The sequence below is a fragment of the Ammospiza caudacuta genome, chromosome 21 (assembly GCF_027887145.1).
Source record: "Ammospiza caudacuta isolate bAmmCau1 chromosome 21, bAmmCau1.pri, whole genome shotgun sequence".
NCBI lineage: Eukaryota > Metazoa > Chordata > Aves > Passeriformes > Passerellidae > Ammospiza > Ammospiza caudacuta.
The window spans coordinates 7,587,561-8,708,120 of NC_080613.1; the positions used below are offsets into that span (position 1 = coordinate 7,587,561).

The 1,120,560-nt window shown below is 46.3% G+C and overlaps 5 protein-coding genes across 5 annotated transcripts; 3 read left to right on the plus strand and 2 right to left on the minus strand.

The window, feature by feature from the left end:
* The first annotated feature begins 19,025 nt into the window (after positions 1-19,025).
* On the plus strand, positions 19,026-378,010 carry ASTN2 (astrotactin 2). Its single transcript, XM_058818098.1, has 23 exons — positions 19,026-19,383; positions 77,680-77,867; positions 108,373-108,757; positions 124,210-124,359; positions 132,755-132,862; positions 148,288-148,434; positions 162,050-162,217; positions 173,356-173,440; positions 174,748-174,822; positions 175,252-175,389; positions 212,400-212,550; positions 226,838-227,004; positions 230,403-230,591; positions 249,736-249,860; positions 250,217-250,321; positions 252,302-252,481; positions 274,536-274,801; positions 288,999-289,132; positions 291,099-291,247; positions 343,704-343,845; positions 369,534-369,634; positions 370,814-370,997; positions 377,765-378,010. Exons 1-23 carry the CDS (start codon positions 19,026-19,028, stop codon positions 378,000-378,002), a joined length of 3,933 nt encoding a protein of 1,310 aa, XP_058674081.1. The 3' UTR covers positions 378,003-378,010.
* On the minus strand, positions 258,519-263,319 carry TRIM32 (tripartite motif containing 32). Its single transcript, XM_058818099.1, has one exon. It carries the CDS (start codon positions 263,317-263,319, stop codon positions 261,376-261,378), a length of 1,944 nt encoding a protein of 647 aa, XP_058674082.1. The 3' UTR covers positions 258,519-261,375.
* Positions 378,011-392,010: 14,000 nt separating the features above from the next.
* PAPPA (pappalysin 1) lies at positions 392,011-567,163 on the minus strand. The gene is made up of 22 exons (XM_058818339.1): positions 566,767-567,163; positions 539,701-540,769; positions 515,549-515,694; positions 510,655-510,948; positions 506,177-506,369; positions 500,081-500,202; positions 494,151-494,658; positions 475,944-476,072; positions 474,312-474,403; positions 461,687-461,883; positions 444,184-444,297; positions 443,646-443,781; positions 439,893-440,106; positions 430,281-430,452; positions 423,641-423,824; positions 420,762-420,972; positions 419,993-420,164; positions 416,477-416,624; positions 413,813-413,922; positions 407,213-407,284; positions 402,994-403,092; positions 392,011-392,118 (listed from the first exon to the last, which is right to left on the minus strand). The coding sequence occupies exons 1-22, from the start codon at positions 567,161-567,163 to the stop codon at positions 392,011-392,013; spliced, it is 4,887 nt and encodes a 1,628-aa protein (XP_058674322.1).
* A 412,244-nt stretch (positions 567,164-979,407) lies between these two features.
* TNC (tenascin C) lies at positions 979,408-1,030,913 on the plus strand. Its single transcript, XM_058818509.1, has 27 exons — positions 979,408-979,870; positions 980,813-982,033; positions 983,278-983,541; positions 984,526-984,641; positions 984,722-984,878; positions 985,449-985,718; positions 986,751-986,936; positions 987,672-987,761; positions 988,496-988,759; positions 994,140-994,274; positions 999,026-999,298; positions 1,001,173-1,001,445; positions 1,002,500-1,002,769; positions 1,005,398-1,005,673; positions 1,007,237-1,007,509; positions 1,009,427-1,009,699; positions 1,014,157-1,014,279; positions 1,015,879-1,016,022; positions 1,017,212-1,017,331; positions 1,018,793-1,018,936; positions 1,020,550-1,020,680; positions 1,021,601-1,021,733; positions 1,023,700-1,023,851; positions 1,025,524-1,025,620; positions 1,026,841-1,027,002; positions 1,029,021-1,029,184; positions 1,030,786-1,030,913. The coding sequence occupies exons 1-27, from the start codon at positions 979,408-979,410 to the stop codon at positions 1,030,894-1,030,896; spliced, it is 6,285 nt and encodes a 2,094-aa protein (XP_058674492.1). The 3' UTR covers positions 1,030,897-1,030,913.
* Positions 1,030,914-1,063,411: 32,498 nt separating this feature from the next.
* On the plus strand, positions 1,063,412-1,083,880 carry LOC131566979 (tumor necrosis factor ligand superfamily member 8-like). The gene is made up of 4 exons (XM_058818450.1): positions 1,063,412-1,063,597; positions 1,071,437-1,071,482; positions 1,082,429-1,082,503; positions 1,083,101-1,083,880. Exons 1-4 carry the CDS (start codon positions 1,063,460-1,063,462, stop codon positions 1,083,496-1,083,498), a joined length of 657 nt encoding a protein of 218 aa, XP_058674433.1. The 5' UTR covers positions 1,063,412-1,063,459; the 3' UTR covers positions 1,083,499-1,083,880.
* The last annotated feature ends 36,680 nt before the right edge of the window (positions 1,083,881-1,120,560 follow it).

A 1,120,560-nucleotide genomic window follows, 5' to 3' on the forward strand; every position in this document is an offset into this window, starting at 1 on the left:
AGCAATAAAAAGTCAGGAAGAAGTATGGGCTCCCCTCTCAGCTTTGTCATGTGGATGAATAGCACAGTAAAAAGCACTGAATGCTATCGGTTAAAACGAACTCGCTGCTCTTCCAAGTACATTTTGCAGCGCTCTGATGCAAAGGGGTGGGGGACTGGATGGTGAAAAACCTCTCCCAGAGATGGAGCCTTTGTCAGGCTAGAGGTTTTTGCATTAAAAAAGAAATTCTTTTTATAATCACTTTACCCGCAGCAACGTTTTCAGTCCTCGCCTGCTCTGCCTTCACCTTCCTCACTTTTCCATGGCACTGGAATAAATCTCAGGGAACTGTGACCTGCAGCAAGGCTATCTGTGAGCATCTCGGAGGCTCTGTCAATAAGAGGCCGGGCAAGAACACAGGAGTGCAAAAATCTTCTTATTATCTCCCTTCACAGCCCTTCCTGGGCATTTCTCTCCCTTGTGTTCCTCATCTGGTCCCTGATGATGCTGATAAGGGGGAAAATAAAATAAAATGGGGGGCTATGATAGCAAAACTGGATGACAAGACCTTCTGATATTTACACTGGAAAATATTCTGGTCTGTAATGTTAATGTGTAATTGCAGATAGAAGTAGATGAGCAATTCCTGGAGACTTTCCCATTAAGATATTCAGATACCTAAAAATCACTTCTTATTTGGGTTTTGATCTCCTATTGTTGAGAAAGCTTAAAGGCTTCACTTCAGGGGAAAGTAGCTCTGTTGTCTAAGATCCCTTTCCAGCAGTGACAGTCATACTGGAATCTTCAATAAAACAAGTTTTTAATTTGTCTCTTACTTTCTCCTACTTGCCTGCCCTTTTTTATCAACTTCTCAATTCCCAAACCTTCCCAAAGCACATCTCCACCCTGATAAGATGGTTTAGCTGGCCAGCAGGGATATGTGGTCAGACCAAACAGGAAGGATGTAGCAGGAGCCTCAACCACTGCTGGAGAAGGAAAATGCTGCACTGCAAACCCACAGATTGGAGGAACCTCTGAAGGGTCCCAAAGAAGGTCTAACTTGGGTCAGGCTGCTCAGGCCTGGCCCCTTTGAGCCAAGAACACTCCCAAAGTTGGAGCTTTATCCAAGATCTATTCAATCACCCCTGTTGTGGACTCCTGGAATGGTTTGGGTTCGAAGGCACATGGAATATCATAATTCCAGCCCCCACCATGGGCAGGGACAGCTTCCACTGGGCCAGGCTGTGCAAAGCTTCATCCATCCTGGTCTTGGATGCTTCCAGGGTTGGAACTTCATCCAAGCTCCATCCAGCCACCCTTGGGAAAGCTTTTCCTCATATCCAGTCAAAATTCCCTTATTGCTACTTGTGCCTGATCCTGCTGGCTCTGATCACACAGAAATTGGGCTGTGGGAAAGAGTCTGACTTGTGGAACTTGGTGCTGCAAAAACCCCACAGAGGGCAAGGGCTCCAGAGTGATGGACAGATAATGGACATCCATAGATAAGGGGATAAAATGTTTACAAGGGATATAATCCCTTCTGCTCCTGGTGATAAGCCAGCTGCTGACTGACAGAGGCAAGCAGGAAAACCTTCCTGGGGAGATTATTCCAAACCTGGTGAATTTAAGCCATGGATACTTGCAGAACTGGTTATGAATCTGAGAGTCAATAGTGATTTTCCCTGGATGCACCAGAAGATTAAGAAGAAACAAAAAAGTGCCTAACTTTTATAAAGTATTGGGAATATGGGGAATTATAAACCCACCAGTTTATCTTCAGTTCATGAAAAATCCTGATGGAAAGATATAAATGCATTATTTAAAGTTATTTGGAAGCTGCTGAGGACAACAATCTTGGACACCATGAATTTGCCAAGGACATCCTTCTTTAACCATCTCTGTGACAAAGTGAAGAAATGGACTGAAAAAATAAAAGATTTGGATTCAGCTGGGACAGACAGAAAGTAATATAGTGCACAGGTGAGCTTAGGCTGCACTTGAGCAGGAAAATATCTAAGTTTCTTTTGCTCCACTAAGTGAAAAACCCAGCGATATTGTGCTGGTACAAAAATGACAAATGTGGTACAAAAATGACATTACCAGCTTGCGTAAGAAGGCAGATGATGCAGGAGACATCATTAATCCCAGGGGCTGGGGATGCCACAGCAAAACTCCATGGCTGCAGGAGTTACCACATGGGAAGGAAGTGGGAGAATGGCAGAGAAATCAGGGGGAAGCAAGAGGAATGATGAGACTTGGAAGAAATTATTCACAAGGCAAAAAAGCAATCTGGAAAGGAAGGAAAGAGGAAAATTTTGGGGGTAATGAAAAGCTTGTTTATAGAGCCAGTTTTGGAGGGAGACGTTTTGTAGCAATTTCTTTTATCCCTGGGGTTTGGATTGGACTAAAACTTTTAAGCAAAGGCAGGGGTGGGATGGCAGCTCAGGGCAGGCCTGGGAGAAGAGACTGAAGACTTATCTGAGGATGGATGGGTGGGTGTAAATAAATCTGAGGATGTTCCCAGGCTCTGTATTGCTGGAAACTGCCCTGTGTGGCCCCAGCACTCACTGCTGCACTGCAAACAGTGCAGGGAAAATGTTTAATTTAATGCTTTTCCTTTGGTTAAATGGCTCCTGCAGCTTTTGCAGGCCTGGCAGGAGGGGGAAGTGCCAGGGCCACGGTCACCTGGGAGGTGACAGAGTGACAGCCCTCCGATGTGGGATGTGAGTCCTCACCCCTGCCAGCATCCCAGCTGCTGCTGACTGACTGCAGATTTGAGCAGAGAAGGAAAAACTTTGTGTTCATCTGCTGGTTTTAGGGGTCTTGTATTTTATTTTTAAGGAAAGACATCCTCTGCCACGTGGTTTTCTGGGTCAGGAGGCGAAGAGGTGCAGGAGGAGGCATTCACCAGTCTGGCAGCCGGCCTGGAGGCAGCATCTCCACCAGAGAGCAGCAGACAGCTGGGAAAATCCTGTTGGGCCGTCCCAAATGGACCCCAGAGCCTGAACAGAGAAACCTTCGGGTGCAGGTGGCCTGAACAGAGCAGGGCCAGCCCGGAGAGCGTCCCTGCTGTGTGCCTGCAGGGAATAACTGGGCTTGCCTCTGCGGGATCACTCTTCAGGGAAGGAGCAGGAGCACTCAGTAACTGCTGGGAGATGGGAAGAAGCCAAGGGGAGGAGCAGAGGCAGGGCCCAGTGTCGCAGACATCTTTTATGAAAAATCCTTTCCTTAGGACTTTTCCTCCTGAGAAGCTGAGAGGCCTCAGAAACAAAATGTAAGCAATGATTATCTGCTGCTGTGGAATGCAACAGGTGCATCTGGGATTGGCCCATGTGGTTGTTTCTAATTAATGGCCAAACACAGTCAGCTGGCTCGGACTCTCTGTCTGAGCCACAAACCTTTGTTATCATTCTTTCTTTTTCTATTCTTGGCTAGCCTTCTGATGAAATCCTTTCTTCTATTCTTTTTAGTATAGTTTTAATGTAGTATATATCATAAAATAATAAATCAAGCCTTCTGAAACATGGAGTCAGATCCTCGTCTCTTCCCTCATCCTGGGGCCCCTGTGAGCACTGTCACAGCGCAGCCCAGCCCTGCCCCTCATCCCCATGCCAGGAGTGGTGCCAGGCAGCCTGAGCTGCTTCCAAGATCCAGGCAGAGGGCAAAGCTCCGTGCCAAGCCGGTGGGAAATGGTGTGCAGACACTCAGCCTCCCATTGTCTGTGTCCTTGGGAGGCTGCCAGGCCCTGCTGCCATGGCCAGGGCACGGGAAGGAGCCCAGCTTGGTTGACATCTGCTCTGCTCAGGCCACAGCAGAGCAGGAGGCTCCAGGACAGCGTGCTGCCCTCCTTCCCTCCCACCCTGGAGATGCCAGCTTGGCTGCTCCTGGTGGCTCTTGGCCACCTCCAGTCACCCAGATTGCTCTGTCCTTAAATCTTGGTCCCAGCTGCTGGCATTCAGCCACCAAACCCACGGTGGGTGTGAAATCCACTCTGGGGTGGTGGCACAGGCACAGAGGCTTTGAGGCTGTGGGGACCTGCTCCTCTCACAAGTCACAGACACATTTTATGAAAAATCCTTTCGTTAGGATCTTTTCTCCTGAGAAGCTGTGAGGCCTCAGAAACGAAATGTAAACAATGGTTATCTGCTGCTGTGGAATGCAACAGGTGCATCTGTGATTGGTATCATGTGGTTGTTTCTAATTAATGGCCAATTGCAGTCCAGCTGGCTCAGACTCTCTGGTCAGTCGCAAGATTTTATTATCATTCCATTCCTTTCCTTGCTAGCCTTCTGATGAAATCCTTTCTTCTATTCTTTTAGTATAGTTTTAATATAACATTTTCTTTTAATACAAAATATCTCATAAAATAATAAACCAGCCTTCTGAAACATGGAGTCAAGATTCTCATCTCTTCCCCAGCAAACACCCCCACATTTGGTGACCCCCAGTGAGGAACTTGCCACACTCACACCTCAAGGTGAGTGAGCTTCAGGCACACCTTGATCACACCTTGAGGACCAGAAGAAACCCCTGCTGTGACTCAGAGTTCCTGTAAGGGAAAGAGAAGAGCAGGGGGGTTCCTGCAGCAATTTAAAGGATGATATCTGCACTGAGGAAGGAAATGCCTCGGAGCACTGCTAATGTATGCCATGCTAACATATGCTAAGTCATCAAAAACATGCCATTTTAAAAATATCCGGGATGCTTGCCGTGAATATCAGCCCAGCTTTGCCAAAGAAGACTTTCAGCCTCATTTATGGAAATCCAGGAAAGATTCTGCCTTCTGTCACCCAAGGGCAACCTCAGCATCAAAAGAGATAACATTTGTGGCTAGGAAACACTCTGAATATTTATCCAGGCCTATGAGCCATTTTTCTAACTTCAATCTTCATTTGCTTTTCAATACTTTTATCCTTTATTTTTGTCATATTTTGGAAAATATATAAGGTTTGGTTATTGGAACATGCATCTTTGTGCAAAATATTTAATTGAAGCTCTTAATTGCAAGCTGTAAATGTAGCGCTGGCGACAGATTGCAAAGCCAGAAACCATTTGGTCAATGCACAACAACTAACAAGAGGAAAAAAAAAGAAAAAAAAGCATCAAAAAACCAGCACAGCATATAGGACAGTAATTTTGAATAGATGTGTTTTATTGCAAAAAAAAATAAACCTTCCAGAAAATTTAGGAAAATGTGTTATCAGAGCCATTTGATAAAAAATCAGGCTTTTTTCAGTTAGGGAAAAAGATATATTAAATTCAGTCAAAAGAAGTGAAACATATATTATTCTAACTGAAAGTAACTTTGCCTATAAATACATCCAACACTTCAAAGCAAACCAAAGCGAGGACAGGAAATGAGGCTGTGGAAGGTGTTTGTTCCTCCTGTTCAGCTTGTGTTCCCTCTTGTTGCTGCAAAGCTTGGGTGATTCCTTAAATGCTGGAAATGACAAGTGCTGTGCATTTGAGAGAGACATTCCAGAGACATTTTCCTCTCCCTGCACTGGCTCTGTGCTGGGGAGATGCTCCAGGCACACTCAGCAGGGTCAGGTGCTGCTGCAGCCAGGCACTGATATGAAAAGCAGATTTATGTTAATTGGGGAATTAGCCCTCCGTCAAGAGGCACCTTCATAAACCTTGTTGAGAAAAAAAGGGACAATAACTTCTTTAATGGCTGCTCAAGTTTCAAGGCACTCTTAAAGAATTAACTAAATTAAAATCTATTTGGAGAGCTGGAAGGTTTCTATACATGAAAGGGAGGTTGTCTGAGCTTATTGGAAACAGAATTTCAGTCACTATTTAACTCTGATGAAACTGGAATAATTGCTCAGAAAATTGACTGGATAAATGAAAAAAACTCCTAAAATGCTCAGAGAATTTCCCAGACCAGCTGTGGCTGTCCCTGGAACCCTGGGAATGTCCAAGACCAGTTTGGATGGGGCTTGGAGCAGCCTGGGATAGTGGGAGGTGTCCCTGCCCATGGCAATAGGGTTGGAATGAGATGATCTTTCAGACCCCTTCCAACCCAAACCATCCCATGTTTCAGTTTTAAGGAGATATCAGATGCTTTTGCAACTCATAATATTGAGAGTTTATCCAGAAAACACCAAATTGGTTAGAAATATTTTCTTGCAATTGCGAGACTGCCCAAACTTCAGTCACAGGGCAAGACTAATTTTATTCAGAGATAAGTATTGTTATTTTCTTTGATGCACCTTTCTTAAAGTCCGTCTTGTTATTGTTCCTTTTGAATAAGTGACTTAAGTATTTGCACTGGATTCACAGGTTTTACTTAAGATTATTCATGTTTCTGATTATCAGCTATTTGGGTTATCCTTAAAATACCAAAATAGGATTTGCAAGTTTCCCCCTGCTTACAAATAGTCAAGCCATGCCTGTGCCTTGTTTTTTATCTACCATTAAAACAAGATTACAACTCATTTTAGGAAAGAGGTACTTAGATCACCTCCAAGGATAAATCCACTCTTACCATATATAATCTCTGTTACAAAGTGTCCTCAGAGAGAAGTGCAGTGGAGACTGTAACTGGAATAATGATCATTTATTGTTTATGATTTCCTCTGGTTCAGAGTTTGCTTTTGCTTTCCTTGGCAATAAAATACCCACAAATCATTCACTAAAAATGTTGTGTTTGTTTTTTATTGTCTTTATTTTAAAGACAGCTGTTGAGGATGGGGTGAATGGCAGCATCATAACTTTGTATTGCCATGAAAGGCAAACTTAGAGATGATGCTATTGAAGATTGCAATGCAAGTTGTTTTCAATTACCATCTGTATGGCAGATTACCTTTGTCAAGTGGGCAGTTTGCCTTATCTCTCTCTTTGAGTGACCACATTCACACCTCCCTCAGGAGGGGACATTGCTGATAACAGCTATTGAATGTCACTGCATGGCTGATAAGAACTGTAACATCCCATTGGGAGATGCCCCGCCCAGAGGGAGGAGCCAAGCATTGCTACCCAGATATAATCCAGAGGTTTGAGACACCAGCACGGCTTTCTGCACTGGATTCCCCAGAGGAACAGCAGCTGCCTCTCCTTCCACTGGATCTTCAGAGGAAGAATACATCCTCCTCTACAGGATCCCTGCTCCAGCAGAACCACCCCTGACACTGCAGGAGGGCTGCAGCCACAATTCCAATGGCACTGCCACCAACACCCTGACCCACAGGGTGTCAGGTTGGGTTCTGACTCTGTCAGTGCTGTTCTAGTGTACTGCATTGTTTATTTCATCCTTTATTTTTTCTTTTCCCTATTAAAGAACTGCTATTTCCTGCTCCCATATTTTTGCCTGAGAGCCCCTTAATTTAAAATTACAGCAATTCAGAGGGGTGGGGAGGGTTTACATTCTCCATTTCAGGGGAGGCTCCTGCCTTCCTTAGCAGACTCCTGGCTTTCCAAACCAAGACAGATGCTCTCCCTGTGCCTCTTGCTTTTAGCTTTTAGCTTTAAGGCAAAGCCCAGCAAGTGGAGACATCACCTCCTGTCCCAGCCTAAAGATTCCCTCTCCCTGCTCCTGGGGGAAGGGGAAATTCAACACCAACAGCTTAAAACCCTTCCCCTGCTCATGGAAGGAATGTCAGTGAGTGGTGCCACATTGGTGGGACCCCCAAATTCCGAGGGCAGTGCTGCCCAGAGCCCCAGGACCCTGCAAAGCCACACTGGCCCTTCCAAAGCCTGGCCAGGCTGTGCTGGGAGAACAATCCTTGGGAATGGCTGATCCTGCTCAGCAGAGACAGAATGACAGTCACCCTCTGTGGTGCACCTGTGGGCTCTGCAGTGGTGGCAGGGCAGGGGCAGTTCATGTGCTCTCACAGCCTGATCAACCCAACTCAACGCAACCCAATCCAGGCACCATCACAGTGATATTTAACCCCAGACTGATCAGCCCCACCCCAGCCATCATCACAGTGCTGTTTAACCTCAGACTGAGTATTGGACTGAGTATTGGGGGTGTGTGGGGCAGCTCCATCACAGCTCAGAGGCTTCCCAACCTGCTGTCCTGTGTGGCAGCAGCTGCAAGAGCCAGGAGAGGCAATACTGCATGTTTGGTGGGGATTTTTTGTTTGTTTGTTTTGTTTTGTTTTTGTGTTTTTCTAGGTTTTTTGTTTGTTTGTTTGTTTGTTTGTTTGTTGGGGTTGTTTTGTTTTTTGGTGGGTTTTTTGGTGGTTTTTTTGTGGTTTTTGGGTTTTTGGGGTTATTTTGGGTTTTTTTTGCGTTTTTTTTCTGGTTATTTTTTTGTTGGTTTGTTTGTTTGGGGGTTTTTGGATTTTTTGGGGTTTTTTTTTTTGTGTTTTTGGTTTTTTTTTTCTTTGTTTTTCTTTTTTTTTTGGGGGGGGGGGGGTTTAGCACATGTGATCCAAGGGCTAGAGAGTAGAAATGACCTCCTGTCAACTCTGTCCCTGCACGCTGCAATCCCCTGCTCGTGCCTCACCGCCTTCCTCTCCCCGCTTTGCGCTCCCTCCGCTCCACCGCAGCCCCGATGCTCTTCCCGGAGCTGCTGACGGATCCCTGCGGGAATCTGCGGCTCGGGCAGGGCTGGGCGAGCATCTCCTCCATCCATCCAGGCTGCTGGGCTGTTTGTCCGTCCCGCTGTTTGTCCATTTGTCCCGCTGTTTGTTTGTCCCGCTGCACCGAGCGGGGTGTGCAGAGATCCCCTCGCTGCTGGCACAGCCTGAAAATTCCCGCTGCATCCCCTGTTCCTGGCTCCAGATAAAAAACATCGGTAGGTGCCCAGGATGCCCAGGAGAGGGGCTTCTCTTTGTGTTCTTTTTTTTTTTTTAATGTGTTTTTTTTTTTTAATTTGTTTGTTTGTTTTTTGGGGATTTTTTTTTTTGTTTTCTGGTTTTTTGGGTTTTTTTTCTTGAATGTATGCTTTTTTGGGGGGGCTTTTGTTTTAGTTTGTTTTGGTTTGGTTTGGTTTTTTTGGGGTTTTTTGGGGTTTTTTTTTTTTTTTTTTTTTGTTTTGTTTTGTTTTTTTTGGGGGGGGTTTGTTTGGTTTTTTTGGGGTTTTTTGTTTTTTTTTTCTTTTTCCTGTTTCTTTGTTTTTTGCTGTTTGCCTGGCACAGCAGCCCGGCAGCAGTGAGGACATGGGTGGGGAAACAAGCGTGCGGCTTGCGTGGATGTGTGCGAGCTGCCAGCCCATGCGCCCGATCCTGTTTCTGAAAGATGCCAACAGAGGGCATCCGCTGCCAGGCACAGCCTGAAAATTCCTGCTCTGCATCCCCCGTTCCTGGCTCCAGATAAAGAGCATCTCAGGGCTTCTTCTTCTTTTTTCTCATTTTTTAATTTTTTTTTTATTTTAACCCTCTCCCACTTATGCTCAGCTTCAGCTTTGTCAGAGGTTTTTAAGTAGGTGGGCTTGTTCTCTGAGTGCTTTCATTTTCCTTAGGGGAAGGGAAACAATAATGCACAGCTGCAGTGCCTTGGTCAAGGCAGGGCTTTGATAATTAGTGACTTAAGGGTTCCCCACAGCCTGGCAGAGCAGCAGCCAGGTTCAAAGGGAAGGCTCGTGCTGTGTTGTCCTGTGCAGCTGTAAACAAAATCAGAAGCACTGCTGTGCTGGTGTTGGAGAGGAGCAGGAGATTTCATAATGAACACCCTGGCTTTGGTGGATTTAAATAGTCACTTTTATTTATAGGTGCTTATTCCTGGTGTTTAATCTCCTTGTTTCATGTCTGTGGACAGCCAAAAAGGAAATGGAACTTCTGAAGCCTGCTGCTCCCTCTGGTAAACAGGTATTGGTGTTTGGGCTGTGGGACAGCTCACCCTGGGCACATCATCACTCTTATTTTGTGAGCACCTCACACCCAAACATCCCAAAGGCCAGGGAACCTGTCTGATGGCAAGATCATTAATTCAGTTTTAGGGGGACAGCAAAATCCTAAGAGGAGGAATGGTGTTAGGCAGGGCTGGTGGGAGGGAGCCCCACAGGTAAAACCAGCAGAGGGATAATGGGCACAGGAGCTGGGAATTGTGCCTCTAAGAGGGCTAGAAACAAGGGTCAGTCTGAGCTGGGCCAGGGCTTGGTCTGAAGGGATGTTTCCAAGTGATAGTTTTTACTAGAAATAAAGACTGATATTCTGCTGCTCTTGGATGTGTATTTCCTGTGCATCAGCCCAGATGGAGCAGGACCTTTCTGGGGTCCAGCTGAACCTCAGCAGGGAAGGGATGCTGATTGCTGGGCTCACAGAAGTATGTTCTGTTCTGTTTCCAGCTGCCTTGCACACAAAATGGGGCAAAACCCCAAAAAATCAGAATGGTTGGAAGGTCTGCCTAGGATAGTCATCAGTGTTTGTCTCTGCCTCATCAAACTTAATCTAACCCAAGGTGTGTCATCAGTAGCTGCTCATCCAGTAGCTGTTCTATGTCTGAATTAACTCTTAGTGTGGGAATATACACATTTTATCTTCCAAAAAGTGCACACATTCTCAATAGCAAAGCTTGAAATACATAAACATTCTCCTTATAGAAAAGCTGTTCACTCTCTTTAATAATTTAATCACAATTTCCCAATTTACCACCAAAAAAAAAACCCTCTCTGTATGTACAAGTCATCTCTACTTGAGAAAGGGCCAGTAACATCCAGCCAAATTTGATTTATGGGCTGCCATAGAGATTTAAGAAATTTATGATTTGATTAATCCATCCCATATATCTTTATCTTTATTACCGGTAATTCGTGCCATCCATCAAAGCCTCCTGAGCAGGAGTTTGGCACAGATCAGGCAGCCAGTGTTCCCAAAGGGTTAAATCCTGTGGTGAACCAGCCAGACAATAAACCATTGTGACCTGCTGGCTAAAGATGCAATCAGCACTCCTGGGGTCTGGCTTACCCAAGATCTGTTCTGGTTTGCCCTGTGAGTGTTTGGGGCAGGTAGGATGTGCAGAGCAGCATTACTGGGGAATTAGGGACATGTGGAGAAAATATTGTCAAAATTCTCATGTGCCAGGACGGTCATGGTAGTAAATGAACAGGCACTTGCAACGCTCCTAAAAAATTATATATTGAGCCAAAGGTTGGGCTCTGCAATGCTCCTAAAGTTTATATATTGAGCCAAAAGATGGGCTGACCAGTGGTCAGGATGACCAGTGAGACTGCCTGGAAGAATCTTCTCAGGGCTGGCTGCTGAGCTGGGCCCTGCTGACAATCCCTGTTTTCCCTCAGAGGGAGGTGGGGGCTTGGCATAGGGCATGGAAAGCAAATCAACTAATTAACTCAATGAGGGAATATGGGATAGCATGCCTTGGATTGGATGAAGATATGACCTGAGACTGTAGATGCTTCTGCTGCTGGTAAACAAGTTTTTTTCTGTTTTTCCTGGAACACTATTGACATTTTAAAATGATCCGAATATTTCAGAGCACATTTAACCAGACTGAGTACTGGATTTCAATACCGTCAACTCCAGAAAGCAAAAGGTGCGTCCTAAATTACCTTCAGAATCATAACCATTTAAAAACTGGAATAATTTCTCATCTGCCTTGTGTTTTTTCCAGCTTCTCCAGGTCACTCAGCTGGCCTCCCCGGGGAAGGAGGAGGCAGAGGAGCGATTCCTGCTGGGGGAAGCAGCACGCACACACCTGGCAGCCCTGGAGCACATTCCCTGTGCAGGAGCCAGGTGTGTGAGCTCCCCCTGCCTGGCCCTGCCCCGAGGGCCCCTCTCCCCAGCCCCTGCAGCCCCTGCAGCCCTTGATCTCTGCTGCTGGGGAGTGGGGATGCCACTTAGCAGGAGCCACGGTGGCGTTTTGCAGCCAGGACTCAAGTTTGGGATCAGGGAGAGTCGAGTGCGGTTTCACCCAGCAGCCTTTAATAATGTCTCAGCTCTGTTAAGCTGCCCACAATTTCATCCAGCCATCTCTTTCAGAGCAGCCCTGCATCTTCATTACCTTCCCCTCAAGCCATCTGGTCTCCCAACCTGACCTTTTTGAGAAAGATTGGTTAAAAAAACTGGAGCAGTCCCTGAACAGAAGACCTTGCGTGTCATGTTTAAGCCCAGAGCAAATTTTTACGTCCAAGATGTGAAATCTTGAAAACAAAGATTTATAATTGAGATTCTGGCTGAAGCAGAGTGAACAGAGACGGTCTAATTAGATTCTGTGGTGGGTATAATTAACCGATTTATTCATTTATTACCCTTTATGCAGCTAATGCAGGCCCAAGCATTGCCATTTGTTTATGGGGAATGTGTTACCTGCCTGCTTGGCTCGGGCTGTGGCAGCCAGACCCATGGTGGTGATCTGGAGGGGCTGATGGATTAATTTTCAGAAGCCAACACAGCTTCTGAATGAGTCAGCTGAGAAGGAACAGGGAGGAAAGCAAAGACTCAGGATTCTCCTTTGGGTTCCTTTGCAGAGTTGCCAGGGGATTTTGATCAAATGGGATGGTTTGGGAGAAAAAGGAGGTTTGAGGTTTTGTCTAAGAGCAGACTGGCTCTCTGGTGCCAAACACAGCTGGAACTGTGGCACTGAGTCCCTGCTGTGCATGAGGGAGGGCTGTAGGAATATCCACACTTACTCTGTGGATTTCTGCCTTCCCTTCTGACTCTGTGGATTTCTGCCTTCCCTCCTTCAGAGCTCAGTGTGGAAATGGCACTTCCAAACCCGTAACACAGATAACTACTCACACATCCTTTGGGAGAGCCTCATCTGACTAAAAGCCTGTCTGGCTTTTCCAGAAAAAAGCTGTTTCTTTTCACCCAAGACTCATTTCACTTCGCTTTCTTGCAGCCATCATGAGATAAAAAAACCCACAAACCAACAATGAATCAACCAGAGATTATTTTTCATGAAAGTTTAATCAGGCACTGTCCCCTTCCTATGCCTGTGTGAGCAAACCTCGATGAGCATGTAGAGCCTGAACATGGAGCTAAAAACCACCTGCTTGAGAGGCAAGGAGTGCAGGGAATGGCTTTGCTGGCTGGGACCTCTCTACCTGGGCAGGCTGTCCTGCTGCAGATGTGCTGCCTGCAGCTCAGCCCCTGGCTCCCTCAGCCCATCCATCTCCGAGGCAGTGAAAGCCAATACCTCCCCCCTCCTTCCCCTCCCCGTGCTGCTCCTTAATATTTCATGCATCAAAGAAGTTTCACTTGTAATGCAAAAACTGATTAATTAAGTAGAGTGCAAGAGTTACATGCATTGAAGGTTTCTTTCATCTTGGCAAGGAGAGGAGCCACACTGGAGGCTGTTGCTGCTCATGAAGCTGTGTCACAGGGCAGGCAGTGATGGAGTGGTTATGGGGTTCTGAAGGAGGGGATGGGACAGCCTCATTCCTTGGATTTTGGCTCAAGCAACAGGTTGCTTTCCACTTTTCCTTGGGTTTTCCCTTCCTCTGTGAGGGTTGTGACAGCCAGGCTGGCCCTGCCTGGCACTGGGGCTGGTTGGGAGAGGGATTGTAGCAGGCACCTGCCTGACTCCAGCCTTGGGGTCTGCAAGGTCCCTTTCCAGTGTGGCTTTGGTCCCGGATGTGCCCAAGACCCTGCTGCAAACTACACACAAGAGATGTCTGGCTGAAACAGGAAGTTTCATGAAGTTTCATGAAGAGGCAGGCAGTGCAGTTTCATGAAGAGGCAGGCAGTGCAGGATGTCACAGGAGGACAGCTAGAAAATGCCATGGGCACCTGAGCCCGACCCTCCCTGGCTGAGTGAGGGTGCTGTTTTTAACACAGATGTTCATTCTGCACCTCAGCCCAAAGTGCTGAGCAGCCTCTCCTTGCTGTGCAGCTCCCTGGTCCCACTGCAGCCCTGCTGGGGCTGGTTCCCAGTGCCCAGCTGGTAGCTCACAGCTCTCCTGTAAAAGGCAGCGACCAACCTCTTGTACCTGAGGAGGGAGGAGGAAATTCAGCCTCTCTGGCTGCCAAAGCAGGGAGGTTAAAGCTGGCAGAGTGTCCCCTCAGGGCACTTCAGTGCGAGTGGTCAGGAAGCTCCGTTTTGATGCTGTGTCAGAAAGCAGCATCTCCTGCAGCTCTGAGCACAGCCAGGGGCCCTGGGCTGGCAAGAACCGAACTGCAAAGGGCACTCAGAGCACCCCCTCCTCTCTCTGGAGGTGTTCCTTGGAATTGCTGACCCAGCCTGTCTCCTGTGTCTGGCAAAAGCACAGCTTGAGCCCTGTCACTGACCACAGTCAGGCACCCTGTGGCTGGGGAGCAGCGTTTGTACGCGGCAGCTTGGAAACAAAATTAATTTTGTGGCATTTACTTCACAATAATAATAATAAAAAAAATCTTTCTTGCTCCTTCAGCGGAGTTATTGATGCTGATGTGACCCTGGCAGGGTGAAATATAAACCACTGATTACATCAGAGCTCTACCAGTGACTTTCTCCTCTGATTGCAAGCAGCAGGATTTTCAACATCCAGGCATTAGAAACACAAATTGCTCTCTGTATTGTAAATACATAGTGCATTTTAATGATCCCTGCTGTATGTACATGCCTTTAGTAATAGGGCCAATTGAAAAGCACTTCAGAAAGCTGCTATTGGTATCTTTGCAATAACCTCCCCATCTATGCCAGCCAATAAAAGGTGCATTAGTTCTGGGTGTCCAGAAATACAGCTCACGGGATTGAAAGTCAAAGAATGCTTCATCTGTGACCCTTTAAATGAGAATTACTTTTTTTTTTTTTTTTTTTGCCCTTCACCATCCATTTTAAACTTAGATCATACAGATACTTTAAGCACTTTCCAGCAAAATGTCTTCACAAAGCTCTCCGCAGAGGCTCAAAATCCTGGGTTTGCCTCAATCCCATTTGGGGTGTTGTCATGAAGAAGGAAATAACCCCGGGGCTGAACTGCTGAAATAAAGAAATAAGAAATAAATTGAATGTCTCAAAGCTTCTGCTAAAAAAAAAAAAAAAAAAAATCAAAAAAAAAAATCCACTCAGGTGAAAATCAGGCCTGAATGTGGGCAGAGAGAGGCATAAGGCAGATAGAGCATAGCCAAGGTTCCTGCTTTGCATGACACACAACATATGCTCTGCCTTCTCCTAGAGGCTGCTCCACCCGGGAGCAGCCCACTGCTGCCTCTCAGTCGTGGAGAAGCTCCCAGCTCCCACTGAGAACGTTTCTGCTTTCCCTGTGGAAACCCCCACGCTTGGGACCGGCACAGATATAATTTCCACAGCCCTCGCTGTGTGTTTTTTATCCATTTTTATCCAGCGACTAATTATTTTCCTTGCATTCCTGTATGTGTGAGAGGATTAAAAAAAAAAAAAAAAAAAAAAAAAAAAACTACCAAAAAAAACCGGATTGGGGACAAAAGAAGGGATTTGCCCCCAAGCTGCACACTCAGCAGCCGAGGTGAGAATGGAGCTGGTGCTTCCTGACAACTCGTCAGGTCCCCCATGTCACCCTGCCCAGATGGGTCTTGTCAGTGCAATGCATTTTCACTTGTAAGACGATTTCCACTTCCATCCGGAGTTTTTGCTGGGAACTGCAGTTTCTGCTGCTTTCTTGGCCCCAGTGCTATCGAAACTGACGGTCAGGCAGGCGCTGGCGTCCCCAAGGAAAGGCTGGATCCATGAAGCAGAAGAAAAAGATATTAAAAATAGGCCTCATTTAGAAACAGCAATCTGGGTTACGGGCTATGCAATTGGCTTGAAAATCCTCAGTTTGTTCAGATTTAAAGCATCTCCAAATTTGCAAGTTAGACAAACTTCTGTAAGTGTTCCTAGAATATTTTTTTCAGCGAGTGAAAATCTCAGAACCCTGTTCGTGCCATTTACTTTGGTGCTGTAAAAGGGGGGGATAATAGAAACCTGTTACCTCAGTTGTAAAGCAGGATTAACACATTCCCCTTTGAAAATGTGATTGATGGTTTTCAAACAGCGAAGTTCTGCCTTTAGCTCAATTCTTTGGAAGGAAAAAGCAGGTGGAATCCTTTTCTCACCAGAATGAGAACGGAGATTTGCATTTACACCGGGAAGGATCCAGACTCAATGCGAGCTGAATGTGCCCATTTGCAGGCTGTGGTTTTGCAGAACCTTCCCCTTGATCATCGTGTCCCTGCTTGTGCAGGACTTGAGAAAATCTCAGTGCGCTGCTCAGCAGAGAGTTGTCAGTAAAACTTTTTCAATCTAAAAAATAAGGAAATAGGACCAAATTATGTATACAGAGCTGCTGGACCTCTGCTTTCTCATATCCCAGCAGCTGCCTGGAGTCAGTCTGTAGCAAAGCAGATGTGTTAACCTGTGTCTCCTGACCTTTGCTTTCCAGCTCCAAGCCCTGGAGAACATTCTCAGCTCACTGCTCGATGGTGTGTTCTAGGTCAGGGGAAATCTGGATTTACCCAAAATGTGTCCTGTCCCTCAATTCAGCTGCATCCTCAGCAAACTGAGAGAAGGAACCTCATTGCTCAGAGCTGGGACAGCAGCAGTGGGGATCCCTAAATCCCCTTCCTACCCCAAGGGCAGCCCCTTATCAAAATTTCCTGGTACTTGGCAGCAAAAATTCTCTATTTATGGCAAATGGATGCAGTTGTGCAGCAAGTGGCTACCAGGAGACTGAAGTAACAGGGATGGGGCCTTAAAGAGACTATGTTTCTCTTTTTCGGGATTTCCAGTTTAAAAAATATTTAAAATTTACTTCTATTTGCTACTCGTGTGTCACTTTGTGTATCCATTGCTGCGCTGGTTCTTTGCACTCCTTGCCTAGAAGAAATTTTTAAAAATAAGAAAAAGAAAGGAGCACATGTAACACTAACAGCCTGAGATAGTCCAAAAAGGGAAGGGAAGGGAAGGGAAGGGAAGGGAAGGGAAGGGAAGGGAAGGGAAGGGAAGGGAAGGGAAGGGAAGGGAAGGGAAGGGAAGGGAAGGGAAGGGAAGGGAAGGGAAGGGAAGGGAAGGCAAGGCAAGGCAAGGCAAGGCAAGGCAAGGCAAGGCAAGGCAAGGCAAGGCAAGGCAAGGCAAGGCAAGGAAAGGCAAGGCAAGGAAAGGCAAGGCAAGGCAAGGAAAGGCAAGGAAAGGAAAGGCAAGGAAAGGAAACCTTTTTTGTAGCATTACACTTTTCTCAACACACATCTGACAGGGCTGCATTTTCCTCTGATTATTTTTTTCTAGCATGCCTAGAAACTTCACCCCTCCAACTTAGACAGATCCAGGGTCCCATATTTAATGTTTTGCAACAAGTTGCCTGTTTTGCTGGTGAGAGCTTTTTGCTTTCTCTCTATTCCTGTAGCTGGAAACAGTCCCTGTTCTCACACCACAGCGGGGCTACAGCTTGTTAAAGCTGGAAGCTGGAGCTGGGAATGGCCCCTGGGAATGGGGCTGGAGCTGTTTGTTTGCTGGATTCCATACTCATTGCCATTCTGCCCTTGTTGTGGTTTTAACATTTGATGACCTAGGTATCTCAGAAGGCTGTTTTGCCTCAATAGGCATGTGATGAATTGCTCTTAATTAGCTTGTGGAAATAATATAAGCCTGAGCATTAAGCGTGCTTTGTTAGGGTTTTGACATCTTCTTTTATATGTACATCTACAAATAAAATCAGGTAGATTAGCAGTCACTAGGAAATTGTTGTTGTGAGTCAGTGACTCAGAGCTCCTGTAGGCTGTCTCTCCTTGCCTTTGTTAGTCATGCCCGACTGTGGGCAGGAGTTCATGGGGCTCTGGGCTGGGGTCAAATGTGTCTGTTCTGTCTGTAGGGACAGGGTTTGCCTTCAAACTCACCCCCATCGTTCCAGCTGGAAGAGCCAGGTGACTCCACACAGTTCCAGGCAGAGTATGAGCAAAACCACGGTGGTGGAGCTCACCTGGTTTTGTCTTCAAGCACAAACTCCAGCCCTCAGGTGGCACCGAGGCATCCATGTGATGGAGGTGTATAGGAATATGAGATCAGACCTCAGGTTCATCTATCCTTAAATGCTGGCTGGTAAACACTAAATCTAAGATCTTTGCTCTAGGTCACAGGCTTGTCCGCCCAAGGCTTGTCATTGCCAGCAATCCCTGTGTGCCCTGGATGCTGAAGGTGCCTATCCACTTAGGAGAGGGTAATAATTAGTTACAGCTCTCAGGAGACTCATTTCTGTGCCCTTGCACCCTGGCACTTCCCTGAAAGGAATGAATAGCCTGAAGAAAGAGTGGCAATGAGCTGGATGGAACGAGAGGTTGGAGGGACAGCAGGATTTTCATAAAATCCTAGAATTCTAGAATGATTTGGTTTGGAAGGAACCTTAAAGACCACCCGGTTCCATCCCACCACGGGCAGGGTCTTCCACTGTCCCAGGTTGCTCCAAGATCCTTGGACACTTCCTCGGACAATTCGGGGGCATCCACAGCTCCTCCGGCCGACCTCGCCTTCCTCACACGGCAGAACGTCTCCCTCCCATCCCGATTAACCCTTCCCTCGGTCACTCCCAAGCCACCACTCCATGCCCTGGCTAGAGCCCCTCTCCTCCAGCCGCGCAGTTGTGCAGGGCCCTGAAAGGAAGGAATAGCCTGAAGAAAGAGTGACAATGAGCTGGATGGAGGGAAAGGTGGGAGGGACAGCGGGATTTTCATAAAATCATATAATTCTAGAATTATTTGGATTGGAAGGAACCTTAAAGACCGCCCAGTTCCACTGTTCCACCACGGGCAGGGTCTTCCACTATCCCAGGTTGCTCCAAGACCCTTGGACACTTCCAGGGGCATCCACAGCTCCTCCGGGCCACCTCGCGCTCCTCACAGGGCAGGATGTCTCCCTCCCATCCCGATTAACCCTTCCCTCGCTCCCTTCCCAGCCATCACTCCATGTCCTTGCCCGAGCCCCTCTCCTCCAGCCGCGCAGTTGCGCGGGTCGGGAGCGGCGGCGGCGATGCGGTCGCGGCGCGGTGGCGGTGCGGTGGCTGCAGCCGCGCGGTGCCGGTGCCGGGGCCGGTTCCGAGCGCATCTCCCGGCTCGGGGCGGGCGGAGGGTCCGCGGGGAGCGGCGGCGGCGGGGCCGGGGCGGGGCGGGGGGCGGGCCCGGGCGGTGGCGGCGGCGGCGGCGGGGCTGGGGCGGCTCAGAGCGCCCGGCTCCGCTCGCCTCCCGCTCCTGCGCCTGGCTCCGGCCGGCATGGCCGCTCCGCCGCGCCGCCGGGCCGCCGCTCCACCCCCGCCGCTGCCGCCGGTGCTGCCGCCGGTGCTGCTGCTGCTGCTGCTGCTGCTGCTGCCGCCGCCCGCCGTGCTGCTCGGCGGCGGGCCCGGCGCCGCGGCGTCGCGGGAGCCCCCCGGCCCCTGCCGGGTGAAGACGGTGACGGTGTCCACGCTGCCGGTGCTCCGCGAGAACGACATCAGCTGGAGCGGCGCCCCGCCGCCCGCCGCCGCCGCCGCCGCCGAGTCCCGCCTGCTGCTCTTCGTCCGCAGCGAGCTGCCCGGCCGCGTCGCCGTGCAGGACGATCTGGACAACACCGAGCTGCCCTTCTTTACCCTCGGTAGGCGCCCCAGCCGCTTCCCGCCCCGTCCCGTCCCGCATCCCGCCCCGCCATCCCGGAGCATCCCCGAAGCATCCGACACCCGGCGAGCCGGCTCCGTGTCCGCCCTCCCCGCTCTCCGCGGGCAGCTCGATGTGTTTTGGGGCTTTCTAACCCTGCCCCTGTGCTGCATCCTGGTTTTTTGGGTTTATTATTTTTTTTTTCCTGCCTTTCCTGGCGGGGAGGGATTTTTTAGCAGGGCCTGAGGCTGGCGGCGCTGGCAGCCCCGGGAGGAGCGGAGCATTCCCCGGGAGGAGGAGAGCAACCCCGCGCAGGCTGCGAGTGATGGGGGCTGCCTCGTGTGCTCCAAGTTGAGCTCGGAGCCCTGAGGAGGTGCCGCTGAGCCTGGCAGAGCGGGAGGGGATGTTTTTTGTTGTGTTTTTTTCTTAGCCAGAGCCTGGTTTTATAAATGCTCCGTGTTAATTCTCGAGGCTCGCTCTGGCTTCACGCTCAACTCCAGCGCCCGGGTCTGTGCGAACGCTGCAGACTTTGCTCCGCTCTCAGCTTTGTGGGGAGGGGGATGGGAATAGAAATAATTCGGTGGTCGTGCTTGGGTCCTGATGCCGGATCCTGTTGTCTCGGGTGGCGTGCCCGAGATGCCTCTTGTCACTTTTTACCCATTTCTGTGCCGTAATCAGCCAGTCCCCCGGGAGAACTGCTCCGAATGTCACCTGGGCAGTGCAGTGTTTACTCTGCCAGGTCATCCAAGGGTTTTGGTTGATCTTTGCTTTATCCATCAGCTGTCCTGGTTTTCGGCATCCAAACCTAGGATAATCTGAGTAGCTGCTTAACTCGGGTCTCAGGTATCTCTTGACACACGGGATTGTGACTTCAAGCACATCTCTGTGTGTGTCTCAGGTGTGTCGAGGTGTGCCCATGTCCAGGCTCACTGGGGACAGCTGACCCCAAGTCTCTTTCTATGTTTCATGGAGTGATTGCCTTTCACTGGGTGCAATGAGCAGGGGTAGGAAATACCTGTCTGTGTCCCCCTTTCTTGTCATTTTACCTTGTGTGAAGCTTTGCTGTAGCAAAAGCCCTAATAAATAAGTTGGTGGTACTTCCTGAGGCTCTCGGGCTCCAGCTTTGCAGTTTCCTTAGACACGGTTGGTCAACTGCAAAAATCCGAAACAGACCAGATACTCTGTTTCCACTAACAAAAGTGACAAATCAAAGGTTTGATGCAGCAGGAATGACGTTTACCATACCGTGGTTAAAAGTAACAAGAAGTTTCATGGTTCGCTGAGTTAATTTTCAGATTAGAGTACAGTTTCTTCAGGGACTGGGTGTGAATTGCGCACTGATCTAAATATATCAGATAGCAGAGAAACCCCTCTGTGTGAGCTTAGATAATAGCTCAAGTTGAAGGAGAGAAATTTGTCTTGATAGATCAGAGGCGCAATCTTGTATAGCAAATCCTATTTCTGTGAGTGCCTGCCAGTAAAGAGACCATGCCTTCATCTAAAAATTTCTTTTACTTGCCTGGCATATTGGTTATGTGTGCACTCATGAATATGAAGGATGTCTTGTGCAAATCTGTGGGGATTTTCCTGCCCCTTCATGAACGGAAGACCCCAAAAAGATCCCCTCCTGTTCCCTTGGACTCACAGGAGTCAGGCAGATTGGGAGAAAAACGGAGGCTGTGCCCATGGTGGGATGGCTTCATCATGGTCCTGGAATTAATCAGTCTGTTGCCTCCAGAGAAGGTAAAACACTTGTCCTTCCCCAAGGTCTAGCTCATGAATTGCCGTGGATGTTCTGGTATTTGAAATTTGTTGCATTTCTCCCCATCTCCTGGTGTGGCAACTGTCTCGCTCGCAGTTAACTCTTCTCTGGGTGAGGGCTGTGCAGGATTTCTGATGGCTGGTTTTCCTAGAGCAGGAATTAAGGCTGTAGTTTTCTGTGGTGTTTTCTTTACCCCCTCTCCATCCTTTCCTAACTTCTTTGATGGTTGGGAAGCGGAGAGCATCAGCTGCTGCCTCGTAATGGGCTCTTGGAGGTGAAAATCACGTTACATGCGGGAGGGCTTGGGAGAGAGGTGGGGACAGAGATTCTCTTTGGCAGAATCTTTGCAGGTCCTTATCTTTAGCTGATTTCTGATGATTGTGTCCCTCTGTGCGTGTTGCTGGACATGTTGAGTGGCTGTCTGGGCATGAGCTCAGGAGGACACGTAAGAGCTGACGTCCTGCCGGCTGCAAATGTGTTGAGGACTCCTGAATGTCTTGGAGTGCAGGATCTTGCTGTGAGCAGAGATCACTTTCTGGCCTCAGCGGGGTAAGGATGGGGCAGGATGACCTCCTAAAGCACATAACTCAGGACAGCCAGCCCAACTGGCATCCTGGAGGGGTTTTTGAAAGGAAAAAAAAGATTAAAAATAGAAAAGGAAGCATAAAGCTGGCAGAGCTGAGACATGGTGCTGATGCTACTGATTCTGAAGTGAAATAAGTTGAGAAAAAAAATTGAGGCCACTCTGTTCTGCAGGGCTCAAAAGTCTCTCCAGGCCAGGAGGAGGGAAAGAAAATGTTGCTTTTCTTGGTGGCAATGAGTTTAAGCAGCAAGGACTGTACTCCTGGGTCTGCTCAGCAAGTCCCAGCGCTGCAGTGCTTCCTGAGCTGCTCCTCACTCCTTGGCATTTGAAGGAGGCTGGGTGATCTGTAGCTAAGGGATGGCAGGTGCCAGAGCCTTGGCTGCAGTGGTGTGAAACTCAAAGTCATGGAACCATGTAGGTTGGGAAATATCTTTAAGATCTGTAAACCTAACACTGCCAAGTCCACCACTAAACCATGTCCTGAAGTGCCACATCCTCCAGGCAGATGCCCTGAATTGGTGGCTGGTACAAAGCACGTGGAGTGCTCCGTGTCCCTTTTCTTTAAAAGATTCCTCCTTCTAGGGAGGAAACAACTTTATCTGTTGCCTGACTATATGAAATTAAATTCTCTGAAGTGCATAAAGCGAGAGCTTCCAGTGTAGCATCCCTGCCTGCGGGGCTGCCTGGTCTGCAGGAGCCACTGCATGGCTGAGACAGAGGAGAAACCAGCATTAGGAAACATCCACACAGCTCAGCTGGGCCCGTGGCATGCTGGCAATATCAGGAGCAGCAGCATCAGCAGCAGCAGCAGCTACTCGTGGAAGGCAGGAGCCCACTAGGGGGTGGTGGGTACCCGGGGATGCTCTACAGCAGCTCCTGCTTTGTGTGTGCCCACAGGGTACCAGGGATGCTGCACAGCAGATCCTCTCTGTGTGCCCACAGGGTACAAGGATGCTGTACAGGAGGGTACCAGGGATGCTCCAGGGATGCTGCACAGCATCTCCTGTTCTGTGTGCCCACAGGGTACCAGGGATTCTCCACAGCCTCTCCTCTCTCTGTGGCCACAGGGTACCAGGGATGCTCCACAACATCTCCTCTCTGTGTGCCCCGGAGGGTACCAGGGATGCTGCACAGGAGGGTACCAGGGATGCTGCACAGGAGGGTACCAGGGATGCTCCACAGCATCTCCTCTCTGTGTGCCCAGGAGATGCTCCACATGAGGGTACCAGGGACATTCCACAGGATACCAGGGATGCTCCTGCAGCTCCTCTCTCTGTACCCACAGGGTACCAGAGATGCTCCACAGGAGGGTACCTGGGGATGCTCCATTCTCTCCCTGTGTGCCCATGTGGCCATTTCAGGATGCTGGACAGCACCTCCAGCTCTTGGTGCCTCAGTGGGCACCCGGCACCTGCAGGAAGGTGGGGAGCTCAGGCTGGGGGTGGTTTCATTCTCTCCCAACAAAGATAGGAAACTTTGTGCATCCCTCCTGGGCTGCAGTGGGGAGCTGCTGCAGAAACACCCACCCTGTGGTCGGTGTCCCTCCTGCAGTGGGGTGTCACAGCTTCTGTGTTTCCTACGCCTGGGTTTATTTTTTCCCCGCTGCGTTGGAGAGCAGAAGGATGCTTCTCCCACTACCCCCCAGTTACGTTACTATAAAATTACTCAGCAAAGCCCAGTGGTGGCAGGAAATGACAAATGTAGGTGCCACCAGTGCATTATGAATTGCTGTGCCTCCCCTTTCCTGAAAAAGCATCCTGCCCTTTCCTTAACCTTGGATACTACTGATGCTGTGTGGCTTTTTCCCCCCTTCTCTAATTCTCCTAGAGTTACCCTGCTGCAAACAGAGCAGCCTATCACTGACTTTATCCTTGCCCAGTGAGGTCTCTGTGAGGTGTGGATCCTGATTCAATCAGCAGCCATGTGTTCCCTGCAGAAGCTGCTCCACCACGGCGTAGCCTGCTCTGAGTGCAATCCAGGGAATGAGGCAGTTTGCTTCCGAGCTAATTTGGATGAGCTCTGTCTATGTGTGAGCAGCTTTATATAGAGGAGAGAGAAGGGAAGAGGCAGGCAGAGCAATTTTCACCACTGCTCTTACCCTGTAGTGGCTTACATAAGAACAGTTTACTACACACTTCTCATAAATGGCTTTAATGGATGCTGTTTGAGTGTCTGCAGTGCTTCACGAGGCTTTGTTTTGGTGGCTGTCACAAAGCAGGCTCGTGTGGCTGCATTCCTGGTGTCCCCCTGTGGCCCCTGTGTGTGGCTGATTGATGGTTGTCCCGTACTCTTCTGGCTCATGTGTTCAGTGCCACTTTTATCTTCTATCTCAACTCTTCCCAAAGTCATCTTGTAACTTGCACCTCTCCTCTGTAGGGTTGGAGTGTTGAGTCTTGAAGGAACACCTGGATGTGGCACTCAGGGCTCTGGGCTGGATGGTAGGGATCAGTCAGGGCTGGACTCAATTATTTTGGAGGCCTTTTCCACCCTTAATCATTCTGAGTTTCTATTAATACATTAAAATAATGGAAAGCACTCAGTTCCCTATGGGCTGATTGCATTTATTGCTGTTCCTAGAATGGCTTCAGCAGGGTTTTGCCATTTTGGTCACCAACTCCTGTTTGTGCAGAGCAGATGGGGAGGCTGAAGGGTCACCTGGGGAGCCTGGGTGTGACTGCAGCTTGCTGATGCTGCTGTTCAGAAATGCCCTTCCCTGCTTTGGGCTGGCCTCTGGGGTCTGGAGCAGCACTGTGTGGGTGCCCAGTGTGCAACCCCACCATCAGGCCTTGGCATCTAAACGTGGGGTCATCCCTGCAGGAAAGCAAAGTCTGGTTTCTGCACTTCCCTTTGCATTTACTGCCTCGTGCTAGGCTTGAGATGCCTGGAGTATCAGCTCAGAGGCTGGGTTAAGTGTTGGTTTTTTTTGTTTTGTTTTGTTTTTTTTTTCTTTTTTTTTTTTTTCCCTGTTTATATTGTTTCTCTTCCCCAGCTAATCCAATGGCTAAAGGATCATATCTTCCACCCCAAAAGCCTCAGTGAGATGGTGTGGTGAGGATGTGACACGTTGGTGGCACCCTGGGACAGGGGCAGGTGCAGATCTGGCAGTGGGGCTGCTCCCCTTTTCCTCCATTCCTATCCACAGCTGGGTGTGCTCTGGGGTCTGGGCAGGTCCCTGGTGGTGGGGGCTGCCTGGGGAGGGTGCAGGAAAGAGGAAAACCTTCTGGTAGTGATTTCTTCCCCTCCTTGTATTGCTGTTTGATTACTCCAGCTTTCCGAGATGTTGGATTTTATAGTCGGGAAGAGGAAGGAGAGCCCAGCTCAGGGTGGAGTTGTACTGAGAGGTAGATATGGAGGTTTGCAAGCACTATAACCCCCAGCAAGGCTGTAGGCAAAAAATACCCAGAAAAATGGGTCAGTCCTGGGGCCATCCATTCCCTCCCCAAAGGCAAGGTCGAGCATGGCTTGTCCAGCACAGCGGGGTGAGCACTTGACAGGGATTTTTCTTCATCTCAGGCATTTTCTGGGCTGATTATCCCAGTTAAAGCTGGGAATGTGTAGCTGAGTGCAGGCTGTGCTCGGGGAGCTGCTGCTTTCCACGAGTACCCGCGTTGACCAGCTAGTGGCAACAGAAGATTAACTATGGATGGAGAGAGGAGCTGGCGCTGCAGCTGAGCTGCCACGGGGGGAGGCTGGAGGCTGGGGATCCCCCCTGCTCCCCCTTCCTCCCAGCTGATTCTCCATGATGTGCCAGAGGCTTTTGTTGCTCTTTTTCAGGAGGAAATAACGAGCTTTTATTCAGAATTATGCAGAGAGCTTGCAGTCCCCCGTGGGGAATGGGGTGGTGAGTGACCTCCAGGTGCCACCACGCAGGTGGATGTTGCCTCCCAAACTTGCTGCCTGTTCCCTCCTAAGCCCTAAACGTGAGAATCTCAGCTGTGTGATGGGTGAGCCTTTGTGCTGCCTCGGTGACACGGTGCTGATGTGTGGTGTTGGCTGGCTGTGAGCAGGGCTGAGCCCTGGGGCTTTCCTGGTGTGACAGGAGCTCAGGCACAGGGACAGGCTGGGACCACAGAGAACAGATTGATGCCATGTGTGGGAATGATGAGGTATTGATCTCATGCTCCTTTAACACCTCTGCAGGTGCAGGTGGCTTGAGAAACACCTGCCATCACACCAAAATGGCATGTGGAGTGTGGGGCAGCTGGGGTTGGAGCTGAAAGAAAAGATGTCTGGATTGATGCCTTTCATGACCTGAAATATCCACAGTGCCCAAGTGTCCTCCTCCTGCAGCAAGCATTTGAAATGGAGGGTGATGGACCTTGTCCTGTGCTCCCATGGCTCCTGCTCCACCTGTGGGTGTGTGATGGCATCGAGCGGAGATGGCTCTGGTGCATAACCAGCTCCTGGTGTGACAGGAGCTCAGGCACAGGGACAGGCTGGGACCACAGAGAACAGATTGATGCCATGTGTGGGAATGATGAGGTATTGATCTCATGCTCCTTTAACACCTCTGCAGGTGCAGGTGGCTTGAGAAACACCTGCCATCACACCAAAATGGCATGTGGAGTGTGGGGCAGCTGGGGTTGGAGCTGAAAGAAAAGATGTCTGGATTGATGCCTTTCATGACCTGAAATATCCACAGTGCCCAAGTGTCCTCCTCCTGCAGCAAGCATTTGAAATGGAGGGTGATGGACCTTGTCCTGTGCTCCCATGGCTCCTGCTCCACCTGTGGGTGTGTGATGGCATCGAGCGGAGATGGCTCTGGTGCATAACCAGCTCCTGGTGTGACAGGAGCTCAGGCACAGGACAGGCTGGGACCACGGAGAGCAGATTGATGCCACGTGTGGGAATGATGAGGTATTGATCTCATGCTTCTTTAACACCTCTGCAGGTGCAGGTGGCTTGAGAAACACCTGCCATCACACCAAAATGATGTGTAGAGTGTGGGGCAGGCTGGGGTTGGAGCTGAAAGAAAAGATGATGTCTGGATTGATGCCTTTCACCATGGGAAATATCCACAGTGCCCAAGTGCCCTCCTCCTGCAGCAAGCATTTGAAATGAAGGATGATGAACCTGTGCTCCCATGCTGCTCCCCAGCCCTGCCCCACCTGTGGGTGTGTGATGGCATCGAGCAGGGACGGCTCTGGTGCATAACCAGCTTAAGAATGGGGCCACTTAAAAGAATTGAATGCTTGTGCTGCTGCTCGGGTCTCAGCTAATGCAGTTAAGGTTTCCAGTGTCCAGACAGCATGGAGACACTTAATGGTATTGAAGAAGCAGAATGGCATGCACAGGGGACGAGCAGGGATCTTGGCTGCCTGCATCTGCACTGGCTGGGAGAGGCTTTCTGGTTGTCTCCTGGGAAGGGGGAGAGTGGGGAAAAACATCACAGAGTTGTGGCCCATTGTCCCTTTGGGTGTCTTTTCCATTTGCCCTGGGAGAAGCAATGCTCTTGAGTGCTTCCAGTGTCCTGCTGCAGGTCAGGGGCAAGAAGGGATTCCCTGCAGGGGGAGGCTGGGCTGTGGCTGCTTGTGAGAAGATGGGGCAGACAAGATTTGGAGCCAGGGCTCTGTCTGTGGGGAGGGGGCAGAAGCACCAGTTCCCTCTATTCCATGTTCTCTGCCCCCCACCACTTGGCACTCCTTTCTCTGTGCTTTCACCTCTCCTGCCTCAGTGCAAGACAAAGTCTGTAGGAAACCTCGACTGGCTTTGAAAGCAGCAGCAAAAGGGTAGAAATTTTCCATTAGCAGCATCAGCAGTATAAGAGATTTTTTCCCAGTCACCTGGTAACTGCTGTATTTAGGAAGATTACTGAGCTGATGGTGCTGCTCCCAGGCATATGCAAGGCACTGATCCTGTTAGGGGAGGGAGGCAAGGGCTGCTCACACACAGGGAGAGGTGGGCTGCTAAAGGTCAGCTGTGCAGGGAGAGCCCCTCCTGTGCTCCTCCATCTGCTCCCCCAGAGCAGGGCAATGGCACAGAGGGGGCACTGCCAGCTGCACCCAGGGGCTGCAGAGGGGCAGGGAGGGGGGCACAGCAGGGCTGGGCAGGAACATCCTCCAGTGGAGGAGGGAATCGGGCTCCAGCCTGATTTGGGGCCAGCCTCGGGGTTTGGTGCATGGTGCCTTTCTTTTTGTGTGTGCTCACTGTAGAGGTGAGCCCACCCTCCCATGGCTCCAGGTCTGTATAACCGGGTACAGACCGTTCTGGGGACCCCAGCCATCACCAAGCTGTGCTGGTGCCTTTGAGGCTTTGATTCTTTCTCGATTTTTCCCTCCCTTTTCTCTCTCCAGGGCAGCAGGGTGGCCTTGCCTGTGATGCCTGCCCTGTGTGAGCTGGGCTCCCTGGCCACTCCTGGCTGCCCAGGCATTGCCCAACATCAGCTGGCATTCCCAGCTGTGCCTGGGGCTGTCCAAGGCCATTCACAGCCTGGATCCTCCCCTCTTTGCTCTCTATGGTTCTTAAGCAATGTCCTTCCAGGCAGCACACACATCCCTAACCTGTGGGATCAAGTGACAGACTATCAGAGCTGGCAACAGCACAGGAATGTTTGTGTTGCCTCAAGCCAAGTGCTCAGTATCATCAGCCTCCTGCTGCAGTGCTGCTGTGCTGGGAGCATGGGGTGGTGCTCCTGGGATGGGGAACAGGGGTGGTCTGTGTGTGTGTGAGCAGGGAAGGGGGCTGGAGGAGAGTGTGTGTGTTCCTGCAGCCCTGGGCCAGGATCTGCTGCTGGCCAGAAAAGCCTCTCCCTCAGCTCACTCTTGCTGTGGATGTTGCTTTTGATACCAGAGGACCTGATGAGGTAAAAGCTGGTGCCACCGACCTGGTGAATTCCTGGTGCAGGCGCCTCCAGAGCAAGCTCTGCTCTTCCAGGCAGGTTCCCACCCAGATGGGTTTCCTGGCATGATGGGGCTCCCATGGCAGGTGCTGCTGTCCCCACCTCAGTCTTTTTGCTCAACCCTGCCTTGCCTGGGCTGCTCCATGGGGTGAAGGGTGATGGAAGCCCTTTACCTTGGCTGTCACCTTTGTGGTGGGTTCAGCTTGGGTGAGGGCCCTGGAGAGCTTTGGGGCCTTATTGGGACATCCTGATATGTCCCTTTTCCTTCTCCCCCGTCACATTTCTTCCATGTCCTTTCAACCTCCTATCTGTTTAAATTACAGAGGTCTAAACTCTTTTCTCCTGCCCTGCCCAGGGAATTCCTCCCCACCTTCTTGTTGCTGTCACACTCCTTGTTCCTCTGCCTGTAATATCCTGGGAGATCTGGCCAGAGAGAGGTGCCCAGACAGAGCAAGGTGTTGGGCAGGTGATCCAAAAGGATCTGTGTTCTCCACACTCCCTTCCACGCCATCCAAACTGGGCAGCCCACGGTCAAGCTGTGTCCACAGCAAACTTCTCCCATTATCTTCTGTCTGGAGCAGATGTTCAGGGTGGGCAGCTCGGGGTATTCAAGGGGATTTCAGTGCTGGGTGCCACTTAATTAGGGTTGGCTCAATTGATGGGCCCTCCTGGCCCTTACTGGGGGTGGCTTGGGGCAGAAGTCTCTGAAGAAGGTCCAGCAGGAAAGGAGGGATTCTGCAGAGGAGCCAGTGACAGCAGTGGCATTTTGGGAAGCTGACAGGTATATTTGGGAGTCAGACATGCTGCAGGCTGAGAGCACATCCAGCAGAGGTGACGTTGGCCTTATCTGTGCAGGCTGCTGGCAGGGCGGTGGCTGCTGCTGCTGCTGCTTTCCCATCGGGGGCTTTGGCATTTTTCCTCCCCCTCAGAGGGGAGGGAGGGCTGCAGGGGTGTGCATTTGTCACCTGAAGAGCCCCCGGGCTTGGGCTGAACTTTGTGTTCCAGCAATAAAACCGTGCTAGGAAATGTGTGCTGTAACAAAGCCCACGGATATAATACATCCGTATCATACTGTACCTTTCATCTTGAAGGATTCCCAAGGAGCTTTACAAACTCGGTGCGCTGCAGCCTGCCAGGGTGACTGAATGTTATCAGGAGCGGCGGCAGCCTAATCTCTGTGGTAGTATTTCCCCCCCCTTGCAGGGGGAACTTTATGAAGCCTGGTCTCAGAGTAGCGCTGTGATGGTGTTTTCCTCTAAGCCCGAGTTTCTCAGGAGAAGCAGGCAAGCCCGTGTAGCTGTTTGTTATGCAAAACCACCAAAGAAATATTTTTTCCTGGGGCAGTAGGAGTGGGTGGGAATTACTTTCACACAGCTTCAACAGCTTTGCATCTTGACAGAAGAGGCATTCGCAGGGGAATGTGCCCTCCGTGCAGCCCCAGAGAGGGGAGGATAAAGTTTAAACGCTTGAGGAATTGCTTCTGGGCATTAGCAGGGTGGTAGGGTTCAGCTGACAGGGCAGCTCTTGGGAGGGAAACTCTCAATGACTGCCTGAAATACTTGCTGTGTGAGTCTCTTGTCACCTAATACTCCCTCCTGTCTCTGCAGTCAGTCCTGGAGCCAGCTCATGGCTCAGCTCCAAATCCTGCAGCCTTTGGTAACATCTGTCTGAGGGGTGGGAGCAGGGAAAGGTGATGCCTGCATCACCCTGCTGCTCTCCACTTCCAGCTGGGAGTATTTTCATTGTTCCTGACTTACCTGGAGCTGTGGGAGGCATCTGAAGGTGCTGCCAATGGTGGCAGAGCCTAAAAATCAAAGCTGAATGCAGGACCAGGGGCCCAAGTGGAGCTGTTGTAAGAGGCATATGCTTGAGGCACGGCGGGTAGCTGGAATCTATTTTGGTTTGGAGTGGTGCATATTTAGCCTGTTTTGTTTAGCAGTTTGTTTATGGGATGTATTTTCCCATTCTGTTGTAGCTCCCCAAATGTGTGCTATAAACAAAGTGTAAAATCAAAAGCAGCTTCTACGTGCTCCCATCAAGTGCATCACAGGGTGTGCGGTGCCTGCCAGCCTCAGGTCCCCTCTTCAGGAGGAGAAAATACACCAGTTAGGGAGGTTGTGCTGTCAGGTCTGAGTATGGGAATTGCTGTGGGCGCTGCTGGCATGGAGCAGGGATGTCTCAGGAGCTCACCAGCCCTTTTTGTCCATGTGCTTTTGCTCCAAACCTTCCCAGGTTCATCCACAAGTAGTGCAGGTGTTGGCTCCTGCTGCTCCTTTAGCTTTGCTTGTTTCCCTGAGCCCCATTGAGGTCATAAGGAATGGGATGTGCTGTTGCCAGCACCATTCACAGATGCTGGACATTAAGAATCTTCAAAACTGATCGAGTTTCAAGCAGGCATTAGAGGTTTGTGGCTGTCCTTACTGTAGCCATTGCAGTCACATCCCTTGTACTGGATGGTCCAGGTCCCCTCTTCATGAGGAGAAAACACCACTGAGGGGCTGATTCTGTCAGGTCTGAGGACGGGAATTGCTGTGGGCGCTGCTGGCACAGAGCAGGGATGTCTCAGGAGCTCACCAGCCCTTTTGTCCATTTGTTCTTGCTCCAAACCTTCCCAGGTTCATCCCCAAGGAGTGCAGGTATTGGCTCCTGCTGCTCCTTTTAGCTGTGCTTGCTTCCCACCATTGAGGAGGTTCCTCAGGCCACAAGGAGTGGGATGTGCTGTTCTCAGCATCATTCACAGATGCTGGATGTTAAGAACCTTCAAAATTGTGGGCACTGCTGGCATGGAGCAGGGATGTCTCAGGAGCTCACCAGCCCTTTTGTCCATTTGTTCTTGCTCCAAACCTTCCCAGGTTCATCTCCAAGGAGTGCAGATGTTGGCTCCTGCTGCTCCTTTAGCTTTGCTTGCTTCCCTGAGCCCCATTGAGGTGATTCCTCAGGGCACAAGCAATGGGATGTGTTGTTGCCAGCGCCATTCACAGATGCTGGGCATTAAGAACCTTCAGAATTGATTGAGTTTCAAACAGGCATTAGAGGTTTGTGGCTGTCCTTACTGTAGCCATTGCTGTCACATCCCTTGTACTGGTTCCACAGCCATGTGTTCCTTGCTTTAATTTCCCTGAGCATGATCAGAAAGGCTGGAAGCACATTTCATCAAACACCAGCAGCCTTGCCTTTTAACACAATCCAAGGAGCCAGAGCTGCTGGAAGACACAAACTCCATCACATTGCTTTACATCTCCCAGCCCTTGCTGATCCCTCTGCTGGTGTTTGCTGCTCCCCCAGACCAGCAGTGCCATTGTCCCCTCTGTGTTCCTGGCTGAGGAAATCCATTATCAGGGGAATGGCAGCTGGGAGGGAGGTCGGGGATGCTGCCTGTAGGGGCTGCTCACAGCCAGCTCGGGGTCTTGCTGGAGCAGCAGTGAGCACACCAGACACGCTTGCTCCTCGTGTTACTCGATTTTATTCTGCTTTTGGAGAATTTTGGAGGATTTTATTCTGCCTTTGCTGCTTGGCTGACAAGCTGTTCTTTAACGTGCCGTGGCCCAGAGGTGTGTGGGGACAGGGACAGGAGCTGGGATTTGGGCAGGATGGAGGCTGTGGGAGAGAACAAAAGGAACACTGGATGTCTAACAGTAGATATGATTTTAAATGCTTTAACAAGGATATAATGACATAGAAATAGGGATGATAATAATGAACCTTTTTAGTTTTAGTTGGTTACACTGATAAAACGACATTTTTTTTTTTTTTCAGAATACATACAGAAACTTGTCACACAAATACAGTTCACCAAGAAATCTCTATTCTAAATATAAAAAAAAAAGTTACAAAAGTAATATAGATAATGGATTGCATTCAGATCCTTATTTTTGCTTACCTGATTGTAATGCTGTATGAAGGAATTACACTAATTAAAACTAATTTCAGGACTGATGGACAGCCAGTTGCCCTTTAAATTTTACATTTAAAGCTCTTTTAAAACAGGAATTTGGGCATTTTTTTTCCTTTTTTTTCTTCTTTTTTAATTTTTTCCCCCCAAAATACAAAATGATGTGTTTCTATCACAGAAAATTCTGTGCTTCATATAATACATGGCCTGTTTATCTGGTAGTTGGAGATCTACAGGGGGGGGATGCTGCTGGTCTCAAGGATTCTGCCAAGCTCAGATTTTACTCCCCAGGAGTGCTGCCTGAAATCCTGTGTGCTGCCCAAAACTGTGTGTGCTGAAGGAAGCATCCTCTTCTGCCTGGGCTTGCTTTTTAAAGACTGTTGTAAAACCTTTTCCTTCCCTGGTGATGAAGGGTTTTACAGCATGTTGCAATGAGCCACTTAAAAGCAAAACAGGAGGGAAAAAATCCTGTTTGCAACACTCCTCCTGCCTGAGCTGCCGTGCTGTGAGATATGGGGTGGTTGTAGGGGATGCTGCAGGAGAGCTGAGCCTTGTGAGAGCCTGTTCCTTCCTGAACAATCCATTGGTGTTTCTCCTGTGGCATCTCCCAGCTGCATTTCCTCCCCAAAATCATGTTTCCCACTGCTCAAAGGCTTCTCTGGTTTGAGATGTGCTTTAAGTCATGTAAAGGCAAATTTTATTAGGCTGTGGTTTCAAAGCTTTTCTCCAGCAGAAATGGTGCACATTTATCTGTGTATACCTTACCCACAGCTGCAGGTCTGTGGTCACCTCCTGGGAAGGGCATTCCAAACCCTCTTAGCTCTTCATGACCCTGTTCTGGCAGCAGAGGGGTTTGGGTTGGGAATGAAGGTGATATTTTTGCCGTGGCTCAAAAAGCAAAGGCATTTCAGTGGATTCTGGGCCGTGGGTTTTAATCGCTGCTTGTTTTGATCATCTCTCTACTAAACTGCTCTGGATGTGCCTAAGGGCAAACAAGCAGGTGTTAATGTTGATATTCTGCTCATTTTTTTTTTTGCTGTTGTTGGGTGGGGGAAAGAGCTTAGATTGTAGGAGAGCTGTTGGTTGGAATGGTGCTGCTCTCAGCCGCGGTACCAGGGCAGGTGAGACCTGGTGAGAGGAGACCAGGGCAGGACCTGGCTGGGAACAGGATGAGCCTTGAACTGGCTGCCAATAGCTCTGCAGCTTCTCCAGGCTCTCCTTCTTCCAGCTCTGCAAATATTTGCAGCAATTAGGAGGCTGCCCAGGGGTGTTTTTATTCCTGGCATGAACTGAAATAGAGGGAAAGGTTGGGCTGGTGGAGTGGTCTCACAGTGGGCAGCATGATTTACCTTGTCCAGCAATCTCTGCTGTGGTGGCAGAGGGTGAGGAACAGGACACAGGTCTCTGGAGCATCCCTAGAGCTGTTCCTCACCATGCTGTGCCCCCAAGAGCTGGGATTTGGGCAGGAGGGTTGGGCTGGGAGAATGGTCTCACAGTGGGCAGAATGATCTAGATTGTCCAGCAGTCTCTGCTGTGGTGGCAGAGGGTGAGGAACAGGACACAGGTCTCTGAAACATCCCTAGAGATGTTCTTTACCATGCTGTGCCCCCAAGAGCTGGGATTTGGCTGGGAGAGAAGCTCCAGGAGCCGGAGATGCTGCAGCCTCAGGGATGCTGCTGGTTTTGGCTGCTCCTGCTGCAATAAAGCCTGTCTTGACTCAGCTGAAAGGGTCCCACAGCAGCTCTGAGCAGCTCCTGCATCCCCCCCTGCATCTCCCTAGCACTGGGAAATCCCTCTGCTCCCTGGGATGCTGCACAGGGGATGCAGTGAGGGATGAAGGATGTTTTTCTTTGAGGTCTGAGGGATGAGCCGAGTGCTGACCAGGGGCTGGCACAGAGGGAAGGATGCTTCTGTTAATTAGCAGGAGATGAAAGGAAAACTTGTCTTTATTCAAACAGCAGCTTGTTCCAGTTTCATCGCAGTCCCTCAGTTCTGAGCTTTAAAGTTTGGTGAATGTGTGAACAATAAGTTTGGGAAGATGTTTTGAAGCCAGAATGGCAGCATTGTTATGAAAATGCTGAAGGGGAGTTGTGACACTGTTCTGAAGATGAAAGTATTTTTACAATCTTAAACTGACACATTTCTGAAAGAAAAAAGAAAAGAGAAAGTTAGTTTTCATGAAAGACAGCTCTCAACAAGACTTTGCCTGGCCACAATAAAATGTGGCTGTCCCTGAAGGCACTTTGAGGTGCTGCTGGTGTCCAGCATGGTGGGGTGGTTTTTATTGGTGTTACTGGTGTGTGTTGGGCATGGTGGGACCTGCACAGCCCTGATGGAGGGAGCAGTGAGTGTGTCCTGCTCTCCAGGCACTGATGGACCAACAGAGCAGCAGGAGGAGGGCACAAAGATGAGGATGAAGCATGGACACCTGCCAATCCCATCCTTGCTGCTCCAGCCATGCCCTCACCACTTCTGACCCCACAGCACTCACTGCACTTCGGAGCTGCTCTGTAAAAACAGATTTTCCACATGTTTAGCAAGCATCTGTTAATGGCTTAGCCAAACATCACCCTGTTAGTGCAGAGTGGAGGGGAGGCTGGAGCTGCCCGTGCCTGGCAGCAGCTCTGGGCTGCTTCTGCCCTCAGCTGTGCCACAGGACGTGCCAGTCTGTGCTGTTCCAGCTCACCCATGGCACTGGAGGAGCTGGGCTGGGGGTGGAGGCTGGCATGGCACACTGCTGGCACCACAGGGGATGGCTTGGGGTGTCTGGGGACGTGCAGCAGCTTGGGCTGCATCCAGTGACTGGCTGCCCATCCCACTGCTGCATCCTGCCAGCTGGAGCTGCAGCCCCAGCATCACCCATCTCCCTCTCGCTGCTGCCTGAGCTGAGCAACATCCTGGAATCACAGAGTGGCCTGAGTGAAGGGACTTAAATATCATCTCTTCCCAATCCCCCTGTCTCGGAGTTTGGTTGTTAATTGCTGCCCCGAGATGTGCAGGGTGTCTCTGTTTCGGCCCGCATGTCCAAAGAACAAGTCCGAGCTCTTCAGTCTTTGGTCTTGAAGTTGTTTATTAATTCTTGTCTATAAAATTTTCTTTCTGCCCAGCCGAGATCTGCTCAGCAGGGCAGCCACAGGCACTCTGTGTTGTCCTTTTATACTACAAACTACCTATAACATATTTACACTTAATTCCCAATACCCATCACCTGTGTTAGACAGTGCACTTCTACTCTAAACCAATCCCAAAGTGCCAACATCACTGCAGAAAATGGAGAACAAGAAGAAGAAGAGGAAAGGCTGGACACACCCAAGTTCCTCCATTTTGTCCCCAAAACCCCCATACCAAAAATCCTAAAATCTACATTTTCACCCTGTGATCATTTTATTATTATACTATTTAAACTTCTGTGACATTCATGTCCTCATACAAAGCTGGTAACTTGCTCCAGGGGTCAAAATCAAATCCCCAGGTGTTCTGGGCTGCGTGCCAGGGTCTCTGAGCCCCCAGCGGGGTCCTGGGCAACTCTGGACACCCAGAGGGATGCACTGAGTTCTGACAACCCTGCCCATGGATGTGCACACCAGAAGGTGTCCAAGGTGTAAGGCAGCAGTTCTGAGCCCCCTCCCCTTTGCCAGCTGCCTGCAGTTCCCCTTGTCAGGGTTAGCAAATGACAACCTTGGTCCCACACTGGCCGCTTATTCTTAGGATTTTCTCTTCCATGAGCATCTGAATGCACCAGCTTGTTCTGATGGTTCTTTTTCATTCCTGCAAAGCTCTAGATTCCATTACAGTGCCTTGGACACCCTGGGGCCTCTGAGTGGGTGCCCTGTAATTAAAAGCAATCTATTGCCATGACTGAGGGGGCTGTGTGAGCTACGGGGCCGTGAGCCGTGCTCTCCTGCAGCAAAGCTGTCAGGCAGTTCCTTCCTCAGAAAAGAGACACCAAAAATTCCTCTTCCGCCCCCAACTTTGTCTTCCTGCCAGCCCTGGATTCCAGGTTTATTTCAGGGTCTTTTCTTTTGGGCTTGGGTAGGTGCAGAGCATGTATTTTTTGCCATGTGAGTCTGACAAGCCCTTGGGGAGGATGAGTGGGTGTCTTGAAGTGTAAGGGAGAAACTTGGCAAGTGTTTCAGCTCCAGGATCTCTTTTTGCATTTTTGGCTGCATCTCCTTTTTAATCCTGCTGCTCTTAAACTTTTCTGAACCAGCAGAGTCAGGCCTGGCAGCACTGCCATCCAGGAATATCTCTGCTGCCATTCCTGGAAGGTCAGGTCACAGGGACTGCCTGGCTTGGGGCTTCTCCCAGCGGTGCCAGTTCTGGATTTCCCCTGCCCAGCACTCCCAAATCTGTGGATGAGGATGGTCTTTCCTCCTCTGCATCACAGAGAGGGGTCCTCTGCTTGTGGATGTGGGCAGGAAGGTGCCTGGAGCTGGATGTGTGCTCCATTCCTGGGTGATTCCCAGAAGAAGATGCTCTCCTGAGCCTCTTGGGGTGATGTATTTCTTGTTGTGCCTTGTTCTGTGCTCCCAGCTTGGTTCCTGGCCTTGGCTATGGGATTTGGGATCTGATTATCAGGAGGTGAAAGCAATCACTAAACTGTGCTGGAGGCTGGGGAAAGAGCTTTGTGACCATGTTCACAGGGGTCTGAGGATGAGGGAAGAGATGAGGATCTGACTCCATGTTTCAAAAGGCTTGATTTATTATTTTATGATATATATTATATTAAAACTGTACTAAAAGAATAGAAGAAAGGATTTCATCAGAAGGCTAGCTAAGAATAGCAAAAGAAAGAATGATAACAAAAGCTTGTGTCTCAGACTCTCCATCCGAGCCAGCTCACTTTGATTGGCTTTTAATTAGAAACAACCAGCATGGGCAAATTAAAGATGCACCTGTTGCATTCCACAGCAGCAGATAATCAATGTTCACATGTTGTTCCTGAGGCCTGTCAGCTTCTCAGGAGGAAGAATCCTAAGGAAAGGATTTTCCATAAAAGATGTCTGTGACAGAGCTTCCCTGCAAGGTCTTTCCTGAGCTGCAGTTAAAGGAAACATCTGGGGGGGTGTGAATTCATCTGATGCAAAATCCAGCACTTCTGGGTCCTTCTGGCATTCTCCTCTTGGCTTTGCTGTTTCCTCATGAAATGCCTTTGGCAGACTGAGCACAGCTCCTGCTCCTCTTTCTTACCCTCTGTTTGCAGGAGCCTGCAGGGCTCCCCTTGGCATTACTGAGGTGAAATTCCCATGTGGAGGTGGGAGGGAGGGACAAAGCCTCCTGGCTCCCTTCCTGCCACTGGGGGTGCAGAGAGGGCTGAGGAAAGGAGATCAGGGCAAGTGCAGAGCCAGAAGTGAAAGAAATGGGTGAGTGGGCCTGACAGACCAGGATCTGCTGCTTCTCTGAGCTGGGGAAGCTTCTTGCTCCATCCAGCAGCTCTTTGCACACTCAGCAGGCAGCTGAGGGACGGTGGCATGTGGCTGTCTCTGCCCATGGCTGTGACACACTGTCCCGTGAGGAGATGGGCTTTTCTCTCTGCTTCAATGAGCTAAAAATGTTCTGTGTGTGGTTGGAAGCTCCCCCACGTGCGCCCACATCTCCTGATCTCTGTGACACACTGACAGCTCCTCTAATGAGGCAGCCAAGGAGGTAACCTTAGCAACTCCATGCTGCTCAGATACCCCTGGAGATGGTGTGTGTGGTGTTCAAATGGCCTCTCACAGGACAGGAGAGCTGGGGATGCCTGCACACCATCCTCCCTCCCCATGGCTGGTGGTGCCTGCCATGGACAACAAGAGCTGGCACAGGTGGAGGCACCAATGTCCCTTCACTGCTTGCTCTGTTCTTATTGATGGGAATTCCACCTGCCACAGCTTTGGGGAGAGCTACTGGTGCAGTACTGGGAGGGAACTGGGGCAGGAGAAGCTGCTGAGCCTATTGCTGCACTGTTGTAGCCTGTGCTGCAGGCCCTGGGGCCTTGCACTGCATCAGGACGAGCTTTGGACCTGCAGAGAGCAGGAACCTGTCCTCCAGGAGCATCAGGAACCTGTCCTCCAGGAGCATCAGGAACCTGTTCTCCAGGAGCCCATGCTCTTGGATAGTTCCTCTCTTTATTTTGCAGCTGGAGGGAGCTGAGGGCCTGGCATCAGAGCAGTGCTGGGGTTTGGAGGGTGGTTGTGTGTGAGCTGAGAGCATGGCTGTGCCACAGCATCCCTGTCCCTCATCTTCCTCCCCATCTCCACCTCTCATCTTCCTCTCCATCCCTCACACTCATCCCCATCTCTCATCTTCCTCCTCATCCCTCATCCTCCTCTCCACCCCTCATTTTCCTCTCCATCCCTCATACTCCTCCCATACCTCATCCTCCTCCCCATCACTCATCTTCCTCCCCATCCCTCATCTTCTTCCTCATCCCTCATCTTCTTCCTCATCCCTCATCTTCCTCCCTATCCCTCACCCTCCCATTCCACCTGACCTGCAGCTCCCTCTTGCCCCGTGGGCTCTGGAAGGGGCCCTGGCTACTCAAACCAGTGCTCAGAAACGCTTTTTTTATAGCAGCTGGGAGCGAGCCAGGGCAAAAATGAGCTGAGGCCGCTGAAGGCAGATAAGCTGAGACGTAAACTGTGATTTTCTGCCCTGTGAGCCCTATGCATGGATTTCATCTTTTAATGGAAGTGCAGTAAATAAAAGCCATTTTCACAATAAGCCGAGCAACAGGTCATAAGCGTCTGAGGCACTGAAATTGATAGAAGCGAGCTAAGCGTAACAAATCTCCCAAAATTGCACAGACTCCACTTGTATCTAGTCCCTTCCTGCATCTCACCAATTATAGCAAATGGCAATTATTTCTGAGCCAGAGCTTTCTCTGAATAAAACCTCAGTCCAACTGTAGATGCTTTATCTTCTTTTCAAATAGATTTGTACCGGAGGAAAAAGCCCCAGTGGGGAGAAATCCCATTTGAAGGGGTTTTCCCTTGCAGTGTGTCCACAGACAGTGCATGGTGGTCATGCATGGAGGAGTAAATTTGACCAATCCTTACTTTGCTGGCTCTGGCTGAGAGGGGGATTTGGGGACATGTCAGGCATTTTTCCTGTTGGTTGTGTCTCTGTTAGGATGAATTTGGGCTGGGGATGTGCTGCCATCAGGGGTTGGCATGCTCACTCCTGGGGTGCTCCTGTGTGAGGGTGTTCACATGGGTCCAAGGATGGGGGAAGAGATGAGCATCTGACTCCATGTTTCAGAAGGCTTGATTTATTATTTTATGATATATATTACATTAAAACTATACTAAAAGAATAGAAGGATTTCCTCAGAAGGTTAGCTAAGAATAGAATAGCAAAGAATGATAACAAAGGTTTGTGACTCGGGCTCTGTGTCCAAGCCAGCTGACTGTGTTGGCCATTAATTAGAAACATCCAACATGGGCCAATCACAGATGTACCTGTTGCATTCCACAGCAGCAGATAACCATTGTTTACATTTTGTTCCTGAGGCCTCCCAGCTTCTCAAGAGGAAAAATCCTAAGGAAAGGATTTTTCATAAAAGTTGTCTGTGACACTCCTGTGGATGCAGCCCCTGTGGAGCAGTGATTTTTCTCCCTCTTCCAGTCAGATCCAGTCTGTCCTAGTGCCCAGTGATGCCTTTGGGGTGTACAGCAGAGTCTGGGTCCCCTCTCAGACTAAATGCCAACACTTTTGTCCCTTATAACCTCTGTGCTTTATTTAGAAGCCTCTCTGCTGCAGAGCCTTGGGGATGCACCTGCAGCAAGGAGAGTGCAGAGGGGGAAATTTCCTTGTCTCTGCACCACTTTCTTCCACTTGAAGGGGTTACTTAGGAATTTATTTGCCTTTATTTTCTTGTAAAGAGATTTTATACATAGAGATGTGGCAGTGCTGGCTTTACCTGCTCAGTGTCCTGTGCACAAAGCCTGAACTTTTTGTCTCTGGGTGTTTGAGCAGGACGTCCCTGGTGCTGTACACAAGGGAGTTGTGGAGGTGGCCCTTGGTGTGTATTTGGTTACTCCTTGACCAAATGTCTGTGCTGGGGCATCAAACATCTCAGGGCCCATGTTTTATTGTCTGTAGGATGGAAATGCCTTGCTTGGGATTTGCTAGAAGTGTGTTCCTGCTGTTAGAGATGCTGATGAAGAAATGTCACAGGGCAGTGGGCGTAGGAAGCTCAGCTGGCTTTGTGATTGATGTCATTAGTACTCCCTGCTGAAAACCCCTCGAAGATGGACACGTTCTGTCTCTGCATTTCTCCACAAGCTGTAGCTGAACAGCTTCTCCATAGGTGAGCAGAGGCTGCTAAAGTGGCACCCTCCTGGATGCCTGGGGAAATGGAAAGGTCTGGAATTGCCCAAGGACTGATTTGTGCCTCGTGGTGCTGTCAGTGAAGTGCCTCAGGTGTTTTGCAGTGCTTGGGAGCCTGTGGCGTGGGACAGGGAGGTGCATTTCCTGCATGGCCTTAGAATGGGGAGTGATGAGAATTGCCCTGTGGTGCATCCTCCCCTGTCATGGGAGAGCAGGGTTTGATTGATTCACTCTGCGTTAGCTTCTGATGAGGAAAACTGCTGGTTTTAAAAATAATTTTTACCTGAGACTTGGGCTTTACATTCCCCATCTCCCTTGGAGGGTTGTTAATGAAAAGCACTGAACCAGCTTGTCTTCAGTTTAATTGGTCTGAGCTGGCAGGCCCCTCCAAAAACCTCCTAAAATGAATCATGGATAATAGGCAAATGAGGTAATGGAATCCCAGAATTATTTGCATTGGAGGGGACCTTAAAGCTCATCTCATTCCACCTCCTGACATGGGCAGGAACACCTTCCACTGTCCCAGGCTGCTCCCAACCCTGTCCAACCTGACCTTGGGCACTGCCAGGGATCCAGAGACAGCCACAGCTGCTCTGTGCCAACACCTCACCACCCTCACAGGGAAGAATTTCTTCTTAATATCCAATCTAACCCTGCCCTCTGTCAGTTTGAAGCCATTCCCTCTTGTCCAGAGCTCTTGATGCATCCCACCACAGCGACTCAGCCTCATCATCCACCTTCGGAGCCTCCTTTATTGGCAGGATGGGAGGTAAATCAAATAAAGCACAGGCTCAGCATGGTTATTCAGTACATCCCCCTCCCCCTGGTGCGTGCTTCTGCAGGCAGAACATGTTCATTTACTGGCCTAAACAGAATTTCATCGTCCACCTCCCGTGGTGTGTAATGGATCCAGCCGCAGCCGCTTGGCCCCCGTAGCCACGGCAAACCCAAGCTCCTCTGGATGCTGCACAAACTGTGACTTGCTCTCTGCATCTTGCAGCATTCCCATCATGCAGTTGTCCCCCCACAAACCTCTCAGCAATTTGGGAAGCGCTGTCTTTGTTTCCTTTTGCCTTACCAGCTGTAATCCCTGCCTGCTGCTGCCCCTTCCTGGGTAGCTGTTTATTTTCCTTAATCTTTTATGAAGTACTTTTATCATAAGCTCTTTGAAAATCCGCTGAAATGAGACCCTCCAAATCACCTTCATTTATTTTAAAGGCTTGCTTTTTGCTGATAATACTGCCAGGTTGCTTAGCACACTTCTTTTCCACCCTTCCTTAAGGAAGTTCTCTTGACTTTGCTCAGATTCCCCTTTGCTGCTTTCTACACTGGCTGACCCCTAATTAGACTGTGAAGTTCTTGGGCTCCTGCAGTTTGGTATTTAGTTCTTTGGTCCTGGAGCCATGGCCTGCTGCTTTTTACAAACAAAATAACTGTAATAAAAAAAAAATATATAATGCTGCAGCTGTTTCACTATTTACCCAGCTTTTAGGAAAAGCATCCAGGGCTTGGCAGCTATTGCAGGAATTGTATTAGAGTTTGATACAACTCTGCACCTGAGCTAAGAAGCCTTTTCAGATGTGTAGGAGTGAAATTAGCTTGGCAGCCAGGATGCACAAGTTTGGCTAAGTACATATAATCCTAGAATGGTTTGAGATGGAAAGGACTTTAAATCTTACCTCATTTCAACCCTGTGCCATGAAGAGGGACCAGGTTGCTCCAGGCCTCATCCAGCCTTGCCTGGAGCTCCCAACACCTCTGGTGTAGCTTTTTTTTGGTTGTTCTTGCCTCATTTGGATTTTTTTTTTCCAGGAGATGCTGACCCCTGAAGAGAAGCAGAGCTGTGAAAGGTCTGTTTGCCCACAGACAGCAGCCTTGGGTCAGTCCTGTGCACAGGGAGGCTGCAGCAGAACCCAGCACTGCTGTAGGGAATTGTTATTTTCTTCCCTGGGTAGGAAAAGTTGCCCACTCTCAAGGCAACTTTTACCTGCTGTGAAAGCTTGGGGGAAAATCACCCAGCTTTCTGTATTTGGGAAAAGCACCCAGCTTTCTGTATTTGGGAAAAGCACCTAGCTTTCTGTATTTGGGAAAATCACCCAGCTTTCTGTATTTGGGAAAAGCACCCAGCTTTCTGTATTTGGGAAAATCAGGCTGCTCAGAGAAAAGCCCCCACTTTGCAGGCTCGGGCAGAGCTGTGTCCAGCTGCTGGCAGCTGAAATTAGATAAATTCAGGTGGAAAATGAAGCTCCAATGCCCAGATGAAATCAGGAGGCTGCTGTGGGGCAGGAGGCTGTGCTGTGGTTGATCTGTACTTGGGAACAGCTGGATCCTGGATGTGCTGCTCGGCTGACAGCTCCCTCCCAGGCTCTAAATGCTGGGAGTCCTCAACACACTGGGATATTGCTCTTTTTTTATGCTTTTTACAAATTAAACCAGGTTCTTCTGGGCTCCTCAGGAAGGGAGGGATACAGGAAGGCTCTCTGAATGGAAACATCCACTCTCCCCTGCATCCCTCCTCCTTCTCCCTCCTCTCTGCCAGGTTAAATGCCACAGCAGAGGAGGAAATTGAGTTTCAGTGTCTGTGCTCCCAAGGGCTGCTCTCAGCCAGGGAAAAGCATCATCCCTCTGGGCTCTGCTGCTAATCCCTCCTGGGGATTGCCTGGTGCCTGGGAGGCAGTGACACACACCCTGGGGCTCCTGCTGGCCCCAGGTCAATGGGATACTGGTCCCATTATGCACTTGTAATGGAGAGGATGTCTCTAAAAGCAAGGATTTATTCACTGTGTCTGGCCTGGCAGGGGTGATTTGGGATTGCGAGGAATAAGTAATCAGATTTCCATTTTCCGAGGGCAATGCCAAGGAAAAATGTATGACTCTATTTCCTTATTTTTTATTGTTGTTTAGAAATAACCAAACCTTGTGCCCTGCACGCACATTCAAAACAGAGGTTAAAGACCTGGAGCAGAGCTACAGAATCCTTGTGAGAAAAAATCCAAGACATTTTGCTTGGGGATCCCAGGGTGGAAGAGCTACTGATCCCAAGGTGGGTTTGCAGAGAAGGGGAATTTGTGTTGTCCCACATCCTCCCACCCTTTCCTGTGGCACTCAGGGAATTATTCTGCTCTGATCATACAGGTTGCCATCAGCTGATGGGGGAATTTGTCTCCTGCAGCCATTTGGCAGCAAAGAAAAATGCTCCATAGGTCTCAATTTTCAGAAAGTGGAGGGAAATTGAGCCCATGCTGCCCATCAGTGTGTGTGCATATGTACACATATATATATGTGTTTATAAAAAAGCATATTTAGGCATGTTGGCTGATGCATTAAAAATAATTTTTATTGGTTCCACAAATTACTGGCAATATTGCTGTAGCTGCATTACAGCCTCGATTTTCACTTGATTGCCACCACATAATTTTTTAAGCAAATAACCAAAGCATTCTAACTTAAATATTGTCACAGTATCCTTTTAATAGGCAAATGAGGTAATTATAATCTCCTTGGATAATAGGATAGCTTCTACCTACCAACATGCATGTAATGCATTCTGCTGATTTTAGGACGATTGGGAGAGCTGCATTTTCTTTAGTGGTGGCTCTGCAAAGGTAGGAAAAAACACCCTTCAGCTGGGTGAATAGGGAGAATCCTAGAATAATATAATATCCTGAGTTCTGGGAGAATCCTAGAATCATAAAATATCCTGAGCTTTAGAAACCCTTCAGCTGGGTGAATAGGGAGAATCCTAGAATCATGCAATAATATCCTGAGCTTAAAAAAAACCCTTCAACTGGGTGAATAGGGAGAATTCTAGAATAATATAATATCCTGAGTTCTGGGAGAATCCTAGAATCATCCAATATCCTGAGTTCTGGGAGAATCCTAGAATCATATAATATCCTGCTTTAAAAAACCCTTCAGCTGGGTGAATAGGGAGAATCCTAGAATCATCCAATATCCTGAATTCTGGGAGAATCCTAGAATCATCCAATATCCTGAATTCTGGGAGAATCCTAGAATCATCCAATATCCTGAATTCTGGGAGAATCCTAGAATCTTATAATATCCTGAATTCTGGGAGAATCCTAGAATCATCCAATATCCTGAATTCTGGGAGAATCCTAGAATCTTATAATATTCTGAGTTCTAGGAGAAAGCTAGAATCATATAATATCCTGCTTTTAAAAACCCTTCAGCTGGGTGAATAGGGAGAATCCTAGAATCATGCAATATCCTGAACTTTAGAAACCCTTCAGCTGGATGAATAGGGAGAATCCTAGAATCATCCAATATCCTGAGTTCTAGGAGAATCCTAGAATCCTACAATATCCTGAGCTTTAAAAAACCCCTTCAGCTGGATGAATAGGGAGAAAGCTGGATGAATAGGGAGAATCCTAGAATCATGCCATATCCTGAGTTCTAGGAGAATGCTAGAATCGTGCAATATCCTGACTTGGATGGGACCTACAAGGTTCAGAGAGTCCTGGCCCTGCACAGACACCCCAACAATCCCACCCTGTGCCTGAGAACATTATCTAAATTATCCTGGAGCTCTGGCAGCCTTGGGGCCGTGCCCATTCCCTGGGGAGCCTGGGCAGTGCCAGCACCCTCTGGGGGAAGAATCTTTTCCTAACATCCACTCTAAACTCCCTTGACACAACTCCAGCCATTCCCTTGGGTCCCCACGGAGCTCAGGGCTGCTGTGGCATCTCCTGGCCATTCCCTTTGTAGTGCCCAAGGGAGCTGGGCATGTGTCTGAAGTGGATAGGGGTTGTTTTTGTGTGGGAATGGTTTGTCCATGGCCAGGGAATAAGCTGTTGCCTCGCTGGTCAAGCAGCGAGGGCCGGACAAGCCAGGCACATCCCATCCAGTTATATTGGTGATATTCCAATAGGCTGAGGTACCTGAGGCATCACCTAAGGACACTTTCCTGCTTTGACACTTTGCTGCTTTCTCCACCCTGCCCCGGTGATTGTGGCCCGGAGAATGCCTTGATTGCCGACAGCTTCTCGGGAGTTGCGGCACAATTGAATCAGTTCCCTTTCAGTGCATAGAAGCCCTTCAAATTGTAATCACGGGCCATTCTGCATCTCTGCATTGTGTTCAGCAGCCAGCTGCGAGCCTGCCTCTCCTCCTCCTCCTTCTCCTCCTCCTCCCTGAGCCCCCTGGGCTGTGCTGGCAGCGATCCCCTCGCTCTCACCCCTCTTAGGATGCAGGATTTTGCATGGTCTCTGCAAATAAGGCTTGGGATGGCATGGAAAAGCCTATGGGAGCAGGTGAGGTGACATCTGGGGACAGGCAGTGTCATGGGGGACAGAGGCTGCAGGTTAGGGATGCTGTGTGTGTGGATCTGCATCCCTCTCTGATGTGGAAGGGGGGGAAAGTCCTTGGGGATGCTGCCAGGCTCCTGCCCTGCCTGCTGGGCCACTCGAGGCACAGGGGTGCAGCACTCAGAGCTGTAATCCTGGCTTTGAGGGAGAAATCCACTCCAGCCATGAACAGAGGGCAGCCACATCCCCCTGTCCAGCCTGTGGGACTCGGTAAAAGCCAGCAGAGAAAGTAGAAACAGCCTCTGCTGTCTTTGGAGCATCTGTCCCTGCTGCTCTGCTGGGTGTCCCAGGGAAAACGTGACCAGAGCCATGCAGGGCTGACCTGGTGGCTCCTGGGGCCAGGAATGTTCCTTTGAGGCAAGGCCATGGCAGTGCTGCTGGTGCCTCCCCCCTGGTGACATGCAGCTCTTTTATCACCCATTTATCAAGCACTGCCACATCATTGGCTGGATTTCTGCTGCTCTTGCTCTTCTTTCTCTTCCCCTGACCCCTCGCTGTCTTTGTGCTGTGTCATTTTTTATTTCCTTGCCTTTCCTTTTGTTCCCCATCTCCCCCTTGGTGTTGTTCTGCTCCCTTCAGAGGCTTCCAAGGCATTTCTGTCCCCCAGGGCTGTGTCTGTGCTGATCCCAGCAGGAGCAGGAGGTGCCTGGCCTGTCCCTCTATTCCCATTCCATGTGAGCAGAGGAGGGAAAGCTGCTGCTGCCTGCCCAGAGCGAGCAAACGCAGCAGAGGGTCAATGGAAAATTGAGTGCAGAGAGAATTAGGGCAGCAAGGCAGAATAATAAAACCTATTGCTGTTGAAACTGTGCCAGGAGAAGCTATAAAGGGAGGGCTGGGTGCCAGCTCTAGGGAAAAAGAGATGATGCGGTGTGACCCAGGGCTCATGTGTCTGGAAATGAGGATGGGGCTGGGATGAGCTGCTGGCCATGGGGACAGCAGGGAGGGGACACTGGCTGTGCAGAGCCCTGGGACCACCTCCCTTTGGGACCCTCACTCCTCTCCCCACAGTCCTCAGTGTTCACTTGCTGGTCTGGATTTGGTCTGGCTGCTGTCAGGATTTGCTCTGTTCCTCCCCGAAGGGCTGGAGAGGTAAATCTGAAAGGTAAATAAGTATTTAGTGGGAAAGAAGAGCTGGAGGGAAGGGGACAGGTTTTGTCCTTTCGTTTGTTCTCACATCTCATACTTTCTGCAAGAGGAAAACCTGACACTTGTTAAATTAAAAGTCCTGAAGTTTCCAGAGTGCAGCATGGCTGGGGGAATGACTGTCCTGGCCTGAAATGGGGTGAATTTGTTTGTCCCCATTCAGGAGCACAGCCCATGCTCATGCTCAGCTTTCAGCACCATCACTGCTGAGGCTTCAGGTCCTTGCTCTGCTGAAACAGATCTGACAGACTCGTTTGCTTTGTTTGGATTGCTTTTTTTCCATTTTATTTTTTTTTTTCATGTTAGGAAGAGGAACTCTCTCAAGGTGGCAGTCAATTAAAAACAACAAAACTCCAAACCTGGCTGCTGTGATCCATCACTCTCCCTTGGTTCCCTCTGAATGCAGGAGAGATGTTAGCAATGTTAACAACATCGTTATCACAGGATGGGTCTTTAAGGCAGCCTGGTTTGCCTCCAAGGCTTTCAAACTTTCTTTTGTCCCAAGAAGCCAAAGTAAATTGTAGGCAGCCAGATAGAACTGTGTGTCCCCGAGGTCTCCAGCATTCCTGAGTGCTTTCATTGTGCAGCTGTCACCACGATGTGCTGCGTGATGGAACGAACTGGGAAAGGGCCAGGGAAGCAGAGGCATCCTTGGTGCATCCTACAGCATCATTCCTGACATCCCACAGCACAAATGCATCTCCAGGCTTCATGGGAGCATCCATGGGGACCCTTTGCCACAGGATTTCTAGTTTTACCTCCTGCTAGCAGGAGCCTGAGTGTTCCCAGCAGCTTGGCCAAGACCTTGGTTAACCCTGTCCTGGAGCTGTGGAAATGACCAACCTTCTTCCCATGCCAAAGCTGGGAAACAAATGGTTCCAGCTTAAAGATTGCGTCCTCACATCAGTTGGGGCACAGCAGCTCATACATTCTCATTTCCCTAAATGAAGGATGCACTCAAGCAATTGAAAACAACTTCTGGGACAATCTGGTTCCATTATGTCTAATGGCAGTGGGCACACGTGGTGCCTGCTGATATCTTAGAGAAACAAAGAGGGATTTTCCCATTATTCAGAGAATGGATGAGACGTGAAATGAACTCCTCAGAGGCGTTTCAGTTTGTCACAATAGAGCAAAGTGAGTCACGTTTGGAGGATTCAGGAGGAAAATGTGTGCGGTTTCTTGTGCTCTCCTGTTTGCGTGCTCCCTCCCTCTTCTGTCCCACTCCTCCCTTCTCCTGTTCAAACTCGGCAGCACAAACCCAAACTCGAGGCACACTTGCTGCATTTGTTGAGTCATCAGTGGAAGTGAGACTCCAGCACTCTCCTGGGGCTGCAGGAGCTGATCTTATCAGCCCAGGCATCAGCAGATGCTCCTGAAATGGGGTTCCATTTATCATTTTGGTTGTGAGCCCAGAGGAGGCATCACCTCCTGTCTTAAAAGCTGTGACCATGAGGAGCAGCTAATTAAAGGCAGAGCATCTCAGCTCTTCTGGATGTTGTAGTTGGAGCACTAAAAAATGGCCAAACATCTTGTGAACTGGAATAATTAATCTCATATTGATAAATAAGCTAATGGATTCAATGGGCTGTGGGATGTTGTATTTGCAGCCCTGGGGTCTCTTGATGTTACACAGCCAGAGAGGAGCACCAAAAACTTTTCTCACAGCTTTCCCTTGAGAAAATATAATTTCACTGGGAAAAGGGAGGGAGCATAGGGGAACAGTTAATTTGTACCCTCCAGTTGGCTGAATTAGAATTAAAGCTGGCATTTTACTGTGACGTATTGTTTGTCATGGCTGAATTGCAGGGTTAGGATTCTGCTGGGCAGGTGCCCTACTTCCAGCTCTGCTCTGTGGCTCTCTTCACAGAGAGCACCAAGCACAACTTCCCAGGGTTTTTCCTGGGGAAGGCAGTGAGAAAGCTCAGAGAAAGAAGAAAACAACTCTTAGCTCGACTTGCTGCATCTGTTGTTTGGCACACGTGGAATGTGTTATGGAGATTGTTTTACCAAAAGTGATTTCTTAATTGGCCACAGGTGATGGTTGTTTGGATTGATTGACCAATTAGGTCAAAGCTGTGTGGTGATTGTCTGGAAAAGGTCATGGGTTTTTCTTTAGTTTAGTATATAGAATAGTATTAGTATGTAGTATAATATAGTATGGCTTAAAAAGCACTTGAAATCTGACTGGAGTCCCTGCACGTTATTCCCTGGCTGGGGGCTGCCCTGACACAAAACTGCTCCATCCTAAAGAGGGATGAGGAGGCAGTTTGCCATCACAGAGGCCCAGGGAAGGTGAGTAGCACCTGTTCAGGGTAAACGCCTGCGTGAACCCCATTGCTGTTGTGGCACTGAAAGGTTTCCAGAGAACAAATGTGCCCCCCAGAAAGTTTGTCCCAGCTCAGGCAGGGGTAGGTACCAGGGACCTTTTTTAAGCCTTCACTTGGTCATCTTTGAGAAGAGAATTTTTTTTTTTTCCAGGATTTTTCAGGAATTATTCTCAGAAGAAGAGGAGAAATCAGCCAAACCTACAGACCAGAGGCTGGAGGTTTGGCTGTCAAAAAGGACCTGGCAGTGCTGCCGGGGGCAATGAGCTGCTTACCTAGATCAGCACTTGCAGGACATCCCTGCTTTGGGGTTATTTATGCTTTTCAAGTGGATTTTTTGCCCCAAAGCCAGGCAGGGAGCTGGTGTGGGGGTGGTGATGCAGAGGCTGGTGTGGGCAGCAGCTCTCCTTGGTCAGATCATTCACATTTTGGAAGGGCAGCACGAAATACTGCAGTTTGTCTCTCCTAAGCTGCATGTAATTTCATTTTCTCCTGTGGAAATGCTGTCCAAAAATAAATCCTTTACAGGTGAAACTTAATTAGAAAGCCTTGAACATAAATCTCTTTGTGCCCCCCCCATCCCACCCTAGCCACGGAGACCCCTGAAAGCAAGGAGAGGAGAAGAGAGCTCCTCTTGCCACACTTTCTGCTAGAGTGCTTTCTGCCTCTTGTTGAGCTCCTCTTTGCTGCACCTGGGTTGCTGATTAGAGAATTGCCTTGAAAAGCATCTTGAAACTCTTAAAGAACTGTTTCCCGACTTAACAAATCAATGCATTAAAATCTATAAATATTTAATCACTGTTTGCCCTCCAGTGAGGCTGGCATGGTGCCTCTTCCCCCTCCCCGCTCTCCCCTCCTTTGTTAAGACCCTTCCCTGCAATGCCCAAATAATCAATTTATTAATGACCACTGCGTGACCATTCCAGTTCTTCTCTGGCAGCACAAGGCCTGTGGAAGGAACAGCCCAAAAGTGCCTGGGAAAACCCTGGCCTGCCCAGCTGTCCACCTCTTTCTCTGCAATCCATGGTCCTGAACTGCAAAACAAAAACCAACCCCTGAGCAAACTCTAAAATTATTTAGAAAAGAGACACAAATAATGTGGTTTATGAAAGAGGTTCTTCATCACTCTGAACATTTTTTAAATTTTATCTTTTTTATTTTCCTCTGCTGCAATTAAATTCAAGGTCTTGTATCATCTGCTGTCATCGTTCGCAGGGAAAAGAGCTCTGGATGTGACAGCAAGAGTGTGTTGGGAGGAGGGGAGCAGGCTGCACCTTGAGATGGGGGAGCAGCCTGTGCTGGGTGCTGTGCCTGGAGCCTTTGGAGCTGGGAAGGCTGCAGTGGTGCTCTGGGCTGATTTGGGAAGTGGTGCCGGAGCTGGGATGCCCAAAGGGAGCTGGAAAGGATGCATGGGTGCTCTGGGCTGATTTGGGAAGTGGTGCTGGAGCTGGGATGCCCACAGGGAGCTGGGAAAGCTGCATTGGTGCTCTGGGCTGATTTGGGAAGTGATGCCTGAAACAAACACAGGCAGGAGACCTTTCTCTTTTTCAATGCCTTTATTAAAGTGATCAGCTCAGGTGGGGAGAACCAATGGGTCCACGGTCACGCTGCCACTGCTCCCAGGAGTGATTCAGAGGAAGAGTGCAGCTGTGTCCACTAGTCTGTGGGCAGAGCTGGGGGTTCTGTCCTCATGAAAACATCATGAGATTCCTTTATTTTCTGGTTTTATATTTAAATCCCTCTGTCTACCCAACATCTTTTAGGTTAGGGTGAGGGGTAAGAGGGCCTTGGTGGATGCTGGATTCTGTTCCTCACTTCTACTCATCACTTTGATTCGTCAATTTTGTGTTGGCTCATTGTTTTAGGGTTTTTTGGCTAGGTTTGGTGAGGGGTCTCTCCCATTGCATGCTGGATCCAAGGTCATTTGCATGCCAGTTCGATGTCCCTTCAGTGTCTGGGTACCATCCTCTAGGAAGCACCAGGGTGCCACTCAACAAAAGGGGGAATTCTTAAGACAGGTAGTTAATGAAAACGACAGTGGATTACAGTAACAAACAGTTAGAACTCCACCCGGGAAGCAACTGGCCCAACCTGTGAACTCTGCAACCTTAAAAAAGAAAATGGGCAGCTGTTCTACTCAGAACAGTACCTGAGCTGGGATGCCCACAGGGAGCTGGAAAGGCTGCACTGGGGGCTCTGGGGTGATATGGGAAGTGAAGGTGCTTCCCAGCCGATGGGTTAGTGCAGTGAGAGCCCTGTGGGTACCAGGAGTGGATATTGCTGGCTCAGTCCCAGAGCTTGGGCTGGCTTTTGTGCATGCTTGGGGAAGGTGTGTGTCCCAAGGCTCAGGGCTGGATGTCTCTTAGTGCTGGGTCCAGCAAGAGGCAGGAGGAAGCCTTCTCCTGTAGGAGCCTCAACCGGTTGCCCCTTTGTCCTGGACTGTGTTTCCATCTGAAATCTGCTTTATTTTTACTTGTGAAAGTGAAAATGAGAGAGAACCAAGTGTGTGAGGCTGAATGACTCAATTTTGGGGGCTTTTGTGGAAGCCTCCAGCCTGCAAGGAGCCTGGGGAAGCTGGAAGCAGCGTCAGGAGCTATCCCATTTTTGGAAACAATGATTTCTCCCTCCTCCCTCCCTTGAAAATGGGAAGGAAATTCCAAAAACTCTCATAATGACAACTCTGACAGTTCTGTTTCCATTTGCTCAAAAATTACCTTTCAAATATAGTTCAGTTCTCTCCAGCAGACCTGTCAGAGGAGCTCTTCCAGGACAGCTGAGAAAAAGAGAAAGTACTAAAGCAGCTTCCATCCCTGCTATCTCTAAGGGAACTAAGCGTGGCACATTTCAGCTCTGGGTGCCTGTGCTGTGCTCTCTCCTTCTGCAGCACCAATCCCAAAGGGAGACAGTGTTCTGAGTATTATAATTTGATGATAATAATTCAGCATTTACAGAATCTTCTATCTCTGAATAACAAAGCATGTCAGAGAAAAAATGTTATCCCTGGTGACAGGTTGGGGGGTTGAGAGGTGAAGCTGAGGGAGTTGAGATGAAGATCTGGAAGGGAAACTTGGGGCTTCTGACTTGTGACTTGGGGGGTTTTAATTTGCTGGTGCTCTTGCTGTATCCCAGCTGTGTTTCAGGGAATGTGTTTGGAAAGACAGGAGTCTGCTAAGGAAGGCAGGAGCCTCCCCTGAAATGGAGAATGTAAACCCTCCCCACCCCTCCCAATTGCTATAAATTTTAAATTAAGGGGCTCTCAGGCAAAAAAAAAAAAAAAAATATATATATATATATATATATATATGAGAGCAGGAAATAACAGTTCTTTAATAGGGAAGAAAATAAAAAGATAAAATAAACAATGCAGTACAGTAAAACAACACTGACAGAGTCAGAACCCAACCTGACACCCTGTGGGTCAGGGTGTTGGTGGCAGTGCCATTGGAAATGTGGCTGCAGCCCTCCTGCAGTGTCAGGGGTGGTTCTGCTGGAGCAGGGATCCTGTAGAGAAGGATGTATTCTTCCTCTGAAGATCCAGTGGAAGGAGAGACAGCTGCTGTTCCTCTGGGGAATCCCATGGAGAAGCTGTGCTGGTGTTCCAGAATCTCCAGATTATATTTGGGTAGCAATGCTTGGCTCCTCCCTCTGGGCTCACATCTCCCAGTGGGATCCTGTAGTTCTTATCAGTCATGCAGGGACATTCAATAGCCTGTTAGCAGCCGGTGTCTCCCCAGTTGTGGAAGAGATAAGGAAAACTGCCCATTTCTGACAAAAGACAGCTGCCATACAGATGGTAATAGAATAGATCTTGCCTTGCAATCTGGAACAGGATGTCACCAGAGGATGCTGGTGGGATGTGGGTCAGGATGGCTTTGGATGTGGAGGGATTGCTGAGTTTGCAGCCCATTTTCATCATGGGCTCTTGTGGCATTCACATTCCCTGAACATGATTCCTTCACCCAGGGTTTTTCTCCTGGGAAGCTGAGAAGCCTCAGAGAAAAGGAAAACAATTCTTATCTCATTTGCTTCTCCTGTGCTGTGCTCATGTGCAATGTGTTTGGAGATTGTTTACCCACAGGTGATTGTTCCATTGCATTCTGCTGGGAGTTGTTTTCACTCTTTGGCCAATCAGTGCCAAGCTGTGTCAGGATTCTGGAAAGAGTCACAAGTTTTCATTATCTTTTTAGCATTCAGTAAGTATCCTTTCTGTATTCTTTAGTACAGTTTAGTATTTTTTGATACAATATAGTATAATAAAGTAATAAATTAGCCTTGTGAGAACATGGAGTCAGATTCATCATTCGTGCCTCGTTGGGGTTGCCTGCATTTACGAAAGGCTCTGCTGAAGGTGAAGATGCCAGCTGTGAGAGAGGGGTGTCCCAGGGCTTTGGAAACGGTGACCACATTTTTTTTTGTTTGAAAAGCAAATGAACGCAAGCTTCCAGGAAGGATCTTGGTGGTGCTCCTGACCACCTAAGGAATGGCAGAGCTTCTGAGGGTGGGTGCTGCCCTTGAAGCTGTGTCAGGCATTGGTATGAGAGCCATGTGGGAATGATCATTATCCCTAATTGCTCAAACTCCTCCCTGGCCGCATGATTTCACTCCTGAAATGACCGAATGAGAGGGTGGGGGGAGAGGAGAAGGGGGGGGGTCTGAAGCAGTGAGTGAAAACCAGAGATTAGAACAGAAATTGTCTTATAATTAAAGTTATGGAGCTGCTGCAGTGTAATTACTAATGGGGATCAGTGAGGCACAGCTGAGGAAATGCAGAGATACCTGGCAGTGGTGAGCTGGAGCAGGGCTGAGCAGGCAGCACAATGGTGTTTGGGAGCACAGCTGGGGTGGGTTTAGGGGATGAGCAGGGTGACAGGAAGGGGACAAGGGAGAGATCCTGTGTTGCTGCAGCTCCTGGAGGTGTTTCAGGCTGGGTAAAGGGTTGGGGACACTTTCTGACCTGGTTTGTGTGTGCACTCAGTCCCTGCTGCCACATGCATGTGCTTTCCTCCAAGAGCAGCCAACGTGGTGTTTGTGTGCAGGGAACATTTTATTTGCTGTGTGTTGGCCTCTGCTGCTTCATTTCATGCTCAGTGCTCAGAGATCAAGGGCTGCTCCTTTCCCAGACCTTTATTAACTGCTTCTGGCTTACTGGAACTGCTTGGTTAGCCCAGGGAGGTGTATTTTTCCCAGTCCAATGCTCATGTCTGTTTTCTTGCATTCCTCTTCCCCTTCCAAGCACATGCTGCCTAGTTTTTATTTATTAATATTGGCCAAATATTGTTTTGGGGAGGGTTCTCGCTGGTGACACAATTAGAGCTGCATGTCCACGAGCACTCAGGAATGAGCAGTTATCCCTGTCTGCTCCCAGCAGAGGCCATGGCATTGCCGGCCACCAAAATGAGCTTCAGTGACCCCAGTTTGGTTCTTGTGCTCCAGGGTCAAAAGGAGTTATTTTCATTTCTGCCTCCTGCACAACCAATACCATCTCTTCTCATTTGGATGCTTTTCCTGCTGGTCTCCCTGCCCAATTCCTGCCTGGAGCTGGAGTGGACCTGGATGTGTCCCAAATCCAGAGGTGCCAAGAGGTTCCTGCCTAGGGCAGGAGTGTGGGATGTGCTGTTCCACAGACAGGCATTAAACTGGTGAGAGCAGTGACTGTTTGTTGTGTTGTACTTCTTAAAACCGTAGAATCACAGAATGGTTTGTTTTTGAAAGGACCTTAAAAATCATCTTGTTACACCCCCCTGCCATGGGTAGGACACCTTCCATTGCCCCAGGTTGCTCCAAGTCATCCAGCCTGGCCTTGGACACTTCCAGGGATCCCGGGCAACCTGTGCTAGGGCCTCACTGCCCTCACAGAGCAGAATTTCACCCTGGTATCTCATCTAAACCCACTCTCTGTCAGTATGAAGCCACTCACCCTTGTCCTATCACTACATGCCCTTGCAAAAAGCCTCTCCCCACCTTTTTTGTCATCTCCCTTCAGGTGCTGATGTGTCCCCTGCACGGGATGGGATGGAGAGGGTGACTGGGATGGGGGAGTGCCAGGCTGCAGGGACTGGTGCTAATGCACATCCCTGCAATATGCAAAATGCTTACAGGAGCAGTGGGAATTTCTGCCTGACCTCAGCTGGTGTGATCAACTGATGCCCTGAAGCATGAAAATAAATAGCTCTGACTCATAAGAACAAGTGGTGCAATTACTTTAGCTAGGATAAAATATTTGTAAGTATCTAATCCTTCTCTGCACCATGTGCAGGAGCGAGTCCTTATCTCCTCACTGCTCTCTCTTCCCTCCAGCAGCACAGATCCCCATGAACCAGGAGCTTCTCCAGCTCCAGGGGCTGTGGTCCATCCCTGCAGCACCAAGCTGGGCAGCAGGAGGGATGCACAGCCCCGGGGGTTGCTGTTAGGACAAATCACATCTCTTCATTCAGGATTATTTTGTAGTTTCCTGTTAAAAAAAACAAGACAGCAGAGAGTGCCTGGGGAGCTGTGAGCAGAAGGGAAGCTCAGAAGGAGCAGGAGTAGTGAGGTGAAGCTGGGGAGGGTTCCCTGCTCCTGGCTGGCTGTGCAGGGTGCTGAAACAGCAGCTTTTTCCTGTGGTCACTGGTGTGTGGAGAAGGGGCTCATTCTGGCTCAGAACAGGGAGGCTGGCCCAGCCGAGGGGCTGGCAGCAGCGAGGTTTAATTTGGATTGTGTTTAATTTGGACTGTGTTTAATTTGGATTGATCACTGCATCTCGGTGGAGCCCTGTGTCAGCTCACACCTCATCCCCTGACCCACAGGGGCAGCAGCTCTGGACCAGTGTTAAACCCAGTCCTTGGATATGTGTCACCATGATATTTTCTGAAAAATCCCTTTGCCAGGATTTTTCTCCTGAGAAGGTGAGAAACCTCAGAAAAGAAATGTAAACAATAATTATGTGATTTCTTTGGAATGTGGTCTGGAGGTTGCTTCCCAAGAGGTGCATCTTTGATTGGTTCCATGTGAATTGTTTTTAATTAATGACCAATCCCAGTCCAGCTGTGCCAGACTCTCTGGTCAGTCACGGGTTTTTATTATTCCTTCTTGTTTAGCCTTCTGATGTATCCTTTTTCTTTCTTTAGTATAGTTTTAGAATATAATATAAATATAATATAGGTATAATAAAATATTAGTATAATATAGTATAGTATAATATAATATAGTATTATATATATAATGTATGATATAATATGATATATGATATAATATAATTAATATAATATAATTACTATAATTAATATAATTAATATAATATAATATAATATATTATAATATAATATAATATAATATAATACAGTATAATATAATATAATCAGCCTTCTGAGAACTTGAAGTCACTTCTCATCTCTTACCTCATCCTGGGGACCCTCACAAAAACCACAACCATTGGTGACCCCGAGTGAGTGACACCACGACTGATATGTAAGCTTGGAAAATCCTTTCTGGGCATGGTGCTGTGGCCAAATCCATGCTGACAAATGGACACAGGAGCTCTGGCAGGGTGGGAGCTGTGCTCTGGGAAGGGCAAGGGCAGGGCCATGCCTTCCACTGGCCAAGCTCGGATGGGTTTCCATCCTTCTTTCCTTGCTGGTGCCCAGGGGTCATTCCCATTGGGCTGATCCCACAGCAGAGTTGAGATTTTTCTGACTCCAGCATTTCTTTTTTTAATAGGATTGGTCCAACAGTGATTTAATGATCTTTTTCTAAAATTTAGGGTGTTTTTGGCTTGGTTTCAGGCATTCAGTATTTCAGAACTAATTGTCAAACGAAACATTGAGTTCACAGCAAAACATTTGATGTTCCATTATTTTCCGTAGTGCTTTCAACAACCAAAAAAAAAAGACTAAATCTCAATGCTGTGCACTGTGCCTTTGGTACTGCTGTGGCTGGACAAGTGTACATGGCAATACCTTTCTCCATGTTTGTGTTTTTTTTAACACCGATTTCACAGTCAGCAGGAAAATAACCCTGACTTCAGCTGTACTCTTACAGCATTAGCATCTTGCAAGGACCTGACCCGAGCAGCTGGAGGTGTCAGGCCACTGCTGCATGTCTGTGCTTCCAGGGCTGCCTGTGAGACCAGGGAAAGGGGCAGCTGTGGGAGGAAAGCTCTGTACCAAGGTGTTCCAACCTCTCCAAGGTGATCTGAGTTTGGAGCAGAACTGAAACTGAGCTGGAGCTGCTGGAGAGATCCAGAGGAGGCCATGGAGCTGCTCCAAGGGCTGGAGCCCACCTGCTCTGGATCTGGGCAGAGCTCAGAGGCCCTTCCTGTACCCAAAGGGGCTCCAGGAGAGCTGGAGAGGGACTGGGGACAAGGCATGGAGGGACAGGACACAGGGAATGGCTCCCAGTGGCAGAGGGCAGGGCTGGATGGGATATTGGGAAGGAATTATTTGCTGTGAGGACACTGAGGGCCTGGCTGTGGCTGCTCCTGGATCCCTGGAAGTGCCCAAGGCCAGGCTGGATGGGCATCTGGGCAAACCTGGGATAGTGGGAGTGTCCCTGCCTAGGACAAGGGGTGGAACAAGATGTTCTTTAAGGTCCCTTCCAACCCAAACCCTTGTGTGATCCTATGAACTGGTGGTCCAGCAATGCCCTCACTGATGTTCCTCAGCCTCTCCTGAGTCCTGGTGTCATTGGGGCGGTGGCTTTGCCCTGTCCCCAGTGCCCCCAGGCTACTGTGAACATGGGGAGGAGTTGCTGGTACCTCAGACCTGGTGTGAGCTCTGCCTGGGAAGGGAAACATCATCTCCTGGGACTGAGGGAGCAGAATTAATCACTCCTCAGTAATAGGATTTGTGCTTTTTTTAAAGAGACTAAAATAAGCTATTTCTCATTGCTGTTCCTCTCTGGAAGTTGCTTGTTCATGGGGAAAAAAAAACCAAAAAAACAAAACCAAAACAACAAAAGCAAACCAAACAAAATCAACGATGCTTTTTGGATAGCAAATGATTAGTGGGACAAAGCCAGTTTTGGGGAAATGGAGGCCAGCTCAGCACCCACCATCAGTTCTATGTCTCTCTTGCTACTTCAGAGCTTGGGCATTCCTGCCTGGCTCCCTGAAACCCAAAATGCCTCCATGCACACAAACCAATTACCATCCCCAGCCCCCAGAGAGTGTGTGTGAGGATCTGCTATCTCGATTGTTCCCTGGGAAAGAAACAAAGCCAGCCTTGTACCCGAGCTCCCTGAGGACTTGGGGAGATGTGTGGCTCAGTCGCGATTGCATATCTGCGTCTGCCAGGTGATATTAAAAACATCTCACAAACCCTTCTGGGCTGAGGCACCACCGAGCTCGGGGTGCTGAGCATCACTGCTGGAGTTGTTGTTTTTAATTTTCCTTTGGCTCCAGCATCATCTGGTCCTGCCCATGAGGCTGGCTGATGCTGGCAGTCACCATTTCCCAAGGGAATAATTTCCTGGAGTGTGGGGTGTCACTCACTCGGGGTCACCAAAGGTGGAATTTGCAGGCAACCCCAACAAGGGAAGAGATGAGAGTCTTGAGTCCATGTTTCAGAAGGCTGATTTATTATTTTGTGATATATATTATATTAAAAGAAAATTATATACTAGAACTATACCAAAGAAAGAGAAAGGAGACATCAGAAGGCTAGAAAAGAATGAATAATAAAATCTTGTGACTGACCAGAGTCCTGACACAGCTGGACTGGGATTGATCATTAATTAAAAACAATTCACATGGAACCAATCAACGATGCACCTGTTGGGAAGCAACCTCCAGACCACAATCAAAGCAATCAAATAATTATTGTTTACATTTCTTTTCTGAGGCTACTCAGGAGAGAAATCCTGGTCAAGGGATTTTTCAGAAAATGTCATGGTGACACATTAGCACCTTGTCCTTGGCTTGACACAGCTTGCCTGGGATTGGTCATTAATTAAAAACAATTCACATGGAACCAATCAAAGATGCACCTGTTGGTGAGCAACCTCTAGACCACTATCCAAGAAATCACATAATTATTGTTTACATTTAGTTTCTGAGACTTCTCAGCTTTTCAGGAGAAATATCCTGGCAAAGGTATTTTTCAGAAAATATGTCAATGACACTGGAGCTGAGTTCTAAAGCTGGTCAGGAGGAGATGGGGCTGTCCTATGGCAAAGCTCCAGGCTTCAGTGCTTCCAAACCCTTGGGATGTGTATGGATATATTCTGTATTTTCCGTTCAGAATGGGGCTGTGCTGGTCTGCCTGCATCACAAAGGTTGTGTTTTGCAGTTTACTGGGATTCTTTTTTCAGCTCTCTTTCTGATCAAATGCGACAAAAGCCTCCCAGTGGCACACCACAACCTTCCCACTGAAATGCAAACACACTGGGAAGGTTTTGGCTTGAGCTAAGCCTGCCCTTCTGATGGAAACCCATTAGCTGCTGCTTTTTCTTTCCTCCCTCCTTTCTTCCTTTGCTAGAATAAAGTGGTTTGCATCATTTTTTCCCTTGTTTCAGCCAACAAACATGTTTGTTTCTCCTTAATTACCTGGGTGTCAATGGGGTGCTTCATCACTGTCTTTCCTCAGCTGGTTCCTTTTTGTTTCAATATGCAGTAGATAACCAGAAGCCTCAATTGAAAACCCTGCAAAATCCTCCAGATCTGAAGCTGTAAAATAACCCAGAAATGACCTTGAGATGACTTTCCATGTCCGTGGAAATGAAAATTAACTGGACTCATTTGACTGGCCTGAGGGGAAGAACGTATTTAAAAAAAATAAATAAATAAACCTGACAAATGAGCCAGGGAAGTTTCGAGTGTCTCAGGTGAACAGGAACATTAGAATATGTATTAGTTATAAATGCTGTAGCTCAGGGTGCCTGAAATTGTTAGAGGGAAATAATCTGTGTGAGGAATGCATGTGAGATGTGCTGAGGAATGTGACCCTGGGAGCTGGGAGGGAGCAGGAGCTGCTGGAGCTGGGGTGAGTTGGCTCCTGCTCAGCTCTGCTGGCTGGATGAAGATTCATTTCAGTGCTGCTGGCAGCTCTGCCCGAGCTCGACCCTCACTTCTTTCTGCTGTGTTTTGCACAAGCAGAGCACAGGGATGTGTCCTGTGGGTGAGCCACAGAATGGCTCATTCAGGGTCCTGGGATGGACATCCTGGTGACCATGGATCAGAGAATGGCTTGGCTCGGAAGGGACCTTAAGGATCATCTCACTCCACCCTGTCTAGGTCACACTTCAGCATGAAATACTGCAGTTGGTCTCTCCTAAGCTGTGTCATTTAACTTTCTCCGCGGAAATGCTATCCAAAATAAGTCCTGTACAGGTGAAACTTAATTAGAAAGCCTTGAACATAAATCTCTTTGTGCTCCCCATCCCACCCTGGCCACAGAGACCCCTGAAAGCAAGGAGAGGAGAGGAGAGCTCCTTGTGCCACACTTTCTGCTGGAGCGCTTTCTGCCTCTTGTGGAGCTCCTCTGTCAAAATGACACACAGCTTAGGAGAGACCAACTGCAGTATTTCGTGCTGAAGTGTGACCTAGACAGGGTGGAGTGAGATGATCCTTAAGGTCCCTCCAAGCCAAGCCATTCTCTGATTCCATGGCCACCAGACCACCACAGTTCAGACCACATCCCCTGAGCTGTCACACCTCACCTGTGAGGCATGCGGACAAACCAGCTGGTGAACATGGCATTGGAGGTGACTGGAAGATGTGCACAGGGCTGGTCCTTTGGGATTTCCCAACCTCTGTGCCTTTTTCCCAGGGTGTCTGTGCTGAAGTCCTTGGAGTTGCCTGTTGGAAGCTTGTCCCAGTCTGAAGCTGTTGGAGAACAGTCCCCCTTGTGCTCCACGCTGCTCTGAGGAGTCTGGGAAGGTCCAGCCCATTGTTTGGTCTCTCTTTCGTGTTTGCTGATGGACTCTCTTGTCATCTGTGAGCTTGGGAAGCAGAATTATCTTGACAAAAGAGAGAGAGAGATTTAGAGCTCTGTAATCCACGCTTGTCCATCCTAATTATTTCCCTTATCAGCCTTCAGGAGAATAACTTTACAGTGGTAATTAGTCTCTGCAATCCCACCCTATCTCAATAATTAACACAGAGCTAGAATGGGAGGGGAGAATCTGTTTTGGGCTGAAAAGGTCCTTCTGGGGCGAGAGTGGCACAGATTCCTTAAGCAGCCTGGAGAGGACAGCAGTGGGGATGGCACAGTGTGCTGAGCACCCATGGGATGGTGACAACAAGTGGCAAGGAATGTGTGCCAGAGTTGTGTTTGTACAGTGTGATTTGGATGTTTTATTAAAGGAAGGGCTTGGCAGGAGCTGTGGTGTTGGAGCAATGAGCATCTGTGGTTTGTGTGGGCTTCACCTGGAGCTGTGAGCATCCAGCCCTGCGGAAAATGAGCCCATTCATCATCTCCAGTGCTTGAGACACAGCACAAAAAGGGCAGTTTGACCTAATACTGCCCTATAGGAGCTGCAATTACTGCAGTATAATTCATTTCAAATAGATCCAGATATTTCCTTCCCTTAATATCCAGGGTGAAAAAAAGGGCCAGCAGGCAGGATTTGTGAGCCAAGCAGGGGCCAGATCGATTGCCATTCCAGGCAGGGGATGAGCTGGGGATCTTGGGGAGGTGAAGGGCAGCCTTGGAACAAGCAGAGGTCTGGTGTGCACCTCTGGAGGCACAATGCTTTTAATTTCTGGGCTTTAAATATGGATCTTAACCCTGAGTGCAGGTAGCAGTATAGTGTGTGATGTGATTGCCATAGTGGTGAAACTCTTGCAGGAAAAGTCGATCCTCAGCTTTTTCCAAGCAGAGTTCAGTTAATAAAACTCACATCTTTGGGGTAGCATGTTCATTTTGGTTATGGCCTTTTCCAGAAGTGGAGGCACACAGTTTGTGGTGACTGGGGTGGGGCTGGCCCATCCTCATCCCCAATTGGGCACAGCTGTGAGAAACGGGTGAGCAGCATTGACAGCAACGAGCCATGGAGTGCCCAGGTGTGCTGGGCAGCCACCAAAGGGAGCTGAGGGCACACAGGTGCAATGAATTAACAGTGAGGGCACACAGGTGCAGTGAATTAACAGTGAGGGGCACACAGGTGCAGTGCATTAACAGTGAGGGCACACAGGTGCAGTGCATTAATGGTGAGGGGCACACAGGTGCAGTGCATTAACGGTGAGGGGATAAAAGGTTGGGCTGAAGGACAAGAAGGGCAGTTATTACAGCCTTCTGAAATGATGTGACTCTGTATGGGCAGATAGCTGAAGCCTTCTGATGAGGTAAGGTGTTACTGGGTATGGGTAGAAGCTTTCTGAAATTGTGTGGTGATAATCTGTGTATTGTGGTTATCTCAACTGTGCTGTGGCACAGAAGGAGACCCACTGAAGAAATTTATAAAAGATGATAAAGTGGAAACTCCCCCATTCTGATCAATTCTGCTACATGTTTCTGGAGCAGGAAGCCCAGAAACCATGGAGTTGCTTTGGACACTCAGTGCTGCCTCAAGTGGAAGATCTGGCTGTGTGTGTTGAATTTGGTGTTTCTTTGAAGCTGTTTGAGCTTCAGTTCAGTGTTGTTATGCATTTCTTGGAATGCAGCCATTAACCAGCAAGGTGGGTTTGGGAGCAGGGTGTGGTTTGCATGCTGCTCCCATGCTGGGATGAAGGCAGCTGTAGGTGCTGAGCCCCCATCTCTGAGGAGCTTGCAGGTAAATGTACACAAAGGGATGGGTGGAACTGACATATTTTTTCAAGCTGTTCCTTTAATTTTCAGCTATCTATCTAACCCGGGAAACATACATCTTGGTTTTTATTGCAAGCCCCAGAGGCCCATGCTAACAGGTTGTTTTAGAGCTGCCAGTAATAGTGTCTGTGAAATTGTCTGGAGGCTGCATTCTGTCACCACCTTCTCAGGATCCCTGTCCTCACTTTTTCCATCCCTACCCCCAGTCTGTTTCCTTGTGCTGAAACTCCAAGGAAGACCTGATTAATCCAGCTCAGGCAGTTCAGGTTACCCACCAGGCATGGCCAGGAGGGTCTCAAATCCTGGGTTTTCAATTGTGGTTATGAACAGGGTGTGAGGAGTTTCCCTCCCCTCCCTGTGGCAGGTGTATTCCCCTTGGCATCCTCTAAGATGAATTTGATCCCCACTGTGCCAGGCAGGTGATGGATCAGGCTCTGATGGATGGGCAGGGACATTGAGGAGCTGGGTAAGGATCCCCTTGGACGTGGCCCTTGGCTCCCTGTGCTGGGGGCACAGCCCCTCTGCCACCTGCATTGCCCTTCCATCATCATCCTCATCATCATCCTAAACTGCAGAGACAGCTCCATTCAATAATTCATAACCTCACAGAGCCTTGGTAATAAAGGAGGGGGATAAAAACACCCTGTGGGTTTTTCTCAATCCAGGCTGAAGGTGCAGGGGCAGAAGTGGTGGAGGCTGTTGGATTTTTGGGCAATGTTTGATGGATACAAACCCTTCCCTGCAGACCTTCAGCATGGTGGGATGTGGGGCAGGGAAGGGTCTGTGAAGGTGTGGATGTCATGCTGGGTGGGGAAGGCTTTGCAAGAAACCTGTGCAAGGGCCAGAGAGAAAGCTCCAGCTAAGATTTCACTTTTTCTTTGGTTTGGAGTGTATCTAAATGATTCTCTTGCTCAAGTCTGGCTTTCAAAGGGGATTTGATCATTCAGAAACCAGGATGTTTCTGAAAGCCAGCAAAACTGGCTCTGAATGATTTTTGTAATGGGTTTTGAACTGTTTTCTTGTCCTCCACGTAACTTATGAAATGACTGTGTAAGTTAATTCTGCTTCCTTTGGCTCTAAGGTGAGGTGTGGGTTTATCTCCTATCCCTACTCAGGCTCATTCTCACTCTTGCACAGACTGTTCTGGAATCCAAGTAGAGAGTGCTGTGCAGTTTGATTGTTTAGAAGTCACTGGAGTATCTCACGTTCGCTATTTTAACAATTGGAGAGAGGCTTTTATTTTCTCCAGAATCATAAACACACTCTTCAGTGTGTTTTTTGGAAACAATAAAGCTAAACTCTAATAACCACACATTTTCCTTGCTTTATGTGCACACATCCTTGGGGAGCAGGGCCTCAAGGACTCTGCTTTTAGTGGGGTTTTAACTTGCTCAGGTTGGAAAGTGCTGGAGAGCTGGATTATAAATTTGCTTTGGTACCTAAAGAATTTTTTTGCCTTTAAAAATGCTCAAGGTGAGCAAAAAAGGCACCTCTGGAAGAAAAAGCCAGTGACATAACATGAAGAAATTAGCACCAGCAACTGAAAATCAGGCTTCATTTAAATGTCATATCTTGCAAACTCCTCTGTATGAGGACTAATTAGCTCTCCTCCATCTCTTTCCCATCCTGTGAATAATATTGTTTTCTTTAAGACAAGATCAGAGGCTCTCAGAGGCAATTTATAAAGGAGGATGCTCTGCTACAGACAGAAAACCACAGCAGGGAGATGAAGGGACACAGTTCCTAAACTATTTAGCCACCTAATGGCTTTTTATTTTTTTGAGTGCAGAAGTAGGTTAGGGCCTGAGCTCCATCTGTGGTAGTGATTTTTTTTGATGGAGAACTCACTTAATAAGGTAGTTTTCATCCAGAAGTGTTGAGAAATTCAAAATGCCATGAGATGCTCCAGTTTTGAAGAACTTTTTGGGGGGCGTGAGGGAAGAAAATCACATCTGCTCATTGTGACTGGGATGGGCATTGTACAGCATCTCTAGGATGCACTTGTAGAATCACAGAATTATAGAATGTTTTGGAAGGAACTAAAAACTCATCTAATTCTAGCCCTGCCATGGCAGGGACACCTCCCACTGTCCCAGGCTGCTCCCAGCCCTGCCCAGCCTGGCCTTGGGCACTGCCAGGGATCCAGGGGCAGCCACAGCTGCTCTGGGCACCCTGTGCCAGGGCCTGCCCACCCTCAACAACAAAGAATTCCTAATATTTAGTCTAAATCTAAACCTATGGCTAAATCCTCGTGACTATCACATGCCAGGAGCAGGAACCTCAGCATGTGGGACATCAAGGGGGACAATCACATCTGTAGATCCTAAACACTCAGCACCAAAGGGCTGAAGGAAGGGGGACCTGTACACAAAGGGCACAAATGACTTGTGGAGTGGAAAGAGAAGGGGATGGAAAATGCTGTTGCTGCTGCTTCCAGAGAAAGGACAGTGTGCAAATGCAAGCAAGTGCCTCTTTTTGGGCAGGGCGAGCTCTGTTCCAGCAAAGATGGACAGGCTGTGGGCTCTGCTCACTGTCCCAGGCAGCAGGAGTTAATTACCAGGGCTCTGTCACAGCAGGGACATTTGCCACCTCCGTCTTTTCAAGCCAACACGGAGTTTCCACGTCCCAAGCTCTTTGATGCTTGTCTGAGAGCATCAGGGCTCTCTGCTTTCCCTAAAGGAGCTCTCCGTGGAAGAGTGATAAATGTGCTTAATTTTTGCAGAGCTTGTAGCCTGGTTTTATCCTGGGATCCGTCTCTGGGGGTTTTATTAGCTGATGGTGTCTGTAGGAAAAAGTCAAAGCGAGCAGACAGGAACAGCCCTGGAATTGATGTCAGAAGCAGGAGCGTGGTTTGGAGATAATGCTTCTCATTCTTGCCATGCTATGTGCTGAGTTTGGGCAGTGCATTTCCAGTTCTGCTGGAGTTTTAAGCCTGGCAAAGTTCCCTCCCAAACATAGTAACGCTAATTAGTCCCATCACTCCAATCAATCAGCATTCCTATACAATAAGAGCAACAATATCCAGCAAAAATCCATTGGAATATTGAAATAAGAGAAACCAAACCAAAATTCCAGGATGACAGATCTGTCCCAGGGCTATTCCAAAAATTGAATTAATTGATGATTTTCTCTCATCGCACACCTAACTTCAAACAAGGCCCCCCTACTTCACTGTCACTTGGTTTTGATGCTCTTCTCTCTGTACAAGAACAATCTGCACCAAACAGAATTTTGGGGGCTTAAATGACATTCCTTGACCATAGAGCATATTAAATTTCCAAGGCATCAGAGACACCTGATGTTAAAATGAGAGACTTACTCCAAGACATGCTAAAGGACAGAGTCTGCCATCCCTGCCATACCTGGAACACTAGCACACCCATGTGTGAAACTGCCAGGTTGATTTTGTGCCCTCACAGTCGGAGGCAAGGTGGAATCTGATGCCAGTCATCTCCAGTTTCTTGGCAGTTTCAAGCAATTGAAAGTCAGATTCAGCTTGACCCCTAAAATGAGGAAGAAAAATAAAATTTTAACAACAATCAGATTCCACAACAATGCCAAAACATTTAAGTCTGAACTCTGGCACTAAATGAGAATTTTCTGTCTCATCTAGTTGGGTGGTTTCACTCCATGTCATGTGTCACACTGAAAGGTGTGTAATGACACAGCTGATGGCCAATGTCAAGTGCATCCCAAGACAGATGCTGATAGAGATATTAATCAGCTCAGAGTTTTTGCCAGTTGAGAAACTAGAAGGTTGAACAGCATGGGGCAGGGTGTGATCAGGGATGGGTGCCTGGAGCATGGGGACTGGTGACAAACATCCTTGTTTCTGTATGTGGCTCTGATGAACCTGGCACAGAGGGGGCTCAGCCAGGTGTGCCCAGGCTCCAGGTGTCAGGAGGGGCTCAGGAGAGTGGGTGTGGGGAGATGATCACCTTTCCTTTGAGGCTGGCAGAGAGACAATTTGCAAACATGTGTTGATGTGTTCCTGGAGGAAGCCAGGCACTAAATCATCACCTTGCATCCTGCATGCAGATTCGTCCAGGGAACCTATTTAATTAGGGGATAAATTTAGAAATCAATTATTTGCAGAAACAGTTTCTTTCCCTCTAATGAGGCTGCAGGATTCATCCCCCTCTGCCACTTTCCCATGACCTTTTGTGTATGCAGATCAAGAGGAACAGTGCTCTGTGTCTCTTTTGTCTCAGTGTGGGTGCCCCTTTTTGGGCAGCTCCTGTGCAGCTTTCACTGAGGCTCTTGTTAGGACAGCAAATGAGACCATGCTGCTGTTGGATCTAATGGTGGGGGAACCAGATAATGACATGGATTAGCCTTTCCTGCTGGGGAAGCTGCAGGAAAAAGACTGGAATGGGGTGGCAGGGTGGTGTCTGTGTGTGCTGTCTGCTTCAGGCTTTGGTCTCTCTCACTTTGTTGCTTCCAATCTCTGACAAATTGCTCAGCTTCTCTTATGCCTTACCCGCTTTTAAATGGGGAAAAATTGTTTTGCTCCCAGGCTCTGAGAAGCCTTAATAAATTTGGTTGCTTTTATTATTTTGGGTTTTAATGTCTCCTCATCTTATGATGCCACTTTCTGAGCCCTGCAGTGACTTTGCTGTGCTCTTCCATCAGCAGCTTTGAGCCCAGTTCACTGCAGTGGGAGCCAGGCCAGAGAGAGGTGAGAATTTTCACAGCTCATCCCAGCAAACCTTTTTGCTTCTGGCAGCCTGGGGGTTTGCAGCCTGCAAGGGCAGCCCTTGGCTCCAGGGCTGAGGCTGCCCAGGTGATTTGTCCTGCTCAGAGGGACATGGCATCTTTAGGAGCAGCATCCCATCTGGGATGGCATCTTCAGGAGCAGCAGTCTGCTCTCCCTTAGCCCTTGCTGGGCTTCTCTCCTGCAGAGCTCTGGTGGTGCTTGGCCAGTGGGAGGATGATGCAGTGTCCTGGGACACTCTGGGCCATTCCTGTCACTGTGTCCTGGGCTGGGACACTCTGGGCCATTCCTGTCACAGTGTCCTGGGTCCTTGCTGGGGTGGATAAACATGCAAGGTTGCTCCTGGGTTAAGGTGTTACAGTCTTAGAGAGAAATGAATTTTCTGTGAGGCTGCAAGAACTCATTTGTGTAGGTAAGAGCTGGATTTGGGGTTTGTTGAGCAGTCCAGACAAAACTGGCTGCTTGAGTGGTACCTTGGATAGCTGGCAAGGCTCTAGGGGCTTTTCAGGCAGTTCTGGAGTAGGGGTAAGATTCTTAATCCTTTAGTAACCACTGTGGATGTCTGCCTTGACAGCAGAGAAAGGACCCTGTGAGTGAAGGGGCAGCAGCAACTGATCATTCCTGGTAACTGATATTTTTTGCCTTTTTGGGCAAGGGAATACCCAGAATTTTCAGCCTGTTTGGCTTTGGATGCACCCACCTGGTGCTCCAGGTGACACAGAGGCAGAAGATCACAAGCAATGCACTATAGCTGCTTTTTCTTCTCTCCTGAAAATACCCAACCAGCTCCTTCTCCTTGGAGAAGGGCATCCATCTCTCAGCATGTAGAGCTGTCTTAGTGTTTGTAGAAGGCAACCAGACCTCCTCTCTCCTGTTTTCTCCTCCTCCTCTGCCTGTTCCACCTCCCCTTTGGGAGGGCAGGTCCGTGGAGGAACCATTGTTGAAAAATTACTTCACAGTCTGAGCAGAGCCCTGAGCTATCAAACTGCCTTATCATTTTAAGAGGTCTGCTTCCCAAAGAGAGGTTTAAAAATGCAAAGGACTTATAAAGCTCTTGGCTGGCTCTAATGGAGCTTGGAGCAGTGCTCACCCCTCGGGGCTGGTGCTTGCTCCTCGGCAGCTGTAAAGCAAATGCACCTCCCTGCTTTGTCCTGGAGCCTGCCTGGCTGTGCCACACTCTGCAAATCACCTGAATGTGTCATGCTGCCCTTCTGCTCCTGTCACAGCTTGCAGGGAAGACAAGTACATTCCCTCTCTGTCCCTTTGTGACAGGTCTGCTCTGCCCTGATGCCCACCCTGCTGTACTGGGCTGCCCTTGCCCTGCTCCTGCAGAAACTCACAGACAAAGGGAAAGTTGCTGTTGCTGCTGTCACCTGCACATGGTGTGGGGGGGGGGGGGGGGCTTTCCAAATGTTTTCCCTTTGCACAAGCCTCATCTGGTGCCATCCTGACACTGCCCTGCTGCCATGGTGGCTGTGCTTGAGGAAAAGGCATCCTCAGCCCGGCCCTCCCAGTGCCCAGGGAAGGGAAGCAGCAGCAATGCAGGATGCAGACAGGTGGGGCTGACTGGGCTCCTTCCCTCTCCTTCTGTGGACTACAACCCATCTGGCCCTGTTTCCATGTGCCAGCGTTTCCTGTGTGTGGTGTTTGTGAGGGCCCCCAAGTCCCCATGGCACCAAGTGCCACATCCAGGGAAGGTGACTCCATCACCTCCCTGGGCAGGTCATCCCAGTGCCCAATCATACCACAGAGGGGCTGTGGCTGAGCACCCCTGGTTTCTCCTCTCTCTAAAAAAGCCTCACCCAGGTGTGCTTCTTAGGATGATAGAAGAGATGAGGATCTGACTCCATGTTTCAGAAGGCTTAATTTATTATTTTATTATATATATTATTTTAAAACTATACTAAAAGAATAGAAGAAAGGATTTCATCAGAAGGCTAGCTAAGAATAGAAAAAGAAAGAATGAGGACAAAGGTTTGTGGCTTGGACTCTGTCTGAGCCAGCTGACTCTGATTGGCCATTAATTAGAAACAACCAACATGAGACCAATCCCAGATGCACCTGTTGCATTCCACAGCAGCAGATAACCATTGTTTACATTTTGTTCCTGAGGTCTCTCAGCTTCTCAGGGGGAAAAATCCTAAGGAAAAGATTTTCCATAAAAGATGCCTGTGACACTCCCCCTTGCTCTGCCATACCTGGTGCTTCTCATTCCAATGGAGATGTCTCACCCATGTGCCAGCAATTCCTGCAGGATCAGATCCCAGCACTGGCCAGGGGGAGCCTCTGCTGACAGGTGAAGATGGAATTGAATGGAAGGGAATTGAAAGTTAAAGAGCCTTGTAATAATTTCAGAGTGCCTGAGGCACCACACGGAAGCCCTGGCATTATAAATAAGGGTAATGTGCTGGAGCATGAATTGCAATCAGAGCTGCTGCAGGAGCACACAGTGTGCTGAGCTTCTCTGGGGTTTGTGGAATCAGACTGAGATCTGTGGGTAGCTCAGGCAAATCAATATCTGCTCCCTGATGTGTCCAGGGACCCTAAAGCCAGGATTAGAAAGGCCAAAGGGATGTGGGGATGGTGCAGAAGGCTCCAGAGCTAAGACCAAGAGAGCTGAGTTGGAGCAGCCCAGCCCTCTGGTTGTCTGAAGAGTTTCCAGGGGCTGGGGCTGACTCTGTCCTCCCTGCTCACCTCACTCTTCTCCTGGATGATGCAGACTGCAAGCTCTCCATCCAAACCAAGGAGATTTTCTTGTTTTTTGGGTTCCTGTTGAGCTTGGGATCTGCCCTCACCATCAGTCCCATTGCTCTGGTGGTCATGACCCCTTTGGTGGCAGCTCAGTTCCTCCCACATCTCTGTGATTTCCAGGTGACTGATCCCAGGAGCCTGCCTGAACTTGGCTGCTTGTTCTTGTCCTTCCAGCAGAGCCTGGAAACAGCCAAACCCCCTTTACTGCAAATCCTGTTTTGCCTAAATAGCCAAACCCCCTTTATTGCAAATCTCATTTGGCCTAAACAGCCAAACTCCCTTTCTGCAAATCCTGTTTTGCCTAAACAGCCAAACTCCCTTTATTGCAAATCTCATTTGGCCTAAACAGCCAAACTCCCTTTACTGCAAATCCCATTTGGATTATCCAAGGTCAGGCGTGTGATGCTGCTGGCAGTGAGATGCAGAGTGCTCCAGCCTGCACTTGGTGCCATCAGGACCCCCTTGAACCACCCCAGACCAGGCTGTCTCCATCCCTCCTCCATCCAGCATCCTGCCTTGGATTTGGCACTGCTGGGATCACAACTGGACTCAATGATCTCAGAGATATTTTCTAACTCAAACCATTCCATGATTCTGTGTCCACGCAGACCTGCACACCACCAGAGCCACCCCTGAAATGCCCTGCAGGTGCAGCAGCACTGTGCTCTCACAGACAGGGGCTTTGAAGGGAGATGATCAGAGCTACGTTGTCATCCCTTTTTTGTTGCCTCTTTCTTAAATTTCTGAGCTTCTCTATTACTTTTTATGATGTGCAGCTGTGCTTGTGTGCTGCCCCAGGGAGCTCTGTGAGGGGAGAGCAGGGGAGGAGGTGTGCAAGGGAAGGAACAGGAGCGGAGGTGAAGGGAGGGAAAAGAAAACCTGAGCTAATGATTCGGATAAAAAACTCCACCACATTGCCACCAAAAGACCCAAACTCTTACAACTCTTAGGGCCTGTTTGACTGCAGAATAGCCCCCCTGGGAGCATGGGGGAAGCCCCATTTCTAGAGTAATTTTGGAGCTTGTCTGCAGCGAGTGTGATAATCTATTCCGCAGGGAGCAATCCTGCACTGGCAAGGGCACTGGGGAGAGCTCTCTGTTTATGACTTTCTGCATAAATTTGCTTTATTAGCATAAGTGGTAGCTAGCACACTGAAGAATCTCTAAACTAACACTTTATCTGAGGTTGGTGCCTCTGGAGAACGTCAAACCAGGAGAGCCCCTGGAGTAACAGCAGATGGAAAGGGGTGGCAGGCAGGATTTGGGGTGTGGAAGAAGAGGGCACAAGCTGGAATTGCGTCTCTCTAAAAGGAAATAGAATCACTGAGTACATCTCCAGCTTTTCCTTTGCCAGGTTAGGATGCTGAGTTGTGCAGGTGGGATGAGGAAGCTTGGCTGCAGCTCCTGCTGGGATGGAGCAGGTGGGGAGGAAAAAGGCTTTAGGAGCCTGGATCTGTGCATTGGAAATTACTCACTGGCTGCTCACCCATCTCCCCAAGCAGCTGGTGCTGACAGGAAAGTGCCCAGCAGGTCTGAGCCAGGAGGAGGCACCAGGAGGGTTTGGATATCTGGGGGTGGGGAACCTTGTGGGGATGAACTGCTCTAAGCAAAAGGGCTTATTTTAATCATGGCCTTCAAGGATGAAATAAAAATATAATAATCATGGTAGATTAGCAAGAACAAGCCAATTAAATACAACACAGGCTTTGTAAAATACCATGGCAGATAAGGCAGGGCTGCAAACTCCCCAGAAGTGGTGGATGTTGAGGCATTGCATTACGCTGGGGAGAGCTGGTGAATTTTCCAAGCCTGCCAGGCTGCCCTGGAGAAGGCAGAGGTGAAAAGGCTGTCCCTGGCTTCAGTGAAAAGGGAGAGGAGTGAGGAGATGGTGGCCAGAAGCCTGAAGGCATGGAGTAACAATCCTGCAACTTTAATATCTGCTGTTTCATTTTGTATTCATCACGCCAGCATAATCTGCTTTTATGGGAATCCTCCTGGTTCCCAACCAAATGCATTTAGGCCCCTTTGCTTTTAAGTTTGATTGTAATACAAGTTGAAGATTTCAATGAAATGTTTATATGAAAGGGTTGTAGCAGCAGCAAAGGGAAAAAGGGGGATTAGAGAGTTGGTTGGGAGGGATCTTGATGCGGTCACTGCTGTCCCCTTCCTTGTCCTGGGTGGGTGACCTGATGATGGACACAAGCCCAGGTCGGGGGCTGAGCCCTGGGAAGAGTTTTGTTTGGATTTTTTGTTTGATTTCCAAGGAAAATGTTAAAGACTGTAGAAGCTGTGTAAGGCACAGAGCTTGAGGAAGAGCAGAAAAGGCAGAAATGCTCCGTGTGCCTTTTCCTGATTTTCAGGCCATCCTCAGGTGGTACCAAAACCTGGTGGGAGCTCCCCATGGGCTCAGCTGAGCTGTGTGGTGGGAGATGATGGCAGTCGTGAAGGTTTGGGGAGGCACCTGGGTGCAGGAATGTGCTCTCTGTTGATGGACCGACAAAATTTTTTTTTTTTGTCTCTTTAAAAGGAAAGAAGCCTAGAAGTTTCTCTCTTCAATTAAAAGACAGTTCATAGGACTTGGGGGACTTCACCTCAAACTTAAGGATAGCTAATTGCACAGAAGCCAAAAAGTCTTGAGAAGTAATTTTGCTGATTTTTATGCCCCCAAGGGTAGCTGAGCTACCTCAGGCCTCCAAGAACTGATTAGACCTGGCTGAAGGGGACAAATAAAACACCTGATGGGGCTGGGAGGGGAGAGAGACCTGCTGGTGTTGGGGAGAAGAGATTCCTCAGGTCCTATGAGCATGGAGATGATGCTAGTCTGGGGTCTTTGAGCAGGGGAAAGGGAGAACTCTGTCTGTCTGCTGTGGGAAAGGAGGATCCTTTTTGTTTCTTCGTTGTCTGTGAAAAATGCATGTATTTTATGATTGGCTTTTCGCAAATATTAAAACAGATGTTATATGTGTTGTGTTAGGAGTTATGCTGTGTTAATTCTCTTAAGTACTGTGCTAAATATAGAAACTATGTTATGTAGGATACCTTTTTAAAAGAAAGGACTCACAGTGAGATAGCAGCCATAGGACACCTAAATCTTTCAGCGAAAAAGAATTTATTGCTCCATTATCAGAAGAAATGAACTTCTTCCCACCTCGAAGGCGCTGTTAGGATTCAGAGGAAGAAGCTGACACTGACCAGACAGAATCCTGTGTTTGAATGGAATTTATGCATCATGTATGAGGTGTATGAATATGCAACAGGCTATTGCTTTTAAGGGTTAATCCTCTGTTAACATGGGTCCATTTTTGGGTCCTTTCAGGCTCGTGCTGCCCAGAAAAAGTTACCCAGATGTCCGTAACTCTTTGTTTCTATTGTCTCATATTGTCCTAATTCAAATTGTCCAAATTATTAATACTCTAACTGTATTACTATTTTTATAACCATTTTATTACTATTAAACTAAAATTCTGAAAACAAGTGATTGGCGTTTCTCACATTGTCTCCTCTGCTGAGCACAGTGAGCAGGTAGGAAGGGGCATGGCAGATGTTTGATGATGTGTTTGGCTGTTTCACTCGGTGCTTTACCCACAAAGGGCTGTTTGAGCCCCATCTGATAGCTCCCCATCCACTAGATACTGAGATTTTTTAACAGCCACAGACTGTGGTCTTTTCCATTGCTGCACATTTAAAACTTTAACTGTATCTCATTCAGTTTTGGTGCAGGAGTGCCCTTAATTTGTTCCAAAAGCTTTTGAAAGCTCTGATAGCAGGCAATCTTGCTGCAGACTATTTCATTCTGGCTGATGGACGGGTTTTCACTGCTGTAACTACAGCAGATAGTGGAGTGACAATGTGAAACACAGTGAAACACAGGCAGAGCAATATCAGTGTCAGGTATATGAGGCCAAAAAACTTCCTTGTGTTTGGGGATTGAGGGATTCTGCAGCTACAGGGCTTGAAAATGCTTTTTTAAAAAAATATTTTTATTGTGAGTGGTGAATCTGATTGAAGGTTTGTGGTGCCCCGGGGGTGCTGGGGTAGTAACCAGGTGCCCTGAAATGAAAGTTTAAGCACACAAGTGTTTATAAGTGTGTGGGAATGGGTACCAGGCTTGGCAAGTCTGTGTTTGTCACAAATTTCCTGGCTGCTGGGCTTGCTTAAAATTGTGAAATGAATGTTAAATTGAAGTTTCTAGTTTTGGAAGAGACCTTTTGAAAATGAAACAGGCTTATCTTCAGTCTAGGCTAAAATCCAAAAAATTGCCTATATTTCAGAACTCCTGAGAAATGTTCTCTGTGATCCTTTTAAACATCCCATGCAAAAAAAATGTGTGCGTAAGGGAAAAAACTTGGAGGAAGGTTGACCCTGGAGGATTTTTCCTTGCTTTCCTAATGGGATGTAGCCTTTGGAGCTGCAGCAGTGGGGTCCTGGTGGCATCCACGTGGGCTGGGTGATAAAACCTCCTTGCTGAGCTCCTTAGGAAAGGTCTGCTGCAGGATATGTCTGTGCTGAGTGTGTAATGCTGCAAATCATCCCCTCCTGGGGGTGACTGTCCCTCTGGGTAGAATTAAGATTATGGCTTTGCATAACAGAGTCTTTCGTGCTCTCCCATGGCCTGTTTGCCTCTGAGGATGCTCTTGGATTTCTGCTGCAAAGCTGAGTGAGTGCTTCTGCTCCTCAAAGTAGCATTTGTTTTGATTTTAATTAGACAAGGAGATGCTTTTCAGCACAGACCTTTGAAGTATTGCTGGGAAGATGACTGCAATTAAGCAGCCTTGATATTTCTCTCATTTTATTCTTATTTTTACTGCTGTAAGGAACCTTCTGCTTGTGCCTTGTTTGGAGGGGACACAAAAGATTCCTTCCATGAAGTTCCCAAGTCTAGAAGGAGCTGCAGGGTTGCTGTGATTTACAGAGCACAAGCAGCACCCTCTTGGTGCTGATTTGCTGCAGTAAAGAGCATTTTATGTCAGAGGAGAGAAGGGTGATGAGCAGGATGACAGGGATGTGATAGGGAGCTCCTGCATCCAGGTGTGGTCAGGAGCTGTTTGGTTTTTCTCTGAGTGCTCAGGTGTGCACAGGGGTTTGGAATAAGGAAGGTGCAGTGCTGGGAGGGGGCCAGAGGCAATGAGCAAACCCCTCTGGTGATACAATGGCTCCAGTGTCACCAGTGAGGTGCTGAGCCAGGGATCTGTAGTGATGGGGTGGCCTTGGCCATGCCCAAGGACCTGTGTGTGATGGGGTCTTCTCCATCAGAGCTTGCTTGGCTCTCTTTGGATCCACATTTGTAAGGCAGGAGGTTGCTCCTGGAAAATATATTGATTTCAGGGGTGAGAAAAGCTGTTCCTGAAGGATTGAGAGGTTTTTTTGTTGCGCTGGGTGTCGCAGACATCTTTTATGTAAAATCCTTTCCTTAGGATTTTTCCTCCTGAGAAGCTGGGAGGCCTCAGGAACAAAATGTAAACAATGATTATCTGCTGCTGTGGAATGCAACAGGTGCATCTGTGATTGGCCCATGTTGGTTTGTTGTAATTAATGGCCAATCACAGTCAGCTGGTTCGGACAGAGGTATGATATTTAATGATATATATGTATGTATATGATATTTTATGATATATATGCAATATATATCATAAAATAATAAATCAGCCTTCTGAAGCATGGAGTCAGATCCTCATTTCTTCCCTCAACCTGAGACCCCTGTGAACACAGTCACAGGCTGGGTTTTTGTAGAAGTGCAGGTGCCTGCTCTTGCAGCCTGAGTGGTTGCTCACCTCCCAAGTGTCCCTCAGGGGAACAAGTGCTGTCCTCCCCACTGACCCTCTGCAGCCGAGGAGGAGGAGAACCTTGTCTCTGTTCTTGTGCGCCTGAGCTTGTGTTCCTCACTGTCCTGGGGCAGACACACCTGCAGGCAGTGGCTCAGGGGCTGTCAGATAGGCAGGAATTGAATTTGGGTCTTCCTCAAAGCTGCTGAAGCTCTGGGCCCAGTGACTAAGAAGACCTGTCTGTCTTCCCATTGCTTATGCTGGGAATGGAAAAAACAAACACAAAAAAGATGTGGTGGAAGGAGAAATATTTTGGTTCATTTTGTACTAGTGTTTTTATTCTTTTGGTTTGGATTCAGCTGCCAAACTGCCAAACCCATTCTCTGCAGGGAGCTGTGTGGGGAGCTGTGCTGGGCAGCTGTGGAGCTGCCAGTGCTCCTGGCCCACTCAGGAGCTGCAGCTGAGCCTGGGAGCTGCTGCCTCCACAGCTCTGCAGGTCTGGGGGTGCCCTTTGGGCTCTCCAAACCCCCAATTCAGTGCCCTAGGTCAGGGAAGGCTGGTGGTGTGTGCTGTAAATCAGGATTGGGGGATGTAAAACCACCAGAAGGTGACTGGCAGGTGCAGCTCCAATGTCAATGGATATTTTCAAGCCTGGAGGTTTTTCCCTTGTTGCTGGAGCTGTGAGAGTGTCCCCATTAAATACAGCTGAGCTGGAAGGAGGTTTCCATTGTCTGTGCCAGCAAAGTGTGTTCTGGTGTCTGCACCCTGCCTTGCCTGGCCTCCCTGAGCTATGAAACTCCCTTGGGCTGGGCTGCAGCTCCTTGGGAGCTTTTTCCATCCTGTTTCCTGGGAAAGCCACAGGAGGTTTAGGGCATCCTGTGTGATTTCCTGTTCCTGCCTTCCTATTCTAGAAATCCCCAGGCACTCTGAAGCCCCTTGATTTTTATAAACGAAGACAAACACTTCTGTTCATATATAAGAGAAGTAACAGGTAGAGACTAAAATGAAATAGAAGCACTATTTAAAGACTCAAAAGGAAAGGGGGAAAGACTCAAAAGTCCCAATTTCTTTGATGAAAGAAATTTAGAATAATTAGCAATTATTTAGAATAACACCTTTGGGCATGGTGGGGAAAGCTGACCCTGAGCTGTGTGTTGTGTCCCTGCAGAGATGTCGGGGACGGTGTCGGACATTTCGCTGGTGCACTGGAAGCAGCAGTGGCTGGAGAATGGCACCCTGTACTTCCACGTGTCCATGAGCAGCGCTGAGCAGCTCTCCAGGGCCACCCCACCCAGCCTCCAGGAGCCCTCGGAGATCGTGGAGGAGCAGATGCACATCCTGCATATCTCAGTCATGGTGAGTCCCAGCTGATGGGGGCACCCAAAGGGATGGAGGGGACCCCCTTGGAGGAAGGGGGGTGAGTCTGGTTTGGTTATGTTTGTGTGCCTTCTTGGTTGGGTCTTCAGAAAGGGAGAGATGTGTTTGAATGGGCCAGGAAAAAAAGAAAAAAAAAAAAAAAAACAGACACAAAAAAACCAAACACAAAAACAAAAAACCCCCCAAAAACCCCCCACAACCACAAAAAAAAAAAAAAAAAAACAAAAAACCCCCCAAAACCCCAACAAAAGTACCAAAAGCAACAAAAACAAAAAAAACCCCAAAAAACAACAACAACAAACCTCCAAAAAACAACCAAAAAACCCCCAAAGCAACAACAAAAAACAAAAAAAAAACCAAAACAAAACGACAACCAAAACCAAAACCAGCTAAACACCTCAAAACCCAAAGCAACAACAACAAAAAAAATAAACAAAAAAGCCCCAAAACAAACAAACAAACAAAAAACCTAAACAAACAAAAACCCCGACAAAACAAACTAAAATCTAAAAAAAAAACCCAAAACCCCCAAAACAAACCAAAAAAAGCCCACAAAAAAACAGCACAGTGCTTGATCTTCTGAGAAAATGAAACAAAACAAAAGAGTGTCAGGAAGAAGGTGTTGGGAAGGTAAAAAGGATCCTTGTAGTTCCTCTTGTCTGTGCTGGAAAGTGGTGAAGTGCCAGTGGGGTGTTTCTGTTTGGTTTTTGTATTTGGGCATTGTGCAAACACAAGGTTTTGGGCTTGGCCATTTCTTTCTGAAGCTGAAGTTTATCATTAAGTGAGTAAGGGCTGCAGCATTTCTTGCAAAGGACAAGCCTGACCTAAAAGTAAAAAGATGATCCAGTGCTTTGAATGTCTCCATCTGGGGTGTTTGTGACCTTTTAATAATGCACTGTTTATGTGCTGTGCTGCCTTTTAAAGTTGCAGTATCACATGAGGTGCTTGCCTACGTGTTTGGCTCTGCTCCATGCTTCAGAGCTCCATCTGTAAGATGGGATTCAGTGTGTTGTCCCTTCAATCCCATTGGGATAAGAGACAGAAAAAAGGAAGTTAGGTTGGTATATGCAGTCTGTGTGCATGCCATTCATTTGCCAAATCAAGTCTTTTAAGGGCCTGGGGATCCCACAACCCTCTGCAAAAGGTGAACCTGTTCATCTCTTAAAATCTGGGTCATCTCCACAGCTTCTGTCCTTAGTTCTGGAAGGAGTCACACAGACAATGGCTGCACAAATCCTTTATTTTTAGGGTTTTTTTAATATTTTTTTTATTTGAACAAGCAGCTATTTGGCTTTTACAACTTAAACCTGTTTTTTGGCGTGTCTCATCAGTGGGACTTCAGACCTGGCACTGAATGCATGTGAGAAGGGAGAGAGGCTTGTTGGGCAAGATAAGGTGCTGGATAACAGAAAGGAAAGGAGTTGGGGGCTGCATCTTACTGAGCTGGATAAAGGAATATTTTATTCCGGCTGAATTGTCAATGGGACGGATGTTGGAGAGGGGGAAAGGGTTAGAACTGCATACTTGGAAAATGAGCCTGAAAATACAAGTGAGAGACAGAACAAAGCAAGAAAACAGCACAGCATGTGTGGGTGTGAAAAGCTCCATCCCTGGCAGCAGGTTTGAATATGGGATTGTTCGGCTGCTGTGGGCAAACCTGAGCCCTGGAGAATTGTGCTGTGTCTGTGGGGTGACACTTTCTCTGCAGCCTGGTGCTTCCTGCTTGAAATGCAGATTTTCTGTAGTGTAGAGAGATTCAGTCCTGCTCCTCAGCCCTTGCTGAAGATGCTCTCTGAAATACAGGAGATGATTGTAATGTGTGAATGCTTGGGAAGTTGCTTTGAGAAGCTTCTGGCCAGAGCTTTCCTTTGCTGCACCTCAAATGGGGGATGGAGCTGGCAGCACTGCTGGCCATGTCACAGAAATATCACAGGAATGGGTCTGGGCTCTAATCCCAGTTTAGTCAGGGAAAATGGGCTTTGCCAATGGTGTGGGAGCACCCATGGCTTTGCTGTGAGTTAATTCCTGCCCTGTACCTCTCTTCCCTCCTGCAAAAGCAACAGGAGAGGAGGAGTTGTTCCTGCCACACACCGTCAGCTGTAATTTCACTGTCTCTAAATCCTGGCATTCCCTGCAGCAGGAGCTGAGGTCCTGGGCATGGATCTGGGTCTGGGCTGGGCTCTGGGCTGCACATGTGTCCCTGGGGAGGCAGGAGCCCTGCAGATCCCTTCCCTGGGTCAGGACTGCAGCACAGGCTTGAAACTCTGGCCATATTTTTTCAGAAGGTTCATTAACTTTTTGAGTGAACCCAAGCCAAGTTTTGAGTTACCAGCAAGGATGACTCTGTTTTGTTGGTTTGTTACTTTTTGTTTTATTTTATTTTTTCCTTCCTTGAGGCCTCATGGAGCTCTATAGGGGAAATAAAATGGGCACAGCTGTTTGTTTCTTATTTCACCCAGGTCCCTGGGCTGCTTTCCCACTCATTTATTTCCTTTCCTAACCTCACCTGCAGCACATCCCAGAGGGTCCCCATCACTTGAGCTCTCCTACCCCAGCAGTGGGGTTCCCTGGCTGTGCTGTGCTTGGCACAGGGGGGATCCTGGGTTTCCCCTCCTGTCCCCACATCCTCTATGTCCATATCACTTGTGCCTTGGGATACAACCTGTGTCCTCCTTGGATCCAAATACTTTTCCTTCCTCTCCAAATACTTTTCCTTCCTTTTCCTACCACGAAGCCCAGTGTCTCCTGTGTGTGTTTTTATGAACTAAACCACCATCACTGCTGTGGACAGAATTCCAGCCCAGCCCAGTGCTGCCCTGACCATCATCAGCCCACATCCCACCCCAGGGGACAGGAGGGGACATGGCCAAGTGTTTCCTTCGTCTCCTTTAAGTGGCTCTAACACTTGTTTTTACCTCTGTCCTCCTGCTCCAGGTGATTTAGAGGAGCTGGGGAAGGTTTCCCTGGGGAATTTGGTTAATTCCTCTCCTAGGGAGCACTTGGCACGGTTATTGGGCAGTGAGGCATCTCCAAGGCAGGACCTGGTTGAGTTTCTGAAGGTGTTTATGGCCTGGCTGGGAGCTCCTGCTCTGCCTCTAAAACCGAGACACCCTCTGTGCTGCATGGGGGCTCCAGGGAGGTGCAAATCCTGGGTCTATTCCTCTTTCCAATAGTTCTGGCTGTCACTCCCTAGCATTTTGGGGTTGGTTTGCTTCCAGTGCAGCAGGAAAGTGTCCATGGCCCCTGCCCCTGTGGCCACCATCTACCCCTGCAGAGCACTGACTGACTGTCACCCTCTTCACACCTCCCTTCCCCAGCTCAAGGGCATCTTTGACAGCTAGATAATACTTAATTTTTATTTTTTTTTCCTTTCCTAACTGTTTTTTCTTAATCTCTCCCCAATGAGACATAACATTAATTACTGCAGTTAAAGGGAATTCAGTCTCCATTACTCTGTGCCACCCATTTCCTCTTGGCTTGAGCATCTGAAATTTGTCTCCCAAATGAAAAGAAGGGATAAAGGGAAACGAAAAACAAATATGCAAATGCAAGACTTTATTTATTTACCCTTTTTTTTAAGCACAGTGTCAAGTAGAAAGGAATCAATATTTTTGTCATTATGCCTGTTGTGTTTTTTCACCATAATCTCAGCTGTCATTTGGGTTTAATTGTGTTGTTTCCTATTGTGTGGAAGTAAATCTTATCTGTTTTGGATTAAAATTCAATGAAGGTCACAGCAGCTCGAAAACTTACCAGGCTGCAGCAATTAATGTTCATTTGGCTTTGATAAATTGGAATGTTCCCCACAATGGGACTAGAGTGGATTTCAGAAGCAATAATTCTTCCATTAACTCAATGATTCCCTGTGTGATGGAGCATCTTGTCACTGCTCTGTTTGTCATCTGTCACTTCAAGGATCTGGGCATATGCCTGATATGATTTATCATGATTATTGGGGCTGCTTGTGTCAAAACATTTTAAACCACTAATTATTCCAGCCTTGTAAATTGCTGAATTTAACAGAACATAAGAGAGATTTATTTTTTTTGTTGCTCCCCACCGCCTCGTGTCCCAGTTTAATTATTGTTTTGTGTGGTGTTAAATCCAGCCCTGGGCCATGTCTGGAGGCTTTGGCCAAGAAGGGGCTGTTTGTCAGGCTCTGCGTGGGACAGACAGGTTTTATCTCTGCACTGACCCTTTGATCATTGCACCCTGTGAGTGTGGGGATGCAGTTTGGGGAGAGGATGCAAAGCCCCATCGCATCCTGCTGGTGGATTGATGGGATTTCCTCTCTTGTGAGTGATGCCAGTAAAAAAATAAATATCTCTCATATGGGATACCAGAGCCAGGCCCATCCCTGCAAGCTGGGAGGTTTAGAAAGGTGCTCTGTGCTGCTTCTGCTCCAGCTCCAGCAGAAACAAGCTGGGTTTTTGGAGAGTGGTCATGAGGAAAAATGTGGTGGTGTTCACAGGGGTCTGAGGATGAGGGAAGAGATGAGGATCTGACGCCATGTTTCAGAAGGCTTGATTTATTATTTTATGATACATATTACATTAAAAGTATACTAAAAAAAATAGAAGAAAAAGTTTAATCAGAAGGCTAGCTAAGAATAGAAAAGAATGATAACAAAGGTTTGTGGCTCAGGCTCTCTGTCCAAGCCAGCTGACTGTGCTTGGCCATTAATTAGAAACAACCACATGAGACCAATCCCAGATGCACCTGTTGCATTCCACAGCAGCAGATAATCATTGTTTACATTTTGTTCCTGAGGCCTCCCAGCTTCTCAGGAGGAAAAATCCTAAGGAAAGGATTTTTCAGAAAATGTGTCTGTGACACGTTCCCTCCCAACCCAGGCCATTCCATGATTCTATGGTTGCTCTCCTTCCCACAGGTGGATATAAGATCATACCAGTGCAACTGGGCTTGAATGGGAGGGGAGAGGAGGCTGAAACCCTTCTCAGAGCTGGGCTGATTCCCATTGTCCCCAGCAAACAGCTCTCAGGAGTGACCCCAGATCCTCTGGGCTTTGGGCCCATCCCACTTGGGGTCCTTCAGCCCCAGCATTCCCTCAGGTTGGCCATTCTTTGGGAGGTTGCTCATTTCCCTACTGTAGGAGCGTCAGGGCGTAGCACGGTGGGGATGGATGAAGATGAGAGATCTCTGCAGCCAGGTCTGGAACTTGGGGTTTATTGCAAAGGGCCTGGGTGCAGGGCCCTGCTGGGAGCTGCCAAACACAGCTCAGAGCAGGAATGAGAGAAGAGAGGGGGAGAGAGGGTGAGAGGGTGGGAGAGCAAAAAGGTAAGAAATCGAGGTTCCCGTTACAATACAATAAATCTTCTTCTGTGCTGAATATTCTGATTCTCACTAACCGATCTAGTACAAGATACAAATCCTATAGCATTTCCATACAGCCTATAAGAATCATTACATCACCACACTGTGTTACATTTTAAACCCTACAAACTCCTCTTTGGCCCCTTCTGCCAAGCTGTAGGGTCTGCTCTGACCCTTGGGCCTGTCTGCAAGCAGAGGGTGTTGTTCCATCCAAAGGGGATCACCTTCAGCTGGCCACACCATTGTTTTCCCATTGTTCAGTAACTGAGGGATCTCAAAGCTTGCTTTCATTTCAATCTCACTTATAGTTTCTATATTCTCAGAATCTTTTCCCAGACAATCGTATTTATAAGGCTTTCCTGCTTCATCTTCCCCAACACCTACCCTGCACTATTTTGTCTTCCTTGGTGCAAAACTTCCCAGTGGATTCCATTCCCTCCCTCCCTTGTGCTTGCATGGTGCTGTGGGATTGCTGGTAGCACCAGTGGACCTGGCTTCTCCAGAGATGCAAAACCCTGCTCAAGCCTTCCTCTGGCTCCTTGCAGCTTGTCTTGCTGATGGCAGCACTGGAGCTCCTGTCAGCCAGCTCAATGGGAGAAAAAAAACTCTGGTGTGACATGAGTAATGAGGTAGTGAAGAAGGCACAACATCTGTGTCATCATTTTTGCACCAGGAGGTCAACCAGATTCATCAAACATGCACTTCCAGCTTGTGATGTGTTTAGAAATTAATTAAGATAGGGAGACAATTGCTGCTGCAGCAGATTTTCTTATCTGAAAGGTATTAAAAAGCTAAATTGATCTCCAATGAGCTGTTTTTATTAAAAAAATAAAAAACGACAAAAAAACCCCACAACCTAAAAGAAAAGCTTTAAAACCCCTGGGTTCAGCATGTCGCTGTGTGAGAATCACATGTGGGCAGAAGAGGAGGAGCTGCCCACCCTGATGAGGAGGTGGACAATGATCCCCAAATCCCTGGGATGGGAGCTGCAGGCTCTGTGCTGATGGCAAACCAAGCAACCCTCAGACCTTCACCAATCCTCCCCACGCTGCTGGAGGTGGCCCTCAGCTCTTTCCTGAGCTTCTCCAGGGTTCCTGAGGGACTGGTCTGTGACCGTGTTCACAGGGGTCTGAGGATGAGGGAAGAGATGAGGATCTGACTCCATGTTTCAGAAGGTTGATTTATTATTTTATCATATATATTACATTAAAACTACACTAAAAGAATAGAAGAAAGGATTTCATCAGAAGGTTAGCTAAGAATAGAATAGCAAAGAATGATAACAAAGGTTTGTGGCTCGGATAGAGTCTGAGCCAGCTCACTGTGATTGGCCATTAATTAGAAACAACCACATGAGACCAATCCCAGATGCACCTGTTGCATTCCACAGCAGCAGATAATCATTGTTTACATTTTTTTCCCTGAGGCCTCCCAGCTTCTCAGGAGGAAAAAATCCTGAGGAAAAGATTCTTCATGAAAAAGTGTGTGTGACACTGGTAGGATGGATCTTTGCTGGCTCAGAGGGGCTGAGTCCCTGCAGGCTCCGTGGCTCAGGGAGCTGGAACGGGGACACAGAGAGGTTGTTTTTGGTCCATGCTGGAAGAAAGTCCTACTCCTGTCACCCTGACACTGTGGTGGCATCTGCTCTCTCCCAGGATGGGACATGCTTTGGCTCCAACTTCCATTTCCATTTTAATGTGCCATTAACCAACTTCTTGCTGTCTGGGAGAAGGAGCCTCTTTCATGCACCTTCCCCCTCCTCCCCACTCTCCTTTGCAGAGCTGGTATAAAACAGGGACTAAATGTAGTTAATGATGTGCTCTGATATTTAGGGAATCAATTTTGAGGGATTTGTCTTCAAATTGTCACTTTTGTGACAATGGCACCTGTTATGCTGATAATTTTTCACCAGTGTCTCTCAGTTTTCCACCTTAGCTCCAGTGAATACATTAGACCCTCTATGGCTTTCTCTCCATCAGACTTTTTCCACCCCACTGTGTTAAAATATGTAACTGGAGTGTTTGATTTGCATCTCTGATAAAGGAAGGCTGAATAAACACTCTCAGTTCATCTGAACTGAGCAGCAAACTTAACTTGCTCATCTCATCCCCAGAGCAATTGAAAATTGGGGGGAAAAGCAGCCATGGGAAGCACTGGGAAAGGGGCTTGGATTTTGCAGATGGCATCGAGGGTGTGGGAGGGATTTGCTGCCTGAGAAGATTTCCCCAGCCTGGAAAAAATGCTGAGAATCGAGCATGGAAGGGAAAAACCTAAAAACTCTTATTGGAAAAGTGGCCAGGGCTGTCAGGGGATATGAGAGATGGGAAGGGGATGCTGAAATCGTGAGGAGATGGAGGAAAAACACCAGAGGGAAGATTTTGGGAGTGGGGTGAGGAGCAGCAGAGCAGTGTGAGCTGGTGGGACACACTCCGTGCTGGGTCCCTCTGTGCTGCCAGGCACTGCCAGGGTATTTTTATCAGTTTGCTGATCTCAGAGGCTTGTCTTGAACTTGTTCCCTTCCTTCCTCCTCCTCCTCACTCTTCCCCTTCCCACCATCTGTCTGGGAAAAATCCTCACATCCACAGCACTGCAGGGTGTAGCTGGTGGCCTGACCCTTTTGGTGGTGTGTTTTTTTTTCTTTCCCCAGATGGAAATCCAGGCTTCAGTGGGGTGGCTCTGCCTCAGCTCCTGCTTTCCATCCCTCTTCTCCACAGGTTGCTTCTCACTGAGCTGCTGGGCTCCTGGAGAGAGCGATTTCCACGTGGGAGCCCCGTGCTAATCCTGTGTGTAAAAGTGCTGGGAGTGCTGCACCGGTACCTTTGAAACATTGATGTAAACACAGAAATACTTTGCAGCTCCCAGCCTGGATCTAATTGCTTGAAACTGCCAGGCTCCAAAGTACATATGGCATTAAAATTGCCAGGAAATGTTGTTCCAGGAAAGCTCCTGTGGATGCTGATGGCTGGGTGTGGGTGTCCCCTGGCTCTGAGGTTGTACCTCACCATGGAAAGTGTTTTCCTGGCAATGCTGGCAAGGTGAAGGTGTTGTCTCCTCACTGGTGAGGCTGTGCTGTGCTTTAGTCCCAACAGGAATAATGTGATCTCCATCTTCCTGTAGGTACAATATGGGCTCTGACCCAGGGCGAGGAGCCTCACCCAGCTCTCACATCCCTGTGGGTTTGAAAGCTGGACTGCTCTTCAGACAAGCAGCAAAATGCCTTTTATTTTTTCCTTTCAAACCCTGTGTTGTCTGCAGCTCTCGCTGCTCTCAGTTGTTCCTCATGTTTGGATATGAGCTGGAAATGTTTGCACCCATCAAGTGTTGATGGTGTCAGGCTCTGGCTCCTGTGAAGGTGAACTGTGCCCAACCTCATGCAGAACAGCTTCAAGGTGCCTGTGAAAGATGTTCCATCACAGCACCACAAAAGGCTGAATTCTCATTTGATTGGCAAAGCCCAAAGATGGGAGTAAAGTGTTAACGACAGGAAGAAACGCAATATCATATTTGTCCCCAGAAATATATTTGTTCTCAGTTTGGGCTTTCCTTTTTTTTTTTTCCCCCATTTAAAAATAAATTGGACTTGGTTTCACAAGGCACCGCGGTGCCGTGAAAAGGCAGAGCGCTTTTTGTTCAGGGAAGTGTCAGAATGAAATGTTTCTACTCTTCAACACTTTCTATATCCTCCCCAAAACCACTTACACTTTAGTTTCAGCTGATGTGAAACTGTCTGAGCAGATAAACCCTTCCTGGAACAAAAAATAAATAAAATTCTTTCTAGGCTCTGCGTGGAGTAGCTGTGCCTGGAGCAGGGGAGATGTGGTGCTGAGGGATCATCACCATCATCATCCTCTGGGTGCCTGCAGTGCCTGGCCCCGGGACAGGGATGCTCAGACTCCCACCAGCAGGAAATAAAGGGAAGAAGAACAGGAAAGATGTGGTGCTGAGGGATCATCACCCTCTGGAGTGTCTGGCCCTGGGGCAGGGAGGTTCAGACTCCCACCAGCAGGAAATAGAGGGAAAAACAGCAGGGAAGATGTGCTGAGGGTCTGATCATCACCCTCTGGGTCCCTGCAGTGCCTGGCACCAGGGCAGGGATGCTCACACCCCCACCAGCAGGAAATAGAGGGAATACGAGCAGAGGAAATGTGGTGCTGAAGGTCTGATCATCATCTTCTGAGTCCCTATAGCCCTGCAGTGTGTGGCTCACACTCATACCAGCAGGAAATTGAGGGAAAAACAGCAGAAAAGATGTGGTGCTGAGGGTCTGATCATCTGGGTGCCTACTATGCCTGGCCCTGGGGAAGGGATGCTCAGACTCCCAGTAGCAGAAATAGAGAGAAAAAGAGCAGGGGAAATGTGGTGCTGTGGCTCTGATCATCATCTTCTGAGCCCCTGCAGTGCCTGGCCCTGGGGCAGGGGTGCTCAGACTCCCACCAGCAGGAAATAGAGGGGAAAAGAGCAGGAGAAATGTGGTGATGAGGGATCATCACCCTCTGGGTGCCTGCAGTGCCTGGCCCCAGGGCAGGGATGCTCACACTCCCACCAGCAGAAATAGAAGGAAGAATATCACATATCCATGGCTTTCTTTGGCTGCTCATACAGCAGAGCACTTTCTGTGTGTGTGTCTGGGTCTTGCTGCTTTGGAAGTTGGGCAAAATTCCCTCTGGCTTAATTGGGAGCAGCATCAGGCCAAGTGTGGTTATTTTTACCTGTCGCTGCTCCCACTCCACCTCCTCCCTCCCTCCTCCATCCCCACGGGTGAGGGGAATGAGCTCTGTTTCAGCTTTGAAAAGGTCTCTGCCAGCTCCAAGCAGGAGCCTCCTCATGAAGTCTCAGGATGTGCAGCAAAGGAAAAAGAGGGAGGAAAAACAATGGGATTGTGCTTATTGTTAAAATCCAATTATATAAAACTGCAGGAAAATAACTGTTTATGAAGGGAGCGGGTTGATTGGCTCAGGTGGGTGCTTTGGGGCTGGATTTATGGCAGTGGCTGGAGAGGGAGTGAGTGGGAACATCAGCCCCAGCCCTGCTGGGGTGCACCTGGATTTCAGGGCTTTTTGGATATTTTTTTTCATTGTGTTCCCCTTGATCCAACATTTAAACTGATGGCTTTCCCTTCTAGCTGCCTCCTTTTTATCTCCTCAGGAGAGAGGAGACCACTCCCTTTTTATTCAGGTGGAAGATGAGGAACCCTGCAGGTGGATGGCAGCAAAACCACTGATGCTTCAGCAGTGTCAGGGGTCTGCATTTCCCCTCCCTGAGCTGGAGCTGGGCAGCAGCTCCTCACAGCCATTCCCTGGGCAAATCTGAGCTTTCCTGCTGCCCTGGCAGCAGGATTTTCCTCAGGATTTTCCTGTGATTTTCCCCATTGCAGAAATCTCAAGCTCAGGGTTATAGGCAGCTGAGGTGTCCTTGGGGCTGCTTTGGACCATCCTTTCCTAGATCCACACTGGTGGCTTGTGCTGGATGAATGCTGTGATTTTCCTTTTCTCCTCCCTGTGCTTGAACCGCCTCTGCCTCAGAGCCCAGCTCCTCCTCTGGCTGTTTGGGGGCCGAGGGGAGGAGGAGGAGTCCGAGGTGCTCCAGTGGCTGCTGCTGAGCCCTGGGAGCTGGGGAACAGCCTTGTCAAAGCACAGAAGGGCAGTGACCTGGTTCTTCTCCACCCTCTGCCCTCAGTGGGTCCCTCAGGTCTCCACAGTGCTGGGAAGGGAGGGATGAGCAGGGCTGCTCATGGCTTGTGTCTCTCCTGACAGGGACAAGGGGTTCACATGAGCATCTCTGCAGGGAGGGTTTAGTGACACAAAAAGAGATTTTTCAACCAAGCTGCTCCTGCCTTAGGATCCTGACTGCCTCTATCCCTGTGTGCCCCACCCTGGAGCTGGTGCAGGTGAGCAGGGTGAGTTCCCAGGGCAGTCTGGATGGTGCAGGTGAGCAGGCTGAGCTCCCAAGGGTGCCTGGAGGGTGCAAGTGAGCACAGGGTGAGCTCCCAGGGCTGCATGGAGCACCCCGGGTGTGGCAGGGACAGCAGAGCCTGCAGAAGAAGCTGGTGTGATGCAAAATGAGCCCAGCTTGCTGATGTGATGCAGAACCAGCAGGTCAATGACAGTCATGTGCTGTGTGCTCCTGCCAAAACAATCACATTTCACCTGACCGTGCCTTTGCTGGTATTTGTGTCTCTGCTACCATCCTGTCTTCCTCCTTTCCATGCTGTTTTCCCATCACCTGTTCTGCTGCAGTGGCTATGGGGGGATGGACACCCACCCTCAGGAGAATCCCCCTTGCTCAGCTGTCACCCCGACAGGGGCTCTGTGTGTGAGTGCTGCCATCAGGCTGTTCCTGGGTTGGATGGCTGGGGTCTCCTTCCTTCCCTTCTCCTTTGAAAAAGAAAATTAATGAAGTATTTGGTCTCATCCTGTCACTCCCTGAGCTGCTGCAACTCTCCAGCAGGAGGATTTTCACCCTTGGTGTTTTCTGGGTGCCTTCCTGAGCATCCTCAGCCTCCTCCATGGGGTCTGCATGTGCTGGGGAGGAGAGAGGCTCTGCCCACCCTGCCCTTTTGGGCCATGACATTTTGAGGCAAAATCCCTATTTCACCCTCATGCACACAATCCTGTTAACACAAGTGTGCACCCAGCAGCATTTATCACTTATCTGTGTGAGATTGCAGGGTGTGAGTGCCAGATCCTGCTTTTGGGGGCTCCATACAGCAGTTTGGGGTGCAGGGAGGCTGTGCCAAAGTTCTCCTTCCTGTCTTGTTTTCCCTTTGCTGGCTGGGAGGGTGATGGCTTCGTCCTGGCCTGAACAAAGCAATGGCTTCAAGTCATGTCTGCCACAGAGCCATCCCCATAGCCTGGATATACTGGATATAGCAAAACAAGTGGTGTGTGGTGTGGTTTTTTTTAAAATTTTCTTTTTTTTTTTTTATAGTGTTTGTTTGGGGTTTTTTTTTTTGGTTTGGTGTTTTTTTTTTTTTTTTTTGTGTTTTTATTTTTTGTGTGTTTTTTTTTTTTTTTTTTGTGGGTTTTTTGGTTGTTCTTGGTTTTTTTTTTTTTTAATTTTAATTTTTTTTTTCTCCCTATGCTCTTCCTCCTTGGCACACAGATCAACGCGGGGGGGGGGATGGAGGGAACCTTCAGCCAAGCTCTCCATCACATGTCCCTTGGGTTTTTTTGTGTGTTATTTTTCCCCCACCGCTGCCCTTGCCAAGGGAAGGACATTGTAGAGCCGCTGAGGCTGGCAGGGGCTGTGGCACTGCCTGCCAACAGCCTCGGTGCCTGAAAGGACTTAGGAAATGCGAGCTCCAAATTAGCTCCCAAATCATCTTCTCCCTTTTCTCTGGCTGGAGAGCCCCTCTGTGGTGGGGCTCCCCCAGAGCAGCCAGCTCTGCTATGGGGCTGGATGGAGAGGCTTGGCCTGGAGAAATGGCACTGTAGGACATGAAAAACACAAGCTCACACCGCTGTTCCCAAAGTGAGGAAAAAAGGGAAGTTTATTTTCTGACTCCAACATTTATAGTTTTCCAAAAGTCGCAGCGGATTGGAGGGTGGCAGTGCCACCTCTCCAATGACACTGGTCAAACTAACAGTCCATCAACTTTCTCCTCTCTTCTATACAAGAATGCAAAACAATGAGTTATTTACAAAAGTGTGTGAGCAAGTTTACTACAAGAACGTCAACATCAGAAAGCTTAGAAAATCTTTAAAACCCAGGATGACAGAGCAACAGCACGATGCTCCAATGGGGATGGCAGAAACAGCCTCAGCATGGGTGGCTCAAGGCAAGCTGGAGCACTCCAGGGACAAATTCCTGCTATCCCTCCTCCCTACATTGCCCCACTGCCTCCCTGCCCAGCTCCCTCCTGCTGATACCCCTTAGGAACAGTGCTGGGGCTCTGCTGTGGTGCTGGAGGGCAGGAGGGGAAGCACAGGTGTGACCGTGTTCACAGGGGTCTGAGGATGAGGGAAGAGATGAGGATCTGACTCCATGTTACACAAGGCTTGATTTATTATTTTATGATATATATTACACTAAAACTATACTAAGAATAGAAGAAAGGATTTCATCAGAAGGCTGGCTAAGAATAGAAAAAGAAAGAATGAGAACAAAGGTTTGTGTCTCGGACTCTCTGTCTGAGCCAGCTGACTGTGATTCGCCATTAATTACAAACAACCACATGAGACCAATCACAGATGCACCTGTTGCATTCCACAGCAGCAGATAATCACTGTTTACATGTTGTTCCTGAGGCCTCTCAGTTTCTCAGGAGGAAAAATCCTAAGGAAAGGATTTTTCATGAAAAGATGTTTGCGACACACAGGCTTGAGGGACATCTGCTGAAAGCTTCCCAGGGGAGGTGGCAGCCCCATCCTGTGCCTGCCCCAAGGATGCTGCTGAGAGCTGCCAAGGTCATGGCCCTGCTGGCAGCACACAGGGCAGGGACATCTGGGGCAGCAGAAGCTGGAGGAGAGGAGCAGGAGGTGTGCTGGCTGTGAGTCTGCTGGGGGGTTGGATCATGCCCTTTTCTGACCTAGAGACAGGGCAATTTCCCATACTGGAGAGGGGACAACCTGTGCCCTGGCCAGCTGTGCCCCTCAAACACCTCATTTGTGCCCTGGCCAGGTCGGTGGGTGAAGCAGCAGCTGCTGTGGGGTGGAGCAGGAGCAGCTCTGTGTCCCTGTGCTCTGCCTGGGCACCATACCCGCAGGGCAGAGCTGCTCCCAGGGCCTTTGGAGAGGGCTGGCTGTGCAGCAGCTGAGCCTGGGGAGCCTCAGTGCTGCTGTTTTGGTGTCTCAGAGCTTTGTCTTTGCTTCTGTTGTCACCTCTCAAGAGAGAAACGGGAAGGGCTCAGCTTTGCTCCTGGAAATTCAGGCTTCACAAATGCCCTGAAGTGCTGCATCCCCCCTGGCACTCCAGCCTTCACACTGAATGCAGATTGCTCTTTAAATGTCTCTGTAGGTGGATTTTAGCGCTCAGGTGCTGCGGGGCAGAGCACAGGCATCACAACTGATCTGCTCTGCTAACCCCAAACCACCCCAGGAAGGGCTCTGGTGCCTTGGGGCTCTTGGCATTTACTGTGGGTGAGGATGAGGATGATGAGGATGGTTCCCCGGAGGGCTGAGCATCTGCAGGATGTGTTGCTGCGCTGCTGTGGCTCAGGGAGGCCAGGCTGCTGCTGCCAGCATCCCTCCTTTTCCTCTTTCTCCTCTTTCTCCTCCTTCTGCATCCCTTGGAGGTGGCACGTGTGTGGGAGAGGGAGCTCAGAGCTGCCTCGGGCACTCAAGTCTGTCCCTTCATCCTAACAGCAGGCACCTGGGGAAACAGCAGAGGAAAATTCCACTTCTACAGCAGTGCAACTTGGGTTTTGTATTATTATTATTTTTTTTAAAGGCTCTGTCAGGCTCCTGCTCTCTCCCCCTCCCCGTGCTGTGCAGCCAGCTCTGAAGCAGAAGTGATATTTTCTGCCAATGCAATGATTAGCCTTTCTGCTAATGACCCACGAACAGTGTCCAAAATAAATGAGCCCAACCTGCTCATCTTATTAGCCAAATGATTGCATAGAAAGAGGAAATATCTGCAGAAACAGCTTAGGCAGCTGTAATTTGGAAGCGTGGAGGAGTCACTGCTTGAGGTATGGAGAGGAGCCATATGTCTTCAAAAAGCTGGGAGAGCTCTTGTGCTATTGGGGTTCTTCTGCTCATCCCCTGCTCTCCCTTTTGTGAAATAATTGTGCAGGTTTGGAGTTGTGTCTGTCCTCAAATTCTGTTGGTTCCAGGGCCTGGGAAGCTGGAGATAGATGGATATTTCTGATATTTCTCCTCCTGTCCTCCTTGTCTGGTTTTTGGCTTCCCCCATCCTGCAGATGAGAGGCAGCAGCAGTGGGGTGTTGGTCAGGAGAGCAGCTGATGCAGTAGCCAGTACCAAGGTGCTCTTCAGGAGCTGTTCTTGTGTCCTTCAGGCTCTTCCCAAAGCACCTGACAAGGCTGTGGAACATCCTTGATTGGCATGGGGAGGATGAGGAGCAGAAAAGGGAGAGGGGAAGGCAAGGGGGGTTTCTGCAGAGAGGGGAGGTGAAGGGGGGCTTGTGATCCTCCTCACAGATCATGGTGATAATGAAGTGAAACAAGAAGGCATTTCAGGCTTTGTGTAAATGCAAGGGAGAAATGGGGCTGGGTGCAGGAGAAGAGTAGAGCACGAGGATGGGGGAATACATGGAGAAGCTGGAGGGCTGGCGTGAAACCCCTCCTGATTTTGGGAACAGCTTGACCTTCTCTGGGAGATGTACAGTTTGAAAGGTGGGTTGTCTTCCCAGTTGCTGCTTGACTCAGAAGGTCTCTTGCCCCAAAAGCCTGTCCCTGAGTGAGGGACAGCAGTGTGGCTGTCCTGGAGAAGGGCTCTGGGAGCTGAGGCAAGCCCTGGAAGGCTGACCCTGCCGCCTTGAAGCTGCATCACATCAGAGGATGGGCACAAGCTTGTGTCTCTTATAACAGCAGAGAAAAACACACTTGATCCTGTTCTTTCCTGGGGGGAGGGCAGCTGGAGACCTGGCTGATGATGCACCAGCCCTAAAACTGATGAGGAGGGTGAGATCATCCTCTCCCAACTCCCTGTGTGCAGCCACGTGCTTCCCTGACCTTCTCTGTGGCACAGATGGTGTGAGCTCCCACATCAGTTCCCTTGTTCAGCGTCTCAGCTTCGGGGTCTCCTCAGTTCCCTGGTTCCACCAGGACCCTTCAGCAGCTGACACCAGAGCCCTGCTTGATATTCCATGTTTCTGTTCATGTATATCTATGAAATAGAAACTCCACATAACTGCATGTATATTTATTTTTTACCAAGCTGGGATCTGAAGGGTGCCATGCACAAAAATAAGAACCTTGACTTCAATTTTCAGTTTAACTACATTCATATGTAGCTACTTCATTTCTCCTTTCTGTTTCATGAAGACAAATTCTGGACTTCTTTCTTCCTTTCCTAATTAATGGGATAATTGCAAGTCGTGCATTTTTCTCTCCTAAGAAGTTTTGGGTTTAAACGATTATCTGTGTTTGGAAAACATCCTGACAGTGCAAATATTGAAAACTGGAGCATTGAGTGGATGAGCCAATGACCCTGGCTCTCCTTGCACCTCTCAGTGTCTCTCAGTGCTCTCAGGAATGCTGCTCTGGGTCCCTGGGGCTGAGACAGGGCTGTGGGTGTGGATGGAAGGTTCACCTGCATGCCCCAGGCTGCATTTGAGAACTTTTCCTCTCTGTTCTCTTAAACAAGTTTTTCAGGTTAATGCTGCAGTGGTTTGGCTGTGGAAAGTGTGACTGCAGGGTTTTGGTTTTTGTTCTGCCATTTTTTGATTGTTTGGTTTTGGCTTGTTTATTTGTTATAAGTGAGGGAGCTGCTTCTTCAGTGCCCCAACCCTTCCACAGTGCCACGATGGCAGTGCCCTGTCCCTTTGATGGCACTGCCATCCATAGGGACACTCCTTTGTTTCTTTGGGTTTTGTTCTACCATTGCTTGGTTTTGGCTTGTTTGTTTTTATACGTGGAGGAGTTGCTTCTTCAGTAGTACCCCAACCCTTTCACAGTGCCACGGTGGCAGTGCTGTGTCCTTTCAATGGCACTGCCATCCATGGGGACACTCAAAGGAGCGCTTCATTCTCAAGGGTTTTCAGGATGAAGATTTGCTTTTCCATAGGATCTGTGGAACGGAAGCAGGGATTTGGAGCAGGCATTGAGTCCAGCTCAGTGCCCTGGGGCAGGATCAATAGCCCTTTGTCACTGCTGATGGATGTTTCTGTGTCCTGTTCTGCAAGAATTCCTGGTCCCTGTTGGCGATGTTCTGACAGGGATCAGGGTCCAGCAGCCCCAGCAGTGCTCTGCCTCCAGCCCAGCTTTGAGACAGCCAAGGATTTCAGATAACTTTTGGGCAGATTTAAATGAGCAGGAGGTTTGAAGTGATGGATGAAAACCCTTTTCCTGTAAATGTTTTGCTCTGGGGATTTCACTGCAGCTCTCTGGCAGCATGCAGGGATGCAGGCTGGCATTGCCCCAGGGGTGGAGGGTGACCAGAGCTGCTCCTTTTGAAAAGGAGGGGTCTAAGCACTTCTGTTTAAAATTTCAAGCTCCTTCTGAACATTGTGTTATGACCCTGCTCTGTGATGCCACGTCCAGCAGCTCATCCCTGCAGGGACAGGGACATGTGGTGCCTGAGGCAGGAACAGGACATCTGGATTGCTGAGGCTCTGAGTTCTGGGATTTCATTCCCTGGAGCTCCTGCTTGGTCTCTGCAAGACACATTCAGCCTCTGGTTTCAAAACCCACACTCCTGCCCTTGTGTGAGGGCACCTGATCTTAAATTAGTAACCATGCTGCTCTTCTGTGCTTCCCAGCACACTCTACTGCATTTATCCTTGGATTTATGGATTTATTCTAGTCCCACTGCCATGAAACACGAGTGGGGCTGCTCCCTGAGTGAGCTTTTCTAAGGATCACAGCCATGGACCAGAAAAGCTGAACCACCAAGTTTCCAGCACTCTGTAGCACAAAGTAGACTCCATTCTCTTTTTGGCTCCCTTTGTTCTGTGGGAAATCACTCTTGAGTGATGAAAGCCTGGAAGAAGGTCAGATGTTGAGGACAACAGCTAAGTCCCTGAGGAGTAAGAGGCTTTTTGTTTGGAGCAAGGGGAGGGTTTGAAAGGTGGAGGAGCTTGTGCAAGACAGTGATGTCTCTGAAAGGCACTCGTCTCCAGCCCAGAGCTCCCTCTTCTCCTTGGACCCAGGTGAGCCTCTCTGGGAGCACACAGAGCTGGATCCTCATCTCCCAATCATTCTTTCCCCTCTGGCCAAGCTGTTTCTTTTGCAGGGCTCTTCTGAAGATGGAAATATTGAAAAAACTGGGCTTAATTTAGATTAGATGTGAACTCAAGCCAGCCACAGGACAGGAGATGGAGCTGGGTGGAAGTTGTTTTCCTGCCTCCTACAGGAAGGAAAGAGGGAAATCTAAAAACAAACTGTGCCTGTGCATGGTAAGAGGAATGAGCAAACTAAATCTCAGTGCTCAACAAACAAGGAGTGGAGAGGAGCTTTGTGAGCCCAAAGGTGTGGGCAGAAGGACTTTATTAGCTCAACTTGAGCATTTTGTCTTCGTTCCCATTTAGCTGTGGAATCTAACTTCATTTTAGCCTTACATTTAAATTTTCAAAACAGGCCTGTCAAATTAGTAAAAGGAAATTTGATTAGAAAATGGCAGCAGGATTGAGTCTTTGTTTTTCTCCATTCACAGTTTGGCTCAGCATTTGCTCTACACCAAAAATACATCGTTGGAAAAGTGGGTTTTAGCTAGTCAACACTTCCTAATTCTGAGGAAAAAAGTAGGGAGCAGAGATGGAGAATTCCTGCCACTAGCTCCCCAGTTGTTGCCCCTTTTCTGGGACCTGCTGTGCCACCAGGGCTGAGGTGGCATTAGTGGTGACATGGGGACTGGAGGGAATGAGAGTCACAGAGAGGTGGGATGGTTTTGTGCCTTCCCTTGCTCTCTCCTGCTGGCTGCCATCCCCATGGCTGGGTTCAGCTGTTTGAGCTCCCTGAGGACATCAGGGGCTGAGCCCTGGAGCAGCTTCAGGAGCCTGTGTTAGTGGAGATGCTTCAGTGGGGATGCTGGGCTGGTTTGGGGTGAGCTGCAGAGCTCTGCCCATCAATCTCAGCACCTTGCTGTTCCCTGTGTCTGTCCCAGGCTGTGCTGGGTGGGAGAACATTCCAGAAGAGAAGGATCAGGAGGGAGATGGGCAGTAGAGTTAAACACTGGCTAATAACAGCCAGGGGGCTGGAGAGCTGGGAACTGCCATCCCAGTACCCAGGAGAGCTTCCAGGGGGATCAGGGAGATTTTGGGGTTGGAGGAGCAGCTTTCCTTGCCCAGGGGAAGGGAAAGGGGCTGGAGAGCTGGGAACTGCCATCCCAGTGCCCAGTAGGGCTTCCAGGGGGATCAGGGAGATTTTGGGGTTGGAGGAGCAGCTTTCCTTGCCCAGAGCCCTCTTGGAAGCCTGGCAGCAGCAATGGGGTCTCAGGCTGGCTCTGGAGCAGCCACCCTCACCTGGTCCCTGCCTGCTGCCAGGGATGGAGCCGGGATCCGCTCCACAGTTATTCACAGATGCTGCAATTAGGCTGGAGACAGGGTGTCAAAAACCTGTGTCAAAAACCTGACAGCAGCCCCGGTGTGTGCACAGGGAGGGGGTTATTAGCCTGTTATTATCTATTTACCCAGATAGCCCAGCTAATCAGCTTTCAGATGGGAAGAATTAATTGGTTTCGATTGGAGCACCAGGCAGGTTTAATTGAAATGAATCCTTTCCCACCTCCAAACAGGCACTTCCTCAGCTGCTGCTGCTGCCTGGGGAGGGGGACTGCAGCCTTCCCACCACCACCCTCATGGTGTGAAGCAGCTGTAGCAGCCATGCCCTGCAATCCTCACTCCATCTGGGAAGGAGCTCTTGTCTCTCCATCCCTGCATCCCACTCCAAACCCTCTGCTCCCAGCTGGGATGGAGAGTGTGAGTCTCAGATTGTCTCAGCCCCTTGTAGCACACCAGGGAGCGTGGCATGGCATCTTGGTGGCACCCACGTGGCATCACTGTCATGCTGTCACCTCTGCTTTCCTCCTGTTAAGTTGGATGTTCTGCATCCATATGGGAACAAAAAAAAAAAAAAGGAGTTGAATTTCAGGAATTTGGGGATGGGGACTGTCCCCGGGGTGTGCAGAGCTCTTCAGAGCTGGGGGTTCACAGGAAGTTGTAAATCCAGCTTTTGGGATCCCAAACCTTGTAGCACACCAGGGAGCATGGCATGGCATCTTGGTGGCACCCAGGTGGCATCACTGCCATGCTGTCACCTCTGCTTTTCTCCTGTTTTCCTGAGTGTTCTGCATCCATATGGGAACAAAAAAAAGGAGTTGAATTTCAGGAATTTGGGGATGGGGACTTTCCCCAGCGTGTGCAGAACTCTTCAAAGCTGGGGCTTTTCCCTTCACAGCCCAGTGGCAGAGTGCCCTGTCCCCCAGGAAAGAGTTTGCTGCTCTCACACCCTTTAAACAACAAGAAAAAACCCAAATCTTGTGCATTCCCATATTTCTTTATTCCCAGCTGATCCAGCAAGAGGGCTGGGTGGGAAAGGAGCAGTTTCATCAAGATGTGCCGCAGAACAAAAAGGTTTCTGTGGACTGGTGTGAGCAGTGAGTGTGGGAGCTGCAGAGCAGGAAATCCCATCCCCATGGGTTTGTTTTTGCACCGTGCTGAGCCCCGAGGTGGTTTGGAGGCATCACATGGAGAGCTGGATGAGGGAACTCTCAGTTCTTGTCAGGGAGATGAAAAAGCCCTGAGAGATGAAAAAGCCCTGAAACAGGGGATAAATTTTATGTGTGAGCAAGGTTCCAGTGAAGTTAATGGGAGTTAAGTGTGTGGTTAAGTGCTGTATTTAACTGGGCTTTTAAGAGCCTGCTGGGAATAGCTGTGGTGTTTTGGGAGAGGAGGCTTGGAGGGTTCCTGAGGTCTTGGATCTTCTCTTTAAATCAAAATCTTGGATCTCTCTGCTCTGTTCTACATGGGGGGGCAGCACAGTTTTCAAATTTCTTATCAAATCATAATGAAAATTGATAAAAATTAAGGTTTGATTTGTTTTTTCCCTTTGGTGTGTGATGCCCCAGGTGTCAGTAGAGACTTTGGGGGGCTGTGGTTTGTGACTCCTGTTGTGTGACTTATGATGCCAGAATTCCATGGTACCTTCAGATGCCAAATGGGCACGTGCACGGAGGCTTTTATCCCTGTTAATGTGTTTGAATACCCTCCCTCTCCTTCTGGAAAGCTGTATTTTGTGTTCATTCAGCTGTGGATGTTCATTATGCTGAAATGTTTGCACTTTAAATATGGTAAGGCAGGGTTTGTTTTTTGTGGGTTGTTATTTCTGTGGTGTTTTTTTTATTTTTTTTTTTTTACACAATAGGCTGGATTGTTCCAAAAAAAAAACCCAAAAAAACCCCAAAAACTGCAGCCAACACAACAAGCTTTTTTCCTTCATGTCTGTGTGTTCAATAGCACCTTCTCATCATCTCCAAAAATTATTTGAGAAGTCTATAAACGAATGCTAAACCCCTTTTCCATTCTCTCTCATCTTCACCGTGGATAGAGCAGCAGCACAACCAGAGCAGAGGGGACCTGGCCCACCAATTGGGTTTGGCTCTCTTTGCCTGCACTTTTGGTGAATTTCTGCACTTTTGCCACATTTTCTGGACAAGTGGCCAAGGTCTGGCAGCCCCAGGAGTGGCTGGTTAATTGAGCAGGACGGGTGCTGTTCCCTGTCCCTCTCAGGAGCTGCAGGCACGATGCGAATCGTGTTCATGTTCCCTCACCCGGAGATGTGCATCTCTTATTAGATTAATCTTTTTTCTAATATATGCAGAATATACAGTGGGAACAGCATTAATTCGCACTAATGGTTGTGAGATCCACTGAGAATTAACTGCATTTTTTTGCAAATTAGTGAGGAAGCGGATAAACACAGTTATTAAAAAAAACAAGCAAAGGTACTTTTGCAACAGCAGTACGTGTTTGTCATTTATCTGACAAGTGTTCTTTACTTTTAATTATATTTCATTGCTTGCTAGCAAACGCTGTGCTGGCGGATATTGTAATAATCCTCCTCATCTGAAACCTTTCTTTTAGCATTAGCTAAACCTTTGTTTGGAAAGGGTTGGGGAGGTCAGGGATCCTGCAGTGGCTGTGACTTTGGGAGGTCCCATGGCAAGTGCCTTCCATCCCTGGAGGTGTTACTGGTGGATTCAGTGAAACCAGGCTTAAACTGAACCTTGGAGGGTTTCACTGCTTTTCCCTCTCACCTGGGGAGGTATTAGGGCCACACACAGTCAGTTTGGGTGGGTTCCCTCTCGCCCTTTCCCTGGCAGGAGCTGCCTTTGCTGGGCTGTGGCTGTGGCATGGGGATGCTCCTCACCTGAGCTGGGCTCCTGGGGACAATCAGGGTTTGCTGAGGATGGTGCAGGGAGGGACACTGTGTCTGGGGTGGCTCTGAAGGACTTTCCTTTAGCTCTGTGTTTCACTGGGAGGTGCTTTTTGTGTTGCCACAACCTTGGGCACTTAGCCTGCAGCATGTTGTCCTGGTTGGCAAAACCTCACCTGCACTGGGAGACACTTACTGTGGATGAGGTGGCCTCTTTTATTGAAAATCCAGGTCTTTTTATTTATAAAATTTATATTAAAAAACCATATATATATGTAAAAAATATATGTATATATATGCTCTGGTGCTGGTGGCCCCTGCTCAGCCATCCCAGGGCAGCAGGAGTGTGGCAGGAAGGACATTACCTGGGAGAATATGCATGTTCACAGCTCAGAGGATTAAAGACCCGTGTTCTTATCACTGCAGGACAGAGTATTATAATATATATAATATATATATATATATATATATATATATATATATATATATATATATATATATATAAATTATATATATATATATAAATTATATATATATATATATATATAATATTTATAAAAAAATAACATTTTTCCTTAAATCAAATTAATTTCCCCACCTCTTTGGAACAGGGATGACACACAGCTGAGGGTGGGGTATAAATGAGCTGAGTGGGATGAACACGTGCAAGGGTCTCCTGTTGGCTCAGTGTGGAGCAGGATTAGGGCTCTGTAACTCAAACTCCTTGGGGGAAAGGAAAATCTTTTGTTTTTGTCTCAGCTTTGTGCTGCTCACATTAGGAAAACATGAGAGCAAGCGCAGGAGAACTTATGAATTTTAAAATCTCCCCTCTCTGAGGGCAGGCTCTGGGTTAGCAGGTCAGCCCATTCCGGTGAACCGTTTAGCGCGCATTAAAATCACAATTTATGCAATCTGAGCCCCGGCTTTAAAAAGAGCCAGCAATCAGGTACTTAATAAAATCACCTCCAGCCCTCCTCTTTCAGCTCGCTGCAAATAAATGCCTTTTTTTTACATAATAAAAATGGATTAGGAGTCATTTTGAATTGTTATCCTAGCGAGATGTGCGGTTCGGGACACGCAGGCACGTTGGCTGTGATTGAGGGTTGTGTGTTTTGGTGCTTGCACACAGCCAGTGCCTGGGAGACCTTTCAAATAAACATTTACTGGAACATCACATTGCATGTCTGAGCAGCACAGAAAGCCTGATTGGCAGGTTCACTCCTTCTTTTGTTTCCCTTCTTGGATGAAACAGCAAAACAAAACTGAGCGTGGCTTAAAAAAAAAAGTATGAAAATGTGACTTGTCTGACTTGTTTTTTTTTTTTGGTTTTTTTTTTTTTTTTTTTTTTTTTTTTTTTTTTTTTTTATCGTGGAAGAGTCAGAGATTTTAAAGTTATGGTTCCCACAGCAACTGTAACTCTCATTGTCTGTGTGTGTGCTGTACTTTACAGGACTGTATATACTATGAAATTTATGCCCTGTGTGTGGATGTACAGCATGGTAGGAGGATCTGCAGGGTCTGGATGGAGCCATCCTGTGGGAACCTTCCTCTCAAACCCCATGGCCACATCCTGAGCTCCTTGCAGCCATTCAGAGAGGGTGGTTCGGGGGTGCTGTCACCTCAGGTGACACAGGTGTGATAACAACACCCCCAGAAGGCAATGCCCCAGTCATACCTGTAGCTCAGTGAGGTGGTGAGCTGTGGGAAGAAGGGAAAAAAGAGATGTAATTCAAGGAGCTGTCCCTGCTCAGCAAAGCGCTGAGGCGTGTGCTGTAGGCTCATGGGCTGTAATGGGAATTAAACACATTTTTAACGTTGAGTGTGTGGTTAGGCACCTTGGTGAAGCTGTGCTTCAGTGGGGATTTGAAATGTACAGGGAGAAAAGATTGGATTTTAGGAGATTTGCCCTGTGTATCATCATTGTCTCTTAGAGACAGAGGTGGGGTTGAGTGATCTGGAGTCAGGACTGGATCCAGATCTCTTTGGAGTACATATATGTATATATTTTAACCCTGGTGTTTGTTTTTCCTCTCTAGCCTTCATGCTGGCTTGATGTCTGTCCTTGGTCCCACCCCCATGCTGTGCCTCAGTTTCCCTGCCTGGTGCTCACTCATCACTGCAGCAGTGGGGGTTTGGGCTGGAGGGGCTGGCTGTGATTTGTGGGTGGGGGTGAGCTCTGCCTGACTCTCTTTGCATCCAGGGTCTGGTGGTGCTGTGTGTGTCTGCTTGCCTGGGAGGGGATGAAGTGCCCCAGATGAGAGATAAGATGCTGTGGAGCTGAACTGTGGGAAAGACAAAATTGGGGTGAGGAGAATTCAAGAAAGGACCATGAGACCATCTGCTGTTGCCTCAGAACTGCACAGGGTGCAAGAATGCCCTGAAGCCTCTATTTCTCATTTGAAATAAAGTATGACTTTTCAAAAAGCATCCAGGCTTGATTTAAAAAAAAAAAAAAAATTAAAATTGACAGTGATGGATAATCCACTACACCCCTTGGTAAATTGTGCTAGTGTTTAATTACCTTTACAGCCACAAAGAAAAGAAAGGAAAAGTACACAGTGTGAAGAGCCCCGAGTGTTGTGCGGTTATTGCTGGACATGATTGCTCACCCTAATTCAGCTGCTGGGATGATGCAGGGGATGAGATACTCCAGCACTGGGGGCTCATTCAGCCCATGGGGCATCCTTGGGCAGCCCTGGGGACTGTCCTTGGAGCCATATCTGGGGCTGTGGGAGCCCATTTCTGGTGTGGGGCTTGTTCAGCCCTTGGGACATCCTTGGGCAGCCTGGGGACTGTCCTTGGAGCTATGTCCAGGGCTGTGGGAGCCCTGCTTCATCCAGCAGCACCTCAGTAGCCATGGGGCTGGTTGCCAGCACAGTGTTGGACAATAAATGGCTTCAAGTTAGGAAATAAAGAGGGACATTCTTGTCTGAGGACAAAAATTTGTGTTGGTGTTGGGAGGAAGGAGCCCAGGTCAGCACAGACTTGAGTGCTGTGCTGTTTAGCACTGGGTTTGCTTTGACCTACACAAGGCATGCTGTGGTATAAGAGGTCTGCTCTGCCCAAACTATCCCCTCCAGCCGGGGATTTTCTTCTGTGGCTTCAGCCCTTTTGGTGTGGCAGCTGCAAGACTGTCAGGGCTTGATTTCTGAACAGCTGGGCTGTCACTGGGTGACTGCAGGGATGGAGGATTCCTGCAAGGGATCACAGCACATCCCACCACTGTGGGGAGCAGAGCTGGAAAGGACAGAGGCTGCTGCAAGGAAGTTTTTTCTGGACTCCAGAGCATCAGTGGGACTCCCTTGCCTTTCCCTGGCTTGGTAGGGCAGGCTGGGGGCTGTGTTCAAAGCAGCAATGTGTCCTCTTCCTGCCTAGAAATTGTTCAGCATCTCAGAGACTGCTACAGAGTGATGGCCTTCCAATCCAACAGCTTGGCAGCCTTCATAATTGATGTGAGGGTTCAATATCTTGGGCTTCAGGGTGGCCTCTCCCATTGATTTTCCTTCTGGGCTTCAAATAATTCCCAGCTTCTCAGAATCTCTGCTGGTCAGGGTGATCTTAAGATGTGTTAGAAAGTCTCTTTCCCCAGCCTGGCAGTCAAAGAAGGAGTCAGAGCTCTTCATTTCTTGGTCTCAAGGTTGTTTATTGTTTCTTATCTATAAAATTCTTTCTCTGGCCTGCTGAGGTCTGTTCAGCAGGACAGTTCCAGCCACTCTGCCTGCCCTCAGGGCAGGCTTATCTTTTTAAACTAAAAACTATGTGTACATTATTTAAAATAACTTTCCAATACCTATCACCTATGTTAGACAGTGAGCTTCTAATCTAAACCAATTTAAAAGTGCCAACATCACAGCAGAAGATGGAGGCTAGGAAGAAGAAGGAGAAAGGCTGGACGTGCCCAGATCCCTCCATCTTGCCTCCTGACCCCCCATTCTAAAACCCCAAAAATCTATTTTGTCACCCCATGACAAACCAACTATTACTCTACTTAGACTCTCTTGACTTGCAATTCTTCATATAAAGGTTGTTAATTGTTTTTTTCCAAGGGCTAAATCAAAGGCACAGGGGTCTTGGGCTCTGTGCCAAGGTCTCTGAGCCCCTTGATAGGGTCTCAAGTCTTCCAGGACAGCCAGAGGAATTTCCTGGGTTCCAACACCAGCCTTGCTGCTCTTCAGCTTCAGCTGAGCTTTGCTGTGGCACCATAAGCCCTGCAGCTCTTTCCACACATGGGCTCTTCCCACCATCCCTCTTCTGCCCCATCTTCCTTCTCCCATTCCTTCTCCTCTCCTGTGGGTTTTGGCAATGCTCTGGTGCTGGTGGCGCCTGCTTGGCCGGCCCAGGGCAGCAGGAGCGTGGCAGGAAGGACATTACGTGGGAGAATATGCATGTTCACAGCTCAGAGGATTAAAGGCCCCGTGTTCTTATCACTGCAGAACAGAGTATTATAAATCCAGCCTTAGAATACCAAATCCCCACGCAGCTCGGCCATTGTTTGGGAATATTAAAAAGCTCAGAGACAGAAATAATCAGTTTCCCAATGACACGTTGTCAAATAAAACATTTCTCATATTATCCCTTCTTTCCCCTTTCTCTCTCCCGCTCCCTCAGTTGGATAATTTAACACGAAAAATAGATTAAAATGAGGCTGGCTTGAACGCCTCCTAAGTTTGACTTTTTTTTTTTTTTTATTTCCCCCCTTTTTCCCAGGAAGCTCTCCAGGCTTGTATGGTGTTGTTAAACAAGCAGCTGCCAGGAAGGGATCAGGGACTAAAGGAGCATGTTGGAATTGAGCTGCCTGTCATGAGCCCCTATTGCTCACCCATGGGGCTGGCACAGGCACCCCCAGCCCTTCCCAGGGGACATTGGCAGAGCAGAGATCTCTGGCTCATCCCCAGAGGATGTGGGAGCTGTGGCTGGGCTGGGAGCCCTTGGCTTCCTCGAGCCAGCCCTGTCATTCTTGAGTCAGAGGGGGAATGGCACACCAGGAACCTCTTTATGTCTTCTTGTACCTTCTTCTGTCTTTATGTTTTCTTGTAGCTTCTTCTGTCTTTATGTCTTCTTGTAGGCCTTTCCAAGCAGAGAGATCTTTAAATAAAGATTCCCAGCCTCTCAGAATTTCTGCTGCTCAGAGTGACCCCAAGATAGGTTAGGAAGTCTCTTTTCCCAGCCCAGCAGTCAAAGAAGGAGTCAGAACTCTTCGGTTCTCATTCTCAAGGTTGTTTATTGTTTCTTATCGATAAAATTCTTTCTCTGGCCTGCTGAGGTCTGTTCAGCAGGTCAGACAGAGGCACTCTGACCACTACAGAGGCAATGTTATCTTTTATACTAAAAACTACATGTACATTATTTACCATAACTTCCCAATACCTATCACCTATGTTAGACAGTGAGCTTCTACTCTAAACCAATCCAAAAGTGCCAGCATCACCCAGAAGATGGGAGCTGGGAAGAAGAAAGAAGAAGGACAGGGCATGTCCAAATTCCTCCATCTTGGGACCCTGAGCCCACTTTCTAAAACCCCAAAAATCTATTTTTCACAATAAACCTGCCAACAGGTTTATTGTCTCCAGGACATTTCCCAGAGGCAGATACAAGCTGAGCCCAGCCAGGAAGATCCACAGCCCCAGGCCTGCCATGGGTGCTGAACCCCTTCCTTGGCTCCAGCTGGCACAGCTGCTCCTCCTGCAAGGCTTTTTCTGTCTCTCTGACCTTTTCTGAGCATCTGGGATGTCTCTGGTTTTGTTTTTCCATGGAGGGTGAGTGCTTGTGTGCCCATGGGTGCAGAGTGCTCTGCCCTGAAGCCCTTTCCAGTGGCAGAGTGCACAGAGTGAGTGATACCCAGCAGAGCAGCTCAGGGGTTTGGTGGTGAAGGCCTTGGAGAAGATTTTTCCCAGCTATCACATCCAGGAGTGTTGTTCTGAAGCCTTTCTGAGAACCCTCTCTTTGCTGTAAAGATGCTGGCACATGAGCCAGACCTGGTTTTGCAGTGGGGTTTGTTGTGTTGAAGGTTGTGGCCCTGCTGTGTCCTTGTCACCTGGCCTGGCCTCCCTTCTGGTATGCCATGGCTTATCTCCTGCAAACTGGATTTCTGAGGAGATGCCAGGGGGTGTGGGTGGCTCAGGCCAGGGAGCTCCTGTGATGATCTGCATGCATCAGGAACTGTGCAAATCCAAGGAAACTCATGTCTGCTCTCCCAGGCTGAGTGAGGTGTCCTTGCTGGTTCTTGTTTCTGGGCATGGAAGGCCATGATGGGTCTTTGTAGACCCACATTTCTCTTCACAGAGGAAAGCAAGGTACATCTTCCCAAGAATATTTCTGGGATTCACATTCTCTGAACCTCAGAGAAAGAAAACACAATTCTTATCGTTTGCTGTGCCTGTGTTTGTGCAAAAGTAGAATGCAATATGGAGATTGTTTATCCAAAGTGATGGTGCTTTGTTTTCTTGGCCTATCAGGGCCAAGAGTGTATATGTATGTGTGGGGACTGTTGGGTGACAGCCATGATATTCTGGGCAGTGTGTGCAGGGTTGAGTGCTTGGCAGGTTCAGTTTAAGATGTATAGAATAATATAGTACAATAAAATAATTAATTAGCCTTCTGATATCCATGGAGTCATTCTCTCTCCCTCACCAACGTCGGAGTCACTGTTGATTTGCAATAGATCTCCGTCCCTCTGGTCCTTGAAGTGCCTTGGTACTGCAGGGCACAAACCTGGGCAGCTCACCAAGCCCTGTCCCTCTGCCATGCAGGGACCCCTGAGCATCTCCTGGACAGCAAAACACCTTTCCTGATGGTGCACGTTGTGCAAATTGGGGAACTCAAGCTGAGCACCGTCCTGAACCCCCGACTCCTGCATCTGTTAGGAAAATTTTCAGGAGAGGAGGAGATCCTGATGTGGGGTGTACTGGGCTGGGCCTCACCTGTGGCAGGTTGTGGTGAAGGGAAATGTCTCCTGAGGCAGCTCATTCTGTGATCTGCACTTTCCACTGCCACCTCTGTCACCCTGTTTTTTTAAGATTTTCTAAGCCTTCTGATGTTTACATTATTGTAACAAACTTTCTCACGCGCTTTTCTGTAGATACTGATTGATTAACATTCTTTTATGGTGGAGGAGAAATTTGATGGACTGTTGGTTTGTCCAGTGTCATTGGAGAGGTGGCACTGCCATCCTCCAATCCACTGTCACTTTTGGAAATCTATAAATGTTGGAGTCAGAAATTAAACTTCTCTCTTTTTACCTTGGAGTTTCCAATGTCTGGATAGTTTTATTTAGTGTCCTAGAGCAACTCACCTCCTTACAGCTGCTGCTGTTTAGGAGTCAGAGCCGTGCTCCAGGTGCTGTGTATGGAATGCAGAGGGAATTTCCACACCTCTGCTCTGCTGTAGAGCTCGGTGCAGCTCTGGGCTGTGGCATCCCAGGTGCCCAAGGAACGCCTGCCCTGCCCTGGCTGCTCCTGTCATGCTGCAAAGCCCTGGTCGCTCGTGCTGCTCCTGATTTACATGCCCTGCCTTGCTCGTCTGCCACGGGATAAAATTGCTCTGATGCTGCAGAGATTAAGAGGCTGGGAGCTGGCACAGGCACAGCTCTTGTGTGTGTGTGGGGGGGTGAATTTAACTTCCAGGGCAGCCAGTGGCAGAGCTGGCTCCCTGTGGTACTCCCTAGCCAGGCTCCCTTGAGAGGATGCGCTATTTCCATGTGCATACAGATATTTGGAAGTGTTTTTTTTTTTTTATAATTTTTTTATTTTGTTAAAGATTTTTATTTTTAATGTTAACTTTGTTGAGAGCTGTATTGAATAAAATTTGGAGGAGAAGAAAGACAAGAGCTTTGTAGAAAAGGTCTGGGTCTGGAATATGTTGTGCAGTACTCCAGGTGGTGGAGTCACCATCCCTGGGCGTGTTTAACAAAGCCTGGATGTGGCACTGGGTGCCAGGGTTGAGTTGAGGTGATGGGACTGGGTTGGACTCGATGATCTTGAAGGTCTCTTCCAACTTGGTATTCTGTGAATTCTGTGAATTCTGTGTCTGTGCCCATGGCAGGGGGGTGGAATGATGGGCTTTAGGATCTCATCCACCCATCATTCTGTGATTCTGTGGACCCTGCAGCACCCCCTCAGCCCCCTGTGCCCCCCTGACAGTGCGCTGTGCTCTCTCCGCAGGGCGGGCTGATTGCGCTGCTGCTGCTGCTGCTGGTGTTCATGGTGGCCCTGTACGCCCAGCGCCGCTGGCACAAGCGCCGCCGCATCCCGCAGAAGAGCGCCAGCACCGAGGCCACCCACGAGATCCACTACATCCCCTCGGTGCTGCTGGGACCCCAGGCCCGCGAGAGCTTCCGCAACTCGCGCCTGCAGGCCCACAACTCCGTCATCGGCGTGCCCATCCGCGAGACGCCCATCCTGGACGACTACGAGGATGAGGAGGAGGAGGAGACGCCGCGGCGGGCAGAGCCCAGCGCCAGGGAGGATGAGTTTGGCAGCCAGGTGACAAGGACGCTGGAGAGCCTGGGCAGGGCAGGGGAGGAGAAGCCTGACTACGAGAAGAAAGGTTTGTGGTTTTTCTCTGCTCTGCTGGGCAGCTCTTGGGTTTTTGGTTGTTAATTGCTGCCCTGAGATGTGCAGGATGTCTCTGTTTTGGCCCATGCATCTGAAGAACGAATCAGAGCTCTTCAGTTTACAGTCTTGAAGTTGTTTATTAATTCTTATCTGTGAAATTTTCTTTCTGCCCAGCCGAGATCTGCTCAGCAGGGCAGCCACAGGCACTCTGACCACCCCCGAGGTGGTGTTGTCCTTTTATACTACAAACTACCTATAACATATTTACACTTAATTCCCAATTCCTATCACCTGTGTCAGACAGTGCACTTCTACTCTAAACCAATCCCAAAGTGCCAACATCACTGCAGAAAATGGAGAACAAGAAGAAGAAAGGCTGGACACGCCCAAGTTCCTCCATCTTGTCCCCATAACCCCCATGCCAAAAATCCTAAAATCTACATTTTCACCCTGTGATCATTTTGTTATTACACCATTCAAACCTGTGTGACTTTCAGGTCCTCATACAAAGCTGGCAACTTGCTCCAGGGGTCACAATCAAATCCCCAGGTGCTCTGGGCTGTGTGCCAGGGTCTCTGAGCCCCCCAGTGGGGTCCTCAGCAGTTCTGGGTACCCAGAGGGATGCACTGAGTTCTGACAGGGAGTGGTGTGTTCCCCAGGGGATTTTGGCTGAGGCTTGATTGCTTGATTGCTTGCATTTGGAAAATCTGTCTGTCAGAAGCTTCTACACCCACCTCTGCTTATTGAAATGTTATTATGAGCCATTTAATATTGTTCACCTGCAATGAACAGTAAAAATGCATTTGAATAAACAAAAGCAAAGCATATTAGTGCTGTGAGTGACTCCAGCAGGAGCGAGGAAGGGATGTGCTGGCTTGTTCTGTTCAGGGAAGGAATCTTGGGTTGGTGCTGAACCATCCTTCCTTTCTTGTGTGGGCTTTGCAGTCAGACCTAGCAGCCACAGTGGCAGGGATGGAGACAGAGACTCTTTTTGGCTCCATGGAGGAACCAGGAGGTGTTGCAGTGTGTCTGGAAAGCAGCTCCTTCCCTTGTGATGGTCATAAGTGGTAGCTGAGGTTGATAATCTTCCACCCTTAAAATGCTCTTTACTCTTTCCCCTTTTAAACATGGCTGTGCTGATTGTGATGGGTATTGCTGCTCAAACAGATTTGGAAGTGCCCAGGGATCAATCTGCCATCCTCGAGTGCTGCTCTGAGCATCCCTGTTGGCAGCTCTTGGTGTGTGTCTTGCTGTTACCAGCCCATGGGGTTAAAAGACGTTTCCTCAACCCTCTGCTCAGTGAGAATGAAAAAATGAAAGCCTTCATATCTCATAACCCAGCTACCTTCTTTCTTCTTTCATATTCTCTTCTTTGTTTTGCTTTTCTATAAATTATTTAGAGTTGTGTGAGTGGGAAAGACAGCAGTAACTGCATTTCAGTGCTCTTCAAAACAAAACAGCAAACAAGATCTAGAGCAGAATATTAAACTATCCAAGGGCTTCAGGAACTGGCAATAATGAATTTACACAGACTGAACCCCCTGCCCCAAGCTGGAAGTTGCCTGTGGGATACCTGAGCTGGGAGAGATGTTCCCAAATGCTCCCACCAGCTCTGCTTGTGATGCTGTCAGGCTTTGTGCCTCGGATCGAGGCAGGTTTGTGCCTTGCCTAGTCTGATCCTTCCAGACTGTGCCAGTTCAGCATATGCTTCCTCCCAGATGGGCACTTCTCCCTCTTGGATGAGGCTCTGCTCAAGGAGCCAAGCCATGGTTTGTGCTGCTCACTCCTCCCTGCTGAAGCTGCTGAGAGCCTGGATTGCCCAGGATGAGGTGGCTGTGGTTCAGATCTGAGGTTTCTAGACTGCAAGTATAAATAAATGTGGTGTGAGCTTTCCACTCTGGCCTGGTGGCACAGTCGGGGGAAACGTGGTGGCTCAGACATGCTGCTCCCTGCACACGAGCAGCGGCCACAGCTGGGTTCCTGTGGGGATGGGGCATGTGGGGTGGAGAGGCTGCAGCTGGTGAGGTACCTGGAGATGCCCAGGGGCTGGAAGCCAGTTCAGCTTGGGCTTGGCTTTGCAGCTGCATTGAAGGTGGAGGCATTAAGGGACACGCAGCTGGAGCGTGGCTGTAGAGGCACAGTGAGATCAGCCTTTCCCTGGTGCCCAGCTGGCACTGCCAGGCTTCACTGTGCCCACTGGGGATGGCTGGGGAGCTGTGCCTGCATCCCAGGGAATCCACCAACCAGCTCCTGTGGGAAAAGCTCTCCTTGCTGAGCTGCCTTGTGATAAGGCATCAGCTGGGACTTGTCAGCGGGCTCCAAACGCTCTCGTCACAGGAGCTGTCAGCAGAGCCTCTTTCAAGTGTCACTTCCCAGCATTAATTACCAGGGATGGCAAATCCAATGGAGATGGAGCAGTTCTGCTCACCCTGCAGCTGCCTGTGCTGCAGCTTCCCCCTGTGCTGGGCACTGACTGACTGCAGGTGCTCTTCCCAGCACTGGGGATTATTTGCACACCCCATTCTTGGTGTCTGTTGGGTCAATTTTCCTTTCTGTGTTCTTTTTTTATGATATATTTTTTTTTAATTTTTATTCACCACTTCTGGATGTATCCAGTCAGGGAATGAGGCAGGGAATTGCTCTGGATGTCTCTGCTCTGTGCAGTCCCTGCCCAGGAGGCCTGAGCAGCACAAATGTTTTGCAGATCACAGCTCAGCAAGCCAAACTTTCCTCCCCAGCTCAGGCAGTGATGTGGATGGGAGGGATGCTCCCATGTGGTGGCAGAGCATCTGAAGTGAATCCCAGCACAAACAAAACACAGGAGTGATGTGCTGAATAATGACATCTAGCAACAAGCGTGTCTGAGTGATAAAGTTAATGAAATTACAGGTTCTGACCTGATACCAGGCTCTGCTGTGGGGAGATAAACAGCAGGGCAAAGATGAGATGTTTATTTCTCCCTAGCTGCAGTTGTAATCCGGATGCACTGTGCAGGGCCATTAATGTTATTACTGTTATGCAAAATCATTTTTGACTTGGGGGGAAGAAAAAAAAAAAAAGAGAGCAAAGAAAGAAAAATCTCCCAACTGCCTAGAAAATGTAAAGCTGACAAAATTAGAATTGCAGCAGGAGCACAAGCTGACCTGGTGACATTGTACAGAGCCCAGATGAATTTAGACAGAAGAAAAATCCAAGGCAGCTTAGGAAGAAAAGTAGAAAAGTAGTTCTTTTTTTTTTTTTATTAATAATAAAATGAAATGGAGCGAGGCAGGAAGCAATAGCCAGGCTGTCCTAATTATCCAGAGGGATCCCCTGAGCTGGGATGGAATAGGGACTACTCTGTCTTTTTGTGGGTTTGGGTTCTCTCTGGCAATTCAAAGGTCTCTGGGGTTTTGTGCTCAGTGGGTGTGCATGGTGCAGGTGGGGTCTGTGGTGTGGGGTGCAGTTTCTTGGTCTTTGATGGGGAGACCCTCCCTCTCTGAACTCACCCCAGTATGTATGTGGGGTTCAGTGATTATGGAATTCAGGAATTTGGGTAGATTTGTGCAGGTGTTGTCACCTCCTCACCGCCTCTGTCCTCACTTCCCTGTGGAATTTCCACTCCCTGCTCCTCGTGAGTTCTGCGGTCCTGCTCTTCCCGAGCAGATGGCCTCAAGCTCCATCCCTCTGGGAACTCCTCTCGTGCTTTTCTCTTTCAATATACACAGCTGTCATCCTCACAGACACAGCTTCATCCTACAGCAGCAGGAGCCCTTTTCTTTTGCCCATCAAGTCCTTTTGGAGGGACTTTGGGCCCCATCCATTGCAGGTGGCACTGCTCCATCCCTGTCTGGGATGCCCTGCATGCACAGTGATGGAGTTGGCATCCCCACCTCACTATGGGATTACCCACAAGTTCCTCAGAGAAGATTTTGCCAAACCAAATCTCCTAAGGATCAGCAAGGAACAGAACTTCTGCCTGGTGAAAACTGGGGAGAAACCAGACTTGAAAATCGACTGTCTGCAATTCCTCTCCTGCAACAAAGGACCCATCTTTATTTCTCAGTTTCTTTCATGTTTGAAAAAAGAACATTTCAAGCAGGCCTTTGTGCTGGCTTCACAGGCTCTGCAGTCTGGGTATGGCCTCCAAGTCTAGACAGGAGAGAGGACTTATTACTGATGGTTCCAATGATTAATACCATGGGCATATCAAAGGTGTGGTTGGGCACTCATCTTGAATTCCTCTCCTGGACTTACTTCTCCCCTGCTGGGTTGGCTCAGGTAAACCTCTGAAGTTTCTCTTAATCCATGGATGCTTTTCTCAGCAGTGGTAGTGAGATGCTTTTTGAGCATTCCTGAAAGATGGTCTGGCTCCTAGAGTGCACCTGGAGATGTGGATCCAGCTCCACTCTGCCACTGGCTGCTCTGATAGCCCTGGCCATGTCATTTAATGGTCCAGGGCTTGGAGAGGGAGCCAAGGCAGAGAGCAGACAGAGCAGCATAAGGAAATACTGGATTTATATAAAATAATGGAACTGCTGGAAATACTGGAACTGCTGATATCAGGGCTTGTGGTCACCCCAGCCTCCCAGCCGAGCTGCTCTGGGTGGTGCAGCCCAGGAGAACTGTGGGAGAAGGGATTTAGGCAGGGAAGACAAATGGCTTTGAGGTAACAGCAGAAAGCAAGGGAAGGATCCTGATGAGGTCAAGAGAGAACTTCCTATGCCCCCACCAGCACTGGAGGAGCTGTTCTGGTGGCTGCATCTCAGAATTGTTTTCCCATCCAGTGGAGACTCCTCTGGGGAGAAGTAAGGCAGTGCTGTGGCTGGAGGGCAGGATGCTGGGGCTGTGGAAAGGGGCATTTTGGGGGGTGAGCTGTGCAAGAGGAGGGCAGGTAGTCAAGCTCTCCCCTAGAGTACCATTCATTGATAATTGTCTTGGAGATGAGATTCAGAAATGGGTGTGAGTTGGGGGTGATGCCCTCACAATGGACAGGTGATGGTGCTGCTCTCCATGCTGGAGAAGGGAGAGCATTCAGGAAACAAGAACTGGGTGTCTGGGCTGATAATGATGTCCTTGAGGTGACAGCCTGTGTCCCTGAGGGCACACTGGTGCCAGGCTGGGCTCATGGCTGTGCCAAGGTGTGCCCATGGCTGTGCCAAGGTGTGCCATCCCTGGTGCCTACACTGGGGCTGGGAGCCCCCATCTGCTGCTGCTGTTGGCTCGAGGAGTCAGCTGCAGTTCCACCCCGATTCCCAGCATTACCCAGAGGCTTTCTGAGCCTTTAATAAATAAAGTGATGGCTTTAACGTTTGCTGGGGCCGGAGGCTAAAATGGGACACTGCGTCAGGCCAGCATCTGATGTGTCTTGGGGCTCTTCTCTCCAGTGACCTGATGGGATCGTGACCCTCTTTGTACGTGATCAGCTTTTCCCAGCTCTAATCCCAGCCAGCTCCTCCTGTAATTTATAGGGACCTTTGAAAATGTATATTCTCATAGCTTGCCAGTGAAAAGTGGTTTTTCGCAGTACTCTTATAAAAAACAGCTGCAACTTTCAGCTTTAAAGAAATGAAAAAAAGAAAAAAAGAAAAAAAAGGTGGGGGCTCTACAGGGCAGAAATTGGCTCCTAATTCAAGGAGGCACTTCCAGACATGCTTAGGTAGTGTCTCTAGTTAATAAAGATGTTTAAGCTGTTTTCAAGCCCAGCATGTTCAGCTGTGACTGAATTGAATGCATTAATGAAAGGAATGAGGGCTCCAGTTAGAGAGGTTACACCAGCCATGCCACTGGGTTTCTGGTTCTGTGATGATGCCAGCTCAGGCTTCAGTGTGGATTTGCAAATGTCCTGACCTGCCAGGGAAAAGCTGTGCTTTGCAGAGATAAACACAGCCATAATTAATATATTAATGTATTAACTGTCTTTGGAGATCTCGATGGAGAGGTGCCAGGCTGGAGTTTTAGGTTTGTTTTGTTCATCCCATTGCAATGGTTGCCTCCACCCCAAATCTGGGTTGTCCTCCCCACTGTGGGAGGAGGAATGGTGGGGCTGTGGGACACGATCTCCTCCGCTTAGACCCTCAAGGAAATGGATCAAAGCAGCATCACAGATGTGTGGGAACACACTCAGGACATCTCTCCCACAAGAGCCATATCCAACATACTCCTGCCTCTAAGAATGGCTCAGAAGGGACAGGGATCCTCCTGGGGTTTGGGGCTTTCCTCTGGCCCTGCAGCCTCTGGCTCATGGTTTTGTGGCCCATGCTTAATGACTAATTAAGGTTTAAACACCTAGGGTCAGCCAGGGCTCTTCCTGGCTCATGGCAACTGTTGCTGTGGAGAAGAGGCTGCTGGGGTGGGCTCCTGATAAGTTTTAATGTTTTCCTCCCCTCCCTTTGCTACAGCCTGCTCATTAATTTGATGAGACAGAGGAGGGAAGAAGCAGCTGGAAAAGTGGCTTTGAATGGTGCCATTGGGACTGGAACAGAAGCAGGGTGGTTTATTATGCCAGCATTTTGCTGAGCATCTGAAGAGATGCTGGATTTGTGAAGTCCTGCTGCTTTGCAAGGCTTGGACTGGTCTCGCCCTGATACTCCACAACCTCCCAAGTTGAAGAAATACCCTTGGTTGCCCCCTCTTCCAGCCACAGCTGGGTGACTTCTGGCTCCTCAAGTCAGCATCATCTTTTGAATGAGGAATTTTGTGGAGTTTTGTGGGGCTGCTGATGCCCAGAGGGGATGTCATGGCAGTTTCATGTGCAGTAGCCCTGATTCCCCAGGTGTCCAAAGTGTTTTCCATCCAGACAAAATCACAAGCTCAGAGAAGATAAGCTGTGAAGTGTTGGCTGTCCAAGGAAAATAAGCCATCAGGAGCTATATTTATATAAATGCCAGGCACACATTGTTCATCACTTTGTGCATCACTATGAATGTTTGATAAAGCACTACATTATTTAAAACTGTAGCTGGGCTGTGGGACAGTTGTTGACCAAGATTAGCTTCAAGATGACTCTTTTTTTTTTTTTTTCCTCTCTTTTATTTTTTTCCCTGATGGAAAATCTAAAAAAATAATATGATGGTTGTTTACTTGCTTTGGAGGATCTCAGGTGTCCTTGCCTCTCCTGAGTTTCTCAGCTGGGTTGCATCTTGTGTGCAATGCAGAGGACCTGGGAGAGCCTCAGCTCTCACCGGGGCTGTCACAGAATCCTGGAAGGGTTTGGGTTGAAAGGAACCTAAAAGACCATCTGGTTCCAACCATGTCCAGGGACATGGCAGGGACATCTTCCACTAGACCAAGCTGCTCCAAGCTCCATCCAACCTGGCCTTGGACACTTCCAGGGGCTCAGCATGGAGTGAAAACTTGCCGCTGGCTTCTGAAGTCAGACTGATCAGAAGAGGATGTGGGATGAAGGAGAACAACCCCACAGTGTTCCCCATTTCTACTGGAAGTACATAAACGCTGGTTAGGATGTGGGGCTCAGAGCTGGGGCTGCTCTGGACCCTGTCACCTGAGCAAGTGATGGGTTTGTCTTAAACCACAGCACTCAGCCTTTTTTCTCTTGGCTTTTAGTGGCATTGTGGCTCCACCAGTCGGCATGTGGAGATTTTTCCCCATCATTCCATCCCATATTTGTGGGTTTTATGGGGAAGGGAGCAGGGAGGGCAGCTGCAGCACCACCTCTTCCCTCTGTTTGCGTGTCCTCTTCCCACCGGTCGTGTTTTACCTGGCCACGGCACCGAGACGGTTTTGTCAGCTGGCTCCTAAGGAAGATGGATTGAGGCTGGGCACCTGTGCTCATACTGGGTCTGCAGGCACCTTCCAGCCCCATTTATCATTAGGCACTGACCTCCCTGAAGGACCAGTGGGAGAGGAAACTTATTAACAAGGTGCTTCAAATCAATCCTTTCTGACATCCCCGCTGAGTTACGGCGTTTGCTGTGACTCTCCCACTGGGTCCTGCGAGTGTAGCAGTGCTCAGCCTCACTTCTTTACCTGTGTGGCTTGGAATAGGCTTGGTTTTGATATCCTGGGCTTTCTGGGTGTTCTCAGGTCTTCTCCTGAGCCAACAAATCAGCTCTCAGCTCATTATCCGCTGCCTCCATCCTTCCCAGGTCGTTGGTCCTTTTGGTGCTGCTTTTGGAGCAGAAGCTCCCGGCCACATTGAGAGATTTTGGTAGTTTGCCCTTCTCCTGTGTGTTGGCACCTCTCCCTCATTCATCCTGGCATGTTGCACAGCATTGTCAGTACTGTGAAAAATGTCACCTTGTCAGCTGGGCAGAGGAAATGTATTTTCTAACTAAAAAGTTAATTCTGCACCATGCTGCTGAGCACGGAGTTGGGGAGTGGTGGAGACTGGCCAGGGGCCACTGTGCCACGTTTCCCACCCATATTGTCCAGCTGTGGCTGTTCCTGGAGCCCTGTCCTGCCCACGTCCATCCTTTGGGGTGCTGGCATTTGCTCACACTCACTTGACAAAGTGCTGCTGCCTCCAGGTTCGTCCCCCAGAAGTGGCTCCTCAGACAGATAGGGATGGGATTTTTCCTGCCCTCAGCGAGTCCCTGCCCCAGCTGCCTCTGTGGGAAATGTCTCCTCTGGCTCTGCAGAGCTGCAGAGCTGTGTGGTGGAGGGAGGGAGCTGGAGGTCAGCACTCTGCTCTCCAGCCAGTGTCTCTCCTCCATGCAACATTAGCCCCGACTGCTCCATGTGCCCATTAGCACCAAATCGGGAAGCTTCCTCCAGAGGGTTCTTATTTAACTTTCCAATTATTTGATAACTTGAGGAGCATTAGCTGATACTGAGGGTCTGCCCATCTTGCCTCATCCTCTCTGCTGGCTGCCTAAGCAAAAAAAAATATGATGTCTCATAAAGCACCCTAAGTTAAGGGTTTTATTAGAGCTGAGAAAATGGGAAATGGAGTCTCTGTTGGACTGGACCTCCTCAGTGCTGGGCTGGGGGGAGATGGGGCAGCATCCCACTACCAAAGGTTTTTCCTTGCAGGACAAACAGGATAAAGAAATAAATGCCCTGTACATGTTAGGGGAGGGGTATGCTATAAGGTCTTTGCCCTGATGAAGAGCTGAGGGTTTGCTGGGCAGAAACAGCTCCAGGGAAGGAGCAGCTGGAGCAGCCCCAGGAGTGCAGGGACCCATCAGTTTTTGGGAGGTGCTCTCCAGGCAGAGGTGTGAGCACAGGCGGGACTGTTGGACCGCAGCTCTTCAGCGTTTGATCTTTCCTAATATGTTTATAATTACATTGCATTATCTTAATTACCAACAGGAGAAGTGGAGGGAGCGGGAGGGGGGTAGGGAAAGGAGAGAGCTGGAGAGGCAGGGAATGTGCAGGGTGATGAGTAACTCGCAGCCTCCATCCACGGGGCCATGGCTGCGGTAGGAGCTGGAAACGATGCTATTAATACAATGCTTATTCATTTCCCATCATAAAAACATGGAAGCGCATTCCGAGCGAAATTAACATTCCGTGACATTTCCCGGTAAACGGCGAGTTTGCACACATGAGTGGAGGCAATTAGCTGGGAAGTGACTGAGCGCCGTGACTGGGGAGAGGATGAGGAAGGGTCAGGGCATCCTGTGCCGTGTGGGTGCTGCCGTGGGCTCCAGCTCTGCCCATCCCTTCCCAGTGGGATGGGGGTCCTGCCAGCTCCTGCCCACCCAGCTGCAGAGAGCATGGGAGCTGCAGATGTTCTCTCCTGCTCCGTGCAGGTGGGGGAAATGGCAAAGCTTGGCAGTAAAGGTGAAAAGCAAAGGGTTTTGGGGTGCCCTGGGGTCCCTGTCCCCACTGCAGGATGCTGTTCTCCATCCCACTGCACACCAGCCTTTCCCGGCATCCCCTTTCCTGTCACGCTCCTAAAGCTTTATTAGAACCCAATGGAGACTTTTTGCCAGATTTGTTAAACTACTGAAAACTTCTGATCCTATCAGGACTTTTTTTTTTCCCCTGCCTCATACCAGATAAGGGCTGTGCTGGCTCCGAGCCCGGAGCTGAGGGTGGTGGAGAACAGGGTAGGGAAGCAGTCATCTCATGAATATATGAAGGAGGAAAGTACATTTGTTCAGTTTCCTTCAAAGGAGACATCTTGAATAAAACTTTATCTCTACTTCTGCTTCCCTCCCCCTTCAATTTGCAATTGAAATCAGACTTTTGCGTATAAAGATCTATTTTTATAGCGACAGATTTATTAATGTATATAATAATCTAATAATGTATTAATAGCTGTGTATTAATAGCTATGTATTAATAGCTGTGCTAAAAAAGATGTATACAGCCTCTATTTTAAAACTCAACAAAAAGGGCCAGGAGAGAGAAGAAAGAAAAAGTCTTGGAATACAAGGCTGTTTTCAAAATGCTCCTGGGCTCCTCTCTCCCTCTGTTGCTGTGTGAGAGCCCCATTTCATAAAAGATCTATTTGGAGATCCTCCTTCATCCTTGCTTTTGATGTTTTTTGTATATATCCATATATATATCGAGAGATATACATTTAAATAAAAGTATATTTATGGAGATATATTTATATATATGTATTTAAATTAAACAGATTTATATGTCCTGAGTTGGCTGCAGAATGCAACCAGCAGCTTCCCTGTGTTTCTTGGACACAGCGGCTTCATGTGGCACTTGACATGGATTGCTGGAGATCAGAGGATCAAAGGGGACAGGTTTTCCTGCTTGAGAGAGGTTTGGTGGCTGGAGAAGCACATGGAGAGGTGAAGTTCCCAGTGTTCCTCCTGCCTTTGCCTTATTCCCATGCTCTGTGGCAGGATGTGACTCCCCAGATGTGTTTTCCTCCGAGTACGTGCAAAGCTGTTGTACAAATCTCTCCCCCTGTCATCACATCAGCATCAGTGTAATTACCTAATTTTATGCTACTAAAGCTCTGTGCTTTGTGGAGCTCAGTACCTTCAGGGTGGCACTCTTGAAAATCAGTCCACATCCCAGTCTCAGAACAAACACCGTTAGTTATTTCATGCTTCGGAAAGCAACAAACACCCATTATTTAGAGCTGGTGAGAAATCAGGGCTTCCACCATGTGGAAAACTTCCAGCATTGTGAAATTTATGCTTGTTCCAAAATAGGATCAGAAAGTCAATTTCTTGAAATACTTTGTGGAACAGAAATTTCGAAAATATTGATCGAGAAACATCAAAATGAGCTTGCTGAATATCAGGGAGTTGATTTGGAGGAAACAATTATAACGTTATTAAACTGGCACTTCCCTGGTGTTCCCGTGGTGTGTTAGGGACGTGGTGATTTATTAGACCTTTAGAGCCCATGTCAGTGGTTCCTAGGAGAGTCCCCTGCCCTGTGCCTAGAAAAAGCAGATTATTTGATAAATACTGGAAGTGGTCAGTGAAAGGGCAGGAGAGAAGAACCAGTGTCTGAGTAAGGGGGCTGCATCCTCCACATTACATGCAGGGCAGAAGGTAGGAACCCCACTGAACATGGCTTCTAATTGTGCCCAAACTTCTTCCATTTAATCCTTGATTGAGTTTGTCTTGTTACAAAATGCTCAGTCGAGCAGCTTTTGAGATGCTCTGGAGTTATTCCTCTCAGTGAAACTCTGGGAGTGTTGTGGCCACTGTTAATATTGAGGGATCGATAACTTGCCTTCTGACAGCCAGAAATCAAAGAGAAAAATGGGAAAAACCAGATGCTTAAAAACCCGTATTTTATAGAAATGTGTTTTAGCCCATACCTAGTGTGGGAAGCTCTGACAGAAGCTGCTGTGGGCATGCAGGTGTTGTGTGAGGAGAGCAGGGGTGGTTGTGGCTCCAGGAAAAGAACCTTTAAGCCAGACACCAGAGACTTTGAGGCTCAGGGAAGCTGGCGCCTTTGCAGACCATAACCCTCATTGTTCTGTTTTAAAAAGATGCAAAACCCAGGCTGTAGGACTGTCCAGCTCTCCACCACCCAAAACCACCACGAGGTTTGAGCCTGGTTTGGGGAGAAGCTGCTCCACTGGGGTCCTCAAGGCCACATCTGAAGACTAAAACACCTGAGCAATTCTGAGAGCTTTTTTCTGACAGTTAAGGGGTATTTCCATCACTGCCTGGCTTTGCTGGCTGGGAACAGGTTACAGTCAGAGAGGTTTTGTAGTGCTTGAGAATGTCTTGGAATAGTGGAGACAACACCCAAGTGTGACTGGTGGGGGCTCAGAAATAGTTGATCTCTCAGTTAGGGTTTGTGAGTGGTTGTACTGATCCAAGCCTGGCACTCTGAGATGTGGAATCCCCCCAGGGATGGTGAGATCCTGCTTGTGGCATGTCCCCAGAACAACCCCCCATACCCACCCAGTGTGTCTGGGAGGGTGCAGCTCTCCTGGCTGAGCTGGAATGAATGCTGCTGCTTCCCATCTCCATTGCAATGTATTTTTTACCCAAACATTGCTCATATTGTTCAGCTGATGACTACTTTTTTTGTTGTTGTTGTCATTGTAATTTTTAAGCCAAACAACATATTTTCCCACTGCAATTTGTGCCAGCAGAAAGGAAGGAGGAGAGAATGGCTCTGGGTAGGAATTGTTTTGTGGGAGACGTGCAAACGAAAAGGGGAGCCATAAGGAGAGCAAATCTCTTTTCAAATAGAATATGGGGGTGGACAGGAGGGAGGTGTTCATCAGGAATGTGTGCTGTGCTTTGCAAAGGTAGGGTGACCTTCAGCTGTGTCCTTAAAGTGCTGCCAGAGAGGAAAGCTGATTTTGTGGGGGCTGGAGAGCCTCGTGATTCCCCTGCTCCTGGTGGGGACATGGAGATCACAGCCTCATGCCAAGCCCTGGGGTGGATCCCACCACCTCTGCCAGGCTGGGTGGAGAATCTCTCAGCACAGTGACGGAGATATGAGCTCAGCAGCCCCGGGTAGATTTATCCTGGGAGCTGGGGAGGGGAGAGAAGGCGTTTGGCAAGCTGTGCTGGAGGGGAGGACAGTCCTGGCTCCTCTGGGATGAGTCGTGTTCGGCCAGTGCTGGGAGGAGCTGGTGCCTGACGTGGCTGTGTCGTGCTGGGGAGCAGCATGTGGGAGCTGTGGAGGTGCCAGGAGCTGCTGGCTGAGCCTGAGTTCGGCACAGAAAGTCCAGGGGGGCTTGCAGGGTGGTGTAGAATAAAGCAGTTCAGTTGGAAGTGATCTGCAAGGATCAGCTAATCCAACTGCCTGACCAATTCAGGGCTGGCCTGTAATTAAAGCAAATTATTAAAGCCACTGTTTACCCCACAGTAGTGCTTCTTCCCATCCTTTTTTGACCAGCTGGAACCTCCAAGGACTGCCATGGGGAGGCCCAGAGGGCAGTTTGGTTTGCAGTCTCTCTCGTGGATGTGATGGACAGCCCCAGCAAGTGCTGTCTCATTCCATTATGGTGCAGTGGTCTCTTCTTCTCTCTCCCTTTTGCCACTGCTGGCAGTGCATGAAGGGCTCTCCCTTCATCCTTCACCCCTCATGCTCACACAATTGAAGCTCTGCTGTCTTTCATTTGTCTCTGAGAGTTTTTTCTATGCTATGGTTTTTTTCTATGCCCACCCATGCCAAACTCTTCCTGCTGATATGCTGATATCATGTCAACAAGGGTCTTTTCTCATTTCTCATTTTCCTTTCATTCCTTTCTTTTTTCTTTCCCCTTCCCTTTGTTTGTTTGTTTTTTTTTTTCTCCTTTCTTTTTCCTGCTTTACTTTTCTCTCCTCCCTGCTGTTTCCATTTCCTTTCTCCAAACCCCTGAGCTCAGGGGCACAGAGAAGCCAACGATGTGCTGGCACACCTGTGCAGAGCAGTGAGCTGCACCAGCCCTTTTCTCCAAATTCCTGCAGTATTTGGAGCATCATCCCAAATGAAGGACACCCCCTCCCTCCCCACTCTGCCTTTCTTGGTGTTTGCTGCACTGACAGGTGTGGGAGCAGCTGCCCCAGGATGGCTGTGCCAGCGTGGTGGCCAGATGGGTACAGTCACCACGGTCCCATCAGGGGCCATGAGACTGCTGTGACCTCATTGAAGGCATCATCCCCTCCTCCTCCTCCTCCTGGCCTCCTTTTTGGTAAATAAGCCCCAGCTGTGCAAGCCACTCCGGAGCTCCCTGCTCCACTTCCACAAGTCCTGTATCGCACAGCCCCAAGGTCTGGATAACTCTCCATCTGTTCAGGGGAGGTCCTGCCACACATTCTGCTGGGCAAGGGAGCTGCAGGGTCAGGCTTCCCCCTGTGAACACAGTAGCAGGAGGCTGAGCCACCCCAGTGCTGCCCCAGCATCCTTCCCTGGCACCTCAGGGGGATGTGTGCTCTGGGGATGGGACTGAATGGTCTTTGGAGACCCTTTCTCTGCTCTGGATATATTTTTTCCTCATATGATGCTGCCTGCTGGGGCATCTGACACTGCAGGATTCAGCTGTGCCTGCTGTAAACGTCAGGGGCTTTGGGGAGCTCTGTCTTTGATCTGTGGTTCCTGGGGGAGCCTGATACTGGAAAATTCAAAGTCATTACACAGCTGGTCCCTTAGCTCCCTCTCTTTCTGGAGCTTTCCTGAAATTGTTCCCACTGCTAGCATTCAACTCAGGCAGGGAGTTTGATCCTTGTTTCTCTGTTGCCTGGTTTGGCTGGGTGGATGCTCTCCCTCTGTCTCCCAGCAGGGTAGCACTGGACATTGTTTACAAACAGGGCATTGTTTTATTGGTTTCATGTGAATTTTTTTGACTTAGTGACTGATAATGGTCCAGCTGTGTCGGGACTCTGGAAGGAGTCACAAGTTTTTCATTATTACCTTTTAGCCTTCTGTGTGTATCCTTTCTGTATTATTTAGTACAGTTTAGTATAGCATAACATAATATAACATAACGTAACATAACATAACATAACATAACATAACATAACATAACATAACATAACATAACATAGCATAGCATAATATAGCATAATATAGCATAGCATAATATAATTTAATACAATATAATATAATACAAGATAACATAGCATAATATAGTATAATATAGTATAATAAAATATACTATAATATGATATAATATATGATACAATATGATATAGCAATATAATATAAATATAACATAATATATAATATAATATCAAATGCTATAATATGGCATAACATAATATAAAATAGCGTAATGTAATATACTACAATATAATACAATATAACATAGCATAATACAATATAACATAGCATGATATGATACGTGAGGTGACGTGACATAATATAATATAATATAATATAATATAATATAATATAATATAATATAATATAATATAATATAATATAATATAATATAATATAATATAATATAATACAATATATTAGCCTTCTAAGAACATGGAGTCAGATTCATCATTTCCTTCCTGCCATGGGGGACTCCGAAAATCCCACAGGACCCAGCTCCAGCTTACCCAAGGAAAGGTTTCAAGGGCAGAGGGGACACGGTGTGGCAGCTGTTTCGTAACCACAGCCCCTTTGCTGGTGTTGCAGCTCCCGAGGTGACGCAGGAGACAGTGGAGTCGCTGATGCAGAAGTTCAAGGAGAGTTTCCGCACCAACACGCCCATCGAGATCGGGCAGCTGCAGCCCGCGCTGCGCAGCACCTCCGTGGGCAGACGGAAACGCCGCAGCCGGCCCCGAGGTACGTGGCCATGGCGCCCTGGGACTTTGTCTTTTATGTTTTACAAATCCTGTACTGCGTTAGTGTGTAACTCTGAACTCCACTGTGGGAGACTCAGTGGGCTGTTGCACTCTGGCTAGGATAGACCCCAGCCCACATGGTCTTACATGGACGAAAGCAAAAGATGGAGGAGTGCTCCTCTGTGGTGGGGTGAGAGAGGGACAAACCCCACACAGATCCTCTGGGTGGGCTGGTGGAGGTGCCTGCGAGTTGTGTCACATCACGTCCCCTCCAAGGGATCCTGCTGCAAGCTCGGAGTCCCTGTCAGCTGCCCCAGCTAAAACACAATGAAACAGTTTCTTGTCAGGTTTTAGTTTCACGAAGGGGTGAAACTAAATTTGGCTGTCACTCACATTATTGGGAAATCTCTTTCTGCTTTCCCAGTGCTTGGGGGCTTTAGGAGCTACACAGAGAGTGGGAGTGCAGCATTCATGGGTCTAAAGGCTGTACCACACAAAAGGCTGTGCCAAGAGTTTGGATCCATGTCTCCATCTCTGGAGGAGAAGGAGATATGAGATCCCTTCAGGGGTGATGGAGATGAAGGTCCCTTGGCCATGATCTGCCCAGTGCACTGAGGGTCTTTGTGTCAGCTCTGGGAGCTGGGAAGGAAATACTTTTCTTTCTGTTTATTCTTATTCTAAAAAAAAAAAAAAAGAAAAAAAAGAAAAACCTTTGTTTTTCATTTATTTATGAGTCTGAAATGTGATCTTTTATTCCTGATATGTTTTCCTGCGATACAGGCCTGGAGAGGGCTTTTTTTTTTTTATTATTATAGCTCTGCCCATAAATTATTTACTTAGTGTGAAGAAAATGTTCTGACTCTTTAACTGGTTTAAATTATTTGGTTTGTTTCCTAGTAGGTATTCAAATACACATCTCTGGATTTTAGTGTGGGTGCAGGTGCTCTAGGGTCCACGGAGACTGTCAGGGAAAGTTTCCCTGATTCCCTGCTCCAGCCTCTTTTTTTGTTTTTTTCTTTTTCTTTTGTGTGTGTTTTTATTTCATTTTTGAACTGGAGGTATGAGGCTTTTTGGTCACGAATGGAACAAGTCAGTTAATCCTTGCAGCTGAGTTTAGGAGGAGGCACAGTGCCCAGCTGCAGGCAGAGCCTCTGGCTGAGCGGGAGCAGAGTGTGGCCCTGAGCCAGCCTGGCTGGTCCCCAGCCTCTGGAGACACCCCCACCCCATTTCCCACCTCCCCAGGGCTCCTCTGCCTATTAGTGACCACGGGAAAGTCATTAATTAGCAGGACAAGAGCAGCCTTGGTCTCTCTCCATCTCTCCCCACTGGTTTCCTCAGTATGAGAAAATGAGGTTGCTTTGTACCCAGAGTCTGTGAGGAATGAGGAGCCTGAGGCAGAATGTGCCCCACGGGCTTCAGGAGGACTTTGGTTCCCAGGGTCCCCAGCCACAGGGATCCCTCACCAGCACACCTTAAAAAGGAGATTTTAAGCTCTCAGTCCTCAGAAATCCCCAAAAAGCCAGATAGTCCCTCTGTCTCCAGTGGAGATCTCGCTCTGCACAGCCCCATCCCATCCATCCTTTTTTCCTCTTAATTTAAATATGTTTTTGCTTGCAGAGCTCGTGGCTGGGTGCTGTTGCTGAGCTGGTCCATGCCATTCCCTGCCCATTCCCTGGCTTCTTCTGTGCTGGAGTGTCATAGACATCTTTTATAGAAAATCCTTTCCTTAGGATTTCTCCTCCTGAGAAGCTGCGAGGCCTCAGGAACAAAATGTAAACAATGGTTATCTGCTGCTGTGGAATGCAACAGGTGCATCTGTGATTGGTCTCATGTGGTTGTTTGTAATTAATGGCCAATCACAGTCAGCTGGCTTGGACTCTCTCTCTGAGCCACAAACCTTTGTTATCATTCTTTGCTATTCTATTCTTAGCTAGCCTTCTGATGAAATCCTTTCTTCTATTTTTTTTTTTTTAGTATAGTTTAAATGTAATATATATGATAAAATAATAAATCAAGCCTTCTGAAACATGGAGTCAGATCCTCATCTCTTCCCCAGTCCAAGAACCCCTGTGAACACTGCCACACTGGAAGTTTTGTTTTTACAGCCTGTGGTTTCCTGTGCCTGGGGCAGGCAAGTGGCTGGAGTGCAAACAGCCCCTCAGGGCAAAGGATGATACCACAACTCGGGATGTTTACATTTCCCATCCAGTGGCAAGCATAAACCCTTTGCCTCATTAATCCATTGCAATCCATGAGAGTTGTTTTTCCCTCCCCCTAAATGAAATTGTCCATTTGGGATCCATTCATTTCCTCCTAACGGCCTCATGACAGTTCCACTGATGGAGTTTGCATCCAACTTTCTTTCTGAGTAGTGACAAGTCAGCCTGATGGATGCATGTGTGTAATTATTTTCTTGTGGTTTGATTTAATTAATGTTTAACCTCATCAAAGCCCTACAGCTGGAGCACTCTCCCTGCAGGAACTGCACACAGCAGAAGGATTTCCTCCTCTATGGAAAGGCCCTGAAAGGGTTTCTGAGTGCTACTCCTTCAGAAGGATGGGATAAACCATCCAAACCTGATCCTCAGCCCAAGGGAAACAAATCTGGGATAAACTTTGCCTTGCTTTCCTTCCCTGCTCTGAGTGTGCATAAGCTGCTGCCCATTGCTCCTCATTAAATCTGATTTAGCCCTGAGTGTTTCAGCAGCTCTGGGAAAGATGCTGTTTCCCTGAGTAGATTGACTTAAAAAAAAAAAAAAAAAAACAAAAACAAAACACCAAACCACACCACCCTCTCTATTTACAATGCCATATAACTTTATTTTGCCTAACGACTCTTTCATACAACCTTTCTCCCTAAACACTTTCTATGGAGTGAAGCACATTCAGAGCTTATAAATAATTGAGGGAGAGCAAGGATGGAGAGAGCTGAGGGTGAGAGGGGAGGGCTGGAAGGAAGAGATCTCTGCTGGGGGCTGGCAGACCTGGAGGGAGGGAGGGAGGGATTCTGCATTCCAGAGCGTTTATTGATCCTCAAATGCAGCCCCAGAGCATCCAGAATGGGGGAGCGATGCCCTGGGGACAGCAGCAGGGCAGGGGCTGAGGTTTGGCGGCTGCACCGCGCTGTGTGCCCAGCCCCGGGCTGGGAGGTGCTCAGAGAGGGGGTCTGGTGCCCTCTCCTGGGGCAGGGCTTTAAAAACACTCTGGGTTTGGGAAGAAATAACCCACAATGGTCCTTCTCCCGAGACGCCATGTGCTGTTCATCGGGATGTGCTGCCTGCTGGGGATGCAGCTCTTGCGCTGTGGAGGTCCTGGTTGTGCTCTGAGTTAGCCAAAGCTCCCTGAGGGAGGAGAGATGAGGCTCAGCTGGGCTCATCCCTGGTCCCTGCTTTTGCCAGGGCACCTCTGCTTTCACCTTGCCCTGTCTGACTGCCCTGTGGCGCCCGTGGAGCATCACATTTTGCTGGTGAGGTTTTACTGGAGTTCACCTGGGAGCTTTCACCTCACCTGAGTCATAATATCGTGTCCAGCTCTTTGAGTTGGTCCTTGGTGAAAATAAAAACCTCCAGGCTGTGCAAGGGCTGCTGTCTGGGATCAGCACGATCCCAGATATTCACAGTGGAAGCCCATGGCTCTGTCACCTGGCTGCTGCACCTCCTGCACTGCTGGGGTGCTCTGTGTGGAGACAGAAGGAAAAGGGAAGATTGGTGAGGAGGAAGAGTTTTCCTCAGCTGTATGTGAAGCCAGTGTGTGTGAACATACTCCTACCACAGGGTGCTTTGTTTTAAAGGGCTTTTTTCTTTATACTTTCATGGTTTTGTGGTTAACTCTCTAAGTTTCAAAAGAAAACGTTTGTTTATTTATTTCTTTTCTCCATAAATCTGCATCTAATTTATCTTTCTCTGACCACATTTGATTTTTTTTTTTTAATGTCAGTTTTCTGGTGTTCTTTTCAGGGTTAAAGTAATTGAACTGAAAATTTCCACTTAGCTAATTGCATTGCCCTGCCAGCACTTCTTAGTGCTGTGCTGGGGAGGGCATTCCTCACCCAGATTTTGCTGGGAAGCCTGGGAACACAGGGCCTTGTTGAACCCCCAGAAAGCAATATTGTATGGAGTGAATGAACATGGAATGGGGTGAACCCAACATGGTCAATAAGGGAAGTTGTGGGTCTTTAATTTTGTGCTATGTACAGGGATTTGCCCTATTTCTGGAGTGAAATGAAGCAGAGAATCCTTTTTCCATTGATAGTGGCTGCAGGGTAGAGGGTTCACAAAAGATGTCACCCAAGGTGGCACTGCTGGGGACAAAACTAAGCTTCCACTTCTATTAGAACATCCAACTTTTCAGGATTAAGTAGCTGAGGTCAGCTTGGCCTCAGATAGGAGTTATCCAAACAGCTACTGTTAGTTATTTCTTTATTTTTACTCAGTTTTGATTCCTTTTGCATCTACAGTTTGTTCCCTGAGATGTTCTACGACCTCCTGGCTTCAGGGAAAGGATTAAAAATGTCATGTTTGTTCTTTATGTCCTCTTTAAAGACAAAAATCTCACTTTTAAAAATATTCACATGGCTTCAGCTAACAGAAAGTCGTTGGGGATGACTCTGGTTCCTGAATTTTATTTCCTTATCCCCACTCTGCATTAACGGGACCGTCTTTAATTACGCCATAACGAGGTGTTTGCCTTGGCACCCCGCCTTGCTCCCCACTAAATTAATGCTACACTCAAAGCAAGCACCCTGCCCTGGCTCCTGCCTGAGCTGAGATCTATTTGAAGGGATTAACGAGCTTGTAAATCTGCAAACAGGATTAGAAACAAGAGCATCTTCCTGGAGCTCCCCTGCCCCACTGCCTGCTGCACGAGCTGGGCAGGAGATGGGTTGGGTGAGGAAGAGGAGCTTTGTTTATTCTCCAGTCTCAAAAGCAGGAGTAAACTGGGTGTAAAGAGGGAGTATCTCCCTGTGAGAGCTGCTGGAGAGAGTTGCCAGTGCATTACTGATACCCAGCCCTTCAAAATTGCCATTTCCCTGTTCTCTCTCTGTAAAGCATCTTATTCCAGTTTGTAACTGATTGCAGTGATTAGAGTCTTTTAGTTTTCTGATACTGGGTGTTTTTCTCCCTGTTTTGGAAGGAAAGGGAATGCTGACCAGGCAGGACTGCTTGGCTTTACCTCAGTGCTGTCCTTGTTTATCAGTAATTGCTCATGAGCATCCATGGCCCCATCATGATTATTCTCAGCCCCCGGTGAGCAGCCTGTGACCAAGGCTGGTAATGGACGTGGAAAAGGAGGCATTGCCCCAGTTGTAAATGTCTCACTGGGCTAATTTGGTCAGATTTTGGGGCCAGTTAAACATGAAATCATGTTCTTGGCAAGATTACTTGTGGATTAGTGTCCCTGTGTCCTCCAGATTGGGTTCTGAGATGCTCAAAACCACCACCAAGATGTGGTCCAGCATCCTTGATGGCACAGAGGTGCAAAAGCACATCCTTGGTGTGTGCCCCAGGCTGGCATTGCCAGGCTGACCTCTGGCACTGCATGTTGGGTCAGAGGAGACGTTTCCTCCGCAGGCTCGGGCCCCGCGCCGGGTCTCACAACTGCTGTATTTATACATCCTGCTCAGTGCTGGGTAATCAGAAAATGCAATATCGCTGTCACCAGCTCTCTGAAGACATCCAGCCTGAGTAATTTAACATGTCAGCTCCATCCATCACGGGCACGCAGCCGGCACACAAACGCACAGTGGCCGGAGGGGGCTGGGCCGTGGCTGGCAGAGCAGCTGCTGCCTGTGCCAGCTGCCTGCTCACCTCACAGGGCTGCGTGAAAAATCACTCGGTTTTAAAATTTTAAAAGTTTAACAGTAATAAAATGGTTATAAAAAATAGCAATACAATTAGAGTAATAATAATTCGGACAGTTTGAATTAGGGCAATGTGAGACAATGGAAACAAAGAGTTACGGACGGTCCGGGTACCTTTTCTGGGTAGCACCAGCCCGAAAAGGACCCACGTTAACAGAGGATTAACCCTTAAAAACAACAGCCTGCTGCATATTCATACACTTCATACATGATGCATAAATTCCATTCAAACACAAGATTCTGTCTGGTCATCATCAGCTTCTACCTCTGAATCCTGACAGCGCCTTCAAGGCGGGAAGAAGTTAGTTTCTTCTGATAAGAAGGAAATAAATTCTTTTTCTCTGAAAGATTTAGGTGTCCTGTGGCTGCTATCTCACTGCGAGTCCTTTCTTTACAAAAAAAAGTATCCTCCATAGCATAGTTTCTATTTCAACATTTTTTATAACCTAAAACTATATTTAACACCCTACTTAAGAGAATTAATACAGCATCACTTTCTCACACAACACATATAATATTCATTTTAATATTTGTGAAAAGCCAATCATACAATACCCATTTTTCATAGGTGTGACAGCACACAGAGCACCACGGGGCTGCCTCTGTCCACCCCAGCCATCTGCCTGTTCAAAAGGGGCCAGCTCTGGTGCATGGGAAGGTGACAGAGGGATGTGCCATGTCCTACCTGCACAGGCAGCATCCAGGTTCCTCTCCCCGTCAGGGGCAAGGGCTGTGCTGTGTCGCAGACATCTTTTATGAAAAATCCTTTCCTTAGGATTTTTCCTCCTGAGAAGCTGGGAGGCCTCAGGAACAAAATGTAAACATTGATTATCTGCTGCTGTGGAATGCAAAAGGTGCATCTGTGATTGGTCTCATGTGGTTGTTTCCAATTAATGGCCAATCACAGTCAGCTGGCTCTGACTCTCTGTCTGAGCCACAAACCTTTGTTATCATTCTTTGCTATTCTATTCTTAGCTAGCCTTCTGATGAAATCCTTTCTTCTATTCTTTTAGTATAGTTTTAATATAATTTATATAATAAAATAATAAAACAGCCTTCTGAAACATGGAGTCAGATCCTTGTCTCTTCCCTCATCCTCGATCCCCTGTGAACGCTGTCACAGGGCTGAGCTCTCAGCAGTGGGGACACTCTCCCATAGCTGGTGTCTGTCCCCAGCCCTGGCCCCTGCAGCAGCCCCTGCTCAGTAAGAAGGGGATTTGCAGCAGGGCTGCAGCCCTGGCTGGCTGCCCATGGGCCTGCGTTAGAAGCCCAGGTTAATTAAGATTTTCCTCACTCATGCAAATAAGCTTTATTGGCTTTACCACTCTGCTGTGTCTCTCAAACCCCTTGGAGTGGGGGTATCATGGCTGTTTTTTGTGGTGTTTGTGGTTGATGATGGGTCGCGGTTTGGCATCTTTAACCCCCCCAGCCCCCTGCCCAAGCCCTAAATGCTGCTGTGTGCAAGCACTGACCCTCCCTGCTGCTCCCAGGAGCAAAGGAGCCAGCAGAGCCCCTTCCTGCCCTGCTGCTGGGGCTGCCCTGAGGGCACTGCTCAGCCAGGGCAGGGCATGGCCAGAGCAGGAGCCACGTGCTGAGCTCCTGGCGTCCCTCTGGCTCCTGCCAGCCACCTCTCATCGCCATGATTGAGCATTTCAGAGGGCAGAAGGCACCGCTCATTTTCTGTTCTCCTGCCAAGAAATGGGGAAATTGCGCTGCTGCCTAGAATAAAAGATTTTTTAAAAACAGTAAAATATTTTAATGGCAGTTTAAAGGGCCACTGTCAACCCCCAGAGGCCTCTTTTCTTTAAGCTCTGCAAAGATTGAAGGACTTCTGCCAATTAGAGTCTGTGGTGCTTTTTTAAGTATCCATTGCTTCTTGGTGGGTCTGGGGATGGAGCCAGCTGGGCTCCTGCTGCATCCCACACCATATCTGGAGAGGAGGAGGCTGGGTGAACCACAGGCCAGCCCTGCTCCTGTCAGTCCTGACTGCTGCTGTCACAGCAAACTAGGGGAGCAAATGGGGCAAATTGGGTGCTGAGGAGCAGAAAAGACCCTCAGGGGGGTCCTGGTGCCCCCCAAGGGCTGTATTCCCCCTGTACCATTTGTCCTTGCTGGGTTTGCTAAATTTCACTGCATTTCACCATGCAGCTGTCCTTGGGGAGAGCAGCTGTCACACTCAGGGGGTTTCTTTGAAAGTCTCTTGAAATATATTTGTGTTTTTATTTCTGAGGGTAGAAAGTGTCTTCTTACATTCGCACCACTAAAGGCACTGTGGGGGTCTTGATTTTTGACAAAATCACGAATGGTAAAAGTTCCTGATCACTACTGGTGACCCCAAGCATGAAATAATGAATGGTAAAATGAAATAATGAATGGTAAAAGTTCCTGATCACTACTGGTGACCCCAAGCAAAGAACCTTAGCAAGGAGTGCAGGTTGCTGGCCAAATCCCCAGCTCTGCTGAGGAGCTCCTGGCTCCACCTGCTCCTGAGCATCGCAGCTGCCAGGGCTGATGTTTTCCTCTCTATTGCCTGCAGGTGGGATCGGTTTTGGACGTGCCAAAGGCAACTCTGGCTCAGAGGCAGACGATGAAACCCAGCTCACCTTCTACACGGAGCAGTACCGGAGCCGGCGGCGAAGCAAAGGTACAAAAGGATGCTGTGGTTGCACACTGGTGTCAGGGGAAAAGAAATGCTTGGGTATCTTGGCTGTCCCATGGGTGATGGTGTCTGATACTGCCTGAGTCTAAAGGACAGCCACACCAGTCTGTGATTGTGTGATGCAGCACCATGCAGGAGCCATAAATCCCATTTCCCATAAATCCCATTTCCCATAAATCCCATTTCCCAGTGATATTGCTTAAGTTCTGGGTTTCTTTGATGGTTTCTAATATCAGTTACCCTCCACATGCCCTGGCACTTCCCCAAAGCTGCACCAGTGGGGAGTGGTTGTATCTGTCCTCATCCTGGCAACAGTGCAGCTGTCAGGGATGGTTACCCTGGCAATTCCTTGCTCCAAACTCCTGTTTTCTGCCCTTTATTTCCCATGCAAAACATTCATTGGATGAAAATTGCCCAGCCTTCCACTTGGCACAAAGGCAATTAAAAAGAACAAATTCAAAACGAGAGTTGGGGCAGGGATTTGTAGACCCAAGTCCCTTTAGGCTCTTTTGTGAGTTAGAGAAGCCAAGAAACTGAAATATCATCTGGAGTTTGAAATTAGTGTCCGCATTTCCTCTCATCACATCACATCACACCACACCAGATCCGTTTTTTGTCATTTTTTCGGGACGCTCAGCCCGAGCCGTTTGGTGGAGGAGAGGACGAGTTCTGCTGCTGCTGCTTCTGGGTTTGAAAAATCACTGTCGGGAAATAACTCCGTTGGGAAGCAATTTAAAAATTGCACAGTGGGTCTGCTCTCTCCATTTGTTTTGTGCAGGGAGCCGGGCCCCGGCAGAGTGCGGCAGCCAGATAGATGCCGGCGCCCACCGCAGCAGCACGAGGCCCCATTTGTTTCCATGATGAGCCATTCCCATAAATGCTTCCAGTGTGTTTATTTGAATGTGAAATTGCCTCAACACCTCTGATCAGCTCGATGGTTGCGCACGGGAATAAGCTCACGCATGCACAGGGGTGTGCTGCAGTTGTTCCTTCTCAAAGGCTGGGCCTTCAATTTTATATTTCTATTTTTTTTCTTTTTTTTTTTTTTTAAATGTGGTTTAGAACCAAGAGAAATCATCGCCATGTTTAAAATGAGCTTTTGATGAAAAGGATGAGAGGATTTGTGAGTTCCTTACCTGTTGCGATGCAAACACAGTTGCGTTCAGGGAAAAATGATAAAATCAGAATCCTAGAATGGTTGGGTTGGAAGGGACCTTAAAATCACATTGTTCCACCTCCTGCTATGGTCAAGGACACCTTCCACTGTCCCAGGTTGCTCCAAGCCCTGTCTAACCTGGCCTTGGACACTTCCAGGGATCCAGGGGCAGCCACAGCTTCTCTGTGCAACTTGTGCCAGGGCATCCCCACTCCCATTGTCAAGATTTTTTTCCCAATAAGCTTAAACTTCCTTCTAACCCTGTCCTCTGTCAGTTTGAAGCCATTTCCCCTTTCCTGTCATTCCATGTCCTTGTCCAGGTCCCTTCAGGTACTGGAAGGCTGCAGTTATTCACCTCTAAGCCTTCTCTTCTCCAGGCTGAGCAATCCCAACTCTCTCAGCTTTTCCTCATGGGAAAGGTGTTCCATCCCTCTGATCATCTTCATGCCTGTGTGACAGGAGGAAGGAATTGTTGTGTTGCAAACAGGGACAAAAGACGCTGTCCCAAAACACTACTGGTACAGGGATCAGATTTCCCAGGTGCTGGAGTAGCTTTTTCAGTGACCTTTTCAGGAATACTGGGCAGGCTGTGACAGCCCTTGGGTACTTTGGAAAAGTCACTGAAGTTTGGGGTTTTTTCAGCTTCCACCAGGGAAAGAGGTGATAGGGCACAGGGAAGGAATGGAAAACTATGTTTTAATGAGAGGCAGATAAATCTTTGCAAGGCTGCCTTGATGCCATTCCCCTTGAGGTCAGCTGCTCTGCAAGCCTCTTGAAAAAGGCTCATACTGGATGTCGGGTACAAAGATATTTTTATTGACGTCTGTGTTGGTTTTTGGTTGTTGGTTTTAGCTTCCTTGTAGGGCAGATATAAAGGAGCAGATGAATGGGAAGAATTCCTTTCTTTCCCTGAGAATAAGCTGTTGTTCACCTGGGCAGCTTTGATGGCTGGGTTTGAAGGGAATTCAGGAGGCAGAGCTGCCTCGCGCCATCGCACAGGGCTGCCTGTTAGATCTGCCTTAGTGTTTGAGCAATGCTGTGAGAACCTGGTTTGTTCATGTTCACTGGGGGCTAACTGAGGGAATTGTCTTGCATAAAGTCCCCATTGTACTTCCCCTCCTGCCTGGATAAATTTGGCCATCGCTGCATCCTTGAAAGGAATTTTCCATTATCCTTTCATTGACTCCCCTCTCCCTCATGGAAGCAGAGCAATAGCGTAGTGGGAAGTCGTAGCACCGAACTCATAATTACAAGTTCAGCCAAGATCCATAATTGGACGGGATTGTAACTCTTAATAGAGAAGGATGCATCGTCAGATACAGTTAATTCTTACAATGATCTTCCCCTATCGATTTCGCCAGGCTTGCGTGTCGTTGCAGGGGCCTTTGGGTAGTTATCAGGTCCAAGGAGAGGGATTCCTTGGGGTTTCTCTCCTCGGATAAGATTTTGTAGGATTGAGCCTAATTACTTGCACTGTCAAGGCATTGATCCCAGATGATGCCATGGGAAGTTTCCACTTAGGAGGTGTGCAGGTTTGCTTTTATTTGAGCTTGGTTAAGTGGCCTCCTGTGTCTCCTGGAGAAGGAGAACAGCAGGTTCTCTAGTGCTTTGGCAAGGCAGATTAGAGAGACATTCCCACAGGACAATATTCAGCAAGGGAGAGTTTGTTCTGGCAGCTCAGGAGCAGCAGAGCCAGTGGTACCTGGTTTTTAGTGCAGGAATACATGGAGAGGTAAGAGGCAGCACCTTCTGTGGTCACAGCATGCTGTATCACTCACCTTCCCAACCTCCAGGGCTGTGGGATACCCTTACACTGATGTTACCACATCTTTGGTGTAGGGGGACACAGTATGGGTAATGTAGAATGTAATCTTAGCCCTAAATGAGTTGCAGCTGGACTCTATTACTAAAGATTAGGAGCAGGCCTGATCTTAACAGGCCACACCTGTTAAGCCAATAAGAACAGTGGCATAAAAGAGTGGATTGGTGGGAAGAGAAGTCAGATAGCTGCTGCAAGGACCAAGAACAGTCAGTGCTTAGAGGAGCTGCCTGTGAGAAACATTGGGGAGGTATGGAATCCTTGCACCATAATGATAATAGAACTGTTGTAATAAATATACAAGACAACACTTTGAAAAGTCTCCAGAGATATTATAGGGGCGAAGACTGTAAGGAATAAAGCAGAGGAGATCTTCCCCTGGAGTCTTGGTCTTTGCTGTTGGGCTCAGCCCCATCTCTGGGATTTGAGCTGGGGGAGGCATTGCTGACTTAAGCCAAGAAGTGCTCTATTCACACCCAAATCTTCAGTGAGATACTCCTTCTCTTCACCGCTGTCCCTGCCTGTGCCCACACCAGCTCCTCACTGTCCACCTTGACAGATCAGGGTGAGCTCTGCTTTGTGCCATGCAGTCTCAAGGGAGCTGGAATTCAGATTGCTTTTCCAAGTGAAACAAGTCCCAAGAGAGGCTGTCAGGCTGTGCACAGCTCTGTGCTCAGGGGCTGAATTGACCTTCAGCTGGGGCCAGGAATGTTGGATCTGCCTCAGTGTTTGAGCAAGGCTGTGAGAACCTGCTTTGTTCATGTTCACTGGGGGTGAACTGAGGGAATTGTCTTGCATAAAATCCCCATTGTACTTCCCCAAGTAGGTTTGGTCTCCAAGAAGGTTTGCTCCTTCCTGCTGACCCTCAGCACTGACTCCTCGAGGATTTCCGGAAACCAGATTTTTCTTGCAACCTATTTACATCAGGATTGTGCACTGCAAGGCTGTGCTTGCTGTGGGGGCTGGCTCCCTTTTCCCATTCCCCTGGGAGTCGCAGGAGCTGTGGGAACCTCTCTGCATTCTGGCTGTGGTGCACACATGGCTCCTGTCCCCAGGGTTATTGCACCTTCCACCAGTGCTGAGTCTCTGTAAGAGAGACCCTGACAGTGTTGGAAGGATGTGAATCCACATCCCCTGCTGGCCAGCAGGGCAGTATCAAAGCTTTGATGCTTCAGGGTGGGATGTGTTCAGTCAGCTTCCACTCTGAGCTTGAGAGGAAAATATTAGTAGCAAAAATCCCCCTAAAGCAAGGAGGCAGAGCCCTGAGCACAAACTCCACTCCTGCTCCATCCCTCTCATTCTGGGGTGGGGTTTGCCTTGTGCTCAGCAAATATATTCAGTTCCAGGTCTGACTCTGCAGCCCTGAGTTTCCCTGGTCACAGGCAGGATGTGACCTGGCTTTGGGATGCTCCTGCACCCCTGGGAAGGGAGGGCATGGCTTTGGGATGCTCCTGCACCCCTGAGAAGGGAGGGCATGGCTTTGGGATGTTCCTGCACCCCTGGGAAGGGAGGGCATGGCTTTGGGATGCTCCTGCACCCCAGGGAAGGCAGGGCATGGCTTTGGGATGCTCCCGCACCCCTGAGAAGGGAAGGAATGACTTTGGGATGCTTCTGCACCCCAGGGTAGGCTGGGCATGGCTTTGGGATGCTCCTCAGCTGAGGTCTCTGTGAACAAGGCACCTGGCTGTTTCCACAGCACGCAGTGATGGTTTTGACAAATTAGCAGAGTTCAATTATGTACCTTGGATTGGTGTCAGCCCCGTATGTGCATGTGCTGGGCTGCCTGGCAGAGCCTTCTGAGGGCTGTTAGAGAAATGAGAAGCTGAGCTTTGATCTGCCTCTGTATTTGGTGGTTAAAACAAGGCCTTTTATAAGGGAATATTAGGTATTCGGAGTCTACTACATATGAGGCAGCTTGGCTTTGATCCTCTCCCATCTCCAGAGGCAGCAGGCAGTTATTATTTCATGGGGAACTAAACGAGGTGCAGAAAGAAATTTGGGCACTGCTCTCTCTGCTGCTGCCTCTGGCCTCGCTGGAGCTGAGGGAATGCTGCAGGCAGGACATCACTCCACTGTTCCATGCTCCTCAGGGAATTGCCTCCCTGCTCTGCCTTGGGCTTGGCTCGCCTTCAAACTGGGGGAGATGCTGCTGGCAATCAAGGGGGGACAAAAGGGGATAAAGCAAACATGTCAGTTGGGGCTGCTTCCAGGGGCATGAGGGAAAAATGGGTCTGTCTGTCCTTGGGGATGCTTCTCCCTTCCTGGCAGCCCTGTGTCCATCCCCTCCTCATGTGGTCAGCTCATGGCATGGACAGGTTAGGATTGCTTAGGGACACAGAGCCTTTAGGATTACTCAGGAAGGGACACAGAGCCTTTAGAATCCCTCAAGAAGGGACTCAGAACTGTTAGGATCCCTCAGGAAGGCACACAGAGCCTTTAGGATCCCTCAGGAAGGCACACAGAGCCTTTAGCATCCCTCAGGAAGGGACACATAGATGTTAGGATTCCTCAGGAAGGGGCACACAGCTGCTCCCTGCAGGGACAGACGGACAGCTCAGCCTGTGTGGTGCACACCCAGCTGGTTCATGGAACATAGAGCTGTGCTGCTCTTTGTGAGACCAGGAAAGAGCAGCCCACAGGGGACACCACAGCTCCCATGTGACCTGCAGATCCCCAGATCTCAGGAATGAGTTGCCTTCATGATAAAAATCTTGTCTTTATGCCCCGGAGCACCAGGGTCCCTCCCTCCCTGCAGGCTGCACCACAGCCAGGCTCACACTGTGATGTCCAGGGCAGTGGGGGATGCTCCTTATTCCCAACCCTTCTCTGCTCTCCGTCATGGATGCTGCTTTTCCAGCCCGTGAACAAATGTGGTGCTTTTTCATGATGGCTTATTTTGCCTGCAGAGCAATGAGGCACTGCAACAGCCCATAAACCCATCCTGAGTCCCTCTGCATTGCTGCTGGACTCTGGCTGTGCAGGGAAGCTGGGCTGGGGCTGCTCCAGCCTCCTTTTTGCTCCTTTAATCACTGGTGGCTGTAGGTGTGTGTGACCATGTTCACAGGGGTCTGAGGATGAGGGAAGAGATGAGGATCTGACTTCATGTTTCAGAAGGCTTGATTTATTATTTTATGATATATATTATATTAAAACTATACTAAAACAATAGAAGAAAGGATTTCATCAGAAGGCTAGCTAAGAATAGAATAAGAAAGAATGATAACAAAGGTTTGTGGCTCGGACAGAGAGTCTGAGCCAGCTGACTGTGATTGGCCATTAATTAGAAACAACCACATGAGACCAATCCCAGATGCACCTGTTGCATTCCACAGCAGCAGATAACCATTGTTTAAATTTTGTTCCTGAGGCCTTCCAGCTTCTCAGGTGGAAAAATCCTAAGGAAAGGATTTTCCATAAAAGATGTCTGTGACAGGTGTGGGGGTTCACTCATGCTCCTGCCCATTCCAGGGACACTGAGCTGCTGGCAGCTGGAGCTGGGCAGCACCAGGGGCTGCAGGTAAATGCTGCTGGAGCTGCAGGCACTTTACCTTCCCTGGACTGCGCTGGAGATAAAGCCTTTTACATCTGTTCCTGGAGGCAGTGCGGGTCTTCCCATTTATTTATTTATTTTCCGATTGTATCTGATACAGCCTCAGCGAGTAATTGAGTGTTTGAGAGTGAAAAATTATCTCTCCGGCTTGGCCCTTATCTTGACAGCAAAGCAGCACTTTTAATTTAATTTTGTTCAGAGCATGTGGGTAACAAATTTCACTAATCGCTCTGCTGTCGCCCTCCGCATGGTAACGAGCCTCTTGTTTCCCAGGAAGCTGAACATAAACACGGAGCTGGATGCAGGCAGGAGGGGGGAGAGGGCTGGAGCTGCTTGGAAAATGAAGATGCTTCTGGTTGTGGATTCATGTGGCAGCGTGGATTTGTCTCCTGGCTGCAGAGGGTGGTGGGTGTCGCGTGTGATGTTCGGCTGTAGGGGGAAACTGAGGCACGGAGGGGTGTGCCCTGAGCAAGGGGAGCTGTTGCAGAGCAGAGATTTGTGTTCTCATCCTGTTCTGTCAGTTTGCATCTATTCCAATAGTAATGGATGGAAGCAAATGATGATTTGGGACTTTTTTTTTGAGGCTGCAGCCCAATTCCCCAATCCCAGCTCAGCCTGCATGGTGACAATGGGACAGCAGGCAGTGTGGTGAAGGTCCAGCCAGGATGAATAAGTCCTTGAGTCCTTGGGATGTCTCCTGCCAGGTCCTGAGCTCTCCCTGCCACCCTGGCCTCCTTCTCGTTTCTAAAATCAATTTATCTGTCTGCCCAGCCCTCACTTGCTGAGCACAATCCTCCCTGGGCTGTGACTCAACACAAACTATTTCACAGATAATGATTACTTTTTTTCCCCTTTTTTTCCTGTAGGAATAATGTTTTTGCTACACTGTATTGAAAATTGCTTTCCCTTCTTCTCCTTAAAATGAAACCTTCCACTCAGATTTGCCTTTGTGCTTGTATATTGTAAAATTGGGACTCATTTGGAGTGTAAAACAAAAAAAAAAGATCGGGCCTTAATTCCAAGAGAAGTGCTTTCATTGATTTTCATGAAAGAAAATTCCAGTGCAGGCAATATCTACCTTTAAATATGTAGCTGTTTCTTTAATGTGATTTTATCTCAACCAATTCAGCACAGAGAACATGAAAGCAAAACTGACTTCATTGATTTTAATTGTCCCTGCCTAGAGAAATGCAAAAAAAATATAGCAGTGCCAGGAGAGCAAATAGAGTTTGCACAAATTCTTTCCCCCCGTTGCTGTGCCAGAAGGTTTAAGATGTGTGAGCAGGAGAATCTGCCCGTGGTGACCCTGGTGCTGATGGGGCTGGTGGAGCAGCATCCCAGCCTGTGCCACTTTGCTCATCTGTATTTCCCCCTCTCTCCTCAGCTGCTCATTCCTTGCCCAGCCTTCAAGGCTTTGCCTTTGCCCCCTTCCTGCTCTGCGTTGGAGTTTGCTGGTGAGTTCTCCCTGCCAGCTGCAGCAAAATGCCCTAGAGCAAAGAGGAGCACCACCAACAGCTGTATAATGAGGAAATAAATGCATTTATTCAGTACATAAGGCTGTATAACTCCAGGAGCACCTCAAGAGCCGAGGCTCAGGCTGCTGGAGGAGCACAAGAGCTCACTGGGATGCACAGGAGCTTGGTCAATGAGCCCTTGACCTTGCTGTGGGGTCCAGCTGCCCCAGCCCACAGTGCCCAAGCCACTCTTGGCACCCTCCTCCCCCTGACCCACAGCCCAGGGCTGCCTTTCCTCCCTGTGCTGTGCTGGAGGACATCTCAGCTAATTGCTAGAGGATAATTCATAAATGTTAATAGTATTAATCTGATTCAGCATGTGCTCAGCAAGATCTAATCCTCTATAAATCCAGAAGCGACTCTGATCTCACCCTTCTGCTGCACAGTGTGCTGCCTCTCCTCCTCCTTCCCTCATTCCCTTCCTCTGTGCACCCTCTGTGTCCTTGGAGGGGCTCCTCAGGGCTCTCCCCCAACACAGGGGAAGCAGAGCTGCCACTTGAGGGCTGATCCACATCCTGCTGGCTCTGGGATGAGGCTGGAGGCTGCCCAGTGCCCAGGCTGTGAGCCAGAGCTGGGCTGGAGCTGGGGGCACCTTCACTGGGATTTGTCCAGGACTGCAGTGGAGAAGATGCCTCAGGAAGAGGCTGGGACCAGGTGTGATGCAGATGGTGTGTGATGGAACCTGCCTGTGTCTCACCCCATGCCTGGGGGGCTCATTGCACCCACATCCCTCTGCTTTAGAAGGAAGGGGCTCTGGGGCACTGTGTGAAGGCTTGGTGGGGTCAGGGTGCAGCAGAGCTGTGTCTGACTGGAAGGAGGATTTGCCATCCCCATCCCATTTCCCATCCCGTTCCATCCTGTCCCATCTCATCCCAATTTCCCATCCCATCCCGTCCCCATTTCCCATCCCCATTTCCTATCCTAATTACCCATCCCATCCCAGTTTCCCATCCCAGTTTCCCTTCGCAGTTTCCCATTCCTGTCCCTATTGCCCGTCTCATCCCATCCCCACTTTCCATCCCCATTTCCCATTCCATCCCAGTTTACCATCCTCGTTTCCCATCCCAATTTCCCATCCTATCCCCATTTCCCATCCCATCCCTGTTTCCCATCCTATCCCCCAGAGGGACCATCCTGCTGAGGAAGAGGAGGCTGCAGGGCAGGAGGGGAGGCAGGCAGCGCTGCTCCCTCCCGTGCAGGGCTGCTCCATGTCCAGAGCCTCCTGCCAACAGCCACAGCTCCTCTTAATTGGCGTTTGCCTTGATTGGACACGATGTGTCCCTCGTAGGACACCCGGGGACGTGTCTGTGTGTGAGGCTGTCCTGGAAACGCTGCTCTGTGCTATTAACGAGCCTCTGCTGCAACAGAAGCGTGGAGCATTAGGGGAGCCCCATTCCTCTGGCACAGCAGCGACAGCGGCGGGGGCTGGGAGCATCCCTGGGTGTCAGATGGGCTGGGATGAGCTGGCTGTCCCCAGGGGTGCTGCTGTCCTCCAGGAGTGCTGCTGTCCCCAAGCTGGGCTGGGCTGTGATGGGCTGGCTGTCCCCCAGAGGTGCTGCTGTCCCCAGGGATGCTGTTGTCCCCCAGAGGTGCTGCTGTCCCCGAGCTGGGCTGGGTTTGGCTTGGCTGGTCTGGGCTGGCTGTCCCCAGGGGTGCTGCTGTCCCTGAGCTGGACTGGGCTGGCTGTCCCCGAAAATGCCACTGTCCCCAGGGATGCTGCTGTCCCCGGGCTGGGCTGGGTGTCTCCCAAGGATGCTGCTGTCTCCAGGGGTGCTGCTGTCCCCCAAAGATGCTGCTGTCCTCAAGCTGGGCTGGGCTGGCTGTCCCCCAGGGGTCCTGTTGTCCCCAGGGATGCTGCTGTCCCCTGGGGATGCTGTTGTCCTCAGGGGTTCTGCTGTCCCCAAGCTGGGCTGGGCTGGATTGGCTGTCCCCCAGGGGTGCTGCTGTCCCCCAGGGGTGCTAATGTCCCCGAGCTGGGCTGGGCTGGCTGTCCCCAAGGTGTGCTGCTGGCCCTAGGGGTACTGCTGTCCCCCAGAGATGCTGTTGTCCCCCAGGGATGCTGCTGTCCCCAAGCTGGGCTGGATTGGCTGTCCCCAAGGCGTGCTGCTGTCCCTAGGGCTACTGTTGTGCCCAGGGATGCTGCTGGGCTGGGCTGGATTGGCTGTCCCAGAAGTGCTCCTGTCCCCCAGGGGTGCTAATGTCCCCAAGCTGGGCTTGGCTGGGCTGGGCTGGCTGTCCCCCAGGGATGCTGCACCTGGGGGTGCTGCTGTCCCCTGTGGATGCTGCTGTCCCCAAGCTGGGCTGGGCTGGCTGTGCCCCAGAGGTGCTGCTATCCCCCAGAGGTCCTGCTGTCCCCAGGAGATGCTACTGTCCCCCAGAGGTGCTGCTGTCCCCAAGCTGGGCTGGGCTGGCTGTCCCCAGGGATGCTGCTGTCCCTAGGGGTACTGTTGTCTCCCAGGGATGCTCATGTCCCTGGGCTGGGCTGGCTGTCCCCCCAGGGGATGCTGCTGTCCCCCAGAGGTGCTGCTGTCCCCTAGAGGTGTTGTTGTCCCCCAGAGGTGCTGCTGTCCCCTAGAGGTGTTGTTGTCCCCCAGAAGTGCTGCTGTCCCCCAGAGGTGCTGCTGTCCCCCAGGGGATGCTGCTGTCCCCTAGAGGTGCTGCTGTCCCCTAGAGGTGTTGTTGTCCCCCAGAGGTCCTGCTGTCCCCCAGAGGTGCTGCTGTCCCCCAGAGGTGCTGCTGTCCCCCAGGGGATGCTGCTGTCCCCTAGAGGTGTTGTTGTCCCCCAGAGGTGCTGCTGTCCCCCAGAGGTCCTGCTGTCCCCTAGAGGTGTTGTTGTCCCCCAGGGATGCTGCTGTCCCCAGGCCGGGTGCTCTGCATGCAGCACAGCTCGGCAGGGGTTGCTAAGCACTCCCAGCACTCGCTGTTCTCCCCAGCCCCTCTTCTTCGGGAGCTGGGAATACATTTCCATATCCGAGTGGCCACAGAGCGTTCCCTGCGATGCCATTGTCTCCCGGGGGGTGGGGAAGATTGCAAAGCACTTGGCGTTTAACACCCACATATGGTTAACACCACGGGCTGTGTGCTGATAAAGAGGGGGTAATTAAAGTTTATTTTTTTTTTTATAGACTAATCTCCCAAGCATGTATTTATGAGCCTGATTTAGAAACAGCGTATTACTGAGAACACGGGATATTTGTGTTGTTCATAAATCCATACGTGTTCTGAACACACCTTTTCTCTTTTTTCTTTTCTTTCTTTTTTTTCCTTTCTTCTCCCCCCTAAATTTAGGCAGCACTGCCAATATTAAGAAGAATTGAGCCCAGAGTTTTGATGGGCTTTTTCCCCCCTCCTTGATTTTTGGGCCGGCAAAGGAAAGTGTACAAAGCAGTGAGTAATTAAATGCACGAGGAAATGATATTTCAAAGGAGACACGGTGCGTTTGGAGGGGCTGTTTGCTGAGTGTTTACACCAGTGCCTTTGAATTTATCTTCATCTTGCAGCAGGTGCAAAATCTTCAGGGGAATGTGGTGCTTTGCAAGTGGTTTCTGATCAGGGATTCGTGTCCTCACCAGGATAATTTGCGCTGGGGTTTGAGGGGAGACAAAAAAATCCTGGGTGGGGACGGTGGTGGTGGCCAGAGTCCTTCTGACCACGGCATTGGAGCCTCCTCTTGTTTGCCAGTGTAATTAAGCCACCCTCAATTAGAGGGAGCATGTCAGGTATGATTCTGCCCTGAAATGGAGCACTTTGCTTTTCCTTTCTGCTTCTCTCTCCTTGGATTTTGTGGGCTGTGGGGAGAAGTTGCTTCTCTCTGGATAGAAGTAATTTATTCCTATTTTTCATCCCGGTGGTGTGCCCTGCCCACTGCTTGGGTGCAGATTCCCTGGGAATCCTCATGGTCCAGGTTTTTCCCTCCAAAACTGCCTGGGTGAGCACTTGGAAATCCACTCACTTTGTTGTAACCTCTCAGAACACTACAAAAACATCTTTGATTAAAGATATAGAGAGATCACCTCTATATCATCTTCCATCCTGGGCTTTTTACCATCTTTCATCTTTACCATCTTCCTCCTGGGCTTTTTGAACCCCACAAGCATTTTTGATTAAACATATAGAAAGATCATCTTAATGTGTGAAGCATTTATTAGGGGAGAGAGATCTGGAGAGTGAGTTTAATCTCAGCCATGCCTGGTTACCATCTTCCTCCTGGGGTTTTTGAACCCCACATGACCCAAACCAGGATTCTCTTGGGTGCTGGAGCTCTTAACCATCCATAAAGGTCTTGTATTCCCCACCCAGCTTCCTCCTCTTGGAAAGGACATTGATACCAGATTGTTTGTTGCACCTGGAGTTTCAAATCTGCTCTTCAGGCACTTCCCTGAAAGCCTGGAGATGACAAGGAGAGGAGGGAAAGCCCAGGCTTAGCCAGGCCAACCTCTCATTTGTGTGGCATTGGGTTTATTTGGGGCTGCCTGAGCTACTGAGCTGGGTTTGGATTCTTTCCCTGGGCTGAAGAAGGAAGGGATCAGTTTGTGTCACCTTTGGACCAGGGTGCAGCCCTGGAGAACCTGCTGAGGTGGGTTTGGTTAGCTGGGCCTTGCTGAAAATACATTTGCTTGTGGTTTTAAAAGCTTGGAGAGAAGCTGATTATCTCCAGATAGATGTTTAAATGCAGCACAGCAATGCTGGAGCATCAGTGGTCTGCAGAGCAGGGAAAGAGATGGAAAACAAAAATCCCAGTCCCTCTCTTTAAGTGCTTTTCCAGCAGCCTCCCTTGAAACCTGGCAGCTAACTGGTCGTGAACAATAAAGAGCTGAGCTGGAAACCCAATTTCAGCTCGAGCAGAAGCCCCCTTGTTTTGGTTCAGTTGGTCAAAACCAAACATGAGGCACTTGTAGAGGTCAGTGACTAGCAGTGATGGAAATGAGAAAGTGCAGGAGGGAAGGGAGTTACAGGAGACTTGGAGCAATTGTCCCTTTCCTTGAGCAGCCAAGCTCAAACTCATGGAACTGTAAAGGGATTTTTGCTGTTCCAAGCCCCTGTGCTGCTCTCCTCTGAGTCATGGGGAGAGAAGAAGCCACATGGTCCAGTGGGATGTGAAATCCTAATTCCAGCAGCTCCACTCTGGCTGCAGTTTGGTGAAAGCTGCCATCATACCTGGGATTTGGGCTCTTTGTGGAAAGGGGATAATACTTGTCTCACTCATAAGGGATTTATGATTTAATGTTTGCAAAGCACTTTAAGACCCTGGATTGAAAGGTGATTTATAAGGGTGAAATCCAGCGTTGTCTGGTCCATTGTATATTTGATTTCGTCCACTTATCCTCATGGGGGCTTTTTTCCCTTCCTTTTTTTTCCCCTTTTTTCTCCTCCTCTTTTTTACTTTTTTGCATTCGTGTCATAACTTCTAGCCAAGCAGGGGTTGTGGCAGGCACAGTATGCCCAGCAAGAGGAGGAATTTGCCTCCCATGGAAGTGCTAACTTATGCTGATGATATGAATAAAGATTGGAAAAGAAAAAAAGAGGATTGCAAGGTGAGGGGCACAGAGTACTGGCAGTTAAGCTGCGAAATAGGAGTGGGATGGCTGTTTAGATGATCCATGCATAAGGAAAGATGCTTCATAAATAATCAATTTACTTGCTCCTGTTGGTCTCAGTGATGGGGGGATTTTCCAGCAGAGCAGCCACTTCTCCTGTCCTACAAACCCTGACTGGAGCATTCCCTGTGCAGGCTCCAACCTGGGGATGCTGTGGTGGGGCTTGGTGCCCTGCCTGGGAGGCAGAGGTTGTGCTGAGCATGAGGTCCTGCCCTGGCCCCAGCACCTCCAGCTTTAGGCAAATCAGAGAGTGTGCAAGGGGTGACTTGGATCCATTTCCAATTCAGTTTTCAAACTGATAATTTTTAAATCTCACTTTGCTGATGAGGTGACGAGGGCTGGGGTGCAAGTAGGGAGAGGCTGCTTCCAAAAATCAAGAGGTGTCCTCACCTGAATGCTGAGCAGGGCTGTGGGCAGCTCTGCCAGCAGCTGGGTGATGTCAGTTCACACCAGAATGGGCCGTGCAGCCTCTGGGCTCATTGCTGGGCTGTGCCCTCTGCTTGCACACTCTCCAAGTGGTGCATCCAAAGCCCTGGAGAAGGAACCTTGTGAGGTGTTTGTTGTTATCGTGGAGCAGAGCTGGGTGTTGCCACAAAGTGTTGGATGAGGGAGGATGCAGTGCAGTCAGAGCAGCAATGGGGCAGCTCCCAGCTCCAGGGGGATCAGAGGTGCCCCAAGGATGCAGATTCCAAGCACTCCTTGCTTGAGCAGTGGAGACCTGATGGTAGTCTGGGACAGTTCATGGTCATCTCCATCAGTAGAGAGGGTCTCATTTGGACACCTGACATTCCCACCTGACATTCCCAGTCTGCATCCAATAAGAGCAGCTGAATCTTCTGGGCCAGCCAGGTCTCCCTGTGCTTCACAACTTCCCCACATTCCCTATGAATTCTGGGGATCCTGTCCCACCCAGCTGCTGTTGATGGTGATTCAACCTTCTCATCCAACTCATCTCTACAGCCACAACAGCCCTATTTTCCACAATACCAGCAGTTTCACTCCTCACTCTACCAGTTCTCTCCTTACTAAACTATCCTAGAGGTAGCAGGATTGGCAGTAAAGCTGCGAAATAGGAGTGGGATGGCTGTTTAGATGATCCATGCATAAGGAAAGATGCTTCATAAATAATCAATTTACTTGCTCCTGTTGGTCTCAGTGATGGGGGCATTTTCCAGCAGATCAGCCACTTCTCCTGTCCTTCAAACCGTGGTTGGAGCATTCCCTGTGCAGGCTCCAACCTGTGGATTCTGTGGATCCAAGCCTATGTCTTTGTGCTCCTACTGAGCCTCTACCTACAAGAAAATATCCAACTCTCAGTGGCACACCAAGCACATTCCTATCACATAGTAGACTCTAGCCCCTGACCCATGCTATGAGCAGCCACTGCTCTCCTAACCACCTCGGGTCCTGCCCCACAGGGTTTCACAGTGTGTTGCCAAGCCAGCCAATATTGACAAGAAGTGATGGTGGTTTCAGCAGGGGAGCACTGCTGGTGTGATGAGTGATTCCAGGGAGGAGAAGTTCTCTGGGGCAGGGTCTATACAGGGCTTTGAGCAGGTTTTTTGGAGAGGTTCCCTCCTCTAGCCAAATGAAACCCCATGCAAAACAAGGTGTGATGGGAACCCTGGGGTGTGCAGACCCTTCTTGATCTCCCATCCTTGTTCTCCATGCCTGCCTTCCCCATGCTGATTCTCCCTGCCTCTGCTGACAAAGCCCTGGGTGCAGCTTTCCCTTCTGGCCCCCCACCCCACCCACGGCTGTGTGTGCCTTGCAGGTTCCATGAAGAGCCCCGTGAACAAGACGGCGCTGACGCTGATCGCGGTCAGCTCCTGCGTGCTGGCCGTGGTGTGCGGCTCGCAGCTCTCCTGCCCGCTGACCGTCAAGGTGACGCTCCACGTCCCCGAGCACTTCATTGCTGATGGTAAGACACTCCTGTCGTGGCATGGCATTCCTGTTGTGGTAATAATTAGCACTGACTCCATAATTCCAGAAGGCTGATCCACCACTTTATTATACTATACTTGTTAAGAAACCCATCGCTGCGGCATTCGCATTCTCTGAAAAATCCCTTTGCCCAGGGTTTTTCTCCTGGGAAGCTGAGAGGCTTCAGAGAAAAAAAGAAAACAATTCTTATCTCATTTGCTTCTCCTGTGCTGTGCTCATGTGGAATGTGTTTGGAGATTGTTTACCCACAGGTGATTGTTCCATTGCATTCTGCTGGGAGTTGTTTTCACTCTTTGGCCAGTCAGGGCCAAGCTGTGTCAGGACTCTGGAGAGAGTCACAAGTTTCCATTATTATCATTTTAGCATTCTGTAAGTATCCTCTCTGTATTCTTTAGTATAGTATTCTTTGATATAATAGAGTATAATAAAGTAATAAATTAGCCTTCTGAGAATATGGAGTCAGATGCATCATTCCTTCATCAGGGCACCCCAAATATACAATACATCACCCTTACAGACTGTCTGATACAGTCAGACCAGATTGGTCAATCCATCCAAACACCATCACCATTGGCCAATTAAGAAACCACCCTTTGGTAAGCAAATCTCCATAACACATTGCAATGTTCAAAACAGGTGCAGCAAGTGAAGATAAGAATTGTTTATTATTCTTCTCTCTGATCCTCTCACAGCCTTCCCCAGCCTGGGAAAGTTGTGCCTTGCTCTCTGTGATCACACCCTCCTGCTTCCCCTCTGGGTATGTTTGGGACATGGAGATTCCTCTCTTTAGGAATGCCCCAGCTGTGTTTGACTGCAGGGATCTCCCTTTCCACAAGCACATCTGCGAGCCCGAGGCCAAAATCTCAGTCATGTCAATTAATATTATCGTTGTTATCATTGGTGCTAATTGTGTCTGATGGATATTTCTGTTCTCCTCCAAACTCGCTGAGGAGCCCTGGGAGCTGCACAGACAGGCAGCAGCAGAGCTGTTTTGTCCTGCAGCAGCAGAGCTGCTCATCCCAGCCTTGCAGCAGCATGGAGGGAAATTGCTGGGGTTTGAGCAAAGGCACAGATGCTTTGATGAATTAGACAAGTGCTGCTGTCACTATTTATTGCTTTCTCCAACTGGGCTCCTTGCATTTGTTGTGTTTCACTGACCTTTTCTTTATAATGTGCAGTGAGCATCGAGTGCAAGTTTTCAGTAACATGAGGGCAAATTTCATTTTCTTCCAGCAGACAGGACCCATTATTCAGTCGGTTCCAATTCCTCAGCTCCTGCACTCGTCTCACTGCTTGGGGCATGCAGAGGGGGCACTTTCTCTCTGCCAGAAACGTGCTGCATGCAGCCAGTGCATCACCAGCTGCTGGGGTGTCCTGGTGCAGCCAGCTCTGGGACAGCCCCCTGCTTTGGGAGCTTTGGAATGGAGAGCAGCTCTTGGGGGATTGTTATTTTGGGGAGGGGGAGATGGTTAAAGACACACTGTGACAGTGGTCACTGGGGTTTTCAGGTTAAGGGAGAGATGAGAATGTTGACTCTATTCAATATTCTATGAGAATATTGACTTCTATGTTCAGAAGGCTTGATTTATTATTTTGTTATATATATATTACATAATAACTATACAAAAAGAAAAGAAGGACAGGTTTTCTCAGAAGGCTAGCTAAGAATAGAAAAGAATGAATAACAAAGATCTGTGTCTCGGACAGAGAGTCCAAGCTATCTGGTCTGTGGTTGGCCATTAATTGTAAACATACAAGATGGCCCAATCACAGACAAAACCTGATGCATTCTACAGCAGCAGATAGGTATTGTTTACATCTTGTTTCTGAGGCCTCAGCTTCTCAGAAGAGAGAAAAATCTCAAGAAAAGATTTTTCACAAAAGATGTCTGCAACAACACACAGTGGCATGAGACCTGCAGGGACCAGTGGAGAGGGGTTGAAATCATCACCCCATTGCAGAATAGGAGTCACCAGTGTGTTTGAAGTGAGATTAGCCCTGCTAAGAGTGGTCTCTGGGTAGCTGGGACAGCCCAGGGGTCACAGCTTGTAGGAAAGAGGAGGAGAGCATCTAGTTTGTGTTCACACATTGGAGGAACTGAGCATGAGTTCAGTGGAGTGGAGACATGATAACATCAAGGCGTGGATGCCCCATCCCTGGAAGTGTTCCAGGCCAGTTTGGATGGAGCTCTGAGCACCCTGGTCTGGTGGAAGGTGTTCCTGCCCATGTCAGGAGGTTGGAACAAGAGGATGTTTAAGGTCCCCTCCATGCCAAACCATTCTGTGATTTAGGGATTTGAAACAGGGGATTTGTTTATACCTTGACCTGTTTCTAAAAGGTTTTAATGATTGTCCAAGCCACACATGAGCATTTGAAATCTTCACAGATGGCTCCAAGTAGCTGGAGAACAAAAACTCCTGCACTTGGGGTATTAGGTTCCTGCAATGCTAATCTGTGTCCCTTAGGAATGGGCACTGGACAGTTCAGCACTTGGACTAGGAGCTCACACTGGTTCTGGTACTTGCTGAAGGTCAACCAGGAAGGCAGGGATGGACACAGGACCTCAGCATCCTGCCCCCAGCTTGTGGTTCTGGCCTAGGAAAGACAGTGTTCCTGAAAAAGAAAATAAAATGCCAAGAGACTCCACAGAATGAAAGTGGAAAGCTGAACCTGTGCTTGTCACCAGGAAAGGAGTGGCAATGCAAATTATGCAAATGCAGGGAACACTCGAATGAAAATGACAATGAAATACCAATAAAGCAGATTAATATCTTTGAAACTGGGGGAAATGGGATGATCTCCAGTCCCGACTTAATGACTTTTCTGAAGAGAAAGTGGCAAGAGGACTGGTAACAACGGTTTGGAGAAGAATTAAAATGAGCTTTGTAATGAAACTGTAAAATATAATTACAAACTGCGAAAACTTTTTAAATATTTTTTATGAGAAACAGTCAAATTCTTCGCACAGAAGCAGCCAAGACATTTTGCAGTGGCTATCACTTTCCCTGAAATCTCAGCATTTTATGTGATGACAGTCTCTTGCTTGGGAAGAGAAAAAGCTCTTAAAGTTTTCCCTTCTTTTTGAATAACAACAAATCCCAAGGCACCACCCAACTGGCAGCAAAATATTACAAAGCATTTAAAGACATCACAGAACTGAGCTGGGCTGGGAAATTTCAATGAAACCCAGGAAAAGTGTGGCTGGATGTGTTTGCCAAGGCTGAGCACCTGCATTTTAATGCTGATGGAGAAGAAAGGACCTGCTCCTCTCTGGAGATCTCCTGTGCGGGATTAAATGTGGTTTTTTACAGGGGGTTGGCATCAGCATCCCTGTGGCACCGAGGTGACAACAGAGCTGACGTGTTTGGCCTGGCAGAGTCTGGGAGCTTTGATCAGTCTTGCAGCAGCTTCTGGTGTGGCACCACGTCTCGCGGGTGTCTGTGCGCGCTGAAATCGTCTGAGTTCCCAAAGCTGTTCCCTTTGGGGCTGCACAGGGTGATAAACCAGGCTCTGAGAGAAGGCAGCCATGGTGCATTCACAGGAGATGTTCCCATTTGAGGGAGTGGTGCCCTCTCCTTCCCTTTTGAAATGTGGGATTTTCAATAGGCACCAGGAGCCAAGGAAAAGCTGAAAGCGGAGCTGCTACCGGCACCTCTGCAGGAGGAGCCAAACAAAGGCAGAGGCTGAAAGAAATCGCTCTCCTAGATGATGAGAACTCAGCTTTGAAGGAAACTTTAAATAGATGCCAGCCAGTTCTGGCGTGCCAGCAGCCAGAGCCAAGAAAAGAAAGAGGGGGGAAGCCTCCCCAAATGTCTCCAGCTTTGGAGAGGAGCTGCAGCAAGAATGGTGTTAGAGAAAGCAGCTCCAGAGCCTGCTGGAGTGGCAGGGTGGGAAAGGGGAGGGGAAGGACTGGCACCAGAAGCCAACTGGCAGCCAAGCTGGGAGGATATATATTCCAAGCAGCAGTTCTATAATAACCAGCCTGTCTCTATTGCCCTTATTTCTCCCTGGGTTTGTTTTCTTCCTTTTGTTCATTTGGTGGGGCGCCCCTGCCTCGCTCCCTGCTGAGCAGTTATTGCCTGGTTTGCACAGCTGCTGTGCCTTCACTTCGTGGAGCAGCTGGATCAAGGAGAGCCTGCCAGGAGCTGGTGGGGAGGGCTGGGGCCTCCTGCTTCCCAGAAACGAGTTGGTGCCTCTAAATCCTCTCTATTCAAACACAGTGCTTGGAGCATCCTCTCCTCCCTTCTGCTGCTCCAGGGTTTGTGTCTCAAGGCAGCCCCTGCCCGTGCTGAGCAGGAGGAATTGCTCTGATTTCAGAGGTGCCTCAGATTTATGGAAAGAACTGTAGTGGCTTTTATGAGGATATGGAAATGCAAGGCATTATTTAGAGGACCCTTTAGCTGTGTCAAAGGGGGGGAAGAAAGGAAAGAGAGTCCCTCCATCTGAGTAATAAAACCTCTTATGAATATGGGAGCCACTCAGCTCTACATTCAATAGTTGGTTTTTTGGCTTTGTTTTTTTTCTTGTAGGTAATAATTCAAAAAAGTAGAGCTGGAGCAATGGGAACGGCTTGCAGGGAAGGCAGGGTGGAGGAAGATACTCTGGAGGGCTCAGCCTGGAGTACGTCCTTGCTGCACAACAGTATGAAATATAGTATCAATTAAAGCTTCCCGTTTTTACAGCCTGTGAGAGGTTATATACGGTGTGGGTGGATGTTTGTACTTTAGCGGGAGAGGTGGGTGAGATCCTCCAGTGGTGCAGAGGGAAGCAGGAGCTGCCTTTAGTGAGGGGCTTGTAGGGCTTTGTTTGTAAGTGGAAATAAAGCAAAGGGCATAAAGCAGGTTTTTATCAAAGACATTTCAGGGCATTTGCAGCCTTCTGCCCTCTTCTTCTGAGATGTGTGCCAGGGAAGTCGTGGTGATCCCTCTGCACCTTGCTGGGCTGTGGTATGGGTGTAGAGGGGTGCACAGAGCTTGGGGTGGGCAGGCAGGGATCCTCTGTGGGATCGGAGCATGGTGTGGGCAGTGTCCCCACCCTGATGAGCTGCCCGTATGTTGGCTCTGTCCCTCCTGCAAGTGTGGATTCCTTCCCACAGGGCAGGATGAACACTGCCCTGAGAGCAAACCCAGCAAAGCCAAGAGGCCAGCTGAAGTGGAATTTCTACTCAAGACCGTGTTTTGTGTTGGAGCATCTGACAAGATGGCAGAGAGAGGTGGAGGGAGCTGCTTTTTGTTTATTCTTTTAATCTCTGTGCATCTGTGTCTGCCTGCCTGAGCGAAGCCGTGCTGTCCTTGCCACGCAGCTGATCAGTAATTGTTTCATCTGCAGATTATTTCCTACCTTCCCCCACCACTGTTTCTTCCAAGATGCTGCTGAATTGGATGCTGCTATTAGCAGCCTGTGTTAATTTTCCCTGAAGACTGCTCTGCTGACTGCAATTGTTGGGACTCACAACAACTTCTCATTTTGGTTTTAATTAAGTGTGTTGGTTTAAACTGTTTGTTTTTGACATTTCCTGCTCAATCTTCTGCAGCTCTTGGAGGTGACCAAGCATTGCCTCGTGCCCTCAGGGCACTCAGGATGTGCTGTATGTGTGCTCACACAGAGATGAGCCATGGGAGGTGGGGGACTGGCTGTGCCCCATCCCCTTTGGCAGCAAGAAGAAGCTGGACACACTCTCTGATTTTCAGGTGAAGCTCCCCAGGTTTGTACCAGGATGGAGAAAGAGATCTGGTCTCAAAGCTGCCTCAGGTCAGACTGGGTGGAGCTCTGAGCAATCTGGTCCAGTGGAGGATGTCCCTATCTGGGGGAAAGGGGTGGAATGAGATGATCTTTAAGGTCCCTTCCAACCCAAAGGACTCTGTGATGCTGTGATCTTTTCAGGCTTTCAGAAAGATTCTGAATTTGGGGTTTCCCATGTTCACCAGCTGTTCCCAGATCCATATTCCCCTCTGAAATCAACAGAAGGAATTGGTTTAAAATATTTTTTTCTTGTGCTGTTTTCTCCTCCCAGGGTTTTTGCTCTCTGGAGACCTGGGTCAGGGCTCTGACAGAAGCAACACTTTCTTGCAGACTCAGTGTCACGTCTGGCTGCTCCAGGCCCTGTGTGTTTCATGTAAGGTGGCCATGTTTGGGGGCAGCTTTACAAATTGCATTTTATTCCAGCAGCTCGTAATCAGCAGGGTCACCTCGGTGCCTGTGTTACAGCTCACTCCTGCTCCTGTGTCTGCTTCCCTGGCAAGAAAATGTGAGCAAATGGCTGCAGTGTTACCAGACATGAACTCTAAATATTAACATCAATTTATGAACTGTATCAGCGTGGATCAAAGGGATTCCAAGACGGTTTTACAGCACGAACGCTCTTTGCATGAAGAACTAATCAGCTTCTGGAGGCTGAAGTACATCATGTTTTTATCGTGCCTTTGACAGGCTGGTGAACCTGCTCAGCTGCTGCCCAGCTCCCCAGCCCTGTGCCTGCCAGAGGCATTCCCAGCTCCTGGGGCAGGGAAGCCAAATGTTCCTCTGCAGGATTGACTGGAGCAAAGCCAGCAGGATTGGCGTTGGATTGGCATTGGATTGGTGCTGGCATTTGGACGGTGTCAGCAGGTGTGACAGTATTCACAGGGGTCGCAGGTTGAGGGAAGAGATGAGAATGTTGACTCCATGTTTCAGAAGGCTGATTTATTATTTTATTATATATATTACATTAAAACTATACTAAAAGAATAGAAGAAAGGATTTCATCAGAAGGCCAGCTAAGAATATAATAGGAAAGAATGATAGCAAAAGCTTGTGGCTCGGACATAGAGTCCGAGCCAGCTGATTGAGACTGGCCATTAATTACAAACATCCAACATGGGCCAATCCCAGATGCACCTGTTGCATTCCACAGCAGCAGATAACCATTGTCTACATTTTGTTCCTGAGGCCTCCCAGCTTCTCAGGAGGAAAAATCCTAAGGAAAGGATTTTCCATAAAAGATGTCTGCAACAAGCAGGAGCTGCTTAAGAGCTGGGACACGTTGAATCCTGAGAGATGCCCCCTCCCCACAGGGGTGGGCACCTGCTGAGCTTTACCAACACCATTTACCCTCTGCTTTGGGAGGGATAGCACATCTTTGATCAGCCAACCTGCTCTCCCTCCCACAGATGGAGACGCAAACATTGAATTCTGCATCCATACAACGAGCTTATCACAGCTCTTCTGCGCTTTGTGATGTGATCAGGTTTGGGCTGGATTTCCCTGAACCCTTTTCTGATATCTGGAGAGCATCACTGTTAGAGAGCCCCAGGCTGCAGCATGGGAGTTGGGAGATGCAGAGCATTAAGAAGATTTTTTTGGGTTTTTTTTGAGGAGTCTCATTTCTGTCTCAGCCACTGCTGGCCCAGATGGCTTCTGAGGACAGAGCTGTGCTCTTACCAACACCTCCACAATTTGTCTAAAGCTGCCATGGCAGATCTCATGGCAGCATGAGCTTGACCACAAGGCAGGGTGGGCAGATTCCTTCTTGCTTAAGTTTCGGAGAAGTTGGCTGAGCCATCACCTGCCTTATAAATACATTTGTTGTTTGTCAGGAGCTCAGCCCTGGAGAAATCAAGACTGACTGAGAAGAAAACCCAAAGAGACCGTCTGTCAGAATGATCAAGGCAGTGTAATTTAACACTTAAATTGTAGCCCTGCTCCTCCCACAGGAAAGGTGGTGCCACTTTGAGCTGTAATTGCACACAGACATGTACTGCTAATTGACTTCTGCTGTGCCAGGGTGGAAAAGCTCTGGCAGGATTAATGGTGTTCCAAGGGGATGGAGGTCTCCAGGTTTGATCATCATTGGGTTGGGTGAGAGCCCATGGGTGCAGTTCATGTGCTGAAAATACACCCTGGAGTCAAGCACTGTGAGATATAAACTGTGAGTGCTTCAGCTGAGGGAGGACTGAATGAAAGATGTGTCTATAGGCTTGTGTTGTTTTATAATCTTTCTATCATAACTTTCTGTTTAAGAAATTCACCTTGTTCAAAGAGAGAAATAGTTAAAAAAAAGAGTCAAGAGGGTTGGTTTGGATTTTAACCTGGCGTGATGCTGTCCCTGGATTCAAACTAGACTATAGAACTTAGAGTTTGACTTAAAACTATTTAAATTATCCCCAAATCACCTGGTTTTGCACTGGGCAGGAGAGGGATGGTTAAGCTGAGCACTGTGTTACTCTGTGGGTGCAGTCCTGCCCCAAATCACATTTCCTTGCTTAAGTCAGTACACGTGTGTCCTGGGCACCCAAAGTCTGTGCAGCTCTTTGGCATTTTCTGGGAGAAATTTCAGAAGCAGAAGTTTCCATGCCCTGGGCCCAGGACAGGATAAGGAGAGCTGATCAAGGGGAAGAGCTGATAGGGGAGGAGTTGTCTCTTTGGGCAATGTTCTTTCAAGTTTAACAAGGGGAAAAAACGGTTTCTAAAGAAATCAAATAGGGTTATTCTTTGTACCTATAGAATGAAGCCAGAGGGATCATCTTTCCTCTAGTGTTTATAAAAACTGTCTGTAACAGGATTAGAACTGTATGATAGCATAGGGCTGGATACATTAATAGCAACCTATAGTATGACCTCCCATTGCTTCCCAACACAAAATACTGATTTTAGATGAAAAGGAGTTTTGTTGGGCCAAGAAACAGTGAATGGACCAACGATGACAAAAAAAGAGCAGAGGGAGGAATAAATAGATGTTCTTTAAAAAAAAAATTATATTTTGATCTTTTGCCTTGAAAAGAAAGAGAAAGGAAAAGCCAAACCCTTTTGGCTGCCTTTTGGGTGCTTTGTTCTTTTCCCTTGTTAGATATCTCTTCTGAGCTGTTTTATCCTGTTGTGTTCTTGAAAATGATTTTTGAAATGTCAAAACTTCAAGCCTCTTTTGTCAGGGCTTAAGCAATTCCACTGAACTTTGAAGGAGACCCCAGCATGAGAGACATGAACTTCTGACGCTGCCTTAACTCACCCAGCTTTGATCAGTGCTGGGGAGGGAACAGGGAGAGTGGAAAACACACACATGCACAGAAACCCAAACAAATCAATCCCCTGAGGGCTGCTGGACCTTGTGGAGCTGGGAGGGGGCTGGAGCTGTGTCCTGGTGTTCACCACACTGCTCCATGGCATTGGCTGGCTTGTAATTCCAACAGCATTTGAGGGATATGTCCTGGTATGGGGTATTGTATTTGCAGGGATGCCCCGACAAAGGCAGGAATGATGCATCTGACTCCATGTGCTCAGAAGGCTGATTTATTACTTTATAACACTATATTATATTAAATACTATACTAAATGTATTAAAGAATACAGAAAGGATACTTATAGAATGCTAAAAAGATAATAATGAAAACTCCTGACTCTTTCCAGAGTCCTGACACAGCTTGGCCCTGATTGGCCAAAGAGTGAAAACAACTCCCAGCAGAATGCAATGGAACAATCACCTGTGGGTAAACAATCTCCAAACACATTGCACATGAGCACAGCACAGGAGAAGCAAATGAGATAAGAATTGTTTTCCTTTTCTCTGAGGCTTTTCAGCTTCCCAGGAGAAAAACCCTGGGCAAAGGGATTTTTTCCAGAAAATGTGAACGCCACAGGTATGGTGTTCCTGGAGGTGGTGCTGGGTGCAGAGTTGTCATTTTGTTTCTGTATTCACTTGGTTGGTTGATGGCTGCTTTACCTGAGACCTAAATATCTCCATTCAAGGGAGATTTCAGCAAGGCTTTAGTGGGAAGCTTGAAATTTGTGTCAAGGAGAACACCTGAGAGATTGGCAGTGAGGACAGCAGGGTGGACAATCCCTCCAGTGTCTTCAGAGTGTCTGTGCTGGGACCTGCCCTGGGGAGTGCAGCTGAAGGGGGGCTTCAAACCGGGTGTGGAGGTGATTTAGTAGGGTCTGAGGTCCTTGAGGAGGGTTTTAGGAGGCTGGTTTGTACTGGGTTCCACCCCCCTTTAAGTCCCCCATCACTTCCCTTCCCTCCATCCAGAGACTGGAGTTGTGGAAAACAAATCCAGCTGATGTTCCCAGCAAGCTGAAGGTGTTTGAAACAGCTTTTGATTGGAAAAATGTTTGTTCTTGGTAGTTTCTAAAAGGATTTGTTCCTCAATGTGCCCTGAGCTTTTCAAGGTGGTTTTGATATGTACACGACGGTGACTTTTGAAAAACTGTTTTCTGTGTGTGGATTCTTTGAAAGCAAAGAGAAAAATTTTGTGAAAAGGCTTTGAAATCATCAGAATTTTAACTTTCAAAATATTTGTAGAGTGCCTTTTTTCTGTTATTTATTTCACAGGCAAGCTATAAAGGGATCAAGGTTGGGGTGTTTGTTTGTTTGTTTGTTTGTTTGTGTTTTCAGTGGGAGAGAAGGTGATGAAGGTGTCTGTGAATGTCTCTCAATACATTGCCACACATTCCGCTTCAGAGATGTGAGAAGTTTCCTTGCTAGAAGTTGTTCCTTCCCTCCTCTGAGGAAGGAAAGGGGAGGAAGGAGGTAAAGGAGGAAGAAAACTAAAACCTTTAATTTCCCTGGGTTTGGTTTTTTCAGACTGAGGTAGAAAAACCTCCATTTTGCACTGAGCCTGAATTTTTGGATTGAGAGCTTTTCACTGCTGCTTTTCGAATAAACAAACAAACCAACTCCCATAAAAACCTGATAATGAGGATGACTTCTCAATCAGACTTACTAAAATCAAAATAATTAATCTTCAACATACCTGGAGCCAGAGAAGGGGCTGGAGCAAAAGTCTGATGAGGAGCATCTGAGGGAGAAAAGGAGGCTTGGGGGGGAATCTTCTCACTCTCTACAACTCCCTGACAGGAGGGTGGAACCAGGTGGGGTTTGGCCTTTTCTCCCAGGGAACATTTAGGTTGAATATAAAGATTCTTTAGGTTGAATGTAAAGATTTCTCTGATTTCTTCAGAGAAAAGGGTTGTCCAGCCCTGGCACAGCTGCTCAGGGCAGTGATGGAGTCTCCATTCCTGGAGGGATTTAAAAGGTGTGTGGATGTGGCACCAGGGGACATGGCCTGGTTGCCTTGGCAGAGGAACAGTGGGATTTGATGATCTGAGAAGTCTTTTCCACCTGAATGATTCCATTTTGGGGATCTCCAGAGGTCACCCCTCCATCACCCACCTGCCTGTGGAGCAGATCCTGGACCAGGATCCTCTGCCAGCTTCATCCCTCTGGGTACCAATGACGCGTCTGGTTTGTGTCGGGTTTACTTCTGTGACTTCCAAGCTGTATTTTAACCAGAAGTGGGGTTCATTAAGTAGGGATTTAATCAAGAGCTGCTGGTTTTGCTCTTCAGTCCTTGGGTGCAGAGGGAGTTGTCTGTATCTGAGTCTCAAAACAACCCTACGTGCTTCCCAAGCCTTGCTCTTTATTAGGGAGCTGCAGAAATCAGGAGGAAAACAAAATTGACAGGTTACTACTTAGACACCTACATGTAAATAGTAAACACTCCCAAAGGGTGCAGGATGCATTTCTGTTTGGGAAAAGAAGCCAGCAATTGTTGTTATTGGTATGTAAGGCTATCTTTAAAAATTCATTGAAAGGAATAATTAGGGGATAAAACCACATGGCTCTAAGAAACTTCTTTCTGCTCAGTGTTTCTCTGCTTTGCAGTGGTGCTGGGGGGTTTACCCAGTGATTTACTGCTGCCTTGTGTCTGATTGAGATGTATCCTGCAGCCTTGGTGGGGCAGACCCTGCCTTGCTGTGTCTCTGATGTCTAATTCTCATTTGCTTGAGCAGTCAGTAGCTTGGCAGCCTCCACTGGCTTTGAGGGTAGACATGTGTCTGTGAATGTGTTTATGGTATATAAACACTCTGAGTGTCAAAGACCCAAGTTTATGGGAAATTAGGGCTTGGATTTGGCTGGTGCTGAGATCTTGGGATGCCTGAAAATGAGGTCACTCACCGGGATGCTTGACTCGAGGCTCTGCTTGTTTTATCCTTTGCATGGCTAATGCGGTGCAGGATGAGGGTGAGAAGAGCTCCCTCTTGCTAAGCATCAGGGATCCTCTTCAAAAGGAGATCCAGAGTTTGTGTTCAAGCAGGTTCACGTGGGGTGGCTGCTGCTGCAGGCTCATTGTCCTGCTTTTTTAATCTCTTGGCTTTCATCAAAGTATGATGGTGCTTCAAAGAACGGTGTCCTAGTCCTTTACTAAGGGCCATAAGCCTTACAGTTTCATGACAACAGGCCCTGGATCTGTAGGCTTGCTATCCCTGGGTAATCTCTGAGAAGGATTTCAACATTCAGGCAGCGGTTTCAAATTTTGCCCACGTTGCGAGACTTAGTGCAGGATCTGACAGCCACCTTTCCACTACCTGGCAGTTCCCCATGCCCACTCCTCCTTGCAGATTTCTTCTCCCCTCTTTTTAGAGGCTTTTACCATGGTGAGTTTTGCAAAACACCACTTAATGGCAGAGGTTTTTTGGCTCCTCTCTGATCTGTGCAGCACTGTTATGGAGGCAGTCTCATAATCAATGTAATTGAAGATCAGAGTTAATGAGGACCTCTGTGCCTGCAAAATCCCCCAAGCGATGCTGGGCCTCAGATGTTAGATAAGGAAATGATTGGGCTGAACTGAAAATCTATTTGGCTAATTAGATGATGCATATTCCCAGATGCCAGTGGGGAAAAATACATTTCACAAAATAAAGAAGCATAAGATTTTGTAAGAAAATATTTTTGGCAGGAATTCGCTTGTAACTCACAGGAGGGAGAGTGTGGGGGAGTGTCTGGTATGAGATAACTCACACAAGAAGTTGTGTGTTGGGCCAATCCACTCACCTTCCACAAAAGGTGAACAGGCCCTGCTGCTGCTGCCCACCTGTGCCCTGAGCTCCAGGTGCCTCCAGGACAATTCCTCCTTGATGCTCTGGTTACAGATCAGAATAATTACACTGGTCCTCATTTCTGCAGAGACCTGGGAATCAAATCCCAGTAGTGCAAGGGCAGAGGAGCTGGTGGTCCATTTGCTGGAGCACATTGCTGTGGAGAAAAATGGTCAAATGAAGTTCTTTGGGACCAACTGTCAGTGATGTCGCAGACATCTTTTATGAAAAATCTTTTTTTTTAGGATTTTTCCTCCCGAGAAGCTGGGAGGCCTCAGGAACAAAATGTAAACATTGATTATCTGCTGCTGTGGAATGCAACAGGTGCATCTGTGATTGGTCTGTGTTGGTTGTTTTTAATTAATAGCTAATCACAGCTCAGCTGGCTCGGACAGAGAGTCCAAGACAGCTGCCCTTGTTATTATTCTTGCTTATTTTATTTTTAGCTAGCCTTCTGATGAAATCCTTTCATCTGTTATTTTAGTATAGTTTTAATGTAATATATATCATAATATAATAAATCAAACTTTCTGAAACATGGAGTCAGATCCTCGTCTCTTGCCTCAACCTGAGACCCCTGTGAACATGGTCAGACAGTGAACTCATTATTATTTTACAGGTCTTGTCATCACAGCAGCTCCTGAAAAGTGCAGAGCTCTGATGCTGGGCCAAAATGCACATTAGGGGTTTTTCTTTCAGATTTTCACACTCACCTAACACACTTTTTTCCCCATTCCCCACAGGCAGCAGCTTCGTTGTGAGTGAGGGGAGCTACCTGGACATCTCTGACTGGCTGAACCCAGCCAAGCTGTCCCTGTACTATCAGATCAATGCCACGTCCCCCTGGGTGAGAGATCTCTGTGGACAGAGGACCACTGATGCCTGTGAGCAGCTCTGTGACCAGGACACAGGTAAGGGAAGCTGGGGGAGAGGGAAACCCTCTGAAAGCTCAGAGATGTGGGGGAGAAGGTCTGTCACTGGGTATTTTGATGTCACTGGGTATTTTGATGGCTCATCTCTGCTTTAGCCTGGTGGTAGGCATGGGGGACTGAGGGGTGCTAGCAGGGTCACAAAGTGGGGACCTCTATTAGCAAAATGTGAAGAAGATGGGCACAAGATGGGGATTTGAAATGGTGGATTGACCAGTTCTCTGACAGCTGCAGGCACGTGGAGTTTATCTGCTTCTCAATTGGGTTGTTCTGCTGTCCAGTCTGGAAAATGTGAATTTACCCCATCTCCATCCCTCTTCTGGCCATTTTCACTGCAGAGCACCACAATTCCCAGTAGTGCCTGCTCCTGCCTGGTGCTTACCTAGATTGGATGTGTCCTCCAACCCTTCCTGGTGGAGTTGTGAGCTCTGCCATCCCTCCTCATCTCTAGGTGAGGATTCTGCTGAGCTGGTGTGCAGCTCCTGCCTGTGGAGCAGCAGCCAGCCCTGCTGGGACCCAGCTGTGGGGCTGGCCAAAGGACAAGTGTCACCTTCCCTTCTGTCTTTGTTGGGTGACACATGGGAGTGCTGCAGTGAGCCAAGAACACAGAGCACAGCAAACCACACAGGGTGACAGGACCTTGCACAAGAGAATGGCTTGGGGACTGCTGGGTTTTTGTGCTGTGACTCACCAGTGGGCTGGATACCTTCTTGGTGGTGTGCAGACAAGTGTCCCTGTGATCCTGCTTTACTGAGTGTCTGAAGAGCATCCAAACCCCATCTCCTTGCAGAGAGGTGCCATCCCAGCTTAGTCCCAGCTCTCCTTGTGAGCCATGAGCTTCTTCACCCCATGTGTGTATGAGATTCATGGCTGCGGGTAAGGATGTTGGTGTCTGGCTCTGCCACACATTTAAAGGATGGCTCACTCTGGAGAAAGATTTTTCTAAGCCTCCCAAAGCCCCTGACTGTTATTAATGCTTGGATTAGAACAAGAAATACTTCAGAGTCATGAACACCTCATGGGGTGCTGGGGGTGACCCTGTTATCATTCCTCCCTGCTCAGCTGAGATGCAAATACTGAACTTGGTCTTACAAACTAATTTTCCTGGTCAAGACAATCTTCTTAAGTGTTCCTGTTCCTCAAGACTTGTCTGCATGGCTTCAGCAGGAGGGTGATGCTGCATTATTTCCCTGTGTAGAGAGCCCTGGGCATCACTCAAAGCCCCAAGCAGGGCTGGGAAGTGCCAACAGCCACACTGACAGATGGAGGTGGTGCAGGAAGAGGCTCTTCTCATCCAGATGTCACAGAGCAGAAGGATTTTTTGTTTCAGGCATTGGCAAAACACAGCCACCTCAGTGGGAGAGGGGAGATGCACTCAGCTGTCCCCTGGTTCAGAGGAGGAGAGAAACAGCTCTGCCTCCAGCAGAATCCACAAGGACACTGTATGGAGCCAGAGCATGACTGCCCTGCTGGAAAGCCCTGTGGCTCCCCTGGCCAGTCCCATCCTTGGCAGGGAGCAGGGCTGGCTGATCCTGCCGTGGCCTCAGTTGTGAGGAGCTGCTGCTCTGCCCTGCCAGCCCAGCTGCTGCTCCTGCTGTGACCCCGGCTCCCAGAGCAGCTTGTCACTCCTGCTGGATGCCCCACGCTCGAGCAGGATGTGTCAGATCTGGTGTGCAGGGAAGGGAGAGATGCTCATTATCCCGGGAGTTGTGCTGGAGCTGAACCTCAGCAGCTGCTCTGCGCTCCCAGCCCTGGTGCCTGTGGTCCCTCCCTGCCCATGGTGAGGGCAGAGCAGCTTCATCCCAGCCCTCAGGGCCCTCTCCTGAAATCTGTCCTTGGGCTTCTGTTGGGGAAGGTGAAACAGGAAAGCCTTATAAATATGATTGTCTGGCAAAAGATTTTGAGAATATGGAAACTGTAAGTGAGATTGAAATGAAAGCAAGCTTTGAGATCCCTCAGTTACTGAACTACTGGAAAACAATGGTGTGACCAGCTGAAGGTGATCCCCTTTTGATGGAACAACACCCTCTGCTTGCAGACAGGCCCAAGGGTCAGAGCAGACCCTACAGCTTGGCAGAAGGGGCCCAAAGAGGAGTTTTTAGGGTTTAAAATGTAACACACTATGGTAATGTAGTGATTCTTATAGGCTGTATGTAAATGCTATAGGATTTGTATCTTGTACTAGATCGGTTAGTGAGAATTAGAATATTCAACACAGAAGAAGATTTATGGTATTGTAACCTCGCTCTCTTACCCCCTTTTTACTCTCTTATGCTTTTACTCTCTTACCCTTTTGCTGTCTCACCCTCTCATCCTCTCTCCCCCTCTCTTCTCTCAGGCCTGCTCTGAGCTGTGCCTGGCAGCTCCCAGCAGGGCCCTGCACCCTTTGCAATAAACCCCAAGTTCCAGCCCTGGCTGCAGAGATCTCTCGTCTCCATCCATCCTGACCATCCTACCCCCTGACACTCCTACAGGCTTCTTCCCCCTCTCTCCAACCTGGAAGTGTGCACGTGAATAAACCAGAATTTTTCTCCTATTTCTGCCAGTTGGATCCTCATGGATCGAGCAAGACTGGCTGATGGGGCTGCTGACCTTCACAGCCTAAATCTAAAACTCCCTAAAGAGGCCCAAACTTCACAAGAACTGAAATTAGGCCTTTGGAAGTACCTGCTTGACCCTGTACCCCAGGACATAACCCTGTGCACTATGTCTGTTCATCACCATTGACCAGCCTTTAACTGGGGAGAAGTTTCCCCTCCAGGCTGAGGCAGACTGTAACCCCATGATACACTGCATGTACTTTCAGATTTATTTTTATTAATGTCGTTCTATTTTTAAGGGTGATTTATTTTTATCACCATGAGAGAGGAAGGCCTGTGGTTTTATGGCAGCACATAAATCCTGTCTGGATTTCAACCTTTTCGGGTCAGGGATTTTATCCTCTCTGTGAGCATCCCAAGCGATGGGTGCCAGGGATTCCCCTGCCCTCTGCCTTCTCAGGCTGGACAGAGCATCCATGAGAATGATAGACTGAAGTTTGTCCTCTCTGGAGGCTGAAAGCCTTCAAAGTTGCCCCTGTGAGAGCAGCAGAGCCAGCATTGAAGTCCTCCAGTCTTGGAGTTTGGTTGATAACTGCTGAGATGTGCAGGGTGTCTCTGCTTCAGCCCGCACAACTGAAGAACGAGTCAGAGCTCTTCACTTTTCGGTCTTGAGGTTGTTTATTAATTCTTATCTATAAAATTTTCTCTCTGCCCAGCCGAGATCTGCTCAGTAGGGCAGCCACAGGCACTCTGTGTTGTCCTTTTATACTACAAATTACATATAACATATTTACACTTAATTCCCAATACCCATCACCTGTGTTAGACAGTGCACTTCTACTCTAAACCCATCCCAAAGTGCCAACAGCAGTGCAGAAAATGGAGAACAAGAAGAAGGAGAAAGGCTGGACACACCCAAGTTCCTCCATCTTGTCCCCATAACCCCCATGCCAAAAATCCTAAAATCTACATTTTCACCCTGTGATCATTTTGTTATTACACCATTCAAACCTGTGTGACTTTCATGTCCTCATACAAAGCTGGCAACTTGCTCCAAGGGTCACAATCAAATCCCCAGGTGCTCTGGGCTGTGTGCCAGGGTCTCTGAGCCCCCCAGTGGGGTCCTTGGCAACTCTGGGCACCCGGAGGGATGTGCTGAGTTCTGACACTCCAGCACATTTATGGCTAATTTGCCTTCAGCCATACCCATGGCAGTGTGGATCTGCCTTGTCCCAAGCTCCCTGGGGTGTGGACAGACCTCTGTGGGCAGGATACTTGGTGGCAGTGCCATGGGCTCCTGGCACACCTTTGGACAGAGAGCCCCAGGAGACATGTATTCTCTCTGGTGACACTCAAGCCCAGCACATTCTTTGGGTTGGAGTTTGAGGTGGGATTTGTCTGCACAATATATTGACATGTCACCCTGGACACTCAGTACTCCTTCAGTGTGGAGAATAATTCCCAGTGAAAACAGAGGCTCTGAAACACTAGGAAATGCCAAAATCCACTTTGTCACCTGACCTTAATTTGCCTTCCCTTGCGTCTCTGTCGTGTGACTCACTCTGTAATTAAATGATTGCTGCCCCTCTGACAAATCTGAAACCTGTGTTGTGAAGCCCCAGCTCATCAGAGCATTTCAGAGGGAGCACTGACATCTGCACACGAGCAAAATGTCATCTCCCTCATCCCTCCTGCCTTGGAAACAGCCAGCCTGGTTGGTCTGACTGCAGACCCAGAGACAAATGGGCGCTGCTGGGATGTGCACAGTGACCATGCCCAGCTGCCACATCAGATGGGACAGGCAGGATGGGCTCCTTGGCTGGAGATGCTCAGCCAAAGCCCCCCATCCTCCTGGCAGGTGCTGCCTGTGCTGTTTGGGACCAGAACAGGGCAGGTTTGTTGTCTTGTGGGACGGGCTGTCAGCTCTCCTCACTCTCCATGTTTTGAAGAGCTGTGGGAGCGCTGCTGGTGCTGCTGCTCGTGCCACGCTCTGGGATACCCCTGAGTACAATCCAGGAGTGCTTGCTGCCTCGCTGGCCTCCCTCACCAGCCTCCATGAGAGCATCCCTTTCCAGCAGCATATGCAAATCCTGATTTGTGAGCACAATTACCTGCTTTGTATGCACAAAACCCATCCACTTGCACATTCTGTGGGCATTGCTGAAGAGACCTGCTGGAGAATCAGTCCCTGAGGGCCAAATGCTGGAAGAAACAGCCTCTGATTTTGTGCTGTCAGGCTTGCTGGAGCAGTGGCATAAATGAGATGGATAGCTACCTTGATTAGCAGGTGCAAATGTGTTGAATTTTTTTTTTTCCCCATCTATAAATCAGGCTTTTCTTCATCAAAATTCTCACATTGCATCCACAATTGGTAGCCCTCCCCCAGTCCCCAAAGCATGAGCTTGAAAGAACCAGATGAAATGTAGTAGCAAAGGTTCTTTTCTGGAAATTGGCAGGAGGAGATATAAAACAAAAAAAAAAAAAAAGAAAAAAAGGGTTTCCATCATCATCCAAATAGGCCAGTTTGTCACCAGAGCCACAGATGGTACTGCTGCCTGGGTAGGACAGGGGTGTGTTGTGGGCAGGAGGCAGATGAAAGTCATTTTACACAGAGCTATTTTTTTTTTTTTTTTCTTTTAAGGGCAACCTGTTAAAGGGATTTGGAGGTTGCAGAGCTGAGCATGTAAATCAGGAGATGACCAACCTTGCTGAGGGTGTGTTTGTGTTTATGGAAACAGCCACCCCTTCCTATAGTTCAATTTAATACCATGCAGGTTCTGTGCACACCAAGTAATATTTGTTTGTTCTTGCGCTCCTCTGCTATTTTCGCTGTTTCCTGGTGCCTTTATTGACTCAGACTTTTATAGGACGAGGTTCTGTGTCTCCAAGGTATGGAGTTTAATAACTTGGTCAAATCCCATGTAATATGCCATTCCTTTTCCTGTGGTGGCACAGCTTGCCTCGTGCACCAAGCAGGGCAGGAGGCAGTTAACTCCCAAGCTAATTTAGCTCCAGGCTGGAGTGTTATACATAAACAGCAATCAAAACTCGTGCCTGCCAGGGGCCGAGTTAAGGTTATCTCTGCTGTCTTTGCACTCTCATTTTCTGCCATTAGAGTGTTTAATTCTGCAGCTGCTAATGTTCTTGTAATGGCATTTTCTGTGCTTGTCTAAAGAGCACGGGGAGGAGGGAAGAGGGATGGGTTTTGCTGGATGGAGCTGCTCCTGAGCCCATCCCTCTGACTGGGCCATCCAGCCAGTACTGCAGGGGCTTCTTATCACCGGCCGGGGGTCTGTGTACAAATCACAAATGGGACAGGGCTACTGAGGAACTGCCTTGAGCTGTTTTATTTTCCAGCATCAGTCTCATTCCATGGTTATGACAATGGGAAGATGCCACCAGCTCACATCCCAGGCAGCAGACCAAGAATTTCATGTTACAACTCACTTTATAAGCTTCTTGACCAATCACACAAAGCAAAAGGACATTGACAGTAGTTCCATCCAACCACTATAAGCACAGGTACCTTTGGTTAAACAATGCTTGCTTATTTCAAATACAATACCTACTTCTAAGCCTTAAAACACAATGCACAGAGCTCCATTATTAAGCTTCAAATTTCCTACTAGATAAACTTTTCTGTAGCTTAGGGAGTTATTCTAGACAAACATTAATACGCAGACCATTGTTCTATATTTCCTTGCTTTTCTACAGTTTAAATAATTTTTCTGCTGACCAATCTCATGGCTACTGCTTAGCTCCAATCACAGTTCTACTGTCTCTGAGGCCTGCCTTTTGCAGCTTTCCCCAAAACCCTCTGATTTTGTAGATTCCCACAGCTTCTCACCCTTCCATGGCCAGCTCTGGGGCAGTGCCCAGCCCAGAAGGTGACAGCTGTGCCATCTTTCTGCTTCCTTGCATCAGCTCATGTGTTCCCTGCAGGTGCTGTGTAGGAGCTGAGCAGATGATAATGAGAATTAAATCCATGCAGAGCTTAAACTCAGGCACAGTCTTCAGAGGTTAAGCTTGCACTTAGGTGCTGTGATGGATGAGGTGAGGAGGGTGACTTGCAGCAGGGATGGAGGAGGGATAACTGTCAAATTCACTCCAGGTTTTCCCTCCATGCTCTGTGCCAGGCCAGCAGGGCAGGAGCCACTTTCTTTGTCTTGTTCTTAGAGTTCTAAACTGCTTCTGGAAAAGTTGCATTTCTCATCAGGATGAAGCAGAGGCTCAGGTTTGGATATGCCATCCCTGAAGAGCAGGAACAGCAGGTGCCACGGGTAGGAAAGGAGCTTTTCAGAGAGCTTTAGTGGGAGGCTGGGAACGTGGTGCTGCAGCTCTGAGGCTCAGTGGCACTGAGGATGCTCTGAGGGATGTGTGTTTCCAGAGAGGAGTGGACACAAAAGCTGTGGCTGAGCTCTGTATCCCTTTGGGTGGGAGAGGCAGCCCTGAAACAGGTGTGAGTGTGTTTGTGTGATGCTCACACAGCTGGGAAGGTGTATGTTTATACCCCACAGCCTTTGGGATCAGGCTGCCACCCCAGCTGGGGTCTGGGCTTGTCCCCAGCACATACCTGTGCAGCTGAGGCACAGCCCTGGCATAGCAGGGCATTCCTGAAGGACAAGGATGAGTTCCTGGAGGTGCTGCCAGGAGGGAATCAGGGACACCAGCAGTGCCAAGAGAAGGGTGACAAGCAGCAGCTTTGCTCCACCACTGCCAGAGCTCCTCCAGCTCCTTAAATAAAAGTGCCAGTGACAGCACAGAGCAGCTTCCCTGGGAGCACAGGGACTCTGGGAGCCTCCATTCCTGCTGTGCACTGGGTGGGTGGATTAGGGGGATTCCTGCAGCATTATCACCACAGATCACTCTCTCCATAATGAGGCTAACAGGCTTATCCTGGCAGGCTGATGGTTCATCCTGCAGCTCTGCTCTGCTGCTCCCAGGCCCTGTGGGGATGGGCAGGAAGGGTGTGGGTGCAGTGTGAGATCCCATTCCAGCAGAAGCAGAGTGTAGTGAAGGAATAGTTCAGCAACTTTCAGCTTTTCTATATAAAAAAGAGAGCTAAACCCTCCACTTGTTTAATAACACACTGGAAATACAATATTGGACCTCCAGAGCTGAGCACTGGGACCTGCCCTCATTTATGCTGAGTGAGCAGTGATCCTTTGGCTGGAACAGCTGAATTATTGCCATGGATTATCCAAGCTGGTTTGTGCTTCTGAATCCAAAGGCAGGGGAAGGACTCTGCATGGCAGGGTGCAGGGTGGTGGCAGTGGGAGCAGGATTCTTGTCCTGGGGGTTGGTAGATCCTTATTCATTTATGCTCCTGCAACAGCTGAACATTACACAGAGGCGTGTGCAGGACCTGTGGAAATTGCATCCAGCTCCAGGTGCACTTACTTGTCAAACTTGGTTACTTTGGTTGACTTTGGCTTCAAGCTCAGCTTGAATCCTAACTCAGCTGCAGCAGGGCTGAGTGGATAGCTGCGTCCATCTCGGATGCAGTTGCTTTGAACAAAACCTCTTTAGTTTGGCCTTTTGATGGTTTCATTTATTTTAGCAGCATGTTGAAAAATACATCCTAAAGAGGGCTTGGAGGTATGGAGCCCTGTTCCCCCCACTCCAGGCACTTTATCAGGAGTTTTTCATTCCATGGGGAATCAGCATCCTCCCTGGCTCAGCATTGTCTCTGGGAAGCATGGGGACAGACTGAAAATAACAGAGTAGTTTGGGGGGCCAAAGAAGGAAGGTGTATGCTGTTGGGGAGAGGGCAAAACCTCCTGTAAGAGCACAGCAGGTTCTGCTGAAATTTTTTGGAAGCCTCACTAATTGTCAGTTCATGGTTCTTGACAGAGGAATACATCCTAAAACACCTGACCTGAGGCGATGGAGTCCTCTGTGTTCCAGCACTCAGCTGATCCTGTTCTGGGAGCTGTCCTATCCAATTTCCAAACCCTGCCCAAGGGGTGTAGATCACCCTGGGAAACCTGTGGAAAGCTGATCCCCCCCTCTCTCCTGCCCTGGATCTCCTCCCCAGCTGGTGGCACCACTTGCCCTCTCACTTAGTGAAATAAACCTCCCAATAAACCTCCCAATAAAGTCTTGAGCACCGGCTGTAGCTGCTGAACGTCCAGGATTGGAGTCGATAAAATCAATATTTCCCCCGGTTGATAGAGTTCCTCCTTCTGATGCCAAACTGAAGGAGCAGTAAACAAGCCAGCAGGCAAAATAAACCCTCCTGCACCCTGGCAAGGGGGTTCCCCACCCTGCACCCCCAACAACAGATATGGAGAAGGGTTTGGGCCATGGGATGCTGACCTCTGTTGTTTTTTTTTTTTTTTTTCTTTTCTTGCTCTAATTTCCGTGGCAGGAGCCGAGAGTGAGGCAGTGCCCCAAAGACTCCCAGCTCTGCTTCGCAAGCACTTTGAGATGTCTCTCATTTGCAGAGCACATATTTGTTATGTAATAAGCGCCAGGAATTAATGATCCACAGCACGGCTGGGGAAACTTGCGTACTAAGCACCCAAGGAAAAAATAACTTTTCTTTTTTTAAAATCACTGATGGAGCCATTAGGACCTGTGTTTTCCTGCACTGAGACCGCCCCAGCCCCCAGGCAGGGCAGAGCTGAGCAGGGCCAAGCGCTGCCATCCCTCTCCCAACTCTTTCCCTTTGGAGCAGCAATGTTCCTGCCGCTCCTGTTATGAATCATGAGGTTAGCAGCTTTTGACAGATCATAAATCAGTGCTTCCAAGTCGCTAGGACAAATCCCAGGACATTTAATCTTTAATATTAGACGCGTTTGAGGCAGTGAATATTTCATGAAGGTGCTGTTGCATTTTAGCACATCATTAGCCGTCTCTTTCCCCCCCCCCCCCCCCTTTCCTTTTTTTTGCTGCCTCTCCCTTCCCAGGCGTCTCTTCCTCAAAAAATCTCAGTGGTTGAACCCCCATCTCGCTCCCTCCTGACAATAAAGCTCTTTACTGTAATCCTTGTGAGGCATTTTAAGATCTTGCTTAAGGAGGAGCAGGCAGGTAGCTGCCACTCTGCCTTGCCACTGTGAGGGGGGTCCCCACGTCCCCAGCATCCTCCTCATGTTCCCACCTCAGCTTTGCTGCACTGTCAGGCGCGATGGGGAGAGGAGGGGAGGGTGGGGGCAAACACTGGCAGCAGCTTGTAGCAGGAACTCCACGTGCAAATCCAATTAATATTTTGATTTTGCTGTTTCTTGCTCCGGGTTATGTATTTCTACCAAGCACTGAATCAATTTGGGCCGAGTGTGGGTTTTGAATCAATTTGAGCCAAGTGTGGGTTTCTGGTGTGGGAAATGTCTTCTCCTGCTGGCAGAGAGCAGAGGGGAGCAGGGCTGAGAACCCCTCCATTGTGGGATGGGGACACAGCATGGGAACTGTCTGGGGAGGATTTTCAGCATTTTAGTTACTGTATTTACAAACAAGAAAGAGCATTTTGCTCACATTACTAACATGATCCATGATTTATACAAAGATCTTGCTCAGAGATCTTTAAATCACCAATAACTCAAGACCATTTTCCACTCACCTGGTGGCTCTGTTAAATGGATCTGAATTACTGTAATCAGACTGGCATCAAAATTAGGGGGTTCTGCACCTTTCAGTGGGAGTTTGGGCTGCAGGAGACTCTGCTCTCTTGTCCTGGTGTCAGATGGCAGAGCAGAGTTGGGAAGGGGATGTGGGATGGGTTTGTGGTGCCCACCTTGGGCATTGCACATGGGCACACTGGAAGGTCGAGATCCCTGCTGAGGAGTGAAGCCCTGGCTGCAGGACTGCACAGGAACACGGGTTAAGGACAGATCTTCTGCATCATGAAACCCCATCCCCAGCTACATCATGTGGGTTGTATAATCCTCTCCCTGAGAATAACTCCTATAGTGGATATTTTTGCCCCCAACAAGGGTAGAGAATGATGCAGCTGACTACATCTTATCAGAAGGCTAATTAATTACTTTATTATACTATATTACTCTATACTATATTATATTACATCTAAACTGAATCTGCCAATCACTCAACTGTACAGAATCTCATGACTGTCCCAACAGTCCTGACACACACACTCTTGGCCCTGACAGGCCAGGGAAACAAAACAACATCACTTTGGATAAACAATCACCACATTGCATTCTGCTTTGGCACAAACACAGGCACAACAAATGAGATATGAATTGTTTTTCCTTACTCTAAGGTTCAGAGAACGTGAAACCCAGAAATATTCTTGGGTTGAATTGTGCCTTGCTCTTCTCTGTGAAGAGAAATGTGGCGACAAACCACAGGTTTCTTACAGCTTTCCACATCTCCTTCGGGTTTGATGTGGGGAGGGATGACTAGTGGGTTAGCTGGTGTAAAATTTTCTGGGTCTCCCAGGAGGCTGGGGGAGAATAGAGCCAGGGAAAGTATTAGTGCAAATCCTTCTCCACACCTTCTGGGGGCATCTGGAGCCCAAAGCACTCCAGGGGAGGGCAGCCGGGGAGGAGGGCCTGACCCTGCAGTCACTGCCATGCCTGTGGGGCAGAGCCATCTCACCCTTTGCCTGCTCTGTCCTAGGAGAGTGCAGCTGCCACGAAGGGTACGCGCCGGACCCCGTGCACCGGCACCTGTGTGTGCGCAGTGACTGGGGACACAGCGAGGGGTGAGTGGGGACACGGGGCTGGGGGGCCCTGCCCTGGCCTTGGCTTGCGGCATCTCGCCCTGACCGACAGGGCGGGGCCTGGTTAGAAATGGGCAAACTTTGCTGGATTTCTCCGAAGCTGCCAGCAACTAGGACCCTGCAAGTCCTTAGAGCCCCAGACGTCACCTTTTAACTGATCCCCAGACCCTGGGGAAATGTCTTCTTTTTCACATGGAAAATGGCCTCCGTTTGCGGCATCTCGCTCTGACCAACAGGGCAGCGCCTGGTTAGAAATGGGCAAACTTTGCTGGATTTCTCCAAAACTAAAGCTTCCAGCAGGTTGGACCCTGCACGTCCTTAGAGCCCCAAAGGCCTCCTTTCAATTGATACCCAGACTCTGGGGAAATGACTCCTTTTTCCCACAAAAAATGGCCTCCGTTTGCAGCATCTCACCCTGACTGACAGAGTGGCACCTGGTTAGAAATTGGCAAACTTTGCTGGATTTCTCCAAAACTAAAGCTGCCAGCAACGAGGATCCTGCAAGGCTTTAGAGACCCAAATGCCACCAGTCCATCCTTCCTAGGAATCCCACTAATCCTCATCTCAATAACATTCCCAGCCCTCCTACTACCATCCCTGGATAACTGATGAATCACTAACTGACTCTCAACCCTCCAACTATGGTTTATTAACCTAGTTACAAAACAACTAATAATACCTCTAAACAAAAAAGGACACAAATGGGCCCTGATTTTAACATCCCTCATAATCTTCCTCCTAGCCAGACCCTGAGGAAAGGATTTTTTTTCCCATAGGAAAATGGCCCCCGTTTGAGGCCACTCGCTCTGTCTGACAGGGCGGCACCAGGTTAGAAATGGAAAAACTTTGCTGGAATTCTCTAAAAGTAAAGTTGCCAGCAACTAGGACCCTGCAAGTCCTTAGAGCCCCAAAGGCCACTTTTCAACTGATACCCAGACTCTGGGGAAATGACTCCTTTTTCCCATGAAATTGGCTTCTGATTGCAGCCTCGCGCCCTGTCCGATTGGGCAGTGCCAAGCATCGAAATTGGCAAACTTTTCTGTATTTCTTCAAAACTAAAGCTGCCAGCAACTAGGACCTTGCAATTCCTTAGAGCGCCAGACGTCACCTTTCAACTGATCCCCAGACCCTGAGGAAATGTCTTCTTTTTCCCATGAAATTGGCCTCTGTTTGCGGCATCTCGCCCTGACCAACAGGGCAACGCCTGGTTAGAAATCAACCTGGCACATCCCTGTGCCACTTGCCCAGCCCAGGGATGTGCTCAGCTGCTTTTGCCCTCTCTCCTGCAGGCCCTGGCCCTACACAACGCTGGAGAGGGGATATGACTTGGTCACGGGAGAGCAGGCACCAGAGAAGATACTCAGGTGAGTCACAGGAGGGTTCAGCTGGGATATTTGGGAAGGGAGAGCCATGAGGGCATCCCAGTGTGCACAATCTTTTGGTCAAATGCCAGCTCATTCTTGTGCTGGTGGCAGGACAAGTGTCATTTGGCTGTGACAGACCTGAAAGATTTGTCCATGTTGGCAAGCAGAGAAGGGTTCCCCTCTTGTCCCTTCAGCAAATGTGAAGACAGCATGTGCAGAAACTCCTCCTGGAATAAAATGAAGATTTTTCCCATCCCCATGTTCTCCTGTCACATCTCAAGTAATTTCTTTCCCTTGTGGCTTTCAGGAAAAGACAATCACTGACTTATCTCATGATGCCACCACTGCTCTGCCTTTTGAGCAGGCAGTGGAGGGCCACCATGCCCTGTGGTCACTCTGCTCCTTGTGATTTATTTTTCCTTCGTCCAGGTCCACCTACAGCTTGGGTCAAGGGCTGTGGCTGCCAGTCAGTAAGAGCTTCGTGGTGCCCCCTGTGGAGCTTTCCATCAACCCCCTTGCCAGCTGCAAGACTGATGTTCTGGTGACTGAAGATCCAGCAGATGTCAGGTAGGAAGCAGATTTCTCGTTTTCTTCATGCCTGAGTGCCTACACTGCTCTTTAAATTGTTATTGAGGATGTAGTAATTTCTGTGATGATAAGTTTGATTCATTTCCTTCCAATAAGAAATCTGATGTGATTGCTCTCCAGGCTCTTTGGGCTGATGGGTCTAGGCCAGGCCTGAGTGTGTAACTCTGAAATCTGCCAGTACAGGCAGGTGAATTGGTAGGAACCTGTGGCAAGGTAATTTGAGAGTGGCTTAAATGTAATGTTAGATTGCAGTGCTTAAATGGATGCATTTACTGGGATGGAGGGGCTGTCATCTTTCTGAAACTCATACCCATATCACATCTACCTGGCATTGATATCTGCTGGGATGTTCATGAAGGGTGAAAGGCCATGTTGCTCATCCAATAATTACACAATTAGAGGGGTTATTTTCCCTTTTTGGAGTTCAGTGAATGCCTGGGCATTTTGCTGATCACCTTGGTGGTGGTTACGCTCTTTGGTCTGGTTTACAAGGGTTTAACTGTAAATTATAAGGGTTTCATTCTGAAGGTATTTAGTGTGTATTGCCCTCTCTCCCATTAAATTAAGATTGAGCATGTGACTGCTGGGTGCCAGGGAGATTTTTTGTTCCATCCCTCCCTCCTTCCCTCCCTTCCTTCTTGCTGCTTTCTCCTGTTGACTCCAGACACAATTTCCTGACTTGAAAATCCTTGCTTGTATTATGAATCATCTCCCTGGGCACCAGCAGGATCCTTGCGTCCCCCAGCCCCTTCTGTCTTGTATTTCCCCAAAGTGATGAGGAATGGATTTCCATTCTTCTGTCCCATCATCTTGGCAGGGCTGTAGTTGAAGCAAGTGCCTACAAAAGCTATGGTAGAGCCAGGACTGGCATCCAAGGTGTCCTCACTTCCAAGTGTGTGTGGTTTTGTTGCTAATTAGTGCTTGTTCCCTTTTCCTGTGAAAAGAGACAGTGGTACATATCCATCACAGTTTGGCTCTTTTAGGCCCATTGCTTTTCTTGTCTGCAACAACTTCTGCTTTTCATTTGAGAAAGGAAGGGGTTTATGCTAACATTTTCCAAGCCAAAGTGCCAAGAGAACATTATTTATTTCTTTCCTCTTCACATCTTCATTAAAAGTGCCTCAGTGAAGGTAGAGGCTCAGAAGCTTGTTTTCTGCTCCAGTGCAGTAATTGTCTCTGGGCACTGCTCCTTGTGGAAAAGTCTCTGTTGGGATGGATGAATGCCAAGCAGGAGGAGGGGAGGCTTTGGCACAAAGCTGTTGCCTGCTCCCCTCATAAATGCAACCTGAACTGAGAATTCCAGGTATAAATATTGGAGTGGCTCAGGTAGAATATGGGAGGTGTGAGTTCATGGCACTTGTATCTTACATGCAGGAGTTGCTGAATTATTAAAACTTTAATAAACGCAATAATAAATATTTGATGTTGAATTATGGAAGGTTTCGCAGATACAGTGAGAAGTGAAAAGCAATCTATTATTTCTACATTAGAACTGAAACACTTCTCAAACGAGAAGCAGCAAGCTTGGGATCCTCGTCACCCCAGGGTGGGTGGAACACTCTTCTGAGGTTCTTGGGTGCTTTCATGCAATGACACAGATATTTTCAGAGCTGCTTATCTTGCAGCCTCTTTGCTTTATCTCTGGACTCACTCAAGGAGCTTCTCAGGGGAGTTTTGGTGGTTCAGATGTTCAGGTGGTGATCCAGCATGTCAGGTGGTCCAAGGTGTAGGGTTCAAACATAGCCATCCCTCTCTCTGCCTGAATGGGTTTCCTGCCTTTGGGACTGTGGCAGCACAGCTGTCCTTCCATGCTGGGAGCTCCTGCCGGTGAATCACAGAATTATTTGGGTTAGAAAAGGCCTCAAGGATTGAACCCAGCCTGTGACCCATCCTCACCTTGTCACCAAGACCACTGCAATGAGCACCAAGCTCACTTTTTGAATATTTCCAGGGATGAGAATTCCACCACCTCCCTGGGCAGCCCTTTCCAATGCTTGACAGCCCTTTTCCAATAAAGAAACTCTTCTGAACCTGCAGTGCTTGGGCTTTAATACAGCCCCATCTCCATGCCACAGAGCAGACCCTGGGCTGTGTTCCACCAGCTGCAGCACAGATGTGCCCCATTTGCTGTCCTGTGTCACTGTGATGGTGGCTCAGTGCTCTGTTCCTCCTGTGTCTGTAATAACGAGCGTGCTGCATTCCTGCAGACCTTTCATTAGTCTGACACCTTTGGCTCTGGGGTCACTTGTCTTGAAGAGCTTAATGGAGGGAAATGGCAGAAAGCCTGCTTTGGAGAAAACAAGTGATGAAGTCTTTACAACTCAACGGGTTAAAGGTTCAAATGTGGTCTTGTGTTTTTATGAAGATGTTTGAGATGCAGGGGGACAGGTGAGGTTTGGCCTTTCAGCAGCTCTCTGGGGAAATGCTGCTTCCAATGCTGTTCTCTGTGTGTTTCACTGCTGGGCAATGCAACAAGCTGTACTTTGGTGGATGGGAATGAAGGGCCCAAACCTTCCCCTGCTGCAGCCAAATCATGAGAGAAAATTCCAGAAAACAGGAGCCAACAGGATTTGTGCAAACATCCCCCTCAGGATGCTCCAGGGGCTTCAGGGACAGGACACAGCAGTGTGCAAAACTTGGTGCTGGAGGTTTTAGGGCTGTGCATCATAAATTAGGAATGAGAGTGCTTAGAGTTAATGAAACTTGCATATATAATTTATCAGTGACCATATTGAGCATCCCTTCCTCTACCCCAGAGTCTGATCCTGTGCACAAGGATGGCATCAGTCACAGCCTGGGACTGTGACAGCCACGTTCACGGTGACGTCTTTGCTCAGATGAGCTTGGCCAGCAGTGCTGCAGGGCTGTCCCCACAGCCTGGGCTGTCCTGGCTGGGCAGACTGTCCTTGCAGTCTGTCCTGCATCCCCTGCCAGGACAAGAAATACATCCCAGTCCCACCTTGTCTTGCTTGTTTTCAAGACCCCTCTTTGTTTCCCTTCCCATCTCTTTCTCTTTTCTGTATTTCTCCCATAACCTGGTGTTAAACACAGTAGTCTAAAAATTTTGTTAAACAAATTACTGTTAGGTGTTCAATCCTTCTGCTGGCCTTCCCTGGACACCTTGCCATCTCTGTCTGAGCCTTTGCAAGGTGCAGCTTGCAGGAATTGCTGTAATTGTGGCAGTGTATAGGAAGGACCCACAGCCCCCAGCTCCTGCTGCCCCAGCACGGAGCATCCCTGCAGGGATAATGAAAGCATCCCTGCAAGGGATAATAAAAATATCCCTGCAGGGCATAATAAAAACATCTCTGCAGGTGATAATGAAAGCATCCCTTGGGGCACACACAGAGCTGTGGGGGACCAAGAGGAGAGGCAGCCCTGGGGGCAGAGCAGGGCGCTGGCAGACTCCCAGTGGTCACGGTTCAGTGTGCCACCCGCTCTGCAGAAAAGTTGATAATTTCTGTTGAGCAGCCATAAATCAGAGGCACGAGCCTCAGCTGCTGCCTGACATGACATACAGCTCTATCGTTATGGCAACCATAGAAACAAATAAAAGCCTTGCCTTCGCTTGACAAGCCTTTGAGATGTCCTGATGGAGAGACAAGTGTTCAGCAGCAGAATGAATTCTCTTGAACTCGCTGTCGATTTATCTTCATTTTGCTCCCAAGTGTGCCCCTTTGCTCTCTGAATTCTTTGCCAAAGTACAATCAACTGGATTTTTTATTTCTGCTTTTTCCTTATTTGTTTGTTATTTTTATTTTCAGTTCTCTCAGAGGCAGAACACTCTGCTCCCCCTCTCTGTGCCCTCAGAGTCCTGTCTTCTGTCAAGGATGGGAGCCTGGCTTTTTCTCCCTGCCCATGGCATTCACCAGCTCAGCCATGCTGTGCTCTTGCAGCCTCACTGCTGCCCCAGCCTTACACTCATTTTGAGTGGTATTTTGAAGGGGTTTTGCAGTGATTTGGGCACTTGTGATTTTGCAAGTCAGTGGTGATCACTGTGGTGTGAGGCTCCCTGGGAGTGGAGGAGGATGAAACATGATGTGGATGAGGAAGGCAAAGGGTATCTGGAGAGTGTGGAAACAGCTTTGCTGTCCCTGCTGTCTGCAGCAGCAAAACTCACCTGTCTGTGCCTTAACCTCCTTGCTGGTCTGCAGGAGCACAGATGAATGGGTGCAGCTGCAGGTGAGCATCCCTCAAGGTCAGGAGGTTTGTGTGGGGTGGGATGGCATGCAGGCAGAGGGCACCCTGCCAGCTCTTCTTGCCATTTGTGCAGGGGATACCATAGGAAATTGGTCTTTTTTCCCTTATTTTCTTTCTGCTGCCCCGCCTAGAGCAGAACAGGGTGTGATTTCCGGGTGCTCAGTGCCATGGGGACCCTCAGCCAGGAGGCTGGGGCAGAGGAGAAGCCCCTTTTGCAGGCTGTTCCTGATCAGGGGTCTGTGGCTCTCCTGCAGAGCCTCCTGCTCCGTTGGGGCCAATAAAAAGGTGTGAGTGGCTGCAGTCCATGGCCATGATGAATGGACAGCTTTGCATGGTGGAGCAAATTGATCATTGCATCAGCAGGCACAACTCACTCATTTCTGCAGATAGGGCAATCCATTACTGTGCACATCACAGAGACACCCTCATCCCCACAGATAACACCCTTGGGCTCTGGCCTGCACTTCTACCACCCCAAGACACTGTTGTCTCTCAGAAAGTGGTGGAGAAGCATCTTTTGGTGCTTAACACTGGTATGGAGGCAGCCTTTTGCCTCATCCTGTGGGGAGGAGGGACAGATGCTTTACAGAGAGGCAGCCATCAGCCCCTGTCCTGCAGCTGTCAGCTGAGCTCTGTCCTGGCTGCTTACCAGGATTTTTCCTCCTCCCTGCCTCCCTCTGTGATTTATGAGAGCAGGTTAGAGGAGTCATGTACGTCTCACTTGGCCACGGGGGGACTAAATGGAGATGTAATCTTGCAGCAGCCATCAAGGGGTGAGCAGCAAAATAGGAGAATTAGGGAAGGGGTGTGATGGGGATAGAAGGGAACCTCCCCCCCAAAAATGGAACTGAAATCACCCAGGAATTTCACCAGAATTGAAACATGGATCAATCCAGCATCTCTGGGACAGTGCAGGAGTTTTACTGCCCTCAAGCTGTCTCCTCCTGGTCCATCAGCCCTTGGCATCCTTCATGCCCACAATCCAGGGAACATTTCAGCCTGCCCTCAGACCAGGCTTTTAGTAACTCCTGCTGCAATAATGCTGAGCTCCACTCTCTGTGCTCTGCTGTGTGAACTCACTGCGTTTTTGAGGTCTTAATGCTGAGCCGTAAAACTGCACAGAAAATGATCAAACCTCTTAGGGACAGGGGATGTAAATTTGAGCCTGGCTCGTGGGCAAATCCTTCACAGGGAGCACCAGCTACAAGTTTGGCAGCTGAGTGGTTGCAGTTCCTCTTGTCCGTGGTGCTGCAGAGCCCAGGAGGGAAAAAACCCCAGCGAGTGAACAGATTTTGTTTATATGTTTATTGAGACAATTAAAAATACCCCACACTTGCCAAATCTGCAAACGCTGTCTCACACCCAGAATGATTCCCTTTGATGTCTCTGGGATCTCCTGCCACAGAGAAGGGTTTGGCACTGGGCTCTGCAGCTTCTCCACATTCTCCATATGGATGTGCTGCTGTAGCTGTGTGTCCATCCACCCGTCCATGCAGGATCCTGCCAGGGCTGAGACAAGCACTGAGGGTTTGGAGGGGGAGGCTGGGCTCTAACACGCTCTGAATGCTTAGCAAAAAGGGTGATGCAAGGTAGCAAAATCAGACCCTGGGTTCCTGTGTTGAAAGGTGTTTTTCCCTCCCTGTTTGATGTTGTTATTTGTTTTTATGTCGCTGCCTTTGCTTTCTGTTAACCAGCGGCTGGAGTGTGCTTTGTAGCTGCCTGTTCAAAGCACAGCCCCCTGGCCTCTCTCTTTATACAGACTCTCTCTACTATTTTTCCTGAATTACAATTTTTTTTACCCCTATTTGAGTTTTATTACCTTTGCTTTTGTTTGCATTTCCTGCCTGAGAAAGGGACTAGAACGTTTGCAGGAAGAAGGACCAGGCAGCTCCTGCTGGGATGATGCCTAGGTGGGACAGTGACACTGAGAAATGCCTTTTATTCAGTTATTTGTTAACACAAATCAGTGGAAAGAACTGGCACTATCCAGAAACCAGTTCTGATGAGATTTCATTTGCCTAAAACCTGCCCAATGTGGACGGGACCTATTACTGTGCTTGAGTGGGTCGCTGCTGGTGAGAGAGAGACGGTGAATCTTGTTTCTTGATTAGAAGGCTGATTTATTAAGATATTATATATAATACATTATTACTATACTAATAGAATAAAGAGAGAGGTTTGCAGAGCTGCTAGGCTAGTCTAAGAATAGATAGAAAGAATTTACAACAAAGTTGTGCCTAAGGACTGAGTCTCTGGCTTACACTTTGTGATTGGCCCTTAATTATAAACAAGAAGCATGAGCTAATCAAGGTGCATCCCATTACATTCCACAGCAGCTGATAATAATTGTTTACCTTGTCTTCTGAGGCCTCTGGCTTCCAGAAGACACAGAAATCCGAAAGAAAGGATTTCTGTGAAGAAATGTCTGCGACAGGGACCTACTCTTCCTTTCCTGTTTTTATTTCCTGTAACGATTGCTGCATCACTTCAACCAAAGGACAAAACTAATAAAATTCAGTGGAGCCAAAATGTTTCCTGGGAGTGTGCCAGGAACCTGTGACAGGCTGCACAGCCAGGGAGGAGAAACCACCTCTGTGGAGACGACAGGAATGGAGATGGACACAAGCAGGGCAGCTTTGTCCTTCTTTTAGGGCATTGCAAGAAGATGCTGTCCCTTGCAGGCTTGGGAAGGGCTCTTGGAAAGGGCTGGGGACTCAGGGAGAGTCCCAGACTCCCTTTTTTCCTGGTAAAGCCAAGATATGGTGCACTTGGAAGTGAGACCTCCAGGTTGATTTTTATAGGGATTTATTAATTGTTAAAGCAAATAGGGGATGCAGGTGCTGCTGCAGAGGAACATGGTCTCACTGAGATGACAGGAATGGAGATGGACACAAGCAGGGCAGCTTTGTCCTTCTTTTAGGGCACTGCAAGAAGATACTGTCCCTTGCAGGCTTGGGAAGGGCTCTTGGAAAGGGCTGGGGGCTCAGGGAGAGTCCCACATTCCTTTTTGCCAGGATATGGTACACCAGGATATGGAAGAGAGACCTCCAGGTTGATTTTTATGGGGATTTATTAATTGCTAAAGGCAAAAAGGGGATGCAGGTGCTGCTGCAGAGGAACATGGTCTCACTGTGGAGGGATGAGGGACAGCAGCTCAGGCCGAGGGGCAAAGCTCCTGTTTGATTTTCACCCCAGGGCTGGGTACAGCCAGTGACCCATGGCTGTGCTCCATGAAGACAAGTGAAGTTAATGAGTTTCAGCTCCTGCTGCCCTCCAGAGATTTTCCCCACTCCAGGATGTCACCCTGCCTCTTGGGGTGATTTATTAGGAAAAAAATGCCCTTTGTGACTTTAGTGCAGCACTTTCCAGGCAGCTCAGAGTAACTTTGCTCATGCTGTGCTGCTCCTTCTCATTCACATTTTCCACATGCAGGAGAGAGGCTCTGCAGACCCTGCCTGGCCCTCTCACCTCCAGACAAAGGAGCAAAAACAGCTCAAAATTGAGTTTAGAAGCAGCAAGAAGTTCAATTCGTGGCTTACAGGCAATTCCAGTGTTGCACAGGGCAGGAATGGTGTGTCCTGTGTGGCCTTGCCCACTGGCTCACAAAACCTTTTCATTCTTTGTCAAGGTGGGTCAGACTGAAAATCCACTGCCCTTTGCCTCCACTCTGCACAGGTTTTGTATCATTCCCCTTCTGCTCTGTGCATTTGGTCTCTTTTTCTGATTTAGATGTTTTGAGTTCTTGTCAGAGCTTTTTCCAGTCTCCTCTGCTGACAGCAGAGCCAAAAGCAAAATCTTCCTTGACTTTTTCCTGCTGCTCATGTTTCAGTCCCAGCAATCTGGGGGGTGGTCATGCTTTCCCAGGCACTTTGATGGGAAACTTAACTGTGTTAAGCAAAATATTGTTTTCAGGGACTAAATCAAAGAGCAGTGCAAAGCTGGAGAGGTTTGGAAGAAGGGCTGGGGAGTGAGCGGGGGGAAAATAACATCAAGAAAATTAGGTGAAGCCTTGCAAAAAAATAATCCCATCTTGGGAATTGCCCTGCTTTCACTGCCTGAAGAATTACCGTGCCATAATCAATTCAGCTCTTGATGTTTCCTGCGGTGTTTTTGATATTATGAGATGTTATTGACTGCAACCAAGTGCCTTTTATCAAAAGTTAGATGGGTGCAGTTGGGGACCCTCTGCTGCAGGCTGTGCCACGCTCAGGGCTGGACTCCAGCAGTGCTGATCTGAGGGCAGTGCTGGGCAGGAGGGATGGGGATGGAGCACAGGCTGTGTGTGACCCATCCAGGGCCTGTTTCATCTCCAGCACAGGGAACAGAAGGGGCTCACATGGAGCAGGCTGCAGGGGAGCCCTACAGTGGATAAAGAGCCCCCAGTTGCACTGGGACACTGTGGGATCGTCAAGGTTCCCCAGATGGAGGAGGAATGAAGGAATCTGACTCCATGTTCTTAGAAGGCTAATTTATTATTATGTTATGTTGTGTTATATTAATATATATATATATAGATAGATAGATAGATATAGATATATACATAGAATATATATAGTTCTTAGAAGTTATTATATTCTATATATAGAATATATATAGTTCTTAGTTCTTATAGTTCTTATATATATAGTTCTTAGAAGGCTAATTTATTATTATATTGTATTATATTATATTATATTATATTGTATTATATTATATTGTAATGTATTATATTATATTATATTATATTATATTATATTATATTATATTGTATTATATTATATTATATTATATTATATTATATTATATTATATTATATATTTTATAGAAAATATATTTATATTATATATAAATATATATATTGTGTATGTATATTGTATATATACAATATATATACAATATATATTGTGTATATATATACACAAGTATATATACAAGTATATGTACTTGTAGTATATATACTACAAGTATAGTATATTATATTTAATATAATATACTAAACTATACTAAAGAATAGAGAAAGGATACAGCCAGAAGGCTAAAAGATAAGAATAAAAAACTCATGACTCTCTCTCATGAGTCTGACACAGCCTGACCATGATTGGTCATAAGTTAAAACAATTCCCATGAAACCAATCAAAATGACCAGTTGGTAAACAATTCCAAAGCAGCAAAACACAGGAGAAGCAATCAGATAATTATTGTTTTCATTTTTCTCTGAGGCTTCTCAACTTCTTCTCTCAGGAGAAGAAATTGTAGGGAAGGGATTTTTCGGAAAATGTGACGGTGACAGGACACGTTCAGGAGTGTTGGCTCAGCAGCTGGATGAGTTTTGTGGGAGAACTTACCCCTGCCTCCTGCAAAGAGGAGGTCTGGGCAGTGCACAGCAGAGTTCACCCCAGGTGTCACAGGGCTGGAGAGCTGCATGCAAGATGATATTTCACTGTAGGTGCAAGGCAGAGCTGTCCTCTGTCAGTGCCAGGCTGGGGAGGGTCCCCTGCTGCTGCTGTCCCTCCTGTCCCCCTGTCCCCGCGCTCCACATCCATCCCAGCCCTGCCACGGGGCTCTCTCCCAGTAGCAGCCTATGGGGAGCTGTGCAGAACCCAGCAGCACACAATTAAACCCCAGCTAATACTTCAACACTCCCCTGCTCCTGCCCAGGGCTTAGAGTGACACAAATGAAGCAGCTGAGCATTAAGGCAGGATGCTGTGTAAATATGCACTGAGCTTTTGCAGAGAGAAGTCTCTTCATTCTTTTGAGTCCACATTTCCTTTATTTATTTATTTTTTTAAATTTCTTTCTTTATTTTTTTTAATCAGTGTGTATCAAACACAGACAGGCCAGAGCTGGAGGTGTTCGTTCTGACTGTGGGTGCTCTAGATTTGGACTATGGGTTCTCTGTTCTCTGGAGAAATTTTAAAATTGTTATGATAAAGTTGTGATTGAATAGATAAATGGCTCATCAACTGATGGAATCACAGAAAGACAGGGTGGTTTGGGCTGGAAGGAACCTCAAAGATCATCTTGTCCAACCCCCCTGCCCACGGTGGCTCACACTCCAACCCCTTCCACTCTCTTGCCTGGGTGCTGGGAGCTGAATCCAAGGGGAAGGAACACTCCTGGGTTTGTGTTGATTCACCTCAGTACCAGATCAGGGAGTTAAAATAGTTTTTTTTGGGGTTAAAACCCTTTTTTGTTTTTTTGCCTGAACACAGCTGATAAGTGATACTGATAGAGGAATAGCATTGGCAATATTATTGACCTAAAGGGCTTTTCATGACTTTTCAGGGAGAGTTACAGGATCCCTTCTTCCTGGTAAAACTGGGATATGCATCACAGGCAATTCATTATAAATGGAAGCCTCCTTTTTTTTACAGAATCATAAAATACCAAGTTGGAAGTGGACCCCGAGGAATTATTGAAGCTTGCTTTATATAAAGGGGAAAGAAAAGGAGCTTTTAGTATGGAAAACTTCACTGCAGTAAAAATAGCACCTGGCTTGCTTAAAAAAGCACAAGTGGGCAGCAGATGGGCTTGGAAGCAGCAGGGGTGGCTGAGTGTGGGGGACACCACCTGTAATTGGGGAGCAGCAATGCAAATCTGCTGCTTTCCAGGGTGGAACAGAAACTGCAGAAATTCCTGCCTCAGAATGGGAGGGATGGGAGGCTGCTGGACATTGTCCTCCATCTGTCCCTGTCTCTTGGTGCCATTCCAGATGTGCAGCTGTGGGTGACAGGACATGCAGGGAGCTGGGAGCCTTCCCACAGATACTCCAACCACCTCTCCTACACACACATATCTTTAAAGCCCTGAATCACCAGGTCAGGCAGAGCATTCCCAGAATAGCCCAAACAATCTCATTTTTGGGGAGGGGGTGTCTTTGGCTGTGCAAAGCCCAGCTGGAGGAGCTGCAGTGATGTCCCTGAGCTCTGAGCTCTGGCAGCAGCTGTGACAGCATGACCTGTGTCACTTGCTCAAATGGACTTTGAGTTTTGCAAGATTCATCCAGCCTGTCCAGGCTTTCCCAGTGGGAGCAGGGCTGGGGGAGGTTTGGGCTGGGCAGGCTGGAGTAGCTCAGAGGGAGCTGAGCTGGTTTGCAGGGCCAGCTCAGTGTCTGCATTCAGCATCCCTGCTGCAGGTCAGGCACTCACACAGGCACTGAGCAAAGCCATCAAAATAAAACCCAACAGCAAGGGCTGGGTTGTGATATTTTCTGAAAAATCCCTTTGCCAGGATTTCTTCTCCTCAAAAGAGGAGAAGACTCAGCTTCTCCTTGTTTTGCTTCTCTGGAATGTGGTCTGGAGATCATTTATTCAAAGATGTGAATTGTTTTTAATTGATGGCTGACCACAGCCAGCTGTGTCAGACTCTCTGAGTCAGTTATGAGTTTTTATTATTCATTCTTTTCCAGTCTTCTGATGTATCCTTTCTCTTTCTTTAGTATAGTTTTAAAATATAATATAATATAATATAATATAATATAATATAATATAATATAATATAATATAATATAATATAAGCCTTCTGAGAACTTGGAGTCAAATTCTCATCTCTCACCTCATCCTGGGGACCTCACAACACCACACTGGGTGACCTATTTAGGAAATCCAGGGCTCTGCTTGGACTTGGTGCTGCACAGTGCTGGCAAAGTCAGCCCCACATTTCTCAGGTGCATGAGCTCAGGGTGATGTGGCCACACCTGTGGGTGGACTCTGCCACAGGGACAGACTCCCCAGCCCAATGGAAACAGGTCTGTGCTGCTCACCCTTGCCTTGGATGCAGGAGCAGAACACCTCTGGCATCCTTCAATGGCACAGATGTGCCAAGGAACTCAGGGAGTTGAAAATCCTGCCCACCCAGGGGGTGGAATTAATGGGACAGACAGAACAAACATAGCTCTGGGGTGGGTGGCCTCACTCAGGCTCAGTTATCCTGTGACAAAATCTTTTTTTGGTAGGATTCCCTCTGGCTTGGCCAAGATGCTGTTGGCAAGGAGATGCCCTTGGCACTGGGAATGGCACTGGGCACTGCCCCACCCTGCTCTTGCTCTCTGAGCTGGGCACTGGGAGCCTCGTGGGGACAATAATCCCTCTGACTTCAACACGGACACACTTTGCTGCCAAACTCCTCCATTCTCCAGTGAGATCATTAGTGTGAAAATCAAACAGGATCAGAGCCCAAAGGGCTTGAGAAATGGTACAAAAAGCTCCCTGTCACATCTCCCATCACAACCCAAAGGCTGTTTCTGTACAGACTCTGGGCCACCTCGTGGTTTCATGTCAGTCCTTATCCACGTTGCTTTACTCATAAGTTCTGTGCACAGCTCTGTCAAGTTATCTGCTGAAGTCCAGGCAGATCAGGTACTTCTCTTTCCTTAAAAAAAGGGAAAAAAAATCTTATAACAGAAAGATAAGGGACGAATCTGATATTCTTCAAAATCAAGAGGCAGACACCGAAGGAGGGGACAGGGACCAAGTGTTACCCTTCTGTCACTTGTCCTGCCTGGGTGTGCCTGTGCATGGGATTGATCCCTGTGGGAATGTGAAACCCCTCTGCTGGGTCCATGAGCTTCACAAGCTGCCATTGGCACATCCAAGATCTTCCAGAGCTTCCACCCTGACCCCATCCCAAGGTCTCTGCTCCCCTCATTGTCCCCTCCCAATGCAGATACCCCCTGAAATCCCCCAAACAGGAGGAGTTCCCACCTTTCCTGGTGACAAAATCAATACCAATGGCTTCCATTAATATTCTGGGAATGGCAGAGAAGATTGACTGCCTCATTAGCAGGCATCGTGTGAAACTCTGACAATAATTAACAACTCAACGGTCTTATTTGCTGGCCTATCACAGAAGTATTCAATCAAAAATGTAATTTGCTCGACGCTCCCATTTACCATAAAAAGAATATTCCTTCAAAGTTTTAAATAGACTAATTAAGAGGGAAGAAATACAGGGGAAAAAAATTATTAACAGTATAGTTTTAATGGGAAATTACTGGAGCGTATTAATAATGCAATAACCATTTTTAACAGCTGTCTGTCAGTTTGTGGGCCGGGGTAATTAAATTAGTCACTAAAGGGTCACTCAAATTAGGTGCCAGAGAGCTGCACCAGGGCTAACAAAGGCACACCAGGAGAAATGCTCTGGCACAAGGAGAAGGGGGAGATGGTGGTGTTGAAGTCAGAGATCCCCAAGGATCCTGCAGAGCTGGGACAAGGAGAAGATGCTGATGTTGAAGTCAGAGATCCCCAAGGATCCTGCAGAGGTGGGACAAGGAGAAGGAGGAGATGCTGGTGTTGAAGTCAGAGATTCCCAAGTATCTTGCAGAACTGGGACAAAGAGAAGGGGGAAATGCTGGTGTTGAATTCAGAGATCCCCAAGGACCCTGCAGATGTAGGACAAGGAGAAGGGGGAGATGCTGATGTTGAAGTCAGAGATCCCCAAGGACCCTGCAGAGATGGGAATCCCTGGTCACAGAGGCAGCAGCACCTGCTTGGTTCAGGTGTACCAGGAGCAGGGCAGATCTTTGTGCTGGCAAAGGCTGGGAAATAATAATGAGGAAAAGTCTTCTGTGAGCATGATCATGGCCCAGGGTGGCCTCTGTGACATCTGCTTCAGCCTGGTGCTGCTCAGGTTTTTAATCTCTTTTCCAGAGCCAGAAGGCAGCGATGCAGGGGGGTTTTGGCAATTTCTTTCAAGGCTTTTATATTCTGCGGGTTTCAGACTTGCGTTCCCCCCTTCCTCCACCCCTTCCTCCCCTCCTGAAATGAATTGCAGTTAATTTTGGATGTTGTTGAGCCTGGAAACACATCTTTCTTGCCGCCAGCCCATTAAAAAAATATATTTACAGTTCCATAAAGCAAAGGCAGCTGCCAAGGTAACGTCCTGCTGGCTCCCTCGTGTTCCAGGAGCAGAGTAAGGATTTGGAGAGGTTGGGTTTGGATTTGCTTCTGTGAGCACAAGGAAGATTTTAAGCCCAGCAGAGAGGTTTCAACCTGAGAAAATCATTCTGTCCTGCCTGGGGAGGTCTTGTAGGGACCTGGGGTGTTGGGTTCAGGGCCAGGGGATGCTGCTGCAATTCCCTTTTCTTCATCCCTCCATCAATCAGGATGTGGATGCCTCTGGCTCTGAGCAGGAGGGGGTTACACCTTCCAGTGTGATTTTTTTTAGGTTTCACCCATTTTCTCAATTTTGTATTGAAGTAGGACCTTTTTCCATAGCATGACTGTGTGGAAAAACAATTGGCCACAAAGCAGTAATCAAACCCTAGAGGAAAACCTTCATCCATCAAAGGTACCAAGCAAAGTGGTGGTTGGGGTGTTTGGAGGGCACAGAGGTCTCTGAAACCATGACCTACATCGAGCAGAACAAGGACATAAATTTCCATATATTGGCTGTACATTTGGGCTTTTTTGGGCAACTTTCCTGCTCTTATTTTACATTTTCTCACTCTCAGGACCTGCAGGTGACAGAGAGGATGGCAAAGCCTGTGTGTTTCCCTGAGAGGTTTCGATTTTCATCAATCAACAGAAGGGTTTTTCCGTAATTCTTTCTCACATCATCTCCATTTGAAATTTAACTGTGGAGATGCCCTGATCTCTCTGAAATGCTTGGGGCTTTTTCCTGCTCTTTTTCTATCATTAAGACATGTATAGAGCTAGAAGTTGCTCCAAGTGGGTGATATGGGCAGGAAATGGCACATGGGAGTTAAATACTACCCAGTGGAAGCAGCTGTGGTTCTGATGTTGGCTCCTCACTTCAATAGGAGCATCCCAGGTGAAGGGAAATAGTAAAACCCACCAAAACCCACCAACAGAAAGAAGCCCAAACCTGTGCCTACCCTTCCTGCAGGCTGGATGGGCACTGGGGCAGAGGCAGGCCCTCCTCAGTCTCCACATGAGGGGGAATTACAAGCTGTATAGATTATTTTAATGGCCGTATTACTTCCAACTGTGCCTCCACCATCTGTTCTTCCCCAATTACAGATGCAGAAACCCAGCATGTTTCCCCATTCGGGCTGTAGAGGATGAAATACAAGCCTTGTAAAAGGCTGTATATTCTCCCAACAATGCAGTTGGCACCTGTGAAGTTTTCCTGGTGCTTCTGCCAGCTTGGGATGCTCAGCCTGGTCCCTCTGCTCTGCATCCCAGCCCATTTCCCTGTCCATGGGGGCAGAGGGAGCTGTTTAATAAAAGGGAGAGGCTGTTTTGCTACAAGATTTGTCTAAGCTGTGTGGGGCAGCTGAATTATTAAGGCTGACCAAGCATCTCAAGTGCTACAAAACTCGACAAGAACCTCTTACCTCCGGCACAGTGATAAACAGGATTGAGGCACGGTGGGAGGGAGGGAATTAAGATAGGACATCAAAGAGTGGATTCCATCAAGTAAATCATGCCATTGCTCCAGTAAAAGAGCCCCTAAATGTTTTATTAGGGATTTTCAACAACTACCAAAATTAAGATGGAAGGGATGAATTATTAAAACATAGATTAACTAAAGCAGCTGCTGAATTAAACATGAAAGGTGCTTGTCGGGAGGAGCACAGCCACTGTGTGCTGCTGCAGGCACCTCAGTGCTTCAGCCAGAGTGCTAGAAGGGTGTGCAGAGGGTGAGTGGCAGTGCTGGGAGCATGGGAGAGCCACAGGCTGCTCTGCCAGGTCAGGACTGCAGTGCCAGGGCATGGAGAGATGGCTGCAGGGTCAGCAAAGCAGGATGCCAGGTGCTGCAGAGGCTCAAAGGAGGGGGTTCTACCTGGGAGGATGCAGGGTGAAGATGTGCAAGGGGCAGCCAAGGAAATGATGCTGGTCCTTGTAGCCTGAAAAATCCTTTCTTTAGGATTTTTCCTCCTGAGAAGCTAAGAGGCCTCAGGAACAAAATGTAAACAATGATTATCTGCTGCTGTGGAATGCAACAGGTGCATCTGTGATTGGCCCATGTTGGTTGTTTCTAATTAATGGCCAATCACAGTCAGCTGGCTCAGACTCTCTGTCCCAGACACAAACCTTTGTTATCATTCTTTCTTTTTCTATTCTTAGCCAGCCTTCTGATGAAATCCTTTCTTCTATTCTTTTAGTATAGTTTTAATATAATATATATCATAAAATAATAAATCAGCCTTCTGAAACATGGAGTCAGATCCTCATCTCTTCCCTCATCCTGAGACCCCCGTGAACACGGTCTCAGGTCCTCTGTTAAATAATGCAGGGAATGCAGGTGGAAAAAGGAGATTTGCCTGAAGTACTTGAATCAGGACCTGAACTTCCTTTTCCTGTGTGTTAATCTGGTTTTACCAACTCAAAACCACCTGTGGCAGGGCAGGGACTGAGAAAATGGGACTGGGACAGGGACTGGGGATTGGCTCAGGGGTTGTGATAGGCACTGGGCAGCTGCTCCTCCACGTTTGATCTTATGGCATTGGATAAAGGTAAATGAAGGTTTTTAGGGGTCAGAGAGTCCCAGGGTGAGGGGATGAGTGAGGAGGGTTCCTGTGGCCTCAGTGCCCCTGAGACAGGACATGATTTGGGTGATGCCAACATCTGGGAACAGCTGGAACAAGGGGTCTGTCCATGCCCCTGCATAATTAGGCCACATTGCTCTGCCCCTGGTTTGCTCCTTGTGCTACACCTCTCCCACCTGTTAAAAATAGAAGCAGTCTCTTAAACTCTGCCTAAAGCAGTGTGATCCCAGTTTGGTGTTTCTGTGCCCTCACAGTACAACCTGCTCTGAAATTCCCCATGCCAGGATATGGCAGCCTGTGCAGGTAAAGAGGGAGAGAAAAGGAGGTAAAGAGATGCTGTGTCACTGTAGGACACAAAACAACACAAGCACACACCACTGTTCTCAAGGTGAAAAGAGGGAGTTTATTTTCTGACTCCAGCATCTATAGTTTTCCAAAAGTGGCAGTGGATTGGAGGGTGACAGTGCCACCTCTCCAATGACATTGGACACACCAACAGTCCATCAAATTTCTCCTCCTCCATAAAAGAATGCAAAACAAGATATTTACAGAAAGTGTGTGAAAAAGTTTGCTACAAGAATGTAAACATCAGAAGGCTCAGAAAATCTTAAAAAATCAGGGAGACAATGCTGCTGTCTGTGGTTTGTTTTGTACCAGCCCCCAGGATTGTGGGAGCATTGTGGGAGCATCATCTCCAAGTGCAAAGCATAAAACATGGTGGAAATTTCTGTTTGTTCCCTCTCTCTTTCTTCTTCCCCAAGATGTTCAAAGCTCTTCCTTGGAAGTCTCCAGTCAAACCCCTAAATGCCAGCAGCAGTGAAGCCACTGGGAGCAATTCACAGTGTCTGCAGCAGCACTGCTGTAAGGGGCACTGATGGAACGAGTGGAGGCTTCATTCATAACAATAATAAACCTCTATTTTGCGGTTTTACGCCGCTTTTAATCTTCCCAACTCAAAGGAACATTAATTAACTGTGTGGCACAGTGGGAGGCAGGTAGCTGCTGTTGTCCCTGTTTTACAGATGAGGAGGCTGCAGCACTGGCACACTTTGCAGCCTGCCCACTGTCAGACAGTGTTTCACCCTCTGGGGCTGCAGAGGATCCCAAATGCCAGCTCCTGCTCGGAGCTTTATTCTTGAGAATGCTCTCCTGTGGCAGGGCAGGCCCTCAGGAGCTTTGATGTCATTGGTATTTCTTTACACCCAGTTTGGTTTTGGATAGATGGAGGTGAATATTGCTGAAGTTAAATGAGAATCTTCTAATATGAATTAGTGCAGATGCCAAAAGCAAGTTCCTTGCCCTCAGGCCAGTGACCAGGCAGTGCTCCAGCTCTGCAGTGCTCCTTGCATTGGGAGGAAAACTTGGAGAAACATGTAAAGCTCAGTCTTTGCTATGATCCCCTTTGCTATGAAGTTTGTTTGGATGAAATGGCAAAAATAGAACCACTGACTGTTTTCCTGCTCAGAAATCCCCAGGTTTGCCTCTCCAGCTAGCTCTGCCTCCAAAAACCTCCAGCTTGACTCTTTTTCCAAGAGTCACATTTGCAGAGGTTTTCTTCTGCTGCTGCTTATTGGCTGAAAAATCAATGTTTTGACCTTTGTGCGTGCAGTCCAAGGGGAGTTTTGGCTTGTATTTTGGGTGAGGCTCTGGGTGATGATCGCCTCTCCTCACAGGGCACCGGGCTGGCATCGCTCTCTCGCTGCTGCGGTGTGAAGTGGGGCAGGCTGAGTGTCAGGACCCAGGACATCCCTCTGGCTGTCCTGAGCAGCCCAGACCCCTGCCAGGGGGCTCAGAGACCCTGACACAGAGCCCAAAACACCTGTGGGTTTGATTATGACCCGTGGAGCAAATTACCAACCTTAGATGAAGATCAGCAAGCCACAAGAGTTTAGGTAGAATATTAATGAAGTTATCACAGGGTGGAAAAGTAGATTTTGGGGTTTTTGGAATGGAGGTTCAGGAGGCAAGATGGAGGGATCTGGGTGTGCCCAGCCTTTCTCCTTCTTCTTCTTCTCCATCTTCTGCTGTGATGGTGGCACTTTTGGATTGGTTTAGTGTAGAAGCTCACTGTCTAACACAGGTGATAGGTATTGGAAAGTAATTGTAAACATTGTACATGTAGTTTTTAGTATAAAGACATAACACTGCCCTGGGGGCAGGCAGAGTGCCTGGAACTGTCCTGCTGGATGGACCTGGGCAGGGCAGGAGAAAATTTTTATAGATAAGATACAATCAACAACCTTGAGAGTGAGAAATTAAGAGCCCTGACTCCTTCTTCAAACACCAGGCTGGGAAAAGAGATTTTCTAACTTTTCTCACAGTCACTCTGACCAGTAGAGATCCCGACAGCTGAGGGATGAGCAGTGGGGTTCATCCTGCCATGGGTTCATCCTGCTACGGACACTGGGGAGGGGACCAGCCCTCCCTCACTCCCTGCCCCTTTGAGAGCCCTCCTGATGCTCACAGTCCCCTCTCTGCCTGCAGGCTGCCCTGGACCCTGAGGGATGCTCCTGGATCTTCACCCATTGCTCTCTGGTGGTTTGCAGGGTTTGGGGTGGGACCATGGAAGACCACATGTCTGTGTGGCTGTTTCTAATTCTTCTAAAGGAAGCAAATTACATTTTGGGCATCCTGCTCAGCCCCTCAAGGCAGACCTTGGATTAGCATGGAGGCTTTTCTATTTTGTCTTCTTAATTATGACAGACACTGAAATAAAGGTGGTGAGGGAAGTAGGATGTGCAGGAGAAGGAGGGTGGTCCTGCAGTGTGCAAACATGCTCTTGTCTTTCTTTTTTACCCTTCTTTTTAATCTGCTGTCATCAATCTCCTGTTGCTAAATGTGCAGCTGGAGAGAGGGTTCCTAGGCAAAGTTCCTGCTGATGGATTCTGACAGATCTAATCAGGCAGGGATGGTGACAACCACGTCCTACACCGCTGTGAATTGTGGTTCAAACCTAATATCCTTCACCATGACACGCTGTGGCAACTGAAAGGAACCTGATGGCTGAGATCTGGCTGGCCTGAGGGGAGGAATGTTCCCATCACACCTGCCTGTGGCTCTCATCACTGTGGGACTGGCTCCCTGATGCATTCCTTGCAACCTCTGCCACTGTGCAGCTCTGCTGCAGGCCTTTCATGTCTCCCCCAGGTGTGTTTTACCTGTCTGATGCTGTGGGCGATGTCAAGGCCTCACTGTTCCATCTCCCTGGAATCTATTACAAGCAGGGACTGATTTAATGGTGCTCAGGAGTAGCGTAGAGCACCTCTAGGTCTGTATCTAAGCCAATCCCCAAGGGTGCCTTCTCTAACCATTGGAGATCTGCTCTGTGGGACTCAGGGCATGGATCAGCTCCTTTTCACTGCCTTAGGGCAGGGGGATTGTCACAGACATCTTTTTATGAAAATCCTTTCTTAGGATTTTTTCTTCCTGAGAAGCTGAGAGGATCCAGGAACAAAATGTAAACAATGATTATCTGCTGCTGTGGAATGCATCAGGTGGATTTTTTGATTGGCCCACCTTGGATGTCTGTAATTAATGGCCAATCAAGGCCGAGCTATCTCAGACAGAGTCCAAGACAGCTGCCTTTTGTTATCATTCCATTCCTTTCTATTCTTAGCTTAGCTACCCTTCTGAGATGAAACTTGTCCTTCTTTTCTTCTTAATACAGTTTTAGTGTAATGTATATCATAAAATAATAAACCAAGCCTTCTGAACATAGAGTCAACATTTTCCTCTCTTCCCTCACCTGAAAACCCCTGTGAACACCGTCACAGGGGATCACCCACAAATGAGCCAATTTCTTCCTGTGAGTTTGGAGCAACCAATTGTGTGTATCTGTGGATGAGCTGAATCCCATGCTTGGCCTCTCAGGGCTGGGGCAGGGTTGGTTTGGACACTCCAGGACCAGCAGCACTCAGGTCTCAGCCCTGCACAGGCTGTGTACCCACTCTGGACAAAGCCCCTGGCACCAGCAGATGCTCAGTTGCAGGAATGCAATCCCCTGTCCCCAGATCTCAGGATTTGGGTCTGGGATCATCTATTTTAAATGCATCAGACCCAGTCCCATGGCACAGTTCCAAGCAGAGCCAGCACAATTCCTGCCTGCCAGTGCTGAGCTCCCAGCTGAACCACCCTTACATGGGATACAGCCATGCCCTGCTTCAGCCTCCCTGCCTTTAACCCTCTCTCCTCCACAGGCAAATGATGATGTTCCCTGACCCACATCCAGCTCTACACTCAATTTATCTTGTTTATTGACCCAAGCAGAAAGTCAATGTTTTCTTCATCTGCCATTTGCTTCAATGGCAGCCAATTTGGTTCATCCAAAAAAAAAAAACTGGATGCAACAGAGTTTAGCATCAGATTTAGCATCAGATTTTACTCCTTTTTCTTTTCTTTTTTTTTTTTCCCCTTCTTTTTTTTAGATGCTGCTTATTCTTTTTTTTCCTGAACACACCTGGCCCTGGACACAGCTTGGCAGCCTTTGCTGTACGATATGGCTGCAGGCAAGGCTAAAAATGTGCAGCAATTACCCCACGAGCTGCAGAGCCAGGAGGGAGCCTGTGGGGCAGCTCATTACAGCCAGGGGATGCTGCAGCCAGGGCTCCTGTGGGAGCTGTTTGCTTGGGAAACTTTGGCCCCTGGGGCTTTCATGAGCATTTGGAGCTCTGTCTCTTCCTCAAAAGTCCAAAATTGGTGTTTTGCAGCCATTGCCTGGATCAGAGATGCGCAGGCTGTGAGATCCTGGTTTATGCTGGGATGTGGGATGTGATTCATGGCACTGCAGATCAGGAAAGGCTCGCTGAAGAGAACTGAAGCAGTGATTTAGGATTTCTGGGGGAAGAAAGTTGGTTTTGGGGAAAGATCTGAGGTAATCTGGGGAGGTTGGGCAGAGAAAATTTTGTGATAAAACCTGAGGTGATAAATTTTGTGATAAAACCATTTTTAATGGCTGGAAGGATCTTTTTTGGGGGGTAAAATCTAAGGTAATCTGCAAGGGACTGAAGGAATATTTTGGAAAGAAAATCTGAGGTAATCTGTAATGACCACAGTGAACACTGAGGGAGAGGTGTCTCCCCAGGTGATGCTGTGCGAATATGAGTGTCACTGAGGGAATATGAGTGTCACTGAGGGGACATTTGTCCCTGGGCTAGTGGCAGGTGTCCCATGGGTCATTGAGGGGATTACAGATCACTGAAGGAATGGCCAATTCCCCAAGAACTGAAGCCCTTCTAATGTCTTTTAAAGGAAGCAAATTACATTTTGGGCGTCCTTCTCACCCCCTTGATTAGCATGGAGGCTTTTCCATTTAGTCCTCTCAATTAAGACAAACACTGAAATAAAGGTGGTGAGTGCAGTATGATGTGCAGGAGAAGGAGGGAGGGTGGTCCTGCAGTGAGTGCAGGGCTGAACAAGGCTCTGCCCCAAGAGTTTGCAGGGTTGGTCAGTGTGTGGCTGCTCTGAGGTATGCCCAGGCAGTGCCCACAGCCAGAGGGGCACAGCTTTGCAGGGCAGGCAGAAGAGGAACGCTGTGGTGGTGTTTGCAGGGGTCTTAGAGTGAGGGAAGAGACGAGGATCCGACTCCATGTTTCAGAAGGTTTGATTTATTATTTTATGATATATATTATATTAAAACTGTACTAAAAGAATAGAAGAAAGGATTTCATCAGAAGGCTAGCTAAGAATAGAAAAAGAAAGAATGAATAACAAAAACTTGTGGCTTGGACAGAGTCTGAGCCAGCTGACTGTGCTTGGCCATTAATTAGAAACAACCACATGAGACCAATCACAGATGCACCTGTTGCATTCCACAGCAGCAGATAATCATTGTTTACATTTTGTTCCTGAGGCCTCCCAGCTTCTCAGGAGAAAAAATCCTAAGGAAAGGATTTTTCAAAAAATGTGTCTGTGACAGAACCCTCCTGGCAGTGTGACTGCAGTTTTAGGTAATAACCAAAGTGATTTTATGAGATGTGCCCATTGCACAGGGTGGTCCAGCCCTTCCCCATCACCTGCCCTGAGCCAGCAGCGGTGTCTCTGATCCTGGGCTGAGCTTGCTCAGGGATCCAAACCATCACAAACTCCTGTTTTTCTCCAGGGCAGGAAATTCTTTGCTCTGAGGTGCCAGCATCTCCAGGGAGGGGTGGGATGGGTGCCTACCAAAGGCAGCAGCAGGTCAGGCTGCTCCTCACCTCTGGAGACCAAACCCCTGGATGTAGTGTCCTCAGAAGGGCTCAGTGGCTTCCAGAACAGAGTGCTGCCCTTGTGACAAACACCTTGGGAAACCCAGTCTGCTTCAGGTGCCTAGATAGAGCCAAGCCCTTCTGAAAAACCTGCCCAGACAGATGGAGAACCCAATGCAAATCTCTCCCCAGGTATAAAATTAATTGGATTCTAACTTCAAAGAGTACTTGTGGAAATGAGCTGTAAATAAGCTGGTTGTGCTTGAGTTCCTCTGTCTGTGGACATTCATCTGGCTTTTTTTGGAGCCAGTGAGTGTTGCTGATGGAAGGTGCTATATATAGCAGCAAAGCTATGCTTATATGGATGTATATGCATAAATGTATCCCTAGTAACTGACCCAGGTGTGTGATGTTTTCTGTAATACAGCTGACAGGTTTGTTTCCAAATAAAAAACGTCATTTTTGCTTCCTGTGGGCTCTCACCCCTCTCATTTTGCAGCTGTGTGAAGTTTTCTGACGTGGGCAGCTTGCTCACCCTCTGCCATGGCTGGAAGGTACAAAAGTTGGGATCTGGTGATGCCTGGGATGCAGAGGGGTTGGTGAAGATCACCCAGATTTGGGGATCTCAGAAGGATGGAGCTTTATGGCCGAGCTTAGTGTTGCTCTGCTGAGCTGTGGTGCTCAGGGCTGGCTTCTGCAGGGCTGTCCTGCCTGCAGCCAGCATTCCAGAGGGATCAGGGCGTTCCCAGCAGCCATTCCTGCCTGGCTGGTCCCTGGCACCCAGTTCCCAGCGGATCGATAGGAACATCTGTGAAAAATCAGGACATGGATATCTGATCCAGCCGCCCAGACTGATTCCTATTTATCCCATCTAATTCTATCAGCATTTCTAATTCTATCCTTAGTAACTGACCCAGGTGTGTGATGTTTTCTGTAATACAGCTGACAGGTTTGTTTCCAAATAAAAACCTTCATTTTTGCTTCCTGTGGGCTCTCACCCCTCTCATTTTGCAGCTGTGTGAAGTTTTCTGACGTGGGCAGCTTGCTCACCCTCTGCCATGGCTGGAAGCTACAAGAGTTGGGATCCGGTGATTCCTGGGATGCAGAGGGGTTGGTGAAGGTCACCCAGATGTGGGGATCTCAGCAGGGTTCATCTGGATGGAGCTTTATGGCAGAGCTTGGTGTTGCTCTGCTGAGCTGTGGTGCTCGGAGCTGGTTCCTGCAGCTGGTTCAGAGTTTGGTTGTTAATTGCTGCCCCAAGATGAGCAGGATGGCTCTGTTTCAGTCTGCACGTCCAAAGAACAAGTCAGAGCTCTTCACTTTTCGGTCTTGAGGTTGTTCATTAATTCTTATCTATAAAATTTTCTTTCTGCCCAGCCGAGATCTGCTCAGCAGGGCAGCCACAGGCACTCTGTGTTGTCCTTTTATACTACAAACTACCTATAACATATTTACACTTAATTCCCAATACCTATCACCTATGTTAGACAGTGAACCTCTATTCTAAATATAACATATTTACAATTTCTTTCCAATACTTATCACCTATGTTAGACAGTGAGCTTCTACTCTAAACCAATCTCAAAGTGCCAACATCACTGCAGAAAATGGAGAACAAGAAGAAGAAGAAGAAAGGCTGGACACGCCCAGGTTCCTCCATCTTGTCCCCAAAACCTCCATTCCAAAAATCCTAAAATCTACATTTTCACCCTGTGATAATTTTTTTATTACACTATTTAAACTTCTGTGACTTTCATGTCCTCATACAAAGCTGGCAACTTGCTCCAGGGGTCACAATCAAATCCCCAGGTGCTCTGGGCTGTGTGCCAGGGTGTCCGAGCCCCTCGGCGGGGTCCTCAGCAGCTCTGGGTACCCAGAGGGATGCACTGAGCTCTGACAGACCTGCCTGCAGCCAGCATTCCAGAGGGATCTGCATTCCCAGCAGCCATTCCTGCCTGGCTGCTCCCTGGCACCCTGTTTGTGAGGAGCTCAGGGCTGTCTGTTCCCAGCGGATCGATGGGAACATCTGTGAAAAATCAGGACATGGATATCTGATCCAGCAGCCCTGGCTGTTTCCTATTTATCCCATCTAATTCTATCAGCGTTTCTGAAGTGCTTATCAGCACCACATCTTGACACTTTATCTGTGTATTGGAACCCCCTCCCAGTGGCTGGGCAATGAGAGGGGCTGAGTCTGGACTGTGGCACCTCCCTCTCCCAGCTTCCCTGTAAAATCCAACATTTCCTCATGGTCCTCATGAATTGCTCCAGAATCAGATCCACAAGAGCCCACTAGGACAAAAAAACTTGTATAAAATACCCCAAAATGGTGTCAAAGAGAAGGAAAACCCCAGTGAGTCGTTCATGCCTGAGCAGAGGCAGAAGTCTGAGTTCCAAGCTGGCATTTTCCAGCTTGCCATTGCAAAATGCTTGGGATGACCAAAGCCCCACACTGGATGTGTCCCATGGGACAGTGTAGGACATCTCTGCTTCTGTGGGGGACAGTGGGGCCCAGGAGCAGGGGATGGATGCTGTACATGGCTTAGGGTCCTTCCACCTTCTCTCTTGTCTTTCTGGCCCCACCAGCAAGCAAATTCCCAATTTCTCAGCCAGGGAAGCAGGGTGGAGAGATGGAAACTGGCACAGCCAAGTTCCTGTTTGAGCTAGAATATATACCTGGTTTAAATGGGAAAATCCTTTAGCTCATGCCTTGGGAATGCCGGACAAGCTGGGACCTGAAATCTTGGTTTGCTGATGGCTTGGAAGGGCAAAGCCAGGGGGAGGGTGTCTGGATGCTCCTGTTCTCTCCAGCATGTGACATCCCACATTGGAGTGGATACAGGTGAGGTGGTGAGGAGATGCCCAGAGCTCCTCACAGCAATGAGTTTAATGGCAATTTTGCCATTAATGACACTTTTTTGCCATGTCACCTGGAATCCACGTGAATCTGTGCTGTGTTTGAACCTGCCTGGGCAGGGCTGCAATCACTGCCTGGTCCTGGAGAGGCCTGACCCATCTCATGATGTTTTCAGCCTGTAATAATTTAGGGTGAGAAATCTCAGGCCTTCTGTCTCCCTTTTGCTTGATTGCTTATTTCTTCTGAGATTTCTGTTTCTCCCGCCCCAGGCAACACTGTTGCAGAGGATTGAGGCAGGCATTTTGTGGAGGGCCTTTCTTTTAGAGGCAAAGAATTGCCTTAATTTGTCCAGCTCAGAAGTGCTTTTTTGAAAAACTTGCTTTTCGAATTGCTGCACACAGCGTGAAGCCTTGTTTGGCTTTAGCCTTGAAAGCCAGCAGCAATTTGTCCATCCCTGAGCACAGAGACAGCAGCTGGCCAAAACCACCCAGTTTGGGGCTGCTGGGGGAGCTGGGAGGGTGGGGGAGAGGAATGGAACATACTGGACTGTTGGAATATTGGGGGGTAGGATGGTCAGGACGGATGGAGACGAGAGATCTCTGCAGCCAGGCCTGGAACTTGGGGTTCATTGCAAAGGGCCTGGGTGCAGGGCCCTGCTGGGAGCTGCCAAACACAGCTCAGAGCAGGCCCGAGAGAAGAGAGGGGGAGAGAGGGTGAGAGGGTGGGAGAGCAAGAGGGTAAGGGAGCGAGGTTCCCGTTATAATACCATAAATCTTATTCTGTGTTGAGTATTCTAATTCTCACTAACCAATCTAGTACAAGGTACAAATCCTATAGCATTTACATACAGCCTATAAGAATCATTACATTACCATCCTGTGTTACATTTTAAACCCTAAAAACTCCTCTTTGGGCCCCTTCTGCCAAGCTGTAGGGTCTGCTCTGAGCCTTGGGCCTGTCTGCAAGCAGAGGGTGTTGTTCCATCAAAAGGAGATCACCTTCAGCTGGCCACACCATTGTTTTCCAGTTGTTCAGTAACTAAAGTATCTCAAAGCTTGCTTTCATTTCAATCTCACTTCTAGTTTCCATATTCTCAAAACCTTTTGCCAGACAATCATATTTATAAGGCTTTCCTGTTTCATCTTCCCCAACACTGGACAAGCAGTGGGAGGGCAGGGGGCACTCAGGGAGGAGCCTGCCCAGGTGATTTTGCCCCAGGGAGAGCTCTGCCCACCAAAGGTGGAATGATTCTGCATCCTACAGCTGGAAAATATCCTCTTTGTCCACGCTGAACACCTTTCTCCCTGCCCAGAATTAAACCCCCAACAGCTCCTGTTTAACAAATATTATCAAGTTTGCAGAACTCCAGAGCTGGAAGTGCCAGGGTTGGTTTGCTGTGCAGCCTTCAGGCAGCCCCTCTGTGCATATGCATTATGGAATCCTCTTTAATGGCATGATCATATCCTAGTTTTTCACCTTTGCCTCGCTCAGCACGGCTGATGAACCTGCTCTGGGAATGATCTGCATTAATGTGAAGCTGTAAAAACTTCAGCTGAAGTCAATGAGAGCTGTACTTTGAGGAGGGAAAGTGTCATTTAATGCTAAGCACTCTGAAAAATCTCATCTAAATGTCTCAGATTTGGTGCACGTAACGGAGTGGATGTTTTTTACATCACTGTGCCTGTGCTTTGGCTCCTTGTCTGTAAAATGGGAATGATAAGAGGGAGATTTGGAACTTAATCACTTTATTTGTTGTGAAATACTGCTGCTTCTTGGTGTTGAGTAAAGCATAAGCCAGCCACGAGGAGCTAAGTAATTGTGCATGCAGAACAGTGCCTGGATAGAGTACAATAAAGTAGGAGCTATGTGTCCTCCAAGGAAGAGAAAACAAGATACTGAGAAGCTGCAGAGGAAGTCATTTGCAGGGGGCTGAGGAGCTGTGGGTGTTTGTAGGTACCCAGGGGTGGGGTTTGGGATGCCTGAACAGCTCTGGACTGTTTCAGGCATCCCAGAGCTCCTGGCTGCAGCCTGGCACCATCACCTTTGCTATTTGGGGAGAGATGGGTCCTTAGGATAACCCTTCTGGATGTGGTCTTGGAGTCAACACCTTAATCAAAGGCAAAATTACTGGAGACTGCATTAAGGTTGTCCTGGCATCACCGATAATTCCTTGCATTGCACCTTTTCTGTGTGCCCAGGCCAGTGTGATGGCTCCGTGCTTGGATGCCTGACGGACCTTGGTGTGTCCCTGGCAGTGCCCATCACATCTGCTGGGTGGTCAGGGGGGACACAATGCTTGGCAGTGCTGGGTTTCCTCCTGGCTGCTGTCCCCAGGTGCTTGTTTTGGGATTTCTGTCCCGTTGAGAACATCTGCATCTCAGGGCCTTTCTGGGTCACTGCAACCCTGAGATTCTTAAAAGTCTCTTTCCCAGCCCAGTGCTTGAAGAATGAGTCAGGGCTCTTCGTTTCTCAGTCTCAAGGTCGTTTATTGTGTCTTATCTATAAAATTCTTTCTCCTGCCCCACTGAGGTCCATCCAGCAGGACAGTTCCAGGCACTCTTTCTGCCCCCAGGGTGGTGTTATGTCTTTATACTAAAAACTACATGTACAATGTTTACAATTACTTGTACTTGTTACTACCAAAAACCCCAAAATCTACTTTTCCACCCTGTGATAACTTCACTGTTTTTCTACCCAAACTGTTGTGGCTTGCTGATCTTCATGTAAGGTTGGTAATTTGCTCCACGGGTCATAATCAAACCCACAGGTGTTTTGGGCTCTGTGCCAGGGTCTCTGAGCCCCCTGGCAGGGGTCTGGGCTGCTCAGGACAGCCAGAGGGATGTCCTGGGTTCCCACACCTTCAGTACTCCAAACTCCTCTCCCATCCCATCCCATCCTATCCCACCCCACCCCACCCCACCCCACATTTTGCTGCTGAGGTTCCTGGCACACAGGAGCATCCAGAACACTGGAAATGCATCCTGCTGAATTTGGGATGGATTACAGGCTGCAGCAGGTACCAGCACATGCAATTCCCAGTGCACTTCCTGACCGTGCCTTGCCATCCCTCTGAAGGCTCATGTGCCTTTTCTTAACCCTCCCAGCACTGACGTTGCCTGGGAGACTGAGCCAGCACCTCCTGCATTTCCTTTGGCTTGTGCAGGGTTGAAACTGCTGCCACAACCTTCCCTGAAGCAAGAAAAATGCTCAGAATTAAAACTATCCAGTTTAATTCCTCTGTGATACCCTGCTCCTTCACATGGCAGAGCTGTGCTGGCTCTGAGGGGTCTGCAGTGAGGTGCAGGGTCCTTGTGAACCCCAGCATCCCTTGGGATGTGCTTTCCCAGCTCACTTTTGTCCCAGTGTGTTTGGTTTTTTTTTGCTTTGCTTTGCTGTAATTAAATTCCTGGCCCTTTGCTTGCAGAAGCGAGCTTCAAACCGCTCTGGCAGAGGGGTGGTTTTATTGAATCTCCAGCAAATTATTGATGCTTGGTGGGGAATTTTTCACACTTTCAACCTCAAGGTTTTTGGGAGAGCGTTTTTGCAAGTGTTTATTATAGTATTGCCACAAGAAGCGAGACTACCCAGAAAATTTATAGCAAGCAGCTCATCAGCTGTGGAATGTCAGCACAGCACCGTTGAAATGCCTTCTCCAGTGTCACTCAAGTGAAGATGATTTCTCCCAGCTGAGGACCTGCATAGTGGCTTTGCTTCAAAACTTCCAGTACTATTACAGTGGCTGAAAAGTGGTTGTCGGTGTAGTGGGCAGAAAAATCACTTTTTTCCTACATGAAATAATAAATCTGATGCAGGCACAGCACAGGGACACCTGGTTAAAGGCAGGAGATGCAGCATGCCAAAGTTTCAGGCTGTTAAGTGTTCAGGTGAGAAGCTGCCACCACCTCATGAGCTCCTCCAATGCTGGGGATGGGAATTAACTTTTCCAGAGCATTCCAGCTTGGTCAGTGTGGGGATGGACTTGCTTGGCTCATGACTCAGTGCTGTAGGAGTTGGGTGCTGCATTCCCCACTGATATGGATGTCAGGAAGAAATCCTTCCCTGTGAGGGTGGGCAGGCCCTGGCACAGGGTGCCCAGAGCAGCTGGGGCTGCCCCTGGATCCCTGGCAGTGCCCAAGGCCAGGCTGGATCACCCTGGGACAGTGGAAGGTGTCCCTGACATGTCAGGGTGGAACAAGATGAGCTTTAGTGTCCCTTCCTACCCAAACCCTTCTGTGATCCATGATTAAATGTTGCAGAGATGCAGGAAAGGGCTGTAGAGAGAATGGTGTCTGGCTACAGGCAGAATAAAAATTGAAAGGTTCACCTTTACCTGAACCTCCTCACTTATCCTCCTCCTTACCTTAGGACTGGTGTACGAATGAATCCAAGGCAGACTAGAATGAGCAGAGTAACAGAAATCCCAGAAAAAAAAAAAACAAACATATTCTGTGCATTTAAATTGGAGACCACTTTTCTCAGGTGATCATTTATTACATTTTCATTATCATTTGGGTGTATAACTGCATGGCTCTCACTACAGAACAGCTGAGCCTGTAATGCAGCAGACCCAGCTGGAATTGTAGTGTGAGTGTGGGAAGTGCTAAAAGTACTAAAAATAACTTGGAAAGCATCTTCAGTTGGCCATCCAGCAGCGGTGAGCACTTCCCATCCTCTTCTCTTGTTGCCTTGGCTGCCTGTCTAAAATGTGAAGAAAATCATCACCCCCAGAGCACAGAAGCTGGGAGAAAAAATGAATGTTGGTGACACACAGGGGGTCCTGGGAGGGGACTCTCCTGGGGAAAGGGTGGCTCTGCCTTTGCTGAGGGCAGGAATGCCATGTGCTGTGTGGGAATCCACAAACTCAGAGGCTTTTGGGAAAGCTGCAAAAGGCTGGCCTCAGAGACAGCAAAATTGTGATTGGAGCTAAGCAGCAGCCATGAAATTGATCAGCAGAAAAATTATTTAAACTGTAGAAAACCGAGGACAAATAGAACAATGGTCTGTGGATTAACGCTTGTCTAGAATAACTCTCTAAACTACAGAAAGTTTATCTAGCAAGATATTAGGAAGTTTGAAGCTTAATAATAGAGCTCTGTGCATTGTGTTTTAAGGCTCACAAGCAGGTATTGTATTTGAAATAAGCAAGCATTGTTTAACCAAAGGTACCTGTGCTTATGGTGATTGGATAGAACTACTGTCAATGTGCTTTTGCTTTGTGTGATTGCTCAAGAAGCTTATAAAGTGAGTTGTAACATTAAGTTCTGTGTCTGCTGCCTGGGATGTGAGCTGGTGGCATCTTCCCATTGTCATAACCATGGAATGAGACTGATGCTGGAAAATAAAACGGCTCAAGGCAGTTCCACAGCAGCCCCATCTCATTTGTGGTTTGTAAATAGCCCCCCTTGTCGGCGTCAGTGCTGGGGCTGCAGGTGATGGCACCAAGGGCTCCCAAAGGCTCCACTTGCAGCCAAGGTCCCTGTCCCATGTGCTGATCAATTCTTTGCTTCTGAATCTGAGCTTTGCAGCTGCAGCGTTGGGGTTTTGTTGGTTATATATAATTACAAAAAAATGTGATTATGAGTTTTGCAGTACGCCCTCAGCTGGGATCCATGTGTTGCTCACCCTTCGTGCCCATTTCTGTGATGAATTTTCCAGGGCATCGTGGGAGAGCTGCTCAGAATTGCTCAGGCAGGCAGCTGCTGGGCTGAAAAATGCAGAATCTGGGTGAAAATTGCTCTGTCCTGGTTTGCAGGGGCAGCAGCTCTGAAGTTCCCTGCTCAATAGAAGCAGCAAACAGCACAAGGTGCTGGGCATGAGCCCTCCTACTCCTGGCTGGGCTGTGCTGGGCAGCTCTGGCTGAAGCTGCACACATCACACCCTGTGCTGCCACTGGGCCCTGTCTCTAGAAACTCCTGAACCTCGAGTTCCTACCCTGATCCCTCTCCAAACCCAGCTCAGGGAGCAGATGGCACTGGCTTAGTCTCCAACTCACATTCTTTTCTTTATTTTTCTCATGATGGTGAACTTTATAAGGCACTGAAGTCTTTAACCATTAGCAGGCAATAAAAAGGGGCAGCAGAGTTGGATAACACCCACTAATCCCCTTCAGGATGAGCTGGAGAGAAGAGCCACTGCAAAGCTCTGGAGCTTATTCTGGGATGAGTGCTTTGGAGGCTCTGAGAATTGCTCGGTGTTGGTATTTCATGAATAAATAACCCCCAGCGGTATTTGTCAGTGAATCTGCTTCATTAAGGGGGCCTGCAACAAAGGGAGAGAGTGGAAAAAAGTGTTTCTGAGGGAATCCAGGCAAGTGCAGGTGGTGGGAGGTGGAATGGGGCTGTGTGAGGATGGGAGCAGGGTCAGGAGGGGAGTTCTGGTGTGCTGCACCACGCTGGGCATTTGTGCCACAAGATGTTGATAATAAATTGGGTTTTACTGATGCTGGGTGTGTGTTCAGAGAGTCCTGGCAGGGAGGGGAGTGTGTGTTTCATTTATAACTATATCATTTGCGTGTCTGCAGGTGCCTTTGGGAGAGCTGGAGAGTTAAAGAGTGTGTGTGTGTGTGTGTGTGTGTGTTCATAGATGTTCATGGGCTTGTGGAGAGGATCTGGCAGTAGAAATTATGCTGCCCAAATTGCATAATTTCTCCAAAATGCCCTTTTTGACAAGAACTAGCTTTGGTCACTGATGGATTTCCCCATCCTTCCCAGGTGCTGAGCCCTGCCCGCTCCCTGGATGCAGCCAGGGCCACCAGCAGCTTCCCTGTGTCCCTTAATGTACTCAGGACACAGAGCTTGTCCTTCTCCATCCCTCCCTGTCAGATCCAGGGCTTACTCACTGGAAGAGATGCAGAGCCAGAGCTGTTCTTTTGCAGGCAGCTTGTGCCTGCAGGGCAGGTGATTCATCCATCAGGGCTGGTCTAATCTGGCACCCAGGCCATGGTGGGGCTGGCTGTCCCCAGTGGGCTCCCTGCAGTGCTGGCCAGATGCTGCCATCCCTCCCCAAGTGTCCCCTGCCTTTTATGGGTTATATACAATTATAAAAAAACATGATTATGAGTTTTGCAGTGCACCCTCAGCTGGGATCCATGTGTTGGCATTGCTGATGTCACCCTGGTTTTTTAAGATTTTCTGAGCCTTCTGATATTGACATTCTTATAGTGAACTTTCTCACACACTTTCTATAAATAACTCATTGTTTACATTCCTTTATAGAAGAAGAGAGAGTTAATAAACTGTTAGCTTGACCAGTGTCATTGCAGAGGTGTCACTGTCACCCTCCAATCCGCTGTCACTTTTAGAAAACGATAAATGTTAGAGTCAAAAAATAAACTTCCCTTTTTTCCTTCACCTTAAGAACAGTAGTGTGTGCTTGTGTTCTTTGGTGTGCTATAGTGACAGGCTGGCTCTGGGATGTGAGAGCAGGAGCCCCATACAGGGGGCAGGGAAGGACAGGCAGGGATCCCTGGCAGAGCTGTGTGGGTGGAAAATGATCTGCTCCATGCCACGTGGGAGAAGGCAGGTAATTAATGACTGCTCTTCACTGCCACAATTCAGAGGAGCTGCTGAGGCTGGCAGTGCCTGCCTGCGCTGAGCCTGGCTCCTCCAGCCCCTCCAGAGGCAGATGAAAGTGAAGTTTGCTCCCAGCTTGCTCTGAGCATCACACCAGGCTCTCATGAGCTGCCGCCCCTGTCAGGGCTCTGTGTGGAAGTGAAGCTCCCCTAATGGAATGATGGCCACACAGAACTGATCCTGCAGAGCTCTGCCCTCACCCTGCTCCTCTCACAGGTGGCACTTGAACACTTCCCAGCGAGGTTAATATTTTAATGTGCGTAATGGCTCGTTCCAGCTCGCCAGCCCTTCCTGGGCTCTGGCAGGGGTCATCCATTATGCCAGGCTTTGGAGAGCCAGTTTCCCATTCCCATCCTCAGCCCTCCCCAGGGCAGGAGGTTGCTTTGTGCTTCCAAGTTTTAATTAAAGCATGACAAGCTGCCCTTGCCAGCCCCAGCCTGGTGCCATGTGGGATGAGCCAATGTCTCCTGACAGAATTCTGTCTCTCTGGAGCAATCCTGTGCAAGGACCCAGCCCAGAATCTCCTTTCCACCACCTAAAGTAGCTCCTCACCTTCTCTTTCCAGGCATGTGGGTTGTGTGGTGGCTCAGTGGAGAAGCCAGGAGGGAGGATGGGAGCATGGTTCTCCTTGCTGTCCACCCACAATGAGAAACCCCCTGGGAGGACCAGATGGGGCTGAGCTTTAGGGGTGGGTGGTGGAGGAGCTGTCACGGTTTGTTGGTTTTGGCTTTTCTAAAATAATTCTCCCTACATTAATAAACAGTGGGGTTAGTTAGTAAATAATATCTCGTTCCTCCCCTCCCATCTCTCCAGCAGAAATATGTGCCCTGATCTAATATATCCTGCCTTTCTCACTCCCTCATTTCAGAGGAGCTGCAGATCCTGGAGGGAACAGAGTGCTAATGGAAAACGGCCTCTAAAGAGATTTGAAACATGACCAAGAAAGGACAGAGGGAGATTCGTCTCCAAAAATGCTGGAAAATCTAGGAGGTGGGCCAAGAAAGGGAGAGTATCAGGAGCTTGATTGCTATCAGTGAAAAGTTAATTGGGAAGCTTTAATTGGGGTGAGAGCTGGCAGCACAGACATGGATTTGCTATGTGGGACACCACAGTGAGAACAGAGCTGCCCCAGTGCTGAGGTAACTCATCCACCCCAGCCCATGCGGATGTGCCAATTTACTATTTCTCACTGCTTTTAATGGTGTTTCCCTTATTGACAGTCCCAACTTTTGGAATCCTGTGAGTGCCTTGAAATCCTCAATCTTAAAAAAAAATAATCATGCTGTCAATACTGCATAGGGCTTTATTTGGGTTTGGTCTCTGAGGAGTTTCTAGCCCTTGAGTTTGCAGGGAAAAGCTTGGTTATACCCTAAAGCAAATTTAGGGGAGGAAAATATTAAAAAAAGAAAAAGAAAAAAAAAAACCAAAAAACCAACAAAAAACAAAGCAGCACAGCAATTGATTTATTTTTAAAATCTCATCATTTGGGTGCCAGTTGCATTATATTCTTTTTTAATGCCTGACTCATGATTTCAGTGCTGGCAGGGCTGCATGCGTGAGTGTGACGGCATGTGAGCTCAGGGGCCCTCTGCTGATAGAGGATGCAGGGCTGCTTCCAGGGCTGATGAATATTCCTCTAGTGCTGTTTCATTGCCAGGCAGATTGTTTTCACATTAAACACCCCCAAAAAGGGACAGCAGAGATGGGCATCGGGTCATTGTGCTGATGGCCCAGCAGGAGAGAGGCTCAAGGAGAATAAACCAAGCTGTGACTCCCAGCATTGCCTCAGGGGTATTGAGGCCAGAGGGGTCAGGGTTAATTTGCAGCCTGCTGTGGGTAAAGATCTGATAAACAGCCTGTGGAGGTCAAGTCTGTCACCATCAGTGCCTTGTTCTGTGACCTCCCTCCCTCTCTGATCACTTTGTCTCTCTCCTGTCAGGTGATGGGTTCTGTTGCCCAGGATGCACTGTGGGTATTGGTTAACGTATAAACAGTGCTTTGAAGATGAAAAAAATATCTTGGAGATGCTTAAAGCTCTTGACAAGCATGTGTGTTCCTTTTGCAGGAATCCAGCAGAATGCTTTGTCACAGGCGGAATCTGCTGCGTGTGCAGCTCTGAGAGGCAGGGCTGAGAGCTTCCCAAGGCTTCACAGGGCCTTGGAATTATTCCTGGGTGCTCATGCTGCTTGCTTGAGGGGTGTCACAACACAGCAGTGCCTGGAGCTTTGCCCATCATAGGCTGGAGCAGAGCAACAGAGCTGTGCCTGTACCCACCCCTGTGTTATCTGCTCCACATCCACATCCCAGCAAGCACAAAGCCAAGTTCTGTGTGTCTTTCCAGCTTTGGCAGTGTGGCAGCAGCTCTCTGGCCACAGAAAGAAACACAACTTTCCCAGGCATTGTTCTGTGAGAAGATCAGAGGAAAGAATGAGAAACAATTATTATCTTAACCTGCTGCACCTATTGTTGTGTGTGGAATGTGCTATGGAGATTTGTTTACCAAACAAATGTTATTAATGTTCTTAATTAGTCAGTGGTGATGGTGTTTGGATTGGAGGAGCAATTAGGTCCAGGTGTATCATAACTGTCTATAAAACCAATGAGTTTCTTAATAATGATGAATAATTAATAGATTGATCAGTCTTCTGTGAATGATGGAGTCAATGCTAATTATTACGTGGCTGGGGGCCTGTGATGACATGGCAGTGTCCCTGGGGTGGATGTGGGTGATGGTGGTGATGCTGGGTGATGGGATCTGGATGCTCAAGGAGGTTTTGCCCAGCTGTGAAACATTCAAGAAGAGTTTTATGGCTCTGGATTTGCTGTTGTGTAGTGTAGGGCTGAATTCACACCCAGCTCTATGCTACTAATAAAACATCTCCCAGTTGCTAATTTACATAAAACTGGTGGATGGTATCTTTGAAACCCCATGACTGGTTGGTTATGTGAAGGATGCCAGAGTTATGCAGAAAGTTTATTGAACAGCATAATCACAAACCCCTGATTTCCTTGGGAAGCGTGAAAAACACCAACCACTTGTTTTTAACATTTTAAATTTAATAGTAATAGAATGGTTTAAAAATAGTAATATAATTAGAGCAATAAAAATTTGGACAATTAGGATTGAGGACAATAGCAGACAATAAAAGCAACGGGTTATGGGCAGTCTGGGTACCTCTTTCTGGGCAAAATAAGCCTGAAAAAGGACCCATGTTAACAGAGGATTAACCCTTAAAAACAACAGCCTGTTGCATATTCATACACCTCATACACGATGCATGAATTCCATTCAAACACGGGATTCTGTCTGGTCAGTGTCAGCTTCTTCCTCTTAATCCTGACTGCTCTTCAGGGCTGAGTGAAGCAGGAAGAAGTTCATTTCTTCTGATAAAAAAACAATAAATTCTCTTTCTCTGAAAGATTCAGGTGTCCTGTGGCTGCTATCTCACTGCGAGTCCTTTCTTTAAAAAAATATCTTACATAGCATAGTTTCCATTTTAACATTATGTTATAACCTAAAACTATATTTAACATACTGCTGAAGAAAATTAATACAACATCACTCTCTAACATAACACATACAATATTCATTTTAATATTTGTGAAAAAAAAAAGCAAATATAAAAATACACATTTTTCGCGGGAAGTTTCCCTTGGCTCAGTATCTCTAAGCAGGGATTTTACCAGAGCAGCTCTCTGTGCATTGCCCTTTCCTGCCAGCCCTAACGGTGCTTTTCTCTCCAAGGGAAGAAGCAATGCTGTCCACCTACTTCGAGACCATCAATGACCTGCTCTCCTCCTTCGGGCCCGTCCGCGACTGCTCCCGCAACAACGGCGGCTGCACCCGCAACTTCAAGTGCGTGTCGGACCGCAAGGTGGACTCCACAGGCTGCGTGGTACGTGCTGGGGCTCTGGGGGAGGTGCTGGGGCTGTGGAGTGAGTGCTGGGGCTGTAGGATGGGTGCTGGGGCTGTAGGATAGATGCTGGAGCTGTGCAGTGAGTGCTGGGACTGTGGGGTAGGTGCTGGAGCTGTGGGATGGGTGCTGGGGCTGTGGAGTGGGTACTGGGGCTGTGGGGTTGGTACTGGGGCTGTGGGGTACATACTGGGGCTGTAGGGTTGGTACCGGGGCTGTGGGGTGGGTGCTGGGGTTGTGGGGCACATACTGGGGCTGTGGGGTTGGTACTGGGGCTGTGGGGTTGGTACTGGGGCTGTGGGGTGGGTACTGGGGCTGTGGGGTGGGTGCTGGGGTTGTGGGGCACATACTGGGGCTGTGGGGTTGGTACTGGGGCTGTGGGGTGGGTACTGGGGCTGTGGGGTGGGTACTGGGGCTGTGGGGTGGGTGCTGGGGTTGTTGGGCACATACTGGGGCTGTGGGGTGGGTACTGGGGCTGTGGAGGAGGCACTGGTGCTATGGGATAGGTACTGGGACTGTGTGCTAGGTGCTAGAGCTGTTGGCTGAGTGCTGGGGCTGTAAGGTAGGTGCTGGAGCTGTGTGGTATGTACTGGGGCTGTAGGATAGGTTTTGAGCTGTAGGGTACATTCTGGGGCTTTGAAGTACATACTGAGGCTGTAGGGTAGGTGTTGGAGCTTTGGGGTAGCTGCTGAGGCTGTGGAGTGAGTACTGAGACTGTAGAGTTGGTGTTGGGGCTCTAGTGTGACTATTGGGGCTGTAGGGTAGGTGCTGGAGCTGTGGGGTAGTTGCTGAGGCTGTGGAGTGAGTACTGAGACTGTAGGGTTGGTATTGGGGCTTTGAGGTACATACTGGGGCTGTGTGGTACATATTGAGGCTGTGGAGTTGGTACTGGGGCTGTAGGGTCCTCAGGGCTGTCCTCTGGTTTGGGGACAAGCCAGAAGGAGATGTGACCTGCTCCTGCTTCCTGTGGCTGAGGGGATGGGTGTGCCAAAGCTCTGAATCCTAGAATCGTAGAAGGATTTGAGCTGGAGAGGACCTTGAAGGTGATCCCGTGCTATCCCCCTGCCGTGGGCAGGGACACCTTCCACTGACCAGGCTACCCAGAGCCTGGCTGTGAACAGTTCCAGGGAGCTGTTCCCAGGCACTGGTGGTGCCCAGAGGGGTTTTGCTGTGCTTCCAGCTGGGAGCAGCAGAGCTCAGCGCCTCTCCCAGACATCAAAGCCATCCCTTCCCTGCCTGAGGAGCCTGTGTGAATACATGCAGAGACGCAGGGCAGAGTCTTGGGTGGGGCAAACCTGGAGCATCCCTTTGTGTCTGTTGTTCAAGACCCTGCCTGCCAGGAAGCCTTGGTGACCCCCAAGGGGATCCAGAGCTGTCCTCCACCATCCCCTCCACCACACATTCACTGCTCCCAAACCCCTGGAAACCCCTCACACCACTGCAGGCAGGGCCCCCTCTCCACATCCCTCTTGTCTCAGCAGAGACAGGAGGTAAGTGTCTCTTTATTTATTGAAGATGTTTGTACACGGCAGCTGGGAAAGGTCAGCCTGGAGCCGTGCTGTCCCGGGGGGGGGAGGCGTTTTCATTATCCCCTTCTCAGGTTGCTTGTTAAGGCCATTTAGCATGACAGTCTGATGTGTCACCAGCAACCTGGTGCCACCTCCCCCTTGCTGCTCCTCTCCCCTTCCTCCTTTATTTTCCCATTGCTATTTTTTTTCTTTACCTCCTTTTCCAGGTAACAACTGCCTTTCTAGTATTTTGGGGTGTTTTCTCCCTTTTTTTTGGAGTGTTTTCTCCCTTTTTTGGGGTGTTTTTCCCCGTTTTTTGAGGTGTTATTTTGCTCTGAATGCCAACATCCTTGCCCAGGCACTGTCAGAAGCAATCAGGGCTCTGATCACCTCACGCCTCTGGGAAGTGGTGCCTCTTTTTAAAGTCAGGACATATTAAGATAGAAGTTGTCAATAAATTACAGCCCCAGTGGTGGCATGTGGAGAGGCAGAAAAGGAAAACCGTGTTACTTGGGGAAAACAGAGCTCAGCTTCTGTAATGCCTGAGGCTGTGAGTGAAGAGCCTGGAGCATGTACGGTGAGGGGACAAGGGAGGAGCAGCAGGAGCATTCTCCTGGAGGGCATCTCCTCCCTGTGGGTGACAGGTGACACTTGGGGACACAGGAACCCCCATGCTGTGCATCACAGCACGCTCCTGGGGCTGTGCATCCCATGGGGACAGCAGACAGTCTCTCCCCATTGTGTTCTTCACCCCTTTTTCTCCCCACTGCAGGAGCACGAGGTTGCTCTGTCCCTCTCCAGCCTTGGGGTGAAGCTCCCCAGTGCCAGCCTGAGGACAGCAGAGCCCAGGGCTGTGTGGGGACAGCCCCTGCATCCCACCCCAGCCCTTGTCTCCCTGCTTCTCTTTGGACTCCCCAGCCCACGCTGCTTCCCAGCTCTCCCAGCCCTGTGCAGTGTTATATTCTCATCACTTCTCGTTGGTCACCTGTTGGCAAAGGAGGGGTGTGAGGAGAGGTGTGAGGAGGAGCTGTCCCCGTGTCTCGGGATCTTTTTGGGTTGCTGTGACCCCGAGATTGTTAAAAGTCTCTTTTCCCAGCCCGGCACTTGAAGAAGGAGTCAGGGCTCTTCATTTCTCACTCTCAAGGTTGTTTATTGTGTCTTATCTATAAAATTCTTTCTCCTGCCCTGCCCAGGTCCATCCAGCAGGACAGTTCCAGGCACTCTGCCTGCCCTGGGGCAGTGTTATGTCTTTATACTAAAAACTACGTGTACAATGTTTACAATTACTTTCCAATACCTATCACCTATGTTAGACAGTGAGCTTCTACTCTAAACCAATCCCAAAGTGCCACCATCACAGCAGAAGATGGAGGCCAAGAAGAAGGAGAAAGGCTGGACACACCCAGTTCCCTCCATCTTGCCTCCTGAACTCCCATTCTAGAAACCCCAAAATCTACTTTTCCACCCCATGATAAGTTCACTAATATTCTACATAAAATGTAGTGGCTTGCTGATCTTCATATAAGGTTGATGATTTGCTCTGTGGGTCATAATCAAACCCACAGGTGTTTTGGGCTCTGTGCCAGGGTCTCTGAGCCCCCTGGCAGGGGTCCTGGCCATGCTGGAAAGCCAGAGGGATGTTCTGGGTTCCCACACCCATGTTTCTGACCATGCTCCATGCTCCCATTGTCCAGGGAAAAGCCCAATGGGTGTCTGGCAGCACTGCCCCCAGCCCTGGGTGGTGCTCACGGTGCTGAGTGGGATCAGAGGGGCTGGGAGTTGAGCTCAGAGCTCGCACAGGCTCGGTTTGAGACATTCTGGTACTTTCTTTGCCCATTGCTGCGCTGCCCCTCCTCATCCCTGCTCCTGGAGCCTGCTGGGTGTGAGCTGGGCTTCCAGAGCAAGAAGGTCATGTGCTGCAGATTTTCAGGGATGTCAGTTAGTTTTGAAGCTGAACTGCTGTGAACTCAATTTGCCAATTTGGTAAGTGCTATGGGCAATATCGGGATGTAATTTAATTAAGCTATCCCCTTTTTATAGAGTTCAGGGAGCATTTGCCTACTAATTTTAGCACTAGGTTTGCTCCAGCTTTACTCTGGACACAGATTCACAAATCATGACATGTTGTTAATCTCTACCAGTCAACAGTTTATTAATTTGCTGAGGACCACAGAAGTATATAATCAGTGGTTCATCAATCAAGGCTAAATCCAACAAATGTTCCAGGCAGGTACTGAGCATAAAATATACATGCAGCCTTGTAAGCAATTAATACACCACAGAGCTGGAGCTGAGTGGCTCAACCAGGGAGCAGCACAAATCTCAAAGATTTCTTATTCCTTTTATGTATAATCATCATCTGATACCAGTTCCTTCATGTCCTTAGTACGGCTTCCAGTAATTCTGTGAGGACTGGGATGTATTTATCTCTGGGATTTTAGTGGTGTGGGCTCTGCCATCACCTAATTGTTTGGCCTTAAAAGGTCTTGGTTGAAAATTCAAGGGTGGATTGCTTGTGCTGGAGCCGGGCTGAGTCTCCTTGGGCTGATTTTGGGGACGAATGAGTGAATTGCTTTGCTCAGTTAAAATCCTCATTTTTAGGCATCACCTGAAGACCCTAAAACCTCTCCAGCAGGGTTCCCACCCACAGGGGTGACATGTCCCCACCTGCCCACCCCAGTGGGATCCCTTTTTCCCCCCATCTCATGGTTTTCTGTTAGTTTTGTGTGCACCCAGTAGATGGCATGAGTGCATTAAGGGTTCCTGCAGTTCTTTTCTTATCGGAGGCCTTTTTTTATTCAGGTGATTTTAAGAATTATCAGCTGCAACCTTGCCAAGACCTTGGCATGGCTATCTGGAGGCTTGTGTTTGAGCCCTAACATAACCAAACAGCTCTAGAAACCTTCTTCCATGCTGCTTTTTCTTGTTGCACTCTTGATCTGCTGATGGATCTGGTCAAGCTGGTCAAGAAAACCAAATCCCAGTGAATTTCCTGAATCCAGTGACTCCACACATTGAGTCCCATGTGTGTTTTGCACCATCTTGCAAGATCACAGCAAACCAGGAGAAAGTGTGCTAGAGGAATAATTCAGATATATCCTATAAAGGAAATATTGCTGAACTTTTCTGCTGGCACTGTGGTAGCTGCACAGCCTGGAGGGAGGATGCTGAAGGAGGCAAAATGCTTAACCCTCATGTGTTGGTGATTTATAATTTGAGATTAAAACCTGTGAATTGGCCCTGAGAGACTGAAGGAAACACCTGCATCATGGCTTAAATTCAGGTTTCCCCAGCTGTCTCTCAGATTGGCTTCACTCCCTGGTGTCAGTTGTCTCACCACCTGAGGAGACGGGGGGTTGCTTCCATTTATTATCCCATGACCAGGTCCATTTTTGAGCCTAGAAAGGCAGGATTGCAGCCTTATTGAAAACAAGATAGGTGAGATTTTTTCCCCAAAGGAATGGGAGCTTTGATCTTAGCACATGAGCTGGGCAAGGAGGCGCTCTGTTCTCTCCCAGTGCATTTTGGCATCCTCAGCATCACTGCAGGAGGAGGCAGCAGCAGGTCCAGCTGTCTGAGCCCGATGGGGTCTCCTCACTGTGAGACCACCTGGAGAAGCAGAAGGGCATGAACTGCCTCACTGGGGGTGAGGAAGGCAGCTCGGGGTCCTGGGCCAAGAATTACCACAATTACTCCCTTGTTTGATAAAGGTGTGAGAGCAGGGGGGACAGGGATGTGGGCTGAGGGTTCTGCAGCATCTGTGTGCCTGCAGAGGTTGGTGAGTTAGTTTCTGAAGTCACATTAGAGTGCTAATGAGAGACAAGCATGTTGCAGGTGGATGTGGAAAGGCTAAAGCAGGGCTGAGCTCCAGGAGCCATCCCACCTTGGGAGCCCAGCCTGGGCCCTGGCTGCTGCTGTTCTGCACAGACATGGAACCCTGCTCATCCTCACAGGCTCAGGTGCCTCTGGCAGAGATTTATTTCTAGTCTGAGCAAGCAAACAGTGCTGTTAGCCTGCAAGAATGACCTGAGCTGTTCCTCCCTGCAATGGTGAGGTCAGCCCATCACAAAGGAGGAGATTTGGCTCAGCAGGATGCAGGAGGGAGAGCGTCTACCAGAGAGTCATTAATGAAGCTGTGTCTTGCAGTGACACTGGTGTGGTGTTGGTTCCAGCCTCTTCAGACACAGAAGGAGGAGGAATTTGGCATGGTGCACACAGGCAATAAGCCTTAGCACAGCTTGTTTGGGGCTAATCCTTGCCTTGCTCTCTCCCACCTCAGTATGATGGGCTGCTCCTCACTGATGCAGAGTGTGGCAGAGACATGGTTTAATTTAGGAGTGTAACTGTTTTGGGGAGAAATGGGATTAGAAATGAAGGAACAGAGCAGTGGTTCCTGCTTTCTACTCCTCCTTCCAGCACAAGTGCCATGGTTTTGCATGGGAGACATTTATGGAAGCCACTCAAAAGTGGTTTAGAGACATGGAGAGGTTCTTTAAAATTATGTGGGTGATGCTGAGACCTTTTTTCTTTTTTTCCTGGGGGGAAATGGGGTGATTGGGAGTTTCAGCAAAAACCAAACTGCTGTGCAGTAATCCCTCACATACACGAAAATACCAAAACACTTTGGTTCAAAACATTTCCTTTCTATAAGGGAGAGGGAAATGTTTAATTCCACCGTTATCATCTGGAGCTTTGTTTTATATTGCCTTATCCCAGTGTACAGCCTGAAATAAAAACAAAATTAGGTGATGGAAACCAAAACATTTCAACCTTGTCAAAATTAAATGCTCTCCTAATTTCCCAATGAGTTTTGAGATGTAATTGATGGAATCCCACAAAGCACTTAAGCTTCATCAAATCTGCATTTTTCTGACAGACAATTGTTCATTGAAAAATAAAAACTTACCCATCCCTGCCTTGAGAGGCACCTAGCTAATTATGGGAGAGATGCACTCCAGGGGGGAAGATGAGGAAACCAGGCTCTCCTAATCCCTTTAAAGTCTCACTGGCTCCCAGGAGCACAAGCTGACTCCTTTTTGCACATGGTGGTTGGAAGCAGAAGCCCCCTGAGCTCAACAGCAAGCCCCCCTCCAAGGAACCTGTGGTTTTGGATTTTATTCTCATTAATCCAGGTAAATACCTGTGCTGAAAATGGGATTTGAGGAGGAAAGAGGAGGAGGCTGTTGGGGTCAGTGTTGGTGGTGGGTGGGAGCAAACCATCCACCTGCCTTTGCTTTGCACCTCGTGGGTAAGGGGTGGCTGGTTAAAACAAGGGGAATAGCTCAGGAAGCACCAAGGTGAGCTGGAGGTCTCTGCCTGCACCAGTTTGGATGATAAAAGCCCTGTTTGGATGATAAAAGCCCTGTTTGGATGATAAAAGCTCTGTTTTCTCCATTAGAGGCTTTTTCAGCAGTGTTCTTTGAGAGCTTGGCCAGTGCCCCTCTGTTCCCCACCAGGCTGGGATGCTCCAGTCTGTGATCACAGCTGGTTTAGGGCTGAGGGGTTGGTTTGGGATATAGGATTTGGTCTGCAGTGTTGTGGCTGGGCTGCACCCTGATGGGTGAGTCAGGTTGGACAGAGGTTGAATTTCTGTTTTCCTGAAGGTTTTTGGAGGTGCCAGCTTCTGCTGTGACTGACAATGCCCTGACAGGCAGGAGATGCCAGCACACCCCAAAACGTGCTGTGGGTGACTTGTGGAAGGGAAGCAGATTTCCTTGCTGCAGGAACAGCTTTTCCTGTGTGCAAGGCATCCCACCAGCTGCTGGAAACAAATCCCTCCCTCTTGGGACTGAGGTGCACACACACACAGAGGGACTTGCAGGGTTCACTGGAATGGTGAGCAGTGTGAGGAGATGCTGCCTCATCTCCCCCATCCCACTTTCACAGCAGGACCAGGCTGAGAAGCACAAGCAGCATGAGGAGCCTGCAAGACAGATGGGTTTGATTTTTTCTGAGGCTAAAATAATGATTGATGATCTTTAAAGGGAAAAGGAAGGAGGGGGGGAAAGAGTGGGAAGATAATGACTGTTATTTCAGAAAATGGTTGTAATGTTCCCCTCTGGGAAGGATGTTCCCCCCTCAGTGGGGTGTCAGGAAGGGTTTTGGGGTTGGTGGGGACATCCCTGCCCTGAGGAGGCTCTGGAGAGCCCTTTAGCAATCAGCATTTTGGCCCTGTTTTATCCAAATATTGGGAGAGGAGGGATAAATCTCACACACAGAGAACTGAGCAGCATACAGCCAGGCTCTGTCCTGCTGCTGCTGAGGAGCTTTGCTCACCAGGGGCCTTCTGGGTCAGGAAAACAAGGCAGAATAAGCTAAAATTCTCCATATATATTTATATATATATGGACACAGAGGGGTTTACTGCATTTGTATCATTTCTGAGCTCCAACAAGCAAGCAAACACATGCCAGTGCATAGACAGGAGCTCATTAAAATGCTGTACCTTAGCAGTGTCTGGGATTAATGTTTTTGCCTCACGCTGAGGAGGTTCCTCGGTGAGGACTCGCACAAAGGGGGCTCATTAGGGCCTGAGGAAATGCTCCTCAGTGCTCTGTGGCACTGAGCCACCAGCTGATTGTGCTGCCCCAGGCCAGCAGTGCTGGGGATGCAGCCTGGGGTTCCTGGGTCTCACTTCTGGAGGCATCCAGGTATGAGAATGGTGCCTGGAGCATCACTGGGAGTGGGGTTTGGTGGCAGCTTCCCTTCATCTGTACCCAGAGCATCACCTGCAGCACCTGACACAGAAGGCTCTGACTGAAAGGCTGCTGTTGTTGAGAAAACAGAGTGGAATAACAAAAAGGGCAGTTTACTCTCTACAGAAACACTTAATAAAGTATTCTGGTTTTTTAAACTTAATAATGGAGGAGAGGAGCTGAGCTGAGCAGCTCTGGCAGGCAGCTCAGGTGGAGGAGAGCGGATGTGCTCTCACCTGGGGGATCTGTGTCAGGAATGATTTGCCTTCCAGTGACCCCTCACCCATCTTGCTGCTAACAAGCTTTGCAAACGAGAAAGCGAGCAAAGGCTCCTTTTTTACTTTACATGAGCAGGGGCTCGGCCAGGTATTTATTTTCCTAAGGCAGAGTCTCACACAGGTTCTGGTTCCTTCCCCCAGAGGTGATCCTCTGTGACTGTGTTCACAGGTGTTTTCAGATTGGGGAAGGGATGAGGATCTGACTCCATGTTTCAGAAGGCTTGATTTATTATTTTATCATATATATTACATTAAAACTATACTAAAAGAATAGAAGAAAGGATTTCATCAGAAGGCTAGCTAAGAATAGAATAGGAAAGAATGATAACAAAGGCTTGTGGCTCGGACTCTGTCTCAGCCAGCTGACTGTGATTGGCCATTAATTAGAAACAACCACATGAGACCCATCACAGATGCACCTGTTGCATTCCACAGCAGCAGATAATCATTGTTTACATTTTGTTCCGGAGGCCTCACAGCTTCTCAGGAGGAAAAATCCTAAGGAAAGGATTTTCTATAAAGTTGTCTGCGCCAATCCTCCTCCTGTTGTGTTTGCTCTGGCCATGCTGGGGATGCTGCTGGTGCTGATGGCAGAGGAGCTGTGCCTAGTCCTCGTGGCAGAAGGTGCCACACACTGTGCTGGGGTGACAGCAATCGTCACAGTGGGCACAGGCACATCCCATTTTATTCCAAACTACAGCCCTTGTGTGGTGGTGAGGCTGGATCTGGAAATTCCCTGGGCATGGGGCATCAGGCCCTGCCAGATCTGCCACTCTGTGGTGTCACCTTGGAGATGTCATTTAAAAGCGAAAAAAGCCTGTTTTGCAAAACAACAGATAAAAATAGCACTTCCTATTCAGCACATCCATTCCCTGTGAGTACTCAAAATTCATTTGCTGACTGCAATCACAGGAATAAGGACCTGTGTGTGCTCTGGGATGGGAGGGGATGGGCTGGTGTCCAACTGTGCCATCAGCCAAACCATGTAGAGCTGCTGGTGGCTCCTTCTCCTCAGACCCTTGGCAGCAGCAGGGTCAGAGCACTGGAGCTGAGGGTCATGTTTAGCCGTCAGGACCTGTGCTATCAGTGCTAACACACAACAAGAAAAGAAAGTTTTCTTTTCCAGTGCCAAGAGCAATTTTCAGGGTTGTCTGTCGGCACAGAGAAATCAGTTCACTTCTGCATAGATGGAGTGAATTTTCAGGACCGTGGAATTATATTTGTATGGTAACAGCTTCTCCTTGGGTTTTGAGCAGACCATGAGCTGGAGTCTCCCCCCAGGTCTCCTTTTCCTCTCCCTAGCATGGATCAAGCACCAGACCCTTTTCCCAAGCTCTCAGCTATATTTCCTGGTCAGCTCCATGGATAAAGTGAGCTGGGAATTGGAAGTGAATGCAATATGAGTCTAACGTAGTAAACCACAAACTGCTTTTCCTTTTCAGTCTCTATGTGGGATCCCTTTGCCTCTGTGGCTCAATAAATCCATGTGTGGATGAGGGTGTGCAGAGGTGTTTGCCCAGGACCTGCTGGGGCACCAGCTTTCCTCCCACCAGGCTGGGACGTGCCACCCGTGTTCTCCCAGACAGAGTTATTGACCCAGCTGCTTATTGATTTTGTAATCATTTTCCAACAGAGCCCCCCGTCCTGTGTCACTGCCAAGGCAGATTGCAAATTGAACTGCACCTAAATTGATGGGGCATTGATTAAAACTCACCGTAATTATTGGTTCTCTGCTGCCCAAGCCAGGCAAATCAATGTCAGCAAGAACAGATCTGCTCCTTTATAAAAGCACTGTGTGCACAGTGAGTGCTGGCTTTCCAAGCCCATCCAGAAGCCCAAGCTGATCCATCAGGGAGGCATGATTAGCACAAACTGCCTTTTTCCATGGGCATTTCTGACTCCTTTGGGCAAGAATATAGCTCCACTTAAATGGACTTCAGTTTTCCCCCACTCTGATCTATTGGTGGGACATCCCAGTGGGAAATCCTCTGCTCCAGGGGCAAGGAGGTGTGTTACAAAGATTTATAAACCCAGAAAAGCTGTGGCTGCCCCAGGAAGTATCCAAGGCCAGGCTGGAGAGGGCTTGAAGCAACCTGGGATAGTGGGAGGCATCCCTGCCCATGGCTGGGGAGTTGAGCTGATTTGTAAGGTCCCCTCCCACCCAAACCATTCTGTGATTTATTGTGCTCAGTAATTGCTTCATCCACCTCTCCATCCCTGCAAAACCCTCCATGGAGAGGCTGGTGCTGCCTGGCCAGTACAAATTGCCAAGTTTGCTGCTTCCCCTGGTTCTCCTGAGCAGGGACACATCCTGAGGTTTCACTCCCAAAGCTTTCTGTCCCTGGAGAGCTCTGTGCTGCAGCACAGCAGCTGAGTGGAGAGCCAGCTCTGCTCTGAGCAGGGATGGATGTGGAGAGACAGGAGTGCTTCCTTTTGCAAATGCTGTGCTGAGCTATTTGCCTGCTGTAATTAATGACTATTAGGATGCATAAATATGAACTGAAAGGAAACACGTTTCGTGGTGGTTAAGAGCCAAAAGTGGAGGAATATCCCAAGGGTGGCCTCAAGCAGAGCAGGAGGAAGGGAGGGAGGGCTTTGCTGACCCACTAACCCAGTCACAGGGAAAGAGCCATCCTCTTCCTCTGTGGGCTGGAGAAGGTGCTGAGCTCAGCGCACGGATCTGTGCCAAGGCAAGAATTCCAAGTGACAGCTGTGACTGATCCTCTGGCTGTGCTCCTGCAGCTCCTGCTGCCTTGCAGCCCCATCCAGCTGCCTTCAGCACCCTGGAATATCTCACAGGATCTCCAGAGGGATCCTGGGCAGAGCCCTGGCCCCTCCATCCCTGTGTATGTGGGGAGAGCAGCAGAGGGGAGGATGCAGTGAAGCAGAGATGCTGTTTGCAGCCAGAGCTCCCCGTGCCCTCCAGGGAGATCCTCTCTGCCAGTTTGCACAGCTCTACTCTGCTCTTACAGCAGACAGACAAGGAGGAGAGCACAGCAGATAAGAGCTGTAGTTGCAGATCCACAAACACTCATCCCGGTGCTGTTTCCCAGGCAGCTCTGGAGAGCACAGATTGTTCTCAGTGTCCTCTCCTCTTTCATTGTTCTGTGTGTGCATCTGGAAAGGCTCCTGCTCCCAGGTCTTGTGCTGCTTCCTGCTGCTAATTCCAGAGGTCTTTGGGACCTTTGACTGCTCTGCAAGGATGGACAGCATCCCATTCCAGAGCACTTTGCTGCCAAGATCCTTTGGATGGAAATCCTTGTGCCTTCCCTTCTTGCTCTACCCAGCATCCCAAAGGTGTCCCCAAGGATGGTGCTGAGGTTTGCAAGCTTCAGAGCTGAGGGCACAGGAGGCGGTGAGGGATCTGAGGGACAGCTGGCACAGAGATCAGCACATCCCAGTTGCTGCAGGTGGGACAGAAGCAGTTTTGATGCCCTCCAGGGAGATCCGCTCTGCCAGTTCGCACAGCTCTGCTCTTACAGCAGACCAGGAGGAGAGCATGGCAGATAAGAGCTGTATCTGCAGATTCACAAACTCTCATCCTGGTGCTGTTTCCAGACAGCTCCAAGGTGGTGGAAAGCACCAGTGTTCTCAGTGTCCTCTCCTCCTTTGCTGTTCTGTGTGTGCATCTGGAAAGGCTCCTGCTCCCAGGTCTTGTGCTGCTTCCTGCTGCTAATTCCAGAGGTCTTTGGGACCTTTGACTGCTCTGCAAGGATGGACAGCATCCCATTCCAGAGCACTTTGCTGCCAGGATCCTTTGGATGGAAATCCTTGTGCCTTCCCCTCTTCCCTTACCTGGTGTCCCCAAGGATGCTGCTGAGGTTTGCAAACTACAGAGCTGAGGGCACACGAGGCGGTGAGGGATCTGAGGGACAGCTGGCACAGAGATCAGCACATCCCAGTTGCTGCAGATGGGGCAGAAGCAGTTTTGATGCTGCTGCTGTAGGGAAGTGGCACAGGGTTTCTAGGAGGTGGAGAGAAAGATGGGGATGAACCTCACAGCAGGGTAGGACAAGGGTGATGGTTTTAAACTGAAGGAAGGGAGGTTTAGATTAGATATTAGGATGAAATTCTTCCCTGTGAGGGTGGGCAGGCCCTGGCACAGGGTGCCCAGAGCAGCTGTGGCTGCCCCTGGATCCCTGGCAGTGCCCAAGGCCAAGCTGGACAGGGCTGGGAGCACCTGGGACAGTGGGAGGTGTCCCTGCCATGGCACAGGGTTGGAAGTGGATGGTCTTGAGAGGTGTCTTCCAACCCAAACATTCTAGGATTCTGTGATGGCTCAGAGTGGGCCAGCAGTCCCTAAAGCCCCTTCTGCTGTCCCTGTTTGCTTTTTAAATAGCCAAGAGTGAGTGAGGCTCAGGAGCCCATCTCCCATCAGGACCCTGCTTGTGTCAGTGAACACAAGGTCCAGGGTCTCCTGAGCTTTTATTAATATGTACAGCATTTTGCTCACATAGAAAACTAATTTTCTTTTTTAAGCACGAAGTATGGCAGTTTTATAACCTTTCTTCTGCTTGACAGAGGCCATTTATAAGCTGCCTTCATCACTACCTGTGCTATCTCCAGTCTAACTCATCTTCAAGAAATTCCATAATGCATTTTTAATTATGAGCTGCTCCCAGACAAGATTTATTTATTTTTTCAAGGACTGGCCTTTTTGCTGTTGTTTGTGTGCGTGTCTGTTTGGTGAAAAGGGATAAATAACGAAAATGGAAGTATGCTTTAATCTGGGTGACAATTTATCCATGGCATTTGCCATCTGCTGGCTTTTATCTTTTGGGGCAAGGAAAACAAGCTGGGGAACTGGAATTAGAAATTAGAGCCCTGGTTCCCTGAGCTGTGGAAAACTGATGAGCTCAGTCCTGCTTCTGCCATGGGCTAGTCCTGCCCCAGTGGGCATCAAGATCCTTTTGGGTATGATGCCAGGGCCATGCTTGCTGACCTGCCTGGCATGGGTTGAGGTGGGTTTCTAGATCATTCCCAAGCACTGAGATTATTCTCTGGGCTGGTCCCAGGTGCTGAGGTGTTTATTTTTGGGTTGCAGTGGATTTTGGAGGAACAGGGAGCAAATACAGAAGGTTGTGAAGTTTTACCTTGAACTGGCTTGAGGCTTTATTGCTGTGTTTTGCTGCCCCAAGGATTTCACCCTCTTCCAGAGGGAGGAGGAGGGGGAAAGCATTGGCAGCAGACCAAATCCTTGCCCCTTTCCCAAGGATTGTGTGAGATGATGTGAGATGATGCTACCCCATCCATCACTCAGGACCAACTCATCTCCTGCAGCTGGAAAAGGAGCTCAGCAGCACTGGCTCTGGGATGGGCTGTGCCCTGAGTGTGACCGTGTTCACAGGGGTCTGAGGATGAGGGAAGAGATGAGGATCTGGCTCCATGTTTCAGAAGGCTTGATTTATTATTTTATGATATATATTACATTAAAACTGTACTAAAACAATAGAAGAAAGGATTTCATCAGAAGGCTAGCTAGGAATAGAATAGCAAAGAATGATAGCAAAGGCTTGTGGCTCAGAGAGAGAGCCTGAGCCAGCTGACTGTGATTGGCCATTAATTAGAAACAACCAACATGGGCCAATCACAGATCCACCTGTTGCATTCCACAGCAGGAGATAAATATTATTTACATTTTGTTCCTCAGGTCCCTCAGCTTCTCAGGAGGAAACATCCTAAGAGAAAGATTTTTCATAAAAATGTCTGTGACACCCTGAGAGTCACAGGGACTCCAGGGTGGGGGCGGATGCCCAGGTGACCTTTCCTGTGTCCTGTGTCTCTGCAGTGCCCCGAGGACCTGCGGCCCATGAAGGATGGCACCGGGTGCTACGATTACTCCAAAGGGATCGACTGCTCCGACGGCTTCAACGGTGGCTGCGAGCAGCTGTGCCTGCAGCAGACCCTGCCCCTGCCCCACGACCCCTCCTCCAGCACCATCTTCATGTTCTGTGGGTGAGTCCCCTCCGGGCAGTTGTTGTGGTTGAGATGGTCACACTTCAAAGCAGCACTGCAAACTGTTTTTCTTATAGAATGCATACTTTTTATACATTCTTACAAAACTCATCAGTTTGCACTTTACCCGTTGGTCAGGAAAGACAAAGTGCTCATTGGAACAGGCAGTTGCAGGTTTTCTCTTATTTATCCTTTTTTCTTTCTTGGTTTCTGTGTCAACAACCTTGGTAGGAAATTCTTTCAGGTGTGAATGTGGATCCTCTTATCAAACTTCTCTCTGGCTCTCAGAAGTTGCTGTAAAACTTCTTCCACAGTCAGTCCCCTCCAAGGCTCCTCAATGAGCAACCCCTTCCTATAATTATTGTTTTATAGTCTATATTGTCTATACTTGTACTATTGTCTATACTCAATGAGCAACCCTTTCCTATAATTATTGTTTTGTTACTATACTTCAAGCTGCAGCTTATCTGTGGTTGATCACAGCCAATGCCCTTTATCCAAAAACCAGCAGTTTCCATATCTGCACATTCAAACAACACCTGCTGATCTTGTATTGGCATGGCTTGCTCTGTGGTGTGTGCTGGTAAAGCAGTAGCCTTGGCCATTGGAGTATTCTTGGGAATTACCAATGTGGGCTCAAAGCCTGAGCTAAAATAGTTAATTCTTCATTACAATTTGCTAAAACAAGGGATGGATAAATCATGAGCCCCAAAATACTGCTTTTGTCTTTACCTAGAATCAAAAATTCTTGTCTTTTCCATGATGTTCCAGTAATTCCTGTGGGAATTGCCACATGACTTTCATTCATCTCATCTCCTCCCAAGCTGCACCAAGGGAAATTTAGGTTGGATATTATGAAAAAACGTTTTTATAGGAGTGATAAAGTTCTGGAATGGCTGCCTAGGGAGGTGGAGGAGTCCCCATCCCTGGGTGTGTTTAACAAAGCCTGGATGTGGCACTGGGTGCCAGGGTTGAGTTGAGGGGTTGGGGCTGGGTTGGACTCGATGGTCTTGAAGGTCTCTTCCAACCCAGTGATTCTGTGAACTCTGTGAATCTCCATCCCTGCCACCTCCTGTGCCACCCATCTCAGCCCAGCCTGGAGCTGAGTGTCCAAGAAAAAGGCTGCTGATGGAGCTGATTTCCAGCAGGGAATGGAGGCACCTGGCTTTCCTGAGGGAAGTGTGAGGAGCAGTGTGAGCAGATGCACCTTCTTTCTCTCCCCCACTGTGTGACAGTACAGTGTGATCTGTGACTCACTGTGAAGGGACCCAAAAATTGTACATTGTGTGTTGGAGGGGAAGGTGTAGGATTTGTTTAAAAAATACTACTTTTAAAATTTACTTTTTTTTCCCACCCTCTCTTGTGCCTCCCTTAAAAATAGACTCTCATCCCTGATTTTGGCCGGGATCTTATAATCCTACACAGTTTAGCATTTTCTCTGAGGAAAATCTCCCTGGCTGCAGCGTGCTCTAAAAGGAGCTCAGTGATGATCTGGCTTTATGCTGCACAGCTGCAGCCATCCATCTCCTGCCCCAGCCCCACGGCTGGCTCACACTCTCAGGCACACTCAGGATCTTATTCCATGTCCCAGTGTGACAGATTAGGATGAAGAAAGGGAGAAAAAAAAAACCCTTTTGGAAAGAAAATGCCCACAAGCAAGAAGGGGAGTGAATTGCTACCAATAACTCCGAGGAGCATCCGTCAAGTCCCGATGCCTGCAGGTGCAGCAAAGACCTCACACAGCTCTGCTGGGAAGAGCAGCCCAGGGAGCTCTGCCTGTGCCAGTTTCTTTTTATTTATCCCATTTTTGCTGCTTTGTTGTTTTTTTTTTCCTCCCCCCACTACCTTTTTTATTGTTATTTAGCAGCACAGAGTGACTGAGTCACCAAAACAGAGCACATTTTCTGCTCTGTGCCTGCAGAAGGGGTTAGAAATTCAGCAGAAGGGGTTAGAAATTCATGTGGGCACCAGCACCCTTTGTGGTGAGGGTCTAGAAAATCTTGGGACATTCCATGGTCTCCACCCACACGAATCTGCATTTCAGACTTGCATCCTCAAGGACAGAGACTCTTTCCCTGGTTTGTTTGTTTGTTTTCTGTTTGTTTGTTTTTCCCTTCATTTTTTCATAATCCCTTTTCAAGGCTGAGCTGTGCTTTGGGAACAGGCAAGGAGAAGTGTGACAGACGGGTGGGAGTTCTGCTTGCAGTAAAATGCAGTAAAGGGGAAAGGGAAGCAAGCTTGGGTAGAGGTGGGGTTGGTGTTACAGCACTGGGACTGTGGGGAGGAAGGAGCAGGGAGGGAACAGAGGTTGCCCAGTGTGGTGGGAACTGACAAAAAGGCTGGTGGAAGAGGAGGAGAGGCAGGAAGGCACATTTACAAAAGATTCCACCGAGATCTTCAGTGTCTGCAGTTAAATCACATCCCTGCTGCCTGCCTCGGTTTCCCTTCCTGCCAGTCAAAGATGAACATATGAATATTATTCAGAATGGGCTTGAAAGTGGGATCAGAGAGCAGAGGAGCAGCCAGGCTGGAGCTGCTTCCTTGCAGGAAGGTATTTCTATGTGGAAGAAGGGGTAGGGCCATGATTTTGCTTTGCTGTGGTGTGGGGAATGTTTGTACCCAAGCAGCAGACACACAGCAGGTTCAACTCTGCTCTCCAGCCTGCAGACAGCTCCAGACAGGACAGCATGGAATCATGGAATGGTTTAGGTTGGAAGGGACCTGAAAGCTCCTCTTTTTCCACCCTCTGCCATGGGCAGGGACACCTTCCCTCAGACCAGGGTGCTCCAAGCCCTACTCTGTGATGGTGTTCACAGGGATCTTAGGATGAGGGAAGGGATGAGAACCTGACTCCATGTTTCAGAAGGCTGATTTATTATTTTATGATATAGATTACATTAAAACTATACTAAAAAGAATTTTAAAAAAATCAAAGAGCTAACTTAAGAATAAAATAAGAAAGAATGATAAAAGTTTGTGGCTCAGCTGCCTGTCCAAACTAGCTGAGCTGTAATTAACCATTAATTACAAACATTTAACATAAGCTAATCACAGATCTACCTGTTGCATTCCACAACAACAGATAACTATTACTTACATTTTGTTCCTGAGGCCTCTCAGATTCTGAAAAAGAAAAATCCTGCAAAAAAGGATTTTCCATAAAAGATATCTGCAACACTACTGCAGGCAGATGGGCCATGGTGCTACAGGAGGGAGGGGATTGTGACCCCATTCACTGTCACCCAACCCAGCCAGGGCAGAGGATCTGGGCTCTGTGACCCTTCACACATCCAGACAACTGCAGCAGGTGTTGGTGGTGCTTGGCTGGGCTGGCAGAGGCTCCTGGGGTGGGCTGCTGTGTGCCCGGCTCATCTCACATGGCCCATGGTGCCCCACAGGTGTGTGGAGGAGTACAAGCTGGCCCCGGATGGGAAGTCCTGCCTGATGCTGTCTGACATCTGTGAGGGCCCCAAGTGCCTGAAGGCAGATGCCAAGTTCAATGACACCCTGTTTGGGGAGATGCTGCACGGCTACAACAACAGGAGCCAGCATGTCAACCAAGGCCAGGTGTTCCAGATGACCTTCAGGTATGTCCTGGTTCTGCTCCGAGTTTTGGGAATATCAGGGTGGGGAGATGGGACTGAGGTCTGGTGGGACAGAGCCAGCATCTCTGATTTGCTCATGAGGGAAGAGAGCAGGAGGACAAGGAGCACCCATGGCTTTCCTACCTGCTCATCCTTCCCTCTGGCAGCAGCACAGGAACCTCCTGGGCTGCTCTGTCTTGTCAGGGTGAGACAAATCCAGCTGGGTTCTGTGGGCCTTTCTCAGGAGTGCTGCCTCATCTCTTTCTGAGCGCTGATGTCTTCCATCTCCATGATATCCTGCAACAACAAACTGGTTATGTGTCGTGTGAAAGAACATTTCCTTTGCTGTGAGTGTTGCCTCATTTTTTTTTATCACTGATGTCTTCCATCTCCATGATATCCTGCAACAACAAACCAATTATGTGTAGTGTGAAAGAGCATTTCCTTTGCAGTGAGTGTTGCTTCATCTCTTTCTGAGCACTGATCTCTTCCATTTCCATGACATCCTGCAGCAATGAGCTGTTTGGTTGTGTGTGGTGTGACAGAGCATCTCCTTTGCTGTGTTTTCTGCCAGTGCCAGCTGGTTTTATTCAGTGCCCCCATCACAGCACTGGGAGGAGCTGTGGATGTGGCATGGTAAATCATGTAAATGAGCTGAAGGTGAATGCCTTCACCTTGCAGGGCTCACAGAGGGGAGCTTGCTGAATTCAGGGCTGGCAGGTGAGTTATTTAGTTATTTATTTTCAGGTCTTCTGAGTGCAGCTGTGTTTTGATCAGGTGGAAGCCAGGGTGGCTCTGTGAGTTTTGAAGCAGCAGCAGCACTAATCACAGTCAGGAGAGGCTCCAGCCCACACCTCACCACACACAGCTCTCCCTGCCCAGCACCTCTTTATGTCCTGTTCAGGCACCAACACCTCACTGCTCTGATTTCAGCTGGACCTGTGGGTCCTCACCCCTGCTGCCCACTGAGTTTTTCCAGGTGTTTTTGCCCAGCTGACCAAAACTTCCCTGTCTGTGGATTCAAGCTGAGCTCTGGCCTTCTGCGCTCTGATGACAGAGGCATCACAAGCTGCATCAGCAAAAGCTTTTGCTGGGAGTGACAACTGACAGGACACAAAGGCAATTTTCCCAGCAGACTCCTCTTTGCTTTCTCTCCCTCACATTAGAATTGCCATGGAATCATCAGAATCATCAGAATTATCAGAGCCAGAGCTGCAGAGATGAAGTTTTTACATGATGACCCGGTGGGTCTAAGGGACGCTTTGTTGCTTCCAGGTAGCAAATGCATCCCCTGTTCTCGGGGCTGAATTCCACCTGGAAAGCACACAAGGATTGTCTGTGGGGATGGAGTATCCTGTGGATTCTTCAAATCTTCCCAATCTAAGGGCGTCCTGAGGATGCAGCTCTGGGCAGTCCTGGGCTGAACCAGGAGCAATTCCTGCTGGGGCTGCCCTTGGAATAAAACACCTGAGCTGTTGGGGTGGCACCTTCCAGTGTGCCCACCTTCCCCAGGGCTCTGCCTGATGGGTTTTGTGGTTAAAAAAGGAGTTTTAGTCCTCCTTCCCAGGGCTGGCACCACTCCTGACATGCTGGCCAGCAGGGAGAAGCTTTTCCCAATGAGGAGCTGTGCAGTGACAGCCAAGTTCTTTGTGCAACCTGCTGGGTTTCAGTCTCTTCAGTCCCAGAATTAGAATTATTTTAAAAATTAGAGGATTCTTTTTTGTGAATGATGAACACTGGAGAATTGTATGGATCGTTTGTTGGCTTAGTGTGGCTTTTTGTGATTGTTTTTTACTAATCTTTTGAGAGTACTTTTTTTTTTTAGGTGTTACTGGTTTATTTATATTAGATTGTTTGTTTTCTAGGTTAATTTTAGGGTAGTGAGTGCTTTTGTGACTTTACCAAAAAATGTACTTTTATTTTTGTTCTCTATTGAGATGAGATTTTTTCTCTTTACATTGCGATGGGTTTTGTATAACGAAGGGATGAATAGCTGCACTTTTGTTTTCTGGTTTTGTAATGAGAATTATATGTTTACTTTGTAAATATAAGGTAGCTCTTTTAATCTTTGTGAGGGAGCTTAAAGGTGTTATTAATTTTTATTTTTTTAGGCTAAAATACATCAGAAGTAACTGCTATGTTTGTGCTTGTGTCTAATATGTTTATAATTGTAATTGTTTTGTTATAATATGTTAAGTTAACAGCAGTGAGGGGCAGGAGGAGGTAGGAGGACACAGTATGGATAATGTAGAATGTAATCTTATCCCCCAATGAGTTGCAGCTGGACTCTATTACTAAAGATTAGGAGAAGGCTGGATGATAACAGGCAACACCTGTAGTAAATAAGAACTAGTGGCATAAAAGAGTGGATTGGTGGGAACTGGAGTCAGGTGGCTGCTGCAAGGACCAGGAACAGTCAGTGCTCAGAGGAGCTGCCTATGAGAAACATTGAGGAGGTGTGAAACTCTGAGGACATGGAACCCTTGCCGCATAATGATAATAGAACTCTTGATATATAAGACAATATGTAAGACAACAGAACTCTTGATATAAGAGTTATATCTAGATAATATCTAATGATAATAGAACTGTTGTAATATATAAGCCAACAGGAGGAAGCAGGTCTCGAACAGGAGCATCCTGCCAAGCTGCCCACGTGGTGCAGGCTGCGCCGTGTTATGAGGAGCTCACAGAACATCGTGCTCCAGAAATGCTTCCAGCAGCCTGGAAGGTCAGCACAGCTGCCCTTTTCCCGTTGAGTGAGGCTCCAGAAGCAGCAGGCAGTGATGAGAAGGGCTCATCATGCAGTGTCCTCCCCCAGGGCCAGGCTGCCGGGGTGCTGGCAGGTCACGGTGTAGAAGCACCATTACATCATCCCTTAACAAGGCAAGAGAAGGAGGTTAATGGAGAAGAAATTATTAACTAAAAGATGTAATTTGCCTCTGATTTTCATAGATATTCAAGAACCTCTCTGAGCATTAAGACACCAGCTGTTAGAGAAGCCCTTAATTTGGTGCATTTGAAACATAGCAGGAAGCTGCCTAATACTAGGGATTAAAAGCCTGTTTCTGCGAAGTAGGAGCAAGAACCTGCTATCAGAACAAGGGGCTGAGTATTTTAGAGGGATTTATGACTGCTGGGATCCTTTAGCTATGCAGATGTGACAATCTTTTGAATGGTGTCTGCTTCCCATGTCGCCACATCTTCAGTGTCTTTAATAAATAGGATATTCTCAATCTGCCAGGCATGTCAGCATGGGGTTGGGAGGGAGCCTTTGTGCTGGGAAAAGCTGCCTTGCACACCCTGGCCTGAGCAACACTTATCAGTTATTGTAGAATTTCCATCTCCTGGAGGTCAGAGAGATCTCCTTGCCACCTAAGGGGCCGCAGCACTGATTAATTAGTGTCTGCCCTTCTGGTGGCTGCAGAATGGGCCAGGTTCCATGGAAGGAACCACTATGGGTTATCTGGTACACCTGGAGCACAGGGCACAGGATTGCATCCAGTGAGGGAGTCTCCACACCCTCTCTGGACAATCTGTTCTAGTGCTTGGTGACTGGAGAGTTGTGATGGTGTTCACAGGGGTTCTTGGATGAGAGAAGAGATGAGGACCTGACTCCATGTTTCAGAAGGCTGATTTATTATTTTATGATATAGATTACTTTAAAACTATACTAAAAGAATGGAAGAAAGGATTTCATCAGAAGACTAGCTAAGAACAGAATAGGAAGGAATGATAACAAAAGTTGGTGGCCGGACTCTGTTGTTGGAGCCAGCTGACTGTGATTGTCCATTAATTACAAACATCCAACCTGGACCAATCCCAGATGCACCTGTTGCATTCCACAGCAGCAGATAACCATTGTTTACATTTTGTCCCTGAGGCTTCTCAGCTTCTCAGGAGGAAAAATCCTAAGGAAAGGATTTTTCATGAAAGATGTCTGCAACAGAGAGTGAAGAAGTTCTTCTTCATGTTCAGATGGAACTTCCTGGGCAGCAGTTTCTGCCCATTGCTTCTTTCTGCTCCCGCTGCTGGGCATCACTGAGCAGAGCCTGGTCCATCCTCTGGTCCCTCCTGGCCGTGCTGAGCCCACCAGTGGGATGGACCAGGTGCAGCAGTGAAGGCTCTTTGGGATCTGACCAGCTGGAAAGGCTGGGGATGTGCACTGGGTACCTTCAGGATGCAGAGCGCTGATGGATGTGAAGATGCAGCACAGACTGGGAGGTCTCAGACCAATGTGTGCTCACAGTCAGTGCTGCTTCCGATTTTGTTTCCCCTTTAATAGAGGTCATTTATCCTAGAGGCTCGGGCATTTATCCAAAGACTTCAGCTGTGTGGCTGAGGAGATTGCTCCATGGGTCATAATCAAACCCACAGGTGTTTTGGGTTCTGTGCCAGGGTCTCTGAGCTCTCTCTGGCCATCCTGGACAGCCAGAGGAATGTCCTGGGTTCCCACAGAACACCCATTGTGCTGCCTAGAGCCTGGCCTTGCTCACGTGGCCCTTTGTGCTGATGCCAAGGACCTTTAGCCCCATCCCTCAGTGCCAATGCAGCCACAGCCCAGCAGGATGTGAGCTCCACAGCATCCCTGCAGCTCTGCTCCAGCAGTTAGAGCTCCGGGGGCAGCTTCTTCTGTCCTGAGGTGATTTAATAACCCCTGTTGGCTTGTGTGGAGCTTGGGGTGCTCAGCTGCTCTGTTGGACATGTCAGCATCAGGGTTCCTGCTTGGAGGAGTGCACCATCATTGCTGCTGCCTTATTGCAAGGATTAAATCAAAGCACTCCTCCAGTGATGCTTCTCTGTGCAGTCCCTCATGGGCACTTTGGGAGGGGATTGGAGAGGGATCTTCCATCACTCACCAGAAGCCTCCCTTGGTCCTTCCACTGCTGAGCCAAAAGTACATTCAGAGCCATCTTCTTCTGAGCACCCCTTTCCTCTCCTCAAAATGATTGCCAACAGGAACAAAGTGCTCTGTGAGGTTAATAAGGAGATGGGATTGGAGCTGATCTATTCCAGTCACACCTCCTGGTCTAGCTGGGAGGCTCAGCCATGGATGAAGCTCACTAAAGACTAGATTAGAGTGATTTTCCCCTCATTGCCTCATGGTGGGGCAGAGCCTGAGCCCCGTGCAGTTCCCAAATCACTGAGGAATTATTTTCCAAATGGGTTGTTTGCTCATTCTTTATCTGTTTCTGTTTTGTCTCTTTGCCATGAGGGAATAGATATTTTTTTGTTTAAAAGCTGTTTGCAGTTTCAGACTGTTGCCTTTATGCCATTAATATGGAGAAATCCCAAAATGCTGCCCGCGGAGCCAGCTTTATTTGCTGGATTATTGCTGCATGGCAAATGGGATGTCAGGGCAGTGCATGGCAGCTGGGAGCAGCTGTCTCCCCTTCCCATCCCTACCTCTGCCTCTCATCCTGGCTGATGCTCCAGCCTGGCAAAGCCCCAGGAAGACACAGCAACACCCACACAGCCCCTGTTGGATTCCTCCCAGCAGAGATGCAGCGAGTCCAGGGAGTTTTGAGGTGTTGTGGAGCCAGAATGGTTTGGAGGCAGGGAGAGCATTCATGTTTGTGCTCCTTCCCTGCTGAGCACCAGGAGGTTTCCATCCTCCATCTCCGTGGCTGTGGAGGAGCCAGGGCTGGGCCATGCCAAGCACCTTTCTGCAAATTGTAATCACCCTTCCTGTTGGAGCTCAGTACATCCCTCTGGGGGTCCAGAGTTGCCAGGGTGCTCAGAGACCCTGGCACACAGCCCAGAGCACCTGTGGGTTTGATTATTGAGCAAATTACCAGCTTTGTATGAAGACCTGAAAGCCACAACAGTTTAAGTAGTGTAATAATAAAATTATCACTGGGTGAAAAAGTAGATTTTGGGGTTTTTAGAATAGGGGCTTTGGGGACAAGATGGAGGGACTTGGGTGTGTCCAGCCTTTCTTCTTCTTCTTTACCTCCAACTTCTGCTGTGATGGTGGCACTTTTGGATTGGTTTAGAGTAGAAGCTCACTGTCTAACATAGGTGATAGGTATTGGGAAGTAATTGTAAACATGTTATGTGTAGTTTTTAGTTTAAAAAGATAACGCAGCCTAGGGGCAGGCAGAGTGCCTCTGTCTGTTCTGCTGAGCGGACCTCGGTTGGACAGGAGAAAAAATTTTATAGATAAGATGCAATGAACAACTCTGAGACCGAGAACTGAAGAGCTCCAACTCATTCTTCGAACGTGCAGGTTGAAACAGAGACTTTCAATAAACTGCAACCTCCCAAGATGTTCCCTCTGCAACTCGGGCCCTGCAGGATGCTGTTCCCCCCATTCCCATTTATAAACAGGGCTGCTGCTTCTTTGCAGCCTTAGGGAAGGGAAGGGAGCAGGCTGGAGGGGGTGCTGAGGTGCCAGGGGTGCTGCAGGGAGGGATGGGCACTGCCCCAGCTGCTTCCAGTAGGCTCTGCCTCCCCACAGCTCCCTTTGTGCTGTCAGGTCACTGAGATGATGTGAGGAATTCTCATAATATTGATGGGCAGTTTGGCCAGTTCATTTTAAATCTGTCTCTTCTTCCCCTGGACGCTTCCCATCCCTCAATAAACCAGCAGGGTGGTGTCAAGGTGAGCTGGAGCCCTGTGCCATCCCTGCCAGGGCTGTTTGGGAACCATCTCCTCCACCCATCCCCTGTTCACCTGGTGCCCTCCCATGTAGGGGGACACAGTATGGGTAAATGAAGGTGGCTTAGAATGTGATCTTATCCCCCAATGAGTTGCAGCTGGACCAATTACTAAAGGTTAGGAGCAGGCCTGATCTTAACAGGCCACACCTGTAGCCAATAAGAACAATGGTATAAAAGAGTGGATTGGGGGATCTGGAGTCAGAGGACGGTTACTGCAAGGACCAGGAAGAGTCAGTGCTTAGAGGAGATGCCTACGAGAAACATTGAGGAGGTGTGAAACTGGTGATATGGAATCCTTGCATTATAATGATAATAGAACTCTCGATATATAGGACAACATTCCCACCCCTGGGTGTGCCAGGCACTGGGATGGGGGCTCAGACTCACACCTGGGTGGGAGAGGCTGCAGGGGCTTTGTTGGTGCCCCTGGCTTGGAGCTCACATCCTTCTTCCTCCCAGCAACACAAATATCATGTGTATAAGTGGTTTCACTAACACCCTTCCTGCCCCCCCTATTTTCCTCCCTCTCTTTGAAACCTCCAAGCACAGGAGTTGTAATTGTGCTGTTTATTATTCCTGAGCCCAGCACCAGCCCATGCACCAGTGCCTTGTTTACCTGTTACCCTTCAGGCCAGGATAATGGATGGATCTCTTTTCCAATGGCTGCCTTCCATTTCATTCATCTTTTTATTGTTTGTTGCTGCAGTTCTATTACCTGCTCACAACTTTGAAGCCTCAGACATGCTAGTTGGAAGCAATGATGTCTTTCCAAGCCAGGCTAACACCTCATGCTGTGGTCCTGAGTAGCAGCTAAGGGGTTATGAGGAGTTCAGCAGCCCTGTGAAGGTGGGATCTGCTGTGGGATGTTTCAGAGCCCACAGACACACATACAGACGCTGTATTTTGAGCACATCTTCACTGGCCAGGCTCAGCAGTGAGGCTTGTTTCCAATCCAGTGTATAAATGACTAATGCAATTAGCACAGCATTCCATCAGTCAGGTCACTGTTGCATTCCTTTCCATTTCACAGCTCTCATGCCACCAAAAAGGATGACAGAGTGAGCAGCTTTGAGCTGGTGTTGCCCAGTCTGCAGCCACGTGCTTCTGCAGCAGGTTGGGAGCATTTTTTAATTCTACAAAAACAAAAGCAGGTGTGGTGTCAGACAATGCAGGGGTCCAGGGTGGAAGAGATGCTTTGTGATGGAGGCTGTTCAAATAGTGGAGTTCTCAGCTGGTTCTACGCCAGCTGCAGGTAGGAGTTAGGAAATGAGCTGTCACATCCTTGGTGCCATCCCATCCTTGGTGAACATGAACATGGACATGGCACTTGCAGCCACCTCCTGCTGCCCCATCCCAACTCAGGGTGCACCCCTGAGGCAGGATAGCCTCACAGAGAGTGAGGTTGGGTCATTGCCTGTGAGAGCCCCACTGCTCCCTGCATGTGCCTCAGCCCCAGGGAGAGGGAGGAAGAGGAAGAGGGATGGCCACAGTGGAAGCTGGCCTGCAGCCAGAGCCCAAAATCCATGATTGTGAGATATAGATGAGGCAGAAGTTACTCAATCACAGGGTGCCCAGAGCAGCTGTGGCTGCCCCTGGATCCCTGGCAGTGCCCAAGGCCAGGCTGGGCAGGGCTGGGAGCAGCGTGGGACAGTGGGAGGTGTCCCTGCCATGGCAGGGGTGGAAGGTTCTTACAGACCAGCACAGCCCAGAGCCAAGGCACTGCTGTCAGAGCCAGTGCCGGCACCCACTGGGCTGAGGGAATGCATCCATGGCCTTCTCCTGGCTCAGGGACCAGAACTTTCCCTTCCCTGGCAGTGGAGCTGCTGCCCCTGCAGTGAGGGATGCCAGGATGCTGTTCCTCCCCCCCCAGCCCTGCTCCCCACTCCCCCAGCCTGCACAGATGTTTGTATTCTCTGCAGCTGATGAAAATATTCATTATCCTGTTAGCGCTGCTGTGGCGGCGGGGGAAGCGCAGATTTGCATTCCCACAGCTGATCCCACAGCACTCACCACGGAGCTGCCACACAGCAGCAGCAGGGCTGTGCCAGGCAGGGCTGTGTCACAGAAACACAGAATTACAGAATAATGAGGTTGGAAGGGACCTCTGAGATCGAGTCCAAGCTATGCCCTAACACCTCAACTAGATGTGACCGTGTTCACAGGGGTCCGAGGATGAGGGAGAGATGAGGATCTGACTCCATGTTTCAGAAGGCTTGATTTATTATTTTATGATATATATTAAAACTATACTAAAAGAATAGAAGAAAGGCTAGCTAAGAATAGAATAATAAAGAAATGATAACAAAGGTTCTGTCTCGGACTCTCTGTCCAAGCCAGCTGACTGTGATTGGCCATTAATTAGAAACAACCACATGAGACCAATCCCAGATGCACCTGTTGCATTCCACAGCAGCAGATAACCATTGGTTACATTTTGTTTCTGAGGCCTCCCAGCTTCTCAGGAGGAAAAATCCTAAGGAAAGGATTCTTCATAAAACATGTCTGTGACATTGCACCGTCCTTGGAGGGATTCAAAGGCATGTGGATGTCACACCTGGGGACGTGGTTTAGTGGTGGCCTTGGCCGTGCTCTGTTAATGGTTTGTCTCAGTTGTCTCAAAGGTCTTCTCCAACCTAAGTAATTCCCTGACTGTATGGACAGGAGGGGAGGGATAAGGGGTTGGCACTGGGTACTTGCAGAACTCAGAGCTGGGCTCTGCTCCCCTCGTGACTTTGGCAGAGGTGTGGTGATCCATGTGCCACCTCCTCTTGTCACTGCTCCCTTCATGGTGCCAGCACTGCCAAGCCCACCTTCGCTGCCCCAGGCTCTGGTGGCACTGAGGAGTTTTCCCCTTTCCCTGTGCTGTGGGGAGCAGTCCATGGGATGGCCTCACTGGCCTTTCCCATCTCTGACTTTTATGATATTAATTATAGTGCTGGTACTGCACAGTTAATCTGCATTATTAAGAGATGTGGTGGAGATTGGTTTTATAATAACAGCTCAGATTTATGGAGTACCTTCCATCCCAGGGGGTCCTTATGGGCTTTACAGCCTTGCTGAGAGGAATTGCTGCTTCTTCCTCCCTCATCTCACAAGAGCTGGGCCATGGGAGCTCTGTGCCCACTCAGGACACATGAAAATACAGATTATACTCAGCTGAAAAGCCAGGGGAGAGTGAGACAGGGGGTTTGAGGCAGTAAATTGTGACTTTAGGGTGTGATAGCAGCATTTTTCCATCACCATATGGGCGCTGTGCTGGTCCCCATTAGCTGGGCTGTGGGTTTGTGCTGCTCACACCATGGGACCCCTTCAGTGTCACCTCCAGGGACAAGGCTGACATTCAGCAGCCTCTCACTGCTCCTCCTTGCTAGTGCAAGCACTGGTTGATGGAGATTCCCCATCCAAGGACTAAATCAGCTTGACATTGCCTTAGCAATGCGAATCCTTGCTCCAGGCAATGCAGTCAGGAGCAGTCACCAGCGTGGGGACATCAGAGCACTGCACAGCTATGCCAGCTGTCAGGCCATACCTGCTCCTGAGGTAGCAGCAGGGCTTGGATGCAGTCCTCAGTGCAGCAGAAAATCCTGTCCTTCTCTTTCCCATCCCAAGTGTCTTCTCCAGAGGTGCAGGATTTGCTGCTCTGCCTGTTGCACTGTAGCTCATGACTGCACAAACCTGAGAGCAAGTGCTGGGTTTGGGCTTGGGCCCCATCAGTTGTACCCAATGTCCCAAAAGTGGGGGACAAGCTCTGCTGGGAGGACTGTGCCTTAATCCAGTGTGACAGTGTTCACAGGGGCTCTTGAATTGGGGAAGAGACAAGGATCTGACTCCATGTTTCAGAAGGCTTGATTTATTATTTTATGATATATATTACATTACAACTATACTAAAAGAATAGAAGAAAGGATTTCATCAGAAGGCTGGCTAAGAATAGAATAGCAAAGAACGATAACACAGGTTTGTGTCTCAGACTCTCTGTCCAAGCCAGCTGACTGTGATTGGCCATTAATTAGAAACAACCACATGAGACCAATCACAGATGCACCTGTTGCATTCCACAGCAGCAGATAACCATTGTTTACATTTTGTTCCTGAGGCCTTTCAGCTTCTCAGGAGGAAAAATCCTAAGGAAAGGAGTTTTCATTAAAGATGTCTGCAACAATCCAGACCCCCTAAATCTTCCTCTGCACCTGGTCCCTGGGCAGTGTGACCTGGTTTGGATGCTGGTGGCTCTGTGCAGAAGAAAGCTGGAGCTGGGGATGGGGACAGGCCCAGCATCCCTCACCCCCCTCCCTGTGCCCCAAAGATGCTCTTTGCTGCTCTGGTGCTGCAGGAGGAGTGTCCCATGGGCTGCTGCCTTCAATGGCACCTCCCTGGAGATGAAAGCTCAAGGTGTTTGTGTGTTGGTGCCAGTTCATTTCCCCCCAGCACGAGCAGAGCAGCCTGAGTTCCTGGCCCCTGCCTTGCAGGGAATGCTGCCACCTGTCATCTGTGCCCATGGGCAGCAACAAACATCTGCAGGGTGTGTCAGCACTACCACTCTCCATCTGTGCCCATGGGCAGCAGATGAACATCTGCAGGGTGTGTCAGCACTGTCACTCACAATCTGTGTCCATGGGCAGCAGATGAACATCTGGAAGGTGTGGCAGCACTGTCACTCACAATCTGTGTCCATGGGCAGCAGATGAACATCTGGAAGGTGTGGCAGCACTGTCACTCACAATCTGTGTCCATGGGCAGCAGATGAACATCTGCAGGGTGTGCCAGCACTGCCGCTTGTCATCATCTGTGCCCATGGGCAGCAGGCAAATATCTGGAGGGTGTGCCAGCTCTGCCATTTGTCATCTGTGCCCATGGGCACAGGAGAACATCTGGAGCATGTGACAGCACTGCCACTTGTTATCAGGCACCCATGGGCAGCAGGCAAACATCTGCAAGGTGTGCCAGCTCTGCCACTTGTCTTCTGTGCCCATGGGCAAACATCTGGAGAGTGTGGCAGCACTGCCACTTGTCATCAGGCACCCAGGGCATGATGGCCACAGATGGGAGGAGGGAAGGGACGTGGGAAGTGCTCCAGGCACCTCACTGAGCCCAGGACTGGAGCTTGACTGGGGCTTGGCTCCTGGCACCATTGGCTCCTGGCACCACAGTTCCCTGGGAGGGTGGCAGGGGTGAGGTCACTGCAGGTGCTGTCGTAGTTTTGTGGTTCTGTAATTAAGTTCACACACAGAAAGGCAGCTCTGCAGCTGCAGTCACAAATCCCAGCTAACTCTCCATGTGTTCTGGCTGCCTGCTGGTGGAATCATCTCCTGCCTGGGTCAGTCCCTGTCCCTTGGGGACACCAGGCTGGTGATGGTCCGTGCTGGCAGAGCCATAGGCTGGCCAAACACCCTGCATGGGCACCCTGGGCAGGCACTGGGGTCACCCTGTGCTTGGGATGGTGGCACAGGGATGCTGGCACAGCTGGAGCCCACATTGGTGCACAGGAGGGGAAGTGGGAGCAATAACTGCGCTGAAATGACATTGTCAGAGTGCCAGTATATGAAATGTGTGGTGGTATTGCAGCCCTGCCATTGCCTGTGGCTGTTTTTCTTCTGCTTCTAATGACTAATAGAGAGAAGACAAAACAATTTCTATTAGTTTCTCCCACGCCGCAGTGGGTTTCTTATTTTCCAAACCTCATTAGAGTTTGTAATACCATGGTGGTAGTCAAGAGCAGTCCGAGTCACCCTGGGGGGAGAGGAGAACTGAAGAGATATGATGTGCAGCCCAGTATTAACACTGCTCCTGGCTCATCTCCAAGGTCCCTCCTGATTCCTTTGCAAACCTTTATGCCTTATCTTCATCTTAAAGGTTAACAATGAAGCTTAGGAGAGTGGGGGAAAAAAAGAGAAATGTTTAAGATCTCAAATTGTTAAAGAGAATGGATGTGTGTGCTGAGTGGAGAGCTGGGTCTGAATTTACATTGGAAAGGCAAATATTAATATTAAAAGGCTCGGCTTGTGCTTCCCAGGGCACCACAGCTGGGGTGTGAGTTTCCCTGGAAAACTGGGGCTGCTGTGCCCAAATCCCAGAGGAACTGGATGCAAGCCAGGCACAGCATCCTTGGGAAGCCGCAGTGGGCAGTCCTGGCTCCCCTGGAGTCAGTGGGAGTTTTGCATGTCTCCTTACAAACAATGCCAAGGAAAGCAGCACTTGGGGAAGGATTGCAAACAGCGCCCAAACAACCTGTGGGAGAGCATCCACAGCCTTGGCTCAGCTCAGCACTGCAATCTGCACCCACAGCACGTGTCCAGCCTGGCTCCAGCTCTCTCAGCTTGGATAAAACATGCCCATAGGGAAGCTGTGCCCAGGTCACCTCGCAGTGGCCGCAGCAGGAGCTCCATGAACTGTCCAGGAGGTCTGGCTGTCGTCTCCATCGAGCCATAAAGAGCTAGAAGGTGCTGGATTTATGGAAGCTGACAGGGTCAGAGCCTTTGGCTGTCAGTGGTGCCAAAGCTAATGCAGGGAGGCACCCTGAGGAGCAGATCCATGGAACAGGACATGGATCCTCCTGGCAGGCTCTGAGCAGCTCCAGCCCCTTGCAGATGAGCACATTTCTCTCCATCCACAGGTGTCGGGTATTGCCCAGACCTTCCACTCAAGGAGGGATGGCACACAGGCCAGATGTGTCAGGGTGCTCCTGCTACCACGTTCTAGGCTCAGGACAAGGCTGCTGATCCCCTGTGAGGGTGGGCAGGCCCTGGCACAGGGTGCCCAGAGCAGCTGTGGCTGCCCCTGGATCCCTGGCAGTGCCCAAGGCCAGGCTGGGCAGGGCTGGGAGCAGCCTGGGACAGTGGGAGGTGTCCGTGCCATGGCAGGGGTGGGATGGGATAAGTTTTAAAGTCCATTCCACCCCTGTTGGAATCACAAATCTGTGAGTCTGGGATTCTTTTGCTTTTCTCCAGCCACAGGTGTTTCTGATTTTTGCTCACAGCTTCTCCATCTCTCCTCTCAGAGCAAATTTATTTGTGTTTCCTTTAGAAATGGCTTCAGGAGAGGATGCACATTTTATCCAAGGAGGTCATTGATGAACCTTGTGTTCACTCTGTGCCACAGTGGTGGGCACCACTGGCTGAGCTCCCTTCAGTGCTCAGTGGCACTGCTAGCCCTGTGTGGCCCTGAGGGGGGCTGTGGTATCTGGGGGATATTGGGAGATGCTCTGTGGGAAGATCAGGTTGTGTTGGCAGAGCACTGTCACAGACACATTTTATGGAAAATCCTTTCCTTGGGATTTTTCCTTCTGAGAAGCTGAGAGACCTCAGGAACAAAATGTAAACAATGATTATCTGCTGCTGTGGAATGCAACAGGTGCATCTGTGATTGGTCTCATGTGGTTGTTTCTAATTAATGACCAACACAGTCAGCTGTCCAGACTGTCTCGGTCAGTCTTGCTATCATTCCTTTTCTATTCTTAGCCAGCCTTCTGATGAAATCCTTTCTTCTATTCTTTTAGTATAGTTTTAATATATTATATATCATAAAATAATAAATCAAGCCTTCTGAAACATGGAGTGAGATCCTCATCTCTTCCCTCATCCTCAGACCCCTGTGAACACCACCACAGGGCACAATGCTGATGGGAGCTCCCAGCCCCATGGAGGGTTTGGGGCTGTGTGGAGGGGATGGTGCTGAGCAGCCATGCAGACACCTCACACCAGGAGCAGCAGGGATGGCTGGTGTGATTTACCTCCTGACACACCTCAATTTAAATGCTAATTCTCCCTGAGGCACGGGGTAAGGCAGCTATTGGACACTGTCAGGCTGGTTATTGCTGGCACTGAAAGGGGACACAGGGACAGGTCTGTGACAGGTGGGTAATGCCATGATTGACTCTCACAATTAACAGACAAATATCATGTATATAGGTTAAGAAAAGTTTTATAGATTTACAGTCATGTTGTACCCCCTCAGGTCATTATCAAGGGACATCTGGGAGGGCTGGCTTGTCACTGTGGAACACCTGAGCTCCAGTCAGGATTTGAGGAGGAGATCTCCACCACTGGATGCCAAAGAAGGGGTTGATGGGCAGAATTTTGGGAGGGGTTAAAGGGTTAAAAAGGGAAAACCTCCATAGTGAGGAGGCTGAGCACATGGCAACGAAAATCTTTTTCTCCCAGCACCATGACCTTTTTTCTTTATTCAATGTTCTGTTTTTTTTTTTTTAATAAGGTTTAATAAACCTTCCTAAACTATGAACATTTTTGAAACTATGAAAAATTATGAAAGCTGTTTCTCACAGGTCCTATGCACAGCATCAGGGATGATATTGGTGCTCTCCTTTTCCCCTGCAGCCTGGTCCAACCACACTTCATTGCAAGCTGTGGTTAAGGCTGAGAGGTGGGGAACTGAACTTGGCAAAATCCACCTGGTCTCTCCTCTTTTATCCTGCCTTGTCTACAGGAGCGGGGCCTCACTGAAATTAATGCTCAGTAAATTTGGAGTAAGTGCTGCTTCACAAGGTTTGCATTAAACCTTTATAATTCACCAGTGCCTGAGGTCATGGAGACATGCTGGGGCAGATTTACAGTGTGCTTACCTTCTCCTAAGTGGCTGTGGCAACAGGACACCCTCTTTTCTGTTTCCCAGTGACTCCAGATCAATTTTTTTTTGGTGATGACAAGCTAAAAGGAAGCTATTTCTCAACATCCCCGTGTCAGGCTGGGCTCTGCAGCCACCCCAGCTTCTCCAAGGGAAATTTGGGTGAAAAGCTGGCACTAAATAACCTTAAATCCATCGTGCTCTCCCTGAGTCATTGTGGGACAGAAAGAAGTGAGATTAATAACTAATTCTTTGCCAGAGCAGGCGTCCTCTCTCTCAGGCTTGCCTAGCAGAAAGGAGTCGTCACTTTGCTGAACATAAGCTTGCTGGATGATAATGTGATTAACATTTGTAGCTGTGCTGGCTCAGATAAGGGTAATTAAATCTCACGCTTGAGGGCATAAGCTAATCACTTGTGGGGTCACTTTTAATATAACATTTATATATTTACCCCTCCATGAAAACAATTGCCCAGGTGGTGCAGGGTGTGCATCCCCTGTCAGTGTTGGGTGGAGGGAGGAAGCCCCACATCTGCTGATGCTTGCAATGTGCAGTGGGAGCTCTAGAGCTGCAAGGAAGGGTTGGTTTGCAGAGAGCATCCTCAAGGCCGTGCCCTGTGGGAGCAGAGTGCCAAGGGAGGAAGCCACAGCTGACTGAGCTAAAGAGGAGAAGCTGCTCCTTCACCCAGCAGTGTTGCTAACAGGAAAATGAAATGCATGTCAGCCACCAGCTGATCTGTGCCTGCTGCAGGCCAAAATCCCACTGCCAGCTTGGCTCTGGCTTTGAGAGCATCTCAGCAAGGAGACATGGTGCCCCAGGGCCAGCAGAGCCATGCCCTGGAGCAGAATCCAGCAGCCATGGCTCAGTTCTGGAACACCACAGCACTCCAGCTCCTCACCAGGGCCTGCACTGAGCTCTCCTGCTCCCCACAAACCCCATTTTGCCTTTTCTGGTGCTTTCTGGAGGGTCCCCACAGGCTGTGTGAGCTGCTGCCAGCACCGCAGAGTGCAGCGATGTAGCTCAGTGCTGCACCATGGCTCTGCTGCACAACCTTGGCTGTGCTATCAAAGGTCACAGTCCCCAAAAACACAGCTGGATTGTGCATCTGGTGACAGAGAACAGTGCCACTGCTCCTGGTACTGAGCAGTCACTAATTGCTGTCACCCCATCAACACCCTGAGGTGTGGAGCTGCCCTGAGCTGTCTGTGTCACCCAGGCAATGGGTGCATTGTAGGGCTCAGCTGAGGACACACCAAGTGTCCACCAAAGCCAGGATTTTGAACTCAGTTTATTCCAGGCAGCTGCCTTCCTCCTCAGCCCAGTATCCGAGCTCCCTAAAGCCTTTGGCCATTTGACCTTTCCCAGCATCAGGCTCGTTTGCATGGACTCAGTTCCCTCCAAGGCAGGCACGTGCTCTGGGTCAGATGCTGCTGGGAGAAACTGCATTTCCTCGTGTAATGACTCAGTATCTGCAAAATGCCTTGGGAGAGGCTCAGATCCCCACCAGGAGTGTGCGGTGCTGGGGAGTGGATTCTGTGTGCATCGCACTGGAGAGAGCTGTGTGCTCACTGCTCCAGTGAGTCCTGGGCAGCTCTTCCACTGGGGAGATGCCAGGGGCAGAACAGAGACACAGGAGGATGTTGTGGGGCTGGCAGGTTTGTCTGCATCCTTCCTGATCCCCCTGCAATAACCCTGTGGCCCCCACACCTGGCCCTGCACCCTGCAGGGTGGCTCCCCCTGCATCCTGCTTTTCCATCACTCTTCTCCATGGCTTTGGGATTTGGCAGCACTGATGTGTTCCCTTTTCTGCAGAGGTAGAGCAGCAGAGACACCAACATGCTTCTCCCCCTGTTCCCTACCAACTTGCTTTATTTTGCAGCCCAGTTTCCCACCACCCACACGGCTCCAGCAGTAATTGCAGCTCCCCATTTGGAATTGCTGTGACAGCAAAGGGCTCAGAGCAGCAGAACATTCCACCATGGGGATCCCATGCCCAGCGGGATCAATTGGAGATTTGTGAGCACGCTGGGAGTGAGAGGCTTTTCCCCTCAGAAAAAATAAATCACTTTTTTCCTTTTTTGCACTGAGGCAGTGCAGAAAGTGATGCTCCTGAGATGCAGTCAGCTGCTGGTGGCTCTGAAATGGGGGTGTAGCATGAGACAGGCTGCCAGGGAATCATGGAATGGTTTGGGTTGGAAGGGATCTTAAAGATCATCTTGTTTCAACCTTCCTGCCATGGGCAGGTGTGACCGTGTTCACAGGGGTCTGAGGATGAGGGAAGAGATGAGGATCTGACTCCATGTTTCAGAAGGCTTGATTTATTATTTTATTATATATATTACATTAAAACTATACTAATAGGATGGAATAAAGGATTTCATCAGAAGGCTGGCTAAAAATAGCAAAAGAAAGAACGATAATAAAGGCTTGTGGCTTGGACAGAGAGTCTGAGCCAGCTGACTGTGATTGGCCATTAACTAGAAACAACCAACATGAGGCCAATCACAGATGCACCTGTTGCATTCCACAGCAGCAGATAATCATTGTTTGCATTTTGTTCCTGAGGCCTCCCAGCTTCTCAGGAGGAAAACTCCTAAGGAAAGGATTTTCCATAAAAGATGTCTGTGACAGGCGGGGACACCTCGCCTTTGAGCACACTGCTTAAAGACCCATCCAGTCTGGACTTGAACACTCCTTGTGCCCCACTCATGTGTCCCTACCTTCAGATGCTCCTGTCCCCCTTGGAGCTGGGAACATCCCCAGCCTGGTTGCACAGGGCTGTGGTTTCCTGCTCACCTCTGGTGCAGGTTGCAGTGGCCACATCTTGGCCCCAGAACAGTGAAAGTGTTCCCTGAAATCAGCATCTCGCTGTGCTGGGACCCATGGAGGTGGCCAGAGTGTCCCCAGTTGTGAGATGACCACAAGATGATGGATCATCCCCTCAGGGACAGGCTACAATGGGTAAAACCAGGGTAGATGAGTGAAATCAGCAGCTGTTTAAAGGAAAATATATTACAAAAATGCAGCTGGGCCAGGCTGTGCCAGTCTGAACCTCCCCCAAGCTCCTGGGGCTGACCTGATTTTGCAGGAACCTCCCTTTCTTCTGCTCTGCTGCCCTTTTGTCTCCACACCTGGAGGATGCAAAGCCTCCTGGCCTATATTTTGGCTCTAAGATCAATATTTAAAATCCCCCCTCCTGTTTCCTCGGTGCAGGTGCGAGGCATTTCCCTTTCCAGGGGAGGCTGGTCTCCCAGAGACCTGTCTGTTCACCATTTCAAATCATTTCCCTGCTACCCTCGTTCTAGAAACAATTCATTAGGGGCCTATTATACAATGTTTTACCTGCCAAGGTTAGAAAAGATCCTGCATGTGTGGTGAAATTGTGCTGTGAGCTGTACACCAGAGTGGGGGTTTTTGTGTCTGTATGTAAAATAGATTTTTCCTGCCTTTTGGAGAGTGAGTCACTGGTGGGGGGTGAAAAATGTAGAGGTGATGATGGTGCCTGGGGAGCCCCAGCAGAGCTTGGTCACTGTCCACATGAAGATGCTGCAGATGTGCAAAGGGGCACTTTTGGGGTGTAGCAGCCATTCCTCTTTCCTTGCCCCCTCTCCAGGGCCCACTTTGAGAATCTGGGCCAAACCCAGTGGCCAGGTCCCCAGGCTGAGAGCAGTTCTGTATTTCTGGAGCACTAATGGAGCTGCAGTCCCTGAGGAGCTCATTAAGCATCATCTCAGAGGGCTGCACAGCCAGGCTGGCTGATAGAGAGGCTGCACACCCCATCTCCTGCTCCAGGGGATGTCCCCTGTCCTCCTGAACCGCTGTCCTGGTGCCACCAGGGCTGCTCGGCCTTGCTGCCAGGCCGTGGCCTGCATCGTTGCTTTGCAGTTGTCTTTTTCTCTCTGCAGGGAGAATAACTTCATCAAGGACTTCCCCCAGCTGGCTGATGGGCTCCTGGTGATCCCCCTGCCCGTGGAGGAGCAGTGCCGTGGGGTCCTGTCAGAGCCTCTCCCTGATCTGCAGCTCCTCACAGGTACGAGCTGCAAACGGGGTACAGAGCACAGGAGGGACAACAGGAGCACAGGAGGGCAACCCCTTCTCCCAGCCTGGAGCCCAGTGTGGCTCCTGAGGGGCATCATCCCCCCCTTTGTGCCAGGGGCAGAAATAATCTGGGGGATGTGTGAGTCCATCCCAGCAGCATCCCCATCCCTGTGAGCAGTCACAGCCATCCCAACGCTGCTCCAGGTACCCCAGGGCATCACCAGTGAGCTCTCCAGCCCTTCCACCACCCCATTTCTCACCCCTGCAGCACACAGCAAGGTGGGAGGGGGCATTCAGCACTCCCCAGGGCGTGCTCAGCAGTGTCACCCTCCTGCTTTGCCTTTGCAGGGGACATCAAGTACGACGAGGCCATGGGGTACCCCATGGTGCAGCACTGGCGGGTCAGGAGCAACCTCTACAGGGTGAAGCTGAGCTCCATCACACTCTCTGCAGGTGAGGCATTCCAGGGGCAGGGAGATGTGTGTCTGCATGGCTGGGTGGTGGTTTTCTGCCCCAAGCATCCCATTGGCATTTCCTACTTCCATGCTCTGTTCCCAGCGCTGGGAGGTTCACCTGCTTTTTTACAGGGGGGAAACTGAGGCAGTGAGTTTGTGCAGCAAGAGGTGAGGTCAAGCGAGTAAGCAATGAGCAGGAAGGATTTGTTTTGGGGTGTCTGTATGTATCTATATGTACAAAAAACAGCCAGTTCCTTAAAAAAGGGTGGTTTCAAAAAGAACTGAAGCACTTGGAAAAGCAGGTCATATAAAGCAGGGAGTCACAGATGAAGAAGGGGTGGGTGGGAGGATCCTGCAAATGTCAAAACATTTCACTGCCACGTTTTTACAGCTACACATTTTGTTTCAGGAATGCTGAAACATTTTGTTGCGACCTGAAATGTTTTGCCTTTTCGTTTCAAAATAGCATTTTTTATTTAAAAATCAACGAGTTTTTAAATGGTGAGAGAAAGGAAAAAAAAGATTTAGTGCTAACAGGCTGCACAGCCCCAAAATGAAATAACCTGCTCAGAGCTGAAAAAAAATATGTGGGTTCAGCTCAAAATGAATTCTTCTGGCTTTTTTATTAGAACAACCTTCTCTTTCAATAAACCAACCGGCCAACCAGCCAGATAATCTCATTTTGGTGACAGCTATGACGTATTTTCTTGCAGTATGTTTTCCATTCCAGCGCTGAACCAAAACGGTGCTTTCAGCCTGCTCTAAGTGATGCTGAAGTGCTGTGGAGTCACCAGTGTCTCCAGGATATTTCACCTCCACAGGGCAGCAGGGGTCCATCGTGTCTTTGTCCCTGCTGTCCCTATGGATGTTGCTCAAGGGATACCCTGACCTTTGCACATCCATGGAGCTGCCACCAGCCCAGCCCTGTGTGTCCCTCTGGGCTGTCTCCAAATTCCCTAAAAAATAGTTCCCAGTTGTGCTGGGTGTTTGCACCAGGGGTGGAACATCTCTGGTGGTGGATACAGCCAAAGAAAGGCCAAGCACATCCTCCGGGGAGAGTGTTAATGATGTGCCAGCAGGCTGAGGAGCAGAGGAGCTGGAAGGACGGGGGTTTTGTGTGTGTTTGTGTGTGTGTGTGTGCACATGTTCACATGCACATCCCTGCAAAATTATCTGAAAAATCTCTTAGGGAAAGGAATCATAAGGGAAGTCAGAGCCACAGCCTGGGGTATTAACAGCTTGTGGGTTCCAAAGGATCACGTGGAGGCAAAAGAGGAGGGACTGCACCCATGTGGGGTATTGCCAGCAAGGGGGGCCATTAACAGACCACGGATGGGACAGGGCTGCTGTGGAACTGCCTTGAACTGTTTTATTTTTCAGCATCAGTCTCATTACATGATTATCACAATGGGAAGATGCCAGCAGCTCACATCCCAGGCAGCAGACACAGAACTTAATGTTATAACTTACTTTATAAGCTTCTTGAGCAATCACACAAAGCAAAAGCACATTGACAGTAGTTCTATCCAATCACTATAAGCACACGTAGCTTTGGTTAAAACAATGCTTGCTTATTTCAAATACAATACCTGCTTGTAAGCCTTAAAACACAATGCACAGAACTCCATTATTAAGCTTCAAACTTCCTAATATCTTGATAGATAAACTTTCTGTAGCTTAGAGAGTTATTCTAGACAAGCGTTAATCCACAGACCATTGTTCTATTTGCCCTTGCTTTTCTATAGTTTAAATATTTTTTCTGCTGACCTATCTCATGGCTGCTGCATAGCTCTGCTCACAGTTCTGCTGCCTCTGAGGCCTGCATCTTGCAGCTTTCCCAAAACCCTCTGATTTTGTGGATTCCCACAGTAGGACCTTGTATATGACCTGAGCAGGAACCTCTGGGGCTCCTCTCCCCTGGGTTATTGATGCCAGCCCTGCCTGGCTGACCTGCCCACCCCCTGCCTCCCTCCCCCAGGCTTTGCAAACATCCTGAAGATCCTGAACAAGGACAGCAGCCGGGAGGAGCTGCTCTCCTTCATCCAGCAGTTTGGCTCCCACTACATCGCCGAGGCGCTCTACGGCTCCGAGTTCAGCTGCACCATCCACTTCCCCAGCAAGAAGGTCCAGCAGCAGCTCTGGCTCCAGTACCAGAAAGGTGAGGAGGGGGATAGCAATGGGCAGGGGCACAAACATCAGGTGTCATGTGCTGGTTTTCACCCATCATCCCCTTTTCCATGCATACACCATCACTGTGCTGGCTAGCTCAGGCAGGAGGTTTGTCCCAAACTGAGTGCTCAGTGTCAGCTGGCACATGTCATCCCTGAGCCACCCTGCCTGCTCCTGCCCTTCAGCTTCCACCCTCTGGCTCCATCCTTGCCCAAGGTGACCCCCTTCCCCCCACAGTGGCCCTCCCATGCCAGGGTCAGCTGATGGAGATGTGACATAAATGAGCTGTCTCAGAATGGCTTTGTTTTATTGCTTGTGACAATGACAGTCTTTAAGGAAGTGCATTAAATCAATAGCAGACTCATTGTGCTACGCCATAAATAACGAGACACATCATTAAACAGGGCAATAAACTTCAGGACTTTGAAGTAATACAATTAGGTTATGTTTATAAAAACTCCCTTATCGCTGTAGCCTTCCATTTGCCAATTCATCTCTCTCCTCCAGGGACTTGGGGGTATGCCCTGGATCTGATATTTTTCTATTCAAAAAATATCTGTGGTGTATCACAGAGCCCATCTTAGGGCTGATGGTGACAGAGGTCATCAGGGCACTTGCATCCTGATCTGGTGGCACTGCCAGGAGCAGCCTCACTTCCTGGAGCCCAGCAGAGAGGGGAGAGGTGTTCTCCCACACACCACCTCCCCTGCTCTTGGCTCATTTTCTTCTCTGTTTCCCCAGTGTAGCTGGTCTTGTAAGTGTATTTATAACAGCCTGTGCTCGTTTGTTTGGGTTTTAAATAGTGATAAATGAAGTTTTCCATAGCAATGCCCCTGTTTAGCAGGAGAAGGCACGTGGAGGTGGGTTGTTTATGTACTCATGGTGTTATTAATCACTTGGGAGCATTCCCTGCAATCCAGGGGCAAATGTGTTGGTGGTGCAGACCCCATGGTCCCAGTGCCATTATCTGGGACCAAACCAAACCCAGACAAGGGTTTCTCAGGAGAATGAGAGGTGGGAATGAGGGGCAGCTGCTGCAGCCCAGGCCTGGCACAAGCATTGCTGCTGTTCCACATTGCTGGGGCCAGAGGGGACATGAACAGTGCTTGACTTGGTGGTGAAATATCTCCCATTCCTTCAGTCCCACCTCCCTCATGTCAGGGGCAGCAGTGGCTCAGGGCTCAGCCACAAGGCCCTGGGGTGGCACAGGGCCTCAGTGACAGAATAATTCCCATTTTAGTCCATGGTATGCAGCTGGCCGAGGTGGATCCCTCGCTCCCCACCTGGGTCCTGCCCCCACTCCTGGAGGTGTGCCTGGCTGCCCTGGCATTTGTGGGGCACCCAGAGCATCCTTTCCCAGTGCCTGTGAAGCACCAAAGCACTCATGGTACTCCAGGGATCCCCTGAGGGGTTGCATCTAATGCCTGGACATAAACTTTTCACTCCTGATTATTCAGCATTTGGGCACCAGGTGCTGTTCCTGACCTTGTGTTTTGCTCATGGCTCCATCTGTGGTTTTGGTAGCTGGTGGGGTTGGTGAGGTTGAACTTTGGGGCTCTGGGCAATGAAGAGGTAACCCAGTGTTGTATTCAGCTCTTTGATGGCCAGAAAATGCTTTTGGAAGGACATTAAGGATGTTCAGGACTCTTGGAGAGATCAGCCTGTGGACAGAGAAAGTGTCATGGGGGAAACCCAGGGCTCTGTCCCAGGGAAATCCCAGTTAGCCAAGAGAAAGAGCTTGCTGTTCACAGTAGATGGATTTTATTCCCAGCTTCTCTACTGATTTACCCTCATTTTGCCAGCGACATAAGGCAGATAGGAATAAATAGCTCCAGCTAGACAGTTCTGGATGCCTTCTCCACTCAGAACAGCTCTGGCCTGCCGGGCTCCCCGCTGCTCAGCAGCCCGTTCTGAGCTTCTCAGTGAGCACACATACGCATCAGCTCTGATAAATATAAAAGTAGGGCCAGAATAACTGGAATTTGTTAGTGGACAAAACTGGTCACAAGAGGAGGGAGAGAGGAGAGTCTCCAGCTAATTGGAACGGCACCAACTCTGAGAAAAATGCACATTACAGGGTGTTTGCAGCACTACACAGAATTATTTTAATATTTTAATCAACTTCATAAATCAATCTCCAGGCCTCAGGAGGAGGCCTCCAACAATAAAGGCACAATCTGTGCGTAGGGCCCTAATTGAAAACATGGTTTTGAAGAGAAGCTCTCACTGCTGGTGCCAGGGCAGGCTCTGAGCTGGCCTGGAGCTGCCCAGAGCCTGTGAGGAGGGTCAGTATGTGCAGAGCTGTCCCTCCTGCCAGGGGCAGGCACAGGGACACACGGACCTCTGGGACAGCACAGAGCGGGCAGCCTGCTCTGCTGGGGCAGTGACAAGAGTTCCTTCCTCCTGCAGGAGGATATGGGGGAAATGAGGTGCCAGAGCAGCCTGCCCTTGTTCCCAAGGGTTTGCAGGAGCGAATCCTGCGATGGAGAGCCAGACAGGCACGGTGGCACAGCTGTGGCACAGCCAGCACTGTGCTCCTTCAGGGCAGGAGTGGGAGCATCCCCCAGGCTCCCTCACGGGAACAGCCTCAGCCCGTGAGCACACCAAAGCAAACTCCAATTTTACTTCATGCAGAGGGATTAAAAGCCCATTTTTTGGGCTGCTTGCTCTGGCTCAGTGCAGCCAAGCAATGCTTTAGCACACTGAGTGGCCCCCAAGCAGGGACCTTGAGATGGACCCAGCCATTGATCTGTGCCATGGGAGCCCACATTGGTTTTCTTCCCTGGTGGAGCCAGCATTTAACACTGATGGTGCCTCATTAAGTTGGTAGCAGTTGTGTGAGGACCTTCATTTGGCAGCTGGGACAAACATGATGTCCCCAGCCAGCTCCAGCTGTGTCTAAGAATGTGCTGGGCCTGATGGGATGGAGGGAACCAGCTTGGTCACAGTGGTGCTGTGGATTTCTGGAGAAAGCAGTGTGGTTTCTCCACATGGAGTGCTGGCTGCTGCACAGCAGTGCCTCCATGGCATCCACACTTCTTCTTTTTCTCTGTTCTGTCCCCGCAGTCACTAGGTTGGGGTGGAGGAGGTGTTGGGAGATGACACAGCCAGGACAGCTGACCCAAACTGGGTCATTCCTCACCATGATAATAAACCTGGAGGTGGAGGCTGGGAGTCACCCCACCTCAGAGACTCAGAAACTGCACATCAAGGAAGAGAGTGATCCCTCCATCCAGCAAATTCCCCTGCTAGGAACCACTTCATTCTCTGATAAAAGTTCATCAGAGAGCTGGTGGGTCTGTGGTTCCTCATTCTGGCTGGTGAGGAGAAGAAGAGCTTGCTTAGGGAAGAGGAAGATCTGCTCTGAGAGCAAAATCTGACAGCCCTGGTGAGGTTTCTGCAAGAGCTGTTGCAGTTTGCTTATTCCCACTGGAGAAGCCCAGCTGGGAAGCAGGAAGGGATGCTGATGGGCTCAGGATGTGTGTGCCTGGGTGGGGAGATCCAGAGGGTTTCACTGCCCAGCTGGGAGGTTACTTTAGGTCTGCAGTGAGGGAAATGTTTGTTTTTCTTGAATTTCCTATGATCTCTAGATAGAGTTTTCTTGGCTGAGGTTCCCTGGCTACATTGAATGCTCAGCAAGCTCAGCCTGTGGCTGCTGCAGATGGGGGAGATGTTCATGTTCCCTCTCAGTAATTGAACATTTATGGGAATAGTCATGGAGGGGCTGTGTTTGGCAGGTCCTGTCACATTCCCTGAGCCTTTCTGCCCCCTGCCCTCCCCAGTGCTTGCTTCTCTTCTCTTGAACAACACTCCGTGAACTGCATTTACCTGTAAGAGGTGACAGCTTTCATGCTTTCTTGTGAACTCAGCAGCTTTGATAGGAGATCTTCACCAATATCCTTCACAAAATTAAGGCCAGAGCCTGGAGCTCTGCTAAAACAGCAGTCGACATTCCTCTGAGTGAGGCCTGGGGCTCCCTCCTGTCCTTTCAAGGCTCCATTTGTCTCCCTTCAGGTCTGATACTGCCATTAACACAATTAAGATTGAACTAATCCACAGGAACCTTTAGTTTTCCTTTCCTAGATGCAATCAGGTGCATTAAGAAAGCTGTAAAGCCACTTTTTAGCTGGTAAAGGACATAATGGGATTCCCTTATATGTGCTTGGTCAGAAGTAGAACACACAGAATTTCCCTGGTTTTCAGATCTGTCCCTATGTACAACCACTCTATTACCTTTTTAACACTCTTAATTGCTTGGTTTACGTCATTATTTCAAACCCTCAGATTTCAACATTTTGTTCAGAGGAGGTAAAAACACTCTAGCTGGTTGTCATGAAATTTAGTTTAGACTAAAACATGTGCTGTGAGTAAGTCTGCTAAATGACCTTCTGCACTTCTCATTGTAATCCACAATTGCCAGGCAAGTTGAGTAATTAGTTGTGCAAAATGAAATAACTTTAAATCCTCACATTGAGTAATGACCCAGAAAAATCACTTAAGCTATACAATAGGAACAACTCAAAGCATCTGGCTTTATTTTCACTTTTGTAGCTCTACCCTCTTTGATGAGGAACAGGCTCTGCTCCTCATCCCTTTATTCCTTGGCTCCTGGTTTTGCCCAGAACAATGTCCATGGCTCAGCTCTTCTGCCCTAAGAAATCAAAACTTGTGATAAAGCTGCAGGGTAGATCTAACAGCACCATACAAGGGTTGAATAATGTTTGATAAACCAGAAATTCATACCTGTTTAAAGAGCTGAGCTGAGCCCAAATGATGGAATCCTTTATCCAGATCAGCCAGGTGGCTGCAGAGGGAGGGGAAGGGAAAACCTGCACATGCTGTGGGTGTGCCTGCTGATCAAATGTCCCTGCTGACCATCCAGGAGCCCCTCTGGCACCAGCCAAGCTGGGGTCGAGGCACTTTCACAGCTACAAACCCACCAAACTCAGTCACAGCAGGTTTCCTCACCAGCTCAGCTCTCATGGCAGTTTTGATCTAAAAATAATTTAGTATTGGTGCAACATCACAAGAACAGCCTGAGCTGGTGCCTCCAAGGAAGAGGATTACAAACACAGGACACCAAGATGTTTTATACCCTCACAGTGTAAAGTCTGAGGTTTTCCAGGTGAGTCCATGGCTCCTGATGTGTCCACTCACCTGGCTATGTCACCACAGATCCCAATTGGCACACCAGGGATTACAAACAGAGGAAACCCAGGTGTTTTATACCCTCACAGTGTAAAGTCTGAGGTTTTCCAGGTGAGCCCGTGGCTCCTGATGTGTCCACTCACCTGGCTGTGTCACCACAGGTCCCCTCTGGCAGACCATGGATGAGCCAGGGACACAGGTAGCAGATTACTCACCGCACATGTTTTAGTCTAAACTAAATTTCATTACAACCAGCTAAATTGTTTTTACCTCCTCTGAACAAAATGTTGAAATCTGAGGGTTTAAAATGATGACATAAACCAAGCAATTAAGAGTGTTAAAAAAGTAATAGAATGGTTGTACATAGGGACAGATCTGAAAACCAAGGAAATTCTGTATCCTACTTCTGACCAAGCACATATAAGGGAAACCCATTATGTCCTTTAACAGCTAAAACGTAGCTTTTCAGCTTTCTTAATGCACCTGATTGCATCTAGGAAAGGAAAACTAAAGGTTCCTGCAGACCAGGCTCCCAAATACAATTGAGCTCCCAGAGCCAGTGAACTCAAACCAGACTTCTGAACCATCAGGTGACAAAGGAGATATTGCCCTTGAGGCAGTGTGAGTTAAGGTACAAAACCACAGCATTTGTTTAGAAAGGTGGAGAGGGAAGTGTCAGGAAAGTTCCACGAGCCTGCCAGGATCAGATTTCTCCTTGGCAACCTGACACATAAAAGGGTCTCATAGCCACTGTGCTCCCAATCTAATCCCTGCTGGCTGTAAAATCCAATCTGCCACCAAGGGGAGAAGATGAAGTGTTTTAATAAGAAAATGAGCCGTTTGCAATGCACTTTTAATTGGATCAATTTTTCCTTTATTACACAATCTTTAAAAACCAAACACATACGTATGACCAGACAAGCTCTTCCTCCAGATACAGAGCAGGAGCCAAACTATTTCAACATAATCCTTAATTACTCCATTTCACCTCGTTTGGCAGATGATCATGACACTGTGCGGGAGCACCACAGCAAGCAGAGCTCTGTAAAATCATCTCAGTCGAGTTTTTTCAGGGGATGTGCAGACCCCGGGTGAAGGACAGCAGATTTTCTTTTTCCCTTTTCTCCTTGAAATCTCAGACTGGAAGAGCTGCAGGCAAATCAGAGCCCCAGGCGCTGACTGCAGTGCCCTGGCCCACCAGTGCCTCTCAGGGTGGTGTTATTCTGTTATTTTTCTTAATCCTCCGAGTGAGAAACAGATGACAGACACTTTGTTTGAACTCTGTAACCAGGAACAGGCTGGAGTAACCAACTGCTCAGTTTACTGCACCAGCTTTTAATTTTTTCCTTTTAATTTTTAAATTTTTTTCAAGCACTCCAGGAAATGTTATTGCTAGTAGTTGTGATGTTTATTGCAAAAAAAAAAAAAAAAAAATCCACGAGAACAGAAAATTACAGAGGTACATATTATCATAGATAATATTGCTTTAATTATTCAGGTCCACAGTAGTCTCCTGTGTGGAGAAGTTCTTGGAAACAGGAGAAATGTTTAAAAGAAAGCAGAAGGAGAGGAGCTGCCACTGCCATAAAATTGGAAAAATGCCTTCAGTTACAATGTCATGAACTGCAGCACAGCCCAGTAATCATCATCACTTCCCCAGAACACATATTCAAGATGAGAAAGGCTCCTCAAACTGCTGTCACATGCCTTGGGCAACTGCCCCCTCCCACCAAAAAAGAGAAGCAGAGAATGTGAATAGCAATGTAAAAGTTGTTAGCCTTGGCAAGCACAGGGAGCAGCTCAGGAGGGAAGGGGAGCAGGGTCCCCTGGGCTGCCTCAGCACCACCAACCACCTCCTGTCTTAGCTCCCTTCTCCACAAGCTTTTCCCAGTACATTATAGCAGGGGAAATTGGAAGCTGCCCTGATGGAAGCCCCATCACACAGCTGTGTTTGTGCGCTCACCCCTTCAGCACTGGCTGAGCACAACAAAGAGAGGGAAAAAACCACCCAAATCCCACCAAAATCTGCTTCCAGCATTTTTTCTGCCATCCCTTTAACTGCCAAACATCCAGCTAGAGCAGCAGCAGCTCACCAACCTGTTTCCCTTTGCTGTTTCAGCAGGGAAAAGTATATGGGCTTAAAAAAGAATAAAAATCACCTGTTGCAAACATGTTGTAGGACAAGTAGCAAACAATTTGCTGGAGCATGGCAGCCACTATAAAATCAGCTTTTATATTGTCTGTCGTGGCCCCAAATTTGCAACTACGCTGTTGATGGCAACAAATAAATGCACTGCAGTGTAACTATTATCTGTGGCAGATTAACATGCTACCACTGTGCCCTATTTAAATGCATCTTTCCTTCAATAAACTATTCTGGGCGAGCAGCACCACACTGAGGTACACATTTATCAGCCAGGAGAGCAGCTCTGTGGGGGCCTTGGTTCACACAGCTGCAGTTTTGTGCTTCATTTGGCCCAAAGCCTTGATGAGCAGAAATGCTGGTGCCTGCTGGTGTCGTGGAAAAAAAGAATTACTAAAAAGAAAGAAAAAAAAAATAATCTGAGGAATGTAGTGTTTTGCTGTGCAAGGGGAAAAAAGGCAGTGCACCAATGGATGTGCTTCTAAACCTTAAAAAAACAGAAGTGAAATAGTCCCCCCTGCCCATCCTTATCTCAGAAGTGAGTAACTTGCACAGAGGAGGTGCAGATGAGTGGAAAACTATTGCTAAATGCAGTGGTCTGGAATGCAGAGCACTGAAGTGCAGGTGAACATACAATACGTTGTATTTAATCTCATTTCCTACAATCTCCCAGTCTTATTCCCCCACCTCTTCCCCCCTTCCCCAGGAAGTTTTAGATACCAGATAGACCTTCCAAAGTGAGTTTCCAGGACACATTTAATAATAAAACAACAGTAAGTAGCAACCCTAGATTTCCCCTCTTTTGTCTTTTTTTTTTTCTCCAGCCCCCTCCCTTTTTACCCCCTTCTATCTAGCAGAACTCTGATTAGCAATAAAACCCCTGTCTTCTTACAACTCAGGAAAAAAGAGGGCAATTTTCTGGCTCAGCTCGGTCTCCCACGATTGCACAGTACTCACTTCACACAGAACAGACACAATTCACAAATGGCATGACGGGGCAATCTCCTGAACACCAGAAAAATGGGAGAGACAACCCTGCCTCGTCAGGGTGGAAGCAAAGCTTCATCTCCGTGCAGCTGAAGTGGCCATTTCGTTTTATGCAGTGCTGCAAGCACAAATTGCTCTCTCTAGGAGTTGCCCAGACAACTGCTACCCAGTTCCTTGCAAGTGCCACAGGATTGCCTCTGCTAGTTCTCTAAGGGAAGGTGATTTAGAGCAGTCAGTCAGTGTTTATGGCACAAAGAAAGACACAATGGTTGAAGCTGGAAGTGTAGGAGATGTGTGGCATAAGGAGGTGAAGAGGTTTATGGAGTGACTATTCACAAGAACCAAGACTGCAAAGGATGGATCCTTTCCATCGCGCTTGTCCTTATTTGTAGGGATTTTATATAAAAAAGAAGAAGAAAAAGCAGACCACCACCACCGCCACAAAAGCTATTTTGTTTCTAAACACAGAACATGATGACCTCTATGCCAAATCCCCTTCAGCTATGGCACAATCTTCCTGAAGGCTTGACACTGGTTCCCGTCGGATTGCAAGGAGGCTGCGAGAATCTCCACTGCCAAGACAGGCTTTGCTTGCAACGAAGCCTTTAAGGGGTGGAGTATCTTCTCAGGTGGTAACTGTAGATCTTAATGCAGTGATCCCAACAGTCCAGCACCAGCAGCTGCCCTTTGGGAGTAACAGCAATACCCACCGGGCAGGTGAGTCCCTCCCGGATGAGGATGTTGTAGCCTCCTCCTTTAGGAAAATGCAGGATTTCCTTACGACTGCTGTCAGCAACGATCAGGTCTCCCCTGGAATCAACACACATCCCAGCAATGCACCTGAAATCCTCATTCTCAGAGAAGAAATGGCTGATCTGGCGTCCCAGCTGCCCGTCTGGGCCGATGGAGCCGATGGAGAAGCCTCCTTCCAAGTGGTGCTCGTACTGCCGGTTCTCCAGGTTGAGCCCCAGCCCCTGAGTGAAGTAAATGGTCCCTTCAGCGTCGCAGGTGACAAACTTGGGGCGCACGGCGCTGCACAGGCAGCTGTACTTCACCACCCCCACGCCACGGTCCACGGTGAAGCACCAGAGCTTGCCCCCTTCCACGTCAGTGACCACGAACTGGCCCGAGGGCAGCGCGGCGATGCCCCAGGGCTTGCTCAGCTGGCTGCGGTGACACGCCACGCAGTGGCCGTCCATGGTGTACACCTTGACAGAGTTGTCGTAGCTGTCTGTCACACCGATCAGCCCGTGGCAGTTCATGGTGACAGAGAGAGGGGTCAAGTTGGGTAAATCTGCTCCAAGGAAACTCAGCACGAAGCTGTCGATGCCGCTGGGGCTCCGGCGGATCTCCTTCAGGAAGCCCTTGCGGGTAAAAACCTGGATTCGGAAGTTGCCCCGGTCGGCCACGAGCACCTCGCCTTGGCTGGTGACGTGCAGGCTCACGGGGAGGTTGAACATCCCTGGCAGGCTGCCCTTGGAGCCCATCTTCTTGATGAAGGAACACTGCTGGATGCTGGTGGCTGCTTCAGGCATCCTCGGCTTGGCTGGCGAGGAATGGGGCGTGCAGCTGGGCTCCTCCTGCACCAGCTCAGGCTCCCTAAATGGTACAAAGGAGGATGCTGCATTTTCCATGAGGGATTCCTCCACGTTAACGGTGCGGGGTTTCTTCACCACCTGCCCAATCTGCAGTGGTCCCACGTGGCTCACCTTAAGGAGTTCCACCTCTTGGAGAGTCAGCTCCCTCGGGAGACTGTTTGTCAGTTCTGGTTCTTCCTCATCCCCCGTCTCCTCCAGGAGAGCTATATCCCCCTGCTTTATTTTGGCAAGGAAATAGTCACAGCGAGACATTATCTGCACTTCTGCTAAGTTCAGCAGGTAAGCCTGCTCTTCCATCACCTGGTTATTTATCTTCTCCACTTCAGTCAAAGAGGTGGTGAAGAACTTGCGTGACCTGGCCAGTTCTTCCTGGATCTTGCGCTCCTCTTTGCTGTACTCCTGCAGAACCCCTTTGTATCTGGACTGCAGGTCTCTTGAAACATCCTCCAGAGCAGCTTTCCTTTTCTGCAGATCACCCATGAGCTCCCGAAGCCTGGCAAGCCTCGTTCCAAATTCCCTCCTACGCTCCTCAGCTGCCTCTTTGATAGCCATGACTCTGTGTCCTGGGGGCATGTGCGAAGCCTCCTTGCACGGCTCACACAAAACCAAGCTACAGCTCTTGCAAAAGTGTCTTGGCAGCCTCCTCCCGCAGACCTTGCACATGAGGAGTCCCACCACTTCCCCCAGGCCGGCCGTGTCGATGATCTTCAGCACGGTGAGGTTGTCGGTGAGCTGAGCCAAGCTGGTGATCCGCGTGATCTTGCTGCAGAAGGGGCAGCGGATCCCGTTGATGCTGTTTGCCAGGAGCTTCTCCAGGCACTGCTTGCAGATGGTGTGGCCACAGTGCAGCAGTTTGGGCCTCAGGTGCTCCTCGGTGAAGGACTCCATGCAGATGGGGCACTCCAGGACCTCTCGCAGCGCGTCCGAGTTGAGATAAGGGGCGGCAGCCATGGTGCTCCAAGGCAGCTTTATCCAGCACTTTATCCACTCGTGCTCACATCTATTCCAAGGTGCTCTGATTCTGTCCAGGAAGAAAAAAGGGAAATGTGATTTATGTCACCACCAGCAGTTACGTATAAATGCAATTTATTTCTGACTTATCGCCTAACCCTGCAGAAAAAGGAACCCAGTTAGCTTTTCCATGTTGGGAAGGATAGATTAGTCATAGCTAATCTCAGGGTGGGCAAATTTCAAAACTAACTTGCAGCTCCCAATGCGATGAATTATTCACTTGAAAAATTTGTAAAGTAGCACTGAAAGAAGTGTAATGGCACCAATATGGAAGCCCAGTAGATATTGATGACTGAATCATCGCCTCATGGTGCCCATCTCCTGCTGCCAAGCCTCTGAGTTTACATAATTTACTGAAACCCAGGGAGATTAAACCAGGCATTCAAAATGTTGCACATCAAAGAAGGAACCAGATGGTGTGATGCTTTAGGACATTAATAGATCACCTCTGGAGACCTGCATTCAGATGTGACATCAGATACCAACAAAATGAATGTGCCTGCTTCACTCTGCTTTGCTAGAGAGCCAAAACACATTTTCAAGGTTTCATACATTTGCTTTCATAGAGGAAGTGAAAGTAGCAGCAATGCTCTGTCAGCTTCTGCTCATTCTGGGGGTGACTGTGCACGCTGAAAACACACAGAGGAGGTTTGATGCCAGTGCATCTCAGTAACCTCTGCCATGCTGCACCATGCTTCATGCCAATTAAACACGGCTCAGGCAGGTATTAGCAATAATGGAGCTAACAGACAACTCCAAACATCTGAACTCCAAACAGACTCCCAGTGTTCGCTATTAGCTCCTGAACTCAGCTTAACTGCATTTAATTTCTCCTCATTTCACAATCTCACAACGTTGACCTCATTCTTGTCCCCTGGTTCAGTTTTACACCACTCTGGTTGCTGTTCAGCTTCAATCCAGGTTTCTCTACCCTCACATCCCTCCCAGCAGGGAGCAGATCCCAGCAGCTCTCCTGCCAAAGCAGCCATCCATTCAAAAGGAACAGAACAGGGCTCACATCATTAAGTTATTATTCACTAGACTGGGTTTCAAATCCTTTGTTATTGTACTGCTTAGCCACTAAAAAATAGGGAAGAAAACCTTTCTCCTAGGGAAGACGAGGAGGAGAAGGAAGTAGTGAAGTCTTTGAAATGAAGAGACAGTGGCAGAGGGATGTGAACACAGCTCTCTCTGAGAAATGGCTGCATGCACACAGCATTCTCACTTCCCTGCTGGGTCTGCTGCCTTTCTCTTTGGGAAGGATTCTGTGTATTTCAGTTTGCTGTGTGCTCCTGTGCAGAAAAACAGCTGCAAGGAAGAAAAGTTCTTTATGCTCATAGAGAAGAGAAAAAAAAAAAGCCAGCCCCCTAATTTTAATTTGTCAGCTGCAGTTCAGAATCATTAAAGCCTGTATTTCAGGAAGGGATTCAGTGGCATGGCAGAATCTCCTGGCACCATGCTGGGATCAGCTCACCAGTGGCAGGTTGAGTAGCACAGCCCTGGCCCTGGGGAAGCAGAAACCTGGGCACTGCCATGAAGAACAGAAACCTTCCTCTGAGGGAGGGAAAATCTATGATTTAAAATGGTTTTAAAAAATGAAACACAGGATACCAGGTTCATTATTCTTACTTTCCTTGGAAACACGTCAAAAGACTGGCTTAGGGAAGGACGAGGGAGCAGCACAGGCACCAAGTACTGAGAGTTACATTAAAAGCTCCCTTTAAAACAAGTATTTTCATTAAAGAACAACGGCAGATGGGATTTTAAGTCAGGTTGGGCTTTTAGAGAGCTGATTTGTATGACATTCTTTTCATATATAACCCCCTTTATCGGAATGTCAGCATGCCCTCAGTAATGGGACATTATTTTTTTTCCTTTTATCTCCCTCTCACACTCGGCTGTGCCTCCATGGAAGTTTCCTTAACAGCGAGTTGTTCTTGCATGTCGGTCCCTCCCGGGGCAGTTCCTCTGACGCAGAGCAGGGTATTACAGAAAGCCTCAGCTGAGGATCAAGCCATAAAACCGTGAATTATGCCAGTTTGGTTTCCTTACGTTCGGAAGAAATTTCCTGCCGTGGTTTCTCTTGTCACCTGGTAGTTTTTAGTGAGCGTTTGCGGTGAGAACACCGGCTTCACTTGTAATTCAGAGCTCGTACCATGAACGAGGGAAAATAATGGGGTAATGCTGCAAAATAAGCGCCGCTGACAGGAGTTATCACAACAACAAAACTAGCAGGACAACCCCTCGGTTTGGGCGGGTTTCAGTGAATAATCCAAGGGTTTGGTTGGAAGGACCTTAATGATGGCCTGATCGAACCCTGGCCATGGGCAGGGGGAACGCGCTGGGAGGGGGTTCACTGAATAATCCAGGGTTTGGGATGGAAGGACCTTAACGCTGGCCTGATCGCAACCTTGTCAGGGGCAGGGGGAACACGTTCCACCAGCCCGGCCCTGGGCGCTGCAGGGATGGGGCGGCCATGGAGTGAGTGCCCGGTGCTGCTGTGTGCCCGCACAGAGCGCACGCCCAGCTCCGTGTGCCCGCGGCTGTGCTGGGTTCAATGGCGGCGGGGCGGGCGAGGGCCGGTACGAGCCCCTCTGCCGCTGCTGCCGGGGGGGGGACGGGGCGAGGCGGCCCCTCTCTCCTATGCCTCAGCGCGGCGGGGCGCGGCCCGGTGGCCCCCTTCCATTCCATCCCCTCCACTCCATTCTTTCCCATTCCCTTCCATCCCCTCCCGTCCCCTCAGGCCGCCCGCCCGGGGGTCCCGCCGTGCCCGCCCCGCCCTGCAGGGGGCGCCGCCGCCGCCGCGGCCCCGCGCGCGCTCCTCACCTGCCGCCGCTCCGGGCCGCGCCGCTCCCGGCGTGCGCCGCGCGCCGCGCGTCACGTGAGCGCGCCCGCGGGGCCTGCCGGGAAATGGAGTCCGGGGCTGAGGGTGGGATGGGGGGGGGACACCGCGACACCGGCACCGGCACCGGCACGGGGGGGCTGGGGCGGAGGGGAGGGGCCGCGGGATGGAGCTCGGGTCTGCCGGGTCTGTGCTGCGTCTCGTGGTGAAGGGAAAAGTTAAAAGTAACAAAGGGAAAGCAGAAACGTCTGTTCGGATTTGGGTTCTTTTGTTTGTTTGGTTGGGCTTTTTTTGTTATATACCATTTCGGCACGCGCAGGTTATTCATTGCCCTTTCCCTGATCAGGCAGCGCTGCTGCAGGATCAGCCCCTTCCCATTCTCTTTCACCCTTCCCTTCCCTTCCCTTCCCTTCCCTTCCCTTCCCTTCCCTTCCCTTCCCTTCCCTTCCCTTCCCTTCCCTTCCCTTCCCTTCCCTTCCCTTCCCTTCCCTTCCCTTCCCTTCCCTTCCCTTCCCTTCCCTTCCCTTCCCTTTTCCCTTGCCTTGCCTTGCATTCCCTTCTCATTTCCCTTTTCCTTTCCCATTCCCTTCCCCTTTTCCCTTTATCTCTCCCCTTCCCTTTCCCCAGCAGGTTCCTGAATGTTTGATAGCTTTTACATCACCTACTGAAAACATGTATTTCTCCTTCCACACCGTGCCTTGGAGCACCCTGCAGGCTCCAGGACAAAAAGGACATTTTTGGGTACAGCTGCAGCTGTGAGCAGTGGCAGCCAGAGGCAGGGATGTGGCCACTGGCCTATGGCTGGGCTCTGCCCCCTGTTTCCTGAAGCCAGTGTCACCATCAGGAGCACCGACCCCATTCCAGCCCCATCTTTGCTTGAATATCATGAACCTGCTTTAGGGATGGCAGAGACCCCTGTGCTGTGGCCCTGTGGGGCTGCAGAGCAAACTGAGGAGTGCCAGGGCTTGGGGCTTCCTTTGGGATCAGGGGGAGCCACAGGAACCGTGTCCTTCACACCCCAGTGCCACAGGCAGCATCCTGTGCTCAGCCCAGGGCTCAGGTGCAGCTGGGGCTCTGGAGGCTCAGCCTGGCAGGAATTCAGTGCCTGAGGAAGAGGCAAGCCCTCAGTTTAACCATTTCCCAAAATCCCTCCATTGCCCTCTCAGCCTGCAGTGTTTTTCCACTGCTCACCTGCTCCGGCCGCCCTGACCTGTGCTGAAGGAAGCACTTGCATAATGCAGCAAGGCTGGCCACCTTCTGCTGCTCTTGGTGGGTTTTTTCCACTTTGTTTAGAAAAGAAGAGTTCATTTGGAAGGGATCTAGGTCCCTGGAGCTGCAGGGATCAGCAGTGTGGGCAGAGGGTGCGCTCAGAGGCAGCAGGAGCAGATGCAAAGCCTGGCCAGGGTTGCAGAAGAAAATGAGATTTCTTTATTTTTTTAAACTGACTCCCCGGTTTCAAGCCCCAGTGGCTCCCTGGGGGTGTTGCTGTGCCCAGGAAGGGGACACAGGGTTCACTCCCAGTTCCTGGCCTCACCAGGGAAATGCTTTTTCAGTCCCTGATCTATGGGGAAGAAAAATGGATGTAAACATTGAAACCAGGGTGGTCTGGCAGATCTTGTGAGGCCACCCACACCTGAAAATGAGCAGGGTGAAGAAAAAACAATGCTAGAAATAGGAAATAATCTTACAATGCATCCTGGGGAGAAAACAAAGGACTCTCTGGATTTAATTAGAGGTGACAATGACCTGCTGATGATGTTATCCATCATGTGCCAGTATGGGGACCCTACATGAGAAGGAAGGATGGGAAGGTTGTCCAGCCTGGGACCCCGGTCACCCTGCCAAAGTTCCTTTGCCTAAGCTGTGTTACAGGGGATACTTTTGAAATCCCCTTTTACAGATGGTTATCAGAGGTTTCTAAGAGCTCTTTTTTTCTTAATACCTCGGGCTTGCAAGTGTGTAAATGTCTCATCTGAAGCTGAGGTGAGATCCTGCCTGTCCAGCCTGCAGGCAGCAGAGATGATCTGCCCCCAGATTCTCTTTGCTGGTGATGCCTCAGGTTTGAGCTTTTCTATTTTTCACATTCTGTGCTGCTTTAGTGGGTGGGTCTGGGCTCCATATCAGGGAATGCTGAGCTCTGTGCACAGAGCAGGGAGACAAAACAATTCCTGCTCCAGCTGGGCACCAAGGACAAATGATCCAAATCTCAGCCCAGGAGCACAAACCCCGTGGGCTGGAGAGGGAAAAACAAGCAGGGTGGGACTGCCTGGGCTAAAGCTGGAATGGGACAATGAACTGCAAGGTGCAAATGGAGCAGAACTGATCCCAGGGACAGACCCCGTGCCCGGCCGTGCATTTTGGGGCCATTTTGGTTCACCTTGGGTGCAGCCCTGGCTGGGCTCTTGTGCTGCCCAAGGTGGATCCATGGAGGAGATCCTTTGAATAAATCCCTGCTTTATTCTTTAGCTCTGTCCAGCCTCTGTTCTAGGGCAGCCTGCACAAGGGGATGCCTTTGGGATCATCCCTGGGGCAGTGAGGCTGGGGCAGGCCAGGGGGTCACAAGTGCCACCAGTCACAAGCACAGTGATGGAGGTCACTGTTCACATCTTGGTGTTGGATGTCAGGATTGTGTTTAATTGAGTTTGGTTAATCAGCTGGGAGCACAGCATCATCAGGGAGAGGGGGTGTGAAGAGGGGCAGAGGCAGTGAGGACATAAAGGTGCTCTTCACCTGGAACTGTGGTGACGGGAGAAGGAATTACGAGTACAAATTGAAACAGGGAAATTTAGATTAGATATTGAGAAGTTTTTTATTGTGAGGGTGGTGAGGCACTGGCACAGGTTTCCCAGTGGGACGTTGTGGCTACTCCATTCCTGGATGTGCTCAAAGTGAAGTTGGATGGGGCTTGGAGCAACCTGGTCTAGTGGGAGACATCCCATCCCATGGCACAGGGTTAGAACAGGGTGATCTTTAAAGTCCACTCCAGCCCCTTCACATTCTATAAGCAGGAGATGAAAAGGAGTCATGGAGCCTCACTCTTGGGAGTTTATCAAGCTCTGACACCCAGGGGATGTGACACATTCTGTGTGCCACACTGCCCTCCCTGAGGCTGGGCTGAAGATGGAAGGATGAGACCCCACGGGTGGCACGGAGGGGCCGTGGGGTGAGGGCAGCAGGATGTGGGGGATGGTGTGTATGGCAGGATGGTGTGCCCAAAGCCAGGATGCTGTGCATGGTGGGATGGTGTGTATGTTGGGATGGTGTGTGTGTATGGCAGGATGGTGTGCTGCATCCTGCGATGGTGTGTCACATGCCAGGATGATGTTTGGCAAGCTGGCGTGATGTGCCCATGCCAGGATGGTGTTCCCAAAGCAGGGATGGTGTGCTGCATCCTGGGATGGTGTTCCCAAAGCAGGGATGGTGTTCCCAAAACTGAGATGCTGTGCCACATCCTGGGATGGTGTGCCACATCCTGGCATAGTGTGCCTATACTGGGAGGGTGTTCCCAAAACAGGGATGGTTTGCCGCATGCCGGGATGATGTTCAGCATGCTAGGACGGTATTCCCAAAGCTAGGTCGGTGTTCCCGAAGCCGGGACGGTGTTCCCGAAGCCGGGACGGTGTTCCCGAAGCCGGGACGGTGTTCCCGAAGCCGGGACGGTGTTCCCGGTGCCGGGCTCCCAGCGCCGTCCCGCCGCGGTGCCACGAGAGGGCAGCAGGGCCCCACGGACCGGCTCGGGCACTGCCGGGACCCCGCCGCGGGGAGGGACGGACGGACGGACGGACAGCCCCGCAGTGCCCGTCCCACAGTGTCCATCGGAGCCCGCATCCCGCAATGCCCCGGCGGAGCACATGGCAGTGGCATTCCCACCGGGGATTCCCTCGGGAGCGATCCCCTGCCCAGCCCACGCTGAGTTCCGGGACTGGGGTGTTGGTGCTTGTTTGGTGGTTTGGCTGGGGTGGTGTTTCCCCCTCATCCTAGAGTGGTTTGGGTTTGGAGGGATCTTAAAGCCCATCCAGCGCCACCCCTGCCATGGCAGGGACACCTCCCACTGTCCCAGGCTGCTCCCAGCCCTGCCCAGCCTGGCCTTGGGCACTGCCAGGGATCCAGGGGCAGCCGCAGCTGCTCTGGGCACCCTGTGCCAGGGCATGCCCACCCTCATTGGAAAGAATCGATTCCTGATATCCCATCTAACCTCACTCTCTGCCTGCCATTCCCTCTTGTCCTGTCCCATCCTTCCTGCACACGTGGATGTGTGTGCCAGACTCACTCCCCTGGACACTGTGCCCACACCTTCCTCACAGCTCCAGCAGTGTTTGCCATCACTCACAATGGCCAACATTAAATCTGCCCAATCTCTTCACAGACCTGGTGGCCACTGCACTGACAGCATCTCAGTGCAGGAGAAATTCCCAGGCAAACACATCTATTGATTTCCTTTCTAACTCCCTTTGGATGGATTTGCCAGCAAAAATGGTATTATTCCACCAGGAGATAAACAGGCAGCCTGTGTCAGTGGGAGTGTCCTGGCCACAAGTCCCCACTGTCCCACCTGTGGTGGCACTAGATTTGTCCAGTGAAGGGTGCTGTATGGGGAAGGTGGACCAGAATTCCCTCTTTCTTGCATAAAATGCATATCCCAGGTCTTAAATCAAGCCCAGCTAAGCAGCCTGTTGGTGTTGGTGGGGTTAACCTGCTGAGCCTGTAGGAATCCCTCCCTGGGTCTGTTCCCACTGTTCCCCCTACAGCTCCAGCTGGAGAACCTTCTCCTGTCCTTGTTCCAAGCATTTCTGCTCTTCAGGAGATATCACATCCTAGCCCTGATGTAGCTGCATTCTTGTGGCAAGTGGAATGGTTCCCAGTTTTGGGATGACTTGGGGATCTTTTGGAAGAGGTGTTGTATGAAATGCTGAGTCTGACTAGGAAACCCATCTTCTCCTGGGAGCTCTCAGGACAGGACAGCACTCCAGTACAAATTAGGCATTCTGCTGTTGTTTCTGTTGTAGTGGTGGTGTTACCCTGCTCCCTCGTGTCCAGGCACCAGGAGGTGCTGCTGGTAATGCTGGAAGCATTTTCCCACATCAGCAACTGCTGCATCCTGAGCAGGGACCCCTCTGTGCAGGCACACACCTCCTGTTATAGTATTGTAAAACCCTGCTGGAGCCCAGAAATGGAGCCAGGCACCCCAGCAGGCAGACAGTACCTCTGCACACCCTGTTCTGCTCATTCTCCCTTCCTTACACAAGGCCTGATGCCTGACACAAAGCTGTTATTTTATTTGTTTGGTGGTGGTAGTTTTTTCCTTATTTTGTTGGTTGGTTTTTGGGGTTTTGGGTTTTTTTGGTTGTTTTTTAAATCCATATTTCAGACAAACAAACTAAAACTCTCACAAGTTGTCATGATGTGTCCAACTGCAGCTGAGGCTCTCTGCTCCCAAACAGATGTTTCCAGGGTTCAGCTGGGTTGCCATCAGTGTTAGTGGCAGCATGTTCATATTCAGGGAATGATGAGGGATCCCTGTATCCTCACTGCTGCAGCTGAGTCTCCTCCTCTTCCCAGAAAGGACCTTGGGAGTGTCCTGGCAGGGATCACCTGCAAAGCCTTTCCCCAGGACTGTGGCAGAGGTTTTGCAGGAGTGTCCTGGGGGATTATCCTGTTCTATATAGGCAGTAAAAGCCAGGCTGAGCCTACAAGAACTTTTGGGGCTTCTCCAGTTCACTGCTGAGCCCTCTCCTTGCATGCAGGGAGCTGGAGAGAGAACCAAAACTCATGTCAGATGTAGGGCAGGGGGAAATTGAGGGTCCCCAGTCCCATCTTCCCAGGCTGTAGTTGCAATGGCAGGTGCAGGTGTGCATTTTGGACGGAAAATACCTCTCAGATCTGAAGATCTCCTCTGTGAGATGCCCTGAGTGGTGGGTGGGGGATGTGGGTGGGATGAGAGGGAAGTTCTGTGTCCAGCAAGGAAAACTCCAGCTTTCTAGGGATGAGGCACCTGAGCAAGCAGATGAGGAGCATCTCCTCCTCAGTGCCTCTCTCTGGCTCTGGAGGAGCTGGCTCACAAGCAGGGTGTGCTGCTGGTGCTCCCAGATAGGTCCCAGTAGCAGAAATGGGGGGATTATTTTGTTAGGGCTGTGTGTAAGCGTCCCAAACCCATCTCACAAAAGCTAGCAGGAACTGCCATCCAGTGCTGATGCCATCTAAGTGTTTGTCTGGATGAGAGCTGGCAATCTGACAATGCAGCCAGTTTCCCTCTGCTAACCCTGGTCCTATTTCATTTTCCTCCTTTGGAGTTGTACCCAGAGCCCTCATACAAGGGAACACCATGGATCTTTGTCAGCCTGCAAAGGAATCCTTTTCCCCAGTGCAGCTGGGATCTGTTCTAAAGAGGATTAACTGCACACAGCCAATTCCACCTCAGCCATGAAGCCTGCTCTGCTCACAGGTCTGCCATGAATCACCCAGCTTTTGGTTAATCTGTCACTGAGCCCATGGCTGCTGGGGAAGGGCAGCTGCTCTGCTCACAGTTTTCTACCTTACCTCATTTTCAGAGCTCTGGGCCTTCCCCAGTGCAGCTCCACCTGGGCACTGCTGCTCCTGAAATGGTTTTGTTCCCACTGGTTGGATTTATAGTGATATATAATTCTTAGCTATAAGGCAAATAACTCAGAAGGAAGGTTTGATATCCCATTGCCAGTCATGAGATAACTGATTCCACTGTCTTTTCAGCCCTGTGTTCATGTCCTCCCTTAAAGCATGGCTCCAAAACTCCCTTCTCCATGAAGGGTCTCTAAAGCTGCTTCAGCTCTGGTGAAGCAGCTTTGCAGCCCAGAAGTGTAATTATCTCCTTTCTCTTCTACACATACTTCAGTGGTGATGTTAGAAGATGCTGCTCTTGGTGACAAATGAGAAGAGGCTCATGGTATCCTCCTATAAATTCCTTCTTTCTCTGCCACCCTGTTTTTCAAGGCTTCATGGTTTTTCCCTTATGAGACTTGAAGCTGCCTGGAGCTGATCTTCTGGAAAATAATCTCTCCAAGAAGCAGCTCCAACTCCTGTTTCCCATGTCTGTGTACACCAGTGTCTCCCTAGATGTTGAAAACATCTCCCTACAACCTTCTTTTAATTTATCTTAGCAACTGCCCCCCTTCTATTCCACTAAAACACGGGTTGGTTGGAATTTGCTCGTTCTCCCCGTGACAGCTTTGATCCTGTGCACGGAAGTGTTCCCTGACAGGCAGACAGCAGGGAAGGGCTGTCCCTACCCCGAGGGCTCAGGGAGTCATGAATGAATGCTGTTTACTTGTATTTCCAAATGGCTTGTGCCTTGCCAGATCAGCTGCATGTCACTGCAAGCCGAGCGTGCTGAGACAACCCTTGCTCCTCTTCCACTCCTCTCAGCACTGGGAATTTGTTGCTAGAGGCAACAGCCATAAGATGAAGAAAGCTTTTTCTTCTGTAGGTCTGTCACCAGGCTATAAAAGTTGGGCCTTCTTGGGTCAACCCAGCTACAGACAAAGAATTTAAATGGAAGTGTACAGGGCAGGCATTGGTGTTGTGTCTCCTTTTCTCAAGTGTGATGCTTCCCTTGGCCTTAGCAAGTGTTTGGAGGAGCACAGAACAAAGTAAAGGTTCTCCAGCTTTATTCCCTTGTGCTTAAACCCACCAGGAGGTTTCCCAGTGGGTTTCAAAGGCCTGAATGTTTCCTGAGAGCAGTGTTGGCAGTTTGATTTTGGTAATGCCTCCATCTGTTCTCCAAGCACTGAGTTTGTTCTCATATATCCTTTTCCCCACTGCCAAGGGGATCCATCTTTCCATGTAGTCTTTTTGCAGCCTCTTTGGATCCATTTCACTGCCCTGGATAATGTCACCCACAAGAGTGACCTGAGGACCACAAGGACTGGAGGGAGCTGGTGTTAGAGTGGAGATAAAGGGCATTCAGCTCCTTGGCCTGGTCCCTTTGGGGATGTTTCTCTTTAGCAGGAAAGATACACTGAGGTGATTTTGTCTCATTTTGGAGCATAGAAAGTGGATATGCAAGTTAGAAAAAGGAAGAACATGAGTTAGAAAAGAGAAGACCAATCAGTTCTGTAAGTTTAGATGTGCTTGTCTGGAAAAGCTCACACTTCCAAGGAGTGACCTGCAAGTCCTGTTTTTCTCCTTCTCTCCTTGACCTTTCTTTTTTTTTCCTGCTCCCACCTGGCCTACACCTTCAGCAGCTCCATTTATCATGACTGGAGGACAGTTTGGCTTTGGGAAAAGCCCTGAGCTGAGCTTTGTTTAACTCTGTTTGGTTTCTTCCTTTCCCTTAACCCAGAAACAACTGAGCTCGGGAACAAGAAGGAGCTGAAATCCATGCCCTTCATCACGTACCTGTCAGGCCTGCTGACAGCCCAGATGCTGTCAGATGACCACCTGATCTCAGGTGTGGAGATCCACTGCGAGGAGAAAGGGCGCTGTCCCTCCACCTGCCACCTGTGCCGGCGGCCTGGCAAGGAGCAGCTCAGCCCCACGCCGGTCCTGCTGGAGATCAATAGGGTGGTGCCTCTGTACGCTCTGATCCAGGACAACGACACCAGGGAGGTGAGTGACGGGCCAGCCCCACCTCTGGGACCTCACCCTGTCCCCTTTTGGGTCCCCTCCTGCAGTTCTCTGGAGCGAGGGGGGTTGTGTTCATGTGTGGGATTCTGTTGGGGAAGATGAAACAGGAAAGCTTTATAAATATGATTGTCTGGCAAAAGATTTTGAGAATGTAGAAACTATAAGCGAGATTGAAATGAAAGCAAGTTTTGAGATACTTTCGTTACTGAACAACTGGAAAACAATGGTGTGGCCAGCTGAAGGTGATCCCCTTTTGATGGAACAACACCCTCTGCTTGCAGACAGGCCCAAGGCTCAGAGCAGACCCTGCAGCTTGGCAGAAGGGGCCCAAAGAGGAGTTTGTAGGGTTTGAAATGTAACACAGTATGGTAATGTAATGATTCTTATAGGCTGTATGGAAATGCTATAGGATTTGTATCTTGTACTAGATTGGTTAGTGAGAATCAGAATATTCAACACAAAAAATATTTATGGTATTGGAACGGGAACCTCACTCTTTTACGCTTTTACACTCTTACCTTTTTTACTCCCTTATCCTCTCACCCTCTCTCCCCCTCTCTTCTCTCGGGCCTGCTCTGAGCTGTGTTTGGCAGCTCCCAGCAGGGCCCTGCACCCAGGCCCTTTGCAATAAACCCCAAGTTCCAGCCCTGGCTGCAGAGATCTCTTGTCTCCATCCATCCTGACTGCCTACCCCCTGTCGCTCCTACATGGGATGGTGTCAGGGATGAAGCTGGCAGGTCCTGCTGCCCACAGCCCTCTCAGACCTGCATTTCCCTGCCTTCAATGGGTTCAAGGCAATGCCAAGGTCTCAGTCATTCCCAGTATCCATGCTGGTGTGCAGGATGTGTCCTGTGGAGAGCTGTCAGGAGCCAAGCACCAGCTCAGTCCCTCACTCCTGGCTCCAAGGGCTAAGACATACCTGAGGGGTGGCCAAAGGCCTTCAGGGCTCCAGCCTGGCTTTGCAAAGCACAGAGGGAGGGAAGAACCATCCCCTTGGGCCAGTTCCCACAGCCACAGGAGGTCCCTGCTACTCCAGAAGAGACCAGCCAGGCTGGAGATCACTGGGGCTGGGCTCCTGCAAGAGCTTTAGTGTTAATCCTCTGGAGACTGAGTTCCCACTTTCTCTGCTCACTGCCACTCCCACACCGCTGCACAGCCCTCTGACCCCAATCTCAAGCCCACAAATGGCAGACCTGCTTAAAGTCACTTATTGGCACTGAGCCTGCACTTGATTAGGATGCCTCAAGTGAGCCAGCGTGCAGCAGCTGTGGGTGGGCTGAAGAGGCTGCAGGTCAGGAAACAACCCTGGCACCTGGAGGTGTGAGCACCAGAAACAATGCTTCATTCCCTTCCCGCATCCATGGGGAGGAGTCCTGATGCTTCTCCTGGTACCCAAGTTTCTGGGTGCTGTCTCTGGGGAGTCACTCCTTACCTGCCTCTTGATTTGATTTCTGCTTTCCCATCTGTTGTCAGAGCTCAGTGCATCCCTCCGGGTGCCCAGAGTTGCCAAGGGCCCTGCCAGGGACCCTGGCACAGAGCACCTGTGGGTTTGATTATGACCCATGGAGCAAATTACCAGCTTTATATGAGGACCTGAAAGTCTCAGAAGTTTAAGTAGTGTAATAATGAAATTATCACTGGGTGAAAGAGTAGATTTTATAGTTTTTTGGTATAGGAGTTTTGGAGACAAAATGGAGAGACTTGGGCGTGTCCAGTCTTTCTTCTTCTCTACCTCCATCTTCTGCTGTGATGGTGGCACTTTGAGATTGGTTTAGAATAAAAGTGCACTGTCTAAGATAGGTGATAGGCGTTGGAAAGTAATTGTGAACATGTTATACGTAGTTTGTAGTATAAAGCGATAACATCGCCCTGAGGGCGGTCAGATTGCCTGGGACTGTCCTGCTGAGCAGACCTCAGTTGGACAGGAGAAAAATTTTGTAGATAAGATATAATAAACAACTTTGAGACTGAAAACTGAAGAACTCCAATTCATTCTTCGAACATGCGGGCCAAAACAGAGATTTCTCACATATCTCAGAGCTGCAATTAACAGCAGAACTCCCGAGCATCTGTCAGCCCTCTTGGTCCTTGCATGAAGCCATGCCTGACTTCCACACCTCAGTTTGCTTCTCTTTCTGGGTCTTTTCCTCAAGCTCCCTTTCTCCCACTGTTTCCTTCCTGCATTCTCTCCCCACCTCCTGCCTGCTCTTCCCACTGGGCAGTTCTTGTGCAAAGGTTGGCCTGCCCTGTCAGTGTGCCCAGGGCAGTGCTGGCACAGGGACAGCACTGGGACAGCTGGTTTACTTCAGGCAAGAGAGATGTGCTTCCCAGCAGAATCTGCCAGAAAACATTCTTTTAGGGATTCAATAGGTACGTTAGCCAGCAAGGAGGGGATAACAGTGAGGAGCCCAGCAGGATCTGAAGGATTTCCATGGATCCTGGATCACCCTGTGCCTGGGTGGCAATGCCACCCTGCCTCTCTGAGCCTGGTTGCAAACTTCCCCCTTCTTCCTCCTCCTCATCTTCCTCCTCACCTGTCCCCCCAGTCCTGCCAACACTGCTGAGCTCACTTGGGGTGCCTCCTTGTCCTGAGGAGCTGCAGTCTGTTCCTTTCCTCCCTCCTTCCTTCCCTCCCTCCCCTGCTCCCCTGGCCCCATCAGCTGCAGCTGGAGCCCAGCCTGCATTGTGCTTTCTGCTGAGAAAACCAGCAAACAAACAAAGCCCCAGCCACAGCACAGACACCCCAGCACCTTTCCCTGGGCTTGTGCTCCCTGCATCTCTCCTCCTCTTCCTCCTCCACCTGCTCGCCCAGGGGCAGAGGGGCATGCCCTGGGAGCCTGTCCCTGTGTCAGGGTGTGTGTGTGAGGCTCCCTCACCCCGGGGAGCTGTGCTGGGCAGGGCTGGGATAAGAGTGACAGGCTAATGGCTCTGGGCTCTGCAGGGTGGAGAGGATGCTGGCAGAGCAGGCACTAAGGGAGCTGGCAGTGAGCAGCACATGCCAGGACAGGTCACTTTGTGCCTTCTCAGTGCAAGGTGGGCAGAAGGTTGGATCATGCTGTTTTATCTTACCACCCCTCCTTAGCTGGGTTTGGTTGTTTCAGCTGTAGGCTTCTCTTTAGAGAAGGCCCTCTCATCCCTTTCTCCCTACAACCATCCCAGACCATTCCCATCCTTGCTCCAACAGGACACAATTGAGTGTTCTCTGCCTTCCCTGCCCCTATTTCTATTTCCTAGTCATTCCCATTCTCTTTGCATGAATCCCTCATGTTGCATCAGCTCCATCACTTTCCTCTTCTGGCTCACTTCTGATGTGCTGTCCTGCTCCCTCCATCCCTTCACCCCAGCTTGTTTCTCCCCCTTCTCTCCACCAGCCTCTCTCCTGCAGGATTTTTATTCTCTCCCTCTCCTTTTCTTGCTGTCCTTGGCACCACAAGCAGGGACAAATCCTGGTTCTGAAGGCTGAAATCCAGCACTGCTGAGGAACTCGCTGCCAGCTCTGCACAAACCTTGGTTCTCTATGTGATGGTGTTCACAGGGGTCTCAGGGTGAGGGAAGAGACGAGGATCTGACTCCATGGTTCAGAAGGCTTGATTTATAATTTTATTATATATATTATATTAAAACTATACTAAAAGAATAGAAGAAAGGATTTCATCAGAAGGCTAGCTAAGAATAGAAAATGAATGATAACAAAGGCTTGTGACTGACTGAGACAATCTGGACAGCTGGACTGTGATTGGCCATTAATTAGAAACAACCACATGAGACCAATCACAGATGCACCTGTTGCATTCCACAGCAGCAGATAATCATTGTTTACATTTTGTTCCTGAGGCTTCTCAGCTTCTCAGGAGGAAAAATCCCAAGGAAAGGATTTTTCATAAAAGATGTCTGCGACATCTCCACACTGGAGGTTTTTCCAGGCAGCCTGGGCTGGGCAGAGCTGTAGCTTTCCTCTCTGGAAGAAGTGGAACTCATGGGGGCCATGTCCCTCTCCTGGAGAGGATGGTTTGGTGTGGGGTTGGTGCTGCCTCTGTGGAAAGCTGTTCCCATCCTCTTGTGGCACCATGAGCTCCAGCACGATGGATGCTCATGGAGGGCAGGGGCATCATCTCTCCCTCGTCTTCCCCTGTGAGCAGGGAGGGCTACCGTGAAAGTGAAAGGGATTTAGTGGTGGGAAGGAGCTGCCACCACCATGGGGACATCAGCCTGTCAACCAAGACCCCAGCAGAGAGCCAGAACTGAGTTTAGACTGTGACCATGCTCTGTGCACTGAGAGGCTCCCACAGTGTGTGTCCCACCAGGAGCACCTCATGTATGAAATACCCATTTTCTGCACCAAACAGAGGCCAGAGGTGTCCCAGGCACTGCAGAGTGCTGTTCTCCTGTGCCATAAATAGGATTTTCACTTGGCTGGGCTGAACCAAGTCCAGCATCTCCAATCCTGAGTGCTTCATTGCCTGCTTTTCTCCCTTCATGTAGATGGTTCCAATCAATACAGTGGGTGCTGACCTTAGAGGAACTGCAGGCACATCCCAGCTCCTGTAGTGCTAAAAAAAAAGAAATTGTAAGCACTCTTTACATATGTGTCCACAAAGACAATGCTGTGCAGACAGATAACAAGGTCATTAACAAGGTGGATACTGACTTCTATAAACTTGGCTGAAAGTTTTCCTGTGTAAGCTGAGCAGCAAAGATGAAGCAAAACACAGGTAAAAGACATTTTGCCCTCTTCAGCATGTGCATTTTTTAATAGGTTTGTCTTTTCATCTGCCTTAGTGCAGTGAGTTATGAACTTTTTAAAATTTATAGCTTCAGCCCTGTCCAAGGCCGTGTTCTCAGTTGCTGATGACCTTGCCAGACTCTCAAATGCTGGGGTTTCAGTTTCCATGCTGGGTGTCTTCTGTGGACTGATTTGTGGTATTTCTTTGTGTGCATGTTTGATTTCAGCTAAAACTGACCATTTCCAAGCAGGAGATGAGGTGAAAATATATCACTTTGCCCACGTGAAATGAGTTAAAAAACTCTTTATTTCCACGTCAGTGGGAATTGCTGTTTTCTTCTTGCTTTGAAGCAAAGGTCTGAAATGTAAAGAGCTCCAGGAGTTTTGCCTTTTGCTGTCCAGGGAGAATTTGTCCAGAGGAAATGTCCTCAAAGTAACTCTCAGGTCTGTGTGATCTGTGCTCCCAGCCCAGCTTCAGCACCACTCCTGCTCCCAGCAGTAGGTGAAGCAATCTCAGTATGAGGAAAAGCATCAGGCTCCTCTTTTCCTTTTTGTATTCAGTGAGAACTGTGGACTGAGATCCTGCTAGGAGTTTCTTTGTTTCCCCTTGTGGTTTAATAGGGTTGGTCAAAGAATTTGCACCATCACTGGTCACTGCAGCCTGGCTGGGGGCTGTGGCAGTGCTGGAGCTTGCCATGGTGAAGGAGATGTTTTTGGAGGTTCAAGCAGCTCTTGAAGGGCTTTGTTGGGTGTATTTTCTGCAGCTGTCACACTGGTGTGGCTGTGGGGGGCAGGTTTGACTGGAAGGACTCTTGCTGGAGCAGAGGCAGTGCTGGAGTCCCCCCTGCATCAGTCCCTGTCACCTGGTGAGATCCAGATTATCCAAGTATTCTACAGGACCATTGCTGTGGCTGCTCCAGGGCTCTCCGTCTGAGTGCTCACACTGGGACTTCCAGAGGTGTAAAGAGACAGAGACACTGTGACCTCAGCTGTCATCTCCCAGGAACTTCTCTGGAGCTCTGTGGCTCCTGCATCAGTTTTGATCAATGCCAACATCTCTTGTGCTCCCTTTGTGCTCTGCAGCAGTGCAGACACCACCCTGGTCCCTTCACATGAAGCTGGAGGAGATTCTCCACTGCAGGGCTGCAGAGGAAACCTCCACCATTACCAGCTCATCCAAGTATTTTGCAGGACCATTGCTGTCACAGCTCCAGTGCTCTCAGTCTGAGTGCTCACACTGGACTTCCAAAGGTATAAAGAGACAGAGAAGCTGTGACCTTGGCTGTCATCTCCCAGGAGCCCTTTGGATCCTGTACCAGTTTTGATTGATGCCAACATCTCTTGTGCTCCCTTTGTGCTCTGCAGCAGTGCAGACACCACCCCGGTCCCTTCACATGAAGCTGGAGGAGATTCTCCACTGCAGGGCTGCAGAGGAAACCTCCACCAGTGTCAGTGGCTGGCCATGCCCAGCAGCAAAGAGCTTCTCTCTGTTGTGGGGCTGTCTGCTGGCAAAATGCTCTCAGCACCTCAGGGGCTGGATGGATGCTGTTCAGTGCCTGTGGTGGGAGAGAGAGAGAGGTGGTGACCCCGGGTGCTTTTATTTTGGGGAACACCCTGGAGTCATACAGAAGAGCTGCTCCTCACCCCAGTTATAGTCCCGCTGGGTTATGGTGACTTTCCTCTTCCACCTTAAACATATTTCTGCCAGCCATAGGGTGGGCACCATCTTTCTTACTGCCCAGCACAGCCCTGGAGGGCACCCAGAGGCACAGACTGAGTGAGAGCACAGCTGTGCATGATCTGTAAACGTCCTTGTCCCTCACAGGCAGGCAGGGAACACCCTGCTTCCCCCAGTGTGACAGTATTCACAGGGCTCTCAGGTTGAGGGAAGAGACAAGGGTCTGACTCCATGTTTCAGAAGGCTTGATTTATTATTTTATGATATATATTACATTAGAACTATACTAAAATAATAGAAGAAAGGATTTTATCAGAAGGCTAGCTAAGAATAGAATATTAAAGAAATGATAACAAAGGTTTCTGTCTCGGACTCTCTGTCTGATCCAGCTGGCTGTGATTGGCCATTAATTAGAAACAGCCACATGAGACCAATCACAGATGCACCTGTTGCATTCCACAGCAGCAGATAACCATTGTTTACATTTTGTTCCTGAGGTCTCTCAGCTTCTCAGGAGGAAAAATCCTAAGGAAAGGATTTTCCATAAAAGATGTCTGTGACACCCCGTCCCCTCCCAGGGCATCCTTGACAGGGATGCACATGAGCCACTGGGCAGCTGTGGCCAGTGGAGGGGAGAAAAGGCAAGGTATGTTGGGCTGTGTGACCCCTCCTGTTCATGGTTTGTTCATTTTTCCCCAAAAAAACCCTGAAACAAGCTTCTGTGGAGCAGCTCAGCCAGCTGCAGAAATGCTTAGAGGGTGGTGTGGTGAGGGGGGTGTGGAGAAGGGAGGCAGGAGAGATCAATCTCACTCCTACTGGGAAATGGACTCAAACTCCTGCTGTGTGTATTTAAGGAGACAAATGGATGTGGAGCCTGGATTTTTAGGAGACCCCTAGGACCTTGCTTTAATTCGAAAATTGAGTAATCTCAGCATTTGCTGCAGCCATGGCCTCCTCACAGCACACATGGCCCAGCCCATGGTGTGGGGGCTTGCTGGGGGGCACATCCCTGTGCTGCTGGTCCCACTGGCCTCAGCAGGAGCCCAGAGCATGCCTGAGACCCTGGCAGGGCTATTGGAGACAGCTGGGGGTCACCAGCTCAGATGACAAGTGAGGCTGGAGCAAAATTCCCCATTTTTTCTCCCCGCTCCTTGCCCAGGAGCCATCTCCTGCAGAGCAGAGCGTGGCCACTGCTGTCCCCACTGTCCCACCAGTGCCCCCAGGCTGGCAGGGTGTTTCTAGCCAGGGTCAAAGGTGTCCCCAAGGCCATGGGCTCAGTTTGACCCCAATCCAGCACCATGGCAGAGCCTCTGGAGGACACACAGCATCCCCAAAGCAGCCCCTGAATGCTTGGGGACACAGAGCCAGGGATTTCTTCTTCCACTGCCAGAGCTGGCAGGGAGCCTGGGCCAAAGTGGAGACAGTCTTCTTGTGGTTGAGGTGAATTTTTGGTTTGGTTTGGGGTGTGTTTCTTTTTATTTGTTGTTGCTTTGTTTGAATACCTGCTGACTGGCCCTTGTGCTTGTCCTCTGGCCCTGGAGCATCGTGCTGCAGCTCCAGCTCCTCTTTCCAGGGAAAGAATGGCAGCATTGTCCTGCCTGGCTCGGACTATAATGGGGAGCTTTGTGCCGAGGTGTGAGAGGAGAGTCAGCTCCCCAGGAGGGCTCAGTGCAGGCACAGGGCTCTGATTTCCCTCCGATTTCCCCTCTGATTCCCCTCTGATTCCCCTTTGATTTCCTGGGTTTCACAGTGTCTTCTGCCTCTCCCAGGATCCTGTTATTCTGTAAATAAGAGAAACCAGGATTCTGCCCACCCTGGGTCCCTCCCAGCACCCTGACCTTTCCAGCACACCACTGATGTTCCTTTCCAGGATGCTGGAGATGCTGCTCCCTGGGGAGAGGCACCTGGGGCAGGGAGGGTGTGAGCAACACAGGATGGGATCACCTGCCAACAGCAGAACTCCATCCTCCTTTGCTGTGAACCTGGAGCACCAAAACTCCATCCTCCTTTGGTGTGAGCCTGGAGCATCAAAATTTCATCCTCCTTTGGTGTGAATCTGGCCTTATGGACACAAACTGCATGATCCTGGAAAGAGTCTCTGGCCTGGGAAATCCTTAGCTTTCCTCCCCTTTCTTGTTTTTCTTCCCCACTTCCAGAGATGTCTATACTAAGGACTGGCATTTACCTTTTCTGGCTTTATTTGAATAAAGGGAGAGGCCGTGGGGCATTCCCCTGGGATCTCTCCAATTTTTGGAGGATACAGCCTCCTTTTTATCCCAATTTCCCAAACACATTTCCCTTCTCTCTTTCCCCATTAGCTGAGGTACTTGAGAGGAACAGACTGAAACACCTGATACCAAAGATTTCCCTCTAATGTATAACCCACTCTTTAATTTTTAATTCTTATGTAATTTAGGGTTTTTTCTTCCCCATTGTTTATTTCATCTCTCAATGTCTATTTCATTTATCAGCAAACTTAAAGTTTATTTGTAAAAGCAAATATCTTTTTCCATTCATCAATCAGTGGAATCCTTCCCATTGATTCTTTTATGTCCTAGTGCTGGTTTTATCTACCAGCAGACCCACAGCTTGTTTGTAAGGACAAATCTGCTATTCCTCACACTATCATGGTAACATCCTGTTCAGGCTGTGAAAGCTCTTCTGGAGCCTTCATCCTCCTCCTCCAGTGGCCCTGCCTGTGCCTGAGGGAAGGTGGTGGTGCTGTGCAGGCTTCATCTCCATCCTGCAAATAGCAAAGGACAGGATGTGTCCATTTGCTGCAGTGTCCCTGGACATGGGATGGAGCCTGTCTGCTGGCATGGCTCAGCCTGCTTCCACACTTCCTTCTCTCCTTCTGCACTGAGAAGAACAAAAAAGCAAACAGAGATTGGGAAATCGGTGCAAAATCCAAAAGGAACCTAAGCTTCAGCTTCCAGATCATCTCCTTTTATCTGCAGCCCATCTCTGTCCAGCCTACATGTTCACCTGTGGTTGTGGGGTTTTTTTGTTTGTTTGTTTGTTTTTGTTTAATATCTCCCTGTCTTTCCTTTTTAATTTTTCCAGAAACAGAGATGTGCATTCTAGACTCAGTAGCCAGATTTCCATGTCACTGTCATCCATGGAGAAGACCAGATATTGAAAGACAAACACCCAACATGTGTCATTTCCAGCATCCCATCTGCAAACACCAGCCCTGTGCTGTGTGCTGAGTCCTGCAAATGCTGATCTGGAAGGTTCCTTCATGTCCTATCACTTTCCCCTCCTGGGATGTCAACAGCCAACCCACAGTTAGAAATAACTTAATGCTTCTCCCTCCATCAGCCAGGTCTAACAGAGGACAAAGGAAGTGTTCTTCTCCATTCTGTTACAGAGTGTCTCAGCTATAAAATGGGGCCAAATGGCCTCCCCCTGAGCACAAATAACAACAGGAGAAAGATCCATATGCAGTCGAGTGTAGGATGAATGTGCTTAGCTGATCGTTTGTTTCCCTAATATTTTTTTTATGAATAGGCTTAGCTTATGGTAAGATGGGACTTTATGGTCCTGTAAGTCTTGCTTGTGTCAAAACAAATGAACTAGCCATCCTAGGGGGGAACTATCAATCCAATAGATGTGTGTGCATGGGTGTGGGGAATCAGACCTATTATACCTTTAAGAGCAAATTAGATGCTGTTCCTATGATTCATAAAGCTATATATCTAATGGCATGACTCGTCATCTAGAAAATAAACGTTTCGAGCCAGTTTCTCATCTCATAAATTTCCCCTCTGGCACCGAAGGACATAAACTAAATGGGCTGACTCACAGGGAAACAATACAATTTGGATACTTTTAAATGAGAGATAAAATTGCCTTAGGGCACACAGGGGTGTTGGGGTCCCAGGGAGTGGCTGGCAAGCACAGGACAGTGCACTGGGGGTCACTGCCATTCCCAGGGGATCAGTCACTCCTGGGAAGCCCTTCATGATTCCAGACCTTCTTGGGTCTGTGGAGACATGACCACCATGATGAGGCATGCAAAATGGAAGCGGTCATGTTTGGGATGGACTCGTGTAGGTGCTGTGTCCTGGCAGGGAGGAGAGCACTCACTGCATGTTCTGGGTATGGCAGGGAAGGACAGGAGATGTGGAGAGGAGGGGAAGGTGGTTCTCAGCCACAAGAGATCAGGAGGGTCCCTGTGCATTCATTCACTGCTGAAGCTGTCCCAAAGCAGCAAAACCTCATCCTCCTTTGTTGTGAGCCTGGAGCAGCAAAACTTCAGCCTTGTTTTGCAGCTTCCCATGGGATGGATCTCAGCACCTTCACTGCATCCCTGTCCATCACTCTTGGTCCTCCTGCGCCACTGGGCTCCTTGGTTGGGTGGCAGCTGCCATTCCTTTCTTCTGTGTGATCTCACCCATTTCTGTTTGCTATCAATTTGCCCTTGCTGCTTCCCCACTCCTCAACGCACACTCCCCAGCACCAGTGGGAAAACTCCAGGAGCCACTGTCTCAGAATTCCACTGGAAAGCAAGAAAAGCCATAGAATCCCAGAATCACTGAGGTTGCAAAAGACCTCCAGTACTGAGTCCAACCTTTAACCAATCACCCCCTTGTCACACCACAGCACTAGTGCCTCATTCAGCTGTTTCTTGAGCACCTCCAGGGGTGGGGACTCCACCACCTACCTGAGCAGCCCCTCCCAATGCCTCACCACCCTTTCAGTGAAGAAATTCTTCCTGATGCCAAAACCAAACCTCCTCCTGTCCCTGTTCCCTGGAGCAGAGCCTGACCCCAGGCTGTCCCCTCCTGTCAGGAGCTGTGCAGAGCCACAAGGCCCCCCTGAGCCTCCTTTGCTCCAGGCTGAGCCCCTGCCCAGCTCCCTCAGCCTCTCCTGGGGCTCCAGACCCTTCCCTGGGCACACTCCAGCCCCTCAATGTCTTTCTTGTCATGAGTGGCTGAGCCAGAACTGGACACAGCACCCAAGGTGCAGCCTCACCTATTTGTAGCACAAAGGGACAAGGCAGGGACATGCCCTGGGTGCCTGGCTCTTGTCTAGCACAGAGGGACAAGGCAGGGACATGCCCTGGGTGCCTGGCTCTCCCAGCCTGGCCCTGGCATGAGTCAGGACAGAGGCAGGAGCCAGCAGGGGCAGCCCTGCTCCCAGTAACCTGGTTAGGGGGTGGAGGTGTGCCTGCCCTAATGAGCACAGCATCCGTCCCCTAACCTCGTTTGTGTGAAGGGTGACACAAGGCAGATGACAGCTGGGCACCTGAAGGATCTAATTAAAACCTCTGTGAGGCTGGGCAGGCAGAGCAAGGAGGATTGCTCATCCAGCTAGTGCTTAACAGCAGGAAAAAAAGCAAAACAAGGAGTTGACTGCTGGATTTACTAAAGGGCATGGATGGGGTGGGTGGGGTTTCTTCCCTAAGTTGGGGATGTGCAGGGAGGAGCTGGGTTAGGGGGCAGGGAGGGGTGTGCAGAGTGACAGGGTTGGGGACAGTGCAGCACTGGCAGCAGTGTGACAGTGCAGTGTCACAGACATCTTTTTATGAAAAATCCTTTCCTTAGGATTTTTCCTCCTGAGAAGCTGAGAGGCCTCAGGGACAAAATGTAAACAATGGTTATCTGCTGCTGTGGAATGCAACAGGTGCATCTGGGATTGGCTCATGTGGTTGTTTCTAATTAATGGCCAATCACAGTCAGCTGGCTCAGACTCTCTGTCCGAGACACAAACCTTTGTTATCATTCTTTTCTATTCTTAGCTAGTCTTCTGATGAGAACCTTTTCTTCTACTCTTTTAGTATAGTTTTAATGTAACATATATCATAAAATAATATATCAAACCTTCTGAAACATGGAGTCAGATCCTCATCTCTTCCCTCAACCTGAGATCCCTGTGAACACCATCACAGCGCAGCTCTTCCCAGGATCACCCACATCTGTCTTCACCTGCAGAGCCTGTCTGTGCACACAGGTACCTCAGCACAGGGTATTTATCTTGCTTCCTAGGGAGAGCACATGCTTCCCCATCCATCTGCATGCACCCTTTGCTGTTCCTCTCCTGCACGGACCTGCTGCTCTCTCTCTGGTGTGTCTGCATCCATTTATCTGGGTGTCACATAAACTCCTCTCTTCATCCCTTTCTCCAATTACTTTGAATGCCCTTTCCAGCCTAGCACTTCAATTACTTTCTAAAGAACAGAGTAAAATAATGTCACCTTTTCTTTCTTTCACGTGTTCATTCCTTCCTAGTTTTTGTTTCTTTTTTCCCAATTTTTTTCCATCTGGAACAGTCCCATTTTGTAAATGCCTGGAAGCAGAGAATTTTGTAGACACAAGAGCCTTGAGGCCTTGTTAAAGGTGCTGGGGGTGTTTGGGGAGAGCAACAAAACCCTGGACAATGGCAGCCCTGACGTCAGGCTCTATTTATACCTCCTCCTTTCAGAAACCTCCCTGGGATGGAGCTTTTCCTAGAGTTTTCTGCTGAGTGCTGCTGCCTGAGCTGTTCCTGTGCTCCTCAAAGGGCACAGATTTATTTCTAGGCGTACCCTTGCAGCACAGGCCATATCAGCAGGGCCAGGCTTCTGCAGGCAGCTTCTCATGGAAGAGCAGTGTTGCCACAATGAGGCTGCTCCGTGTGGATGAGGACTTTGTGGAGGTGTTTCAGCTCCCAGATGTGCCTCTTGAAAGGTCAAAAGCGTTACAGAGCTTTGTTCTAGTGGCTGATGTTCTGATTATTCCAGATGGGTGTTGTGGCTTTGCAGGGTTGGGTTGGATGTTGGCTTTGTGTGTGTGAAGGAGAGATGTTTTTGAAAGTGGAAGTTTAATTACAGGTGAAGGGTAGTGGGAGAAACCACCATAAATCCATGTGGTCCAAACTCAAGCAGGGTATGGAGTGAGGGATGCCCCATCCTGTGGGATGAGCACAGCAGGGACACTGAGAGGTGAGACCTGGAGGGCTTTGCTAATTCTGGCCACAGTTATCATTCCAGGGATTCATTGGTATTAATAGGAGCAGTCAGGGTGACTCCTGAGGACATCCTGCAAGTATTTTCCAGGTTTTATTTTTTTCCTCGCAGCTAGTGCTGTTTTGCCTGCGAGTGTTCCTTAGACGAGTGAATAAAGCAGCAGTTTGCTTGCAGGAGGGCGCTTTCTGTGAATAACAAACCTGTGAGAAGGATGGAAGGGGTGTTGTTGGGAATTTATTGGGCATTACTTTATTCTCAGGGGGACAGAAACAGCTGGGCAGAAGGGCATGGGGAAGAGTGGAAGTGTTTCATTGTATACAGCAGCAGTGTGCAGGCACTGTATGTGTTATGTTGTCAAAGATGGACTTATGCTTGTGCTTCTTCAGGAAGCTCAGTCCTTCCCCACAGGAGATCCCCATCCCCACTCCAAAAGCATTCAGGGATGAGCCAGCACCACTCAACACATGGGAGTTAAGCCCAGGGAGGTGAAGGGCCATGCAGAGAGGCTGTGGCAGTGCTGGGGAGGACACACTCCCCCAGTCCATCCTGTGTTTCCTGATCTCAGGGCTCTGTCCTTCCCCATGGGAGATCCCCATCCAAAAGCATTCAGGAATGAACCAGCATCACTCAACCCATGGGAGTTAAGCCCAGGGAGGTGAGGAGCCATGCCCAGGGCCATGCAGAGGGGCTGTGATAGAGCTGGGGAGGACACACTCCCCAGCCCATCCCGTGTTTCCTGATCCCAGGGCCCTGCACACTCCCCCCAAAGTCTGGCCAGATTTCACTGGGTCTTTAGCACACATGTTCACGCTTTTTGTTCTCACACCAGGCCTTCAAGGGAGCCCTGATGAGCTCATACTGGTGCTCTGGGAAAGGTGATGTTATCGAAGACTGGTGCAGGTGCGACCTCAACGCCTTCGATGAGAACGGACTCCCGAACTGCAGCCCTCTCCCTCCGCCTGTGTACGTATCCTGTGAGCCCTCCAGGGATCACCAGCCCCTTTCCCGTGGGTCACAGCCCCCCAGAACCACCCCATTTCCCAGGGCTCACCTCCTTCTGCAGCCTTGGGGCTGGGGGCTGCACTCCAGCCCTCCTCACTGTGTGAGTGATGTCTTTAGGATATCCTGGCTCTGGCTGTGGCCCTGGAAGGTTTCCTTATAGATTTTCATCACCTGATTAGCAGGGCTTGTAGAATGGGATTTCAAATGCTGAAAGAAATGGAATTACAGTGCAATTCATTGTGGCTTGTCAGAGCAAGAGCAAATCAGGAGCAAACTGATGGGGAATTAGCTGAGAAAGCAGGAAGACTGGCTCCAGCGAGCCACAAGGAGCAGAACACCTTCTTAGTGAGCCAATATCCTCAGAGGGGATTCATTTCCCATCTGGAGTCCAGCAAACATGCTGTGTGTTTGGAGCCAGACTCTCCATAGCCCTGTACTTGGTGTTGTCATCTGCCCCGGAGCAGAGGGAGTGGACGCCTCTGCATTAGCACAGCCAGGAGCACAGAGCTCCTTCCTCTGTCTTCATCCCAGCCCACGTTGTTCCTGCTCTGGGCAGGAGCTCCTGCACAGCTGCCCTGCTCTGGCTCTCCCCCACGCCCCTCAGAGGTTTGCAGCTGGGTGAATTCACTCTGCTTCTCCCCTTCCCTCCCTCCCTCCCTCACCTTGGCCATGCAGACCTGACCCTTCCCTCCTGTGGACTCAGCCCTGCTGGGTTTCAAGAACCTGGATCTTCTGTTTTGCTCCTGGTTCTTGCTTACCTTGCTGAAGTTCAGCAGCTCTCCCAGACAATGAAGGCCCTTTAGATGAGATATTTGGGGTGGCATGAGCTTGCCTTCTCCAGGAGCAGGGGGAGGCTCCCAAGGGCACACATTGCAATAGGCTGGGCTCAACTAACTTCAGCTTTTTGATGTTCACCAGCCCCTGTGACCTCTGTCCTTGGGGCTTTGTGGGCACACCCACATGTGTGAATATGGGCCTTTCTAGGGGTAGTGCTGCTTAGAGATGTGGATTGCTCCCCAGAAAGGGAGCTCATGTGTTAGGAAGGATGAAAGTTTGACAAGAAAGTCTCACAGATACGGACACGTAGCAGAAAGGTTTTAAAATGTAGAGTCTGATGAAAGATGGAAGCAAGTTTTGATACGGAAGACAAGAATTGCTGAGCCAGTCTTACTGGATAACCAAGGAGGCAAAGGGTGTACTAGTTACAAGGAGTTTTTATGGCTTAGAGCAAAGGATAAACCCACCCCAAACAAGAAGATGTTTTTACCAAGCAGAAAGAGAGCACAGGCAAACAAGTCAGCAAAGTTGCAAGTAGAAAAAGGTCTTAGAATTCTCCACTGCAACAAAACTTAAAAACAACTTCTAGCTGAAACTGTAATGTACTAACTTTGAGTGATTGGAGAGCAGTAACATGAATATGGTAATTACAGTAGTTATGATGGGCTATAGATAATAGTTAAGGTATAGATTGGTTCTGCTGTATGAAGATGCTCAGCAAAGAAAAGTCTATAATGCATTGTAACCAAACCCAAAGGGTCTCCAGGCCTGCCTGCAGCTGGAGCTGACAGCTGTGGGCACAGCTCTGTCGCCCACCACCCTGGGCTGCTGTAACACCTTGGACACAATAAACTGCATTTTGTATACAATAAACTGCATGTTGAAGAGCAGCCTGGAGTCCCACATCTCTCATTTCTGCTCTAACAGTGGTGATCAACGTGGGGCAGCATTAGTAAGAGCCTGAATGAGGGATGTGGGTCTCCAGGCCTGCCTGCAGCTGGAGCTGACAGCTGTGGGCACAGCTCTGTCACCCTGGACTGCTGTAACACCTTGGGTACAATAAACTGCATTTTGGAGAGCCCCTGGAGTCCTGCATCCCTCATTCAGGCTCTTACACTCGTGTCTTGTTTTCTCCCTGTCTCCCGCCCAGGCTGCGGCTCTCCCCCAACGTGGAGCCCTCCAGCACCGTGGTGTCTCTGGAGTGGCTGGATGTGCAGCCTGCCATCGGGACCAAGGTGTCAGACTACGTCCTGCACCACAAGAAGGTGGATGAGTACACGGACACAGACCTTTACACAGGTGGGTGTGAGGGAGGGCAGCCTCCTCCTCGTGGTGCAGAGGGCTCCTGGTGATGCTTCCTGTGCCCTGCCTGGCTGGGAGCAGCTGCTTTGGTGGAGAACAGAGCCAAGGTGTTACAGGAGGTATCAAACCCACTCCATTTAGGAGGGGTTTCTGGAATCTTCTGCAGACATGGTGATTTGAGGGGAAGGGGAATTACAAAAACCCAATGAGGCAGAAGGAAATTATTTGCCCTTTTTTGGGCAGGGGAGCTGTGAGCTGGAGTTTCTAAGCGGGTGTTGATCTGATCAGTCTGAAATGCCACAGGGTGATGGTTGTAGGGGGAAGGTCATCCCTCAACAACTCAAGGGCTTTGCTGGTCTGTTCCAGTGAATGACCAGTGACCCACCTTTGAAAGGACATTTTGAGTTGTCTTGCACACCTATCAGAGGAACTCAAAACCTGCAATATTTAGGGAGATCACTTAAAGACCACAACATTTCTCCAGGAGAATCTGAAACTTCCCTGGGTTGGAGTTTAGTTCTCAGGCTTGTACTCAGTACTCTACACCATAAAAAGGCTTTGTCAGCAGCTCAATCCATGCTCCAGGAGCTGCTGGACAAGGCAGAGGGCTGTGAAGGATGGGACTTGATTTGGGTGAGTAAATGATGGATTTCAGAAAATAGGACTTGAGACCCTGAGTGATAGCAGTGCTGCAGGGAAAGCCAGGCAGAACCTACTGCTTTTTGCTTGAGGATTTTGGATGAAGTTTTTTAAAGAAGCTCACAAAAGTTCTCAGGGGCAGCTGGGCAGTTGATGAAAGCAGGAATTTACCTGGGACAGGGCTGGTGTTGGAGTGCAGAGCCTCACAGTCCACATGCAGACTCACACGGGCTCCCAGGGCACCCTGGCAAGATGTTTAGCTGTGTTTCCCTGCGGGGAAGACAGGCTCAGGAAGAGCATTTAGACCTCACAGCCACAAGGAAATTTCCACCCTCCCTGGTCACCTCAATCCCATCTATTCTGCAGCATAGAAGCCACCATATCCAAAAATCATATGCTACAAGAGCTGGCCTGTCTCTGCTGGAGAGAGCCACATCCCTACCTCCTGGGGGGTTCAGCTGTCTGTGAAGACCCCTGAAAGAATGAGGAGGGGTCTCCACAAGCAGGAGACCTGCAGGAGGTCCCTGGCTCATACATCAATCCCATCCCTTGGGATCTTTCTCCTGCATCCTGCCAGCATTCCCTCCCAAAGCTGCCCGATGTGGCCACGGACTCTGGGTTATGTCTCTGGTTTCATGGCATGGAAGAAGGTTTGTTCTTTGTCTTGGAGGGGCACCTTGCAGTAATGGAGAAAGAAAACAAGCCACCAAAGGAGGGGCTTTGTTTTGGATGGGGATTCCAGATTGCTCACACATCAGTCAGGTGAGGCCAGACCAGGGGAACATGGGGTTTCTCCTTTGAAGTGGCTGGATCTCTGCCTGGCAGCCAGAGTAGGAAATGCAGATTATTATTATTATTTTCCTTTTATGACTGCCATGTGTTTGACAGGCAATTGAATTCATTGTGGGGAGCTTCCCTCCCCTTGCCTGCTCTGGGGGACTGTTTGGGACAGAATGACCCTATTAACAATTAAAGAGAAAAGCCAATCCAAAATCTCTCCCTTTTTTTTTTTTTTTTTTTTTTTTTTTTTTTCTGTGTTGTTTATAACCAAAGAACATTCCTGCCTTCATTCCTTTCTTACCCTTCAGGACTCCAATGCCAGATGACTTGATTCCTTTAAATGCCTTGTGTAGATTTGCAGAGGTGCTGACTGCTACAGCTCTCTACAGCCAAAAATCTTGTCCTGAACATCCCCTGAACACCATCACCCACTCATCCTGCTGCATCACAGCTTCTCCCCTCTAAGCAGCATCCACAAAAACAATAACTCATCCTCAGAGGGGGAATCTTTGGGAGGGGAGTGTGGGATATGAAATTTAGATGGCTTTTGGAGTGTGGGATATGAAATTTGGGTAGGTTTTTGATGCATATGGGCAGATCTTCCTTCCCCATCAGTCTCCCAGCAGCTGACAGGGAGGAGCAGGTTGTTCCCATTGCTGGGAGAAACATCACAGGTATTTGCAGAGGGGGCCAGCTCTGGGCTGGGAGGATCTGGCAAGGATCTTGTAGGGCACTTGAGGATGCTGCCACTCATCCCTTGGAACTCTTCAGTTTAAATGAGTGGGTTATTTGTACTTGGGCAGTGGTTTTGCTTGCATTATTCCAGTTGTAGACATTTCTTATTGTGATTCCTGGTACTGGCAGGGGCTAGAGCTCTGCCAACCTGTTCTTCATCCCCATGGCAAACTAGGTGGTACCTGGTCCCAGCCTCACCTTCCTTCTGCCTTCCTCCTGCCTTTTAAAATCCTCCAGTCTCTCACCCTTGCAAAACTCCTTGGCCTCCTCCTCGTTCTGCAACTGGAAGATGTAACCATTCCCTTGAGCCAGAAAACATTTGCTCCTCTTCCTCTTGGAGCAGAGTCAGGAGGGAGTTTTGAGACTGGTCTGATGTGTGTCCCCTCTGCTCCCTGCCGGGCTCCACGTGAGGCAGGGATGGACAGGGAGCCTGCGTGGCTCGGGTGCCCTCAGCTGCATGAGGGTTTTTAGGAGGCTTAGAAAAACACAGCCCTTGGCCCATCTGAGGCAGAGAGGAGGTGAACTTGTGTGTGAAACAAACCACGCTTTCAACACCAGCGCGCTCGGGAGCCAGCCGGGGAGGCGGGGAGCAATTACAGCCCAAACTGTTTATTAAAACTTGTGGAAATTACTCATAACTCCATGTGTGCCATGGCTTTGTAGTTGAGTGATGCTCTTTGTTTGAACGTGGGGCTCTCGGAGAGGCCGTGAGGCGCACATGTGTGTGTGTGTCTGTGTGTCTGTGTGTCTGTGGGTCTGTGTGTGTGTGCAGCCAGCCCGCCAGCGCATTATGTCATGGACCAAGCAGGCGCTGCACTTGAGAGAGGGAGAGGGAGAAATGTGTTTTACAGGGTGAGGTACAAACTGAAATGGCTGTGAACATCTGGAACTGATATTAGGCTTGGAAAATGTTTTCTGTCACTCCAACACTCCTCTGGAGGAAGGTTTGTGAAGTTAAGAAGCTCCAAAGGGGATGAGGGGGAGGGATGAGGGGATAACATGGCTGTGATGCAAAGTGCTTTTCATGTCTCCATTCTCTAAGCTGGGCTGTGTCCTTGCATCTGCCAGACTTGGCACCTGGGCTGTCACCACTTCTCCTTGTTGTGGCCCTGGACCAGCTGAGCTCCCCTTACCTGAGAGTGCAGCTCTCATCTTCCAGCCTGTCCTGGAAGACAGAAGGATCCTTGCCCTGGTTTTAGGGTTGGGAGCTGGGGAGCTAAGCTGGGAGGCCTTGTCTGAAAGCTGAAGGGTGAAATCCTCAAGAGGGAACAGGCAGACCTATGCCTGGTTTAACACCACCTGGACTTTCTCTGGTGCCCACCTGGGAGGTCAGACCCACCTGCATTTGGGGAGGCTGCTGTGAGTTTGTGTAATGCAAGGTTTAGAAGTAAAAAAGCACTTTGGATGTGTTTTTAGAACATTTTGGGGGATGTCTGGGGGAGGAGGAAGGGCTGGGCTTGGCTGTGTGATGGATTGGGGTTTGTGGGTTGGGCTGTGTTGCTGCTGTGATGTTCTCAGTCCCTTTCTCAAGGTTCTCTCCCTGGTGCAGTTTTCTTCCCCTTGTGCCCACATCTCTGATGCTGCTGGGTCTCTGAACCCATCTCTGGGGATTTGGAGGAGCTGCCGTGTGCCTGCACAGGGCATGATGGGGAGGCTGGGGAAGGGGTGGTTTGAGGGTATCTCAAAGAACTTTGCTGGTGATAAGTCAAACCTTGCACACTCTGACATAGGAATGGATTCCCCCTTTAGTCTGCAAATGGAGGAGACAAAACAAGACAAGGAGATAAAATTCCTTCCCTGAGGTCACAAGAGCCATGAATTAATCTCAGAATGGGGCAGTGCTCACCTGCAGGGGCAGAGACAGGTGCAGGTCCTGGATCCCCCAGCTCTGTGCCCTGTCCTGTGGTCGCTCCTCCATGGACCCTCAGGCTCTGAGCCAATCTGCATCCCCCAGTCTTTCACCACCACTGGGGTGAGCAGCCCTGGGTGTGAGCACGGCACAGGCAAGAGCTGTGTCCTTGAGCATGAATCTTCCTGCCTGTGCTTCAGTATCGAAGTGGGTTCAGCTGGGGAGATGCAGAGGAACAAACATCACCTGCTGTTCCCATGGCTGAGGGTGACAGCGAGTGTGAATGAGGTGTTGTCTCAATGCACTGCTGGCTCTGTGCTGCTGATGGCAAATCACAGAAGGATTAGGAGGCTCTGCCCCTCTCTCAGTCCTTCATCCTCTGTCCTGTTCTGTGCTGGCTCCCACTCTGTGGTTTTGCCCCTTTCCTGTGGTACTTTGTGACCGTGTTCACAGGGGTCTGAGGATGAGGAAAGAAATGAGGATCTGACTCCATGTTTCAGAAGGCTGATTATTATTTTATGATATATATTACATTAAAACTACACTAAAAGAATAGAAGAAAGGATTTCATCAGAAGGCTAGCTAAGAATAAGATAGGAAAGAATGATAGCAAAGGCTTGTGGCTTGGACAGAGAGTCGAGCCAGCTGACTGTGATTGGCCATTAATTACAAACAAGCACATGAGACCAATCACAGATGCACCTGTTGCATTCCACAGCAGCAGATAACCATTGTTTACATTTTGTTCCTGAGGCCTCCCAGATTCTCAAGAGAAAAAAATCCTAAACCCAAGATTTTTCATAAAAGATGTCTGTGACTGTACTTCACAGCTCAGTGTGTGCTGACAGCTGAATTGGGATAGCTGGGGATCTTGTGGGGTTTTTACTGAGCAAAGCATACAAAAAACAGGTAAACAGCTCACCTGCTTCTGGTTTGGGATGCCATGTCCAGGCAGGACAGGTGAGGTCTCAGCAGAGACCCCCAGGATTTTACTCTGAGGATGTCAAGGGATCCTGGCTGCTCTTTTTGCCAGGGCAGTGACCACGTTCATAAGAAGTAACCCCCACCCAGAACAGCTTGTAACCCTCAAAGGAAGGAGAACAGGAACACAGCCTGCTGAGTGTGAGCTTGTTGGAGACCTCAGAGCAGGAGAATGCAGAGTCTGGTTGCTGGCTCAGAGCCTTCTGCTGTTCTGGGACCCTGGAGACACAGGAGTGTGGTGTGGAGCAGAACCAGCAGGTAACCTGGGAGGGTGTCTGGACACCAGACAGGGCAGGAAGATGTGCAGGAGGGCAGAGAATGGCTCTATAAACCTGTGCACATCACCATGCTGGCATCACAGACTGCTCTGCAGAGGAGCCTGTGCTCAGCATCATGCCTATAAAAGAAAGAGGTCAGCTCAGAAGGCTGAGTGTTTTGTACACTTGCAAGTTGTGCTCTGAATTGAGGCTTGGGAGTGTCTTATTTATAAATAACTTCACAGTTGTGACATGTCTGGATGGCTGGGGATGTATGGATATAGCTATGGCAACCAGCTCTTCCAGACACCCTCTTGTGTGCAAGCTGTGCTGCTACTGCTCCTTAAAACCTGGGCTAGGAGAGCAGAAAAGGCTGTCTGGCCAGAGCAAACGCTGTTCCTGTCAGAAAGGAGTCAGTGCAATCTCCATGCAACCACATTGCACTCCCATTGTGAGCCTCACAGTCATCTTTAAGAGTGCTGACTGACAAACTGGGCAGCACAAAGAGCAGCAGGAGGAGCTGACACTGCCCTTAGGAAGCTGTAGGAGCTTGAGGTCCAAACACATGAGCATGGCCCCTGCCTCTTCTGCAGCTAACACATAGGTAAAGGTGTTTTCAGCACCCAGAGTGCCCTTCTTGAGTGCTGAATCCACTTCACTTGTGAGCAGAAGGAGAGATGATTCAAAAAGAAGCCTTTGAAGTGAAGGTCAGGTTTTTGGAAGCTGCTTCCTGGGATGTGTTGTGTAATAGAAACAAGCAAGTGCTTAATTTTGGCCATTACCCTTGCTGTGAAGCTCAGATTTCTCTCTCCCTGGGACAGCTATAGTTATTTCCACCTACCAGTGTCATTTTTGTATCCTGGAAAGCAGAAGGGAGGTGGAGGGTTCTCAACTCTCAATTAGGGTTGAGTCAGTTGCTGAAAAATTTCATTAATTCACATTTCTATATGGTTGTTCCAGGGCTTTTTTTATTTTTATCTGCCCAGACACCTTTTGGCCAGAACTGGGCATTATCTTTGCTTTCTCCCAAATCACTTTATAAGTGGAGACCTGGGACCGTCTGCCCTTTTCCTGCTGTCTGCAGAGGATGGAGCAGCCTGGCTGGTGCCACGAGTGTGTCATGCACTTCAGGAGCAAACCTGTGTTTGCCAAGGGCTTTGTGCTGTCTGCTCAGACCTGCCTCTCCCTCAAGGACAGCTGTAGATGCTGCCTTCGAGCTGAGAAGCCTCTGAACTTCTTACATGGCAGTTAATGAGGCCAGCCCGTGGAGTTTTTTTTACTAGTCTGTAATTTTATCCTCTAGGATTAAGTTCCTCCTGATCTGGAAAAGTCAAGGCCACAAATCCATCTTGTCAGAAAGCATCAAAAGCCAAGGCTGCTAACACAGCCAGACGGATAACAGCATGTGAGTGCAGAGCAGTGGAACTTTTTTCATAGGAGCCTTTATTGACTAGACAGGCTTTTTTAATCAATAAACTGTGGCTGGAATTTGGAGGGAAGCTCAGTCTGTGTTTGCAAAGCTGGTGCTTGGCAATGCAGCCCTGAGCTATGTGGAAAATACAGGCTCTGGGGCATCTGTGGATGCAACACAAGGTACTCAGGCAGGAAACTTGGGCATTCTCACTGAGCAGAGAATCTGGGTCTTCCCTTTGGATGGGCTCTCAGTGACGCCCAAACTAAGGTTCTTTGCCAGGGTAGGATCTTCCTGGAAATTTTGCATATTGCTCTCATTCTAGCCAGAGCCTGGGATGATGTCCTGAATGGGATGGGGAGTCTGCTTTCCAGTGCTCTGGCTGCAGTGATGTTTCCCATGCATTCAGTGCTGTCAGATGGCTGAAATGCAATCCAGAAAGTTAGGCAGGGTCCCTCCACGCTTCTCTGGAAGGAAATAAGGATAGAAAAGAGATCCAAAGAGGCACAAAGAGTGCCTTGGGACACCCCATTCTGCTTGAAACCTCTCAGCCCCAGCACAGGAGGTGCTCTGGGGATGTTGCGTTGTCCTGTGCTGTGATTGTGTTTGGTTCTATCCTGCCAGCATTGACTCTGCTCGAACCTTCACCATTCCTCAGGCACATCCCTGTTCAATGGCACATGGTGGCACCAGCCCTTCCCCTCTGCCTCTGCCAGGCTGGGCTGGGCACACTGTGTGTCCTCTGCTCCCCAAATTGATGGGGCCTCCTCTTGCTGGGCAGTGGCTCAAGGTGGGGTCTGTCATCTATTCCCTGTGTTGTTCCAGTGTGAGGGAAGTTCACTAAAAATGGAGAGGGATTAAACATGAGTCAGGGGATTTACCAATTAAAATATCTGCTCCTCCTGCAGGTTTCATATGATACAAGAGAGACCCTCCCCACCTCCCCTGTGACCCCTTCCCAGTTTGTTCAGCTTGCCAGGGATTGAGATCTGGCTCTTAGAAGTAGGGGGACAGCTGGGTCTAGGTTACATTTTGTGCTGTTTAGATAGGATAAACCTTTCCTCCCTGTAATTGGGTGATTGGGCTTGTGAGGTTTCCCAGATATTAATCTGGAGACCCTGGAGGGGGTCAGATTAGGTTATGGAGACATAATAGGAAATTCTGCTCTGGCTAGTTTGGGTTATGGGGGATAGGGTGGATACTCTGCAGCATTCCCCTGCTGGGTTCCCTCTAATGGGCCCTGCATGGTGGGGTCAAGGAACAATCTTATCTCAGCATCAGGTTGGCTTGGGCTTTGCTGGGAGCCACTCTCTGTGAACTCTTCCCACCCCTGTAATCCTGCTCTTCCAGAGGACAGGACCATGACCTCTCCTCTGGAGAAGGGAGGGGTGGTGGTGCTGACCTGCTGGGGCTCATTCACAGGGGAGAGGGAGTCTGTTTTCAAATGGGCTTTGTGTCCCCAGCTTCCTTGGGATAGCAAAACCTTTGTGCTCTGAGTGCTGTCATTTGGACCAAGATCTTCCTCATTGCTGCCCCATGTAGTGCCAGTAGTGGGGAAGGGTTTGATGCAGAGGGGATCCTTTAGTGAGAATTTAAGTGCATGTGCCCCTCTGTCCCATGTGAGAGATGTATTTGAGGAAGGGTGTCATGTTGATCTAGTCAGAGCCAGTGGGATGAGCTTGTCCCTGTGGCCAAATAAGTGTTTTGGAGCTGTACTGGTGAGGAACCCTGCACTGGTTCCTCACCAATAAGCAGTGAAGCAGCATCCCAAGGTGTCCTAGAGAAGGGACACCCACCACATTTGTGCTGTGTTGTTTCTGTGGGTTACATCCCCCTCCTGTTCTTGCTGTGTTCTCCTCCTGTGTTTGGGAGCAGGGCACAAGTTCTGCAGAGACAAGGCTGACTCCAGGCACCAGTCTGCAACTCTCCTTCCAGCCCTCATTTCTTTTTATTAGCAGTGAGATGACAGATAGGGGGTGGTCATTAATTTAATAAAGGATGTTTCTGATCATGACTGCAGAAGCAAGATCCTGAGGTTTTCCATGGTGGTCTGATGACTCACCCTGATGAAACAGGGTGAGGCTGGGATGGGAAATACCTCACTGGAGCTTGGAGAATGGCAATGGCTCTTCCCACAGAGCAGCCAGGCTTCTAGTTCTACAAGGATGGCAGTCATGCTGCCATCCTTGGCTGGGCTGTCCTAACACTTTCCCAGTATGATGATTCCCCCCACTGGGAAGAGCTGGATTTCAGCTCCAGAGATACCCAGTGCAGCTGGGTGAGGCTCACCTCCTGTTTCCCTGGTGCCCTGAACAGCTGCCTGGGGTGATGGTGGAGTCAGGGAATGTTGAGGTGTTAACAGGCATTATTTTCTCCCCATTCCCCACCAGCCCCTTCGTGGCACACTCAGGAGGGCAGTGCAGGCTGGGCTGTGAGAGGAGAGCTTGTACAGTGCAACAGATAATACCTGGCTTTCCTTTATCCTGTTCTGTCGTCTGTGGAAGTCAATAAGTCTCACCAACTCCATTGTTCAGATTAGGGAATTGGAGCCAAAAAATCATGTGTGGACTCTAAATCCAGAAGAGCAAGGGCTCACAATTCATGTACAATTAACAGTTACTGTGCTGGCTGCCCTCAAGCCCCAGAAGTTCAACTCTTTGGCTGCAGGTTTTTTCAGATCTCAGTTGACAGTTCCTGTAGAAAGCCTTGGAGTTGTTCTGGTAGATGGAGAGTGTCAAACACAGGTGGATGTGTCCATCCTGCTGGGACACAGTGAGCAGGAGCGATTGCTACCCCCAGCACCAAGGAAACCACCCTGTCTGCCCCACTTTGATGCTGAGCTTTCATGAACAGGACGTGGCCACCCCATCTGCCTGCCCTGGGGAGTGCCAGACCCTCTAGGGACAAAGTGCAGTGGCTGTTCCTCCTCAGCATCCTCACTTGGCTGTGGAAAGACCCCTGTTGGATACCCTCAGGAGGGTGAGATGGTGTCTGTAAGCACAGTCCCATCTCAGCACCCTTCCCTTTGGGGATAAAGGCATGAGCCCATCATCCCCTTTTTAAAATTAAGAGACTTTCTTTGCTATTTCCCAGACCTTTTACATCCTCACAGATGAGCTCAGAGGAGCAGCACTAGATGCTTAAAATTGGGTGTGCAGCCCTCAGACCTCAGGAGTGGCTGTGCATTCCCTTCCCAGGGAAGGTGGGAGAGGAAAATCCAGGATTTTTAGTGCTGGCTCCATCTGGCTCCAGCTCCCAGCCTGCCTGCTCCCTCCTGTTCCCAGAGCAGGCAAGGCATGTCAGGGCTTCTTGGGAGCTGGAGAGAGGAGTGCATGAGCCAGAGAGATGCTGCCTGTGATAGGGGAGGGGACACTGGAAAGCCACCAGTTTGCTGGGATAGTGCCAGGGGTGGGTGGCTGGACAGGCACTGCAGCTGTGTGAGGGTTGGCTGCTCAGCATCTGCTGTGTGCTCCAGCTGCAAACAGCTGGAGTGGCCATGGGAATGCTGCACTGGGACCAGCCCCACTCTGGGTCAGCCAGCTGCCCTTGACTCCCAGCCCTGGGCCCATGGTGTGTGCTGCAGGGAGGGTGCTCTGCCCACGGAGCTGAGATCTGAACATAATCCTCAGCCAAAGGGGGAACTTCTGGGGCTTGGGAGCAGCCAGCACAGAAACTGCTAACAGTGCACAAATGTGGAGTCCTTGCTCTTAACTGGCTCTTCTGCATTTACAGTCCACACATGATTTTTGGCCATTACTGCTGAGTGCCTCGGTTTCCCAGTCTGAACAGTGGAGCTGGTGAGATTTATCAGTTTTCCCTCTCTGAATGGCCAGTGGTGGGCACACAGAGCTGTGGGTGCAAAAGCTGAGCTGCAGGGTCAGGATGGGAAATGCCTCCTCCCCTGCCCCTGCACTCATCCTCAAGCACGTTCCTTTTATCTGCTAATAAATATCAGTCATAAAACAATCCAGATCTATCCATAATCCTGTTAGAGCCTTTGGCTCTTGCTCCTGTGACTCCCGGCAGCTCTAATTACGGATACTCACGCCGGTGATTAATGACTTGGTTCATCCTCAGTGGCACCAATTTTACATGTGCAGCCTGATTTCCTCCCCCCCACAACGACTTGTGCAAGGGGGAAATAATCCCTGTTAAAAACCAGCAGCACAGAAATGTGGTGTTGGCATTGTGCCTCCATCTGGCCCTTCTGCATCCTGTCCATCCCTTCACTCATCTCCCTCCCTCTTTTATCTCCAAGAGAACGACCCTAATTGCCTCACACTCTAATTTTGCTGCACTGTATCCCATAAATCACTCGGACACGTGGAGCATTTTCCTGCTCCTTAACAAAAGGAGTGGGATTTTCTCCTCTGCTGCATGTTTTACAGGTGACTAATTGCATCAAGGCACCTTTGAAGCAATGACTTCATCAATTGCTCATCCTGCAGACACATTGCTGGGTTTGTATGCCTGATCAGAATCCTGCATTTATTAGGATTAATTTATTCTCCAATCATTTTTCATCCACCACAAGGACAGGAAAGTTGAGTGATGTTACTTGCTCAGCTACGTAAGCACGATTTCTTGCCTCATTACTGAGCCTGAGATATTTTTTGCTACACGCTGAAACTTCTGCAAATGAAAATGAGAAATGTTACATCTCAGAAAGGAGTGCTCCCAGAACACTAGAGAAATCAAGTTATTTCAGGTGCCTACAACTTGGCTTTGGGTCTTCATCATCTTCTTTTCTAATTTTTCCCCCCACATTTGTCATGGGGCACATCTATGTGAGCAGTAGCACATTTCAGGCTTCAGAGAGAGGGAGCCAGGGGTGGGTAAGAGGATGTTTGTCCCAACTGGAGACCATGAAAAATGAGGGGTTCTTGCTGTCCTGTGGAAACAGAGAGCTGGGGTTGTTCAGCCTGGAGAGGAGAAAGTTCCAGGGCCCTTCCTGTACCTGAAGGGGCTCCAAGAGAGCTGGAGAGGGACTTTGGATATGGGCTGGGAATAACTGGACAAAGGGGAATGGCTTCAAACTGACAGAGCTCAGGGTTAGAAGGAATATTGGGGAGAAATTCTTGGCTATGAGGGTGGGCAGGCCCTGGCGCAGGGTACCCAGAGAAGCTGTGGCTGCCCCTGGATCCCTGGCAGTGCCCAAGGCCAGATTGGATGGGGATTGGAGCATCCTGGGATAGTGGAAGCTGTCCTTGCCCATGGCAGGGGTTTGGAACAAAGTGGTTTTTAATGCCCCATTCAACCCAAACCATTCCATGATTCTATAATTCTGTAGGTTAGCAGATCCTTACAAGGCTGCAGGAAACACTCTGGGTGTAGGGCTGAGGGTAGGGTGGGACAGATTTGGCAGTGTGGGAAGGGATGCAGTGAACACTGGCTGAGCATCTCCAGGGAGGAGGATCTGTAACTGCTGGGGACAGAGAGCAGTAAACACGGGCAAATTCACAGTTTTCTTAGAGGCTGTGGTCAAGTTTTTGTGGGAGTATTGGCTGATAGTGACTGCCAGAAGACCTTGACTCAGCAGCAAACCTCCCACCCCTACAAATGCTCCTCTTTTGGGAAGAAAGCAGCTTGTTTACATCCAGGCAGGAATTTTGCCTCTGCTACTTCCAGTCTGGTGTCCGTGAGTTCTTAAGGGTGCATTTTACACCATAAGTTATGGACCAAATGGGGTTGTTTTGAGGCAAAACTTGGTTTAGGACTGGTTTGGAGCAGATGTGGGGAGCTTCACCTGGATGATGTGCAGAGCTAGGATGGGGAGGTACAGGAGAGAGAAGCACCAGGAGCAGATGAGCTCCTCCTGATGTACTGGGAAGAAGTGCACCACAGCACCAAGGGGCTGGGAAAGGGCTTGTGCAGTGCTGGGGAGCTGGGTTTGGAAAGAAACCAGAGAAAAATAGGTGATGGCTTTGGAGGAGAGGCTGGAGAGAGGATCTGGGAAACACACCGAAGCCTGGTGCTCTACAGGGTCATGCTTATTTTATTTTGCCACAGCGAGCTGGGGAGGTATCAGCTCTTCTGATGGCAGATCTGCTGTCCTGTGGGATGTCCAGCCTCAGTCCACATCAAGTGTAGAGCCCTGGTCCTCACCTGGCACCAAGCTCTGCAACCGCACTGTCCCTCTGGCCCCGTGGTGGGGCTTGGGTTGGGGTGGATTAAGAGGGGTCAGGGTGGACAAAGAAGGGGAGAAAAACATGTCAAGGATCAGGATAAGCTGGTAACTGTGGGTGTTTGCCTACAGAGGGGGCTCCTGCACTGCCCAAGGCCCTCCGGGCTGCGAAGGCAGGGGAAGGGATGCAGCGGCTGCCAGCTGACCTTTCTCAAACAGTTCATGGGTTTCCAGAGCAGCCGAGGTGTCAGCGGTGTAGAGCAGTCACAGCTTCCCAGTCGCTGGAGGAGGAAGGCAGGGGGCACTCGAAAGGGGAGGAAAAGGCTCTGTCCTGGAAGGGTGGAAACCTCCCAAGCCATTAACTGTTTCTCCACGGAGAGCCGTGGAAAGCAAACAAGGCGATGCTTTCCTGCTGCACCAGCTCACCCACTGCCATCCATCCTTTCTGCCCTCCTCTCTTCTGCCCCTGCCTCAATTTCCCTTCTTTTTGTAAAGGCAGGGCTTGGGATAGTGAGGATTTGGGTGGAGAACGAGCTGAAGCCCAGAGCAGCGTTCTAGGGTGCAAATTCTGCCTCAGCACCCTGAGCCCCAGCATTGTGTCTGTGTGCAGAGCCCTCTGCTTTGACCAACTCTCTGCAATCACACTTAATTAGTAGGCAGGGACCCACAGAAAAAAACCCTCTCCCAGCACTTTCTAAGCAGCGTGTAGCGGGGCATTCTGTGCTGTCAGATCTGCCTGAAAGCACATTTGTCTCAAGGCAGGGAAGGAGCCATGGCAGCCTAAAACTGAGACATTTTCCCTGAAGCAGATGACAAAGCTGGGGAGTAAATTAGCAGGCAGAGTCTGTGAAAGGAAATGTTTCCTTAAACGTTTCCATAAAAGCTAATTGGCCTGTAAGAGCAGCATACCTGTGGGCCGCTGCCTCCCGGGGCTCGGGGCTTGGGGAATCTATTCCTGGCTCGACTAATAATTTTCAGTGTGACTTTGAGCAGGTCATTTCAGTTCTTTGTGCCTTGGTTTCCCTCTCTCTGAAATGAGGAGAATACTCCCTTCCAGAGCACTGATAGGCTTTAAGTACTAAAATTTTATTGCTCCGTTGAAGATCCTTGGCAAAGGGATATTACGCAGATAGAAAGTTAATGATGATGATAGGGAGAGAATAAAAGAAGAAATTGCTGTTTTATTTTTATTTTGTTCTTTAAATGATGTTTAATAGCCAGTTTTCGATTGAGGAATAAAACCCAGTCCCCTGTGACCACCAAATTATCTTGCAAATGCTGGTTTTTGCATGCTCTTAAAGCTTGCAGAGAGAATGAGGAGCCATACCCCTTCTCTCTGCTCGTAGGAGCAATCAGCAAGAGATTGCCTTTTCCCAATTAGGGAGCTTGTCTGGATTCCTGGATAATTGAGGGAGCTTCCCAAGAGTCCTCCATGATGTGCCATGGGTGTGATAGGGGCTGGTGGTCCCTGTGGGGCAGCTCCTTGCCCATGGCCTGAGTGGTGGAGGTGCCTACCTGAGGTTATTGAGTAGGTCAGGAGGGCCAGGCTAACAGGACTGGCCAGAGGGAATTAAAGGCTGAACTGAGCCATTACCCCTTCAAATTCACCCCACAGCTTTCAGAGTAATTTCTGGGTGAGCACATCCCACCCCTGTGATGAGCCATAGAGCCAAGGCACCCGTTGCAGAGCCTGTGAGTGTTTGCAGTGATGCTGAGGGATCTCTCTGTTCCTAGGAGCAATCAGCAAGAGATTGCCTTTTCCCAATTAAGGAGCTTGTCTGGATTCCTGGATAATTGAGGGAGCTTCCCAAGAGTCCTCCATGCAGTGTCTGATAGGGGCTGGTGGTCCCTGTGGGGCAGCTCCTTGCCCATGGCCTGAGTGGTGGAGGTGCTGCCTGAGGTTATTGAGTAGGTCAGGAGGGCCAGGCTAACAGGACTTTACCTCTGCCAGAGGGAATTAAAGGCTGAACTGAGCCATTACCCCCACAAATTCACCCCACAGCTTTCAGAGTAATTTCTGGGTGAGCACAACCCTACCCTGTGATGAGCCACAGAGCCTGGGCATCCACTGCAGAGCCTGTGAGTGTTTGCAGTGATGCTGAGGGATCCCTGCAGGGTGGGTGCCCTCCAGTCCTTCAGTGACCCCACAGCCCTGCCCTCAGCACCACTGGCCAGCCCAGTTTGTCATCCTCAGCACAGCCACTGTAGGCTGTAAATGCCAACCACAACGGAACCGCCGCAGTCTGCGGCCAGGATGTTGCTTATTTATTCCTTTTTTCATTTCTTTCTTTCACAAACATCAGCTATGTCAAGAATGGCATGCTCGGCACCCCAGACTGTTACAAAACTCAAGATCAAATTCATGGTATGATTGTGGCTGGGGAAAAGGACAACATAGATGTGTTGGTCCCTGGTGGGTGAAGTGTAGGGGCTGGAGGATGCTGTCTCTTTTTTCCCACTGGTTTTGTGGGTGAGGATTTCCTGTCCTGTCCTGTCCAGCCATGGGGTGGAAGCTGCATCTGTGAAGATGTACTTATGGTGCCTGTGCTGACTTTGTCCTGCTGAGTTCCATTCTGCAGGAATACTCAAGGTTATAGCTTTTGTTTGGTCAAATGTTCTACCTAGAGAAGAAAATGGGGAAAAAGGGCTAGCTTTTGGACACATAGTCCTCTGTTAGTCAGAAGCTAATCCCAAACACCATTCCCCCACTCTCCTCATGCTCCAGTGGCTCATTTGGGAGGTGTGAGCCCTCTGCTCACTTTGCCTATCTCCTCACACATGATCAGACCCCTCTGGCTGGTGCTGTCTCCCCATGGAGGTTCTCACTGTCTGTTCACCATCTGCCCATGCCAGGAGATGAGGAATTGAGGACAGGAGAGCTTGGGGCTGTTTTCTGGGGGAAGAATCCCACTCCAGAGCCTGTATTAGGATCATGGAATGGTTTGAGTTGTAGGGGACCTTCACAGACCATGTAGCCCAATTCCCCTGAAGTGAGCAGGGACATCTTCAGCTCGACCAGGCTGATCAGAGCTCCACCACTCAACCCTATAATGTCAGTCCATCCCTTCTCCTCTTGGAAATTGACCTCTTTAATATTTCTGAGTTTCTTCTCAACACTTTCAAATTAATCTGTTCCACAACAAGGATCCTCTCACTGTCCCCATCTTCTCATCATGCTCTCTCAAAGCTTTCTCCCAAACCTTCCATGTGTACACAGAACCATTTTTCTCTTCATCCTTGTGCCCTTCTCCCTCATTCCTCCACCTCTCTGGATTCTCCAGGCTGTGACTGGGAAAGGTTCAGCTCAAGGTGCAGGGTCTGTGCTGAGGAAAAAGGCCACGTTCCCCTTATCCCTCCCACCTCAATAAATACCATTGAGGTAAATTTGTTGAAGACATGGGTTGAATTTTTTTTTTTTAAATTATTTTTGCCTTCTGTGTCTGAGCTGTGATGGTCACAGTATTTCACAGAATATTTCAGGTTGGAAGGGACCCATAAGAATCACTGAGTCCAGCTCCCTGAGGCAGGAGTGTCTGCTCATATGTATGCACATAAAACCTCTCCCAACAAGACCCCAATCTCTCCTGGGACCTGCAGGATGAAACAGTCGATACCACTGCCCAGGAAAAGGTCACATTGCATCAGTAAAACTCCTCTTTGTAAAGAACAGGAGCTCAGTCTGTCTCTGTTTAAGAGCCAGGCTGCAGGTTGTTGCCAGAGGAGCTGTTTGGGTGCTTGGTTTGCGTGATGATGATGGGGAAAAGCTGGAGAGAAGGTTCCACAAGGTGTGGGTTCATCTTCTGCCCCTCTGCAGCCTCCCTGTCCTGCTCTGGATCCTGGTGCTTATTCATAAACGCAGCCCTTTTTTGACCTTAAGTGATGTTTTAGGATTTCTTCTATTTGTGGACCTTGCCTTGGCCTTCTGTCACTATTTGTCTCTCCAAAAAAAGGATTCTGCTCTTTCAAGTTCTGTGTCCAATTTGGAGGTGGAGATATTACCAATGGGGGTCAGTAAATAGCTCATCTCACTTCATAATACTTAGCATTTAGATAGTGCTTTCCACTGCCAGAGCCCTCTGCAAACTCCCAGTAATCCTCTCTGCACCCCTCCAGTTAGGTAAGTATAACTAATCCCAAACAAATAGCTTCAGTGTGGAACTAATGTAGGGAAAGCATGAGAGTAATTTAAGGTTTAAAAGAAAACTAGTGGGTAATCTCACAACAAAATTAGGAAAAAAGGGCAGAGAGAAGGGAAAAAAAAGCCAAAAAACATGAGTTATTCAATGTGAAAGTTAAATCAGACTGGAATATGTTGTTAATTTGCATTTCAAGTAGCCATCAGAGGCTGTAGATATTACAACTACTTAGTGTAGGCTGTTTGGAAGTATGAAATACATCAAAGCTTCAGTAATATGTAAAATAATAAAATGTAAAATGCCCTCAGGTTTAGTCTTTTTGTGCCTATTGAATCTTATCAGGTTTTTTCATATACATATATATATAAATTTTTTTTAATCCTGCAAGCATTACTGAATTCCATATTTTCTATGTTTTTATATGCAATAAACCGTAGACTTCAGACTCCAGGAAGTGCTCAGAACCAGGCTGGATGGGATTCTGAGTAGCCTGGTCTGGTGGAAGGTGTCCCTGCCCATGGCAGGGGTTTGAACAAGATGATCTCTAAGGTCTCTTCCATTCCATGATTCTATTTACCTACTATAATCCAAATTTCCTCCTTTTCCTGCCTCTCATCTCTGATGGCTGGGAAATCCAGAAGATTGCACACCCTCTTTAGTAATTTTATCAGTCTTGGTGTTTGAACCCTTGCTTCACATTTTCCCAGGTTCAGTAGAACAGTTGCATTTGGCACCGATGGAACTGATCAATCCATGTTCCATTTGGGATAAGCTTCTGAAAGGGCTCAAAATCAGACTTCCTTTGGAAACTGAGCGCCTGCCCTTGGCTCTCCATACTGACCTCCCTTCTTGTGCTACCTGCAGGAAATCCCACCTGAGGGGCTTGTGAGGAACCACAGAATCATGGAATGGTTTGGGTTGGAAGAGACCTTGGAGATCCCATTTTCCCAGCCCCAGCCATGGGCAGGGACACCTTCCACTGGACCAGGTTACTCAGAGTCCCAGCTGCAGTCAGAGGCTGGGACTTTCAGGCTGATGGCTCAGCAGCTCGCTTCCATCTGTTCTGCAGTGCCAGCCCTGGTGCTGGACAAGACCCAGAGCTCCAAACCAAATCTCCTGTGAAAATGGATTTGCTTGTACAGTTATCTGCCCACCAGAAAATCTCCTGGCAGACTCAGGGATGTGGAGCCAGCACTTTCCCTGTGTGTATTCTCTGAATATGGGTCTTGCATGGGCTTTAAAAGATCATCTCTATGTAAAGGCACCTTTTTGGATTTCTTGTACCCAGTCCCTGTGCTGTGTCAGATGTCACACGATCCATCAGGGTTTTGCAGAGCCATTTAGCTGCAGATGCTGTTGCAGGTGCTAAAAACATCTGCTAGTGCAGATGCAAACCCAGGGAGCCCTCCAGGAGATCCAGAAGATCATGGGGACTTTTTGCAGCATATTTTTGCTCCCTAGCATTGTCCTTATCCAGGTTCCTGCCACTCACAGCACTGGTGTGCCAAAGCCACAAGTGCCCTTACTGAAGGGAGAGGTTAGATTAAATCTTTGGAAAAAATTCTTCCCTTTGAGGGTGGTGAGGCCCTGGCACGGGTTGCCCAGAGAAGCTGTGGCTGCCCCATCCCTGCACGTGTTCAAGGACAGGTTGGATGGGGCTTGTAGCACCCTGGGATAGTGGAAGGTGTCCCAAGAAGGGGGTGGGAACAAGTGGAGCTTTAAGGTCTCTTCCAACCCCAACCAGCCTATGATTCTCTCATAAGATGCTGATCTGGGACCCTGGATAAATGCTGATGAGGTCCTGGCAGGGCCAAGGTATGCTGAGGGAGCCCTGGCACAGGAGAGGGCACCAGGAGGGTGTGCTGGGGCTGGGAGTCCCAACTGGGACGTCTCTGAAGTGTAGACTAACAGTGAGGCAAGCTGTGGTGCACACCAGGCTAAGCTATGATAGCAGAACTGCAGTGGATGCTTTCCAGATGCTCTTGTCTCTTATTTTCACCTAAATCCAAGATCCACTGCCTCCTGCCCCAGGTGTTTCCAAGCAATTGCATATTTACTCCAGACTTCTCTTCCCCTTCATACCCAGCCACATGTTTTGAAAAGAGAGTAATGAACATGCCTGGAGAATACCAAGCATGGCCATTTCTTGCTGAGATCAGGTTCAGGAGAGGCAGGAGAGATCCCCCCCCCTCCCTCATGCCCCCTCTCCTCTGCCCACTGCACCCCTCTGATATGAACTTCTCAAGAAGAAAGAAAAATGAAGGTTTGGCAGGTCTATTCACACAGTGTAAAATTGAATTAGTGGAGGTATGTGAGGAACATGGCTCAATTTCCATGGGGATGAGGAGATTTTTATCACCACCCCCCAGGATTATCCTGTACAACACAAAGCTGCTTTTGGGGCTGGGAGGTGGGCATCCCCCCCATGAGCCTCTTTGGGGTAAAATCAAGGTGATGTGTGAGTCAGGCTGGCCTTGCTGGGCTGGGGGCTTGGCCAGGATGGGGAACTGAACGGAGAGAATGGAGCTCAGGGGAAGCTGGCATGAATGTCTGCAAAGGTGAAGGATTGAGGCCAGGTGAGCAAAAGAAGCTGGGAATCTCCAGTTGTTTTCTGCCCCCTCTCCTTTGACAAGGTTCAGCACCTTTAGATGCTTTGTGGGGTTTGAGAAAGTCCTGAGCCATGGCCAGGGCAGGAGGGACTGTGCCAGAGGCAGGCAATTGAGGAGATTGCATCCTAATCCCAAAAATAACAGGACTGCTTTCCCTATCCACTGCTGATGAGCTCCACCCCATTGTGTGTTCAGTGTCAGCTGAGAAAATGCACTGGACCCAACCTGAGAGGTTCCAGCCTTGTTGCACAGGGTTTATCACCTGTCTGTACCAGAAAGGTCCCTGCAACCCATCCTGGGCTTGTCCCATCAACACATGCCCATCAAACCTCAGGGAAGGGCTGAGGCTTCCACCTGGGCAGTGCCACAGGACAGACATGATGGTGTGAATGACAGGGGAGCAATGGGAAACCAACCCCAGCTTTCTGGGCTGATGGGGTCCACATTCACTGCCCTGGACAGTGAAGTGCAAAATGGAAAGGAGAAGGGACAGGGAAGAGCCCTGTCTGCACACCCACCCCAGCACAGGCAAGCCAAGCCTGGGGCCAGCCAGGCAGAGAGAGTGCTCGTCCCTTCCCACCCTGCAGGGACCTGCCTGGCTGGAGAGCTGGCCAAAGCCCCTGCCCTGTCTCTCACCAGCACAGCTGAACTGGGGCAACTGGTGTCCAGCTGTGGTTCCATCACTGGCAGCAGGGAGAAGGGCTGTGCATCCCTACAGTGCAGGACCTGTGCCACAGACATCTTTCATGAAAAATCCTTTCCTTAGGATTTTTCCTCCTGAGAAGCTGGGAGGCCTCAGGAACAAAATGTAAACAATGATTATCTGCTGCTGTGGAATGCAACAGGTGCATCTATGATTGGTCCATGTTGGTTGCTTCTAATTAGTGGCCAATCACAGTCAGCTGGATCAGACACAGAGTCTGACAGAGCCTTTGTTATCATTCTTTCCTATCCTATTGTTAGCTAGCCTTCTGATGAAATCCTTTCCTCTATTCTTTTAGTATAGTTTTAATATAATATATATCATAAAATAATAAATCAAACCTTCTGAAACATGGAGTCAGATCCTCATCTCTTCCCTCATCCAAGAACCCCTGTGAACACCATCACAGACCTGTGCAGGGAGAAGGGCTGTGCATCCCTGCAGTGCAGTGGGGACCAGGAAAAACTCCTTGAGTGGGATGGGGTGCTGTGGCTTTAGGCTCTGTTTAAAGCCGAGTCCCCCTGTGCCAGGTGTGGAGGTGTCTCCTCCACTCCATGGAGAGCATGAAAAAGGTGCAGGGCCAAAGGAAGAGGCTGCTCAGGGTGCCCAGAAAGAGGAGAGGGAAACCATGCAGAAATCCCCAGGAGAACAAACCCATAGAAGGGGTGGGGAGCAGGGAGGTTCAGCATGGCTCCAGATAGAAGGGGAAGGCTGGAGAAGCTGCCCAGCCCTTTGGTCCTCCCCTCTCCATCAGCTGGATCTGCCACTCACAGTGTCTTTTTCCTCAAGGTGATTTTTAACTCCACTTCCTGCAAAAGGGCACCAGCCCAGTTCTCTCAAGGAGCCCCTGTCAGGTCTGCTCAGCAGCATCTGCCCACCCCAGGCTGGGAAAATCAAGCCCAAAATAACATGGGATGAGCAAATATTCCCCCTGGGCTGCTGCCCACCCTGTGTGTCCCAGGCTCCATCAGCACAGTCCCATGTACTGCACAGCAACAAGCCTCGTCTTTATAATTTGGAAAAGGTTGTTTCATTTAGGTATGACCCTTCACCATCTTAAAGCTTAAATATCTTATTTTCCAGAGACTTGGACACATCTCTATGGCTGGGACAGCTCCTGACTCAGCATGGCCCCTTAGGGCCTCGTTCACACCTCCATCCTCCCCCAAAATGGAAACCAAGGGCTCTGAACACTGATGCTTTATTTTTCCAGTGAGCAGCTGCTGATAAACCCTACATTTCTCCTGTAGACAACCTGTGTGCAAGGATTATGCAAAACCTTGACCTCCAAGCATTCTCCAAAATGGGTGGGAGGTCTGCAAGGGCATTTGAGGAACTGCTGCAGGACTTCACCCATGGAGTCCCTTCAGCAAGATGGGGTTACAGTAATTCACTTTGTCCCCTCACACTGGGGGCAATGCAGAACAAGTTTTCACCCTGCTCACTGTTTTCTGTCACTGTGGCAGTGTCAGCAGCAGGCTCAGGAACAAAAGCCATCCCTGGGTGCACTGTCTGCTCTCTGTCCCCATCCAAGGCAGCTGTCCCTGTATCCCATGGTCTCACAGGACTCCTTTCTCATGCCAAACCTGGCTCAGGTGATGAATTTTGAGTTCCCAGACTAGCACAGGGTTAAAAGCACCCCTGTTTGTGGGCACAGTGCTGCTGCCCAGGGGCCCCTGGGTGCTGAGCCAGCCAGGATGGGGAGCACAGGCTGCCCAGCTGCAGTGCCAGCTCAAGCCCTTGGCATTCACCACCACCACCTTCTCTTGTCTCCAGGCAGCAAAGCACACGACCCTTTTGCTTGTTGGTTTCATCCTGTAACCACTCTGTTTATTGTTCTGAAAAGGTTAAATTGGTCAGGGGAAAAAAAATTTTAAAAAGGATAGACTTTTTTTTCCTTCCCCTTTCTAATGAGAGTCTGGGGACCTTTTCCCTGCTGACGTCAGAGTCATATCCAATAGCCTTTGCAGTGAGGCCTGATTTGCAAAGGACACCCTGGGGAAAAGCAAAAATCTTGGTGAAACCTTTAAAAAGAAAAAGCACCCTTTGAGACAATTTTCTGCTTCTTTTATGTCCTGATTTCACCTTCTAATTACTAATTCCTTATTCCCTTTTTTTTTCCCCCCAAGCTGAGGGAATGTTGGAGGGGAGGGCGCTTGCAGCCCCCTGTGCACGCACACGCTCCCTGAGCTTGGCTCTCCCCCCTAGCTGCCATGCAAGGGGAAGCCAAGCCCGAGCAGCTGGGCTGCTCCGTCCTGCCTTGGCTGGGAAGCCAAGGGGGCCCCGTCTGGGTCGCTCTGCACTCAGGCAGCCCCAGCCCTGCCATTCCCTGCGTGCTCCTCGCCTCGTCTTTCCCTGTCCTGCCTTGCCTCACCTTCCCCTGCCTTGCCTTGCCTTTCTCTGCCCTGCCTTACCTTTCCCTGTCCTGCCTTGCTTTACCTTTCCCTGTCCTTCCTTGCCTTACCTTGCCTTGTTCACCTTTCTCTGTCCTGCCTTTCCTTTCCTTTCCTTTCCTTTCCTTTCCTTTCCTTTCCTTTCCTTTCCTTTCCTTTCCTTTCCTTTCCTTTCCTTTCCTTTCCTTTCCTTTCCTTTTCCTTTCCTTTCCTTTCCTTTCTTTCCTTTCCTTTCCTTCCTTTCCCTTCCCTTCCCTTCCCTTCCCTTCCCTTCCCTTCCCTTCCCTTCCCTTCCCTTCCCTTCCCTTCCCTCTCCCTTCCCTTCCCTTCCCTTCCCTTCCCTTCCCTTCCCTTCCTCCTTCCCTTCCCTTCCCTTCCCTTCCCTTCCCTTCCCTTCCCTTCCCTTCCCTTCCCTTCCCTTCCCTTCCCTTCCCTTCCCTTCCTTCCCTTCCCTTCCTTTCCTTTCCTTTCCTTTCCTTTCCTTTCCTTTCCTTTCCTTTCCTTTCCTTTCCTTTCCTTTCCTTTCCTTTCCTTTCCTTTCCTTTCCTTTCCTTTCCTTTCCTTTCCTTTCCTTTCCTTTCCTTTCCTTTCCTTTCCTTTCCCTGTCCTGCTTTGCATTTCCTGTCCTGCCTTGCCTTTCCCTGTTCTGCTTTGATTTTCCTTGTCCTGCCTTGCCTTTCCCTGTCCTGCCCTGCCTTGCTTCCCCCTGTCCTGCCTTGCCTTTCCCTGTCCTGCCCTGCCTTGCTTCCCCCTGTCCTCCCTTACCTTTCCCTGTCCTGCCTTGCCTTTCCCTGTCCTGCCCTGCCTTGCTTCCCCCTGTCCTGCCTTGCTTTTCCCTGTCCTGCCTTGCATTTTCCTGTCCTGTCCTGCCTTGCCTTTCTTCGTGCCTTTCCCTCTCCTGGGCTCAGAGGGTCCTTGTTCACAGAACACAAAGTGATGCTGGCCACAGAGTTTCAAAGGCATCTAGTTACTCTCCCATGTCCTGAGCATGAAGTGTGTTGGAGTGGTTGCAGTTTGGGAAGGCTGCAGTGGGAGTATGGAGGTCCCACCTGCCATCAGCAATGGGTGCTTCCTCATAGGATGGGTGCCAGCAGAAAGCCAGCAGTAGAAACTCAGTAGGAGTTTAGTTTTGGGTCCAAACTTCATGGCCATTCCCTTCCTAAGGAGCTGAATCTTTTCCCAATTGAATACATCCAAACTATGAGTGAGCTCAGCTCCTGGTCTGGCTCTTAAGCCAAGCTTTCTAGATTCAATCTCTCCTTTCTCCTGCTTTGCTCTGGACATATTTCAACACTAAGCAGGAGATCTGGGTCCAATAGCCATGCTGTCCTCATCCTCTCTGAAGCTTTTCCTGTCTGGCAGCAGCGGAACCACTTGGGTTTGTGTGCTGAGCCTGGTATAACTCCTTTACAGAATCACAGAGTGGGTCATGTTGGAAGTGACCGCATTGGATCAGCTGGTCCCACCTCCCTGCTCACACACAGCCTTCCCAGATCACATGGCACAGGATTGTGTCCAAATGGTTCTGGAAAATCCCCAGTGAGGGAGACTCCACAGCCTCAACCTTTGCTCTGCTCTGGTGTGCAGGGTCTGGGCACACCATGGGGAGTGGACAAGTGTCTGGGTGTCCTCACAGGACAGTGTATGGGACACTTGCACTTCACTGATGCAATTAGCAGGACTTGCTATGAACCTCCCTAATTAACATCTTACTGCTGCAAACATCATTGGTTGGACAGACCTGCTTGTTCCTCTGATGTGTGAGTGCCCCTGGTGAGGAAATCCTGCTGGCAAAAGGAGTCTTCTGGAAAAATAAGTCTCTCTGTGCCCTGCTACCAGGACTGTCTATGTATGGGGGCTCTGAATGGGTGCTCTGGTGATATGCAGGACTCTTTGTACTGCAGATATTCTGCAATAAAGCAGGTACTCATGGAGGGTGGCAAGAGGCTTCACAAGAATGGAAGGCAGGGCTTTAGTATGATGGAAAAAAGTTCAGCATCTCATGTGTCTATTTTAGGGCAAGATTTACATCATCATGTTTGTGTCAGAATATCATTCTTTGGGGTAAATGAAACAAGTGGGGAGCAGCATCTCTCTCCAAGAAAAACACCCTGGCTGCTGTGGTCAAGCAAGAGGCTGGAGGGGATGAATGTGGTGGTGTGACACAGGTTGTGAGTAGCTCCTGGTGACAGCTCATACAACCTCACTGTCCTCTCACTGTGCTTGTTCCTTGCTGCAAAGACACTGCCCAGCCAAGTTTGTCTTGAACACCCACAATACTTTGGGAAGGTTGGGAGCACCCTCTGTCTGCTCCTCCCTCGTTTTCCCTTGTGTGTCCTGTCTCCTTCCTCCCCTGCTGCCCCACCATCCCTTTCTGCCATCACTCCTCACTTTGTTACCTTCAGCAAACCCCTCTGCGTCCTGCCCGAGCCAGCAGCTCCAGCCCTGTGGCCAAGAGCAGGCTTAGAGGCAGAGCACAGACACAGCTCCATTAAGCCAGGCTGAGCCTTACGGGAATCGTTCCTGGCCAGGTCTTGAAAAACAAATATAGCACGTTGGTTTGCTTTGGCTGCACCAGGAGGGTCATGCAGGGACGCAGGTTTTCTGCTCGGATGGGAGGCAAGGTCCAGGGAGCAGCGTAATAGGCTGGAGAGCCGTGGAAATGGGATGTCATTATTTACATGTCAGGGACAGAGCCAGCAGCAGAGGAGGAGGAGGAGGAGGATGTGCTCACAGGGACAGCCCCACGTTCCTGCTCGTGCTCGTCACGTGCGGGGAATCGTGGAGGCTGGAGGGTCTCAGATGTGTTCATCTAGAGGAGATCCTGTAGGGCAGGGGTGGATGTTGGGAAGGATGAAAGTTTGACAAGAAAGTCTCACAGATATGTGTGCTTAGCTGAAAGATTTTTAAATGTAGAGTCTGATGAAGGAATAGAGATGGAAGCAAGTTTTGATATAGAAGAAATGAATTGCTGAGCCAGTCTCATTGGATAACCAAGGAGGCAAAGGGTGTGTGAGTTAGAAGGGGTTTTTATGGCTTAGAGCAAAGGATAAACCCACCCCAAACAAGAAGATGTTTTACCAAGCAGAAAGAGAGCACAGGCAAACAAGTCATCAAAGTTGCAAGTAGAAGAAAGGTATCAGAATATTCCACTGCAAGAAAACTTAAAAACAACTTCTAGCTGAAACTGTAATGTACTGACTTTTAGTGATTGGAGAACAGTAACATGAATATGGTAATTACAGTAGTTATGATGGGCTACAGATAATAGTTAAGGTATAGATTGGTTCTGCTGTATGAAGATGCTCAGCAAAGAAAAGTCTATAATGCATTGTAACCAAACCCAAAGGGTCTCCAGGCCTGCCTGCAGCTGGAGCTGACAGCTGTGGGCACAGCTCTGTCACCCACCACCCTGGACTGCTGTAACCTCTTGGATGGAATAAACTGCATTTTGGAGAGCTGCCTGGAGTCCTGCATCCCTCATTTAGGCTCGTACAGGTGGGTGGCAGTCAGACCCCATCCTGGAAAGGCAAGGAAAGGCAGTGTCCCATCCGTTGGCGCTCACTCTATGCCTCTACACCCGCCTGGGCGTCCCAAAGCCCGCGACAGCTCCGCTTCAAAGGAAAGCACCCAAAGATTTCCTGGGTTTTAGCGGAGGTTTTTCCATCTTGAACATGTCCCAGGTACTCCTCCTGCCTTGATTCCATCAAGGGCAGATGTGGAAGTGCTGCCCAGTCCTGGAGGCTTGCTCTGAGCACAGGAGTTACTCTGCCCCTGGCCACACAACCTGGGCAATGCGACTTTTCTCCCAGTTTCGCTACATCTAAACTGTTTAAATTGCCAGTTCTTTGGGATAGGGATTATTCATCCATAAAGCATCCAGCATGTGTTGGTTATTATTTGGATATGTTATTATGAGTCAAATAGGCAGCAATAATTTATGCTGGAGCTGGAGCTGACCTTTGTACACCAGGGAAACCAACCTGAAGTGGGAAAACAGTGACGACATCCACTGTGTTTACTGACATTTTGGCTTTTTACTGGCATGTTTTCAAGCACCAAAAAAAAAGTCAGTAAGTGAATTCACTATAAGTACACTTAGATGTAGTGTATAAACATGATGTATAAGCATGGGGTTTGGTTCTATATCTTTTTTGTGTGTGTGAATACATATTTATATATACATAAAAATGCAGGCGTCAGGTTTGCAATATTAATATCTAAATGATTTTCTGTTTGCTTGTTTTCTATTTATGACCAAAACATGACTTCTTTTCCTTTCATAACCCTGCATTTAACTGAAAAACAAAAGACCATAAATCTAGATTATATATAAAACATTCTCATATCATCTTAGAGAAGACCAAGAGGAAAAAAAAATATACCTTAAAGTTAATTTACCATTTTTATTGCCGTGTTTGGGGTGACGGGAGGAGGAATATGGACTGGGACCAAGTTCAGCCTTTGATTTTCATTCTTTTCTTTGCACCTCCTGTGGGTGATTTCAGAGGTGGCTGCTGGAGGTGGGCATGGACGTGCCTGTGGGCACGCACACACGCACAGCCCATCTCTCTCCTCTCTTCCATGCTCACATCCAGCCCAGCCCATTTCAGCTGTTCAGTCATCACCTTATAAATAGCTTTTCCTCCACGCACTCGGCCAAGTGCATAATGCACTGAGTGATACCCAGAGCTCCTTGGATTCTGCTTGCAGGTCTGCTGCTGAGCCTTTTGAGGAGGTTGAAGCTGTTGCTTTGCCCTTAGATCCTAATTCATCTTTTGGTTTGTTCTATTGGGATCAGGAACTGTCCAGGACAGGGATCGTGTCTGCATGCCCAGCACAACCAGGTATTAATTAAACCTGGGGAGGGCCTGGATGTTGAGTCTGGAAAGAGGTGTTTATGGATATATACATGTGTATACATGCACAACATTAATGTATTTAATTATGAGCAAAAGGAACAGTTCCCTTTCTTGCCTTCTAAAATAACTCTAAATATTCCATTAAATAAAATCTGCCCTTTACAGCCCCTACCTCCCATCCTTGCTCACTCATAAAACCCACTTAGGGCTAATTTAGAGGTTTTGTTGAGCAAAAGCAAAAAGATTTTTTCTCTTCCTGACATATTAAAAACTTAGTATTTTTAACCATTGGTGATTGTCTTTAAAAAAAAGTAATTTTGAAAGCTCAAATAGCATTGTTCCATTCCAAAAATGTCATAATAGGGCAGTTTCAATGCTTCCAGAGGGATTGCCTCGCTTTTTTTCCCCCAACCCAAGGTTTCTTTGACTTGTATGTCTAATTCTAAACCTATTACTTTTAACAGAAGGACTGCTTTGCTGTGCAGTTAGTTTTGACCTCAAATTCCTAACTAATCCTTCTCATAACTGCTGCCTGGTCTCTTGGGAGATTCTTGGGGATGATGCTGGAGGTGGGACACCATTTTTGGGGTTGTTTGAGTTCCCAGCAAAGCTGCAGAGCAGGGGAGGCTCTCAGGCTTGGACATGACCCCATCCTTGCCAGATCCCTCTACCTGTCTGGATCTCTAGCTGCTCAGAGTGACCTCGAGAAAAGTTCCAAAGTCTCTTTTCCCAGCCCGGCACTCAAAGAAGGAGTCAGGGCTCTTCATTTCTCAGTCTCAAGGTTGTTTATTGTGTGTTATATTCAAAAAATTTTCTCCTGCCCTGCTGAGGTCCATTCAGCAGGACAGTTCCAGGTACTCTGCCTGCCCCCAGGGCAGTGTTATGTCTTTATACTAAAAACTACAATGTTCACAATTACTTTCCAATAACTATCACCTATGTTAGACAGTGAGCTTCTACTCTAAACCAATCCAAAAGTGCCACCATCACAGCAGGAGATGGAGGCCAAGAAGAAGAAGGAGAAAGTCTGGATATGCCCAGATCCCTCCATCTTGCCCCCTGAACCCCCATACCAAAAACCCCAAAATCTACTTTTCCACCCCATGATAACTTCACTATTATTCTACCTAAACTCTTGTGGCTTGCTGATCTTCATCTAAGGTTGGTAACTTGCTCCATGGGTCATAATCAAACCCACAGGTGTTTTGGGCTGTGTGCCAGCGTCTCTGAGCCATCCTGGACAGCCAGAGGGATGTCCTGGGTTCCCACACCCACCCACCAGCCCAGGTACTCAGAGCTGAGCAGAGCTGTGCCAGCCCGAGGCACTCAAACACCACTGAGAACTGGTGGCCCCCCAGGTGTAAACTGGGATCCCCCCCAGTGTGCCAGGCAGGAGCCCTGGTGTGCAGGTACATGACTGGAGCCTTGGTTTATTCTCATGCGTTGTAACCACGTCTCCAGGTTAGCCAAGGACGTGTCCTTTTCCTCCTGTGCCACAGCTCCCTCTTGTTTGCTCCTGTGATCTCTCCAGACAAAAGGGCTGGGGTTTTTCCAAGACTGATATTATTTTTTTTGTGTTCTGCTATAATTTATTTTTTTTTGTTGCTTTGCATCATCTTTGCAAGGTGAGCTGGTCCAGCTGACAGGCCATGCCTTCATCCTTCTCCTCCTCCTCCTGCCCATTCCTCATGTGGAGCCCCTGCCATCCCTCCCTGGTGTCTGTGAGCCCCAGGAGCCCCTCCTGGCTGCCCCCAGCCCCATGTTTTGAACGTGCCTGGAAATAGCTCCAGCAGCACCTTTCTTAAATCACGTGCGTTACATCCAGCCTGGATGTTCACTGGGAGGCCACTGGAATGGCTGGGAGGGATTTACCAGGTCCAAATTCTCTTGACAGAAAAACAAAATTCCAGCGTAATTTTAACCAGCTGTGGTGGGAGAGTGAAAGGGAGAGAGAGGGAAGGGGAAGGAGGGCTGGGAGTGGGGGGAGAGCAGGAAGGGAGGTGGGGAGAGGGTGGTTGGTGCTCTGGAGGAGCCCTGGTGTGGGCTGGGGACAGTGGGGACTCTGTGCCTGCCTTCCCCATGGCCTCTTTGCTGTCACAGGGGGTGGCTTTGTGCAGCTGAGCCATCACTGCCATTCTCCTGGAGGGGTGATGGGCTTTCCCTCTGGACAGATCCACACCATGCTCATGTCACCTCCACAGTGCCACAGTGGTGTTAAAAAGATGTCTAAAAATCCAGCTGATTTTTAAAAAAGGCAAAAAAACAAAAAACAAAAAAACCCCAAAAAACAAAAAACCAAAAAACCCCCAAAAAACAAACAAAAAACCCCAAAAAGCAAAAAACAAAACAAAAAAAAACCCAAAAAAAACCCAAAAACACCCCAAAAAAGCAAACAAAAAAACCCAAAATGCAAAAAACCAAAAAAAAAACCCCAAAAAAACCCCAGAAAAAACAAAACCAAAAAAAAAAGCAAACAGAAAAAAAAAAAAAAACTAAAAGAGAAAAAATACCTCCATGACTTCAATATTAACTTTATTTTTATATTCTTTGGTAGCACAGGATGAGCATAGAATGTGCCTTAAATACATATGGCAAAAAAAACCCATTTAATTTTAGTATGACTTTAATTTTAAATTTAATTTAAATTATATAAAAGTACATTTTACAGTGAAATAATGTATTTTATACATGCAAATGTCACGTGTATTTTGTAGGTGTAATTGGAACAATGCAAATTTAAATTGAATATGACTACTTCTCAGTCTGGCTTTGTGAGAATACATGTTCATGATTTCAAAAGTTTGGGAACTTACAAAGAGAGATTCTTTTCAATAACCCGAAATGTTTATAGACATTTTTATTACATTTTATTATGTTTCCCATCCCGTTTCCATTTTAGACGGCATGTACCAAGCAAGTCAAACATCTGATGGATCTGGGGACTCCTGTTTGAACCCTATTGCTATGTAATAATTTTTCCAGATCCATAAAACATAAGCACAGCCTCAGCCTCTTCAGCAAGCTGCTGCTGAAAAGCTCATTGGAACCAGGAAGATCTCAGGCATACACAGAGCTGTGCCCGTGTTGAGAGTTTGCAGGATGAGGGCGATGTGTTATGATGCATAAATGTTGGTAAAAATGAGTTCTTGTAGGACATAAATTAAGGAGAATGTTCACGCCATTTACAAGGGAAAGCTGGGCTGTTCATGCTGGTAAAAGTACACAACTGAATGCTGTCCTGTGGGGAGCAACATCCTGCTCAATTGAGGTGAAATTCATTGGAGATAAATGAGCTGAGCATCCTGAGATTCCTGCTGATAATTTCCATGGAAGTATAACAAGCATTCTTATTTTATTTTATTTTACTTTTTAAGGAGGAGCAGCACAGCATCATGCCACCACGTTTGGCTTGGTGAGGGCTCCTGTGGGCAGCAGATTTGATGGAGGCAAGAAATGGGTTGTGGTGGGGTCGGGCTGGAGCAGGAGGGCAGAAGGTTGGTGAAATCTGATTAATCTGTGCTGCACAAGAGGCTGTGGCTGGGCCAGCTGTCCAGGATGTCGTGCAGCATCTCAAGGTGGCTGAGAGTGCTTGCTCTTCCTGTCTCCCCACACCGTGCTCTGCTGTTTCCTCAGTGTTGCTGGGGAGGTGTGGTTTGAGACAGGTCCATGTACCCATCTCTAAGTGTGGCAGTTGAGTCTGGAACCCTCTGAAAACCCCAGCAGACACTGTCTCATGTACTGTGTCCTCACAGAGGCCTGGACTGTGTGCCTGCCCTTCTTTGTCTCTCATTTCTCCTTCCTGTGCCTCACATGGTTCCTGACAGACAAGTGGCCCACACAGGCTTCATACAAGCATTTTTAACTCCAATATACATAGCTGACTTAATTTCCTTTGGTTCTATATCTTTTTTCTTCATTTCTTTTGGTTTTATATCTTTTTTTCTGCTCCTTCATGGCTGGGGAAGACATGAGAGGAACTTGGGGAGACCAGCTCTGTTGTACACAGGGCTGTTTTACCTACAGCAACATCTGTTCAACTCAGTCCTGCTCAGCACCCAACAGGTCAGGATCAGGGAGAATGAGACATGGCAGCAAATGGGTTGGGATGCAAACTTCCCATGGATTTCTGAGGTGCCCCTTTCCCTCCAGCTGTCCTGGGGATGTTGACATCACCACTTCTGGAGATGCTGCTGTCTTAAATATGATTTAATGGGAAAAAAATTGGGCTTAGATATAATGTGTCTAAAAGGATCTGCCTTCCCCTGGGAGCACGGAGGTGTTGACTCTCTCTGATCACTCAGTCCTGGGCTCTCACCCATGGGTAATTATGTTCTTCCATGCATGATGCACAAGGCCAAGTTCTGCTGGAGCAGGGGGACGTGCAGGTGGGCAGTGGTCAGCTCTTCAACTCGTGCTTTGTACAGCTGCTACTGCAGCCACTCGGGTTTTCTGTCTAGGGAGGGTCAGAGAAGGGAAAAGAAAACCTTAAAGTAACTGTCCCTCTTTTCCCCGTTCAGTAGCAGCAGTGAAATTCACAATCCATTCCTGTTGGCGCCGAGCTACCCTTGATGGCTTCTCACAGGAGCACTCAGGACTTTGGCTCAGCCCGAGGGGTGACACAAAGCAAAACACTTTGTACCTCAGCCCACAGTGATCCCTGGATTTGGAGCCAGGCTGCTGTGGTGACCACCTCCCTCGAGATGCTTAAATCAGCTAGGCAGGGACACATCATCTCTGGTGTCTCAACTTTTTCCCAGTTGCCCTCCCCCATCCCATCTCGCTGCATGTTCTGTGCGGATACCTACCACTCCCAGCCAGTAATGACTTCCACATGGGGCTGGACCTTGTGGACAAATCCCCTGTAACAATAGGAAATGTTCCTTGGTCTCTCATTGTGTCTGTCTTTGGGAAGGAGGAGAAGGCGTTGACGACAAGCCGAAGAGCTCTGATATTCCTCCCGGACAGCTGATTAATTCCATCCTCTGCATCCGCTCCGGACCATCCCGCCCCGCCCCGCGCCTTCTGCTTTTTATTGTTCTCTCCACCTGGCTCCCTCTGGCAAGGAAGCCGATGGGAGTTTGTGCCACGTGGAGCTCCAAATGGAAAACCCAAACTGCAGGAACGTCCTCTCCCCCCACGGCCCAGGCCCAGTGGCTCTTGCTGGAGGAGGAGGAGGAGGAGAGGCTGCACCTTCCTCACAGCCAAGTTGGAGCGCTGGAACGGAGACGCAGCATTCCTCCCCAGCATGTCTGCTCCTGCCTGGGAGAGACCAGAGTCTGCCTTTTCCCACTCCTTCCCCCACCATCAGGGCAGCTCCTCTCTTTGCTACAGGCTCACTTTCACACTCAGACCTTCTTGCTACACGTATGAGCACATTCCTCCTTAGAAATGTCCAGGATCATGCCAGGATGTGCCCACCCTTGCTCCCTGTGCTCCTTCCTTCTGCTCATGTCATTTGTTCACTCAGAGGTGACATGGGCAGGGCTGTGGTGGCTCACACATGCACAGGGGTTTGCACAGTCCCTCCCCATAGCTGAGCTTCACCTCCAGTCCTTGCCTCCTTGCCATTCCCTCCCACCAGCCTCCTGCTCCAGCCTCACCGCTCAGCTGTGATCCATGGAAGAGGAGGGAAAAAAGAGAGACAAGGGCATTTTGATTATGGAGTTGATTTATTAGAATCATTTTAAAACACAAAGCCATCTGTGTGCCTCTTCCCCATCCAAGATTTATAAAAGACGAAACCATCCATCTGACCCCCAGCTCTCCCTCCCTTCCTCTTCCCCCGCCTCATCCTCGCCTTCCATTCTCCTTTGTGGCTCTCTTGCCAAAACACTTGCCCATACTTAATTCTCCTCCCAGAGAGACAATGCTTTGCATTCTTGCATTGGAAGCCAGAAAAAAAAAAAAAAAAAGACAATTCTATTCTGTCTCTGCTCCACTGAGTTACTTTCCCAAGAGTCTGTGTTAAAAAAAAAAAAAAAAAAAAGATAAAGGAAAAGGCAAGTTGGTGCTGAAAGGTGCTGGAACATCGTTGTGGGGGGGTAGCTTTTCCGTTCACTCCACATATCAAACAGCCACTGGCAGGCCATCCCCAGGCAGGGCGTGTGGGACTGCAGCCTCTTCCAAAGGGCTCACCTTTAGGGCGGAAAGACACTCTTGGACGCTGTCTCCCATCCTTCCTTTTGCTCCCCTTTGAGGGCCTTGGCTCACGCCCCAGCTTTCAGGGGTTGAGGTGTGCTGACAGATTCTCCAAGTCGGAGGAGCCAGTGGCTGAAGTCCAGAGCAGGAGGAGAGCTGGGGTCCGAGTTTCCTGGACTCGCCTTGTGTGACAAGCGGGAAGAGGCTCAGCCCTCCTCTTCCTCACTGCTCTGCTTGATGTCAGTCCAGCATCCCTGGGGCACAGAGGAACTATGTTGAGACCCCTCTTGTCCAGGTCTCACCATGACCAAGTCTTTTCACCTCTCTGTGCATCCATGTGTTCCAGATCTCCAATGCTTTAGGCGTTTCTGTGGCCACCAGAAAAAATTGAGGACTTTTATGCCACCCTTCTGACAAGGTTGGAAGGTTGGAAGCAAATCTTGAGCTCTGGAGCTCCTGGAGCTAAAGGGAGTATTAGCATGCAGTTAAAGGAAGTTTGAAATTACCTAACGCATGTTCAGCCTTTTCTTATTTACACATCAGGGAAGCATTTTCCTCAGTTTCAGCAAATTAACTTGTAGCCAATGTCCAGCATTCAAAGTCACAGTGACGGTGGGAAAAGGCCACGGGTGATGGTGATCTCAAATCTGAACAGCACTGTTTTGACTTTGATTTTATTTGTGTGTTCTTGGGTACAAACAAAACCTTTCTGGAGTTTGTAACTATTCTTTTGAACTTCATTTTTCCATATAAATCTCATTTTTATGTTGTTAGTGATTCCCATATGAGATCTGACATTTGTTATTTGATACTGGCAGAGGAGAATGAAACCTATTAGTAGAGGCTCATGGGTTCAACAGGATCCCAGGGAATAAGAGCAGGGCTTGTGAAAAGGCCTGAGGATTTAGTGTCACTGTCATCTGCTCAAGCTTTTGAATCTCTTTCCTGACCCCTTTCTATCCACAGAATTGTCTGTCTTCAGTGTTCCTGGTTCCAGGTGTATATTAATTGAAGCTGATGACTTACCCACTTTGTTGGACACTAAATCACCCAAGTGCTGAGTGTCCTCCAGGATCTCTTCACAATTCCCTTATGCCTTAGAAAAAAATAGGCATAAACTCATGTATTTCTTTTGGAAAGAGGCAAAAAAAGTAGTTTTACTAAGAGCACAAAACTGCCTTGGTTTGTGTGGCACCTCTTTGCACCAAGGTTCCTCTCATTCCTCTTCAGGAAAGACATCTTGTAGAGGAAAGGCATTACTTATCTGGCCTACAATCTATCAGGAATGCTAGGAAGGAGCTGGAAGTCATGGTCTTCCAGGCATGGACCCAAATAACCCTGCTTAGACCAGCCATGATAAGGGTCCAAACAGCAGCTTTCCCACACCTACATTGAAATACCTGGACATGAGGAGGCCTTACAGGTGATTCCCCCATTTATAGATCCCAAAACCAGTGAGGTCATGAATCTTATAGTAGGGTCAGAGTGCAGAGATCCCTGCTTGCTCCATGAATGCAGATGGAAGAAAGGGAATTTCCAGGCTGTACTCCTGACATGCTCAGCTTGTCCCCTTTGCTATCTCCTGAGCGCGCCATTCATCTGCGCGTCCAGCCAGCGCTGCTGTCTCGTGGATTAAACAGCTGCCACGTCCCACCCTCGAGGCAGCTGTGCCTCAGGGCTGCCTCAGGAGCACAGGGCTCTGTGCCCTGATGCTGGTCCCGCTATTCCAGCAGGATGCTGCCCTGCCACGGGCACAGGTTTAGCTGGAGGGATGGGGCAGGACTGTGCCAGACCATCCCCTGGTCGTCCTTCACACTTTACAGTTTGGTACAGAGATGCCTTTTCTCCTGATTTTTTTTCCTTTCCTTTTTTTTCTTTATTTTTCTCTCTTTTTTTTCCTTTTTTTTTTTTTTTTTTTCCTTTCCATTGGTTGTTTGGATTAAGGGGCCTTAAAGGGGCCAGACATTTTTTGTGTTCTCTCATACCCTATAAATAACCGGCACCTCTCCAGTGCTCCAACTCCACCCTTCAGTTGCAGATTCCACTGTCTAACTGCCACTGCTCTGCATGGCCTTTCACACTCTTCCTTTTTTATTTAATATGGAAATATTAGCAAAAAAAAAACCCTTGCTGTCACCAATGCTCCAAGAGGAGGAGGGGGGGAAAGGGAGAGAGAGGTGGGAGCTGGGAGGAAAGGACACAACCAGCCAAAATGAGTATCCAAAGGAATGTTCTTCTCCCTCCCAGGTTTACAGCAATGCCTTTCCATCCAGAGTCATCTGTTTTGTTTTCCTTCTCCCTCAGCCTGAGAGTGCTGCTGCATTATCATGTAATGTTGCTTAATGGGACGAAGGCTTCAAGTCGCCTCACGGACCGCAAGCATAGCCCAAATTCCAGGCCAGCAATGTCCTGATGCCTGCGGTGTCTCATGAAAGCAGAAGACTTGCAGCCCTCTGTCTGCCCCATGAATGGTCGGTTGGGATTTTGTTTTTTTCCTTTTTTTCCTCTTTTTCCTTTTCTTCTTTTTGTTTTCCTCCCCAAGGGCATGCCGCCACCCTATCCGGGCAGGGATTTTGTAACCGCCGGCATATCTGGGAGGTATGCATGGAATCTTCCAAGAGCTTGGTCAGTCCTCTGTGGTTTCCTTTGAGCAACTGCCCACCCTGCCAGCTCCCACCACCCCTTCCCAAGCCCCCTGACATGCAACCAGTTGCGCCACTCGTGCCAGAGTTTCACATGACAGTTGTCTCCTCTGGGTTTCTCTCTGTTCCTTCCTCCTGGCACGTTTCCTGCTGCTGGTGAAGGAGCAGAGGGTAGGAGCCCTGAAGACTGAAGAAGCTGTCTTGAAGACCACAGAGCAGACACAAATAAAGAACAAGCTGTTACTTACCAAATGTCCCAGTTTAGGGAGTGAGGTGTAAGCCCCACTGGGTTCTAGGTGGCACCACGAATTTGAGAGAGGGAAGTGGGATGCTCCAGCAGATTAATTTCTGACTTCTTGCTCTGAGGAGTTATTCCACCAGCATTTAATCTCTCATTATTTTTTTATTTTTCTGAGCACCCATCTCTGGCACAGGGAACTCTTATAATTCCCATTTAGGGAAGGCAGAGTTGGAGCACACAGCCCTGGAGAGAAGAGTTGGATTGAGTGTTGCTCTTTGCCTGGGCTTTCCAGCCCAGCTGGTGCCCATGGGCCAGGGTGGTGAGCTCTGACCTTGTGGGTGCAAGCTCTTATGGGGCAATGTCCATGTGGCTCTGCAGATGTGCTCTTGGTTATGCTGTCTGTGATCTTTCTCTAAGTGGGTGGCACGTGGACCTGTGGGATGGCATCTGATGGTTCTCCACACCCCTGCCACTGGGACACCTTCCACTGTCCCAGGTTGTTCCATGCCCCATCCAACCTGACATTGGACACTTCCAGGAATGGGATAGCCACATTTCTCTAAACAATCTGTGCCAGGGCCTCACCACCCTCACAATGAAGAATTTCTTCCCAATAGCCCATCTAACCCTGCCCTCTGGCAGTTTGAAGCCATTCCCCTTGTCCTGTCACTTCAGGTCCTTGTCCCAAGTCCCTCTCCAGCTTTCTTGGAGAAAAAACACCTGCCTCAAAACACCCAGCCCTAAGGAGTATTCAGCTTTTCTCTTCCCTGCCCACCACATCCTCATGCAGATGCACAATGTCCCCATCACCTCTCTGGGAGCCACCAGCTGTCCTGTCACCCACCCCTGCAAGCTGCACAGGATGAGGTGTTACCACCAGACAACCTGGGTGATGACTTTTGTCAGTCAATCTGGCTTTCCTCCCCTCCTTCTCTTCTATTTCTATCCCCAAAGCATGGCAGAAAGCACCACTTGCTGTCAGGTGGTTTCCATAGGCAGGGTGGCATCAGCTCCTTTTCTTTGGGATAGTGCTTTACAGCCATGTTTTTAGGGCCTGTTTTCATTAAAAGTAGCTTTTGAAAATGGCTAAGTAATAATTTGCTAAATCGGGCCCTGAGGTGCTCAGTTTAACAAATTCTTATTTATTTTTTATAAGAAATACATGCAAAGGGAATGGAAAATGGCCAGGTTGGAGCAGGCTGGGTGTTAATTCCAGTTCAGTGTCACCACCATATTTGTGGTCATGGTTCAGTCATGTCCTCCTTTGCATATTAATTAGACTGATGGGTCAGTAAGTGTTATAAGCACAGACTTGGACACTGGTTGTTTTTTCGCTTCTGCAGCGTTGCTTTTGCAACATTTGTTTAGTTTTCATTCAATGCATAAAATATGGAGAGAACAAAAAGCTCATGCACTTTGCATCGTGTAATTAGACGAGTAACCAGATGTTAATTAATATATGAACATCGTTTCTATTTCCAATCGTCTGGCTGTGGTTTGAGCAAACCTATGTCCCCCAGCTGTTGCTACATGAGACACAGGCAGAGCAAAAACAGAGCTCGGGTTCAGCTGCTGTGTTCCCAGAGCACAAAGCATTGCCCCAGCTGAAAGAGGAGATGCTTTGGGCATGTGCTGTCCCCAGACATGACACAGCACTGTGACATTCTCCTGCTATCCAGTGGAGGGCAACAGGGGACACGCCCCCAGCTCTCTCCTCCAGCCAATTTGGGAACCCAGAGGTGCCCTGGACTTTCCTCCTGGCCACCACAGCCCAGTGGGATTCCAGCTCCTCTTCATAATGGTTTCTGCTGTTTTTGTCTTCTTAAGTAACACGAAAGAATAGTGATTGCTATTAATGTCAAACTGGTTTAAAGCTTCTGGCTCTGTTTCCTTGATATATAAATGTTTAAAAAATGTTATCTTAGGTTCTTCAAAAAGTTACTGCTGATATTATGGTGGTTTTAAACCTAATGGTGGTTTAAACACCGGCTATGTGGCTCATGGATGAGTCCCTGGAGCTTTCCAAAATTCAGCCCCGAGCAGCCAAGCCCTGTGTCCACATTTAGTCCCACTTTGAAGAGGCTCTGTGATTTTTTATCAAGGGAAAAATTTTGTATTGGGCCGCCACACTCAGTCTTTCGCTGTCAAACAATTTCATTCTTCCTAATTTCACCTGGAAGATCCTTTTAAAGAGATCCAAGAACTTTCTTTCCTTTTCTCCAGTTCCCATGTGTTTTTTCTGAGACCAGCCAGTACATCCAGGTATTGCTCCTTCTCCTCCTTTGTTTCTGTCTGGAGAAGTTCCTGCTAACAAAAGAACAATTTTATGACCATCTTTAACCTAATTTGCATTTTTAAAATATTAAAATTCATTCAATTTCATTGCTCTAGCCCTCAAGTTATTTTAATTCCTTTTGACTGATCCCCTGCTGCCTTAATAATGCACCACTTCATCGGTGCTAAAACTACTGCTGTATTTCCAGTGAGAAATGAGATTGATTACAAGGCTGATCATTGAGGAGCTCTGGTAGTGATAACTCAGTTCCCATCACTCTCTTCTCAGCATTGCCCATCTTCACCTGTCCATGCTCAGTCCCTTACCTGCTGTATAATTCTGCTAATTCCCATCTTTTCAAGCATACCTAATAATTACCTGTGTCGCATCACGGTGCCTCTGGATACCCAGATAAATGAGATTGTACCTCAGCTCTCCTGTCTAGGGAATGAGCTGTCTCACTGAAGAAATGCATCAGGCTCATCTTACACAGTTTACTAAACCTGGGGTTGTGGTTTATTCTCCTTGTCTTCATCTCATTAAAAGAAGGGGAAAAAAAAAGAAAAAGAAAGAAACAAAAAAGGAGAAAAAGGGATCTATAATGACATAAATTTCTCTCTCAAGGCTACACCTGTGCCTTGAATATCAGCAAGGAAGGCTGGGCTATCCAGCCTCTTTGCCCATCATGTGTCCATGGAAGAATTTAATCCAAGCATCTCATCTCCTGCTAAGCCAAGATGAAAGCCCAGGACTCTCTCAAAATTGTCTGCAAACTCCCTGACACCCTTTCACTTTTCTGCTTTTCCTTCCCTCCTCCCTCCACCCCTGCCTCCCTCCCAGTAGCTGGCACAAGGAGAATAACAGTGGAATCACCCACATTGCTGTGGTCCCAGCAGGTTTGTCTCATGTCTAAAAAAATACTAATAAGAAAAATGGAATAAGAGGTCATTGACAAACCTGGCAAATATTTGCCTCTCCTTCCCTTTCCAGCCACCTGGCTCCCACAGGAAAATTTTGCCCTCAGACCAGCGCATTCAGGAAATAAACACTTGGTTTATTTTCCTGGGGGGGAGGAGGAGGAGAATGAAAATAGCATTAAGGGGCATGAAGTCCACCCCTCACATTTTGGGTGGCTAGAGACAACTGCCACCTTGAGCCATGGCTTTTGTCTGTGCCTTCCAGTGATAAGTTATCACAGAAGTGGCCAGCATGGCTTTGAATGGTGCCCATGAGCCCACCTTGATTACCTGGAGTGCTTTTCCACATTTGTGGAGGACCTGTGCATCTAAAAAGCTCCCAGAATTAAGAGAATGAGTCTTCAAGCTGATCACTGCAATTGAAAAATTGAAATTGAAAAATTGAAAGCAGCAATGGGCACAAGGAATGAAGAGAAGGAAAACCAAGGATGCAACAGTGGCACTCAGTTCTCTGGCCCAGTTAACAAGGTGGGGATTGGTCATAACATGGATTCAATGATCTTGGAAGTCTTTTCCAATCCTAATGCTGGAGAGACCAGACCTGCTGCTGGCAGGCTTCAGGAGTGGGACCAAGGCTGGTTTATCCATGTGTGTCTGTGGTTCTGTGTGTATATATATATATATGTATGTATGTGTATAAAAAGTGCATGTGTGTCTGTGTGTGTGTGTATTTTACTATGTTAAGCCATAAACTGTATGGGTTAGGTATGAATTAGAACCTTATAAAATGTGTTTACTCATTCTGTGTAACTCAAAGCAGGGATTAAACAGTAGGAAAAACTGACCGGGAGAATTTTCCAAGCAGAAAAAGTTTTACAGCTCTCATTGTGAAGTGTAGAGGGAGGACTTTTTTTTTTTTTTTTTTTGTTCCCTTTTTTTTGTGTTTAGTTTTTTTGGTTGGGTTTTTTTTTTTCAGGGCAAGTATTTTCTGATTGAATTTTTATGGATATTAGATAAAAGGAGGGTGAGGAGGGCAGCTGAAGAGGAAGGAGGAATGGAGGAATAGCAGGAGAGCATTCTGGCAGGCAGAATTCACCCCAGGTACCTGAGCCTCATATTCTCCTCTCCATCTCTTGTGACAATGTACTTTCTATGCCAGTGGCACCCAGGAGGGTCTCCCCATGGCATGCTGTGCTCCTCAATAGGCCCTGCTTTTCTCATCTCCTTGGAGGCATCTTTTATAGGGGAAACAGAATCACATAATGCTGAATTTAAAGGGAATGGGTGTGGGAAAGGAGCAGTGGAAGCAGAAGCAACAGGGAGATGATGCTCTCAGTGAGTGAGCATCTCAGGAAGGGGAGAAGAGAGAGGGGAGCAGGAAATGGGGATGGATTGAAGTCTTACAGACTGTTGGCTCTCCTTGTCATAAGGGAAGTCTGGACAAAGCACCCAGTGAATAACCTCACCATTAGCAAGTGAGACATCCTAGGTCAGATGAGTGATGTTTGATAAAGAGCAAGGTGTCTTGCAACATGGAACCATTTCATTTATTATTTCCTTCTCTTCTTTGATACAACTTTGGTTCTGCATCTTCTGTCTGGTCTCTTCTACCCTGTAGTTCTTGCTGCCTTGGTGAATGATCCCTGTCTGCAGGACCTGTGATCCTTGTGCAGTTAACAGAGCCTGACTCATTCTCCTCTACATGTTATTTCCACAAAAGGTTGGGTTTGGGTTGTCGGGGTTTGGGTTAGGTTGTTGGTTTTTTTTTTTCCACTTGACTTTATGAACATTTTCCAGGGGGCTGGAGAAAGGGAAGGGAGAAGAGAGACCTGAGAGGGTTCATTGTTTGGGCAATTTTCCCTACTGCTAAATGTCAACATCCTATGCTTGATGCTTCGGATATGGAGTAGCAGGGCTTCTATTTCAGGCTTTGCAAGGGATGGGAGAGACTCATCTTATCTCTCCAACATGGCCCAAGTGATGTTTGGGTCTCTATTTAGGGATTTGAAGAAAAGAGGGAAGTGATAACCTCACTGCATGAGCTCTGGGTTGGGTACCTGGCCCTGGCTTCCCTCGTCAGCACAGATCCTGGAACAGCCCTGGAATCCATTCACCACTTGGCTTAATCCTGCTCTGCTCATTCTGGAACTCTGTCTTTTGTCATCGGAGTGGCCAGATGCTGCACAGTTGCCGGCGATGACACGTCCCCAAAGAACCATCCTGGAGGGATCAGTGGTCCTGGGGGTGGGAAGTGTGCCCAGATAGCTCACTTTGCCAAGGACATTTAGGAGTCAAAAGGCAGTTCCCACCACAGAGATGGTCTCCCAGGGCACAGAGTCCATCAGATCTGGCTACTAACATCTCTCCTTCCCTGTGGAGGACAAGATTGATTTGATGTGGTTTCTAGGATGACTTAAAATTGGCACCAGAGGGCATTGCCATGCCAACATCCTGCTGTGTGACACTGTCAGGTGTCCTCAGTGCCTGGAGGTTGCACACTTGTAAGAAAGGATTCACCGTCCTTTAGAGATGAAAATCAGCTATTAGTGGTGAAAGAGCTGGATTGGGCCTCTGGTTATAGCCTCAGATTTGCCTTTTCCCTGCTGTGTTGGAAAAGCAATTTCTCCACACCCCTGCTCCTTTGGCTGTAGTCTGTCCTAACACTGTGACACAGGTGTGGCACAGCTCGAGTCTTGGTTGAGGGGTGTAAATGACACTCTCAGAGGTATTAATGGCTTATGTGGAGTCTCCACGTGAGACACCTCATTGGCGCTAGTTTGGTGCTTGAGATCGCCTCAATTTAAGAAATTAAGGATTATATTGTGTAAGCAGAGGGTCTGTGCAGTGGGGCAGGAGATCCTGTCTTGCCTTGCAGTTTTAGTGAGAAAGATGGAGGGATTCCTGAGGTGATGATGGGTGCTGAGGTTGACTCCTCACAAACAAGAGTCTCAGCTCTTTCCTCATTTCTTGAGCTTTCTAATGGATGAAAACTGTGAAGAAAACTGTTAACTCCATTATTATAAAATCAGTAAGTGAATGATTAATGAGCTGTGTTAAGAAAGCTGCTGTGCAGGTACTCCAGTAATTTAGGTAATTCCTCGTTCAAGAGCTGATGTCAACTCTTGCATATTTTTAGTTCTGACCAAGTGGGTCTTTTCTAGCTTCTGAGCTGGGTCAGATAATGGCTTATTTTTTCAGTTTTATCTTGGTATTGCCTTTGGCTTCTCTTATGATGCCTGCTTGGATAGATGGAGAGTTATGGGAAGAGGCACAGCCAAATGAGAGGCTTTCTCCTCTGAGTCTGAGGTAACAACGTATCTACAAAAATATTTAGAACTCGCTGTGTTTGCACAAGTTTTAACCTCAGTTCTGAAAGCATGTACATTAGTTTATCTGGCACACGAGTGTAATGGAACAACTCACATGAGTAAAGCTAAACATGTGTAAATGTTTGCAAGATACGGGTCAATAATTCTTTGGAAATCATAGCAAACCAAGCCTCTATTTTCTTACACAGTGCTGGTCTCTAGTCTGCCTCAGACAAGTGATCAAGAATATCTGTAATAATCATTATGGTGTCCTTGTTCCAAAGAGCTCACAGCCAGGATGCAGAAACTCAACAAAGTGTAAATTGTTATTGTTCCATTGACTTCAAGGGAGCTACAGGAGATTTTATGAGCTGAGGATCTTCCCCCCATTCTCAAATGTTCAAAACTGCAGAGGAGGGCCAAATAAGAGGTCTGCTTCCATGCAGGTTCCTCCACGAGGACCAATTCTTTAAATCTTGGTTGGATAGCAGCCTGCAGGTTTGGCTGCAGTTAGATTTGCTGAGTGCTTCAGAATGTGCTGGTCCAAAGTCTTATCGCTAATTCATCAGCATCTCTGCACATGACCTTTATTTAGAATAAATGGTGCCAAAATATTTGAATATTTCAAATATTTAAAGAAGACTTTCTTTGAATTTGTTGCCATTACAGGTAGTTTGGTCCAATTTCCAGGAGACCAAGCAGTGAAGTGTAAGAAGGGACTGGGAACAGAGTCAGGCAATAGTGGCAATAATATAAAAGCCCAGAAATTCCACTTTCCCAATAGGTGCAAGGAGATATGAAGCACAGACCAGTTGATGACTTTTCACCATGCGTTTACATGAATTTGATTTGACAAATTACCTGCCATAATTATGGTTTTAGCAATTAATTGCACGCTGAGTTTAATTCTAGGGATTGTTCCTTTCCTTTCCAGCCGGTCTGGTATTTCAATATTTGTGGCCTTTCTTTAGGAAGCTTCCCAGGATTTGTCCACAGACATAGTTCATGGTGAAAGCTGCTTCCCTTCACATTTAGCCTTCTGAATCCCAGCAGAAGATGGAACATCCCAGCCCTCTGTACTGGTGAAGCTCAGGTCCTTGATGCAGTGTTTGCATCCAAAATTTAGTAGTCATTTTCAGATAGTAGCTCATTCCCCCAGGAACTACAAAAGTGCCCTGGTGCATTTAAGGAGAGTGAGATTATTATTCAGGTTTTGTTGCCCTCTCTGCAGTGTCTGACACATCAGTTTGTGCTGGATAAAGTGGCTCTAGGGCTGGAGCAGGGCTTGTGGGATTCCTGGTGAACATAAGGCTCCATGCAGCCCTTGGATGTGCTACAGGCTGCCAGCTATGGGCCTTGGGCACCACAAGTGCCCTGGACCATTGGTGCATTGTTAGAAATCTCTAGTTTCGAAGAAGCTAAATATGAAAAGGAAAGCAAGAATGAGGGTGGGAATGAGATCTGTGGCGATGAGGGTGAGAACTCTCTGTGGTGATGGACACAATCCTCTGCCAGACAAGAAGGATCTGAGGAACAGAGCTTTGCTTCGTGCCTGCACAGCTCCCAGTACAAATGGGCTCCCACTTTGCCTTGAAATCAAGCAACTATTTTAACATGCTGCAGAGCCCCAGATCAACCCCAGGGAATAGAGACATTCACTTGGACTCTGCAGCGTGCTAATGTGAGTACGTGGCTCTGAGATTGGAGCTGGCTCATGCCTGGATGTCTCTGAGCACAGCAGAGTCAGCTCGTGTCTGGCTGGGGGTGACCCTTAGCAACCTAGTGAACCTTGAGAAATCCTGGAGGGCTCACAGCACAGAATGAAATGCTTTAATTCCCCCTCTCCTCCAGCAGCACACTGCCTTGGGGATGCGTTTTTACATCAGTGAAAGCATTTTTTCTGAGGTCTTAGATATTGACTGTGAAAGACCTGTGATAAGCAGTCCTTGAAGAGCTCAGATGAAGGAGCAAGGAGTCCTATTGATGACCCTGAGAGAAGAATACACTCATGATTAACCTTGTGCATCGTAGAACATTGCAACTCATGCAAATTAAGATCCTTTCCCTCTTTTTGACTAGCTGTCTTGATGAGAACAGCTCATCTTTCAGTTCCACTTGGTGACTCCATGCAAGTTCCAGCCCTGAAGAGCACCAGTGAAGGCATTTAAGTGATTTCTTTGACCCTGGAATGCAACTTTTGCTCTTACCTCAACTAAAGCCTTGCTCCTTAAATTTAACCATCTACAAATGCTGTCTTCCATCATCAGAGGACCTGAGGATGAAAACCTAGAGGAGATGTAAGTCCAGAGGAAAGCTCTTCATCATTATTAATGTTCTTGGTAGCATACACACACAGGAAGCAAATTCCCCCAAAACTCACAACTTCAAAAAGGTGAAGCTGTTCAGGGAACTGGAGTTTGCACCTTTGTACAGGTTGGGAAGTGAAGCACAAGCTGTGCCCGAAGTTTCAGCATAATCACTGGCTTTTCTGCCTCAGCCTAGACAACCTGTGCCCAGCCAGAGTGATTCCTGATGTGTCTTTGAGAAAAGCCATGACAATGATATTATTTCTCAGGCTACAGGGTTTTGGGGTGTGAGCTTTAGGCTCCCATCTAACATGAGAGGCTGGTGTGCACGGACGCTCCCAGAATGTGGGCAGAAATTTTTTAGTAATAACTGGGCCTTTTTTATGTCTTTTATAATCTGGCAAGCCATGCAGGGAAGGAGGTTTTGACATCATTCCACCAGGATCAGTAGGGATGGTTTGCTTTTAATGATCTAGGCAGCGAGACAGACCATCTGCTGATGTAAATCGGAACAGCTCCGTCGCCTGAAGTTATGTTACACTAATTTAAATCAGCCCATCATTTCCAAGACAAACCAACCACCTATCACTGCCTTCCCCCACTGAGTGCCAGATCCAAAGCAAGTTAAACCCAGGTACAACCTCACGGTGGAGGAACCACCCTGCAAATCTGTGCTCCACATCCACTCATCCAAAAACCTGGTCCAAGCCTTCTGCTCACAGCCCTCCTCTGGTCCTCCCCTCCTTCAAGGGAAAGCCCCAAATGAAGAGGAGGATGAGGCAAGGACCCCCAAAAGGTGACAGACTTGGAGGGTCGAGCATGCCATTTGTTTCCTCATTTCAGGAACCAAAACCTGGCAAGGGGAAGTGGAGTAAGGTCTCTTTTTCCATCTGCTGCGCTGGCATTGCTCTGGAGGTCACTGCTGGGGACAGAGGTCCTTGCTGGGCCCCATCTGCCTTCTCTTGGCTCCCTCATTTATGCCCACTTGGGCCTCTGACATTCTACTCTGTTTTTCTTTCCTTGAAAATGGATCGGGAATTGGGAGCCGCTGCGCAGGAACGCGCCTGTTCCCCATTACAGCTCCACCGGGGCTGTAACACAATCGTGCCTGCTCCATACCCACACAGATATTTATTTATCCATACAGCCTTTCTCCTTGTTTTCATTAAGTTAGGCAGAAAAGGTTAATCTTTCTTCTGCTAAAGCTTCAAAACCAACCAAACTAAATAAAATATGATTTCTTTCATTTCTCTTTTAAAGGACACTCTCTCTCTCTCTTTTTTTTTTTCCCCCTTAAGTACCAGAATGAGGTCACAGTCAGAGATGCCACAAGAGTAAATTGAAAACAGGTTGAAAAAAAGCAAAGGGGAGAAAGACAGGGAGAGAAAACCACAATCAGGGGAAAGCGCCTGGTAACGTTGCAGGGTTGGTTTCATCCAACCCAGTAAAGAAGCTGTCAAGACAGAGACATTGGTGCCTTCCTCCTTTCCCCTTTGTGCTCTTTCTAGGAATCTTGAAGGTGAATGGCAGCAGGGAGGTCTCCTCTCATCTTAGTTTCCACTTTGCTTTGCAGCGCCTGGGTTTTCTCCGTGCTGCTCTTGGCACAGGCACATGGGCTGAAGGTGTGGGAACGCCTGTGAGGGTCCCAGAGCTTCCTTTTGCTCCTCGAGCCTCCTGGAGGCTGCTGGCCTGGCTCTCTTGTTTAGTCTGGTTGAACTGAGCGCCGCAGCTCGCCCTGTCCTCGCTGGGATGGTTGGTGGGTGATTCATCCAGCCTGCTGTCCGCAGCTGGCACTGGCTGCAGTGGAAGGACTGAGGCAGGCTGAGGCTGTTGGATGCTGTGTGCCAGTGCTCTGAGCCTGCTCCCAGCCATTTCCACTCCTCAGCCCCTGTTCCTGCCCGTCTGAGCCTCCTGCCATGGGAAATGTGCTCAGGGGAGAGCACACTGCCAGCTCAGCCATGAAGACATCTGAGCTGGGGATGTTCTCCTCCTCCTCCAGAGATGGAGCTGAGTTCCTGGGTGGTTATCTGTTGGGGAAGATGAAACAGGAAAGCTTTATAAATATGATTGTCTGGCAAAAGATTTTGAGAATGTAGAAACTATAAGCGAGATTGAAATGAAAGCAAGTTTTGAGATACTTTCGTTACTGAACAACTGGAAAACAATGGTGTGGCCAGCTGAAGGTGATCCCCTTTTGATGGAACAACACCCTCTGCTTGCAGACAGGCCCAAGGGTCAGAGCAGACCCTACAGCTTGGCATAAGGGGCCCAAAGGGGAGTTTTTAGGGTATAAAATGTAACACAGTATGGTAATGTGTTACATTCTTGTAGGCTGTATGTAAATGCTATAGGATTTGTATCTTGTACTAGACTGGTTAGTGAAAATCAGAATATTCAGCATGGAAGAAGATTTATTGTATGGTAACGGGAACCTTGATCTCTTACCCTTTTACTCTCTCACCCTCTCACCCTCTCTCCCCTCTCTTCTCTCATTCCTGCTCTGAGCTGTGTTTGGCAGCTCCCAGCAGGGCCCTGCACCCAGGCCCTTTGCAATAAACCCCAAGTTCCAGCCCTGGCTCTGGAGATCTCTCGTCTCCATCCATCCCCACCATCCTACTCCTGACATTCCTACCTTTATCCCAGGGTGCCACCAGTGGGGTGACCCCTGGCTATACCTGCTGTGGCCAGAAGCCTGCAGAGCTTCCCATAATGGGAACCCCTCTTCAAGCTCCAAGCTTGCTGGTTTTTTCCTCTGTTTTAAGGGTAGCCACACCACTGGAGTCAGTGTAAAAGATGCTTAGAAAACCAAAAAGAGGAGATTTGCCAAACTCCACAGTCATGCCTGTGGATGAGGATGAGGCAGTAGCAAGGGGAGAGAAGGGAAATGCCACCTGGAGAGAGCTACATCTTCCTGACAGTTATTAGTAGAGCAGAGATGGATTTTCAAAAGCTGCCTGGGAAGTGGATGGTTTGGGGTATATGAGCCCTGGAAAGGCATGGAAATAAGGGAGAAGAAAGTCTTGCAAGGATATTAACTCCTTGCACTTAGGAGTGTCAGCATCCCATTGCTGGGCACAACTGCACCATAATTTGTAGTCAGTGAGCAGCAAGTGACATTTTTTGCTCTGTGCACAGCATTTTCCATAGTGATATTGAGCTCTGTTCTGGGTTTTTACTACTGAGAAGTGAACACAGGTGAGGCATCCTCATAGGAGCCAGTTATTTGTCCTTGATATCTGTAACAGCTTATTGCTTTATTTAGTGTGACATCAATTATTTATTACTATTAATGAAGGACACAGATGTCTGTCTGGTCAATAAAATATCTCCTACTCCACAGAGATGATGTACTTAGCTATCATTTACTCTGCAGAGAACCTTTGGATTCTTTCTGAAATTTAATAACACGAGCAAAGATACTCAGGCAATCTAGAAGGTTTGTGCTTCAGGGCTGCTTTGGGAGGCTGAAATCCTTCTTTATATTTGCTGGCGGGATGTGTGAGAACACAAGTCCAGATGGGAAAAAGAAGCCCCTTTGCTTTCCATCACGAGCTACTTATCCATGTAATCCCTTTTATAAAGTGATCAAACTCTTTCCTAAAAGATGGTTGGGTTATTTGCCCTTTGCAGGAGTAGACCAACCATTTATCCATGTCCAATTTACATCCTCTGGCCATTACTGCCCATTAACCTAACTATTGCTTTTCCATCTGAGTGCCTACCCTGTGATGTGTTCACAGTCATGTGTCTCTGTTTGGCCTTTTTTTTCCCCTGTTTTTATTAGGGAATTTGGGCTTTTTGCTCTTCCCCTGTGAAATCTTCTCTCCATCTTTTCCTGTACTTTTCTCTTGAGTACAGTTGAGGAATGCTGTGCACTGAGTCCTCGCGTGGCCTCATGCAGCTGGATCAGTGTTCTCCTGCTGCTGCATGATCCCAGGATCATTTTTTCTTGGTAGGGCAACATTACTGGTCAATAAAGTGGCCCAAGTGTCCAAAGCCAGGTTGGAGAGGGCTTGGAGAAACCTGGCCTAGTGGAAGGTCCCTGCCTGTGGTTGGGAGTGAGGTGAAAGGGGATGATCTTTCTTGTCCCTTCCAATCCAAACCATTCTCTGATTTATGATAATTCTCTCACCATTCCACCAAAAGCAGCAGTTACTTTAGCTCTGTTCCACTGACAAAATCCCAATATAAATCTAGGGAATAACTTGTTTTCTGCTCCTAAAGAAGGTGTAGGAAATTCCCCTACAGTGGGAAAGTACTGCTTTCAGGGCACTGAGGACTGAAGGGTCTCTGCCTTCTCTTTTGTGAGATGAACAAATACAGTCTCTGTGTGCCCTGCTTTTCCAGGGGAGAGCAGGGAACAGCATCTCCCTGCCCTGGCTGCAGACTGACAGCTCTGGGTACCTGCCCTGTCCCCAGGGTGTCCCTTCCCTGTCTTTGCTCCATGGTCTGTGCAGTCTGGCACCACCAGTGATCTCACTGCTGCTTGTTCAGGTACAGAAAAACTCCCATCCTTGGTGCTGAGCTTCCAGCATCTTTGTTAGTATCTATTTTGTTGTTTTCATAAAAAATCTCCTTGCTTTGCAGAGCCAACAAAAGGGGAGCGTTCCCCAGAGGTTTGGGACTGAGCAAAAAGCACCCTCTGGCTTTGTGGATCTTATAGCAAGGGTTTTGGCTCAATCCAAGTGGAGACACTGTTGGCAGACCCTGCAGTTTTCATTTCCTCCTGTGCAGGGGGACATAAATGCACTCCATTCCCTGAGCAGGTCTGATCCATGGCAAACCAGACCACTGTGGGAAGCAGCTGCTGCTGTGTGTCAGGGCAGTGCTCCCTGCTAGCCTGTTCTCTCAAAACTACCCAGGAAGACCATGGAAGAGGAGCTTTCAGATGCTAGTGCATGTCCTAGAGAAAGTTAGCTGTGCAATTTTAATCATAGAATGGTCTGTGTTGGAAAGGACCTGAAAAATCATCTCATTCCACCCACCCTGCCTTGGGTCTGTCCTGCCCTTCCACCAGACCAGGTTGCTCCAAGCCCCGTCCAACCTGGCCTTAACACATTCTCTGAGCCAGTGGTTGCACATGACATTTTCCATCTCACTTCCAGTCTCCTGCAAGTCTGGTTCCACCCTCTCCCTGTCTCAGCCCATCCCATCCCTTGTGCTCCCTGGCACAGATATCCTGGCTGATCCTCCTACCTGGGGGCTGCCCAGCCCAGATCTTGGACTCCAAGTCCCCTTGGCCTCACCCAGCTCTCACTGCAATCCCAGCCCACCTATTTTCTCTCCTAGCCCTCATCAGCTGCTTAGAGGAAGGTGTGAGATCCCACAACATTCATCCATGGGATGATCTGTCCCCCCATGAAGCTTCTTCCTGCTCAGGAGGGAAGTTGCTTGAGGCTGGAAGAACCTTAAAGCCCTTTGCTCTACTTCAACAGCACATTCTGGTCCTGAATTGGTGATTCATCAGGTTTGTAAGCCATGGCAGAGTCTGTTCCCAATGACTCCTGGTGACAGGGAGTTCCCCAATCCAGCCCAATGCTGTAGGAAAAGGGATGGAAATGAAAATTGGAAATGAGTAATAGGGGTTTATTTGTTTGCTTAAACCATAAACCCAGAGCTGAGGGACTTGTTGAAGGCTGGGCAGTGCTCGTGACTTCCAGGCAGGGATTTTCCTGCTGCCAACCCAACCTGCCTGAGTTGTCTTGGGATTTGAGACAGACCTGGGTCCAGGAGCTGGGCTGAGCTGCAGAGACTGGTGACAGAGCTGCCTGAAAAAGTTTGGAAAGAACAAGTCGTGCTGGGAGCATTAAAATGAATAATTAAGGCTTGGATTCCTTCAGGGAGGAAAAGAATTTATTGCTGCTCTTTTGTCTGGCCAAGGGGGATATTTGTTACCGAGTTGTGTGCTTTGAGACAAGACGCAAATGCGGTTTAGGGGGCTGGGGATGAGGGGATTTTTTCTTCTACCTGGATAATTCAGCTTCACAGTGGGATGTTCTGGGCTGGTTACACCACTGGCTTCCTTAGGGTCTGTACCAAGAATTGGTGCTTCGTTTCAGTGCTCCTCAGTCACTTTTGCCATTAGAAAAAACAGAAGTGCTGAGAAGGGAATTCTCCTCCTCCCTCTGCTGCGAAGTCTTGACATTTCCACATGCACAAGGTACCCAGCACAGCAATCTGGGCCCAGCTTGGCTTTCACCAGCACAGTCATCACCTACAGCAGCCTTGCACCTATTCCCACCACTGGGAACAGGGCACAGCCTGGGCAATGCTCTGTCTTATTTTCCTCCGTGGTACCTCAGGCTTTCAGTTACACCAGTGTGAAATGGGAATTAAATGCAACGAGCTCTAACCAATAGACAGGCTGCCCACTGCGAGGAGACAGGTTGCACAGCAGTGGACAGTCATGCCCAAAAACCTTAATAAATGGAGCATTTCCAGTTTCAGCTGGGCCATGATCTGAGTGTTTAATAGGCCTTATAAACCAGAAGACTAAAAAGAAAGGTTTTTCTGTATTTTTAATTAGTGTTTTTTTTCCTTTGAGTGCTTATAAAAAAGCAAGTGTTCTTCAACATGACTGAAGGAGATCCAGTCAGAGCTCCAGGAGCTGGCAGAGTGCAGACGAAAGGGAGCGCAAAGCTACTGGGTATCATTAAATTAAATAAAAAAAATAAAAATAAAACCATCACATTGACAGCAATTCTATCCAAGCACTAAAAATGTATATTTGCTGTTAATAACATGGCCAAAACACCTCTTGTTGTGGCAGGTAATGTTTGGAAAAGGCCATGCTTAAGAGCTGGACATGCAGCAAGGGCAAGAATCCTTGTTTAGCCAGGCTTCCAAATCTTCTGTAGCCCGGCTCTGGGTGGTGTTTCTGCAGTGTCTGCAGTGAGGCCACACGTCCCCTCTGTGCTGTGATTGCAGCTGGCCATGCAGTGACACAGCTGGTGGCCCAGGTGTGTTTCCTCCTTGCTTTGCCCACAGGTGACATTCTCCACACAGACCTGGGACATTCCACAGCCAGCTGGGAGTTTGCTGATTGTGTGTCCCTGCGTAGAGATGTTTCTACAGTGATTTTAAAGCGGTCAGCAGTAATTCACACCTGTGCTGATGCTCTGGTCTCGCTCCTCTCTTTGCTCTGCAGGAGAATCCCTGAGCTTTGCAGATGATTTGCTCTCTGGCCTGGCAACCTCCTGCGTGGCAGCGGGTCGGAGCCACGGAGACGTCCCTGAAACCAGCCTCTACTCAGTCATTTTCAAGTGCCTGGAACCAGATGGTCTGTACAAGTAAGGAGAGACACGTGGGGAGCTGCTGGAGGCAAGGAGGGATCTCCAATGCTGTTATTGAGTTGTTATTGGGCTTTTTGGTCAGCACCAGACACAGGGCAAATGGTCAGACCCTTCCTGATGCTTTGGGTGTTACGCACAGCCGGTGAAATGGAAAAGAACTGTCTGCCAGTGCAGTGCTGGAGGCACTGAGAATCCATGGGACACTCCTGGATAACTCTTACTTTCAGCATTCTGGGTGTACAGGTCCATGCCTGGTGGGCAGGGTTGTCTCTGATGGATGAACTAAGCTGATGTGGTCAGATTGGAGCAAGTTGCCAAGTGCCTGGTGGGATAAAATAGACGTCAAAAGTGTGACAACATGAAATAGATGTCAAAAGGGTTTATAAGTTGCTGTTTCTCTTAGTAGGACATATTTGAGATCAGAGAGACACCAAATCCTTCTGCCCACTGCCTGCATATTGTGGATATTTGACTCTTCTGAGATACTTTTTGGGGAGTTGAATTTTCTGTTTGAATCTTGTGGATATTTGACTGTTGGATATTGTGGATATTTGAGTCTTCTGAGATACTTTTTGGGGGTTGAATTTTCTGTTTGAATCTTGTGGATTCATGAGTTTCCAGAGCAAAGGGATAATATCAAGAACTGAATTTTAACTTCTCCTTTAGAAACATTTGGACAGGGTCTGGGCTTTCCAATATGGCTCATTAGCCAGGGCATCCTCTGTCTTGAGAGGGATATCAGGAGTAAGATCAGTAAGAGAGGAAAAACAGAGCAAAGAGGCAAGGAGACAGAGGAGAGACAGAGCGAGCAAGAGAGAAACACCCAGGGCTTAATGTCAGAGTGACTGCAATAATTAAAACACATTTTGTAGTGAGTAATGAAACTTTTTATGGGACCACAAAAGCATTTAAAGTGAGAGCTGGCAAATAGTCTGTCAGCGAGAACTTTTTAAGACCTTGATTAATACTTTCCCTCCACCGCCCCCCAGTTAAGTATGTTGACAGCCTCCAAAGCCTTTATTGCACATCCCTGGAGCAGGGCTGTCTCCAGGAGTGGGCTCCAAGTGGCACCTCTTGCCATTTAATAATATCAGACATTTTCTTGTCGAATACCTATAATGCATAAATATAATTATTTATTTCTCTGGGAACTGGGCTGCTCTGAAAAGGTGCCAGGGGAGAGGCTGGAACAACCACAGAGCTTGCTAGTAACCCAAAGCCCATAAAACTGGCCTGTTGTGAGCTCCCAGCTGCCAGGGGCACTGGGACAGGGAAGAGCCACTGGTTTTGATGGAGGCTGCTGCCGTGGTGAGCACACAGAGCTGGGAGCCAGCAGGTCTGGCTCTTGGGCAGCCTGGGCTGCCAAGGCATCCTCCCCATCTGCCAGGCAGGGGTAATTGCACTCACCCGTCACTTTGGGGGCTCTGTGAGCTAATTCCTGCTGTCTGCAAAGGGCTGGGAGAGCCTTGGGTGGAAGGCACAGGGCTTTGTGCAGGGTTTTGTCATCCCTGTGGTCAAAGGCAGTCTTCTGCTTCTATCCCAGCCCCAAGGCATATTGCCACTGAGGTGGGCAGCAGAGCTGGCAGTGCCCTGTGCCCTGGGCATGGGACAGTGGCTTTTGTGGGGAGCCAGGGCTGCAGGCAGCCAGCAGGCAGCTGTCCCCTGGCACCAGGGAGCTCTGGAGCTTGTCCTGTGTGGGGACAGCCCCAGGGTGATGCAAAGCTCTGGCTCTGACCCACAGCACAGCTTGGCTCTTCACTCCTGAGGCAGTGCACATGGATGGGCACATGTTCCTGTGGGCACCTCTGGGGCACAGACCCCTGTTCCTGGGCATCCAGAAACATTTCATATGGGCACACCATAGCACTCCATTCTCACTGGCTGCTGCTTGCCCCAGCACATGGCATGGACTGATAAACCCCTGCTCCACTGCTGTGCCCGTCCAACACACACCCTCCTGCTCCAACCTGGGCCCTGCCCAGCTTGTTTACTGAGCATTCTCAGCGACACAGGCACCCCCATTAAATATTTCTCTGCTCAGATGTCCCCAGGAATTAGCTCTGGCTCTGTCCCACAGCATGGCTTGGCTCTCCGCTCCCGGAGCAGTGCCCACAACACACATGGATGGGCACATGTTCCTATGGGCACCTCTGGGGCACAAACCCCTGTTCCTGGGCATCCAGAAACATTGCATATGGGCACACCATAGCACCCCCTCCTTGCAGGCTGCTGCTGCCTGTCCCAGCATGTGGCATGGACTGATAAACCCCTGCTCCACTGGTGTGGGTCCTGCCTGCCCAACACACACACACCCTCCTGCTCCAACGTGGGCCCTGCCCAGCTTGTTTACTGAGCATTCTCAGCTACACAGGCACCCTCATTAAATATTCCTCTGCTCAGATGTCCCCAGGGTGACACACAGCTCTGGCTTTGTCCCCCCACAGCAGGGCTTGGCTCTCTGCTCCGGGGGTGGCACACATGGATGGGCACATGTTCCTGTGGGCACCTCTGGGGCACAGACCCCTCTTCCTGGGCATCCAAAAATACAATTGCATGTGGGCACACCATAGCACCCACTCCTTGCTGGCTGCTGCCTGCCCCAGCACATTGCACGGATTGATGAACCCCTGTTCCATGTTGTCATGAGCTGCTGTGGGTCCTGCCTGCCCAACTCACACCCTGCTGCTCCAACCTGGGCCCTGCCCAGCATGTTTACTGAGCATTCTCAGCGACACAGGCACCCCCATTAAATATTCCTCCGCTCAGATGTCCACCCAGTTGCAACACAGCGTGAGGAAAGCCAGAGCAGTGAAATGTGAGGCTAACGCTGCTCTGCGCCCGCACAGACAGAACAACAACACAAACACGGGCACGGGGTCATTTCTTAAATTGAATTTCTTCTGCTTGTTTCATTTGTTTCTGTGGAAAAATAGCTATCTATAATAGCTCTGGGCTGGGTATAATCCTGATTATAGACACTTGCAGGCTCTGTGCTGTTCTCTAGGCTGGGAGGTAAGCACACAGTTCACAGCATCAAAAACAAATTATTTGCTTCTGCAGTAGTCTGAGGGTATCACATAACCCTAGCAAGGGGACTGGGAGGTCATGGAAGTCTCTTCTGCCCTGTAAATGTGTCGAACATCCTGTCCTTTTCTTCTGTAGTACCTACAGCAATTACACTCTGCTGTGGACCATTCATTTGGAGTACTACCAGCATGAGATCAAAGCTGGGCTGGAGTATGAAAACAAACCCAAAAAATGTTCTACAAGCAAACAAATAAACAAAGTCTGATTGATTCCTTTGCTTTTAAGACTTCTGTAATTCCAAAACATAAATGAACAAAAGGAGAACTAATTTCTTTGTCCTTTGCAGTTTCAGTCTGAGGAAAATATGTTGCCTGACAGCCCTTTTTCTTTGCCTTTAACACATTGGGCTAAGATGCCAATCCCTGCATAGAGGGTTTTCCACAGCAAGTAGATCATGTCAGCAAAGGCACATGCTCCAAAGGCTTGTGTACATGTGTGGACCATCCTCAGTACCCATGCCACACCACACACAGGTGCCCATCCATGGAGATCCATGCTGAATTCATGGGAATGTACCCCAGGGACCTACACATGGGTGCTGAAGATGGTTCTTGAGGTTTTGCTGCAGTTCTTAAAAAGCAGAAATCTTACATTCTTGTGAAATGGAGAAGGGTTTGCTCTCCCCTGGGGTCAGCTGGACCAGAGCTGTCTGTCAAGCTTCCCCCCAGGTGGATCTGGAAGAGGATGAGGTGAGGAGGGCAGAGGGAGAGATGTGGATGTGTCTGTGCAGTGCTCACCTTGAGTGGAGCAGCCAGGCTGGACGGCATCCAGTGCCACTCAGATGGATGGCTTGGGAGCCTTGGGAGCACCAGGCTTTGACAGGCAGCTTGTGATGAACCAAAACCAAAACAACAGCGACGAGGAAGGGCTCTGGCTTGTCTCAGAGATCAAACTCAGCTTGGGGGACTGAGCACCCCACAAACCCATCCAACCTCTTCACTGAGGAGGCAGGAGCTTCCCCTGGGCACCCCACAAACCCATCCAATCTCTTCACTAGGAGGCAGGAGCATCTCCTAGGCACCCCACAGCCTCCCTGAGCCTTCATGCCAGCTCACCCATCTCACCTCTCACCCCATTTCTCAGGGAGTGCCTGGGGATGCCTCATGGCTGGGCAGTACCTGCTGTACCAGAAGGCAGCTTTGCCAGCCCAGCACGTTTCCTTCAGATGCTTGGGGAGACACCAAGCATCCCTCAGCCAAAAAGGGAAATTCTGGAAAGGGAAATGAAAACCCCCTCCAGCTCCTCAATGGAGCTGCAGTGCAAACACACCAACCTCTTCCCTGCGCCACAGATACTATAATTATAGATTAGATTAAATCCCAGTGTTTCACTTTATTTACATTCCTGACCTAGCCTATTCATTTCCAGTGTTTGTGCCAAGAATCAGCACAAAATTTACTGGAAATAATATGGAAGTCATCAGGATTCCTTCCAGAGCATTTCCTTGGAGTGTGTTCATATGCTGTGAAGAAGCCTTTACATTCCCTCTGCTGGCTCAGATGGGGTTTCCCCAGGGTGATCATGAGCCAGCCCAAAGCTCTGGGAGAGCACGTTCAAGGGGTGTTGGAAGGGTGGAAACCTCTTCCTAGAGGTTGAAGATTGAGGACTGGAGGGAAGGGGACTCAGTCAGAGCTCAGAATGGCAACACGAGGCTCCCATCTGCAGCCAGGACACACCAAGTCTTGCCCAGGCAGTGCCATCCTCTGCAGGATCTGCAGGCCATCGACAGCATGGCCAGGCTCAGCTTGGGATAACATAAAACATCCCTTTTTTGGTGAACTTATAGAAAAATGGAGAAGTGTGGAGCAGGGAGAGCCCATCAGAGCATGGATAGGCTGCAGTCCCACAGGCTGGACGTGCTGAAGGAGCTGGCCCAGAGCAAGGCTGATTAATACAGAGTGACCTCTGCCGTGTGCATAGCTGGGATAAAAGGGGAACAGAAAACCCTTGGTGCTCAAGAGTGTGTTCATGCTGTCAGCAGTCCCCTGCTCCTTACATGATGCTAATTGTTGTTGTTGGTTTTTCGTCAGGGAGACACGTGAGTGAGTGTCACAGACATGTTTTATGAAAAATCCTTTCTTTAGGATTTTTTCTCCTGAGATGCTGAGAGGCCTCAGGAACAAAATGTAAACAATGATTATCTGCTGCTGTGGAGTGCAACAGGTGCATCTGTGATTGGTCTCATGTGGTTGTTTCTAATTAATGGCCAATCACAGTCAGCTGGCTCAGGCAGAGAGTCCGAGCCACAAATCTTTGTTATCATTCTTTGCTATTTTATTCTTAGCTAGCCTTCTGATGAAATCCTTTTTTCTATTCTTTTAGTATAGTTTTAATGTAATATATATCATAAAATAATCAATCAAGCCTTCAGAAACATGGAGTCAGATCCTCATCTCTTCCCTCATCCTCAGACCCCTGTGAACACCATCACAAGTGAGCGCTGGAGCAATCAGAGACAGATCCCAAATAACTCCATGGCTTGGGTTAAAACACATCTGTTCCAGCCCTTAGCCAGGTCCCCTGTGTGCACAGGAGCTGTGCTGCTCCATTGGATCTACCTCTCCCCTTCCACATGCTCTGCAGCTTCCCAGAGCTGCCTGGTGCAGGGCTGTAGTTTCTCCTCAGGCATTCCTGGCTTGCAGAAGCTCAAACAAGGCAAGTCAGGAGCTGATTTTGCTGAATCCTAAGCCTGTACCCCAAATGCAGGCTCGTTCTTCCTCAGCACTTTGGGGCTGTGGCAGAGCCAGGCTGCCCTGTGCTGGCTGGGGTCTGTGACTGTTTTTGCTGCAGTGAGTCCAGCAAAGAACCCTCTGGGCTCACCTGGGCTGTGTGTGCATCACTGGCTTGCAGGGCGACTGGCCCCATGGAAGATGGGCTGTACAGGGAGCTCAGGGGCTCAGCACAAGGGTGTAATCTCTGCACTCATTTCCATGAAGTCCCATTTGTGGAGGTGGGTTGGGCTCCTGCTGAGGCTCCAGCGTCTGGAGGATACACATCTAAAAACCACAGAGAAGACATTCATGGTTTCTTCATGGCCAGTCAAATCTGGAGGGCTCTTCCCAACTTCACCATTTACTCTGCTGAGTGATTTAAGGAGAATGTTTAGTCTCACTTCCATCATCACCTGTTTACCTGTCCCCTTTAAAAACTCAGGTTTTAGTCTCTCTCGTGCAGTCCTCATGTCCTGGGTGGCTCAAGGCCTCCAGGTGCTGCTGCAGTGTTGCTACGCTGACTATTTGCCATCACCCTTGTAAAAGTTGTGTTTGAATCAGAATTTTCTTTCTGATCTGTCTCTGCCACCAGTGCTCAACCACTAGGACAGACCTGGCATCAGGAGATGCCTTTCTCTGACCTCAGTAGAACTTTCTTCTTTAGTATCTGCCACGTGTATAGGTATCTCACACCTTTTTGCTGAAAGACCAGGTTTTCCTTCCCAAATTCTCTGCTTCTGATCATACCTCATGCCACAGAGAGCAACAGAACAGCTTTTGCTGCCTCCCATGGCTGTGTCCTCTCTGCCCCTTCCTCAGGACAATCAGACTGAAACAACTTTTTTGGTTTTGTCCCTAAAAACTTCCAGCACATCTAAATCCCAGACCTGTCCCAGGCCCATCCACATTGTCCCTCTGGAGGTGGCTGGAGGAAGGCTGGCAGTGGTATAGTGAGGAAAACGAAGGAGAAGGTGAAGGAGGAGGAGGAGGAGGAGGCATGAAGGGGTTATTTTATGAGGTATTGCAGCTGTGCCAATATAGGATTCTTCCTGGGAATGGCAGTGGGGTGGAGAGGAAGATTTTGTCCTCTTTGCCTGTTGGTAGACAGATGGATCTTTACAATTCCACCTTTTCCCCATCAGCAATCCCACATCACCAACCCCTTTTAGCCACAGAAGCTGGAGAGTATTCTTTATTCCTGACTGTGTAGAAACCTAATGCTGCTCCACATCCAAGTCTTATCTCATGGACTAATGGGAGAGGGAGTGCAAGGGCTGTGATATAAATATCAAACACGGGCCTTGCTGGCTTGGATTTGCTCTAAGGCAGCCAAACCTGCATCGTGCTACTGCCTTGGAGCCCTTTGTTTTGTTCATCAGTTCTCCATGGTGCAGAGCACCCTCCTCCTGAAGGCTGGGAAGCTGAGGGCCATGCTGGTTTGATTATTCCAGCACAGTTTGAACACATCCCATATCAGGGACACAAGGAACACAGGACACATCCTGCTTTTTTTTTATTTTCTAGAGAAGAAGGGAGTGAGGAGAAGGGCAAATATCCTTGTTGGCTGTGTCCTGGTCACAGACCTCTTTTATGAAAAATCCTTTCCTTAGGATTCTTCCTCCTGAGAAGCTGAGAGGCCTCAGGAACAAAATGTAAACAATGATTATCTGCTGCTGTGGAATGCAACAGGTGCATCTGTGATTGGCCCATGTTGGATGTTTCTAATTCATGGCCAATCACAGTCAGCTGGCTCGGACAAAGAGCCAAGCCACAAACCTTTGTTATAATTTCCTTCCTATTCTATTCTTAGCTAGCCTTCTGATGAAATCCTTTCTTCTATTTTTTTAGTATAGTTTTAATGTAATATGTATCATAAAATAATAAATCAAACCTTCTGAAACATGGAGTCAGATCCTCATCTCTTCCCTTAACCTGAGACCCCTGTGAACACTGTCACAGTGTCCTGGCAAGCGAAACTGGGAGGGAGAGGTGTGACATTCCTGGAGCTCCTCAGTGATCTGGAGCTGAGCAGAGGTGAAGGCTGGCCATGCTCACATTCCACAAAGCCCCACTGCAGGAGAACACTTAGGAGAATCATGTTCAGGAGAACACTTAGGAGAATTGCTTTTTTTTGGATCAGGTGATTAAGAGATGCTCCCTGCAAAGAATTGTATTCTCTATTCTCTTCCTAATTTCCTTGTGCAGTCTGGGACTCAGGGATCTGAGAGTGGCAAGTTTGACAGCTGCTCTGTGCCCATAGCAGCTCAACCTGATATTATTTACAGACAACTCAAGATTTGGGATTATTCAGGCTTTAAGGAGTGGCCAAAAGCAGCACAATTCTGTCCACAAACATGCCTGAGGAAGAGCATGTCCCTGGCGTCTTTGGGGTCTCTGTGTGGTCTGTGGGATCTGTGGGGTCTCTTTGGGGTCTGAGGGGTCTCTCTGGGGTCTGCCCAGGTGTTCAGTCACTACTGAACCCACAGGTCTCATCTGAACCCAGACCATCTCCACAATCAGCTCAGGCAGACTCTGTGTGGGACCCCAGCTCCCCAAAGGTGGAGATATTCGGCAGTGATATTTCTCTGAATAAAAGGATAAGTCACAAGCTAACCCTACCTGCCCATCCTTTTTTCCACTCTCAAAAGCAAAGTTTGGATGCCATGAGCTACAAGTTCTGTCCCAGCTCAGCCCAGCTATGTGCATTTCTCTCACATCAGGCTGCAAGTCCATAAAACTAGTCAAACTTTTTATTTTTGTTTCGTTTTTCCAAAGGACACCTGCAGCACATCCCAGCCCATCCTTTTCTTGTAACAACAACAGCACAGAGAGTCCTTCACCAGCCTTGTCTCCCAGAGAACACTTTGTTATTTTCATTTTCTTTCTGTTTGTGTGCTATTTATTAAAAAAAAAAAATAAAAAAAATCTCTTTTAATCTCTGACTTGTGCAGAACATTACATCAGTTAGCACCCACCTCCTGACCATGCCAAAGTGAAGTTTATCAGCACAAAGTGACCTCTCCAGCTCTGCCACCCCTTCTCCCCCTCAGGGCCATGGCTCTTTCCCAGAGGAACAGGGAGTTTCTGCAGGGAGCTGCAGGCAATGGAGCCCCTGCCCAGATCTCAAATGGCCTTTAATTCATTCCTTGGGGTTTGGGTTGTTTCCCCCCTGCCTGTGTTTGCAGAAGTAGCCAGTAAATTGAGACATCTCCATTTTGGGAACAACGTGGTCAAGGCTCCACCATCAGAGCCACAGCTCCTGTTGGCTTCAGCTGAATCTGTGACAGAGTAAAATAAACATTAAAAAAGTAACCTCAAAGCAGCTGATTCTCCCTGAATTTTCCCACCTGTGAAAAATGTGTTAAAACTGAACCTCACCTTTGCTGGGCTTCCAATACAGTGAGAAGATCCATAGTAAAGTGTGAGGAAAAGCTGAGGAGCATCTCTGCTGGGCTGCAGAGATGGCAGCCCTGTGGGGAGGTGGGGCTGGCTCTGGGTGATGCTCTGTGCTGAGCTGTGCCCCATCGGGCTCTGCTTGGTCACCCCCATCTGCTGCCACTCCCAAGGAAATTTCCTTGGAGCACCTTCAGAGCAATTGCTTCCACCACACACGTGCCCTCATTGCTCCTGGTCACCTCACACACACACACACACTCGCTTTCCTCATCAGGAATGAGAGAAATTTGATTATACAGCAATATGGTTTCTGTTATGAGAAGGGGAAAAATAATTACCGTGGCTTTCACTTAAAACCCTTGGAGCCAAAACTTATGTCAGGATGTAAAAGTTAAAAAAAAAAAAAAGGAAAAAGAAAAAAGAAATAGGGTCTGTGGGATGGTGGATGTTCAAAGGGTGGTGGATGGAGGGCTCAGTGGGGTCCTGTTTTCACTGGAGCTGGGTGTGGAGACACTGCCCTGGCAGGATGGGTGTGAAGGGAGCTCAAAGCTGGGTCACAGGGACATGTCCCAATAGCTTGTCCAAACACCTGAGCAGTGAGCTGGGCTTGGACACATCTCACCACATCTCTGGGCTGTCATACCCCTGATTCAGGGTCTGTTGCTTGTCTTCCATCTCTTCTCCTCTTAATTTTTGCCAGGGAAGCCACAGGGCAGGCCAAGGCAGCAGCAACCTGAGCTAGGTCTGGAGCATGGCACTTTTCTCCTCCCCTCTGAGCATGTCCCACTGCCCTGCAGCTGCAGGAGTGGCCTCCCCTCCTCATCTCATTGCACAACCCCAACCAGAAGGGCTGGGATTCTTTCATGTTTTCCCTCCCTCTGGTTTGCACCATTGCAACATCCCAGTGTTCCAGCCTTTCTGGGAGGGTCTGTGGGGATGTGTCCTGCTCACCCCAGTTTCTCACATGGGGCAGGGGATGTTGGGGAGGGCTGGTTGAGGTCCAGGACACCCACCCCAGGCTGTTGGGGAAACCTCTCAGACAAAGCAACTGAAACCAAGATATTTCTTCAGTGTTTGGACACGTCACTGCTGATGCAAGGGGAAGGATTTCCAACCATTTCAGCTGCTACAAGTTGTACTCTTGGCCCTGCATTGCAGGGTGGTCTTGGCCCCTTGTGTCCCTCCCCTCTGGGTCTGAGGGTTTGTTAGGTTGGTGGGTGTTTTGTGGTGTTGCATCCCCATGGATGCTGCCCTTCTGAGGGTATGGAGGTGGATGGATGAGAGCCCCTGCCCAGATCTCTAATGGCCTTTAATTTATTACTTGGGGTGCATTTCTGCCCATGCTCTTTACAGCTTTGGAGCTGGCATGGAGCAACTCCATCTCACTTTGCTCAGGGTCTGTCCTGTGCCACAGCAGGTACCTTAGTGCCAACCCAATAGCCCCATAAACACACCAATCACCCCATAACCCTACTCCATAGCCCACAGGCAAAATCATGGCCAGACCCTGCTGTAAGCAGCCTCTGGGTGTGCAGGTGAGTCTAGAGGTGGAGCAGTGTGGGGTTGTGTGGCTGCTTAGACACAGACTGGCAGGTGAAGCAAACTGATAAACTCTGGGCTTTCCACGTTGTTCAGTGCACAGGATATCCCAAAAACTGCTAAAGCCCACCAAAATGCTGCGCCTGGAGTCCCCTTTGGGACCTCCCTTGCCTCCCTTGCCAGGCAGCAGCTTGCAGTGACCCCTGTGGCTTTTCCATTACCTATCCAAACCCTCCTGATCCTGCTTCAGCAGAGCCACCCCAGTGAAGAAGAGCTCCAGAAGAGCCACCCCACAGCATGGAGCCCATCCCATAGAATGAAGCCCATGGAATGAAGCCCACCCCATAGAATGAAGCCCATGGAATGAAGCCCACCCCACACCATGAAGCCCACCCCGTAGAATGAAGCCCATGGAATGGAGCCCACCCCATAGAATGGAGCCCATGGAATGAAGCCCACCCCACAGCATGGATCCCACCCCATAGAATGGAGCCCATGGAATGAAGCCCACCCCACAGCATGGATCCCACCCCATAGAATGGAGCCCAGGGAATGGAGCCCATCCCATAGAATGAAGCCCATGGAATGAAGCCCACCCCACAGCATGAAGCCTACCTGCATCACCCCACACACAGCTCCTGAGCTCTCCCAGGCCACCTCCAGCTCTGGGCTCTGTCCCTGCCTCGTACCTGCTGCCCTGCCACAAGCTAAATTGTTTTCCAAGTGGAAACATGAGTTGAAGGATTAACTCCATGAGGGCCTTCCCGTGCAATGCACCGGGATTAAATATTTATGTTGGCAAAAAGCATGTAATGGGCAGCTCCAGATCAGAGATAATGAAATTGAGGTGTGTGGAGAAAGCAGGGGGAGGCAGGGGCTTGCAGGAGCAGACGGGAGAGGGACCCAAGTGGGTTGTAGTATGTGTGCCTGGGCGATTACTTTTGTTTTTATTAATACCCCACCTGTTTGTAGGAGCTCTGCAGAGCACAAGGGAGCTCAGAAATCAGCCATTCCTATTCCTTGTGTGCACACCAGCGTCAGGCAGAAGGAATTGTCACCCTGGAGGAGGTGGCTGGGTGGGGGGAGTAGGGATGAGACCCTCTCTGTGTCATGTGCAAATGATGCACAATCCTAAATCATTAATAGCAGTGATATAGGATCCCTGGCTCTTCCAGAGCGCTGCAGTCAAGGTTATTTACTGGTGACTGTGTCAGATCAGGCAGCAGTGTGGTTTGGATTAGAGGGAGGGTTCCTGATCAGGTCAGGAAAAGGCTCATGGCAGCAAGGAAAGGCAACAGCATGAGCAGGAAAATCCATGAGAGACTCATCTTAGGGAAGAGCCCTGCCAAGATGGGCAGCAGGGGAGCACAAGGAACGTGGCAAAGGAGATGTGATGCAGGAGGGAAGACCTTCCTCCGCTGCAGGAGGAAAAACAAGCAGTGCATGCAATGGCAAAAGCTGCTGCTCTTTCTCAACTCATCATTTTTATGAGACAACAACATCTCCCTCTTTCCACCCAACAACAAACATCACAGAAGGCAGCACGGGGCGGATGGGAGTCCGTGGGACCCCAGCCAGGCTGCAGTCTCCAGGGAGGTTTGAAACCAGGCATGAATGGAGAGAATGGAAATGCACTGGCTCCCAGGCCAGCTCTGCTGCGGGGGGTCCCTTGCTCACGATGACAGCGCTGCCTCTCATAAACACAGCATTTCCTCATCCCCATTTGTTCCTCTGTCTCTTGTGCAATCTCTTGTACCAGACGGGGATGGGAGTGAGTCCCACTGGTACGTGAATGTGTTACAAAAAACCTTCCCACCCTGCCACCAACGAAGTGCTGAGAAAGAACAACAGGGTTTAAAAGGAAAAAAAAAATAAAATAGAGAAAGGAAAAGAAAGATGGGACAGATGGATGAGTCTGCTACTGGCCATGACTTATTGTTCTGAGTGTAAACTCAAGGGCATGGCTGTGCTGGTAGGTTGCAGCATCAACCAGCACTCAGAAGCCCCACTGCACTTGGTGCTCTGCATCCCTCTGGGAAATGGATGCTCCTTTCCCCAGATAATTTTCCTGAGTGGAAAACTTATGACAAAAATAGAGGCAAAGTAACTCAACTGAGGTCACATAGTGCTGAAATGAACAGATATCCCAGCTCTAGCCTGCCCAACACCATTCCTTGTGCTGGGTTGTTTCACTTGGGGTGTGTGAGCAGCACTGCTGCTGCCAGTCCCTGGGCATGGACCAGGCACCAGGCTGCCCTTCCCAATGCACACAGCTGGGACAGAGCACAGCTGTGACACTGAGGTGTGGGAGCAAGGGCAAATCCCACCATCAAACACATCTCCTGGGCTGGTGGTGGAGGTTAGAACGTTTCCTGGACCTGGGCTGCTGGAGCAGGGATGGAGGATCAGCTGTAGCTGCAGAGGAAGAAAAGCTGGAAGGAGTTACAATCCTGCAGAGTGAAAAACAAGGGGAAAAACCTGCAGGGATCTGTGCCTCTGGAGCAGCATCTTCAGGAGAGCAGGGCTGGCTCAACACCTCTGGAAGCTCCCAAATACAGTCACTGCAGTGACAAGGGGCTCTCCCATGGCACAGCACAAAGGGTCTCCAGTCCTGTCTTCTGGGGTAGCAGGGCTATGGCTTTGAGCTGGTTGGCTGTGTAGTCTTCATTCCAATAAAGAAATGATTAAAATAGGGTGGGGAAGGGGGGGAAAGAAAACCCCAAAACATCTGTTTTACTTCAAATCAGGGAAGATTCCTTTGCTTGCAAGGAATGTGTAAATCACGCCGGGCTGGGAGATGTGCATAACCCTGCCTGAAAGCTCCTCTGCACTTCAAACAAATTCTAACATGCTTACTGGGATTTTGTTTTTATTATTTGTTTTGGGCCCCCCTGCCCCCCTTATCCTGCCCTCCACCCTCCCTGTCTGCCTGCTGGACCTGTGAGAATCTCCTGCTCACTGCCAGTTCCTTGCCCTGTGCCTCTGGATTTGGGGCCCTTGGGGCACAGGGACAGTGGGCACTGCAGATCTGGCTGGCACACAGCATCCCTGCCTGCCACCATCTCTGTGCCAACACTGAGGCCATTGCAGGGCCTCCTTGAGCACCCAGAGCCCAGCTGGGGTTTGTCTCATTGGGATGCTGGGGTGCTCAGAGGGTGCCCCTCTCCTTTGTGCATTATTGCTGGGCTTTGTTTGGCACTGCTGCCTGTGGAAGGTAGGGCTGGCCAGTGGTGCTGGGGACAAACCCAGTGGGGACAGATGAAGAGCTCTGCCCTCAGGGGTGCACAGCTCACTAAGGTGAGTGTGCCTCATGCCCAGGACCAGCCCTACTCCCTGTGGTCAGTGCAGCCCTTGCCTTTCTTCTGTAGCAGGGGCCCTACTGTGGTGCCTTTTATAAGAGCAGTCAGCCATCAGCTTGCTTGCCATGGACCACCCACTGCTCCTCGGATGACACTGCCCTTTGAAGTCACCACCAGCCCGGGCTGGATTTCAACCAGCAGTGCAGATGGAAGCCAAGCCCCCAGGAGAATGAGAACAAGCCCTACCAAGGGGATCTCCAGGGGTAGCACTCTGTGGAGTGTCTGGTTCTTGTTTAGAGGGGCTGTGAGGTTGGGAGGGGCAGAGATTTCCCAATTTCACAGGGGTCACAACCTTCCTCTCGCCCATGTCCCCAGGGCCGGTGGTGGCCGAGCTCTGCAGAGTGTTGGAAGGTTGAGCAGCAGGGATGGTTAGCTGTGAACATTTCCATTGTGGAGCTCCCTGCAGGGGTCCAGGGCTTTGCTTGTCTCTCCTTTCTCCTTGGCACATCTGGAGGAAGAGTTTTCATTCTCTCTCTCCTTGTGAATATTTATTCCCTCTCTCCTGCTCATCCCCTGCAGTCGCAGCTGTCTCTTCACAAAGGAGGATGGCAGCCATCCCATAAGTGACTCAAAGAAGGTATTAAAGGGATGTGTCCCTCTTGGGATAACCCACCTGGCACACAGGACCAGTGCTGTGAGATGAGGTTGAAACCCACCCACCCACAGATCACTGCAAAGACAAGCAAAACCTCCCCTAAAAGCAAAACTCACCCTCCAAGTCCCAACCTCAGCAGAGCTGGGCCTGGGGGCTGTGGGGTGTCTGTGGCTGAGGGGACAGGGCTGGGTGTCCCAAACTGATGGGGGCAGCAGCAGATATTGCACAGTAGGGAGAGAGGATGCAGGTGCTGCCAGGGAACACCCTGCCCTGAGGAGCTGGGGTGTTTATGGTCATTGCAAAGGCTGTGGCAGACCCTCAGATGGATGCAGAGCCTGAGGAAAGCCCTCCTTTGCTGCACCAAGCACAGCTCGATCCATCACCAGCTCTCAGTGATGCTCTGTAGCCCGTGCAGGACCAGCCCCTCATTGGCAGCTTTGGGCACCAACCCAAGCTGTGGCACAGCAGGAATTGTTCCAGCAGCACAGGGAGTCACAGGCAACTCATCTGACCTCTGTCCAAGGGCTTTGTTGGGGCATTCCAGCAGAACAGGGACTCTGGCACATCACAGACTCTAATGAGCTGCTGTTGCTTCACTGGAGACAAAAGCACCAGCCTGCAGTGGCTTATTATCACCTCCTTCTGGTTCTTCACTCCACCAAAGGATGTTACAACTCACATTCTGGCTAACATGGGACCTTTCCAGGCAGGGGGGAACACCCTTCCTCAAGCCCTGAGACAGACAGGGAATATTGGGAATTGCTGGGCCAGTTCTTACTGCATTGCCTTTAGAAGCACATCTGCAAATCTTCATCCTCACAGCCAGCAGGACGAAAGCAGGGACATGATGATTGCCAAGAAATATGGACCTCAAACACCCTCTATCTGTCGGGGTCTCTAACTTGTCAGAGTGACCCCAAGAAATGTTAAAAATTCTCTTTTCCCAGCCCGGTGCTCGAGGAACGAGTCAGGGCTCTTCATTTCTTGCTCTCAAGGTTGTTTATTGTTTCTTATCTATAAAATTCTTTGTCCTGCCCCACTGAGGTCCATCCAGCAGGACAGTTTCAGGCACACTCTGCCTGCCCCCAGGGTGGTGTTAGGTCTTTATACTAAAAACTATGTGTACAATGTTTACAATTACTTTCCAATACCTATCACCTATGTTAGACAGTGAGCTTCTACTCTAAACCAATCTGAAAGTGCCACCATCACAACAGAAGATGGAGGCCAAGAAGAAGAAGGAGAAAGGCTGGACACAACCAGTTCCCTCCATCTTGCCCCCTCAACTCCCATTCCAGAAACCCCAAAATCTACTTTCTCACCCTGTGATAACTTCACTATTATTCTACTTAATTTGTCATGGCTTGCAGATCTTCATCTAAGGTCAGTAATGTGTTCCGTGGGTCATAATCAAACCCACAGGTGTTTTGGGCTCTGTGCCAGGGTCTCTGAGCCCCCTGGCAGGGGTCTTGGCTGATGCTCAGGACAGCCAGAGGGATGTCCTGGCTCCTGACATCTATCCATCCTCTCTAAAGCTGGTAATTCCATGGTGATCCTGCTTCTTCTGCCATGGTTCTGCCTTCCCAGCTGGAACCCATCACTCTGGGACACCCCGGAATTCTGCTGGGGCATCTCCAAGCTAATTAAATCCTGCTTGAAGAGTGCCTAGGAGCTAAACCCCCAGTGCTGCAACATCAGCTGTGTCAATGTTATCTGTGTCAGGGTGGCTGCTTTGGGTGTGTTCTGCTGTCATGCCAAGGAGCTGCTCTCTCATCCACATCCCATCTCCATCAGGAGCTCCAAGCTTCTCTCCAGAGATTGGTCTGCTCTTCCCTCTTCAGTGGGGCAAAGCTGCTCCTGGAAGGATGTGCTCAGAGAGGGAGAGAAGGAGGAGTCATTATCTGCTTCTTGCAGCAGCTGGCAAGGATCAGGGGGGACAAAGGAGGAGATTATAAGGCAAGGAGGGACAGTGGCTCTGTTGGAACTCTCAGCTGCATGGTGATGAAGACACTGTGGGGATGCAGCAGCCAGGAGGGTGGCAGTGACCTTCTAGATGAAGCCATGGCCTGTGTGGCATTTTCCCCTCATTTCCAGAGAAAAGTTTTCACCTAAGGCAGTCTCGGCACCTCTGCTCACAGGGTGTCCGGCTGGCAGAGGGGCTCCCCTGGAATCTTGGCTGTCCAACACAGGTACCATTCAGGAGCAGGGTTCTTGGGAACAGAAGGTGGCCTGTGCATCAAGGCCTTCTTTCACAGCCATGGCAGGAATGGGAATCACTACTCTGATGGGTTATTGACAGGGTTTTGAGGGAAATCTTGGGAAATTGAGATGCCGTGGTTGAGGCTGGGAAGGTGAATGCCCTGCTGGGCATTTCTTTGTCAGGGAGACAATAGATCCAGGCAGTAGCAAGGAGTGGTCAGGGTTTTTAATCTTTCTTTCTTTTCTTTCTTTCTTTCTTTCTTTCTTTCTTTCTTTCTTTCTTTCTTTCTTTCTTTCTTTCTTTCTTTCTTTCTTTCTTTCTTTCTTTCTTTCTTTCTTTCTTTCTTTCTTTCTTTCTTTCTTTCTTTCTTTCTTTCTTTCTTTCTTTCTTTCTTTCTTTCTTTCTTTCTTTTCTTTCTTTCTTTCTTTTCTTTCTTTTCTTTCTTTCTTTTCTTTCTTTCTTTCTTTCTTTCTTTCTTTCTTTCTTTCTTTCTTTCTTTCTTTCTTTCTTTCTTTCTTTCTTTCTTTCTTTCTTTCTTTCTTTCTTTCTTTCTTTCTTTCTTTCTTTCTTTCTTTCTTTCTTTCTTTCTTTCTTTCTTTCTTTCTTTCTTTCTTTCTTTCTTTCTTTCTTTCTTTCTTTCTTTCTTTCTTTCTTTCTTTCTTTCTTTCTTTCTTTCTTTCTTTCTTTCTTTCTTTCTTTCTTTCTTTCTTTCTTTCTTTCTTTCTTTCTTTCTTTCTTTCTTTCTTTCTTTCTTTCTTTCTTTCTTTCTTTCTTTCTTTCTTTCTTTCTTTCTTTCTTTCTTTCTTTCTTTCTTTCTTTCTTTCTTTCTTTCTTTCTTTCTTTCTTTCTTTCTTTCTTTCTTTCTTTCTTTCTTTCTTTCTTTCTTTTTCTTGTGCCTTCCTCCTGCCTCCTTCCTCCATGATTTGATGGGCACTGTTTTATGCACTTCCAAATGGCATCAGACACCTGAGGCATGTCCTGGCAGGTCCATCTGACAACTGTGGTCTGGTTTTGTTGGGAGGCATCTGCTAAAGGATAACGATTAGTCTCGCAAGGTTTGCTGTCCTGGGAAGAAAAGAAGTGTGAATTGTGAGAACAGTTCACTGACAGCCCCATGCATTGGTGTAATGGCAAGGTTTTATACTCCAGTGTGGCACCAGTTGCTGCTAACCTGTTCCTCCATCATGCTGATGGGAGCAGGTCAGCTGTCACAGATGGTTAAAAGCAGCTCAGTTATAAAAGGTGATTTTCTTGGTTGGTAGAAGAGTGAGGAGAGCTTTCTAAAAGATGGGAATGTTTTTCAGGATTGCACTGTCCGTTGATTCCTTACCATGGGAAAGCAGAGCTGGAAGCAAAGACAATAAACAGCAGAAGACACTTGTGGCAGTGCCAGCCCCAGGGAGATGGCACAAGAGTGACCACTGCCCTGTAAAGCTTTGCCCAAATCCCAAGGCTCCAGCAGGGTCTTTGGCAGGGATGCAGTGTGGTCAGTCCCCTGCCAGGGCACCAGCCCTCCCCTGGCACCATGGACATGGCCATGGCATGAGTGAGCCCAAAGCCAGAGCCTAACAAATAGAACAAGAAATCCTCTCCTTCCCAAACCACCCCCTGCTAATTGTCTGCTCAGCATTTGCTGCAGAGACTGGTGGGTGTTGCTCTCATTTACCTCTCTTAATTTTCTCAAATCACAGACTTGTCAATAAGCTCAGCTGCATTCCTGTGGCTTGTGTGGACCGGCTGCTTTTTATTAGATTTGATTTCTTTTTAAATTCTAATGGTTTCTGAATTGGGAATGCTTGCACTAAACGCACACACCCCTTTCCATGTGCACACACCCCTTTCCATGCCTCCCCAGGCAGCTGCTGGCAGGCAAGCCCTGCTCCTGCTCCATGTTCCTCAATGGAAGTGGCTGGGAGGCTCTGCAGGGGATGCACAAGCCCATGGTGAGGAGGCAGGAGTGGGTGGGTGGCTCCTGGACCACGCACAGCCCATGGCATGTGGAACATGTGGTGAAACACCCAAAGCTCTGCTCCACCCCACAGCACCCCTGGGCTCCCACGCTGCTCAAGAAGAGTCTTTTAGGGAAACTGTGTGTGTAATTTATGGATGCTTTTAGCTCTTAGATCTAGGAAATGTTGGGATAAAGGTCTAATGCTGCTCACCTGTGGGTATCAGGACAGAGAAACACACTCCCCACTCAATCCTCCTGAGAGCCCCTCACCTTGGTGCCTGGAAGCTGAGGACACTCCCAGACTGCAAAAATGGCAGAGAACAGTTTGTTTGTGTCCTGTGAGCACAGTGCAGGGTCTGCTGGGTCTGTTCCCACCCATGTGTGTTTGGGGCACCATTCTGGCAGCTCCATTGGGTCTGTTCCAATCCATGTGTGTTTGGGGCACCATTCTGGCAGCTCCACTGGGTCTGTTCCCACCCAGGTGTGTTTGGGGCACCATTCTGGCAGCTCCATTGGGTCTGTTCCCACCCATGTGTGTTTGGGGCACCATTCTGGCAGCTCCATTGGGTCTGTTCCAATCCATGTGTGTTTGGGGCACCGTTCTGGCAGCTCCATTGGGTCTGTTCCCACCCAGGTGTGTTTGGGGCACCATTCTGGCAGCTCCACTGGGTCTGTTCCCACCCATGTGTGTTTGGGGCACCATTCTGGCAGCTCCATTGGGTCTGTTCCAATCCATGTGTGTTTGGGGCACCGTTCTGGCAGCTCCATTGGGTCTGTTCCCACCCAGGTGTGTTTGGGGCACCATTCTGTCATCTCCGTTCTGGACGTCCTGGCACAGCCTGAACCCGGCCCCCATCCCTCGTGCCCAGTCTCCGTGCTGAGATCACCGGGCAGCAGGGAAGCAGGCAATGCCAAGAGCTGCTCCACTGAGGGCTTTTAAAGGGAGGCCTCAGCATTGTTTTTCAGCTGGAACAGGAAGCGAGGAGGGCTGGCAAGGCAGGGTGTGATGTGTGTGTGTGTCAGCACGCTGGGGCTGGGTGCGTGCCAGCCCCGCCAGCCTGGGCTGTGCAGGAGGCACGGACAGGCTGTGGCCAGCCAGGGAGGGATGGCAGGACGTGCATGTAACACCTCAGCCAGGGCAGGATTTGTGTTTTCAGGCTCGGCGTGACGGGTGCTGGTGGTAGCCACGCTGCCAGGGGAGGGAGAATCCATCACGCTGTGAGTGGGACCCCAGCCAGGGCTGCCCTTGCCGAGCTGCTGGAGTGAACAGCAAGAGTCTCGTGGCTGCAGAACGCGGCACCAAGCCCAGGCAGATCAGCCAAGCTCAAGCCAAGCCCCACTGGCTGGAGCATCATGTGGTTGCACCACTCTGGAAAGCTTGAGGCTGTGTTTTTGTGTGACACTGGGCTCTAGAGCAGCACCTCTGCCCTGCCCTTCATTCACATGGGGTCTGTCCTTCCTCTGCCCTGTCCTTCATTCACATGGGCTCCTTATTGCTCTCCACACTTTCCTGAAGGGAGTGTATAGACAGTTTGGGTTGGTTTCTTCCACTGGGCAGCACTGACACAACCAGAGGATGCAGTCTCCAGCTTGTCAGGGAAGGTGTATGTTGGATATTAGGAAGAAATTTTTCACCCCAAAAATAATAAAGTACTGGAATGTGCTTCCCAGAGTGGTGGTAGAATCACCATCTTTGGATGTATTTAAAAAAAGACTGGATATTGCTGCTATAGTCTAGTTGAGGTGTTAGGGCATAGGATGGGCTCGATGATCTCAGAGGTCTCTTCCAACCTCATTATTCTGTGGTTCTGTGTGATTCTCTCAGAGCCTGGATTGGCCACACAGACATTGCATGTCCCAGTAGACACATGCTTAATTAGTGAGGGGGTTGGCATCTGTGGGAGTGCTAATTGAGCTCCTTATCAGAGCCTTACTCTGCAGTCCATGTACAGCATCTCACAGAGCAGCTGCACCAGCCCAAAGGCCTCAGGAAGAGCAGACAAGGCAGACCAGAAATGCCTGTGGTATCTCTGTAGGGTATAAAGAACTCAGCAGCCCAGCTAAGGAAGGTCAGGCTCAGAAGTCCTTATCTCACTTCCCGCAAATGAGGATCATGAGTAAAGCACTCAAACGTCATGAGCATCATGAGAGGCAGTTAAGAAAACATGCTGTCTATAAATAAGTAACATGTTTTGAGCTTTCATTCTCTGCCTTAAGAGTTTTGTGCCTGTATAAATTTGTGGTTTTGGTTATTTTCTCTGCATTGAGAAAATATCCAGATAGAAAGGATAGAAGCATTCTTTTCTGGTATTTAAATCTCTTGAAATGCAATAGACAATCTCAACAGCCACTGGGTTCCAGGAACCAAAGCATTAACATCCCCCTCCTGCTTTCTCGTCCTCCCCAAGAGGCATCTTGAGCCTGGTGATAAAACCCAGCCTTCAGCCAACACTGGGTGGGGAATCTATGAGGAAGGTATTGACATTTCCTGAGGCAAATGTTGATTGGTTTCCATCTCTCCTTGAAAGTTCCTTCAGGTCCCAATAGATTTGAATTTAGAAGTAAACATTTAACCAGCATTACCTTATAGGACTTCATATGCTGTGATTTGCTGCATTTCCAGGCATGGAGGGCTGATCCCTGCCAAGAGCATGTGCGTTTGGACCTCTTTGAAACCTCTTCAGTTAAAATTCATTCTAGTATTTCTAAAAATACAAGTTTTCATGTAGGATCTTACTGAAGGCACAGGTGAAGAAGAGAATCAGTTGTGAGACAGTAGCAGGGAGCCTGGAGCTCCTTTGGAAAGCACAGGGAGAAGATGAGGAAATGTGGTGAGGAAGGTTTATCACTAAACAAAACATCTCCAGAGTATGAAGGAGCTTCTGCCAGATTGTAGCTACCATATGGCATTCCAGGTTGTCTGGCTTGGTTTCGTGCAATGACTGTAGGTCTGAGACCTTTTAGTTCCTGGCTTTGACTTCACCCCAGAGGTCTCAGAACCACTCTTTGGCCTCATTTACTTACAAATTACCAGGGCTGGCCTATTCAAGTGCAGCTGTATCCTCATCTGTGGGGAGGATGCCTGGCTTGGTCTTGGCCCATAACTCTGTAATAAATTTGAGTGGGGCAGGAGGATCTCCATGGAGTGCTGCAAAATCCCACCTTGCCCTTGGCTTGGCTCCCTCCCTCAGTGTGAACATTTTGCCCATGGTTTGTCATGTAGATGCAGAATCATGGAATGGTTTGGGTTAGAAGGGACCTTGAAGCTCATCTCATTCCCACCCTCCACCATGGGCAGGGACACACCTTCCACCATCCCAAGTTGCTCCAAGCCTTTTCCAAGATGGTCTTGAACACCTCCGGGCTTGTGGAGTCCACACCTGCTTTGGTAACCTCACCACCCTCATTGCAATGAATTTCTTCCTAATACCTTATCCAAACCCACCCTCCTTTAGCTTAAAGCCACATCCCCATGCCCTGGTGGTCTCTCTGCCACTGGCCACCCCACTGTTGTCTCATTGGGTCCTTGCCTGCATCAGCTGAAGGTTTCCAGCAAGATGTGAATGCTGGGTTTGCACAGAGACACAGAGACAGACGCAGGTCTTTGCAGTCCCTTCTCTTAATTGTCCATTTCCGGGAATAAAAGAACAAAACTAAACCCCAGCACTCTGCACAGTGCCATTAACTGGCCATAAAAGTGTTTTGCTGCAGAGGCTGGGTGGTCAAGTGGTTTGAGAGCAAGATTGGAAACCATCATCTCCCGAGTTTTCAAACTGTTCCTGTCACTGAGCCTCTCCGGGGCACAATGCTTCACCCCATATGTCTCTGTTTACTGTCGATAAAACAGAGCTATTAATACTGCTGTGCTTCAGGGTGATCTTTTGGACTGTAATTAATGTTAAAACCTTCTGAGGTCACAGGCTGGAAGGAGCTGGAGGGGTGCAGGGGCTGTGTGCTGCTGGGCTGCCAGCCTCCAGCCCAGCTGGGGTGATTCCAAAGCATGTCATTCACAAGGAATGGAGATGAGAGGGTTTCCTCTAAGGTTCTTGAAAGAGGACTGGCTCCAGGTGAGGTAAAGCAGTTGGGTTTGTTCACAAAAAAGAATTTTTGACGAGATCAAAATCACTTTAATTCTGATGGTTTTCCATTTACATTGTTGGATTTTTTCCCTTACATCATCATCAAAAACAAAAAAAAAAGATGAAATGAGGGTTTGTTTTTTGACATCTATTTTTTAACCTAGGCTTGACCAGGAGAGATGCTCTTGGCAGCTGAGTGACTTTGCTCCTGTGTGAGCTGGGCAGAGGGGAGGAGTGCAGTCAAAAGGCTCACACAGGTCCTCAGCATCACCCAAAGGGGTGGATGTGCTTCAACATCCAACCAATCCTCCTGACCCCAGCGGTGATGGAATAGGTGAAATGGACACTGATTGCTGAATATTACAATTATGTTTTGATAAAAGTCTTCTGTTTTCCAAGGAAAGCGCTCTGCCACTGATTGCCTCAGAGCTAATGGAGCCAGCCTGAGCTGCTGCAGGCAGAGCAGAGGTTACACATTAGCTCTGCTCACCCTTTTCCCAAAGCAAATGTCACAGACATTTTTTTATGAAAAATCCTTTCCTTAGGATTTTTCCTCCTGAGAAGCTGAGAGGCCTCAGGAACAAAATGTAAACAATGGTTATCTGCTGCTGTGGAATGCAACAGGTGCATCTGTAATTGGCCCATGTTAGAGGATGAGAGGGTAAGAGAGTAAAAGCATATGAGAGTAAAAGGGGTAAGAGAGTAAAAGGCAAGAGCTAAGAGCTAAAAGAACGAGGTTCCCATTACAATACAATAAATCTTCTTCTGTGTTGAATATTCTAATTCTCACCAACCAATCTAGTACAAGATACAAATCCTATAGCATTTACATACAGCCTATAAGAATCATTACATCACCACACTGTGTTACATTATAAACCCTACAAACTCCTCTTTGGGCCCTTCTGCCAAGCTGTAGGGTCTGCTCTGACCCTTGGGCCTGTCTGCAAGCAGAGGGTGTTGTTCCATCAAAAGGGGATCACCTTCAGCTGGCCACACCATTGTTTTCCAGTTGTTCAGTAACTGAGGGATCTCAAAGCTTGCTTTCATTTCAATCTCACTTATAGTTTCCATATTCTCAAAATCTTTTGCCAGGCAATCATATTTATAAGGCTTTCCTGTTTCATCTTCCCCAACACCCCTTCCCAACCCTAGGTACCCCTGTTGGTGTTGCTGAGACACAAACCTTCCCTGCCACCATCAGGAGACTCCTCACTGCCCTTGAAGGGAGGGAAAGGGCTGGTGGCACCTTCAGGATGGGGTGCAAAGCCCTGCACTCAGACTCCTGCATGGAATTGTGTGCTGCCCTGTTGCTCTGTGTGTCCCTCAGTGAGATCAGCCTGTGTGTGGTGCTTGTGAAGCGGCACAGTGTGGATGGATGTCCTTCTTGAGAAACTCTCACTCTGAGCAATGCTCCTGGTAAATTAAGGAAAATGCTGTCATGCCAAAAGGATTAAACAGCATCTCCTTGGGTGAGCTGAGCGCGTGCATCCCCTGTGTGCCCAGCTTTGTGAGAATGGGGGCTGTCCCTGCACACAAGTGAGGTCCTTGGCAGTCTGCTGGCATCCTTTCAGACTGCAAGCATTGTCAGGGAGCTAATGCTAATTGCTTGGAGGGAATCTGTCCTGTGCTGGGAATTGCTACCGTGCAGATGTCAGTTCTTATCAGCCACATGTGGGATGTGCAGCGCCTGCAGGGAGGAGAGAGGGGGCTGGCAGTGCTCGTGTGTGGGGTGGGAATGAGGGAGGCATTGCTCCTGTCACCCCCAAGGATGCTAAGGACTTAATACCATTACTTAAATAAACAGATGTCAGGGTCTCAATCCCATTTAAGCTTCAGCTGCTTTTATAATGCTCCTTACGCTTACTTGCAAGAGCTGGTCAGTTTTACCTTAGGCTAAGGAGGGGTGGCATGTTATTTCTCAGGCTGAGAACCCCACCACCAGGCATCTCAGACCTCTGAGGGGTTCAAACCAGCCCCTGCACTTTGTCAAAGCCAGCGTGAGTTGGCATGCCCAATTCAGAGTGAATAAACATGAACTGATGCCTTTTGGGAGGGTGGACAGAGGATTGTCACCCCTGCTGCGAAGAAGCATTCTCATCCTGGAGCTTTGATGCCCTGAGCAGGACTCTGGGCTCAGCATCCCAGGACGTTCCATGCAGCCACAGCCTGTTTATTCAATGCTCCATCAGGCACAAAAGCCATATTTTACTGTCAGATGCTCTCCATTAGCTTCAAGTGTGAAATTATCATTCCCACCCTTTAGCCAGCCCCACCCTTGTGAGGAAATGAGGCAGCAAAAAACTCAAGGGCCGTTCACAGGATGAGTACAAGCTGTCACTTGTCAGCACAGAGCCCACTTACAGCAAGAATTACTGCCCTGCTCTCTGAAGGGCCAGAGAGGAGCCCAGATCACAAACAGCACCGTGTTGTAATGTAATGTTCACATCAGGGCATGGCAGAGCAGCCCTGAGGTGTTTGCATCCTTCTGCAGTCAGGAGGGCTCAGGGTGAAGCCCCACAGGGGTCTCTGGGATGAGGGGAGAGGAAATGGAGCCCCACAGATTCCAGAAAGGGATGAAGTGACCTGTCCCAGGGTTCTCCTCTGTTCCAAGAGATCATCTCACATCTCCTTGAGATGCCAAAACTGACTGATAGTGCCTGGACCACAATTTTCCTTTCTCTTCTGAAGGCTGGTTCCCTTAACAACCTGGTGGTGTGGGACTGAAGGATCAAGACATTGTCTTCCTTTTGTTTCCTGCCTTCCAGATTTACCCTGTATGCAGTGGATACACGAGGGAGACACTCAGAGCTGAGCACAGTCACCCTGAGGACAGCCTGCCCGCTGGTGGATGACAGCAAGGCTGAAGGTCAGTGTCCAGGTGCCTTGTGTTCCACACCAGGAGACATTTCATGCTGGTTTTGATTTTCCTCTCTTCACTGTGCCCCCAAAAACCTGCCCAGGCCCTTCTCTCCCAGTGGGAAGGCTCCTTTAAATTCACCCATGGGCACAGGGATGTTCTTCTGGGGATGGATGACAAATTGCAGGAGTGTCCAGGGGCAAAGCCTCCTTGGCTGGGCAGTGGTGACTCCATGGCATCCTTGCCATGCCTGGCTGTGGGAGCTGGTGCTGTGTGTCTGACACAGGCCCCTGCAAGAAGAGTAATCCCACAAACCTGAGAGAAGCAGCCCTGGCTGGGCCATGCAGGGCACCCTTGGGTGTTTGAAGGGATGCTGGGGGCAGCTGCATCAGTTTGGAAACAGAAATGTTGATAAAAGCCCAGCTACTTTTGCACATTTGCATTGTTCAGTTTTGAAACTGATCCCACTTGTCCTTACACCCAAACCAGAGCACCTGGCTGCTTTCAGGTTTAAAAGGATTCCTCTAAGTTTTAAAGGATTCCTCTAAGTGACCATCATGTTACCTCTTCTCTTTCTTGCTTGCTTTCCATTGGGAATATCACACAGAAAAATATTTTGATTAGTGCAAGGTTCAATAAGAAAAGCATTCACATGGAAAAACAGCAAACAGGAGACTAAGGAGAAAGGAGGAGATGCAGTTTTGTGCATTTCTCATCTCCAAAAAGACATTTTTTTTCTCTCTAGCTGAGAGTTAACTCTCTTGTTTAACACACCTGAGCTGCTCCAGCCAATGCCCACAATGAATAGGGGCTGCATTTCTGCCTGCAGGGCCTTCCTGGGATCAAGTGTTGATGTCTTCCTACTCTTTAGCACCATATCTGCCAAGGGCTTTTGGTTTGGTGAAGCTGGGAAGAGCCTGACTTCCCTTCCTGGGAGGATAAGGCTGTCTGCCTGTCCTGGTGGCTTTTGCCTCTCCTTTTGCTCCTTCATGGAGTGTTGCTGGAGTGTTTGTGGGGGCTTTGCTCATGCAGGATCAGCCTGAGGAGTTGCTCTGCAGTCACTGACCCTCACTGCAGGCAGTCCCAAGGCATTGGCAGCCATTCCAGCCCAGCCGAGGGCTCTGCTCCTCCTCATCCCACGTTAGCACCTTCAGCTGGTCATTAATGCCATGCCCTGATCCTTTCCAGAGATAGCTGACAAAATCTACAACCTCTACAACGGCTACACGAGCGGGAAGGAGCAGCAGACAGCCTACAACACCCTGATGGAGGTCTCTGCTTCCATGCTCTTCCGAGTCCAGCACCACTACAACTCCCACTACGAGAAGTTTGGGGACTTCGTCTGGCGCAGCGAGGATGAGCTGGGGCCCAGGTACCTGTCCCTTCCCTGTGTCCTGCCCTGCCCCAGAGCACTCCTCTGCTTGGCCACTGGGGATGTGACCTCCTTGTAGCTAAGAGGAGACCCCTTTTGGTGTTCACCAAGCTGTCCTGCATCCCCTTGGAGCACCAGGTCCTGCTCAGTCCATGGATGAATGCTGGTGGGACACCTGGCAGCTGGGTGCTCTTTGTATCACCCAGCCTGAAGTGGGTGAGCTGGGGGCTTGGAAACACTGAGGAGTGGGGGGAAAAGTGTCTAATTGTAGGAGCATCAGGGGGTGGGACGGTGGGGATGGATGGAGATGAGAGATCTCTGCTGCCAGGTCTGGAACTTGGGGTTCATTGCAAAGGGCCTGGGTGCAGGGCCCTGCTGGGAGCTGCCAAACACAGCTCAGAGCAGGCCCGAGAGAAGAGAGGGGAGAGAGGATGAGAGAGCAAAAGGGTAAGAGAGTAAAAAGGGTAAGAGAGCGCAGTTCCCGTTACAATAAATCTTCTTCTGTGTTGAATATTCTAATTCTCACTAACCAATCTAGTACAAGATACAAATCCCATAGCATTTACATACAGCCTATAAGAATCATTACATTACCATACTGTGTTACATTTTAAACCCTAAAAACTCCTCTTTGGGCCCCTCCTGCCAAGCTGTAGGGTCTGCTCTGACCCTTGGGCCTGTCTGCAAGCAGAGGGTGTTGTTCCATCAAAAGGGGATCACCTTCAGCTGGCCACACCATTGTTTTCCAGTTGTTCAGTAACTGAGGTATCTCAAAGCTTGCTTTCATTTCAATCTCACTTAAAGTTTCTATATTCTCAAAATCTTTTGCCAGGCAATCATATTTATAAGGCTTTCCTGTTTCATCTTCCCCAACATGTGAGACAGGCCTGCAAAAGTTTTTCCTTCTCCCTTTGTTCTTATCTGCTTGTTGGATGTGGCTGAGAGTCTCTCCATAGTACCAGGATGACACCTCACAACTTTACACCTCTTCTGGACATAGATCCAAGCTGTCCTGGGTCTTTTCCTCCTCCACAGATGACCTTGGTCATAGTTTCTTTGGTAGTTCAGTGGCCTCTGGCACAGAGCCACTCTCATCTTCCCCCTGCCTTCCCTCTGATGACACTGCAGGCTTGTTTGTCCTTTGCAATTGTTCCTTTTTTCCTGAATCCCTGGGAGCCATCAGCTTCTTCTTACACATCTTTATTTCTCCCGTTACTTGAGATCCAAACCCCTGAAGGATGCTGCCTAACCTGATACCTGCTCCAAGCTGTGGGACAGCAGGGTGACATTTAAGCTGCCAGTTCCAGGACCCAGCTACATCTGGAGCCCATGGTCAATCTGGCTGCTGTTTGCTGTCCCCACTGAGCCAGGGGAGTTCCTCCCAGCACTCCTCTGCCCTGAGAAATACATGATTTGCAGCCAAGGGGATGGATCTATAAAAGCCAAGGCAGCTAGTGACAAGAGAGAAGCTCTGACATCCAGCCTGGCTTCTCAGGGAGCCTGGACAGAAGCAGAGTCACTGACGCAGCAGGAGGCAACGAGGAATTTTTAGTTTTTTCTAAATTGTTTTGCCAAGGGAGGCCATCTCATAACAGGATTTTAATTGACAGGCTGCTCTCCTTCCCAGGGGGACAGGCATTTTTGTACCTTGAAATGTTTATCAGATGAGCCTGGGCTTCACAGTGGACGTTCAATCATAAAGCAGAGCGACAAGAGGGGAGCCAGCTGCCTCTGTGTAATAAATACATCACACCGAGGCCCTCGTGAGCCCAGTTTCCATGAAAGCCACAGGTTACTGCAAACAGCTGCTGGCAAGAAGGCACACTGACAGCCAGATGTCCCAACCAGACCGTTTACATTAAGGAGACATTAAAAACTTAGCTCATAGGTGGCCCTAAACCAGGATTTTCCGTGGTCAGCAGCATCTCAACACCTGGCTTGCCTCATCCTGCTCATCTCCTCTCGCAACCACAGCCCCTTTCCTGCTCCCCCCATTCCTCTCACAGACACTGAGTGAATCTCACACAGTTAATCTGTTCCAACAAGACAGAAGAATCTGTCTAAATCAGTGAATTTTAATGCTACTGTGCATCTAGACCTCTGGATCCCTGCAGCCAGCCTGCTTCCTATCACAGCCACGGGGAGATTTCACCATTATTTTCTCTTGCTGTGTTTTCAGGATGATTCTTATGACCACTGCAAGCTGGGTACAGCTTTTAAGAGGAGGCAGAACAAATAATTAAATTAAAATCTTCTTTCCATGTCCCTATTTGTGGCTACCAGCAGCACTGGGGTCAGTGCATGGCACCAGCCCAGGGCTCACAACCTGTCCCCTGCCCCAGCCAGTCACCCAGGCAGGCAGCTGGGCTGGCCAAGGGACATGAAATGCATGTCCAGAGCAGCTGCCTTCTGGTACAAGGGGGAATGCAATGTTCTGATGGGAGGCTGTGATAAGAAGAGGCCATCGAGTCCTGGACTCACTGTCCTCACACACAAGGGTCTGAAAGACCCAGGTCAGTTCTCAGCAGAGTGGAAAATCTGAATTTATGACAAAACCACCTCATAGAGGAACACAGCAGCCAGGCAGCCACCCCTCCCTGCAGTCTCAGGAATCTCATTCTTCCTTCCAGCCCAGGTATCATTCCTTAGTGGCTCCTTCATGCTGCTTTCAGTACCTCCCTCCAAGGTGAGGCAGGTCAGGGCTTGGCTGTCTCTGGATATAGTTTCATCCCCTATCAGCCCTCAAGGTGAGTGCTGGCTGTCCCCTGTGCAGCTGGAGGGGACAAACACCCCATCAGGGACACCCCTGGCACGGGGCAGAACAGGGAGCTCCTGCTCTCTGGCAAATCCTTGCAGAGCTGGGGCTGTCCAGGGCCTCAGGGCCCTGTGTCTGTTGATGCAGGAGCCCTTGGGAAGTGCCCTGGCAGCAGACACCCATCCCCTCCCATTTCCTCTCCCCCTCCATGCCATGAGGCACCGCAGAGGGAAGTGCCTGCTTAGAGCTGTCGCTATTTTTAAATCCCCCTCTTCATCATTTGTGACTGTGCTGCGACCTCCTAAATCCACACCACCTAAGTGCAGTCCAGAACCAATCCCTGGCTCCTCTGGTGGCAGAGAGGGCACTGCTGGCCCACACCAACATGGGGACATCCCCATCTGGGCTGTGGGGTCACTTCATCCCTTGGGGTCCAGCCACAGGCAGCCAGGAGAGTGATTCCCCTCTTGCTGTCCCCTCCCAGTCCCTGCCCTTTAATAAGGCAATAAATTGCAATTTCTGGCAGGGATGAGGTTGGTCAGCATTTAGGAAGATTTCATTTCCAGTATTTGAAAAGGTGGTCGTTCTGACCCGACAGCCCTCCGTAGGGAGCACTTGGGTAATACCCAGGCCTTGATTTATGGTGTTAAATTGGCAGCCCAAGAGCTGCTCCTGTAATTTATTACCCAGTCTTCACCAGAAAGCCTCTCTCTCTTTCTCACCCCTCCCTTCACCCACTCTGTCTCTCTTCCTCCTTGTTTTTTTTTTTTAAGAGGGAACAGCTGACAGCCAAAAGCTAAATCTAACATTTACACATGACTTCATTACCCTGCTAAAATAAATGACTCAAAGCACTGAAACCCATCAAAACTGCAGCTTTGGAACTGGACATCAAAAGTGAAGGGCCTGATTCCCTCTGCCCCATCACCCTGTCTCCTCTGTGACCACAGTTCAGTGTTTTCAGTGTCTCACAGAGCCAGCCCTTCATGTGCCTCATCCCATCCTTAAAAACAGGTTTTTCCTGGGATTGACTGCACAGAGTGAGCTGTGGATGCAGCAGGTGTGTGGAGACACTCCAGGAGAATCCCAGCCTCTGGCACAGCAGGCATCAGCAGGTTGGGGTGGTTTGACCCCTGGATTTCTTGCCATCCTTGAAGGGCTTCCCATATGTAGGAATATTTGCCTGGATAAGAGGCCTGAGTATATACAAGGAAGCAAGGACAGCATGGTGAGTTCTAGCAATATCCAGGAGATCATTAAAGTGTAGTGGAGCGAGTAAGGAAATAGGAAAGTAGAGAAGGCCAAGGGAAATGGAGGCAAAGGCAGGTTGTGTGGGAGAAAAGTGAGAAATGGGTGAGGAGATCTGTGGAGGGTTGGATAGGGGAAGTGGTGAGAAGGGAATAGAGGAAGGGAAGAGTGGAATAGAGGAAGGGAAGAGTGGAATAGAGGAAAGGCAGAGAGCCACTGGCCAGCTGAGATATCCACTCCTTGTGTTGATGTTGGTTACCCACCATGAGGGTTTTCCTCAAGGGCTGGTTGTGGCCACTCCTCATTGCTCCCCTCTTGCTGTGCCTGGGAGAGGCCTTGTGGTGAGCTGGAATAGTAACCAGTTTGGGGGGAATACCCAATGATTGCTTGTTTGATCTTTGAATAAGCAATTTCCCTGTGTTGGCACAGCATTCAGGTCCATGGACACCAGCCCAAGAACAAGCTAAAGGGCTGGGGAAGGGCCAGCACCCCAATTTGGTAGTAGAGCAGCTTTGGGATAAATCAGGGTGATTATGGAGTTGTGGTCTTAGAGAGATGAGATTTTTCCTCTGTGAGGGTGCTCTGGCTGAGTGATTTTCTGGGCATGGCCAGCTGACATAAAAGTCCATCCCAGAGGTGATGTGGGTCCTGTGCTTGTTCAGCCTTCCCTGAAAGGGAGAACCAGTTCAGATGTTGAGAAAATTTCCCAGCATGAGGATGGGGAGCACGGGAAGGATCGTGACTCCTGACTCTAGGAACAGGTCAGAAGAAATTCATCCAGGCAGGTTGATCCCAGCAGGAAGTGGCAGAGGTGATGGCAGTGACTGATTTGCTGAAGTTTGGCAGCTGTAGGGACAATCACTACAGAGTTTGCTTTGCTGCTGAGCTGAGCTTGAATCAATCAGCCTTCACCAAAAGCACCTAATGCCATCATGGAATTTGTGGCTCCAAGGGGCACACATCCAGCAGCACAGGACCTGTTCCTGGCATAGTGTCAGCTCTTGGTGTGTGGTGGGAGCACCAGATGCTGTAGAAGGTCAGGTGGCTGCTATGGAGAGAGTAACGTGAGTAGAGGTGTTGTGACAGAGCTCAGCCCATGACATCATTATTACAGATGTGTGTAGCTAACAAGGCTCAAATTGCCCTCAAGTTTTTATTATCATAATTTTTTACTTTTATTTTTAATTAATTTATTTTTATTTTTATTATTTATCTTAATTTTTATTTTTATTCTTTGCCTTGTGTCTTCGTGGATAAAATCCATAAATGGATACCAGGGAATGTTGTCCAGGCAGGCCCAACTTCCTTTGTTCTTCCTTTGCCCTCAAAGCTGACCCAGAGCACATCACCCTGGGGAGGAGTGGGACAGTTTTCTGTGTGCAGCCCTGGAGGAGCAGTGGTTTCCTGCAGCCTTTGATGCATTGTTCCCACTCTGGATGGAGAGTCTGATCTGGCTGGGGGTGCCAGGATGCCCTCTTGTCTCCTGCCACCGTCTCTGCCCTCTGTGGTGGCATTGAGGTGACCCTGACCAGCCCTTCCCTGGTGTCCCATCTCCAGACATCAGGCTCCCAACGCTCCCCCTGGGCTGGGAGCAGCTCATAGCCTGAGCTGCAACACCACTCAGCTTTCATAATCAAATAATCCCCATGTTTATGCCTTGCTGACTGAGAGTGCTGCCCCTGACATATCATTATCGGGAATTTACATTCCTGCAGGAACTGTGAAATCCCCAACTCCTGAATCCAGAGATTTCCTGTGGCACCAGAGGGAGAGGAAATAATCTGTGATCTTGAAACTTTCAGACCACCGAAGTAAACCCTCTTCCCTCCCTTTGTTTGATTTAGCACTTTGCAGACTCCCACAAGGGGATTCTTGGTTTCTTACGGGTTTATTTTGTTTTGTCTTAATGTGTTGTGCTTTTTTTTCCTCACTCTTCCAGTGTCAGTCCTTTTGGGCTGTTTACCTCCTGCAGACTTGGGAAATCAGGAAAGAGAGGGCTGTGCTGGTCAGTCAGGGGCATGTCACAGACATCTTTTATGAAAAATCCTTTCCTTAGGATTTTTCCTCCTGAGAAGCTGAGAGGCCTCAGGTACAAAATGTAAACTATGATTATCTGCTGCTGTGGAATGCAACAGGTGCATCTGGGATTGGTCCATGTTGGTTGTTTGTAATTAATGGCCAATCACAGTCAGCTGGCTCGGACTCTCTGTCCGAGACACAAGCCTTTGTTATCATTTCTTCTTTTTTTATTCTTAGCTAGCCTTCTGATGAAATCCTTTCTTCTATTCTTTTAGTATAGTTTTAATGTAATATATATTATAAAATAATAAATCAAGCCTTCTGAAACATGGAGTCAAATCCTCATCTCTTCCCTCATCCTCAGGCCCCTATGAACACTGTCACAGGGACAGGAAGGTGCTGGGGGTCCCACCAGGATGCCAGATGGGGCCAGCACTTGTGCTGGAGCTGGCCAGGATCATATGGTGGTGGTGACAATTTAGCTGGGCAGAGTGTCCCCAGGGCACACAAGCTGCTCCAGTGTGTCAAACCTGAGTTCTTGATGCTGTGAAATGGTAGATATACCCAGAACTTTGGGAAAAACAGGGCTTCTCTCCACTTGGATCAGGAAAGACAACATCTTAGGCAATGGGTCTTGTCCATTCTTGCCACAAGACAGAGCCAGTGGCAGAATGCAGAAATCCTGACTCCTGTTCTCCCGTGTTCCTTGCCTGCCCTGCCCTGTTCCCATCTCTGTCCCCTGCAGGAAGGCTCACCTGATCCTGAGGAGGCTGGAGAAGGTGAGCAGCCACTGCTCGACGCTGCTGCGCAGCGCCTACATCCAGAGCCGCACCGAGACCATGCCCTACCTGTTCTGCCGCAGCGAGGAGGTGCGGCCGCCCGGCGTGGTCTGGTACAGCATCCTGAGGGACACCAAAGTCACCTGCGAGGAGAAGATGGTCTCCATGCTGCGCAACACCTACGGGGAGTCCAAGGGGCGGTGAGGGAAGGAGCGGGGCCTGGAGCTGTGGGAGGCAAAGGGACTCCGAGGAGTCGAGGACTTGTGATGTGCTGAGTGGCTGGTGGGGTTTGGGGTCGGGTGATGAAGGGGACAGCGAGGCCAAACAGGACTTTTTCTCACACAGACAGCAGAGAAACAAGAAATGAGCAAGTTGGACTTTTTTTTTTTTTTTTTAATTTTTCAAGAGCGAAAAGAAAAAAAAAAAAAAAAAAAAAAAAAGAAATCACCTAATTTGACTCAGCATAAAAAAGCCTCTCCTTTTTAATCTTTTCTTACTGAATTTCCTGGACTACACGCTCCAAAACCCTGGGAGGAGGAGATACCCACTCGAGGCCAGGGCCAGGCAGAGGGGAGCTGATGGGTGCAGGGTGATCCCCTCCCTGCCCTGCCTGCCCTGCCTGCCCTGCCAGCGGGCAGCAGCCGTGGGGCCCCGGTGCCGTGGTGGCCAAGGACGCCCGAGGAGGTGGCGCGGGTGACACCAGCGAGGGTCCCGGGGCAGGGAGCCAGGCAGGTGCCCGGGACGCTGCAGGCAAGCTGGGCTTTTGTAGCACTCCGGGTGGACGGGGTGGCTCCGTGTGCAGCCTTTGTTGGAAAGGCTCCCGGCAGCTTGTTCTGTGCATTAAAGATTCATATCGAGTCCACCTTCGCTGCCTCACTGGTGTTTCTTCCTGATGTGGTGTCGCCTCTGCTTGGGCATCCATGGGGATTCAGTTCTGGTGTGGCGCTCCTGGGATGTGGCTGAGGTGAGGGAGCTCAAGATGGATGCACAAAAAGGAGGGAAAGAGGGAAACGTGCAGCTTTTCTTACAGGGTCCTCCCCTCCTCAACACCCAGCGTAGTCACTGGTCCCAGTGGGAGCTGGAAGTGTGTGGGAAAGCCCAAGAAGAAAGCCAGGGGCTAAAAAGACATGGAGAATCTGGTTTGTTTTACTGTCAGATGTGGGTTAGGCTGGCCTGGGCTCCCTGTGGGTAATGGATTTCTCAGCCTGGTAGCCAAACCAAAAAGTGCGGGAGGGTGAGAGGGGAAAAAATACAAAAATCAGATCAGCTCAAAGCTATTGCTTTTTCCTTCTTAAAGCAGAACAACGAACCTGGAGAGGTAAGAGAGAGGAGTGTGGGTTGAATTAATCAGTTTAGTCAGCCCAAAGCAAATAGTTTTGTTTAGTTTTTCAGGTTATTTAACCCTTTAACATCAAATCCAACAAACAGGAGGTGAGTTTCAAAGCAAAAATGTTTTCAAACCAAACAACAGTGCAGAATTTGATGTCAACAAGGTTCAGACAGAGACCTTTTTCTTCTTGAGCTAAACCTATTTGCCTGATTTGCACCCAGTCAAATAATTCTGATTGTTGCTTCTGAACTTCTCTTTTTTTTTTTTTTTTTTCCCTCTTTGGTTATGTCTCTTCATTTGAGCTACATTCATCTGCTTTGGGAAGGACTCCAGCACCTGCTCAAAATCTGCTGAAGTTCACAGAAAACTTTGCTGTGACATTACATCCTGTAAGACAAGCTCCAAAGCATTGCAGGTTGCCTGAGGTCTTAATTTTTAAGCTAAATTCCTTTTTTGATGGACAGAGGGAAGACGATGACACTGAGGGCTCTGGGCTAAGGCCTGTGTGTCACTGACAGTCGTACCACACCAAAAACAAAGACCAAGGGAGGATCATGGCACCACCATGTGTAAAAATCTGAGTGCCCAGCACTGCTGCTGCCTCTTCACCATCCCTTTGCCCTTTGGGGGTGAGTGGTGGCCTTGGAGTTTGGTTGTGGGGTGAAGGAGATGATCGTGATTTGTTGCAGTCAAATGAAGAGTTTGGTTTTCCTGGTTGGAGCTGCAACAACAAACAGCAAAAGCCTTGGAATGCCAATGTGGGGGTGCCTGGGCAGTGCCCAGAGTGGTGTCAGACCAAGCTGGCCATTTTATGTGCTGCCAGGACACAGGGTGTGCACTTTGGGTGAAAAACCCCCAAATCTCCCTTTGGAGCCACTGATGCAGAGTGACTGGGACTGATGTGCAGTTTTGAGTGCCATGGTATAAGAAAGATATAAAGGCATTGCAGAATGTCCAAAGCAGGGGCCACAAAGATGGTGAGGAAGGGTGAAAGCCATACAAGTAGAGGCTGTGGTCAAGTTTGTTTAGCCTAGAGGAGACTGAGGGGAAATGATATCACATTTTGCAGCTTCCTCACCAAGGCCAATGGAGGTGCAGGCACTGATCTCTCCTCTCTGGTGGCCAGTGACATTCCTGAGAGAATGGCATGAATATATGTCAGGGGATGGTCAGGCTGGAGCTGCCTCTGCTGCCTGCAGGACAGGTCCCCTGCACACTTGGCAGGACACAGCTCAGGCCAAGGCTGCCAGGGCCAGCAGCAGCCACAGGGAGCTTGGCTGGTCCATCCTGTCCCTGCTGCTTACCGGGTGCAGCTCCAGGTGCTTTGGAGCTGTCTTGTTTTCTCAAGGCTCTGGCCCGCAGCTGTGCCGTTCCCCTGTACTTTATAAACACAGGGGTTTATTTTGTTTTTGTTTGCTTGGCTCGGGGATGATTCATTTCTCTTGGAAGCCCCGTGATGGGGAGCAGCTCTGTGGCCTTGCTGCAGGCAGTGTTGTCCAACCTGAGGGACAAATTGCCTGTGTTTTCTGTGAGTGACTGGGCTGGAGGTGTGACAGGGATAACGCTGCCCCTGGGATCCCTCTCCATTGTGAGTGTGGTGCTAGGTGTTAGGAACAGGAGATGCCAGCCAGAATACAAGGCAGCTGGCTGGCTGGCTGCCCCTCAGCATGTTTTTCTCCTCTCTGACACCACAAGCTCCCCCAGAGTGGTGTTGTTTGCACCTGAGATGTGCATCCCTCACAGAGCTCTGGGGAAAGGACAGAGCTGCAGCACAGGGATGTTTTGTTGCAGATGCTGATGGAAAGGAGACCTTCATCTCCAGTAGCCCTGACTGGGAATAGAGCAGGAGCACAGGCTGGTTGTCCCCTGGATCCACAGTGCAGCTGTGTCCATTGCAGAGGCTCAGTTTGCTTGTTTTGGAAGGCTGCTGAGCAGCTTTGCTTTGCATCCGTGGTGAGACTGGCTGCTCGTACGGGTACATGCACAGAGCGAGTTGTGTGTGAGCCTGTGTTAATGTGTACAGAGCAGGTGGAAGAGTCTAGACTCTGGGCTGCAGGGTTTGATGGCCATTAACCTGTTGTGAAGCACACCTAGCTCCCAGATCAAAGCCAGCAGAGCCTCTGGGCAGTGATGCTACCTGGCACAGTGCACCCAAGCCAAACAAAACGGAGGAATTCGGCGAGGTTACACATCCTCCAGCACACAGCTCAAAGGAAGGGTCTGTATTTTCTCCCTTGAAACTTTGGAGAATGTAACCCTCTGGCTTTCAAGATAAACACTTGTAGTCATAGCCCAGCAATGCTGACAGATGGACCTTTGCTTTATAGTGTACACACACGCACACACAGACCCCTGCCACTCCTCTAACTCCCTCAGGGAAAAGGGACCCCAGCTCCAAAGCAAATTGCTGCTGCCCTGGATGGCAAAGCTGGTTGTTTTTGCCATCCAATACCCTGATTTTGCTGTGCCTGGGCTTTGGCAGACCAGGGGTGATGCTGTCCTGGGTGGGGGAGAGCACCAAAGGGTGGATGAAGCATGAAAAGCAAATGGAGAGAGGGGCAGAAAGATGCCATCCTCCATGTTTAATAGATGAACTACCCAGTTTATTTATTACCCTGAATTTATTTCCCTAATGGGGGAAATAAATATCCTGAAATATTTAAATAAAATACCCTGAAATTATTTCCCTAATGGCATTGCTGGGAAAGGTAACTTGGCTTCAATGGACAGAGTCATCAGCTTTAGGATGAGTTAAGGTCAAGAGGAGAAACCTTCTCCATGTGTCTTTGCAGTGAGTGTATGTGCAGGTAACAGCATTGATGGAGCAGCCATGGGTGCATCCTGCACAGCCTGGCCCTGCTTCCCCCACCCATGCACCCCAGCTCAGCACGGGGAGAGGGTTTCCCTGCAGAGAAACCCTTAACAAGCATTCACTGCCACTTCCAGCATCCTGTGAGAGTCCCAGAGGGCTCACACCCTTGTGGAGGGCACCCCAGATCTGCCCCGTGTCTGGCAGCTGGGAGCTGGTGACAGCTGCAGGTCCCTCCCAGGGCTGCGTGGGGCTGCTCCCTCGGGAGGAGCCTGAACAATCCCCATTGTCCCCACGGCCATTGTTCCCCCCTGGTCCCGGCCAGGCTGCAGCTGGCAGGGCACACAGAGGGGCTGATTGTTTGGGTTTCTGTGCTGCTGATGACATACCACTTTGGGACAGCTTCTTCCCACGGCACAGGCCTCTGGAGTCAAGTGCTGCGTTTGCTTCTTTATTTATTTTTTTGGTTTCTGCTTTTCCTCTTTTCTTTCTTTAAAAAAGTTAAATAAAATAAAAATCTTTTCCTTGGTTGAATGGGACTCTGCTGAGGCTGGGGAAGGAGCCAAGGGTGTGCCAGTGGCTGTGCTGTGTGGGCAGCCCAGGTTCTCATCATCCCAGGGGGTTCCTGCGGGACAAAGCCTTGCAGTGGCACCAATACCCAGCCATGGCAGTGCCCTGTGGTGCCACAGATGACTCAGTAGCCTCAAAACTCACGCCTTGTTTCCCTGGGAGGATGTAAACCACACGTTGTACCTGCTGGGCCAGGGGCAGGATTAGCTGTCCAGAAGCTGAGCATCATGGCATGAATTGTGCACTGTGGGACACAAAGGAAAAGGCTTCTGGTTTATTTTCCTAAGCCTGCCTGCCTCCCAGAGTGTTGGTGGTCATGATGTTAAACCAGGTCCATGGCTCACAGTGCCACCACGGTGGGGTGCCATGCCCTGGGCAGCTCTGGCCTTGCCAGTGCCCCTCACAGCCCTTGGCTGGGGCTGGGGGGCACAAAAATCTGCCAACAGACTCTTGGGGCTGGGCACCAGGAGCTGCCAGGGCTCCAAGGGTTGGCTTGAACCGCTGTGACGTGCTTCAGCTCGGACATTTCCTGTTGTGCCATGAGGGCTGGGGGGCTTTAAGTGCTTGGGTGGAAATTTGAGCATTGCAGTAGTAATAAAGAGTGCGATAAAAAGAATTCCCATTCCCTTCCCTGCACCTGCCCACCCTCCCATCTCTCCAAGCCTGTTTAGCAGATACTGTGACATGGAGCCTTATGGAAACACAGCAGCACAGGGCTTAGGAAAATCCATGTTATTAGGGTGGTGTGTGGAAAAGAACAGGTCTGTGCTACGAGGTGAGTGCCCAAAGACATAGGTGGATTTTGGCATTCACCCAGAACCATCCCCATATCTCAACTCTTTCATCAAAATTGCCAATGGACTTGAAGCATAAGTTGGTTCATCCCTCTAGGCTGGATGAGGATAAAGGAGAGCAGCAGTGATCTTAGGTATGGGGCTCTTATGTTTCTTTAAAAAACATAACTGGGGAAGTAATTTTTAAATAAAAACACTGGCAGATAACATCTTAAAAGCAAGACAAGGAGGGTGGCTACATGGGATGATGTTGCTCTTTGGATTAGTTCTTCGTTCATCATAAGCAAAATGATCAAAAAGTTGTGAATAACCTTTTATCTGAAAAAAAAAAAATAATGGAAATTGTTTTTAACCCCTAACAACCCTCCCCAGGCCTGAGAGAAGTCAGCCAAAAGATTGTCAAGACCTTTAAAACTATTTTGACACAGTATTGCCTCACTTGTACTTAAAAAAAATGAAGACCCTGGCCCTTTGGCTGCATTCTATCAGAGAACTTAGGCCAGTTGTTGACTTGCATGATGTAGGCAGCTGTTACTCCAATTCAGGGCAGAGGCAAGAATCTGGGGCCATCGCAGTGTTGTGGCAGCTAATGAGCAGCAAAAAGCAGAATTTCGGCCCCAGATCCACTCACTTTTCTTCACCTTACAGATGTGTGTGCCTTAGAAACTGAAAAACTGAGGAGGTGGAATAAACAAATCCAGGAAAAGGTAGTGCAGGACCAGAAAAGGTTTGCTGGGTTTGTGTGTCTGTATGTGTGCAAGCAAGTGAACCCATGGGCACAAACCTGCCAGCCTGAACATTAATTTGATTTTCAGATGTCCTTGTTTACATGGAAAGGAGTTTTGTTGGTTTGTTTGTTTGTTTGTTTCATACTTGTGAGTAGTTTTCTTTATATTCCAGTCCTCCTACGGAAGTTTTTTAAGCCTCCGTGTCTTTTTGACATGAATTTTTTCTGCTGCTAACAGCTTCATTTTCCCATTTCAGGATGATCTTTAAGGTCCCTTCCAACCCAAGCCATTCTGAGATTGCCAGTCACCGATGACATGCCTGTCTGAGAAGCATTTGAGCTGGGAGAGGATTTTGCCACATGAATTCAGAGCAATTTAACCAGATTCCTTTAGTGATTGATCTCCAGACAAAACACATAACCTGGGCATAGAAAATGTTGTTCTGACTGTGCATTCCAATTGATCCTGGGGTGGTTTTGCACGTGCAGGAGGAGTGGAGCTGAGCAGAGCCCAGCAGGGGCGAGCTGCCTGCTGCTCCCTGCCTTCATGGCTGCTCCCACCTTCAGGTCTTTATTAATCCCTAATAGATAGCTCAACACACAGCCAATTGATTTGTGCATTGCTATAGACATAGCCCCTTTAATCCTTCATTCCTGAGCCTTTTTATCTACAGCATGTGCTATTGATAGGGCTGTGTGTGACGCACTTATACTCCATTAATAATGCATTGACCAAAGACAAGGATGGTATAGAAAACACAATGCATTCTTGCTCATGAGATTTCTGTCTCTCCCTGCTCAATATGTTGCAGTGGTTTTTCACAGGTAAAATGCACAACTTTTTTTTTTTTTTTTTTTTACTGAATTATTTATGCCAGAATAAAGGGAAAAAAATATTTATTCTCAGAAAAAAAAAATTATTTATTCTCATCCCTCAGTATATTGTCCTGATGACACACAAATTATTGGTGCACACCTCACAAGGCCTTGGTTTGGTGGGGACCAGAGGTGTCAGGGAACGGGTTGGACTCGATGATCTTGAAGGTCTCTTCCAACCTTGTGATTCTGTGAGACTGCAACCCTGGCTCTCTCTAGAACACTGGAGACTGATTTATCTTTATTTGTCTGTTTTTTCATGTGTCCAAAGGCTCTGTACATCAGCTCTCTGGCTGCACAAAACTTGCTTTCAGCCTTGCTTCCCTTCTAGGTAATACCCCTGAGCCAAGGCAGGCTCCCACTGGGAGTGGTTTTATTGATGAACATGTTCTGCATGTGATGAAGGAGCTAACAAGAATATGGACAATATGGATATTTTCAGGCTCTTTCACACCAAAACCTCCACCAGCCTGCCTGGAGAGAAGGGTACCTGAACCCCCTTGGCAGAGCCAAACCCACTGGAGGTGAAATGGCCTCACAGGGCCCTGGCCAGCGCTGCCTCCCTCCACCCTCTGCACCCTCCAACAAAACACAGCGGTTTTCATCCCCCTGCCCCAAAAGCACAGAGATGGAGCAGGATGCTGAGCAGCTGTGCACCCAGATGTGGGACCCCACAGCCACTCAGTGCCCACACTGGGCACCCCCATGGGCGTTGCTCAGGACTGGCTCGACCGAAAGCAAAGGAGACGTGGCAAGAGCGAGGGGTCCAGTTCAGAACTCTTTAATACAAGCTTATATTGTTTGTGTTTCTGATTCTCTGTTCTCCCAACATCTGGGGACATTAACCCTCATATGTGTGTGAGCATGTGTATGAAGATATATACAAAATCACACAGTTAAATATTTAAGCATACAAGGTATTATATATTTATATAATATAGAACTTTAGGGTATAGGAATCAACAATGGCAAAATATTTCTGATGAATCTGACATAACTTTTTTTTTTTTGAGTGAAACATGACCTGTTTTTGAAAGACCAGAGGAAGTTGTTGCTTATTCAAAGAAAGAGAAAAAGCTGTTTAAAGAAATTCTGTGAAAATGATTTAAAAAACATCATGAACCAAAAAAGGACGACTGTTAAAAACTGTATTGAAAAAAAAATAAATTAGATGAACAATTGTGTAAATATAAATTAAAAAAGATGACAATCTTAATAAATAAGCTTTACTATTTACATCTTTATATATTGCTTGGAGACTTAAATTAGATCCGTTAAAAACAAACGAACGCAAAATAAAACCCAAAATTGGAGCAGCAAACGTACAGGCGTGAGGTACAGAATTAAGGGTTGAACTGTATTTTGCTTGTTTCTTTTTTTTTTTTTTTTCTTTTCTCTTTTATACAGTAGACCAGTAGAATTCTTGTGAAAATAGATCCTCAGCACTTCATTGGAGTATTGGTTGACGTGGCTTCCAAAAGGTGCCAAGAAAGATTCCATAATAATAACAATAATAATAATAATAATAACCATAATAATCATAATAATTATAATAAAAAGATACAATATGATACATAAATATGGAAGAGCAGTTGGTAATATGAATACATTTTTCTCTAGACGAGATCACAGTTTTATTTGTAAATATTACACTGATATATATATAATATTACACATATAATATTATATATATATCACATATATATTTATATATATATTTATATATATAGTATGGCTCAATCCTGCTCCCAGTGAAGTCAACAGCAACAAAAACCTGTGTTGACTCGATGGGAGCAAAATTCAGCCTCTCATCTGCAGACAGGTACGTAATTACAGAGGCCGTACAATGCAAACTCCACAATGGTTCCAATTCCCTCTTGAATTGCTGGTGAAATGTTTTGTTAAAGCCCTGGTTCTTTGCACTCAGAAGATGGAAACTTGGTGGTTGAATGTGGCCTCACCAAAAGAAAGAAAAAACAAAGGACTAAAAACTAAGCCAGAATGGGAACCAAAGACAACTTGGACTCGTTAGCTCCGCATCTCGACCCAACAGGACTAAAACTACCAACAAGTAGCACCAAGACTCCTCACTCAACACCTGAAGCCAACCCAAGCTCTTGAGTGTGGCCTCAGAGGAAGTGATTCTCACTCTCAATGAATCTTGGGTGTGTAGTTCCGGTGAAAAGGGGAAAACTCAGTTTGCCAAACGAAGACAGAAACAAAACATTAAGCCTCGCTTTGCTCCTGCTAAAAGGAACAGGGGGGTTTGAACCCCCCCAGGTGGCAGGAACAGCCCAACACTAAATCCCTATTGCCCAAATTGACCTTAGCTCCAAGGAAATACATCTTGGGCCACCTGGACCTGCTCCTGCTGATGTTCTGCACGCTGCTCCCACTGAACTCAGTGGTCAAGGTCCTCCAGGGAAATGGGACTCTTCTTGGGGCTTCAGTATGCCCAGCACATAAGGTCATCTGGAGGCAGGAGTGCTGCTGCACCCTCAACAGGGAGATGGCCTTCACCAGAGGATGGGGTAACATGGAAAAAATCTAAAACTGATCAGCTCTGCTGCACCACTGAGACCAAAATGGGGCCCACAACCATAAAGATATCTAGAGCATATCTCTGCAAGGCATGTGGTCCTCTCCCAGTGATATGAACATGCCCATCAACTCTCACTGGGGCCTCCAGGGATTGGGCAAGATGCTGCTGAAAGGCTGGGAGTTTCCATGGCATCCACAAATAGTTCAAAGGCCAGACTTCCAACTCTGAAACCCCTTTGGGCATCCCAGCCTTGGCTGACTTCACCCCATCCCTTTTTTGACTTCTAGTTCAGCCTTGAATGGGCACAATGGGCTGGAGTGTGGGAAGAGGGGGTCAGCACCCCGCTTCCCCAAAATAGGAATCACCTGTCTGCTCAGGTAGCAGCTTTCTCCTTCCCCCTTCACTCCCAGTCTCTCTCAGCTCTCTGGGATTCAGACTGTGCAGTGCTTCTGAGTGCAGTAATTAGAGCACAGTGAAATACTGATTAAATGCGTGTGTACAGTTGGATAACGTAAAAATAAGCACAAATACACACTTAAAAAAATAATCTGGAAAAAAAAAAATAACAAACTCCACCCCCTCCCTCCCCCCACAAACAACAATATACCAGGGGATCACCCCTTAGCCTTAGTTCCTGGACTTATCACAACACACGAGGAAAACAAAACCAGACAATGTTATAAAACCTCACGGTACTTCTAGGGAAATCTACACTTAGTATATAGCTCTCTACTCAGCTGGCAGAATCGGTGTTTTCCTTTCAAACACACAAAACTAGGCTTTGCTCTTCTTGGATTTGGATTATGCGGGTTTTCTTTTCTTTTTCTTTTCTCCATTTTTTATGGATTTTGTTGTTTTCTTTTTTTCTCTCCTATTCCTCTCTGTAAAGCCTCACACGTTATTTTTTTTTCCCCACTTGAATCACTTGCAGCAAAAAACTTTTGTTGGCTATGGGGCTTTCTCTTTTTTTTCTCTCTCTCTCTCTTTTTTTTTTTTCCCTTTTTTTTTCTTCTTTTTTTTTTTTTTTTTCTCTTAGACACAGGTAAAACCTAAAACAAACCGACAGTTACAACCAAGTGAAACTGAAACTAGTGGAAGGGAGGTAGCTGGAACCCGATTCCAAGAATCCTCTGGTGCCATCCTCCTTTCTCAGCCTGGGGGGTGACAGCGGAAGATGCAAGAAAAGCAGGAGGACACCAGCTCAGCCCTGTCTGCAAGGTGGTGGGGAGGGAGAGGGGTAGCAGCTGATTGGAGTTTCCCACCCCACCGTGCACCATTCGCCGCTTTCTGCTCCAGCTTTCCCTCCTGCTGGCCATGGGCATCCCCCACTGCCTGGTGGCCCCACACAAGGTGCAGCCCTGGCTTACTATGACAGAGAAGATCTTGGCACTAATGTGAAATGGATTTCATGAGCAGCTAAATTTCACCAGCATCAGCACCCTCTTCTCTTCCCCCAGGCTTCTGGTTTGGTGTTGTCCTATGCTGCTGGCTCAGTGGGTGGAGGTGGGGGTTGATGTCCCTCTCACCTTCCACCCATTGCCCACCACAGTCAGGGAGGGTCTTTCCCAGGACTCCATTTGAGGCCCATACAGTGGTAGATGATGTGAGGATCCAGCTGGCCTTGCCCAAGGTTGGAAGCACAGGGGACAAGATCTGAGCATGTGTCCATTCCCCATGGCTCCCCTCCTGGCATCTATCTGGGTGCTTGGTGCAGCACCTGAAAATGCAGAGGGGATTTGCCTCAATGGAAAAAAACTAAAACCCAACAAACCATTGGATTTAACATCATTCAGAGCAGATCTTTTTTCCCACTCCTGATCCCATCAGCCCTACTGGAGGAGATGGACAGTGACAACATAGTATTTAAAAACAAAAATCAAATAGCAGCATGGAAATCCTGCTGGTGGGACATGGAGTTGGGGCACACCAGGGCTACAGGAGGGAAGCTGAGGAGTGAGGCTGTGCTGGTGAGAAGCCTCTCTCCCTTGAGCTGAGGTCTACAGCTCAGCAAGGGCCGGTCCTGGCTGGCCAGAGGGGCTCAGCTGCCCTTGAGCTCCTGTGAGCCCACAGCAGCAAGTGGCAATAATGTCTGTACAGAGCTGTCTCTCCTGGGCACTGTCCAAGTGGGAAAAGCAGATGGGGAATCTCCTCCATGCTGAGCTCTGCACTGGGAAGGGCATTTTCAGCATGCACCCAGGAGCTGAACTGAGGCTCCCTGCTGGGGTGAAACCCGGGTGGGATGGACAGGGGAAACCATGCCAAGATGCCTCAGGCATTGAGGACATGAAGTGCTGTCAGTCTGACAGGCTTTTGAGGGTGTGAGCTCTTCTGACAGGCTGGGTGGCACATGAACAAACTGCCAACAAAACAGGGGAGGGCAAAGGACCAGAAGGAAGCAGCAACTTTTGCAGTTATTTACTTCCCATATTAGTTAGAAGGTGAAGGGCAAAAGTGGAAGTTTATGCCACTGCTCTCTAAGCTGGGGGATGCTCAATCTAACTCCATGGCAGGAACCCTGATCCCACTGCACCTCCCTTTCCAGGACACCCCTGCACAGAGGGGGCAGAGCCATCCACACAGCTCCTACAGCCAGGCCTTCTCTAGGGATAGCTGGAGCTTCACAACAGAGAGCTCCTAATCCTCTTAGTGACAATCCCCTCTCCAGGCCTCTACTTCAGTTCTTGAGACTCTTCTCTGGTTCATTCCAATAGAAACAACCCCAACAGTGGATGACAAGAACCTGGCTTCCCTCACTTATTATTCTAGATTTTTTTTTTTTTATTTCTAGTTCTCCAAATAATTTTTACCTCCATCTCTATGAGATAAATGACTCCTGCCCTTACCCTTCTGCCTTGCTCCAGTGCCTAAAGCAGGAGTTAGAAAAAAATCTTTTTCTCTTTACCCAGTAGATTATGCAAGTCATGACAGTTCCAAGGAACAAACAAACCTAACACTGGGAGGGATGCTCTTTTGGATGTGTGTTCTTAGCAGGAGTTGGAGCACATGCCCAAGCCACGCTGGAAAGATCTCTGGGATTTCCCTGGGATGGGCTGCAGCAGCAGCAGCAGCAGCATTGGATGCCCTCCCTAGGTATGTCAGTGACTCAGTGTAATGACCCTGTAAGGAAGGGAATCACTGAGGGTCTGGCATATGTTGCTGAAGCAGGAGGATGACAGGGAAGTGTGAGGTCTGCTGCAGCTAATGCCCTTCTTTCTGGAAGATTACAAACAGCTATAGACTCTTGGTCTATCTCAAATGTCCGACCCACTGGCCTGGCAGCTTAATACTGACAAATATGGCCAAAATTCTAATACTGTCTCCTATGGGCCTTTCCTCACGGCAGGTGTCTCCTCCTCCTCTTCCCCTCTCCCTGGACAACAGGAGCATGAAGCAGTTTTCAGAATCAGCTCACCCCAAGAGTGGGGTGGAGGAGGCTGGAGAGCCACTTGGCAGGGTGGAGACCAGAAAGCAGATTCCTTTGGCTGGCTGGTGTCCTGTTTTCTTGCCCCAGTGCTGAGGAAGAGACCAGAGGGTTTGAAAGGCAGGTTGTAGGTAAGCTTTAAGGCAGACTGTTTGGTTGCATGGGGTTGTTTTTCACCCTGTCCTGACACAGTAAGGAAACTATTTGTATGGGACATAGCAGCAGGAGTAGCAGCAGCAGACATGCTCAAATGACAAGTGCGGGTGCGAGTTCCCCTCTCTGTGCTCCTCAGAAGCAATTACCCATGTTCTTCCTCAATGCCAGCCCTTAGACTCCCCACTCCCTCACTCCACCATGGACCACCTGCCCAGCTCCACACAGAAACACCCCAGAAGCCCTGCAGGCTACAAGAGGGGGCTTTTTGTTGGCTCTTTGAGGGCAGGGGGAGAAGGAGGAGCTGTACAGAAAGGCCACTGCAGTCTGCTGAGCTGCCTGGCTGGAAGTAGCGTTCCTGTGAGGAGCAGATGCATCCCACACCTCGAGCTGGCCGGGTGCCTGGCAAGGCCCTTGCCAAGGGGCCCAGCCCTGTGGAGATCCCACCCCAACCACAGTGCCCCGAGCATGCGATACCTTGGCATTCAGCATCAGAAAAGGCTCAGCTTAGAGTCCTCCAAGAGCTCAGCCTCTTCCACCAACGGTCTGAGTTGTGAGTGCTGGGGAGGGGAAAGTGTTTTTTGCGTTGATCATAATCTCTCACTCTCTCTCTCTCTCTCTTTGTCTACTTATTTCTATAAATATGTGTACATAAATAGTTTGTTTCTTGCCTTGAATCTAGATATGAACTGTTCAAATTAGGTGGGCATAACATGCTGTTTTGATACATGAACGTCATCTTGACTTGACTCTTGGTTGGTTTTTTTTTTTTCTCATGATCACTATTTAAGATATAATTAATACATAAACCCCTACTTTGAGTTCTCCTTGGACAAAAATTAAAGGCAGACTGGTTGAATTCTAAGGGTCCCTGGTGCAGAAATGCCATCCAGTTGAGCAGCTAAATGTTAAAAACGATACCAAAAGGGATGTGGTGTCTCTCCTAGCCTGCCTTGAGCAGTGTGGTCCTCCTTTCCACGTCACTTGGCTTTACCCAAGACTGAAGCCACGGAGGTCTTTCTGGTTGTGCTCTTGGGCGTTGGGGTCCCGGCAAGCACACTCTCCTTGTAGGTCACAGGACATAGGAAATGGTGTCACCTGGGGAACAAGCCAAAAACACAAAGGCATGAAGGAAGGAACACACCTACAGCAGCCTGGAGAACAAAGAAAGATCTCTGGGGTGAAATCTTCAGAGGTCAGCTGCAATCTTCACTATTTTATTTTTTACAGTGATTTGTGTTAGTGCTGAGCGGGTGCTGCATGGAGGTTCCTAAGGGCCTCTGGTTTGGGTGCTGCTGCTTTATTTAAGTCCATTTGAGCGCTTAACTATGTTCTTGGGTTCAGTTAAGAATGTTTTCAAGAATGTTCTTGGGTTGAGCTCCTCAGGAGCAGAACCAATCACTGTCACACAGACCAGCGCAGCTGGAGTCCAGCAGAGACTTCTCGGAACACCTCTCGTGCTTGAGGTCAGGAGATGCAGCTAACAGGCACTGAGGCACAGCACAGGAATGCAGTGGGAGACTGCTGCATTCACCATCTGTCATCTCTCTGTGACCCCTCTGGAGAAGCGTGGGAAGGAGCTGAAACAACAGACTGTGATGTTTGCCCACTGGAAGCTGATTTGGGCCTCTTGCATCACCGTATTTACCTGCAGAAAAGGCAGTGGGACAAGTGTCTCACTTGCCCTGAAGTGAATTCCCAAGAATTTCTCCCATCTGCACAGACTGAACAAATGACCTCATTCCCCTCCTTTACACTCCTTCCAAGGCAGTGCCACAACCTGTTCCAATGTTCCCAGTGAGGGCTGCACAGGCTCTGTCTGCTCCCCCTGGCTCTGCTGCCACACGTTCACTCTCCCTCTCACAAACACTTTTCTCCAGGCTACAATGCCTGAGTCTGCCTGTTCCCCATGCATCACCCACAGCCCATCTAGGAATGTGGACCCAGCATTGTGCTGTCATCTCCAGCTAGACCTTCCAAACGAGTCCCTACCTGTCCCTCTCCGGGATGCCTTTCTCCTGACGCACACCATTTGGGAAGGAGGGGTGTGGAGCTTCATTTCACAACTGGGTAGCCTGAGGCAGGGACATGCTGACAGAGACACTAAATAGCCAACGTTCATCACCAAATCAGGGCTTAGAGAGCCTCCTCCCCTTGCTTTTAATTCCATTCACAGAAGACCTGACCCTCCAGGTGGAATAGGGTGATGACTCTCCATCAAGCCGTGGCCTCGGTGACTTAGGAACTAAATAACCAGTGAATAATCTGAATCTACAATTGCACAAATGTGGAGATTGCAAAGAGAAGAAAGAGTCCAAAAAGTTAGAAGCTAATGAATCCAAATAACTGGCAACTGAATAACTTTATAAACTGCAGAAAACAATAGGAGCTTAAGGGTCACTTGATCCAACAGAAGCCAGCCCAAGCAGGACTGTCTCATGTCACAGTGTTATGAATATTCTTAGATAGGAAAACAGAGAAGTCTGTAAACAATGGGGTTTGGGGAGGAGGCTGAGGAGGGGTTGTTTTATGACTGAGTTAAAATACTGGAAAGGAAAAAGAAAAGATACATGCAAAATAAAAATTAAGGGGTTTTTTTTCTGTTCGGTGTAGAAGGAAACATTTTGGTTTAGATTATCTGCTACATTTCAGGTTTGACCTTTCCCTTCAAGACAAACAAATAAAAAGACTATTTCACAGCAAAAGTTATGTCTTGAAACAAAAACTTGTTTCACTTAGAAAATGCTCAAACAAAACATTTAAGTACGCCTGGAGTTTTCCGCTATTTTCATTTTTTTTATCCTGAATCATTCAGTTCAATCTGGATTTGGCAATGATTTTGACTTAAAAAATCCTCCCTGATGTACAATGAAGCTACTGGTTGGAGGCAAGACCTGGGAACCTGATTCTTTCATTTGTCTTGATCAAGCTTTTTCCTCTGCCTGGCCTGGCTTCCCTGTGTTTGCCTGTAACAATCTGACAAAGGAGATTAAGTAGCCCCTTCATTCAGAGGAGAGACAGGGAAGATGGATCCACACTCTGCACTGAACACAGGTCAGCCACACACCCAATTCAGGCATTCCAGTAAAGTGGCTGAAATTAGCAGTGACAGCCTACTGCACTTTGTCTCTGCTGCTGTCCAGGCTTAAGCAGGATGTGCTGCAGGCACGGAGATCCCAAACATGCTCCCATTTCACCTGCAGGGACATCAGAGCCAGGAGAGAAAGCCATGCATGGCTCTGTCTCCAAACCACCAGCTCACATTCCCCTCACCTACTTTCTGCTGAAGCAGCAGCCTTAGACACCCAAACTGGCATGAGTTTGATATTGCCTGAAGTGCTCTACCTCCTTCATTCTCTCCTCCCATTTCTCCTCGTGAATCCCTTGTTTTCCTCTTTGCTTTCTCACAGGATGTGCTCAGCCCTGCGGCGACCTGAAAAGGTGCACGTACAAAACTGGATTGCTGCTGCATTACAGCCAATTCCTGGGGAGATGGAGCAACCAGAGAAGAAATGTCTGGCTGTTTATTGTCTCCCAATGGTGGTCATGGCTAGAAGAGCAGAAGCTTTCTCTGAGGCAGAGCTGTGGCCCCCAGAGCAGACAGCTTTGTGGCTCAGCAGCAGTTCCCAGCAGTGGGTAGACTGATGGAGAAGGGTTTCTTCCTGATCAGATCAGTCTTATTCACTTTATGTCCCTTATGGAGGCTTTTTATGCAATTTGATTTTTACAGTGCTATTGTCCAGATAGATGAATTGTTTTGTCTTATGGCAGTGAGCTCCAGAGATCAGCTTTCTATTATGTGAAAAGGCAGAGATTTCTGTGGGTAATAAGCACAGTCACAGTCACATTAGACAGGACAAAATTCTCCAAAAAACTTAACAGTAATATAGGGTTTTCCAGTTTAAACAACATTTACAACAAATACACATTTGAGTTCTCCAAGGACCTGATTTCCATAGGTATTTAGGGAATTTAACCCACACACAGAATCTGCTGGGACTGTGTGAAGTACCCAGCTCAGGGAAACTGTGAAAGCCCTTAGAAGAAGAACTGTCTGTTGCCTTGGGCTCACACAGTGACAGCCTCTGGAGTGCACAGCCATGAAATAGAGCTGCTGGATGTGCTAGAAATAATAAATGCTGATCCTTTCACTGAATGATAGCCCATTTAGGTGTGGAGCCCAGATATACATACTCCAAGATTAACTACCTCTTTTCTTTTTAAATAGGTCTGTGAAAGCCCAACTCATTACCAGGATACACGACCTGCATTGAAATTTCCAGATTTCATTGTACCCATTGTAGAGCCAGGAGTAAGGAGTCAGCTCTTCTTCCTTCAAAACAAACCCTGCATTTCACCTATGTCCATCTCCCCATGTAGAAAACCCAGAAAATGTCTAGGAGGGTGAGAAGAAAAAGCTAAAATTAAAATTAGGGCCTGTCTTGGACATTTGATAAGGTAATGCAAGATACTGTATCCTCAGAGCAGCTAAAGTAGATTGAAAAAGACGTAAGTGAAGAACACAGCTCCACACACCTACACACACAGCTCTTGGAGATGATCCAGAGCAGTCATGGCACTGGATCAACAATGCTCTAGGGAATGTGAGTCACACCACAACCACACTGGACCACAGACTATTCATCATCGAGAGAAAAGAGACACAATCCATCACTCCTGCCACCTGGAGTGTGCAGGACATGACACATCCTGCTCTGAACCTGGGGGAGCAAGGGCACCAGGTGTGGGCTCACAGGTTGGGCAGGAGGCTGGCACAGACACCCAGGTGTAACTCATGGGGCATCCAAAACACCTCGACCAACTCACCACCATTGCTGCACAGTGCATGACCTCAGACTGCAAGGCATGGGAGCCCTGAGCATCCTCTCCCACACTGAGTGAAGAGACTTTGGATAAACTCAAGCTGCCTCTTAGAAACAGGGCTAGATTTGTGCTGGATGCTGCACTCCCAACTGTGGGAACAGGGACAACAATGCAGAACTGGTATGCAGGTCATGGAATGAGTGAGAGGTCATAACTCCTCACCACATGCACCTATCTGAAGAGGCTGGTGACATCCCAAGGTTGATCCCTGCTGAGAAAGGCCAGTCTGTAGGGAACTGGTGGGAATGTTGACAGCAGAAATCGCAGACAGGTAGAGGGAGGGATGGAAAACAGCTCTGCGAAGGCTGCAAGTTTGTCCCTCACAGAGTCTGGTATCAGGCTGACCTGGCTGTGCCTTCTGCCCGAGCCTGGGGCTGGCTCACAGCAGCACCAGGACCGGCAGGATTGGGCCCAGGGAGGGGGAAGCAGGGGAGGAGGGCTGCAGAGTGTTGGGAAACAGGCTGTTGTTAGATTTCAGCCCTGAAGTGTTTGCGAAATCCCCCAGACAGGCTCACTGCAGGCAGAGCCTCGGCGGGCAGTGTGGCCTGGGAGATAAGTGTGGCAGCCTGTGCTGAGTGTCACAGCCCTGCGCCTCCCCAGAGCCTCCCAGCTCAAACACCAGAGACTATTCTGTTCCCTGACAAGGCCCTTGAGAGATAAAAAAGCATCTTGGAAGGGTCTTCCCAGTGTTTTTCAGCATAGAGGTCACCAGCTTGAGATAGAGCAAGAACGAGCCCCCTTTTAGCTCTGAGCGCTGGTATGTGGGTTCACACCTAGGGCACTGCTCCAGAGGGCCTGGGAAGACAAAGCTGGCAGGAAACCTCCTCTCCATGCAGCGCATGCACTTCTAAAAGCCTGAATTTTCATTAAGTACCCCACCATAAACTGAGCTTTCCCCCGGTGAAACCAGCAACCGCAGCGCATCTTGCTCAACTCATCAAGAAACCGTGAGTCGTAGCTCAGCCGAACCCAACAGATGCTCTGCTCTCTCCATCGTGTGCAAACTGGGAGCTGCCTCAGCAGAAGCAGTGGGAGCAGGATGGCCCAGAGCCAGCAGGGATTCCCAGGGAAGCCCAGCCCGCACGGATCCCGCATCCATCCCTGCCTGCCCGCGGAGCGGAGCAGAGCAGAGCGAGGGAGCCCCGCTTGCCAAACCGCACGGAGCTCAGTTGCTCAGCAATCAGCTGTGCTTCCTACTCTCGTGCTACTGATTGTGCAAACATGAATGTAATTAGTCTAAATAATCACCAAAGATTTAATAGGAGCCAGACCACCCAGAGGCCAAATAGCTGGCGGTGGAGCAGGGAAGGTTTGTTCACTGTTTTTTGTAACACTTGCTAATGAAGTGAGGTCAGATAGCAAAGAAAACACCCTCCACCAGCACATCCCCTGGGAACGCCGTATGTTGTGGGAAGCCCCACGTCCCTTGAAGCCAAGAACAGTTCTCTCAGGATAGGCAACATGTGCTGCTACCATCACTGCTTTTAATTTATTGACGCCTGGAAAGCCTCCCTGAAGGATTATGAAACCAAGCTCTGAGCCCCAAAAATAAAGTTCCCATCCCAACCAACCCTGACTGGAAACGCTCCTCTCACATGGCAAACAGCTACAGCCACTAAGCCCGTGACTGAGGGCTGGTGGGGAAGTGAGTTCACCCACACTTTGGGGAGAACCCGTGTGCTTGGAGCGCTCAGCCGCTTCCAGAGGCATGAAGCAACACTCAGCATTGTATCCTGCCTTCTTCCCTACTCACCCACCATTCATTCTATCTGGCTAATTATAGAGCTGACAAACACACCCAGCTGGGGACAGGCCAGTAGTTAGGAGCAGCATCGTGGCAGGAGCATCAGTTCTTCTGGATAAACAGGATTTCCTCAGCTGGGGTGGTCACTTAAGCTTCTAATGGCACCAAACTGCCTCAAAAACATGTTGTGGCAATGGAGAAAGATCTGAGATTGCCTAAGACAGGTCTGTGTTGCAGTCAGAGAGCTGGGAGAAGGTGCTTATTTCTCCAAAATACCAAGAAGTGGCTATTTCTGTTGGCTTAGGGGTAGGAGCGCAGACTCATTCCCCTCCCTTCCCAGGGAGACAGGGCCAGGCTTTGGAAATCCCTGCTGGAGCCAGCAGCAGCCCCTCAGTTCAAAGCTCCTTTCTTTAGGCCTCGAATTCTCGGCCATAAAGTCTCTGAAGAGGTTTTGATAACTGGCCTATCTTTTAGATAAGCAAAGCTTTGGATGAATCCCACACAGCCCTCTATCTACCACAAGTCCTCATTTGTTTTCCGCCAAGGCACTTGCTGGTTTTCCTCTCCAAGGTGTTGGACAGAAATGTCAAGAGGCTGAAGGGACAGGACAATTTTTTCTCTTTTTTTACCGAGTGCTATGGGGCAAAGCAGTTGAAGGAAAACCTGAGTGATAATTGAGTGAGGCAGGTTTTCCTCATGGGAGCTGTAGGTTTATCCCTCATGCGACAAAAAGGAAAGGCAGAGAGGAAAGACAGATGAAAGTTCAACCTTACAAATGGTTGAAGTTGAGGGAATTTTAAAAAAGTAAATTTAGTGTGTTTAAATCTACAGAGATCCGACTGCAGGACCTTCAACCAGGCAAATCTGCCATCCCAGTCTGGAACAAAGTACATAAGCAGAGCCTAAAGAAAGAAATTCTGATTTCTGTAAGGCATTTCTAGACAGTCCTGTCTAGGGAAAACTTATAAAAGGGAAAGGGAAGAAAAGAAGTGGAGGAGACAGTTACTGGAGAGAAGATTTCCTGAAATGAATCAGAGGAAGCAACCAGAGCCTCTCCCAGCAATGCTGCACACCCCACAAGATCCTCACCGGTGGCCAAGAGCCCAGAGACAGCCAGTTATGCCCAGGTTATTTATTTCCCTCACGCTGGCAGTGTCACGTAGGTAATGTTTCAGAAAATAGCTTCTTCTTTTATCTGCAGCAGGATACAAAGCAAGAAGCAGCTTCCTAGAGCAGCCAGGCAGAAGGGAGCTGGCAACCTGTGCTGGGTCAGGAGGGGAGGAAGATTAAAAGGAGATGGGATTTTGCTTTGTCCTTCACGGAAGACTTTATCCCCTCCAGATACACAACAGAAGCTTTCTCTCCCTTGGAGGTTGGCCCGCAATGGCCTTCCTGTATCTCAAAGCTGCTCCTGGGTCACAAACAGGGCAAGCTGTGAGCAGCAGGGCCCTGTCCCCTGCCCCAGCCACAGATCTGCCATCAGCCGCCTGCTCCCCACACTGCCTGCCCGTGTCCCTGCTTCCTTGGGTGGCACTCTGTGCCAGCCCTGGCTGCTCGCCCGCTGCAGGGCGACGCTCATCAATTAGCGCACAACAAATAATTAAGCTGATGAATGTCTCTTTTTTTCTTCCTGCTTTCTGACTGCACTTGCCTCGAATTTATGCCCAGATTATGACTGAATTTATTCGTTGCCACTTGCAGCATTCAAAAGAGGCCGTTAATGATTTCTTTTAAGCTCTCCAGCCTGATTGTGAGCAGTGCAGGGCAAACACTCATTATTTCCTATCTAAACAGCAGTGCTGATTAGTTGGTGCTCGGTCAGATAAGTCACACTGCTCCATTCCCCACTCGCTGACGGAATCCACAAGGTCATTCCCTGCTAATGCTCAAATGCAAAGGGAAAACATGGGATAAGCATGGAAGTCCCTTGAGCATTTTCAGGGCAACAAAACAGGAGCGTGCAAAGTCTCACATTAAGTAAGAGGGCTTGGTTTTAAAGTGAACTTGGCTTGAAGTGTTTTGCTTTCAGGCAGCCTGCTCACAGCACTGTGTGCAGCCCACAGTGTGTTTGGGAGGGTAGTGGGACTGCAGTGAAACTTAAGTCTTGACAGTTTGCGGACACTAAAGATCTGAGGCCAGCTCTTACTCAACTGTTAACTCCTGAATCTTCACATGGTGCAATGTTAATCTTCAGCCCTTTCCCAAAATAATGTGTGGAGTTGCTATGTTCTCTTAAATGTGAACCATGTGTCACCTCAGCAATGGCTGCTGTGGGGAAAAGATGATAAATCTAAAGCTTTTAAAATGTCCTGTGACATTTTGGGAGAAAAACAGGTGTTGAATAAATGTTGGACATTTATGGGCAAACTTGCAGGGGCTTTAAAAGACTGACACATCTGCCACATAGTATGTAACCCTGAAAGAAAAGGAGCAAAGCAGTCTCTTTCATGTGTCTCACTCTCTGTACAACCGAATGAAAATACATCCTCATCTGGTATTGGAATTAACAGAGCTGGACTCGCCCCTCCCTATGTCTCCTCCAGGTTTTTGGCTTTTACACCCAATGTATATTTTAAAACTGTGCCTTCTTAAGTAGGTGGCAAACTGTGCTGGAAGGATTTGGTATGCGGAGTATTTTTATTCAGCTCCTTTTTCTCTCACCTTTCATTGTTTTTCCCTTTGGAATATCTCCTGTAATGCTCCACTCATAAACCTCTTCAAAGGGAGGGCTGTATTTGAACAGCCTGGCCTGAAATCTGGTCTCAGTCAAAGGCCTCAGATGGGAAAATAACTGGGAGAGCCAAGCCCCACGGCCCCACGGCTGCTGCCGCAGGTGTCGGCAGCCGCTTTGCAGGAGCCAGGTTCTCCTGCTGCCTCCTTGACTCTGACCCCACAGCCCCCCTGGCTGGGTTATTATTCCCCCTTTTACCCTATAAATGTAATAAACTGGGACTTAGCATCTCGCTTTTAGTGTGGAAGATCCAAGGAGAAGGTGATTTTCCTCACTTCTCCCGGGCGCCTCATTCGGCTCCTGGGATGTTGTTGGAGTTCTGGGAGACTTTGGATGCTGAATGCACGCCAGGCTTGTGATGGGCTCCATGGCTCAGCCCTCCACCTGTGTGATCCTGAGGATGGGGCATTCTAAACTGCCAGCTAGGGCAAGTCTAATTCCCCAGTCATAACAATCCAGCTCCTAGGGGGTCTGTGAAAGCAGACTTATCTCCAAAAAGCTACAAAACCTCCCCCTCCATGGAGAAAATCCATCAGACGTGTGACCAGCTGCCCGTCTCTGACCATTTGCCCTTTGCATCAAGCAGTTTTAGCACAGAGCACAGCAACCCACTGGGCTACAAAGTGCTTCCCCTCCTTGGGAGTTCACTTGGTTTCTGGGTGGTAGGGAAGCAGCAGATATTTTGAGCGTGAGTCGCCTGGCTGGTAAGTGTTCACAACTCTGTGCAGATCCCACTTGGTCTCAACTCCCTGCCCAGCAATAAATTCTGCTCCCAAACCTTAATCCTGTCCCTTCTCACCCCCCCCCCCCCCCCCTCATCTCAGCTCTCACACCCCCCTTGTTCCAGTTGTGCCCTCAGCTCCTGTCTTGATGGGGCTGGTTTGGGTCGGTCCCCTCCCAGGCACCTCGCTCTCGTTCCTCTGACACTGTTTGGGGTTTTTCATCGCCTGCTCTCCAGCCTGCAGGCAGTGAGATAAAGTTTCCCAGGCAGGCTGTTTTGGGAGGAGAAGACCTACACCATGCTGAGCTACCGGGCCCTTCCAGCTCTGCCCTCCCGGCTGGTGGGAGGTCAGCGAGCAAGCTGTGCTGCTCTGGGGCTGCTCCTCCCAAGGAGGTGGAAAGGCAGCCAGAGATAGGAATCTCTTCTTGGAGACAGCTGATGTCTGTCATCCTGCTCATCTCCTCAGAGGCTGTTTCACCAGGGAGCCCCTTTTGGGGTCTCCATGCCCTACTCCACCCGTGGGGAACTGAGGAGCTGCCGTGCCTGGTCTTCCCTGCATGTAGCTCCCAGGGATTTTTTCAAAAGGAACAATAAAGGGGAATGTTTGTCCAAAAAGAGCACAGCTAGGGAAACGACCTCTTCCCCTGCATTTTCCCCAAAGGAGAAATTAACTCCTTCCACTTGCCAGAGCATGCCCATCTCCTTTCCCCTTCCTCTCTGGTCCCAGATGGACCAGAGACAGCCCACAATGCTGAACCAAGGAAAAGAAGTCTCCAGACAAAGCTGCAGAGAGGACCTCATTCCTCAGCTGGTAACATGGATGGTGTCATATGCTGAGCCCAAGCTCCCTCAGATTTTGTTATTTATTAATTATCAGATACTGAATGCAGCTGGATTTTTCATTCTGTTCTATACACAAATCTGGAACATAAGGTAAAATATTCACCTGGCAGATGATAAAATTTGCTTTATTTTTTTTGGAGGAACCTAGTTCCAAATCCCTGCTGGTTAGAAACATATAAAATGTTGTACTGTTCCAAGCCACAAGCTCTATCACCCCAGTCACTGTCTCTAACAGTGCACAGAAATTTGTGTTAAAGAAGCAGAAAAAGGGGGGATGTGTGTGGAGGGACTCTTCCCCAGGCTCAAACAGCCAAGGGTTCAAATATTTCTCAGCCAGAAGCTGCATCCAGATCACAGTGTCTAACAGCCACTGAAGGAGCAAAGCTACACAAATAAGCCTGTTCTTTTTTTGACTTCAAATATATTTTTGTTTTAATAATGCTCTGTGGCAACTCATCCTATTACTCAAACACACACTGTGCCAACAAGGATGTTCTTTCGTCTGTTTGGATCCTGCTTCAAGGAAATTACCACTGCACCCCCTCACTGCTGAGTGATAAAAACCAGTGGATTTTACTTTCCTAAGCATCATGCTTACCTTAAGTAATGATTTTATAGATCTATGTCACTAGCTTTTCTCTTTTTGCAGGTTTATGTGGTCTCTGTGCAAAAAATATTTGACATCTCCACCCAGCCCTGCTGCCCTGCTCCACATTCTTCTCTGTCCCACTCTTGGATGGGACAGTCAGCAGCAAGCCAGGCACATGTGGGTACACATGGATCAAAGAACAGATCCACAATGAAGCTTTCCTTTTGCTCTCTCCTATTTTCCTAATGAAAACTATTTTCTAACCTTTAGTTTCCCTTTGAAGACTTGAGGATGGATGATAAATGAACCAGCAAGAACTCAGTGCCTATGGTGAGCTGATGCCTGGGCTGAAGGTCCTTCTGAGACCTTGGATATTCCTTTTTTGAGCAAAAATAATTTTTCCAGGCACAAAGCAGCACTCAGCAAGGAATTCCCATGGAAAGAGGAAGGGGCATCCCTACCTTTTTGGTCTTGACTGTTGAGGCGCAGCAGTCCCCACCATCATAGTTGCAGAAGGCTCTGTTGTTGATGGAATCACAGTAGTTGTCCCCCATGAAAGGCTGAAAAAGGAAAAAAAGCAGGAAAAGGCTGAGAGTGTGAACATGGATAAAATTAGCTCGTTCCTTATGGAGACAGAGTGAGAAAGTCGTGGCTGGAGAAGAGAAGGTTGTGTGGAGACCTCACAGCACCTTCCAGTGCCTGCAGGGGCTACGGGGGGACAGTTCATCAGGAACTGTGGGGACAGGACAAGGGGAAAGGCTTCACATTTGAAGAATGGAAATTTAGGTTAGATGTCAAGAAGAAATCCTTCCCTGTGAGGGCAGTGAGACCCTGGCCAAGAGAAGCTGTGGCTGCCCCTGGATCCCTGGAAGTGTCCAAGGCCAGGCTGGACAGGGCTTGGAGCAGCCTGGGACAGTGGGAGGTGGATTGGAAGTGGTGGAAGTGGATGACCTTAAAGCCCTTTCTAACCCAAACCATTCTATGATTCTATAGTCCCGAAACCTTTTAACAATATTTCAGAAGAAAACCACAAATATTTGAAGGAGCCATATAGTTTGTAACATACCAGCTGCCCTGAAAAGCAAGAGATAATTATTCCCCTTTCCCTTCTAAACAGACAGGAAAAAAAAGGACAGTAGATGGAAGGGAAATGAGCCCTTGTTGCCTCTTCACATCCCACATAAGAGGATGCTTCAGGAATATTAATTTGACTAGGCCCACAGACAGCATCCAGGCCTCTAAAATTGTGGCACCTTTGATAATTTTAAGCTAACCTTCCTAAACTGTGTGGGATAAGAAGAAGGTTATGTATTGCAGCAAAATGGGCTTGCTTTTAATAGCTGAGCTTTTCACCAGAGTTCTCCTGACTCCGCAACACGTGTCAGCAACGAGGGCACAAAACAAATCACCAGGAGGAATGGAAGGGTCTGAGCTCAGCACAGGGACCATGTTCTGTTCTCTGAACAGCAGTGACTGTGTGGGACCTTGGCCATGGCACGTGATCTTCCTCCACTCCACAGCTCAGAGCTGGGATAATGGCAATTATTCAGAGGGACATTGTGGGGAGCTGTTAAGGGAAATTCATAAATCACCTTGAAAAAGAAAATGTGCTCATTAGGCTGGGCAATGTGATCACCAGTCCATGTGCTGCACAGGGCCTGAATAATAACCACCATTCTGAAGGAAAGGTCTGAATTCTTTCATTGAACATTGGAGCCCCTAGACTTCCTTGGAAGTCTAAGCTGTGCCTAACAGTTAAAAAGGTCCATACCACATGTGAGAATCGCAGCCAGCAATGAAAGCTCAGAAAAATGGATGATCAGCAGAGAGCACAATCATATCTCTGTAACTCTCCATGCACCGGCTCATGAGGCCATTCCCATTTTATCTGCTCATTGAAAAATTCACTTATTTTGCACTGAGAAAAATACACCAAGGACTCTAGTGCAAGAAGACATCATTGCAGAGCAGGCAGGATGTCTTGGGGAGGTTTCCTGGGAGGATTTTGCATCAGTTGCAGACCCAGAGTGTCCCAGATGATGGATACCTGACGAAGCAGCCATGAGAGATCACCGTGCTCTCCCCAGAGCTCACCATGGCCACACTCATCAGAATTGAAATGGACTCAATGGAGCGGGGCAAATGCACACTTTTACTGCTGATGTGCTGCAAATTTAAATATTTCTATCAGGTAGAAGAAACCCAGGCAATGATGGCAATATCAGACCACAGCAGGACTACCAGGAGGTGACAGACTCCCTCAGTGTCGCTTGTTTAATTACGTGCAGATACTGCAAATGTTGGCAAGGAAATCAGAGTTACAGTGTGAGGCTCCTGCCCCTCTAAACTGTCTTAACTCTACTGATTTCCACAGATATTGATTTATTTATACAGGCAAAGGCTTTGACTTGAAAGCCCCCTTCCAATTTAATTAATATTCCAAGAGTTAAAAGGGAATGATTTATAAATACATGAAGAGATATTTTGAGGCCAAGCTGGTCATATTTAAAACTGTGAACTTTGCTCAACCTCACAGGAAATTCTGCAGGCTTCTCCATGTTTCTCTTGTGTTGCCTGGCTCTGCCTGCTTGATGGGAAATCTTGACTTTAAATTTCCATCCCTATGCCTGTACCTTACACCTATGAATGCTGGAAAATCCATAAAGAGACTCGTGGAAGAATTTGCTCTGGCACAGAGTAGACAAGCCAATCCTTTGGAGGGGGAGAAGAATGGGACAAAAAGCATCTATTCTGATTTGGGACCAAAATCCTTGTTTGGGAGACCCTGGAGGGTGAGGTCTCTGTTGCTCTTCATGAACATCTTGGTGCTCTGATATTTTTGGAGGATGATACAGGAAGCCCAGAGGGACTCGTTCGCTACTGAAACACCCAAGTTAGGTGCAGACAAGTACAAGGCTGACTCATAAGCCTCGGTTCCTGCCACTAGGGAGCGACAAAAAATCACATTGCAGCAGCTGCAGGGGTTCCCCCTGCGATCACCAAGAGCCAAATAATGTCCCACTTACAGCCTCCTGTTCAGGGAAGCCTCCCTAATGCTAAGGATGCTCATACATTAGGGGTTTTATCAGCTTAATGGCTCACCATTATTGGCTTATTAGTCTCTGTTTCCATAGTCATGGGGAAAAAAAAAAGCTTGGGGAAGATGGCATTTCTTCTGAAATCTTAATGCCAAGCTCTGGCCCATCCATGAATCCTGCTCTGAAAATGATGCTAGAGGCCATTATCAATTGTCTGGGCAAAGCCTTCCCAGATGATGGATTAGGATGCAGTGACACTGCTGAATGAATGTTGAAAAGAAGAAAGTTCCTGTTGATGCAGAGGGCTCTGGCAATTAGCAGTGATGGAAAGGAAGAAAATGCTGAGAAGAAGTATGTCAGTAATAATGTCTTCTGGTAAATTATTACATCATTGCAAAGTTTGTCTCTCTAACAGCTATCCTTAAACAGCAGGAGGATGGACACCCAGTGATGCATCAGCACCTGAATGGCATTTTTTAATGGTGGCTGGATGTTATTTCAGCTCTCTTTGGAGAATGGGGGCACCCAGCCAGCCTGCATGAATGCAATGCGTGAGACAGCTTATGACATTCAGAGCCCTGACAGCAGAATGCGTTTCATTTAGGGAACAGCTAGACAGAAACTATTACATTGTTGGAGAGTTATTACCCTCCTGGGCCCAACATTTGTATGCGAAGGAAACCTGTCTTTCACTTCAAGACAAATCACATCCCGCAGCAGTGTGGTCTGGAGCTTTGTGTCATATTCAGGAATTCGGTCCCATGTTCTGACACTTTGGGCAAATAACTTCAGAGTGCTTGGGTGCTGAGAGCCTGGTCAGCGTGGCAGAAAGTCAGGACACGTGGAGGGAAGACACAGCTCTGCCTCTGCCCTGAGCCAGCTCATTTCCAAAATGCACATGGAGCTTCCCAGCCTTACAGAGGTGCCACAAGGATTCGCTTCTTGCTGTGGGTGAGATACTCATGATGGAAACCACACGAGTGCCATGTCACAGGCTGAGGTGCTCCAGCCCTGTTTAACCACCAGAAGCATCTTCAGTCTTCTCAGACATTTCAAAAATTGCTGCTGGCAGAAGCAACGTCCCTCAAAATAATTACTTTTTTCCTCAAGTAACTTGCAAGACTCTAAAAGTCTATCACAGCTGAAATGTAACTGTGTGTTTCTGATTGTTTCTTTTCTTTTAGACAGAGGTGGCCAGTGGAGGGAGGCGTGATTTGCTCCATGTCCAGCTGTGCTGTCCACCCAGTGGTATCATCTCTGGCTTTCCTAAACTTTCTCAGCCCACACCAATGCCCAAAGCTTAGCTGGCCTTGGAAAGAATTGTCCCTCAAATAAGTCAAGATCAAGGAAAAACAAGAGAAGGCTTTTGAACTTCCCAGAAACTCCCAGATTCTGGGAAATTCTTTTGGTCAACCAATGTTTTTGAGCTGTTTGATCATTTAACTCCTGTGAGAGTCACCAACCATCATCTCTGGGAAAACCACCAACTTCCCCACTGAGTGTCAGAACTAATGCAGGCAATCAGTCTGTGTGATAGGGTGGTCATTGAAAACCAGAATTTACAGCCCACGTGCCTGCAGTGATTGTTTCTGTAAGATTTAGGAGAGTCACCATGGACCACCTGAGCTAAAGCCAAACTCACCTCACAGCCTTTAACACAATGAATCAGGGAAGGGTGAGGGTACCACTTGAGTCCTGCCGTGCAGACAACACTCTGGAGGGAAGAAATAAAATGAAATTTTAAAAAAGCAACAGGTTAAGACAAAGAAATCAGTGTACAGAAAGTCAGTGTGCTGGCTCCTATGGCTCTCCAGTACTTAACCAATGAAGTTCAGTTCCTAACACCTCTTGTGTTCTCAGGACCTGGCTGTCCTCCAGGTATTTACAAGAAGTGTTGGACTTGACACTTGCAATAACAGAGCATTTGAGATTAAAATAATATTTGAGGTTCTCCAAAAATGTCATGCCCAATATTTCACTCATGGTGGGGGAACGTGGCAGGGAAAGGCAGAGGCACAGGTCCACTTTTGCTCTTGGGTAGGGGGGAGGCATTCTAGGAATTAATTTAGGGATTTCTTTGGTGCTGCCAAGAATTGCTTTCTTTCACTGCCCATCATACCTTACCTTTGATTATTGAAGATGGAAGCAGCTAAAGGTGGATTTTCAGACACATTTTAGCACCATCTTAAATAAAAGCACCTCCCACCACACACATTCAGAATAACCCCCAGACAGGACAGCATCCTTGGCTACATTTTATGAGCTGTATAATAATTTCTCTTCCAACTTTGCCTATAGAAAATAAGTTGCACACTCAGTTTTGGGCAAAAATAATGACCATTCTCCTAGATAATGACACAGAGAGGGACACCTAAAGAGTGGATGAAAACTTTGGCCGGTCAGTGGAGATGGTGGTCCCACACCATGGGGATCCTGGAGATTGGGCTCTCCAATGTTCCTTTGGGGTTGTTGCCCATGGATGAAGCCCTACAGTGTCCAGCTGAGGAAGATGAACACACAGGGACTCACCTAAAGCATGGGGTTGGGGTTGGATGGAGGCCTGGGGAAGGAAGGGATTAACATTTGGGAAGACCCAACGCACAACCCATCCCTTCCCCTGTTCATCTGAGGGCTAATTTATTCCATCTGCAGGGGGAACCTCAGCTTGTTTTTACAGTTCCTGTCATTGGAGGCTTACCTGGCATGTGCTAGAAAAAAGGACTTTTATACTATCTGACTCGGGCTGTTTATCTTTCCGATGCTCTTGGATTTTCCACTATTAGTCAAGCCCAGCTTGCCCCACCTGCCTCTCAACAGGGCCTGTCTGTGTGAGCAGAGAAGTGGCAGGGGAGGGGAGGATGTTGTTTATCCCCAGGGAAGGAGGGAAGGAGGGAGGGAGGCTGCAAGGTGCGGGGGCGCCGCGGTGTCACACGTTCCCCCTTGACAGACAGCTGGAGATTTCCAGGCTGCTGCCTGCCACAAATGGTGAGGGCTTTTCTCTGCCCCCACCCCCTTCTGTTTGTTGCACTTCAGAGGGAAGAGAAAGGAAACTTTCCTAGGTTTGAAAATAAACAAGGCCAATCGACAGAGAGGGAGCGGGGAGAGCAAAGGAAGCGGTTCAAGAGCATTTGAACCCAAGAATTAGAACAAAGTGGAAAAAATTCAGGGGTCTGTCTCCTGTATCCAAGGCCAGCAGACAATAAGTGGAAGAAGTGTACTTCCAAAGAGCACCTCACATTCCCCCGGTAAGAAGCATCAATATTTACAAAACATCACACTCTGTGAGGGTGTGAGCATGCAGAGGGAACAAAAGAAACCAAATAGCCCTGAACCAGGCTCTTCAGAGAGGAGCTTTCCACACGAGAGCAATCCCTCACAGAGGATGCACTGACTGTTTTCCTGACCCTCCAAGTATTAAAATACCAGCACATCCCTTAAAGGAATGGATGGGAGGTGAAGTTTCTAGGACAGTTCTCTCTGAGTGCTCACTCAAGGTCATCTTCAATCCCAAATACAGCCTTGGGCTGGGCATCCTCAGGGAATGGGAATGAGCCAATGCTCTCCACAGCACAGGAAAGCCTGGAGCCAGGTGAATCGCTGAGTCCTTTGGACATTCCCATTCCTCTGGAGAGGGACCTGCCAAAAGCTTCATAGTTCCATACCAGTTACTTTGTCCTCTCTTTGGATCATCCTTTGCTCGCAGAGACGACTAGAGCTGAATTCAATCCTGCTAACATTCCTGGAGATGGAAGCAGAGGAAGGACCCTAGGCCATAGTCCTGACCCCTTTTTCTGGTTTTCCAAGCCCTCAGTTCCTACCACCCAGCCTGTTTGTACCCTCAGGTTGCTGCTGTGCTGTGTGCAGTGCACTGGGAGAGAGAATGTGAGTAGCGAGAGAGACTGGGCTGTAAAACCGAGAAATTGGGAATGATTTGGATTGCTGGGCATTGTTTCTGCCTATTGCAATTCAAACAGGCATACAGGCGCCACAGGGTGCTGCGTGGGGCACCTGAAATGAACACATGTATAGAAAGCAAGCAAGGATGGGTGAAGGTGGGTACATGAGGATGACCTGATGGAGTTGGTGTGCACAGACAGGTAGACTCAGAATGCCAACAAAGGATGGCATGGTACATGGAAGCACCACATCCACCACATGGTTCCTGGGGAATAAAACCCATCTGGCACTGTCTCCTGAGAGCTCTGTCCCTTCCCTGTGCTCCCCTGTGCCCCAGGCCCCCATGGTGACATCTGCTGCCCCCATGGTGACATCGGCTCCCCTCGTGCAGCACAGCTGTGCAGCCAGGTGGGGTGACTGGGGTCCTGTCCCCAGCCCAGGAACACCACCCTGCCACATCTGTGTGGGTGCCTGGGACTCCATCTGCTGTGGGGGGAGAGGGAGCCGGGCTGCGCTCCCACAGTAGGTGACAAAGAGCCAAGGAAGCAAATCAAGCTGTCATTTTCTCCTTGTGAAGGAAGACCCAGTGCCTCCGGTGCCGGCTTCCCTCCCGTGGTGGCACTAACACAATGATGTCAACCCTTTGTGGGCTGCAAGGGCATCAGGTTTCCCCCAGAGAGGCTGGTGGAGAGCTTTCCTCCACCTCAGATGGGTCAAGTGTCCCCCCAGGCTGGAGCCCAGGGACTGACATCTCCTGCTTTCAGTAACTCACTCCTCAGCCACTAAAGGAGCAGGACAATTAACCGTGGGCTTTATGAGTGAGAGGATCAGCCAGGAAAGGGGACTCCTCCTATAGCTGCAGATGGAATGGGATCTCCTGCCTTCCCAGGAGTGGAGCTGCTGCACCACAGTGGGTCACATCACTGTTCCTTGACTCAGTTTCCCTGCCACAAAATGAGCCTGAAACTCTCCAAAACCAAAAACAATTCAACAAACAAACAAACAAAAACCTACCAACCAACCAACCAAAAACCCCCAAAAACCCAAACCTAAAAAGCCCCCACAAACAAACAAACAAACAAAACAGAACAAAAAATACTGGGAGGGGAAGGAAGGAGGAAAAGCACAAAACTTTAGTGATTATGGGAGTATTTAAGGAGCATTCCCACTAACAAGTTCTGGACATTTTTAATCCCAGGCTTGCAGCCTGCATGGGAAGAGGGGCCATGGTCACGCTCAGCCCAGCAGAGCTGGGACGTGCAGACCCTTTGAAGGCTCTCCCAGGCATGCACATGCCTGCACACTATTTAGCCTGTCCCCACTCAGCACTAAGGCAAGAACCCAAGTTCAGACAACCTAAGAAATGAGGTGTCTGCTCTGTTTCTCTGCAGTCAATGGGAAAGAGCTGTCAAGCTGTCTCTTGGAGATATTTCCCTTTTTTTTCTCCCCACTGCCTGCACAGTCAGTCTTGGCAGCTCTATCCATCGGTGTCTTCAGCAGCTCCTTGTGCCACACACAATGAAGGGAAAATTGTGGGGACAGCAATGCTGCTCTGAGCACACCCCACAGCAGAATAGAGGTACAGAACATTTCAGGTGATTTTTTTGGTTTTTTTTTTTCTTGCTGAAAATTCTGATTTGGAAGACACTGCCAGCTTATACTGATTTCAGCAAACTGTTTCAGACCCAATAAAGCAACTCAACCTAAATGAATTCTGAAAAATACAAAAATATTTACACATTTTGTGAAATGAAATATCTGTTGTTGTTTATTGTTTGAGAGGACATTTAATTTCTAAGTCTTTGCTGTGTTTTTGTTTGTTTCTTTCATTTTCACTAAATAAAAAGTTTACAAAATCTTCTTGGAAATGAAATGCTACGTTATGTTCAAACCAACATGTTTTTTCTTCCAATTTTTTGGTTCACCAAAAATCACAATAACAAGGGTCTCTTTGATTAAGGATTTTTTTTTTTCAATTCAGGAGAACTTTGAGTGAACTGAAAAATCAAGTGATTTCCACAGCTCTGCTCTAAACAACCCTCAGAGAAGGGATAGTTCCTTCTTTCCACTTTGCTTCCATAACAGATGTTGCTTGAGCTGCTACAGACAAATTATTTATTTTTCCTTGTCATCTCTCCCTGTGTTTTCTCCGTCCCCATCCCCTCAACGCTAAGCACCACAGATCAGTCCTGCCTTTATCTTCTTCCCATCCTGCCCTCATTTGTACTTTACTTGTGCCTGAAATTAAAGCAACAAAAAAGTGTTTCCTTTGCGTCATTCAAGCGCTCCGAGGTGCACAAAGACTCACCGTGTAAATGCAACCAGCTGCTCCCTGTGCTCATATGGCACAACAGCAGAGCTGTCACTGGCCATAAACAGAGACACGGCTTATTAATGATATATAACACATTGCCATGGGGACCTTCCCCCAAGGCATCCCAGCCCCATCTCTCCAGGATGCCCCCACTCCCACCAGAGGCAGCGTTTCTCCTGGAGGTGCCCCAAGAGGCTCTGCTCCCAATGGGTGACATCCCATTATCTGCAGAGTTGGATAAGATGGATGTTTTACAGCTACCAATTTTTTAATTAAGGATTTTTTAATCCCTTCCAACACGAGTTCTCCAGCCCAAACCTCACTCTCTAGTCACAAAGCGTTTGTGGAACTTGTATCTGCTCAGGACCTAAAGCTCTTGCAAGATCTTCACCATCAGGGGTGAAAAAAGGGGCTTATTTACTGCTGTGCTCTTGGAAACCATGATTTCTCCTCCATCCCTCACTCCCCTTGTCTCCCCCTTTACTACTCTATGTTTTCCCTGCTGCCTAATGAGCCCTCCAGAGACCTGCAGGTATAAAACTCGTTACAGCTCCCTCCACGTACCCGCATCAATAAGTGAAGGAGTGCAGAGAGAACAGGAGGGAAGCTGTCACTTTATTTCCCCATGAATTACAAACCACTTTAAAGTCTGGCACTCAGGAAAGGGCCAGTGAGAAATTGCCCCTCATACAGAGATAGGGGTTTTCTTTATGTTTCATGCCAGAAACTTGGCAAAGCCTTGGCTTATAAGGCAGTCACAGAACATCAGCGTCTGGAGCGAATGGGAAGCTGGGAAGGACATTATGAGCTTGTCATATTATCTGGACTTAAGTTTCCCACTCCTTTCCCAGATTTATTCTCTTACTCTGCATGAAACAGTGAAGTTCAAAGTGGTGGAGAGTTCTGGAGCCACTTGCTACCCACAGCCAAGGCCAAATTTCAAAAATCCCAAACCCTAGGCATACATTTAGGCATGTAGAGAAGCAGAGAAGCAAATAGACTGTCAAAGCTGCTCAAGACATGCTGGGGCTGTGTTGGCTGCTCGTTCTTCTTAATGGAGTTCAGGTGTGTAAAACAGACTCCTGCAAAGCCAGGCCCAAGTATGTAAAAGCCAGAGGTGTTTGCTCAAGCACCATCAGTAACTTGCACCCTGGTGACACCTGATGTGCCACCGTCTTCCACCACATGCTCGAGCGTGTGTCCAGTTAGACTTCCACACCTGCAGAAATGCCATAAAGCCACAAACACCTGGTTTGTTTGTAGGAACACGAGGGTTTCCAGGAAGGGAAGAGCTAGGTGAGTGTGCCTCCCCCTGACACCCGAGCGTGGGCATGACACCCAGCAGCTGTTTGCTGCCAGCGGGGCTGAGTGTGAGTGTGTGTGTGTGTGTGTGTGTGTGTGTGTGTGTGCATGTGGTGTGCACGTCCCCATCAGGGCACGCTGGCACTGCTGTGTGCTGGAGGACGCTCAGGACTGTGAGCAGCTAGTGCTGGCTCTGCGTTTGCAGCAGGCAGGAGGGAGAAGTGGTGACCTCTGGAAGGGGCTGTGCTGAGCAGGCAGCTCTCGCATGCGGGCGGAGGGGCGGGGGGAGCGCTCAGCCAGCTCCGCGGGGTCGGGAAATGAAAAACCCTCTGTATCAGCTGCTTTTGTCATCCAGGAGCGGCACAGAAAAATCCAGCCCTGCCACCCAAAGAATGCAAAAATACGGAACAGGAGGAAGAAAATAAAGCCTGGCCAGTGCCCTTTCTCTGGCTGTCCATCACGTCTTCCTGCTGGATTTCCAGATCCAACCCCACTGATGTGAGGCCTCTACCTTGAACTGACTTTCACTTGGTAAACACAGACAGAAAGGAACTTGGAGAGAAAGCCACTTGCAAAGAAAGCCACTATGTTACTGGACACAAACACAAGAAAAATCTGGAATTCTTTCCTAAAGGTCCAAATTCCCCATTTTCCACAGGTAACACTGATCACTCACTGCTCACAAACATGCAACAAAGGATGTGGTTCGGACAGTCGCCAGGCACTGACCTTCACTCTCTGAGGGTTCATCCAGTGCTGGATGTCTTGCACGGTCTCGTTCACGCGCAGGAGGATGGGCTCGTGACTGTGATCCAGACAGGAGGTGGTACACTCCGTGCCTGCTCAAAACACAAAGGGGATAAAGCTAAAGGATAAAGCAGGCAGCTTCTGACCCTTCCAGCATCCTTCCAGCTGAAGGACAGGATTACAGCTCATTTTTCCTAAATTGCAATTAGCAGTCAACCATAACTATCACATATCTCATAGCCACACGTGAAGTGCTGAGTACAACCCTGTACTGAGCAGGGGAGCGTGGGGGTGGCAGGTTTTCCAAGGCCTTTTTGAACAAGCTGCAAATCTAAATGTTTCTCTGGCTATTAACTCCAGGAAGGGGGTCAGGTTTTGCGCTTTCAGATCAAGACAATGTGAAGGTTTTTTCCATTTCAACTGTTCTTTCAAGCAGTGGGGCTGATTAGGGAGAGGCTGTCGAACTCATCTCACCTGTGACATGGCAGAAACCTATTGTTTGGTGGGTCAGATTTACAAACATCCAATAATAATCATCCAAAGGGTGACCAAACCTAATGATATTGGAGACCTGCTATCACCCAAGTCCCACAGTCAATGAGAAGTACGCAGAAAGGTAATGATGGCTTTGTTCACACATAAACCTGCTTTTTCTCTGATTAACTGTCATGCCCAGTGGGAATCCTGTCCTTTCTTTATTAAAACATGCTGTGATACTCTGCAGCAATATCCCAGAGCCCTGTGGTGACACAACCATAAGCCCTTGTGTGTTGGACCATTACCATTTCCCCCCTGGAAAATCACTTTTGAATGGCACAGCTGCTGCAAACATGTCATTAGGATTTCTGCACTCCAATCAGCGCTGAGGGAGGAATTAATCTCTGCACTGGTTTGGAGAGCTGAACCTTTGGCTCAACACACGCCTCAGCCTGGAAGGGCAGATTAGGTGTCTGAGGAATTACTGAAGGTGTGTGGGATTCATAGTGACCACGACTGGTTGCTATTATTTTTCCCACCTGCTTCTGCCTTCTCACATTCTCCACTTGGAGGAGTCAGTGGGAGCAGCCAGACCTAGGCTGGAAGGATGGGGAGTGCTTGAGGTTTGTTTTGCTTTCCCAGGACACCTGGAAGTGGCTCCAAGGACCTACTGGATGAGGCCTATTGACACCACCCCCAGAGTGAATGATTGGTTCCTCTCCATGAGCGTGGTGGACACTTTTTCAAAAGGACTTTGGTCAGGCTTTAAAAAATGCAAAGAAGAGAGGAAAACCCCAACATCTGATCCCAAAAGTTGGTGCTGGGTGAGCCTACAAAGTGTGTGGTATGTCTCCATCTGCTGAGAACGAGAGCCAGCGGCCACTGTGCCCTCTCTGAGCTCCAAATCCCTCTCCAGAGAGAGCCCCACTCCTGTGCGGGGTTTGCCCCATGCATCCCTCACCTCCATGATGCTGTGTGGTCCCATCCTAGGGTCAGACCCACCAGTCCCTGGGATTGGCACCTGCTGACAGTCACTGTGACAGGAGCCAGAGCTGGCAGGCACCCAGCACTGAGACGCTGCCCTCCAAACCAGGAACTGGGGTTTCTCTCCTTGCAAAAACCTGTCTGGCCCTGGAGGTAACCTCGTCTCAAGGGTAAAACGCCTCTCCACATTAAGAGTCGCCGCAGCCGCTCACTCTCCTGGGCTCCACCACGCTGGTGGAGAGGAGCGGGTCGGGATTGTTTTGATATATGATCTGTAATTGGCATCATTACAGAGCGGTGATCTCATCCAGGTCGTGTTCTCCTCCCCGGGGAGGGAACACAAGGAGGCTCGCAGTCCTGCGCATGGCTGCGATATAATGAGGGAGCCGCGCAAGGAGGAAATTTCTCCAAGTTCAAAGGGACAGGCGGAGGCAGGAGGGGGATGGCAGGGGCTGGCTGGGAGGGGGGCTGCAGGAAGGGGCCTCGCAAACCTGTGTGGGCTGCAGGCAGTGCAGCTCCTGTTGCAGCCCTTACAGCAGGGAGACCCCCAAAATGGGGGCTGGAAGTACAATATGGTGTGTACAGGTCAGAGTGTCTGTCCCTCCCTGCACCTGGGTGACACAAAGCCAACCTGAGCACAGCAGTCATCACCCCTTGCACAGGGAACAGGTATCCCAGAAAGAAGGAGGAAAACAGACCCTTGAAAACAGCTCCTAAACAACTGCCATACCAAAGGGAATGCTCAGCTGGTCTCATACCGTTCCTGGGAGACCTGAATTGTCCTAATGCTGCATTCTCCTGTCAGCTCCCTGCCTTTCAACTTCTAGGGCACAGGTTTGTGCATGTGGCTGAAGGAGTGGGGCATTACAAAAGCGTAAGAACAAAAGAGGGTACAATCCCTCCCTGGCACAGCCTGGCATGTTGCTGCCCCTGAAAACCAGCTGGCCAAGAAGGCACACCATGAAACTGGAAGCCCTGCAAGGAGCCTGCAGTCAGAGCGTGTTACATGACGCCTGGCCTCTCAGAGCTCCACTTTTCCTAAACGCATTTCCCTGAAAAGCCTCCCCCCATAGCAGGCTCTTGGGCAAACAGGTTACTTGAAGGACTCCTTCCTCCCTCCCTTCCATCCCCATCCTCTCCCTGGTCTCCTGCTCCCACCTGGGGGCAGGTGTGGGTGTCACCCACCTATGCCGTAGCCGCCGGCGCACTGCAGCTTCAGGTGGCTGTTGAGCTGGGTGGGCAGAGCACACTGCCCCTGCATCTCCCTGCACAGGTGGAAGGAGCCACTCCAGGTGCCATCCTTCCGGCAGTGGATCACGTTGCTGCCACGGCCCTGGGAATGAGGGAAGGAGATAGTGAGAATTAACAAAAAAATAGCAAGGAGAGGCTGAGAGATGAGGAGTGAGCAGAGCTGTGGTGTTGGACAAAGTTCTGTTGGAGCTGGAAAAGCCCCTGGTTGGGATTGCCAGTCCTAGTAGCGGCAAGAAGGAGTTTTCTTCCAAAGAATAAAGAAAAGGAAACCTACAGTGTTGATACACACACACACATCTCTTCTCTTCTGTGCAATTCAAGGTCTTTACAAGCCCCTTGCAAGGTCTACGCCTTAGAACAGCCCCACTCCTGTTGCAATAGAGGTGCCTTCACCCTGTTTGCCTTCCTCCTTGTTACAGAGAGGTTAGTGTCGAATGCAGACAGCCTTTTTCCTCTTTGCATTTTCAAACCAGTTACATCATCTCTGTTGAAAAAGAAAGAATCCCCAATGGCCATCTGAAGGAGGAAGGGAGAGTGGGACACGAGCTTAGCAGGGCAGAACGTGCTCTTTAGAGCTTGGCTGCCTTGAGTGACAGCAGGCAAAGGGGCTGCGATGGACACGCACAGAGGCAGGTGGGAAGGGCGAAAAGATCCTCTGGTGTGGGAATGGGCAAGGAACAGAATATGACATTTCTCTTATAGAAGAGATTCTTGGTATGATACTGAAGAATGAATACCAAAGTCCGAGGGGAAATATCCTGCCCTTTAAAGACAACAAAGGAGTGCGCAGGAAATCTTTTGTCAGATCTATCCACGCGGCGTTGGGGATTTCTGTGCAAACAAGCTGTTCTGTGGGATCTGCAGGCCCAGCTGCCATGGGGCAATGTGGGACATTCAACAGGAGGATGTCTGGTGTGGGTGGGCTCCAAAACTCCTGTGGGGGCCTTACTGGGTGGGAGAATCATGCAGGATCTCTGCTTCTCCTCACCCGATTTTCACGCCAGACACGTTGTCTGCTGTCTACCCGCCCTGCTCTTGGACACTGTGCAGGATATCTTTGGGGATTCTTTAATGTGCTGTCCATGCTGGGATCCCTGCAGGACTGCTGAGCGTTTTGGAGGAGCTCTGCCCCACAACTCACACCCATTGTTGCACAGGGACCTGCAAAAGCCCCTGGTACCAGCATGGAAGAGGGTTCAACCTTCAGTGGTAGTCTTGTCCTTAATATCCTAATGCTTCCCTTTTTTTGCTCATCTTTGTTAATGAACACAGTGTTTAGTGAGATGCAAAGTGGTATTAGCAGCAGACTACGGTGTGGGACCTGCTTCCCCTTCTCTAGACATCTGGCCATTGCCAGAAGTAATAAGGAAATCATATGAAAGGAATAATGGAGCAGATGGACTCAGGGTGAGATCCTGCTTGGTGATTCTCACCTAAGGGCCAGTTTGGCAGAGATTGATTAATTTAGATCTGACTGTTTATATGATTTGTGTACAATATGCAGAAATGGAAGACCCTTGCTCTGGTGCCAGGGGAGGTACCTGCTTAAATGACCATTACATTCCTGGTGATTAAGAGATGCTGTATGTGCAGCCAAGTAATGGTCTTCCAGCATGGTGACAGTCAGGAATAAATTGCTAAATTATAATTGAGCACAATTTGCTGTTTTAGCAAGTTGGTGCACTTCCCTTGCAATTTTCATGTCAGGGTTCAAATGTGATTCTCAAAGATGAGCCATGAAACCTGATTTATGTTCTTGGAGCTGGCTGTGTTTGAGGGTACTCCTGTATAGTTTCAGCAACCTACTCAGAGATCCCAGGATATCCATTGCTATAGTAACATCCTGTCCATCATCCCTTGACCTGCAAAATCTCTTGTGAAAACCCCTGCTGGGTTTCTTGCTTGGATGCAACGTGTATTATCACCTTATATAGCTGAGAGAGACTTAGTGGGGTTTAATCCTTAAATAATTAACACCTCTCAAGTGGTTCTGGCTTGTGCCAGGAGCTCTTCCTCTTCTTCTGTAGCCTATTTTCTGAGATATCTGAAAATACTTTTCACTGTAAATACCTTTCTCAAGATTTTATCTGCTCCTTTGCCCAAGGTGCTTTCGCAGCTGAGCAGTCACTCCTCTCCCTCCCAGTGAATAGACAGAGCTGTATCTCTTCCTTCCCAGAGCTTACTTCATTACTGCTGTAACCCTGACTCCACTGCTTGCTCCTCTTCGTGTTCACCTCATTTAAAAGCAAACACAAGCCCGTTCCACCAGCTGTCATTGCCCTGGATGTCCCAATTTCCCCACACTGGCAGTGCTGGAACACAGCACGGGCCGTGCTGCCCCTCTGAGCAAGTGGTGGAGGCACAAAGCCACAGCTGCTGTGTCCCAGAGCTCCCACCCCCTCTGCCTGCAACTTCTCATTTCACGCTGCTCAAAACCTCACTCCAAGTCTTAAACAAGGAAAACTTTCCCAGGTGCCCTGATGTGAAACGCTGGGGCTCTGTCTGTTGTCACCATGCAGAAGGCAGGCCAGAGGACGGGGAACAGGAGCTTTTAACATGTGGAGCAGGTACCAGAGGTGTCTTTCACATGACTGCCCCTAGAGCAGGGTTGGTACCTTTTTAAAGGTTCTCAGACTCTGATCTGATGATCTGAATTCTGATGATATGAAACAGCCCTTGTCAGAGCACACCCTGCTACAAGCAGTGCCTGCAGTTGCTGCAGCTTCCACATCCCCACTTTCTCTTCCCAAGCAGAGGGAGCAGCAGCAGCACTTCTGGGAGAAGTTACTTATCTCACAAACTATAATTACCTCTGGTGAGGAAAACTAGGCATTTTAAATAAGATAGTAGAGGCCAGACCTTCTCATATCAGTGAACACAGCTCCCAGGAAGCCAAAGGCAACATGCTGATTTGTGCCAGATGGGGATCCGACCTCTGATGCCAAATGACACCTTCACAGCCAGAAGAACATGGAAGTTTAGAGAGAATTCACCTGAATAGCTGTAATCCCTATGGTGCTAAATTATCACACAACACACAGAGATAAAATGGTAAGAACTGGAGAGAAAAGTGAGGTAAAACAGAATGAATATATGGGATAAGTGTAGATAACTCATATTCTACTTACTTTGATTTGTTGCTGCTGATTTTCTAGCCAGATAAAGCCACTGTGGCAGATTTTTCTGCCATTTACTGTCTAGAAACGGTAAGTCAGCCACTTCTAATCCTCCACAGGTAATAGTTAATACTGTTACTACTATCATAGAAAATAATCACTACTATCATAAAAAGTAATATTTCCAGGCTCTCCCTCAACTTTAAACATGATTTTTCCTTTTGCATTTCCCTGGTTTTGGAAGAGCTCAATATCCCTTGGCCTCTCCAAGATAGGGAAGGTATGAAAAACCAGACTTGTGTGGGCTGAGGTGGTTTGGGTAAGGCAGACTCACCGACTGGCTGTCATCATCCTCGCACTTGATGCGGCACTCGCTGTTGAACTGGAAGCCGTTGGAGCACTGGTAGAGCCCGTGGAACTTGGAAGGTGGAGGGTCACAGGTGACGGGCACGCAGGCGCCTGGCAGCCACGTGCCGTCTTGCGTGCACTGGATCTTAAAGGCTCGCCTTTTTGTGCAGAAAAAAGCAACATTTAGTGAGTGGCTGAGTCAGCAGGGAGCCTCCAAAGGCTCCGAGCTCTGCTAGCAGGTTGCAGGAGATGGGCGTGCTCGAGCTTTTAACACTCGGGGAACAAGTTGTGAATCTGCGTCATGAGGTCTCTGAGCAAAAATAACAATTATTTGCAAAACCAACATTGAGCTGCCCAGCCTAAACTCCTCTTTTGGCCTTGGACACATCTCCCAAGAACTCAGCTTCCCAGGCTTGTGGGCTGTGGTTGGTTTGAAGTGGGTTTGTGCAGAGTCAGAAGTATACGACAGCACTAACCCTTTTCTTCAGGGTTTCAAAGGGGACTCCCCAGGCTGCATATCAAAGGGGTATTTCTAAGATAAAGTCTGTTTTTTTTGAGCACTGGTCAGGATTTTTAAAGAAGCCTAAGTGAGCTGGGTGCCTAAACTGACCCTGCACAGCTATCTGCATGAAGGAATTGTTCCATGCTATTCCCTACAGCACACAGAGTCTGCGACAAACAACCCCTTCCCAAAATCATTGTAACTCATGGCTTTCTGAACCAGGCTGATGGCATAGCTTTAGTCTTTCACGTACTTTCTTGATTTTCTGGAGGATCCAGGGACGTGGTAGCCTGGTTTGCATTTGTACTTGCAGAAGGAGCCCACTTTGTGCTTGTCCTCTCGGCAGCGCGAGGTCTGGAGATCCGCATTGGGGACGATGGAGGGTGCTCGACACATCAGCTCACACAGGGCCTCAGGAAAGGACCACAGCCCATCCTCCATGCAGGTCAAGTTGCTGTTGTTTCCTGAGAAGAACAGTGAGCAAAGTTAACGACGTTCAGCAGGACTATTTTCTTTTGAAATGTTGTTACACCCATAAGATATCAAAAGCCCCCTCAGCCGATTTGACAAATTCAGCTGCATTGAACATTCATATGTCCTGTGCGTTCTCTCGCTCTAGATGATGTCATTAAATCATTTAGGACTCTGCTTTCAGGTGACAGGCAGGCAGTGCTTATTTCAGGAAATGCTATAGCATAGGGGAAGCCACACGGGCTTTGTCATCTTTTGTATTTCTCTTCCTTATTTTGTTCCTCTCTGAAAGGAAGCTTGTTTCATACATCAACTCCCTCCTCTCCAAAGCCATGGCTTTAACAGAGGGTTTGGTGCCATCACATTCTTCATTCTGCTTCTGTGTTATATCTTTTCCCTGAATCTGTCCCTTTTATTTCAATTTGGAACCTTTTGGAGCAGCGTCTGTTAGTATTAGAGTCACTACTCCAACACAATGAGGAGCCATTCTCAGCTGGGGACTCTCAGTCCTTGGGGACTACTGTGATAAATATGATTCATAATACTCATTAGGGACTCATTTTCCTCAGGAAGCTTTCTTGGCCAACACCTCAAAGGTAAAAGGTACAATAGATCTATTTGCCTCTGCTATGACCTACTTGACTTCAGAAGGTTAAGCTAAAAGTAGCCCAGTCTCAGTGTATTTTACATTCTTTGTTATTCTATACCATATGTTGAAAAGGAATAAGCTTTTCCTAAGAAACAAAGCACAGCTATGAGCCACTAACCCTTCAAAAATCCCTAATATTCCATTGAAATCCCTGAGCATTGCTGCAGGAACTCTTCTCAACCCACAAGGCATATTTTCAACAGTGAGCCAACTTCGGAGTTATCCGAAATAATACTGACAAACTGCTAACCCCGGAGCAATGCCATCTCTCTGCAAGGGGAGGAAGAGAGCCGGGGCATGAGGCTGGAATTCAAAGAAGAAGAAAACAAAAGGCTCTGGAGGGCTCAGGAAGGTATGTGGAGGAGCCCTCCTGCCCTGGCCTCAAAGATAAGAGAAGCCACATTAAATCAGCCCCGGATTTCTCTCTCCCCTCCCCAACTGCAGATGATTGCAGAGGCATTTTGTGCAGGAGGGAGCTCTTTTCTGGAGCACCAGCATGTTCCTCTGCTCTGACTCATGCAGCAGCTCCCAGCCCAGCCGTGGTGATATCATACTTGCCACTGCAGAGCGATAAGCTGTGACATTACCAACAGTGGCTGTCATGACGTCAGTGATTGAATTAGGCATGACTCATTCCAACGCCGTTCTCCAGAAGCTTTGTGGCAACATTTATTAGTCATCAGTGACGGCTCTACACCAAACGGAGCCTTTACCTCACAGCTCAGTGTTTCTGGACAGAAGTGAAGTGATGCTACACACCAGAGCTGCAGCCCCTGATCTGGGGTTGGTTGTCATCCCTCCAGCTAACCCCTGCCTGAGTCATCAGCTCTCGTTGGTCATGATGACTATAATTATTTTCACCGCCCGCTCAAAAATATTTAAAGCACTTAAAATGAAATAACACCTTTTGTTGAAGATAGCCCTGTGAGTGTCTAAACAGAAAAAGGGAGGTTTTTGCTAAAAAGTAGTCTTATTTTCTCTTAACTATCCTTTCAGTAGTCATAACGTTGTGAAGTTTCTCTTAACCTTTTGAGGAGTCATAACTTTGACTGTATGTTGGCTGGTTTTTGTTATCTCCCATCAGAATTAAAAATAATTAAGCAATTTGCTTATATATGAAGAAATCAACATAGCCTTTCCCTGAAATGAAGAATGCTTCCCATGCCTTCCTTCTTGGGGTTTGCAATGAATCCCAGCAGAGAAGGAGATACCATGGGTACAAAAAAAAAAAAAATTATACAGTGTTTGTACCTGAGTTGACAACAGCAGTTAAGTTTATTTACAAGATGGACAAGTTCCTTCAAATTAACAATTTTCTTGTTTCCTGAGGACCAGATCAAAAAGGGAAATGTGCCAGTGAGCAGAAGAGTTGATGGTGATGAGAAGAGGATGGGGATGTTAGCAGAAAAGTAGCAGGGAAGAAGATCGAGGAGGAGAGGACAGAGGGTGGCAAGCTGTGTAATTTCTAGGGGAAAAAATAAAAGAAAAAAGGAAAGTGTAATGAGTGCCAAACAAGAAGAGGACAAGAAGGTCAGAGTAGAACAAAATGAGTGTGGAAAAGGAGAAGGGTGATGTTGAATTAGAAAGAAACAGTGATGGGGGTCTGTGTCATTGGGACATGGGGCTTTTCAGTCTTCTCTTGTCTTTCCAAATACATAGAGGAGGCATAGAAGGGAAACAGACAGTGGAAATAGACAAAGCATGGGAAAGAAGATGAGAGAGTTCAATCTGATTTATCCCCATGACTTCTCCATGTTTTGGTTGTATGGAAGCAATATTCCCTGTCATTACTGCCTGGCCAGCCACGATCAAGGAAAGGTCAAAGCAAGGTAATAGAGAGATGCAGAAGAACTTAACTTCTAATATAAATAAACCTTCCATAGAGTCCCATAATTCTTCCTACTTAAAATATCATGAATAACTCTAAACCAACAGCAAGAGCAACATGTATTCCTGAGAGCAGTCTGTGTTAGCTGTGTCTCTCAGGTCACTGCACAGACACCCCCCAATACCTTTCAGAAGAGCAGGAGGCCGGCAAGTGAAGGAGCATTTCTTGCCAAAGGTGGTCCCCTCGCTGCAGTTGAAGGTGGCAGGGTAGACATGGTACTGGTCTGGGACACCACAGTCCACGGGCTCACACGTCACCTGCTTGTTCCACTTCCCATCCATGCACGTCATGGTGACGCTGGACTCCGTCTGGAAAAAGACACACGGCTACAGCCACACAGCCAGCAAGGGAGAGATCAAAACCATTTCAATCCTAATAGCCGCAATTTTGGCTCACAAGTTAAGCACAGCCATGTCTGGCCCCTACCATCATCATTTGGACAGCAGCTACCAAACCCACCAAGGTTCACAAGGAACAGTGTCAGAAAAAGGATTTTCTGTCACGTCTGGGGTGAGACACCAAAGCGCTTCCATAGAAAGAGTGCAGCTCTACAAATAATCCAAACTCTTGTCTGGCCTCCTGAGACAAGGAGAGAACCTGCTGCTCTCCGCTGCCATCAGAAAGCAGCACAAGCCTGAGCTGTTTGGAGCTGACAGCTGTCCCCCATCCCTGTCACCTCTGCAGTGACAAAGCCACTCCAAAGGGATCCCCCTGTGCTTCCAAGTAGTCAAACTTGTTTTTAGGTTTGAAATAAAAGCCAAACTGACATGAAGCCATTTGGGACTCTCATCCAGGCTCTCCCGAGAGGTGTCAGTCACCCTTGGATGGGGATCTCAGGGGAAGTGCCTGGGGCCACATCAGCATTGTGTGCAGACACTGACAGCTGCTGCTGTGGCTTCCCTGGCAGAGTGCCCCAAGGCTCCGCACAGAACCAGGGCCCTGCTGTCCTGACACCATGGACACGAATGCCTGAGGGACAGAACTCTTCTAGGAGAAATTTACCAGGAGTGTCCAGAGTGTCCTGCCCATAACTGGCACCTGGAACTTGAGAGGGTGTACACAGTGTCAGTGCCTGTGCTCTGACTTCCCCAGAGTCACTCTACCATCACAGCTACACAGAAACTAAACTTCTGTGGATCTGGGGAATAATCCAAACTGCACAACACACTGGAATCCTGGAGTGCTAGGGGCAAAGAAGAAAAATAAGGGGGGAAGTAAAGAAGCCACCCATCTAAAGCTAAGATGAATTTACTGAGTGACTGAAGGACAAACAGATGTTGGCAGAGAGAACTGAGTAAACAACATATCCACTTTCTAATTAAAAATGGAAAATTATTAAAAGCTAGAAGAATCTAACTCTTCCCTTCACACCAGAATAAAGAGAGGGACAGAGGTTAAGAAATGTGAGAAACCCAAACATGAGAAGGGGAAGATGCTGGCGAGGAATCTGACCAAGCCATACAGCAGCACTCCTCTGCCTCCAGGGAATATTTTATTCAGGGCTGGTATGCTCACAGGAGATTTGCACCGCCGGCCATTGATCTGGGTTTATAAAAGGAAAGGGAATTTTTCTAGCACACATCAAAGGGACCTGGATTCCCTTTTTACAAAAACACCCTAATGGTTTCAACAGAAGTTCAGACCTGTCTCCCTTTGATATATGGTTGCATTCAGAATGGAAAAAGCAGTCCCTGAGCTGGGAAACTGGACACTTCCCAAGTGGGCACAAAACCCCTTTTCTAGACCGTGGAGTTTATTTAAACAGGGAGCACTGCTGATGGAAAAAAATGTCTTTTCTACAAACGCAGAGTAGCACATTCTGGGATACTCAGAGCCATCAGGTGAAGTGATACTGTGTGTTCACATTCCCAATAATCTCCCTCCCCAATGGCTGTTAATTCTGCCTTTGTTGTTTATCAGAATATCTGTACCATTAAAAAGTGTATATAAACTGTAGGCAGTTGATGTCCTGAAGATTCCAGGGTGTTGCAGTGTGATGGCCACAGGAGAAGGGATCATACAGAATATTCCCATGTCTTGCAAACCATCAGCACTCCAGGATGAGCTGCTCCAGCACCCAACAAAGCCATCCATCCATTGCCCTTTAACAGATGTTATTATCAAATAACACAGCAGCAATGTGGCTGTTGGAACTTAAAACACAAACCCAAGCTATTGATGTCAATAAACTCAAGCTAATGATGTCAGGGGCTATCCAAATATTATGGAAAAGACATGAGTCTTGCATAGTTTCATGTTGGATACTGGATCCATGATGAGCAGAGAGAAGCTGTATCAATGATAAGCGATTCAGTTCCAGGAATAAAGTTATTGGTGTTGCTGTGATCTAGTTTAGGAATAAATGAATGTTTCTACTAGTTGTTACTGGCTGGTGAAACACAGTGTGGTGCATGAGGAAGTTTCTCTAACGACAGCGTTGCACATCAGATGTACCTCTGCAGAGCACCAAAGAAACAGAAACCAGAATATAACACAACAATTCAAACAGAAGCAATATCTGTGCACGTCACTCACACCTTACAAGGATTGTTTTGCCCAGGCTACCACTTGTGAGAGTATTTCAGCTGCAGCCTGTGGCCTTTGTTAGCAGAGAGCAGCAGGACACCAGAGCATGCTGGAAGTGCCACAGGTTGGGATCTCTCTTTGGGAGAGATTCCTCTCCACAGCCACATTCTCACTGACCTTTGTGCCCTTGTTCTGGACCTTGATATCAAAATGTTAATAATTAGTGTCTCCATGTTTTCATCTCTGGGTTTTTCCCTGTGATATTTTCCCCACAAAGCCCCTAACCTAATCTGTAAGAGTTCTCAGACCCCTATGGATTTTCTTCTTCCTGGCACACTGGGAAGGCCATTCCCCAGCAGAGAAGCTGTGCCCTTGGAGGTAAGACCCCGGCCACTCAGCTTTTCCCAGTAATTTGTTCCATGTTTCGTACGATGGAAGCTGAGGTTTTCAAGGTCAGACATAATAATGGCACATTTTAGAGCATGTCTATCATGTCATCACTCAAAGCACACGCAATTCTGCAGCAGGACACAGCAGAAAGCATTCCCTGCAATGGACACAAAGACCAGTGGCTCTGGAAGCAAAGAGGACAAACCTACCCCAGAAATTATTGCTGATGGCACCCACCAGCTTTTGACTTTCAGTGTCACACCTGAGGGTGGGATCACTGCAGCGCCCAGGGACAGCACCCCTGGCTGCTGAGCAGGATCCTGTCCCTCCCCAGCTCCATGCCTCACCCTGGAGGCATTTATGAACGACTCAGCCCTTGGATCTGGTGCTGGGTCTTATGGCAGCATCTGCCCGTGCCTGTGCAGCTCTCCCAGCCGGAGCTGAGCAGGCACGTGCCTGTTTCGCCTGTCTGATCTGACAAGGTCACCCAGCTCACAGCAGCCCACACGAAGCACTTGGCTTTCTCATCTGGTTTATTAGCTGTCACTTTGGGCACTTTGTGTTGCTTTGACTGGCATCACAGCAACTGCTTCCCTTCATGTCCTGCCTTCCAAAGGAGGCTTGAGCAAGGAGGGAGGGTGGGCAAGGAGGAAAGAGGGGGGAGAGAAAAGGGGCCTCCAAAGATACAGTGAAGAGGATGCAAACTTAAACAAATCTAGTGCCAGAAAGATTTGTTTCTCTGGACTTTTAACAGCCTGGGAGAATTCATGTCTCCTTCCTGCTGCCCAAGATCCCAGCCAGCCCCTTCTTCAAGTGATGCTTCACGTGTGAAGTTTCCTCTCCTTAAAAATGAACAGCTGTGCCCTCCCCTCTAAGTATTCTTCCACTTCTGCCCACTACTGTGCCTCTAATTGAACCCACATGAGCCGTGCTTTCTTTTCCTGGCATGATTGATGATGCCTTTGCACAACATTAGGGAGCTGCTGGGTTTTAAATAACACCTCTTGACCAGAGCAGCAGTGGTGGTAGCTTCAAGGAGAGATGACAACAAGTCACTGAATGAGCAGGGCTTTCAGTGAAGGACAAGGGGGAGGGAAGCACTGAAAGACAAAGGGGGGAAAGAGGAAGAAGACAAGAAAGAGCGATGGAGTTGTCAAAGGGGGGTGGGAAGAAATCAGGGAGGGAGAATGAAAACATCCCCAAGATCTTCTTTGTGAGAAAGATACATGAAGGATTTTGCTCCATCACTATGCAAAGCCCTTTGTTGTTGTTGTTGAAGTCCCTAAATGAGGATGAGAGAGAGCCCAAGAGTCTGTAAACAGCTCAGCTTTCTTTTTCTTTTCAAGCAGCAAAGAGTTTCTGCTGCACAGAGTGCTGACGAGTTTTGGGGTTTGGTGATTTTACAGGGTTTTAACAGAATTTGGGAATAGGAGTTTCTCAGAGAGGGAATGAATGAATGTTTTGCCCTAAAACTGATTAAAATGGTGGCTTCAGAAGACACAGAATCTAGAAAGTGCAGAAACTGTTAAGAAGATTTTTCAAAGACCCTTTAGATGTAAAAGATTGATTTGAAATATGACTTGTGCCCCTACATCACCAAGGTGCTTTTGAAAATGCCACTTTTTGTTGCTCTCTTTGCCATTTTTTTTTTCTGTCTTTCAATGAAAAAGGAAGACAAATATGGTTCAGATGCCAAACAAAGGTGTTTCCACTGGTCTGTGGATCACCTTCACCAGCATGTAGTGGTCATGAGCCACTGATGGTCAGTTTGCTCTTTGAGACATTGCACCTCATCCTCCTCCTACCCATGAGTGTGAAACATCAACATCTGCAAAACTGCTTCCTTCCTCCTCTTCCTCAGGCAGCTCCACACACTGACAGTCAAATGAGAAAAAAGGTATCTCTATACCCTCCAATTAGTCAAATAAGTGAAATAACCAAGTAAATGTCAAAAATGAAACAAGGAACAGCTTCGTGCAAGCCATGACAGAAGGTCCCTCTGGCCATGGACAACCACCCATGTGCCTTTTGTCACCCCCAAATGCTTGTGACTGGAAGAGCAACTGAAGCTGGAAAGCAAGTAAGGAAGAAGCACAATGCCTTTTGATGTGAGAAATCCACACCATGGATTCTGGACTTTCTCAGATAATTCATTTCTTGTCTATACGTTCCACAAGTTCTGTTTTGAAGCACCTGACACCAAGAAATAAAACAAGATGATAGTGAAAGAAACTGTCTGTTCCTTTCCAGAGGATCTCTGAAGCACACTAACAAAACTTTAAAGGACGTGTTTAATGTGCTTAGCTGGTCATGGGTATTTTTAAGATGCTCCACTCCTTCCCTGATTTGAACAGTGAATGCACAGCACTGAGCAAAACAAAGCCACTGGCCTCAGGGGGTTTTATTGGTGGAAAAGACAACGAAGTGCAATAGCAGAGCAGGGTGAGAGGAAGCGTGTTGTAATAGGCAGTGAATCACATTAGTGAGGGGTGCTAAAATCCTCTGCTCCTGTCATATGAGTCTGATCGAGGCTCTGAAACCAAACTTCTCCCAGCAAAACCATGCCCAGCTGGCTGAGCCTCCCCAAAAGGTAATGCCTGCATTTAAATAACACAGGGCTGGTGAAGCACACTCAGGCTGTTTTATTTGGTTTGTGATCCCTGTGTGCTTCATGTGCCCCATGTACAGATCCCTTCCAACAATTTCCTGGTTCAGCCACTCAGGCTCGTTTTGAGAACTGGTTTTCTGTTCTGTAAAAATGCTCAGCTGGAGCTGGGGTTCTGGTGCTGATGCCAATTAGGATGGAAGAGGCCCCAGCTCGCGGGGTCCTGTATTTGTTTTGTAATTGAGTTGAAAGGGTTGACTCATTCCCCTCCACTCTGTCTCCCCCCTCTGTGAGCTTATGAAGAACACAGTATTTCACAAGCACAGACAAGCTGCCCAGTGTGGCTGCCCCAGCCCCTGGCCCAGATGTGAGGCTGCCCCAGATGTGAGTGCTGCCCCCACAACCAGGGAGAGAAGGTGCTGATGGGGGAAACCACCCCCATGTCTCACTCAGAGGATGTGGCAGTGGTAGAGATGAGGGCACAAAGTGGGGTGTCAGCCTGCATCCCCCTGTCCCCAGCATCCTGCTCCCAGGGCCATGCTGCACGTGCACCTAATCCACTTGCCCCAGCACAAAGCATTGGATTTTTTTTGATGTTTAAACAAATTGCTAGCTTTCCTCAATACCGTCCTCACTGCATGAAAATGTGCTGCTTTTGTAGGACTGGATTATTAATGCATGGATTAGAGAGGATGGGGAGCATTGCCTGCCCTGCTGGGAGAGGTTTTTGGTGATTTGTCTGGAAGCAAAAAGGTTTGGGTGTTTCTGTGCCCTCCATGCTGCACATGTCAGGGCTGGGAACAGATGGACTGAAACACTGCAAAGGAGTTAATATGTTGTTAGCCTCAATCTGAGGACTCAATATTAGGAATTTTACCCAGAAATTCGTTGTGCAAAAACACGAGCATCCTACTCCCAAAACACCAACCCCTCTACGCTCTCTACTCAATGAAACCAAATGGTTTGGCTGAGTAGCACCAGTGAGATCAAACAAGGACTGAACTCAAACATTTTGGTTTGAAAATTTCTAAATTCAGGGAATGTCTGAGCTTTGCTTATTGCCAGAAACTCTTCCTACAGAGTCAAAGAGCTCCTGTTCTGACGACAAGAATTTGGACAAGACCTTATCCCAAGGCTGGGCTGAGATTTTAGCGTCTACCCTGAGTTACCCCTCAATTTCTCCACAGCTGTTTGCTCATCCTGGTCTTGTGCATCACAAAAAAACCGCCGTGGCAGGACAAACCTGGCTCTTGACGAGATCATCATCCCTGTGGATGTGCAGGATGTAGCCAGCCCTGCAGCTGACGTTGCACTGGGCGCCGCTGTCCCAGCCGCTGCCGCCGGTGCAGTTGAGCAGCGCGTTCTCGATCTCCAGCCGCTGGCAGTCGGTGGCTTCGCAGGAGTAGTGGACACAGCTGGGAGGGAGACAAGGAGTGGTGGTGGTGTTATTTGTTTATTTCCATCCATTCCACAAGAGCAGTGGCTGACTGACAGACTTTGGTCAGAGAGTTCTGAGCCCAGCTCAGGAAAGGGCTCCACAGCCTCTTGGTGCATGTCCTGAAGGACAGTGGGCACAGTGGTGACAAAGACAGCAAATTAAAGGGTTTGTAGCAAAAGGGAAGAGCCTACCAATTCTGCAGAAGCATCTTCTGTTCTGCAATATTCCACTGCACTATGACCTCCCTATTCTTGTATTAATGCCCATTTCTCAATCCATCCATCCATCCATCCATCCATCCATCCATCCATCCATCCATCCATCCATCTCTCCATCCATCCATCCATCCATCCATCCATCCATCCATCCATCCATCCATCCATCCATCTCTCCATCCATCCATCCATCCATCCATCCATCCATCCATCCATCCATCCATCCATCCATCCATCCATCTCTCCATCCATCCATCCATCCATCCATCCATCCATCCATCCATCCATCCATCCATCCATCTCTCCTGTGAAAACACTCCCTCCAAGAGCAGTCCTCATTCCCCATCCAATTTTAAATCTGCTCAGTCCATGAGTGTTGATATTGGCAGTGATAAGTGGGCACATGTGAAGGGGGGTTTCTGTGATAGACACTCTTATCTTGGAGAAGCTCGATTGAAATCATCACATTCATTTTATTCCACTTCACGAGGAACACCAAACATCAACTGTGTAGCTGTGTTGATAAGCTCTTATCAAGCTCAGCAGCATGCTGTCATTTCAGATCTCTCCAGTTGCTCTCCTGCCATCCATAAAATCTTTCCCCCATGGAAACTGTTTGTTCTCCCTCTGGAAAATTATTGTAACATTTAGCACAACTTGCAAAAAGAGATTTTTGTTTAATTTTTATACACACAGAGATGTCTGATTGACACAAAATCTTTCCCTATCTCTGGTGACCTGACTCAAACATTATAGCACATCTTAAAATGTGAGTATCGGGTAGCCCCTCAACAAAACAGCAATGAAAATTTTGAGGATCATAAAGCATGAGGAGAGATTAGCCTAGAGAGAGGGAAGAAATATTTTTACAATGAGGCTGGTAAAACACTGACACAGGTTGCCCAGAGATGCTCCATCCCTGGAAAAATTCATGGCCAGGTTGGACAGGGCTCTGAGCAATCAGATCTAAAGATGTCTCTGTTTACTGCAGATGACCTTTAAAGTTCCCTTCAACACAAACCATTCCATGATTCTATGTGTGAAGTGCTTCTGGAATAGAGATGAAATTTCTGGGATAAGGACCCCTACAAGGTGGTATTTCGCTGATAAAATTAATAATTAATTTCAGTTTAACACAGTTAAATTAGTTCTGGGGAGGGAAAACATTAACTTATTTTACCATCTGATTGTTTAGGGAAAAAACTAAAAGAGAAAATTATAGAAAGAAGGGAAAGCAATGTATCAATATACATATTTTGAAATAGATGACAAGCAGTTATTTCTGTCTACTAGAAAAAAAGCATTAACAGCCACTAAAGCCCTGTTCAGCTTAGTAAGCCCTGACTTAACATGTACATGGTGTTTTGCTGTGTTCAAAGCACTGTGCAGACATTATCTAATTAATTTTTGTGACACCCCTGCAAGACACCTGGGCTGGTATTGTTATCCCCATGTTACTGATAGAGAAGCACATCTGCACATGTCTCTACTGAGCTCTAGATCAGATTAAATGACAGTATTTATGTACCTGCACAACTCATTGCTCTGTCACCGACTAGTGCTATATGGGAAGTGCCCACTGCTTGTAATTTAAGGTTGCTTGTTCAGTGTTGGTCCTTTCCTGGAGTGTGATGAGCTATAAGCAATTTCCACATTCAGAAATATTTTATTTCCTCACGGTGCACAAAGCATTGCTGCTGACAGAGCTGAGGAAGGAGAATTCCACCCTTGTGTTGGCCAATTCCATACCCTTTCATGCAACAAACCCCTGGCTATCAGCACAGCTATGATGCTCATCACCTCTGCAGGATGAATGATCCTGTGCCAGAGCTGGCCTGTCCAGGGTGATCCTGCTTTCAGGAGGATCCCCACCCACTAACCAAGGACTTCACACGGTTTCCAGTCACTGCATCTCACAGCCTGAGGTACAGATTTAAACTACTGTGGATTTCACTCTGAAAGGATTGACATGGCTGTGGATGGAGCAGCAGCAGGACAAGTGAGCCCTGTGCCCAGGTGGCCATCACCTGAGAAACAAGGTGAGGAGAACAGGCGCTATTGCCTGGCAAATGCCCAACACAGATCATCCAGAGGTGTGAACCACAGGCTTTACACACTCCTTACACACCATGAGCCTCACACCCTGCAGGTCCCCAAGCAGAGCAGGACCTTACCAACCTCTCCTTAACCCTACCAACCTCAGGGTCCTGCTGTTTGAGTAAATCCTCAGCTGACATCAGTGATAACATCTGATACTGGATGTTGAGCGAGAGTGTAAATGATGCTTTGTGGAACCCTCCCTGCTACACATCCCAGTTAGTCTGGCCCATGAGAGCCAACTCTCACTTTGCTCCCCTCCATTTCTCAGATGGCGAGGCAGCAGCATGAGTGTCTCCTGTGCCAGGGCTGCAGTGCTGAGGAAGCTGACTCACTGGGGGAAAAAAAAAGAGCACTAATGCCAAGCCACTCTCAGAAGCACATACTGCAAACCTCGACTGCCCGTTGCAAAACTGCCCCAGAATCTGAAAGCCTTCTTCAAAGTTGAAAAAATAAACAAAAAAAAAAAAAAAAAAAAGCAGACATTTAATCTAATACTTATGTGAATTAGTGGAGCACTGAATTCAGACTTGAATGGCTTCAGAGGGAAGGATGAGCCCAAGAAAACCCTTGTAATTTGCACAGAGGGAAATCTGAAGCAACGTCACCACAGCCAGTGGCATCGCTTTTCATTTCCATCAATGTAAAGGAGAAAAATAATCTGGTTTCTGGAGTTCAGATCAGGACACCAGATGAGCAAGCCTGGGCTTAGAAGTCCTACAGAACTGAAACGCCACAGACAAAGGCATTAAGAAACACTTATTGTGATGTTCTTCTTTCTGTTTACAAGTCCCCTTGTGGTCTTCTGAAATGGCCAGGGAACATTTTTAGCCACCCCCTCCAGGCTCCAGATTATGCCTTGGTTAGCAGATCATCTGGGCAGCTCTCTCTGCCTGTAACTCTATATGAATGACTTCAGTGACAAACAATACAACCATTCACTTTTTGTAAAAAAACAACCACTGCCACCAAATGTTTCTAATTTAAATATTTCTGGTTCTCTAGCTACTGGTTCCAATTTGGTATCAGCTACTGTCAGCCGTAAATCCCAATGAATTTTGAAGTCATGATCCTGAATTGAGCTCTGCAAATGCAGAATTAGGAAGGAGAAATTAATATCTCCAAGTAGGAAGTTTAGACAAAGAACCCATCACATCCATTTGTGGATTACAGAAGCTCTTGCATGGGCACTGCCATTTAGCAGTGGTCAATCATCACATGTTCCAGAAAATGTGCATTCCTCAGGAAAGAAACAATATAATGGCATCTGAGAATGAAATTGCTTCAGCTTTAACTCATGTTGACTCCTGGTATAGGACAGTTTATCCCATTTTCTTCCAGTCAAAATCATGTGACTTCATCAAAACTGCCAATTTCAAATCATCTCTGGTCTATCCTAATTCCCAAAAATCCTTACCAAAGTACAGAGCAGTCTGGAGCAAAGCCGCACAAAGGACCCAAGGACCATGCTGAGGATTTACTCGAACAAGTGTTGGTGCCTCGGACATTCCCTGACGTGTTTATTTTACTAAGTCCCCTTCAGGATTCACTTGCTCCTCGTTTTGCCCTGGCGGTGCACGATTTTCTAAAACAACATCTTCACACTGAGGTGAGCGCAAGGAGCAGAGGATTTCTTGCACACATTCCATTGCATGTTCAAAACAGATCAAGGAAGGCTGTTTCAATGATGCAAAAAGCCCTGGACTGAGTTAGCTTCCACATGAAGGCTGAAGTTCTGAGCCAGTTCTTACTTGATTCAAATCCATTCTGCCCATCCCAAATCTAAACGAGCTCAGTCATTAGGCTCTAAATCTGTGTTTCTCTGTGCCAATATTGGCCCCAGTTCAGCAAGGCACTTAAATATGTGCTTAACTTCAAAAGCACAGTTAAGTCCCACTGATAGATTTGACTACAGGGGGATGTAAGCAAATAGCTCAGGGGTTTGCTAAATTGGAGCTTTAGTGACACAATCCTCGAAACATTTGTATTTTAACATGTTTATAGAAAATTATAACAATTAAGTGGAGCTTCCTTCCTCACATAAAAAACAATCCAGGACTTCCTCTTTTGTAAAGCTTGCAGCAGCCAAACTTTCTTTTCCTAACCCTGAGGTCAAGCACTTCTCCAAGAACTCATCTTAACATGGTGCCTTAATTATTTGTTTCCTTCGTGATGATTCTGACACGTATCTAAGCTCAGGTGAGCCTAAAAGCTCATGGTGGGCACATTTTAGGAGAAGGGCTACAACATTATCTCTTGGACAGAGCAAATAATTCCCCTTTCCACATTCTGGACCAGCCTGGGCTGCAGATCTGAAGTGCAATTTGGATTTGTCCTATGCCACCATCCACACAACTCACACACATGTAGCCTTCTGAGGGTTTTTCTAACATATTTATCCTTAAAGTGGGTTTGTGTTCTCCTCTCTAGAGGCTACTCTGAAGCCAAGAGCAGGTTACTTCTCTCTACATATAGGCAGAGGTTGCTGGCCATATTTGTTGTTGCAGAAATTAAAAATAAATAAATAAACAAATAAATAAATAAATTGAAAAGGTAACAATGACTTTGTTGTCTTCAGCTAAATCACATTGTCTCCTCGTATTAACACACAATCTTGAATATCTGCCCAAATCCATGGGGCTGGATGGGGACTGGTGAACCTGTGCTGACCGGAAGAAGGATCAGGACCTTTCTTAAAAAGGTGTTTGCCTTCAAACCTGATCCATGAGAGCGACAACATGAATGGTGTCACCTATGGTCCCTTCAGTGATATCTCCTCAGTACTGCTGGGTTTGACTCTGACAGCGATCCCAGCAAACCCCTATTTCAAACTGAAAGGGTCAAAATGAAACTAAACCCAGAAGTTTACAGAAAATCCTTGCTGAAAGGGTCAAAATGAAGCTAAACCCAGAGGTTTACGGAAAACCCTTGTTCCAACCCAAGGTAAGCCCAAGAGAAAGGAGAGGCACGAGCCAGCACGTCCCCCTCACTGTCTCCATCACTGGCAGGGCAAATTCTCCTTGGTCTGGGCTCTGCCTCCAGCCTGGCTGCACCCCGTGGTGTGAGCTGCTCCTGCCAGGGGGGTCCATATTGAACTGATAAAGCTCTCAAAGCCCCATCGCCCTGCCAGCTTGGAAGTGGGACCGTGTCCCTGGGCATCAGCAGCCCCACAGGTCTCCCTGCCAGAGTCTGTCCAGGCAAACAAAGAAAACGCATTGCCTTCCACTTTAATAAAAGCCAAATGATGCCGCTTGCCAATTACCAAAACGGGGCGAAGGTTAAAAACCCATTGAATTATAACACATGTCACGGACCAAAGCTTCTATGATTAACAGTTCTGTGAGAAATTCATTAATTTCACCCGAAGCAAGCTGACAGAGATTGTGCTTAATGACAGAATGCAGGGCAGGGGAAAGGCGGCCGAACCGGGAAAGAGAAAGCTGCATTAATTCACAACAAAAAGAGACGAGGAAACCCTTTTTTCCTCCTTATGAAAAGGGGAAAAAAAGAAAATAAAAATAACCAGAGTTGTAAAGAGCGGTTGCATTTGTTCTGCTGCTGAAGATTTATCTTCATCATTTCTTGTTGGGGAAGCTGACAGCAGGCGAGAACAAGACAAAGAGAAGAGCTGGAGTGGGCTATGAATTCCTGGGGCTTATTTGGGGCAGCAAAGGGTGCAGCTCCAAGGGAACCTTTCCACAGAGGCCAGAGCAGGTGATGGTGTGGTGGCCAGGGGTGGGTCTTGGTCTACAGCGTCAAAAACCCAGATATGCACACTTACAGAGGAAGGAAAACCCAAAATCTCCCCTGCAGAAGCAATTTTGAAGCCATAGCAGTGAGGCTGTGCCAAGGTTTAACCAGAGAAAGCAAAGGAAAATGTTTTTGCTACACTCATTAGAAAGCATGGGGTGGTGGCAATGTGAGGCAAGAGGACTGGAGAGCTGTGGGCAGTCAGGGGGGACCTGTCTGAAGAAAGAACACAGAGGTAATGGTGGATTAGAAAGATGGAAACTCCTGAAATGCACAGTTCTGACAGAGTTCCCCCAGTTCTGGATTGGGTGAATTGGGCTTTCCTGCCTGCAGTTTGCAGAAGGGGTGATGGAAGGGACAGGTCTGGTGACCATGGCAGGGAAGTGCCACCAAGGAAAAACAGCACTTCCCACAAACTGCTTTGCCAGGGATGGGTGACCCACAGCTGATGTTTCCTACCCAGTGACAAAGACAAAAATCTGATTTTTGAGGAACCACTGCCAAAGGCAGCCACAGCACATCAGGCCTTCTGCTAGAGTGACTGCAGGGTGGGAAACTACACCTCTGCTTCTGCACACCCAATTTCACCGTCCACTGCACGAGGCTACACAGGAAATAGTAAAAGTATAATAATTCCAGCTATAAAGCACAAGAGAAGAACTAACCAGGCCATTATATCTGCTCTAAGGATGTAATGTGGAAATAAAGAGTGTCATTTTTACAGCACGTCTCCAACAGTGAGGTAAACTTCTGCTGAAAACAAAAAAAGAGACTGTAGTCACTGACAGCAGGAAATAAAACAGCTGGATGAATAAAACCAGAAAGGACAGAGCAGGAATTTTCAAACTATAAATGTCTTCAGGAGGATGGAATGGATTTTCAAAACAACTAATGATGACCGAGGACAAGTACCTATAAAGTTAAATTGGACTTTAGATTTAAGCCCATTTTTCTCTAAAATATTAACTATAATACATATTTTAAGAAAAAAGACTAAGTGAATATTTTACTTTCAGTCATTAAGTTGTTGCTAACCCATGGGAAGGATCCATTCACCCTCAAAATAAAAATCGTGTTAACTTTTAAGGGACAATATATTTCTTTTCCCTCATAATTTTAAAATCTGCACCTTTGCCTCGAAATGTCTGTATCTGGCTATAAATCCTCTCCAAGCAAAATAATTCTCCTTGAAAGAGAGAAATAATACCTCTTATGGAGAAAAGTCAAAAAGCAGGCAAAAATATCCATGTTGACCAAAGGAAAATGAAAGGGTTAAAATTGATGATCACTCATAGAAAGGCAAGTTCCTTTGAAAAAATCAATAAATACCTTAAAAATCATGTCAGGCAAATACAACCAGTGGGGAAAGGGAGAAGGGAAAGATGGGCAGTGTGGAACTGGCACCTCAAGGGAATCTGATGGGCAGACTGTGAGAAAGGGAGGCAGAAAACCCATGTCCAGCCTCTGAGCTGGTTAAGAAATCATTTTTAAAATCTAAATTTCTCTGTTCTTCCTGGATTAGGTAAAATAACCAAATAAAAAGACAGCAATGACAGTTAAGGTGTCACTTATTGCCTGGCTGCACAGCTTAATGCACAACTTTTTTGACACCTTGGGTACCTGACCTGCTTGGAGCTTTTTGCCCAGAAGGAAACAGATCTGGCCACCCCAAATGGTGCCAGCACAAGGCAAACTGGGGACTGACTCTCCACTGAAACACTGTCATCAGTGGAAATAATCCCACTGATTTCAATTGCCTTTGGACCAGGGCTTTGCTTTGGAGAGTTTCTAGTTTCTTGTCAGACATGAGAAATTTTATGATCAATCCAGGGCTGGAACCTGCAAGACCTAAAACATTACTGTGAAAGAGTGAGGCTCAGATGGGAGTTTGGGACAGCAGGGGGCTGAGAGGGTTCAGTGCATCCCCAAAACAAAATAACGCCAAAAAATCAAGAAGAAACATAAAAGGCAAAAGCAGGTGATTCTTCCTCAAGGGATTTCTGAAGGTTGGGCTGCTGGGCTGCAGAGGCTCACTGAAGCTTTGCCTAAGGGGGATGCATTTTTTATTAAGGAAATAACTTTCTAAACACAGACCACTTCTAGTTCAATAAGTGAACAAATGGTTCAATTCCTACTGAAAACTTGAGAGGGCAGTGGAATGTGGCCCCGTGTCTCATTCCCCCTGAGCTCCCTGTTGCTTCTCACCATCTCCTTCCAGTGGGGCTTTCTTGCCCTTTTTCTGTCCTGCTTCAGCGCTGGGATTTGGCCACACTTCCACCACCAGACTCCTCATCTGAAACTTGATCCTGCTGTCTTTGGGCCTCTGAATTTATACAACCTATTGCACACAATGATCAGACGCTTTGAATCTAGGTCAGAACACACTGACTGGATTGATTTAGCTATAGATATACTCCTTTTTTTTTTAATTTTATTTTCCCTTCCCTCTCCCCCTTCTCACTCTCCCGCCTTTCCTGGAATAAAAGCAGGTCCTAAAAACAAGCCAGAGCATTATCAAAAAACCTGACAGCTTGCTTAGGAGGCTGAGCAGAGGTTTGCTGGGATATGCAACTTGTTTTACTATTGCTGCCTCTATGGTATGACAACTGCTCACAACTTTGAATTCACAAAGGAAGAGAAAAAAAATATTCTTTCAGGGGTTTTGCTAAATTCTCTCCTTTTCAGTGCCTCGCTGAAAGGATCCATGAAGCTGCTGCACCAGAGGCCATGAAAGGTCACAATCTCTGTGGGATGCTGTAAAGCAGAGACTGAGAGGGGTTGGTGGTGATCTATTGATGTGTCTGTAATAACAACAAGAATAAAACGGTAGCCATAAACCTTTCATCCTGGGGGGTCCCACAGAGCTTTTCAGAACGGGGGCCGGATCCAGAGAGGTGCTGAGGGCCTCACCCAGCCATGAAAGCACAGCAGATGCTGATGGTCAGGGCTGAGCACCTGGCAGGATCCGGCCCCTCCAGGGCACAGGCATCACTCTGTGTCCCTTCCCTGGGAGGTCCCTGGCACTGGGGCAGCACAAGGGGGTCAGATTGAGCTGCTGTGTGAGTGGCCAACACAGCACCAGGCTGGGGAATGTCTGCACAGCGAACTGGCCCCAATTCCAGGCTTGGCATAAAGGAGGGAGGAGAAAGGAAGAGGAAATAATTCACTAACAGCATCCCGTGCGGGTTAAATGTCCCATCCATCGTGATCAATGAGAACACTGCCGGTTTTTTACCCGTGACACAAAGGGGTCAGCAGGGTTCAGCTGCTGTGCCCCTCCTGCCTCCTCCCCAGCCCTGGCCCACGCTGGGGGTGGTGGGTGTGAGGCAGGGGGAAGCAGGGCTGACACGCTCACCTCTGCTCCGCAGGGCTGTAGGTCTGTCCTTGCTGGCAGCTGCTGATGGTGATGGGGTCGAAGTTGTGGAAGGAACGCAGGGCCACCCCGGAGATGGCCACAAACTGGGAGCTGAAGCTAATGAGGACAGCCTGGGTGTGATAAAAAGGGTGACTGAGGTCATGGATGACGGGGATAATCAGGGGATTGTTCCTGCAGCTCAGGACGTGGACACCTGCCAGAGGAGAGACAAGATCAGAGGAAGGGTCAGGCTTAACACAATTGCTTCCCCAAGCCGTGGGCACTTCAGAGGCATTTCACCCAGAGGAATGGCCCCATAGAGCTGAAAAGTTATGGTAAGCTGCCTGGAGGGGCTTCCCAAATGGCTGCAGAGAGCTTAGCAGAGAAGCAGATCCCTCCAGACAGCTGAAGAAAGGCTGCCATTCTCTGAGCGAGCGCGGAGCCGCTCCTTTAGACCACAGCTACGTTCCCATTGTGCTCTGGTAAATCAGGAGCAACCAGCACGGGGGAAGCAGAGTCACAGCATTATAAAACGGGTCCTGGAGGACACTTGGAGCCTTTATGTGCAGGATCAAACGGTGCTGGCAGGCTGGGGGGCTTTGTGCACCAGCAGCTTGTTCGGAGCTGTGCATGTCATTAGCACTCAGGGTAATAAAACTTTTTTTTTTTTTTTTTGCACGAGTTTTCCTCTAAATTTGCCCAGATTTGATTTTTTTTCAATAGTTTGGAGACTTAGGGTGTCTTGCTCTTTGCAAGAAAAGGCAGATTTGGTCATGGAGATAGAAGTGAGGGTGATGGAGCCACTGAGGATTTTACAGGTGATGTCACTACAGGAGAAAAGAATTGTGTTTTGGGGAAACAAAAGCATCTCAAGGTTGTGGTGTACAGAGACACCAGAGAAGTGGCAAGGAGACTCCTGAGTCCCTTTTGTCCAGTGGATAAGGCACTCAGTGACAGCTGGGAAGAAATCCCCACCTTCAGGTAGAAGCAACCTGAATTCAAATGGGCTAAACCCACCTCAGGGGGAAGGCAGAGGACAGACAGCTGTCTGCTGCCCTCAAAATTCATTAATTGAGATTCATGGCCTGCTGGCTGCCTGCAAGGCTCTGCCTCCACAGCTCCATGGCATCACTCCGAGGATCAGCTTGGCTCCAGATCCATTTGCTTCACTAGAGCTCCCCCAGCAATGGCTTTGGCCCAGGCCCCTTGGCTACCCTGATACACTTACAAATTTGAAAATAAAATAAATTCTATTTGCATGTTTAACTGGCTCAGAGATTTCTGTTATTATTTTTTTTCCCCCCAGTTCGGATTTCTTGACTGAAAAGGGAAGGAATAAAAAGGCTTTCATTTTTCTCCTTAGAAAGTGATTTCCTGTGAATTAAGACATGCTTTTTAAACGTCTATCTCCCACCCTCTACTTTAAAAAAAAAAAATCTTCCTGTAATAATAAAAAAATAATATAAAAAAGCAAACCCCTTTTTGTTTTGGTCTTCACCTGACCCTGAAATAACCTCCCTGTCTACTTGCCTCCCAGAAGTCTTTTGATATCAGCTCCTTGTGGAATGGTGCACGTTTCTCACTTACAAACAGGTGCAGTTAATACTCAAAATCCCGGGTTCCCAAATTCCTTGGAAGTTTTTGCCTTCTCTGATGGAAAGCCAAGACCTTATGGTATGAGGCTGTTTATTCACTTCTATTCCATTCCTTGCACTCAGGTGGTGTCCACAACAGAGCAGACCCTCAGAGCTGTGCTGCACTGATGGTTATTTCTTACCAGGAAAACAGTGGCTGGACAATTGAAGGTTTCTTAATTCCCCTGAAATACCCATGAAGATGGTGCAGGTGCCCATGGGGGCAGTCAGAGCTGTCTCAGGGTCCCCCCTCTGTTTCTGTGGCTCTGCACCCATCTATTCTGAACCCTGGTGTCTCTGATGGCTCTGAACCAACAGCACTGAGCTGTTTGGCATCCCGACCTCTCCATCTCCTACCAGCACTTAGAAGAAGCATCACATTATTTTCTGTGAATCCGCTTGCTCTGATCAAGGCAGGAAACTGCATGTCTGGATAGGCTATTCCTTGCTCGTGGCAGTGTCTTCAGCACACTGGGGACTGATTGAGATTTAAATTATTGCTGCTTCCTTTTGGATGTACTTTCAGCTTGCCATGAGCTTCTGCTTAAGGCTCATTGAGTGTCTCAGTCAGTCCTGCCCCCAGTGCACGCCAACATTTGCATCTCAGCCGCAGCTTCCAGCTTGCCATGGTGATAATTCAAACACATGAAACACAATATCCAGGAAAAGGACCTCATGTCCTTGTCAGAAGTCAGACAGAGCAGCAATGGGGAGCTCTGCCTGAGGGAGAGCTGCTGGGTAGCCCACCTACACCTCTGCTCTGCTCCAGGCAGCCTCTTCTGAAAGGTCAAAGGGGCTTTTCCATGATGAAAGCAGCATTTCAGCTGGGAGGACATCCAGACATCAGGCTGAGCCATGCCAAACTCATGTTGCAACTTCATTGAAGATTTCAAAACCTAACCCTCAGTTTCCTCTTTGCTCCTCTTTCTTGTTCTCTTTCTCTCCCAGCCTGCCTGTCTGTCCCTATAAAATGTCACATTAAGTACTGCTGGCATGCTCGTGTCTCCATCATTTATTTCTCAGAGGGATAGAGCTATGTGCCACTGTTTTGCAAAAGGAGGGTGAGATTAATCCAAGGGCTCTGGCAAACTGGGAGCCATCCTGACTCAACCTGCACAACTTGCTGCAAATTTCAGTTTGTTCTTGGACAACAGACACCACGCGTATTTCCTTTGTTCTCCTCCACAGCCCACCAAATTCTGTATTATCCTGGATGCTCATCCAACACCTGCCACTCTGTGCCCCTTCTTCTCATCACTAGTGAGAAGCTCATTTGAGTTTCAGCTTGTTAAAATGAAATGCTATGGTAAAACAGAAAGCTGAGGGATGGGAGCTTTGGTTCCTTAAAAACTGCTCTCAAGGTGACCTGGCCAGCTTTCTCCTCATTAAAAAAAAAAAAAAAAAAAAAAAAAAAAAAAAAGGCAAAGAACATCTGGAAAGGGATTATGCAAGTCCTACCCTGACACAGAGTTGGGAGCTAGGGAGAGCTCCTGGGTTCTGGAGCTTAAATGCAGCCTGCATCAATTCACCAGGCACAATGTCCCCAGTTTAGGGCCCTGTGCCAAGGACAGAGACAAAACCTGTCTATGCCAGCACCTCAGAGCTGGCAGGTCCTGCCTCTGTCAGGCACATCTGCTGGAGGCCATGCCAGGAGCCTGGCAGGGCTGCACCTTCACGACCTGAAATACTTCACCTGGGGAATGTTGGCCATTCAATGGCTCTGGAGACCTCCCTGCAAGGAGGACTGGAATCACCCAGCACTGCCTGTGAAACAGAAGCCTTTGGTGCAGGGCCCTCACTCCCTGCTCCCAGGGGTTCACCTGTAGCACCATCAGTGTCTCTCCAGGGCAGTGCTGGTGTGAAGCATCGAGATAGTGCTGGTTTTAGTGACTGAAGAGGAGCTAATCACCTCTGCACAGACAGTGAACAGCTATGGAGCAATGTCTGTATAAAATAACACATCATTTTCAACAAACTCTAGTGAGACTCAGTGCTTGGAACATTGAGCAAGAACCTTTTTTGTCTAATTCTGAAAAAAAACTGAGCAGGAGTACTGCTGAATGGGAGCATCACCAGATGAAGCAAGCAGTAAAGAGGGAGTTTAATACAACAGTCTTACCAAGGTCGTGGCTTTGCTCCTTGGTGTCAAACAGCTGCACACCAATGGTCTCCTGCTTCTGGTCCAGGTAGTAGGTGCCATCTGTGACCAAGTGAACAAGGACTGCTGCAGCCACCATAGGCTGGGAAAAATAAGCCTGGGAAAACACAAACCCCACAAAGCCTGAGGTGGAGAACTGTGGTGGGCTTTTAAAAATCCCCAGGAGCCCGTCCAGGACTTTTAAAAGAAGAATTCCCATCCCAGGTCACACAGAAGTCTTCTCTTCCAATCTCTCCTACACAAGCTAGATAAACTCAAGTCAAACAGCCCTGAAGCTGACCCCTCTCAGAAATTCAATAGCCTTGTCACACACGAGGGGACTTCACTACTGACTGTCTAGGGAGTGCTCAAAAACATTGTTTTGCTCTTTTGCTCTAAACACACTTCAGAAAGGAGCAGCTTGGCCCTGGGAAAGCTGGCCCATGATATTTTGCCTGCTGGAGAATCTTTGTGGAGGTAGGCAAAGAGGAAACTTCTGAGTGCTGTATGCACTTCCTACCTTGAGCCAGAAAATGGTCTGTGTCATGTGGGAGTACTGGAAGTTGGCTGTGCAGGGATACCAGGCATACTGGGACACACCATCGTTCAAGTCGATCACCTTGGTACGGCACATCTGCAGCAGGAAAAAGAGAAACACCAAAACTGACCTAGAGGACAGCAAGGAAGGGCTCTCACTGCTTGGAGTGGGGAAACAAAGCCCAGGTGCACTCCTAGGATAAAGCAATGCACAATAACTGTGATTCTAAATGCCATGAGATCATTCAAAATTAAGTTTCCAGGTCTTCCACCCCTCATAAGAAAAACTGAAACGTGAACAGGAGCTAAAGACTCACATCAGCAGGATGGCAGCCAACAATCTCCTCTGAATTTGGTACCAGGTCTTTGACAGCATTTAGAACAACTCTGCTCCCACCCAAATGGACCAGGACTCTTCCCACTGGAGTCTAGGTGAAGATCACTTCTGAACACCCCAGCTCCAAGCACAGACACCATGGAGGTGCTTCCACTATGGCTCAGCACTGCTCTATTTAAATCTGATATTACTGTAACCCCAGAGGAGCCACACATGGCCCTGTAAACTTGGAACCAACTGTAGCCAGGAAAGCCCTGCCTCTAGAACCCAATTTAAGCAAATTTATTTCATCTTTCCCCAATCAGTTCTGCAAGTGGAATCACCTTCTTCCTACACCTGCAGCCTTTCCATGGCAGGCAGCAGTGAGATTGGAGGCAAACTGCTCTTTTCAATGAAGTACATGATTCCCAAGTCCTATTATGGATGAAAAGATAAAAAAATGCCAGGATCTAAACACCAGAGAGCCTTGCAGTGCCACCAGTATGTCAGACGTGAAAATGAAACTGCAAGAAATTATCAGAATTACCCTGAAAATACTCAGTGAAGCTGCTTCAAAAATGAAGCATGAATGACGATAGTCTTCACCTCCACAGCAAGCAGAAAAAAAGGGAATGTTCACCATGGAAAAGGTTACTACTGCATTAGAAGGATACTAATAGCTGAGGCTCCTGGAGCATCTGAAAGGTACCTGTTGGACTCACAGCCCTTTGGTGAACTCGCTGACTGTCATTACCATAGGAATAGATGGAATTCCTTGTGCTGGTGTGCTGTCAGTAAAGCTGTTTGGATCAGCAATTTAATTATTAAACCAAAAAGTGAACCCTGAAGTGAAAATAGAAAGTCAGCAGCCATCCAAAATCCTATGCCCACTCGATAATTCTGCATAGAAATGCCCTCTTGGTCCCAGCAGGCAAAGTCTGGGCACTGCAAAGACAGCCTGGGATGCCTGGGAATGAGAAACCAGATTGGCTAAAAGTGAGGTAATCCCCTTTAAAATCTGAATCCTTCAAGATCCAGCACAGAGGAATCTTACAGGCAAAACATAAATCAGCTTTAATGGGCTGGAAGAAGATTTTTTAGTTTATTTATTTTTTGAAACAACTGGGACCAAGCTTCATTGAGGCTAGCCAGTGGATAGTGTTACATTTTACAGCAGAGCAAGGCTTTACATAAACTATCTTTGGCATTTGAAATCCAGGCCAGCAATTCGACATGTACCGTTTCGCAACTCTCCCTCCTTGCGTTTTCAGCAGCCTGTCTCGTGTTGGGAGCATGGTTTTTATTTTAATACCTCTCCAGCCAAGGAATTTATCTTACCCACATCTGCAGTATATATGGTCAGAGGGCTCTTTGACATGAACAAAGGTCTCATTACTTTTAAATGATTTTGTTCTTATTCTTACTTCTCCTCCTGCTCTGTTGGCCCAAAAAAGTGGCTGAAAGAAACACAAGCACTGACTTTTGGTGGTGCTTTTAAAGTGCCACTTAATGGATGAGTGAAAACTTGCATTAAGAAATCACCCAGACCTGCACCAAAAGTTTGATTCTAACCCAAAATAAACCCCTGCTGAGGTGGGCTGGAAATCTAGGATAACTTTTAAATGCCTTGTTTGATTTGTGTGTGTGTGTGAACCCTAGCACTTTCTGCTTCTGCTGGAGAATATTAGCAAAAATCTGAGCATTGCATAAAGAGCCTGTGTTCAGGCCACGTGGGCTGTCAGGCTGGCCTGGTTTGAGCAGGTTAGATAAGCTTCCCCCTGCTGAGGCTGATCCATTGCTACCCAGACAAGTGCTTCAAAGTGGTCCTGGGGTAAAAGGCTTCTTTGGAACAGTCTAATTGAGAATGTGGGAAAAGTCTGAGAGAGATGAATGGCTACAAGAGCCTCTTCTGCACTCTGTCCAGTAAACTTAGCTAATGGCAAAAAAAATGTTCTTTAGATTTCTCTGGAAACAATTGGGTTGGATAAACAGCTCCTGTCACCTACAGACTCCACCATCTCACCAGGCTCCAACACACATGGTAAATCCATCCCAGTTTCAATTCTGCCCAGCCAATGAATGTCACATCACACATGCCAAGCCTGAGAATCATCTGCTGGAAGAGTCATTCACACCTCTGCTTTTAAGGCATCCCTAGACTGTGGCAGCAGCCAGAAGGTCCTTATTAATTAATTAAGTTAATGGTTGGACTAAATGACCTTAGAGATCTTTTCTAAATGTGATTAGTTCAGTACCAACACTTCTAGAACTACAAGTTCCAATGGCCAGGAAGACAGAATATCATCTCTCATCATTGCTATTCCTAGGAATTCACACTTATGAAAAACAGACTATACCCTAACGTCCTCCAGTTTGCTCCAGTGGTGCAAAGCAGCAGCTAAAACACCTGACAGCTGCAGAGGGAAGAACACATCGATAGCCTTCTCATTTCAGGGTGTTACCAAACACTGAAGTATTTGCTTTGAAGAGTGACAGCATCGCGCAGCGCTCCAAACTCCACTCACTGGGGCTTATCCAGATCCTCAGCCCCACACAGCAAGTGGGATATCCACAGGAGATTAGTGTGTGCTCCAAAGTATGCGGCCACTATTTGTGTCTAGTTACTGGAAGCCCATGTCGTCCCCCTCCCGAAGAAGCTGCTTTCAATTAGAAGAGCTGATGTCTGTTCCTCTCAGAGGTTCAGATCCAGCTCGTCTCCCACCCACACATTCTGTACACAAACATCGGCAGACAGAACGATCAAGGCCAGGGAGCACTGTGGGATCTTCCCACAAGAGGGAATGCCTGGAGGATTCCCTTTGACTGATTTATACAACCTCTTGTCAATCAAAGGCACAACATGTTCTTCAAACCGCCTCTCCTGTTTTCCTTCCCTTACTCAGGGGGACCGAGGAATGTGTCAGCAGAAAGGGAAAAGTGATATATTGGGAGCACTTAGCTTTTTGCCACATCAAAAACACATTTACTATTGCAATCAACTCCATTTCCTTCAAAGTAATATGGGAAAATTTGCTGAAGAGCAAATTTTGGAAGGCGCCCTCGTGAATGATTCCCAGCCATCCCGTGTCTGCAGGCAATGTGAATTTGCGTTGATGGGTTCCTGTTGCAGCTGAGCTACATGTTAAGGATCACAAATCCCCTGGACTGGGCACTGGACTAAATCCCAGCCCAACTGTGGCAGTGCATGGCCCCAGTACAACCTTTTGGGCAGCATTTGGCTTTTCCAGGCCTGAGCTCCCTGAAGATGAGGATGATGTTCTCCCACACCACACAGGTGTGCTGAGGATGAAAGCTCTGAGCTATGAGCCACACAAAGATGCTCAGATGTCACTGAGAGCGCACACAGAGGTGTGAGGATACAGCTCCCCACGGGAGCGGGCTAAACACAGATCCAATCCCACTCTGACCTTCCCACCGAACAAGCAGTCAGACACCACAGGATTTGCACACACTGCTGGTTCCCAGCACTGTAACATCAAAATAATTCTAATTGCAGACAGAAAAGCTGCTATTTAAGCTCAGATGCTGCCCTGCTCAGCCCTGGCACCGTGGCTGGAGCGGACGTGCCTGTCTGCATGCCCAGGGGTGGCTGGAAGCAGAGCAAACCTCCAGAGCACAGATCTGTCTGCTCCCAAAATCCCATCTGCTGAACCATGGCAGGGCCTCCTCCAGACCGTGTCCTCGAGCTCTGTCTGGCTGCGAGGGGCATCGTGGGCACTTGGTCAGGCAGTGGAAAGCATCCTCCTTCTGGAGAGGAGGGTGGAAGGGGAGATTGGGCTCCAAATGCTTCCTCTCCCCACTCCTTTATACCAGGGACTGTGCTGCTGATGCTTCTGCACCCAGACACACAACTCAGAGTGTTTCTGGGATGAAATGGGCTATACCCTGTACTGCAACCATGGAGCAGTCAGGAACAAGATCTCTTGGTAAAACCCACAGTACCAGCTATTTATTGAGCACAAAACATCCTCAGTGAGGCTGCAGAAATGCACAGAAAAACTCACAGACTGATACAAAACCCATGGAGGCACAAACAGAACATATTCTCTTGTTTGAAGGTCCAGCTAAAGAACAGATTTCAGCTGTAATACTGAGATCTACAGTATTCTACAGTAATCTACAATATTTATCTGTTTGCTCTGCAGAATGTTACTTGTATTTAACTCAACACACACCAGAGGATCCCAACCATGACATAAGCAGCATTTTAACACATCCCTTACAGTTGAAAACTTTCTCTCTCCCTTGCCAGACCGGGGTGCTGGCAGTCATCCAGCCCTTTTATTCTTAAATATGTTATTGTTCTTGCTGAGCTAAGGTTAATCTCACCCAAGGATGAGAAGCTATGGTGCAGTTGCTAAATATCAGAAAGGTTCCTGCTTATTGCCCAATATTGTAAGGCAGCTTGACTGCCACATGGACACCACCCAGTTTGCCGACTGCAGCACAGACCTCCAATCTGTTCTCAAAGCTGTTGCACTGCTTTTCTCAATTAGGCTGGGAATTGGGTTGGAATTAGGGAAAAATGAAGTTGCCCACAAGTGAGCACCGAACCATTAAAAGGCCTCCAACAAACACCTCAAACCCCAGCCAACTTCTCTGACCATTCCAAACCTCAGGAGCTCATATGGAAATTGTACACACAGCAGCACAAGGAATTTTGCTCTGGGTTTTCTCCTAGATTCTGGTCAGAAGTGCTTTCAGACAAGTGTCATTATCAGATGTCTTTGTCAGTGGATTTATTTCATCAGAAATATGAGTCCAAAGTTGCCTGCCCAACTATGAATGTCAGCCTTGGGTCATTTTAGAGGTTGGCCTCTAAAACTTAAGGAAAACATTCAAGGTTACTTTTCCCAAACTGGTACACATATTTAACTTTATGTGCACTACCAATGGGTTTCTGTTGCAGAAAATAAAATAAAAAGCTAAAACCAAATCCGAGATTCAGCAGCAGATAGTCTAAGCAGAAAATGAGGGAAGAACTCTGAGTTTCCCTCTTTCAACAACCACCTTACCTTACAGTCTACTGCTACTTCCACAGCAGCAATTTCCCCTCATGTTTGATGCTCATCAACTGCATCTTCTTCCCCAAAATTCTCCTTGTCATCTGTGTCAGATAACACAGCTTTCCTGTTTCATATTCTTTGCCGACTTTTACTAGTTTTCATTGGGGTCCCTAAAGGTCTGATGGCAAAAGATGAAAAACTGCAGCGTGTCCTGCTCCAGGACAAAGGCCTGTGGGCAGGTGATCCACAGAAAAGCTTTATCAGCTGGAAGCTGATGAAACTCCTGGGGTAACACACTGATGCTATATTACTCCCAGATTCAGTTGGCTCAGAAGCCAGAGGAAACCTCATCTGTCAATTTTCCCTGTGTAATGAAGAACAGGATTTGGCTGTGGGATTGGGAAGCAGCTTACATCTCCTGCAGGATGAAATAAAGCCCTGCTGCCCGTCCCTGTGTCCAGTCTCAGCACAGCCACGTCCACTTTGAACCCAGAGCAGCTGATGTGTCTGGACCTCACAGACTCAGTATCCCATTAGCATGATATTGCAGCTTCCTCAGCACAGAGCCACGATTTTCAGCTGAAGATTTGGCTGGATTTTTCAGTAATTGGAAAGTGACCTTTCTCTGAAAACACCACGGACGGGGCACCAATAGTTTGCCTGCAATGTGACAAGATGATAAATTCCTCTACTTTACAACAATAGTGTTCATCTCCAAAGGGAAATTTCCTCAGAGTTTTGGATGTAACACAGGGCTGTGATTCAGAAATGAGTGGGAGATGCAAGGGATATTTCATTTTGTCATATAAGTTGGTTTAGTTTGAGGCAAGCAAAAAGGAGCTACAGGGATTTCCATTAGATGATGGCCCAGATTGCATGTGTATTCAAGGTGTGTTATTAACTTTAGCTTTCTCAAAAATGCAGTTATTTCACTTCCAAAGAGCTCGTATGAACAATATATTTCCATTTTTAAATCGTGCAGACCTGCATTCTTTGAGCTTCCCTTTGAATTTCAGTTATCTCAAGATTCAAAGCAAACTTCATTTAAAACCAGTGAGTTCAAATCAAAATCACATCAAACCATAAACTTCACATGGCATACCTGAAAAAACTGTAAATCAGTTCTGACTGGCCCTATCCCAAACTCACATGGGCTTTGACAGCCAGCCAGGTGTAATCAAATATCTAGGATGCTTGCTGGACTCAAGGAAAAAAAACAATATGGAGTTTTGATTTTCCAACAAAATCCTAACCAGATGATTTTTGCACAGTTCAAAGGATCATCAGGAGGACATTGATTAAGCCAAGGCCAGAAACTACAGAAAAATAGATCAAGAAAAAGAAGAAATAATTGCACTAATGGGATTTAAAAATCAACTCATCTTTCATGGCAGCTCACAAGCAAACCCCATCATCTGGAGTTCCTGGGTGCAATTTGCACATGCCCCTGCTTCTCTTGCCATTCAGAGATGCAAACTGAGGGGATGCAGAATCAAGAGGTAGTTCTGAGTGCACAACACAGCCTCCTGTGCAGCACACGAAAGTGTAATCCAGCAATCTGACATGTGCTCCTGTTTATTCCTGTCAGTCCTCTGCTGTTTCTTCAGCTTGGCAGTAGGACATAAAGATGCTGCTCTCAAAAAAGAGCATCTTCCACGCCAGCACTGCTGGGATCCCACCTCAGGATCAAGCAGCACCACCCAAACAAGAACTTGTGCCTTCAGTTCTGCAAGTATCAGCCTCATTAAAACTAAAAGACATTTTCAAGCTGCAGCACGAGCTCCTGTCTACAACTTCCACATTACTGCTCACAGAAGTGTGAAGGCATTATAGACTGATAAGTGCTTTAGCAGACTGTATATCCATCCACTGGAGAGCAAGGTTAAACAAATACAGGAGCCAGAACATTATTGTTGGCTGAGCGCTCGGGTTCCCGAGCTGCCCGTCTCTGCCTCCGGCGGGCCAGGTCCACTGCAGCACAGCTTCGAGGAGCTGCAGGCCAAGGCTGGCCGTGGGGTGCTGCAGCAAAGCAAAACAATCCCATCCCATCAGCTTTCATCACCGAGGAGCGGAGAAAAAGTGAATTTTTTTGGATTTGTTTTTCCTTCGGCTGGAGCGTTTCACTCGGGAGCAGCTGGCACCAGAAAATCAAACTGCCAAGGGCAGAATGTGTGCCACACTTCAGGAGGATCTTAAATATATTTTTGTTATTATATTCATAGCTCTGGCTCACTGAATTCATTGTACTTTTGCAGCTCCTGTAAGGCAAAGAGGGGTTGGTATAATCCATTGGTAACATCCCCTCCTTCTTTCCCAGAGTTGGTGCCATACATTTGTTTGGATGAAGCAGCTGGCACCAGAAAATCAAACTGTCAAAGGCAGAATGTTCCACCCTTTAGGAGGATCTTACATATGTTTTTGTTATTATATTCATAGTTCTGGCTCACTGCATTCATTGTACTTTTGCAGCTCCTGTAAGGCAAAGTAGTGGTACAATCCACTTGGTAGCATCCCCTCTTTCTTTCCCAGAGCTGGTGCCATACATTTGTTTGGATGAAGAAAACACAAAAGCAGAGAAAGAATTCTCTACCTAGAGAAAGTTTTCTCTAGGTAAAACAAAAGCAACAACAACAAATCCCTTAAGAGCTTGAGTTCTCCATCAGATAACACACTGGCTGAGGTGGACAGAGATGCTCAGAAGCACATGGACAATGACAGTAATAAAAAGAGAGATACATGAGAAAGAAATTAAGCCACAAATTTTTCAGCTCTCAAGCAGGAAAAAAACCCCACTGCTTTAGTTTCCAGTATAGTAGGAGCAAACCCTAAATAATACCATGCCTCACCCCAACTCCCTGCACCAGCCTGAGTGCTCAGGGGGCACAGGAGCCACTTCCCAGAGATGTGAGCCAAGGCAGGTGCCACCCTGAGCCCTGCAGAGCCCGCCCTGAGCCTCGCCTGTGCCTGAGGCAAACAGCCCTGCAGTGGTTAATGTCAGCCCCGACCACATGATCACACTCAGAAAAGGTCAAAAGAGTGATTTTTCATTTAAAAACATCTGTGTGTTTAAAGAACAAAACTTTCTCATGTGCAGAAAACCAGGGGTTTCCAGTGCTTTTATTTCCAGAGTTAAAGCCGTGCTTTTCAGCTTTGTTTAGGGTTATGGCCCATGTAAACAGGCTGTGCAAACCACACACTGCACTCAGCACACAGCGTTTCCACAGGCAGGGATAATTGGGGGTGCAAATCTGGCAAATCTCCCCCTTCCTGGCTCCTTTTCCCTCTCCAGACTGCGCAGCTTTCCCCACTGTGCTCCCAGGGAGCCAGCCAGACACCCTGTTGTTGTCCTTCCCTATATGAAGACATACACATGCCTCTAATCCTGAGGGTGTAAGCCTGCTCTGGGCTGTCAACAGGCCTTAATTGGATACATCCAGGGAGATGATGCATTGGGAAGAGGCCCTGGATTTAATAGGAAAAGGGAGGCTGCAGAGAGGCACCAGGGGAATGTGGAGGGGAGCTCAGAGGAGCTGCCCTGTGCTCCAGGGAGCAGTCACATGTCAGCTGGCAAAACCTTTCAGTTCCCACCCAGCTATCAGCCCTACATCAGTGGGTATTAATCGAGATTTAAACCCTCTGGCTTGTTTCTCAGTACCTGAGGACATGGCTTGCCGTATGCAAATCATAATGCTCCCCCTTGCTTCACTGGGCTTTTCCCACTGAAACTGCAGAGTAATGAAACCATCATGCTGCAAACAAACTCCTCTGAAAGAGCTGGACCATCCAGGCAGATCCACAGAGCAGCTGCTGCCTCCAATCCATGCACATCTCCACCCAAAAAAAGCTTCTCTGGGATAGTCTGTCACTCCCCTCTCACCTTGGAGCAACGCTGGTTGCTCTGATAAACCCCAAACTCCAACAAATTAAGCCAAAATACTTGGAGCATTTAGTCCTTGATGTCCCAGGTTTGTAGGGGAGTTCAGAGGAACTCCCAGCTGCTCCCAGAAGAAGTTTCTGGAGAAATTAAAATGTTGTGTGAAAGAGGAACTCAGAATTTTCCACCTCAGTGCCTTCCAGGAGCAGGCTCTGAGAAGATGGACTGGCAGCAGAGGGGATGGAGCTGCCAAGGCTCAGCCTTTCTCACCAGGAACAACCTCTGGGAAACAGGTAAATTTCCACAGAATGAGGTTTTCCCTCTCCAGCTGCTCCGGCTCACTGTGTATGCACACACAGTGACAGCAGCTCTGCTGGAAGGCCAAATGATTCAAAGGGATTTGGATGGAGAAAGGAGTGAGGAAGGTCATCTCTACCCTGTTCTTCACCTTCCCTTCTCTGAAGAGTGACTTCTGTCCTCTGAGTGTGATGATACAAGGGTTAATTACCAAAAAAATGGAAAAATGACATTCGCTGCCAGCAGTGCTAAGTGTAGGGATTTTGGCCCAGTTACCAAAATGGCTGAGCAGAACTTGATGTTCTCCTGAGCTGAGGGCTTTCACAGAGAGGAGGTCCATGTGGGGACAGATAATAGCACTGATCCTGCAAATAACCATTTCCTGTACATGTGAGAGCTTGGAGTCAGACCCTGAGACGACAGTGGAAACCCAGTCCCCAGGAGACTCCTGCTGATAGCACAGGGGGAGCTGGGCCACTTACCAGATGTGAATTTGAATTACCAGGGTGAATCACGTCTTCTTATCAGATTCCCCACTGAAATGACCTCAGAGGAAAGAGTAGTCCTCCAGCTTTGCAGGCAGCACTTCCAAAAGTGAGCACAGATGTAGGGTTCCTCCAGAGTTACAGCTGCAACTAAGGCAGCACAGCTCAGGAGAGGCTTGGAGCAGCTCAACAGGGCATCCAAATGGTCCCCACTTTCTTGTTTACTGGTTTGTTTTTTTTTTCTCATATGTTTTATGAATAGTATTGTTATTGTTATTATTGCTGATTCTTATTTTCAGGTGGGGACAGAGGGATTGACTCAAGACACTTTCAGGACAAACACCATCCTCCAAAACCATGCCTTTTAGAGACATCTTAAGATGAACACCCTGAAATTCATTGGCATTCAAAATACGAGGTGTCTTATGACAATGTGGGCTAAAATGCCCATGGTACTCCAAACAAGTGGTGCAGACAATCCTTCATTTACAAGAAAAAAAAGAAATTCTTTGCTCCTGGCATGAGAAAGTTTACTTTCAGCTTAAAGAAATGACGGTGTGGTTTTGGGGACGGCATTCCGTTCTGCTGGAGAGCAGCACCCTGCCTGCCTGTACATCCGTGGTTTTGTAGCTACATTACAACCCTGGAGAGCTCTGTTTACATACTTGACATGTTTCCTTGTGCAGAACATGAAACCAAATTACAGTGTAAAAGCCATTATGGCTTTGCTCTTGCACCCTTTTCCATCCCATTGCTGGGTTTAGATCTATCTGGGTGCTTTTAACTGAGCCGGGTCTCCCGGCACTGCTTCAGGCAGGTTTATTTGCTGCTGCACAGGGAAATCAAGGAAAAGCTGGTGAAGCCACATGCCAGGGAGCAGGGAGAAGATGGGGGGGTGGGATGAGAAATGCCGAAAACCCTTCATGCATGAACAAAGCAGACGTGTTGGTGCATTTATGCAAAAATCATTCTGCTCTGAATGGAGAGGGACCCAAGACAAACAACCCGGATGGGATGCAGGGGAGCTATCCCACGCTCACGGCTGGACATGCTCTGCATCCCAAGGCTTGTGAGCAGCAGCAGCAGGCGGGGAGAGTGGCAGGTTGAGGGGCAAGGGCCGAGGAGGGGGGGTCTCCTTTCAGAGCAGTGCATGTTAATGAGCAGAGCCTCTGTCGGGGGGTCCGGCTGCCCGGCTCGCCAATGCCAGGGGGGTCCAAGCTGTTCTCTATTGATGCCTCTAATCTGGGTGGGTGGCTGGGTGTACAGCAGATATGATCATAAAATGGTAATTTACTTGCTAAAGGAGCACATAATCCCCATTGCTGCCCAGGACAATATTCCTTTCTTGCCTTTCTTCTTGCTTCTAGAAACAATAAATGGCATGGAATTCTGCTCTCGTTTCATTAGTGGTAAATCTCTCTTGGTTCTAGGAAGATGGGACCAATTTCCGGCACCTGAGGATTTTTGGTTTGACCTTCATCTCTGAAAAAGTCAGATTGAACCTCTCTTAGAGTACGGTTGGCTGCTTTGCTCTCTGCATCATTCTTTGTTTCTTTTATCTATTTTCTCTACAGTACACAAAGGGAACACAGTGTACCAGCCCCTGGTACTCACTGTTCTGTTTCCCTTAGATGACTTGCATATGTGCTCTTGAAAAATTATTCTAAAAACCAAGGGGGGGGGAAGGGAGTGGAAAGAAAAAAAAAAATATATCCCTTGAGTGTTTGTCAAAATTGCTTGGAATCTCCTCTGACATCTCATTGTGTTCTCTCCATCCTCCCCTTACACAAATCAGCCAGAGGCCACAACATCAGCCATGGGGTCTGAGCTTCACTCCAGCCAGGAGCAGAGGAGCCCTGGAAGCCACGGGGGTGGAGGGGATCCCTGTCTGTCCTGGCTGGGAGCAGGCAGCCAGGTGAGGGGCAGCATCCTCCAGCCAGCTCTGCACTCGCTTTCAGGGTAACGCTCTTCCTCAGCCAACTCTCTGCAAATGAGCCTTTCCCAAGCCAGCCAACCTAGAAATCCCATTTCTCATTTCATTTAGCTCCCCAGAATGCTGAGATCATTCCTGAGTCATGGCACTGGTGGCATAAGACACATCCTTGTAGCATCCCTCACCTCCGGCATGGACCACCTCCTCCAGTGAGGCAGAGCAGCAAAGCAAACGTGCAAATAAGGAGCAGTGGAGTTCCTTGGCAGAAAAGTTGCAGAATCCAGCTTTCCCAGCAAGTCAGGTGGGAAGCAATGATTCCAGCCATTAAAGCAAGGAGATGGTGAGACAGTTTTCCAGTCCTTTTGAACGGCCAAACTGTGCTAGGATCAAGACTGATTAATTCCCAAACAGGATGATGTGAGGGGGCTGACAGAGCTAAAATGCAGATTTAATGACCTCAAACCCCTCCAGGGCTCTGCTCCCAGGCAGAAACTCTCAGCAAGCCCTGAGAGTTTTCTTTTTATCCAAGATAGGAACACTTCCCTTTTAAGACATCCTGAACTTCCTAGTCCTTGGGAGGTTTAGGCTCAGTAATGCCCAGTGCCTGCAACGTCTCTGAAGGATTTTGAGGTCTAATCCTCAAACAGTAGCTTTACCTTTCCATGCTCCCATTTCCACCTCTATTAAACAGAACAGAAACCAAACAATGTGGCTGTGATAAGGCTTAATTAATCACTGCACATGGAAAAAAAAAAAAAAAGAAAAATATGAAAAGTATCATTACTTCATCCAAGGAAGGAGCATTCCAGCCTGATTTTGCTTGACAGTCAGGGCCAGGCTCATGACGCAGCTCTCCAGCCTCAGGCAAAAGACCAAATTGGCTGGTCTGTAGTTTCCAGGGGAAATGAAGACAAAATTTTGGACCCCTGGAACTAACTTTAGACTGGGAGACTGTGTAACCTAAGCTGAGGGCCTTTAGTGGATCAGCCAGTACTGGAAATGAGCTCAGCCACGCACAGCAAACCTACATTCCTCCTGTGACAGCCTGTGCACAGTGTCCAGTTCAGCTTTTTCCAGAACTGGTCTCTGATCACTCATGGTTCCTCCATTAATGGTTTTGCTTAGTGGGATTCTGCCCTCATCCTCCAGAGCTTAGTGGTTCAAAGTCTGGCTCGGCTATAAATAACCAAGACATTTGCAAAGCAAATCATCTTATTAAAAATGGGGATTTTTTATCCCTCCAACCACAACAAAACTCTTACCGTTGAAGAGCAACAGGATTTGGCTGTGAATTGGGAAGTTCAAAAAGGGCCACTTGCAGAGCCGACAGACAGACACCCTCCCTCTTCTCAGCAAGATCACTCCAAAGGAAAGGAATGGCTTCTCCATTAAAAGTTGCAGGTTTCCTCTCTTTCCACTCCTGTTCAAGATTACTCTATTTGCTGGCTCTGCTGGATCTTTGGGGAATTATCTTCAGCATTATATTTATTAGACAGAATAAAACTGCATGGCAGAGAACTTCATCATATTTCTCTTTAATTTTCTTATGGTATTTTCTTACCACTCTTGGAGCCCTTGCTCTACCACGTTATTTCTTTTAGTAGTCAGGATATTTTTGTGCTCCTGTCTTCTCCTTTTGTGGGCTATTCCAGACGCAGTGCAATTCTAGACATCTTTGCTGCTGGTGGAAGGTTTGCTGCAGCAAGTCTGGAGGAGAGCAATTGTGGGAATGGTAATGGGGCAGGAGGGGGCCTCTGTTTGTGGCAAAGATGTAATAAGAATCCTCTTCCACAACTTCTTACTCCATAGAAGCCCCTGTGGGGTACCCAGAGGAGAACAGGGTGTGTTCTTTAGTCCGGGAATGAAAACGAATCCCAGGATCTGTCTGTGCCCAGCAGCCTTGGGAAAGAGTCCCCACTCTGTTAACTGTGCCTGAGCTGGGTGGCTTTTTCCATACACTGGAAACCCAAGCTCAAACAATGGCATAGGGCAAAAAAAAGTTTTATATACATAGTATACACGTATGGATGCTTGGTCTAAACAATTTCTGCACAGCTGGGAGGAAATGCAACAAAAGGCAGCTCCTGGGGGATTGTCCCTCTAAATCACCAACCACACCAACAGCCAAGTCTTGAGCACACATGGCTGTGACAGGAGTAACAGGGTCAGGAATCAGCCACCTAAAGACACTTTAGTCCTTTCCTATAATTCTCTTTTGTAAAGGCCCAAGGGAAAGCTGCAGATGAATGAGTTCTCCAAAAGCAGGAGTGCCACCAGCAAGAGGAAAGGAGAAATGTCATCTCCAGTGTCCTGTGATCAGCCTGCACTCATCTGCCTGTGCTCTGCTCACCCCAGCTGCAGCATCCCTCCTGGAACAGGCCTGTCAGAGGCTTCCCCCAGAGGCCTTAGCAAAATATCCAAATATCCTCCCTGCTCTGACTGACTCCAGCAAGAGAGACTAACAGGAGCTAATGCACTCGCCCTGTGCACAAACCTGGCAAAAGAAAACTGATGTGCATGGAGAGGCTGTTTGCAAACTCACAGCAGAAGAAAGAGGGGGAAAAATGCCAGCTCAGGAGTGAGCAAAATCCTTATTACTGAATTCCTTCTGCAGCTGACAACAGTAACTGAGCAGCATCTGCTTCCAGGTCTGTGCAAGACATGAGATTAGAAATCAAACTGCAAAACTACCCTGCACTGGTGCTTACATTTCTGTGCTGGTGCAATGTTGCTGACTGGCCCTCTTTGGCTCTGAATATGATGCTGTCAGTACTGAGAATATTTCTTAATCAGCACTGAAGGGTGGCTGCCAGGAAAGTAGAAGTGGCTGTCTCTCAGTCTTGCTTCTGCTGAAAGGGTGATTGTTTAAAGGGGGGGGCTGTTTGACCTTTCAATTTCTCAAATCTGTATCTCTTCGCCAAGACTGTGTCATTCTTTGTAAGCGTTTTATTGTTCAAAACAAATCTTATACTGAGAACTTTCTTTTTTATCTCCCTTACTGTGTTGCCAGTCGGCAGCCTCACACTAACAAGTGATGTAAGAGCCATCTCAAACTAATAACTGAGTATCTAAGGCAAAGCCAGCTGCAGACATGGGCAATGTCTGCAGTGAACTGAGCAAAGGGGTCACAGAAACAGCCCTGCAATAACAACAAAGTGCTCTCCAGCTTGTGCTTATCAGCAATCCCCCAGCAGGTAAACAAGGCACATGGGCAGATATTGCTGAGAGATACCACGACAACCAACCAACTTGGGATGCAAACTCCTCAGAAAAAGCCTTGACAGAACTATGACAGTCATGCAGAGAACCTGGTGTTGAGATATCTAAGGACGAGAAACATTTTAAGTCAGGACGTGCTTAAAATGTTTTAAAGCGCCTTGAGAACGCCGGGGCAGGGATGAGAGGCGGGGATGGCTGACAAAGAGGCAGCTTATGTATTCTGTATATTGCTGGGCACTGCACTCAAACATATCTTTCATGGCATTCCTGATGGGAAGCCAACAGAAATACCACTCTGATTAATCAGGAAGCTACCCAGCAACAACACGAAAAGTTTGCACAAGACCAGCGAGCACACAACCTACTCTGAAAAGTATCTCGGTGAGGAAAGGTGCTCTTTTCATCAATACAGAAAACCCCTAAGGCTCAGTGCTTGTGCAGATAATGAAGCCAAACATGTTTACACACCAGTGATCATTACATGCAGCGATTAGAGGAGATCTTAGGTTAATTTTCATCTCCACAAGCTAACAGACTGATGACCTGCTGCCCCACCTCACCTCTCCAGAGCGACAAGTCAGGTGCTTTCCCAAGACAACTGTCTTGTTCCTGGGGGAAACAAAAACTTTCCCATCATCTATATGATTTAAAAGGTCAATGAACCCCATGCACTCAAACTGGTGTAATAGGACCAGCTGAGCTAAAGCAAAAATTCTTTTTGCTGGAAGTAAATAGCACACTGTTATCTCCCCAGGGGCCAGGCAATAACAGGAGGCATGTTCCCATTCACTCTGCCAGTGTGTGATATGCCACTGCTCTGCCTATAAATACAGCAGCTTTTTTTGCCTTTTTTTTTTTTTAAACAAGGCTGTGACAACTTCATCTCATCTGGGTACAACAAACACGCCTGAGTTGTGGCTACACAGCAGGGCTTTGTGTTGTGTGAGTGCGTGGTGGTGGCTTTTCCACCACAGGACCATATGTTACCTACTGTGTGGTGTGGCTGAGCTCCTACCAGTGCTTCAGAGAAAACCAGGGCAGTTCTGGAGCAGCTGCAGGGGGACAGAATGCCTGGGGACATGGCCAAAAGCAGCACCGGAGCTGGACACACTGTCCTTTGTTCTGCACAAGGAGCTTGAATGAGAAAGAAGTTGTGAAGGCACAAGCAAGGGTCCAGAGAAAAGTTCCTTTTACAGTGTGAAATAATAAACGAGACAATGACAAAAAGTCAATACTGGGCTTGGGATTCTGTCTTGATTCTCTGCCAGCTAACCACGCTTTGTGCATTTAGAACTGACCTGGTCATTAATTTGTTACAGACTTGTGCAATGTGAGCAAGGCCAAGTCTCTTGCATAAAGATGTTTTCTCTTGCAAGCCAACTGGAAATGCTTAACATTTACTATTCACAGAGAGATCTGTTTGTCATATCTGTGACACGGCACTCCTCTCTGCACTGCCCACTCAAGACACCTATTGGATAATTAGATTCTTAGAAAAACTTTTCTGCATCCAACCAAAAGTCAGCCAAAGTTGATTAGTGTGATAAGTTCTCTGTCTCTAGTTAGGGATAACAGTGAGGGCTGAAGGAGGAATAAACAAAGCAGCTCTTATATATGAAGAGCCTTTCTCTCTAAAAATCAACAAACAAAGTGGGCTTTCCCAAATCAGGTTGCATCTGAACTGCTGCATCTGCATCATGTACAGCTCTGTTTTCCAGACATCTATCTAATGTTTTTTTTTTTTTTTTTTTTTTTTAACTCATTTGGATCTAATTCTCTCAAAGAGACAAAAGGTAAAGTTATGGTAACTGGAGCTATTTATGTTACAAAGGAGACATAGGAGAAGGGGGTTAAAGCTAATGAATGGCTTTGGGAATGGACAGGACCTTTCTCAGAATAGAACAATAGGGTGCTTTTATGGAACTGGGAGGCAGAAAACACAAAACTATTAAGAAAAGAAAGAACACTCTTTTGTATTATTCGGCATTAGCCTTCAGAATTCATTGCCACAAGCTCGTTCCCTGTGCTTGCTGTGAGGAGCCCGTCTATCTCTGAGGTGATGATGGTTGGGAGAGGTGACTCCTGCACAGCTCATTGAATCAACCCAGCCACAACTTCAGCCAGCTCCAGCTGGGTGACTGGCACTGAATTTCAACTCATCACTACTAATCAGGCTCAGAAAGAGAGAAGCTGCTGCCAGGGTTCCATCCTTGGTGAAGCAACAAGTGAGCAGGCAGGGGTGACAGCACCGCTGAACGCTGACCAGCGAGCTCCACCTGAGAGCATTGCTTCTCCCTGGACTCTCAGGAGAGGAGGAGGAACATGCTGTCCTTACCTGGGTTGCTGCTGGCTGGCCAATGACCACCCAGCCTGGGCACTGCTGGTCACTGTGGTGTGAGACAGAGACGTTGGAAGCCCACTGGTCCAGGAAGCCTTTGGGAGTGTACACGCCGCAGTCCTTGATGCTGGTCATTTGCTCAAACTCCTCACAGACTCCATCGCCGTCGTGGAAATAGCACCTGCTGGGTTCATCTGCATGAGGAAACAGAGAAAACAAACCACACGTGTCTGCAGGGTAGCTCTTAGGTCCTGATACCATCAGTGGTTGTGTATCTGCTGGGTCAGGTCGCCTTGAGTGGAAGCATTGGTCACTTCTGGGTCATACCAAGGTGATTTAAATAAAGCCAAGCAACAATAGCCAACTTTTGTATTGGGCAATTCCGTGAAGATATTTCCTAATGTTAGGGGGGTTCTGCTTATTTTCATCTATCTCCTTTTAAAAGAGATAGAAGAAAGCAGAGACAGAAAATACATAGAGAGGCAAATGTGGGTGTTGGCATAATTCCACCAGCTGGGGTGGAAAAATGCCAGTGGAGGGTTTGGTCTAAAATGTTTCCCTTTTTTTGTTTTTAAAAGATATCTGCAAATCAACAACAACAACAGCAACTGTGGCTGTAGAGATGGTGAAAACTGCCAAGTTCACAGTTGTAGTGACCAAAGGGCCAAACAGATCTGTTTATCCAAGGCAGATACAGTACACACAGTGTGAGGGTGAGTTTGCCACATAAACACACGGCTTCAACCAACATGACTCAGATTTGACCTGAAAGGATCAAAAGCAGCAGGAGACTTTATTATCCTTGCCCATTTATTCTGTGGCTTCTCTAATGAGACTGCCAACAAAGATGCCAAATTTTTGAGGTTGTTTCTGTAACACTGGCCCATTAAAAACTGAACTGAGATCCATCTACTCTTTTCAAACAGACTGCATAGCAATAATGACTTTCAGTCATTAGAGTACTCTGTGAAATGGAAACCTTTGACCTGTTGGTATCCTATTTTGTATTGTATTATCATTGCCAGTCCCCAGAGGTATCCAGTTCTGACAGCCTGTTGTATTTTTGTCTGGCAAATAAGCCTGTTGAAAAAAAAACGGTAGGAAATTAGCCAGAGCTGCTAGCTGGACTGATGGAAAGGATCCCTAAGGAGAATCCTGTCGGTAGCACTGGACTATCATGAGCTAGGTGTCAGAAAATCCAAGGGCTGCTCAATTTTGAGCTACTTCCAATCTACTAAATCCCCTGTTTATTTTTTCTCCTGGTTTACACAGTGAAATACCATCATGAGCCAGAAAACACCAGTTTATTGCTATTCAATTATTTAATGACTTTCACTCCTTTTCCTCCTGTGCAAGATTCCAGGTCTTTAAGAGAGGGTGGCTTTGAAAGAATAGAGAAGTCTATCAGGGAAAAATGTCATTATGGTTTGATTTCATCACAGCCTCTGTGGACAACTTGTGTACATGTATAAATGTAGGCAAACTGCATATTTGACAGGCCAGAGCTCCGAGCTGGTGAAAAGGAGCACAAGCCTGGAAGTGTTTCAGCTGTATGAGTGCAGTCCTGAATGAATTTTCCCAGGGTGGCCAAACTTCTTGCCCTTACATGTCACATCTTAACATCATCATTTGTCTGGGAGCCACCAAACATACGTCCCACCCCTCAAAGAGCTCAGAGGAGGGCCTGGGGGAGTTTTTCCAGACAAGAGATGACAATGACTCCTGGGGTGTCTGGGTGGATGTGCTGATGGGCCCTAAGGCAACCCAGCAGTGCCACCCCCATGGGGCTCATTCATCCCTGGGAGAGCCATGCCCTGTGTCTGGGCAGCTCAAGGGATGGGTGGAATGAGAATGTCACTGTCATGGCCATGGAGAAAAAAACTCTTGGTTCCCTCACCTTATCCTTCTGCATCTCCTGTTCTGCTCCTCTCCCATATCAAGGCATATGTCAGGTGTCAGGACAGTAGGATACAATTAATTGGCTTACCCACTATGTCCCAGTTAGAGTGAGAGGCCCAACAGAAATCTCTGAGAAATATTCAGCCCCAAAAAGACTGAGATCAGCAATCAAAAATCCTCAAAACCAAATGCCAAACAGATGCAAATATGTATTTTTGGGAAAAAGCGCATTTCTTTGTCATTTTATGAAAAGAGGCTTATTTCTGAAAAAAGCGGTGGGGGGAATGAAAGGAAAATACCTACCCTGTTAAAAAGACCTGACCTTCAGCCTATAAACATATGCAGAGTCAGATACGCACACGTACAGTGAAACATCACCAGGCTGCTGCACACCCACGCTGACAGAAACACTGACACACAAACGCACGGGCGCTCCCTTTGCACATCCCCGACTCAGCCACCCCCCATGCAAACACCCACTAACTCACAGCCTAATTTTAGGCACATGCCTTTAGACAGTGTTCCCCGGCCTTCCCAAAGCACTGACTTCTTTCCATGACAGGCACTGAAGTAAGCACAGCATTTATAGAGCAACAAACTCCTGCGCTGGCTCCAAACGCTCCCTCCTAATGCGGTGATAAACGTAATGGGCTCCTGATAAGATCATGCGTTTGGGATAAAAGAATACTCAAGGCCTGCTTCAGCCCGATGACTTAATTCATACTCACATGGAGGGGAAAGCAGCCTTTGAATAGCTGTGATCCAGGACAGTGTGTGATCCTAACAGAGGCTAATTTGTTCCTGATTATGCCTAAGACCCCAATAAATCTGTCTGCTCAGAGTCTGCAAAACCCGAGGGAGGAACTGAACAGAGAGCCTGAGATGTCTGAATTAATGGGGGCTGCCTAAATGATTAACCAAGTCCTGCTGAGCTGCACTGTCATGAGCTCTGGAGCTGTGCTGGCCCTGGAGAGCCACAACATCCATGGGACAGCATAGATGTCATGCACAGAAGCTGAGAGATGAGGCACCCACTCGCCTTTGTGTGCTCTGAAAAACGATGAGGGAAACTGGCTTTGCAACGCTGGTTACTTTTAAGGAAGATCTGTTGGTCTCACTACTGAGTGTGCAGTGCTCTGCATTGAGGGGAGTGCTGGTGAGAAGAGGGGAAGGCCTTTCCTGCCAGTGGGCTTCCCAATTCTGAGTGATGGCAAACAGGGGATTGTCATTAAATCCTTCCAAGACACGAAGGCACCAACCTTCAACAGCCAAATGTGGTGCATCACTGTGTGGGCTGCCAAAATCTAGCAGAGGTTCTTCCTTCAGTTCTGACTCTGGATTCTGCTGGTGATCTTGGATGACTGGCAGGTTACAGGTTGAGCTTTACATTTTCATGAGAAAAGCAAAGAACAATCAGATTGTTTCTTCCTACAACTGCCCTCACCAAATAAAACTAACAGGCTTTTCCCCTTTTTACAATGGTGGGAACAGAGCTCAGTTACATTCATAGAGTCCTACAGGCTCAGAGCCAGAGAAGACAGTGTCAGGAGTGGTGTATTTCTAGGAATGAGTAGCTAATGGCTTTATTCCTATAATGATGCAAAATGCTTTTTCTGTTCTCTTTGTAACTACTGTGGTACTAAATGCATTTGTGGCCTTGGCAACATGAGCTAATTTTTGTCTCCACAGAGGTCCAGAGGCTCCCAAGACCTGGGGATGGTCAGGGATTGCACCATGACCTGCACCATGGGCTGTGCTCATCAACACCATGGACTTTGCTCTCCAAAGATGAATCTGATTTGCAGGAGATATGGAAGAAAGGAACATACAGGATATCTGATTTGTCCTCAAGGAAGAAATGACTTCAAAAAATTAAAAAGCAGTTGCCTGGAAATCTAACTGAAATCTAGAACAGTAAAATGTCTGCAGGCATAGCACCTGGCAGCAGGAGAGAGCATCTCTGGGGAATTAACAACAGATGCTGGAGGATGCTGAGCTGAACTCGGGGAACACGTTTTCATTCAGGCAGCCCAAGCTCCTTTTCCCTTAGAAAGTTCTTACTGAAGGCAGAAAAACATTAGGGCCAAACCGAAGCTCCTGACTTGCCCTTGTTTTGGGAAAAGGCATTCTCCAGTTCAGCAAAGATTTCTGTGACATCTGGGAAACCTTGAAGGAGGCTCTGTGGCAGCATCAACCTGGAGAAGTGTGACTTGAGGAAACAAATTGGCAAGACCTGTTTTGCTAACTCCTGAAGTCAGGCTTTAAGATCCAAAATAGTCTTGGGGCTCTTGTGTGCTGCACCAGAAAATTATGCAAACTCCATCTCTCCTTGCTTCCTAAGCTGTCTGAGCACAGTGCAAGAGGCAGCTTTTTGTACTGAAGTACAGATCCCTCCTCTGGGATTCAGAATTGAAATAATGCCTGGGATAACACAGGTGGTTTAGTGAGCACTGGGAAGAACCTACAAGAGAGGGCCTGGATAAGCAGGTAGCTCCCCATCTTCTTTACCAGTTTGAGGAGAAGCTGGAAAATCATCCGCAAAACGAGTGAAGCCTTATAGAGACCAGCAAGCAGAACAGGCAGGATATACATTTATCTGTGAGAGGCAGCCTTCCACTTCATGAAATAAAGAAAAAAGAGAGATCAAGAGATCCAGTTCATAGCACAGGGCACATCCTCAAATGAGGCTTTGAATGTCCAAGCAGGGTCCTCAAAGTGCTGGGGACAGACACTGGGGGCACTTTCCTGTTTTCAGCCAGGACTCAGTGATTGGCATTGGCATAGTCTTCTTTTTGTGCAGTAACTACCATTTTTTTAAAAGGCCAGACAAAAAAAAAAGGAGTATTTTTAAGCTCAGCTGTTTACTTAGGGATGTTTCCAACTATAACAAGTCTCATGCCACATAACTATTTGTCCAGAAAAAAAAAAAAAAAAGGGAAAAAAGGGGGGCGACAAAAATGCAGAAGCATTGTCTCAGAGTAACAAATTTTTGGAACAGAACAAGATTTGCGTTTTAACCCCTGAAAGGTCTGTCCTGAGGTGTGCAAGCTTTCAGACAAAGCAAAGGCCAAACCCCAGGCTCACCAAAGTCAGCAGCTTCTGCAGAAGCAGGGTTTTACCACCACGTCACTATATTGGCATCTCCAGCACTGGTGTTTATGTTCACGCAGAGGAGGAGAAATGTATCCAGAGGTTTCTATCACAAAAAGGGAAATAATTCCACTGCAGATCACATGAACTCGGCAGCTGAGTGACCGCAGAACCTGCTCCATTTATTTCTATGGGAGTTTCACCTTTGGCTTCAGTGGGAAGAGAGTGAATAATATGGCCTGCTTCCAGGATATCTGCAAATCTCTTCTTTAATATTGAAGAAGGCAGAGACAGAGACATTTCCTGCTACAGTAAAATATTCAGGAGTTACTTTCCTTCCTGGATGTTCTGATTGAAAGGAGGAAAACCATTACATGGAGCTTGGGCAGACCTTTCAGAATAAAGTCACATATCAATAAATGGTGACGTGTTCCTCCAATGAAATAAAACAGACACCTTGGAAATGAAGGCAGCGTGGGTGTCGCAATCTACTGCAGAACATCCAGGGGCCTCGCAGGAGGCTTTCTTTCCGTGGAATATGACAATCATGTCTGAGCATCTCCTGAGCAGAGCAGGCAGGGATAGTGCCTTTGCAGAGTGAGGCTCCCTGGCAATTCAGCTGCTTGTGGAAATGCATTCCTGGGCGTGACTGGCTTTCTTTGTGTGGTGGGACTCGGCTCCTCGCTATGATATAGCAGTCGGAGAACCAGAATTATGCAATTGATCTGCCTGCTGCAGACAGATACAATTACAATTCCCTCGCAGAGCCCGGCACTGAAATTTGATATTTCACCTCCAAGAACATGAGTCTTTGTCACTTAAGAGAAAGGATATTTCCCATGGCTGGCAGTGGTAACAAGACCTTGTCTGAGCTATCACTGCCAAAGTGGCCATCCCCAACCCTGGCAACCAGGCATGGCCAACAGGACCAACACAGACATCTCTACCTGGCAACTAGGAATGGCCAACAAGACCCAACACAGCCCTCTCCAACCCCTGGTAACCAGGAATGGCCAACAGGAGCCAACACAGCCCTCTCCAACCCCTGCCAACCAGCAATGGCCAACAGGATACAACACAACTCTCCCCAACCCTGGCAACCAGGAATGGCCAACAGGATCCAACACAGCCATCTCTACCTGGCAACCAGGAACAGTCAACAAGACCCAGCACAGCCATCTCCAACCCCTGGCAACCAGGTATTGTTGTAAGAGCACAAACACATATGTTCTTGTCTGACCTCACCTTGTTTCCCTCCCTGGATGGTTGGATAAGACGGTGCCAAGAAGATTTTGATATTACACAGATTTATCAGCTTAACTTGGAACCTGTTCAACTAAAAGTCTTGAGGTTTCTGTCACACAAAGGAGTAACCTTTATGACCAGGAGAAAGGTGGCCAGCATGGCCCTTTGAGACACTTGGCACACTTGTTTCAGAGGAGGAACACGAGTAAAAACCCAGAGATGTGCCATTCCCCAGGGAAAAAAAAAACCTGCTTGTTTGTACATGTAGTTTGATGTTCCTGCAAAGAAAGGTCTTGTGCTCAGACAGATACAACAACTGTGCTCTGAGCACAGTTGTTGTTGAGTCACAAAAGATGCTCTCAGGATGGGAGCACGACCAGCTGTGGAAGCCTCTCAGATCCACAGAGAGTAATGTGAGGGATGCAACAAGCAGAGGAGTAGTTCTCCTGCTGGACTCTCATTGTAGCCGTGTCCTAAAAACTAAAGCCGGATTGAGCTGGGTTGGAGTCACTGGCCTAGGGAAAAATGCAGGCAAATACCACTCCAGCCCACATTCTCCCCCACAAAAAAGCATCTGTCCTTTGTATTTTGCTGCCTGAGATGTCTGCTCTCTCTGCTCTGTGGCTCAGCTGGCCTTCCTAGGATTCCACTATTAATGATGACAGTCTGAAAATCACTTTAAGAGACTTCACGAGGATGCTGTGATTACTAACTTGCCAAATGAGTGCTTAGACATTTCAGAACATGCAGCCACACTTCTGCAAGCTGCAGGAAACAGTCAGCTTCAAAGTATTTGCCTTAAGCTGAAGGAGTCACACAAATATCATCTGAATAACCTCGGCCAGTAAATTCATGACTATTTGCCATGAAATTCTGTTATAGAGCCTCAGCTGCTTTAACAACAGCAACACTTTTTCCCAAGCTCCTTGGTCAATGCTTTCACCTTATTGATGCCCTGGGAGATGCTGAGTTTCTCTTGCAAGGTGGCTCTGTTTCTCCCATGCTGTTGTTCTACTGAAAGCCCTCGGCAGGGTCAGCCAAGGCCTATTTAATGCTGGTGAAAGAAGGCAAAATCACCATTAGCTGCTGCATGGGGCCACGATTTGGGCAGCCAAAGCTGTGTTCCTGTGCAGTAGTATGAGGAAGGGAGGGGGAGAGGATGGGAGAGCTCTCAAAGCATGCCCACAATGAATATGGATGGTCATCCATCAATTTATTTTAAGCACATTACTTCTCTGTCAGAAAGGGAAAAAGGGAAAAAGAAAGAAAGGAAAGAAAAGACATATAAAATTAGGTTTGTGTCACTCATTTAACACTGCAATTTCCCCAGAGGATTATGCACCAAACAGAGATAGCAAGCTCATGAATATTAATCATTTCCCTGAATGCAATGCAGCCCGCCAAACAATAAGATTAGGGGAAAGTGCTATGCTTAATTTATGGATAATGGGAGAGGTAAAGGATAGAGCTCCCACAAAGGTAAGGCTCACAGCTGGAGGGAGAGGCCTATGAGGAGGAGGAAGACAGATCCAGATTTGTAAGGTAGCAGAAAAACATTTGGGACCAAGCAGGAGCAAAAGAAAAGGTGTTTAAGGATCATTGTCAAATTAAAATCATACTTCTCCCAGAACAACCACCGGTGACTAATGTTTCAAGCATGCCAGAAATTGGTGGTAAATTCAAGAGCTAGATATATTTATTTTCTCTTTGCCTCTGCTCTGTGTCTTTTCTTTGTACTTTATATCCCTGAGGCCCTGATCCCACACACCACTGAGATGTGTGTCTAACCTGGAACATTCCCGTTCTTCAGGGTGACCACTCCCATCTGGAATTCAGTGGAAGCTCTGCCCTGTTTTGCTGTAAAAAGGCTTTAGCCAAGAGTCCCTTATAAGCAAAGGAGATAAAGTATAGCAATAATAGCACCAATAAGATGTGGCTGAAACCCCTATAAATTACCTGGCAAACTTAAGGGGAGATAGAAGTTCTGGAGCTACTTCCCAGCTGTGTTTCAATGTGTCTATCAGTCTTTACTCATCTCTTTTCATATTACTTTCTCTCCCCCTCCCTCCCTCCCTTTTTTATTGATCTCTGCATCTTTTTTATTATATCCTTCTCTTTCTTCAGCACTGGTGAGCTAAATCAATGCATAATGCACATCCCACTCCACAAAAGGAATGCAAATGAAAGCCGGGCTCTTTTTCAATGTCCCACATCTATCTGGGTGTGCAGCGCTGGCGTGTGGGAGAGTGCACACCAAGGACAAGGTGCTCAGCTGTGCCTCAGACGCCCATTTCTCAGCACTCCTCTGGGAATGGATCAAGTGCTGAGCCCTGGGTTCCCACCACTGTGAATCATAACTCTCACAAATGGGGCCTGTTTCACACAGGACACGTCGGGTTGAACTTGGCTGAGATCCGCGGTAACCGCAAAAATCTGTAATCCCCCCGAGTGATCAGGGCAAGGTGAAAGGAAAGCAGCCCAGGGGTGGGAGAGGGGTGCATCAGTCACACCGACATGGCTTGGAATCACCTGTCTCCTACCCATCAAAAGGCAAAGTGAAACTTTCCCCATGGGACCAAATTTCTGTGTGGAAAAGATAAAAAATAGGCAAAATCCGCTACAGGAAGCGGCTGTGGGAGGGGGGAGAAAAGGTAGAGATGATAAATTTGACGATGGGGAAGGGCAAGAGTGCTGCAGAACTTAGAAAAAGGAGCACTGCCAGATGCTTCCATTAATTAATTAATTAATCTCACTGTCGCTCTTCAGCATGTTGCAGGAAGAAAATGCTATTAATCTTTTCTGTTTTCTGTTGCTTGGCTTTGTGCTTGGAGAAGGCCAGGACAGCCTGACAGTGAGACCACACAGTTTTCTTCCCTGCCTCCCTCCTTCCTTCCCCCACGCCCCTCCTCCCTGGCAGAGCAGATTGATCCACTGTTATCTGATTAGAGAGGAAAGAAGGAGGAAAAACAAAAGCAAGACAAAAAAAAAAAAAAAAAAAAAGTGTAATTTTATTACAGGCACTGGTGCAAAGTGTCTTGAGAGCCTTGTGCCATTTAGTCAAAGGAAAGTTGGGCCAATTAAAAAAGCCCATAAACCCCACAATCCTAAAAGGCAAAGGGAGTGAGAGAGGCAAAGGGACACCTGCAAACAGGCTGCCTCCATCCCTGGAAATATCCAGAACGCAGCTGAACATGACCCTGAGCAACATGCTCCAACTTTGAAGCTGGCTCTAACTTTGAAGTTGGCCCTCCTTGGACCAGAGACCTCCAGAGACTCCTCTGAACCTAAATTATTCTGTGATTCATGGCTCTGAATCTAAAGCCTGGTGGTGCTTGAGGGCTCTGTTGTATTTTTCCCCTACCAAGCGAGGTGCCTTGCGTGGTCTCTGCTTCAGGAGGCAGGAGCCCACTTGGGCTTTGCTATCAAACCTCCTCCTCTGGAACCCGCCCACGACGCCCCTTCAGCCCCGTCTTTGGCAAACAAAATGTTTAGCAGATCTTTCCAGCCACGTGGGACCCAATCCCGCAGACAATTTGTGACAAGCATTGCATTCACTGTTGTGGTTAGATTTGCTGAAGTCTAAAGAATGCCTTGTGGTAGTTCAGAAACATGCCTGGAAGAAAGCATTTGCAAGATCAAACCCTGAGGCCCCCGATTCAACAAAGCCTCTGAACATGTGTTTGAGGCTCACTGAATTCTTTGGTGAAGGGGAGTGATTCCCGGGGCTCTGAAGAGCTACATAATACAACAAGAACATCACTGAAAAAATAACACTCTCTGAAATAACTGCTTGTTGTTCTACAGGATTATAACATGTGTTAGCCTTGTAAATATGGAAATAAATTACACTTATTTTTCTGTGCTCCTGAAACACAGGAGAATTCTTGGGCACCCAAGAATTCTGTATTTTCCAGGAAAACACCCCACCAATATCAAATAAGACTTTTGTTCAGCTTAAGGCAGAGGATTAGGTGTGATATTGTTAGATTGTGGAGAATGCTGAATTTCTGCTCTTTTTTACTATTATTTATTATGTAATATGCACAGCCAGTCACTTCCCCAACATCTTTATATTTTCTGGTGAGATTTTAATGCTTGATATACCAAGCAGAATATAAATCAGCAGTGTTCATTTGTCTGAAAGACAAACTGGTAGTGTCTCCTTAGCTCTTGGGGTCATAATTCATGGTGGTCCAGCCACCACAAGAGCCAACAGGATGAGTTTCACAGGTATTAGCTCCTCTGAACCTGTCCTATAGACCTGAAGGCAGTGTTTACCTGAAAACAGCAGTGGGGCTGCCCTCACAGACCCTGCAGAAACACTGAGCCCATCACCACCACAGCAGAACCATAAAGTCACACAACCAAACATTTTTAAGGTCTCTGTTCCTGCACCTTCCCTTTGATTCAGCTAATTTGATTCATCTGAGTCCTTATATTCAATATTTCACAAGGAATTTGATATAATTTGTTTTGTAATCCAGGATCTGTGCAAACCACAACCTTCCAAAGCCCGTGACAAACAAACAACTTTTTTTTGCCCCTGGAATTCCCCTCTCTTTTCCAACACAAGCAAATCTGAAAACCCACTTCCTCTGTCATGGAGTAGAAAAATCTGTATGTTTTAGTTGCTTCATTTTCTAGTCAGACAGCTCTGTTCCACACTCTCAGGAAGCTCTGTTGCTGCTCCTGGAGTTGGATGGGGAATGAATGGTTGGATGATGGTGGGTGGATGACACAACTGGACTCCATTAAAGGTTTTCCCAACATAACCAATTCCATGATTTTATATAAAAAGGCATAAATCAGAGTGTTGCATACCCCTAGGACACCACTGTGTGGTCCAAGGCTTGGGATACCCCATTCTTACTGCTGTCCATGGACTGGAGCATTTGCAGCTCCCATCCAGCCCACATCACCTGGTTTCCTGGAAAACTGATGGGCACAGGGGATAACCTGCCTCATGTCCTAATGAAACACTGGGATGTGGTCAAAGTACAGACTTGGACCAAGGAATTGAGCCCTGCTGTGGAGCAGGGTGATACAGACACAACCACCCAGCACCAGCCCAAAGCCTTGCTGGAACCGGCCTCACACCACGCCTGATGTCTGGGGAACCCAAAACATTTGCATAAGTGTTTATCCCACTTTCAAAATATTATGACTAAAATCTTGCAGTGCTTGGGGCTCTAAGGCAGCAAGTTACTTGAAACACAAATGTAACTTCAAGACCACCAGTTGTCGCAATTAGTCTCGATCATAAATATCCCTGATTTCAATACAGCTATTTACATATGTAAATAAGTACATCACCAAATCAGGCCTCAAGTCTCACTCACAGTGTGGGAAGCTGAAGTAAAAATGTAGTTGTTGTGATGAGCCAAGCAGTCCCCAGTTTACCACTCAAGGGAAACATGGTGCCTGTGAGGTCCATTCTACAGGCACAAGAGATAATGGTCAAATTGCCAAAAAGAGCAAATTTCAGATTTGCAAACGTTACGGTATCTGCTGAGGACTGGTGCCCTGAGCTGAAGGCATGGGATCACTACATGGGCCAGGGTGTTTGCTTGGGCAGCCCAGATAAGGAATCTCATAAAATGCCTCGAGAAAAAGCCGACCCATTATAAACATTAACTTTGGTTCCTGAAGCTCTGTGTGTTTTGTTCTTTGCCAGACCTCATAGACCCCTGGGTGGAAAAAGCAACCCCACAACGTGGGGCTACTCCACAGAAGGTGCAGTGTAAATTGGTCTCCATTTCCCTTCTCTGTCCCCAGCATTCCTAGAGAGTTTAATAAATATGTAAAGCTCGAAACTGCAGCCCCGATAGCTCGAGCATCTTCCGGCCATTGTGCTTACAGGTTTTGCTAATCAGAGCAAACCAGGCTTGCAAATGAAATCTGATTAAGTAGTTTTCACCTCTGAAAAAGGGGATTAGCCAGACCTTTGATCCTCAGATACTGATTTGCAACTCAAAGGAGGTGTGACCTCAGCTGGACTTGCTTCTGGTCTCAGTCCCTTCCCCTTTCACTCCTCCTCCTGTTTACCAGAAAAAAAATCAGTTCATGTCTTCTCACGTAGTCAGATCTAAAGCCTATTGAAGCCAGTGGAAAACCACCCACTGACTTCAATGGGCTTTGGATCAGTCCCACAATGGCTGACTTAGCCCTAAGTCCTGGGCTGTTTCAAAGCCAGCAGAACCAATTTCCCATCAAAATGACCAGAAGCTGGGAAGATATGTTCACCTTTCAAACCTACAAATTCCACCTTTTTTCTCTCTCCCATGACAACTCTTCAGCTGGAAATGCTGAGAGCACTGCTGGTTTTTCCCTTACACTCTGCACTGGGTTGCTGCCCACCGTGGGTCTGAGGGCTCTGGGCCAGACTTACCGATGCAATTAAAGGACAGCTCCTGCAGGCAGAACAGGGAACAGCCATCGCCGTTTATCTTGTTCATGTCATCACATTCTTCCCCAAGCTCTCTGCAGGCAAAAACCAGTCAGCTGGCAAAGTAGCATCAACCCAAGAGTCTGTGCAACCCCTCTAAAGAACTCCAAAGCCCCAATATCTGTTACAGCAGCTTTGTGTGCCCACCCTTAAAATACCTCTCCCTTAAGGGAGCCTCCTGGCGTCCTCCTTTTCATCATTCCTGGTTCACAGGCTCGCCCTGCACATGTGGATACCACTTGCTGTCCTCTGATGAGGATATGAGCAACTTCCTTCAAGGCTGGTGTGGCTGTAGCTCAGCAGGTGGGGAAAATCAGAACAAGAATCTCTGAAACTCTTTGTATTAAATCTGGAAGGGCCAGAACTGTGACCCCATCATGCGAATGACAAGGCATAAAGCCTGGAGTGTGGCTATTCCAGGTGGCAGCACTCAGAGGAGAGCAGTCAACAGGGAGCAAGGGGTGTTGGGGATGGAGCCCTGCCTCGTGCCATCCCATATGGCTGGGGAGAAGAGTGGGAACCAGATGAGAAAGGGGCTGCCACAGCTGCAAGTGGGGCCACAACCAACCAAGCTGTGACACAGTCTGGTTCCTGCTCGCTCCTGAGGCAGCTCAGCTATTGTTTGACACTTGCTGCAAAGCCACAAGTGATGTTTGAGGAATGTGCAAACATAACAGTAGCAGAAAAGTTATGTAAAGCAAAATTAATCTGTCTTTCTCCACCTCTCTTTCCAGGATTGCCCTGGATTCATTTGTTGTTTGATTGCTTTCTTTGCTTTCCTTGCCTGTTGGGCCTCTTCCTGCAAATATTTGCTGCCAGGTATATCATCTGACAGAGCTGTGCTGTGTGATTGCTGATCAGCATTATTTCAAGCAAATAATACTGGCTGGATTAAGCACTTGCTTGTTGTTACTTCCATAGTTTAAATAATTAAATTACCTAATGCCAGGAAGCTTTGAAGCATCAGCCTTAAGGGCCAACATAGTAAAGGAATAAACTCTAACATAGTCGAGAAGGATTGTTTTACATTTTCAGTGGCCTGGGGACTGGTGAGAGAGGGGAGCTGATTGAGAACATTCAATTCCCAGCACTCTCCCTCCCAGGCCAAATCTATCACTTCCAAATGCATGCCAGCTCTGGTGGTCAGTCAAACAAGGGGTAGCACCAGGACCTTGGCCCCAATACTTGGCAGGGTTTTACCCAGCTGCCACACACACGGGGCAGCATCAAAGGCTGTGTGAGTTTTTCCAGCTCCAGGAAATGTCACATCCATGTATAAAGATACAGATACACGAGAAAACAGCATAAACAGCACAGAGCGTCCTTGCCTATCGATCCTGCTGTCTGGACTCCATTATCTGTATCTCTGTCTGTATCTCCTGGTGCCAGGAGAGAAGGGCCCACGGTACAATTAAATGTCATCATCCCCATAATCATCAAGCACGTGAGTCATTATCTACAGATGAGAGCCAGCCTAACCTAAGGAGACACCAGAGGTCATCAATTCCTTCCTAGCCTCAGACTCTGGCTGAGGAGATGTGCCCAGATTTATGTGTTTGCTCTCTCCAGACTTACATTTGGATAATCCCATCTCCACAGTATCCACTCCCAGAGATGTACACGAGGGCAGGGGACGGCTCGCTCTCCTCCATCCCGGACACCACGACCACCTGGTATCTGTACGTGCTCCCGTCGCTCAGCTCCCTGCCAGACAAAAGGAGAGGCAGTCATTCACACAACAAAGGCAGCAGAAAAGGGCAGAGAAAGAGGGACTGGAGAGGGGTTTGGCTGCCAAAAAAGCAAGGTGTAGTTCAATCAACTCGTCCCAGAGGTCCTGCCTTGGTTTGATGGGATTAATTTTTGGTTGGGTGTCTTTTTTTGTGAGCACGGTCAGCACTACCTTTGTCTATTGTTGGTTGCTTGATTTATGCACGACTCTGAAATAGGTGCAGCTCTTGACCACCTGACAGCTAAACCATTTCCTGATGTAAACCACTCTTTTGGTGAGGTGCTGCTTACATCTGCCCCTGCTGGAGAGATGGCATTGCAGTGACACCGTGGCAGTGCCAACCAACCATCACCATGAACAGTGTGAAACACTGAGGACATCCCCAGCACTACTTCAACACCTGAGGAACCAGCCCTATGCCTCACTGTGTTCAGCCTTGGGCACTTTTGTTCCACATCAAGGATAGCACTACCAGCAAGTCTGTTCATTTAAGGAATTTAAAATACCCTGTTCTTCATTATTATTATAAATACTCATTATTTCCTGAGCAGCCTTGAGCTCAATCTAACGGCACCTGGAGCCTGGATTAGTGTAAGCTGAGGATGTTTCAGTGATGGACAAATAAGTTATCCACATCACATATGAGCATTAAAACAGAAGAGTTAAATACTTGGTTTCTTCCAGAGCAAAAAATAGGATCCACGCCACAGCACAGGATCAGGGTATTAGCACTGAAATATTCACAGAAAGAATTAGCAAATTGTTACATATTTATGCAAAGCCATAATTACCTAAAACCTGTGCATTTGTAAATGAGGAATAATATTTTTCGTATGTAATATGGGAATAATATAATCCTAATAAAAATGTTTAGCTCTTTGACAATGTATTTTACACTACCAAAACTCAAAACCTTCCCCAAAGAAACTCATTTGTTGTCTGCATTGTGCAGATTTGTAAAGCCGTGGAGTGGCCAAGACAAAATGATTTGCTCAAAGTCATCAATCAGGTTAATTGCAGAGCAGGAAAGGCAACCCAGCTCTTCCCCAGGCCTGCCAGTCCTCTGCTCACTGAGCTCACATTGCCCCAATTACTGACAGCAATATACATTTTGTCACAGGAACTTGGTCAAAAAGCATCTACTAATGAAGTGTGTACTACGAGAAGATAAATCTACTACGCAGAGCAGCAAAGCCATTGAAGTGGATATCAATGAGTTACTGAAATCTTCAGGTTCATGAAATAAGCATCTCCTTACAACATTCATTAAATTAACAAGCATGACTTAAACTCCGATATTGCACATTATATTTTACAACAAAGCTGTTTCTCATGGGTACTGTGCCTCCAAAAGGAACTGGCATTGAATGAATTGCACGCCAAGAGCACTGGGATCTGACTCTTTGTTACTGCACATGGCAATGGAATGGGATTGCAACTCACTGGAAGGAAAACAGAACTGGCTTTCTCATTCCTTCTGCACCTGATTCCTGTCAGCAGCAGTCCGTGGCTCCTATTAGCTAAATTTGAGAGTTCGTGTAGCACAAACAGTATCTTAATTCACCTACAGGCTGGGGAGATGCCTACCCAGATATTGGTAAGACTGTTTATTCAATCAAAGTGAAAAGTTTCAAACTTCTGCCCCTTGGGGCTTGTTTAAAGCAACTGTTTTTCTGTGGGGAAAAAAAATTATAGGAAGTGAGTAAAGTGGCCAAACATACACTGTAGTAAAATAATGAGGGTTTTCCTCTAGATTTCACTCCCAGATAAATCCACTTACCAAGATGGGAGGTTTTCATATATACTGACGAAATCAAAGCAGAGCCAATCTTTGATTATTAAAGAGCAGTTGTTTCTCAAATTCTGTCTCAAAACCATTTGTAAAATATTTAAGATTAACAAGTACACTTGCAGAAATGTGGATTTTGTCACTGGGGATCTGCTAACCACAAAAAAAAGAAATTCAATTTTTGAAAATGGTAACAAATGAACAGTTGGGGCAGCTGCAAAATAAGGCCGCACTGCTTTCTGATGCACTGAAATTGTGGTCCTGAGTGCAAAATAGGAGTTTGCAGATTCTGATTTTTGGTGTGATTTCCACCAATACCTCCAGGTGATGAGGCAGGCTACGAGCAGGGAGTGTGCCTTGCACATGGGTTTTACTGGAGGGAAGTATTGGTGTGCACATGTAAGCAAAGGAACAACAGGAGAAGCTCACATTTGTGTGGAAGTTTGCAGAATACAGCGGAGGAAAACCTAGAATCAAATCAAGCACAACAGAGAACGTGGTGTTTATGAATTATGAAGTGGCTGGAGATGAATGTGTACATGGGTGAATAAGACAGAAAATTGGAAATGAAAGTTATTAGGTGGGGAGAACTCTGACCTATTTAATTGTATGGATTAAGCATGGAAAACTTTGTATGGAGTACATTGGCTGCTGGCTTTGTGGCACTGGGCTGTGCTCTAACCTTGTCACCTGCTGCACATCAGGGAGGGGAGATATCCAACTGCAATCTGCTCAAAGATGGAATGCTCTTGGAACTTTGTGTTGTGACAGGCAAATGACCCTTCAAATTTAATGACGCAAAATATGTCTAACCAAACCCATTTATTCTCCAAAAAGAAGGTGAGCAAAACTTCTTACACATTATTTGCACTGTCTGGCTCCCCTTATTCCTCTGAAATTTGGATAGAAAATAAGCTCTATTAAGTTATTTATGCTCATGATACCTCAATATTGTTGTCTTAGGTTAAATTCAAAGAAAGGGAAGACAAATGCCTGAAGACATGTGGTGCCTATAGAGCAATGGCAGGTCTCCAGAGGGCTGAGTCCTCCACATCCCAAATTCCCTTCTGAGCACCCTGAAGCTTCACAGTCTTCCCTACCCTGGGTAACAGCAGGGTGTGACATCCAGGGCAGCATCAACAAACCAGCTGTGCCCAGAGGAGCTCACAAATGGGATGTCTGCTCCAGAGGGGCTCTTCAGCACCACACAGGCAGAGCTGGAGATGTGGCTGGACTAGAACATCAAAAAAACACCTCAGAAACTCAAAACTGAAGCCATCATGCTTTCAGCTAACCCTGGCCCGACACAAGGTGTGACAAAAAGCTGACTGAGATGCGCATGGCATTTCACGATTCAACAACTGGAACGTGAGATACTTATATCCTCCTGAACTGCTAAATGTGTCATATTGGCAGCAACTGGGAGTTTCAGCATTCCTTCACAGTGCCCACATTTTCGAGAAATAGAGCTGCTAAGAGATAATATGTGCAATACCCCAGGCAGTAACCCAGCCCCATAGTGAGGAAGGGAGTAATGCAAGAACCGGGGGTTTATTCCCTCTCTATAGCTATAGGACACCAAGGCTGATAGTTTAGACTTGTTGTCTTATACATTACAACAACTCTATTATCATTATATGTTGTCTTATATATCAAGAGTTCTTTTGTCATTATGGTGCAAGGGTTCCATGTCCTCAGAGTTTCATACCTTCTCATCGTTTCTCGCAGGCAGCTCCTCTGAGCACTGACTGCTCCTGGTCCTTGCAGCAGGTATCTGACTCCTCCAACTTCTCCAATCCACCCTTTTATGCCACTAGTTCTTATTGGCTCCAGGTGTTGCCTGTTATCATCCAGCCTGCTCCTAACCTTTAGTAATAGGGTCCAGCTGCAACTCGTTGGGGGATAAGATTACATTCTACATTATCTTCATTTACCCATACTGTGTCCCCCTACACAGACTGTATCTGGAGATGTCAGCAAGACAAGCTGTGCTCCAAGTGGTGATAAAAGTGTGATATTTGACCATTTATTTCTTCTCCCACGTGCCCTGGGAGCTGGTGGCACAGTGACAGCAACAAGGGGCCCTTTCCACTTTGCTGCCGGGCAGGACTTGGTGCACAGTGGCTCTGTGAGATGCAACTTAAGGAAGTGAGAGAGAAGAAAAACATCTTGAACATCAAGGATGTGAACAAACACTCTTTAAATGTATATCCATGGTCTTTTTATGACCTCCTCCAGAACTGAGTAAGCCTCATTGATCGCTGCAGCTTCCGCCTGTGGGGAGGCAGCCTTATTAAAAAGCAATGACTCAAGCCCTCTGCTTAGAGGGAGAATTAAGATGTGCCGTGTGAAATACCACCAGGGTAACTTTCCTGTCTGTTGTGGCAAGTGATCCAGGGTCAGGAATATAGAACCCTCTAATTCTTTTCCTGTTTTTACTGGGGAGGCTGGGCAGTGGAGTTAATCTTGCTCTCTTTCTCTCCCCCAGGCGAGGGACCTCTGCTCTCAGTTTGGGTGTTCCTGGAAAACTTAATGGGAAAAGTTATACCTGTGGGAAGTTGTTTTTTACTCAGACCAAGGTGGGTTTAAAGGATTATTGAATTTACAGAAGAAACAATCATGCTCTTGGGTTCCTGCCCCAGCCACATCTGCCCCATGCATGCTGTAGGGTTTCAGCATCTGAGGACACACCTGAGATGCAGTTAGAGCATTGAGGGAAAGCAAACATCCTATGCCTCTTTTCCTACTACCATGGCATATGTTTTTCCTACTACAAATAACACCAGGGGGGTTTCTTATACAGCAAAGACTTGTTTCCAACAGAATTGAAAATATCCTTAAGGCTGAGCCCAGCTTCTACCTTATGAAAAGACAAATGGTCAGACAGCAATGAAAGCAGACAGTGTTCCTCTTATTTAAAGACAAGATGACACAGACTTAAGCATCCCCAATTAAATTACAGCTGTCCCAGCCAGTGTTGTGTGAAACAGGCAAATTCTACACCTGAGGTGTCCTCATGAAGGACCCATCTGTCTTTGACCTTAAACAGCCACCAAACACTTGAGACAAAAGATGACACTTCCTTGCCACCTCTCTGCAGCCCAGAATGAGCCCTGTCCTGTTGGTGACAGCCCTGTTTCCCTCTAACACTGTCGCCTTTGCTCTTCTCCTCTAGCAAGGAAGCCTTGCCGAGCAAAACAGGAAATCTGCTGGCAGCAAACAGCATCAACCCCACATCTTCCCTCCTTGCAATGCTTTAGATCAGCTGCCAGGGTGGACTGGGTTACAACCACAAACAGAAGAGCTGAAGGTCTACACCATCCCTTGCCCTGGAGCTGTCCAGTCTGTCCCCACATGCTGCTCACAGCCTCCAAAAGTGCCAGTTCCAGAGGTCACGAATTACCCCAAATATCCACAAACACCATGGTGTTCACAAGTTTCACTATCCTCAGGTGCTCCAAAAGCAGCTGATAGATTAAGCCAAGGGGTGAGGTCACTTTAGGACAACCCAAACAAATCAGTTCCCCAACTTCCATTCTTTCCCCCTCATTGCCATTGACTGCACAAATACAACTGTTTTCCTCTTCTTCTCTCCTCTCACACATATGCTCCCCCTTGCTCTGCCTTTTTTTAATAAAAATGGCATGAGAAGCACAGCAGAAGATAATGAAGAGAATTCCTGCCTGGCTCTGCAGTTGGAGAGAGGAGGGGTGGGATGCTGTAAACACAAGAAGGACGTCAAAAATCCCGAATTGCGCCGGGCTGTTATTTCAGCTGTGGCCCAAGCTCTCCCTGTTTGGATAAGCACAGCAACATGGCAGGTGCAAAGGCCTCAAAACAACTCTCTTGCCTCTCTCTCAGATACTGAGCTGACTCAGAAGACACAAATGCCAAGGAAACAGCCTTGTAGAGGCTTTTCTCTCTGTCTCTATGAGGAGAGAAGTGCCAACAGGGGCCACGGGTGTGCTCTGTGCCCTCCAGCTCTTTTATGATTTGTTTACAAGAACAGGATTTGTTTACAAAACAAGGTAGTTGGAGTACTAAAGGAACACTCAGGGGCTGGATGGGAGACTGGGGATTGCATGGTGAATTTCTGCTCCCAAACTCAAACCTGAACTGGGTGTTTCCAATGAAGGACCATGGAGCAGCAAACAGCCTGAACAGATAATCTGAGCTGGACACTGGGTGGGTACATTCTGTACCAGCAGGACTTTCTGCTTTCTGCTTTCAGCTTTTGCTTCTGGCTGTGTCAGAAAGTTTAACAAACACCTAAACCAGCCACCTTACCCACTTATGTTATAACCCATGGGCTTGGCACTGAAGTCAGAGGTTAAAGGATCCAATGTATTAGAAAAGGAAAATATCCTTTGATCCTTAGACTATTTCTAGGAACCAAAGCCATCACCAACTCTCATAATCACCACAAATCCCGATCAGGCAACTAGTCTGCAGCTTTGCTCTCATTTCCATTGGTGTAAAACTCAAGTAACTCAGCAAAACACTGCAGGTTCAAACCACTGTGATTCGGCTGCTCATCTGTCCCTCTGAGGTGCATTTGCTGCTCGGAGCAGCTCCATGCCTGCACAAGATGCCCTGGGGCAGGATTACATGTCTGCCTGCAGCACCTCTGCTCTGAAACCCAGGTCCTGTTTAGGACCTTAAACACACTTCATTTTGAACATTTTTTTTTTACACATACTGCTCTCCTCTGTCTTTCATGCAAGGACTGTTAAGTTTTGTAAGTAGCAAACCTATAGCTATGGATGCAACTGATTAACTCCTGCAGACTTTGATATAATCCTCCAAGCATTTGCCCTGCTATCAGTTGAAAACACAGTAGCATATTTAGTAAAAAAACAAAGTTTGCAGCCAAGGCCTTAAAGATAGTTCTTGAAAAAAAAACAAAAACCAAAAGAAACAATGTCAAGAGATGGTTTTCTCCTCTCATGTTTAACAACAACAAAAATATGAATTTTTAAGATGGCTGATATAAATGGACAATCTCACTGAGATTAGGTTACAAATCCTGGGATAAAGTAAATCCTCAAGGCCCTGGGCCTCACATGGGTTTTTGCACCAGACAGGCAATTTCACGGCAGCACACAGGTTAAGTGTCAGAGCACCTGGTTGCTATTAGAAGCAGGGAATGAAGGAAGGGGAAAAAAAATCTGTTGTGTTTTCTTCTTCACTGCTGAACAAGATGGAAGCACTTCTCAGCATGAGGCTCAGATGTGGCCACCACAGGAGGGGAAGCTGGGGTGGTTTAGCTGAGGAAGGAAAGACTGGGGACATGAAATGCAGAAAAACCTATTTCCAAGCAGAAACCTGGACATGAAATGCAGAAATACCTATTTCCAAGCAGAAACCTGGACATGAAATGCAGAAAAACCTATTTCCAGGCAGAAGCTGTCTACTGTGAGATGTGACCAGGAATAGAGTGAAGCAGGCTCCAGCTTAGGAATAGAAGGAAAAAAAAAAAAACCTTTATTAACCTACAATATATAAAAGAAACACACAGAACTCAGGATGAAAACCTTCCAAACATTCCTTCTCCACCCAATCAAGTTCCCAATACATTACAGTAAGACAAAACCTTGGACTCTCAATTCAGTTGCCATCTTTCAGATCACCAACTCTCAGTCCATCACTACCTTGCAGAAAACCCTATTTCCAGGCAGAAGGCTGGACATGAAATGCAGAAAACCCTATTTCCAGGCAGAAGCCAGCAGCTCTCCATTGATTTTGAGGGAATGGTGCCAGTATCCTCCACCTGAGGACACTGTTTGGTGTCCCAGTGCAGCAGAGAGAAAACAGAAACACAGCCAGCAAGCAGGCTGGGACAGGATAACTGCTGTCAAGGCTGTCACTGTCACTGATGAAGCTCTGCCTGTTGCATCATGCCTCTCTGAGCACTGCCTGGCTCCTGACACCCTTACCCATATCTCAGTTGTGACGTGATGTCTGTAACAGCACCAGCCTGGTTGCACACACTGCAGGAGAATGCCTGATGCACACCCTGCCCTGCCCACCACACCCTGGGAGCCAACCTTTGGATCACCAAAAAGAAACCAAATTTTGGATGACCCCTCAAGTTTTGGATAACAACCTGGACTGGGAGAACTGCTGCTGCTGCCCTCATCCCTCCGCCATTCCATTGAGTTTGGGCAGAAATCTCTTCCAAAGTTTAGGGTGGTCAGCTTGGCGGAATAATCTACTTCACCTTCTCTGAATCCAGACCTGAGTTCTTGGATTTATTTGCAACAGGCCTGAGCCAAGAGCTGATTTTCAGTACTCAATACCCTCCTGTTTCCCTGTAATCCCACCAAAATGGTGAACAGAGCCATGGGAGCAAACACTCACAGTGTCTGATCCGAAGGCTCCTGGAGCCAGTGGAGGTTATTTTGTGCATTTTCAGTGGAGCTGAGATTGGGCCCCAAGTGAACACAGATGTTTGCAGTGTTCTCTGGTTTCACATCCACCATCCCACCTCACCAGGACCTATTTTGGGGGTTCCAGGCAGGAGGGCTGTGGAGGAGGGCGGGATTACAGACAGGGATGTGCTTTCACACCAAGAGCAGAGCAGAGCACAGAAATGGGTGAGGAGATGAGGCAACACTTCCAGAGGAACATTTTGTCATTTCCCTCCTCAGGGGTTCTGTGTTTTGCTGTAAACCACTGCAGATTATGAGAAATCCTACTGGCTGGTCTCCAGTGGGATCTCTAATGGTTTAATAACTGAACATTACTGAACATACTTCCACTAGCCTCTTCCTAAAATCCCATCATGAGCTAATTTCCTCTACTGTCATTACATCTGCAACTGGTCTTACAGTTAAAAAAAATGCTGTACCACTGTGAATAAATGATCTGGTTTACTGCACTGGGCTTTCAGGGACTGATAATTTGGGGTATCAAATTCCAGGCACCGTCTCTGAAGGACAATTTGAAAAGAAGAAGGAGATTTCTTCTCTTGCTCTTCCTATCACAAAAGCACCAGGAAATTGCTGGAAGTGGGATATCAGCACAGATATGGCCAATGTCACCATTCATTTAAGGAGATCCTGACCAGAAAGACTGAGAGAAGTTTGGGTGAAACAATCACAAGATGGGTGCCCACCATGCAGAGATAGATCTAAAGTCATGGAATTCCAGAATTTGGGTTGGAAGGGACCTTAAAACTCATCTTATTTCAACCCTTCCACTAGACCAGGTTGCCCAGGGTCCTGTCCAACATAGCCTGGACACACTTTTGTCTTGTGTGTCACCAGGTTCCACAAGATATAAAGGACAACAGAGGCATTTCAATCTCACTGAAGCTTTCTTTCCAAACCCTCGCCTGCTTGAACGTAGATTCAAATTTAACCGAGACTTGGAATGCCTTTCCTACGAAAATATATTAAAATAAAATGCCCAGGAAATGATCAGGCCAATAGTTCAGCAAAAGTAGCTGAGAAAAGCTATATTGGCTGGCTGATAAAAAGGTAGGTAACACATTTCTGCTACTTCTGCAGTATTCGAGGCTCACTCCAAGTTTTACAAGAGAGTTATTTTTAAATTGTTGCATAACACATGTCTGTCCAATATTTATTTCCTCAATCAAGCAAAGAAAATGCATTTGTTATTCCTGGGAGATTTCTGGTGCTTCTTATCTTATTTAGAGCCCAAAATAAGGATGCACACAAGAAGCCAAACATCAGAGAGAAGTTATTATCCATGAGATAATGCACAGCCTAATTTACCACATATCTGAGACTGTTGCACCTGCAATAAATTATTTTACCCAGCAGGAAAAGTCCTGTTTGACCTTCTATTTTTATTTTTTTTTCTCCTGCAGCTGAAAACTCTGCTACTACTTCTAGGTCATGAGTTCAAATTCCACCCTGGCTGGGAATGATTAAATATATAAATTTCTAATAGTATCTATTTGGACAATAATAGGACAGCTGTTAATGTTCACTTTTTTAGGGACACTTGCACATGGCTAAGTTGTAGTCTACAGGTTGATCTCTCTACAGCCTCTGTGTATTGCCCAAGAGGTACTTTGGAGATTTGGAATTCAATGGTACTCGAATCTTTGGTACTTTGGAATTCAGTGTAGCAGCAGTCCTTGGGGAGTCCCTGGCTGGAGCAGAGCTGGTGCCAAAGCCAAGTGTCACTCCCCAGATGGGGCAGTCCCTCTTTCCTGAAGTAATTTATTTAGGAGTGGCGGCTGTGGGGCATTTAGGGCAATCCCATCCTTCAAAAATAGACCCAGCCTGAAAAATTCCTCTGGGGTGCCCTGTCTTGGGATCACAAACCCATAAAGATATCAACCTACCCTTACTACCTTTATTCTTGCATCATGTGCAGCCGAGCCAGAACAGGAGCTCCGGGTTCTGTCAAGTGCCAGCTTTAGTTCCAGCGTTACATAAGAAACCGCAACAGCGAGGAACCACAAATCTATCACTACAGCTGGCACCAAACGGCCTCCCTGCACAGGCTCAGCGGAAAAGCTGCCTCCTGAATGGGCAAAGAGTGTCAAATTGTTCTTTCTCCTCTCCAGGGCATGGTTAAGGCAATGTGGCAGAGGGTGTTAAGGGAAAAAATTGCTCTATCTGCTCTGTGTGTGAGGTCAGGAAGCAGGTTTGCTTCTGTTGCAAAGATAACCTGGCACCTTTAATGAAGAAAGCAAGGGAAGAAGGAAAGCCATCAGAATGTGGCTTCCAGCTGTCAAATCACATCAGCCAAGTGGAGATGCATCACCCCTGAGAGCAGCAGCACCACTGGCCCCCAACACTTCTTTGGGAGCTCTTTGGATGGAGACACACTGTGAATTTCCTCTGCGAAACACCCAGCTATAAATAATAACAACCACCACCTCAGGATTTAACAGCACGACACCCGAAGGAGAGAAGCAGGAACAGGAGAGGGAATAGAGGCAGTTTTCATCTTTTTCCTCTTCCTGGCTCAGTGCAGAGCAGGGCTGTGTGCTCCTGCCTGGCACAGGGAGCAGCATCACTCACCCCTGTGCCTCCCTGTCCAGACCCGTGCAAGCCACAGGTGAGGAAACTGCTGGGAAAGGAAAGAATTTCCCCAGGGGGTGTTGGCAGTGCGTGGAGGAGTCTCCTTCCCACAGCACATCACCTCTGTTAGGGGCAGGTGAACCCATGAGCAGTTTCCTGGTGCTGGGAGGGAAGGGTGTGGGACAGGCAATTGTCCCGTATTGTTCTGTTCTTGCATCATGGGGGATTTCCAGGTTCATTAAGCAAGAACAGCAATCTGTACTGGCTGCTGATGACACAGCCAGGGCCAGGAATGGCCTCAGAGCAGGACAGGGACAATGCCAGCCCCGTGGTCATCAGCAAAAATGCTACACTGCCCTACACCAGCTGCATATCAAACATCACAACTTGGCCAAAACTGACCACACTCAAAGCTCTTCACTGACAAGGCTTTTGTGCAGTTACAGCATGGTCACTATTCCTGCTAGGGAAGTAGGATCTGCAAGGGAAAAATGAAATATTTACTCCTTAACAAAAGGTCTCTGCATGAAAAACTAGGCAAGTTCTTGAACCTGAAACTGGAAATTGCAGGGATAAGAGAAACCTGGTGGGACAGAAATGTGTTTGCTTCTTGGGAAAGCTCAAAATACCTTTTTCCATGGAAAGCTAGTGTGGAAATCTAATGATAGGGAAGCTTGTAGAAATGAGCAAGAAAGTGTGAATAAGAGTAAATCTGTTCCTGCTGAAGCTTGGTAAAAGTGTTTCTACTGGAGAGGAGCTGTAAAATGTCATATGGATATAGCCAGGGACCTCTAACCTATTACTAAAGAAAAAATAATATGGAGATATGGAGAAGTGTGCAATTATGGCAAAGAAACCTCCTAGTTGGAGACTAGTGAAAAATGCTTTCAATAACAGCATTTCCCTGGTAGTGTGCAATGTGAGAGTGGGCATTAAATAGTCAGTGACTCAACAACAGACACAGTGTTTTGCATTTGCATCTAGTAGCAGCAATAGGATGGATAGAAAAATTAATTTGAATGAAAATGGAATTTTTACATTCAGTTTATCACTTTGAGTCTGAATAACAAACATTTCCTGAAGAAAAAAAAAATCAGAAACCCAAAAGTTCAAATATCTAGAGACATACAGAATTGGTAAATAGGCTCAGTCAATGTAGAGAAAGATGGAGTTATAATGCAGAAATGAATAATTTACAGGTTTGGATGTCTTGAAATCGTCCATATGTTGGTATAAGACAATATTACACTTGTTAGGACCAGGAAAGTCAGAGTAAACTGGAAACTCTCTATTGCAAGTGAGAGGTGAAGAGAGCAGTTAATTGGAAATCCAGGCTGGATGAAGCTCTGAGCAACCTGGTCTAGTGAAAGGTGTCCCTGCCCATGGCAGGGGTTGGAATGAGATGATCTTCGAGGTCCCTTTCAATACAAACCATTCCATGTTTCTATCATTCTATGATTTATTCAATTGCAAGGCAACTATGAACCATCAGGGGGATGAAGAAGCATGGGAGGTCCTTGCACACATCAAGGCAAGGTTTTTCCAGGGTAGCTGGGTAAGTGTTCCTGCACAAGGACAGCTGGAATGCCATCTACAATTCTAAAGCCAGCTGAGAATCCAGATGTGTGGCACACCAGCATCACATGGACAACCTTGCAGATAAATCTAGGCATTCAAAGTTTCTATTTTCTTAATATTTCAGTCCCATCTTAGATACTCCCCAGTATTTCCTGGCATATTGAGAGAGGTTTGGCATAGTAACTGTGGAGGAGGGATGAGCAGAAGATGGGTGATAATATGGGCTTCAGCTTTTGGTGTTGGGAGAAAAAGCACCCATTGATCTGTATCTTGTTTGGGTGGAAATATGGTGTTAATTATCTTCATGACAGACAGATTTGGCAATTCATTTTAGCTGCTTTAGATCATGCATTCCTCTGGCTGGTAGACTTTCAGAAAAAAAAAGAGAAATAGATCTTTGAGGTGAAGGAAGGAATGCCATAATAAGGACAGATGTCGCTGTGACGTTTTAGTGTTGCATTCTGCAGGGACTTGGGTTTAGATATCATCAGTGTGATATTTATAATTTCCCAGTCCATTCAGCAGGGCCAGGGTCAGTTAAATGCACTCTTCTTCTTGAGTTCAGGGGATAAAAGGCACAGCCAATAAGTGGCTGTAAGGAAATTACAGGGGTAAGAGAAACCTGGGACAGAAAGGTGTTTGCTTCTTAGGAAAGCTCAAAATAGCTTTGTCCATGGAAAAAGAAAATCCATTGTCTTGCTCATTATGATTCTTCAGCCTCTCTGCTTGTTCATATTTGCAGGAGCCTTCAGACTAAAAAGTCACTTTCCATTTGTCTCCATTTTCCCATTTCACTGACTATACGCTCCTTCCAACTGGGGACCAGTAACAAATGGTATATGCATCAATAAGGCAAATTTGGAAACAATTTATTGTGTTGGATGAAGTAGAGGGCTAAAGCACATGAACTGCTGAGGACTCATGAGCAATGGAACACTAAGGACTCACAAAGAGCCACAGGAGCCCTCCAGCCCCCTGCCATCCTGAGGGTTGCAATTTCTCTGTCATTCTGCAAACACTCCAGGAAGCCACAGTGAGATCTTAGTCCACCACCTTGAGGTGTTAAAACAGAGTTAAAACCCAAGAAATGACATGGATTTTACAAGTTCAGTACTGAATGGAAGCCCTGATTCTAACAGCATATTTTAAAATATTGTACTTACTTGAACAAGAGCTGCTGTTTACACAGATGATGATCAGTCCCTTCCAACTATTATCAAGCAACAGAAAAGGTTTAGCCATAGAATGTCAGTGCAAAATAGCCAAAATTGAGAAGAAAGTGGAGAAGAAAAACCTATTCCCTGTACAAGAAAATGCAAGCTTCTTTCTCAGTGTTTCTTTTTTGAAGTCTGAATGCAGGATCTCAATGTGTCAGCTCAGTACCAAAGCTCTGGAAGGAATGGCTCAGAATAACATATCACAGGACTGCAAACTTGCCTCTTAGAGAAACTCAGTTCTGCAAACCCAAACCTTGTACCAGAGCTTCGTGCTGAGATCCTTTCTCAGGTTATTTCAGTCAATGCCTTTGTCTTGAAAAAACCCTACTGGTTAACACCACAAAGACAACCTGATCCAGTGCTGTCCACCACACTTTGAGGCTTCTTACAAAGTTTTTGGAAGAAAACTTGGGAAAATTTCCAACTCTTTGAAAGTTTTTCAGTTAATCTGACAACTTTCCAAAACCAACCTCAGTGTGTCTTGGCTTGGTCTGCCAGAGGAGAGCACGTAGGTCTGGTAAGAGCACTCTGCTCCTCACTGCTCACAAACTGGGATACTGGGAGTGCCATGGGGAACACGGGCTGGGAATGACACCATCCAGAGAGCTCTGGGCACTGCCTGCTCACTGAGCTCTTAAAAAAATTATAAATCAAAAAAGGTTAAAAAAAAAAAAAATCACTGAGCTCTTCAAAAACTCTCCAACACAACAATGTGAGTGTAATGGCGAAAAGCCACTACCTCAATTGCCATTGTGACCATGTCACTCAGTATTTCCAGAGAAAAGCCTCTGAGCATGTGCACAACCCACACATTGCATTAAATTGTGAGCTGAGACTTTGAGACTTGCAGATGAGGCTCCTTCCTTATCAGTTGCTGTGGTGTGAAGACTCAGCACTTCTCTGCTGCACCTGGCCTGACCTCTTTTTTTCCCCCCACTGATTTATTTAGGTTTCTTCTCTTCTCCTAGGCTCTGAGTCTCATTTTGTATCCCAGATACCAGCACTCCTGGCTGATCACACGCTGTGGAATTGAGTGTGTCTTGCCTGGTTTCTGTAAGGTCCAAGGATAAGGTCCTGGATAAGGTCCTGTCCCTCAGAAATTAATGTTTAAGCCTCAACTTGAGCCAAGAATTGAGATTAAAATTCCGCTTGAGAACAGAAGGTCTGGCATTATTTTGCATTTCTTAATAAAATGTTTCCACTGTTGTAGTTATTTACTCTCCTCTGTGGAGCACCCACTGCTGACTAGGCAAGGGCTATCCATTAAAGGCTGTCTCTCCTCTCAGCTTAAAAGGAAGTTTCCTCTCTTTGACAGGAAGAAGGTAAAAGAAATTAATTTTTCTTTCAGCATCACCACACCTGGGGAAAGGATCTTGCTTACAGATAACAGTGCAAGCAAATATTTTCCTTGGGAGAAAAAGAGAAAGTAAAGATCAAGGTCAGAGGAGGCAAGTGTAAAGATATGTGACTGCCTTCAAAATAGCCTTCCACAGAACATGTGGGGGTGTTGTTTTATTTAATATGGAAAACATGCAAGGGCACCAAGGAGGGGCAACTGGCCTGGGGCTCGCAGGGAGATAAAGGGGCTGCAAAGGCTGGCTGCACAAATATGCTGAATTCCAGTGGTGCAGAATGAGGTAAACAGGCAGATGTAACAGGGGAGGGAGACAGCATTTACCTCTACACATATTCATCAGCAGGAGCATGGCCCAGTGCCACTGTCCCTGAATTCCCTTGTCCTTGCCTTCCTGCTAAGGGAATGCAGAGACTCTGGCTAGTCTTTGCACAGGGTTCCAATGGGAAATTCACATTGCTTTTGCCTCTACCAGAAAACCACAACCCCATGCAGAGTTTCAGGGAGTTTGTCGTGTCTCAAGGTATGGTCCAGCAGCAGCCCCTGGATCTCCCCATCACCAGGGGATACAGATCAGTGCTGTGCCCGGATGATATGATAAAAATTTCATCTCACTTCTCAAAAGTTCAAACACATGCAGAAGTCATGAATCGCAGAATGGTTTAAAGATCATCTTGCTGCAAACCCTCTGCCATGGCAGGGAGACCTCCCACTGTCCCAGGCTGCTCCAAGCTTTATCCAGCCTGGCCTTGGGCACTGCCAGGGATCCAGGGGCAGCCACAGCTGCTCTGGGCACCCTCATTCAGCCAAAACAGTCTCAAAGCCATCTATGAGTGCTTGAGAATCTGCATATCTCCTCACCCAGTGACTAAAACTTCATTTCCCAGAGCTCACAGGTGGGATTTTCCCTCTAGTCCCAGTAAGACACAGAGGAAGTGAGCCCAGACAGCCTGGAGGGTTTGGAGGGGATTTGGTTCTCAGGTTGGCTGTGCCAGCTTCCAGGGGCACCCATTTCTGTCCACTGATCACAGGTGGAGCCCAGAAAGACTAAATTAAATGTTCTGTCTGATTTTTAGCTGGCTGTGTCACTACCTGAGACATACAGACAGGGACAGTGCTGTTAGCCAATGTGATTTAATCAATGACTCTCAGGAAAACTGTCATTAATTCCTGGCTACTGATTTAATTCTTAGAGCATTCCTCCACTTGAGCTAGCTGTAAGCTACCCACAAAATCATAATAAAAGACAAAGAAACAGAATTCAGAATGCAAGTTATGTTTTGGGTTTCTCTTTTTTCTTTCACATTGTGTTAAGAAGTCAAAACTGGACCTGTTTCTGTGGGAACTTGTGCTAAGGTATGCAAATATTTCAAACCAAACCAGTCCCATTTTCCAATGAGAGTGGGCTAGGTTTCAGGCAAAGATGCTTTCACAGCAAAATCTTGGGAAAATTCACCACTTTCCACATTTCCAATATGCCAATATCCATCTCATGCTAAGTGCCAGCAATTGTTTGAACAAGGCTACAACCCAAGAAAGCACTTAAGCACATGCTTAACTTTCAGCACATGAGTAATCTTAGTGATGTCCTGGGTTTTGTTTTTAGAGTCACTATTGTTAGTTACCTTAAATTTTTAAACCCGTAGGGACAATTTGCCTCTTCTGAGATGCATAATTGGGCTATGAAAAGGGATGGTAGCTTGTGATTACTGAATTGTTAATTAATCATTTTTATTCTATTTAAATATGCTTTAGAAGACCATAATGATGTATGCTTCCTTGATATTAGCTGTACTAATTAGATCATCTTTTCTAAATTAGAGTGCAGTTTTCTTAGCAGGTTTCCTTTTATCTGGTGTTCATTTTTCAAAAGAGCTTCATGTTGCTCCCACAGATGAGTGAATCATTTCCAGGGAATCATGTTATGCAAAAGATGTTTTTCTTTCTGGCAAATGCTTATGGGTAGATCATGGATCTCCTTGAAATTAGTAAATATTTTGAACTTTCCTTAACAGTAATGCATCCTTTTACTAGATGACTGTAACTGTATCTGGGATGACACACAGCTTCTACAACAAACTGGTGCATTTGCCATGTTTCCCATTTCAGAACAATCTCACACCAACACAACTATGTTTAGTGACCCATGAAAGCAGAAAATGGAGTGGGTGAAACACGTTTATACACATGAACATGCACATTTATTTCTTTGCACACTTTCTTGAGCAGTTAATTGATGCTCCAGCACTGAAAGCCTTGCTCTCTCCTTCTCCACCAAAATATTACTTTCAAAAGATTGCCAAGGAAATTATGACCATGTTATTCCAGAGGTCCTCATCTAGGTTAGCTTAAACATTTAATTAGTGATATCTAGTTAAAGAAAACCTGAATGACACATCTCTGTACAGCCAGCTCAGAAATTTCTCAAAGACTACCCATGAAATCTCAGGCTATCTCATTTAGGTTTAATGATCCTGGTTTCAGATACAAACTATGAGGACATCCTATCTTGGTAATTCTTGGCACATCTGTCTAGTTGAACACCTTAACCATCACTTGTAGTGCTGGACATTAGAAGGATCACAGAATCACACAGAATCATGATGTCGGAAGAGACCTCTAAGACCATCAAGTCCAACCTATGCCCTAACACCTCAACCAGACTATAGCACCAAGTGCCATGTCCAGTTTTTTATTAAACACATCCAGTGATGATGATTCTACCACCTCTCTGGGAAGAGCATTCCAGTACTTTATTATTCTTTTGGTGAAAAACTTTTTCCTAATGTCCAACCTATCCCTTCCCTGACATAGCTGGAGACTGTGTGCTCTGGTTCTGTCAGTGCTGCCTGGTGGGAGAGCCCAACCCCACCTGTCTGCAACCTCCCTTCAGGAAGGTGTAGAGAGCAATAAGGTCACCTCTAAGCCTCCTCTTCTCCAGGTTAAACATCCCCAGCTCCCTCAAACATTCCTCACAGGGTTTGTGTTCCAAGCCCCTCACCAGCCTTGTTGCCTCCTCTGGACACACTCAAGCATCTCAACATCCTTCCTAAAGATGAGAAGAACAGGGCATTGCTTTGGTCTACCCAGCTCTCTGGAAAGCAGCTACTTACGTGTCAACAAATCTCCTGCTGAGGTTTGAGATGACCACTGGAGATCCAGACTGGAAAGGGGGGTCCCGGACCACTTTGTACTTGATGGGTTTGCAGCCTGAGCACAGGGTGCTGTGGGGGACAGAGCTCAGCATGGCAGCGTCGATCTCCAGGTGCTCATCCAAGGTGTAGATCTGGATCCCATACACTTCCTCTCCCACCTGCCCCACGTCCAGCTTTATGGTCAGGGGGATGTCACAGAAGACATTCTGCGGCCCCAGCGAAATGTTCTTGCCGCTGACGGTGAGCAGCTTGATGTCATTCACTGCTCCACTGGAGTCCCAGTCTGGGGAGACGAAGGTCACCCAGATTGTGAGGGACTCTGGAGTCAGGGGGTAGCGGAATTCCAGCTGCAGGTAGCAGCCCTGGGGCTCGGGGCAGGCTGGGGGCACCGTGTGTTGGTTGACGGCAGAATTGGGACTCCACGTCCTGACGCTGGATTTACAGGGCTGCTCAACGTCAGGGTGCCCTGGAAGGGAAGAAGGGATCAAAGAGAGGGCACAGAAGAAGTAGAAGTCAGCGAACATGAGTTTTCATTGGCATCAGTCTAAAGGCAGGCTTGTGGCAGGAGAGCATATCTGTCTAGGAAACCAATTATTTACTTCACCAGAACAGGCAGGGCCAGCACGGGCAGGAGGAACAGAACACCAGTGTCTCCTGGCCAGGTGGGAGACACAAACCCAGTTTAAGTGCCCAGCTGGAATGGACACCACACAACACACTCTGTGCCAGCGCAGCTGGGCCTGCATTTCCTATTTCTAGTGTTTTACTCTGTGCCAAACAATGCTATTTTCTACCTCTTCCACTCAGTAATTTACCTGATAAACAGAGTCACTTTGCCTCCAGTTCACCTCCTACTTATTCCCTTGCCTCTCATTCGAAAATACAATATTTTTGCCTTTAACAAAGACAAGAAAAGAGCCTTTGTTTGTTCCAAGAAGCAGTTGTGCTGTTCAGGGGCAACTCCTGTGGCATTTACAGGTTGATCTAGCATGTTGTGCAAGGCCCCTTTTTTGGAGGCACATGGAGCACAGGTCTGATCTGTCTCTTTGCTCTCATTGTGATGGAACAACAGGCGCTTGTGCTTTTACTCTTCTCACCATTGGCTGTGTTCAACTACATGGGAGGTAGTACTAAAAAATAATGAAAGCCACAATGCTTGCTGGGTTCCCAAATACTATGGTAACATTACAACTTGGCGTGGAGTCATGGACTGCAAGACCCAGAGGGGTCAGACGGGTGGAACAGTTGGTAACAGAATCCAGTGAGAGCTATAAATTTCCTTTTCCTTCCCAAATAATCACACAAAAAGGGAGGCGAGCATGACAGGGAAAAGGCAAAGTACAGAAAAGAAGATAAAGAAAGGTAATGAGAGGAGAGAAATGCAGAAGGCAGAGGGGAAAAAAAGGACAGCACAATTGTTTGCAACTGAGGAAAAAAGCAAGATGAACTACTGGGCATACATGGACAAACAGGACATCACTACTAATTTAAAGAGAAAAGGGCAACGTGTGAAGGTTATTCTGATTGTCTGTGATTCAATGAAGTGTTAGAAATGTGTCTCTTTCGTCAAGGATAAACAGCTCAGGGAATTCTCCTGTTCATACCAAATGAACCCAGATGCAGACTAGATTTCCTGGCAGCCTTCCTGCGATTCAATGTTATTGTCCTGCAGATGCCCAACTTTTCATGCCTCCCCCTCACCTCCCGTATCCCAGAGCCCCTCTCTCCTCCTCACATGGCACAGAGCAGCAGGAATGCCACCAAGACCAGCATCTGGAGGGACCACAGCAGTGATACATTTTGAAGAGAGCCAGAGGTCCATTTAACACGCTCGAGTTTCCCCCCTGGCAAGTGTGTGAGTGGATAATCACTGTGAGCAGCAATACCCCATTCAGCTCACGTTATCTCACCCTCATTGCCAGCTGGGTGTGCTTGGCTGAGCCCTCTGACGGCTTTCTCAGACCCACAGCAAACTCCTGACTGCAGCCCAAAGGTCTTTTTTAACTCCAGCATCTCAGAGGGCTTTGGAAAGATGTGTGAATTTTACCACTGCCCTCTTGCAGAAAGGAAAATGGAGCTAATGGCTCAGAGCCCAGTGCGTCCCCACCTGGGATCCTGCAAATTCACCTCTGTCAGTTCAAGGCTCAGTAAGACTTAAATTCCAAACAAACCTGCACGTTTTGGTAGGTCAGTGTGCGATCCCTGGAGATGCATGAATTTGACTCAGCCTCCAGGGAGCTTAGCACACAGAGCATTACCCCAAAACAGGTGGCAGATTGTAGTCATTCATAAAAACCTCAATGGAGTTGAGATAAAGAGACTCTTTTAAATATTATCCAACACCTAGACCTGGGTAAGAAAGATTTATTTAATTATGGAAGAGGACAAAAACCTTATTTCATATAACTGGATTTCTAGAGAGTGGTAAATACTCTGAAAATTACAAATATTTGTATGTAGAAAGGGTGTAGAAGCTATTCTTCCCTCTGCACTCAGATTTTGAAAATCCTTTGCCTTATGAGACAGATCAGACACAGAACAGCATCTCATGCAACATCACGTCTTGCCTAACACAAAACAGGAATGTGAGGTTTGTGAGGCAGAGCCAAACCCCATGTCCTGGTTGGAGAGCAGGGATGGCAGGTTTGGAGGGTGCCTTTCCTTGAAATTCTGTCCTACAGCCTGGTCTGTCAATCCCTCATTGTACAGTTAGGTGCAGTCACTGGGATGAATTCCCCAGCACAAGGACAGAGCCTCAGAGCCCATCTCTCTCAGAATTCCACCCCTCCTACAAGTGCAATTCACCTGCCACATTTCCTAGGTGGTCAAGATAAAGGAACCACCCAATGGGACTCCAATGTCCAGCTGGGACAATTACGATACAGAAAGAATTGCTCTTGAGGGAAATATTAGACCCAGGAAAAGGCTGAGCTCTAGAGCAGTGCAAGGCAGCAACATTTTTATAATAATCTCACACTTCTCTCAGTCAGCAGTGAGCCAGGCAGGAGGAACTGACTGATATATGCATATATTGCACAGCAAGCAAAGGTACCCACTGGGCTTGAGCCAAAATCACCTTTCTTACATAAACCCCCCATTTGACAGAGTTATGGAGGTGCTGTAAGGTTTGTTGACCTAGCTGGTGCTGCTGGTGAGAATCCAGGTAGGTTAGATCCTTCTGGCTTTACGGTGAAGATAAAGAGTAAATCAGAGCTGCCTGATCTCATGAGACTTCCAACAACCCCTGCCAAGGAATAAGCAGCCCCTCGTGCAGGGGCCACAACGGGCTGAGAAAGAACCATGAGATGCTTCAGCCTCAGTGTTGGATCCCACCATGCTCAGGAATGAGAAGGGAATTAGGAAGGGCACTGCCCACAGCAAGGTTTTGCAATGGGCACAGCTCCCACATAGCCCAGACAACTGCTGGTGCAGCTGCCTGGGGTAGGAGACCTCAGGAAAATGAGATAAACCCAAGCAGAGCTGCTCCAGAGACACGTGGGGAGTGTGTGGTTTTCTGCTCAGAAGCTGGATGAGTCCTACAGAACATTTTCCATGTGTGTCATCTCAGATTTTAAAATAAGTTCATTTTGGCTATGCTTGTGCCTCTTTTGTCTTTGCTTTCCATGGACATTCCAGCAGTGGAGATTTACACCCAAGAACCCCTGCAGAAAGTGAATTTAAAGCTTGAGTACTCACAGATAGACAATTAAAGAAGCCAGACAATGATCTAACTGCTATTTGTAACTCAGACCAAGTGCAAATAGGCAGAGGAGTGGGGTGGTGGAGACAGAAAATCATGGAGACAGAAAATCATGGAGCAACAAACACCATACACTGGGTATATTTTATACCCTAAAGTGGCAACAACTCATTAATCCTGAGGACATGATTACCAAACTTCTGTTCCATAGAAGTAGCACAGGAGCGACTAAATGAGACAGATAAGGATCAGACTGCACCCTTCACAGTTAAGAACATGCAGGCACACACAGCAAGAAGAGGAAATTAAATGCAAAATGCTGCTGAGTAATAAATCTTAGAGTAGCTTAGTTTCTCTAGGAATGATGCCTCTGGCAAGACGTGTGAGATCTAGAATAAAGCCAAAGCTTGGTGGAGAAATTTTGATGGAACTGCATATTTCAATGGAATACACAGTTCTTTCAAAATAAAAACACTTTGCAAAATTGGGTTTATTTGGCCAAAATTTTATCCTGGAAGAGAAAATGGCAAGAAATTTTTAACACTATGGGAACATTGTGTTTTGACATTTTTGTGAGAAACCTTTTCACTTTTGCACCTTGAAACACTTTCCATTTTGATATTCAAAGTTGCTTTTGCCCTAGATTCTATACTAAAAGTGTATATTTTCAAATGTGATAATTTAACCAAAGTTCATCTGAGCTAAACAAAACATTTTGGCCGGCCTCAAACACTTTTTTTTTTTTTAATTTTCCTTCATGTAGAATTTCAAATGTTTCAAGTTTTGTTCCAAATAAAAACAGGTTTCAAAGTCTTGTAATCCTTGGCTAAGAGGAAATTCCACCTTCTACCCTGAGCTACTACTGCAAGTGATCCAAACTTTGCTAATGCTGTTTATTGGGTGATCCAATCACCCTCATACTCAGAGTGCTGCTTCCCAGGATGGAGCTTCCCCCCACAGGCCAGGTGTGCTCTAAGCTGTACCCAGCAGCCTTGCATGTCCTAAAATCATGGGATAGTTTGCTTTGGAAGGGACCTTAAAGCTCCACCCCTGCCATGGGCCTGGACACCTTCCACTATCCCAGGGTGCTCCATCCAACCTGACCTTGGGCACTTTCAGGAATGGGGAAGCCACAGCTGCTCTGGGCAACCTGTTCTAAATTTAGGGGGTGAGTTGGAGTGAAACACACCTGGGACACAGGTGTGTGGGGCAGAGGACACTGACCACTGTCCCATCAAGCAGCAGGGGCACAGCTCGTTGCACGTGTCCTGACCTTAGGACAAGGGAGAGCTCCTGTGCACCAGCCCAAATAATATTCCTTGCAGAATAACGCCCATGTGCTTTAGCTGCAGGACAAATAAACCCTTAACATAAGGAGGTATTTGTGTAATGAGTTTGCAAAATCCAGGATTGCCCTTGGGGCTCAGTGACTCACCTGTGTGCTCACGGTGAAGTGTGGCTGCTCCGGAAGGAAAAGCTGGTGAGGGACAGGCTGAAATAATGCTTTGCTCTTTCCAAACTGTGATTTGGGATGGCTGACCTTTGCCTGGTACAATCTTAAATATGCTCCACCACACACACCCAGGGACATAGCGGAAGGGACGTGTGGAGGAGTTAATGATGGAGATCTAATGGCAGTGCTCAAGCAGCCCTGCAGACCATTGTTCCTCCAACAGGCTCCAAGAGAATGACTTGCAAAACACCCTGAACAAGAGGGCTTGACGTGGTCACCTGCATTCCTGCTGCAGGGCACTGGCCCAAAGGGCAACCTCCTTCCAGCCCACTGCTGTTCACCACAAGTGAAGGCAGCACAAATCAGGCCCAAATAAAAAATGACTCCTCACTTTTGGAGCTGGAGCAGAGGGAGAAAACAGCTCCCCTGAGGAATTCGTCTGGCAGATGTGAATGGTCAGCATTTCTTGGCACTCTGCTGCTTTGTGAAATTCATGTTCAGCTGCTGGAATTCACTTAATTCATGGGCAGGGGCAGGGCTCAGGGGCCAAAACACAGGTATTGGAGCCAGTGGCATTCCTTTAGGGCACAGTGTGCCTATGCCTCATAGCTCTGTCCACGTTACATGCAGGTATAACCAATCACTCCCAGATTTTCCCCCTGTTTTTGTGGCTCCCCCTTTGCTCTGTCCCACCCTCTGTCCCACCTTGTGTTTGCTCCCACCCCTGTGACTCACCTTCAGCCTCCCGTGGGCTCCAGTGCCCCGAGGGATCGCAGGGCATGGGAGAAGAGGCGCTGAAGGCGTACTGCACCAGGACTCTTCCCTCTGCGCACAGATCACACGCTGATCCCACTTCTCTAGGAGGCCAGGAAAACAGGAAAACACACCAACTTAGTAACAGCTGAATGAGCTGCTTATTCAACTATATTAAAAGCAATAAGACTTAGAATTCAGGTCCACTTAACCCCCTTTTCTCAAGGCACTGACAAAAGTGTTTTCCGATGCTGACCTTCTGTAGATTTAAGTCAAGAGCCAGTGTAGAAAGCATTTTTGAGCCCTTTATCCAACACAAAATGACAGAAACCTGGGAAATCACATTCACCTATATTCTTTTCCCCTGGACCAAACCATGACAAAAGAAAACACACGTTGCTTAGGGGTTAGAGCAGAGAAAATTGCCTCAGGAGTTTTCAGATCTATTTCTGCTCTCACCATGGATTTATTTATTGCTTGAACTTGCAGTATCTTTAGGATTGTTCTACCAGCAAGATTGGCTGAGCAGGGATATCCAGTTAAACTCCAGTTAACAAATCACAAACCAGTTTGGGTTGGAAAGCACTTAAAGCTCACCTCATTGCACCCTCTGCCATGGCAGGGACACCTCCCACTGTCCCAGGCTGCTCCCAGCCCTGCCCAGCCTGGCCTTGGGCACTGCCAGGGATCCAGGGGCAGCCACAGCTGCTCTGGGCACCCTGTGCCAGGGCCTCACTGTTCCCACAGGGAGTAATTTCTTCCTAAGATCCAATCCAAAACTACTCTCCATCAGTTTAAATAGTTTTTCGAATACATTCACGAGATCAGTGTTTAAGATGTAGACTGGAGTAACCCTAATATCCTCCATAAGGTTAGGGTGATTTCTATCAGCTGAGGATGCAATTCACACAGTTCAGCCCTATGTTCCTTGAGGTCACAAATCTGGAACTCTGTATGACCCAAAGTACATGGTTATTTACCCCAGTAAGCTGCTTACTATTCAGAATTAATTGTTCTGTGTTAAGGAACACTTTCTGCTGAAATGGAAAGTTAAAAATTAATTATCCTAATGTTCAAATGCACCGGAAAGGACAGAAGTTTTTAGGCAAACACTTTGTGTGTAACACAGTGTACTCGCTATGCTACTCTAGTAAGAACGGCTCGAGTCAATTATTAAATAATTTATAACAACTACTATAATCAGCTATGCAAATTTTAACCACCACTGCATGATTTATTTCAGCACTGATGTGAAGAGAGGACTGTGATCCTTAGAGAGAGGTTATTTGGGATCCTCAGTGGCTGAGCCACCCTGAGAGAGACAGTAACTGGCTGAATTGTGCAGTGCAGGAAAGGATGCACCTGCTAAAAACGCCTGAAAAATACAACGTGGCAATGGGGCAAATAAAGAAGAAGGAGACAAAGGTGGCCCTCTCTTCCTTTCATGGTCTGTAACACTGGTAATAAAAAAATGTGGGCAAGTTGTGAGTAACATCACTTCGTGTCTCACTTCACCCACCTGCACCACTGGCATGATACTGCCTCCCTATTTCATTTCTCAGCTGCCTGTTTAGCAGAGGTTTAGGTGTCTGACTCAGCTTGCCTGAATAATACATGCAAAACCAAAATTTTTAAAAAATCAAGAAACCTGAATAAATGGTTCTGATAAATCAAAATGTAAAATTATTGTTGTGCAGTTGTTCTTCAGACACTTCCACGACCAGTCAGGATAGAAGTCCCTGCAATAATAATCCTTCAGTTTCTCTACAAAGAGACTCCTGCATTAGCACTTGGTCCTGGATGAGGAGAGGCCTCTGGAAGCCAAGTTTCCACAATTAGGACTGCTTTTTACTCAAATTAGCAGCTATACTATTTCATCACAGGCTGCCATGGTGGAAAAAAACTGTATGCTTATGGACAAACATTTCCTTTTACCAGTGAGGACTTGGAGGTAAGAGAGAAATCACAAGGAGCATCATGTGGGAAAGGCTATGAGCAAACTTTCTCTTTTTACTTTTCCAGTTTGGGAGCCAAGCTCAACCCTGATGTAACTCCACTGGCTGAAAGGACTTACACAGGGGATGACTCTTGGGTTAAAGCTTTGGTCTGCAGACTCTTGCACACAAATCCTATAAAGAGCCATGAATGTCAAACTTAATTATGGAACTGCATTTACAGGCTTATGAAAACCTAAGCCAGGTCCTTATACCTTATGAAGCCATAGAAAACAAGAAAATAAATGAGCATAAATTCATTCAAAAAACACTATTTATTAGGAATGATGGCCATATCTGCCACCTTATACACGGTGGCACATGACTGCCCAAAGTGCAGGCTAATGGAAAATCTAGATTTCTCTGTTTTCTAATAAGCCAAGTACTGGGGAAATTCCAGCTTGTGAAGTTCAGAGCACAGGAGGAATTCATTCCTACAGCATGATATTTCAGTGAAGTGGGTTCAAAATTTAAAGATTACTAGTGAAAAGCAGACCATTTCCTTCAGGGCCAGCACCAGTTCAGTAGGCAACTCAAAACCACTAAAAATCTGTCATTCCTTTGGCTAAAGAGTGCCTGCTTACAGACTAAATTTGAGCTGCTGTACTTGAAATTCAGGATTGGTCCTCTCCCCTCTAAGGCACTGAAACTTTCCAGCAAGGTTTAACAGAGTCATTATCAAGCCCAGCCATCTCTGGGACACCACAGTGACCAAAATATTTGCTTGCTAAGAATGAGATAGAATCAGATTCATGGAAATTAATGCTGTCACCTCAATGAAAACTTGCAGAAAGATGCATTCAAAGATTTCTGCCCAAATTTGCTGCAGAGCCCCATGACAATAACTGTTCACATCTGCCCACGCATCTCAGACAGGAGGTGCATGAATGGATGTTCAGAGACAGCAGATGAACACATCCAATGGATGCAGTCAGGAAATGAAGAGACTTCTCTTTTTCTGCCTTGTTTTCACTTGTTTCTTTTGCTTTATCGTTATTTTATTATTACATGTTATTGTGTGGGCATTTTTTCATGCTTTTTTGAAAGGGAGGATGGAGAACAGGAAAGATTCCAATCCTGTGGATAGGAGCTACAAGAAGAAATGCTGGTTCCTGATATATTTGATTATTAGGGATGTCTGGGAGCCCAACCAGCTGCTGGAGCTTAGGGTCAAAACATCTTGACAAATTTACATGCAGGTAAGTGATTCTCTAGAGTGAGAGAGCAAATATCAGTGGAACACTCTGAAGAGGGTCCCTCAGGAAGAAGATTTTACTTCTGTGCACAACTCTTGTGTCTAATTTTGTTAAATTGTGAGAACACAGGAGAGCTACCCCCAGATTTACAGGAACTAGGAGTTAATATTGCTCTCTGCCCCTAAATCCATGTAAGTAATCATGTAATTTGAAGACCTTATGAGGAAATCATCTAATTTAGCTATGACAGAGTTGCATCTAAGCAGGGAACAGACACACAGTCTTTAATTCCATGCCCCATCTCCCTTCAACCTGTCAGGACCTCCCACAGATGCAGCCAGCCCAGCGCTACGGTTTTAAACAGAAGGCTAAATTTTCCCTCCCTGACTTTCATTAAGCAGAGGTCACTGCCTGTGCACAGCTCTGGAGAATAAAAGAGACATAAAAGGAACTTGAGTTGCGCCGAGCACGCCCACAGCAGCATTGTAATTGGGATCAGGAGTGAGCTCTGGGAGTGGAATTCCTCCTGTTCCCTGCTTCCAGCACTCGGAACAGTCCTGGAGCAGGGAGGCTGGACCCAGTTTTTTCTCACCCAGAGTGGAGGTGTGCTGCAGGACCACACCTGATGTGCTCCTGTGGGAGCCCCCTGACGTCGGGTCTTCATTAACAACTGTTTTGCGCTGGAGATCTCCTTCTATTGGGCCACAACACTTGCTAATGTAGCCAGAGCCATTCATCCTTTGAAGGCGCTTTTACACTGTCAAAACAGCAAGGAAGGGGCCTCTGTGCATTAGAAACCAGGCCCAAGGCACTCAGCAGCTGAGTATCAGTCTTCTGTTTTTTACATGAATAGTCCCATTGAAGTGAATGAGTTTATTCATTCAAGTGAGGCAAGTAAAATTTGGGCCAATGGTGTGCACTTTGTGTAAAAATATCTGCAAAGATTTACAGTATTCCCACACACAGATAAGATTATACTTGGCCAATTTTACCTCCTACTTGTCTTGCACAGTGACCCAATTTCACAAATTGATACAGGCATGAGTCTCTGACCGAGCAGTGCTGGACGTGGCGGTTCTGGAAGCTCAGCACGTGGGCTTTTCCAGGATTAGTCACTAGAATAACACTATCATCCTTGTTTTGATTAGCAGATCAAAAATTTGGGCATGTTTTAGACAGGATCACTTATATGTTTCAGTGACATTTTTAAATGGTCACGGCAACATTGCTGTATCTGTTAGCAGTGGGAATCTCATTTTAACAAGGAATTGGACTCAAAGTATTTGAGGCTGTCTCTTTAAATCTCTTCAGTAATACTGAGCACACAGATTTGAAAACCCAAAGGAGTTTTTTTCCTGGAAAATCACTCTTTATTTAACATACGATAACTCTGTTATGAAATTTTAGATTTAACAGGCTATCCACTGTGTGTTATTTAAGAAGCAAGTAACTAGAGGTTATTAAGAACATATTGATTGAGTTATAAGAAATATGTAATAAAGTCATATTTGGTTACATAACAATTAACTCCGCATCAATGTGTTTTTTAGAGGCAGATGGCATTTATTTAACGCACAATAAGCATCTTCTGAAATCTAAATTAAATTGGAGAAACTTAATTTACCTAAAAATTATTATGGGCTGAAAAATTCTGAATTAATTTTCAGAACTATATGAGTCCTTTTTGCAGGTAGGGAATAAAAGGATTTGGTTACAAAACCATAATTAAAGAAAACACTGTTCAGAGCACAAGACCTCTCTTTATCAATTCCTAACAGGATTTGATTTCCCTCCCCATATTAATCTGCAATAAGGGTGGAAAATCTCATCTGAGCAGAAAATAACAGCTCTCTGCCTAGTGGGATAAAGCAGAGGCTGGCCACTGAAATGGCCACGGTGTCCTAGCAGTGCTGGAAGGAGTTTCATCCCTGATGGAGGCAGTGGTTTCAAGGTGCTCTCCCAGCACAAAGCAGCAGTGCTGAGGCAGCTTTTTGGGTGCTAATACGCTTGTAAATTTGGCCTCCTGTGCTCTGAACTGCTGCGGTCCTGAAGGACACTCCAAGTTTGCTCTCTATAAAACAACAAAGCACGAGGTGGAGAAGAAGTGCAAACGGGGATGTGAGTTAATGGTAATGCGAGAAGGTCACTGATTTGGGAAGTTCTCTGCCAGGACTCCCATAGCTCCTGCAGCTCATCCAAGAGCTGCATAAGAGCATTTAGATGAACTACCCAGTTACTCAGGTCATACTGGGGCAGAATTGCTCTGAATGTGGTGTGCAGTGAGGTGCAACTCCTGCCCAGAGCCCTCCATTTTCCATTATTGATATCACATAGCTGCATGCCTGCCAGACAGGAATACACATCCCTTCACTGACCTACAGGACAATATTCACATCATATCCAGGGGGCTGGGACTTTGACTCTGCCTTGCTCAATTCCCATCTCACATCTACAGCTCAGGGGAGGAGGCAGCATTTGTCCCTGTCCCCAGTCCAGCCACCTCCTTGCCCATGAGCTCTGTGTTGTAAAAGCAAGATCCACTTTGTCCTTGCAAAGGGAGGAAGGGGAACGTGCAGGCACAGCTGAAGCCCACAGGTATTCGTGAGCAGCAACAACAGCAGGAACCACAAGGCCAGAATCTTAGATTGAAAATTCCTCCCATAACATATGGAGAAAGATTTGCCCTTTACATGGCAAATCAATGGCCTTCAACTGAGTGCTACAGGCTGAGAAAGGAAGAGCAGACAACAGATCAATAACCTCCTAGGTATGAACCAATTTAGGAAGGAGCCTTAAGCCAGGCTGAGCACAGCACACGACCAAGCTACACTCCTGGTTCTCCCCTTCCCATTTTTCCAGCACGAAAGTACAGAGCAGAGCATGATCACCTTTCAAAGAAGTGGCCATCGATGGGAGGAAACCACTCGAGGGTGACAGAGGTGGAGGCGCGAGCCACAATCTGGGGGGCAATTGCCACGGGGGCCGGTTTCTTGGTGGGCTGCCAGCTCTGGTAGACCAGGTCCAGGTAGCAGTGCATCCTGGCCACCTGGTTGGGCGTGAAGGAGTCGGTGCAGTCATCGTCTGCAATTCAAACAGAAGCCTCGTCAGCCACGTGGGAGCAAGTGGAAGAATTACAACCTGGTGAATGGCAGCTCCTTGGAAGGGCCGGGCTGGGATCCCACAGCACTCCAGAGTTAATGGTCTGTGAAGGAATTAGCGCAGCCATCACTTGTGGAGGCAGGTGAAAGGAAACAATGGTTAAAAAGGAAGGAAATAAATCAATAAACGTTCCCTCCCCCTGACCTGGGATACACCTGAAGCACCCAGAGATCATCTCTAAATGAGGCAGAGACACGGAGGGGGAAGAAACAGAAAGCTTCAGTGCAGCACCTTCTGGGCCACCAGTGGAGCTCTGGGTTTAAAATAATTTCACATCTAAAATAATGTCTCTGGAAGGGTAAAGAATTTCACATTTAAGATAATATCTCTGGAAGGGTAAAGGATGGTAGTGTAAGGAAAAAGGACTGACTGGGAGTCATGCAAACTACGGGCAACAGACTGTCAGATCTCTCAGATTAAAACACAACAGAATTTAAAAATACATAACTTTTAAAGTTCTTAAATTTTCTAATGAGGAAAAAAAAATGTTCTGAAAGATCAATTCAAAATATCATTTCAAACATTAACAAAAACATATGTTTTTGGTGCAGAAAATAACTTTAGTTCTATAAAATTCTCCCCCTTACCACTATGATTCTAACCCCTTTCTGAACTTTTCACAAACATTTCTTGATATTTCTTATTTCTTTTTTCATTCAAAATAGAGGAATAATATGCTGGATGACTTCCCATAAATACCCATTTCTCATTTCATCTTGTTTTCCTCAAACATGATTTGGCAACAAGAACACATCCAGTGCCCTCTGAACACCATACAGCTTTACAACTACAATGCCCCAGAGAAGCAGAAAATTGCTGTTTCTCTATTGTGCAGATCCCAGAGGGGATAAATATATTGTGCAAAGTCACCCAGCAAAGCCATGCTGAGGAACTCGATGCTAAGCACTTCAACCATTTTTTCTGGTGCTCTTCCCATCAGATGAAAAGCTCTTGAAAACACAGAGTGTTTCTTCACATGTGCCTGCAGAGTTCCCAGCCCAGCAGAGCTCGGTCCCAGCTGGGATCCAAACAACAATGACAGTTCTGCACAGGTCAAGTGCTGCACTTCTCTGGGAAGATGCAGGTCACCCCAGGCTGCTCGTGTAAGTTCAATATTGTGACAGCGTTAGGAGGTGCTCTGATGTTTGCAAGTCTGTGCCCTCTGGTACTCCAGAGGAACAAGAAAATATGAATTTCTTCTAAAGACAAATGGGTATTTGCTGGCTAATTTAAAACCTGGCCACATCTTCCCAGAGATGCAGGCAAAAGGAGATGGCTCTGGTGAGGATCCTGCTCAGACTCCAGCCCTCCCACAGTAGGGACACGCCAGCTCACGTGTTGTCCTGTGTCTCTCCCAATCCCACTGAGCAGTGACACTCCTCTGATCAAACATGCACAGCAGAAATACACACACCACCCCCTTGATAATATCTACAAATCCCTGTGGGTATGCAAAAAGCTGCCTTAATGTGACATCTCTGGATTTCCTCAATAATTATTGATGGTCTACCCCTGAGCACGCTGTAAAAGCCATAAATATTCTTCACGGAAGCACAGAAGGAGACAAAGGCCCTTAATAGCCATCATAAAAGAACAATAAAATATATATAGGACAAAGCAGTGGGACAATGGCATAGGAGGAAGATGACCTGCATTCTCAATCTCAAACACCAACACCGCCTGTCTCCAGGGGGAGGGGAAGGGAGGAGAGGTGAGGGAGAAAGGTGTTTCACTCAATATCAAGAAAAGTTCAAGATCCTCATATAAAGCAATAATTAGAGAAATTCTATATTTCACTGGGATGATCCAACAGAATTCAGAGGAAAAATTTGCAATGATTTCATGAAATGTCATCTAAAAGACTAACTTATCTTTTATTTGGGAAAACCACAGCTATTTGGACTTGTAAAAATAATTTACAAGTCCTATTTCTCACACTACTTAATCTTTTGGCCATTCCAGGAAAAATAAAAATTATCATTTAAACTCTATGCTTTACTCAGGGCTGGGGGTAGCTGGACAGATGGATGGGACAGGAACGGACAGACAAATACAATAGGATCAAGCAGTACAAGAGCAGCAAAACAAATGAAAGAAAGGCAATTCCTAGAACTGCATGACCTCAACCTACATGTTTCAAAGGTATTTTGACAGCAATTTGATATCCTGCTATATTTTACTCCACTGGCAACAACAGAAAAGCAAACAGATTCATGCTTGAGCTCTAGAGATATCTATCATGTCACTTCACTTAATTTTTCAAGGAAAAAGAAGAGGTTTCAGCTCAGAACACCAGCACACATGTAGCTCCCAGGAGCAGATGGGTATCTCTGTGGTCTGCCTCTGCCTCAGCTCCCGAGTCAGCTGGCAAGGCAAGTTCTCTTTGGAAGATAAGAGCTCAGAGTTTTGAAACAGGCACGTTCCACCCCTCACCACATGCACACGAGCAGCCTTGGTGGGAGGATTTTGTCATCTGGAGTGGCCCTGTCTTATCTGATGGACGTTACCATGGGGCTGGACTTGGTGCTCAGGCTCCCTGCCCGACCACAGGCACCACAGCACTGAGCACTGAGGAGCTCACTCGGTGTGTTTGTCCCTGAAAGCACCCTCTAAACAAATAGAAAAATAGAGAGAAAACTCAGCATTGCTTTTAGCTAGCGCCACAAAGGGCATAAAAGCATTTTGGTTATAAATCATTTCAATCCATGCCACAGATGACATTAAACACTTTGCTTCTCTACAGTTTTATTACAGAATAAGCACTCCTGTGACCTTTTGAGTGGGAAATCTGTGTTTTTGCCTGGAGTATAAAGGTGCCCTTCGGTGTCTGTTAGTATATTGGTTGCCTTTAAAATGTTGTTGATTCTGTCAGCTCACTGTCATAGCTTGTCACCACAGAGAGACCCTGCGGCTCAAAATAAAGGAAAATACAAGTCAAAGTATCCCTTGCTCCTTCTGAGAAATAACAGAGGAGCTTTCAGCTCCCCTTGAGCTTCCAGAGGTGCACCAAGGACCCCACTCCAGCCTCACCCAATGGGCAGGGTCTGGAGCAATTGCCCTCTTTGGGATATGCTCTGTTAGGAGAATGCACATCTGGGCAGCAAAGCTGTGCCTGCAGAGCTGGACACACATCAGCTTTTGCTTTGAGGGGTGGTTTTACCACACTGATATGGAGCCTCTGTTGTTGCACTCCCAGCACAAACCAGCACAGCACACTGGTAGCCCTTGGCCAGGCAGAATCCCACTATTCACATTTTGGGATGTGATTCCAAATCAAACCTAAATGTGGCATTTCAACAGACACCTGGATGCAGGGGCAGTGCCTCATTAGTTGTCCACTTGTCACAGGGTTATCTGACAGCCTTGATGGTATCAATACTCATATGACATTCTATGTCTCCTTGGGAGAGTATAAACAATCTCTGGATTTGAGTTTTTCAAAGACCTCATAGATCAGGCATCCAGATCTCGGAGAAATAGGGTGTCAGGTTTGCTTAGAGCCTTTAGAAGCTGTTTTCTTAATGCTTATCTCATTTCTTCCATCCCCCAAACCTTCTGCCTGGTCTTCGCATGAAGCCCTGTGAATTTGGGGAAAACTGGGATAAAAGAAAAGGAGAACTAGAAGGGATTTCTGATCTATTGGGTCTGATCCCTCATCAAGCCAGGATCTAGACCTTTATCAGCACAAAGAAATGGACTGAGAAATCAGGGGTTGTGGTACCCACATCCTCTGAACAGAGAGAGACATAATTCTCTCTCCCAGGATTTTTTCTGGGGAAGGCAGTGAGAAAACAATTCTTACCTCTATTTACTGCTGCTGTTGTTTGGCACGTGGAATGTGCTATGGAGATTGTTTACCAAAGGTGATGGTTGTTTGGATTGATTGGCCAATTGGGTCAAAGCTGTGCATGGCTGTCTTGAGACAGTCACGGGGTTTTCTTGAGTATCTCCTTAGTATAGTTATAGTATACTATACTATATTAGTATATTATACTAATATATATTAGTATATTATACTAATATATCTATTAGTATAATATAGTCTAGCTTAATAAAGCAATTGTTCAGCCTTCTGAATGATGGAGTCAGAGCACATTATTCCCTGGCTGGGGGATCACCTGTCTCTATGAGAAGGGGTAATACCACAATTCTTTGTTCCTGCTCACCCACAGACCCCTCCCCAAAAAGCCCAAGCAAATCTCAGTACCTGCATAGCTCATGAAGTTACTGAAGGGCGTGTTCAGGAAACTGTGGAAGCCACAGGTGTCATTGCCAGGCCCAGGGTCCCCACAGAGCTTGTGCTTGGGAGCAGGGTTGGTGTCACTGCACAGGTCCCCGGTCTCGAAGGAGGGCTCTGTCTCCATGCACGGGTCGCTGCAGGACAGGATCTCAGAGATGCCTCTGAAGACATGGTAGAGCCCCAGGCTATGCCCAATCTCGTGGATCATGGTGTGTGTGTGGCCGGGGATTCCGTAGAAGGAGGGATTCAGCACGATGCCACCTGAAAGGGCAAAGAGAACAGCTTCTGGGTTGGCCTTGTGTTCCTCAGGACAGCAGGAGAAAGGAGAAAGAACACCTTGCTGAGGGGAACTCCTCTGGCCCTTTGTTGGATCATCTGCAGCAGAACCAGACACATTTCCTGCCCATGAAGTTTCATCTCACCCTTAATCTGGGGCTCCAAGGAGAAGGAACTGTGCGACAGAGCTCAACATCCCAAACCAAAAACACTGCAACAATCAGTCTTTCAACTGAATAAACTCAATGTAGGTTTTTGTTAGCTTAAAGGAAAATCCTGCCCAGCAAAGTTTCATCTCACCCTTAATCTGGGGCTCCAAGGAGAAGGAACTGTGCGACAGAGCTCAACATACCAAACCAAAAACACTGCAACAATCAGTCTTTCAACTGAATAAACTCAATGTAGGGTTTTTGTTAGCTTAGAGGAAAATCCTGCATGAAATTACTTCTTACCATGCTGTTTTAGATAATTTCATGTGCTTGAAGAGTGTGACACTGCCCAGAAAGGTGTAAGCAATGTATTTGACACCAAGAGTCAAACAAAACACACCTGGAACACTCTGTGTATAATATTCCCCAGGGTAAAGATGTGAGAAAAGCCTATTAACTTCTGAAATACCCTGAGAATTGCAGAAGACTCCACCAATACTTGCAAATTAAGAGCTGGGCAAAGTAAATTGTGCACACCCAAGGCTGGAGCAGTTATTTCAGGGTGTCCTGGAGACAGCTTTGAAGCAACTGTCAGAAACACACTGTTCATGTACTCAGACAAGCCTGGCTTGATCTGAACTGCACAGTCCACTAATGAATATGCATTAAGTCTAAAGTGTCAAAAAAATATGAAATCCTGCAATGTGATAACCCTGAAAGAACTATGTGTTTATTAAATGTTTTTGCAAAGAAAACTAATGGTGTTTTCTGTTGCATGAATTAAGGAATGTGCAAAGAAGCAAATGGCAAATTAGTGAGGATTTACAGTACATTGATAATCATATGAACTATATTTTTATCTCAGTTAGATGTACCTTTGTATTTAAAATATGCTTGATATTTTCCTTATTTAGCTTGTTGATATCAACTTTTCCAAGCCCTTTATTTAAAATCCATTTTGTGTCCTGCCTATTTGAGGAGACTGCTTTGTAAAAGTTATAGTGGGAATATAAATCTTGGACATGGTACTCTAATAATTTAGTGACAATGAGGAGAGAAAAGGTTTTGGCAGCAGGAGCTTTATCAGAGCCTGTAGCACAGGGAAGATGAGATCACCAGGTTCTGATGCACCATAGACCCTTCATCCTCATCTGCCTGGAGACTTGGTTGTAAAAACCATGAAATTAGAGGAAAATGAGACCATGAAGTTCTTAAGAAGTTCTCTAAATTTCACTCTCAAAGCAATTATGTCTATACCATCCCTCACACGCTCTGGCCTGTTGCCTCTTCTCAACCCCTGATGACATGACTGCCCCAGCAATCAATGTCAGCACTCAGCATCCCTACAGCTGCAAGGATTTAACTCACATCTAATCTGAATTGATTTTTTGGCAATTTAAGTTCATGACTTCAAGTCCTTCCTCACACAGATATGAAGAGCAGAAGATTCTCCTCCCCTTTCATCAGCTTTTATGAGACTGTCATCATCCCCACTTCAGGCTCTCTCCCTTCAGCCTGAATCACTGTAATTCCTTCAGCCTTTCCTTGGAGCTCAACCCTTTTCTTAGACCTCCCTGACTGTGGTTCTGCTTTGATTTTCCCCCATTACCTCAGGTTTTCCTCTAAGAACAATGTCCAAAACACAATGTGCAGCACTTCAGTTGAAGCTGTGTCAGTGCTGAAGGAGCACTTTGAATGTCCCAAAGGGACACAAGCACAAAATATCAGGAGAAAAAAGATCTTCCCTCTGAGCAGGGGCACATGTGAAAATGTGCACAGGGTGGAGAGGAGTCCCATGGGCAGGTACAAATACATAAAAACTATTCTACAAAATAGAAAATTTAAATACGTACACAAAGGGTAAATAACGAGTATTTACAAGAGTGAATAAAATCTGCCTCAGTGCAGCATCTTCTCTCCTGTGTCACACATGGCATCTGCACCTCCTTTTCACAGCACTGAACTGTTCCTCACACCAGTTCTCCACATTCCCAATTAATTATATACAGACCTACCAGCATGCAGCTCAACAATAAACCCATGATTCCTTTCTCTCCCTCTCTATACAATACAAGCTCTGATTCCTCTGGTGCTTGGTTTCTACCCAGGTGGAGCCATTTATACACAGAGAGTACCCTAACATATTTTTTGGGGTTCTCTATCCCAAAAATAATTCCAGATTTATTTTTTTTTCCCAGTGACAGAGATATTGGTGAAATTCCTCAGCAGGATGTGCCTCCAGTAAAGGCTGGTTAAATTGTTCTGGCATTGGAAAACCCTGAGGCAGCTGGAGAGGGAGATTTTATTTTTGCCTTTGTTGAAAATTTATATTTTTTATAGCTGTCAAGAATCTAAATCAATTGCAGTTTTACAGAAAAGATAAACTCCCTCACCCAGACAATCTCTATCCCAGCCTTTAGATCTGCACCACAGGACATATTTCATATTTTTTATTAAGTACATATTGGATTTATAGAAGAGAGTAAAAAAGATTAAAGATGAATTCTTACAAACCAAGCACAGGTCTGGGAGGGCTATTTTGACAGGAAATTGTGAGCATTATTTATTTATTTTTTACTTTTTTTTCCCCCTAGCAAGTCAAATTTAATCTGCTGTCCAATGTCTATTTTTTTCCTTGCGAGATCTTTTTTTGGTCAATGAACTCTGTCAATGCTCTGTAGGAGCTGAATTTAAATTGTTTTTCTCAGGCATGATGCTGACAATTAGCTTAACGAAGTGACAGAAGAACTCATCAGGGCTTTGGGCGAGCCCCAGCCCTGTTGCAGAAGGTTCCTCTTGGCACTCTGGAGCTCTCCCCTTGTTCTCTGCTCCCTCCCATGGCAACGCCAAGGGAAGCTGTGAAAATCCTCATTTAGGGAAGGAGCAGCTCTGTTGCAGCCATATCCCACTTGCACAGTGACACTGGGGCTAATGTTTCACAGACTCCCCGAACCTTCTGGGCTGGGAAGGGACACACAGGAATCACCCAGCCCAACTCTTCAGCAAATGGCTCACACAGGGATCAAACCCACCGCCAGCAATCCACGCTGGTTGTCATCCCAAAGTGATAAAATCCCATCACTGTCGGTGCTGGGGTTAAAATCTTTGTTTTTGACAGATGGTGTCTTGGGGAATGGCCACTGGGCATTTACAGAACCTCCTGGTTTAGGTGCTCCCAGCAGGAGCCTGCAGAGATGAGGCTGCAGGCAAACCAGAGTGGTTTCAGCTCCAGCTGAGCTCAGCAGGAGTGTCAGTGTGTAAGTGCTGCTCCTCGGGAAGGGAAGTTTGCTCACACTCCTTCCAGAGCAGCTGCAGAGCTGGATGTTGTAATAAAACATCTCATAAAATGAAGGAGGGCAGCCAGTGCCAACTGCTTGGCCTGACCACGGAGCCTCTCTCTGCTGCAGAGACAGGTGACCATAAAGGCATGGTAACTTCTCTTCTTTGCGGTATTTTTGACCTTGGAAAAACCCCCCTGACTGATGGCTATTCCATACAGCTCAGCTTGTTTTAGGGTAATAAACTCTGCTTGTTCTCCTCATGTAGGTTTATGGTCACCATATCTTTTTATTTAGCTCAACATGGAGTTGGGTAATATAAAAACTGGCCGAAACAGTCCGTCACAAAGATTTAACTTGGCTGAAACTGGACTTCACTTCTAGCCTAGCTGGTGAAATATCTGGAAAACCTATGCGACCTCCTGCTCAGAAGAGATGACCAGACCAGGTTTGCAGCTCGAGGGAGGTTTGTGAAGTTAGGAGAAGCTCAGTCAGTGCCTTCTGAACCTTCTGAGGCTCCTCTGACATTTTGCAGGGAGCACAGGTCCAGTGGCACTGCAGGTGGCAGCGAGTCATTTGGGAGCTGCAGAGCTTTGTCTGGATCCCCAGGTTCCAGCAGCAGCCTGGTTATGAAACACACCAGGCAAGCTGCAGGGCAGTGAACTCCTTCCAGTTCCACTCAAGTGAACATTAGAAATACAATCCCTCAGCTGTTTGCTCTTTTGCACATTGCTAGAGAAAAATAGCAGCAGATTTTAGCTACAGTCTGTGAGCTAATTGAATGCTTGCTAATGAACTAAGGATCAGAATGTAAGAGGCTAAGGTTAAAGATTCACTTCTGTCTCATCCCCACACCTATCCCCCAATCTTCTGCAAACTGCTCCCATGGAATGAATGCCCTGTAAAGTAGCTTCACTGAAAAGGTGAAATACTTTCAGCTTGACATCATCTACAAATACCATAATATGCTTTGGGTTTATAACCTAATATTTTCCTGGTTGTGAGCCAGTATCTGGGAATCGTGAAATACTTTTTTTTCCCCTGACTATATATTAGAGGAATGATAAGAAATCAGAACAGAGCTTAACGCATATTTGTCTTTCCTTCTTAGTGCCTCAAAAGAATGCTTTGCAAAGGAGAAACATCTTTATCACTCACCTAGATGCATCAAGGCTTCTTTGTCCCAGGGCCAAGTTGCCACTCCAGCCAGCTCTTCCTCAGAGGAATTGGCAAAAAAGATGTTGAGGTGTGTGGATCCATCCAGTTTGAGAATGTTCTTAAGTTCATTGACATCCAAGTATGCCCTGTAGAAAAAGAAAAGCATTTTTTTTCCTAAAGGTGACACAAAAGCAACAGAACACTGAAGAAGTGCTGCAATCCAGGCAAAGGTCTTATAATACCCTGCATATCAATCACCTGAAATGTTTTAATAACCCACTCCCAAACTTTGATTACTTTGCATTCATGTAGTGAATCTCATCTAAAACTTCAGACCATTGATTAACTAAGGCCACAAAATCCAAGGTAAATACATAAAGCTGTCCACATTCTCAAGATAAGTATAGGAATCTATTTATTATGAATGTAATTAACCAAGCATTATGGTCAGTAAATCTTTTTACACCAGCAGTTAGCTTGCACATTTCCTCTAAGCTGTTTGTTGTTGTTACCTCTAATTTTCCTTCACAATAAGAGGTTGGCACCACAACTGACTCCAGCTCACAGAGCCACTCCTTTAGCACCAGTGGCAGTCACTGGTGCTGAAATCCATGAGGCCTAACCCTGACATCCCATAGCTGGTTGGGAATTGCTGTTCCCAAAAGGAAAAATTGTGCCAAGAGGTTTCCTTGCATGAGCTCTCCCCAGGAGTGGTACCTTAACATGACATAAATTCCTGAGGCTCCTCAGGTCCTCCCAGGGTGAGCAGCATTTCTCCTTAGCTTTTGGGATGCCTGGAAATCACAGAGCAATCTGTTTGCAGGCAAGCTAAGCCAATCCCTTAAGCTTGACGGCTGTTGGAGGTACTTTTTGCTCCTTTAAAGGAGTAGATTTTCTAATACTGGAATAGAGGAGCTACTTGCCAGTGCACATGCCATGGTGCCACACTGCTTGCACTGCTCCAACTCACAGTAAAGCTGGAGAAAACAAAATGTAAGATTAAACCCATTGGTTCTCTGTTTCCAGCTCACACTGGCTTTTGATATGAAGTGTTGTGATAAGAGAAAAGCCAGAAGGGGATCATGTTGTGGTGTCTTCCCTTGACAAGAGAGAGGGATCACACTGAGCCAAGCATGGTTCAAAGGGTGTAAGGAACAGACACCACCATGGCCATGAGCAGGCTGATTCCTGCTTCCTGCAGTCCCCCTTTGTGAGTGTGCATGGATGTGTGCAAGGCTCACACAGCTCTCCCAGGCCACACGCCCCCACAAGCTCTGAGAAGGGTTCCCTGCATACTTTGCAAGGCTTTTGCTCCCAGAAGGGTGAAGAAAAAAAGGGGGGAGCTGGCTCAGCACCAAGATCTTTTTGTCCTTCCCCGGAGGACTCCCAAATGGAAAACACATTCATATTTCCACAATAGCTTCCCCTGCCACTTGCTGAAGTCACTGCCTCCAAAATAGATCATGGCTGGGTGTCCCCAGGCCCTGGCTGACTCATGGAGGAAGATGTGCTCTTTGGGGACACCAGTGGAAGGGGATGTTTCCGTTCCATACGGCGTTTATCTTCCAATCAAATGGGGGTGACGTCCTGAAGGACAGGTCAGCACTGTGACCCTTTACACATTTCTCATCTCTCCAGAGTTCTCAACACATCCATGGAAAGTACACAGAGCTTCCCCTTAGCTCCTCAAGCTTGTCCTGCCTGGATCTGCACAACTCTGAGGCTCTGCTCAATCTACTCCCAGGATCTTCTTTGTGCCCTAGAAAGCATCTTTTCCAAGCATGGGCTCCTACACAGACACATCTATGGAAAGTACACAGAGCTTCCCCTTAGCTCCTCAAGCTTGTCCTGCTGGATCTGGACAGTGCTCTGAGGCTCTGCTCAATCTACTCCCAGGATCTTCTTTGTGCCCTAGAAGACATTTTTCCAGCCATGGGCTTCTACACAGACACATCCATGAGCAATAGCTTGAAATTACATGTGAGAACTGATGTGCACTTCCAAATATTCTCATTGTGAGAGCACTGGGGGAATGTGTGACAGGGGGTGTGACCATGGGGAGGGGACAGTGTGTGCCTGCATCCATGGCAGCATCACTGGCAGGGAGCAAAAGTGTAAGATACAATGTGGGAGTGATGTGATGCTTCATTCAAGAGAGAGGGGCAGAAACACAAGCCCCTAGTCTGATAAGAACAATGTTTATGTGGTTGTATCCCAGTGGGAAGGAAGGTCCTGCTGCCTGGACTGACAGTGCTGTTGGCTCTGGATGCAGATGCTTTATGCACATGCAAATCCCTGTAGGAGTAACCATAATCCAACTCCCCTCCTGAGATTACCATTTTTATCCTGCCTCTTTCCCCATGGCTTCAAATAATCTAAACTAATATTTCTTTATTTTCAGCTGTCTCTTTGCTTATCGTTTACACAATCCAATCCCCATTTATCTCCTCAGTGCATGGCCACAGTTGCTCTTTCTCTTCCATACAGGCCATGTGCTCCAGCATCCAGGGCTACATGGATTATTGCTGCAAAAAACATCCAGAACAGACAGCATTTAACTAATTGGCCAGTGATGGCAATGCTTCACTGAGACTGGACTTATGCCTCATGTAAATCCATCCTACTAAGTCCTTTGGACTGGAGTTTCTGATATTTCTCTGACCACTTTTCTCTGCTGGCCAGGGAAAGGCTGTGAGTGAGCAGAATGCATTCAGTGGTGGAAGATCAGCATGCCAAGAGGATTTTTAGCAAAGGATCTGCCCGGGTGTAGGTGTCAGTAGATCATGCTTGGAAGGCAATAAATGCAAACTCCTTCATGGAAGCAGCCAGCAACCCCCAGCACGTAAACATGCCCGAGCCCTGGGAATTGTGTGTGTCCCTGTGTGAGTGTGCAGGAGCAGAGATGTGAGCGTGGCAGTGAGGGCTTGGACCCTGCACACACGTGAGGCAGACAGGAGAATGTGAGGAACCAGTGTGTGCGTGTGTAAGAGATAAAAACACGAGCTGGAATTCCTTCCTCTCCTTCCTCCCCATGTTTCTAATAACCTCCCATCCCTATCCATCATCGCCACATTCCTACACTCAAGGAGGCATAAATTAACTACTTTTGCAGTTCATGTCCAACTCCGTAGCCGCAGGCAGCAGACCAAACAGTTACCAGGTCAAAACAGCTTTCAGTTATTGCTTTGGACTAGGCTGACTCCCCCCTGCTCCCTTATCAGCCCAGACTATCTGACCCAGTGCAATCTGTGAGCGCTGCTTACACTTCTCAAGGTTATGTGGGTCCCCTGACAGAGGACATTATGTCTGTCACATGGGCTCGTGCCAGAGAGAGCCAAAGAGCCCAGCCTTTCCTGCACTGCCAAACTCGCATTTCAAAGACATGAGTGCAGTCTTGGAAAGGGATCAAAGCCTTCCCAACTGTCATTAGAATATTTCCTTTATGCATCTCTCTGTCAGTGCCAGCAACATATTTAATAAAATTCATTGGCTCGAGATGGTACCTCCAATATAAACCTGAATGGGGGAACTGTCAGGGCAAGTCTATGTGGAAAACAAAACAAAACCCAAAGCACAACAAAACACGTGTAATTCCTGTAATGGAAAAAACATACGATGCTGTGAGCATGCCTTGCTGGAGAAAGCCTAATGAGCCTATTAGTGCATCATAAAAGGTCTCCTTTGCTGGAATCTGTTTTAGACATAGAAATTCTATGGGCTGTTTAAGGCCATTTGGGACACCAAATCATATCAGGCAATGCTCACATTCCCACCCAGATCTTTTCATCGACTTATTTGTTCAATGCACAGTTTTTGTTTTCCTTTTCCCTCTACTGCAGTGCAAAGAGCCCTCTGAAACTGTTCTGTGCAGCAGCTCACTGTTATCCAGTGAACCCCAGCCCTCAGTCAGGGATATGGATCCCATGCAGTGCTCCAGTTTCAGCCTAATGGAGGTTTTAGCTCACCCAGCAGTGTCTCTCCCATCAACCAGCCCAGCCCATCAGTCACCCAGCCATTATCCCCATGCCTGTCTCATCTGTCAGACCCATTTCCTGTCCATTTGGGCTGTGACTGTCCCCAGGCAATGAGGTGAAGCCCTTGGCCACCAGCCCCACCTGCCTTGGGAGCCACTGTGAGGAGCTCCCTTTGCTGGACCCGAGCTCCACATCCAAACCCAGCCACAAACCCCTCTGCTGAGCCACAAACACATTTGGCAGTGGCTCTTAAACTCAGCTGATACCAGGTTTGATCATATTAAATCTAGTTTTGGTGAATAGAATTGAGCTCAGTTTTGTTGAGGGTTGGCAGCTCTTCCTCCTTTTCTTCTAGGTCAGAGAGTGGTTTCCCCAAGTTTCCCAGATGTAGCTGAGCTGCAGTCTCCTGCACTCCTGGTTGTTTTTGCAAGGAACACAGAGTCTTCCAGACCTTATTGTTAGGAAATTTCCTACTGTTTGCTCCCAGTTATTCTCTATTTGCCTTTGTTTTGTTTTGTTTTGTTTCCTTCAAAGACAAGTGTCACTTTACAGCAAGAAAACAAACAGGGTACTTAGGAGATTATTTGTAAGATCCCATCCAAACACAGAGTAGAAACTTTGCTATCTGTTCACTGTGGAGTATGGTTTGCAACTGCCTGGTGAGCTTGTTAGGAACTACATTTCATCCTTAAAAAAATCCAACCAACAACAGCCAAAAACCAACAACACTTCCGGAATTGGGAAGTCAGCCTCAAATATCTCAGTTTTCAATATTGACACACAGTGTCCTATCCTTTACCTACTGGGTTCAGCACATGGCAGGACAGAGTAAATCCGCTGGAATCACAGGGACCCAGGGAATCACTCTACTTCCCAAGACTCCTAAGCAGTGTCAGCCCAGGCCAAACCAGGGTGGATGGTTCAGACAAAGAGAAAGCTTTGTTTTGGACAGCCCTGGAACAGTCTCTCCATCAGCCTGCGACAGACCCTGGTGTGATTCCCAGCATGGTGTGGCTGACAGGTCCCAGTGGTGTTCCCTGTGTCCTTCCAGGTCCCATCCTGGCCCCAGGGTTCAGGGGAGCAGCAGTGACCACAGCAGTCAGTGTGTGCACAGGTACCCAGCACGAGCACACACTGACTGCTGTGCCCAAGGTTTCAAGGTGCAGTGCACACCTACAGGTTCTCAGTATCTGCAATGAAGAGCAAGAACAATTTTGAGATAAAGTATATTCTTCCTGAAGATAGTGGCAAGAGCCACGACTGCAGCAGCACTGAAAGCTGACCTTGAAATGGGGCCATTTGGCAGATGTGCACAGCTATAATTTATCTTTTCCTCTTGTGATTTCTCAGTGCTGGGTGGTTAGACAGCTAACTGCCCTTTTGGAGAGGCGGTGCTGATGCCAGTGTGAGAGCTGCCTTTGCCCTCTGTCGTAGGGTCACAGACAAGTGAGTCTGGAAAGGATGTCCAGAGACCACGGCTGCCAGCCCTTCACCCCCAAGCTAAGGCATCTTCCTGTGTCACCAAGCAAATTTTTATTTAGCTCACTTAAAGCCACACATGACAGGGACTATGTCACTGTCCCAGTAACCTGCAGCCCTTGTTTCAATTCCTTTATGGTCAGAAAGTTGGTGTTTTATCTAAAGGTCAGGCTAATTTTTTTTTGCTCTATTAGAGGAGTATTTGTGCCATTCAACCACTGACAGGGAGGTTGGATTCCCTTCTGCTTTATCAAACCTATTACTTATTTGAAAGCCTATATCTCCTGTACATCATTTCATTTTTAGGCTAAAACCATCTTATTTCCTCAGCCTTTCTCACTGCTTTTAAGACCTCTGCTTGTTTCTGATGCTCTTATCTTCACTCTCCACATCTTTCCCAAAGGCAGGTCATCAAAAGGGAACACAGCCCTCAAGCTGAGAGTTTATCAGTGCCATGTAACTGCTATGTTTGTCCTGTCTGTCACCTCCAACCTGACACAAAGACACAGGAGAGGTTTCAGACCTCCAAATATTTCTAACTTCTTTTTTATTTTTTTTTAAAAGCCCGAAGTGTTACAGTCTATAAAAACCTGTATAAAAAAAGACAATCTACAAACTCTCTTTAGCAGTGGACGTGCAATAAAATTTGTGTCTGACCTGCTGTTAAAGATTTGCCTTTGCTGGCAAATTCAATTTTGCTCCTCATTTCAGGCGGATTGCCATAAATCATGCGCAGCAGGAAGCGTGCCTCATCTACACTGAGTTTAGTGTTAATTTAAGACACTGGTGTAAGTGTAGTAAAAGTCATGATAATTTATTGATAAAGGTATAAATCTTTCAGTGATTGGGACAGAGCCTGAAACAGAGCAGAACCAGAATCCTCCAAGTGAGAGGCTTCAGGTCCCGGTTTAGATCCAGATCATTGCCCGTGTTCACACTGAAATCCAAGTGTGCAACTGTAATTCCAGCCACATCCAACCCAGGCAGTTGCTAGGTCATGTCCACAAGCATAAATTGCAAAGCACTGTCAGCACATGCAGGCTTGGCAGCTCTGAAAGAATTCTGGTTTATCTGCTGTAGCAAAATGTCCTCTGCAGGACCCACATCTGATCTTCCGTTACAAGAGAGGAGAAATGTTTTGGCAAAAAAACATAATAACGATAAGGATCCAAGAAAAGCCACTTAGGATAATTGTTCAAATGTAAATCCAGCTCCTTGGGAAGGTTTGTAGCCCCTGCTGAGCTCTGTGTCACCCTGTGACACTGTTCATGCATTCAGGTGAGCCTGCTAAACCTGGACCAGGGGTTTTTACATCACTGATAGGTTTTACAGTTAACACTGACCCCTAAGCAAAAAATAATGCAAAATAAAAGCCAAAGTGGCTATAAAACTTTGGGTGTTCATTGATCCCAGGTTTCCCTTTCCCAAACTGAAATAATTCTACCACTAGGATATGACTCAGGCTTTACTCACCCAATTAAACAAATATGTAAAAAAATTATAGAAAGAAAATAGGAACCTTGCTGTACAAAATATGGGAATCCTTTGGGCCTGGTTTTTCTTTATCCTGCAACAGAGTCTGAGACCACTTCCTTGTTTGAAAGTAGAGAATTTTTACAACTGTAAGGTTATCAATTTCATTCCATTTGCTTTGAAACCTAAGCTTTCCAGCAGGACAGTACTAGAAATACACAAATTTCTACTGTGACAACAAATCCATAGGACTGAGAGGAAAAGGAAAACACCTGATACATAAAGGAAATCATTTGCTGTTAAGTTCTAAAATCAGGATTATCATCCTAGAACACTAAGGGTGCATCCCTGCCCAGCCCTCCCTGACCTCAGAAAAGACTTTAAATAAATGGTACAGCTTTATTTCATGCAATCACTTAACTCCTGGAGGTTGTTCATGCAGGATCTACTTAACAGGCTGAACCACAGCAACAGGCTGGAATAAATTTGGTGCCTTGACTACTCCAGACTTTGTGCTGGGTCCTCTCTTGGTTTGTTCATGTGAGCCTGCACTGAGCCAGCCTCTGGGCTGCACATAAATACCAGCACTGACTGTGATGTATTTGGTCCAGTGTAAATCTAGAATTAGAGCAAAATTTGATTCTCAAACTGCAGCTTCAGGTTCAAATCCAAAATCTCAAAGGAAACATCAGTTGAAACGACCAATTTTTGCCCAATTTCTGGCCAAGGCAACTTGCTTTTTTAGAGGAGGGAGGCGGGTTTCCTTAGATCTCCACAAGGATTCTCTCAAAGGTTTGTAAATCCTTGCCAATTCCTTCACAAACCTGGGCTCAGATTCAGAAGTACAGTGAAAACAGATTTTTTTTTTTTCTTTCCCCCCCCCTCCCCCGGCACTTCTGCTGCTGGTTCTGGCCAGGATAAGAAAGAGCAGAGGCTCAGGGAAAAAGATGATACAAAAATTTTCAAATGTCTAACATGTTCTGTCTGAGCTCTGGGCAAAATCTTGGGATGGCTCTTCATGTATATAACATTATATGTTCCTTCTCTCTCTTTATCCTTCATCCTTCCAGGCTTTACTGCCCAGTTCTTACACCCCACCTTTAGATAACTTTTACATAAGTTTAGAAAGAGTTGCAGTGCTACAGACCATAAATATCTGATCACTGAGCCTTCAGATTTTGGATTTTGCAGGGTCTACATCCAAGAGTGGAGCAACTTTTGAGTTCCCTCAAGCAGCAAGAATTGAAAAGCCCCATTCCCTTGCATGACCATAACAAATTACCAAGCTAAACACAACTCCAGAATATACTACAGAGAATAACCAACTGCACAGAACTAGGAAAAGATACTCTGGCTGGCCAGCTTGCAGGGAGGAAAAAAAAATAGAAAACAAAGGGAAAACCTTGGCAGAGAGAATTGTGATCTTACTGTACAATTAACTTCTGAGACAGTGAGTAGGATTAAAGGATGGAACATTTCATTTAAAACAGCAGAGCATTCTGAAGCATATATGCACATTTCGCAGGCCTTTGAAATCAGCAAAACTGGCAGGTTTATTTGTTTTGATTGTCTCTTTTTCTTTCTTTTACAACTTTGGGATTTTTTTCTCTTCTTTTCAAGACTAGAGCCAAATGACCCATGAGAAATATACTGTAATTTGCCTCTTATCTATCCCTCATCTCCATCTGATATTCCCTCTGCCCTGGTTACCCTGATGTTTTTCCAGACTCTCCAGCCTGAACCATTGTAACAAGGAGAAAAGTCAAACCATAAAGAGGGAAGTAGCATAAGGATATTTTCAGGAACCTGTTCTGTTAAAACAGATTTCCTTTGCCACTTCATGAAAACCTCTTTTGGCTGCAGCCAGCCTCATTCACATACACAGGAGAATTTAAACCCATAGAGGAAGGTGTATAGATTTCAGGCTAGTTTAACTCTCACTTGTGCTGCTTGGCACTTGCACACTGCTTCTCCCCTCTGGGCCTCAGAAAGCTTCCTAAACATGAAGAGAGAAATTCCATTCTGGTCAAAGCCCTGACACCAGCCCTGCGCTGCTCCAAGCCCCATCCACCCACTGAAGTGATGCTGAAGCAGGACAAAACCCCTTCTGCTGGGCCTCCCCTCAAGACATTTTACCATGAGTGAAGAAGTCATGAAATAGGCAAACAGAATATTTTTCCTTGTCTTCTGAATGGGAAAACTGACAGCAAGGATTAGCTCCTCTATCCCTTGAGCCTGCATTCTCTGATAATATGGATCATCTTTCTTTTAAATAAGTGGTGTCCTGTGTTGCAGATACTTGAAGTTTTCTTCTGGTGGCCACTAATCATACTTTACAAGCCTTCACTCATATTTTACAATCTTTGGCTTGTACTTCACAATCTCCAAAAAAGTCCTGAAGGGCTGGTGCTCCGCAGATGGAACATCAGCGCTCCCTACAACGAGCTGGTCCTTCCCAAATCCCTCAATTTCACCATTCCTGAGGACAAAGCAGCACATTAACTTCATTCTTGTGGAATGAAGGCTCTGCTTTCAATGAGGGAGCAGCCACTGTTCTAATATTTGGCATCTACCACCTCTCAACCCAAAGCTTTCAAGAACAACCAACAGATATGGGCACAACAACACTGCAAAAAAGCTCAAGTAAGGGACATTTTGGTTTCAGTCAACCTAATTTTTTTATGAAAACACCAGAGATCAGGAATGCATGCCTGTCATAACTCCATTGAACAGGGCAAGAGTTAGGTAGAGCCTCTGTAAATTAGAGATCTAGAAGAAACTTGTGATTTAAGACAGAATTTTCTTTAACTATGAGACTAACTCAGAGCAACTTCTATATTATTTTTTTCCTAAAAATTTATAATACTAACACTCAACTCCAGCCTGTCTTCCTCATCTCCATCCTAGGTGAGGCTTGAGATCACTTTTGCAGCCTGCCCAAACACCTGCCTTGCTGATGTGGAAGCCACAGCTGGAGTGACTTTGGTTTGGCACTTCTGGAACACTGGGAATGCTTTGTGTCCCCTCTGTAGAGTGCAGGAAAGAATGGAATTACCCCACAGACACAGCCCTGTCCTGGGCTCCCTGTGCCCTCTGCCCTTGCAGTAGCAGCATTTTGTGGGTGGGATGGGTCAGGATCCTGGGTAGGCTCCGTGGGTGACATATGTGGGAATATTTGGGATTTTTGGGATTTTTTTCACATATTTGAATATTTGGGATTTTTAGAAAGCAGCACAAAGGTCTGGGTTGGGAGCACTGTGGCCATGGGGTGCTCACGGTGCAATTACTGCTCCTGCAGGAGGGGACAGTGGCACTGTCCCTGCCAGTGCTGCTGGCACTTTAAGGGGCTGCTCCTTCAGCATCTTCCCTAACTACCACACAGCAAAAAATGCAGGGTGAAAAAAGAACAAGACCAAATTCTTTGCTCCCTTCATACCAGTTTTTGACACTAATCCTCCCTGCACATAAACCCCGTGCCACAAAGGCAGATATACATTGAGATTGGAATGAAGAGCGACTTGGAATCAGGCCGACATCAACACAAAAAAATAAAATAAAATCACATAAAATCACAAAGGACCTAGCATGTTTATTGCAGATCCTTCTGGAGTTGATGGGCCAAAATAACCACTCCAAATATGCAGCTTGCAAAACATTCCTTTTGCTTTGGAGATGCCGCTTCTTTTCTGTTTTCATTTTTACAACTCACAGACTTCCAAACCTCCTTTCTTAACCTCCTGGCAGGATTGTGCACGAAGCGGGTCCTGCTGCAGTGGGAAGACCATCAATGGTCTAAGCCAAATCTTCCTCTTTCGTGAGAAAGAAATGAAAATCTGATTCAAATGAGGCTGGCTGAAATTTCCTCTTATTTCATCTTATGCAGAAAAGTGTAGGAGACACCCAAGTGAGATCACAAAAATGATGGAAACTTCAGTTCAAGGAAACCAAGTGTCCTGCAAGAGAAGCCTCACATTTTCAAGGTTCAGGAGATTTTTTATCTCTGTCACAACAAAGGAATTATATTTCTCTATTTGGTTTCTAGGGAGTTTTTTTCAGGGGATATTGATGGATCATAACAATAAATCTTTATCTTCAGCTGTGAAGCCTTGAACACACTTTCTAAGGAAAAGAAAAAATTGAATAGTGAGATGCAAAGGACTACTAAATATTATAAGATTTACAAAAGCTGGTTACTCTTGTTCTTTCTCAGCCGTGACGAGATTACAAGGAAATAGAAAATGTCAGTCGTTGAAACAGAAATTTTACATGAGAACATTTACCTTTGAAGTTCCCAGAATCCACAGTCAATTGCCAGGTGATCTGGCAGAAACAACAACACACCTGCAGTGAAAATAGTTCAGAGTTGCAAAAAAAAAAAATATTGCGGACAGTGTATTTCCTAAAGCCAACTTTTTTTTTTTTTCTTTTAATTTCTACTCTTGCTCTCTAGGAAAACAGAAAGAAATTAATAAAAGAGCAGGAGAGAGATGTAGTAGATCATACCTTTGTCAAGGAGACTGCTGGGAAGCAAAACATGCCAACAGCGTCTGTAACAGACACCACAAACATAATGAACTCCTTGACATTGAATTCCTGTCTCTCATTTCTCTCTGCTGAGCAGGAGGAAAGATGTAAATGAGCATTTTCCAAACACTCCAGAACTTTCAGAATTTCTGGGTTTTAAACCTGTGCAGGACCCACAGTTCCTGCACAGATCCCTGGTGCTCATTTGTGCTTCCCAGAGTGGACAGTTCCTGAACTGGAGGAAGTAGCCAGCAGAAAATCAGCAGTGGGCAGCAGCCTGAGCCAGTGCTCAGGTCAGGAGTTGGATGGAAGGACGTTTGGATTTCCTCACATATGGATCTGCTAACGTGTGTACCAGAAAACAGGCACTATCAGCCCAAAACACAGGGCTGATTGTAAGCGTTCCCTGGGGGACACATTTCCCCGGACCCTGCTAAATTGGACTGGCAGCTTATGAAACACACAGCTCTGATCCAGCATGTAACTGTAAACTATAGGAAATCATACCCATATATTTGGCCTTCAGACACGAGTGCAGAAATTGCCTGTTTTGGCACCACAAGCCTGTGGATCCACGTGAATCAAACCCAGACCTCTTGCAGAGGGCTGTAAGAATGCAAAGATCTGTTCTCCACTGCCAAATGATATCACAAGAGGGGGAATACTCTAATTCTCCTTAATGGCAAACTTCTTGACCAACTTTTGTCCTGATCCTGACTGCTGTAGACAGGCCATGCAGTTTAATTTCTCCTTAAATTTTCACTGTATTTGCTCATTCAGCCACACATCAGCTTTTGCTCTGGTTTGCTCCTGTAATTTATTGGTGATGTGTCACTAATCACTTCTACAGCACTTAAGATCTCAATGGCTACAAAACCAACTCTGCAAAGGGTCCAGCAAAAATTGCAGATTGTCATTTTTGCCCCTGCACACAGACCCCAAATTACACAAACCCATACTTACAAAGCCTTTGTTAACATGAGATGTTAACATGAGATGTCTTACACCTCCCTGTGATGGTCAGAGGGAACTGTTATGAATTCCCTCACTTCCACAACTCTGTGCCAGCCCAAGCACTTTGCAAAACCTGACATCATGCCTTATTCAGTTATGGGGGAAGAGAAGGCATCCTGCAAGCACTACTGGACTATCTCCTCATGATGGTTTTATAAATCGAAAACTAGAAATTCTTCAGTTATTGTTCCCAGCAGGATATAAAAAGAACTTTGTGTCTGATCAAGATGAGAATAGTTGAAGGTTTGAGCCTGAATTAAGACATAATCACAGAGTCAATTAAGTTGAAAAAGACCTCTGAGGTCTTTAAGTCCAACCTATGACCAAGCACCACCTTGTCAACAACACCATGGCCCTAAATTCCACATTCAGTCTTTCCTTAAACACCACCAGGCACAGTGACTCCACCACCTCCCTGGGCAGCCCATTCTAGTGTCTAATCACCCTTTATAAATAGGACATTTTATAGCACAAAGACGAGAATAAATCTATCCCCAAAAGTAAATCTGTCAGAAGAATTCTGAGCATATGAGGAGGGAGCCAGGAACTTGCAGCCCTTTTCTGAATCAAATTGGATGCAAGGAGGGAAATCAAACGGTACAGATTTCTCCAGGCAAACTGGGAGAAACACTCTGATGTGTCTGAAGGAAGTATTTTACTCTGTGTTTGGAAGTTTATCATGACTGATCAATTCTGGAGGAATTAGTGAGTGTGTTCTGGGTTTTGGCACTGACACAGTCGTGGTAAAAAATGCTGGAGGCAAAAGGGAAGTGATTTTTATAATGCTGTGAACTGTTGCCATCAATCCTTTACCCAGAATATTTCTCCTGCTCACTCCAGTGCAGTTCTGTTCTGTAGGAGCTTTGCTCTGAGCTATCACCCTTGGTCTCAGGGAGGCTCCCAGCCTCTCATGTTCTCTGGATGGGGAGATCCAAGCCAAAGACCAAGGTCTTTGGGAGTTCAATCTTTCTGTGGACTTCAAAGAGCTTGGGATACGCAGCTTAGTCCAGGCAGAAAGCACAACATCCATTTGGAACAACATTATGTACTTAAAAATAGGAAATGTGGAATTGTTGTTAAGGAACACAGCGTGATGGGGGAGCCTGATGTGAACTGTGAATGAATTTGGATTCCTGCTTTTGGGCTCTAAACTTGGTGCTCTAAATCCTAGTGGAAGGATCTACCTTTTCCCAGCAATTATAAAGACTTTTAAGATTTAATTCTCTCAATCATGTCTATACCTGCAGTGAACAGATGGCAGGAACAGTTCCCTAAGGAACTGAGAAACAACTACAAATAGCCAATGCTCATCCTCAGCTCTCAGTGCAGTAAGAGTGACACCTCACAATTTGGGAGGAATCAGCATGAAGGCAAAATAAAACCCCTTAACCAGAAATGCCAAGCCCAAACTTATTCAGGTGTTTTGAATAATATAAGTTTATGCAATTATGACTATTCCTCAGGCATGCCTGTGTTTGCCTCCAGATCCATTTTCAGGGATTGAGGACAGGAATAGAGCATCATCAAGCTCATGGGAAACAGGAGATCACAGAAAAATGTTGTTTTGTAATTGTTCTCAGCCAGTTGTGCAAACCTAAGCAGTTCAGATAGTTTGGAAATATTTCCATTTTCTCTCACACTCACGTGAATTAAACTAAGCTCTGGCTTTTCTGGTGTCTACCCACATTCCCTAAATGAGTGTAGCACTCTTTATTTACTTGAAATTAGTCACCAGTTAATCTCTCCCTGTCTCTTTTTCAATTTAAAAAATCAAATTAAGTAATTAAGGGAACACAAAGCAATTTAAAGCAAAGCTTTTCCCAGTGTAAAGGGGATTTTGATACCCAGACTCTCCCAATAGTCAGTGGATCTTTTCTTGGCTTGGGATGTAACTCCCCATTGTGCCTTTGGAAGGTGCACAAAAAATGTGCAGATGATTACAGTGATGGGTCTATTAATTGAAATCATCTGGATTTTATGATATTAAATCAATGTCTGAGTTCTGACTTCAAAAGCAGCTTTAATTGTCTCACTCCTCTTTTCTCCATGCTCCCAAACCTGTCGTCTTTGATACACAAATATAATTTGTGAGTCTGACAGGGCCACCAGTCTCATTACATTGTATCATGGAAATTAGAAATGAATCAATAAACAGAGAGGCAAAGTCCTGATCAGCTCCCTCCATCCACACATGTGGAATGCTTCACATTTTACCCCTAATCCCATGCCTGATCAAAATGAAATGTCTCCAGGGTCAGGAATGCCTCCGCTTCCTTTTGGTATTTAATCACATCTCAGAAAAGCTGATATTTCATGTCTATGTGTCTTATCTTCATCCTCAGTACACTTTGTGCTGTTTAATGCTGAAGAAATAATTCAGCAACATGTTTCATGTGATGGGGCAGATCCTTAATGGAGGAGAAATGCTGGCATGGCCCAAAGTTACAGATTAAATCCCCTTCTTGGCATATTCATTTTTACTGTGTCTTCCAGCATAATTTCAACATGGAATTTTCCTGACATAAATCCCACAGGTTTCCCTCTTCCCCTCCACACCACACTGCGTAGCTCTGTGTTTTGGTAAATCTCATCTATTAATAGTTGCCCTCTGTGGCTATAAAAAAATACCTCAGTAGTCAAAAGGCAGCCCTTGGTAGGGAGCAGCTGTGGATGCCTGAACACACACAGGACCCAGCATCACACAGCAAAGCCCTTTCTTGGCTGTGTGTCAGAGCAAACCCATTAAATATGGCCATGGAAAGCTAATGGAAAAGGAGCCCCTTCCCTGCAAGAGGGAGAGAGAGACTGGCTCCAGCACTAGGCTGGAGAGCATCAGGGTATTTCCATTTTCTCACTGACATTTTCTTTTTTCCTTTTTTAACTCAGCAAACCCCCTCCCGTGTCTTCCTCACTTCGCCCTTCTGCCAAGTCCCAATAAAATCCTGCACTTAAAGAAACAGGACAAAGACGTCATCACAGCGAGTAGCAAAGGTTGCAGGGTAAATTTTAAGGTCTACTCTATCTTTTGTTTTTTTTTTTTTTTTTGATTGATTTAACTGATTAAAGCATTTCTGCTCTTCCTGTGCTTTCAGCAGCATCCTGGGTAACTCAGGGGAAATTCAAACCAACCAGCTGTGATCTGTATTACAAAGTCGAGGCTGGAAAGACAACACAAGGATGTTGATGGGGCCATACTGGAGAGGGTGAAAGGAGAGGAATATCGTCTCCTGCTGAAGTGACAAAGTGCTTTTATGTGCTGGAATAAGAAATACTCAGCTTAGCAAAAGATACAGGGAATTGCTCCTCCTCGCTGGTGCTGCAGGGTACCAGTCCCAGCATGGAGCTGCTGGTGGGTGATAAAGGAGCCTGTGGCAGGACTTGTCCCCAGATTTCAACTTGAATTTTCATTTGCATGAACTAAAGTTGTTGAAAATCCTCAATAAGTTCTGAATTTCAGGGTTATCCATGAAAAATGTACAATATGACAGTGATGAAGGGAAGGGAAGGGAAGGGAAGGGAAGGGAAGGGAAGGGAAGGGAAGGGAAGGGAAGGGAAGGGAAGGGAAGGGAAGGGAAGGGAAGGGAAGGGAAGGGAAGGGAAGGGAAGGGAAGGGAAGGGAAGGGAAGGGAAGGGAAGGGAAGGGAAGGGAAGGGAAGGGAAGGGAAGGGAAGGGAAGGGAAGGGAAGGGAAGGGAAGGGAAGGGAAGGGAAGGGAAGGGAAGGGAAGGGAAGGGAAGGGAAGGGAAGGGAAGGGAAGGGAAGGGAAGGGAAGGGAAGGGAAGGGAAGGGAAGGGAAGGGAAACCAGGCTGGGGCTCTCCACACTCCCAGGACACCCAGCCTGAGGCTGAAGGAACTCACAAGCCCAATGCCACATAAATTCAGTATTTTGCCAATCTCTCTATAGAAATCTCACTAAGATAAATTATCCTTGCAAAACTGATGGGAGTGATTTGAAAAACCAAGAGAATCTTGAGCTGGGAAAGTTGACTGCCACAGCTTCTCAGTGAAGCCCACAATTTATTGACACAACAAGGTTATAGAATGAGAAGCAAATTTATTCTGTATTATCTACTGGCAATGTAGCTCCAAAGATGCATTTTGAGGCAGCAGAAGGAATTTTACTCTCCAAAGCCTTGTAACTCAAGCCTGCTGAAGCTGCCCTCACACAAATCAGTGATGACACATCTTTTCAACATCTAGGGCCAAAATTATTTTTAAAAGCATTGCAGGTAATTGCCCACTTCTCCCATTCCAAACCACTGCTGTTTCCACTCTTTTACCATCACTGATGTAACCAACGAGTGTCAACAGCAAACATGGGCTGCTTCTGCAATGACTGAATTAATGGAAATAGTGCATTTCACAACAAGCAGCTCACCACTGTCAATGGCCATGGCCAGATCTTTAACTGCAATTTACAGGATATGTTCTATATTTCCAAGGTTTCTTATATACTACTCAAACATCTGGGTACCTTCTAAAATAATTGGTCTGCAAGGTGTGGATTTTATTGATCTTTTTCACTGGGGTGGATTGGCCACAAGAGTCTTTAAAACAATGGTAGAAAAAAAAGCTGGTGCTTCTGAAGAATTTCAGAAAGATCAAATTAGGCCAAACCCTCTAATTTCAGTTTCAGTGGGGTCCCTTTTTAGTAGGGGTCCTTTTAGCAGGGTCCCTCCTTTAAAAGAGAAAGGAAATTAAAAATGAAAAACAGCACTGGGGAGAAGTTAAGCATGTGCTTCAAACCCACACATGCCAGGAAATTTAGAGTTAAAGGTGAAACTCCACCCTAAAGAGTTCCATATTGGAGATATTTCAGTGAACAAACGTAACATGTTCTGAAATACAAAGATCCAGTAGGGTGCACTAGGTATGGAGTTTCAGCCTTCACTCCAAATTTCCTGGCTTTTTGGAGGTTTATTAGAGTTTCATACCCCAAGCATTTAAGTACTCCAAGAAGTTTCCTCAGTGCAGCTCACCCTGATCCTTTTGGAATCTGAGAGCAAGCACTCTGATGGTGTAGCCACCCATCCATTATTAATGAACCCAAAAACAACTTCTTGCAAATTTATGGTAATTTGGAGTGCTGAAATTACATGCAAACTAGGTAGTCTCACTTGAGTTACCCTGAGAAACTTCAAAATTGCAAATCTACTCTGAACCAAACAGAAGGACTGGATTTCATTGACCCCAGCAGAGCACATGCTCCTAATCTTCCTCCACAGTATGTGGGTGCTGGAGCTCTGCTCCAGCTACAATGGAGCAATCTCAAAATTGCTTCTGGCAGCAGTGGCTTGTATGCCTGGTCTAAACCCTCTGCTGTGCTATGGGGTGGGCATGTGTCCATCCTATTTAATGAATCTGCCTCTAAGGGAGGAAATGTGACAGTGGCTATCAGCATCACATTTTTTTTACAGTACAGGTTTCACAAACACCTTGAAAATATTGAAGGGGTTCCTGTATATCTCTGTAGCCCTGACAGGTCTGTTTGAGGCTCTGTGTCACCGCATGCCCTTAGAGAAATTATGGTCAGCATCTCTCTGAAGCCCCTCCATCCTTCTCAAATCACCCACAAACAAAGTTTTAGGAGTATATGATGATTCCAGTGGGTGTCTTGACCTACATCTAATGGAGAAGGCATCACATATAGTGTGAAATTTGCCCCATCACTCTGCACAAGCGTGCCTCATGGTGGGCAGGTACAAAAGTGATGGGACAGCTCCACACTGTCCTGATCTTGGGGTGTTTGAGGGACAATTAATTCACCTCAATTAAGAGAAGATAAACCAAAACATCCACTCAGTTTCCCCAGCCCTGTGCAAAAAAAGCCCAACTGAAATACTCTTTGCCCAGGTCTAGCAATCCATGAGAGAAGCAAAGTCAAATGCACCCAGTTTGTGGGTGCTGTAAATGGAGCACAGTGGAGATGGCTGCCCTGCATTTCCCCAAGGGACAGCTATTGCTTGCAACAATTGTGCTTAAATCCTTATCAGAAAAGAAGTCTGAGGGATAGAATCGGAATTGCAAATGTAAGCCTTGCACCTGGTTAAGCTTGCCACAGAACTATACCGTGCATCTTTTTCAGTGTGAAGGCTACATCCTCCTGAATTTACACAGGAGGTTCAGCTATGTTAATTAAAAACCCAAAGGTCACCCCACAACCAGAGCTGAATAGAGGTTGTACACCAATGGCTATGGGAGAAAACCAGGAGGAGGAATACAAGGCCCCACAGCACTGAAAGAGGCCTGTTGGACATGATCAGACTGTGGGTTTGTGTGAGAGATGCTACAATTTGAATTGACCAGCAAAGAGAATAAACCGGCTCATACCCATGGCCACATTGCACATTGTGGATGAGCTCCACCTCATTTGCTCAACCAGAGGCTGGTAAGGTGTTGCTGGAAAGCATCCATGGGGCAGCTGATCCTAGAGGATGTGGTGCTGCCCAGCAGCAAGGGGCAAATTCAAACCCTGTCAAATCTGCAGACTGTGCACTTGCAAATCTTCCACGTGGGGGTTCAGAGACAAATGGGTCTGCGTCAGCACTGGGGGTATAATAATACTTTAATCTGTTGTCTCCCACAAGGAGTCTTAATGATCTCTGGTAGTTTACTCCATAGATTTTATAGGCCCCCTTCATCCCAAGCATCCTGCAGTTTGACCAGACAGTGATCTTTTTCCTTAATGGATAACATCCATGAAAGAAACCATGAGTTCTATGAGTCTTGGCGAAAAAATGTTTCTTGAAAAAAAGCTGTTGGAAAAGTTGACTGTGGGTCAAGCTAAACTGAGCAAACTCCTACTGTTCCTAGGGTGTGGAATCGTATAGAAATAGTTTCTTCAGCACTGCAGTCCTGCCTGTATCAGAATTCAATACTAGACTTATAAATGTCAGTTGCTAGCATGGGAACAGATGCAACTCCTCCCAGCTGATTAACATCCCTGACATCTGGAACAGAGGACAGAATAAACAGAGGGAACAGAGGATTTCCTGTTGGGACTTGGCTTTTGGGTGACAACTACCAAGATACAGCAGTTCTCTCCTTGACAGAATTACTCTTTGCCTCCTAAACAGCCCTGGAGCTGCTAATTAAAGAACCGGGCATTTAACACTGAATCCCTAGACAAAAACTCAGGTATTTGCTATATGTCTGTCTGATACCTATGTGAATGCAGGCATCCTTGATGTCAAGAGCTGCACAATGGTCTCATCGAGGCAGGGGATTAAGTTCTCAAGCTCCCGGAACTGAAAAGCTTTGAAGAATTTCTTCTGTTCTTTTTAGTGTTTAGGATTAAGTGGAAATTAGTGCTTTATTGGGAATCAAGGAGTGTTTCTTACAACTTCAGCTCCTGGAAAAGGGCATTCAGTGTGCCTCCCTCCTCCAGAGCAAGCTGACCATATTTTTCAAGTACATCTCATGAAGATATTTCCAGCAGAAGAGAAGGAAAAGAGGTTGAGCTGGTACTCCATGGAAGAGCCCTGAAGTGCAGCTCAGTCACCTGTCTGAGACTGCCCTGGGCTATGGATTAGCCACCACCTCCTCCTCCTGATGCCCTAGCCCAGTGTGCCCACACACAGCTCTGTCACACCCACTGCTGCTCAAAACCACTGTGGAAATTCCTACAAATGGGTCAGGCATGTATTTCAAATCTAATTTATGTATGCCTGGGACGTGGTGTGACACGATGTGAACAGAGCTGAACTGTCCAATACAAGTGCTGGAAAAGGACACAGAGGCTCCAACTCTCAGGGAGGGCTGGAACTGGATGATCTTTAAGGTTCCTTCCAACCCAAATCATTCTGTGGTTCTGTGATTCCTTGGTTTGGTGCCAACCTGAGTTTGCTGCAAAAGGACCAGAGCTTGTACAGCTCGTCCTGCCCCTCTTTTAGGCAGAATTGAAAGGCTCTGAGCCTTTGGGGCACACATGTGGATGTTGAGAAAGCCTGTTCCCAGGACATTTATTCTGGGGTGATTTCCAGCAAGTATTTGGTAGGCCATATGGATCGAGGGAGCTTGAAGAGACTCCAGTACTTTTACTGCTTCAGGAATTTCATCAACGTTTTCCTAAGAAGGCACCAAGGGGAATGCTTCCTTATCTGTCCATGGAATCCTGTGGCGAAGCCTGATGTGCAAGCCCAATATTACATAAAAGGAACGTCTCAGTTAACCATAGGATGGTGCAAGAACTCACCACATCAAATGGCATTTACCGAGCATGGTTTCCTATGATCCCTTGCTGCTTCTTTCAAGTTCTTTGAAAAGCAGCCATGGTAGGTGTCATAGGCTCAAAGTCTTCCCTATTTTGTAACCAGCAATATACCAAATAACACAAAGAATGAGTCTTTCTGGCAAGGGTGCTTGTTCTTGCTCCTTCCCTTTTGTATTGGGCCAAACTGTATGATCTTAGCATGTTCTAATTTCCCGGAATTGCAGAAAAGCAGAACAATATTTGTAAACCTTCTGCTGGGACAAAATACATTTTGTCCCACTCTCATGAAATTAATGAAAAGAAGTGAGGCAGATATTCTTGGATAAAGCCTGCTGTGTGGCTAATGATAACCAGTCCTTTGTTTTTTCCCTGCAGGCTATTAAAAAAGAGATGATCTAGTTGGTACCACAATGTTTACAGCTTTTCTGCTGAGCAGCTCTGAGAGCAGAATTCCCATTCTTAGTGCTGTCCCGCTGACAAACTTAAATCTCTGCCACCTCACTGTGGTATGGAACATCAGCTTTTTGGAGTTAAATATTTTTTGGAGAGGTGCCACAAAGACAGGCAGGAAGCAGAAAAGAAACCAACCAGCTGTGCTGCTGGGATCAGCTCTGAAGTCACCACAGTTTCACCACCACAGTGACTGAGTGACACCATCAAAGTACCTGAGCCCTTTGTCCCAGGTGCCCAAAAGGATCACAAGAAAATCGTAACACAGATCAGAGGTGTCTTGGAATTGTTCCAGTCGTATCACTTAGTCACAAAGCACCCACAGTGGTTTTTGTATCAAGGCTCAGAGCAACTCTGTCCCAGGATGGAGCTTCATGGACTGGGACTCATGATCAGAAGAAGGAAAGTGGCTGGGAACAGATAAATCATCTTTTGGGGATTGGGGATAAAGAGGCACTGAGGAGGGTTCCTGTTTATTACAGCATTAATCAAGCATTAGCACTTTTTGGTTGGTTCCAGAGGACAGAAGTATTTCATGAATAAGCTCTGCTTGGCGAACAGCTGGCTGCAACTGCTGACACTGAGGGTGTGAAGGAACAAAGCCCAGTACCAAGGAAGACTCTGAAAAGTCTTTAGAAATAAAGTTCAGAAAATTTTTATTGTTACCATTTCATCTTTCTTCCCTCTGTTTCCTCACCAGATTGAAGGATCTTTGTCCTTTCTTCTTCTATTATTGGACTGAACTTTGGTGGAAGAAATACCTGAACTGAGATGTGAGCTCTCCATGGCTGCAACATCTTCACTGCTGCGGTGCAAGGTCTGCACCAGAGGGGACTGAGGACTCTTGGCCAATGAAAGCGATGACAAGAGGGGTTGGGGATGCAAAACGGGCCCAGATGGTGCCAACCAGATTTTTACTTTGTCACTAATTGACATGGAAATCTGTCTCTCAGGGGATGAGGCTGACAGCAATACCAAAGCCAAACACAGGGTTTGAATCTTCACCCTTGTACTCAGTAAAGGCTTTGCTGCCAAAATCACTGCCCTAAACCTGTATTTGTTAACCTAAATTCCCAAAACAGTGTGAGTCAGGCTTACAAACTTCAGTGATAAATCCACAGGCCTAACTGCTCTATTTTGCCTTACTGAGTACAAACTCTTGCCACAGCAGTGAATTTGGGCTCTGCCAAAGCACATCAGCCACCAAATAAAGGCTCCAGAGACATGGAATTTCTCCTACTGCCCTCTGTGGTTTCATTGCCAATGATCAACGCTGCAATACAATGCCTGTGCAAAGATAGACAAATTAAATCTGTCTGTCACAAAAAAAAAAAAAAAAAAAAAATCTTTGGAGCATCTCTGGATTTTCTGAGGCTCTAGGCTGTGGAAGGGGATCTTCAGGCCTCCCCTACTCTTTGAGATCAGGAGGAGGTTTTTCTCAAGTCAAAATGAACTTATAGACGATCTGTGAGATCAAGGCCATGAGATCTACGTCCTCCATACAAGCTCAGCCACGTGGTTGTCTGGTTGTCTCCAAATTGTAATATGCTGGTCACAGAACAAGTGATAAAAGGGTACTGTCAGATTAAAAATAATGTATTTTTTTTCCTAAAAATTGTATTAGTTGCTACAGCTAACACCTTGAATTCTCAGAACCACAGTGTTAAAGCAATCCAATTTGCATTATGCCTTTGATGATATTTGCTTAGTTGAGTTCCTCTCCATTTGAACAGTATTAAAAATTGGTATTTTTCCTTTCAATGTTTTCAAGCATTAATATTTAAAGAATTTCCTCATTTGAGCTTTGTTCACTGGTAAGTGACTGAAGTCAAACTGAGCTAGAAGGAGGTTTTAAAAAACAACCTTGCTGGAGTAAAAAAAAAAAAAATTGGCTTTTCTTTCCAACTTAATTATGTGTATTTAAAGCTCCAGTAGAGCTGATAATGTTGTTTAAAAATTTCTCTCTATTAAGCAAGCTATAAATATAGCCTGAATTGCTGCAATGGAAAACACTCCTGAAGAGTTTGTACTTTCCTTCTTTACCTGTACTTTAGTGTTGGGTATTTTGACCATTTAGAAGTTTACCCTCTATGGCTCCATGAATTGCCCTAAAAAAGCTGTAACATGGAATGCAGACAACAGAATGTCAGCTTTAATCTTCATCTTTTCTGTGCTTATACTTCTAACTCATTCACAAGAAACACAATATTACTTAAACATACTAACTTGTCTGAATTTGGAGTAATTGTAGGTATGTGGTACACACCTGATGCAAGTTATTTGACTGTGCCACTCCTCAAACTGCAGCCCAAGGAAGCCTGAGCTGAGGAGCTGAGGATTTTATGAGCTCACATCCACCCACAGAAAGCTGCTCTGCAATGAAGTGGCATTACCCCTGTTCTTATTTATATTTAGAAAGGGGCAGAGAAGAGTTTCATTACCCACACAGAGTGTGCAACAGGAACCTGGTACCCACCTCCCTCCTCACAGCCCCCAGACTCAGCTGTGCCTCCACAGCAGTGCCCACAGAGAGCCATACACAGCACTAAGAGTATGGAGTTACCTACCTACCTTCACAGAAGTGCTACAGAATTAAAGTCTACCTAAGAGTATTCATGTTCTGTTTGATGCCTGAGGGCCTTTTCCCTCTCCAAATACACATGAGCTTTCTGTGACATCTAATCCCCACTCCTCAGAGTCTGGAGTTAAAATAAACTGTGCACTGTTACAATATGCTGCTCATAGCCAACAACTAATGCGTCTCTCAAAATTGGCTGCTTCAGTCTTTAGCACAGATTTTCCTTAGCCAGGCTGGAGAATACCAATTCAGGGGTAACACACTGCTGAGACCATTACTGAGATTGCATTTGGAGAACTGCAATGTGAGCCAAATACTGAGGAAAAAAAAATAAATTCATTAAACTCCAAAACCCATAATAGCAACAATGAAAGCCTTCAACAGCCAGCAGGACGATCAATACCCAGACAGATATTCATCAATACGACCATAAAAAGAAATTGCCTACCTGTAAGGAGAATATGGGTCAAAGCAGGTCTTGGTGACTTCTGTTATCTCTGGGTTGCAGCACTCCCCCCCATCGAAGTTGTACCTCTCGTAATTACAATCCATGTCACACACCCCGTTCTGCTTCTTCTTGTTGAAGAGCGCGTGGCGCACGTGCCGGCAGTCACCGCCGTCGTAGCCCGTCAGGGTGTGGTTGCACTCGGGGTCACAGTTCTCGTCCCCAATCTTGCTGATGTCGCAGTTGGCCAGGATGAGCCGGTGGCGAAGGGAAGAGTTCTTCACCTCCAGCACCTCCAGCTCCCAGGTGATGTTGTAACGGCTGAAAGCCTCGTTCAGGTGCTGGTGCTGGAACTCGATCTGCTGCTGGCTGACCGTGGGGTTCTGGTGTTGGTCGTCGTACAGGTTCACCACGCGGTAGCGCACGGTTTTGTTGCGGCGGAACCTGGGCAGTTTGTTGTAGCTGGCGATGACGTCCGTGTTGTCGCACACCGTCTGCCCGCAGAGAGGAGGCTCCAGGCTGGTGTCCAGCAAATAGCCGTGGTGGTAGCTGAACTTGGTCTGAGGGCTGCTGCCGTCCTTCATGGGAGACCAGGAGCTTTTCACATTCAGTAAACTGTCTTGAAGAACGAGCTGAGGTAGGGGCATGTCTTGCCTGTGGACCGCCTGCTCCATGTCCAACAAGATCTCCTTTTGAGACCGGGCTGTCCTCCAGAGGCTGAAGTGCTCCACGTAACCCCGATAGTTCTGGTTCAGGGCGTTTCCTCCCAGCATGAGCACCTTGCATTTCAAGGTCAGCAGGCTGAAGATGCTGCCCACTTGCTCTCCGCTCGTGGCCACCTGGGCACCGTTGACGTAGAGTTTCATCAGGCGCCCGTCGTAGGTGGCAGCCAGGTGCACCCACTGGTTGGGGAGGTAGCTGCGGTGTGCTGCAATGGTGGTGACTTTGCGAGCACGGTCCGTCTTCAGCGAGAAGAAATAGCGGGGGTCTCTGTTCCCCTGGTCACTGACGGTGTTAATCCCCAGGACCCAGCCTCGGTCACGGGAGGTGTAAGAACATTTGTCATACAGTCCTATGTGCCCCCAAAAGAGAAATAGGAATAAATAAGGATGACAGAATGAAGGCGTTAGTCTTTAAATTGTGTAAATATATCTCTCTAAATGTATATACACACACTCACCTACATCTGTTAGATAGTTAGTGCACAAGGAAGACTTTAAATCATCTAGTGCACCATTGTGGGAGGTCATGTCAAGAAATCCTATTAAAGGTAAAGATTTGCCAGTGGCGTGTACAAATGGGATTCCCTTTTCCTGACCAAAGTCCAAAACTTTCCTGCAAATACCTATCAGCAAAATGTTGGACTGTGCATTTGGTTCTTCCCTTCCCTTCCCTCAAGCCATTCATCAGTGGTTGAAAACAAAAACAGTCTTGAGAACCAATCCCTGCTGATGTCACTCATCCCTCATACCCCTGAACCGTGTGTCTAATAAGGTCCAGAAGGAAAATAAATACAAAATCTAAATTCTGTACACTTTGAGAAGCACTGAGCAGCTGCAGTCACCTTGTTAAGTTCAACCATGCAAATCCTGCAGAGAGTGAATGGGATGTGTTCAGGCTGCCTTCAAAGTCATACCCAACAAAAGCCAGTGGGCACATGGCATACACTGGTATATACCACGCTGGGAAAAGGACAAGAAATCCACACAGATGGACATCCCCAGAAAGATGGACATTCAGAAAGGTTCCTGCCCCCTCACAGGAACACTTCCTAACACCTCAATGCACCGTGGAAAGACTTCTCTCCCAAAGAGTAGATCCATATTTGGAGCTCTCTCACCCAGGCCTCAGACAGCTCCAAGCAGTGGACAGAGCCCATTCCTCCCCAGTTTGGGACACAAGGCTCAGCCAGTTAAAGACAGACATTTCCATCCTTCAGTCCTCAAAGGCCAAGGGCTGCAGGGACACCCCTCACCAAAAACAAAATCATTGGAGCTTTCAGCACCAAATGGCCTTTCTACTATCAGCACATAGAAAACAATCCTTCCCCAGAGCCTCCACTTCCAAAAGCCTAAAGGAAAATCATAAATCTCTGACAGTTCAGTCCTCGTGAAAAGACTAAATATCCCCTTACCTCACCCCTGCACCCTCACCCTCCCCTCACTACAACCAAATAACATCTTCTGCTTCTGACTAAGTTGCTCAAGAGCCATCTGTTAACAATCACTCATTAACAGTGCAGTCTTGTCTAGTATCAACAGAGCAAAGGTTACAGGAGCATTCACTGTATTTTTCCTCCCCTCTCCCAGCACCCACCTTCCCCCCTTCTCCTCACACCCTGCCCCTCTCCACCTCCTCCCCCTGTAAAAAAACTCTTCTGATGGGAAAGTTAAAAACATTTAAACGGGCCTTTTTTCTGCACGCTGGTATTTTGCTAGGGATTCTGAGCTCCCCCTTTTCCTGTTTCCTTTGGAAGAGAGATCCCAGAGTTCGGAAGGTAATGTGTTTATTCATCTGTAGGGTGCACTCAGTTCAAAACCTTTTCAAGACCAGCTTCTGGTTTATACTGCTACTTCTGATCATGAGAAAGGAGAGGAGGAGAACCAGGCAAGGAAAAAACAAATGTGCTAAAAAAAAAAAATTGCATTTGCTGGGATGGTATTTACCCGAGGAACTTGTGATACGAGAGCCAAAGCTACCAATAACCTTTTGGAATCTGTTTTTGAAGCATTTTTAAGTTTTTCTTTAGGAAATAAATGCTTTTACATAGCATTCATTTTCAGTTGGATGAGAGCCCATAAAAGTCTGTATTTTTATGAATCTCAAATGAAGGTATTGTCCAGTGATAGTGGGTGGATAATACTGCAATGAATAAGAATACAGCTGGCAAGACAAGTCCCTCTCCCAAATAAGTCATAAAAATCTCAGCTTATTGTAATAAGACCATTAGAGCTGATCAGGCATTTTGTAAGAGAGGTTTTGCCTGCCAGGAAATGCCAGCATGGTGAGAGAAGAAAAAGTGATGCAGAAATGGGCTTGTCCCAACAAATCCCTCTGAGAATCTGCATGTCTTCAACACAGCCAGGGGAACACCAGGGACTCCCTGGGCTGTTTTGACTGAGGCACAGGAGGACAACTCAACCCTGCCTCAATCCCCACCATCTCCAGCCTCATTTGCCACCTCCAGTGACCAAATCCTCCAGGTGTGTGGATCACAAAGCAGCTGCACACACACATAAGCTGCTCCACCTGTTTCTTCAGGCATCCAAGATCCCCACGGTTGGATGGACAGCTGGAAGTCCTGGAACAGGTCTCGAGTTCCAGGAAAGCCCACCATACAGTTTTTAAGGGTCAAGAGTTTTTGCTCTTTACACTGACCAGGGCTAGAAATATTCCCCCAAAGAACTGAAATTATTGCAGAATGGAAATCCAGTTTCCCAGGCAGCATTTAAAGTATATCTTCCTCTCTCTGAAGCGCTGCCTGATGCTGGTGATTGACCTCAGCTGAGCATGAGGAGCTGCTGGAGGAATACTACAGAATAGTAGCAATCCTCCCTTGCCTTTGAGCCTTTAAACCCTGATGTGATGCAACGTGTCTTGAGTTGGGCTCAAACAGCTGCCATCAATTCAAGATTTACAGGGAGCCAAAGAAGGACAGGAAAAGAAAAAATCCAGTGACAATAGGGACACCACTGAACACACCAGTATGAAAGCTGATGAACTAAAACACTCTACTATTCCAGTTCCTTGCATTTTCTACTTTAGGGCAAAGGTCATTGCTGAATCCTTATGCCACGTACAGTATTATTTTCTCAAACTTTTACTATTGCAGACTCCAACTCTTGATGAAAAGATGGATTGAGCACAAGCCTTTCAGCAGCAAGAGTTTGTTTTATTCTTAAGAGAAATGAAAAAATTTAGAAAAAGGGATGAGAAACCCACAGCCCCTTGTGCTGGGATAAGAAACCCAACTCCCTTGCAAGTTGTACCAGTTCCTCATGACCCTCTTTTGCTTGAATGCTTCACCTATTTTCCCAATCCTTCCCTTTACTTTTGGCTTTGGACTGAGGATCCTCTGGCTAAGGGAGTGTCACTTTTCCGTTTTGTCCCCAGTACAATGAAACTAATTTCAGCTGGGACACTGGATGTCATAATAAAAGAATTTATTACTTCTTCTATGACAACTAATAAGGGCAAAGCCATTGGAAGAGGGACATGTGAAATAATTGCCAGAACTTCTGAAAACTGAATAATTTGATCTTTTCACAATTTATTTCAATTTAGTAAAAGGTTCCATAGCCATGAGTTATTTCTCAGACATAATTAAGAACATTTTAAACAAGAAGAGGCCTCTTTTACCCCAAACAAGGCTGGTTTTGAGCAAAATCACCCCACATAATGGTTGACACTCCAAATTTTAAGTCAGCTGTGACCACAATCAGCATTTACATAGAAATGTACAGAGTTTAAATTCTCATTTACACTGAGAAATCTTTACAATAATGCAGTGAAGGACATTTTTAGCTACTTAATATCTCTTTACCAACCAAAGAGGCCTCATGGTAAATGAGACACAGCCAATGACTGAAAAACCACAATTTGGCGAATGTGCCTGAAGTTTCTGAGCCAAGAAATGGTGTGAAATAAAACTGATGTTTGTTTTCCCCACAGAAATTAGATTAAAAAAGTATGTACAAGTTTCATACGGCAGCAAACAGTTTTCTTCACTTCTGCTTGCCCTGAGTTGCTAGAAAGGGATGGAGTTCCAGCTGAGGAGAACACTGACAGCCCTTCCTACTCCTTAGTCTGAATGATTTTTTCCTTCTAAAGCTCTTGTTCCTGAAGCCCAAGGGATTGAAATGGAATTTTGTATTTAATTAAAAAGAAAAAAAAAATTAGAGGTGGTAGTTCAGCTTTCCAGCAAGAGGCTCTGGAAGCCTCCCTTCCCCACAAAGGAGTGAGTCACTTCTTGGAGGACTTTGGAGAAGTGCACAAACAGAGGAAGATGCCACATTCCTTTATGCTTGGCCAGAGACAGACTTCAATGGCCCACAAGGCTTCTTCCAGTCCTATGATGTTTGTCCCTTATAGGAAAAGTAAATTCCTAGGCATCAAAAGAGTGGGGAAAGCTGGATAATTCAACTCCAGCAGCTCAAAGCCAAAAGCCAAACATGGAAAATGAGAAAGACAGTCTCCTTCTTTCCTTTTACAAGCAATATCTCAGTTCTTTGGCTACTGACCCACAATAGCTCCACCATCACTGTCCATCTGACCTCTTCCAGCACCCCCTAACCAACACCAGCATTTATGACCCACTTTGTTTTCAGGACTTTTCTGGAGATTTAAATAAAGCCACATCTTTATGTGGTCTCTGGGCACTGTTCCAGCAGGAGCACAGCATGGAACACCAGCTGCTGAACTTGTGGGAGACAGCCCTGGGTGAGCTGTAACTGGGATGGGAGCAGAGGAACAGGAACTCGCAGCTGGAGGCTGCTGGAGCCAGAGCAGCCCTCTGTGGGCAGAGTTTGACACAAGAGAGGCTGGAGTAGCCCATCCAACCTGCTGTAACCCACTGTCATGTTATAAATAACATCCTCCAGGGCCTCCTTCTCTCACTTCAGTGCCATTTCTTATGTCTGGATAACAGCAATCTTAGCAGCAACCAACCCAGCCATAGAACGAACGAAGAATTTCATTCTCCACGCAGGAAAAGTTTCCTCTCTTTGCTGAGCAATGGGAAGTGGGGGGAGAGGGAGAGGGAGAAAGGCAAAAGTGAAAGTAAAAAAAACCCAAAAACCTTGTTATGGTTTCATTTCCAGGAGGGTGAGGTGGGGGAAGGGGAAGAGGGAGCTGAGTTTGACTTTGAACACATCAGGTGCTGCGGAGCCGTCAGAGCCGCGCAAGGCAGAACAGAAAACAGTGCCCTGCACTTCTGAAAGTTGGCCGTGCCTGTTTTTCTGGGAGACTCCAACCAGAGGTGACAGGACTCAGTTATGAAAGGGGAATTTAGGTCAACAATCAAAGCTGCAGTCAGGGGGCCCAAGAACAGGGAGCTAAAGGTTGGGGCTGTTTTTTTCTTTAGCATGCTTTAATCGTTCAGTATCAAAGCGCAGAAGAACGCTTGAAAGAGCAAATATTCTACAGGAACCTATAGAAAGCTTTTATCTGTCCAGAGGAAAATAATTAAAACCGACAGATTTGGGTTAAGTATCCCCATGTTCCATGCAATTGGATAAGTCAGTGAAGATCCACTGGAGCAGTTCTTGAGTTCTGCACTGGATATTTCATGGTGTGACGTTGAACCCAATATAGTTTTACAAAGGGGAGAAATAATCACTCCTTTCCTTTGCTGTGCTTCCCCCAGCCCCACTTCCTTCCATAACAGTTAAATAATTCAAAGTTCAGAGTACTTAAGGCAACATCTCTGTCTATACCATTTCCAACACAGCTAAGAGGCCTCCTGAGGCCACCCCCTGAGACAAGGAGCGGTTCAAGAAAACCACCTAAGGCTTGCTCAGGTGGCAATGTACTACTTAAAGAGCAAAAAGGGGATGTTTGGTGCTGCTATCAATCTAGCTGAATTCACACCAGGCTTTATCCTTTACAAGCTATGCCAGAGGATTCAGACCTGAGAGAGGACGGAGTTCTTTTTGTTCTGCTATGAAAGACAAGAACTTCATCGTGTAGAAATAGAGAGTCTAATACAGCCATGCCTAATTAACATTGAGAATTTAGCCCCAGGCCCTTTAAAATCAAAATCTTTATATCAGTGTAATTTAGCGTCAAATTAGGCGTACATTGTGTACTGTTTCTCAAATTCCCAGTCACTCATTTGCTCAATGAGATACCTTGAAGTCTGAAAACAGGGAGGTGAGAGCAACTACAGCAGCAAGACATGAATTTATAGTGGCTGGTTAGTTATGAACATTACATAAATCCTTCCCTGTTGATAACGAAATCATGTGGGCTGCAAGAGAGCAGCCACTGGCATGGACAATCATATTAGTGACACTCCAGTGAGCCTATTGTGGGAATACACCCGCTAACAGTATAGAAGAGCTTACTGCAAATACATCTGGTAGGCTGGGCTTAGTGAGAAATTACAGATTGTGAGGGTTTTGAGGTGTAAGGAAACACACAGCACAGGGCAGAGGAGGAGCTGAGTCCTTGCAGTGTTATAACAGGGCCAGCCCAGGGCTGGGTATGGCTTTTCCTTTTTCTCCTTCATCTACAGCCTCAGCGTAAACAAGGGTTAGTGGGAAGGTTTGCTCCTTATCTAGATCTCCTTAAGCATTTCACAATAAAGCTGCAGGACCAGTGGAGACTGGTGCTTGGTGAATAAACTGTTTATGATCTAATAACCAGCTTTAGGCAGACTTTTAGATGGACAGAAAAATGCACATCCTTCACAAGGGTCAAACTTCAGTCCTCCCTACAAAGTCTGGGATCACAGGAACATTCCAGACAAGGGTAAAGATATTGTAATATGTGCAAAACTATTTATTTCCCCTGCCTTGTTCTGAGAAACAACTGGATATTTTTGGATGAAGCTTGGAAAACCAGTATGTGTCCATGTTATTAGAGATTATTTTAACACACACACAGGCATAGGGACAGTGAAGGTAGTAGAGACAGGCTTCCCTTGGATCCTGCTTGAAGTCAAACTCTGATGTTCCACCAGGAAATCATTGCTGTATGTCACAAATATGGGAGGCTTTGCATCCAGCTTGATTCAGACAAGAATGCAGGATTTTAGACACTCTAGTGTTGCCTTATTAAAAAGTTGAGTTTAGTGTTTATGAAAACCCAGATAACCTTCAAGTATCAGAATGGAAAGCACTCAGTAAGTTTGTTGATTTGGCTGAAAGGGATCATCACACACCTCTGAACTCCCAAGCTTATCTCTGCTCACTTCCCAGCAGAACCAGATTACAAATTAACCCTCCCATTGTACCTGAGGCAGCTGATTCACCTCCAGAGAAACCCAGCATTAGCACCATTCCCACTTGAAAAGCAGGTGTTGCAAAACACAGGGATACACATCAGGAGGAATGCATGGAAACCATTCATCTTTCACAGACACACGCACAGCACACACAAACCTGAGAAAAAGGACACGAAGATAAAGGCACAGCAGCACAAGGGGCACTGGACTCACACAGATTAAGGAACCCGGGAATGTTTGGTGGAACACAAGTCACCTCTGCTTCCACATCTCCTCTTCCTCCCTGTGCTGTTTGCCAAACAATTATTAGCTATCAAAGCTCTACACAGAAATTTACTCTTGCTCACACTGAGTGGCTTTCCTCCCCTTTGTAAGAGTTAATGCTTGAGAGCAACCACAGAGTATCTTCTGTGGAAAGAACAGACACGTAATACCATAACTTCCAGGCAATCTAAATGATAAAGAGATATTCCTGGGCTCCTTTTAGAAAACAGCAGAGAGAATTGATCATAAACTGGGTCAAGATAGGTCAGCATACCTCAGAGCAGATCAGATGGCCAGAGCATCCCAGGAGGAAATATCCTCCTGGAAGGATTATTAGGGGCACATCTGTGCCATCAGATGACCGTGCACAATACCCATCAGCTCACGGGGAGTTCAATATGGCATTTCCTTTCAAAATGTGCTTTGTGTCTGACAAGCAGTGCAAGTCAATCAGCTGTGGCAGCGCCCGAGCCCGGAGCGGGGCTGGAAATGCGCCCGACACGCTGCCCTGGACGGCCACAAACACGGGGCTGGGAGAGCTGGAGCCCTGCACATGAGGTGCCTTGTGGTGCTGATCAAAACACACAGCCAGGATTAAAGCGGGGGACAACAACATGGCTTGTTTTGCCTTTTAGAATTCCCTTGTCTCTGACCTTTACGGCAGCTTTAGGGCAGCGCTGGAACCAGCTGAGCAGTTACTACTCCCAGCTGCAGCCAGGAGAGCTTTTACACCATTGCACAATGCTTGTGTGTGTGTGTGTGTTTGCAGGGGGGAGGTTAGGGCTGGAGAACAAAGGAGGAAATCTAGTGGCACCTAAATCAAACATTATGATCAATGAGGCAGTGGGAAGAGAACCTGGGGAGCAGGGACAACCTTACAACCTTTCCAGGATCAGACAGATGGCCAACATCCACATTATTACAGAAACAAAACAAAAACAAAAAATTCCATGAATGCAAAACTAGGGCACCCTGCGAGGAGACTGTAAAAATCACATCATGATAGCTTAGACTTGTCTTTGTAATTGAGGGGCATTTCCACATGAAACAGTTCTAGTTATTTAATTGGATTTTGAGAACATTCTTGGGCAGACACTTTGTGAGTGCAAAACTGAGTAGTTCCAGTGCATTTGAGCTTATTTATACCCTGCAAGGACTTTACCTTGTGAAAATTAAATATCTTATTGTAAAAAATATCTCAGATCTTATCCAGACCCAAATATCTTATTGCATCTGGCTTTCCCATATGACTGCATCTTTCCTGTACTAATAGAAACAACTGAGGCATTTATCAACCTTCAAAGAACTGACTCCAAAACAATCCACAGAGGAGGAGGCTGCAACAGCAGTGGGTAGAAGGGAGCTGATCCTGCCTGTTCTCTGCTGTTGCTTATGAAAGGGATCTGGGCCTTCACTAATCCTGACTATTTCATGCCTCAAATTCCCTGCTCCATACTTGCACACAAGTTCCAAACCCATACACAAACCACAGAGATATTTCTGCTTTCTAGGAAACATCCTACTGAAAAAAAAACCCTGCCTCTCTAACATGATATAACTATTATAGTATGCATTCCAGATAGGCTGGAGTCACCACATACTAACCTAAGTATAGAATTTTAGAGCTTTATTATTCTGCTCGGTTTGAATCCAATTTCATTTGTTTTGGTATGATTTTCATCCTGGAAATACCTGAGCCTGTATTTCTGCTCTACAAATACCAGTGATCACTTGATCTGTGAGCACAAATAAATAGACATCTAAAAGCAAATTCTCACACAGATACTCATGATGTCTTAGAAGTGCACGGAAACAAATTCACACCTATTAAACCGAAGACTGTAGCTGTGAAAATTCAAACTTTAGTTCTTAAAGGACAAGATGGGACAGCAATGGGCAAACCTCCAAAAGGTCACAATTCTGCTTCGCTTTCCATAAGTGTTGCCAAAGCTAAATCCTTCTCGAAAGTAATTGACCTTCTCAAGTCTGCAGAACTGGGAGAAAAATGTAAAAGAAACAAGCTACCTTGGAAGATTTTTGGCAATTCTTGTATTTAGCTGAGCAGCAGGAAATATCATATGTCCAACCTTTCTTATGTTATTTCAGCCCTTCTACTTCTGGTTAAATTTGGAAGCAGAGCAATGAAGACTAACAAAATACCATGTGCAGGCACGATTTTCTCTGTGCAGGGGCCTATATATACATGTGCACATGGCTTGGAGGGAGCAGACTGGGGCATTTGGAGCACTTGGCTTGAATTTGAGTTTTGAGGAACAGTCTCCAGCTGGGGATGGCTCAGATGAAATGAAATCCTGTCTCTGAACACTAATTAGCTTCAACAGGGTTTTGGTCAATGTTTGCAACTCAGCTAAAGCCACAGGAATAGGTCATTCCAGTATCCTGCATCCCCTGGACAGGGGTTCTGCCCTGAGAGTGAGGCAGACCACCCAGCAAGGGGATGAAAACTTAAAGTCACCCCCAAGTTATTCTCTGCTTTCGCATTCACTTTGTTTTTAAGGGTTTGCTGTGTTGGCTTCACATTCCTGGCATTGTCAATGGTCCTGCTTCCAGAGGGAAACTTTAATTTTTGCTCCCCCAAGTCTGCTCTGGAGGTAAACTCTTGGCATCACTGAGGTCAATAATAAAGCTCTTAAAGCCTTCAATGAGAAAATATTTCCGTTTTGTTTTTCAGGTGATTTTCAGACAGTGCACTGGACTGTTTATAGGGGAGAAGTCAAGTCATTGCTCAGCACATCATTCTGGAAAAAGGTGACAATATCTAAATAGGATTAAAAATACCATATGGAACAGAGCCTTACAATTCAACTGCAGTGATGGTGAGGAAACACCACAATCAGCTGGAATTATTGTGGTGATCAGAAATATCCTACCAGTGTCAAGGAGAGTCCATAGAAATTAAAGAGATAAAGTAAAATATTTGAAATTAGTATCTTAGTGCTGCTTGTACTTTACTGTTGGCTTCAACCATTTTTCTAGTAACAGCAAAAAAACCCTCAGAATACTCTGACATTAGAAGTTCTTAGACACAATATAAGTGATCACTGAATTAATTCCTCTTTAAAGACCTTGCAGTTTGGAAAAACAATTAGTTCTCTATTGAAAGCTATGGTGACAGATATTCCACCACTCTGCTCAGAAAGGTTTTTCAATTACTGACTACTTTCAAGGCTAAAACACTGCTAAAATATTCTGTTCTAAAGTTGCTTAGTCTCCACTGGATCCACTGGATTTACTTATGTCCTCTAGTATTCATTTCCAACCCACAATTATGAGTTTAACATTCCCAAAACACTCATTTAAAGATCATGGTGATCAAGTCACCTCCTAATCTTCTTGAGTCCAACACTTCGAGACTTGTTAGAAATCATATAAGTATTGTCATTGCTAATTGTTTTCTCTCTAAATCCTCTCCCATACAACATCCTTCTAAAACTGTAGACACCAAAATGGGACAAAGTGCTTTGGCAACAGCCACTCCAGTGTCATTACAGGGGTAACACAACCTCCCCAGTCCTGCTCAATATCTCCTTGTTTACCCAGCCAACAATGACTCCAAACCTTTGGCTACAGCCCCGCATTGGCAGCTCACATTTGCATGCTTTATCTATTCCAACAGGCAGTTGCTGCTCCACATTCAGCTTCCAGGTGAAAGATCCTTTCCTCCCATCCATCCTTTGTGTGTGACCTGCTGCCCCTCTCTCTATATGAATGACTTCACATTTGGCTTTACTCTAATGCATAGTTTTCATGTTCTCAGCTTTTGAAAACACCCAACTGAGAGTCCTGTTTTGGTCATTGTTTACCACTCCCTGCACTCTGCAACATCTGCAAATTTTATCAGCACTGATTTTGTTTCCTTGCAGGTTGTTGACAGAAAATATTAACTAGTAAAGAGCCAAGATTGCATTGTGCTGAATAGGAGGGAATGTGGCCAGAGTCACACTGTTCAGGCAATGGCTCTGTTTTTCAGCAGGGGAAAATAAATACCTGCGATACTCATGAATACGAGCTTACACAAGTCAAGAGAAAAAAAGATGGGACAAATAGATAAGTAGGAGATTGGCAAGATGTGCCCCCTGTCTTTCTGTCTCTTTGGCATTCCACAACCTCAGTCCTCCCTCTACAGCAGCACAGGAGCCCAGCACGACCCTGGCCAGCAGGGCTTCTTGGCTGGGCATTCCAACCTGTTGGTGCAAACGAGTGGCATTTGTCATTCACTGCTTCATTCATGAAGCATTAATGACATCTTCTCTCCCTTACAACAGCATCTCTCTGCAGGCTGCTGAGAGCCATTATCCCACCTTTGGAGATGGAAAGGACAGAGCTTAGGGTACCTTGCAGCAATTGCAGAGCTGCAACTAAAACCCCAAAGCAATTCCTGTGCACTTCCACTCTGCCACAGAACCAGCAGCTGGAATTATCAGGAGAGGGAGTCTGCTTCTCTCACAGAGGAGTTGCATCACTGCTGAAACAAACACCCTTTCTTTCTCCCCAAGCATCTAATTTATCGCTGAAGGAAATCTCTGTTCTCTTTCCGAAAGCACCAGCCAAGAAGGAACCTCTACCCTTTGCAACAGCCTCTGTTTTCTCCTCTGCCAAGTGGTCTCTGTCCCTCCTTCCCTTATAGAGCATCTTGTTGTAATACCCTGCTAGAATAATGTTCACATAAACCCGTGTGCCTGTTCCAGCTTGTCCTGTCACCAGTGTGTGACAAGTGTCAGAGAAACCCATAAAAGCCAGGCTGTTGGCTCTACAGGGCAAAGGACACCATGTGTTGAACACATTGACAGCTCTCAATAAGTAACAGCCCTGCTGAACAGCTGGTTGGATTGCTGGGGTTTGGAAGAATGTTGGCCACATTGCCTACTTGCGTGCATCCTCCTCAGTGAGGCACAGAAAATCCTGGTGTGGGGAGAGGAAATACATCACTCCCAGATTACACCAAAGAGGAATAACAAAAGAAAGTATCTGAACAGAAGTTAAAATCTCTACTCAAGTTTTGTGGCCAATTTTGGACATACAGAAGTGCAATAGGTTGCTGGTTTGTTGATGTAGGTGCAAAAGATGTTCCTCCTGAGGGAGTGGAGAGTTGGGCGGTGGTAGGAAGAGCTGTCCTAATCTCATTTCCTTCTTCCCTCTCCCATGGAATACATAACTCCCATTTCATTCAGGCTGAGCACTCTCAAGTCTGAGAGCACAGAAACTGTTCACAGAACAGTTTGGCCTTCACAGCATGAGGCAAAACACAAGGTTTTGGCAAAAATAATTTTGCTTCTCTGCCTCTACCATCAGTGTTTGAGGCTCAGAGAAGAGTTTGGACCAACATTCAGCCTCCTCCTGCTGCAAGGTCTCTTCCTCCAGGAGTGCAAGTGCTCCCACCCCACCTTTGCTGCCAAATCCCAGCCCTGCAGAAACCTCTGGAGAAGAAACACGGCCCCCTTGCTGTCTCATTTTGCCTCTGTGAGACACAGCTGCTGTTGCTTCCCTCTCTGGCCTGTTCCATGGAGCCTGCAGGTGTTTGCAGATGGCCATTTCCCAGTAAAACTGGTGATATGCTGATGTTTAAAACAAAATAAAATAAACCCCACATGCTACAGTGTCCAGTTGAAGACCACTGCTGTTTGAGCATTGCCTCTGCTGAGACACAGAATGTAAACAGTCTGTTTGATTAAACCATCCCCAGCAAGAGGACTGTGGGGAATTCCAGCCCTTCCCAGCAGAAGATCCTCTGCTCTTCAATAATTCAGAACTCCTCAAAGGGCAAGAATGAATTGCTCAACTTTCCTGCGAGGAGAAACTGTTGATAGTTATGCTGGAATTCTTGGAGGAAGCTCACCAGTATAAACCAGGTCCATTTCCACCACTGCTCCACCCTGCTCCTTTATTTAACCTGCTGGCAGGCAAAGGGATTGTGCAACAATGGATAAACTCTGTCCATGCTGCAATGCAAAATGGTCACTTCTGATTTTCTTCCCCTCATTGAGATGGGAGGTGGAGGGGCCACACTGGGGTAGCCTTACAGATAAGACTTGACAGAAAATTGTTCAGTAAGAGAAACTACTCTTTCAAAAAAAGGCAATAGATAAGACTATTTTAAACCATCCCATTTTAAGGTTTGGAGATTCTGACAGCACTGGACATCTTTTATAGTACACTTCTAAAACTTCAAGGCTCTTAGAACTAAAAGTGGGACCACAGCTTCTACATCTATTATATCTGTAAAAGCTCCCTTAGCCCCAAATTCCAAACACACTCCTTATGGAAGAGAGGGAGCCTGGAATGGTGACACAAGCCCTGCATTAACACCCTATCTGTGCATTTTGAGTGGCCAGAAAGATTTATTAGAGGATCCATCCAATTATCTCCTGGAAGGAAACAAACATCTAATCCACTCATCTGGTACCTGAGAACAAGGTGCAGTGCTAAAGACAAACCAGGAGCAGCTACAAGAAAACTGACTATTTATTCAGAGATCTGTGGGACCTCTGGAACTGTCAGAGATTTGTGGGACCTCTGGAACAAGTCAAAAAACATCCTGTGTTTTCCAGCTGCTGGCACCATTACCGTGCTTTGCTCATGCCCAGGATGACCACAGTCCCGTGTTACCCACTCCCCTGGGTCCTGCTCACTCCTGCCTCCTGAAGGGGTGGTTCTGTGAGAATGGTGTGCAACACCAGATGTACCATCAGCCCTGTGCTCAGACTATAATGGACAATTATCCTTTGGGCTATTTTAGTCCTTTTACAGCCTTTGCGCAACTCAAGAGCAACAGTTTTGCCAGGAGCCAGAATCTAGATTTTGATGTTAAAACAACAACAACAAAACAGACAGAATCAGTGGATTTACCAAGAAGAAAATCTACAGGGTTACTGAAGTCAACCTTCCTGCTTGGGGTTCCCAAATGCTGTCCGTGCTGATTTCAAAGCAAATTTAGACCACAGTTTTTCCCCACTTCTTTTACATTTTCCATAACGATGGGAAAAGATGAGGAAGACACAGAGTTAGACAGGCAAACATCTCATCAAAGAAACTCCTACAAGCAGATGGAGGGTAGGAAACATCCAGCAACCCTGCTGGCTCCAACCCACAGCCGGGCTTGGGTGCGTGGTTGATTTTCACTAACTAACTTTTCTTCCCGTGAACTTCCTCTGAGGGTGTTTGTTTATAAACAGAGGAGGGAATATTATTGCTGGAGATGGGACAGTACGGGCGGGGGTGAAAGAGCTGAGGCCACAAGCCTGGAGAGCAGAGTTCAGGAGTGTTTGTTGCCGGAAACACAAAGGGCTCACTGTAACACTGGTATATGGCCCGGTGCCACAGCCTGCAGGGATTACGATATAGGTATATGCAGAAAATACTTCAAAAAGCAAAAAACAACCCCACATTGAACAAATGTTTCCCACTGCATCACCATAACCATTACACACCCAAATAAAACCACCGACAGTGGTGACGGTGGCTGGAGGTTGCTCTCCACAACATTCTTCTCTCAGCTGGGTCAGTTTCCCCATTGCATGCCCTCTGTCTGTGCCCCAAGTTCTACACACTCACAGGTCTGGAGCAGCCACCCTCCCTGGTTGCCTTTCCAAAGGAGTTACTCTAGGTTTACATTGGTGTGTTCAACAGCAGAATCTGGCTTGTATTGCTCGGCCTTCCCTCTGCCAAGTATGTTTCAAAACTGTGTGTGTAATCCATTTAGTTAACATTTGCTTTTTCTCCCAGTACTCCTTTTCTCCCTGAACATCTCCATTCACGAGCTACAGCACAGGAGGCTTCCAATTCTTGTCTAGTTTACGCTGAAAATAATTCTCATTAAATTATCACTGGTGAAAGGTGCTGTTTTGACCTCCGAGAGGCTGCTCTGTTTATCCACAAGACAGATGACATGTAAGACAGTAGTAATGCAAGCTCCAGATTTCAACTTTAGCACCTCAGACTTTACAAGCACAGATGCTGCTGCATTCAGAACAAACTCCCATGGACTGGATGTGCAGCCTCCCTGGTGATGCTCCTGACAGAAACACTGGCTGTTCAGCCATGAGGGTGTGCACTGGGTGGGGATCCCTCCCCAAAAATCCCTTGGGGCCTCTTCTGCAGCCTCTCACCTGGCCTGAATTTAACTATGGGGTAAGATTTATGAAGTTGCTTTTGTCTCTAATTTAATATACAGAGACAGATTTTCAGCATTTCCTAAGATAAGCAGTTACAACTTCAATGTTTTACAAGCCATTTCAGCAAGTCAATACAATAATCAATGTGCAGACGGATAAAAAATATCAAAGCATTCCAATTTAAATTGGAGTACTCTGAACTAAGGGGCTTTGCTGATATTTGTTTTTCTCTCCCATCGGGGGCTGCACTCACTGTTCCATCTGAGAAATACAATAATTTGTGTGGATTCAACCATCACCAGTGTGTCTGGCTCAGAGATATGAACTCCAGACCATCTGATTTTCTGCCATCTCCAAAGAGCTCATGTCACAAATTCCAAGCGCCTTCTTCCCCCAGCCCCTGTGTTGTCACCAGCAGGATGTCACCTGGCAGGTGACAGACTCCATCACCACCACGGGCTCAGTATTGCCATCATCCACTGAAGAACCATCAACAGCTCCAAGGAAACATCCTACACGAGTTAGGGCATGTGACTCCACATGGAGAACAATCTCAGCTGAGGAATAACCACCATCATCCCTAAAAAGCAATAATAAAAAGTAACAAAAGGGCTGCTGGTGGGTTTGATCACTGACTTTGTCACCAGCACACTGCCACATCCAGGACAAATCAGAGCATCTCTCCATTCCTCAGTTTTCCTGATTTTAAGGGATATGTTCTCCCACACCTGAGATTTATCATCATCAGAATCAGAACTTTTAGTGGCAAGTTCAAGACTATAAAACCATAACCTTGCTGAAAAGATAAAGCAAAACAACAGCACTAGGATACATTAGTACAGGAGAAAAAAACTCCATTCAAAACTAAGTAACAGTGGTAACAGCAAAGGCCTTTCCTCTATTTCATTCCCTGCCTTAAATAAAACAAACAAAATAATGGTGATAAAATCTGTTTCCTCAATCCAGTGGATGATCTTTGTGAATATGTTTCCAACACTAACAGCAGAGAACAGACAAGGAAGAGAACGAAGGAGGGAAGGAGCCTGCAGCTGATGCTCGGTGTCGGGAGCAGGGCTGCTCTTCTCCCAGTTCCATGACGACAGAAGACTCCTGGGAATCAGATGAGGGAGGGGGAAGATGGGTCAGAAGAGAGAAATCCATATGGGAAAGTGATTTAAAGCAAACAGAGAGACAATAAATTAGATAAGGAAAAGGAGGAAAAACACGACAGAGAGGAGGAAGGAGAAGAGATAAAAAAACCCTTAAATATCACCCAAAAGGAAGAGTCGAGAGCCCACCAGGCCCCAGGAGGTGCCCAGCACAGAACAGAGTGGTTTGTTTCTCTAACACAGCAATCCTTTTGCTTTCATGAGCTGGTATCATATCTCTCAGCTGCTGCTTCACCAGGCCAACTCCAGATGCTTCTCAGTTTCGCTTCCCCCTCGCTCCCTCTCTGCGCTCGCGAGCGCTCGCTCCTTGTTTGCGCACGGCGAGGATGGATATTAAACAGAACAATATCAATAATTCCCAGAAAAGAGGCGAGCCCGTGAGCCTGGCTGAGCACACAGCACACTGCCTGCTTACCCTGTGTTCCCACAGCGCTTCCAACAGCAGCTGGACAAAGCCACCAAGCTGTGGCCACCTTGGAGGGGACATCACACCCTGCCGCAGCACAGGCGATGGGAGAGGAGCAGGAAAGCAGAGACAGCGCAGAGAGGGAAGGAAGGAAAACAGGGGAATCAAGGACACCAGATAGTAGGGGAAAAACTGAGGCTTGGATGGTGATAAGAGAGGGTGGAGGGATTGGACAGGGAAGTCACACAATTACATCACCCTGCAGATCAGAAGATGGGAGAGTGGGTTTGGAATAGGGGAGATTTTAACGTTAAAAGGAAAAAAAAACCAGGAAAAATAGAGGGGAAGAAAAAGAAGAAAGGTTGAAAGAGTGGCCAGTTTGAGATTTGGAGTATAGCAAAACAAAATAAACAAGTCTCCTTCCTCTGATGTTAGGGCTTCACAGTTTTGCTTCTCTCATGTCCAAAGCAAAAAAAAAGTCTGCAAAATAAAGGATACTGAAGCAAGGACCACAGATACGTCCAGGCTGTAGAGAAGTGCTGTGGAAAACTCTCTGAAATCACAGTCTTTGCCAGATTCAGCCAAGCTCAGTGGTATTTATCATGATCTTGACCAGGTTTAGGATCAAGTCCATGCTTCCTGTGTAATCCAGCCCCATTCTGCCAAGGGATAATTGACCTCTATTCATATTTGTTCACTTTTAACTCTTATACACAATGTACCCTCACTTGGTGCTGCCAAGCTTATGGATGCTCAACAGTCCTCAAATTGTTCTGATCACTGTCAATGAGGATAGCAGAAAGCAAATTTCTGTGGTAAGATATTTCATTCCTGTCCTCTTTTTATCTCGCCTTTTTGAGTTCTGCTCTGCTCCTGCTCAGAGTAAGAGTACTTTAACTTCATGGATGGCTTTGGGGAGAGTAAACTTTATAATAGGCACTAACATCAAATCAAAGCAGTTTACAAGATGTGCCACTTGTGTCAGGATATGTGGGGAAATAAACAAGCTGCTCCTCCTTGATCATTGGAGTTTAAATGCTCTATTGATCTGGGAAGAAAATCAAAGGGGCTTTGGAAATGGTGTGTGTGTGTGCATGCATGCTCACAGCAGAGAAAATGAAGAGAAATGTGGAGAGACAGAGAAAACAGCACAACAATCAAGTATTCCTTCTCCACAGAAAGGTGAAATAAAGTCAAGAGTCATATACAGATATCAACAACCCCCATGTTGGGAAATGGGCACAGAGCAATTGAAGGGTGAGGTCAGGGAAAAGGTACACCTTCATCTTCAGAAACCTCTTTTTTGGGAAAACAAAGAACCAAAATGCACAGCGCAGCAACTGTGCCCAGAACAATGCATGAAGCAAATACCCAGAACCCAGGCAATAGAAGAGTCCAGTATATTTTGCATTTATGAAATATGAAGATTAATCTATACTGCCCATGTAAACAGCACTAGATGGAAAAATTGGTAGCATCGAGAGAGGAGGGTAAATGAAGAAAAAGATTGTATTAGACTTGCTGATGCACTTGAGAGAAAAAAACATAGACGATTTTGATCAAACAAGTATTTTCTGATGCATTTTCTCAATCATGTGGAATATAAGATGTGAAGAAGTAAAAACACAATCAAGCATTCATTCCTACTACAACTGTAGGGATGTAGGAACTGCCACACAGGCTAAGAGCAGAGAAGGGTGGGAAATGTCTGATAAAATATTTTTCTCAGGAAAACGGGAAATTAATCAAAACAGACTATCTGTGGGAAAGGATCAGTTTTGGCAAATATTCCAACTTAAAATTTCAATAGAAGTTTCGTAACTGTCAAAACACCTGATTCATTTTAACTCTCTGAAAATAACAAAGCTGATACCTTTTACCAGCCAATGTTTTTCTTTCTCATACTTAACAGTTTTCACAACCAATGTTTTGGATTTTAGGTACTTAAGATGTGTCGATCTGTCCTTCTCTTTTCCTGTCTTGCATTAAAATGGTGACTCCCAGTCTTAGCTAAAGAGCTTTGGTTTATAGTAGAGCACTGGGAAATCTTCTGTGACCTGGGCTATATCAGAACCTACAAAGTGGATTTTCTGTGAATGTTTGGACTAATTATCTGCTGTTATATCCCTTACACTGCAGGGGACTGAATTTGGCAACCCAGGTGGTCCCTCCTCTGCTTCTGCTCCTGTAATTTCTACTGGGGAAAAGAAAAGAGGAGCTGAAAAAGCAACAGATAAAATTAGAAGCAAAACTATTATATGGGAGCATTTCAGTTGACCCCAGTCATGGAAGGGTTTATTTTTGTTTTTTCAATATGTCTTTTTGAAAAAAGACACTATACTTTGGCTCTTTTTTTTTCTTCTGGCTCAGGCCAGCATGAAAACTCAATGTGAAAGCACTTGGTTAATCCTGTTGCCTTGAGAGCACCTAAACCCTGTTGGTTCTGCAACATTTTTCCATAAAATGTTTGGGGTTGGAAGGGACCTTTAAAAGTCGTCCCATCCCACCCCTGCCATGGCAGGGACACCTCCCACTGTCCCAGGCTGCTCCCAGCCCTGCCCAGCCTGGCCTTGGGCACTGCCAGGGATCCAGGGGCAGCCACAGCTGCTCTGGGCACCCTGTGCCAGGGCCTGCCCACCCTCACAGGGGAGAATTCCTTCCTAAGATCTGATCCAAACATATTCTCTTTCAGAATGAAGACATTCCCTCCTGTCCTGGCACTCCAGCCTTTTGTCAGAAGTCCTTGTCCAGCTCTCTTGGCTCCCCCAGGCCCTGCAAGGCCACCCTGAGGTCCCCCCAAAGCTTCTCCTCTCCAGGTGCACAATCCCAGCTGTCCCAGCCTCTCCTCCCAGCAGAGCTGCTCCATCCCCTGATCCCCCTGGAGCCTCCTCTGGATCTCTGCAGCAGCTCCAGCTCCTCCCTGTGCTGGGCCCGGGCTGGGGCAGCTCTGCAGGTGGGGTCTCACCTGGGCACAGGCACAGGGGCACAATCCCCCCTGCCCTGCTGTCCAGACTCCCCCTGACACACTCCAGGACAAAATTGGCTTTCTGGGCTGCCAGGACACAAGACACTTTTGAGTTAAAGGTGCTCCTGGATGCATTGTGGCTTCACCTTTCTTATGACAGACCCCTGTCCTGGCAGAGTCAGATCCAGGCTCCAAGGAAGGCATTTCTGCACCAAACCTCCCTGCTCCCCTCAGCTGGCTGCCCATAAGCTGAGTCAGGCCCCAGTGACCAGTGAGGTGTCCACTGGCACTTGGATCCGTGCTGGGCAATGTGCTCAGCCAAGGGCCTCTCCCATCCTTGGCAAAAGTGAGTGCACTCAAAGACCATGGAGCTGCCTCAGCAAACACCTGGGTCAGCTGTGCAAGCTGAGACCTGTCCTGTTCAGCCCTGGAAAGTGGCTCCTACCTGTGTGGAGGGTCTGGGTTAGGGTTCCCAGGGAGCCAGTGTCACAGACATCTTTCACGAAAAATCCTTTCCTTAGGATTTTTCCTCCTGAGAAGCTGAGAAGCCTCAGGAACAACATGTAAACAATGATTGTCTGCTGCTGTGGAATGCAACAGGTGCATCTGTGATTGGTCTCATGTGGTTGTTTTTAATTAATGGCCAATCACAGTCAGCTAGTTCAGACTCTCTGTCTGGGCCACAAGCCTTTGTTATCATTCTTTCTTTTTCTATTCTTAGCTAGCCTTCTGATGAAATCCTTTTTTCTATTCTTTTAGTACAGTTTTAATATAATATATATCATAAAATAATAAATCAAGCCTTCTGAAACATGGAGTCAGATCCTCGTCTCTTCCCTCATCCTCAGACCCCTGTGAACATAGTCACAGAGCCAGCATCAGCGAACCCCTCTGGGATTTGGGGTTTCAGCTCATCCCTCCCCGTGCCACGAGTGCCTGGGGCTGACAGGGGCCACCTGTGCCCAGTGCAGCCCCAGCCCCAGCACCCCTTGGCCACCTACAACCCCTCCTGGCATGGTGGGGTGGGAGTGGGGCCTGCAGAGCAGCTCCAGCCCGATTCCCAGGCTGCCCCAACCCCGCCCAGGGCTGGCTGTGGCCATGGCTTCGCGTGCCAAGGCTCTCCAAGGGCTTCCCCTCGCCCTGAGCAGCGAGCCCGCCCTGCACAGCTCTGCTCTGCGCTCCTCCAGACATCCCCAGCAGTCCCTGAGGACAGCCCTGCTCCTGCTCTCTCTCCAAACACCATCCTCGCCTCTTGCTTGCTGCCTCACGCGAGTTGTTCTGACTGAAACAGCCTGGATTGAAATAAATCAGGCTGAAATGAAGCTCGGAGAGGCAAACTCAGCCTGGGACACAACCCTGCGCCTACAGGAGACGGCCATACGTCATTTAGGAATCTAAATTTGCCACCCTTCACACACAGAGTCAAATTGTCCTCACTGTTTTATTACCATTTAATTAATTAGAGCAGCCTATGTGTAGGTGCTTTAAGGGAAAAAAAAAAACACCCCAGCTTTCTTCTAACTGAGCTGTTCTGAGTCTAGAGTGTAGCTGGTCAAAAGAATGAGACCAGATTAAATTGGAAATGTTATAGAAAGAAAAACCAGTTTCTGATTTTTGTCTCAGCTTCCACAGGCTGAAGGAAATATGCTGTTCAAATGCAAATATTTAGCAAATGACAAGCTGTGAGGGTATTTTGTTCAGTGACCTATGAGTCAAGCCATGTCCAGATCCATAGTTATGAAGTGGATAATCATTTGAACACATCCATGGGGAAGCCAAACCCACACAGCTTCCCCCACCCTTCAGGATGGTGTTTTAGAGATTTGTCACCTTGCAGGAACATCTGTGCAGGTGTTCCAGCTCCTGCCACTCCACTCTCCCCACCATGGCCAGCACCCTGGGACCTTGCACATGCCAGCACTCATTAAACAACAGAACTACAAGTTTTATATTTGACTGCTCCTTCATTGCAGTTCTTCATTACAGAACACAACTAGAAATTTCCTACAATTGAGAGACAGGCTGTTGAAAATGCCACATGATCTACCTGCCTATTGTTTTAATTGTGAAACTCTGAATAAAATCTCTTTGAAAACATCCTCAAGTTCCCAGCACACCCAGCACGAGGATCAGCTCTGGAGATAGGACCCAGCTCACCAATTCTACCTGAAGTGCATCAAACCAGTATCATAGTCCAAAACTTCAGAAAGAAACAACTCTCCAAAACAAACATGTATTCTTTAACTCGTTAGAGAGACTAGACCTATGCAGTATCAATTACATATCTTTATAATTGCTTAATTATCGGACCTGACATGGATGTTTCTCAGTCCCTTACATGCAAAAGCTGTGGCTTTTAGTGAGCTCCACCATGCTGATTTTGGCTTTTCTTTCCCTTTGGATTCTGCTGCAGTTCTATGTTCCTCAAGGACTGAAGTTGGGAAAACACAGGCACTCCCTTACATATGAAGCCTTATTAAGTTGGGATCATGCTCCCTGTTGGCAGGCTGAGGAATAGAGAGACGGAGGGGAATGAAACCAAGAAGTGGGGGAAATAAACAACAAAACAAAAACAAAAAAAAAAACAAAAAAAAAAAAAAAAAAAAAACAAAAAAACAAAAAACCCTTTCACTCTTCAGAGCAGGCACGCCTTCTTACTCCGACCATTCATCCCGCTCCTCTCAGCTCCCAGCCAGTAAAGAAAGTCAACATCTCTCTCCTGTGAAAACACGAACCACCCCAGAGCCCAGAAAACACCCTGACAGGGACTCGGGAGCACCCCTTCCTTAGGCTGGGCTTGAGTTTCCACAGTGCAACCCAAACACCTTTGATTCCAACAGCAGCAAGGTCAGCAGCGCTTTGAAGCCCCCTCATTCCTTATGGTGTGTGTGTGCATTACCTAACCCAGCACAGCCCCTCCTTAACCCTTTCGTGCCCCAGCGGGGGAAGGTGCCGGGAGCCGCGGAGTGGCTCCGTGCGTACATGGGAGTGTTTACAGAGGGATGCGCTGGGTGCGCACAGCCCAGCGGCGTTTGTGCGAGAACTCTGTGACCCGCCAGGGATGGAGGGATGGAAGGAAGGAAGGATGGAGGGATGGAGGGTGAGTACGCAGGAGCCGGGAGCTGCTCCGGGAGCCGCTTCGAGGAGCACAGCCCAGCCCCGACAGGGCTCCTGAGCTTTTGCGTAACGCAGATCAATGGGTCACACTTGCAGTTTCCCAACAGCTTTGCCTCTGACAAATGCCAGAGCAGATAGCAGCGGAGTCAAGCAGGGCGGCAATAACATCGCTGCCAAGCAGCGTGAAAATTGGCAGAGCCTGGCACCAGGGCTGCCTCTCATCAGACACAGGGCATGGCCCGGCACAATGACGAACCCACTTAACAGCGCTGTAAAATTAGCCATTTATGAAAACAAATTGAATACTGCAGCAGAGGGTGACGTAAGGAGAGTTGGCTCCAGACAGAAACTCCTGTAGCCTGGATTAGCAGAAGAACTCCGTTATGTCAGGGCTCAGGCACAGGAGCTGATAACAACTCGGGTCCTGCATGGGATTTTTAACAGGCACCACAGGTTTCCCCTATAGGCTCCTGTACCATTTGTAGTAATTTCTTACATGCCAGCAGAGAGTGGTGCAAGGGGAGCAGAGCAGAAAGTAGGGGGCAGAAACTAGGGGAAAACACAAGAGCAACTCCAAAAAAGAGGTGTATTCCAGTCAATCCCACCCCTCCCCTCAGATCTGTACAGTCACACAGCTCCCCACTTTGCCACTGGGATAAAAGTTGGGGTGAAATTCACTTCTGGCACTGCCAGCAAATGTGCCCCAGTCCCTTCCCCTCCAAACACCCAGATGGGCTCTTGATTTCAGTGGGGTCCTACAGATGCAAATGGAACAGCAGAACTGAGCTCCTCAGTCTGTCACATCCCAAAACAGTGAGAATGTGAAAGCCAAGAGTTTTGGCAGCCAGAACCCTTGATTTCCTCATTGAGGGAAGCGTAATCTCTCCCTAAGCTTGCTGCAGGTCTGGGAGGCTGTGGTGTGCAGAGGATACTCCAAGTGAGTTCCTCTTGGACCTCTTCCAGGTGTTTACACACAGAGCCAAACCTGGCTCCTCTTCAAGAGTGCGTGCGAGGGGGGGCAGGGGGAGCTTAAAAATAAAATAAAAATCACAAAGTCCTCCCGAGCTGAGCTGAAGCTCCACGGTGCAAAACTGGGGCATTTCTCTTCATTTTTCACAGTGGAATGTTATTTCCATGCATAAAATGGGTCAAGTGTTTTATATAGGCAACAACCTAACCTCCCCCATCCAATTAAAGTATTTTACTACAAATGATCTTTGTGTGTGTTTGTCTAGGTTCCCTGTCGTGAGAATTAGAGATACTTGCACCAAAGACAGACACGGGGTCCTAGGTGTTGGATTAAGTACGTTAAAAAATACCCTGACCCTGTTTGAGATCTGTGTAAACCCCAATTCTGCTTTTCCTAACTTGAAAGGGAAGCACTTTGAGCCCTGGGGTTTAAGTTAGTGTTGGGAACCAGAAGAGCAGAGTGTGAGAAAGCCAGGGGGGAATAAATCAAGGAATAACGTGGTTCACCTATGAAATCACTGCTCTGGAGGCACACGGGACCAGCCCATGCCCGGCACCTCCTGTCCACCCCGGCAGCCCCGCACAAGCGGCGTCTCCCTGCGAGCGAGCGAGCGGAGAAAGTTAAGGAAAAGCACGGCTGACTTCATCTCGGGTTTTTTTTGTTTTGTTTTGTTTTGTTTTTGTTTTCTTTAGGACAAAGCAACTGTCCTGCGAGGCGGCAGCGGCGGCGGTCGGGGATGGTGGCAGGGGACAGCGGGGACAGCGGGGACAGCGAGCGGGGCTGGCGGGGCAGCGGCGCCGCCGGCACAGGCAGCGCTGCCTCCTGCGAGCAACCGGCTCCGCTTAAAGGGAAAGGGGAAATCCTCGCTGTCTCTTTAAGGCATCCTAGGACATGGAAACCTTGTGCTTTCAGGGAATCTCCTTGCCAGAAGAACTGTAAAACATGTCTTCCCCCCCGCCCCCCCAGTACCCGTTTTTCTTTCTGACTTGTTTCCTTTTTTTTTTTTTTTTTTTTTTTTTAAGGGCATTTCCATTTTCTGTGACTTCCTTCAGAGCAAAGATGGATGTGGCGACATTTATAAGGGTTTGTAACCCTCCGAAAAGTATCCGATTTCACGACAACTTCGCTGCACTTTATCACTAAAGCGAGGAAAGGGCGGGAGGTAGAGGGAGGGAGGGGGAGAGGGAGCGAACGCGGGGAGAGGGACCCAAATTCAGGATGGGCTCATAAAATTTAAATAAGAAAAGTGCAATGCTCCTTGTTATTGTCCAGCTCAGACGGCTTAGACTGGTAGCTGCTTTGAGTACTAAATGATTTTATAGGGCTATTTGACCTTAGAATCATTGATGTTACACTTGCCATTTCTAAGGGGAGACAAAAATACTCCACACATCCTCTAGCTGCAGTGCGAGTCCCAGCCGTAGCTGAGTGTCGAGGGGTTGGGAACTTTATAAACTCATTTGATTCATTTGAGGTTTCACAATAGCCAAAAAGTTCCTTTATAGCTTTTTGGAAACCACACGCTAACACTGCATCTAAAGAGCGAACAGCGGAGTACGCTAAAAAGCCAATAAAACCAAGGAAATCGTAGGGGGACCTTAGATATGCGTTTCTTTGCAGTCACACACCAGTCACATACATTTCTTCCCATACATACAAACAAGCCACTTTCAAACGCTCTACTTACAGTTTTCCAACCTGAAAATCAGACAAAACCCCACCGTGAGAGCTGCCTCTTCTACCTGCACCTCACTCCGCGCACCCAGCGAGACAGAAACCACCCCGGGGCACTGCCATTTCCCCTATGCAAAAGTTTACATAACTTTTCCTGCGAGCCTATACTTCCAGCCGGTCCGCAGAGCTCCGGGATCTCCCGGAATATGTGGCGGGGCGAAGGCGAGCCCGGCGCGCTGGCAGAGGCGCTGCCATCCATCCATCCATCCATCCATGCATCCATGCATGCATCCATCCATCCCCCGTGTGCCGCGGGGCACTCCCGCGGGGCTGGGTGTGCACAGCCCGCTCCCGGACACACGCACGCCTCCAGCCGGCTCCCGGCACCGAGCGGGGATGCTGCAGCCACAGGCACGGCCAGACCTACCTGCAATGACAGCCGGAGATCTCTGTCCGCCCTCGGCTTTCAGCCACACTTGCAAAGTGAAGGCATCTCGGGGCAGCTCCACGTCTGCCTTGAGCCGCAGCTGATCACCTTGGCCACTGAAATAGAGCGCCCTGCTCGGGGTAAGGGACTCCTCGTCGTCCTTTACCTCCCGCTGTTGCCTCCTGCGGGGGACATGCCCGGGCTCCAGCCCAGCAGTGGAGCGCCTTCCTCGGGCTAACCTGGTGGCACAGGTGCCCGGGGCAGTGTGGAGGAGCTGGCGGCTGTGCCTGGTGTCCCTTCGTGCCCTGCGGGAGCGCTCGTCCATCCCACATTCGGGTCCACTGGCTAGGGCTGTACAGAGAAGCGCAAGAGGCAGCAGCAAACTCCAGAGCTGCATTTCCAATCTTCCCCCCCCTTCTCCCCTGCAAATCCTCCCGATCTGCCAGCTTTGGGCTCCTCCTTGCCTTGACTTTCTTCTCTTGTTCACCCTTCTTGGTATTTGCTCTTTTTATAACCCTTCTCAGTTGCTTTTTCTTTTCTTTTTTTTCTTTTTTTCTTTCTTTCTTTTTCCTGCTTATAGATTTTTTTTCTCCTTAAAACAAATAAAAATCAAATAAATCAAAACTCCTTCTTGGTTGAAATGTATTTCTCTGTTCTTCCTTCTCTATCTGTCTTCTTCTCCTCTATTCCTCCACAGCTGGAACTCCTCTCTCTCTTCTTTTCTCTGCTGAATTTTCTTCCCTTTATTTTTTTTTTCTTCTTAAAAAAAAACACATACACACACACTCACACACACTCAAAACAAAACAAAAAACCAAAACAACCCCCCAGCTTTCTCCAAGACTCAGACCCACTGATTTCCCTCCCCCCAAAAGATGCTCTAATCTATTTATTTTTTTGGCCTCCTTTATAACATAAGCCACAACCCCCTCCTTTCCCCCAACCTCCCCCCCTCCCTTCTTCTCCACAAAATGAAAGAAAAGAGAAAAAGCCCCTCAGAAGATGAGTAAACAAGAATATGCTAATCTACTCTAGGGTGCTCCACCTTCCCAATTGAATGATTCCCATTAAAACTGCAGGGATCATGACTAATCAATCAGCTTGAAGGAGCAGATAGCTCCAGAGGTTCAAACACTTTTGCTGTTTTCCTTTTTCCCCCTTCTTTTCCTCTCTTTCCCCCTATCACTTCCCCCCCCCTTATTTATTTTTTAAAGAAGACAATCAAGATGAATGGATCAATGTGACAAAAATCCTGCACCCCACTTTTTGCAATCTCCCCAGCTTTCTTTCTCAGTCCAGTCCAAAACACACATTCCTATTTTTTTTTTCTTGGCAAAGGAGAAAGCTATTTCTCCTCTCAGACTCCCCGTTGCACTTTGCTGGTAAACCTTATGCTCCTCTGCAGCACATAAAGAGTCTTGAAACTTGAGTCTCAGATTTTTTTTTTTTTAATTGCTTTCTTTCTTTCTCTCTTTTCCACTCTCTCTCTCTCTCTCTCTCTCTTTTTTTCTAATTCCTTCTTTTCCTCTTATTATTTTCTCAAAGTTATGCAATCAGCCAGGCTCCCCCTTTTGTGGTCCCCCTCAGTGCAGTTGTGTGCAGCTAATCCAAATGTTGCATCAAAGGTCCCCATCGAATCATCAGGAGCTAAAAGGAGAGAAGCTTTTTGAAGAACATTTGCCTTCCAGAAGCTGTAGCAACAGAGTAGGACTTGGCTTTTGAGTGCTCCAAAGACTCCTGGGTTATTTTTTTGGAAATAATAATTTAAAAAAAAAAATCAATTATTCATTTTATTGGTGGATTGAATCAAAAAAATCCTCTCCGAATATTGCTAATTTTCAGCCTAAGGAATTCAGCTCCCTTGGTTTCCTTGGCTTGGTTGTAGCCACAGGTAAGCTCCTGGCTGCTTGCTGGTTTGTAGATCTCTGTTTCTGAGCTGGGACGTTTCTTTTTTTTTTTCCTCTTTTCTTTTTTTTTTTTTTTATATTTTTTTTCACTCTTGAAAGATCTCAAAAGCTCCCCCTGATGGCAACAAAAAGGATTTTTCTAAGTCCTTAGTCAGTAGAAATGACTTGGCAGTGGCGCTCACAGAGCGTCAGGGCCACTGCTCCCCTCTGAAGAAATCCAGTAAAACCAAGTTAAAAAATCACACCAAACCCGGCCACAAACCACTCACATCATCCTCTTCTTCCCTCTTTAAATTGATGATTGTCACATCTTACTTTCCCTATATATTTTCAACAGGAATCATTAAACAGTTTTCCTGGAACTGGCATCTCTCTGCTTCTGCAGGCAACCCTGTTAGCATTGCTTAGTTCTGACAACTTCCAGTTAAAATATACATTATAACGGTAGTGAAAGTCAATTTTTCCAATGGAAAGGATTGTTGCATGATCACAAGCCTTCCAAAAAAAAGTTCTTTTTAAGTTTCTTGCTAATTTGAGCACTCCATGATACACAATTGGCATTTTCAGTGGTGCTGAGTTTATCCACAAAGTCCCACCTGAAGTCAAACACAAGCACAACCTTAGAGCCTCTCTCTATTCTCCCTCCCATCCCTCCACCACAGCTCTTCCTACAAAAAAAGACAAAATACTGAGAGCATCTACAAAGTTTATAATACAAGACCTCCAAGCCATTAAGCCTCTCAACAGCTGAGAGGAAATGTTTAACTGGGAAATAAACGGTACAAACTCCTATAAATGTCCTGAAGAACTCTCAGGGATATGAAAAAGGCACTTCTCTCTCTGTGCCTGTTTGGCAGAAACAATTTAAGATCTAAGTGCTGCACTGCACTGCTCTAACTTAGCTCATAGAGGACACTGCAAATCAACCAAAAAAATCCAAAAAGTTTCAAGTGAACCTGTTCAACTTCAGCAAGAGCTAAAGCAGGAGGAATCCTGCTGCCAGGACACTGCTTCCTCCACATGACAGCTCCTCTGAGGGCCCTGGGAACTCTGCACGTGTCCAGGCTGGGAGAGCAGGCTCTTAAAATAATGCCGGTTCCACTTTTTCCAGGAGAAAAAGCTAATTCTGTGAAATCGCGGTGTTCATTAGGGACATCACGATTTGGCTGAAATCATCAAGGAAATTTACTGAAACACTTCAATTTGATAGCACTGCATCATTTAATTTTGGATATACTTGACCTTCTGTCTCTTACAAAAGGGTTTCACTGTGACCAAATCACACTTCAATGCATCAGCCTGCAGCTCCAGTGACAAATTCTGGGATATTCTTGCTGCAGAGGAAAAGCCCAGAGCTCTGCTTCCTGTACTTATGGAAGACAGAAAAAAAGTATGGAAAGATGGGATTTACCTCTAGCCCACAAATTACATCTTCAATCAGTTTTATTCAAAGACATAGTGAAAGCATGGAGAAAATGTAATATATAAACTCTAGATGTGATAGAAAATGAAGTGGAAGAGATTTGATTTTAGGAATAGTGAGTAAATCTTGGATTCCTTAAGTGTGTGGGTCAGATCTAACTTCCCTGACCAGATGAAATTCTCCCCTGCACAGATGGACATTTATTCTCTGCTTAAGCCAGTGCTTAAATGATGTAGAGACCTGGCAGAGAGGTTCCTGCCCAAGGAGAATAATCTTACTGCTGCGCTTGAGTGCAATATCCTCCTCAGGAAAGGGAGAGGGAGACTGTCTTGCATCTAGGGGTATTTTCATGAGAAAAGGGCAAAAAAAAAAAAAAGCATCTAACCCTAGTTACACACATAGAGAGAAGTATTAGAATAGATATTTATGACACTATGCCAAAAAATAGCATTGAGCTAAATGCTGTATGCAGTCATTATAAGGAGAAATACTCAGCAGGAATCTTAGCTGAAGCTGCCAATAACTCCCAGGTTCAAGACTGGAGCTGAGTGAATAAATCATAACAAATAATGGTTTTGTCAAATTTCGACTTTTTTTCCCTCCTATTTGCAAGTAGACTGCAAAACCTCTCAAATATGTTTGAAATTACATGGCCATTTCTTCCTTGTCGTTAGTATTTCTCCAAGGCCAATTAGCACACAATTTGCTGTAATGTACACATTTTCACATTTGTTCTGTGTTAATTGGGCAAGGAAGTCACACAGCATTATTTTTGGCTCCCCGGGGGGTCAGGTTTAATCACTCATGATACAGTAAAATTACTAATTTTACATACGATGGGAGTTTCCATGCTTGAAACTCTCCTTGCGAAAAGCGGCGCTGGCTCTTCAAATTACTCACACGAAGGTCAATTAAAAACAATATTTCTTGAAAGTTGAGCTGAAAAGTCTGCCAGATACAACTGAATTGAGGCCCTACTATTCTGGGTAAGTATTTGTGCATATTTGTCCTCTCCATGCACAACTCCATCAATCACAGCAGAGGTTTCACAGTCTTTACCCCTCACCGATATCCCAATCAAGTCTCTCCCAACTTGGCTTGGGTTAAGGATGGCTGGAACACAATCCAACAGCTACTCTGCTCAGAATCAGACAGGGCCCAGACACCAGATTTTAACACAACGTGTTGGATTCAGGGCATATTTTATGCAATCAGCAATGGTATGATCGGAATCACGCTGCCTCCACAGAGCAGCGTGGAATGAAACCCAAAGAGCTGAGAATAGCTTCAAAGAAAAGGGGATTTGGGCACCCTGGTTTGTGAATCCCATGAAGTCCAGCACCTTTTAGGAGAAACAGAGTGACTTGGTTGGTGACATGGTTGTGGAATGCGGTTGCATTGGGTGGAGTGAGGCCACAGCTCCTCGTGAGCCTGAGGAAACATTAATGAATGAAATTATAATAATTACAAAAAAAAACAACAGTGAAAACATGTGAAGCATGTTCTGTCTTGGAAAAGACTGAACAGAAGACCTAATGTGGACTCAGTGTAAATCCACCAGATTTTTCATTGTTTTCTCTATCTGTCATTCCTCCTCTTATTTTAAACAGAGTGATTAAAAGTCTGTGTTCTGCCTCCGCTGTCGCACTCCATACTGATAACAATCCTGATTCCAAGGATTTATAACTATTGCCTGCACACTCATCATTCCACACAACTCCACTCACTTGAAATCACAACACCAGCTCTGGGTTGCCTTTATTAGTGGATAAGAGACTCTTCTGCTGCTGGTCCCTCAGCTGCCCCTTATGTAAAATACTCTGTTAATTTACATCAATAAAACAGCCCCCATGTCAATTTGAATCACACCCTTTAATCCAGAAAAGTTTACTGAACAATTAAGAAGTGCAATAAATGACAATCAAGACTAAAGGCATAATTGATGACTTTATGAAGGTTTCAGTAATTTTATAAGGTAATTTGCAGTCAGCGGCTATAAATTCCTATTTAAACCTGGCATACCACTCTTTTTTGCCCTGCAGAGAGCTGTATTTCCTAACAATACTGATGCCTGTTTGCCTGGAATTCAGTTACTTTATCCTTCAAATTCCCCTCATGAAATATTGTATTTCCAGAAGAAGTTACATACTCCTTGTATTTTTTTCACCACATTCTTGAAATACATTCTGGGGGATGGGGCAGAAATCTCTGTTCTACATTGTGGTGAGAGTGATAAACCATGGTAGATGATGGAAGCAAAGGGGCACAATCTTCAATTAAACCATGTAAATGCTGTTTAAATTAGTGGACCTATTTTGATTTGGACTGATACTCTAATTCTGGGTGCTCAGGATGGGCTGTCCAGGTGAAATCCTGGCACTGAAATCCTGCCCTGACTGAAATCCTTGCTCAGGGATGAAGAGAGAACAACCGTGACCTCAGCTGCATGGTGTCACTCCAAGGCCATGTCCCTGTGACCCAAAACATGCTCATGGGGATGCTCCAGCTTTATGGGATCAGCCCCAGTGAGTCCCACAGGGTGAGTTTAGGACCAGACCCTTCACATCCCACTTCTCCAGGGCCACATCTGGATGCGGGAGAGCACCAGGCAGGTTCAAAACCAGCAGACTGTTGGGGGCAGCAAAATCACAGCCTAAAGCAAAAGGTGCTGGGAGGAGGAAGGACCTCGTGGGTCTCAGCAAGTGCCCACAGCACCCAGCCCAGCCAGCCCCACAGCCCCCAGCCCAGGGCATCCCTGTGTGCCCTTGGCAGGGACCAGCTCTCAGCACCTGTCCCAGGCCTTCCTGGCATTGCCCCTCCATCAAAAGCACTGCCTGGAGCCACCTGCCCCTCTCACACAAGTTTAAAATCCCAACAAGAACACAAAACATTTTTGCTCCCCCTCCTCAGTTAAGAAGCCTAAAATGATGCCTCTTTTAAAAGTCTGCTCACCCAGAGATTTAAGTTTCCCTGATGAAATCATGATGGTGAGAGCCAGAAGTGCAGAATGTTGTATCTCTTCTGCACTGATTGCCCCATGAGGAATTCTGGACATGCCATGAAAAAAACAGGGAAAACCCTGTGGAGCGCATGAGGAGATGCCTTGGTTTTCCATCATGCAAGATGTGCTATGTGGTTCCCAAACCATCTCACTTAAAAGCAACACATTCTCCAGTACTTCTGGGTTTGGATCAAAAGCTGGAAGAGAACAGGACCTGGTTGGGATTGAATAGGGAACAAGACAAGCAGTCAACTGCCCAGGAAGGAAACAACTCCTGGTAATCTCTTATCTCCTGGTGATTTGCTGGTAGCTGGTTCAAGGCTGGCAGGAAAGGGACAGAGCCATTTCTTTATGAGCACTGTCACTGAGTTTGGGCTTCCTTGAGAGAGCTGTGTCCATGACAGGATCCACAACCCCACCCTGACTCTGCTGGGGCCACCCCAAATCCACTTCTGGAATGCACAGGAGTAGCCAGGCTCCCACAGCAGCCAAGACCAAATTGTGAGGACTGGCCAGAGAAAAGATTGTTTCACTCAACCAAAGGTGTATCTGACAGCACCAGACAGCCAAGTAACCCTGCAACTGAAAAAACTGGTTTTGCTTTTTACCCAGGGGTTCCCTGGCTCTGTAAGCACAGAGTGCATCAGCAGATGTTCCACCCCCGCATCCACACACAACCCACACCACTGCAGTCACTGGGCATCAGTCACCTCCCCACAGCCCAGAGGTCAAGGACTGGCCGGGCTCTGGAGCCTAAACTCTTCTCCTAGAGCTGCCAATGTCTTCCACACAAGATAAACAGCTTGCAGGGGTGCAGAGAGAGGAGGGGGCTGCCTTGGGAAGGCACAGGGGGGCTCTGCTGTCTGGGTACCTGTGCAGAAGACACATGGGAGGTCATCACTCTTCCAGGGCTCTGCTGTCACACCTTCCTTGAGCCATACATCACTTGAACAACATTAATGAGAGCGAGGTCAGCAGCAGCTCTCCTGGAGGAGGAGCCCAGGAGAAGCAATGGGGTGGCTCTCCAGGCCCTCACATAGGGTGGGCTCCCTTGGGCAGAGTGGGGACCAGGAGATGGGGATGGAGAAGAGGGTTCTGCTTGTGCAGTTCTCTCGGAAGAGCCATGTTGCAGACATCTTTTTATGAAAATCCTTTTCTTGGGATTTTTTCTTCCTGAGAAGCTGAGAGGCTTCAGGAACAAAATGTAAACAATGATTATCTGCTGCTGTGGAATGCAACAGGCGCATCTGTGATTGGTCTCATGTGGTTGTTTTTAATTAATGGCCAATCAGAGCAGAGCTGGCTCGGACAGAGTCTGAGGCAGCTGCCTTTGTTATCATTCTCATCCTTTCTATTCTTAGCTTAGCTAGCCTTCTGAGATGAAACATTTTATTTTATTCTTTTTAGTATAGGTTTAATGTAATATATGTCATAAAATAATAAATCAAGCCTTCTGAACATGGAGTCAACATTCTTGTCTCTTCCCTCACCTAAAAACCCCTGTGAACACCATCACAGAGCCACACAAGCTGCTCTGAAAGACAGAAGGGAAGTTTGGTGCTGGCATGTGTGTACACACAGGGAGAGATGAGGAGCAGGACCCAAACAGATGGAAATGCAAGGCTCAGGAACAATCTAGACAATTCAAATATATCAGGCCATGCATGATTTGGTATTCACAGGCAACATCTTCAAGAAAGTTTAACATACCCAAATGTTTTTCCTAAACCAGATTTCTGCTTCAAAGCCAGTACTAACAGGATTAACACAAGAGACCTGCCATGTCTTGCTATTGGAGATGAAAATCAAGCAAACGATAAACAAATTGATCAAGAGAAAGACACCATGTGTCAGTCTGCAGCAAAGAAGCCAAAAGACAGAATTCAGAGGAAAAGCTGCTCGGCATTTGAGAGCTATTCCCAGTGAACCGGGATTTCCCCTCTCTGCTTTCATTTGAATGGCATTTGAAAAACACAACTGCAGAGTCCCATGCACACCAGGGATGAAGCCAAGAGGGGAACCCTCCCAGCCCTCAGCAGCAGATCTGAAGGGAGCACTTTGTCCTGAATTCAAAGCACCCAGAGCAGTTTGTCCTGAATTCACAGCACCCAGAGCATGAGTCAAGCCTTTCCCTCAAACCTTCCCAGAGCTCCACCAACATCTGGCACCCCGAGAGGCCCCATAGATCAGCAAAGGGCTGATTTGGGGCTTCTGCCCCAAGCTGGCACAGGAGGATCCCTCAGACCAAAGTGTCACTATAGGACACGAGAAAACACAAGTGCACACCTCTGTTCTCAAGGTGAAGGAAAAAGGGAAGTTTATTTTCTGACTCCAACATTTATAGTTTTCCAAGAGTGGCAGTGGATTGGAGGGTGACAGTGACACCTCTCCAATGACACTGGTCAAACTAACAGTCTATCAACTTTCTCTTCTTCCATAAAGGCATGCAAAACAATGAGTTATTTACAGAAAGTGTGCGAGAAAGTTCACTACAAGATTGTCAACATCAGAAGGCTTAGAAAATCTTAAAAAACCAAAGTGACACCAAACAGCTCTCCTGGCATCAGAACCGACCTCAGCCAGCTGTGGATCATCCCTGAGGCCTGGAGCTCAGAGCAAGGCAGCACCTGGCACTGCAGAGAGAGGAGGTTGCCTGCCTGGAAGGTATAGCCAGTCTCTGCAGTCATGTGCTCAGCTCCAGAATTTGAAAAATCTCATAACTTTCTGTGTCATCCCCTTGCACCTGAAGGAGCCCCTCCCCAGCCCTCCCTTCCTGATCCCAGCCAAGCTTCCCCAGACTCATTCCAGCCCTGCACCCCAGGTGCTTCATCTTCCTGTGCCCCCCAATGCTCTGCCCCCAGAGCCCACAGATATTAATTGATTTGTCAAAAGAGAGTTCAGGCAAGGATGTATTAAATCTGAGCATTCCACTCATACCTCCCGGGCTTCCCAGTGCAACTGAGATTCCTCAAACATGGTAAAAAAAACAAAACAAGACAAAACAAAACGGAGGAGGGAAGAACAGAAAGAGTGGAAATAGAAACCAGACAGATGAAAAGCAGAAGGGAAAAGAAAACCAACAACAAAACACAAATAAATTGGAGGACAGCCCTCACTAAAAGCTGCAGGTTGGGGTTTTCTTTTTGGCTAAAAGTTTGGCATCTGTGGCCTCCTGTGATATGTCAGGGGATGACATAAATACAGTATAGCAAGCTTTATAGGAAACAATTGCCATATGTGAGGGTGGTGGCAGCCTGTGCTCTCCCCGCCACCCCCTATTGCTTTCGTCTGCACTAAAGCCGAGTTTAAACAAGTGAAGCCCGTGACTATCTGTCTGAATGCATAAATACATTTTCAGCCAAGACCCACCACTGGCTGCACTTGTATGGCAGCTCTCAGTCGAGATGTTTAAGCAGGGTTCTGACTTTGTCCCCAGCTCATTGTTAATGCATTTAACAGCAGTTTCAGAAATTCCCTTTGCTCTCAGAGGTGACACCTGGGTCTCCAGCAGATATCTCTGATGCAGCACAGCTCACCAGTGGGTGTCAGCCCCCGTTTGCCCACGAGCATAGAAAACCAGAAAGCATCATATGGACAGCTATAAAAGCTGCAGAGAACGGGATCTGAGCGAGCTACAACCTTGCTTGTGTTGGAGGAGATCTCCTGTATCCTTCTTTTAAAGCTGATGGTTATGGCTCGAGCACATCTGTGTGCAGAATTGGACACGCTGCATGGGCTGAGCTGCTGAAAAGGCAGCTCAGCTCCTCTGCTCAGGCAGGTAATTAAACCCATCAGTGAGTGAATGACCTGGTTAAGAATCTCAAGAAAATAGAAAATTCCTCAGGAGGCAAAAACTGGAATTGAAATATCAAAATTTATCCTGGAGCGAAAAATAGCCTCCTTTCATTCTTTTGCCACCAATGCTTTAAAAAAGGATGAGGAAAATGAAAAGTGCACCAAATAATACATGAAAACATTCTCCCCAACTAAATAGACATAGAGACACAAAGCCCTGTATATATTCAGTCATATTTTTAGAAAACATTTAAACCTACAGACTTCAAAATTAATTCTCCAAAGTACATTTCTATAGTGCAATCCAAATCTCATTAAATTCCATAGTTCATAATATTTATACAAGAAGGTACCCTTTGTTATTAAATGCTATAGGACCTGCCCAGAAAGGTTAGCAACTCTTTCTAGGATACCAAAACCTTTTCAGATCAGTTCATCTCTAAAAAAAGCTGGGGCTGATTTTAATTTGATCAGCCTTGAGTTGTTGTCAGAATAGTTTACTGAGCAGCTCCTATGAAAAACAGTGAGGCTTTTTATTGACAAATGAAATCAATTTTGTTAGGAGTATTCACAATATTTCAGCCCTTAAAATGTCATGTGCTCCAATTCAGCACAGCTTTGTGGCAAGGAGTGCATTGCCAGCTTTTAATAGGAAAAGCTGCCTGTGGAATTTACAGCAATGACTTCATGGGGAATGTGGGGAACTTTCTCACTCAAGGTGAGTGGGGTGATGAGCCCTGCTGCACAGGTTGGGACAAATCAACCAAAATCAAGGTATGCTGGTGCCTACTTTTCCAGTTATTTCAGTGGAAGTGAAGAATTTAAATGGGAGGTGAATATTTACATATTCTGTATAATTTTCTAGTAGGTCACAGTGAGAGCTGGTCTTTGCTAACCATGGCTATTCTTGACAAGGGGATGGAGCTGATCTGATCCTTTTTGATTGCCTCCTGTGACCCCATGTGTTGGAAAGCATCAAGAGCCTTCACTCCTCCAAACATCACCTGGAATCCACCTGAACATGGGAAGGAGCTGGAGCTGCTGCAGAGACCCAGAGGAGGCTCCAGGGGGATCAGGGGATGGAGCAGCTCTGCTGGGAGGAGAGGCTGGGACAGCTGGGATTGTGCACCTGGAGAGGAGAAGCTTTGAGGTGACCAAATGACCAAATTGTGGTTTTCCAGGGCCTGAAGGAGCCAAAAAGGGACAGAGAGAGACTTTTGACATGGGCTTGGAGTGACAGAACAAGGGGGAATGGCTTCACACTGAGAGAGAATAGGGTTGGACCAGATATTAGGAAGAAATTATTTATTTAGAGAGTAATGAAGCCTTGGCACAGGGTGCCCAGAGCAGCTGTGGCTGCCCCTGGATCCCTGGCAGTGCCCAAGGCCAGGCTGGACAGGGTTTGGAGAAATCTGGGACAGTGGAAGGTGCCCATGCCCATGGCAGAAGAGTTGGAGTAGACAGTCTCTAAGGTCTCTCCCAACCCAAACCATTCTGCAGTTCAGAGGGACCAGGGCAGAGATGCAGCAGACAAAAACCTGTGCTGACATTTATGACACAATTTCAAGCCTCCATCCCATGTGTAGCATCTTCTGCCAACACAAAATTGACCAAGGCTGCCATTAGAGTAATGCCATGGAAAACTGAGAAAGATTAGCAGGCCCAAGAACCATTTCTTTAAACTGCATCCTATATTGGGGTTTTGTTTCCTCATTCCACCAGCTCACTTCTACTGAGGCTGATTGTAACAACAGCATGAAATTAAGAGAGGGAGAGGGGGAAAAAAGGGGGGGAAAGGAAGAAAAAGCACTCTGTCTATTTAGATTGGGTCACATTGTGAATTTAGGTTTCATTTTTCTCTTAATTTTTTGCAAAGATTGGCCTTAAGAAGAAACACATTTCTGGAATTGGGAACCTACAGCATGGTACAGCTTTCAAGACACCATGCCAAAGTGTCTCTTTAATTATTTTTTAGATGAATTTTCCTTGTTCTGAGCTAATGGGTAACAGACCATGTCACAAAAATATTCCACATCCCTATTTGTTCAGCAGAGGAGAGCTTTTCCTTGGAGTTTTCAAGGAGTCTAAAAAATATAGGCAGAGACTCCTTGGAACAATTGCCTACAGGCTGTAGGTACCTACTTCAGGTTCACTGGAGCCCCATTTAGCCCAGGACTTTTCATTTCAGCTGCAATTTAAGATTAAACACAGGATGCTCATGAGGCAACAGACCTGTTTGTGCTCCTGTTCCCAGAGTAAAACCCTAAGAGAGCTCCCAGAAACTACAGGTACAGCCCCAACAGCCCTTTAAAAGGCACAGAATAAGCCTGCTCGAGCTATTAAGATGTTTTTGATGTTGAAGATCACTGAGAACATGAAAGTTAACAGATAGCCCTGAGTTGTGTTCAGCCAGAACAGCCACAAGAACCCCTGGAGCAAGGCATTTTTGGCTTTAAGAGGCGCCAAGGTCCATGGCAGCAGGGACTGTGGGAAGCTGGCTGAGAAAAGGGAAGCTCTCAGCTCCTCCAGGATCAGCCCTACCCTTCAGGAAGCACTGCCAGAGCACTGTGCTGGTTTGGGGCACCCCAAACAAGAGGGATGCCCCAAAATGGTGTGGGATGCTGATGCTGGAAAGAGGGAGGTGCAAAGCCCTGCCCTGAGGGACAGGGTGGGATCCTCTTTCCATAGCAAACACAGCTTTTCTCCAACAGGAGCCCTTCCCAAAAGGGCTGCAGAAGCCAGGCTGCTTTTTGTTCTCAGTAATCACTTTACCAATATTTCAAAGGCATTATGTAACTGAAACAGTGTAAAGTTATTGCTACCGACATTGTCAATAAATCATTAACATTTCTTAACAGGAACAGCACGACTGTTCATGTCATGGCTGTCTCATTCACTTTCAAATCAAAGCTTTCAAATTAAATATTCATTTAATATTAAAATATTAATGCAGAACCACTGTTTCTGTAATATTAATTTCTTATGGCATTTCCAGGCAAATGCATATATTATAAACTTCATCTCCCACAGGAGGTCCCTCAGCCTTCCCTTTCCTTCTTTTTCAGCATTATCCTGATCCTGGGCCAGGAAGGGACTTGGAGAGAAGGAGGGGCTGCCTGATGAAGGGGAAGCAAGGTGGATAATTTAACTTCAAGTATCCCATTCCTCCCCTCCCACACAAGCTCCCCACCCTTAGATCAGGATATCGAAGGCTGCCATTATATCTCCCGCCTCCAGAATGAGTCATTCATACATTCAGCAATTCCTGTTAGAAAAACAGTGAATGCCTCTGTCACCAGAGCCCATTACAGAAATTAAACTTTGCAAATCATCAGGGAGGGGCAAGATTTGAGGCATTTCAAGGCACACTCCTGGTCTCCCCGTGCTCAGTAGGAGCAGAATTGATTTGACAATGAGCTTTTACAGCCTTAATGCCTATGGTAGCAGGAGGCACATACCCAGGTGGGAAGCAGGGCAGAGGAATACAGTGCTGCCCTCCTGGATAGTTTTAGTTTCTTCCCTTTTTTTAATGTTGTTTATGGTTTTTTAAATTTTTGTTTATGTTTTTGTTTTTGCTTCTATTTTGGGGGGCATTTTTGGGGGTTGTTTTTTGATTTTGTTTTGGGTTTTTTTTGTGTTGTTGTTTTGTTTGGTTTTGCGGGGTTTTGTTTGTTGCTTTGTTTTTTGGTGGTGGTGTTGTTGGTTGGTTGTTTTTTTATTTTCGTTTGTTTTTTTCCCTTAATTTTCTTTCCCAGTGGTTCATCTCAGGCAAAATGACACTGAATGGAAATCCAGAGAGGCTCTTCCATGGCTGTACCATGGCTCAGCCCCCCATCCATTTGGCCCCTACTGAGGCTCCCCACAGGCACCAACCTAGAGGGAGCCTGTGGCACCCCAAGGAAAGCTTGGGGCTGTCAAAGGTTTCACCCAATAATAATAATTCTGCTTGGGAGGATCCAAAGGAAAAGTTAAGAATATTCACCAACAATTTCTCAAAACAAAACCCCTCTCAGAACTGCTGATTTTCTGCACAGTTGTGCTGGTTTGGACTGAAGGGGGAGTTAATTTTCATCATAGTGCCTGGTAGGGGGCTGTGTTTTGGATTTGTGCTGAAAACAGTGTCAAGAACTAAAGAAAATTTTTATTTGGTATGGCTGAGCAGCAATTACCCAGCAAGGCCTTTTTACACTTTTACTCTTTTCCACAGAGGCCTTTTCTGCCTTTCACCCCAGCAGTGGAAAGGCTGGGGGTGCCCAGGGAATTGGGGGCACATCCCCCAGCACAGGGCATCATGCTCAGCACACAAAGCTGGGCAGAAAGAGGAACAGGGGAATACTCAGAGGAGGGAGTTTGTCTTCACCTTATACACACTGGGGAATGCCTGAACCCTGCTGGGATGGGAATGAATTCCTCAATTTGCTTTGCTTGTCTGCATGGCTTTTGCTCTACCCATTAACTGTCTGCATCTCAGCCCATGGGTTCCTCTCCAGGCCTGGCAATCAAGGACACCTCACTGCCTCAGGCCCTGAGAAATGTAAACAAAAATGAGTTTGGGGTTGGGGGAGCAAACTTGGGGTGAATGACTTCATTACCTGAAGCTGTAATTGGCAGATTAACCCCCCATATGCAAATGGACCAAACTTTTATAAGTGTGAAACCTGTGATCTATTTCTGGGTGTAGCCCCTGGGGGGCCTAATCTGCCTGAAATGTACATGAAGGCCCTTCAATAAATATTCCTGCTTTTTATTCTCCTAATTTTGTCTGGCCTCTGTTTTTAGGTAGACTGAAAAAGGCAATGCTCTCACTTTTCCTCTTCCCATTCTCCCCCTCATCCCCACATGGGGCTGGCAGGGAGTGCCTGTGTGGGGCCGAGTTGCTGGCTGGGGTTAAACCACAACAGTTTACTATAATTACTTCTGCTGCCTGGAGCTTCCTTATCCCTCCTCCTGAGACCATTAAACCTATGCTGCTCCTCTTCAGAGCAAGGAAGAAAAGCTCTTCAGCCTTTAGTCTCCTTGGTGTTTTCTCTTGCTCTTTCCTTCCCCACTCATGAGACATCCTGGGGTTTGTTTGGGGATTTGGGCTGGTTGGTTGAGGGGGTTGTGTTGCTCTTTTAAACTGAGTATATAAAATTTGCATAAAATTAATTCACTTGCATTCTTCAGGGGAAGGGAAATTATTTCCTGTCTCAATTGGCCAATGGCTCCAGACCTTTCCATCTCTGCATTGTCTCAAGGCCTGTGGGGTCTCCAAGACAGGAGCAGCATTATCAACATCAACTTCTAACAGGAATGGACACAGGTTGCAGCTGACATATTCCAGTGCTGGATTTCAGATTAGCTGTTGATTGCTGATTTTAAAATGATGGGAGATTCACAGAATCCTAAAATGGTTTGGGTTGGAAGGGATCTTAAAAACCATCTAATTCCAACCCCTCTGCCATGGCAGGGACACCTCCCACTGTCCCAGGTGCTCCCAGCCCTGCCCAGCCTGGCCTTGGGCACTGCCAGGGATTCAGGGGCAGCCACAGCTGCTCTGGGCACCCTGTGCCAGGGCCTGCCTGCCCTCACAGGAGAGAAAATATTTCTTATCCAATAAAAACAGCAGGAGATGCCAAGATGGAGATAGCACATCTCTGTGTCCTTCTAATCCTGCTCCATGCCAAGACTTTGTGTCTGGATATCCCTGGCTTGAGTGCTCAGTGGGATTACAAGAGCCACTTTCTCATTTATTCTGGATACAAGAAAATTTGTTTGCTCAAAAGCAGTCTTGCCTTTCTTTGAGGTTTGTCATCACAAGACACATTGCTCTGCATTTCATCACTTGTGATAAAACCTACCTTTGAGAGGGCTAACTTTTGGTATTATCTCTGAGAGAAGAGAAGTTGGTCTACCTGAAGGTTCTTCTGCTTATCAATCTTTCTTTCCATGTAAATCTCATACTGAGATCATCCTTGGAAACTGCATTCCTGGTACAGAACTAGTAGTATGACCAATAAACTTAATATTGGAATTGTGTATTCTTAAATTCCCATGAATCACATACCAGACATCACCTCAGAAGAAGAAGAGAAACCCACCAGTTTTGTCAGCAAAATCTCTCTCCCAGCCACCCTCCCTTCTCTCCCAGCCCTGCCCCTCTCCCTCCCCTCCCACTACCCCATCCTTCTCCACTCCTGCCAAAAACTGCTCTTCCATCTAACCCCAAATCTAACATTCACCTCTCCTCTTTTTTCCCGTTCTCTAATTGCATCCTTCAAGTTTTGTATTGTCCAGCTCCTCAACATCCATCTTCCTCCTTCCATTACTCTCACTTTCCATTCTACTCCCCTCATCCTCCCTACCTGTAAATGGTATCTGTCCTTTAGATACCACTTTGCCCTTTCTCGCTCCAAATCCCCTGGAAGCACTCCTTGCCTATTTTACCTTCTCCCTGTAAAATTTTTCCTAACTTTTCTTATTTTCTTCCTTCCTTTTTTTTTTCTTTTTTTTTTTTTTTTTTTTAAGGATGCTCCATAAAAATAAACTATCTCCTTTTTTGAAAGTCCCTGTGACCATTAAACCACCACATTCAGCAGTGAGTTTTTACGGCTCCTCATAAAGCCTCCTGCAGTCCCATTATAGTTGACTGAGGGAATAAAACATGGTTCAAAAATAATCCCAACTGTCTCCCATTACTGATTTCCTCCTGTGCCTCTTAACCAGTTAAAAAAAAAAAATCAACATATAAGAAGCACTCTGTCCCCAAATTTCAGAGCAGTGTCCAAAGGGAGAAGAGAGCTTCCAGGACAACTCCTGAATCCATCTTGATGGTTACCAGTCCTTGCCCAACATAGGGAGCAGATAAAACCCTCCCAACCTCTCCCCTTGTCCTGCACCACGGAGGTGACCAGTCAAACCTCTGCCTCCCACCAGAACACCTTGGAGGGGCAGTCATTCAGTTTTTTGGACAGAAATCATGGAGGGGAAGGAACTCAAGAAACTGAGAAAAGGAAGGTATGAAGTGGGGAAAAGGGAAGGGAAGGGAAGGGAAGGGAAGGGAAGGGAAGGGAAGGGAAGGGAAGGGAAGGGAAGGGAAGGGAAGGGAAGGGAAGGGAAGGGAAGGGAAGGGAAGGGAAGGGAAGGGAAGGGAAGGGAAGGGAAGGGAAGGGAAGGGAAGGGAAGGGAAGGGAAGGGAAGGGAAGGGAAGGGAAGGGAAGGGAAGGGAAGGAGCCCAGGAGCAGCTTCAGGCACAGAAGACAGTTCTGGAAGAGGCCCCAGGCTTGCCTTCAGCAGCAGGTGGCCAAAGGCACCACTCCATGGACATGTTTTGGGATAGGGGAGCAGGAGGAAGTGACACAAACACCAAGGGTGAGTCAGAGCCACACCTCACAAGGGGCTGTCCCCAGCCCCTCTGGCTGCTGTGCACAGGCTCTGCCTCAGCAAGAGTTTTCTGGGTTGTGGCCAAGGAAGGGATTGCTGTGAAGGGTATTAGGTGTAACAGGATGGTTTCCCAGAAAGGGCTAAGGCAGAAGTTATGTCATTGCTTTGACTTCCTTTCTTCCACACCTCCACCAGGGATGAAAATGGATCCCAAGGTGGGAAAAAACTTTGAACATGCAGTCAGCCACTGACTCTCCCTCTTTTTGAATGAGTTATTTAGAAGTACTAATAATTGAATTAGGGATGAGCACATTTTCTGGCTGTCCAAGCTTTCTCTCCTTCCCTCATGCTGACGTTCCAAACAGACTGTAAGACAGTTATACCATTACTAGATTAAAAGGATGTCACAGGCAGCTTTGATAATAAATTCAAGTGATCATATTAACTGAAAAAAAAAAACCTCTTTAAAATAATGATGTTGGCTTTATAACATTATTCTCTGCAGCTGTGGCAGAGAGCAGGAGAGTGATAGATCCATATCAGAAGATGGGTAACGTCAGCCTAAAGTTTCTCTTAGAATCACAGAATCATTAAAGTTGGAGAAGATCTCCAAGATCAAGTCCAACCTTTGACCAAACAATCCCTTGCCCACTAAACCACATCCTAAAGTGCCACATCCACTCATTGTTTGAACACTTCCAAAGATGGAGACTCCACCACTCCCCTGGGCAGCCTTTTCCAATGTTTCACCATTCTTTCAATGAAGAAAATTTTCCTAATATCCAACCTGAACCTCCCTGGTGCAACTTGAGACCCTTGTCCTATTAGTAGTTGCCTGAGAGAAGATTGATTAATGCTAAGAAAAAGTGTAATCTTTAATTAATTTGTCATTGCTCAGCAATTGCTCTACAAAGGTAAAATGCAAAGTGTATTTTAATGATAATTATGACAAGGAGATGTCATTTGGGGTAGGAACATTTCTTCCCAACACTTGGGAGTGAGGTGTTGCTCCCAACCTTTGTTCTCTAGTTTTCTCCAGTTTGCTTGTCTCTATATGAGAATAAGGACATTTTCCATAGATCATTTACAACTCCCCAGAAGTTCAGAATTTTGTTTGAAGGACCATCCCCAAAATTCAGATATTTTGCTGCCTCTGCTATAGGCTCTCCACATTTCTTCAAAATTCAAAGGAGGGCAGGAAACTTTCCCTAGGATTCATGCATTGCCTCTGGTTAACTCTGACATCATCCAAAACCCCCTGATGTTTTGACATTCCTGGTGCTGAGAATCCAGGAATTGCACTTTTTTATGGAAGCTGAAGCTTTCTGCAAAGATAACGTGAATCTCCTCTAAAACACAAAGTAAATTAAAGCAAAGATTAGGGGAAAAGGCACATTTCCTTTCTCCAAACTTGCACCAGCTATCCTTAGCTGGCAGCCTGCAAGAAAGACAAGTTTAGACCTTCCTCCTATGCTCTGTGTCAGCTCAGTGTAGGTTGAGGATGATGATGATCCACGTGAAGCTGTCATGGCAGAGCTGCAAGAGTTAATGCAGCAATGAGCAACACTACTTAAGAGAAATAAGTGAACTGTAAGCTGTACACAAATGTCAGCAGAGTTTTTGACAATAATGATTAAGAAGATTTCATTTTACAGCCAGGTAATGCCAAATGTATTGTTTGCACCAGAGCCTGACACTTCCCACAGTGCATAACGTGACAGTCCCCAAGACTCTCCATTTTTCCCTCTTTCAGTTTTTTTGCTTCATCATGTTTTAAAAGCTCAGCCATCTGTTGCAATTACAGCACTGAATTACACCACCACAGATGGGAGAAAATTCATAAGGCTGCAGAGTCAAGATTTCAGTGATTGGGAAATCTCTGAATTATGCTCGAGCAGAAATTGATCCCCACACTACAGCAACATCACCAACGCTACAACCACGAGCTCTGATATCACATCAGCCTCAGGGCTGCCCCTCTCCCTGCACAGATCCCTCATCCAGGAGAGCACTGCACAGCAAATAAAGCTGATTTTGGCACATGAACATGGACAGGAGGCTCTTCCTCTGCCGTGCACTGATAATTCAGGAGCAGGGGCTCCAAAACCAGGCAGCAATGCACAGTTGGAGGATTAGCTGAAGATACAGGATGAGAGAAATGCACGTCACAAGAGTGAGAGGCCCCCACAAGCTATTAACAAATGTCAAGTATTTTTGTGTGGATGTTTGAGAGTTTCACATTCAAACAGCTGTGAGCTTGTTTGGGCTTTTTTTTATTTTTTTTAATGGGTAATACAAAATAATTTCCTCCCAATTTGTTCCTGGAAAGAGAAGATGACTTTGGCTCAAACATTTTAAGAGATGAACCAGAAGGAAAAATTTCAGTCTGCATGAGTAACTGAAAAAAAAAAAATCATAGTTTTATATTGACAGCACTAGAAAATCATAACGTTGGCCATTGTCCTGCACCTGGCTCATGCTCAGAAGCAGCTACACCTGAAGGCATTTGTTTTAATGTAGGTTTGGGGTTTTGCTTTGGTTTTGTTGGGAGTTTTAAGCTGCAAGTGGAATTCTGGATCATTCACAATTCCTCTTGAAACTATATAATATTAAAATAATAGTTCTGGCCAAAAGAGATGAAAATTAAGAGAAAACAAAAGCTTTTGAAAGAGTCCAAATATTTCAGTTCCAACTTTTTACAGTGATGGGAATCAGTTTTTTACTCCATATGAAGTTTGGAGACCAAATTTACCTCCATTTATGTTTATAGCACTGAACATTCAATGCTTTATTTGGAACTACACAAAAATTGCTGTCTAACCAGATGCCCTCCATGTCTTGAGAGAGAGGCACTTCACAAGGTGGCAAAGACAAGAGACCATTGCATCAAATATCAGCAGAACTCTTCTGCAGGCTGAAATCTTTTCAAGATCTGCAGGAGCCTCTTTCCAGGACTTTTTGCATACATCTTAGGGAGACAGAAATATTTCCAAGACTGGTTATCTGAGGCTCTGCTTTCCCTCTTTGGGTGTGGTTTGGGAGATGCTTTCCAGAGGCATCCTCCTCAATCCTGCAGGCACTGCTGTCTGCATTAACACCTCCATATTTGGCTGAATTGCTGGCCCAAGGTACTTTCTGGAAGTTAGTTTTCCACTCCTGACTTCCACACTGGAAGGTGTCTCTGCCCATGGCAGGGGCTGGAATGAGATGATCTTTAGGGTCCCTTCCAACCCAAACCATTCCATGGCTTGCAGCACTGACTGTTCTCTGCAAGGGCATTTTGGTTCATCTCTGGGAAGCTTCCAGGAAACTGTGGAAAAGATATTCATTAAAAACATGTCAATGTGGTGTTTGGCCTGTCCTTGGAGCAGCCCAGAAGTCTCTTCTTTCAGAGGTAGTCTCTTGTCTTCCAAAAGCTACATCAGAAGTTATTTCATTTTTTGTCTCTGGGAGGGGAGAAATTTCCCAAATTCATTGAATCATCCCGATTCTAATTTGAGCTATTTATTAACAAAGGAATCTGTCACCTTGGAGGAGAGAGCTCAGCTCCAGACTGAGGGAGGATGCTTCTTCTCTTTGCCATGCAGGAAGCACTGGCCAGATTGTGCTCCACTATCAATGCACTCAGTCTCTTTTTCAGGACAAACTATAAATTTTTCCAGCAAGTGCACTTATTATAAGTTTGTTTGCCAAGTGGAGTGGTGTTGCCTCCCTCCTTGATTATGGTGATATAAAAGTGTTTTTGTTTCAAATGAAAAACAAATGGAATAGATTCCCTGGCCTTCCAACCCTCACAGGCACCTTTGGTAGGAAGTTTATCACTCAGCAAGGGTGAGGGGGAGGAAATAACTTTTTTGGATGCCCCTTGTTATGCTATGGACAGCTGATCATGCTACAAGGTAATCCACAATGAATTATTTCTGACAATGTTTTACAAAAGTGACACAATGGTATGCAAGTCAAAAAAGAGCTCTAGGCCAAATCTCTAGAAAACATAAATTGATTTATACAGGAGAAAATGCCCCTTTGTCTGTAGCTCACATATTTATTCATGCCAAATCAGTTAATGGAGAAATTTGGGGGTTTTTTTCCACATTGTTGGACAATCTGCTTTGGGATAGTTTTGCTGGTTCCTGCATAAGAGGAACCTCATGATCAGAGCCAGTCTCCACCCATATCCAGCTGTGCCCAGCACAAGGACCAGAATGTTCATCCACATGACAGAACAACAGGTGAGACCAAAGTTAAAACAAAGCTTTTTATCCCAAAGGAAAAATGAGCCAAAAATGACCTGCAACACAATGTGGTTTTCGGGGTTGCAGCCCCAAGGGACTGGATTCCATGTTTCCCCACCAACTTTCCTTCAGCTGTTACACATCCATTCCTAACTATCACTTTCTGCTAGATCCATGCCCAAAAAATCAGTGTGTGCACCCATGAAATGCCACGGGCCCTCACTTCTGGGAGCTTAGATGGAGAAACCATATTTCACTGGCAGAGTTAAAAGAAAGCATTACCCACTCCTCTCATCCGAGACTGCAAGGAACACTCAGAGAGGGATTTCTTATCTCCCAAACATTCCGAGGCCTGGCCTGAAGGACACGGGCTCCGTCTCCTTGAAATAGCACACGGCGTATTACATCAGGCTCGCGCCTGTCCCAGGCTGAACTACAGAGTAACTGGAGAATGGAAAAATGCTGCCAGCGCCCAAGTTGCCTGTTGCCACCTCCCACTGTAAGCTCCTTATCTGGGAAAATGCCTCGTGAACAGCATGGCAGATTTTCAACTGACGAGCCACTGCCCCTTCTCGTGCCCATCCTGCCCAAAACTGCCCCCATGGCATCAGAGCTGACCCCAAGCAGGACAGTCCTGACCCCAAAACCCCACAGGAGGAAGGTTAGGGTGAAGGGGCAGCTCTGTGGAAGAGGATTGCCCTTTCTGGGCTTTCGTAGCTTTACGTGTAACACACCAGGATTCTGATAAGGAGGGAGGGGGAATGGCTATTTTGCCATCAGCTGGAATAAAATTAGCTTAGGTGAGTAAGGGTGTCTGGCTGGCAGGAAGCCTATTTCAAATACAGCCCAGTGAGCTCAGCTCCACGGCCAAGAAAACAGTGGGATTTGTATTTTAAAGTGCTTCACTAGATCAAGTGCTCGTAGCCAAAGCCGAGAGAAGTCGGAGGGGGAGGAATGGGGTGGTGGCAGCTGGGAGTCTGGCAGCTGTGTGATCTCTGGGGGCTACAAATGAACATGTAAATTTCTATATTAAGCAGCAAAAGCATCTATTAGAGAAAAATTGCTCCAGCTTAATTGTTAGATAGGCATGTTTGTTAAAATACAATTTAGGCAAGATCGTATCATTCTTCCTCACTCAGGAGTGTATTCTCGATAACGTCGTTTGTCAGCAACTGCCTATTATGTTAAATAGCTGAGGAATTGCTGGATAACTTTCTGCTTAGATAATAACATTAAAGTTTCTCGAAGCATTTTAGAAGTCTGACTAATCTCGTTGTCTCTCTATTTTATTTTTCTAAAGTGAATTTAGTGCTGGTGAAAGGTTCCAGATTGACAGCCCTGGAGACAGGAGCTGATTGCTTATCCACATAATAGATATGGTCCAGACAGCTGCAGTGCACACATGTCTCCCTCCCAGCCACAGGCTCTGGTCCCTGCACCTTGCAGAGTCATCTTGAGCACTGGAGAGTGGCTTCAAGGCACATGGATGGGTGATGGTGAAGGGAGCTCACACAGGGCATCCATGGTGTTGTCAGGTTAATCCTCTTGGGTTTCCTTTACAGCCAGTTATTTATATATGTATGTATATTTATATATATGTATATATTTATATAATGATTCACCCTCCAGAAAAGCCAGCAGGAGCCCACCTTTGTCTTATCCATCTCCTTTTGACCACTGAGGGAGCCTTGGGGCTTCAAGCTCACAAAGCTGAAGCCATCTACGTGGCTCACTCAGACCTACAAAGAGTCACTGTGGCTCACTGACCATCTGGGGACTGACAGCTTTTGTGCCTTTCACCACTTGCAAGCAAACAGCCACAGCCTCAAACCAGTCTTGAAGCCCAGGCCTTGAGAAACACCTGCAGCTGAGAATGGGCAGAGGCATGGAAAACAGTCTTTGGTCACAACTGCCTAAAATTTGGAAAAGTGACTTTGGTCAAAGCTGCCTAAAAGTGCAACAACCGCAGCCAGACAAATGACAGGGGGTTTGTTTGCTTCTGACACATCCAGAACTGAAACCACCTGGGTGCCTGGACAATCATCTGCTGGCAGCAACGTCCAGACAGCAACAACCCAAGATGCCTTTGAATGACAAACTGGTTACAGGAAACCTAATGGCATGTATTGCTAAAGCTCTCCAAGTCCCTGACTCACTCCCTCACTCCCCATTCAGCTCTCATTCCTGGGCATTCCCACATACTGAAAGATGGATGCATTCATGAGAACAATATCACCCTGCAGGAGACACAACAGCTTGTGAGAAAGCACTTGGTTAAGGGTGAAAGGTGGAAAAGGCATTTCTGGAAAATGCATTGAGCCAGAAAAGTCCCCTTTACGAATTGCCCCAACACGTTCTCTTCCTGCTGACAGCACTGGAAGGTCTGCTTTGGCAAATCCTACTCCAAAATTCAATCAGTTAGGTTGAATCCATGCACAGCATGCAGCAAACAGGCTAAGAAAGCAGCACATCTAAGCAAATTGGGTAGATCTGGATGATATTCCATCTAAATGAGGGGGATTTTTCATTTTGCTGTCGTTTCTGTTCCCATTTGGAGATATGTTTTCTCTCTTTGGATACTGACATGACAAGCAAAGAGGTGATGAACTGAACCAGGCTATGGCTTCTTCACAGAGGAGAAGGCCTTTCCTCTCTCCAGCCAGCTGCCTCCAAACATCCACATCCAAGCTCAGTGCTAGCAAGTCATTCCTGTAATGAATTAGGGCAGTTTCTGGCATCAAACCCTTGTGACAGCCAGGGTGAAAAGCAATCCTAGGGAAAGCCATGCTAGATAAATGACCTTTACTCAACAATTCTTAGGTTGCTCTTGAGAAACTGTAATTGTTGGAGGAGGGGGGAGGAAAAACCACAAGCCTCAACAAGGAGAAAGGGTTTATGCAATAGTTCCTTGTTTTCCAGCATTCCCCCAAACAAACATCACAATGGCAAAGTCTGGACTTTCATTTCATACTCTTTTGGCTCTCAGAGGGGGAATATCTACATCCCCAGTCTTGCAAAGGTGTATGTACATTCTTAAATATGTATCTTAGGATTGCTGCTTCTTGCAGATACTCCCAGGGTGCAGAGCTTTGTTTACACACAAAAGCCTTTCCAGAATTGGGGGTTTGTGTTCTTCTGTACTTATTCAAATGCAATCAGACATTATCAGTTTCATTTCCTACCACTGGAGCATTACAATTGCAAATAATTTCTCTTTCATCCCAAATATTGACTATTTCAAGCCACAGAGTGAAATTGCAAACATTGGAGTTATCGCTCTAAAGAACACACACAGCATAAGAGTTGAGCTCAATCCAGTCCCAAAATTGATTTGGCCTCCACACTTTTGCAAATTAAGTTACGTATTTCCATGCTCAAGTGAAAAAACTAACATGTAACTTTAATGCTTAATATTTAAACAAAGTGCTCAATGTTTACACACTAAGTTCTTTTTTTTCCCCTAAATTTAGGCATTTGCCTAAGTTAGACAGAAAATAGTAAGAGGTGAACCTCAAACCATTGGAAGGTTGGGTCCAATTCAGAAGCTTATCCAAACGACTTCTGTGTTTGAAAAACATTGGCTTGAAAACTTGCAAGAACATGAGTCATCTGGATGTCACTCTGACTTATTATAGACCATCAAACTTTGAGAGATGGTCCTCAGGTTCTTTCTGATCACCTGTTTGGCCATTGCTTTCAAGTTTAATGATGCTGAGTCACACCAATGATAAAATCTTCTAGAAAACCACTTTTGTCTGTCTGTGGCAGAGCCACAGCCAAATGAGGTCTGTCTGAGCCATGCCCCGGTTTGCTCCCATCTCAGCCTGTTCCAGTCCACCCTGGAACATTCCCCAAGGCTGTGGCTGATGCAGAGGTGATACAAAATTAATAGATCTGCATTGGACTCCCCAGTCCTGCTGTCACCAGGGGTATTGCAGAAAGGCCCTAAGATTTCACCCGCAGCACCTCTCTGTCAGTTCAGTTTATGTTAAGAGCCACAGAAAAAAATATCAAATCAAACCTTGTGGCTGATGCAAGATGTGGATGTGAGAGAGTTATATAAAGTGATGAACAATGACATTCACCCCAACTACACCCCAGGGCTGGGCAGTGCACCATGAGAAGAACAGTTTTTCTCCAAACTAAATGTGTATCCACTCTGAGGAGAAACCTTCATGGCCTTATCTCTAGAGACTGTCCAAAAACATCACGTGGATCTCTTGTTCTGTTAAAACTCACCAGTAACTCACCACGTTGGGGCTCCCATCTCTCTTTATCTGTTTATTGTACAATGATGTGATCCACCACAAAAATCACAGCAGCCCTCAAAGACCAATAAACAATTGAAATATTCTTAGCTCAACAGTCCAGGAATAATAACCATTCTTATCACTGAGAGATAAAGGGAGACAAGAAAAGATAATAAGAGGATAACCAGGGTTTCTGGAGCCTAAGCAAAGCTTGATACCACTCAGAGTTTCAGTTATGTTTTTTTCTGCTTTAGTCTGAGAGAAAATAAACCTGAGTGCCACTGAGTTAATAAAAACCAAAACCATTGGAGCAGAGGATGTTTTGCAGAGGACAGTAAAGCCTGATTTTTAAAGAAAAAACAACCAAAACAAAAACAAAAACAAACAAAAAACAAACAAAAAAATTCCTGCTTATGCTCCTTAAATACTGCATTCAAGTCCATCGATGTTAACAGAACCTTCATCGACTTTATAATCCTTTCCTTCAAAATTGCTTTTCCTTCATGGAATTACCTAAGTGGCACCCATCCTGCTGTTGTTCAATGTTAGGGCAGAAGATTCTTTCCACTGGCAGACCATTGGGTGGCTCTGACATGGGGAATGACCTGGGGATGAAGACCACCAGGTGGGTGGGAATTTGCCCTTAGGTATTTCTGCCTGCAGTTATATCATTCCAAACAGAGACAGAAAAGACCAACAGAGAGAGCCAGAATGTCAAATAATAAATAAATAAGTGCCTTTAAGTAATGGCAGTAACTTAAACCAAAATTATCCATCACCTATGATGCTCCTCCAGGAATTTCTGGACTCATTCCTCTAACAACTTCAGAGAAGAAACCCAGGCTATGAAAGGACCAAAGCTGTGTCCTCTGATGGCGACATCACAGAGATCAAACCCAATTAAGGAAACCTAAAAAAACCCCTTATTTTTATTCCTGCAACCTCTGGTAAATTTTATTTCTGTGTCTTGAGGTGATTATTTTTCCCTTTTGATACCATTTTCAGTGCATGCCCTTCATCTCCCCTGCAGAGCCAGCCCAAATGTCAGTGAGACTATTAATGGTGTGTACTTAACACACATACTTACAGTATGTTCATTCTCTGGGAGACTAAACATTATTGAAAGGTTACAGCATTTATTTTGATGTGTGTCTGTTTAACCAATTCTAGCAAATGTTACACAAACACAAAATGGGTTTTCCTTCTCTCTTACTCACAAGCCACCCTGTACCAAAGGTTTTCAAACAGAAATCCTCCCTCAAATCAATGGGGAATTAGAGAAACCCTGATGCCACGCTATGGCATATGGAGATATTTTGAACATACAGCAAAGAGATATGTAAAGGAGAAAGGAACATTTCATCCTTACTCCCTGGAGCCCTCCTAAAGTCCAGATTCAAGTCCATCAGTTTTTATCAACTTCTGGCTGATTTCAGGGACCACCTCTCCAGCAGCCATGTGATATTAGGAAGAATACCTAAAAGAATTAGGTAGGTTTGTTCCTCACTATCTTGATTCCCATTTAAAGGAGATTTGGATGGATTTCTTGTGATTTCCTCAATATTTTCTGTTTCCATTGGGACTTGACACAACAGTTGGTAAGCATCATCCTTTGTGTGGCCAAGTCCTAGCAAGAAACAAAACCACAGAGAAAACACCAAAACCACTGCAAATCACTATTAAGAATTTAGGTTTTTTATTATCTCAGCTGCAGTTTAGAGAGGATTCAGCCACGCACCCATTCTTAACAGTTGCCACTACTTTGCAAAAGTGGGATTAATAATCCCCACTACAGCCACTAACAACTCTATTGACTCTTACGTGCTGTTTCAAGAGAGACCTTTAGAAACAAAAACCAAAAAACCACAAACAAACCCAACCAAGCAGTTTCTCCCTTCTTACCTCAAACTCTGCATAAGGACACAAAGATTTAGTGCAAGGGAAACTCCACCTCACACCTCATCTGACTGCACAGAGAGGCGAGGGCATGCGAGGCCAGAGCAGAGTCAGGTGTTGTGTTTATCATGTGCTTGTTCCACCTTGTTTTACTGCACCTCGGGGGCTGCTCCTGGGGAATACATCCAGTGCTATCAAAGCAGAGAGCTCACATAAACACTGCTCACACGAAACCAGAATCAGAGAGCAGCAGCAGCAGCAGCTAGTGGGCAGAATATTAGGGGAGCTGATGAATAGGTTCCCTCAGTGTACAACCCCAGCCCAAAAATGTGACTTTCCACTGCCAGTCATCAATTAAATTCAGCGTCTTTTCTTTATGCTGGAACGGATTGGACTGACTGGGTTCCTTAACCAAAAGGTCAAATGTGAAAATAAACTAAGGAAAACCAGGCTGTCCATTCCTCAAGCATCCCAGTCCTCTGACACCTTCTTCTTAGACTCCAAACTGCTCTGTTTCTCAGCTACTCTTCTCCCACCAACCCTCAGCTCAGCCCCTGGTTCTTACCTTCCTTCCAGCTGCTAGCCAGCACAGACAGCTGCCCAGGCACTCTGAGACCTGGAGAAGCTGGAGCAGCAAGGAGATTTGCTGCTGCAGGCAATTGGGAAGGGTGTCAGAGACCTCTAATTGCTCCCAGAGAGCCCTGCAATCCTTCCTGTGCCTTCTCCAAGGGGATTGTAGGTGTATCCTGGGTGATGATATGGAGCAAAGGAGGAGCTTGGAATTGAAGTAGTAGGAAAGAGCAGCTGGTTCTCCATCTCAGCCACGCTTCCAGCTCCTCGAAGGGCTCTTTAGTTCATATCCATCATGTCTCAGCTCTACCAGTAAGCCAGAATGGGAAGCTCTCAGTGCTCTGCCTCCAGCCAAGCAGCCTTGGAGGAGGGAAAGAGAAGAGACTGTCCTTGTGTGAACACAGGAATCCTTGGTCCTCAGGAGATGGCCTTGGAAGAAATGCTCTTCCCAGGGCAGACAGCCTAGAGATGATCTGGAAGGGAGCTCAGCAGCTCCTGCACAAACAGCCACTGGTATTTTCCTATCACCAGGGCTGCAGCCTGACAAATCAGTAAATAAAATAGAAACCTGAGAATGGCCATATCTCCATTCCTTGGCCAGCCCTCAGAGTAACAGAGAAGGTTCCACACTGTAGAAGAGGGTCCCTGGGGCAGCAATTTCCAGATGTTTTGCCATTGGCTTCACTTCCACCTGGAAGCATCATTTCATGTGAACTTGTCCCAGATATATGAGCACCCCTTGTGCCAGATCTGCTGAGAACATATCAGCCTCCCCTGGGACCAGTGCACAGTGAGTTCAGTGATCCTTTCTTATCATGGCATCCCATTCCCTGCTTACAAAGGGCATAGGGGGCTGGACTTCTGGGGACACCCAGAGCATAAAGGAATGCCCTTCTCTCACCTGGAAAGAGAAATGACTCAGAAAAGCATAAAAACTTCAGCCCAGCTGGGATAAACCAGGAACTATTCCCAAACACGACACCGAAGCTCCCACTGAAAGTTTAAAAGCAAATATTTTCAGAATTCATTTTTCAATTTCATGCCACCTCTCCACTAATTGCTTGTGGCCAGGATCCTGCCTTCCAAGACCTTACAAAACTCTACCAACCGATGCTAGGAGAGGAATCTTCAGGGGGAATTCTCACACAACAGCCCCACAGCCACAAGGAACAATGCACACAGACAAACTTTGAAGGAGCCACCCACTCCTCGGACACCTCTCCAAAGCAGTTCCCCAGTTTCTGGAGTGCCCTCCCTCTCCTGTGCCCCTGTTTGCAGCAGGATGGGCCCTGCAGAGGCTGCATTGCACGGTCTGTAGGGCCCTTGGGGTGTCAGAGCAGCTCAGGCAGAGCAACCAAACAGCTGCAGAGTTTCCGACCATCTCAGCATAACAACCCCAAGTCAATGCGCGGGGAGGAATGCGGAGACCTCGACGGTGCCTCTCGACACCCATCTGTTTTTTAGAGTCAACTGGCCTGAACTCCTCTGCAAGCTATTAGCTCTGAATGTCCAGTCGAGGGCTGTGTTCTCTGGGTGTGCTTTAATTCCAAAGTAAACTCTTTTGCCTCGAGAAACATGCAACACAATAAACTAATTTGAGTTGAGCTTAGCGTAATCTTTCTGGGCTTTTTGTTGTTTTGATCTGATCCCAGAAGTGGAAGTCTGGTTTAGGTATCGTGTTTTTGTTTTGTTTTGGGGTTGAGGGGTTTGGGTTTTTTTCACTCTTTCTGGGATCTGCTCTCCACAAGCCAGATTCCTGGATTTGACAAGTTCTGTTTTATTCTACTCACACTGCCACCTGCACAGCAGAGAGATTTAAAAGGCTGACTTCTCCGTTGGTAAAAGCAACAAGTAAACACAGAGCTGTGTTCAGGACAGGCTGAAAGGAATTCCAGCTTCCTTTCTTCATATTAATTTACAGCCTGTCCCTCCCCATTTTCCTGTGCCCTATCCTTGTACCTGGCCAATGCTTTTCCTCCATACAGTGCACTTAAGTTGTTTTTCTGACACGAGATTTGTTTAATAATCCTTTTTTCTGCACTTTGTAATTTTACCCCTGCCTGCAGACAACATGACGAGGAGCACACAGTACACAGACTGCCTCAGGGCCACTGCTGTGCTGAGCAGTGTCACCTCCATGTCCTCTCACCAGGCCAGCAACACCCAGAGACTGCAGCAATCCCATCAAGAGCCTGGTGATGTCATCTGATGCAATTTGCCTGAAATCCAGACAAAATGAGGCCAAACTTTGCTGATGGTGAAGTGACTCATGTTGTACAGAGAGTCCTGCACAGGGTCAAAGGGAGGTCCAGAAGCCCTGATTCAAGATCTCTTGTGTGGCTGACCAGACCACAGCTCAAACAGGAAGGGTGGGGAGCAGAAAAGAAGGAGTTTCACTGCAGCCCAGACCCAGCAGCACCAGCCTGGGTTTTCAGGCGATAAGCCCAAGGTACACATTTCTGCTGCAAACTTTAATTTTGGAAACCCAAAGGTCAGGGGATTGGAACTTTTGCTCAGCTCCTGCTGAGGTCTGCCAAGCACTGCTGTAACAACGCTGCTTTCTGAGGATGTTGCACGCAGGGTAACGCAAAAGGGAAACCAAGATTAATAAAACAGAAACAAGGAATCCCTTAATATAAAAATAACAGCAAATAATGCACTGTAGAAGCTGTTTGGTGAGGTGAGATCTGATGTTATAACTCAGTGGGATCCTCCAGCCCAGTGCAGAGCTCACAAAACTTCTAAGGAAAACCATGGTTTTTCTGGACTTTTCATCAATTCACAATCATATCACTATTTAAAATAAGTCCATGAAGTAAGAATCTAAAAAAGTAAAGTCCAACTGTTTCTAAACATAAGCAGGTCTTTCCCTTCAATCTGTGTACCCTTCCCACTCCCTCCAGGTTCCCTCCCTCCCTATTCAGATAAACCAAAGTGAATAAGCACACCAGGATGCAAGAGCAGAACAAAATGACTAAGACTCTGATGTGTAATAATATGTCTGTCCTGTAAGTAGACATAAACCTTTTAAAAATTCAAAATAGGTGACTCAAAGCTATAGAGAATTTTCCAAACACCAGATGGAACAAAGAACCTCACATTAAGATATTTTCAGTTAAGGCAATTACACTTAAATAAAGCTGCTTATTATTGTAATTGCAGAAAAGCTCTACAATGCAGCTTGGCTTTGATGAAGAGGCTCTGCCTGAGAAGCATTCAGGGCGCACTGCCATGATTTGACATCTGTCTTGCTCCCAGTCACTCATCTTCACTCACTGGAGAACAGAATCATAAAATGATTTGGGTTGGAAAAGACCTTAAAGATTATCCAGTGCCATCCCTGCCATGGCAGGGACACCTCCCACTGTCCCAGGTGCTCCCAGCCCTGCCCAGCCTGGCCTTGGGCACTGCCAGGGATCCAGGGGCAGCCACAGCTGCTCTGGGCACCCTGTGCCAGGGCCTGCCCACCCTCACAGGGGAGAATTCCTTCCTAATATCTACCATCAATTTCCCCTCTTCCCATTTGAGCTCATTACTCCTTGTCCTGTCAATGCAATTCCTGATGCAGAATCCCTCTCCAGCTTCCTTGTCGCCCCTTCACAAGAAGAACAAGACTGCTTGTTTCAAGACTGCTTGTTTCAAGACTGATAATTTCAAGCAACTGCAAATTAGATGCTGTTGCAAAAGAGCTTTGATTTTGGACAAAAATCACACCTCCTTGTGAATATTATAGTGCCCCTTGGTCTGCAGAGAGGGAGTCAGTGCCAACAGGTAGGAGGGGATAAGGACACTGTTGTGCTGCAGATAATGGGTAAACCAGGGACTAAAAGCTTGACTTGTTAGTCTGAGCTCAGTGCAGGACTGAGACTCAGAACTTAAGTGCCAGACATGAGCAGAATGTTGCACAGCTTGTACTGTATACACACCAAATCCCTCAGCCCCTTAGCAAGGCAGCTTCACAAACCAAATTCTACAATTATCAACTTTCAGCTACAGAACTCATAGGATGACCCAAATCCACAAAATGCATAGCAGAGAATAACTGTATTCAGTACCAGTTGATCAGATAGGCCCTAAAATACCTTTTAAAAACAGGAGCAGTGTAATTGAATATTCAATCTACAGTTAACAAAAGATAACTCCACATCAAGGTACTTCTGGAACGCAAGAATGCCAAATATTCCGCTCCAGGCCTAATCCTGATTAGGTGCCTTGGGCTAAAAGGAAATACTTTTTATTTCTGTTACAAAACATGTATAAACAGAAGGGCTGGGTAATGCAATGTGAAAACCCCTGAGCAGGGATTCCAAGATTTACCCCATTAATCATAAATTACTAAGAAAAACAAAATATAGAATAGCTCGCTTTGTTTCCTTTGCCTTCCGAAAGAAGCAGCAGCCACAAGCACGTAGGTAGGGATGATAAACCCGCAGTGATGGTGTAGAAATCACATCCAGTGTGTTTGCAGGGCTGATTGTTCATGAGGGTGGCTCACTTCCGAAGGGGAGGGCTGGGTTTTGCAATGATTCCTTCCCCAGGGGAGAATTCCCAGCACAGCCGTGTCCCCTCGGCAGGGCTGGGGAACCCGCCAGGAGCGTGGGGAGCTCTGGGTCTGCCCCAGCTCCAGCCCCTCCTGGAGCTGGATGAGCATCCAGCTCGCTTCCCTGCCAGCGCAGGTTTGTCTTTAAGGACGTTTTCTAGGATTTTGTCCAGCTGCTCTAAAGGCCCAAACAATTGGATTCCACCGGCGCGCTGCAGTGATGGCTTCATAGCCCAGCACCCTTTGCTTCTAAACATTTCCCAATAAACAAAATTGGGTTTCTCCCCTGTTTTGCTCCTTTCTTGATTTCCCTTTCTGGCAAGGGCATGGCACAGAATGAAAATCCTTCAGGAGTCACCTGGTTGGGATAGCAGTGTTTTATCCCATCTCCTTACTTTCAAAGGATAACGGTAATCCAATGGTCTTAGGAGCCACTCATCTTGGTGCAAGTCCAAGTGAAAGTAATGGAACTCTCACTAGTCCTAAATACATTCTAACCCTAGTAACCCTCTCCACCCCCATCCTATTTCCACTTCTATCCAAAGACAAAATTTCTCTTAAGGAAATAAGTACGGGATTTTGCTGCAGAAAAGCAGATATCCCCTGAACCTTTATGATCTTAGGGGAGCTTGGTCATCAGCTGAACAGGGGTCTGGAAAAGGTTGCTGCAATTGCTTTTTTCAGTCCTACCCAACACCTTGCCCTCTTGATCTTAAGAATGGTTGGGAGCTTTCCCCTCTCTTCCCTATATATCCATATCCCTCAGGGACATTACTCTCTCACCTTGGATTTCTTGCTGTCTACTTTACAAAGCCTCCTTTGGCCATGTAATTCCCAAACTACTACTACTACTACTACTACTACTACTATTATTATTATTATTATTATTATTATTATTATTATTATTATTATTATTTTGCTCTGGATTTTGAGTTCACACCCAAAAGACCAGTGCACACAGGGCAGCTTCCTCAGACACTTTATCAAGCAGTTCTCACCACAAGGCTGTATGAATCCTCAAACTCTGACTGATAAATAATGCATTCCAGCAAAATATAAATCCATTTCCTCCTATTAGCTACAATTACAGCCTAAAATAGTAATGGAGGGATCAGGTTACTAAAGCAGCCACGCTTTCATTAAGAGCATTCACCATTCACGTCGCACTTGGAGCCCAAATAGGATAATTTCACATTCACCTTTCCTTTGGTCATCGTCTCCCTCCACTTATTGGCACTGAGAGGTTTTGCCCGGTTTTCTCCTGCACCACTTCCAGATCCTTGTGGGGGCTAATGACTGAATCAAGCCTTCCTTTGCCTGGGTTATTTAATCCCACCTGGGCATAATAAATGGGAAATCCCAAGCTCTCTTTACAATATTTGTAGCACTGGGACGCTTTTACGACATTATTACAACTGGAGCATTGTTGTACCTTGAGATTTTTTTTTAGAGAGGTTTCACTACAAGGAATTTTCTCTTGATATTTGGCCTGAGTTTCACTTATTTTCCTTCCGCTGCCTACAGATTTGCTTCTGTTGGCTCAAATGAGACATTTCTGTTTCTCTCTAGTATTTATGTGTTTGAAGATAGTTATCATATACCTACTTAGTCATTTTAAACCAAATTTAACAATATTTAACTCTTTTTAATCTCCTACTCATAAATCATCTCTCCCTGGTCTCCTTTACCAATGTCAGGAATGTTTTCCTACAGTTCCAGGAGAGAAATATGTCCCTGTTACAAAACAGCTTATATCTGATTGCAGCAAGAAGAAAAAAAATCAATTCAGAAATTACAAGAAAAGGAAAGCCGAATATCCTCTGGCAGGTAAAATTCCCAGGAGCCCAGAGCCTCATGCCTTATGTTCCCTGCTTCAAAATCCTTAAAGAACCTCAGAACTAAGCACCGGCATCTCAAAATACCCAATAAGGCACCTAATCATTCATGTCACTTCTGACCCTTGCCACTTGAGATCAGGGCACTTCCTTCCTTGCACTTTGTTAAATGTGTTTTTAATCTGCTTAAATTGCATGAAAACATGGCACAGTGTGAATGGGCGCCCGGCCCAGGGGGTTCTTTAAAGGCCTTATTACAAAGGTGGCTCTTTCCCTCTGGGTCAGTGAGATGGATTGGGCCACATCTTGCCTCAGCCTTGTTTAGGGTCTGAGTGAGGCAAGGAAAGCAAAGTCCCCAAATCCTTTGTTCACGTTGCTGACCATGTGCTGCCTCCACCTACCCTGGGATTTGCTGCAGGGTCTGGCTCTGTCCTGCCCCTGGAGCAAGGCCAGTGCTGCCCCAGGACTCTGTCCCTTCCAGCAGCGTCCACAACACTTCTGGGAGGCAGAAATGCTTCTGTATTGCTCTGCCTGATCCCAGACCCAGGGATCCACACACCCCACACCATACTTGTGTCCCACTGCTGCTTGGGTCCCTTCCCACTTTTCATCCTCACTTCTCTCCTGGGGTGGCAGGTAGGGAGCTGAGTTCCCAAGGTAATTATTCAGCAAAACAAACCATCTATCCTTCTTTCCTCCCCACCTCCTCCCTTTTTAAAGAGTTAAGTCATTGGATTTCCGTCTGCCCTCAGTCAAACATTGCAGTACAACTCTAAAGACAAAACAAGGAGGTTTTTTTCTTAATACATTTCTCCCACTGTTCACTTGTTTATAGGATTCAGTCATTCTCATCGAGCCAAACCTGGCACGACTAACTCTGATCCCACGTTCAACAAAATCTCTGCTGTGTTTATATATCCAGGGGGACTTTTCAGAGGGGGGAGAAAAGCACCTCTAGTATGTTAATTCCCAAGGACTCAACGATTAATGAACTAATCTTATTACACGTGCCGGGGGCGGAATCCTGGTAGATGAAACCTGAGCTAATGAATTAAAGCCCAAAAACTCCTTTGGCTGCATAAACGTGCTTTTAATTTCAGCTAACCTTTCAATAATAATCCTTCAGGATTTTTTTTCCATGATGCTTATACTTTCTGAAGATATGTGACTCCTCTTGGATACAAGCTCCTTTGTTATTTTATTTCTTGGAAATATTTAGCAACGTCCCAATAACTTTCTTGTTAAAAGTGTATTTGCCTTTCCTGTCCTGAAGGTTGTAGCTGAGTTTTCCTCTCTCTATGGAAGGCCCTTGGCTTTTTACTGAATTTTTACTGCTGGGAGTAAACACAGAATAGGAGAAATGTTTGCCATATGTTGATATAATGGTCACATTGTGGGAGGGGAGCAGAGAGGAAGGCTGGGCCCCTGACATCATGGTAGAAGTGCCCTTTTTCACAGTTAAAAGTAGGTAAATAAATTATGGTAAATAAAAACCAACCTGAACTTTCACTGAGGACTTCAAAGGAAACCTAAATACCGTGTGATTACAGAGGTTGAAAAAAGCTCAGTTAACATTCCACAAGTTTAGAGACCTTGGTCAGAAAGACATTCACATTTAGAGCAACTGATGTTCACACAAGGACACCTAAAAAACAGTCACTTTTTCCTGTGAATACTTTAGATGTCATATTGGACAGCAGCAGAGGAAACACAGAGGGAGAGATCTTCAAATATCATTCCCATCTCTCTATTTCTGTTCAGTTTAGATCCTTAGCAATCTCCTTTGATTCATTGCCTGGTTGTTGTCCCTCGGAAAGCACACAATACTCTCGTAATCCTTCTGTATATTCCCATCATAAATCATGATTGATCTAAGAACCTGTACCAGAACATACTGATTAACCTGCTGCCTTGGTTCTATTTGAAACAGTTTGAAAGTTTGCTCTGGGAGGATCGAAGAAATTTTATTTTCTTACTATGCAATATAAGAGGTCAGTGAATAATAAACAAACATAAACAACCCTCTTCCTCAACTTCATCCATCAAACCGACTGCCAAAGGTTCGGTAATTTTACCTTGACTTTTCCTTCCCTTGCTATTTTACACCAAGACATGAGTCCCTGTTGATGTGCCAGAAGCCAAAGCTGTGCTCTCTGTCTTGGGTCGGGCAGTGGTGGGGAGGTTCTGCATCCCTGAACACAGCAAACCCCACACAGAGCAGCGCAGCTGCCCCAAGCCCAGCAGCTCCAGCAGCACTGAGGAAACCCCCTCACTCAACATTCTCTGCTCTGCCACGCACACATTTCCAGGCACACCATTACAAAACATCACTTCAAACGATATTCGTCTGCTACAGAAGGTTACAAATCATTCTTTCAGGTGGGACAGTGGCCACCCCAAACTCTTCTCACAGGCACTGCATGGGCAAACAGTGGTTTTTGTTGGCAGCCCTGAGGTCTGAGCCCCTTATGCTGGGAGGAGGATGGAGGGAGAAGTCAAAAGCCAGTGCAGGCTTTGGCAGGCTCATAGCAATTGACCTTCCTCATGAGACCTACTCACACATGGGTTTATTCCACATGCTGCCATTAGCTATTTTGGCTATTTTTTTCCCCTAGACTCCCCCTCTGTCACCTCCATGAAGTAATACATGACTATGCGATACCCCAGAATTTGGATGGGGAGATCGCAAGGCAGAAAAAATCCCGTTATTTTAAATTCTGTGGAAAAACAGGTTAGAGATTCTATGTTTAAATAAAGGTTAAAACAATAAAACGGACGGGTTTTTCCACAGTAACTCTCACCTCAGACAGCAAATGCTGAGTAACCACTCAGCCCTCTTCGCCTGCTCCCTCCCGCGCCCCGGCCGTGAGGCTCTGACTTCCCTCGTGTTTACTGAACGTCTGCAGCCATGGCGGGGCAAAGCCACAAGGCCTCTCTCTCTTGGAGCCCATTCCACCTTGTCATCACCTTAGAAAAAACACAAAAAGGGGGAGGGAGGCAGGAGCAGCCAGCCAGAGCTCAGCCCTTCCACACGCCTCTAGCCGCGATGGGGCACGGCGGCACTGCCAGCCAGGAGTGCGGATCCCTGTGGACACAAGAGGGGCACTGCCTATTTTTAGGCAGCTGGAGTTTCCACGAGGATTCCTAAATCTCTAGTTTCATTAGGCTGTGTGGGGCTTTTTTAAGAACAGGTCGTTTAAAGTTGTGGTTGCGCCGTTCTACTTCTTTCCCTTCCACAGCGCAAGGCTCGGAATAGAAATAACAAACTGATGAAATCAATGTGTGAGCACAGCATAGAGCAGGGATAAGGCCCGGCCTAAAGGCAAAACCAGGGTGAAGAATGAGGATAACAGTGGGGTATGGCCTGGCACAGGGACAGGGTGGCAGTGCCTGATGATGAGCGGCATGTGCAGTCCCTGGCCATCGCCAGTTGGTTCAGTGATGGACCTTCCCCTGCTCTGGCCTGTTTATTCCAGGCCACAACAAAGTCAGATTTACCCACTCAAGCCACTCACGGTCCAAACCTGACTGTTTCCCATATGCACACGATTTCTGTACACTTTGAAATAAACAATGTACATCAGGCCCAAGCTCTCACGCCAAGAATTGCAGAGTTCTCACTGGGATCTTCCAGTTTTGAGGCTCACACAGCACTTACAACTGTGCAGTGATTTGGCTTGTCAGCTCACTGGCATAGCCACTTGTGCACATTACCCTCCCGACCCCAAAATAACAATTCCCCCCCTTTTATTTTTAATTCCCCCCTTCCTTGACGAGGCTAAACTGTCTACTTACCGTTCCCCACACAGCAGCAGCAGCTGGGAGCATCTGGCATGGGACATATGGAATTTAATTTCCCGATATTTACATAGATTGAAACAATTCCGACTCCAGACTTCAGAAGGCCCATTGCAGCAGACCTCAAGGCAAAAGCTTTCCCTTCATTTCATTTTCCTCTTCTTCTTTTGGCAAATGAGCTGGGAATACCAGTTTAAAGTCTGCACAGGCCTTAGGATGTTGAAAGATACTCAAGTCCTTGATCTATAAGGCTTACAGGGTAAATGCTGCTTTTTTGCTTCTGGGGAATCCAAAATGACTTTTAAGAGCCCTAGCCACTTTAAAAATATCTTTTTTTGGTGACCTTGAGTAGATTTGAAACAGCCCATTTCAGAGTTTTGCACATGTGGCTACAGATAAAAGTGTCTTTGGGAAAAATAAAATAACTGAAGGCAAGTATTCGGTCATACAAAGGAGAATGAAAAGGGACACATCTAGTGCTGAGTGCAGGGCCAGCACTGCTGCTATGCTGCTGTTGAGCAGAGAGTTAAATGAGGACTTGCTCCTGAGATTCTGTATGAAAATGGCAAAGCAAAAATGTGGCTGAAGCACCACACTCCGCCAAAACAGTTGGTTGTCTTTACTTTGTCTGTCAGTTGCCATCCATGACATTTCCAATAATTGCAGAAACAGAGACTTTAGAGGTGGTGGAGTCCATTATCAACAAAGAATTGCCAGGGATGGCTGCACACCAGTCCAGCTTTGCAAAATCCCTCTAAAATCCCTCCTGTAACAACAATTTGAAGAGAATGGTTTAAAATTCCCACCTTATTTTAAGGACGTCCACAACAGATTCAACAGCTAGAAGAGCTGAGAAGATGGCTCACTTTCTTTATGGCTATAAGAGACCAAATTCCTCAGATGGCAGTGGTGCAAATACAAATAGCAGCAGTATCAGCCATGGAGCTCCTCCAACGTGCAGCATCTGAGGACCTCACACATTGAGTCACATTTTGCCAGTAAAACCCCAGTGGCTGAGCTAGGAAGATACTATGGTTTCCTGGGAGAGTTCATCCAACAGAAAATATGTCTTGCTGTATATGCATTTTTTAAGACCATGGCAATTTTTTTGAGTGCATCAGGATGAGGCCAAAATAGGACTTGGATCTTCAGATTTAGATTCTGAATTTGGATCTCTATGTGCAAAACATTTCTGCCAGCCCTAAGGGCACCTTACTCACTTCCTTTGAACTCCCTAAGTTCCTCTTGGTTTTGCTTCTTTACTTGCTCAGCTGTGCCATGGGAAATGCTTTAGCAACCTTGGAATTACAGCTGGAACTCAGGTCTCCCGTCATTAGCAAAGACAATTTTACAAGGCATCAGGTTTTGGTTTTTTCCCCTCCTCCTTATCCAATGACCCCTGCATTCTGATTCAGGGACCAGTAAAACCCACTGCCATACTGGAAAACTCACCCAGTGCAGAGGAACCAGCTCTCTGGTTAAAGATCTTTCTAGAAAAAAGGAGATTTAGGTCTGAATTCTCCCAGACAGCTGAATGGGGGTCTCCAACATCCTGGGTAAGCTTTGAGACACAAGGGTGGTATGGAAGGAAGGGTCACTTTGGGGAATCTGACACACCACGAGAATCAGGTCTTCTCTTCTTTTGTAAAAATACAATCTCTGGTAACCCTTCAGGTACAGTCATCACCAGTAAAAGTTTGCAAAACACAAGGCAGATTTCCACTTGTGCTGAATTAGAGCAACTGAGACTGGAAAGGAGTTTAAAATCCCCACTCCTAATTGCTTATTTAACTTGCTTGTTAAATTTGATTTTGTACTTGTGTGCCAAAGGATCTCCTTGTTATGGACTTCTTAAAAAAAAATCTAATAATATATAGGGTTTTAATACTGTGTTTGTTCAACTTTTGTTGCTCTATTTAGAAGACCTTATTATACTTTTATTGCCATTAAAGAACTGTATACTCCTTATGATTATTTTACAGGGCTCAAGACAGTTGATCTGGATGCTGTCTTATTAACTGTACCAGGTGGTACAAACACCATTTAATCCTCTTTAATATCAGTAATTCAGACTACATGGCAAGACTGACCTCAGCGTCTCTCATACCCCTGGAGGAACTATATTATATCACTGCATAAGGGTCAGAGATGAGAGTGCTTTTGGCAAAGGACTTTCACTTTGTAGATGAAACATCCTGATTAAAAATGATGCTTCCTGCATAACACTGCTGTTCTCAGCTCACAGTTTCCAAACCCACAAAAGCTGCTTTCTAAAGATGGGTAAAACGATCCCTCTATGGTTTATGTAATATATTTGCTGTGTAGTTTTAGGGTTTTCAGGATGAAAGTTACTGGAGTACAGTCAGCCTTTTTTGGATAGGTCATTTAGCACCCAAAAGTAGTTGGCACTGAGGAGGAATAAAAAGCTGGAGATGCCCCATGGCTGCTCTAAAGTGGATGCATGGGATTTACACTCTCTATTAGCTTAGTTCCCAAACACCATTTATAGCATTCATGCATTTGCCCTCACAAATCCATCGGAGGCAAGAATTTTAGAAGGCAAACAAACACCCCAAGAAATCAGAACAAACCAACTGAGAAGTGACTGAGAAATGCCCACGTGCCTTCACTCCCCCACCTCATTTGAGAGATACATCCAAGAGCAGAAATAGGTCTCAAAGACATATCCTTGCAGAGCATCTTACTTTTAGGACTCAAAAGCTGCATTTGACCCTCAAACATCCCTTGAGCAGCCTGAAACTCCCAGCCAAAGACCCTGAAAGCAGAGCAGGGAAGGAAATGCCCATCTCCCATATTGGAGGCCCCTCACCACTTCCTCCCACAGCATCCCACAGGATGCCACACCAGCCCCACCACTCGCCCTGGATGGCGTCACAACGGTGGAAACCCCACAACCAACAGGCAGAACCAACCCTGAGGTATCCCCAAACATTCCTGTTTGTCCAAGAACAAGAAATTTGAGGCCAGTTTTCTGCGAGCCTTGAGCCCCAGAGTAGACGTGAAATGTAGACTCTATTTTCACAAGTGTTCAGCACGCAATCTGTGGAGCTCTTCTGAAAATCTGGACCTTATTTAGACGAGTAAATGAGAGCCAAGCTCTTTTTAAAAAAGAGGGTTTAATAGAAATGTCTGCCGCCTCCTATTCTTAGGCCCCTAAGTAAGTGGTGCTGGCTATGGTGGGAGCTGCTGGTGCATGACTGGTGACTGGCTTTGTCATCCCAGGAGCTCTCCTGGGTTGCTGAAACGTTCATGAAAAGAAAAAAAAAAAACCAACAAAAATGTGCACGGATGGAGCAGACAGGGGGAAAAAATCAGCTTCACGCTACAGCAAATGCTCAGTGAAAATGTTTGCACAGGTCTAATGAGAACTGGTTAAAAGTCAAACCCAAGTAGTGCTCTCCTGGCAGCTGAACACGGATTACAAAATCCCATTGCCTCAGTTCACTTCAGTATTGTCTCAACTACTCATTCCTGTATCAGTGGGAAATTTGGAAGTGCCTTTGGATTTGCAGTTTCCTTTTGATAAATGTATTAAAAATACCAATATAACAGCTTTTTATATCATAATAAAAATACATGGAGTATTAAATCCTGCCTAACTCTTGCTGACTTGGAAGCAAGTTTGCATGCTTTCCTCACATCCAGATTCGATTACACTAACTCTTAATGCACAGCTTTGCCAGAAATGTTTTTATTAGAAGAAATTGCACTTGGTCCAGAATGTGGCAGCAGGAATGATCTCTGGCATGCATGGTAACAGGCTTTTTTCACCAATCTGAAATCTCTACATGGGTTTCTAATTTCACTCAGAATTGAGTTGAAAAATTGACTTTTGGATCAGCAAGAGATTGGACATGATTATAGGTAATGCTGGACTTTGGAAGTCTTGGACAAAAAACTTTTGGCCAATAGGCTTTTTGCATTATATTCCTCAGCTCTCTGCCAGAGTGTACTCACATTCACTCTGGACTTGCCTCCTCTAGTTACTAGTGTGTATTTTATTCCTTAAAACATCTTTTTTAAACCCTTTCTTTCCCAAAATAATTTAGTTGCATCTGGAATTGTGCTATCTATCCCTAACAGCTCTTAGAAATATTGATAACTCGGTGAAGGGCTTTGAAGTAGCAGCTGTGAAAGATATTGCAGAGATGAAAAGAGATTGCATGATTGACTGTCTTGCCTTTTTTTTTTTTTTTATTGGCCCACTTTGTACTTAATTTAGTCAATCAACCAGACATATTTCCATAGGGCTTTTTGTCCAAACACCTTTGGCATCATCCACAGATGATATAAAGTGACCCAATGATTGGTTTGAAGAGTGAATGATGATTATTGCATTCATCTTTCCATCAGATGAATAATTTTAAATAAAAATGTACTAGAATCATTCCCATTGCATTGCTGGGAGTGAGTGAAAGCCAAGGGAATGTATCTCCATGCATTTGGCACAGTGATTCTTCAAATCTCCCTTGGACAGCAGTCTACTACCACTAAAATGAGGCAGTTGCAAAGCAAGACTGGAATTAACACAGAGCAGACTGAGCTCCATCTAAATCTGGCTAAATTCTGCGTGGTTGTAGACTCTGAGGAGGTGCAAGACCTGCAAGTAACTGCAAGAATCACGTTGGGAGTTAAGATTAAAATGAAGGACAGATTGAGGTTTCTGAAACCAGACAAGGAAGCCTGGGTCTCAATCTTGCTGGATTCCTGAGTTGGGCAGAAGACACTTTAATTACATGATCAATAGAGTTTCAAAGTAAGCACAGAAGCCACAATGACTCTGAGGGCACAAACATTATTTGAAGGGTAAAGCGCAATCCCGTTGAAGGAAAATGAGAGATCTCTGCCTCACAGAAACCAATCAATGCCTTCTCAGTCTCCTATGTGTTAAGTTTAGAAACATTTGAAGATATCTGAAATGGAAGTGCAAAGACAATTTTGCCAAAGCTCAGCAATTTCCCAGATCCCTGAGAGACTGTGCAGTGGAACAGTCGATCAACAGCAACAAATTCATCTTCCTGAGGAAAAGCAGGTGCCTGACACATGGCTTTGCTTGTTGAGAAATCATGGGACTCCTCTCATGCACAACAAGGCTTGAGAGCAGCTTGTCCCCTTGTGTGCAGCCTGTTGCTTCCTTGGACAAATTAATGAAGATTTCCTTTTTCGCTGAGAAAACGCTGGAGCCAATATCCCAAGAGAGAAATTAGACTGAGATGCTGCAGCAGTGAATTCATAACCTATCCTGTCTCTACTAATTAAGCTGATATTCCATAATTACAACATCTACAGCAGAGAAGATAAAGGAAGAATATTAATGATTCTTGTTGACGTTTATTTGTTTTTTAGAGGAAATTTTTATTTCTTGAAACAAACACTGTAGTGATAAGTTTCAGCTACGCTATTGTTCTAAAAGAAGATCAAGATGGAATTCATAAATCTATTCCTGAATGCCCTCTAATGTGATTAAGGTACCCACCTAGATTTGACTCAAGGCCCAGATAAAGAAAAGGAAGACTCTGAATTTGAGTCATCTCAATCCAAGCTGGACAGTGATGGTTTTGGATGGATGTAATTGGATCCTTCAATCTCCCCCAACCTGAAAAATGTTGAAAGATTTAAATCTGAGAAAAAATGAAAACAAACATTAGAAAGTCAAAAAATGTTTTCTGTTGAACTGAATTCTCATTTTTGGGCCAATTGTAACAAAAACATGAGCAAAGCCCAGGCTTTTCAGGCTGGAACACAGCACTGGTCCATCAAATCTAGGACATCTGAGTCTGGTCTCTCCTGCAACACCTGCATCATTTATCCACCTGCAGAAATCTGTCCTTCTCCAAACAAGAGCCACTGTGATTGTCAGCAGCCGAGTGATGCCATCACAGTGAAATGCAGAGCAGAGGTGTCAGAAGGAATGACTACAAAGCTCAAGAATTAGAGAAATTTAGTTGATAAGGAAAAAAAAAAAGGCAAGCTGGTAAAGAAGAGCTTTTTCCAATATGCAACACACACTGAGTTTGCATTCCCCCTTCCAATCTTTTTTGGGTTCTTGAGAAATAAAGTCTTTGTGGCAGGGGCAGTATCAGACCATATATCTGGAGCAAAGAGCTCCATCCAACTCAACACTCCAAGTCTGTCTCAAGAAGTGTTTATATGCTCAAAAAATATACACACATCCTTGGTCATGCCCCATGAAGTTTTACTGAGGCTTTGAACAGAGACAGTGGAACTTCCTCTAAAATTCAATAGGATCTAAGTCCCAACTTCTTTAGGCTCCTCAAAATGCCCCCTCTAAGTATAAAAAATTCAATTTACTTTTTCCTGCACTGTTAATTTCTCTTATCCAAAATTAGTCCAGAGTTAAATTTAATGGACTTAGATTTAAGGGCAAACACATCAACAGAATGATAACACACGTCCCTCCCAAGGTGTCCCTAATTCCCTGCGATTACAGAATGAGGACACTGCAGGTTTTTATTGCTGATGCACTCCAAGAGCAAGAAATTTTCTCTGTACTTATTGAGAATGATAAAGATGCAGGAGTGATTATTAACGTGCATCTCATGCATTTGCAATTATGCAAATACACATGCAAATGAAACACAACCTTTGGGCTCCTGTCATGTTGCCAATGCTTCCCTCTGTGGCGCAAATTTTGGATACACTCCTTGCTTTAATATCAGGAATTACACACAGGGCTCGGATGCCGTAGCATTCTGAGCATCTTCCAGCCAGCCCTTAATGGCATGGGGCACCCTGTGACTTCACCAGGTGCTCAAGGCTCTTCTTACCATCCCCAAATCTCAAAACTTCTCTTGGGCAGGTTAGGAGGACACAGAACTCCCCACCCACAGGGGGCTTGGTGAGGCAAATCGCTGCTGTGTGAGGAGAGGCAGAGAGCAGTGGCCCAATTTGCTGACTCTGACATCATTCAGATTAGTTAATGCTGTGGTTCCCAGTGAAGCTGGAGCATATGCCCACCTTTCTGTTTAATTAAGGCACAAAATGTAATTGGTAATTTATCTGGGGGTTCTGCTGGGATGCTGAAGAGCAGAGCTGCTAAGGAAGCCAAGGCTTTGCAGTGCTGAGGTGAAGCTCATCAGAATGCACCTCACAGGGAGCTGCCCTGGGTGTGCAGGAACAGCTCTCCTGCTTTCCCCCAGCCCAGGAACTGCTGAGGCAACATTAATGCACATCCTAAAGGAATCAATGTGTTGGATTTATCCCTCTCCAGCCACACAAAGATAGGAAATCTCGATAAATGAACATGTTGTTGTAAACTTCCTGCAAGAACTGCTGCCTGTACATCAAAGTTACTGGACTTCCATCACCCCAGGGTGGGGGAGCCACTACTGATGATCCTCTACATCCAAAAGCCAGGAGGGGCTGGAACTAAGTGCAAAGCAGGTTTTTCTGAGGGTGAGGGGCTGATGAAGTGACTTGGGCTGAGCCTGAAGTGGCACAATGTCCTCTCTTCCATTCTTCAGCCAAAAGCACAGGAGGTACTTTGCTCCACAAAGGTGGACTTGACACACAAATCTTGAGCTACAGTTTATTCCAAAAGTTGTGCAAGGCATAAGAAAACAGAAGCAAAAGGCTTCTTGTTACACCAAAGCAAGAACTCTAACTTTTAGTCACTGCTCTGGTTCAGTGATGTTACTCCTGAACAGGAGCAGAGTCCTTTGACTCAAGGAGCAGTAAAAACAAAGTGAGGAGCAAGCAGTGAGGAGGCACATGACCTGCTGGGATTTTTCCCTGCAATGCAGTCAGCGCCGTGCCTTCCCTCTCTTTGAGAGGTGTTGAAATCCAACCTGATTTGATTCCCATCAAGAAGTGCTAAATAGAACTCCCAGATCACAAATGTGCACAGAGAAAAGCACTGCCTGTGAGTACTTGCAAGGTGACAACTGCTAAGGCAGTCTCTGTACAAGTCTCCCACACATCCAATGCCTAAGGATCATCCCCCCAGAAGGGAAATTTTCTTAGGGGACAAAGCAAATCAATAATCAAAACAGGGGTTAAATACCAAAAGGCCTAAAGATATTAACTGAGAAAACACTTGGCAGAATATTTTAAAACTTTCTTTGGTGTCTCTGGGACTGCAAGTGTGGGTGGAGGTGGAGAATAAGCCCTAAAGAAATCCTTTCCCAGCCAGTTATCTGAGAGGCAATGTCAGTGCACAAAGTTTTCTACTGTGCTCAGGACAGCAAGGGACTTCAAGCCCTAAGCCAGGGCCAGGAAGGATTGTGCAAGAGTCCTCTGGACCGTGCTCACTTTGTCTCCTCATCACAGCACTGGTGGACCAGCCCCTTATTTCTCTGGGGTCAGAAATATGCTATAAGTTTCTTTTTAAAGCGACCTGGATCTGGGAAGAGCTCTGCTCTCATAATATCCCCCACAGTTATGCCTGATTCTTAATTCCTGCATATATGGAAATCTTCCCTTGCTTCTTTAAAGCCTGTAATGCCATTGCTTTCCCTCACAGTGCTGGAGTGACTAAGAAGGCTTCCACACTGCCCCCATCCCATCAGCTCAGGTAAAAACAGATCAATAAAATCAATGCCAAACTGAAAAAAGTAACCCACATCCTTTTCATACCTTTCCCAACCATTCACCTTTTAATGCTATTAACAGTGAGGGCTGTTGAACCACAACTCCTTTCTCTTGCTTTCCCCTGGGACTGCCACGGTGCCTCTTGCTCCTCCAAGAGCGTCCCCACCAGTGAGTGCCCCATCATCTATCAGCAATGCACAAACACATGGGGGAAGGAGGGAAAAAATGCAGAAAAATAAGCCAAGGAGCCAAGAAACCCTTCTCACACAAAGACCAGACACGCTGCTGCCAACTGCACTTAGTCAGGATGGTGTCTTCCTCAGCTATGCAAAACAGCTGAAAGGAGAACACCATGCACCGGCCAAAATTCCTCATGTAACGGGATGTCATCAGTGAGGCCAGAGACATCACAAATGTGCCAGATGACACCAGGATCTGACCTCTGAGGCACTGGCAGGCACCCGTCAAGACAGCCCCTTGGATCAACGTGGCTCAGCGTGTGCTGAGAAAGTTGTCATAGGTTGAAATTCAGAAGAAACTGGTTCTGTCTGCTGATATCCTTTGTTGAGTCTGCACTTCACAAACTATGCAGTGGCACCATTCAAAGCACGAGCAGAATAATCCATCATCAGCATATGCTCGAGTAAAGGAGACGATTTTGCCCCCACAAACCCAGGTGCAGCAGAGGCACACGCTTGCCTAAAACAGTCAGAAATGTACTCCCAGCTATAAATCAGGGCTTGAAGTGCTAGATAGGAAAATATCCCACTCTTGCACTGAGCATCTAAGAACCTCTGTCTAAACTCCTGTTTTGCCTGTGTCCCTTAAAAATATACCAAGATCAGAAGAGAAAAAACAGGGCACAAACCAAGATTTTTAAAACTCTTCCAGATATAATTCAAGAAGTTATAACTCATTGTTTGCTTTTTCAAAAGATCTCAGAAACGGAAACAACCACACAATGTTTTTTTGGTCCCATGCACCAACTCCATCAGTCAACCATTTTTCTTGTCCCAGCAAACAGTGTAGAGTGCTGAAACCATGAAAACACACAGATGGTTTCAGAACGTAGGGTTGGGAAACGCCAAACTTATTTTCATCAAAGCAGTTGAACTTTTATAATTTTCCCTTTAAAAAATAAAGAAATAATCAGAATTTAAACGGAAGCCCCCCATCTTCCTTCCCTTTCAGAAGTGTTTGATCCGGTCCAAATCGGCTGGCTCAGCTCCTACCACCTCCTGTTGAGACATGACCTCACGTTCACAAAGAGCCTCAAACATGCAATGCCACACCGACTTTGCTGGGGGAAAAAAATAAAACTTCGGGAACCAGAACAATGCCAACTTCAGCCTTGCAGCTCTTTCACGTTCACTTTCAAAAAGGAAAAGTAACAAGCCTGGGAAGCTGCATTACCGCAGGCACGGGTCCCTCAATATGCATGTGAACTCAAGTAACCTCCTATTCATCCAGGCCCTAAAATAGGAAGGCACAGCTCTGGACAAGCATATTGATCTGGATTCCTGTAACTATCCCTTTGAAACACAAATAAACTATTGTTAAAAAACCCCAACAGATCTCAGTGTGTGCTCTGGTTCCTTTGCAATGTGTACTATCTGACTACAATCCATCTTGGCAGTGGAGCAGCTACGCAGACGTTCTTCTGAGCCAGCTCTAATGTAAAGGGATGCCAAGTATGTCTTCCTTTTGTATTTACAGTAATAGTCTCAGCTTTCCCCACCGCTGGGAGTGCTGTTGGGGATCAGCTGGCAAAAGTACACTGATCTAAAAGGACCACTGTAATTCCACTTGAAGCTGAGCTGTTTTGCAGGGGTTGTCGGCAAAGACCTTCTCCCACATTAATCTACAACAAGTAACGTCGTGGTGCTGTCACTGGCATGGAGCTGACAGCAAATCCTGTTCCTGCCTCCTCCCAAGCTGGACTATCTGTTGACAGACCCCTGGCCTCAGTCTGGCTCTCCTACACTGGTCTATATTTGGAGTGAGGCTCTCTGGCATGTCTGAACTGTGCTGTCTGCTCTGGAAATGGAAAAACAAGGGTGATCCATCACAGAAACGGGTGCTTCAGAGGGGCAGGTACACAAAAGTTGGAATCAAAGAGTGCTGGAAAGCAGCTGGGGTATTCTGGCCTCCAGGAACCATCAAGGAATGGGGAGGGATGCAGGATGTGCACCCCATCACTGAGAAACCTGCAAATAGGGCTGGTTTGTGGTAGGAAAATTCACCAGTTTTGGGCTGCTTCACTCTGCAAAGCCTCTAGCTGGCCTCCAGCTGCCCTGACAACACAGCTGGCAGGTCACCTCAAGGCAGCCTGTGCTGCCAGGGACAGCAGCACTGACAGACAGACAGGCCACTGACTCATATGAAGTTTTAGAATATCTGGGAATAAGAGAAAGGTTTGCTGCTGATCACAGAATCCCAGGATGGGTCAGTCTGGAAGGGACCCTAATGGGTCATCTGGCCCAAACACCCATCGCAGGCAGGGTCATCCCAGAGCACAGGGCACAGGGTTGAGTCCAGATGGTTCTGGAATATCTCCAGCGAGGGAGAATCCACATCCTGTCTGGGCAGCCTGTCCAGGGCTCTGCAGAGGGAGGTTCTGCCTCTTGCTCAGGTGGAACTTCCTAAACATAGTTTCCTGCTGATTCCTCTTGTCCTCCTGCAGGGTTCCACAGACCAGAGCTGAGTCCCTGCTCTGAGCCCTCCCTGCAGACACTGACAGACATTGATGAGGTCCCCTCTCAGTCATCCCTTCTTGATCACCTCCTTTAGGACCTTAACTACACTAAAAACAAGAGCTGGAGACCAGTTTTTCTTGAACTATGGATGGGCCCACGGGTGTCAGCACTGCCCCAAGCAAAGCACCTGACAGACTCTGGGTTTGCCTGCAGGACACCAAGCTGCTGGTGGGGGCTCAGATTTGGCAGACTGTGGAACAGGATTAGGATTATCATTTTTCACACAACATAAATGAGCAAATCTGCTCTAGATCTTTGGGGACTTGCTGCAGCTCTCTTGCACACCTCTGTCACATCTGCCCAGCTGAGCATTGCATTCTCTCTTAATAAAACAGATGGAAGATTACTCTGCATAGGAGCCTGAAGGAGGGAGAATTTATTTTATGTTTCCAGGATATATTCCTGGGTGCCAAAGCTCTGCCCAAGGCACTGCTGAAGACAAAGCAATCACTCAAGTCTGTGAAAAAGAATTGCAAGAAGTGATTTCCCGCTGCTAACAGCAAACTCAGCTTAGAGAAGTTTGGAGTACAGGAAGTCTGAAATCATCACAGAATCACAGAATGGTTTGGGTTGGAAGGGACCTTGGAGGTCATCTCATCCCACCCCTGCCATGGCAGGGACACCTCCCACTGTCCCAGGTGCTCCCAGCCCTGTCCAGCTTGGCCTTGGGCACTGCCAGGGATCCAGGGGCAGCCACAGCTGCTCTGGGCACCCTGTGCCAGGGCCTGCCCACCCTCACAGGGAAGGATCTATTCTTGATATCCAATCTAAACCTGACCTCTGTCAATTTGAAGCCATTCCTCCTTGTCCCATCACTCCATGTCCTTGTTAAACACCTCTTTCAGGCTCTCCTGTTGCCCTTTTAAGTACTGAAAAGTGCTTCAAGGTATAAGAAACCAGCCCATAACTTCTTCCTTAAAACAGGGCACAACCTCTGTAAGACTGTGCTGTCTTCTCAATATTGTAGAATAATGAACAGGTTTTGCCACAAAGCTACAACTCCCACCAGGATTTCAGAAGGACTTTGTTTGTTTTTTTTTAATGTGGTTATTCATGTAAATAAACCACCCCTCATGACCATTTAACATTTAACTTATTATACCATTATCCTAATTTATATTTTGTTAAGCCTTAGGGGATTTAGCTGAGAGCACAGATCCATTGCAGCAAGTGCTATAAAGACACAGTAGAAAGCAGTCCTTGCTTCAATGAATTTACAGTCTGAATAGACAAAAGGCAGGAGAAAAGCAAAATTATTCTCCAGGCCCCACCAAAACAGCCAATAAACTTACCCTCACTTCCTGCTGACTTGTGCTCCAGAACGTCAGCTTTCATTAAAAAAAGCAACAACAACAAAAGCCATTTCTGGCTCCCGTGGTTGTAAAAAGACTCATGAAGACACATTAAATCAGTGCAATCTCATTCACCCAACTATGCAAATGACTTCAGAGAGAGACACAGCCATTCATCTCTGACAGGGAGCAAATAATTACACATTTCTGCAGCCCCAGAATTCTCCACCGCAATCCAGAAACTCTTAGTCCGTATCTCCCTGTCTTACTCCATCCAATGTGAAGTGGTGACTTATTCTCCAGTTTCCCCACCCCCAGTCCACAGGAATATGCATATTTTCATCACATTGCATGCAATCAGAGACTCAAAGCTCTGTCTGTCACAGCTGGTGTCCTCCTTACCTTCTGTAGTGGAAGCACAGCACAGTTGGAAGAGGAGCTGGAAAAGAACTGGAACCAAGGTCCAGTGGGAATGTGCAGAGAGGGGAAAAAAACCCCAAGGAAAACCTCCACCTTCCACAGCAATATCCCCATCCTGAGAGCATGAAACTTCCAGTCTTGGGGACAAAGGGATTTCATGGAAAGGAAACAAAGCATTACCATGCTCATGGAATCACAGAATGGTTTGGGTTGGAAGGAACCTTAAAGATCATCTGGTTCCAACGCCTGCCACGGGCAGGGACACCTTCCACCAGATCAGGCTACTTTGGACAACCTCTGCCAGGGCCTCACCACTCCTATTTCTTCCTAATATCCCATCTAACCCTGCCCTCCATCAGCTGGAGGCCATTCCCCCTCATCCTGGTCCTTTTGTGTCCTTGTACACTGCTCAGGTTTGTACTTCACAACAAGGAAAGCACCTTTGAGTATTCCCACATCCAGACAGATCTTTTGTCACTTCAGTGTCAGCTCTGCTGCCAAAACTTGATCTTCCTGAGTGAAACCAGTGGTGTTCCACTACCTCATCCTCCTTCCCAGCAGCACATGCTGAGCATTAACAAATTCCCATGTAAGTACTGAAAGCACAGACAGATCTTCAAACAGAACCAAACCCAGCCCTGTTTTCTCATCTTGAAAGGACATGGCCAGTCAAGGTGATGTTGGATACACTGGTTTGGGAGCAGACTGGTGCTTCCCCCACCTGCTGGCATGCTCCAGGCAGATCCAGCTCCGAGAACTTCACCTCCCCTGCCAGCAGGAAATAAATCTTGTGGTTTTAGAGTTGGAGAGTGAATCCATATTCAGTTAGGAATTTATGGTGACTTTATGGATCCCACAAATGCTTCACTACCACCATTTTCTGGAAACTGTACAATTCCTGCAGTTCATTCACTGTGTTCAATTGCCTTTTATTTTAATGGAAGCACTTCTAATTGCGTTTTTACAGATATGGGTTTCTGTAACAAACAGAACATGCTCATATTGTATAAAATGTTATGATTGCCTTTTCAACTATATATAGATTTAATAACTAGTTTTAATTGCCCAGAGTATTCATCCCTAAGGGTCAAATCTGTCCCTCCTGTGACTCAAGGGATGAGCACCAAAGTGTATTTGACACAATAATCATGTTGCTACAATTCAACCAAAATTTTCCCATACAATTCCTGCCGTCTCACAAGGGTCCTTTCTCTCAGCTGCAGTGAAATGTAGCACTAAGCACAAATACCTGTGCAGCCTGCTCTGATTTACAGCCCTGCAAACAACTGTTACCAGCCCCTGCGTCCCCATGGCTGTTTGTTTGTTGTTGGGTGGGTATTTTTTGGCTTTAATATTGCATCTGATTGTTTCACTCTTTCCCTGGGAAGCATTTGTACACGTTTCTGCACCACAAACACTGCAAAGCCAGTATCAATTTTCTTCCCCTCTATTAGCCCCTCTGGTACCTTTACATTAACCCAGAATGAATCACTGGCCTCCCAGTCATTTCTAGCTCTATCCAGCATTTGAGAAATGGTGTAACTCACATTTTGGAGCAGGCCTGGTTCCTGCAGACGAGTGTGATGGCTCACACTTCCTCTGAGGACTCAACCCCTCCACACAACCCCTGGAAGCTCTTTCCATTTTTTCTCCCAGCTCTGCATCCAGTGTGCTGCCAAAAAATCCCCACTGCAGCCAGTGCCATGCACACAAGGAATGGTGAGGTGACTCCAGTCCTCCCAGCAGCATTATTTGTTTCCACTAAACAGGCGTAGCTTGGAGTGCCAGCTTTCAGGGCCAGCTTGGGGTCCTTTTTCTATCCAAATTGCTCATCTTTATCAACAGCTCACTTACAGAGGGAGACACGTGTACACTGTGATGGGGACAAAACCAGACAAAAGGCTCAGCATACACGAGCTGAGCCAAAGTTTAACAAGCTGTCCATCCTTGGCAGACTCTGTGCAAGCTAGACACAATAAAGAGCCCTAAAATACCTGTATTGGAGCAGTAAAACGTGAGCTTTGTTTAGATTATAGCACACTCAATGCCTGTTTCCTAGTGGTGGAAGGAATGTGGGAATACACAGGATGTATCAGTGACATGAGGATTCAGATTCTGCTTGATCCTGTCCTGCCTGGCCAGCAGAAAACAAAAACCCAGCAGTGTCTGCTCCTCTCACAGGGCCCAGAGCAGACAAAAAGCCTTGACAGCAAAGACTGAATATTTGTTGTCTTCCTCTGCATCACCACCAGGTAACTGCAGAAAGACTCACGTCATACTTAAATTCAGCATACTTAAATTCAGCATCTCCTCTTGGCCCCAGAAGTGTCACCCTCAACCCCCAACAAACCTTGTCCCAGGTGACTTTTCCCTCACTATGGGAACAGTAGCATCAACACAGAGAGCCACTAAACAACCCACAAAGCTGGAGGTTGTCTACTAGGTGTGTGCATACCAGAACACTGAAAGGAACTGTGCATACCAGAACTGAAAGGAAATTCAGTCACTATTTCAGGAGCAATGAAAACAGCAAAAAGGAACAAATTCATTTAAACAAAATAACAGGGCCTAGGAAAGAAAATACAATTTTTTCCATCTTCCTGGGCAGAAGGCTCCTTATTTCATCGGCCTTACTCACTCCACTCTCAGAAATGTTGTTATCCCCACTTAACTCGTGAGAAACTGGGGCGTAATAGAAGTAAGTTGTTTTTGAAAGGCCATGCAAGGTTTGTATGGCAGAGCAAGAATAAAATATTTACGGTGTTAAACGCCCAGGCCTTTATTCCTTCAGGCACTGGCGTGCTGAGGTATTGACTTCTACAGCAAATCAGCCCTGACAACTCCAGTAAATCTGTCTCACGACAAGGGTATTAGGATCAGCCCACTACAAAACATGGCATAAATCTGTCCCGTACAGTCTGAGGAGAAGGTGTGGATTTGGGTATTAAAACCATTGAAATCTCCCATTAGAGAACCCCAAGCCTCATGAAACCCATCTGTTCCTCTCAGGGCCTGACTTTCAGATCGCTGAGGTCCACACAAAACTTAATTTGAGTTAATACATTTGGAAAATACAAGACTGAGATTCAAGAAACGCGGCTTTGGTCCACGGTTTTTGGCATGAATCTTGTGTTGCTTTTGGCCAAGTGAGCCCCCTCTCCTGCCAGGTTGGAATAGCTGCTGTCTTGTCTCCTTAGCTCCTAAGTTCTTCATGGAGAGGTTCATCCCTACAGGAATACACAGGCACTGGAGCTCAAGCCCTGAACGGGAGGATCTGGGAGGCAGGTCGCTTAAAATACGGCTTGAAATGACCTCAGACACATTCTGATATCTCACAGAATTCCAGTGTTAGCTAAGGTTTGGATCAGGGGGTTTTTTTGGTGAAAATTCTGGCTGGAGCCTCACAGAAAATGCCTGAGGGCTCCCCACGATGAGGAGTCAGTGTGAAGTGAAAAAACATCATCCCTGAGCCCACACTGGTGCCTCAGCCCCTCCAAAGGCACCGTGCTGGTGCCTCCCTGAGCCCTCTCACCTGCACAGCACACCCAGAGCCATGGGCAGCATCTTTCCAGGGGGGCCCAAGGAAAAAAAACCCAGTACATTTCAGATTAATGTGTTCCTAGGAATGTAAACTGCATTAAAGAGCCCAGTGAGCACTCCACTGGTCACACACTGCTCACCTTTGTCAACCCAACACAAACCCATTCGAGTGGAGTTTCTGTGGCCTTTTATTTATGAAGGGAAAGTCTCCCCCATTCTCTGGGCTGATGAGAGCCTCTGCTTTCCTTTCTAATCTCCACTGCCTATTATTAGCAGCCCCATTTATAGAATACCCCTTTGCCTCATATATCCCAAGTACCCCAGTTTTCCATGGGCACGTGGCAGGGGAAGACACAGAGCACTCAATTAGTGGCATTTCAATGTGCCTTTTGCAGCACACTCCTACACTTGGGATAATCTAATTACACAGGGCAGAAACCTCACACAACCATGTATTTTCCTTAGACCCTGTTGCCACCAGCTACTTTTACTCCTCATTGAAACAGAGTCCCCCTCTTTTTTTTTTTTATTTCTTCCTCCTTTTTTTTTTTTTTCCACATCGTTAAAAATTTATTATTTAGACTGATGATTACATCATCTGGAAAGGGACTCAGGCTGTGGTCATCAGGGCCTTTTTCTGCATTACAGAGAAGCAGTTTCTCCTCTCTCCCTTGCAGATCATTAATTTTTAAAATAGGGCTTTGCTTTAAATATATACAGCTCATTTTGCTTTCTGCATGATGAGTCAGAGGAGCTGTCTTTCAACCAGGTCAGGTGCCCCCTGTGCCATGCTTAGTGCCCAAACCAGCACACACAGACCCCAGTGAAGCTCTGCCTTCAGGGCCCTGCAATGAACAGGAGGGAGTTTCTGTGTAAATAAACAAATAATTGTATTTACAGGCTGCCCAGCTTTGCTCTGCCATTCATCCCAAAGTGGTTTGGAGAGCACAAGCCTGGCCCTGCAGGTGCTCCTCAGGGGATGGGATCTCACCAGCTTTGCCTGCAGATATTTTGTCTACGGAAGGCTCTGAAATACAGCTCTTCCACAAGGAATTTGAGCAGGTTTCAGCCCACTATGGGTGTATTTCACCACAGCACACTGAGCTTTCTTGGAGACTCATCCATGAATGCTCACACTGCCCTTTTCAGCACTGTGGTTTCCTTCCCCCTGCAGGCACCAAGTGAGGCCTCTGCACTATCTGGAGGATTACACCCGGGGCTGACAAAGCAGATGTTAATTGTGGGATGCAGTGCTGGCATCCTAAACCTCATCCCTTCCAACCAGCTGGAGCAGGCAGACAGGCAGGGGAGCCCCTCTGCTCTGCAGGCTGGCTGGGAGCAGCAGCAGCATCACACAGAGCCCTCCAGGAGATGATGGATAATCTGACATGGGCACCTCACAGTGGGACCAAGGATGGGGCAGGTGGAGCCTGGAAGTGGAGAAGCTGCAGAGAGAGATGGGACTTGATGATGAACATTTATTTCAGCCTAAATGGTTCTGTGATTCTGTGAGCTGTATGTCTGTAGTGCCCTTGTTTGCAGGGAAACACCTCTGTCCCTGCAGAGCCCATCATCCAGATCTTGGCTTGATGGAAGCAGGAGCTCTGGGCAGCACAACTGCATTCATCCACCTAAACTTTAATTCAGCCCTAAATCTACAGGTGCTGGTTGTTCCTTGTATTACCTGGGGGAATCCACAATTTTTCTCAACTGCAGCTATTTCTTCACCTCTTAGACACAAATCCCTGCAAGCATTTCTCTATTTCAGGCAGTATTTTCCTGCTCCTTCAGATAAAACAGATTTTATCACCCCCATGCACAACCAGGTATTCACAGAAGCACACGGAATCAGGATGGATGTGCAGCCACCTTGGAATCACTTTAACAAGGCACAGCAATTGAGGAGGAAGGGACAAGATGTATCTTATCTGAATGAGGATGCAGGACACAATTAGATACCTGGGTGTAAACACCACTTACATTTAGACACCTACCTTAGCCTCCATTGTGAGACTTTTGTACGCTAAGTGATCAGAGAAAAGAAAACAAAAACAAAGAAACAAACCAACTTCCAGGAGAGAAGTGAGAAAAGAAGCTTAATTTAGATGTACTCTGCCTTCATAGACTCAATGGAGAAAGAAAGTGATGGAGAGAGCCTCCTGAATAAGGTGTTATAAATAGCTGCCATCAACACATAGGAGAGACTCACTTGAATATGTGTCTGACCAGGGCAAGGTTTGCTCATCCAGCACAGTGAAAGCAGCCACGAGCTCTTTAATGAGCGCAAGTGGCTTCAGCTTTGGTTTTAGGTTTACTCCAAGCACAACAGCAGCCCTCAAGCTGTGCTGGTGCACGGGTTCAGGACAGGTCCGTGAAGAACAGTGCTCCCCATTCAATCCTGTCCAGCTATTACCTTCTTTAATGCCTTGTTTTTCACTGAATTTTCCACATCTTAGGACAGGCCCATCCCTTAACTTATGAGCCCTCAGAAGCTTTGAAACCCAAGCATGGAATGCATGGGTTTTGGTTTAAGGAAAAGGGTTTGATAGTCCTTTATTACGTTATTGTATTATTTTCCATAACTCTCCAGTAGACAAGGGAGGCTGTCAGAGCGCATACATAGAAACCAGTGTTACACTCCTCTTCTGAGAAGCAAATGAAAAGGTCAGAAGCATGAACTGGCTGTTACACTGACATGTGTTGTAATATTTTCTTGGCCTCAGTGATCCAGTACCACAGTTCAACAAACTCTGTCAGAACAATCCACAATGCGTTGCTTGCTCTCCAAATCCTGCTTTCCCCTCTAGCATCTCCACCTGACTGCTTGCAGGTCCTCCCCACCCTCTGAGCATCCCAGGGATGAGCTACAGAGCCTGCAACAGCCCTTCCTTTTGGGCTGAAACAAAGCAAAATGGATGGGAGATGGAGATGAAACAAAGAGCAAAAGGAGACAGCGCAGTCAAATGTGTTTCACTGCACTTAAAAACTACAAGAAGTATTCTCCAAACACAATTTCTCCAGGGAATAGAAAGGGCAGTGAAAGGAGGGTAAAATGCCATATGGAAAGGAGCAGCCTCTATCAGGGTGCAGGCAGGCTCTATAGTATGGACATTTAAAGGAAAAGAAAACAAAATTTCTATTTCAAATTATAGCAGTGCACCCCTTTGAAAGCCCAGCATTTTATCTTTACCTCCTGGTTCTTGATTCTCCTACTGACTCCTCAAACTTTGAGTCCCTCTTTCCTAGATGTCCTGCTACCTTCCACAGAGGACCTTTGCCACCTCTACCACCACCCCTCTGCCCTCGCCCAGGGCCTGCTGTTCAAACCCTCTCAGCCCCACTGTGCAGGAACCCTCACATTATCTGCCACAAGCGTGTGAATTGGGTCCTAATTGTGCTGCTGGACGAGAGAGAAAGGTTTTATATGCAGCAGAAAGAAGTTAAAATGAATTAGATTATGGTCATATTAATTCAGGGCACCCACCCAATCCTTTCATTAGCTTGATTCTCCTGCTGCTGTAGCAATCTATAAATGTTACAAGCTTTAAATGCTCTATGTACTTTAAGCTTTACAGGAGACTACTACTATTAACAGTTCCACAAGTTGGGAGGAAAGGGAGATGCTATTCAGGGTTATATACGAGCCTGTCAAGGCCATGAATGTACAATCTTATGCTAAACATTCCCAGAACTTGGGATGAGCCTTCCAGATACTTCATCTCAAACAGCTCCCAAGGTGACATCTAAAGCAATGTTTCCAAGAGTAGTCATGTCCCACCAGCAGTGTGTGTGTGTCACTTCCCACCTTTTTGGCCATTGCTTGCCTGGAATGAGGACACCACATGAGTGTGACCACGTCCCCAGCACCGAGCGATTCAGCCCAGCTCTGCCGCCTGCAGCCCAGACAACCACAAGCGTGTGGTTTTCAGGAGAGCTCCTTGAACTTCTGAACTCTACTTTTTTTCTTTTCTTTTTTTTTCTCTTAGTGGGGGAATTAAGTGGATTTAGTCACACAGAGCTTCAGTCAGGGGTCTTTGAAGAGAAGAGCTGGCAGTGATAACACTCAGGGTGGATGTGTGGGGAGGCATTTTTTCCTCTTAGTCCTTAATGCCATGTTCGGCTTCTCAATGAGAAATAAAACAGGGATGAGGGCAGCAGCCTTGCCATGGAGATGAAATCACTTCTTCCTAATCACCGTTGGAGCCTCAGCAGCAGGAGACCATCAGGTCACAACCTAATACCTTTTCCAGTCATAAATTTCTAGATATGTCTAATAATGGGATATCTCAGTTTACTGGAGCTGGGCTTTTGTCTGTTAGGTTTTTTTCAGAACAATGTTATGGAAAAACAACTTCTTCACAAGCAGACCAAGTATTTAGGGGAACTTTATCTCAGTCACTGACCAACCATAAATTCCATATTTACAACTATATCCAGATGGGTAAACAAGTAAGTGCAGTCATTTGAAAAGTCAAATCTTCACTAAGTTTTCTGTAAGTGAAGATGAGATGGAAGTACATCAGCATCAAGTCTCAGCACGCTTTCCAGGAACACAACTGTGCTGCTTTTTGTTACCTTCCATAAACAAATCAGGACAAAGATTAATCGGCAATAGTTTCTCTCCCATTTTATAAATGGAGAGCATTTCTCCAAGCCAATGCTTTCTGTCATTACCAGTGCCTGCATTATAATCAGATGCCCATTCTCAAAACCTTCCACCTCAACAAGAGAAAGTCTCAAAACACCCGTTTCAGGGTAGGGTACGTTTCGTAACCAAAACACACAACTGCAATAGGGGAAAAAAACCAGAAGCACTTGCTCACAGTAATAACTATTTTCCTTTCCTCTTAAAGCAACACAATGAAGCAATTACTGTACTCTGGGCTTCCAAGGGCTTCTGCAGCCAAAGCAATTGGCTGGGAGGCTCGGAGGGGGCTGGAGCTGTGGCACAAGGAAAAGAAACAACTCCTACCAGATATGATTCACTGACAACAAAAACATCCCCATGGTACCTCTTGCTTTTCATGGGATGAGGGCAGGTTTTCCACCAGCGGGGTTTTTCAGATTAGAGGAATTTTTCTGTAATGGGAGTGATGACATAGGTGTCAGTTTGAAAATAGGAAGGACCTCAAAAGTTACAGCTAAGCTGGGAGTCTCCTTGTACCTGAACCATCACAAACCCTTAGAAAACTCCTTGTGGTCCCAGGAGGACACCCTGCATGGGAAACCCTTTAATTTACTTGGGAAAGGAGAATACAGTCATGGGTAATTATCTCTCTGGAATTACGGAGAACGTAACGGAGAATATATGAATAAACATAGACTGGTCCTTGTTAGGAGTCTATTGCTGGACACTCGGCACAGGGAACCAACCCATTAGACCAAGGAACATCATATAAATTAGAAATAGATTAAAGAACATCGTATAAATGTATTCTGTCTCCAGGCAACAAATTATGTGACTCATCAGACCCACTTTATATGTATATATTCTAAAACATGTCTTCAGTTCCGATGGCCTTTGGCACACAGCTTTGCTATGAGTGTGCCTCTAAATCTGTATTTGTTTTAAAAGTATTAAAAAGGCAGAATTGGCAGCAACTTCTCCATTTAGCTTGCTTGGCACTTTCTTTTAGAAAAGGTTCATTAAGTCTTTTTTTTGGAAACTTCGAAAAATTATGAGACAACCGCTATAAAATTAAATTGAAGGACAGGCAGGTGGGAGAGAAATACTATTACCATTTTTCTCCATGTCAGCAGGCACTAATAGTTCAGTGTTTTATATTATAACACATGAGCTTTCGTAATTGTCTCCCAGAGATGAAAGTCTGATGAGACAGAGCCGAGGCTGGGGGTGTTTGAGGTTTCTGCCTGTCATCCTGTGGAAGTTTTCTTAATATCCAGGTTGTTGTATCTCAGTGGGGAGTCTGATTCCGCAACACTGGATGCAGTTAAAGGTTGTGTTGGTCTGACAAATTATTCATTTATTGTATAATACATTTGAAGCAGGATTTCAACATGAGGTTATGCGTTTTTTGTGAGTTTGACTCACACATGGTGCTCCCAGCTCACGATGAGTTCAACCAGAGATGTGAGTGGTTGGTGTGTCTTGGAGCCAGACTTTTTTTAAACCGTCACTCAGTGGGTGCTATTCTTATGAACAACAGCAGATCATTTCTTCTACCCCCCAGTCATGCCAACACAATAAATGTAACGGTCATTTTATACCCAAAATGTGCTTTGGAAGAGTAAACAAAGAAAAGCATGAAACTAAGATACAAAATGTTAATATTGCCTGACTTTTTTTTTTACTTTTTTTTAACAGACAACAGAACAATGTCAAAAAGTATAAACACTAGTTTAACTGCCATTTCAAATTAATGAACCAATAAAAAATAGTAGGTTTAGATTAGGTAATAGGAAAAGAATATTCCCTATGAGGGTGGGCAGGCTCAGAGCAGCTGTGGCTGCCCCTGGATCCCTGGCAGTGCCCAAGGCCAGGTTGGATGGTGGTTGGAACAGCCTGGGACAGTGGAAGGTGTCCCTGCCACAGCAGGGGCGGGATAAGAGGAGCTTTAATGTCCCTTCCAACCCAAACCCCTCTAGGATTCTATATTTCTACAAATCTGCCATGGAACAAAGGTCTATTGACCCCAAATTTCTAGCACCGGATAAAATCAGACCTGGACAGAACAATTCATTAAAGAGGAACCCATGGCATTGGCAGGAATAGTACAGGCTGTTGAAAAAGGGCAGGAAAATGCATACAACTATGTTATTGCAGCAGTTTTAAAGACTGTTATCTTATAAAAATACAAGGAAATATAAGAAATTACAACAGCATACAAAAGTTAAAGCTAAAAAATTCCATTGCACACCAACATTTTCTATCCCATCTGACACTGCTCACAAATATTGTACACTGAGGAGTAGGAAAGCGGAGAAAATGGAAAAATATCTCCTTACTTTTTTTCTTTTCTCCAGATCTCATCATTTTGATGGTATTTAGAAGAATGAGAAATTTCTATCACCTCAGCTCATCAGCTAAACAACAGTCAGTGTAGCCTAAACTTGACATTTTTCATCTGTGGATGTTTCCCCCTCCTAAAACAGATGTGAAGGACCTAAAAGATTCTCATGCAAATGACTGGGACTTAACCCAGTCTTTCTTTTATACACTTAATTTTGAAAACGGTACCTTGACTGAGCAGCAAAATCCCACCTGTCTGTCACCAACGCATCACCTGCTAATGCCAGATTGAAGTGGAGCAATACACAGCACTGTCTTAAAAGATTTTCTGATTCATTAATGCTTAAGCTTTCCCTTCAATAGCAAATATCTCCTTTTGTCTCAAATAAACACATGGAAATAAAGCCACCCTTAATGTCAATAAATTACATTTTGTGTACTTCATTCTCATGCTGATGGGAAAGATGTTGTGAGAAGAGTAGTTTGAGAATGGTCAAAGAGAATTACAATTAATCTGCCAGAAAGAGTTATGGTAAATATTATTATTATGGTTATTAATGAGTTGTAAAGCACTGTAAATCTCCATGACAGTAATTATGATGTTTTGTATATATAAATTTGGCATTCTGCATATACAAGCACTTGGGCTTGAACTCTTCCTAGATCATTAGGAAATTAGAGGTCATATCATCGGTCACTTGAAAAGCAATTTCCTGCAGATTTTCAGGCCATTCTCAGATTTATCCTCGCTGTAAAAAGGTATCAATGATTTCTCCCCAGGCAAGGGAGCTCCCACAGAGGCTGTGGTTAACAACCCTTGTAGTTAACAACATTGGGCTCTGGATCCTCTCTGGGCCAGCCACGAGGAAAAACAGGGTGGGTACAGCCTGCCAGGGGTGAGGGGGTGGCACGCCGAGGGGCCATGCTCATCTTGCTAGAGTTTCCCAAAACAAACTGAATCTGTGCAAAGCATTCATTTCCAGGGGCCTGCTCTAGGCTGTGTGTCACTTGATGCATTGAGAGGAGCAGATTGCAACGATCTGCTGTTCTCATGCCAATCCTCCATGTGAGAAAACTCTCCAAAAGAGGGTTCTGCTGCTTCCCAGCTCCATTTCTCAAGGTTTGGACTGAGATCTCTGGAAATCTGTGATTCCAAGTCAGGGATTCCCATAAAGCATGACTTGCTGTTCAAAGGGGTGCCCAGAGCAGCTGTGGCTGCCCCTGGATCCCTGGCAGTGCCCAAGGCCAGGCTGGACAGGGCTGGGAGCAGCCTGGGACAGTGGGAGGTGTCCCTGCCATGGCAGGGGTGGGATGGGATGAGTTTTAAGACCCCCTTCCAACCCAAACCACTCTGTGATTCTATGAAAGCAGCTTCCTCTCTGCTCCTGCAGGGAATCAATAACCTTTCTGCTGGCAGTGCTTCAGCTCAGTTTGGTGCTCTGCCCTCTTTTTTAGTAGATTCCTCCTCTGGTGATAAGTAATAAGGACACTACAAGTCAATTCCATTGCAGATTAAACCCAATCACCCTCAGCTCAGCTAAATCAGCAGTTTCTTCAGTCTAAATGCCAGCCAGAAGTAATTTCTCTATTCCATCTCTTCCACTAGAACACCCTACCTTTCATCCCAGCCAGGAGTGCTGCTCCCTGCACTCCTGGGAGCTGCCATGGGGTGTGCAGGGGGATTGAGAGTTTGCAAACACTCAACAAAATACGGCTTCTATCAAGGAATGTTCACTTGGCGGTTCAACCCCTGGCAGCAACTTAGAAGCCAAGCAATAATTCTGATGTTGTATCTCACTGTACAGTGACAGGGAATGCCCGAGCAAGCTGGGATCTGACAAGACATTATATTGTCTATCAAAAAATAAAAATATAATAAAATCAAAACCACAGGGAGCACTTTACCCACTCTATTATGACCGAGTTCAATAGCTCTGTGATTCCAAGCTCTGGAGTGATGGCTTTATGAGGACATCAAAAGCACTGAGCCTGACCAAGCCTCCTGGATACACACAGCCTTCTCCTACAAGGAGCCACGGGAGGCTGCAGGCAGTGTCCACTGGGATCTTCCCAAAAGAGAACCCTTCCTGAATTATGAGCGCCCACACACACGCACACACACACTCAACTTCACAGCCCATTGCTTTCCCAGGAGCGGAGTCTGTGCTGTCTGCACCAAGGCAATATATCTCTTTATGGCCTGCCAGTGACTTTACAGAGAGATAAACAAAGCTTTTAAATCAAAAGGAGACGGAGCAGAAGAAAAAGTTTGGCACCCCAGGACATAACGCTGCTGTTTGTGCTTTAACCCTTCATGGAAAAACAGGGGAGCGGGGAGGTTCTTGGGCAGGATCTCCCAAGGGAATGACCACAGGAGAAATGGGAAACCCTAGGGTGTAAATTCATGGAATTCACCTAAATGGCAACAATTACTGTGTTAATATCTGTGTTCAGCGAAGGGAAGGACCTGCACTCATTTAAAATACTCTGAGAAATGGATATGGCATCAAGCTGAGCTGCAGGATGTGGCAATGGTTTGAGCTGTAGGATAAATCGCCTCAGAGCAGAACAGCTGGAATTTTCTATTAACCAAGGGCATGTAATAAATTTGCCTTACCTGTATTGACTGTAAGTTTGTGGAGCAAGGAGGAACATCAGCTTCATGTGCAGAGCATCAAGAATGAGACTGCCATCAAGGTAAAGTCTGTGGGGGTTCTGTGAAGTAAAAAACAGAAAAATAATATTAAATCACCACATACTGTCCTGATCTGCTTTCCAGCTGTGGGGCCTTTGGGATGGGCAATGTCACACAGATCCTCCAGTAGTCCCATAAATGTTTAATCATTTCAGAATTGAATAGAAAGTTGAAAATTTTAAAGGAATAGAAATCCAGATCTACTACAAGGAAAGAATCAAGAGGACCCAAAGTATTCTAGTGGCTCATTTCTTTAAAACTTTCGCCATTTCTATGGCACACAACTTGTTTCATGGATCTGGGCCATAATTTGTACATTTGGTGCTTGGAGAAGGTTTAAATCCATTAAAAAACACCTCTCCCTCTTCACCCACAGTATCTGAAAATCTCTTCCCCATTTCACTGAAAGTCAATGTGCTTGAGGTTTCCTTTCATTCCCACCTAGAAAATGTCTGTAAAGACAAAGTATTCTCCTTTTTATCCCAAAAAGAACTAGTCCAAATATTGCTCAGCAGCTTCTGCTGTACAGAAATGCAAAGAAAGTTTGTGTGAACAGATTTCACAGGACCAGCTCCCTCAACTTCAGGGAAAAAACCAAGAAAAAGGGTGAGAGTTTGTCACTCAAATAAGTCAGAGTCTGCTTTTTTCTACCAACTAGATCATGCCAGATGCTTTGAGAGGTGTGCACAAAGTGTTTGAAAAGCCACATACTTGTGCATGAAAAATGTTATTTATGCTGTTATTTCTTCACCTTCAACCTGTGTTAGCAGGGAAAAAGCCTTCAATGTACAAGAGAATATTTTCTAAGAAGGCAGGAGCTTTCAATAAAATTCTAATCCATGTGAACCTATCCTTCATCCAGCTTCCCAACTCCCAGCCCAGGCCATGCTGCTGCATTAAAAATCTTGTTTCAGACCAGATTGCTGCTTAAGATGATTTGCAAAATTCAGAGCTAGAATGGGAATGAAGCTGCAAATCCTTCCCCACCTGCTGGGATGCTCAGAGCATTCCCTCACCCCAATGCACAGCAGCTGAACCCCACCAGCTTCAGCGGGGACAGATCCTGATTCTACCCAGGTAAATTAAAACAGACTTTCCCTTCTGGCTCTGACCACAAATCTCTCCAGAGCAACCCCATCACCTCAGCACAAAAAGCTGCCTTTCAGTATTTCTACCTGTTTTCACAAGTCTTTTCATCCCATACTTGAAATGCATAAAAGCAACTCCATATTCTTCTGTGTTTTCTTGCTTTTTAAATTATTATTTGCAGAATTTTGGGGTGGTTTCTTTCTCTGTGATCGCAGCTGAACTTCCTACTGGCCCAGGGGGACTGGAGAGCAATAACTTTAAATGGCCTCATAGATGCAGCCATGGCCTCAAGCCAGCACTAATTTCCAAGCTTGTTATGCTGAAGAAAGAGGGTGAAGGGGGGGAAAAAAAAGGAAAAAAGGTAAAGGAGTAAGAATGCAAACCAGAAAAACCAGAAATATCCCATAATGTTAGTGAGAATTGGAAAGTCCTGTTGGTGGTTTCAGTGACAGGTTTAGGTTTCTACTAAAAAAAAAAAAAAAAAAAGAAAAAAAAGAAAAGCAGAGGAATTTGGAGTGTTTAAAATGAAAGTGAATATTTTTCCTCAGACACAGAACATCCTTGTGACATTCAGGTCTTTGCGTACTGCAGGCAGGATGGAATTTTACTGACCAAATACAGCATCGTCACTACATGAGTACAACAAACATTTGTGAAAACACATTAAACATGTCATAAATTAACTGAATTTGGGAGCTGTAAACACTCACTTGAACTTACAGCTCTTTGATTTCACCAGCATAGCCAGATACATGGCTACCCAAATTCACCCCTTAACTTGGAAAAGGAGTGGCTTTTTAACTCCTTTTGCATTTTCTAAACTCCACTGGGCCCATTTAGTCTGCTCCCCAACCCCTTCCCTGACCATGGATGAAAATTAAACACATTGGGAACAAGGAAATATTCTGCAACACTTTCCCCAAAACCTCCCACTTTCCAAACTCAGGCTTTTACAACAGCGAGGGAAAAAAAATGGATTTTCAGCAGGTGCTATTTAAGACTAACTAAAACTTCATATCACATGAGGAGCAGACACAAATCAAAACAAAACTCCAAGAGGAATTTAGCAAGGAAGTATGGAGTTACCCACATGTATATTTGGCCAAGAAAATGGAGATACTCTTGTCATAGAGAGCAGCGTGACCGCAGTGCTGGGCTGGCAGCACCGTGGGCTCTGCTCTTCTCCTGCCAAAGGAGATGGGGGCTCAAGGCTGATGGTGCTCAAGGAGGAGCCACATTTCTGCCCAACAGGTCTCTGCCACAGCCAGGTGGTGGGAGAATGGCTGGATTGCTCATAGCACAAGACTAGAAGATGCTGGCATCATCTCCCCATTTGTTTTTCCCCATTGTGCTGCCTCCCCTCACCTGCAGGGCACATCCAGCACCACGGCCCAGGAGGAGCCAGCACTGCTCACCTCAAGGTGCATGGGTGGACTCACAGAATCCCAGAGTCACTGAGGCTGGAAAAGCCCTCCCAGAGCATCAAACCCAACCTGTGACTGATCCCCACCCTGTCCCCATCCCAAAGCACAGAGTGCCACATCCAGCCCTTCTTGGGACACCTCCAGGGATGGGGACTCCAAACCTCCCTGGGCACCCTGTCTCAATGCTTAACAGGGGGAAAAAATAGGCAAAAATAGGGCTGAAGCAAAACAAAAGTTAGAGTTCAGCTTAAGGCTATAAACACAACACAGAGTTAAAGTTAAACTGAGGAGGTCTGGCAGGTAATTCAGATTTGGTCCAAGGGGAGCTACAGAAAGCAGCATAATATGCCCAAAGGTGTGAGGAAATGCAGAGTATAAAAATTAACAACTCTTTCTATAGTATCAAATAAGGGGCAAGGAAAAGAGATACCCTGTTCTTGCACTTTGCTCTCTTTCTGTCCTGCCTTCAAGCTTTCCAAATTCACTAGAGAGAGACTCTGACAATAAATCATGTTTTGGTTTGAGGTTGCATGGCTTGCATCCCTTGGAAAAGGCAGCAAGCCACATTGTCTCCTTTTAATCTCAACAATTAGTCTTCCAGGCCTTTTATTGCCTTAGGTGGCTCAAAGCTGAGTCTAGATTCCTAAATCCAGGGCCATCAGATCCAAAGTTTAACTGCAGATGAAACAACCCATGTTAGATCCCCCAAAGGCTGCCACTAAAGGAAAGGAAATTACTGCTACTGTTTTTAGCTCAAACTTCTTCCTGTCTGCCTTGGACAACGCTTGTCAGGCCTAGAAAGAGACCCAGAACATCAAAGCAGTGAAATGTGGTTGGAAACAACCATACCAGGAGCTCTCTGGAACAGGGCTGTAGGGCTGATGGGACAATTAATGCTGAGTGACAAAGTGCTCCTGCATTGTCAGTGGCACACCAGTCACTTCAAGCCCTCAGCAGGAGAGCAATTTCCAGGCATCTCACCCCTATTGATTTCTCACTGATCTGAATTGGAATCAGAGCCCAGGGAGCAGTCAAAAAGTCCCTCCAGCTTCAAGTGCATAATGAACATTTCAAACATGGAGACAGGAAAATGTCAGGTGCCCAGTTCCCTGCCCAAACTGCATTTTGTTTGCCTGCCTTCTTTCTTTTTGACTTATTTCACAGAGAATAACAACTAAAATCTGGGTGGGGGTACCTAAACTTCCCCAGAGACCCCACCCCAGGGTGGACAGGAGGACAGTGCAGAGGCAGCATTTCTCCTCTGTGGCAGGAACGTGTGGCTCTAGGACCAGATGTTGCCTCCTAATGTGCACATGCATCTTTTCCCTCCAAATGCCGATTGCTCCTGTTGGTCTGATGCCAAAAACCCCCTCAGGAGACACACACACACACACACACACACACACATCCCTCTCTCCCCTGCTTTTCACTTCCCTGCGCTGGGGTAAGCTGGGAGTAATTTTTTAAACATCATAATTGCCCGGGTACAACTGCGAGTAAATCCAGCTTGGTATGCCAAAATGAACTGCAGGTTTAGGAAAATATATAAATAAATTAAATCAAAACACCCAAACAACAAAAATAGTCATAATTTCTCAGCATTTTATATCAGCTGTGGGCCCATGCAGCAACTAAGGCAATTTGGTCAAAAAAACAGATGTTAACTGAGGAGACTCATCCTGCACTGCAGGTCCTTGGCAGTAATGAACAAGCTGTGCTAAGAGTCTTGTGCATCTAAATTGCCTTTAGAGGAAAATTATCCCTGAGAGTGAAGACTGGAAGATATTTGGGGCAGGGACTGACTCAATTGCTCTTTGTATAAAGGATGCTGATGTCCAGGCATTCATTCCTAATTGCAAACAAACAAATAAACAAATTGGTATCATAAAAAAATCCCACTGTAGAGACATTCTGTGAAGGAAGGTTGGGGGTTTGGAGGTGCCACTCCCAGTCCTGCAAGCACCCTTTAAAAATCATGTGAACACTCTGAAGAGGATGTTTTTGCGCAGTCTCATCAGATGGCCTCACTTCACTGGAAATCTTGGGAGATTTTTGCTCCCAATGTGCTCAGAGTGCACAAACAAACAAGAGGGTAAATTACTGCTCACCAGCTTTAACTTTCTGCTTGTAAACCAGCCCTGGGGAGCACAGGAGATGCTGCCATGTGAGGGAGAAGGAAGGAGCAGAGGCACATCCACCACAAAGCCCTGTTAACCAGGAGCTCCCCTGAGAGCAGAGATGTTCCTGGGGGAACATCCACCTCCACCTCTCTGGTTTTTGGAAAGTGCCTTTCCAGGCCCTTACTTTGCCGGGCTGATCTGAGGGCAATGAGGAACATGGTAATTGTTCTTTTTATATTTCGTCTCTTCCATACATCTCCTCCCTAACAACCTTGGTTGCAGCCACATTCTATTTTTTCCCCCTTACAATTGTTTCAATAGATTCTTTATGGTTTATGGGTTGGTTTTTGGTGTTGTTTCCCCCCCACCACCACCCCCCCCCTGTTTAAACTGAAGCCTGAAATATGCTCTGAATTAAGAAAAAGCTCCATGTCACTGGGGATTGGACGGCTGCTGAACTGTTCCGTGTGTGAGTGTGTGTGTGCACACAACCTCCCGGCCAAAAATGCCTCAGGGGCTCTCCCGAACTGTTGGGGTCCTAAAAAGGGTCCATTTCTCCCGATTGGCCACCCCCTGAACAGGCTGGGAGGGGACAGAGCTCTCTCCCCCTCTAGCACATCTGTCCAAGCTTGCTCACTGCTGGCCCTTCCCTTCCCCATGTGCTATAGGCGTTTTTGGCCTGCCTGAATCCTCAGTGCATTAAGCAGGAGGCCCCTGGTTCAAGAAATCTCCCCCACTCACAGTGTGAAGTGCAGCAGAAGTGATGTGTGCAGCAGCGGGGTGAGAAGGAGGGATCAGCAGGGAGAAATGAAATAAAAATAAAAATAATAAAAACTAAAAATTAAAAATAAAAATAAAATAAAAATAATAAAAAATTAAAATTAAAGTTAAAAATAAAAATTAAAAATAAGAATAAAATTAAAAATATGAACAAAAATAAGAAAAGATAAAAATAAAAATAAGTATAAAAATAAATAATTAAAAATAAAAATAAAATAATAAAAATAAAAATAAAAATAAAAAAAAACCCTCCAAACTAGGAGCATGCTGGATATTGCTGATCCCAGGTTTAAAGCTGGAATTTGGGAACTGGTCAGCACAGCTGGACTGTCCTGCTCCAGCCCTAGCAAGGGTCGTGCTGGGGCAGCCAGAAATGCTGCACCACCTCCCTCCAAACCACCATCAGCTACCTAAGGCTGCATCCCAGGGACAAAACCAGCAATCCCAAGGCTAAACACACACATCAGGGCTGAGCACCCAGCTCTTGCCCATCAGACACACAAATAACACCACCAAGGGGTGACAGGGTGCTGTGGAAGCAGAGGACCTGCATACCTCTGCTGCTTCTCCCAAATTGTCCTTAGGGTGATCTCTTAATAAAAAAATTAATTAGCTACAACATCCAGGTATCCAGCACCCTCCCAGTGCTGTGCCAGGCATTTTGTAATAGAAATAATTTATATATAAATAATATAATAATAATAATAATAATAATAAAAATAATTTCTTCCCAAGCTCAGACTGAGGTCCCTGGGGCAAGGCAGTTTGGAGTGGGATAACAGTGCCAGCCTGCCAGCCCTGCCCAGCTCCACCTCACCTGGAGATCCTCCCCAGCACGGCAGCACAGGCCTGAGGAAACACCACACAAACACGTCATGCTGAAAGGTCACAACTGTGTTTTCTTGTTTGTTTTCTCAACAGCATCGTGGAATTTCAAATGCCGATGGTTTTAGGTATCTGACCTTTCTAGAGGCAGCTCCTGTGGTTTGACTCAAAACCATGTGCAACAACTGCCCACGTCTCCTTTGTGCCCGTTTTAGACTTTGGGGCATGAACAACAAATCCCATCCCATAACATATATATTCTAGTCACAGTCCTACAGTTCTAAAACACATCCTAAATTATCCTCCTTTCAGCAATGAGCTGTTCATCCATCTCAAGAAGTTGTAGCTCTCTGTTTATGTATCACTGCACCCCTTCCACTCTCCATGGTTATCTCACAGTCAACTTTAAATAACAAATTAAGCTATTTAAAAACATAAGCATGTTAATTACCAATCACAGCAACATGAAGAAGTAAAACAAAGGTGGAGAAGCATAAGGAAACTACAAATGTAAAGGAAGACTATGAACATAGTGAACAACTATTCCCAACTATCTACTGTCCAAATAACCAGAGATAAAGAGCAGAACTCTTCTCACAGACCTGAGGATATGTAGATCAAAAGGCACGTGGCTGGCCTACACAAACCAGTGAGATGATATAATACAGATTAACCTTGATGAAACCACTTACTCTGCCTTGTTCCTCACCTGCTGTGAGAAGTGCAGAATTCCCCTTGCACAGATGCTGCTTGAATAAAACCTTTCATGATCGTATGAACTCAGCTGCAACTACAGCATCATGTCCCTGGAAAGCAGAGTGGCCAAACAATCAACCCTCCAGCTACCTGTCAGTTACTAATATTACATTCAGCCTGTGCTTTAAATGCATTTACAAACTAAGATATAGGAGCCAGCAGATAGCCAAAGCTGCAGCCTGTTCCCTCATACAGAGGGCAACACCAAATCCTCCCAGGCCATCCCTGACAGATGAGTAACTTGTTTTTAAAGACCTCCAAGGAAGCAGCTCCAGTAACCTTCTCACACAGCTTATTTTAGTGCTGAAATGGCCTTGAAGCTGGGAAGCTTTTTCTAATATCTGAACTAAATCTTTTCTGCTGAAAATTATGTGAATTCTCTCCTCACTGCTGCTCTGAAGACACAATTTATCACCATTCTCTTTCTAGCAATGTTTTACATATTGGAGGAATGTTCTCACATCCTGTCAGTCTTCCCTTCTCTAGACTAAACAAATCCAATTCCTTCAATCTTTCCTCATAGGTTGCATTTTCCAAACCTCTTATCATTCCTATGGCTCTCCTTTAGTCCCTCTCCAATTTGTCAAGATTTTTCTTGAACTGCACAACCAAAGGAGAGCATAGCCAAGGCTGTATGAAGGTTGCCTGAAAAGTAAAATTTACCTCTTTTCTTTAACCCACAAGCCCCACTCGAACTCTCTGTTGCATTAATTGTCATTTCTGAAGCAGTTCAGTATTTTCCAATACTCTGCACTGTCTTCCAATACTCTGCTTCTCTTGCAAAGTATTTTCTGGTTTGCATTCTATCCTGCACTTGCATTTATTTCACTAGCTACTACGATTTGGTTTTATCCCATTTCAGGTTGCAAATTTTATATAACCAGGCATAAAAATCATTCACAGCTCTGCTTCTCTTTTCCAAAATGCTGAAATGCCACCCAGCATGACCTCAGGTAGTTTTATTAATGTGCACTTTGTAATGCCACTAAAACCCTGAGCTCTTCCCAGGCCAGGGCAGACCCCTGAGGGACCCCCTTTGCTGTGCCCTCCCACCTTGACAGGAAACAATCACAACTACTTTTTGAGCCTTAATTTACACCTGACTGTGCTCTCAGTTTGAAACAGAGAAAATACCTCCATTTAGACTGTGAGGATGCCACAAATTCAAACTCTGACTAAAATACCAACAAATATCATATGCACCTCTTGTTTTTATTTACCAGTTCATCTCCCCTGCACAGAAATTTTACTGGTTTGACGTGATTTGCTCTTGACAAATCTGTATTTGCTGTTTCTTATTAACTTCTAATTCTCTGAGTGCTTGTAACAGCTAATTCTAGAAACTTTTTTGGGCATTGAAGTCAGTTTTACTGTTCCATAATCCCCCTGGTTCTCATTTTCCCCCTTTTTAAAAATAGACCTTGTGATTACCCTTCTCTGGGCCTCTGGCTCTACCTTGGTCATCCTGAACTCTGAAAGATAATCTCTAATCACTCTGGGATTGTTGCAGCTAGAGCCTGAAGTACCCCAGGGTCGATTTCATCAGGTCCTGCTGAATTGCAGAACATCTAAATTACCCAAATTTTAGCCAGCATAGTCTTTAGCTATTTCAGATGACCCCCTTGTTAAAACTTAATGCATTAGTACACAGCCACAATCAACCTTTTTTTTTTTTTTTTTTTATTTCTGGGAGAAGCAACCAAAAATGGCATTGAATACTTCATTCTCTGCATTTGTTATTTCCTCTCCTTCCTTTTTAAGTCACAGGCTAACTTTCTTAACTCTCATTGTTTTTATATTTGCATTTATGTTTTTAAGGGGTTTTGACTCAGAGACAGATTTATGGGGGGTAATGTAATGCGAGAGCAGGATGTGTATTATCTTGAAACTCAGATACTGTGAGCAGATGAGTTTATGCTCGATTTTTGGCTTCAAAATTAACTCAGAGCCATTTAAATAAAAAAAAGTACAACATTTCCTTAGAAATTAACAAAAGTTTAAATAATATAAATACAAAAGCAAAAGCTTTTGCTGTTCTTTAAGAAAGTTTATCGTGCTGTTTTAACCAGTGTACACAAGCCAATGTGTGTGTTTGCATCTCTGTAGGAGCTGATGACCCAAAGCATTTGGAAACCCAAATTTACACGCTAATGTACTCAATATATAATTTCTCATCTGACTGACCAAATCATCTCCAAACACATTTTGTCCACAGATGTCACAAAAAGTAAAGGAAGATGAGGAAAAAAGTACACAGTGCACTTGGAAAGCAAAATAACTTAAAGTACTTTTCTTCCAAGCGTGGCCATTAGCAAGAGATCCTTGGAAACCTTGAGGGTTTTATGAGGTTTGATGAGCTCTTAATTAAAAATGGCTGAAATTTGAACTAAGGACTTCTGAACACTGTGTCTGGCTGGAAACAGAAGGTTTGTTTCTGCCTGATTTCCTACTTTAAACAGGCTTGTGTGAAAATTTGAATAAAGCTGGCTAAGAATGATGATGGTGAAGTGGTCTGGTAGCACAGGGCCACGTGTTTCTGATACAGACTGACTAAAAATAATTTCCTCCCAAACTCAGACTGAAATATTCTTTGATCAGAAAAACAGGTAAATGGTTCAAGAAGCAGGTTAGAGGCACTGAGAAAGGAAAGAAGGATGAGGCTGGGTCAGAGGAGGCCAAGGGGGAAAACGTGGAATTTGAGAAATGGAAAAGAGTCAGGCAGTCACAAAAAGCTCTGAAAAACATCTGGGAAAAAATTCCAGATTCTCAAAACAAGCGAGGTTCCTCACTTTGGAGGTCTTCAGGCTGAACTCCTCCAAAGTGGTGCCTGGAAGGGAGGCAAGAGACTCTGCTGATTTCCAAGGCAGCCCTGCTAATTCCTTCAGACAGCCTGTATCCTAGGCACGGAGGAAATCTGGCAACTGAACTTTGCTGGCCTGCAGCAGGGTGATGGAACATCCTCTATCTCCTCTGTATTAACTCACAGACCCCAGATTGAGGAACCAAGCTGAGGAGCCCCTGAAATGGCTGCAGCTCTCACAGAGCTGCTACAGCAGCTCTGAGAAAATTCCCTCATGGATCTTATTATTTTTTTCCAAGATGTACCTGAAATCAAGACATTTATCCCCTGCATGAGCATCTTAACTGTTCTCCTCTTCTTTGAATTTCAGGTTGTATTTGATTAACTCTGCAAAATATTTTGGGATGTAGTGTGTCTGGAAAAACACACAGAGAATAAATGATGATTATGCAGGGTGAACTGAACATGGGCCAGATTAGCAGCTCCACCAGACAGCCAATCTATTTAAGTCCTCTGCATTTCATTGTGATTTAATTTAATTAAAATATGGCGGGGTTTTTCCAGACTATTATCTAAAAATAGGATTTCTTATTTGTCTGGAAGATTTGCCTTATTAAAGGGTCCTGAACAAAAGCACTTAATATTTTTGGTTAAAATTCTACATTTTCAAGTAATTTAATCTTCTAAAATTACACCTCAGATGAGGAGGATTCTTGTTCTCCCTCCTAAGCTGAAACACAAAAGAGTCTTAGATACTCAAGGTTAAAGTGATAGTTAGTGAACAACTTCTTGCAAAAATTACAGGCCTAGAAAGGAGATATTGTTATCTCGAGTAGAAATATTAATGAAAACTATTTCCTAATTTTACACAGCCCTTTGGTGCTGTAGAGCTGCATTTGATGATTTTCAGAGCCATCTGTATTTTACAAACTTCTCCATTGCTCTCTTTTTCTTAAGGGAACCTTAAGGGAAAGAATCCCAGATCGGTGTTTCAATGATAATGTTCCCAGATCTCCTAAGGACAGAATTGTCCTGTTATGGCCTTTCCAAACACCTTTTTTCCCTTCTTCAGGGCACTTAATCCCATTGCAAACTGCTGGAGATGGTCTAGGGAGACCCATTGTGGAGCAAATTGGGGGATTGCACAACCAGCAGAAGTGCCCTCCTGTATTTCTGGATTTCAACCTTTTCCTTCAGAAAATTGAAGATAAGCACCAGCAGCTGGGCCCTGAGTAAATCGCAGCCACGGAGCTGTGTAAATACTGAGGTTTCTGGAGGGTGAGCTCATGCCAAGGAGGTTTGTGCCGGGAAGGGAGCAGGAAAAATCCGTGTTCAGAGAGAAACTCCCTCTTCTCGAATGGTCAGCGGACATGTCCAGACAGGCCCGAGCTCGCCGGGCCCAAAGCCAAACAAATCTCTGCCCTTTCAGAGTGGCCCCTGTGCTTAAATCGGAGTGGTGAGATCACAGGGATGAGGGCTTGGGATGGGGAGAAGGAGGGAGCTGCACTGCAGCACTCAGCAGCTCTCACACACCAAATACTTTGGCTTTCACTCCAGCGCAGGCTGGCAAGAAACCCAGCGTTCAAACCGTAGCCGGAACAGAGAAGCGATTTGATTAATGAGCAGAGACACCAATGTGAGGGGATAGAAGATGAGAAAGTGTGCTCTGGAGGCTTGGGATTAATTAAGGACTGCTCTCCAAAGAAATACCCACCTACAGAACCCAGGGCCTCCTGTAACACTGTCAGCATCTCCCGCCTCTGCTGCTGCAGTTCTGCACACCGAGGCAGCCAAACCTTCCTGACAGCACCTCTGTCCCTGGGCCATGGGGTCACACAATCATCACGTGCAGCTCTTCAGCTGTGTGAAATTAGCAAATAGTTTTAATTAATATTTCTACTAGAAATAACCGTATCTCCTTTCTAGGCCTACAATTTTATTTTTAAGAAGTTGTTCACTAGCTATCACTCTAACCTTGAATATCTGAGGTTCTTTTGTGTTTCAGCTTAGGAGAGAGAACAAGAATCCTCCTCATCTGAGGTGTAATTTTTAGAATATTAAATTACTTGAGAATGTAGAGTTTTAGCAGGGAACAGGACAGCCCACAGGGGACACTGCAGGGATTTTAGGGAAGAGGAGCAGTTACAGTCACTGCAAACCTAGGGCCAACAATCAAAGGCAAATGGGAGTCAGGCTCCCAGTAAACATCAATGAGAAGTGTGGCATGGGCTTTGTTGTCCTTAAATGTGCCCTCTGCAGCACAGGGACTGACCTATGGAAGGCTTGTCCACTATAAGATAAACCCAGTTATACAACCTACAGGTTTATTAGGTTTTTCCTCACTCTGGAAAATCTTGAAGCCTCCCTTGGTATATTTGGGTACATACCTGCACCTGGCTGGACCTCCTCTCTGAAAACCAGAGGAATCCTTATGAGAACAGGGTCTCCCAAACAGATCCTGTTTCAGGTCTTCCTTGGCCCAATGTCAAAAAAGATTATTCAGTTGTTAGAATTTCATAAAATTTCATTTTACCAGAGTTTCCAGCATCCCCTATGATCATGATAGGATTAAGCTTTACCTGTCTTGTAACATTTGCTCTGCTATTTTGCAACATGCTGAGCATTAATTACAATATGAAGGGAACTAAGCCGGCTCCTTTTTTCTACTTTTTTTAAAAATTATTTTTTGTTTCTTATATACAGACAACAGACAAAATCTGCTTTAAAGGACTGCAAGACAAGTCCTACCCTTTCATGTAGAATACAGTCCCTGAGAAAGTTGCTCTGGCCCGAAAAGGTCACTTTTTGTGTAACATTATTCTAACTCAAGAGCTTTATCCTAATTGTTTTGATCAGTAATAATTTCTTCTGCATTGCCATTTTATGGATATTATGTAAAATAAAAGGACAATGAAGTAAAATGGATTTTGTCAAAGCCACCAAACCATTACAAAAGATTCATTGCATAATAGATGCCCTTTTCCCCATAGGGAAAGAAAAATACCCTGGCTTCAACTTAATTTTTTTGTTTTGTCTGTTTGATATCTGATGCCTACCAGAAGGATTTGTAAAGAAACCTAATGCATTTAGCCTCCAATTTAATGGGATTTAAGCATTTACTTCTGCTGGAAATGTTTGAAAACAATATGCTAAGGACCAAATGAACTATTGAGTTTTAATCACCTTCAAACTCTGATACCTTCAACAATAACACATTGAAAAGAGTAGAAAATTATGGGGCTGAAGGTAGCAGAATGCAGCTCATGCCCTGACTTTCTAAAACAATTCAGGCTATTTAGTCTCAATAATTTCAACTGGAGCTGCAATTACTAAAGACTTCTGAAAGTCAGCTGTGAGTTTTTAAAGTGTTTTGTGGTGTTTTTTTCCCTAGTAACAGCAGATGGTTTTGAGACACGGTGGCTTTAAATGCTCACTTGAGGGGAACCTGAAAATTCCAGAAGCAGGAGATTTTTAAAGCTGACAGTCAATTGATAAGATTTGAGACTATTGTGTGGAGCTGAGAAAAGGCAAAAAGATCAGGAGGAGACAGCGAAAGAGAAAATATGGACAGACTCTCTCAAAATAACCAGAGCTGTGTGGCAGTAACAGGAGAATAACAAAACCTGCTCGGTGCCTGCCTCGGCTCCTTCTGCCCTCAGTCTTGTTGAGTAGCAGCATTAGTTTCACTGAAATCAATCAGGCTGCCCCTGGAGCTGGCTGTTATTTAATTTCACTGAAGAGAAAAGGGCAGAATCAAGCCGGTAAATACTATCACGTTTATAGATATGTTTTGTTACGTTACATGAGAAATAGTAGCATGGGACTGCTGGGAGTTTTCAGACTGATAAAGCTGTTATCGGATTTCCATTTTTCACTGGGGAGCTGCAGCACCAAGAGATCAAGGTCACGTTTAGTAGAAGGAGCTTAACGGGTATTTTACATATGAAGAACTTTAAGCATTTGCTTAAGTGTTTGTCTGAACCAGAGTCTCTGCAAAGGGACTGAGACAATAGAGACCAGGCAAAGTCCACAGTACAGAGCCCCAGGTTGCTGTTCAGGGCTGTAATTGCAAATCCATAAACTCTTAAGCAACCCCATAACTCTTATGCAAACCCCTAAGTTCTATTAATGCCACCATCTTCTTGCCCCTAAAGAACATTTCTGCCCCTCATAGCCCACTCAGCAAACGAAAATAAGGAGACACCAGCTCCCAGTTGCTCTCCATTTCTTATCTAAATGCAGCCTCTCAGTTCATCAAGAGCACCACACTGTCCTAAGCCTCTCATTTAACGAGACATGAGCTTTACCTGGAGTGCTTCAGCGACTCTCTTAGACAAGTCTGAAGCTCTTGAGACTAGTATTAAATGCACTAGGTGTTCCTTGTGCATTACTCAGATCCTTCAAGGAGTCAGAGGGAGAAATGAATATGTATTCTATATGTCAGCTGGTTATATCACAGCCTATCTGTGCCTAATTATGGAAAACAATCTGCCTATGGGAAGTTAACGGGGAAAGCTCTAAACAGATGTTGATTAAAGAGTGCCTCTGTAGAGTACTTTTTGAGAGGTCATTTTGCTGAGTTTAGATTGAGATGGATGAAGGTGAGGCATTTGGCAGGGAATTGCATCTTTGAAGTGAGTGACGAGATCAGGTTTGGGGGTGGCAGCACAGAGGTTGCGGTGACATTCAAGTGGAATATTATGGGAATGAACAAACTAATTCAGGTGAGTGAAAAACCTCTCTGCAGTTAGTTGTTGCTTTTCCTTTAAAGCTACATATGGATACAAAGGTCAGTCTGAGTTCTGGGAGAGAAAATTAAGGAATTTTTTACTGGATATTCAGTTTGAAAGTCTCTTCAACAGCAAGCCTTTAATTCAGAATTAATTCTTCCTTACCCTGTCCAACATGAAGGGGAATACATTCCATTAACACCACAGCTCTGAAGACACTCTCAAAGACCAATCAGCTTACTCAACAAAAGTATGATATTTTAGAACCCTAAACCACTGAAAATAAAGAATGGTATAATCCTAAACAGTTTGCAGAGAAAAGATCCACCCCTTTGGTGCCAGAAAATGGTAAATCTGCTGGGAAGAGGATTTGGTTTGTGTATTCAAGCCTTCATGAAGATGATGCCCAAGATGGAACAAAAGAAATTCCCACAAGTTCCTCTCTCTCAAGTGATGTTGGCACTCCTTGTGACTATCCCAGCAAATTTATTACTTCTCTGAAAACATCCTCCTGTGCTTTATACCTCCTTGTGGAATTGCCACCATTTACTGGTAGCCAGAAGCCATTAGGTGGAGATGTTCCTTTCTCCTTCCCTTTGGTTTCCACAAACAGAAATCCAATGTACAACAAAGAGCCGTGGATAGGAACTCCACTGAATGTTTGACTGTAAATGAAACCCTCAGTAGCTCATTGCTTGGAAGTAAGAGCAGAGGTTGAAAAGTAAATGCACTTTGTTCAGGGCAGAGCATTGCTAAAATAATTTCTGACAGCCTGTGCCAAAAAAACTGAAGTCAACAGACTTGGCTAATCCACCCTGATAAATGCAACAGTTACAAAAATAAATATCTTCAAAAAGCAGCTGGGAGCTGGCCAACATGAACAATCAGACAGCCATACTTGACACCCCTAAACCCTGAAATGGGAGACAGGGAAAATCACCTTTGCAGTGACATTCCTGTCAGGCATGGGCACCTCACTTGTGACTCTCCTATTTCTGTTCCACAGCACTTTCTGTGGGTACCAGCTGTACAGTCAGGGTTTATTTCCATGAGTTCCTGCATCCAAACAATCAGCAGCTCTAAAATAGACCCAGTATTCCAACTGCTCCACAGGACCTCCTGTCTGCTTTGCTGCTTCTTTGGTGTTGTTGTCACCTCATAACTTACAGAGATGGGCAAAACAATTTGAGGTGACTTCTGAAGCCACTGCAACAACACTGGAAAAAACATGATGCTCATATTTACTAATTCTTGCTGTATTATTTCATACAGAATGGAGAATGGAAATATAACTTTTTTCTGGCAGTAAATCCTACTTTTTTGGCAATCCAACTCACTTCAAAGCATATTTGACTAAGTACAGTTGCCATGGGGAGAAGCGTATAAAGAAGAAGAGTGAAAGAGATAATGCATTTAAGAACTATCTTTCCCTTTGGCCCACTTCCCATGGAGTCTCTCCACCTAATTTATGTGGCACTATGAATCTCCAAAAAGTCAATGGACCTCTTTGCAGCTTCCAGAAGAAGCCAGGAAAGAAAGATGCAAGTACTTGTAAGGAAATCCTTGAATTTCCAATAGCTTTCTATGCAATGGCTTAATGTCTAGACTCTCTTGGAATGAAGGCTGTGGATGATTTTCCTTTTTTTCTCCCCTGCATGATGACCCAGCCTCTCTCAAACTGTACTCAGTGCTTTCAGTAAACTTCTGTCTCACTTTCAAATTTTATGAAGTGGGTTCTGTGACAAAAAGATATATGGAAAGCCAGAAGGATATTTTAATAACCACAGATTTTAGACTTCTGATTCTACATTAAAAAAAAACTTTGAGAATATCACCATTCAGCAACTGGCTACGCTCTCACATGAATGATTTTGTATCTTTTCATATAGGATTAAGATGTAACTCTCCACATAGTGCTGTTAATCTCAAATTCATTGTTTTAGAGCTTGCCCCTGACAATCACTTCAGCTGAAGTGGTTGGTATTGGTGTCAGTCTCCCTGAGTCCTGCTGACACAAGGCTTTGGATTTGCTGCTCCACCTCTACACCTCAGAGAGGATGAGAATGTGCCACAGTTTTGCTCAGACATCACTTTTTTCATCAAGTGCTAACAATTCCTGCTTTAATACTTCAGAGACAAGCACTCAACCCACTCCAGCTCAGGTTAGCCCTGGACAAAAAGCACTCTGGTTGTCACCAACAGTTACCTCACCACCATTAATCCCCACCCCGACTCTCAACTCCTGCCTCCAAGTATGAAACCAGAATATATGGGCATGGTAGTAGCAGGACACACCATTTCTCAATAACATTCACATGTAGAAAAAGCCAAAAAAATCAGATCCAAACTCCCATCTCCTAAACCTCAGCAATGCTACCTCAGCACATCCCTGCTGCACTCACAGAACTGGGTCCCACCAGAATATCTGAGTCCTGTAAAGCAGTTTAATAGACATTGGCAGTCATGGTGTCACTGTGCATCCCCAGTAGGAGCTTGCGATGATTTAACAACCAGACGTTCCAAACTATTATTTATTTTTCATGGTTTTCAAATCTGAAGTGTAGAACAAAGTCATGGTGGCAAAGGGAGAACATGATTTGTCAGGCAGCCCTAAATCTGGGATGCATTAATGGTGGTTGGAGACAGACTATTTATGAATTCATACTGGAAGTTCACAGAGTTGTTGTCTGCTAATCTGTCAGTTCAGGGAGATGCTGCTCTGAACTTGAAGGAGTGTGGGATCATCTGGAGAGTGATTCCTCTGACTAAAGCAGTGATGAAAATGAGAGGCCTAAATCTAGACAAAACCTGTGTCAGCTGTGATGGAGGTGCCCATACTTTGGCAGTCCTGCCTTATTCTCTCTTTATGACTCCAGCCGCAAAACTTTGCAGAGATTTCTCAGCCATCGTCTCCCTTTAGTCACAAACCCTTATCTGGGGTATTAAACCTGAAATAGGATAATCAACTTATGAAAGGCCAAGTCCAAATTATCTCCTGCCCATAATGCACTCCTTGGGATGAGCCAGAGTGCCAGGACAGAGCCCTGGAACACATCAGGATCATTTCTTGCCTCTCAGGCACTGCATTCTGACATCACTCCTTCGAAGGAGGCAGGAGAGAGGCACTAATATATGCATGTCTTAGCACAGTGTGTAATGCATTGAAGGCCTGACCTTGTTCAAAGTTACTAAGTGCTATTAATATATATAATGGAAATAAATATTAGCCATGCTTTGCAGAGGGAACAACCCGAGACACAAGGCCCCCGAGTGGTTTGTCAGGACAGACAGAGGAGTCAGGTATCCTGACAATTCCTTTCACTCTGAGCACCTGACAAAGTTCATTCCCATCCATCCCGGGGCTCCTGCAGAGGGGGAAAAAAGTCACCTCTAAAAATGTTCCTGCTTTATCAGCAAAACGAGGGTGATAACAAAAACAGCTCAGGCCAGACAAAAGCTAATTGAAGCACACGGGCTCGTGCAGATCCATAGAAGCCTGGCCTTAAAATAGCCCAGCCAGCCTGGGATGAATCTTCCTCGAGCTCTGACAAGGAAGCAGCAGTCAGCAGTAAGGCTGGAAATGAACCACAAGAAAGCATATAGGCAGGTCAAGCACCCGCCTCTGATTTGGGGAAAGGCAAAGAGGGCCCAGAGCTCTGAAGGAGCAGTGACAGAGGGCAAGGGATGTCCTTAGGGTAGCCCACACCTCCCTGGAGGGCAGAGCAGGAGCTGCTGATCCCCACTCTAGAAGCCAGCAAGAGGACATGAGGAAAGGGAATGGGACTGCATCTAGGGAAAAAGTTTGGAGCAGACATTAGGAAAAGACTGGTTGATCCCTGGAACAGGCTCCCCATAGCACTCTGTCCAAGGATCCCCTGTCCAAGGATCAAGGAGCATCTTGGATGGTGCTCTTATCTAAGGAGGCCAACAAGAAAGGTGGAGAAAGACTATTGATGAGAGCATGCAGTGACAGAACAGAGGGAATGGCTTCAAAACTGACAGAGGGGAGGTTTAGATTAGAGATCAGGAAGAAATTCTTTCCTGTGAGGGTGGTGAGGCCCTGGCACAGGTTACTCAGAGAAGCTGTGGCTGCCCCATAGCCAGACATGTCCAAGGCCAGGTTGGTGCAGCCTGAGATAGTGGAAGGTGTTCCTGACCATGACAGAGAGTGTAACCAGATGATCATTGAGGTTCCTTCCAACCCAAACCATTCTATGATTCCCCTAGGCAGTCCTGGGAGGAGCAGAGAGTTGGACTGAATGATCCTTATGGGTCCTTCCAACTCCACATATTCTATTATTCCTCCATGAAACAGCTGCCTCAACTTCCTGCTGGATACTCTGAGTCTTATCACACTCCTGCCTTAGAGCCAGCCTCAAACCCATGTATGGGATCACAGGTATGGAGATGTTACTGGTGCTCCACTGGAATAACCTCCCCTAGAACCTTGAATATAAATTTAAAACACCAGAGGTGACCAGAGAAAAATCTGTCCCATTGCCTGGAGAGAGAACGGACTGTTTCAATGCTTGGAGCAGGAATGCTGCATGGCAGTGAGCAATAGGCAGCATCCATTAGGCAGGATCTCTTCGGACACAGATCTGGGGGATAAGTTTTCAGTGTGACATTGAATTCTTCAGACACTGTAGCAGGCTTAGCTTCTTTAAAGGAAATTTGCTCAGTGGAATATAAGCCATTTCCAAGCATGAACAGAGCACATTAAAGCACTGACTCAGGCTTTGATTCAGAAAAGCACTTAAGCACCCTTCTTGTAAAGGGATACTGCCTGGTGCTCGGACCTTGGAAAGGAAGGTGGATTGTGGTCTCTTTGGCTCAGCGCCACATTTCAAGCATAAAATAAACCTCAAACTAATGCAATTAAGGAAGAATCTTTCACAGTGGACATATTTAATCCATTACTGCCCACTGCAGCAGTTCTTGCACCTAGAACTGGTCATGGCCAGGAGCACACGCTGATTAGACAGAAGGATGACCCATTTTGATAAAAGCATTGTCTGAAATATTTAAGGAAAAAACCCAACATATTGCTTTGCAGTGTGAATTTGAAAGGAATTACTTGGCTCCTCAGCTGTGACAGTTTTGCATAACACAAATAGTTTTTTATGATGTGACACACACAAAAATAGAGCTTCCATGGACAAAGGACCTTCATGCCAAGGGAATTGATGGGTAAGAGTCCCAGGGGTCTGTAGAATTTTGTCCATGAGAGGTGGGGTGTGGGAGGAAGAAGCAGAGGTAGAAAAAGGTTGACTTCATAAAAATCATTAGATCTAGAAGAAGTAAAATAAGCAAGGATGAAAAAAAGAACAAAGCCATTCTTATTTCATAGCTAGCTGAACTTTTTGGGGAAAGGATTAATAAGAATCTCACCAAAACTTACTTTCTAAAAATTGTGCCAACACTCCCAAAGTAGAAGGAAAATCTGACAACTGCAGTCCTTTTTACCATGAAAGCATCAGTGCTATTGATGTCAAAGCTTCTAAATCACAGACTCATTCATCTTAAGAGCAAAATTCATTTGTAATTCCCCAGCATTTTATTTTGCGATGCACTCGTAAGTGTTCAATAGTGCATTTTGCAATAATAATAAACTAAAAGCAACATGAGATGTGTGCTCTAGCTTGGCTGTTAAATCTTTCCTTGAAAGTGCTATGAGCTTGCCAGAATACTCAGTAAGAGATGTCAGGGTTGCAAATTCACACAAAGAATGGACCAGGTTCTACTGTTCACTACAGATTTTCTTTGAGATGTTTCTGTTGTGATTAATCTCCCAAATCCTTGTAGGTGTTTTCTATTACAAACATCATTGTTGAAATTAATATTCTTAGTGTAGGACACTTCTAGTATTAGCAGAAATCCCAGTTTGTGATCCTCACAAGTGGTGCCATAGACGCAACTTCCTTACAGCTCTGTCCCTTCAAAATATAATTGACACAGCAACATTATGCAATAAAATAAAATTAATAAGGTAGGAGGAAAATTCCTTTCAGATGAGAAAACTGATCTTCAGCGTCATAACCAGGGTTCCATGAAGAGTTAAGAGCAGAATTAGTTATTCCTGTTCCAGTGGCTTAATGATGCAATCATCCTTCCCTGGCAGTTTAGCTCTCCTCGTAATTACCGTGTGCAGTGACGCATGTTCTGAGAGGACAGACAAGCACTGAGCTAAGATCAGGGTAAGTGGGCTCTCAAGGAACTGCATCAGCTCTCTCCAAGTCTGTGCAGCCAGGGAAGCTCTCACAAGAGTGTGACCAGGGCAGCTGTGGATGAAGTCAAAGTCTTTGCAGCCTAATTCAGCTCCTTTCCGTAGTTCCCAAGGAAACAGAGAGGGCTGTCTCCAAAGTGTGAGGAGGGCAGTGTACTGCTTCCCCTCAGAGCACTGGTGCAAAGTCAACTGATGCTTTTCCATGGAAAAGAACTCAGATTTAACCATGCCCTGGGAAGTGTACGGGCTGAGCTAACCCATCTGTCACCAGCCGCTCAACCCTCTCCAGCTTGTTTCACATTTCTACTTTTGGCCCTGGCTGCTGCTCAAGAAGGGCAGTTTGGCTTTGAATTCCTGAGGATCTGTCCCCTATTTTTAAGTTTTCATGACAAGACAGGGCAGTGAAGCTGACGGTAATGTCCTGTTCCACGAGCAGGAGGATCCTCTTTCACCAGCAAACACTCCTGGGCACGACCTACCTGCTGGTGAGAAGTGCCAGCTTAACACTTCCTCCAAAGTCATGAACCCACATGAACCTTCCTGCCTGCACTGACTTTCAGCCTCTTGAAATACTCTGCAAAATTATTAGCATTTCTCTTTTAGATGGTGCTTTAGAGCAAGGCTTTGCTGGACAGTATCTTCCCTTCCATGCCAGCCTGCCAGGACCATGAGCTGCAAGTAAAGCACCAGCTCTCTCCCACACTGGCCTTGGTGATCCTCCTTCAGCTTCTGGACACAGACTCCTTGCAATTAAAATTTGCAGCTTCGTGCCCTGTTCATCTTATCCAAAGATAACACATTTTTTCTTGCATGTACAAGGCTTTTATGCATTTGAAGGCTTGTCATATTCTTTCTTCCTTTTTTTTTTTACCCTTAGCTAAAACAAGCCTAATTTTTCAGGATTTCCTCAGAAATCAACGTTCTGTCTGACCACCCAGCTGACTAAACCAGATTAACTAGGGAAATGGGATAGGAAACCATTCACATCTTTGCTGTGTTATTAAGGATTTTTAATGTCTTTGCTGCCACTCAGGCTCTTGCTAAAGGTCTCTGCAGAACAGTTTTTTTCTAATTGAACTTTTAATAAACTCTTCATGCTTCTGACTTGGTCCCCTGATCATTAATGGCCATTTGTCTACTTCTGTAAGCCCAATGAACAAACATTAATAGAAACTACTTGATCTGCACAAAATGAGATTTTACTGCTATAATAAATGGATAACATAATAAAGGCTGAACCAAGTTATATTAAGTGCTGTAGAAATACATGGAAAGGAGAGCTCCTTCTAAAAGATTTAAACTAAGTCAGAAAACACAGGAGATTTAAATACCATCATCACTAGAATTTAGCAGGTGAAGAACAATGGAACATTTAAAAGGCTTGTAGGCAGTCAGGATAACAGGTAATTTCCTAATTGGACCCTAGCCTTAACAAGTTGCTTTGGTGATCTACTCAGTCTCAGATCAACACTTCAGTCACACGTTATCCAATCCTCTGCAGTTTCAAGGGAAAAGGTTTGTTTGATTCTTCATGAAAACAGCTCCATTTTCAAAGCCCAAAGAGGCTGTGAAGGCCATAAACTCTGTGAGGACCACATTGAGGAAAGGAACACTCTGCTGAAGCAATGAAAGGTATGAAGATCTTCTTGTGAAAGGCTGAACTAAGATCATGCCCCGTATGTCAAAGAAAACTCTCTCAATTTATCTGTCATTTTTTATATCCCATTTCTTCGGGCTTTCCGAAGCTCTGCAAACCAAGCCCAGAGTTTCATTATTTATTTGGGATGCTGTGTGTCACAGTGACACATTGAGAAACTGGCATCTGCAATTTTCACATGTCAGAAAGACTGTAACTTGAACTGACAAAATAAATTGCTGTTCACACACTCCCACTGACTTTGTTATGTCCCTGAAGCCCCAGGCCTATTTTTTCAATTAAGATCCCCCCTTCTTTCATCCCCCCTCTTCCTACTGCAAAAGCACAATGAGTGGCTGGCAGGAGGGAATGTGCCTTCCACAGCTGGCAGTATTTGACTGGAAAAGGCAATGGCATTGCTGATAGAGAGAGCAAATAATTCTCCTTAGCTTTTCAGGAAACAGCACACGTCCTTCCTCCATCAGTAAATGCCACCAAACCCCTCCGAGAAGAAAACAGATCTGTGTCAGGTTTGCTGGAGCTTTTTGGCTCACAAAATAAGTGGAGCAGGACAGAGCAATTCCCAATTAAAACCAGTGGAAGTTTTCCTCATCAGGAGATTAAATTGATTTCTAGATCACAGGAATGTCAGAGATGTGAGTGAGTTCAGGGAGAAACTACATCCATCTCCCTGGGAGACATGGAAATAAAACCTCACATATGGGCACATCTCATTGATTGTATGGTCCAGCATGAGGAAATAATCCTAAATATCTTAAAGAGCTGAGAGCCCCCTAAGCCTGGCTTAGTGAAGGCTCAAGGTGAACATGAATCCTCTGTCTGATTTCCTTTTAGTGAGCCTGAGCCATGACCTCACTTCCAACTCCTACCTTTATCCTCCTTGTCCTGTCACAGCATGGAAAACATTCCCTTCTCTGCAGCAGCACAGGCCAAAGAAAGCAAGGAGAAACTAATTTCAAGCACCAGAAGTAGCAAAGCTCATGAAACAACTTACTTAGGCCTGTGTAGGTTAAACCTCACCTGAGCCCCTGACTTAGACTCCACACTGTCTTCTCTCTTTGGCAAAATGCACCACACACTCCTGGATGCTACTGAAGGAAAACATATTTTGTTTAACACTCCAGGTTGACCCAAGTTGTTCCCTCATTTTGTAATCCTTTCCATTTATTTGAGCTGAATTTGGAGCAGCAAAACCACATGTGGCTGGCGTGACATTTAATTGCAAGTAATTCACACACTCCTAAATTCCTTCCTTTTGTGTGCAAGCACTACATATTTAGTCAAGGACACGTTGGGGAAGGTCAGTGGGAGGGGAGAGAGAGGAGAGGGGATCTTCTGATGCACTGGCCATCCCAAAAAGAGCCTTGCTCACCACAAGAGCAGTCACCCATATGAACAATCCCATATTCCTACAGGCAGAGCCGTGAGGGTGAACTCAGCCATCCAACAGCAGCCACTGGCTGGGCAGTCATCAGCTCAGGGATGTATCTGGGTGTCTTGTGGCCTGGGAAGTTCTGAGAACATCCCTGGATTACAAATGGGGTCACTCAGAGGCCTCAAGGTTTGCGGTCATGACTAGCTCCCAAAAAATCCTGCTCTGGGGCTCTGGGACTACAAACAACAACACGGCTCTGCCTGTCCCAGATGAGCCATGAGCACTGGAAAGAGCCAGGGAAGCAAAGAGGGAGAGAGCCCAAAGTCTCCACTCCAAAGCTGTAGAGTATCAAATACAGGAGAAATGGCTGATATTGAGCTAATGGCAATCACTCAGTGAAGTGTGCAAGAACAGTTATTGTGTTTCCTAATTGTAATTCTAAAATTATATGGGCAAAACCAAGGGGAAAATCAAAGAAAAGATTTCGTGCTCCTGCACAGATAAGCCCATGCCTCAGCTCAGATTTCTAAGCTCAGGAGTAAATTATTTAGTCTCTGGTTCAGCTGTCAACCCACAATTTCCATGCTGTCAGCTCCTCCACAGGTTCTTAAGGACCAGCCAGGAGCTTCCCAGCTTGTTTCCATTTCACTACAATATTTAAACACATGGGGAGGAGGAAGTAAAATGGGAGCAATCGTCTTCCATGAAAAATTTCAGATTTCTATAGTTTTGGTCCAAAGTAGATGCAGGTTTTCCTTCCCTCAAGGCTTTCCTACCTAAGAGTTATTAACCTCAGAGTAACTCTTGTCCATCTGAGATTCCTGAGCTGAACCTGCCACTACCCAAAGAGAGCTGCTTCCCCCTGCTCCTCCCAGCCAGTCCCAGCCAGCCGGGTGTGCACAGACAGATCTCCTCTGGCCTCGTTCTGCACTGATTTCCACCACATTAAATGGGAATAAACAGCATTTTTAGTCAACTGAAGCTTGCACAGGAAGATGAGATGAGGAGATGAGCTATGAACAATGTGTTCTGCTCACCAAAGTGCCTGAGCAGGAGCTCAGTAACAGCAGCTGAGCAGGTGCCTGAGAGAGAGAGGAGAGTTCATGGGCAGAGACATCTCAAATGCCAGCAGGAGCTTCATTTCACACCATGGGAATGAAACTTTCTTCTCAAGAGGGCATCAGCAGGGCCTTGGAGACTTCTGGTTTCTTGCTAAGGAAGAAAGTTTTCTCTGCCTGCAAACTTGAAGTGAATCTAGCAAGACCAGAAATTGCCAATTTAAGAGAGGATGAGAGTCTATTCCTCTGCACCTACACAGCAGGCAGGACAAAACCAACAATGGTATGAAGTTCTATCAACTCTCCTCTAACTATCAACTCTCCTCTGTTCATCACTCACCTTCAAAATACCTGTGGGTTTTTGCTGTGCAGGCTTGTCTGTGTTCCCAAACCCCCACAGGGATGGTGGATCAGAGGGACCTGCACACAGGGGAACCAGAGGAACAAGCCCAGAGTGGAGCAAGCCCACAAAACCCCCTCCTGCAGGCAGGCCAAGGCTCTAGAAAATTCCCCGAGAGCTTCTGAGGTCAATGTGTCACTGTTCCCTTACTCACCCCCTCTCTGATGCACATGAAAAAATTGTTCCCATATGAAAGCATGAACAGCAGATGCACAATAGAAACTTAAACAAAATTCCTCTGCAGGAGGACTGCCCAAGGAAGAATGGTCTGATTCATGCAACTTAATGATGACTAAAGCCACTGTTTGTGCTTTGAAAATGTGCTGAGGTATTGGCAGCCATCTCAGGCCTTTGTAGTGTGTCAGCAGGTTATGGATTTGAAGACCAACATAAATCTTTCAAACCTCCATTCCAGAGGAAGGCCTTAACATTTGACCTCTGCAACATTCACTAGAAATATTTGAAAGAAAATACCAATTTGTCAAAACCAAAGCTATTTTCCTGAGGTTCTGCAGAAGCAGAGAGATGTTCCTTCCTGCCCCCGCATTCACATTAAGCAACAGTAGCTGAGCAATTACAATACTCAAATTTGGGCAGGTTGAAGATCTGTCAGGTTTGCAGAAAACACCTGAATTCGAGTGTTCACCATGATATGTCAATGTCCTGACAGCTACCACAGAGCTTATTGAGCTGGGGAGTGGGGGGAAAGAGAAAAGATCCTCTTTGGAAATGAAAGGATGGAAAAGAAAAAAGCAATCTGGTTTGCGATCTCATTCTGCAGCAGAACACGTCTGAACCTCTGTGACACCCAGTAAGACCAAGTGTTGTTCAACAATCCCCTGGAGCAGAGGCACAACTTTCCCATTAAGAGGGCAGTCCCTGGGAATTCAGCAAGGCTGAGACTGCCCCGAGGTGCTCCCAGGCACACAAGAGATCCCAGCATTACTGGACAACTTCTATGAAACACATTCACATCATTTTCTCCAGGATGCAGCAAATCTTGTTTTCCTACTGCAATGTAAGTTACACACAGATGGTAGTTTAAACAGCATCTCTTCTCCACAGAAAACATTCATCCTGTCCCACATTTTCCTTGACCACTCCCTCTGGAATACAAACACTGTAATAAAGGTCTCTGTTTCAGGAGAGCTGGGCTTGCATCTGTTCATCTCCAGAGATCCTGCTAAATCTTATTACTGCTTCCCCCCTCTCCTTCCAGAACAGAGCTGATTGAAGAACAAAAGAGAACTTCAAGGTGAATAAAAGCCCTGTGTTAAGCATGAGGTTATACACAGGGGTTGCAGTATCACAGCAGCCTTGGAAATGTCCATGAATCCCAAAAGCTTTGATTTCAGCATTAAGTAATGCTGGCCTGAACGTTCATCCGGAAATGTGCACTGCACAGAATTTTTTATGCATAAACTTTTCTTTTTCAAAAGGTTCACTTCTCCCTTCAGGTCGGGAGAGTTTAAAAAAAAAGCCAAGAACATCGGATTCACTATTGGGGTCAGTCCAGCAATACATCTCCTTCGGCTCCCTGCCTGACAGATGAGGTGAGCCAGCACCAGCTGCTCCAGTGGTAAATGTGAAACTCTGCAGTAGGCAGTTATGAAATAACCTTGGTGAGAGGAGCTTTCTTGCTAGCCTCATCCTAACCCCTATCATTTAGGAGTTGGCTTGCACCCAGAAGTCCTCAGCATGCAGAAGGAGCATAGACACCTTTTGAAATTATCCTAAAAGAATTGGATGTTCTCTCATTAGCCTCACGCATTTCGATCGTGGTCGATCATCCTAGAAATCAAAATGCCAGCTACTTATTTACATTTTGGGGCAGAACATTCACAATATTTAATAAACATCAAGTGTTTATATTCCATCAGGCCTGCCAGTCCAAGTCTGGCCATGCTTTGCAGAGAGTGGGAGACAGTGTCTGCTCAGGCAGGAATAAACTGTCCTGCCCGAACAGCCGAGCAGCATCACCCCTGTCCAGAAAGGAGGCACAGGAACATTCTGGGCAGGATTTGCTCTTCACACAGCAAGAAACTGGTCAAGAAGAGCATTTCCCACGCCATCTAAACCAACAGCATTTTTGCACACTTTTTGTGGCCACCTCACCACAGTCTCTGGGAGCTGTTTCCCAGCCTGGGGACAGCTGGAGTGTGCAAGAGCCTTCCCACCCTGTGCAGTAACCCTGAGGCAGACAGGCAGGGAAAACTGGGATGAAATTATGGACAATTTAGCAAAGCAAACAAGGTTTAATACACCAGGAATATTTTTCAGAAACGGTTCTGATAAAAGCTGGTCACAAAATGGAATCAGACTTGTCAAATATATCCAGAAACTCCTATGCACACACGTGTGTGCATGTGTATATCCGAATCTATATGTATTTATGTGCCCTGGCTTTCTCAACCAGGTGAAAACTGTCCAAGCAAAACTTCATGGTGTTTTTCTCTGCTGTCATATGCATGTTGATGAAAAATTTTTGCTGCTTCCCTCCTTCTTAGAAAAAAGTTGGAACTGGGTATTTCTCTTGCCTTGACAGTTAAACACTGTCAATTACCCTCCATTTGTCTGCAAAACTCCTAACAAACACTTATAGTGGGTTTTGAGCAAGCTTTTTTTTATTTCCTCTGCCTTTCACTTCTTCTCCAAAGCGGAGGTAAAAATAAAATTATTTTCACTGTCTTTCCAAAACAGGTAAGATTTTCCTTTGCTGGCTGGGTGCTCCCCCACTCCATTTAGCACTTTTTTCCACTGCTGGGAAGATCCATCTTCCAGCAGAGCTACTTTTCCTAGTTTACATGGAAAGTATACACAGACAAAGACAACAAGCGCTGATAAGAAGAGTTGGGACCAGAAAGAATCTATCAGAAATTCAGCATGAATATTAGATTTATATTATTTATATAATATTATAGTATTTATATTATATTATTTATATTCCTCCATCCATAGAGGGGATGGAGGAAAAAACAGAAAATTCCTGGGACAGGAATTTGTAATAAAAAGAGACAGGGAAATAAACCAGTGAAGCCCATTCTCATTGTAAGAAGTATTTCCAGAGTGAGAAACTTGGTATCGTTTTTTGGGGGCAGAACAGGCTTCCTAAGGATTCACTCAGATCTCCTAAATACCTTATTATTTCATCCTGACTCAGAGGAGCAAAAATCTTTGAATATCCTGCTCTGAGTCTTCTTGCCCTGAACATAAAAGGCTGAGTCCTGGATCACAGAAAAACCTGGAAAGTACAGAGAGGGTCCAGCTACAGCAAGCTCAGTTCACCTTCCTCTCTGTAAGAAAACAAATAAATAGCCCTTAAAGCTTTGTTGAGATTCTACCATTGTTAGAGGGTTTAACTTCACTCTCTAGAGTGGGTCAATCCTTCCAGAGAAGCCCAGTTTGAGCAAAAATTGTGCATGCATGGAAACCAAGGGAAATGTGACTGGAGGAGGGGGAGCAGGAGGATGGGGAAGAAAGAAATGAGTTTTCTTCAGGATTTAAACACACAAACTGAAACAACAGAGGCTGCGAGGTGCCACCATCACCCTTGTCACAGCTCTGAAGCTGCATCAGCTCCCAAGGCAGGGCAGGAACAGCTCTGAACAGCTCCGAGGTACTTGCAGATGCAGAATCAGCTGAAACACCCCATGACCATAACACAGCAAACATCCCATCCAAACTGCAGCCCTGGGAGCTGAGAGCAGAACTCTTCCTTGCATCTCTCCAAGACCTAGAAGGAATTTCAACCTGGCTGTATGGGTATTTTTAATTTTTTTCCAAGTCTCCCACCTCCCTCCCGCGTCCCTGCACAACAAGAGCTGTTTTCCCTTTAATCTGCAATGCCACCTTGTGGCTCTAAACAACGAGAACATGGAGACGACGGCACCAACGCTTAAAACAAAATTCTAGGTCACTTTGACCACAGATTCCAGCACTATATCTGCAAAGAGAAGCCCCTGATGGAGGGGGGCAGAAGCCATCTCAGAATGGCTGTGTTCTATTGAAGCTGGTGTTTGTGGGTTTTGCAATGACCCAAATTCACGGCAGAATGTGGAAAAGCAGCTTCTAACATAAATCCTGGGATAGCTGATTGCATTGCATGGAATGACGGGGTCCCAGAATGGACTGGATTGGAAGGGACCTTAAAGGTCATCTCATTCCAGCCCCAGTGCCAATGGCAGGGACACCTCCCACTGTCCCAGGCTGATCCAACCCTCATCCAGCCTGGCCTTGGGCACTGCCAGGGATCCAGGGGCAGCCACAGCTGCTCTGGGCACCCTGTGCCAGGGCCTGCCCACCCTGCCAGGGGAGAATTCCTTCCTAATCTCCAATCTAAACCCATTCTCTTTCAGCGTGAAGCCATTCCCCCTTGTTCTGGCACTCCAGGCCCTTGGACAGTCTCTCTCCATCTTTCCTGAAGCCCCTTCAGGCCCTGCAAGTCCACCCTGAGGTCCCCCCAAAGCTTCTCCTCTCCAGGTGCACAATCCCAGCTGTCCCAGCCTCTCCTCCCAGCAGAGCTGCTCCATCCCCTGATCCCCCTGGAGCCTCCTCTGGATCTCTGCAGCAGCTCCAGCTCCTCCCTGTGCTGGGCCAGGGCTGGGGCAGCTCTGCAGGTGGGGTCTCACCTGGGCACAGGCACAGGGCACAATCCTCCCTCCCCCAGGATGTTCCCCCTGTAAAATCAACAATGACTGACACAGTTTTCAGTTGTGTGCTGCATAAAGCTCCAGCCCTCCCCAACCCTCCTGGATGAAGGCTGTGCCATCAGCCAGGCCAGACCTTTCCTTCCTCCATCTTCTCTGAAAACATCTCTCTCTTTCCATCCTCTCTGAAAACAGCCTAATTTTTAAAGCATTTGTGCCTTCATTAATGGTTCCTTCAATCCCATAAGGAGTAAAACACCCCCAATCCTTGTTCTGCTCTGCTGGGAGAGGCCCTGGGTCCCTCTGGACTCAAAGGCCTGGCTTAATCCCAGTTGGACATTGCTAACCTGTTGCAGGGTCTAGTATCTAAAAATCTGAGTACAATTCAGCACTTTTCTTTTGAAGGCCTCAGAGGCATATTTTGAAATAATTCAGCATGTCTCTGAGTTGCCTCTTGAGCAGACAAGTATTCTTCCCCTCTCATGGCTGGCAGGCCAAGGCACACAAATACTAAACCCTTCTGGGTAGGGAGTAGCTGCCCTGCTATGCACAAAAATTATTGTATTTTTAAGCTTTAAAATATGATTCTCTCAGGAAAATTAGGAGCAGCTGTCCCTCCCTGGGACAAGCTGGCTTCTCACAAATATTTGGCATTTGGAATACTCTTGTCCTTTGACCACTGGGCCTGGTTTTCAATTAAGGCCTGATTTTAAGAGTGAATAACCAAGCTATTGCTCAGGGTTGCTGGGGCACAAGAGGCAGCACAAGGCTAAATTCAGCAAGAGTGCAAATCAGGGCATTTATACAAACTGGAGCTCACACCTCAATGTCACTGCAGATCCCTAATCCAACAGGGCCTTCATTCCCTGCTCCCTGAGGAGCAGTTGGCATCTAGGGAGAAGCTGCTACAGATTATTTCCATTCACACTTCAATATCTACTCAAGCAAGGTGCCTTCAGCCCCTGGCAGCAGGGCAAACACCCACAGAGGGGGTTCCTCTCTCCTGGGGAGCATCCAGCACACTCTATACAGGATGGAACATGAGGAAATCTCCACTCATGGTTCTGCTGGGAGCTCCTTTTAAGTGACAGCACTAAATACTGGCCTAGATTTATCCCTTTTTACTTTATACACTTCCTGAAGCCTTTAAGTGGAAGGTCCATGAGGCAAAGCCTGGGGTAAGCCTCCTAGATCCCCACTCTAATCAATAAAGAGACAATAGCCCTCCTGAAAGTAATTAAGATCTTAGGCAGACTAAGACAATGTTTCTGTAACTTATGATGTCATTGAGAGGCTGCCAAAGCCCTCACTGAAATCTCAATACACAAATCTACTGCTGCTCCTCCATGCACAGAACCGAGTGCTGCCCTGCACAAGGAAGTTGGATGGCTTTGATGAGATTTTTGGCATTTTAAAAAGGTTGCTGGAGTACTTGTTCATGTACTTTTTCAGAAACTGATGTTAAGTTGGTGGCTTTCTAGCTCCCCAACTCCTCCTCTTTCTTCTCTTTTAGGAACACTCACTGTGCTGGTCTTTTCACAGGCTTCTGATTCTCTCCTTTGCAAGTTAACCCCACTTGCAAGACTGAAATATCTTTTCTTCTTTCTTTTTTTTTAAGTATTCTAAAATTAAATTCACAATTTCAGCCCATCTGAAAGCACCTAAATCATCCAGGTTGGCCCTAACCCATTTTCCCACACCTAGGTTGGGACCTTACTGCTTTATAACTAGTCCTAATTACAGAAATCATCTAATTAGTGTTGAACCTTGAATGAAGAGAAGACATTAAACAATTATCTGCAGTGCTGATGTGTTGATATCTCCTTTTCCTGACTGTAGAGCAGAACAGCCTCCTGTAACAGTGATACAGAGCTGGATCTCCTTACTGCCAGTGGCTCTTGAATGCTGTATCTTTATTTAGTTCTTTGGCCTTTCTGCTTCTGTGTATGCCCCTGCTCCACTTCTGTTCTCATTCTGGGAGTCTGACCTAGTTTCTCCTTATTGCATAGTTCTTTCTTTCAGCTGAGGTCAGCGATGAGCTCATGATTAAACCTCTCTGGTCACCTGCAAGAGCTTCTGAATGGGATAACTTGAATTTGGGGCCTTCAGGCTCCCTAAGGCTCTGCCAGTTTTCCTTATCTAATTTTTCCCTTAGCTCACCCTCTCAGGAGATATTTTTTCCCAATTCTTACAGTGTGTTCCAGTTACTCTTTGCTGCTGAAAGCTATTTTAAGTTTTGCTGTGATTTTTCACCATATAATTACACCTGTTTTGCCTTTACTGTCCCTATAAATGGCAAACAATCAATAAACCTTTATTGACATGTAATACATGCTTAACAAAATGCAGCAAGGAGGAGTGAAAAACAGTGGTAAAGAGCAGTAAGAGGTGATACTGTGAAAACACCTGAGCACTTCAGCTCACCAATAAATGATGTTGTAAAAGTGCACTGTTTGCCAGAGCCATTTGTTAGGCACACACAGAGAACAGCTTCAAACTGGCAGCTTGCAGTGCTCTGGCCAGAGGAGAAATCCCCAGAGAAGGAATCAGTCACAGCCCTAACTCAGGCAGTGTCACTCTGAACTGATTTTGGAAGCAAACTGTGCAAGAGCAGAGGGGGGGAAAACCCCACTGAATTAATTGATGTAATTAATCAATTTACCAATGTTATTCTTGCTGAGCATCTGAAGAACTGGAGGTGAAGTGAATTTTAACAATGCACACGGTGCATATTTAAATCACAGAATGGTTTGGATTGGAAGGGACTTTAAAGCTCCTCTCATCCCACCCCTGCCATGGCAGGGACACCTCCCACTGTCCCAGGTGCTCCCAGCCCTGTCCAGCCTGGCCTTGGGCACTGCCAGGGATCCAGGGGCAGCCACAGCTGCTCTGGGCACCTGTGCCAGGGCCTGCCCACCCTCACAGGTGGGATTTCATCCCAATATATCCAACCTCAATTTCCCCTCTTTCAGTTGGAACCCATCACTCCTTGTCCTGTCACTGCAGTTAATGATGTGAAGCCACTCCTTGGTTTCCCTGTAGCCCCATTCAGATACTAAAAGGAAATTTGCCCACATTTAGGGTACACTGGATACACAGATCTACGGAAAAGGAAAAGGCCAAGAGTAGGAATGGAAGGAATCTGAATTAAAAAGAGCACATGGTCTTTGTCAAACTATTCTGCATCAATCCAGAACTGAAACATGAGGAGTCACCCTACTCTTTGAAGGCTTATTCCACTTGCCCTCCTCAGATGCAAATAATCTCACTGGCTGTAGTAGAACCAGCAATCCCCTGTATCACCTGGAACTGCCACAAGGCTGTCAAGAAAGAAAAGGAAAGCTGGGTAAATTCCAGCTTCTTTTGACGAGACTCCTGTGGTCCCAAGGTGGCCCCTCTGCCCCACTGATTCTCTTTGCAGCCACCCCTGCATTCATCTCACTGGTGCTGCAGCAATTTTCCTCTCCAAGAGAGCAACATCTCGTCTCTAATTAAAAATCAGTAAGGTATTCAACTCAGCTCACCCATTTACTGTGATTTTATGCCCTAGACATGAGTAAAGCTCCTGCTTTCCAGGTCTCTGACCGAGATGGCACCAGCCCTTCCTTCCTCCACCACCTACTCCTCACTCTGACCCTTATGGCTTTAACAAGAGGGTTGATTGCCATATAATTTAAAGTTCACAAATTAAAAACCACCTTCAGCTGCTGTTTTTATTATTTCCTTCCTTTCTAAAAGAACCCCCTCATATTTTACTTCTTATCTTCACCTCCTGCCAGGTTGCTCAAGCTCTCTTTTTCCTCAGGGATGGGGTAGCCAGTGCTCAGCCCCAGGTTTGGTGGAACCCTGAATGAGAATCCAGCTTCCCAATTCAGGTGATCTGTGCACCAAACTGCAAAATTTACCAATTTCCTGTGCACCACCAAACAGCAAAATTTACCAACTTCCTCCAACCTCCTTCAATAGCTTCATCTTTCAGAGGGATCACAGAAGCAGCAAGAGCAACTGCTTTTTCTCACTTATTTTGTGATTAGGCATAGATGCCAAATCCTAGACAAACACATGAGTTATTTGGATAAGGAAAAATCGAGAGCCACTCAAACTGGCTCAATTACAGCTGTTGTCAATGAAGCATCGAAAAAGTGCATCTGGGGCTATACACAAAAGTCTCTGCACTTTACAGTCACTGAACGTCCTTTAGCCTCCCCAAAGAGGTCAAAATGAGATCGACAAATAAAGGCCAGTCCAGCAAATGAGCCTATTTACTTTTTCCCAATGTGTTTTTTTTTAAGTGCTGGATCAGCCTTGTAAACTCTCTCATGCCGAGTGCACTTATTTATGCAAAGTTTGATTGGTCTCAGCCTCCCAGAGACACCTGAAGGGGATGCTGAGATAAGCCAGCCCTGGCGTTCTGCTGCATCCCTTATAGCAAAACACAGAGCAAAATGAAGCATTACTTCTGAAAGCTTCAGGAGAATGCAGCAGGATAGATTCACTTGTCAGTAATGTCCATACTGATTAATATAAATGCACATGGCAGCCAATATCAGAGTGTGCTATGTGGATTTATTTACATAATTATTTGAGAATTCACCCTCCCCTCCTTGACTTTGATGCTTGGTACATATTTATTTACACAACACTGCACTGCCAAACAAGCCAAATGTTTCCCAGAAAGACATCAGAAGAATTGCAATTGTTTGAGCAGTGGTTATTTCAGGATGATAAAAAACAAACTCAACTCAAATCCATTTAGCAACTGAAGTGCTTTCCCCAGATGACAAACAATGCTGCTGCTGTCCTTGCATGGTCACTGACCTTGAGTGGCTCTGAAGGCACCAAGGCAGCTGAGGAAGGAGCTGTTGTAGGTGCAGCTCAGGCAGAAAACAACTCTGGTGTTCAGCAAGGTGGGAACAAAGCCCCAGTGCCCAGAGGTGGTTTGGACAGGGAGGGAATTTTGGGATGTTCCATTGTATTACAGGGAATAGAGAGATGAGAGCTGAGCAGTTTGTATAAACCTGTGTCTTTACCACAGGTGATCTGCAGATCTCCTGGACCCTGACAGCTGATTTAGAGACTAATTTCCATCAGTTTCCAGATAGACAGTGGCAGAAATAGATACAGGCAGACACAATACCTCACCAGCTACCAGTGGGCTCCCATTACATCAGCGGAGTTCACTGCTTATCTCTGGTTCTTGACACCTTATCACATCAGACCCTGCTGATAAGGGGGCATGCTGTCTAATGCCCTTTCTGCACCCTCATCACTGACAGGGTGGCAGAAACCCACTCTGATGGCACAGCCCCACATTTACAGCACACATCAAGCCGAAAGCCACCTTTGCCCAACAAAAATCCAACTAAACTTGAAGGGCTTAGTCCTGAGCAGTGTGAACACAACCCTGGTGCATTCCTGCCATGACACTGAGAGGGTCACCCAGTCAGCACTCACTTGATATTCTATTATTTTTATAATGTGTCTCATTAATTTACTGAAATTAGGAAAAAAAAAAAAAAAAAAACAAACAAAAAAACAACAAAACAAAACAAAAAAACCAACATCAAATCTCAGAAATCAAATCAAACATAGGGAAACAAGTTAAGTAATCTTTACAGAACTTCCCAAGGTATCAGTTGGGGTTTTTGGCAGGGGAGGCTCTGTTTTACATTCATCTGGATACAATATGATTTTTTTCCAGATCCTAACAGATCACTAGAGTTACTCAGCACACAAACAATGCCTGTTGTTTTGGAGCTGATTTCTCAACCTATTATGTGTATTCCTGTTTACAAACAGTGGCTGAAGCATGCAGAAAATCTACAGGAAACTTTACTGCACCCACTTAACTCTTCTGCCTGCATTTCGGCAAGCCTCAAGTAATTTTCCATGGTCACACTGATCTCAGAATCCCAGGATGGGTCAGTGTGGAAGGGACCATAATGGGTCATCTGGTCCAAGCTCCCCACTCAGGCAGAGTCATCCCAGAGCACAGGGTTGAGTCCAGCTGGTTCTGGAATATCTCCAGTGAGGGCAACTCCACACCCTGTCTGGGCAGCCTGTCCAGGGCTTGGGCACTGCACAGGGAAGAAGTTCTGCCTCTTGTTCAGGTGGAACTTCCTGGGCATCAGTTCTTGCCCATTGTCTCTTGTCCTACAGAGCAGAGCTTGGTCAAGCCTGTGACACCCTCAAAAAACCAAACACTGGGCCTACAAACCTCAAATGGTGGAAGGAGCTATGAGGAGTAGAGGAAGAAACATTGCAAAGCTTTTAATAATTATAACAATTGTCATAATTACATGAGATGATGGCACATGCTTCAAACACATCAGACAATTTATATTGTGGAGCACTGTGGGCTCCTGGGGGGAAAAGGCAATCAAGACATCTAACCTAGAGCTGGAGACAAACAGGGAACAAAGCTGTGTCCATTTGCTGGAAGTTTTGGGTTGTTCAGGATTGCAGGCCCAGAGTTTCATCCTCAGCTCAAATGAGAACAGAAGTGCTCAAAAGCCGAGTGTGAAAAATCAGCCAGAATCATGAAGTTTTGCCTGGCTCAGGAGAGGGATCAGATTCACGTAAAAGTATAGTTCAAATTGGTTTCCACCCAACATCATAAATCCACCTAGGTTTGCCAATAGGATCCGGACTGTCAGCAAATCTTTTCTTTTGGCAACTCTGGATAATTTCAAGAGCTTCAGAGGAAAACTCTGAGGGTTTGCCTGAGCCATTGGTCTTTGAGGGAGAAAAGGGGAGAGGACCAAGGACATCCCTGAGGACAAACACCCCAATAGGCTCCCCACACTGCTCCTATAGTCTCTGAGGCATCTTTACTTCTGGGCAGCTGCCAGAGAGGACATCTGACATTTATCCTGAGCTTCTCCTCTCTCTGCTTTGCCACTGGCATCTCCCCTTAGGAGGCTGTACAGGTAAATCAACACCTGACTCCCAGGGGAATTTAAAAGCCATTTTAACCTCTCTGAGGTCCTGTGGATATAAATGATAGGATTATTTAGGTTGGAAAAGACCTCCAAGACCATCAAGTCCAATGGTGAATCAAGTACTGTTGTAATCATCACTAAATGGTGTCCCCAGGGGCCACATCCTCACAGATTTTGGACCCTTCCTGGGACAGCCACTCCCCTGTTGCCCTGAGCAGCCTGTCCCAGTGCCATTCATGGAAGTGGGGGACTCAAATCCCATCTCTTATATTCCACCAAGAGACTTCCATCCTCAGAAAAATCCATCCCGTGCAATCATTCCAACACAGACCTGATGCATTTGGCCAGTGACATAGGCCAGCCCTCAGCAAGGGAAATACAGATTGGGCCAGTGGGGAGAAATTGGGATTTTGAAATGAAGGGATGATTAAACAAGATAAAAAAAATCACTTCTCAGAGCTGCAGGGATTTACTATTTTGCCTGTAGCTTTGGAGGCTCAGGGAAGAAGCATTCACAGTAGTATTCTCTCTTGCTAAGTGCAAAGGGCCCTCTCATATTTCTCCTCCTTTCTGCAGTTTAATACACGGGGGCTGAGGCTGTGACCATGACCTCAGCTGTCTTACAACGATCCCCCTCCCTGGGGAAGCCCCACACTTATCCTTTAACCAAGAATTAAGTCTGCACGCAGCTCTGTGCACTCAGGAAAATCCCAGCACACATTTCTCCTCTTCCACCCAATGCAAAACAAGGATTGATTTTGCTCCAAGCAAGGAGGAGCATTTGGAATATAATGAGGCTGGAAAGGGTGGAGTGGGAGTACAAAGAGATGAGTCCAAGCTCAGCATGACAAATGGTACACAGGACCACTTGGTTTTATTATACACTATCAAATATCCCTAATTTAAACAGCAGAGCTAATAAGCATGCCAATGTATATATTTACATTGCCTGAAATGTGCACAACCCTGTACAAAAATTAGAGTGCAACTGTTATGATCAAGCCATTAGAGAAAACAAAATCAATCCAAAGCATAGGCCAGCCTTGCTAACGAGCTCCCTGCTTTGCTGCCTCCCCTTTCCTCAGAAACTTTGCAGCAGAGTGAAGATTTTCTGACCTCAGAATGAAGGAACTTGCACAGGAAAGCTGAAGAACTAATTGTGATGCTACTTCATCGAGCTAAAATGAAAATAAAACTGCAGTGCTGGAAATGCAGTCCATGAACCAGCAGCAAGGGCTAGAGGGAAGTTAATCCTCTTTGCCATTCCGTAGACAAGACTTTATGGAGTATTTTGGGCAGTGGACACATGCTACTTGTCTCCTCTCTATAAGCCAAAGAGATTTCTCTCTTTCTCTTAGATCCGGACAGAAAAGAGTTTCAGCGTTTTGAAGATTCCCCCATCTCCATGCCCAAAAAGTTGAAATTGCAGAAAGTTTCTATGGAAAAAAAAGCTGATGAGGAAAGGGAGAAAATGCAGTTTGGCTAAAGTAAAATGCTCTCCTTTTAAAGTTTAAAGATATCCTGTTTTGCTTTAGATCACTTTTACTTCATGTCTCTTTCTCTATATTTAGCTTAATTTCAGCTATTATATAATTTAGAGTTCTTTGTTGTTGGATAAAAGAATATCTATAAAAAAAAACAGAGCCCTTCTCATGAGAAAATTGGAAAAATCCAGATTATTCCTGCCCATGAAGATACTAATATTTTTACTGAAAATTTTCCAAACCAGTCCTGCCTCTCTAGTCAGAGGGAGAGCTCTTCATAAGCTCAGTTTTGCAAGCCCACATGGCCTTTCAGTTCTTCAGGCTTTTATTTGCAGTCAGTTATTTAAACAGTGCAAACCTGTCAATAAAACCCTCTCCAAAGGGGCTGAGGGGCCTGAATGTTTTACAGGTTCACCTGCAGCTCTGGAGGACTTGGGGAACTCCAGGCAAGCAGGACTTGCCTGGATAATACTCTGGAGAGTGAAACATGTGAGGAGAGGCTGAGGGAGCTGGGAAGGAGCTGAGCCTGGAGAAAAGGGGGATCGGGGGGACCTTGTGGCTCTGCACAGCTCCTGACAGGAGGGGACAGCCAGGGAACAGAGACAGGAGGAGAGAGATCAGCCTCAGGAGAGGCTCAGGTTGGACATCAGCAGGAATTTCCCCATGAAAAAGGTGCTCAGGGATCAGAAGGGGCTGGATTCCCCATCCCAGGAGGTGTCCAAGGATCAACTGGATAGAGCACTGAGTGCCATCACAGAATATCCTGATCTGGAAGGGACCCACAAGGATCATCAAAGCCCAACTCCTGGCCCTACACGGCACCCCCAGCAACCCCACTCTGTGCCTGAGGGCATCATGCTAACGCTTGTTGTCTTGTATATATATATTTATATCAAGAGATCTATTACCATTATAGTGCAAAAGTTCCATAGTGTCGCCTTATACGTTACAACAGTTCCCTTATCATTATAGTGCAAGGGTTCCATAGTGCCAGAGTTTCATACTGCCTCAATGTTTCCCATAGGCAGCTCCTCTGAGCACTGCCTATTCTTGACCCTTGCAGCAGCCATCTAACTTCTCTCACTTCAGTTCCCACCAATCCACTCTTTTATGCCACTAGTTCTTATTGGCTACAGGTTTTTGCCTGTTAGCATCCAGCCTGCTCCTAATCTTTAGTAATAGGGTCCAGCTGCAACTCATTGGGGGATAAGATTACATTCTACATTACCCATACTGTGTCCCCCTACAAACACTTCCTGAGCTCCGCCAGGTTGGTGCTGTGGTCCCATGGTCTGGTTGGCCAAAGGCTGGACTCAATCTTGGAGGTCTTTTCCAACCTGGATGAGTGTGTGATTCTCATTTCTCCTGATGCTGCCATGGGAGGCTGATAACCTGCCTTGCTCTAGAACATTGCCAGGCTGTCTCCTGACATGAGGATGTTGCAGCCTCCACACAACAGAGTCCACTCCGTACCTGCCACAACACCCAGGGGACAGCAACACCACACAAGGGGAAAATGGAGATCTATGAGCAACTTTAAAGATAACTGTCTCTTAGGCCAGCCAAGAAAACCTCCTCTGGACTCAAAAGATGGTTCAAATGAAAAAGCAAGTGCTTGACAATGAAGCTGGAGACATGTCCCTGCCTGCTTACACCTTGAGCACTGTCATTGAAGAGATTCTAGAGGGACTCCTGGCAGATAAACATGGGCATTTACTAACTTACATCTCCTGAGGAGCCACTTCTCTGCTATCATGTCAGCTGGGATATATAGAAATCTAATGTAAAGAATACACTTCCATGGTATTGTTATCTGCAAGGACCCCCATGGAACATATTTAGCATTTTTCCATCAAAACATAGTTGCCACAAAGGCCCAAGTGCAGCAGCTTCTCAGGTACAACATGATGGGTCAAGTCCATCATCTCCACTGGAAACTGCACCAAGGAAACATAGCAAAAACATAGTTTGTACCTTCTTGGACTCAGCAGGTACCCTGGGACTAAATCCTTGACATTTGGAAAGACCCCTCTGCAACCTAGAGGTCAAATTTTGATTTTACAGATTTCTAAGGTAACTCCTACTACCAGATCTATTGATGGAGCATCTAACCATGAAGGAAAATAGTTTTGCTGCTCAGTAACTCGTGCTCCCCTCATACCATCCATAGCTCATGCTGCAAACATCCCCTGTCCCAGTCCTGCACTGGCCCTGGTTCAGGCTCATGTGCAAGCTAGGCAAAACAAAACACATTTTCTCCTGGCTCCAGCCATATGCCAGCAGATGTTTGAGCTGAGATTTTCAAGATGCATATGGACTTTTGGGTACGTAATCCCTCATGCTCCAAATCCCTTGCTTCCTAAAGCAAGCTTTTGAGCCCTGGAATCACACAGTGTCCACAAAGAGGCATCCAATGCATTTTAAGGACAAGGTGTTTTTATCTGAAGCACTAAATCATCTTTTCACAGCAGTAAATTACTGACACTGCTATTGAGCAGTTCCTGAAATGAAACAGAGTTCTGACCTCTACAACGTCTCCAGCAAACGTGAATTCAGGCCAATGAGGTCGACCAAGAATCACTTGCACCCTTTGCATTCTCCCAGCTCATCAGGAAACGCTGCTAAAAGAACCCTACAACAGGCTAGTAACTGATAGAGGAATTCAGGGGAAAAGAGAATATCAGGTAATTTCATCTGATTCTTATCCTCAAGGAGTGCAGCTCCCAGAACAGGCCCTTGGCTCTGAATTCAGAGGTGCAGTGAGAAGGGCTGCAGGGCTCCCAGAGCCCTCAGAAGCATTTTCCATCAGTCACTTTAAAAAGCTTCCACTGGTTACTTTTCTTTAACTTCCTGGGTCATTCCCATCTATTACCCAAATTGATCTAACTTGCTATAATCCCTATTTTTGATATATCAATATAGAATCACAGAATCATGATGTTGGAAGAGACCTCTAAGATCATCGAGTCCAACCCATGCCCTAACACCTCAACCAGACTATAGCACCAAGTGCCATGGCCAGTCTTTTTTAAACACATCCAGTGATGGTGATTCTACCACCTCCCTGGGAAAACCATTCCAGTACTTTATTATTCTTTTGGTGAAAATTTTCTTCTTAATATCCAACCTATACATAAAACCATAATATCAAAATCAAGCAAAAGTGTTTGCTGTAACAATGAACAGCAGAAATAAAAAGAGGTAGTGATCTTTACTTGACTCTTAGTGTTCCTATAGAAGAGTTTAAGGGCTATGTTTCTACAGATTGAAAAAAAATCACTGCCTGCAAATCCAGTTGGAATTCAGTTTTCAGGGGATTCATAAACCTAAACAACACTGGACAATGTTTGACTCGCATTTTTTGGCATTTTGTTCGGGTTTTTCATGGCATTAAAGGTGAGAAGTAAATTAGCCATTAAACCATCCATTCTGAGCAGATGTCACTTATCTCTTCCATCAGATCTTGGCCACAAAGAATTTCTTGAGAGCTGGGTTAAGGCAGACAGAAAATATCCTGATATAACCTTAGTGCAGAAATAATTTAGATAACTGCAGCAGGAGTAGCTTGAAAATTCAACTTTTTCACAAATATCTGAAAGTCTGGCATTGCAAGGACCTTCCTGCAAGATATAGGGTTGAGATATTTCAAATATGATTTCCTAAATGATATTTTCACACCAATCTGAGTCCTGGTGATACATCTAACTCAAAAGAAGTGGCACTAATAGCCCACACTTTGATCCAGCTTTGCCCTTATTATGGCTTTTTTATCTATAAAGTATTTATAGAGTTAAGTTCTAATAAATGTTTAATTACTGCTTAAAATTAAGCTAAACCAGCTATTTAACAGCTCTCAGCTGCTATTAATATTAATACCAGAGCTCTGTGATTAATGCATACAGGGTTTTTATGACCTTTAATTCAAATTCTGAATCACTGTTTGATTTGGCCATTGTTAACATACTTTTTGTTGGCTACTCACAGCTTGTTTTACAGTTTTGAAAGCATTTGAGAAACACTGTTTCTCTGTGCAGAACAACTCAATTTAATTTGCCCTCTTTTAAGAATGTAGTCTGCTTAAAATTTGAAGTGTCTGAAAGGCAACAAGGGACAATGATTGTTATTGCACAACATTTCTTTCACCCCAGTCCTAGAAATCAATCTGATCAGGATTTTCACAATGCTAAGAGCTGTATAAATACATAAATGCAATCCCACCTTACAAAGAACACATTTTCTGGAAAGAACACAAATACAGAATGTCTGCTGAGACAGCTCTGCCTTGGGCTGGGCTTGGCAGAGGCAAAGGACTGGTATTAAATGTGACTCCAAACAGAAATGGTGTCTTAGAACACACACTGGCTTATAAATATGCTAATACCTTAAATTGTGCTGCTATCAGAGCAGGGACTTGACGGTTTACAGAGGATAAATGGAACAAACTGCCTTTTCTGATGAAAGAAGAATGGCTGGGCCATCACCCCTGATTGCATTTAGGAGTGAGCAAAGAATACACTGGGCTAAGCCAGCACAGCATCTGCAGGATCAATATATTGAGTGCTGCATATTTCACATACAAATATACATATAAATCTGTAATTGTGCATAAATACTGGTTTCTTATAGATGCCTCTTTGGCCTCAAGAGGTCTAAGGCCCCTCTTCAAGGATCCACCAGTTTGTGGACAAAGTTCCTGCTGCCCCAGGGTCTGTTCCTGAGGAGAAAGGATCCCATCTGTGGAGCTCTGAGAGTCTGTGCTGTGGGACACCCATGGGATTGACTTAAAGACAAGCGCTCTTCAAAAAATCAGCCTGCAAAAAAGATGGGTTTGGGGTCACCTAACTATGGCCATCCAGAACGTGGAGGGAGCCTAAAGAAAAATGGAGAGGGGCCATTTAAAAGGGCCTGGAGTGACAGGAAAAAGAATGGCTTTACAGAGGGCAGGGCTCAATGGGATATTGGGAATTAGGAATTGTTCCCTGTGAGGGTGGGCAGGCCCTGGCACAGGGTGCCCAGAGCAGCTGTGGCTGCCCCTGGATCCCTGGAAATGTCCAAGTTCAGGCTGGACAGGGCTTGGAACACCATGGGATGGTAGAAGGTGTCCTTGACATGGCAGAGCCTTGGAATGAGATGAGCTTTAAGGTCCCTTCTCACCCAAACCATGCTGTGAGATTCTGTGACTTTTGGAGGTTTGATCCTTGCCTCTCTATACTCCGTTACAACCTGCAAGTTATGTAAGGAAATAAGTAAGTAATCCTTTCCAGATATTTTTTTTTTTTCCAAGAAAGAATGCAGATGTCAATATCTATACAAAAAATAAGTTACTGAAACACAAAGCAGTGCACTTGTAGGAACAGCGTAGGAGGAACTGTGAGAAACTATGTCACCACATTGCTCTCTGGTTTTGGGCAGTTCCAAGTTCCCCTCCCAATTTTTGTTTCAATTCTAAGCATTTTAAGACTCTCAGCATTAGATGAAAACAATACTCAGCATGCCAAAGGCCAGATTCCCATCTGGGACTCAATGATATTGTAATAATCATCTCAATACTGAGTGATATTATAACACAGAAACCCAGCACGATGGATCTTTTCCCATCCCTGGAGGTGCCCAGGCTTACAGATAAGAGAAATGTGGGAATTCAACTCTTCAAACTTCATGTGTCTCATTAAAGAAGTAATTTATAGTCTCTCATTAGAGAAAGTGATTTTGTTTTAAATTGTTGTGCATGAGAAAAAGCCAACAATGAGCGAGGGAATTACTGAAGGTTATGCTTGCTCCTTTATCCACCAACTCCGAGTGGGATTAAATTGCCTTGATACAGATTCAAATTTAATTTCAGAAGAATGCAGCATATTTCTCTGTGCAATACCAATCTGAAAAAAAAATAAATTATAATAAGCAAAAAGGATATAAAAATATGATATCAGATACGACTTGTCTCCACTTCAGCTGAATGACTTTATTGTTGGTCAAAAAAAGAAGTTGAGTTATTTGTCTGTCCACTGAACTTCTGACTCTGATGCAAAGGGATGGAGCTCTGGGTGAGTCCATCTGCCTCCCTTCCTGGAAAATGTTGAGGTTTTGATGAGGACTATAATGACAGCAAGTTTGCTGGTGCTATTTATTCAATCATCAAGTCAAATTTTCCCTCCATAGCCATAAATCTGAGCAGATTCTGTGAAAAGGCTTGACTAGTTTAGCAAATGATTGGCACTTTTCACCACCACAAGAAGTGATTTAAGAAAAAAAAATGTATTGCCACAGTAATTATACTATTTGTGTGCTACTGTTGGAGTGAATAATAATACTTCTTCATGTTTAGAAATATTCATATTATTCCTTCTCAGTTCAGACTTTGATTTAATTCATGATACAGTTCAACAGCCTCAAAGAACTGCAACTAAAACAATTTACATTTGGAATTGCCATGTTTGAAGTATCTACAGTGTGTCCTTGGTCCTGCTTCTTCAAGTTAAAGATGACACTGGAGATTGATTTTAGTGCTTTTAGTTCACTTAAGGACAGGATTATTCCTGAATCCTAAATCCTGATTATTCCTACCTCAAACACCTTTGCTCCAGGAACTACTTGAGTGAAACTTGCCTATCCCACAGAAAATGCAATTCCATTCCTGTTCCCTGCTAAAGGGTATTAGTTTAAGCCAAGTAATTCATGGTTTTAGTTTCTCCTTCACAGTTATGGCCTCAAGCTTTTGGATAGAGTTTCAATTTCTACTAACAGCTCAAATTTTGTCCATCACAAGTGTGGCTGTTGCAGAAAGAGAATTGCTGTGGAATTCAGTAAATTAGGATTAATTTCTTTTGCCTAAGAGCAGCAATAATTCCAGTGTCTGTAAAATATTTTCTCCCACCCCCACAAACCATGTGCCATGGAAAATCTCAGTCAGTCATAACAGCTAGAGTCACCTCCTAAATCAGGATGCAAAGACACAAATTTTGATCCCAAATCCCACTATTAACAAGCAACATTTGCACATCACCAATGGCTTTTCCATTTGATTCTCACATCACCAGTGGTTTTGTTCATACAGGATAAACAGCAAGGGTCTAAAACAGATAAAAACTAACACTACACCAATGTTTCAGGATTCAAACCCCTCCCTGCTGCTGGGTTGCACAGAGATTCTGTCCTGGTTGTCTGCATTCTGTAATTAATTGCTGTTTCTTTTAAAACAAACATGCAGTAGTCTCAGAGAAGAGATAATAGGAATTTTTAGTTTCCAATAAACTCAGTGTTTTAGGTTGCAAATGCAAGATGTGGTTGGGGCTGTGTGTTCTATCCCCACCTGTCAGAGCTGGGGCAGCTCTCTGCTGTCCATGGGGCAGTTGTTTCTTTCTCTCTCCCACAGCCAACCCTCCCTCCAGGAGATCTCTGCTGTCCATGGCCACTGAGTGTCCCTGCAGGGCTGATCCAATGCCAGCATCCCATGGGGAGATGCTGCGCCCAGGGCAGGAGCCAAGCATTCCTGCCTGGATCCAATCTGAGCCTGGCACAGCACAGCAGCCTCTGCCCCCTGCATTGCCAGAGGAGCAGCTTTCTGCTGCCCTGCATGGCCAGAGGGAGCCCAGGCCCATCTGCAGCAGCCCTGGAGCTGCAGAGGAAAACTCCCCCCTTGTGCAGGATCCCTGCTGCAGCAGAGCCACAGCTGGCACTGCAGGAGGGCTGAGCCCCCCTGGGATGGGGCTGGGACACCGCCCTGGCACACAGGGGGCAGGGCATGGTCTGATTCTGGCCATGTATTTTGCATTACTTCTTTTTTTTTACTTTTCTTTTTCCTAGTAAAGAACTGTTATTCCTACTCTCATACCTTTGCCTGAGAGCCCCTTAATTTCAAAATGATAATTCAGAGGGAGGGGGGTCTACATTTTGCATTTCAAGAGAGGCTCCTGCCTTCCTTAGCAGACACCTGTCTTTTCAAACCAGGACACTCAGGTTATTGCAGGATGAGGTTTGTATAATACCAGAGATAGCTGAAATAATTTCTCAGATTAAACAATTTTCCTATGGCTGGTGGTGCTAGGTTAGACTTGATTAACTTAAACTTAATGATTCTGTGATTCTAAATGCTTTTCCAAATACAAATATTTTATTTTGTCGAAAATTGTTAACACTGTTAAATGTTTTCATTGGGAAGAAGAATTTCAGCTTCAACTCTGAAATCAAAGTGCAAAGCTCTGTAGAGGTTTCCCTCTGCTCATTTTGGACTGTTTTGCTTTTAATTGCTTGGACTCCACGTTGGGTTTTGTGGCAAGAGTGATGGAAGATCCACACCCAAGCTGCGACCACTGCTGGGAAGTATCTGCAGAAGTGAGGAAAACTAATCTCTAAGAAAAGGTATGAATATGCACATATGTGTATAAAAGGCTCCATATCCAGCTCTCACCCACTTCTGGAGTGGTCTGGTGGGTCAAGACACTGTAACTTACGGCTTTACATGAGGCAGAACCATAGAATGGTCTGGGCTGGAAGGGTCCTTAAAGATCAAACAGTCCCAGCCTCACCTCCCACTGTCCCAGGCTGCTGCCAGCACCTGCCCACCTCACAGGGAAGGATTTCTTAGTTTTCCTGATATCCAATCTAAAGATCCCCTCTGGCACCATGAAGCCATTCCTCCTTGTCCTGTCACTTCAGGATAGTTTTTTCTATATAGTTTTTCTCTCTGCCTTTCCTGCAGACTCCCATCAGGCACAATTAGATCTCTCCAAAGCCCTCTCTTCTCCCAGCTGAACAATCCCAATTCTCCCAGCCTTTCCTCATAGCACAGGGTGCTCCATCTCTCTGATCACCCTGGTGTCCCCCCCTGAAGTCACTGGGTGGTGGGCAGGGGTCCCATAGATGACCAAAACATACATTAAAAAGTAAAAATGTTCCAGGCTCTCTTCCAGAAGGAGCAGGAGCCTCAGAGTAAGATTCCACAGAACAGAGTTGGAGATCACAATAAACTGTGCAGCTCTCAGCACTAGAAATCTAAGTTTTGGTGCATTTTACTGAGGCATGTGAAGAAAAAGCTGCTGTCAGAGCTGCTGCTTGGGTCACAAAGCCCCTGGGGCACAGGAGGAACAGGGTGGCAGGAGCCAAGAGCTCTTGCACATCTCTGGATAACCAGCATGCCCAGACTCACAGCTCCCAGCCCTTCCACAGGGCAATTGCTGGGGAAATCAAGGCACATCTCCTGAGGGAAACAGGAATATTTTCATTCACAACACCCTGCACTGCTGTGAAACCAGCCTGGGTTTAACCAGCCCAGGCAAGGCTGCCTGGCCATCACTGCCCTGACCATGGGGATGCTTCAGTCTCTGGGCCACCACTCATGTGTTGAAGATGCAGTTCAGACACCAGAGAGGGAAAAGCCCCAAGGAGCTGAGGAAAAGAGCCTGACAGGACACAGAAAGTCTGTCTGGCTCTTTCCAACAAAGCAGGAAACTGCCCCCTGAAGCTTTGCCTCATGCACAAACTCTCAGAAAATGCAGAGATTGGGATTAGCAGCCCCCAAAAAGTGGCTGGCAGCTCACAGGCAGGGCTGCAACTTCCCTCAGCTCCACACTCTTTGGCTCAGAGAGAATTCTTTGTGCACAGAACATCCAAAAGGAATAAACCCTCCTGGTGCTCAGAACAGGACTTCTCCCCCTCTTGCTGCTTTGTGCTCTCTTCCTCCCTTTCATACTTTCAGAAATAGAGAATATGTATTTTTAATAATACAGATTTCTAAAGAACTGAGTATGCAACATTTCCTTTTCCCCCAGGAACACAGCAACCCCTGCACTAACACCGACAACGGAGGAGAACGCGTTGGAAATCCATCTGCCAGGAGAGGCAAATCAGAATTACATTGACCATAAACGCTGCAATTATGCCTTGGGGCTGAGCATTAGTGCTCACCTGAACAGTCTGTGCACGCCAGGGATGGCGTGACTGCAGAAAATCCTCCGGCTCTGCAGCGAGCTGGGCCACGGAGCCATGAATGTTTCATCTCCCTGCAGCCCTGGAGAGGAGGAACCGCGGGAGCTGCGGCTGGAACCGCGCGGAGCAGCTGTTAATGAGCATCGCCTTCAAAAACCCTTCTGCTGCTCCAAAGGGGCCTGCAGGGACCCAGAGAGAGCCCCAAAACAGGGGGGAGATGTGCTGGGGCTGAGCCCCTAAGCTTAGGAGATGGCTGCACGCTGTGGAGAGCGATGCCAAAGAATTAAGCCCCGTCTTACAGGGCTAAGGCTTGACCTGAAGCTTATTAAGGTCAGTGGAAAACCTTCCACTGATGTCTCTGAGTTTTGGCCCAGGTACACAATGTGCTAAATCTCAGCTACCATCACTATAATTTATTTTTGCCATTGTGATTTCATGCATTTAATTCAAGTTGTAGTTGTTGGGTTCTCGTGACCTTCCTAAGCTAAAATTCCAAGTTGTTTAGGTAGGAAAAAATGGCTTCCAGATTTTCAAAGGCATTCTGGTTGTAAGGAAAACAAAGAGCTGAAACTTTTACCCAGGATAAAAACAAGAAAACTAAGGGAAAAAATAGACATTAATCCTAAAAATCTCCCCTCTGTGACAAAGAAAACAGAGAAAAAAAAACCCAAACCAAGAAACCCAAAGAAAATAAACCAATTATTTTCTCTGGTATTTGGCTAAGGAATTGGTTGCAAAGGTTCTTCTAAAGTATTTTTGTGCTTTTACACTTCATACTATAGATAGTATTGGCTCAGTGCTTCCATACCAGAAAAATAGACAAAAACACCTTTTAGCACATCATCAATCCTGATCAGAAAAGGACAAATTAGACAAGTTGCTGGGGAAGACTCCAGTAAACAAACTGGAAAACTTCACTCAGATGAGATTTCAACCCAGCCACCTGGGTACCAGTGCAGAACATGCAGCACTTGTGTGGCTTAAAAGTAAATGCATATTTTTTTCTTTGGGAAAGAAAAATCAGACAAATAGATACAGTCTGTGCAAAATTAAACCCTAAATTTGAAAAGACAGGAAGAGGGAAATGGGTGGGAAGAGATAGATAATTCTATACAAACACAAATATATGTCAAGTAGCCAGAAAAGAGTTCTGAGCTTGGAGAGGAGCATGGGGCCAGATCCTCAGCAGAGATAAATCAGCTCAATTCCATCAAAATCAAGGCAGACACAGCTCATTGCACCAGCTGCCAATCTCATCCACCAACCAGACTCTCCACCGACTTGCATTTTGGGTCCTGCAAAAAAATTTCCTCTTGGAGTATAAAGCCTGTATTTATCCATTGGCCTTAGAAAGTATGCACAGCTGTGACATAAGTAACCCCTGCTCTGTTTTTAAATGTATGCAAACATAAAACGAAGAAGAAAAACGACATTAAAATAATGTTAAGGATTTGGCTGGGGGCCATCAAAGCTAGGACATTCCAAGTTAAAGCTGAAATGACATCCTTAACCTTAAGTCACCCCATTGTGCCTGGGTATTGCAGCTGCTGAAAGGGGAAAATCAGAGCGGTTACGGTCTGGCGTGTGAATGAGAGCTGAGGGACTCTTAAATCCAGGATTATTTGGCTGCCGCACACCATGCACTGCAGCCACGTGCTAGCAATCCTTATGCAATCTTCTCTGGGAGAGGGGGGAAAATGAAATATCCCTCAGGCTGCGTGTGCACACTGAGGGGATTCTGGAGAAAGCAGAAAGGGCAGTTTTTTAATTAAGGAAAAAGCTGTAGCTGGGTTTGGGGAGCGTGTGAGGAGCAGCAAGGACCTGAACCACCAGCTCAGTTACCTGAGACTGACAGAATCACTCCTGCACCCAGCAATTCTGTGGAACCAGCAGGTGAATCCCTCACCATCCAGGAACTTTTCAGAAGAGGATCTTTCTGACAAAAAAAAAAAAAATAATTCCACTTCCCAGAATTATTTTTTTTTATTCATGGTTTCGACACACCAACGTCAAATTTCCTGAAAATCAGAACTGCTTTTTGTTTCCAAAAGGAACACATTGAGACATTGGACACCCTGAGGAATTGGTTGGATTGGATTTTTTCTTCTAGGCATTTACTAATTTGGGCATAGTTTACTTCTCTTTTCTCCCATTTTCTTTTTATACCAATGCATCTCTTCCTTCTTTCTCCACCCCTAAAATGGCAGAAATAAAGACAGAGAACAGAAAAAGGAAAACTAGAAGAAACCATCAAGGAAATCCTTCCAGTCCAAACTTGGTGAGTGTCTCAAGAGTGCTGGAAGCTGTAGGTAAAACCAATTGTAAAAACCACTTGTACATGCACATCTGCACGCAAATAAAGAGCATAATACATAAATATTTGTAGTTTAGACTAATATTTGCTCGACTTGAGCAATAAACAACTGGAGCAAAGCTGGTTAATATAGACTTTATATTTTCTTGAAGCAGTCCAGATAGTCCTCAAGTTAAAATAGTGGGTGAACTGTCAAGCTCAAAGGCTCCAAAGCCCTCTCTAGCCCTGGTTTTCTGCAGTTCTCTGGCCCATGGGTTTAGCACATCCAAAAGCACTCAGGTTATTGAGGACAGTCATTAAGAGCTGTTGCTGAAGTGCAAACTACTGTGACAGTCTCCAGGAACTTGTTTCTACATCCAGTTTGCCTTTGTTTCAAGCAGCTGCTAGCACCCACCAAGGGCAGGATCCTTGGCCCTGAACTCTTTATTTTTTGCCTTGAGATATAAGGGAGATGCTTTCCAACAACTGTGTTTTCCAACTCAGTGTTTCATCTTGCAGGAGAAAGCACAATAAAAGGTAAAAATGTTATTTTTATAGAACATGTTACTATGTCTGAGTGCATCTGCTCCACAGAGATAGGAAAACAACCAAATGGGTACAATAAATTCTCTCTATATTCCTCTGCTTGCCCAGTATCAGTACATTTCTGCCCATGTGAAATCAGCCCTGATCTCAGGATGGACAAGAGACAAGGAGGAATGGAAAGACCTGAGGGTTCTGATATTTTGTTTTGCCACAGCCTCCAGCAGGATTGCGTCCCTTTGAATGCTGTGGAATTGGGATTGTTCAGCCTGGAGAAGAGCAGGTTTTGGGGTGACCTGATTGTGACCGTGTAGGACACGAAGGGAGGTGACAAGATGGAATGAGACAATTTACAAGGGCCAGGGGGAATGGCTTCGCACTGACAGAGAGGAGAGTTTGCTGAGTCCCTGGCACAGGGTGCCCAGAGCAGCTGTGGCTGCCCCCGGATCCCTGGCAGTGCCCAAGGACAGGGCTTGGAGCCACCTGGGATGGTGGAAGGTGTCCCTGCCCATGCAGGAGTGGAACAAGATGATCTTTAAGATCTCTGCCAACCCAAATAATTCTGGAATTCCATAAAATTAGAGTCACCTCCATGACACCTACACCCTGTTGGGTGACACATTTACAAGGACTGGTTCATTCATTTGAAAGATTTGTGCAGAATCTCCACCATCTCCTCACTACTCTCCCTCCCTAGTCTCTGCTGCTGCTGCTGCTGCTGAGAACACTTCATTTCAATAGGAAGGTAGGGGAATGGCACAAGGATGGATTGCAGTAATAATTTAATCATGAAAAATAAGCTCCACTGGAAAATACTGATGAGTGGTCATATTTAAAAGTCTAGCGATTATGTTTGATTAAAGTAGAGTGCAAAAATATTAATTAATTGGGCTAGTTACATAGACAGCTTTATGTCCTGCAGCAATTCACATAATAACAAATTGATTTTTAGCTAAGCAAGCTGTAGGAAAGGAGGAACTGAAAACACTGCCTGAATGCATTAAAGTACCTGAGTGAGAAGTTATAATGTATGTGTGGCATAAAAGGCTGGGCAAAAACACAGAGAACAGTTCCTTCAGTGAGAGAATGAAAGTTAATTAATTTAGTGTCCTTTGCCTGTTTAAATTCCTCCATTTCACATTCATGTCATTTTACTCTTGCTAATATTCCATACTGGGCACACTGTGATATTAAAAACCCCAAAATAAATTTGGAATTCAGTGACAAGTTAAAGAAGTTCTCTGAGGAAATGCCTCCAGCTGGAGTAAGGGACAGCTGTATTTCAGCTCTGCACAACCAAAGTCACTTCCAAAAATAACAGCACCTTCCACCACTCTTGACAAGCAGAGCCAGAAATAAAGGTTATATAGATAGAAATTTGGTCCAGGTCCCTAAATTGAGTTTAATGGGTTTGTACCATGATTTCAGTGGGATCCTGTGTGACTCCCATGGTGGGGCTGCTGTGCAGAGACCCCAAAAGAGGCTGATGCCTGCACACAGGAATCCCATGCCAGGTTAGGTGAAGCTGGGGCAGGAGAGCACACACACAAATCTGGATTTTACTGCATTTATACCCTGATCCAAGTCCCTGATCTGCTCTTGAGCTTGGTTTCAGCCTCTGTCCTCCAACCCTTGAGAGCACCTGAGGGAAAACCCCACTGTTATCCAGAGGGTGGGAGATGGATGGGGACCAGTGAGAAAAGCTGCAGGATACTGCAGAACTAGTAATTTACAGGGAGAAGGAAGATGAGAACAGATAAACATGGCCAGGGCAGAAGGCAGCTGCCTCACTGAGACATTCCCCCAGCCCTGCCTCTGCTCCTCTGCTTTCTACCAGGATATAAGTTTTTGGTCTTTTCTTGGGTTTTTTTGGTTGTTTTTTTTTTTTTTTTTTTTTTTTTTTTTGAGCGAAAACAAAGAGCACTGAGAGGCCAAAGAGAAAAGTGAGGGGTTTCAGAAGAAAGAGAGCACTCATGTGAAAAGTGTCACAGCTACTTAGGAAATTGAAAATATTTTCCATCCTTGCCTGAATGATCATTTCCAGATTTTAATTATTTCCCGATTGTCTCCAAGAAGGATACATGGCCACTGACCTCATTTGGGCCTGAGGAAATAAGACTGTCAACATTTTAGGATAGATCTGATCAGATTAAGAGATATTTCGGATATTGAACATAAGAATTTGACAAGCAAGCTAGAACAGTGGATGTGTTTGGATACGTGCAAAACCCCAGAGTATTTCTGCAAGCTCATGCCTACTTCCCTGGGCTGCTTGCACTGAGTTATGAGAACAAACAGTTTGAACACATTTTCCTCTATATTTGATTCTTTTCTCTGTTTCTACTCCCAGCAACAGCCGGTTTCAAACAATCTGAGTGGAGCTGAGCATTAGCAAAACGAAAGGATGAGAGAAAGAATTTATACTCAGTTAGAAATGGGTCTAAGGCATAGACATGGAAAAAGAGGGAAAACCAAGGTCAGTTAATTGAGGCTGAGCTCAGAGGAGAGGTTCTAGGATGGCAACAGAGATATTAGATATAAATATTAGAAGCAATTCTTAGAAGAAACTTGCCCCTGTTGAGGCCCTGGCCCAGGGTGCCCAGAGCAGCTGTGGCTGCCCCTGGATCCCTGGAAGTGTCCAAGGCCAGTTTGGATGGGGTTTGGAGCACCCTGGGACAGTGGAAGCTGTCCCTGCCATGAAAGGAGTGGAACAAGATGATCTTTAAGATTTCTGCTAGCCCAAATAATTCTGGAATTCTGTGAAATTAGAGTCACCTCCATGACAAGAAGTACAAAGAGCAGTGGGTTTGCCCTGTTGATGCTAAAGCTACATCTTTTCAATCTGCAAGCACTAAACAGGGCAGAAATAAAGAGAAACTGAGTCAAACTCTTCCTAGAGATGCACCAAGAGCAAGAGGAAACACACAGGTTGCAGCAAGAGAAAGTTCAGCTGGAAAAGGTGGGGGGAAACAGCTCTAAGAGCAAGCACTGGAACAAATCTGCCCAGAGAGACTGCAACCTTCATCCCTAAAGATAACCCAGCCCCAGCTGCACAAAGCCCTGAGAGCCCACAGAGCCTCAAGGGGTCCTGCTGGGAGCAGGACCAAACTCCCCCCTCACACCCAACCTAGTTACACTCTGTTTCATCTTCTATTGAGACAGTGCTTTTCCTAAAAGAAGAGGGAGTCGGTCTTTTAGCAAGAGAAATGAATTTTGAAAATGCCTTGACTCGAATGCAACACAATTGAGTGCAGCCCTCCCAAGGCCTCTGATGTTGCTCAGTGAACAGCAGTGCCCCTGACTGTGAGTACACTGAACAGAGCCTCCTGTGAAATCAGGATTCTCTTTCTAGTGCAATTTGATGCCTTTGGTTTGGTGATACAGACAGGGCGAACAAAAGCAATTTGAGGAGGGATTGGCAGAGCAGCTCAGCTCTCACATGTGCCTCACAATGGCTCAGTGGTTAGTTCAGATCCTCTCTGAACAGCGAGAGCACAAAGTCCAAAACTGCCTGGGCAGGCACTGGCTCCACTTCAACAGCAGCCAGCACAAAGGGAGGACATTTAGGGAGTAAATGAACATTTCTGGGGGCTCAGCATCCGATGAGTTTGATCAGAAAGCAAACGATAAAGCTTCCATCCTCAAGGCTGGCCCACAGCAAGCTTTCCCAGGGAGCTCTGATGTTTATATATAAAGTCCTGTGCAGGGAGGAATGTGGTGCTGGGGGTGCATTGCACAACCCCTGCTCCCTGCACCCTCCTCCTCCTCCTCACACAAGCCCTTCATTCCCCTGAGGAATTTTCCAGTCTAAGGAGCAAAACAAGCCAAGAATGTGTTAAAACAGGTGTTCCAATCAGCTCTGGGTGCAATCTTAGCACAACCGAGGTTAAAAATATTTGGGAATGATGTCATATGAAGATAATCAGTTGTTACTGTATATTCCCCTCCACCCACCTGGAAGGAAGGTCTGTGTGGAGGTTGTCTCTCCTTTCCCAAAGCCTGAGCTCAGGTTCAAGGGCCAGCACCAGCTCTGAATTTTGCCATATTAGGCCAGACCAGCCAAGGCTGGTGAGGAACCAGCAACAGCAAGCCCAGACTTGGAAGGAAGGAGGAACTCTGTGAGAGCCCAGCACTGTAAGTGCCCTCCTGTGCTGGCTGATCACACCAGCAGCAGCAAGAATAACCAAGTACGCATTAGAGCTGGAAAGCTGTTTCATCAGCAAGGAATAAGGAGACACCCAAACACACCATGCCATGAATTCCAGCCCCTGTGTGCTTCAGTTTCAGCAGCCAGCCATGGCCCTTAGGGAAAACGTGATGCTCCTTCTCCAGTCCCACTTATTATGCTGCAGGAGAGAGGTGCTGCTGGCTGGCCTGGTTAACATGCAAGTGTGCTGCTGCTCACATCACTGTGGCTGCTACAGAAACCCTGGCAGTGCCTCAGGGATGATCTCTGTGCATGCAACTCAGGCAGAATAACAGCTCTTCATATTCCCCCCCTGTCTGTCACAGGAGATGAAATCCTTGCAGTCAGTTTTCCTGGGGTGGGAAATTTGCAAGTCACAGTGTACCCCTAAACCAGACTGAGGGGTTGTGTGTATTATTACTGCTCCATTTGTTGTCCCCATAGCTGAGCTATTGTGTGTTTTGTCGTGGCAAAGTGCTTGGGGAGACTCTCAGCACAAAAGGCACAATAACAAGGCCAGTTCCAGCTGAAATGAAGGCTGTTAATAGACAGATCATTTCCACCCTGTATCCTGATTTCATGAAAGATCAGACTGCTTCACTTGGAAAATATCACATCACTTTACATTCCACTCTCCCCAGCTATAAATCATTGGTTAAGACCTACCTGATTTAAATTTGGAAAGCATCCATCTGTCAAGTTCCACATCACCAGCACCTTTTGTGCCAAACACCCCCAGGTGCTCTTATCAAATACTCACATTAACAGCTCAATTAATTATGAGTTAGCCAGATCAAACAGGCCAGTCTCAGGCTTGACAGGCATCTGATGTTCAGATATCCTACCTATGCAAACTTCACAAAGTCAAGCAAATTCAAATTCCACAGGGCTCAGATCAATACCACATTAAGATGCTGAGCTTATCTGTTCACTTGAAAAACTCATGAGAGAGTGTGGAGAATCTGTTTTTCGATTCATCTGTGGAATTAAAATGGAAAAACAACCCACTAGATCTTAACAGTTTGATGTGGTAGTAAAGGACACAAAGCAGGAGGCAGAGAAGTACAAAACTCCATGAAGCAAACAGAAAGCAGCAAGTGGTCCCTGCAGAATGGGAGATGAGAGCTGTTCTCAGAGATATGGAGCAGCTGGACAGGCACAGGATCTGCAATGAAGGCTGCCCACCCAGCTCTGCTCCCCTCAGCAAATCTCAGCCTAGAGAGAGGGAAAAGCTCCACAGAAAAGTTCTTTACTGAGCACCTTCATCTGCCTTCCCCACCTAAAACACCTGCCTGGGGGCATTTCTCTCCCTGCTCACCAAAGCTTCATGAATCAAATAAAATCATCTCCTTCTGAGCCCGTCCCACTCCCCCTCCAGGCTGGAGATGCTGGGAAGGGGTTCAACACAACACTGCTCCAAATTTGACCTCTGTACATGGAAAACAAACATACAGGCTCCTGCAGATATCTACTTCTTATGGCTCTGGGATCCTTAGAAACCCTCAATGCTCACAGAGTTTGGGATGTCCCTTTGTTTGGATAAGAAACCAGATAAAAGCCAAACTATTAATCCTGGCTGCAGAGAAATGGTAGGAAAAACATACATTGAGATAGAAAGCTCAAAGTCCTCAGCATTGCAGAGCTCCAGGTCTCAGACCTATTCAGACATTTGAGGATCTTTTTCCAGATCATGCTTTTAATTACTTAAGCTTTGTCAATTCAAATTTGTCAGCTACAGATCCGTAGCTGAGTAAGCCTTTACGCATTTATTTTGTTGTTGTTAATGACATGGGCTTTTATTTATTTAAAACGAAGGAACTGAGTCACAGATGCCACAGTAAGAGCTGTACTTGGCATTTATGGCAAATAACGTTTCCCAGTTTCCCAGAATTTTACAGGCAAAGAACTGATCAATCTTCCCAGCATACATATGAGATAAGGAAGTATTATCTTGATAATGTATTATTGGTCAGATCTCACACACTTAAGGGTACTGAGCAATGTTCCTTCATTTCAGTCACTCTATCGAATTGCACTGAGGAAAACCTCAGGGGAAATCACAAGTGTTTACACATTTCCATAATCTGTTACACTGTTTGTGTTCTGCCTCCCAGCTGCCACAAACTAAAGGTGGGACTTGAGCAGGAACTTAAGGGCAGAAAGACCTGATACCTCAGGTTTTAGCTGTTATATTTTCACATTCTGTGCTGCTTTAGTGGGTGGGTCTGGGTTCACATCAGGGGATGCTGAGCTCTGTGCACAGAGCAGGGAGACAAAACAATTCCTGCTCCAGCTGGGCACCAAGGACAAATGATCCAAATCTCAGCCCCAAGAGCACAAACACCGTGGGCTGGAGAGAGAAAAACAAGCAGGGTGGGACTGCAGGGCTAAAGCTGGAATGGGACAATGAACTGCAAGGTGCAAATGGAGCAGAACTGATCCCAGGGAGAGACCCTGTGCCCGGCCGTGCATTTTGGGGCCATTTTGGTTCACCTTGGGTGCAGCCCTGGCTGGGCTCTTGTGCTGCCCAAGGTGGATCCATGGAGGCCTTTTAATAAATCCCTGCTTTATTCTGTAGTTCTGTCTAGCCTCTGTTCTAGGGCAGACTGCACAAGGCATGAGACCCTGCCTGTGGCTGTGGGTGGTGGGCAGACACAGCAGCAGAAGGGCTGAACCCTGTGGGGACTGCGATTCCCTCCTCAGCCTCACACCTGGCACAGCCCTCAGCAGGTGGCTGGATCCAGCCCAGCCTGCTCCAGTGTTTCCCAAAGAGCACACCTGCACTGACCTCAGGTGAGATCTCTACCTGCAGCTCATCCTGCCACACACCTGTGCTCCTGCTGAGGGAGTTCCAGCTGCACAGTTCCAGCTTCCTCTGTCTGCCTGGATTTTATGGTAGAGACCAACCTCTAATCTGCCCAGAAAACTGAAGGAGTTGAGGAAGCACAGAATGTTTTGGGTTGATAGGGACCTTAAACAAAATCTGTTTCCACCCCCTGCCATGGCAGGGACACCTCCCACTGTCCCAGGTGCTCTCAGCCCTGCCCAGCCTGGCCTTGGGCACTGCCAGGGATCCAGGGGCAGCCACAGCTGCTCTGGGCACCCTGTGCCAGGGCCTGCCCACCCTCACAGGGAACAATTCCTAATTCCCAATATCCCATCCATCCCTGCCCTATAGAAGAAGCCATATATAGAGAAGCCATTCCCCTTGTCCTGGCACTCCAGGCCCTTTGTCAATTGTCTCTCTCCATCTTTCCTGTCAGCCCCTTCAGGCACTGCAAGGCCACAGTTAGATCACCCCTGGTCTCTTCCCCAGGCTGAACAATCCCAGCCTCTCCTCCCAGCAGAGCTGCTCCATCCCCTGATCCCCCTGGAGCCTCCTCTGGATCTCTGCAGCAGCTCCAGCTCCTCCCTGTGCTGGGCCTGGGCTGGGGCAGCTCTGCAGGTGGGGTCTCACCTGGGCACAGGGGCACAATCCCCCTGCCCTGCTGCCCACGCTGGGCTCAGCCCAGGGCTCAGAGGGGTTCTGGGTGGCAGCAGACACTCCAAAATCTTTATTTTGTGTGCTTTATTGCAGTTACAAACACCTAATTTAATAGAGCTCACTCAATACTTGGGTTTGAATCCCTCACAAACAGAGATGCAGAGAAAGCAGTGATCAACAGCTGAGCACAGCAATGTTGGTACTTCTTCAAGGTCACCCAGGGATTCTATAGCAGACCCTCCATCCATTCCCAAGGCACTGGTGTCCATTGCTTTGATCAACATCATCCCTTCTCCTAATTCCTAGGATTTGATGCCACTGCTTTTCACTATTTAAATGCAATCAAATGCCAGAGCACTTTGCTGGATCTGGGTCTCCTGACTGACCCTTGCCATTGGCAGCTGCGTGCTGAGATAACAGAGAATGAAACACACAAAGGCTGGAAACATCAAATGGGGCTAAGGTATTTTTATGGCCAATTTTTGCCAAAAAAATGTGGAATCCCCACTGGGCCTCTTGAAAATTTCAGCTCAAAGATTGCACAGCAGGGCACAACAGAGGCATCAAACCAGCCTGGACCAGAGAAAGTTTCTGCATTACAGTCAATAGAGAAAGAGAAAAGATTGTCCACAGGGTGATTCAGAGCTCTGGTGGGCCCTTAAATCTCTTTTAAAAAGTACATTTACGACAGCAAAAGATAGTCACAAACATGCTAATTCCACCAGAGACATCAATTTCAACTGCCGCGGGAAAGTAAGTCAAGTGAAATGAAAATAAAAGGAAATAATTTTCTGTTAAGTTTAGCTTTTCCTCATTCTTGGTTGTTTGTTTTATGATGCATTGTCTGTTATGATCCTCCACTAAGAACCTCGACTTCATCCACCAGGGCTTTCCTCGAGGCTGAAAGCACCATGGTAATTGTTTTCCTCTTCCATTATCATTTATCTTTTATAAAGAGGTGTTAACTATGACACTTGCCTATGAAGGGCAGTTTTTCTTGCTGAAAGCCGAGCTTCAGAATAATGGGAAAGATTAGCATACCTTTAAGTTGTCTCATTTCTTTACAAAGCCATGACAGATAAATGATACTTCACAGAGCCGATTCCCTCATTTTAAGTGCTGCATTTAATTAAATGAAGGAGCACAACTGTATTTCTTAAAGGAAGCTTTTGAGCTTCCCAACTACAGGTTACTCTCAAGAGTCTCCATCTTCAGTTTGCTGGTCTCTAAGACACAGTTCTGGAAGAGAGAGCTTTTTTTGCAAACGTCAGGAGTAAAAAAAGAAATTATCTATGCTTCTGTGAAAAATACAAAAGGCCAAAAACCTTTTTGAAATGGAACAAGCAGAATATCTGTTTCTTCCCTACAGAAGATTGTGATGACCAGACGTGAGTCTTTCGACACACGCTCCTTTAGGTCTGTCTTTTAATCAAAACCATCTAAGATGAAATCTTCCTCAAATTACCTTTTTTCTTTTCGATTTGGGGTTGTTTGTTTCTGTCTCAGGAGTGGAAAATTGAGGTTGTACCACTTGAGGAGTAGCAGCTTTGTAACTAGATACATCAGACTTGCAGGAAATAAAGAAATGGGAATGTGATTTACCCATGCACCTTCTCCAAGGCAACTAAGCAGGACATTTCTTTTAGCAAATCTGAAATCCTCATGTCTACTCAACCCAAAAAAACATGCAGAACTATTTGTCACACAATTCCTAAACATACAAAAAATAATGATAACAAGGAAAAAAGCAATGAATTGGAAATTTTACTTGTGATTCTTATGGAAACACAAAGAATCAGATTTGAGACACTCAAGAGAAGCAGGAGTCACAGTTTACACAAAATCAGGATAGAAAAGATGTATTATGAATTGAAGCTCACTGCTAAGAAATTTCTTTGATGGACATCACGAGGGTGGGAAGCCAAGAGCTCGGATATAAAACTGATTCCAGAGACAGAACAGGAGCAAACTAAAAAGGCAAAACCCCTTTTCCCTCCAAACCCTGACCCATGGCAGCACCTCCGAAGGTCATTTGTGTAACATTTGCAGACCAAAGTGTTCCTGACAGATGTGAGATTTCCAAGTGGGCTCTGTGTCTCTCAGTGCATCTTTGTCTCTGCCCATGAACATCGTGTTACAGTTCTAAGGCACGAGGCATTGTGACTTTTAACAATGGGATTAAAAATCACTGGGATCGTAAAAACTCTGGAGCAGGGGGCATCTCTTTGGCATTTGTGCCAAGGACAATGTAGGGGTCTTGTCCGTGGCCAAAATCCCTTAGAGTGACAGCGCAAATGGAAGTTAAAGTCCCAGAAAAGTCCAGGTTTCAGCAACATCAAGCACCTGCAGCTCCAATTAGCACAATGGGGCGGTGTGGTACTAATTACTGTCATGCTTGGAATGCTTTGGTTGCCCAATGGGGGAGCAAAAAGGATCCCACGTCAGGGAGGGGAATAGGAAACACACTGGGGCCCCGAGCAGGAATGGGACCCCTCGGAGCTGCCTCCAGCAACTGCACAACCAATGCTCTGCAACCAAAGCAGCCCTGATTTGCAGCCTCTTAACGACAAGAAGAAGTTGTTAATCCTGGTTGTAATGAGGGGTTTGGCCCATTCTGGGCTTGAGCATTCAGGGCTCTTGCAAACAGCTCGGTGATCCCTGCCAAGCTGCAGCACTGCTAATTTCTTCCTTACATCCCTACCTCCCAATTCCATTATTTGTAGTAAGTCAAATGCTGAGCTGGAATAAGCCAGACCAGATCCATTCGTTTATGGAAATACACTAATTTTTACCAGCTGAAGCCTCTGCTCTCTGCGATAGATGGTAACTACATGAAAAATGACTTAAATTAAGAGAACCAGTGCTGGCTTTTTTAAAACGTAAAATATTCATCACTTCTTCTATTCTGCGCTTCCAGAAAATCTGAAGCATTTTCACTGAGCTAAAGCTCACGTCTCACTTCTTTTCTTTTTTTTTTTTTTTTTTTTTCCCCTGGATATCCTTATTCACAACCCAGTGGAGCTGGCACATGTGCTGTGCTCACCTCAGAGGTGACTTGGAACCACAGAGGCTGAAAGAAACTCGCTGTGTGATGGAGCTCTCACTTCTACACGGGGTATCAGTTTTCATCCTGCTTCAGCTGAAGCCAGGAGAACAGCAGACCCCAGAGTTTCTGTGGCACTGAGTTGTTAGGCAAGCCACAGGGCCAGGTAAATAATGCCATTAAAAGGAATTAGAAAAAGCAGGCAAGAATAAAATGAATAGGAAGAAAGGCCTGGATGGGCAGGAGAGGAAGTGGGAATCATATATTTGACTGCAGAGATTTCATGGTAATTCTTTATTGATTTTTTTTTCCTTTTGTTAAGCACTCAAAATTATCTATTTCAGTATGGGGCTCTTTTGGCAAGCTTCTTTGTTTTAGATCTTTCTGGAAATTTCCTTGCAATTTCTGTATAATGTAGAATTAGTAAAAAAAAAATTAGAATGTAGAATTAGTAAAAAAAATATTCTTTGAGCAGTGCTAAGATGCTTCTCATAGCAGAGAATTGTGTACCAGGACAAGGGCCACCCTTTATGGCTTTCAGTTTTATGTTACTTCAGAGCTTTATATGTCTAAATTTCAGTGTAGAGAGGGGCTCAATATCCACCCAAAACCTGTAACATCACATATTAAACACAGCTAAGGGAAAGGGAAAAACGTTCCAGAGCTCTGATTATGCAACTGAACACAAAAGGATCAGGAATTTTCTGATAGGGCTGAGATCTAGGGAGAAATTCCCCTTTTCTCCTGGCGGACACAGCTAGGCTGCTCTGCCCAGGGCTGCTGGAGCTGCTCTAGCACAGGAGTGACTCCAGCATCTGCTCTGTCACCGAGTGCTGCTGGCCCAGCACTTCTGCCTCTGCAGCTCCAACTGGAGCTCGTGTGAAGAAGTGAAGGTGAGTGTGAGGATTCTGCTCAGCTATGAACAATGTGAGCTGTCTAAAGGCCTCCTGGCACATTCCAGACCAAGTTAAAGCAGCAATAAATAAGAAAAGTACAGCCAAAGCTATAAGGTACAGACAGTAATACAAAACAAACAATCCCACTCTACCACTTGGCAACACTGCTATCCCTACCACACTCAGTGTATTCCTGCTTTAAAGAGACCATCTCCACAACTCAACACACCTTTTTTACTATTATTATGAATGCCATTTTTGTTTTAGAGCACCAAAGCATTTCAGGGAACAAACAAAGCCTTTGCTAAGGCTTCATTAGTGATCCATGATCACTAATCGTCAGTCTCACAGAATTAAAACACCTGAATATTCACCCAACCCTTATGCCATCCCTGTCTGCCACCTTGGTCTGCAAAGATTTTGACAAAAAACTTTTCAAAGCTGCCTTTTACTGCCTGTCTCCCATTCCCAGGAAATTGAAAAGCTACAGAGAAAAATAAAGCAGAGAAATAATGAACATCAAACAGTCCAAATAGAAGGAGAGGAAGTGATCCCCATTCTGGAGTAGCCCAACTCTGTATTTCTTATATCCATGATAATTCTTTCTTAAGGTCTATCAGATTCTGGGAGCCCATTACATGGCAAAGTTGAGAAATGTGCCCAGCATAATTTAACTTCTGGATGAGGGAACAGGAGAATTCCTCAGCTCCAGAGGAAAAATGTGAACCCTCACCCATGAAGAGGAGTTCCCCTTAATGTACAGTCTGCAGGGAGAGTTCCCCACACGTTTCTGGATCCTGGCAAGAGGCTGAGGGTCATGTTCTTGCCCTGCCATAGCCTTTGCATGGCCAATGTGGGAAATGAGTAATGGAAACCATTTTTGGCTTCTCTCAAAACCAGCTAAAAATAACAAATAGCTTCATCAACTGACTAGAGGGAGAACCCCCCTCCCAGAGGATATGAAAACATGAAAACTATGGGGACAAATCAAGTGGATTCCCCCAGTGACATCCCTGCTGCTCCCTGGAAACTCTTCCATTTTCAGAAACAAGAGTCACAGGGTAAACACGACACTTGCTACAGTGGCACCTCTCCTCATTGAAAACTGACATTCCTGGGAGTCCCTGAAGAAAATGGGGGGAAAAATAAACACATGTGAGACGTCAGCACTCGGGGGTAAAGGCAACATAACCAGAATAGGATATTTATAAAGAAAAATATATAGGGAAAAGGACTTTCCCTCTGACCTACAGCTTCCCATCAAGAGAGATGCCTGGAAAAGCTCCCCAGTCTTCCTATAACGGAGTTACAATATAAAGGATAAAATAAAATAAAATAGGAGGTTTTAGAAAAAAAATCTTGGAGAAAAGATGCTAAAATAACCCCATGGTGCCTGGAGGAAGCCCCAGGTTTTGACCCATTCTCTGCAGAGATGGTGCACAATTGAGTATACACAGAAAAATCATTATATCATTGCATCCAGCTGCCATCCTGGTGATGATGCCCAGATCCTGAGGGCTTGAAAGAGCTGCTCCAAGCCACATCCATACCTGAGGGCAAGGAATACGAAAGAACTAATCTCTGCCCTCCCAAACCAGGGAGAACCTCACAGTGATTTGCTTGTGGCAGTGTTGGTACAACTCCTCTGGAGTCTCAAAAAGCACATTCTGGGCAGGACAGATCACCCAGGTGTGTCACACAGTGGGACAGGCTCCTGACACCCTGCACCACACCGCTCCTCCCTCTGCCCATCTGTCTGGGTTTGAAAAGACAGGTATCTGCTGAGGAAAGCAGGAACCTCTCTTGAAATGGAAAATGTAAACCCCCTCCCTACAAATCCTTATAAATTTGAAATTAAGGGGCTCTCAGGCAAAGATATGGGAATAGGAATAACAGTTCTTTACTAGGAAAAATAAAAATTGAAAAAAAAGAAGTAATACAAAAACCACTGCCAGAGTGAGACCATGCCCTGCCCCCTGTGTGCCAGGGCGGTGTCCCAGCCCCATCCCAGGGGGGCTCAGCCCTCCTGCAGTGCCAGCTGTGGCTCTGCTGCAGCAGGGATCCTGCACAAGGGGGGAGTTTTCCTCTGCAGCTCCAGGGCTGCTGCAGATGGGCCTGGGCTCCCTCTGGCCATGCAGGGCAGCAGAAAGCTGCTCCTCTGGCAATGCAGGGGGCAGAGGCTGCTGTGCTGTGCCAGGCTCAGATTGGATCCAGGCAGGAATGCTTGGCTCCTGCCCTGGGCGCAGCATCTCCCCATGGGATGCTGGCATTGGATCAGCCCTGCAGGGACACTCAGTGGCCATGGACAGCAGAGATCTCCTGGAGGGAGGGTTGGCTGTGGGAGAGAGAAAGAAACAACTGCCCCATGGACAGCAGAGAGCTGCCCCAGCTCTGACAGATGGGGATAGAACACACAGCCCAGGCAAATTTTGTAACCTGAGACACATCATACCGAGGGCTCTGTGGACATCACCATGAGGACACCATCAGGCCCCAGCACACAGGAGCCTGCCACGTGCAGATGAGTATTTTAGCAAAGTAAATAAAAGGAGTGTGTATGAAAGATGCAAGATAATCCCCTGCAGCAGCTCCAGTGTAGGAAATTGAAAAGCTGGAGTGGGAGCCAGCAGCAGTGCCACAGAGCATCACTCACCCTGCAGTGAAGCTTGCCCTCCTTGTGCTGGGGGTTCTCCTGCCTTGGGACTATTTTAATTCTTTTCAGCTTGCTCAAAACCATTAGAATACTCCAACTCCAAATACATGCAATCATTTCTCACAATGATTTTCCCTTTATTCTGTTGGGGGGGGAGAGGGATATTCTTATATTTATTGTTTAAATTCAGGCTTTTTTCCACCACAGAAAGCTTTTTTTTTTTTCTCCTTTTGGTAAATTTCCTACTACACAGACAACCAAGCTTATCTGCTTTACAAAGATGAGTAGCTGAGTCAACTCTGCAGGGATTCAACCCTCTAGGCTCAAACATCATGAGTGCTTCCTCTCCCTCATTATCTAAAACAATTAGTAGGGAGGAGAGAAAGCTGCATTAGAGCTGGCATTTCCTGTGCTCATCCCCTGGTAAGACATCTCTCAGCAATGCCTGTATTTATGTGAGCTGATCTTAAGACCCAGATATTGGATCCAGACAGGGATTCAGATTGCCATCAATCCCCTGAGCTGGAGGCTGGGCAGGAGAAGTGATGCAGTTCAGGAACATCAATAAAGGAGGCCAGAAATTCAGATTTGCTCCAAAGCTGGCTGGCTTTTTTGGGAGAGGGGCTTTCTCACCCTCTGTTGGGTTCATCTCTAATGAATCTCCCATTAACACACATTGTCAGACTACTAAAATTCACTATTTTCAAACTCCAAAAGCATTCCAGGGAGAGAAAGCATACTTACAGCTCTGGACCCAGGAAAACACTACAGTCATGTGTTTTCAAGGCTTTTGCCCTTTGGGTTTAGCACACACCAGGTTCACTTAAACTCTTTTCTGAAGTTAGCAATAGAACAGCTTGGGCTACAGGTAATATTCTTGATGAGGTATATGTTGAGGATGCTTAGAGACGTCACTTCTCTGATAAAAAGTGAATTTTAGTCCCATTTAGAGCAATAAAACCACTTAAGCAGTATCTTTCTTGGAAGGCTGAATCATTGCTCAAGCTAAGCCTGATAAGTGTATTGCTTAAAACTGCCTCTTTCTGCATTTAGAGTTGGTAAGCAGAAAATAGAGCCTTCATTTCTCACTGAAGGCTTAATGTCCAGCCCTAATTTACTGCCTTGAAAACTATTGTCAGGAGAGCATCAAAGGGAGGCAATGAGGGCTGTCATAGGCTGTCAATCTTCAGAACATCTCATTAACTGCCCTGCTAGGGCAGGAACAGTACAATTTATTCTCAGGCTTTAAGGAAGGGGATCTCCAGGCAGATCTTTAGCTGAAAGGTAGCAGGTTTTGAGGTCTCTATAGTGGACTTGGGAAGAGTGGACAGAGTTACCTTTCCTTCAGAAAAGGGCTGATGAGGCAGGGAGCAGGATATGCAGTTGGCCTGTGGTTTGTTAATTATCTGCAGATTCCCCAAACTCTTTTTATTACCAGGACTTAAAACCTGCAAACCCAGAGCCAAAGGAGGTTTGAAGTTCACTCAGCAAACCAGCTGACTTTGATGGGAATTAAAGTTCACATAAGGGCTGCAGGACTGGACAGAGAGAGGGGGAAGCGTGGAGGAGGATATTACACTCTTGGATGTGAGTTCTGGCTGAGGAACACGTGAGAGGTGAATAGGCACTAAAGAGCACAATTCAGGCTGCTGAGATTTCTCCCGAGTCCCTTTGCCTCTTGGCTGGCTTCAAATTCAGGTCTTCAGATCTTCCTTTGGGTCTCCTGAGGATTTCAGTAGTGCCTGGATTTTGATAGAGCTTAGGCAGAGAGATGGAGGTGAAATTTAAACTCTGAATAAGCCTGTATGTATCATTATTTTAACCTCCCCATGAAGGGCTTTTTGCTCTTGAGGGAATGCTTAAGAGCAGAGCCTTTACACATTTAGCAGCTTCACGTGCTTAGCAAAAAGGTGAACTTTTTGCTGGTCTATGCAGACTCTACTGTTTTGGGAGAAACTTTGTTATGGCCATTCCTACAATATTTTTCACACCTCGGCTGCACGTTACTGTATTCCCTAGAAAAACAGCAAAAATATAGCTCATATTACCCATAAGAAGGGTAGAAATAAAGCAGAATACAGTCAGATTATGAACAAAATAAATAAAATAATACACTAACCAGAGGAGTTTATGCACAGCCTCTGTGCAAGCCTTGCCTGCAGCCTCAGACTTTACACACAGGCACAGACCCTTGGCCTGTGGGGGCCAGGGGCAGCAGTGAAGCACAAGACAAGGGAAACTCAACATTCCTGACTGTCCCAGGTTGGAAATGGGGCTGTGTTCTATCCCCATCTGTCAGAGCTGGGGCAGCTCTCTGCTGTCCATGGGGCAGTTGTTTCTTTATCTCTCCCACAGCCAACCCTCCCTGCAGGAGATCTCTGCTGTCCATGGCCACTGAGTGTCCCTGCAGGGCTGATCCAATGCCAGCATCCCATGGGGAGATGCTGCGCCCAGGGCAGGAGCCAAGCATTCCTGCCTGGATCCAATCTGAGCCTGGCACAGCACAGCAGCCTCTGCCCCCTGCATTGCCAGAGGAGCAGCTTTCTGCTGCCCTGCATGGCCAGAGGGAGCCCAGGCCCATCTGCAGCAGCCCTGGAGCTGCAGAGGAAAACTCCCCCCTTGTGCAGGATCCCTGCTGCAGCAGAGCCACAGCTGGCACTGCAGGAGGGCTGAGCCCCCATGGGATGGGGCTGGGACACTGCCCTGGCACACAGGGGGACAGGCTGGATTCAGTGGTTTGTTTTCTTTTTTTGCACTATCGCATTTGTATTTTTAATGTTCCTAGTAAAGAACTGTTATTCCTACTCCCATATCTTTGCCTGAGAGCCCCTTAATTTCAAAACTATAATAATTCAGAGGGAGGGGGGTCTACATTTTGCATTTCAGGAGAGGTTCCTGCCTTCCTTAGCAGACACCTGGCTTTTTAAATGAGACACTGGCCAGCTCTAGCACTCCCAGGGCTTTGAAGGGAACAGGAGGTTTGAGAGCCATGAGTTCAGGGCCACTGTGCTGGAATTGAGGAAGAAAATATGATTTAGAAAGCTTTATTTTGCCTGGTTTTGATTCCCATCCTGAGTAGCAAGCACTGAAAGAGCAGCAGTCTCACCCAGGTGGGGTTTATCTCTGTCTGTACACACTTTGCATCCATGATTTGGCTGATGTTTTCCAGGAATTCAAGGAGATTAAACCCGGCTCTAAGAAATTCACAGTTGAACAACATAAAGGGATATGTCAGACACAAGAGAAAGAAAAGGTGGCAGTGTTTGCTTCACAGTAATCACCACGGTAAGTCTGCATGAAAGTGTATCTGTTACAAGGAGGGGGAAAGTTGGAGCAGAGATACACACGGTATCCTTAATCTGGTTTGCTGGAATACTGGGAGCAGTGAAGCAGGAGCTGCCAAAATTAATCCTGCACATGCACAAAGCCTCTCAGATCCACTCTGTGCACCTGGCACTGGAGCCTGGACCGCTGAGGCATGGATTTATCAGCCCTTGAGCTGCCTGGACTAAAGACACTCAGTGTGTTTGATTCCAGACCTGAGTCCCTTTCACCACAGCTGGAAAAGAGGACTTGCAGTAACTGTGCTGAATACATTTTGCAGTTTAGTTAACCTTCCATTCACTTATTTTAATGTCTATATTTCTTTATCCCAAACTCAGGCTGCTTTTTACTAACCATCCTGACACACAGGGAGCCTCCATTAGCAAATACTGCCCAGCACATGGGTTGGACACCTAAAAGAGAAAGAAAGGGTTTTCCCCTCTGGTGCTGGATGTGATGGAGGCCTCTGCCCAATGGCAGGTTCAGAAGCAGTTCTTCTTGGACCCTGAAATTATCCTTGTCACCAAGAGAAGGGCTGCTGAGAAGAGCTGTGCTGGCACTTTTTGACAATTGATGCCACAATAAAACATTTGGCCTGGTTGCTGGGGAAGGCTCTGCACTGCATGCAGGTACCATGGAATTCTTTAGGTGCTCATGCTCTTTGGATCCTTCCTAGCATCTTTTATGGGGGCTCTACACACAGGCACACATCTTCCCCAGAGTGTCGGAACTCAGCACATCCCTCTGGGTGTCCAGAGTTGCTGGGGGCTCAGAGACCCTGGCACACAGCCCAGAGCACCTGGGGATTTGATTGTGACCCCTGGAGCAAGTTACCAGCTTTGTATGGGGACCTGAAAGTCACACAGGTTTGGATGGTGTAATAACAAAATAATCACAGGGTGAAAATGTAGATTTTAGGATTTTTGGTATGGGGGTTATGGGGACAAGATGGAGGAATCTGGGTGTGTCCAGCCTTTCTTTCTCCTTCTTCTTGTTCTCCATTTTCTGCAGTGCTGTTGGCACTTTGGGATTGGTTTAGAGTAGAAGCTCACTGTCTAACACAGGTGATGGGTATTGGGAATTAAGTGTAAATATGTTATATGTAGTTTGTAGTATAAAAGGACAACACAGAATGCCTGTGGCTGCCCTGCTGAGCAGATCTCGGCTGGGCAGAAAGAAAATTTTATAGATAAGAATTAATAAACAACCTCAAGATCAAAAAGGGAAGAGTCCAGACTCGTTCTTCAGTTGTGCGAGCCGAAACAGACACCCTGCACATCTCAGGGCAGCAATTATCAACAGCCAACCTGAGACCAGAGGTTTAAGACAGTGCCATCACTAATATTATTTCTTCAGCCTCTTACACAGTAGACAGCTTTAAAGGAGCCACGTGTGATAAAAGTGACCCTCTGCAGACGTCCTCACCTGCGTTTCTGACTCTTCTCAAACAGTTCCAACTCCACTGGATGTCCAGTGTGGACCCTGTCACCATTCCCAGTGGGAGAGCATTCACTGCTGTGTGTTTATTCAGGCAAATCAGGAGGAATAGCCCCAAAACCAGGTTATAGAGGTGTACATGCTGTTTATGTTTGTTTCACTGCAGAGAGCAGTTTCCTGATTACCCTTTTGCCTCACAAAACATTTTCTTGTGTGCTGAGTTGGCTTAGAAAAGCTGATCTGCAATATGTGTGCAATGGAAGGTACCTCTATCACTCATAAAGGGAATCACTGCCATGCCAGGATCATGCCAGGCATGTGAAGGGGTTAAATACACCCTGCTCACACCATCCCCACACAGCTCCCTCAAGCTCAGACAGAAAATAAGTAAATTTTCCTCACTGAATTTTCCCTGTCCTCGTTGTTCTGAGGAAGAGGAAGGCACAATCCTGATTTTTTTTTTTTTTCCTCCAAACATCCAAATCATAAACACACTCTCTAGGAGACAGAACATTTCCCTGCAAGAACAACTGACAAATCTACAGTCTTGTTAACCCCACAGATGCCATCAAAGGTGCCATTAGGACAGGAGCTGACCACCCTTGAGCAAAGGAAGGGCAGAGTGAAGGACAGGCCACTGTCAGGGTCTCCAGTAATTCAATCTGTGCCATAGCTTGATAGAAGCCGGATATGAAAGACTTCATAACCTGGTTCAAATTTAGGGAAAATCTGAGCAAGGAGCTGACTAAAATTTTGGTCCAAACAAGTTTTGATGCCTCAGTTTTAGAAGAAGGGATCTTTGCAGTCTGTTTATGGATTTTATAAGTCAAGCTGGGGCATGAATCATTTCAACTGTGTTTTGTAATGCAGTAATACTTAAAGCTGAAAGGAAGAGTTTGCATTTCAAATACTGCACTTCAATGAAAACCCCCCATATTTTCACTTTTAAGTCTCCTTACTTTCCATTTTCAAAATCCAATAAATGAATAGACACTAAATGGGGCTGATAGTGGGGAGCTATTGATTCTAAGCAACATCTGCCTGTGAAAGAGAGCTAAAATGGGGTAGAAAAGAAGAGAAAATTGCTGTCTGAGGCTTCAGACAGGCATATTTCCAGAGAAATGTAAGCCAGGCAGGTAATGCTGGGCCAGCAAGAGAAGAACATGTGTATTTTCTGTCTACCTGACCTGCCCTTAACACAAGGTGAATAACATTTAGCTCTGCCTCACACTCCAGCTGCAGGATCAGCTTTTTCAGCCCAGCCCTGCTCACACGTGCAGGGACCAGCAGGATGAATCCATGGGACAATCACAGCCAGGGCTCTCACAGTGCCTGGTTTGCACTCTGAGCCAGCCTGTCAGGGGGTGTAAATCAGCAAAGCTTCCCCAAAATTGGAGCTGGGGTTTTGTCCCAGCAGCAGTTTGAGGCCTTTGGTCCCACACAGGTAACAGAACCCATTCTGGCCACAGACCTTTTTAAGGGCTTCGTTTAGGTCTCACTAGCTCATAGTGAGGCAGAACTGCCTCAAAGCTCATTGCACAAATTTTCAGCTCATATTCAAAAGCCATGGAATCTATGCTTAATTGTCCCAAAGTGAAGAAAAGCTGTGAAAGATCCACTGGTATTTGACATGCACACAAATGGATGGGTACCACTTGAGATGCTGCAGAATTGTTTGATTTTTATTTTTTAAGAAGCCTAAAGTACAATACAGCTCCTTTTAACTACACAGGCTGTGCCCACGGAGCAGCACAAGCCTGTCAAGACAAGAATTTGTGTTCCTGCCTCAAAAAAAAAGTCAGTGTATCCCTCTGTCATTGTGGATTTGAAGGCTGGGGAAGAACATCTGCACTGCCTCAATGCCTACTCTTCAAAAACTTCTCTGACAAAACCATCAGGTAGCCAAGAAAACTTTCAAGCTCCTTAAATTGCTTTCAGCCCTGGGTTTGATACTTGTTGTTACAGAGGTCTCAGTGCAGATAGCTGTTCCCACTTTGTTTCTCAGTGCACAGAGTTGTTCCAGTTGTTTTTAATCAAACTGCTTAATTACAAAACACTGGGGAACTCACTGCTTGCTTTTCAAGTTTGCTCATTAATCTGTGTTAGATTCTACCCAAATGACTGTGGCACCAAGCCAGCCTCCTGCCTCACAAACCAAACATTTAAGGAAGTAAATAACCGAAAATGGCTAAAAGGCATAATTATTTTTGTAATGCAACATCTAATTAATCCGTGAAGCTCACTGAAACAAGTGCTAATTGACGAGAATACCTTAACAAGCTTTTCAAAAAGAATGATTAGGCATGGTTAGGCGTAGCAGAAATCAAGCTGCAAAGTCACTTTCCCATTTCTATATTTAAGCTGAGTGCAGGCAGGGCTGGGGAAGGCTCCTGTCTCCTTGCATGAGCAGCCTGATGCAGCACTTGGCTCTTTGCATCCGTCTGAGGCGTGACACGCTCACCATTATCACAGACAAGGTCCATCTCATCTGCTATCATTCATCTGCCCCTGCTCGTGGCAGCTCCAATATTGCTGTGTAACATCCCAGGAATGTGATAATGAAGAACTGACTCATGATGAAGCCATCATCTCCCAAAAACCTCCTATGCAGCTAAATGAATCAGGGCTTGCTCTGAGCAGTATCTTGATGTGACTAAGCTCCCACGGATAACTCAACCATTCAGCCATTAGGAAGCAAAGTGGAACAGTCCAGAATGAGATTTCTGGCACAGCACCTTCAAGGTAATTTCCCCATGGCAGGCGTGACGAGCATGCCCTCAAGAGATGTGATCCTCCAGGAAAGCATCACAGAGAGGACAGGAATTATTGAAAATACAGCTGAAATGCCTGATCTGCCAAAGCCCCAGGAGCTCTGCCATTTCCTAAAATCCTGTTCTCTGCTCTGCAGCTTGGGAAGATCCAATGGATCTTTTTTAGGATGTTTATGTGCAGGAAAAGATCACCTCAAGCACAAGCACCAGGCTTGGATGGGGTTTCTTTGTCCTGTGTTGGGGCTCTGCCCTTTCAGGGTGTCACAGCTCTGGGTGCCACTGCAGGGACAGGGATGTCACCAGGCTGTGCCCACCTGCTGCTCCCATGACTGCACAAAACCAGGGCCAGCTCGCACTTTCCTGGGAGAAGAGAAATCTTTGAAAAACCCTGATCATTTGAAAGCAAAATAACTGCTACTGCCTGCAAGTATTCCTTTGTATTTTTTTCCCTCAGGAGATTTTCCTCTTATCTTCAATTTCAACCAAGCAGTCTTTTTTTCCTTTTTTTTTTTTTTTTGTAGTAACAACTGACGTACAAGATCAAACCAGCCTCTGGTACATGGTTCTGATTTCAGCCACAACCCACTGATTACTGCACTTTGCTGCTATTATTATGACACAGGAAGAAATATTGAAGTGAGTTCAAAAAAATCTTACAATGTACACCCAAAGTATTAGCTGTTTTCCAAATGAGTAAACATAATAAAAAAAATTTTGTTTATGCGGTACTGGAAATAAGGAGCTCATGGAATCTATGCTTAATTGTCCCAAAGTGAAGAAAAGCTGTGACAGATCCACTGGTGTTTGACATGCACACAAATGGATGGGTATCACTTGAGATGCTGCAGAATTTTTTTGGGTTTTTGTTTGTTTTTTTAAGCAGCCAAAAGCACAATACAGCATCTGAATGTCTCATTGTTTTGTTGGATTTTTAAGGTATTCTTTTGTCCACATTTCTAAGAAATGCTTTCCTCAGGAGTGCCCTATCTCAACTGATTCTGCCCGATGGCAAGGATTGAAATAAATGTTTTTGCAGATACAGCTGCTCCCTTCCAATCTCTCTTATCACAGATTACTGGCCATGAGGGCCCTCTCCTTGTCCTGCTCAGTGTGGGCCCTTGGCCAAGGCTGGCTTAGGTTTAGCCAAGGCTCCACATCCTCCAAGGATGGCGCTTCCACAGCCTGTCTAGACAGCCCATCCCAGGCCTGGCCTTCCTTTCTAGGGAAAATTCCCTTCCTAATATTCAACTCTGAATTTCCAAGCAGCTCTTTTACCGCCCCTGCACTCTTGTTTTACTATCTGGCACTGCAGCATCATCCCCAGCTGGCTAACAGCCCTCCAAGGAGCTGTGGGTGCTCGTGGGGATCTGCTCTGTCCCCTCCCTGCCCAGCCTTAGGATTCAGCTTTTCTTTTTTTCACATCCTGTGCTGCTTTAGTGTATAACTCTAAAACCAAATAGCTTGTCAGCTACTGTTCTTCCATTTTATTCAGACAAAACAATTTCTCACTAGGCCTGAAACTCAAGGGCTCCTCACTGTCTCAGGCCCTGAAAATGTAAACAACAGTGAACTGGGGGGGATAACTTGGAGTAAATTACTTCATTACTGAAGCTGTAATTGGAGGATTAACTCCTGATATGTAAATGGATCAAATTTATAATTGTGTGAAAAACTCATGACCATTGTCCAGTTTGGGTGCAGCCTCTGGGAGCCTTTAACTGCCCAAGGTGTATCTATTGAAGGCCTTTAATAAATACCCACTTTTATTCTCTTCATCTTGTCTAGCCTCTGTTCTAGGCAGCCATCCTGAGGCATCAAGCCCAGTCCTCTTGTCTCTGATAACCTCAATGGTTTTGTCCTGGATCCTCTCCCTACACCTGGAGAAGAGCAGCTCCCTGTTTTCAAGGGCAGGAAAAACAGAAGAGGAAGGAAAAAAACTTGAAGAGGAAGGAAACAGCACTTTCACTTGAAGAGGAAGGAAGCAGCATTTTCACTTTCACAGCCCCCCCCCGCCTCCCCAAAACTGGGTCTCACTAACAAATTTCCCACTTTTTAATTTGGGCAAAGGCAGGATGCCAGCAGCCAGTCCTCCAGCTGGCTGTACCTGACAGTTTGCTAATTGTGCATTATCATTTTACAATTGGAATTATGTTGCCACTGGATCACCATGTACCCAGTCCATTCAGGAATAAAACAATGCAATAGAGCTGAAGTGGAATAAATGAGTCTTTATCCCAGTTTGCTCATTATGGGCCTTTTACAGCTGTTACAGTAACATCCATCTGTCTGTCGTATTTCTGATGCCATTTCTCTGCTATGATTTTTGCAGCCACAGTCTCCTTTCATCCAAATGAAGGATTTGTGTGGGAACAGCTGGACTGCTGCTCACAGCTCCCAGTCCATCACTCCCTTATTACTGTGGAGCAAGGAGAAGGGAGCATAACTTTGTGTGCTGCTTCACAGGACTTCAAAGAGAAACCTGGCCTTCCTCCAAAATGAATTTATTGTGGTTTTACCAAACCAAAAAGCTGAAAAAAACCTCGCAAATAAAGCCAGGCCCAAACCATGAGATTGATTTATTTCGATGCTTCATTCAGCAGCTTTAAAATAGGAAAAAGATGCTGGAATTCTTCAAGGGTCTGGATGCAAATACCTCACAAATGATACTGAAATCACCCTCTGCCAGCATTTAAGGATGTTTTTTTAGTCTCAGTTTATGGATTAAGGGTTGAGTGAGAAATGTCAACAAGGTCTGACAACGCTGGGGAAGCCAAACCTGTGCTCCCCTTGATCTCTGTGCATCAGTTCAGATCCACACGTGACCCTTCCTCCTCACTGCTCCACCAGCTGGAGCTCTGTGCCAGAGACACCCCAGGAGCACCAAACAGCAGGAGAAATGCCCAGGCTCCAAACACCTTTGTGTTCTCAGAGGTGATGCCATTTGAGGAGGATGCTGAGCACAAAAACTGGAGAGGGCACTCACCTTGACCCACCTACACCAACTAAAGAGTCTCTGTCCAAAATAATGACATAATCCCACAAAATTTGAGTGCCACTGCCTGATTCCGTGGGGTGATCTCAGGTAGAACTCCCCAGGATTCCTTGCCATCCTCTTCACCCTGCCATAAACCCGAAACCTACACCAAAGAACAATTATTTTCTACTAAATAGCTATACTAATATATATTCTATACATATTTTTATAGACTAAACTACTTTTAAGGAATATTATTAAAGAACTAGAACAGGTATAGCTCAGCTTCATGCTTAGGGGAAACCATTAAAAACCAGTTCAGCACTGGTTTGAGTGGTCCCACACACAGAACTTAATGCTGCTTTCACCAGTCAACACACAGGATGTTTCCCTGGAAAGTTCTCAGCATTTAAAAGTTGGCTTGCAGTTATCAGCTCAGTCTTGTGGCCCAAGGAGGGAACAGAGAGGAATCAAGTATTTTCTATTATTATTTTAAAAGGAATCCTCAATTTTGGGGCCGTCTCCAACACTTCCTTTGAGTTCCTTATTTCCCTTTGAGTGGAGCTAAAATTATGTACTGCTCTTGGACCAGGATTCATGAAATGTTAGGGAAACAAATTCCTGCACAAAGCCAGGCCAGAGGTCTGATATGGGATCCTGAAAGACTGAGACAGTCAACAACCATTCCAAGAAAAATAAAAACCACAAGGTGTCCAAGCTTTTACCCACAAAAAGAGCAAATATCCCTTTACCTCCTACTTGCATAATTTATAGTCCAGCCCAAGGATCCAGGCACACCTTGCAGCCCCAGCAGAGCCCCCAGTAGCAGGGGCAGTGCTAATACACAGCTTTTCCAAGAGCACTGGGCACAACTAATGCCGCATTAATTACTGTGTGAGAGCCCTCGTTAAATCAATAAAGATTAGAGCACAAATCTGAAAACTGCAGTAACCAAAAACCTGCTCAATGTGCACTAAGTGATGCATTTACCCAGCATGGCTCAGCCTCTCTTACCCTCCCCTGACCTCTCCTACACTCTCCCCATACATATCGTTCTGTAAAACACAAATTAAAATTCAGTTAACATTCCTGGAGACTTCAATCACAGGGCTCCAAACCCCTACATCTCTCAGCAAATGCACTCATCTCCCAGTTCTGAGATGAGCACAATTTTTATTTTTATTATTTTAAATGTTCTTGCCAGTTTCCATTGCAAATTGTGCAGTGTCTGGTGAGCAAAATGAAAGGGTAGAATGTTCTCATGCTTTGGGGGGGATATTCAGTGTGGGAGAAAAAGTTTCTTAGAAGAAGTTGAACTCTTTCTAAAAAGAAAAATACAGTACATGCTTGGAATGGAATGAAGAGAACAGAAAAGATGACATTAAGACAGGGGTGCAGGGAATATTTTGATGGTGGCCACAAGAGCTGAAGACGTTTCTATGTTACACTGGTAACTGAGAAACATCTGGATGGGGAAGGAATCAGAGAAAGGAGCCTTTATTACAAACCCTGGCATGAAATGAGAGTGTTTACTTGCTGAAGAGAACACAGCGAGTTTTTATGCCCTGTTCATACAGAAAATCATGATTGCCATCCTCACATTATGGCTGCCCCAGACTGATACAATCAGGCTCCAAACTAAACTGAGCTGACAGAAATAAATTTCACTTTTCATGTGTGGCTTTGCACTGGGCTTCCTTCAGCTGTTGCCTCAGCACTTTGTGCTTCAGGATCAGGGAACGGCAGCAGCTGGCAGTGGGCAGCAGGAGGGATTGGGAGGGTAGGGGCTAACAAAACTCCTGTTTTCTTAGGATTATGGAATGGTTTGGGTGAGAAAGACCTTTAAGTTCATTTCATCCCACCCCTGCCATGGCAGGGACACCTCCCACTGTCCCGGGTGCTCCCAGCCCTGTCCAGCCTGGCCTTGGGCACTGCCAGGGATCCAGGGGCAGCCACAGCTGCTCTGGGCACCCTGTGCCAGGGCCTGCCCACCCTCACTGGGAACAATTCCTCATTCCCAATATCCCATCTAAACGTCCCCTCTGGCAGTTTGAAGCTGTTCTCCCTTGTGCCATCACTCCAGGCCATTGTAAATTGTCTCTCTCCATCTTGTAGCTCCCTCCAGGCTCTGCAAGGCCACATTGAGGTCGTCCCAAAGCTTCTCCTCTCCAGGTGCACAATCCCAGCTGTCCCAGCCTTTCCTCCTATCCCTCTGATCATCTTGGTCTTTTGACTGCTTAATGTACATATCCTAAATTAGGCACCATTTCTGGATTTTACTAATGAGCTTTTACCCTTCTTCTTGATACTCCCTGACCGCTGAGTCTGGGATTGTAGGAGTTTATATAAGGATCTGCTCTGTGGGACTGATTCTCCCTAATGTTTATAGGGAGTGTAAGTGACACATCTTCACCCTGGGAGCTGCAGCACAGTCATTTACATTAAAGTGAGTTTAATTATCTACAGTCAAATTTAGAAACATTTCTGCTTTGATGGACGCAACTACTACATGCAGTGCAGCAGAAACTCATGGCTGGAGCATGGTTAGGCATTCTGAGAACAAAACAGCAGGGTCCAGGTTTAATTATAATTGTACAGTCATCTCTAGGACTTCCTTTTCAGCCCCTCATTATTTATAACCAATGTATATAACCTATATCAAGAGCAATAGCCTCAAAAATATTTAAAAGTAGAAGATTTAGGCTCTGTAGAAGGTTCAGATTGGCATCTCCCAGCAGAAAGAGAGTCAACGAAACAAGTAATGTTTTAGAGCAGAAGCAGGGGTTGGGGATGTGGGGTTTTTCCTATTCAAACACTGTGATCAGCTTTGGGAGCTAAGCACAGGCTTAGAGCAATTTCACATAAATACAGGAAGAACTGATGACAACACTTGGGAATAATCACAATGAGTCAAATCTGCAGAAGTCTTCCCAATGCTGCAGGATCACTTGGAAAAACAATCTCTCATTTTCCAAAGACAGTAAGTGATGATAAATGAGGACTCATTTATTAAGAGGGAACTTTGCATCCAATTTTCTTCTCTGAAATCACAGCAGAGGATGGGGCTCTCTGGATGCTGATCACCTTTCCTAATGAAATAATCCAAAGTTGTTCATGGAACCAAGATGAGAGTAAATCTTACTGATAGCTTTGTTTAACACCTTGAAGGGCTCTGCAGCTCCAGAAGAGACAGCAAGAAGAAGGATATTTGTTTTGAACACAACTCATCTTCTCATTTGACCTCACTTTCCCGAGGTTCAAACAGAAGAATAAGCACATCTCAAGGGAAACCCTTAAACTCAAAAAATGTGTAATTAAAACTGGAACATATGTGAGTGCTGAAGGCTGTCCATTGCCTCTGCCAGGATGGCCATGAGCTTTAGCCAACCAAAGGATTTATTTTCTCCCCCTACAACGCAGTTAAAGTACAAACCAACCCAAAATCAAGTAGGCAGCTGAGAAGACATCTCCCTCCTGCCATGGGCTGCCACCGAATTCATGCACAGCCTTCATCCCTCTCCCTCCTATTTTTCCTCACTTACAGGACATAATCACACTCGGTTCCCCACACAGGACTGGTGTGAATTGAAATTCCTCCAGGCTGGTGCAGAGATGATGGGGAATGCAAAGCATCTCCCAGCCCTGTGCACAGGAGGAGAATTACAGTCGGGTGGTGGCACAGGGGAAATTATGAAAGCAATTCAGAAGCATTGTAATAAAGTACAATGCACTGTAGTGCTGCTCAAATTCAAACCAGGAATGAATTCTTTCATATGTTAAGTGCTCCCTGAAGCACAGCCCTGCCTGAAACGCGAGGCCCTGGCTGGGGGCACGGTGGTACAAGCTGGAGCTGGGGCTGGGTGCCTGACACAGGGCTTGCAGCTCAAATTCAAACTGACATGCCCACAGCTCCTTAGCTGTCTGAGCCACAAAAGCCAAATTAAACATTGCTTCAGCTGCAGCTTAGCCTTTGTACCTTGCAAGGCATTATATTAAAGAGCAGTGTCGTTTATGAGCTGGCCGTGGGGAAGGGCAGGTGTCTAACACTGAGAAATCATTGTAGCTAGGGGTGATAAATCCACTCTATAAACTGCAAGCAACAGCAATGAGCTCCACATTCCATCCCACCCCTTCCCTTTCTTTTTGCCTTTGCTGGGATAGATGCTGAGCTCCAGACCTGAGCAGCCTCCTTTGGTGGCAGTGGCACAGCTGCAACCTGAGGTCACACCAGCATGATCCTGGCAGCTCGCTCCAATACCTGCTGAATTCAATGGAAACCTTTCAATGGGCTTCAGCAAGCTTTGGTTTACTCCCTAGGTGACACTGCATGTCTTTTTTCCCCCTTCCTTTTAAGCTTCACAGTATCAGGCAGTTAAAAGTGTTATTTAATCTCTAGCCAGCTTGAGTTGTCTTCTCAGCAGGAAGCTCCATCTCACCAACAGACCTTGGAGCCTTCCTCTGTGAAGCAGCAGAGAGGAACATGTGTCACTTGGGGGCTGCTTTAGTCATCCCTTCCTTGGGGGTGCTTCAAATAGATCCTGATATCCAAACAACACAAGTTCAGCAGGGCACAGGAGGCACCTCCTCACCTCCCACAGCCCCACCGAGAAGAAGGATCAATAAAACACTCCTGGCTGTTGTCTCAGTACTGGGGCTTGTCCACACTCCTCCCTGGGTATTTAGGGGGTGGGAGGGCCACCTCAGAGGCTCTGAGCCTTTTACCTTCAGAAAATACAGCAGTGATACAGCTGGTAACAACAACAAGAGGTGCCCTCAGACCTCAAGTAGCTCAGCCAGTCAAGGTGCTCTGTTCATCCATCCTCAAGCATTCCCAAATTAAACCATGCTTCCAACTTAGGAGGTGGGAGGGCCACCTCAGAGCCACCACAGAGCCTCTGAGCACTTTACCTTCAGAAAATGCAGCACTGATACTGCTGATAACAATAACAAGAGGTGCCCTCAGTCCCCTCAAGCAGTTCAGCCAGTGTTCTTTTCATCCATCCTCAAGAGTTCCCAAATTAAACCTTGCTTCCAAAGGCCACATGTGGCACGTGTGCTCCTCATGAATATCCAAGTGCACTCCTGCTGCAGGGAGGTTATGAACATACAGAGCTTGCAGAAGCAGAATACAAATTCTCTTTCCTAAGAACCTAAAGCTTACATGGAAACTGGGTGAAGAAGCAAACCTCACCAGTGTTGTTTATTTTTTTCCTATCTAGCAAGCCAGAGGAGGGATCTGCTTCCAAAGCTGGTAGCAGGTCAGCAGCAAAGCCAGCCATGATTCAGAGGAGTGAATTTCAGACCAGTTCCTGAGGGGACACCTCCCCAGCAGCCTCGTGTTCCTCTTTCCATAGTGCTAAATTGGGCAAGATGAACTTGGCTGCCTGGTGCACCCTGAGTGCCCCTGTCCTGCCACTGCTGTCCCTGAACACACCCCATCACTGTTTCCTGAACACAGGGCAGGCTTCATTACTCACGGATTTCTAGGTCCTTCATTCCTTGGGAGACAACTCTCCTCTGCAGTGATCAATATGGAAAAAAACATCCAGGTTACTCATAGCAAACTACATTTACATCTAGAAACAGATCAAGATTTGCCTGCTGCTCCAAGAATGTGGTGTTGGTCACTCGCATCTTCCCAGGATCATGAAATCAACAGAACCACAAAATTGGGAGTGGATTTACTTTGGTGCTTGTCCCTTACGTTGTTATTTGTGGTGCCAGGCTGTCATAAGCCAAGTGCAGAATTTTCTCCAACCTCTCCTATCCCCCCTTGCATGACAGCTCTTTCTCAGAAAGGTGTTTGGGCTCAGTTTAAAATATGCTTTGCTGTGCACAGCCTTCCTGCAGAGTGCTTGCAGAATAGTCCCACTGCCTGAAAATGGTCTGTAAAACACAAACTGTGTGTCAAACCACACACTTACAGGGGACTGCTGCCCACTGCTTTGAGTCTCAGGGTGTGTAATTACTGAGTAGCATTTTTAGGTGTCACACCAGGCATACAGTATGCCCATCTGCATGAGTGGTCTCATTTCCTTACATTTACAACCTGCAAAAACCATGAATAAACTTAGACTTTATGATTTTTCTTTTTTTTTAATTTTTTTTTTTTTTTTTTTTTTTTTTTACTTTCCAGTAAATTTCAGGTTTGTAACTTGGCAGAGGGAGCCATTGTATTTAACCACCTGTGCAGACATTAACTAAACACTTGAGCTTTATGACCAAGAAAACACAAAGTGCTAACACCACTCACTGAGGTGTTTGGGCACCTTCCAGCTCTTAGCAGGACAAGGCTGGGAATGTGCAGCACCTCTGTGCTCTCCCTCTCTGTGCAAGGGGTGGGAGTGCTGCCTCGTGCAGGAGGATTTATGGGGTTAGAGCCATTCCCAGGCAAAATTTGGTGCAAGGAAAGGTGCAGGCAGGGCTTTGGGGAGGTCACAGCCTCTCTGTTTTCTGGGTTTGACAAAGGTTGCTCATGAGCTGGAAGCCACAGAGGCTTCCCAGCTCCCTCCAGAAGGAGTTTCCACTTGTGTTATTGGTGATATTTTATTGAAAAGCATCCCCAGGCCTGGACAAAGCAACAGTCTTGATTTTGTGATGGGCTTCAAATTCATCAGGTCATGAGTGGCCTCATACCTGAGTTGAAAACAGGCAAAGCAAAGCCCACTGACCACATTTCCTAGGGGGAGAGTTGAAATCCCCAGGGAATAAATGATTTTACTGATGACAGCCCAGGGTCTGAATTGTTGTACACCAATTCCAAGATTTACTTCTTAACTCCAGCACTCTCCTTGGCCACTGCTGGAGCAACAAAGGCCACAAGAGCTGGTGCAGAAAAACATCACATTCTTCCAAGCTAGAGACATAACACAGAGGGAAGCTTTAGAACTGCAGCAGAGACAAAGTAAAGAAAACTAGAAGCCACAAGACAAGAAGACAGGTTATTTCTCTAAACTTATTTTTCTTCTAAAAGTCAAGTGCAATATTGTGAGGTTTGGGTCTGAGACCCCAAATCTTTGCAGATAGGGTGGATTACTTTCCTGGAGCTGAATCTGTTGGAAACCCATTTATTTTTGAGTATTTCAGCCAAGTCTCCATCTCCTGCAGCACTTGTGCTGTACAGAACCCTTTTGCAACTGCTCCTTTGAAAACAAACAAAACTGGAATCATTTCTCAGCGCAGGAGCTGTCAGGTTTCAATTAATTCTCTGTATTTTGCTGGGCTCTGGCCTGCCCCATTTCTCTTGTAGAGCCCAGGGCAGGATGTGCTGTGCCCACCTCTGGAGGGCACATGAGCAGCACAATCTTTCCACCCAAGCTGATTTAACAGGGACAGCTCTGAGGCTTCAACCAGAGCCCTTTCAACCTCCCCATCCCAGAGTCCTGGGCCTGTTGTCCATAAAATCTGTGTCATTCCAAGGTTCTTCCCTCGCACAGCAGAGCCCAGAAGCCCCTGTGAAATGGTCAGTTCAGAGTCAGTACAAATAAACTGACATTGCTCCAAAGTGAGATCATTGGCAATTTATTCCTGCCCGAGCCCTACCAGAAAGAAAACAGTGTTTCATGTTGGGGCTTTTTTCCTCCTCTCTCCCTCTCTCATTTCTCATCTCTCTGCTATTTCCATGTGCTTCCCACCACACTGTGATTAATCTTTTCTAAGGCCTAAGGGACTGGAGGAAAGAGGTAAGTCAGACTCAATCAAAGACCCTACACAGAGGCAGCCAGGATCTGCCCCAGCCTTTGTGGGGCTTACAGCATTCCAAGAAACATTTTCCATCCTTAGAAGTTATAGAGAGTCAGAACTTTTACAGCTCATTAGTAAATCATTAATGAGATATTCCCTTTACCTCTCAACAAGCTCCTTGCTGCCCTCCCCCAAACAAATCCTAAAAACCCCTCCTGTGAAAAGGAGCATTTTGTTTTCAAGGAGGCCCTGTAAATGCCCAGCTCCTCCCTTTCTTCCACTCCCCAGCACAACATTTTCCAAGAGCAGAATTCAAAGCCACCAAAGCTCCTCCAGGGAGCTGCAGAGCTAGAGCCAACCTGCTTGGCACAGGGACTGCCACACATGATCCTACCATGCCCCAATTCTGGCTTTCTAGGAAAAAAACCAAATAAACAAACACCAAATAATTAAGAGCTGAGACCATAGTGGAAGTCTGGGAAACACCTGACGCCAGCATAGATCCTAAATCCACACAGGGAATTTGCCAGCCTGGCCATCAATGAGGAACAGGAGCAGCTTTTGTGGTGTTTGTCAGTGAAAGCTCCTCCAATGCAGCCGTAGAAAAGCAAATTTCTCAGCACTTCTCATACACTGGGTGGTTATCAAGTAACATCAGCAAAAGCAGTTTCTGTCAGTATAAATTATGCTTATTCCATGAGGATCATGGAAGCACAGGTGTTTCAGAGGAACAGGTGTAAAACAGGTCTGGAGCTCCTGCACTGATAAATAATTCCAGTGTTTTCAAAGGAGCAGTTGCAAAAGGGTTCTGTACAGCACAAGTGCTGCAGGAGATGGAGGCTTGCCTGAAGTACTCAAAAATAAATGGGTTTCCAACAGATATTCAGCTCCAAGAAAGTCATCCACCCTATCTGCAAAGATTTGGGGTCGCTATTAGATCCAAACCTCACAATATTGCACTTGACTTTTAGAAAAAAGAAATAAGTTTAGAGAAATAACTTATCTTGTCTTGTGGCTTCTAGTTTTCTTTACTTTTTATTAAATAAAAGCATGTCCCATATGTACCTCATGGCATGTTAAGACTTATTCCTGTGCTTGCCATGGAGTATCTGCAACCATTTACAGTGTTTTGGTGTGGTCATTCTTGCAAAATTATCAATAATCTCACACTACTTGACTGTATCCCTGAAGTCTGAGCTGCTGACACCTTCTGATTGAAACCAGAATTCCCTGATAAAGAAAAAAGGCTGTTCCTGGTTTGAGAGAGGGAAGTCAGAAGGTATTAGGTTGCTGAAAGATTAGAAGGAAAAGCAAAGAACTCCAAGTATGTTCTATATTTCAATATCACAGGGAATATGGTACTTGGCTGTAAAGTTTTAACATATCACTGATAATAACGGGACACGTAAGAGCTAAGCCCAAGTCAGAAAGCATCAGGGCCTAGAAGATGATTAGAAATTCAGAGCTCAACTCAGTTTTGTGTTTTAAATGTAAATCCAAACCAACTCTATTCCACATAGGTTTGCCTGAACAATTTTAACAGAGATATTGTCAACACCAGAATATTTCACTCAGGACAGGGTCTCCCATGCCATGACCCCTCTCCAGCTCTTCCCCTGTGCCTGTGAGTTGGGGAAAACAAGCCCAGATCTCACCCAGGACAGAGTTAATTTTTGTGTGGGGCAGGAAGCACAGCTTTGGCTGCTCAGGGTACACAGACCAATATTGTCACAGCAGTGCAGTGACCAAACGCCACATGAACGCTCACTAAATCCCATTTTACATCTGAGGGAGGAAAGAAGTCAGTGTGAAGACTAAATGTTGCCCTACAGTGTCTCAGGAAGGAGGGTCTGGTGCTGAACTGGTCTCAGGTTGCTGTTGATAATTGCTGCCCCGAGATGTGCAGGGTGTCTCTGTTTCAGCTCACACAACTGAAGAACGAGTCTGGACTCTTCCCTTTTTGGTCTTGAGGTTGTTTATTAATTCTTGTCTATAAAATTTTCTTTCTGCCCAGCTGAGATCTGCTCAGTAGGGCAGCCACAGGCACTCTGTGTTGTCCTTTTATACTACAAACTACCCATAACATATTTACACTTAATTCCCAATACCCATCACCTGTGTTAGACAGTGCACTTCTACTCTAAACCAATCTCAAAGTGCCAACATCACCGCAGAAAATGGAGAACAAGAAGAAGAAGGAGAAAGGCTGGACATGCCCAAGTCCCCCCATCTTGTCCCCATAACCCCCATACCAAAAATCCTAAAATCTACATTTTCACCCTGTGATTATTTTATTATTACATTATTGAGACCTCTGTGACTTTCAGGTCCTCATACAAAGCTGGCAACTTGCTCCAAGGGTCACAAGCAAATCCCCAGATGCTCTGGGCTGTGTGCCAGGGTCTCTGAGCCCCCAGCGGGGTCCTCAGCAGCTGTAGACACCTGGAGGGATGTGCTGAGTTCTGACAAACTGGGACCACAGCTCAGTGCCATCACACCACCTTTCTCCAGCTGCTCCTTCTGCAGTCCAACCCAGGCCCCACAGCGGGAATTTTTCCATTTTCTCTAACATCAGGTTATCATCTTTACAGGAATTAAGAGCTGGAGTCCAACCCCAGCAAGGCAAGGTCTTGTGAATCCTGGTAAAGTGTCCAGCACCCAATCTACTCAACATTTAATTAGAGACTAAATTCTACAGAGTCCCACCTTAAATGAACACAGCAGCTGCAAATCAGCAGAGGCAGAAAAGGTTTGTGATGCTTGACTTTGAGAACATTAAGACAGCAGCTGGCAGCCTTTTCTTTTTAAGATACTACTGAGATGCCCCAGTTATTCAATGGAAAATACACAGAAAAGCAAAATATTTCTTTACTTGCCAAAGTGCAAAGAGGGAAACCAGATGAGATTGAAATCAGCAATTTTACCCTGACAGTGTTATCAAATCTTTCCTAATGGAACCACATGGAAGATAAAAGTGATCTATTGTCAGGACAAATGTTCTGGTAGGCTTCAAATCAAGCTAATTCCAAAACCAAAGCACAACTGGTGGAGCTCTTGTTTATGTGTGGCAAGAATTAAATCCAGAACCACTCTCTGTTGGAAACTTCATACTTACTCTTGCCATCAACGCTTTTTGGGGCTTTCCTTGCTTTAGTCTTGCTGGCTTTTAACATGGACTGGGTTCTCTGGTGAAGGTGGACTTAAACACTTCTGTGGCACAAGAGCTAACACAAGGATGGACTCAGCCCCCACAGTCCTGATGGAGATCAAAATGAGCTTTTTTTTTTGTGTAAGTGGCAAGGTCCAATGTTGGGGAAGATGAAGCAGGAAAGCCTTATAAATATGATTGCCTGGCAAAAGATTTTGAGAATGTGGAAACTATAAGCAAGATTGAAATGAAAGCAAGCTTTGAGATACCTCAGTTACTGAACAATGGGAAAACAATGGTGTGGCCAGCTGAAGGTGATCCCCTTTTGATGGAACAACACCCTCTGCTTGCAGACAGGCCCAAGGGTCAGAGCAGACCCTACAGCTTGGCAGAAGGGGCCCAAAGAGGAGTTTGTAGGGTTTATAATGTAACACAGTGTGGTGATGTAATGATTCTTATAGGCTGTATGTAAATGCTATGGGATTTGTATCTTGTACTAGATTGGTTAGTGAGAATCAGAATATTCAACACAGAAGAAGATTTATGGTATTGTAATGGGAGCCTCGCTCTCTTACCCTCTCATCCTCTCTCCCCCTCGGGCCTGCTCTGAGCTGTGTTTGGCAGCTCCCAGCAGGGCCCTGCACCCAGGCCCTTTGCAATAATCCCCAAGTTCCAAGACCAGAAGAAGATTTATTGTATTGTAACAGGAACCTTGTGCTCTGATCCTCTCTTTTACTCTCTCATCCTCTTTAACACGCTCTTGCCTTCTCTCTCCTTACCTCTCTCTCCCTCTTTGGGGCCTGCTCTGAGCTGTGTTTGGCAGCTCCCAGCAGGGCCCTGCACCCAGGCCCTTTGCAATGAACCCCAAGTTCCACAACCTGGCTCCAGAGATCTCTCGTCTCCATCCATACTGACTGTCCTACCCCCTGACACTCCTACAGTCCAAGCCCATGATCCCTGGTCATGGTGCCCAAGTTTCCAGCACACAAACCCACAGGCCCCTGTGTTCCTCCATCACTCCTTTTGGGCATGGTGTTGTCGCCTCATCCACTCTCTGTGTCCCTTGTCCTTACAGGGACAGCACCTCCATGAAGGGATGTTGTTTGGTGGTGGATTGGCAGTGTCACTTTGGGTTGGATTGGTGATCTTGGAGACCTTTTCCAACCTAAATCATTCTGTAACAGAGAGGAGGGGACAAGCTGCAGGGAGGATGGAGCTCTGAGCATTCTGGTACATGGAGAATGTCCATGGGAGGGGAGTTGGAATGAGAAGGTTTTTAAGGTCTCTTCCAACCTAACCCATCCAGTGATAGCAGAAACAAAGAGGTACATGAGGAATAAATAGTTTTGAATTAGGCCATGTTTATGCAAACCAAATGAAGCAAGAACAGCTACAACTATTTAACAGCCAAGCAAAACCTGCCCATTAAGAGATATTTGCATTTTAAAAGGGCCCAAAGGGACCTATTTTTCTATTTTATTTCTTCAAACATCTTTTTTTGAGTGAAAGGGTAATTTAGCTCAAATTTTCCTTAGGTTTTTCTTTACTGAACACAGTCTGGTTTTTATTGGGAAGAGAATCATCTTTTCAGGAAAGTTATTAAAAAAAAGCAAGCCATATATGCTCTATTAAAATTTTAAATAATATATGAATTCATTTGCAAAATGTGAAGCACCAATAACCTCGGCATATTTTTGCCAGATGCACTTTAAGAACAATTCTTTTTCTCTACAAAAAGCATTTTCTATGAACAACTTAAATCAGCTCTATTAGCAGTTTTAGAAACAGGAATGTAGCTAGGAAGACAATTCCAGGCAGAAAAGAGCAGACATTTGTTGGGGAAAATTAAGGGAATGTAAATCATTTTCCAATAAATATTCCATACAGAATATTCTGTTCTGTGATATACAATACTGTCTTTTTCCAGAGATATTGCATTCCCTCCCTGTGGATGCTGAAAGGGATTGCAGCATTAAGTTTCAATTGATTGTTAACAAAACCCCAAGCCTGTTCCTACTTTTGATTCAATCCACTTAGAATGGCAGGCTGAGCTCTCCTAATCTCATTTTAATTTTCCATGGGGGACTAAGTGTCCAAAATCCTTGTGAGGGGGTTGGAAATTTCAGCTGTAGGATGCAACAACCTGATTCAAAGTCAACGGAGAAAGGCACTTGTTTGGATTAGGTCTCTGATGGCCTTGGAGAATGCCCTGAATTACCATTTTCTCCTAAAGCAGGATATGATTCTGCCCATATCAGACCTCCAAATACAGTTAATGCTCAGCCTTTGGAAGGAAAAGGATGGAATAGCCCCATGTTACAGTTCCCTGGACTGGTTTTCCTCAATTTGCCATTCCTGACGCCAGCTTGGATTCTCCAGTGCCACATAACCTGTCCAGATTTTGAATATCTAAATATCTGCCTAAACCCTGCCCCATGCTTCCTGTGCATGCAAGGACTGCAGGGAAAACACAACAATTATTCCCCAAAATTTTATTCTTGGCCTGCCCTGCTCTACCTGTAACATATCATTCTTCTCTACCTGTATCATCCCATTCTTCTTCCCCTTTTTTATCCCCTGCCCACCCCATAACCTGGCAAGGTTACAGGGAGTTTCCTGCCTGAGCAGATTCTCTCTCCTTTCTCTGGATTTCACCTTCAAGAAAAAACAAACAAAACAAAAACAGCCACAAAAGCAAAGCAAATAAGAAAACAAGTCATCCCAAGCACTTTGGCTTCTCAAGTCTCTCCACTCACCCTGTGATTCCCATCCTGGCTGTTTGCACAATCTCTGTGGTCCCACCCATCTCAAAAGTGCCAGACTGGTGTTGAAGGAGGGGCAGACATTTGGGGGACAGCCTCAAAGGCCTTGTTTCAATAGCCCACATCCATGATTAAATATCAAGTCCTTAACCTGCCATTTCACTGTCCTGCCCCACCTCCTCTCCCTCCCTCCTGTTCCCTACATTTTCAACATTAGTGCCATAAATCCAGGAAATTCCTGCTGTGTGTTCAGAGGAAGAGGTTGCACAGTAATGGTTCAGACCATCATATCAAACTAAGGATAAGCATATTTTACAGGTCAGTGCTTGACCTTGTACCCAACAAGACACACAACAACCCCAGAAATCAGTCAACAACTCCAGAACCAACAATTCCAGAAACCCAGTCCCCAGCCCCACACCCAAACCCTGCTCAGTCCCTCTCCTCAGCAGCTTTATTCTTCAAACTTAATGAGACAGATGCAAACAGCAGGCACTTATTCTCTAATTAACCAATTTGGCTGCCACTTTATGATCATTAACCCAATGTTGCTGGGTCAAGATTGCACACAAAGTATTCCTTCCTTCTCTCTCTTGCATTCCTCATCTGTGCCAGGCTTGGAAATCAGTCTCTTCCCTCCATTCCCCAGTCTGAGTACAAACCATCTTTGCTCACTCACTGCAGCATCTCTTACAAGATGCATTCCTGAGATCTAAAAATAAGCTTGTTAGATTATTTGACAGTCAAAAATTAAATAAAATTGGAAGTAGTAATTATTTTCTTGATTATTTAATGTGGGCCAGACTTTTATCAAAATATTTTGACATGAGAAGATTTGTGAAAATAAATAGGCAATCAGCAAGTCATTGCTAACGGAAAAGGCTTTTTTTTTTCCCTGGGAAAGAAGTATATATTACCTGTCAGAGCCATGGGAGACTCTCATGCTTTAAAAGATGATGTGTTAACAGCACTTTATCTAGAAGACAGCCTAACAGACAGCTCAGCATCACCAGGTGACAGATTCATGCAGTGCCACACTGAACATGGCAGGAACACTGCACTGCTCAGATATCAGTGAATTTTAAGAGTTTAGGAGCTCCTGAGGGGCAAAGCCTGGACTATGGGTCTGAGCTCTGACTGATGAGAACCCAAATCATCAGGGAAAAAATTAAAATAAAATCGCCGTCATCCATCCTCCTCCTTTCTTATCCTAAAAACTCTCCACAGAGGAGCCACAGAAGTATCTGTGCCAGGTGTGAAGGAGGGAGCTTTGCCAGCCTTGTGCCACCCACCAGTTCAGTCCTTTGCCTAAACTTGTGGACTTCCATCTCCAGGCCTTCTCCAAGATGGGACATCTCCTGCTCAAGTCAGATCTCTGTCCTAGCTGGTTTGCCCATCTCTGCTTGCCATTTGTGCTCCCAGTGAGTGAGTGCCAGTGTTAGTGAAGCATTTTTTGTTCCCTATCCAGGCAAACCTGACTGTGGAGATGATCTTCAGGAGAGCCCTGGGATCTGCAGCAGCTCTGCTGTTCAGTGTTAACCAGGAATAAACAGCGCCAGGTTTTTATAGCACAAACAGCTGCTAGAATTATTCACTTCTCCTTTCTTAAAAAGAAGAGTAATAACATATGAAATGGATTTTATCTGCATTAGGGATAGAATTAATATCATTTTCCTATGCTTGTCTCTTTTTTGGAACTGCTTTACATAACATTTCCTAGAAACACTCTCCATATGCACACCCAGCTCTCCACACCAGTAAGACATCTCAGCTGGGCTGACTGGGATGCAGGGGGAGGAGGGACCCATCCCCACACATTTGTTAGCACCAACACACACCAGGATGGGCCAGGTGAATCCCTCCAAAGCAGCAGGACAGCTCCCATCAGATTTCCTTGCACAGAGATCACCTTCAGCACACACAACACACACACCTCAGTTTGGAAAGGCCTCATTGAGCATCTGGTGTGGTGTGTCAGATTCCATTTGAGATACTGGGCTCCAGAGAGCAGTGGGAGAAAACAACACACTCCAGAGTCCGCGTGTAACATGAGGAGTTAATCTCACACAGGCATTCATTTTTTCAAAGCACATATTCCTGACAGTTTTGGAAAGCACGCTTACAATTTCCATAATGTTTGAAAACACACAGACACTTTCTCTCAGTGTCACAACGTCTTGAACTTCTGAGACCCTTTTCGTGACACCATAAACTTCTCCTTGGAAGCACAGTATGATGTCAGAGGATGTAACAGTACAAGAGGTGAAGAGGAAAGCTGTGGGAGCATTCAAATAACTTTTTCTGGCCTAAAAAAGAAATAAAATAAAAAACTGGAGTTTGATCCAAGAACATTTTGTTCATTTGCTATACAGGGGTGCCTTTTGTATGAGCACAGACTGTTTTGTGGTCTCTGGTCTTCTGTAGTCACCATGAAACAGAAAATATACAATGAAGCTAGTGATGTGTTATCATCTGAGATTTCTATGAATGCTATATCTGTCTTATGTTCACAGAGAACTGCTGGTCAAATGTTCATCCACTACAACTTGATAAAAACAGGGATTTAAAGAATTATCACAGATATTTATAGCTTATTTTTTTTCTCTCTTTTATCTCATCTGCACTGTTGGCACAATAACGATCATTAGTGTTCAGGTTTAAGTGAATCATCCAAAATAGCTTTTTAATTTTTTTTTTAAAAGCTGCTTGTTTCTCACACATTCATCAGGGTTAAAAATATCCATATTTTTAATAAATACATACCCTTTGATATCATCCAGGTGAGCCAAACAAGTTTTACACAAGCACAACTGAGCTGCTGTATCTGTCACCTTCAGGTTTGACTTGTGCCATGGTTCCAACAGATTTAATGAACAAGTCAAATTTGATGCAAACTTTCAGAAGTTTTGCAGCTCTAATCAGCAAAATAGAAGTGTGCTAAGATAATTACTGGAGTGTTATGCTGATATTTCTCTCTGTAATCCCCCAGATGAAAGAACCAGATTTCACAAGAACAGTCTTTATTTTTAATACCACATGCAAAAATAGACATTATAGCTGCTGATGTTGATGAACACTGGACTGTTCACACCTCCAGCCCTGCTCACCCCTGTGAAATGCTTCTCTCACATGACCACAGTGGCTGTCACCAGGATCAGGCTCTGGGCTAACAATATTCACATCTTCCTCTGCCCTCCTTCAGATCTCCACTTTCCCCCTTACATTTATCTATTCCACACCCATCAGCCTCCATCCTCTGTTTCATCCCAGCCTTTTCTGCTGGAAATCATCAGTTTAGAGGTCAACAGCTCACAAATTGCGCCTCAGAAAAGGACTGCTACCCACTCAGAGAGGGCACTGAGAAAGAAAATCATACCCATCACTGGGAGTAGCCTCCATTAAATTAAATTGGAAGAAGAAATTGTGTAGGGCTGGGATTGGCTTCAGACCTGCTCTGGTGAGGCTGAAGCTGTGAATGTTTGTACATCTGCAGGATGGAGCCTGTCACCAGTTGTCAGGGCCTTCTGCTTGTTTCTATTACGGCAAGCCCCAAAGTTAAAAATATAATTTCAAATTTGGGGCAAAACCACTTCTCTCTGTCCATGTGACAAATAGAAGAGCTACCTAAAGACTGCTGAAAAATATCCTCCAAGTGACTGCCACTTCAGTATATTTATTGGCCTCCAGACACAAGGTACTACTGGTAACAGTATTGAACAACCTTAAAAAGAGCTGATGTTACTTTTTTACTCCGTTTAACCTTGAAGTTTCTCACAGACTCACCAAAAACAAAGCCCCAGCGGCAGAAAAAACATTTTGGACACTTTAGCATGAGGTTTTCAAAAAAGACTGAGCACGACAGCTCCACCAACCATTGTGTCACTGCATTGATATTCACACCTACACAACCACACAAACACTGCTGATTAAAAAATTAAGTATAACTGAAACAAAAACAAACATCTCAGGGGGAATGTGTGGACTTCAGCATTAAAAAAATGCCTCCATATGCCCAAGGAAGAAAAGGAGAGAACAGATGGCTTTCTTGCTTTGTCTTCGAGCTGCTTTCATACTTCTACAACTTCATGCTTTGGGTTAATATTTTAATCCAAACTCAGTGATTAACAATGGAGACAGACAGGGGATTGTGTTTCACTCTATAATTAGGCAGACACAATGAGGTGACTTCTCAGCAAGGTACAGAGGGATATAAAGTGCCTGTAGCTCCATTAGTGATATTCCCAATGCACAAGGGAATAACTTTTATTCCACTACAGGCAATAGAGATGAGATTTTAAAAACCCTCAGACAGACAGAACCCAGGGTTTGCAGGGTTATTAGTGAAACAAAATACACAAGGGCTCCTTTCTAGGCAAGGCTTAACTCTTCCCTAACTTCAAGCAGGAGCTGGGCCCATGGAACAGAACATGTCAGGAGAGCCAGTGACTGACTCCTAGGGAATCCCACATGGAAAACCAGTGAAACAGCTCTGGAAATGGCACCAGGATCTGCAAACAGGGCTCACCCCAGGGGCTGACCTGCTGAGATCCCTGGGCTGTGCACAGCTGCTCTGGCCCCCAGCACCATGAGAACATTTTGCTGCTATGGCTTTGTTCATGACTGAGGTGCTAACACATGACTGGGTCAAGAAAGACCAATTTGTGGCAAAACACTTCAGACTAAGTACATAAACAGGAGGAAAAAAAAAAAAACCAAAACAACCAACATTTGCCACAGTCATGAAGCTATTTGTGGTTTCAGACCTGAAGGTAAAGCTCAAACACCTGTATGACCTGGTTCAAGACACTTGGAACACTCGAAGGCTGCACAAGAGTGACCACCCTCATCACCTGAACTCAGTTTAAAAATTGATGTGAAACCAGGACATAGAAAAACTATCTGTGAAAGGGTCTACAAGACTCTGGTCCCATTAGAGTGCCCACAGTGATGCTGGGGCAGTGTTTTGGGAAGCCAGGCACGCATCTCATCTGCTCCCCATGACAGCTTTGCTCTTTAACAGCTCGTGCTTATGAATGACAGGGAAATGATGGGGAGTTTATTATTGCCAAGACAAAAAAAACACAAAGGAGGTGCCAAAAATAACACGAGATATGTTGTGTGCAATGGAAGTAGCAGGAGCCACAGCCTGGACAAGGGTGGATTTGAGGAGCAGGACCAGACCTGATGATTCAACTCTTCCAGAAAAACTCTCTCTGCTCTATTTACAGCAGGACAGAGACCTCTCACATCCTGTCCTCTCCCCTCCTGGAAGCCCAGGGATTGCCACAGTGGCTGACTGGTGGCCAATATGTTTAATGACCTGCTGTCATCAGGAGCTGCTGCTCAGGGCTACACAGGCCAAGCACAGCAGCTCCATGCAGGAGGAAAGGCTCCCCCATGCCAACTCTTGCCATTTGGGATTGGTTTATTGTCACAGACATCTTTTCATTAAAAATCTTTCCTTAGATTTTTTATCTTTCTGAGAAGCTGAGAGGCCTCAGGAACAAAATGTAAACAATGGTTATCTGCTGCTGTGGAATGCAACAGATGCATCTGTGATTGGTCTTATGTGGATGTTTGGAATTAATGGCCAATCACAGTCAGCTGGCTCAGACTCTCTGTCCAAACCACAAACATTTGTTATCATTCTTTTCTATTCTTAGCTTAGCTAGCCTTCTGAGATGAAACTTCTCCTTCTATTCTTTTAGTGTAGTTTTAATATAATATATATCATAAAATAATAAATCAAGCCTTCTATAACATGGAGTCAGATCCTCATCTCTTCCCTCAACCTGAGACCCCTGTCACAGTTTATGGCTTCAGGAGCTGCAGGTTTAGAGCCTGCCCAAGGAAGGGTTTGAAGACAAACACAACATTAAACAACATTAAACATGGGCTCCATGGGCATGTGCTCACATCCGAGAGACTGCAGGGAACAGAGCATTTCCCTGTCCTGAACCACAGCTCTGGGGCTCAGGGCACGAGGGCTGGGTGGGTGCTTCCCTGCCAGAAACACAACTCCTGTGTGCAGAACTCCCATTCCTGGCCCATATTGACAGCACAGAGGCAAAGGCAGCTCTAGGTCTGACTCAGACACACAAATCTGCTCTGCAGAGATCCACAGGCTGCCCGGGAGCTGCCCAGTGCAGCAGCTGGACATCCCTGCACATTCAATCCTTGCAGGACGAGGTGACCCACAAAAAGATATTTCAACTGGAGTGGTCTGGAGGTAGAATTTTAGGTGGTTATCACTGGATTTAGACAGATTTCAAGGGCTCAGACTGTGCCCTCAGCTGAGGCACGTTCTCCATAGGCTTCAATTCACCAGAAATCTGATCTGGAAACCTGGAACTGTGTGTCCACACCAACACCAAAGTGACAAACAGCACTGGCCCAGGCAGACACAAGAGGCACCCAACCCTTACAAAACTATTCTGGACCAAAACTCCTTTTCCAGTGGTGATGGAGAGCCCTCTAAGTCAAATAAAGCAGCATATGGAAAACCCCCAGCACTTCATGTTCTCATAATTTTTGGAACACTGTAAATATTTGAGTCAGTAGATCTTAATCCATAAACACAGCTGGACTCAAGAAACAATGATGGTAACTTATTATAATTTAAACAATTGTGTAACAAAACAAACCAATGATAATCACTTTGGTTTCCTAAGGACAATAGGCACAACCTTTGCACAAAGTTAACATGATGGTACATGTAATTACATAAAAAATAAACTTACATATGCTAAGATAAATTATTCTCAGCTTTTAAAGAGCACTGTGGAGGGACAACAGTGGAAGAGCAAAGCTGTGTGGTGCAAAGCCAGCATTTCATATAATGTACAGAGCTGGGATGATAACTGCCAAAGGACATCCCCCTTCCCTTCCATCCTCTTCCAGGCCACATTAGTTTAATTGCTTTATGAGCAGGAACATCATTCCCCCAAGTTCACCCTCAATGTAAGCCCTGGTGCACAAAGTTTACACACAAAGCACCAGTGGCTGATCTCTGCTGTGATTAAGGAGAGGAACATTTATCCAAACTGCATCAGGACAGAGCTGGGCACTCATCTCACGTTTTATATAAGTTAAATGGGGCTTAAGCTCTTTCCTGAGAAGTTCAAATAAGTTCACTTCCTTCTTATTTCTGCTTTGCATTTTCACAAGTGTTTGCACTCAACAATAAAACCTAGAGACAGAAGTAAACACAATATGGTTCAAATCCATTTCAGAATTGTTCTAGGCAGGGTGCTGTTCTCAAGTTTTTACTAGACATGTAAAGTGGATTTGTCTACCACCAAAACACGTAGTCAAGACAAGAAGTACTCAAAAACAAAATAGGATTTAAAAGCACACACGTTTTATAAGCAAGATCGTGATTATGGCCATAAATTCTTTATGACTTGGCTACATCAACACACATACAAAAAAAAATAAAAAAATCCAGCTTTCATATTTTACACCCAATAATCAAGAGATAAGATTCCTGCCCAAACCTTTAAAATCCAGAGTTCAAGTGAAAACTTCAAGTAAGGCTGAAGTTCTTTAGTCAAGCATGATAAAAATTTCATATTCTATAACAGCAGCAGCCACACCAGAATTTGGCCCCCTCAGAAACCAGCTAAGCCTCTACACCAATAATGTAGAAATGCTCTGAGCCACAGCTTCCATCTCCTGAAGTCACCAGTGCCATGTAAAATGAGAAAGCTGACATCTGAATTAATTCCTTATACCAGGAAAATCCCTACTTCTAAAATTGCCAGTTCAAAAACGACCACATGAACAGCACAGGGTATTTTCCAGCTCCCTCTCTTGCAAGGAGACAGATGAGCCATATTAACTACAGCTTACCAAAAAAAAAAATAAATAAAAAAATCAAGTATGGAAAACGTCAGCTCCTCAGAACAAGTCTGGCAAAGTTATAATCAACTAAAATCAAGTTCTTATAATAGGAACTGACAGGGAAATTCTAGCTACTTGTGCTGGTTAGAAAGCTTCACATTGTCTGGCAAAGGGATCTCTGCTGTAAAGCTGAGATCAAGTTCTGGGCTAGAACTTCCCCAGCTTTTCATGGTATTTTGATAAAGAAGGTCAGTTTGGTCAAGGTCAAAGTGTACAAAAGCCTCAGAGAAATAAATAAATGAAATATTGTCTGTGCTTGTCTTGATTATAGAGGAACATTCCTTTAAAAAAGGGAACAGCAAATCTAGAACAATGACCACGTGGATCCAGAGCCTGTTTTCAGGGCACTAACAGGAATTTGTGCAAGTTCCTAAATGGAAAAACATTCATTGGTGATGCCACCCTTCAAATGATGGGATATCTTTTGCCTTTTTGGCTTCGCCATCCTATTTCCTCAGGTGTGCCAGGCAGGTAAACTGAATTCCAACTTCAACTCCCTGCAGCTTAAAAAGTTAACCAAAAATAACATAAAGCATGTCCATTGAGATTTTGAGACGAGTGTTCAACATTAGCCACCTAAATCCCAGTTTAGGAACTGCAATATGGAACCTGGTTTTTAGAAGTCTTTCAATCAGTATTTTATGCTCCACTGTGTTCTTTAGTAAGGCACTCGAGGAGAGGGCAGAGAAGGGGGACAAGGGGCAATGGACATTTATTGTCCCCAGGATTCAGCCACTTCCATGGCAGCAGGACTGGCTAGAGAACAGCAATTCTGCTCTCCTAAATCCTCCAAGATTTTGAAATTCATCTTCACATCACTGGTGCTGGAGCAGGGGAATAATTCTGCAGGAGATTTAGGGAGAGGCGAGGGTGATTGCAATGGTTGAGAATAGAGACTTCAGTCTGCTTAATTCAGATAAGGAATTTCCTCCTGCTCACCTTCCCAAGCCAACAACTGCCACAGAGCTGCCCCAAACCTGAGGAAACCCCTCCTGGAGAGGATTTCAAGAAAACCTACTCCTCCAACTGGCTGAATGCTTTCCAAACCCAGGACACTTCAAACATCAAATGATGTTCTAATTACAGCATTCTTGGCCATCTCTATTTAAGGGACACAAGCAGATTTCCCAGTTAGGAAGCTCACAGATGCAAGGTGGGACCTGTCAGGAAGCCAGCACATCTCCAGCACTGCCACCACCACCACCAAGAACTTGGATGCAGCAACATTTTCTCATCATTTTCTTTACAGCAGATCTGTGGCGAGGGCTCCAGGGAAAAGAAAGGAAGTTGCTGGAATGTTGAGAGTGGGAATGTCAGAAGCACTCACCCTACACCCACTGGGGTCAGAGGCAGGAGAGTGGGCCAAAACTTGCAAAAAATGCAGTCAAGAGGCTGGGGAGTGATCAAAGGATGTCTCATCAGCAGGCAGACATGGCTCTGGTGGAAATCCCATCCCTGGGAAATCCCATTCAGGGCAGGGATGGCTCCAGATCACCTTGGCACAGGTCTGTATTCTATGCCCCACCTTAGACCCCTTCACTGGTCAGTGCAGGGACAAAATCTCTTCCCAAAGGATTTTCCCCAGGGTCAGGATGCACACATCTACCCCATGCCTCTTATCTCTCCCAGAACCCCAACACCACCAGCACCCAGCAGCAGTAAAAGGCCAAAATTCCATATCTGCATTAATTCAGTTTAATTCCTCCTTCTGCCACGCAAAAAGATAAACATTTCTCTGAATCTATACCATCAGCACTGACCCAGTTTTAAGTGCCCAAGCATAAAGCAGTGGGGATGTTGCTGCTGTCTTCAGTAGGATCAGATTTAGGCCAAGACTAGAATTCAAACAAGAGTTAATTGGGCTACATCAGGCTCAGAGTACTCTCAAGTCAGTTGTTCATCACTCTGTGGTTTAAATGTTTAGTTGCCTAAACCCATAAGACATTGCAAATACTTCCAGCTGACCCTAACTTTTGGCTTCTTCCTTTTCATGTCTTGTACTTCCCCTTATTTAGTCTTCCCTCATTATTATTTCTGTAAATTATTCACATCAGGAGTAGCGAGCCACAAAAAAAAAATAGTATTTAAATAGCTGCTTATGTCACAGGCCAGAATCCCTCAGAATTTTCAAATCTGTTAAATGACTGATTGCTGGGTCTCTTATTTGTTATTTCCAGCAGCCCAGGCAAACCAAGCTTGGGAAGTGGGAGGGCATTGGTTTTTTACTGAAAATAATCCAAAGCAAAAGCTAGCAAAAAGAAATATTGCAAGTTGAAAATCTGTAATGGTGCATTGTCTCAAGTCAGATAATCAGATGCCATTAAGAAATAAAGTGAGAAGGAAACAATGCAGGAAAAATCTGAAAATCCCAGGCTGGGTAGCTGAGAAGAAGCACATTTCCAACTCACACTCAGTATTGTGTATGCAACAATTTCTCCATATTTCTGTGTTTAAATGGATCAGTAAAACAGAGTGAGGAGTGTGGTGATCTACAACTTTGGAACCCAGAATCCTGCTTTGGGATTTCACCTCTGCTTAGCCGAGCTTTGATTTCACATGCAGCTTTTGTTTGCAGCAAATCTTAACGAGGCTGAAGCTGACCATGGATTTAGGAATTCATTTGTATTTTATGCTCTGAATTCCTACAGGTACTTTGAATTCAGGGTGCTTTGACCCTGATTTCCACCAGAGCAGGTTTGGGAAGGCTGTTCCCAACAGGATGGTCCAACATAAGGAGGGTACATCTGGAATCCCAAATGGGAATTTGATCTCCTGCATATCTGGAGACACAGGGACCTGACAAATGTCAGCCAGTCAGGCCCCTCTGAGGCTGGAGTGGCATCAGCTGCCAGGATGTGGCCACCACAGCAGCCACACATCCTCCCCACTGAATTCTGAGAATATTTCATTGACTAGGACTGCTGGGCTCAAATCAAAGGGATGCCCAGTCCCACAGAGGCAATGATGGGATGTGATGGGATAACAGTGCAGTGGAAGCTCCAATACCCAGCAGGATTGTGCTCTGACTTTGAGGGGCTCCCTCCCCTTAATGCTTATTCCAAAATGATTTGCAGATTTTTATGGGTGTGCATTGGGGAGGAAAAATTAAGCATTACCAAAGGAGAGGGGAAAAAAAAGAAGTGAAAATACATTTTCAGTTAAATTTTGAAAAGTCATTGAGACAACAAAATATGGGAAAGTTGTTCCAGATGGCAAGAACATACTTGAGGAATTTCATTTAATCACATTCGTGCAAGATGTTTTGATTTGGATGACATATATCAATTGCATACTTAAATTAACAGCCCTTCCTACTGCAGCAAATGGAAAGCTCCCAGGAGCAGGAAGGGGTCTCAGTGCTTTCAGTTCAAGTGCAAGCACAGCCTGGATGGGGCTGAGAGCCTTTTTGTTGTTTTCTTGAGGAAAAAAATCAATGGTTCCTCTTGATACAGCAAGGAAGCGTCCACTCAGAGCAGCCTTGGGGCCACCTGGGTTCTCAGTTCTTGGTCCAATGAGGTGTCCCAAGATAATTCCCATGCACCAGAGAGGTGGGATGGCCAGCTCCCAATGCCTTGGAAAGAATTTGGTGGGGTGACAGCAAGAGGGAATCCCAGACAAGTATGGAAGTTTCACTTCCTATAATCTGATTTACCTTGAACCAGCCCCCAGTGCTCCATCTCAAAGGAATTCTCCAGAGGTGGCACCATCTCTCCCCAAACAGACAGGGAGGGTACACAGGGCCCCTCCAGACCTCTTGGAAAGCTCAAACAAAACACTGAGGTTCCACTTGAAAAGTAAATTTCATTCTTCACACAAGTTTTCCTCATCCTGCTGTTATTTAACCCATTTTTCAGAAAAAATCTGATGGTTCCAAGAGCCCATTTCAACACACACACATATATTAACAGATATAGATGATATATGCACACACACACCAGTGAAGCTTCAAAGGTCCTACTTGCCTTAATAATTAATATAAGGCAAGGAAGGAACACAGGTAAGACAACCCAACATATGAACAGAATCAAAATCCTAGCACAGGTTTTCTACAGTTATTAAAAAATAAAAAAAAAAAAAAAATCTATCTTTGAGGCTATAGCACCCCTCAAACAGAGAATCAAACACAGATTAATTATTTACCAGGGATTTTTCATCAGGAGTTGAAATTCAGTTTACACCTAAAGCGCACATCAAAGTTTTTTGGGATGTGGAGAATTTCAGTCCCATCCCAAGCACTGCAGATACAAAACTGTCTTTTTTTTCCTTTTTTTTTTTTTTTTTTGCACAGCTTCTTCCTGCAGCTGTGCTCTGGAGGGAGCCATACATACACATACAGGTATGTATATTAGTTATTGCTAAAATAACTGCACTAAGGCCCTTTGTTTGGCGACTGTCTGCTTCTGAGGAGTGAAACATGAGGAGCTGGACCTTGCCAGCTGCACATTTCACTTTCTCATCTCCCCAAACAGAGATTGAGAATAGCCTGTTTATCAGATGTGTATCTAACTCCTATTCCACCGTGGGGTCTAAAAAGGAATTTCCAGCCTCACAAATGTGCCCCTGGTGGGGCATTACAGTCTGCTCTGATCACTGCAAAGGGTCCCTTCTCCCTCTCCAGTCCCAAACCCACTGAGGCAGCTCTTTAATGACTATAAAACCAAAGGCAAGAGGCTTTCTTGACTTAATTTATACCCAAATACATTACCAATTAAAAGGTAACTGTGAAAAATAAAGCTGATAATTGAAAGCCTTCTGCAACCTGAACTGTAGCATTGCTACCATGACATTACAATAATTAGTTAATCTACCCCCTAATTTGTCTCAATTTGCATTGGCAGGCTGGAAGCTGCTGTCTATATGATTTCTCATTGAAAACTGTGGTAGAAAAGAAAAGAAGGGGGAGTTTCTTCCCACAACCCACCCACTCTGTGCATAATCTTTTCCCTCTTCTCTCCAGCACCACTGTAAATCTGGAATCCATCTCCATTAAGACAAGAGGAATTGTAGTCCAGATCGACCAGGAGAGGAGAATTTGCCTTAATACCCCCTGAAATACACCAAACTCATGCACTGAAAAATGCCCTTTCATTGCCCCAGCCTGCTGCCCATGGTCCTGCTGCACTGCCAGGTCTGGCACAGAAAATTTACAGAAAACTCCTTCACTTCTGCATCTCCATCCCTGCTTGCAGAGGGTCTGATCAGTCCATAAATTCCCTGATTTTTTTCCTCTTGCCACTCAAAGCAGCAGAGGCAGATCCCCACTGGATGGAACATTTGTGCATCCCAAACACAGGGGGTAAAGAGGAACTCAAGGCAGGATTCTGCACATTGGGAACACCCTCCTTGGATTTATTTCCATGTACATCTCCTTTCTCCAGAAGTCAACTACTCTGTCCCCACACCTCTCCAGTCAGATGTTGGACAGCAGCAATTCAAGCCATTAGAATGTCATTTCTAAAGTCTATTTGCTTCAAAATAAGGCAGGAAGGCAAAAATTGGTAAAGATAATAATTTCCAACTAGCTCAAGACTTTGACAAACTACATCTTGCCTTTCCAGGAATTATATTTACTTATCTGCACAAGACTTGCAATACCCCCTATTTTTCAAATCAAGCTCCGTTTTGCTCCCTTCCACAAGCTGAAACCCACCATTATCTAAAAAAACAAGGACAAATTGTACAACTCACAGCAAGCTTCTGCCAAAATGTTAGCCCTCAGCACTTCTTTTTAAACAAACATGAGGAAATAAGATGACCTTTAAATCACTCCTTGACATGTACTAAATCTACAGAAATTAGGAGGATTCTCTGGAAAGAGCTGTATAATTTTAGCACTCAGTGTATTTTTAGCTAGGAATATTTTGTATACAAAAGAATGTTGCGTGCAGCAACACTTGAGGGATTTTAGGGAGCTTTGAAAGGCTGGAGTTTAGGTTAAAGGGCAGTAGAAGTGGAAGGTGGATGGCCTGAAGAAAGCAGAAAACACCCACCATGAGCTGATCTAAACTTGCATCACCTAGTCAGTACATTTTTATCGCCCTATCATCTTATCCTTTAAAAGCAGAGCTTGGGGACTGCATTAGTAAATGAATTCCTTTTCCACCCACCCTCTTTCTGCTACTGAGGCAGCGAAAATGCAGGGCAGGTGAGCAGAGTCTGAGCTGCAGCTGCACACGTGGATTGGAGAGGAATCAGAGCCCATAACTGGGATGAGCTCAGCCACCCTTTTTTCCAGTGAGATGAAGTCTGTAACCAAAGGGGAGGTGGGTGGCAGAATAACAAGTGTCCAGGAGCAGGGGATGCTGAAAGGAAGGAAAACAGGCAGTGGATCTGCTGCCTGGTGAGATATTAGAGAGACCTGTGGCAGGGACAGGCTGAGGTACCCACACGTGCAGGGAGACCTTTGCAGTTTGTCTCAGATTTATTTCATTGGGAAGGGAAGGATTGCAGCTCAGTCTGAGCCCCTGGAGCACTCATTTTTCTGTCTCCCTGGTGGGTCACAGCACCTCTGAGCTGTTTGAGAGAGGCATAAATGGGCATCTTGTACCACAACCCAGGACACAATGGTGTAAAAACCTCCTGGAATTCCCCACAAAAGAGAGATGAGACCCAGACCCAGCACATTATTGCAGCCACCCATATTCACATCCCCATATTCAGCCAGCTCAAACTGAACCAGACAGGCTTAAGAGCACCCCTAAATCAGAGATACAGCCCTGCAAGCCTGAAGGAACACAGGCAAGGACAACGCAGAACACAAGGAGAACGTGAAAGTGGCCACATCTCCCAGACCATAACAACGATTCTGGAGAACTAAAGGACACAACAAGCAACTTTCCAGCTCACATCACTCAAGCCCAGCACTGTGAAGACCAAGGCAGATACAGAAAAAGTGTTAGACACCATTAATTGACCATATTATTCTTAACAGTGAGAAATTAAGAACTATTACCACATTTTTCCTATTTCTTTCTCACACAGGCATGCATTCCCTGAAAAACTCACTCTGACAAAACTCTCAGTTTGGAGAGAGGCTAGGCTGGCATTTGCTCTTCACTAATGCCAGGAATTGCTCTGCTCAGCCTTCCCAGAGCAGAAGTGCTGACACACAGGTTCAGTAATGCCCAATTCAGCCAGTGGCAGCTACAAGCTCAGTGTCTGTTTTCCTCCTCTCCTCAGTGCAACCATTATTAACAAACAGCAGCAGCTCTCAGCTACTCCCCGCACTGCTTTCCATAGATCCTCCCATGGAATCTCTCTGCCCTGTACAATGCACTCAGGAATTTCACTTCATAGCAGATATTTGAGCAGTGAGAAAACTGTACAGGCAAAATCACCAGGAAAAAATAAACAGGAAAGCAAGAACTTAAATACACCTGACCTGATCTCCCAGGCTGTTACAGAATTTGTCACAGTTGAGATGGGCAGGATACACAAAGCACCACCAAACAGTAGCAGAAGTCTTCAAGCAAGACACACATCACTCCAGAAGGCTGCAAGAACCACCCTTATTGGTTTTTAGCCCAACCTTTTATCCCGTCACTGTTAATGCACTGCACCTGTGTGCCCCTCACTGTTAATGCACTGCACCTGTGTGCCCTCACTGTTAATGCACTGCACCTGTGTGCCCCTCACTGTTAATGCACTGCACCTGTGTGCCCCTCACTGTTAATGCACTGCACCTGTGTGCCCTCACTGTTAATGCACTGCACCTGTGTGCCCTCAGCTCCCTTTGGTGGCTGCCCAGCACACCTGGGCACTCCATGGCTCGTTGCTGTCAATGCTGCTCACCCGTTTCTCACAGCTGTGCCCAATTGAGGATGAGGATGGGCCAGCCCTACCCCAATCACCACAAACTGTGTGCCTGCACCAGGCCTGCTGTGTGCAAGGATTCACTGAAATAAACCCTTCAGGCACAATGACAATGTCACATCTCTGGTTTTGCCCTGCAGGATGACAAATGCCATCCCCCATTTCAGACCAGAGCCAGCTCTCTGAGCGAGCAGTGCCTCCTCAAGAGGCATCAGTGATGAACACTGGGTGAATTAAGGCAGGGAATGTTTTCCTTGTTAGTTCAGGCTGCTCTGAGAGCCCTGTGGTGCCCCAGCTGGTCATTGCTGCTCCTGTTTGGCTGAGCAGCAGAACATGCCCAGCTCCAGTGGTTATGAGTAAGTGAGGATGGAGCACTGCTGGTGACAGCAGCTTCCCAGAAATGATCCCCAGTACACACAGGTTCTTTAGAGCTTCCCAAATATGTGTACACATCTATAAACCTCATTTGAAGCTTTCATCTGAAATGAGATTTGTGTTCCTGATCCTTTTGATAGCCTCCTGCAGACAGGAGATGCACAGAAGCTGCTGCTGAACACAAGCTGTGCTCATTGCACGTATTTAATGGTTGCAAATTTTATTTAAGGGTTCCTTAGCCAAATATTTCCACCCATGAGGTGATGTGTTTACACACCCTGTGGTTCAGGACCAGCAGTTGTTTGGGATAGACTGTGCTTCTCATGTTTGGAGCCTCACAAGCCACATGCTGGCAATCAGGTATCCTCAAACTGTTTGACTTCACTCACAAACACAGCCCCAGATGGGGAACAGCATCATCATCCCTTTTTATAGATGACTTTCCCCATGATTCCCCTTCTGCCCTGCCTAGAAATCTGAAAAGTCAAGTTAGCAGAGGAACAGTCAGGAAGTATAAGCAATTATGTACCTTGCACAGTATGGAGTACATTTGAATGAATCAGGAAAAAAGCTACCAAAATAACTACAAAATTTTCAATTCTCTGGAAAGAAAAGGGTTTTGTTTTCCAGCACATGGGGGTGAACCAACACATTCCTATGCACAGGGATGCCCAGAGAAGGAAGTGTATAATTTTAAATTGATTTTGCCATCCCAGCCCCTCTATTTCTACGTCTTTGTTGAGGCAGAGCAAGAGGCATTCAGCTGGCACTTATTATGGTACATTCAGAGGGAATTTTGGGAAGAATGGTCTTGTGCTAGGGAGTCACTTGTTTCCACAGCAAGGTGCTCTTCCTTCCCATCCTGTGCACCAAAGTGCTTCCTCAGGGTAGGGGTGGATGCAGGAAACTCTGCAGATACTCAGATCCTGGGTAGAGCACTCTCCCAGAGTATTTAACCACACTTGAGCTCAGAGACAGAGCTGACGTTGGCCCTGAATGACTTGTCTGACCCTCCAGAGTTCATCTCCATCATGTTTCCTCTGTTCTCCTTTCCTGTCTGAGCACACTTTGGGCAGGCCACAGCTCTGCCTGTCAGCCCTGCTCGTGTGTGAACATCAGTGAGGAAAATTCCCCCTCCAGCCATCCTGGAGCTGCTCAGTTTTTAAAGTCAGCCAGAACCTGCCAGCTTCTGAAACCCCAGAGTTCAACCACCAGTGAGTTCTTATCACCTCACCCAAATGCCAAAAAACCCAACATTTCTGACTATTTTCTGACTTTATTTGATATAGATCTTGGCACTCATTGCTCTTAAATAATGCTGCTTCAGAGACTTGCAGATATATCCTATGGTTTAAAAATCAGTGTTTACCTAAACATTAGAGTGTGGTGTCCATCACACACCTCAATTGCTTAGAAAGGCTGGTGTTGCCAACAAAAAAACTGGTAATAGGCATGAGAAAGGATGCTAGGAAATTGATTCAGGGAAGACAGGAGCTTGGAGCACACCCTGGAATTGTGGCTGAACACTGAGGGCTCCTTCAGAGTGGGCTCAGTCCCTGTGGTGCTGAAGAATGCCCAGCTCCACACCAGGAATGTTGAGTTTGCTGGGGTCCCCAAGATGAGGTAAGAGATGATGAATCTGACTCCATGTTCTCAGAAGGCTGATATATTATATTATGTTATTATATTATATTATATTATATTATATTATATTATATTATATTATATTATATTATATTATAGTATATTATATTATATTATGCTATACTAAAACTATACTAAAGAAAAAGAAAGGATACATCAGAAGGCTTAACAAGGATGAATAATAAAACTCATGACTGAGTCTTCAAAGTCTGACACAGCTGATGGTGATTGGTCATTAAGTAAAAACAATTCACATTAAACCAATCAAACATGCACCTGTTGGTAAACAATGTCCAGCCACATTCCAAGGCAGCAAAACAGGGAGAAGCAAATGAGATAATATTGTTTTCCTTTTTCTCTGTGACTTCTCATCTTCCCAGGAAAAGAAATCCTGGCGAAGGGATTTTTCAGAAAAGATGACAGTGACACCTGAGTGGCAGAACTGACCAAGCTGAGCTCCTGGACTCATGCAGCAAGCACAGAGCATGCCAGGAGGAGCTGCTGGCCAGCCCAGAAATGTGGGAATGAGCTTGGGAGCCCATCTGCAGCACCCCAGCACGGACAGGGGCATGTCCAGGTAATGGATGGCAGCCCAGCTGCCCCAGATGGGGGAGTTCCCTTTGTGCACCAGTCCCTGAGTTCATCCAGCAGCATCTGGCAGTGATGCTCTTGTTAAGGCTGCTATTTATAAAGCCTGATTGTTCCTTCAGGGACAGCTCTTGGCACAGGAGGCCTCAGGAGAGCTGCAGTGATCTGGTTAACAAAACATCCAGCAAGCTGGGAAATCAAGCCTGCTTTTGATTTATAACCCAGCAAACTAAAATTACGATTTGCCAGGCTCGTTTTGGCACTCTCATAATTCAACTATAGTTCTGATTATTTTTTTAAAATAATAATTAAAAACCCACAGAGTTTAATTACCGTAATTATGGGAATACTCAGAGTGAATAGGACATGAAAATAATGAGGCAAACGTGTACAGCTCCAACTCCACCAATTAACAGCATGTTAAGTTTGTGAGACAAGTCTTAGCAGGGGAAAAACTTCTCCACTGGCACCGAGGCAGCAGAAGGGACAAACCCACCTCGTGTCTAGGTTTTATCACAAACCTATTGCACCCTCTTGTGCCACAGCGTCAGAATTACTTTGGCTTGGCTGAAAATGAATTGTTCTGCAGCACTTGACCTTCAAATCCACCCTCCTGCAGCAGAACTTGGGGAAAATGTGTGGTGTTGTGTCGCAGATATCTTTTCACTAAAAATCCTTTCTTGGGATTTTTTTCCCTTCTGAGAAGCTGAGAGGCCTCAGAAACAAAATGTAAACAATGATTATCTGCTGCTGTGGAATGCATCACGTGGATTTTTGATTGGGCCATCTTGTATGTTTACAATTAATGGCCAACCACAGACCAGATAGCTTGGACTCTCTGTCCGAACCACGGATCTTTGTTATTCATTCTTTTCTATTCTTAGCTAGCCTTCTGAGGAAACCCTTCCTTCTATTCTTTTTAGTATAGTTATAATGTAATACATATATATCATAAAATAATAAATCAAACCTTCTGAACATGGAGTCAATATTCTCATCTCTCCCCTCATCCAAAAGCCCCTGTGACCACTGTCACAGTGTTGTAGCAGCCACACGTTAAAGGCTGTTAGTGACGAGCTGGTTTTCTGTGCAAGAGGGGATCTTGCTGACTTCCAGGCTTTTGAGGATTCCCTGAATGTCTGCTTTGCATGCGTCACCTCAGGATTTTGTTGGAAAATGACAAATTGGAGCTGAGTCAGCAGTGCCCTGGAGGCAGGAGGGACATCCCTGTCCTGGGGACATCAGGGACAGCATCACTGCTCAGGCTGGGAGGGATTGTCCTGCCCAGGGCTGGGGCAGCCTCAAGTGCTGGGGGAGTTTTGGGCACTGCAATTAAGATCTAAAGCTGTGAGAGTGTCCAAAGGAGGGACACAGGGATGGGGAAGGCTCTGGAGGGGCCCTGAGGAGCAGCTGAGGGCTCTGGGGTTGCTCAGCTGGAGCAGAGTGAGGGCAGAGCTCCCCGGGGCTGCAGCTCCTCCCGAGGGGCAGCTCCCATCTCTGCTCTGGGCCAGGGACAGGAGCCAGGGCACGGCTGGGGCTGGGCCAGGGCAGCTCAGGCTGGAGCTCAGGGCAAGGCTCTGCCCCCAGAGGGTGCTGGCACTGCCCAGGCTGCCCAGGGAATGGGCACGGCCCCGAGGCTGCCAGAGCTCCAGGAGCCTTTGGGCAGCGCTGCCAGGGGTGCCCAGGGTGGGGCTGCTGGGGGGGCTGGGCAGGGACAGGGCTGGGCTGGGGGATCCTGGTGGGTCCCTCCCAACGCAGGACATTCTGTGATATCAGAAACTTTTTAGAATTCCTTAGTAGATCCAGCAGCATGTTGCAGACATCTTTTATGGAAAATCCTTTCCTTAGCATTTTTCCTCCTGAGAAGCTGAGATGCCTCAGGAACAAAATATAAATGATAATTATCTGCTGCTGTGGAATGCAACAGGTGCATCTGGGATTGGTCTCATGTGGTTGTTTCTAATTAATGGCCAATCACAGTCAGCTGGCTTGGACTGAGAGTCTGAGGCAGCTGCCTCTGTTATCATTCTTTTTTTTTCTACTCTTAGCTTAGCTAACCTTCCGATGAAACCTCTTCTTCTATTCTTTTAGTATAGTTTTAATATAATATATATCATAAAATAATAAATCAAGCCTTCTGAAACATGGAGTCAGATCCTCGTCCCTTCCCTCATCCTGAGACCCCTGTGAACACGGTTACAGCATCCCACAAATCTGCCTGGCCAGACCTGATCTGGGCCTTTTCTGGGTTCTCTAGGAGAGGGAAGAGCTAAAAACCTGCAAAAAGGATCCCTATAAAAACCTACAAAAATGATCCCTATAAAACATGAATATCTCATCCCCTGCTCAGGGAAGCCGAGGCAGAGGAATATATTTTCTTCCTCAGGTGCTATGTTCAGTGTCTGTGCTGCATTTTAAGCAAAGGAAGGAACAGGAGCAAGTTTGAATAAGAATAAGATGTATAGAAAACACTGTCAGAGTCAAGGCAGAGCCATCAGGGACTGTCCTGCCTAGGAAAGATCAACGAGTTCCCCTCAGCCCTCAACAAGGCAAGAGGGAGCAAAACCCATTTTTTCACTCTGCTCCTGGTTCACAGGACAAGGAATAACAAGGCTAATTTGATCCATGGGAGATTAAGGTGAAATATTAGGATGACAAAAGAAATCTCCTCAATCAGTCCCTTCAGGTAGTCCCTCACTGCAAATTAAAAGCAGCTTAAGCAGGTATGCCAGAGATAGAACACATCCTGCAAGCAGCAGAGTGAATTACACCTTTTCTCAAGGTCCTTTTCCAGGCTCAGAATTGTTCCTCTGATTAGCACCGAGGTTTCTTTTCCAGGGGATCAGGCAGGAGCTTGTCCAACAGCTGAATAACAAAGTGCTTCTCTGGCAAACATGTCCCCAGCCCCAGCTCTGCCTCTCTCCTGCTGGGAGCACTGGGCTAATGCTGATCTGCAGCTCCTGATCTCTGGGAGAACACAGCATTTCTAAACATTTCCCTGCCTCAACTGCAAATTTCAGCCTGAGCTAAAGCTGCTTCTGCTACAGCACAAAAAAAAAAAAAAAAAAAAAAAAAAAAAAACCCAAAATAAAACTATTTCAGGTACAGGGAAGTATCTAAATCCACAGATTAAATAGCAAGCAGGATGCTCAGCTGCTGCTGTCAGCACAGTGCCAGAGCTTCCCTCAAAGCAGCTTTGGCCCCTTCCTTGCTGAGGACGAAATCTAAAGAAAATATGCTAAATAACAAAGCTCAAAATTAAAAACAAAGGGAAAATGAGAATAAAAAATCACCACAATGCCTTGGTTTAACAGGGATAACCTTCCCCATGTCTCTTCCTCAGGAGTGGGGGATCTGCTTGGATTTGCCAAGTGCTGATAGGGAAGTTCCCAAAGCCTGGCTCAGGGGCTGTAGGACAGGCCTGGAACAATTGGAGCTGAATTACACTGTGATCCATGAATCAAAGTGCTGGCAATTACCATTTCAAGGCAGGTGAAACAATAACAAATAATGAACAAAGAGATGTTTCAAGCCCTTGTGATGCACTCCCTGTGCTCGCTGCTCACTGGACACATTTTACCCAGAGCCAAGGTGAGCCTGTGATAGTCCCAGTTAATCACAGCTCAGAAAATGAGGGTGTAATCTCCTGGACTGGAAAAGCAGCATTTCAAACCTCCTCCAGCATGCACCCAATAAGGCTTTTATAGCCTCTGCTCAGATTTCAAATGGGAGAACAGAAAACAGGTATGAATTGGGCCAAATTGCACCTTGGCTGAGAGGCAGCACAGCCTCTGAAACACCTTGCCAGGGGTTAAAAACACTCCCAGGCAACAGTAGACTATACACATCTCATTTTATGCAAGTTTTAGTAAGCAAGATGAAGCTCTCTGCATTGAAGATATGACATTTTTGACAAGATTTATATAAAAATTCATATTACAGACAAATTACTGAATTGGGGTTGTGGGGGGTTTGTTTTTTTGTTTGGTTTTTTTTTTTTTTTTTTTTTTGGTATTACTATTATTATTATTCCAGTTCCTCAAGCACAAGTTCTTCTCTCTGCATGCAGCTGACAGGTTCCTCTAAACATCTCTCAGCAGCTCCTGAGAAGTGGCCACAAACCACAGGTTGAAAACCAGAGGTTTCAGTTATTTCCTGGCCTGTTTTCCTTTGTCTCTCAATCTATCCAACCTCTGGCCACAGCCCATCTTCCACAAATCAGCCACTTTTAACACTCCAGCTTTCTCTTAGCAGCTCCAAGGAGCCACAGTTTGGAAGACAAAGAATCCCACAAAGTTCTGGGGTTTGGTTCCTCCTGGTCTTGCAGCTGCTTGGGGTTGTTTTGTGTATATTTTAACCCTGTGTTTATTAATGTTCCCTCTTGATGATCATCCATGGGGTGCGTTAAGCATTGCTGTGATTGCTCTAAATTCCTTAATATTTTGCTTGATATACAATGTGATTTTTTTGGGTTGAAACCACACACTTGGCCAAAACTGAAGTCAGAACGAGTTAAACAATAATGTAACCAAAACCTGGCTGAAATTACAGGACAAACAACAGGTATCTGTGTGATGGTTTAAATCCAGATAGCAACTAAGCACCACATAGATGATTGCATCCTAACCCCAACCCTTTCCTACAGGCAGCACTATCCTGTGCCATTCACATTCTCTGGAGAAATCCCTTCACCCAGGGTTTTTCTCCTGGGAAGCTGAAAAGACTCAGAGAAAAGGAAAACAATTCTTATCTCATTTGCTTCTCCTGTGCTGTGCTCATGTGCAATGTGTTTGGAGATTGTTCACCCACAGGTGATTGTTCCATTGCATTCTGCTGGGAGTTGTTTTCACTCTTTGGCCAATCAGGGCCAAGCTGTGTCAGGACTCTGGAAAGAGTCACGAGTTTTCATTATTATCTTTTTAGCATTCTGTAAGTATCCTTTCTGTATTCTTTAGTAGAGTATGGTATTCTTTAATATAATATATTAAAGAATACGTATAATTTATAATATATATTATAATATATTATATTAATTATATTACTATATAATTAATATTATATATTATATAATATATAATATCTTATATATAATTATAAATTAATAAATCAGTCTTCTGAAAACATGGAGTCAGATTCACCATTCCTGCCTTTGTCAGGGCATTCCCTGCAAATCCAACAGCATCCTGGAGTCATTAAGGCTGGAAAAGACCTCCAAGATCAGAGTCCAGCCTTTGACCAGAAGCCCCCATGCCCACAAAACCATATCCCAAAGTGCCACATCCACTCATTCTTCGAATATTTATAGGGCTGGTAACTCCTTCACTTCCCTGGGCAGCTTCTCCCCAAGTTTAACCACTCTTCCAATGAGCATTTTCCTATTCTGCAACCCAAACTTCCCTGGCACAACCTGAGGCCATTTCCCTTCATCCTATCACTGGTTCCCTGGGAAAAGGAGCCTTTCAGCATCAGCCAACCTTCAAACTAGGATCTAAATTCAACAGCAAAATGACAGAGCAGTGCCCAACTCCCTGGCAGATGGCATTTCTACCCTCACACACAGAAAGGAACTGAAACACAGAAGCATGGGGGGAAAAAATGAGCTTTACACCAAACTGGGAAGGCTCCAAGATGTGAGTGGAGCTGTTGAGGGCTTCCAGCTGCCAAAATTTGTCCCTGTTTTTACCTCCAGATGCACTGCAAGAGTGGCTGCTTGCACCTCTGAGCGACTGATGCTGCCTGACCCCACACAGCCACTCCTGTCGAGCAGTTCAGGGTCTCTGGCAGGGATGGAAATTCATCCAAACTCTGGTTTTGTTGTTAAGATAAATAGAAACAGCCACAGGAGTGGGCAGGTACAGACGTCCAGGGAGTGTTACCCCGCTCAGCCTGCTGCTAGCACCTGCTAAATTCCCATCAACAGCTCTGGAAGCCAAGCAGGTAAACTGGGAACAAAGCTGGGCACCATGCAGAGGAGCTGAAGGAATAGGAGAAGGTGAACCAGCCAAGCCTCAGGGAACCCATGCCTGAGCCTTTTCTGGGCACCCACACTGTTCTTGTTCTCCTGGACCATTAAATTCAGAGCCATGGAGAGCTCAGGCTGCTCTGGAGCTGGTGACAGTGACTCCCTCTGTGGCAGGGAGGGAGTGGGGGTCAGGACCCACAGATGTCCCTCTGAGCCCTCACCCAGCTCTTGCCCTTGGCTGCAGGCAGCAGCTGAGCTCAGCAAGCTGCATTTTTATCCCCGTTCTGCACTGCCAACGTGACTCCTGCTCCAAATGCCACTTTCTCCTCCATTCCCTGAGCCCAGGGAGAGGAAAATGGGGGGAAAGGAGGAGCAGAGAGGAAGGGAGGCTTATTCTCACCACCACAGCTGCAAGCTCCAGCTCTAAACTGCTAACCCCTCTGCTCCTTGGAAAGCTGACTTCCAAATCCCTGGGTGTTTCATTATCTCTTCCACTCTCCCTCCCAGAGTTTCTCTCAGGTAATTGTTCCCACCATAGCATCTGCTTCAGTTTGAGCCTGTTTCCTCCCTCACCCCAAGGTTTTTCAGCACGAGTGAGGTGATGGCTTTGCCTCAGCTCCTTCATTCCCTGCATAAGCACTAAAAGGTCTGAGAGGCAAATAAAGGAGTTTGTGCAGGGACAAATCTCCTGCCCAGGTAAGAGAGAGGATCACCACCCCCTGGGGAAGCAATAACAGGTAACAGGCTAAGCACAGAATCAGAAATTACCTTCCACCAGCCAGACAACCTGAGCAGACACTCATGGACTTGGCCTTTAGACCCATCCTGCTCTCACACAGAGATTCCTCCAGCTCCAGGAGGAACAAAGGAATTGCCATTCCCACATCACTGCTGATAAAATGCTGCTTTGCAGACAAGCCACCATTCCTGCTGTGAGCAGCAGTCAAAAGATGCTGCAGAAACTTGCACCTTCAGTGCTGGTTAGGTCATCATTACCCTCACAAGAGAAGTGAGGAACCATGAGCTCATCCTTTGGCAGGAAGGGATTGACTGTAGTTTGCAATATTCAGAGTAATTTGTGTAATTTAATGCAGAGGATGAAGTTCTCAGCCAGGGTAAATCAGAGCAATGTCAATTTTACACTATTGAAGCAGCTGGGTCAGCCTTTTAACAAAAGAAATTTCACTCTTTTTAAAAATTTTTTCTGTTCACCTTGAAGAAGCCTCCTTTAAAGCCATATACTGTTTTTAGGTTGCAGCAACTGTCAGCTAATTGCTACTTGGTCAGTTCTGTAACAGCCAAAGTGTTTCCATCACAGCTTTGATTGAACCTGTGTAGATGGAAAGAAGCAGAGAAAGCCCAGTGCAAAGGCATTTCAATCAATTAGGAGGTATGTGGATAATCATGACTCCCATCAGGTATCTAATTACAGACCTGACTCAATAACTGGCTTTCTAAAGTGTAACAAAGTTCATTGGGACTAATTCAATCCTGCTGCAGGTTCCTGGAAGCACCTCAGTGGCAGAGGAGAGATGGTGTGCCATCTCCAGCTTTTGTCACAAATAGAGATCTAAGAGCAGGCAGGAATAACTTATCCTTGGTTTGTGTGTTAAGAACTATTGGTGGAGAGCAGGGCCACGGAGAGCCCAGAACAGACCAGGACACTGACACTGCTTTCAGAACACAGAACAGACCAGAGTACTGACACTGTTTTCAGAGCCCAGAACAAACCAGGACACTGACACTGAATTCAGAACTCTGAGATGAATGAGAACCTGCTCTTTGGGCTGAGACACAGCTGACTCTCCTCACAGCAGCTGGCACAGGGCTGTGCCTGGATTTGTGCTGGGAGCACAGCTGGTACCTCAGGGATGTTTTGGTTTTGCTCAGAAATGCTCACACAGAGTCCAGGACTTTTCTGCCCCTCAGCAGGGGCAGGGCAGAGGCTGGAGAGCAAGGAGCTGGGGGGACACTGATATCCCACAGCTGATATCCCACAGCACAGGGCTTCGCGCACAGGTATAAAGCCGGGGAAGGAGGAAGAGGAGGATGTGCAGAGTGATGGGATTTGTCTTCCCAAGCCACCACCGCTCCTGATGGAGCCTGACTGCCCTGGGATGGCTGAGCTCCTGCCCCTGGGGAGCCAGGAAAGCATTCCTTGGTTTGCTTTTCTTGCCTGGATGGTTTTCACTACACCCATCAGTCTCCAGCTCAACCCACGAGTTCTCCTCCCCACTCCTCTGATGCTCTCCCTGTCCCACTGAGGGAGGCTGAGCTGCCAGCTGGGGTTCAGCCATGGCAGAGCCTGAGCAATGTGCTGGGCCATGAACAAATCCTCCCTTCTGGCCCTTCAGGCAGCATTTCTGCTGCTAAAAGGCAACAAATCAAGCTCTGCTCGTGGGCGTGTATGAGTCCATGATGTTCCCCGAGTCTGGGCGCACATCACTGAGTTTGGACTTGGGTCCCAATTGTTTCCTTCCCCACCCCCCTGCTCAGACAGGCTCCTGTGGAAGCCAGAAGCGTTGTTTCCTGCCATGCAGACATGAGGAAAGCTCTGTTTCCTCCTGGACTAACTTGTGGGAAGACCATGCTCTGGGCCAGCTCTCTTGGAGCAGCTTTGGGATCACTCCCAGTGATTCTTCCCACCCCTGCCATCAATCCAACACCAGCAGCACCCCAACCATGGCAAAACCACCTCCATCTCCACACAAAAGGCTCAGCTACAAAGGTTTCATACCAAGCCCAGGCCCTACAGCCACGATCTCCAGCCACCACCGTGCCTGGGAGCAATTTGCTTTGGTAGAAGCAGGATCTGCTTTTAAACCCAAGTCCAGCAGCCAAGTAGGTGGTCACTTAATATCTCTGGGCACTTTCAGGGAAGATTAGGTGAAAGTCCAAATCCAGGTTGACATTCCCCCTCTCAGAGAAACAGGCCTGCAATAAATAAGGCTGCGTGCAAGTTGTTGTTCCTGCTAAACTGCTCCACTCAGCCACTTAGAGCCAATATGTTCCTCATTAGCACTCGGGGAAGCTGTGAGTGCACGGGGCTCTCTGTGCAGCCCTGATCCCATTCTCCTCCCAAACACATGGAAACACTTTAAAAGTAAGAGCCCAGGGACCTGTGCAAGGGCGACAAGTGACGAGATGAGGAGAGGAGACCAGAGCCAGCCCCTGACAAATTTGAACCATCCAGGCTTTAATCCACAACAAACCCATCCCCCCCCCCAAAAAAAAAAAAAATTGATGCTAAACAAGCCTTGCCTTTTCCAGAGAGGAGATTACATGTGTAATGGAAAAATTATGGGTATGGGGAGTCTGGCCTACAAAAATTGGGTAATATTAAGAGCCTTCAGTTTTGCTTTCCATGATTAATGGAACTTCCCCTACATGTAACTCAGTCAACATTTCCATCCCCCTCAGAGCCTATTGAGAGACCCCTATTTTTTTTAATTTAAGGAAAATGGAATTTTAAGGCTTTGTAGCATTTCCATAAGTTGCTGGGAGCAGGTGATTGGCCATTTCCCCTTTCAAACACCATCCCCCTCACGAGGCAGAGCAGGCAACAGAGGGGAACTGCCTTCACATCTCCTACCTGGAACAGCATTTGGGGCTTTTCAACTTGAAAGTTCCATTATTTCCCTCATGTGAGGGGAAGGAAGAAGCCACAAACCCAAGCAGAGCTGAGCTGGCTGTCAGGGAAGGGGCTGTGACCGTGTTCACAGGGGTCCCAGGATGAGGGAAGAGATGAGGATCTCACTCCATGTTTCAGAAGACTGATTTATTATTTTATGATATATATAATATTAAAACTATACTAGAAGAATAGAAGAAATGATTTCATCAGAAGGCTGGCTAAGAATAGAAAAAGAGTGATAATAAAGGCTTGTGACTGACCAGGACCAGACAGCTGACTGTGATTGGCCATTAATTAGAAACAACCACATGAGCCAATCACAGATGCACCTGTTGCATTCCACAACAGCAGATAATCAATGTTCACATTTTGTTCCTGAGGTTTCTCAGCTTCTCAGGAGGAAAAATCCTAAGGAAAGGATTTTTCATAAAATATCATGGCTACAAGAGGCCATCCCAGTGCTGCTGGATCTGATGGATCAGGGGGATGCCCAGCTCTTCTCCAGAAGTGAGGAGGCATCACACAAATATCCAATGAAACAGCTGAGCCCCAGCACTGGACAAAGCAGAAATAAATGGACCATTAATGCCAAAGCCACAGGACTTCAAAAGTTAAAGCTGTCGGAAGAAATGTTTGTGCATGTTGCTTTCATGCCTGGAAACATAAGAAAAAGCTGAAACTCTCTGCACTGGCATAGCAGGTTCAGCTTTGATCTCTCAGGAGGTTCATTCCCTTCATTAGGCTTTTCTTAAAATCCACTTTTATGAACCCTTTTAATTTCCCCCCTGCATCTCACCCCCATAAAAGCCTTTTTAAGTTCATTTGACAAAAGGGCAGGGAGGGGGAGGAGAATCTCATTTAATTGCCACTAAACATTACCTGAGGATGCTGGTTCTGTATGGGGATGCTGGAGCTGCTCGTGGTGAGAGTCACAGGCACTGAAGAAGGTGAAAACCCACTAAGGCCATAATAAATCATTAAAGGGAGCACAGGGAGCAGAGAGAGGAGCAGATTCTCAAACACCAACACAAGGAAAGGTACAGGACAGAGAACAGGGGCATGTCAAGGAGAAAATAGCCAATCACTGCTGCAAAACATCCCCCACAGTCCCTGTTTGATCTCTGGATCCCTGGGCAAACCAGGACCTGGCCACAGGTGTGGTGTCCACCCTGCAGATGCAATCCAGTGGCCCAGCCTCTTCCTCACAGAAGGGCTGCAAGGCTTAAAAATTCCAGATTAGAGGAGTTTCAAGGGGGTTCAGCATCCTAAGACTCAAATTCCAGCACCAAGTTGATCCCAGCATTTGAGTTGCTTAGGGGTGCTGTTTAGCATTTGAGCAGGTGGTTTAGAGGTGCTGTTCCTATAAGGAGAAGGGATCAGAGGGGCACCCTTTGAAATGCCTGCAGTGGGGAGAATTTGAGCTCTGCATTTATTTTTGATGGAATCTTTGTAGGAAAAAAGAAAAAAAAAAAAATAAAAACAAAAAAAAAAAAAACCCAACCAACCAAACAGAAATCCAAAAAACCCAACCCAAACAGAAAAAAAAAATATGTGTACACACAATTTTATCCACCCTACATGCAAACTACAGGTATACAGTGTTGAATTCATTCCTCCAAAGGGAAATTTGGGTCCTTCTCAACATCAGGTCACTTTATATCACAAAAGCCTTCAGCAGCAAGGGCTGCACAGGTGCTGCCTGGTTGCTGAATGCACTGGACTGGGCTGTGTCAGTCTATCCACAAGGAGCAGCTTCATTTTAGCAGCAGTTTGTGGGTTTTACCCCCACTTTTCCTATTAAGAATTAACTTGCAAGTAGCCCATTCCTTGAGTAAATTAAACCATGAAACAACCAGAGCAAACTGTAACCAGCTCATCTGTGCAGATGAGCTTGCTCGAGTCCTCAGAAGCAGATACTCACTTCTCTTAATGAGAAAACTGTGTCCAGATCCCTGCTCAGGCTGCTCTGGACCCTCAGGGGTTGTGTCCTCTGGCAGGAGGGAACAATCCCCACTCTGCACTCCCAGCCTGCCCCTGCTAGAGAAAGTTGTCATTTCCAGACAATTTCCAAGGGACAGATTCTGACCTCACATAAAACACAAATCCATGCAAGGAAGGCTGTTCAGTTATTCTGATTTTAAGCCTGGCATGGCACAGAGGAGGTTCTGCCCTGCCTTTGCTTTCTGATGTTCACTTTATTCACTGTAACATGAACACAACTGGATTTAACAGGACTCAACAACTGCAATAGCTTGCTCTGTTCTTTAGTCCTGGAAGCACAGGCCACTGCTTTTCTCCTACATCAACCCCAGGCCACCCCCAGCCCAAACTCAATTTCAATTACATTTAACAAAGCTAGGTGGATGGACAGCATAAAGTCAGATGAAGTTCAGTGCAGACAAATGCCAGGTAATGCACTTAGGAAAGGATAATTTGAACTACACAGGGAAAAAAAAAATAACAGAATGGTTTTGCAAGATAATCATCTGCTGTGCACAGAGAGGCAGGGAACTGAAAAGACTTTAATGGGAAGGGATGGCAAGTCCTTCCTTGGGAAGCTGCTCGTCCCAGATCGCAGCAATCTGAGCTCAAGGCCAACTCCTGCAGCACTGCAGCAGCAGCAGAGCTCTGAGAGACCACAGGGACTCTTCCACAAGTCAAGCTGGAGTGGAGCTGGAGCCTGGTGAGTGCAGGAAAGGATCCATGGACTCTTTGTGCACCTCTGAGGCAGAGAGTGCAGAGCTTCTGGGGACCAGCTGCAAACAGCAGGGCACAGAAACTTCTCCCCAGAACCCCCTTGAGCTTCAATCCAGGCGTGCTGGAGCTCTGTGCAGACACCAGGAGCCATAAAGTGCCAACAGCCATTTCATGTCAGGAGCCAGGACATCCCTCTGGCTGTCCTGAGCAGCCCAGACCCCTGCCAGGGGGCTCAGAGACCCTGGCACAGAGCCCAAAACACCTGTGGGTTTGATTATGACCCGTGGAGCAAATTACCAACCTTGTATGAAGATCAGCAAGCCACAACAGTTTAAGGAGAATAATAGTGAAGTTATCACAGGGTGGAAAAGTAGATTTTGGGGTTTTTGGTATGGGGGTTCAGCTGGCAAGATGGAGGGATCTGGGCGTGTCCAGCCTTTGTCCTTCTTCTTCTCGGCCTCCATCTTCTGCTGTGATGTTGGCACTTACAGATTGGTTTAGAGTAGAAGCTCACTGTCTAACATAGATGATAGGTATTGGGAAGTAATTGTAAACACTGTACACGTAGTTTTTAGTATAAAGACATAACACTGCCCTGGGGGCAGGCAGAGTGCTTGGATTGTCCTGCTGGATGGACCTCAGCAGGGCAGGAGAAAATTTTTATAGGTAAGACACAATAAACAACCTTGAGACTGAGAAATGAAGAGCCCTGACTCCTTCAAGTGCCGGGTTGGGAAAAGAAACTTTCTAACTTTTCTTGGGGTCACTCTGACCAGCTAAAGATCCCAACAATTTCACAGGGAGAGAGCCTGTGCCCAGCAGGTTCCCCAGTGAGACCCTCTGCACCTGCCCTGCCTGTGCCCCATGGAATCCCAGACTGGTCTGGGTGGGAAGGGACCTCAAGGCTCCTCTCATTCCACCCCCGTGCCATGGGCAAGGACACCTCCCACCACTCCAGGCTGCTCCAAGCCCCATCCAGCCTGGTCTGGAACTTCCAGGGATGGGGCAGCCACAATCCTCACCCTGTCCCTGTCCTTACACAGGAGCTCAGCTCTGAGGCCCAAACCTCTGTGTGCTGGGGACCCAGGGCACCCAAAACAGAGCTACACCTGGAGTGCTGTGCCCAGTTCTGACCCTTCAGATTGGGAAGGACATTGAGGACCTGGAGCACATCCAGAGGGGGCAATGAGGCTGGAGAGGGGCTGGGAACACAAACCCTGTGAGGAACCCCTGAGGGAGCTGGGGGTGCTCAGCCTGGAGAAAAGGAGACTCAGGGCTGCCCCCATCACTGCACAGCTCCTGAAAGGTGCCTGTGCTCAGCTGGGGCTGGGCTCTGTCTGCAGCAGCACTGACACAGCCAGAGCACACAGCCTCCAGCTGTGCCAAGGGAAATTCAGGCTGGATAGCAGGAAAAAGTTTTTCATTGAAAGAGAGATAAATTTCTGGAATGGCTGCCCAGGGAGGTGGTGGAGTCCCCATCCCTGGGTGTGTTTAACAAAGCCTGGATGTGGCACTGGGTGCCAGGGTTGAGTTGAGGGGTTGGGGCTGGGTTGGACTCGATGATCTTGAAGGTCTCTTCCAACCCAGTGATTCTGGGAATTCTGTGAATTCTGTGACCAACAGCTCCAGCCTGCACCCTGCAAAACAAAACCCAACCTCAATCTCAAGCTCTGTAATCCCCATGTAGGACCCAGATTTGCTGGAGAGAAGCATCCTCAGGTGCAGCCTCTCCCAGTGAGCTCTGCTCCTCGCCACTGCTCCGTGCTCCAGGGGAGAACTCCCATCACTGGTACAGGGGGAGAAAGAACATTGAAATAATGGAATGATGAGTTGGAAGAAGCCTAAAAGACCAACCAATTTCAACTCCTTGCCATGGCCAGGGGCACCTTCCACTGTCCCAGGCTGCTCCAAACCCTGTCCAGCCTGGTCTTGGGCACTGTCAGGGATCCAGGGGCAGTTTGTCTGGGCAACAACTCTTTGCACTCACACTGGTGACCAATCAAGTAGAATCTCAAAAGATTATAAAAGCTCTCAATCAATCTTAGAAGAGACTGAAAATCTAAGGTAGAGAACTGGATGTGTGAGGGACGAAGATCTCACCTGAGGGCACGGCTGGGGCTGGGCCAGGGCAGCTCAGGCTGGAGCTCAGGGCAAGGCTCTGCCCCCAGAGGGTGCTGGCACTGCCCAGGCTGCCCAGGGAATGGGCACGGCCCCGAGGCTGCCAGAGCTCCAGGAGCCTTTGGGCAGCGCTGCCAGGGGTGCCCAGGGTGGGGCTGCTGGGGGGCTGGGCAGGGACAGGGGCTGGGCTGGGGGATCCCTTCAGTCCCTCCCAGCTCAGGATATTCTGATTCTGTGAAGGAGAACAAGCCCAGCTCCTCGCTCCCCCCACATCTGGTGCCTTAATGACCCAGACCTTCCCTTCCACACACCTTGGGAGTACAAAACCCTCTGGGGCACACATCTGGGAGACGCCGCACTCCCTGCTCCGGGCTCTGCCAGCCTTTCCCGAGTATCTCCAGGCTCTCAGAACCCCTCGGAGGGATCGCAGAGCATCTCTCATTCTGGAGCTAGGGCCGGGAGCACATTCCATGAAGTGTGGGGCCATCTGATGGCAGGAGCAGGAGCGCCAGGCTCAGCATCCCCATCCCCATCCCCATCCCCATCCCCGCTCTGCTCCATTCGTCCTCAGTAATTGAATGCGTGCCCTGGGGGGGAGCCACGGGGAGGGGGGGAACAGTATTTATGTTTGTCTTCCCAGATTTAGTTTGTCTTTATCTCGAGCTATTTTGAATGTCATGGGGAGTTAATGAAGACGTGTTGTGCGTCTGCAACGCATGGAGCAACTCCTCTCCTGTCTCAGCATATTAAATTCTTCTTTACTTACATTAGGAATTACAGGGAAAGAACAGACACAAACAAAAAGAGGGAGGGAAGATAAAAGGAAAGTGGAAAGAGATAAGAGTGGAAGGAAAGGAAGAGGAAAAGGTTTTTTTTCTTTTTTTTAATCTTTTTTTTCCCTGTGTTTTGTTGTTGTTGTTTTTGTTTTTGGGGGGTTTTGTTTGTTTGTTTGTTTGTGTTTTTGTTTTGTTTTTTTTGTTGGTTTGTTTTTTTTTGGTTTTTTTTTGTTTTTTTTGTTTTTTTTTTTATTTAGCTCTCAAAGTTGAATCACAAGACAATGTGATTCAACTTCACCATGTCTGTCCTGATCAGAGATGCCAGTCCTGGAAGAAATGTCCTGTTCCATTTGGGATGACACAGAACAGCCTCTTAAACACCCCTCTAATATCACCCTAAGTGTCCATGACAAATACAAGGTGAGGGGACACAGCAGAGATGCCCATTCTGAGCTGGAGCATTGTCCCCAGGGACAAGTGGCATGTCCCCAAGCCCTGCTGTCACCCATCTGGAGCCACCAGATCCCCTCCATCACCCAGGAAGGGCATCCCACACAGCAGGACCTCAGGCACGAGTCCTGCTCTGCTGCTGGGTATTTTTAGTTGCTTTCCCTTCACTGCAGACAGGAAACTGAGGCAGACAGAAAACACAGGCTCAGATCTACAAAGGCTTTTGGCCTTCAAGCTCTGTTTTTAGACAATCCCTGGCTTAGATCTCATCAGTCCTTTCCAAGAGAAGAGACAAGGCAGTGACAAAAAAAGCCCTTTCCCCAGGATATCCCTTCCTCAGCTCTCCTCTCTCCCTTCTGGGAGAGGCAAGAGCACAAAATTGCCTCAGTCATGGGGCTGTTCTGAAATTAAGATCTTCCCTTTCCTGGCACTTCCCATCCTCTCTCTTTCCCTGAGGCAAGATCTGGCACACCTTAGACATTCTGGTTTGGCCCAGAGTTTTATTTAGACTGTTCCTTGCTTAGGGGATTCTCTGTTTATATCATTGGAGGGTGTTAATAAGGGCAGAATGGTTTCCAGACCCACACCAGCTGACTGGATTTCCTGAACCAACGCCATCTGTAAAAACAGAAATGTTCCCTTCTCCTTGTACACACAGATAAATGCATTAATGCTAAACCTCCTGGGGCAGAAGTGCAGGAGAGCTTGGGGTTTCTGGCCAGCTGAAATCCCAGCAAGTTCTGGAATGAGGCACAGAACCACCACTTTTATTATGGGGGCTCAGCTGAAGACATAAAGCTCTCCTCGTCCCCCTGTGGAACAGACAGAGGAGCTTGACATTTTAAAAGAGCACACTGAGGAGCTCCTGGCACCTCTCTCAGACACATCTGGCACTGGCCACCCTCAGAGGCACCAGAATGTGCAAACTGAGGCCTGGCTGGTATTGCAGCACTTGCATGTGCCTATCAGTCAGCTCCTCCAGCTCATCTTCCATCCCCGTGCTCACAGAGCTCTGCCCCAGATCCCTCCTGACACAGAGAGGTGCTTGGAAGATGGGACACTTGGAGACCAGTGCCTGGGGTCTGTCAGTTTTAAGTGTTAATATTGTGTTTGTGACAATATTGTGCTGAGAACTGGAATTTGGATTGATGGTGAGGACAGTCCTTAGCAGAACTGAATGTGCAAACTGAGGCCTGGCTGGCATTACAGCACTTGCATGTGCCGATCAGTCAGCTCTTCCACCTCATGTTCCATCTCACAGAGCTTTGCCCCAGATCCCTCCTGACACAGAGAGGTGCTTGGAAGATGGGACACTTTATTTTTAATGGAAACAAATAAATCCATATTCTTTAGGAATAGAGAAACCATTCTAATGTTCATTTGGTTTAAGGTGTGGAAAGAAACAGACTTTTCAGTTACTGAAAAGAGCTGTTTATTCATAAAGTTATGATCCCAGGAGCTCACCAAAGCCCTTATAGTATTTATCCATCTCTAGTGTGGGATTTATCTATTTCTTGCAATTGAGTTTTAAGTGTTAATATTGTGTTTGTGATAATATTGTACAGAGAACTGGAATTTGGATTGATGGTGAGGACAGTCCTTAGCAGAACTGAATGTGCAAACTGATGCCTGGCTGGTATTACAGCACTTGCATGTGCCTATCAGTCAGCTCTTCCACCTCATCTGCCACCTCAGTGCTCACAGAGCTCTGCCCCAGATCCCTCCAGACACAGAGAGGTGCTTGGAAGATGGGACACTTGGAGACCAGTGTCAGTCAAAAGGGTTTGTGCCTTGTGACCAGCTTGATAATAAATTCCCAGTTTGAGCTGGAAATTTCACATGTCAGCCTCTCAGCCCTCTCAGCAGGTTCACACAGGAGCTGTGGCATCATCTGAGCCCTGTGAGCAGAGCTGAGCTCAGAGCTGACCCAGCTTCACGTTCCCACTCTCTGCTCTGCCCACCCAACACAGACAAGGAAATGCTGCACCCTTCAGAAAGAAGTGGCAGCTGCCAGTAGAGCCAAAAAATTCATCATTCTGCAGCACAAAAATAATTCCCATAGGAAACCAGGCTCAGGCACCCAAGGGTTGGTCTGGCTGAAGCAGCAGCAGCAAGTGGCTGTGAAATACCCACCAAGAGAAAAACCAAGGGGTCAAGGAAGGAAATTCCTTATCCAGGGACACCCAGAATCAGTGTCTATACCAAGAGGGAGAATTTGGTTTGCTCAACAAACAAAAAACCCCAAAAGGTTAAAATTCCCATCCCAATTCACCTGATTGGCTTTCAAGGAAGGGGAAGATTTTAGAATCAGGAGCAAGAACAGAGCAACTCAGCTACACTCTGCCTGCAGCAATGTGTTCTTCAGATTCACCCACCGCATGTCCCTGCCTTCGCCCCAAGTTCCTCCTGTGATAAAACTCTCCTTGTATTGGATTTGCAGGGAATGTCCCAACAAAGACAGGAATGATGAATGTTCTATGTTCTCAGAAAGCTAATTTATTACTTTATTATACTATATTATATTAAAGAATACTCAACTAAACTATACTAAAGAATACAGAAAGGATATTTACTCAATGCTAAAAAGATAATAATGAAAACTTGATAAAAAAGATAATAATGAAAACTCCTGACTCTCTCCAGAGCCCTGACACAGCTTGGCCCTGATTGGCCAAAGAGTGAAAACAACTCCCAGCAGAATGCAATGGAACAATCACCTGTGGGTAAACAATCTCCAAACACATTCCACATGAGCACAGCACAGGAGAAGCAAATGAGATAAGAATTGTTTTCCTTTTCTCTGAGGCGTCTCAGCTTCCCAGGAGAAAAACCCTGGGTGAAGGGATTTTTCCAGAGAATGTGAATGCCACATCCCTGTCTCAAGAAATGAAGATTCAACAGCTAATCTGGAATAGGAGTGAGCAGCCAAGGGACCTTGGAGGGGCTCCAGGCCATGGGCACTCCTCGCTGGCAGGAGCACAGATCCACCCACTCTGCACCTGCCCATGGGAGCAGGACACTTCTGTTTGCTCTCCCTGAGCAGTGCTCATGTCTGAAATGTGGTTTGGGGCTGGGAGTGGCCTTCACTGCCCAGTTCAGAGTCACCTCTCAGCTCAGGAAGCACCACTCACCTGGCAGGGCTTGTTTCACCCCCTTGTGCTGTCTGCTCCATGAAATAGCAGAAGCCCTGACCATACCACATCTGCCCAAAGCTTTGAGCTCCCTGACAGCTCTGACAGCTCAGACCGTTTCATGTCAAGCCTCTTATTTAATCACAGTGGAAATGAGGCTGCTCCCCTTTGGAAGCTCCCTCCCTGCCCCAGCCCACTGGAACTCAAACACCTGGTTGTTGTTTTCTCTCCTGTGACTAGAAATGCTTCCTACAACATCCATCTCACACAGCAACAAAACTGCAAAGGGCACAAGGCAATAAGAGCCCAATTCACTCCAGTTTTCATTGTTTCAACATTGAACTCAGGGCATGAGAGCTGGCTCTTGGCTTGACTTCCAAGTGACAAGAATCTGTGTGTTTACAGCAAACCCAGTCACCAACGTGGTGCTTCTGAGCAATTCTGCTTTGTGCTATCAGAAATGCTGCAATACTGAGGTTTTCCAAGGTTTTTAATCCTTGATATGTTCAGAACTGAAATTTGGAGCCAAAAATAGAACAATACAGCTCATGTTATGCCAAAATGACAACTATTTACCTCAATTAAAAGGAGCAATTTTCTACACATTCTTATTAGAGTCACCAAGCTCTGGGAGAGCAGCCCTGCAAATACTGGCCAGAATCCAAAAGCAGTCTGCTATAAACATTCTTATAACAGACCCACACTAATGCATATACATGAGGATTCAAAACATAAATCCATATTCTTTTGCCTCCATCAAATTAGGCAGCGTTGACAAATGTAATTATTTCAGATTGCAATGCAATGAGTGATCCTCATTATAACTGTGTGCTTTACCTTCAGTAACAGAACCCCTGACCTCCCAGTTTGATCTCCAGAACTCTAGGATTCAGGACATTGCAGAAGCCATTCATTTTTTGATAACTCAGTTTGCTGCTCTCCATTGTGTGCTCGTCATAAAGGGCCTTGGAAGATTGTACTTATCAAAGTGCATTCAATAGTAATGGACCATCTAATCCTAAAAATCCTCTCTCCAACAAAAGCCAAGAACAAGCATTCCCATTTTGAACTTCTTTATACTTCAGTCAGCCTCCCAAAAGTCACTTTATATGGTTCACGGTTTAATAGGAGTTTAAGCAGCATTCCCTTCTGGGGATTTTGTTTAAAAAATTACCAAGTTTATTGCCTGTGTCAGAAGCTTCCTTACCCTGTTTTTATTATCTACAGTAGTGCTCTGATTTAATCTCTGCCTCAGTTTCCCTGATGCACCAAGCACTCAGGTGATCTCTCAGTAATTGCTGTGGTGGCAGATCCCTTCTGGCCATTAAAGCACCTCATTGTTTCACACCTCGGGTTTGTTCTCCGGAGTAATTAAGAGCATGAAAGACAGGAACGAGCCTCATTAGCTCCCACAAGCTCAGGCATCCTCCAGCTCCTCCGTGAACCTTTCCAAGGTGCAGCACTTCCCGGTGGGTACCCAGGGGTGTGTCAGGCTGAGCAGGGAATGCAGCTTGCAGCTTTCCTCCAGCTCTCTGGTGATGATTTATCTGTGACACCAACAGCCCTGACCGCTGAACTCAGCTCACTCGATGCTATCCCAACAAAATCCCTGTGTTCCAGCCTGCACAGATGGGAAAGACTGGGAGGGAAATGCAGTGAGAGCTTGTTGAAGATTGCAATGCAAGTTGTTTTCCATTCCCATCTGTATGGCAGATTACCTTTGTCAAGGGGGCAGTTTGCCTTATCTCTCTCTTTGAGTGACCACAATCACTCCTCCCTCGGGAGGGGACATTGCTGATAACAGCTATTGAATGTCCCTGCATGGCTGATAAGAACTGTAACATCCCATTGGGAGATGCTCCGCCCAGAGGGAGGAGCCAAGCATTGCTACCCAGATATAATCCAGAGGTTTGAGACACCAGCACGGCTTTCTGCACTGGATTCCCCAGAGGAACAGCAGCTGCCTCTCCTTCCACTGGATCTTCAGAGGAAGAATACATCCTTCTCTACAGGATCCCTGCTCCAGCAGAACCACCCCTGACACTGCAGGAGGGCTGCAGCCACATTTCCAATGGCACTGCCACCAACACCCTGACCCACAGGGTGTCAGGCTGGGCTCTGACTCTGTCAGTGTTGTTCAGTGCACTGCATTGTTTATTTTATCCTTTTATTTTCTTCCCTATTAAAGAACTGTTATTTCCTGCTCCCATATTTTTGCCTGAGAGCCCCTTAATTTAAAATTTTTAGCAATTCAGAGGGGTGGGGAGGGTTTACATTCTCCATTTCAGGGGAGGCTCCTGCCTTCCTTAGCAGACTCCTGTCTTTCCAAACCAAGACAGAGCTGCACAGAGCCATCAGCTCCAGCTTCTCTCCCTTCCCCTAAAGCCCACTGACAGTCTCTCAGAACAAAGCAAGCCGTTCTCTGGATCTCCCTTATCTTATTGTACATCAATTTGCTGAAACATTCATGGGATCACTGCTCATTTCATTTACCCTTAAGGCCAGCCCCTCTGCTTATTAAATTAAGAAGATGAATGAGAGATTTTCTCTCTTGCTAGCAGCCCAGGGGATTCATTAGTCAAGTAAATGATTGCACTTGCCTCAAGTTATGCTACTGCAATGTTTGTAATGTGTCTTCTGATCTCGGCTCCTCATGCAGGATTTGGAAACAAGGTTGGCTTTCAGACAGGTCACATTTAATTCCAGTCATCTGGCTTCAGCAAATGGAATAAAAAAGGTCTCAAATTCACTATCCTATAATTCCCTGCCTTTGCTCAGCCCTCCAAACGTTTCACAGAGCAGACACACGAGGGGAATCAGGAGCTCCATGCAAGGCACCAATATTTGTCCCATTTATGTCGGTATCAGGCACAGTCACCACTCTAACACTGGCAGAAAGCACAGATTTGGGGACAGTGACAGAGCTGCTCTGGGCAGGGGGGAGCAGTTCCCCCACCACGTTGGATCATTAATTAAGCACAAAGGTAGCTGTTAACAAGCTCCCTTCTGCCTTCCAGAAAGGAGCTGGCTCTAACTGCAGCCAGAGGACAGCAGCGTTTCTGAGTGCCATGGCAGGAAAGCAGGAAGGAAATGGCATTTCAGAAAAAGGTTAAAGTACACATCCCAATTAAACTGCACCACGGCATGGATGGAAGGGAGGCTGAGCACAGATGAACTCTGGGGAATAGCTGTCCCAAATTCCACAGGGCTGCTCCAGGAAAAGCAGAGCCTGGATGAACAAGGCTGGGTGAGCACTTCAGAAGTGGGATGAGCAGCACAGAAGAGATTCCCTCTGGTGAGCAGCAGACTGCACATCTTGGAAGTGACTTCCAAGTTGTGTTGTCACATCTGGGGACTCAGTAGGACACAAGCTGCCACCTCTAACACCAGGAAAACATCACAGCAAAAGCAGTTTCCATGTAATGGAGCTGCAAGGAAGCACATTGCCTCCTTTAGGAATGGCAGCAGCAAGAGCCATGGTTCCTGTCACCCACTACAACTCCCAGACATGCCCAGGTGACTTCACACTCTGCCACAAAGCTACACAGATGAGTCTGAAACACCAGGCATGAACAATCTGCCCAGCTCCTGAAGGTTTCTCAGCAAGCCTGGAGCCAATGAGAAATGAAGGATGCTGCCCCCTTCCCAGCATTGCACCTGAGCAGAGCAGCACAGCAGGCAGGCACTCAGAAATGCTCCCTCCCCTGAAATGCAGCACAGCTGCAGCAGCAGATGAAAACACCTGAGCTACACACCAGCCTGCAAAAGGAAGAGCCAACTCCAACGGGAACAGCTGTGGGAAGGGAATTAAGATGTCTGAGCCAACACAGCTGTCCTCCCTCTCCTTGCCCATGAACCAGGGCTGATTTTCCTCCCAGCTTTACCACAACTTTCTCACCTGACCTTCATGGAGTCATTTCTACCCTGTCTATAAATAGCAGAACGTGACAATTCTGCTGCCTCTGCAGAGGGGAGGGCTCAGCCAGCACTGATTTCACACAGTGAGCATGGCCAGGCTTCACACAGCTCCAGGCACACGGAGCTGCTCTGCCCTGGAGCACTACAGGACGCTCTCCACCACAAAGAGCCTCTCCAGGGAAGGGCAGGAGGCAACGCTGACCAATTTGCATGGATAAGTGCTCCCATTTACCAGGCAGCATAATTAGGACAAAGTTAACCTTGAGTGGCCTGCAGAGGACTTTAAGGTGGCCACAGATGGCTGCAAAACTCCCTTGCTTACTGCTGGATGCTTGCTTCAGAAGAACTCATGAATTGCAGAATCGTAGGTTTGAAGGAACCTTAAAGCCCATCCAGTGCCACCCCTGCCATGGCAGGGACACCTCCCACTGTCCCAGGCTGCTCCCAGCCCTGTCCAGCCTGGCCTTGGGCACTGCCAGGGATCCAGGGGCAGCCACAGCTGCTCTGGGCACCCTGTGCCAGGGCCTGCCCACCCTGCCAGGGCAGAATTTCCTTCTAATATCCAAACTAACCCTACCATCAGTGTGAAACCATTCCCTGTTATCCCATCATCCTGTGCCCTTGTCAAAAACCCCTCTCCAGCTCTCCTGAAGCCCCTTTCAGTATTGAAAGCCTCTGCCCTTAATTTTCTTGGTCAAATTGGCAGGTGACAGCCCTGGCAGCCCCTCCCAGGAAAGAGTTCTGAGTCCTAAGTGGAGAATCTGCCTGACAGAAGTTGAGGGACAGGAACCACCCAGCCTCTGTAGGTTTGGGATGGAACAACGTTCCTTGCCCTAAACCCGTGGGATTTAATTACACTGCCACAAATCTGGAATTAGCCCTCAAATCTATGTCCCACCGTGGCTGCAGCTATCTCTGATAACCCAGAGATTAATCCTCACCACAGCAGAACGCACAGAGCAGCCCCTGGGGCTGCTGGAACATCTTGGCTGCGAGCTGAGAGCCCAGGGCTGGTCCAGCCCTGCAGACCCCTGCCCTTCCCAGGTGCAAACCATACACACACATAATATTTATTCACCTTTTTGATCCTTTTTCAAGGGCTTTGAGCCCAACTCCTGCACAGCAGCACCCTGAGGAGCTCCCACAGCCCAGAGCCCCCAGTAAAGCCCAGTCTGGAGGAGCAGGGAGGGTTCAGAGCACTCAGAGGCAGCACTTATTTGAGAAATTACACATTCCAGTCTCCAGCTCATGAAAGGAACTGAATTTAACCGCGGGAATACCCGAGCAGGGGCTGCCCCAGGATGCGGGAAGCCACGGGAGCTCCATCCTCCGCTTTTTAGACGCCAAACACACAAATTTAAGGAGCTGCCGCCATCTAGTGGGTCTGATAGACCCTGTGATAGATGAGCCATGAGATGGTTGACTCTCACCATTAAAAGACAAATATCATGTATATATGTTAAGAGAAGATTTATAGATTTGTAGTTGTGTTTTATAGATCTATAGTTATGTTTTATCACAATTAAAAGGCAAATATAATGTATACATGTTAAGAGAAATTTTATAGATTTATAGTTATATTTTGTCACAATTAAAAGGCAAGTATCATGTATATATGTTAGGATAAGTTTTATAGATTTATAGTTATGTTTCATAGATTTATAGTTATGTTTTATAGATTTATAGTTATATTTTGTTACAATTAAAAGTCAAATACCATGTATACATGTTAAGAGAAATTTTATAGATTTATAGTTATATTTTGTCACAATTAAAAGGCAAATATCCTGTATATATGTTAAGAGAATTTTTATAGATTTATAATTATATTTTATCACAATTAAAAGGCAAGTATCGTGTATATATGTTAGGATAAGTTTTATAGATTTATAGTTATGTTTTATCAGAATTAAGAGGCAAATATCCTGTATGTATGTTGGGAGAAGTTTTATAGACTTAGTTATGTTTTACCCCCTTTGTGTTGTTATCAGGGGTTGCCTGGGTTTGGGACATTTGGGAGGGTCACTCCTTACTATGGCAACAGCTGACCTCCAAAAAAGCTGTCAGGCAGTGATCTCCAGCACTGGACAGTGAAGAAGGAGTCGATGGACAGAACTTTGTGGGGGATAAAGGGTTAAAAGGTGAAACCTCCACTGTGTGGGTGAGCATATGGTGGGAAAAATCCCCTGCTCCTGGCATCATAATATTGTCTCTATTTTCTGCTGTATTTTTTTTTAATAAGGTTTTAATAAACTTTTTATATTTTTTTGGAAGCGAGTCTCATTTCTCCTAACCCCAACAGGCTCCAATCCCACAACAGCTCCTGGTGCTGCTCCCCTCATCCCAAACCATGGGGGTTTCCCCTGCTGGGCTTGCCACCTGTCCAGTTTCACAGGTGTGACCCCTCACAGCCACCAATAAACCTGAATGGGCTGGGCTGGGCATCTCCCACACCTGCTCCTTAAAGGAGTAAATGCCCTGATTCCCCTGGTAAGGAATGTGGAAGCTGTGGGGCTCAGGGTTTGATGGCAATGGTGAGAAAACGATGGAGAAGGCATTTCCTGTCATGCCCAAGGAGGATGGTGGGTGCTCCTTTTCCTTGTTTCAGGTTAGGTCCTAGTTGTAATCCCAGGCTGATGGCCTGATGAATAAAAGGTGTATCTGAGGAGAAAACGTGTACAAGAGGAAAAACTGTATCTTAAAAAACAAAGGCGATGGGAGGTAATCATGTTGCTTCTAAAATGTGGGATAATCCAGGATCCCTTCTGAGGGAGCCAACAGGAGGGATGGAGAGAAACTGTTCACAATGGCCTGGAGAGACAGGACACAGGGAATAGCTCCCACTGCCAGAGGGCAGGGCTGGATGGGATATTAGGAATTGGGAATTGTTCCCTGGCAGGGTGGGCAGGCCCTGGCACAGGGTGCCCAGAGCAGCTGTGGCTGCCCCTGGATCCCTGGCAGTGCCCCAGGCCAGGCTGGGCAGGGCTGGGAGCACCTGGGACAGTGGGAGGTGTCCCTGCCATGGCTGGGGTGGCACTGGGTGGGCTTTGAATTTCCTTCTCACCACAGCCATTCTATGAATCTTTGGTCCCCAAAACTGATGTCACCAGAGGAACCCAAACTCCAGGGCTGCATGGCTTAATCCAGGTTTCTGGTTGTCCTGGCTAAGCTAGACAGAGTGTAAAATTCTGTGGAATTTTAAAAGAAAGGCAGATGCCATGAGAAAAATGGACGTAATTAAAAGACTGCTTGGTAGTAGGATTTTATAGAGAGCTGTATGGAGAGGATGTCAAAGATAAAAGTGCAAGAATTATACAGCATAAATATGTTGTTTCTGCTGAAATAGCAGGTTTTATTTCAGGCAACAACCTGGCTCTGCAGTTTTGTACCAAGTACATCTGCAAGGGCTCTGGTGTGAGCCTGAACCCTGCACAGCACGGGCTTATTCAGAGGCTTTGGAGATTGCTTTGTTATCCTGGGAACAAGGAGGAGATTCATTCATTAATTACAGGTGAGGAGTTTTAGCTGCAAGTCACAAAATTCCGGTATTGGTGGGACAGAGTATTTTAACAGGATAATGTTGGTAATTTTAGGGTATCTCCTGAAGAGAGACATAAAAGGAACTCCAAGGAGTCAGACTAAAGTCACCTCTGCAGCAAATGGAAAATTTCAACAATTTTCAGTTGTGTTGAGTTCAGTGAATACCTTGGACAGACCAGACACCACCAGAGGGACCAGTCAGACCATCCCAGCTGTGCTGGGACACAGTGCTGCCTATTCAGGCAATTAACTAATTAGGGGACACCTGCAGGTGGTGAGGTTGCTGTGCCATGGTCTGGTGTGGATTGCCAGGGCTCTCCAGGGGTTTTGCTGCAGACATCAGTGCAGTATTGCAGGACAAGGTTGCTTTCTTTCAGTGAGGTCAGCTGTGTGGTGGAGCTCAGCAGCAGTGCCAGCAGGCTTAGAGCGGCCCTGCTTCTGAGAGGTGTGAAGTTGGCCTCAGGTTTGTGTTGTGGTGGCCTGACAAGCCAAAGGGACACCTTGATGCCACTGCAGGCATTGAAAATATGAGTCAAAGGGCTGATGATGCTCCAGGTAGTTACAGCTGCATTTGCATGGGTTCTATCCTGAGATTGAAGCTGATTTTGTGGGAGAAAACCCCAAAGCTGCCAGTCTTTTAGCTAGGATTGGTTGCGTCTTGCTAAAAGGTGAGTGATAACAGGAACTGCCTGCGCTGACAGCAGACAGCAATTTGGTGATCACTGAGAACAACACTGCGAGACAGATATTCAATTCCTGCCTGCTTCAGAAGGGAAAAACAACCTGAACTTGCTGTAACAGTGTCCAGTGGCAGCAGCTGCTTTCTCCTCCCTGATCAGGGTGCCTGTGAGCCTCTGCTGGGCTATAACCAGCTCACACAAACCTTCACTCCAGCTGCTCTCAGGGCTGTGCAGGGGGAAAAGGAGCCCCAGAGATGCCAGTTCCAGTCCCTGTGCCATGGGCAGAGCTGGTGCTGGGGGGTAATGGGGATGCTCAAATCACCACCTGGCCTGGGCACTCATTTTTTGGAGTCACCTCACACTAAACATTGCCCTTGGGGTTCCCTGCCCTGCAGCTCTCTGGGCTCTTAAGCTTTCTGTGGCTTTGGAAGGCAAAGAGGTTGATGGCACTGCTGTAATTAGGGTGATGCCAGCCCAGATTAAATTACTTCCCTTGTTTGCATGTGTGGTGCAATCACCAGCTTGCCTCCAAAGCTGATGGAGAAGCTGTGCTGTGCTGAGAGGGAGGGAAGTCCTGGACCCTGCTCTAGCACACGTGCCTGTGATGCCTCAGGTGCCCATGGTTCAGTCCCTTGTTGAAGCCCCATGGTTACAGCATTTTATTATTTTTATCACCATGGGATTTTGGTTTCCCATTCCTATTTATTAAAAATCTGTGCACAAAAATTTATTTAAAACCCATAACAAAATAAAAAAAAATATAACAGCCTCAGCCTGGGATCACCTGGGCGGGTGCATTTTCCCCCACGTGTGGAATCTGTTGCTGGGAATTGTGCAGGGAGGAGACAGGGTATCAGCACACGTAGATGGGGTTGGGAAAATCGAGGATGGATGGACGGATGGATGTGTGGCATTCACATTCTCTGAAAAATTCCTTCACCCAGGATTTTTCTTCTGGGAAGCTGGGAAGCCTCAGAAAAAAAGGACAACAATTCTTATCTCATTTGCTTCTCCTGTGTTGTGCTCATGTGGAATGTGTTTGGAGGTTGTTTACCCACAGGTGATTGTTCCATTGCATTCTGCTGGGAGTTGTTTTCACTCTTTGGCCAATCAGGGCCAAGCTGTGTCAGGACTCTGGAGAGAGTCAGGAGTTTTCATAATTATCTTTTTAGCATTCAGTAACTATCCTTTCTGTATTCTTTAGTACAGTTTAGTTGAGTATTCTTTAATATAATATAGTATTATAAAGTAATAAATTAGCCTTGTGAGAACATGGAGTCAGATTCATCATTTCTGCCGTCTGGGGGGAACACAATGACAAGATGGATGGATGGATGGATGGATGGATGGATGGATGGATGGATGGATACTGGTATTACTGGCACCTGCTGTACCACGATTTTTACAAGCTCAGCACCCCGCACAAACATAAAGAGATAAATTGAGCAGCCCAGGCTCGGTGAGGTCAGGTCAATATTCTGCAATCACATCCCTTCCCCATCCCTATTTTCCTTTTTCATCCCTAAGTTCCTACACTCTCAGTGGCCAGGAGGTGGCAAGCTTTGGATTCACATCACTCTCTGCTCCCTCTCCGCTCCCAAAGCTGGGGATTCCCGGGAAGCAAAGGGCTACAGAGCCCTCCCTGGTTGTTCCTGGGGTGGAATCCTGTGCCCCAGAATCCCCCCTGCCCTGCTGCCCACGCTGGGCTCAGCCCAGGGCTCAGGGCCTCAGAGCTGGGGCAGCTCCAGCTCTCACCCCCAGCACCCCCAGCTCCCTCTCCAGGGCTGCTCATCCCAGCCTGGGCTGATCCCAGAGGTTGCCCCAACCCAGGTGCTGCACCCTGGGCTTGGTATTGCTAAACCTCAAGAGGCTGATAAGGCACTCATGGAGTGTGGCTCAGGTTGCCTCAAACACGCATTCAACAGAAACACCGTGCCAAAAATCACATTTACACACTCCTGCTGCTTGCATCATCCAAAGTGAGGAGGAAAAAATACCATTCCTTTTCTTTTCCTGCCTTTAACCCACTGCAAGGTGCTGGTCACATCACTGAACACAGGAGTGCAACTGGAGACACTTGAAAATATCAGTACAGCCTTTGTGTGCACTTGGGGGTGTATAATTGCATTTACTGCATGGTCAGTAAAGCCTACAGCCCAGGCTGCTCTTCTTCCCTTCCTGCAGCCACAAAATTTATTTTCCTTCGATCTTCATCCTTTCCCTCACTCTATGAAATCTTTCCCAGGTGGAAGATATATTTAAATACACAATTTGAAGAGACTAGCAGGGCAGACCAAAGGAAATAGCTGCTAACAGGGAATCACCCTTTGGATTGAAAATAAACCAGCGTGGGGCAACTTTCACAGGAGCTACTCCAACCATCCCAGCCTGAGAGCTGGGGTTATTCATGCCAGCACTGCACGGGTTGTTAATTGTATGAGACACTCGGGAGCAGCCCTGGCAGCCCTCCAGCAGCTCTCACATTCCCTCCTGTGCCTGGAGGGCTCCCTGCTGCCTCTCTCACCACACACAGCAGCGTGTGAGCCATAGGAAACAGCATCACCCAGAGGCTCGGGGTGCCACAGGCTCTCCTCTGCCCCAGGATACCCGGAGCAGTTGCGTGGGCCGAAGAAGAGACATCCTGCACATCTCGGGGCAGCAATTATCAACCAAAAACCCGAGAAACTGGGAACTTCCCTGTGCAGCGAACAAGAGGATTTAGTTAAAATGCCCAGGACACCTTTCCACAGGCAGCTGTCAGCATCTCCCTGCACTTTGGTGGGCCCAGAGCCACAGGGATACAGGGAATGAGGAGCCAAATCCCAACATCTGGCACTGCCTGCAGTGAAAGACACACCCCAAGCCTCTGGAGGGGATTTCTGACAGCTGTGACACAAAACCATGGAGTTCTCTTCAAAGTGGGACCAGATCACCCCTATTTGCCAGTCTAAAGTGGTGTCCAGGAGCTGAAAGCAGCTCCTGAAGTGCTCTGGATTTTATAGACTAAGCCAAATGGCTTCATGGTAAAGCAGCATTTGATTCCTGCATGAAATATTACAGGATGCCACTTTGGTAATTTCCTCCTTGCTTGATCATGATAACACAGTCCCTGAGGCACTGGGGAGGCAGAGAAAATGTGCCAAGTGGGGGAGATGGAAATGGGAGAGTCGCCAGTAAAACAAAACATCATTAAGTGTCGGGAGTTTAGTTCAAGCATGGCTTAAAGAAAAAGGCCACGAAGCCATGCAGCTGAGAGAAAAGTAACAGGTAGCTGTGAAGCAGTTTCAAAGCAGTTTCCAGCCTGACTTCTATAAACAATTAGTCTCTCTCAGGCATCCTTGCATAAACAATAAAGTTCTCAGGCAGTCTTCCCATAACAAAGGTAACATCCTCTCTGGGAAAAGATGGCACCCTGGGAACAGTTATGGAAGTTTTGAGAACTGTTCGTATCACAGTGAGAACACTGGATTTGTTTGATGTAAACAATCAACGGTATTGTAAAACAAAAGGAGTGGTTAGAGTTTTCTCTGTTAGCCTATCGTAAACCTGGATTTTGGAATATGCATGAAGTTCGTTAACACTATTATTTAAGGTGACGGATCGATCAATAAAGTTGGAGTTCGATGCATTATAGGATGGTTGTTCTCCCCCTCACTTCAACATTAAGGAAACAGAATTAGAGAGAGATTGTTGTGTAATAGGGAAGGGTTTGTCTTAATCTCCATCCATCACTCGGAGTGGGAAGTGATAATATTTTTTTAAAGCTTGGAAGCAGTTTTTGGGGTCTGCTTTGAACCAGCTCCTAAACTCCTTCCTCTCTAAAGTTCTAAATGAAACAACAACAATAATAAATTTAGAGAAAATGTTACTGTCAGGTCAGGTGTGATACACACGCACACGGGATTAGGGTTTAAGAGGAAAAAGTTTTTATTCTGTGTGTTCTCTAGTTTATATATTCTTAACAAAGCATGATATTAGGTCATCAACTACATCACAATAATTTATTATATTCATTGGTGCAAAGCAATTAGTGTCAATATAATTGGCAAAAGTTTTACAGAAATATAACAAGGCACGTATACACATCTACTTATGCACGTAGTCTTGTCGCCCTGATTTTTTAAGATTTTCTAAGCCTTCTGATGTTTACAATCTTGTAATGAACTTTCTCACACACTTTCTGTAAATAACTTATTGTTTTGCATTCTTTTATGGAGGAGAAGAAATTTGATGGACTGTTGGTTTGTCCAGTGTCATTGGAAAGGTGGCACTGTCACCCTCCAATCCACTGTCACTTTTGGAAATCTATAAATGTTGGAGTCAGAAAATAAACTTCCCTTTTTCCACCTTGAGAACAGCGGTGTGGTGTTTAAAATATTAAAAAATCAGGGTGACACTTCACATCCAACAGGGTGGAGCTCGGGGACGACACCAGGCAGAGAACAGAGAGCTTCAGACTCCTTCTTGCTTGGATCGTCCCCAACCTTCAGGGTGTTATTCAAGAAGGGATTTATGGTGAGTTTAGTGAAGCGTGTTGGAAATCTGGCATTGCCTCTTGGGGCTCTGGCTGCTCTGACTTTGCTCCTAATGCAGCAATTTTTATAGGAAATCAGGAACTCATTTAGCAGCTTTAGGTGGGTGTTTGGGAAAGAGAAGTGGAACTGCTGGGTTAAGCTGCAGGAGTTATGGGATCTGGGATACTGGTGCTGAGGGACCTGACCACGAGCAGGGGGGTTTATAGGGTTTATATATGCAAACTTTACAGGAAGGGCCTGGCTGGGGAGCTGGGATGGAGGAGGGCAATTCCTGCAGCACAGCTTCCCACAGTAACCCTGCATTGACTTGGAGGTGGTCCATGAGAAAGCAAAAACGTGGTGAGATCACAGCCCCAGCTGAGCTGATAGGGAAGAGGGAATCCTTCCCCAGCTGGAGGCTGATCTATACATGTAAATATGTGAAGTCACAGCTTCCATTAAAGTCTGTCCGTCTTGGCGTGGCACAGCTGCTCTCAGCCCCAGTGATTCACAGGATTGACCCCGATTTCAGCAGCCAGGGAGAACTTGGATCTTACCTTAGCAACTGGCAGCACCCAGAGCTCAGCACAGGGATGGAAATTATGGACCAAGCAGACAAAAATGTGGGGGGAGGATGTGTGCAAAAAACAGCTTGGGAGTTTAGGAAAATATCCAGCCTCCCACCAAGTTGCTATGGGATAATTAATGAAGGCCTCATTCTCTCCATTTTTTGCTTCCAAACTTCCCCTCCCCAGGGCCATGAGCTATCACCAAAGAACGTTTGGGCTTGGCGTGGTGGGTTAGCAGTGATGGATGGCTGCAGAGGAGCAGCCTTGGAACCCATCTCACGTCCCCCTGTAGGAAATGAGTCACAGCACAGGGGGCCAAAATGCAGGTACAGAGGGACCCAAGGCTCCTTGGGGCTGCTGGTGTCACCTGGCCCATGGGACAGCCACAATGGGACAGGAGAGATGCCATGCAGGCATCAGTCCCTGTTTTACACCTCCTGGCTGTTTAGTGGGAGCTGATGGATCACCTGCCAGGCTGCTCATGCCACTCCAGCTGGCAGAACTCCTCAGCTGGAAGCACCACACATCAAAAGAGACAGGAAAATCAGCTGGAGCAGCTCCAAAGCAAAGAGAAAGGAGTGATCCGAGCCCCAGAGAATGTGACCTGTGATGAAAGATGGAACAGACTCGCTCCATTTAAGCCTGGAGAAGGCAAAGGGGAAGATGTGATAACAGTGCTCAAATATGTGGAAGGGAATTGCAAAAAGAGAGAAATAAAGTGTTTCCTGAATAATTTAGGGAAGCTGTGGATTTGCCAAGGCTGCAGTTTCTGAGCAGGTTGGGCTGTAATCAGAGAGCAGTTTGGATATAGCAAATTCAGCCATGGGAATGGGGCTGGTTAAACCATTCCTTGAGGTATCTTTCAGATTTTTCTATGATCTGTAATTTAAAAAAATATTTTTCTGTTGCTCCAAGTGAAGAACACAGAAGAAACAAACCCAGCAACAACAGTTAACATGGGCAAAACAACCAGATACTTAGAGTTGAAAGATAGCAATACCCAAAGTATCATCATAAAATTGTATTTTTTTAATGGAACCTGCAACTTAACCATTAGATCAAAACATATAAAGGGTTATTTGTGGGGTGACTTGAGGCTGGGACTAAGGGGAAATTAATGTTCCACTCATTCATTTTAGAAATATCCTCATTAGTACTTGCCCCATTTATAGTCAAAAGAAAACAGTGCACTCAAATTCCTGGCAGCAAAACACTTCCCTCGGTCTAGATAAATATTGATATTGGCCTTAAGTCAGTTTACAAAAAGAAATGGAAAGAAAACAACAGCTCTGGTGATGCCTGTCAGGCTTTGAAGCATCTTTTGAAAAACTGTTTGGTGAATATCCTTGTGCACAACACGAAAACAAAACTATTCACTATGAATAGTCTGGTGTGAGGAATTCAGGAGAAGGACCCTGTGGAGCTGGGCTGTGCCTCACACAACTCTCACAAAAAATCAATCTTCAGCCCAGTTCAGCAGAGCTCTGTGAGTGATTTCCATTTCCAGAATTGAACCTGGCCTTAGGCTGGGACGTTGTGGAGATTGAGAGTGGAAATGTGGGGCAAAGCAGAGCGATTCTTCCCTGTGAGGGTGGGCAGGCCCTGGCACAGGGTGCCCAGAGCAGCTGTGGCTGCCCCTGGATCCCTGGCAGTGCCCCAGGCCTGTTTGGATGGATCCTGGAACAGCCTGGGACAGTGGGAGGTGTCCCTGCCATGGCAGGGGTGGCACTGGATGGGCTTGAAGATCCCTTCCAACCTAAACCATCCTATAATTGCATTACACAATTCTATAGGCTGTGACCTCACAGACACCGGTCCTTTGGAAAGTTGAAATGCATAAAATTCCAAGCAACTTCAAGTTCAATTAACTTTAAAACAAGAAAAAGAAAGTGCTATTCTTCCGAACAGAAAAGAAGGATGAATGCTGAGGTGATTATTTACCACGTATTATTTGGCACTGGCACTTCATTTGTCAGGCATGTCTGGCAGCTTTCATTTGTGACATATGGGAAATAGCTGCAAAGAAAATAGAAATGGCTCAAATCCTCCAGAAACTCACTGCAAACTAATCCCAGGTCCTCAATCATGGTGGCTTGTAAAAGTCTGACTCTTCTGTTCCCAGCTCTCCTCCTTTTACAGAATGAACTAATCACAGAAGGAACTAGGTTGGAAAAGACTTATGAGATCATCAAGTCCAACCTTTCTGCTGAGGAAGTCTCAGATTTCCTGTCAGGATCAGGAGTGAGGAGATGTCACAGAAAGGCCCCTGTGAAGGAAGGTGCTGTGTGCAGATCCAGGGAGGACCTGCTCAGACAGCTCAGAGAGGTCAAACATTGCCCTGTGCCTCAGTTTCCCCATGGGCTGTGTGTCAATAAAGACTCACAGGTGCAGCACGTGTTGCTCTGACACATTTTCTGCCACAGCCAGGAGCAGCCCAAGCTCTCTGAGGCTCACTGGATGTTTCCAGGGCTGCAGACCTGCAGGAATCCCAGCTGACCTTCCAGTCACATCATGGGATGTGACCATCAGCCCAATACTCAGGATTTTCCACTCATTATAAGGACAGGATTGAAGACACATAGCTCAGAAAATTGTCAAGTGAGCAGGAAGCTACCTCAGTCCTTCTGGCTGATCCTGATGCCTTGTGCAGGCTGCCCTAGAACAGAGACTGGACAGAGCTAAAGAATAAAGCAGGGATTTATTAAAAGCATCTCCTCCATGGATCCACCTTGGGCAGCACCAGAGCCCAGCCAGGGCTGCACCCAAGATGAACCAAAATGGCCCCAAAATGCACGACCGGGCACGGAGTCTGTCCCTGGGATCAGTTCTGCTCCATTTGCACCTTGCAGTTCATTGTCCCATTCCAGCTTTAGCCCAGGCAGTCCCACCCTGCTTGTTTTTCTCTCTCCAGCCCACGGGGTTTGTGCTCTTGGGCTGAGATTTGGATCATTTGTCCTTGGTGCCCAGCTGGAGCAGGAATTGTTTTGTCTCCCTGCTCTGTGCACAGAGCTCACCATCCCCTGATATGAACCCAGACCCACACACTAAAGCAGCACAGAATGTGAAAAATAGAAAAGCTGAAACCTGAGGCATCAATCCCCTTCACTGCCTCTTCTTTTTCAGGTGTGTGCAGGAGGAGATGCAGTTTGTAAAGCCAGGGCAGCACACAGGGGAGTGAGGCAGCAGGAGTCAGAGGTTTGGGGTTCCTCCTGCTCTGTGTGACCTCAGGCACATCACTCAGCCTCTGTCCCCACTCCCCTCTCTGTGCTCTGGGCAGCCACAAAGCCCTGGTGACCAGGGGGATCCCTGGATCACCATCTCCCACACTTCACAGGGCCCAGGCACTACATTTCACCTCATAATTCCAATAAAACAATTTGTGCTCGCCTAAAAGGTCCCTTCCAGAAAGGCTTTGCATATAAACAAATCCAGCAGCACAGAATTTCTCACACAAATTTATTCAGCTTCAGTTCTATCTTGCTTTGCTGAATAACTGAGGAGCTCCGCATAGCCCAGTATTTTATTTTTTTACCCCCAATGATATACTTACATTTTTACTTCACCTCTCAACATTTTATTTTACAAATTAAATGTATTTGAATATATAAATATGTATACTATATAAATATATAGTGTATATATTTATTGTATATTATATTCTATATATTTATACATACTATATAAAATACAGTATATAATATATAACATAATATATATAATATAAATTATATATATATTGTATAAATATATATTATTAATATATATTCTTGTTCTGAAGCATTTTCTCAGCCCTCATATAACTTCTCTACTTTTCTTCACAAGTTTTTCATTTCCTACAGAGCCAGACTGATGTCACAGTAGCAGAGCTTTGGGGATGTGATGACACAAGACATCACAGAGGCAGATTTGCTGGGGAGGAATCATGTAATTAATTAGGTCAACTGGAGTCAGAAGGAAAAAGTTTCATAAACATGATTTTTTAGGTTTTCAAGTTCCCCACTGCTGCCGTACAGAGGAACTGAATCATCCTGCTGTGGCTCCAGCTGAGCACAAGCAGCAGGATGAAGTCTGTCCCTCTGGAGACACTGACAGATGCTCTGCTGCCTTATCTGCCCTGCCTGTCACCATGGGCACAAGAAAAGCCAAGGGCACAGTGCCCTGGGTGACGTGGGAATCAATCACAGTAACTGAATGATGGGAGAAAGGCTCCTGCAAAACTCCCTCTGCTTTTCAAAGGAGCAAGTTTGTCTTGGCAGAAAAGTGAGATCTGCATGGAAGATTTTAAAATGTGTGCTGAAGAGTTTTGACAGCTCCTTTTTGCCAGAAAGGTTATTTGAAATTCTGCTATCCAGGGCTGTCATGTCTTCTGTGCTTCTTAAACTCTTGTGGAGCTCCCTCTGATCTCTGGCATGTCCAGCACTCCCTGAGTTATTCCTTGAGCATTACTTCTCTCCTTCTGATTCAGCTCTTGGACTCCTCTTCCAGCTGAGGCTAAAAATTGTTGTACAATGGATGAGCTGCTGTGTGAGGCTGAGCAAGCCCTGAGGGCTGGGCTGGAATATCCAAACAGAGGAGGAATCAACAGTGGTTCTGGGAGCACACACAGGAGCAGAGAGTGTGGCCACATTTCTCTTCACAGAGAAAAGCAAGGCGCAAGTTCCCAAGAATATTCCTGGGCTCCACATTCTCTGAACCTCTGAGAAAGAAAAAACAATTCTTATCTCATTTACTGCTCCTGTGTTGTTCACAAGTGAAATGCATTGTGATTGTTTACCTGAAGGGAATTGGTGATTGAATTCTGGTATGAGTGTTTTGATTTATTGACCAATTGAATCCAGGTGTGTGACAGGACTGTGGGCTGACAGTCACGAGATTCTGGCAGTTTAGTTGGGTACTTGAGCAGATTCAGTTTAGATGTAGTGTAATATAGTATAGAATAATACAGTATAATAAAGTAATTAATTTGCCTTCTGATATCTGTCAGGAAGGATGGAAGTTTGACAAGAAAGTCTCACAGATATGTGTGCTTAGCAGAAAGATTTTTGAATGTAGAATCTGAAGAAGGAATAGAGATGAAAGCAAGTTTTGATATAGAAGAAAAAAATTTCTGAGCCAGTCTTACTGGATAACAAAGGAGGCAAAGGATGTGTTAGTTAGAAGGGGTTTTTATGGCTTAGAGCAAAGGATAAACCCACCCCAAACAAGAAGATGTTTTTACCAAGCAGAAAGAGAGCACAGGCAAACAAGTCAGCAAAGTTGCAAGTAGAAAAAAGGTCTCAGAATTTTCCACTGCAAGAAAACTGAAAAACAACTTCTAGCTTCAACTGTAATGTACTGACTTTTAGTGATTGGAGAGCAGTAACATGAATATGGTAATTACAGTAGTTATGATGGGCTATAGATAATAGTTAAGGTATAGATTGGTTCTGCTGTATGAAGATGCTCAGCAAAGAAAAGTCTATAATGCATTGTAACCAAACCCAAAGGGTCTCCAGGCCTGCCTGCAGCTGGAGCTGACAGCTGTGGGCACAGCTCTGTCGCCCACCACCCTGGACTGCTGTAACCTCTTGGATGGAATAAACTGCATTTTGAAGACCTGCCTGGAGTCCTGCACCCCTCATTCAAGCTCTTACTAATATCAATGGAGTCTTCCTCATTATTCCTCCCAGACACTGGGCAAAAATATCACCAAGACAAGAGAGAGAGAGAGCACCACCAGCCCTGTCCAAAGCCCTCTGTGCTCATCTCCAGGTCCTTGTGCTGCAGGACAAATACTTCACCGAATCTTGGAATAGTTTGGCTTGGAGGGACCTTAAGGATCACCTCGTTCCACCCCCTGTCATGGCCAGGGACCCCTTCCACTCACTCACAGGGGAGTTGTTTAAGGAGAGGTTTTCCCAGTTAAGAATCAGAATGAAATGAAGGAATTGTGGCACTGGGTGCCAGGGTTTAGTTGAGGTGTTGGGGCTGGGTTGGACTTAATGATCTTTAAGGTCTCTTCCAACCCAGTGATTCTGTGAATTCTTGATTAACATTTTGGATCCCATTATTTCTTTGGGTTTTTTTCAAATTTATCCAGGAGTGAATGTATTCCCATTCTGTCAGGAGTGGGTATAAACTGTTATCAATGGAGATGAGCTGTTATTAAAGTGGCTATAACTGTTATAAAACTGAGATAAACTGATATAACAGAGCCACTGAGGTGTGGATGGGCAGTGATGCCTCAGCTGTAGTTTTATATTTTTCACATTCTTGCTGCTTTAGTGTGTGGGTCTGGGCTTCACATCAGGGGATGGGGAGCTCTGTGCACAGAGCAGGGAGACAAAACAATTCCTGCTCCAGCTGGGCACCAAGGACAAATGATCCAAATCTCAGCCCAGGAGCACAAACACCGTGGGCTGGAGAGAGAAAAACAAGCAGGGTGGGACTGCCTGGGCTAAAGCTGGAATGGGACAATGAACTGCAAGGTGCAAATGGAGCAGAACTGATCCCAGGGAGAGACCCCGTGCCTGGTTGTGCATTTTGGGGCCATTTTGGTTCATCTTGGGTGCAGCCCTGGCTGGGCTCTTGTGCTGCCCAAGGTGGATCCATGGAGGCCTTTGAATAAATCCCTGCTTTACTCTTTAGCTCTGTCCAGTCTCTGCTCTAAGTTAGCCTGCACAAGGCATCAGGAGCAGCACAGCACCATGTTCAAGCTATCAAACTGACCCAAAAACGGTGAGCCGTAAGGAGACTCAGAGAAATGATTCGCAGCTGAAAAAACACAGAATTTCCAAAGGATTCTCCCAGAGGAATCCATCACTTTTGCAATATTTGATTGTACAGGGGCTGGAAAAGTGTATTTTATTTACAGAGACTGTCAAAAGCTGTGGGGACAGAAAAAAGTGAGTTGGGGATTTTGTCAGTTTTGTTCTGCTGTGCTCTCAATCTGAGGGTAATCTTTTGATCTGTCTGTCTAAACTGATTTATTCCTAATCTGAAGATGAAATAAAATATGTTCTCTCTCTCCTAGGCTTGGTCTGGCCCTTGCCATGCCCTGTGCCACATCAACACATGCCTGCAAATCCAACTATTCCAAACTTTGTCCCAAAGTTTCGAGAAACTGCTGGAAAACTACTGCAGGCTCAGAAACTGCAGCTTAATAGGATCCATCTGCTCTGGAGACATCCTTAATTCCCGTGATTTGCTGGTTAATTTTCTCCTGTCTAATTGCACAGCAGCGCGGGGCAGTGGCAGAGGGGAGGAGGAGGAGGGAGGGGAGGATGCATCTGCGAGGGAGGGAGTGCATTTCATGCAGCAGGCACTAGCCGGCGTGGTCCCCACAGCCATCACAGCTTGTCCTGGTCCCCAGCTCTGCCTCAGGGACACGAGGGAAACCAGAAGGGTTTTTAAAGGGGAATAACAAAGGGAGTCTGTGACCGTGTTCACAGGGGTCCCAGGATGAGGGAAGAGACGGGAGGATCTGACTCCATGTTTCAAGAAGGCTTGATTTATTATTTTATGGTATATATTATATTAAAACTATACTAAAAGAATAGAAGACAGGATTTCATCAGAAGGCTAGCTAAGAATGGAATCAGAAAGAATGATAACAAAGGCTTGTGGCTTGGACAGAGAGTCTGAACCAGCTGACTGTGATTGGCCATTAATTAGAAACAACCACATGAGACCAATCCCAGATGCACCTGTTGCATTCCACAGCAGCAGATAACCATTGTTTACATTTTGTTCCTGAGGCCTCCCAGCTTCTCAGGAGAAAAAATCCTAAGGAAAGGATTTTTCATAAAAGATGTCTGTGACAGGAATCCTTTTGGTTGGGGGAGTTTTGTCCTGATGGTTGCGGGAATTGTGTGCAAGGGCAAGACCCAGAGGTGCTGTCAAAGGTTGGATGGGCTGTGATGGAAAGGCTGTGAATTGAACAGTCGCAGAATGGTTTGTGTTGGAAGGGAGCTCAAGGTCCTTTAGTGCCACCCCTGCCATGGCAGGGACACCTCCCACTGTCCCAGGCTGCTCCAGCCCTGTCCAGCCTGGCCTTGGGCACTGCCAGGGATCCAGGGGCAGCTCCTGACTGCCTCTGGCACAATTGCAAGACAATTTCTCTGACAATTACAAGACTCAGGACAATTTCTTCAGGGATTCAACAAAGCAGGGCCTGTTCAGACAGATTTGAGCCCTGCCTGTGATGCAATAAGGAGATAAACTGTCCCTAAATCTAAAATTATCTATTCTCCACCTGATCTACCACCGTGCCTCTGTCCTGCAGCATGTCCCCATAAGCCATAGTGTTTATGTGAAACAGCCATTGAAAGAGATTACTAAAAAGAGGGAAATATAAATTTTTATGTAAAACTTTTTTTTTTTCTGGGCTTGTTTTGTTTACCTTTAAAATATTGGGGTGGGATTTTTTTCAGTATTTCATTGGAATTATAAAAATCCCATCAGCACCAAAACCAAATAGGACCACACAGAGCTCACCTCTGCAAGCTTCATCCAAACTGCCCTGCAACCCAAAATCATGAGAGGAATCCGTCTCATATCACTCCACTGGATTTTAACTCCCTCACCATGACTCAGGTGTGAATTCAGAAGGTGTTTGATGCAGCAAACAGGTTTATGTGGCCATAGTTATTAACCCAGGATCCAGGAATGCTCCTGGCTCTGAGTGTGAGCACTGGCAAAGCTCCCACTCTTGGAGGAACCCAGCCTGACCCTGCTCAGCCCCTCCAGCTCCAGCTTCCATGTGGAGAAACCCAAGCCCGAGGCTGGGAATGCTCTGGGCTGTGCCTTGCAGGCCCCCAAGAGGGACAAGAAATGCAGTTTATTGCTGGGCACCAAACATGCAGTGACATAATGGGGGTGTGAGTGACATTAACACCATTTCCTCAGCGCTGCCTTTCAACACTTCCTCTTCCATCTGGAGCTGGGAACAAAGGCAGGGGGTTAGCCAGGGAAATCTGGGGGAGAGGAGGGAGGGCAGGATGTCTAGACACACTTTAGCACATGCTCAGGGCTGCTCAGGGGCAGGGAGCTGCCTGCTCACTCCTACAGGTGCAGAATTCGCGTCCAAGGCAGGCTGCTGATCTCACCCAAACCATCCAGGATCTTTGTGCAGGCTCTGCTTTGGTGCACAAATGGGAATGTTGGTGGCTCCCAACAGATGCCAGCAAGGAGTTCTTGCCTGGTAATCTCCACCTGCAGAGCTGCCTGATTGCTGGGTGGGCAAAAGCCAAACCTTTCCCTTCCACTTGCATAGGAATCTCTTGGCTGGGAGTCTCCTGCATTTTCTACGATAGATACTGAAAGCATTTTGGCTCTCTCTCCTTTAGCAGCCAACATGTTTTCAATGCTGCAGGAGAGAGAAGGGATTTATTTTTGACAAGCCTTGTTCATAATGGGTCATCCTTAGCACAGACACTCTCCTGGAGTTTAACCTATAGGGGTTTTTCACCACATTTTCTTCCCACGTGGCTCTGTAGAGGCCCTGTCATGGTTATTTATGTATTTTGGACCTTTCAATAGATAACCATTTTAATCAATAACCATGGTTATTTGTGTCTTCCTTCCCCATCTCTCTCCCATCACAGCCTGGTTTTTACCATGGGACCATCTCCAGGCAGGAAACAAAACGCTCTAAAGAGACAGCATGGTGTTGTTCCTCCTCCTGTAGGAGCTCCTCAGGTGGACTCTGTGAATTCTGCACAGCTCCTGGCCAAGGCTCAGAGCAGTAGGAAAATAAAAACCCCACGGATTTCACATCTACTCCATCTGTGTGACTTGCTTTTCAGGGTCACATTTTCTCTTCACATTTTGATCCTCCTGTTTGTGCCTGGAGAATTTGGCCTCAGAAGAGGATCTGGAACTCGTGTCACCTGCAGCTGATGCAGGACACTCAGCAGTTTCTGATCTCTGTGCACATCCAAACCCCTCATCCTATGGCCAGGCACAGAACATGCTCACAGGGAGCATTCCCAGCACAGAGATAGCTGAGGTGAAGGTGATCCCTTAGGATTTTATATTTTCCATATATTTATAACCCTGCAGTTCTTTAGTGTATAACTCCAAACTCCACACTCAGTGCGAGCTGCTGCTTTCCCAGTTTGGGCAGACACAACAATTCCTCTCCAGGCCTGGCAATCAAGGACACCTCACTGCCTCAGGGCCCAGAGATGGAAACAAAAGTGAGTTTGGGGGAGCAAACTTGGGGTAAATGACTTCATTAGCTGAAGTTGTAATTGGCAGAATAACACCCAATATGCAAATGGACCAAACTTATAAAAGTGTGAAACCTGTGACCCATCATCCGTTTTGGGTGTAGCCCCTGGGGGGCTTTGTCTGCCTGAAATGTACCTGAAGGCTCTTCAATAAATATATCTGCTTTTTATTGCCTTAATTATGTCTGGCCTCTGGTTTTAGGTAGTCCCAAAAGGCATCAGAAAGAGAATAATCATCATCCCAGCCCAAGAACTCCTCAGGCCCTAAGGTGTCAACACAAAGTGTGTGTCAGACATTCTGGGTGGGTCCAGTGAAACAACACAACTGCAGTTCCTGAGGGGATTTTTAGGTGTCACCACACTATAAATAATAAATAGCAACAACAGAGACATTTAGAGAAATACATAACCATACTTCAGTTCCTCTTACATTATTTATTCATTAGCATCGGGCAGTGAACTCAGCAATGAAAAACACAATTACACACACCCTGTGTTTTGCCAAAAATCTCAAAGTGCAATGAATTTCTTTGTATATTTCACTGCTATTTCACTGCTGTTCCTACTGAATTAAATTACTCAGCTGATATGTTTTCATCATGTCTTACAGGCAAGGCAAGTGCTTTCAGTCTCTGAGTAGCACTTGGATTTTAAGAGCTGGAAGACTCAAATCATGTTTCTGTCATTAGCTATTAACTGTCCATCTGTGGCTGGGAGCCTGTGTGTTGAAGCAACAGAATTCCTTCTGGTTTTGAGTGAAATATCTGTGACTGCCACAGTCTGAACGATCTCAAAAAGTTTCATTTTTCCACAGAAGAGAGAGAATAACACCATACCCACACCTCCCACAGGTAACACACCACTGAAGGATAATCAAGACTCAGAGCATTCACAGATTTCCCTGCTTTTTTTGCATTATGTGACAGGATGAACATGGTCCCCATGAAACTGGGAGAGAATTGTATTTCACTCACAGTTCAGAAAAGGCAGAATGACAGGCTCTCCCCTGCTGGAAGTCTGCAGTGAAAACAAACTCAAGTCAGCGAGTCTGTTGCTTGAATTTCCTTGTTCAGCCACTCATGGGGATGCCCCTGCGCAGCTGCTTCTCCTCTCACACTTTCCCTGTTAAAAATGCAGAATCATTCCACAGTGGTGATGGTGTGAATCACAGGAGGGTTTGGGTTGGAAGGATCCATAAAGACCATCCCCTTCCAACCCCAACTAGGGGCAGGGAGGCCACTCACCAGATCAGTGATATTATATTATATTATATTATATTATATTATATTATATTATATTATATTATATTATATTATATTATATTATATTATATTATATTATATTATATTATATTATATTATTTCTGAGAACATGTAGTCAGATTCATCTCTTCCCTCATCCTGGGGACTTCACAAACTCCACACCCATCCATCACCATGGCCTCCCTCACACAGCTCTGTGAGGAAATCCTCCTAATTTTTGTATTAAGGAGAAAGCAAGTACCAGCTTAGAGATGGAGGTGCTAATTGTGGCCCATCAGCAGCCAGAAGAAACAATTCCTGCAGGATCACACCCAATAATTTCCCATGGCTGCCCTTCAGAGGAAGAGGCATTCCCTCAGTGGTGCTGACAGCCGCTAATAAGACAGAAAACACTCAGAGGCTGACCATTAACGCTGCCAGCCGAGGAGCTGGGCATTCACATCTCTGGCACAGCTGGGTCTGGGATATTTGTTTGCTGGAGAAGCAAGAGAGGAGACACTGGAGTGCCCTGCAGGCAGGAAAGGGGATAAAATGAGTTACCATGCATGGTGAGAGGAAGGCTGGGAGGAGCAGCACAGCTCTGAGAGGGTCATTTCTAGCCCAGAGCTGCCCGGAGGTTTATGGACTGTGCTGCTGAAGATCAAAGATAAAGAATAGCCATCACTGGTGTTATGATGAGGCTGTTGGAGCAGGGATACCCCTGCTGGGTACCTCAGTGCTGATACTCACTCTTCAAGAATGAGCTCTGCCTCCTGGTGTTTGCACTGCCCATCACAGGAGGGGGGGCCTGGAAAGGAGTTGTGAAGGTTCCTGATCCAAGCTCCCATTCAGCTGTAGGATTATTGCCAGAACTAGAGCAGGACAGCCAAGGCTGAGCCCTGGGGACAGCGGTGGCACAACCTCTGACCTGCTCAGTGCTGCAGCATCTTCTCAGGGAGGATTTTCCCCCATGCCCAACACAAATACCCACACTACAGCTTTCACACTCACACAGAAGGAACCAAAGAAAGCAGATTTGGTCCCCTGACTGTGCCCATTTATCTGAATTTAAGACCTCAGACCCAGTTCTGGGTACTCCTCCCTGCAGCTCTGGTGCTTCCCCACTCACAGCAGCCACAGCAGAGAGGTGAATTGGGGACTTAACCCTGCACAGTGCCAGAAGTGTGTGCCCTGCAGAACAGCTGTTTCCAATCCCATCCCAATGCCATGAACCTTCCTAGGGACAAACACCTCCCCTCCTCCACAGCCTGTTATTGTTCCTTAAACTCCTGACAAAGTCTGGGGCTGTCAGTGCTTTTCCAAGCTTTACCAGCAAACCCAAAACCGTGGCTAATCCCCTCCTTTGTGACACTTCCACTGGGGGATATTCTGTCACAAGGAGCTGGTATTAAGTGAGGAAAAAGTCCAGAATGCTGTGTCAGGTGCTGGGGCACATTGTGGATGCACAGAGTGCTCAAACACAGCTCCAGGTCTGGCTGGAATCAGATCATTCCTGCCCTGAGCTGGCAGCTCCCCTCTGTCTCCTCCTGCAAGACCCTGACTGACCCCAGCCCCATCCCATCTCCCTCCTTTGCTTTACCCAGCCAGTGTTTTGAGACACAAATAAGCTGTCTTGTTAGCTGGAGGTTCCAAAAAGAAGAGAAAAACTTGCTGCATCAGTCAAATTCCTGAACTCCTCTTTCTCTAAGCTGTAGCTGGGCAAGCATCCATAGAGCCCAGGAGCAAGACAGCAAAAAGGAGCAGGGAAGGAGGGAAGGAAGGGGCCAGGGGAGGACACAAAACATTATGAACTAAAATTATGAAATGGAGAGGAAAGGGTAAAGTCTGGTGAAGGGGGAAAGGAATAAAGAAGGAAGACAAGGAGAAACTCTAAGAAAAGTGGCACATGGTGTCTGCCTGGAGAGTCAGCACAGATTTAGATTTTACTGTTAGAGGGGGGAATCAATGGCTGGCCCCATGCCTCATGCTGGCAGCCTCTGCTGTTCTGATCTCAGGACCAGCATCTGTCAGCAATTTTCAAGAGGAACCATTAGAAATCACAATGTTTAACAGTTTGTCTTGGCCCCCTGGAATTTTACCACCCCCATCAGCTACTGAAAAAAAAAAAAAAAGAAAAAGCAGGGGGTTGGAAGGAGGAGAGGGGAGGAGGAAGGGAAAACAAAATGGTACTTGTGAGATTTAATGTGTGCCTTCCCCTTTTCCCCCCTGCTTGTTTTCCACATCCGCAGAGGTGATCTATGGTTGGTGGGGCTGGCCTCACTCCTGGCCGCTCCAACGGGTGCTGGATGGGAGCAGAGCTGGCTGGGGACTCCCTGTGAGCAGAACCCAGGCCTGTCTGCTGGGGAGCCCTGCAGGAAGCACAGCAGACCCCGAGATTTACAGCAAAGTGCTCCTGACACCAGAGTGACTCCTGGGCACCTCACACACAAACCCGGCCGAGAGAGACGCGGCCTTTCCCAGCAGTGCCTCAGTCACTTGGCTACCAGCAGATGATTTATTCCATCTGTTCTGCCCTGCACATCTCTAAATAGAGAGCCACAAAAGGCACTGTGGGGACTGAGGGAAGGGAAGAGCAGTTTTTCAGAGGGTTTTGGCAGGGCTGGCCCCGTGTGGTGCTCCATGGAGGGGACACCCAATGCTCACAATCCAAAGGCTTTCAAAGGAAGCCTTCAAAGGGCTGGTCCTGCTTGGCACTTATAAAACTGGTAAAAACAAGACTGAATGAGGGAGAACAAATCACTGTGGTAAGGTTTTGGCAGGGCTGGCCCTGTGTGGTGTTCCATGGGCAGCTCTGGAGGGGACACCCAACGCTCACAATCCAAAGGTTTTCAAAGGAAGTTCTTCAAAGGGCTGGTCCTGCTTGGCACTGATAAAATTGGTACAAACAAGACTGAATGAGGGAGAACAAATCACTCTGGTGAGGTTTTGGCAGAGCTGGCCCTGTGTGGTGCTCCATGGAGGGGACACCCAACGCTCACAATCCAAACGTTTTCAAAGGAAGCCTTCAAAGGGTTCGTCCTGCTTGGGACTGATAAAACTGGTAAAAACAGGACTGAATGAAGGAGAGCAAATCACTGTGGTGAGGTTTGAATGTGTTTTCTGCAGTGCCAGTGGAAGCCACTGTGCTGAAGGAGAGCCTGAGGTGGCAGCTGAAGGCTGGTCTGTCCCAGCACCGGGGACTCTGTGCCCAGAGGCTCTCAGGGACCACAATCAGGCAACTGGGCCATTTTCCTGCCTAAATCCAGCCCCAGGCACCTTGTGCTGCAGGGATTCCAAACTACATCAAAGGCTGGGTGGGATTTCACATCCAGACCTGAATTTTGATGCTGCCTCAACCTCTACATGAGCTCAGTTTTATAATTCCAGGGAGGTGAGATCTGTTTGTGACTGGCTGAGTTGTGCAGGATGAACCTCACGTTGCAGTTCTTCCACAGACATAACTATGGGCTGGTTATGACTATTGGTCTTTAAGTATGTGATTTATATGGTTCTGGGAGATAATTTGTGGTTTATAGACTCAAAGACTCCAGTTTATACAGGCTCCATCAGGCCTTGCCAGGAAAGAAAAGAATTTGTAGAGTTCAGTTGAGCCTCACCAGCAGGACATGTTGGTTTTAAAGGTTCTTTCCAACCTAAATGATTCTGTGATCCAACATTACCTGTGAACAGAGGAGGAGAACCTGGATTTTGACTCACTCTCCTCAGAGAGAAGGAAACTGTACCTTGAGTTCCTGTTCCACAACAACAAAATGAATTTCCTCACAGAACCACTGACTTTCCAGTGGTAATTTCCTAGAAAAAAAGCTCAGGTTAAATACAGACATTTGGGAAGTTACTCCTGGGCAGAAGGCCACATTATCAGTGTGATTTGATTTCTTTTTTAGAGCATTTGGATCCCCTCTACAGGTCTCAGAGCAGCCCCAGGACCCCTGTCCAGCCCCTCTCTCCAGATCAGAGGTGAAGCCAGGTGGGCAGGCTGAGCCAGGAGTGACAGAGACACCCAGGGCAGGGATGTCCCTCGGCCTCTGCTGAGTTCACAGCGACTTAAAACTCTTCCAAACACAAAAGCCAAAGGAGTTTTGAGACCTTCCAGGCAGAAGAGAGCAAAATGAGTTTTTCAGATCCCCTGGACACTCAAAGGGAGTGCAAACACAATGTGACCTGCAGCATTTCAGAGCCTGAATTCCAGCAGCACCATAACAAAATGCCAGTTATTCAGTGTCATTCACACCAGGCACAGGGTGACAGACATGGACAGAGAGGTTTAATCAGACTAAAACCAAGCAGTTGGCATTGTCTTGGCTGTCACATCTTGATCTGCCTGCACATGGCATTTGCAGTCTAGCCAAGTTGTAGAAAATACCTTTAGTGAGCTAAACCAAGCTTGGCTACCTTTGACATTGTCTAGATTAACAGACAGAAACTGTAGGGTTCAGATTACTGAAAAGATATGTCCCTATTTGATACATTTGGTTCATATTTGAAAGATTGCACCAAGTTTTATTACTCAGTTCCATCCCTATTTTCACAGTCAATCAGCTAAATAAGTTGTCTTTTATTATTTTTTTTTTCTTTCCTTTGGAAGCAAAAAATATTTCCTGGTTAAAATTACATGCTTCAGAATTATAGCAAGAAGCAGAGAAATCTTAGCATCTGTTTTCACATTGCCTTGACAGGGACAGTCCTCAATTAAGGATCTTATTAAAAGTGTCTCCTCCTGCATTATATCAAATCCTGGTGATTCTGCTGAAAGCTGAAAATGTGCACACATGGCAACCACAGACTCGGAGTCCAAAGGTGATGGAGCTGTCAGGAAAGCAAGGAATACATTCTGGATTAGCTGCAGAGGAGATGGATCATGGAAACTAAGAGAGACTGTGGCAGCTTGGCCAGTGCCTAGGAACACTTTGGGTCCAAGTCTCTTGGAGTGTTTACTGGGGAAGTACAAAATATTCTCCAAATCCCAGCCAGAGACTTTTAAATTAATCTGTTGCTTTTTCCATGTTTAATTTGCTTTAACTGCCTTGCTTGATTGAGCATGGCTTTTTTTTTTTTTTAGTTCACTTTGGGTATCTCTGACAATCCAGGTGCTTCCCACTGCTGCAGTTGGAAGAGTTAGGGTACCTTAGAGAATCAATCAGCTTATTTGGGCACAGGGAAAAACCAAAAATTAAAAAAGTAAATTATAATTAAAAAAAAAAAAAGTTCAGGTTTCTCAGCTTTGTTTTTGTCACCTCAAAAAGGTGTGAAAGCATTTGCAGGAGATTGTATAAACAGAGAGCTGGATTATGTATCCCAGATCCCTGGACCTGGTCTGTTCACCTCTTGCCCTTGGACCAGCCTTTGAGCCCTGAGCCATCAGGGAGGGATTCCAGCACAACCACCCTGCTTTACTCCAGGCAGAACCTTGGCCCATCAGGTTATTCCTGCCCAAACTCCTTGTTTAAATCATTAATCCCCCATAAACACCTGCCCTGGTTTCAGGGGTGTGCAGTGCCTGCAGCGTTTGCAGCTCTCACCCCGCACAAACCTCTCTGTCCCTCTGGAGCTGTAAATGTTTGATTCCTTCCAGCAGCTCATCCCTGGGACCAGCTCAGAGGACATTTCTGGGTGATGCTGTCATCTTTCCTGCAGCAAAACAAGTCCTTCAGAGCAGAAGATGAATTAATTCTCCTTGGAAGTTTTATGTAAGCCTTGGTTTGGAGGCAGCAGCGCTCAGCAGGGTGAGCCCAGGGATGCATCCAGCATTCCCTGCTGGGAAGAACCAAACCATTTCTTTGGGATTTCCTCAACTTACCCTCCTCAGAACCACTTACTGAACATTTTGGTCTTTCTCTGGTGCTGTGAGTTTGAGAGAGAAGCCTTAAAGAGCAGAAACAAATCTGCAGCAGAATACAGATGAATTTCAGCAGATGGAAGATGAATTTTCCCATCTGTACCAAGGCCCTGGGAAGAGTCCAGGAAAAGCAGGTGTATCTCATTTCAGGAGCACTCAAGTAAATAACAACCCCACTCTGGAACTAAAAGAAGGTTCCACAGAGCTGTAGCTGATGCCTGCAGAGTGTCAGGAGCTGATTTTTTGACCTTCCCGGATCACTAAGAGCAAATATTTATTTGAGTGTACAAGAATTAAGTCCCAGAATATCACTGGAAATCAGGGATGCTGGTTAAGTTTTCTGTCCTTTAGAAACTTCTATGAATTCCTGGCTGTATAGGATAAATTGTTTGGTCATTTCTTCAATTTATGTGTCCTTCTAATGGTTTTAAGCAGGACAGTCTACCTTCTACTACAGGGAGAAGTGACTTGCAGTGGGAAAATCCTGTTTTTTCATATCTCAGACTGAGGAGGATGGAAAGAGCAGGACAAAGACCAGCATCACATGACCTCTATGTGTATTCCATATCTTTGACTCCAACAAAATTGCAACAATTTCAATATTTTGACAATATATTCATCTGTACAGACACATCCTCATTATGGGGTTAGTGTAGGTGATCCGCACCAAGGTTAATTTAGCTTTGGTAAAAAGAGTCACCCTGACAAGCGGCCTGTGCATTCCCTGGGTGCGTTTCTGGGATAACTGGAGCCATTTCCTGGAGGGGTCCACCCCACAGACAGTGGGTGCTGCCATGAAGATACCACCAAATGCCACAGTTGGTTACAAGATGTACATGAGGCTGTGTGTTCTATCCCCACCTGTCAGAGCTGGGGCAGCTCTTTGCTGTCCATGGGGCAGTTGTTTCTTTATCTCTCCCACAGCCAACCCTCCCTCCAGGAGATCTCTGCTGTCCATGGCCACTGAGTGTCCCTGCAGGGCTGATCCAATGCCAGCATCCCATGGGGAGATGCTGCGCCCAGGGCAGGAGCCAAGCATTCCTGCCTGGATCCAATCTGAGCCTGGCACAGCACAGCAGCCTCTGCCCCCTGCATTGCCAGAGGAGCAGCTTTCTGCTGCCCTGCATGGCCAGAGGGAGCCCAGGCCCATCTGCAGCAGCCCTGGAGCTGCAGAGGAAAACTCCCCCCTTGTGCAGGATCCCTGCTGCAGCAGAGCCACAGCTGGCACTGCAGGAGGGCTGAGCCCCCCTGGGATGGGGCTGGGACACCGCCCTGACACACAGGGGTTCAACTCCTATTCTCACTCTGGCAGTGGTTTGTTTTCTTTTTTTGTACTATTGCATTTGTATTTTTTATTTTCCTAGTAAAGAACTGTTATTCCTGCTCCCATATCTTTGCCTGAGAGCCCCTTAATTTCAAAATGATAATAATTTGGAGGGAGGGGTTTACATTTTCAATATCAAGAGAGGCTCGTGCCTTCCTTAACAGACACCTGGCTTTTCAAACCAAAACACACAGTTAGCCTCAAATCTCACCAAGCAACAGCCAATCACTAGATTAGAACAGGAAAAAATTCTTCACCAAAAGGAGTGTCCAGCTCTGGAAGAGGCTGCCCAGGGCAGTGCTTGAGTCACCATCCCTGGAGGTGCTTGAAAGCCATGGAGATGTTGCTGCTGGGGACATGGATTAGGGTGGACTTGGCAGTGCTGGGGGAATTTGGTGATTTGATGATCTCAAAGGTCTTTTCCAACCTAAACAATTCTATGGCTCTACGACATTTGAAAAATATGTCTTTGAGATCACAAGGCTTTGCCGTGCCCCACTCTTACTTCTCTTTTATGGATTCAACTGCAAGTGTGTTGAATCACCAAGACATCCTAAACTATTTTATAACATGCTCAGAAAATTCCGTGGAAGGAAAGAAAGCATCATGGCAGTGGGAACCACAGTTTAAGTTATTCTTTTTCCCTGGAAATTATGGGTCAGGTTGTGTCTCCCAGACAGAAATTGTGCTGTTGCTGTCCTGCTCTTCCCAAAACCACAGTGTGGTCCCCATACAGAGGAGACTTGGATGGGTATGAGAGCAGGAGGCAGAAGGAGCCTGGAAAAAAAGAACATCAGTTCTCAGAGTAAACTGCACTGATTACTGACTCACAAACCATCATCAAAAATGAACAAATCTCTCCTTATACTGGGAGAATAAGCAAAAAATGGCTGGACAGGATGTGCTTAAAGTGCTCTCTGGTTGGGACTTTCATGCCTTCCATTTCCCCACAATCCCTCCCTGCCCTACACCCACACAAACCTTTGCTACATTGTGATGTCTAAAAATATAGACATGAATTGTCAGATTATTGTTATTTTAGTGGAAATCACGATTTCCTTGTTGTGGTCACAACTATAAGCATCTCTAAGAAAACATTTAAAGCTCTGACTGAGGTTTGGGTTTGAAATGAAGGAACTGGAAGTGAAGAGAGGTCCTGGCCAAAGTCAACCAAGACAAGAGGGAGTGAAGGAATGTAAAAGAGTCTGGAAAAGTTGAGCTGCATGGAGCTTAGAGTCCAGAAAGTGCTGGGCATGCAGACTGGGATCTTTTATACATCAGACAGTTGAGTTAAAACTTCAGTTCTATCCTTTAAACCCCTTTTTGCCCATTTCATGTTGAACATCAGCACTAAAGAAGTCTAAATGAAATTTAGAGCTGCCCTAATTTTGGAGCTGCCCTAAGGAGTGTGACCCCCACCAATGCCCAGACTTGAAGTAGTTTGATTTCTGAGAACTGCCCACCATAATTTGGGCCACAGTGGCACAGAGGAAGGAGAGACACTGCCTTGTCAGCCCTGAGGCATTGCCAGCCCTTGCACACAGCATTTCTTGGAAGGGGAAAACACCACAGCACAACCGCGTGTACTCAAAATTGTCATTAAAGAAACCCACCCTGCTGGCAGCCAAGAACACAAACCCAAAATCACAGGCTTGACTTTGAGTCAGGGTGTTTTGATAAAACATGAAAACCAACTGATTTCTGCAGAGGGAGAAGCTAAAGATAGATCTGAGCAAATTGACAACATCAGCAGCATTCAAGGCTGGACAGCCTGGCTGGAAACCTCTTTCCAAGGAGAGACAGGAGTGTGGAGGAGCTCAGCTCCTTCAGATTTACCTCCCCCACAGGCCCCAACTTCCAAATACCTCTAAGAAAAGCTGTTTGTGAAATGCTTTGCACTTTGGTGCTGAAGGATGTCACAGCCCCAGAGCTCCCAGACAGGCTGGCTTCAGAAAGTCCCTCTGAAAAGGAGTTCCAGCGGCAAATCCTGCCCAGGGAAGACGTGGAGGAGGGCAGTGGAAAAAGTTGCCTATAGAAGGAGCAAAATTAGATTGAAACAGTAACAGTCTTACTGTAAAAGAGAATGGAAAGGAAAATCTGCAAGTCAATGAGAGAATTCACAGGGATAAATAGAAAAGGGCAGATGTCAATGAGTCATGGCTCACTCAGAGAAATCAGCCTTTTGACTTTTCTTTGAGTCACTGTCACGTCCTGCAGCAGCAGCAGAGGCAGCAGCGACCTCTTGACATGAACCATTTTTAACAATTCATTACTCATATGGTCCTCCAGTCCTTTAAAAGCTCTGTGAAGGATTGAAGCACACATCATCCCTCACCCATGCTATTCCCCACCTGGAACACTGGCTGGGGGCAGCCCTTGGATGTGAGGGAATCTGTCAGAGGGCAGGTTTGAGGCTCACAAGGATTCCCATACCTGCAGTCCTTGATGGGTGCTCTGGGAGTGACCCTGCAACATTCAGGAGTCACCAGCAAAAAAATCAAAAAATACCACAAAAACAACTGGCTGGGCCAAAAACGCCTCCAAAAAATGTGTGAAGTTCTTGTCAGCTCCACCATAAAACACCAACCCCTCACTTTCAGTCCACTGCAGGAGTTCTTAATAAAGCTGCGAAAAACATGTTCCTCAGAGGGACACAAACATCCAGAGGTGCTCTGGGGTCCAGATGTGAAGCTATAGGGTCATAGCAAGGGGAGAGAAGAGCACACAACATGAAGCATCACAAACTGCTTCCCAGCTTCCAGGCAAGGTGGTCTGGCCCAGCAGCCTGGTGCTAAGCCCTTAATCTACAGACTGCAGTTTTACATCTGTCAGTGTTTTTTGGGGGCTCATTTTCCCTTGCAGGATGATTTCAGGCTGCAGGATAAGTTATGTATAGCATGTGGAGCTGTGTATGCAGCACAGAATCAAGTGGCATGTAAAGAATGCAGTCAGGAGAAGGAACTTATTGGAATCACATGGGATTTTTAGATTGCATGTTCCAGGCCAGCTTCCATCAGCCCCACTCCCTTATTTTTCAGTCTGGTTATCAGAAACCATCTCAAGGTTCCTCTGTCTGCCAGATTTGTGCGTGACTGTTCCCCTGCACATCTTGCTACAAGGGACAGTCAGTCCCAGGGCATCTTTGGACTACAAATGGATTTAACCTCAAACCAATGTAATTTCTTTTTTTTGCAGGGCTTTTTCCTACCCTGCAATCATGCTTAGCTTCTTTCCCAGGACCATGACACGGTGATGTCAGAGAAAGGAGCAATTTCTGATTCAGCAGGGCAGACTGTGGTACCCACTAGCTCTCACACTGCCATCACTCCAGACTGCAGGAAAGAGGCACTAAAAATGAAATCAGGATGAAATCCTGAATGCAGATCCTCAAAAACAGAACTGCTTCCATTCCAGAAGTCACTCCATAGGTTGTGAGAAATGAGCAGGGGGTGTCAGAGGGAATTAGGATAGGAGAGAATAGTTCTGTTATTGATTTGATATTGATTTAAAGAATCAAGAGCCATAAGAGAGAAACAAAAGATGTTTTGCTGCTCATACATGAGGTGGACCTGTGTTTTGCAAAGGAGAAGGCTTCAGTCTCAAGGCTTGCTGAAATGAGGCATTTCTGACATGAATTTATCAGTGTTGCTTTGCCCAGTGAAGCAGTAACAGCTCCTTCCTCTTACAGAACAAGCTCTGCTTATGGAGGAGAAATATTGACACAGAGAAATGTGATTTGAAAAAGTGACATGGGAAGGTGAATAGAATAAAAGTTAAGAGTTGTTTGCACACTCTCAACCTGTCTAACCATCCATAATCCAGCCATGGCTGTCAAACACATCACGCAAATGACTTCTGGAATGAAGGAGTGATATCAAATTCCTTTGAAACCCAGTTCTAAGTCCAGAAATGGTGCTGTGTGCCTGGTGAGGGGGTCATTTGTGAAACATCCTGGGCAGAGACATTTAGTTGGACACTTCTCAGAGAAGGCAGTGTTATGGTTGCTATTTCAGAAAAGGGTGTATCTAAGGTTTGGTAAGAATATTCAGGGGACAGCTGGATCCTTTGAAAGACTCTGGAAGAAGAAAAAATGAGGCAGAAGTTGGGCAAAAGAGATTCTTTCCACATCAGAACTGCACTAAACTCCTCCTGGTGCTCACACTGGGTGAGAGATTCAACCCAGAGAAAAGGGTCTGCTCCCAGCTGAGCCCTCCAGGCAGAGCAAGAGAATTGTTGTTAGGGTTAGCACTTAGTTACTCCCTCCTACAAACTGACAAACATCAGTCCAGACTTGTAATTGCTTTCAAACTTCAGCCAGCTGCCATGGGGAAGAGGTTGGAAGACCATAAATATTGGCTGACAAAACACTGGAACGGATCCAGGCTCCTACGCAGAGGAACATGTTGGGTAAGAGCTCCCTGTGACTTGGTTCTGACTAGAAATGAGTTTTATCCTGATTTTTCAAGCTCTTCACAGCCTTGGGTGCTGGAGAAAATAGAAAAGGTTGGGAATCTTGCAAATAGTCAAGCATGTCCCAAGGTTCCTGGGGAATCAGCCACATTTGCCCACTTTGCTCAGGATTTATGGACCCAGCAGCTGAATGGGCAGGAGCTTTAGTCAGGTCTTCACTCTAAGTCTCCATTCTCAAGGAGTAAAATTTTACATGGAAAGATGGAAATGAAACTAAAACAAAGCCTGCTCTATGTCATGGATGTTATCAGCCTCACTGGGTTGAAAGAAGAAATTATTCCACCACACCACACCATCACCTACTCTGAATCAGCACCTAGAAGGTGAAACTTTCCCCACTGGTCAAACCACTGGTGAAGATGGATATTTTGAAGATCAAAATACAAACATAACCAAACTAGGAATGTTTTGCATTCAAATGTGGTTGGAATACCACGTTGGAAGAGCAGTTGTGCAAACCCTGTGGCTGTGATTTGGAAATTGCTCTGTGCTCATTAAAGCACTCTCTGGAGACAAGGATCTCCATGGCAGGATTTTCCCCAACAAATCCATATTTGTGGAAGGAATGGACTGCAGGAGGGACAGGTAGTAAGACGCAGCTTTCACTTCTAAGTAACTGCACTGACTGTGCATTGGGAAATAATTGATTTGCTGAACAATGAGCCAAAGGTCTCCTTGGGTTGTTTTGGGGGAAAATGCTCACATCAGCTCAAAGGCCTCAGTCACAGCCTCACAATACATTTTGTTAATCAATGCAGAGGTTACCTCTAGGCCAGCATGGAATGAGCCTCTTGGGGTGAGCAATATTTTATTAACAAACACCCAGTGATTTACCCCCTCTGCAAACAGGCTGAGCTTTGGGTCTCCAGGACCAGCCCAACACCTTTGATCTTACCTGAGTGCAAAGCCAACAAAAACCTTTACTGGATTTGGAGTTGTTGCCTTTGAACAAGGGAGTGTCTGAGGCTACTGAGCCCCAGCTGAAAGCACTCTCGGCTCTCATCTGCCCACAATTTAATTGCTATTTCAGTTAAAGCAGATTAGTTGCAAACTCGAGTTTAATTTAAGGTTACCAGGGAAAGAATCAACCGCAATCAGTGGTAATTTATGAAACAAATTAATTGCTTCATTGCTAGAGCACTGCCTAATATATTTGATCCAGCCTTGCCTCAACTATTTATCAGTAGTTTTAAACCAAACAAAACATTCTGAAGAGCTCTTCAGGCTCTGCACTCCCACCTTTCCACTGTTTTCATTTCACTCTGTTTCCATGGCCACCGTTATCTCTTAAAATCATTTTGACTCATCAGTTCTTCCCCACACAGGAGTCCATACACTAAAGAGGTGGGTTAGTCATGGCTTTAAAGGCTTAGGAATTAAAAACCCAAAGAGCAGACAGCAAGGTGTTATCACTGAGGGGAGCAGTGGGACTGGCATTGGGGTATGGAACCAGACAGTGCAAGGCACGAACCACAGGCAGGATTTTTACCTTTCTGCCCTATTTGTTTTGTTTTGATGTCCAGACTGAATACTGAGATTGATGCCCTGTGAAGGTTGACCTAAAACAAAGGCTAGATGGAGTTAAAGAACAAAGTACAGATTTATTAAAAGGCCTCAATGGATCCACCTTGGGCAGCACCAGAGCCCAGCCAGGGCTGCACCCAAGATGAACCAAAATGGTCCCACAATGCACGGCCGGGCACGGGGTCTGTCCCTGGGATCAGTTCTGCTCCATTTGCACCTTGCAGTTCATTGTCCCATTCCAGTTTTAGCCCAGGCAGTCCCACCCTGCTTGTTTTTCTCTCTCCAGCCCACGGGGTTTGTGCTCTTGGGCTGAGATTTGGATCATTTGTCCTTGGTGCCCAGCTGGAGCAGGAATTGTTTTGTCTCCCTGCTCTGTGCACAGAGCTCACCATCCCTGAATATGAAGCCCAGACCCACACACTAAAGCAGCACAGAATGTGAAAAATAGAAAAGCTGAAACCTGAGGCATCGGGATGACTCATGGTGCCCCTTGCTGATTAAGAAAACAACAGAAAACTCAAAGCTGTTAATTCATGTGCCACATGAAAGCAGACATTTTAACAAGCATTCATTCAAATTTCTGAGAGTATTCTTGAAGTGAGTGACCAACACAACCCCTTCAGTACCTCCAGTCCTTCCTCAAGAAGCATCAAACTCACCTTGTTCTGCTGACATCGTTGCAGAAGAAGGAATATTTGGGGTACTTTAGTAATACCTGAAGAAAACCTGCAGAGCTGATTTCTTACAACAGCTCTAACTGAGCTTGGTGATTAGGAGGAGTCTTTAAGCCGTCTTTTTAAAAAAGAGCCTTCTCAGCTCATCTCCTTATCATTGTTGTGTCCTACTTTTAATTCAAAAGATTAAAGCATGAGAAAACAGACACAGAGAAGGCAGGGAGGAGAGATTTTATAGGAACCTTTCTTATCCACAATATTTTACCTAGAAAGGGAGTTGCCTCTTCTCCTTGTCACCTTCTGGCTCTCTGTCCACATATCTCTCCATCATTTTTAAAATCACTGCAGTGGAAATGAGCAAAGTAGCTCCTCTATTTCTTTCTGGACTTAAACAACTGGGAGTCACTGTGAATGTTCTCAGTGTCACTGGAAATGAACTCAGTGAAATATTTCCATGTCCTTCACATCAGCATTTGGTGGTGGGAACAGCATAGCCAGGGAAATAAGGATTGCAGGAGCTGGTGTGTGCTGGACTTGGCTTTTCTGTGTCTGGGAAGATGATTATCGTTCTAGGGAGTGTTCCAGAGCCCTCCATCTCTGAGTATTGGTGAACCTTCCCCTCCCAAAGAAACTCCCCAGGAAGAAAAATAGATCAGGAAAAGAAAGATCTTTCTAACAAAGCCTTGGTAGAAAAAACCCAACATTACCAAGGCAGAGATCTTAGAATATCCTGGTTGTACAGGATCCACTAGAGATGAGTGAAAGTAAGTCCTTCCTTCCTTCCTTCCTTCCTTCCTTCCTTCCTTCCTTCCTTCCTTCCTTCCTTCCTTCCTTCCTTCCTTCCTTCCTTCCTTCCTTCCTTCCTTCCTTCCTTCCTTCCTTCCTTCCTTCCTTCCTTCCTTCCTTCCTTCCTTCCTTCCTTCCTTCCTTCCTTCCTTCCTTCCTTCCTGCCTTCCTGCCTTCCTTCCTTCCTTCCTTCCTTCCTTCCTTCCTTCCTTCCTTCCTTCCTTCCTTCCTTCCTTCCTTCCTTCCTTCCTTCCTTCCTTCCTTCCTTCCTGCCTTCCTTCCTGCCTTCCTGCCTTCCTCCCTCCCTCCCTCCCTCCCTCCCTCCCTCCCTCCCTCCCTCAGCAAATCCTACTAGAAAGATGCATCAATCCAGTTCCTGTCTGTAACCAATTTTCCTTCAAAGCTTCTGAGTTCCCTTTCACTGCCATGACCACACCCCCCTCACTCCCTATTCCAAAATATTTCATTTGTTAAAAAAAAAAAAACTCAGAAATGCCTTGCACTGAATTTCTACTGCACAACAATAAGAACTTTTAGGCTTCTACTTCATTTCAAGGAAGACCCACATGCTGCACGAGGAAGGATTTCCTGGAAAAGAAGAGATGAGCTCATGGCTCAGACAATTGGATGCAGACTTAGGCTGCAATCAGCTTCTGTCACCACCAAACTGAGCTCAGTTATTTCAGCCAGGTGGCCACTTTTTGTGTGCTCCTGGTGTGCCCCAGCTGAGCTGTGTGGGAGCTGGGAATTAATAAATGCTCCAGATTTCTGTGAGAAAACAGCATTTGGGGATCTCTCAATAAGCAGCCAAAAGTTAGAGGTTATTCCATCCTGTGTCCTTGTTTCCCCATTCATCCCATGGTATCCAACATCAGGGAAAGGAATTTAAAAGGGGTTTGTATTTGCTAAAATGTTGTGATGGGTAGAGTAGGGAAATAAACTGAAAAACTCAGAGTGGATTTGATTGTTATAAATAAAGTATGTGACTTATCTAAGGTATAAAGAAAAATAAAATATAAGAAAGATAAAAAGATGAAATTCAGGTTACTTAGGAACTAATTCACACTTCTGCAAACTTCTGAAAGTTTGGCCTTGCATCTTTTAATGCACTTGCATAAAAATAGCACAAAAAATACATGTGCAGGCAGATGGTAAGAGTAACTGTAGTGTAGCTAAATCTCATAGATAAATCCTAAATCTTCAGGCTTTAACACTTTAGGAAAACAAGGAAAGGTATCTCAACTCCCTTTTGTAGGTTTTACAATAAAGATTTTCTTTTAAAAGATATATTCTCAGGCACAGTGGACAGAAGAGGAAGATGCTGACTGGGGAATGGGGGCAGCAAAGCACATTTTAGGCCAGGAGTGAGGTTTGATTTGCTGCTCCATCACAGATTTCATATGCAGCCTTCTGAAAGCCAGAGTACCAAAGGCATGAAGGGGATTCAAATGACAGAGTTTGAGGTGCAGAGCTCTGTAACCCCAGCAGCCTCTCCTGTCCCTCTGCACAGCTCAGGCCATGCATCAGTGCTGTCACCAGCTCCTCTCCTGAGGCTTCAGGCTGGTGCTGCCTTTGGAATCCGTCCCCACCAGGACAGTCCAAGGCAGGGAGCCCTGTCAGGGATGTTTTGAAGCACAGAGTGTGGCATAGTCCCTGGTCAGAGGGCTGCAGGCTGTCAAAGAGCTCAGTGCTGTGCCTGGAGAGTGTTGAGCCCCCCTTTCCCCTGCTCTGCAGATCCTCAGGGCACAGAGGAGCACAATAAACATTCCAATTTTAAAATGTTTTCTTTCTCTCCTCCTCTCTGGAAGCAACACCTTACCACACAGTCTATAAAGACCTGAGTCAAATTTGAAGAGCTTTAAAGCTTTTCAGTATCTAAAATATGAATCTGTAGCAAAACTGAGAACCAGTCCAATCCCCACGCCCACACAGTGCTTGTGCTCCTGGCCTGCCTTCATAACACATTTATAAACCATTTTCTGTTTAGTAAACTCTGCTTGACAAATTACTTGACTTAAATTCCAGCATCTGAAATAACCAGCAGTTATTTCAAGAGATAAGGTAATGGCCTGCAGACAAGGATATTAATCCTAATTATATCTGATAACACCCTCCTTTGATATAGATGCTAATACTTAGCCAGCTGTGGTTAGTTTACCAAAAGCAGAATTTCAAAACACTTCCTTACCCCAGTCAGCCCTTCTGACCTCAGATCTCTGCATCCCCAGACAACCTCCAGGATGTCAGTCCAAGCAAGTCTTCCTAAGTGCACCTCAGAGAGTGATCCCTGGATTGGTGCTTTCCATTGGAAGTACTCTGGGCTCTCTCTAAGGATCTTGGGGAAACACATCTGTGCTTTCCCTCTCTGAGTTAAGAAAGCTCATTAAAACATTCAATGAAACCCAAGAAGCCTGTTGGTTGCATTGCTTGCCAGTTTGTTAGGGAGGGTTGTTTGGTTTTTTTTAAAATTATTTTTAATTTGTTGCTTTGTGTGCAGCAATCTAACAAAGTTTACAACCCCAAGTGCAAACATTTTCTATGCTGGCAGAACTCTTTTCTCATGCTTGTGACAGCTCAGTGACCTACTTTTGTTTGCTGGTGTGGCAGCCTCTGTGGTAGGAGGCCCAGCTGGGATGTCAGCAGTGCTGAGAGAGGGGTTGGGCTGAGTGACTAAAGCTGGATGACCTGTGACCAGCTGGGATTTAGAAGCCAACAGTGACAGGTGACAGTGCAGAGCCTGGGCTCAGATCTGGGAAGGCAACGATGCCATTTGGATCAGGTGTGGATCTTCCTCCTTGATTGTCTGTGATGGTTAATTAACAAAACACATCTTAAAGAAGAGCTGAAGCTTCACTACAGCAGGAATCAGACTTTCACAGGTTGCCAGTGCAGTCTTCTACTCAAGCTTGAGAGAGTGGAGAACAAAGCTTTCAGCCACAGCCCGTGGTATTTTCTGAGACCCCTGACGAGGGGAGGAGTGATAAATCTGACTCCATGTTCCTAGAAGACTAATTTATTATTTTATGATCTGTATTATATAAAATAATACTATTCTAAACAATAGAGAAAGAATACAGAGAGAAGGCTAGAAAGATACTAAAGAAAACTTGTGACTCCTTCCAAACAATCTCCAAACACATTCCAAAGCAGCAAACACAGGAGAAGCAATCAGATAATTATTGTTTTCATTTTTCTCTGAGGCTTCTCAGCTTCCCAGGAGAAGAATCCTGAGTAAAGAGATTTCTCAGAAAATGTGATGGTGACAACAGCCAACAATGCTCTAGAAGCACCTTAAGAAAGTCCAGCTTGACCTCCACATTTCTCCCTTCCCACATCTTTGCAGAATCCCTGCAAGCCTTGTGCATGCCTTAAATTCCCCCAAATCCCGAAGTTTGAATAGAACACTTTGAAGAATTGCCACATTTCTGAGAAAACCATTTTCACATCCTTCAGAGAAATATATTGCACAATATGAATATTAACTAAGATGGAACCAATGAAGATACAGAAGGACAACGGGATTAATGATATGGTAGACAGTGCTAACAAAGAAACAGGGGGTAAAAAATTGTGCAAATCTGCCTAGTGGACTCTCTCCATAGCGGTCACATCCTGATCTCTCTACTCCTTGTAGGCAATTTTCTCTCAGTAATTAACAAATGGTGATCACCATTTTCTTGGTGACAACACAATTTCATCGAAATCCATGGATTTATGAAGGCATGACTTGGGATCACTCCATGGCAAACACTCTGCTTCCTCTGGGTAAATATTATTAGAATGGTTGGGAGGAAGGAATGCCCTCTGAAAGGAAACGTGCTGCATGCAGGAAGAAGATTTTAAACTTGGCAGAATAACCTGCAGGAAGCTGTTACTTGTGCCAGACTTTATGCTATTGATTCAGTAAGGCAAACAAACCTTAGCTGGGTCTGTTTTCTTCACATCCTGACTCTCAGCTCAGGGAGACCAGTATGTCCAACAAGAAAGTGCTACAAGCTGTGCCCCACTTGCCTTGCTCTGGGAGAAATTCCAGGGCTAGGAAATGTTCAGAGATCAAAGCTGAAGGTTCCTCTGGAAAGGAGACTCTCTCCATCCCCATCAATATCACTGGGAATGCTGCTGCTAACAGAGACCTGTATTTGGCTCCTGGTGATAATTACCAATCCCTCAGCCTTTACTGCAGGCTGGGCTATCCCTGGTTTATGCCAATTATCCAGACCACAAAACATCATCCTTACAAGGCTGGAATCAAGAGCTGCACTGGTCAGGACCCATAATACAGTGAACTATTTCCAAAAGAGTCCTTTGTAATCCTATTTTCTGCTGTTCTTCAAAGTGTTCTTCCCCATGTCTGCCGCTCCTCTGGTGTGTGTGAATTTGTAATGGCTCTGGGAATGAACAGCCCAGCTTCAGCTGGGCCTTAAGGATGAAATCAAAGACCTTCCCCATATCAGCCACCAGGTAAATAACCTGCAAAACCACCCAAATCCAAGGTTCTGTGAGTCCTCTTTAAGTAAATAATCAAACCACTACACTTGGTAGTAGCTCTTCACTGCTTGTTGAGTTCACAGCTCTGTGACACCACAGCTTTCCTAAAGCATTAAATAGAACAAAGAACCCTAAAGACAGAGCCTATGGGAGCTAAACTCCTCTGAGGGGAGCAGCACAAAGGCTCCTCAATCCCTCCAATCCCACAGCACCTGCAGAGCCCCTGAGATACTGAGGGAGGGGGAGCAGACCCTTGGTTTGCTCAGTTACTGCAATTGCTACCTGGAAAACACGACGGGCTCAGATTTCCAGATCACCATGAAACTCCACTGATATCATTTCAGTGACCTCCATCACCCCAAAGGCAGAGACACAGAAGCTTATTCAGTAGTTTAGTGTATGATAAAAAAGAGTAGATACAGCTCAGATAGCTCTGAAATCCTTTTACACATATTTTGGGATAAGAGGTGAAAGCTGAAGCCATTCAGGTGAAAAATGAATTGGCTGCCAAAATTTATCTTGTAACATAATCCAGTGCTGAACAAAGAGGAGATGTTTTTCTTCAAATCTGTATATCCTTTCCCCATTTTTCTTGAGACCAGGGAATTCTGCAGGAGCAAGACTTTAAAGAGAAACTTTAATCTCCTTCACAAAGTTTCAATTATCATGTCTTAAATACTGAAAAGCCTTTTTATTAAGTTTTTATCACTTGTCGTGGTTATTCCTGTGATGAAGGACTTTAAAATTCTTCCCACTTCACCCTTCAGGCAATCAGCACAGCATTACAGAGCTCTTTAGGGAATTAGATAGGGCCACACATCTGCACTGAGCAGCCAATAGTTAAATCAGATGTTTCGCTTTGTTCACTCTGTAAGTTTTACCTTCTGCTCAATGAGTTTCAGTTCCTGGTGCAGTGAAAAAGCTCCATTTCACTGTGCAGGGTGGTTTTTAATTTTTCAGTAGAGAAATAAGATAATTTAAAATATAATTTCATGTGCTTTCATCTTGAGGAGTATTCATTTCAAAATGAGAGGTAGTAAGAATTTCTGGCTAAATATATTATTATTTTGGCAGGTTTCAGCTAAAAAAAACCTTTTTAGATTGCAGAATTGTGGAGTTGTGTGGGATGGAAGGGATGTGAAAGCTCATCTCATCCCTGTCATGGCAGGGACACCTCCCACTGTCCCAGGGTGCCCTGTCCAGCCTGGCCTTGGGCACTGCCAGGGATCCAGGGACAGGCACAGCTGCTCTGGGCACCCTGTGCCAGGGCCTCAGCACCCCCACAGGAAGAATTTCATCCCAATATCGCATCCAACCCCGACCTCTGGCACCTTAAAGCCAATCCCTGTGTCCTAGCACTCCAGGGCCTTGGAAATTGTCTCTCTCCATATTTCCTTTGGCTCCTTCAGGCACTGGAAGGGCACAATTCAGTCATCCTGGATTTTCTCCTCTCCAGGTGCACAATCCCAGCTGTCCCAGCCTCTCCTCCCAGCAGAGCTGCTCCATCCCCTGATCCCCCTGGTGCCTCCTTTGGATCTCTGCAGCATGTGGACATTTCCATCCCTTACTGATGTGTCTTCCTCAAAGGAAAAGGAAGAGTCAGTTTTTCTCTTTCCTTTTCCTCTCAAAGAGTCAGTTCTACCTGAAAATCCATCCCCTTTCCTGCTCATTGTTTGGGCTTCATCCCTCCTTATAAAGTAAGACTTTGGTAAAACAATGGCTTTTGTTATGTTGCTTAAAAATGCTGGAGTCACATCCTCTCCCATGGGAGCGGCTTTCCCTGCTGGCTCTTTGCAGGCAAGGAATGTCCCTCAGCTGCCCCACACACCATCTTGGACTTCACCAGCACTGAAATTTTCAGTTGTGTCTTACTCCTCCCTGTCCTAGGGTGACGTTATGATGCTTGTATCCCCATTCATGTGTTCTGTTTATGCTGGATATCATGTTCTGTGCCTTCAAGACTGGCTCTGGAGAGTGAAAGTTTTGTTTTGGTTTTGCTATCAGCTGCTCCCCCACATCTGGTGGGACACAGAGACAGGGCAGTGTGTGGTGCTGCTTTTGCTTTTCGCTTTGCTCTTGCTTCTGCTTTGCTCCTGCTTTTTGCTTCTGCTCATTAGTTAGTTTAGCTATGCAGTCTGAATTTTCCCTGGACTGTTTCTCCTTTCCCTTTTCTGGACCAACTCAAACCTGCTCTGGACTGGGGCCTGGCAAACACCGTCAGTTTGCGCCCTGGGCCTAGCGGGGCCTACTCTGGACAGCAGCTGCCCCAGCACAGGAGGGACTGATAAGAGAGCAACCACCCCCAGAGAGACTTTCTGAATTTGTCATCTTTTTCAGAACGGTCACAGAGTGGTGTCATCTGGTATTGCTCATTCTGTGTGCTGGGGGATGCTGTGCCTGTTAAATAAACAGCTTCTTTGCACTTGTCTCCAAGGAATCCTTCCTGACCTGGTTGGGGCATGGGGCCATGTGGGTTTGCTTTCTGGAGGGGCCCCCTTTGGAGGTTTTCTCCCAAATTTTCCCTAAACCAAGACACTGCCACACATCTTTCCCCCTTCCCCATTTCTTTTTTCCATTTTGTAACCCAGCTCTGACAAGGACATCCTTGTTTGCAGGAAAACCACCGGCCACTGAACCCCCTTCAGGCAAAGCAATTCCTCTTGCTGTAAACTCATTTCCTCATGCTTTATTAACTTTTCCATCTCATGATGGAAGTGACCTGAGTGACAAAGGAGCCTCTCTTGTGCACAAACAGACACTCCCAGGCTCCTCCAGCACAGAATTCCCAGGATAAGGGCCGTGTTTACCCACATGAGCTGACTTTATTTCTCTTCTGTCTGGAGTCAAGCAAGGCACGTTCCAGTTGAAGTCAAAATAATCCCAAGAAAATCCCTGAAACTTTAGACTTTCTGGAAGAGTTTTGGAACACCCCCAAAGGCAAATGGAGGGATTTTATGAAGCATTCCAATACTCATATGAAAATGATTGTGGGGAAATACACACAATGCAGATCGCTCTGGGGATTAGGAGTCTTCCAGCAAGGAATTCCTGCAGCTTTGCATTTCTTGGATAAGAGTATTTAAAAAACCAGCAGAGCATTATAATCTCATTTTCGGGTGATTTATTCTGACTGATGGGAGGTTTGGTGCAGTGGCAGGTGAGGTGACTGCTCTGAGGTCTGATCAGAAGTTTTTCAGGGAGTATTGGCTCTCTAAGCCTATTTTCCTGCTTTTTACTCCCCCTCCACATGTCTCTGCTTAACCAAACATCACCCATCCTGATTCTTCCCTCAGTAAGAGCAGGATAAGTCAGGAATAATCCTTGTGAAATGACTAACTTAAGTCAGCCTAAGCAGAGAATCAGGTCTCAAAACCCAGCAGTGAGTTGTGAACCTGCCTTTTCTGTCACAAGTACAAAGGGCAAGTGAGACACTCCTGGATCTGAGGGAAAGTCTCTTTTCATTATAAGTGATTAACAAGCAGAAATATCAGACCTCGACTTTTTCACTGGAAAAAAAATGAGAAATATCTCAATTTGGCCTTTTTGCCCAACTACAGAGCTCTGTAAACACATTAAAGGAGAAGAATTAACAAAATAAGGCATGTTCTCAGTGAATTTATTACAGGCAAACAACACATGAACACTGAAACGAGCCAACAGTGCTTTGGTGGCCTATTTGAACTGCTGGTTTCACTCTATTTTCTCAGTAGATAAAATGTGCACATTAATTATGTGCAAAATACTCGCACAGAAATGGGTATAGGCCTTTAATTGCAGGATTTTTATTTTGGTTATCATTCAGAAGCCCAGTCCAGTTTGGCAAAAACAATCCATTCTGTATAAAAATCTGCTTAGCAGAAGTGGATTTCTTGTACAGCAAATCCTGTGACTCTCCCACAGGCCAGCAGTGTGTCACTAAGTGACCTTCAGCACTGGTCTTTATTCCTAATTTACCAGGAGGTTCAAATTTTAAAATAGTATTTGGGAGATAACTGGGGCTAAAAAATGACATGCTTCCTGGATTAGGTCATGCATGGCCTTTCTGCCAAGCACCTTATCTAAATAATTATTCTTTTTAGGGGAAGACACCACTATGTTTTTTCATTTCTAATCTCCTGTTTGTCTCCTTCCTTCCTGCACAATAAATAATGAAGATTTGAGGTATTCTGTAGTGAAAGGAGAAAACATAGTGACTTCAATTTCGCTTTTATTCCGAAATTTCATTGATCTTTATTTTTCATTTCACCTGAGCAATCTGAACACCAGAGCTGTCTCTCCTTAGGGCAGTGCCTGAAACACAAGGCTGCTCCACAGTGGAGAGGTAAGGAATTTTCACTTTCCTGCTGCTTGAAGGTGTTTCCACTTTGCAAATGACATTTCCAATGCTTTGATCACCCAAACGAGGGGGTGAGGCTGAGCTGTTGCCTTGTGGCTGGGGAAGGAAATCAGATCTCTATTGCAATGTCCAATCTGAGGACACTTTAAGTTAAGAGGAGAATAATAAAAAAACAAATCAAAAAAGGAATAACAGTTCCTTGTCCCTGAAAATTACCTTCTTTGAAGATTTTGAAGGGAATGAGATGTGAAGCACAGCCTGTCCCCAGTGTTTCCTGCCTTGTTGGAGGGGATAACTCCCTGCTCAGGGCTTTTTCCCCTTTCTCATTTGTGAAGTGTGGTATTCACACCCTCTGACCAGAGAGAAGCTGTGAGAGAAGCAGAGAAAAGAATGATCAAAACAGTTCTTAGCTCATTTGCTGCTCCTGTGTTTGTGCACATGTGGAATGTGTTGGGAAGGTTGTTTACCTGAAGGAATTTGGTAATGGATTCTGGTGGAATTGTTTATGTTAATTAGCCTATCAGGTCCAAGCTGTGTCCTGACTGTTGGGAGACAGTCACGAGTTTTCTTTAGTACTTTTGAGTAGTTAGAAGTATGATATGGTATGGTATACTACAATGTAATAAAATATAGTTCTAATAAAGTGAGTGTTCAGCATTCCAAAGCCTTGGAGTCAGATGTCAATCATTCCCAGAGTTGGGTTCACCTGCATTTACTATAGTGAAGCATCAAAGCCTTTCCATGCTGTGAAATACAGAGCGCAGCCCTTAATTCTGCATCCCCTGCTGGAACTTGGAGCACAGGATCTATGGACAGAAATGGCTCTGGAAGACAGAGCTGGCAGGAACAAGGAGCAGGAGGCAGAGGTGAGCTGCTTGCAAGTGAAATTCAAGTTGTTATGATGTCACTAAGTCTGCTCTGGCTCCCAAAAGCCATGAAACACTTCATCCCCCTGGTGCTGAGACATGACACACATTATCCAAAGCCTTGTTTAATCAGCTTAGCAACCTGACTAAGGCTAACAGTAAAACCAGCTCCTGCCAATCCCCTCTCCAGAGTTTTTGCTTCCTAAGCAAGCCAGAGTTATTCCCAAAAACCCCATAATCTCACCAGGAATAATTTATCAAACACACACTTTTAAAGTGGTACTTCTCAATATACTCAATGCCCTTATTTCACTGGGCATTTCTTTACAATATTCCAGGTTATTCAGAATTTGCCTTCAGTACATCTGCATGTGCCTTTTATCAGCATCCAGCCAGGAAGGATCAAGGCTGGGTCCCTGCTACTGCAAGCAAATTTTCCATGTATCCACAAGGTGATGGCCATGCTGGCACTCGTATCCAGTGTTCTGTAGCCCTCTCTGGAGTGGGATGCGCAGCAGGAGGGATCCTGAGGCTGGAACAGCGGGAGCCTCCCCATCCCTGAGCAAGGGGAGCAGGACAGGCCAGGGGTGGTGGCCAGGTTCTACCAGGAGCCCCCAGCACCACGAGTCCCTCATGGTGGATCAGGTTTGAGCAGATCCCAGCCAGTAGGGCAGCATCAGGGTCAGTGGTAGGGAATAGGGTCACCCCAAACCCATGGTGACAATGCAGGTGACTTTCATGACTTCCCAGGATCAGGAAAATGAACATATCACCATTAAAAATGTGTGTTATGACACGTTTCTGAGAAACCACCAGATTTGCATAAGGATGAGAAGTTTCCAGTTTTGTCAGACGATGTGGGGCTGAAATTTATTGTAAAATTATTTTTAGGCAAGATCACTTCAGCATTCTCCTTCAAAACCCTGTGCACACTTTTCTCAGCATTATTAAAAGAAGGCAAACTGCACTGTGAATTTGAATTCTTCTCAATGAGCTTTGCTTTTGGAGAAGACCTGTCTGATTATTTTTCCCTTTCCAGAAATTAATGAAGAATTGGGTCTTTCTTCCCTGATCTCTCCTTGCTGCTCATTCAAAACATTTAATGAATTTCATGCCCTTCCTGTTGAAAATTAGAAAGAAAAGCACAAATCCTAATTAATTTTTGGAACTTGTAGTCTGAAAAGCCCCACTGAGTTAGGTCAATCAGTTTTGTTCAGATGTCAGGCGCTGTGCTGGATTCATTTAATGTGTTTCAAAACCAAGAAAAGAGGATTATAAAACCTATAGGGAAGTACTCTAGTTAAACTTTAAAAATTTGGGGGGAGGGGTGGTTTTTTTGCATTTTCAAAGCTGATTTTTGCTGTCCACTAACTCCACCAAAATTTATTCTGCAGTACCTGATAACACAGAATAGTTTGTAGGCAGTTCTACCACAGGCCAGTTGTGTTACTATGACTCAAATCCCAGCCAGACTTCAAGTGCCTTCAAAAGAAAATTTAATTTACCCAGTTAACCCTATTTTGGGGAGACATGAAGGCACATTCAGCACTTTTCAACATTTGGTTCTGAGTTAATTTGACCTTGTGCACATAAAGACTCCACATCAGAGGATGGATGCTCTACAGGCCTGCTCAAACCTCCTGCATCACTCACAGCCCATTATTTCTGAAGTGCTGTTAGCAAGGAAACCCAAACAATCCTTTTCCCAGGCCGTGCTTTCACCCATGGCCTTGGCAAGCTCTGAGAGCAGAGCAATCCCAAAGCCTCTCCAGCTAAAGTGACACGTCCCAAATGGATATTCAATTGTTTAGATTGGGTGTTGTCAGGGTGATGATTCCCTTCTCTTGGATCTTATTTGGATCTCCTGGCAGAATTCATGGTACTCAGCTGGTTTCTACATTGAAAAGGAATTTCTGCCCCTGCTCTGTTTGTCTTTATTTCTCTCCCCCTTTTGAACTCAGGAGGAAGTGAGATGGTGCAGGTGACACCACAGAGGAGATGGCATCTCCTGGATGGAAGGAGCTGGAGCTGAGGCACCCAGTTTGCTCCTCCTGGCACTGCTGTGTGCAGCCAGACACCACGAGGGTGCCAGCAATGAAGTCAGCAGTTGTACAGATGTCTTGGGTTTGGGGCCATGCCTAACACATCAAATCTAACATGAGGTTTTTTGGAGGTTCCTCAGGAGACGGATTGGATGATTCTTGCAGTGCTGTCTACAAGGCAAACTGCTCTGGCTCATTGGCCAAACTGGCCCAGTGCCAGTCACTTAGGGGACTGCTGCCATTGTCACAGCAAAATTGATCCTTTCCACAATGAACGTCCCTGCTTTTTGTGGTTATCATGAATGAATAATTATTATTTCACCTCAGAGTTACAGGAACAAAAGATGGTCCAGCTACCCCTAAACTACCACATTTCTCTTCTCAAAGAACTCATTGAAGACTTACAGAACCACAGAATATCCTGAGCTGGAAGGGACCACAGGGATCATCAAATCCAGCCCCTGTCCCTGCCCAGCCCCCCCAGCAGCCCCACCCTGGGCACCCCTGGCAGCGCTGCCCAAAGGCTCCTGGAGCTCTGGCAGCCTCGGGGCCGTGCCCATTCCCTGGGCAGCCTGGGCAGTGCCAGCACCCTCTGGGGGCAGAGCCTTGCCCTGAGCTCAGCCTGAGCTGCCCTGGCCCAGCCCCAGCCGTGCCCTGGCTCCTGTCCCTGGCCCAGAGCAGAGATGGGAGCTGCCCCTCGGGAGGAGCTGCAGCCCCGGGGAGCTCTGCCCTCACTCTGCTCTTCTCCAGGCTGAACAAATAATAATAATAATAATAATAATAATAATAATAATAATAATAATAATAATAATAGTCGCAAAGGCTATTGTTGAGAAGCAGCTCAGCCAGGGTTGCACAAGTCACTGTCTGAACCATGAATCCAACTGTGCTCCTGGGTGGCAGTGCAGCTCCCATCCACTTCAGCTGTTCTTTGTTCTGATGACATGGACTATTTCCTAGTCATTTCTAAGAGAAGGAATTAACAGAAATGGAGTTTGACCTTTTCATTATCCCCACCAAGGCAGCCTTACTGACCACTGGAACTTCTGAGAGCTGTGCTGGCGACGTTGCTTTTTCTAATGATGTGAAGCAAACTTGTCAGAAGGATGCGGCCTCCATAGCTGCACAAGATCAAGGGACATTTTCAAAGGCAGGACTATTTGCAGCCCCACCCTGAGGATAAACAATCAGGAGCAGACACCTTGTAGCTTGGATTTAGAGACTCGACTCAGGGAGGAGGGAATCTGCCTCCTCCAGCTTCTTTTTCTGAAGGGTTAAATTTGATTGAGGGTCATGGGAACCAGTCTTTCACGAGCTGGATTTTAAAGGAAACTTTGATACTTACAGATCAGAGTTCCAGTTCAGTTCAGTTCCCATTACATCAGTAGATTTCCACTTTGTTACCATATAAGAAAGACTCTCTTCCCAAACACTTATTTGGCACTTCACTCTAACAGCCACTGCTTTTTTACAGAGCTGCTCCTTTCCCTAATGCTGACACAAGCTAAAATGTGAGAAGAAAGTCACACGACTTTGCTAAATGAAGGCCTGATTTACTTTCATGATTCTCACTGAGACAGGGAATTGCATCTTAACCTTTCAGGCTGCTTCCCTGTAGGAGCTTGGGAGGGGCTGTGACCTGGGCACGCCCCTGACATCTCGCACAGCTTTGGTTCCTTCTGCTAAAAACCAGGGCTGCTTCCATCTGGTCAGAGCAGAGCAGTTCTCAAGTTTAGTATCACGTCTTTACTATTTGTTCTATAAAAGAATCTCTTTAAAGATTATCTTTACTATTATTATTAAAGATTATCTTAACTATCTTTCAAATTATTATATCCCACTAATAATTCAATTTTATTTTAATGCTCAGTATATACATAAAGACAAACAGTCTGAAATTTTAAAGGATCATATCTGAGACTTTCCAGGATCATTATTGTTTAAGGCTAAGTTACATGCAAAGCTTTTTGCATTACTACCATTCCCACAGAGAAAATCCATAATGAAGACTGCAAATGTACTGGATTAATGGAAAAGAAAAAGCAACTAACTTTGCTAGAAAAGAAACACTGAATAATGAAGCTCAAGCACTCTTTGACAAGACAGAATTCTAATTTATTCCACTGTAGTCTCAATTTATCTAATTTATCAGCTGTAGTCTCAATCCTATGGCCAGGATTATCAGGGTTAGGACTGGAACATGATTTCCCATGAAGGTACAAACCTGGAATGTCCTGTTAGAGGATAATAAAACCACAGAGAACATTCTTCCATTTCTCTGGCCAATTCAATTTGAATCATTAAATGTTATTGGCAAACACAAAGAGACAGTCAAGGTAAATAACATCGTTTATATGTGGGTTAATTAACTGCCTGAAGTACCACCCATGAAGCAGATAAATCAGACTGTTCTTCTGAGCCCCGAATCAAAGGAGGTTAAGGAAGTTAAAGGAGGTTAAAGGAATTATTTCACCATTACCATAATCTAATATGTGACCAAATGTACAGATGCTGCATTCAAGAGAGCAGAAACAAAATAACTGCTCTGCTGTGGGGAGGCTGGCTGGATAAATGCCAGCATGTTCACTGCCCTGAAAATAGAAGACAAGAAAATACACATATCAAGTTAAACTAATGATTTATGTATCCCAAAGGCCAGTACCAGGAGAATGAACCCCTAGAAGGCACAAATAATGAACACATTTTCTGTAATAGAAGTGTTTATTTCTCCTTCTAGTAGGAGGCTGTCTCCTAACAGAGAACATGAGGATTTGATACTGAGAGGATCACTGGTTCTCCCTGGGGACTGTCTGTGTGCAAGGAACTGCTCAGAGGGCAGCAGGTACTCCCAAGGGCAGCTTCATTTGTCAGTGGGTGGGCTGGGAGCAGAGATCAGGGCTGGAAAACTCCAGGAGATGGGGCCTGGAAGCATGGGCTGGAGAGAGAACAGTGCAGGGGAAAACAGGGCTGGAGAGAGATGGGAATGAGGTGACTCAGTGGAGAGAGGTCACAGCAAAGCACACAGGAGGAGTTTTGAGAAAAAGAGGAGTTTTACAGAAGAGAGAAAGAATTTAGTAGAGCCCTGAGCAGTAAGTGTTGTTTATTGTACAAAACAATGCCTCTCCTAAGGAAAATGGGAAGGGAAGAGGGAAGGAAAGGGAAGGAAAGGGAAGGAAAGGGATGATGACTTAGCTTGGTAAGCTCCTCCTGAGCTCAGGGCAAGGTCTCTGCAGTGCCATCAGCCAGGGTCTTTCTTTAGCTCACCTTGTGTGCACCCCAAAGCACAGTGTAACTCCAGCCACAGGAAATGCCCCTCTAGGACCCCAGAGTCATCAAGGTTGGAGAAGACCTCCCAGATCATCACATCCACCCTGGGGCCAAAATCCAGGAGTTTGCACTCATACAGGCTGTATCCTGAATCCAAACCCTGGAAGGTCAGCAAGGTTTTCAGGAACTCCAATGCATTGGCAGGATTCTGTCCAGGTCTCTGGTGGTGTGTTACAATCCCATGGTCCTTTCTAGATGAGCTGGTTCTAGTACTGTTCTAATTCTGGAAAAAAAAAATAGAGCCTCAGGCAATTTTCAGCTGTGATTGCGTGAGTTTAAAGATAGCAAGGTCATGGGTTATTCTCACTCCATCCCTAATTTCTTCCTCCATTTAAACAGATGGAAAAGGAAAAACCCTGCCCACCAGCAAGTTCCCTGCCTGGAATGGTTGTGGGAGGAATGCTTTTTGATACCTCTGGGTCACATCAGCTTAGAATCCAAGTTTACATTAGCCCTGGTGGATGTGTTGATGCCTAAAGCTGCACTCAGGAAATCCAACAGCCCATAGCTGTCAGTAGAGTTCTTAACAGAGCCACAGGACAGCCCTGAGCAGGGGTCAGGACATCCCAGACTCACATGATGGCCTGAAATCCCATCAGGAGCAGCTCCATGTGCTGACATAACCACAGGGAAAGGGATGTCCTTTACATGTGTAAGAGATCCCAGGAACCAGCAAGGATGTGGGATGAAAGGAGGAGAAGGGAATAAAAGATCTCTTTGAATGGACATAAACCTGCTATTTATAGTAGAATGAGCTCACAGGAAAGGATACTGATGATATCAGAAACCACCAGGACATCTGTTTCTTTTAGTAGTAAAGAAGATTTCCCTAGGGGACATCTGAGTGTTCTTCAAGGACTCCCAGGCCAGCAGGAGCCAGGAAGGCAGGAGGCAGCAGGAGCCCATTGCTCCCTCCCAGACTGCCTGCAGACAGTGAATCAGATCCTGCAGGACCCCATGGATGTCACCCACTCTCCAGCCCTGCAGGTGGGAAACCTCCGGGGTCCTGTCTTGGTTTGGAAAGACAGGAGTGTGCTAAGGAAGGCAGGAGCCTCCCCTGAAATGGAGAATGTAAACTCTCCCCACCCCTCCAAATTGCTAAATTTTAAATTAAGGGCTCTCAGGCAAAAATATGGGAGCAGGAAATAACAGTTCTTTAATAGGGAAGGGGAAAAAAAATAAAGGATAAAATAAACAATGCAGTGCACTAGAACAACACTGACAGAGTCAGAACCCAGCCTGACACCCTGTGGGTCAGGGTGTTGGCAGCAGTCCCATTGGAATTGTGGCTGCAGCCCTCCTGCAGTGTCAGGGGTGGTTCTGCTGGAGCAGGGATCCTGTAGAGAAGGATGGATTCTTCCTCTGAAGATCCAGTAGAAGGAGAGGCAGCTGCTGTTCCTCTGGGAATCCAGTGCAGAAAGCCGTGCTGGTGTCTCAAACCTCTGGATTATATCTGGGTAGCAATGCTTGGCTCCTCCCTCTGGGCGGGGCATCTCCCAATGGGATGTTATAGTTCTTATCAGCCTAACAGACTATTCAATAGTCTGTTATCAGCAATGTCCCCTCCCAAGGGAGGAGTGATTGTGGTCACTCAAAGAGAGAGATAAGGCAAACTGCCCACTTGACAAAGATAATCTGCCAAACAGATGGTAATTGAAAACATCTTGCATGGCAATCTTCAACAGTCTCCACACCAGGAATGTCCAGGCTGTGACCCAGGCATGGAGCCAGGCACAAGAATTAATACCAGAATGTGTGTGGGGTTTCTTTAATGAGGGCACAAGGATGGTAATTGTGGGTTATTCTGCTGCAGGATGGTCTGGGGGGTGAATTGTTACTGGTGCCCACACAGATCTATGCTGCCTGGAGTAGTGAGGGACATTTGGGGTGACCAGAATGGTGTAAAGTCCCACATGACATCAACATCCAGCAAAACTCAAAACCAGGACAGCTTTTTCCTTTACCTTAACAATGCATGGCCTTCAGAAATTAAACTTCTTATTTCCAGGCTGGCAGAAACACATGCCAGCAGTGCAAAGAAGCAATCCCACTCACCTGCAAAAAACAACCCCAGAGGGACATGTTTTACTTTAAACTGGGATACCTAAGGCAGAATTGAAAGAACTCTGCACAGGGCTGAGAGTGTTCAGTGTGTTTTTCTCTCATGAAAGATGCAGTAACATATTTGTTTTTTGAAATAAGTTGGGAGATCAGTGAATCCACAGATCTATGATGGATGAGCTGCCAGGACAGTGCTGAACTCTCTGATACTGAAAGACTCACAAACAGTACATCATTAAAATTCAGAGGAAGCAGTTGTGGAGTGCATCAGTCCATGGAATAACAACATCCTGAGAAGGAGCTGCTTGTAGTTTTAGAATCCAGAATCACCTGAAATAAAGGTAGGTGTTCCAAAAAGCAGTCAGACATTGAATTGTGCCACAGAACTCTTTTGAAGCCCCATCAATGTGTTGATGTTTTCATTGTCCTTGTCTCCATTGACTAAAAATGTCAAGTGTTTTATGAAGGCTAAAAAGCCTCAAGCTGCAAGGCCAAAAGTCATGGTAACTGGAATGAAGGCTTGGGAATGAAGGCTGCTTTGAACTTACTGGGAAAAGAGTCAAAAGAGAAAAATAGTCAATAAAGTGTTGGATAAGAAATGCCATGAGAAGGAGGCAGCTGAAGGGGGAAAAACCTGTAAAGAAGTATCTCACATCAACTTTATAGAGGGTTTTAACCAGCAGAGAATGTGACTTGGGTGCTCTCAAGCCTAAATGAGACCAGCTCCTCTGACATCAGGGAGCTCCTGACACACTACCTGTGTTTAAAAACTTAAAATGGGGTGAAAATGCTTGAAATCCTTACTGCATACATGCCAATAGAATATTCAATTGCCTTTTCCTTGGAAATTCACTTGCAAGTTAAATGTGTTTGCAATCACCAATAGAAAGGTGAAGCTGGCAGCAGAATGAAGGATGTGTCCTGTAGCCTGATACAAATCATCCACTTCCTTTCCAGCTGGGACAGACAAGTGTATTCCCTTGGAGGGGACATGTCAGAGCAGAGTTAAATTAATGAGGGCAAGTCTTTGGTTGTTGTTTAGGAAGATAAATCCTGTGGGACTTGAAGATGTTGCCACCTAGAGCACAATGAACACCACCTTCAGAGGCTGCTCTGACTGAAGAGAAGCACAGTTTATCCCAGGCAGCGTGTCTGCAGAGTGTGAAAAGAGCTCAAACTGGAAATAAGAGTCACAGTGAAAGAGATTTCAGTTCTGAAAATACACCTGGGGCTGCAGAGAGGAAGTTGTGGCTGTTGCTGTCACAGAGTCATAAAATCATAAAATAGCTTGGGTTGGAAGGGACTCTTTAAAGATTATCTAGTTCCACCCCTGCCGTGGTCAGGGACACTTTCCACTGTTCCAGGGTGCTCCAATCTGGCCTTGGGCAGTGCCAGGGATCCAGGGGCAGCCACAGCTGCTCTGGGCACCCTGTGCCAGGGCCTCAGCACCCTTACAGGGAAGAATTTCATCTTAATATCCCATCCAGCCCTGCCCTCTGGCAGCTTAAAGCCATTCCGTGTCCTGCCCTTCCAGGCCATTTTAAATTTTCTTTCTCCATCTTTCCTGTTGGCCCCTCCAGGCCCTGCAAGGCCACCCTGAGGTCCCCCCAAAGCTTCTCCTCTCCAGGTGCACAATCCCAGCTGTCCCAGCCTCTCCTCCCAGCAGAGCTGCTCCATCCTCTGATCCCCCTGGAGCCTCCTCTGGATCTCTGCAGCAGCTCCAGCTCCTCCCTGTGCTGGGCCAGGGCTGGGGCAGCTCTGCAGGTGGGGTCTCACCTGGGCACAGGGGCACAATCCCCCTGCTCTGCTGCCCGCTCTGCTTTGGATGCAGATTTCTCTTTCCACTGAAAATGGTTCATTACAACAGGAACTGACAGAGGGAAAGACTGAACAGAGCAGAGTAAACACACAGAGCTTTGCCACAGCAATCTGAACAACCCAGAGTGGGCACCGAGCTGGGGTCCCCCTCAGGGCTCTGTGACACACAGCTTCAGGAGCACAAAGAGCAGAAATCAGGGTGATTTCCTACAAACACTGCCTTTCATGTGGCTGCCAGATTGAGTAACTTCCCATAGGCTCCTCTTTGCTAGCCTGGCTTGCTCAAATGTTTCCCAGCATAAACCAGCACCTCTCTAGACACACGGATCATCCAAGACCTTATGCACAAAATGAGGATAATATCTCCCAGAACTACCACAAGACTAAAAGCCTTAATGATTGTTTGTAGTACTAAAGGGAAAGGGAATGCAAAGGAAAAGATCCACGGGCAGCTCTCCCAGTCCTGGTGAGTTTTCTGACACGCACCCTTGTGTCTCAGTCACCTCAGGTTTACTCTGCAGGTTTTTACCAAAACCATCCCTGCCCCAGACAGCAGAGCAGCTGCCTCTGGATGTTGGATCCTGCCTGGCTCAGCACTAGATCAGATTTAATTAAAAACTCCAGGCCAGCACACAAAGCAGTGATGTGAAGTGCTCCCAACCAAGCTCTGCAAGTCAAGCTTTGTTAGCAAACCTTTTCATCTTTCCAGCCTGGTAAACAGCTTCATTTCCAACCTGCTGCAGGAATCACTGCAAAGAATTCAAAGGAGGGAATGGGGAGATGGGGTAAGAAAAGAGGGTGATAAGAAGCTTTCTGTTAAATAAGAGTGTGTTTTGAATTGATATCTTGAGTGCCAAAACAAATGGCCTTCAGATGTGGCTTTACAAATTACAATATCAGTAGGGGGAAAAAAGTCTCTTAAATGTTAAGTTTTCCCTCAAGATTGAAGTGAGTATTCATGCTGGCTTCATTCCTTCCCCTAACTTCCAAGCTGAAATGTCAGCTCAAACTCTATTTACAGCCCCTACTTTAGACTTTCCTATGGTGCTGTCAAAGTAACATTTGAATTTCCATTTCATCAACTGAAATAAAAACAACCCCAAACTTTGGATGGAGTGGATGCGGGGATTAGAGCTGTGTACTGCTTACATGTCTCCTGTTGTTTTGTCTAAACCAAGGGGTTTGTGCAGGATTCTGACATGTGTGCAATATTTGAGCCATGAACTAATGCTAATGGGGCTGGGCCATGCTGAGAAAATTAATTAAGGGTGGTTTTCTGTAGGATATTTAGCTGCAATCATGGCCTTACATGCTCTACTCCTTTCTGATTATGGTGTAAATCATATTAAGGCTAAAGCACCAAAAGAAACATTTTGTACCTTGTTTGCAGACATGTTCAGGGTCATGTGGTCTCTAAAGCAAATAAATGAAATTATATGGGTTTAAGAACATTTCAGTCGCTTTTATTTAAAAATCACTTCCCTGATCGACTCCAGTGAGCTTCTCCCACGTCTGAGAGGTGGCAAGCTTTGAGCTTGTTTTGTGTTCATTCACCCCTGTGTGTCTGAGATCGTTATAAAAACAAGCACAGAGGCCCCTGAGTAACTGTTTTCTTCAGAGAGCAAATCACTACAAATTAATCCCAAATCACTCTTGGGATGCCTCTGTTTGGATGCAGAGCAGCCCAACTCTACCTCCAATTCCAGAGGCTGTGTTTGTCCTGCTGGATAGGGAGCACCACCAGCTCCAAAATCAGATTTTCTCCCTGTCTTGTGCCCACCCTGGTGACAGCCAGGCCTCTGTAGGGCAGACTTAGAGCTTAATAACTGCTCCAAAAGAGATTTAACAAGGAGTTCTTGCTTGCTCGGCCTCCTCCTCTCCTGCACCTCCTTTAATTGAGCTGTAGATTTGCACCAACAGAGCATTTTGTGCCCTGAGACCTCTCCAGATTCGTAACTGAGGGGTCAGCAAGAGGGGTCAGCTGCTCTTCTCTTGCAGAACAGCTCTGCTGGAAGGTTTTATTGGGATTGATTTGACTGGGATCATGTCAAATCACATCTCCAGCACCAACCCTCTTAGCCTCTGCCTTGTTAACTGCTGAGTCTAAAACCTGTTCTCTGCAAGTATGTCAAATTGGGGAAAATCAAGTCTTATTTGCAAAATCATCTGGATTTAAAGTCTTTTCCTATCTTTTTTCCCTGCTGAGATCAGACTCATTTTGCAGCCTTTGCTTCCCTCACAGACTGAGTGATCAGACATCAGACCTTGTAGCTGTTTTTTCCTCTCTTTAACTTTCCTTTTTTTGAAGTGAAGGTGGAGAGAAAGGAAATAGGGGAAATTAGAAAGATGATTTCCTTACATCACGTGCTTCTCTCCATCCCTTATCTCTATTAGCACAAGGCTAAATTCTCCCTGGGGAAGAGCTGGGACCTGGGGTCCCTCTGGGGATGTGTGAGGAGCTCTGCAGAGTGGGGAGAAGGTGCCATCACAGCCAAACAGTGTCACAACCAGAAAAACCTTCAGCAGAGGAAGCTGCTGGTGTTGTACCTGACCTGTCACTGTGCCTGCTGGATTTTCCTCTGCTCTGTCAGGATACAGAGCTCCAGACCCTGTGGAAAACAGGACAAAGCCCTCAATGCTATTTCAGGTCAGCTCAAGCAGCCATCAAAGAACAGCTTCCTGTTGCAGATGCACAGGACTGGTGCTTGACCAAAATAAAAAGGTTTTTTCCACCCCCCTGCTGTTTCTTTTCTCTGTCTTGGCATCTGTGGCCTTATCTGGCACGTGCACTGGCACCATGCTGTGATAAAATGTTAATAAAATAAGAAACTGGCAAACACTCCTCCCTGGCAACCTCTACCAGTGAGTCACTGCTGCTATAGGAGCCATTTCCTTTAAAGTGGAAAAAAAGAGAATATAACGCAGAAATAAGGAACCAGTCAGTGAATTTTCCATAAATAATGTTTCCTCCTCGTGTTCTTTCACAAATTGACTTCATTTCTGCTCTTTCCTTTTGCTGCCCCAGTTCCCAGCTCCTGGTTCTGGTAATTTGTCAATGAACTGCAGAAGGGGCAGAGTGATTCATACCAAACCCAGACAACCAGCAGCCTATGGGGAACCTTCCCCCACTCCAGAGGGGAAGATTTCATTCCCTGGCTTTAAAAAACTCCACGCAATTAGGAGGGAAAAGGGGAAAAAAGCTGTTCCAAGCATGATGTCACTGTTTCCACTGCTTCATAAGGAAAGCATGTCCCCTTCTTATTTTAAAGATGACATATTAGTGCTTGTTTTCCTGTCAGTCCTCTGTGTGTGAGGAAGGGGAGGCAAAAGGAATAAGGGTTTTCTGGCTTCTTTTACTTAACTCTGAAATTATCAAGAGCCTGCATCAGCTAAGAAGTGGGAAGCAGCTGAAATATATCTGGAGAGAAGAGAGCAGCCAAGCAAGCTCCATGATGGGAAGCTCCCTGCTCTGAGGAAATCCTGAGCTGGATTCAACTCCACAATTCTCAGGGAGCCCCTCAAAATGCCCAAAGTGTGACAAGAAATGGGGCTATGTTCAGAGGTTAGTCAACGGTTGGATGAAAATTGGATAGGTGTGGAATAACTATGACTACAGACCATTCCACATTAAAATTGTGGCTTTTCTTCCCTGCTCCTGAGCCTGGTAAAAATTGCTGTTAAGGGTAGAGGTAATAAACTTTAGAGGTGATAAACCTGCACCAGCCCAATCTGAACACCCTGTTTGTTATAATTTAAGGTGCAATAGTAAATAGAGTTCTCTCACATTTTCTCCCCAGTACAGGTGTATGATAAAATGGAATATTTGGCACAAATCTGTTCATGAAGGTGCACACCAATGCTGCCATACACCAAAATTTGTACAGCAGGATGTTGGTAAATAACCCAGTCCCAGGTACCCCAAATCACTGCAGCATCTTCAGTCCCCCTTGTCTGGTTACACTGGGGGACTCCAGAAGTCAAGGCTGATCAAAAAGTGACTCAAACAGGTTCGCAAACATTCAAAAAAACCAAATTTTTGCCTTCTCCTGAGTGTGAGGCTGTGGATTATTTATCCTTTTATTCCTAGGGCATCACTCTGTCTGTTAAGAGGAACTGGTTGGACAAAGTGAAGTGATTTCTGAGTTCCAGCTTTGTAATTGATCAAATCACAGAATCATGGAATGGTTTGGGCTGGAAGGGACTTCAGATCAACCCATCCCACCCCTGCCATGGCAGGGACACCTCCCACTGTCCCAGGCTGCTCCCAGCCCTGTCCAGCCTGGCCTGGGACACTGCCAGGGATCCAGGGGCAGCCACAGCTGCTCTGGGAAGAAAACACCTCTCCTGTCACCACTGCCTTCAGCCACAGGCTGCTCTTCCCACCCTGGCTCCCACTCTGTGCCTCCAGAGCATCTGGCTGTGTCCAAGGGGAAGCAGATCCACAAATAATCCCCTCTGTGGTGCTTCAAACCAAGTGCAGAAATGCCAATACCCATCAGTTGCAGTGCCCAGGCAGAGACAGAAGTGCCTGCAAGCAGCCTCACCTTTGTCAACATTTTCCTTCCCTTTTTCTCTACAAATAGTGCAATGATGAAATTCCCGTCCCCAGCTCCTCCCTCTCGTGCAGAGTTCAGCATGAAATGTGGTTTTGTTTATAGATGTAAGGAATTAAATCCATGTCTTGGCTTGACCCTGTCTGCCCCATTCCATTAAAAACCATTCCTCAGACTTTAGAGACAAGGAACGAAAGGATAAAGCCTCTCTCAAGCACATACACCAAATGGCAATTTGTGTTTAGAGATTGCTCTTGTCATTTTGATAATGACTCTTCTGCTTTCCACATAAACTATGCTTAATAATCCTCTGGGTTATTTTAATTTTAATAATCCTCTGGGGGTTTTTCCAAATGGTTTTTAAAGTCAGAGGTGCTGGGCTGTCGTGGCCACCTCAAGGAGTGACAGCAACATATGATTTTCACTTTATTATACTACAAGTGATGAAGTCATGGAAGACTCAGAGAATGAGACACGTGTCCTGGAGGTGGAATCCTGCCCCCACAGCCATCCCCGTGGACACTGCTACAGGAAAAGGCTTGGGAAAGGGGGAAATGCCTTTCCCACCAGCAGCTGGATTCAGACACTACCTGTGGCTCAATCCACAGCTGACTCAGCTTTCTCTTGTGGTTACAGTGAGGTAACCCTGGCTAAGATAGTGCACAGGGGACATAAAGGCTTTTGCTCAGAAAATTTAATCAGGCACAATACGACCCATTGTTCTCCGCTTGCTTTGTGTTAGGGAAAATCCAAACCAGCTTACAGCAGAAGTTAAAGAATAGATGTGGCATTCACATTCTCTGGAAAAATCCCTTTGCCCAGGATTTTTCTCCTGGGAAGCTGAAAAGCCTCAGAGAAAAGGAAAACAATTCTTATCTCATTTGCTTCTCCTGTGTTGTGCTCATGTGCAATGTGTTTGGAGATTGTTTACCCACAGGTGATTGTTCCATTGCATTCTGCTGGGAGTTGTTTTCACTCTTTGGCCAATCAGGGCCAAGCTGTGTCAGGGTTCTGGAGAGAGTCAGGAGTTTTCATAATTATCTTTTTAGCATTCTGTAAGTATCCTTTCTGTATTCTTTAGTACAGTATAGTTTAGTATCCTTTAATGTAATATAGCATCATGAAATAATAAATTAGCTTTCTGAGAACATGGAGTCAGATTCATCATTCCTTCCCTTGTCAGGGCACCCTGCAAATACAGTAAATAGACATTTTGCTCATTCACACAGCCATCACCTTCACTCAACAAAATGAAACAGCCACATGGAAAATGGCACAGAAACTTTGGAAATATTTGCAGTTTTAGTCTTGTAGTGAAGGGAAGGATGAGTTTGTGGAGGTGGCACTTCCACCCTGCTGAGATGTCACAGCCTCTCCCGGGACAGAGCCAAGCTCAGCAATTTCCAGCTCTTCAAACAGGGATTCACATCTTCCAGGAGACAAAACCTGTGCTGGGAGATCACCTCCACTCTCATTTCTACCAGCAGACATCCCAGGGAAGCCCCTGCAGTCCCCCAGCCTGGCTAGGACCGTTTTCCATACAAATTTAGCTCTCCATATATACATATTTCCCTTTCCATACATATTTAGCTCTCCATATATACATATTTCCCTTTCCATACATATTTAGCTCTCCTCGTACAGTTCTGAAGAGAAAAACAATCTGAAATATGTTCTAACAGAGATCAGCCAGAAAGGGCACTGAAGCACAAGACGGAACAGAAAATACCCAAGTGGAGTTTCTGGAATTTGAGTTGGGGTGCGGGCAAGGGAGCTCTCAGGCCATGGGAAATGCAGTGGGAGAAATAAAAAAAAGAGAATGATGAAGAAACAATAAAGAAAGAAGAGGATCTTAGAGCCAAAAGAGAAAGAAAAATTAGGCACAGGGTAGATAATGAAAATAGTTATGAATTCCAAACACTGAAACCCCTCATGCTTTCCCTGCTCCAACAAGTGAGCCAGAAATCATGTATTTCATTAACCTTTTTGTGTTTACTGCCACTCTCAATTTGTCTCCCAAACAATGGTTTTTACTACAGCTACAAAGAGTCATCAGATGGAACATTGCAGGAAATAAACCAATTCTCATCCAGGACAAATTAGATGTTCTTCTCCTGTTCCTTTATTTCCAGGAGCTGGAGTTCGGAAGAACAGCTCGTAGGAATTAGCATGGCACAAAACATGGGCATTAAATGCTGCAGGGATGAATGCTTAACCATGCACTCAGTTAAAATCCTTTGATGCTGGTGTAGGAGCTGTTGAATTCCCAATCCCTCAGGAACATCACCCAGATTTGTTTTCTCCAGGAAATCCATTTTGCCATGCACACATATGTGTGTTTGCTCGTGAACGCTGCCTCTGATCATCCATCCTTCCCATCCTCTGAGCTGCATCCACGTTGTTCCTGAGAGCTCTCCAGGGCCCTGGGGTGGTGAGGTCTCTGGTGTCGAGCTGACCCCGAGGTGTGGTAAAGTCTCTTTTTCCCAGCCCTGAGACCAAAGAAGTCAGGATTCCTTGGCTCTCATTCTCAAGGTTGTTTATTTGCTCTTATCTATTAAATTCTGTCTAACCCTCTGAGATCTGTCCAGCAGGTCAGGTTGTGGCACACTGACCACCCTCAGGACAGTGTTATCTTTTTATATTAAGAACTACGTGCACTTTATTTACAATAATTTTCCAATACCTATCACCTATGTTAGACAGTTTGTTTCTACTCTAAACCAATCCAGAAGTGCCACCATCACTGCAGAATATGAAGGACAAGAAGAAGAAAGACAGAACATGCCCAGATTCCTCCATCTTGCCTCTTGAACCCCCATTCTAAATCCCCAAAATTCTACTTTTTCACCCTGTGATAAATTCACTATCATTCTATTCAAACCCTTGTGGCCTGTAACTCTTCACACAAAGTTGGTAATTGTTTCCATGGGCTAAAATCAAAGGCAGAGGTGTTTTGGACTCTGTTCCAAGGTCTCTGAGCCCCCTGCCAGGGTCTCCAGGGCAGCCAGAGGAATGTCCTGGGTTCCAACACTGGGGCTCGTTAGGAGCTGGACTCTGCAAACTGATCTGTGGGAAGCTGTCCATGCATGGGGGCAAACAGCTCCCTGTGTGATAGATGAGCAATGCCATGATTGACTCTCACAATTAACAGACAAATATCATGTATATAGGTTATGAAAAGTTTTATAGATTTACAGTTATGTTTTACCCCCTCATGTGGTTATCAAGGGACAGCTGGGAGGGCTGGCTTGTCACTGTGGAACACCTGAGCTCCAGTCAGGATTTGAGGAGGAGATCTCCACCACTGGACAGTGAAGAAGGGCTGGATGGACAGAACTTTGGGAGGGGTTAAAGGGTTAAAAAGGGAAAACCTCCATTGTGTGGGGGCTGAGCACATGGTGGGGAAAATCTTTTGCTGCCAGCACCGTAACCTTTTTTCTCCATTCAGTCTTCTGTTATATTTTTGATAAGGTTTAATAAACCTTCCTAATCTATGAAAAGTGAGCAGTTATTTCTCACACCTGCAAAAACTCCTGCTGACCCATCAGCACAGAGCAGCCCCATGCAGAAGTGTGTAATTAATCCAGAGAACTCATCCTGGAAGCTCTTTCTGCAGCAGGCTGGGAGGTTTGGGAAGACATAACAAAGTTGTAAAGCATGAAAAAGCCCAGGATGAAATGCTGCTTCAAATTATCCAACTCCTTCTCCTGGAGGGTGCACACAAGAATGGCAACCCAGCAAGAAACCAGGACCAGCTGGGCAGAAACCAACCCCAAACCATCTGACTTTTCATCTCACACTGGTGATTACACAACTGCTGGGCTATTATATAAGTAGGAAGATGAGGTTGCCTGCAAATAATCAAGTTAAAATTGTGAAGGTCCAGAACTATAAACATCCTCCCCACTGGGAGCCCAAGGAGCCTCTTGTAAGAAGCATGGATCTCATTATATTAAAAATATCCAAAGTGATTAGATTTTGTCATGGGTAACTTCTTTGCTGAATCTCCTCTATAAACCTTATTTTGTTTTTAATGATAAACAAAGTCCCCAAAATGCCAGTCTGGTACATATATTGCTTTCAGAAACGTGGGCACTATGGTGAAAGTCTTTTTTTCCTGAGTTGGGACAATTTAATTTGCTGTTTAAAATTGCTGGAGACTTAAAGTTATTTTATCTTTTTTCCCTACAAAATGAACAAAACGTCCTGTCCAGCTTCATCTGAATCTTGTAAAAAGCAGAATGAAAGAAAACAGATAGAGTTCAGCAGTGATAAGAAAACAGCATTTTCCTCTCCTTTGTTGCAGCCCAGAAATTTGCTCTGAGAACCAAATGCTGCTGATCTCTGCTTAGGGCAGGTAAATGCAGCCTTTCCATAGAGTGACCTCGGTGCATTCACATTCAAATGAACCTGGAGAGAGCTCAGAAGCAAAGGAAAAAAAACGAAACCTCAACAGACATCAAAATAAGCAGTATTTTGATTTCCTAGATGAAACATCAGGATTCTGCATATCACTGATATTCAAATAAAATAAAAAAATCTCCCTTGCAACAGCTGGTCTTAATTCAGCTGCTCTTTCTTGAGAGCAATCTAAAAATCCTGAAATGCTCCTTCTGATAAAGAAGCACCTCACACCCCTCTGGTAGGACCCACCATCCCACTGGGAGCTGAACTGAAGCTGAGAGGTGAGAACTCATTCCTACACCTCATCCCACCTCAGAGCCTTCCTGAGCACCTGGAATTTGGTCTCTGTGCACACAAAAACAATGCAGCACCTCTGCAGGATGATCCCAGAAGAATCCCAGCCACATAACAATGGAATTGTTATCCTGGCAGCATCACTGACATCAGCTCAAGAAGCACAGAGCACCATCCCCAGATTCTCCTCTGATTAAAACCAACAGCCTCTGGATGCCCAAAGAGCCTGTGGGAGTTACAGGACAGCTGGAAATCAAACACAACAAGGGATCTTTACAGAGCATTCCCATCTTCAATATTCCCTCTTCCCTAAACTGAGGAAAGTCAAAATTAAAATCCAACCTGGGCCATTTTTTCACAGATCTGTGTGCAGAGTTTGTCAGGCTCTCACTGACCTGGTCAGTGACCCCAGGTTTTTGAGGTTCTGGCTGATCCATTTGCAGTTCCCCTAAATGTACCCATAAACAGCTTTCCAAAAGCTGTACTAAAGGGGTAAAGCTCAAGCTGACATAAATCTCAGCAAATGTGTCTGGTTTAGATGAGCCTGGACTTGAACATTGAGCCAAAACTGTTTAATCTGGAAGTGATGCTGGAAATTTCATAAAGTCAGGCTTTCTTGAAAGATTTGTAGTGCTTCCTTATTTTCATGTGGTCAGAAGTTACTATAAGAAAAAATGTCTTTTCATGCTATTTCAGTATTTCAGCTTTATGTTTGGGCCAAAATTGAAGCTGCTTTAATTTCATTTTCAGTAAACTCTGAACAGTCTATGAAAAGAGGGCTGCAATTAGATTTAGGATGAGATGTCAAGATCTGTTCTACATTCCTGAATACAATATTGGTATGCTTTTTTGAATTTTTTCCTTATTAATCAAACAATCTTTCCATTTTACCAGCAAGGTTTGTAACTGATGTGGCCAAGGGAGTCCTCTTTTGTCAGGATAAAATCCACATACAAATTTTAGTGTCCCAGTGTAGCAGGGGAATCTTCCCACGTGTCCTTTAGACATCTTGACTGCCTGAATCCCACAAAGGGAGCTTCATTCAGCAGCATGAGTGCCTTGTGTTTTTAAAGGAAATAATTCCAAATGCAGCTCTCTGGTGCCCATGGACCCCCTTCCATCTGCCCCAATGGAGAAGAGGTTTCTGCCAAGTCCAAAACCCGAGTGGCTCTTGCCAGTTCTGGATCTAACTCGAGGAAAGCTGCGTTTTCCAACCCCACCATAAGAAATTCTTGTCACATTATTCACACCAGTGATGTCTCACCCTGTGAGGAGCCAGGCTGGGCCAGGGAAAAGCCAAGGTTAATATTTGCACAAGCCAAGGCAGGCCAGAGCCAGGACAAGGGGGACAGTGTGTCCTTGGATCTCAGAGCACAGGCTGAGCAATGGGAGATCTCCATCTGGCACTGCAGGGGCTCCACAGGATCACAACTGGTGGGAATCCATGGATGTTTTGAACCCCAAATCCTGGTAGCCTGGCCCATGGGCTGTTTGACTTCTGGCACAAGGATCTGCTGGGATGCAGGCAGGATCCATACCAGGATGGAGCCTGGCTGGATGCCTGTGATGGTGTTCACACGGGTCTTAGGATGAGGGAAGAGATGAGGATCTGACTCCATGTTTCAGAAGGCTGATTTGTTATTTTATCATATGTATTATATTAAAACTATACTAAAAGAATAGAAGAAAAGGTTTCATCAGAAGGCTAGCTAAGAATAGAATCAGAAAGAATGATAACAAGGTTTGTCTTAGACTCTCTGTCTGAGCCATCTGACTGTGATTGGCCATTAATTAGAAACAACCAACATGGGCCAATCACAGATGCACCTGTTGCATTCCACAACAGCAGATAATCAATGTTTACATTTTGTTCCTGAGGCTTCTCAGCTTCTCAGGAGGAAAAATCCTAAGGAAAGGATTTTTCATGAAAAGATGTCCGTGACAGATGCCACATCCAATAATTGGGTACCAGGAATCCTCCAGCACCATAAATACCTCTGGAACTCCACCACCAGGTCCTGCTGTCCCTCTGAGTCCGATCCTGGTGGATATTCCCTCTCTGCCATGGCATTGGGGTGAGGGGATGGGAAGAGACTGTTCTCCCACATTTCCTTCCCCAAGGAACTCTGTAGATTCACGGGGAAGTGGCAGATGTGAGATGGAGAAGCTTCTCCTCCAATGTGGAGCAATAAAATGGAGCAGAAGGTTTCCAGCTCCATCTGCCATTCCATCAGGACAAGCTGCATTTGGATTCTTCCTCTGAAAACACAAAGTGCAGGCAAAAATCCAAAGGGATCTTCTGCTGTAGAGAATTATTCTGGTGTAATTGTAATTTCTCTTTGTTAATGAGAAATCTTTGGGAATAAAGGCTCACATCAGAAGCACATTGCCCACCTTAACACAAATTGTCAAATATTGGAGGGAATACTTTGGAGAAAAACTGAGAAAGTGCATAAAAGCTGCATTTTTTAAAAAGAAAAAAATCAACAAAATGAAACACTTTATCCAGAGAAGCTACAGGATATCCACAGGATATTCTGAGAATAACAAATAAGATTTGAAGCACCGGCCTAGAGGAAAGTAAACTACTCAAGCTTGACTTAACAGCGGCAAAGAACTCTAGAAGTAAATCCATGAGACAGAAAAAATCCAGAGTTTCTCAAGATGCTGGCAGCAAACACCACAAAATCCTACCTTTGGTGCCAAAGGAATATTCCAGTTAATGAAACACACAGCTTGGAAGGACCTGCTAGAATTTGTAAAAGATGCCTTGAAGAAATTCATCCCTTCTAGCAAAATTTCCAATTAAAAAAAAGAAATTACTGAGCAGGAGCTCATTTTACATTGGAAAGGAGTTTCTTTATCCCAGAGGACTCCTGGAGATGAGCTGAGGAAAGGGGGCAAACAAGTGACTCAGAACCAGGGGGAGTTGGGTCTGGCAAAGCCAGAGCTAGAGGAATGTGATAGGGATGCTTCATATCCCAGAAAGGATGGCCTGCAACAGACCACAAACAGATGAGGAAAACATGGATAAAATAAATGACGAAAAGGCAAAAACAAATTTTTGGAGAGGGTTAAAAAGCTGTTTTTGATGGGAAGGTAGAGGGAAGAGAATTGTTGTCCTATTAATCCTGCTCCCTGGCATGGAATGCCATTTGGCAATGGAAACTTGGTGGCAATAAAATTTGGAGTGGCATTTATGAGTATAAATGTCAGAAAGGGAGAGAGCCAGGTAAGAAATAAAGGCTTTTGGCACAGAAACTTAATCTTGATTAAATGAAGTTTGGGAGCCTTGCTCAAAGCCTTCCTTAATACATGGCCATAAGCTGGACAACACCAATAAACTGGAGATAAGGAGAGTTTGAGCCATTACAGATAAGATTTTAAAGTAACAATCTCACAGCAGCAGTGGAACTCAGCCTGGATCTGAAAATCTTGATGTGTTTATGGGTGCCATTATGATATGGATGCCTGATAGAGACTGGACATGACCTTGAGAGACCTTTCCAGAGCTTTTTCCTCGTTCCTCCAGCAGCATCTCATCAGCCACTGTCTGTGTTCACCCCAGGACTGTGCTCTTCCCAGGTCCCCACACTGAAGCTACTCCATGTGATCCCTTAGGATTTTAACTTTTATATTTTCCATATATTTGTAAGCCTGCAGTTCTTTAGTGTGTAACTCCAAACTCCACACACAGTGTGAGCTGCTGCTTTCCCATTCTGGGCAGACACAACAATTCCTCTCCAGGCCTGGCAATCAAGGACACCTCACTGCCTCAGGCCCCAGAGATGGAAACAAAAGTGAGTTTTGGGAGGAGCAAGCTTGGGGTAAATGACTTCATTAGCTGAAGCTGTAATTGGCAGATTAACCCCCAATATGCAAATGGACCAAAATTATAAAAGTGTGAAACCTGGGAAACCATCATCCATTTTGGGTGTAGGCCCTGGAGGGGTTTGTCTGCCCAAAATGTACCTGAAGGCCCTTCAATAAATATACTTGCTTTTTATTGCCTTAATTCTGTCTGGCCTCTGTTTTTAGGTAGCCCCAAAAGGGCATCACATGTCCACCAGCTGAATAAAAAGCAAAGTCATCTTTACAGGAAATGCACCAGCCCTTCTTTCATGTTTGGATGCAAGACCCAAAGCCTCTCATCCAGCACTTAGGGTGGCTTTGCTTGAAATCTTCCCTAAACCAAACTTTAGCAATGCTTTGGAAAGGTTTCTCCACCAGGAAGGGCCAAGTTTCACATGTCACACTCTTTCCACAGCTTCATTTCAATTTCTCTTTCAGCAAAGGTCACAACTGTTTGGTTTCATAGCCTTGCTGCTACCCATCCCAAAAGGAGGATGATTTGTAAAATTTGGATTTTACAGCTTTGTGGGCAGCAGCATTCCCCAGAAGGACTGCAGTGGAAGTTAAGTGCCTCATCAAACCATGCACAAACAAATCTTGATGCTCTGGAGTGTCCTTACCACAACCAGGCAGAGAATTCTTCTCTTCCTTGGGTAAATTCAAGATATAGTTGATTTTTTAAATTTAGTTTTATTTCAAGATATATTTTTACCTCTGCTAAAACATCAAAGAGTTAATGAAGAGCACCAGATTTCAGCTCTGAGCAGGGCCTTGCAGTTTATCCTTCATGCCATAAACGCTGGTCAGACATATAGCATTTATTTACATTGGGGCTGAGTCAGGAGCCAGACTTTCTAACACAATGGCAAAAATAAAATAAATAAATAAAAATAAAATAAAATAAAATAAAATAAAATAAAATAAAATAAAATAATAATTAAAATAAAATAAAATAAAATAAAATAAAATAAAATAAATAAATAAAATGCAGCTTGGCTTTTTGAGAGATCTATGGGAGCAGACAGGAGCTATCACAGATTTTGCCAACTGCTCACCAGCCTTATCCTTGATGGAAGAAAATTCCTTCCTTGCTGAGCTGTTGCCCAGAGCAAGTACAAACAACACACTGGTCCCAAAACCAAATCTGGCGTTGGGGGTGTACCCAAAACTGGCCTAAAAACAGGGATTCAGGAACAGCACCTTAATCAGAGAGAGCATTAAACACTGAGGGAAGATGGAGCTTTGGTCTGGAGGGTTTGGCCAATAGCCAGTAATGTTTGGAGGAAAAGAAAAATAGGGTTTTTTTCCTTTTCTCTTGGTCCTTGACTGCTTCAGATCATCCCAAGCCAAGGGATATTTGGTGGAACTGTGACAGTGGCTCATCCTGAAAGATCAAGACCTCGACTTTTGGAGCAGAATCCATAACCTAAGTCCCCTTAGGCCCAAGGCTGGGTTTGCTGTGTGAAGATGACCAGCCCATCAGAAAAAGCTCTGTTTTGTGCTTCTTCAGTCAAGCACTGATTTTTATGCACCAGCACAAAAGAACACACAGGACTTTTTTAGATTCCAGTGTTGCTCTTAGCATGATGAAAGCTGGAATGAAAGTATTTGTGTGCTTCCATTGGGATATAAACCCAACATCTATTTCAGGGAGAATAGGAAAAAAGACATTATTCAATTGTCACCAAAAGCTGAAGAACACACAAAACACCATCTTTGTGAAGCTTGGGATAATATATGACAATATTTTAAAGGGCTTTTTGCCAGTCAAATGTTTTTATTCTAGTAAATTCTTCTGCTTAGCATGGGGAGACTGAAAAGGAAAACCACACGAGGATGTTGTTCATAATATCCCACTGATTTGAAAGGGTCAGATTTTCTCCCCTCAGGATTTGGTACTGGAGTTAATTAACCTCATTTCCAAAGAGTGTTGGAGTTTTCTGTTCTTAAAACTGTGCAGTGACAGCAATGCCACCCACCCCATGGCAATTCAGCGCCTCAGTCTCCTCAGAACATTCTGTAACAACATTTCCTTTGCTGTGATTTAAAACTTTCACTATGGTTCTTATTTACGCTGCACTTGGGGAACATTTTCACATTTTGCCTCTAACTTTCAAGTATTTTAAGAACATTATGTGTCTCTCGTTGCTCCTCTCCACATTTCATAAACCCCATTCATACACCAAAGGTCACGGTTGTTTTTAAACCTTTGATCATTCTTGTTTTCCTCCTCCAGGGTGCCTCCAGTGCTCTTCATCTTCTCTCAAGTGCATCCCTGAAGTCCTGCCCAGCAGGAAGGAAGGAGCCCAGGAGATGAGAGGTCTGAAGACAGGGGAGCAGTGGGACAAATAAAAGCTCAGAACAAAACGGTGCCATCAGGAGGATGTTTGCTCACAGCACTTCTCCTTCTGGTACAACATCATTCCTCAAGACTACGAAGGGAAAGCTCAGGGTTCTAATCTTATCTGAATGTTTGCACATTTTTAGCAGTGACTCAAACCTTCTTTAACCAGAGTCCAGGTCTGTCAGTTTCAATTCTTTAAAGTCAACAGTAGATAGGTCTGGCTAAGTGAACCTTTTACTTTTGGAACAAAGTCTGTCCCTTTATTGCTACCCTTCCTCTCCCCTTTTTCTGCTTTAACCATGCAATTCATCATTCCTGAGTTCTCTTTCCTTAAGAAAGTAGAACATAAGATGAGGTTTCACTGATTTTCTTTGCTATAATGGGTGTGGAGACTTTGCTACAGTGGGGGTGGAGAGGCAAAAAGCAAACCACAAAGTAGCACCAGGATTTATAAACAAGGTGGATGAGTAAATAACAAAGACAGGAGATGCAAATAGAAATAAATAAACATGGAACAAGCATAAGGCAAGCGAGGTGATAGTCTGGGTTTTATTCATTTTTGTGAGATTTAAGAGATGTAGAAAATCTGCAAGGTCAAACCCCACTATACGCACCTAAAGCAAATAGCAGCAGATTTCAGAGAAGGAACAAAATGTGGAGGCCACTGACCACAGAATGAGTTTCTCCTCATGATTTTCTATTTGTTCCTCTTCTGAAGATAAATCATTGTTCCTCTAAGAAGACAAAGATGAGGCAATGGAAAAGGAAACCTTGTTTAGGGGTAAGGAAATTGTGGGCATCATTTCCCAGCAGAGATGTATCCATTTACATGAGAGAAATTGCTCAGATTGGGTGACATGACCCCGTGGCTCTCCTGTTCCATACACACAGATTGGAGTGCAAGCCCTGGAACATTTAACATCAAACCAATCACACTGAGCCTGCACCAGAAAAGAGAAGGAAGAGAGACAGAAAAACACACTTTTCACATCAAATTCAGCATTTCTTCTGCTAAAGACATTCACAGAGGCATCACAGCTTTAAACCACTTTTGTGGGGGTTTTTCACAGAATAATTTTTACCACGACTGTGCCCAGTCAGTGGAATTCTGTGTCCATCCACACTCCTGTATTGTAAATGCACAGCGAGCCCTGTGGCAGGGAAGAACTATGCATCTGACTGCATGTTCTCAGAAGGCTAATTTATTACTTTATGATACTATATTATATTAAAGAATACTATACTAAAGAATACAGGAAGGATACTTACTGAATGCTAAAAAGATAATAATGAAAACTCCTGACTCTCTCCAGAACCCTGACACAGCTTGGCCCTGATTGGCCAAAGAGTGAAAACAACTCCCAGCAGAATGCAATGGAACAATCACCTGTGGGTAAACAATCTCCAAACACATTGCACATGAGCACAACACAGGAGAAGCAAATGAGATAAGAATTGTTTTCCTTTTCTCTGAGGCTTTTCAGCTTCCCAGGAGAAAAACCCTGGGTGAAGGGATCATGTTCAGGGAATGTGAATGCCACACTCCTGCAGGAATGTTTCCTCAAAGGAGGACTTCTGCAAACACTTGTGCAGGCTCTGGTGGTGCAGCCATTCGCCTTTACTCACCAGGCAGCCTCAATACCTCTCTCCCCACCATCCTGAGTCCTCTGAGCTCCCTCTGCTCTTCTCCTCATTTCTTGGTTTCCACTTGCTGTTCCCAAAACATTGATATATTGAATAAACTGCAACAACTGTGCTTAGTTCTTTTTCTGAGCCAAAAGAGACAAGCTTGCCTTCAAACTGACTCATTGAGTCACCTTTTTTTCCCTTTCCCTCTGCCTTCACCCTGACCACTGCAGTCCTGTCCAAGATTTTCTCCTACACATCTCCCTGCCAGTTCTCCTGAGCTCCTGTTCACAGCCCTTAGCCAGGGCAAGGTCACTCACAGGGCTTTGCTGCTTCTGCCTGGGCCTCTGTTTGCCTAAGCTGCTGAAAAAGGCCAGCTTCATTTAGTACCAGGCTTGGGGGTTTTAATCCCTCCAGCTTCTCAATGTGAGATGTTGTATTTCAGGTTTTTCTGACCCATATATGAGGGATTTATATTTTATAGTCATGGAATGGTTTGGGTTTAGAGGAGATTTAAAGCTCATCTCATCCCACCCCCTGCCATGGCAGGGACACCTCCCACTGTCCCAGGCTGCTCCCAGCCCTGCCCAGCCTGGCCTTGGGCACTGCCAGGGATCCAGGGGCAGCCACAGCTGCTCTGGGCACCCTATTAAAGTAAATTAAAGACAGTGAACATAGAATTGTATTATGCAAGGAGCAATTAGATCCATTTGCATATTGACTCTCAAATTAGATCTTGGACACTGACACAGTTGTGTGGAAAAGTCTCATATCTGTTTGAACTTTTTATTGCATAGGGAAAAGTAAATGGTACCAGGCAGCAGAAAATGAAGCCACTTCTGTGTTATTTCTATGCATATTTTTTAAAAAATACATTAGAAATATTTAATTGTCACTGAAGAGATGCTGAGCAATCACAGTAATAAAGAAATCTTTTCTAATCTTAATGATTCTGTGATTTTATGATATTATTTGAGTGCTGCGGTGGAAGCTCTAAGGACAGCAAGCCTTGTGAAGGCACCCTGCTGTATTTTCTCCCCCTCTGCTCTTGGTTTTTGGCTTTCAACTTCCACAATAAAGCAGTCCGAAGACTCTGTTTCCATCTTACAGGCAAGAAATGCACCTCCAGTAATCACAGACTTCATCATATTTTACATTTCCTTAGGGAACTCTGAAGTATTTGGTTCTGGGCCTTTTGTGCAGCCAGCAGGACCTGGAATGAGTTTTGATTGCTCAGAGGTCTCAGTTATCGTTCAGATTTTGTTTTCCTCACTCTGCCCTGCCTGGTGGATGCTCCTTCTCTACAAACTCCAGCTCCCTTGAAAATGTCCTACATTAGAAGAACTCTCAATTTTAAAAATATTTTTACTTATGATTTACACAGAATATAATTAAATGAAAAGTGGGACCCTTCAGAGAAATTCGAGCCAAAAAGCTGTTGCTGTGAACATGCTGCGGGATTTCTGCCTGCAAGTCTGAAGCCAAGCTGCTTTATTTACATACTAGGATTCTTAAACCCAGATGTACCCTTAAAATGCACATCCAACAAAAGGGTGGACTCTGGTCCCTGTGGGATCAAAGTGATCCTTGAAGAGGGATATACATTATATTTACACACATTATATTTATCTTTATATTTGGAAATTAAACCACTGTTACATTATTTCTTAGTGCTGGGTAATCTGCAGCAGAAAATTGCTTTTTATTCACTCCTTTTTAATGTAGAAGCGTGAGTCCAGTGTAGCTGTTCATTCTTTTAATGAACTTGTTTCTTTACTGACAGGAACAAAAACCAAACATTCCACTTGGGCACAACACCTGACTTCTAGACAACAAACTGAGGTTAATCCCGTTTTGTGCCCCAAAAATCTGCAGCTCAGGGCTCCAGCATTTGTGGAGAATCTATTTTGGGCTGAGGGAGGATGCACAGCTTGTGCAAGTATAAACCAAATGAATATGCGAAGGCACAAATGAGCAAAGCTAGAAAAAAATTCCAAAGATATCTCTGAGTTTTGCAAAAATATCCATGAGCATGTTTTGGAGAACTAAAATGTTGTGGAGATGAATCAATTTCTTAATCATTAAAGTGACTGTGCTTATCATAGTTTGTCTTTGTGTATGGGGAAGGATTGAGCTAAAACCTTATTCTGGCCTAAAAGAGAGCAAGCAGAAGCATTTGGACCATGGAAATCCATTGGGACAATCCATTGGGACAATCCATTTTACAGCCTCTCCTCCTGATCTTCCCCAGAGTATCAAGACACTGTTGTAGGCTGCTGGGATTTAGGAACAGGGATAGATGAGGTGAAACTGATGGCTTGTGCAGTCTGCCCTAGAACAGAGGCTGGACAGAGCTAAAGAATAAAGCAGGGATTTATTAAAAGGCCTCCATGGATGCACCTTGGGCAGCACCAGAGCCCAGCCAGGGCTGCACCCAAGATGAACCAAAATGGCCCCAAAATGCACGACCGGGCACGGGGTCTCTCCCTTGGATCAGTTCTGCTCCATTTGCACCTTGCAGTTCATTGTCCCATTCCAGCTTTAGCCCAGGCAGTCCCACCCTGCTTGTTTTTCTCTCTCCAGCCCACGGGGTTTGTGCTCTTGGGCTGAGATTTGGATCATTTGTCCTTGGTGCCCAGCTGGAGCAGGAATTGTTTTGTCTCCCTGCTCTGTGCACAGAGCTCACCATCCCCTGATGTGAACCCAGACCCACACACTAAAGCAGCACAGAATGTGAAAAAATAGAAAAGCTGAACCTGAGGCATCAGAATCAGATGAGACAGGAACCTTTCACCCTTTAAAGCTCAATCACTGCTGTTTTACCCTTGGTCTTGGCATTGAAAATTCTGCCAAATGTTACCAATCCATGATGCCAGAGCAGTGCATTTCACACTGAGGCAGCCTCATGATGAAAACCTGACACCCCCTATTTCCACAGGCTACCCCAGAATACCCCAGGGAGCTCCAGCCACAGCAGAAGGCGCAGAAAGATTCCTCTTATAAACTTCATTTTTGTTGTAAATTATTCTTGATGTTTTTCCTGCCCACAGTTGGTTTCGCTCACTTATTTTGGGGAAATTGTAGGAAAATCCTTTCACCCATTTTTCAATTAGAAGCAACACAAAATTATTGCCACATCCTTCCCCCACACAAATACCTCGTAAACAGCTGGAACTTTTAAGCACAAATCTTGGCCAGGCTTTTCAGGGGTGTTTGGGGATATTTGACATGGCTACAGTGAGTCAGTGTTGCTTTGCCCAAGCATTAAAACAATTTAATCACAAGCCTGCCTCAATCACACAATTTTTTTTTTTTCCTTTAGCTTCTGAAATTTTAGGATTCCCATGTTCAGGACTTTTCCCTACAGCTTTAATGCCTAAAATCAGGGGAGAAATGTTCAAACACTCCAACAGTTAGGGATGGAAGGCAAAAATCAAACAGGCAATGTGGGATAGATATGGGAGCTGGGAACTCAGATAAATTCAGGAAAAATAACTTAAATTCTGAACTCGAGAATCCAGAAATTTGCCTGCTTATGTAGTGGTTTAGTAATAACCTGTCACACCCATTCTGCCACACAGCCAATCCTTCAAACCTGTGAAGGACGCAGAGTTACAGGAAATCCTTCTGCAAGGAAAACAGCTCAGGGTTTATGTCTGGCTGGGACAAGGACACTTGGCAACACATTCAAGGGTCCCCCAACCGAGGGAAAAATGCTGTAATAATGATGTTGACCCAGCTTCAGCATGGAGAGGCTTCCAGTACAAATGACATTTCCATAAACTCGCCGATAAACACTTTTGCAGATAACAAGAAAACTTTTTATTTTATGCTTTTTACTGGTCATAAATTCAATAGTTTTTGTTTTTCTCTGTCTTCCTTTCTAATCAGTGATATAGGAGGAGAAGGCTTTAAGAGGGTTTAAAATTTCCATTTGCAGTGGTTGAGCTGGAATAAAGATCTGCCTTTGACTCTGCTTAAATGAGGGGACCAATATTAAAGAAGAAAAAGATTTTCATGGGATGCTGAAGCTCTTTGCCAATGCATTTTGAATTATACAGGTAGTTTGGGCCAGAAAAACCCTTTGAAAAAGATGAAAATGCTGTCAAGTCATGTGTTCACCCTGATTTGCTTTCCTTTGTTTCCTAAACAGTATTTTCTGTATTTTCTGCTTTGAAAATAAATACGTATTGACTCAGAAGAAATCCTTTAAGTCACCGTTAGGGTTTGGGGGTTTTTTGCATTCAAAAGAGGAAATAACTAAAAGAAAGAGACTCAAGTCTGAGAGAAGTGGTGTAGATTGATGCAAAGTGAATTTTCTTGAGTTGGTTGGAAAATACAAGAGATATTTTTTAATCTTTCTCACCTTTTCCCCTGTCAGTTTTCCTGACAGTTGGCCACAACCTGGCAGGGCCCTTATCTGTGTGTCCGTGGTTTATCTCCTCTCCTGGCTTTGGCTCCAGGCTCTGGAAACCCTTAGTGCCTGTGCTGAATCCTCATTTCCAGACCCATCTCTGCCCCTTTTCCCTTTGCTCCGGGCTGTGCTGTGTGGGGTGAGTGACCCTGGCTGCTCCCTGACACACAGAGGGAAATGTTGGCTTTGGAGGGGGATCCAGGGCCTCTCTCAGGGTGATATTTTGAAGATTTACAGTGTCCATCAGGGTGATGTGATGCTGCATTTAGCATGGCTGCTGCTCATGCAAAACAACTCTTGAAGCATTTCATTTTTCCTCTCTGGGGACTCCAGGGAGCTGTTTTTATGTGCTGCTCCTTTCTGCCTGGATTCTTTTTCATTCCTTCCACATTACATGAGACAGTAGGTGGGAATGTGCAGCCAGATAATGGTAATTTATTACTGATCTGTCAGAGTTGTTCAAAAGTCTTTCCAGCTAGGACTATAAATTTAGCATTTCTGTCCTTGCCTTGCCTTTAGTGATCTGAGAAGCTTTTTTGGGGGAAGGCAATGCCACGTCTAAATTTCTTGCAAATATTTAAGCAGCATATACGGGAAGGTGGCATATGGAGAAGTGTTTTTCTCTCATAAGATTGGATGAATTAGCTCTGTTTAGGTGTTAATTATTGGTGTAAGTTTCTGCATTGTGCCTTCCCCAAAGCAGGTTTCTTCTCTCCTCTATGTCAGGACTCTTTGTGATCTTTCTTCCTCCTACTTTAGCAATATAAGTCGAAATTTTTCTTTTCCTTTTTTCTGCCTGCTGCTTCCTCTGATTGTCTTCAATAAAATGAGTTGTGAGCATTAATTAGGTGTTAAACCTCCTAGAATTGTAATTCTGATAAATTCTCATTCTGGTACTTTCCCAGGTGTATCAGGATATTATTTACAGCCAAGCTGGGATGACAGCTATTCCGCTTATTCTTAATTACTTTTGCCAAAATTGGTTGTGCTAAATCATATTTCATTGGGTCTGTGGTTCAAGTTCATTTCTTTGTGTGTGTAAAATTATGTAAAATAATGCACTAGTGCATCTGAATGTGGCTCAGGGATGAGTATCTTACCCAAAGCCATGGCACTGATATTAATGAATAAAACAAGAAACTATCAGTGAGCTTGTTCTTTCCCCAGCCTGTTTGACTCTTCCTGCTGACATTAAACACCAAGCATGAATCCAGCAGGCAAAGTGACCATGGATTTTCAGCTGGTTTCAGAGTAATTCATTAGCTTTCACTGCAGCACTTTGGGGGACTGAGAACTCCCTTGGGGTGGTGTCTAAGCTCTGTTTCAAAGGATTTGATTACATTTCACCTTTTGGAGCGTTCTCAGGGGGTGGCAGAAGGCACAGCAGACTGTCAGCTTTCCCTGAGTAGTCTATCATCCAATATGTTCAGGTTGTGCTTGTTCTCAGGAATTATCACCTAAGGTCACCTCTTCAATCAGGGCTTTCCAAGAAATCACTGTGCTGCTGGAAACGTTCCCAGCTTTGGATTCCATATTTCTACAGATCCCTGTTGGATTAAATTCATTCTGTGTCTGACATCACTTAAAGATATAAACACATTAAACAAGGTACAGCACTCATTCTCATGGAGTTTAATTGAATTTGATGCATCCCAACACCAGAACAACTTGCAGAAGTCACTCTGCTGCATTTAGAGCTTTCATTTTCACCAGATATCAGCTGGATAAACCCTTAAGTGTTGCAGGAAAACTCTTCAATATTCCACAGAGCATCGAGCATCTGTGAGCCACGTGTTCCCTCGCACCCCTGCCTGGTGCTATTTTACCAGGAAGCTCCATGTAAAGCAGCTTTTGTGTTTTGTTCTCAAAATCTGTGTCCTGAGCCCCGTTCTGAGTGAGTCCTGTGGTGATTTATTCTCACAACATGGAGCCAGCCCTGAATTCAGACAGGAACAGAGGAGCTGTGTGCTGCCTGCCTGCCTGGGCTCATTTTTCTCCTCTGTTTATCTGACAGGACCAAGGGGGTTTGTCTGCTCTGCTCCAACCTCAGTGGGGCACAGCCTGAGGGTGTGCTTCTCCCCAAAGCACAAACATCTCCTTCCTGGAGTTTTTATTAGACTTAAACCTTCAGAGCCCCAGCAGTTGCCAATCAGTCTTTCACATTCATGTGGTGATGACTCTCTAGCTCTGAATGATGTTGGTTTTCAGTTCAGAGAGTGATGCTCGCTGCTGAGCATTGGTCCGCACTGAAAATTGTAGTGTGTGGTATTTTCAGGGTTCCCCCGTTGTTGGGAAGAAATGATGAATCTGACTCCATGTTCTTAGAAGGCTAGAGCAAAGGTGACAGAAACCACAACTTGGATATATTCATTTAAAATTACCTTATCAAACAGAATATGATATAGACTAGAACCACAGGTGCGATAAGAAGCTGGACTGGCTGTAGGACCTTACATAAAATATTGAGCAGAGTTCACTTGTGTGCCTTAGAAGCTCCTGATTTGTATTTCAAAAGGTGCATGTGTGGTATTTTCTAACTTTCCAGGAGGAGCACAGATTGTTCTTTTGGGACCTGCATGTATTGGAGGCTCCTTAATTTTAATGATATTTACTTGGTTTCTTCCACTGTGTTGGTGGCAGTTTTGGCACAACAAAACCCACATGCAGCTGATTTTATTTTTTTTTTAACATATCCATATATATAAACACAAGAAGGTGGGAATGATTTCTTTTCAGGTTGTGGTTTCTCAGTCTCATCCAAGGACAGTGCTTGCCCTTGGAAGAACACTCTGGGAAGCTCAGTGCTGCTGGCTGCAATGCAGCAGAGTTCAGCCACATGTGAAAAATCCTGGGGGTGGGTTTGCTACCTCCTCTCCCTTTTGAGAGGTTCATGATGCTGCAGAATTGGGGATTCGTGTACACGAGACAAGGAAAAGCCTAAACTGCTCCTGCAGGTGAAGATCTGGTTTGAGGCTTTTAAAATTCATTTATTTATATATATTTGTATTTTATATATTTATTTATGTATATTTATATATATTATTTATATATATATATTATTTATATATATAATTAATATATTTTTATATATTATTTATATATTTTTACTTTATATTTTTTTATTTTTTATTTTAAAATCAGCTAAAAGACTGGTGCTGACAGCAAATCCACTTACCTCTTTCTGGCCATACTCACAACAAGCTGCTTCCACCAAAACTAAAAGCCAGACTTCCAGGAGGCAGCAGGGTGATGCTCAGTCACTGGACTTAACAAGAAATCCTGCAAATGTGCTTGTTCATGTGAGAGGAACTTTCATCAGCTGCTTGTCCACAGGAGCTGCAGAAACTTCTCAAGTTCAGAGGGTTTTTTAAGGTTTATTCCAGAAAAAAATCAAAATACTCTCTATTCACGGTTCCCAGCTCACCTGACACCTTTAATTTTTTTCTTCTTCCTCTTTTCTCCTGTCAGTAGTTTAGACAATTATTTGCAGGTTATTTATGTTTTCCACTCTATTTTTTGTGAGGGGCTTGTGCCATGGTAAAGTTAAGGAGGTTTTTCAAATGCTGCTGGCCCAGAATCAATACATTCCCCTAACTTGATTATACAACTGTTCTGTAACTAATTGTTTTTCAGGCAGTTCAGATCTACATCTTTTATATAAATGACTCTGAATGTGCACTGGAGATGCCTTGATCTCAATAGCTTATCATTTGCAGGCAAGAAGATAATTGTGTTTAATCAGTTCTATCATCAGGTCTCAATAAATTCCATTTTTTCAGCCAGAATGTCTGATGCAACTGAATGGTCACATTTTCCAAAGATCTGTGCTTGGGAGCTTTGTGCTGATGTTCTTTGGGTTGGTTTTTTTTTTTGGAGTTTTTTTTGTGGGGGGTGTGTGGGGGGTAGAACAGGGATGGTTTGTTGGTTTTTTGTTTATTTTCTGGGGTTTGTTTTGTTTAGTTTGGATGGGGTTTTTGTCCTGCCATTGCTGCAGTCAGTAAGTTCCATGTACTTACAAGTGAACTACTCAAAGTGCTTTCCTCTCCATCCTTCACGTGGTCTGTGAGGATTCCTGTGTCCCTCTTGAGTACTGATGGAGGTCTTGCTTTTGGAATTGGGTCTGGCCTACAAGGCCTTGCTCTAGACTGCAAACCCTAAACCCTGCCTTGAATTTCTCTTTTTGTTGATGTTGAATCTCTCTTTTTGTTTTCAGGCTGCAATTATTTATAGCGCAGAACCCAAGATCTTATGTGAGCACTTAGAAAACTCAAGTGTTTTGCTGTCATGTGAGGTTAAAGCTGTGTGAGTGACCTCAGCGGCCTCACAGGGTTTTTTTCTGAAGTGAAACTCACGTTTTGTTTCATGCAGAGGTTCCCCCACCACAAGGTCAGCTCCTGACAGAGCATTCACCAAGGAAAGGATGCCTGGATTCCAGGGAAGCTGGATATCTGGATGTCTGGTGAGGTTGTGCAGAGGGTAGATATGGCCTGAGAAGAAGGAGTGTGAGGAAAAGCCCATGGCATGTGCAGAGGGAGGGCTGCTCTCCCACTTGCCAGGTGCTCTTGGCCAGCACAAGACTGAGGAGGTGAACTCACATTTCCCTGTGGGAAGGTTGGTGCTGTTCTCTTTGGTAAGTTTGGGGTTTTGGAGTAAAAAGTCATTTTAGTTTGGGATTCACATCACTTTTAACTTCCCAGCTGGGACCCAGCCCTACAGCACTCATGGGATGTCACAGACACCTTGGGGCTCCCCTTGACTTGGTTTTTAAGCCCACAAAACTCATGTGTGCTCTCCTTGTTAGTGTTCAGGAACACATAATCACAGAATTATTATATCCACGTGCTTTTATTGAAGAGCTCTGGGTGTCAGGGGTACAGACCTAAATCTGACTCCCACATGGGTTCAGGATGAACACGTTTTTATACCCTTATCATTATATAACTACATATTAATTACTAAACTTCCATTGTTCTACTGTATACATTGATCCAAGCATGGATTTTGTAATTTCCATCAAACCCCCCAAACATCGTTTCTCATGATTCTTGTTACAATTATACAATAATTATATCCAATTACCAAGCAATCATGGCATTTAACAATCAGATCATTTATCCTAGCCATTAAATGATAATACAAGGTGCAGTTTTGTATGAGCCAGTAAAGCCTAACATTTTTTCAGGGCCTACTCTAACATTTTCCGAGGGCCTACCAGGCCCAACCTTTTCCAACTCCCCTGAATATCCCATGATTTTAGAAACATTTTATCCCTACACTATCATCCTTGCTTTTCCAAAAGGTGATCCTAGTGCAGCAATGAAACACCCAGTGTTAAAGCATGTCCAGTGTCCAGTGTTCAGTGTTCCTCATTTTTCACTGGCCTGGAGGAGGTGATTCCATCTGGTTTGATATTTGATGAGCCCACAGCTCCAGGTTCAGCCACGGCAGCAATGGAAAGGACAAGAGCAGAATCTGCTCAGCAGGAAGGAGTTGCTGGGCTCCACCCATGGCAAGGAATCAGAGGTGGTTAGTGGAAAAAAAGAAAAGGTTTGAACTATAAACTCTGGATTAGAGAGTGTTGAAAGAGTTGTTTTTTCCATGTATCTAAGCTGGCAGGGTTTGCACATGGATAGTAGTCACAAGACATGAGTTCCTGGATGTGGCAAGGCAGGTCCCACTTTAGAAAGGCATAATCTGTTTTCTCTATTCAGATGATGCTTTTTTCCCTCCCTGAGATGGAAAAACTACTTCAGTGAAGGTGGTGTCTGCCCTTGTGACCATCTAGGCCACTGTGACCTTCTAGGATCTTAAGGGAGCTATAAAAAGGAGGGAGAGGGACTTTTTATATGGACAGAGAGTGACAGGACAAGGGGAATGGTTTTAAACTGAAAGAGGGAAGGGTTAGATGGGATATTGGGAAGAAATAACTTATTCAGAGGGTGGGTAGGCCCTGGCATGGGGTGCCCAGAGAAGTTTTGGTTGCCCCTGGATCTCTGGCAGTGACCAAGGCCAGGTTGGACAGGGCTCTGAGCAAACCTGAGATAGTGAGTGACAGGGAATCAGTGACTCAGAGCTTGTTGGAATCACCACAGAGGCTTCAAGAGCTGCTTGTTATGGGTGACAGTTCTTAGTTCATCTGTAATGTTTCAACCAAGTGGTAAAGAAGACTGAGGAGGAAGGGGAAACTCAGTTTGTCCTTGAGGATTTCAAGTAAAAATTTGAAGCATCACATTTTAAATGAAAAGCTGTGATCTTGAGAACACCTGAGAATTTAGAGTCTGGGTTCAAGTTTTCATGGTTGGTATAAACATGTTGAGAACTTGAGTTCTCATGCTTGAAACTTAAAGTTCTTGAGCTCTCCTTTAATGGAAAAATCTTAAATAAAAGTACAATAAATTGACTTCTGTGTGTGTGATGCCAGCTACTGGAGCAGGCTATGCCAGCATGGGCTTCTTGCTGCATTCAGGAGCTTTTTAATTTGTTTTGATTCTTTTGCACACTTAAATACGACACCATAAAAGTAGGACTGAAAACATTTTGGACCAGTGATTTGTTGTGAGGAATTTGGAAGGGCAGATTTCTTCAGACAGCCTGGTTTTCCATTCTGATGGATAAGCTGTGATTCAGGTGAGCTCCACAGAGAAATGGGCTTTTGGTGTTTCCTCTAATTGGTGGAGGGAATGCAGCAGGAGAATTGCCTGGATGTTTTCAGGTGAAGGCTCACGTTGATGCCTCAGGTTTCAGCTTTTCTATTTTTCACATTCTGTGCTGCTTTAGTGGGTGGGTCTGAGCTTCACATCAGGGGATGGTGAGCTCTGTGCACAGAGCAGGGAGACAAAACAATTCCTGCTCCAGCTGGGCACCAAGGACAAATGACCCAAATCTCAGCCCAGGAGCACAAACACCGTGGGCTGGAGAGGGAAAAACAAGCAGGGTGGGACTGCCTGGGCTAAAGCTGGAATGGGACAATGAACTGCAAGGTGCAAATGGAGCAGAACTGATCAAAGGGAGAGACCCCGTGCCCGGTCGTGCATTTTGGGACCATTTTGGTTCATCTTGGGTGCAGCCCTGGCTGGGCTCTGGTGCTGCCCAAGGTGCATCCATTGAGGAGGTCCTTTTAATAAATCCCTGCTTTATTCTTTAGCTCTGTCCAGCCTCTGTTCTAGGGCAGCCTTCTCAAGGCATCAGCATCAGGTATTCATACAAATCAGTGTAGGTAGCCATAATAACAGCAAGCTTCTTTTCCAGCCAGTGGAATAATGCTCAAAGAATTATTTTATAGATTTTTTTCCAGGTCAGTGGAAAGCCTAACTCTGCTGGACACACCAAACTCTGTATTTTGCTATTGGTTTTTCTCACATATGTTTCCTTAGGAAGTAATAAAAACACAACAAGATCAATGCCTAATTTATTGCCTCAGCAGTAGCACTGGAGATCTGGCACTGAATCAGAAGTGAGGGAAGGGACAGTGGTTTAAGCTTAACATAAGTATAACACAAGTGAAATTATACTTACAATATATGTCTGAAACAAGAGGGAGAGGAAGGCTGGAGTTTCCATCAGCCAGCCTGATGATATTTTCAAGAATCTGGCAGATCCATTAGCTGCTGTTAGAGCTTTCAGGAACTCTTAGGAGCACTGTTGAGACATCCCAGAGCTCTGACCCCAAGCACACAGCCTCAGAATTGGAGTTCCTTTGCTGGAGAGAACAATTCACCCCATCCCCTTGCTGAGGGCAAGGTGGGAATAGCTGTAACAGCATGAAAGGATGTCTGGAGCTCTGTGTTTCTCTCCCTCCTCAATTTTAGGCAGGGTACTGTGTAAATGGGATTGGCTGGGAGCTGGTCACATCCTCAGCACTCCCAAATTGCAGTTTCCAAGGACACAGCCACTGGTGACTCAGACAAATGGGAGTAAGAATTCTGTAATTATATTATAATAACTTACAAGCTGATTAACGTGTTTCTGTGTGTCTCAAGCTTCTGGAAAATCATCCCTGGATTTTTCACAGCTAATTCCTTTTTTTTTTTAGGAGTGAGACCATCTGTCAGCACAGAAATACTTCAGCAGCAGCATCTGAGGACAGCTGGCATAGCTCAGGTGGGCGCTGGCAGAACCAGAGAAGAGTTTGCATCCCCTTGTTCCCATCTGCAGGCACACATTAGGAATTCTGCAATGCAATTTGGATCTCAAACCAATAAATCAGTTAGGGATGTGGCCCATGGATACTCCAAGTGAGCATGGAGTATATCTCCATGGAAGCTGATTTCAGGAAAACTTCAAGTCATGCGAACTGCTGCACTAAACACCAGGTGTGGGTCCAAAACCAGGCTGTAAATTTGGATTGTTTGGCAGTTCTAAGCATTAAAGAGCTCGGATCTGACATAAGCTGTACATGTTCAGCCTCTCTGCCTCCCACCTGGATCAAAATTTACTCATTACTTCATGGTTATTAAATATTTCATGGAGAAACCTCAACACAACCAGTTTTTACCCAATTAGAGAAGAATTAAGGGCTTGATTTATAGGAATCCTCTATGGATGGTACAAACACAGCAGGTTTGCAGTATGAATTGGAGATGTAAACAGGGAAAAGGAAAAATTGTTCCAAACTGAAGCTGAAAAAATATTTATTTCAAATAAGCCTCTGATTTGAAAACTGGAGAGTTCTAGAACAATTTGTCTTTGAGGTCTGTAACAAAAATAAGAAAATAGCATTTACTGGATGACTTCAAGGCCAAGGAAAACAATGATCACTTCTCCCAAACTGGAGATGAGCACACTGGGTAAGTGGCTGCTGTCTGAAGAGGCAGAATTGGTGCTTCAGATCTATTTTATCATTTATTTGCCAGACTACATCACTGCTGCTGTGACCCAAATGCCCCAGGCTTGTTCACACTTTGTAGATGAATCCATAATTAAAATTCAGGCTGGGTGTGTGATTTTTGGGCAAAAATGAAGTTAGTCTGGTTAAAATTACCAGCTAGAGCTCCAAGGTCTCAGCTATCAGTCCCAGAATAAATGACGTGGCTGTGGCAGGGAGGAGATAGCTGAAGTTATTTCCAACAAACCTGGGTAAAACTTGGCTGCTTTTGTCCCCCATCAGTAGCATAGGATGAAGCAGAAGAGATGAATGAAAATGAGCAAGGCTTCTTTTAAGTCTTCAGAATATTTTCGTGGTGGTAAATCAATTTTGAGAGAGGAAAGAGTTTAATTTATTTCTGCTCATGGCATTTGCACTGGCTATGAGAAGAGTGCTAGTTCTTAGGGGTGTAATCTTGCTTTTCTTTGAGCTGTATCACTTTATTTTATTTTTTTTAATAGTGGGGGCTGTGCAAGGAATTGCTACATTATCTTCTGGGTTTCCTTACTGCCCTTAAATCTTGTGCCAGTTGTTAACTTTCATCTTACTCACATATTTCATTAAATTTGGTTTATTTGGCATAGGGAAGAGTAATTTATCCCTGTGGTGAAGTCATTCAGAAAGCTGATGCTTAGACCTCAAAGAAGCTGGAATGTCTCAGTGTGGGTACACCTAAAAATTGCATTTCTGTGCCTGCTAACTGTGGTTGGTGATGCCTGGGCAGGGAAGGAACCATCCCCTGAGCAAGCAGAACATTTCTAGGGCTGAAGAACCACATCTCTTGCTCCCAGTGAAGGCTGTGGAAAGCACTGACAGCTGCTTCTTATCTCACAGTCAAACATTTTGAAGCCCTGGAGGCGAAATATTTATGCTACAGGACACTTTGTTTATTCAATGGGCCTTTTTTTTTTTTTTAATTTCTCTTCTTTTTTTAACCAGAGAACTGCAAATGAGTGACGTGTGTGTGCCTCAGTGTAAATAAGAGACTCGTGACTCCTCATGGCAGAATTGGTAATTCTTCACTAGGCTGAAGGAAATTCTGATGTGTGTGTGAAGCAACAGAAAGTAAACATCAATTAGAGGGAGAAACAAGTTGTTAATCTCCAGTTTTACATAGAAAACTTCAAGGAAGAAATAGTTTAAAGTGTGCAACTTCTTGGAATAACCTGCAAGGAAGGGTAGGCCAGCATGCAAGCACACATCACTGGATTCTGAGGAGCTGCAGAGTGAGAAGAAAAACAGATCTGTGGAAATCAGCAGGTTTACAAACATCATTGCCCTTGTAAACAGCCTGTTTGCAGAGCAGAAGCCACAATAACTCAGCAGCAGTGTGAGGCAGCTCAGGGAGGTTTGGGGTGCAGAAATCAGCCTGTGCAGCTGGCTCATGAAACAGCAAACAGCAGCAAACCTGGGGAATTGCTGAGGGGAAATTTGGATTTTGGATAATATCAGGGAGAAATGCTATAAGGGCTTGTGACCTCATTTGTGAGCATGGTGGAGATGTTTTTATCTCACCTCTCGATTTCACTTGTCAGGGCTCCCTTCTGTGGGACCCTTCTGCTTCTTTACCTGATTTAGACAATATTTCATCAGCCCCAGCAGTACCTCATCACTCATGTCTGGCAAACTCCCTCTTCTTGAAAAATGCTTCTCTTCTGAGCACACCCAGGTGTTAAATTCAAGAAGCACTCACCAAATCCAATAATTCTGAGTATTGAAATGCAGTGGCTGACTCATCACTTTGCACAAAGAAGATGTTGCTTCCAGTTACTTTGTTTGGGCTGACTGCAGGTTTTTCAAACAAATCAAGTAATTTCTGGAAAACCCTGTAAAACTTGGTGCCAGAACAGTGGTGAAGTTATCCAAAAGGCCAACACCCATGTTAGTCTGAGAGTCTGAACTACTGGAAAGCCCTGGGTTTTTTGTTTTGCTGGTATCTCTTGCGCCAGTCCTTCTGGGGCCTGGGGCATTCTGGAAGTGCTGGATTGATCCCAAACAGCTCCTGGGCACCTCCAACCTTCCTGCTCTGCTTGTACCTGCCTTGGTGTGTATTATAACTTGATTGGCTTTTCCTTCTCCTGCCCAGCCCCTTCAGTGAATTTCCTTTTAAAGTTTGGAATCTTCAAATGGGATCTTGGCAAAAGAATCCCTGAATGCCTTCAGAGGACGCTGCATTGCAGGGAAGAGCTTCCAGGGAGGTTTTGTTTTCCCTCTGCCTGGATGAGCCTCTGGACTGAAGCAATGTGAAAGGTTTTGTGGGTTTTGAAGAGCAAGGAGTGAACAGTGTGAAGGTCAGACTTTTACCTTCTGTAGAGTTATCCTGGAACAAATTACATGCTCCAATGGTTGTTCCCAGTATTTTTGGGCAGCACTGGCTTGTAAAACTCAGATATCAGGACTCCCAAAGGTGGGGGCTTCTGTTGGGCTGTGACAACTGTGTGAGAGGATTGATAGCTGGGAGGAAGGAAATGGAGGTGAAATGGTAAATGAATGTCTGTCCTGCCAGCAAATCCTGTTCTCTCTGGAACCAGGGATCAGAAGGTGGCGTTGCAGGCAGGTTTGTGAGCAGTGTGCTCAGCAAGGGCAGCAGTGCTCCAGGGCTGGACACACGGATTTGCAGTGGCACAGCTGAGCTGATATCAGATCTCTCACCTTTTATAAACTTCCCTTTATTTGTGCTCTGCCTGTTGAGCTGGAACAGAGCCCATTGCTTCAAAGGGGTGCTGGGTGCAGGAGGGGAGGCCTGACTTAATTTCAGATCTGATAGAGCTGAGAGTGTTAGAGAGACCATTGATTGACCTCAGAAATGCCCCAAAGCTCTGGCTGAGTTCTCCATGTTGAAATCATGCATCTGGCTCCTTTTCCTGTTACTAAAACCAATAAATATTAATAACATCTTTATAACCTTTTCTTAAAAAGAAAATCTTCCTTGTTAAAAGCCTTTTTAGACTGGCTGAAACTCTGCTCCAGGTCCTAAATTTAATTCAGTTGTTGGTGCATTTAGGTTGCTTCTATGCTGTAAAATGAAAGTGATCAGTGAAGAGAAAGCAGTGAGATAACAATCTAGGAATGTCTGTGTTTCATTAAATGGCCAGTCCCTGATGCTTTCAGAAAAACCAGGAGTATTTAACATTCATCACTTTGTGATGAGTGTTGGTAACTCCTCTGCAAGGTCTGGGCAGTTAAATCACTGTTGGCATCTCTTGCCACTTTAGGGGTGGGCTGTGCTGATGGTTTGAGGTTTGGGGTTCCCAGCTCAGTAACTTGGCCAGGGATGGCCCTGCCCAGACCCCCCAAAATCCCACCCTGGGCACCCCTGGCAGCGCTGCCCAAAGGCTCCTGGAGCTCTGGCAGCCTCGGGGCCGTGCCCATTCCCTGGGCAGCCTGGGCAGTGCCAGCACCCTCTGGGGGCAGAGCCTTGCCCTGAGCTCAGCCTGAGCTGCCCTGGCCCAGCCCCAGCAGTTCTCTCAGGTGAGATCTTCGTCCCTCACACATCCAGTTCTCTGCCTTAGATTTGCAGTCTCTTCTAAGATTGATTGAGAGCTTTTTATCATCTTTTGAGATTCTACTTGATTGATCACCAGTGTGATTGCAGAGTTGTTGCCCAGAGCAGCTGTGGCTGCCCCTGGATCCCTGGCAGTGCCCAAGCCAGGTTAGATGGGGCTTGGAGCAACCTGGGACAGTGGAAGGTGCCCCTGGCCATGGCAAGGAGTTGAAACTGGTTGCTTCTTCCAACTCAAACCATTCCATGATTCCAATGTTCTTTCTCCCCCTACACTTTTCAATGCTGCCATTCTTTCACATCCATCATTAACATCACACCTTGCAAGCAGTGCAAGTCTTCTCCTGTGCTTTACCCACACTGATATAGCCTAGAAGAAGAATTAAGTTCAGAACAAGGTGTTTCCAGTTCCTTTTCAAGGAAATTATTTCACTAATCTTTGCCCATAATGTGGATTTTCAACCTTTTCATAGAAGATGAGAGCTGAGCTTTGGGGAGCAAAGAGCATCCAACGTGTAGCACTCACCTCCCCATTCTCCTGGAGGTGAGTTTTGCTTACCTGTTCCAAGTGCTTTAAACTTTCACACCACCACTTTTCTGTGCTCTCAGGGACATGTGAGCCCCTTGCTTGCTCTTGCAGAAATAGGCAGAGTTTTATGAATAAAAGACAAGGTTTGACAACACTAAAGGAGACAAAGCAAAGAGAAACTCTTGATCAAAGAGGGCTTGCACAGTTTCAAGGGCAAATACGAAGAAAAACGCTGGTTTTGTTCCAAAATAAGAAAAGAAAAATCCCCCAGCTTTACAGGAAGAGCTCTGTTCATTTCCCTACCTTGCCAAGTAGTTTTTGAGTGCTGAAGACACCAAACACTTTCTTTTTCCATCAAGATCCCGGGAGCCTTCCCTGACCACACTGCCCTTGCTTCTGAATGGTTTGTCTTTCTCTCCCTCTGCTTGCAGAGCATCTTTAAAACAACTCTGCCTTGTTCAGAATGTTGAGCTTGGCTGTCTAAACTGCAGCTAAATCAAAAACATAGCTGATGATTTGGACAGATACAGGCTGGGTGGGATTCCTGCCAACGTTATATTTGCTTTTGTCTTCATAAAGAGCAGTCCTGGGAGATGTGCACTGCAACCAGGAAGAGTCTGACAAAAGCATGTGCCTTTATAAAGGGCTTTTTTAGAAAATTTATCTTCGAGTCAGCCAGCTTTGTGAGCTATTTCAGGCCGTGGTGTGCTGATCAGATGCAGAGTGTAATAATGTCTTGAAAGGCAATGCCTTGTTTCTGCCCCCTGCAGAATTACAAAAGTGAGGGTTAAAAGTGTGCAGTGCCCACCCTGGTTAACCCTGTCTGCCAGATATGTGCTGGAGGTGACCCCACTCTGGGAGCAGCCTGTGGATTCCTCCTGATCCTGCTCTGGGATTCTTTGCAGCAGGAAAAGTTTCCTGGTGCCTGATTGACAGAGTTTGTACATTTTTCACTGCTGCTTTCATGAAAAGTATGAAATATTTTACCCCCAACTTTGAGCACATGACTGATTTTAGCCCCCTGAGCAGCCTAAAAGGATTCCATCTGTGGAAATCCATACCTGTGAGCTTGGAGAAAGTGTGGTTGTTGCATGGAACTTAAATGCACTAAAGTCATTATTTTGTGTGGAACTCCTCAATTCCACTATTTTCAGTGGAATTGAGGAGTTCCACCTTATTCTCCAGCTTATTCTCCATCTCTTGAATTTAATTTGAGAATAAATGAAATTTATTCTTAAATTTTTTTAAGAAAAAAATCTTATTTTCTGCTGGTGAAATTGGTATGAGCATAGTTGCAACACATACAGTACCATGGTTGGCAAGGCCTGCAATAATAGGGATAGTGTAAAAAAATTAACAGAAATTAAATTGGGGTAATCCCTGTGGTTTGGGGTCAAATTTGCTTCAAGTCTCATAGTGAGAAAGTGAAGCTGATATGGGAAATGCAATTTGCTGAGGCAGAGGAATGGCTGGGCTATTAATGACCTTGCAGAGAGATCACTGAACATGCTGTGGGCACAACTCTGCAGTTTTTGGGGCTCCCCCTTGAAAAGGAAGGCAAACCAAGCAACCAGAGACCAGGAAGTTAAGGAAGCTTTTCTTTAAAACAATCTAGGGATAAAGCATGATGTAAATAGGAAAGAAAAGAGGTGCATCCACCAGCAGCCATCTTAGCACTGGCCTGGAGAGGAGCAGGTAGTGAAATTCCTTCCATACATAGATAGAATTTGGGTTTTTTGTTTCCTGAATGTAAACCAGCCTCAGCAGCAGCTCTCTCCTCAGTACCTTGTTAGCCCTGCTGTGCCTAGACTGCCCATACAGCCAATTCAGAACCTTCTGAGCGTAATTAATCTGTTGCATTTAACAGCTGTTTTCTCCTGCTTGCCTTTACCTTACAAGGCAAACATTCCTGAGCAGCTTTGGGAAGAAACATTTTTATGAACAGATGGGCTCTAAACCTGCCATCCACTGAGGGCCAGCTCCAACATCCCACAAGAGTGATGCTAAAATTTCTTACTCAGTAAGACTTAGGAGTTGTTTGACAATGTCTGCTGGTATTTAATCCTTCACTCTGCCTGCACTGCTCTTGCTGTTCCCAGGATTTTTGCTTTACTTTCATCACCTCCATGAGGTTTCTGGCCTGTTCTGCCTGCCTGTTCTACCTCAGCCTGGAGCAAAGGAGGCTCAGGGGGCCCTTGTAGCTCTGCACAGCTCCTGACAGGAGGGGACAGCCGGGGGTCGGGCTGTGCTCCAGGGAACAGGGACAGGAGCAGAGGGAATGGCCTCAGGCTGGGCCAGGGGAGGCTCAGGGTGGGCATAGCAGGAATTTCTTCACGGAAAGATTGGTCAGGGGCTGTCCAGTGGTGGAGTCCCCATCGCTGGAGGTCTTTAAGGACACTCAGTGCTCTGGGCTGGTGACAAGGTGAGCATCAGTGACATGTCGGACTCAGTTCATGGAGTTCTTTGCCAACCACAGTGATTCTGTGATTTTAAGATAAGAATTTGCCTTTATGACATAGATCAGGCAGTGGTAGAGTAGGTAGACAGACACTTTGGTTCTCCTCAGTGTTTGTGCTCTTTCCTCATCAGTGCTAAACTGGTGCTGACCCTGCTGCCTGCCAGCTAAACATCTCTGCTGGTCTGTCCCAGGCAGGAACAGGGCTGGGAGCTGCAGGATGGAGCCCCAGCCAATGACCCTGCTCAGCTATGCTGCCTCGGGCTCCTCTCTGACATCACCTGCAGAGGTGTTTTCCCTTCACTCAGGCAGCAAAAGGCCCAGGGGAGGCATTTTCTCAGCTCTGTCATTTTTTGTCTAAAACCCCTCTAAACCCCACTCATGTTTTTGACAGCTGCAATCTGCCTGCAGTGCTGCAATATTGCACTTTTGGTGAAACTGAAATGACAGTTTACAGCAATCTTGCATTATTCCCCCAGCTGCTGCACTGTCCCAAGCACCAGATCAAGTGTAAGTCTGCTGCCAGTGCTCCTGGCTATGATTTACCCGACTGCTGCCTCCTCCCCCCTTCACTTCCTCCTTTTTTTTAAGACCAGCAATATTTGGATGGTAATTGTAGCCCCAAGGCTTGTATAAATTCATTAAAGGCCCTGCCTTTTGAAGTGGAATTAGTACTTTGTTGAAGCTGTTTGTGTTCTGGGTCATGAACCATCTGATGGGAGGCCCGGGTCCATCTGGGCTGTGCTAATTAGAGCTGCCTGCCCTGGGGCTGGGGCTGCAGCTCAGAGCAGGGAGCAGCTCAAGTATCTCAGCTGCAGAACCACCTCTGGCTTTCATGCTGGAAGCTGATTTTCCCTGGACAAACCTGCAGAGTGGGAGTGTGTGTCTGTTTGTGCAGTAATTTCCTATACCCCACATCCTCACTAGGAAACCTTTGGAGACATTATATCTCAAGGTTTTTTCTCCTAAGAGGTAAATTCCTTGCCTGAAGTCTGTTATAATAAATCCCCCATCTAGAGATGGAAATTCAGCATTTTCCAGTCCTATAGATCTTTACCAGGTCCTTCAAATGCTCTGTCCCTGGCTCCTGACTGCATCCAGGGGTGTGGCATGGGATATTGTAGGGGATAGCTTAGGATTTTGGCTTCTTAAGCACATGCTTCTGCTGTCCAAGCTTAACTTTCTTATTAATAAAAAATACAGCTCAAATTGAAATTGTTGGTCTCAAATTCTGGTTCTGGGTTTTTCTGCTGAACCATGATCAGAAGTGAAGTGGTAACAATACAACTGGAAATCTGGTGTGGCTAAAGGTGCACCAATTTGTGGTTTTCAATGCTGACATTTGCTCTCAAGCTCTTTGAAATCTTCTAAAGAGCTTCAATGTTAAGTTGGACACCCTAAAAGGCCTTGGGACCTTAACTAGGTGTGTATGGACCACTCTGGTGTGCAGACAGAACATATCCCAATTATTAGGTAACAATTTTTGCTGCCAGCACACAATTTGCTCACTTTGGATAAAAGTGGTTCTATTGCAGCACAATAAATAGGGAATAGGAACAACTATGCTTAGATCACACTTCAATCACTCAACTATCTGAGCTAACCAGATATTTCCAAGGAAAATTTATTTGAATTTTTAAATCTGGACATTGCAAAATATAATTATAGTACTTTATGGCAAGGTCTTCACAGATGAGCTGGATCCGAGTATTGGAATCAAAGCGACCCCCATGGCAGGGAGAAATTATGCATCTGATGCGTCTGACTCCATCTTATCAGAAGGCTAATTAATTACTTTATTATACTATATTATTCTATACTATATTGCACTACATCTAAACTGAATCTGCACAAGTACCCAACTGCACTGAACTGCACAGAATCTCGTGACTGTCAGCCAACAATCCCAACACACACCTGGATTCAATTGGTCAGTGAATCAAAATATTCACAGAGAATCCAATCACCAATTCCCTTCAGGTAAACAATCTTCCACAATGCATTCCACTTGTGAACAACACAGGAGCAGTAAATGAGAATTGTTTTTTCTTTCTCTGAGGTTCCGAGAATGTGAATCCCAGAAATATTCTTGAGAAGCTGTGTCTTGCTTTTCTCTGTGAAATGTGGCCACATCTGAGATGCTCCTGGGCTGTGGCAGTGACTCCCAGCTCTGCATTGGGCTTTTCTGTAGTAAAAGTATTTGGCATTTTGACACTGTTCATATATCCCCTGGAAATAGCCTGGTTTATCCATTCTTTTAGGCAAAGGAAATTTATAAATCACCCTTGTGGTGGCTGAGCTTACGCAAGGCAGCAGATATCTCGGTCCCCAAAGGCCATGACAAGTCCCTCTGTGCAGCACAGTTGTTCACATCTCACCAACAGCTGAACTCTCAACTCCTGGAGGTTCAAAAGAGCCTGACGTTGGTGAGAAATGCAGAAATTCTGGAGAGAATAGAGGCAGCTCAAGGACATGATGTCCTTCAGAGGTGTTGCTCAGACCCTGTGCAGGGGAAGGAGCTGTGTGCTTGGGCAATCTGCTTCCCCTGGCTCTCGATGCCTTGGTGAAGTTTTTGAGTTGTACAAATCACTTAATTCCTTTATGGCTTATTTCTCAACTGAAATGAAAATCCTTTGGGATCAAACTGTTCTTGATAAACATCTCAGGCTTTTAAGAACTGCTGCTGGGTTTACTGCCCTTTAAATTTCAGGCATCCTGACATTAGTGTGCTGTCTTGTTTGGCTTCAGCTCTCAAACCAGAGAACAGATTGACATGCTGAATTAAAAATAGAATTGTCCACAGCTACTCCCACAGCTTAATGGTTCTGGTTGGCCTTTGGCTCCTTTTTTATAAAAAAAACCAATCCAGGTCTGGTTATCAACAGCAAAGTCGGCTGCTTAAGACACAGAGGCATCTGAAGCCTCATGGTGTGAGGCTTGGCAGAAGCTGACTTTGATTAAATACAAATTAACCAGGAGGTATTTTTTTCCCCTTTCTCAGCATCTCTTTTGGCAGAGCCTCCATCTGTGGTTGGGTTGGAGAGCCCAGCTGCTGTTCCAGGCTGAGCAGAGAGCCCACGGTGGGATTTGGTGAATAGCTCTATTCATAAGTCATCTTGCCCTCCCTCTTTCTCCTTCCAGCTTGAAGCCTCCAGGACACTTGTGCAACCTTGGCCATGCCATCCTGAGTGGGGAAGGGTGGGAACAGCCTGTTCTCAGGGGGGAGCAGCACGAGGAGCATCAGAAAAGGAGCTCAGACAACTCCTGCATTTCCCTCTTGAGCACAGCCCTGCCAGTCGCCTTCTCCAAGGGCTGATTCTTCCCCCTTGAGCAGCCTGGCTCAGTTTCCTGCCCTTCCAGGCTGCTGGATGTGTAAGGAAAAGCCTCATTCCCCTCTGGAGCTGATGATTTGGGAACCTGAAGGAAGTGCCTACTGTGTGCCTCTTGTTACCTTGCTTGGCACAACGATGCCTGCTGATCCCAGGCTTGGAAAGCTTCTGCAAGGATTTTTAGGTTGAAAAAGATTCTCTTTCTTTTTGGACTGTCATGGAACTCGAGTGTTGGAAAGCTTGACAAAGTCACAAGCTGCTCTGTCTTTCCTTGTTTATTTTATTAGCAGAGAAGAAAATATGAGGCTTATGAGGGAAAATAAACCAGAGGTGGGAGGGGAGAGGATGTAAAGGAGTAGAAACAAATTTGAAGAGGTAAAATGGAGACTTCCTGAAAAGAACTTTGATAGAATAACGTAAATAAATATCAACTCTGAAAACAATTACTTCCATGGCTTGGCCAGAAAATGAAACTTTTTTCACTGGTGGAAGAGCATTGTTTGACCATGATGGAGGCTTTGTCTGATCAGCTTTGTCTCTCCATCCAAAGTATTCTACTGCTTCTTGTCCTGATCTACCAAGCCAAAAGGCTTCTCTAGATAATTATCCACAGCTGGGTAAGGTGACAGAACCTTTCAATGAGTTCAATGAGTCAAACCTCTCAAAGTGGGATACATTTTGCTGTGTGACCACTGCATGCATTTGCAGGGAATCTTTTCATTTAGGAATTAACCTGTTATTAATTTAGGAATCAAGCTGTTAATCAATTAATTAGTTTATCTACCCCTAAGTTCTCTCTCCAGGTGAAATGTCTGGATTGCACCAGCAAACAGCAGAGACCAGCAATAGCAGATGCAGACACAAGGATCTGTTTCTCAATTTTGGGGAGAGCTGCATGCTGTTCTTAGTCAGATCAGCTGCTCTGAATTCTTCTCTTGCAGCTCACGGGTTTATTTGTGTGTTTTTCTGGGCACACAAACCTCTGTCACAATATTATTAGAAGACTTAAGTGGTACTTAAGTGGAAGTGGCAGGCTTCTGTGCTGCACAAGTTGTGTTTTAACAGAAAATTGATCCAGACAAGTCCCCACATAGAAGTAGTAATTTGCTACTAATGCTACTTCTTTCTAGGACAATGGAATTAGTGACTAAAGTAAAGTTAGATTAGTGTTGTTTTCTAAAAACAACCCTGGGAAGGCTCTTAGGGAACACCAGTAACACTTTCTCAGTGAGAAAAGCACAGAGCTCCCGTTGTTAACTGAAATGCTGTTTTTTACTGATATCTTAAGTAGTATCTGCATGGGAAGAAGCCCTTTGATATTTTGTCATGCATATAAATTCTAGAGACATAATCCACTGATATTGGCCCTCAGAGAATAGCACTAGTCTTTTAGATTGTACTTTGTAAACAGTTTCATAGTTTAAATCTGAGTTGTTTCATAGTTTAAATCCATCACTAATTATGTGATTATTACAAACCTAGAGTTATTCTTCTCCCTTTTGTCTTCAACTACAAGAGGAGCTGTAGGTGCTGCCCATCTCTGAAAGCCCAGTCTTGTGATGCAGACCACAGTGCTGGGCACTGCCAGGGATGCCCAGGGTGAGTTTGTTGGGGGGTCTGGGCAGGGACAGGAGTGAGCTGGGTGATCTTTGTGAGTCTTTCTCAGCTCAGGACTTTTTGAGACTCTGAGAGACCATGGCTGTGTGTTTTTGCTGATTAAGGGGTTTGCTGGCCAGTGGACAGCTGGATGTGAAACACAGAAATCCTGAAATAAGAGCAAAACCTGGGACTTGTGTAAAATTAAAGCTGGAGAAAAACAAAAGCAGACATGAGGAAAATCAGTGTGGAGCATAGAGTGGGCAGTGGGTGAGCTGTAAGGCAAGGCTGATGGCCAGAGCTGGTGCAAGTAGTTGGGTAATGTTGAAAGAAACCTTGTTTTGTTGTGGGAGCTTCGTAAGTTGGAAGTCACTAAGGAAATAGGAAACCTTGGCTCCTTCCCACTGGAGAAGGCAGTTTGTGAGGGTGCCTTTGTTCAGGCCCAATTTGTTTTCACTTGAGTTAATGCTTCATTAGTGCTGTCCTTGAGACCTTGGCTGTTTTCCAAGGAAAAAAAAGCTAAAAGAGATGAGGGGAAGACAGCCCCTCCAAAAAGCTTTGAAATAAAGCTTTTGGGTAGTTTAATGTTATCACAGAGGCAGCAGGTTAGAATAAGCAATTTTAAGTGTGTGAGCTGTTGCATGTTTGGGCTTCCTTTGTGTGGATTTCTGAGTTTCTTTGGGCAGTCTCAGATCTTGAATGCACAGTGTGATCTTCTGGGCTGCAATAGGAGTGGGATGGTCCTAAGTGTATTTATGGCCACTTATAAACCCTAGGGATTTTTGGAGAGACAATAAAGACAATAGAGATAAATGACTGCCCTTCCACAAAAGATTTCTGTGGAAGTTTTTGTTGGCTGCCCAGTCACCCTCTCATTTTGGAAAATTATTTATCTGCATTGCAGGAGTTTTCCAAATATAGAGCTGTTCTTCAGCCCTGCTCTTTTATTAATCTATTCAATAGCTCTGATTGAACTTAATACATGTGGGAATTAAAATTTGCTCCTTAAAAGAGAGAGAGGTTTTCAAGGTGAGGGTCAAGCTCTTCTCCCAGGCCACCAGTTCTGGGACAGAAGGAAACAGCCTCAAGCAAAGCCAGGGGAGGGTCAGGTTGAACTTCCTCATGGAATCAAGGAATCAGGATGAATTTCCTCATGGAAAGGGTGGCCAGGCCTTAGCAGGGGCTGCTCAGGGAGATTTGAAGTCTGCATTCCTGGAGGTGTCCACAGAAGGCCAAGGTGGCACTCAGTGCTGTGGGCTGGGGAAAAGGTGAGGGTTGGGCACAGGTTGGATTTGATGGTCCTGGAGGCCTTTCCAACCTCAGTGATTCTGGGATTCTGCAGGTGTAGGTTTGGGCCGCTTGGCTATCCAGGTTAGAGCCCAATCCAATGTAAACTGGGTGCAGAAAGTCACTCTTCAATTTATTTTAACTGGAGTTGAATCAGTTCTCTGTTGCTTAGAGACATTTTTTCCAATAGCTCTTGAAAAGAACAGGCTCTGTAGGAGCGTAAGATGAGAGCTGAAATTTGTGTTTCCTTTTGTGATTCGACTTCTCAAACTGCTGCATTTGTGCTGAACAGGGGGAATGTTCAAATCCCTCTTAATCTTCAGGTGGTTGAACATCCTTTTCCTGAATTGGAGTCAGTTACTGTTTCCATCCTGCCTCCAGGTTCGTGGTCTGAAGGTGAAACTCCATCTCCTCTGAGGGGTGAGTCAGCTCCAGTTCGTTTCACTGGCAGCAGGACCTGAGGTTCAGTCAATCATACCTGAAACCCTTGCCCAAAATTTCTGTTAAACTCTGGGAGTATTTGTTCTTGAAATCACTATTTCTGTGCTACAGTTGCCTACCTGCTGTGCTCTTGGTCTAAAATGCTTCAGTATAATTCTTGAGCAAAAATCTCCCTTGTCAAATGCAGTCCAAAAAAAAAAAAAGATTGTTCTCAAAATCTACCCCCCAGTCTAAGATTTCTTTCATTTGTCAGCAGGACTAATCCTGTCAGAGCTCAATGCTCTTGCTGATATGGTTTAGTTTAGATATTCTTGTGAGGAGCAGGAATCAGGAATTTGGACAGGGATCTTTATGGGTCTTTTCCAGCTTTAAATACCCTGTGATTCTATTCTATGACAACGTCTTCCCTGAGCTGAAGGAGGTGTTTGCATTGATGCCTTATGCAAGCTGGCCTAGGACAGAGGCTGGATGGAGTTACAGAATAAAGCAGGGATTTATTCAAAGCATCCCCTCCATGGATGCACCTTGAGCAGCACCAGAGCCCAGCCAGGGCTGCACCCAAGGTGAACCAAAATGGCCCCAAAATGCACGGCCGGGCACGGGGTCTGTCCCTGGGATCAGCTCTGCTCCATTTGCACCTTGCAGTTCATTGTCCCATTCCAGCTTTAGCCCAGGCAGTCCCACCCTGCTTGTTTTTCTCTCTCCAGCCCACGGGGTTTGTGCTCTTGGGCTGAGATTTGGATCATTTGTCCTTGGTGCCCAGCTGGAGCAGGAATTGTTTTGTCTCCCTGCTCTGTGCACAGAGCTCAGCATCCCCTGATGTGAACCCAGACCCACACACTAAAGCAGCACAGAATGTGAAAAAATAGAAAAGCTCAAACCTGAGGCATCAGCATCTATCAATAAGGAAAGGTCTAAGGTAGGAGTTTGCAGCAATTCCATGAGTTCTGTGGAGCTCTGCCTGCCCAAGGTGACTTTGTCCTACGGGAACACATGAATTGCCCTTACCTCATTCAGGCAGGAGTGATGTGAGAATCTGAGATGGTTTCAAGCAAGTTTGAAGTTGTCTCAGCAGCTTTGCTTTGTTGTGCAATTTATCTTCAGGCCACAGAGGGTAGCCCTTGTCTCTAAGCAGGAAACTGGAATGCTGTGTGTTCTCGGAGCAGGTAGGACACAATACATAAAAGGATAAAGCAGTCACTTTTTGAGAAGAGAAAGCAAAATTCATTGCCCTCCTGGAGTGAATGAAAAGCAGTGCCATGTGTATGACCTAAGTGCTAATGGACAAAAAGAAGGAAGAAAGTAATCAGGTAAGTGAATGCTAATTGAAAACTAATTAACAAATGCACATGGAACAATTGTAAGCACACTAGTCTGGCTGCACTGGCTTCAGGTTTTCAGAACCTCCTGTTCTGAAGCAGATGAAACTGGAACAACCTGACTTGTATTGACAAATCCTGCCTCCTGTAAATGGTGACAAAACCTAGATTAACACAGCTGCAAGAGGCAAGGCCAGGAATCCCTTTTTATCCCTTTTAGTTCATAGGGAGCAGCACCTACAGGATCTGTGCAGGTGGTCACAGGTGTTTATCATGAGGTATAGATAGAGCAGAACACTGAATATTGATCAGAACACTGGTCTGTGTCTGAAGTGCCTTTTGTGGGGTCTGGGGCTGCTGACAATCACGTTCCACCAGCACTGTGAGGTAGCAGAGCTGCGCTGTGTCCCTGGGTGCTTGGAGAGTCCAGCCAGTGTTCCTTTGTTAGCCTGGGAGCACTGGGCACTCAGAACAGCTTGAGATCATTGCATTATCTGAAGTCATTGTCTTAGGTTGAAAGATTTAGCTGGGTGTGTGTTCTATCCCCATCTGTCAGAGCTGGGGCAGCTCTCTGCTGTCCATGGGGCAGTTGTTTCTTTCTCTCTCCCACAGCCAACCCTCCCTGCAGGAGATCTCTGCTGTCCATGGCCACTGAGTGTCCCTGCAGGGCTGATCCAATGCCAGCATCCCATGGGGAGATGCTGCGCCCAGGGCAGGAGCCAAGCATTCCTGCCTGGATCCAATCTGAGCCTGGCACAGCACAGCAGCCTCTGCCCCCTGCATTGCCAGAGGAGCAGCTTTCTGCTGCCCTGCATGGCCAGAGGGAGCCCAGGCCCATCTGCAGCAGCCCTGGAGCTGCAGAGGAAAACTCCCCCCTTGTGCAGGATCCCTGCTGCAGCAGAGCCACAGCTGGCACTGCAGGAGGGCTGAGCCCCCCTGGGATGGGGCTGGGACACCTCCCTGACACACAGGGGACAGGCTGGATTCAGTGGTTTGTTTTCTTTTTTTGCACTATTGCATTTGTATTTTTAATGTTCCTATTAAAGAACTGTTATTCCTGCTCCCATATCTTTGCCTGAGAGCTGCTTAGTTTCCAAATTATAATAATTCGGAGGGAGGGTGTTTACATTTTCTATTTCAGGGGAGGTTCCTGCCTTCCTTAGCAGACACCTGGCTTTTCAAACCAAGACAGTTATGTTTAGGCAGCCATATCTATACAGCTTCTCAATTTAGCTCAAGAAAATTTTCCTTTTTTCATTTTTTTTTTGATTATGAGCTTTTAGGAGGCCAGACCAAAAACTCTGCAGAAATGAACAAACTGTGCTATTGCATTTCAACTTCACTGCTGAAGCAGCTGAGGCGAAGATCTTTCCTGCCCTCCTGGTTTCTCTGGGAATGTGCTTTCCAGCTGTGGGCACGATGGAAATGTGTGGGCACGGAGCTCTGAAGCCAGCTGACGTGCAGGATGCGCACAGGACTGGCCAGCTGGGAGCCTGGCCAGCGAGGCAGACTCAGGAATTGTTGATGGGGCTGAAATGGAAATGCCAGTAAGAAGGTTGTCATTTACTTATGGCTGGCAGGGGACATGGCACCAGACAGCTGGGCGGCTTTGGGAGCTGCCCATGGACAGGACAAGGATGATTAAGAAGCATAATTTGGCTGGCAAAGCCTGAGGAGGTGGACTTGTACATAGTGTGGCCTTCCAAAGCTGACCAAATCCTCAGGAAAACTGTAATTGCTGCTGCAAACCAGGGACTAGTCCTTGGTTTGGCCAGACTCATGTTTGTTCAGTTCATGACTCTACTCCTTTCTTGCTTTTCTTTCCAGAGGCAAATGCCCGAGCTGGGAGGGAAGTCAACAGAAAGCAGGAAGGCAGCAGGAAGGCTTCACTCCAGGGAGCTGCTGCGAGAGCTCAGAGATGGTGCACATTGCAGGCTGGGCATTTCCCTGTTCCTCCTGTTTGGAATCTTCTCACTTCTTTTCCTAAAGCACGTTTTTTTCTTTTCCTAAAGCACGTTTTTCGGAAGGCATTTCATCTCTAAAATGTTGGGATGCCCCATCCCTGGATGTGTTCAAGAGGTGGGACTTGGAGCAACCTGCTGTAGTGGAAGGTGTCCCTGCCCATGGTTGGGGTTGGAATGAGGTGATCTTTAAGGTCCCTTCCACCCTAAACCATTTTGGGATCTTTTTTAAGGGAGAGATGCTGATCCCCCCTCCTGGAGCACCGAGTCAGTAATCCTGCCACTTGCTTGAATGTGATATTGTGAAATTAATTCACTGTAGGAACATCGGGGGGTAGAACAGTTGGGACGGACGGAGATGAGATATCTCTGGAGCCAGATTGTGGAACTTGGGGTTTATTGCAAAGGGCCTGGGTGCAGGGCCCTGCTGGGAGCTGCCAAACACAGCTCAGAGCAGGACTGAGAGAAGAGAGGGGGAGAGAGGATGAGAGGATAAGGGAGTAAAAGAGTAAGAGAGTAAAAGGGTAAGAGAGTGAGGTTCCCATTACCATACAATAAATCATCTTCTGTGTTGAATGTTCTGATTCTCACTAACCAATCTAGTCCAAGATACAAATCCTATAGCATTTACATACAGCCTATAAGAATCATTACATTACCATACTGTGTTACATTTTAAACCCTAAAAACTCCTCTTTGGGCCCCTTCTGCCAAGCTAGTAGGGTCTGCTGCGACTTTTGGACTTGTCTGCAAGTTCATCAAAAGGGGATTACCTTCAGCTGGCCACACCATTGTTTTCCAGTTGTTCAGTAACTCAGGTATCTCAAAGCTTGCTTTCATTTCAATCTCGCTTATAGTTTCCATATTCTCAAAATCTTTTGCCAGACAATCATATTTATAAGGCTTTCCTGTTTCATCATCCCCAACAATTCACCACCTCTGCTAAGAAATCATGTTGTCTTTTATTAAACATTCTTTTTTTTTTTTCCTGCCTTAATATTGAACTCTCAGTTCTTGTAGCAGATTAAAGCCATTTAACACCTGGCAGCTTTTGCATTAAGGTAGTGAAATTCACTCAGGAATCAGAGGGACCTTGGTGCAGAGTCAATGCTTTGGAGGTTTAGTCCAGGGGGAGGATCTGAGGAAGAATCCAGCTGGAATCAATTCACAGGTTTTAATTTGGAGCATGTCCAGGCTCAGGGGGGACAGGGGATGACAAGAAGGTATCTGTGCCGAATTTCTTTGTAAAACTGAGTGGAATAGGTGAAGAATTTGTTGCGAGGAGAGATTGGATATTTCCTGCTCCTCTGAATTGTTGTGGAAAAATACCTAGGGCTGCTAAACAGCTGCTGCCCTGACAACAGGGAACAGAGAGCTTGGGCTGTGTTCAAGCTGTATCACGTAGTGGCTTCAAGGGACGTGGCTCAGTGCTTGTCCTGATGTACCCCTGCTACTTTCCACTTGTTACTGCTTTTACATAACAGCTTATTGTTGCTTTGACTCTTTTTTTCCACGTGTTTTACCGTCATAACTCTGTTTTAGCAATAGTACTTGAAATTGTGAACGTTTTATGGAAGCATTATGCCAGGATTTGCCTTTCAATGCTGTATTTTGCTTCCCAGTTGTAAGTGCACAAAGGCAGAGGTGCTTTGGCCTTGGTGGTTTTGCTGAGGAGGTGAATATTCAGGTTATTCCAATTAAGCAATGTGCCTGCCCCAGGAAAACACTGTTCTCCAAAGACAATTGGTGCTTATTACCCCCAGTGCATGCTGCTAAAGCTGAAGGGAGGGCTAGATGGTGAAAATATTGTGAGAAAGTGCTGAAGCAGCACTGCAAAGGCACAGGAGAGGATAAGTGGCCTTGTGGATTTGACCCACTTTGCACTTTTCTTGCCTCAGGCTGCTCAGTGCCTCTCACAGAACCCTAACAAGTCATCTGGGTAGGTCTTTGTTCTTTTTTTACTGTGTTCCTACAAGCTGTAATAATTGTAATTGTAATCATTGGGCCATTCTTCTGCTGCTATCAGCTGATCACACTTGCAATAAATAATTTGCATTGTTTTGTAACACATTACTTGATTTTTAAGGATTTTTTTTTTCACATAAAGGGCTGTAAAGCATTGGCCCAGGTTGTCCAGGGAAGTGGTGGAACCACCATTCCTGGAAGCCATCCATTGAGAAAACATGGATGTGGCACTTGGGGACAGTTTAGTGGTGAACATGGTGGTTGGACTTGATGATCTTTAAGGTCTTTTCAGTCTCAGTGATTCTTTGATTCTTGCTCTCCATTCCTCTCACTTTCTTTTCTTGCTGCAACTCAATTTTTAGATGAGGCTCTCTGGGCCCTGCACTGCCTGGGAGGTGAGATGGACTCAAGTTAGGCCTACTGTAGGAAATATTTCCAAACAGAAGGAATCTAGGCAATAAAAGGCTGGATTTTATGTGTGTGTATAGAATTGATGGAGCCAAATTTGCCTCACAGCAATTTCAGTACCTCAGGTTACAATTGTGCATAGGAGAATGGGGAATAGCACTAAGCTGGCTTTGCTGTTATCTATTGGAAATTCTTGTGTGGGTCAATTCCAGAAATTTTCCACCATCATATCCCTCATGTAACTTGCTCTGACTTAGGTGGCATTAAAGGAATAGCACTGAGATCCCTTTTTGCTGCTTTACCATCCTTTAGCCCCAGACACTCTGTCATAAGAAGATCTCTGGGAGACAGAGCTTCCCTTCCACCTGGCTGGAACACGACAATATTTGGCAAATAAAAAAAATTTCAAGAGGCAGAACTCTTGAAGAAGGGTCAGAAACTTTTCATTGGGAATTCCCCCTCTCTGAATTCCATGTCTGTGTTACACACTAATGAAGATCCAAACTGTCCCTGCCCATCAATGAGCTCCAAGTGCAACAAGAACCAATATTCTTGGCTGGCTTGACAATTCCTCACCACTCTCATGTGCTCACAGCCAGTTCTCTGCTCAGCCTGCATATCCTGGACCCCAGCCTGCCTTTATATTGGTCCTATGTGACCGTGTTCACAGCGGTTTTCGTATGAGAGAAGAGATGAGGATCTGACTCCATGTTTCAGAAGGTTTGATTTATTATTTTATGATATATATTACATTAAAACTACACTAAAAGAATAGAAGAAAGGATTTCATCAGAAGGCTAGCTAAGAATAGAATAGCAAAGAATGATAACAAAGGCTTGTGGCTCAGACAGCTGGGCTGTGATTGGCCATTAATTAGAAACAACCACATGAGACCAATCCCAGATGCACCTGTTGCATTCCACAGCAGCAGATAATCATTGTTTACATTTTATTCCTGAGTCCTCTCAGCTTCTCAGGAGGAAAAATCCTAAGGAAAAGATTTTCCATAAAAGATGTCTGTGACAGTCCTATTTTCCTTTTGGGATGAAAAATGAAGAAGAGGGACCTTGTTTAGGGGACAACATGTTCTCTAAAGCAAGTCCAACAGCTTCTTTTTGGTGCACTTGCACGCCTACAGAATTCAAGCAGTGTCACTGCATTACATGACAAATGACTCTGGGATGGTTTGCTCTTTCATCCTCTCCCCAGTGGCAGCACTCTGTACACACTGGAGTGTGGATTTTGGGAGTGTTTCCTGCTCTGTTTGCATTATTTAAATATAAATATGATGCTTCAAAGAGAAGGCTTCACAGAAGGGTTTTTTGCTAAGGGTGTACCAAAGGCTCAGGCTGGTCCTAGGGCTGCAGTGTTGACTGTACAGGGTAATTTTACTCTTTTAGCTAAAATTTTAGGTTAAACCTTTACTTACTTCATAACAGCAGCTCTATTATTACATCTAAAGCTTCACCTTGTTGTTCTTTCCTCATTCTATCTTGACCCACTCTGACTGTAAATCAAAAACTTCAGAAGTCAGTGGAGTGATGCCATAGCCCTCCAGTTTTCTTTGCTCTTTCTACAAAGGGACATGAAATTGGAATTTGCTTTGTAAAATTATGTGTATTCACTCTTCCCAAGCAGGTTTCCTCTAGTTATCACTCATATGGGAAATCTGGCATCATTCTGTCACTGCATCCTAATTTATGGATAAAAGCCTAAGATTTGAAACAGAAACACAGAATCCATCAGGTTGGAAGAGACTTTTGAGATTGAGTTCAGCCTTCTGTGGACATGTGCAGCTCCTCCTGAGCCCTGGCCATTTTCACATAGAGATATCTGTGGATTGGGATGTCTCAGAATTATTCTGAGTGAAAGTGTCCCCTAGCTGGGACTGATGCAGGAATATTTATGGGTTGTAGTTCAGGAATTGCTGCATAAAAGCCCCAGATGGGTAAAAATTATCACTTTTTTCAGTGACTCTTTTACACTGTAAAGTTCTATGTATTTTGGTGCAAAAATGAGATTTCCTTGTCTTTTTTTTGATCTCAAACATCTCATCAAAGGGCAACACCTGCAAATGGCAGTGCCACCAGGGCAGGAGGCAGAATGAGGGGGAGCAGTGTTCAAACAATGTTAACTTCATTTCACAGGAGGGAACAACCCATGGAACATGCAAAAGCAATGAGCTTTAATAGCTTTTAATATGTTTTTAAACATTTCCATCACCCCTCTATGTTTTCAGACACAGCTTGGCAATAAATCAAAGTAAAAGCAAACACTCATCTGAGCTGGTCATTAGGGTGAAACAGGAATTAAACATTGAAGGAGGGGAAAAATAGAGAGTTTACATCAGAGAGGTTAAGGAGCAGACAGACAAAACACTTGGGAGCAGCAGGGGGATGCATCCTGCTTTCCTTTGGGCCTGACCAGAAGCCAGGATGAGATCTGGGAATGTGCTGGCTCTGGGAGCTGCTGCAGGCACAGGAGCTGAAGGGCTTGGCTGGTTTGCTCCATGGTGGGCGATCTGTGGGGCAACTGGTGGGGCTTAGGCTCAGTTTTTGAAGTCAGGCCTCTCACAGCTCCTGCAGGAGCCTTTTGTTGCCTGAGATTTGCTTTCAGCCCCGTTTGAAGGAGCAGGGTCAGGGCAGCTCTTCCTTGCTGTTCCTGCTTTTGCTCTGCTGGCCCTCCACTGGTGCTACTGAGACCTCAGTGTTAGCAGGGCTAGTGTCTCTCTTGCTCTACTTCAGGGGAGGATTTTAGGTCTGCACATGTCCTCTGTTCTAGTTCAGTGTAGAAAATCAGTTCTATGAGACCCTTTAGATTTAGCAAGATGGAGAAACCATGAAAATTTAAGTTACAGTGTGTTTTCAGAAGGTTGAAGTGTCACTTTCTGGGCACTGTCCTTGCCTTAAGATCCTAATTTTTCTTTGATAGCTCATCCTCATGATTTCATTTAACAGCTTCTGGGTCTTCAGTAGCCTAATGGTTCTTTCTGTTCCTTAGCAGCCCTTCCCCAGCACAGATCCATGAATCAGTTGGATGCATTTACAAAAGTTGATGAGAGGTGGTGAAGAGGAGCAGCCCAATCATTTACACTTCTTATTCTTCTTGTTAACAACCCCATGTGATAATCTTCACCTTTGGAAGGATTTTTGAGAATGTAGAATGAGAAGTCTTGGTGAAAATACATTCAGGGCCCAGACAGGATGGGCAGAATGTACCAGAGCCTTGAGTCTCCTACTAAAGGCAGCTCAGGACTGAGCAAGGTCAGCAGAGCTCCTTCTCATTATAATTCTCAAGAATAAATGCTGTGAATTAGTCTGCCTTTATATGTTCTTGCAGCACTGGCAGGCTGGGCTCTGGTGGGTTCACCAATGTTATTTTGCTCATCCTTTGTCAGTGCAATCCCTTATCCAAGGAAGTGTCTTCCCTTCCAAGGGCAGGTGGTTGGGATGTCCCTGCTGTCACAGTGGAGCAGCATCTTCCTGTCACTGTCCTCAGCTGATGCCTCAGGTTTGACTTTTCTATTTTTCACATTCTGTGCTGCTTTAGTGTGTGGGTCTGGGCTTCACATCAGGGCATGGTGAGCTCTGTGCACAGAGCAGGGAGACAAAACAATTCCTGCTCCAGCTGGGCACCAAGGACAAATGATCCAAATCTCAGCCCAAGAGCACAAACACCGTGGGCTGGAGAGAGAAAAACAAGCAGGGTGGGACTGCCTGGGCTAAAGCTGGAATGGGACAATGAACTGCAAGGTGCAAATGGAGCAGAACTGATCCCAGGGACAGACCCCGTGCCCGGCCGTGCATTTTGGGGCCATTTTGGTTCATCTTGGGTGCAGCCCTGGCTGGGCTCTTGTGCTGCCCAAGGTGGATCCATGGAGGCCTTTGAATAAATCCCTGCTTTATTCTTTAGCTCTGTCCAGCCTCTGTTCTAGGGCAGCCTGCACAAGGCATCACAGCAGGCTCAGGAACTCTCCAGGTTCCCTCCTGAGCTGTGGATCTCCCAAGGTTCCACCCAGAGGTGCCTGAGCTGACCCTGCCCTGCTCAGCCCCACCTGGGCCACTGTGGGAATGTCAAGTGAAAGGCACTCCCTGCTTTTATGGAGCTGCATTTCAGACTGATGAAAGTTTTGTTTCCCAGATTGGAAAATATAAAACCCCTGGGGTTTCCAGCCACAGCCGGTGCTATATTTAGAAAGTCTTAAATCACAGCAAGCTCTAGGTTTGAAGGAGTTGTTATAGAGTGTGTGTGTATTTATATATGTGTGTGTTTGGGTTTCATTGTGGAAGTTCAGTCAACAGGGATTTTGTGGGTCTGCTTGGCAATGATGGAGTAATTAAAGTGCATTTTGAGGAATGGTGGGGGGAAAGAAATGCTGAGAGCCAAGAGGAGAAGAAATGGAGGAGGTTAGGGAGTTTCTGAGAATAACTTTACTAATCCCTCTTGCCTTGCTGCTCCTTCAGACCTCAGTCTTTACCTCACAAAGGTGGAAGGCTGCCAAGAGAAAGAATCTCATTAAGATTACCCCAAGCCCTCCAGTCTTTGCTGGAACACATTAAAAGCCAGAAGAGCACCCAGACCGCCCTGGAAGGTTCTGAGCAGTGCCTGCAGTGACTCATCCAGGAAGATTCCCCCATTGTCCCATATTTTCCAGCCTGCCAGACAAGTGAGGGCTCTGCAGGATCTAAGGGTGTGTACCTACACGTGTGTGTGCCCTAGCAACAGGATCCATCCTGGTTCAGGGTTTCCATGTCAGCCAGCTCCAGTCAGTGCAGAAATCAGCAGTGACACGAAATACCAGAGACACTCCCAGCACTACCAGCTGAAATCCTCAGCTTCAAGTCCCCCAAGTTTGGAAACTTGTCTTCCTTCTCTGAAGTTTTGAATCTGGCTTCTTATAATTAGGTGAGATGGTGAGAATCTATTTTTCTTTCCAGGCTTATAATTTTTCAGCCAGGTTCACTCCTCTGGGGAAGGAGCTTCCCGAAGTGACTTCCCTTTCTGCCAACACAGATATTTGAGAGTGAACAATCCCAAATTAGCATGTGCTTGTATTTATGTGTGTATTTAGTCTGTCTGGCCGTGTCCCCTGGAGGCAAACACAACTCCCACACATCTGTAGCAGTGTCCCTCGTAGGCCCTGCCAAGGGTGCAGTGGAACATCAGGACACTCAGGAGGAACATGTGGAAATGTGCGGTTACTGGACATGCTGGAACAGCACGTAGGTGTGGGGGGAAATGCAGTTTTCCAGCAGTAGGGAGGCTTGTGGGAAAAAGAGTGGAGTTCAAACTTCAGTTTGGATCTGACTCTGCTGGGATGTGATTCATTTACTACAAAATCACTGCTGGAGGTAGAGAGAATGATTGAATTCTGTGCCAAGCTGTTCCATTTTCGTTTCCATCAGGGAACTGGTTTGATTTTCACGTTCATCTCTTTGCTTTCAGATACCAGCTCAGGACAGCCAGTTTGGAGATCACTTGTCAGTAGAACCTGAGCAATGAGGATACTGCAGGTGCTGCTGTGGCTACAGAAGCTCTGAAGAGAACTTTTAGAGCCCTCCCTGCACAGCTTCAGCTGTGAGCACACTGCAGGGAACATCATAAATAATGGAATGGCTTGGGCTGGAAAGGGCTTTAATGATCATATCATTGCCACAGCCAGGGACAACTTCCACTATCCCAGGCTGATCCAACCCTCATCCAGCCTGGCCTTGGGCAGTGCCAGGGATCCAGGGGCAGCCACAGCTGCTCTGGGCACCCTGTGCCAGGGCCTGCCCACCCTCACAGCCAGGAATTCCTTCCCAATCTCCAATCTAAACCTACTCTATGACAGTTTGCAGCCATTCCCCCTTGTCCTGGCACTCCGCCTCCTTGCAAATCTTCTCTCTCCATCTTTCCTGTCAGCCCCTCCAGGCCCTGCAAGACCACCCTGAGGTCCCCCCAAAGCTTCTCCTCTCCAGGTGCACAATCCCAGCTGTCCCAGCCTCTCCTCCCAGTAGAGCTGCTCCATCCCCTGATCCCCCTGGTGCCTCCTCTGGATCTCTGCAGCAGCTCCAGCTCCTCCCTGTGCTGGGCCAGGGCTGGGGCAGCTCTGCAGGTGGGGTCTCACCTGGGCACAGGGGCACAATCCCCCTGCCCTGCTGCCCACGCTGGGCTCAGCCCAGGGCTCAGGGGGGCTCAGGGCTGGGGCAGCTCCAGCTCTCACCCCCAGCACCCCCAGCTCCCTCTCAGGGCTGCTCCAGCTGCTCAGCCCAGCCTGGGCTGGTCCTGGGGGTTCTCCTGACCCAGGGGCAGCTCCAGCACTGCTGGAACCTCCTGAGGCTCCTGTGGGTCACTGCTTGAGCTTGTCCAGCTCCCTCTGGACATTATGACCGATGAGAAGAACAAACACCCAATTAGCAGAAAGCTCTTTTGATGTTTGGTCGGCGAGTTCCATGTCCAAATATTTCTTTCAGGTTTGGAATTTTTGCGTCCTTGCCTGCGAGTTTTGCTGCAATATCCCGAATATTTCGTATGTGTTGCTGCTGAGCTTGGCTCCTGGCATGGGAAACTGTGACAAGCTCTTGCCTCAGCCACACATAGTCAGACAATTATCAGGAAGTGAGAGGGAGGGGAAGGAATAGGTGTGCTGAGCCCTGGAGCTTTCCGTGCCGTGTTCTGTGCTGTGTCCTTCCCTTAGCAACCAGGAATTTACACACAGACACCCCCTGTGTTTGTAAAGGTATCACCTCTAGCAAAGGCTTGCCCCTAAATGAACAATTTGCTGCTTTTTTATTTATTCTGTGCATGCCAGGGCTGTGAGTCAGGGCTGGGCAGCCGGGTCCCCTCGGCTGGGGCTGATTAGAGCCTGAGTGAGGGAGCAGAGCCTGGAGTGGCTCCAAGTGGATTCCACCACGTCTGGACTTCAATGCAGTTAAAAATCCCAGACCCACTGCTTTGGTTTATTGCAGTGGACTCTCACCTTGCCTTTGGAGCTTCTATATCTCCCTAGCCAGGATGAAAATTGGAGGCTAGATTTCCCCATGCTTTTACTAATACATATTTAAAGTCAAATTAATTACTGGCATTCATTTCAGAGTTAACTGGATTATATATCATATTCTATCCATTATATATATTACTAGTTACAGTAATACTACAGACTGCTTCTATTCAGAAAATCATGATTTGTATGAGTTCATTAATGCACACTGTCTACCCTTAAGATTAAAATTCCTCTGAAATAGTTGGACTCACATCAGATGTTCCCAGTGTCAGCCATATCAGATGTTACTACAGTAAAATTATCTGAGACACTGAGTAGATACTGAACAAACCCATTCCACCTATTTTCCCTCCTAAAATTTTGACTCTGCTTTTTATGCAGCTCATCAACTGACTCACTGTGGCTGCAGATCCAAGTTTTTAAAACACCAAAACCAGCAAAAAATATGAGTTCTTGTTTGTTCTACCTAGAATTTTTTGCCCCCTATTTGTATATTTGTACTACCTTTAGGAACCTCTTAGATGCTGAAAAACCTTTTAACAAGCACACAGCTCATTTGAATACAGAAACTCATAAGATTCCAATAGAATTGATGTTTTAGGAGTTTAAAACTATTTCTCTTAGACATAAATCAGAAGCTGCATTTAAAAACAGAATTCCAAAGCAGATCATGAGAAGCTGAGACCAAAATCCAATCTGAGATCAAAGCCAATACTAGCTTTAGTTGCATATATTGGTTTTGTTAGACCAGTGCTGGTCTTCTACTGCTTTGGATGAGCTCAATCTTTCTATTTCCACCTATTTCCCCTCCTGAAATTTTGACTCCGCTTTTTATGCAGCTCATCAACTGACTCATTGTGGCTGCAGATTCAAGTTTTTAAAACACCAAAACCAGCAAAAAATACGAGTTCTCCTTGTTTGTTCTACCTAGAAATTTTTGCCCCCTATTTGTATGTTTGTACTACCTTTAGGAACCTCTTAGATGCTGAAAAACCTTTTAACAAGCACACAGTTCATTTGGATAAAGAATCTCTTAAGATTCAGATAGAACTGGTGGTTTAGGTGTTTTAAACTACTCACTCTTAGCCATAAATCAGAAGCTGCATTTAAAAACAGAATTCCAAAGCAGATCATGACAAGCTGAGATCAAAAACCAATCTGAGATCAAAGCCAATACTAGCTTTAGTTACATATTTTGGTTTTGTTAGACCAGTGCTGGTCTTTTACTGCTTTGGATGAGCCCAGTCTTTCAGGAGAGAGCCTGCCTGGCTTGGTTGTCATTCCCTCCTCTTATTTCTTGCTGCATAAATGACAAGGTCACCGGGAGTCTGTTTTGTTGGAGGCTGCTCCTGACACATAAAACTCTCTCCAGCCAGTTCAGTGCTCCCTGTTCCATCTAAACCACTTCAGAGTATTCCCTTTTGACCACCCTGAAAACCTGATACTCAGGGGTTGATGTCTGCTATCTCTGGGTTTAAAAGTTTTTAAAGCTTGTGGTGAGGACTTTTAAACATTTTATACCATCATGAATGCAGGAGTAAAGTATATTCACTTTGTAAATCCTGCTAATGCTCCAAGGGCTTCTCTCTGCAGAGAGGATGACATTGAATCATGTGGAATTGCTAGAAAGAAATCCTTCACACATCTGTAAGGTGTGGAGATTAAAAGGAGAAAATTCCATTGAACTATAGTCAGAATTTTTTGTTTGTGACTTTGGGCTAGAATTTCACCTTGAAAACAGACAAATTTCTTCAATTCATGTGTACTTTGTCTTCAGAGTCAGTGTTAAATTTTAATGGGCCAAGTGATGGCCCAGTTTGTTATCATAAAGTGAGGCACCAGAAGTACATTGTGCAGTCACTCTGAGGATTTTAGATATTTAGAACTCCAATGTATATTTTCCTTCCTACTTTATAGAAGCAGTGTGGAGATGTTTTTTCATGAGGAACTGTGTGCAAAGCAGAGATTCTCCTGTGGAAAAGGAAGCACAGCTGTGAACTCTTCTGTCACAGGAGTACACAGTGGTGTGGCATGCAGAGGTAACAAATCCAGCAATTTAAACCCAAACTGGGGGAGCTCAGCAGTGCTCCAGTCCACAGCCCTTCAAAATCAGAACTTCTGAGCTCTCTATTCCATTTGTCAGAGTCAACTGCTGCAAAACCACATAGGACTTCTTTTATAGCTGGCAAAATAAATTTCCTTTAATAACTAATAACTCAAAATAGCAGGAGTTTAAAGGCATTTTCATAATTCTAATTCCTAATGTGTGTCCTGTTGATTTTGATTTGTTTTGGTTTTTTTTTTTTAAAAAGCAGTTTTCCTTAGATTTGAATGTAATTATTTAATCTGGGATGAAGCTTTTTGCTATTTAGGGCCATGAGAATATGCCCAGAGCCATTCCACTGGAGCAAAAGGAGAGGGAGCAATCAGGGTCACTCAGCTGTTGTGGATTGAAAAAGAAACAGCTGAAGGATGACCTCCACAGAGCTGCCATTCTCAAGATAAAGGAAATGCTGGAACCTCTGAAAGACAGAAGCAGTTTGGAGGCAGAAATTTGAAACAACTTGAGTGAATTTGATGAATTTTCAGGATCTTTGGTCTCTAAATGTGTGCAGTTCTAAGGATGTCCCTGAGTCTGTCTCTCCCTCCCACCTGCACTGATGTCTGATCACAGCAATGCCACCAAGTACTTTCAAAATTTGACTTCTGTAACCTCAGCCTGGGTGGTTTTACTGCCTGACAAACTGGAAAATGTGTGATCCAGCCCCTCAGGGCATTGCCACAGTGACCAATGACTAAATATTTTATAGCACTTCAGTATTTGTCCCAGGCAGCAAAGATTTGGTTATTGGGGGTTTTATTTGTTTGTTTATTTTGGTGTTGCTCTAGTGGGAATTTTTTCCTTTTGTAGGTAAATCAAGAATTATTCATTTTTTTTATCAGGATAAAATGTCATTCTGCCAAATGGCAAGTTTTCTTATTCCACAGAATCTCCAGGGTGGCTGAAAGGCCTGCATGGAAATTTCTAGGAATTATTTACACCCATGACTATTTGCATTTCCTTTTTTCCCTCCTGTCTAACTTAGTGGCTTAAGTAAACATATTAAGGGCATCAACCTTGATCACCATAATTGATCTTTAATTAGTGTTCTAAAATGCTGGGATCCAAATCATCATTGACTGGTCTGGGAGCTGGGGGCCTTCAGAAAATCCTGGAATCCTTAAGGTTGGAAAATATCTCCAAGATCATTGAATTCAACCTTGCCTGGTTTCAATGCAGCCATTGGATTTAGCAGAAAAATTCAATTTTTGGATATACAGAAAAGTCTTAGTGCAGCTGGAGGCAGCTCTTATCTCAAAAGTAAAAGTTTGGGAGGGAGAGATGAGCGGAGGAGAAGAGCTCATAAAAAGCCATTTATTTATTTTTTTAGAGGGGGCAGGGATCAGCTATTTTGAGTCCTGCATAGTTTGGTCAGGAGCTGTTGTTGTGTAATAAATATAAATGTGCATTTCCAAGGGCAATCTTCACTGGAAGCTCTTAGGCTTGAGTTTGATGCTGTGAGGTTTTGCCCTGGATGCCACAGGACTTCTTCTCTGGGGAAAACAACAACAAAAAAAGCAAATGCTCCCCCACTCCCCTAAAACAAATAAGGCAAATTTAAAAAGCCCCACAGGAATAACTATTTATAGGGTTTTTTTCTACCACAAAGTTATTTATGCCACTTCTAGAGATGTTCTCAAGCTCTGAAGGCCTGTAAAGAGCAATAAAAGTTGATCCTTGTTTTTGACAATGTTGTTTGGCCATTTTTAGACCCTTTTGGCAAATGCAGCTTTGCTGCCTGGGCAGCACAAACAGTGCCCAAGTCAGGAGGAAACTTAAAGAAACCAAAATGTGTGAGGTCCTGGAGATTGTGTGGTTCTAACCACAAATGTAATCTTGAAAGAGTTCATTTTCCCAGTCAGAACTAATTTGGGATGAAGTAAATGCAGTGATTTCAGTGGTGTAGATAAAGTCCCATAAAACTCCTCACTCCTGGGTGAGAAGCTGGTGTTTATCAGAAGATAACTGGCTCAGCTTCCAGTTGATATCTTGCCTGTGGAAAAATAATTATTATTGTTGGCTTCCCAGCTCTTCTCTTGCTGTGGGGCAGCACACCCAGGAGAGACTCCGGGATTTGTGTGCCAGATTATCTGGTGAGTAATTATTGTGGCAAATGAACCAACAGGAGGAGGAAGGGGATGATTAGAGAAATTAAACAGTATCTGTGTTTAGGGACACAGCTGAGAGGTATTGAAAACCAAGCAATGGAAGAGGGTTTGGAAAATATTTAGGCGGTATAGAGAGAGGGATCTACTTTTACTCTTATGAAGGAAAATAAAGATATAAAGGACAAAAATATCTGAGAATATAGAATTTCAGTGGGGCTTTGTTTCTTCATGGCACCCACAGTTCTGACCTTTGAACCTGGACAGAAATTCTTGTCTAACACTTTATAACTCCTTTCCTTTTACTGTAAGAATTCTCAACCATTCCAAGTGTGTGGGACTGTGTGGGGTACAGAGATCTTAAGAATTGATAATCAAACTCTTTTCCTCATCTCTGGGACTCTGATTCTCATTGTAAAGTTTAAGTAAAAAAAAATCCCTACAGATTTACAAATGTAGCACAGATTTATGTACAGATTTATAAATGTACAGATTTACAGATGTACCATATCTATGACATGTCAAACATGTGACATAATCAATTCCATTCCTTCCTGACCTGCATATATATGTGTAAATATATTATTAGAAAGAGTATTGCACCTGAGAAATCTTTGTTTTTCCAAAAGGTGTACTCTTGGAGAGGGAGAAGAATCCATATCAATGGCATTTCATACAGAATTTTTGTTTCCTTGAAGCACTCCTGGCAAGCTCTGTATGATGCTGGGATATTTTGCTATTGCCTTTTATTTTCCATGGCATTGCAAGGTTTATTTCTGCAGAGACAGATGTTCAGGTGGTGCAGAAATGAGAGGGTAAAATGGCTGGAGAAAGAGAACATAATGAAATTAGGTGCAAATGTAACCTGTCAGATAACAGATGTCTTCATCCCAGCCCTTAGCATGTGGTTACCACAGCAGGAGCTCTGTTTTCTTCGGTGACAAAAAAAAAACTCGTTAGAATCCCTATTTCATTTCTTCAGAGATTCTAATTTCAAGTCTCTGAAGGAGTGTCTGTCTTTCAAGATCTACTTCTTGTGTTTAAATCCCCTTTAAGTGGTGTCAAGGAGCATCGAGGAACAGGAGAAAGACAAGGGGATCCTGTTCTGTTCAGTTTGGAGCTGTGGGATGATGTTATGGTTCCCACAAGCAAGAGAAACCCCTCAGCAGTGTGTGGAGCCTGTGGATCCACTCAGCTTTAATTTAAATCATATTGAAAACAGCCTCTCAGCAGTTGTGATATAAGAATATATAAATTCCAGCTTAAAGGCAGAGTTCAGAGAAATTATTTGAACTACAGAGAGTTTGGCTGGCAAACAGGGAAAGAATTAGGAACAAGCTGTTTCTTGCCTTTCTATTTTTATCGCTGGGAGCAGATGTGAATTTTCCATGAATGGTTTTAATGAATCTTTTGCTCAAACCACAGTTGCTGCAGTGTCAAAGTGTTTGTGCTTGGTCAGGCTCCCGGTGCTTTCGCTGGAGTGAACAGAAGTACATTTTACTTACATTTACTGCCTTGTGTATCTGCCTGAGCCGATTTTCCATCCTGGATTTTTGGGTTTTGCTCATCTTTAGTCCAGCAGTAGAGCAAAACTTTAAATAAAATTTATGACAGCATGGTATGAAAACAATTTAGGCTTTTAAGCCAATTAATAAAATTCCTTGTTTTCACTTAAATCTTGATGCTTATGATAGATTCATTAAGACCTTTGGTAAATTGGGTTTGTTTCCATAACTACTTTTACTGTTGCAATGTGAACACCAGTGGAAAAGCTGGACTGGTTTTGGTTTCTGCTTTCCTCATGTTGAAGTTACATCAGACAATTTCATTTGTTACTGGTGCTCTTATGGCCCTTGAGGCACCATCTCAAGTACCACACATTAAAGCTGACAGAGATAAATTTCACACTGAAAGAACACCCTGATGTTGTGAGTGATTCCCTGCTCTCAAAACCTCTGCAGGACTGGGGGGGGAAATAGTAATTTTAGGTGCACTAGGTCTTTTGAGGGTATGGATGAAGGTCCAAGGTTCGGTTTTACTTTTGGTGTTGAGTCCCAGGAATCCCTTTCTAGATATGACAGGGGGAAAGATGAATTTTGTGTCATCTCAGCAGTTTCTTTGCGGGCAAATGTTGGGATACAGCTCTTTTACAACTGGACTGGACTGGATACACGACTGTGGGTCACAGTGGGTTCAGATGAATGTTCATTAATGAATATTAATGAAGACTAATGAAGACTGATGAAGACTGATGAAGGCACTATTCCAGGGTGTGCTGTCGGTGCCGGGGCCCCATGGCGGCCGCGCTCGGTGTTTCAGCACCGCGGACAGCGCCCTTCGCCCGAGCGCCGCCGCAGCGCACGGGTGTTGGACAATGCCCTTTTCTCGCCCAAATTACGCCCCTTTCTCACCCAAATTATGTCCTTTCCTGACCCAGATTGTGCCCTTTTCTGACACAGATTATCCCCCTTTTCTGACCCAGAGATGGAGCAACTGAGAGGCGTTTTAAAATTTTTTATTCCATTTTCAGTCTCATGTCAAGGGTGAGACAATACAGATGTTATAATCCACGCCATCACAATCAGAAGCCAGCTATTTTCTAATTACAATACATTATAAGTGTCTCTTGGCCTATCAGCTTTAGCCATGCCATGCTGTAAATGCCTTAAAACCAATCATCTAAAATTACCTCTCATGGGTCCCACTACAATGTATATTTATTTCATAGTTCTATTTCTCCAAAGTATCCAGTCTTATTTGCAAGACCATCCTTTGAAACCTGTTTCTAGCTCCATTTGTCTCTCAACAATATCTGTCCTATTCAATGACATTTCTAAGTCAGCATTTCTTATCTCGAGGTTTACATACAGATGCACACAGTGTGGGCCTTCTGTCAGGCTTTGAGAATTCTCTACAAATGCATTTCCCATCCATAGGGATATCTCCACCTCTGCCCATCACCTCTGCAGCTTCTGTTCAGCCCTTCCCACAGAGCAGGCTCTGTTTTCTTCTCTCTTAATGAGATTTATGGATTATTACCTTGTCTGGTGAACCCAAGGTCTCATTTTTTCTCCTGCTCCTGGCAGCATTTTTTCTCCTGCTGAGTTAGGCTGAACCTAGGAGCTGTTGATAATTCCCTTCAGAGTGCAGCTGGAAGGTGCAGTGAGTTTGGTGTCAAGGTCTTCTCCTGGGTCAAGAGACAGGATGAGGGGCAATGGCCTCAAACTGACAGAACAAGAGGACACAGTCCCAAGCTGCATCAAGGGAAATATAGTTTAGATGTTAGGAAAAAGCTTTTTACAGAAAGGGTGATAAAGTTCTGGAATGCTCTGGCCAGGAAGGTGGTGGAGTCACCATCCCTGATTAAAAAAAGCCTAGATGTAGCACTGGGTGCCATGATTTAGTTGATGTGTTGAGCTGGGTTGGACTCGATAATCTTTAAGGTCTCTTCCAGCCCAGTGATTCTGTGAATTCTGTGGAGTTGAACAAGAAGAGATTGTGATTGGATATAAGGAAAAATTCCTTCACTGAAATAGTGGCCAGGTATTGTAACAGGCTGCGCAGGGAAGTGGTGGAATCACCACACCTGGAAATGTTTAAAAAAACCACTTGGATGTGGCACTTGGACCTGTGGCTTAATGGTGAATGTGGCAGTGCTGGGTTAACAGCTGAACTCCATTTTAGATGTCTTTTCCAATCTAAAGGATTCTATGATTTAGGGGAAAGGGATATAGGTAGAAGAAGGGACATTCCTGAAGGTGTAAAGTCTTATTTGGAAAGAGTTCACCTGCAGGGGTAGTTCATGAAGTAAAAGTTCATGTACAGATGGAGGACTGACCCACAGAACTTTCCTTCTGTCTAATTAACCTCATCTCCATTTAGCTGTGTGCTGACAGCTATGGGGTAATTTAGGGTTAATCATGACTGATTTCTGAACTGACCCATGAGAAATTTAAGCTCCTTGTTTAAAAATTACTGGCCCTATGGCAAAGCTCCTCATTATAGCTCTGAATATTCTCTGTATCCATCATTCCAGTCCTTTGTTTGAAGCTCTTCCTCTGAATGGGAAAAATTAAGGACTTATCTATGGAAAAAATGACTGGGATATGTAAAATAGTTTGGTTGGGAGTGGAAGGACTTCAGCTTGGTCTGAAGATAAATCCTTGCAGTATTTAGTGGTAAAATCCTGCTGCTCAGTGGCTTTGGGTAAATTGTGACCACCTGGGCTGAAATGCAGCCTGAGGAACCAGTCAGGGCCTCCCATTAAAGAAGGAGTGTCCTGATAGTCAGAATTTGCCATAATTCTGTTGTTCAAGATGCTAATTCTGCATTCATGTGCTTCCCAGTTTATCAATGGCCTGGTACTGCACAGAAATCCATATATTACCACATTTTGGTGTTCACCAGGCCCAGCTGCAGAGTATTTCTGTCTCAGTAAAAACTTCCAACCCTTCTTCATGCCTCACTCTTCCAATGCATCCATTTCCATCAGCACTGCAGTCCCAGGTTTTGTGTGGCTGCTTCATGTGTGGCCTCCTTTGGAAAACAACCCAGCCAAAAGGTTCTAATTCACTTTCAGGTATCATCCATGTCCCTGTTTTGTGCTGAAGTTGTGGGCTTTGGCTTATTTTTCATTAACTCTCCTATTTTCTCTTTGTCTTCTTTGGCAGCAAATGGGAAATACTTGCTGTGAAAACGAATCTTGATTTTTAGGTCCAAATTTTCTCTTGTGTTCCCGGACACGATGTTCCAAAATTCTGAGGTTTTGGTTCTCTTTCATTCATTTTAATCCCCAACACATGTCATTGTCTCCATAAAATTCTGCTAAAAATTTGTAATGGGCTTGTTTTGCCATTTGGTGGCAAAATAAATGAAATGTGGCTGTTGGATGAGCTGGCAACAAGCTCAAGAGGGAGACTCTATTTCCATCAGCTCTTCTCTGTTATTGGAGATTCTTTAAAGTTCTTTCTGAACCATCTGGACACAATCCCATGCCAAGTGCTCTGCTGGAGCAGGACTGTGGGACCAAATGCCCTTCTGTGGTCCCTTCCAGCCTGTCCCATCCCAGGATTCTGTGGCTCTGTTGTGCAGAGCTGGGATCTCATTCACACCCAGCCAGGGCACAGCCAGAGAACAGATCCACAGTGTGGCTGGGGGGTTCTGGGCCAGCACAGAAGTGCAGGAAAAGCTAAAGCCAATGTCGAATTGTGAAGAGGTAAACTGAGGCACTGATGGGGGATTTCAACAACAGCCAATGGTGATAATTCAATGCTACAATTTTTTACGAAGAAAATTACAATCCTACAATTTTTACAAAGAAAAATTTTAGTACGGTTTTGTGGCTTAAAAGTCCTGTGTGACTTTGGCTTCTTGAACTGAATGCTGGCTTGTGGATTCCTGTTCTCCAGGTGATCCTGCGCATGGACAAGGGAGGATGCAGCCCAACCTCTGCTTTGGTGTGTCTGCTTTGATCCAGCCTCAGCTGCAGCCATCCTGCTCACCCTGTCCAGCCTGACACATTCCTGGATTCCAGGAATCTCCAGCTCTGGGCTTTCCAGGTGCCGTGCAAGCCAAAGAACAGCTCCAGGGCAAACCCAGTTGTAGAAGGGAAATTTTAATTAAAAAGCCTGAAGCAAAAAATCCTTCACTCCTACGGGCTGGAAAGTGGGAAGGGAAATGAAATTTAGCTCGAGTTCCTTGTGGTTTCTTGTTTTTCATGTAGGGAGATGCACTCAGGGTGCTGAGCTGGCACTGGGGTTTGCTGCCAGGTAAGAAGCCCTGGGTCTGGCCAGGTGCCATGGGAGCTGCCTGTGTTGTATTTGGCCACAGCAGCAGAAAACTGTGTGTTCCAGGCAGAAAAAAAAGCTGACCAAACATCTTCTGGTGTGAGGTGATTGGAATCACTGGCATTAGGTACAGGATGAACTCGAAGCAAGTTTAGAATATGTGAATTATTTAAGCTGGAAGTTTGTGAATGCTGAGCAAATGTTAATTTGTCAGCCCAAATCCCTCCTAAGGTAGGCAAGTATTACTTACTGTCTTCATTTCACTGACTGGAAAATTGAAATTTCAAGGACTTCAACCTCCCTAATCTTGATATAAACTGGAACTAATTCTGTTTTTGTGGTGTTGCTCCTTATTGGTGCTGATGTAGGTGAAATTTGAAAGCAGCTTTCCCTGTCCTGCCAGGGAGAACTGGGACAGCTTACACAAGCAGATGAATCTCCAGGAAACAATGGTGTGGTACCTGTTGATATTGGCAAAAATGCTCAAGTTTCACTCAAAATACAGGATTTTATTCACTGCTGCTTATTCTGCCCGTGCAGCCTCTGCCTGGGTGATTACTCTCTGCCAGCTTCAGAACTTAGCAGGTCTGTGAAAGAATCTGTCAGCAAATAAAAAACCAGGCTCCAAGGAAAGTGTTTTAAAAGTGCATCTGAAGCCTGCTGGAATCAGCCTGCTGGAATTTGCATTAGATTCTTTTTTAGTTGCATCAGTTGGGAATATATTGTGACTGCCTGACACTTCCCATTTACTGGAGCTGAATGGAATCCTGATAGAGAGGGGTTTTAATAGAGATGTCACTTATTCAAAGGACAGCATTTGACAAATGCTGTCAAGCGTTTTTTACCACAATTATTTTGTACCAAGCTTTTTATGCAGACAAATCCAAAGGTGCTTTACATTAATCTTTGTTTTGGGGGGAGGGAAAGGAGGAAGAATTGTGATTTGTTCTTGCCTTTAATCATTTCAAACCCTTTGACATTCTGTCTCATGATAAAAGCCCTTCTTTGAGGAGTGCCAGGAGGAGGAAAAGCTCATATTGTGTGTGGGGTGTTGAGGAGCAATCACTTACTCCATAATACAACCAGGTAGATTCTTTTGGGTTCTTTTGCCTCTGTTCTTGATGAATAAATTACATTTATGCTTAGAATGAACAGTGGATGGGGATATGTGACTTTCTTCCAGAAGATGAAGTTATAAACACATTTACATTCATAAATTTTACTATACATCGTGTCCTGCTTAAACACATCAAACACTAAAATCACTTTTAAAAACAACTCAGTGGAAATGTCTATAAAATAGAGCAGAAAACAAAGCAGCAGCATCCACCACCCCCTGAAATTCAAATGTCACTTCTAATGAGGAACACACTTAGAGCCTGTGAGATCACAATGCTCAAGATGAATAAATGAGCAAGTTTTTCTACCCAGAGCTGTGACTTGACCCATAAAACCTCACAGGCAAGAGTGTTCTCAGCTGAATAAGGTGTTCTGGGCATGTCTCTGAATGCCAGCTCATGGACCTGGGGATATTTAGGGGCAGAATTTGCTGCTTTGAATGGTGAGAAGGTGATTAAGAACTGTTTCAGCTCAGGTTGTTGCTTTGGGAGAAATTTTAGTGCTGCTGAGGAACTCAGTGGAGAAAGCAAGAAGGGATCAGTTGTGATCAGAGAGCAGAATCACTCCAGCAGTTTTTACCTGCTTGTTTGAATCCATTCAGTGCTTCTTGCAAATATTTGATGCCTTTTTTGCCATATATAACCTAACTCCATCAGAGGAGGACTTGAGTAGCAGTAGATTCATAATTCCTGCAGAAAAAAACCAGAGAAAAGTAAAAATTATAATGTGAAATCGCTGTTTTAAGGGGAAACTTGAATTATGATGATGTTTTATTGATATCAATATCAGTATCAATTGATATCAATATCAATATCAAGATCAACTGCTTCTATGCCTCTCCCATGGGGAAGGAAGGGGTTCATGCATTGATACACAGGGGGTTGTGTCACCTGAACTGTGTCAGTAGGTGAAGCTTCATTTTCCATGGAGCTGTTTATCCACCATGCCCTGAGACACCAAACCCTGCCCGTTCATGGCACATAATCACCTTCAACAGCAACAACTCCTTTCCCTGGAGGATAATCACAACTTTTTCCAGCATAGAAGAATTGTTGGCTCCTGTAGCTTGCCCACTGAATATGTCTCGTATTATAGTCTTAATTTTAGGATAAGATTGTGTTTTCCTCAGAGGGACCAAGGAATTGGCCCCAAGTCTAGGAGTGTCCCAGGCCAGGCTGGATGGGGTTTGGAGCAGCCTGGGACAGTGGGAGGTGTCCCTGCCATGGCAGGGGTGGCACTGGATGACATTTAAGGTCCCTTCCAGCCCAAACCATTCCATGATTCTCTGAAGGTCTGTTCCTAAAACTTCATTTTGTCTTTAAATTAACATTCAAATGCTTGACAGCTAAAGGATTTATTTAGTAGTTGACTTACCAACAGTAACCTTGAGCTCCCATTTGAAGTTTTAGCAATCCCAGCTTGTTCAGGTTTGTGTTAAATCAGTGTAAAATCAGCTTAAGAGTCAGGATGCTCCAAGATTCGCTGAGATGTGAGTTTGATGTCAGTGAGAACGAGACCCAAAGGAGCAGTTGGAGCTGATAAAATGAGCTGCTAGAAAGCTGTTGATTCATTGATATATTTTACTGTAAAACCCCTCATCCAGTTCTGGATTGAACCCACACTGGGGGTGTGGACAAAGCCCCTGCCATGACCGGATGGAGCTGGGCCTGCTGACCTCCACTAAAGGCAAAAAGGAGAAATCCCTGATTATTGCCTCTTAAAAGGAAGCACAGTTAAATTTCTGGGAGAGACATTCTGGAATTGTGTCATTTTTTGTCAAGGAAAGAAGGCTGAGTAAATCTTCTGTCATTAGCATTTGATCCTATAAATATTTAAATGTCAGCCCTCCTGGGAGGAGAGAAGTGCTGCTTTCTGAAATGGGGTTATGCTAGAAAGATGAGATTTAAATTTTTGCTAATGCTGTACTATAATTTGATCTTTTTCTGCCTGGCTGATTAAATTGACTTTCTGTAAGAAAAATAGATATTCAGCCCAGATCTCCCAAAGGTTTTTCTAACAGCATTTAAAGATAATACAAAAATAATCCAAACTAAATACCACCAATTGAAGGCTGTGGAGTTTTTCAGTGGTGTCACACTGTTTTTCAACTACAGATTTTTCTTTGAGTGTGTGGAAAATGTAGGATTTTTTTATCATTTCAACTCCTCATTCTGATGCTGAGTTGTTTTAATGAGCACAGAAGTTTTCCCTGATTATCTGTTCAGATGGGGAGAACCAACACTGTTGGGGGAATGTCTGTTTTAGAAAGGAGTTACTTTCCAGACAATGCTTTAAGACTTCATTTTATAATAGAGGTTCCAATATAAAGCCACATATCCTGAAAGAAAAATCTTATGAGGTGCTGATGGAACCAAGTCTTTGAGGTTAAATTAATTATTGCAGTTAAATATATTCTGTACTTCTGGACCACTGGACTCAAAAGTCCAGAATGTGTTAATTGAATACTTTTTTTCTACTTCTTCTTGTTCTAAAAGTTCAGAGGATCAAATAAAAAGTTTACTGAAATCCATTTCTGGGAATGTGGATCAGTATTTTGTTTGTTTAACTTCAGTTCTTTGACAATTATTTGGCCAAAAAATTCAATTTTTTTTTTCCTCTAGAAATGCAGAGGGTAGACTTGTGCTGAAATAGCATCACAATGAAATAAAAGTTGCCTTTGACAACTCTCTCTTCACATGGTCCAAAGGCCTTTTCCTCCTTTCCTTTTGACCATATTTGTCCTGGAAGAACACAATCCCTTTTTGTTTTGCTGACTTAGGGGTTTTCTTGGATGTCGTGTCTGACCTTGTTTACTCAGAGAGAGGAAGAAATCCTCAGTAATTCTCTTTTGCTCATTTCTGATGGACAATGACTCCTGTGTGTCAGGAATTCCAGCTGAGGAGGACTGGCTGCATTACTGACCTTCATACCCTGCTGTAATTTTGTGAATTGCTGCCTTTACAGTGCTGAGGCAACAGGGCTTTCCTTATTCCATTGTTTGAACTGGGGAATTGAGGACTTAAAGGCTTTTATGCCTTCTGCAGAAAAGTTTCTGAGCAATTCCATTTTCTCAGGCACTTGGGATATAAAACAAGAAGCAAAAGTGAGTCTGAACTGGTTTTAAAAGAAGAAATAGATATTTGAAGGGAAGTGGGGAATGAACTCATGGTTGTGGAGGTCAGACTCGAGTATGGGAGAGGACATGAATTTATTTACAGTCAATGTGAAAGATATCGGGAGTATGTATCAAAAAAAAAAAAACAACCAAAGAACCAACCAACCAAAAAAAAAGAAGGAGGTAAAGGGATAAATGGATAAATGGAACTGGTAAAATAAAGAATCCAGATTCAGAGTGGTAGTGATTGACCCACCTTCAATGGCAGAAGAGCTGGAGGAAAGCTGCTGCAGACACTGAGAAGTAAAAGAAAAAATGTAAAAAGTAAAAGGAAAAATGTAAAAAGTAAGGCTTGAACCAAATTTGAAAATATGGAGGACAAAGAGGCCAAAACAAGAGAACAGGAAATCTGATAACTTCACAATGAAGACTAAAAATGTGACCTGAAGGTGTGAACTCAATTTACTTAACTTGAAGAATTCAACCCAAGTTATTGCTATCATAGGTACCATGAATATTTAGTACTAAGGAGGCAATCCCAAGTGCTTTGGAGTTGTAGAGTCCCAAAGACCATTAATAAAACACTTTTTGGAACTGTTTATTCCCATTTAAGTTGAAGAAACCTTAGTTCTGATTTGTGATGTGCCAACACAGCTGCTGATCTGCAAGGGCTCTGATAATGAAGCTTTAAATATTTGAATTCCAAGGCATCATCCCACTGCTGCTTCTGCCATCTGCTGTCCTCCATCTCATGGAGGTGGTGCTTTCCTTGCTCTTCATTTATGTTGAAAATAAATGAAGTTGGGTTGGGTGAAGCATTTACAAAATATTTGTTATTTTTTTCCATGTCTTGAGCTTCAATTCTTATTTCAAGGTGAGTTTTCCATTTTGGTTGTTTCTCCTGTGAATGCTGAGCCAAGAAAAGAGCCTGGAATGACTTCAGGCAGCAGGAGCTGAAGGGCTCCACTCAGACCTCCCACTTGCTGTGCCCCACTCCAGAGGGTGGTTTTATACCCTTAAAAGTGGTGCTTTTATACCCTTAAAATTAAAATGCTCCTCAAGCTTTTAATGATCCTCAAGAAACCCTGATCTGTCTCCAGCCCTGCCCTCCCTGGGGGCTCTGTCATATTTAGCAAGAATCTAGTGTTTATTTCTGACGGGATTCAGCTCCTTTCAGTCTTCACTTGTTTTCTTGACTGCTTTTCAAGCACTCCACTTAATTAGGAGGATTAATACTTCTCAGTCACAGAGCCTTCCTTCCCTGTGAATGGAGAGCAATTAAAAATACCCTGTCAGGAGAAAGGGTGGTCTTTATTGCTCAGCCTGTGACATGAGGTGTTTCAAACACGAGGTATTGTGTGACAAGTAACTTAGTCCCTTTTTTCCCCATCAGGAATTCTGGATAATTATTCCCCTTTCCACCCCTTCCTTTGTGTGCCTTGTCTGCTCAGACTTTGAGTTGCTGGGAATGGAGTCACTTCCAATGTATTTAAAAGTTCTTGAGAGGGATCTGTCACTTCAGCTTGCTGCTGCTTCTGCAGGAAACATTGAAAGCCGTTCTAGCTCCATGTTTTCTGCCCTTTTTTTTCCCTTTTGTTCCTCTTCCCTTCTCCTTCACATTTAAAGGAACACATCATTCTTCCCACACACACCTGTTGTGCCTGGCAGATATCAAACACTTTCAGCGTGCCATAAGCCACTTCTTCCTTAGCTTTCCTTCACTCATCAATTCTGTCACTTCTTTTTTTAAAGTGTTTTCATCCCAGGACAACTGCCTTTCCCACCATGATTGATATCCTCCCATTTCAGGACAACTTTTCCCTTTATGATACTTTTAGTAAATTTAATTACAGAGGGAATTTTAGAGATGAAAATGGCTTTTGTCTATTTTGTTGTTTTTTTTTTTTTTAACTTCAATTTACAACTTTATTTTGGATGTTTACTCCAAAAGATCCAGTCTGGGATGCTAAAACAGGTTTATTTATTTGGGTTGTGTCACTAACATTACCAAAATATTCAAGATAAGATTAGGAATATTTAATTCCATATCACAAGAGCATTCAGGTGTTCCTAACATCTTACACTCCAAGTTTGACCAAGTTTGCTTTTGTGGCAAAAGACATTAAATTGATTAAGATAGACTTGAAATACCAAAAAATATCTGTGGAGCAATTGTACAGTAAAAGTTCTCCAGTGCTGCAATTATTTCACACAATGTTCACACTCAGGGGTTACACTGGAATTCCTTGTGGGTAAAGCAAAGGGAGTCTCCATCAGGATGAGAAATTTCATGGAAAAGCTGTGGAGGTCCCTTTTCCATTACACTGACGTGAGGGGAATGGATTATCCAGGACCTCTAATTTCCTTCAGCTTCAGAAATATCTGTAACTCTGCCCTGTGGCAAAAAGCTTTCTCCTTTCCCTCCTCAATGTGTCATTGTGCTGCTCCCCTCCAGCTGCTTGTCATTCCAGGGAAGTGCTGCCAGAAGGTTCCCTTTGACAAGTGGCACTCATTGTCAGTGCTCTCTGCCTTGGGAAAGGTGATGTTTGGGAGAAAACACGGGCCAGGCTCTGTCTGTCACTGCAAGATGAGCTAATCTCTGCCTGTGACACCGTGTGCCTGTGCCACAACACCCCTGCTCCTCCCAAAGGCAGGGGACACGAGCTCAGGGATTGCTGTGGCATCTGTCCTCCCCTCATCTGGGCTGATTTGCTCTGGTTCTTACAGCACCCTACTGTGGCATTCACATTCTCTGGAAAAATCCCTTTGCCCAGGGTTTTTCTCCTGGGAAGCTGGGAAGCCTCAGAGAAAAGGAAAACAATTCTGATCTCATTTGCTTCTCCTGTGTTGTGCTCATGTGCAATGTGTTTGGAGATTGTTTACCCACAGGTGATTGTTCCATTGCATTCTGCTGGGAGTTGTTTTCACTCTTTGGCCAATCAGGGCCAAGCTGTGTCAGGACTCTGGAGAGAGTCACGAGTTTTCATAATTATCTTTTTAGCATTCTGTAAGTATCCTTTCTGTATTCTTTAGTATAGTATTCTTTAATATAATATAGTATCATAAAATAATAAATTAGCCTTCTAAGAACATGCAGGTAGATCCTTCCTTCCTTCCTTCCTTCCTTCCTTCCTTCCTTCCTTCCTTCCTTCCTTCCTTCCTTCCTTCCTTCCTTCCTTCCTTCCTTCCTTCCTTCCTTCCTTCCTTCCTTCCTTCCTTCCTTCCTTCCTTCCTTCCTTCCGCCACTTCCTTCCGCCACTTCCTTCCGCCACTTCCTTCCGCCACTTCCTTCCTTCCGCCACTTCCTTCCTTCCTTCGCCCTGTTCCTCTCTGTGCTGTCACAAATTAATGAGATTCAGCCCCAGGACAAGTTGGGGCAGGGGAATGTTCCTTGTTAAGCCCTCAGCTGCTGGGAGGGAGCTGAAATCAGAGCCTCTCTTCACGTCCTCCTGCTCTGCTTTCCAGAGATCTGAAGCAATAGCTGCATGAAGATTTTTAAAATCAAAACAGACTCCCAAACTTGACTTGTCCTGGGTGATTATTTGTGTTCTTTTCCCATTTCTTCAGAGCAAAGTTCCTGCCTTCTGATTTCAAACCTGTTGCTCAGCCAGTGCTGTGGGGTGAATATTCATTTATTGTGATACAGGACAACAGGCTGGGGTTTTCTCAGCTTTATTTTACTTGACTTCACATGAAATTGAGTAAAAAATAAATGGTGCAGTCAAAATCAAGCCCTGTCTTCAGTCCAGAATGAGGTGGCTGGGAGAAGTTCCCTTGATTCTTTATGATGTTTTTTCCCCCTTTTGAATTAGAAAATATTATAATAAACTGATTTTTCAATGTTCACCCCTAACAAATTTATTCTTGGAATGGGAGGAGCAGCTGTTTATAAAACCTCCTGATAAAGGCAAAAAGGAGCTACAGAGAGATTTCTTCCATCAGCATAACTGCTGCTGTGAGATTTATTATCCACCAAAAACTGGGGTTGTTAATTTTCTGTAGTTCTGAGGAGTTTTTTGGGGGTTTTGGGTGTTTTGTTTTGTTGGGTTTTTTTTGTGCATCCATTGCTGCTGCACCTTTCAGAGCGGCTTCTTCCCTAAGCAGGAACAAGACCATGGGTCAAGGTGCTGTGGATGGCAGGGATGGCATTTTCCCAATGACAGATTGTGACATTACTGGCACTGCTCAGATATTTTGCCACCTAAGCTTTTTCCTCATGTAATTCAAAAGCCCTGATAAAATTCTCCAGGAAGAACCACATGTTTTTAAAAATAACTTAAAATTTAAAATTTTCATTGGGAGTTTTCAGCTTTTTAATTGAAATCTCAGCTTTTCTCAGAAAAGCAGAAATCTTATTTTAGGAAAAACTGCGAACATTTGGCACTCTGAGCTTGGAGTTAAATGTTGCATTTCTCAAAATGTTCCTGCTAAGTAGTCAAAGCACAATTGCTAATTCTTAGTTTTTGCTTTATTAATGAGGAATAAGCCAATACTGATTTTGTGTGCCCACAAATGATACACCCAAACCTCTCAAAGTATCTCAAAATTTCAGGATAATAGAATGATTTGCTGCTAAGATTCCTCTTAGAGGAAAGCCCATGATAAAATCACTTTCCAGCTCAACACGCTGCCAATCTGCTAAATTTGTCCTGGCTGATACTGAACAACTTTTTGGTGGCAGAGGTTTCCCAAACTAGGTCAGGAAAACAAAGCAGGGATGTGTGTGGGGAGGGGGCAATCACACAGAGGAGCAGTATGGATTTAGCCCGGGTATATCTATTAGATAGTTAATTGCAGATCACTTCACAGACCCAGTTTAAAGTGCAGCCTGATGGAGAATTGCATTGCCACTGATAAAAAAGCCTAAAATGCAGCTCTGCTCTGAGCATTAAAGCTCAGTTTATCGAGGAAAATTGTCTGACACTGAATTTCCCAATGCTGAGCTGCTCTCAAGGATTTCCTTGATGAAAATAAGATGTTCTATGAATAAATATGGTAGAATAAAATTAGGCCTGAGGACTGTGGGGTTTCTGATGAGATGGTGCCGTGCTAGAGCAGAGACATCACAGAATGTTTCCTGCTGGGAGAATTTCAGAAATCTGTTTTCGCTCCCAGTAGGGCAAAAATGGCTCAGGAGGAAATGGAGTCCATGTGGATTTCCTACTGAGATTTATTTTTACAAAATGGGAGAATTGGCTCTGGCAATGCTCTTTCAATATTTCATAGCAAACTTGGAATTAAAAAGTGTTTTCAGGCCAGAGCTTGCAGATTTTTTTTTTTTTTTTTTTTTGTTTTTTTTTTTGTAAAGTATGGAACAAAATGTAGAAAAGATTTATCCCCTGGAGGTGTCCTTGTGTCCACTGTAGCTCTCAGAGGTGAGCAGAGCACCAACCACATGAGTATACACCCAGGGACCTCTGGATTTGTTTGTGTCCCTCCACAGAATCACAGAATTAACCAGGCTGGAAAAGACCTTTGAGATCATCAAGTTCAACCTACGACCCAACAGCTCCTCATCAACCAAACCATGGCACTGAGTGCCACATCCAGGCTTTTCACAGATTTTTCCACAGGCTGCTGGGAAGCTGGGACTTGGAGAGTGGGGTTCTGAAAATTGAGGGTTCAGAAATTCTAAGTTAAAAATAAAAATATTTTTCAAGCACTTACAGACTCCATATAAAAATAGAGTACTATGTGTAATTGGTACTACCCACTGAAGTGCATTAAAAGTGTGTTATCTAATGACAGACTCAATTTTTTGCTATGCTTATATTGTTCTTAACAAGCAGCTGAGTATTGTAATCTCTGAAGAGAAAACAAAGCATAAAGTACTTACCTTGAAATAGTTTTCAATCTACTTGGAAATATCTAGCTAAATAAAACTCACTTGGGAGCTTGGACTTGTACTCCTTGGTGGGCATGCAAAGCAGGGTGGGAAAAGCCAGAACCCCCTGATGTCATAACTTGGATATGGGCAAAGGTGCAGCTGATCCCTGCTTGTGGATTCCAGAGGTTTCACAACATTCCCACTCCGGAGCTGCAGTGTTGTCCTGTTGTCATGTCATGTTTAACACTGCTGGACCCCTTTGCGATCCACTTGTTGGTAAGTCTTGGGATTTATGCCCAAAATTGGCTTAAGGACTGGTTTTAGAGCATTTTTACAGATCCTGAGCCCCACTGGTGAGATGGAAGCTCAAAAAAATGATTTTTCTGCAGCACAAGGCTGAGGCCAGCTTGGAGATCTCATTTCAAATCAAAGGAAACAGCTTTTGCTGTTCCCAGAGTACAAATGTTGCCTTTCCAATTGCCACATGTTGGAGCTGACATCAGTCCCTGTAAATAAAGCACTGAGCTGTGCAGTGCAGTGGGAGGTTCCTGCTGCTCACATTCTGCAGTGCTTCAGGACATCAGGAGGTCAAGGCTGTGCTTGATCCATGAGGGAGCCCTGGGTTGTTCCAGGACAGCAAACTGCATCATTGCAGGGAATAACCCATCATCTTCAGCTGTAAGGACCTGGCACAGCTCCCTGGAGGAAGCTGAAAGAAAGAGAGAACACCAGGAGCGAGCTGGGAGAAGGGTATGGAGAAAGAAACTGGGTTGGAAGTAGAAGAAAAGACCAAGACACTTTAATCAGGGACAGGATGGATCAAATAAAGGAATTGTCTGAGCAATTATTTTCCTCTTTATTCTTTGCCTGAATTTAAAGACCTATTTGAATCAAATTATGCTTTCAGTATTTTCCATTTCTGTCTGGAATGAAACCATCCTTTAGAAATGTATTTTACTGCAAGTACTTGCCGTGGTTTGGTCCAACTAAAGCACAACAAAATCGTAAGGATGTGTTCCTACCTTATTTTATAGAAGTTGGGACATTCAGTCAGGTGTAAGACTCTGGCTCAGTTTCCTCTTCCCTGAAATACCCAAACCTGTGCCTCTGGCACTCCAAGCAGGTGCTCTAATGATGAGGGTGTAACATTTAAGCAGAAGGACAGAGTTTCTTCCTGCTGGAACAGGGAGGATTCCTGAGCAGGTGAATGTAGAGGCATTTCAGGAAGGAGGCAGTCCCACTTCAAACAGGAGCCTGGGCTCAGAAAGATGTTAAACCCCAAATCTTTGTGTGTTTCCCTTGAGCTGCCTGTGGACAAATATAAAAAGGGGAACAAACATTAGGAAGGGAAATTATGTGAATTTTCCCCCTCAGTTGGTACCATTTGGTGAAGTTCACTAAATCTTGGGATTGTTAGACTGAAGTTTTCAGTATTCCCAAGAAACACAGTTTGCTGGGGTTTTTTTTCTCTCAGAAAGGAAAGAATAATTAAAGGCAGGTGTTGTGCAAACAGGAGAAAGTCAAAGAAGGAATTTATGTAAGAATTTGGGGCAGGACATGACAGGATCTGACTCCAGCTTTAGGTGGGTCCTCACTCAGACCATGAAATTTTGCTGTTGGTACCTGATGGTGCAAATTGACTTGTGAGAATCCACAGTCCCAGATCAGCTCCTCCAAGAGTTTTGGTGTATCCTTAGGTCCCACAGCTCCCAGGTTTGATGGTGATTTATTGCTGGTGGGTGTGGAAACCTTGCTTCTATTTCCAAATTTTCTTTTTTGGGTTGTTCTGAATGCTTTTCTTTAAGATGGTGGTTTGGGATAAGGCAGCAGAGAGCACAGGTGCCTTAAAGAGAGCAAGAAATTGAGTTCATCTGTTATCAAGATGCCTCACAGAATTTACCAAGGATGAAAATAATGGGATGTGAACAGCTGAAAAGCCTAAACACAGCAAAGTGTGAGTGAGGTTTCCTGAACAAACTCCCAGCAGTCTGCAGCAGGATTAGCCATTTTATCAACCTCTCCTTAAAGGTGAGCATCCCTAATAGAGACCTCAGGCTTCTGTTACCCTCCAATTTCACTGAAATAAGATCTGGGATAAAAAACTTGAGGAATTTAGCCAGTGTAGAAGTACAGCTGTATTTGGGAATTTGGATCTCAAGTAGTGGGAAAGATAAAGCATTTTCTTTGGAGAGCTTGGCAGAGTGCTTACCTGGACTCAGCCTCTCTGGAGACAGCAGTGCTGAAAATAAATGGCATTTTACCTTCCTGCCTGGCACAGGCTGAGCCTGTCAGCCCCAGGAGATGGAGGGGTTCTGGGGCAGGGGTTATCCAGAACCATTCACAGCTGCAGCTGGAATGTAAATAGGCTGAGCCCCTAAATGAAAGTGTTATCTTGCCTTGAGTTTCAGTCTCCCAATTCAGCTTTCCCTCAAACCTCTGCTGTGCTCCTGCACTGCAGCCCATGGGGAAATCTGGTTTGCTGGGATTCCCTTCTTTCTGTCAGCCCTCTGAAATGTTTCTGCCGCATTTCCCTGCCCTTTGCATCCCTGCCAGCCCCGGGGAGAATGGGAGACCATTAAAGAGAGGACTACAAAGGGCTCAGTGTGCAGAGCCCTCGGGCAATGCCCAGTGACCAAGCCCAGCCTGGAATTGCTGCATCTGCTCTGTGTCTGCCTGGGCATCTCCCCTTCCCTGGAACCTTTCTTCCCTTTCTGCCACTGTTACCCAGCACCTTTTCCTCCACCTGCCCTGCCACACACCATAAAATTATTCTGTGTGTAGTCCCCATTCATTCACCTTCCTCTAGAGAATATCTAATTCCCCATGGAGGCTCTGGAAAACTGCACCAGAGCTTTGCTGCCTTTAAACACTCTCTCTTCCCTTTCTAAATTCCTCCCTCTCCTCTTAGAACCCATTGAAAAGATATATATATAGATGTATATATAGATATTCCAGCTGTTTAAATTAAGTCTATGGCATATTTTACTTCTTACTTAATCCAGAATGTATTAAATCATTCACTGGACCCTTTTTTTTTTTTTTTCAAAACTGTTTCTGCATTGAAAACAGACAATGAAAATAAAAGGGGCAGAGGAGGGGTTCTGAAGGGCTTCCCAGAGAAAAAAGTCTCTTTATTGTAGCTATAGGTCTCAGCTTGGATGTTCAGTGGCCCTTGCAGAGGTTTTGCAGTATTCCAAGTCCAATGAAAGACTCAGGATTGTGTCTGGGAATGCCACATGAAGATTTGTGATGGGCAGGGAAGGAGGCAAGGCAGGGGTGGGCAGCAGTTAAAAGAAGACAGATTAGACTTTTCCTTCACTTCAGCTGATGTTGGTCTTGGCTTTCAAACTCTTATTTCATCTGCCCAGCTTGTGTTTCATCTTTTCACTTTGAATCCTTTGGTTTAATTTGTTTTAGCTGTTTCTTTTTTTCAAATCCATTGTGTAGTGTCAGATAAATCAAGTGAAAACTGAACAATGCATCATTTGATTGTTCTTCAAACAATAAATAGGAATTGTGTTTGTTTTGGCACCAAGGAGGAAAGGTCTTCAATGGGCACTCTTGGCCACAAATTCATAAAGAAAAACACTTGTGCACATAGAAATGAGATTTTTTTTTTTTTTATCTGCACTCAAGACTTTGGGAATTGAATTGGAATATTCTGTCCCCAAGCCCTGCTTGCTGTGTGTGGTGTAGCCCATCACGAGGGAATGGCTGAAGGAAGGAGAGGCTTTGGGGGTGTCTGGCTTTTCCTCACCCCCCTGATTAAACTCCAGGTGTCAAATAGCAGCTGTGACCTTTCACTTGCTCTTTAGAAAGTTCAAGTTCAACTCTTGTGATGTTTGCTCTTCCCCAGCTGCAGGCAGGCTCAGTTTGGTGTGTTGAAACAATTCAGCCTTTCAGCTTTGTAGAGCAAGAGGAGTGTGGTTGTGGGGCCAAAACTGAAAGAGTTGGGTTGTTGAGGCAATAAAAGGCCTGGGTTAGTCTCTGCTATGTAAAAACAGCTCAATAATAGTCTTACAAAGATATTTTATTTGCAATGTCTGGATATTTAGAGCTTCCCTTGGGAATTTATGTCCTGAGAGAGGACCAGCCTGGAACAGTCAGATGGAAATTACAGGAAACTGTAACAGAGAGGGGAAGAAAGTGTTTTCTGCATGTTTCAGACTGAATATCCTGCTGTGGCCTTATTTAGGAAGGACCCATAAAGCTGTTTGTCCATTATAGCCAGCCCAGCATAGAGGGGATTCCCCTTTCTCTACAGTGGCAGCCAAATATTTTGGTGACAGTTTAACCACATATCAAGAAACAACTTTTTTCATCAGAATGTTTTCCAATGTGATTGTATTGTGTTTGTGTATTGTATTTCCAGGCTGGAAACAAAATCCTAATGAGGATTACAAATCAATTACAAAGTACAATCAGTTACAAAGGGAATGACTGAAACCACGAGCTTGGGGCCAGCAAAGAGATGCCCAGGAGGCAGCTGCTGACTTCCCCCAAGTCAGGGAGGTTCTGCTGATGCCTTGTGCAGGCTGCCCTAGAACAGAGGCTGGACAGAGCTAAAGAATAAAGCAGGGATTTATTAAAGGCCTCCATGGATGCACCTTGGGCAGCACCAGAGCCCAGCCAGGGCTGCACCCAAGATGAACCAAAATGGTCCCAAAATGCACGGCCGGGCACGGGGTCTCTCCCTGGGATCAGTTCTGCTCCATTTGCACCTTGCAGTTCATTGTCCCATTCCAGCTTTAGCCCAGGCAGTCCCACCCTGCTTGTTTTTCTCTCTCCAGCCCACGGTGTTTGTGCTCCTGGGCTGAGATTTGGGTCATTTGTCCTTGGTGCCCAGCTGGAGCAGGAATTGTTTTGTCTCCCTGCTCTGTGCACAGAGCTCACCATGCCCTGATATGGAGCCCAGACCCACACCCTAAAGCAGCACAAAATGTGAAAAATAGAAAAGCTAAACCTGAGGCATCACTGCCTCATGAAAGTGAGGGCAGGGGCAGCACCTTCTTAAAGAATTTTGGGACCATGCATGATTTGTCATTATAAATGGCTGTGAACACCTCTTTACAATCCTTTACACACCAGGAGTGACCCCTTTTACGCAACTTTATTCACCAATAAAGTTGCGTAAAAGGGGTCACTCCTGGTGTGCTGCCTCATGGTTAACTCCTGCTCACACTCAAATTCAGCTGTACTCAGCTCCCCTCTGCTGCTGCCTTTTCCTGAGCTCCACACAGATCCTGGCCTGTATCCCAGAATCACAGAATGGTTTGGGTTGAAGGGATCTTGAAGATCATCCCATCCCACCCCTGCCATGGCAGGGACACCTCCCACTGTCCCAGGTGCTCCCAGCCCTGCCCAGCCTGGCCTTGGGCACTGCCTGCCCTCTGGCAATTTAAAGCCATTCCACATAAGCAAATCTCCCATCTATGTGTGACTCTTGTCACTTGAGGGACCCCATGGAAACCCCAGCTGCAGGTGGTTGGTAGGGACACAGGAGTGTCTGATGACATTTGTGATCTTGCAAAGGTTAATGTGGTAATTTTTATAGAAGCTGCCAAAAGGAACAGGTTTGCACCATCTTGGCTGCTGCCTTTGGGAATTCCACCCTACTGACACTTCAAGCCTGGGTTTGAGCTTTGTCTAAACACAGATTTGTGTCTTTTTGTTAAATCCTTTAACAACTTTTGCTGAACTCCCTCGAGGCTGTGTCTGATGTGCAGTAATTTACTGATGCTGAGCATGACCATGGATGGTTACAGTGCAGCTCTGTGAGAGATTTTTCTTCTATGCATTCTTTGGTTTAATTCACAGGGCATGTCTTGGGGAAGATTTTAATTTCCACTGAATAGGAGGCATTCTCTCAATGCCTTTCGCTGTGCTAAAAATCCTCAAGCTTTAATATCATGTTTAGCTTCTGCTTTTAACACTGAACAATATTTTGATTTGGGAGAACTTGTTGACCTCTGAGGGGAAAATGTGCAACTGTTGAACTCAGCCACATTCGCTGAATATGCTCAAATGATATGTGGGATGATAAAGAGAAAAAGAGAAAAATGGCAGGGGTCTCCAGAAGGGATATTTCCTTTCTCCCCCATGGTGAAACAGAGAAATAGATCTTTCTGAAGAGAAGCAGAGTCTGTCTCCATGGCTTTATGGCTGGTTTTTAGTGCCTGCTGAAGTCACCTGAGTATGAATTGGCCTCTGTCTAGGAGCTGAGCAGCCCTGCTGAGGTGGCAATAAGCCTGGGGCTTGGAGGGTCATGGAAAAGGCTCTGCAGGGTAATATTAGCCTGGAGTAGATCAGGTCTAGCCAGCCTTAAACTCAGCATTGTAGAATTATAAAATTGTTTGGGTTGGAAGGGACCTTAAAAATCGTCTCGTTCATTGGCAGGGACATTTTCCACTGGACCAGGATGCCCAAGCCCCACCCAACATCCAGGTTGAGAATGAGCAGGAGCCTGTAGCAGCTTGGAAAGAGTTTAATGAGCCTGCAGAGAACACAGGTAAGAGGGTGAACACTGGTCTTGTGTGTGGGATAAAATCCCAGAGCTTCTCTGGGTGTCTCTGCTGAGCCCCAGCACTGAAAGATGCCCAAAACACAGCCAGAGCTCCAAGCAATCCTTCCAGTGCAGCCTGCTGGGACTGAGAGAGGAAGGAAAGTGGATCCCAGGTTTCAGCAATCCATTAGTGAGGAAGTGTCACATAATTCAGGCTTAGGGTTTTAGCTCGAATTTTAACTGCCTGTGTTGTCAGCTCTGGGGTTGCTCTCTGGAGCAGTGATTTAGGTGGTGTTTTTTCAGGCAGCTGCTTGTGAGGAGCTGGTTCCCCTGCAAAGGTGAAAATATGAACCTGGCAAACCCCAAATATCAGACTCTGCTGTAGACAACTGAGGCACCACTGATGTTGCTCTGTTTGCCCTCTGCTCATCCACTGTAAGGAGATATTCCTGGCTCCTGCAAGCTCAGGGAGGAATGCCACTGGCTAACAGCTGCCTAATGTTTGGCTGATAAATTCATTTAAACAGAATCCCAAATGGCAAAGCTTGTAAATGATGGGTTCACATTTTTGATTCACGTGTAAAGAGTGGGGGCAGAGGAGGAGCTGTTATTTTCTGCTCTTCTCGTCTGCTTTTAATCTCAAAACCACTTGGCATGGAAAAAACAATCCCGCAAAGGCTCTGAAAATAGCAAATCTGAATAAGCAGAATATTTTGCAAGTGAGATAGCACAGCACGGGTCTCAGCAACAGCGCTGGGAGAGGAGGAACATCAGCAGTCACCTCCGAGGAACGAGGTATTAATCTGGGAGCAGAGAACAAAGAGGAAACTCAAGCAGACACCTAAACATGACTCATTACTGCCATTTGTCTCAATTAACACGCTGGGACAATGGCCTGATTATCTCGGGAGCACTGGTTCATGTTATAGCCATCAGCGGGTGTCAAGGAGGAATTAGCCCCTTGTCCTGGAGTAGGATATAATGCCCTCCTTACATGGGCCAAGAGAGGCAAAATAAATCCTGGGGAGGAGAAGTGGTTAATTGATTAGAGCAGAGGAAATCCTGGAGAGGAGAAGTGGTTAATTGATTAGAGCAGAGGAACAAGGGTCTCCCAGTCCAACCTCCGGCTTTGCAATGACTCACTGGAGCCCTGCTCTGACATCCCCATGTGCCTCTGCTGCCCAAAAGGACACAAATTCCATCTGCCCCTACCCAGGGCTGCCCTTGGCTCCCCTGAACAGTGTCCCAGTCATCACTGGGGATGTGGGGATGTTCCTGAGAGGATTCTGAACTTCTGACTTCCAGCTGCAAACCCCACAGATGAGTTTGGTGTCTGCCCTAAAGGGCAATGAAAGGAGATGGAATGAGACACAAAGGACATGAGAGAGGGGAAGGAGAGCCTGACCATTTGGGGTTTTCTCTTTGATTCATAGTGATTGATACAAGGGATGCTGAATGTGTCCTGGATGAGAAAAAATGTTTCTCTTAATGAGCCATTGATGTTGCATTACTATTGTAAAATGCAGGCAACCCCAAGGAGGGGAGAGAATGATGAATCTGACTCCATGCTCTCACAAGGCTAATTTATTACTTTTTATACTATAGAATACAGAAAGGATACTTACAGAATGCTAAAAAGATAATAATGAAAACTCCTGACTCTCTCCAGAGTCCTGACACAGCTTGGCCCTGATTGGCCAAAGAGTGAAAACAACTCCCAGCAGAATGCAATGGAACAATCACCTGTGGGTAAACAATCTCCAAACACATTGCACATGAGCACAACACAGGAGAAGCAAATGAGATAAGAATTGTTTTCCTTTTCTCTGAGTCTTCTCAGCTTCCCAGGAGAAAAACCCTGGGTGAAGGAATCATGTTCAGGGTATGTGAATGCCACATACTACAATAATTAATGGTATTGACTTGTGATCTTTATAAGAAACTTTTTCATTTCCAGCTCCTGTTCTGTCTCCTAGAAACTGTAAAGGCAGGGATTTATGAGCTTGACTGGTTTTCTGTTTAGCAGAAATCGATTTTATTTTTCTTCATGGAGGTGATTCTCAAGCTGAGAAATGAGATGCTGCTCCCCTGGCTCACTTGCATAGATAGGAAGAGGGGTGAATGTATTTCAGCTGAGGTCACCAATGCTTTGGGGAGGGATTTTATTGATGGAACAGATTTGCAGGGACAGCAAGGTGGCAGAAAATCTTTGTTTTAATACTTAATGAAGGTGGGCAGTTATTTATAGTGTTGCTTCTCTAGTGGAGACCTTTAAAGAGCGTGGTTTATTCTCTTTCTGTATCTGTCCTCAGGCTGCTTTAGATTTCAAGAGCTGGCAGAACCTTGCAGTCTGACTTGTGTTACATGATGAAGTGTTTTGAATTACAAGCTGGTCACTGGTGTTGGCACTGAAGTGATTTATCTCAAAGGCTGGGATTCTTGCTGGATGTGAGGTACAGCTCCAGGGCTTGAGAGGAGTTGGGATGTTGCAGGGAGGAGCAGCTCTCCTGCAGCCCAGTTCTACCAAAGGATGGAGAACATGAATGGAAATACTAAAAAACGAATTTCCAGAATTTACACTTCACTGCTTGTTCCCACTCAACGTTTCTCATATGTAAATTACAGAACAGACTTGGGAGTAAAGATTTGTTGCTGGCCTTTCTGCCAGTTCTGTGCCTCACCTTGAACCTCTCTAGTTCTGTCTTCTGGTGAGCAATGGTGACTCTGCCCCTCAGCTCTCAAAACTGCTCGAAGACACAAGATGGTTGAAACTGAAAAGGACAGGTTTAGATTGGATGTTAGGAAGAAATTCTTTACTCAGGAGGAGGTGAGGCCCTGGCACAGGGTGCCCAGAGCAGCTGTGGCTGCCCCTGGATCCCTGGCAGTGCCCAAGGCCAGGCTGGGCAGGGCTGGGAGCACCTGGGACAGTGGGAGGTGTCCCTGCCGTGGCAGGGGTGGAACAAGATGAGCTTTGAGGTTACTTCCAACCTTTACCATTCTGTGATTTTAAGTACATATGACAAAATCCATAATACTTACATGTGTAAATGAAGGAATGAATGAATGAATGAATGAATGAATGAATGTTTATTGACACATTTGTGATCCACCAAGTTCAATCTGGTTTTCAGACTCTCCCCTCTTCCCCACCTTGTTTTCATGTAGGAAACAACTGAACTGGTTACAGGCTGTGATGCTGCCATGGATAGGGAGCTGCATTTTGCTCTCAATACTTTCTTTGTCATAGCTGAGACAGAGACAATACAAAGCAACACACTCAATTTTCAGAAAGCCTCAAACTGTTTTTATTCTAGCCTGCATGCTTTTTATACATTCTTACAAATTCATCAGTTTACACTTTACTCATTGGTCAGGAAAAACAAGCAAAGTGCTCATTGGAACAGGCACTTGCAGTTTTCTCTTATTTCTCCTTCTTTCTTTCTTGGTTTCTGTGTCAACGAACCTTGGTAGAAAATTCTTTCAGTGTGGGAGCATCGGGGGTAGGATGGTGGGGACGGGTGGGGACGGATGGAGACGAGAGATCTCTGGAGCCAGGTCTGGAACTTGGGGTTTATTGCAAAGGGCCTGGGTGCAGGGCCCTGCTGGGAGCTGCCAAACACAGCTCAGAGCAGGAATGAGAGAAGAGAGGGGAGAGAGGGTGAGAGGGTGAGAGAGTAAAAGGGGTAAGAGAGCGAGGTTCTCATTACAATACAATAAATCTTCTTCTGTGTTGAATATTCTGATTCTCACTAACCAATCTAGTACAAGATACAAATCCTATAGCATTTCCATACAGCCTATAAGAATCATTACATCACCACACTGTGTTACATTATAAACCCTAAAAACTCCTCTTTGGGCCCCTCCTGCCAAGCTGCAGGGTCTGCTCTGAGCCTTGGGCCTGTCTGCAAGCAGAGGGTGTTGTTCCATCAAAAGGGGATCACCTTCAGCTGGCCACACCATTGTTTTCCAGTTGTTCAGTAACTAAAGTATCTCAAAGCTTGCTTTCATTTCAAACTCGCTTATAGTTTCTATATTCTCAAAATGTTTTGCTAGACAATCATATTTATAAGGCTTTCCTGTTTCATCTTCCCCAACATTTCAGGGGTGAACATGGATCCTCTAATCAAACTTCTCTCTGGCTCTCACTGTAAAACCTCTTCCACATTTCTTCACCACTCTCCTGCCAAGCAGTGCTGTGGGTAAGGAGGGGAAGCAGAGCCAGGCCAGGACAGGCTGTGCAGGTGAAGCTGCTGTGCCCTGCAGGCTCCAGGTGTGCTCAGCCTCCTCTGGGCTCCCTCGGGTTAATCCTGGACACCCCTGCTGCTTTTCCTGCTAGGAACAGGGAATTTCATCCCTTACCCCAAACCTAAGGCAGCTTTGGGAATGAAATGGAGATGTTAGCAGGTAATCCAAAGGAAGGGGGCACAAAATGCTCCAATTTCCTCGGTATTTCCCTCGAATGAAGGAGCCCTTTATTCCAGCCTATTTTTAAAGGAAATAAGGAAGTTCCAGTATGTTTGCATTTTCCAGGGGGATGTCTCTGTGTGGTCGTGCATGAATAGGGTACCTTGCCTGTACAAACAGGTAATGACCATCCCAGCTTAGGCATAATTTTGAGTTTAGCTTTTGATAGTAATGTGACCAAAAAGTATGAGGTAGGTAGTGTATGGATGAAAGGTAATGATTTCCTGTGAGACAGTAATGTCTTTAACAGAAAAATATCTCAGGAGGGAGCAGGATCACTGCAGATACTTGATAGCTTTTGCAGGGATTTGTGTTATTAATGCAAACACCACAGAGTCTTCTTTGGAAAAATAATTTAATTGTTGAAATTGTGTGTTGTGTAGAAAATAATTATGGGTGCAACAATGCTGAGCAGCTCTAGAAACTCCTGGGTAATTTTCTCTTAAAGGGAGGGAAATGTTTAACTTCCAGGTGTGACAAAAGGTGGGAAAGCCTAAACACATTTGCAGGGAATATAATGGTAGCAAAAAGCCAGGGCATGGCAAAGCTGAAGGGGTTAGAACTGTTATAAATGATCAACCAGATAGCCAAATTAATAAATGTGAAATATTTTATTTTCACAATCAAAATACGCTCCTCAAAACCCACAGCCAAAGAGGCAGCATTGAGCCTGGGATCAGCGCTGGGTGAACCTGGATCTGACCTCTATCACATCAGATCCCTTGTGTTCACCGATGCTGTTTCCAGCAGGGCTGTTTTATACAGTTCTTTATGCCTGAGGCAGAGGTGCCCCCATTTCTTTTGTACCCCACATATGTATGAAGTTTCTTTTTACTGTACAGGTTTGGACAATTGCTGTTTCCTGAGTAGTGCCAAGCACTAATCATGTCAGGGGAAGTTTTATTCACATGTATGTTCCTTGGTGACTTTGGTTATCTTGATTGATGGTATCTACCAAGCAATGATCACCCTTGGGTGTTCCCTGATGGTTCCAGGGGAAGCTCATCTTTGCTCCAGCCACATTCTTTTATTAGTAAACAAGGCATTGTTCTCCTGCTGCCACCAGGAGTTTCATAATTCCAATGTGGTAATCTGTCTCCAGGTTGTTCATGGTCAGAGGCTCGTTGGATGTCAAGTTCATTTTATAATTTTTATTGTATACATTTTCCCCTTAAGCATTAATTACTTTACATTATATATAACAGAATTCAATCATTTAGGTTGGAAAAGCGCTCTGAGGTCATCAAGTGCAACCGTCAACCCATCCCTGCCAAATCCAAGGGAATCACAGAGGCACAGGATAATTTGGGTCAAAAGGGACCTTAAAGTTCATCCCATCCCACCCCTGCCATGGCAGGGACACCTCCCACTGTCCCAGGTGCTCCCAGCCCTGCCCAGCCTGGTCTTGGGCACTGCCAGGGATCCAGGGGCAGCCACAGCTGCTCTGGGCACCCTGTGCCAGGGCCTGCCCACCCTCATGATGTGAGGGATGTAAATGGTACCTGAGTTTGAGGCCATTGCCCTGGAAAGCAGGGCATGGTGAAATTCTGCTCTCCTTGGCTGGATTTGTCAGATCCCCCAAGATTGTTCTGGTTGTTCAAAGCACACTGGGCGGGACCAGGAAGATTGTGAGAAAATCAATTTCTGTTAAACAGAAAACCAGTAAAGCTCATAAATCCCTGCCTTTCCAGTTTCTAGGAGACAGAACAGGAACTGGACATGAAAAAATTTCTTATAAAGATCACAAGTCTTCCTGGTCTTGCCCAGTGTGCTCTGAACAAGCAAAGGAGCTGCTGCCTGTGGCCTTTTCACCAAACACAGCTGTGCACCAACCCAAAAATCAGACAACTAAAAGGCTCCACAATCTGTCCTGAGGAGGTAAAAGACCCTATAAAGGTAATTTACAGGGTCTTTTACCTCCTCAGGACAGATTTCTGGGTTTAGCAGGAAAGCTGTGGTTTCTTGCCTGCCTGCTCCAAGGACAAGTGAGCAGTTTAGGGCTGTGTTCCTCAAAAGCTGCCCTGGCTTGCCTGGGCTGGTTCCTGCTCTCTAATTTTAAATAATCAGCTAAAGAGACATGGCTGAGACCATCCAACTTCATGTCCTCTCTGCTCTGCTGGTTTATCCTCACCCAAACCCAAAGCCACAGCTGGTTCTCCTGACATCAGTCACCACCTACCCCATTATCTACTTCAGAGCCTGCCCCAGGTTCCCTCAGTCACTCTAATGGGAAAAGAGCTGAGAAATAGTGACAGAAAGACTTTGGGGTGAAGGAGTTCCCCTCTCTTCCCCAAAAATCTTCAAGAAGGAGCTGCTATGGCCTTTGGGGGAGGTTGGGGAAGCCCGTGGTGTTCCCAGGGAGGCTCTGTGTGCACAGTTGGCCAAACAGAATTGTGCTTTGGATTGTCACTTCAGACTGTCTTTGACAGAAGTGTCAGAAACGAAGCAGCGTTAGTGATGGGTGAGATGTGGGGAGAGATAATGCTCGACCATCTGCCAGGGTATTTTTCAACTTAGTATGCTGAAACAGTGAGTTTTGACAGAAGTCCTCCATTAAAGTCTGTGGGAGAGGTTTTACAGTGACTCTGAGAGCCAGAGAGAAGTTCGATAAGAGGATCCATGTTCACCACCGGATGAATTTCCTACCAAGGTCGTTGACACAGAAATCAAGAAAGAAAGAAGGAGAAATAAGAGAAACCTGCAACCTGTTCCAATGAACACTTTGTTTGTCTTTCCTGACCAATGAGTAAAGTGTAAACTGATGAGTTTTGTAAGAATGTTTAAAAAGCATGCATGCCAGAATAAAAACAGTTTGAAGGATCCCCCAGTCCAGCCTTCTGAAAATGGGGTGTGTTTCTTTGCATTGTCTCCATCTCAACTACAACAAAAGTCCACTTTAGGCTGGGCTTAGCAGTTCTTGCTGTGGTAACAACCAAATTCTAAAATGTGAACCTTCCCCAGTAATATCTCTGCCCCAGGTGTTTGCTGACAGAGGTATTAATGGCCTGAGGGGTGAGTATGGATCTGTTTATATTTTTTGTGCAGCACATGACGACGCACTGAAGCATTCATTTATTTTACTGTGGTGCAAACAACTGCAGTTGGAACTTGTTTATTTACAAACCAAAATGTTTAGAGAGAAAACATTCCTGGGGAGGCACTCTAAATCCAGGCAGTGACAAATAACCATGGATTTCAGCTTCCTCTTTTAATGGAAATGAGAAAATGAAACAGCTCTGATCAGGTGGTGTGTCAGGGCTTGTAGCTGGATTTAGACATTGGGATCAACTTTGCTCTTGGGTACAAATGGGACTCATGTTTTCTTCCCTGCTAATGAAGAAAAATGATCAGTGTAACACAGCAATTAAGAGCACTGAATTTCCAGGGGAAGACACTGTACAAATGGCTTCTGATTGCTTTTTGATTTTTTTGTTTTCTTTTTGTTTTGGTAATGAGCTGTTTCCCAGAGACTTTAATATATTTATTAAGTGACAAATGAGACTTGGTCCTTCTAAAGACAGTAAACCTGAAATCATAATAAAGCAGCTTGATAGTCTTCAGATGGGAAGCCTGCAGCAATTATGTTTTGGCCTCCTGAACCCAGATTTGTTCAAGTGCAGGGATTTGCTGGGCAGTGTGACCTGCTGGCCTTGCTGCAGGCACACTCTGCAGTCCTTCAGAGGAAAGAGATCTCCATTCCAGCTGCTTTTTGAGCTTTAAAAAGGTACTTTAAAACCAAACAAACCATCCTAGCCACCTCCAAATAAACAACCAATGAAAACCCAGACCCAAAGGGAAATTGCAAGAAAAACTTCTATTAATCTTCAGATGTGGAAATAGTCACAGTTGTTCTTTGGCCTCCTGCAATAGGATTTTCCAAGTGATCTGTTTTCCCTTATGGTTTCTTCCTGTTGGCAGCAACATCTTCAAAAATTCCCCTTCAAATACATCCAGTGCTGCTGGTGTTAGCAGGAAGTGTCAGTGCTCAGATTCCCAGAGTCAAGCTGCAAACACTGCTGGGATTCTCCAATAAACATTAAAATCAGTTTGATTCAGGGCGTCATTTTACCAAGAAATGGCTGAGGGGGTGACTGGGAGCTTTTTAAAACCTTGGGAGATTTCCAAAGCTGTTCTTGGAAATGGAGGAATTTCAATTAAATATATCTGGAAGAGTTCTTTCTCCCTAACCAGAACCAGTGGTGGAAGGCAAGGCAAGGGAAGTGTCCCAGGCTGGACAGGATGAAGTCACATTCAAGCCATCCTCTTCTTGGAGAGATAAACTGTGGTTTGATAAACTCAGTCCCATTTGGAAGGGTGAGCAGGTAAAGTTCAGCTCCTTATCTAAAAATGGTGCAGCTCTGATAAGAAGGATTTACTGCCTTACTGATTAAAATTCTCTCCTGACATGGAACAGATTGAGCAGTGAATTGACTCACCTTTAGCACAATTCTTGGGAGTGCAATTGCCACTAATTTCTTAGTGATGTCTTGGGCTTATATTTCATTGTCTGAACAAGTTGAAATTTTTTTTATTTCATTGTCTGAATGGAACTAAAATGGTTTGATTTCATCCTGATGGGGCATGAAATAAAAATCCCTTTGAAGCTGTACCTTTCCTTTAAGATGGATCATTAATTAATTTTTTGGGGGGGAATTCAGTCAGCTTTTGAATGTTCTGGTGAAACTGCAAGTTCCAGAACATGTTACAGAGCACAGGTGAAGGTGTGAGATATGATGAATGTGGTGATTAATTCAGGTCAACCCCCAGCCCGTATTGGTGAGTGGGGTTGTTCTTCCCCAGCTGCTGATGCCTTGTGCAGCTGCCCTAGAACAGAGACTGGACAGAGCTAAAGAATAAAGCAGGAATTTATTGAAATCCTCCATGGATGCACCTTGGGCAGCACCAGAGCCCAGCCAGGGCTGCACCCAAGATGAACCAAAATGGCCCCAAAATGCACGGCCGGGCACGGGGTCTGTCCCTGGGATCAGTTCTGCTCCATTTGCACCTTGCAGTTCATTGTCCCATTCCAGCTTTAGCCCAGGCAGTCCCACCCTGCTTGTTTTTCTCTCTCCAGCCCACGGTGTTTGTGCTCCTGGGCTGAGATTTGGATCATTTGTCCTTGGTGCCCAGCTGGAGCAGGAATTGTTTTGTCTCCCTGCTCTGTGCACAGAGCTCACCATCCCCTGATATGAAGCCCAGACCCACACACTAAAGCAGCACAGAATGTGAAAAATAGGAAAGCTAAACCTGAGGCATCAGTACAGGACCCTTTATTTGCCCTTGCTGAAGTTCAGACAGTTTTTCTCTGTCCCTCCTGAGTTCCCTCTGAAGGGCTGCTCAGCACTGGGGTATCAGCCACTCCTCCCACATTTGTGTCATCACTGAGCTGCTGAGGAGGCACCAACCTCTCAACCAAGCCATTGATAAATTAATTAAACAATACTGGGCCCAGTATTGAACCCTGGAGGGCAGCAGCAGTGACAGGACTCCAACCTCACCCTGTGCCACTGATTCCAACCCTCTGGGACCTGCTGTTCAGCCACTTCTCACTGTTTAGAGTAACAGCTCTGACAATCACTGCACTGATGCAGTGCCATTCTCAGACAATCACAGAATATCCTGAGCTGGGAGGGACTGAAGGGATCCCCCAGCCCAGCCCCTGTCCCTGCCCAGCCCCCCCAGCAGCCCCACCCTGGGCACCCCTGGCAGCGCTGCCCAAAGGCTCCTGGAGCTCTGGCAGCCTCGGGGCCGTGCCCATTCCCTGGGCAGCCTGGGCAGTGCCAGCACCCTCTGGGGGCAGAGCCTTGCCCTGAGCTCCAGCCTGAGCTGCCCTGGCCCAGCCCCAGCCGTGCCCTGGCTCCTGTCCCTGGCCCAGAGCTGCAGACCACGGTGAGATGTTCCCCTGATTCAGACCTCATGTTCCTCCTCCCTCTGTGTTAGGATTGCCCCACACTCCTGCTTTGGGCACAGATGCCAGACATGAATTTCCCTCCTCCCAAGGCCCCACTCACACTCCCAGAGGCATTTCCATGTCAGTGGGATCCATGCCCTGTGCAGATGCAGCCCTGACTTGCTTTAGCCCCGATGCTCTCATGTGTTAAATATCCTGGTGCTGGCCTGGTTTTCGCACTGAGTTGGACTCTCAGAAATTTGCAGTGACGTTCATTGCCCCTGCAAATCATTCCTGTCTGCGTCCCATGGAAACGTGGGCCAGAGCTCTGCTCGGCAGCAGAAGGGAGCAGAGCGTTTTGGAGAATTAATGCTGGACTACTTTGGTTCAGAGATTTGTAAGTTCTGAGGTATTTGGCAGAATATTCTCTGAGTGTTGCAACAGCCTAGTTGGTTTTAGCAGCATTTTTATGAAATAGGAAAAATTTTCAACAACTTACAGAAAGGAAGTCAAAAGAAACTGAGTTTTTCTGCTCAAAATTTTGCTTCTAGGCTACTCCAGTGAATAAGGAAGAAACAGGCTGTAAGGAGAAGGAAATTCAGAAGGAGCAGGATTCCTCCAGAAGGCAAAAATCATCAGGTTTGAGGCATGGTTTGGGAGAAAAGAGGATCTTTTTAAATGTATGGATCCAATTAAAATCACGATGGACTGTGTTTCCCTTGCTGGAAAGTTGCACACACCTGACTAACAGTGGGAATGAAGGTGAATGATTAAGGCAAGACTCTTTTTTTTTTGTTTCAACAACCAATAATATTCCATTTTGAAGAAGAAGATATGTTGTGTAGGCACACCAGAGCTTCCCTGCATTTTCATTCCTCTGTAAAACCCAAACTGGTAGAAGGATTAGCAGCCACATGGGACAATATGAGGAAGATGAAACTGTTGTAAAAATAGAGACAAAAACCTTATTTCAGAGAAGTTTTAGGATTGTCCCCCTCATAGCAAAACATTGCATTGACCACAGTCACTCTAAATGTCATTGCTCTGTGAGCTCTTCAATGGCATCAGCAGTGAAGGAAGATGAGTTCTGCTTTCCTGAGCTCTAATGGGGCCACTCTAATGGGCTCAACCAACAGCAGACAAACCTCAGGCTCCTGAAATGACCAAAAGTCACTGAAGGGGCAGCCTTTGAGTAATCCTCACCAAAGTGACTTTGACAACCAGCCTTTTAATGGAAAACCTTACTGGAAGTCATTTTTTTCTGTTTCAATGAGAAGAGAAATCAGGCTAAATGTGCACAGTGCTGTACCCCTTGGGCTCAGGGTTTAATTTAGGAGTGCTAAAGATCACTTTGTCTCTCTCTTTCCTGAAATCCATGTTTTCCTGCATGTCTTTGCTCCATTCCCTCCAGCAGTTTGTTCTGCCTAATTGCCCTGAGTGTCAGAGCATGAGCAGGTGGTGAGTGCTGCACAGAGCTGTGCTATCCATTCCCCTAACCAGGAGCTGCTTCTGGTGTCATTAAGATTTCTACAAGGCTTGTTTTGCAATGTGCTCATTCTTTCAGAGCTAACATTTTCTCCCCAAAATGCTGATTTTTCTTTCTGTCAGCCCTTCAGTTCAAATGTAACAGCAGCTTAGAGGAAACTCAACCCAGTTTTTACAGCCCTTTCAGAGGTTTTGCTGAGGCCTTTTGCACAGTTTGCAGATTTTCATCTTTACATTGTAAATGACTTGGTTTACTGCACTCAGCTGCTGAAAGCAGGTGGATGTTTACACCTCATTATAAAACTTCATGGTATATCTTAAAATCATGGAATGCCAGGCTCGTTTGGGTTGGAAGGGACCTTAAAATTCATCTCATTCCACCCCCAGGCATGGGCAGGGACACCTTCCACTATCAGGGTGCTCCAAACCCTGTCCAGCCTGACCTTGGGCACTGCCAGGGATCCAGGGGCAGCCACAGCTGTGCCACAGCCTTCCCATCCTCTGAGTAAAGAATTTCTTCTTGACATTTGATCTAAACCTCTTATCTTTTAGATTAAAACTATTTTGCACCTTTGAGCAGCTTTGCAGTCCTGCTGCAGCTCAGTCTTGCAGCTATGCCTGTTCTCATGCAGCAGGGCAAGAACTCAAGGAGAAAAGCCTGCAGCAGGTTCTGGATAAGTCACTTGCGCTGCCTGAACCATGAGGATGTTTTCCCTGGGAAATAAGGATTGGTGGCTGACCCCAGGGAATGTGCCTGATGTTTTTTTCTCCTTTTTCCTCTGACTGTGCAAGCCAATCTAAGTCTGTGCAGACTTTGAGGATCTGAGGAGGTAGTGTGGGTTAACCCAACAGGCAATGAGTACCACACAGATATTCACTCCTTCCCCCTTGGTGGGATGAGGGAGAGAATTGGGGAAAACAGCAAAACTTACAAATTGTATTTACAGGGATCCCTGCGGCAGAGAGGAATGATGAATCTGACTCCATGTTCTCACAAGGCTAATTTATTATTTTATGATACTATATTGTATTAAAGAGTACTACAATAAACTATACTAAAGAATACAGAAAGGATACTTACAGAATGCTAAAAAGATAATAATGAAAACTCGTGACTGTCTCCAGAGTCCTGACACAGCTTGGCCCTGATTGGCCAAAGAGTGAAAACAACTCCCAGCAGAATGCAATGGAACAATCACCTGTGGGTAAACAATCTCCAAACACATTGCACATGAGCACAACACAGGAGAAGCAAATGAGATGAGAATTGTTTTCCTTTTCTCTGAGTCTTCTCAGCTTCCCAGGAGAAAAACCCTGGGTGAAGGGATTTTTCCAGAGAATGTGAATGCCACACTTACAAGGTGAGATAAGGACAGTTTAACAGGACAGGAAAGGAAGGGAAAATCAAATAAATAAAATAATAATAACAAAACAGTGCACAAACCATAAAAGAACACACAAAGCAAGTGACATTGCAATTTCTCCCTGCTCTCCTGAGGGATGCCCATGCAGTCCCCAGTGAGCAGGCTGGCACCCCCAGAGCTGCCCCAGCTCTAGGTGCTGAGCAGGGCAGATGGCATGGAACACCCCTGGGGTCAGCTGGGGACAGTTTGAGTCAATTTTGGTCAGTTTTGATCAGCTGGCCTGGCCGTGTGCCCTCCCAGCCCTGGCTTCCGTGGGAAGCTGAGGAGTGCTGGACTTGGTGTAAGCAGTGCTGAGCAACAACTGGAACAGCAGTGAGTTATCAACATCATCCCATCCTCAACCCAAAGCAGGCTGCCATACCAGCTTCTAGAATGAAAATTGACTCTGCCCAGCAGAAACCAGGAGAGTTTTGTGGTTAGTGTGGAACTCGTGTGAGTAACACAACCACTATGGAAAGAATCACCTCTTTGCTGTACTAAATTCAAACCAAATCCTGGCTTCTCATTTTGTTGAAATACATTTTGTTTGTATTTGATTTGTACGTTCTTGGCACATTTGTGATATGCTGGGACCAAAAACAAATAAAATCCCAACCTTCAGACAAAACCACTTCTAACTGAAAGAGGATCTCCTCTCCTTGGTAAGTGAGCCACTATTTAATTTTCTCCATTTGAAGTTTGATGGATGTGTAAAAGGAGGTTACACAACAAACCATGTTCTTAATTTACAAATGAATCAACATCTTGTTAAGAAATAAACCTCATAAAAGTCCAGCCAGCATATTGTTATCCACCAGCTCTTATTGTTGCTTTGCTGCTACTGAAGAAGTGCCCAGACTGGGAACTCCAGAGAAGTTCAATGCCCTTTTCTAGATTTGAGGAGCAACATAAAAGTGAGACCTTCATGAAAAATGAATTTTTATGCTCATTTTTTACCCACTTAGTCTTGGATGTTGTCAAGGTCACACTTTTTACACTTAGATTCTCATCTGAAAAAAAATTTAAAATGTGTACACAATGCTTCTTAGAATCATGGTATGGTTACATTTGGGCAGATGATTCTTCTGCTCTCACAATGGGGAAATCCTGAAAAAGCTGATTTTGCACACCCAGGAGAACTAGATTTTACAATTCCAGGCAGGAGAGGAAGATTTTGAAGGATCTTGTGTGCCCCTCTGAATATGGGAATCTACTGCAGTTATCCTTTATGCTCTCATTCAGCTGCCAGCTTGCCCTGATGCACCTCAAATCTCTGAACTTTTTTAACTCCTAAAATCAACAGTGATTAAATTTCTGCTCCTCCATGACCACATTAATGAAGCTGGCAGTTCTCTCACAGGTAGGTTCTAGCATTTTCCACACAGAGGTTTTGCCTTCTCTTTTATGTCTGATTCAGCAGCTGAACTTAGAGAGTGCTTTGAGCTGCTGGGAAAAAGGCGCAGGTGAAAGTGTTCCATTTCACCAAAGGCTCTGTGGCAAATTCTTCTGCCTGGCTTAAAGACTTGGATAGAGTCTGGTCTAGCAGCTCATCTGGGGTGAGCTGTCCTCCCATTGCAAATGCTCCTCTTGATATGAAATACGATAAAAATATGGGAACAGCTTCCTGTCGTTGCTCCAATAAATATTTAGCCGGTGACACAAAGCAGAGCAAGTTCATGAGGAGAAGCTGAGAGGCTGCCAGCTGATAATTAGTGGCTGCTGTGGGAGCTTGGGCTCCAGGGTTCCCATCCTTGCTCCAAATCCTGCAGCTCTGGGTCTTGGTCCTGAGTCTCCTTCACCCTGAATGGCTTTGGCTGTTGTCCTTGAGTGGAAGAGGACAGCACAGCTTGTCTCCTCGGATCTGTGGGAGATGGGATTCACCTGCACTGATGGCCTCTGAGAAATAAACATCTCCTTTCAGTCTAAAAATTTTTAAAAAAATATTGTTTCAGTCCATATTTAAACGCAGGATTTTCTTCATGCTCCACCGCTCTCTTGTAGTTTTTAATATCTCAGTGATCTGCTGCTTGATAGAGTTGATGTTCTCCTGCAAAACCTTATGAGAGGCCTCCTTTGTTATGGTGATAATTAATGGAGTGTTTGCATTACTCAGTAATCCCAACTGGCTGGGCATAGGATCAAGAACCTGTCCTTATTTACTTAGTTCTTTGAGGGTTTTTATTCTAAATGTGCAGGTTCTCACCTCAGCTGCAGCTCGAGACATGAATAGATTAGGGGTAAATGAGGTGTTGACATAAGTGGAATTGAAAAACTATAATTGAGACAGAAGTGGAATTTAAAGGGAGATTTTTCAGCTTGTCCAGAGGTTTGTCTGCTTTTCTTGCTATGAAATCAGGATACACATCTCATTGGGTTTGAAATTAAAAGAGCATCTCCTAATGTTGAAGATATTTTGCTTTGGGGCACCTCTGTGAGGCAGGATGGAGGTTGGGGGTTCCCAGATGAGAAAGAGTGGCAGGAAACCACACAGGGTTTCTGGCTGGGGAGAAATTGTTGAATACACATTTTTAGCTAAGTACCCTTATTTGTAGCCCCTTCATTTCTGCAGTGAGGTCTCTATTTGGGAGCAGAGAAATAAGTGAAGGTTAAGCACAGCTGAATCTTGTGCTGTTAATTGTCCTTTTCAGCTGAAGTTTTCCACCCTTCCTAGAGTCATCTATTGATATTTCAAGTTGTTATTGGGTTTAGGGTTGAGTTTTCTTTGCTCTTTAATATATTGTTAGCAATGGGGGTATCACTGAACTGACAACAAATATGAGGTGTGCTCATCAAGAAAGATGTGACCAAGGCTGACAATAAAATCCCTTTTATTTTTATCCTTGGGCAAGAAGAGTGCAAAAGGTCTTCTTGTGTCTTCAGTGCAATGAAGTGAGAGATTCTGAGGTGACCTTGAAGGAAAACCTCCATCCTGTACATCCCAGCAGCATTCCTGGCTCGGGGCTGGGCCCAGGCAGGATGAGCCAGCAGGCCTGGGTGGTGGATGGAGACACAGCGTCTTGCTTTGGAAAGCCAGGTGTCTGCTAAGGAAGGCAGGAGCCTCCTCTGAAATGGAGAATGTAAACCCTCCCCACCCCTCCAAATTGCTATAAATTTTAAATTAAGGGGCGCCCAGGCAAAAATATGGGAACAGGAAATAACAGTTCTTTAATAGGGAAGAAAATAAAATGATAAAATAAACAATGCAGTAAACCAAAACAGCACTGACAGAGTCAGAACCCAGCCTGACACCCTGTGGGTCAGGGTGTTGGTGGCAGTGCCATTGGAAATGTGGCTGCAGCCCTCCTGCAGTGTCAGGGCTGGTTCTGTTGGGGCAGGGGTACTGTAGAAGGGTGCAGTCTTCCTCTGAAGATCCAGGGGAAGAGAGCAGCTGTTCCTCTGGGGAATCCAGTGGAGAAGCCGTGCTGGTGTTCCAGAATTTTAAGATTATATCCAGTTGGGAATGCTTGGCTCTTCCCTCTGGGCTCACATCTCCCAATGGGATGCCGTAGTTCTTATCAGCCATGCAGTGACATTTAATATCCTGTTATCAGCAGATGTCTCCCCACTTGTGGAAGAGATAAGGAAAACTGCCCACTGAACAGAAGCCAACAGGCACACAGATGGTGAATAGAACACAATTTGCTTGGCAATCCAGGACGCACAGGGGATTGCACCACAACGTTCTGACCGGATGCACAGTCATGCGAAAACATCACTCAAAGGATGTTAAAGGAAACCTCAGCACGGGCCCAAACTCCCCAGTTACAGTCTGACTGGAGTCCCATCTGTGCTGGGGAGGATTTCCCTGCCTTGCCAGCCCTGGAAGCTGAGCTCCAGCTGCATTTCTGGGCCAGAGCTGTCCCGTGCTGCCCCAGGAGTGCCAGGCGGAGGTGGCGGAGGAGGAGGAAGCCAGTGGAGCACGGGGATCATCCAGAGCAGGGCTTGGCTAAACCCTGCAGTGGGATTTGGCCTCTGGCCACGCAGCAGCTCGGGATGACCTTAAAAAGCAGTGGAAGTTGTGTTAGCATGTGCTGCTGGAATGGCAGCAGGACTGGGGTGCTGACTCACAGGCTGGGAGCTGAGGGGGAAGGAGGATGTTGGGTTACTCATCACCAGCCAGGCCGGCCTGGCACGGGCTGTCCCTGCTCTCATGCAGGATTCCACACGTCCCCAGGGTGTTCCTGTTGAGAGGAATAGTGGATTTGTCTTTCCAAACAAGCTGTGGGTCTGCTGGGAGATAAAACCAGCATTAGGAGATAAAAGAAACTAACGGGAAGGATTCCACTGATTGATGAATGGAAAATGATATTTGCTTTTACAAATAAACTTTAGGTTTGCTGATAAATGAAATTAGACATTGAAAGATGAAAGAAACAATGGAGAAGAAAAACCCCTTAATTCAGTAAGAATTAAAAATTAAAAGGGAGGATTATACATTAGAGGGAAATCTTTGGTATCAGGCATATCGGGAAGTCTGAATCTCTCAAGTACCTCAGATAGGGGGAAAGAGAGAAGGGAAATGTGGCTGGGAAATTGGGATAAAAAGGAGGTTGTGAACTCCAAAAATTGGAGAGGGGAATGCCCCATGGACTCTCCCTTTATTGGAATAAAGCAAAAGCACTCCTCTGTCTCTTTTTTGGACAACCTCTGGTGTTTGTGGATTAATTTTCCTGACACTGTGGAAGAGGGAATCTTGGCAGCAGGCAGATTCAGCTGGAATCCAGATCAGGCTCGGGAGGTGCTGCTCAGTGTCTGAGGGGCAGCGTGGAGGTTGTTGTACGCACAGGAAGAGAAAGAGAGGAAGGAAAATAATCCAGTTTTAATGTGGCCCAGCCAAAAATGGAGCTAGTTATGGATTCCCCAGCAATTATTCCAATAAACAACAGCACTTGGGCTTGATCCTCAATGAAACAGGCGCCAGAATTGTCTCCAGGTACTCCTCCAGCAACACTAGGCCTTGGCCCTACAGGAGTCATCAGAATAGAGGGTGAGGACTGCATCAAAACTCATTAAATCATCAGAAAATCATTAATATTTGTAGGCTTATCTCTGCTCTCAGAGCTCAAGGACACTTGAATAAAATTCTTATGGCTGGGAGTGAAAAATGAATGAAACATTTTAATGAGGGACATTCATGGGACATCCACTTGTACAGAATTTTTGTGCTTTTGGGGAAAGACCCAAAATTAAAAAAAATAAAAAAGCTCACATTTTAAAGAAAGCTTCCAAAAGTGTGTGTTGTGTGTTTAGGGCATGGTTAAGGTTATGATTTAGGTGTGGGGAGGGTGTGGGGGTCTCTGTGGGGATAGGCCAGGGCTGCCCCATGTCCAGCCCAGCCATTTCAGCCTCCCCAGAGCAGGCACTGCTGGGCCTGGGAGTTACCTGGGGGTGTCTCAGTGAAAAACAGGAGTTAAAAAGAGCCAGAATGTCATCCAGACAGTGAGGGTGAGGGGAAAAGGGAGAGGAAGAAGCCCTACAAGCAGCCAGGTCAGCAAAGGAGGAGGAGGAGCAGGGATTTTGAGAGGAGCACAGCAGAGCAGGGACCCTGCAGGGAGACCAGGCTGTATTTGGTCTGTATTTGGAACTGTGGGCTCTAGAGGACCCACACTGGAACAGGTGTAAAATGTAAGGAGGGAAGAGAATCAGGGGGGAGTCATGGAGTGACCATTACCCTCCATCCCCTGGCTGCCTGCACTGTGCAGGGCTCGGGGGAGCAGAGGAGCCAGGAGTGAAGCTGAGCCTGTGAACACAGGTGTGGGGTAGCCAAAGATCTTTTAATTCCTCTTTCTCAAGCTATTTTAATCAGCAATACATTATTATTTTTTTTAAACTATCTGTTTTGCCAATGGCTGCAGTTGCTAAGAGATCTCCCTGCCTTTATCTCAACCTACACATTTTCCATCTTGTGTTCTTCCCCTGCCCTGTTGAGGAGGGGGGGATTTTTTTTTCAGTGTCTTACCATGTAACCAGAATTTTTTGAGGAAGAACTGATGTATCAGCATCTTCCTCAGAAGAGCCACCCCTGCCCAGGGCCCTGGCAGCTGCTGGAGCCTGGGAGGTCTGTGGGAAGCACAGCTGGAAGCCTGGTGAGCACCACTACAAACACTCACTCTGGAGGAGAATATATTGTTACCTTGGGCTAATAGTTTCAAACCACATCATCTGAATCAGAGACACCTGCCCAGGTAATCACCATGGTGACACCAAAACAAACAGTAACCTTAACATGATCAGCCTGAGGAAAGTGAGGAGCTGGGTTGCAGTTTTGGAGGGGGCTTAAGATGATGCTTGTGTGGTTAAATATGAGCTTGTTCAGCACTGAAGTGACCAAAAGGCACAGGGCTGTGCAGGGCTCTGTGCCTGAGCCAGCACAGCCAAATCTCTGCAGACCTCATTAGTTTGGACAAAAGGAGCAGGGATATCAGGATGATCAGAGAGATGGAGAACCTCTCCTGTGGGAAAAGGCTGAGATAATTGGGATTGTTCAGCCTGGAGAAGAGACCAGGAGTGATCTAATTGTGGCCTTCCCGTGCCTTAAGGGAAGCAAAGAGAGAGAGAGAGAGAGGGAGATATTGACAGCAGCCTGGAGTGACAGGAGAAGGGGAATGGCTTCAAACTGACAGAAGGCAGGGTTAGATGGGATATTGGGAATGAGGAATTGTTCCCTGGCAGGGTGGGCAGGCCCTGGCACAGGGTGCCCAGAGCAGCTGTGGCTGCCCCTGGATCCCTGGCAGTGCCCAAGGCCAGGCTGGGCAGGGCTGGGAGCACCTGGGACAGTGGGAGGTGTCCCTGCCATGGCAGGGGTGGAATCAGATGAGCTTTTATGTCCCTTCCAACCCTTCCAACCTGTGATTCCATGAAAAGTCCACAGCTGCAGAAGCTCTGTCTGAGCTGAACACAGGCAGAACAAACTCCTGTCACTGTGACAACAGATCCAACCTGAATCAGGCAAGGAAAATTGTCACAGATCTGTGACTAAGGAAAGAAAAGCAACACCAAACCCAACCAAAAACAGAGAGAAAACAGGAAAACCCTGTCTTTAGAATTGCTGGATGCCAGTTTAACGTGGTTTTAATGGCATCTCTCCTCCATCCATCTAACAAAGCAGATTATTTTGCATGGGACAAGATATGAGCTATAAAAAGTAATTAGAAGAATGTTTCTGATTCTACAGATGCTAAAAATGCTCCTCTGTGGTCCATGGGTCACCAGTCCCTGGGCCTCCCTGGTGTCCTCCCTGCTCAGGGCATGGTCAGCCCTCACTCTGGGCAGGGAGCAGCTCCCTAGCTGTGTGTGTACATACTTTTCCCCCAAACTCACCCAGGCAGCTGGCTGAAATGCTTGAAAGGATCTTTTGGCTTAAAGAGGAAAACAGTAAACAGGATTAAATTGGTATTAAAAGGAGTCTGGAGGAAGGAAAAGGGCACAAGCACACATATATCTCACTCTGGGGTATCTGCACCAACAAAGGCAGGAAAGCAGCTGCTGGGATTGTTCTGGGGAGCTCTGGAGTGATGATGTTTCTGCAGGAAAATGTGCAGTTAGATCCTGCTGGGGTAGGATCAGCAGAGCTCAGGCTGCACATGCACAGCAGCTGAGCTGTGTCTGGCCCATCGAGGGGGGAACACCAGGCCCTTGGGCTGCTCTCACTGCTGGGAGCATCTGGAAGAATGAACGAGTTCACAGTTCAGGAATGCTCCCAAGAAACCACAACAAGGGAATCTGAGCAACTGCAGACATGGAAAGTCTGTGAAGCACAGACCAGAGCTCCCTGTGGAGAGGCAAAGAAGAAAAGGGAGGTGAGGATGACCCAGAGAAGGCAAACCTCTGGGATTTCTGACCCAGCTCCCTTGAGCAGCTGCTCATCTGGAGAAGGTGGCACTGCCTGGTGGCATCAGTGCCAGGCTGGGCCAGGTCTGGCTCCTGTTGATGTCCATGAGCTGTGCTGGGTGTGGATGCAGCACTGGAATGGCTCTGGTGGCCTTCAAACACACATGGCAAGGACAATCGTCACAGACCTGTGGCTTATGAAAGAAAAACAACACCAAAACCAACCAAAAATAGAGAGAAAAGAGGAAAAGCCTGCCTTTAGAACTGCTGGATGCCAGTTTAACCTGGTTTTAAAGGCATCTCTCCTCCATCCATCTGACAAAGCAGATAGGGGTTGTTTTGCAAGGGAGAAAATATGAGCTATAAAAAGTAATTATAAGAATGTTTCTGATTCTACAGATGCTATAATTCTTGCTCTGAGCATTGATTATAATACTTCGCTTATTTTTATTCTGAAATGATTCCCCAAACTGGTACAGTTGGTGCAGGAGATCTATACAAATTAAAGCATTCTGTGGAAGTGTTTAAATCAGAGAAGAAAAAAAACAGGGATTTTTACACATAACAGGGATAGTGTATTTTTTCCAATATGTAACAGATAAAAGATGGACCAAACAACACAAAGCAGCAGCATAACAGATTTGCAGATATGATTTTAATACCAGCCTCACATAGCTTTGATTATTTTTTTTCCAGTCAGATGCTCCTAATGGAAAATTACAGTGTAGCATCAAACAGCTCAGAGTAAATTAATGTGAGGAGTAATTCTGGGTAAAACACATGTTTGCAAAGCATGGTAATGATTAACAATTGTAAAAATTGTGGAAATACTTTCCCTAATGCTTTTTGGCCTAGTGCTGTAAGTTCCTCTGAAGGACAGAATCTTTCAGATGGGTCACAGGGAAAAATTCTTTTTTGGCACCAAATATTGCTTTGGGTTATAAAATAGTAAACTCTGGGTTATAAAATGGTAAACTCTGAGTAATAAAATAGCAAACTCTCCTTCCATGGAGAGTTGTATTTCCACCACAGGTTTCTGTTGTCATAGTGGGGAAGAACTCTAATAACTCTGAAGTTATCACAAGAAAAACTAACTAGCTTATTTAGATAGATCAATAGCTCTTGTATCACCAAAGGGGTTATCAGGGACAGCCAAAGGTGATACAGAGACTCCATCATCAGAAGGCATGAAAAGACAATTTATTATTAGAAATCTACAGTTCTTATAGACACAATGGTGTACCTCAGACCTTTAGCCACATTTCTCTTCACAGAGAAAAGCAAGGCAAAACTTCCCAAGAATATTTCTGGGGTTCACATTCTCTGAACCTCAGAGAAAGGAAAAACGATTCTGATCTCGTTTACTGCTCCTGTGTTGTTCACAAGTGGAATTCATTGTGGAAGATTGTTTACCTGGAGGGAATTGATAATTGGATTCTGTGTGAGTGTTTTGATTCACTGACCAATTGAATCCAGGTGTGTGTTGGGACTGTCACTGAGGGTCACAAGATTCTGGTGAGACTTTAAGGAATTTAGAGATTTTAGAGGAGCTAAGATTTTAGTTTAAGATAAGCTTTATTGGAGTTAATGAAAATAAATGGGTAGGCCTTGATGAAGTTAAGAGTTAGTAGTTGACTAATAATTGATTGCTTGGCAACACAATGTTTGGTTAGCTGAGTTTATAATGAAGAATATAGAAACTGATAAATAGCTTATATGAACATAAGACAATTGTGGCCTCTTCTGTTCTGAAACCAATTGAAGAGGGGGAATGGGAGTTCTACAAATGGGTTCATTTGTCATATTTGCATTGAAAAGGTAGAAAGGTCAGAACAAGGAAGATTTCATTTACTTCCTCATTTTGGGACCCCTCCCCATGGAAGGACCACCAATTCATTTCAAGGAAAAAACTGTGCATCCTTAATAGCTTTTGAACTAATTACCATGCTTAATAGCTTTTGAACTAATTACCATATGGGGAATGGGATGTACCGAAGTAATGAATATGTATTTGTATTTTGGGTATTCAATACCTGTATAGATAAAAGGACTCTGTAATCACCTGTAAATTGCAGTGTGTGTTTGGGAGCTATCCCACAATAAACATTCACTTTCTAACTTTAACCTGTTAGAGAGGTTTTGTCCGTCACAGTTGGATATTGGTACTAGATCAATATCCATATTTTTTAATAAATCACTGGGCAGTTCAGTGCAGTTAAAGGCTTGTGCAGATTATTCAGTTTAGATGTAATGTAATATAGTATAATCAAGTAATTAATTAGCCTTCTGATATCCATGGAGTCCTCCTCATCACTTCTCTCTGCCATGGGGGTCATTTTGAACACTATAAAGACCTGGTTGGCCTTTAGGAATCTCCTCTCACACTATTGGTGAACTATGGGTAGCACACTCTGGAGAACCATATCTATAAACAATAGTTACAGAAATAGAGATAACAATTGTTTGAATTCTTTCCTCTAAGTTTTCCACAGCTTCTACACAACTTCCCAGGATTTTCCTGGGAGAACCATGTCTCTCTCTGTTCAGAGGATATGAAATTACTACATTTACAGCTCTCGAACAGAAAAAAATTTGAATATTTTATTCAAATATGAATATTTTATTCAATATGAAATGTTCAAAAATGAATATTTTATCCAACAGGTTTCAACAAGGGCTGTCCCAGCTTGGACAGTCTTCTTTCCCCAGCATTTCCAACGGCTCTGTGAGCTCCCCAGAACAGTTCTGGATCTGCAGATTTTCCTGGGCTCTGATAACCCTGCTGGCTTCCTGTCTGCAAACCCCGCAGGAGGCTCTGCTCCTGCTCACCAGCTCCTGCTGTGGGGCTGAACGCTTCCACAGCCCTGGCTACCTCCACAGCAGTGCCCTCAAAGCCTGATTCTTTTAGGCAAATGCATTCTGCACATTCCTGATTGTCTGACTCACAGCCCTGGTGCCAGCACTCCTCATTTCTATTTATTCACCACGGGAAACCTAAAGTGCAAATACATTGGATGAGAGCCTGGCTCCAGTGGAGTCAAGGACAGAATTCCCATTGATGTCTGTGGGCAGAGAACTTCACTTCTGTTCGTTCCCATTCCTGGCTGCAGGCTAAAGGGACATTTGAAAAGGCTCTGTTGCCTGGAGTGCTGCTGAGTCCCAGTGGCACTTCCAAACACAGCCCCAGTGCACAAGAAGCATCTGTTTGCATCCTGGAACCTTTGTAGCTTCTGAACTGAGGCAGACTTGAAGGAGGGCACAGCAAAGGCTTTTTTTTTTTCCACACACTCAGACTCTGAGTCTGTTTCAAGTTGTCCCTCAGGCCAAGCCAGAGCAGAGGATAAAGGGATTTGTGGCTGGTCCAGGTGTTGTTCAGCTTTTGGAACCACACAGTGTCACAGACATCTTTTATGGAAAATCCTTTCCTTAGGATTTTTCCTCCTGAGAAGCTGAGAAGCCTCAGGAGCAAAATGTAAACATTGATTATCTGCTGCTGTGGAATGCAACAGGTGCATCTGGGATTGGCCCATGTTGGATGTTTGTAATTAATGGCCAATCACAGTCAGCTGGCTCAGACAGACAGTCGAGCCACAAACCTTTGTTATCATTCTTTCCTATTCTATTCTTAGCTAGCCTTCTGATGAAATCCTTTCTTCTATTCTTTTAGTATAGTTTTAATGTAATATATATCGCAAAATAATAAATCAGCCTTCTGAAACATGGAGTCAGATCCTCATCTCTTCCCTCATCCTCAGACCCCTGTGAACACCGTCACAACACAGAGTTCAATAACAAGGCTGGGATGGAGCTTTTGCCCACCTGTCCCACCAGGTCTAAACCATGATTTTGATGCTTCCCTCAGAGCTGAAACAGCCCCTTGGTGGTGGAACCAGCACAGAATCTCAGAATGGTTTGGGTTGGAAATGACCTGAAAAATCCTCTAATTGCAACCCCCTCACCGTGTACAGGGATCCATTTCAGCAGAATTAATGTGACTCTAATTTATGCTGCAGTACCTAATGATACTTCTTCCCTACAGAAGTGAAAAGAATAATTTTGGATTTTTAGGGAGAGATTTGGCTGTAGCCTTATTAACACATTGTAAGGGCTCACTTTGTGCTCCATCAAGTACAAATTCTGATAAACAACCTTTAAGAAAAAAAACCCACAAAAATAATCCTAAAAAACAACTAAACCCCAAGCAAACCATGCACTTAGGAGCATAAAATTTCCAGAAAAAGAAACTCAAAATACCTCCAAGTACTTTGCATCTGAGTTGAGGAAAAGTCCGTTGGTTAAAAAAAAATAAAATAAATAACACTGACAGCTCCCCAGTGCTCAATTAATCATTTGCTTTTAACAACAGCCACTCAGAGGCAGCCACAAAAAGTGGAGCAGGAAAGCAGGAGAAATGAAATGGGCCTTTGTGTTGGGGCTGAACTCGGTGCCCTTGCCAGGACACAAGCAGTTCATCTGGGGAGAGAAACCCACTGGCCCACTTGGCACCCTGCAGCTGCTGGCAGGGGCTGAACAGGGCAGTAGGTGGTCTGGCACAGCCCTCCTGGACGTGCTTTCTCACCAGGTCCCTGCTCTGCAGGCAGCAAAAACAGCTCCACACAAAGGGCTGGGCCATAGCATTTGTAAATTGGTTCGTGGTACTTGGAGTTCTGTATGAAATATGAATTCTGTTAGAATATTGCAGCTATTGGAGTGTTTCATGCTGTCCCACAGAATTCCTTTGGAAACCTGGTTGTTTTGTCTCGGTGATCTACGCAGCCATTTTAGCAGAGAAATTTGCAAGCAAAAAAAATTTGCAAAATTCAGAAATCATTAAAATTAGCAGGTGAAATAATGGGGCTGAAACTTTCAGACGAAGTGATAGAGAATCTCAGTGCTTCTCTCTGCCTTTGGGTCTGACTTTATTTAACTCCAAAGGTTGTGACATTTTTCACTTTCTTACTTCAGATCTACTGGGGAGTTGATTGTGCTGGTAGTTACAAGTTTCTTTTAATGCCTTGTTGTTTCATTATTATTATTATTACTATTATTATTACTACTACTACTACTACTAATAATAATAATGCAGGAATATATTAATCTTTATATAAAGGATGCCTGACTTGCACTAAACTCTTGGAAGAACATTCAGGTTTTAATAGGGAAATTCAGGTTTTAATTGGGGAATCAGATGGAAAAAGGAGGAAAGAAGAAGGAAATTCAGGACCTATTGGCTCAATTTGACAAGGTTTTCTGTCACTTTAGTGTTATCTCTTAGAGCTCCTCTGTTCAGGGCTTGTGGAGGGGATGCCAGGCTATGACTTCTGAGTTTGAGACAGGGACATATTATTTATTTTTTTTAGCCTCAGCAGAGTTATTGCTTAGCACCTTACTCAGCAAAAAGGAGATCCAGGGTGGAGGATTGTGTTCCACTGGTGTTTATTCTGGTGTGCTTTTGTTCATTTTCCTCTAACAGCTAAATTGGTGCCTTTTCCATGAAATACAGAGGATTTATATGTGCTGATGGCCTCAGAAATGGGCAACTCCTTATACAGGTGCAGTCCTATTTAGTTTGATAGAAATGTCCCAGTTCTTTATTTTAAAAATTGGAATTTACTTCAGTTTACTATAAAGTGCATTAAGTTATTTCTATCCTTCCTCTGTTAACAACTGTTTGTTTCTCTTCTTACAGGGATGATTCCCATCAGTGCCAAAGCTGGGAAAAGCTCTTCCCAGCACATGAACTGCATGAACATTCCTGTGACATAAAACCCCAGAATTTTAGATATCAAATGAGTTTTGGTGGGGAAAAAACCAGCAAAGTTATTTTGGTGTCAATAAAAGCAAAGTTAAATTGGATTTTGAAGCTGTTTGAGATGCCCAAATTCAGTTAACATCCCACTTCAATACACCTAGACCTTAGTTTTCCTTTGTCTTGTACAATTAGTGGAGGCAAGTTGCTTTCTTCCATGAGGAATGTTGGGAGTCTACTCCCTTGGGAGCTGTCAGTGCAGGAAAGGGATTCCTAAAATATATATGAACAACAGCTTTCCATCCAGTCTGTTCTGTCTTCCAAATCAAGAAGCTGAACGTGCTGCACAGCAAGATGGAAAAAATTAATTAGATTTCTCTTTTTTTTTAGTAGTGTGAGTGCAGAGAGCTTTTGTCTCACTGTCAAGCACAGTGTCTCCATGAAATCTGTCTTTAAACATTGAAGATTTCAGGAGTTCTATCAGCACATGCAAAGTCAAGTCAGCAGAGTGTTTTTGGGAGTTTTTGCCACTCCCTTTCCAGGTAAATGTTGGTTTGGAATCACCCAATGTTTGCATCTATTTCCCATCACTGCCTCCTCTTCCATGTGAATTTCTGCCTGCCTGCTTTGTGTACAAGATGATAACACACTTTTCCCCCTAAGAATCTGTTCCTCAATAAGTAAAAAAAAAAAGGGGGAAAAAAAAGAAAAAAAGGTCACTTTTCCAAACAATTGTCAAGAGCTCCTAAGCCTTCTGGAGCATCACACAAAAGCAGCTTAATCCTGCTCTCTCTGCAAATGTCACTTTGCCTTGATCCCTGCGAGCAGGAATTTGTTCAGTTGTTGCCCTGTGTCACTGCCTCGTGCCACAGATCACACGCAGAGAGCTGTCAGGGGTAACACAAACACACAGGATGGAAAGGCTTAGTCCTGTCTGAGGGATGCAGGGTCATAATTCCAGGGCACTCCTTGGTTTGTCTCTGTTTGCTTCTGCTGGAGCCTTTGAGACTGAATTAGGTCATGGATCTGTGGGGGGGGGGGGGGGGGGGGTGGAATTTGCTGTGCAGAGCAGAAAAAAATTCGAGTTGAGTGTAGCTGGGGCTTGAAGCCTTCATAAGGATTTACTGAAAGTGGTTTTGTAGTGTGACCTTGTCCAGAGAGGCAGAGGAGAAGGAGTTTGTGGCTGCCTGGCTGCTGGGGCAGAGAAGGGGACAGAGGAGTCCAGGGCTGCTCAATCAGGGTGAAACTGTCACACAGCACATCCCCCTGGGTACCCAGAGTTGCCGAGGACCCTGCCGAGGGCTCGGAGACCCTGGCATGCTGCCCGGAACACCTGGGGATTTGATTTTGACCCTTGGAGCAAGTTACCAGCTTTGTATGAGGACCTGAAAGTCACACAGATTTGAATGGTGTAATAATAAAATGATCACAGGGTGAAAATGCAGATTTTAGGAATTTGGTATGGGAGTTTTGGGGACAAGATGGAGGAACTTGGGTGTGTCCAGCCTTTCTCCTTCTTCTTCTTGTTCTCCATTTTCTGCAGTGCTGTTGGCACTTTGGGATGGGTTTAGAGTAGAAGCTCACTGTCTAACACAGGTGATGGGTATTGGGAATTAAGTGTAAATATGTTATAGGTAGTTTGTAGTATAAAAGGACAACACAGAGTGCCTGTGGCTGCCCTGCTGGGCAGAAAGAAAATTTTATAGATAAGAATTAATAAACAACCTCAAGACCAAAAAGTGAAAAGTCCAGACTTGTTCTTCAGCCATGTGGGCCAAAACAGAGACATCCTGTTAATTGCTCAGGGCAGCAATTATCAACAGCAACCCGAGATGAAACTACTGCTGTTCAAGCTCATTTTCCTTTTATTTCCAGTCAGCTCTCTTGTGGACATTCTGCTGAGTGCCCCCACGAGTCCCAGCTCATGTGAGGGAAGTCTGGAGGAGGCAAACACAGACCCAGCCAGGGTGAGCTCTGAGCTGGCACTGACATCCCAGGGTGGGCAGGCCTGTCACCCTGTTATTTTAAGTTTTTCTAAGCCTTCTGATGTCTACATTCTTGAAACGAACTTTCTCACGCACTTTATGTAAATAACTTATTGTTTTTGCATTCTTTTATGAAGGAGGAGAAATTTGATGGACTGTTGGTTTGTCCAGTGTCATTGGAGAGGTGGCACTGTGACCCTCCAATCCACTGTCACTTTTGGAAACCTATAAATGTTGGAGTCAGAAATTAAATACTCCCTTTTTTACCTTAGAAAGTCCAGTGTCTGTGTGGTTTTATTTTGTGTCCTAGAGCAACACAGTCCAGGCTGTGTCAGCCTGTACCAGTGGGGATTTGCTGGGTTGCAACCTTTGGGTGGCCTTTGGAGGTAAATTGTTACAACCATGGAAAGGTTTGGGTTGGAAGGGACATTAAAATTAATTCCATCCCACCTTCTGCCATGGCAGGGACACCTTCAACTGTCCCAGGTGCTCCCAGCCCTGCCCAGCCTGGCCTTGGGCACTGCCAGGGATCCAGGGGCAGCCACAGCTGCTCTGGGCACCCTGTGCCAGGGCCTGCCCACCCTCACAGGGAACAATTCCCAATTCCTAATATCCCATCCAGCCCTGCCCTCTGGCAGTGGGAGCCATTCCCTGTGTCCTGTCCCTCCATCCCTTGTCAATTTTCCCTCCAGCACCTTTGCTTTGAGGAAAGGCTGGGAAGGTTGGGATTGTTCAGCCTGGAGAAGAGAGGCTTTGGGGTGACCTCATTGTGACCTTCAGGAGCCTGAAGACTTTTTTTCTCTCTTCTGTCATGGAGAGAGACTAAATGACAAAATAGGACTAAAAACTTACCCCAGCCCTCAAGCGAATTTGTTGCAGATCTATTCTGCTAGAGTGAGAACTCTACTCAGTGTAGGATCCCTTTGCTGCAGCTCTTTTATTTCAGAAATTGCTTTTCACAGGGGAATTCTCTTCACTTGTCAGTACCTGGGTGACACCAGGTGTGTGGCCGTGGCAGCACACAGCCTCTGGAGGGGACACTTGGCACTGGATGGGGAGGGAGGTGCTGGAGCTGGGCAGGAAAGTGGGTTTGTGTAAGAGCTGAAATGAGAGATGTGGGACTCCAGGGGCTCTCTAAAATGCAGTTTATTCCATCCAAGAGGTTACAGCAGCCCAGGGTGGTGGGTGACAGAGCTGTGCCCACAGCTGTCAGCTCCAGCTGCAGGCAGGCCTGGAGACCCTTTGGGTTTGGTTACAATGCATTATAGACTTTTCTTTGCTGAGCATCTTCCTACAGCAGAACCAATCTATACCTTAACTATTATCTGTAGCCCATCATAACTACTGTAATTACCATGTTCATGTTACTGCTCTCCAATCACTAAAAGTCAGTACATTACAGTTGAAGCTAGAAGTTGTTTTTCAGTTTTCTTGCAGTGGAAAATTCTGAGACCTTTATTCTATTTGCAACTTTGCTGACTTGTTTGCCTGTGCTCTCTGCTTGGTAAAAACATCTTCTTGTTTGGGGTGGGTTTATCCTTTGCTCTAAGCCATAAAAACCCCTTCTAACTAACAGACCCTTTGCCTCCTTGGTTAACCAGTGAGACTGGCTCAGCAATTCTTTTCTTCTATATCAAAACTTGCTTCCATCTCTATTCATTCATCAGACTCTACATTTAAAAATCTTTCAGCTAAGCACACATATCTGTGAGACTTTCTTGTCAAATTTTCATCCTTCCCAAACCTACAAACCATGTAGGTTTGTACATGTAGTTATGGCTCATTGGCTGCCACTCACTGAGTTTATTTTGGTGGTTTGACTTTTCCAGTGAAAGATACACAGGGGGTGCAAGAGGAACCTTCATTTCCATGTCCTGATGAAAGTGTTCTTCATTCCTGGGAGAGTAAGTGGTAAAGGAAGCACATATTTATGTGGGAGGAGATCCAGGTCTTCTAAGACAGCTTTGACAAAATTGTCAGAGGGGATTTTTCTCTCCGTGCTGCCCATTGAGGATTTGTAGAGAGCTTGACTCTTCTGTCAGAGTGGTATGGACTCCTGCAAAGAATTAATAATGGCCAGATACACCTGATAGATGCAGCAGCCCACCAGCACTGTGGTGAAAAAAATGATTTGCTTTTAGGCAGGATTAAAGGAAAACAGTTTGATCTTTTTCTTATAAGGTAACAGCCAATTTACACTTTAAATAGACCTTTGGAGAGAAGGAATTCCCCATCTGGAGGGAAGATGTGGTGTGTGCATTCAGGTTTGCTGCTGTAAAAACCAAATGTGGAGGATTCTAGCTGATTTTTGCAGCTGAATCACTGAGCCAAGTGTTTTGGCTGGGTGAGGGAATGCTGATTAAGAATGGTCCATAACGTTCTTACAAGATTTTCTCAGGGATTGCAAGTAGAAATTATTGTGTCATCACAGCAGAAGGGCAGCCTGGAGGTCAGCTCTGGTATGGGAAACCCCAGGCAGGTCTTTTAAAATAGCAAGGACAATTCAGAATGATGAAATAATGAGGGAAGACCAGCTTGTTACTCAGCATGGCTTCCCCAAAATCTGCTGTGCTGGATCAGCACAGTGCTGTGGCCCTGAATTGTGACCGTGTTCACAGGGGTCTGAGGATGAGGGAAGAGACGAGGATCTGACTCCATGTTTCAGAAGGAATGATTTATTATTTTATGATATATATTACATTAAAACTGTACTAAAAGAATAGAAGAAAGGAATTCATCAGAAGGCTAGCTAAGAATAGAATTGGAAAGAATGATCACAAAACCTTGTGGGTCGGACTCTCTGTCTGAGCCAGCTGACTGTGATTGGCCATTAATTACAAACAACCACATGAGACCAATCACAGATGCACCTGTTGCATTCCACAGCAGCAGATAATCATTGTTTACATTTTGTTCCTGAGGCGTCTCAGCTTTTCAGGAGGAAAAATCCTAAGGAAAGGATTTTTCATAAAAGATGTCTGTGACACTGAATCCCAAAACATGAACAGCGTATTTAGACTAGACGATGCCGCATCCTTAAAAAGTTTAAATCCAAGCAGTTTTTTCCTACACAATGTAGGAAAATAGAGACTATATATCTATTTATAGAAATAAATAATCCATAAATACAGGACTTATCAATTTGATTATTCACACAAGTACAGATTGATATCTGCCCCACAATTCCACCTCTGATCAATTCCCAGCAGGGCTCTGAGGCGTGGGAAGGGCAACTCTGCCCTGGAGTGTTTGGAGCTGCAGTGTCAGTGCCTGAGACAGCAGCAGATGTTTCTGTGCGGGTCCCCACACAGCTTGAGAGCATGGTGTGGCCACTTCATTTGTCTGTGTCCTGTGTGACATGGGAGCAGAGATTCCTCCCTCCCCACGAGGCCAGGACGTGCCTGCAGCCAGCAGAGCAGGACGAGCAGCATCTGGCACACAGGGCGTGGGATGCTGGGAGAAGAGCAGCACAGGACACTTGAAAGCAAACAAAAGGTTGAAACAATCAGGCTCCAGGCAGCTCCAAGAAGAAGAAGAAGAAGAAGAAGAAGGGCTGAGGCTGTGGAATCCCAGCCAGCACAATGTAAAACAAGAACTCTTTCACACTTCAGTCCCCCCAGCTCTGGGCTGTTGTGCCGGGCTAAGTGTGACTTGACTTTGATGTTCTCCAGACTGGCCCCATATTTGTCCATGTTTACATATTTTGACAGGAAAGGAACAGCTCTGCTTAACGTCCCCTGGGCTTCCTCACAGCAGATTTAAACACTGCAGGGCAAATAAAAAACCCTGCAGGTCCTGCAGAAACCCAACTGCCACGGGCAGGGGTGTGTGGGGAGGGAATCATTGAGGGGATTTGCGAGCTATGGCCTCTGCTGCTTGCAGATGTTTGGAAAGCTCCCATTCCCTCCAAACAGGGAGAAGAAAGTGATGAAGAAGCTGTGCTGGGCCAGCCAGGGAGCTGCCTCCTCCTCCTCCTCCTCACCCCTGAGAATGCCTGGGGAATTCTTCTCATAGGATCTGGATATTGAGGAGTTATTCCAGCACCCCCATGGCAGGGACATCTGGAATTCTGTGTGCAGTCGGTGGTGTCCTGCCTTTAAACCCAGATGTGAATGTGTCACTGAATGCCAGGGCTGTGGAAAATGGGGGGTTATGGAGCTGGTTATTTCTTTTTGACACTGAACTTAATTCTGATTTCATCCCTTGTATATAAGAACTGGGATGGAGCACATTTACTGAGCAATCTTGGTCTAATTTTGGCCTCAATTCCAATGGTTTTGTGCATTGCTTGTCTTACTGCAGGCCTTGCTTTAATCTGTTGTGTTATGGGCAGAGGAATTGAAAAGTTGGAAGAAATATAGGACAGTTATCTGTGGATAAGGAAACTCAGGCACAAAGAATATGAATTATTTTTCTGTGTCTTGGGGGTTATCAGGGCATTTATTGCAAGACTGCCTTTCCACATCCTTCTGAACTTTGATCATATTTAATATATTCTGGTTTATTGATCTGTTTTGCCTTTTGATTTAACGAGGAAAAGCAACAAAGAAAGCACAAGTAAACCTGAAATGGATAAAATCTGCACACTGAAGATGTAGCATGCCCTCCTCTGAAGGACCTTTCATCTAAATCCTGAGAAGCTGGATTACCACTACAGGGAATAACACAGAAATACTTTTATCTGAAAGTCAAGGCAAGGCTAGGGATAGATACACATGAAAATGACTGACCCCTTTTAGGGCAAAGCTTTTTCTTGGAAAAGCAGCAGATTTGGTTTAGGGAATTCCAGCACTACTCTTTGTCTTTTGGAGAACTCACTTTTTCCTTGGTTTCTCTCCTTTTCTTCCCCTCTCTGAATATTGTGAAACAGAACATTGTGTCACACTTTCAACTGGAATCCAACAAGCTGAAACTTTATTTACATTCAGGATCAATGAGAATAAATGCAGCAAGCCAAAACCTTCATTAAATGGCAATTTCAGTGTCCAGTGGGCAGAAACACAAAGAACCAGCAACTGGAGGAGCTGCTGAAATTACATGACTCAATTTATATTTAATAGCTCTATTAAAAAAAATAATAATCCAGTCTTATCAGTAATTAGAAATATGAGACCAAACTGAGAAGAGTAGAGCCTTTTTGTCTATAAATTGATATTTTAAGATATTTATTTTAAATCTATAAATATACATAACAGAGTAGCAGAAATTTTCTACGAATCTTTTGCTGCGGAAAATTTTGCAGCAGCATGGAAACCTTTTATATTGACTATATAGTGAGTTCTTTAGAGATCTGTAACATCAACTCTTTCCTACTCTCCTTTCTTCTTTCCAACTCTGCTGCTGCTCCTGCAGTAGAGTCAGGGATGAGACCTCAGGTCTGTTTAATTTTCTGTGAGGAAGATGAAATGAGAGCAGATTCAGAGCCTTTCTCTTCCCAGCCCAAAATTCCCTTCCATTTATAAATAATCCATTTGTAAATAACTCCTTGTAATAAAGGGGGAAAAACCTGAAGCTCTGGGCCAAAAAATAAATGCAGAGTTGTGTTTGAGCTGTGCCTTTGGAGAAGCTCCAGGTGTGGCACTCAGAAGGGGTTGACTGAGAACCCCCTGAATTCAAGAGAAGATTTCTAACCAAACCATGAGGAAACCTCAGCAACTGCAGCAGACACAGCAGGTTCTGAAGCTCTCCCAGGACACCAAGGAAAGAAGTGATGTGGTGAGGTCCTAAATGTAAAATGTACACAAACCCTGATCTGCAGCTGAGGAAAATTGGCTGAACTCTCTTTGAGCACAGTTGAAGTGTGCTGCTTTATATTTCATGGAGTTCTCTGCATTTTGGCAGGGCAATCGTTTAGGCTCTCTGACACACTTAAGTGTGGATGGGTGGATGGAACAAAGTATGATTTCATTCAGCCAGTTGTAAATATTTATGAACACAGCCATCATTGGTAGGGAATGCACTGTTACTTGGCATTAATAATAATGGAAAGGGCAAACGTGGCTGGGGCTCGTCAGGAACATGGGGGCCAGTGAAATTTATGTGCTTCCCAGATTTCTCATACCTTTCTGAAGCTCTGGACAGCTGAGCAGCTTTGCAGTGATGCAGATGCTCATTTCAGGCTGAGGATTATTCCAGTGCTGATATCAAGATACTGAAGAAATACAGGAAGTGTTTGGGTTTGTTGAGGGCAGAAGTTTGATTTCAGTGATGTGTTTGTTCCCTGCTGGCTCTAATAATCCACAAGCTTCGTTCAGTCTTGTGTTGTGGCCCCAGCGAGCAGATTACTCCTTGTAATAAAGGGGGAAAAACCTAAAGCTCTGGGCCAAAAAATAAATGCAGAGTTGTGTTTGAGCTGTGCCTTTGGAGAAGCTCCAGGTATGGCACTCAGAAGGGGTGACTGAGAATCCCCTGAATTCAGGAAAAGCTTTTTAACCAAACCATGAGAAAACCTCAGCAGCTGCAGCAGATACAGCAAGTTCTGGAGATCTCACAGGACATCAAGGAAACAAGTGATGGGGTGAGGTCCTAAAGTAAAATGTAAAATGCTTCTAACCTGAAGAAGATGAAGCCCAAATCAAACATCTGCCCTCACACAGCTCCAGCCTGGCACCTTTGGGGCTAGGTTTGTGGGCACAGCTCCATTTCCTAAGCTCTCCTGGCTGTCACCCTTGCAGTTCCAGATGTGTTCAGCCCCTTGGCTCGGTGTCCCTTGGCTTCCAGAATTAATTCTTGCAGTGAGAGCCCAGGAAGAATGTCACCCCCTACCCTGTTGGGGAAGATAAACAGGAAAGCCTTGTAAATATGATTGTCTGGCAGAAGATTTTGAGAATATAGAAACTATAAACAAGATTGAAATGAAAGCAAGCTTTGAGATCCCTCAGTTACTGAACAACTGGAAAACAATGGTGTGGCCATCTGAAGGTGATCCCCTTTTGATGGAACAACACCCTCTGCTTGCAGACAGGCCCAAGGGTCAGGGCAGACCCTACAGCTTGGCAGAAGGGGCCCAAAGAGGAGTTTGTAGGGTTTAAAAAGCTCTTACCCTTTTACCATCTTACCCTCTCATCCTCTCTCCCCCTCTCTTCTCTCATTCCTGCTCTGAGCTGTGTTTGGCAGCTCCCAGCAGGGCCCTGCACCCAGGCCCTTTGCAATAAACCCCAAGTTCCAGGCCTGGCTGCAGAGATCTCTCATCTCCATCCATCCCCACCGTCCTACCCCCATCCCCTCGACGCTCCTGCACCACCCACCGGCCACGTTTCCCACAGCCGTCCCTCAGCTCCCAGCCTGTCCTGCAGCACCTTCCTGAGCTGATTCCTGGAAGTCTGGGCTCACTGGATGAAGGCTTGGCCAGGGCCTGGCCTGTGGACGTTGGTGGTAAACATTCTCACGAAGGGCTCGCTGTCTGTCACAATAATTTGCTAATCTGTTTATAGCTGGGATTCCTACAAAATGAAATCAGTCCTTCACATAGCCTCTGCATCCAAATGTCTCCAAGAAGTGACTTGATGCCTTTGATGAGATCACTTTGCTCGCTGCTGCTTGGCCCCATGACATTGAGCAATATCCCACAGGATTTATCCTACTTTGGAGCTCACAAGGTGCAGGAGAAATTAAATCCTAAATCCTGTTTCCTTACTGCAAGGGAGCTCTGAACTGAAGATGGCAAAATTGTCTGCCAGATTCTGGTTTGCAGTAAATGCTGTAAATGTGAACAAAGCCATGTTTGTCAATACACCTGAAATGTGAGTGACAGTTATGAGAGGGGATCCCCTGGGAGAGGAAGGGATTGAGAGCAGCCCTGAGAGGGACCTGGGGATCAGGGGATGGAGCAGCTCTGCTGGGAGGAGAGGCTGGGACAGCTGGGATTGTGCACCTGGAGAGGAGAAGCTTCGGGGGGACCTCAGTGTGGCCTTGCAGGGCCTGAAGGGGCTGACAGGAAAGATGGAGAGAGACTGTCCAAGGGCCTGGAGTGCCAGGACAAGGGGGAATGATTGCAAACTGAAAGAGAGCAGGTTTAGATTGGAGATTAGGAAGAAATCTTTCCCTGTGAAGGTGGGCAGGCCCTGGCACAGGGTGCCCAGAGCAGCTGGGGCTGCCCCTGGATCCCTGGCAGTGCCCAAGGCCAGGCTGGACAGGACCTGGTTCAGTGCAAGTTGTCCCTGCCCATGGCATGGGGTGGGATGAGATGATGTTAAAGGTCCCTTCCAACTCAAGCCATTCTGTTATTTTGTGGTTCATTACCCAGTTAAACAATGGAGTGATTTCTGTCACAAAGCCTCTGTAGGCAGTGTGCCTGTGGGTGTCGTTTTGGGCCATAACTTAGGGGATGAAGAACTGCTTTAAAAGGAGCCTACACTGAACTCACTCAGAGCCCACCTGTCCTCTCTGCCCTCACATTGGCCAGCAAAACAGAGAGCTGATAGACAAAAACCATCAAAGGGCAAGGTTTCCAAGTAAACTTCAAAATGGGAACTTTGGATAGTAAAGACCATTAAAATAAGATTAGATTTTATCACTGGACAGTGATAGTCTCCAGCAGACCCTCAAAGGCAGCTCCAGTTGTAGCCAAACCCCTAGCACCACCTCCTTATCACAGCCTTTATCTGTGTCACCACTCTGACAGCAGCATAGGAAGTTTATCTACATTTTGCTGTGCAACTGAATCCAAAAAATATTTTGGGGTGTGTGAACAGGACTCTTTTCCTCAGAGATCACACTGCTGCAAGGCCAAAGATCCCTTTTATTCCAGGTCAGGGCTCACCTGGGAGCTTCTAAAAAGGAGTTGATGTTACAGATCTCTAAAGAACTCACTAACTATATAGTCAATATAAAAGGTTTCCATGTTGCTACAAATTTTTCCACAGCAAAGATTCTTAGAAAATTTCTGCTACTCTGTTATTTATATTTTTATATTTAAAGTAAATATAAATAATAATGATTACAAAGTATAATATAAATATAATATTAATATATTTGTATATTTATATTCTTCTCTCAGCTGATAAAAAGGGATGAGTTTTACAATCTGTTCAGAGCTTTTTAAAAAGTCCATATTTATGAGCAGCACCCAATTCTGCTGTCAGGTTCCTTTCTTTTGTGCTTAAAGAAGTGCTCAGTAACTCGAGGGAGGTCACCCCAGCCAGGCAGGAATGCTCATGCGAAGTGGAAAAGCCCTGGAAGTCAGGCAGGGCTGTGCCCAGTGCTCTGGCAGGGACCCACACAGAGCTTAAGGTGCAGCCTGAGCCCCTGGAAAAAAGGGGAAGCACAGCCCAAAAGTCACTCCCAAAAATATTTCACTTGCTTGGAGTCTCTGGTATTTGGCAAGCACCTTTAGTTTTTATTTTTCTCTTTTTATTTGAAAGAGCCAGACACTTCTATGGAGCCTTTGGGGATGTCTGTACTGCAGGGCAATGCTGGGAGGGAAGTTTAACCTTGGCTCAAGTGTAGACAAATAAACTCTCCAGTTTTGTGGTGCTCAAAGAGGCCTTGGAACACTCCTGGGATTCTGAAGCACACCTGTGATGTGAGACAAATGTTAGTAAATAATCTGTATAGAAACTTGATTTTCTGTCCCCTCACACCCAGACTAAAACCAGTTGGCATCAGCTGCTCTCAAAATTTTCAAGTTGCATTTTGCCTGGATATCAAGCCATGTTACATCTTTTAAAGGATTGAAAAGGCTGCAGCTGATTGCAAGGGCTCTGTGTGATCATGGTAGTTTATGAACACCTTTACAAGCTGTTTCTAACTTTTTCTCTGGATGCCAAATTCAGGTTGAATGAGGAGACAAATGGCTGGGGGCACAGAAGGTACCGAGGACCTGCTCCTATATCTCTCATTTCCACTGCAGGCAGGAGGAACCAGAGAGGTTGGTCTGCACAAGGAGTGTAAAATGAAGAAGGAAAGATATTTCTCTGAGCAGATTTTGGCAGCAGTCTGGAGACAGCTGCACATCCTGGACAGGCTTGTCCAAGGCATGAGGGTCCAGGGTCTGCTGGGAGAGCTGTTGGTCCTGAGGATGGCAGAGATATTGGGTTGATTTCTAAAACCTCCTTCCCTCCTCAACCCTGCTGGTGAGGAGAAGGAGAAGGAGAAGGAGAAGGAGAAGGAGAAGGAGAAGGAGAAGGAGAAGGAGAAGGAGAAGGAGAAGGAGAAGGAGAAGGAGAAGGAGAAGGAGAAGGAGAAGGAGAAGACGACAAAGACGAAGACAAAGACAAAGAAGATGAAGATGAAGAAAAAGAAGACAAAGAAGACGAAGAAGAAGGAGAAGAAGGAGGAGAAGGAGAAGGAGAAGGAGAAAGGAGAAGCAGCCAAGTCCCAGATGGGAGTGATAAGGACATGCCTTGATCTTGGGGCTGAAATCCTCTCATAAAGCTATGGAGAAAGACTCTTTTTCCCTATAATACATGAAAGTATGGTGAGATGAAAGTGTTCAAATTGATATGGAGCAAAGGGCCTCCATGCCAAAATAAGCAGATAATAAAGTAGTTCTGATATATAAGTTTGGACACAGAGAGAGAGAAGAGTGATGAGACCCTGTGCCCCCAGGGAGAGAAGAAGACATCTGAGTCTATTCCAAGAGATAAAGATGATTTTAGAGATAGATAATGAGAATGAATGCAGGCTTTTGCTCCTGGAAAATATTATTTCTGTGGATAACGATGCTAGGATCTGGTGAGAGGGACAGTTAAATCCTCTAATATGACATTCCATGATTATCCAACGTTGGAAAGTCACACTAAGAACCCAGTGGTTCTAACGTGGTGGTGTGCACTCAGACTTGCATGACCTTGGGGGTGTCAACTCCTATTCTTTGCCCACTATTCAGAATGGAAATGGTTGGTTTTTCCCCAAAAGAATTGACTTCAGGATGGGTCTGTGACCAGGAACTTTCATCCCTGGAAAAATAAGTCATCATCATGTTTATGTAATCCTCAAAACCTCTGGTGCAATTTGCATTTTTCAAGGACAAGAAATGTTCAAATTATGCTCAGCCAGTCTCTGAGGAGAACTGGGGTCCTGCTGTGCCCAGCCTGCTTTCCAAGCCAAACTGACAGGGGGCATTTGGGGAAAGCTTTGTAGAACGGGCCAGATTGCTGACATTTCTCCAAACAGACCTATTAACCTGTGCAGGAATTTGAGAACAACCCACCCTGAGTCCTGAGGGTCCCCGAGCCACATTTTCAATGATCGCATTATTCATATTCCTGAGCTGAAAAAATACCCCAGCAAGGAACTCTGTCTGGCCTTGTGTTTCCTCCTTCTGCAGAGGAGGCTGCAGCTCTGCCTTTCTGATGTCAAATTTGACCACTTTCAGAAAGTTTCTGTCTCCAGGTGGAATTCAGTCTATTGACACAGTTGGATTTTTACAGCGTGATGAAACATTAACCACTTCCTCTCCTCCTCCCTGACTCTTGACCTGTCATTTAGGGGCAAAACTCATTTACACCAATCAAAACCTCAGTAATGACATGCTTTTTCAGCGAGGCTATTTTTGATTTACACCCCCTTAAGAGCAGAATTTGCTCCTGAGTGCTCTCCTTCCTCTCAGCCTCTTCCTGCCCAGTTAAAACATTGGAGTTATTGTAGCTCCCACATTAAACCCCAGCAACCTGGAGGTCAGGCAGATCTAGACCATTGTGGTAAATATATCAACTCACCCTGAAATAGATCTGCCTTTCATCAGATTCTTCTTTAATGAGGTAAGAGATTTAATTTCACGGTTAAAAAAGTAAAATGAAATAAAGGATATGTGATACATGAGCAACTCCATTAGAGCCTACAAGGAAATGGGAATTGCCAGACCAGGTCTAGACAGCAGCACAGGCAGCGTCTCTGAAATGGTTAATTATGGAACAAATAGCTCACTTTGAGTGCTGCCTTGAGAGAACACCCTCAGTCCAGGGTCTGGAGAGAAAATTCCCATTGTAGTAAGTGTCCATCCTATTCATTCTCACCTTGGCAAAGTGCACTTTAAAAAAATAAGGTGAAAAGACAGAAACCAGAAAGTTTTGTTGGCTTTTTTCTGGATTTTTGTTTTTTGTATTTTTTCTATTTTTTATACATAGTACAGAAAATATTAATTCCCTGGATTACTTTCAGAAGAGGAATCCTGAAAGACTCGTGTTGTTCCTCTCAATATTGCTCTTACACCAATTGCATCCCTTGCAGCCAGCTCCTGGACAGGACATGAGTTAAGCTGGAAAACCCAGAACATTCTGTATGTTCCCTGCTCTCATTACTGGGCTGTTTGCTTTTGTCTGTCAGCCGATGCAAAGAATGTAAAAATAATCCTTTTCCTCTTTTACTGTGGGTTATTTTATTCATCTGTACCACAGCACTGGAACAGGCACAGGTGCCAAGAGTCACTTCCAAGATTATATTTTAACAACTTCCTCAAGTGTCCATTAGCCTGCAGATGCAAATTGCTTCACTGAGGCACTGCTTGTGGCTCTCTCTGTACTTATTAAATCTAATTTCTGGATCTGAGACCCCCTGAATCCAAGTTTCTGCCGTCTGAGCCAGCTGCTGAAAGGAGTAAATTCTATTACACTGTCCTTCCTCAATTGTAATGTCTTTAAACAAACACAGAACTCTAGGGAATAAAAACCCCATATTTTTTCCCAATTCCTTGTCTGGCTGCTTCCTTGAGGAGGTTCTTACTTTGATGTTTCCCAGTGTTGTAGGACTGTGGCATCTCCACTAAACAGGACATGGGGTTGCTTATACCTGCTCACACCACTGACTCATTAAAAACCTTCATTAAACCTCCTGAATGGAAGTTTTGGAGTGAGTAACGTTTCACTCACACTGCTGGCTCTCTGCTGGAGGCAGAGTGGGTGCACCAAGGGTTAATCTGCCCCTGGAGGCTGGGAGCAGGGATGGGAGGGGGCACAGTCTGGGAAGATCCCCTCTGGTTCTGAGGGATCCTCTCTGTGCTGCCCCAGCTGGGGGAAGAGCAGGGACTGGACAGGTCCTGTGGTCACTCAGGGGGGCTGAGCATCCTCTGCTCCAGAGGAAAATTTATTCCATTGTGGCTGCTCCAAGGATCTGAGATGCTCCAGATTCCAGAACTGGGCACCTGGAGGATGATGCCTTCTCTTTAAAAAGGGATCTCCCAAGCCCATCTGGCAGTCCTTTGAGCAGACAATATCATTCTAACAGCTAAATGTTTTGCTCCTGGCTTGCCTTGGGTTGGGATGGCAGGGGAGCACCTGTGGATGATTTGGAACAGGGATTTGACTGCAGGATGACTGGGAACAGGGATTTGACTGAACAGGTCCTGTGGTCACTCAGTGGGGCTGAGCATCCTCTGCTCCAGAGGAAAATTTATTCCATTGTGGCTGCTCCAAGGATCTGAGATGCTCCAGCTCATTTCTTTACAATGTCCAGATTCCAGAGATGGGCTCCTAAAGAGGAGGATGGTGCCTTTCTTTGGAAAAGGAAGCTCCCAACCCCATGTGAAGTTCTTTGAGGACACAGTATTGCAATTGCCAAATGTTTTCCTCCTGGTTTGCCTTAGTAGCACCTGTGGATGATTGGGAGCAGGGAATTGTCTGCAGGAGGATTGGGAACGGGGATTTGACTGAACGGGGATTTGACTGAACGGGTCCTGTGGTCACTCAGTGGGGCTGAGCATCCTCTGCTCCAGAAAAAATTTATTGTGGCTGCTCCCAAGGATCTGAGATGCTCCAGCTCACTTCCTTCTCATGTCCAGATTCCAGAGGCAAGTTCCTAAAGAGAAGGATGGTGCCTTCCCTTTAAAAAGGAAGCCCCCAACGCCATCTGGCAGTTCTTTGAGCACACAATATCGTTGTAATTACTAAATGTTTTCCTCCTGGCTTGCCTTGGGATGACAGGGGAACACCTGTGGATGATTGGGAACAGGGATTTGTCTGCAGGTAACTGGGCCAGGCAGGAGCAGAGTCCACACCACCTCCAACATCCCAGCCAGCTCAGTTGGGATCAGGATGGATTTTTCACACCTGTTTCTCCAGATTCAATCATAATAAAAAAATTCCATGCAAGCCCAAAGAAGGCAACATTCCAGTAACGTTTTGCTTTTACTGACTGAAGTTTCCCGTAAGATGGGCCTCTGGCTATGGTGTGGAAAATGTGTCCTCACTCACTCATTTCCCCCAGCCTCTACAGAGACTCTGCTGGGCTTTGTCCCTGCCAGGGCTGGTCCTGAAGCCAGAGCCACCAGTGTCCCCAGCAGCACTGGGACTGGGACTCTGCTCCAAGGGATTTCTACACCCTGGGTCACTGCATTACACAGCAAATTGGGAGCAGCCTCTGCTCGCGTAGAGAGAACAGGGAGGAGAAATGAAAATAAAGTAAAATAAAACCAGAAGTCACAATGCTATCAGAGAAACATGTGTGAAGTCCCCAAGCGCTCCTGACCCTTGGCCAAAAGCCAATTTGAAATCCCAGACTCCTGATGTGCTGAATTCCCACCCCACCGCTCCTTCTCTTTGTAGTTTATTTTTATTTAGCAACACGCAGTGAGATACAAACTTTTCTGTTGCCACGCTGAGGTTGTGGAAAACTCCAGTAGGAGGCCACGGGCTGAATTTGGCTATAATTGACTGGAATTCATGACATGGGAGTATCTTTTGTTGGCTTTACAGAATGGAATCACTTCCTAACTGTAATGAGCAATCTTGGACAGGATCATTTTGGGATAGTAAAGCCCTGGCTGTTACACAAGAGCTTCCAAAGCTCCTTGCACAACGGGCTCTGTAAAAGACTTTTAGGAGAGAAATAAAATATTTGGAATTTGATACCTATGGAGGTTCTGACTTCTCTCTGTTCTCCAGACATCAGTCTCAGCCTTGTGGGAGGCACTGCCTTTGCCAGAATAAATGCAGTTTAAAACAACAGCAGTACTAAAACCCTCATATGCAGACATTTGTCCTAAAAATTATTTTAGATGAAAAAGCTTAACTGCAATCTCACAAATCAGGGCTGTTCTGGAGAGGAAAAATTAAATTAGAGATCTTATTCACAGCAGCAGGATTTTTTTTTAATAATTTTTCTGGGCTAAATAGATGAATGGAGATACAATTCAGCATCATAAAGTCACCCCAGGACAGATGACATTTTAGTTGCATGTTTACCATTTGTTTAGGACAAAAAAAAACCCTTTACAACAAGATTTTTCTGCTCTGTCTTGGTCATTTTGGAAACAAAGGTATTGTTAAACTGACAATATTGAGGTGTATTGCTATGTAATATCAGCAGGGAAATTTAAACAAAGGAAATGTCAGTTCTTTTGTGACAGAACTCATGCATTCAGTCAACTTCAATGCTGTAAATGAAGTTTAGGAGGAGTATTTGTACAACACTATCATACCACTGGCACTCAAACAATGTGGGGATAAAAGGATTGTATTCGGAATAAAAGCAGCTTACATGATGTCTATTGTTGCCCTGTCATAAAATCAACCTTGTTTTAATGTGCAGTGATTTGGATTATTCTCTCCTGGAGGTTTGCTTTATTTACTGGCTCTGAAACAAAGATAAACTTAAATGTGGCTGAGAAAGGTGGTTATGAGCAAGAAAAAAGTTTAAACTAAATTTGCTCCTGTGCTGTTGTTGTTGAGGGAGCCCCAGGTTTGTGAGGAGGTGCTGCTGGGGTTTGGAGAACACAGGGAAGGCAGCTGGTATAAGGAGAAGTCATTCCAGCCTTATCCTGGTTTAGTCTGGTGTATACTTTTCTTTTTGTGTGCTATTTGATGGACTCTGCTCTCAGTCTAAGCTGGATGTGAAGAACAAAAGGATTATTCTGGGCTCAGTTACAAACTTCCAATTTTTTTGCTCAATTCATGACAAATTCATGACAAATCCTCCGTCTCACTCTTTTCTTTTTTCTTCCCCCTCAAAATTCTTGCTGGGCTGGATTTCCAAAGGCCCAGCAGTGACGTCCGCAGTGAGCTCACGCATCCCAAGAAGTCTGGGATTACAGCTGTGTTTAATAAAACCTGAGTTAGCTATAGGGAATGTAAGTAAGCTAAATCCCATCTGCTTTGAGGTTTCCCTTTGGTCCCAGAAGAAGCCAAATGCAGGATATGAGCAGAGGTGTCCGGGCTCCTTCCGGAAATGCTGGGGAAAAAGGCAGGGAAAGAGGGGCTCCCTCTGCTCTGCATTGGTGATGTGACCTCAGCTGCTGTGGAAGGGGTTTTACAGTGACTTCTGAGAGCCAGAGAGAAGTTTGATCAGAGGATCCACGTTCACCCCTGGAAGAATTTCCTACCAAGGTCGCTGACACAGAAACCAAGAAAGAAAGAAGGAGAAATAAGAGAAACCTGCAGCTGCCTGTTCCAATGAGCACTTTGTTTGTTTTCAATGAGTAAAGTGTAAAATTACAAGTTTGTTAGAATGTATAAAAAGCATGCAGGCTAGAATAAAAACAGTTTGAAGCCTTCTGAAAATGGAGTTTGCTTTGTATTGTCACTGTCCGAACTATGACAAGCTGTGAGCAGAAAGGGGAGGGCAGAAGGAGCTTCATTCAGCTCCCCTCAGTGCTGGTTTTTGGCTTCTTTTTTCTACCTCAAGAGGGATTGAAACTCTCAAGACAATATTTCGTTTTCAGGCTTAGGTGTTTATTATTTCTTTTCTATGTTACAAGTGGTGACCTCTGCAGCATTCTACAAACAATAAAGGGCTTTGGGACACTGCAGCGTGTCCAGAGGGGGCAATGAGGCTGGAGAGGGGCTGGGAGCACAAACCCTGTGAGGAACCCCTGAGGGAGCTGGGGGTGCTCAGCCTGGAGAAAAGGAGACTCAGGGCTGCCCCCATCACTGCACAGCTCCTGAAAGGTGCCTGTGCTCAGCTGGGGCTGGGCTCTGTCTGCAGCAGCACTGACACAGCCAGAGCACACAGCCTCAAGCTGTGCCAAGGGAAATACAGGTTGGATAGCAGGACAAAGTTTTTCATTGAAAGAGAGATAAATTTCTGGAATGGCTGCCCAGGGAGGTGGTGGAGTCCCCATCCCTGGGTGTGTTTAACAAAGCCTGGATGTGGCACTGGGTGCCAGGGTTGAGTTGAGGGGTTGGGGCTGGGTTGGACTCGATGGTCTCAAAGGTTTCTTCCAACCTGGTCATTCTGTGATTCTGTGAACAAGCTACAAATTTCTAATTAACTCTTGTTACAAGGTCTTTTAAGGCCAAACTGCGCAATTAAGAAATAACACCTAAATTATTTTCACTTTTAACTCAATAACTAATCACTCAAAGTCTACAATGCAGACTTTTCTGTCCAATAACAAAATGCCCCCCAATCCAGGAGAAGAAAGAAGAAGGTAAAGAAGAAGGAAGAAGAAGAAGGTAAAGAAGGACCAGCCTCTGCCCTAAAACCTCCATCCTTCCCCATATGTATTGCTATATTCTAAAACCTTAAACTCTAAGTCTTCCACCCAGTGATATTACACATTTCTAACCAAACTCCACACCCACAATCCCAGTGCTATCATTCCATTTTGGAAACCTTCTCCACAGCCCCAGGTCAAATATAGCATTTTCTTGCAGGTCTGTGCCCTTCAGCACAGAAAGTTTAAAATTCTCAGCATCCAGCGCCTCACTGCCAAGGAAATTGGCTCAGAGCTCTGGAACACACAGCAGCTCCTCTCCCCTTTGTAATTCCACAGAAAACCCAGATAAATGGAGCAGCAGCAGGATCTGGGCTGTGCTTCCCCCTCTTCACACCTGGACGTGAGCAGCTCCTCAGTCCCCACAGCTATGAGGGCTCCTGTGGGGGACAGAGGATGATCATGAACTGGATCTTGCCAATATTTAGCAATTTGGATGTGATATTCCAGATGAGCAGGGGAAAATTCAGATAAGAAACAGAGGAGAGAGAGAAACTACTTCAAACTTTCCACTCAAAATCAAGATAAAGCTGAGAAATTCAGTGGAAATTCCCACAACTCTGCTTTTCCTTGACCATGTTTTTTTGATGTGTTATCAAGCAGTCAGGAAATAATCAAGAAAATTTAGCCATAAAAACCTCCTTGCTGGTAATTGAGGAAGCAAAAATTATGTTTTAATTATATTCATCTATTGTTCCAACCAACCCCCTGCCCCTGCTCCTGGGATTTTGCTCTTGAACATGAGGCTCTACATCCAAAGTTTAGTTCTTCCTTGGAAATTTTCCTTGGAAAATTACAGATCAGTCCCAAATTTCACAGAAAACTCCTGTGCTGTGCTCACACTGTTCTGCTGCCTCCTCCTCTCTGCTCTCCCTGGGACCCCTTCACCTTCTGCTGCCTGCAGAGGTGAGAATTGCACAGCAAATTCCTGACTTCCCCTGCTGGCTTTATCTGCTGCAAGCGGAGGTTAAATATCCCTTTTTTTCCTAATCTATGATCATAGTTTAATACTTTAAAACATGTTTTTTAGGTTTTGCTTTGAAGGCCACAGACTTCAGTGTCTAAGGCCAACACAAACAGGTTTTCAGTTCTTTCAGGGGTTTTTCTTGTCTTCTCAGCCACACCTAGAGATTCTCAGCATTGCACAGATGGCTTTCTTCTGGGGCAGGTATTTCTTCTGACTCAAAGGACAGACAGAAAGACAGACAGGTCCCTTCTGCTCTGATTGGAGTGAATTGAATAGAAACCATGGGATCCCAGACTGGTTTGGGCTGGAAAGGACCAGGCTGGATGGAGCTCTGGTGGGAAGCTGGAATGAAAAGAGCTTTAAGGTCCCTCCCAACCCAAACCACTCTGAGATTTTGTGGATTCCCATCAGTTTTTCTATCAAATGGATGCTCAGGTGTGCTCACATCTGTTTGTGCTGTACATTTATCCACTCTCTGCCCTTCACTAGCAGCAGGAGTCCTCTTCCCTGTGGGGCACATGCTGGTTTTCATCATATTGGAACATTTTTCCTCTGGAATGGATAGAACTACGGATTTCTGCCTTGCTGTTTTCCTTACTTAAGCTTCAGTAGGGAAACTGTGCCTGCAAGACATTTAGGGATGTGTTTAACATGATTAGCTGCAATTTTGACACCAACAATCTTAAAAAACATGATTGCAGTAAAGTGCATGTAAGTATTTTGGGATGTGCAGAAGCATTTGAGCATTTTTATGAAGCCAAGCACTTAGAGGGTACAAATTGCTGTGGCAGAGGATAAAACCTTTTCAGCAACTGAGTTGTTTTCCCTGTGCCATCTCTGGATTAAACACTCTTGGATTGATGCTAAAGAGCTGATAAACTTTACACCAGCCCACAGAGTGAGCTTCACTTTCTCCCTCAGTCCTCAGGGGTTTGATGTTCTCTTCCTTGTCAGTTTTCATACCTTGGTGCATAGCCAAAGCCATATTCTGTCACACAAACTTCTAATAAATCTACTGCAAATATGATAAAAGCCAAAGAAGTCACTCTGTCTCACCAAGTCTGACACCAGCAGCTTGCATGGAAAATATTTATGTACCAGCATAGTCGTCATTGTCTATTTATTCTTTTTATTTTGATTTTCCTCGAGGGAGTTTTGCCCAGAGATTATCTTCGTAAATGTTTGTGATATCACTAACAACACATTTTTTTGTCCGGTGATTATCAATGGGCTGCTGTCTTTTTTGCAAAGGACTTTTATTTTATGGATCAGGGAAAGGGAGGATCAAGGTCAGGTCTCAGTCTCAGGTGTCCCACAGCTTTGGGACACTGATGTGAACAGAGAGCTGGAAAAAAAATTATTAAACACCAATATTTGCTCAATTTCTGCTTGTTTGTCATTAGGTCTGTGGGTTTCCAGGTTGGTAAACACAGCCAGGACATTGTCAGCTCTTTGCAGAGTCTGTCCCAACCCTGTGGGTCTGTCCCCAGCAGCTGCTTCCTATTTCTTCATTCAGGGAAGAAATGCAGCCCTTGGGAAACGGCCTGATACAAACAAGAAATACAAATAATAGAGGAAATTTCCTTCTCCTTTTTGGAGATCATCTCTTAAGAATTCCTAAATTGTTGAGTATTTTTTCTTTGTGTTTTTTTAGTCTTTGTTGTGATATTTAATATATCAACGAAAATTATGGGGCCTTGCCTTTACAGTTTTTTTTTTTATTTCTGCAGCAATTCAATCTCTGCATTTTATTTAGCTCAGACTTCCCAGGGTTAAGAATGAGCTTTTGCATTCTCTGATCCCAGATCTGTGGGCATCTTTTAACATGGGTCACAATTGTCAGGATCAATCCCTCCCCAAATTAATTCATCATGGTAGTCTGACCACTACTCACAGTATTTGGGAAAGCTCTATCAATATATAATTATATAAATTACAATTATATAAATGGGTGTTTGCACTGGAAAAGTGGCCAAAAGTCAGCAGTGTTTAGAAGCACTTTTGAGTCATCACATCAGGGAAAGGAGAATTTAGTGTAGAAATAATGTGAATTATTGTAAATAGATATTTAAAGCAATAACTGAGATGTTTTCTGGGAAAGTAACCTGAAGTGCCTTGTTTAATTGTGTTGAGTGGTTGTAAGAAAATGCTCTCATAAAAATCAGTTTGTTTGCAAACAATTGTCAAAGAAGACAGCAGCAAATGGTTTTCTGCAAATTCCTGGGAAACCAACAGAAAAGTAACAGATAAGGTGGTAATCCAAGAGCCAGTTTTAGCAGGATTGCTGGAATATTGCTCAATAAACCAGAATTAACTGAGCTGTATTTAGCTACAGTTGAAAAGGAATGAAGGCAATGCAGGCGGAACAACAAAAGCATTTTGATCTTGGTTTTGTGCCAGGTAAACCTTGTGAATATGGTCTGGAAAGACAGAAAATTTAGGGAAAGGATACTCAGTGAAAAAGGGTCAAAGAAATTGACCTAAAATCATCAATCTTAAGACTGGAGCATGGAAAGGGTCTTAAAGTCTACTTAAGGACCAGCCCTGTGATATCAGAGTCTCTAAACCTTGATTTTTCCTCTTTCCCTTGCAGTTAAAGGAGTTTTCAGCAGGATGGATTCCTTGGGGTTGCTGTTCTCAGGCTCCTGCTCTGTGCTCACATCCCCGAGGCTGCTGAGCTCCAGGAGCTCCCAGGGATGCCCAGGATGGGATTTTTGGGGACAGGAACTGTACTGGGTGATTTTTGTGCGTCCCTTCCCACTCAGGATATTCTGTACTCCTATTCTAACATGAATTTTCTCTGATAAATGCATTTCCTTCCAGCCACAGGCACTGAATGCTCCTGAAATTGTTCAAATCTTGTCATTTATGTTTCAGATGTTGTATTCCAGTGCATTCCCATCTCTGTGCTCCTGGAATTGGCTGCGCTCTGTGCATGGCAAAAGATTCTCAGGCTCCACTAAGGGTGCTGTTAATTCACATTCAGGGCAGCTTTCACTCTCAAATATGCTGCTACAAAGCAGATTTTTCCTAGGTCTGGGTGAACCAGCACAGGTACTAAATTGGAACTAAATCTAATTACCTGTGTTGTAACAATTTTGTCCCAAGGTAATAATGAGGAGATTTTTTGCATTTCAAACAATTAGTTGCTCTCCTTTAGGCTTTCATAAATATCAAACTATTCCTAGATTTGTTTATAATTTATGACTTTCCATAGATCTTTGAATTTCATCCTAACACTGACTTGCAAGCCCATAAAATCACACCAACAAACTTCAGCATATTCAGCTCGGTGTGTTCATTTAATTTCTCCCTGTTCCTTTCATTGAAAAAAAAAAAAAATCAATTTCTATCCACATTCATCTAATGAAAGAGGGCACCTCAGGGCACAGAATCCAGTGCTGGTCCTGCTCATTAGAGATCACAACCTGGAGCTAACTTTCTGATTAAAATACATTTTCCCTGTTCTTTCATGTTATCATTTGTTTCTGACTCAGCCAATGGTTCAATGTTTGCCACAGACTGTGATTAAGGATGGGTGAGCCCAAAACAGATAAAACAAGAACAAGCCTGAACTCTTACCTGGAACTTATCTCCTGTGGCATTTTTTTTTTTTTATTTAACTCAGGTAAGTGGGTGGTGAATTATTGGAGAAAAAAAATAGTTGAACTTTTGATTCAGCAGCTGTTGGTGGAAAAATGGCATTAGCAAATGCTTCCAAAATAAATCCCACAAGTTTCTTCCCTCAGTTTGACTTCATCTTGTGTAGACTTGTGTGTATGGACAGGGAAATAAAGTGTTTTGTAAAAGAACTACTGAGATAGACAGGAAATGGTTCATTGTATGGAGAACTGTCATTTCCAGAGTCCCATTCTGATTTTATTGGAAAAATTGTGTTTCATCTCCCATGCAGGTTTTAATCTTGAGCACACACTTTGTTGAATTAGAAATCATCCTTAAATCACAGAATATTCTGGGCTGGAGGGGACACACAAGGATTGAGTCCAGCTCTGAAGTGAAGGATCCAACAAGCTCAGGGTTATTTCACACCCTGAACTGAAGCAGAGCTGGCCCAGGCTGGCTGCAGGAACAGCTGGAGAAGATTCTGAGAATTGCACACAAAAATTGGAGACCTGCTGATGACTGCATCCAACAACCCCACTGCCTTTGGGGCTGGTGGAGATGCCCAGAACAAGAAGTTCTTCTAAGAGATCAGTGTTCAAAGAGGGTCCCATGCCTTTACAGGAATTAACTAACATTTCTGACCCTCTTTTCATCACAGGCTCATTTCTTCTCTGAGGGCATGATTGTTATGAAACACAGCATTTCACGAAATTAAAGCAGAAATTGGAAATGGGTGTTGATATTTGGAAAAGACTAAAATTTATGCCGTGCATAAAGACTACAATTTATGGGGAGCTTGGGGTGAGCTCAGTGATATAATCAGAATAAGAGGAGGCACACAGGGGGTCAATGTTACACAGAAAAGCCACAACAAGGAAAATTTAAGTAGTTCAGTGGGCAGAGAAGCTCTGCATTTTATGGTTTCCTAAAATAGTCAGAATTTCAGCATCAGGGATTCCCCCATCCTTTTCTACACATGTAGGATTGGTAGTGCTGTGGAGGAGTGTTGGGGAAGATGAAACAGGAAAGCCTTATAAATATGATTGTCTAGTAAAAGATTTTGAGAATATAGAAACTGTAAGCAAGATTGAAATGAAAGCAAGCTTTGAGATACCTCAGTTACTGAACAATGGGAAAACAATGGTGTGGCCAGCTGAAGGTGATCCCCTTTGGATGGAACAACACCCTCTGCTTGCAGACAGGCCCAAGGGTCAGAGCAGACCCTACAGCTTGGCAGAAGGGGCCCAAAGAGGAGTTTGTAGGGTTTAAAATGTAACACAGTGTAGTAATGTAGTGATTCTTATAGGCTGTATGGAAATGCTATAGGATTTGTACCTTGTACTAGATTGGTTAGTGAGAATCAGAATATTCAACAGAGAAGATTTATTGTATTGTAACGGGAACCTCGCTCTCTTACCCTCTTACCCTCTCTCTCTCTCTCATCCTCATTCCCACTCTCTTTACTTCTCTCATTCCTGCTCTGAGCTGTGTTTGGCAGCTCCCAGCAGGGCCCTGCACCCAGGCCCTTTGCAATGAACCCCAAGTTCCAGCCCTGGCTGCAGAGATCTCTTGTCTCTGTCTGTTCCCACTGTCCTACCCCTGACACTCCTACAGAAGAGGAAACAGGAAAAAATCCTGACCCACACAACCATGGAATATCCTGGGCTGGGAGGGACTGAAGGGATCCCCCAGCCCAGCCCCTGTCCCTGCCCAGCCCCCCCAGCAGCCCCACCCTGGGCACCCCTGGCAGCGCTGCCCAAAGGCTCCTGGAGCTCTGGCAGCCTCGGGGCCGTGCCCATTCCCTGGGCAGCCTGGACAGTGCCAGCACCCTCTGGGGGCACAGCCTTGCCCTGAGCTCCAGCCTGAGTCTGTCTGACACAGATTCACACCCTTCCCTCATGTGCCCGTGGAGCCAGGGAAGGGCCAGCTGGGAGGGATGTGTTCAGAGAGGAGTATCACCCAAAATTCCCAGGCAATTTGGTTTTATCCCTATGAGCATCTTTGCTCCTGAGGAGGATCCCAGCAGCAGAGGTTTGTGCTTCATGGCCCTCAGACATGTTTGGGTAAGTCTTGCTTTCTAAACCATCCAACAGAAGAGTGATTTCATCTTTTATCCTGGAACACAGACCTGAAAGTTCAAGATTAATCTTCCTCCTTCCTCCTCTGCCACCACCTCCCCAACAGCAGAACCCAAGGGAAGCAGAAGCCCAGAACACAGAGGGCTGGGGGCACAGGATTTTAGTGTTAGGGGAGGGAAATCCGTGCTATTGAGAATTCTTTAACTGTGTCTTCTCTTTTTTGCCACAAGCCTCGGGTTCCAGGGTACTGAGAGACAACAAAGAGCCCTGGAGAGGTCCCAGCTGAGCGCTCAGTGTGTCACTGATAGCTCCGGGATGGGAAGCAGGGAAGCCCTGAGCCTCACACAGTGCCTGCGTTATCTGTACACACAGACAGCCACGTAATCTCTTTTTATCTGATCTGAGAAGAAAGGGAATCCCTCCTGGGTTGTCCTATTTGGGCTTTTATCTCTCCTATTTCAGTTTGGGGTTTTTTTTGTTTGTGTTTTTTTTTTTTTTTACAAAGACTCAGGCAACGACTCTGCTCACTTTTCTCATTAATTCCCCACGCTTCTGCCTGCAGCTCTTCAGAGCAGGAGGGCAAAAGGATAAAAAAGAGATGACAGCTTGGAAAAATGGGAATATGCCAGATCCTCTGTTTGTGTAAATCTGAATTTTGCAGTTGATTCCAGTAAAGTGGGGTCTATTTACACCAACATTAAACCCATTAATTTCTGTAGGAGTCCCTGATATTTAAACCCTGCTTGTGATTCCCTCGATTTCATGTAAGCTTGCTACTATTTCACAATGTTCAAAAAATGGGGGTGAGGGGATTAAAACTCCTGATAATGCACTCCGCTGATGCTGTAGGGAAAATATTCTGCTTTCTGAGTCATTTGCCCTGAGCTGACTTTCTTTTTGAATGGTTCAGGGGGTTTCCTTCTTTAGCCATAAATCCCATGCAAATTCTTTTTGTGTGTGTGTGTGTGTGTGCCTGTGGATGACGGCGTGAGTGTGTGAGTGTGTGCGCGCCAGAGAGGGAGAGAGAGGCTGTTCCTTTAAAGCAAAACTGAAAAAAAAAATGCCTTCAGGCGTCCTATTACAGTGGAACGAGCCAAGGATCAGGATTTGCAGCTCAGCAATATAAACCCAGCAGAATCTGGCTGCTCTGACCAGTTTGCCTTGCTGTCAAAGCTCGCTGCCTTGCGCTCGCACACGGCACCGGACAACGCAACTTCGCCGAGTTTTGACAGGACGGCAACAAGAGTCAGGAGAGCCCAGCTGGCTTTGAACAGAGTATTTATTTCATGGAGGCTGCTCACAGCGGGATCTAAGCTCTGGCACAGTCTCTAAGGTAAGTCTGCTTCCTCCCTGAATTATAAAGTCCTCTCGCACACGCGTTTGTAGTGACCCCATGCTCTGGCATTGCCCTGGTGGCTGTGGCTGCCAGGTCAATGGGCAGGGATGTTGGTAGGGAATCGTTTGGGATTGGAGCATGCCTGCCCCAAAATCTGTTTGCATTGTCCTGTGCAGTTTAAAAAAAGACTGGATGTGGCACTTGCTGCCATGATCTAGTTGAACTGTTAGAATATGGGTTGGACTTGATGATCTTACAGGTCTCTTCTAGCCTAGAATTTCTGTGATTCTGTGATTCTGTGAAATGTCCCAATGGGCAGGGATGCTGTTATGGAATCGTTTGGGATTGGAGCATGCCTGCCTCAAAGTCTGTCTGCATTGTCCAGCACAATAATGTCAGAAATGTCTCAATGACATCCACCTGACCCAATGAATGAATGGAGCAGGAGCTGGCTGGGTGCTGGACATCCTCACAGAGCCCAGATTGACAGGCAGGGCAGGAAAGCAGATTTGGGATTTCTTCTTGGCTCCTGGAGTGCTGTAAATGTTTCCCCCAGCCTCACCTCCCAAACCAGACTAAATCCACTCGCAGGTTTTAACCCTCCCAAGCACAACTCCTCTTGTGCTCCTGTCTGTGACCTGATGAGAGCTGGGCCCTTCCTGTTGGTCATTTGCTGTCCCCACACTTTTTTTCTTTACTCTTTTTCTTTGTCACCTTCCTCCCTGCCCCCACTGGTCTCCAGTTTCTTTTAAAAGTCCTGTAATATTAGCCTGCAGTGGGGAGCAAAGCACAAAGGAAGATTCAACTGGTATTTTATTACCCCTGATTTGCTGGGTGGGTTCTGGGAGAGGGAGGGTGAAATTCTCCATCCTCATGGAAAAACAGAGGCACTTGCTCCGTGTCTCAGCTCCTTGCTCCCTGGTGCACTGAGATTTTCTGCATGACTGTGTCTGCACTTACCAGCGAGGCTCAAATTGGCTTAAAAAGGAGAAGCTGGCTGGGAGAAGGTGAACACACTTAGATTCATTTACTAGCTAAACTCACTCACTCAGGACTTTGTGTTACATCACCTTTGCAGAGTTTTCCCTGCCTGATTTTCTGTCTGGCTACCAGGACAGAGAAGTTTTTGGCAGTTAATCTAAACTCCTGAAAAGTCTGTCTCATACTATGGAAAGGAATGTTCGGATTGAAATGATGGTGATGTGTTGTGCTGCACAGTGGAAATCTAAAATTAAAAAGCAAACTAAAAACATTTATAGAAGTTTTTCTTCATGACAAAGCAGAAAACAATGAGGTGGATGTGATTCTATGGTCTGGGTAAAAGCCTTGCTGTCCAGCTCTTGGGTTTGGTTTTCTCTCCTGGTTTAATTTTTTAATACAATATTAAATATTGAGAATTCATTTTGCACACTTTCTGATTAATGTTACATATGGGGGTTGCTTTACTGTGCTGGGTTTGTGCATTTGCCTTTTAAAGCTGTGAAATCATTGAAAGGTTTGGGTTGGATGGGACCATAGAGATCATCCAGCTCCAGCCACGGGCAGGGACACCTTCCACTGGACCAGGCTGCTCAGTTTAGGGGTGCTGGAGTCCAAAAATGAGGTGGACAATGGGAATTAGGGACCATCCTTTGAATCCTAGGGAAACTTGCAGAAATGTGATGGCTTTTGGGTTGTTGGGAACACAGGGAAAGATTGAATCTGAAGAAGTTTGGCCAGATGAAAGTGTTTAGCCAAGAGAAGATAACTGGTCTGTCTGCAGCCCAGCTTCCCTGGCTGGGAATTTGGGGAGCAGCTGGAAGAGCTGTCAGGGTGCTCCCAGTGCAGGTTCTGCCCCGTGCTCAGGGAAGGATTTGCCCCTGAACTGAGCAGGGAGATGGGACAGAGTGACAAGGGCTGTGCCTCCCGTCACTGACCCTGTCACACCCTCCCAAACACCAAACCTGCATTCACCTCCCATATTTTTTGCTCATTAATTTTATCCTCTGGCCCCTTTCAGCCCAGAGAAATTTCTTTGCAAGTCCCAGCCCTTAATCCTGTCACTAGAGTTACTTTATCAGTGTTTCCAGAGCCCTGGAAGAGCCAAAGGATCTGCTGCAAAGCCCCCAGCCTGCAGATGAGAATGTCAGGTCTCATCTGGAGAGAAAGCAGAAATTCTGCTACAGAAATCACTGATGGTGGTCATGGGCACATGGAAAAGACAAACAACCAGACCCAAATCTCCTGTTGAAATAGTGATGCTTAATGGTGTTAGAACTTACTGGGAAAATCCCTAAGCACCGGCTAAAATGTGCTCCACAGATTCTGAGTAACTGTTAGCTGGAGACTTTTTGAAAGCCATCCTCTTTTATTATCCCAGCTCTTTAAAAGTGAATCGTTTCTCCTCAGTATTCACTCAAACTTAACTATCATGTTGTTCTACATCATTTCTAAAGGTGTTTGACATTCAGCTTTTTCTCACATTAGTGCTTTTTATAAAATATCTTAAAAAAGCCAAAGACTATTCATGGGTGAAGACGTTCTGATTTGCTATAAAGAGACTGTCAAAGTTTGTTCTTGAGCATTGTCTCACTTTTTTGATAAGAAAATGAGATTAAATGGTAGGGTCTGTGCCTTTTGGGACTCTCATCCTTTTCAAGAGTCAGGCAGAATTAAAAAGCAGAAGTGTCTGTGAAACAGTGATGCTGCTTTGGAGCCAGAGCTTTAACCCTTTCATCCCTCCTGGCAAAACCATTAGGAAAACCAGCTTGGCCAGTCCTGTGCTGCCTTCCTGGTACATCACAGTGCCTCTGTCTACCCAGCCCTGTAGGATGTCCCTAAAGGTTTAAGTGGTGCTGATGGCATTTAATTGTCCTGGGTTGAACAATGGGTGTCTGGTGGAAGTGGATGTGAGGGAGAAAGAGTTTCCATCCAGCCCTGCATCACTTAGAGAGCCCTGGTATCCCTGGAGGAATATTACCTTTGGAAGGAAGATTAATGCAGAGGGCGGTGTCTGCTTGGTTATCAGCTACACATCCACCTGTCCTACCTTTGTGCCATGAGAAATCCAGAGTGCTTAAATAATTACTCTCACTTGAAGCCCGTGACTTGATAAATTCCTCCTTGGCCTCGTGCCCTCACAGTCTGCTAAGCTGAAGGGCCACTGACAGCTTTAAGGTCTAGTGGCTCATAAAACTCCAGCTTAGGAGTGGATGATTTACATCCCTGGAAAGTTCGAAATCTCAGCTTTCCAATAATAAAAGGAATTTGTTTTGAACTGTGTCAGTTTGAGATGCAGGGCTTTGAAGCTGGGCTCTGATTTACCAACGTGTGCTTTCTCAGACTTAATTACTGGTGTGAGTTTAGCACACCCTGCTCAAAGAATGAGCTCTGATCTAACCCTGTGGTTATAAACTGCAGACGTCTGAAACTACTGTAAAATGTAATAGCTGCTCTTAGTGGTTTTCAGGAAGCTGCTGATGTCAGATTGCTGAAAAAATCATTGTTGCTGAAGTGGGAAACTAAGGAAGACAGAAATCTAAGTGAAATAAGTTAATGTTTTGTCACCTACCAGGCTCAGAAATCTTCAAAACTGCAAGCAATTATAGGATTAGTAACTAATGAGTTCTGGACAGGAAACACCATAACCTGAGGTCATGAGCTCAAAATTAGGAATGTGTACAGATTGCTTATGAGTTTTTAAGATGTAATTTAGTTCATTAAACTACTTGTATTAAAGAAGACTTGCCCATGGATTTGGTTGGTTGATGTTGTAATAATTGCTCCAGCATTTTAGAGCCTCACTGTATTAGGAGTGAAGAGGTTTAATAAATTATGCTCTCTGCCACAAAGAACCTGCAATTCCTATTATTAACTATTCCCCAAAAAATTCTTTGTATAGTGAAGAGAAAAAGGAAATAAGAAAGCAGTCCTTTGAGGAAGGGGACTGCTGGAAAGCGGAGAAATGAAGAACCCTGAGGGACAATCTTGAGTGGTCGCAGTTTCCACCGAGCTCAGGGTTTCCACAAGTGTGAAACCTCGGTGCTCGCTGTCCACTCGTGTGTCTGACCCTCTGGCCAGTCAGAGCTGGAGCTAAAAGCCTTCCACATGTGGGAAAAGTTAGAGGCTGGGCATGGTTCCAGCCCCTGAAATCCCTGAGTGCATGATGTAACCCCACGGTGCGGAATGGGCAGACTGGAGGAGGAGTCAGTGGGATGCTGCCTGACAAGAGGCGGCTCTGGAGCCTGCAGGAACTGTCTGGGCATTGAAAAGAGGAATAGATGGGGACCCTTCTGCTAAAAGGGAAAAGTCTGAATAATTTAGTGTGACTTTTTAGCATTGAATGAATGATAGGTGCGCCATTATATCTAGAATTGTCCTTAATGTAAGATTTTCCTGGGTTTCTAAATGCATAATTTCTTTCTCCTATATGCTGCTTGTGCTGTTGCTGACCAAATAACATCAAAAAGCCTCCACCTATAGATTCAAAGAGCATATCCAGATGTAGAATTTGAATAATACTTATTAATATAATAAGTATATATTAATAATACTTATTAATATAAACTATACTTCCCAACACACTCCTCCAATGTGAGATTTGGCTGTGGAGTCAATGGGAAATACATTTATGTCCTTGTTTGCCTTATACATGAGCCAATCACCCAAGACAAATCCATCCTGAGCTGATCTGGTCGCAAGAAATTTCTCTGAGCTCCCATCCTTAATTGTCTGCAGTTTCAATTAAACCAAGGTGGGCTGGTGCCAAGTTTCCAGCACTTCCAAGGGGAGAGCCCTGGTGCCCAATAGGCAGTGGCATTTTGTATTCTTTGGGGAGCGGAGGGCAGTGTTGCCAAGTTTGCATTCAGTCATCCATCACATATTAGCCCACTGGAGGTCCATTCTTCCCAAGCAATGGGGGAGCTCTGCTTCCTACTTTGAAAGATTACTCCCACAGAAAGGCCTTTCCCCAAACCCAGCAGAGAAAGGAAGCTTTTCTTTGATTCATGCAAGCGCTCCCTTTCCAAGCTCCCCACAAAAATGATATTGTTTCATGCTCAGAAAAAACATATTCTCTTCCACAATTGAGGAGAAAGTGCAGGGTGGTAGGAGAGAAACCTTAAATACAGATTTTTCCTAAAGTGCTTGCTTCAATCCTGGGCTCAACAAAGGTTTATTGTAGTGGCTGTCTCTTCCCATGGCAGGCTGGAGCATTGACTATGTGTGGATAGATATTGGCCAGGAGCCTCCCAGGAGGCTGAAACTGAGAGCCTGGGGAAATTCCATTATAATGATTTTGGCTTTAACTCGTGCACCAGAACTTGCTAAGCTCATAAGCCTAAAATTGCAAATGTTAATTTTGTCATGGAATTAGGATATTTACCAGAATATTAATCTAAACAGTCTTGATTCTTCTTTAAATTTATCTTCTTTCCCACCATGCTGGCAGCACAAAGCTGAAAGGGAACATAAATTTATTCTTATACATGAAAATCAAACTGTGGGATCCTTTCCCTGTGTGCCCAGCAGAACTGGCTAAAGAGTTATTTCCACCATTAAGGAAAGGCTGGAAAAGGGCTAAAAAAAGCTTTATTTCCAAGACATAATTTCACTTTCCCTTACCAAGAAATCAAAAGACCTGGAAAGAGGCAGATTTTGTTGGTCAGTTTGGGGTTTTTGTCAGGCACAGAGTGTAGGTGAGAGAGGCTGTGGGCTGACGACTCTGGGGACGGTGGTTTTGTGCCTCTTTGCTGTGATGAAAAGCCTTTATTTGGGCAGGAAAGGGTCACTCTCAGTGTGTGCTGAGCACTTCAGCACCAGCCCTTGGTGATTATCTCCCTCCTCAGGATTTCATCTTGTCAGGAGCGGTTTGCTGGCCTCTCAAAAGGAGCTCAGTGCCCACTCTGCACTGGCTCTTTGTCTCTCCTGGTTCCTTTGCAAGGCCAGCCTCTTTTGGGCCTGCTGAATCCTCCTAAATAGCTTCTCTGTGCTGTGGGACAAAGGTCCATGCCAAGAAAGATATAAAGGTAGCTTGTGATCTGCAGGCAGCCCATTCCTCTTGGCCAGAGCCAGTGTAATGCATATTTTCCCTTTGCTTGTGGCTTGTACTTCCCTCCTGCATTGCTTGTAGCGCCGTAATTCAGGGCTGACTCCCGATGAATGCTGCACACTGTGGGCCACAAGGCACTGCAGAACAGGATACATATGAAGGGAAAGTTCTCAGATCATTTTTCTTACTGAAGGATTTTGGCCATGTAAACAGTTTCCAGGAAAAAAAGGAAAACAAAACAAAAAACCCTCTGGCATTTCCCATGGTGAGAGCTCCTTATGAATGTCCTATCTATTTTTCCAGTTTGGTGGCCAAGTGGAGTGTTTAGAGGAGGATATACCACCTACAAGCCAGGGAATTTATATTTCCACTGCCAAGTGTTAATTATGATGTCGACTTAGCCACTTTACAGGTTAGCAAGTCAATCACAGGGAGCCAGCACTCCAAGTGCTGCAGCTCCAGGCTTGATGGAAGGCCTGCAGCACCCAGAGAGTGCCATTCTCAAACACACCAGCATTATTTGTTCCTTTATTTGTCATTCTCTGGCTGTTATCTCATATATTGTTTATTTGCCTTAGCAAGAGCAAAATAAATTGTAAGGATAACAAAACCCACAGGGAAAGACACCAGGGAATTGGAGAAAAATCTGCAACTTACCCAAATGCAGGGGTCCAGCTCATTCTTTTACATCGACTGAAGGTCCATTCATTGGGATTTGCCAGGGTTGCTGTCAGAGATAGGGAAATTCAGTTTATTGCCACCAGCCATGTGGCAGGGATGCCTTTTTGGTTGCTCTGATCCCTGATCTTGAACAATTCCAGGGATGGGGGCTTCCCCAGCCTCTCTGTGTTATTTATGGGCCTAAATATTCCTGTAATCCTGTACCCTAATATTCCAGTAATAAACTGAACAAATTTAACTAAAAATTTAACTAAAATTTAACTAAAAATTGAATTTAACTGAATTTTAAACTAAATTTGAATTTAATTAAAAATTGAATTAATTAATTCAACTAAAATTAAATGAATTAACTAAAAATTGAGGTTTTGGTGTCAAGCTCCACCTGGGAGAGAGTTTTCCTGCTGACAGGAGCAATATTGAATTCCCTTTGGTGTGGGGTGTTGGATGTCCATGGAACACCCATTGCCTTAATGATATCTTTGTGCTGAGGGTGCCTTGGGCTGCTCCAGTTTGCTCTGTGCTCATATAGGTCATGGAGCAGCACAGGGCCAAACCCAGGCTGCCAGCGGGGAAATTAAAACCCACGGAGCATTTTCCATGCCCTTCTTTGCCTGCTTTGTCCCCTCCAGCCTGCCCTGCTGAGGGGATGGATGGGTTTCTCCTGGGCAGACTTCAGGGGCTGCCAGCCAAATTCTCGTGTGACACAATGGCATTGATTTCACTGGGGATCTGGTGCTGGATAATTGAGCTCCATGTCCCTCCTTTCACCATGCCACAGCTCAAATTGCTGCCAGCCAAGGCTTCAGCACGGGCAGGGCTCAAGTCACTGTGGGTTAAGGGAACGAGGTCAGAGCTGGTGGAGGTCTCTCAAGCCTCCCATTAATGTGGCAGTGTCCAATTTGTTGACATTTGGGGCAGCAGTGCAGATTTTTGTCCGAGTTCAGTCACTAATCACTGCTCAGGGCTGTGTTTATGGCTGTAATTTCCATCACATTACATAAGTGCCTCTGCTTTACATCAGAGCACTGCAAAACATCCCCAGACTGGACTTTTCAGAAGCAGCCTCCTCTCTTTTTCCAAACGCCTCGCACTCAATTTGTCTCATATCTTGTGTCTCTCATTTATATTTCATTTTGCCTTGCCAAGCCATGGTTGATTTCATTCCATCCTCTCTTCACGAAGCGTTTTGCTCTGCTCTGAGTTTGCTACCCTTCCCTGGCTTGCCAAAGATGCAAATTCTTGATGCTACCACATGTGACAGAACTAGGCCAGGCAGATCTGCAGCCCGGGGGCGATTACTGGAAGTCAGATTTCAAGGAACTCCTTCTGTGGTCTTGTGAGTTAGAAAAATGTGCACATTCCTGTGTGTTTGAGGTGCTAGTACCAAGGACAGAGGAGCTCCAGCAGGGAGGAAAAGCTGCCCAGGGAAACTTGTAATTGGTTTAAAAGCAAGGAGCTGCCTGGTGAAGGGTTACCCATCTGTTCCCTCAGCTTCTTTTAAAACCATGCCTGAAGTCTGCTAATGACAGGAATGATAATTCTGGTCCCCAGGAACAGTAGCAGGCTTTTATGGCTGAGTCCTGAGTCATTTTTAGTGCTTGAATAAGTATATGGTAAAATCAAAGTAAAATTATAAAGCACATGCAAATATTCATAATGGATTCTGAAAGTACCCTGCTGCCTGCTGACCAATATCATCTGCAGCAATCCATACAATTAAATACTTTCCATTATTCCAGACCAATATAAATGTAAATTGTTCATGCTCTTACTTACAGCAAAGCTGTTAAAAGAGAAGAATTCCACCTCTCTCGCTTCTGTACGTGACATTCCTTCAGCTAAAATGATTTTAAATATGGAAAAGTGTGGGGTTGGGTGTGTGGAGCAGAATTTTGGCTCATCTCTTTTTCCTGACCTCCAGGAGAAATTTGAGAAACAGCTTCCTCAGAGGTGCTGTACAGAGCAGTGCTGTCTCAGTGCTTATTCACTGTGTATTTGTTTAATGTGTCAGTATTTTATGGTTCTTATAAATGATCCTTATTTCTATTGCACAGATTTCACCAATACTTTTGGTTAATATATTAATTTGGCATCTGGTGTTTTATATCAGACCAGCTATTCCTCCACCTATTGTTATTACATTTGTCAAGAGTATTGATGGCTTATTTGCTACCTCTCATTATCAGTAAAAAAGATGATGTTTCCTACCTAAATCATAAACTTGTGACACAAATCACACTGTCCAAGTTCCCATCTCCAGGACTTGGCTGCTCCTTTGTTCTCAGCAACTCCTGCTTGGCACGAAGGGAGTGGGAAGAAAATTCAGAAGTCTTGAATTTCTGCTCTTCCCATCTCATCCCAAAACCACCTAGAACTTTGTGAAACAGGCTCTGGAAAATTTATAGGTGGTTTTGGAAGCGAGAGTGTGGAGAAGGGCCTGGAAACGGAGCAGAGCTGTGTGTGTGGAAGGAACACGAGTTGCCGTGATTCATGCGAGCGCGCACACCAACCCCATGCTCTCAAAATGCATCAGCAAAGCCCTCAAAGTATTTCAAAGTGAAGCCTCCAGAAAATAATGAGCTCCTGACAAAGTGTAACTTGGCAGAGAAACTTTCCAAAGACAAGTTTAGAAAACTGTAGATCTTTTCCAGCCCCGCGTCTTTGCTGCGAGCAGGGAAAAGCCAAGAGCCCGAGCAAATGCTTTTGCTATTAGCAAAGGTTTTATTAAAAGGTACAGGATGTACTTGAGAGGCAGCAGTGGTTTCTGCTGGAGGCTATGCACAGGAGCTGCTTTTGCTGTGAAAGGGTTTTTTTTTTTAATATTGGAAAAGGCGCTAATTGAGGTTTCTGTGTCTGTGGCAGCTCTGCCATGGCCTGCATTCAATTCTCTGTTCAGCAGTTCTAGGATGGGTAAAAGTCACTCCCCAGACTTCCAGCCATCAGAGAGGGATGTGTAAAAGTCACTTCTGTGCTGGAAATGCAAACGGGGGGATCAGGCAGAAACCAGGTGTTTCTGCAAACCTGGTTTTGAAAATACTCAGCTCGTAACTTCATATGAAGGAAAAGGAAGTTGCAGAGCACTCTCCTTTTATAAATGTGGCCTTGATGTGCTTCTGGCTTATTTACCCAGCTATAAAATTAGTAGTATACACATTTCATAGAACAATGTAGGATTAATTAATTCTTTATATTTGTAAATCAGTCTTAGAGTGGAAAACACTTTCAGCAGAAGTGCCAAGAATTGCTGCTCTGAACTCAAACCCACATGCAAAGGTATGAGAAAGATATTCCCTTTTCAGTATCTGCACTTAGAATATGTGTCTGCCCATGGTGATTAAAACCCAGGCAGAAGGAAGGTGTGACCCATCCACTCTGCTTTGCACGAGTCCCTTGGATGTGACCCATTTCCACAGCTCTGCTTCTGCTTTTAGAACAGCACCAGTTATTCTGAATCCATTGTTGCCTTTGCTGCTCCCATCTCTGTTTGCCCTGCTGTTTCTAACTCACAGTTTTTGTCCAGGCTGCATCTGCCATGGGCTTTTTCTTTCCCCTCTGACAGGTACAGCGAGGACAGAGGTTTCTTTGCAGATGTGAGAAAAAAGTATTTAGCAGATGGCTTTTTTTCCCCTCTCTCTTGAGTTTGTCGTAAATTGCTCCACTTGGCTGATGGCTGTGCCCCCTGCCAGGAGCCTGAATGCAGCTCCAGAGCACCCCACTGCCCTGCTGCTTTTGTGTCTCTTTTCTGAGCTCCCGTTTCCAGAATTGATGCTCAAGTGTCGGAACACTTAACAAAAAACCAAGCTGCAAGGGCAGCCTGAATTCCCTCTTAACTTTTGCCTCATCCCAGTCCCTGTGAGTTAGACCAGCTGGGTTTGGTGTGAGTTCCCGTGGTTACCTCTTGTAATGCTGCTTCTCTTTTTTTTTTTTTTTTTTTTTTTTTTTACTTTTTATGCAACACATTTGAGTGATCTGCTCTATAAAATAACCAGGCTGTTTCTTGTGGCTGCTGTAAAAATTCCTTCTGTGGTCAGAGTTGGATGAAGGATTCTCCTGCACTTCCCATGCACAAGGGTGAATCACTTGGGTTGTGTAACAGCAGCAAACATTGGCACACCAAGGTGCAGGAGGATCGTGCACATGTGTGGGAATGATCCCTCAGATCCCATAAAATTTCCAGAGATGAAAGGACCTCCAGTTGATGTAAGAGAATGAGCTGGACACGTTCATTTTGGGTCAGTTGCAGATTTTTCTCAAATTCTCTGGTGTCTTTCCCTGTGGGTTTTGGTAACCTTACAATTTATTTCCATGGATTCATCTTCTCATTCTGGTAATTGGCCTGGCACAACCTCTTGGCTTCAGAGTAAGGCTGCAGTTTTCTATTATTACCCCAAAATTTCAGGCAGTCCTGTGGCTCTGTGCGTTTGTGCTGCACATCTGGTCAGACTTTCTTCTACAGAGAAAAAGATTTCAGAGAAAGAAAAAGAAAAAAAAAAGAGAAAAAGAAAAATTTCAAACAATGAAAGAATGGCTTGGTTTGAAATGGACTTTAAAACTCATCTCATCCCACCCCTGCCATGGCAGGGACACCTCCCACTGTCCCAGGTGCTCCCAGCCCTGTCCAGCCTGGCCTTGGGCACTGCCAGGGATCCAGGGGCAGCCACAGCTGCTCTGGGCACCCTGTGCCAGGGCCTGCCCACCCTGCCAGGGAACAATTCCTCATTCCCAATGTCCCATCTAAACCTTCTCTGTCTCTCAGTTTGAAGCCATTCCCTCTTGTCCTGGCACTCCAAGCCCTTGAAAATTGACTCTCTCCATCTTACCTCTTGGCCCCTCCAGGCCCTGCAAGGCCACCCTGAGGTCCCCCCAAAGCTTCTCCTCTCCAGGTGCACAATCCCAGCTGTCCCAGCCTCTCCTCCCAGCAGAGCTGCTCCATCCCCTGATCCCCCTGGAGCCTCCTCTGGATCTCTGCAGCAGCTCCAGCTCCTCCCTGTGCTGGGCCAGGGCTGGGGCAGCTCTGCTGATTTCCCTTTCTCTCCCACATTGCAGGGATAACTCTCCAACTCTTTGCTTTCTAAGGATGTATTTTCTGACAATTTTACAGCACTCCTCAGGAAGATGTTTAAATATGGAAATGAGGATTTAACAGCACCTTTCCTGTGAGGTCCTTGGAATACTCAATTCACAGGGACACACATTGCCCCTGTGAGGTTTTACCAGAGGTTAAAGAGGCACAGCAGATGATTTATGAAATAATTTCAGAGCAGGATGCCTGAATTTCAGGCCTCAGTCCTAACCATGGGAAAACACCTTTAACCCCAAGGTTCTGGGCACTTTCTGGGATCTCTGCTGAGAGCTCAAGGTGTTGTGGCAATTCCATGGGTCCATTTCTCTTGTTATGGAAAAGACTTGGGGATGGCAGACCCCCAGTCAGGAAGATTTTATCTCAACCCTTATTGCTGAGATGTAGCTTTTCCAAGCCTGGGGGATCCATTCGTTGGGAGACCTGTTCATTCCCACTCTGCAAAGACACCTTAATTCTGTTCCTCACCATTCCACTAAACTCTGATTCCTTGGCTGCCCTATTGATTCACCTCCAACTTTATGACATTTTAGATTTCCCTATCATTCAGCAAACTCCTTGGTAAACCAATCTAGCAATTTGTATTCCAAGATTCCATAAAGGAGATTTTATATTCTCTGGAAAGGTCACAGCACCACAAACCAAGGCTTTGTGATAAAGCACAGGTGAGCTCTGTGCCCCCTTTCCTGTCCATCACCTTCCACAGGACAAATCCAGAAGGAATTTGCTCCTTTCCTTATCCTGCATGAGGACCAGGATGAAAATCACACCCACACATGTGCCACTGTTGGGAATGTTAGCTGAAATATATTCTAAAAAATAAGATTACTCCAAATGAGTGTTTGGTTTTTCCAGCTCAGCATTCAGAGTTTCACCTCCTCACATCCTGAAGGGAACAGATCTAATTTGTAAGAAAAGCCCTTTGCTTTTTATAGATGCAGCTTTTTCATTTCCTGGGCTTTGCACCTCTAAGAATGAGCAACATAAACCCTGAGTGAGACATTACTTCAGCCAACCTACTCCAGGCTGCATTATTCCCTTGTACTCATTCAGCAGCATCTTTTTTGCATGGTTTTATCCTTTTTTATGCTTCCAACAAAACCAGGATTTTTAAAAACATAGTACACAGACATATTTTTAGCTGCAGTGCCAAGGGGTCGAATCCACCAGCTGGTCTAACATGTTGTGAAGGCAAAGGGGAAGAGGAGCTGTCTAAGACACCAGAGCAGCACCATCAAATCCCAAACCTGAGAAATCTCAGTGTCTGTCTCCTCTGCTGCCCCTCCCTCCCTCCCCAGCTCTGCTCTCTTCTCTTTCCCCACTTTCCCAAGCTGTTTGTTTTACATCCCCAGCCAAGCTGACTCCCAGCCAAACATCCTGGGGGCAGGAGAATGTTATTTATCCCTAGTTACAACCCTTGGGTGGATAACAAGCAGAATTAGTCTGGGGAAAAGGAGAATCCCTGTGCTTGGAGATGGTAACAAGCTGAAGGTAATTGGGCAGAGCAGGCAGCAATAAGGAGCCCTCTGGCTCCTGGACCAATATATTTGAAGTATTTTGCTGCCTGAAAATTCAATTTGGTGTTTGAAGATGCACTGACATGTTTTGCTCCCCGATGGGCACAACTCTGAGCTTTTAAAGGTGGGAGTGAACATGAAATTAATTCTCTTTTTTCTGTCCTGAGGTGCAGGAAAGCACGAGCACTGTGGGTTCACTTTGATAAATTTTCACTTAGTAATTGAAGGCCGGGTTGCTCCAGCTTTTATTAGAAAAAGGAGCAGGAATCCTTTGAAGAAATGATTGAGGTTGGTACCCTTTCCAACAGGCCATTTGGTTCAAAGCAAGCCATTACTGGTTTCAAACATTTACAAAAAAAGATTTGTCAGGGAATTTTTTTCTCAAGAATGGGAACTCCTGAAATGCTGCTGACTCCCCCTTAGCTTTCTTCTTGCTGAGTCTTCAGAATCAAATGAAAAATGGCACCTTTCAATGACCAAATATGTGTTGTGAAAAACTTTCAAGCAGTGGTACCTGTTAATTTATCATCACTTGGCTCCAATTCTTTTATAGAGGCAACTTTTACACTTTTTTTTTTTTTTTCTGGACATCCAATGGAGAGGTCAATGGAGGGAAATACTGAATGAAATTATACAAAATGAGAGGAACAAAGAGAAATATTTCTCTAAAATAGGGAACCACTTCTTCTAATATAGGGAACCACTGATGCCACCAAATAACTGATTTGAAACACTGTCATTCTAATAAGTACAGTAGATATAATTTATAAATATTTAAATATCCTTGAGTGCTTACCAGTGCAAACCAGACAAGTTTTTCTTCAAGTTAAATAAAAATTGGAGTCCAGTTTCAGTTTACTTCCTCCAAAATGGATCAAAAGCCCAGTTTGGGGAAGGGTTCACTGCTGCAGAAGGTGGGTGCTGGGTCACTCCACAGGGAGAGGTGTGGGATAGTTTCTGCTCTTTGGGTGCTGCATTGTGACCCTCCCAGGTGGCATTTGCCTCATGGATGGGTGCAACTGGTGTCTGCCACAGGGCTGGCTCTGTAGAAATCTTGAGAATAGATGAAGATCTTTGTTCTGTCATCTCAGAACAAGGAATCAGTGCCTTATCCCACTTTCCCATCTTATTCCTCTCTGCTTTGCCTGTCAGGCAAAAAAAAAATAATTAAAAAAACCAACCAAATTCAATTTATTTATTCACTTCTCAATTCTGCCTGAGCCTGTTTTTTAAAGACCCTTCTTTTGTGAGTTTAATCAGATGCTTGATAAGAGCAAAAGCATTGCTAACTAACACGGGCTACAAAGCAGCCCCTTCAGGGAACACATGACCTCATCCCCAGGATTACTCCAGCACAGCAATTCAGCCTCCAGCACACCCAAAATAAACCTTTGCAAGGAAATGCTTCATCCACCTCCCCTTGGCCAGGCATATGCTTTGCCAATGTCCTCCTCAGTGGCTGGGACGAAGCCCGTATGGAAATTCAGATTCTGTGCTCCCATGCAGCCTGCCCTGCTGGCTGGAGCTGCCTTTGGGCTGCTGCCCTGCAGGAGCAGCCAGCCCTGGCACAGGGATGCACTCATGGAGCTGGATTTCCCTCCCAGCTGCCTTTGTGTGCTGGGGTTTTGTTGGATGCTCGGAGCCCTGGCAGCCGGGGGCGGCTCTGTGGGGTCACACACAGCGCTCCCCAAACTCCCCCTCTGCCAAGAGGTGGCACAAATCCCTCCCTGACAGATTGGAAGTGACACCATTGTGGTGTCTTGGAGCTCTCAAGGCCTTTAGCACCCAATATTGGATGGCACCAATATGCCAAGGGTATCAAGGATACCATCCCTGCTGGTGGATTTCCAGCAGCTTTGGGATCTCAGTCTGGGTTCAAGACTGAGCTCCTGTTGCCCCTGTGATGAAGAGGAGGATGTGGGGAGCAGCTCCCCACCCCAGCACACTTCCACTGGACAAGGTCTCCAAGGAAATGCAGGAAGGACTCCTGCAGTTCCTGAAGTAAAATAAACTAAAAGACAATATCCTCTTTATGCCTTGGGAAGGCTGAGCTAGAACAGAGACTTGACAGAGCTAAAGAATAAAGCAGGGATTTATTAAAATGCCTCAATGTGTAGCCATGATATTTTCTGAAAAATCCTTTCCTTAGGATTTTTCCTCCTGAGAAGCTGAGGCCTCAGGAGCAAAATGTAAACAATGGTTATCTGCTGCTGTGGAATGCAACAGGTGCATCTGGGATTGGTCTCATGTGGTTGTTTCTAATTAATGGCCAATCACAGCCCAGCTGTCCGGACTGTCTCGGTCAGTCACAAGCCTTTGTTATCATTCCTTTTCTATTCCTTGCTAGCCTTGTGATGAAATCCTTTCTTCTATTCTTTTAGTATAGTTTTAATATAATAGATATCATAAAATAATAAATCAAGCCTTCTGAAACATGGAGTCAACATTCCTGTCTCTTCCCTCATTCCAAGACCCCTGTGAACACCATCACATCAATGGATGCACCTTGGGCAGCACAAGAGCCCAGCCAGGGCTGCACCCAAGATGAACCAAAATGGCCCCAAAATGCACAACCAGGCACGGGGTCTCTCCCTGGGATCAGTTCTGCTCCATTTGCACCTTGCAGTTCATTGTCCCATTCCAGCTTTAGCCCAGGCAGTCCCACCCTGCTTGTTTTTCTCTCTCCAGCCCACGGTGTTTGTGCTCCTGGGCTGAGATTTGGGTCATTTGTCCTTGGTGCCCAGCTGGAGCAGGAATTGTTTTGTCTCCCTGCTCTGTGCACAGAGCTCAGCATCCCCTGATGTGAAGCTCAGATCCACACACTAAAGCAGCACAGAATGTGAAAAATAGAAAAGCTGAACCTGAGGCATCACTGTCAAATCCCAAGCTGGAGACCTGCTTTAAGCCCCATTATCCCTAGTCAGGAACTCATAACCATGCTGGAAGGCAGCACATCTGTGGCTCACACTGAGATGTATCATTTATTTGTTTCTAATTATGCACATTTAGCAGCAAATTACATGAAAGATTAAACACCACATTATGAGTGCGGTCTGATTAATTCTGCACCATGCTTTTAAGTCACTCAGCAATTACCTTCACTCATTTTTAACACAGATAATTTTATTAAATCTGGTGGTACCAAAAATGAGTTAAGAGCTTTGGATTCCTGTTTTTAGTGTGGTCTCTTCCCAAGGCTGGCTGCCTATATATAATTATTACATAATGCCACGTTGGATGCTTCTCATTTAAACAACAGCTGAAATAGCTGCAAGGCTCTGACACGAGCCAAGGCAAGCTGGATATCATAGGGTTCAGCAGATGCCACTTCCTTGGCTCTGCTCCTGTAAATGTGAATTCTTCATCGTGCTTGGGATACCTGTTGGAGAGAGATGTTGCAAAGCCTCATGGATTGAGTTTATTCTACAAATAATTGGCCTAAAGTAAGTAGTGCCCTAAACACCACAGTGATGGTGTCAGAGCAGCTCTGCTCCTGCCAGGCTGTGCCATTTCCAAAGGTCTCCTTTGTCCTTTTCACCATTAATCTTGTGCCCATCTGTGACCTATTTATGTCAGAATTCAGGACATCCCTCTGGCTGTTCTGGATTGCCAGAACCCCTGCCAGGGGGCTCAGAGACCTTGGCACAAAGCCCAAGACACCTGTGACTCTGATTATGACCCATGGAAAAAATTACCAACCTTATATGAGGATCTGCAAACCACGAAAGTCTAAGTAGAATAATAATTTGTTTGTCACAGGGTGAAAAATGGATTTTTCAGGGTTTTTAGAATGGGGGTTCAGGGGACAAGATGGAGGAATCTGGGCATGTCCAGCCTTTCTCCTTCTTCTTCTTGGCCTCCATCTTCTGCTGTGATGTTGGCACTTTGAGATTGGTTTAGAGTAGAAGCTCACTGTCTAACATAGGTGATAGGTATTGGGAAGTTATGGTAAATACTGTACACATAGTTTTTAGTATAAAAAGCTAACACTTCCTCTGGGGGCAGGCAGAGTGCCTCTGTCTGACCTGCTGAGCAGACCTTAGCAGGCCAGAGAAAGAATTTTATTAATAAGAAACAATGAACAACCTTGAGAATGAGAATTAAAGAGTTCTGAGTCCATCTTTGACAGCCGGGCCGGGAAAAGAGACTTTCTAACACATCTCGGGGTCATCCTGACCAGCAGAAGCCCCAAGATATTTAGAGGGTGGCTGTGATAAACTTTATAAACCTGTAGGCACTTTTCTCCTCTTATTTAACACCCTTGGGGCTACCTCTAATCCAGGTGATATATTAAAAGAATTAAGAATTCTAGCATGAAGAGCATGATAGAGTTTGTGCAGAAAAATTGAGAGCAGAGGAAGTCTTTTCATAGGGGTAAACTGAAGAATCTTTCCAGAGCAGTTGGAAATATAGAATTCGGAAGTTTGGTTGTTTGTATTTTGTTTAGACTTATCAGAAATCAGGGTGAGAACTGACTGGGCTGAAATGGCAGAGCTGAGGGGTGGTCTCAGCTCTCCCATGTCCCAGCTCGGTGCCATTCCCACATTCCTGGCTCTCCTCTGAGCTCTTGTGCCTTGCTCCTGATGGAATAGAAATAGCAATGTAATGTTCAGGCAGCATTTCTTTGCTCTTCTCATCATCAGCCAGGTAATTCCTAAGAAACATAAATCAGCAAAGCCTTTAGGACCCAGAAACTGGAAGGCACCTCTTGATTGCTGGGTTCCATATCCTGTTATTGCATCCCATAATCTGTTTTTTACTTCTCTTTAATTATTGCATGTTTTCAGCAGTCATTTTCTCCCAGCTGTATCTCTACTTTTCATTTAATCCATGAGATTTGCCCAAAATAGTCAATATTTCATTGATCAAAAGTGTCATTGATACTGGAATAAGACCACCTCCAATCCCTGAATTTTTACTCTGCTTTGAAAAACAGCAAAACTCATTGTTTAGTTTGGAAAATTCTGTTCTCTCTCTGAGATCCTGACCAAGGATAGACCTGGAGAGATTTTCCATGGCTAAGAGGACAAAACTTCTGAAACAAAAGTCATTTATAATGGAATAATCATGGTAATTTACCTCAAAATGGTCACTGTACAACAGAAGGTTTAGTCTCTCATGGGTCTCCTTTTATGCTTATCATTCAGAATTTACCAGAGCTCTTTCACATTTTATGGGTGTTGGCTTCACTGGATTATTTCTCCTTCCTCTTTGTGGCACTGTCATGTTGATGGCTTTGAAATATGAGCCTTTGCTAAATTCTAAATTGTACACAAAGCAATTAATTAAAATTCCTTCCAAAACAGCCCTGGCAAAGCCCTGGCAGTGCTGCTTTCCAGCCAAGGTGGAATGGGTGGAGGATAAAATGCATCCAAGTTGTTTATTTCACGATGGTGTGCAGTAGGATCTGTGAAACAGAGACCCTACAGCTTCCCCAAAACAGGAACATCATCTAAGAGCTGTATCCAAAGGTGAAAACTGAGCTGGGGTGAAGAGTTCAGGCTTAGCTCAGTGATATCTAATGCAGGATCTCAGGGGCAGCACAGGGCAAAAAGTACCCATGTGTCACAGACATCTTTTATGAAAAATCTTTTCTGTAAGATTTTTCCTCTTGAGAAGCTGAGAAGCCTCAGGAACAAAACGTAAACTATGACTATCTGCTGCTGTGGAATGCAACAAGTAGATCTTCGATTAAGCCATGTTGGTTGTTTCTAGTTAATGGCCAATCACAGCCCAGCTGGCTCGGACAGAGAGCCCGAGCCACAAACCTTTACTATCATTCCTTTCTATTCTTAGCTGACCTTCTGATAAAACCTTTCTTCTATTCTTTTAGTATAGTTTTAATGTAATATATATCATAAAATAATAAATCAGCCTTCTGAAACATGGAATCAGATCCTCGTCTCTTCCCTCATCCAAGAACCCCTGTGAACATGGTCACACCCATGAATTGTTTTAATTGTTTAAATGCAGTTCTTTGAAAGAGTCTGAGGTATAAATGTGATCACAGGACCTCTCATAGGGTTTAAGATAATCTAAAATTCCTGTTGTTTTCATGACCAATTCCAGTGGCATGGGCAAAGCCCTTGGAATGGATGATTGATGCATTGAAAACTGTCATGTGTGACAGCTCAGGAGTGAATCCTAAATTAACTGTGCAGAGCATCTACCATCTCTGCACTCAGAATGTTCTGGGTTTTGTCTGTCCTCAGTCCCAGAGCTGCACTGCCCTGAAATGTGCAGTGCCAGCACCAGATGGGACACAGGTGGCATCCAGAGCCCTGAGCTGTGGCTGCTCACCCACATCAAACACAAACTGCTGGTTTGTCCTGGAATGAGAAGGATTAAAGTCACAAAGGCAGGCACATCCAGAGGAAAATGTGCTTTTATAAGCCATAAATGCCTTCTGGGAGGTGTTTGAACCACTGTGGTGGGACTCAGCAAAGCTGCATCAGCTTCCTCTGGCTTGCAGTGGGTAAAATACCTCAGCAAAAAGAGCAGAGGCTCCTGGGGAGCTTGGGATTCTCAGTGCCAGCCTCTCCATGTCCCAGTTTTCTGTATTCAAAGTGGAGGAGTGTGCTTTGTTTATCCATTATAATTCAAAAAGCTTTCAAAGAGGCTCTCTGCCTTCCTCCAGCACATGTGGATGCCATGAGGCTCCTATTGTGAGGCTGTGGACATCACTGAGTCCCTTCTGTGACAGAAAAAGTGGATTTGTGTCACTTGTGTCCCTACACTTCAACTCCTCTCATTGAACAACTTTTAAATCTTCCTTCCAGTTGTTTCCTCTCTGCCCCTTTTTCCGTGGAGTTTTTCCAGAGGATGTTTTCTTGATTTTTCCCTCTTTTTCACTCTCATTGCACTCCCACAACCATTTTAGTTAATGATTATCTCCCTTTGTCATTTCCAGGAAAAGCTTTAGTCTGAAAATATGGTGAAATAGGTGCGGTGGCAAAGGCTTTTTATTCAGGGCTTTCACATTTTGCTATTTATTAAAGGGAGGTGACCAAGTCTGGATCTATAATTTCGTGTGGGTTTCCCAGATGTGGGACTTCTTATCCAGAAAACTGTAGAGCATTTGCAGGGTGCTTATTCTCTGTGACCTGACCATGGAGGTAGAAGTGAAGCTGTTTGACTATAAATTCAAGGTAAGTTCTCAACCTGGAACCTGGATGGATTCCTGCTTATCACTCTGCACTTTATCTGTTAGAGAAAAAGGCAATCAGCTTCCTCCTGTCCCCTTTGAAAGTTATGACCCTCTTTTCACCTCTTGTGCAGCTGATTTAAGACTTTGAAGAAAATTCCTGAATTATGAAAATTTCCCTTTGGAGCTTCACACCCTCAGGGCCTGCTCATATCTGTGGGGTCTAATTGGGGTTGAAACAATTGCCACACTTCCCTGCACATATGTTCTCTGGGAGCCTTGGGGAACACAGTGGATTTTCTGAATGGCTCTAAATTCAGCTGCCTTAAAATTCCTCTCCTTAGAATGTAAATGTGTAAATAAAGAAGAGGTGGGTGGGGAAAAAAGAATTTGTCTTCGATCCTTTCAGCTGAAAAGATTCAGGCCTGATGCCTTAGGACTGTTATGAATTTCTGCTCTCCACTGTGATTTAATGGAGTTTGACCTGCACTGAGTATCCCTGCTGATTCCTCCACCCTGTTGGAATTGGGAATGGAAAGAAAATTATTTTCTGCCGTTATGAGTGTGTGGAACCAGCAGTGAAAGATGATTAAGTCAGAGCCGTTCATGTTCTGGCCTGACACGTCAAAACTTCCAGGTCCCCCCAGCCCCTTGCTTTGAGAACATTTCAATTTACTTCAGATTTAATCTAGTTTTTCTGGAGAAGATCCCCAGAGCCTCAGGAGTCACAGGCTCTTGGTAAAACCAGCCCAGCATTCTGGTTTTGAGGGGTTGCACCTTTTGAGGCCTTGCCTTGTGAAAATGCCCTCTGGTCTCAATTTATGAGTCCTGTGGAACAGCACTGCTGGCATTCCTTGCACAAAATGCCCCAATTGCCCATGCAGGCAGACAGGGGATGGTATCAACATCCCCAGGAGATGATAACTCTTTTCTGTCTTGGTGGCAGTAGATGAGGAGGGGGCAGTGATAACTCCACACGTGCCCTGCTGGGCACTCCAGGCTGCAGGGAGCACACAGCTCACACCTTGGAGGAAACCCTGGAAACTTGAATTTCCTGCAGTTAACAGATCACAGAGAGCTGTTTTGGGGTTAGCAATTTACAAACCCCAAAATGCTCCTTGCTGTGTTCCCTGGAGAGGGCTTTGGCTCTTCTCCAGCTGAGCCTTCCTCCCTGTCACAACCCAGCCTGCTGCTATTTTACCCAGATTTTAACAAGATGTGCTTGAATCCAGTATGGTGCTGACAATATTTGATCCCCTCCTGCTGAAATGTAGGAAGTATCTGCTTAGACAGGAATTATTTCCTTTATTTCCCCCCCCTCTCTTTTTTCCCTGCCATTTTCATGTCTAATTTCCAAGTCATGACATGTAGAAGGTGTCTGAGCAAATCTAATCAGCCTTCTGCCTTCGTTAGGAAGGACAGCTGAGAAGGAGTTTTTAACACCTCCATTCCTTCCTTGCTGCAATCTGTTTTGATTAAAATTGCACAGGGCTCTCATCTGCATATTTATCATTCCACATACCCACAAATCATCTCACAATTCTGCCACTCCTGAACGTTCAGGAGAGACTGGAGTGCTACACCAGGACTTTAAAGTATGCAGACATTAATTTAGTTTCTCACACCTGCTGCTTTCCAGCAAATATGGCTTTGGGGAAGGGAAATATTCATGCATTACCTTTGCTTAGTATTCCCCAGGAGTCAGGATTCCTGGGGGTTTTTTTCAAGATTGATTGAAAATTTCCTATTAAGAAACAAATTTCTAATTAAATGGAAAGGTCCTGGAAAAGTTCTAATGCTGGGAGGGGGCAGGGGAAGGGGGGATGTCTAAACAAAGAAATAATCCTTTTTAATAACATTTTTTCAGCTTTTTACAGCCAGACTGTGACATGCTTTCAAATCTTCAGATGAAAGGGCTGCAGTGGAAATGAAAATTATTCCTTCTCTTTGTGCTATTGACAGTCCACCTTGCCTCCACCACATATTATTAAGTGTATCACCAGGCAGTGATGAAGTTTTTAAGGAGAGTTTTCTAGAAATAGCCCTTTTCTGCTCTTTGGTTAAAATCAAACTTCTAAAGTTAATGTTCATGTAAGAAAATTCTTACCTGAATCTCCTTTTGCCTCTCATACTGCAGAGATGCTACGATTTGCTTCTCAATTAATAATCTCTATTTTTTAACCAGATATTTAAGATGTGTCAGAGGCCACAACACATTTTTTTTTCTTATTTAAATTGAGGTTCTGCCTCGGGGAGCAGGAGATAACTCTTTTCCAAGGAGGATGGGAAGGTGTCTGTGACCAGATGGGGAGAAAGCTCTAGATTTTTTGTCCTGCATGACAAGCAGAACATTTTGCATATCATCCACATCATCAAGTCCAGTATTTTTGTAGTCAGGGTGGCAGGAAGATCTGAGGGCACAGATCATTAGGATAATAGGTGTTCCTTATTAGACAAAATATTTGTAAAACTAGACACACTCTGGGTCATACAAACCTCTCAAAGTACCTGAGAGATGTCAGACATCACCCAGCTCCTCTTACAGACCACAATGCCAAACTCATGCTGGGAAGGGTCATTTTCTGCCAACCCTTGCTGCAAGACTTTTTAGGTGCCCCTAAATAATCCAGCAGCTGATGTCCACAAAAAAATATCAAGATGATTTCTCCAAGAGGCAGGTTTAAAATACAATCTACAAGAGCTGCTCTGAAGGGAAGAGGAGGGAAAATGAAGGGACAGCAGAGCCTGGCAGTGATTGTGGCTTCATTTCTCTCCTGCTCCTGGGTGGTCGGTTGTGGTCAGAGCTGTTGTTTGGATGTGTCTGAGGAGCTGGAGAGAAGGATGTCCTCTTTGTTCTCCCAGCCAAAACCATGGCTGATGTATAAAGAGCTGGAGGAAGGTGTCTTGCTTTGTAGATGTCAGATGCAGGAGAGGAGCTCAGCTAACCACGCTGGGCCCGTGGCAGATGGGATGGGAAACACCTGATGGGGATGGATTAGCTCAGACATCACACCAGGTGCCAAAGCAAAGGGGTCAGAGAGCAGGCAAGCAGTGCTGCTCCTAGATCACCACGATGCTTCTCCAGAAACTTCAAAAGGATGTCAGCCCAGACACGTTAATTCTTCCAGTTTCATCTGTGAGCTGAGAGGTTTGGCTGCCTCTAATGCAGCAAGTGTCCTCTCAGAGTCCTGGGGTTCATGTGGCTTTCACCAGTAGTGAAGGTGACAGTGACAGTGGCTCTTGCCAGAGCAGCTTTGTAATTTTCCAGGCAAATTAAAGAAATTACAGTTTGTGCCATGATTAAGTGATTTGTCAGCAGAAAAAAAGTGCAACTTCCTTGGTTTGGGCACGGCCCATATTCCTGTGGGTTGGGATTTCCAGAAGCCATAAGGAAATGGATGCTCAACTTTCACTAAAATTCAGCGAGAATGAGATGCAGAGCTGCCTCCAGTTTGTTCCATTTTCCATTAGTGATCCATCTGTCAAGCAGCCTGTCCCTTTAGTGACTACTTGAGGGTCAGGCATCAGCTTTAGCTGTATGATCTTGTCCTGGGGCAAAAAGTGCATTGCAGCACATAGAATTGCATGAGAAGCACTTTGCAAAGCCAAAGTGGGAGTGCTAGAGACTAAAATCCCACTTTAAATACAGTCCTGAGCACATTTCATGAACTGGCAACCCAGTTTAGGGATTGAGTCAGAAATGAGACCTGGACCATGTCTGTCTCTGTTATTCTTTATTAATAACTTTGTGATCTCTTTTGGTGGAGGCAGGGCTTGCAGAAATATTTGAGCAAATGGGGTAAGTGTTAGAAATGCCTTAAAGCTGAATGGTTTTCCATAAGGAAAAAACCTTCCCTGCTGCTTGTTTACTTCTGATTTATTCCCCAGTAAAAAGGGGTGAAGTTTGCCCATTCCCTACTAAACCCACTAAACTCCAGTGAAGTGTCTGATGTGTTATTGTCATTCCCTCACAAAAGCAGCTGGCATAGCATGGGAAAAACAATCCCATCACTTTGGGGGAATCAGAAGGGTGGAAGAGGCTGGTCTCTCATCTGACAAATAAATTAGCATCAAAACCATGATGTTTAGAGAATAAATTGCTGTTTCCTCCATTACTGGCATTTCATAGCTTGCAACCACTGAAAGCACAGTCACTGATCTAACCATTAAACCAAGCTCTTCTGGGAGAGGGAAGGAAAACAAATGCTGAGATGACATTTATTAGGTGTGCTTGTTCAGGCAGTCCATTACTGCTCTGGCTCCTCACTCTACGTGCTGAGGGGCTGATCCTGCATGGAAGTCAGTGGATGTCTTTGCACTCCCCTGGCTCACTCCACTGAAAAGGAACAGGCACAGACTGAGGATGAAGAGGAAACAGGGGAGCTAATTGAAAGGAATGAGTTTCAGGAGGAGCTGTAGAGCCCAGCCAGTGCTTGTAACTGTACACGAGTTATTGCACTATAGCTAAGGAAAGATCAGGCAGTGGGAAATGCTGCCTGATGGAAAGGGATATTGGCTGCTAAAAAGGCATTTTTACATATGTAGTTTTATTGCTGTCTCTCTTGTTGGAGTCTGCTTCTCTTGTGTCTCGCTACTTTTATACTATAATATCCTTGTGGTACAAGCACTGACACCAGAACCTTCCACCTGTAGAGAGTTCCACTTATCTTCATGTCCTTGATAAATCATCACATAGTGGAACTTACTATGGAGCTACAAGCCCTGGCGTTCAGATTCCACAGCAATCTTGGAGTTAAAACCTCTAGAAAAGGGATGGAATGATCTTGGTGGTGTTGATGCATTTTTGACAATGTCTCAAGTTTCTTACATGGTCCAAACTTGAGCAGCCTTCCGGCAGTGGAGGGATAAACGAAATACAGAATTTAACATTGGTTAAATCATAACAGAACACATATTTATTTCATCTACCTCTGTTTTCAGTTGAGCTGAGACTCAGCAGACATCTTTGCCCCAGTCTTCTGCTTGAGGCAGTTAAATCTTCTACAACACGCAGTATTTGCTCTAATTTGGAAATAGCAGCTTTCTTCATGTCTGGTGGGATTTCCTCCAGAATCACACTGAGATCCTGGAAAATGACTGTTATTATACATCAGAGCAAGCTCAGGAGCTTGGGTGAAGTGTGATGGTCCTGTGATAGAAATTCAACATTCTGATGTAAAATAAAAAACCTAAAATAGTTGAAGTACTAAAACACTGGAACGTACTTGCAGGTGTTTAATACTAGACAAAAAATAACAAGTGGAAGCAAAAACACAAAAGAAAGGTAAAGAACAAAAGAAATAAGCATTTAAATCATTATTACTGTACTGTGCATTATCAATTTGAATTAGATCTGGACTTTAGCTGTGTAAAACCTAAATGTGTTGTAGAGCCAAATGTGTTGTTCTCTGCAAATGCAGCACACAAGCAGTGTCACACCTTTGCTGGGTGGTGTAGCCGCTGTTAATCCCTTACACTGTTCCTTCTTATTCTAGGGAACAAAAACACCAGGAAAGAAAAGGATCTCCAGCTTGGTTTGTGCTGTTAATCCCTTACACTGTTTTCTTCTTTTAGGGAACAAACACACTAGGAAAGAAAAGGATCTCCAGCTTGGTTTGCACTGGCTCTCCAATTTCTGCTGCAGATTACAAAGGCCAAGCAGAACTAAAATTCTCTCAGCCTCAAAAGGAAACTGGGCACCACAATGGGACTCCCCAGCCGGGTCTTGGCCTGTGCCATCCTCGCTTTGCTGTCCCAGCACGTCACTGGTGGACTCATCAAGAGAATTATCCGGCAGAAGAGGGAGACTGGGCTGAACGTGACCTTGCCAGAGGATAACCAGCCTGTGGTTTTCAACCATGTCTACAACATTAAGCTGCCCGTTGGCTCCCTCTGCTCCGTGGACCTGGACTCGGCAAGCGGCGACGCCGACCTGAAGGCAGAAATTGAGCCCGTCAAGAACTACGAGGAGCACACGGTGAACGAGGGCAACCAGATTGTCTTCACACACAGGATTAACATTCCCCGGCGGGCCTGTGGCTGTGCAGCTGCTCCAGACATTAAGGATCTGCTGAGCAGACTGGAGGAGCTGGAGGGGCTGGTCTCCTCCCTGCGGGAGCAGTGTGCCAGCGGGGCTGGATGCTGTCCCAATTCCCAGGCAGCAGAAGGTAAGGCAGGCTGAGGAGATTCTCCTGGGGGAAATTCTTGTGCTGGGTGTAGATGTTGTTTAGAGTGATACTCCAATCTCTTTCAAGAATAAGCACAAGTCAACCCCTTAAATTTGAAACGTAATCAAAACTGGGAACGTGTTTGGCCAGCGTGCAAGGTACATTCATTCACAGTTCCACGGCTTTATGGATCTGTGGGTCAGGAGGTGGCCTGGGACCCTTTGTAGATGTGGCACTGAGCATGGACAGCACTTGGACATGGCAAATCCGCGTCGGAGTTAAGATTAAAATGCACAGTCCAAGCTCTTGGCTCCACTTTTTGTCCCCTTGAGGAAGCTGCCAATGTAACCATTTTCACTTCCAAGTTTTCTTTAGTAGAGACCAATAAAAATACAGCAGGACATAAGGCAATAGAAAAGCACACATAGTTATAGAAGAGGGAAAAATGTGTCTGTCTGGTTGATTTTTAAATTGAGGGAAGGAGTTGGTCATATAAGAGAAGAAATACAAGTCTTCTTCAGAATGAAGAAGCTTTGAGCTCAGAGCAGCCTCCTGGTTGCTGATACAGCTGATGACACAATGTGCTGCCTGACTTTTGTGTTCTGGGGTGAATGGATGAATGATGTTCTATTTTGCATGCCCTAATGAAGCAGTCAGGAAAGCTTCTCAGTCAGTGGGAGAGGATTTTGAGAAGGGAGGAGGAATCCAGCATGCTCAATTACCAAGTCGCTGGCAGGGGATCTTCCCTGGCATTAGAGCAAATTAAAGCTTTCCTGGTTAAGTAAATCTAGGTGGAGACAGAGAGATTCTCATTTAAAAACTTTAAAAACTGATATCCTGTAGGGAACTAGAAAATCAGAGACTTTTGGGTCATAAGTGCCACGCTGGCCTACGGCATTCTAGTGCCATGGGGATTAATGAACTTTGGGCTCGTTGGTACAGGTCGCCTGGACACCACACCCTACTGCAGCGGGCATGGCAACTACAGCATCGACATCTGCGGCTGCGTCTGCGAGCCCGGCTGGAAGGGCCCCAACTGCAGCCAGCCCTCGTGTCCCAACGACTGCAACGACCAGGGCAAGTGCGTGGACGGGCTATGCGTGTGCTTCGAGGGCTACACGGGCCCAGACTGCAGCCAGGAGCTCTGCCCCCAGGGCTGCGGCGCCCACGGGCGCTGCGTGGGCGGGCAGTGCCTGTGCCACGAGGGTTTTGTGGGTGATGACTGCAGCGTGCCCCTGTGCCCCCACAACTGCCACGGCCGCGGGCGCTGTGTGGACAGCGAGTGTGTGTGTGATGAGGGGTACACTGGTGAGGACTGCAGCGAGCTCATCTGCCCCAACGACTGCTTCGACCGCGGGCGCTGCGTGAACGGCACCTGCTTCTGCGAGGAGGGCTTCACCGGCGAGGACTGCGGCGAGCTCACCTGCCCCAACGACTGCCACGGCAACGGGCGCTGCGAGAACGGGCTGTGCGTGTGCCATGAGGGCTTTATGGGTGACGACTGCAGCGAGAGGAGGTGCCCCAACGACTGCCACAACCGCGGGCGCTGCATGGGCGGGCGCTGCGTGTGCCACGAGGGGTACCTGGGCGAGGACTGCGCGGAGCTGCGGTGCCCCAACGACTGCCACAACCGCGGGCGCTGCGTGGGCGGGCGCTGCGTGTGCCACGAGGGGTTCATCGGGGAGGACTGCGGGGAGCTGCGGTGCCCCAACGACTGCCACAACCGCGGGCACTGTGAGAACGGGCAGTGTGTGTGCCATGAGGGCTTCACCGGGGATGACTGCGGCCAGCTGCGGTGTCCCAACGACTGCCACAGCCGTGGGCTGTGCGTCAACGGGCAGTGCGTGTGCGATGAGGGGTACACGGGCGAGGATTGCGGGGAGCTGCGCTGCCCCAATGACTGCCACAACCGCGGGCGCTGCGTGGAGGGGCGCTGTGAGTGTGATAATGGCTTCACAGGGGAAGACTGTGGTGAGCTCTCCTGCCCCAACGACTGCCACGGGCGTGGGCGCTGCATCAACGGGCGCTGCGTGTGCGATGAGGGCTTCGTGGGAGAGGACTGCGGGGAGCGCTCCTGCCCCAACGACTGCAACAACGCGGGGCGCTGCGTGGACGGGCGCTGTGTCTGTGAGGATGGCTACATCGGGGATGATTGCTCTGATGGTAGGTGCAGTGTCCCTCTGAACTGCTCCCCTTGGGCCTTGGATGCTTCTTTGAAGTTTTCCATAGAGCTGGGCCTTGTTGCTTTTCCAACATAGCCCAAACAGCAGGATCAGGGATGTGGCAGCACTAGTAGCTCTTGGCATCCTGAAATATCAGGGATAAGTAGTGTAGCGGTTTCTGGTGGCATTTGGTGGTCACCAATACAACAGGCTGCTGATGGTGTTGCAATGCCTTTGTCACCTCCATTTCTGCTCTCACCACAATGTCATCAGTGCTGTAGACAGCACTAGCTGGGATTTGTCACCATGAGCCTCCAGGTTCTCACAGTACCTCTTGATGCCAAGAAAAAAAGCTGAAGGAAGCTGCTCTAGCTAAGGAGAAAATGGAAATGGTCCAGAGTCTTCTCCACATGTGTGTATGTATTCATACATATATATATATAAATGCACAATACATATGTATATGGATGTGTGTATATTAGATCTCACAGAAGCTTACAGGAAAATCGTGGGATCAGCTGGAGTGGAAACTTAGCTATAAAGTCACATGCTTGGTTTCCCAGGACCAGTGACTCTATGGAAATTGATAGAAAATTTTGGCAGTGTGATAATGACAAGCTATACACCATAAATGAGGTCGTTTTCTTTAGTAGATCCTGGGGGAGAAATTGTGAGACTAAATTTTGGTAATGAAAGAGTACTTTGGGGTTGGGAGCACTATAAAAGACAATGAATACCCTTTAAAAGAAATTCCCATCGTTCATCTCCTCCTCCTGGAAGGTGCCTAAGCCCCACTTTGTGATCTTGCACAGGCAGATCTATTGCAAGTATTTACTCAAATAATGTTTTATTTGACTTTGGAAAATCTGTGCAAATCCCAGGACTTCTAGCTCTACAATCACGTGCTGCTGGCAGTTGAATTAAACATCTGAACCCCTCGGGACCCAGCTATAGCACTCTTGTGCTGCAGCCATGAGAGGAGCAGCTGGAACACAGTCAGCCAGAGGTTGTGTGCAAGTGTGAGAGCAGAAATTGGCTTCTGGAAATGTCTGTAGTCTCCATCAGCTGAGCATTCCTTTCCTCAGCAGCTAATTTGTGGGACATGCCTTCCCCATTCCCTGCGTGTGAGATGAGCCTTAGGAACCGCTCCTGGGAAAATGTGAAACTGGGCAAGTCATTATTTCCTGAGCCTTGAGAACTTCTTATAACTTTGGCTTGGCTTTTTTTTTTTTTCCCCATTCCCAGTGTCTCCTCCAACTGAGCTGACTGTGACCAACGTGACAGATAAAACTGTCAATCTGGAGTGGAAGCACGAGAACCTCGTCAACGAGTACCTCGTCACCTACGTCCCCACCAGCAGCGGGGGCTTGGACATGCAGTTCACCGTGCCAGGAAACCACACAGCTGCCACCATCCACGAGCTGGAGCCAGGGGTGGAGTACTTCATCCGTGTCTTTGCAATCCTGAAAAACAAGAAGAGTATTCCAGTCAGCGCCAGGGTAGCCACATGTGAGTTTAATGTTCCCTGTATTCATCCTTTTGTCTATTCCATTTGCATCTCTCTTTTGGGGTGTTGCTTATTTCATATTTTCTGTTTTCACTTTGTATGTGTTGGCTTGCATTCCTTTCTTGGAGGTATTTTTTCTGCATTTTTATTTTCAGTTCAGATGTATTGATTTACATTCCATTTTTGGGATACCATTTCTTTTGTATTCTCTACTTCCAATTCAAATGTTGGCCTGGAAAAAACAGCTTTCTGTACTTCCATTTTCTACTTTTTTCCAATATCAGGGATTGTGTTAGAAGCAAGCTCTTCTGCTCTCAATGTCTCCCAACATGGTGCCTTTGTGAATTAAGAACCTTGGCTTCTTTGTAAAAATGCACATTTCTTTATTATAATGTGCATTTTTTTACTGTAATGTTCATTTTAAAAACTCTGGTAATTCTTCCTGAGAAAAAAATTAAAAATGTAACAGCATATAAAAGAGCAATATGAAATCACTTAAATTCAAACTATTTTGGCTAAAATAGAGGTTACATTTGTTTTGCATCTTTGCTGTGATTTACTACATCTTACCTTTTATCTGCCTGTCTGTACATCTGTCGTTCATCTTTTTGTTTTGTGCACATCACTGTCATATCTAAACATCCCAATATCAAAAGGTGCTCTTTGATTTCTGTCACTGAGCTCATTTCTGGAGAGCTGGGACAGGATTCAGCTCTCCTGACTTCCAAAGTTAACACTAGGCTTCTTTCAAGACGGCACAAAAAAGAGATTTTGAGGGTAAAATTCTTCTTATTCTAAGGTGACATTTAACCAGTTCAGGAAAGCCTCTCCAAAGCCACAAGAACTGGATCTGAGAAGAGTTTAACCACCTCAGCTGCAGGTCCCTATCTGGCAGATATTTCTAGAAATGGAAAGATGTCCCACCCCAGTGCCCTATTTATGGGAATTTGACACTAATGTGAGAATATCCCTTTCTTCTGCCACAGATCTGCCTGCTCCAGAAGGTCTGAGGTTCAAATCTGTTCGGGAAACATCCGTCCAGGTGGAGTGGGACCCTCTGAATTTTTCTTTTGATGGCTGGGAGCTGGTCTTCCGTAATATGGTGAGGAAGCACTTTCCCGTATAGAATGAAAAATCCTGTATTTTTATGTTTTTACTCAATGATTGTCCCATGTGTTCCAGAAAAAGGATGATAATGGTGACATAACCAGCAGCTTGAAAAGGCCAGAGACATCCTACATGCAGCCAGGTTTGGCACCTGGGCAGCAGTACAATGTGTCCATCCATATCGTGAAGAACAACACCAGAGGACCAGGCCTGTCCAAAGTCATCACCACAAGTAAGCACAACCTGTGTTTGGTCTGGGTTTAGTTGGCCACCAACACAACATCTGCTCTTTGGGGGTTTGTAAACAAAGAGAAATTCGAGCTCTGCACTGTGAGTTAATAGCAGGGGAAGGAGATAGTGAGATGCTAAAGAATACATGAGGGAAAAATAATTCCTCTCCACATAACCTGTTTGAAGCAGAAGGGAAATTTATGTCCAGCTTAGCATGCACTTTTATTCCTTTTTCAAGATGTACATCAGCAGGAACTAGCATTCCTTGCTAGAATTTTTTTCATCCTGGTGATATTTGCATGAAAAGCATGTGAAGGTGAGGAAGCTCTCAGGGCTCTTGCTTGTCTTTCTTTTGTCATCTTCCGGTTTGAAGGAGTTTTGATGGATTTGCTTCTGATGGATTGATTCCATCTGAAGTCCAAAACTACAGGAACCAAAGGAAGAGCATAAATGAGGATACTAATTTAAACTTTGTTTTGAATCATCAATTAAAAGCATAAGAATATGGGTGCTTTTCATGGCAATATTTATTTTTAAAGCCTCTTTTCCTTTCTCTTTTGCTTGGTAACAGAGCTTGATGCCCCCAGCCAGGTGGAGGCCAGAGACATCACTGACACCACAGCTCTCATCACATGGTCCAAACCCTTGGCTGAAGTTGAAGGTGTAGAGCTCACTTATGGCCCCAAGGACATTCCAGGGGACAGGACAACCATTGACCTCTCTGAAGATGAGAACCAATACTCCATTGGCAACCTGAGGCCGCACACAGAGTACGAGGTGACTCTGGTGTCTCGTCGAGGGGACATGGAGAGCGACCCTGTGAAGGAAATCTTTGTCACAGGTGAGGGGCTGGGAAGGTGCCACAGGGACCACCCATCCTCCTGTGCTGTTTGTGTCTTGTTGATGGAGTTGGCAGTTACTGATCAACACAAAAACAGCCCAGTTTTAGAGGTACATGGAAGTAGAGAACAATTTCGTGTGCCTTTTATGCATTGTTGGCTCACCAAAATATTTAGACCCTCCCACAAGAATCTAAATGTATTTTTAAAATGGGAACTAGGTTATTGTGTCTTTTACCCTAAATCCCTGTTTCAAAAACCAAATTCCTCTGAATCATTTGTCTGTCCAATGAGCTAAATATCTTCTGTAGTTCCTGTTACATCTTATTTCTCTTTGCCTAATTAGTTTAGAAGCAGAGAACGGGGTTTTTTTTCTTCTTCAGTTCTGCAAATATTTCCTGCCATTCTTTTATAAATTTACTGTGCTCCTCAGTGATTCTGGGAATGTTTTTGGCAAGTGTGGGTCCTTTAGCAGGTTATCAAGGCTTGATGCATTAAGAGAGCTGTGAATTACATCCCTTTTCATCCTTAAATACAGTTGTTATTTTGGAACAGGATTTGAGGCTACTGTAGGTGAGAAAAATGAAAGCTCATAGAATTTCTCCATAATATTCACCTTTTTTTGAGACTTAGAGTTCCTTCCAGCCATGAATGCAAGATGTTACTGAACAGAAATTCTAGATATGACCAGTTCTTTGCTCTTCTTTCCTTTTGAAAGCTGAGGTTTTTGTAAAGGAAAACAGTGTTTTCATCCAAGTGTGTTTTTCCACAAACCCATTTTATAGTAAAAACAAATTATTACAAGTGAAAATATTATTTTTGTCTCAGGAGATAGAAGTTAAATTTCTTGAACTGAAGCTGATGAACTCACTTTTCATGCTAGAAAACCTTTGATTTTTGTAGTTAAGACATCACAGGATCATATGAGAGGAAGATTTACGGGTCATTTCACCTTCTAAAAAGCACTGTCACAAGAGACTGCTGTCAGAAGAGAAATATTCCTAATTATTTATTTATTGCTTGGTTGATTCCAGACCTGGATGCTCCAAGGAACCTGAAGAGGGTGTCCCAGACTGACAGCAGCATCACCCTGGAGTGGAAGAACAGTCATGCCAATGTCGATAATTACCGAATCAAGTTCGCCCCCATCTCTGGTGGGGACCATGTGGAGATCACAGTGCCCAAGGGCAGCCAGGCCACAACCAGAGCTACACTCACAGGTAGGGGGATGGAGAGATTGTCATTAGTGTCACATTGTTTTTGTCACCCCAGGGCACGGACATGGAGAATTAAATGTGCTTGTGGTCACCATACATTAGGGGTACAAACAAGTTTTGAGTGATCTCAAGCACATTGTTTTGGGACAAGAGGTTACAAGTTTGAAATTAGATGAGATATTAGGAAGGACTTGTTCCCTGGCAGGGTGTGAGGCCCTGGCACAGGGTGCCCAGAGCAGCTGTGGCTGCCCCTGGATCCCTGGCAGTGCCCAAGGCCAGGCTGGACAGGGCTGGGAGCACCTGGGACAGAGGGAAATGTCCCTGCCATGGCAGGGGGTGGAACAAGATGATCTTTAATGTCCTTTCCAACTCAAACTATTGCATGATTCTATAATTTGAGTAGACCAAACTGAATTGAAAGCCATGTAAAATGGATTTACCAAACGATTTCACTTCCACATGCGCCCTGAATCCAACTAATCAGTTCCCCTAATTCCAAGCAGTTCTGTGGAAGTGCCTTCACATCCTGAGCTCAAGAGGCATTTTCATGTGCTAGAAGTGGGAGTCACTGGTGCCAGTCTGCAGCTTGTCAGCTGGAGGGTCAACAGAAACCTCAATTGTCTGCATAGAGGAAAGCAGATCTCTCACTCTGCATCCATTCAGCCTTCCTTATTCCAATAAATGCCTGCAGGTATATTCCCTGGACAGGAACTCACATTTTTTCTCCTCATCTCACAGGTTTGAGGCCTGGAACTGAATATGGCATTGGAGTGACAGCAGTGAGGAACGACAGGGAAAGTGCTCCTGCCACCATCAATGCTGGCACTGGTGAGTGTCCTGGTCCCATTACAGCTCTGGAGGAGGCACCTGTGATGGAGCCACTCTTGCATTTCTAAGAGATGCTGGAAGAGATATTTTAGAAAGTTCTTGAGTTCATTGTGATACTTTTTCCCTCAAGGAAAACAAAAAAATCCAACAAAGGTCATGACCTCTGAATCTCATTTCTTTTTCCTGTTCCTCTTAATGTTCTGTGAGTTTCATCTCCAGGTGAGCTCCTTAATGATAATTATACTTGCACTGATCACTCTGGCCAAGGCCCAAGGGTCAGAGCTTGGCAGAAGGGGCCCAAAGAGGAGTTTTTAGGGTTTAAAATGTAACACAGTATGGTAATGTAGTGATTTTTATAGGCTGTATGTAAATACTATAGGATTTGTACCTTGTACTAGATTGGTTAGTGAGAATTAGAATATTCAACACAAAGAAGATTTATTGTATTGTAACGGGAACCTCGATCTCTTGCCCTCTTACCCTCTCACCCTCTCACCCACTCTCTTCTCTCGGGCCTGCTCTGAGCTGTGTTTGGCAGCTCCCAGCAGGGCCCTGCACCCAGGCCCTTTGCAATAAACCCCAAGTTCCAGACCTGGCTCCAGAGATCTGTGGTCTCCATCCATCCCAACCATTCTACCCACTGACACTCCAACAGATATTCCTCTACAACTGCCTGAAAAACTCTCTCAAGGCACTTCAGAGACACCTCAACTTTGCTTGTTTTTCACTTGCAGACCTTGATAACCCCAAGGACCTGGAAGTCAGCGAACCCACTGAGACCACCCTGTCCCTGCGCTGGAGAAGGCCCGTGGCCAAGTTTGACCACTACCGCCTGGTTTACACCAGTCCCTCGGGGAAGAAGAGCGAGGTGGAGATCCCAGTGGACAGCAGCTCCTTCCTGCTGCGGGGGCTGGAGCCAGGCACCGAGTACACCATCAGCCTGCTGGCAGAGAAGGGACGGCACAAGAGCAAACCCACCACTGTCAAGGGCTCCACGGGTGAGTAACAGCCTCTGGTGGTCACTAGCCCAGGGAGAACTTCACCTGATTTCCTAATCCATATCTAGGGAACTTCCTTCAGAGCTCTGCCAGCATGAGAGAGTGAAGAATAGATGGGTTTACCAGCCAGCAGAAGATATGAAACCATTTCACATCCCTGAATCCAACGAATCGGTTCCCCTAATTCCAAGCGGTTCTGTGGAAGTGGCTTCACATCCCAAGCTCAAGAGGGATTTTCATGTGCTGGGGGTGGGATTCACTGGTGCTAAATCCATCTCTGTGTGTCCCTCCCTGCTGCTCCCTCACCTCCATGCTCCCAATGATTTCTTGCTCATCCTTTGAGAGGCCTCACAAGGAGCTCATCCACCGGTCCTGCGTGGGTGCAGAACTCATTCTTTGTTTTAGGCTAGGCTGGGTATTTTTGTACATCATGTCTTCTAACATGTTTTGCATTCTACAGCCAAAAACCCAAGGGGAAGAGCAAGAAGAATGTGTTTAACTTTCTTTGTTCCTGCCTAATTTATTCTCTTCACAGCAGGTCATCATCTCTCAGCAGGGCCAGTGGGACTCTGATGTTGCCCCATTTCAGTTTTCTCATCCAAAACTGGAATCGATTCTGCCCCAGTCTGGTCCAAGCCACCATTTCTGCTGGGTACTGTGACTTATATTTGTCTGTTTCTGCCATCTCCATTTGTGCAAACCACTCCCACTGACCACTATCAGATGACTTACTGAACAAGGTTTTATCCCTTGTAAAACATTTTGAGCCAAGTTTTGTTGCATAGACAATTATATCTCAGTATAGAACACAAATAAGTCCTGAATCTTTCGGTTTCTCAGCCTAAATCCTGTGAGGCAAAGCCTCAATCTGCTCTAAGCAAGCAGAGATGGTGAAATCACAATCAGCTGGGCTACAGCTATTGTCCATAGCAGACACCAAGGTGTTTATGCTTTTCTCCCCAGTGACCATCTGTGAGGTAAGCACATGTCAGACAGTGTGGATTTTACAAATTAATAATTACACAGCTTAACTTAATAATTTACACAGATCAAAGCTGGGCTCATATTCCCTGGCAGTGCTCACACCAGCACAACCTCTGAATGCTTTATAGAGACAGCAATCCATCAGAGAGTTACATGGTCTGGAAACCATCAGTTCTGAATGAGTTATTTGGTGCCTAAGTCAGGCCTGTGTCCAGTGCAGGGAAAAATTAGGAAGTCCTGAGGCACATACAGAAAAAAGGAAGCTGTAGGTTTGTGTGGCAGGAGTGAGCAGAGTTCAATTTTCCAACTTTCTCTGTTAGAAGACTGAGAGGTTTCAAGGAAGTTTGCAGAGATGGTGAAGAGGCAGAAATAATGTGCTGTGGAATCTCACAGCCTGGTCTTTGCAGCATCGTCTTCCAAATCTTCACAAGGTGGCTTCTTTTTCCTGGTTCACCTTTTATTTTATTTTTTTTTTTCTTTAGAAATACCTTCGTCTGGCTGCTGTATTTGTTTTATGTCTTTTCTCAGAGCAGCAGTAAACAGAGAGGGCTCTGCAGTGGGCTCCAGGGAGGAGCAGTTGACATAACCTGGCTCTGTGACCTTTCTGCTGAGCAGGAATGGACAAATCCAAACACAGAGCACAGGGAGCAGAAATTCTCTGGAAGATAAGTGGTCTCTTCAGTTTGCTTTTCCATCTACCCTCAGGACACTCCTCTTTATCCATGTTCCAGCACTTGGGAGGTCCCAAGTCCTCAGGCTGAAGCCAAACAATCCTGTTTTGCCCTCTCTTGTGGAGGCAAGCTGAAACATTCAGAACTCGTGAACCTCTAGCAAAGGACACATCACAAAATAGATAATGCAGGATGGAAGGCACTGTTGCTTCTGTCCCTTCACATGGATGAAGTGCAACTCAAGTGGCAAAATCTTTTTTAACTAATATTCCTGATCCTGCACTCAAGGGATGGCAACAATTATAGAGTGAAGTTTGCTAAATTTTGCTGAAAAGGAAACACTGAATATTTCACATTTCCATTTGCTTGCTTGTCTCTTGTAATTCCATGTAGTGTAACCCTAATGCAAGCATTGAGGCCTGACCCAGAGGAGCTCCCTGAAATGAGGCTTTTTGTGCTCCAGAGGCATCAGGAATGCAGGAGAATTCCATGAGGGACCTTGTGGTCCTGAGGGGAACAGACCACACAGCTTTAGAGTCTTGTGGCAGGAATCCACAGCAGTTTTGTGCTGGAGTAATCGAAGTGTCACAGCAGAGCCCTTCCTGCCCAGAGATCCCCTGGGAGCTGGGATTGAAGCCTCCAAACCAACACTTCCTATAAACCAAGGTGTGTTGGTTTATAGGCTGGAGAGGTTTATAGTTTGGTTTTTAGGCATGGGCTGGAGACCAGCACTCTGCTCCTCTGGAAGCTGAGTTACTACAGGAAACCCCTTTCTGTTATTAGTGAAGGTGTCAGGAGGGTCCCACCTGCCACTGCATGAAGGTTTGACTCAGAAATTAAAGAAAAGGACACATTTTAGTCCTTGGAGGGACCTTGCCTTGAGCATGTCCCAGCAGATGAGCAGCTCATCTGCAGGGTGAGCACGTCCCCAGCACTCAGACTGCAGCTTTGAGCTTTGTTCTGTCCTGCTCTGCCTCTGGAGCCCTGCCTGCAGAGCACAATGTGGGGCCTGGAGCAGGAGGGATGCCAATACATCAGGCAATGCATGAGAGGCCTGAGGAGATAAATGAGTGAGAAGCCAAGAGCCAAGCTCAAATTCCTCTGCTGAAGGACCCAGATTGTGCAGCAACTCTTGATGGATCGTGGATGTGATACTGTCTTGCCTCTGGGAGTGAGCTTGAACAGCAGAGCATGCCTTGGAGAAGTGACTTTTCCATTCTGCTGAATGTTTTCCACAAGATTTATGCTGTTTACCAAAGGCCCTTGTCCGTGGTGTGCGTCAGCCCCTCTTCCTCTCCTGGCTTCTCCAAGGCTCAGATTGCACCACCCTTTTTTATACAAACTCAAAGAAACATCATCAAGAATGATTAGGTGAGCCAGCTCCATGGGAGCGTGCAGTGCTGAGCACTGGGAAACTAAATTTGCCAGGGAAGATTGTCCATTTGTTCAGCTGACTCCTCCTCTGAGAGCACCTGGAGCCTGAGTTCAGTTTTTAGAGGTAGCTACTCCATTTCTGAGTATTTCTGGTTTGTGATGTGCTGCAGTGATTTCTTAATGAAATTCAGAGGTGCACAGGCACTGCAAGCCCAGTTTAATCAGCTGATTAAGAGAGGGGAAAGTGTTTTAGCCAAAGGGGGCTGAAAAGAAAACCTTGTTGGGTCATCAAGAGATTGGGAAAGCGACTGAGGTTATTCCCTTGGGGAATAACTTAAAATCCCAGATTCAGAAGCAAGAAATAATCCAGAATACTTCTTGCTTTATCCCAAGGAGTTGGGGAAATGTCACAAGTTTCCTTTTTAGTGAAACCACCAGAGAAACATTCCAGTGGAATTCCTCAAAAGGCCAACACCACTCCACAGACAGATTCAGGCCAGGCTCACCCTGGAGATTTTACCAAGAGATACTGAGCTATTTCCTCAGCTGACAGTAAGAAGTGTTCCAGCCTGGGAAGGAGTGTATGGTTTTTATCCATCCAGTTTCCCTTTTCAGCTTCTATCTCTGTTCATTCATCTCACCACTGTGAATCATTCTCTGGCTGTCACCCAGCCACCTAAAGCTCCCAGAGCTCTCTGTTTTTTCTGCCCATCTCTTGTTAAATCAAGTGTTTGAGCTCACTGTTCTTGTTATTCTACAGTTTGATTGTTTTCCAGATTTTCCATTATCTGTTACAGCATTCTGCCTGCTAAACAAAGAACACTGATATTTCTGTGGTATCAGAGTATTTTCCAAGTATTCATATCATTTTCATTTGTCCATCTCCTGCTTGTTTGTACACAAAGCCACATATTCCTCTGATACACATGAATTATGTGGGATATATGAGTGTTAATATCTGTGGTAGAGGAAAACCATTCTTTCTGACCCACAAATTCATTTGTGGAATCATTAAGTCCAAGGTAATATTCAGAATTACATTCCCTGTGTTCCATGGGACAACCTGTACATAGCAACCTCCATGTAGCTGCCAAAGTTGGCACAATAAAATAAATCCACTTGTGAATCCAGCAAATTTCTGGATTCAAATCTCACACAGGAGGTTGGTCCCTCAGGTTTTATATAATGTACTTGAACTGCTGCATTTTCCATCTAGATTGGAGTAACCACATCCTTGTGTGGCTGTGCTAGAACAGGCAGGGATGTGGGAGATTTGTGGGGTAGTCAGGGAAAATGAGGGGCCAGCTTTGACTGATCTTACACAGGGTTCTCTCACACACCCTCAGTACACCAGGAGTGTAATGCCACCTTAATTTTATGTTGCCTCTTGTATTTTGAAGGTTTTATCTTCAGTTTCCAGCTCAAGGTTCAGTTTCCCAGGGGGAGCTGTCCCTGTGGGATGCACTGCTGCTCTCTCCTCCCCACTGGGCTGCCCACTCTTGTCTTCAGCAGAAACCCTCCCAGCAAAGCCCAGCCCAGCAAAGCCCAGCCCAGCCCAGCAAAGCCCATCTTTGGTTTGGAAAGACAGGATTCTGCTAAGTAAGGCAGGAGCCTCCCCTGAAATGGAGAATATAAACCCTCCCCACCCCTCCGAATTGCTGTAAATTTTAAATTAAGGGGCTCTCAGGCAAAAATACGGAAGGAGAAAATAACAGTTCTTTAATAGGGAAGAAAATAATAAATGGATAAAATGAACAATGCAGTGCACTAGAACAACACTGACAGAGTCAGAACCCAGCCTGACACCCTGTGGGTCAGGGTGTTGGTGGCAGTGCCATTGGAATTGTGGCTGCAGCCCTCCTGCAGTGTCAGGGGTGGTTCTGCTGGAGCAGGGATCCTGTAGAGAAGGATGTATTCTTCCTCTGAAGATCCAGTGGAAGGAGAGGCAGCTGCTGTTCCTCTGGGGAATCCAGTGCAGAAAGCCGTGCTGGTGTCTCAAACCCTCTGGATTATATCTGGGTAGCAATGCTTGGCTCCTCCCTCTGGGCGGAGCATCTCCCAATGGGATGTTACAGTTCTTATCAGCCATGCAATGACATTCAATAATCTGTTATCAGCAATGTCCCCTCCCGAGGGAGGAGTGATTGTGTTCACTCAAAGAGAGAGATAAGGCAAACTGCCCCCTTGACAAAGGTAATCTGCCATACAGATGGTAATTGAAAACATCTTGCATTGCAATCTGGAACACCAGCCCCTCAAAGCCCAGCCACCTCTGTGCCTGTTAAATTATCAACTTTTAGACTAAACAAGTGCCCTTGCTCTTGATGTTGTAATTTTCTGCCTGTTCCCAGAACAGGAAAGACCTGCTTGGCACCTGCTGATGCACAAGCAGCTGGGAGTTGCAGAATGGTTCCACGAGCTGCCCTGGAGCAGGCAGATAACAGTTCTGACAGGGGTTTACTGGGAAAGAGGGGATGATGGCAATGGTGAGCATTGTAGCTGTGCTGATGTGATGGAAATGTGCTTATCTCCAGGATGCAGCATAGGCAGAGCCTGTTCAAATCATGTCTGGGGTGATTTAAAGGCATTTCTTACCTAAATCAAGACTATTAATGCCAGATGTAAATATAAATATCCATATTATATATAAATATAAATCAGTCTTTGCCTTACAGGCTTTTCTTCTTCCCAGAGGTGAGCAGAAAACAATGTTTCCACACCTGTAGTTAACCTGAGAGAATATTTACAAGCTAACATTTCTGCATCCATTTGAAAACATTTCTAATTGATTTTACTCCTTTGGAAATGTATTTCTTTGTGACGGATGTGTGAATTTGGAGACGTAATGAATCCTGAGCAGATATTTGCGCTGAGCTGATGGATGGTGCTCGATGACTTGCTCTCTCTTATTGAATGCAAGTGGAGCATGAAAGCAAGGAAGTCACCGAGGTGTGAAATGATGTGGCTTCCCACTAATGAGGAGATAATTCTGCATGTCAGAGAAATCCCCTGCCTGGTGCCTTGTGCCTGGCATCAGAAACTCTTTGCCTGTGACCTCCACAGCTCTCAGATTTCCAGAATCTGACTGTTCTACAGGATATATCCACAGATCATTCAGCATGTCTCCCCTTTCCATTCCTGGATTTCCTATAAGAAATATTCTTTAAGAAATATTCTTTAAGTTCTTTCTATCCTAGTTTTAGGCAAGAATGTGCATCCTCTCCACTTTATTCTGCCTGTATCACAATGGATAACTCTTCCAAGACTGTTTTTGGTGGGATATGAGGAGCTTTAGCATGTTTCTGCTGTGATTTCTCAGCCTGAGTTTGGATGCGTTTGTGATTTTTGGCATGAATTCCCTCCATGGTTTGTGTCAGGAGCATTCACTGATGGGTGTAGGAAAGACAAAGGACCTGTTTGGATACTGAGGGTTCCAATGTGATGTAAATGAGCAAAGTTCTTTGGAAGTAATCAAAGAGAACTGATTTCCATCAGCTGAGGATGTGCCAGCTCCCTGCTGGAAGCATTCCAGCTCCTCTCTGGTTGCTGCTCAGGGTGGCTCTGTGAGAACCAGGCTGTGTGTGCTGCTGCTCCCTTTGCTCCAGGCCTGGTTTCAGTCTCCAAAACCAGGAGAACTCCTCTGCTTGCTTAGTTTTCAGGGCTCCCAATGCACAGCCCATAGAGTGTGCTGGAGCAGGTGTTAGCTGTTGTTTGGGGGGTTATTATCAGGAAATTTTAGCACTTTTTAGCACTTCTGGCCACTACACGTGGAGAATCATTCAGAGAAACACCATTTGATCCTCCCAGCACTGCACCAACCCTGCTCAGTTATTTAACATCCCCCAGCCCTGAGCCTCCTGCTCTGCTTTTATTCCCCCTTCACTCACCCAGCTCAGAATCACTGGGGCTCTTCATGGCCTTAATATAACCCCCAGGGCTTCCAGGAGTTCCACCCTGTCCTGGGCAGCACAGGATGAGGTATTTGATCAGTTCCCTATCACTCTGAAAGGCCTGTCCACTTTAAACAGAACACAGGAATTGTTTCTGCTGGGAAATCTTTGAGAAACAGAAATTCCCAATCTCCCAGCTGGCACACAATGCCAGATTAACCTCATGGTAGTACCCAATGCCAGCTCCCTTGGTCCCTGGAAGCTCTACCTGCTGCAGGTATTTCCCATGGATTCACAGCCACCTGTTCCCTTTCTGCTTCAAAATCCAGAACTTCATTTCCATGTGGCTTTGGTAGGGATTTTAGGCTTTGTAACTGATGCTTTTCCTCTTGGCTGCTTTATTCTTCCTTTTGCATGGGATGAAACTTACAGCTGTGGAATGAGAGCCTGGGGTGTTGCAGCATGGACAATGGAAGGTGCTGCAGCATCAAACCTCTCTTTTCAAATTGCATGCAAAGAGAGATGTTGATGCATCTGCTGCTGATAAAGGATGTGGGAACAGAGAGATGCTGCATGTGCTTGTCTGGATTGTGCTCAAACACAGCAGGAGTTTGGCATGGAAGTGGTGATGCCAGAGATCAAAAAAAGATTGTGAGACCCTTCCAAAAACTCCCACGTCTTACCCTGTTCCATCAATTCCATGAGGTGCCAGGGCTGAGTTCAGTAATGACCAAAGCACCAGGGTGGGAGCTCAGATCTGGGGACTAAGGACTGCACTTGTCCATCCCTCAAAACCAAATTCCCAACAGGAGGTAAACTACTTATGTAGAGATACAAAGATTATTTCACTGAGCTAGAGCAGTCTCACCTGCCCATGGTTTGTTCTCTCTGGTTTTGGTTTGGGTTTTTGGGTTTTTTTTTAAGAAACATCGTCCTTTGATCTTTACCATGGCACTGTGGTTGCTTTGTCATCTGTGCTGGATGGCTGAGGATTTTGGAGCTCTTCAGCAATCCTGTTTGGTTCATGATTCCACAGGAGAACCCCTTGGTCCCTGGAGAGCAGAAGAGGTTGTTTGCTTTTCTGTCAGACATGCATGAGCAACAAATGGCAGGGAAAGGGGCTCTGCATCATGGAGGAGAATGAAACTGAGCATTTTCAGAGAAATCAGAATTGCTTTCAACCTGTGATAGTTCCTGCATTACTTATTATAACCAAGCTTCTATTTAAAAGATTTAACTCCACTGTAATTTTAGTTTCCCTTTAATTTTAAGGAAATGTATTTGTTTTATTTGTTTCTGTTGCCACCAACAGATTGTGATCTCTGATACAACCAGTTCCCTTGCTGTCTGCTTTCTCTTTTCCAGATAACAGTCTTGTTTTGACAGAATTCATATTTTACCTCAATGGATCTCCTTTCTGTTCCTGATAAGGGAAGACAGCTCTGGATTAATAAATTTCTTTTATTGTTATTGAACATTTTCATAATGTCATAAACAATCTCTTTCCTTCTAACAGGATGGAAAAAGCTCAACATAACTTGTGTTCCTGAATAGTAGCAATTTACTGATTTGTTAATGAATTTTACTGAAGATTGTTATGATATATGAGTGCTCAACCTCTGGAAATCCAGCCCCAGCTGCCTGCCTGAGGCTTTGAGCAGTCATGCAATAATCACACTGGTTTTACAAGGAGAAACTCCATATGAGTGATGCTGCTGAGCCTAAATTTCATTTATTCCAGGGTCCCCTTAACTACTGTATTACAATATGCATGAAGTTGAAGTTTACAATTGAGAAATCAGATCCATTTCCCTGCATGCAGCATCTCCTATGAATTCTCAGTCATGCAGAATGGGATTATTCAGAGACACTCTGTTCTTACTGTAACACTTATGTGCAACAATTCAAATAAATCAGAAGAGTGCTGAAAATCAGCACAGGCCACAGGTCAGTGACAGAGCACACAGGAGTTTCCAGGTAGAAAAACCAGGCAGTGCTCTATCATTTTCACCTCTGACTGTGTAATGTTAAGGAATCAGTTGTATTTCCTTTGTAACAAAGAACTTTCCATTCTTGCTGGGCAAATGACCTCAGCTTTCAGATTTAACAGCAGCAGAGTTACCTCTGATGGCTCTCAGCTTCCTTGGCCACCCCTGTGGGGTTTTGTGAGAATCTGAATTTCTGTGAATGAACATTTTGATTTTAGATTAATATCAGTAACTCTGAAAGTGCTGTCTCCACCCACAGAAAGGTTTTGTGGATAGAATGATATGCTAAAAGAAGATAAATCCATTAAAGACATGCAGACATGGAGGCATTTTCCTCTTCTTTGTTGTTTTGTGTTAGAAATAGTTTGGAAGCATAAGCAGCATCCTTCAAGTGGATGCAATTAAAAACATAAATATCTGAATCCCATAAATATCTGAATCCCATTAAAACCATAAATATCTGAATCTGAAAAACATAAATATCTGAACATACCTGAATCCCAACTACTCTAAACCATACCCTTTCCTACCCTTACAACACAGTTACTTCAGAATGGCCCTGAAGTAAAGTTGTTTCACAACTCAGTGTATCAGACTGAGTAAAGTTGTTACAGTAATACCTACTTATCTCATAGGGAGTTTAATTAATGCTGATAAAGCGCTCACAGCTGTAAGATTCTCTATGAGCTGCTTTCTGTGGGCAGCCTCCCAATATTTGTTAATTATTACAATTCTTCTCTCACTGTTGCATTTTGCCATGCCTCCAAAGAGATTTTATTGAACTTATCTGAGGCAGCTGATAATGTAAATGCAGGGGGGGCATCTCTGTGGCCCTGATTAAATGTGAAATTCATTAACACAGAACCTCATTAAATAATCCGACATCAACCGACAGAACCTCATGAAATAATCCAACGTTAGCCCTGTGACCGTGTTCACAGGGGTCTGAGGATGAGGGAAGAGATGAGGATCTGACTCCAAGTTTCAGAAGGCTGATTTATTATTTTATGATATATATTACATTAAAACTATACTAAAAGAATAGAAGAAAGGATTTGCTCAGAAGGCTAGCTAAGAATGGAATAGGAAAGAACGATAACAAAGGCTTGTGGCTCGGACAGAGAGTCTGAGCCAGCTGACTGTGATTGGCCATTAATTAGAAACAACCACATGAGACCAATCACAGATGCACCTGTTGCATTCCACAGCAGCAGATAATCATTGTTTACATTTTGTTCCTGAGGCCTCCCAGCTTCTCAGGAGGAAAAACGCTAAGGAAAGGATTTTCCATAGAAGACGTCTGTGACACAGCCCCACTCTTCAACCCAAGTAACAGCTTGCCTCTCTGTCCTTATCCAGAGGAGGAGCCCGAGCTGGGGGAGCTGTCAGTGTCAGAGCCTGGCTGGGATGGTTTCCAGCTCACCTGGACAGCAGCAGACGGGGCCTTTGAGAGCTTTGTGCTGCAGGTGCAGGAGGCTGGCAGCCCCGAGGAGAGCCGCAATGTCACAGTGCCGGGGACACTGAGCTCTGTCAATGTCACCGGCCTCAAGGCCAGCACTCCTTACACCATCACCCTGCAGGGGCTCGCTCGGGGCCACAGGAGCAAGCCCATTTCTCTTGAGACCACCACAGGTACCTTCCCTGCAGCTGTCTGTGACAGAGATGTGAGCTCCTGCGAGTGCTGGGCAGGTCCTGCTGGCTGGGACAGCCTTGCATGAGCTCCTTAGAGCTTGGCTGAACATCTCTGGCATGGAAATGCCTCATGGTTAGGCTTCTCAGTGCCCTGGTGCAGCCCTTCCCTGCCTGCTTTCCCCTTTTTTTGTTCCCTTTCCTCACTTACCCGGCTGACACTAACAGCAAAACCCAGCTGGATTTTGTACCTGCTTGGGAAAGGCCAGGTTGCCTGGTAAAGTTAGAAAAATCATTCCTCTATCAGCCCAGATAATCAAAGCCTGAGAGCGTTCAGCTTTTACCCTTCAGAAGCTGCCTCTGAAATTCTGTGTGAATTCAGACTCAGTAAAGCTGTGTGTACCTGACTCAGGGCAAGGAAAACACCTTCCGTATGTTCTCATATAGGAAAGGACACAAATTAATTCCTAATCAGACTAATCAAGTGCATTAAGCAATCTAAGATCATGAAACAGTCTGGCCTGAAAAAGATATAATGCAAAAAAGCAAATTCATCCGAACTACCCTGACACAAAACTGGCCTGAAGGGAGGCAGGTGAGCTCTGTGCTATCAGGAGCTTGCATGAAGCTCATCAAGGGCCCCAAAATAATTTTCTGGCTCATCATATGAAACTCAACAGTTTGAAATAAGAGCTTATCGCAGGCTTTGACCATGAGAGATAAATGTATGTTTACATCTCTGCTGTGTGGCTCTCTGATCCTCCCAGGTGTTATGATAACCAAAATGAACAGTGTGAATTAATTGGCATTAAAGGGGCACCAGTGGCCTTTCCTTCTGATAATTTCTACAAGAAATTATTAAAATCAGACAATTTCTGCTGCCTCTGGGCTCCCCCTCAGCCCTTTGCTCCTCCTGTCCCTGTGAGATAGCCAGAGCTGGCTGGTGCCAGCACATGGTGCCCTGCCCAGAAAGGGATGAAAGCACCTGTGAGAACTAATCAGAATTAAAGCATGAAGTGCAGCAGAGCTTGCTTGTTTCTGTGGAGCCTAGAGCAGCCTGGCTTGGGCAGGAATGGCTGTGCTGTGTCCCAGTGAAGTGCTGAGCTTTGAGAGTCCTCCCCAGGAGCTGGGAGCAGATGCCCAAGGAGAGCAGAGCAATGTGCTGGACAAAGAGACCGAGCAGGAAACACATCATGGGTGTCCTGCCTAAATATGCAATGTGCTCCCTTCCTTTACCCTGGTGAAAACAGCAGAAAATGCCCTGCTGAGGTTTTCCCTTCCCTTTCTGGGTCAAGCTCAGCAGCCAGCTTTTCAAAATCTTCCCTTCTGGGGACTTGCAATTGTTAAAAAATATCTGAACCTTCCTGTAACGCTGTGGGGATGTCTGCAGAGAGGAAGAAGCCCCAAGGCATCTCTCCCTGTTTTGCATTTTGGCTCCAGCTCCGAAATTACAAGCCAGCTTTCACAGACTTAAGCTGAAAGGGAAAGTAGAAGAGTAAACAAAACACAAGATTTTCCTTTGGATAAAGCAGCAGCTTTGGTTTTAGCTTCTCCTAAAACTGGAAGCCGTCTTTTCCAAATGCCCCGGGGGGCATTCAAGACAGTCCTTCTGCATCTGCTTTCATGCTCAGACCTCAAAGACACGGCTGGGAAAGAAAAATAACCATAGTTTTAAATGTTATTTTAATTTTTTTTTTCTTATCTAACATTTTGTGACGCTTTAATTTAATTTCCTCCCCTTAGTACCTGTCTGCTCATAACAAGCTTTTACTCACATGCCCTTGCCCAGCTGGCAGCGCTGCCAGCATGGCAGAGAGGAGCCTTTGAGAGCAGGAGGAGGCCGGGGCCCTTCTGACAGGTGTTGTTTCCCTCCCCAGGAGAGCAGCCCGGCGTTGCTGAGCTCACGGTTTCCGACATTACCCCCGAAAGCTTCAACCTCTCCTGGACAGCCTCCAACGGCGACTTCGACGCCTTTACCATTGAAATTATTGATTCTAACAGGTTGCTGGAGCCCATGGAGTTCAACCTGTCGGGCAACTCAAGGACTGCTCATATCTCAGGGCTTTCTCCCAGCACTGATTTCATTGTCTACCTCTCCGGGATCTCTCGCGGGTTCCGCACACAGGCAATCAGTGCTGCAGCTACCACAGGTACACAGAACCTACCTCACTGCTAACTCTGCTTTTTCGAACTCTTCCTTACAGGTTGTGCCCCCTTCCCTGCCCTCAGCTACCCCACAGCCCACCCATTTCCCAACCTTCTGCCTTCCGAGGAAGATCAACCAGAAATACTGAGAGCTGGGGATGTTTGAATTTGAGCCACCAGCCCATCCAGCAAAGCCAGGCAATCCATTGTGCTGGGATTTCATTCACACCATGAGTCTAGACATCATGGGGCAGCCTCTGAGGCAGAAGAGAAGCAAAGCAAATATCCCAAGAACCAAGTGGGAGAGGATTCCTTACGTTCACCTTTCAGTCTGCGTGTGCATCTGTCCCACAGCTCAGAGAGGACATAGCTTCTCTCAAATAAGCTGATTTCTAGACACAGATTTACCCAAAAGATGTCAGGCACATTTCAGTCTGTGCCAACACAATCTTGCAAGGCACATTCATGGCTTGAATTTAGATTCAATTATTCAGGTTGTGTTGGGTGAGAGATTGAAAAGTCCATTTGAGTTGATGTCAGAGAAGGGAATAGGCAGGCACTGAGTTGTTGGCAGGTTGAACATTTCAAGGTTTTACAGTTGACAGCTTTCCCAGAAATGGCAGGGAAGTCAAATGTTCAGGATGAGAGTGGGAAGTGAGGACTGGACTACAGAAACAGAACATTGATATTGTAGGCAGATAATGGCTCTTGTTGTGATTGTTAAACACCTCCACCAAATTTTGCCCCGCTAGGAAAAGTTGCTGTAGTGATTTGTCATAGGAATGGAGTAATGTGGTCAGCGAAAGCAAAATATCCAATCTCAGCTATCAGAGAATACAATATCAATTTCCAGCAGCAGCAGACTGTGAATATTCTCATTTGATGATGGGTGGCAGGGTCAGGGTAGCAGCAGGAATATGGGAAACATGGGGAAACACAAGGCTGGGTGACCCTTGTGACCCATGGTCGTGTGAATTCAAACTTCTTATTAATTTATTTTATTGCTTTGGCTTTTAATAACTGTGATACATTTCCATTTGTTTTTTCTTCCCGTAGTAGAGGAACTTCTCCTTAGCAAACTCAGTGTATCAAACGCTACCTCAGCCAGCCTGTCACTCGCCTGGGAGGCACAGGACAAGGCCTTTGACCACTTTATTCTGGAAGTCAGGAACTCTGACTTCCCCTTGGACTCCCTGGTGCTCACAGTGCCAGGGGACTCCCGGCACTCTGTAGTGACCAACCTCAAAGCTGCCACTAATTACACAGTCCAGCTCCATGGGGTAATTGATGGGCAAGGTGGGCAGACCTTGACAGCCATGGCAACCACAGGTATTTCACTGTTTCACCCTCCAGGTTTGCTTTTTACTCTCCTTTCTCTTGCTGTCCACCAAACTGCTCTACAACGTGGCTCCAACTCATCATCGTTCCCTTGGGGAATTATAGCATGGATCCTTCCAACCATGAGGGGAGGCTGAAATGCACTGAGAGGGCTTGGAAAAAGGTCTGTGGCAATGGAAAAGGCTGGAAAAGTGCCCCCAGCATTAAGGGAGGCAGTAGTAAACCATGATGGTTTCTTTATATATACACACCCCTCTGCAAGTTCAGTGTATATATAATTGCCTCGCTCCAGATGGTTGATGTCTTTCACTCAGCATCTCTGCACTTAAACTTGAATGAAGTTGTTCATCCCACCCTCACTTGCTTTGCTGGGGGTGGGAGAGAGGCCTTCATGTGGTTCTCAGCCTGGAGAGGCTCCTGCATGTCAGTTTTGTCCTCCTTAAACCCAAATGTCTCCCGAGGCATTTGCATCCCTGGTGGGCGTTCCGCGCCGCATGTGAAACGATCAACCCAAACTGCATGGAGTGGTCTGGCCACCTTCTGCTGGTTCTCATATTTTCTCTGCCCAGGATTTTTATGTTCTTAGCACAGAGCAGGGCTCAAAACACAAATTCCCCTTTTCTTGGTGGTCAGCCCACCACTCTGTCCCTTGCATTGCTCCCTTTGAGTCTCCACAGCCTGTCTTGTTTCCCCTGGGTGGTGGTGGTGATTCCAGGATGGCAGGAGATCACTGAGACTTGCCTGAGGATATGATTCCAGCTCATTTTGCATGTAACATTCCTGGGAGTCAGGCTGTCATGATGGGAATGTGCCTGACCATGGATGCAGGTGGCATGTGAAGGAATGTGGCCATGCCAGGATGAGGTTGGAAAGGCTCAGTTTGCCCTCTCTGGGCTGCATGTGGGGCTGAGGGCTCAGATTTCCTGGGTTTTCCACCCAAGCCTGTTTGCTTTGTGGATATTTTCTCATCTCCTTGCCTGTCTTCAAGAGCACCATGGTGGTACCTTCCCTGCTGGCCATGAAGGCACCCATGGTCACTGGTTGATAGCATGACATCTGTGACATCTGTGTCCTTAATTGGGGCCACTTCCTTCACCTCTTCCCAGACAGTTCCACAGAAGGAGCTGGATTATTATTAAAAAGTCTTGCAATAAGGGACATGAGCAAAAGTTGGAACATCTTGCAGCAGTACTTGTTTTAGCAAAGAAACAGATTTCACTCTTTCACCACTCTCTGTCGGTGGGATCCTCTCTCTGACTTTTCTCCCAGCATGGATCACTCTTCCATCATTATTTTTCTGTGTCTCACTGGCTGCATTTCCCAAGGTGTTCTTGGTTCTTACTCAATTGAAAACATAAAAATTAGAAAATCAGCCCAGAGAGCAAGCACAGAATTCTCTGACCCTCTGACTGTTGGGTCGTGTTTGTTCTCTCTCTGGGCTTTAATGAAACTTTAATGATTTTTGTGCTAAGTGTAAGTTTAAAAAGAGAATGGGTAAGGAGCTCTCCCTCTCCTGAAGGACAGGTTTCTCTCCTGCCAGGGCAAAGATGTGAATTTGAATTTTCTCCAGCAGAAAAGGAAAGTTTTTGTTTCTTAAGGAGGTGCCCTGACCACTGAACAGTCAGGAAGGAGAGCAAGAGCAGTGGGGTTTATTGTGGGGTTTATTGTTTATTAGACATTCTCTGATTGTGCCTAATCAGAGGATGAGGAACACCTTATCTGTGGATTCCAGGGAGGTTTTGGCCTGAGATTAGTGCTGAGATAATCCCTGAAATCCCTCATAAACCTTTGAGTCCAAAAATAGAAGTATCTACAACTCCAGGCAACAGAAACACCAAACAGGACCTGGACTGTGATTTCAAGGATTCCTGCCTGAATCCAACTTTGTCTATTTTGGAATTGCTGTGGGTCTGTATTCCCATCAATTTCCCAGTGTGGAACTCCCACAATTTGCATGTGCATGTTGTTGGTGCTTCTGTAAACCAGGCCCAGATTTCAGTGGGCAAGTTGAGTTTATTTAAGAAAATGTAATGAAAAAATATAAAAGCCAGCACTAATTTCAGTGGCTTCTTTCCAAAACCTGAGAAAATAGCTCTTGCAATGCTGCTTTTAAAAAAATATTTTTTTTAATTTAATTTAATTTTATTTTATTTTATTTTATTTTATATTATATTATATTTTATTTATTTTATTTTATTTTATTTTATTTTATTTTATTTTATTTTATTTTATTTTATTTTATATGTTATTTTATTTTATTTTATTTTATTTTATTTTTTATTTTATTTATTTTATTTTATTTTATTTATTTTATTTTATATGTTATTTTATTTATTTTATTCACTTTATTTTATTTTATTTTATTTTATATGTTATTTTATTTTATATGTTATTTTATTTTATTTTGTTATTTTATTTATTTTATTTTATTTTATTTTATTTTATTTTATTTTATTTTATTTTATTTTATTTTATTTTATTTTATTTTATTTTATTTTATTTTTATTCAGCCACAGCAAAACAAGACTAAACCATTATTTTTGAGCACCTCCAATCCCTCCTCTGCTGATTCCCCCTTGAGTAAAGCTGCCTGCTCACCTGTGTTCCTTTCTCCCCCAGAGGCTGAGCCACAGCTGGGCACTCTGGCCCTCACAAACGTTACCCCTGACAGCTTCAACCTGTCCTGGACCACCCGAGCCGGGCCCTTTGCCACGTTTGTTATCAAAATCCAAGATTCCCTGGCGGCACAGGAAGCCCAGGAGCTGACGGTGCCGGGGGGCGCCCGCAGCGCCCACATCTCAGGGCTCACAGAGCACACTGCCTATGACATTCACATCCAGGGCACCACCAGGGCAGGTGTCCCCACAGAGCCCCTCACTGCTTTTGTCACCACAGGTACCCCTCCAAGCTTTGCAGTCCCTTTCTTGGCTCGGGGAAATGTGTGCAACCCAAAAAGGATCTCCCCAGCGTGAAGTGCCTTGCTAGCAGGGATGGGTTTGTTTGAGAACCTGCTGCAAGGAGGGGTCAGAACAGGAATGTTGACCTTAAAAAAATTCCTAGGAGCAGGATTAGTTTAAAGGGAGTTAAAAGGTCAGGTTGGATGGGGCTCTGAGCAAGCTGGGATAGTGAAAAGCACCCCTGCCCATGGAACTGGATGAGTTTAAGGTCCTTTCCAATCCAAATTGTTCTGTGATTTTATGATTCTGTCATTAAGACCCCTCTGGAGCCTTTCTCCCATTTCTAATAATCTTTTATATCTCCTGAAGTTTGAGGGAGAACTTTGCCTGCTGCTTAGACTTGACTGGCTCCTGGAACACCTCCTGTCCCAGGATGTTCCCTTCCAAAGACCTACCCAATATGTGAATCTTGGGGATTTCTTGATTAGAAGTAAATAAGATGCAAAAAATATCTCTAAAATAAATACTCAAATGTGTAAATATTAATACATAAGGAATTCCAAATGATAATTCTTCAGGGGGGAATTTTTATGGCAAGTTTTAACAAAATCTATTTCAGTGTTTGTGAAATGTCAAAAGCAAACCCAAAGCCCTTTTCAGGAGAAGGTTCAGCCTTTAACTAAGTGGTGTTTTTTGAAGTGAGTAGAGTTTTGAGTGGTTGGAAGGTTGGCTGAATCAGCTCCTGAGCCAACAGAGCAAGGCTGGACAAATCCTTTGGAGAAATACAAGCAGTGCCTGGGCTCCAGGATCAAGGCCAGGGCTTAGCAGAGCCACCTGATCTTCCTACTTGGCTTGTCAGATTTTGAGTGAGCAAAATACACTGACAAAAAGTACACTTGTGACCTTTTATTTTTGATGAGACTTAGTGGATAAATTCTGAAGTGTTTCCCACATCTTTTCACTTCGGCAAATGTCACACTGATGTGGAAAAGGAGCCATCAGTGGAATTTCTTTAAGTTGTCAACAGAGCCCAGCAGCAGCTGATTTGCACTGGCTGTGACCCTGAATGATGAATGTTCCTGTTCTGGCACCTCTGACCCCTCCAGCACTGAAAACTAACACTGGAAATATTCACAGGCAATAGGTAAAGAAGCAAAATGCAGGAGTTGTGAATGCCCAAACTGAGCTTGTCCCTAAAGCAGTGTCAATGGAGGGAAGTAAAAATAATTGAAAGCATTATGTGCAGCATTTCTAAAGCAGTTTTGGTTATCACTTTATTACAGTGCAAGGGCAGCAGCAGAAATATCCTTACACAGGGAGCTTGGGAGGGGTTCCAGTGGAGCTTGTGAGAGGAGGTGCTGAGACATCGTTGAGAAAAATTCAAAATTGAGCTCCATTGAAAATCCTCATCTTGTGGTCCTGACTATTACATCCACACTAGGGGGAAAAATGTGATTTCTGTTTGATGGAATCTGTGACACTTTCTAATTTGCGATGTTTTTCACCTCTTTTTTTTTTTTTTCTTTTTGTGTGTGTGTTTTTGCACCTTCCCTTCTTTTAGAGGCCATGCCCCCACTGGAAAACCTTACAGTGTCAGATGTGAACCCCTATGGGTTCACAGTGTCCTGGATGGCATCGGAGAATGCCTTTGACAACTTTCTAGTAGTCGTGGTGGATTCTGGCAAGCTGCTGGACCCACAGGAGTTCCTCCTTTCGGGAGCCCAGAGGGAGCTGAAGCTCAAAGGCCTAATTACTGGCATTGGCTATGAGGTTTTGCTTTATGGGTTTGCCAAGGGGCACCAAACAAAGCCCCTGAGCGCTCTGGCTGTTACAGGTATTTCAATGTGAGCAAATTTTGTTCCCTTCCACCCTTTTTCTCTCTCAATTTCCTTCTCACATGGAAGATGTTTCGTGCAAACTTTGGCTTTTTGCATCCTTCTCTGCATCGTGGCTCCACGTAACTCCGTTGTGACCAGTGGAATTGTGTTCCCTTTAACTGGATGTTTCACTCTGAGGGATCCTGTGGAGGAGCATGTGGGGGCCTGAGGGGTGAAAGTTCCTTCTGGTCTTGCAGGTACCTCTAACAAAGTCTTGAAAGAAGAATGGCTGCATGCAGAGCTCGTCTTGTTAACAGCTGGGCACATCAGCATTCTCCAACAGCAGCATCCTCCCACGTTCCAGCCACCAGGAGCTTCAGGAACAGCCATGGACTTCTTCCCATGGCCTCCTCTTTTCCCTCTCTGTGTAATTCCACCCACAGTGGGATCATTGCCACCCCAAAGCTGGCACCTCTCTCCTCAAACCAGCTCATGCTTCCAACCCCATCAGAGCTGCTGTGTGCCAGCAGCACTTGAGCTTTCTTGGGAAAGGATTGCAGGCTGATTCTCCAGCCCCAGAACCATCAGCTCTCATCTGCACATTCCTGGCTGGGCAGCAGCGAAGCTGGGAAGGGGAATCTGGTGGGAGGTTTGAGAGGAAATAAATAGAATTCGCTGTGTGTGGAAGGAAGAACTGCATTTGGTGGGAGTTTTGATAGGAAATAAATAGGATTGGCTGTGTGTGGAAGGAAGGGTTGCATTTTGTGGGAGGTTTGAGAGGAAATAAATAGGATTGGCTGTGTGTGGAAGGAAGGGTTGCATTTAGTGGGAGGTTTGAGAGGAAACAAATAGGATTGGCTGTGTGGGAAAGAAGGATTGCATTTGGTGGGAGGTTTGAGGGGAAATAAATAGGAATGGCTGTGTGTGGAAGGCAGGATTGCATTGGGTGGGAGGTTTGAGATGAATTAAATAGGAATAGATATGTGTGGAAGGAAGGATTGCACTGGAGGTTGGAGGTTGGAGAGGAAATAAATAGGAATGGCTGCGTGTGGAAGGAAAAACTGCATTAAGTGGGAAGTTTGAGAAGAAATAAATAGGAGTGGCTGCATGTGGAAGGCAGGATTGCATTTGGTGGGAGGTTTGAGAGGAAATAAATAGGATTGGCTGTGTGTGGAAGGAAGGATTGCACTGGAGGTGCTGTAGGACATAACCACTCCAGCAGCATTTCTCTAGCTAATGGTGCCTGACCATATGAGTTAGAGGTGTTTTGCAGGTAATTAATTACTTACAGCCCTTGGGATCCTTTTGAATGGGTTCATTAACCAAAGGCAGCAGCTCTTGCATTTAGATTGAAGGGTGCTGTTGAAGAGAGGAATTTTCATGGTTCCCCTTTGCTGTTTAAGAGCACAGTAAAGGATTCATCAGATCAGAATTATCACAGATGCCAGAAGTGCATGAAATACGGGGTTTGCATGGAGAAAAAGAATTTTCAGTGGCTTCTATGTTGTCCTCCTTGCAGAGAGAGCTCTGACAATGTTCCAGACATGTAGTTCTGTAACAAGAGCTTGCTTTTATTGGCCATAAATGTGTCACACAGGTAGGGAGGGATCAATGCCCAGGAAACTCACCTTTAGCATGTGCAACTCTGCATGTGGGAGACAAACCTGTGTGTCCATGCAGTGGTTTGCTGTTCAGGAGTGAAAGTTATAACGGGCCTGCACCCACTCACATTTATCCTCTTCTGTATAACACTAATATTTTATTTTGGTTTTTTTTTTTGGTTTTTTTTTTTAATAGCTGGCAGATTGTTCCCCTTGCTTTGAACTGTGGTCGGATTCTTGCAGTCTGCTATAGCCAGACCTCAGGCAGGTTTCTGATCAACTGATTAAAAAATCATTTTTTCTTTTCCCCACTGCTATCTTCTCCTTTTTTAGAAGCAGAACCCGAGGTTGACAACCTCCTGGTTTCAGACGCAACCCCAGATGGATTCCGTCTCTCCTGGACTGCAGATGAAGGGGTTTTCAACAGCTTTGTTCTAAAAATCAGGGACACCAAAAGGAAATCTGACCCCCTGGAGCTGATAGTGCCAGGCCATGAGCGCACCCAGGACATAACAGGGCTGAAAGAGGGCACTGAATATGAGATTGAGCTCTATGGAATTAGCAGTGGACAACGTTCCCAGCCTGTAAACACAGTAGCATCCACAGGTATTGTCTCTGCAGAGGGAAAAGTGTGACATTCCCTGCTCCTCCTCACAGCCAGCTCGTGCTGTCCCAGAGGTGTCCTGAAGTGTCTCCTGCATGTCCCTTGTCCAAGTCACCGTTTCATTGTGGTGTGGTTGTTTGTAATCAGCCCCAGCTTCCCAAGCTTCGTCACTGTCTGTTTAATACGGTTTAATTAAATTACTTTAATGGTCAGGAATTAGGCAGCAGAGTGTGGCAATTAAAACAGTGTCTTTGAGGGCCAAGAAATATTGTCTGTGCATCAGCCTTTTCAGTGATTTTCTGTGACTAATTACATCTCAGCTCTGCACAACAGTTTACCTCCCTAGGAAAGAGTTATGACAAAATGAATTTACCAGGGCCATTGAGAAGTTTATTTATGGCTTGATCAGCAAAGGCCTAAGCATCATTAATTTAGACTGATCTTACCAGGAGCAACATGTGCTGGGTAATTCAAATTGACTTGAGTTTCTTTGCAAAATCAAAGCTTTGATTCAGGTTCATAATTGAAGCGTTTCATTTTGGCACTTTTGAATGAAGTGTTTCAATCTTTTTTATCCACACCAAAATTGTGGTTTCATTCTGAAACACATTCAAACCTGAAGCATATGATGCAAAGTCTCATGAGATAAATTTGGTCTTTGAAAAATGTTGAGCTTGTGAAAATGTGGTAATTTGAAATCACATTAATTAATGGAGGAAAGTGATGAGACAGGAGATCTCACCAGGGCTGCAGCTCCTCCCGAGGGGCAGCTCCCATCTCTGCTCTGGGACAGGGACAGGGGTGGCACTGAATGATCCCTTCAGTCCCTCCCAGCTCAGGATATTCTGTGGTTCAATGATTCTAACAAGAGCTCTATTTATATGCAGAGTGGGACAAGGATCTTAAGTTTCATAGGATTTCTGAAACTGGGGTAATGATAAGAGATTTAAATCTCCAGACCCTTGCTGTATCTACATGACCTGATTTCTGAGGGAGTTTTGATAACAAAGATGGACAAATCAGGGAGAAGCTGGTCCCACACCCAAGTTCCCCTGGCTGGAGGGGGTCTGGATTTGATGATCTTTGGGTCCCTCCCAGCTCAGGATGTAATTCTAAGTTCCATGAGTGAGCAAAGCAGCAGGAATGCCCAGAGGAGGCATTTGCCAGCAGCAATACCTCAATGTTGAGCAGCTTCTCCTTCTCTTCTTCCTCATCCTCCACCCTGCTGCCTGTGGGCTCAGCTGCCCTCCTGCCATCCCATCCCTGCCACAAACAGCCAGGCCGCCCTCACCATGCCCCAGACACTTCCATGAAGCAGAACCTGCACCAGCAGCCCCCCTTGGCCAGCACTACTCCCTGAACCTGACCATGAACTGAAGCTTCTTCCACCAATATTCAAGCCCATCCTTCCTAGGAATCCCACCAATCCTCATCTCAATAACATTCCCAGCTCTCTCACTACCCTCCCTAGAGACAATCGATGAATTACTGACCAACTCTCAACCCTCCAGCCATGGTTTATCAACCTAGTCACAAAACAACTATTAATACCCCTAGACAAAAAAGGACACAAATGAGCCTTAAGCAGTTGACTTCTAATAGAGAGGGATGTTTAAAGCCCACTGCACTTCTCAGCAGCAGATCCCCATCCTCAGTGACTCCAGAATATTTATGGAAGTCACTGAGAGTTATCATTTTCCTCATAACCATATCCCTGTGCAGCCTTGCAGGGAGATTTAGCACATGTCACCTGCTGGAGCCCAATAGCCCAAGAGATGTTTGTCAGCTGTAAATAGCCCATGAATAATGGACAATAAAGCCACAAAAACCCAGCTAAATAATTTGGGCTGCAGGTTACACCACATTGGGTGGGTGGCTGCCAAGGCAGACAACTAATTTCTATTTTAGGAGTGGATTATTGCACAAACATATGGACATTTATAGCATTTCCAGAGTGGTTGCAAGGAAATATTTCTATTCCTGAAGAGGGAATTTATCCACTGCTGCTCTCAGAGTTGGTGCCTTTTAGAATTTTATCTGTAAAATCTCAGTTAAGTTGCAATTTAACCCCCACTGGGAGATCACAACACATCTATGGTCCAATTAATATCCTTGTGGGAGGTGTGAGTCTCATGCTGCTCCTTTCCTCTTCTTCCAGTGGTGTTTTGCCACACTGTGACAGCATTTTTTTTTTCCCTGAGATGATCACAAAACACTTCACATGCTCTTGATTTGTGATTAATGCAACCTACTGCTTGCTGTTGAGTGGGAGAAAAAAGCCAGGGAACATCTTCCTCTAGTCTGCCTGGGAGTGAAAGAACAATTAGCAAAAAAATCCCTAAAAAACAGCCTCTCTCAGGTACCTTGGGTGCTTTAACAGTTCCCTGTCCCTCACACACTTCTTTGGGGACAATGCTCAAGGATAAAGATAATTTACCTGTGCCTGCCCCACAGATGCCCTGAGGTTCTGTGTGAGTGCCAGCTCAGGAGCTCACTGGCTGCTTTCCATGCCTGCTTCATTCTGGCTTTCAGGTAGCCCAAGAAGATGATTTAATTCATTTAGTTTTCATTTCCCCATGCTCCAAGGTGCAAATCTCTCCCACCTCTGGGACTCATTCCAGGACAGATGCTCTGATGGTCCATTGTGTTTCCTGCCAGGTTCCCTCCCAGGAAAGCTGCAGCTGGGGGATTTGGGGATGTGGAAAACTCACATCAAAGCTCTTCTTACTGCTCTTTGTCATGCAGCTCACCCGGTGCAGAAAACAAGCCTGAGGCCCATGGAAATGTGCACAGCAGAGTCCAAGTGGGACGGATTGGGGATTTTATTTTCTGGGAAAGGCTGAAATTCTCCATGTGTATGCAAACCAAGCACTGGTCCATCTGTTTGGTCTCCAAAATCACCATTTCTCTTTTTCTTCAGCCTCTCAGGCCACCTATAATGTAAAGCAAAACCAATCTAGTTTTAATTTCTCTGTCTTTCCTAATTTCTCTATATTTCTCTATCTTTCCTTTTCCTTTTCTTTACTTTCTCTCATTTCCTTCAGCCTATACCCAAACCAGCAGCACTATTTTGTGCCACGTGGCTTTTCCAACCCCACCTTTCTTCCTTTCTTATCTGTAATTCTTTTCTTCCCTTGGCTTGTGAGCAAACCTCACCAATACAACACTTCTAGTGAGCTCCAGAAACATAATTTACATTTCTCTTGAGAGCTCAGTTGTTTTTCTTTCCTTGCCTTTCAGTTGATTTAGTGCCCTGCTGCTTTGGGGACACATAGAACAAACAGCCTCTGACTCCTTTCCTGCAGAAATGTTCTTTCCAAGCTATTTCAAGCCCAATCCCTATTTTATTTTTCCTCCTCTTGCCCCCCTTCCCCTGCTCTCAGCCTGTCTCCACTCCTCTTCATGTGGTTGGGATCTCTCCTCTTTGTACTCATGGCCTGCTCTGTGTGTGATGTTTATTTTTTAATACCTCAGGGTTGTTTTGGTTACAGCCAAAAAAATCTGGAAAGATTGGAAATGGGATGCTCAATGTAAACCTGGAAGAGGCAGCTCTTTTTACCACGTCCTTCCAAAGCCCTTTCCATGCTTGTTCTGCAGGATCTTAATTAAGCCTCCAACTGGAATGTTTCAGATATATGCTGAGTTTACTCTTGGGTTATTTTTGGTAAAATTTGGGCTTTGTTTGCCTCAGCTTACTGATTTAAGTCAGGTGGGCAAGTGCAGTGCTCAGGTTTTGACAGGGAAAGGCTGAGTTTTATGACAAAGAGCTGCAGGTGCCTTCCCCATTATGGCTGTACTTGGATGTTCTCTGGATGGATGTGCTTGAAAGAAAATCATGAGTTCAGAGAGAGGTTCCAGGAGAAAAAACTTGTTGCTTCTGGTTTGAAGCCAACAGAAGTTCCAGGAGTGAGTCCTTGAGAGGAGCCTTGAGGGGCTCCCACACCTGATCCAGGTCTCCTTGGAGCATCCTGCATTAGGAACTTCATGCTCAGGAAGGGAGATCTGTCCATGGCTGTCACTGCTGTGTGTCACAGAGGGCTCTGGGGCTCAGTGGAAAGCCTAAAAATCCTCCAAGTGAAACTGGGATAGAAAAAATCTTAAATACAGCATACCATGGATAGCAGAATGTTATTTCTGTGCATGTTTCTCATGCTTTTCTACAGCACTGAAGTCTCTGTTATTTCTATATGTAGATACACATTGGGTATTTTTAACCTATGCAATACTGGACTGGTCCTGAAAAAAAGGAAAATTTGTTGCAAATATGTTGTTGCTGTAATGGAATCCTTCAGTTTTGTACCATCTGCAGGAATATTGTTTAGAGCAGAACACTGACAGCACCAGCTCATGGTTTAGGGTGATAAAACAAATCAAGGACTGATAAACAGGACTAAGGACTGACAAACTAACAATTCACCTTTTCCTCCTGTGTGGTGTGTTCTGTGTTCTCCCTTGACAGTGGTTGGCTCTCCCAAGGGGATTTCCTTCTCTGACATCACAGAAAATGCTGCCACAGTCAGCTGGACCCCGCCTCGCTCCCGCGTGGAAAACTTCCGGATCTCCTACGTCCCTGTCACAGGAGGTGAGCTGGGGTGCCAGGGACAGCAGGAGGGGTTTGCTGGGCTGCCATCCCTCCTTTCAGGGCATCCCCCAGGTGATCTTGCACAGATCACCTCTTTTTCTTCTTCAGGAATGGGGGAGTGCAGCCAAGCTCTGTCTAGAAACCACATCCCATGGGCAGGGCTCAGAGGGGGATGCTGGAGTGGTTGTGTGTCGCGGACATCTTTTCATGAAAATCCTTTCCTTAGGATTTTTTCCTGCTGAGAAGCTGAGAGGCCTCAGGAACAAAATGTAAACAATGGTTATCTGCTGCTGTGGAATGCAACAGGTGCATCTGTGATTGGTCTCATGTTGGATGTTTGTAATTAATGGCCAATCACAGCCCAGCTAGCTTAGACTCTTTGTCTGAGACACAAACCTTTGTTATTCATTCTATTCTATTCTTAGCTTAGCTAGCCTTCTGAGATGAAACTTTTTCTTCTATTCTTTTTAGTGTAGTTTTAATGTAATATATATCATAAAATAATTAATCAAGCCTTCTGAAACATGGAGTCAGATCCTCGTCTCTTCCCTCAACCTGAGACCCCTGTGAACACGGTCACAGCTGTGCTCCTAAGTCTTTGTCTGAACCTCCTCAGCAAGGATTAGTTTCCAAACTGTCATTATTTTGTAGGCACTTCATGAGCTGAGCACACTGTAAAAGATGGCCCTTGGAAACAATAATCAGAACCCATGGTTACAATAAAATTTCAAGGCAGTGATTTACTCAGTGCTCCCCAACGTTATGTCATTCTGGTTTAGTGTCCAACTTCAAAAGCTTCCTGTGCTTCAACAGATTTTAAACCTAATTTAGGGACATCTCTAAAGGGAAACAGCTAAAGAACAAACACTAAAGACATCAGCACCAAAAGACATCAGCACAAAAAAGCTGTTGCTGTTGACTGAGACAAGGAAAGATTTAGATCTTTAGACAATATAGCCTGGAAGCACATGTGCAGCTTTAAATACACTGGTCCCACAGAAGAACAGGAATCCAATCATAAAGTTAGGCACTTCTCTAAGTGCTTTCCTGGAATAAACCCAAAATTTGGAGCAAAGATGGGTGCTAAGTCCTCAGCCACACATAGAGCACCTTTCAAAATAACAAATACTGTATCTTTAATCTAAATGAGGGGGGTAAAGGAGAATCTTCCAGCCCTCATCACAAACAAGGCAGATCTAAACTGCAAGTCCTGTCCTCCAGGTGTTTGTACTCCCTTGTAGAGACTGCTGGGCTTTCTGCTTACACCTTGTCTGGGAAATTGTATTTTTCTGAACAGAAATCACTGAATGGTTTGCATAGGAAGGCAGCATAAAGCTGATCTCATTACAAATCCCTGTCACAGACAGGGACACCTTCCACTAAAAATGTTAATTTTTCTTACTGAATACAAAGCAGTGGTTTAGATTTAGGTGTTACGGCAACAATATTTGACACCGGTGGTTGTAACTAACTGGGAAAATTCCTCTCCTGCTGTAAAATCACATCCATAGTGGCCAAAATATCTTTAACTTGAAAAACACCCTTCAAGCATTCCCTGGAGTATTGTGTCACTCATCCTTGGCATTGGCCTCATCCTAGGTACTCCAAATGTTGTCACAGTCGAAGGGAGCAAGACAAGGACCAAGCTGGTGAAGCTGGTCCCAGGTGTGGACTACAACGTCAGCGTCATCTCTGTGAAAGGCTTTGAAGAAAGCGAGCCTGTCTCTGGCATCCTGAAAACAGGTAATAATAATAAAAGCAGCAAATAGCAGCTCTTTAAATGGCTCATCTGACTCAGACACTGGAGCTGCAGACTCACCAAGATCCCATTCTTGCTGCCCACACAAACTGTCGGAAGCTCTTTGTCCCACTCCTTCTTTGTCTTTGCATTTTACATAAAGATGGAACTTGTAATCTGGTCAGGCTCCCATTTGCTAAATGCTAAATAAACCTGTGAGATTGAGACAATTAATGTATTTAAAGTTCTAATTCACTAGAAAGAATCAGAAGTTCCTTTGGTTCTTTTTTTAAATTATTGCTGTTTTTGTGATGAGGGAGCCAAGGCCCAGCTCAGCTGAGCAGTTCAGGCCAGTTTCTGTTGTGGACTTCACGTGTCCCAGGCTCCAGACTGTCCTAAGCATAAAAACATTCTCTTCAATATTCTCTCAATGTTTTTCTCAGTATTCTGTCTCCTGTTTTTTTTTTTTTTTTTAAATATCCCTGCAGGAAATGAGGGCTCACTCTGCTCTTGCTGACCCCTCCTTGTATTCTTTTTGGGGGCTGACAAACATTCAGAGAGCTGAGGCAAAGAACAAGATGATGAGCACTGATAATGACAGGAGATTTATAACCCATTCCAGCTGCTCTGGAGGCAAAGATCCCATCTTAATTCAGGGAGAGCATAAACCTGTGTGAAAAGTGGAGTCCTGAGAGGAGGCAAAGCAGGACATGGGGGCATTTTGGATGCCTGGCTGGCTGTGGGATTGGTTTGTTCCAAAAAAGCTGCTGGAAGGTCACAGTGGCCATCAGCTGCTGTCACTTTGGTTATTTTTCCCAGCTCTGTCTCCTGAATTTGTTCAAAAAAACAACCCAGATTTGAGAGTATTGGGAGAAATATGTCAGCTTTGACAGAGCTGTTGAGATTGATGGTATCAAGAGTGATCTGAGAAAGTGGTTAGTTCTGTTTGTTCCCAGAATTTCATCTCTTCCAGCACTGACCTCCCTTTCCAGAGAAGGTTTTGGTGTCTGTTCATAGGCACTGACGTCTTTCCTGCAGAACTCCACTATTCCAGAGGGAGCCATAAAAGCTGCACTGAGTTTTGGGCATTTTCTCTCATGAATTTACAGCAGAGCATTGCACAGAGCTGAGAATGTTTGTCAAATTCCCTCAATCTGTTTTTGTCCAATTCCTTCAATCTGTTTTTTCTTCCAGCTCTGGACAGCCCATCAGGCCTGGTAGTGGTGAACATCACAGACTCTGAGGCTCTGGCAACCTGGCAGCCAGCAATTGCTGCTGTGGATAACTACGTGGTGTCCTACTCTTCTGAGAAAGGTGAGAGGAGCTGTGTTTTGTGGAGATAAACAAAACTCCACAACTTTTGTGAAAGTTGTAAAGCCGGTATGTTTATTACAGCACTGGACACGTGTGGGAATCGCTCCTCTAAAATGACATGTGTATCTCTGGGAACTTCAGGTCCCTTTTTATCTCCCTCTCAAATACATATGCATACAATTTCACAACAGGTTCATACATATTAATTTTTACGAATTTCATGTGACATTTGCCGCTAGTTATCAGAAAGAATTTTTAGGTCAGGTTCACCTGCTCTCACAGCAGTCTCTGTCTCTCTTTATGACCCTCTGTCTCCTTCCCTTAATCTCTGTCTTTCACTGAAGCAGTTTCTCTGAGCTTAGGCTTTTGCAGTCACGTTACATAGCTATGTTTTCTAACTACAGACTTAACTCAAAGATGTACATTTCACCTAAAAAAAAATAGATTTCTACTCTGGAAAATTTCTACTCTGTCTCAGCTGGAAATGGCTTGAGGGGCTGAAAGGTCAAAGCTCTCAAGAGGTGCTGATTGTAAATCCAGGAAAATCGCAGAATATCCAGAGCCGAAGGTACCCATTAGGATCATCTAATCCAACTTCTGTCCCTACCCAGATCCTCCACCAACCCCACCCTGGGCATCCCTGGCAGAGCTGTCCAAATACCCCTGGAGCTCTGGGGCTGTTATTTGGAGAAGGGGCTTTGCTGGAAGCATTTAAACATTGATGGTTTTAATTCAGCACTCTCGATTCAGCCGTGAGCGGGCACAAGGGAGATTCCTGGGAAGCAGAGGCGGTGTTATAATCCCTGTGAACACTAGAGAGAGCTCACACTTTTAGAGAAAGGGCTCTGGTGGAACCCAGACTCAGAAGAGGTGCTAGCACAGCCATGGGCTTTTATCATTCTGCATTTGCATCAACTAGGAATAACAGAAATCAGTGAGTGGAGCACAGAGTTGAGCACAACATTGTTACCATCATATTTTCTGGAAAAATCTTTTTGCCAGGATTTCTCTCCTGGGAAGCTGAGAAGCCTCAGAAAAAAAAAAAAAACCCAAAAATATTCTCGCATTTGCTTGTCCTGTGTTTTGTTGCTTTGGAATGTGGTTCGAGATTGTTTATCCAACATGTGAATTGTTTTGACTTAATGACCAACCACAGTCAGGCTGTGTAGGGACTCTGGAGAGTCACGGATTTTTAATAAGTATCTTGTTAAGCTTTCTGTAAGTATCCTTTCTCCATTCTTTAGTATGGCATTCTGTAATATGATATGATATAGTATAATATAATGCAATATAATATAATATGACTAATATAATATAATATAATATAATATAATATAATATTTCCAGGAATATGCAGTCAGATTCACCATTTCCTTCCTGCCACAGGGAACCCTGACAATACCACAGACCACGATGTGTCTGAATGCAATCAACCTCTCTATTTGTGTGTTCTGTTCTCAGAGCCGGAGGTGACCCAGCTGGTGTCAGGGAACACGGTGGAGTACGACCTGCAGGGGCTGCAGCCTGCCACCGAGTACAGGCTGAGCGTCCACGCGCAGAAGGACACGCAGAGGAGCGAGAGCCTCTCCACGCACTTCACCACAGGTGCCATCCCACCCACAGCCAGCCCTTCCAGTCCCACCTGCTCTGTGCTCCTCTGCTGCCTTTTTCACTGGAAACCTGAGTTTTGATAGCGTTTGCATCACCTTTCTCCACTGGGGCTGACCAGAGGTGGTTTTCTGTCAGTGATGCCTCGGGTTTCAGCTTTTCTATTTTTTCACATTCTGTGCTGCTTTAGTGGGTGGGTCTGAGCTTCACATCAGGGGATGGTGAGCTCTGTGCACAGAGCAGGGAGACAAAACAATTCCTGCTCCAGCTGGGCACCAAGGACAAATGATCCAAATCTCAGCCCAGGAGCACAAACACCGTGGGCTGGAGAGGGAAAAACAAGCAGGGTGGGACTGCCTGGGCTAAAGCTGGAATGGGACAATGAACTGCAAGGTGCAAATGGAGCAGAACTGATCAAAGGGAGAGACCCCGTGCCCGGTCATGCATTTTGGGTCCATTTTGGTTCATCTTGGGTGCAGCCCTGGCTGGGCTCTTGTGCTGCCCAAGGTGGATATTCTCAGTTCAGTTGAAGAAAGAACAGAGATAATTTCTCCCAGGCTGAGCCTGAGAATCTTACAGGAAAGAACTAAAACAATTATTATCACTTTTTCTATAACTCTTTCTATATTTATAAATATAGCCCTCCAGCGTGTGCTATTCATAGTTCACCAATAGTGTGAGATGTTCCTACTTTGAAACCAATCAAGTCTCTCCTTAGCAAGTCCCATTATAAAAAGACCCACTACTTTTATTAAACACTTTTGCCTTCTGATTCACCTAAAGACTGGAGGCTTTCATGCAGTCCCTGACTCAACAGCATCAGGGACCAAGGACAAATGGTCCAAATCTCAGCCCCAAGAGCACAAACAATATGGGCTGAAGAGAGAAAAACAAGGAGGATGAGACTTCATAACCTAAAGCTGTAATTAGACAATTAGCTCCAATATGCAAATGGACCAAAACTTATGGCAATATGAGATCACCAATTCTGCAGAGTCTCAGGGTAGGAGCTCTTCCTTGGCTGCTGAACGTGCCCAGCTGGTTTCACACTCGTGGCTTTCCATGAGCATCAGCGGGATCAGGGATGGTTCTCATTTTCCTGCCTCAGCTTGTCCCAGGGTATTAATTAGGGAGCCACACCAATCCAGTCCTGGAAGGGATGCTGGAGATTGGAGTCAGATCAAGCAGGAAAAGTTTTCCTATTCTATAAAGGTTTCCTATTCTAAAAAGTTTTCCTATTCCAAAAAAAGCATAATTGGAGCCAGAGTTTTATTTCCTGGGAATATGTAAATACCAATCTGTCTTCATGTGAGAAATAATGAAGCACACAATTTTCTCTCAAAAGACATTTCAGTGCAACTGTTCATAAAATAAGGTGCCTGGAACAAGGCAATATTTTAACTTAGATAAAGTTAACACCTTTATTTTAAACTACCAATGGGAAAATTAATTCTTAACCACAAAAGTTAAGTTTGAAGTGTTTTTTCATTTCAAATTTCTCTGGAGAGAAGGTTTGTTTTCCTGGCTTGTTTTAATATACGGCCCACTAGATAACCTGTGGAACTGACTTTGTATGGATGTGATTGTAATTGCTGTGGTGTCTCCTGCAGGGCTGGATGCTCCAAGGGATTTGAGTGCCACTGAGGTGCAGTCAGAAGCAGCTGTGATGAGCTGGAGGCCTCCCCGTGCTCCAGTCACTGGATATCTCCTGATCTATGAATCCATCGATGGCACAGTCAAGGTAAATAAACCCCAGGGGCTGTGCCTCACATCTGGGCAGTGGAGATGTTCTGAAGTGTCCAGCAATGCCACATAATCCTGTGCCTTAATTTAAACACCACGTTTAAAAATACTCACTGCCTCTTTCAGTGCTAGACTGAACACAAATGCTTTTAAAACCAGTTAAAGGACTTTCGTACATTATACCCTGAAACTGAAGCTCCATTGCAGCTTGAATTTTGCCTTTCATCCCTTCACAATACAGAAAAAATCACAAACATTTTCCTTCATTCCAAACAGATACCATGGAGTAAACTCAAACCCCCAAAGGATGTGACTCACTTTTCTAAAGTCAGGGGAACCCCTGTGCAAAGGGCTGTCTAAGGAAGGATGAACTTGCCTCTTATTCTCCTATAATTTAATTTCTTCCTACATAATTAATTACACTAAATGCTTAAATATGAATCAGGTGAATCCCAGAAAAAATAAAATTTTGGATGCCCAGCCTGGATCAATGGAGAGAATTCTAATTTTCAGGAAGGCAAATTCCCCAAGCACACTGAAAATCAGTCCTTTAAAACAGCCTTTTAAAGCCTGGAGTGCAACATTTCCTTGTCCTAAAGGATGAGTTCCCCAGCTTTTTATGAATTTCACAATCTGTACATTCAGGACATGTAAGCATTTATGCTGCCTTGCTTTCAAACCTCCCAGCTTGTACATTAGGATGGTAAACATTCATTTCCAGGCAGGCTTTATTGAACTTTTAAATATTAGCTTGGTAAAAATCTTAGAGGAGTAGCTTTATATTAATTAATCTGGATGGTTAAAAGTACCATCAATAATTATGACAAAAAACAATGTGACAGACTAAAATATGCAACCATTCTGGTCATTATGATTTATTTCTCTGAGATTTCCCTGTATTATTTCTTTTCTCCATAGGAAGTCATCCTAAACCCTGAGACAACCTCCTACAGCCTGACAGAGCTGAGCCCCTCCACGCAGTACACGGTGAAACTGCAGGCCCTGAGTGGGGCCCTGAGGAGCAAAACCATCCAGACCATACTCACCACCAGTAAGGACGTTAGAATAACCTGAAATATCTAAAATAATTCTGAATATTAATCTAAAATAATCTAAATACTGCTGAGCTCTGCTGTGAGGACATACAGACCCCACACAAGATATTAATCTGTTTGTAGTGTTGGTGCAAAGTCCCTGTTCCCCCAGACCTGTTTTCCCTTGGCAGGATGAAATTCCAATATCCATCCGCATCACCCTCACAGTCTGGTGAAGCATCCTGCCTTGCCCATGTGAAAAATCAGCAGGAACTCTTTAAAATCCAGCTGACACTTTGATTTCTCCCTGTATCGATCCCAGCGAGCAGGGGAAACAAATCAGAGTTTGGAGCTGAAATGAAGCAAACCACAGAGGCACACACAGATCAGTGCTGGGGGCTGAGCAGATGGATTTCTGGGCAGGCTTTTCTCCTCTCTCTGAGATGGGCTGTCTCAAAGCCCCTCTGCACATCAGCTCCAGCCCAACAGGACAGCTCTGCAAGGATTAATTGGCTTCTCTGAAGGTCACTTCACAGCTGACATTAAAAAAAGGAGTTGCTCTGTATTAGGTGTGACACTTTGCCTGTCATTTGTCTCACTTTTCTCAGTTTCCAGCCTTTCAGGCCCAGCAGGACCTGCAGTCATCCCCATTCCCCCTCCTGCTGCTGGCACCAGCTCCAGCCCAAGGATTGCCAGAAATCACCCAGCCCTGAGCCTTCCCTGCCACTGTTTGTGCAGAGCAGGATGAACTCACCAACACATCCAGAAATTCACCCAAATCTGGGTGAATTTAGGTGATGTTTGGCAAATTGACTATGAGCAGGGACTGACCAGGTGCCTTTAGCCATGTGAACAGTGTCAGACTCATTCAGGCAGAGGCTTAAGCCTGGCCTTAACTCTAAAAATACATTTGTGTCTATTTATTGACAGGGATTATTTAGTGACAGTCACTCTTAGTGACTGAAAGAGCCCCCTGTAGAGTCACTTTTCTCCAAATCCCAAAGCTGATGGAAACTTGCTTGGCCTTAAATCACACCAGGGAGGTTTAGATTCAATATAAGGAAAAATTTCACCATGGAAAGAGTTGTAAAGAATTGGAATAAGCAGTGTTGGAGTCCCCATCCCTGGAAGTATTTAAAATACCTGTGGAGGTGGCACATGGGGACATGGTGGTGAACATGATGGTGGGACTGTGTTAATGGTTGGATTTGATCTTAGAGGTCTTTTCCAACCTTAACAATGCCATGATTCTGTGAAATCCTCTGGAGCTGAAGCACAGGCAGGGATGTGTAACACTGGCAAGGATCAGCAGCCACTCTGTGAGACGCTGCAGGTAAAAACTCTCCTTTGGATACACCTTAATTGGCTGAAAAGTGAATGACCTGAGTGAATAAAACAAAAAAAAAAAAAGGTGTTTTAGGGGACTTAGAAATTGTTCTGACTGCAATAATTTTATTGCCTTGTTGTCAGAAAGAAAAGCTTAACAACATTTTCCTGTAGTTTCGACTGTTGCTGTTTGCTTTGTTTTTTAGGAGTGTAGCTTTATAACACATTTAATATTGTGCTTGCTAGAAAAAGACTCAAAATTAATTTATTTTTGATTGAAGTTCTGTCTTTGTATTCCCCCTCCATTTTCTGTCACGTGAGCAGAGATCGGTACATTTGTTTTTCCCCAAAAATTGCTATAATACAGCTCCTGAATTTCAGCCTTTAGCTGGAGGATGCACTCCCATCATAGCAGGGAGTAGTTATCTAACACTCCCATCACTTCCAGTGTAGACAGATGTGAAAAACCACATTCAAAAGAAGAATTCACCTCACCAGCTGTATCCTGTGGATGTTCTGCATGCAGGATGCAATTACAAACCTGTTCCTGGGATCTGCAGCTGTCCCACAAAGGATTTTCCTGAGCCGTCTGCATTGTGCACATTCCTTGTAACTGCTGATTTCCTAAGGAATGCTTTCTCCTCTCTCTGTGTGCAGCTGGGCTCCTCTATCCCTACCCCAAGGACTGCTCCCAGGCCCTGCTGAATGGAGAAGCCACCTCTGGGCTCTACACAATTTACCTGAACGGGGACAAGGCTCAGCCTCTGCAGGTGTTCTGTGACATGGGCGAGGACGGCGGCGGCTGGATCGTGAGTATGGGCCAGGGGCAGCACATCCCATCCTGCTCATCCAGGCACCCTCAGAGTGTCATTGTCACACTAGGGCTCTTCTATCTATAAATCTGGGGAGTTTTATCCTGGGTAGGTGTAGTGGTTTTGGTTCACTGATTTGAGATTTCACCAATTTTGAGGTTTCCCAGCCAATGCGCAGTGAGTGTAGCGGGTTATTATCACAGTAGGGCTGTCCTGTCTATTAATTTGGAAGTTGTATCCTGGGCAGGTGTAGTTGTTTTGGTTTGCCAATTTTTCACCAATTTTGAGGTTTCACAGCCAATGCTCCAATGAACGTGGTGGGTTATTATCACAATAGGATAATAGTGTTATTATCACAGTAGGATAATAGTGTTATTTACACAGTAGGGCTGTCCTGTCTGTAAATTTGGGGGGTTTTATCCTGGGTAGGTGTAGTGGTTTGGTTCACCAATTTTTCACCAATTTTGAGGTTTCCCAGCCAATGCACCAATGAGTGTGGTGGGTTATTTTCACAGCAAGATAATAGTGTAAGGATAATAGTATCACACTAGGGCTGTCCTGTCTATAAATTTGGAAGCTTTATCTTAGGTAGGTGTAGTGGTTTTGGTTCCCCAATTTGATATTTCACCAATTTTGAGGTTTCCTGGCCAACTCACCAATGCAAGTGGCAGGTTCAGGGCTGGCCTATCACCAGTACACTAACTTCCTGCTGCGAGATAGGATTAGGAGAAAGGTAAAGCAGGTTCAAAACCTTAAAAGGGTATAAAGAGAATTTTATTAACAGTAACTAAAAGAAAAAAAAAGAATTAAAACAAACCTTTCAGAACACTTCTCCTCCCCCCACAACATTTCCTTGTCCACTGACAATGTCAAGAAACAAAACTAAATTTCCTCTTAGTTTACCACCTCTAAAATAGTGTTTTTTCAGTTCACTTAGGGAGAGAAGTCCCTCTTGAAAAACTATGACAGCAGGACACTCCAGTGCCCAGCTCTTTCTGTAGCTGGAGGACAGAGAGGTGTCTCCAAAGGATGTTCACACCCCTGGTTTCAGCCTGATCCCTCTCCACTGGTGGAAGGGCTGCTGAAAGGACTATATTGGATAACACATCTTCTAAATAATCACCAAGGAGGGTGAACTGACTCTGAATGACAGAGGGAGTGAGGGAGATTACAGCACAGCCCAGGGGAAGCATTTGTTCAGCAGCCACGGGGTGCAGTGGCTTCCAAAGCCACTGTGCAAGGGACACATCCCACCCAGGCAACAAGAAATGGCAGTAAATGCCACCTCTCCACACTGACACCCCAAATCTGAACATGCCAAAGGGAGCCAGGGCACAGAAAGGCAGGAGGAGCTGGAGGAATGCTTGGCTGGGAGATGCAGGGTGGAAAAACCCTTGGCTGAGAAATCCAGAGATGCAGGATGGGTTTAAAAGAGCAGAGAGCAGGAACTGAGAGGCCATGTCATGCAGAGGAGCCTGGGAACCCAACAAAGAAATTGAAGACTTAAAAAATACATGGAGCATGCAAAAACCTGTGTGCAACTCAGTCCTTGCAGTGAGGCTTTGCTGGGAAGAGTAAAGGAAGGGCAGGAGCAATGCTGGGCTCTGTGTTTGTAAATGTTCTTGCCCTCTGGCCAGAGCAGTCTGTCCATAACATTTCCTGCTTTTAGGTGTTCCTGAGGCGTCAGAATGGAAAGCAAGATTTCTACAAGAACTGGAATACTTATGTGGCAGGGTTTGGAGATCCTAAGGAGGAATTCTGGATAGGTAAGTGCTGAAAATTTGTATTTTTGGAAAAAAAAAAAATAACCAAACAAACAAAACAGAAGCACAGAAGTCCAGAAGATACTGAGAGGCCTCCATTTAGCTGGCAGGAGTATTTGTAAAGGGGAACAGGAGAAAAGGAGCCAGGGACACCCTACATGAGGGAGCCTGAAAGGGCCAGGCTCAGCCTGCAGTTCAAGGGTGCCATGCTGGGGTCACCAAATGAACCCACCCAATGCTCACTGGGGCTCTGAGAGCAGTCAGAGGTGACCTGGGAAGCGGGTTCAGCTTCCTGTCCTCCTGGAACAACCCCAGCAGCAAAGGCTGATGATCCAGAGAGGAAAAGCAGGGCAAATCGAAGTCATAAACTCACATTTTGGTAAAACAGAAGTAAACCCTCCACATTTTCAAAGGTTGTGCTGCATTTTTCTGGTGATGATGATGATGATGTTGATGATGATGATCACACAGCACAGCTTTGGTTGTTTTGCCCAACCTGTTTCTATTATTTGAAGGGAAGACCTCTCCCAGTCAGCCTGGGACTATTCATTTGTTTTTGTGCTGACATCACACTAGAGCTGATCCAACTCAGTGTCCTCGCCAGTGCTGGTGTCCTGCTCTGTTTGTACACTCCAGTGTGGCCCCATTTAGGGAATAATGGCATGGCAGAGGAAAAAACATGGAGACTGATGCCTTAAGGAACCTGGAAATCAAACAACACCTTTTTGAGATAACATTAGTATAGGAGTAATGTAAAGGTTGATCTTTATTGGAGGCCTCTAGAGGTGAATATGGAAAATGTCCACAGAAGCCCCTCCCCCATGAGGTGAACACAGTTTTTATAAATTTAGCAAATTAGCATAATTGGCAAAATCACCAATTAGGAGCACAAGTAGTGATGCAATCTACTCACAGTTCAAGCTCTTTCTAAATCCTCCTCCCTCAGATGGAACTGAACTTTGTTGATGTAAATGGGTCTCAAAGAGCTTTCTTTCGGCCTTGGTTCCCAGGGAGAGCCAAGATGGGATAGGGGCTTTGGAATGTGTTTTATCTTTCTGCCTAGGCAAAAGGTAGGGAAAAGCACTGGGAAAACTAAATAGGAAAGCAGCAATAGTCTACAGAGCTCCAAATATGTGTGTGAAGAATACAGAGAATACAGAAGAGAAAAAAGGCAAAAAAAAAAAACATTTGGCATCAAGACAAACATTCCTTTCTGCCCACAGGTCTGGAGAATCTGCACAAAATCACTTCTCAGGGCCAGTACGAGCTGCGGGTGGACCTGAGGGACAAGGGGGACACGGCCTACGCCGTGTACGAGCGCTTCAGCGTGGGCGACGCCAAGAGCCGCTACCGCCTGCGCGTGGATGGCTACAGCGGCACTGCAGGTGAGGGCAAAACTGACCGTCCCTCCTCCAGGGACACGCTGCCTCCCGCTGACTCAGGGAAAATGTGTGAATATTGCAGAGCAGCAGGTGCCTCTCCTGTGTGAGTGGCTTGGTTTGGAAAGCCAGGTGTCTGCTAAAGAAGGCAGGAGCCTCCCCTGAAATGGAAAATGTAACCGCCCTCTCTGCAAATGATGATGATCTTTACGTTGATGATGATGATCACACTCTCTATGAGTTATTATAATTTTATTAATTATTATAATTTTGAAATTAAGGAGGTCTCAGGCAAAGATATGGGAATAGGAATAATTCAGTTCTTTTATAACAATTCTCCAGTTCTTTACTAGGAATAGGAATAATTCAGTTCTTTTATAATAATTCCCCAGTTCTTTACTAGGGAAGAAAAAAAAAATAAAATAAACAATGCAGTAAATCAAAACAACACGGCCAGAGTCAGACCATGCCCTGCCCCCTTTGTGCCAGGGCGGTGTCCCAGCCCCATCCCAGGGGGGCTCAGCCCTCCTGCAGTGCCAGCTGTGGCTCTGCTGCAGCAGGGATCCTGCACAAGGGGGGAGTTTTCCTCTGCAGCTCCAGGGCTGCTGCAGATGGGCCTGGGCTCCCTCTGGCCATGCAGGGCAGCAGAAAGCTGCTCCTCTGGCAATGCAGGGGGCAGAGGCTGCTGTGCTGTGCCAGGCTCAGATTGGATCCAGGCAGGAATGCTTGGCTCCTGCCCTGGGCGCAGCATCTCCCCATGGGATGCTGGCATTGGATCAGCCCTGCAGGGACACTCAGTGGCCATGGACAGCAGAGATCTCCTGGAGGGAGGGTTGGCTGTGGGAGAGATAAAGAAACAACTGCCCCATGGACAGCAGAGAACTGCCCCAGCTCTGACAGATGGGAAATACTCAGCCCAAACCATATCTTACAAGCCAGGACAGTGAGGTGTTCAAAAATCAAACATATCAATATATTTGTTTCTGTTTTATATCCTCCAGGCATTTTGGTGCCATATTTTATGGCCTGATTATGGTAGCATTGAAACAGGTGTATTAAACCACAATATATCTTATTTGGTCAATCTTGGCTGTCATTTATACAGCCAATAATAGCGTGGCACAGCTTCTTCTCTTGTCAGTAGAATTTGCAGCAAAGCCCTGCTGTAATGTGATTTATGATTTTGCTGAACAAATCATCTGCCTTTTGTAATCACACTGGGGCAAACCCTGCAGCTCTTGGTGAGACTTTTCAGGGCTTCACAGGATTAAGAGATAAATTCAGTTTAACAATATGTCTTAAAAGGAGATAATTTCACACTTCTGGGTGCATAAACCAGAGCAGAGGTGTGGGTGTGGGCTCTGCCCTGTGACCAGCACAGGAGCTTTTACCCAGACTACAGAGATACAAAGGAAATGCAGCAGCAGAATTAATGTCTATTTAATTTAGATGGGATACTGGAAATAATTCCTTCCCTGGCAGGGTGGGCAGGCCCTGGCACAGGGTGCCCAGAGCAGCCAAGGCCAGGCTGGACAGGGTTGGGAGCAGCCTGGGACAGTGGGAGGTGTCCTGCCCATGGAATGAGATGAGTTTTAAGGTCCCTCCCAGCCCAAACCATTTGATGATTCTGTGATTTAAGCAAACTGTCTAGTACAGAGTAGTGGTAGCTGCTACCACGAGTAGGATTCAGTCAGTATGGAGACTTCTTTGGTCTTGATTTCTTCCTTGTGAACATCTCTTTGGTCCTGGCTTGGCCATACTGTAAAATCCAGATTTTAGCAAGAAATTCAGAAATTGACCTGCATGGAAAAAACCCACTTCATATACTGGGGATTAGAGACCACCTGAAGAAACATTTTGACCTGCCTGCAAAACCAAAAATTGTGCATTTCTTTCTGTATTAAAACAAGTAATTTTTAAAAAAAATTTAGATGCAGACAGGGCATGGCACAGTCCAAATATGTTCATGAAATCTAAACCAGGCAACCCACTGACCTTGCTCTTTCTTTTGTCCCCCCACCCAGGCGACTCCATGACCTACCACAATGGAAGGTCCTTCTCCACCTTCGACAAGGACCACGACTCTGCCATCACCAACTGTGCTCTGTCATACAAAGGAGCTTTCTGGTACAAAAACTGCCACCGAGTCAACCTGATGGGCAGATATGGCGACAACAACCACAGTCAGGTGAGTTTGGCTCTGAAGGATTCTGCAATGCATGAGAGGAAGGGGAATTACAATTATGGGTTTTTCTGATGGTTCAGCCAGCCAAAAATCACAGCATCCCCTCCTCTCACTCTCCAGGAAGACAGGGAAAGGTAAGGGCTCACAAAACAAGAATTTAACATCAGCTGGTGAAATCTTGCTGGTTTTCTCTGATTTTCCAAGGGAATATCCCAAGTGTGCGGGGAATAATTGTCGTTTCCAACATGTGAAACACAAATATTTTCCTGCCATGAAAGCCAGGCAAGGAGGGACAGTTTTGAGGGACAGAGATTTAACAAGACCAAGCTCAGGGTGCTGACCTGGGTCAGGAGAACCTCTGGGACCAACCCAGGCTGGGCTGAGCAGCTGGAGCAGCCCTGAGAGGGAGCTGGGGGTGCTGGGGGTGAGAGCTGGAGCTGCCCCAGCCCTGAGCCCCCCTGAGCCCTGGGCTGAGCCCAGCGTGGGCAGCAGGGCAGGGGGATTGTGCCCCTGTGCCTGTGCCCAGGTGAGACCCCACCTGCAGAGCTGCCCCAGCCCTGGCCCAGCACAGGGAGGAGCTGGAGCTGCTGCAGAGATCCAGAGGAGGCACCAGGGGGATCAGGGGATGGAGCAGCTCTGCTGGGAGGTGAGGCTGGGACAGCTGGGATTGTGCACCTGGAGAGGAGAAGCTTTGGGGGGACCTCAGGGTGGCCTTGCAGGGCCTGGAGGGGCCAACAGGAAAGATGGAGAGAGAAGATTTACAAGGACTTGGAATGCCAGGACAAGGGGGAATGGCTTCACACTGTCAGAGAATAGGTTTAGATGAGATACTGGGAGGAAATTCTCCCCTGGGAGGGTGGGCAGGCCCTGGCACAGGGTGCCCAGAGCAGCTGTGGCTGCCCCTGGATCCCTGGCAGTGCCCAAGGCCAGGCTGGAGCACTGGGACAGTGGAAGTTTCCCTGCCTACAGCAGGGGTGCAACAAGATGATCTTTAAGGTCCCCTCCAGCCCATCCATTTTGTGTTTCCATGATTCTGTGACCTCATGTGGGTGGGTTTGTACAGGTTGGACATTCCCCAGCCCCTTTGCTTCCCAAAGCTGCTCCCCTTTGTGGTTCCTCTGTGCCCAAACCAGAAACACCCCCATGTGATGGTGTTTGCAGGGGTCCCAGGACAAGGGAAGAGATGAGAATCTTGACTCCATGTATCAGAAGGCTGATTTATTATTTCATTATATAAATTATATTAAAAGAAAATGATATATTAAAATTATACTAAAAGAATAGAAGAAAGGATTTCACCAGAGGGCTGGCTAAGAATAGAAGAGGAATCAATAACAAAGGCTTGTGTCTGGGACAGAGAGTCTGAGCCAGCTGACTGTGATTGGCCATTAATTAGAAACAACCAACATGGACCAATCTAAGATGTTGCATTCCACAGCAGCAGATAATTATTGTTTTTCTTTTCCTCTGAGGCCTATCAGCTTCTCAGGAGAAAAATCCTGGCAAAGGGATTTTTCAGAAAATATCACGGCAACACCCTCAGTCTGAACCAGGGGCAGCAAATGCAAGTGTGACCCCCCAACCTCTCCCCTTTGCCTTCACAGGGCGTCAACTGGTTCCACTGGAAGGGCCACGAGTATTCCATCCAGTTTGCAGAGATGAAGCTGAGACCCTCCAGCTTCAGGAACCTGGAGGGGCGGCGGAAGCGAGCGTAGGGCCCCGGGGCTGCGGGCAGGGGTGGGAGGGGATGGAGAGGGGGTGTGGGGAGACCCTCGGGCATCGCTGGCCTGGGGGTGCGAGGAGCTGGGACTGGCACCACGGCATCATCGGTGAGCCCCGGCAGAGGCTTTGCAGCATTGCAAACACTAAAAAAGCCTTAAAACCATCCCAGAGTTTTCAGCAGAGCAGCTCCAGCTGCCCACCAGGAACATCCTCCACACCAAAGACAACGATCTCAAGGGTTCTGTGTTGTTTTATTAATTTTTTTTTATTTTTAATTTTTTGCCAGAAAGCATCTGGGATAAAGTTCTTCCGACATCTGACGATCTCTTGGGTGGCCCAGGGGAGGGGAGGGAGAACAGCTTTGTACATTGGTAGTTTGTTTTAGAACCAGCCATATTTTACAGACAGAAATGTGTAAGATTAATTATCATTATTATCATTATTATTATTATTAGTTATAAGTGGAAATAATTGGTGGTTTGAATGCCTTTCTATATATATATATCAAGTACCACAGAGAAAGAGGGAATGGGAAGGGAAAGCAGTATGTTTTTAAACTTAAGCATAGGATTAATATTATTAATATAAAGACAAAGTAATAATAATAATAATGATAATAATAATAAGCTACATTTTGTCATTTTTAAGAGAACCATGCTTTTGGAAACACAGCAGGACAGTGTCTGATTGTAAATTTTTTTTTATAAATAAAAGCACAATTACTTTTAAATAAATTTCTACTTTTTTTTTTAATCTATGTGGAGTTTGTGCATGTCCAGGATATATTTACTTAGATAGGGAAATAAAGACAGACTGAGATTAATTAGGCTGCTGAACCCCTACTGAAAACTGTTCCTTTTGTCAGTGACTGGCTGTAATTATTCTGGTGGGTTTGTTTCAGTGAAATGCCCATGAGGATTTGGGTTCTTTCAGAACAGAATATTTTTTTTTCCTGCCCAAAAGCTTCTTCCATGGTTTTTCTAAGTGCTACTGACCAATGCTTGCTCCATCTAGGTGGGAATAACTAACAAACAAAACAAAGAGAACCCAGAGTTGTTGTTTGGTACCATGGGCGATTTGAACACTTGTGTAAATAAAGGGCTCTCTCTTTTTTTTTTTTTTTATATGAATGAAATTCCATGTAGTTCCTCTGTATCACACCCTGCAGTTGAAGACAATAAAAAAATCTCTTGTTTTAATCCAGTCTCTCTGCCCTACTTCAAGGTTGCATTTTGCAAACGTTTTGTAAATGTTTCTTGCCTCCCTCCTGGCTGAAGTTACACTCCTGAGCATTGTTTGTGTTGCACGGGGAACATAAATCTCCTTTGACCCTCCAGGGCACTGGCAGCACTATATTAAATTAATTCTCTGTAATTAGTCTCCCTTCTTAGGTGTTTATCGCAGTAAGTGATAGGCAGCATAAAGGAGAACAAATCCAGTAATTAAGAAATATGCTCTGCTCTCCAGATGCTTTCCAAGCTATGAGGAAATGGCACTGGATCCCTGTTTGTGGGTGCTGGAAAGCTCTGGCAGTCTGTTTGCAGACAGTCAGGGGAAGAAGTGACACTTCTGGAATGATTTCCTCATTTCTGGTAACATCCCAGAGCTGCCTGGCTCTGCCTCTGGTGTCATTTACCTTGGCAGCTCCAAAGAGCTCCTGGAGACCGGCTCGGCTTTGTGCCTCACCCCAGACAAGACTCAAACACGCTGCACAAAAGGAAGCTGATATTTCCTGTAATTACTCACTGACAGATGCCCTGCTTGGTATTCTCTGTGATCCCCACTGAGAGAGGGAACCTGGCAAATCCTTGGAGTCAGAGCTGCCAAAACACCCTTCAGAGCTGACACAAGGGAGCTCTGGAAGGGAGAGTCACTGGCTTTTCCTCCTTTCCTGTTTGTAACTCGTGAGAAGAGTTTAAAAACACGCTCAGATTTGAAATCTGCTCATGAACCTGCCAAGCCTCAGTGCTGGGGTTCATCCTCAACGTGATGAAGCAGTTTGGGAGCCTCAAGGGGGCAGGAGAGGAAGGGCTTCACAATTATTTCCTCGGCCAGATTTAAGGTCCTAAAGGCACTGAAGGGGATATCTGGGGGCAAGAGAGGGGTTTATGGGGTTGGGACTGCATCCATGAGGTATTTTTGAGACAAATGGATGGAAAACTCCTTTTCCAGTGTCACTGTTCTAACCAGAACTGTAGTCTAAGCAAGAATTCATGCTTGGCTTTCTTACTTAAGTGAGGGGAAAGCTTCAAGGCAGGTGGGCAAAAGTCAGCTGGAAGCATAATTTGGGGGAGTGAGGCTGATGGCAGCTTTCAAATTATTCAATCCTCTGGTTTTTTTGTAAGACTTGGACTGCTAAGTGATGTGATTGTTTCTGACTCTAGGCATGAGTGTGCAGTGATTAGAGCACTCCAGGGTGATGTGGGAGATGAAAAATACCTTAAATTCTTCCCTCTGTCTCAGTAATACCCTGATGTCAGCTGAGCTGGAGCACCCACACGTGCTGCATCACCTCTGGGTGCAGCTCCCTCACCTCCTCTCCTGATGCAATTCCAGCCAAGGGAACTGATCTCACCCATTCTGGGCTGAATGTCAGCAGAAACCCAGGGAATCTCACCTGAGCCTGCGGCAGTGAATAAATAGCCCAGTGATTTGTGACAGAAAACACAAGTTTTCCATCTTTCCTACCCAAAGATGTCCCTTCAATCAAATTACAAGTTTGGCTTGGTTTGCTTTAAAAGCAGTTGAGCATAACTGAGGGTCAGAGAGCATGAAAAACAAGAAATTGAGTACACAGTGATCCAGTGGCTGCCCCTGATACTCATTTTGTCTCAGGCTTCACTATCTGAATTCAAACTGCAGCCTTGAAAAACCTTCTTGCAGCTGCCACGTTGATCCTGGGGGCTGTTAAAGGGGCATTACCTCTTTTCCTTTGTTTTTTTTCTCTTCCTTTTCTCCTTTTCCTTCTCCTTCTCCTTCTTCTTCTCCTTCTCCTTCTTTTAATCTTCTTCTTCACCTTCTTCTTCTCAGCACCCTTTGAGCTTGACCCACTGAACATTTTCCAGAACTTGATTGGAAAGGAAAGCAGAATAGAAATGTTCAGGTGTCATCAACAAGCAGAAGCTTGATCCCAGAAAATGGCAAGGAGGTGGCATCAGCCTCACAGATACCTTGCCACTTTTTATTTCTGACTTGCAGGGATGAGGACAAGATGAGCCAGGAATAGAGCTGGGATTGCTGAGATGATGCTTGGTTGCTGCTGGTTCTCTGCACTCCATCAGGAGCTCAAGGCAGGGTGAAATTCTTCACAGAGTGTTACAAACACAGGGGATTGATAAAATATACCATTTATTTAATGGGATATGGGAAAAAATAATGTAAAATGAAAATACAGAAGGAGACATGAACGCCCCAGCAGCTCTGGAGCCCCTGTTCAGCACAGCCACAACATTTTCTTTGAAAAAAGTCTGTTCCAGCCTTTGTTCCTCCACCTTTCCCCCGGTGATTTCCCCAGCAGGTACAGAAATCTGAACACACACAGCTCCAGCAGCTCTTTGTGTGTTCAATAAATGTTAATCCTGATAAACAAGGTGTGGTTTGTCAGCAGGAGACTGCGAGCAAAGCTCAGCCAGAACTGCACGGATGATCTTTATTCTTGGAGGGCCCTGAAAAAACACACCTCTTAATCAGGCCTTCAATCTAAAGGGGAAGGAGTTGGTGTAGGTGAGAGGGAAAGACAATTCTCAGCAAAAATAAACATAAAAAAAGGCAAAAACCAAAAGACAAAACCAGACTAAAAGATGATGTAAGAACCGCTCTGGCTTTCTGGGTCACCCTCGCCTGCTCACAAGCTGTTCCTGGCTCCATCCCAAAAGGTTTAGGAGTAGAAACACAACCTGATGATTGTACAGTGAGGTTTTCACTTGACTTGCAGCCTTGCTGAGGAATTTCCAGAGGGCTGAGAATGAGTCTCCATCCGGGCTTGCATCAATCATGTTCCTGCTGCAAAATGAATCAGGCCTGTTGCACTTTGCAGTGGCAATGAGATCCTGAGTGGAGGCCAGAGCAGGAAAATATAACCCCACACAAGCATTTCAACAGCTCTGTGAGCTAAAGGAAAGTTTCCTGGAGGGGGCAGGAGTTCTTGGACAGGAGAAATTATTGCAAAATAATTTCTGGTGCTGGTGCTGCACCCATCTCTGTATCCCTTCCACTCCTACATTTAGGCCCACTCAGCTGAAAAATGTGCTTCAGCTTTAGTCACTCGTGAAGTGTGGGGAGCTCACGGTCTCTCTGAGATGCTATCTGCAGGGTTACTCACTTGTGCCCTTTCAGATGACTCTGAGGATAAGCGTTTGGGTACTTTTAGGGCAAAAGTCCCCTTTCAAGAGCTCTGAAATTTCGGAAGTCTGGGCTGAGCTTTTCCAAGAGATGAAAAGGAGCCCAGGTCTCCTTCCTTAGTGCTGCTGTTTGGCTTTCCCAACTCGGCTCCTTGGGGAGGGACAGGTTTGGAATGGCAGCTAAAAATGTACCTGTCCCTCCATAAGTGCCCTCTTTGTCCTTCCTCGGGGCCATCCTCACGTTCCCTGGAGGCACAGAGCGGCCTCCACACCACTGTGGGCAGAGTAACTGTGGTTAAGTGGTTTTTTGGTGCACAAAGTGAAGCATGACTAATAAATAAATAAATAAATATCTACTACTCACAAATTCAGGACTCCCTTTTTTGGGATTGGCACAGGAAAAAAGCCAATTTTCCTGTGCCTGCCTGCCTGACCTGGCAAAAAACCACCTGCAAGGTGTCTAGTTCCAAGGCAGCAGCTCCTGAAACCATCAGTGACTGCATGGGATGGCTCAAAGGACCTGCTGATGACTCTGCTCCTTCACCTCTCCGACAGGTACTTTCCTCAGAGGAAATCATTCAGCTTCCTGTGTTTTTACTGTAAATTCTGTGCTGCAAAGAGGAAAGAGAGAAAGAGACCAGCACAGATAGAGAGACTGGGGTGGGGGGAAAACCAACACACAGTGGTTTCGGTGCAGATAATCCCTTTCACTCCCACTTTTGAGGCATCCCCCTGTTTTAGAGCAGCAGAGAGGGTTAAAAGCAACATCTAACCTTGGTCCCCTGCTTAAACTGAAACTACTTTCAGGACTCAAAGCGCTCATTTCCTCCCCGCCCTTCCTCTGCCTCTTTACTTTTACTTTACTTCATGCCTTGTCCTTGTAGTTCTGTGATTCTGTGAAAGTGAGAGGAGAAATAATGTGAAAAAGGCTGGGTTTTGTCCAAGTGAAAGAAAAAATGCCTGGCTGTGTCACTAGAGAGCACAAGCATGCAGATTTAGTCTGAGAGATAATTTCCACTTTGTCATCACACCGATTGCAAAAGTCACGGCTTCAGGAAGAGCTGGGACTTTTTTATTAACAAGATATTCTAGGCTTTCATGCAAATAGAATGCTGCTTGCAAGGAAGGTACTCAGCAAAAATAAACTTATCAGGTCTTCCCTAGAAAAAGGTTTTAAAAGATAATTTTGAATGTCTCAACTCCATTATGACCAACCAAAGAAGTGTAAATGGCTGAGAGAAATTGGAACAAAAGTAAAAAAATCATATTCTGAGTTGCATTATATGCTGAACTATTTGACTTTTCCCTAGGAAATAAATAGTAAAAATTAGATCGGACCCTTGAGATTATAACTTTTATTTGTTTTCTGTGTAATCTATGTGTATGTATCCTCTCATTTATGGTAACCAAACTACATGGAAATTACCCCCACACACAGCGCAGCACTGGCACAGCAGTCAAATTAATTGTATTTTTTTCATGATAAAAAGTACAAACAGGTGACAGCTCTGTGTTTTGGCGGTCTCCCATCAGCCCTGAGGAGTCTCCTCTGAAGCCCTTTGTGTAAAGTTATCCCAGCTGTGGAAACCCCCAGGGGAGCACTGACTTTGACCCTCATTCATGGAGAAAGTTTCCCAGACTTCAGGATAGACTGGAATCCACAAAAGTGTGCAATAGATTGTAGAGAGTAGTGTAGGTGTATCACTTGCTGAGAAATTGGTTTTGGAATTTTTAGTGTGTTGTGGATGGAAGCAAGATGGAGGGCACAGGGTGTCATCCTGGGTTTCTTCTTCATGCTTCTTCTTTCTCCTTCTCCATGGGTTTGGGTGGCATTTTGTAATTGGGTAGAAAAATCTGCATTGCAGCTCTGTGGGATCAGTTATCGGATTAAAAGGGAGAATAATCCAGGTGTCAGTTCTTAATTGGATAGTTTAGTCTTAAAAGACCTTGGAACAAGATACTGTTGGCCATTTTGTGCCTTCTAGTGAAAAGCTGCAGAACTCACAGCAGTGAGACTGTTTAACTGATAAGAAATAATAAAAACACCTGAATCTGAACATGAACTACCTCAAGTGCCTTCAATCCAGACCCAGAGAAACCCATAACTGGCACCACCACACCCAAGCCTGGCTATACCTGGATTCATGGGTTCTGCTCTTGCCTTTCCACGAGGCTTTCCAAGCACTTACAGCTCCAGCCACTCCTCTGAACTCTTCTCACTGGAATGGGGAAAAGCCTCTCAACCACCAAAATTTCAGTGTCTCTGAGCAATTCTGAGCCCAAACCATTTCCCCCATGCCAAACCCTTCCCATCTCACTTGGCCTTGGAGGGAAAAGCAGCTCCTGGATGTGACGATGCCTTTTAGGATGCCTTTTAGGCTACCTAAAACCAGAGGCCAGACAAAATGAAGGGAATAAAAAGCAGTTCTGTTTATTGAAGGCCCAGTAATTCTGCAATTCTTTAGTATGTAACTCCAAACTCCACACACAGTGTGAGCTGCTGCTTTCCCAGTTTGGGCAGACACAACAATTCCTCTCCAGGCCTGGCAATCAAGGACACCTCACTGCCTCAGGCCCCAGAGACGGAAACAAAAGTGAGTTTTGGGGGGAGCAAACTTGGGGTGAATGACTTCATTAGCTGAAGCTGTAATTGGCAGATTAACCCCCAATATGCAAATGGACCCAACTTATAAAAGTGTGAAAACCTGTGATCTATTTTTGGGTGTAGCCCCTGGAGGGTTTTGTCTGCTTGAAATGTACCTGAAGGGCCTTCAATAAATATTCCTGCTTTTTATTGCCTTAATTTTGCCTGGCTTCTGGTTTTAGGTAACCCAAAAAGGCATCACTGGGGCTGTGGCTGTGCCAGGGCAAAGGCATCTCCTTATATAATATATAATATATATTATATATATTATATTATCTATATATAATATAATATAATATATAATATATATAATATATTATATTTTAAAATATATATTTAAACTATACTAAAAATAGAAGAAAAGAGACATCAAAAAAGCTTAAAAAGAAAAGAATAAAATAATAATAAAATTTTGTGACTGCCTAAAAAGTCTAAGATGGCTAAACTGTGATTAGCCAATAATTAAAAACAACCACATGAGAGTAATCAAAGATGCAATTGTTGCATTCTACAGCAGCAGATAATTATAACAATTCTTTTTCTTTTTCTCTGAAGCTTCTCAGCTTCTCAAGAGAAAAAATCTTGTCAAAAAGATTTTTCATAAAATAGGTTCCATTACACAGAAGGGCACTGATATGAGCTGCCAAACAGGTTTAGCCTCCAGAGGGATATGAACAATTCCTTAAGGTTTTAAGTTTCATATTTTTCATGCATTTGTAATCCAGCAATTATTTAGTGTATAATTCTAAAGGATCTATGGGTGTAAAGGTGTGTATAGACATGTAAAAACCATCCATGTCTGTGTTTGCCCACAAACACCCACATATAACTATAAAACAAAATATGAATATATACAAGAACTATAAAAACACAACAATTTCCAGGCTGGGAGCATCACTGGGACTCAGACCCCGGGGTGCTGCCAGCTCAGCAGAAATGTCAGTGTTTCCTGCAGCTTAGAAAGCAAGAGGAAACCACCGAGGTTTCAGGTGGCAGCAGGTGCTGATCTCAGAGCTGACAGCAGTGCCTGGGGCTGCTCTGCCCTCAGCCCCACACTGAGGCACTCAGGGATCACCAGCACGCCCAAATATTGTGATTTATTCCCCCCCCTTCCACCCCATCCTAGTGAGTGAATAATGTTTTTTCTTGTAAAGGTGTGATAATGAGTAGGAGTTCTGTGATTCCTGTAAAATCACTGATGTCTGGGCTTCAAAGGACATGAGAGGAAAAGAAAGGGAGAGCCAAAGGGTGTCTGTGTCCTGGGAGGGATTCAGCCCAGATCAGAGCTTGTATCCTGTGCCTCTAGCTCAAGCAGGTGGTAAAGAAAATTAAAGTAAAGTAATGGTCTACTCCCAGCTTTAGTGCTCCTATCTGGAAAGTTCTGCATCTCCCACAGAAACATTTCATCAATCTGTGCCCTCAGAGCTTCTTTCCTTGCTATACATTTTGGCACTTCTCAACAGATTTCCCACCTCAACAGAGTGTTGGTTTTAGAGGCTTTGTGACACCCAGGCTGCTGGAAAAATCTGTTTTCTTCCTCTGAAATAATCACCACCTGATCTGGGTGCCTCTGTGGGTACCCAGGTCTCGCAAGCTTAGTTGTTAATTGCAGCCCTGAGATGTGCAGGATGTCTCTGTTTCGGCCCACACGTCCAAAGAACGAGTCAGAGCTCTTCAGTTTTTGGTCTTGAGGTTGTTTATTAAATTTTATCTATAAAATTTTCATTCTGCCCAGCCGAGATCTGCTCAGCAGGGCAGCCACAGACACTCTGACCACCCCCGAGGCAGTGTTGTCCTTTTATACTACAAACTACATATAACATATTTACACTTAATTCCCAATACCTATCACCTATGTTAGACAGTGCACTTTTATTCTAAACCAATCCCAAAGTGCCAACATCACTGCAAAAATGGAGAACAAGAAGAAGAAGAAGAAAGGCTGGACACGCCCAAGTTCCTCCATCTTGTCCCCCATTTTAAAAATCCCAAAATCTACATTTTCACCCTGTGATAATTTTATTATTACACTATTCAAACTTCTGTGACTTTCACATTCTCATACAAAGCTGGTAACTTGCTCCAGGGGTCACAATCAAATCCCCAGGTGTTCTGGGCAGCGTGCCAGAGTCTCTGAGCCCCCCGGCGGGGTCCTCAGCAGGGACACCCAGGGACCCCCAGGGACACTCAGGGACACAGAGGGACACCCAGGGACACTCAGGAACACTCAGGGACACCCAGGCCTGAGGGCCCTTCAGACAGGTCCTGAGATAGATGTGGATGTGCACACAGACGCGGACTCAGGTTAAGAGTGTCTGTGAAGTGAATAGATGATAATAGCGGTTTGCTTTGTCTCATAAACCATTTCCGCTTCAAACAAATGAGTTTCTGAAGATGGGGTTTAGATCTTTTATTGGTGACATGACTACATGGAAACTCGTGGGGATGTATTTTTGTGTGTGTGTGTATATATATATGAGAGACTACAAAACCAAATGTGACAGGACATAGGGGAATGGTTTCAACCTAACAGAGGGGAAATTCAAGTCAAATATTAGGAAGAAATTCTTCCTGTGAGGGCGGTGAGGCACAGGGTGCCCAGAGAGGCTGTGGCTGCCCCTGGATCCCTGCAAGCGTCCAAGGACAGGGCTGGGAGCAGCCTGGGACAGTGGGAGGTGTCCCTGCCCATGGCAGGGGTGGGATGGGATGATCCTAACACCCTGCTCCCCCAGGCCGGTGTGGGACTGCAAGGATGTCACAGAGAGCTGTTCTTTATCTCCTGTGAACAGCCCAAGAAATGCCCCATCAGCACAAACACCAGCAGCACCAGCAGCAGCCAGGAACCGAGGCCATGGTGTGGAGAGCAAACATTTCACAGAAGGCTTTGGTGGTGATTGTTGCTATTTGCCCTGCAGAACTTCCTAGAAGCACTTGCCATCCAGAAGATGAAGCTGCTTGCAGGGCTGCTGAGGAGCTTTTCACACCCCACCTGGCACTGGGCCCAGCTGCTCTTTTCTCAGAACAGAACTCCCAAAAAGGATCTGAGTCCTCCATCCTTCAGTGGCCAAGGCCATCTGTGCCCAGGTGTTTTTCCACTGACAAACCACCCCAATGTCAGGGCTGGTGTGGCACTGCCACATTTCTTTGGAAAACATCATTTCCTCCTTCAAAGCTCAGCGATGTCAGGGGTCAAACACACCAGAAAATCCAATGGACCAAGGTTGTTTGTGGGATCTGAGTGGAGAAACCTTTTGTGGTCATTCCTGCTGACCCCAGGAGCAAAACCAATAGGCCAAGGTTGTTTGTGGGATCTGAGTGGAGAAACCTTTTGTGGTCATCCCTGCTAATCTCAGGAGTAAACAGCAGAGAAGCTGGCAGGTGTTGGCATCTGCAGTAGGCAGAGTGAGAAAATAATAAAGGAAGGCAGGCTGTCAAAAAGGATTTTTAGCACCCAGCACTCACGTTAATCCCCTGACCTACATTCTGAAAGACCTATATAAGGAAGAATATTCTCCACTGAGCAAGCAGCTAATAAGCAGCGCCAGCGTCAAAGAGTTGGGAGTGCATCAGTTCTGAGATTCAGTTATCTCTTCCTGGAAAAAAATTAAAGCACAGAAAACAAACACTCTTCAAGTAGAAAAAAAAAATCCACTGGCCCATTTATTTCTAACAAAAACTTTGCACCTCCTCTGGGGAAGTGATGGGCATTTCCAGAAGGCTCCAACAACTGTGGACTGTAAATTCTGAGCTTTTCTCTCAAAGCCCCAAAACAAATAACTGACACTCATTTATTAGACCTCCACCACACAGATAAGGTGTTCTAGCTCCCAGGGAAATCAGGCAATTTTGGACCACCAACCCTTCCAGCAGAGGAGTTTTACTGGACCATCCCCAGCAGCAGCTCCCAGATTCAGTTTCCAGCACTGAGATCCTTCCTTAGCATTTTTGTGACTTTTAAAAATCTGTTATTAGCAAGGAAGCACCAAGGCTGCAGTCAAGGAGAGGGACACCCCAGCAGGATGTTCTTAACACAGTCACATCCCTGTGTTGGTTATCAGGAATTTGAGCAGGGCTGGGCCTGGTGTAAAGCTCTCAGCCGCTTCTGGCACTGGGAAGAGCCAGATCCCCTGGATATTTTATGTTAATACCTCGATATTTCTGTGTATTTGATCAGAAATCCCACCGATTCAGGGCTGTGAGTTGGCACCATGGTCCCAAAGGCTGTGTTGGAGGGCGAGCTGCCCAATGGGCATCACCAGAAAGAAAAATCCCTGCCCTCAAATTGCCACAGCTTGTTTTACTGGAGGTGCTGCAAATGCACCTGGCATTTTGGGAGCCTTCATTTTCACCTGGCCAAGGAGGGATGTTTCAAGGGCTCTTTCTTACATACAGGACCTCTACTTTGACTTCCAGTGAGGCTGAAAATACTCAGCACATTATTCTGAAGTTTATTGGTCTTCAACCAGTAGGATACTTAGAGCTGTTGTCAAAATCAGATCATTTTTGGGCACTTCTCACATCTGGCAGCTCTCATTTCACTGTTCACGCTGCTCCTAGGGAGTGGACAGCAATAAATTGCACCAGTGTGATTTATATTTTCATAATTTGAAAGCTACACCCTTAGTTCTTGCAAGAGTCACAAGATTATTTTTCACATCTTCATCCTTTCAGGAGTTGTTTCACATATTGCAGTGTAAGAGACACTGCAGTGTTTTAAAGCTGTTTTAGAATAATTTAAGCTGCCTTCCAAATCATTCTGTGATTCCATTGATCAGGAGGCTCTGGACAATCTGCCCCTGCTGGGTTTCATTTATTTAGATATATATTATTTATGTATGTATTTATTTATGCATTTATTTATTAATTTATTAATTTATGTATTTATGTATTTATGTATTTATTTATTTATTTATTTATTTATTTATTATTTTAAGTATGTAAGGAGCACACCTTTCTGTGTTTATTGCTGCTCCTGGCATAAACACCATTCAGGACAGAGAAATACCAGAAATCCTACACAAGTGCCTTCCCCAGTGAGAGCCCAGCCCCTTTCTGAGTGCAGAAACCTCAGCTCGAAGCAGCCTGGCCCTCAGGGTGAGGATGTTTGGGAGGCCTCCGGGAGAAAGTGAAACTCCATTGTGTGGTGCTGTGGTTGGGGCAAGACAGATGGGTTGGTTCATTAATCACCCAGTGTCATTGGCTCTGCACCTTTCTGGAATTTTGCATTCTTCTTGCTGTCTCCCACCTAGGGAAGAGGGTATTCTTCATGGAAAAAGCCTTTCCTTAAAGCTTTGCTTGTATTACTATAAAAATATAATTACTTATTAATAATTATAATTATTTTAAATTATAATATTTATAATATTAATACTATTGGTATTTAAATTAAATCAATTTATGATTTACAATGTATCTATTATTTATTTAATTATTTATTTGTTTTATTTGTTATTTATAAATTTCATTCATTATTTATTTAATTTATTTAATATATTATAATATTATAGTATATTATAAGTATATATCTAAAAATTCCATATTAAAATTATCTTGCACAGCCAGATAGAGGTGTCCATGGGGGCATGGTGAGGAAGGTAAAATAAATGTTCCTTATCTTTCCTCTTCTTCCATTAAATTTTTCTTCTCACTGAGAGATCTGCTGGAGAACACCTCCTACAGGAACCCCTCAAACACAACAGATCCTGGGGATTTTCACTTCACTTGTGTCAAAAGCTGAGCACAGAGACACAAAGCAGCAGAGAAAATCACTGCCAGAGCCCAGAGCATCATCCTCCTCCTCCCTCCTCCTTCACATCCAGGCACAGGGCTGGGCAGAGCTCAGCTCAGCTCAATGTAATAATTTCCACCCAATGTCCTCGGTGAAAGAAAAAAAAGAAAGCAATTAAAAAAACAACAGAAAGTACCTAAAAATATATATTTTTTTTCTTCTCCTTTCAAAACTAAACTCTCCAGCAGCAGGGGAACATCTGACACAGCTCCCTCCTCCTGCTCTTCCTGCATCACTGTGTGCCCTGTGGGAGGCTCTGAGATGAATTTGCCACAGGTGCTGGTAAATACAAACCACATTCTCCCTGCAGCTCCAGGAGAGCCTCACTGGCACATCCCAACCCCTGAGGGACCACCAGGAGCCCCAGGGTGGGTTTGTGCCAGGGCTAGCAGCTCAGCAGAGCCACAATTTGTGCCCCTGGGTAACCTTTCCCTGCACTGACCTGTTTGTTAGAGCACTCAGGCACTTGTGGGTTTTTGTAAAGCTGCAAAACAAGAAATGTCCCCTGATTCTCAGGAAACCTCACAAAACCACACCAGAAATCTGTCAGGCAGCCTGAGGTGTGTTCTTACTGTGCCTGCATCTGTAGGGATGGGAGAATGAACACACATCAACATTAAAAATGACCTGGCATCCGCTGAAATGAAAACAAACCTAAAAAGCTGCCTCAGCTCTTTTAACGAGCAAATAGTGTTTCATTTCAGTTTTTCTTCATGATTTTGGAGTTTTCTGCTCTCAGATAACCTCTCAAGGCCAAGCAGAGCTGCTCAGTGCCTCCCAGCCAGGCTGGCCTTGGGAAGGGCTGCATCCCTGCTGGCTCCTCATGCAGGGGATGGGTGCAGCTCTGTTCCCCATGGGGCAGGTTTCTGCAGCTGCTTCATCCTAGAAACCAGCAGAGACATCTTCCCCCTTCATCCAGCTCACTTTTAATGGCTTTTGCTCCAAAATAAAACTCAGGCACTTTCTGTCATTGTCCCATGAGCATCACAGCTGTCTGGGTCTGGCTGCCCTGCAGGATTCATATCAAGACCAAACCTTACTTTTGATTTTCCTCCTTCTTTCCTTTGTCTGAGGCTTCAGGCAGTGCTGCCGTGCCCAGACAGGCTTCAGTGAAGTGAAGTGTCAACTGAAGTGTCCCAGGCATGGGACTCTCTCAGCCAAAGCTGATGGCAGCAGAGTCTCTGAGGAGGGACAGTGTGACAGCGTTCACAGGGGTCTGAGGATGAGGGAAGAGATGAAGATCTGACTCCAAGTTTCAGAAGGCTGATTTATTATTTTATGATATATATTACATTAAAACTATACTAAAAGAATAAAATAAAAGATTTCATCAGAAGGCTGGCTAAGAATAGAAAAAGAAAGAATTATAACAAAGGTTTGTGGCTCGGACAGAGTCTGAGCCAGCTGACTGTGATTGGCCATTAATTAGAAACAACCACATGAGACCAATCACAGATGCACCTGTTGCATTCCACAGCAGCAGATAATCATTGGTTACATTTTGTTCCTGAGTCCTCACAGCTTCTCAGGAGGAAAAATCCTAAGGAAAGGATTTTTCATAAAAGATGTCTGTGACAGGATAAGACATGAACCATGCTGTCCTGAACCAGAGGCATAAAATAAGCTGGACAATCCCCTCTAGAAAAGTTCCATTTCTCTCTCTTGATTTCAAAATAAAGAGATTTCAAAGATCCCTGTTAAACCTTGACTGAGTGGAGGCAGCAAGCCAGAGATTAATCCAGGCCATAACCCAACAAACCTAAGGAGCATGGGGACAGGTTCAAGGAAAACAAACCCTTCAGCACTTAAATGAAAAGAATGCTTGTTTTCTACATTGCACAATTAAATCATGGATATCACTGTCACAGGGTGTAACTGGACTCAAGCAGGAATTCACTCAGATTTTTCCTCTCTCCCAAAGCATCTTGCACTGTTATTGCTGATGGTGCACTGGGCTGGGTGGGCATTTGGGCTGCTCTGTGCTCATTGCAGGGACCAAAACCAGCAGGTGGTGACCCTGGAGTGTCCAGGGCTGTGGGATCTCAGCACCTCAGGACTGATGTGCAGAGTGACCGAGACCACCCTTGGGGGGCTCGGGAGTCCTGGAATGTTGCCAGAAGTGTCTGGTGGCTGCACTTTGATCCTACACGGGAGACGACACCTGTGTGAGGATGGGAGGATTTCACTGGGGTGAATGGTGAAGGGATAAGTTAATTAGAGAGTGAAACACAGGGTTTAGGATTTCTGTACAGGGGGGTCTAGAGAAGTAAGATGGAGGAATTGGGGCGTGTCCTGTCCTTCTTCTTCTTCTTCTCGGCCTCTATCTTCTGTGGTGACGTTGGCACTTTGGGATTGGTTATTACCAAAAGTGCACTGGTTAATAAGGGTAAAAGGCATTGGGGAAAATTGATAAATACTGTATGCGTAACTTTGAGTATAAAGATAGGTGACCGCCCCGGGGGCTCTCAGTGTGCTCATGGCTGGCTTGCTGTGCAGATCTCTGTCGGGCCAAGAGAAAATCTTTTAGATAAACAATTAATAAACACTGAAGACCGAGAAAGAACCTGAAGCCTCTTCTCATCCTTTGAAGCGCGGGCTGTCCAAGGCCACCCCGGGCCTTTCCAGGTCACCTAAACAGCCGAGAACCCGACACAGGGCCAGGCTGGATGGAGCTCTGAGCACCCTGCTCCAGTGGAAGGTGTCCCCATGGCAGGGGGTGGAATCAGATGATCCTTTTAGGACCCTTCCAAACCATTCTGTGACTCCATTGATGAGGTGACTCTGGACAATCTGTCCCTGCTGTGCTCCAGAATTATTTTATATATTTATATATGTATTTATTTATGTATGTATTAATTTATTTATTTATTACTTTAGGTGTGTATGGAACACAACTTCCTGCTCTGGCATAAAAATAAAGATAGAACTTGAAGCCAAGACATTTTCATCTTTACTCAGCTAATATTGAAGGGGTTGTTGATCTCCTGTTGAGTCCAGGTCTGAATTCACAGACTCCTCTAATATGTACTCATTCCGGGAGTCCCAGGGAGGGAATTTCAGCTTGCACTTTTCATGGAATTATTATCATGTATTTTCCTGTGCTTTCATTCAGATTATGGTATTCTAATTTGTGCATGCTGTCACAGTCATGATTTCTTGAAGATGGGGGAAGATTGCTCAAATCTGTGCTCTGAATTACTCAGAGAGGAGATTACATCTATTATGGCATCCGTTGGTAAATTAATCAGCCTGGTAATGGATGAGGAAAAATACCTCCATCATCTGTCTCAGGGCTTGGCAAGAGCCAAACCAAGCAAGCAATCTTGGATCTAAACCACTGCTTTATCTTGTCTAATTCTGATGCTTCAGCGCTTCCAAAACTTGTGGTTTCACCTCAACCATTCAGCAAAACCCAACTCAAACTCATGAACAGGCTTGGTCAACCTGAAAGTTCCTTTTCTAATGAACTGATGAGTCACTGAAGGATTTTTCTCCCAGTTTTGGAGCCTCAGCATCTCCTGGCAGGCAGCTCTTTGCTCGCAGAGATGGCTATCACAGCCCATTCCACCGCAGGGGTGTTGAAAGCTTGGGCTGTGGGCTGTGCAGCCGTCTAGGGCTGTATCCTGTGCTAACCTGAGCTCTTGGGGCACTTCCTCCTCTACCTCTCAATTAATCCAACAATTAATTCCCTTTCGATGGCTGCACCCAGTGAACCTCTGGCTGAGGTCACCAGACTCTGCTTCTGACTGGGATTTGCTCTGACTTGCAGGTCCACAATGTGCTCTGGTTTTGGTTTCCACCTGGCTGCTCTCCTTCCCTTTGTACTGCACACTCAGCTGGAGGCCAGGCTAAATATTTAGACCAAAATAAATAAATAAATAAATAAATAAATAAATAAATACTATTTTGTTAAATTTAATATTTAATTTCTTTAATAAATAAATATTTTGGCTAAATGTTTCCACCTGGCTGCTCTCCTTCCCTTTGTGCTGCATACTCAGCTGGAGGCCAAATAAATATTTAGGCTAAAATAAATAAATAAATAGAAATATTTTGTTTAATTTAATATTTAATTTATTTTATAAATAAATATTTAGGCTAAATATTTCGATTTTGACATTATAGAAGTCTCAAAGGCTGAGACTTCTATAATATAGGAAAGATAGAAAATATTTTTCCATCTTTTCTATATTATAGAAAATTCCTCTTTGTGTGGAGAATCCCTGATCCAACAGCTGGCTTTAATCAGAAAAATGGAGCTTAAAATAATGTCCTAAAGAAATTCAGGGTAGTCACCAATGTTTGTTTGCTGCTCTGCTGGATCTGCCTGGCCTCTGCCTGACTCCATCCCATCTCCTTCCCTTTGTGCTGCATACTCAGCTGGAGGCCAGACTAAATATTTAGACTAAAATAAATAAATAAATAAATATAAAGATTTGGTTTTGTTTTATATTTAATTTATTTAATTTTATATTTAATTTTATATTTAATTTAACCTTCCACCCTCTATCCGCCAGGCTCAATATTTAGGCTAAAATAAATAAATAAATATAAATATTTTATTTAATTTAATATTTAATTTATTTAATAAATAAATATTTCAATTTTGACATTATAGAAGTCTCAAAGGCTGCCTATAGATAATTCCTCATTTTGTGGAGAATCCCTGATCCAACTGCTGGCTTTAATCAGGAAAATTGCGCCTAAAATAATTTCCTATTAAGAAATTCAGGATAGTCACCAATGTTTGTTTGCTGCTCTGCTGGAGCTGCCTGACCTCTGCCTGGCTCCATCCCCTGGCACAGTGCCCTGCAAGGTTGGCACCTTTTCCTGTGCCCAGGTCCCATGAAAACTTCATGACAACATTCTTCCCATTCCCTTGGACCCACAAATTAAATCTTTCAGCCATCTAATCCTCACTTATCCCTACAGCTCCTTCCTTCTCCACCTCTACCTAGAATCACCTGTTTTTCCTGCCTGCAAGTCCCTGTCCCCTCTTGTGCATCATCATCCAGTCCTTGTTGCACTGAGGAATTCTTTGTTTCTTCAGGAAATAAAACAAAGCTGATTCTTTTCCAAAGTGTTACAAAATCCATTAGATTGGCAGTTAGGGAAGGCTTCCTGAATTGCTGAATAGAAGTGCTGACAGAGTTTGCTATCACTGAAAAACTGCCAGTGATGCAAATATTTCATCAGGAATTAATTGGCTGTTGTGTTTGGTTTGTTATGAGGCAGCTTAAGAATAAATTCTATTTACAAAAAAAAAAAAATTCCTAGAAATTTATCACAAACAAGTCCCTTTCTCCACCACTAAAATGTTGTAAACATAGATCAAAAGGCTTAATTTTCCCAATAGTTTCAAGCTGAATAAACATATTGAATAAATAAATTAATAACAAGTGAAGAGTTCCAAAACAAAATGTCATTTTTATAGAAAAATGAAATCATTCTATTCCCCAAATGCTGAACTTGTGTCTTTCAAGCTTATTAAAATAAAGGGGATTTTTTTTTATTATTATTTCTGAATAGTTTTATCAGAATGATCATCTTTCCAAAATCCAGTTTTGCTTTCAGTGAAACAGCATTTCTGAGAGGAGGGGAATCCACTGTGATATTTCATCGAATCCCAGAATGATTTGGGTTGGAAGAAACCTTACAGCTCATCCAGTGCCACCCCTGCCATGGCAGGGACACCTCCCACTGTCCCAGGTGCTCCCAGCCCTGCCCAGCCTGGCCTTGGGCACTGCCAGGGATGCAGGGGCAGCCACAGCTGCTCTGGGCACCCTGGGAACTCCAGCTGGGTTCAGATTTGATGGCTGAGTCACTTCAGTCACCCTGAGGGTCCCTCTAAAGGCTCACTGGTCAGATGTGCCCCCAGCACATCCCAAATGGCACAGCACCCACAGGGTTTAGGGTATCTTGGCTTTGCTGCTGCAGCTGGCACGGATTTACCAGCTGGGACTGTCCCCCTTGGCACAGCCCACCTGGGCATGCAGAAATGCCTTGGGTGCCTCAGAGTCCCAACTCCAAAGGTTTTCTCTTGCCCTCTCCCCAAAGGCAGATCCATCCCCTGCAGGAGCAGCACTGAAGGCTTTGCTGCCCACCCTGGGGATGCTCCAGGAGAACAAGAACAGCCCCTGCACGCCAGACTGGCACACAGAGCCTCAAATCCCTGATAAATGTGCTTCTCCTCCTCATCAGCCTCTGCACCACCTGACCGGGCTGCACTCCCCAGGTGTAGGCATGATATTTTCTGAAAAATCCTTTCCTTAGGATTTTTCCTCCTGAGAAGCTGGGAGGCCTCAGGAACAAAATGTAAACAATGATTATCTGCTGCTGTGGAATGCAACAGGTGCATCTGTGATTGGTCTCATGTGGTTGTTTCTAATTAATGGCCAATCACAGTCAGCTGTCTAGATTGTCTGGTCAGTCACAAACCTTTGCTATCATTCTTTCCTTTTCTATTCTTAGCCAGCCTTCTGATGAAATCCTTTCTTCTATTCTTGTAGTATAGTTTTAATATAATGTATATCATAAAATAATAAATCAATCCTTCTGAAACATGGAGTCAGATCCTCATCTCTTCCCTCATCCTCAGACCCCTGTGAGCACGGTCACAGCCAGGCTGCCTCAGAGTGTGTTTGTGCAGCACCCCAGCCCACAGGTGTCCATTGCTGGCTGGCACCACAACACCAGCAAGGCTTTGCCAGGGCTAAAACATTTCCTCAAGGGCTCTGCTCACCCTGTCCAGCTGCTTGTCAATGCCTTCATGGCTCATTTCTAGTTTTGAGGCTTTCAGGTCTTCATGTGTCTGCCTAAGGTGTCTTTTGGCAAGAAAAATGCTGGTAGGGATATATATAATATCACAAAGCAGCAATCACAGAATCACAGGGTTGGAAGAGACCTTCAAGACCATCAAGTTCAACCCAGCCCTAACACAACTAAACCATGGCACCCAGTGCCACATCCAGGCTTTTTTTAAACAGAGATAGTGACTCCACCACCTCCCTGGGCAGAGCATTCCAGAATTTTATCACTCTTTCTGTGCAAAACTTTCTCCTAACATCCAACCTATATTTCCCCTGATGCAGCTTGAGACTGTGTCCAATAATCAGAGCCCCAGAGCAGCAGTGTGGCTGTGCCATCCCTCCCTCACCTATATTTGGTTTGTGGTGAGCCCAAACCTGGCTCATGTCAGCCTCAGCCCCCGCCCTCCCCTGCTTCACATTGATCATTAATAACAACAACTTCTTTGTGGGCTGCTTAGCACCCACAGATACCCACCCCCAAAAAGCCCCAGAGGAAATAACACCGGATAACTTGTTGTGTATTTTTCTATTTATAAACAGAAAAAGACGATTCCCAGCCAGAAAAGAGACTGAGATGTTTATCTGCTGCAGCAGAAATGTCGAGTTGACTTTTTGAAATTCCAAATGTGAAGTTTCCTCTGCTTGTCTCGAAGCTGCTTCGTGTTCTCTCACAACCTACACCACCACCTCCTCATGATCTTCACCACATCCCTCCCTCATTCCTTGCCTTGCTCAGCTGGGACAACAGGGACAAGCCCCTGTCACACGTGCTCCTGGAGCTTTTCTCTGCCCAATGATCCTGTTGCAATTCAGGGAAGAGCCCCACTGCAGCTCCACAGACCTCACTTGTCCAATTCATCCAACAAAGCTTTTAGGGAGTCTCTGCTCCATTTTTCCCTTCTCCACCCCCTGCCTGAGGTTTTCTGTCTGTAAAATGGTGAAAAGCCAAGAAGATTTTGCTTCTAACAGGATTTGAGTTGTGGGGTGAAAATAGCTGGATTTAGACCTGTAGATATTATCATTATCACGTGCTTGTGTTCAGAGCTGGGCCCAATCTCCCTTCCCAAGGTGTTCATGGAGCAGCAGAAAAGTGCAGAACACATCTTGGTGGCTCTTAAGTGTTAAGCTGTAGGAGGAAGAGTTAAGATTTTTTTTTTTTCAGATACATTTGCTTCTATCATTCTTTCTACCCTTGGGTGGTCTTGAGTCCTACACTGCATTCAAATTCCTACTTCCTCTTTCTTGAAGAAAATGTTAAAATATATGTTATCAAAAGCTTCCCTTAAATGAGATATGCTGCTCCATCCCATAACCAGGTAAATGTTTCAAGTGGTGAATATTCCTAGTAAGCAGCTTTAATTTTAATGATTTGGGAGCTCCTGGTATGCAGATAGTCAGGAATTTTACCGTAATATTTGGAATGTATGTAGCAGTGATTGCCTTTCTACCTAAAATGCATCTGTTTGAAACAATGGGCAGCAATAAAAGAGCAATTTTTCCTTGTAGACTGATCACTGCTTCTCTCCCACTCTTTTCCCTTGGGTTTCTGGCCTAAGAAACTCGAGGCAAAGTCCTGAATATCTCCTCTAAAATGATGTTGCACTTCCAAGGGATGCTGAGCCACCGGGGTGGGACATGGCTGTGACACAGGGACCAGATGTGAAACCAAATTTCCTCCCAGTCTGGGTTTTTCCCACAGGCCAGCCTCCTCTAGAAAATAGTTCAAACCCAACCAAACCCAACCAAAAACAGAATATCAAGACACATCCTGAAACTGCCTCGTTACGTTTAGCAGTGGCCACACAGAAAGGGGATATTTTTTTCATTTGAGTGGATGCCTCAAAGGTTTCAATTATTTGCTGTGTTTTTATTTCATTCATTCAAAACACTGTTTGAAGCTGCATTTTCCCATCCTACATGTTTTGAGAAGTCTCTCTCTCTGTTGAGCAGGGGAAATTGGGTACAGAATTTCCCTGCTCAACAGAATGAGGAGTTAACAAATGGTTTGTGGTGCAGAATACATCTTTAGTAAGAAAAAATTGAGAAATTTGGTTTATTTATTTATTTATTTATTTATTTATTCATTTCTTTATTTCAGCTGGGGAAAGAAGGAAATCTGAACCTGGGTTCATGTGAATTTAGGTTAAAATAAAGCTTTTCTTTTAAAAATAAATAAAATTTTATTTTAAAAATAAATAAATAAGTGGAAATGTGAGTTAACAACAGCTGAGAGAAAATAATCCACAAGGATTTCCCCTTTTCCCTTTGGCTCTGTCAATCCAACAGAACAAAGAAGCAAACCCATCAGACTGGAGTAAGTTAAACATTGCTGTGACTCCTTGGAAGAAGTGGCAAGTCCATCCTGACTGGAAGCTTTGAGCTGAAACCTGGCTGTCTTCTAAAATGAAATCTTCCAGTCTAGTTGTTTCTTGGTTCAGTTGTGCTCAGTAAGGCAATTCCTAAGGAATTCAGCAGAATGGATCAGCACTGATGTATCCTGGATGACAGAATTGGCTCAGTAGGTGAGACACAGCCTTTGGAAGTGTACCCAGGAAAAATACACACATCTGCTTGTGTATCACTAAAAATGAGATATATTTCAAGACAAATTTTCTACAAATTTTCTCCAGTATTGCTCACTCTCCATCTCACTCGTGTTTTTAATTCTCTGCTGTTTAATTGTCATAAATTCAAGGCTAAGCTGTCTTTCATGTGCACCACACTCACACAGGTGTGAAACTCTGCGTTACCAAGTGCTTGATAATTTCCCTGACTTTGAAATTATCCAAGTTTTAATCTCCCCTGGAAGAATCCCCTGATAATCAGTAGGAGAGAACAACAGCAGAGTCTCACCATTTTTTAAATCTCCTTAAACCCTGAGATATGAAAGATACAGGCTTGGCTTTGCCATGCCTGCACTGATTTCCCACCATGAGGAAGAATCTATGATTTTTGATCTTCCAGACATGGGTTGATGGTGCCCACAAGCCTCACTCTGTCCCTTGGGTGGGTGACAGGGTTGAAACCATGCTAAGAAGACCAAAGCAAGGGCCAAAACCAAGCTCAAAGCTCAGGACCCAAGAAGGGCAAATAAATCAATCAATTTTCACTTAAAACCAACTGAGGAGCACAGAAATGTCTCTTGGCTGCAAAGATTTCCATTACCAACCATTGTATTCCCAGTAGGCAGAAGTGGACAGGTCAAAACTCAAAGCTTTGTGTCTATTCTATTTCAGATTCCCTAAAATTTTCATAATAAAACCCCAAAAAACAAGGTGAACTGCATGGTTTGGTCTGGAGACCATGAGCAATTCTGTGGTTTTGCTTGGGTTTGTACTGAAACCAGTCCAAACTGGGGAGTTTCTCTTAACTCAACACAACCTGAAGATATTGAATTCATTCACACCTGAAACTGAGAGCGAAATTTAGGGGGCATGAACCCACACAGAGTAAAAGAAGGAAAAGGGCTTTGCATGAAACCGCAGGCCAGGTTTGCTCACGGAGCTCAGCATCGCCTTGAGCTGCTCTGGGTGGTGTTTGCTGCTGACTCAGCAAACCACAGCTCCTGGATCCCACAGGGCTTCAGCTCCTTGGGAATTGTCAGCCAGCTTGGGGAACACACAGGTCCCCAGGTGCTGCTTGGTGGCACCTCTGCAGGTGTGGCTGAGCTTCCCCTTGTGGCATTCCTTCCTCTGGGAGAAGAGAAGGCTCTGGGGAGATCTTAGAGCACCTTCCAGTGCTTGAGAGGACTTGGGAGAAGGTTGGGAAGAGACTTTCATGAGGATGGGCAGTGATGAGACAAGGGGGACTGGCCTTAAGGTAAATGAGGGCAGGGCTGGATGAGGTATTGGGAATAAATCCTTCCCTGTGAGGGTGGGCAGGCCCTGGCACAGGGCGCCCAGAGCAGCTGTGGCTGCCCCTGGATCCCTGGCAGTGCCCAAGGCCAGGCTGGACAGGGCTGGGAGCACCTGGGACAGTGGGAGGTGTCCCTGCCATGGCAGGGGTGGGACCAGGTGATTTTTAAGATCCATTCCAACCCAAACCATTCTGTGATCTATGTAGGCTGGCAGGGCTGCACTGTGGAAAATCTAAGGAAGGAGTTTGGAAAAGTAGAACTCTCAGGATTCTGCTGGTCAGGATGACCCCAAGATACATTAGAAAGTCTCTTTTCCCAGCCTGGCAGTCAAAGAAGGAGTCAGGACTCTTCTGTTCTCGTTCTCAAAGTTGTTCATTGATTCTTATCTATAAAATTTTTTCCCTGGCCTGCTGAGGTTCATCCAGCAGGTCAGACAGAGGCACTCTGCCTGCCCCTGGGGCAGTTTTATATTTTTATATTAAAAACTACGTGTACATTACTTACAATTACTTTCAAATAGCTATCACCTATGTCAGACAGTGAGCTTCTACCTTAAACCAATCCAAAAGTGCCAACACCACAGCAGAAGATGGAGGCCAAGAAGAAGAAGGAGAAAGGCTGGACATGCCCAGATTCCTCCATCTTGCCTCCTGAACCCCCATTCTAAAATCCCCAAAATTCTACATTTTCACCCTGTGACAAACTAACCATTATTCTACTTAGACTTTCATGGTTTGCAGATCCTCATATAAGGTTGGTAATTTTTTCCATAGGTCATAATCAAAGTCACAGGGGTCTCGGGCTCTGTGCCAGGGGCTTCTGAGCCCCCTGGCAGGGGGTTGGGCAATCCAGGACAGCCAGAGGGATGTCCTGAATTCCAACATAGAACTGCCAGATAAACACTTTTTCTTACAGTGGCTCGTGTTGATGGATTCTCTTGAGTGTCCTTCAGGCATCTCAGTGCCCAGCTCTCCTGGACAGGGGAAAATCCTGCTTTTCCACAGCAAAAACTGCTGTGTGTGGTGTGCCCAAGAAGCCCCAAGAGATTTGCACAAAGGCATCAAAGAAAGGAATAAGAAGGAGGCAGAATTAGAGAATGGGCAAGATTAAATAGTTCAGCCTGCACAAACTGAGAGTGACATTGCAAAGATTCTGGGGTTTCATTAATTCAACAGAAACTGGAGTAGAAATGATGTGAATATCAATGGCAATGCACAGAGCTTTTGTATGCCCTGATTGTAATCAAAAGAAAATGTCAAACTTAATTCTACAGAGGGCAAACCAAATGGGATCCAGAGTGGATGTGTCCTTCTTGTGGCTGGGAAAAACAGCTCTGAAAAGGCTTTGGATAATTTCAGGGTAACTGTTCCAGAGAAAAATGCTGGCAGATGCAGGATTTTACCTGACAAATAAATACCTCTGTGGAGACAAACAAAAACTGTCACTCAAGGCTGAGTATTTTAATTTTCCTTTTTCATTCGGCTGTGATTTATAAATTTAGTGGCTCATGTAAATGAACAGGCAGTGGTGATGCCCTGGCAATCATGGCATCCCCAAGACACCCCAGAGTCTTGGGGACAGCTTCAGGGAGCCTTTAGGGCCACAAACACCTAAAGAAGGTCCTCAGACTGGAGGCACAGCTGTGTCTAACTCCCAGTTTTAAACAGAGACCCTTCCACCTTCTGATGCTTCATTTCTGTCCTTTAATGGGGAGGTAGAGGAGGAGCCCCAGCACTGACCCACCTCAGCAGCTGCTGTGGGGATAATTCCACCCCAGACAGAGTGACAGAAGGTGGTCCTGGCACCCCAGGCACTCTACAGAGGGAATTTTGTAACCTCTTTCCTTATTTGCCCGATGGGGATGGAAAAAATAAACAACTTCACAGTTTCTTGCCTGAGCAGAAGAGTGATGGAGCTTTCTTATTTTGAGAAAGGTGAACCAACAAAGCCTTTCAACCTGCCAGAATTATAAATAGACTTTCACCCCACATTCCTGCACTTCTCTTGATGTACAGACTGCATCTCAAGCTAGGGAAACTTTGATTTCTCAGTGGTTCTCATATTATTTCCCAGTAGGGTTCAGTGTATGAAGGCCATGCTGAGCAGACCCTGTTTGTAGGACACAGGGAGATTTGAGAGCTGTCAAATGCTGAATGCCAGCTTTTGGGGGGGTTTATTTGGGGCCTGGGGTTTATTTGGGGTTTATTTCCAGCCTGGGTATCTCATGCTGCCCGGTGAATTCCACTGTGAGGTAACTCTGCTCTCCCAGTGAGGTCTAACCAGAGATGATGCGGTCCCTGGAAAGGTTTGGTTGTTTTCAATCTGACCTCAGATCTCTCATCTCTCTTTTATCAAAAGCTTCCAACACTCATGCACAGGGAACACAAATAACAGCTTCCTCCCTAAATCAGACTGACCAACCTTTAATTCATAGTTCCACTTCTCTCCATGGCCAATGATTAATACTTCATACTGACACAGGGGGAAATTCTGATTATTACAGCTGAATCATTCCAGAGCCCTGCCTGTCCTAACCCAAATCCTTGGATCTGTGTCCCAAAGACACCCAAGCTGCCCTTCCCAGTGTCCTCCCTTTCAAAATCACTGCTCATCCCCACCCCTGGGTGCCCACGAGCCTCACACCATCCCTTGGGTGGGTGACAGGGCCCCAGGATGCTGCTCCAGCCTGACCCTGCCCCACAGCTCAGCCCCCACTGATGCTCAGCACAATTCTCATTTTCCAGGGTTTGGGGTAAAACTCTGTGCTCTTTCCTGAATAGTGTATCCAATTATATGATCTTAAAAGGCCCTTTCTGGTTTAAATCCTGTAATTCTCCTGCAGATTTTGTGGGTGAGATCCTGTTCAGTGGTGTTTTTGTGGTGGTGCTGCTTCTCTGTGCCCATTTGGGGTGTGTGTGACACTGTGCCACTGTCACTGCCCCTGTCCAGCACTCTGGAATTGAGCTTTTCCCTTCACACCCCTGGGCTCCAGTGCTTGTTTCCTCCTGCTACCCAAATCCATCCATGAGCACTTCCTCCTCCTGACCCAAATCCACCTCATGGATTTTCTCAGGCCAAGATTTTCAAGAGCCACACTCACACCAGGAAATTGAAATGTTCTTTTTCTCTCTCTTAATGACCTTGAAATGGATACAATCCTCTTCTATTTTTTTTTTTTACTAATTAGATCCCAGAGTATGCCTGAGAGTCTGAATGTACTTCTGTATGGATCAATATTTTTATTATGCTGCTGAAATCACATAGCAATGGCCTGGTATTCAAGAAATTATGACATCCTTGTGGGAAATGAATGTTCTTCTGGTGTTCTATAACAGAATAACTGGAATTTCAGTGATTTGAAATCTCTAGATGTGCCTGAAAATCGCGTTCTGAATAACTCTGCATATTTTTTTTATTTAAACTATATTAATTATTCCATTTCTACCAGCTTTGCAATTCATGTATTATTTTCTTCTGGTAATTAAGCAGAACACAGAGGGGTTTAATACCCAGAAATGAGTTTTCCACTTGGATTGACTCTCCCAAGTGCTGCTGAAAGGCACCAGAAGTTTTCCAGCTCCCCAATTTGGTGGATGCCACAGGGGAAGAACTCTGGGTGTGTTTGAGCAGACAGTAAATCCCACTGAGCAAACTCTGTCTCTGACAAATTTGTGGAAGTTATTGCACTTTTATAACTGTTCCATTTGTATTGTTTTATTATTGCTTTTTATTATCTCTCCTAACACCTCTGCTCTCCAAAGGAGATGGATGGTGCACATCCACTGCAGTATCAAGAGGTGGGTTTTTTTTCCCATAACCAATTTTCAGCTAATTTAACACACCTGATTTTCCATATTCTTACAAGACTGAGTGATATAATTCTTTTGAGCAAGGAGGCAGCAGCACAGCATGAATAAACCCTCTGCAGCTTCCCAAAGAGATAACACTGCTCAATGGCTGCTTTAACCTTCCCTTTTCCCTCTCATTTTACTCCTGTCTGATGTCTATTTTTATCCAGTGATCTTTTTTGAGAAACAAAATGAGTAAAGAATGTTGCTAATCCTGGAAACCCTCCAAGGGGCTGGGATGAGAGATGGGAGATAGGCAGCATCTCCCTCAAAAGAGAGTTTTGTGCTGACAGCCAAAGGCATCCTCACAGCAGTGTGGGCAATGAGATACTGGAGTGTCATTTCCTCTGCTCAGGACCATGTGAATGGACAGAGATTCTAATAAATGCTGTTAAAAATAAACCCAAACAACTTTTTCAGCCTTGGCCAAGGGCTGAGATGTGCAGCTCAAGCACAACCCCTCAGTGATTCATCGGAGGAAACAAAGCCTCCGACGAGGTGATTCATCCTCAAAGTGCTCTGGGTGTTTTGCACCACCTCAATTTACTGATTTTGCATTTCCATATCAAATGCTCTCCACATGTGCTGACATGTTCATGGGTGTGCAATCAGCTGCAGCTCAGAGGGGGCCAGAGAGCCCTGCAGCCACTGGGGTCTCTCACTGAAGATAAAGATTGTCACAGACATGTTTTATGAAAAATCCTTTCATTAGGATCTTTTCTCCTGAGAAGCTGAGAGGCCTCAGAAATTAAATGTAAACAATGATTATCTGCTGCTGTGGAATGCAACAGGTGCATCTGGGATTGTTCTCATGTGGTTGTAATTAATGGCCAATCACAGTCAGCTGGCTCAGACTGTCCGGTCAGTCACAAGATTTTATTATCATTCCATTCCTTTCTATTCCTTTCAAGCCTTCTGATAAAATCCTTTCTTCTATTCCTTTAGTATACTTTTAATATATCGTTTTCTTTTAATATAATATATATCATAAAATAATAAATCAGCCTTCTGAAACATGGAGTCAGATCCTTGTCTCTTCCCTCATCCTGGGACCCCTGCAAACACCTCCACAAAGGATTCTGGAAATCCTCTCATTCCAGGCTGGATGGAGCTCTGAGCACCCTGGGACAGTGGGAGGTGTCCCTGCCATGGCAGGGGTGGGACCAGGTGATTTTTAAGATCCCTTCCAACCCAAACCATTCTGTGATCTATGTAGGCTGGCAGGGCTGCACTGTGGAAAATCTAAGGAAATAGTCTGGAAAAGTAGAACTGCCAGAAAAACACTTTTTGTTACAGTGGCTCGTGTTGATGGGTTCTCTTGAGTGTCTTTCAGGCATCTCAGTGCCCAGCTCTCCTGGACAGGGAAAATCCTGCTTTTCCACCAGCAAAACCTGCTGTGTGTTGTGTGCTCGAAAAGCCCCAAGAGATTTGCACAAAAACATCAAAGAAAGGAGTAAGAGGGAGGCAGAATTCAAGAATGGGCAAGATTAAATAGTTCAGCCTGCACAAACTGAGAGTGACATTGCAAAGATGGATGATCTCTAAGGTCCATTCCCCCTCAAAGCCCTCTGTGATTCCCTGATTACATAAGGAGCCTGACAGCATCCCTGCTATCACTGGCCCTCCATCAGGGTGATGGCAGGAGTCACTCAGGGCAATAAAACAGACATTAGGGTTCATTTTGTCTCTCAGATCTTGGGTGAGGTTCTGGGATGTAAACATGGCTGATGGCTTTGACAAGAAATGGACACAGTTCATATGAACCCAGGAACATTCTAAGGCACCTACACTCTTCAACCCCTGGATTTCAGTGGCAGCTGGGTGCCCACACATCTCTCAAAAATTGGGCATTATTGTCTTTGATAAAGCTTCGGTCAAGGGTGAATTTCCAGTGACCCCATGGATGGGTTCTCAGCTCTCAGTGAGTTCATTTCCTTTCAGCCAAGGAGCAGAACAATAAGTACAAACAACAGGCTGGGATGTTTTGTATTTCTCCTGACAAAGGCAATCACCTGCAATATCTACCAAGAAATAATTAGAGCTGCTGGTTTTGTGGTTGCCTTGTTTTCTGCCTCTCTGCCCTTTTATGCAAAGCTCTTTGCTGCAGAGGACACAGCTCGTGCTGATGCAACTTTGGGGCAAGCACCTGCTCTTTAACCTCTTGAATCAGAGCTGGGGAGAACTGATGCAATATTGGTCAGAAGAATGAAACTGAGCTCTGGGAATGAGCATCATCAGGCAGGTGAGAGTGTGAAAGGTGTGCAGGGTGATGTTGTCACGTTTGAAAGCACATCACCACCTCTAAGCCAGAACACACAGCCAGAATACCCAAAATCCCAATTTAATGGGGGTGCTCCATCCCTGGGAGTATCCAAGGCCAGGACAGGAACCACCTCTGAGCCAGAACACACAGCCAGAAGACTCCAAAACCTCTAATGGGGATGCCTAATTCCTGAATGTGTCCAAGGCCAGGCTGGACAGGGCTTGGAGCAGCCTGGGACAGTGGGAGATGTCTCTGCCCAGGAAGGGGTGTGACAGGATGAGCTTTAAGGTCCCTTCCAACCCAAACCAGTCTGGGATTCTGTGATTATAGGACCTTCCCAGCAGATTCCAGCTCACCCTGTGGGTTTGCAGTGCTGTGCTCATGGGCTGAGCAGATTTATCTCAGAAACTGGTTTAGCCTGGATTGCACTTGTTTGCACAAATTTATCCAATTTTTTCTCACTGATATTGACTGATCTCTTTTCCTTTTGCAGCCACTACACCTGGTTGTGCTTACATGAGTTTAGCACAGGTGTTCCTCTGTTTGAAGAGCTGACCTGCAGTCCAGGTGTGAGTGTAAAAGCCTAAGAGCTCGCTGAGAACTGGGCCCTCCTCATGACACCACACAAGGTGACACCCCACAAACTACACCTCCATTATCCCATGCAATATCATCTACCCCAGTGAGGGATGTACCTGCTCAGTCATGAGCAGGAGGTGCTGACTGCCTGCTCCAGAGTCACTGCAGGACATTGGGAATTGGGATTTTCCTGCATTTCAGAGCTGTCACATTGCTGAGGAGGGCTGGGGATTACTTTGGTGGGGAATCTCCATGTGCTGCTTCCCAAAGAGTGGATTTGCTGCTCTGTACTTGCTGCCTTAAAGGGTCAAATGAATTTCCACAGGCAAGAATTTGTAAATCTTTCCTTTATAATAAAGGTTAATTTCCAGAACTAGAATCTCTGCTGCTCATGGCTGTCCAGAAGTTTTGCATCCACCAAGAAGGTGAGGATCCACCTCATCCAACCTGCCAGGTCTGACCGAGTGTGACCATTTTCTCATCCCTTTGTCTCTGGTTTAAACAGGTTGTGCCTGTTCCCATGGTGATAAGGGATGCTGTGAAAAACATTGCTTTGCAAATCTGTAGAAACCTTTGTAGTGCTGTGCTCCAGTGATTTCATTAAAGATGGTGGTAATGATAGAAAATGCTACAACTCTGCCATGTCAGGGGTGTAAAGAAGAACAATTGGATTAAAATTTAAAAGTTCTACCATGTGGGAGGCCACGAGCCCAAATCAGAGGAAACTGGAGAATTGCACTCAATGAATGCCTGTCCGATATTCTTCCCAAGGAATTTCTTGTTGCTCTCTGCCAAAGGCAAGGTGCTGAGATGGGTGGACCATTGGTGAGATTCTCCTTGCCTTCTCTGATGTCCTTGTAATATCAAATTGGGATTAGCTGAGACAACCACGATTTGTTTTCCTGTTAAATAAAGTAATTGGTTTGAATGGATGTGATTCAAAAGGGGACACACACACAGCTGGGAACATTCTCAGAAAAACTCAGGTGTCTTTTGACTTGGACTGGCCAGAAAGTCAGGAGTCATCCCACGGAAAACATGCAGGGTCCTTTAGCACTGAATAGAGGGGGAATGTTTCCAGATAAATCTCACTTGAGCTCTGTGCAAAGCCAGGGTGATAGTCCCAGGCCAAGAGAGGATATAAATGAGCAGGAATTCCCTGTCTACAGATAATCCTGTACTGACACCCTCTGTGGGCACATCTCAACCTCTGCATTCAGCTACTTTGATGTCACTGCTTCCTTTCTGCCCAGAACTTTTACCCTGCATCAGAAATTTATTTCTGACACATTTCTGTGAAATTCTTCAATCACCCAAATATCTCCAGACCTCCCCAGACAAAGCTAGCCGTATAATTATAGAATATTTTGAGTTGGAAGGGATCCACAGGATTGAGTCCAACTCCCTGCTCCTCCCAGCAGTGTCCAACACAAACTCCTATGACCAAGAGGCTCACCCAGAGGTTCCTTTCCCCTTGGGCAGGGTTAGTGCTGTGGGGATCCTATTCCTGTGATCAGCCACCCTCTCAGGGAAGAGCCTTTCCATAAAGTCCACTCTGAACTTCCCCTGGTGCAGCTCCAGGGCAGGAGCTGGTCCAGGATCAGCAGCTCCTGCCCTGCTCCTGTTGGGAGGAAGCTCAGGACTGCCATGAGGTCCTTCCTCAACCACCTCTTCTCCAGCCTGAGCAAACCAAATCTCCTCAGATGTCTCTCATAAGTCCTGCCCTTGGTGCCTTTTTCACCACTCTGGACACACCCTCAGAGTCCAATGTCCTTGTCCTGCTGAGGTGCCCAAAACTGCTCCCAGCACTCACAGTGCAGGAGAAAGCAGATCCATCTCCTCCCTCTCTCCGTCCCCTGGATGTGATGCTGTGCTTGGGGCACCCCAGGGCACAGTGGGGCTGCCCAAAGGCCACCTGTGGATGCAGAGCTCTGGAGGTGGCTCCCTGTTGGGAGGCAGCGGAGCTTTCAGTGCACAACAGGAAGGCAGAGCTCGGGGCGACTCCCTGAGCCCAACTGCAGCTGCAGGGAGTATAAAATGAAAGAGAATTTGCATATCTGCCCATTTCACAGAGCCTGGGGCGGGGAATCGTGGTGTCTGTGCACCTTGTGACATCAGAAGCCTCGGCTGCAGCGCAGGACCTCGGTGGAGAAATCCCTGAGCAAGAACATGAAGCTCCTTCCCCTGCTCACAGCTGCGTCCTGCCTCACGCCCCCGGGGCCCTCTCTCTTTGTACGGCAAGTGATGAAGTTTTTTTTCCAGATCACATGAGCCAGGATGAAGGGGGAAAATCCTGCCAGGAGCAGAGATGGGCTGCAACTTGAACCTGACCGAGGGGAGACACACAGCAGTGCCTGGAGAGCTATATAAGAACGTGCCAGGAACAGGAGCAAACACTTTCTCAGGTGAAGGACTCACATGAATCAGCCATGAATGTGAATGAAGACACTGATTCCAGGAGGCTTGGAGCCACTAACAAAGTCTGTTTGTATTTCATCATCGCCACCCTGGGTGTGTTGCTTGTCTTTGCCTTGGCCACCATCATGGTCCTGGTTGTCCAGAGGACGGTAAGAGATTGATTCTCTTCTCTTCTCTTCTCTTCTCTTCTCTTCTCTTCTCTTCTCTTCTCTTCTCTTCTCTTCTCTTCTCTTCTCTTCTCTTCTCTTCTCCCTTCCCTTCCCTTCCCTTCCCTTCCCTTCCCTTCCCTTCCCTTCCCTTCCCTTCCCTTCCCTTCCCTTCCCTTCCCTTCCCTTCCCTTCCCTTCCCTTCCCTTCCCTTCCCTTCCCTTCCCTTCTCTTTTTCGTTCTGTGGCCAGAAGAACAGTTCCTACCTCTGTTATAAATGCACACACACACATGAATTAGGGGAAAGATGAAACACAGACAAAAGAACTTCAGGAAAAGAGAACCTTCCTCCATAGACAACATTTATTCTTGGCACACAGTTCCTACTCTGTAAACGGAAAGAAAAGGCTCCTGACCAAGGAACCAAGCAGCCTCTGTCCCACCTGCTTTGGTGTGTGTCTCCTGCTGGCTCTTTGGAGAAGAACCTCAGTGTTTGAGAAGGTCTGGTCTGGTTCTCTGGAACGGATTGCAGCAGGACGCAGGCACAGCTCTGTGACACCCTGTGGTACTGATGTGGTGAGGCAGAGCTGTCCCAAAGCACCCAGAGCAGTGCTGGGGGCCAAGGAGCTCCCTCGTGGCCCCTGTCCCCTCAGTCCTGCCTTGGGTGTGATTTTTAATGCAGAGCCAGAGTTGTAGAAAGGATATCAGTGACACAAGGTCACACACAAACAACTCTTCCCTCTACCAATAGTCACTTTAACATCCTAAAATAAAATATTGCTCTTGAGTGGATCCGGGGTTGATGGGGAACCAGTGACAGCCAGAGTGGAGATGGATGGTTGTGAGGATAAAAAGTGAATTTCTGACCTTGTAGGGGCATTACCATCAACTTCACCAAGGTAAAATATCAGGTTAGAAGTTTTATAGTCTCTGAAATATTATTGCAAAAATCAAAGTGCTGAGGTACCCCCACTACTGTTCACAGAGGGAAAGCTCCAGCACAGAGCTGCTGGAGGAACTGGCCATGGAAAACAAAATATGATCCTTTGACTCAATATTTTCTCTTGCTAAATTTACCCTGTGCAATTTGTGTGCCCGTGTATGCACATTACCCAGAAATTAAACCAGGAAGGCTTGACTGATACTCCTTCAAGAGAGGAATCATTTACCTGTAATCAGTGTTCTCCCAAAAGAGAAGCACTTTGAGGACAGTTAACATGAGACATGGGGCTTTTTAAGTGAGAAATAGTGGGCTATCAGGGGAGATCTTTAAAATAACAGTCTAGGTAATTACAGACTTGCCCCAGCTTTGCTGTATAATGAGGCTTTCATTTGTACTGATTATGGAAGCAAGGATTAAATCACCTCTCCATCAGGATAAAGCAGTTACAGGAGTTGCCAGAGGAACAAGATTGCTGAAAGAGCCAAGGTTTTAACTTAAAAGAGTAATGACACCATTGCAGCTGCTTTGAAAACAAGCTTGGCTGAAGGAGGAAATACAAAGCTGAGGGCTGTGAGGAACAAATAAAATCAAGCAGCAATTTTACGCTCTGAGGAGAATTTGGCAGTGAAACCCAGATTGTGTTTTGCTCTCAGGGAGCTCAGAAGCAGAACAGCCACCCCCATCTGTGCCTGGTCCTGAACTCCCAGAGCAGAGAAGAAGGGTTGGTTCTGTGGGACAGGTTCCACAGGGAGCTCCAAAAACACCTCAGCTCTGGCTGCACTGTCAGAGGGAAGTTGGGCTTAGGATATTTGGGGAATCTGAGCATCTCCAGCCCTGACTGGGGAGCCCTTGGAGCCCTGAGCTGCTGTAGGGATCAGAGCACCACCAGCTGACTTCATTATTTTCTTTATAACTGACAAAAAACCCACTATTTTGTGTTATAATCTCCTTGGGGCAATGAGGTTTTCTCTCCAGATATTGCCAGCTGGATTGTGTGTGTGAGTTCAGGGGTAACTTCACACCCTCCTCACCCTTTTATTTATATTTATGCTTTTTCCTCCTCACCCTTTTATTTCCCTCTGTTCCAAGGGGTGTTTGGGGGTCACAATGCAGTGGTTGGACCCTTGCGTGCCACAGCATTAAGAAATCTTGTGGTGAAAAAATCAAACTCTCCCTGCCCCCATCACAGGCTGCCTTTTGATGAATTCATAATTGCCTAATTTAAGTTGAAGGAAGACAGACTGGAAAAGGAAAATCAAACTCTGCAGAAACCAGGCACTTGCAACCCCCACAATCTGAGTGCTCCAAAGAAGGGAAACACAACATGAAAGGCTGAATGAAAAAGGCAACTATGATTCAAAGCTGCTTCTCTGAATCCTACAGCACCTCTAACAGAGATTATCACACCTCCCCACTTTCCAGCACCCCAAGAAATTTCCTTTACGCCTTGTTTTTCAGAAGGGTGGCACAGCACATTAGTGCCATAGCTGGGAAGGGTCAATTTTAGAGCTAAACTGGTTTTTTGGAACTATTTGCAGTGCTGAAGTCAGTTCATTCCTTCAGCTTTCATCTGCAGAACCACTTGGCTTCAGGCCATTGTTGATCTTTCACAAGTGACTCAGTTTTCCTCTGGAATGAGCACAGTCTCTGTAAGGTGGTCTGGAGCCATCATTTTTCTTCTTAACACTGTTTATAAGTGTGTTAAACCCTCCACCCTTGTGCCTGCTGCATTCTTTGCTGGATAGATGTGTATATACCCACCTCTGGAGATATTTGTGTGTATAGAGAGAGAGACATGGCAAACCAGTGACAGAGAATGGGACAGGAAGGGCTGAAAAATGTCATTTTAAGGCACACAGACCCTCACAAGTCTGATGCTGTACAGAAAAGTTCATCAGACACCTGGGCCTCCCATTAACAAATTGTGTGGATGTCCAGAGTCCATGATCTGGGTTAGTCCATCACTGCTCTGGATTTTGTAGACTTCATTTATTGAACTTCTAAATTGTGTGGGGAAAACCTTTTATCAGCAGTGTGGCAAATACTAAAGGTCAGAGTAGGTTTTTCTATTTGCTGATCTGCTCTTTTAGGCTGTTAAGAACCTTTAGAAGTAGATTTGTGAATGACTCATCCAGCAGCCAGCACAGTTCTGCACTATTCATTGGGTTTTTATGTCTCCTAAAAACTCATTTTGGCCCTGGGTGCCCCCTCTTGTGGCAACCCTGACAGACAGGAAAATAAAATAAAATAAAATTTTAAAATAAAATTAAATTAAAATACTGAAAATTCCTCTAAAAGCAGAATTTTCATTCATTGAGCACTACAGGAAATCCAGGGAGGCATTTTAGGAGAAAACTGCCCTGGCCCAGCTCTTGCTGTGGATGTTGCTTTGGTCAGCACAGGAAAAACTGATTTTTACCATGTTTCCAGTGAGGCTCATTATCCAATGAGGGACAGTGGGGACAGTGCTCTGCTTTCTGCTCTTCTCATGTCCAGCTTCAACCTTTGCCTCTTGGCACCTCAGGAGGAAGTGCCCCCAACGTCTTCTTCCCCAGCCAGAGCTGGGTCATAGAATAAAACCCAAAATCACTGAAAAGCCCTCCAAAATCATCAAATCCAACCTGTTCCCTGTAGGAGCGTCAGGGGTAGGATGGTGGGGACGGGTGGGGATGAGAAATCTCTGGAGCCAGGTCTGGAACTTGGGGTTTATTGCAAAGGGCCTGGGTGCAGGGCCCTGCTGGGAGCTGCCAAACACAGCTCAGAGCAGGCCCGAGAGAAGAGAGGGGAGAGAGGGTGAGAGAGCAAAAGGGTAAGAGAGTAAAAAAGAGTAAGAGAATAAAAGGGTAAGAGCGCGAGGTTCCTGTTACAATACAGTAAATCATCTTCTGTGTTGAATATTCTCATTCTCACTAACCAATCTAGTACAAGATACAAATCCTATGGCATTTACATACAGCCTATAAGAATCATTACATCACCACACTGTGTTACATTTTAAACCCTACAAACTCCTCTTTGGGCCCCTTATGCCAAGCTGTAGGGTCTGCTCTGACCCTTGGGCCTGTCTGCAAGCAGAGGGTGTTGTTCCATCAAAAGGGGATCACCTTCAGCTGGCCACACCATTGTTTTCCAGTTGTTCAGTAACTGAGGGATCTCAAAGCTTGCTTTCATTTAAATCTGATTTATAGTTTCCATATTCTCAAAATCTTTTGCCAGGCAATCATATTTATAAGACTTTTCTGTTTCATATTCCCCAACAGTTCCCCATCTCCTCTTGTCCCCAGCCCAGAGCACTCAGTGTCACCTCCAGCCCTTCCTTGGACACCTCCAGGGATGGGCACTCCAAACCTCCCCGGGCAGTGCCAAGGCCTGAGCCCCCTTTCCATGGGGAAATTCCTGCTGAAATCATGGTGGTGAGAGGCTGAGCAGGAACACGGGAGAGCCTTGGGGACTCTTTTGGAATGGAAGCATTTCCTTTGAGGGCAGGGGACCAAAGAGCTCCTGCCCACAGAGCTGCCATGAGGACCTGCTCCAGGAAAGCCCAGCCCCATTATGGTCACTGGTTTTGGGGAATTTCCTTGGATTTCTAGAGTAGATAAAGACTTCACAGAATCCCAGAGTAGTTTGGGTTGGAAGGGATCTTAAATCTCATCCCATCCCACCCCTGCCATGGCAGGGACACCTCCCACTGTCCCAGGCTGCTCCCAGCCCTGTCCAGCCTGGCCTTGGGCACTGCCAGGGATCCAGGGGCAGCCACAGCTGCTCTGGGCACCCTGTGCCAGGGCCTGCCCACCCTCACAAGGATCAGAGGTGTCTGGTTCAATGAATATTCACTATTGTGACCCAGGAATTTAGAATGACCCTTTATTCTGCCTCAGCTTGAGAAAGCTTCTTGTAAAATGATTAAGAGAAAGAAGAAATAAATCACTTTCACTGGCACCTGATTGTCATTTTCTCTAATAAAGCAAACTCAAATTATTCTGCTTGCTGAGGAAAGACTGAGCTCTTTCATCACCAGCCCCCAGATCACTCCAGACAGGGTGAAATTTGTTGTCTTGAATTTTTTCTTAGCTGGCACTGTGGAATTTAATCTGTTTGGGCTCCTCCTGTGTGCCTCTTTGCATTCCAAATGACAGCATTACATGTGATATTCTTGCTGCTGGAAAAGAAAGAAATAACACCAGTAATATCTCAAAGGAAGTCCTAAAGGTTTATTTCAGTATCTACTCAATTGTCACTAAAATAAATTGCTTTGCTATGTGCTGGGAGCCTTCCCAGGTGAGAACACAATGCCTTTAGTCCATTTTAATTTTGTTTTTATGCCCTAAATGTAGAGCAGGCTCTGAGCCACCAGCAAGGCAAACACCTCCCTGGCTGCCTGATTTCATTGAGTGCAATCTCACTGGGGGCAGAGCCCCCTTTTTCTGTCACCTGAAATATCCTGAATTCTCCACAGAGAGCAGGAATGTTCAGATATTGCATTGAACAGCAACACTTCCCTGTGCCCTGAGTGTGTGTGAGACAACAGCCCAGGGCAGGGGCAAGGGAAGGGGATGAGAGGTCCTGGCAGAGATTCCTGGGGGTGTTTTCAGCCTAAACCCTGCTCAGTTTAATATTTGGTGATAGGTGATGAGATCCATGAGAGCTCCCAAGGGAGGAGGTTGTGTCAGGGCCAAAAAGCTTGGAAATCTTCATTTTTGCAAATTCCGTCTCTGGGTTCCTGTTCTTCTGCTGTCCAGCACCTCCCTGCCCAGCTCAGGAAGGTCACCTGGAGAAATATTGGCTCAGGAGGTGACTCTGCCCTGCCTTACACAGGTGTGGGGAGAGAAAATGAACAAATTACTGATCTCCAAATTCCCGGAGAATCACAGAATCATCCAAACTGGGAGAGAGCCCAAAGATCAGTGAGTCCAACCATTAACTTGTCACTGCCAGCCTCCTGGGAGCAGCTCTGCCACCTCTGCAGGACACAGCATTTGGCACCAGACCAAAGGATAACAACTCTCTGCTGGGAGCAGATGTAGCTCCACATTCTGCTGTTCAAACGTGGCCACACGGAGCCAAAATCTAATTAAAAACCTTCCTAAACATTTAAGATTAGAACATTAAGTACCACAAACAGATCCAACACAGCTTTTCTCCTTGTCCAACCAGCTTCCTCCTCCCCACAGGACCCATTATCCACTTCTGACACAGAAATGAGGTGTTTGTGCTGTAACACCACTATGGAGGAAGCTGTTCCTACCACAGCAGGAGATATCAGATGTTGTCTTAAAGCTAGTAGAGCTTCCCAAATTTCTCCTTCCTGCATGTCCTGGTGGGTCACTGAACAGGGAGGTGCTCAGGTGGGTCACTGACAGGGCTCAAGGAGCAGCTGGGAGAGGTTTTAGGTCCTGTGGTTTAATTTTAGGTAATGAGGAGCAGGGAGAAGGACTCAATGATCCTAATGGATCCCTTTCAATGTGCTGAGCTGAACCTGATTAGCCTGCACAATTAATCCAGGTAATTTGCAGCCAGGTAAGAGGAGCTGGTTCAGCCCAGCCTGAGCAGAGCCCACTCTCTGTGTCACTGAAATCCCTGTGGGATCACCCAGGGTGGCACTGAAGGGATGTGACACACAATGAGGAACTGTGGGAATAAATCACAGGGACTCCATTTCCTTCCTGGTGGAAAAAGCCCATTTTTTAATCACAGAACTCCTTTTTATACAGTTTTACAGGCCTCATGTGAGACTCCCATTGGTCAGGAGCTTTCTTGCCAATCACTTTATTGGTCAGTAACAAGTTGTTATTCTGTATGGATTGGTCAATCCAACCCTCAGTGAGATGTGCAGGAAAAGTTCTTTGTGAGAGATAGTTTCATTTTTCTATCTAACAGTATATAAAATTTATATTATATTTATTACTTATTTATATTTATATATAAATATATAAAATATATTAAATCTATATAAATCTATATTAATATATTGATATATTTATTTTCTATTATATTTATTATATATTTATATTTTATATATATTTATCTATTTATATATTTATTATATATTTATAGTTTATATATATAAAGTATATAAAGTTTATGCAGGTGTAAGTTGGTTTTTACTCAGGAACAGATTGTTATGCTAATGAACTGCTCACACCAGGATTGTTTCCACATGGGAACTTACACAGTGCCAGCTTGACTTAAAAGAAATGACAGTCCAGCCAGAGCAAGCCTAATTTTATATGGCTTTTCTTTATAAATTTTTATTTTATGAGGCTTTTTTTTTTTTTTTTATAATTTTTGATTTTATGAGGCTTTTCTTTACAATTTTTCTTATAACCTTACTACAACAAGGAACTCCCAGTGCTTTGCTCAGCTGTTGGGAGAACATTTTGCCCCTTGAGGGTGTTCATGAGGTGCCAGGAGCTCTGGGGGGTGTGTCTGGGTGGCAGGAAGGTGTCATCAGAGGGAATCCTGCTGCATTTCACCCCTGGAGCTGGTTTTCTGGGAATTTCTCATGACATGCTGACTGAGGAGAATTTCCTGTGCCATTTTCACCCTTGGTTTTACACCTCAGCAAGAATTAGGAGGAAAGGTGAGGTAGGACATCACTGTCATGCTCAGACCTGTTTGGGGCTTTGATGAACTTTCCCAGCACTTGGCTCTCCAGGTTGTCCAGTCCCTGAAAGACACAGAGAGGGATATTTTTTTAGGATTTGTGCTTCTGAAACATCCCCAACAGAACCCACATAATTTTCTTACTATGCTGAAAAAATCTGGCTGTGTGAAAAATGTCGATTTTCTATGTTAGAATAAACCAGAAATGTTTCAGATCCACAGATGCATGGATACCCAGTGAATTGGGTATTTCCCATTCTCAGAATAATCCATCTCTACTCTTTCCCCTCTTTCAGGAAGCTGATCCTGCCATGGAGGGCATCAAAAACCCCATCAGGACAGGTAAGACCCCTAAGGAACACAGGCAATTTGTCATATCTCTAATGCAAATATTTCCCAGGGGCACAAATAAGTCAATTGTGCACATCTTAACATTTCCAATAAAGGCTCCTGTTGGTGAAAAGTTGAATTAGTGAGGAAAAAATGAAAACAAGAAAAAAGCTTTCCATTTACTCAGTACATCTGGGTAAGTGTATGGCTGGGGAAATAACAAATATTTCTGAATATGCCCTGGGGTGTCTGTTCCAAAGAGCTTTTTGTTAGGAGATGTAAACATCACTCTGATTTTAAAGTCTTATTTTAAGTGCTGGCTCTTGCAAATGTGTGTAAAGTCCTCTTCTGCACGAGGGAGGGGTAAAAATGTGTTTGAGATATTCCAAAACAGCTCTTGGTTTGAGGGGAAAAGAGAGAAGGGAATGGGTGGGTCGAGAATGGACAAGGGGAAACCGGAAGCAAAAGGAACAAATCAAGGAATTGGAACAGGCAGACTGTGAGCACAGGGAGCCTGAAATAACAAAATCTGTCTAGTAGAGACAATTTACCAAAATTCTGCTTTGCCCTAGCAGGAATCAGGAGCACTGTTTATGTCACTGACACTGTGACATGAGCCTCACAGAGCTCTCAGCACCAGTATCTGACTCCTTGCAAATGCAAGTTGGTGCCCAGTCCCATATATGTATACACATATATAACATAAATAAACCATGTATATTTTTATAGATATTTATGTATATATGATTTTATTTCAGCTGAAGCAACTCGTGCAGCTGTTTTTGCTCCTCACCAGCAGCTGGCAGGTGCCAGGCAGGAGCAGTGTGCTCTCCCGAGGAATGGCCAGGATGCTTTTTCATCAGCCAGAACATTTCTGTCTTTAGGTCCATACCAATCTGAGGCAGCCTCCTGCTCTGAATTTCCCAATTCTGCTGCTCAGTGTGAGATGATGCATTAGTGAGGGACCAAAGGGGGCTGCTGGTGAGAGCCCACCCCAGGAGGAGCTGCTGAAAGTTGGTTTTAGTGCATTGAGATGCTCTCCCAGCCCATCAGTCTCTGTTGGAGGGTAACAGAGCATTCAAGTGGGAGCAAATTGTCAGGGCTTTTTATTTTCCTCTTAAAATGCATAAAGCAGAGCTTAGTAATTATCAGCAGAGAGATGGGGAAGACTTTGAGGTGATCAAAGAATCCAATTTTATTGTGGGAGACAAATGTTTATATACTATTTTAGGGAGACTACTAATGCTTTACTACAATGATTGGGTTAAAGATCACATAAACAAACTTACACATTTTAAACATCTCTTGCTTGCAGAAGTCTGATGTAATTTTCATTTTCTGGTAAACTAGTCTGAATCTTCTTGCATTTTGAATCCTCAGTTTGCTCTTGCCAAGGCATTTTATCAAATGTCTTCTAAGAAGGTCCAAAGTACTCTCTGTTTTCTGTACCCCAACAATTAATTGATATACCCAGTGGGTAATTTACTGAGGGCCTCTCACAGGAAGCTCTGTCAGCTGCTGGCACCCAAGCAGGGATTGTGGCCACTGCTGCCAGGTCCCACCCAGAGGCAGGAGCAGGTCAAACATTCAGGAAAGGGACTGAGCTGAGGCTGGAGTTGCTGTGGATCCAGATTTGGATCCATTCTGCCTCCCAGGCAGCCCAGATGGAAACTGGGTGTGGTTTGTGGCCATGAACCAAGGCTCCTGCACTGTTAAAATGGGCAAGGGAGTGAAAAACCAGTGTCACTGGGGTCTGTGTACAAATCACAAACAGGACAGGGCTGCTGGGAACTGCCTTGAGCTGTTTTATTTTCCAGCATCAGTCTCATTACATGGTTATGACAATGGGAAGATGCCAGCAGCTCACATCCTAGGCAGCAGACCAAGAACTTAATGTTACAACTCACTTTATAAGTTTTTTGACCAATCACACAAAGCCAAAGCACACTGACAGTAGTTCTATCCAAGCACTCTAAGCACATGTACCTTTGATTAAACAATGCCTGCTTATTTCAAATACAATACCTGCTTGTGAGCCTTAAAACACAATGCACAGAGCTCCATTATTAAGCTTCAAACTTCCTAATATCTTGCTAGATAAACTTTCTGCAGCTTAGAGAGCTATTCTAGACAAGCGTTAATCCACAGACCATTGTTCTATTTGTCCTTGCTTTTCTACATTTTACATAATTTTTCTGCTGACCAATCTCATGGCTACTGCTTAGCTCTAATCACAGTTTTACTGCCTCTAGAGCCTGTCTTTTGCAGCTTTCCCAAAACCCTCTGATTTTGTGGATTCCCACAACCAGCATTGCCCAGCTGGGTGCTCAGCCTGGCTCCAGCCCTGTGGCAGTGCCAGCACCTCAGGGATGCTCTGGGGGACACAGCCCCAGCCCTGGAGGTGTTCCAGGCCAGGCTGGACACGGCTTGGAGCAACCTGGGATAGTGGGAGGTGCCCATGGATGAGCTTTAAGGTCCCTCCCAGTCCAAACCATTCCATGATCCTGTGACACAATTCTGTGCTGGGTCCAGCTGAGGTCACTCAGGCAGAGACCTCACTGAGCAGCAGCCCAGCCCCAGCCACAACAGGGATTAATTGTCTTATTAAAGCAGGGAAATGCCATGATTTCATTTCAATCCCCAATGAGATTATGTTCTATTGTTAGCTAAACACCAGTGGGCACTAAAGCAGATTTATGGGAGTTTTCCAGCCCTGACTCAGCTGTCAGGCCCCAATGGATGGGCTGCAGGAACCCACAGGCACAGGCTGAGAGGGATGCAATGTCAGCTCATTAAATGTTTGTGAAAAATGGGATCAGTCTCCTCCAATGCTCCGTGCCACTGTCTGTGCAGTACCTGAGCAACAGGGGGGAGGAATGAAATCCATCACCAAGTGTTTGTGAAATGTTCTTTCTGTGGAAGCATTTCTCTGCAGAAACTCATCCCCATTTCACAAATAACAAATCATCCATTAGTGTGGATCTGAGGGGTATTGTTAAGTTCATTTTTTAGAGGGAAAATGAACTCACAGACAAATTGATGACCCGGAAAGGTACAGCCCTCATCATCTCCTTGCTGGCCTCTGAGCCTCATTTCACTGGGAATTGTGTAATCTGGGCCGATGGCTTTTCTTGTTATTTGAGCTGCAAAGATTTGGTATCAAAATATCTTCTCATTTACAAAAGGGAAAAAATAAAACCCTGCAGATACAAATGAACACACACACACACAATTTATAGGTATTTTTCTCTGACACTCGACAAACCAGGAAAAGAAATCCAGCACTCTGCTTTCAGTTTTAATGGGAAATTTGTTCCCAAAAAATATGTGGCTCTGAGAAATTAATAAAATACAGGTGACAGTCTCAAACCTGCTACTGTAGAGAAAATGAGGCTGAAGCCAACGAGCCAAGGAGACTTTCCAGATCTGCAGCTGTGTCTGAGAGCAGTTTGGCCTTCTGCAGCCAAATCTGATCCCAACACTGTGAGAAGCAGCTGAGGGAGCTGGGAAAAGGAGAAAACGCCTGTATCAAGAGCAGAGTGGCCAGCAGGACCAGGAGAGTCATTTAATGTCCCCTTCCTGGGCACTGCTGGGGCACCTCAGGGGCTGTGTCCAGTCCTGGCCCCTCCTGGCAAGGGGACCCTGAGGGGCTGGAGCCCCAGGAGAGGCTGAGGGAGCTGGGCAGGGGCTCAGCCTGGAGCAAAGGAGGCTCAGGGGGCCCTTGTGGCTCTGCACAGCTCCTGACAGGAGGGGACAGCCGGGGGGGTCGGGCTGTGCTGCAGGGAACAGGGACAGGAGCAGAGGGAATGATCTCAAGGTAGGCCAGGGCAGGCTCAGGGTGGACACCAGCAGGAATTTCCCCATGGAAAATGTTGTTAAACATCAAATGGGGCTGCCCAGGGAGGTTTGGAGTGCCCATCCCTGGAGGTGTCCCAGGAAGGGCTGGAGGTGGCACTGAGTGCTCTGGGCTGGGGACAAGGTGGGGATTGGGCACAGGTGGAACTAGATGATGTGGAAACCTTTTCCAGCCTAAATGATCCTGGGGTTCTAAGCTGGCTGCTGTTTTATTCATGGCAGCCACAAAACCAGAGTGTGTTTTCCCTCACCTGGCTGATTCCCTGATCCAGCAGATCTGGCTCAGCTGAGCCACAGAGGCTCAGAGCAACCTCCAGATGAGCCAGAGACATCCTGATCACATCCCTGCTATGCCTGCTCTGTTCCAGGAAACAGGGACAGGAGGAGAGGGAGCGGCCTCAGGAATTTCCAGCAGGAGGGAACCAGCAGGAATTTCCCCATGGAAAGGGTGATCAGGCCTTGGCAGAGGCTGCCCAGGGAGGTTTGGAGTGCCCATCCCTGGAGGTGTCCCAGGAAGGGCTGGAGGTGGCACTGAGTGCTCTGGGCTGGGGATGAGGTGGGAACCAGGCACAGCTTGGATTTGATGATCTTGGAAGTGTTTTCCAACCTCGATGACCCTGTGATTGTGTGATGACAATGCAGGGCATCAGACACCCATCCCACAGCAGTGGCTTCCTCAGAAATGGATATTTCACACTAAGCCAAAAAGGTTTTCCCTTGTCAGCCTCAGTCCAGGCAGGTGTCTGGGTGCATAAATGTGACCCAGAGCAGTTGTGTTTCTCAGGTTGAAAAACCCTGGGCAAGCCTGGACTTGTAAATGCTAGAAAGAGTGCAGAGGCCTCCTGCAGGCCAGCATCTGGGGAAATGCACACACACAGCCAGGGCGGGCTGTGGGCATCACAGCTGGGCTGATGGGCATTGCTCAGAGTGCTCAGGGGTGGCTCTGCCCTCTCCCCAACACTAAAAACACAAGCTATATGTGAATATGTATAAATCTATATGTGTGAATAAATATGTATATATGAATAGATATAAATATATATGAAAACACACATATTTATATTTATATTTATATTTATATTTATATTTATATTTATATTTATATTTATATTTATATTTATAGCCTATTTACATTTATAAATTATATTTATATTTACTTTTATGTTTATGTTTAATAATAACTCATGATATTATGTGTCCTTTGCTACACTGACAAGCAGGTAGAGATTTGAAGAGTTTTAACCTAAAATTCCACAGGTTTGGCAGTACTCAGGTGTGCAGTGAGGAATTCATCAGAGGTTCCTCCTAAATTTGGTGGGGGAAAAAAGGGATATTTCTTTAATTTCTGGTTTTGGAGGGAAATTTGGCAGCTGAGTTCAGTCCCCTTCAGGCCTGAGTGGCAGCTCTGGAGGTCCAAAGGCTCTCGGTGTGTGTGTGACAGGCACAGCCCAGAGCTCTGTCACAGAGCCCAGCAGGGGATGTCACCTAGCTGTCACTTGTCACAGCATCACAGGCTGGGCCAGTCCCTTGGCTGCTGTTTGCAGGGCACTGAACTGGCAGGAGAGGGTTAAAATTAGACACAGGGACTTCAGGGAGTGGCTGCTGAGAAATAAAAATAAGGCAAATTCAGCTAACTCTGGCATGCTGCAGAGATGTGTGACATCACCTTGCCTAATTTCATAAGCACTTAAATCCACGGGGGTTACAGAGGAATCAAAAGCTGTTTGTTGCCTGCTTTTCCTTCTTTACCTCACAGAATAATTCAGGGTTTTGCCCTGCTCCTGTGCCTGCCCCCAGCCAGAGGTGATGCCACCCCCTTGGCAGTGGAATGTCACCTGTGGGACATGGCTGGGAGCAGGACAAGCCTCAGGAGCCCCCCTCGAGGGGCTTTCCATGCCTGGGTAGCAGCACCCTCCATGCTGACAGAGCCACTTTCAGCTCGTGGTTTCAGTGCCCTTTGCTGGTGCTCCTTCAGACCCGTCTCAGAGGTGGGGAAACTGAGGCAGCCAGCAGAGAGAACTTCCCCAGCACAGCCACATCCTCTGGGACTTGTCTGGCAGCAGCCCTTGTGTCCTCGTGTCCCTGAGCCCTCCTGGCTGGACATGGTGCTGCTGTGTTTTGATGCTCTGAGAGACCCCCAGGGGTTCATTTTGTACCTCAGGGTGAAATTCTGGGGTTTCAGGGGAACTGCAGCTTCTCTAAGATCCATTTCCCAGCCCCATTTCACAGTCCTGTTTCCCAGCCCCATCCCTCAGTCCCATCTCTCAGCCCCATTTCCCTCTCTCTTGGAGAGCAGTGTGCTCCTGCTCACCACAAAAATCTTTCAACTACTGAAATCAGATAAATATCACATTTCCCCGTCCCATCTCCCAGTCCCATTTCCCAGTCCCTTTTTCCAGTCCCTTTTCCCAGTCCCATTTCCCAGTCCCATCTCTCAGCCCCATTTCCCAGCCCCTTTTCCCAGTCCCATTTTCCAGCCCCATCTCCCAGTCCCTTTTCCCAGCCCTTCTTCCCAGTCCCATCTCCCACCCCCATTTCCCAGTCCAATCTCACAGCCCCATTTCCCAGCCCCTTTTCCCAGTCCCATTTTAGCCCCATTTTTTCTCAGTGGGGAAAAGCTGCATGGACCTCCTGGAAACAGCCAGGCTGTTTTCCTTGGAGCTGCACCCTTTGGATACCCATCCTCCCATAAAAGGGGTCAAAAGAGTCAAAAATAAGTGATCTCCTGATAACTTTTTTAGGGTTTCCCCCTGAGACCCCTCCCTAACCCAGCAGATTTCCTTAAAACAGAAGATCTGCAGTGGCTGTGCCTCACAGCACACAGAGAAACACAAACCAGTGTGTTCTCCTTGCTCCTTAGCCCCAGATGTAGCTTTGTTTTTCCTCCTCTCACAGTATTTTTAAACCCATCTAATCCCATTGACTGCAGAGGGATTAGCTCTGATTTACACCATGACTCGTGCAAAGCCAATTAGGCCATGTGAGCACATCCATCGATCAGTCCTGAAGGGAATTTCAGCTTCTCTTGGCTTGAGCTGAAATGTTTCAGATAAAAGAATTAACTTGAGAAATAAAAGTAGAAAACAGTTATAAGCTGCCTCAGCAGAGTGAGGACCAGACCTGTCTCTGTAAAACAAATTTTTTTCCATAATTTCCTTTCTGACTAATGCAGCTGATGTCACCCACTTTAAACACAAAACTTGCTGACAGCAGTAAATGTTAAATACAGCTCTGGAAATGCACAGTGCAGCCATGTCGGAGCAGGGAGATCTCTGGAGAATCCATGGACACCCTGAGCAGCTCAGGGCAGCTCTGGGCACTTTGTGGGCAGGCTCAGCCCTTGGCTTGGCACAGTATGCAGGGCTGCTGCTGCTGCTGCAGCAGGGGATTTTCAGCCTTTGGAGGGTAAACCCCCTAAATGCCACTGAGTTTCTGTAAATAATCTCCCCCTTCCTGCACACACAGGAGTGTGAGTCGGCTCAGGGTGCTGATTGTGTTACCAGACTCTTGTTATCACCACAGCTGAAATAAGGGCCACAAGGGTTTCTGCCCATCCTAAGCCATATCTCCACATCTCTGCCTGTGCCCTCACTAAAACACCAAATTGACATGACTAACACCAGGAAAGCAGGTTTTGGTTTTTCTTTGGGGATTTCCAGAATGGTGAAGGGACTTGGGTACATAACTTACTCATTCTTGGAGAGCAGTGAGCTCCTGCTCACCACAAAAGTCTTTAAACTACTGAAATCAGATGAATATCACATTTTTTTCAAGATATCCACAGTTTCTGTCACCAGTGGAGTGTGCAAAGGGTGCAATACACAACACACCAACCCCCTTCAGTCGGGGGAACTTGGGTGTGGGACCAGCTTCTCCCGATTTGTCCATCTTTGTTATCAAAACTCCCTCAGAAATCAGGTCATGTAGATACAGCAAGGGTCTGGAGATTTAAATCTCTTATCATTACCCCAGTTTCAGAAATCCTATGAAATTTAAGATCCTTATCCCACACTGCATATAAATAGAGCTCTTGTTAGAATCATTGAACCACAGAATATCCTGAGCTGGGAGGGACTGAAGGGATCATTCAGTGCCACCCCTGTCCCTGCCCAGCCCCCCCAGCAGCCCCACCCTGGGCACCCCTGGCAGCGCTGCCCAAAGGCTCCTGGAGCTCTGGCAGCCTCGGGGCCGTGCCCATTCCCTGGGCAGCCTGGGCAGTGCCAGCACCCTCTGGGGGCAGAACCTTGCCCTGAGCTCCAGCCTGAGCTGCCCTGGCCCAGCCCCAGCCGTGCCCTGGCTCCTGTCCCTGGCCCAGAGCAGAGATGGGAGCTGCCCCTCGGGAGGAGCTGCAGCCCCGGGGAGCTCTGCCCTCACTCTGCTCCAGCTGAGCAACCCCAGAGCCCTCAGCTGCTCCTCATGGGCCCCTTCTAACCCTTCACCATCCCCGTGTCCCTCCTTTGGACCTTAGATCTTTCTTTCCTTGTGACTCTCAAAAGTGCCCCCAGGGATTGAGGTGAGGCCACACCAGCACCGAGCAGAGTGGGACATGTGAGGATCATGACACACAACATGTAATGTCAGGTTTTAGAACTCGGTTTTGTGCATTAACTGCTCCTTCAGAGACCCTTGTAGGATTGAAGACTGTGGTATCAGTTTTATAACAGAGTCACAGGAAAACTTCAGAGTTTTGTGTACCCAGGGAGAGGGAGTATTATTTTTAAAAGCTTTACTGAAATTCCTTCCTGCTTTATTCTTGGTGTTCAGCTGTGGAATGGAACACAGAAAATTCCCAGTTTGCCATCTGAGCTCCTGTGCACTTCCACAGCCACAGCAGGGCCAGGAGATGTAAAGGAGAGCAAATGCAAGGATAAATAACCATTCACCTGTCCGGCTGCAGCACTGGGATGTGCACTGTTTTCCTGGATGGACACACCTGTGTGTCCTAGGGGACAATTCTGTGTCATGCAGAATAAAGACAGAATAATCACAGAATCATTGACTGAATCATAGAATGGTTTGGGTTTGAAAAGACCTTAAAATTCATCTCATCCCACCCCTGCCATGGGCAAGACACCTTCCATTGTCCCAGGCTGCTCCAAGCCCTGTCCAGTCTGGCCTTGGGCACTGCCAGGGATGGATAATCAGTGGCATTAACTGAACATCTAGTGTGGTGAGAGGAGGAAACACAGAGAGGAGATAGAAGGCAGGAATATGGATGGAAAGGAGGTGAAATGCAAGGGGGAGAAGTGGGAAGCTATTGTAAATCAAAGATGACTCTGATGAAATGGAGAGAGAAAGACGCATCTGACTCCATCATCAGAAGGCTAATTAATCACTTTATTATACTGTACTATATACATTTCATCTAAACTGAACTGCCCTGCACTCACCCTTGCTAACAACTGCTCACCCTGCACTCATCACCTCTGATTCTCTCCTCACTGTCCCATAACAGTCCCCTACACACACCTGGCCCTGACAGGCCAAGGGAACAAAACATCCTCACTGTGGGTAAACAGTCTCCATATTGCATTCTGCTTTGGCACAACACAGGCACAGCAAGCGAGATAAGAATTGTGTTTTCCTTCTTCTCTGCTTGTCTCCCAGCTTCTTTCTGTTCAGAAGCCATGTGAATACCACAGGGAGCAGGGGCTGGGATGCAGGATCTGGATCACAGGGATGCGGTGCCAAGACACCGGGATGAAGTGTCGGGATGCAGGGGATGGGACACCGGGATGCGGTGCCGGGACTCGGCTCCTCGGTGCTCTGCGGGCGCCTGCAGTGCCGGGCACGGCCGTGGGATGGAGCCGTCCCCGCGGCCGTGGGATGGAGCAATTCCTGCGGCCGTGGGACGGAGCAGCCCGCGAGGCAGTGGGAGGGAGCAATACCTGCATCCCGTGGGAGGGAACAGATCCCGCGGCTGTGGGATGGAGCAGTTCCCGTATCCCGTGGGACGGAGAAGCTCCCGTGTCCCGAGGGATGGAGCCGTTCCTGTATGCCGTGGGATGCAGCAGTTCCCGCAGGACGGAGCAGTTCCCGAGATATGGAGCAGCTCCTGTATCCCGAGGGATGGAGCAGCTCCCGAGGGACGGAGCCGTCCCCCCTGGGGCAGTCCCTGCTCCTCCCGGTCCCGGCGCTTTGGATTCGGGCCATTCCCGGCTCTCGGCCGCTGCCCCGGGCTCGGACCCGCGGCTTGGGGCGGGCTCGGGGTTTGCGGGGGGAGCGGGGCCGGCTCGGCCCCTCCAGCAGCAGCGTTCGGGTCCCCGGTGCCCAGAGCAGCCCCTGGATCCCTGGCAGTGCCCAAGGCCAGGCTGGGCAGGGCTGGGACAGTGGAAGGTGTCCCTGCCATGGCAGGGGTGGAACAGGATGAGCTTTAAGGTCCCTTCCATCCCAAAGCACTCTAGGATTTTATAAACATGCTAAAGTCCTGGTAAAATCCACATTTTAACCGTGAGGGAACAGAGCAACATTCCAAAAGCACTCAAAGAGCCATTTTCAGCACTATGTCCCACTTAAATGTTTAAAAGCTTTTTGTAATTGCACCACAAAAGCAACTTGGTTAAATTAAGCTTAGGTGCACATAATTTCTGTTTCATAGAATCAGAGAATCCCAAACTGGTTTGGGTTGGAAGGGACTTAAATCCCATCCCATCCCACCCTCTGCCATGGCAGGGACACCTCCCACTGTCCCAGGTGCTCCCAGCCCTGTCCAGCCTGGCCTTGGGCACTGCCAGGGATCCAGGGGCAGCCACAGCTGCTCTGGGCACCCTGTGCCAGGGCCTGCCCACCCTCACTGTAATTCCTCCTTGTATCTATTCCAAATACACGCTCTTTTAATTTAAAACAATCACTCTTATTTTTAAGAAGCAGGGTAAGGAATTTAATTTTTCACGGCTGAGAGCTGCAATCGGCCAGAGCTTTAGGTTGTTATAGATTTACCAGCTGAGTGACAATGCTCTGAATTCCCTGGGCAGCTCAGATATCCTCAGCCAAGGAGTAAGAACCATGCTGGAAGTGGGGTACCAAGTGCTGGCTGCATTTTATTGAACCAAAAAATTAAAGAAAAGCTCAGAAGCGATGAGTTAATCTGTTGTTTTCTTCAGGTAACACCTTTGAAGACTATTTGAGGATCCTACAGAGTGTTCCAGCAGCCAATGGAACTGCTGCCTACATGAGAGGTCAGCGGGGAGTCCAGGGGGGAAGAGGGTTGGGAAAAGGAAATTTCAGAGCTGTCTGAAAAGCTGCTCATGTCATTCACACTGGTTTACTAGCAAATAGCCTTTTTTTTCCAAAATGGCATTTTATAGGAAAAAATTCCTTAGCTCTCTTGGAATGTGATTGGCAAACCCCTATCTGATAGTAGAAACTTTTATTTTAACTTAATAAACATAAAAGGAAATAAAGATTCAACTTCTGCATACCCACAGAGGAAGGTACACCTCCATGAGCTGTCCATTTTTCATGAATTATGGAAAGTACATGAATGTACACCTCTAAGAATTCCCTTCAAATGCCAAGTGGGGAAATAATGGAGATGAACACTCATGCATTTCGCTGTCCTGGATTTCCCACGGGCTGAGTAAATCCTTGGAATTTTTAGTGCCCCACCTCCATGTGTGAGCTCCCAGCTGTCTTTCCAGGGGTTTTCCTGCAGTTTCCTGCAGGAAACCATTGGGCAGGTGTCTCCTTTTAGCAGGAAACCCTGCTGGAGGTGTCCTAGGGCTGAAGGGAGCTCGGTGGAGCTCAGAGCTAACATCCCTCTGTTCTCCCTGCAGTGTCCAGGACAGTGAACAGCTCCAAGCTGAGCCTGGTGGAGAAGGGGATCTGTGAGGGCATCGAGTGCCAGAGCCCAGAGCTGGTGATCAGGGAACACGGCCTCTACTTGATCTTCTGCAACTTCAACTTTCACTTTCCCAACTGCTCCAAGAGCCCCATCGACCTCAAGATTGAGCTCCTGGTGAACAACAGGGTGGACAGGCAGACGTTGTCCACGTTCTGTGCCTCAGAAACGTGCCAGGACGAGACTTTTAAGACCTTGATCCAGCTGCACTTGACACACCTGGACAAGGAGGACAAAATATCAGTGACACTGAACCATCCTGAGTTCCTGAATGATGTTTCTCTTCCCAATGAAAATGTTCTTGGGGTCTTGAAGTACAACGATGAAATGTGAGCAGCTCCCTGACCTCCCATTGCTGCCCAGACCCTTCCTCTGAACACCAGCCTGCTTTCACTAGGCACCACCTTGGTTTAAATTTCACACCTCACCTCATCCCTAGGGTGAACAAGGAACTTTGTGAGTGTCCCAGAAAAACAAACACTGAAGAGCCGCAGCTGCCAGGTTCCCTGGCCTGGTTCTGGGTGGGATTGTTGGACTATCCAGCACATAACCCACCAAGGGTTCTTCAAAATAATCTGTGCAAACACAGACTAAAACCCAGCCAGATCATGGCAAGAATCCACAATACAGAGATTTTTAGGGCCATAAACTGCTGGCACATGTGCTCAGGACATGGGGAAATGTGTTTAACTCTATTTTATGGAGTAGTGTTTTAACCCAGTCTTTTCAAAAACCCAACAGTCAAAGCTTGTAGTCAAAGCTTTTCTTTACCACGGCCACACAGTGACAACTCTGGAGCAGATTCATTGTGCAACAGCAGAAATGATGAAATTATTGACTATTGGGCTGGTAGCTGAAACTCCGGGGCAGGACATAGGAGATTTGGGATTTACAGGATATTTCTGGGCTGCATTCTGCTATGGACTTTATGTCGTTTCTTTCAAGTGTCTTCCTTGTCACTATTTATCCATCTTTTCTATTTAAATATAAAGCTCTTTGGGACAGAATTTCTAAGCAGAGTGCTCAGCCTCCGTTTTCCCCTGGGTTCTCAGACCTTTATTACGTTCAACATTAAAACAGCAATGGAGTTGCCAATCTGGCAGATAGCAAAGTCCATCAGGATGCATTTTCCTCGAGTGCTGCCCTGCCAGTTTGGCACAGAACACACTGGGCTGGGAATCCTCCTCCAGCACCAGCACTGCCTGGAAAGCCAGGGCTCCACACTTCCCCAAACTCCACACTTTCACAAACAGTTTCAGACTGGCCCTCAGCTGAGAGCTGGGATGTCTGAGCAGGCCAGGGGATGGGTGGTATTGGAGCTTCTTTGGATGCCTGCAATATTTAGAGAATTCAGGATAAAAGAAAACTCTCCAGCCCTCTTATTCCATGAATTGCAGTAACCCAGACATGTATTTGCAATTTCATTCTTACAGTGTGGGGAGAGAAGGGACCAAGATGTTCCCAAAGCTGGTCCCAGTTCAGTCCTTCCCTTTTCCCTTCATCTCTGGGAATCCAGGAAGGCCTATTCTCACCATTATTAGAGTTTTTCTCCTTGCACAACTGACATTTTTCTATGACTGCAGCTTGGCAAACTCTCCACAGCAAACATTTAGTCATAGATTGAGTTTCTGGCTCCAGAAGCCTGGTGCTTTATCACCCAAGCTCACTGGATGCTGGTGACTGATGGAGCTCAGTTTGTGTGAGCACACTCCAAATATTCCTCAGAGCAGAAATTTGTTTCTTGTTTTACATCACCAGAAACTGATGGTGCATATCAATGAAGTTTTGTCTCATCCATCCAGGTGACTTCAAATTACACCAGACACTTTCTAAAGGTCAGGAGCTGATATGATTCACTGTTAGAGATACCCACTTTCTGTTTTGATGAACATTGATGCAACCAAAATTTCCTTTTGCTGTTAATGACTCAGGAAAAAAAAAAAAAAAGAAAAGAAAAGAAAAGAAAACTACATCAAAAAGAAAAAAAACAAAAAACATGGATTTAGTTTTTTCTTCTTTCTTTTTCTCTTAGCATAGAGAAATTTATTTTTAAAAGAGTCAGCTGACCCTGCCCATGACTTTGGAACCTCCTCTGGGATCTCCTCAATCCTCTGGGCCGTATAAATCCCTCATGTCTCTGAATAAGGTTTTTATCTTCTATTTGCCTCCACTTTGATCCACACAACCAGTTTCCAGAGAAGTTAAAGCAAGCCTGGCAGAGAGGGATCATAGCTCCTGAATATAGAAGCAGTCAGTGAATGAAAATATGCATCTCCTCACACATCCCACCCCTCCTCCTCTCCCTCGAGGCTTTGAACTCAAGGAGAAAGGGCATTCTTTAAAATATAAAGCAGATCTCCCTGCACAGGGTGATTTTATTATAATATTTTGCCAGATGGAGAAAATCCTGACAAAGCAATGCTAAGCTGCTCAGCCCCAGGCATTTTAATACCTTTGGATAAAGAAATCTGGCCTCTACCCCATTGCCTCTGAGAAATAAGAACAAATTATAGGCAGAAAGAAAGCCCATTAATAGTGGACAATTTCCCCATCAGTTACAAAAATGTTAAATAGCTTTAACTGAAGCAAGGCCCTGAGGCAGGCACACTCCAAGCCACTTCATTCTTTCATCCCTTTTCCTTCATTTTATTTTTTTTTCCTAAGTTTTTGAAGCAGGTCATTTTGACAACAAACCTGTATGGAAAAAAATACCCAGGCTGGTCCTTCCCACAAGGATGTGTCTCTCCAGGAGCATCAACAGCAATTCTCTGTGGGGAACAGCCCAGTTTGCAGCAGGAGGTTCCATCTTCTGAGGAGCCACTCCTTGCTCTGGCTCCCCAGCACAGGAGAGGGCAGCAATCCCAAATGCACTGAAGCTGATGCTTTTTGGGCTACCTAAAAACAGAAGCCAGACAAAATTAAGAAAATAAAAAGTTGTTATATTTATTGAAGGGCCTTCAGGTACATTTTAGGCAGATGAAGCCCCAGTGGCTATATCCAAAATGGATGATGGTTTCACAGGTTTCACACTTTTATAAGTTGGGTCCATTTGCATATTGGGGGTTAATCTGCCAATTATAGCTTCTACTAATGAAGTCATTTACCCCAAGTTTGCTCCCCCCAAACTCACTTTTGTTTCCATCTCTGGGGCCTGAGGCAGTGAGGTGTCCTTGATTGCCAGGCCTGGAGAGGAATTGTGGTGTCTGCCTAGTCTGGGAGAGCAGCAGCTCACACTGGGTGTGGAGTTTGGAGTTATGCACTAAAGAATTTAGGTTGTAACATTTGAAGGGAATTCATAGAGATGTACATTCATGTACTTTCCATATTCATGGAAATGGTACAGCAGGGTTATAAATATATGGAAAATATAAAAGCTAAAATCCTAAGGCATCAAAGTCATGGAGAAATTGTTCAAATTCCTCCCCTGGTCCTCAGAGGGGGCAAATGTGGTGTTTTCTGTGCCTGTGTTATTGCCAACTCCACCAGACACAGGGAGCAGCAACAATCCCACAGCTCTGCTCTGTCGAGGGCTTTGGGCCCTCCCCAATCACTGATAAAGTTGCACTCTTAATCTGATTCCTCCTTGGCCATGGGGCATTGATAGGATTTATCCATAATCTTGGTTGAGAAAGAAAAAAAATTCCTATTATTGGTTTAATTTTGTCTGACGTTAATTGCAGCAGAAATCTTGAAAAGGGATTTCAATCACAGCCATGCTGATGTAACACATTTCCATCCCAGCTCACCCGGGGGCAGCAACTCCAAATCTGATCAAGGTTTTTAAGATCAGAGATCACAGAGCTGCATCTGAGCTCTGCTGGAGACGTGGAGACTTTGAAACCACGAGAGCAATCAGATTTCACAAGGCTCGGTGACACCTCCCGTGAAATTGGCCCCAGCCCAAACTCCTGAAAGCTCAGCTGTGAAAATGAAGCCATGGCTTATGTGACACAGATTCGTTATCCACGGAGGGACTTTCACATTCACTTCTGCATTTGTTTCAGTTTTTGTTCAGCATGAGAAGAATACACCAGAGTCACTCAGAGAGAAAATCCCTTCCTGTGCCAACCAGGGGCTCTTGGCAACCTGAAAATGCACAGCAGTTTTTATTTAAATATCCCACCTGGATCAATAGGGCCCTGAGCTCCTGTGCAGCCACTGCCTGACTCTGCAGTGCTCTGAGCCACACAGATCCCTTGGGAGAACAAGCAGCACTCTGCAAAATTCTTGGCTAATTGCTCATGCTCTTAAATAATTATTATTTTTATTTTTATTATTATTATTCATAATGTTACTAGATAGAAAAATTCAAAGCAGCTCCACTGTTTTCAAGTAGCTTATCCTGAGTGTAATATAAGAAAGGGACTCCTCAACACAAATAACCAACCTAAAAAGCAAAATAAATAAGAAACTTTTCTATTTGGGACCTTAGAAAGCAGAAGTGATACAACTTGTGTTTGGTGCAAACAGCAAGAGAAAACCTCAGAGCAAAGGCAGCTTCTGGAGGGAGAATGACTGAAACAAATGCAAATTCTGATGAGCAACACTTGGGGCAGCAGTAGCTGCACACGGTGACCTCAACACCTCCTCCAGCCCCAGCTTTTAATGGTTTTAATTGTCTCAGTTTCAATGAAAGTGAGGATAAATGGTCTTGGAAAAATGTTTTGGAAGAGCACATTCTGCAGTCACACCTGGAACCCCCCCAGCCCCCATGGTTTCAATCCCCAGTTTTTCTTTTCATTGCTGATCCCAGGAGCTGGAAGGTTTGGGATGGAGAAGGGTGGAGCCCCAAGGACAGCGTGGCACTGTCTGAAATTCAGGCTCCAGGAGGAATTCAGGTGTTTCCAAGGTTGTGAGACCCCAGAGCTGGATGTTCCCATGAGGGCAGAGCTTCTCCACGCTCAGCATTCCCTGGGATTGCAGCAGCCTCCCTGCTCTGGTGCAAGTCAGGGGTGCTGCACCCCAGCAGTGAAGCCATCAGCTCATTTTCCTGAGCTGCCATATCCTGCACTCCCGACATTCCATTTCCCTTCATGTCAACAGCTTCTAAATTTAGGCTCCCTAATTCCTTCTTAGAGCCAGTGTGAAACAGGAAGCTCCAGGTGAGTCAGAGCACCCAAAATAGTTGCCCAGAAAAGCCAGGCTCAGCTGCTGAGTGAGCCTTGACTCTGTCCAGCCACCTCACACTCAACAGCCTTGTGCAGTTCCAGATAAAGAAGTGATTATTTAATATGTGGATTGATAGTTTATGGCCACTTTCCAGGGGGGAAATTTATGGACTGAGGCCTCCAAGCGGGACACGTTTGTGAGGTAAAACACAATGACAAGTGAGCAAGTTGGTAGATGTATAGCCACACAAGAATAAGATTTGCCTGTTTTGGTCATTTTTATTCCACTTATTCCTTGGGTTTGTCCAGACCTGACAGAGGGAAAGCCACATTTTGGAATTAAATTAAGCACCAATTCAGAACTGGAAGCCACTTTTGAAGCTACTTTTCTCATAGAAAACTGTGGAGCGAATATACGATTTTTTTTCATTCTTTCAGTTTTTAAATTCTTAATTTCCTATGGTTTTTGTCATTCTGCTTCTTCCTTTCTTTGCTTCTAGTTTTGTGTCTATATTTGTATGAAAGTGGATGGAAAAGGAAATCAAGCATAAGGTAAAGGGGGAAAAGGAAGGAAAACAGAGTGTGAGGAATTGGGGAAAATACCCCAGCAGTCTGAACAGTTCAATGAGCTCTAAGAAGCTCTGACTCCAAGGATTTGAAGGAATGTGGTTCCAAGGCCAGGCTGGACAGGGCTTGGAGAACCTGGGATAGTGGAAAGTGTCCCTTTCCGTGGAATGGGGGGAATGAGATGGGCTTTAAGGTCCCTCCCAACCCAAACCAGTCTGGGATCTTTGATTCCAATATTCACATCAATCACAAATTGACACCAGCAATTTCTACATTTTATGCTGTAGAAGAAAATGAAGTTTTATGGTGAAAAATACTAATTTTATGCAATTTTAAAACACTTTATATGGATGCAACTCCAGAGGCTTCAACCAAGTTCCTCAATATGAACAGTGGTGGGAGAGCAGGACTTGTGCCTCTGGCAGGCAGAATTACGAGCAGCATTGCAGAGCCTTGATATTTAAAGGGATTTTTCATGTATAAACCCAGCTGTGTTGTGAGTGTTCACTGGGGGCTTTAGCAATGACACCTATGAAAGGAAAATCAATTTTCCCATATAAAATGAAATTGTGTTGAGCTAATTATTTCAGTTTAAATATTGAGAGCACAGGTGTTTTCCTGAATAAACACACCTGGTTCAGAGCATGGTGGTGAGAGTGTTTTTAACCATCTTCAGACAAATCACAGGGCAGCTTTTAGGGTATAGATGGGCACAGGCTGGTCCTGCAGGCCAAGAAACAAAAATATTCCTTATGGGAAAGGAATTCCTGGTGCTGGAGCCCTTTGGACAACTGCTTGGGCTAAGGGTGATGGGATTCACAGATGAGGGGAGAGAATGATGCATCTGACTCCATCTCATCAGAAGGCTAATTAATTACTTTATTATACTATATTATTCAATACTATATTACACTATATTACATTACACCTAAATTGAATCTGCCAAGCACTCAATTCTGCTCACACTGCCAGCATCTCATGACTGTCACCCAACAGTCCCAACACACACCAAGGGAAACTGGAGCAACCTGGGATAATAGAAGGTGCTCCTTCCATTTTTTTCTGTCTTTATTTTTTGCACAGAAGTGGATAGAAAAGGAAATAAAACATAAGTTAAAGAGAGAAAAAGGAAAGAAAGCAAAGTGTGGAGAATTTGGAAAAACACCCCAGCTGTTTGAACAGATAGATGAGCTCTAAGAAGCTCTGACTCCAAGGATGTGAGGGAATGTGGCTCCCCTTTACCTTATGTTTGATTTCCTTTTCCATCTGCTTTGGTAAAAAATAGAGACACAAAAATAGAAGCAAAGAAAGGAAGAAGCACAATGACCCAAGAAAATTAAAAAATATAGACTGAAGGAATGAAAAAATTGTCAAATGTTTACTACACAATTTTCTATGAGAAAAGTAGGCCAAGGAAACAAAACATCTTCACTTCGGGTAAACAATCTCCACATTGCATTCTACTTTGGCACAAACACAGGCACAGCAAATGATAAGAATTGTGTTTCCTTTCTCTGAGGTTCAGAGAGTGTGAAACCCAGAAATATTCTTGGGAAGAATTGTGCCTTGCTTTTCTTTGTGAAGAGAAATGTGACTACAGAGGGCTGCAGGGGGGGATCTGCCCTTCTCCCATAAAGCTGGGAGAGAATCACAGAATCCCAGACTGGTTTGGGTTGGAAAGAACCTTAAACCCCATCTCATTCCCCCAGTTCCATGGGCAGGGACACCTTCCACTATCCCAGGTTCTCCAAGCCCTGTCCAGCCTGGCTTTAGAGCCCCATTCCCTCACATCCTTGGAGCTAGAGCTCCTTAGAGCTCATCTAACTGTTCAAACTGCTGGGGTGTTTTTCCAAATTCTCCACACTTTGTTTTCTTTCCTTTTTCTCTCTTTAACTTATGTTGGATTTCCATTTCCATCCACTTCTATGCAAAAAATAAAACCAGAAAAATAGGAGCACCTTCCATTATCCCAAGTTGCTCCAAGGCCTGTCCAACCTGGCCTTGAGAATTCCAAGGATGAGGAAGCCACAGCTGCTCTGGGCACCCTGTGCCAGGGCCTGCCCACCTCCACAGGGAAGAATTTCTTCCTAATATCCAACCTAAATTTCCCCTCTGCCAGCTTATAGCCATTCCCCTGTCCTGTCACCACATGCTCAGGTTGGATTCAATGACCTCAGAGGTCTTTTCCAACTTAAATTGACTCTGTCATTCCCTGTGGTTCTCTGATTGATTTCAGAGCTGCAGAGATGTTTTCAGGATCTCCCAGTGCTTGGCAGGTTTCTGATTTTCTCCACGAGGGTCAAATGTCTGTGTGAAGATTTAATGATTCAAAGAGCTTAGCTGGATGCTAGTCCAGGTTTGGGAATTCAGGCCTGGAAAGAGCTCGTGCTTGTGCTCTGACGCAGAGGAACACTTCAGTGGAGACCTCACTGCCAGAAGGTGTTCAATAGCAACCAAGAGGCTCTGAAAATACAAAACCACTTCAGTTCTGGAGTGGTTTTAAGCAGGAACAGTCACAGTGCAGGAGTTCAGGTGCTGAAGCAGCTCGGGGTCACGGCATTGTATCAACAGTTGAGTAAGATTCCTTTGTTTAGTGCCAGGATTTTTAATGAGTCACTTGGTCTTCCCCTCCAGCTTTGATCATGGAATCACTGAACTTTTTTGGGTTGGAAAAGACCTTAAAGGTCATCTAATTCCACTGCATTCCATGGAAAGGGACATTTTCCATCATCCCAGGCTGCTCCAAGCCCTGTCCAGCCTGACTTTAGAGGCCCATTCCCTCCATCCTTGGAGTCAGAGCTTCTTAGAGCTCATCTAACTGTTCAAACTCCTGGGGTATTTTTCCAAATTCTCCACACTTTGCTTTCTTTCCTTTTTCTCTCTTTAACTTATGTTGGATTTCCTTTTCTATCCACTTCTATGCTAAAAATAGGAGCACCTTCCATTATCCCAGGTTGCTCCAAGCCCTGTCCAACCTGGCCTTGAGAATTCCAGGGATGGGGCAGCCACAGCTGCTCTGGGCACCCTGTGCTGACCTTTCACTACAAAACACATTAGGGAGTGTTTTAAGGGCCCAAATAAATTTAATTTAAAGGGTGTAAAACTCACTAATGTCAATTTAAAAGATGCAAAACTCACTAAGTAACAAGGACTTCAGTGTGCATTTTGTTTAGGTGTTACATAAGTTCGCTCAAAGGATAACAGGACAAGGGAAAAAATTCTTAAGCTGACTTTTGTTGAAAAAAATTTAAAAAAACTGAAAAGCAAACTACAGTAACTATTCAGAAGAAAACACAACAGACCTGACTCATTCCATAAGTCTCTTATGTTAAATTCCATGAAGATTAGGCAAAGTAACTTCCTTCTTGTAAAAGACAGAGAAAGGAGAAAATAACTTTACTAATTATCTGCCCCATGAGTTATATGCCATGTACAATTCCAAATACTTTTTTTTTTTTAATTTCCAGTCAGAGATTTGCTTTCATGGAGGAAGGATGTCATTTATGGAAGCAGATTCATTGGGATGTTACAGTCAAGGGTGCACTTCAGCTATGGGAATAAATCACACGGACTCCATTTCCTTCATGGTGGAAAAAGCCCATTCTTTATTCACAGAACTCCTTTTCATACAGTTTTACAGACTTCGTGTGTCACTCCCATTGGTCAGGAGCTTTCTTGCCAATCACTTTATTGGTCAGTAACAAGTTGTTATTCTGTATGGATTGGTCACTCAAAGCTTTGGTGTGTAAGTGCAGGAAAAGTCGTTTGTGAGAGAAAATTTCATTTCTTTGTCTAACTGTGGAAAAAGAGTTTAGACAGGTGTAAGTTGTTTTTTACCCAGGAACAGATTGTTATGCTAATGAACTGCTCACACCAGGATTGCTTCCGCATGGGAACTTGCACAGTGCTGGCTTGTCTTAGAAGAAATGACAGGCCAGCCAGAGCAGGCCTGATTTTATACGGCTTTTATTTATAATTTTTCTACCTTACTGCAACATGAGCCTTTTAAAATTGAAGTAAAGCTGGTTTAAGCACTGCAGGGGAAAACAAAACCTGCTGGTCTTTAGTCAAAACCAGGAGTACCCAGCAGGTAAATGGGCAAGGCCTGTCCCATGCCCCATCCCATCCCACCAGGAGATCCCCTGCTCTGACACGAGATGTCTCAGCTCTTCTGGACATGCTGCATCAAAAGAAATCACATTAAAATCTCACCACTGCAACCTCCTGAGGTGCAACAAGCACAGACTAATTAATTATTCAGTAATGTGGAGGGGAGAATCACTCTTCTGGGTTGCTTTGTATTAATCACCTTTCAGTCAGGGTGAGCCATCACTGCTTGGCTTCCCTCACCGTGTCCCCCAAAAATGACTCATGGCCCTCACTTCGGGTGACATCGCTGACTTCGTTCAGTTTTGCAATTTTTCCCTCCTGCTGCCACCTGAGCCATCCAAAAAAAACCACGGGAAAATGCATAAATCCTTTTTATTTATGGATCTGTAAGCAAACCATCCAGAGAGGAAGCTCGAGGATAAAAGAGAAAACAATGAAAATCAGCCCAGTCACAGAGTGCCCTGCATAACTGGGAGATAACTCAGCTAATCTGGTTTCATACATCTCAAGGGGTTCCTAGAAGCTGTCTATTTTTACCATTCTTTCCAAATCCTATCGAAATGAGGCAAAATGAGTGCGTTGAACAGCAGTCACTGCAACACGTAATCCAGGGGAAAAAATCCACTCCCACCCCTTAGCAGGAATCCCAGCTCCTAACAGGAAGGAAATTTTTCCCCTGATGATTTTTCCAAGTTTATAGGCTGCAGTTGGTTTACATTCCAGGGTTATAAAATAGTCTGAGCCTACTCAGAGCAAATAACCTGATTTTTCCCTGTTTAACAGGGACCTGTATTACTGAATACGTAAACTCTTATCATTCCTGATTTATTATTTTTCCCAGGAATATCAGAATCCACAGGGGGAAAAATACTTTTGTTTCTCCACTCTTCACTAGCCATTGCCCAATAGAGAATGAAAATGAAGTTTATGTTGAAAACAAAAGGAAGTATCACAGAAAAGAAACTGAACCCAAAAGTTTTGTTTCTTTTTCCCAAAGCTTTCAGGGCTCACCCCACAAAGAAAACCAATGTCTCAGAAAGTGTAAGCCATGGATTTTTCCACCAAGATACAATATTTTCTCACTTTTTCTGGAAAGTACCAGTTTCACTGGAGCTTGTATCAACAGGGGTTGCTAAGAGCATCACTGGGATTTCTGATCAAAACCACAGAAAGACCAAGGCATTAACATAAAATATCCAGGGGATCTGGCTCTTCCCAGTGCCAGAAGGGGCTGAGAGCTTTACACCAGGCCCAGCCCTGCTCAAATTCCTGATAACCAACACAGGGATGTGACTGTGTTAAGAACATCCTGCTGGGGTGTCCCTCTCCTTGACTGCAGCCTTGGTGCTTCCTTGCTAATAACAGATTTTTAAAAGTCACAAAAATGCTAAGGAAGGATCTCAGTGCTGGAAACTGAATCTGGGAGCTGCTGCTGGGGATGGTCCAGTAAAACTCCTCTGCTGGAAGGGTTGGTGGTCCAAAAATGTCTGATTTCCCCTAGGGAGCCAGAATGCCTTATCTGTGTGGTGGAGGTCTAATAAATGAGTGTCAGTTATTTGTTTTGGGGGTGTGAGAGAAAAGCTCAGAATTTACAGTCCGTAGTTGTTGGAGCCTTCTGGAAATGCCCATCACTCCCCAGAGGAGGTTGTGCCATCCTCCCATCTTGTTCCAAACATACCCTTGGAGCAGCACCTGGAACAGCACTGGGAAGCCAAGTCATGCCTTGGGTTTTGGCTTTTCTATTTTTCACATTCTGTGCTGCTTTACTGTGTGGGTTTGGGTTCATATCAGGGGATGGTGAGCTCTGTGCACAGAGCAGGGAGACAAAACAATTCCTGCTCCAGCTGGGCACCAAGGACAAATGACCCAAATCTCAGCCCAGGAGCACAAACACCGTGGGCTGGAGAGAGAAAAACAAGCAGGGTGGGACTGCCTGGGCTAAAGCTGGAATGGGACAATGAACTGCAATGTGCAAATGGAGCAGAACTGATCACAGGGACAGACCCCGTGCCCGGCCGTGCATTTTGGGGCCATTTTGGTTCATCTTGGGTGCAGCCCTGGCTGGGCTCTTGTGCTGCCCAAGGTGCATCCATTGAGGAGATCCTTTTAATAAATCCCTGCTTTACTTTTTAAGTCTGTCCAGTCTCTGTTCTAGCCAGACTGCACAAGGCATCCCAAGAGTGCTCACTCCCCTTCACTGATTTTCCAGCTCTGCCTCACTGTATTGTTGCCATCAGGCTCTTACTCCTCCCTTAATAACAAGGGAATCCCTGGAAAATATGTGCTCGGCCTTTTCTTTGGTATTTCCTCCCACCACAAATAAAAGCAGGAAGTACAAATTGTTGGCCAGCTCTTCGTCTTTCCATTTCCTCGAGTCCTTTTCTCTCCTATGCTGATTTTTCTGTGTTCCAGATGCACTCTGTGACCTTCCGTCCAGCACCTTGGGGAGGGTCACGTCACTGGGAGGTGTCCTACAAACACAGTCAGACACAAACTCTGCAGTGGAAGGGCACTGGGACACCACTGCCTGCTTCCTCTTCTCGCAAGAAACTCTGTGGGGGTTGGAGAAAGAAGAAAACTGTTTTGCAAGATGCAGAGAATGATCTGTCATCTTGCCAGAGCTCGCAGTGACATTTGCCTGGGGTTTTCCAAGGAGTCTGAAAGAGTGAACGTACAGCTTGCTTAGAAACCCACTGAAATTTGGACAGCAGATCCTTGAAATGACAGCATTTCTGATCATTCCCAGCTCTGCCATGGCTCAGGATGGCTGTGCCCACAGCAGCCTGAGGGCAGAGTTTGTGTCAGGTGAACCAAAATGGTCCCAAAATGCATGACCGGGCACGGGGTCTGTCCCTGGGATCAGTTCTGCTCCATTTGCACCTTGCAGTTCATTGTCCCATTCCAGCTTTAGCCCAGGCAGTCCCACCCTGATTGTTTTTCTCTCTCCAGCCCACGGTGTTTGTGCTCCTGGGCTGAGATTTGGATCATTTGTCCTTGGTGCCCAGCTGGAGCAGGAATTGTTTTGTCTCCCTGCTCTGTGCACAGAGCTCACCATGCCCTGATGTGAAGCTCAGACCCACACAGTAAAGCAGCACAGAATGTGAAAAATAGAAAAGCTGAACCTGAGGTATGACTTGGCTTCCCAGTGCTGTTCCAGGTGCTGCTCCAAGGGTGTGTTTGGAACAACATGGAAGAATGGCACAACCTCCTCTGGAGCATAATGGGCATTTCCAGAAGGCTCCAACAACTACGGACTGTAAATTCTGAGCTTTCCTCTCAAACCCCCAAAAGAAGCAAAGTTTGTCTCAGGTGTGGTCAGTCCCAGTGTGGGATGCTGGTGGGTTGGCAGTGACAAACCCCACACCAGCATGAGGCTGGGACCATCCATGGATGATCCTGGGAGCAATGGAGCCGCTCCAGGGCAGACAGAGAGGCAGGCCTGGCCCACCTGCAGGCAGGTGTGATCCTGGCCCCTGTGAGGGGCACTTTTCCCTCATACCCTCTATCAACCTCCCACCTGCTGCCTGCTTCTGCACTGACAGCATGGGACAGCAAAGGGACAGTAAAGCTGGGCTCAAGATCCTTTGCAAGCTCTGGCAAGGCAAGGACAATGACTCTGAGGCTCATTTCAAGCCCTGCTGTAGGTGCATCCCAGCTCTCACCACCCTCAAAAAGCACTTGCAAAGAATGATCCAAGAAAATATCTGCCCATATCCCATGTGAGGTGTGCTTCCCAATCCACAATAAAACACACCTGAAACACACCAAGCACTACTCCAACTCCCCGTCATAAATGGGTGCTCAAAAGCTGGGGAATCATTTTCTCAGAGAAGCTGCAAACACTGTCAGGTGTATTTGTAGAAAACCCAGAAGCTTTCACAAATGAGTTTTCACTATTGCATATGGATGAATTACCCCTATGGGATACAGCCCTGGGACAAAGGGATCCAAGGCAGCTCCCACAGTGCTCCTGATCAGCATCCAAGTGCCATGGAAGCATAATTAATTCAGCATGGAAACATAGACTTAAAATAGTTTGGAGGCATTTCAACTGTACATCACATATTGGGTTATCTACTTCAACCACAGAGGTGTCTTCCAAAGAAAAAGTTTAATTCTGCTACTCTCCTCAGTTCTCTGAAAGTGAAATTTCAGTGCATTCCTCTGTCCAAAATGTTGCTGTTTAATCATGATTTCTGTTTTTCAGGATATTTCAGTTTACTTGAAATAATTTGATCTTAACATGTGGGGCATTAGTGTAGGACTCATTATATTGAGATTGAAGGAATGGTCAAAAAAAATGTAAGCTTATAGTGGAAAATAATTGTCTATCTCATATATTGGGAAGTCAAATCCTTTTCTAATTATTTTCTAGAAAATATTAAGAAAAATTAATCACAGGTCGTAAGCAATCATAGACTCTCTTCAACTTCCCTTGGAAGTGCTGGATGCTAGATTTCACCTTGGAAATTATATGCAGGCATTAATTGATGTGCATTGCTCTCATTACTTTCATTTTTAGGATGACAATGGACAAATTCCCCTCCTTTCACTGCTCCTAGATATCAAGCAGAGTTGCCCAGAAGAACAATTTTGTGTTCCACATCCTCTCAGCCTCCCCGAGCTATGCCCTAACATGGAGCTGCCACATTCCCTGTGGAGCCATCCCAACCCAACCCAGCCCCATGCAGGCTGGCAGAGCAGCATTCCCAGCCCATCCTGAGGAGAGACACAAACCCAGCACATTTTCTCAGGGGTAAAATTCATTAAGTCATACAGACTGATTTCCATAGGCCAGGCCTGGGCAGCCCATGCCATGGTGAGCCAGGGAAAACCCCATGAAATGTACTTTTCCCTTCCTTCTTTCCCTGAGAATTCTCTTTCCCAGAGAATTTTTTGGGACCTTTGGCACTTCTCCTGCTGTTGTGACTCAAGGAAAGAGCTTTTAACACTCTGCCCCTTTCCCAGCCAGCAGGAGCAGGGTGACAAATAAAGGTGCAAGGTTATGAGACAAATCTTTATTTAACCATAGATCCTGCAGGTTTCCGAATAAATCCAAACCCCCACGCTCTGATTCATGCAGCAACTCATTTTGGTGGGGAATGGGAGGAAATCACTCAAGGCAGAGCAAAGAGCAGTGATTTTATGGATATTTTGTCAAGCATTGAGGCAGTCAGCACCCATCACATTTCAACAGCAAGGCTTTGGTGGCAACTTGCTCAGCATGAAGGAGAGGCCGCTGTAAATCTGAGCAGAATCTGGGATCATCTCAGCCATGGAAAGAGGCCCACACACAAGTCTTGTGCAAGTGGAAGATGTGGTTGAGCACAGGCAATGTGAAACCCTGTGAGAACATTCGATGTTACCAGGTCTGCTGCTAAAAGCAAAAGTGACCTAAGACTGAGTGCTGTAGACAGGAGCCAGCAAGTGCTGTTCACTCTGATAATTGGTTGATTATCTAGATGTGCTCACTGCCAGACTTCATCCTGGGACAGCACAGGCAGTGATCCCATCTTTGCTGCTTTCTCCTGAAACCATACAAGGAGCTCAATTAAGGAGGGGAGGAGGAGAGTGAGAAGAGCCAGGGCGAAAAACCACAAGCCCAGGAGCTAAACCAATTTGCCTCCTGTTTTCCATGCTCCCCTTTCAGGCCTGGCCTCTTGCTGAGGATCAAAAAAAACAAGTTATATAAGCTGCTGAGGGCACGGTGACGTCCTCAGAGCCAGCTCACATGTGTTCAGACATGCCCGTGAGCTACAGCATCCAGCTCCTGCTCCTTCCACCACAGCCACAGTGCCCTGAAACTGCCTCTCCCCTCCTTAAAGAGCATTAAATATTAAATAGACATCAATTTGACTTTAATCAAAACACAATAACCAGCTGCCCATCGGCCGCTGTTTTACGTGGTTATTTTCATTAACGTCAGTGCAAGACCTCAAGGTCCTGTTACGTTTCCCATCCTAATTTCTTTCCTTCATGCCTAGCTCTGCACTGTGCACGTTAAGGAGGCCTGCACATGTTTTCTGCTGCTTTTGGTCTTCTTCTGAAGCACACAGATAAGGGGTTCTTTAATCTGGAAGATGACATGTGACCAGGCCCTACCAGACATTGCAAAATCAGTGGGATCATGCTAGGGAGCTGAATGGCTCCAGGACTTGGGCCAATTCAGTAAACAATTAGCCTGCTCTTGGCAGGAAGGGAAGGCTGGTTTTTGGGAGAAAAACTTTTAGAAAAGAAAAGCTGAACGGAGTTAAACAAATTACTCATCACAGGCCTTGGCTGCAGCTTGGAATGGTCTCCCACTGCAGAAAAGGAGAGAGGGAAAAACAAAAGGATATTTCAGCTCTGGAGACTTGGTTTTTCTGCTTTGTCTCACCCCAGTGGTCTTGCTGATCTTCCAAAAACTGCTCAGCCCTTTCCACGCTTCCTTTGCTGTTGACTTGTGGGCAACCACAGACCTGGAAGTGCTGTGGGGAGGCCTGGGCTTCCCCTGCCCCAGAAAACATCCCTCTCCTACAGCTCCTCTGTGCTCTCAGTGACAAACCATTCCCACACACTTCCTGGGATCCCTCCAGGTCCTCCCTCTCCTCCCTGGGCTCTCAACCATCTGTAGCACGAGGGCTCCCATGGCAGGAACTCCAGTGGCCACCACAGAGCCAGGAGAAGCCTCCTGCCCTCCTGGACCTGCACATTCCCAGGGAAGGCTGAGTGTGCTCCACATCTGCTCAGGATCCACAAGGTGAACATGTCCTCTGACCCAGAGGAGGCCAAAAGGAGGGTGAGGTGCCCCTTGCCTCGCCAACAGCTCTGCCCCACACACACCCCCAAAGGCACAGAAACCTCAGCTGGGCCCTGGCTGTGTCCTGGCCATGTTCCCTGCCAGCAGCTGTACAGGCAGGGCTCCACAAAGCCCTGGCCCTGCTGACTCACAGCAGTTGCTTTAGTCTTCCTTCTGCTTTTTCTGCTCGTGGTCATCGTGGACATCATCTCACAATCAGGAAAATAAAACCATGACGTCGATAGAAATCTGCAGGGCTGCCTACTCTGCTGGCCAGTGTTGCCTCATCCTAATCCCTGTCCCCTCTCAGAGCCACGTGGCCATCTCTCCCCTTGCAGGGAGCAATTGTTACCCCAAAGGCATCCAAACATTTCCCCAGAAAAGTCTCAGAAAAAGCGACTTCTCTGCTATGTAAAGTTTTGTGCAATGATAACTCTGGTTTGGGACGGGTCCAGTTATGTGTTGGAGAAGTGTCTTGCCAGTCACTGTCCCAGTTAAGCAAAGCTGGAGGAAGTTAGTTCAGGAAATAGCAGGAATTTGGCTGCATAATCAATAATTGTTTCACTTTGCATAATATCTGAGACATGAGAAACCTGACACTACAAGGCTGCTATTTAAATGATTATTAATAGCATCATCAGCTTTAATTAATCAAAGTCCTTGGCTGAAAGAGTTACATGTGGATATAAATATGTACTTTGGACCAGATTTTGGGGATCTGTAGCCTGGCCTTCTGCTCAAGGCAAGACTGGCTCTGGCACAAGATCAGTTTGGTCGTGGCTTTCTCTGGCCAAGCTTTGACATCTCCCCAGGGAAGGGTTTCAGGCACTTCTCTGAGGGGCTGTTCCTGAGCTCTATCACCCTCTGAGTGAAAAGGGTTATCCCAGCTTCCATAATCCATCTCCTAAAAGGCAGTGGTGGCACCCTGGGTGCATTATCAGGCACTGCCAGGACTTTTTGGCTCCCTTTTGCCAAAAAAAACCAGCCCAGCTCCCTCAACATCTCCCAGGTTGTGCTGGGCAGGACCCTGAGCATCTCTAGGAAGTGGAGAGGCACATGCTGATCCCTGCTCCCTGAGATGGAGCATGTGGGAATGGTCCAAAGCTGCATCAGGGCAGGTTTAGACTCCACATTTCTTCACAGAAAGTGTGGTCAAAGGCTGGAACAGAATTTCTGGAGAGGAATGGCCTGGCTGTGTTTAAGAGGCTTTTGGACAATGCCCTTCAGAATCTGCTTTAACATTGGGTCAGCCCTGCGGGGGTCTGGCAGTTGGACAAGACAATCCTTGTAGGTCTTTTCCAGCTGAGATTATTCTATTCTATTCTATTCTATTCTATTCTATTCTATTCTATTCTATTCTATCCCATCCCATCCCATCCCATCCCATCCCATCCCATCCCATCCCATCCCATCCCATCCCATTTCTCTTCACAGAGAAAAGCAAGGCACAACTTCCCAAGGATATTTTCTGGGATTCACATTCTCTGAACCTGAGAGAAAGAAAAAACAATTCTTATCTCATTCATTGCTCCTGTGTTTTAGAACAAGTGGAATGCATTGAGGAAGATTGATTACCTGAAGGAATTTGCTAAATTGGATTCTGGTGTGAGTGTTTTGATTCACTGACCAATTGAATCCAGGTGTGTGTTGGGACTGTGGGCTGCCAGTCACAAAATTCTGTGGAGTTGAGTGCTTGAGCAGGTTCAGTTTAGATGTAATGTAGTATAGTATAGAATAATATTGTATAATAAAGTAATTAATTAGCCTTCTGATATCAATAGAGTCCTCCTTGTCATTGCTCCCCTTTATTGGAGTTACCTTGATTTATTATAATCCCATCCCATCCCATCCCATCCCAGTCTCCTGATCCAGAAATGGACATTACATACCCAACACAGTCTCACTCTCACCAAGTGGAGAGCCCTAACTTTACCCCTTGCTTTTCTGGCCTCTCTTCTCCTGAATTTTAACAAGATAAAAAGAAAACACTTGGTTTTTCCATCATTTCGGTGCCATGAGGCCTGTCCCAAATCTTTACCAAAAACTGTAGAACTCCCTCCACTGATTTCACTGGACTGGGAACAAGCAGTCCCAATTTTCCCAGCACTGCCACAAACCCAGCAGCACTGCCAGCTGCACACAGAGCATGAAAAAAATCCTTTCTGGACTCTGGTGTTTTCCCCTCCCTGGGCCAAAACGAGCAGTGTCACCCCACCACAACTCTGGTGACTCTCTCACTGCATTCCTCTCGAGCACAAGTACTTGGAGGAATAAAAATAGTTTGTTTTCAATGCCTTTTTCCTGCGGCAGGTCGGGGTTTCCCTGGTGCTGTCCCGCCCACGCCATTCCTCGGTGCCTCTCTTGTCAAGGAGCTGCAGAGCACAGAAGGAGCTGCAGAGTTTCTCTGCGTGGGGGTGGCTGAAAAGGCCATCCCCAGTCCCAGAGCAAGAGCAAGAGAGGAAACACTTGGCAGAGGGTGTGTTGAGGCAAGCCGTGGGATTTTCTGCCCCTGTGGTCACATGCGTGGGATTACAGGACTTTAATTTATTTTTTTTCCGTCAGCATCTTTATGTAAATCACGTCCAGGGATAGAAGCAGGTATTTTTCACTGGAAATGTGAATAATAGTGTGAGGATATCAAGCTTTGCACTATTTCTGGAACTCTTCTCTCATGCTTGGGCATTTTTCCATCGTGGCTGAAGAGTTTCTTGAATTAAACTGGGCTGCTCTGCTTGACCAGCAAAGGGAGAAAAGTGAATCTTGTCTGTCAACCTAAACAAAAAATTGAAATTTTCCTTAAATATTTTCCAATTTAATCCTCTTGTCTGTGTTAATCATGGGCCACATCCTCACCAGGGGCCACATGGAGTCCTTGCACCCTGTGCTCGTCAGCTTTGCACCCAGAACTTTCCCCCCAGGAAATGTGCAATGGGTGGCTGCCAAAAAAGTCTCCTTCCTGTAAAGTGTTCAGAGTGACCACAGGAAGGTTTGTGATGCACAAAAGCTTCTGATTCATGATTGCCCACCTCTCACATGTGCAGGATGGTGGGGAAAGAGAGTAGGTGGGAACATGTGTGGAGGAGATGTGATGCTACCATGAAGCACCACAAAAAAGCCTCAAATGGCCTCCAAGCTGAGTGACCAGATTTGTTAGGATTTGTTGCAACACAAAATTGTGACTAAGAGATCTTGAAAATCCTGGGCTTCCTTAGGAGCTGGTAGCTGGGGAAAAAGGGAGACAACTCCCCAGAAACAGAAAAACACAGTTTTTTCTCTTAGTCACAGAGTCAGAGAATGGCTTGGATTGGAAGGGGTCTTAAAGATTATCAAGTTCCACTGTCCCAGGCTGCTCCCAGCCCTGTCCAGCCTGGCCTTGGGCACTGCCAGGGATCCAGGGGCAGCCACAGCTGCTCTGGGCACCTGTGGCAGGGCCTGCCCACCCTCAAAGGGGAGAATTCCTTCCTAATCTCCAATCTAAACCCACTCTCTGTCAGTGTGAAGCCATTCCCCCTTGTCCTGGCACTCCAGGCCCTTGTCAATTGTCTCTCTCCATCTTGTTGGCTTGTTCAGGCCCTGCAAGGCCACCCTGAGGTCCCCCCAAAGCTTCTCCTCTCCAGGTGCACAATCCCAGCTGTCCCAGCCTCTCCTCCCAGCAGAGCTGCTCCATCCCCTGATCCCCCTGGAGCCTCCTCTGGATCTCTGCAGCAGCTCCAGCTCCTCCCTGTGCTGGGCCCGGGCTGGGGCAGCTCTGCAGGTGGGGTCTCACCTGGGCACAGGGGCACCACACAGCACCAGCGGGTCCCAGCAGACACAGGGGCAGCTCTGTGTGGCTCTGAGGGCAGAGCTGGCCTCAGGAGTTTGTCCCCAGCTCCTCTGGCTGCTGGAGGAGCCTTGGTGCTCCTGTGGTTTGACTAGAACTTGACATGGAATGGGGGAAGTGTCACAGACATCTTTTATGAAAAATCCTTTCCTTAGAATTTTTGCTCCTGAGAAGCTGGGAGGCCTCAGGAACAAAATATAAACATTGATTATCTGCTGCTGTGGAATGCAACAGGTGCGTCTGGGATTGGCCCATGTTGGTTTTTTCTAATTAATGGCCAATCACGGTGAGAATGATAACAAGCCTTTGTTATCATTCTTTGCTATTCTATTCTTAGCTAGCCTTCTGATGAAATCCTTTCTTCTGTTCTTTTAGTATAGTTTTAATATAACATATATCATAAATTAATAAATCAAGCCTTCTGAAACATGGAGTCAGATCCTCGTCTCTTCCCTCATCCTAAGGTTCCTGTGAACATGGTCACAGGGAAGTATCACAAGTTAAAATAATCCATTGTTTTAAAACCAGCTGGGTGGAGTTTAACATGTGTCAGACCTAAGTCTGACCTCAGACCCAAAGTTTGGTGTTTCTGCATTTAGTTACTCCCCAGGCTCCTCCAAAAAGTGAGGAAAAGCCAGATGAGAAGTGATGAGAATCAGAGGGTCCAGAAAACCTCCAGTGATCTCCTGGCAACCACAAACAACATTTAGAGTATGAGCTAATAATAGAACCGTGACAAACACAGATGAAGATCTTTGGAGCAACAGCACAGCAATGTAGACAGGACTACACTGGGTCCATCTCACAAAACACTGCTGATTGCACCGTTCCAGCGTGAAACAGCTAAAAATTCTGCTTCTATTTTTTAGCACATCCTTTTTCTAGATGAACAAATACATAAATAAAGACTCTGTGGAGGAAAATATTGCAAATAGATAAATAAAGACTCTGAGGAAGAAAATATTGCAACCATTTTTTTCCACCAGTGCAATCAGAATGTGGACAGCTCTGGACATGTGCTTGTCCATATTCTGTGAAAATACTGTTTGTATTACTAAAAATTGTACTTTTCTCACTGGAACTGTCTCACAGTGTGACAGCCACAGGTTTGATCTTGCCACTGCTAAGCAGAGATGATACTTGAATTTTTTTTTCTCTGGGCCATGTTCAGATGTTTCTTCACTTTGTTTTCCTTTCAGTACAGAATGGAAAGCTGAAAATCATTCTCTGAATATAATCCCTTGATTTGTCTAATATTTAGCTTCAGTGGAGTCGTTATGGTTTTTTTTTTTTTTCATTTTTACCAAACAGAGAAAAGAGGGACTATTTTGAACTAAGTTGAAACAGGACAATCAAATATCATTGAAATGAAAACTGTTGAGGTTTGCTCTTGACAGCATCATTCTTCCAAGTTTTCATTTGATTCAAGCTACTTTTCTCTCAAGAGGAAAAAATATTTTTATTAGAAAGATTCTACTAACTCTGACATGGCTCAGTGTGAGGTGCCAAGGGCTGGATGAAACATTGGGATTGAGGTTTTACACCTCCCCCTCTGTGCAAATTAAGTTCTGCTACTCTCTTCTTCCCAGCCATTATTTTAAACAGCAGAACTTTTGTGTTATGCAATCTGGGAAGATTTTGAAAGTATTTTCATACTAGACCTGCAATCTTAAAGAGCAGAGACTGATCTAAACACTGATATTAAAGTTGAAACTATTATTAGCATTTAAGAAATAGCTGCCATGGAAGAAATTTACTTAACAATAATAACAACAATAGCAATACCAGTAGTAATATTAGGAGTAGCAATATTAATGATAACAATTTCTGATTAAATTAAGCGCTTCACAAAGTTTCAGGTCAATGACCTTGTAAGTCCATTCCAACATCAATGGTTATGTGAAGTAAGGAGCCCAGAATCCCAGCCTGCATTTTCCTATTGTAAATTCAAAGCCAGAGAAGAAGAGCAACTGGCCAGTGCAGAACACACAATTTAAAGACTTTTTCAGGCACATTTTTAAGTTGTTTATCAGTTCTGTATTCTTTTTGTCCTCTCAAAGACATTTCATGAAGTAAGTCACAAGCAGCCCCTGTAATCATCTTTTAGCAGAACACTTCATGTGGTTGTGCCTTCTGCTGCCTGCATTCCCCACACCCTGAGTAATCCTCACTGGGTTTTCCTGGCTTTCCTGCAATTGGACATGCTGCTACAGAGGTACCAGAGACAAACACACTTCTAACCTGAAAGAGGGGGAAATTAGCTTCAATGTGCAGAAGGAATTGTTCCTTGGGAGGTGGGCAGGCCCTGGCACAGGGTGCCCAGAGCAGCTGTGGGCATCCCTGGCAGTACCCAAGGCCAGGGAGCATCTGTTTCTCAGCATTTTCCTCATGTAACACCTTTCACCTCAACCACTGTCCTTTTATTGTGCCATACCAGGGAGGCTGCAAGTGGGAAAAAATATGAAGCTTTTAGAGAATTTTGCTTTTCGGTTAAGTCTTTGATTCAAGAAAGAAAAGGAAGGAAGGAAGGAAGGAAGGAAGGAAGGAAGGAAGGAAGGAAGGAAGGAAGGAAGGAAGGAAGGAAGGAAGGAAGGAAGGAAGGAAGGAAGGAAGGAAGGAAGGAAGGAAGGAAGGAAGGGAAGGCAGGAAGGTAAGGAAGGAAGGAAGGAAGGAAGGAAGGAAGGAAGGAAGGAAGGAAGGAAGGAAGGAAGGAAGGAAGTGTCGGAAAGCAAGTGTCGGAGGAAGTGTCGGAAGGAAGTGTCGGAAGGAAGGAAGGAAGGAAGGAGGAAGGAAGGAAGGAAGGAAGGAAGGAAGGAAGGAAGGAAGGAAGGAAGGAAGGAAGGAAGGAAGGAAGGAAGGAAGGAAGGAAGGAAGGAAGTGTCGGAAGGAAGTGTCGGAAGGAAGTGTCGGAAGGAAGTGTCGGAAGGAAGTGTCGGAAGGAAGTGTCGGAAGGAAGTGTCGGAAGGAAGTGTCGGAAGGAAGTGTCGGAAGGAAGGAAGGAAGGAAGGAAGGAAGGAAGGAAGGAAGGAAGGAAGGAAGGAAGGAAGGAAGGAAGGAAGGAAGGAAGGAAGGAAGTGGCGGAAGGAAGTGGCGGAAGGAAGTGGCGGAAGGAAGTGGCGGAAGGAAGTGGCGGAAGGAAGTGGCGGAAGGAAGGAAGGAAGGGAAGGAAGGAAGGAAGGAAGGAAGGAAGGAAGGAAGGAAGGAAGGAAGGAAGGAAGGAAGGAAGGAAGGAAGGAAGGGAGGGAGGGAGGGAGGGAGGGAGGGAGGGAGGGAGGGAGGGAGGAGGGAGAGAAAGAGAGAAAGAGAGAAAGAGAGAAAGAGAGAGAGAAAGAGAAAGAAAGAGAGAGAGAAAGAAAGAAAGAAAGAAAGAAGAAAGAAAGAAAGAAAGAAAGAAAGAAAGAAAGAAAGAAAGAAAGAAAGAAAGAAAGAAAGAAAGAAAGAAAGAAAGAAAGGAAAGAAAGAAAGGAAAGAAAGAAAGAAAGAAGAAGAAAGAAAGAAAGAAAGAAAGAAAGAAAGAAAGAAAGAAAGAAAGAAAGAAAGAAAGAAAGAAAGAAAGAAAGAAAGAGAAAGAAAGAAAGAAAGAAGAAAGAAAGAAAGAAAGAAAGAAAGAAAGAAAGAAAGAAAGAAAGAAAGAAGAGAAAGAAAGAAAGGAAGGAAAGAGAAGGAAAGCTGGACAGGGCTTGGAGCAGCACCCTGGGACAGTAGGAGCTGTCCCTGCCATGGCAGGGGTGGGATGGGATGGATTTAATGTCTCTTCCAACCCAAACCAGTCTGGGTTTCTGTGACAGCTCTTTATGTTTTTCATTGGTGTCTCTGCCATGGAATGTCAATGAAAATCCCTCAATGCCAAGCACTGCAAAACTCTCCAGCCTTGTGTGAAAGTCTTTCCCAGACACAATGATCCCCTGAACGACCACAGCTCAGCACAGAGGGCACCAGAACACAGAGCACAGCCAGCACTGTCTGGCTGGGGCCCCAGGGCCACCCCAGTGTGTCAGGGCAGTGTGGGCTCCAGCCTGGCTGCACAGCCATTCCCTGGCACTGAGCCACAGGCGGCTGCTGGCACATCACCGTGCATGCCAGGCGTTGTGCAAAGGCTGCTGGTGATTTCCAGGTGAATTCCCTGCCAGGAGAGCAGCCACCACTGAGAGCTGCTCACCCTGTTGTGTTTGCTGCCTGCTGGCAGCTGCCAGGCACGGCTGCAGACGTGACCAAAGGGTGGCACCGCTGCCTTGGCACACACAGGGATGGGATGTGCAGGGTGGGGACGGGACGTGCAGTGAGTGGAGGCACAGCAGAGGTGCTGCAGCCTCCTGGGTCAAGCCCAGTTGGAGAAAGGCATGAGGAAAATAAAAAAAATAATCTAGATCTAGATGAAAGAGAAGCCTAGCTGATTCCCTAGTTTTTCTCTTCCATTCTCTAGTTCTTCTCTTCTCTTCTCTTCTCTTCTCTTCTCTTCTCTTCTCTTCTCTTCCTTCTCTTCTCTTCTCTTCTCTTCTCTTCTCTTCTCTTCTCTTCTCTTCTCTTCTCTTCTCTTCTCTCCTCTCCTCTCCTCTCCTCTCCTCTCCTTTCTTTTCATTCTATACTGAAAGTAAACAAAGTGAAACATCTGAACATGGCCCAGAGAAAAAAAAATTCAAGTATCATCTCTGCTTAGCAGTGACAAGATCAAACCTGTGGCTGTCACACTGTGAGACAGTTCCAGTGAGAGAAAAACAATTTTTCATAATACAGTTCTCTTCCAATCTTCTTGGAAGATTAAATCGTGTTTAATTAAATTGTGTTTAATTAAAATTAAAATTAAATTGTGTTTCATTTCCATTAAACACAATATTACTGATACCACATGACCCCAAATGCCCTTCCATTACTCATTCCAAACACCAGTCCTAGATGATTCAGTGAGGGAGATTTTCCCCATGAATGCCCAAAACTTGAGGAAGCACCCTCAAAATCCAGAGGGTTCAGTGCTGAGACATCCCACTGGAAATTCATCATTGTAGAAATTTGTTACTGGAATGACCCAGAGAATAAGAGGGAAGAGGAACTTGAGAAGATGAGGGAAATCGTGTCTCAACAAATTGATGGAAAAACAAAACAGAGGAGTCTCTAAATTAGATAGGGAGGGAAGGACAGCTTCATGATTTGAGCTCCTTCTTTTCCTCCCATCAGGTGGGGAAGGCTGCTCTGCTGAAGGCTCAGTGGAACAGGATGAAGGAAGCACAGGGGCATCTTCATCCAGTGTCTGCTCCAATTGAACACACACAGATGAATCATTTGTCCTTATTTATCAAGACTGTTTTGCTGAAAGCTGTGGAAGTCACTGTGATGATCCTCCTCTGGTTTTTCTACAGCTTCATTTTCTCGAGACCATTGCTTATTCAAGGAAATGAGATTATTCAGGATGCTTTCCCCTCTTGCTATTCTTCACAGTTTCAGATAATAGGCAAAATTTCTGAGAATGGCAGGGCAGCCTGCATGGCGTTTCTACAAATGGCAGAGTTTTATTACACAGCACAGACAGTTGTCAAAGCTTTCAACAATAATTCATCTTCCAGCAACAGCAGAGGAGAGTTTAATCAATAGTAATTATAAAGAAACAGGAATAAGTCCTTCAGCTATAGCTGATACCATCTTGTACCTGACAAAGAGATGAGAACATAGGGCAAAATTATTCTGCAGATTTAGAAATCGTGCTGTTCTTGTTTGATCCACCTATGACAGCAGACAGGGTGTGATTTATGTGTCCCTGGGTGTGAGTTGTGTCCTTTCTCTCATTGTTCAGTGACTCTTACACCACAGAGCCCTTCCCCAATACTCCAAATTGCCCCCCTAAGCTGTGTTGCTCAGACTCCCCAGGTGTTTCTGAACGTCCTGCTCCTCATTCTTTCTTCACCTTGGTAGTAATGACACTGAAAGACAGAAAAGAAATGGATGGGGAAAAGAGGCTCAAGCCCTTCTGCACTTTGTTTCATCTACCATGGCAGCATTCCAGCACTTCCCTCCAACCTTCCCTGTCCCTGTCCCCTTCCCATCCATGGAGCTGGGTGTGACAGGAATGGATTGTCATTGGGAAGTCACTGAGTGCCTGGAGGAGTGTTGGAACTCAGTGCATCCCTCCAGGTGTCCAGAGTTGCTGAGGACCCGGCCAGGGGGCTCAGAGACCCTGGCACACAGCCCAGAACACCTGGGGATTTGATTTTGACCCTTGGAGCAAGTTACCAGCTTTGTATGAGGACATGAAAGTCACAGAAGTTTGAATAGTCTAATAATAAAATATTCACAGGATGAGAATGTAGATTTTAGGATTTTTGGTATGGGGGTTATGGGGACAAGATGGAGGAATCTGGGTGTGTCCAGCCTTTCTTCTTCTTGTTCTCCATTTTCTGCAGTGATGTTGGCACTTTGGGATTGGTTTAGAGTAGAAGCTCACTGTCTAACACAGGTGATAGGTATTGGGAATTAAGTGTAAATATGTTATATGTAGTTTGCAGTATAAAAGGACAACAAAGAGTGTCTGTGGCTGCCCTGCTGAGCAGATCTTGGCTGGGCAGAAAGAAAATTTTATAGATAAGAATTAAGAAACAACTTCAAGACTGAAAAGTGAAGAGTCCAGACTCATTCTTCAGCCATTTGGGCCAAAACAGAGACATCCTGCACATCTCAGGGCAGCAATTACCAACCAAAAACCCGAGAGAGGAGCAGGACAGCTTTGGGGCTGGAGTGGCTCTGTAGGGCCACAGCACTGCCATAATCTGAATTGGAAGTGTTGCTGTGTGAGCTACAGGAGAGGTGTGTGTGGCAAGGTGGAATGAGGTAAGGAACATCGAGTACTTCTGTAGTGTTATTTCCCCAGAATATCCCCAGGATATTTGTTCTAACAGAGTTATTATCTCCCCCAGCCTACATCCTCACTTTCTTTCTGTTCTTAGACTACCAAGCCCAGACTTTTACTGAGCTGTGTAAAATCAGAAAGGATTTGCCTTAAATAATTGAATGGAGGAGAGTACAAGAGAACAACATTTCTCCACAAGAGATCTCCAATTATCCATTACATTCCTGCATCCTCTATTCTAAAATATTCAAAAATATGAAAATTTTTCCCATTGTCAATGGCAGTGCATTAATTTATAGGGTTCAAATCCCAGCAGATCAGCTGCTAGAACATTTTGGAGGCAGAACATTTTGCCAAGCATTATGTCCTGACAGCTGTGTGTAAGTAACAATTAGTTTAGATGGCATTACAGAAACAAGCTGATGTTTAACCTGGGAAATGACAAGCACTCACAGATAAAACCTGCAGGTGTAATTAGGTATAGGATTAGGTATAATTTTGTGATAAAGCACAGACTGAGCCATTAAGTTCAGCATCTGTTTCTCAGCATTTTCCCCACGTAACACCTTTCACTTCAAGCACTGTCCTTTTATTGTGCCATACCAGAGAGGCTTCAAGTGGGAAAAAAATATAAAGCTTTTAGAGAATTTTGCTTCTCAATTAATTCTTTGATTCCAGTTAAAAAGAAAGAAAGAAAAAAGAAATAAAGAAAAAAATAAAATAAAAAAGAAAGTTTTATTGCTCGATTTATCAGTAGGTTAACTTATAACTTCTGTTCTGCCTACTACAGCCCAGAGTTCAGCTCTACAAAAGTCATGAGCATTAATTATCAGCAATCAGCCTTATCAGGTAGCCAAAACACATTTGGATGGAGGCAGAGTCACATCCTGTGTCAACAGATCCTTCCACAAGCCACCGCTGTACTCTAGCAATGCTCCATTATTTCACCCACCGGAAATCTCAGCCTCCATGCTTGGTACAGAACAATTTCTGCTTTTCCCCAGAGTTCCCTGACTCACTGGCTTTGCCCAAACACCAGGGCTGGGAGCTGAGGGCTGTTACATCACTTTTCCAGGCTTGTGGACATGCTGTCCCTGTTTCCTCATTTGCATGTCCATGCTGGCACACCCCTGCCGTGTCCTGCACTGTGGTCATGGGCTGGGTGAGGGCTCACCCACAGAGCCAGTGCGTAATGTTCAGCGCTGGCTCCTCACCCCACAGCTGAGACTGTGCCAGGAGATCCCACGGGAGGAGATGAAGGAGCACAGCCCTGTTGGAAAGTTTCAGGAATTCACTAATTAACTGGTGAGAAAGGCCCAATTAAGAAGCAGCAAACTCCTGACCTCAGAAGGCAGCCGGGAAGAGGAGCCTGCACAGACTCCTACCCAGATCCTGCATCCCAGGCTGGGCTGTCCCAACAAGTCTCCTTCCTCCCCCACTCAGGATGTCGGTGCCCCCATGGAGCTGACAGAGCAGCAATGCCTGGCAGGATTGCCTCACAGCCACACCCTCCAGCTCCTCTCAGCACCATCCTCACGTGGCTTCAGAGCTGCAAATCCATCCTCATTCCACCATGGCTTTTGACAAAACATGGTGGTATCAGAGCAGGCTTTACCCAGGTGCATTCAAGCTGCTGCAAGCACCTTCCTTGGACGTCACAGTCCCATTTTCTCTGGTTGCTGTTGATAATTGCTGCCCCAGATGTGCAGGGTGTCTCTGCTTCAGCCTGCACAGCTGAAGAACGAGTCTGGACTCTTCACTTTTCGGTCTTGAGGTTGTTTATAAATTCTTATCTATAAAATTTTCTTTCTGCCCAGCCAAGATCTGCTCAGCAGGGCAGCCACAGGCACTCTGACCGCCCCGAGGTGGTGTTGTCCTTTTATACTACAAACTACCTATAACATATTTACACTTAATTCCCAATACCTATCATCTATGTTAGACAGTGCACTTCTACTCTAAACCAATCCCAAAGTGCCAACATCACTGCAGAAAATGGAGAACAAGAAGAAGAAAAAGAAGGAGAAAGGCTGGACACACCCAAGTCCCTCCATCTTGTCCCCATAACCCCCATACCAAAAATCCTAAAATCTACATTTTCACCCTGTGATCATTTTGTCATTACACTGTTCAAACCTGTGTGACTTTCACATCCTCATACAAAGCTGGTAACTTGCTCCACGGGTCAAAATCAAATCTCCAGGTGTTCTGGGCTGTGTGCCAGGGTCTCTGAGCCCCCCAACGAGGTTCTTGGCAACTCTGGACATCCAAAGGAATGTGCTGAGTTCCGACACCATTTTCCCTCCACAGCCCCTCCAAGTGTAAAACCAGTTCCAAAGCTCCAGCAGGTCCTTCTGCACAGGCTGATCATGACATTTGGCCATCATTTTTTCCCCAGATCTGCTCTTCCCATGCTGCTCTCTCATCCTGCTGCCACATCCACACACAAAGCCAGATGTGTTCCTAGTTCAAGCCTGTCTCCTGCCCATCATAGTTCAGACAGTCACAATACAAAGCAACACTGCATTTTCAGAAGGCTTCAAACTATTTTTATTTTAGCATGCATGCTATTTATACATTCTTTCAAAACTCATCAGTTTACACTTTATTCATTGGTCAGGAAAGACGAAGTGCTCATTGGAACAGGCAGTTGCAGGTTTCCCTTATTTTGCCTTCTTTCTTTCTTGGTTTCTGTGTCAACAACCTTGGTAGGAAATTCTTCCAGGGGTGAACATGAATCCTCTGATCAAACTTCTCTCTGGCTCTCAGAGTCACTGTAAAGCCTCTTCCACACCTGCCCACCTTGACCACACTCCTCCAGGGATGGGAACCTCTCTGAGCAGCTCATGGCAGCAGCTGGGTCATGCAGCCTCTACACAAGTACCTAGGGGTCAAGCACTTCCCTGCAGAGGTCCCATCTCACTGCTACCCATTTTTGTGGTCTGCACTGATGCTTGGTGCAGTTATTTTCTCCCTGGTCAGTGTTTGGGAGGGGTGAACCTCTGCAAGTGCAACTCTCTGTTGTCCCAAATCAGTAGTTAGGCAGAGTAAGATAAAGGCACATTTTTCTATATTCACTTGATTGTCTTCCAATCAATCCCAGTTCTTGAAACAGTTCCAGTTATGAACCCCAAATCAAAATCAAATAATGAATTCCAAAGCAATTCCTTTGGAAGACATGAATGCAAAGACATTTTGTCCTGGTAGGAGAGCTCCTGCCTCTCAAATGTCACCTCAAATAACCAGGAGGAGCTTCCCAGCTCTCCTCCTGTCCAAACGGTGCATCTCAGGAATGCACTGACTGCTCCTTCAGTGAAGCTACAGTTTTCCTCAACTTCTTTTGGGCATCAGCTCAAGAAAAATAGGTCTGATCTGCCCAAGAAAAGCAGATGTCAGGGATTGTTCCTGTAATAGCTGCATTTCATAGAACCATTGACTTCTTTGGGTTTGAAGGGACATTGAAGATAATCCAGTTCCATTCCCCTGCCATGGGCAGGGACACCTTCCACCATCCCAAGGTGCTCCAAGCCCTGTCCAACCTGGCCCTGGACACTTACAGGGATCCAGGGGCAGCCACAGCTGCTCTGGACAATAATTTCCCAGGCGTTGAGATAATTTTGAGCCAGCACTCCACAGGGAGAAGCCACACAGACAAGATAACTGCTGCCTAGAGCTAATGAGATTCTTCTGTACTTCTGTAAAACTGAGAGGGTTCTTCACTTCTGTGCAGCTTCCACAGGTGTTTTAATCATCCCTGAATCTGCTCAGTATTAAAAACCACAAAGCTTGAGGGAAGCGTGGGCTGGAATCTGTCCCTCTTCATTCACACTTATGTCACTTCTGCATTCAAAGGCACGACAACACATTGTGTGCAAGATGACAATAATTTCCTCTGCCCCTTTGTCATTTCCATGCCCCCACCTCTCATGCCAGCAGGCTGTGGTTTTCACAACCCAGGAATTGTGGTTTTCTTTGCTCACCATGAGTAGAATTTTCCCACTCAACTCATGAGGCCTCACAGAATGTTGACAGCGTCTCTTTTTTAATTTTAACCACAGGCTGTGTTCTGGGCTGAAATAAATCTCTCCCAAATCCCAGTGAACATAATCACACATTGTCTGACACACACATTTCAACTTCCAGGGATGAAACTCAAGGTCAGGACTTTGTGGATGGATGGATGGATGGATGGATGGATGGATGGATGGATGGATGGATGCATGGATGGATGCATGGATGGACGGATGGAAAAAGCCATAATGCTGCCTGACAACTGCTCTAAAGTCACACCCCGGGTCATAGAGGCTCCATTTAAAGCTGGTTTGGCTAAAGAGAAACATAATCCTTGTGATCGTGTTCACAGGGTTCTTGGATTGGGGAAGAGATGAGGATCTGACTCCATGTTTCAGAAGGCCGATTTATTATTTTATGATATATATTATATTAAAATTATACTAAAAGAATAGAAGAAAGGATTTCATCAGGAGGCTGGCTAAGAATAGAAAAAGAAGGAATGATAACAGTGGCTCAGCTCTCTGTCTGAGCCAGCTGACTGTGCTTGGCCATTAATTACAAACATCCAACATGGGCCAATCCCAGATGCACCTGTTGCATTCCACAGCAGCAAATAATCACTGTTTACATTTTGTTCCTGAGTCCCCTCAGCTTCTCAGGAGGAAAAATCCTAAGGAAAGGATTTTTCATAAAAGATGTCTGCGACAAATCCTTCATAATCTAAATATATATTGATAGCCCTGCAAATACAAATGGACATGCCTGGCAACAGACTGGCCCTGAGAGGTCTCTGTCCCCCCAGAGCTGAAAATCTCATGCAAGCCTGGCAACATTTACAGTGGTTATCCTCTGTTCTCCAGGAAAAAGAAGGAGAGACAGAGTCTTGAAGCACAAAGAAATATATTGTGCTTTGTTGTCCACCCAACAATCTGGTGTTTCCCATCTCTGCAAAGATTTGGGCTCCACTTCCATGAAAGTTTTGCTTTCATTAACAAATGAAGATACTTTTTACAGGAGGTGGATCAATAAACAACAAGCCATTATCCCACTACAAGGTGGAATCTAGGAGCTCTACCCTGGCTGGGATTAGTGCATGTTTCTTGTCAGGGTCAGAATAACAAACTGCAGTTATTTATCTGTACTTCACATTCCACAAAAAAGTACCTTGATGGGTTTATAATCTCAGTGTCAACAGAAGTAAAATCCCCCTGAAATAATGAAAATAACCAAAATGACACAGTTTCATCCAGAGTCTCTGAGAGAGAGGCTGAAACAATAAGATCAGCCTGAGGAAAATTTTGTGGACAAACCATGTGCCTTTCCCAGCCTGCTTTGTTTCTGATATACAGAAAGATCTAGAGAGAGAGATTTTCAGAGCTCTAGAATTCCAGACTAGCCTTGGAGTACTTTCCTGTGTCATTTCCACCTAGATCACTGAAATCCTCATGATACATCCCATTTCTGAGAACAGCGGTTTGAAGCTCAGCTCCTGAAGAACTGTACATTCAGCAGGCTGACTCTCTAGCCTATGCTAAGTGCATTTGTTTCTTAATTCCTCATCTCAGTAAGAGTTTTGTGTGGGCAAGCAGCTTCTTCAGAACTGCAGCCAACAGAAAGGGTGTGTTGGAGGGAGGGGAAGGGCGATACAAGCGAGGAGTCTCCCACGCGGCCTCAGGACTGGGCCAGGGCCCAGAGGGGACGCTCAGTCCCATCCCACCAGGAAACCCAAGCGATCAGGTTTCTGCAGAGGACACGAAGTGGGCTGAAAGGCTGCGAGCAGGAAATGTGTAATTATTACACAGAGGAGGGCATGGAGGAGAAGCTGGTTCAGCTGGAGCAGAGTGAGGGCAGAGCTCCCCGGGGCTGCAGCTCCTCCCGAGGGGCAGCTCCCATCTCTGCTCTGGGCCAGGGACAGGAGCCAGGGCACGGCTGGGGCTGGGCCAGGGCAGCTCAGGCTGGAGCTCAGGGCAAGGCTCTGCCCCCAGAGGGTGCTGGCACTGCCCAGGCTGCCCAGGGAATGGGCACGGCCCCGAGGCTGCCAGAGCTCCAGGAGCCTTTGGGCAGCGCTGCCAGGGGTGCCCAGGGTGGGGCTGCTGGGGGGGCTGGGCAGGGACAGGGGCTGGGCTGGGGGATCCCTTCAGTCCCTCCCAGCTCAGGATATTCTGTGCTTCTCTGATTCTCTGAGTCCATGCAGCACCAGTTGAGTTTCCCATCCCTTTTCAGCAAGTGGAGGTCCTGTCCCCCAGCAGGCAGTGATTTAACCCCAGGCTGTGCTCCTGGTCCTCCCTGGGGCCACAGGGTGGGATTGTTGGGTGTCTGTGCAGGGACAGGGGCTGGGCTGGGTGATCCTGGTGGGTCCCTTCCAGCTCAGGAAATTCCATGATTGTCACTTAAAATCCTGATCAAGAGGGCAGCAGGCTGAGCGTGGCCGCCCCATCCTCTGCTGGGCACAGGCTGCCCCCACTCCATTCTGCAGTTCCAGCATCCAGGCCCAGCAGAGATTCCATCCATCTCCTCCCACTGGAGCCATGACAAGCTGCCAATATCAGGGAGTAATTTCCAGAAATGTCCCAGCACTGCCTGTTGTCTGCTACCTGCAGCTGGACACCTCCAACATTAATCCTAACATTAATTCAATCAATCCTGGCAATAATTTCATTTATTTAATACATTGTTTTTAGGAGGAAATTATTTACTGTGAGGTTGATGAGGCATTGGTGATGTGTCAGGTTTTAGGATTTATATTTTTCAGACTCTGTGCTGCTGTAGTGGGTGGATCTGGGCTTCATGTCAGGGGATGGTGAGCTCTGTGCACAGAGCAGGGAGACAAAACAATTCCTGCTCCAGCTGGGCACCAAGGACAAATGATCCAAATCTCAGCCCAAGAGCACAAACACCGTGGGCTGGAGAGAGAAAAACAAGCAGGGTGGGACTGCCTGGGCTAAAGCTGGAATGGGACAATGAACTGCAAGGTGCAAATGGAGCAGAACTGATCCCAGGGACAGACCCCGTGCCCAGCCGTGCATTTTGGGGCCATTTTGGTTCATCTTGGGTGCAGCCCTGGCTGGGCTCTTGTGCTGCCCAAGGTGGATCCATGGAGGCCTTGGAATAAATCCCTGCTTTATTCTTTAGCTCTGTCCAGCCTCTGTTCTAGGGCAGCCGTCACAAGGCATCAATGGAATGGGTTGCTCAGAGAAGTTGTGGATGTCCCATTTGAGGGAGTGTGTGATGGGGCTTTAGGAGCAATCTGAGATTGTGGAAGGTGTCCATGGCCATGGCAGGAGGTGGAACTTGATGACATTAAAGGTCCCTCAAGCAAAACAATTCTGGAATTCTTTGATTCTGTGAATTTAATTGTTTCAGGTGACAGTGGCCATAAACACCTGGCAGTGAAGGCTGACGATAAAATTTCTCTGTGAGTTCCTCTGATGTTCACTCAGTGTGAACCAAGCTGTAACATCAGCTGTAAAATCCTGGTCTGCTCAGGGCTGGGCATCCTGCCCAGAACCATAGAGAGCAGGAGGGCACTGGGTTGCTTCCTGTACAGTTATTAATTGCATTCAATTAATTGCAATTAACTGAAGTATTAATTGCATTCTCCCCACTCAAACAAGGGCTTTCTTGGTATCATCACTCCCACAAACAACTTTTGCAGACAGATCAGCACATCACAAGACTCACAAGAGGTCAGGTCCTTCTCCGTGATCTGTTGGGAAGGAGAGCTCTAAAATTAATCCCAGTGGTGGCCACTGCCCTGTCTTTGTTTATCTACCCGATAGGAAATGATCCATAAAGCCTCTGACAAAGCAAGCCATAAAGCCATTACAGAATGGCACAAAAGGGCAGATTACACGACAGCAGAAGTGTGGCAAGGGATGGCTGAACGAGGAATAAACCCATGATATTGTTCATTTCAAAGGAAAGCCACGGCCAGATCAGTGCCAGGAAATCACTGGCACATGGGAAGTCATTAATTCCTCCCAGATGTGAAAACCAAACTTTGCTGTCTGTCCACATGCACAGAAGGACAGCGAGGTCCTGACGAAAATTTGTGCTGATTTCTCCTTCCTGACTCTGCCCTTGACCAGGGCCTGGAGCTGGAGTGGGGCCAGGTGTGATCAGAGGGGCTGAGGCAGTGGGAGCTCCTTTTCCATGTTTCCCAGAGCACAAGGACGAAGAGCCTGGATTTCACAGTCTGTGCTCTTCATCAGAGGGCTCTGTTTTAGCAGAGTCATTCCCTCTGTGCCCCAGAGCCACCTCTCTGCTTCCTGAGTCAAGCCTGATGTGTCAACCTTTTCCTTTGTGAGTGAGTTTTCCAACACACTGGACAAAGGCTGCAGCTAAATCAGGAATACAGCGGAAAAGGTTTGGATCTCACACAAACCTTCCATGATGAACTTGAGAAAATCCATAAATCTACATTTCATCATGCAAACAATCCTTTCTCATTGAGCTGAGAGGAACCATCTGGAGATTTATTTCTGTATTTTGGCATCCTTTGAGAAAATTCCTGCAGGAGGTGATGTCCGGTAGTTTGGGGAGCAGGAACATGGGGATGCCACCCTGTATGGATGCCCTGTGGTTTTGTGGAGCAGGAGCCCAGGAATGGCACCCTGGATCAATGCACTGTGGTTTGGGGAGCAGGAGCACAGGAATGGCACCCTGGGTCATGCTCTGCAGTTTTGGGGGGCAAGAACATGGGGATGGCATCCTGGATCAATGCTCTGTGGTTTTGGGGAGCAGGAACACAGGAATGGCACCCTGGTTTGATGCCATGTGGTTTTGGGGAGCAGGAAGATGAGAATGGCCCCCTGGCTGTGCTCAGTTCTGGCTCCTTTGCCCAGCTAGCCCACACCTGTACCACTTGGCACTCCAGCCATGCCTGGGGGTGTTTTGGCAGCTTTGGTGCCTGTGGGAGCAGCAGGCTTTGTCTGGGAGAACATGGGGCATCCCTTTAGGGAAAGAACACAATTCCCACCCCTTGGGTTTTTACAGCATTCATTTCACGTGGCAGCAGCAGCCTAAAACTTGAAGGCCTGTGCTAAAAAGGAAACAAAGCTTTGGCAGACTGAGCTCAAGAGCTGAAGTGTTTTAGAGCACTGCAGGCTGCGACCATGAGCCCAGACTATGTCACCACTGCTCTGCTCAGAAAATTTGGAGTCTGGAGCCAGCAGGCTGCAAGATCCCATTGCTCACTCGGGACAGCTCTGGGCTGCATTACTCCCAAAGAAGGGAAAGGGAAAATCCAGCTGTGCCCAGCTGTGACATGTGCAAGGAAGGCAGTGAACAAGTCATTCTTCTATGCCATACAATCCTTTCTAGGGAATCACCCGTCACTGCATTGTACAAGCAGATTTTCTGCCCCTGCCTTTGTCACATAGAACCACGTGCCCCTGATGCTGCTCTGTGTATCCTCAGCAACCCCTGGATGTCCACACACCAGCAGTCAGCTGTGGTTTGCCGTCATGGACACCAGGCACATAGAGCAGGGAGGCTGGGGCAGAGTCAAGGCTCCGCCTCGATTGCTGGGGACAGCCAGGAGGGGAACAAAGCTCTGGCCATGGAGGGAGCTGTGGTATTCACATGGCTCTGAACAGAGGGAAGCTGGGAGACAAGCAGAGAAGAAGGAAAACACAATTCTTATCTCGCTTGCTGTGCCTGTGTTGTGCCAAAGCAGAATGCAATATGGAGACTGTTTACCCACAGTGAGGATGTTTTGTTCCCTTGGCCTGTCAGGGCCAGGTGTGTGTGCGTGTGTGAGACTGTCGCGAGATAAACATGAAAGAATCAGAGATTAGTGCAGTGCTGTGTAGTTGTGAGCAAGAGTGAGTGCAGGACAGATTCACTTTAGATACAATGTGCATAGTATAATAAAGTAAATAATTTGCCTTCTAATATCCATGGAGTCAGACGGATCATTCTCTCTCCCCTTCATCAGAGTCACCTTTGCTTTACAATAGGCAGCACCTTACAGAGCCAGCTTCCTGCTGTGAGCGGGAATGGATGGGGAAATGTCCAGCCAAGCCATGCCTGATAGCACAAAACTCCTTGAAAAGCTCCAGCAAAAGCAGTGTCCAGTGCACCACCCTAAACACAGGAATTCCAGGCTGAGAGGTGTCCACTGCACCACCCTAAACACCAGAATTCCAGACTGACCATGTCA

What these genes read in the sequence shown, in the direction of transcription:
- ASTN2 (XM_058818098.1), top strand. Translation starts at nt 19,026, where the DNA reads ATGGCCGCTCCGCCGCGCCGCCGGGCCGCCGCTCCACCCCCGCCGCTG. An exon ending in GAGCCGGCGGCGAAGCAAAG is followed by an intron (nt 132,863 to 148,287) that starts GTACAAAAGGAT and finishes TGTGCCTTGCAG; the next exon opens with GTTCCATGAAGAGCCCCGTG. An exon ending in GAAGATCCAGCAGATGTCAG is followed by an intron (nt 175,390 to 212,399) that starts GTAGGAAGCAGA and finishes TTTCTCTCCAAG; the next exon opens with GGAAGAAGCAATGCTGTCCA.
- TRIM32 (XM_058818099.1), bottom strand. Translation starts at nt 263,319, where the DNA reads ATGGCTGCCGCCCCTTATCTCAACTCGGACGCGCTGCGAGAGGTCCTG.
- PAPPA (XM_058818339.1), bottom strand. Translation starts at nt 567,163, where the DNA reads ATGCAGCTCTGGAGTTTGCTGCTGCCTCTTGCGCTTCTCTGTACAGCC. An exon ending in GCTGTCCTTTAATTGCATCG is followed by an intron (nt 461,884 to 474,311) that starts GTAAGTCTGGCC and finishes TTCCTCATGCAG; the next exon opens with ATGAACCCAGCAGGTGCTAT. An exon ending in GCCAGCCAGCAGCAACCCAG is followed by an intron (nt 444,298 to 461,686) that starts GTAAGGACAGCA and finishes TTCCTGCTGCAG; the next exon opens with ATGTGCCGTACCAAGGTGAT.
- TNC (XM_058818509.1), top strand. Translation starts at nt 979,408, where the DNA reads ATGGGACTCCCCAGCCGGGTCTTGGCCTGTGCCATCCTCGCTTTGCTG. An exon ending in CGGGGATGATTGCTCTGATG is followed by an intron (nt 982,034 to 983,277) that starts GTAGGTGCAGTG and finishes CCCCATTCCCAG; the next exon opens with TGTCTCCTCCAACTGAGCTG. An exon ending in CAGCGCCAGGGTAGCCACAT is followed by an intron (nt 983,542 to 984,525) that starts GTGAGTTTAATG and finishes CTTCTGCCACAG; the next exon opens with ATCTGCCTGCTCCAGAAGGT.
- LOC131566979 (XM_058818450.1), top strand. Translation starts at nt 1,063,460, where the DNA reads ATGAATGTGAATGAAGACACTGATTCCAGGAGGCTTGGAGCCACTAAC. An exon ending in TCCTGGTTGTCCAGAGGACG is followed by an intron (nt 1,063,598 to 1,071,436) that starts GTAAGAGATTGA and finishes CCCCTCTTTCAG; the next exon opens with GAAGCTGATCCTGCCATGGA. An exon ending in AACTGCTGCCTACATGAGAG is followed by an intron (nt 1,082,504 to 1,083,100) that starts GTCAGCGGGGAG and finishes TTCTCCCTGCAG; the next exon opens with TGTCCAGGACAGTGAACAGC.